At 43.0% G+C, this 1153433-nt stretch overlaps 4 protein-coding genes and 5 non-coding genes across 10 annotated transcripts; 5 read left to right on the top strand and 4 right to left on the bottom strand.

Annotated features, from left to right (window-relative positions):
• Positions 1-197224: 197224 nt before the first annotated feature.
• On the bottom strand, positions 197225-197297 carry TRNAF-GAA. The gene has a single exon. It is a non-coding gene; the product is annotated as a tRNA-Phe (tRNA).
• A 161365-nt stretch (positions 197298-358662) lies between these two features.
• Positions 358663-899308, top strand: KLHL29 (kelch like family member 29). 2 transcript variants are annotated; one of them, XM_038751895.1, is made up of 15 exons: positions 358663-358870; positions 436224-436334; positions 557608-557920; positions 698315-698456; positions 701738-702283; positions 792798-792936; positions 816730-816929; positions 839747-840006; positions 857177-857375; positions 861270-861452; positions 865127-865307; positions 878644-878837; positions 883568-883712; positions 897136-897328; positions 898848-899308. In XM_038751895.1, exons 3-14 carry the CDS (start codon positions 557648-557650, stop codon positions 897317-897319), a joined length of 2646 nt encoding a protein of 881 aa, XP_038607823.1. In that variant the 5' UTR covers positions 358663-358870; positions 436224-436334; positions 557608-557647; the 3' UTR covers positions 897320-897328; positions 898848-899308. The 2 variants fall into 2 exon arrangements, with proteins under 2 accessions (XP_038607823.1, XP_038607822.1); XM_038751894.1 differs by lacking the exon at positions 898848-899308 and having other exon boundaries at positions 897136-897373.
• LOC119932777 lies at positions 379840-379977 on the bottom strand. The gene has a single exon (XR_005452511.1). It is a non-coding gene; the product is annotated as a small nucleolar RNA SNORA7 (small nucleolar RNA).
• Positions 695421-695558, bottom strand: LOC119932639. The gene has a single exon (XR_005452383.1). It is a non-coding gene; the product is annotated as a small nucleolar RNA SNORA7 (small nucleolar RNA).
• Positions 697118-697255, top strand: LOC119932748. Its single transcript, XR_005452483.1, has one exon. It is a non-coding gene; the product is annotated as a small nucleolar RNA SNORA7 (small nucleolar RNA).
• On the top strand, positions 818819-818899 carry TRNAS-AGA. The gene has a single exon. It is a non-coding gene; the product is annotated as a tRNA-Ser (tRNA).
• Positions 899309-916980: 17672 nt separating the features above from the next.
• Positions 916981-1047439, bottom strand: ATAD2B (ATPase family AAA domain containing 2B). The gene is made up of 28 exons (XM_038750873.1): positions 1047230-1047439; positions 1018002-1018153; positions 1013974-1014023; positions 1013426-1013576; positions 1012495-1012597; positions 1012007-1012115; positions 1010067-1010183; positions 1006849-1006924; positions 1002142-1002240; positions 998878-998989; positions 995509-995624; positions 991463-991637; positions 988124-988212; positions 987495-987654; positions 981383-981473; positions 973409-973720; positions 969199-969331; positions 960789-960975; positions 952817-953002; positions 949178-949313; positions 946682-946878; positions 943559-943718; positions 938863-938985; positions 933874-934011; positions 927092-927781; positions 923440-923567; positions 921597-921725; positions 916981-920620 (listed from the first exon to the last, which is right to left on the bottom strand). Exons 1-28 carry the CDS (start codon positions 1047437-1047439, stop codon positions 920579-920581), a joined length of 4371 nt encoding a protein of 1456 aa, XP_038606801.1. The 3' UTR covers positions 916981-920578.
• Positions 1047440-1062688: 15249 nt separating this feature from the next.
• On the top strand, positions 1062689-1079918 carry UBXN2A (UBX domain protein 2A). Its single transcript, XM_038751208.1, has 7 exons — positions 1062689-1062746; positions 1066160-1066210; positions 1067257-1067398; positions 1067970-1068079; positions 1069465-1069602; positions 1072768-1072929; positions 1078016-1079918. The coding sequence occupies exons 2-7, from the start codon at positions 1066170-1066172 to the stop codon at positions 1078206-1078208; spliced, it is 786 nt and encodes a 261-aa protein (XP_038607136.1). The 5' UTR covers positions 1062689-1062746; positions 1066160-1066169; the 3' UTR covers positions 1078209-1079918.
• Positions 1079919-1088607: 8689 nt separating this feature from the next.
• Positions 1088608-1153171, top strand: MFSD2B (major facilitator superfamily domain containing 2B). Its single transcript, XM_038750872.1, has 14 exons — positions 1088608-1088661; positions 1095101-1095223; positions 1097750-1097874; positions 1113343-1113466; positions 1114929-1115007; positions 1117817-1117962; positions 1120510-1120600; positions 1121061-1121182; positions 1123372-1123455; positions 1129139-1129219; positions 1134432-1134541; positions 1145219-1145362; positions 1147617-1147793; positions 1152605-1153171. Exons 1-14 carry the CDS (start codon positions 1088608-1088610, stop codon positions 1152687-1152689), a joined length of 1545 nt encoding a protein of 514 aa, XP_038606800.1. The 3' UTR covers positions 1152690-1153171.
• The last annotated feature ends 262 nt before the right edge of the window (positions 1153172-1153433 follow it).

Here is a 1153433-nt window from a genome sequence, read left to right as displayed (position 1 = left end):
CTAGTTCCATTTCCACGTGATACCCCTATGACAGAAAGAACCCATTGGAATTTGACAGTTTCCAGGCACACTTGTTTTTGGTTTGGAGAGGTTATATTCTGCATTTATTTCTCCAACAGGGATGGAGGTGATTTAACTAATTATACAGTAAATGAACCAATATGATGTTGCAGCTGCTGCAGTTTCAACACACTCTCCTTTTCTGGCATGGCTAACAGAATCAAAGTAAAAGACACTTCTTGGAATGAAAAACCTTTTGGTCGCTGAAACAATCATTTTAGCTACAGAAAAATGCAACCGGAATAAAACCTCAAAGCTAGTCATCAGGGTTCCCCTATGCTATTTTCAGTGGCATATCCTGGTTTTGGATTTCCAGTAGAGCAAAGGCTCATTATTTGCCTGAAATTACTTCACTTCTATAGAGTGACCTTGTGCATTTGAGACTCTGCACTATAACTGAGATCTTTGGAATGAGCAAATCTTCTGCCACCACCATCAGACTGAAATGGAGCAACAGATTCTTCAGTGATTTCTTTTTGAAGATTAATGGTGAAAATAGACCTGTGATACTACCAGCCTTCTATTGGTCTCACACCTCCATTCATTTGAAAATCCAAAATACAGCCCTAGAAAAGGACCAAGATTTCCTATAAATAATAATAACAATGATAATAATAATAATAATAATAATAATAATGGCATTAATTAAGTGCTTACTATGTGCAAAGCACTGTTCTAAGCACTGGGGAGATTACATTCATTCATTCATTCATATTAATTGAGTGCTTACTGTATGCAGACCACTGTACTAAGCACTTGGGAAGTACAAGTCAGCAACGGGCTCACAATCTAGAAGGGAGAGACAAACAACAAAACAAAACATGTAGACAGGTGTCAAAATCATCAGAACAAATAGAACTAAAGCTATATGCACATCATTAACAAAATAAATAGAATAGTACAAGGTTATCAGGTTGTCCCATGGGGAGCTCACAGTCTAAATCCCCATTTTACAGATGAAGTAACTGAGGTACCGAGAAGTTAAGTGACTTGCCCAAAGTCACACAGCTGACAGCTGGCGGAGCTGGGATTTGAACCCATGACCTCTGACTCCAAAGCCCGTGCTCTTTCCACTGTGCCATGCTCCTCTATAAAGTAACCTCTCTTCATTCATTCACTCAATCATCATCATCATCATCATCATCATCAATCGTATTTATTGAGCGCTTACTATGTGCAGAGCACTGTACTAAGCGCTTGGGAAGTACAAATTGGCAACATATAGAGACAGTCCCTACCCAACAGTGGGCTCACAGTCTAACAGGGGGAGAGAGAGAACAAAACCAAACTAACAAAATAAAATAAATAGAATAGATATGTACAAGTAAAATAAATAGAGTAATAAATAAATAAATAAAAGAAAATAATCATCTTTATTGAACTCTTACTGTGTGCAGAGCATTGTACTAAGTGCTTGGAAAGTACAATTCAGCAATAAAGAGGGACAATCCCTGCCCACACCGGGCTGTTTGTTTTACCTTGTAAATAGGAATGAAACACCCTTCACCCTAACAGCAGCCCTACCACATCTCTAATTAAATAAATGTGGTATTTGTAAAGGGCTTTCTATATGACAAGCATCTCATTGAGTGCTGAGGTAGACACAGGTTCATCTGGCCAGATCCACAGTTTTAATCTCATATATCTTGCCACCAATCACTCGTCACATCCTACCTCTGGCCTGGAATGCCCTCCTTCCTCATATATGACAGGCAATTGCTCTCCCTCTCCTTATTGAAGGCACATCTCCTTCAATAAGGAGAAGCAGCATGGCTCAGTGGAAAGAGCCCGGGCTCTGGAGTCAGAGGTCATGGGTTCAAATCCCAGCTCCGCCAGTTATCAGCTGTGTGACTTTGGGCAAGTCACTTAACTTCTCTGGGCCTCAGTTACCTCATCTGTAAAATGGGGATTAAGACTGTGAGCCCCCCGTGGGACAACCTGATCACCTTGTAACCTCCCCAGCGCTTAGAACAGTGCTTTGCACATAGTAAGCGCTTAATAAATGCCATCATTATTATCTCCTCCAAGAGGCCTTCCCTGACCAAGCCCTCTTTTCCTTTTCCTCCACTCTCTTCTGCCTCACCCTGACTTGCTCCCTTTATTCATCCCCCCTTCCAGCCCCACAGCGTTTATGTACATGTCTGGAGTTTGTTTATTTATATTAATACCCGTCTCCCTCTCTAGACTGTAAGCTCACTGTGGTCAGGAAATGTGCCTGTGGTATTGTTATATTGTACTCTTCCAAGTGCTTAGTACAGTGCTTTGCACACAGTAAGTGTTCAATAAACACAATTGACTGACTGACTTGTCCCACAGGAGGTCCCTAGTCTAATGGGGAGGGAAACAGGTGTTCAGTCCCCACTTTATAGATGAGGAAACTGAGATACATAGAAGTGGAGTGACTTGTCCAAGGTCACCCAACAGGCAACAGCTGACAGTTGGAGTCGTCGGGATTTGAACCCATGACCTCTGACTCCAAAGCCTAGGCTCTTTCCACTGAGCCATGCAGTTCTGGCACAAAGTTGATCAGGTCAGACAGTCCCTCTCCCTCACAGAGCTCACAGTGTAAGTAAGAGGGAGAATGGGTATTTCATCCCCACTTTGAAATTCAGTGAATTTACCAGGGTCACTGGACAGTAAGTGACATCATCATCACATTGTTCCCAAATGCATAGAGACGGACACAGAGGACAGTTGACTCACTTGATACCTGTAGTTTTAAATACCAATTTCACCACCCCTGAAATACCTTGCAGAATGATGCCAATTGGAAAAATTTAACCCTGACTCTCCTGTTGCCTGTGTTCCCTAGTTAGGGATATGGAAATTTCTGGACTAGTACTGCAGCCAAGGAAGAGAGAAAAGAAGAAAGGAGCCACGTATTTTTGCAAAATTTCTTGAGAACTGTCTTTGTGGAAAGCCCTCTTCTGTCTCAGAGAGCGGGCCAATCTCATTACATGACCTGCTCTAGAGTGAAGATATTCTTAGCAATTTCCGACAACCCTGGCATGTTTTCTGTGGGGATTTATTTGTACTGCACGGTTAAGGCCAGATATTCTTACACAATGAGCTCTGAAAAAACTACAGGCTTTCTCTTGGTAGACACAAATCATTTTCCAGTTCCACCAGAGAATGCTAAAATGCTTGCTTTAAAGAGGTTTCTTTAAAATAGTCAGAAAACATATTCAAATGAGGCATCACCTAAGAAAAACCAAACAGGAGCAGAGCTAATCTTTTTCAAATGTGTTCCGGGTGTTTATTTCACCGGAAACAATATCCTTAATTTCCTGAGACCTACATCAGAACAAAGCTTGAATCTCCGTATTTGTCTGTCTATACGGAGACATTCTCAGTAGAAGTAGAAAGTAGTGGCACCTTTGAATATGAATGAGAAAGGCAAATAAATATCTTAGAGACATACCCTAGATGCAAATTGCTCTACAGCTTTGTGCGTGTTCAAACGTGTCACCGCACCGATAGGCACAGGTGTCTTTTGTATTGAGTAAAACTACAAGCTCCACACATAAAGTAAGACTCTTACTCCACGCTGAGACCTTTGCTGTTTGCAAGGACACTACTTATGACCGGGCACCCTGGATCCGTGATCTTTCCAAAGCTCCTGCTCTTAAAGAGTCTCCTCTCCTCTAAATGCAGTGCGGCTTAGTGGAAAGAGCACGGGCTTTGGAGTCAGAAGTCATGGGTTCAAATCCCGGCTCCGCCAATTGTCAGCTGTGTGACTTTGGGCATGTCACTTCACTTCTCTGTGCCTCAGTTACATCATCTGTAAAATGAGGATTAAGACTGTGAGCCCTCCGTGGGACAACCTGAGGACTTTGTAACCTCCCCAGCGCTTAGAACAGTGCTTTGCACATAGTAAGCGCTTAATAAATGCCATCATTATTATTATTATTATTAAATGCCAAAATCCTTAAAGGGACCATCAGGTTGCAGGTTTCAAGCATCACCTGATCCCGACCTTCACCGATCTTGTATGTTGTTTAGTTCTTTGGCTGCTAGTCTGACTGCAGGACACGTCCTTGCTGTCGGTGACCCTGGTTTGTCGTTCGAGGTTAAATGATTGGCTCTGCTGCCACTGCTGAAGAAATGAGAGGTGACATCTGTGGAATCTGGGTCTGGCCACTGTCCTGAGTGGACCCGACAATTACTCCCATTTCCAGTGAAACCGTACCTCACGTGCCCTGACAGTTTCCAGAGAGGAACAGCTGGCTTTCTGGATTCATTTGAAACTTCTTAATCAAAGATTCTTAATTGAAACTTCTTAATCGAAACTTCTTAATTGAAACTTCTTTAACTTCTTAAACTTCTTAAGCCTTTCAGTAGGCTCCAGGTTTGTCAAAGAGCCCCCAGAGAAAGAGCAGACTGGGCAAAACAGCAGCCTCGGGGGGCTAATATCAAGGGACTGGCAGTAGATGAAACTTTCAAAGTGCCTTCTTCCCTCCACTTCGGCTCCTGCCACTCTGGAGTCCTCAGAATCCAGATATGGAGTCAGGGCTGTAGGGGAGTTAGGGGCCGCTTCAGACTATAAGAATGATTGTGGTATTTAATTGCTTATTTTGTGCCAAACATTATATCAAGGGCTGGGCTACAGACAAAATAGGCAGGTCAGACACAGCCCTTGTCCTACACGAGACTGGCATTTTAAGTAGGAGGGAGGTCAGGTATTGAATCCCCATTTTACAGTTAAGGAAACTGAGGAACAGAAAACTTAAGTGATTGGTCTAAAGTCCAGCAACAGGCAGGTGACTGTTGCCAACTTGTACTTCCCAAGTGCTTAGTACAGTGCTCTGCACACAGTAAACGCTCAATAAATACGATTGATTGATTGACTAGAATCTGAACTTTCATCTTTGCAGATTAGATGAAATCTAATTAGAGGCCTACCCTCTCATAGCAAAGCTCCTCTATTTTCCAACTATCTAATGGGTCCTTTCATGAAATTTCTCTGGCACTTTGTCACCCCTAAGACTTGGTCAGTTAGTCAATCAATCGTATTTATTGTACCCTTACCATGTTCAAAACACTGCACTGAGCACAAGGGAGAGTACAATATAACAGACACACTTCCTGCCCACAATGCACTTACGGTCTAGACAGACCAAAATAGCACGCAGAGTGTTCCCAATGTGGGTGCATTATGAGTTTAGATATGGACTAAATTGGGCCTTTCACTTTGCTCTCTATCCCCTTCCTGATGATGGCCAATATTCAGTTGACTTTTGTGGCCAGTCACACACAATGGTCCAGTGATCTAAAAGAATGATCAATAACAGTTCCTGTGTCTCACTCTTGATTTATTTATTTATTTTACTTGTATATATCTATTATATTTATTTTATTTTGTTAGTATGTTTGGTTTTGTTCTCTGTCTCCCCCTTTTAGACTGTGAGCCCACTGTTGGGTAGGGACTGTCTCTATATGTTGCCAACTTGTACTTCCCAAGCGTTTAGTAACAGTGCTCTGCACACAGTAAGCACTCAATAAATACGATTGATGATGATGATGATGATGATTTTGATCATATTTGTCAAGTGCTTACTATGGGCCAGATAAAGCACTAAGTGCTGGGGTGGATATAATAATAATAATAATGATGGCATTTATTAAGTGCTTACTATGGGCAAAGCACTGTTCTAAGCGCTGGGGAGGTTACAAGGTGATCAGATTGTCCCACGGAGGGCTCACAATCTTAATCCTCATTTTACAGATGAGGTAACTGAGGCACAGAGAAGTTAAGTGACTTGCCCAAAGTCACACAGCTGACAATTGGCAGAGCCGAGATTTGAACCCATGACCTCTGACTCCAAAGCCCGGGCTCTTTCCATTGAGCCATGCTGCTTCTCTATATAAGCTCTTCAGGTTGGACACAGCCCACGTGTCACATGGGGCTCACGGTAATAAACTTCATTTTACAGATGAGGTAACTGAGTCACAGAGAAGTTCGGTGATTTGCCCAAGGTCACACAACAGATATGTGGAAGAGCTGGGATTAGAACACGGGTCCTCTGATTCCCAGGCCCATAAGTTTTCCACTAGGCTTCACTGTTTCACTTCCTAAACCCAAGCACCTCAACAGGGGGATGTAATAATGATAATAAAATTAATGGCATTTTATTAAGCGCTTACTATGTGCAAAGCTCTGTTCTAAGCACTGGGGAGGTTACAAGGTAATCAGGTTGTCCCATGTGGGGCTCACAGTCTTACTCCCCATTTTACAGATGAGGTAACTGAGGCCCAGGGAAGTGAAGTGACTTGCCCAAAGCCACACAGCTGACAATTGGTGGAGCCGGGATTTGAACCCATGACCTCTGACTCCAAAGCCCGGGCTCTTTTCCCCTGAACCACACTGCTTTTCTATGCAATTTGTATTATTCTTCCTTAGGTGCGTTATCTTGCACTTCATCATAATCATCATTAAGAGCATTTATTCAGCACCTGCTGAGTAGAGAACTGTGCTAATCACTTGGGAGAGTTTTAAAGAGAAGACATGATCTCTGCTTTCAGGTGATCTTACAGAGACAGACTTTTAAATAAATTACTGATACGGGGAGATATAGGGCATATACTTCCCAAGTCCTTAGTACAGTGCTCTGCACACAGTAAGCGCTCAATAAATACGATTGAATGAATGAGTGCTGTAGGGTCCAAGCCCTACATAAATGTTTCCGTGACATGGAAGAGTTGAGGTAAAAGTTGGGGAATAAAGCTGGGTATATTCAAATTTATTCAGGGAAGTCTTCCAGTATTCTTTTAGCTTTAGAGTGCCATGTCCATGTGTCTGTCTCTCCCTCTAGACAGAAAGCTTCCTCTGGAAAGTATTCTTCCAAGCACTTTATGCAATGCCCTGTACACAGTAAGCACTTGATAGATATAGTTGATTGATTGGTTATTTGAAATGATAGGATATATATGTTCACCTGTTGTTCCACAATATCTTCCTTGATTTCCTTCAGAACATTCAGATGTTACCTAATCGGTTCTGGTCATTTCCTTTCATCTGGTTTATAAATTTCCTCTAAAACAACCTGACCGTTACCGGAATTTGATCTAGTTCCTCTGACCCGAGAGTTATAAAGAACATTTTGGGTTTGGAAATCTTTTAACATAATCTCTTAACATCTTCCTCAATATAATCAAACTAAATGATTCATTGAGGCCCACCTCTATCCCCTTTTCCTGTTAAGTATTCAGTGGTTTCACTGATTCCCTAGTAGGTTTCCTGCTCCTGCTTCTGTGATTTTGGGGAAATCTTTGAGTATTCATTTTGGCATCCCTTGAAAGGCACTTTTAAAACTGTTTTTTTTGGTTGTCTTTTCTAAAGAGGCTTAGGCTTACCCTTATTATACATTTTTTTCCTAATACCTGCCTTTTTTCATATTTCCCTGTGTAAAATTCAATATCTTGATTTCAGTTCTTTTTGAATTCCATGCCCAGCAGTAATGTTCAATGTACTAAGTCATGCTCACTATTCAAAAATAATAATAATTATGGTATTTGTTAAGCACTTACTATGTGCCAAGCACTGTCCTAAGCACTGGGGTAGCTATAAGGTAATCAAGTTGTCCCACTTGGGGCTCACAGCCTTAATCCCCATGTTACAGATGAGGGAACTGAGGCAGAGAGAAGTTATGTGGCTTGCCCAAGGTCACACTGCAGACAAGTGCAGAGCCGAGATTCAAACTCATGTCCTTTGACTTCAAAGCCTGTGCTCTGTCCACTATGCCACGCTGCTTCTCAAGAGGTGGTTCATAGTGATAATAATTTATTCACCAGTTATTGTGTGTGTGTTCCTCCTGCATGACTGATTCTCAGATGTCTGGTATTGTTTTTATTATTTTCAGATGAATAATAATAATAGTGGTATCAAAGTAATTACTGTGTGCCAAATGCATACTAAGCACTGGAGAAGATGCAAGATAATCTGCTTGTCCGCAGTCCCTATCCTACAAGGGGCTCACAGTCTAAACAAGCGCTTAGTAGAGTGCTCTGCACACAGTAAGCACTCAATAAATACGATTGAACGAATGAATGAATAAACAGGAGAGAAAGCAAGCACTGACATTGAGATGTGGAAGAAATTCCTTAAAATCTTGACAATTTGCGCATCTCAGATGTGCCTATTTAATTATGGCTGAATCTCAGATCCAATGATAGCATCACACTTCTAAGTTGCCCAAACTCTATTTAGCGATGTTCCTTGAATTTGTCTTGTGTCTGTTGTTCATTTCAACTGAACCAAATGGTAATTTAAGACCACAGTGCCACTCTGAGATTGTCACAGGCTTTAGTAGTTGGTCAAGGAAGATTCTATGGAGGATCCTGCCAGCTTTCCAGCTTTAAAGAGAGTCGAGGCATCAAAAGGATTTCCACTGTCAAGGTTTTTCCCTTTGCTTCATAAAGATTATGGTATCTTCCACATGCTGAAGCCTTGCTTTAATATTCCAGATGCTTTGTATGCATACATACATAGTTTGCATGTATGAGACCCCGGGTTCAATCTCTGGTACCTCCACTTGTCTTTATTCATATTAATAGCAGCTTTCCCCTCTAGACTGGAAGCTCATTGTGGGCAGGGTGCATGTCTGCTAATTCTGTTGTACTGCACTCTCCAAGGAACTTAAAACAGTGCGCTGCACATAATGAGCACTAAATAAATACCACTGATTGATTGACTGATGTTAAGGAAGAAAAGCCAAGGCAGATATCTAAGCAGTACATTCAATTTCTGCTCATAAATTTAGGCAGCTCTAACAGCAGATTCTGGAGTTTTGCCATTTTAGAGGGCTATAACTGTGATTATGACTTAAAAGTTGGAACAAAGTACTTGTCAATCAATCAGTGGAATTCACTGGATGCAGACCACTTGCAGAAACTGTACTAAGCACTTGGGACAGTACAATTCAATAGCATTGGTAGACATGGTTCCTGCCTACAAGAATCTTACAGTTTATTGTAAAATAAATTACACACAGGGGAAATTGAGGCATATGAGAATATGTACATAAGCACTGGGGGGCTGGGGCTAGGGTGAGTATCAAAGAGTTTAAGGGCTAAACATCAAGTAGATAGATGACCCAGAGGGGAAGGCGAATACTGTCCTCAAATTTTGGCTAGTATTCTGTTATTTGTAGGCCCTGATCATTGATTCCTTCCTTCCTTCATTCAGTTGTATTTCTTGAGTAGTTACTGTGTGCAGAGCACTGTACAAAGCACTTGGGAGAGTACAACAATGAATAGACTCATTCCCTGCTGAAGATGAGTTTAGAAGTAGTACCCTTTTCCTGCTGAGCCTCCTAGACCTGTAAATGTTATTAGATTTCTGGGACTGAGGCCATCTGGCTAAAATGATCTGGGTGGAATCAACTCTCCTCCAAACAGGACATTCGAAAGAATGTCCAGGATTTGACTAAGGGTCCTTGGAAAATACTGCAAAAGAAGTTTGTCCTAGAGGAAAGGGCACATCCCTGGGAGTCAGAGCATCTGGGTTCTAATCCCGACTTTGCCAGGCATTATACTAAGAGCTGGGATGGATATAAGGTTAACGGGTTGGACAAAGTCCCTGTCCCACATGCTCAACATCACACAGCAGACAAGTGGCAGACTCAGGATTAGAACCCATGACCTTCTCACTCCCAGGCCTGTGCTCTATCCACTATGAAGTTCTGGTAATGAGGGGGTTGTGTGAATATCAAGTACTTAAATATCAATAAGCAATACAGAAGGAGGGGCTGTAAGGGAGATGAGGTCTTAGGGAAGGCTTCCTGGGGCACTTGTGATTTAAACAGGGCTTTCAAAGGAAGGAGACTGATGATCTAACAGAGATGAAGTTCCTGGACAGCGGCAGGTCATGGACGAGGGGTCGGCAGCAAGATAAATGACAGCAAGGTACAATGAGTAGGTTGGAATTAATAATAATAATAATAATAATGATGGCATTTATTAAGTGCTTACTATGTGCAAAGCACTGTTCTAAGCACTCGGGAGGTTACAAGATGATCAGGTTGTCCCACGGGGGGCTCACAGTCTTAATCCCCATTTTACAGATGAGGGAACTGAGGCCCAGAGAAGTGAAGTAACTTGCCCAAAGTCACACAGCTGACAGTTGGCGGAGCCAGGATTTGAACCCATGACCTCCGACTCCAAAGCCCGTGCTCTTTCCACTGAGCCCCTCTGTTTCTCTACAGGCCAACTCCTCATTAGAGGAGTTGGCGGGCCAGGCAGTAGTAGGAAATCAGGGAGGTAAAGTAGGAGGGGGCAAGGTGATTGAGTACTTTAAAGCCAATGGTAAGGAGTTTCTGTTCGATGCTTCCTGGGGATCTTACCATAACTCTTCAGTCTCATCAAGTCTGACTGATGTTCAAATGCAAGACCTTGGGCGAACTGCAAGGAGTATTCTGCGTATGGAGCTGGTAAACTAGCATTAATTGATCAACGACTTTCTCACAGCAAGATGGTTGAAGTTAAGGATAGGAGTTAACTCTTGCCTCCATGAGGCGGTCAGTCAGTCATTCTTACTTATTGACTTAATTAATCATATAAATTAATTAAGGAGATGGACATAAGTGCTGTGGGCCTGGAGGGGGGTGAATAAAAGGGTCAAGTCAGGGAGACGCAGAAGGGAGTGGGAGAAGAGGAATGGAGGACCCAGTCAGGGAAGACCTCTGGGAGGAGATGTGGCTTCAGTAAAGCTTTGAAGTGGGGAAGAGTCATTTTCTGTCGGATGTGAGGAGGGAAGGCATTCCAGGCTAGTGGCAGGACATGGGAGAGAGGTCGGTGGCCAGATAGACGAGAAGCAATTCATTTCTGTTGGGATGGTGGACTCCAACAGCACTCAGCTTAATTGAATGTCAGCCAATGCTCCCAGAGGACATATTGTAATAATAAAAATAATAATGATGATATTTGTTAAGCCCTTACTATGTGCAAAGCACTGTTCTAAGGACTGGGGAGGATACGAGGTCATCACATTGTCCCACGCAGGGCTCACAGTCTTAATCCCCATTTTACAGATGAGGTAACAGAATCAGAAAAGTTAAGTGACTTGCCCTAAGTCACACAGCAGACATGTGAGGGAGCCGGGATTCGAACCCACGACCTCTGACTCCCAAGCCCGTGCTCTTTCCACTGAGCCATGCTGCTTCTCTAATCTACCACCAGAAGAGAAGTTGGGGGGAGTGCTCATAAGTAAATGCCCAAAGGGGGAAAAATAAAGAAACCAAGGAGATTGCAATGGTCAAACAAAAAGAGAAAGAAAAGATTTCAGAGCCAAGAATGAGGACTGAAATAGCTCAGGGCAAACCATAGAGCAAAACCAAAAAAAAAAAAAACAAAGAATCAAACAAAAGGGAGAGATTAAAATAATCAAATGCAAAACCAAAGGGGTCACAATGACCAAATGCAAAGTGAAAAAAGGATTGCAGTACAAACAATAAGGAATGAGAGAGCACACAGCAAACCATTTATAAAAAAGGTAAAGGAAACAAGAGGCCAGGTCAAAATTATCAAATGGAAAACTAATTGGGGTCACAATGACCAAAGACAGAAAGAACAGTAGAATAGTTTACGAGCAATGAACGCTGAAAAAGACCAACCTCAACAACAATACACAAGACAAACTAAGGAGGTCACACGCAAATCAGACCTGTCACTGTGACACACTGGAACAGAGAATTTAGGGGAACCAATAACAATAACACGAGCAATGTCAATTGTTAGGTGCTTCCAATGTACCAAACACTGTACTAAGTGCTTGGGTAGATATAAGACAATCAGGTCAGACAAAAGAAACCTGTCCCATATAGGGCTCACAGTCTTTGTAGGCGGAAGAACAGGTAGTGAAGTCCCACTTTTCAGATGAGGTAACTGAGGCACAGAGAAGTTAAGTGACTTGCCCAAGGTAACACAGCAGACAAGTAGACGAGCCAGGAGTAGAACCCATGTCCTCTGACTCTTAGTCCTGTGTTCTCCCTCAAATAGGCCACACTGCTACTCATTTGTCCCTCTCCTCAGCCCAAGGTGCTTGAATCTATCACATATTTCCTAGTCCTCCCCCCACTGCAAGACCACCGCCAAACCCAACTGTAAGCACATAATGACAAATTTCCCCATTTGATTATCAGATGCTCGTTGCTCTTTTTATCTACCCCTGCATGGTTTAATAAACTCCTCCTTTTAGGAGTTTTACCTTTGAACCAGGACAGCTAAGAGTCTTATTTGGCCAGTAGAAACTGTGTTGGTGATTACAAGTCAAACTGACAGTTTGTACCCTGGCTAAGCAGGAACTGAGCAGACAAAAATCACAGCCAACAGTATTTATAAGAACGTGACGTGGGCAAAGGCCAGTATTAAATTCCATTACTTTCAGATTTCCAATCCCATGTCATCCCGTGGTTTTTCTCCACAATTCAGCAGTGCTGCCCAGATATGAATTGAAATCTTCCATGACATTCAACCTGTCAGATGTTGGCGGCTACAGCAAAAGACAGCCTAGATGCTTATAAAACCTTCCTTTCAATCCGCATTGGTGTCCATCCAGTAAATTAGCAGAGTGCCTCTGTTCTAGAGGCAGGAATGGGGTCTTAGATTGCCTCTGAAGTTTCTCAGTGAGGTGGGCAGACTGGAGACAAGTTGTAGGGTAGAACCCAGCTAAGAGAAATCTTTAGAAAAAAAATGTGGTATTTGTTAAGTGCTTACTATGTGCCAGGCACTGGGATGGATACAAGCAAATTGGGTTGGACACAGTCCCTGTCCCACCTAATAATAATAATAATGTTTGTTAAATGCTTACTATGTGCACTGTACTAAGCTCTGGGGTAGATGCAAGGTTAACGGATTGGACAAAGTCCCTGTCCCACATGAGGCTCACAGTCTTAATCCCCATTTTACAGATGAGGTAACTGAAGCACAGAGAAGTTAAACGACTTGCCCAAGGCCACACAGCAGACAAGTGGCAGAGCTGGGATTAGAACCCAGGACCTTCTGATTCCCTAACCCATGAGCTATCTACCAGCCATGCTGCTAAGTGCTGCCTGTGTACTATGGAGCAGATACAGGATAAGTCAGGCCCAGTTCTTGTCTCACTGGGAGTATATGGTCTAAGGAAGAGGAAGAATGGCTATCTGATCCCCATTGTACAGATAAGAAACCTAATGCACATAGAAGTTAAGTGACTTGCCCAAGGTCACGCAGCAGGAAAGTGGTGCAGTTGAGTGAGGAACGTGCATCTGTTGCCTCTGACTGGAGATTCAACAGGGAATGAATTCAGGATATCTTGTTGATTCCTAGTCTAATGTTCCCTGAAGGGAATGTCCTGGAGGTCTTTCTTCTGTCAAAAAAGAACAGATTGTCCTTCTACTTCGGTGTGTGGTTTATGTCCAGGGGAAGACAGAGGGTACAATGTCAGAGACCGGACTGGTTAGCTGCCAGTAGCAATGACAATTGCGAGGCCAGGTATCACCCAGGGAAGCCATGCTAGATGAGGAGAGGGCAAAGAATATCCCATTCCATCACAGTTTTTCCTTTGTGTGGGCCAGACACTGCCACTTCCGCATTTTTGCATCACATAAAAATTTAAATGTACTCAACCTCTTCTAACACCAATGCAAATATTAATAACAATAATAATGATGGTATTTCTTAAGCGCTTACTATGTGCTAAGCACTGTTCTAAGCGCTGGGGAGGTTACAAGGTGATCAGGTTGTCCCACGGTCGGCTCACAGTCTTAATCCCCATTTTACAGATGAGGTAACTGGGGCCCAGAGAAGTTAAGTGACTTGCCCAAAGTCACACAGCTGACAAGTGGCAGAGCCGGGATTTGAACCCATGACCTCTGACTCCAAAGCCCATGCTCTTTTTACTGAGCCACGCTGCTTTAATGGAAGTAGCCTTAATTTACCTCACATACCTCATCATTTACGCACTAACCCATGCAAGTATCCCTTTTTCTTTTTGCTCTTATCTGCGCGTTATTTTAGTGACTTATCCCTCCCTAGATTGTAAACTTGATGAGAGTAGGGAATCCGCACTTAGTACATTGCTCTGGACACAGCTGGTACTCAAAAAATACTACTGAGCGTTAGGGTGATGCATGCCTAAGTCTGAGTCTGCCTAAAATTTTCACACTGACGTAGTCCGTGAACTAGCCAATATAATGTCACTTGATGGAAAGGAAGTTTCTCCAGGAGACTGCTGCAGCAAATAAAATTTCCAATGTCCACAGTCATTCCTGGTAAATGACCTGACAGCCAACGGAAGAAATGGTTGCTGGTAAAATCTCAATTCAACTGCAGAGAAATGACCAGAGATGGACAAGGCAAGAAAGGGATTCTCAAATGAACTAAACTTAGGCCCTTAGGCCACTTCATCATGCAGTGTGAGAAACATTAATGATTGGGAAGTCAGATAATTGCTCAATTGTACAGCAGTGCATCACCCATCTGCTGAGGTAAGCAGGAATTAAAGCATTTACTCATCACATACCTTATTTACAATGGTCTAGTTCAAAATCCTGCTCTTAATCGATTTATCATGCTGGTGCATCCGGCAGCATCCTCTTTTAAGATAAAGAGAAGAGAATTGATTATATGACTATGGATGTTCTCGAAAGCGTGATGTTCTCGAAAATCAGGTTTGCTAACAAAGTGATGGATTTGGGTTCCCGATCTTATGACTATTGTTGGAACTAGAAAAAAAAATGCCATCTGCTATTATTGTCTGTGTCAGTATTTCTTCCAGCAATGTTTCATTCACAGGCTGCTGGCCTGGACCCATTCAATAATGAGAGACGGTAATATTAAACGAGTTGCCGTGAAACAGAATTCACCGCGTCAGATTTTCCCAGTTTGAGCTAGCAGCAAGTGAGGGTCCTTGGGAGCTCTATTAATTCTTTCAGAGTCACAGAGTCCCATCTCCCAGGAACTTATTAAAAGAAAAATAACTGATTAAATTGAGCCAAGTACTTTGAAAAAGTTAATGTAACTTCCTAGAAGAATTCACTTCTTGTCAAGGAGAGGATATCTAGTGGGAGAGAGACACAGGTATGTGTGTGGGTGTGTGGGTGTATGTATCTATGAGAGAGAGAGAAAGAGAGAAAGAGAACTGCCATCAGGGTCTGACACTAGGGAATGGAAAGTTATCCATGTGTGCAAATGTAGCTTCATTCAATTACATTTACTGAGCTCTTACCGTGTGTAAAGCACTGTATTAAGCGCTTTGGAGAGCACAATATAGCAATAAACAGACTCATTCCCTGACCTCAATGAGCCTGCAGTCCAGAGAAGCAGGGTGGCCTAGTGGAAAGAGAACGAACTTGGGGGTCAGAGGTCGTGGGTTCTAATCCGGGCTCTGCCACTTATCAGCCGTGTGACTTTAGGCTAGTCACTTAACTTCTCTGGGCCTCAGTTACCACATCTGTAAAATAGGGATTAAGACTGTGAGCCCCACGTGGGACAACTTAAATACCGTGTCTCTACTCCAACGCTTCATGTGCTTGGCACACAGTAAGCGCCTAACAAATACCATTATTGCCATTATTATAGTATAGAGGACGAGCTTAGGGGTGATGCCAGGACAACTACTGTGGTTTCGTAAAGATGACCAGTTACTGCAATGTTCTGCAACATTTTTTGAGCGCTTATTGTGTGCACAGCACTGTACTAAGCACTTGGGAGGGTACAATATATCAGGAAACAGATACATTCCCTGCCCACAAGGAGCTCACAGTCTAGAGGAATCTGCAGGGCTGTATTTACAATCCAAAGGACCTGCAGAAGTTGGTGGTCATGAACGATTGTCCTAATTCTATCTTCTCAAACCGCTGCTCTAAGAGAATCACCCTTCATCAGATTTCTCTGTGCTAGGCTGGGCTGTCTTTGGCTACTGCCACAGCTCTGTCCACTTCATCTGAGGTTATTTCCTTGTGTACAGTGTAAACCTTGTAAAATGGTTTTCTGCTCCTCCCTGCTACGGTCTCTGAATTTGGCTGCCCCAGGGCTCTTAATATTTCAGGAGGATTTGAGAGAAGCAGCAAGGCCTAGTTGATAGAGCATGAACCAGGCAGTCAGGAGGCCCTAGGTTCTAATCCTGGTCTGCCACTTGTCTGCCGCGTGCCCTTGGGCAAGTCACTTTGCTTCTCTGGGCCTCAGTGCTCTTATCTGTAAAATGGGCATTAAGACTGTGAGCCCTACACAGAACAAGGATGGTGGGCAATCTAACAACCTCGTATCTACCCCAGCACTTAGCACAGTGCCGGACATATAGTAAGTGCTTAACAAATAACACTACTATTATCATTATTATTATTATTACCCACCCAAGTTGGCCTAGAACTTAATACCAACTTGTACTTCCCAAGTGCTTAGTACAGTGCTCTGCACACAGTAAGCACTCAATAAATATGATTGATTAAATGAATGAATGAATGCCAAGTGCACTAACTATATGTATAGGTAGCTGGCAGCATCCTTTTTTTGAAGAAAGCAAGGTGCCTCATCAGTCTTGGAAATTCTACCAATGCTCCAAAGATTTAAAGCCCTTAGTCCATTCATATCTCTCTATGACTCACCCAAGTCCTCTTCTCCATCAAACTTTCCCATCGCAGTTGACAATATTACCCTCCTCCCTATCTCTCAAGTCCCTGATCTTGATGTCTTCCTCCCTTTTGACCTGTATATTACGGTTGGTGAGTCTGTTCTTCCACATCCCCATATCTACCCTTTCCTCTCTATCCAAACTGCAATCATGGTGGTCCATGGACATAAAGATAATAATAATAACTGTGGTATTTGTTAAGTGCTTACTATTTGCCAAGCACTGTTCTAAGTGCTGGAGTAGGTACAAAGTAATCAGGCTGGACAGAGTTCCTGTCCCTTATGGGGCTCAGAGTCTTAATTCCCATTTTACAGATGAGGTAACTGGGGCCCAGAGAAGTTAAGGGACTTGTCACACAGCAGACAAGTGGGGGACCAGGATTAGAACCCGGGCCCTCTGATTCCCAAGCCCGTGCTTTTTCCATTAGGCCATAATGCTTTGAACAGCTCAGTTTACTAGCTTCATTTTTCTCAAGCCAACAAATTCATTGTGCTTCATTTTCATCACTTTAACCATCCACCCATGACTCAATTCCTCCTTCCTACCTGGAACTCCCTCCCTTTCTTTCGGGTAGACCATGTCTGTCAGAAGCAGTGTGGTCTACGGAAGCAGCGTGGCTCAGTGAAAAGAGCCTGGGCTTTGGAGTCAGAGGTCATGGGTTCAAATCCTGGCGCCGCCACTTGCCAACTGTGTGACCTTGGGCAAGCCACTTAACTTCCCTGTGCCTCAGTTACCTCATCTGTAAAATGGGGATTAAGACTGTGAGCCCCCCGTGGGACAACCTGATCACCTTGTAACCTCCCCAATGCTTAGAACAGTGCTTTGCACGTACTAAATGCTTAATAAATGCCATCATTATTATTATTATTAGTTATCTCATGGGTAGAATGGAGATTAAGAAAGGGAGCCCCACCTGATGACCTTTTATCTATCCCAACACTTAGTTCAGTGCCTGGCACATGTTATGTGCTTAACAAATACCATTAAAATAAAGTTTTTTTTAAGGAAAGCATTGCTTTCCCATCTTCCAAGTCCCTCCTGAAATCACATCTCCAGGAAAAGGAACTGGGGCCCAGAAAATCTAAGTTACTTCATTAACACTATAGAGGAATGAATATCTGGTTTCAGTAAGTACAGACAAGAAACCAGACCCTCTTCTATTGCACTTTTCTTACAAAAATCAATAAAACATGCTACAGTTCTGTTCATATAGATTAAACTATGGTTTCATCATTAGGATAGGAAAATTGTCCTTCAAATATAGGGAATCACATCCAAAAAAAAAATCATAGTAACTTAGTGGTGACTAGTTTTGATCATTTTTCTGCCCTGGCTTTTATAGGAGAGTCACTATTCACTCTAATAGGGTTTAAACTATCAGTAAAATCCTCTCCAACCAGGCATCTCACCATTCCCAACTTGGGAACCAATTCATGTTCATGAAGAAATCTCTTTTTTTCTCCAATGCGTCTATCAAATCCAATAATAACAAGTGCCCTGGAAAATAAATGTCAATCCAGACATAGAATTTGTAAATGCCAGAATTTATAGAAGAGCATTTAAATGTGTCCAGAAAATTGTACCCTTCTTGTTCTGCACATGAAAAGGCATTGGTAGAATTTTCTATTTGGTTCTGAACAGTACAATGGGTGCTTAATGAGGCGATTTATAACTAGAGGTTATATTTTAAAAATTCCTCATCAGAGTCCCTTAGGATCCAAATCCTAAACACTCTGATAACCCAGCCTAGCCCCATGGTTTCTATCTATGTAGCATTCCCAAGAAAGCACCATTTACGATCCATTATAACTGGAAATGTCCATCTCTGCTCCGGGCATAGGAATGGCAAATGTTTGCATGAACAAGGTCAGGCATAGCTAGACAAATTGAGACATAGGCGAGACAAATACAGGGTTCATTATGTCTCAAGAACTATGAAATCAATACCTTGCTAGCTACTCTGCAGTACATTGGGAGAGGGACGGGAGTTTCAATTTATGGAAGAGATTAAAGGAACAACGGGTGCAGTTTAGTGCATCATACATGAAGACAGCTCTAATTTTTTCAGTGGTTTGGACAACAGCCTCAAATGATTATGTAATAGCTCCATCTTATTCTGAATCCTTTAATCGTGCATGCTTTTAGGCAACGCAAGTCACAGAATCAACTCGAGATTTCTTCCTTTGCCTCGCCCTATTCAGAGTCTGTTAACAAGGTAAACCACTGCTGGATAATAAGAAGCCTTCTACCATTGATTCATTCTTACATGCTATTAAAAAGAACAACTATATGCCAAACAGGGGTTCATTCGCCTGCTCTTTCTCCTAGGAATTGAAACAGAGCGAGTGCTGCGATCTAAGATCCTGTGAGATATAACCCACTTTAAGCTCTCATCCTGGACATTCAGATCATTGCATTTACACATTCCTTTGGTGGAGGGAGGAATTCTTTCCTCTTTTACTGAGAAGGAAAATATAAAAGAGGATGTTTGCATGAAGACAACATAAAGGAAATCCTTTGTAAAGTATATATGGGTTTTTACCCCGGTGCATGAGACCATTTGCAAATAGGCTGACCCTATAAACTGATTTTTTTTTAAGAATACCCACGACCTGTGTCCTTCTTAGTGTATAATAATAATTATGGTATTTGTTAAGAGTTATTTCGTGCCAGACAGTATTCTAAGCACTGGGGTAGATTCAGGATAGTCGGATTGAACACATTGTCTGTCTCACATAGGGCTCACAGTTTTAATCCCCATTTTAAAGCTGGGGGAACTGGGCTGCGGCAAGTGAAGTGACTTGCTCAAGGTCATATAACAGACAAGTGACAGAGTGAGGATTAGAACCCATGACCTTCTGACTCCCACTATCTCTATTCACTACACCATGATGATTCTCTTTTTTCACTTAGCCAGTGTACTAACAGCTGCAGGGGTATTAAGTGGCTTGACAAATGTCATAACCCCTAAGGATCTACTGTGCCTCACCTGTCTTTATAAATCGATCAATCAATCATATTTATTGAGCGCTCACTAGGTGCAGAACACTATACTAAAGCATTTGGGAGAGTGCCATATCACAAAGTTGGTAGATGTGTTCCCTGCCCATAATGAGCTTACAGTCTTCATTTGCAGGTCCCAATGTTGGGGCTACAATAATGATGATGTTGATAATGATAGTTGTGGCATTTGTTATGTGCTTACTATGTGTCAAGTACTTTTCTAAGCATTGGGGAAAAGTCGAGACGATCAGGTCAGACAAAGTCCTTGTCCCACACAGGGCTCACAATCTAAGTAATAATAATAATTATAATAATAACAACAATAATAATAATAATAATGGTGAGTGAGTATCTAAGTGCTTATGGTCCCAAGTGCACAGGCAATGCAGAAGACAATAAGTCTAGTGGCTGGAAATGAGAGGTTAGTCAGGGAAAGCTGCCTAGAAGAGATATAATTTTAGTAGGGCTTTGAAGTTGGGGAAGGTGTGAAGGGGGAGGGAATTCCAGACAAGACAGAGAGTGTAAGCAAGAAGTTGCCATTCATTCATTCAATTATATTTATTGAGCGCTTACTGTGTGCAGAGCACCGTACTAAGCGCTTGTTTATAATAATAATATTTATTAAGCGCTTACTTTGGGCCGGGCACTGTAGTAAGCACTGGGGTGGATACAAGCAAATCGAGTTGGACCCTGTCCCTGTCCCACGTGGGGCTCACAATCTCAATCCCCATTTTACAAATGAGGTAACTGAGGCCCAGAGAAGTGAAGTGACTTGCTCAAGGTCACAAGGCAGACAAGTGGCAGAGCCAGGATTAGAACCCATGACCTTATGAATCCCAGGCCTGTGCTCTATCCACTAATCCATGCTGCTTCTCTGTATTTGTTAAGTGCTTAGTATGTGCCAAGCACCGTTCTAAGCACTGGGCTTGGAGGGGGGGGGGGGATACAAGGTAATCAGGATGTCCCAGGTGGAGCTCACATTCTTAATCCCCATTTTGCAGATGAGGGAACTGAGGCACAGAGAAGTGAAGTGACTTGCCCAAAGTCACACAGCTGACAAGTCTGGAAGCTGGATTAAAACTCATGACCTCTGACTCCCAAGCCTGTGCTCTTTCCATTGAGCCACGCTGCTTCTCTGAGAGTGAGGTACAGTGAGGAGGTTGGTATTAGAACAGTGCTTTGCACATAGTAAGTGCTTAATAAATGCCATCATTATTAGAGCGGTGAAGTATGTAGGCTGGTCATTGGACAGGAGATTCTGTTTAATGCAGAGATGGATAGACTGTGAGCCTGTTGTTGGGAAGGGACTGTCTCTATATGTTGTTGACTTAACTTCCCAAGTGCTTAGTATAGTGCTCTGCACACAGTAAGTGCTCAATAAATATGATTGAATGAATGAATGAATAATAGGCAACCATTTGGAGTTTCTGAGGACTACGGAAACATACACAGACAAATGTTTTAGAAAAACGATCCTGGCAGCAGAGTAACGTATGGACCAGAGAGGGGAGATGCTGAAGACAAGAAGGTCAATAAAGAGGCAAATGCAGTAGTCTAGCTGGTCTTTGACAACATCTTGGACCAGTGTGAGAGCAGTTTGGATAGAGATGATGGGGCAGACACTAGAGATATTTTAAAATCAAATTGACAGGATTTGGCTCCTCACTGGATACGCGGGTTGAAGGAGAACAAAAAGTCAAGGATACTGCCAAGATTGCAGGCTTGTGGGATGGGGAGAGAAATGGCTTTTGTCAACAGTGATGGGAAAGCCATGGGGGAGAGAAGGGTTTGGGAGGAAAGATGGGGAGTTCAGTTTTGAAACTTAAAATATTTCAGTTCAGCCCTCTCAGATTTCCAACCATACTGAGATGATGAAAAGCTAGCCAGTCCCGAAGTGCTACTGACTGCTTAAAGACTAAAATAAACAAAGCCCTGGCAGAGACTGTAGACTGTAAACTCGTTGTGGGCAGGAAATATGTCTGTTTATTGCTGTATTGTACTCTCCCAGGAACTTAGTACAGTGCTCTGCATGCACATGGTAAGTGCTCAATAAATACAATTGAATGAAAGAATAAATGAATGAAAGAAAGGTGGAGCATGAAGGGGATAGCTTGCCTCAGTGTCCCTCTCCTGCATCTCTCTTAGATAAGGAATTCTGCCTTTCACCTACCTACTCTTTTCCTTGTTGGAGTTCACATCCCATGCCTTGTGAATTGTTACACAAGTAGGAGATGGAGTTTGGTTAAATGAACAGAAACAGAAGATGCTGACAAGATGTCTGGAGAGTGTTCAATTTCTTTAAACACAATAGCAAAAAGAATATTCCCACAACGTTCGCAGAGAGTTTGCATGATAGAACTGGGCTCCGGTTCAGCTTTGCCGATTGCCGAGCGTGTAAGTGAACATGAAAGTGAGGTCATTTTCCGATTTATTATAGCTGTGAACTCCTCAATGATTGAGCTGCCTCCGAATCTGTTGAATCAATTTGCAAGTGACCTATTTAGCAGTTACATGTTGGAGGCAGACAAAGAAGCCTCCGCTTTCACACTTAAATGGTGTGTGAGAAGAGTGGTCAGAGTATGGATTGTGCAGGGTATTGTATCATTGAAAAAGAAAGTACAGCACTATTGGTAGTCTTCTTCCTGAATTCAGATAGGACACACCTGCAAGCGATACTGAAGATGTATTTGGACTGAGATCTAAAAATCGGTAGCCAAAGTAAGAAGACATGTGAGAGTCGGTGGGATTGAAAACAGAACCCAAAATAGACTTGTGATACAATTCCACTTTAGAAGCGTCTTTCTGTGTAATTGGATAATCATCAGCTGGAGAGATGAATAAAAAAATTTGTCCTTTCAGTGGCCATTGGATAACTTTGGGTATTTTTTTGTCACGTAAGGCTATTACTACAGTTTCAAATATATTTCCATTTGTGTTTCATACTAAAATCATATATGACTTTTTTTTTCCATGGTATTTGTTTAGCACTTACTATGTTCCGGGAAGTGTACTAAGCACTGGAGTATATACAAGATAATCAGGTTGGACACAGCCCCGGTAACACGTGGGGCTCTCAGCCTTAATCCCCATTTTACAGATGCAGTAACTGAGGCACACAGAAGAGAAGTGGCATGCCCAAGTGCAGACAAGTGGCAGAGCTGAGATTAGAACCCAGCTTCTCAGACTCCTAGGCCCGAGTTCTTTTCACTAGGCTCTGCTGCTTCTTGACCTCTTTAACTATCAATGACCACTGTGACCTCTTTAAATATAAATGATAGTGCACATACAAACTGAGCTTTGAGCCACTGGTAATTTTCATCCCTTGGTGGCACCCATAAAGAGGACTGATCTGAAGGCTAGTTCTTAGGCCTCTGTATAAAGGATCCACCCATCTGCTGCACTGAGGCAGCCAAAATAGGTAATGCGTGGCTGGTGAAATCTGTATGTGTTGAGCTCAGCAGGTATCCCATTTGTAAACAGGAGTTTGGAACAATGGCTCCCAAAACCTTAATGTTGGCATTGACGTATATGAGCATACTCCTGGGCAAGGCTCATCTGTATCATGTGATCTGCTATGCACATTATTAATGAGTTCAATTCTCAAATTATTTCGGTTCCACACAGAGCTCAGAGGGCCTGGGAGTACTGGCTAGCAGGATGGTTTCAGCATCAAAGTCCGACACTTCCAAGCGGGAAAGGGATCTGTGAATGCAGGGAGCATTTCAAGGAGAAATTGAAGTGAGTAGGAAAAAGAGAATAAGGGTCAGGCATGCCAAAATGCCTTTAAATGGGGGAATGTTAAACACTAAGATAGGTTGGTAAGGGGGGAAAAATAACATATTTTGTGCTTTCAAGCCCTAATGAGCTATAACAATGTGCTGCCCTGAGTCTGCGTATGTATGGCAGAAAACCTCTGATCTCCTTCATTCCTGATTCATTCAATTGTATTTATTGAGAGCTTACTGTGTGCAGAGTAGTGTACTAAGTGCTTGGAAAGTAGTGAGATGTGTCCCTAAAGCAAGAGGAGAAGGCACTCTCAACATCAAATAATAATAACAACAATAATAATGATAATAATCTTGTTAGGCACTATATTCCAAGATTGTACTAAGCACTGGGGTAAATACAAGATCATCAGGTCCCACATGGGGCTGACAGTCTAAGTAGGAGGGAGAACAGGTATTGAATCCCCATTTTGCAGACGAAGCAACTGAGGCACAGAGAAGTTAAGTGACTTGCACAAGGTCACACAGCAGGCACGTGGCAGAGGCGGGTTAGAACCCGGGTCCTCAGACTCCCAGGACCGGGCTCTTTCCACTAACCAGGCTGCCGCTGGTCATGGCATCCCACACCTAAACTAGACCAGACGATGCCAGCAAGCAGGCCGAAGGTTGAGGCAGCAAAATTGCCGTAGCTCAATAGTTGCCTGACCTGCCCCAAACACTTGTTTTGCAAACCTCTTTTCTCATTACTCCCAGTCAATCAAATAATGGTATTTATTGAGTGCGTACTATGTGCAGAGTACTAAGTGCTTGGGAAAGTAATAATAATTATGGCATTTGTTAAGCACTTACTATGCATCAAACACTGTTCCAAGAGCCGCAAAGATACACATTAACCAGGTCAGACACAGTTCCGGTCCCACAGAGGGCTCGCAGTCTAAGTCAGAGGGCGGGCAGTATTGGATCCCCATTTTGCAGTAGAGGAAACTGATGAACAGAGAAGTTAAGTGACCTTCACAAAGTCACACAGCAGATTAGTGGTGGAGCCGGGGTCCTCTGACTCCCAGGGCAGTGGTCTTTCCACTAGGCCAAGCTGCCTCTGAGATTACCATACAATAGAGTTTGTAGACATGATCCCTGCCCTTAAGGAATTTACAATCTCATGGAGGAGCCAATTGACAATTAATCAATCAGTCATTCAATCATATTTATTGAGCACATACCATGTGCAGAGCATTGTACTAAGTGCTTGGGAGAGTACACTATAACAGCGTTGGTAGATACGTTCCCTGCCCACAAAGATCTTACAGTTTAGAGGGTGAGACAGACATTAATCTAAACAAATTATGGATACGTATATAAATGATATGGGGCTAAGGGAGTGGTGAATTAAGGGTGTAAATCCAAGTGTAAGGGTGAATAGCTCTCCATTAGGTGCTTGGGAAGTGACAAATACATTGTAGAAGACACAGACACAAAAGGAGCTTACCATCTTTAATGGGGTCCAGGGAAGAAGTGGAGGGGCAAGAAGGAGTACAAAAAGCAGTGTGGCCTAGTGGAAACAGCAAGTTTCTGGGTGGCAGAGGATCTGGCTTCAATCTGAGTCCGGAAAACTGGGGTAATTATTTGGAAATGGATTTCCAAGCAGGAGTATGGAACGGTAGCTACTGAGAGCCTAATGATGGCATTGAAGCATATGAGCATTCTCCTTTGCAAGGTTCATCTGTATCCTGTGATTTGCTATGCACATTACAAGTAAGTTCAATTCTCAAATTATTTTGGTTCCACACAGAGCACGGAGGGCCTAGGAGCACACGTTAGGAAAGAAGGTTTCAGCAATAAAGTCTGACGCTTCCAAATGGGAAAGGAGTCTGTGAATCCAGGGAGCTTAGCATCAAAGAAGATTTTGATGTGGGTAGGAGAAGGATTTGGGTTCAATTTCAGTCTGATAACTGGGGTAATGACTTGGAAATGCATGAAGCCAGCACCCACGGAAGTGACTGTTAACTTCAAAATGAGGATTCATAACGGCTGAGTGAACGCCACTGTAGCTATTTTCTGGCTAGTTCAAATATCACACACATTCTGGCCATGTCCATGTTGTTGCTCAGGGGGAAATGGAAGGAGATGCCAAAGGTATTGGCAAACTCTACCAAATGGCAAGTAGCAGGCAGGATAGAAATTGGCATTATGAACTAAGTAAAAATGGCTCTGAAAACATTCCTGCACTCCAGTAAGGATCTGGAAATGGAAGAGTGAGAGAATTTTGAGAAGAGAATGGACTCAGTTTTCCATTCTCTAGGCTCCAATCAATCAATCAGTCATACTTATTGAGCACTTAGTGTGTGCAGAGCACTACACTAAGCTGTAAGTGTAGCTGTACTAGACTGTAAGCTCACTTTGGGCAGGGAATGTGTCTGTTACATTGTTATATTGAACTCTCCCATGTACTCTGCACACAGCAAGTGCTTAATAAATACAACTGACTGACTAACCACTTAGGAGAGTACAATATAACAATACAACAGAATTGTTAAACACTTTTTCTCCCCACATCCCACTGGACTCTCACTATTAATATCAATTATTATTATTATCATGATTATTAAGGTATTTGTTAAGTGCTTACTATGTACCAGGCATTGTATTAAGTGCTGGGGTGAATACAAGCAAATCAGGTTGGACACAGTCCCTGTCCCACATAGGGCTTATGGTCTTAATCCCCATTTTACAGATGAGGTAACTGAGGCACAGAGAAGCGAAATGACTTGTCCAAGGCTGCACAGCAAATAACCGCTACCTTGCTGGTTCATTCTCTCATCCTATCCCGACTGAAAGCTTTCAAGGCCCTACTGAAAGCTCACCTCCTCCAGGAGGCCTTCCCAGACTAAGCCCCTTCCTTCCTCTCCCCATCGTCCCCCTCTCCATCCCCCCCATCTTACCTCCTTCCCTTCCCCACAGCACCTGTATATATGTATATATGGTTGTACATATTTATTACTCTATTTATTTTACTTGTACATAGCTATCTTATTTATTTTATTTTGTTAGTATGTTTGGTTTTGTTCTCTGTCTCCCCCTTTTAGACTGTGAGCCCACTGTTGGGTAGGGACTGTCTCTATATGTTGCCAACTTGTACTTCCCAAGCACTTAGTACAGTGCTCTGCACAAAGTAAGTGCTCAATAAATATGATTGATTGATTGATTGATTGGACTACTGCATCAGCCTCCTCTCTGATCTCCCATTCCTCCTGTCTCTCTCCACTTCAATCCATACTTCACGCCGCTGCCCGGATCGTCTTTGTGCAGAAACGCTCTGGGCATGTTACTCCCCTCCTCAAAAATCTCCAGAGGCTACCAATCAACCTATGCATCAGGCAAAAACTTCTCACCCTGGGCTTCAAGGCTGTCCATCACCTCGCCCCCTCCTACCTCACCTCCCTTCTCTCCTTCTCCAGCCCAGCCCGCACCTTCCGCTCCTCGGCCGCTAATCTCCTCACCGTGCCTCGTTCTCGCCTGTCCTGCCGTCAGCCCCCGGCCCACGTCCTTCCCCTGGCCTGGAATGCCCTCCCTCTGCACATCCGCCAAGCTAGCTCTCTTCCTCCCTTCAAAGCCCTCCTGAGAGCTCACCTCCTCCAGGAGGCCTTCCCCGACTGAGCCCCCTTTTTCCTCTCCTCCTCCCCATCCCCCCTCGTCCTACCTCCTTCCCCTCCCCACAGCACTTTTATATATATTTGTACAGATTTATTACTCTATTTATTTTACTTGTACATATTTACTATTCTATTTATTTTGTTAATGATGTGCATATAGCTTTGACACCTGTCTACATGTTTTGTTTTGTTGTCTGTCTCCCCCTTCTAGACTGTGAGCCCATTGTCGGGTAGGGACAGTTTCTGTATATTGCCGACTTGCACTCCTAAGCACTTAGTACAGTGCTCTGCACACAGTAAGCGCTCAATAAATACGATTGAATGAATAAATGAAAGTGGCAGAGCCAGGATTAGAACTCATGACCTGCTGACTCCCATCCCATTCTCTACTCACTAAGCCACTCTAAAGGAAAAAGAAAGTGAGGGGAGAAATGTTGAGCTTGTTTTTGGACTCCCTAGCTTGCTGATACTCTCCTTTGTTTTATCCCTCCCTTCTTTTCATTTTTTTTTTTTGCAAGAAGCTCATATGATTTGTGAACCTCATTAAGGCAGAAAGCATGTCTGCTGTCATTCTAGAACATATTTTGCTCACGGAATGGTGAGTTAGTGTTCCCATCATGTAACCCAGATAATGTTCCTCGAAAACGTGGTTGTGTTATGAACAGTTGTATTGTGTGGGGATGGTTTCCCTAGCCATTAGTTTATAAACCATGATACCTTCCAGCCCCAGCCCCCATGACACAGTCAAGCCCAAAGAATAAATTAAAAGAATATTGTAATTCCCTTTCCAATCCCCAATCAACCTCTCCCATCATACTCTGATCCTTGTTTCTTTCCTGTCTCCCTCCCAACATGCCAAAGACCTCCCCATTCCTATTTATGAACCCAATCTCCATAGCAGTATTGCTCAGTATCTTAATCTTTCCTTTCAACTGCAATTTTCAGGCTAATTCTTAAATTGATGCCATCACTGAGGCTATCACTCTTCCTCTTCTCCCTGCAGCAACACTTGTCCACCCCAACCAAACTCACAGGGATCAAGGTAGGGGTGGACGGGTGACAGTTTCATATGGGGTCTTTTCCCAGGCCTCCAGTAAGCTGCCCCCATATCCCATTCCTTTCTGTCCCTGTCCCATTTGTCAGGTAAGCAAGCAGGGCAGCAGGACTTGGAAGGAAAGAAGCTGCGTTGGTAGGAAGAGGTGCCTCAACTTCCCCCTCCCCAAGGCTACAGAGTCAAGAGGAAGAACAAAAATATGTTACTCTACAGAATAGTATCAACAAAGAGGGTTGGGAGGCAGCAGGGTCTAATCAAGCAATCAATCAATCAGTGGTATTTATTTAGTGCTTACTGTGAGCACCCCAACACTTAGAACAGTGCTTGGCACATAGTATGGGCTTTGCCAGTTATTATCATTATTATTAATAATCACAATTCTGGAGAATGCAACAACCTGAGCAAAATTTAAGAGACAGGAGAACTCTGCCTCATCTCCTTCTTTTCAAATCCATATTTACTATTCCCAAACAAATCTCCAGCAGCTATTCTCCCTAGGGGCAGGGTGGGTGGGAAGGCTCATAATTGTTCTTATCAAGACTCCTTCAGAAGACACTCATTGCCTCTAGAAGCAGACTGGACTTAATCACCCCGTTTCCTTGTTTTCTTTTAAGTCCTGTGTGGTGGATTCTTTAGTCTTCGTTGAAACTTGTTCTCAAACGTTGACAGGAAGCTCTAGGGAAAGCAACACTTGCCCTGAAAGCAACAACTAGTGGCTTTAAAGTCTCTGGAACTGGTAAGTGGTGGCAACCCCTTTTTCTGTAATGTTAGTGCCTCATTCACAAAGAGCGGTGAGAAAAAAAGCAATATTTGTAAGGGAGAAAAAAGTGTTTCTGTTTAGTTAAAGACAGGATGGAAAACAAGTCTTTTTCCCAGGGCATCAGTGACACAGATTGAGTCATCTGAATCGGTTCTTATAAAAATCGACTCCTGGATTCATTCTCACTAAGAGCTATTACGGTCAGAGCCAAAGGTTTTCCACAGAAGGCTTGGAATACCTGTAATTAGCATTGCTGAATAGAACAATCTGTCTTCCAAACACTGACTCACTGCAGGGGCTAGACAAAATCATACCTACAACAGGTTGTCTTGAGCAACCTCTATGAGGTCCCTAAATAATACACAGAGTTCACTTTGAGGGAAAGTAAAGGAAATTTGACTACCAAATTTCTGAAAATAACTTTCTGTCTGCTTCGTGTTGTCTGTTGGATGTGATAATCTCTTCAAGGCACAGCAGGAAGCCTGCTATTTGTGGATGCCTGATTGAGATATTATCTGGTATGAGACAAAAGCAATCAATGGTATTACTGAATGATTACTGTATCACAGAATTGTACTATGTACTTGGGAAATACAATATAACAGAGCCGGTAGATGATCCCTGCCCAAAAGGAGCTTACAATTCGATGAAGAATGATGTGCCTATCAACTCTGTAGGTAATAATTATAATTATGGCATTTGTTAAGCACTTACTATGTGCCTGGCACTCTACTAAGCACTGGGATGGATACAACCAAATCTGGTTGGACACAGTCCCTGTCCCACATAATAATAATAATGATAGTAATTGTTAAGCCCTTACTGTGTGTCAGGCACTGACTCCCGGACTTGGGAATCAGAGGTCATGGGTTCTAATCCTGGCTCTGGCACATGTCTGCTGTGTGATCTTGGGCAAGTCACTTAACTTCTCTGAGCCTCAGTTACCTCATCTGTAAAATGGGGATTAAGACTGTGAGCTCCACGTGGGACAACCTGATCACCTTGTATCCTCCCCAGCGCTAAGAACAGTGCTTTGCACATAGTAAGCACTTAACAAATGCCATCATTATTATTATTATTACTAAGCACTAGGGCGGATACAAGAAAATCAAGTTGGAAACACTCCCTATCCCATGTGGGGCTCACAGTCTCAATCCCCATTTTACAGATGAGGTAACTGAAGCCCAGAGAAGTGAAGTGATTTGCCCAAGGTCACACAGCAGACAAGTGGTGAAGCCAGGACTAGAACCCAAGACCTTCTGACTCCCAGCCCCATGCTCTATCTATTATACCATGTTGTTTCCACTACATCATGCTGCTTCTAAGTGTTTAGTACAGTTTTCTGCACAGTTGGCAGGGAATGGGTCTACCAACTCTCTTGCTTCGTATTCTAACAAGTGCTCAGTACAGTGCTCTGTACAGAGTAAGGACTCGAGGAATACCACTGATGATGAAACAAGAAGAGTTTTACAGTCTCCAGACAAAATGGGGGCTTCAGTGCTTTTTTCTCGGATTTTATATACACTTGTCCATCAGATTAATAAATGATGGAGTGGAAGGTAAGATCTCATCCATCCATGTGAATGTAGCATTCATTCACTCAGCCGTATTTATTGAGCATTTACTGTGTGCAGGGCACTGCACTAAGCACTTGGAAAGTACAATTCAGCAACAAATAGAGACAATCCCTACCCAACAACGGGCTCCAGTCTAGAAGGGGAGAGACAGACAGCAAAACAAGTAAACAGGCATCGATAGCATCAATATAAATGAATAGAATTATAGGTCTATACACATTATTAATAAAATGAATAGAATAATAAATATGTACATATATACACAAGTGCTGTGGGGCCGGGAGGGGGGCAGAGAGAAGGAGGGAGGGAGTCAGGGCGATGGGGAAGCCACTGTTGGGTAGGGACTGTCTCTATATGTTGCCAACTTGTACTTCCCAAGCGCTTATTACAGTGCTCTGCACACAGTAAGCGCTCAATAAATAAATACGATTGATTGACTGATTGAGGAGCCGAAGAAAAGGGGGGCTTAGCAGAAAAGATTGATATGGGATGCTCTAGACTGTAAATTTGTTGTGGGGAGGGAACATACCTACCATGTTGTATTCTCTCAAGCGGTTAGTATAGTGCTCTGAACACAGTAAACGGTCAATCAATACTATTGATTGATTGATTGATTGATTGACCAACATATATTTTTGGACCGTAGCACTGTAAAGTAAATTCGAGCTATGCTAATAGCTTTATCCCAACCCAGGCCTGCCTTGGTTTCCAAGTTTCCTCTTAGTGCGCTGATCTTCATGATGGCTTTGCTCTAGGACAGTCACCTCTCTCCCAGTTGCCGCTCTTCCAGACTGGTTTGTCCGCTTCAAGGGTCTCCCAAAACTCTACCACTATGATGCATTACCTGAAATTGTGTTTCACTTTGTTCTTGAATCATTTGAATAATTTATTCTCCCCTCCAGGTGATTCACCCAGTTAAATCAACATGAGATCCCTGATTGAGTTCTGAATCACTGTATAGTATTCAGAGATAAGTAGGTTTAATTGGTAAATCAATCAACCGGTGGCATTTACTTAGTGCTAATTCACTCTGTGTAGAGCCACTGTTCTAAGCGCTTGGGTGAGTACAATTCAGCAGAGTTGGTAGTCATGCTTCCTGACCACAAGGATCTTACAATCTAGAGGGGACGACAAGCATTAGTGTAAATAAATGAATTACGGATAGGTGCATAAATGCTGTGGGGCTGAGGATTGGATGAATATCAAGCGCTTAAAAGGAACAGATACAAATGCGTAGGTGTACACAGATGTATAGACAGGTGTACACAGATGTATAGGCAGGTGTATATTCACCCAAAATGTGCTAGTATCATTTTCTCTAATACCCTGAGTGACAAAAATATATCATGACATCAAAATAACAAGTGACCAAAGCTATTCCAAGTCCCATATAGTTAAATATTTGTCCAGAAATGAAAATAATATCTGCCCAAATGATTAAAGATTTTAACCTCCTTTCAGCAAAATTCCATGGAATGGGAAGAAACACATCTTCTTAGATTAAGCCAGAAATTCAGAGTTCAAAGGGTCCTCAATTTCCTTACAAAATGTGCCACTATTTGGTGGCTAACCTCAGGGAGTTGACTAAGAATCTTTCAATTTCTCCCTCTGCATACTTAGGTAAAAATACTTGTTCATCACCTCTGCAAGAGATATGCTCCCAGAATTAATCTTGAATTTATTATAAATTATTGGTCTAGTTATACAAAATTTATTCTTCTAAATTGAAATAACTTTATATAAAGAGCTTTTAGCCAGAAGTAAGACATTGCAGAACTCCATGCTTCTCCCCTATAATTTAAAATTATCATGGACAGAATACACATATGCATGCACACACACATTTTTACATATATATATGTACATATATAATACACACATACATTGTATATTCCCAAGGATTATGCTAAATGTAGCATGATCTATGAAGTAGATGTTGACTAAATTCTAGTATTAATGTTAAGTGTGCAAAACCTTGTAACAGATCTTTTTGAACATCACAGAAATGAATTCATACGGCGATCAATCAGTCAGTGGTATTTACTGAGCATTTTTTGTGTGCCAGAACAATGTAATAAGCACTTGGGGAAGCAAAATGAAATGTCACAAAGCTGTTGTGTGTGGGAAAACATAAAATAATAGGCAACACTCATGAATCAGTGGTATTTCTTGAGTGCTTACTATATGTAGTCCACTGTACTACGGGAAGCAGCGTAGCTCAGTGGAAAGAGCACGGGCTTTGGAGTCAGAGGCTGTGGGTTTAAATCCCGGCTCCACCACTTGTCAGCTGTGTGACTTTGGGCAAGTCACTTCACTTCTCTGGGCCTCAGTTCCCTCATCTGTAAAATGGGGATGAAGACTGTGAGCCCCTCATGGGACAACCTGATTACCTTGTATCTACCCCAGTGCTTAGAACAGTGCTTTGCACATAGTAAGCGCTTAACAAATGCCAACATTATCATTATTATTACTAAGTCTTTGTGGGAGGGTAATACAACAGAGTTTGTAGACATGTTGCCTTCCCACAAGGAGCTTGAAGCCTAGAGGGGAAGAGAGGCATTAATATAAATGAAACAATTAAGGGTAGATGCATAACTGCTGCAATGCTGAAGGTGGGGTGAATATCAAGTGTTTAAATCGTTGACTGATTGATAGGTTACCAGAGACGGAGTCACTTTAGGGGGATTGGAGCAAGACCAAAAACAGAGAGGATGAAAATGGAGCGAGGAAATGGAGAGGCAATGGAGAGGAAAGAGAAAGGGGAGTGAGGAAATCAAGAAAGGAAAAGTAGGAAAAGTGGAAAGGGAAGTGGAAACGGAATGGACTGACTACCATTGATGGTTGCCATTGCTCCAGGCCAGATCCTTCCACTTGGGGTCCCTGAGACATCCCACCAGAAGTCCCACCTCATTCTGGATCGTGAAGATCCTTTACCTAGTGAATACACCACAGCCCTGGGAGTCAGAAGGACCTGGGTTCTAATCCTAACTCCACCAATTGTCTGCTGTGTGATCACAGGCAAATCACTTCACTTCCCTGTGCCTCAGTTACTTCAGTTACCTCAGTTAGCTCAACTGTCAAATGGGGATTAAGCCAGGGATGCCTACAGAGCTGTGTCCAAACTGATTATCTTCTTTCTATCCCAGCTCTTAGAACAATGCTTGACACATAGTCAGGGCTTAACAAATACCATCATTAACTCAGACCACAGAGTTTCCTCTCCACCAGGAGCCAGAAAGCAGAGACCTCCTGCCATGGTCTGAGTTGAGACTTGAGTGGCAAAATTTTCCCATCACAGCGTGGGTAGTGGTCATGGTAGCAGCTCCAGTAGGACAGCTGAATGTTTCCCTTAGTCATTCAGTCAGCCACTCATATTTATTAAGCGCTAACTATGCACAGAGCACTGTACTTAATGCTTAGGAGAGTACAATGTACCAATGAAAAGTGACATTTCCTGCCCACAGTGAGCTTACAGTCTAGAGGGGGAGAAAGGCATTAATATAAATGAATAAATTACAGATCATCAATCGTATTTATTGAGCGCTTCCTATGTGCACAGCACTGTACTAAGTGCTTTATATACATCAGTGCTGTGGGGCTGGGGGCGGGGGGAGATGATTTGAAGTGAGCTAGTCAGAGTGACACAGAAGGGAGTAGAGAAAAGGAAAGGAGGTCTTGGTCAGCGAAGGTCTCTGCTTTTGGAAATATCATAGAGGTTTCCAGTCCAGCACAACAATATCTAAGTGGCAAAAAGTCTTCTGGGATTTGGCCAGCAGTGAACCTATCCGAGAGTGTAATATACTCTGGCTGTTGAGCCAGAGAAAGCATAGAGGAAGAAGTTGAACAGCTAAAGCTAAATCCTGTCAGGAGCGTTGTAGGTACTAGAGCAGCACCCTAAAATCATGTCCATCTCACCTAAATCAATCAGTGGAATTCACTGAGCACTTACTATGTGCAGAGCACCATACTAAGCGCTTAGCAGAGTATAATAGAGTTGGGAGACATGATTCCTACTCAAAGTGATTTAAAAAAAAAAACCCAAAACCCTAAAGATAAGCTGAAATGCATGAAACCACCCAACATTTTCATCGTCAAACTGTCCCCAGCTACAGCACATAGCATGAAGAATGTCTGATCAATTTCTTTCAGTGCCCTAAGGAGCAGAAGCTGGAGAAGTGCAATCTCCTGAATTTCCAAGGACATGGTTCTAGGTCACAGAAATTTGGGGAGCAAAATTGAGAAAAAGTAAACATGCTCCTGTTGAGGAACTGGAAACAGGAGGGGAGAGGACCTAGTTGGTGAGCCAGACTTGTAAGCCAGCCCATTTCCACTGGAGAGCAGGGTCAAGCGGCGTGGCTCTGTGGATACAACACGGGCGTGGGAGTCAAAGGATGTGGGTTCTAATCCCGGATCCAACCACTTGTCTGCTGTGTGACCTTGGTCAAGCCATTTAACTTCTCTGTTCCACAGTTACCTTATCTGTAAAATGAGGATTAAAACTGTGAGCCCCACGTGGGACAATCTGATTACCTTGTATCTATCCCAGCACTTAGAACAGTACCTGGCACATAGTAAACACTTAAATGTCATAATAATATTATTATTATTATTAATAATAAAGGACAGGCTCAATTGGCTAGGGACTTGGGCTGGGACAGGTCCTCAGGGCTTGCAGTTGGAACCCCAGGAAACTGATACAATAAAAGAACAAAGTTAGCCCAGTGTGCCATCTCTGTTCACCATTAGAGAAGCAGCGTGGCTCAGTAGGAAAGAGCACGGGCTTTGGAGCCAGGGGTCATGGGTTCAAATCCCGGCTCTGCCAATTGTCAGCTGTGTGACTCCGGGCAAGTCACTTAATTTCTCTGTGCCTCAGTGACCTCATCTGTAAAATGGGGATTAAGACTGTGAGCCCCACGAGGGTCAACCTGATCACCTTGTAACCTCCCCAGTGCTTAGAACAGTGCTTTGCACATAGTAAGCACTTAATAAATGCCATTATTATTATTATTATTATTATTAATAAAAGAAAATCACCTTCACACAACTCAGCCTTAGCCCAGGTAGTTACTGAATCCCAGTGCTTATTAACCCCTTACTGTGTGCCAAACAGTGAGCTGGGCATTGGAGTAAATGAAAGACAATCAGTTCAGACACAGTCCCAGTATCCTGTTAGGCTCTCCACCTAAGTGTAAGAGGACAAATACCCAGATCAAAAAGCATGAAATTATCAACTCAGTTGCAGTAAATTACAATGTGAGCCAATTTAAAAATGAGGAACTCCAAATGAAAAACATTAAAATAATTAGTTGTAGCAGGGTTTAGAGGGGGCAGGGCTCAGATTCCTCAACACTCCAGGTAACAAATCTTAATTGCAAATGATAATGATGATTGTGGCATTTGTTATGTGAGTACTATCCATTCATTCATTCATTCATTCAGTCACATTTATCGAGTGTTTACTGTGTGCAGAGCACTGTACTAAGTGCTTGGAAAGTACAATATAGCAATAAAGAGGTACAATCCCTGCTCATAACAGGCTTACAGTCTAGAGGTCTGTCCTGTACACAGTACTATGTGCAAAGCACTGTGCTAAGCCCTGGTGTAGATACAATGCAATCAGCTCACACAATCCTGGTCCCTGTCCTCTCTTCCTCCCTTCAAGGCCCTACTGAGAGCTCACCTCCTACAGGAGGCCTTCCCAGACTGAGCCCCTTCCTTCCTCTCCCCTTCATCTCCCTCTCCATCCCCCCATCTTACCTCCTTCCCTTCCCCACAGCAGCTGTATATATGTTTGTACATATTACTCTTTTTATTTATTTATTTATTTTGCTTGTACATATCTATTCTATTTATTTTATTTTGTTAGTATGTTTGGTTTTGTTCTCTGTCTCCCCCTTTTAGACTGTGAGCCCACTGTTGGGTAGGGACTGTCTCTATATGTTGCCAATTTGTACTTCCCAAGCGCTTAGTACAGTGCTCTGCACACAGTAAGCGCTCAATAAATACGATTGATGATGATGATGATGATGATGATGATGATATTTCAGCAGTCTTCCCTGGAGTCTAAGGGAGGTTGCAGACTCGATTCCTGTGGGAGCCCCCCTTTTCCTCTGCTCCTCCTCCCCTCCCCATCTCCCCAACTCCCTCCCTCTGCTCCATCCCCCTTCCTGCCCCACATCACTTGTGTATATATGTACATATTTATTATTCTATTTATTTCATTAATGATGCATGTACATCTATAATTCTATTTATTTTGATGCTATTGATGCCTGTTTACCTGTTTTGATATCTGTCTCCCCCCTTCTACACCGCGAGCCCGTTGTTCGGTAGGGATTGTATCTAAATGTTGCTGAATTGTACTTTCCAAGTGATTAGTCCAGTGCTCAGCACACAGCCAGCACTCAATAAATATGATTGAATGAAAATGTAGAGCAGGTGGAGGAGGCCAGTCTAGGGATTGGACATCGGCTGAGAGGAATTAATTCAGAATATGGGACCACAGAACATTGTCCTCAGAGTAGATGTTCTGAACTCCTCAACTCACTCTCAACTCCCACAACTTCTCACATCCAGAAGACACTTCACTGGGCAGTGACTGCCTGACTTTATGGAAAGAACTCGGGCCTGTGAGTCAGAGGACCTGGGTTCTAGTTACAGCTCTCCCCACTGTCTGCTTTGTGACCTTGGGCAAGTCACTTATAATAATAATAACAATAATAATAATGATATTTGTGAAACCCTTACTATGTGCAAAGCACTGTTCTAAGCACTGGGGGGATACAAGTTGATCAAGTTGTCCCACATAGGACTCACAGACTTAATCCCCATTTTCCAGATGAGGGAACTGAGGCACAGAAAAGTTAAGTGACTTGCCCAAAGTCACACAGCTGACAACTGGCAGAGCCAGGATTTGAACCCATCGCCTCTGACTCCAAAGCCAGGGCTCTTTCCACTGAGCCACACTGCTTCTCTAATCTTCTCTGTGCCTCATTTACTTCATCAGTAAAATGGGGATTAAGACTGTGAGCCCTATGTGGTACAGGGACAGTGTCCAACTCTATTATGTTCTCTCTACCCCAGTGATTAGTGCAGAGCCTGGCACATAGTAAGCACTCAACTAATACCACAATTTTTATTATTAAGTGAAGAATTCTCCTCTCCTGGGACACATTGATCCCTTGTGAAAGAGGAGAACTGTTTTTTTTATGAGAATTTCAGTAGTCTGCTGGAAAATTCAATAAGGCCTTTTTTAAATATAATGACATTTATAAAGCACTTACTATGTGCAAAGCACTGTTCTCTCTCCAGACTGTAAGATAGTTGTGGATGGGGAACATATCTTCTTCTTGTTATACTGTACTCTCCTAAGCACTTAGTACAGTGCTTTCTAAACACAGCATGTGCTCAATAAATGCAATCTAATGAACAAATTGTTTTGATAATAATAATGATGGTACTTGTTAAGCGCTTCCTATGTGCAAAGCACTGTTCTAAGTGCTGGGGAGGTTACAAGGTGATCAGGTTGTCCCACGGGGGGCTCACAGTCTTAATCCCCATTTTACAGATGAAGCAACTGAGGCACCGAGAAGTTAAGTGACTTGCCCAAAGTCACCCAGCTGACAAGTGGTGGAGCCGGGATTAGAACCCATGATCTCTGACTCCAAAGCCCGGGCTTTTTCCACCGAGCCATGCTGCTTCTTTAAGTTTTGCCTTTAAGTTCTGCCTTTCTGGTTTTGAGCTCAGAAATGATATCTGAGATCCCCTGCGTGCCTGCAAAGTTTTCAAAATGCTTTTCCATCTCCTTTATTTCACTAGAGCATAGGAATATCTGCACCAATTTTACTAGGAAATGCTACTTCACCTCTTTTTTGAAAATTATCCCCAGTGGCATAGTGGGTAGAGCACGGGCTTGGGAGTAAGAAAGTCTTGGGTTCTAATCCCAGCTCCTCCAATTGTCCGCTGTGTGACCTGAGCAAGTCACTTCACTTCTCTGTGCCTCATTAGCTCATCTGTAAAATGGGGATTGAGACTGTGAGGCCAGCGAGGGACAGGGACCGTGTCCACCCCAATTTGCTTGTATCCACCCCAGTGCTTACAACAGTCCCTGGCACATAGTAAGTTCTTAATAAATACCATAATTATCATTATTATTATTATGGAATGTCCCTAAATCCAAAATCTCTACGGCATTTTAGGGACACCCAAATTTGGACCATAAAAAACACAAGTCCCCAAAACTGAACTTTCAGATAATATTCTCTTTTACTGAATCCTTTGTATCTACCGTCTGTATGTTGGATAAGAGATTTGAACTGTGCAGTGGGGACCCTAAAACCTCACTGTGGCTTTCTGCCTTTGGTAGTGAATGTAATACAAATCCGTTGATGTGTTTTTTGCAACTGCTCCACTCAACTTCCTTTTCATCCTATTCCAGTTTTCCCTCCGTGTCTTTTAGAAAAGCATATTATGTTCTTTCCCATTTCCCCTAACATTTTCTTTAGCGTCTTCTGGCACAAGTCTATACCATATTCTCTCTCCTTCAGTGTCATAATCCTCCCCAGGATTTCAGAATTACATTTTATATCCTTTCATCTGCTAATTTACTGTTTAGCTGTAAGCTCCTTTTCCTCACTTTGCACTTGTGCACCGGGATTTGAGAAATGGATTAGGGGGAAAAGCCCCAAATCATTCACAAACATATGAATATAGTAAAACCTTCTTTAAAATGTCCGATTTACACGGTTTCCCATAGGGGACATTCAAAGGTTTAAATCCTTCAATGCGGCCCTCCCTCTCCTAAGATACTTTCCCTGCTCAGAAGATTTTGGAAGATTCTCTTGAAAGGGGCTTTACTGAATTAAGATAAAAGTCTGTCTTGTCTTTGAAAAAGATGAGAGTTGAGAAATTAGGGCAATGTCGCAATACATTCTAAATGAAAGAAAGAAAGAATAAAATCACTGTCATGGTCATGCATCCAAAAAGCAGAAAAAATGGGGGAGAGCATTAATAATAATGTTGGTATTTGTTAAGTGCTTACTATATGCCAAGCACTGTTCTAAGTTCTGGGGGGATACAAGGTAATCAAGTTTGTCCCACGTGGGGCTCACAATCTTCATCCCCATTTTACAGATGAGGTAACTGAGGCACAGAGAAGTTAGGTGACTTGCCCAAAGTCACACAGGTGAGAAGTGGCAGAGCCAGGATTAGGACCCATGACCTCTGACTCCCAAGCCCGGGCTTTTTCCACTGAGCCACGCTGCTTCCCCAAGATATTTACTCAGTCTAAAGATAGCAGCAGAAGCAGATTAGGTGATGTTATTGGTGGAAGTGATAACACAAGGAAGACAATAAAGGCTGATGTAATAATAATAATAGTGGTTTCTGTTAATAACTTACTCTACTGAGTGCGGGGTAGATACAAGAAAATCAGGTGAGACACAGTCCTTGTCCCTCATGGGGTTTGCAGTCTAAGCAGGAGAGAGAACAAATCTTGATCCCCATTTTACAGATGAGGAAATTTAGGCACAGAGAAGTGACTTGCCCAAGGACACACAGCAAACAATGATTCCCAGACCTCTTGCTTTCCACTAGGCCATGCTGGTTTTCAATATTTCTTCAGTAAAGATACATTCAGGTATCATCTGACAGTTTCTATCTCTTCATCTTTCTATTCCTTATTGTCTTTAAGGGCGCAATGGAGTCACCAATCATTCACCTCTGAAGCAGATGGCCAAATTTCAAATAATTCAATAATGGCATTTATTAAGCACTTAGTATGTGCAAAGCACTGTTCTAAGCGCTGGGGAGGTTACAAGGTGATCAGGTTGTCCCACGTGGGGCTCACACTCCTAATCCCCATTTTACAGATGAGGTAACTGAGGCATAGAGAAGTGAAGTGACTTGCCCAAAGTCACACAGCTGACAAGTGGCAGAGTCGGGATTTGAACCCATGACCTCTGACTCCAAAGCCCATGCTCTTTCCACTGAGCTACATTATTAAGCGCACAGTGGGCAATCTTGTTGTATTGAAGCAGCGTGGCTCAGTGGAAAGAGCACGGGCTTTGGAGTCAGAGGTCATGGGTTCAAATCCCGGTTCCGCCAATTGTCAGCTGTGTGACTTTGGGCAAGTCACTTAACTTCTCTGGGCCTCAGTTACCTCATCTGTAAAATGGGAATTAAGACTGTGAGCCCCACGTGAGACAACCTGATCACCTTGTAACCTCCCCAGCGCTTAGAACAGTGCTTTGCACATAGTAAGCGCTTAACAAATGCCATTATTAATATTATTATTGCAGTCTCCCAAATGTATAGTACAGAGCTTTGCATAAAGTAAGCACTAAATAAATACCACTGATGATGACTTTTAAAGACCCTATCACTAGCCTTCTCTGCTTTTAGGGGACTAGATCGCCTCCAAAATAAACACTGCTTTTGAAATTCATGACAATTCCTTAGAAGAGAGAGAGGAGTATTGAAGTGCAACATTTGTCTAGTGTGGGTTTTAAGGTCCCAAAAGACAGTTGCTGCCATGCTTATTCTTGTTTTAAGACCATGCCATTTTCCTTGGATTCCTGGCTTCTAAGAAAACTGAAAGAAAAATACAGAAACTAACAATGAAAAAGTAGAAAGAACTTTTCTGCACTAGCCCATCTATCAAATGCAAACAAAATTTGCTTGAAAAACTGTGTTTTGTGTGTGGTGAAAAAAAAATTCAGTGAATCCATAAGATAACAGATCCATCCACCCCCGGGGACTCAATTCCCAGGGTTCGTTTGGCACTGTATAGCCAAATTTATATTACCAACTTCTACTTAATGAGGTTAAGGTTTCAAGGAATTCTGCTGATCTGCCCTACAGATTACATATTTGCTTGTAAAATAAATCGTTTATGAATGCAAAATATTCAATAGTATCAAAGGCAAAAATGAACTCTGTCCAGAACTATCCATCCAGCTCTTCTATAAAGTATCTTAAAAAAACCAACTATGATACGTTAACCCTGTCTGTGTGTGAGGCGATCAAGACCGATCCTTTACTCCCAACACCTTCCACCTCAGATGGATGTAAAAATTATCTCTTTTTGGGCTACTCTAATGGCTGTCTGCCTGATCGGGCACCATTTTCTGATTCTGCATCTTTGTGTTGCAATCTTCTCATTGTCTCTTTCTTTAAAAGAGTGACCCCATTTCTAATAGCTGTGTGGTAAGTTCAATGTCTTCTGCTGTTTCCTTCCTTCTGTCCACAGCTACACCACATCGCAGGTGATTATGCATCATTGCATTTTTCAAACATTTCTCCTTTCTTTGTTTTTACCATCTGTCTCCCCATACAGCACACTGTACAGAGTTATTTAGTTATCTTTATCTGTTTTTCTCACTTTTTCTGCCCAGTGAAAGGGTAATGTGATGAAGAGTTCTTCGAAGATGGTGGACAGACTGCATTACTATACTTCTTTCCTGTCGATCCTAGCTTGTCATTCAATGTTAAACGTTTTGCACAAGGGCCAAAAGAAGGGAGGGAGATTGAAATAGAGAAAGATACAGAGGCAGAAAGCCAGAGACATAAGGGAAGAGACAGAAGTAATGGAGCACTGAAAGAGAATGAGGGCAGAGGTGGAGGACAGAGAGGGAGGACACAGTGAGAATGGGAAGACAAAAAGAGAGGGGTAATTGAGAGGGTGGTCAGAGAGAAAAATGGAGGAAGAAGCAGAAAGGAAAAGAGAGGGAGAGAAAGAGAAAGGAAAAATAAGGAAAGGGAGAGAAAAGATATGGGAATAAGAGAAAGAGAGAGACAGAGAGACAGAGAGAGAGATAGAAGAGTGGCATTGATGAAGTCATTTGCTTCTGTGTGACCCCTCCTCCTCCAGGGAGTCAGCAGGTCATGGGTTCTAATCCCAGCTCTGCCCCTTGTCAGCTGTGTGACCTTGGGCGAGTTACTTTACTTCTCTGGGCCTCAGTTACCCCATCTGTAAAATGAGGTTTGAGACTGTGAGCCCCATGTGGGACAGGGACTGTGTCCAACCTGATTTGCTTGTATATACCCCAGCACGTAGAATAGCGCCTGGCACATAGTAAGCGCTTAACAAATACCGTTATTATTAATTATTATCATTCTGAATCAGGGTTGCTACCACCAACGCCTCTACTTCCCAGCCCCAGTGGAACTGGGCTTATTCAGTGTGCCATCCTTGCCACTTGGAAGACACTCACCCATGAAAGAAATGCCCCTTTTTAGGCCATTAATAAGAGTTTCTGAAGCAACCGGATTAGAAGTTTAGGGACTTGTGGGAGCTGCTGTCTTGACACTCCTTTCAACAGCATAGAAAGGCCCCTCTACCATGGTGATGGTGGTACTGGCTGTCACTGCTGCTGAAGAAGAGAAGGAGAGGAGGCAGGAGGAGAAGGATATTTGACTTTCTACTTGATGCCTCCTTTACTGCCCCTCCTCCCTGCTGTCTGCTGCCTTCACCATGGTAATGCCCAAGGGGTCTGATCTCACCACCCCAGATGAAAGCAGGATGAAAGAGGACCAGCGTGGCCTAGTGGATAGTCATGGGCCTGAGAGAAGGACCTGGGTTCTAATCCCTGCTCTGCCTCTCTTCTGCTACAACCTTGGGCAAGTCACTTCACTTCTCTGTGCCTCAGTTACCTCATCGATAAAATGGGGAACCCCATGCGGGACAGGGACTTTGTCCAACCTGATTAGCTTGTATCTACTCCAACACTTAGAATATTCATTCATTCAATCGCATTTATTGAGCACTTACTGTGTGCAGAGCACTGTACTAAGCACTTGGGAAGTAGAAGTTGGCAACATATAGAGACGGTCCCTACCCAACAATGGGCTCAAAGTCTAGAATGGGGAGACAGAGTAGGCACTTCACAAATACAGTCATTGTTATCTTAGTGGGTCTTGTCATAATCACTTTAAGTGCCAGGACAGAATCGCTAGATTCGCTAGAATTGCTAGGGCCTCCCCACCCAATGTGGGGCACTTGATCACATTCTGTGTTGTTTAATGGTTTTTTTGTTCATTTGTTTCTATGGTATTTGTTAGGCACTTACTATGTTCCAAGCACTGCACTAAATCTGGGGTAGATACAAGCTAATCAGGTTGAACATAATCCCTGTCTCACATGGGGCTCACAGACTTAATCTCCATTTTACAGATGAGGGAACAGAGAAGCAAGTGACTGGCCCAAGGTCACATGGCAGACTAGTGGCAGAACCGGAATTAGAACCCAGGTCCTTCTGACTCCTAGGCCCATCTTCTACCCACTAGGTCATGCTGCTTCTCAAGTGTAGGCCTCATGGTCATGTGAAGCACAGCATTTGATTGAACACCTGACATCATAATCATAGGGTTCATTTATTCAATCATATTTATTGAGCGCTTACTGTGTGCAGAGCACTGTACTAAGCTCTTGGGAAGTGTAAGTCGGCAACATATAGAGAAGGTCCCTCCCCAACAATGGGCTCACAGTCTAGAAGGGGGAGACAGACAGCAAAACAAAACATAGGGTTGGTTCTTCATTGTGATCTCAGTTTTGAAGGTCCCTCCCCAACAATGGGCTCACAGTCTAGAAGGGGGAGACAGACAGCAAAACAAAACATAGGGTTGGTTCTTCATTGTGATCTCAGTTTTGAAGGTTGGCATCTAACTCTTTATCTATCCTTGCATCTCTCAGAAACATGCTCATTAGCCAGTAGAATTCGTTGGCAGGATTCAACCCTGCATCCCAAATGGAAATCAACTGCCTACATAGAACCTTTGCTAGGCACAGGTTAATCCAAACCTCAGTCTTCCTCAGGCAAATCGTCAGACCCTAGGGATTAATCACCTCTGAAAAATTATTCAGAGCATCTGCAAGACAGCTGGCATGCGTGCATCACCATAGAGTGATTGCTTCAAGGGCTTTCAATGAAGTTCTATATCTGTTAAGGTGGAATTTTTGCCCAGGGGTTCACAATCAAAAGGCAAAGAGGGAATTTTAGGAAAGTTGTGAAGTGAATCTTTTTTTGGAGTTTGGCAGGTTCAGAATGAGAGCTATTTTATGCTCCTAGTAGCTCGATCTCTAGTATTTTCCAACCAACCTGAACCTCTGTTAAACTTTTTCCATTTAAAAAAAAAACTAGCCTATTTTCTGTGAGATTATAAAACGTAGTGCTCTCGACACTCGTACTGAAATTCCATAGTCATTAAATCCTCAAAATTTAGCACTGAATCTATGTTTCATTTTGGAATGCTAAAACCCTAGAGAGGTAGAATCACCCCAAAAGAATGCAACCGAGAAGAGTTTGTCACAGTGTCAGATTAGATATACAAATCTCTAAAGCCCTGCTGAAATTCCACCCCCTCCAGAAAATCTTCCCCGATTAACTTCCACTTTGGTTTTTTTTGTATAGTATTTGTTAATCACTTAGGTACTGGGGTAGATTCAAGCTAATCAGGTTGGACACAGTCTATGTCTCACATGGGTCTCACAGTTTGAGTCCCCATTTTAGAGATGAGGTAACTGAGGCACAGAAACTTTAAGTGACTTGCCCAAGGTCATACAGCAGACAAATGGAAGAGCAGTATTAGAACTCAGTCTGATTCCCAGTTCTGTGCTCTTTTCAGTAGGCAGCACTGCTTCTCTGTTTCAGTCCAATATCTGTCCTTAAACTATGTATATACCAATCTAAAAACTGTCCTTATTCATTCTCTTATTCATCTAAATATTTGTCTTTACACTGTCTTTCTATTATGAGTAGGATAGTTGCTCTTCCTCCTGTAAATAATTTACATCACTGTGAATAATGCATTCAATCGTATTTATGGAGCACTTACTGTGTGCCAATCACTGTATTAGTGTCCACGTTTCATCCCCATTCCGTTCTAAACTCTTTAAGGACAGGACCATGTTTTTTTCCACGATTTTACTCTCCCAAGTGCCGTTTGCAGTATTCTGTGCCCAATTGGTGCTCAATAAATACTAGTGACATGACATGACAGGAAGCTTTATAGAATTTAACAGCAACATGTCCAGGCCACTAAATTTAAGAAAGATGGCAGGGAAATATTTTCTCGTTACACTGTTCAAATATATCTTTTTCAGTAAGATACTTTCCCCTCATGCTTTACTGTCTGCAAAGAATATTTACCAAAAAAATAAATCTTAGAGAATGATTCATCTTTCTGCTCCTTTACTTGGAGTGACAATCCCCTGTGAGTATTTCAATTGGCTGCTATGGAAATGTAGCTGAAGTCACATATAGAGAGTGTCACGAAGCTTTTAAGTAGGGACAAGAAGTAAGAAAAAGTGAACTCTTAGGAAACTGTTTCCACATAAACATCTTTAGAAACCAAGGAAGAAGATTAGTGACACTCCATCTGCTTTCAAAATCTAACTGGCTAGAAATTGAATTTTTTCTCAGCATAAATCTCTTGAAAGTTCCCCTCTTTCAGATATTTGTTTCATTTTATTTTAACCTTTCAGAGGTTTCATTGAAGATGACACGAAAACATTTCCATTGCGTATAATGTAAGTGGAATTTTTTCAAAGGTTTCTATGAATGTTTCTGTGATTTTTCAGCGAAATAAAGTCTTGTCGGCTCTCACTTATAACTCGGTAAAGGAAAATGGAGCCTGCCTACAGTTGAATATTTTATCATGCCTATTCTTGTGGATTTAATATTTAGAGCTCCTCACCTCATAGAAAGACAGGCCCGATTTATGACAAGCCCATTAACATCAGGACATAGCTTTGTCAAAAATGGATATATATTATAAACAATTAAAAATCAAGAATATATATATACATTTATATAGCACCTTGATTTGATTAGTATTTCTCATGCATTTCCTAGCCTTGGTAACTTTCCTAATAAATATTCATGACTCGATCAGAAGATTTATTGCATACTTACATATTGTTTGCTTCAAGTACTTAATACAGTGCTCTGCAGACAGTTAGCACTATTAAAAAATATCAATGAGGATATGCTTGTTAAATCTCCTAGGCCTAGACAGACCACAAAGCCAACAAAGAAAACTCGAGTAGCTCCTGTGAGTAAATAATTTCAAAAATAACATAGGTTAAAAAGCACACATCTACCTAAGAGGCATCACTAGCTTCTATCTGACATCTTTGTCTGTTCTCAAATACTTGTGTCCACACGGTAGGAAACTTATCAATCTCACTAGTATTTTAAACATCCTTGATATTGAAAACAAATGGAGAGAGTCAGTGCCTTCTCCAAAGGAGAAAATGGCAGATTAGGATAATCTCTCAACTCATAAATAATGGATTATTCTTAACCATAAACCACTGAGGCAGGGATTGACTCTGGCCATAGTAATGCAAAGGATGGGATCCAGTTCCCGAGTCACAGATACGCTAAAAAACCAAACCCCTCATTTCATTTCCCAAAAATGACTTGTTTTGTTCTCCATTTTATGAGGAAAGGGTGAAATAAGGAACAGTACTTCCTCAATGACACATAACTCTGCTTTTCAACTCCCACCATCCTGGGAGATTAAAATCCATTAATCAATCAGTCAGTGTCATTAAGGTTATCAAGGTGTCTACCCACAGAATCTCTGTTTCTTACATGGAGTAGGACCCAAGATAATAATAATAATCACTGTGGTATTTGTTAAGCACCTACTATGATCCAGGCACTGTACCAAGTACTGGGGTGGATACAAGCAAATCGGGTTGGACACAATCCCTGTCCTTCATAGGGTTCACAGTCTCAATCCCCATTTTACAGATGAACTAACTGGGCACAGAAAAATGAATTGACTTGCCCAAGGTCACGCAGCTGAAAAGTGGTGAAGCAGGGATTAGAACCCATGACCTGCTGTCTCTCAGGCCCATGCTCTATCCACTGTATCACGCTGCTTCTCTAAGACTTGATAGCTTCAATTTGGTGGCCCCAGTCAAACACCTGCTTCATAGCCCCTGAAAGGCCAACTTGTCTTGTGCCACTGAGTCATTTCTGACACGTAGCGGCACCACGGACACATCTCTCTCAGAACGCCCCGCTTTCCATCCGCAATCGTTCTGGTAGGGCATCCACACAGTATTCTTGGTAAAAATCCAGAAGCGGTTTACCATTGCCACCTTTTGCACAGTAATCCTGAGTCTCCACCCTTGACACCATGCTGCTGCTGCACAACAAGGGTGAGTTTTGACCTGTAGCAGATTGTCTTCCACTCACTAGCCACTGCCCAAGCTAGGAATTAATTGGGTAGGCCTCTGCTTGACTCTCCCTCCCGTAGCCGAGACTGGTAGAAGACTGGAAACTCCAGGTGCAACCCTGAGAGGGGCAAAGAGTAATTACACAGCAGAAAATTTCTCCCCACCTAGTTGCAAAATCAAGTTAAAAATAACCTAGGACATTGTTAGCTGTAGCTGGGGTTTTTGCCTCTTAGTTCCAAAGCTTCACCTAGCTCCCATCCAGCTGAATACCTCACTGAATCAGGGAATCATGAATCTTAGGAACTATTTCCTCCCTTCTAAAAGTCCTGGTCCAAGTACAGGATTTCAGGATACCTCAATTCTTCAAATATAATGAACACTTTTTTTGCCTGTCTTTGTGGGGTAAACATTTTGGAGATAACAAATAGAGCATAATGGAGGAGAAGTAGCATGGCCTAGGGGTCAAGAGGACTGTGATCCCCATGTGAGACATGGACTGCTTGCTACCTGATGAATTGGTATCTACTGCTACACTTAGTATGGTGGCTGGCACAAAGTAAGCGCTTAACAAATACCATACAAACCCCCCCAAAAAAAACCACTCCTTGAGACCAGGGATCATGTCTACCACTTGTATTGTTCTCTCCCAAGTGCTTAGTACAGTGCTCTGCTCGAAGTAAATGCTTAAAAAATGTCATTAATTGACCTGGGTTCTAAATCCAGCTCTGCCACTTGTCCGCTGTGTGACCTTGGGAAAGTCACGTAACTTCTCTGGTCCTCAGTAGCTACATCTTTAAAATAGGGATTAAGATTGTGAGCCCCATGCGGGATATGGCCTGTGTCCAACCTGTTCAACTTTATCTACACCGGTGCTTAGTTCAGCGTCTGGCACATAGTAGGAACTTAACAAATATCATAAAAAAAGAAATATATTATGCTGTAACCCAAAATGAATGCCACATCTACTCCTTGACAAGTTCTATCAGAGGTATTTAGAGCCTGGAACACAGTCAGTCTCCTAGCATTGAAGCTAAGTTCCCCTCAGCACAACCATACTGGGTGTGAATGCGACGAAAATGGATGACAATAGGATATCCAAGCAACTCACATATGGCGAGCTGAAATTGGGAACCCAAAAACAAAGAGAACAGAGGAAAAAAAATTGAGGATGCAGTAAACAAAGCTTCCAACACTATTGCATTTCAGCTGAAAATGTTCTTCCTGCCTTTCTTCCTTCTTTTTCTTTCCCTTCCCTTCCTTCCTTTTAAATGAAATATTAACTATCTTTGTATTTCATTTTAGTTCTACCCAAAGATGCATTATTACATCTTGAATTTTCAGTAAAGTCATTATTATTGAACACAATAGGCAGACTGAATCTCAAGCTGAAAATTAAATTATTCCTTTCTTCCATCTGTTGCAATGAATTTGGAAAAAGAAATAGTTCTTTTTTTATTTTTGACAAATATTTTAAATTGCATTATTATGTTCAAGCACACTGATCACAAAGAAAATCAACTGGCCTGACATTTTTATATTTCATCAGAAAGAACACATGGGTTTCACTAAAGCTACAAATGTATTTTGGACAGACATACTGACATACAGACAAACATTCTGCAATTCTCTATATTTTTCCTTTTTTTCTTTATTAGGATGGGAGCCAGACACCACCTAGATCTACCAGTTTAAAAAGAATTCAGAAAACAGAAGCTCCCAGTAAAAACGGTATCTTGAGAACATTAACGTGATGAAGAAGGGTTGCACGGATATAATGAATATAGAATCTAGTCTAGCATATCTGACAGACTCTTACATGCCAAACACCACAAATTAAATGAAAACCAGTCCTCAAAGTTAATTGTTGAAAATTAGAATATTGAAATCAACTCATGGGTGGGCTCATTCTTCAAAAAAGCATCTAACTCAGGACAATATATCATTAAAAAAATTGTTCTTCCAACGTGCCTTGATGATGCCTACCATTTAAATGGACAATTTTCTAGTCACATAGACTCCCCATTCAAATAGATGAAGGTATCCAGCTCAGTCAGTCCACCGAAGGTATTTATTGAGCATTTTTAATTTGTAGAGCGTGTGCTAAGAGCTTGGGAGAATGCAGTACAACAGAACTAAAAAGGCATGATCCTTGCATACAAGGATTTTACAGCTGAACATTCTTCCTTAATTTGGGGACTTCCTCTTGCCTGACATAATTAGTTTCCTCTGCTTGGAAACAGCTTCCAGTGGACCATCATTTTCTGATTGGAGGTGGTCCTCAGTAAGATAGGGAGCTCTGATTTGGCGTCATTTCCAAAATCCAGGAATGGGAGACACTTCTGATTAGGGATTTAAATTTTAATTTTTAGCACGGAGGCAAACTCAGGGTATTTTATCAAGGGAGTGGGGCATTGGGGGAGATACAATGAGGGGTAGGTCTCTGATGGGGGGAAAAAGATGGAGAATAAAGGGAGCTAAAGCCTGGAAAGAGGTTAAAGGGAAAAAGGAGGTTGTGGGGGGGAAAGAAGCTAGAGAGAGGGAGACTAGAAAAGAGAGGGAAAGGACATGGATCAGGATAAGGATAAGAGGAGATGGAGACTAAGATACTAAGCAGCGGTAGCCTATCAGTTCTGGAAAGGGAATATCTAGAAGGCTTTAGGACGCAGTGGAAGTTACAAGGTGTTCTGGTGATCCGAAATGACTCTAAATCCTGTTTCTACAGGATTTAGGGTTGAGAACCCTGGGTAACATCAGACCAGGATACCAACCCCTGGACTCCAGTCTAGATACCCTCTAGACTATAAGCTCATTTTTTTAAATAGTATTGGTTAAATGCCTACTATATGCCAGGCACTGAACTAAGCACTGGGGTAGATGCAAGCTTTTCAGGTTGTCCACAGTCCATGCCCCATATGCGGCTCACAATCTTAGTCTCCATTTTACAGATGAGGTAACTGAGGCACAGAGAAGTGAAGTGACTTATCCAAGGTCAAAGAGCAGACAAGAGGTGGAGTCAGGATTAGAACCCAGGTCCTTCAGACTCCCAAGCCCATGCTTTTTCTACTAGGCCACACTATTTCTCATTGTGGGCAGGGAATGTGTCTATCAACTCTGTTGCATTGTATTCTCTCAAGCGTTTAATACAACGCTCTGCACACAGTAAGTGTTCAACAAATACCATTGACTGGTTGATTGACTTGAGAATCACTGACCAAATGGGACAGGGGGGAAAATTTCTTGATAATGAAATCTTGGGTCTTGACTTGACATTTTCTTATGGACATTTGGAGAAGAACAGCAAGGACCTTTTTCTTACCTTTTCTTTGTGATTTAGAATGGTTATCACTTTGGAACCTGCCGATTTCCTAATCACTTTTAAACCTTCAATAGTTTTGGAAAAATGAAAGCTTTGTCTTTGCCCTGAAAATTAATATAGATTGTAAAATCCCTAGGTGCCATGAATTTTGCCTCTCTTTGACTCTTCCAAACAGTACTCTGCAAACAGTAGGTAAATACTATAAATACAATTTGAATGATTAACTGATCATACAGGATAAGTGTGTCCAACCTGATTATCTTATACCTAGAGAAGCAGCGTGGCTCAGTGGAAAAGAGTCCAGGCTTGGAGTCAGAGGTCAGGGGTTCAAATCCCGGCTCTGCCAACTGTCAGCTAGGTGACTTTGGGCAAGTCACTTAACTTCTCTGTGACCCAGTTACCTCATCTGGAAAATGGGGATTAAAACTGTGAGCCACCCGTGGGACAACCTGATTACTTTGTAACCTGAACAGTGCTTTGCACATAGTAAGCGCTTAATAAATGCCATCATTATTATTATTACCCCAGTTCTGAGTACAGGGCATGGTACATAGCAAGTACTTAATAAATACTGTTCTCATCATTATCATTATTATTATTAAGTTATCATCAGGTATGGCTCTACTAATCCTTGGCTAAGTCTAGAAAATGAATCAAAACCCCAAATCTAAATTATGTCAACATATCAATTTATTGACCAGGGTTATTTTTAAAAAAGTGAACTGGACAGTTAAAACCTCACAACCAAGGGATCGTGTCACAGCCAGGAAGATATTGCACTTTTATCCATGAATACCCCAATTACATATTTCCAAGCTTGCACCTAATGACAAGAAAATCTTCTTCTTGTGAAAAAAATCCAGATAAATGAAACTACATCAATGAAGAAGTAGTATTCAAGACAGCCCTGGAATGTCAAGTGGTTTGCTTCAGCCCACAAGCAGATAAAGAGCCTCACTTTTGAAAAGGTCCTACCTCAAGAAATAGTAGAAATCAGAAAAACTCCCCCAGCCTGCCCTTCCCTCCACCATTTGTGTTGCTGAACACTTGCTCCATTGAGGAAAAAAAATTGGAGATTTGAGTACAAATTTTCCTCTGTCGCCAGAAAGAAACCGCTGTAGCATGGCAAATGTGACATGGGACTCCCCACAGTATTGAAAGTTCATCAGATGGTACCTTTCCCTTTCCAGAATTGCACATTATTTCATGGTTCACAATATTTCACAGGGCTCTTCCCTCTGGTTTCAGTATACCCCCAACTCCAATTTTGAAAAATTCTTCAATTGAAAATGTCCTTAAACACTGACTCATCTTGGGAGAGCCTTAGTCTATGGCTTCTGTACTGGTGTGCCGTACTTCAGAAATGCCAGCAACATTTTATGACTTTGGGGATGTCCCAGAGTTTCAATGGCTCGATTTATGGCATTAAACTGGAAGTATTTGTGCTGAATTGAAGGCCCGAGTGGGATATTAAAAAATCAGGTTGACTTGGTCTCTGCCAAGGGAAATCATGGACATGGTTTCAATCAAAAACTGGGCTTATGAGGATAAATCATCAATAGTGAAAGAGTTGGGACTCCTTCGTAATCTTCTGACAGAAAGACTTATCGGACCGGTTCTCAAGTTTAGTCTGCCCGAATATTTTCGTCTCATTTCTGCGATGCTGCTGGCCAGTTGAGATCACAAATAATGAGATTCTAGAATGTGATCAGTCCTCCAGAACTGCAGTTCTGCTGGGCAGGACAGAGGAGGAAAACGAATGACAAGCAGCGGTCTGAACGAAGCAGCTGATAATGAGTGGGAGAAAGTGGGAGGACCAAAGATGGGGAGAAGAAGAGTGATGAATGAGTCTAACCTAATATGATGCAGTATGGCCTAGTGGAAAGACCATGGGCCTGGGATTCAGAGGACCTGGGTTCTAATCCTAACTCTGCCATTTTCCTGTCGTGTGACCTTGGGCAAGTCACACGACAGGATTTATATTGACACTGCCTCAGTTCCCTCATTGGGAAAATGGAGATTTAATACCTGTTATTCCTCCTGCTCGGGCTGTTAGCCCCATTGGGACCTGCTCATCTCCTTCAAGAGGACTTCCCTGACTAAACCCTCATTTCCTCTTCTCTCACTCCTTTCTGCATTATGCTTGCATTTGGACTTGCCCCCTTTACTCCCCTCTCCCTCAGCCCCACAGCACTTATGTATATATTCATAATCCATTTATTTATGTTAATGTCTGTCTCCCCCTCAATACCATAAGCTTGTTGAGGGCAGGGAACATGTCTACCAACTCTGTTATATTGCACTCTCCCAAGCAATTAGTACAATTCTAGTAAGAATTCAACAAATAAGATTGAACGATTAATTTATTAATGTATATCTCTCCCAGTGTCTAGTAGAGTGCTTGGAACATAGTAAGTGCTTAACAAATATCCTCGTTATTATCATTTTTCTACAATCAGGTAATTTTTAAGAACAGAGAATTTGAGGCAAAGGTAATTTGTCAAATCAGGGGGGAGAATTGAAAACACCCTCAGTCCTACAAGTAGGAAATGCAGAAGCAGAAGAGACGATCATCTTTACATGGGAATGGTGTGGAAGGGTTTGTCAGGTACCCATAAATCCTTAAAGTCATCCCCAAACAACTAGATAAAAAATCTCAATTAATGGATGTATTCATTTATTCATTCATTCAGTCATTCATTCTTTCATCCATTTATTCATGAATTGATTCACTGGTTGAGTCATTCAGTAGTATTTACTGAGTCCCTAGTCTGTGCAGTCACATAATAGACTTAAAAGAATGCAATAGAGTAAGAGTCATGCATTCCCCAAAATGTTCAGTACAAAGGCTGTGAGCCCTATATGGGAACTTGTACTTCCCAAGTGCTTAGTACAGTGCTCTGCACACAGTAAGCACTCAATAAATATGATTGATGATGATGATGATGATGACAGGGACTGTGACAAAGATGAGTAACTTGTAGCTAAACCAGAGGTTGGAAGAGTGCTTGACACACGTTAATGAATATTATTATTATAAGGGAGCCAGAGGCCGTGGGTTCTAATCCTGGCTACACCGCTTGTCTGTTGTGTGACCTTGGACAAGTCACTTCACATCTCTGGGACTCAGTTAGCTACTCTGTAAAATGGGTACAAAAAAAAAAATCAGTGCCCAGGAAAACGAACTGGCTGAAACCAAAATCACTGTGAATGAATGACTTTTAGTTCTCGGTTGGATTCAAGGAATCATGACTTATCTGATTATTTTGTATCTACCAGAATTCTTAGCATGCATTAAGTTTTTAATAAAAAGCAGCAAGGTCTATTGGAAAGAGCATGGACATTGGAGCCAGAGGATCCGGCTTCTAATCCTGGCTCCGCTACTTTCTGCAGTGTGAGCTTGGACAAGTCATTTAATGTCTCTGTGCCTTAATTTCCTCATCTGTAAAGTGGTTATTCAATACTTAGTCTCCCTTCTCCTTGAAGTGTGTGCACCATGTGGGACTAACTTGCATATACCCCACTCACCACCCCACAGCCCTCAGGTGTATATGTACATATTTATTATTTTATTATTCTATTTATTTTATTAATGATGTGTTTATAGTCATAATTCTATTTATTTATATTGACACTACTGATGCCTGTTTATTTGTTTTGTTGTCTTTCTCCCCCCTTCTAGACTGTGAGCCCATTGTCACATAGGGATTGTCTATTTGTTGCCAAATTGTACTTTCCAAGTGCTTAGTACAGTGCTCTGCACACAGTAAGTGCTCAATAAATACGATTGAATGAACATACCTGAATGCTTAGAAGAGTGCTGGACACATTGTAAGTGCTTAACAGATACTATTATTATCACTGTAACTATTATTATTATTATTATTATTAGTGTGATTATTTTATAATTAATGAATACCATTGGATTTGTTGGTCCTGAGTGCTTAGAAGAGTGTTGGACACATTGTAAGTGCTTAACAGATACTATTATTATCACTGTAACTATTATTATTATTAGTGTGATTATTTGATAATTAATGAATACCATTGGATTTGTTGGTCTTGCATATCTCCGATGATGGTGTGTCCACAGTCTCCCAGAAGGTTTATTCCTCTGTCTAATTGACCTCCCAGGATAAATTACTTGCGACAATTCAGCTTGCATTTGTCCTTCCTTAATTTCAGGCCATTACTTCTTGTTGTTCCTACACTGATGACTGAAATTAATCCCTGGCTTTTCCCAACAGCTAAATCATTATAATCAAACTCCACAGCTGCCAGATCTGCTGACTCAAACCCCCCTATGTATTGATATGATATTTGCCGTATAATTACAGAATAGAGGTAATTATATTCAGGGTTCCATTACTAGCCCAATTTGAGAGCCTCAGAAACCGCTACAAAATTCAGGGAACGCAGAAACTAATTTCTCTAAAGACTGCCAAGCCCATCCTCCGGTTTTCTTCGCAATTCCTTCACATATTGGATTCTGTCTGATTTTAGAAGCCTTCATTTCAAATGTCTCCACGGGGTAGATGGAGCCTCATCACGCCGTTTCAAATGCAGAGGTGAGCAGGATGAAGTAAGTGTAATGAGAGAAACCAAGTAAACAGTGAAATAAAGGTACTGTGAAAATGTAAGATGTGTCTTCCACCGAAGTGGGTTGATGGAACTTTGCAGAAAAGCAGGCTGTGGATCATTTCATTGCCGGTTTTGCTGTCTTTGCATTTTGTTGTTTTTCTTTATTGGAATTTGCTAAGCACTTACTATGTGCCATCATCATCATCAATCGTATTTATTGAGCGCTTACTGTGTACAGAGCACTGTACTAAGCGCTTGGGAAGTACAAGTTGGCAGCATATAGAGACAGTCCCTACCCAACAGTGGGCTCACAGTCTAAGCCTTATACTAAGCCCTGGGGTAGATACAAGGTAATCAGGTTGGACACAGTCCACGTCCCACGTGGAGCTCACAGTCTTAATCCCCATTTTACAGATGAGGAAACTGAGGCGCTTCTTCTCAGCAGAGTTTCCAGTACTCTACCAGTCTCGGCTAAGGGAGGGAGAGTCAAGCAGAGTTATATATCCATTCTGTTCCTAGCTTGGGCAGTGGCTAGAAAGTGGAGGGCAATCGGCTGCAACTCAAAACTCACCTGTGCCGGGCAGCAGCAGCACAGGAGAGAGTTGAGAATGGAGATTCATGCTTACTGCTCGAAAGAAGGTAATGGTAAACCATTTCTGTATTTTTACCAAGAAAACTCTATGGATACACTACCAGAACAGTTGCAGATGGTGGTGGGGGCTCTGGGAGAGTTGTGTCCATGGAATCTCTATGGGCTGGAGATCAATCAATCAATCAATCGTATTTATTGAGCGCTTACTATGTGCAGAGCACTGTACTGAGCGCTTGGGAAGTACAAATTGGCAACACATAGAGACAGTCCCTACCCAACAGTGGGCTCACAGTCTAAAAGGGGGAGACAGAGAACAAAACCAAACATACCAACAAAATAAAATAAATAGGATAGAAATGTACAAGCAAAATAAATAAATAAATAAATAGAGTAATATGTACAACCATATATACATATATACAGGTGCTGTGGGGAAGGGAAGGAGGTAAGATGGGGGGATGGAGAGGGGACGAGGAGGAGAGGAAGGAAGGGGCTCGGTCTGGGAAGGCCTCCTGGAGGAGGTGAGCTCTCAGTAGGGCCTTGAAGGGAGGAAGAGAGCTAGCTTGGCGGATGGGCAGATGGAGGGCATTCCAGGCCCGGGGGATGATGTGGGCCGGGGGTCGATGGCGGGACAGGCGAGAACGAGGTACAGTGAGGAGATTAGCGGTGGAGGAGCGGAGGGTGCGGGCTGGGCAGTAGAAGGAGAGAAGGGAGGTGAGGTAGGAGGGGGGCGAGGTGATGGACAGCCTTGAAGCCCAGGGGGAGGAGTTTCTGCCTGATGCGCAGATTGATTGGTAGCCACTGGAGATTTTTGAGGAGGGGAGTAATATGCCCAGAGCGTTTCTGGACAAAGATAATCCGGGCAGCAGCATGAAGTATGGATTGAAGTTGAGAGAGACACGAGGATGGGAGATCAGAGAGATCAGAGATGACTCCCTACTGAGAGCTCACCTCCTCCAGGAGGCCTTCTCAGACTGAGCCCCTTCCTTCCTCTCCACCTCGTCCCCCTCTCCATCCCCGCATCTTACCTCCTTCCCTTCCCCACAGCACCTGCATATATGTATATATGTTTGTACATATTTATTACTCTATTTATTTTACTTGTACATAGCTATTCTATTTATTTTATTTTGTTAGTATGTTTGGTTTTGTTCTCTGTCTCCCCCTTTTAGACTGTGAGCCCACTGTTGGGTAGGGACTGTCTCTATATGTTGCCAACTTGTACTTCCCAAGCGCTTAGTACAGTGCTCTGCACACAGTAAGCGCTCAATAAATACGATTGATGATGATGATGACTCAACAGCATAAGACAAAACAACTGAGGCCCAGGGAAGTGCACAGTCCAAGGTCACCCAGCAGGAAAGTGTCAGAGCTGAGATTAGAAGCCAGTATTAGTGTTAGTATGTTTGGTTTTGTTCTCTGTCTCCCCCTTTTAGACCGTGAGCCCACTATTGGGTAGGGACTGTCTCTATATGTTGCCAACTTGTACTTCCCAAGCGCTTAGTACAGTGCTCTGCACACAGTAAGCACTCAAATAAATACGATTGATGATGATGATGATGATGACTCAACAGCATAAGACAAGACAAAACAACTGAGGCCCAGGGAAGTGCACAGTCCAAGGTCACCCAGCAGGAAAGTGTCAGAGCTGAGATTAGAAGCCTGGTACTTCTGACTCCCAAGCCTACGCTCTGTTAGGCCAAGCTGCCTCTTTGTTAAATGACTTTTGTCCTCCTGTACTCTGCTCTGTGTTGTAATTAATGGGACATCCCCTAAAATATTCATTTTAGGGGATCAGGTACAAGGTGATGAGGTTGTACCACGAGGGGCTCACGGTCTTAATCCCCATTTTACAGATGAGCTGAGGCCCAGAGAAGTGAAGTGACTTGCCCAAAGTCACACAGCTGACAGTTGGCGGAGCCGGGATTTGAACCCATGACCTCTGACTCCAAAGCCCCGGCTCTTTCTAGTGAGCCACGCTGCTTCTCTCAGCCAGGCTGCTTCATAAGTGCTGTGGGGCTGGTAGGAAGGGAGAACCAGTGGAATAATTCACGGTGACACAGAAGGGAGAAAGGTAGGAGGCAGTCAGAGAAGACCTCCTAGAGGAGATGCCCCATCAATAAGGCAAGAAGCACGGGAGGTAGCCTACTCTTAGGACTGTGGGCTGGCTGCCTTAGTTTACCCAGGTGTTCACAGGTGGTGGATTGTATGCATTGGGGTTCGGAGTCTTCTACTAGTTAAAAACTTTGATGGAAAAGGTGAAGTCAGTTGACTTTCACCGCCTTATTGTCCTCTAAATTCAAGGGCAGGAACATGCACACACACACACACACATACTAATAATAATCATCATAATAATGATGATGATGGCATTTGTTAAGCGCTTACCATGTGCAAAGCACTGTTTTAAGCGCTGGGGAGGATACAAGGTTGTCCCAGGTGGGGCTCACAGTCTTAATCCCCATTTTCCAAGTGAGGTAAATGAGGCACAGAGAAGTTAAATGACTTGCCCAAAGTCACACAGCTGACAAGCGGCAGAGCCGGGATTTGAACTCTTGACCACACATGCAACATGCACACTCAATCTGAGCAGTCTACACTAGAGAAGCAGCGTGGCTCAGTGGAAAGAGCCCGGGTTTGGGAGTCAGAGGTCATGGGTTCTAATCCCAGCTCCCCCACATGTCTGCTGTGTGACCTTAGTCAAGTCACTTAACTTCTCTGAGCCTCAGTTACCTCATCTGTTAATTGAGGATTAAAACTGTAAGCCCCATGTGGGACAATGTGATCACCTTGTATCCCCCCCAGCACTTAGAAAAATGCTTTGCACATAGTAAGCACTTAACAAATGCCCTCATTATTATTATTATTACACACCACCAATGTTTTATTAATCAAACTATTGAGAGAGTTATCTTCGAACTAGAGGAGCAGAGGCCTGGGAATCAGAAGACTTGGATTCTATTCCTGACTCTACTGAGTCACCTGGGCTTATCACTAACGTCTCTGTGCCTCAGTTTCCTCATCTGTAAAATGGAGATGAAATATCTACTCCTCCCCCTCCCTTAGACGATGAGGTCCATGTGGGATAGAGATCAAGTCCATCTCATAATATTATATCTACTCCAGAGCTTGGGACTTGGAAAGTGCTCAATAAACGTCTGCTCAATAAATGTCATTATTATTATTTTAATGCTCACTATTAACCCATTCTTGTGACCCTATTCCCAGTGCTTACAGCAAGGCTCTTCCTGGAAGAAGAACAGTGTCCACAGACTACTATTTCTCAGTGGAAAGCTGGAGATGCTCAACATTAAAGGAAAAAAAAATCAGCCACTTCAAAATACTTCATTCCAGAGTGCCCACCCCAGCACTTACTTTCTATTCATATGTGATTCCAAGTTACTTTTCCTCCTGACTTTAGTCCGTAAGCTCTTTGTGGTCAAGGAACTTGCCAATCAACTCTGTTATACTGTACTCTCCCGAGTGCTTAGTGCAGTGCTCTGCACACAGTACATTCTCCATAAATACAGTGGATGGCTTGAAAAAGGTTGAAGTCATAAGCAGCTGTGCAAAAGTGATTTTAAAAGCACACAGCAATCTGTATATGTTCATCAAATGCAGGATGAAAGTTGATTTCAACCTTCTGTCTAATGTCTTTTTCCATGAATTACTTTCTACCCCAGCTGTTCCTGTAGATACTAGGTTTCAGCCTTACTGTGTAGTTATCTAATATGCCTGGGGCTACAAAGTTCCTGCAGGTCATTTTCTGCTTCCAGGGAGATTTCCCCAATTTGTCCCCAAATAATTGCAATTACTTCTCAAGAGTGATTTCAAAATGGCTTTGGGAAGGACCCCTGGGGCCAATTCCATCTTCAAGCAGAGGTAGACTTTAAGAAAGTAAGTACTATCCTGCAGGTATATAATAGTGAAATGTGTAGAGCGGTGTCATTGTTATGCCCAAAGGAGAGCTCTATATGACAGCTTCATTTCTCCCTCTGTCTCTCTCTTGCTTGCTCTCTCTCTTACTTTCTCTCTCTTTCTCTCAATGTATATATGTACACATATACACACATATGTACGTACATTCCTGTAGAAATCACTAAATAGATTACATATATGCATGGAGTGACATCTGCTATAATGGGTGTCTGCATTATTTAATTTGTACATATTGTGGTTGAAGATTTAGGGAATGTCTTCCCACAAGAGCCTAATCTGGTAATTATTAGCACAAGTAATAATAATAATAATAATGGTATTTGTTAAGTGCTTCCTATGTGCCAAACACTGTTCTAAGCACTGGGGTAGATACAAGGTAATCAGGTTGTCCCATGTGCGGCTCACAGTTTTAATCCCCATTTTACAGAAGAGGTAACATCACAGAAGTTAAGTGACTTGCCCATAGTCAAACAGCTAAGTGCTAATAATAGTAAAGATGGCATTTCTTAAGCGCTTACTATGTGCAAAGCACTGTTCTAAGTGCTAGGGAGGATACAAGGTGATCAGGTTGTCCCACGGGGGGCTCACAGTCTTAATCCCCATTCTCCAGATGACGGAACTGAGGCCCAGAGAAGTTAAATGACTTGCCCAAAGTTACACAGCTGACACTTGGCAGAGCCAGGATTTGAACCCCTGACCTCTGACTCCGAAGCCTGGGCTCTTTCCACTGAGCCACGCTGCTTCATCCTGCCTCTGGCCTGGAACATCCTCCCTTTTCATACCTGACAGACAATTACTCTCTCCACCTTCAAAGCCTTAATGAAGGCACATCTCCTCCAAGAGGCCTTCCCTGACTAAACCCACATTTTCTCTTTCCTACTCCCTCTGCTTTACCCTGACTTGGTCCCTTTATTTGCCACCCCAGCCTCCAGCCCCACAGAACTAATGTACATATCCATAATTTATTTATTCATATAAATGTCTTTCTCCTCCTCTACTCAGTGTGAGCAGGGAATGCATCTATTGTACTGTGTTGCACTCTCCCAATTATTTAGTTCAGTGCCCTGCACACATTAAGCACTCAATAAATACAATAGATTAATTGATTAGGAAAGTTACCAGCACATAGAGAAGAAACAAGTGGATTGCAACCAAGAATAGATAATGCCATCACCACCAGGAAAGCTATTGAGATTGGCAATATTGAAAGGGTAGGGAAATATCTCCCGGATGATAATAATACTAATAATAATGGTATTTTTAAGTGTTTCCTATGTGTCAATCACTGTTCTAAGCACTGGGATAGATACAAGGTTATCAGGTTGTCCCACTTTTGGCTCACAGTCTTGATCCCCATTTTTACAGTTGAGGTGACTGAGGCACAGAGAAGTTAAGTGACTTGCCCAAAGTCACACAGCTGACAAGTGGCAGAGTCAGGATTAGAACCCATGACCTCCGACTCCCAAGCCTGTGCTCTTTCCACAAAGCCAGACTGCTTCTCTGTTTCTAATCAGCCCAAAAGGTAATATTAGCAGACCCAACTATCACCCTTTTACAAAAGCTGGGCAGACTCCCAACCAGAGGACACCCCAAAATATGTAGACCCCCCCTCAGGAATGCCCCGGCCCCTTCCAAATTGACGTCAGGAGCGAGGAGGCCCGCGTTTAGGGAAGAACCCAAGAAGGGCAAGGAGTGTTGGAGGGTGTATTAGAGGTTCAGGGAACAATGGTCTTCAACGTACGGGCTAAACCAATATATGGGTGAGTCACTGAACTGCATTGTTGTGGACCTCCTGACGTGACATCTCGTTCTTGGATTAGTAATTATACTGGGGTGATGGGTGGGTTCTTCTACATTTTGGGGGGGATTCTCCTATAGGAACCCATGTATGTTACTGATGGGAGGCAGTTGTCGGCAACAAGAATGTGTAATGAAAAATGTCAGTCAAGCTTGTACCTGATAATTATAATTGTGGCATTTGTTAAGCACGTATTATGTGCCAGGCACTATACTAAGCACTGGGATGGATACAAGCAAATCAGGTTGGACAATAGTCCCTGTCCCATGCAGAGCCCACAGTATCAATCCCCCTTTTATCAATAAGGAAACTGAGGCCCAGACAAGTTAAGTGACTTGCCCATAGTCACGCAGCAGAGAAGTAGCAGAGGTGGCATTAGAACCCATGATCTTCTGATTCCCAGGCCCATATTCTATCCACATTGTCATGCTGCTTCAAACCACTTATTCCATATCCCATTAATTCCCATTGGCTTAATGGTTATTGTAATGCCCATAACAAGAGGTTCTTCAATATACAACGACCATGTTGTAGCAGCAATGGCTACACATTTAGAGCTCTATGAATGGATTTTCTGTTCAGTAGTGACTGGGCTCATGAAAGATGAGAAAAATCGAAGTTGCAGAGGGTGTTTCCTTCTCCTGCCAGCTACTAATCATTTTTCCAGTGTCACATCATTCCAAGCTAGTGACTCCCAATTTCCCTGCTTCCCACTGTCTCTAAGTAATGACACAGAACTTGGCCTCGCAAAGGAACCAAGTGAGGGAGTGGAGTTCTTCCATTTTGTGACTAGCGTGGGTTGCCTCACTGAGAAGACTTGCTGGTATGAGACACTTGTCATGCTGTCCCTCTAAGTTACCCTTCTGCAGAATTTATGACAATACTGCCTCTGCTGAGCTCCTTAAATGCAAGGACCATCTCCTTTTCCTTTTATCGCACACTCTCAAGAGCCCTGGACAGTGCTGTACACCCAGTGGGCACTCAGCACGAGTGCTATACTCAACATATAATCGGTACAGTGCTCTGCACACAATTGGCATCACCACAGTTGTGTGCTACATAGTGCCTAGTATAGTTCTGTGCAAACAAGATCTCAATAAGTGATTACAAATAAGAAATAAGGATTTGTTTTTCTGTTAAATGTGAGCCTGTAAAGAGAGCCCTTTCCAGTTATCAAAACAAACTCACTGAAATTCCAGTTTTTTTCAATGGTCTTAAAAATCCTAGAAGGTGATTTTTGAGCCCAGATTTCCAGGCTCCTCCTGAAGATGGGTTGAATTTTCCCATGGAAGCGTGATTCACAAAGCCTGGAGAAGCAGCATCAGATGTGAAGGTCCAGGCAGAAGAGGCTATCTTCAGTCCCAGGCCACCTGGATCTTTTAGAATATCAAGTCCAGTTTTATTTCACAGTTCAGGGCAAGAGAAGGCACATCTCCTCCAAGAGGCCTTCTCTGACTAAGCCCTCTTTTCTTCTTCTTCCACCGTCTTCTGCATCACCCTGATTAGCTCTTTCTATTCATTCCTCCTCCCAGCCCCTCACCACTTATGGGTACATCTGTAATTTATTTATTCATATTAATATCTGTCTCCCCCTCAAGACTGTGAGCTTGTTGTGGGCAGGGAATGTGTCCGCCAATTGTAATTTCCCAGGCACCTAGTACAGTGCTTTAGGTGAGATAGTTTTAAGATGAAGGTACCCTGTGATTTTCTTTTTGACTTTGGCTGTTTGAGCACTTACTGGATGCAGAGCACTGTACTAAGTGCTTGGGAGAGTACAACACAACAAAAAACAGACACATTCCCTTACCACAAGGAATTTACAGTCTAGAGGGGGAGACAGACATTAATATAAATAAATAAATTACAGATATGTATGTAAGTGCTGTGGGGCTGGGGGGAGGAATGAACAAAGGGAGGAAGTCAAGGTGATGCAGAAGGGAGTGGGAGAAGAGAAAAGGGGGGTTTAGTTAAGGAAGACCTCTTGGAGGAGATGTGCCTTCAATAAGGCTTTGAAGTGGGGAAGAGTAATTGACATATGTAAAATGGGGATTATGACTGGGAGCCCTATGTAGAACAGGGACTGGTTCCTATCTGATTAGCTTGTACCTTCCCTAGTGTTTAGTTTAATAATAATTATGGTACTTGCCAAGCACAGTTCTAAATGCTTGGGTGTAGTATAGTGGCTCACATATAGTAAATGCTTAACAAATATCTTTTAAGGAAACCCAACAAATTAAAAAACAAAAAAAAGTTAAAAATCTCAAAATGATGTGTGTGTGTTGGTGGAGGGAAGGGGTTTGAAAGTGTGGAAGGGGCAGTTGTTGGCCATTATGTGAATGGATCACAGAATCAGTCACAAGAAAGGTTTTGTGATGTATCTCTGTTAACAGTCTATTCTTATTCGTCTAGGTATCTGTCTCCTTCTACATAATAATTATTGTATTTAATGATGGTATTTGTTAAGTGCTTACCATGTGCAAAGCGCTGTTCTATGCGCTGGGGGGATTCAAGATGATCAGGTTGTCCCACGTGGGGTTTACAATCTTAATCCCCATTTTACAGATGAGGGAACTGAGGCATAGAGAATTTAAGTGACTTGCCCAGTCACACAGCCGAAAAGTAACAGTCGGGATTAGAACCCACGACCTCTGACTCCCAAGCCCGCGCTCTTTCCACTGAGCCACGCCGTATTTGGTAAGCACTTGCCGTGTGCCAAGCACTGTTATATTGTACTCTCCTAAGCACTTTGTACAGGGATCTGCACACAGAATGCGCTCAATTAATATGGTTGCCTGGCAATCCCACCTGAGGCTCACAGTCTAAAGAGGAGGAAGTTGGATTTAATCCCCATTATAAAGATGATGGAATTGACATAGGGAGAAGTTTAGTGACTTGCAAATTTCACCCAGCAGACAAGTGACAGAGCTGGGATTAGAACCCACTCCCAGGCCCTGGTCCTGCCACTAGGCAACACTGCTTCTGTGCTCCCTGAGAGAGAGAGAGATTGAGCGGATGATCTTGTATTAATATCTTGCTTAATAAAATGTTGAGCATTTAGAAAGTGCATAATAAATAGTATTTCTCCTAAACTGGGAGAACCAAAGAGAAAAAAAGCAAAGAGCACTGAAGGACCTTCTCTCTTGGCTAATTCTCAATCTGGTCTCAGGTTTTCCTTCCTCCACCTGGGTCTCTGGCTCTTTCTTTTTTGAGAAGGGCTGAAGGTGATTTTCTCCCAAGTTTTACCTCAATTTCTGCTGCTTCCTCTAGAGGTTGGGCATTCCTGACTGTAACAGCTTCTGCTTGTTCTCTGACCCTACTCCAACCCCCTGACAGAAGGAAGCCTGGGCAGTAATAATAAAGATAATAATAATAATGATAGTATTTGTTGAGCACTTACTATATGTCAAGCACTCTTCTAAGCACTGGGGAAGATACAATACAATCAGGTCAGACAGTCTGAAAGAAACAGTAAATTCCTCTGCAAGAGATGCAACACATCTATTCTATTTATTTTATTTTATTTTGTTAGTATGTTTGGTTTTGTTCTCTGTCTCCCCCTTTTAGACTGTGAGCCTACTGTTGGGTAGGGACTGTCTCTATGTGTTGCCAATTTGTACTTCCCAAGCGCTTAGTACAGTGCTCTGCACACAGCGCTCAATAAATACGATTGATTGATTGATTGATTGATCTGGGCTATATTTTCTGTCCCCAGCTCTGTTTGGTGTACAATCCACCATGTCAGGGGGCAATCACTACATAGATCCATCTGCCAGTTGACAGTGTTGATTGATTGCCTCCTGTGTGTAGACCTTATACCCAAAAGCAGATTAATAAATGAGGATAAACATCATTATTGAAGGCATATCTGAAATTTTAAGGGTTTCAAAATCCCGATGATTCAGGGATCGTTTTTATGGGACCAAAGTGATGATGATTACAAGCACTATGGCTAGTAGAAGGAGAACAAGTATGGGAGTCATAGGATCTGGGTTCTAATTCCTCCTTCGCCACTTGTCTGTTGTGTGACCTTGAGTAAGTCATTTCACTTCTCCGGGCCTCAGTTTCTTCATCTGAAAAATGAGGATTCAATTCCTGTTCGCTCTCCTGCTTAGACTGAGAGACCCAGGTGGACCTGAAGATCTTGTATCTACCCCAGCGCTTAGTACAATGCTTGTGACCTAATTATAATTTTATAATTATCACTTTTATTAATATTATTATATGGGCAGTCTTTGTCATTGGCTCAGAAGGGACACGATCCTTGTATCTTTTTTTCCCAACACATCCCCTTGGGTTCTGATACAATAGGGAAACCATATGAGTCTCCGTAAAGGAGACATAATAATGCTGACTTCACAAGTGTGTCATGAAATTCAATTAATAATGCTTTTAGAGCACTTCACAATGCCTAGATGAAAGAAGATCGAGGATGGCAAAATACTGCCATTATAATACCCATCTTTCTAATTGAGGAAAATGATGCTATTTCCAAATACCCTGAGATGTTATGGCAAATTTGTTTGATAGCTCTGCGCGCACAGCCTCTTCATCCCTAAAACCTAACCTTATGAATTTATAGAGAATCTACCCAGGCCCTGCTCGAAGGTTATATTCCTACCATTTTGATATGCATCCAGTTTCTGCTCTAACACCTATCTCAAAGCTGAGTCAGGAAGCCGCAATGAAACATCAAAGTCAGTAGTCTTAATACAGCATGGAAGTCCTCCAACTTTGCACTGAGTAATTGGAACAAAACGACCCAGGTAGTCCTGCTGTAACATCAAAGCTGTGTATAATAAACCTCACGGATGAATCCAGGAGCGAATACGTTCAGAACCACTGTTGAAGTTTGATGTTCCGCCGTATTCTTTCCCATTTCTGAATTAAGCACAAAGAGAAGGCAAAATAACCAGGTTTTTTTTTCTTTTGAACAAAAGACTTCCCACTTGGGCCTCCCATAAATGGTCCAAAGACAGAAAAGGGGAAAATAATCTGGACACAACAGACCAAAATAGAGAAAGCAATGAAATGCATGAACCAGGGCTGAGATCACCAGGAAAAGGAATTAGGGGTCACTAAAAATATCTTGAAAGCTAAGCTACGAAGCGTGCATGCGTACGCCTGCATTTCCAGTGGCCCCAAGCAGCTAATGGAACAGGTGACTGTGTCACTGGTGGAATAGGATATAAATCAAAAGGAAAAAAATAGCTACAGGGCAAACTATTAGTTTCAATCCAACTTCAATCAGCTAGTCTACACTGCTTACTTCTAGTCGATTGTCTTTCCACAGAAATATTATTTTAATAGTTTTTATTTAATCAAGGAGCAAGTTCTCTGAAGGCCAAAGGAGGACAATTCCAGTTTGAAAAAAAAAATTAGAATGGAGTCTGAGCTTATCTTCATTGATCATTAAATAAGAAGGGGATTTAAGGTTGCCCAATGAAGGCATTGAAAATCTGTTAAAATGTGGAAATAAAATATTCCAAGAGAAAGACTTGGAAGAGAAAGAAATAAAGGGAGAAAGAGAGAGAGAGAAAGGAAAGAGAATGAGAGAAAAAGGTGAACACATGCACCTGCTGTCCTTTGTATTCCAAGAAGAAACTCTTTGTAAAATGATGACTGCAGATACAGCTGAGAAGACTAAGTACACCTGAAACCTCACTGAATGCAGGGTGTACATAAAGATTGCCCTTTGCTATGATGATTTATTTACTACTTGCAGCCCCTGGTTACTACCACTCCTGGAGAGGTGCATATAGGAAACACTCTGACTCATTCGGAATCAAGGTCCTTAATTCCCATTCTTGCCCTCTAAGTCTCAACACAGGTCCAGTGATGTCTGCAGATCTGGGCTTTTATTGTTTAGTTCATTTACGTGGTGATGTTGATGATGATGATGATGATGATGATGGCATTGCAGAGAAGCAGCATGGCTCAGGTGGAAAGAGCCCAGGCTTTGGAGTCAGAGGTCAGGGGTTCGAGCCCTGGCTCCACCAACTGTCAGCTGTGTGACTTTGGGCAGGTCACTTCACTTCTCTGGGCCTCATCTGTAAAATGGGGATTAAGACTGTGAGCCCCCCGAGGGACAAGCTGATCACCTTGTAACCTCCCCAGCGCTTAAAACAGTGCTTTGCACATTGTAAGTGCTTAATAAATGCCATTATTATCATCATCATTTATTTATTTGTTAAGCACTATGTGCGAAGCACTGTTCTAAGCGCTGGGGGGATAAATTGATCAGGTTGTCCCACATGGGGCTCACAGTCTTAATCCCCATTTTACAGATGAGACAACTGAGGCACAGAGAAGTTAAGTGACTTGCCCGAAGTCACACAGCTGACAAGTGGCAGTCGGGATTAGAACCCATGACCTCTGGCTCCCAAGCCCATACTTTTTCCACTGAGCCGCACTGCTTCTCTGCCCTCCATGACACAGGCATCTCTGCTCTGTACCTCCTGGAAATTGTCCCATGGGATGTATCCTCTCTTCTAGACTGTGAGCCCACTGTTGGGTAGGGACCATCTCTATGTGTTGCCAACTTGTACTTCCCAAGTGCTTAGTACAGTGCTTTGCACACAGTAAGCACTCAATAAATATGATTGATTGATTGATTGATTAGCTGCAGGGTCAGCAATCCACGGCCAACTGGGGGTCCACCCCATCTGAGTCCATCCCTGCTTGTGGGGCACCTTGGCGCCCTCCATCTTGAGTCTGTTGCTCCCACTGACCTGGGGCCAGGAACCTGAGTCCTGCCAACTTGTACTTCCCAAGCGCTTAGTACAGTGCTCTGCACATAGTAAGCACTCAATAAATACGATTGATTGATTGATTGATTGGAAGGAGGGAAGGAGCTGGGGCTAGATGTCACCCAACTCCAGTCTCCAGAGAGTCAGAGAAAGAGAAGTCCTTGCTTCCGCAGAGCTGAGTGCTGGGAACCTGAGGAGGGAAGGGCCAAGTTCCCACTATTCATTCATTCAATCGTATTTATTGAGCGCTTACTGTGTGCAGAGCACTGTACTAAGCGCTTGGGAAGTACAAGACTTGAAGAGGATGAAAGGGGGCAGGGAGCTGATATCTGAGGAGAGGGGGAAGGGGATGTCAGCCCCACAGCTCTGGATGGTGAGTGAGCCAGCTCCTCCCCTGTCCCGTGCCTCAAACCCAGGGAAAGCTGGAACTCCCTCCTTCCCCCATCTCCCCCCTCACCTGCCCTGGGCACCACCTCTCATATTCCGGATATTGGAGGAACTGCACTGCCCACTGGATAGAGCACAGCTCTGCAAATCAGAAGGACCTGGGTTCGAATTCCACTCTGCCACTTGTCTGTTGGGTGACCTTGGGGAAGTCACTTCACTTCTCTGGCTCTCAGTTACCTGCAAAATGGGGATTAAGACTGTGAGCTGCATGTGGGACAAGGACTGCCTGATTAGCTTGAATCTACCCAAGTGCCCGGCACATAGTAAACACTTAGCAAATGCCATTTAAAAAAATAAATAAATAAAAATGTAAGCTCTCGCTCTCCATCCTGCAGAAGCCCTTCCCCCTAGCTGCTGAGGGAATGTTTTGGCTGTAATCCTGGGCTCTGTCTGGAAGTACAGCCAGCACAGCCTAGGGGGATGGATACTTTCTCCCTTGACACCTGCCTGGTTAGCACAGATACCCACTCCTTTCTGGCATCTCTAACATCTCCAAATCTCTGCTCAAAGAGCACAATTCTTTCCCTGATTGTGGCCTGCAAGAATGGCCTATCTGCTATTGTAGTCTCCAAGTCACCCGCTGTTTGATTAACTGCTTGAGACAATTATTTACTGGGACTACCAAATGGTTATTCCTCCTAATGCAATCAGACACCCAACATTAAACTGGGAGGTCATGATTTTGGGATTTGGGGCCCGATGCTCGGAGACAAGTCTGCCAAGCAATTTAGGAGTTATAGTAGTGGCAGTGGGAGTGACTTGTCTACTTGCTCTTTTGTTGGTTAAACACTGACAGTATGCAGTGCTTAAAGAGAGATGAAGACCTTGAATTAGACCTGAGTCCTGGTCCAGAGGTAGCTCATAATTTAGGGGTAGGAGTGGTATTCATTCAATCATATTTATTGAGCATTTACTGTGTAGAGAGCACTGTACTAAGCACTTGGGAAGTACAAGTTGGCAATATATAGAGACGGTCCCTACCCAACAGTGGGCTCACAGACATATAGAGACGGTCCCTACCCAACAGTGGGCTCACAGTCTAGAAGAGTGGTAGCAAGGAAAATACCCAAGGAAAGGAAAACAGGCTAAAGTCAATAAAAATCAACAAGAGTTCAACAAAACAATTGGGAGACCCCAATTATCCTCACATCGATTGGTTGAGTAACTCAACGTGAGGGAGGTTTAGAGATGAGATAAATGGCTTGTTCTCTAGAACAGCTGCTCCTAGGATGAACTAGGAAATGGGGAGGAGGTTAAACATAGTTACTTTCTAAAAAGAAGTCAGGACACTGCTAATACATTGCTTTATAATGCCACTGGGGAAAAAAAAAATACACAGACTGACCAAACAACAAACCCTCAGTATCCTGCTTGGCTAACTAGTCATCAGAGGGAAAGGTCATCCTTTCAATTAAGTACAGTTCACCCAAGTGAGGAAAACAGAGAAGCTGATAAAATATAGCAGGTCAGATGGTACAGGAAATCAGCCAGGCCCCTTAAGGAGTGTGGTGAATGCCTTGAAAAATAAGTGGGACTGCTTGATAAGTGTTGATTATAAGATATATTCATGGACGAAAAGGAGGTAGCCAACAAAATCAATGAATTCTTTACCATGGCCTTCAACGAGGAAGATGTTGGAATCCCACATCTAAACGGTCTTTGGTAGTCAACAGTTCAGAGGAAGTAGATCAAATCGTTGTGGGCACACAGGATGTTTTCTATCAAACAGAAGAACAAATATTATAAAACACTGACAGGATTGTCTCCACTGGAAAGTTTTAAAGGAATTTGGATAAGACATTGCAAAACCTCCTAGCAAGAGTGTGTAACCCGTCATAAAAATGAATAGCCACTCTTTTGGCATCTAGTGAGCACTTAACAATTGCCATGTCCTATCATTATTATTATTATTATCCTTGTTGTTATCGTTATAATGATTATTGCTGTTGATGTTATTATGATGAATAAATCAAGGCAAGTAGCGTGCCCTTCGGCAAACACTGAGGCACTCACAAGGCAGAAAACCAAAACTGAAGCTCTGTAGAGCACTTCTCCCATCGACATGAGGGTGAGATATGAATTTACCAAAGGTGCCACATTTGACATTAAGGCTGCTTGATTAATGCCATCTACACCCATTCTTTAGCCTCTAGTAGATCACGATCTTCGTCCTGACAAACAGCCACCAGCAATGAAGTGATGAGTATCTCTGCCCCTCTTGTCCCTCAGAGACTGGACCCTGCTTAGAACAGTGCTTGGCACATAGTAAGCACTTAACAAATACCAACCTACTACTACTATTAGAGAAGCAGCATGGCTCAGGGGAAAGAGCAAGGGCTTGGGAGCCAGAGGTCATGGGTTCAAATCCCGGCTCCGCCAATTGTCAGATGTGTGACTTTGGGCAAGTCACTTAACTTCTCTGGGCCTCAGTTACCTCATCTGTAAAATGGGGATTAAGACTGTGAGCCCCCTGTGGGTCAACCTGATCACCTTGTAACCTCCCCAGCACTTAGAATAGTGCTTTGCACATAGTAAGCACAATAAATGCCATCATTATTATTATTACTAGTACTACTACGATCTACAATTACTAATACTGGTAGTACTACTACTACTGCTCATCAATGGGCCTTAATAGTATGACTAGGAGTTGCTTCTGATTCTTTGTCAATGAAGTAGATTATGGGTGTCAAGGAGAGCAATTATAACAAGCCTCCTCTAAGCACCCTGTTGCCCAGGTCCAAAATGGAAAATTGGACTAGAGGAAGTAGGGGTCAAGCCCCGTGATTTCATTCTTGACAGTAAATGCTCAAGAAATACCACTGATCAATTGGAGGGGCTATTTTTTTTAGCTGTGAAAACTGTAAGCAGAATGCCCAAACGGGACCCTGAAATGGGAAAGGACTAAACGGAGTGGACAGAAGATATGTGCCAAAGACAAAATGAAGCAAAAAAATCCCAAATGCTGTAGCACAACTGTAAGTAGCTGGGAAACAGTAAGAGAGAACTTCAACGTGGTGTAATTAGAAATGAGTGACTCTCTTAGCAAAGGGCCTTTGAGAAAACAGTGCTTTTGTGAAGTAATTGAAGTTTATTACTTGAAAAACTTGCCCAGGTATGGCCTAGTGGATAGGGCACAGGCCTAGGAATCAGAAGGTCATGTTTCTAATCCCAGCTCCATCACGTGTAGGCTGTGTGACCTTGGGTAAGTCACTTAATTTCTCTTTACCTCAGTTCCCTCATTTGTAAAACCAATCAATCGTATTTATTGAGCGCTTACTGTGTGCAGAGCACTGTACTAAGCACTTGGGAAGTACAAGTTGGCAACATATACAGTCCCTACCCAACAGTGGGCTGGCAGTCTAAAAATGGGGATTAAGACTGTGATACCTACGTGGGACGGGCTGTGTCGAACCTGATTATCTTGTATCTACCTCAATGCTTAGAACAGTGCTTGGTACAGAGTAGGCGCTTAACAAATACCAGAATTTTTATTTCTATCACTGTTATCAAGATCTCAACTTCAGTGGTGACCTTCCTTCAGGCACGGAACTTGGACAATATTGCTAAAGCGGGGACTGCTATTAGTGGTTTGAATGGGGGTCACATAGAGAAACACTGTACATTGGGGTAAAGACCATCCCAAAATCAGGGATTCCTGTAGAGCCCCGGCACCATCCCAGATGAGAAAGATGAATTGGCATTGAGCACTCAGAGTCGGATAGCTTAAGTTGATCTGTAAAAGGGAACTTGACCACTAAGAGTGGTAGGCTGTTCCCTTGAAGACAATCGAAGTAGGAAATCTTCGGATTATAGGTAGAATGTATGGGAGAGGGCCTGGGCATCCGAGGACCTGAGTTCAAATGTTGCCTCCACCCCTTGTCTGCTGTGTGATCTCGGGCGAGTCACTTCACTTCTCTGCGCTTCGGTTACCTTATTCTTTCATTCAATCGTATTTATTGAGCACTTTGTACTAAGCGCTTGAGAAGTACCTTATCTGCAAATGGGGATTAAAACTGTGACTCCCATGTAGGACATAGACTATGTCCAATCTGGTTGGCTTGTATCTACCCCAGGGATTTCTTTCCTTCCCAACGAAAGCCCTACAGGTACACTGGTGGCACAGATGCAGGGACTATTCCCAGGCTTTGAGTTTTACATAGTCAACAAAAAAGACACACAAGTTGCATGTGAGAATAGCCTCCCGCACCCCTCAAATCCAAAATAACTGTCGGGGGTGAGGATGAGGAGAGGAGTCAGCAGTGATGTGTGACTCCATTTTGACAGGTTCCACTGATGGAATACTATAGTCAGCATCACTGATGGAGTGATTCATTTGCAGATTAAACTTTCTGCGGGCAATTCTATTGCAAACAACGCTTCTGCTGAAGGCTCTGAACCAGAGAGGAAAGAATTTAACATCCCTCTACAGAGAACCTTTGCAGTTGGATCTAAGAATTACACAAAGCCACAAAGCCCCCAGGGCCTCACAAGATAGCTTATAACACCTTTCAGATAGATCAAAGAGAGTGGAAGAAGCTTTTTTTTTTTCAGTTCTGTTTTCAAGTTGGTTTTGTTTGAGTAACAACTCAGTTGTGAAGCCTCCTTTAAAATAGATCTTCACAAGATAAGCTCCTTGCTCTATGCAAAGTTGGAAAGCAGATAGGAAAAGATTAAGGCCCATTGGTATAAATCACCAAGATCAAGATCAACAGTATGTATAGCTTAGTCTAGGCAGCCTTTGGTGACAGCCCCTATTAAGATCAATTGACTTCTAGAAAGATTTGCCAGGGCTTTGGAGATTTGTGCTTCTCCAGAGAGCAGGCCCTATTCTGGACCTGGAGGGTGAATTTGTCCTTATTCACGCAACTGACAGGAGTAACTGTTACCACAATTTAGAATTGCATGTGGTTATTCTGTTCTTCTAAACAGCCGAGCTGGAAGGGACCACTTCAAGTTGCTGCTAATGAAGAATTCGCTCATAAATATTTACTTTTACTACAGGCTGCCTCACCTCCACTACTTTCAAATGAGTAGATAGGCTAAAAGTACAGGGCTAAAACGTTTACAGTGGTACAATGGAGAGAGGAAAAAATGCATTCATTCCATCGTATTTATTGAGAGCTTACTGTGTGCAGAGCACTTGACTAAGAGATTGGGAAAGTACAACAATAAACACTGACATTCCCTGCTCACAACGAGCTCACAGCCTAAAGCAGGGGGAGACAGACTGTCAATACAAATAAATAAAATTACAGTTATGTATATAACTTCTTTGGGGCTGAGAGGGGGGAAGAGCTAAGGGAAGAGATCAGGGTGACGCAGAAGGGAGTGGGAAATGAGGAAAATTGGGGCTTAGTCTGGGAAGGTTTCTTGGAGGAGATGTGCTTTCAACAAGGTTTTGAAGTGGTGGTGGGGGAGTGTGTGCTGTGCCCTGTATTAATGCTGAAGTATAATACAAGATACACTGATCAGACATAGACCTTGTCCCACAAGGGATTCACAGTCTAAGGGGGAGGGAGAACAGGGATTTTATACCCATTTCACAGGTGTGGAAACTGAGGCACAGAGAATTCAAAATGACTTGTCCAAGGTCACACAAGTGGTGGAGCTTGGATTAGAATCCAGGTTTCGCGTATCTGATTCCTGTGCACTTTGTACTAGGCCACATCGCTCAACAGGTCATACAATCCATAAAAGAATAACAGAATACAGACCTTCAGAAGCTAGAAAGCGACAGGCATGTAAAAATAGCCATGAAGGAAATAAGTACGTCCAAAACTATCCCGTTAAGCCTAGTTAGGTTGTCACAATGTGAGCAGATCTGTTCTGGATTGAAAATAGCACCAGATTCAATGAGACCCTTCTGGAAACACCCAAATTCCCTTTAATATCTGTGCTCAGTGATGAGTAACTAAATAGCAATTTGTCCTAGCCTTGGGTTTCTGCATGCCAGTTGTGAAGCCCAGAATTACACTATCTCTGTTTTGCATGAACATTCACTCTTTTGTTTGTACACACACCATTTGTGGTGGACTATCATTATCTAAATTGATAGCAGCTGTGCTTATTGTTTTCCTCAATTTGTTGACATGTCAGAAATTCTTGAAGTGCATATGAGGCACCGAAACTTCGGTTTTGCTTATGACAGCCACTAACTTTAATATAACACAATTTTTTTTTATTGCACTCTCTTTGAATGAATCTTCATGCTGCTTGGATGTTACCTATAAATATCAACAATCAGAATTTCAATAGAATTCTCATCATTTAGTTTACAATGCCTGTCCTCCGGTTTTAGCAGTCTGAAGCTGCCTGATTATTTAACTACGTAGGGAGTATATTCAGAAATATTCTTGGTAAAATAGAAAATAACAATTTCCCTCAGCCTCAGAGCAGGGCAGAACAAGCATAATAGTATAAATGCTCAAGATTATAGGCTTCCAAGCATCCTGGGTGGCTTCTATTTCGGGAAGTGGCCAAATGTCAGCCTCCTACAGTGGCTTTTAGGGAGATTTATTTACCATAACTCAAAGTCATTATCAATGCAGCATCCAATGCAGGTAGCTAAAATGGTGTTCTACCCAGGAAACAGCAAATCCTCATTGTATAGCCAAGGTGCTCTACTGATTAAGTCCTCCTTTCCTCTTCTCCCACTCCCTTCTGCATCACCCTGACTTGTTCCTTTCATTCATTCTCCCCTCCCAGCCCCACAGCACTTAAGTGCATACTTTTAATTTATTTAGATTAATGCCTCATCTCCCCCCACCAGATAGACTGTAATCTCACTGTGGGCAGGGAATGAGTCTGTAAGCCAACTGGGTTGAACACACTCCCTGTCTCACGTGGGGCTCACAGCCTGAATCCCCATTTTACAGATGAGGTAACTGAGGCACAGAGAAGTAAAATGACTTACCCAAGGTCACACAGCAGACAAGTGGCAGAGCCAGAATTAGAACCCATGACCTTCTGGCTCCCAGGTCTATGATCCATCTACTCTGCCCTGCTGCGTAGAGGACGTGGAGGAAGAATCAATCAATCAATGGTATTTGAGTGCTTACTGTGTGCAGAGCACTGTACTAAGCGCTTGGGAAGTACAAGTTGGCAACATATAGAGACAGTCCCTACCCAACAGTGGGCTCACAGTCTAGAAGGGACTAGAAGAATCAAGTCTAGAAGAATCAACGGGATGTGTTTACGGACTTAATAATGGGATTGAAAGAGAGGGAATCATTGAAGATGATGTTAAGGTTGTCAATTAAGACAGGAACTTGAGGTGGAGGAGAGAATTTAGGAAGGAAGATGAGGATTTCAGTTTGGGACATGTTGAGTTTGAGATTCTAGTGGGATACTCATGAAGAGGTGTCCTGGAGGCAGGAGGAGATGTAAGATTTCTCCAAAGGAGAGAGATAGGGGCTAGTAAAGTAGAATTTTTTTTACCTCCCAAGTGCTTATGTAATGCCCTGTATCCAGGGTAAGGCCACAACTTTTGATATACACAGCCAGACTCCTCCCTCTGCTTTAATCTCCATATTGCCTTTGCCAATTCTTGTAGGACTTTCTTTCAACAATATTTCCAGGATCTGGTCCATCCAAATGTCCTCCTCCCTAGTCCAAGTACTGCTCAGATCCCAACTTGACTACCACATCAGATTATTTGCTGATCTCCCGAACTCTAGTCTTTGTCCTTGAGTCCCTACTTTACTCTGCTGGTCCGAATGTTTTCCTAAAACATCATCCTGCATTCAAATCTTCACTCCTCAAAAATCTACAATGGCTACTCATTCTTCTCCACATCAATCAGAAATTCTCGACCATTCACTTTAAGGAAGTCAATCAGCCTTTTCATTGAAGTCTAAATCTTTCTGAATAGTTTACAGAAGAGAAAAGGAATTTTTCCCCATTAGATTTATGTTTTTCAAAGGTAGGGACAAATACTTATCATTAATTAATGATCATTATTAATGATTAATGATAGGATAATATGTCAATTGTCGGCTTAAAAGGAAGGTTAATAATGATGATGATAATAATAACTCATTCAATCATATCTATTGAGCACTTACCGTGGGCAGAGCACTGCTCTAAATGCTTGGAAAGTACAATTCAGCAATAGAGACAATCCCTGCCCACACAGAGCTTACAGTATAGAAGGGGGAAGACAGACATCAAAACAAGTAATATTAATAATAATTTTGGTATTTGTTAAGGCCTTACTATGTGCCAAGCACTGTTCTAAGCACTAAGGGAGATACAAGGTAATCAGGTTGTCCCACGTGGGTCTCTCAATCTTAATCCCCATTTTCCAGATGAGGTAACTGAGCCACAGAAAAGTGAAGTGGCTTGCCCAAAGTCACACAGATAACAAGTCACACAGCTAACAAGTCAACTATAAATAGGCATCAATATAAATAAAATTATAGATACATACACATCAAAACAAGTATACAGGCATCAATATAAATAAATAGAATTATACATATATACATAAATGCATAAGTGCTGTGGGGTAGGGTGGGGGATGGTGATGTTGATAATAATAATAACGATAAAATAATAACGATAATGGTATGTGATTTTTTTGGTATTTGTTAAGTGCTGGGGAGGATACAAGGTGATCAGGTTATCCGATGTGGGGCTCGCAATCTTAATCCCCATTTTACAGATGAGGTAACTGAGGCACAGAGAAGTTAAGTGACTTGCCCAAAGTCACACAGCTGACACACACAGCTGATTAAATGCTTATTATTTGCCAAACAATATATAGGGTAGATACAAGGTAATGAGGTTGGACACAGTTCCAGTCTCGCATAGGGCTCACCATCTAAGTATGAGGGAGACAAGGATTTAACCCCCGTTTTACAGATGATGAAAATAAGGCCTGCCCAAGGTCACACAGAAGGTAAGAGGTGAAGTCACAATTAGAACCAGGTTTTTTTTACTCCAAGGCCCGTACTCTTTCCACTAGGTATTATTATCTAATGCTCTTGGTACAACTCACTCTACAGACCATCTACCCATCCCTGCAATACTGCAGTAGTGACAGATTGTTTCATAAAATGAAAGAATAGGTTCCTTTGCCTTAAACCTTAAGGGAGTTCTGGGGATAGTCTGGCACGATTAAAACCCCATTCTCCTCTGTTATTAATAATAATTATGATATTTGTTAAGCACTTACTATGTGCCAAGCACTGTTCTAAGCGTTGCGGTAGATACAAGCTAATCGGATTGTCCCACGTGGGGCCAACAGTCTTCATCCCTACTTTACAGATGAGGTAACAGGCACAGAGAAGCTAAGTGGCTTGTCCAAGGTCACACAGCAGACAAGAGGCAGAGCCATGATTAGAACCCAGGTCCTCTGATTCCCAAGCCCATGCTCTTTCCCCTTCTCAAAATCCATAATCCATTCCATCTCCATTTCCAAAATATACCTTTCCTACCCATTTGTTGAAAGAGACTGGCAGAATTAAATTTAGTTGGATTGAGGAGCCAAGTGTAGTTATAGGAAAGCAATGTCCATTAGTGAACTGGAATGACTTGCGTAACCTTAGGAAAATTACAGAATTACTTTCTTTTGCTCCCCTGTAGCAGAAGGTGAACCCTCTCACTGGATGTGGCATGGAATGGGTCTTTGTTAGGTAATTAGCAATCCATTTGTTAATGATTGTTTTACAAGGCAAATGGGTTTTTGAATGCTGTGCATTAATGTCACAACACTATAAAAAAGTAACTATAATGATTCTGACAGGGAAGATAGGGGGTCAATGATGATTAGACCACATTACACTTGAGGGTAACATATTATTTTGTACGCAAATCACTTGGAATGTCTCCCTTTTGCCTGTAGAAAAACTGAGGCTTCGAATGGTTGATCTGCCTTGCTACTGGGAATACAATTCCTGGCATTCACAGTGCAATTCTTCTGCACATAACATTTGAACTCCAACAGCAGAGCAAAGAGCTGAGGTGGATTGGATATTCAGTGGTCTAGAACTCAAAGAGTTTAATCTAGAGAAGTAGCATGGACTAAGGGATAAAGAACAGGCCTGAGAGTCAGAAAGACCTGGGCTCTAATACCGCTCTGCCACTTGTCTGCTGTGTGGCCTTAGTCAAGCCACTGAATTTCTCTGTTCCTCAGTTACTTCATCTGCAAACTGGGGATTAAATCTGCGAGCCCCATGTGGGACAGACACTGTGCCCAACTCAATTTGTTTGTATCCAACCCAGGGCTTTGTACAGTGCCTAGCACATAGTAAGTGCTTAACTAATATCGTATTTATTATTATTATTGATGGATAACAGGATGTCCCAGTAGTGTAGAGATTTTCAAGTGAAGTTGTCATTGTCAGCCAAAATGGATAACAGGGCAAGACAACCATAAATCAAAATTAAACAGCACATTCACTGAAGACATCAGGAAACATGTTCTATTATCACTCATTATGGTATTTGCTAAGCACTTACTGTGTGTCAATTCCTGATCTAAGCACTGGCGTAGATAACGTCAATCAGGTCAGATACAAACCCAGTCCCACATGGAGCTCACAGCCTGATTAGGAGGGAGACTATGTTAATTGAGTCCCCATTTCACAGATGAGGAAACTGAGGCACAGAGAAGTGGAGTGACTTGCCAAGGTGACAGAGCAGGCAATTGATGGAGCTGGAATTAGAAGGCAGGCCCTTGGATTCCCAGGCCCGTGTTCTTTCCACTAGGTCACACTACTCCTCCATGTTAGTATGCAAAGAATCACGAATGTGTGAAGTGGCCAACTAAGAGACATCATTCAACATAAACCACTAGTGTGAGTCTGGAAATGATAAGATTGCATCTCAGGCAGATCGCGGTATTGAAAATGAAATGAGGCGTTACTCATCCCTAGAGGACTCTCATATTCTTACATTGTATGTGAGAAGTTATTCTTGCCAAAGCAGCACAGTTGACTAAACAACTCTAAGTGCAAGAGGCAGAGGGGAAGCTTACGGAAGTGGAAAGAACAATGGAATCTCAAGGAATCAGAGCTGGTATATATTCATTCTTCACCCCCTCAGAATAGCTAGCAGGTAGGTAATCACTGCCTATCAATCAATCAGTCCTATTTATTGAGTGTTTACCATGAACAGAGTACTGTACTAAGCGTGTGGGAGAGTACACTATAACACAGATGATAGATACATTACCTGCTCAGACCATAAGCTCGTTATGGGCAGGGAACGTGTCTGCTAATTCTGTTCTCTTCCAAGAGCTTAGTACAGTGCTCTGCACATAATAAGCCCTTAATAAATGATTGATTGATTGATAGAAGGAGCTCACTCTTTCACTGTCTCTGTCTCTTTCTGTTTTTCCATTTATTTCTTGCTTTAATTTTGCCCACTGGAAAATGTTTAAGGATGGATTCAAACAGTCTTCTAGACTGTGAGCCCACTGTTGGGTAGGGACCGACTCTATAGGTTTTCAACTTGTACTTCCCAAGCACTTAGTACAGTGCTCTGCACACAGTAAGCGCTCAATAAATACGATTGATTGATTGATTCGAACAATCACAGTTATTGAGAGCTTATTTTGTACAGAGCTCTTTGGAGAGTACAGTGTAACAATATAACAGAGTTAGTAGACAAGTTTCTTGCCTACAGTGAGCTTACAGCCTAGAGGGGGAGGCATACATTAATATAAACAGATAAATTACTGATACATATAAAATGCTGTGGTGCTGCAGGTGAATAAAGGGAGGAAATCAGGGTGACAGAAAGGAGTAGGAGAAGAGGAAATGAAGACTTAGTCAAGGAAGGCCTCTGGGAAGAGACATACCTTCGATAAGGCTTTGAAGGTTGTGGGGAGGAGTTGTCTGTAGGATAAGAAGATGGAGGGTCTTCCTGGCCAGAGGCAGGACATAGTTGAGGGGGAGGTGGTGAGATCGAGATTGAGATATAGTGAGTAGGTTGGCACCAGAAGAACAAAGGGTATAGGCAGGGTTGTAATAGGGGAGCAGCAAGATGAGGTAGGAGGGGGCAAAGTGCTTTAGTGCTTTAAAGCCAATGGCAAGGAATTTCTGTTAATGAAGAGGTGGATGGGCAACCACTGGAGGTTTGGGAGGATGGGAAAAACTCTGTCCCGGAGTTTGGGGTCCACTCACCTCTAGACTGAAATGCGCTTGAGCTTACAGACCCGAGGGAGATATTAATATAAATGAAGAACAGATGGATATGTACATAAATGCTGTGGGGCTGAAGTTGGAGTTACTATCGAGTCCTTAAAGATCTAACTGCATAGGGGAAGCGGATGGGAGAGGGAGTTGAGAAAAAGAGAGTTCGGTTGGGGAACTCAAATGAGCTTTGTAGAAAACTTCCCCTGGAATGAATAGGAACTCAGCACAGAGAAAGAAAGTATGGGAACCAGGTGAGATTCAGACTGTCAGTGTGTTAGCATGAATATCCTTCCCCTCCCCAAAGCACTTGAATATATTTGTACATATTTATACTCTATTTTATTTGTACATATTTATTACTCTATTTTATTAATGATGTGTACATAGCTATAATTCTATTTATTCTGATGGTACTGACACCTGTCTACTTGTTTTGTTTTGTTGTCTGTCTCCCCATTCTAGACTGTGAGCCCGTTGTTGGGTAGGAACCGTCTCTATATGTTGCTGATTTATACTTCCCAAGCACTTAGTACAGTGCCCTGCACACAGTAAGTGCTCAGTAAATACGATTGAATGAATGAAAGTAGTATTTGTTAAGTACTTAATGAATGAAAGTAGTATTTGTTAAGTACTTACTATTTGCCAGGGACTATACTAAGTGCTATGGTAGATAAATGATCAATCAATGAATTAATTGTATTTGTTGAGTGCTTTTTTTATGAATGAATGTAATAATTGTGGCATTTGTTCAGCGCTTACTCTGTGCCTGAAACTGCACTAAGCACAAGGTTGGATACAAGAAGAAGATACAGCACGGTTTAGTGGCAAGAGCACGGGCTGTGTGACTTTGGGCAAGTCACTTCACTTCTCTGTACCGCAGTTCCCTCATCTATAAAATGGGGATGAAGACTGTGAGCCCCAAATGGGACAACCTGACGACTTTGTGTCTACCCCTGTGTTTAGAACAGTGATGATGATGATGTCATTTGTTAAGCGCTTACTACGTACAAAGCACTGTTCTAAGCATTGGTCGGGGGGATACTAGGTGATCAGGTTGTCCCACGTGGGGTTCACAGTCTTAATCCCCATTTAACAGATGAGGTAACTGTGGCACAGAGAAGTTAAGTGACTTACCCAAAGTCACACAGCTGACAAGTGGCAGTCGGGATTAGAACCCAAGAGCTCTGGCTCCCAAGCCTGTGCTCTTTCCACTGAGCCACGCTGCTTCTCTTAGCAGCAGTGCTTGGCACATAGTAAGCGATTAGCAAATATCATCATTATTATTATATACAAATAAATCAAGTTAGACACAGTCCTTGTCCAAGTCGGGGCTCACAATCCCACTCCCTTTACGGATGAGGCAACTGTGGCACAGAGAGAAGTTAAGTGATTTGCCCAGGGTCACACAGCAGACAATCTGCAGAGCCAAGATTAGAACCCATGACCTTTTCACTCCCAGGCCCACGTCAAAGGTATGATGGAATACAGAGAGAGGTCAGTCATTATTTAGAGTGTAGAGAAATATCATTTAAATGATTCAGAATTCACCAAAAAGAAGTGTTTTTTATCATCAGAGATGCACTATTACCATCTACCATACAGATAAAAGGATATAATAATAATAATAATAATGGCATTTATTAAGCGCTTACTATGTGCAAAGCACTGTTCTAAGTGCTGGGGAGGTTACAAGGAGATCAGGTTGTCCCATGGGGGGCTCACAGTAGTAATATAATTATTATGGCAAAAATGGTGGCATTCTAGCCTGCAAAACTTTCTGGACCACTAAGAAAGCTAAATGTGCCAGTAAGATCAGCCAAAAGAGAGCACAGTGGAGTTGTGCCCAGAAGCTAACACTGTGAAAGCAACCAATCCATTAATAGTATTTATTGAATGTTTACTATACGCAGAGCACTATATTAAGCACTTGGGAGACTACAGTACAAAAGAGTTGGTAGACATGTCCCACAGGAGCTTACAACCTAGAGGAGGATCTTACAAGAATGAGTTAATGTTTATATGAAATCCTGCAAAGTCCTTACATATACACACAACATATCACTAGCATAAAAATGACCATTGCTTCTAGGAACATTGTCCTGGGTTTGTGTATTCTGGAAGAGGATGAATACATTTTTGAATTTTAAAACAGCAAGTTAACATGATTTGATCTCCACTCCTCAGTCCGTTGCAGGAGGTAACTTCAATCAGGGTAAGAGAGGTGGAACGTAATTTTGGGAGTGAAGCCTTAACAAACACTTCCTTGCAGGGATTTTTCTCAGTATTTAAATTTACTCATTCTTGCAGCTGTGACTTTAATGGATACTGTTGCTAGATAGTGCTGACCTCTAACGCTGTCCGTATTAAAGCCAACTAGTGTTCCTTTGGGAAGGGGTTAAAAGAATGGAGTGGACAGATGAACTGATTAACTACCAGAAATTCATCCCTAATAGGATGTAGTAAAATGATTCAGAATATAGGTTTCTTGGTGAATGTTGTCGTCTCTCTGGATCCAAACATAATACTATGGATAGTAAGAGTATATACATGTAAAGACTGCATGGTCTCATTTATTTCCTGCAACTCTGGACAGTTGTTTTATTCTGCTCAACAGTAACACAGTCCTTTCTCATGGCCGCTGCTATTCAGAGAATTTCTCCATTTCTGATTGGCCCGTCGGATTGGTACACTCCTTTTGGGCAAGTCACTTAACTTCCCTGTGCCTCGTTTCCCTCATCTATAAAATGGGAATTAAATTCTACTCCCTCCTACTTAGATTGTGAACCCATGTCAGACAGGGACTGTGCCAAGACCTAGTTATCTTGAACTACTACAGTGCTCCTCTCATAGTATTTTCTTAACAAAAATCAATCAAGCATAGCTATTGAGTGCTTACTGTGTGCAGAGCACTGTACTAAGCACTTCAGAGAGTACAATATAACAGAGTTGGTAGACACGTTCCCTGCCAACAGTGAGCTTTCCACAGTTATTATATCGTTATTGTTAGCATGCGGAAATCAAAAATGAGGAAACTGAAAATGAGAAAATGGTGACAGCAAGAGAAAGAAAGTGCGTTCTGTGGTGAATGAATACAATTCATTTTATTACACCCCTGCATACGCCCACAAACACACAAACCAGCCAGCCACTTTAGCACTTCCATGTCACCTAAGAACGCTTCTCCCTACCTGTAATTTTAATCCTTCTCAACTTTTAGACAATAAACTCCTCTAGGACAGAGATCAAATCGACCACCTCCTTTGTTCTCTCCCAAGTGTCCAGTACTGTGTCTTCCACAGAGTAAATGCTCCATAAGTACGACTGATAGATTGATTGATAAAGGATTTCTCCATTTAATGTCTGTTTTTTTATAAAATCTATCTCTCGTAATTACCCGGTCTCTGCACAAAGTGATGAGTAAACACCACTGCTAGATAATTTTGCTATTTAATTCAAAAAGGTTTGATTTATGCCTTTGGAATGGTCTGAGCAGATAGATCAAATTATTTCTACCTTTGGGTCTACTTTATAAAGCCTACTTTATGTGTTTTATCCCCCCAGTAGTGGCTTATGTATGTGTCTCATAGGATGAAGCAACAGGGCATAAAACATATTAATGTGGGTGGGAAATGAAACTGATTTTTTTAGGGAATCATTCGCTTCAGTCTTCACTACTGTTAATAAGAATAATGATAGGGAATGATTCCCTTCTTCCTATGAATGTAAGGCAGCTGACGTTCCCAATATGCTTTGAGCGACTCAGGTGAAAACTTCATGTAGACGGAAACTAGTTTAGTTATCTGTCACACCTCAGTTATCGATGGTATTTAATGAGCATTTAACGTGTGCAGAACACTGTACTAAGCTTTTGGGAGAATACAAGACAAGAGAATTGGTAGACGGATTCTCTGCCCACAAGCTTACAGCCTAGAGGAGCTAGTTATTTCAGCATACCCAGTGGGTGTAGAAAAAAAATGTTCAAGGGGGCTAAGTTTCCAAATCAAACTTTAAAAAAAAATGGTTTTTGTTAAGCCCTTACTATGTGACAGGAATATAATAAGTTCTGGGGTAGGTACAGGCTAATAGTAGGGCTTACTGTCTTAATTCCCATTTTACAGATGAGGTAACCGAGGCATAGAGAAGCTAAGTGACTTGCCTAAGGTCACAGAGCAGAGCCGGGATTAGAACCCAAGTCCTCGGACTCCAATTATTTAATTGTAGCACTGACTGCTGATTTTTCCTTATTCTCGCTGCTATGCCTCCCAAAAGGAGTATAATGTTTTCTGCCTCCCTTCTCTATCTCCATCTTCAATGTGGAGTCCCATTTTTAAATTAGCCACCTCTTAATATAGTGGCATCTAGCCAATTCCTTCAGAACTGTAAGCCTTGCTGAGAGTTTTCCCTCTTCTGCTCTTTTTCTAAACTGCAGAACATAAGCTGTAGCAGTTCATTTTTCTTCATAATGCTTCCTTCCAAAGCCAGAATGCTATTAATGCGGCTTTTCAATCTCTCCTTGTAAAACGGTGATCCAAATAGCACCCGATATTCCAAATCTATGTGGTCCCCTTAATGCCTTTTAACTTTCACTAGTCTTTCCTTGGCACGCTTAGTATCCCCATTCCTTCTGCTAGCCTTGGGCCTAGCTGGTCTTAGAATATTAACAAGTCTCAGCCTATCTCACAGTTTGGCTCACATGAAATCTAACTAAATTATTTTAGCCTTTTTGGGGGAAAATAGTTCTTATCTTAATAATCTATTCCCCAGATCTAATCCAACTCTGGTGATTTTCTCAGATGAATAGTAAATCAGGTTTTTTTTTTTAATTCTATTTGACCCTTTTCTATAGGTATTTTCAATGTATTCTTCAACGAAGTCCAATTTATAAATCTGTTTTTTGGTGGTTGTTTTTTTCCCAAGGAATCTCTTTTCTGGCTTTACATGTGGGACTAGACTCTAAACTCCCTTCTGGTCAGGGATTATTGTACTCTCTCTCGAGTGTTTAGTTCAGTGTTCGGCATCCAGTAAGCTCTCAACAAATATGATTGATAGTAGGTGAGAGTTGCTCCCCTCTGCATGTCTCTTACTACTGTGTCTCAGTAGGCTGTCAAAGACCACCGCTGAAAGCATGCCTATTTTCTCCTCAGTCTCTCCGGGGACATGGCTAATGCAATTCATCTAAGCCTAGTGCTTTGTCAACTTTTAACAGTCCTAATTGCCTTATTATCTTCTGCAGTGCAACAGTAAAACCATTTTAACATTTCATTTTTCCCCTCCAGGAAAATAGATCTCAGTCTCTGAGACAGTACCTTCCTTCTCTTTTATGAATAATGAGGTGAAGGATTCACTCAAGCCTGCAGCAATGTTGAGCTTATCTGTCAGAGTGTCTCTCCCCAGTTCTCCTTGCCATACTTTGGCTTCCTAGTCGATTTTTTTCCCCCAAAACACCTTATTGTTTGTCTCTCTTCCTCAGTTGGGATAACCTTGGTGGTCATATTCACTTTCCACCTTCAGTTGCTCATGGTTAACAAACACTCTTCCCCGTCTCCAGCCTCTGAAATGGTTTGAGGCCTGGCAACAAAGCATCAGCAATCTTCTCCATCGTGCTGCAGATTTCTTCCTCTTTCAGTATGATTTTCCCCACTACATTACACCAGCTTGGCTCCAGGCCATTGTAATTTTCTCACTCATGAAGCACCAGTCCATGGCAACCCAGAACTATGGTTTCCAGGAGAGATGTGTGTGACAGAAAACGATTGCGTGGGTTTATTATTGAATACGATAATGTGAGCTCAGTTCAGCTGGAAGTTCACTCTTGTTCATCGAAACCCCACTGCCTCCTTTTTCCTCTTCTCCCTATGTGATTGTTGCCATGGGGTCACAGAATAAATAACTTGAGGGGGACCCAACCGGGGTTTCATGTCTCACAATCATCCAATGAGGCGGGCCAGGGAAAATGTGTGATTATCCCCATTTCGCAGATGGAAAAACCATCTGCATAATTGATAATGACATTTTCTGAAGCCATTGAGCAATGGCTGATTATGAAGATCTGACATTTTGAAGGACTCCAGCTGACTAACTTCTGGCTCAAATTCACTCTGTGTGTGTCAAAGTTTGACTAGGAGCCAGGCTTTTGGTATCCAAGGCTCAGGTGCTATACTACATACTGTAAAGCATGCAGATTTTGGATTCACAATTGCTTCTTACTTTCCCCTTTAACGACTGTAGAAGCATGCAGTCCAGAGGCTGGGAAAGACCCATAGAAATCACTGAACCTGCATGCTTATCTCAGTCAATCAATCAATCAATTATATTTATTGAGTGCCTACTGTGTGCAGAGCACTGTACTAAATGCTTGGGAGAGGATACTACTAGAGTTGGTGGACACTCCCTGTCCCACAATGAGCTTACAGTCCTTTCCAACGTTTTTGATTTCTCCCCGCATCCTGACCTACTGGTGGCAGTTCAGCAAGAGAAAGAACAATGAATTTGTAGATTCAGAATCAAAAAGTAAAGCACCATTTCAAGGGCCACAGACAACTTAAAAAGGAAATAGTCTCTTTACAATAAAGAGACCCAGCCTTAAATAGAGGAATCAACTTGCAAACCAGAGTTCCTCTATCTACTTTGAGCCCCCTGTTGGGTAGGGACTGTCTCTATATGTTGCCAATTTGTACTTCCCAAGCGCTTAGTACAGTGCTCTGCACACAGAAAACCCTCAATAAATATGATTGATTGATTTTAGCAAATCCAGTATTCTAAAAGGCTTGGGCAGAATGTCGCCAGGTGGGCAGTGAAAACAGTGTGGCCTATTGGAAAGACTGTGGGCCTCAGTTCTAATCCCAGTTCTGCCACTTACCTGCTGCGTGGCATTGGGCAAGTCACTTCACTTCTCTGTACCTCAATCCCCTCATCTGTAAAATGGGAATTACAACCATGAGCCCTATGGGCTGTGTACAACCTGATTAGCTTGTATCAACCCCAGTGTTTAGAGTAGGGCCAGGCTGGTGCTTAACAAATACAACCCACCCAACACACACAACCCCCACAACCTCTGCCCAAAACCCAAGGTTGAACAAGTGTTAAAGCAGCCAAATCGAATAAAGCAGGGTAGGTGATCAAGATGGATAATTAGGGTAGAAGAATATGGTTGTATTGCACTACCAAAATCACACGGAATTCTAAGTTCCAACTATTCAAAGCGCCAATTTACTCTCCGGTCTCGGTCTTTATTGCTTATCATTTCCTATGATGCGTCAGTGAACGTAGGTTTTAGAATGGAATAACTCCTGCCATAAATTCACCAGTACTCCAAACTCAGCCACCTGCCACTAGAGAAGAAGTGTGGCCTAATGGATAGAAGACGGGCCTGGGAATCACATGGACTGGGTTCTAATCTTGGATCCACTCCTGGACTGCTGTGTGACCTTGGCTGAGTCACTTCACTTCTTTGTGCCTTGGTTTTGTCATCTTTAAAATGGGATTAAGACCGTGAGCCCCATGTGGGACATGGACTGTCCAACCTGATTAACTTGAATCTACCCTAGCTCTTAGTACAGCACCTGGAACATAGTAAGTGCTTAATAAGTACCATAAGAAAAAAAGAAGAAAAAAAAAAAAACCTTTCTGCTGCCTTTTTGCTAACAAGGGCTTTCAACCCCAGAAAGGGAATTCAAGCGTGGCTCAGTGGAAAGAGCCCGGGCTTTGGACTCGGAGGTCATGGGTTCAAATCCCGACTCTGCCAACTGTCAGCTGTGTGACTTTGGGCAAGCCACTTAACTTCTCCGTGACTCAGTTACCTCATCTGTAAAATGGGGATTTAGACTGTGAGCCCCACGTGGGACAACCTGATCACCTTGTAACCTCCCCAGAGCTTAGAACAGTGCTTTGCACATAGTAAGCGCTTAACAAATACCATCATTATCATTATTATTATTAATTCCAACTTAGCAATGAAATGAAAGACTCTTGCCCCAGTAAATTCTAACCATCAAGCCACCAACCTTCCCCTAATTTCTGCAGGGAGGAGAAAAAGAGTCTTCTAATCTCTAAATACTCCAGGAAATGTAACAACCTACCATGGTCCATCTCTGGTGATGGTGACTACAGTCATCGGAGCATTCAAGATGGCTAGTCAAAGGCACCAGTTCCAGCATAATGCCTAGGTGACTTTGATAGGGAAAAGAACAATTGAAGATGAAGGTGCTGGTGATGATGAAGCACCCTGGCCTGGTGGAAGAGATTAAACCTTGGAGTCAGAGGACCTGGATTCAAATCCTTGCTCTGCTGAGTGATTTTGGGCAAGTTCCCTGCCTCAGTTTCCTCATCTTAGACTTGTCCTCCCTCCTACTCAGACCCATGGGAGATGGGGACAGTGTCCAATCCAATTAACCTGGCATTTAGAATGGTGCTTGATAAATAATAAGTGCTTTACAAACACCACAATTATGATTAGAGAAGCAGCGTGGCTTAGTGGACAAAGCACAGGTTTGGGAGTCAGAGGTTGTGGGTTCTAATCCCGGCTCCACCACTTGTCAGCTGTCTGACTTGGGGCAAGTCACTTAACTTCTCTGAGCCTCAGTTTAGGCTCAGTTACCTCATCTGTAAAATGGGGATTAAGACTGTGAGCCCCCCTTGGGCCAACCTGATTACCTCATATCTACCCCAGCACTTGGAACAGTGCTTGGCACATAGTAAGCGCTTAACAAATAACATCATTATCATTATTACTATGATGATGATAATGAAGATGATGAGACTGCTGAGCACATACCAGGACACAAAAATCACTGCTCTTGGAAGTTACCGCCTGCTAAGCAATAATCCAACATCTCTCTAAACTCATTCATTCACTCGTTCAATTTCATTTGAGCACTTAGTGCAGAGCACTGCATAAAGCTCTTGAGAGAGGACAGTACAACAAGAAACAGATAGATTCCCTGCCCAAAATGAGCTTACAGTCTAAAGAAGTCAATCTTCCTGCCCCAAGCAAAAAGAGCTCTAACCATTGCCCTTATGAGAAGAAGATGAAGGACATATTCCTTTTACTAGCTCATGCCTTTTAATAGGAGTTTAAGTGAGAATCTTGGGCTGAGTTTCCCTTTGTCAGCTCTTTTTATAATGTCCCTACCCATGGAGCAATGACAATGGTTGCAGCTAAAGTATTAAAAATTCAGTGAATAAATAATGAACCAGAATTTCATTATACTAGTCATTATTAATGCGTTGCATTTTTTAGATGCCTAAACCCCCAGACATTTTAAACGAAACTAATTGAAAACATGACTAATGGGAGTCCTCTGGAAATGAATCCCAAAAAACAGTGGAAAAAAAAAATCTCACTCTCTAGAGCCGTAAAACAGAAGCTGCTTTGGATCTGTTTGGTGGCCGGGACTTGTGTAGCTTGCCTGTGGCTATTGCTTGCTCTGAGGCTTCTTGGGCTACAGATTGTTCTTGTATGTTCTTTTCTTACCTAGATTTTATTCCGACACCCTTCCCCTGCACTCTATGGTGGTTACACCTGCCAACCTCAGCTCTTTCTGTAAACACGGGAGGGAAATGATTCTGGGCTTGCGCTGTAGTAGACGCATGTCTCTATCCCTGGCTCATATTGATGATCCTTAAGCTTTTAGTCTGGTCTGCTGCCAACCCTGTTTTCTTCTGGATCCTTAGCCAACAGAATGCTAGGGTAAAACTGGCCATCACTATCATTCAGGTTCTGAATCTTGGAGACAACTCGGCCTAGCAGGAAGAGCAGGGTGATGGAAAGACCTGGGTTCTAATCCCAGCTCCGTCACATGCCTGGTGTGTGACCCCGGGCAAGTCACTTCACTTCTCTGTGCTTCAGTTTCTTCATCTGCAAAATGGGATTTCTATACCTGTTTTCCCTCCCCCTTATACTGTGAGTCCCATATGGGACAGGGACTGTGTCTGACACGATCATATTGTATCGACCCCAGAGCTTAGTATAGTGCTTTATTAGCTCCTCAGTAAGCACTTCAAAGATAGTCGTCATTTGGCTTTTAGACTGTGAGCCCACTGCTGGGTAGGGACTGTCTCTATATGTTGCCAATTTGTACTTCCCAAGCACTTAGTAAAGTGCTCTGCACACAGTAAGCACTCAATAAATACGATTGATGATTTGAGCACCCGTCTCCTCTAAATCTTCCTTTGGCCTTCTTGCTCCTGGAGTCAAATAATACAAGATGGAGTCACTTTTGTCTTGCTGCTCCCAAGTCAAATAATATAAAATGGAATCACTCTCACTTACCACAATAGTATTAGTGTTATTATTATCCAACCGCTCCAAAAAAGGCAAAATTCAAAAACCTTCACATTTAAAACTTTAAAAAAAAAGGTTTTTGGAACTGTTCATTTTCCCCTGGCTTACATACAACAACTTTGCTTCTCTCAGTTGTGTTTGCTTGGCCTGTAGCCATGGGTGCCTAAGGAACAGCTGCTGTAGACAGACCTGGTAGAGTGTGGGTAGCAGGGATGACTGATCTTTGTATCAGTCATTAGCTCGCCTCCATGGGCATCTGGTAAAGCAGAGGGGTAAACAGCAGAGTAGCTTATTTAGCTTCTTCTTTACTCACTAAGAAAAGTGTTCTTCAGAGTAACATAATAGAATTTTAAGGTTGAATGCACTGATCAGAGAAGTGGGAAAAGTTGTCTGATCTACCCTAAGGCCCTAAGACGGTGGACACCTCTAGGCCACCCCAATTAATAAATCAATTAATTGTATTTACTGAGTGCTTACTGAGTGCACAGTCCTGCTTGGGAGAATACAAGTTGGTAGACTCATTCCCTGCCAACAATTAATTCTATACAATCAAGACCTCAAGACAGATACATTCCTGTTTCATTTTGTTTTATGGTTGGGGGGCAGTTACTCGCTAAGGACTTACTAGATGGCAGGCACTGGGGTAGATACAAGCTAATTAGGTTGGACACAGTTCTTATCCCACATAGGGCTCCCAGTTTAAGTCAGAGGGAGGAGGATTTAATCTCCATTTTACAGATGAGGAAATTGAGGCACAGAGAAGTTAAGTGACTTGCCCCAATTCACCCAGCAGACAAGTGACGAGTTGGCATTAAAATCCAGTTCCTCTCACTCCCAGGCCCACGTTCTTTCCGCTAGGCCACACTGCTTCTCATTTTTCCCAGGAGACCATGAAACTGGCTTCATAGAGAGAATGACATGGGCATGGGACGAGGATATCGAGGAGAGATTAATCGGCCCTAAATTCCAGCTTAAATTCTTTGTCATATAAAAACCTAAAGGATAGGGAAAAAATTTTAAACACAAAGTACTTTGGCCAAGCAACATGGACAAGCGATGTCAAGAAAAGGGGAAATTTATAGGAGGGATGTTAAGAAATTCAGAAGGGTGCCTTGGGCTCGAATTGAGCTTCGCAGAGTTTCCATTTGGCTGATAATGCCAAAAACACATGATCTGCTTTAGGTCTTTTGCGTGAGTAAATGCCAATACAAGGGATAAAAATACCTTCCGTTCAACATATTTAGTCAATTAAAGCTATTTATTATCATTATGGTATTTGTTAAACATTTACTACGGTATTAAAAACTATTCTAAGTGCTGGGGTAGACACATGCTAATGGAGTCAAACACAGTCCCTGTGCCACATGGGGTTTACTAACTAGGAGGGAAGCTATTTACTATCCTCTGCCTCAAGCACAACATTTGTTTTTATCATTCATTCAATCGTATTTATTGAACGCTTACTGTGTGCAGAACACTGTACTAAGTACTTATCAAAACTGTTGAGGCATGTAGGCAGACGCAGGTAGAGGAAGATTCCCCAGACTAGTTTAATGGAGCCCTTGAGGCATCAAAATATTCCTTTTGTTGATGACGCGGAGACCCATTATCATCGGCCATTATTTGACAATTTCTTTTGCCTGTCCCAAGTAGTCTACACCTCCTATTTTCCAGATTGGCAAATCAATCAATCAATCGTATTTATTGAGCACTTACTGTGTGCAGAGCACTGTACTAAGCGCTTGTCAGAGATCTTTATGAAAAAAAGATTGATCCGTAGCCCTCACATATGCCACCAAAACAATCCGCGTTTAAATCTAAAACATCCATTTGCCATCTTCAGATTTGCTTTGCACTTGATGCATTTCCCAACTCCTGCATTTCTAAAAACATAAAGTGTGCACTGTTTACACAGTGTGATCAGCCTACCAGCTGTCAGATGATAAACCCCAAACCAAAAGTGTTGTCATTGTGAAATAAGATATATTTAATTAAATAAAATGGAAAAGAAAAAGGCTATTATAAGAACATAAAACTGTAAAGCAAAAGATAAAACTAAATTACTACAAAGCAGCCAAATTCAATCTGATCCTTGCCGATAAAAATGAAACCAGAAAACTGCACGTATTGAGAAATCAACATGAGTCCTAAGCAAATATTAACCGGGGATGCATAAACTTATTTCTAATGAATACCAGATGAATGTTGGAATTAGTTAAGAAAATGCAAACTGCATCAAATTAGAGAAGGGAAAATCCTTCAAATGTACTCTCTACATATCAAGTAAAAACGATTTACAATAAAGGTCCAGCACTTTAGTTACTTTCCCATAATCTAATCTATGAAGATCTGAGAATAATCAAGCAGAGAACACTAGCCCGTAGCTATCAGTACAGTATTTTATTTAGAATTTGGGAGACAATGACTTCATCTTGGCAGCAAAGAAAATGGAACTTTCTGCACATCACGTTCCTCTTTTGGTTGGCTTACCCTCTAAACTACTGACATGAATTCAAACTTTTCAAATATGAATAGCATCTTTAAGTCTTTTTTAAAAACATTGGACTAATAAACATTCATTTAGAAGTTTCCTCTGATAATTTACTCTGCATTTTTGGCAGGGCATTTTACAAGAAACCTGTTAAAAGACCGGAGCATACCTACAGTAGAATAAAGAAACAGACTAATGAAATATTTTGTGTTTTTTTTTTAACAACCACCAAATGCAGCTCTTTTCTTCAGGATTTATTCAGAATGATGAAGATGTGTTCAGCAGCAGCTGAAAAATGACTATAGCCAATTAGTGGGTGGAGATGTCTTAGAAATATTTCCAGGGTTAGAAGCAGCATGGCTCAGTGGAAAGAGCTTGGGCTTGGGAGTCAGAGGTCATGGGTTCAAAACCCGACTCTGCCACTTAGCAGCTGTGTGACTTTGGGCAAGTCACTTAACTTCTCTGTGCCTCAGTTCCCTCATCTGTCAAATGGGGATTGAGATTGTGAGCCCCACGTGGGACAACCTGATTACCTTGTATCCCCCCAAATGCTTAGAACAATGCTTTGCACATTGTAAGTGCTTAACAAATACCATTATTTTTCAGGACTTAGAACCGTGCTTTGCACATAGCAAGCGCTTAACAAATGCCATTATTACTGTTGCTATTATTTTTATTATTAGATAAATAGCTATTGAAAAGAGCACAGACCTGGGAGTAAGAAGATTTGGGTTCTAATGCTGGATCTGCCACATCAGCTGTATGACCTTGGACAAATCACTTAACTTCTCTGTGCCTCACTTCTGTCACCTGTAAAATGGGGATTAAGACTGTGTGGTCCACATGGGACATGGACCGTATGTAGCCTGATTTGCTGGTAATCTCCCATCACTTAATACAGTGCCTTAGTACATAGTGCACACTTAATCAATTCTGTTAAAAAATTCCCCAAAAACTAAATACGAAATGGGGGCGTGGGTACAAGATATGCAGATTGAACTAACGTCATCATTCACTATCATTTCACCATTTCACAATTACAGCAAAAGATATCTTTTGAAAATATTTTTGGAAGTAAATACTTAACAGACGGTCAATACATAAGACTGATTAATTGATAGAGGGGAGTGGTGATATTATGGAGCATTTTCATAGGTTCCAAAAGTTCCAGTGGTGTTTTACCACTAGCAGGAATTCAATGGCTCTCAGGGAAGGAATTAAACTCTCGGGGATGTACTGATTCTCCCATTGCACCAGGGGATGATTGCAATCATGGCATCCTGTTGTAACAGTTGTTGCAACAGAATTTATAAAGTGCTGACTGTGGGAATAGCACTATACTAAGCACTGGAAGAGACTACAAGGCCCTGGGAGGACCTGAGTTCTAATCCCAGCTCTGCCGCGTGCCTGCTGTGTGACCTTGGGCAAGTCACTTAACTTCTTTGTGCATCTGTTACTTCATTTGTAAAACAGGGATGCAAAATATCTGTTCTCTTCTTGTGTAGACTGTGAGCCCTTGTGTGGGGCAGATATTGCATCTGACCTGATGATCTTGTATCTTCCCCAGGGCTGCGAACAATGTTTGACAACACACAGTGGTAGTACTAAGCACCTAGTGCAATGCTCTGCATGCAATAAGTGCTCAATAAATACGATTGAATGAATAATAGGTTCATTCATTCATTCAATTGTATTTATTGAGCGCTTACTGTGTGCAGAGCACTGTACCAAGTGCTTGGGAAGTACAAATCGGCAACATATAGAGATGGTCCCTACTGAACAGCAGGCTTACAGTCTAGAAGGGGAAGACAGACAACAAAACAATGCACATTAACAAAACAAAATAAATGGAAGAGTAAATATCTACAAGTAAAATAGAGTAATAAATATGTGCAAAGATATACAGGTGCTGTGGGGAGGGATGGGGAGAGGGAGGAGGGGGAGAGGAAGGAGGGGGCTCAGTCACAACTGAGTAGTTGTGACCTTAATACTGTTTTGGAGGTGGGGAGAGGGGTGGTCTGGCATACATGCAGGGGGAGGGAATTCCAGGCCAGGGGAAGGATGAGGAAAGGGGTCAGCAACGAGACATGAGACTGGCACACAGTGAGAAAGCTGGGGCTTAGAGGAACGGCGTGTGCGGGCTGCACTGTAGTAGGAAAATAGTGACGTGAGGTAGGATGGGGCAAGCTGATTGAATGCTTTAAAGCTAACTGTAAGAGAGTTTTGGTTAGATGCAGAGGTGGATAGGCTGCCCACTGGAAGTTCTTGAGGAGTGGGGAAGCATGCTCTGAAAGTGTTTTTAGAAAAATGAACTGTGAAACAGGGAAAAGTATGGACTGGAATGAGGAGAGACAGAAGGCACAGAGATTTGCAAGGAAGTAGATGCAGTAGTCAAGGTGGGATAACTGCTAGGATCAGTGTAGTACCAGTTTGGATGGAGAGGAAAGGGCAGATTTCAACAGTGTTGCGAAGGTGGAACCGACAGGATTTGGTGACAAATTGAATATGTGGGTGGAGTAAGATTTGGGTTGAGGACAATGTTAGGGTTAGAGGCTTGTGAGAGCTGGTCTATTTTAACCTTTCTGGTTTCTCATGGGCCTTTCACCCTTCAGCCTGATGTGTGCCATGAGTCAGGTACAGATTGGACCTCCACAAGAGAGGGAAGTTCAGGAGTGATGTTGGAAAGCAATAGCAATTTGGATAAGCTCATAATGTGAAATAAAGAGAATTTGAGAAATTAGAGAAATCAGAATGGTTTAAATATCTGGGGGACAAGGAGGATGGTTGGTTTTCATTCATTCATTCATTCATTCATTCATTCATATTTATTGAGCGCATACTGTATGCAGAGCACTGTACTAAGCGCTTGGGAAGTTCAAGTTGGCAACATATAGAAATGGTCCTTACCCAACAAGGGGCTCACAGTCTAGAAGGGGGTTTTCATGAAGGAAATTAGGCAAAGAGTCAGGATTGTTACTGTTACTATTAATAACAATAATAATTGCATTTTTAGGACTTTATTCAAAGCACTGTGTCTATATCTAGCGCCTAGTGTGTTTTTTCTGGTCATAAAAACATTAGGGAGAGTGGACAGGGACATGAACTAGAACAAAGAATAGAAATAAAAATAAATGAGGAAATAGCAATTATAGTTTGTGAGAAATAAAATGAAAGCGAAGTGAATAGGTACTGCATTGTGCCTCCAATCTCAGGTAAATGGTATAGATTCTTCATCATTGCCTTGGCAGTAACTGGATGGGTTAATTTAACATAGGAATCTAATGATGTATAGAAGCAGAGTGAGAAGCAGGCGGGGCTAGGGGCAGATCAAGTGGCATGGTCTGGTGGAAAGCACACAACTCAGGAAGTGAGGGGACCTGGGTTCTAATCCTGTTCTGCCACTTGCCAGGTGCATGACCTTGGGCAAGTCATTTCACTTCTCTCTGCCTCAGTTCCCTCATCTGCAAAATGGGGGTTCAGATATATTTTCTCTTTCCTATTTAGACTGCGAGCCTTATGTGGAACAGGTATTGCGTCCAACCTGATGATCCTGTATCTACTCCGGCACTTAATACAATTCTTGACACACAATCAGCACTTAACAAATGCCACTGTTATTATTATAAGAGAAAATGGTCAGGATGGACTGAGATTACATTTATGGGATAATCAATGAGTTAGAAGACCCTGAAACTGACCCTGAAGGAGATGGTGGAGTTTCTTCCTTGGAAGTCTTTAAATATAGGACATATGCCAATCTGGACTGCTGTAGTTTCAGTTCCACCCAGACTAGATCACCACCACCACTACCATCATCAAAAGTTGGTTAAATTCTTTCGAGAATTCAGTAGATGTAAATAACATGGTCCCTGCCTTCAGAGTGTTTTTAATCTAGTGGAAGATGCAAGTGGCAGACGTTGCCAACCATGGTTATGTATGATTATGGCATTTGTTATGCACTTTAACTATGTCCCAGGCACTGTACAAAGCATTGGGATAGATGCAAGTTTATCATATTGGACATAGTGCCTGTCCCAAAGCATTAATCCCCATTTTTCAGGTGAGGTAACCGAAGGACAGAGAAGTGAAGGGACTTACCCAAGTTCACACAGCAGGTAAGTGGTGGAGGTGGGATTAGAACCCAGGGCTTCTGATTCCCAGGCCCATGTTCTATCCACTAGGCCATATTGCTTCCTGTTGGATAGATTGATGGCTATATATGTGTATATATATATCTATAGAGATATATATGCTTAGAGAGAAAGACTCCTAAAGACACATGAACCATGGTGGAACCATGGGGGAATAAAATGTGAACCCTAGAATAAGGATGCAAATTGGCTTGCATCTTTGGAAAACTACCAAGACATTCTTTACCAAAGAATGGGAAATTCAGGAAAGCCACAGTGGGCTTCACCATTACAGATGAGTTTACAATTTCAGAAAGAGATCTCCCAGAGACTCCCACCAAGGGGAACACTTTAACCTGGTTCCTAAAAATGGAAATGAAAGCCACAGAGGAGCAGGGGAGAATGACAAGAGCTAATGAGGAAATCAGCACTGTGGATGGTTTTGATTACTTTACATGGGGCTGACCTTGACGGAGAGGTTCGAGGTGGGTACTGGAGTTTTTCAAAGCTGCTCCCTGATGTCACAACACTAGGTAAGACCAGAAAATACATTCAGATCAATAGATTTTTTTTTTCCGGATTCAAAGAATAAGTAACATATTCTGTGCAGAAGAGAGAAATATAAAATAATACACAGGAGAGGGATGGAATTATTTACAGAGACATTCAGACGAAAGGGAAATAATCTATTCAAGACCAGAGTGAGAGAAAGTTCCAGGTACCACGTTATTTTTTCCCATCATGGAAAACTCAATGTCCTTGGATTCTAAGCTATACATTTTTGTTTAAATCAGGGCATTTTTTCTGACACTAATGAGGCTGCGGGGAGGAGGCTTTAGAGAACATTTCAGCTAAAAACACACAGACTATAAATTCTTGTCCCTGCCTTCCAGGCTTTCTTTGTCCTTGGCAGACCACAGACCTTCCTTAGATTCCTCATCTAATAGATATTTCTACAGTCCCTTCTCAAGGAGGGATTAGCTTCTCAAGGATCCTGCTTAGCTCACCACCAAGCTGGGTCTGGGGTTGCGTTTCAGTGTTGGTTTGCCATAGCTTTAGACACGGCATTTCACCATGTCTTTGAAGATGGATCATCAACTTCCTCTTTTCCTCTTCACTGACCCAAGTTTTCCATCTTAATATGCCAATATTTCCACGTATCCTGAATTTAGCCAAACTCCTCTTAACACTTGTGTTCTTTTTTTTCTAAACAACTTGATGTAATAATACATCCCAAATGCTTACCACCTACTAAGTAAAGATTTCATCATTTGTATTTGTTTTGAACCTGTCAGTCAAGCCTTAGCGATGAGGATTTGGTGTTGAGTAATCTAGTCGGTACCCTTTCTCAGAATCATTATTTCAGTGACTAGTATCTTGTCCTTGCTTTGCCTTTATCTTTAAAGAGTGGAAAGTCCTAGCTCTTTAAGTCTTAAGAAAGGAAGCTTTTCAACCTTCTGTCCTTGTCTTCCTGGTTGCTCTCCTAATAACAACGGTAATTGTGGCATTTGTTAAGCACTTGTATCCCGAGCATTGTGCTAAGCACTGGGGTAGATCAATGAATGGTTTTCATTGAACACTCACCATGTGCAGAGCACTGTACTAGCACTTCAGAGAGTACAATAGCATTGGAAGGCACAATTCCTCTTCAGAAAAAGCTTGCGGTCAAGAGGGTAGATGCAATACAATCAGATCAGACACAGTCCCTGCCCCAGATGGGGCTCATCACTTCCTTGACACTTCCTTTAGCTCTCTCATGTCCTCGGTAAAATGCATCAAGGATAAATAGTAAGTACATCACATCCTCTCAAGCCGTCACACTTTGCAACTAACATCATAGCTTTCATCATTCAATCAGTGGTATTTAGTGAGTGCTTACTATGTGCAGAGAATTGTGCTAAGCACTTGGGCAAGTACAATACCAAAAGAGTTGGTGGACAGTCCCTAACCACGAGGAGCATACAGACTAGAGGCATTGTTTTCTTTTATTTGTTTGCCAGGCACTGCTCTAAGTGCTGGGGTAGATGCAAGGTAATTTTAGACTGTGAGCCCACTGTTGGGTAGGGACTGTTTCTATATGTTGCCAACTTGTATTTCCCAAGCGCTTAGTACAGTGCTCTGCACACAGTAAGCGCTCAATACGATTGATTGATTAGTTGGGTTGGATACAGTCCCTGTCCCACATAATAATAATAATAGCATTTATTAAGTGCTTACTATGTGCAAAGCACTGTTCTAAGCGCTGGGGGGATACAAGGTGAGCCACGTGGGGCTCACAGTCTTTATCCCCATTTTACAGATGAGGGAACTGAGGCACAGAGAAGTCAAGTGACTTGCCCAAAGTCACACAGCTGACAATTGGAAGAGCTGGGATTTGAACCCATGACCTCTGATTCCAAAGCCCATGCTCTTTCCACTGAGCCACGCTGCTTCTCGGCCACATGGGGCTCAAAGTCTTCATCCCCACTTTATAGATGAGGTAACTGAGGCCCAGAGAAGTTAAGTGATTTGCCCAAGGGCACAGAAGCATTTCTTTATTTTGACTTTGCATTTTTGCCATCACTTTCTTCACTCATCACTCTGCTCCATTATCTCACTGAGACTCTGGCTCTCCGCCTGACTTTTGGGGTCCTGTGTCTGGAAGTCACAGAACTTCAGAAAATGCTGAGTTGGAATTTAACTCTTAACTGAACTATATTTTGTAATGGCATTTAAGCACTTACTTAGTGTCAGGAACTGTACTAAGTGCTGGGGTAGCAACAGGCCAATCTGATTGGACACAGTCCATGTCCCACACAGGGCTCACAGTCTTCATCCCCATTTTACAGATGAGGGAACTGAGGCACAGAGAAGTTAAGTGACTTGCCCGAAGTCACAGAGCTGACAATTGGAAGAGCTGGGATTTGAACCCATGACCTCTGATTCCAAAGCCCATGCTCTTTCCACTGAGCCACGCTGCTTCTCGGCCACATGGGGCTCAAAGTCTTCATCCCCACTTTATAGATGAGGTAACTGAGGCCCAGAGAAGTTAAGTGATTTGCCCAAGGTCACAGAAGCATTTCTTTATTTTGACTTTGCATTTTTGCCATCGTTTTCTTCACTCATCACGCTGCTCCATTATCTCATTGGCTCACTGAGACTCTGGCTCTCTGCCTGACTTTTGGGGTCCTGTGTCTGGAAGTCACAGAACTTCAGAAAATGCTGAGTTGGAATTTAACTCTTAACTGAACTATATTTTGTAATGGTATTTAAGCATTTACTTAGTGTCAGGCACTGTACTAACTGCTGGGGTAGCAACAGGCCAATCTGATTGGACACAGTCCATGTCCCACACAGGGCTCACAGTCTTCATCCCCATTTTGCAGATGAGGGAACTGAGGCACAGAGAAGTCAAGTGACTTGCCCGAAGTCACACAGCTGACAAATGGAAGGGCTGGGATTTGAACCCATGACCTCTGATTCCAAAGCCCGGGCTCTTTCCACTGAGCCCCGCTGCTTCTCGGCCACATGGGGCTCAAAGTCTTCATCCCACTTTATAGATGAGGTAACTGAGGCCCAGAGAAGTTAAGTGATTTGCCCAAGGTCACAGAAGCATTTCTTTATTTTGACTTTGCATTTTTGCCATCATTTTCTTCACTCATCACTCTGCTCCATTATCTCACTGAGACTCTGGCTCTCTGCCTGACTTTTGGGGTCCTGTGTCTGGAAGTCACAGAACTTCAGAAAATGCTGAGTTGGAATTTAACTCTTAACTGAACTATATTTTCTAATGGTATTTAAGCACTTAGTGTCAGGCACTGTACTAAGTGTTGGGGTAGCAACAGGCCAATCTGATTGGACACAATCCATGTCCCACACAGGGCTCACAGTCTTCAACCCCATTTTGCAGATGAGGTAACTGAGACACAGAGAAATGAACCGATTTGCCCAAATGCACACAGCAGACGTGGTGACGCTGGGATTAGAACTCAGGTCCTTTTTAATCTCCAAGCCTGTGCTCTACCCATTAGGCTACACTGCTTCTCTCTTACCTAGCAACCCCCACCTGATCTCCAGGACCTCCCTATGTCATTATTACCCATTGTCACTAGTGCAGACTTCTCTCCCTCTTGGCAATCTCACATTTCCTCCTGTCTGTAGGACATATCTCCCTGGATGCTCCCCGGACATCTCAAACTAAACATGTCCTAAACAGAACTCATCTTCCCACCCAAACCCTTTCTTCTCCCTATCTTTCCCTTCACTGTAGAAAACACCACTATCACCCTTGTTTCCTAAGTCCACATATTTGGCATTATCTTTGACTTCTCTTTCTCTCTCAGTCCACATACTCTCTCAGTTATCAAATTATTTTAACTATAATGGTATTTCTTTGACTTCTCTTTCTCTCTCAATCCACACACTCTCTCAGTTATCCAATTATTTTAACTCTAATGGTATTTGTTAAGCACTTACTGGGTGCCAGGCACTGAACTAAGATCTGGATAATTATGGTATCTGTTAAATGTCTCCAGTTTCTCTCTTCTCTAGTCCTCATTCCACTCTACTGGCCAAATTATTTTTCTCAAGTATTGCTCTACACCCATTTTCCTGCTCTTCCAATGATTGCCCATCCCTCTATGCATTATTCATTCTTTCAATCATATTTATTGAGCGCTTACTGTGTGCAGAGCACTGTACTATGCGATTGGAAAGTACAATTTGGCAACACAAGTAGAAAGCATTAAGTAGAAACTCCAAACCATCCACTTCAAAGGACTCAATCAGCAATCTTACGCACACCTATCCTTGCTCCTCTCCCACTACAACTTACCTGACACATTTCACTTTTCTAATGCCACCCTACTCACACTGTTCTTCACTTTCAACCCTCTTGCTTGTACTCTCTCCCCTACTTGAAGTACCTCTCTTCACATCTGAGGGATTGATACTGTCCCCGTCTTCAAAGCCCTATTAAAAATCATATTTCCTCCAGTAAGCCTTCCCTGATTAACATTGCTTCTCCCCAGTCTACTTATTCCTCTACTGTACTTGAGCCTTCACCCCCTAAACACTTAAGTACTTACCTCCCCTTCCTCACAAGACAGGTAATTATTTTGAAACTCCATTGCTTCCCTTACCTAAACCTTATCTATGTCTCACCACAAGATTGTGTTCTCCTTGTCAGAAGGGATTGTGTCTACCAACCCTACTGTACTCTCTAAGCACTTAGTACAGTGCCTCCATAGAGAGAGTGCTCAATAAATTCTACTGATTGACTGAATTGTCCAAGGACTACCAACTCCCGCCCAATCAGTTGTATTTATTGAGCGCTTACTGTGTGCAGAGCACTGTACTAAGCAATCCTCTCTAAGAGCCCTAACAACAAGTACCTTGACGTCCGCAGCTTTGGCATCCTACAAGCTTCTCAGTGCCACAAATCAAGAATTTGGTGGCAGGATTAAACTCTATTATGGACATTTTAAATCTCTGGTGGGGTGTAGAAGTTCTCTGATGCTGACTGATACATAATTGAGAGTTTCTACAGGTTGAAAGGTAGAGAAGCAGAGTGGCCTAGTGGAAAGAGCCCAGGCCTAGGAGTTAGAAGATCTGGGTTCTAACCTTGCCTCTTCCATGTACCTACTGGGTGACCTTAGGAAAGTCACTTAAGTTCTCTGTGCCTTACTTCCCTCACTTCTAAAAGGGTATTTGATACCTGTTCTCCCTCCTTCTTAGACTCTGAGACCCATGCAGGTCCTGCTTTTCTTGCATTTACCCTAGTGCTAAGTACTATGCTGGGCACACAGTAAGCACTTAACAAAAACTATTATTATTATGATTATCATGATCATTAAGTCTATTTGAACACAGGTTTCTGGCTCCCTTGTCCTTATGGCAGTGGTACAGAATAGCTTGACCTATTCTGCAGCCCTGCCTTACTTTGATGGTGATGGAATAAGAGATGAGACAAAGACAGATCAAGCCTACTTAAAAACTCTAAAATATAATTTTGGGGGTAGAACTCTGAAGAATAACAGAATTTTTGCCTGAAAAGTATACAAAATCAATGATGAATATGGTATGAGATAAATTTAAACAATGAATTATAATGGACCTTTATTTCCTCCCCAAAACACCAATTCTATGAAGTTTTAACCTATCAATTAATAGTACTTAATGAGCACTTTTTGTGTGCCCTTAGGGCACTGTGAACACTTAGGCAACTGACATTATGTATGTTTACTCTGGGGAGAAGATTAACTTGTATCTACTCCAGGTGCTTGACATACAGTAAGTGCCTAATATAATAATAATAATAATAATAATAATAATAATAATAATAATAATATTTGTTAAGCACTTACTATGTGTGAAGCACTGTTCTAAGTGCTGGAGGGATTCGAGGTGATCAGGCTGTCCCAAGTGGGGCTCACAGTCTTAATCCCCATTTTACAGATGAGGTAACTGAGGCACAGAGAAGTGAAGTGACTTGCCCAAGGTCACACAGCTAAGTGGCGGAGTCGGGACTCAAACCCATGACCTCTGACTCCCAAGCCCAAGCTCTTTCCACTGAGCCATGCTGCTTATAATAATAATAATAACAATAATAATAATAATAATAATAGACTTGAGAGGAGAGAAATCCCATTTGAGGTCTCTTTACTGGTTTTTAGGAATCCATGGTTTTGAAAAAATATGTAATATTTTTTCCAGGATAGATTAAAATATTTCAAATGTTAATTTCTTAAATCCAAACCAGGTTAATGATTTCAGAACTGTAGAAGGGTTTAATAATAGCTTCAAAATGGCTAAAATATATTTTGGTCAGCTTTTCCGACAATTCAGACATTTTCAAGGAAAGAGGAAAAGGCTGCTGTGATACGAGCGCCTGAAAAACGAAGGGTCATACGGGAAACATTTTATAGATGTAACACCACTGTACATCACTCACTGCAGAACTTCACACTAACAAATGAATCAGTATTGGAACAGGCCTCCTGAGATTGTACACACCAAAATTAGTAAAGCAGAAGTCCCGGGTACTAGACGCAACACTGTTTCTTTGGTGTGGGCTAAAACCCAAGGAAGTGTTAATGTCAAGTGAAGAGATTTGGAGCTGTCACAAGAACTTTTTAATAAGGGTTCCAGATGACTCACTTGGTAACATAAGATGGCCGAATCACCTACGCAATCTTGAATACACGCTCGTAGATTTGATCTGCATCCAGCACCAGAGAAAGTTATGCCAGAATGACCCAGAAGCTCTCCTCAAGTGTCAGAACAAAACAAAGCCGTTTCTCCACTGAGAAATGGTACAGATGAAAAGATATACGCACGTTATCTGTAACTCCAGACCTGAGCTTAGAAAATCCGACATCAGGCATTGTCTACTAAACAAGCTGGGTCACTTATCAAACTCTGCCAGGTTCCGATCCCAGGAAATTCCGACATCCATCGACGCCCTGATGTGTCTGAGTGGCCTAGCCGATGTATTAGGCTACAACGCCGATGAGGCCAGGAAGCAGGTCGCAGACTAGGTAAAGGTCAGTAACATCATCCTTGCATGTCAGGACATAAGTGATGGAATTTTGGAAAGAATTTTATAGGAAGCATGTTCTAGTTCGACTATGTGATTGTTTATCCACAAGCATGGTATTATTATTTCTGCATATCAAATGTCAAACATTCTACAGTGTAAAAAATCATCAGAGAGAGCCCTTGTGCCCCACAAAACTTGCTTAAATTGTCATGGTGGAGAGAGGTGGAGAAGGTGTGTGTGTATGTGTGAGTGTGTGTTGGAAAAGGCTATGAAATGAATCTATACTTGTTCTGAGGACTAAACAATGAAAATCATAATCATAATAACTGAGACATTTAAGTGGTTACTAGGTGCCAAGCACTGTGCTGAGCACTTAGGGTAAATGTTAGTTAATCAGTTCTGACAGAGTCCTGTCCCCCATGGGACTTGCAGTTGCAGATGAATACATATTTCGTCCTTTACACATGAGAAAACTGAAACACAGGTAAGTAGAGTGACATATTCAGTGTCACTAAATCCTGTCAGTTCAACCCTCACCACGAAGCTAAAACCCTCCCTTTCCTATCCATTCAAACTGCTACCATGTGAATTCAAGCAGTCATCATATTCCCCCTTGATTACTGCATCACTGTTCTTGCTGACCTTCCAGCCTCCTGCCTCTCCCCATTGTTGCCGACTTGTACTTCCCAAGCGCTTAGTACAGTGCTCTGAACACAGCAAACGCTCAGTAAATATGATTGAATGAAAGAGTGCGGGTTTGCGAGTCAGAGGTCGTGGGTTCTAATCCCGGTCCCACCACCTATTAGCTGTGTGACTTTGGGCAAGTCGCTTGAGTTCTCTGTGCCTCGCGTGGCTCAATGGAAAGAGCCCGGACTTGGGAGGCAGACGTCAGGGGTTCAAATCCCAGCTCAGCCAATTGTCAGCTGGGTGACTTTAGGCAAGTCACTTAACTTCTCTGGGCCTCAGTTACCTCATCTGTAAAATGGGGATTTACTGTGAGCCCCCTGTGGGACAACCTGATCACCTTGTAGCCTCCCCAGCGCTTAGAACAGTGCTTTGCACCTAGTAAGCACTTAACAAATGCCATTATTATTATTATTATTATTATTATTATTATTATTATTCCAGTCCATACTTCACTCTGCTGTCCGGATCATTTCTCCACAGAAACGTTCAGTCCACGTTTCCCCATTCCTCAAGAACCTCCGGTGTTGCCTATCCACCTCTGTATTAAAGAGAAAGTCCTTACCATCAGCTTTAAAGGTCTCAATCACCTTGGCCCCTCTTACCTCACCTCATTCCCTCCTATTACAACCCAGCCTGCACACTTCACTCCTCTAACGCCAACCTACTCAGTGTACCTTGATCTTGTTTATCTTCCTTCTGACCTCTCTTTCACATCCTACCTCTGGCCTCCAACGCCCTCCCTCTTCATATCTGACAGAACTTCGAAGCCTTATTGAAGGCACAGCTCCTCTGAGAGGCCTTCCCTCACTAGGCCCCTATTTCCTTTTTTCCCCCCTCCCTTTGCATCACTCTGATTTGCTCCCTTTATTCACCCCTCCCTCAGTTCCACAGCACTTATGTACGTATCCTTAACTCATTTATTCATATTAATGCCTGCCTCCCCTCTAAATGGTGATCTCATTGTGGGAAAGGAATGTGTCTGCCGGTGTTGCAGTAGTGTACTCTCCCAAGTGCTTAGTACAGCGCTCTGCGCTTTTCTGGGTTCCATAAATCCCAAGCCTATTTCTCTTTGTTTTAAATAGATAAGTAGTTCAAGGAAACTTTCCCATTTCAAATGTCTAATGCCCGGTTAATTAAGTCTTTGGACTATTGCTTTCCAAAGCTATGTGAAAATTTGAATGCCATTTTAATGACTTTCCGTTTTATCTTAAAATCAGTTCAGATTGCCCAGAATAAAGGATGATGACTGATACAAAAATCTGACCCTTGATTGGGACTGATTGCCTGATCACAATTTTCTCTTCTCGGAAGTAACTTTGTTAGGATCGGTTATAATTCGAAACAATAAGTTCATTTGTGATGATGACATGTCTGTAAATGAGAGCAATTTCTTAGTTTAGAAGGAGTAAATGTTGATTAATCCTACATTTTGGTTATATTCTAGTGGATTTTTTGCCATTCATTTAGCTTAATGGTGTCTTTCAAGAATTTTTCATTTCTGAAGATACTTAAAAAAAAGTGATTTTTTTTTGTGGTGATCCTAAAGAAACCTTTTCCAGAGCCACTCAATCACCTCTCTCCCCCCATCTTATCCTTGCTCTCGCCCCCTCCATCCCAGCCTTCACATTAATCTCAATTTACTTACTCAACCTTGCACTCATCTCTCTTGCTTGGGACCCCTTGCTTAGAGAAGCTGCATGGAATAATGAATAGAGCATGGAGCCTTGGAGTCAGAAGATCGTGGGTCTAATCCCAGCTCTTCCCCTTTTCTGCTGCATGACCTTGGGCAAGTCACGTCACTTTTCTGGGCCTCAGTTACCTCTATCTATAAAATGGGGATTGAGACTGTGAGCCCCACATGGGACTTTGCCCAGGGTGATTTGCCTAATGTGATTTGTTTGTACCCCCCCACAGTGCTTAGTACACTGCCTGACACACAGTAAGCACTTAATAATACCACAATTATTATTATTATTATTATTATTATTATTATTATGCTCTCCCATCCCCTTTCATATCTGACAGACCACTAATCTCTCCATCGTTAGTAAAATTACATATTTTCCGGTAAGCCTTCCCTAACTAATTTCTCATCTCCTAATCCAACCTGACCGACCTTCTGGTCCACCTATGCACTTGAGTCCATAAACCCTAGGCACTTAGGTAGTCATGTCTCCCCAAGTCACAAAGAATGTTTTTTAAGGTATTTGTGTGGAGCATATTATGTGCCTGGCCCTGTACTAAGCGCTGGGGTAGTTACAATCTAATCAGGTTGGACCTAATCAGGTTGGACTCAGTCCATGTCCCACATGGAGCTCACCGTCTTAATCTCCATTTTACAGATGAGGTAACTGAGGAATGGAGAAGTGAAGTGACTTGCCCAAGGTCATACAGCAGACAATTGGTGGAGCAGGGATTAGTAATAATAATAATAATGGCATTTATTAAGCACTTACTATGTGCAAAGCACTGTTCTAAGCGTTGGGGAGGTTAGAACACAGGTCCTCTGTCTCCTAGATCCATGCTCTATCCACTAAGTCACGCTGCTTCTCTATTTATGTATCTTTACATCCAAAGGAGTATAATAATAATAATATGTATAGAAGTGCTGTGGGAAAGAAGGGATGACTTGTTTCTTCCTCTATCTGTAATTTATTTTAATGTCAATTTTCCCCAAATGGATTGTAAACTTCTTGATGGTAGGGATTATGTCTACCTTAATTAACCAGCACAGGCCTTTAGCACACTGCCCTGAACATAGTAAACTCTCAGTAAATACCACTGGTTAATTGACTGATGGATACAAAGATGATCCCTAGCTGGAGGTGGTTGATTCAGTGGTGGGATTTATTTCAAATATACTTATTTTCCATCATCCTGTAGCCTCTTAGCACTCAGACACATTTCAAACAGTTCAATTAAAGAAAACAAAATCAAATCCAGCAGCTAAAATGTCCCTTTAGGACCAGGCCAGACTATGAGCTGGAGAATAGTGGATGGAACGGTAATTTCAAATCATGCCCTAAAGGTCCACAAAGTAAGATCTATGTGCTCAATAGACGTTCTGTTGCCTTTTTCACATCTGGCACAATGTATTATATTGTTTTTTGTAACCTGTGGCACTCGATGAGTCAAGAAACAGATTACATTTGTGAAGTCCAGTGGATACATTAGCCATTATCTCCATCAGCAGATGAAATGTTTAGTGGAGCCACTAAATTCTCTTTAAAGAGTGCTTCTAACACAACAAGCCTTGTGGATTCCAAAATCTAGTGTCTTCTGGTTGAGCTTGCATATTATTCTTGCTTCCCAGTATATATGCTTAATAAGCTACCCGTTCCATTGATAAAATCAGAAAAATGCAAGAGAATCAATACCATTACAACAATAATGAACCCATTCCAGATATTACAAAGGAAGAGGTTTATGTTTATTGATAGTGGGACTCAAAGATGTTCCTTATTTCTCTTTTCTAACCTGTAGTGTTTCAAACAATTCTGCACTGGCTGTTTGTCTAATTGGTCTGTCAATTGAACTTATTTCTAAATTTTCCTCTTCAGTCCTCAAACTGGAGTTTAAATTCCCAATGTATTTCTCTTGCCTCACTTTTCAATGGTTTTTTAGCTTTCAGTACTTCTCATACTCAATAGGTTTTTCCATTTGTAACAATATATAGATTATGTCTCACTTCTTGGATAACAGAACAGGAAAGAGAAGTAAGGCAGAGAGATTGTGGTATTTGTTAAGGATTTACTGTGTGCCATGGACTGTACTAAGCCCTGGGGTAGATACAATGTAGTCAGATCAAAATATTCCCTGTCCCACATGGGGCTCACGGTTTAAGATAGACGAAGAAAAATGATTTTATCTCCATTTTACAGATGAGGTAATTGCGGTCCAGATAAGTTAAATGACTTCCCCAAGGTCACATTCCAGAAAGGTGTCAAAGTCAGGAATAAAACCTAGATCCTGTGACTTTCAGGCTCAGTCTGTTCATACAGGCTGAACATTCATAAACCAGGATTACTAAATGTCAGTACCATCAGCTTAATCTCTAAAATCTACAGGTATCTTTCCTGGATCCTGTATAGAATGATGCTGCCTTTTCTGGTTTCCTTATTATAGGAACTACTGTCCTTCTTTATCAAAAGGGACTAGAACGTTTTCTCCTCAAAACCATCTTACAAGTTTTTCTTCTCAGAGATTTAGGACTGGTTTGGTCCTGCTTTCTTTGATTCAGCCCTTGCTTGCCCTAAATTGTTTCTTTGAAATACGTGACTCTTCACCACTGCTACACGGATGAGGCTTTTTTACAGCAGCTAATAATAATAATCGTAATATTTGATAAGTGCTCACAATGTACCAAGCACTGCACTGGGATAGATACAAAATAGATTGGACAGAGTCTCTGTCCCACAGAGGTAAAAAGGTATTCAAGCCTTATTTTGCAGATGAGGAAACAGAGGCACAAAGAAGGTAAGTGACTTATGTTAAGTCACATAGCAGGCAAAAAGCAAGTCCCTCATTTTGGGGTTTTTTTTTCATTAGGCCATTCCGCCTCTCTATTTGGGGCAGAGATTGGATTGGACCTAATTTTCTTGTACCGACCCCAGCGCTTAGCACAGTGCTTCACACAGAGTAAGTCCTTAATAAAAACCATACTAATTATTGTTATTCTCAACAAAAAAAAATCACAGAACTTTATAAGAACAGGCATCGGATATAGTCCCAAAGTGACAAAAGATTGCCAAAATGCCTTAGGCCCTTTTCCTCAGCTTGAATCCAACAAAAATATCTCGCCTCTAAAGAGTCTTGCTTCTCTATTTAAGCTCTTTAAACTCCTCATGGTTTTTTTTTCCTCCTTCCAGCTATCCATCGAGAAACCAGTGATAAAAGCTGGCATTTCTTTGCATTTAAATTTCAACCTAAATCCTCCAGTCAAACTTATCTCCTTCTAGCCATTTGCATTAACCCCCATTTCCTCTTCTCCCACTATCTTCTGGGTCACCTTTGCACTTGGATTTGCACTATTTAACCACCCTCAGCCCCACACCACTAATGTACATATCTGCAATGCATTTATTTATATTAATGTCTGCCTCCCCCTCTAGATTGTAAACTCACTGTGGGCAGGGAGTGTGTTATATTGTACTCTCCCAGGCATTTAGTACAGTGCGCAGTAAGCATTCAATAAATAAGATGGACTGATTGCTCAAGAACTTGCTCTCTCTTTGGTACCTTCACAGTAGACTTGACTTTTCTTTAAAGGCCCTGTTGGAATGATCAATCTGCATTTGTTACTCACTCCCAATCGCATTACCAAAATTATTATCACCTCAACAGGGCTTCTTTTGTCGTGTTCAATATAATGAACTGTGCTAAAATACAGGGTTTGGAGAAACTGAAAAATTTTAATAGCAATCAGAATTGTTTAAAATTTGCCAAAGGTTTTCAGTTTTGATATGTCTGGGAAACTTGGGGCCTACTTCATGAACTGAGGTATTCATAAATTCCATGAAAAATAGAACATAAAAAAATGAATCCCTGTAATGAGAGGAGAATGAATAATGAAATGATTTAATCAATCAATTGTATTTATTGAGAATTTACTATGTGCAGAGCACTATACTAAGTACTTGGGAGAGTACAATATAAGAATGAAATTAAAATAAAAATGGTGAGAAGCGAGCTTAATAAAAAAATCTAATACTTAAGTGTCCACTTCACTTAACACTTGAGCCATCCACAGAGGTATTTCTAAATACCACTCAAAATATCGGTGACAGAAAATTAATCACTGTGATGAGAGAAGAATGAATAATAAAATTATGAAAAATAAAATAAAATCCAGTACCCGAGCATCCAGTTCAGTTAACACTTGAGTCATCCACAGGGACATTTACCAAACCCATGTGAAATAAAAATAAGAAAATTAATTGCTGTGATGAGATAAGAATGAATAATAAAATGATTAAATATAAAAATGATGAAAATTGAATAGAAATCTAATACTTAAATGTCCAAATCACTTACCACTTGAGCCATCCACAGGGACACTTGTAAACCCCAAGAGAAATATCAACATAAGAAAATTAATCGCTGTAATGAGAGAAGACAGAATAATAGAAATAACGAAAAACACAAAAACATTAATATTTCTGAGGGAAAAGTGCAGGCTGCTGTAATCATTCACTTCTCAAGTGTTCTAAAAAGGGTATGTCTTCAGTGCTCTTAAAGTTTCAGGAGATACTGATGAACATGGATTATTATCCAAACCTAATCAAATTAAAAGTTAATTCTGTTGTGATAATAAAAAGAGCGTTAAAAGATTAAAGTGTGAAGCCGACTTGTATATATTCTTATGTTGGAAATACATTTGAGGTCTACCGAAACACACTTGAAATGCGCTATTTTAATTGGACCCGAATCTCATCTCCTCCAAGAGGCCTTTCCCAAGTCAGCCCTCGTTTCTCTTCTTCCTCTCCCTTCTGCACAGCTCTTGCACTTCAAATTACACCCTTTCTTCACCCCCCTCTCAACCCCACAGAACTTAAGTATATATCCAGAAATAATGTATTTCTAATAATGTCTGCCTCCCCCTCTAGACTGCAGATGGGTAGGAAGCATGTCTTTCTACTAACTCTGTTATATTGTACTCTCCCAAGCCCTTAGTACAGAGCTCTGCACACAGTAAGTGCTCAGTAAATACGATTGATTGATTGACTGACCCTCTGTCTTTTAGCCAGACTGGAGCAGGGCAGCCCTGGGAACTAATTGCAATCTGAGGAGAAGAGAAAGCCCTTAGTTCAGGGCTTTCCACCTCTCAGGCATTCAGTGGGTACTATTGATCGACTAGGACCTGTGTTCTAATCCCGAGTCTGCCACTTGTCTGCTAGGTGATGTTGGGCAAGTCACTTCAATTCTCTATGCCTCAGTTCCCTCAACTGCAAAATAGGGATTAAGACTGTGAGCCCCATATGTCCAAACTAATTTGCCTGTATCCACCCCAGCCCTTAGTACAGTGCCTGGCACTTAATAATAAATACAACAAAATTATTATTATTGTTATATTGTTGTTATAATCATCTTTATATGTTTATCTGATTTCTCCCATTTAAAAATAATCTCAGGACACTTTTTTTGATTATTTGCCTCAAGCACCTTCACTGTACTGTCCATCTTGTAGGTAGTCAATAAATATGTGTTGACTAAAGAATGGACTCTTGGAATTGTCTCTTCTAATTTTCCAAGTTCTCCACAGTTCAGAACTCACAAGTGAGGTGGATCTGGAGAATCCGTCTTTCCACCTCAGAAGTTAGAAGATCTGAACAGTCAAGTGGCCTGAAGCCTATCGACTTGGAAGAGTCACCCATCCGGATTTGCAAAGACTGGGCCGAAAAGTAAGGGAACCTGAAACCTTCTGAATAATCATCAAGTGTGGAATGAGTTCAATCATCCTTCCAGTCCATTTCTAGACTGTGAGCCTGTTGTTGGGTAGGGATTGTCTCTATCTGTTGCTGAATTAAGCGCGTAGTACAGTGCTCTGCACACAGTAAGCGCTCAATAAATATGATTGAATGAATTGTACTTTCCAAGTGCTTAGGACAGTGTTCTGGACACAGTAAGCGCTCAGTAAATACAACTGAATTAATTGGAAAGCAAACAGTTGCAGATGCCAACAAGGAAGCCATTCGCTTCTGGCACATCAGTGAAGTCTTTAATGAAATTGTAAAATGGTTATAAAGGCAATTCTGGCAGCCTTTCCAGAAAACATTAATTGTTAAACTTTTGGCTTGATGACATGTTTGTCAGTAAACTGAGGGTACTTGTTTCCCGCTCTATAAATCAGCAGATAATTTCAGAGCCCAACAATTAAAAATGCTTTGAGGACAGGGATTGTGTTTACTAGTTCTTTTGGACTCTCCAAGTCCTTCTGCATACAGTGTTTTTAGCGCACAGTAGGTACTTAAAAATACTAATGATTAATTGAAATTCAAAATAGATTAGACAAAATTCATTAGGTATATGCCCAAATATCACTTCTATCACCAATTATTAATTCCCAAATAATGGCCTGGATCACATCAGGGGCTAAAATAAATGCTGAAATGAGCTTTCCCCTTGAACAATAATAATAACAATAATAATAATGTATATGTTAAGCACTATGTGGCAAGCACTGCACTAAGCAGAAATAGATACAAGATAATCATTTCATAGAGAGTCTCTTTCTCATGTTGACTTACAGTTGGAACATACTTTTTGATACTCCTGTACTCACGCAATTTGGCAAGGGCTGTGATATCGTTTGAGCAGCCTAATTAGAGAAAACCCTAGGGATCCATACATTTAGACTTTTGGACCTAAATAAGTGCACAGCCAAAACATTGGCTTTTAATTAATTTGGGGCAATGGGGATTGGAAAAGGTAAGGTTGGTGACTATAACCTAGATTAACTGTTGGTAGAGATAGTGAGGAATCTGCGGAGTGCTGTTTAAGAAGCAGCAACAAATTTTGGTTACTATGCTAAGGTTGAGAGATTGAAAACTCCTCATTAAATCGTAAGCTCCTTGGAGGCAGAAAATGTATGTCTTGTTTCTATTTTACTCTTCCAAGTGTTTAGTACAAAATATTGCACTCAATGCAGTGCATTGAATTGCAATGAAGACGCATGGCCTACAGGACAGAGCATGGGCTTGGGAACCTGGGTTCTAATGCTGGCTCTGTCATTTGTCTGCTGTATGACCGTGGGCAATCAATCAATCAATCAATCAATTGTATTTATTGAGCTCTTACTGTGTGCAGAGCACTGTACTAAGCGCTTGGGAAGTACAAGTTGGCAACATATAGAGACAGTCCCTACCCAACAGTGGGCTCACAATCTAAAAGGGGGAGACAGAGAACAAAACCAAACATACTAATAAAATAAAATAGAATAGATATGTACAAGTAAAATAGAGTAATAAATATGTACAAATATATACATATATACAGGTGTAGTCACTTAACTTCTCTGTGCCTCAGTTACCCATCTGCAAAATGGGGATTAAGAATGTGAGCTTTATGTGGGACATGGACTGTGTCCAATCGTGTCTCTACCCCAGCGCTTAATACAATGCCTGGCACATAGTAAGCACCCACACATCCAGTCCATCACCAAAACCTGCCAGTCTCACTTCCACAACATCGCCAAGATCTGCCCTTTCCTCTCCATCCAACCGCTATCTCACTGGTTCAATCTCTCATTCTATCCCGACTGGATTACTGCATCAGCCTCCTCTCTGATTTCTCATCTTCCTGTCTCTCCCCACTTCAGTCTACATTTCACTCTGCTGCCCAGATTATCTTTGTACAGAAACACTCTGGGCATGTCACTACCCTCCTCAAAAATCTCCTTCTCCAGCCCAGCCCGCACCCTCCGCTCCCCTGCCGCTAACCTCTTCACTGTGCCTCGTTCTCACCTGTCCCGCTGTCGACCCCTGGCCCACGTCCTTCCCCTGGCCTGGAATGCCCTCCCTCCACACATCTGCCAAGCTAGCTCTCTTCCTCCCTTCAAAGTCCTACTGAGAGCTCACCTCCTCCAGGAGGCCTTCCCAGATTGAACCCCCTTTCTTCTCTCCTCCTCCTCATCCCCCCTCACCCTACCTCCTTCCCTCCCCACATCACTTGTATATATTTGTACAGATTTATTACTCTATTTATTTTACATGTACATATTTACTATTCTATTTATTTTGTTAATGCTGTGCATATAGCTTTAATTCTATTTGTTCTGGTGATTTTGACACCTGTCTACATATTTTTTTTTATTGTCTGTCTCCCCCTTCTAGACTATGAGCCCGTTGTTGGGTAGGGACTGTCTCTATATGTTGCTGACTTGTAATAATAATAATAACAATGGCATTTGTTAAGTGCTTACTATGTGCAAAGCACTGTTCTAAGCGCTGGGGGGATACAAGGTGAGCCACGTGGGGCTCACAATCTTTATCCTCAGTTTACAGATGAGGTAACTGAGGCTTAGAGAAGTGAAGTGACTGTCCCAAGGTCACACAGCAGACATATGGTGGAGCCGGGATTATAACCCATGACCTCTGACTCCCAAGCCTGTGCTCTTTCCACTGAGCCATGCTGCTTCTCACCCAAGCGCTTAGTACAGTGCTCTGCACACAGTAAGCACTCAATAAATATGATTGAATGAATGAATGAACAAGTACCATAAAAAATCCTCAGCAGGTGTTCAATAGCTACCAATGATTGACAATGCAGAGTAAAAGATTAATACAGCGCTCTGCACACAGTAAGCACTCAATAAAAACTATTGATTGATGGATTTCATTTCAGAGTGTCAGTGTCCAGAGTGGTTTTATAGAACCATTTCTGTCATCGTATGAAATCTGAGATGGTGGTAGGCATCCTGAAAATGATGACCTGTAAACAGGAGGAGACGGAGCAGTGGATAAAAATAAAATGAAAGAAGATGAGGTAGATTTAGGGAACCATCTATGTGCAAATAGTGGGTGAAACCATGGAAATGAATGCATTCTTTATGGAATAGTGGATAATGAATAATTGTGGTATTTGTTAAATGTTTACTATGTGCCAGGCACTGTACTAAGTGCTGAGGTGGATACAAGCAAATTGGATTGGACACAGTCCCTGTCCCATGTGGGGCTCACAGTCTCAATCCCCATATTACAGATGAGGGTACTGAGCCACAGAGAAGTGAAGTAACTTTCCCAAGGACACACAGCAATCAAATGGCAGAGCTGGGATTAGAATTCATGACTTTCTGACTCCCATGGCCATGTTCTACCCATGATACCATTATGCTTCTGGAAGCAAAGAGGAAGACCATCAGGAAGTTGGTAAAGGACCCCCCACCCTTCTGCCCCCTCAGTGAAAAGTGGAACCATACATGTCCGTAGAAAGCTTTAATCTTCCACTTGAATTCTTTCTTTATGCCCCTGCCACTCAAAAACCCATCAATAGTATTCTTGGAGCTCCTACTGAGCACATAGTACTTATAAGAGCACGCAGTACAGTGCTCTGCATGCAGTAAGTGCGTAATATATATCATTGAATGATTGTACTACATACTGGAGTACAGAATAAACATGTCACAGGGAGTATACAATTGAATGCCAAGTCCCCACTCTCCGCCATCCTTCATACCTTCCCTTTATATCTGTACTTTCCCTCAACATTGCCAGTTTTCATTGCAAAATAAGAATATCTTCTGATAATATCTTCTATAGAGTAAAAGCCTGTGGTGAGTATACCTCAAACGTATAAAGAATGATAGGGATTCCAGTCTTTTCTGTTTAGGGGAAAGAAGAGATTTTAAAGTAAAAACGTCAGTTAGTTACTTATGGTATTTCCCTCTCTAAACTTCATGCAACCTCAGAATTTCTTCAGGCAAGGAAAGCAAAGTAAAACCTCAGAAATGGCCAGGTCCTAGGGGCAATATCTGGCACTTTGGCATTCTACATGACTAAAAGGACCCAATTTTTATAATATTCTTCATCTATAATTCTAATTATAATTATAGAATTAATTATAATGCTATAATTTTATAATATTATTCATCATACACTGATGTTTTGATCCCTTTTTCACCTGCTGCTTCAGTTCACTCATTTTTCCCTTGCCTTTCTAGTAAGGATACAAAAACCAGAGTCTTTAATTTGACTGCATCTCCCCAATTAAAGGTGAACATGTGGTAGAGTAAAGCAGCTAAGCTGATACTGCAAACAGTAAGCGCTCAATAAATACGATTGAATGAATGAACGAATCTGTAAGGATTCAAGCCTGGGGGCTGGAGATTGCACAGTACAACCAGAGAGAAAAATAACAACAGATCAAGACTGCAAGCTCTTTGTGGGCAGGGAACTTGCCTACCAACTCTGTTGTATTGTACTTTCCCAAGCACTTTGTATAGTGCTCTGCATACAGTAAGCACTCAATAAATACCATGTACTGCTTGATTCATTTTGGCTGGAAGATATCAATTTGGATTATCAGGAGCTTCAAGTCTTGAAGGGTCAATAGACAACAGTATAGGTTTCATTCAAATAGAAATGGAACTTCACTTCTGAGGTCTTTCCTGTGGTGGTTGAGGAAAAGACTGGGCAATTTTAGCTAATTGCGAAGCATGAGGGGAGGCATTTCTTTTGATTTTATATCCCCAGAATACCCAAGAGATCAAATAATTTGAAGAATTTAATTTTAAGGGTTGTTAACATATGATTAGCTATTTTAAATAATCAATGATTTAAAGACTGGGGTGGGGTACCTGCAGGAAAGAATGATGAAAACAAGTAAAAATGGAGGGTTTTTAGCTTTTAAGAAATGCTCTCCTTCTGCCACCATCAAAGAATATTTACTGGGTGCCTAGTAGTAGGGGCAGGGGAACCTGCAGGAGAAATGAAAGATACAATCCTGGCCTTGGAGGTGAACATAGAACTTCTGCCCAGGAAACTAAATTAAAAGATCTCACAGGAATGATGAGGAGTTAAGTGAATATGTGGAGGGGAAGACAATTCAGTTCAGGTTAGCTTTTTTAAAGCTTCCCCTAGCACTCATCTCAAAGGAGGGTGGATGTTTTTCCTCTCTTCAGGATAAAACACATTCACCAGCTGTATAATAAGATTTATCACTGATGCCAGAACTCTGAAAGGATGATTGTAATTTCTGACACTTCTATCCCATTTTCTGCTTATATGCTGGCATAAAATAACCAGACAAGTTTTGTGATGACTTAGTAGATGCTGAATGTGCACCTTGGAGTATTATACTGTTAGGATTCAATCCCCAAATATACTGACAGCTTTCTTGAGAGAATTGCTACTGCAGTACCCAAATGGTTTCAGTCTGAGAACATTCATTCTCCTACCTCTATTTTCCAACCTGTGCAATGTATTATTTCAGAAATGCTTCATAAACTTGGTACATTAACAAGAGACCTCTTCCACACAAGGATGTGTTTGTGTTCAAATTATCCTGGAATATTTCATTAATTTATCTCTTTTGCACATTAGCTCATTGAATTGCATCAGTGAAGGAAAGCAAACGGTCTAGTGGAGAAAGGATGGGCCTCAGAGTCAGAAGGACCTGAGTTCTAATTCTGGCTCCACAATTTGTCTGTTGCGTGACTTTGGGCAAGTCACTTCACTTCTCTGCACCTCACGTATCTCATCTGTAAAGTGTGGATTACGACTGTGGGCACCATGAGGGACATGGATTGCGCCCAATCTGATTATCTTGTATCTACCCCACTGCTTAAAACAATGGTGGCACATAGCAAGCGCTTAACAAATACCATAAAAATTTGAAAAAGCACTACCAGAAAAAGGTTTATTGGAAGCAATAATAATGATAATCATGGTTTAAGCACTTAAATATCAATGAAAAAGTGTCTACTATGTGCCGATCATTGGGGTCGATACAGGGTACTCAGGTCCCACACGGGGCTCACGTAGTTAAGGAGGAAGAAGAACAGGTTTTGAATCCCCATTCTGTAGATGAGGGAACTGAGGCACAGAGAAGTTAAGCGACTTGCCCAAGGTCACACGGCAGACAAGTGGCAGAACCGGGATTAGAAGTTAGGTCCACTGACACCTAGGCCCATGCCCTTTCCACTAGGCCACACTGCTTCTCTACTTAGGAGTGGGGAGAAGTCACAAAGTTGCATTTGGTTTCTCAGTACCACATGAATATTTGATATATTTGAATGTCATCAAAAAGGCTGCTTCTTTCCACTCCAAAAAACAGCCCGGGGAAGGACATGAAGTCTCTGAGGATTGAGAATGAGTGACAGAGCTTATCTCTTCCAGGGCAACAGTGCAAGCACTGCACAGCTCCTGGAAGTCCAACATCTCAGTCCCCTTGGAGTTATTTGGTAGCCAGATTAAAGAGGCCTGATGATCTAAAGTGACTTACCCGAAACCACACAGCCCTCCCCATCATCAATTGCATTTATTGAGCGCTTACTGTGTGCAGAGCACTGTACTAAGTGCTTGGGAAGTACAAGTTGGCAACATATAGAGACAGTCCCTACCCAACAATGGGCTCACAGTCTCCTTCTGCCCCACCCCCTTCCCCTCCCTACAGCACTTGTGTAGAACTGTACATATCCATTACTCTATTTTATTAATAATGTCTATTTAGCTTTAATTCTATTTATCTGTTTTGTTGGTAATAATAATGGCATTTGTTAAGCGTTTACTATGTGCGAAGCGCTGGGGGGATGGGATACAAGGTGATCAGGTTGTCCCACGTGGGGCTCAGTGTTAATCCCCATTTTACAGATGAGATAGAGCCCCCTCCTTCCTCTCCCTCTCCTTCCCTTCCCCACAGCACCTGTATATATAGTATATATGTTTGTACGTATTTATTACTCTATTCACTGATTTATTTTACTTGTACATATTTATTCTATTTATTTTATTCTGTTAATATGTCTTGTTTTGTTCTCTGTCTCCCCCTTCTAGACTGTGAGCCCAATGTTGGATAGAGACTGTCTCTATATGTTGCCAACTTGTACTTCCCAAACGCTTAGTACAGTGCTCTGCACAAAATAAGCGCTCAATAAATGCGATTGAATGAATGAATGAATGAATGAATCTAGTCAGGCCCCAGACTGAGCCCTCCCTTTTCCCTCCCCTCCTCCTTCTCCCCTCTCCACCACCCCGCCCTCCGCCCTACCCTCTTGCCTTCCTCATAGCACTTGCATATATTTCTACATATTTATTACTCTATTTTATTTGTACATATTTACTATATTTATTTTATTAATGATGTGTATACAGCTATAATTCTATTTATTCTGATAGTATTGTCCCCAGTACTTGTTTTGTTTTGTTGTCTGTCTCCCCCTTCTAGACTGTGAGCAAGTTGTTGGTTAGGGACCGTCTCTAGATGTTGCCAGTTTGTACTTCCCAAGTGCTTAGTACAGTGCTCTGCACTCAGTAAGCGCTCAATAAATACGATTGAATGAATGAATGAAAGTTCTAGAACACCTAAGGGATAGGGAAAAGACATGGATAAGAATCCCTGCCAGAAAACCTCCCCTTTGCAAATCCACCAAAGACAAAATAGGCTATGTACTACGGCGAGTAGGAGAGTTGCCTTTCAGTTCCAAAACCAACTGGTGCTGAGTCTTTGAAATAAAATTTCCAGCACTCCTTGCATGGTGTGTCCATAAATCTATAGTACAATACCTCTGATCATTGCTCAGGCACCAATGGCTATGAGAGGAAAAATATAGCCTGACTCCAGAAAAGCATAAAAATAAGAATAATCATAACGATGGCATTTGTGAAACGCTTGCTACGTGCAAAGCACTGTTCTAAGTGCTGGGGGGATACAAGGTGATCAGGTTGTCCCATGTGGGGCTCACAGTCTTAATCCCCATTTTACAGATGAGGGAACTGAAGCTCAGAGAAGTTAAGTGACTTGCCCAAGGTCACCCAGCAGACATGTGGCGGAGCCAGAATTAGAACCTATGACCTCTGACTCCCAAGCCCGTGCTCTTTCCACTGAGCCACGCTGCTTCTCTAAATGTGTTAATGTTGCTTTTGTAATTGTGGTGATGGTTTGCACTGAGCCAATCACCCTCTCTTGTACCCTTATGTCCAACAGCCTGTTTGGGAGAATGGATGCAATCTAAGATCACCAAACAGACTATCTCTACAGAAAACACTGTGCCCTGAAATATTTACTCAGACTGTCTTAGATCACAGGAAACCCTCTGCCCACCCGCCAAGCTAGCTCTCTTCCTCCCTTCAAGGCCCTACTGAGAGCTCACCTCCTCCAGGAGGCCTTCCCAGACTGAGCCCCTTCCTTCCTCTCCCCCTCGTCCCCCTCTCCATCCCCCCATCTTACCTCCTTCCCTTCCCCACAGCACCTGTATATATGTATATATGTTTGTACATATTTATTACTCTATTTATTTATTTTACTTGTACATATCTATTCTATTTATTTTATTTTGTTAGTATGTTTGGTTTTGTTCTCTGTCTCCCCCTTTTAGACTGTGAGCCCACTGTTGGGTAGGGACTGTCTCTGTATGTTGCCAATTTGTACTTCCCAAGCGCTAAGTACAGTGCTCTGCGCACAGTAAGCGCTCAAATACGATTGATGATGATGATGATCTCTACTGTGAAGCAGTGAGGCCTAGTGGATAGAGGATGGGCTGGGTTCTAATCCTAATTAGAACCTGGGTTCTAATCCCAGCTCTCTCCTTTGTCTGCTGTGAGACACTGGGAAAGTCAACGCACTTCTCTGTGCCTCAGTTACCTTATCTGTAAAATGGGGATTAAGACTGTGAGCGCCATGTGGGACATGGATTGTGTCCAACCCTATTCGTTTGTGTCCATCCCAGCAGCGTCTGACACATAGTAAAGCACTTAAATGCCACAATTATTATTACTGTCATAGTGTTCTCTCTCAAGTGCTCAGTGCTCTGCACACAGTAAGCACTCAATAAAAATGATGGATTGCTTGATTAATAGTTCACAGTATAGGATGAGTGGCTGGCATGTAATCTGTGAATCAATCAGTGATATTTATTGAGCACTTATGTGCAGAGCACTGTATTAAGCACTCGAGAGAATACAATGCAGACCCATTCCCTGCCCACAATAGAGTCTAGAGGGGAAGTCAGACATTTATCTAAATATATAATTTATAGATATGCACATAAGTGCTGTGGGGCTGAGGGTTGGACTAACACCAGATTTCCAAAGGTCACAAATCCAAGTGCACAGATGACACAGAAGGGAGAGAGAGCCAGGAAAAAATGGGCTTAATTCGGGAAGGCCTCTTGGAGGCCATGACCTTAATGTAACGTTCCAGAAATGGCAAATCCAAGCAAAATGTAGAAAGAACCAGTGGCAGAGAAAAAGAGTCCTCAGAGCTCTTTGGAGCAACGTTCGGAAAGAACAAAATGTAAGTTCCAATACCTGGAGCTGTTTGATAATGGCCAGTTGGGTGTAAAATATCAAAGAGATCACCAGATTCATTATCTAATCTATTGAAGAATGTCTCCCACTTGCCTGCCCAAAGCTCAGCGGAATTACCAGAATTAGTGGTGGGGGCAGGAGCAGTACTGACTAGCATTTATTTCTCTTTTTAAGCAGTAAACATAAAACACTGCTCTAAACTCTGGGGGAAGGTTATGTGATACTGACTTAGAAGATTCCTTCCCAAAAGGGAATCCACAGGATGAAAGGGAGGGCAGACAAGGAAAGAAAAATAGGGTAAATGTTGCATTAAACAAAAAACACATTAGCTCCTTGAGTGCAAGGATCATGTCTACCAACTTGATTGTATGGCATTCTGTTGTTCTGTCCCAAGCACTTAGTAATCAATCAGTTGATAGTATTTAAGGAACTCTTAGAGTGTGCGGAGTACTGTTCTAAGCACTTGGAAAAGTACAATACATGGCATAGTGGATAGTGTATGGGCTTGGGAGTCTGAATATCATAGGTTCTAATCCCAGCTCTGCCACTTATCTGCTGTGTGACCTTGGCCAAGTGACTTACCTTTTCTGTGCCTCAGTTACCTCATCTGTAGAATGGGGATTGAGATTGTGAGCCTCATGTGGGACAAGGGACTGTGTCCAACCTGATTTGCTTGTATCCATCCCAGAATGTAGTACAGTGCCTGGCACATAGTAAGCACTTAACAAATATCATTATTATTATTATTAACAGCATTGGTGGACAAGACCCCTTCCAACAAGGAGCTTAGTCAACCGGAGGAAACAGACGTTGAAATAGACTACAGTGTATCATGGGTGTTCAAGTAATACCAGACTGAGCCCCCTACTTCCTCTCCCCCTTCTCCCCCTCCCCATCCCTGCCCCTCTCCACAGCACCTGTATATATGTATATATGTTTGTACGTATTTATTACTCTATTTATTTTATTTGTACATATTTATTCTATTTATTTTATTTTGTCAATATGTTTCGTTTTGTTGTCTGTCTCCCCCTTCTAGACTGTGAGCCCACTTTTGGGTAGGGACCGTCTCTATATGTTGCCAACTTGTAATTCCCAAGCACTTAGTACAGTGCTCTGCACACAGTAAACGCTCAATAAATACGATTGAATGAATGAATAAATGAATTATCCCAAGAGCGTAGTAGAGTGCTCTGCATACAGGAAGTGCTCAATAAATACCATTGAGTGATAAGACACTACAGGGAAAAGCTTTTTTAACAAATGGGAACAAGGAAAGCAAGGAAAGCTGAGGTTGATGGAGGGACCAGTCCTCATAGATCCAATTAGAACTTTCCTTGATCGAAGCAGCCAAAACTTCCCCAACTTTTGAAGAGTTGGACGTTAGCCTTCTTCCTGATGACTGTGAAAGGGAGGGAAGTGGGAATAGGGAATAGGACCAGGCATACACAGAGATACAGAGAGAGGGAGAGCTATGCCCTTTGGGATTTCAATCTGATGACATTCCCAAATGTGAAATGTTACTGTTTAAAATGGCGAAGATTGATGTCATACGCACGCATGCACACACACTTTCCAATATATAGCCAGTGCTGTGGGTTCTAATTATTTCCCCAGAAAGTTCAAAATTCTAATTAGCAAGTTAATACGATTTCTCAGGAAATCTTTTTAACCTTTAAACACAGAGGGTCACATTCCTCTCTCCCCTCTCATGCATAATTTCCTCTGTAGCCCAAACATCAGTGCATCTTATACATGCATAAGAGGGAGAAAGCCATTGAGGGCCAGGCGAGTAGGGGATCATTTTCTGTGTGTTAAGAGACTCTGTGACGTCTGACTGGAATGAAGTCAGGCTTCAGAAAGTGCTGCTTCAAGCGTTTCAATATGAAAAGATTGCAAGAAGTTTTGCTAAAAAAAATGACTTTTGAAGGAATTGACTTCTATTTATCCCACATAGGATGCCTTATTCAGTAGATAAAAATTGAAACCAAAATAAGTTATTGCCCAGTCTTTTTTTAATGGTATTTGTTGAGTGCTATGTGCCAGGCACTGTACTAAGCACTGGAGTAAATATGAGGTAAACAGATTGGACACAGTCCCTGTCCCACATGGGGCTCACCATTTTAATCTTCAGGTAACTGAGGCACAGAGAAGTTAAGTGATTTACCCAAGGCCACACAGCACATAAGGGGCAGAGCAAGGATTAAAATCCTGGTCTTTCTGACTTCCAGAGCTGTGCTCTATCACTTGCTCAACAACATCACCAATTAGGGAAATACTGGATATAGGGAAAAACATTTTATAGGTCATTCATTCAATCCTACTTATTGAGCACTGACTGTGTGCAAAGCACTGCACTAAGCGCTTGGGAGAGTACAGTATATCAACATTCCTGCTCACAACGAGTCTAGAAGGGGAAGTAACAAGTAACAGAATTACATGCCCTCCTGTACCAAAAGCAATTCAGGACTTTCTTTGGATAGCTATGTGATTGGAGAATACTTGGCTTGGTCTTACTTTGAATTTTGTCTGCTGAATCCTGAGCTGGGGAGAGTCAAGAAAGAAAGATTTTAGGGCCTGCAGCAGGACTGAAAATGGCTCAGGACAGGGGATGGTGCTGGGAGGAAATGAACAGGAAACATTGCATGGTCTAGTAGAAGGAGCATGGGAATCAGAGGACCTGGATTTGAATCGCTGCTCTGCCAATTGGTTGCTCTGTAACTTCTCTGTGCCTCAGTTCCCCTCTTCTCCCTCCTACTGTGAGCCCCATGTGGAAAAGTGACCTCGTGTTGTATCCCCAGAGTTTGAGGATTGTGAGATAGACATAATCTGGGACCTGCCTACCCACACGTATACACGTGCTCTAGGAGTCTGTTGAGTTGATTCAAACAGAGGTGGGAGGAATTAGTTGGAAAAGCTTGCTTCGGTTGCAAAATTACGGGAGGGCTTTGAAAACTGTAGACTGTAAGCTCTGGACTGTAAGCTCGTCATGGGCAGGGAATGTGTCTTATATTGTACTCTCCCAAATGCTTAGTGCAGTGCTCTGCACACTGTAAGCACTCGATAAATAGGATTGACTGCCTGACTGAACACTGACATCTGGCAGTTTGGGCAAGGGGTTGAGAGGGAACAGTGCCAGGTTGGGAGAACGGATGGATGGAGAGGAAGGTCTAATTAGAAGGGGAACTTTGGAGGCTTGAAAAGTGCACACGTGGAAGTAGCAGATGAAGAGAACTAATCTGTAAACTGGAAAAAAGCTAAGGAAGAGCCTGGAAGCGAAAAGTAAGGAGCTTTTGTTGGATGCAGAGGTTAATAGGCAATCAGTGAAGTATGCAGCATGGCCTAGTGGAAAAAGCATGGACCTGAGAATCAGATAACTCACCTGGGTCCTTACCCCAGCTCTGCCACTTGCCTGTTGTGTGACCCTGGACAAGTCACTTCATTTCTCTGTGCCTCAGTTTCTTCTTTTGCAAAGTGAGGATTGAATATCTGTTCTCTCTCTTACTAGACATGTGAGCCCCATGTGGGACAGGGATTCTTCCAACCTGATTATCTTGTATCTACCCCAGTATGACACATAGTATGCGATTAATAAACATCTTAAGTATTATTCCATCTTATACAAAAGCTGTTGATTCAGGCCAGAAAAGGGTAGACATATTAAGTTTTGAATACTTGAGTCGGACTGAACTTCTATAATTTGAAACCTAAGAGAAGCATTTATATTGCTTTTAATTTTACTACCATCGTAGATTTCATCATTAAGGTTTAAGTTCTTACAATATGTAGTTAATATAGAAAAGCAAAATTACCTCCATAAATATTTAAGCCACCTCCACAGGGTGGGTGGACTGAAAAATAATGATGAAGTGAAACATTGCCCGTATTCAGGAGGTGAAATAATGAAGACTGAGAAGTTTAAAGGAAAACCACAGTGGCCCAAAAAAACCAAAAACCCATCAGGGATCCTTGGAATTCTTTTTTTTTTTTAAAAGAAAATTAGTCAAGAGCCAAACAACAGCATTTATAGGCCCAGATACCCCTCCTCCTCCACCTTTAACAGCTCTGCCAAAATGCATCCCTTTTGCAAAAATAATTATTAAGAATCAGTGTGGCATTGGTAAAGCACTTACTTCGTGTCAAGCACTGTGCTAAATCCCGGATTAGATAGATGATAATCAGTTTGGACATAGTCCCTATCCAAAATGGGGCTTAATGTAATAATAATAATAATATTTTTAAAGAACTTAGTATGTTTCAAGCACCGTTCTAAACGATGGGGTTGATAATCAGGTTAGTCACAGTTCTTGTCCCACAAAGGGCTAACACTCTTAATAACCCTTTCTCAGCTGAGTAAACTGAGGGGTGAGTTTCTTACGGGGCTCACAACCTAAAAGTATACATGGGGAGAAGAAACTGAAGACAAGTACATGAGGAATGATGAAATATTAAAACACAACATGGACAAAAACATAAAATAACAATGAAATCAGTAGTAGTAGCAGTATTTGTAGTTTGAGTACTTATTATTGAGAAGCAGTGTGGCTCAGTGGAAAGAGCCCGGGCTTTGGAGTCAGAGGTCATGGGTTCGAATCCCGCTCTGCCACATGTCTGCTGTGTGACCTTGGGCAAGTCACTTAACTTGTCTGAGCCTCAGTTCCCTCATCTGTAAAATGGGGGTTAAGACTGTGAGCCCCACGTGGGACAACCTGATCACCTGGTATCCCCCCAGTGCTTAGAACAGTGCTTTGCACATAGTAAGTGCTTAACAAGTGCTATCATTATTACTATTATCATTATTATTACTTAGAGCACTGGCAGAATATAAGAGGGGAGTTTAGGCATAATCCCTGGCCCTCAAGAGGCTCACCATCTCAGAATATAAGTGGAAGAAGGGACTGTTGACAGACACATAAGGAAAGCTGGAACAGTAAAACCATAAGACAACATAAAAGATTAGGCCAAATACACAAAATAAAACAAAAAAAGTAGGGTATTATATCTAGAGGAGCAGCATTTCAGTATCCTCTCAGCACAAGAGTCCACAGCCAAAACTGCAGGTATTGTGATCGCAGAAGTCCCCTGGCTTTCCCATCACTGTAGACAGCACCACCGTCCTCGCTGTTTCACAAGCCTGTAACCTTGGCATTACCTTGATTTATCCCTCTCATTCAACCCACATATTCAGTCTGTCACCAAATCCTGTCAGTTCAGTTTTTCTCTCGTGTCGGGGTTGCTCGGTAGCAGAACCACATGTTAAGAAAAGCTCACATTGTAGTACTCACTCCACAAGCATGTTGCCAATTTGTACTTCCCAAGCGCTTAGTACAGTGCTCTGCACATAGTAAGCGCTCAATAAATATGATTGATGATGATGATGGAGATTGTGCATACTAACACCACGCCTCTGCCTCCAGACAGATAGGGTTCGCTGGAAGAACATTCCCTCAATCTGCCATTGCCTTCTGTCCAAAAGGCCAAGTGAAAACATACGCTCTGGCAAGGCTGAGCTCACTCAAGGGGATCAATAGCACTTCTAAAGAAAATCCTGTGAGAAGAACTCACTTAAAACGCGGAAGAGTAACTTTCATGAAGCATCTACTGCTCTTATTAGGATCACTGCCTAAGCAATAAAAGTATTACTAATATGTTGAAGGGCTTACATCCTGCAATGCTCTGGGCTAAGTACTAGGGTAATTACAAGATAAATAAAAGCACAGTTCCTGAACCACAAAAGCCTTTTTTCTCAAGCTGCGTATCATATCTCTCAATCAATAGTAATTGTGAGCACAGAAGATTATACTAAGTAGAGGTAATAGTATTTATTAAGTGCTTAGTTAGTATTAAAGCACTGCATTAAGCACTAGGAAAGAAGTACTCAGAGGTGAAGCAGCACAGCCTAGTGAATAGAGCACATGCTTAGGGGTCTGAAGGACCTGGGTTCTAGTCTTGGCTCCACCAATTGTCTACTGGGTGACCTTGGGCAAGTCACTTCACTTCTCTGTGCCTCAGTTACCTCATCTGTAAAATGGGGATTAAGAGTGTGAGCACCATGGAAGACAGGGACTATGTCCAACCTGATAATCTTGTACCCCAATGGCTAGAACAGTGGCTGGCTCATAGTAAGTGCTTAACAAATGCCATTTTAAAGAAAGAGACATATAGGCACAGTCTTGGCCAACAAGAAGCTCACAGTCTAAGAATGAGATGGAGAGGGAGGGTTGACATCAGACACATAAGGAAAGGGGTACAAAAATAAAAAAGGCAAAGATAATGACAGACATGAAAGGAGCAACAGGATTTCAGGCTTCTCACAGTTCAGACTGAGAGTCAAAGTAATTATGGCTGCAGTAACAGTGATCGTCTTTATGGTGCTGTAAAAGATGAACAGGACTCAGGATGTTTGAGTCCTTCCCAGCCTGGAGCAGGATTTGATGGGAGTCCTAGCTACATGGAGGTGGGGAAGACATCTATTATAAAGGGAGCTGGGAATGGCTCTGCTTTGAGTCCTGCTAGGGTGGGAGCAGGGACTTTAAAAAAAAAATACTTTTTAAGGGCTTACTATGTAGCAAGCACCGTAACAGGTGCTGGAGTAAACACAAATAACCATGTTGGATACAGTCCCTGTATCACATGGGGCTCACAGTCTGTTAGAGGGGTTTAATCCCCATTTTGCAGGTGAGGTAACTGAGGCACAGAGAAGTTACGTGATTTTCCCAAGGTCACAAAGCGCACAACTGGCGGACCAGAGTTCTAAATCCCAGCTCCTCTGACTCCCAGGACCATGCTATTTCCCATGTAGACTTCCCTGAACGTTTTTTTTTTTTTTAATGGCATTTATTAATTGCTTACTATGTGCAAAGCACTGTTCTAAGCGCTGGGGAGTTTACAGTGTGATCAGGTTGTCCCACGGGGCGCTCACAGTCTTAATCCCCATTTTACAGATGAGGTAACTAAGGCACAGAGAAGTTAAGTGATTTGCCCAAAGTCACACAGCTGACAAGTGGCGGAGCCGGGATTTGAACCGATGACCTCTGACTCCAAAGCCCGGGATCTTTCCACTAAGCCATGCTGCTTCCCCTTTGGGAGGGTTCAGTAAAACTGGTGTTGATTAAACCCGCCCTCAAGAATCTTACAGTCTAACAGGGAAGGCGAACACTTCAATTACCAATAGGAGGAAGTAAGAGAGAATGTAAGTTAAGTGTGAAAGCACAAAAGGGGGATTTTGAATACCCAAGTGCTCAAGGGGCTGAAGGGACATCTCAGGGAACTGCAGCGTGGAGACTGGACATCAAATAGAGAATGTTTTGCAGAGCAGATGTACTCACAGAAGGCCTTTGAAGACAGGGTGGTGTATTGGGTATGAAATGGGAGGGAGTTCCAGAAAGGGGCTGGGTATGAGGAAGAGGAACAAAATAAAATAAATAGAATAGATATGTACAAGTAAAATAAATAGAGTAATAAATATGTACAAACATATATACATATATACAGGTATATATATATATATATATATATATATATATATATATATATATATATATATTACGGGGCAGGTCTCGGCTAATTTCTCTAACCTTCCCTTCTGCTCTTTAAATAACCGGAAGATTGTTCTGTAGCCCACTCATTGACAGTAGCATAACACAAAACAGTAGACTGGAGATGTCTGTACCTCCTCCCAAAGAACTTTCTTCTTCAAGAGGCTCTGAGCCGCTCTAGGGCTGCTGCCTCTGGGTACATGGGGTCTTTGTGGTTTCTGCGATGATATTAGGGTTTCAAAAATCTCTAAAAGCCAGTTTCGGGGTAACAGGACAACCAGCAGCAAGAGAAGTTGAAATGCCCTCTTTATCCACTGCACACATGCCAAAATATGATAATCACCTGAAGTAAAGGCATATTAAATGTATAATGAGGCAACTGCAGCCCAAACAGAATTATTTTCATAGCGCAAATAAAAGGCTATTAGAGACCCTAGAAACAGGGACCTAAAATTACATGCCTAACTGGATACTCAACTGCACTTGCAAAATATTACTGGTTTTGCCAAAAATTCAGTAAAAATGTGAAATCACAATTACAAATATACTGATGCAGATAGGCTGTCTTGGTTTATTAGCATACACTCTATGTCCCGCTCTATATTTGGCCTTATCTGTGGAACATAAATGGATAAGGGTTTTGGGGTGGGGGGTGTTGTCTTTTACCAAAATAAACCAAGTCCAGATACTAGAAAGAGAATTAGTAAATAAAAGCCAATTTCCTATAGAGCAATAGCTAAAATTAGCGAGTTCATTACCACAGACTGTTTTCAAAAATTTTCTCGTGGATAGTCCATTTCAATTCAGCACACATACAATTTTGATTGCGTTCTTCAATCTATCTGGTAGATGAGTGTTGTGTAGGACAAAAGACACTGTGACTCCATTAGCTGAAGAAACTAAGTTCCTGCCTAAATTATTTCCTTTATATGCTGTAAACATGATAATGTTGGGATTTGCACGGACAGATTTTGATATTTATTTGGGTGCTGAGGTGCAATTTAAACGTGGGCCTTTTCATCGGAGAAAATGCCAAGCCCAGTGAGCCTGTTATCATTGGGTTATTATCATTGCTGTGATTATCAATACACAGTCTTTGATGTGCCTGACACTTTACAGCGGAGATGCAGATAGGAGAGATAAATGTGTTTGTGTGATGTTTCTTTCATGTGGATTATTTGAGGCTCTGTTCTAGAATACAATTTTTCATTACGCTCAGCTTATTGTTACTCAGTCACGTCTCTCCTCCCTGTTGGTAACTGGAGTTTTGTTGCTGTCTTTAACTTCATAAACAGTGAATAAAAAGGGAGGTTAGGAAACAATAAACCTGGGAAGAACAATTCAAAATAATATCCAATTATGTCCCTTGGGAATCCAATCTGTGGGAAATGGAGAGCCGGGAGGCAAATCAGGTGATTTTCAGTAAACCATCGTTTTGTACACCTGTGAATACATTTCCTCAGTTAAGGTGTATGATTAGGCACCTAATTACATTGAAAATGAAATTGTAAGCCTATTATGGATGCTGTGGGTCTAAATCAAGCCAGTGGTTTCTGAAGTTTTATTTGGCTAAGCAATCGCTTCTATGTCCTTAAACACCATCTGCTGAAAACACTACAGTGTATGTGAGTGCAATTGCTCTCCCAATTATGGGAGCAATTGGTAGGTGCTGAGCCACTGGGGCTGGTCTCGACTGAAAACATTATTCTAGAAACTATCGCCGTGGCATAACTTTAACCCGAAAACTGAAAGGATGGGTCGGCAGAGTTGAAAAAATTGGGACAAAGGAAAAAAAAGCATCCATTTATTAATTCATTTTTATTGAGTGCTTACTGTGTGAATAGCACTCAACTAAGCACTTGGGAGAGTAATAATAAATAATAATGATAATGGCATTTGTTAAGCGCTTACTATGTGCAGAGCACTGCTCTAAGCACTGGAGAGGCTACAAATAATAATAATAGTGGCATTTGTTAAGAGCTTACTATGTGCAAAGCACTGTTCTAAGCACTGGAGAGGCTACAAGGTGATCAGGTTGTCCCACATGAGGGTCACAGTCTTAATCCCCATTTTACCGATGAGGCAACTGAGGCACAGAGAAGTTAAGTGACTTGCCCAAAGTCACACAGCTGACAAGCGGCAGAGCCGGGATTTGAACCCATGACCTCTGACTCCCAAGAACGGGCTCTTTCCGCTAAGCCACACTGCTTCTCATGAGTACAAGCAGCAGTGTGACCTAATGGAAAGAGCATGGCCCTAAGAGTCAGAGGACCTGGGTTCTAATCCCAGTTCTGCCACTTGACTGCTGTGTGACCTTGGGCAAGTCACTTAAATTCTCTGTGCCTCAGGTACTCATCTGTAAAATGGGGATTAAGACTGTGAGAACTATGTGGGATGTGTCTGGGTCCAACCCGATTATCTTGTTCCTACTCCAGTGCTTAACGCAGAGCCTGGAACATAGACAGCACTTAACAAATACCACTGATAAAAAAAAAAAAAAAAGAAAATCTAAGTTAACAAGGACAAAAGGATATGAGGAAATTGAATAAAATTAGTGATAACTGTGGTATTTAAGACCTTACGATTAATCAATCGGTGGCTTTTATTGAGTGCTTACTGTTTCAAGTACTGTACTAAGCACTGGGGTGGATAAAAGAAAATCAGGTACCACATGGGAATCACAATCTAAGGAGGAGGGAGAACAGATATTGAATCCTCATTTTGCAGATGAGGTAACTGAGGCACAGAGAAGTTTAAGTGATTGGCCCAAGGCCACACGGTACGCAAGTGGTAGAGGTGGGATTAGAACCCAGGACCTCTAACTGCCAGGGCCCTGCCCTTTCCCCTAGGCCACTGCTGCTTCTCTAGGTTTGTCATTGCTTATTGCCTTTTAGAGTGATATTAAGCATATTAAGCATATTAAGCACTGAAAAAATGCCATAATTATCATTCCTAAGTGCTTACTACAGTGCTCTGCACACAGTAAGCGCTCAATAAATACAATTGAATGAAAAAAATGACTAGAGTGTTTTTGAAATATTTATCCGGAAAGATCTTATCCTGATAGATCTAAGTGAATGAGTGATCTCAGGAAACTTTTCAGACCTTACAGTATATTCCAGAAATGGGTTACCTATGATTAATCATATTTTCAGGATGTGGAAATTGAAGCAGCATGCGCATTGCCCAAGGGCACGCAGTGAATTACTATAAAATAGGAGACTACAATTCCAAGATTCAGAATATTGGCAGGTTCCCTAGCTGCTTAAAGAGAAACCTGAGTCTGTGAGCGCTACATTAGCAACCCAAGTTTTCAGACACCCTTTCCTAAACTGCCTCTGCAACTGTACAATCAAATACATTTATTTTCCAGGACAAGAGACGAGATGAGGTGTAGAAATAAAACGACTATCCAAAAGAAACCTATTATAGCTCTCTCTTGCTGTTAGTGGAAAAAAAAAATATCCAGATCGGAATTTCATTCAGAAATCTAGTTTGTTACACCCCTCATGGCGCTTTCTAAAAATGATGTCCTGATTAGAGAGGCAGACAACTGATGTCCATACTATCAAAGATCATTGTGTTGTCAGCATGTTAATCATGGTGTTCCTTAGCAACCATCTTTTATTTATTTTTTTAATAACAATAACCCGGATGATTTCTGCCACATCTAATGACAAAGAGCTGGGGAAGGGAAATCACCTTGGTGATTAGTGGCTGGGGAAAAAGGAAGTGGCATACCCACAAGACTGCAAGCTCACTGAGGGCAGGGAATCAGCTAATTCTGTTTTACTGTACTCCCTCAAGTGCTTAATACAGTGCTCTGGAAATAGTGAGTACTCAATAAATATCATTGATTGGTAACAAAAAGCTGTAAAATTGTTTTAAGTGTTTACCCTGGAACTCTCCACATCTTTAGGAGGTAGCCAAAGGTTGAGTTGTACTGATCAAAAGAAAACAAGTAAAGTTACCAAAGATCTACATTTGGCTAGTTTTGGTTCATGTCTTTATTTTAATGGAAATGAAAATAATAATAATAGTAACGATACTTGTTAAGCACTTAGTATGTGTCAAGCACTGTTTTAAGTGCCAGGTTAGATTCATATATTCAATCGTATTTATTGAGTGCTTACAATGTGCAGGGCACTGTACTAAGCACTTGGAAAGAACAATTCAACACACTATCCCCATTTTATAGATAACTGAGGCAAAGAGAAGTGAAATGACTTGACCAAGGTCACACAGCAAACAAGTGGCAGAGCTGGGATCAGAATCCAGGTCTTTCTGACTCCCAAAGCCCATGCTTTATCCATTAGACCATGCTGCTTCTCACTGGATGGATTTCTCATTTTCTCATTTCCAATGAGAAATCAATCCAATGCCACAGCAGTCCCCACTTTTTAGGAAACAAGTAACCAAAGCTCAGTGAAAGGAATGAAAACAGCTTAATTCATGAATCCACTGTCATTCTTATCTATGTAGTTCTGGTTCATTCCAATAGGACATTGAGACACGTTTCATGTGGAGTAATTTTAGAATCCATTAGTACACACATCACTGTTTCAAAGTAGTGACAATTCATAATACCAGATTTACTGAGGGGCAAATAGGAGAGAGAGATGTTATTATCCAATCCCCCAGAAAAAGTAATGAATGAAAACAAAATTCTCACCCTTTAATTCTAAAGTAGGCACCTCAGCTCTGCTTTTATAGTTTCAAAGCTACAGTTTCCCTGTGCATATACACTAGTAAACAACTTTTGATTTCCAGTTTCCCTGATAAATAAGGAAATGTTAAAATTGTAACTTTGGAAAAGTACAAAATTTCTAGAAACAAAATTGTGTATACTGCAGGATAGATTTGGAAAGAAGCGAGGAATAAACTTTTTGCGAAAAAAATACTTAATGTTCTGATGTTCCCATCTCATTCATTTCATTCTGTTATATTTATTGAGTGCTTACTCTGTGCAGAGCACTGTATTAACAGTAGGGAGATTTTTTTAATCACATGATATTTTAACATTTTACAGGCATATCCCATGATACAGCTGGAAAATATTCAAGTTCAAGAATCCTTGAAAGGTGATCATATCATAAATGGCTGAATTGTAGGGTACATTATCCCATAAATCTACAATTATAAATTAGGATCCATTTAGAACCTTTAGCCCCCCTGTAGACTGAGCCTCCTTTTTTCCTCTCCTCCTCCCCATCCCCCGCCCTACCTCCTTCCCCTCCCCACAGCACTTGCATATACTTGTACAGATTTATTACTCTATTTATTTTACTTGTACGTATTTACTATTCTATTTATTTTGTTAATGATGTACATATAGCTCTAATTCTGTTTGTTCTGATGATTTTGACACCTGTCTACATGTTTCGTTTTGTTGTCTGTCTCCCCCTTCTAGACTGTGAGCCTGTTGTTGGGTGGGGACCGTCTCTATATGTTGCCAACTAGTACTTCCCAAGCGCTTAGTACAGTGCTCTGCACACAGTAAGCGCTCAATAAATACGATTGGATGAATGAATGAACCTCTGAAAAAATGACATGAAATTCCTTTATATGTTCTCTACAGATTGACAAACGTTATTAAATGGTAATCAGTCAACTGTACAAATATTGAATGCTTACGGTGTGCAGAATAATCATTGGTATTTATTGGGCATTCACTGTGTGCAGAGTATTGCACTAAGGGCTTGGGAAAGTACAATATAACAAACTCGATAGGTGCATTCTGTGCCCACAAGGAGCTTACGGTCTGGAGGGATCATTGTACTAAACACTTGGGAAAGTACAACAGAGTTGGTAGACAAGGTTGCTGCCCACAAGGATTCCTTAATAACATGATCTGTCCAGTCAATCTAGACTCCTTAATCCAGGTTCATGCATATGAGAAAACACTTTTCAGTCCACATATGGGCTCTTATAGCCTCCAAGGTCCTCCCCGTCACCTCAAATACACCCACTATGAGTAGGGAGAGAGAAAGAGAGAGAGAGAGAGAGAGATAATAAATTATGACAGTCAAAATTAAAACATTACTTTGAAGGGAACAAAGAGACCCAAATGGGAAAAGAATGACAAATCTTAAGGAGAGCGGCAGTAGAAAAAGAAAGATGTCCACAGTTCCAGGGTCAAACTAGTGGAAAGGATGAGGAGGTTGACAATGGAAGACTTATGTATTTGCTGAAGAAGAAACAGCCACTGAAATTGAAATGTTTCTATTTGTGGATAAATATAAAACCATGTAGGTTTGGCCTACCAAGGAAGACTAAAAAGAACATGGGAGAGGTCTAATTAATCACTGAGTGCTTGTCATACTGACAACTAAAAGAAATGGAAAGTTACAAAATAGCAGAATAAAAGAGCATCAATCATCCAGTGATGGTAAATAAATTAATCAAAAATTATTGGCTACCCAAAGGTCTTGGTGGGGGAAAAAGAAAAAAAGAAAAGAAATTATCTGGGGCAGCAAGCAGAGACCTGACCCTACTTATATCACTTTTCCACAATATTGGCCAACTGCCATTTCCACCTTTCATCCTCCAATTAAAAGCCGAGCACAACATTTGTTTAAAAGGTGAAGGATGCCACTTTATTTCAAACCAGTTGCCACAAATTAAATTAGAACAGCAGCAATATCATTGATCACCTGCAATTAATTGATCACAGCAATGAACCGACTTGTCTCAACTACTCACTTATGACTTCCAGGGGCTGGAGAGGTCTTATCCTCATTGATCTGGGTTCTATATGGGCCCCATTGAGTTTTTCCCAAACTTTCCTAAAGGATTCTGGTCGTGCTTGCTTTCTTATGAGCCCTCTTTCAGAATTAGTCAATAATGTTTGAGAATATGGTATATGCTAACTGCAGTGATGTCAGTCATACAAGCGAACAACAAGTCAGGAAATTTACTGTTGTTATGAACAGGAAAGTGATGATCTTTCTGTTGCATTAGCCATTGATTAAGAGCTGACTGGATAATTGTAGCCAATGTCGGACTTCAAATGTCAAGAATGGGGTGGGGAAAGGGAATGAGAACATTGAAAATAGATTGTTGGCACAAGATTAAAGGATTTGAATGGATTTGCTAATATAAAGAAAAGAGCGTGGCTTAATGGAAAGAGCATGGGCTCTTTCAGTCAGAAGATCTGGGTTCTAATCCTGACTCCACGACTTGTCTGCTGTGTTACCTGGGAAAAGTCACTGAACTTCTCCGTGCCTCAATTCCCTCATCTGCAAAATGGGGATTCGATACGCATTCTCCCTCCTACTTAGGTTGTGAGCCCCATATGGGGTCTGATGACCTTGTATCTACCCCAGTGCTGGGCACATAGTAAGCACTTAACAAATGGTATTATTATTATTACTAATAACAATAAAATCATTGCTATTAGTATAACTCTCTCTCCCACATCCTAATTTTATTAAGAAAACTAGACCCTCTTGATGCAATAGTCGACCTGTCTATTTATTAATCTCTTGACCCAACATTTGAAACCTGAGCTCAAAGGTAAGAGGAGGGTCTGCTTAAGGGGGAACTTTTAGGATGAAACAATGGATGAGGGGAAACAAGCCAGGGAGAGATGGCTGTGGCACCATAAGGGTGGAAGAAGGACGAGATGAGGTATGTAGGAAAAGTCGTAAACAGGGAGAAGTAGGGTTGGGCTTTTAGAGTCTGCAGGAGCCAGAGTTGCGGTAGTAATAGTAACAATAATAATAATAATGGCATTTAATAAGTGCTTACTATGTGCAAATCACTGTTCTAAGCGTTGGGGAGGTTACAAGGTGATCGGGTTGTCCCATGGGGGGCTCACAGTCTTAATCCCCATTTTACAGATGAGGTAACTGAGGCACAGAGAAGTTAAGTGATTGGCCCAAAGTCACACAGCTGACAAGTGGCGGAGCGGGATATGAACTCATGATCTCTGACTCCAAAGCCCTTGCTCTTTCCACTGAGCCATGCTGCTCCTCGCAGCAGTTGAGGTAATAATATTTCTTAATTGCTTACTATGTGCAGAACATTGTTGGAAGCTCAGGGAAAGAGAATACGGGTGGGAATTAGACACAGACCTCTCCTTTGAGGGGCCCGCAGTTTATGAATATCGGTTGGGGGGGGAGATTGAAGACAGACACATGGACAGCAATGAAACAACAAAACATTAAGACAGAATAAAGGACAAGGACAAATAGACTGCACACACAATGAAAATAAGAGTCTGAAGAGAGCTATGGCTGGAGTGCTAGGTGTTATTTTAAGTGGGGAATATAGGCCCTTGAGTGTTTGAGAAGCAGCGTGACCTCGTGGAAAGAGCATGGGCCTTGGAGTTTGAGGATCTGGGCTCTTATCCTGGTTCTACCACTTGCCTGCTGTGTGACTCTGAGCAAGTCACTTACTTTCTCTGTACGCCAGTTTTTTTCATCTGTAAAATGGGGATTCAATACTTGTTCTCACTCCTACCTCGAATATGAACCCTAGGTGGGGCTGGGATTGTGTCCAACTTGAATACTTTGTGTCTACCCCAGCGCTTAGTACGCTGCTTTATATGTAGTAAGCGCTTTAACAAATACCACAGTTCTTACTGTTACCATCATTATCATGTGCAGGTTTGGGAGATACGCATCTGTTTGCATTACCCCGGGACCTGTGGGTTGAGGGTTGAGTTTTGTAAAGTCTGATGTCCAAGAGTTACCACTTTCCCCCCCCACACACACTGTACAACTCACTCTCTTCAGGAGGGAGGAGCTCAGACAATAAAAGTAGGTTTCTCTTCTCATTAGGGGAAGCAGCATGGCATAGCGGATAGCACAGGGTTGAGAGTCAGAAGATCTTGGGTCAGATCCAGGATCCATCTCTTGTCTTGGGCAAATCAGTTCACTTCCCTTCCTTTTTAGTTCTGTAAAATGGGGATTAAGACGGTGAACGCCATGTGGGAAGGGACTGTATCCAATCCGATTTGCTTGCATGTACTCTAGCACTTAGTACAGAGTAAGTGCTTAATAAACACCACAAATTTTCTGCTTTCCAGGCATAAATGAATATTCATTAGCACAAGTTTTTGTGAATCAATACTACTTGATTCCAGAGGGTGGGCCTCAACATTTGACCGCTAACATTCGTTTGGGAAACCATTTTTCAATGCAGCACCCCAAAACCTCCCTGTTGAGAAATGTTTCTTTCCAATGCAACAATTACCAACTACCACATTTCTAGGCTCTTTTTATTTGGTTTGAGTTTGTCCTTACTGTTTCTACCCTTCAGATGGCAATGTTGATGGTTATGTTAGCTTCTCTCTCATCCCTTCTGCTTTCCCATTTCAATTGCGCTTTGGGGGAGCAGAAAATATTTAAGCTCTTCTTTGAGCTCACTGTGAGTACAGAAAGTGTCTGTTTTATTGTTGTATTGTACTCTCCCAACTGTTTAGTACAGTACTCTGCACTCAGTAAGTGCTCAATAAATGTGATTGACTGATTCTTTCCTTTAATCCCTCCTTGCAAGTTGAAACCTTTAACCCCATCCCAGGGTGTGTTGCTTTTATCTGCATTACTTACAACTCATTAACAATGAGATGAATGCACCTGTTTATTGTTATATTGTACTCTTCCAAGCATTTAATACAGTGCTTTGCATTCATTCAATCGCATTTATTGAGTGCTTACTGTGTGCACAGCACTACACTAAGCGCTTTGCACATAGTAAGCCCTCAATAAATACGATAGAATGAATGAATGAACAGTGGTTGGAAATTATTTTTCATTAATATGACAAAGGGAGGAGGATGTGCAACCAGATCTTTCTAGGTGAACTGGTATTGCATGCCAAATAATTTTCTGTAAAACAAGAAAAAAATGCAGTATTTGCAAAGTGCTTATTATGTGTCTAGCATTGTTTTAATCCCTGGGTAGATTCAAGTTAATCAGGATACCATGGGGCTCACAGTTGACGTATGAGGGAGAACAGGTATGTAATCCCAATTCGACAAATGAGGAAACTGAGGCCTGGATAAGTTAAATGACTTGCTCTCGGTCACAGAGCTGGGAAGTAGTATTGCTGGGATTAGAACAGGTACTGTAATTCAAGGCCTGTTTTCTTTTTGCTAGGCCACACTGCTTCTCCATGCTATTTGGGATTAGAAATGGCTCCTCTCATCCGTATTCTTGTACAGACTGTATCAGGCCGTGCTCCCCTACTTGAGTTCCCTCACTAGTTCTTCAACACCCAGCTTGAAGCTGAAAGAATTCAGGCCTTAGGCTGTTCAGTTATTCAGCTTTCTTGCTATCTTACCTCTTTGCCTTTCAGAAACAGAGAGGTTGTTGTCACTGGTGTCCTGATGTGACAAATGATACGAACTGAGTTTTGTGATGCAGCCATCTATCTGCCTTAAAAGTACTAGAACTATGGAGGGGAAGGAGCTGTGTTAGAGCTAGGAGGAAAGGAGTAATGTGTATGTATTTTTGTTTATGCAGCTACTGAATCATGTTTTAGAGACCAGCAGGGAGGAAAAAAAAATAAAAAACCTTGTCCCCTTCCCAGATATGCAAGATGAATACCCTGCTATGATCCTGACTGGGATTGGGAAATGAGTGTACATTCAGTTAATTTAACAAGCTCCGAACCTAGCTGGTGCTGAGCAGAACAAATTCAGAAAAGATGATCTACAAAATATTGGACATTTGACAAGAAGAAAAGAAAAGTCTGCTTAGAGGACTTTAGACTTTTACTCAAAAAAAAAATTTAAAAGGATTTGCAATTAGCTGGGAACTATTTTTCAGAACAGCAGTACCTTTGCCAACTTGAGAATGATCGCTTTTTAAGGTCAGTGGTGCATAAATTCATATTGCTTCCATTTACCAGTTAACCAGTAATAGTATTTATTGAATGCTTACTTTAATGCACAGTACACTGTACTAAGCATTTGGGAGAATAAAGTACGAGAGATTTGGTGGACATGATCCCTGCCTACAAGGATATTATAATATAATAGGGGAGATAGACATTGAAATAAATCAGAGAGGAAAATGGCAGAGGATAAGGATACATATCTTAGAGAAGCAGTGTTGCTCAGTGGAAAGAGCATGGGCTTGGGAATCAGAGGTCATGGGTTCAAATCCCAGCTCCATCACTTGTCAGCTGTGTGACCTTGGGTAAGTCACTTAACTTCTCTGGGCCTCAGTTCCCTCATCTGTAAAATGGGGACTAAAACTGCGAGCTCCATGTGGAACAACCTTTATCACCTTGTATCCCCCCCTGTGCTTAGAACAGTGCTTGGCACATAGTAAGCACTTAACAAATACCACCATTATTATTATCTAAATGCTATGAAGCTACTGGTAGGGTGATATCAAACTGCTCCCAGTGCATAGGCGTATCATGGATTTACCTTAACTACTATTACTGCTACTACTAATACTACTACTAATAATTATGGTATTTGTTAAATGCTTACTATGTATCAAGCCCTGTTCTAAGCACTGGAGTAGATACAAGTTAATCAGTTTAAACCCAGTCCTTGTCTCACATGGTGTTCAAAACATACATAGGAGGGAGAAGACGTATTGAATCTCCATTTTACAGTTGAGGAAACCTAGGCACAGAAAAGTTAAGCGAATTGCCCAAGGTCACACAGCAGCCAAGTGGCAGAGCTGGGATAAGACTTCAGGTCCTTTAACTTCCAGCCTGGGCTCTATCCTCTAGGCCATGCTGCTTCCCACTTGGCGCTTCCAAGTGACTACGCTCTCAACGAGTGTATGAAATCTGGGAAGAATGACTTTTAAAATGGGACTATTGGGACTTTTAAAACGGTATTGAGGACTATTTCGGCTTATATTAGAGACTAACACCATACTTGTATTATGATATTGTGCTGTCGCTTCTTATCTCTCATTATTGTACTATTGTACTCTCCCAAGTGCTTATGGTGTCCTGCACACAGTAAGTGCTCAATATATACAATTGAATAAATGAAGCTTTGACAGATGTTTGGTTAAAAATGACATCATTGCCCACCAAAGCCTTACTGTTTAAACTTGGCACAAGAAGACCTAAATAGAATGCTTGAAATCCTTCCAACCTCTCCTTGTAAAGTGAATGTATGACTCAGAACATACATATGACTTGGGAAGTTTCCCTATTCTGTGGATATGGATTAGTGCTCATTCAGTGATCAAAACAGAGATTGGTTAGAAGCACCTTTTAACAAAGAGTGCGATTAACCTTGTCATACCTGGGAAACTCATTCTTTGTTCACGTTTAAGCACGCTGAATGATTGGCGATACAACAGAAAATTGCCTGTTTATCCCAAACAGTATAAATAGCTTGGTCCTTCTGAAAGGCGAACATGTGCCCTTCACATGCTGTATACTTTTTATAATTGCCTACCCAGAAATGTCCTGCCAAAACTCCAACCAAATGCCATACAAAAATGAAATCTGCCAATCCCCCCACCCTTCATTTCTAGCTGGCCTCTCTCTCCCCAACTTCGGAGCCCTTCTGGAATCATATCTCCACCAAGAGGCATTCCCTAATTAATCTCTCCTCTTCTCACTCTAATTCCATCGCCTAGGACCACTTCATCACTTCCATGTCACCTAAACACTTGGAGGTACATATCTCCCCCTTACCCAGCACTTAATGTACATATCATCGATGGTATTTTTTGAGTGCTTACTGTGCAAGGAGCACTGTACTAAGTGCTCAAACTTTATTTTTATACTCTGTCATTCTTCACCTACACACCACCTACCCCACAGGCAGTGTATCTAGCAATCCTTACACTCCTTCTCTTTGCAATGCCCATTGGCAGTTGAATGAAATAAATCAAAGCGTGCAATGTAAGTCACAACAACTTTGTGATGATAGAAGTCCAAATTTTCCCAAAATGAAATTTACAGCTATAAACACCTTCCAGCTCTCACAAACAGAAGGGTGGAGAACAGTGATTATATGTATAAAAAAATCAAACCAACCCCTGTTCTCAAATCAATACACTATGGCCTTTGAAGACTAGTTGCATTTTGCAAGTAACCCTTCCTGGACTGAAACGGATCTGGGGAAATACTGAGAGCGCCTTGGATCTCGTTTGCCGAACCAATTTGCAACACTTAAGATTCCAGAGATGTATCTGTGGGGGAAGACCTGCATTGCTAACACAGTAAACAAATGTAATTGCTCTGCCCAATTATAACTTGGAACAAAATCCACCGCCTTGAATCCTTAACCTTAGTAGAACTGTGTGCAATATATCAAAGTGTTTCCAACCTCTTTATCCTTACAAATTTACACCTACTTTCAGCATTCCATAGTCACACACCAAAAATGGGCAGGAGAGTAGTTGAGATATTTTAGAAATGAAAAATCAGAGTAATAAAGGAATGAATAGGGGCCGACAGCTTTCTATGTATTTTCCATTTATTATGGTATTTATTAAGTGCTTACTTTCCTGAGCAACAAAGCTACTCTCAACTCAAAACAGCCATGCTAGATGGGGCACGTGAGGAGAATTAATGACAGCAGGACACCCAAACCACTGCTGCTTGCTGAGCTGAATTCAGGAAACCAGAAGAAAGGAGGACAGAGGAAACATTTTAATGACACTGTGTAATAAAGCTTCAAGCAATACTGCATTCCAGTTGAAAATTAGGAGTCAGTTGCTGACCATAGCCTAGGATGGCATGTAGCTATCAAGAGAGAAGTGGCTCTTATGGAGTAAAATCTTCATAAGGAAAAAGAGACACAGGGAAAAAATGAAAATAGCACCAGGCTCTGCAAACATTCATTCATTCATTTCATTCCATCATATTTATCGAGCGCTTACTGCATGCAGAGCACTGTACTAAGCACTTGGAAAGTAAAAATCGGCAGCATATAGAGACAGTCCCTACCCAACAACGGGCTCATAGTCTAGAAGGGAGAGACAGACAACACCACAAAACAAGTAGACAGGTGTCAATACCGTTAGAATAAATAGGATTATAGCTACATATACATCATTAATTAGATTAATTAATTAATCATTAATTAGAGAAGCAGCGTGGCTCAGTGAAAAGAGCGCAGGCTCGGGAGTTAGAGATCATGGGTTCTAATCCCGGCTCCGCTGCATGTCTGCTGTGTTACTTTGAGCAAGTCACTTAACTTCTCTGGGCCTCAGTTACTTCATCTGTAAAATGGGGATTAAGACTGCAAGCCCCACATGGGAGAACCTGATTACCTTGTATCCCTCCCTCAGTGCTTAGAACTGCTTTTCTTCCGCTTCCCAAAACATCTCTTTCAAAGAATTGATATGCCACTGCACAATCATTGCCACTGAGTAATATACTTCACATTAATATGCTAACCATCAGTATAAAAGATAGATTCACGGTTTCACCAACCCTTCCCCAGGGATAAGATTCTACTCCCCCTGACATCGAATGAGGGAAATCTGGAGTGTGAGTTTGTGGGAGAACTAATGTGAGAACTCTGACTAAAGACTCCAGTGAGTTTAGGACTCCTCGAAGAGTTGCTATTTGAATTCAATTAATCTCACACAGAGGATATTTGGTCTTTTGATTTAAACTCACTTTTCCCAACAATTACAGAGCGGAACAAAAGGTGTAATTTGTAGATTTTTTTCAGATTCTCATCTGCATATTGCATATTCATTCGTTCAGTAGTATTTACTAAAGTACCGTACCAAGATCTGTGGAAACAACAATCTGAATGAGAATTTCACATGGTCCCTAGCCCCAAAGGAACATACAATCTATGAATAACAGGAGGAGGGAGGGGATGATCTGGGGAAACAAAAACCTGAATGAGAATTTGACATGGTCCCTGTACCAAGATCTGTGGAAACAACAACCTGAATGAGAATTTCACATGGTCCCTAGGCCCAAAGGAACATACAATCTATGAATAACAGGAGGAGGGTGGGGATGATCTGGGGAAACAACAACCTGAATGAGAATTTCACATGGTCCCTAGCCCCAAAGGAACACACAATCTATGAATAACAGGAGGAGGGTGGCATGATTTGGGGAAACAACAACCTGAATGAGAATTTCACATGGTCCCTAGCCCCAAAGGAACACACAATCCATGAATAATGGGGGTATAGGGGGGCACAAAGACAGACAAACAATTAACACACCAAAGCAACATAAAAGACATGAACACTATGGATGTACTAGGGCTCCAGAGCATTGTGGCTTAGAGGGGCAGACCTCAGGAGAGCAGTTAGGAGTCCCAACAATTCCAAAAGATACAGTAGCCATGGTGACAGCCACTGCCTTCCCAATACTGTAAAAGTTCATCATCAATCGTATTTATTGAGCACTTACTATGTGCAGAGCACTGTACTAAGCGCTTGGGAAGTACAAATTGGCAACATATAGAGACAGTCCCTACCCAACAGTGGGCTCACAGTCTAAAAGGGGGAGACAGAGAACAAAACCAAACATACTAACAAAATAAAATAAATAGAATAGATATGTACAAATAAAATAAATAAATAAATAAATAGAGTAAAAAATATGTACCAACAATATACATATATACAGGTGCTGTGGGGAAGGGAAGGAGGTAAGATGGGGGGGATGGAGAGGGGGACGAGGGGGAGAGGAAGGAAGAGGCTCAGTCTGGGAAGCCCTCCTGGAGGAGGTGAGCTCTCAGCAGGGCCTTGAAGGGAGGAAGAGAGCTAGAAAAGGCATGGCTTTTCTCTGTCCTCTACAATCCCCTAGACAGTAAGCTTGTTGTGGGCAGGGAATGAGCCTGTTTATTGTTATATTATAATGAATGAATGAATACCTCGATCACCAGGTGCAGACTGGCATCGGTTCCATGCCCAAGCTGAAGCTGTCAATCAATAAATCAGTGGCATTTAACACTTACTGCACGCAGAGCACTATACTAAGTGCTTTGTACATATTTAGTACTCTATTTATTTATTTATTTATTTTACTTGTACATATCTATTCTATTTATTTTATTTTGTTAGTATGTTTGGTTTTGTCTCCCCCTTTTAGACTGTGAGCCCACTGTTGGGTAGGGACTGTCTCTATATGTTGCCGATTTGTTCTTCCCAAGCGCTTAGTACAGTGCTCTGCAGACAGTAAGCGCTCAATAAATACGATTGATGATGATGATGATGATGCTTGGGAAGGTACAATAGAGTAGAATTGGTAGACACGATCTCCGCCCACAAGGAGCTTACAATTCACTGGAAAGCTGAGGTGTTCCCGATGGAAGGCAGCAAACGCGGAACGTCTTTTCCCTTGAGTACCAGGCTGGACCCAGGGTTCTTGGGGGAATTTGGCTTGTAATAAACAGGAATTACACCAGAGCAAGGAGGAGAGAGGTAGAGAGAACAGCAGTTGAGGAAGGAAACTGATGATCTTGTACTCAGTGCCTGACAATAGTAAGCGCTTAACAAATGTCACAACTAGAAGCACGTACTGGGTGTCAGGAGACATAACCTTATTTGAGGGAGTCTTCTAACTAACTTCTTAGATCGCTGGTTCAATTCTGGCTCGAAAAACCCTTCACTGCTGAAGAAACAGCATTGCCTAGTGAATAGAGCATGGGCCGGGGACTTATAAATACCTGGGTTCCATCCCACCTCCACCACTGGTCTGCTGTGTGACTTTGGGCAAGCCACGGAGCATCAGCGTGGCTCAATGGAAAGAGCACAGGCTTTGGAGTCGGAGGTCATGGGTTCAAATCCTGGCTCCGCCAATTGTCAGCTGTGTGACTTTGGACAAGTCACTTAACTTCTCTGGGCCTCAGTTACCTCATCTGGAAAATGGGGATTAAGACTGTGAGCACCCCGTGGGACAACCTGATCACTTTGTAACCTCCCCAGTGCTTTGCACATACTAAGTGCCCAATAAATGCCATCATTATTATTATTTAGTTTTTCTGTGTGTCTTACCTCATCTGTTAAAATGGGGGAATGAAGACAGTGAGCCCCATGAGGGACCGGGACGGTGTCCAATCTGATTAGCTTGCATCGACCCCAGCACTTAGTACAGTGCCTGGCAATTAGTAAAGACTTAATAACAAGAACAATAAGGATCACATAGAATATATGTTTCACCATCTGACTATAAGCATCTTTAAGTCAGGAGCTGTGTCTTTCCCAAATGCAAAGTACAAAGCTCCGCACACAAAGATCATCATCATCAATTGTATTTATTGAGCGCTTACTGTGTGCAGAGCACTGTACTAAGCGCTTGGGAAGTACAAGTTGGCAACATATAGAGACAGTCCCTACCCAGCAGTGGGCTCACAGTCTACAAAGATGTCCCTGGGGTGGGGGTAAAGGGGGGCAGCCCCCATCTTTTCATTGATTCAGTCATATTTATCATGGGTCATGGGTTCTAATCTCCACCACCCATCTGTTCTGTGGCCTTGGGCAAGTCACTCACGTCTCTGTGCCTCAGTTTCCTCATCTGTAAAATGAGGATTAAGACTGTGAGCTCTATGTAGGACAGGGATTGTGTCCAACACAAATCTTGTATCTACCCCAGCGCTTAGGACAGTGCCTGGCACATAGTAAGGCGTAACAAATACCATAAAAATTGTTATTATTATTACAATGTTCTGCGCAGTATAGGTTCCAGTAAAGTTGTCTGAATAAAATGAACACTCAGTAAACACTTATGAATTAAATAACACATCAGTTGGGCAAGGCCTAACATATGATCATTGTTCAATTCAGCTTATCAGTATTATCAGTTATAAAATGTGTCCAACTAAACTTAATATTATTCATTGTAATGATACTCACTATCATAAAATTCAAAAAGTTTAACACCAATGACAGAAGATATGGGGCAAATGAATTCTCCATGTGTCTGCTTTCCCTTTTTTCCCCCCTTTCCTCCCACATTTATTTCTTTCTCTGCCTTTCCTTCTCCATTTCTAAGAGCCTTGTTCTAAGGGCTTTATTAAAGCCATTAATTTTTGATACCAGCTGCAACCATTATTTGCAAATCTGGTATATATTTTAATGTCTGACTATCTATTCCCTCAGCTCCACAACCACAATATACACGCCGGGCCTCGGGCAAATATACATTAATTTAAAGGGCAGTAATTAAAATGCAATATTAAAAAACAAAATAATTAATTTAAAGACTATTTAACACTTCACTCCTCCAATTTATCAACTCGTTCTTCGCCAAAGCCAGAGGGAATTGATGGAATTTCCTCATGCCAGGGGGAGTTGAAAGGGAAAAATCATTTGGTTCTTTGGGACTAACAGAAGTGGTCAAATCCAGAGCGGACCTCCTTTTGCCTAAGAATATATTAATCCTTCTTCCCTATTTTTGAAAATTCCAGATGGTGGCCAGAAGTCTCTGAGGTGATCTGAAATGGTGCTAATTACTGAGGGAATTTAGCGTCTGGGTACATTTGAGCAAAAACATTTGCTCACACAACTGCTATGATTCTTGCTTCCCCACTGGATTTGGGAAAGGGATTGTTCTCCCAACAGTTATTGATAACCTCCTCTATTCTTGGTCTTATGTTTATTTTATTTTTTGCTCCACTGTGCTCATTCTTTTCCAGTACATGCAGGTTAGGGAGATTTATCGGTTCACGATAATTTCGTTTCAGACCCAGATTTCCCTCCCCAGTTGGGCGAACAGTAAATAAGGAGAGACAGGAAGGTGGGGCATTTACTCGGCAAGAAATTATTTCCCAAACTGGAAAAATGTCAAAACCTGGTGATTATTAGATCCTGATGTAATAATAATAATAATAATGGTATTTGTTAAGCGCTTACTATGTGCCAGGCGCTGTACTAAGCACTGGGGTGGATACAAGCAAACCGAGTTGGACACAGTCCCTCTCCCATGTGGGGCTCACAGTCTTAATCCCCATTTTAAAGATGAGGTAACTGAGGCACAGAGAAGTAAAGTGACTTCCCCAAGGTCACACAGCAGACAAGTAGCAGATCCAGGATTAGAACCCATGACTTTCTGATTCTCAGGTCTGTGCTTTACCCACTACACCATGCTGTTTCTCAACACAGTCCCTGTCCCACATGGGGCTCCCAATCTCAATCCCCATTTTACAGATGAGATAACTGAGTCACAAAGAAGTGAAGTGACTTGCCTAGGGTCACACAGCAGACAAGTGTCGGAGCCAGGATTAGAACCCATGACCTCTGACTCCTAAGCCTGTGGTCTTTCCACTAAGCCACGCTGCATCTCAGCCACGCTGCGTGGGGTTCACAGTCTAAGTAGGAGAGAGAACAGGCTCTAACACCCCATTATACAGATTAGGCCACTGAGGCACCGAAAGGTTAAGTGACTTGCCCAAAGTCACACAGAAGGGAACTGGCAGGGCTGGGATTAGAACCAGGTTCTATCATCATCTTCCTTTCAATGATTTTGAAGAAGAATGAAAATAACCATCAGAAGAAAATATGACACATTTTCCAGTAATGTTTACTTTGAAAAACTCAGCCCCAAAAGATACCACAAAAAGCGTGATACAGATCATCTCCATGTTCATAATCTCCAATTAAGAGAAAACTGTGGGTTCAAAAGAAAACTCAGAAGAGCAGGTCTACTGCCAGTAAACTCAGCTCAGGAGATGGAGAAAGAAACTATTTCATTATTTTACAGCATGGTAAGAACACCGTAAACAAGTAAAATGATTGAAATAGTTTTCACTTTGTTAACCTACCTAGCAGGCTAGCTGATTATAAACTGTACTTTAAAAGGCAAAAATCAGAGGGCTGTTGTAAAGGGTTATTTGCCTGAGATGAGACAATTATGTGACAATCTATATTGAGAAAAGGCTAATTGTGAGAATGTCCTTTTTAAGTTCATCTTGGAATTCAGTAGGTAAAATGATGCAGTTGCCTTTTGGTGACTCGGGTTTCAAAGCACCTCAACCAAGTTTCTTTGGCTTTTGTAGACTCCATTTACCATGATAAATAATAATAATGATAAATGTGGTATTTTTTAAGCACATAGTATGTGTCAAGAACTTTACTAGGCACTGGGCAGATACAAGCAAATCAGGTTGGACACAGTCCCTCTCCCACATGGGGTCTTAATCCCCATTTTTTACAGATGAGGTAATGGAGGCACAGGAAAGTGAAGGGATGTGGCCAAGGTCACAAAGAAGGCTAGTGGCAGAGCTGGAATTAGCCCCCATCTGCTTCAGACTCCTAGACCTTTACTCGTATAATAATAATAACAATAATAATAATAATAATGGCATTTATTAAGCGCTTACTATGTGCAAAGCACTGTTCTAAGCACTGGGGAGGTTACAAGGTGATCAGGTTGTCCCACGGGGGGCTCACAGTCTTAATCCCCATTTTACAGACGAGGTAACCGAGGCCCAGAGAAGTGAAGTAACCTGCCCAAAGTCACACAGCTGACAATTGGAAAAGCCAGGATTTGAACCCATGACCTCTGACTCCAAAGCCCGGGCTCTTTCCACTGAGCCATGCTGCAGCTAGGTCTCACTGCTTCAACTCATCACTAGCATTTACTGAGCACTTACTAAGAGCAGAGCACTGTTCTAAGTGTGTGGAAGACTATAATACCCTAAAGCTGGTAGAATATGATTCCTGCCCCCAAGAAGCTTACAATCTATAGGGTGATACAGACAGTGAAATAAATTACAGATGGGAATAATGGCAGGTAATGGTTTTGTATGTAAGGGCTGTTGGGCTCAAGCTGTGGAGAAAATCAAGTGCTTAAAGGGTACAAGCTCAAGTGCATAAAAAGCATCCCTCACAATGAGTTCTATCAATTCTTGACTCTATCCTAACCCCATGCATTGAAAGTCCTTGAATTTCTTTTTCTTCTCTGATTACATTCCCATAAGCTTACCTGTCAGGTAAGTGCCGTACATATAATTTACCCCTTTTTCAAACTGGGGGCTAAGAGAGGAACTGAAATGTTATTTCTTTCCACTCTCTGGAAATAACTTGTGTCTTCACCCCCAAAAGACTATAAGCTCCTTGAAAGCAAGGAACATATGCCTTACTACTTTCCCAAGTGCTTAAAATAATCTCTAACACTCAATTAAGTGTTCCCTAAATGCTGTTGAATCATTGACTGAATGGTCACTTAGTTCAGAATGAGCAAATGCTCAAGTTTGAGTTGGATGTAGGAATTCTGACCCTTAGTTTCCTGCCCCATCCTTCCTGTTTCTATATTTAAGGTGCAGGGATTTGTTAACTGTGCCTGTTTTTTGATAACAATCTTGACAATTTACTGAGGGGATAGATTCATCCAAGTTACCTCAGGATGACTCCCATTACATCCCAAGAGTGAGCTCTGATCAAGCTGGGAGTTAGGAACCTTTACCTCGTTAGACTTGGAAAATTTTATTTCAAGAGATTGATGGGGCGGCCTCTCTGCATAACACCAAAACAGGGCTAAGAATGGTAATTCCATGTTCAGTGAGACCAGGGATAAAAAGAGTTTATATTGAAGTTGACCAAGATCCCTCCACTAAATTTGTAAAGGCCCTGGTAAAGATGGCTAAATCAGATTTCCAGACCAAACAATAGCCAAAGTAAAGATAATAGTAATAATGATTGTGTTTGTTAAGTGCTTACTATGTGCCAGGCACTGTACTAACAGCTGGGGTGGATAAAAGCAAATTGGGTTGGACACAGTCCCTGTCCAACATGGGGTTCACAGTCTTAATCCCCATTTTACAGATGAGGCAACTGAGGCCCAAAGAAGTGAAGTGACTGACCCAAGGTCACACAGCAGAGAAGTGGTGGAGCTGGGATTAGAATCCATGACCTTTGGACTCCCAGGTCTAGCTCTAACCACTATTCCATGTAATCATTTTTACAAATTATTATTATTAATAATAATAATAATAATGGCATTTATTAAGCGCTTACTATGTGCAAAGCACTGTACTAAGTGCTAGGGAGATTACAAGAAGATCAGGTTGTCCCACGGGGGGCTCACAGTCTTAATCCCCATTTTCCAGATGAGGGAACTGAGGCCCAGAGAAGTTAAATGACTTGCCCAAAGTCAGACAGCTGACAATTGGCAGAGCCGGGATTCGAACCCATGACCCCTGACTCCAAAGCCCGGGCTCTTTTCCACCGAGCCACGCTGCTTCTCTGGAGCCACACTGCTTCTCTAGAATTAGAGAAGAATTAGAATTAGAAAGAATAGAGAGAGACACAAAGACTGACATTTCCATGAGAGTTCAAGCCCCTGAGACAGAAAACTACAAACACAAAGCTGGATCATTTGATTATAAAAACCACTCTGCTTTTATAGTCATCAATTATCATCAATGGTATTTATTGAGTGCTTACTATGTGCAGAGCACTGTTCTAAGCATTTGGGAGTGGCCAATACAACAGAGTTGGCAGACCCATTCCCTTCCCCGATGCTCTAGCTCTAAAGGCTTTTACTTTGGTGAAGGAGGTGAAAAAGATTCAACTGAAATAAATCTAAATAAGATTACCATAACCTCTTTTACCATGACTATTTGTTTAAGCAGAGAACTAGCTCAACACTCAGAACTTCTAGCCATGACATGTCATGAAGCCATCACGCAAGACTCAAAATAGCACACCAAAAATGAGACTTTTTTCACAGTATTCATTCTCTCGGAAAAACTTTGCCCCATTCCGAGGGGGGTATAGCTTATCTACTATTGTCACAAGAACTAAACCTCTCCCACAGTGCCTCGATGGTTTCTAGAAAAGGTAGACAAACCATCTCTTGTGTTTTCTGTAAACTGATACTATTTTAGCCTTTCCTTCCTTGTATTCCCCGGCTAGCTTTCAACCATACCTCTTTGAAGCATATTACTTTATCTGTGACCTTGCTGCATAATACACCTTAGGCCATCATAATTCTTCACAAAATAGTACCAGGTATGATAGATGCAGAGACTTCTGGAAAATTGGAAGGCTTCAAGTTTCTGATACACTGATAGAATTTTTGGACAACTCCCTCTTTGGTTGTCATTTCGAAACTAGTTTGAGCCTTGTCTATGGACCGTCATGAGGGCTTCCAGAAATGACCCAAGTCTTAATAGCAAGGGAGTAAAATGGTCCTAAAAAAAAAAGGAAAAACTTGGAAATCTTTGGCCCATGAAGACAAAAGAATTGACATTCTCCTCCAATTCAAGAGGAACTGCAGTTTGTGTTCCAGGAATGAGGACACAATTCTTACTCCATTCAATCTAGGAGGAGCCAGATTGTCAATCCAATCGGTCAATTGATTATTCAATAGCATTTATTGAGTCTCTACTGTATGCAGATCACTTAACTAGGTGCTTGGGAGACTGCAACAAAATTATCATCCACGGTCCATGCCCCCAAGGACTTTTCGATCTGAGGAAACTAACACTTTAATGAATAACAGAGATGAGGAAATAATAGATTATTTAAAATAATTATATAAGTGGCTACCCCCTTGTCTGTGTGGCCTTGACCAAATCACTTATCTGTGCCTCAGTTACCTCATCTGCAGAAAAGGGATTAAAACTGGTGAGTCCCATGTGGGACATGAATGGTGTTCAATCTGATTTTCTTGTATCCACCCAGTGCTTAGCTCAGTGCCTGACATATAGTAAATACTTAACAAATACCAAAAGAAATGCTACGGGTTTAATAATAATAAATTATAATTATGGTATTTGTTAAGCACTTACTACGTGCCATGCACTGTTCTAAGTGCTGGGGTAGATACAAGGTAATCAGGGTGTCCCACAACAGGCTCACACTTTTAATCCCCATTTTACAGATGAGGTAACTGAGGCACAGAGAAGTTAAGTGATTTGCCCAAGGTCGGACATCAGACAAGTGGCATAGCGGGATTAGAATCCACATCCTCTGACTCCCAGAATGGGGCTCTTTCCACTAAGCCATGCTGCTTCTCTTGCTCTGGTGATGTGGAAGGGAAAAAGGGTGCACAGAAATAGTTAATTGGAAGCTGAGGAAGACGCTCGGAAGGCGTTGTGATTTGAGAAGAGTTTTAAAGATGGGAAGAGCTGTGATCTGCCCGATTTTATTGAGGAGAGAGTTCCAGGAGGGAAGAAGCAGCGTGGCTGAGAAGCAGCATGGCTCAGTGGAAAGAGTCCGGGCTTTGGAGTCAGAGGTCATGGGTTCAAAGCCCGGCTCCGCCACTTGTCAGCTGTGTGACTTTGGGCAAGTCACGTAACTTCTCTGGGCCTCAGAGAAAGAAGTAAAAAAACAGAAAAACAAAAAAAAACAGTAAAATGGGAATTAAGACTGGGAGCCCCCCGTGGGACAACCTCATCACATTGTAACCTCCCAAGTGCCTAGAACAGTGCTTTGCACATAGTAAGTGCTTAGTAAATGCTATTATTATTATTATTATTAAGAAAAACATAAGCAAGAAGTTGATGGTGGCAGAAACAACAAGACGAAGGTGAGTAGGTTAGTTTGAGAAGTACAAATAGTGTCACCTGGGGTGTTTCAGAAAAAATGATCCAAGCAATCAAATTGAGTATGTTCTGGAAAGGTGAGACACCAGAAGCAAAGATATCAGCCACTTCCCCTGTCTCAAATTTATTTTAATGTCTTTCTGCTCCACTAGACTGTCATCTCCTTGAAGGCAGGGATTATGTTGACCAACTCTATTAAATTATTCTTCCCCAAGCACTTAGTAATAATAATAATGTTGGAATTTGTTAAGCGCATACTATGTGCAAAGCACTGTTCTAAGCGCTGGGGAGGTTACAACATGATCAGGTTGTCCCACGGGGGGCTCACAATTTTAATCCCCATTTTACAGATGAGGTAACGGAGGCACAGAGAAGTTAAGTGACTTGCCCAAAGTCACACAGCTGACAGTTGGCAGAGCAGGGATTTTAACCCATGACCTCTGACTCCAAAGCCCGGGCTCTTTCCACTGAGCCACACTGCTTCTGCACACAGTAAAGGTTCAGTAAAGACCATTGATTTATTGACTGAGTGGCTGAAGAGACAGGAGAAAAACCAGGAAAGAATTATTAGTAAAAGCAAGGTTAGTTGTGTTTCCATCAGAAGAGATTTGCGCTAGGAGGAGAAAGAGACCAAATCGAAAGGAACAAGTAGGAAAATCAATAGAAGTGTAAGGAAGTAAAAAAACAGAAATAGCAGGACTAATGGAAGACCACATGGGGGAAAAGAAAGAACGGAAAAAATAGAGCTCTTGCCAGGAAAGGTGCCATTTGGATGACGATGGAGTTGAAAAGAACAGCATTCAAACTTCAGGAGATTGAAAAAGTGAAATATTTAAAAGAAAGCTATCTACATTGAAAAATGTGGAATTCTTCTTTGTGGAATTTTTTTTCCCACCACTGGGGAATCTAGGGACTTGGAATCTAAATTCAATTCCCCCCCTATGGATTTTACCTCCCACTCCATTCTTCGATCTCATTCAGCAACAGCAGCTGTTCTCCAAGGAGGACTAGACAAGTGAAAAACGGGCTTAAAGTTCAAGAATGGATTCCTAAAACCGATGAAGGAAGAACTTCTTAAATGCGAGCATTATATTGGGACCAACTAAAATGTAAAACTGTAGAAACCTCTTCCCTGAAGAGAGCTAATGGAAAATTAGGCAATAGCATTTTACTGCAAGGCAGGGGATAGACAAGATATGGTTTCTTCAAATCCTTTCTAACACAGAGGTCTTATGTAGACTGGGGCCCTCAGGATACACTTCCTTTTCCTGCTGCTCTCCATCATTTCCCTGAGAAGTGGCAGGAGAGTCTAGACTTAAAATTATGAGGCTTAAATTTAGACTGTGAGCCTCAAGTGGGACAGGGACCATGTCCAACCTGATTAAATTCTATCCACCCCAGTGTTTAGAATGGTGCTTGGCACATAATAATACCATAATAATGACGGTACTTGTTACGCTCTTACTATGTGTCAAGCACTGTTCTAAGCACTGGGTAGATAAAAGCTAATCAGGTTGGACACAGTCCCTGTCCCACATGGGAGCTCACAGTCTTAATCCCCATTTTTACAGATGAGGTAACTGGAGCCCAGAGAAGTTAAATGATTTGCACAAGGTCACACAGCAGATTTGCGGCTGAACGGAATTAGAACCCAGGTTCTTATGACTCCTAGGCCTGTGTTCTATCCTTTAATCCATGCTGCTTCACTTAAGTTCTATTATTATTATTATCATTCCCATTATTATCATTATGAACTAGTATTATAGATTTACACTTCCTCATGCTTCCCCTTTCACTCCCCAAAATTGCAATCTGCGTGTCGAGAATTGCTGCCGATCATCAGCGTTCAAATCTCTCATGCAGCTTGACACAGTCCCAACCATCTAACACTTGATTTTACACCCTTCAGATGGATTCACTAACGAAATGAGGCTTAACCTAACTTAAAAAGGAAATGATTCTGCAGCCGCTCGATACGTTGCTATCGGGAAATGCTGGAGCAAGTCATCAAGCAGGGCATCCATCTCAAATTATCTGGGCAGATTTAAGGCCAGGGTATGAATTTGTTCAAAAATAGGCAGAAGCCAAATCTCTTTAATTTGCTAGGAAAGATTTATCTTTTTCTTTGTAGGATTTTCAGGTTAGGTTCTGGAAAGCGTGTCATTCCTGGCTTTTACATCCAGGAACATTATGACACCATTAAAATCATTGCTTTGCTATTTCATGGTTTCATCAATAGATGCCATAAGAAAAATAAAGTTGACAAACTTTCAGTAATTAAGAAAACGATTTGAAGTGTGTCCACTCACAAAGAAACAGAAATCTAGGGGAAAGGGAGCAAAATGAGAAATTTCTAAAATCAATCATTTCTAGACAACTGGCTATGGTTTTCACTCTTGCTGTCAGCAAGATGCAAAGGTTTTCTTAAGCTAATAAAACCAAGGGGCCAGTGTAAAGCTAACTTGCCTTGGATAGACAGGCAGCACTAAATCCACGGATGAAGAGGGACGAGTAACACAAACATCAGCTCAACCACAAAAGAAACGGAATTGAGATGATCAATTTTATTCTCTCTGGCATTCTTCAAAGCAGACTGTCCCAAATGGTGCTCAGCTCAAAAAAAAACAACAACAAACTCCTTTGTCTAAGGGAGAATCCTGCCCAGGCATCCAAATTATAACAATTTTTCTCTTCTTTTATAATACAAATGCTTGGTTTTTACCTAAAACCTACCTTGTCCAATTTCAGCGTGCTTCACAGAAAGCATTCTATAAATCCCGGCATCCTGTTCTCACTAATCCTTCATATACAACTTGTCACCAAGAGGCCAAGTCTTATTCCCTGTTTCTAATCCACCGGCAATATTGACTGAGTGTCCTTTGTATGCAGAGAACTGCTTTGCTGCTGTAGAAGATACAGAGACAGTCAGTGCCGTGGAAAAATTCACTACCTGATGGAGAAGACAGGGCAACTACCAAATACATACAAGGAGATGAATGAAGGTATAAGTGTATAAATAAAAGAGACAAAGGTTACATATTGTAGTAGTATTAATAGTACTTACTGAGCACCTACTGAATGGGTAGGTATTGTACTAAGTACTTGGGGAAGAACCACGAGAGCCAACGATACATTCCCTCCCCACAGAGAGCTTACAATATCTGGGGTAGGAAGAACAAAGATTAATTGATTTGCCCAAGGTCACTCAGCAGATAAGGGGTGGAGACGGGATTAGAACTCGGGTCTTTCTGATTCCAAGACCCCTGCTCTATCCATTAGGCCATTCTCTTCAGTATTCTACCTAGGTCAGCCAGTACGACTGTGAGGTCTTCTTCAGTTGTCCTGCTGGCCAGACGGACAAGGACTGAAAGAATACCAAAAGCAGGCAACATCTCTACCCTTTAATGTGGATCAAGTACAAGAACGGTGTCCGGAGCAACTGCTTGGGAAACTAATGAGAGGAATGAGCCCTCCTACCTTTGACCACTTAACATTTGTTCTAGCTCAGCATCTCGGTCATACTCTGTAGACCCAAGAATTGCCAATACCCAGCAGAGTTTCTGCATCGCTATGTAAATCAAACCTGCACATCTTGAAGTTTTCAGGCTCAAAAAACAATGTGCAGTACTCAACCAGAATTTTGCATCATAACTGAGGAGAAAAGGTGCAAGCCGACTCCTTTTTGTGTACATACCTCCTACTGTTTTCAGGAAGACTTTGCTGCTTACTAGGTCCCTACTGACTGCCGAGATCAAGACCCTAATACAGCAGAAATTACATCACAAAAACAGCCAGCAAAGCACAAAGCCTAATACCCACTATGCATTACTGGGGTTAAAAAAAAAATAAAACCCTCCTTCCTTTCATCTCTCTTCTCAAGTGTGCTTTCCTTGTTCTTGTTACAGACGATTCTGAACTGTGCTCCACATTACAAGGAGCAAAAGTCTGCTTCAGGGGACAGGAAACGCTGGTTCTTGGCCTTGCTTGACATCTGCAGATTCCTTGTCAAACATCACAAGAGAAAAATGGATTTGACGACAAGGAATGAAAAAAAAAAGCCCCAGATAGATTTTCTGCAGGGATTTTAAATTTTCAAATTGGAAAAATGTTGGAACTATAACAAAGCTTTGCAACTGATTTGTTTAACATCAGTGGGGCTCAGTTGGTGAGGATTCTCCTTTACATCCTTTCGTGGAGATCCAGTTCTGGATCTCATAGAGTCCACGTAGAAATTTAAGAGGAAATGATCCAGAACAAGCCAAAGGCAGCTGTGATGACAGGGAATCTTCTGTTCCCTTACACTTTTTTTTTCTAATAGTATTTGTTAAGGACTTACTTTGTGCCGGGGACTTTTTTTGTGATCCAGTTTATTAATCATCATCATCATCGAGGTATCTGTAAGCATTTACTATGTGCCAGGCACTGTACTAAGCGCTGGGGTAGTTATAAGCTAATCTGGTCAGACACAGTTCTTGTCCAACAAAAGACTCACAGTCTTGATCCCCATTTTTACAGATGAGGTAACCGAGGCATAGAAAACTTAAGCTCACACAGCAGCCAAGCGACGGAGCCGGAATTAGAACCCAGGTCCTTCTGACTCTCAGACACGTGCTCTTTCCAGTAGGCCAAGTTTAAGAGAGATTATGACTGCGTTTCAGAGGCACCACCAAAACCATAACATATCACTATATTGTACTCTCCCAAGAGCTTAGTACCTGCTCTGCACACAGTAAGCACTCAATAGATATGCCTGACTGGCTTTCTGACATATATATCTGCAAGTTGAAGTGCCTCAGTTCATTAGGGTGCAAGAGGATGGTATTTTAGAGTAAAGACTAGTGAGTAGATAATTGCCTTGAGAACCTGATCAGAATTGGAGGCTGCTAAATAGCTGCAATTTACAAATCAACTTTCAATCAATGCCCCATTAGCTGGTGGGGATTTGGAGAGTCAGATATAGTTGCTTTAAAAGTCCATTAAACACGTTTGCTTCAAGGATTCACATTCATTCATTCAATCATATTTATTGAGCGCTTACTGTGTGCAGAGCACTGTACTAAGCGCTTGGGAAGTACAAGTTGGCCACATACAGAGACATCTCAATCAATCATTCATTCATTCAATCGTATTTATTGAGCGTTTACTGTGCGCACAGCACTATACTAAGTGCTTGGGAAGTACAAATGGGCAACATGTAGAGAGGGTCCCTACCCAACAATGGGCTCACAGTCTTGAAGGGGGAGACAGACAACAAAACAATATCACTCAGTCATATTTATTGAGTGCTTACTATGTGCAGAGTGCTATAGAAAGTGCAATACAGTAGAGATAGCAGATAAGTTCCCTGCCCAAAATGAGCTTACAGTCTAGAGAATTGTAGCAATCATTACTTAGGAATAATCCATTTGTTTCCCTGTAATAACCACCCATCTGATACATGTTAATATTAAGAGGAGAGACTGGGAGGAGATTGAGAAGCAAGTAGGCCCAGTAGATAGAGCATGGGACTTGGAGCCAGAGGACTTGGGTTCTAATCCTATGTCCACCACCTGCCTGCTGTGTGACCTCAGGCAAGTCACTTAACTTTTCTGTGCCTCAAGTTTTTCGACTGCTAAATGTGATTCAATAGCTCTTCTCCCTGCTACTCAGACTGTGAACCCCGTGTGGTAATCGGCCTGGTTATCTTGGATCTACCTCCAGAGCTTAGAAGAGTGTGTGACATTTAGTAAATTGTTAGTAAATACCATTAAAAAAAAAAAGATTGTGGGCTGGAAAGGAGAAACTCCTGTAGAATGGCAGCTTTTCCTATGGGTTCAACGATCCTCTCCAATCCCCACTTTGTCCAACACTGGCTGAGTAAGTAAACACTCATTGGTGACACCGGAGAACTGACCCTATAATAATAATAATGGCATTTGTTAAGTGTTTACTATGTGAAAAGCACTGTTCTAAGCTCTGGGGTGGGATATAAGGTGATCAGGTTGTCCCATGTGGGGCTCATAGTCAATCCCCATTTTACAGATCAGGTAAATGAGGCCCAGATAAGTTAAGTGACTTGCCCAAAGTCACACAGCTGACATGTGGTGGAGCCGGGATTAGAACCCATGACCTCTGGCTCCTGAGCTCTTTCCACTGAGCCAAGCTGCTTCTCTACTTAGAAGATTCTCAACGCTTTTAAAATACTTTGACAATCACAGTCACAGATAGACAAAAGCAGACAGACAAATCATTCAGGCACAGAGAAGAAGGGAATGCCTGACTTTTAACAGGATTTTATTGCTTGGGAAATTAAATATTTCCTAGAACTTTAAAGAGGAATTCTTTCCTGGGCCTTGTTTTAATAGTAGTAAGAATTCTGGCATTTGTTAAGCACTTACTATGTGCCAGGCACTGTACTAAGCTCTGGGGTGGCACAATCAATCAATCAATCATATTTATTGAGCGCTTACTGTGTGCAGAGCACTGTACTAAGTGCTTGGGAAGTACAGGTTGTCAACATATAGAGACAGTCCCTACCCAACAGTGGGCTCACAGTCTAAAAGGGGGAGACAAAGAACAAAAACAAACATACTAACAAAATAAAATAGAATAGATATGTACAAGTAAAATAAATAAATAGAGTAATAAGTGGAAAGAGCACGGGCTTCGGAGTCAGAGGTCATGGGTTCAAATCCCAGCTCTGCCAATTGTCAGCTGTGTGACTTTGGGCAAGTCACTTAACTTCTCTGGGCCTGTTACCTTATCTGTAAAATGGGGATTAAAACTGTGACCCCCCGCCCCCCCACGTGGGACAACCTGATCACCTTGTAACCTCCCCAGCGCTTACAACAGTGCTTTGCACATATTAAGCACTTAATAAATGCCATTATTATTATTATTATTACCAGCACTTCAAACAGTGCTTGGCACATAGCAAGCACTTAAATACCATCATTATTATTATTATTATTATTGTTATTACAAGTAAATCAGTCCCAGTCCCACAGTCTCAATCCCCATGTTACAGATGTGTTAACTGAGGCACAGAGAAGTTAAGTGATTTTCCTGAGGTCAGACAGAAGACAAGTCAGACTCCCAGTGGCAGCTGCTATAGAGAAGGGTGGTAAATGCTGATGAGGGTTTTTGAAGGCTAATAAGAAAAAGACCTTTTTAGCATTCTGCTGGAGGGACATGGCATTTTACAGCTCTAAGGAGTTAAACCCTTTTATACACGTATAGCAAAACATGAACACCCATACAAATATTGTCTTTGCACGCTAATGCACTATAATTCTCAGTGTCACGAAGAGCTCGGTCTGCTTACGATGGTAATGGCATCAAGGATACAGAGATACCTGACTAGTTTAAAGTCCAAGGTTTGCAATATCATTGGCCTTCGCTAATTTGGCAAACAAAAAAGTGATCAAAGAAATTATTGAAGTCCTTTTGACATGTCCTGCAGCTGTCTCGGAAAATAACTGGGTAGCGTGGACGGGGAAGACGAGCGTGATTATCCTGACAACTACCTGGCAGGTCATATAGTCAGCAGGAGAACTATGCTGAGGTCACTTTAGTCCTGCACATTAAAAAAAAAAAAAGCAAGCATGTACTTTGAAATTTGTTGCATCCCTGCCCTCCTCAATTATTGCACTTTGAACCCCAGAGGGAATATGACTGGCAGGTGCGAGAGACTGCCAGTGAGGCTGGGCGAACCACTTTTGATCCTCTGTTTTTCCCAACCTGGATGTCTCAGGACCGAGGCTCATGTATCAAATCCGATGGAAAACTTTCCCATTATCAGCTTTTTAATGGTAATTATTAAGCGCTTACTATGTGTGCAGCACTGTTGCAAGTGCTGAGATAGATATAAAATATTCAGTTTGGACACAATCCCTGTCTCACACAGTCTAAATCAGTAGGATGAGGATTTAATCCCCATTTTACAGATAAGGTAACTGAGGCACATAGAAGTCAAGTGACTCACCCAAGGTAACACAGCAGACAAGTGGCAGAGCAGGGGCTAGATCACAGGTTCTCCGACTCCCAAGCCCATGGTCTTTCCAGTAAGCCACGCTACATTATGGTGCTGAGCATGGAGATCATCATCATCACCAATCGTATTTATTGAGCGCTTACTATGTGCAGAGCACTGTACTAAGCGCTTGGGAAGTACAAATTGGCAACATATAGAGACAGTCCCTACCCAACATTGGGCTCACAGTCTAAAAGGGGGAGACAGAGAACAAAACCAAACATACTAACAAAATAAAATAAATAGAATAGATATGTACAAGTAAAATAAATAAACAAATAAATAAATAGAGATAATTACAGGATATTGTGATCAGGCTGGAGAGTTGTGGAAAGACAGGTGAAAATCCTTAACAATGAATTTTGAAGGGTAGTGAGTAGAAAAGTCATCCATCCCAGATGACAGTTTTCATCTAAGCAAGCACAGTAATAATAACAATAATAATGATAATGGCATTTATTAAGTGCTTACTATGTGCAAAGCACTGTTCTAAGCACTGGGGAGGTTACAAGGTGATCAGGTTGTCCCACGTGGGGCTCACAGTCTTAATCCCCACTTTCCAGATGAGGTAACTGAGGCACAGAGAAGTTAAGTGACTTGCCCAAAGTCACACAGCTGACAATCCGCAGAGCGAGGATTCGAACCTATGACCTCTGACTCCAAAGCCCAGGCTCTTTCCACTGAGCCACGCTGCTCCTCTACTTTTTTTTTCTGTTTTTTAATGGCATTTGTTAAGCGCTTACTAGGTGCAAAGCACTGTTCTAAGCGCTGGATTGGTACACAGAGTCAATCAATTGTATTTATTGAGCGCTTACTGTGTGCAGAGCACTGTACTAAGCGCTTGTCCTCAGCCTCATCACAACTTCAGCTCTCGGTCTGAGGTTAACGACTGTAGTATTTGTTAAGTCCTTACTATGTGCCAAGCATTCTACTAAGCACTGGGTTGATACAATGCAATCAAATCAGATATAACCTGCAGACCTTTGTCTGGTATTTTAAACATGGTGACCACTCTAAACCACACGGGTGGCCTCATTTCCCACCTTTCCTCTGCTCCTGTCTGGGAACTTCACCTCCTTGGATCAGAGAACATGGTGTCCAAGATGAAAGGAAACAAGAAAACTCTCCAAACCCAGCTTACACAAACACACACACACATAAACACACTCACATGGGTAAGCATGCACACACAACACACGCACACAGACCCATGTGGGCAAGCTCTATTGTCATTGATTTCTATTGCTCAGAAGACTTTAGGAAACTGAGCCCCTTCCTTCCTCTCCCCCTCATCCCCCTCTCCATCCCCCCATCTTACCTCCTTCCCTTCCCCACAGCACCTGTATATATGTATATATGGTTGTACATATTTATTACTCTATTCATTTATTTTACTTGTACATTTCTATCCTATTTATTTTATTTTTTTGGTCTGCTTGGCTTTGTTCTCTGCCTCCCCCTTTTAGACTGTGAGCCCACTGTTGGGTAGGGACTGTCTCTATGTGTTGCCAATTTGTACTTCCCAAGCGCTTAGTACAGTGCTCTGCACATAGTAAGCGCTCAATAAATACGATTGATTGATTGATTGATTGATTGAATCCCTCTGCAGGTTGAATCTGCAAAATTTAGATTCAGGTCTGAGGTGCAGTGCTCTACCCCCGGGGGAATCTGACAAAATATTTTTAGCTTCTGGGAAATGTGAGATGCCGGCAGGGTCAGAGGGGTGTGAGGGATCCAGAGGCCGGAGTCAGTCAATCAATCAATTGTATTGAATGCGCAGAGCCCTGAACTAAGCACTTGGGAGAGTACCATACAACAACGGACACATTACCTGCCCACAAAAAGCTTAGAGTCTAGAGGGTGGAGTCTGGTTGGGGAAAGGGAAGGGCCTGTTGGTGGACTTTCTTTGTACATATTTATTACTCTATTTATTATTATTATTATTATTATTATTATTATCTATTATTATCTATTATTACTCTATTTTACTTGTACATATCTATTCTATTTATTTTATTTTGTTAATATGTTTGGTTTTGGTCTCTGTCTCCCCCTTGTAGACTGTGAGCCCACTGTTGGGTAGGCACTGTCTCTATATGTTGCCAACTTGTACTTCCCAAGCGCTTAGTACAGTGTTCTGCACACAGTAAGCACTCAATAAATACGATTGACTGATTGATTGACTTCCAAGTGCCACTGAATGCTCACTTATTTCTCAAGCCATCTATCAATCGATCCTATTTGTCGAGTGCCTACTGTGTGAAGAGCACTGTGCTGGGTGCTTAGGAGCATGCATGATCCCTGCCCTTGAGAAGCAGTTTAGCCTAGTGGAGAGAGCATAGGCCTGAGAGTCAGAAGACCTGGGTTCTAATCCCGGCTCTGCCATTTGCTTGCAGTGTGACCTTGGGTAAGTCACTTCGCTTCCCTGTGCCTCAGTGTCCTCAACTGTAAAATGGGAAAATGGAGATACCTATTCTCCCTCCTACTTGGACTGTGAGCCCCATGCAGGATAGGGACTGTCTCACCTAATTAACTTGTGACTACCCCAGCACTTAGAACAGTGTTTGACAACTTCGCAAATACTACAGTAAAAAAAAAAAAAAAATATACCATAATAGTCCCTGGTCCAGTGAAGGTGGCTAAGAAAAGCCATTCCCTCAGAAATTTGGTAAATTCCGAAATAGTAAAAATTGTAGATTAATGAGACAGACACTGGGGTAGGTAGGATATCATCAGATGAGACACAATCTCTGTCCCTCATGGTGTTAATTTAAGGGGAAGAGCAGCTATTTACATTTTACAGATAAGAAACCAAGGCACAGGAAAGTTAAGTGACTTGTCCAAGGTCACGCAACAGGCAAGTACCAGAGCTGAGAGTGGAACCCGATCCTGTGCTCTTTCCAATAGGCCATTTTTTCAGAAGCATCAAGATCCAGCACTTAAAACAATGCTTTGCACATAGTAAGCACTTAATGAATGCCATTATTATTATTTACTTGCAGCCCTTAAGAACACTACATTTTGGAGTCTCTGAGGGAAGGGTAGTGGAGCCAATGTTTTTGGTGTCCATTGTGATAGGTTTTAACACTCCTGGGAGTAGAAAAAGAGATGTTCTTTCTCCAGGACATTGAAAACAGAAAGCTGATGGTTATGTTATTTTTATTTGTTGCTCCTTTCTTGTCTCTGTGCACGTTTCTTCTCCCTGACAACTTTTATCCCCCAACTCCCCGCACCTATGGCCCTGGCAGGGTCTGCCCAAGCCTCTTTTTGTTCCCACGCTACACTCCTCTTGCTTTCTAAGTCATCCTTCTGCTTTCAGAAGAAGATTCCATTTACACTGCTGTTATTATGGAAACTGAAGCAACACAGAAGAGATCAAGCTAGAAATTCAACGTGGAACTCCCTGATAAGGAAGGCAAGAATGAGCATTTGTACTATATTAGAATATTTGGTATAAGAAAAGTAAAAAACGCCTTATAATGACAGCCAGCACAATGGACAGCATTTCAACTAATGTGTGACAATGGTCACTAATCTGATGGGAAGGGCATAAGTACAGAGTCTATTAGCATTTAATTTTGCTTTCTGTACTATATTGATAATACGGTTTCTGAGCACACCTCTCTCTTTCAGTCTACATGAAGGTTCGGTTTTCTTAAAATCCAGTTCAGTGTATAATTCGACTTCCTTTAAAACACGTTAGACAGTTCTGCCTATATTGAGACAAATCGATTAACTGCAGAATATTTCTCCCGTTCACTGTCCTAATGAGGCTCGAGGACTAAAATACTGAGAGGTGCTTCTTGGACTCTGTTGAAAAATTCACTAATAGAGCTAATGAAGTTGGATTTCAGTAGTGAGATACCCGATGACCCAGGCAGCCCTGCAGTATATCTTGCCAAAACTATACAAGCGTCTGCACTTTGTAAAGAACCTGAAAATTAAATGTGCTTTAAATGGAATTCAGGTCAATCTGCTGTGGCTGGGGAAGTACGGTTTTGCATTCCGGTTATTTTCTACCAAGTAAGCAACTTTTACATGCAAAAAACAAAAAAGGCTGAGTTTAAGCAGCATTTAACGTGCTGTCTTTCCCCAACAATAACAACAAAAAAGGCAGAGAAGGACCCATGCCCCTAGCTAAGTTAATTTCTGCTGGTGCCTTTTTAGAAACTCCAAGTTCTGCTTTTCAGAGAACTTGTAAATTGCTTGTAATCATAGAAAACTACGTCTTTCCAGGCCAGTGCTTTCTCTTCCATTACCGGGCTTCCCAGGAGGGAGGTTAAAGATATTGATCATTTGAACGTTATAAAATAGCGATCTGATGAATGAACAAAAGGAGTGTCGATCTGACTTTTATGTGAAATGGAGAAGTTACGATTCGAAGACTTATTTATAAACAGGAGCCAGTGGGATGGGGAGGGGGAAGAGAGAGACATGGGACTCAGCGTGACTGAGTCTGTAGAGTCCAAGTAAATTGGAAGCTCAGCAATTACCAGGTTGATTTTGTCTATGTACCCAGCCCAACCAGATGATTCAAGACAAGTTGAGCTAAGTTACTGAATTGCCAAAGTCAGGATTCAAACAATCCACTTTATGGGTTTCAGAGATCTAATCACTTCCACTAATCTCTGTCTTGATGGGAGGAAAATTACCATTCTTAGCTCAATGCACCTGTTTGCAGATGGACAGTGACTGAAATTTAGCATGCCATTCAAATAAACTCACACAGTTGCCATTCTGAAACAGTAGATTCAGTTGAAAGTTCTGACCTAGACAAAGACTGACAGAAACTTCAGGAAAAAAAAAAACAAAACAACAAATTGAACTCCAGACAGAGTTATTTTTATAGCATGGTGAGCATAATGTGGGAGCATAAGGAGTTTCATGGAGCCAGCTTTCCTCGTTATCGGGGCAAATGAGCGCAGAGACAGGCGAAGTTGGCTTCATCGCTTTGGGAAATTACCATCCTTCTCCCTCAAGTATGTATATATCCTTAGCTAGAATAAGGTGCTGATCTTTGTTCTCCTAAAGGATGAGCTCAAATCACTGTTCAGTGCCAAAGCAAACCTGTGATTGTATCAAAAAAGATTGATTTATTAAACTTTCCCAAACCAAGATAATCCTACTCAGCGACATTTCCTTCCAAGGATATTTCAAATGTTAAAATCAATGATGTGGAAAAATGAGTGTGTTCCTTTTAGAGCATTGTTGCTTGATTTTATATGGTTGAAAGATTGAATAACAAGATTAAAGAAATAGTTGGTTAGTGTTTTGAAGTTCTTTATTGTCCAGACACCAGCCTGATCTCCTCTTGACTTATATGGTTTTAATAAGAGGGAAATTGGAGGCTCCTCCATTCCCCTCATCAGCAATGGTCATCTTATTTATTTCCTTTTCTCTGTGCCCATAGAAAGGAACCAAGGTTAGTAGCCTAATGGAAAGAGTGCAGGCTTGGAGTTAGAGGATCTGGGTTCTAATCAGAGAGTCAGTCATTCAATCATAGTTATTGAGCACTTACTGTGTGCAGAGCACTGTACTAAGTGGTTGGGAAAGTGCACTACTATAACAGATACATTCCCTGCCCACAGTGAGCTTACAGTCTAGAGGGAGAGACAGACTCTAATCCAGGCTCTACCATTTACCTACAGTGTGACCTTAGACAAGTCACTTAACTTATCTGGGCCTCCATTTCCTCACCTGTAAAATGAGGATTAAATGCCTACTTTCCCCCCTAATTAGACATTGAACTCCATCTGGAACAGGGACCGTACGAGCTGAAATTTTGTTTCAATCCCAGCACTAAGCACAGTGCTTGGCACAGAGTAAGAATTTTTAAAATATCACAATTATTATTAAGTATCTAAAAATTACACAATCTTTGCAATTTTGCCTCTGCTCTAGATTGTGTGAATATAATCACCTAGAGGGCAAGGGATCGTGATTGTATAATGCTCTCCCAAGCACTTTTTCCAGTGTTCTGCATACTGCAGGCCTTCAAAAAGCTACCACTGATTGATTGATAGATTGATAGATAGGACAGTAATAATAATACTAATGGTACTCATTAAGCACTTATTGTGTGCCAGGCAATGTATTAAGTGCTGTGGTGGATACAAGCTAATGGGGTTGGTCACAGTCCCTGTCCCATGTGGGGCTCACAATTTTGAGCCCCAATTTGCAGGTGAGAGAATTGAGGCACAGAGAATCAATCAATCGTATTTATTGAGCGCTTACTGTGTGCAGAGCACTGTACGAAGCTCTTAGAAGTGAAGAGAAGTGAAGTGACTTCCCCAAAGTTGCACAACAGACAAGTTGTGGAGCCAGGATTAGAATCCATCACCTTCTCACTCCCAAGCCCATGTTCTATCCACTATTCCATGCTTCCCCAGAGTCACTGAGCAAGATACTGGAGGTTCTCTATTTTCCTGAGCCGGACCCTGCTCTCCTCCCAGCAAAAATTGGTCAGTTGGGCCTCGTTGATTTCCCTGAGTCAAGCTGAAAGTCCAGGAAGAGATGCTTTGGAGATAGAAGCAACAGGATTTGGCTGCCTGCCAGTTGAAGAAGATAGATGAGTCAGAGATGTTGCCAATATTGTGGGCTTGGGAGACAGAGAGGTTGGTGGCGTTCTCTACAGTGACGGGAAAGCTGTGGGGGGGGAGGTGAAGAGAGGGATTGGGTGGGAAGATGCGTTCAGTAGTGAACATGTTGGTAAGTAGTTGGGAAACAGCAGAAAACAGAATAGAAGTTAGACGGAAATGGGGTTTCTGCTGTAAAGCCCAAACTTCCAGAAGGAAAAGTCACATGGAGTCTGAGGGAAAGGGAAATGACCCTCTGCTAAAGCCCAGCAAGGGCTATCCTGGAGTGCAAAATACGGAGAGAATTGTCTGTCAGTCAATCAACTAATTAATTGTGTGCATTTAAATCAGAGAAGCAGCATGACCGAGCCAAAAGAGTATGGGCTTGGAAGTCAGAGGACCTGGGTTTTAATCACGGCTCTGCCACTGGCCTGAGTGTGGCTTTGTACCCAAAGCCACTTCACTTCTCTGTACCTAGCTTTCCTCAACTGTAAAATGGGGATTAAGTACCTATTCTCCCTTCCCCTTTAGCCTGTGAGTCCATGAGCTGTTTCCAACCTGATTTTACTTTGTCTACCCCAGTGCTTAGTATGTAGGAAGAACTTAACAAAAATCATTATCATCCTCATATGTGAACCACAAAACTGAACACTTGGGAGGTTTCAAAAGAAGTAAAACACAGTCCTCACCACGACATCGCTATGTGAATAAGCATTTCAGTGGTGAGTGGGGAGATAAAATTAATCAGGAAATGTCCCTCATGTCACACATTTGTCATCAGCCACACCTCCACACGCCCTGGTGAAATCTCACTGTTTGCATAATTTTCAAAAGATATATTTACTTATATATACATATAACACAGACATTTGCATTTGCAGCACGAATACAGTGAAATTAGCTTTGCTGTTGCCAAATGTTACCAAATGGTGAATATAAAGCAGTTTGGAAAATTCTAGCCAAGAGACCATAAGGAACTTTTCCAACAGCTAAATTTTTGTTTACGTGAATTTTTTTCCAATTCCTTAATCAGAGATAAGTGTGGGGGTGTTTCTGTGTGTGTATGTAGGAATATAAATATTAAAAAAAAATCAGGAAAACATAAATAAATGACCTGTAATAGATCTGTGGGTACGGAGCTTACTGGTCCAGACAGAACCAGAGAGATTCTATCCTTTCCATCCTTCTCTCTCAGCAAAGCAGAACTGCTCCTGATCCCAGGGATTTGAGGAAAGGGAGGGAAAGAACTAGCATAAAAGAGTGTCTGTTTGGACTATCAAGATGACAGTCCCAATTTTTCAACGTCATCATTACCATTGTATTTATTAAGTGTCTCGTGCCAGGCACAGGTTAGACAAAAGGTGCACAGTTGGATCTTTGAAAATGCAAAATTCGTTGCCAAGATGCAAATCAACGGTAGGCCCCGTAAAGCTTAAGTTGGATCGGAAATGCAGGGACGCTGGAGGCAGCATTATAGTAGAGTGGGGAAATAGCTCACTAAATGCCAATAGCACATTAAGCCCTTACTCGCTCTCATATCCACCCGGTTATGAGATTTCCAAAGGGAATGTATTGGGGCTGGCTCGCCAGGAGGGTTTCTGGGCAGCACAATGGACGCTGGGCCCCGTATTCCTCGAGAGAAATGATAAGCCCTTCTTCACTGGATGTGAGCAGTTATTAGACAGGAGGCGAGCTGTGGAAATGTGAAATCCTTACAGTAAGGAGGCAGGATCTTCTGCAGGAAATTTACATGACAATGCACCTTGTCCTTTCTCTTCCTTTTCTCTGTAGAGATGGGATGCCCAGAAGCACCCAGAGAAATGTCACTCTCTCAGTTGCAACCCGCTGACAGGTAGAAAGAAGGACCATCCAAACTGCCTGTCGCAAATGAGCATCTCCTTTGTTGTCGCTGCCTTGGCACAAAAACTCTCCATGAGGCCTCGGAGATGTGTCCTTAAGCATCAGTCTGACTGACCCCGTTATATTTGGGAGTTGAAGAAAACACAAGACTCTGGGAGAATGCTCTTGGGAAAATAAACGCCAGTGCTTATTGTTAATACTTTCAAAGTGTTTCCAACTCATTGTTAATCCAGCCACACAACAGGCCAACTTCTCCTGGTGACACACTCCTCTCACCCAACATCTTAAAGCAATTCAATATCAGGTCTGGGAGTTGAACAATCCCCTAGTTTAGCAGGCCATACTGACTATAATTATTTCCCTAGCTCAAACATATTCACTTGGGTCCCAAACCAAAGACCGTGTTAAATGCAGTTGATGGCGCCTAATTAGAAAAGTCCCAAGAAAGGAAACTTAACAATTGCTACCAAAACAGGACGCATTTATTCTTTCAAAGAAGCAGAAGTGGTTTGCTAAATGTTTGATCCCTTTTTCCTGTTTTTCCTCCTCTTTACTGTGGAGAATAGTGTTTATTGGCAGATGGTAGGAAGCACAATGAGGAGAGTAGGAAGATAGCAAAGGTAATGAAGAAAACAATACACTAACGCCTGGCCCGGAAAAAGGATTGAGAGTGACTGTGAAATAATCCAGTTTCTGCTACAGTGACATGACACCGACCCTCTAGAAGAAGCTGCAAATCTCCTTAGAATCCACTTGTGTGCAACTGACCCTAGAGTAATTTTTTTTTCCCCGCGGAGTGAAAAATCCAATTTCACTCAAATGTTTTTCCCACAGTGATGCACTTGTTAACACAGACGAGGTCTAAGAAAGCTGAAAAACTAAATGAGGTAAACAAGAAGCAGGGAAAAAGAAGCCATCCCTCATTCTCACAGCTTGCTTCAGTAGTGTCCCCTCTCTTATCTCTCATCCCTCGCCAAATTTCTGGGACAGAAAGAGAGGGGTTTTTAGGTGTTGAGAGTCTGAAGGCAGAAGGAGCCACCAGAGAGTGAGGTGTTGAAGGTAGTGAGGGAGGGGAGAAGTGGGGGGGACATTGTTTACAGTCAGTTAATTGCATTTATTGAGCACTTACTGGGTGCAGAGTACTGTTCTGAGCACTTGGAACACAAACTTCCATGCCCACAACGAGCTACCAACATGGCCTAGTGGAAAGAGCATGGTCCTTGTAAATCAGAGGCTGTGGGTTCTAATCCCAGCTCTGCTGTGCCATCTTGGACAAGTCACTTAACTTCTCAGTGCCTCAGTTTTCTCATCTGTAAAATGGGGGTTAAGACTGTGAGCCCCTTGAGGCACAGGGGCTACATTGGACCTGATTACCTTGTCTCTACCCCAGCGCTTAAAACAGTGCCTGTCAATACTAAGCACTGGACAAACACCACAATTATCATCATTATTACAGTCTAGAGGACAAGTTTACTGTCTAGAGGAGGGGAGAGGGAATAGGATCTAGAGGAGGTTTATAGGATCAGTCAGAGCCGGCTTCTGTATCATAAGGCCCGCTCCATGTGACATCATGCAGCGCAGTATGTGTGGCAATATAGGAAGCACCCTCAGGGGCCAGTAGCTCTGGTCCCGGACAGTGCATGACTGCCCGTGGGCCCCAAGGAAGATGTGATTGATTACGTGATAAGCCCAGAGAGGAAGAGGGCTTCAGTCTGGTCCCTCCTGAAGACCCGAGGAGCCAGCACCGGGCACACAGGGTCTAAGCTGAGGATAGGCTTTTGATGATAATGATGATGATAATAATAATAATAATAATGAGAAGCAGCATGACTCAGTGGAAAGAGCATGGGCTTTGGAGTCAGAGGTCATGGATTCAAATCCCGGCTCTGCCCATTGTCAGCTGTGTGACTTTGGGCAAGTCACTAAGTTCTCTGGGCCTCAGTTACCTCACCTGTAAAATGTGGATTAAGACTGTGAGTCTCCCATGGGATAACCTGATCACCTTGTAACCTCCCCAGCGCTTAGAACGGTGCTTTGCACATAGTAAGCACTTAACAAATACCATTATTATTATAAAGGAGCAGGCACCTGGCCCAGGTAGCAGGTAAGGGCAGTGAGGGTCTGAGCTGAGAGGAGGTTCATTATAATGATGGTGATGATGCTAATAATAATAGCGGTATTTATTAAGCACTTATTATATGTCAGGCTCTGTCCTAAGCACTGGGATACATACAAGATGCAATACTGGACATACTCCTTGTCCCACGAAAGGCTCACACTCTTAATCCCCATTGTACAGATGAGGTAACTGAGGTCCAGAGAAGTGATGTAACTCGCCCAAGATCATGCAGCTGACAAGTGGAAGAGCCGGGATTAGAGGGCAGCTCCTCCTAACTCCCAGGCCCGTGCTCTATCTACTAGTTTAAGCTGATTTTCATAATAGTAATGATGATATTTGTTAAGCCCCCACTATTCATTCATATTCACTGAGTGCTTGCTGTGTGAGCAAGGTCTTGTATTTTCCCAAGCTCTTGGGAAGTACAAATTGGCAACATATAGAGACGGTCCCTACCCAACAACGGGCTCACAGTCTGTGCCAAGTGGTGGGGAAGATACAAGATTTCAGATCAGACACAGTTCCTGTCCCACACAGGGCTTACAGTCGAGCACTTTGCTAAAGGTGTTTTCTTGTTTGCTTTATGGTACTTGTCATGTGCTTACCATGTGCCAAAAACTGTTCAAAGCCCTGGGGTAAGTGCAAGTCAATTAAATCAAACACAGTCCCTGTTCCAATCTGAAATAGGAGGGAGAATAGGTACTGAATCGCCTTTTTATAATTGAGGAAACATGCACAGAGAAGTCAAGCAATTTGCCCAAGGTCACACAGCAACCAATTGGCAGAGCTATTGGCAGAGCCAGGCTTAGAAGCCAGGACCTCTGAATCCCAGGCCCACGCTCTTTAAACTAGCCCATGTAGTAGAGCCACTGGGGCTCAGTGCCAGTGGTAAAGTGAAGATTAATGGGTGGGAAGTCTGGCAAGCTAGGAAAGAGCATAGGCTTTGAGCTGAGCAACTGGATTCTACTGCCCTGCCACTCATCTCAATCAATCAAGCAATTGTATTAATTGAGCACTTCCTCTGTGCCAAGCACTGGACTAAACTCATTGTACTTACCTGCAGTGTGACCCTGGACAAGTCACTTAACTTCAGTTCTCTCATCTGCAAAAATGGGGATTTAACAACTATAGTGCACTCTCCCAAGCGCTTAGTACACTGCTCCACATAGAGTAAGCACTCAATACCCTTGATGGATGGTGGATACACCACCCCACCCCCACAGCACATATGTGCACATAATAACAATAATAACAATAATAATAATAATAATAATAATGATGATGGTATTTGTTAAGCACTATGGTGCCAAGCACAGTTCAAATGCTGGGGTAGATAATAATAATGATAATAATAATAATAATAATAATGGCATTTATAAAGTGATTACTATGTGCAAAGCACTGTTCTAAGCATTGGGGAGGTTACAAAGGTGATCAGGTTGTTCCATGGGGGGTTCACAGTCTTAATCCCCATTTTACAGATGAGGTAACTGGGGCACAGAGAAGTTAAATGACTTGCCCAAAGTCACACAGCTGACAATTGGCAGAGCCGAGATTTGAATCCATGACTTCTGACTCCAAAGCCCATGCTCTTTCCACTGAGCTACACTGCTTCTCATGTAAGGCCTTATCTCATATAAGATATAAGGTCATCAGGTTGTCCCACGTGGGGCTCACAGTCAATCCCCATTTTACAGATGAGGTAACAAGCACGGAAAAGTTAAGTGACTTGCCCAAGTTCACACAGCAGACAAAGCAGGGATTAGAATCCATTTCCCCTGATTCCCAAACCCAGGCTCTTTCCACTATGCTAGGCTGCTTCCCATCCTCATAGTCCGTTGCTTTCCTTACCTGAAATTTATTTTAATATCCATTTTCCCTGTTAGATCATAAATGTCCCGAAAGCAGGGAATCACATCTACAAAGCACTTAGTTCAATGCTCAAAATGCCCTCAATAAATAACACTAATTGAATGATTGCTCTGCACATAGTAATAATAAGAATAGTAATAATAATAAGGGTATTCGTTAAGCACTTACTATGTGACAGGCACTGTACTAAGGTAGAGGCAAGATAATCAGGTTGGACAGAGGTATTACGACTGATGGTCATCATTGTTCCCGATGGGAGGCTCCATTATTAGTAGCAGCAGCAGGAAAGCATATTGAGATTTTCCCCGGGCCGTCTCCCACCTTCATCATTGCCATATCTCAACTTCCCTGGGTGTCTGAGACTGACCACGGAAGAAAACTCTTTCCAGCTAGAGACTCGTAGACGTAGATCAAAGCCCTGGAAACTAAAAGTGGACCAGCCACAACTGTAGTTCATGGGACGACAGCATGGCCCCGTGGAAAGAGAAGGAATTTTGGACTCAGAAAACCTGAGTTCTAGTCCCAGCTCTGCCTTTGGTCTGTGATGTGAAGTTGGGAAAGTCTTATTACCTCTTTGGGTCTCAGTTTCCTCATCTGTACAGTGAGGATAATTGAGCCGACTCTTGCTAGATTATGAGCCCTATGAGAAACAGTAACTGCCCTATCTGATTATCTTAACTCTATTCTGGATTTAGCCCTCTGCTCAGCACCTAGTAAGCAGTTAATATGCAATCAACTAAAAACTAACATGCATTTAGGATAAATAATAGGGAAGATTAATGAATGAACCCAGTCCTATCCTGTCTCATTAAATGATCGACCCTATCGACCCCAAAGCGGTTTGAAATCATTTTTAACATGATTTTGGGAAGGGATCCAGGCCTCATTCCTACTCTTCCCTCCCCTCCCCACCGATAAAACCTCATGATGTTTGCTCCCATCTGAATCACTGCTGAGACCCACTCTCAACCCTGAGGCAATAGTAAACTCTGCTCTGACTTCTTTTGGCATTGAGTGAATTTCCACATAGGCCCCACCCTGGAACTAGTGTGCGTCAATAAACTACATCTCCAAAGGACAGCTTCCAAAGAAGGAGGACAGGCTTCTGTTGTTCAGGGCACTTTGCTTGTTTTTGTAGAGGAATCAATCAATCAATCAATCAATCGTATTTATTGAGCACTTACTGTGTGCAGAGCACTGTACTAAGACTTGGGAAGTACAAGTTGGCAGAGACAGTCCCTACCCAACAGTGGGCTCACAGTCTAGGAAGCAAAGTAATTTCAGAACAAGTTGGTCAAGATTTGCTACCATTCAGAAAAAACCTTCCTTCTTTTACAAGGTTGACACAGAGTAATGATGAAGTCGAATTTTTAGTAATTTTCCAGACTACAAAACAGAGTCTACCCCTTCTTGATGAATTTGTTAAATACTGCAGATCAGCTTTGCCAAATATAATTGTTTTTCTCAACAACTTTTCCCCCCAATATCTTATTTATCTGAAGGATCCCAAACCCAGTTTATTAAAACGATTCATTATTTAAACCCAGGCAGATTTAATTACTTCTCTGCAATTCAGATTAGCCAGAGAGGAATTCTTTTTCCAAAATAAGAATCTAAAAATAAGGGAGTTAATCTCTTTCTTTCTTGGAAGCTTCAATTTCCCAGGTATATGCCTCCTCACTTTCATGCTTTCAGTCAAAAGCAAGATACTGATGTCCACCCATGCCTTTATAAAACAACGGACAATCCACCAGGGCTTCCGCCCCTGAATCACTCATTTAACTTTTCACCCGATTCTGAATCCTCGTACTAAGTGAAGGAAACCATATCCTACCCACTTTTCAGGAAAACTTTCCCCAGGCCAAGTTACTAATTCAAAGATTCTTTTCTACGTAGCTGATCTGGCCAACTTGCAAAGGTCGAATCAATAGATATTGAATCTTTTCCAGAAGGTTCATATTAGATGATTAAAACTGAATAGACTGAGGTGTCCCGTGTAAGCACTCCAGAAATATGGACCTCCAGCTAGGATATCATGGTTGCTCTTGGAAGACCACTGGTGATGATCATCTTAGAAGCATATATGTGTAGAGTGAATGCAATTAATGATGGAGTCTTCCACTGGGAAAGGGGAGAATCTGCAAGGAGAAAATGATTCTGCTGCTAGTGATCGCCAAATTAGTTCTCTTCCTCCCTTCAAGGCCCTACTGAGAGCCCACCTCCTCCAGGAGGACTTCCCAGACTAAGCCCCCCTTTTCCTCTCCTCCTCCCCATCCCCCCCGCCCTACCTCCTTCCCCTCCCCACACCACTTGTATATATTTGTACAGATTTATTACTCTATTTTACTTGTACATATTTACTACTCCATTCATTTTGTTAACGATGTGCATATAGCTGTGATTCTATTTATTCTGATGGTTTTGACACCTGTCTACATGTTTTGCTTTGTCGTCTGTCTCCCCCTCTAGACTGTGAACCCATTGTTGGGTAGGGACCGACTCTATATACTGCCGACTTATACTTCCCAAGTGCATGGTACAGTGCTCTGCATACAGTAAGCACTCAGTAAATACCACTGAATGAATGAACATGTTTTTACACTTGCAGGACCAATTTAGGGCCAAAGTGCCCACAGCCAAATAATAATAATCGTGGTTTTTGTTAAGCACTTACTGCGGGCCAAACACTGGGGTGGATACAGGCAAATCGTGATGGACACGGTCCCTCTTCCATATGGGCCTCACAATCTTAATCCCCATTTTTCAGAGGAAGTAACTGAGGCACAGAGAAGTTAAGTGACTTGCCAATGGTCACACAACAGAAACGCTGTAGAGCCGGAATTAGATCCCTCTGACAACTAGGCTCATGCTCTATCCACTAGGCTTCCCCTGCAAACCAGTGATGGGTTACACGACTATAACCCAGGAGGTAGTTAGTCACCATAGTAGTAATCGCAGTCTTTGCCAGCCATATTAACCAGTGCTTTTCAGGATGCCTGCCAAATCTGCCCACCTCAGTGAGTGCCCTAGATGATTATTTAGGCAGAAGCCTTCACCACTAATTACATAGTCTCAGTGGCCAGAGTTGGGCCTAGAACAATGTGCCAGGCACTGTACTAACTGCTGGTGTGGATAGTAGCAAATAGGGTTGGATACAGTCCCTGTCCCACATGGGGCTCACAGTCTCAATCCCCATTTTAAATATGAAGTAGCTGAGGTACAGAGTGTGATGTGACTTGCCCAAAGTCACACAGCAGACAAATGGCACAGCAGGATTAGAACCCTTGACCTTCTCATCTGAGACCCATGCTTTATCCATTGTACCATGGTGCTTCTCAAGCAGCTGTGCTAAGCTCATGGGAGAGTACAACAGAGTTGGCAGACAAATCCCTTGCCCACCAGGAGTTTACGTAAAGTCCAGGTCTCCTAACTTCCGAGCCTGGGAGTTTTCCATTAGGTCACATGGCTACAAACTGCTTTTCCACTCCATTCCTTCTTGTGAGACTCTTGACACTTCCCTGAGACAGGATGTTAGAAGAGTCAGTGCACTTGTTCTTACCTCTGCTGGTTTGTGGATACACTGACTTCCCTCTATTTTGTGGGGCTTTAAACGTAGTAACACTTTTTCTATTCAGAAGCTGCCCACGGCCACCTCAGATCTGCAGGGCACTTGCCTGTTTAAAACGTTATTGTTGCTATATTTTCTGTAAAGAGGGATTTTCACTTTTACTTCTCTGCGAAGCTGAATTTGGCTTTCCTCTTTCAAAACGTTTGTAAATGAGGTTTTCCTTTTAAAAAAGAAAAACAGCAGGCATCGTTGTGAGGCCTTCAAAGTGTTTTCCCAGAACCAGAAGTCGATCAATTCACCAAGGACAGCAGACAGAGCTGCAATTCTGAAGACGAGGAAAGCCAGCATCTCAGATAAGCTTATGGCATAGTAAGACATACATGAAAATAAATTACGGATAGGGGAAGCAGCAAAGTGCATTACCTCAATACTGTGGGTGTGGAATGAGTTTCAAAGTGCTTAGTGGGTAGGATTTGTTAAGTGCTTACTATGTGCCAAACACTATACTATGAGCTGGGGCAGATAAAAGGTAAACTGGCCAGGCACAGTCTCTATCCCACATGGGGCTCACAGTCTAATTAGGAAGGAGAATAGCTATTGAATCCCCATTTTACGGGCTAGGAATTTGAGTCCCAGAGCAGTTAAGAGACTTACCCAACTTCACACAGCTGGCAACTGTCAGAGCCAGGATCAGAACCCAGGTTCTCTGACCCTCAAGTCCAAGCTCTTTATATTAGGCCAGGCTGCTTTTTACAGAGTGCTTTGGCAGAGGATGCCACTAATTTTAGAAAGGACAGGAGCAGGGGGCACTGGGATTTCAGCAGTACATGGCACATAATAAGCTCCTAACAAATACCATAATTATTATCAGTTTTTGGACTGCCACAGACTCAGCCCAAATCCTAATGGGCATGTTCTACATCCCAAACCTAAAGTAGGGAAATTGGCACTAGATGGCATCAACAAGAATGCAACTATGTTGATGTAAAAGTGAATCAGAGAAAAGGACATTTTCCTTTCCATTCTGGCATGTTAATAAGCACTGCTCGATGTAGAAATGAGCTTAACCCAGTGTAGCTGTTTATCAGAGAATTCCGACAGTGCATTCGATGGGATGGAGCCGGGATTAGAACCCATGACCTTCTGTCTCCCAGGGCCATGCTCTATCCACTGGGCTATGCTGCTTCCCATTAGTGGAATGGCATTAGAAGAATGAAAAAGGTTTTGTTCATCAATCCTGTGTTTTCTTTTATATTGCCACTCAACCCTTCAGTACCTCCAGCCCTTAGATTACAGCCATCACCTTCCTATTACAGGACACAATCCATTCTTGTGACCTATGACTACTAACCCATGCCTTTCCAGAGGCTGTTTCCAGTAATAATAATAATAATAATAATAATAGCAATTATTAAGCGCTTACTGTGTGCAAAGCACTGTTCCAAGCAGTATTGATGGACCCTATATAGGATTGTGCTAACGGGGTCTGCTGAAGTTCAGGCAGCACATAACTAGGATTTTTACAATGCTGTTCACTCGAATTATTTGTGATACAATGAAGATTTTTCTTGCTCTAGCAACTTTCCCTGCTGATCTGTGGGGCTCGTGGTGATATTGCTGTCTCAGCAGCACCTAGGACCTGAGGTAAACGCTGCTTCATTGGTTCTGTCTCAAGAAACACAGCCTGGGCAGTGAAGCTGAAACTGGACTAAATTTTTCAGCTGGCCAAAGCCATATAAAATTGGATTTTCAGAGCTTCTGTTCAGAAACCCAAACACTGGAAGACAAAAAAGATAGTGTGTGGATCAATTTCGGGGCATCAAATACACTGTTGAAATTCTCTGGTAAACAGCTACATTAGGTTAAGTTCACTTCTACATCTAGCAGTGCTTATTAACACACCAGAAGGGAAAGGGAAGTTTCCTTTTCTCTGGTTCAGCAAAATTCAGGTTCACTTACATTTTTATATTCCTGTTTTGACAGTGTGTACAGCATTTAAGCCACAAGCAATGATGTTTAAAGGAAAATGATTGAAAGATGAAATTTAAACCTCATGAAATTCAAGATCTTAATCCAGATATGGAGAGTCAAGTAATTAAGGGGTCAATTTGATCAATGGAGGTAGCCAATCCAGATCCTTCTGGGCAAAAGCCCCTGTTGGTTCTTAAGCTGATTTATTCACCTGTCTTACTTGGATAATTGCCTCCAATAACCAGTTCATTTTGGCTCTGCGACTCTAGGGTTGCAGGCTATATGATCCCAGCCTCTGTGAGAAGCAGCATGGCTTAGTGGATAGAGCACGGGCCTGGGAGTTGGAAGGACGTGGGTTCTAATCCTGCCTCTGCCACTTGTCTCATCTGCAAAGCAAGTCACTTCACTTCTCTGGGTCTCAGTTACCTCACCTGGAAAATGGGGATTAAAACCGTGAGCCCCATGTGGGACATGGATTATGTCCAACCTGATTTGTTTATATCCAACCCAGCACTTTGTACAATATCCCAGTATTTAACACCTATCCCTAAATGCCCTAAATCCAGGGGCACTTTTCCACCACATATTCAGGGTACTATAAAACGCAATTGCTGCTTCCTGCTTCTAAAGAATGGGGAGGGATCCAGTGCTTGAATAAACAATTTAGCTTACATATAAATTATAATGTTGAGAAGGAAACATTTCCACTAGACTATAAGCTTGTTGTGGGCAAGGAATGTGTCAATTTATTGTTACCATGTACTCTCTCAAGCACTTGGTACAGTGCCCTGCAAACAGTAAGTGCACAATAAATACCAGTGACTGACTTGATTCCTTCCCATTATCATTTTCCTTTCTGCAGGTGCACTGGTTTGAGAACATAAAAGGAAAGACACCCCTTTACCCCCCACATTCATACAGATACACAGTGTGCCAGAGTTCATTCATTCAACCGTATTTATAGAGCACTTGCTGTGTGCAGAGCACTGTACTAAGCACTTGAGAGAGTACAATGCAACAATAAACAGACACATTCCCTGTCCACAATGAGCTTACAGTATAGATGGGGGAAGACAGACATTAATATAAGTCACAGATACATATGTAAGTGCTGGGGGCAGTGGGGAGGACAAGAGGGGATGGGGAAGTTAAAATTATGCTGGGATCCCTGATTCTCAATAACCTTACTTTTATGCAGTTTGCCTCAATTTCAAATACTGCCTAAAGAGAGCCAATTTTTCCTTCATAGAATGACTGACAAAGAAAAAAGACCTTTCATCAGGCTACTCTTCTGAATCTCTAAAATTCTAAAGTTTCTAAAGTTCTAACTTTGATCAAATAATTGTATCTCTGGGAACAAATAGGAAGAATGCACACAGCAATGTAATGATTTGAGAGAGGCAGGAAGAACTCAAATAAGGATCTTAGAATGAAAAGTGCCAACTCAATAATACCAATGATGTGACACCACTAATTCAATAATGCATTTGAGGATAATAAAAATGGCAAAGATGGATTTGGACCATGCAGGATAATAATAACCTCCTCCAGCCTGACTTCTTCATAGATAATTTCTTTCTCCACAGTAGTTGTCTCTCAGTTCCATCAGTTTAGATAGACTCTCACCTATTTGCTCATATTATCTTGCCTATTGATACAAGATTGTGGGGTATTAAAGGAAAGACAGACAACTTGTTTCTCCTTACCCACTAATGTGTTTCTGTGAAGATGAGGACCATTAGATGGGAACAGTACCTGTGAGTGCTTTCAGTTACATTTCCACTTTCCCAGGAGTGTTGCTGGGAAAGGAAGAAGAAAGCAGAAAGCAAGCCCTAAAACACAAGCTTCTCCTTCTGCAGTCTCCTGTAAAGAGTCATAATCACATATTAATATTTTAATGTTATATTTTGAATACTTTCATGAGGATCAACATAAAAATCAACATCTGGGACAGAGTGGAATGCTTCACTGAATTTGGTTACTTGGATATCACACTGTCCAGGGATCAAACAGTGATTCTTAATGAGCCTATCCTGTGTGTAGTGCAGTGAACTAAGCACTTGGGAGAAGACCTATTTCTTGTTCTCACAAGGAGTTCTCAATCCAGTGGGAAAAACAGAGAAACAATAAAAATATTTTCAAATAGTGGGAAGCAGGGAAAGAACAATGCGGCAACCACTAATGAGATCATTCAGGTGGGAATACGTTTTTTCAGAGTGAAAATTACCAATAGTTGAGATTTAGACAAAGCCAATAAATAGAAGTGCTGAGTGCTGCCATAGCATTGCTGCTGATTTGATTATGAAGCTGCATGGGACAGAAGCAGCATGGCCCCTTCTCCTCAACACACTATCCAACCTTGGCATCACAGACTCCATCCTCTCCTGGTTCTCCTCTTATCTCTCCGGCCGTTCATTCTCAGTCTCCTTCACCGGCTCCTCCTCTCCCTCCCATCCCCTTACTGTAGGAGTTCCTCAAGGGTCAATTCTTGGTCCCCTTCTGTTCTTCACCTACATTCACTCCCTTGGTGAACTCATTCGCTCCCACAGCTTCAACTACCACCTCTAAGGTGATGACACCCAAATCTACATCTCCTCCCCTGTTCTCTCTCCTTCCAGGCTCCTATCTCCTCCTGCCTTCAGAACATCTCCATCTGGATGTCTGCCCACCATCTAAAACTCAACATGTCCAAGACTAAGCTCCCTACATTCCTTCCCAAGCCCTGACCTCTCCCTGACTTTCCCGTCACTGTAGATGGAACTACCATCCTTCTCGCCTCACAAGCCCGGAACCTTGGTGTCACCCTTGACTCCACTCTCTCATTCACCCCACACATCCAATCCATCACCAAAACCTGCCAGTCTCACCTCCACAACATCACCAAGATCCGCCCTTTCCTCTCCATCCAAACCGCTACCTTGCTGGTTCAATCTCTCATCCTATCCTGACTGGATTACTGCATCAGCCTCCTTTCTGATCTCCCATCCTCCTGTCTCTCTCTGGTTCAGTCTGTTCTTCACTCTGCTGCCCTGATTATCTTTCTACAGAAACGCTCTGGGCATGTCACTCCCCTCCTCAAAAATCTCCAGTGGTTGCCTATCAACCTTTGAATCAAGCAAAAACTCCTAACTCTCGGCTTCAAGGCTGTCCATCACCTCGCCCCCTCCTACCTCACCTCCCTTCTCTCCTTCTACAGCCCAGCCTGCACCCTCCACCCCCCTGCCACTAAACTCCCCACCATGCCTCTTTTTTCCCCTGTCCTGCCATCAACCCCCAGCCCACATCCTTCCCTTGGCCTGGAATGCCCTCCCTCTGCACATCCACCAAGCTAGCTCTCTTCCTCCCTTCAAACCCCTACTGAGAGCTCACCTCCTCCAGGAGGCCTTCCCAGACTGAGCCCCCCACCTTATCCTCTCCTCCTCATCTCCCTGACTCTCCTCTTCAGCCCTCCCCCCCCCCTCCCCACAGCACTTGTGTATATTTGTACATATTTATTACTTTATTCATTTTATTAATGATGTATATATATCTATAATTCTATTTATTTTGATGGTACTGACACCTGCCTACTTGCTCTGTTTTGCTGTCTGTCTCCCCCTTCTAGACTGTGAGCCTGTTTTGGGGTAGGGACTGTCTCTATATGTTGCCGAATTGTACTTACCAAGCGTTTAGTACAGTGTTCTGCACACAGTAAGCGCTCAATAAATACGATTGAATGAATGAATGCATGAATGAATGACAGAGCGTGAGCCTGGGAGTCAGAGGACCTGGATTCTAATTTGGGCTCTCCCAAGTGCCTGCTGTGTGACTTTGGGCAAATCACTTAACTTCTCTGTGCCTTGGTTACCTCATCTGTAAAATCCAGATTAAATCCTATTCCTTTCTACTTAGACTGTGAATCCTAAATGGGACAGGGACTGTGTCCAATCTGATAAACTCCTAACTACTCTAATGCTTTGAAGAGTGCTTGCCACATTGTAAGCACTTAAGTACCACAATGATTATTATTATTACCCTCATCATCATTAGTCTCCTCATTGATATTTAATGAGGGCTTATTGTGTTCAGAGCACTGTACTAAGCGCTTGGGAGAGTTCAATGCAACAAAGTTGGTGGACATGTTCCCTGCCTACAGTTATTATTATTGTTATTCAGTGGATTTACTTTGGAATTATCTGGGTCAAAGGAATCTTTTCTAATTCGTTGCGATACCCTGGGGAAAAGCAAAAAAAGAAATGAAAAACAAAATGCCCTGATTAGTCAATGCTCAATTGACTCCAGTGTTCCACCCGAGTGCAATAGATAACTATATCTATCCCCCCATTGCCTCCCCAACTGGGATGAGATTAAGCAATCAAAAATAAATTGATTTGGGAGGAAGCTTTGTCCACAGTTTGTGTCAGATTTTCAGAGTGTTAAAGAGATCTCCGTGTAGATAAACATGGAGGTTTGCGAACTGAGAGGAAGAAACTTCATTTAGAAATGGATGATGCAGATGTCAATGAGTTAATGGCTTCTCATTCAGAGGAATCAAGTGCGTGGACCTTATTGAACTCCAGCGATCTGATGAATAAATCATTAATGAAGAGAAGCAGTGTTTTCTAGCGGTTGGAGCACGGGCCTGGGAATCAGAAGGACCTAGGTTCTAACCCTGGCTCTGCCACTTGTCTGCTGGGTGACCTTGGGGAAGTCACTCAACTTCCCTGTGCCTCTGTTCTCTCATCTGTAAAATGAGGATTTAGACTGTGAGCCCCTCTAGACTGTAAACTTGTTGTGGGCAAATAATGTTTCTGCTTATTGCTATATTGTGCACTCCCAAGTGCTTAGTACAGTGCTCTGCACATAGTAAGCGTGCTTATTGCTATATTGTGCACTCCCAAGTGCTTAGTACAGTGCTCTGCACTTAGTAAGCACTCAATAAATACAATTGAATGACTGAATATAGGTTGTATCCAACCTGATTACTTTGTACAATAATAATAATAATAATAATGGTATTTGTTAAGTGCTTACCATGTGCCAAGACCGTTCTAAGCGATGGGGTAGGTACAAGGTAATCAGGTTACCCCACGTGGGACTCACAGATTTCATCCCCATTTTACAGATGAGATATCTGAGGCACAGAGAAGTTAACTGGCTTGTCCAAGGTCACACAACAGACAAGAGGCGGAGCTGGGATGAGAATCCACATTCTGACTCCCAAGCCCATGATCTTTCCACTAAGCCACACTGCAGTGCTCAGTACAGCGCCTTAGACATAGTAAGTGGTTAAAAAATACCGCCCACCACAAATATGACCTACCATCAACTAAAACCTTGGAATGATAATAATAATAATAATGATGGCATTTATTAAGCTCTTACTATGTGCAAAGCACTGTTCTAAGTGCCGGGGAGATTACAAGGTGATCACATTGTCCCATGTGGGGCTCACAGTCTTAATCCCCATTTTACAGGTGAGGGAACTGAGGCACAGAGAAGTTAAGTGGCTTGCCCAAAGTCACACAGCTGACAAGGCTCTCCATCACCTCACCCCCTCCTACCTCACCTAACTTCTTTCCAGCCCACACCCTTCGCTTCTCTGCCACTAACCTCCTCACTGTGCCTCGTTCTCGCCTGTCCCACTGTCAACCCCTGGCCCACGTCCTCCCCCTGGCCTGGAATGCCCTCCCTCCGCACATCCGCCAAGCTAGCTCTCTTCCTCCCTTCAAAGCCCTACTGAGAGCTCACCTCCTCCAGGAGGCCTTCCCAAACTGAGCCCCCTCCTTCCTCTCCCCCGCCATCCCCCCGCCCTACCTTCTTCCCCTCCCCACAGCACCTGTACATATGTTTGTACAGATTTATTACTCTATTTTACTTGTACATATTTACTATTCTATTTATTTTATTTTGTTAATATATTTTGTTTTGTTGTCTGTCTCCCCCTTCTAGACTGTGAGCCTGCTGTTCGGTATGGACCGTCTCTATATGTTGCCAACTTGTACTTCCCAAGCGCTTAGTACAGTGCTCTGCACACGGTAAGCGCTCAATAAATACAATTGAATGAATGAATGAATGACAAGTGGCGGAGCCGGGTTTTGAACCCATGACCTCTGACTCCAAAGCCTGGGCTCTTTCCACTGAGCCATGCTGCTTCTCTGGGATAAAAAAAATTGTACTTCAATTTTCAATTAAGTAAATGAACTTATAAACATAATCAAAGAAGACGACCCAGATGGAGAAAGGAATTCAAAAATATGCATGCCTTCAGAAGGACTTAGCCTGCTGAAGAAGCATTCTTCACTAATGGTGAACAATACTACCACAGCCACAGAACAAGCTTACCCTTCAGCACCCTCCAGTAAAGACATCATAATTACATTTTACAAATCATTTAACATTATGAAGCTATGTTTTGAATACTTTCATAAAGATTAAACAACGGTTTAGTCATTTTTATCATTACAACCACCAGCACATATAGGGCTTTAATATGAAATCCACTACTTCTCTCCCATGTTTTTTCATTGCACAATACAGAAATAACAGAATAGAAAATTTAAGGAATGTGCTTCCCGCAATGTAAGTCTATTCGTCGTATAGCACTGTCTGCCAATTGATATAAATAAATTTGGTGTAGGAGAGATGGTTGTGTCCATTAAACATAACGTCCGTCGAGGTGTATTGCTGCAACACTTCCCAACCTCTGCCTCAGTCTTTTGGCTCTGTACCATACAATTCTTTGGTTGCTTTGAATTTTTGTAAATTTCCACTGTTCAGTGCAGTTCAAGATCAGTGAGTGGTCAGGTTGTAATGCAGCCTCATAATAATGATAACAGATAATACTATCCATATTTATTAAGCATGTGCTTCAAGCCAAAACACCCGCTAAGCAGAGGGGTAGATAGCAGATCCAACAGACAGAGCAGATGCATTCTGCTAATAGTGGGTATAACAACAACATAGGGATTTGAATCAAAAAATGTCAGTTATGATGCTAGTTTCCAACCCATTAGTCTCCGATGATTCTAAGGTTACTATAACAGAATTTTCTCATCTATCTCACCACCGACCCCTTGCTCGCCTCCTACCTCTGGCCGGGGATGCCCTCTCTCTTCGCATGACAAATGTGATCTCTGTCCTCCCTCCGCATATCCACCAAGCTAGCTCTCTTCCTCCCTTCAAAGCCTTACTGAGGGCTCACCTCCTCCAGGAGGCCTTCCCAGACTGAGCCCCCTCCTTCCTCTCCCCTTTCTCCCCCTCCCCATCCCCCCGGCCTTACCTCCTTCCCCTCCCCACAATATGCATATATATTTGTACGTTATGTGCCAAGCACTGTTGGGGTAGTTACAAGTTAATACAGTTTGACGCAGTCCCTTTGCCACGTGGGGCTCACCCTCTTAATCCTTATTTTACAGATGAGGTAACTGAGGCCCAAGGAAGTCAACTGCCTTGCCCAAGGTCACACAGCAGACAAGGGGACGAGCCATGATGGGAACCCAGATCCTTCTGACTCCGAGGCCCATGCTCTAGCCACTAAGACATGCTGCTTTTTCATGAGACTAGCGCGAAAGGAAGTCCTTGGAGACAATGGTGAGCATGAACCTAGGAGGGGGAAGCGGGCATAAAACCAGACTTCAGGATGGAGCTGAGGGTTCACTGAAGCGAATTAAAGCCAACAAATGTTGCACAGCCCATATTAGGTAGGGAACAGAGCAGGTTAGCCGCCCAAAACCTTGGTGCAGGGGTGCTGATCTCCATTTAAAACAAACTGAGCTGAGCAAAATGAGGAATCTGGGAACCTCGACTCAAAGGGATGGTTTGATCACGGAATAATCACATTCCGTGATCCCCTGAATGTAGCATCTGCTGATGAAAGGAATCCACGTGTAAAGGGTTACCAGGCTTAGTGCCACTGAGAAATTGACTAGAATCACTTGCAGTTCAGAAGCTCCTGGTCCAAATTCAATACCCATGGGTACAGAAGATATCCTGCTGATCGGGACTTCAGTGAGTAATGTGAACTATCTAATCGTCCAAAAATTCAGTACCTAATTTTCAAATATTCCTGTTTCCATTATTTCATCCCCTGGGCTTTTTCTAATCGGAGCCAGAAATAATTCTTCATCCACAGCTACAAAACATGCCAAATGCGATGTTGAGAAAGAAGCTTTTTTCTTTATAGTTAGCCAAGTGCAAAACAGCATCTGAACAATTTCCTCACACTCTCTTTTTTCACACTTGGATAACTCAAAAGCAGCTGAGCAGTTTTTCTGCGGTCTGAAAAATAGAAATCTCTAGGCTGAGATCAAGCATGCAACATTTCCCGAGAGGATCTTTCCGGAGAGAATTTAGGACGTAAGAAGTTCAAAACGAAAGCACCTAAGTGACCTTCAATTGGATACGAATGGCTGAGCTTTTCAGAATGCCACACACTTTATTCTACTTCATCAAGAGACTTCTAGAGATTCCTCAACCTTGGAGAGTAAATCTGGGGAGAGACCTTTTCAGAATCTGCACATGGGGGCTCGGCGTAGATCAATGAGGCGTGAAAATAATCAGATTTTCATGAGTCGACTGAACCAGTAAATGAAAATAAAAAACATTTGCATGTCTAATTATGCACTGAATGAACAAGCAATTAATTACACGTGTCAAAGGATACCAAGGAATAGTTTGCTGCTGATCACCACCCTTCAGTACATCAGCACATGTGCTTTACTTACCCAGTTTTTTAATTAGCATATGTACAGCTACTACAGTTCATTCCCTTCCTCTCTGCATTGAGAGGGTTTGTTCAAGGTTTCAGTTTCCCTTTTCCATAAGGACACCTCAGCCTTTTCAATAAAGAGAAAGTAAGCATCGGGTGAAAGACCAATTTTGGTTGATTCAGAGGTGGAACGGTAATTATGAGGTTATTAAAATGTGAGAAATCCCAATTCCCTTTCGGGTGCTAGCAGATCCGAAGCCAAATCTCCGGGAACAATTTCTAACCCTAAGGCCGAAAAGCTTCAGACATTTTAGGGCAGATAGAATTGCTTTGTTGGGAGAGAGCCAATACAGGAATACTCAAAGTTATTTTGTTTTTGGTTTTTTATGGCATCTGTTAAGTGCTTACTATGCAGTAGGCATTGTACTAATCTCTGGAGTATATCAAGCTAATCAGGTTGGACACAGTCCCTGTCCCACATGGGACTCACAGTCTTAATCTCCATTCTATAGATGAGGTAACAGGCACAGAGAAGTGAAGTGATTTGTCCAAGGCCACACAGCAGACAAGAGGCAGAGCAGGGATTAGAATCTAAGTGCTCCTAACTCCCAGGCCTGTGCTCCATCCACTAGATCATGCTGCTTAAAGACGATGAAGCTTCCTATCAAAAATGATGCATTAATCTTGCCCTCATCAACAATTGCAGATCAGAGAGCTTGCAGTGGTTAATTAATTATAAAAGTAGTAAGAGACACAGTCTCCCTTCCTCACGTTTTTCCTCCCTTTTTCTTTTCTTCTTCCTTCTTTTTCTGCTTATCTTCTTGCCATTTTTTTCTCTCATGTTTTTCTTCCTTCACCCCTTTAAAGTCTCAATTCCTCATCTCCTGATGGCTTTGCCTAAGTCGGCCTACCCACTAAAAGGTGGTGGGGGTGAGGAGGGGGTGCATTGCTCCAGGAAACAGCACAGTGTAAACACTCCATGGGTGTTCAGTAAATATCAATTCAGTGAATTAATTTAGGCAGCTACGCCCAAGCCCTTTTGCTGCTTTGTCTTTTCAATAAAATAGAAAGCTCTGGAAAATTTTTTAAAAAACTGACATTACTTCAGACAGGTCTGTATGGGAGTCCTCACCTGTTTCTGCAAAGGTATGTTACGTCTGACCTGGATTTCACAACTCTTCCCGAATCCTGTGTCTCTGCTGAACACTGGATTCACTGTCACCTCTCTCTCCCCCATACCCTGATTATGGAAAAGAAGAAGAAGAAGAAAGAAGAAGAAGGAAGAAGAAGAAGAAAGAAGAAGAAAGAAGAAGAAGGAAGAAGAAGAAGAAAGAAGAAGAAAGAAGAAGAAGAAAGAAGAAGAAAGAAGAAGAAAGAAGAAGAAGAAAGAAGAAGAAAGAAGAAAGAAGAAGAACGAAAAAGAAGAAAGAAGAAGAAGAAAGAAGAAAGAAGAAGAAGAAAGAAGAAGAAGAAGAAAGAAGAAAAGAAGAAGAAGAAGAAAAAAGAAGAAGAAAGAAGAAGAAGAAGAAGAAGAAGAGCATTTATTAAGCACTTACTATGTGCAAAGCACTGTTCTAAGCACTGGGGAGGTTACAAGGTGATCAGGTTGTCCCACGGGGGGCTCACAGTCTTAATCCCCGTTTTACAGATGAGGGAACTGAGGCACAGAGAAGTGAAGTGACTTGCCCAAAGTCACACAGCTGACATGTGGCGGAGCTGGGATTTGAACCTATGACCTCTGACTCCAAAGCCCGGGCTCTTTCCACGGAGCCACGCTGCTTCTCTCATCCATCCATGGGTCTTGCTGCAGTCATGGGCAGTCCATGGAGTCCTTCATGGCATCCTACATCCTCTCTACCTCACCCACTGTGCTAGACTGGTTCTAAAACAGGCGCCAGAAGCAGGCACGCATAACCCTTCCACTTCACCAGGTCAGGGGAGGGTACATAACCCACGACAGGACCAGTCCGAGTCTGGGCTGCACAGAATCAAGGGCTCGGCTCGTGAAGCAGTGTGGCCCAGTGGAAAGAGCCCGGGCTTGGGAGTCCGAGGTCATGGGTTCTAATCCCGGCTCCACCGCTTGTCAGCTGTGTGACTTTAGGCAAGTCACTTAACTTCTCTCTGCCTCAGTTATCTCATCTGTAAAATGGGGATTAAGACTGTGAGCCCCACGTGGGACAACTTGATCACCCTGTACCCACCCCAGTGCGTAGAAAAGTGCTTCACACATTGTAAGTGCTTAACCAATGCCATCATTATTATTCCTCTATATGTCTCAGATTTTTAATGTCTGTTTTCCCCTCCTTCCTCTCCCCCTCGTCCCCCTCTTCATCCTCCCATCTTACCTCCTTCCCTTCCCCACAGCACCTGTATATATGTATGTTTGTACATATTTATTACTCTATTTATTTTACTTGTACATATGTATTCTATTTATTTTATTTTGTTATTATGTTTGGTTTTGTTCTCTGTCTCCCCCTTCTAGACTGTGAGCCCACTGTTGGGTAGGGACTGTCTCTATATGTTGCCAACTTGTACTTCCCAAGTGCTTAGTACAGTGCTCTGCACACAGTAAGCGCTCAATAAATACGATTGATTGATTGATTGTCTCCCCTTCTAGACTGTAAACTCGTTGTGGGTAGGGAATGTGACCATTTATTGTTATATTGTACTTTCGCAAGCTCTTAGTTCTGTGTTCTGCACATAGCAAGTGCTCAATAAATACAATTGACTGTGACTCCCTCTCCACAATCACTGAACTAATGATGGTATTTGTTAAGTGCTTACTATGTGCCAGGCACTGTATTAAGTGCTGGGGTGGATACAAGCAAATCCATTTGGGCACAGTCCCTGTCCCATTTAGGGCTCACAATCTCAATCCCCATTTTACAGATGGGGTCACTGAGGCCCAGAGAAGTGAAGTGACTTGCCCAAGGTCACACAGCAGGCCAGTGGAGGAGCTGGGATTCAAACCCACGACCTAGAGGGGAGAGCCAGCTTCGGGGTGCGGTCATGAGGCAATCACCATCATCGTCATCATCATCAATCGTATTTATTGAGCGCTTACTGTGTGCAGAGCCTAAAGGGGGTGAGAAGCAACCCCCCACTTCAATCAATGGTATTTATTGAGCGCTGTGTGCAGAGCACTTTCATAGGTGCTTGGGAGAGTACAGAAGGGTAAGTACACATGAACCCTGCGCCCCAACCCCAGTCCCACTCCAGTAGCTTGGCCTAGTGGGCAGAGCACGGTCCTGGAAGTAAAAGGACCTGGGTTCTAATCCCGGCTCTGCCAACTGCTTGCAGTGTGGCCTTGGGCCTTCACTTAATTTATCTGCACTTCAGTTACTTGAACTGTAAAATGGGGTTTAAATATTGGTTCTCCTTCCTACTTTGACCATGAGTCCCACGTGGGACAGGAACTGTGTCTGACCTGATTTACTTGTTATCTAGTGCTTAGAACAGTGCCCGACACATAGCGAGTGCTTAGCAAATACCATAATAACAACCTTGACATGGAACCTCACTTTTAAGCAGGTTAAGGCAATCTGAACTAGCTCAAATTGAAACCTGTATCTCTAGGAAGGGAAATTCTTCTCACATCCCACACTGTCGACTTGGGATTTTACAAGCGTGAAATGCTCTGCTTTCAAAGGCAAGCCCCCACGCCATCCTTCCCCCCCACACGGTAAGCTTCATATTGAAAAGGATAATTAGCAAGTAGAGAATCCTTCATCTGCCACCTTATCGTAATTCTTTTTAGAATAAAGACAATTTTGAATTCAGCCATTCCATGGATTTCTGTCCGTGTATCGTTTTATATACGTTCCACTCTGAGAACCGGGATGATTTTCTATCTAAAATGAGATCTACAAATCAGCTGAGGGTTATTTCAAATAAGGCACTTAGTTCCTGTGTACATCACAGAGAAAAATGATCATTTTGTATGTTTCATGCTGTGTAATCAATTCAAATCCCTTTGAGATTTCCCGAGACTGTTAAGCATATTCACTCTAGTGTTTCTAATCTGCTTCTTTGATTGACAAAACGGGAACATAGTGTCATATCTTTGAGTCAAAAGGGGTAGGGAGAAGAAGAGCAAGAGGAAAGTCGGAATAAATCAGAAGGCAAATGAGTAGAGAGAAAGTAGGAGGAACATAGGTTGAAAAGAAGAGATTCCTTGACTTTCCAGTTCTCCTCTATAACCTTGTAAAGTGAAACTCTCATTCCAGGCCAAAGAATAAGTTGACTTTCAATTAAGAGGCCCGATTTTCTGCAATGATCTCTGTGTCTGTACAACACAACTCTAAAGGTGTATCGCCTCTGATGAGACCTTTTAAGACATTCCATCTTCATTTGTACTGTCGGCTCCTTCAACCTGTAGGACTCTGTAATGAAGTATATACTAAAGGAAAGTAGAAAAATCAAGATATGCGTTCAATCTGATGTATTGTTTTTAAATTGAATGGCTGGCTTACTATGGTCAGTTTACACCTCTATAATCTCTTAAACTTATAAAACATGGAGGCTGAGTGAAATTTGACTCACTGCCCATGGTGCATACATTAAAAGGGAAGCACTAAGCAGTAATGTGAATAGGCTTTGTGGTTTTCTGATTACTTAGTATACGGAGGCAAGGGGTGGAAAGAAATCTAAATAAAATGGCCCCAAGATCTCCTCTTGTGTGGCAGAGAACAAATCAGAGTCACATTCATTACTCGGTTGAAGTGGCGTGAAAGAGTCCATGCATTATGAGAAAGAAACAAGAACAGCAATAAGAAATGAATGATTTCCTTTTTCTCCCATGAAATACTAGCATACAGAGCTGGAGGCTTCATCAGCAATGGGCTTTTCATCAGCCTTTCTATGCAAGGCACCGAGTTTTACTTCTTGATATTCTGATCATTATGATTAGTTTTTTTTTTTCCAGTGAAGTTTACCTTTTTAACCTAGAAGACTCTTTGCAGACTCTCGGCAAGGCAGCCAATTTACAGCTCTCAAATAATGGGAATCTAAGCACTGCAGAAGGCTACCACTTCCAAGATCTCTTTGGTTTCCTGCATAGTCTTCCTCAGTAGTAAAAGCCTAACCCTTAAAGGGAAAAGATAATGCCTCTAATATGACATCCAACTGTGGGTTTATCTCTTTGCCCACAGAAATGTTTAAGCAGTGCCCCGGAGATGGAAATGTAATTTCTCATTCCTTCCAATTTGTTCTGGTGGTTACTGGAGGAAGAGATGTTTTGAGGCTTCCTGAATTCAATTGATCAGTCAATCAGTGGTATTGACTGCGAGCTAACCATATGCAAAACACTGTACTAAATACTTGGGAAAGTACAGTAAAACACAGAAGGTAGATGGATGTTATACCGTACTTTGCACACCGTAACTGCTCAATAAATACGACTGAATGAATGAATTACAACAAGATTCAGTGCTGGCCAGAGTCAAGTCAGAATGGATGGGAATAGAGGTCATCTTAAAGAACCAAGATGATTTGGGAAAATTATGGGAAGAGCAGAACCTGTAAAAACTCTCCTTCCAGTAAATCTGAGGGAAGGGATGGATTTCTTTAAAGGACCTTCTCTTTAATGAATGGCTTCAAAGAAGAGAGAGGTGTGCTGTAAGGGGAGTAGGAATGAAGGCAGGTTGATGACTGAAAAAGCAAAATGGAGAAGGAAAATAGAATTTTTTGTTGCACAGTCATTCACTGAAAATAGGATGGGAAACAAAAGGCCATTTCCTAATAGATGAGATTGGAGAAACTAGGGCAGGTAATAATAGTAGGAGGCTTCAATTATCCTCTCAGAGATTGGCTGACTAGCTCATCAGGAAGAGAAGGGGAGGTAGGGTTCTAAGATGGGATAAATGACCGTTTTCAGAAAACAACAAGCAAAGAAAATACACCAGTTTTAATTCTGATCATTTGACAGGCCCTCTTGTAAGGGGTACAGAAAGGAGAGCCCTGTGTGGGATAAGTGAAGACCCACTGAACTTTAAATGGACAAATGGAAACATTTGTTCACATGGCAGGGAGTTGGGGAGGCTGAAAAAAAATCAGTAGGTTCAGGCAATCAATTGATGATATTTATCACGTGCTTTGCTGTGTGCAGAGCACTGTACTGAGCAGTTGGGAGAGCACAATATAATAAAACTGGCAGACATGATCCCTAGAGTTTGGATAAAATAATGAAAAGTCTCAAATTGGGTAGCATAAGGATGTGGACAGGAAACTTGAGGAGGATAAGTTTGATGAGGTCCGCTATACTGTAAGTCTCTTGTGGGCAGGGAATGTTCCTGTACTCTCCAAAGTGCTTAGTATAGTGCTCAATAAATACCATTTATTAATTGATAAATCCGTTCTTGACTGTGAGCCCACTGTTGGGTAGGGACCGTCTCTATATGTTGCCAACTTGTACTTCCCAAGCGCTTAGTACAGTGCTCTGCACACAGTAAATGTTCAATAAATACGATTGAATGAATGGATGGTCATCATCATCTTCATCATCAGTGGAATTTATTGAGCACTTACTATGTGCAAAGCACTATACTAGGTGCTTGGGAGCAGATAATGCAACAGGGTTGGTAGACATGTTCCCTACCCACAATGACCTCACAGTCTAGAGGGGGAGACAGATGTTAATATAGTTTATTTCTAGATACGTTAATTTATAGATGAATATGTAGGTGCTGTGGGGTTGAGGGTGGGGTGAATATAAAATGCCCAAAGTCACATTTCCAAGTGCAGAGGCAACGCAGAAGGGAGAAGAAGCTGGGAAAGGAGAGCTTAATCAGGGAAGGCCTCTTGGAGAAGCAGCGTGGCTCACTGGCCCGGGCCCGGGCTTGGGAGTCAGTGGTCATGGGTTCTAATCCCGATTCCACCACTTAGCTGTGTGACTTTGGGTAGGTCATTTAACTTTTCTGTGCCTCAGTTACCTCATCTGTAAAATGGGGATTAAGACCATGAGCCCCACGCGGGACAACCTGATCACCTTGTATCCCCCCCAGTGCTTAGAAGTGCTTTGTAATCAATCAATCAATCGTATTTATTGAGCGCTTACTGTGTGCAGAGCACTGTACTAAGTGCTTGGGAAGTACAAGTTGGCAACATATACAGAGGGTCCCTACCCAGCAGTGGGCTCACAGTCTAGAAGGGGGAGACAGAGAACAAAACCAAACATATTAACAAAATAAAATAGAATAGATATGTACAAGTAAAATAAATGGAGTAATAAATATGTACAAACATATATACATATATACAGGTGCTGTGGGGAAGGGAAAGAGGTAAGACGGGGAGTATGGAGAGGGGGATGAGGGGGAGAGGAAGGAGGGGGCTCAGTCTGGGAAGGCCTCCAAAACCACAGACGTGCCGAAACCTGGGATCGAACCAGGGCCCTTGAGATCTTCAGTCTAACGCTCTCCCAACTGAGCTATTTCGGCCCCCACTGAGCTATTTGGCTATTTTGTACATAGTAAGCGCTTAACAAGTACCATCATTATTATTATGTGACGTCAGTAAGGCCTTGAAGGTATAGAGAGTGGTCATCTGGCATCTACGGAGGGAGTTTCAGGCTAGAGGGAGGATATGGGAAAGGTGTCATCATCAATCGTATTTATTGAGCGCTTACTGTGTGCAGAGCACTGTACTCAGGACACAGTGAGTAAGCTGGCACTAGCCAAGTAGTGTGTCGGCTGGGCTCTAGTAGGATATCTGAGAGGTAAGACTGTGGATAAAGCACAGCCCTGGGAGACAGAAGTACCTAGATTCTAATCTTGGATCTGCCATTTGTCTGTTGTGTGACCTTAGGCAAGTCACTTAATTTCTCTGTGCCTCAATTCCCTCATCTGTAAAATGGTGAATAAGATGGTGAGCCCAATGTGGGATAATAGGAATAATAATCATAGTAATAATGATGGTGTTAAGTGCTTACTATGTGCCAAGCACTGTTCTGAGCGCTGGGGTAGATACAAGGTAATCAGGTTGTCCCACGTGGGACTCACACTTTTAATCCCCATTTTACAGATGAGGTAGCTGAGGCACAGAGAAGTTAAGTGATTTGCCCAAAGTCACACAGCTAATTGGTGGAGCCGGGATTTGAGCCCGTGACCTCTGACTCCAAAACCCACGCTCTTTCCACTGAGCCACACTGCTTCTCCAGGATGAAATTTAAATTAATTAAATCCAGATCCAGGATTCAAACCCAGGTACTTCTGGCTCTATGCTCTATCCACTAGGCCAGTAGTAGTAACAGCCAGCCACCTCAACTCACCAACAGTGTGAGGGGAGAATTAACCCTAAAGGGAGACATATGAAAGACTTGAGAAAAGTTTTTAGAGTAGCAGGAGAGACACCAACCATAATATCTCACAACCAACCAGTAAAACACAGGCTGCCTTTGAGTACCTTCCTGTAGGGTGGATTTAAATGGGATTGGTGGAATGAGGTGAAATCTTCACCTTGAAAGTCCTGCCCAGTGGCCTGGCTTCATAGAAAGCTGTTCAGCCTCCTTGGAGGTAATAGATCTCAATCTAAACATAGTTAATAATAATAATGATGGCATTTGTTAAGCACTTACTACGTGCAAAACACTGTTTTAAGCGCTGAAGACATTAACTGTCGGTGGTAGTAGTAGTAGAGAAGCAGTGTGGCTCAGTGGAAAGAGCCCGGGCTTTGGAATCAGAGGTCATGGGTTCAAATCCCAGCTCCACCACTTGTCAGATGTGTGACTTTGGGCAAGTCACTTCACTTCTCTGGGCCTCAGTTCCCTCATCTGTAAAATGGGGATTAAGACTGCGAGCCCCACGTGGGACAACCTGATCACCTTGTATCTCCCCCAGCGCTTAGAACAGTGCTTTGCACATAGTAAGTGCTTAATAAATGCCATCATTATTATTATTATTATTGTTACTAGTATTTATTAAATGCTTACCGTGTGTATAGCACTGTACTCAAAGCAGGGGTGGAAATTAGACATGGTTCCATACCTCAGGGGGCTCACATGTTTTATGAAATTAGCTACATGGAACTCTATAAACTCAGTCTCTGTCTTTTCCTCCCCATTTTGAATCTGCTCTGAACCTAGCAAAAATAAGAACCATTTTTGCTTAAAGATCAAACTCATACAGAGAGGTCTTACCTTGTAAAAGAAATGCAGTGTGGCTATCTTACTCTTTCCCTAGACCTAATTTTAAAACCATTATTGCTTTCACTTGATGCGCCTTGATGAAACTGTCGATGTCCTCAGCCAAAATGAGTTCACTAAATATAGTAAATTCAGCCTCAAGCGGTTAACTAATGCATCATAACCAGATCACTAATCCAATCTGTGCTAATCCAAATCTATTTCGTTTCTGATGTTTCTCAAGGATCCATACAGTCAGCTCCAATGTCTTGAACTCTCAGTGCCCCCATTATGTCTATAGTAGTTGTAGTTAATGATTTCAGTATCCGGGATGAATTCAATGCAAAAATCACGATGCAACGGTTATTCTTTCAAGCCATCAATTGCGGAGTCTATGGCAGTAGTGCTATGGTAAGGGTTACATCCCCAATGAAAGCCTCATCTGTTTCCCACTGTACAGTACCCCAAGTCCAGCAATCCCTAAATAAAAAGCCATCATCAGGGACTTGGTTGGCTCTGCATCGATTTCTGCAATGTATAACACAGAAGATGTCCCTCTCGGCAGGAAACCTATAAGAACGCTCACTCTAGGAACAATTAAAGCAGTCCATTTCAAATCTTTGGGAAGGATATTTTGACAAAAAGCCTACCTATCTAGGATTTATATTGAAAAAATTAAACATGATCCACCAAACTAGGCTTTCACCTAGTTTGTACCCAGGTGTTTTAAATAGCATTTCCAGTCAGGGTTCTCTACACATTTATCCTGTTGAACAGATTTTTTCCCTATGCCATGGGAATTGCTATTGCAAATATATAGTTCCCCTCATCAGCCTCCTTTCTTTTGCCCATATTTTTCCCCCAAAGAGGATAAACAGTTCAGTACGAAATAAAGTATGATTTAGAGCTTTCTCTTTCGTGTAGACTCATTATAATACAGAAAATGTATCCAGTTCTCCGAGCAGCCATATTACAAGGAGAGCATTTGAGTGCTATTCCAGGAAGACATTTTATGAAGTGCTTACTGTGTGCACAGCACTGGACAAAATGCAGGATATGAAAACTCAAGTGGCAATTAGACACAGTCTCTGTCCACTGTGAGGTTCGCAATCTAAAAATAAAAAGTGGGGAGGGGATGGAGACAGATAGATAAGGAGAAATGGGGTAGCGAAATTGCAGGCTCCTCACAGTTCAGGGACCACAGTGACCACTACTAGCAGGTTTTCTGAGGTTTTTTGGAGGTTTTACCAGACAGCAGCTGCTGATCTCTGTCCTGCTGGACACTGGGTTGGGATGGGGGTTCCCCAGTGATGCGGAGGAGAGCTAGGGTGGGATCCGGGGAAGGCAGTTGGGCAGTCCAATAGAAGGGGAACTTGAGGGTCCTAGGAGTTCTGAGGTAGGCACTGAGAAGATGCAGTGGTGGAGTCCATGGTGTAATCAATCAATCAATCAATCAATCAATCAATCGTATTTATTGAGCGCTTACTATGTGCAGAGCACTGTACTAAGCGCTTGGGAAGTACAAGTTGGCAACCTATAGAGACAGTCCCTACCCAACAGTGGGCTCACAGTCCACTAGAACAAAACCAAACAGACTAACAAAATAAAATAAATAGAATAGATATGTACATACATATGTAATCAGTGCCTTTTTCTTTTTGAATTGTACTTGTTAACAACTATGTCCCAAGCACTGAACCTTAGTAACGGTAATTTGCTTCTCAGTCAAGTTAGAAAATTAAATGCAGGGAAAACCGGGTTATATTACAGTCCCAGTTACCTGTAGAGAGATATCTACTAGTCTACTTATTTTGTTAATGACGTGCATTTAGCCTTAATTCTATTTGTTCTGATGACTTGACACCGGCCCACATGTTTTGTTTTGTTGTCTGTCTCCCCCTTCTAGACTGTGAGCCTGTTGTTGGGTAGGGACCGTCTCTATATGTTGCCAACTTGTACTTCCCAAGCGCTTAGTACAGTGCTCTGCACACAGTAAGCGCTCAATAAATACCATTGAATGAATGAATGAACCAAGCACTGGGGTAGAAACAAACCAGATTGGACACAGTCCCTGTCCCACATGGAACTCGCAGTTTAAGTAACAGGGGGTAGGATTTAACCCCCATTTTACTGTTAAGATAACTGATGCACAGAGAAGTTAAGTGACTTACCCAAGGTCACACAGCACTCAAGTGGTAGGGCTGGAATTAGAGCCCAGGTCCTTTGACTCTCAGGCCTGTGTTCTTTCCACCAGGCCTCACTGCTTCTATGCGTTAAGTCCCTGCAGCTGGCTCTCAGTGAGCAGGGCAGTCAGAATCAGAGTCTGAGAGCCACAGTAGAGAAGCCACTAACACCAAGAAGACACTGGTGTAGCTGTCAGAATCATACTACATAGAGAATGGACCATAGTGTTTAGACCAAAATATGAAGCTATTAAGATTTGCCTTGTTAAAAATTAAATTCCATCTGATTAATCCAGTCCTCACAGCGGAAGGGAATTCCATCCTGCTCCTAAAAAAAGTCTGAATGACACTAATGAAGTGCCATCAAAGGTTTTTATACTGGTTTTGGGGGTGGGAACCATGAGGAGAGTTTGAGTGGCCTGTGAGATAGGCCTTAATCTATGAATAAGTGATTAAACCAAGAGAAATTTCAGGCCATGGAGGTTGAGTGATAAAGAAGTGAATTCTACTTATCTTTCCTGATAAAAGGAGGAATTGCTGGGGCAAAATTGTTTTCAGGAGAGAGGACCATACCTTTGGAGCCTTTATCTTGGCAGTCTGGGGGGCTCTCTACTTTGATGTTGGAGAGAAGAAGGGACTTTATCAGAGAGCTGAGGACACATGTCTATGGGGACTGAGGAGGAATAAGAGGACAACTAATTTTGCTCCCTGAAAGATAGCAAATATCTGCTCCAAAACGTTCATCTGAGCCTGAAGATTCTCCTGAAATCCCTAACTGGATAAAATGAACACAGAGCTGAGATAAAATAACTTAATCTTGAAACAGGAACTCCTTTCATATAGCAAAATAACAAACCAGTGGTTTTCTCAGTGCATTAAGCAGATAGTAAAGTTGGTGCCTTTAGCTTGGGGTTTAATTGGAGACCTCTATTTTCCAAAGGTCTTTTTTCTCATTCATTCATTCAATCACATTTATTGAGTGCTTACTGTTTGCAGAGCACTATACTAAGCACGTGGAAAGTACAATGTGGCAACAAATAGAGACAATCCCTACCCAACAACGGGCTCACAGTCAAGAAAGGGAGAGACAGACAGACAATCTCCCTTACAGACACTAATCAAACTCCTCTTCCACAGGACACCGTTCAGTGAAATCCCTAGGCATCTTCATCCTTTCTTCTGTGTCTATCTGCTGATCTCTCAACCCTGTATTAAACTTAGATCATGAGCCCCTGGAGGACTAGGAACCAGGTATAAATTTTCACTTGTAATTTTTTTCCCCCAGCATTTAATTTCTAGACTATAAGCTCATTGTGGGCAGGGAATGTCTGTTTACTGTTATTTTCTACTCTCCCAAGAACTTGGTACAGTGCTGTGCACATCATAAGCACTCAATAAATCCATTTGAATGAATTTAGTACAGTGCTCTGCAGAAAGGATTTTAAATAGCATTACAACTACTACTACTAGTTCTACCTTGTACACCCAAGATCTGGTAAAATGATCATAGTTATTTTGTAGTCAACTCAATTTCATGCCCTTAGAAATTAAAGAAATATACAAGAATCTTCAGGATTCCTCTAAGGCAAGAAGTTCCTTCTATCTTTTCCAATGTAGGCAGTGAAATTCTCTTTAAGAACATGCCAGTTTTCAAAAAAAAACACCAACGAAGACTGGTTTGATTTGAGTTTCTCCAAGATCAAGAAGCTAGTTGCCTCACAACAAGCAACCAATCGACAACGTCTATCTGATCTTCACCATCTAAATGCAGGGATACCTTTGGAAAAATCTGTCATGGAACACCCAACAAACTAAGAATAAATGTGTCAAGTAGAGGGATGCCAATGCTGAGGAGATAGAAGATCTTGCAGACCGATATAAACCAAGGCATTCTGCAGAGTGGATGGTGACTTCCACTACCATAGAAGGGCTATGAATAATAATTAATGATAATAATAATGGTGTTCATTAAGGGCTTACTATTTGCCAAGCCCTGAACTAAGCAGTGGGAAAGAGACAAGATAATCAAGTTGGACACAGTCCTTGCCCCATATAGGGTTCATAGACTAAATAATAATGATTATTATGGCATTTGTTAAGCACTTATTATGTGCCAGGCACTATACTAAGCTCTGGGGTGGATACAAGCAAAGTAAGTTGAACACAGTCCCCTTGGGGCTCACAGTCTCAACCCCCATTTTATAAATGAAGGAATTGAGGTACAGATAAGTGAAGTGACTTACCCGAGGTCACATAGCAGACAAGGGGCAGAACTGGATTAGAACCCACGACCTTCCGACTCCCAGGAGAATGCTCTAACCGCTATGCCAATGGGGCTGTAGGTAGGGTGAATGAAGGGTACAAATCCAAGTGCAAGGCTGATACAGAAGGGAGAGGGAGTAGAGGCAATAAGTGTTTAGTCAGGGAGGCTCTCTTGGAGTAGATATGATTTTTTAATAAGGCTTTGGAGGTAGGGAGAGTGATGGTCTGCCGGATCTGAAGGGGGAGGGTGTTTCAGGCCAGAGACAGGATGTAGGTTAGTGGTTGGCAGAGAGATAAACGAAACTGAGGCTCCAATCACTCAGTTTATTATGCTCTGGAAGCTCTCTCACAAAAAGGCATGCTGATCATTGTGGACTCGTTCTCAATCCACAAATTATTCTGAGAAAGACAGAGATTACATACCAACCAGCACCTGACCAACCCTACATGTAATCCAGGATTTCCATGAGCAATAAGGAACTCAAGGCTGTCACTGATATCTGTTACCTGTATAGCACAATGTCTAATGAGGCAGGAATGGATGACAGAAAATTGCATCAAGAAAGCACATGCATCCTTTGGGAAACACCAATACGGTATCATAAATCTGACCATACTCAAGACTTTTGGATCATCATCATCATCATCATCAATCGTATTTATTGAGCACTTACTGTGTGCAGAGCACTGTACTAAGCGCTTGGGAAGTACAAGTTGGCAACAGATAGAGACAGTCCCTACCCAACAGTGGGCTCACAGTCTAAAAGGGGGAGACAGAGAACAAAACCAAACACACTAACAAAATAAAATAAATAGAACAGATCACTTCTGGAATTCAGCTTTCTTAATTCTTGTGAGATATGGAGCTGCCAAAGACACACCACATTCAACTTCAACAGCAGAGTCACAGACACCATTTATGGGCAATACTTAACATCAAGTTACCAGTCAGGATCCCAAACAATATGGTTTGGGAATATGATCAGATCCCTTTGCAGAAAAGTAATACTTGTCACAACACACCTTTGGTGAGTGTGACATAGGAGGAGTATAGATAGCAACGAGATACCCAAACAACTATCCCATGGTGCGTTGAAATAGAGAAAACATAAACAGGTGGGACAGAAAACAGTCCTTAAGTGAACAATGAAACAAACCCCCAAACTTGTGGCACCTCAGTAGTTCAGGCGTAGACAGCAGCAGCAGGGAGGTCAGCCTGGTGGATGCCAACCTGGAAATAAGTGACTGCCTTAGAGCAACAGCTTTGGAAAGAAGCCATGCTCCCCTTAACACAGTTAATTAACCTGAGTGGGACCTGTAATGAGAATGAGCAACAGCACGCTACCAAAACAGGTGCTGCGTGGAGACCTGAAATTGGAAAACGGAAAGCTAGGAGGCAGAAGAAGTGTTTTATGACATGCAAAACAAAATCTCAGGCAAAACAACATCCCGGTTGAAGACTGGAAGCAGCATAGCTCAGTGGAAAGAGCACGGGCTTTGGAGTCAGAGGTCATGGGTTCAAATTCCAGCACCACCAATTGTCAGCTGTGTGACTTTGGGCAAGTCACTTAACTTCTCTGGGCCTCATCTGTAAAATGGGGATTAAGACTGTGAGCCCCCAGTGGGACAATCTGATCACCTTGTAACCTCCCCAGCGCTTACAACAGTGCTTTGCACATAGTAAGCGCTTAATAAATGCCTTCATTATTATTATTATGGCTGAGGGAAGACCTGGAGGAAACACTTCCATCATGAAAGGAGTAGCTCTCTTTGACCCAAATCGTCACCTGGAAAGAGGATAAGGAGGATCAAAACAAAAGGTGCCAGGCAGTGCAAGCATTAAACATAACATAAGGAACACATTTTTTTGTGTGCTCAGTGTGGCTGGGATTGTGAAGCTTGCACTGGACTTTTCAGCCATGCACCCACACTCATATATATTAATACAAATAATTGTTAAGCATTTAATATGTTCCAAGCACTGAGGTAGATACAAGACAATCAGGTCCCACATGGGGCTCACAGTCTAAGTAGGAGAGGGAACAGGTATTGAATCCCCATTATGCAGATGAGGGAACTGAGGCACAGGGAAGTTAAGTGGCATGCAGCAAACAAGTGGCAGAGCTGGGATTAGAACCCAGATCTTCCGTCAGGCCCATGCTTTTCCCAATAGACTATGTTTTTTACCAAGGCTTGGGAGTATATATATATATATATATTTTTTTTTTTTCCTCTATATTAGGAAGATCACTGCACCAATACGGAGAAGCAATCAAACTAACTAAGACAGTATCAGGCATTCTGAGCAACAAATTCTATGGTGCAGGGAAAGGTGAATTTGTATGATGCAGTTAAACAGCCACACACACTTCGGTTTCATCAGCCACACCCACCCATAATGATAAAATCCCACAGTCAGGAACATCTTCAAACCATGTCAGTTCTGTAAAATCCAAGATAACTGATTAGTCCTAAGGGACAGAGATTCCTGGAAGGGAGTGAGGTAAAGAAAAGGAGACTCTATTTCAGTTGTTTTACAAATCCAGGTATACCAATTCATTTGTCCAATTGATCTTTCCACCAGAGATAAAGGTTTAAACTTTGGTGCTTAGGTCACACGCAATTCCACATGCACGTCTCCCTCTTTCTCCTCGGAAATGAGGTAGTCTGTGAAAGTGATGTTTTCTCCGTGTTGATAAGGCAGGGTGTCTGCGCTTCGATTTGCCATTCAGGCCTTAGAGAGGGACACTGTTAAGTACATGCCACCCATTGGCAGAATTCCTCCCATTATGGGGGAGCTGTCTATTTCCTTCGTGCTGTTAATTACCTGGTCTTTTTCTTTCTGTGATTTCTAGATCAATGCTCCTTTCCTTCATTATATTCAGATCAAGCTTTTCATTAGCTGGTTAGCAGTGTGGTGTCCTCTGGAGCTGTGTCATGTAGCCTTCTGACAAATCACCCACCCTCCCCCAAACCCACCATCCCTATAGATAGTGTAACTCCAGGGAAGGGGTTCAGTTTAAATGGTTGATGTGGACGATTATACGTTATTTATGTTATAATTATGTACCTGATTGCATAGTATTACAATTATATTCCTCTTCCATCTTTATTAATTATAAAATATCCCTTTGGGATTATGGCTTTTATAGTTTTTCAAACATTTTATTTTTTTGTATTTCTGTGTACTTGCACCCTGAGGTTTCAGAAGGAAGGCTGCAGTTTTCAAAACTCTTTTAAAGGAAACAGGCCTCAAGGAAGAAGACTAGAGTTGCCTGCTGCGTCGCTAAAGAAATATTACACAACTAGAATACTTTGAAAACACCTACTTGTTAATCTGTCTCTAGGCTTCTAGAGCTCTGATCCTGGAAGGACTGAGCTGTCTTGACCACTTGGGCACCCAAAAAAATACTAATGTAGAAATTACTTTACGTGCGATGCTGAATCTTTTTTCATCTGCCCCAGATTAGCCAAAGGATATCGAATTGTTTTCCTGCCAGAAATGTGGGCAAGTAACACGGGTGGAAGTAATAGTAAGAATGGTATTATTATTAACAAATACTATTCATGGAATTTGCTAATTGCTTACTCTGGGCCCAGCACTGTTCTAAGCGATGCGGTAGATAACGAGTTAATCAGGCTGGACACAGTTCCTGTCCCACATGGAGCTCAGTGTACTTAGGAGGGAGAACAGGTACTAAATCCTCATTTTACAAATGAGGAAACTGAGGCACTACTGAGAAAATAAGTGACTTGCCTAAGGTAACAGAGCAGGCTAGTAAGAAGCAGAGAAGCAGCGTGGCTCAGTGGAAAGAACACAGGCTTGGGAGTCAGAGGTCATGGGTTCTAATCCCGACTCAGCCACTTGTCAGCTGTGTGACTTTGGGCTAGTCACTTCACTTCTCTGAGCCTCAGTTACCTCATCTGTAAAATGAGGATTAAGACTCACTCGTGTGAGCACCACGTGGGGCAACCTTGTATCCCTCCTAGCGCTTAGAACAGTGCTTGGCACATAGTAAGTGCTTAACAAATACCAACATTATTATTATTATTATTGTGGCAGAACCAGAATTAGAAGTGCTTAGTACAGTGCTCTGCACACAGTAAGCGCTCAATAAATATGATTGAATGAATGAATTAGAACCCATTTCCTCTCACTCCCAGGCCAGTACACTATCCACTAGGCCATGCCGCTTCTCAGTTAGATGAAGGGGTCTAAAATGTGACACTGGTAAAAGAATAAGTACGGGTGAACCCTCTCCAGTTTAAATTATTTTTAAATGGAGTCTTTTCCTTTTATCTTTGGTATGGACCTAAGCCAACTAGCCTGGAAACTCCATACTGGTGCAGGGACTCAATAATTAATAATACTTATGGAACTTTTTAAGCACTTACTATGTGCCAAGGACTGCTGTGAGCGCTGGGGTAGATACAAGTCAATCAGGTTGGACACAGTCCCTGTCCCACATGGAGGTTACAGTCTTCATCCCCATTTTACAGATGCGGGAACTGAGGCCCAGAGAGTTGAAGTGACATGCCGAAGGTCACACAGCAGACACGTGGCGGAGCTGGGAGTAGAACCCAGGTCCTTCTGACGGGAGCACCCGGGCCCGTGCTCCATCACTAAGCCATGCTGCTGCCCAGCCCGCAGACCTGTGGGATCTCCTTTCATCATCATCATCATCAATATCATCAATCATATTTATTGAGCGCTTACTGTGTGCAGAGCACTGTACTAAGCACTTGGGAAGCTCTCTCCATTCCCTCTCCAGATCTTGCAGCTGCAAGATCAGCCTCAGCAACTTATACCACCACAGCTGTGGCCACTTCTGCCGCAGCCCTCACAGTTTTATGGTATGTGTTGAGCGCTTACTATGTGTCAGGCACTGTACCAAGCCCTTCAGTAGGTACAAGATAATCATTTGGACACAGTTCATGTCCCCCATAGGGCTCACAAGTGACTTGTCCAAGATCACACAGCAGGCAACTGGCAGATCAGGATTAGAACCCAGGTCCTCTCACTCCCAGGCCCGTGTTCTTTCCCCTAGGTCATCAATCAATCAATCATATTTATTGAGCACTTACTGTGTGCACAGCACTGTACTAAGCGCTTGGGAAGTACAAGTTGGCAACATATAGAGGCAGTCCCTACCCAACAGTGGGCTCACAGTCTAAAAGGGGGAGACAGAGAACAAAACCAAACATACTAACAAAATAAAATAAATAGAATAGATATGTACAAGCAAAATAAATAGATAAATAGAGTAATAAATATGTACAAACATATATACATATATACAGGTGCTGTGGGGAAGGGAAGGAGGTAAAATGGTGGGGATGGAGAGGGGGACGAGGGGGAAAGGAAGGAGGGGGCTCAGTCTGGGAAGGCCTCCTGGAGGAGGTGCGCTCTCAGTAGGGCCTTGAAGGGAGTCAAAAAGCTTTACTGGGTCTGGTGATTTGCGGACTCACATTACATATGTTTTTCCTTGACTGAGACTCTTGGCAGGCTGATTTTGACAAATGGAAATTGTCAAGAACTGACTGAGACATTTAATTTTAGATCATCTGACACCTGCTCATTGACTGCCATATTCGCTTTGCATTCTGAATGGATACGTGTATATAAGTCCAAATAGGACTGTGACGGTGGGGAGATGTGGTTTTCTCTTACTGGAAACCTCGGTAGAAAACCCTCTGGCCTAAGGAAGCCTTTTAAAGTTAGGACTAAGTGGATTTTAGTAGAAGAGCCTCATCTCACTTCCTCCAGCTGGACCAGACTACAGTCTCCGGATGAATAACTTCCAAATCTAAAGCCATCAATCTGGCTCCCTTCAGTAACACTAAATTCTCTTAGAATGCTTCCAAAGGACATTACTTTTTTTCTCACATGAATGGAAAAAAAATGTATTTTAAGAGTAAGGAAAGAGTGATAAGAAAAAAATGATTCCCTTACTGTTGAACCAAGTATTAACTTTGAACGCCTAGAATATCTTGCCTTCGAGAAAAAAATGGATTGGTGTTTGATGGATTTAGTGACTCTCAGGAAGCGGTGGACCTGGGTAGGAATGGAATTTGAGTTTGAATTGAGCTTTCGGGTACCTGGATTTGATCTGCCTGAATTGCCTTGCGTGCCTGAAGAATATTACATTCTTTGAAGTTCATTTGATTTAAAAGTAAACAAAGCACTGGTTGCCTCAGCACAGAATTGCTTCCAAGTACCTTAACAGTCTGGTCTCCATTAAACAGGTTTGTCACAAATTTTAATGATCTTTCCCACCACTTTGAAAGCTGTTGGCTGGATGGTAGAAAGGCACCTGAAGAAGGCAGTCTTGGCAGTTCAGCAGTAGGGAGGCGGAGGAATAGAAAAGAGGCTGAACCATCTTGTCCTCTTGCTCCTCCTTTTGTTCTTCTTCCTGCTCTTCAGCAGCCGCTATTATTGCTCCCATGCCTAAAATGACCTTCCCTGGATCATTTCCTACAAGATGCCATGTTGCCAAGGTGATATATTTCCAGCTCTACTGGAAACTGCTGGAATATAATCCATATCAATGTGGTATGACCTGGGGTGGGGTGGGGGCACCGTGGCAGCAACAGGAACAGGAAAAAGGGGGTGAGTGATGGGTTTGGGTCTTTGTGTCTCTGCTTGAAGGAGGAGTCACCCCTAGATTGACTGACTGATCGATTAGATCCTGCAACCGCTATAGGCCCCATACCAGTCCAGGTTTGAGCCCACAGATTATTTCTAAGACTTCTCAAAGAAAGCGGAACAGGCTAAAATAACTGAAGGCATTGTTCTGAGAAAACCTTCCATAATACGTCAGCACTGGGATATGGGAAAGAATTTTTCTTTGAGAAATTTCACTGAACACAAGCTGGGTTTTAAGGTGGCTTGGGACAGGGAAGGAGAAGATACTGACAGCCAGATAAAGGCTTCCGAGGGCTATCTTTTTTCCTATTGGTTTCTTCTGATAAATCTAGCCTGTTCTTCCTTTTTGAGGATGCCATTACCAATGATCAGATCCCATCTAGGTATGCTTGTGAGGCTGAAAGGATATTTACTAAACTGAGGAATCATATTTTGAGCCTCTTTAGACCAGTTGCTGGACTGATACACTCAAACCTTGCTGGTTGGTTCAGCCTCTGCTTTTCAGGATTGCTCTTACATTCCCAATTTTCCTGAAGCTTCTGCTTAATAATAATAATAATAATAATATTTGTTAAGCACTTACTATGTACCAAGCACTATTCTAAGCCCTGGCAAGAATACTCCTCGCCTGATTGGTGTTCATCAGACTTGCCTGTCTGCTGACATTGACTACAACCTTGTCTAATTTGTTTGGAAAACTTTTGGAGTCATTTATTTGGAGTCCTTTATAAACACCTGACCTCAATTTCATTTTTTTTCACTCCACTCACAGTATAGCATCTAAATCAGAGTTTTCCAAGACTCCAATCTAAATGGATCGTGCCTAGTGAAAAGAAAAAGAAAATTCTTTCAACCTGTAGGTCTGTAAAATTAATTGCCCTTGAATTGGTTCCTTTCTAATAATACAAAAGAATTAGACGTTTCCATTCAGGAAATGTTGTGCTCGTTCTCTGCACACTCCTGTGTCACCCTGGGTCTAGGCCATCCAACCAATTAAACCCTGGTTATAATTCTCTTTACAAGTGCTAAGGAGTGCAATTAAAGCTAATGAAAGCAATCAGTCTTCCAGTCTCAGAATGTTTTGCCCCATTTGTGACTACAGGTTATAATATTACTGACCCAAACAGGTTGCACAATGATCAAAAGCCACGCTAATGTGCAAATGAATGGAAAAACAAGATGGAGCATTAGAAAGGTGATGGGTCCATCACAAATAAGGCCTGTTGCTGCCCTCTTTCCCTTTGTTCAAGAGAAGCTCAGTGTTCCTTGGAAAGCTTTAATCTTGGGTAAACAGGTCTCAAGGGAAGTCTTGTTCTATTTGCCAGCCAGATGGCTCAAATTCAATACGTGGCTCTGTTTGGAACACTAAATTACCAGGAAAACCCCCTGAAATCATTTTAAGAGAAGTTCTGACTGGTAAATAGCCTCTTTTTCCCCAACTGTTATTACTGTGACAACCAGGCTCTCTCGAGGTCAGAGCTGCAGTCTGGTTCCAAAATTAATCTCACACACACACACACACACACACACACACACACACACACACACACACATTCCCCAAAGCTGTCATCTGGCAAAAAAAATGACCTTAAGAACCTACAGACAAACTCACCCACCCTTCCTATCCTCCCCTCAGTCTTCATTCTCTGGGTCAATCAAAAAAGGTCATGCTTCCAAGTAAACTTATCACTTAACATTAAGAAGCAGCCTGGCCTAGTGGAAAATGTGCGGGTCTGGGTGTCAGAGGACATGAGTTCTAATTCTGGTTCCACCACCTGCTAGCTGTGTGACCTTAAGCAAGTCACTCAAGTCACTTCACCTCTCAGTGCCTCAGTTTTCTCTTTTGCAAAATGGGGATTCAATACTGGTTCTTCCTCCTTAGACTGTGAGCTCTATGTGGGACTAGGGACTGTGTCCAACCTTGTTATCTTGTACCTCTTCCAGCACTTAATGGACAGTTTAGCACACAATAAGCAATTAACAAATACCATAATTATTGTGTAAGAACTTCCCTTGGAAACCTGCAGAGATGACTGCACATGGAATGGTTCTTGGACCAAGCAAGTGATGAAGGTTATGCAAAGCCTGATAAATGATCCCTCAGGGTCCTTTATAATCCAGTGAGTTCATATTACTAGAGATTTAACCCCCATAAGGACTAGGGACCGAAGCTCAGTAGTATGTAAGCTCCTTGTGGGCAGAGAACATGTCTTCCGCATCTGTTGTATTGTACTGTCCCAAGTACAATGCTCTGCACACAGTAAGAGCTTAATAAATAGGATTGATTGAGTAGAATTTCATGGGCTGAGTAGAATTAAAAGGGCTCAGTAAAATTATGTGGGTAGTGGAATCAGGGAAGCTGAGATCATTGAATAATCCCAACTCTGCTATTTGTCTGCTGTGTAACCTAGGGTAAGTTGCTTCACTTCCCTGGGCCTCAGTTACATCATCTGTAAAATGGGAATTGAGACTGTGAGCCCCACATGGGACAGGGACTTTGTTTACCACAATTAGCATTTATCCATCCCAATGCTTAGTACAGTGCCCGACACATAGTAAGCACTTAACCAATACCACTATTGTTGTTAGTATTATTATTATTATTATTAGTCCTAATTATGCTCCTGATTGGTAGGTCACCTTAGTTCATTTCATGTTGTTTTGTCTTCTTTGTCCCACCTGCGGAACAAAATTACTAGCAGAAATAGCACCAGGCTGAGTTACAAGGATTCCATATAGGTTAATTTATTCTCGGCTTTGACCTCAACTGCAAATGATTGTGGTTCATGTTTATAACTGGGAACTGAGCTAAACATTGTGGGGAAGGGCAGGAGTGGAGTGCAGGAAATGACCAACAATAACATGAGAGTGAATCCCTTTGCAAAGGTTTAAAGTCCACTTCTCTAGATACAACTTATGGCAGGTTTATCCACAGTCAGTGCCCCAAGGGCAAAAAAGTTAATAAGGAAAAATAATGTATACTCTTCAGGTTGTCAGATGTGGCTAGAGACCAGGTTGAGAGAAGAATTTTCACTGATGAAAAAAAACAGGCCTCGGTGAAGTACAAAGTACCGTAAGGGCAAGTACCAGCTCTTTGATTGTTACGGTATGTTTCAAAGTACCTGGGACAGTGTCCTAATTGTATTTATTAAATATTTGCTCTGTGCAAAGAACCACACTAAGCACTGGAAACTGTAGACAGATGTCATTCAGCCACGGTCCCTGACCCTCAAGGGGCTCCCAATCTGAGAATAAGGGGAAGGGAGGTGGCAACCGTCACAAAAGGAAAATTGAAATGATAAAAAAGGACAAGAATAAATAATAATAATAATTGGGGTATCTATTAAGCATTTACTGTGTGCCAGGCACTGTACTTAGCACTGGGGTGGATACAAGCAAATCAGGTTGGACACAGTCCCTGTCCTACATGGGGCTCACAATCTCTATCCGCATTTTACAGATCAGGGGACTGAGTCCCAAAGAAGTGAAATGACTTGTTCAAGGTCACCCAGCAGTTAAAGAATACTGAATCTGAAAGAGCAGTTTCCTGCTCATCTCCAGGCAGAGCTGTTCAGAGTCGAACAGCCACAAAAGCCACTGCCACAAACAGGCCAGAGGAAATGTGGGATGCAGAGGAGAGAGGCTGGAGAGGGAGATTTGAAAATTATCTGCATAATCCCTGAGTTGAACCCACTGACCAAATGGACCCATGGGAGTGGGTATAAATGAAGAAGAGAACCCAGAATCAGTGCTTGAGAGTGGAAGGCAGCAGAGAAGCCTGTGAAAGAGACCATATAGAAATGAACAAACAGGTAGGCGAGGAACCAGGAGAGGATAGCGTCAGCGAAACCACCATTTGGGGTAATTTAGTGTCAAAGGCGGCTCAGAGTTAAGGAGAAATAGAATGGAGTAGAGTCGGATTTGGCTTGAAGGAGGAGGTCATTGGTAACTTTGAAGAGAGTGGTTTCAGTGAACTGGAATAGCCAGATTGTAAAGGGGGTCAAAAGGGAGTTGGGGGGAAGGAATTGGAAGCAACAGAAGTGGAGAACACTTTTGAGGATTTTGGAAAGGAATACTAAAAGGAAGATGGAGGGATACATTGTAGTACACATAAATCTATGTGTATAAAAATACTGCCGCTGCCTGTGAGTGCATAACTGCTGAGGTGGAGTTAGGAGGCTATGATGTGGATGTGAAGCAATGAAAGCACTCATTTTGAGAAAAAGAGCAAGAAGTAAAAGTGAGCCGGGGAATTTTAGGTAGAACATGCCTTATTCTCTCAGATGGCATATGAACATTTCCTTGTACACTACCGACAGGAAGGCTTTGTAAATATCCCAACATCTAGGAAAGTGACAAACAAGAGAAAAGGGACCTTTTCACTTTCATGTTCAGTAAAGTAATTATAGTTGAGAAAAAGAAGATGATTTCTCTCTGGCGGCAGAGGTCAGATAATTACGGTGGGTATGAAAGGTGACCAAGGGTCGGCAGAACAGAGAACAGGAAATTGCACAAATAGATTGGTTCAGACACCGGGTTCAACTATGAGGAAAACACAATTTATTTATTTGGAAAATGACTCTGGCATCGTGGATACATGTAGTTAAAATCCGGGAAAAGAAAATTAAATGGCCTTTTAAGTGTCTGCTTGAATGGCTGGGAGTTTTACTATATCCTGAATGAGATGGACTCAGTTGGCCCTGAAGAAAAACAAAACCTTAACACAGCACATACAGCTCTATTAGGGACTCAGACAGGGTCATTTTGGTAGAAATAAGCACTGACGCTTCGTAAAACAGGAGGATTGGGACAACTGTCAAGGGATGAAGCTTTGAGGTTGTAGATCTGCAATAACAGAATCCATCATTGCAATGTGCAGAATGCTACCGGTAATCTCATTACCAGCTGGACCAAGGAGAGAAGCAGTGTGGCTCTGTGGATAGAGCCCGGCCCTGAAAGTCAGAAGGACCTGGGTTCTAATCCAGGCCCTGCCATTAGTCTCCTGTGTGACTTTGGGGCAATCACTTATCTTCTCTGTCGCTCAATTACCTCATCTGTAAAATGGGGATTAAGACCGTGACCCCCATGTAGGACATGGACAGAGTCCAACCTGACTAGCTTGAATCTATTCCAGCACTTAGTCCAGTGCCTGCCAAAAAAATAAGCATTAACAAATTTATTTAAAAAAAGGAGATCAATTCTTGCTTCATCTCCATCCTCCTGAGCATCATCATTATTAATAACAATAAAAGAAGCCATCACTGGATGCTAGCAGTTGGAGAACTGCTGAAAAGAATTTGAAAACCGACAATGTTCACTTTAGTAAATTCCCTATGTAATGATAATAATAATAATTGTGGTACTTGTTAAGCACTTACTATGTGCCCAGCACTGTTCTAAGTGCTGGGGGAGATATAAAGTAATCCCAATAGACTCTCAAAGCTCTGTTCTAGTTTCCTTAGTATCCCTGTTCTACACTCACTTTTCACTCACTCTGTCAGGGAACTCATCAGTGGTGTGAATTCATTCAGCTGCTACATCTAAATGGTTGACTACCAAATTTGCCCCTCTAATCCTGAGCTCTCATCTAATCTATAATCCCACATTTCCTCATGCCTTCAGGACATTTCCACTTGGAAATCTCGCCTGCACCTCAAACTCATTATATCTACGAATGGACTTCTCATTTTCCCTCCTAAACCCACCCTCCTCCTACCTTTGTCGATAGCACAAACTTCCGTTCTACCCCTGAAAGGTATTTATTATCCTTGAGTCCCCATTAAATCAACTGCAAAATCCTATTAGTTCTTCCTCTATATTTCCCCGCTCCACCTTCTCCTCTCCACCCAAACAATTAACATTCTGGTTCAATCTCCTGGCATAAATCAAAGACCAACATATCAATTTCACTGGTCTCCTTATCCCCATCCTTTCCCCAGTGTAACCTCTACTCTGTTCTGCTACCCAGTTATCTTCTTGAAGCATCACTCTAGACTGCAATCTTGTTGTGAGCAGGGAATGTGTCTGCCAACTCGGTTGGAATGTACTCTCCTATGTGCTTAGTACAGTGCTCTGCACACAGTAAGTGCTCATTCAATACTGTTGATGATAATGATGATCACTCAACAAATATTTCCTCACTTCTCAAAGAGTGATAACGGACATGAATTGCTTCTGCATCACGCAAAAATTCCTTGCCATTGGCTTCATGTCTTTGCACAATTAAGCCCCATCTTATATATTGCCTCTCTTCACAGCTTGCCCACTTTGCTCCTGCTAAAGTCACCTTCTAACTCTAGGCATTCTCAGCACTCCGACTTCCATTCCTTCTCTTATTCTGTGCTCCAGACCCTTTTTTCACTGTATTTGTTAAGCTGTTACTCTGTGCCAGGGACTGTTCTAATCACCGGGGTAGATACAAAGTAATCAGGTTGAACACAATCCATGCCCCACATAGGACTCACAGTCTTAATCTCCAATTAACAGATGAGATAACTGAGGTACAGAGAAGAAAAAAGTGACTTGCCCAAGCTCATGCAGCAGGTAAGTGGCAGAGCTGGATTAATCCCCAGGTCTTTCTGATTTCTTGGGCAATGCTCTTTCCACTTGGCCACCCTCTCCTCCAACCCAACCAAATCCACTGGTTCAGAATTCAGCCTGCCTTTGAAATCGTACTAAAATCCGATCTCAGTTTGGAAGACTTCCCTATCTAGTTCACATCATCCTAATTATGACAACCAAACAGTGTCTGGTTAGCGTGCATGGATTTTATTCTTCTCCTCTGCAGTCTGACACAATTTCACTGCAAATCCTATAGTCAGAAATCTGTTGCCAACTTGTACTTCCCAAGCGCTTAGTACAGTGCTCTGCACACAGTAAGCACTCAATAAATACGATTGAATGAATGAATGAATGAATGGAGACTTAAAGAAGCATCGCCGCCTAGTGAAAAGAGCCCACTGTTGGGTAAGGACCGTCTCTATATGTTCCCAACTTGTACTCCCAAGCGCTTAGTACAGTGTTCTGCATAAAGTAAGCGCTCAATAAATACAACTGAATGAATGAATGAATGGCCTGGGAGTCAAGAAGACCTGGGTTCTAGTCATGGCTTGGCCACAAGTCTGCTATGTGACCTTGGGCAAGTTGCTTAACTTTTCTATGCCTCAGTAACCTAATCTGTAAAATGGGTATTCAATACTGGTTCTCCTTCCTACTTGAACTGTGAGCCCTGTGTGGGACAGGGACTGTGTGTGACTTGATTATCTCGTATCTTCCCCAAGGCTTAGAACAGTGCTTGACAATAAGCACTCAGCAAAATACCACAATCATTATAATTATTATAGAGACAGAAGATTAAGTGGCAAAGTATTTGGCATTTCAGATTTGAAGGCTGAAATCGTAAGTGAAGGCCACAGTACAGTATGGATAGAATTAAATTAGAAATTCAGAGGCTTAACAGTAAATGGAGTGCTCAACACTCCAAGAAGAACTGGTTGAGTCTGTGAGATTGAGTAAACTATAATAAATGCAGCCAGAGACAGGCTTTCCCCCCATTCCCCTTCGTCTCCTTCCCCTCTTCACCCCTGTCCAGGAGAAGCCTAATAATTCCAAATGCATTCCCTGACCCAAGCCATAAAAACTATTACGGAAATCTAATCCTAATACTCTTCATGGGGTTGAGCATGTAATGTCTTTGCACATAAAGAGATACCCTGGGGGAGGAAAACTAGGGGGACGTGCTTTAGCTTTATTCATTATATGCTGGCATGGAAGAAATCTGAGGAAGTTAGAAGGTTGATTAAACTTGAACTGTGGTTGGGAATCATCCATCGATCACAGTGTTTATATGATTCAAATCCCCTTTGGGTTGGAGAAATGGCATTTGAAAAGAGCTTTGATGAGTATCACTGTTTTTTGAGTTGTATTGCATGCTATTTGGCATCACGGTGTACTGAGAAACTATCATCTGATGTATTATCTCACGTAATGTGGACGTAGATATAAAGATACATGTTCTTGGGAAGCCTAATCTTGATCATGTGAGCATAAATAATAACTTAAATACAAGCGCACTATACATATGTGGAGAGATTCTGTTGGCGTAGTGCTTATGCCTTTATCTAAAATAGACATTACTTTACCACACCTGAAAATGAATGATTCAAGCACACAAAACATCAAACGAATAGAGGGCAAGTAATCTTTTATACTGTGCCTTTAAATTTTCCCTTTACTATTTGTGAATGTCATAATGGCCCATTTTGAGTACTGCAATCAAGACAGGAGTACCTGTTCTCAAACTCAAGCTCTAAGAGGACTTTGAAAGTAGAGAAAATTGAGATCGGTGCATCCTATCCTCCAATGGCTATTTCAGCCACATTTGCCATCCATCTATACGTTTCATTGGCAGAATCAATATTTTATTTTTTAATAGGAATTGTGAAGCGCTTACTATGTGTCCAATTCTGTTCTAAGCACTGGGGTAGGTAAAAATTAATTAGGCTGGACACAACCCCCGCCCCACACAGGGCTCGCAGTCTAAGTAGGAGGGAGAACAGGTTTGTAATCCCCACTTTACAGTTGAGGAAACTGAGCCACGGAGAAGTTAAGGGACTTGCCCAAGACTATACAGCAAGCAATTGGCAGAGCAGGGATATGACACCAGGTCCTCCATATCCCAGGCCCATGGTCCATCCACTGGGGCACGCGGCTTCTCAATTTTTAATGGTATTTTTGTAATGGTATGTGTTAAGTGCTTATTACATGCCAGGTACTGCTCTAAACACTGGAGTACATAATCAGGTTGGACACAGTCCATGTCCAACATGGGGCTCACAGCTTCAATCCCTGTTTTACAGATGAGGTAACTGGGCATAGAGAAGTTAGGTAACTTCCCTGAAGTTAGCAGGGCCGGGAGGGAGGAGAATGGAAGCGACTGGGAAGCAGCATGGGCTAATGGAAAGTTCGCAAGGCCTGAAGTCATTGGATTCATTCATTCATTCATTCAATAGTATTTATTGAGCTCCTACTGTGTACAGAGCACTGTACTAAGCGCTTAGGAAGTACAAGTTGGCAACATATAGAGACGGTCCCTACCCAATAATGGGCTCACAGTCTAGAAGACCTCAAAGAAGGTTGCTTATGGGGTGGTGTGAGGGATGGAAGCAAGGGGACACAATGTCCCACGATCAAGCGGGGGACCCAATGTCCCATAATATCCCAGTTGGCTACTTGGACAGAGTGGAGGTGGCTTCCAGGGGTGAATGTAGTGATGCTGGGGAGTGGGGGCCCAGCCCAGGGGCCTTGGTGTCCTCGGGAGGGGATGCAGATGTCCGGGCGGGGGACGGCCAGGAGCCCAGCTGCAGGGCATGGGCGCCCGATAACAGGTTGCTCGGGGACGGACGGACAGATGGAGGGAGGGAGGGTGCAGGAGCCCCGGCCCTCGCGGCGGTGAAGCAGTGTGGCTCGGTGGAAAAAGCACAGGCTTGGAAGTCAGAGGTTGTGGGTTCTAATCCCAACTCCCCCACACGTCTGCTGTATGATCTTGGGCAAGTCACTTAACTTCTCTGAGCCTCAGTTCCCTCATCTGTAAAATGGGGATTAAGACTGTGAGCCCCCCGTGGGACAACCTAATCGCCTTGTATCCCCCCAGCGCTTAGAACTGCGCTTGGCACATAGTAAGCACTTAACAAATGGCATCATTATTTTATCATTATTACCGGGAGCAGCAGGGCCGCGTGCTGAGATGGTGGGCGGGCCTCTCAGGATCGGAATTCCGGGCTCCGATGGTGGTGCTCTGAGGAGATGTTCTGCCGCTCACTTGCTGTGTGACCTTAGGTAAGTCATTTAACTTCTCTGTGCTTCAGTTCCATCATCTGCAAAATGAAGATTAAATACCTGTGCTGCCACCTACTAAGACTGTGAGCCCCATGTGGGACGTGATAATCTCCTATCGTCCCCAGTGCTTAGTACAGTTCTTGACACATAGTATGTGCTTAACAAATATTATTATTGTTACTGTTATCAAAAAGTAGGGTGCAAAATAGGTTAACTGGTGAAAATCGGCTACAGGGTTCGAGAACCCAAAGTGGTGACACAGATAGGAAAAATGACTCGGAGACATGAGTTCAGATAGAGCAGTAAAGGAGGAAGGTGGCCAGCTGCCCGTTCACCTCCCGAAAGGTACGAGTGACAAGCAGCCCCGAGTTCCCTTCCCACTGTCCTTTTATTGAGTAACAGCAACGCGGGAGTGAGCAGTGGGAATTTCAGGGAACCAATGAGGACCGCCAGGATGGTTGTGAATTCTCACTGGTCTCTGTTCTCACAGACTTGTACAGACAACAGTTACTTGTTATAGGCCTTACAACCTCGCTATACAGATGGGAGTTACTTGTTATCGGCCCTACGACCTTGCGTAGACGGGTGTTACTTGTTTACTGGCCTTGAAGACATCCTGTTGTTGAGCCTTGCATAAAATACAAAAAGGAGTTGCTCTCGGCCTGCACAAAATGGAGGGTTACTGTCGGTATGCCCAAAATGGGGTCAGTCATGCCAAGTCCGCTGGCGGACAACAGTTGCTTTATTACCGTTAATAATAATATTAAGGTTTTAAAAGCTGAGAAAAGGTGGAGCCAGGGGAGGTATATTTAGAGAATGGGCAAAGCTTAGATCATCTGATTTCGGTTAAGCCAATACAATCAATCAATGGTATTTATTGAGCACTTACTGTGTGCAGAGTACTGTACTAAGCACTTGGGAGAGTACAATGCAGCAGAGTTGGAAGATACTTTCCCTGAACATGGAACATTTTAAGATAGGCTTTGGAAAAAAAGTTAGAGGAAGGTTATTGCCAAGAAAACTTCAATAACAAATCAACCCACCCTGTTCTAGTAGAATAGCAGAAAATATATATCCTACATGGATAGCAGAAAACCAGAATATGATTCAACATAAAAAATTGATTTTCTTTATTGAACATAACAGCAGTCCTGCTGAAAAGGAAATGAAGCATTAAACAAAAGAGACATTGATTTACTTTTTGTTTTCTTGAACCAATTTGGCATATATTAAACAAACTGGCTTTTTTATAAAAATACAAAATAGGCATTCTGGAAGAAATGGTCAACAAGTCATTTAGTCATCGTTTCTGTATCTGGTACGAAACTGTCTTATTCCTCTGGCTGTCACCTTTTTTTGAGGCAACAGTTTACTATTCATTATATAAATGGGGCAACTGCAGTTCAGCAGTTTTAAGCAGTACCCTCTGTGTTTTCCAGTGAGAACGTGACCAATGTCTTATTTAGTCTGTTCTAGTTCCATCTATCCCTGTGTCCTGTCTTTGGCAATGGCATGAAAAGAAGTCACGAGAATGAGTGACAGTTGCCTCCCTTGATTCCATGGTTAGGGATAACTATTCTAACATGCTTTATGCTTCCTTTTAATATCACTCAAGAACTTAGTACGGTGGTCTGCACATAATGGGAACTCAGTAAATACTACTGATTGTTTGAAGACATATCCAAAAGCTTCCTGAACCTGCTTCTCTTTGGCTACGCAACTTTCTGCAATTATAAAACTATACGGTTCTATACAGACACATCGGGAATGATGAAACATGAAAACACAACGCAGAAAAATAAACAAAATACAACCAAGATCAGTAGAGTGCTCTGGCTAGAGGAGCATCATCATCATCAATCGTATTTATTGAGCGCTTACTGTGTGCAGAGCACTGTACTAAGCGCTTGGGAAGTACAAATTGGCAACATATAGAGACAGTCCCTACCCAACAGTGGGCTCACAGTCTAGCGTTTCAGACCCCTCTGGTTCAGAGCTGAGGCCACAGCAATAGCCACAGTAACCACTACAGAAGACACCAGGCGTCCTGGAGTTGGGGGGAGTCCTCGTGCTCCTGGTGTTTTTTTCTCTTTCCCAAGGGGATGGTGTCCTAAACAAGGTTCAGGAAATCCTATTTGTCATCTAATAGGAACATATGTTGTAGGGACCTACAGCTTTCACAGAGAATGAGCTCCCAAATCAATCTATCAGTGGAATTTATTGAGTGCTGTACAAAAAAACTTTTCACCATTGGCTTTAAAGCATCCCATCACCTTGTCCCCTCCTGTATCACCTCGCTTCTCTCCTTCTAGATCCAAGACACACACTTCACTCCCCTAGTGCTAATCTTCTCACTTTGCCTCAATCTCACCACGGATCCCTAGCCCACATCCTGCCTCTGGCCTGGAACCCCCTCCCTCCACACATCCGACAACTACTCTCCTGCTTCAAGGTGTTATCGAAGGAACATCTCCTTGAAGAAGCCTTCCCAGACTAAGCCCCACCTTTCCTCATCTCCCACTCCCTCCAGAATAGCCCTGACCTGTTCCCTCTGCTCTTCCCCCCGTTCCAGCCCCACAGCACCTATGTACATACCTGTAATTTTATTGATTTGTATTCACGCCGACCTCCCCCACTCTAGACCGCAAGCTCGTTGTGGGCAGGGAATGTAATTGTTTATTGTTGTAGTGCACTCTCCCAAGTGCTTAGTACAGTGCTCTGCACACAAAATTAGTGGGCATCCAGTGAGTGGCTTCTAAACCTCCTTTTGAGAAATGCAAGAAAGGTAGCCTTGCTTCTCCCAACCTGCTTAGAAGTCATTTTCCGGAGAGCCACACATACTGCGCAATCATTAGGTAAATGAATAACAATACACCTACTGTCCTGAGAGAAAAACATTTCAGCGTCACATCACACTGTTGTCATAACACTATAAATTTGTCTGGGAAAGAATTACAGGGCACAAACATTTGTTTTGACGCCAAAAAATAAATTGCTAGGTAATTAGAAGAGGTTAAAATGGCACTAGTTTCATCTTCTGTTCGTCTGACAATGCACCAATCGGGAGCTTGATTCACAGCAGGGCGGTCTACACATGACCTATAAACATGCAAACACATGCACACACACACAAACACACAAACACATGCACACATGAGCACACACACACACACACTAATGCTCACTGGAGAAGGGTGTACAGAGGAATGACAGGATATGATGGCTTTGTAATAATAATAATAATAATAATAATGATGGCATTTATTAAGTGCTTACTATATGCAAAGCGCTGTTCTAAGCACTGGGGAGGTTACAAGGCGATCAGGTTGTCCCACGGGGGGTTCACAGTCTTAATCCCCATTTTACAGATGAGGAAACTGAGGCACAGAGAAGTGAAGTGACTTGCCCAAAGTCACAGCCGGCAACTGGCAGAGCTGGGATTCGAACCCATGACCCATGACTCCAAAGCCCGTGCTTTTTCCACTGAGCCCCGCTGCTTTAATGTCATGAGGATTTTTGGCTTCGTAGTGGAAGATAGAAGTGGGGTGGAGAATCTTTGTATAAAGAGTTCGCATATTCTGGAGTGCAAAGTTAAATGGAGGTAAAGCCTCTTGAGGGCAAGGTCAAAAAATAGGAGAGGAAGACAGTAGACACAGAGAGAGAGACAAAGAGAAAAAGATAGAGAAGAGAGAAAGGTGGTTGTGGGGGGTACTCGTAGCTAGCTTTCAGTTAAAAATATAGAAATAAAGGCCACAAAATGAATAAAGTAAGGAAAATGAGATCTCAGGACTATAGGCACACAACTCCTCAAAAATCTCCAGTGGCTACCAATCAATCTGCGCATCAGGCAGAAACTCCTCACCCTGGGCTTCAAGGCTGTCCATCCCCTCGCCCCCTCCTACCTCACCTCCCTTCTCTCCTTCTCCAGCCCAGCCCGCACCCTCCGCTCCTCCACCTCTGATCTCCTCACCGTACCTCGCTCTCGCCTGTCCCGCCAGCGACCCCCGGCCCACGTCATCCCCCGGGCCTGGAATGCCCCCAATCCCTCTGCCCATCCGCCAAGCTAGCTCTCTTCCTCCCTTCAAGGCCCTGCTGAGAGCTCACCTCCTCCAGGAGGCCTTCCCAGACTGAGCCCCTTCCTTCCTCTCCCCCTCGTCCCCCTCTCCATCCCCCCATCTTACCTCCCTCCCTTCCCCACAGCACCTGTATATATGTATATATGTTTGTACATATTTTTTTTCCTCTATTTATTTATTTATTTAATTTATTTGTACATATCTATTCTATTTATTTTATTTTGTTAGTATGTTTGGTTTTGTTCTCTGTCTCCCCCTTTTAGACTGTGAGCCCACTGTTGGGTAGGGACTGTCTCTATATGTTGCCAATTTGTACTTCCCAAGCGCTTAGTACAGTGCTCTGCACATAGTAAGCAGTCAATAAATACGATTGATGATGATGATGAACTCCAAGGTGAAGAGGGTGATGGGACTATGTGCTTGTGCAGTGTGGGCAATGTGGGCACACAAAGAGATCGGGGGAAGAGACTGCCAATCGTCTTCCCCTCTGGGCACTGTGAGGGCAGAAGGCGGCACAGGATGTCAATGTGGTTGCCTCTGTTGTCATCGGGGGTCCGACCGAAGAGTGTGAATCATCCACCTCCCCGGCTCCATCCCTGGGTGGCCGGTGGATTCATTCATTCAGTCGTATTTACTGAGCACTTACTGTGTGCAGAGCACTGTACTAAGGTCTAGAGACCTAAGCTCAGCTCGGTGGTCTTAGCTCAGCAGCCCCCGCAGCTCCATGTCCCTTTGTGAGGAGGAGGCAGTCAGGGTTAATCTGGGAAAGCCCCAGAACTGCATCCCCACTGATCCCAAACCAGGGACCCCTGAGAGGGGATGAAGTATCTGCCCACCCAGACTGGTTCCGGAAACTAGGATAGCCACCCATAGGGCCCCCAAATAATAATAATAATAATGATAATAAGCACTTACCATGTACCAGGCATGGAGAAGCAGCGTGGCTCAGTGGAAAGAGCGAGGGCTTTGGAGTCAGAGGTCACGGGTTCAATTCCCGGCTCCACCAGTTGTCAGCTGTGTGACTTTGGGCACGTCACTTAACTTCTCTGGGCCTCAGTTAACTCATCTGTAAAATGGCAATTAAGACTGTGAGCCTCCCATGGGACAACCTGACCACTTTGTAACCTCCCCAGTGCTTAGAACAGTGCTTTGCACACAGTAAGCGCTTAATAAATGCCATCATTATTATTATTATTACTAAGCGCTGGGGTGGATGCAACCTGGGTTGGACACAGTCTCTGTCCCCTGTGGGGCTCGCAGTCTCAATCCCCATTTTACAGATGAGGTAACCGGGGCACAGAGAAGTGAAGTGACTTGCCGAAGGTCTCACTGCAGATAAGTGGTGGAAGCAGGATTAGAACCCATGACCTCTGACTCTCAGGCCTGTGCTCTATCCACGCCACCATGCTGCTTCTCCCAAACTGGGACACATTCCGCGACTTCTGGAAGCCCTGAGAAGCCCAAACACCGTGAGATTGGGTATCGTGGCTGCACCGCCCCCCACCCTCTCCTGCTTCATGGCGTAGTGAATAAAGCATGGGCTTGAGAGTCAGAAGGTCATGGGTTCTAATCCTGACTCCACCACTTGTCGGCTGTGTGACCTTGGGCAAGTCATTTCACTTCTCTGTGCCTTGGTTACCTCATCTGTAAAACGGGGATTGAGACTGTGAGCCTCACATGGGACCGATCTCGATTTTCACCTGAGGTTTCAAGAAAATGCCACTAGAATTCCTATTATGGGCACGTGATCACATAGGAACGTGCGGTCCTATGTTGTTAGTATGTTTGGTTTTGTTCTCTGTCTCCCCCTTCTTGACAGTGAGCCCGCTGTTGGGTAGAGACTGTCTCTATGTGTTGCCGACTTGTACTTCCCAAGCGCTTAATACAGTGCTCTGCACACAGTAAGCGCTCAATAAATACAATATTGATTGATTGATGCGGTCTCACTAGATAATAAGCTCCTTGTGGGTGATCATCTCTGCCAACTGTATTGAATTGCACTCTTCCAGGTGCTTAGTACAGTGCTCTGCACACAGTAAGTGTTCAATAAATATCACTGATAGATTGATTAGCAACTAATTCAGGCACAGCTACTATTGTGGCCATCTTCAGCGAGTATCTGGATTTCCATGAAGTATTTGGATCGCAAAAATGATGGGAAAATTTTACCTTTTCACATCCCTCCCTGGATATCAAAGAACCCAGAACTGTTGAAAATTCTATCACTATGGAAAACTAGACACATATACTCTAGGTATTTTTGCATGGTTTATGCTCATTTTTAGAGAAGTAGAGAGCATGGAAAGTGTCTACTGCAGCCCCAAAATGGGCATTATTTACAAACAATGCATGTTTTCACATCACTACCTGTATGTCCTAGTTCCTGCTTCCAAAGTGCTCATTTAGCAGAAATTAAATTGGAAGAAATGTTAGAGCAGAGATCACTCGGCATTAGAAAAGCAGGTGTGTGTAGACATGGCCAATTGGAATGTTCTTTCAAGAGGAACAAATGGGAGAAGATGGAAAATGAAATGTTTCTTGCTTTTTTAGAAGAGCAAAGGACTTTAGAGAAATGCTCCATTTTCAAATAAGGCTTTCTGCAACTGTAGTCAGGGTTAACAAGTGTTGACTTAATTTAGCAAAGCAAAGTAGGATTCAGATGTTCTTGCTGGAATGTGTGGACTCATGGCTATTAGCAACATCTACCTCCCCCTTTGGTATTTACTTATTCCACAAAGAGCCTTGCAAGTAAATGAGATATTTTACTGCGCTTGAAGAAATTAGGAACATAATTAAGACCATCAGCCAAAACCAGTACTGCATCTGCAGTCGTGATGACACCTGCCCAACCTGACAAATTATTTATTTATGTGAATCCTCACTAGAAGGAACTAGATGGTAAACTCCCTCTGGGCCAGAAACCTGTGTACTAACTCTGTTGTATTGTACTCTCCCAACCACTTAGTACAGTGTTCTGCGCATAGTAAGGGATCAATAAATATCATTGATCGATCGATTGATTAATTCCATTGCTCAGAGATGGACCATTTTACATCCAGAGGAAACCTGGGGTCCATAATCCCAGCTCTGCCACCTGCCTGTTATGTGACCTCGTCAAGTCATTTGACATCTCTGCACTTCAGTTCCTTCATCTGCGCTTAGTACAGTGCTCAAGCGCTTAGCACATTGCTTTCCACACATTAAGCACTCAATAAATACTATCGATTGAATGACTGTATAAAATTGCAGTTCAATAACTGCGCTCCATCTCCCTTATACTGTAAGCCCCAGGTAGGACAGAAGCTTTGTCTGATCTGATTGTCTTGCATTTACCCCAGTGGTTAGTGCATAGTAAACACTTAACAAATGCCGCAGCTTTAATTATCACAGTCTAAAGGGGAGAGAGAACAAGTAACCCAACCCCATTTAGCCAATTAGGAAACTGAAGCACAGGGAAGTCACTTGCCCAAGGTCACACAACAGGCAACCAGTGCAGCTGGGTTCAAAATCCAGTTCTCTTGATCCTCAATCCTGTGTGTTCCCTTTGCAAGGAACAGGTGTTTACTTGGGCTTAATCTGAACCTCTGACCCTCAGACTTCAGTGGGCCACCCCTTGTCCTATCATTGGGAACACACAATTCCATGTTTGCCCCGTCCACACCCTTAATGGCTCTGTAAACTTCAGTCAAGGCCCCTCTCAGGCTTCATCTTACCAGACCAAAGAACCCAGCTCCCTTTGCCAATTCTCAAAAGGAAGCTTCTTCACCCCCCTGTCCAGACTATAAAGGCAACCACTGAAAGGTCCTTGGAGTCTTCGATCTGGGATAACTCTCTTGTCTTGTCTTATGCCATCGAGTCATTTCCGAGCCATAGCGACACCACGGACACATCTCTCCGAGGACACCCCACTCTCCATCTGCAATCGTTCTGGTGTGTTTTCATAGAGTTTTCTTGGTAAAAATCTGGAAGTGGTTTACCATTGCCTCCTTCCACGCAGTAAACTCGAGTCTCCGCTCTCGACTCTCTCCCATGCCGCTGCTGCCCAGCATGGGTGAGTTTTGATTTGTAGCAGATTGCCTTCCACTCACTAGCCACTGGCCAAGCTAGGAATAGAATAGGCAGGCCTCTGCTTGACTCTCCCTCCTGTAGTCGAGACTGGTAGAGCACTGGAATCTCAACTCTCCATTCATTCAATTGTATTTATTGAGTGCTTACTGTGTGCAGAGCTTAGCAAATGCCAAACATGCCGGTATATGAGGGGGGATGTCATGCCATGCCTGCTTCAGCATCCACAAGGATCTCAAGTGCCGGAAGGCATGAGAGGAATAGCATGGCCTAGAGGAAAAGAGCCTGGGCCTGGGAATCAGGGGACCTGGTTTCTAATCCAGGTTCTGTCCGCTGTCTGCTGTGTGACCTTGGGTAAGTCGCTTAACTTCCCTGAGCCTCATTTACCTCATCTGGAAAATGGGGGTTAAATCCTCCTCCCTCTGACGTGAGCAGCATGTGAGAGAGGGACTGTGTTCTGCCTGCTTGCCTTGTATCTAGCCAGCGTTTAGTACAGTGCCTGGGAAATAGTAAGCACTTTACCAAGTACCATCAGAAAACAACTGAGAATCAATATGAACATTCACTGGGATCTCCAATTTATATTGGATTCCCCCTGTAGATTTGCAAGCCTCCCTGCAGACTGTAAACTCCTTGTGAGAAGGAATCTTGTCTACCAGGTCTGTCACACTGTACTTTCTCAATTCCTTAGTACAGAGCTCTCCACCCAGTAAGTGCTCAATAAATGTCATTGATTGATGGGGTGTTCTCCAAGTAACATTGGATTCAATGCAGATTTCCTGCTCTTGATCAAAATCAAGAGATCCGTCACTATCTAAGACATGCACTGCCTTCAGGCATACAACAGAAAGATTGTTATTCACAAGCGATCAATCAATCCATCAATCACATTTCTTGAGCACTTACTATGTGCAGAGCACTGTACTAAGTGCTTGGTAGAACACAATACAACAGGATTAGCAGACACATTGCCTGCCCACAACGAGTTTACAATCTAGAGGGAGAGCACGGTAAAATAGTGTAGATTTTATCCTACAACTTAGGCATCTTCAGCATTTAAACCCTGAGGTGAAATAGGTATAATACAGATTTACAACTTTCTGATCCCTGCCAGATGATAATCCTACCTTAAAGACCTTCTTTGAAGAAAAAGAATGGTCATTTAGCAACTGGAATTCTCAAGCTAAATTATCACGACAAATGTCAATAATAAGTTGCCCCGTTAGACAGATGTTTGCACATAGCAGCTGCTAGGGAGTGGAGCGGGGAATTGTGTAAATGAGCGGACACTGTTATACAACGAAAGGAAAAAAATATATTTTAAGTATTAGCTTTCTAGCAACCTGTGTAATGACAATCTTTTTGCTCACTGCACAGCTTAATTCAGAGTGATTTGTATATGCTTTCAACTTGATGACGATAAATAGAATTGCTGTAAACCCTATCATGTAAGCTCATTGTGCAGAGTGAGCGGGGGAGTGACAACCAGAAGTAAGGAATGACCTCCTGGGGCTTTGTATTCAGTGGAAAATCCCACTGGGCATCTCATGAGGTGGACAGGCTCAGCAGGAATCCTGAAAAATGGATGGCTAATGAGGGCAGGGAAGACTGTGGTATGCTGTAGTGGAAAAAAGAGCTTCGCCCGTCTTTGATCATTCACCTGTTGGGAACCTCAGTAATTAGCCTTTGTGATGGGTGCATCTGCGGGCATAGTCACAGAGGAAATATACTTTTGAAAAGAGGTATATTTGTATATATGTATACCTGTATATATGTTTGTACATATTTATTACTCTATTTTACTTGTACGTATTTATTCTATTTATTTTATTTGGTTTATATGTTTTGTTTTGTTGTCTGTCTCCCCTTTCTAGACTGTGAGCCCGCTGTTGGGTAGGGACCATCTCTATATGTTGCAAACTTGTACTTCCCAAGCGCTTAGTACAGTGCTCTGCACACAGTAAGCGCTCAATAAATACGTTTGAATGAATGAATGAATGATGGAGCATGGGACTGAGAGTCAGAAGGTCATGGGTTCTAATCCTGGCTCCACCACTTGTCTGCTCTGTTGCCTCACTTACCTCATCTGTGAAATGGGGATTGAGACTGGAAGCCCCACACAGGACAGGGCCTGTGTCCAACCCCATTTGCTTGTACGCACCACAATGCTTGGCAAATAGTAAGTGGCTGACAATTATTATTATTACCACAACCGCTGTGGTATAGCCGAACGAGGTCACCATGCTGCTTTTACATGGGTTCTGCACGTCAAACCTGCATGCGTGTCACAGTGTGTTGTCCCCCTGCAGTCTTACTCCCTCGTGTTACCCTAACGGGAACATTGCTGTTGGGATGAGAGAGGTGGGTCCCTACTCAAAGCGCCATCACTCTCATCAGAGAAGCAACGTGGCTCAGTGGAAAGAGCACAGGCTTTGGAGTCAGAGGTCACGGGTTCAAATCCCGGCTCTGCCACTTGTCAGCTGTGTGACTTTGGGCAAGTCATTTAACTTCTCTGGGCCTTAGTTCCCTCATCTGTAAAATGGGGATTAAGACTGTCAGCCCCCCATGGGACAACCTGATCACCTTGTAACCTCCCTAGTGCTTAGAACAGTGCTTTGCACATACTAAGCACTTAATAAATGCTATCATTATTATTAGTAGTATTATTATCAATTGCTCCATGACAATTCTCCCTCAGGATGGGACCTGTGTGATGGGACCAAAACCCATCAGTCATTCGTGAGGAGAGTCTTCATCTGGGTCAGCAAAATAATGATGGTATATATGTTTGTACATATTTATTACTCTATTTATTTATTTATTTATTTTACTCGTACATATCTATTCTATTTATTTTATTTTGTTAGTATGTTTGGTTTTGTTCTCTGTCTCCCCCTTTTAGACTGTGAGCCCACTGTTGGGTAGGGACTGTCTCTATATGTTGCCAATTTGTACTTCCCAAGCGCTTAGTACAGTGCTCTGCACATAATAAGCGCTCAATAAATACGATTGTTGATGATGATGATGATGATGATGATGATGAAGGGCTTATTATATGCCTAGCACTGTCCCAAGCTCTGGGGTGGTCAGTAATCGGGTTGGACACTGTGCCTGTCCCACATGGGGCTCACAGTCTCGATCCCTATTTTACAGATGAGGTAACTGAGGCACAGAGAAGTTGTGACTTGCCCCAAGTCACACAGCTGACAATTGGCAGAGCCGGGATTTGAACCCATGGCCTTCTGAATCCCAGGCCCATGCTCTAGCCACTACTCCACGCTGCTTTTCTAAGTGCTTGGAAGAGCATAATATAATAGATTTGGCAGACACATTCCCTGCCCACAAGAAGCTTACGGAACTGAGCCAAGCTTCTGCAGGATAATGAAGAGAGTAAAGATTCATATTAACTTAGGGGCTGGTTTGAGACTTTGGGGAATATCCAGCGGGTGTTCAATTAATATTGTTGGAGTACTGAAGCATTATTGAATTTAGAGGAAACCAGAAATGATCTCTCTTGGTACCAAGCTGGACAAGAAAACATCATAAATCAAGCCTTTTGTGACCAAGTCCTCCCTGGAAATGTTGTAATATTTGGCAGGGAATAGCGATTTATATTTGGTAATGAATTACATCAAGCTAAGTGACACCAGAAATCAATGTCTTTTCTCTATCTTAGATTAAATAAGTACCAGGAGTCTAAATTTCCAGTAGGCAGCATGGCCTAATGGAAAGAGCAGAGTCCTGGGAGTCCGAAGAGCTGGATTCGAATCCAGCCCTGCCACTTGCCTGTTTTGTGAACTTGTACAAGTCATTTAACTTCTCTGTGCCTCCATTAGCTCATCTGTAAAATGGGGATTAAGGCTGTGAGCCCCACGTGATACATGGGCTGTGTCCAACACGATTAGTTTGTACCTAAGCCGGTATTTATTACAGTGCCTGGCTCACAGAAAGCACTTAACAAATACCATGAAAAAAAATTGTGTTAAGCAATAATTAACCAGCACATGAAAGATCTAAGTATATTTTGGGCTTTGGTTCAACTCTTTCGGGAATCACAAAACTTTCAAGGGGAAAGAGGACCCCATGGAAAGAAAACTCTCATTTCATTATCAATCAGTGTTCACTTCCAGCTCTTTTGTATTGTACTTTCCCAAGCACTTAGTACAGAGCACATGATAAGGACTCAATAAATACCACTAATTGATTGATTCCTTTGTCTGAACCAGATTTGTGAGAAACGACCAATTTCCCAGCATACTCCTGTCGGGGTTAGAAATGAAGCACAGATCTGTTCTCATTTTGGGGTACAACATCTATGATATTCCGGCTGAAGGATTTGTTTTGAGTATTGTCACCTGAAAGGTTGTAGCTTTTTTCTTCTTGCAGTAATGCCTGCGATGTTGTCTTATTCTTTACTTCTTATTGTTATTTATTGTTATTATATCACACTACCTATTAGTTACTAAAGTTACATTTGATATTCACCCTACCCCCAATCCCGCAGCATTTATGAATGTATCTTTAAATTATATATTGTAAATTATTTATTTAATCATATTAATGTCTTTAACCCCTCTAGACTGTAAGTTTGTTACGGACACAGAAAGTAACTGCTAATTCTGTCATACTGTACTCTCCCAAGTGCTTAGTACAGTGCTCTGCATATAGTAAGCCCTCAATAAATACCACTGATTGATTGATTCGCTATATGCATCGCTATTCACATACCTACCATCTAACTCCTGGGCTTGTGAAAATATTATCCTCCTGGGCTTGTGAAAATATTATCCTGCCACACTGGTGAATATAATGGAAAGTATTACCAAACTGCTATTTGACTGCCCGTTCTCAGAAGTGAAAAGCCACTACCAATTCATAGTTTATATTTAAGAAGAATTCTCAAGTAGCATGTCTTAGTGGATAAAGAACAGGCCTGGAAACCAGAGGACCTGGGTTCTAAACCCGACTCTTCCATGTGCCTGCTGTGTGTGACATTGGGCAAGTCACTTCTTCTCTGGGCCTCAGTTTCCTCAACTGCAGAATGGGGATTCAATACCTGTTTTTCATCCTACCTTCGCTGTGAGTCTCATGTGCAACAGGGATTGTAACTGGTCTGATTAACTTGCATCTCCTCTCAGTGCAAAGAATGGTACTTGACACATAATAATAATAATAATAGTAATAATGATGACATTTATTAAGCATTTATTATGTGCCAACCACTGTTCTAAGCGCTGGGGAGGTTACAAGGTGATCAGGTTGTCCCACGGGAGGCTCACGGTCTTAAAAGAAACACCACCAAAAAAGAATTTGAACAGCTTCTTGGGGGTTATTTTATATATTGTTCTTCTCAGATGCCACAACGAAAAAGATTTCAGAACATGATTATCTCCAATCTAAAACTAAATAGAGCCTAAACCGATGGAAAATATTTCAGAAATTCTCTTGCAGAGCAGTGAGCACAACCAGATCTTGGCTCCCTTAATCTGGCTCTGCCTGACCTAGTTTCCAAGTCTGTTTGAAAAGTTTTCTTCTCTATGTACTATGTTGCGGGAACTCTTACTGAGTGCCACCGAGTGCGGGGCACTGTGTTGGGCACTGGGGTAAGATCACATTTCTTGCCCTCGAGGAGCGGACAAATCTACCGGAGTAGGCTCAAGTGTACAAAAATGGCGAGTAGAAAGTGCACCTCATAATGAAGCTGAAACAGGGCAGTTAAAACTGTTGGACTCTCTGAGTAGTGAGAATCAGAAAACTCTGCTCTTCTAGCCATGTTACCCTGTAGCTTCTAGTTGGTTTTGTATTTATTATAACAATAATAATAATAATAACAATAATAGCATTTATTAAGCACTTACTATGTGCAAAGCACTGTTCTAAGCGCCGGGGAGGTTACAAGATGACCAGGTCGTCCCATGGGAAGGCTTACAATCTTCATCCTCATTTTCCAGATGAGGGAGCGGAGACACAGAGAAGTGAAGTGGCTTGCCCAAAGTCACACAGCTGACAACTGGTGGAGGCAGGATTTGAACCCATGACCTCTGCCTCAAAAGCCCGGGCTCTTTCCACTGAACCACACTGCTTCCAAAGCTCCGACACCAGAGGTTCACCGCTTATAGTCAGTGAGTCAGTCATATTTATTGAGCATTGCTGTATGAAGAGTACTGTACTAAGCACTTGAGAGAGTACAGTTCAACAATATAACAGACACATTCCCTGCCCAACATGAGTTTACTGTCTAGAGGAAGCTTACAGTCCAGAGGGATTAGTCTACAGTTGTGGTAATAACTGGAATTTGTTAAATGCTTACTATGTGTCAAGCACTGTTCTAAGTTCTGGGGTAGATATAATTCAGGTTGGCCAAAGTCCCTTTCCTCCATGAGACTGAGACTCACAGTTTAAGTAGGAGAGAGGAAAGAGGTAATGAATCTCCGTTTTGCAGTTAGGGAAAATGAGGTATTGAATCCTCATTTTGCAGTTGGGGAAACGGAGGCACAGAAAAGTGAAGTGACTTGTCCGAGGTCACACAGCAGGCAAGTGGCAGAGGTGGGATTGGAATCCAGACCTTCTGATTCCCAGGCCCATGCTCTAATCCCCATCTTCATCTTTGATGCTAATTTTGGATTTTGGTTGCTTTATTAATCTTTATGCGTCCATCACTAGCCTCCTTCCCCACTTAGTCTTAGGTTGTGAGCTTCTTGAGGGCCAGGGACCTCGTCTGTATATTCTTTCCCACTTCTTAACTCAGTGCTTTGCACATAGTACACACTTATCAAGCACTACCACTGCTTGTTTTCCTCAGAGCGTTTTCAGAGCTCGATCCTGCAGGCGAAACAGTGGTCGTCTTCATTAATACACTGAGTAGTTTAGTGAAGGGAGTTTCTAAAATGCTCTTCATTTCCTGCAGGGCAACATCTAGCCAAATGCTAACACTACCTGGCATGGTGGCTCTCAAATAGAGGTGAGGTTAAATAGCTTGTCTTTGTTCTCCAATGATAAAATGGACAAACACTGCATGTACAAACTGCCTTCCTGAATGTATTCTAAGCCCAAACATCTGTAAATGTCTCTGAGTAGAAGGTACCCTATAAATCCATGCTATGATAAACCAATTGTCTTTCATTCTCTCCTCTAAGCTCCTCTTTCTGCCCAAAGAAAAGGAACAAGTGCTTAGTAAAGTGTTCTGCACATAGTAGCACTCAGTAAATCCGATCGATTGATTGACTGAATGATTGACCTGAGTCCCAGGAAGGAAGGATTAAATCATCATCATCATCATCATCATCAATTGTATTTATTGAGCGCTTACTATGTGCAGAGCACTGTACTAAGCGCTTGGGAAGTACAAATTGGCAACATATAGAGACAGTCCCTACCCAACAGTGGGCTCACAGTCTAAAAGGGGGAGACAGAGAACAAAACCAAACATACTAACAAAATAAAATAAATAGAATAGATATGTACAAGTAAAATAAATAAATAAATAAATAGAGTAATAAATATGTACACACATATATACATATATACAGGTGCCGTGGGGAAGGGAAGGAGGTAAGATGGGGGAGGGAAGGAGGTAAGATTAAATGATCCACTGCAACAAAAGAAAACAGGGCAATAGAAAACACACCTTGAACTTCCGTCAAGTCCAGAACGCGTGCTATTTATGGAATCAGTATGCAAAAGATTCTTTATGGATGAATCTTGCGATAAGTGTAATGCATCATGATGCTCATTGCACTTTAGCATGACTACAGTACATGTGAACTTGCCAATTCATATGCTCCCCCATCGCTCCCCCACCACGAGAGCAATTCTTAATGAAGTCTCTCAAATTAAATCCCTTTTGGGTTGAGGGCAATGAATTGATTTTCCCAATTCCAAAGTAGCTGAGCGTAGCATCACTCGTCATTGTTTTTCTAAGTGTTCTAACTCCAGACCAGGTACAGTAGTCCATCCAGCGACTGACAGCTGAGACTTCCACCAAATCGGGGAAGAACTTAATAAAATTGACTTTTGCTGAAATTTCGTATTGTTCCCCAGAACAGGGTTGCTAATGAGATTTTTCATCTAACCACATTTCACTTGACAAATTATGAAGAAATCAATGTTTTTCCTATTAGTCTCTACCTCATTGATACCGCAGCAGAGGGTCAAGCGGCCTTTCACTATAGTTAATCATATACAACCTTTATCTTTGGGTAGAGATGTCTCTTTGTCAAAGTCTAGCAGGAGAAAATCAATGGCCTTTCCTTGGGGTTCAAAGGGAAATATTTTGATTTAAATGAAAAACTATTCACACGTAAAGGTCAGACAAAGAAAACATTTTGAGCAGGCTGGATTAAATACAATTATTATTCGATGCAATACATTAAAATGACATAATGGTTGAGAATTAAATCTAGAATAGCCCAGGAATTCAAAGTCACTATTTCCTCTAGTGATAATTTATCTTCACGGTACAGTTGTTGGTGTATATTTAAATGATTCATTACACTTTATACACTAGCCATTTTGTCCACACATCTGAGGGATCTTTCCAACCAGTAACATCCAGGAATGGATAGCTTGGAAACTGTGGGAATTCTGGTGTGAACTCTCAAGAGCAAGGCAGTGGGCAGGTGTGGGAGGGAGGGGTGATGAGCAGATGTTCTGCTCCTTCATCTAGTCACAGTGCTCTCTTAATTGGCTCCCAGCTGCTCTTTGTTCATTGGTATCTATTTGCCGAGCACTGACCTATGCACTTGTAATAATAATAATAATAATAATAATAATGGCATTTATTAAGCGCTTACTATGTGCAAAGCTCTGTTCTAAGCACTGGGGAGGTTACAAGGTGATCGGTTGTCCCACGGGAGGCTCACAGTCTTAATCTCCATTTTACAGATGAGGTAACTGAGGCATAGAGAAGTGAAGTGACTTACCCAAAGTCACACGGCTGACAATGGGCGGAGCCAGGATTTGAACCCATGACCTCTGACTCCAAAGTCCGTGCTCTTTTTCACTGAGCTACGCTGCTTCTCTAATATAATACAATTGAGTCGGTAGAGACAATCCCTGCCCACAAGGAGTCTTTAAGTGCTATGAGTAAACAAGGAGTAGCTCCTTGAGGACAGAAACTGTATTCCCTAATTAATAAATCAATCCATCGTATTTATTGAGTGCTTACTGTGTGCAAAGCACTGTACTAGGAACTTGGGAGAGTACAACACAACGGTATAACAGACACTTTCCCTGCCCACAACAAGCTACCCAAGTGCCTAGTACAGTACAGTAAAGCCTTATTAAAAGCACATCACCTCCAAGACGCCTTCCCTGACTAAGCCCTCATTTCTTCTTCTCCCACTACCTTCTTTGTCACCCTTAAACTTGGATTTTCACCCTTTACTCACACCTCCCTCACATCCACAGGACTACGAACATATCCATGGCATTTATTTAGTCAGTATTTCTCACCCTCTAGATTGCAAATTCTTTGTGGGAAGACAACTTGTCTACCAACTCTGTTATACTTTCCCTAGCACTTAGTTCAGTGCTCTGCACACAGTAAACCCTCAATAAATACAATTTCTCCATGTGCAAATACAATACAATACAATTGTTTGATTGATAGATGCAGTGCTCTGCAACAAATGCCAATTATAACAATTCACTCCCCTATTGCCCAACCTGATTCACTCTGCCTCACTGCCTTCTCTTCCATCATCAACCCTTGCTCACTTGCTCACTTCATTTGTAAAAAATAAAATCTAAATACCTGTTCCCCTTCCTCACAGACCATGAGCCTGATGAGCCTGAATATCTTGTGTGCCTGGCACACAGTAAGCACTTAACAATAATAATAATAATAATGATGGCATTTATTAAGTGCCTACTATGTGCAAAGCACTGTTCTAAGCACTGGGGAGGTTATAAGGTGATCAGGTTGTCCCATGGGAGGGCTCACAGTCTTAATCCCCATTTTCCAGATGACGTAACTGAGCCCCAGAGAAGTTAAGCGACTTGCCCAAAGTCACACAAGTGACAATTGGCAGAGTCAGAATTTGAACCCATGACCTCTGACTCCAAAGCCCGTGCTCTTTCCACTGAGCTGCTTGTCTATACCTTAAAACCTTAATACAAATACTTTATACAAATACTTTAATAAGAATAACTATTATTATTATTAACTCTCTCTCCTCTATTCAATCTACGCTCCTCTCTCACTATAACCCCATTTACAGTCAATCAATCGTATTTATTGAGCACTTACTGTGTGCAGAGCACTGTACTAAGCACTTGGGAAGTACAAGTTGGCAACATTTACAAGTTTGGCACTCTCAAGTCAACTTAACCACTGTGACTCATTCTCCCTGCCTTTCACCAGCAACCTTATAGGTGAAGTTCTCTCCCGCTCTGTATCTGAGATAACCACTGGTCTCCCCATCTTTCCCATATGAAACCACATCTCCTCCAAGAGGCCTTCCCTGATTAATCTCTCATCTCCTTACCCTACTCTCCCCCACCCTCGACTGCCACTTCAGCACTCTCACACCACCGAAGCAAGCGGGTAGCACTTGGGCACACACTCCCACGCCCCAGCAGCACTTTTCGTTATGGTATTTATGAAGCGCTTCCTATGTGCCAGGCACTGTTCTAAGCACTGGGTAGAGACAAGCAAATCAGGTTCCACACGGGGCTCATGGTCTTATCCCCACTTTACATATAAGGTTTCTGAGGCACGGAGAAAATAAGTGACTTACCCAAAATCACACAGCAGACAAGTGTCAGAGCCGGTATTAGAATCCAGGTCCTTCTGGCTTCCATGCCCATGCTTTATCTGCTTAGCGACCTATCTTTGTGCTCCGTACTATTAGTGATTTGTTTTAGTGTCTCGGCTCCCCTGGTAGACTGTAAGTTCCTTGAGAGCAGACATAATAATAATAATAACTATAATAATATTTGTTAAGCGCTTACTATGTACCAAGCACTGTTCTAAGAGCTGGGGTTAATACAGTGTAATCGGGTTGTCCCACGTGGGGCTCTGACTTAATCCCCATTTTACAGATGAGGCAACTGAGGCCCAGCATACCCCTTCCCTCAAGAGTTTACAATTTCACCAGAAGGATGTTAAAATTAAATTATAGGTCCCCCTCCTACCCCTCTTCATCACCCCACCTTACCTCCTTCCCCTCCCCACAGCACCTGTATATATGTATATATGTTTGTATGTATTTATTACTCTATTTATTTATTTATTTTATTTGTACATATTTATTCTGTTTATTTTATTTTATTAATATGTTTTGTTTTGTTCTCTGTCTCCCCTCTCTAGACTGTGAGCCCACTGGTGGGTAGGGACCGTCTCTAGATGTTGCCAACCTGTACTTCCCAAGTGCTTAGTACAGTGCTCTGCACACAGTAAGCGCTCAATAAATACGATTGATTGATTGACTGATTGATTGGCCAGCCAGCCTATCACCGGCTCCCCGGGAAAAGTCCTTAGAGAGCTGCCTGAGTTATATGTATATATGTTTGTACATATTTATTACTCTATTTATTTATTTATTCATTTTACTTGTACATATCTATTCTATTTATTTTATTTTGTTAGTATGTTTGGTTTTGTTCTCTGTCTCCCCCTTTTAGACTGTGAGCCCACTGTTGGGTAGGGACTGTCTCTATATGCTGCCAACTTGTACTTCCCAAGCGCTTAGTGCAGTGCTCTGCACACAGTAAGCGCTCAATACGATTGATGATGATGATGATGATGATGATGATGATGTGAAGTGAGTAGTTTGGGTGGTGACCTTTCCCTCGGTATTCCGCTTTTCCTTGATAATAGGATAGAGGGGCTTGGGCTGCCCCTCAGGGTTCTGCGTGGGCACCTCCCAATCCCAAGGGGAAGAGGCTGGTTCCAGTTGTGGTAGAGGATCAGGATTCCCCTTTTCCTCCCCAAAGGAATTCTTCCCCCCCAGCCCCAAGTACATGACCCGCTTGATCTCCTGCTCAGTTACGGGAAGTTTCCTCTGTTCTTCCAACTCCTTAGCCACCCGGGGTACCAATTTCTGCTCCAAAAGGATGGCCTGTTGCATTTTTACCTCGGCTGCTGTCTGCAGTAAGAGGCATTTCATGTCACGTCCCATTTTCATAATCTGTGATTGCTTCAATGGCTTATTCACTTTATTGACTCTATGGCCTCCATCCCTCCTCCCTTATTATCCTGTTTGCTCCCTGAGGGCCGGACTGGTGTCTCCTTGTGACCCTGGGTTTACTCTCGACCTGGATCGCAGGGTTCTGCACCCAACAGACTCAATCTTTATTTTATTGAGCGCTTGCTGTGTGCAGAGCATTGTGCTAGGCACTTGGGAGAGTACAAGAGAAGCGGAATAAGTATGAGAAGCAGCGGAAAAGAGCCCAAGCTTTGGAGTCAGTGGTCATGGGTTCAAATCCTGGCTCTGCCAACTGCCAGCTGTGTGACTTTGGGCGGGTCACTTAACTTCTCTGTGCCTCAGTTCCCTCATCTGTAAAATGGGGATTGACTGTGAACCCCAGGGGGACAACCTGATCACCTGGTGTCCCCCAGCGCTTCATTAGCAAGCGCTTAATGAATGCTATTATTATTATTATTATTATTATATATTATATATATGTTATATATAATATATTATATATATTATAGTTATAATATATTATAACTATATTATAGTTTTGCCTCTAGGACGGGTCACTCCTGCCGCCACCGCCGGCGGTCCTGGGCGGCGGCCTGCAGCGCCGTTGCTAGGAGACCGAGCAGGGCGGCCTTCCCTTTCCTTTTCCTGATTTGGATAGCCTCCCGCCAATCACAAAATTCCCTCCCCAGATTGGCCGGATCCTCCCGGTGCTCCTCCAATCAATCAATCAATCAATCAATCAATCGTATTTATTGAGCGCTTACTGCGTGCACAGCACTGGACTAAGCACTTGGCAAGTCCAAGTTGGCAACATCTAGAGACGGCCCCTACCCAACAGCGGGCTCACAGTCTGGAAGGGGGAGACAGGGCACAAAACAGAACATATTAACAGAATGAAATAAATAGAATAAATGTGTAGAAGTAAAATAAATCAATAAATAGGCGCCATGGATTGAACTTCCCTTTCGGGAGGAATATGATCAATTAGCAATATTAGAGCTTCCCTGCATGGGAGGAACACAGTCATCCGTTAATCCCACGTGGGTGAGGTGGCTAGCTCTCACCCACGTGCACTTCCCACTCGGGAAGAATCCACTTACTTTCCCACATGGGAAGACATCATTCCGTTCCCCGCGCACGTGGTGGGCGGCTAGCTCTCACCATGTGCTCTCTCTACATAATAAATAAAAATAATAATAATAATGGCATTTGTTAAGCGCTTACTATGGGCAGAGCACTGTTCTAAGCGCTGGGGAGGAATCCACTCATGATTCCCATCAGCAGCGGGGTACCTGGATCCCATCCATGAGACACTTACCCATCCCACAGCCCTTGCCTCATTGTGTTGGTTGTGGTTGTAAAGCGGGCATCTGGCCTTCTGGGCAGAGAGAGACACGTGGACCGCTCCTGCTGCTGCGTGTCCTGGTGTTCTGACCCTTAGTACAGTGCTCTGCACACAGAAAGCGCTCAATAAATACGATTGATTGATTTATTGACCCCAAAGGTCAGAGGCGACAGGTATTTATTGCCTGTGCCCCTAGGCCATTCCAGCTTCCAGCCTCAGTCTATCCAATCTCTGCCCTCCCTCCCTCCTCCATACCTAATTTGATTGGCACGGGGGCAAGGGACACCTTCCGTATTCCCGGCTTGGGCTGTCAATCCTGCTGGCTCAGGTGGTCAAGAGAAAGCTTTTGACCTTGAGATGGCCGGTACCCCAGGGTCACAGGCGGGACACCTTCTCACCTCCTCAGGAGGGAACAGAGGATCATAGTCTTGAGGTAAGAGGGGTTTTTTTGTTGTTGTTGTTGTTTTTTAATGGCATTTATTAAGCGCTTACTATGTGCAAGGCACTGTTCTAAGCGCTGGGGGTATACAAGGTGATCAGGTTGTCCCACGTGGGGCTCACAATCTTCATCCCCATTTTACAGATGAGGCAACTGAGGCCCAGAGAAGTTAAGTGACTTGCCCAAAGTCACACAGCTGACAAGTGGCAGAGCCAGGATTCGAACCCATGACCTCTGGCTCCAAAGTCCATGCTCTTTCCACTGAGCCACACTGCTTCTCAACCTAAGAAGCCTAAGAGTTCCACTTTAGGTTCCAGGACAGTTACCACAGATTTCATTTATTTTCCTGCCTCACATCCCTGAGCCAAAGATCCAAATCCAGGTTCTTTACCTCCTGTCTTGCTACAGCAGTTTCCAAACAGTAATAATTATGAATATTATTAATTAATTATTGATAGTATTTGTATTTATAGTTTGTATTATTAATAGTATTTGTTAAGCACTTACTATGGGCCGACCACCCCCATAGATACAAGATAATCATCTTGGACAGAGTCCCTCTCCCACATGGGGCTCACTTTCTAGGGAGACGGAAGTAGGACTTAACCCCCATGTTTCAGTTGAGGAACTGAGGCACAGAGAAGTTAAGTGATTTTCCCAAGTTCACACTGCATACAAGTCGCAGATCTAGGATTAGAACCCGGGACCTCTGACTCACTGGACTGTGCTCTTTCCATTAGGCCATGTTCCATCTCGAAACACTTTGGATGAAATGGGAGTCATTTTAGAACAGTGCTTTGCACACAGTAAGCATTTAATAAATGCCATTATTATTATTATTTCAGAAAGCGAGGGACTGTCCTTTACACAATTTTCTTTTGTTTCCATGTTAGAATCCACTTCTTGTTTCTCCTCTTGTATCATCTTTGGTGACTGCTGTTTTTCTGAGCCTGAAATTGCCAAAGTGCTGGATTATCAGTACCTCTTCAAGCAGCATAGTTGACACTGATCACATATGTGGGTTTCATTTCACTTGGCAACCATTTTTCTCTCATCATGAGCGGAAACAGCTAAGGCCAAAATTTCATGCCTCATAGAAGTAAGTCTTCAGGGTAACAGCTGTCCAAACAGAATGGGTATTTCCCTATGCTAATACCTGGCTTTCCCGGGACTCCTTTGTTTAGGTAAAATCTATGCCACCTACCTTAATTTAGTTTAGGCCCAAAGCAAACCAAAACAATGATAACAATAAAAGTATGGTATTTGTTAAGTGCTTACTATGTGCGAGCATTGTTCTAAGCACCGGAGTAGATATAAATCAATCAGATCGGACACAGCTCCTGTCCCAAATGAGGCTCACACTCTTAATCCCCATTTTACAGATGAGGTAACTGAGGCCCAGTGACATTAAGTGACATGCCCAAAGTCACACAGGAGGCACGTAGAAGAGCTGGGATTACAATCCAGTTTCTCCTTACTCCCAGGCCCATGCTCTATCCATTAAGCCATGCTGCTTCTCGAAACACAAGTGCACAAGAGAGAAGTATTCAAATGACTAGGTGTACTTCCACAAATCTGCCAATAGATCCTTTATCCTTATTTTCGGCTCAAGCAGTTTGTATATGCGCCCAAATTTAGCATTTCATTCCAACCCCGTCCTATTGGGATTGCTCAGGATTGGGAATAATCAAGGGTATCGAAGAACATGAAAAACTCTACTTGGAAAGGTTGCCTTCAGAAATCAGTTTCAACGTTACCCTCTAGACTGTAAGCTAATTATGGGCAGGGAACATGTCTGCTAATTCTGTTGTATCTTACTCTCTCAAGTGCTAAGTACAGTGCTTAAGAAGCAGCGTGGCTCAGTGGAAAGACTCCGGGCTTGGGTTCTAATCCCAGCTCTGCCACCTATCAGCTGTGTGACTTTGGGCAAGTCACCTAACTTCTCTGTGCCTCAGCTACCTCATCTGTAAAATGGGGATTAAGATTGTGAGCCCCACGTGGAACAACCTGATCACCTTGTATACCCCCAGCGCTTAGAACAGTGCTTTGCACATGGTACGTGCTTAATAAATGCCATTATTATTATTATTACTATTACAGTGCTTGGCACATAGTAAGCACTCAATAAATACAATTGATTGATCAATTACAAATAGTCACTACAGATGGTGCTATAGAAAATCGTCATCCTTCTAGGGATTTAGTTGCTTCTCATCCTCACAATAAGGAATTTAAAAATAATTTCCACAGCCCCTTTTTGGGTGTCGTAGATCAAACCAACTCACACCTCCGTCTAAATGGTGTTTTGTGTTCTTGTGTAGGCAACTAAATTTATGCCTTAACACAGAAGCCAAATATGGCTGAGTTACTGTTACTGTGGGAACTATAACTGTGAAGTTCTTGCCTTAGCGTTAGAGTTTGATTGGGATGTGTGCAGGATATGACATTTATGTCTGCTTAAAAAATGTTACCTAGGCATCTTAGAAGGAACCTCTAGCACAGAAGACAATCAACTTAACTTAGAATCCCCTTCTTTTAAGACTCTTGGCTATAACTACGCCTGGAAGATTTCTCTGATAATTGCAGTTCATCTGTAATTTGAGGGCAATCCTTTCAAGCAGAAAGACATTGGCAATATCTTAGAGGGTACAGGGACTTACTAATTAGCAATCTTATTGGTTCCATGAAAATGATTCCATGAAGGGAAAAAGCACTATAATCAATACCATCACTTATTTATTAATAGCATGATCACAAAATGGAGACTGTTAATAATAGTATCGCAGGCATACCATGCCCTAAGCACTGGAGTGGATACAACACAATCAGAACGTTTGTTTTGTGCGGAGAATGTGTCTACCAACTCTGTTACGTTGTACTGTCCTCAGCACTTAGTACAGTACTCTGCACACAGTAAGCACTAAATAAATATGATTGATAGATTGATTGACTGAATATTATAGCACAGGCTTCTTGCATCTGATTTTTCATCTTTGGAAGCCATTTATTGACCTGCGTTTCACCGAAAACCCACACAAGGTGTAAGATACACTGAGGCAAATAATCAGAATGTAGGCTCAAACTCCAGACTCTTGCTAGACAGGTGTCCTCCCAATTAGGTAGTCCAAATGTCAGCTAGAAATAATCACCTGTATAAGCAGAGGTACAGATCTACCAAGCATCTTCTCTAGTAATAAACGCTGGGCACACTGATGACTCAAATGCCTTGCACACAGCTATCAGCCTTTGAATAATCACTTGCTCACTAGCTGGGTCTCAGTCTTAGATAGCAGCTCAGTTTCAACAATGGGAATTGGGTGTTCCCAGTGAAGGGGTTGGACATTAACCTGTCTAAATGAATAAATCTATATACCCTCTGCCTTCAGTGGGAGAAAACTGGAATGGAATGACTTAAATTAGGTCTATAAATAATTTTCAATCGTGCACCCTGAAGCAGCTGGAATAAAAGTAAAATCACCCAAGACCGGAAACCAGCTACATAAAAGAACACATGGTGCGGTGAGTTTTTCCCATGCCCACGTATGAAGCGGCCTGTAGTTTTGTGTTGATAGGAGGTTTATGAGGCAGCGGGAGAAAGGTACAAGTCCCACTTGGCCATGTCATGGGGTGGTCTGCCCCCAAGTTACAAAAAGGATACTTGAATTTCTAAGGAAGCTCAGCTCAGGGTTCCCAACTGTCCAGTGATATACGAGTTACTCCTCTAGACTGTAAGCTCATTGCGGGCAGGGACTATGTTATGGTTATGTTGGACTCTCCCAAGTGCTTAGTACAGTGCTCTGCACACAGTAAGCACTTAATAAATATGATTGAATTGAATTGGGAGGTTACAACATAACAGAGTTGGTAGACACATTCCCCGTTCAAAATTAGCTCACAATCTAGAGGGACTAGGCACAAACTAAGTCACATGAATGAAGTGAAAGCAGAGACGTGGCCTTATGGAGTCTTCTTCCAATTACCAATATTGCAACACGTCCTGCAACAAGCAGCATGGCCTAGTGACAAGAGCCCAGACTTGGGAGTCAGAGGTTGTGAGTTCTAATCCCAGCTCCACCACTTGTCTGCTGTGTGACCTTGGGCAAGCCGCTTAGCTTCTCTGGGCCTCAGTTATCTCATCTGTCAAATGGGGACTAAGACTGTGAGCCCCATCTGGGACAACCTGATTACTGTGTATCTGCTCAAGTGCTTAGAATAGTGCTTGCCACATAGTAAGAGCTTAACTACTATCATTATTATTATTATTAAAAGGTCCCCACTATAACACTCTTCTTCTAGTGCTCTTTCACAATAGCCCTATGGAATTTTAATGCTAGTCCAGCCCTCAGTATGGTAAATCTTGGCCTAAGGTGATGTATTTATTGCTGCCATAGCCCAAGATCCCTAAACCCCGCTCCCCAAATCACTTCCAGATCGTGAATCAGTTCCCTCCGTGTCCCTCTGAACTGCATCACTCCATTCTCACCCACCAGTTTTCCTCCTCCCTTCAGATCCCAAACTCAAGCCTTCCCACTTCCATCTCTCCCCAGCTCCCCCCTACTATGGTTTTCAATACCAGTGCCCTGCTCAAACCCCATGCCAGCGATGCCAGCAGCAGGAGGATGGGAAAATGTTGCCAGGGTCCCAGCTGAGACTCTCCGGATGGCCAGCCGCCTGGGTCCCAGCCGGCCAGGCGCTCTAAGTGGCAGGGAGCTGATTTGGTTTTCCTAAAATGTTGTGCCTCTGTGTACCACAGAGCAGATACAGGGAAGTGGCGAGCCTAAGAATGCAGTCCAGCACATAACACTCCTCCTACCTCACCTCGCTGCTCTCCTATTACAACCCAGCATGTATACTTTGCTCCTCTAATGCAAACCTACTCACTGCACCTCTATCTTGTCTATCTGGCCGCCAACCTCTCGCCCACATCCTGCCTCTAACCCTTATCACCCTCCCTCTTCATATCCAATAGACAATTCCTCTCTCCACCTTCAAAGCCTTACCAAAGGCTAACTTCCTCCAAGAGGCCTTCCCTGACTCAGCCCTCATTTCTTCTTCTTCCACTCCCTTCTGCATCACTCCATTTGTTCCCTTTATTCACCCCCACCTCAGCCCCACGGCGCTTATCTGTAAGTCATTTATTCATACTAATGTTTATCTCCCCCTCTAAACTATAAGCTTGTTGTAGGCCGGTAGTCGGTCAGTTATATCGTTATAATGTACTCTCCCAAGCTCTTAGTACAGCGCTGTGCACACAGTGAGCACTTAATAACTATGATTGATTGATTGGGATAGACAGGAGACAGAAGAAAACAGGGCTAGGAGTCAGATATCGCACCATCAGGATCCTAGCCAGGGCATGTGACTTGAACAGGAGCTGTGAGAGACCCTAGTTTACAAAAAATAATATTTGTGTGGGGACCAGGGAGCTTGGGAAAAGAAGGAAAGAGGGGCTATCCATTTAAAAATATCCCTAGCAATAGAGGAGGGGGACAAATAAGGAAGGGAGATAGCAGGGAGTCATCTGCGGTGTAATTTTTACTTATGAGAACAACTCAATCATCATGTCATCATGTCAGACTAGTTTTTGTATTTAACTAATCACATGTGTCTATGGGAAAACCATATACAGAATAGCCACATTTTCAAAGAACACATTAGGGGTTGGCTTGAGGTAGACCTGCATTTTTTTTTATTCAAGGCATTTGTTAAGCGCTTATTATTTATCAAAAACTGCTCTAAGTCCTGGGGTAGATATAAGTTAATTAGGTTGGACCCAGTCCCTGTCTCTCATGGGACTCACAGTCTATGTAATAATAATAATAATAGTAATTACAGTATTTGTTAAGTGCTTACTATGTGCCGGGCACTGTACTAAGTGCTGGGGTGAATACAAGCAAATCGGGTTGGACATAGTCCCTGTTCAGTGGGGATCACAGTCTCCATTCCCATTTTACAGATGAAGTAACTGAGGCACAGAGAAGTGAAGCGATTTGCCCAAGGTCACACAGCAAACAAGTGGCAGAGATGGGATTAGAACCCAGGACCTTCTGACTCTCAGGACTGTGCTCTATCCACTACGCCATGCTGTTTCTGTGTAGGGGAGAGAACAGGAGAACTGAGGCACAGAGAAGTTAAGTGACTTACCCAAGGTCACACAGCAAGCTGCTGGAAGAACCGGGATTAGACTCCAGGTCCTCTGACTTCCAGGACCAAGCTCTTTCTACTAGACCATTTTGCATCTTAAAGTGCTCTTTCTTTTTTTAAAAAAAAATGCTGTTTGACTGAAACCCCTTCTGCACCTTCATCTTAATCTTTCAAATATCTTCACAGTCGTGGATAGAGTGATTAAAACCTATCTCACTTGACATTGGTTAATGTCGTGCCTATTTAGCATAGCTAATGACAGATGTTTAGCAGATGAGCCCAAGGTGCCTTTTGGAGATTAAAATGTGAAAGATAGCACTTTTAAATTAAATATTTAAACACATGCATCTTCAATCAATCAGTAAATGGCATTTGTCAATCAACTGAATTTATCATTCAATGGTATTTATTGATCACTTACTGTGTGCAGAGCACCAAACTAAGCACTTGTGAGTACAGTATAACAGAGCTGTAGACAGGTTACCTGCCCACAATGAGCTTACAGTTTATAGGTGGAAAACAGACCTTAATGTAAATAAGTAAATTATGGATCTGCTCATAAGTGATATAGGGTTGGGAGTAATATCTTTTAAATTAAGTATTTATATATGTAAATACAAATATCCAATTGAAAGTCTCTCGTTATAGATACGTATGCACATTGCTATTGTTAATGAAATTGAATTGTGTTTTTACATATTTTTATTACATTTATATTGTTTTAAGATCTTATTTCCTTGATTTGGGGAATACAGGAATGCACTTTATATAATTTCCTTTCAGAAACTATACTTCATTTAGATCTCTTTTTCTCAATGCCCTATTTCATGGACCCGATTAAGAGGGCAAACCAGCAGGTGGCCATAATCAATCAGTCAATCAATGAATCAAATTTATCATTAATTCATTCAATCGTATTTATTGAGCGCTTACTGTGTGCAGAGCACTGTACTAAGCGCTTGGGAAGTACAAGTTGGCAACATATAGAGACGGTCCCTACCCAACAGCGGGCTCACAGTCTAGATAGGGGAGACAGACAACAAAGCAAAACATATTAACAAAATAAAATAAATAGAATAAATATGTACAAATAAAATAAATAAATAGAGTAATAAATATGTACAAACATGTATACATATAAACAGGTGCTGTGGGGAAGGGAAGGAGGTAAGTCGGGGGGATGGGGAAGGGGAGGAGGGGGAGAGGAAGGAGGGGGCTCAGTCTGGGAAGGCCTCCCGGAGGAGGTGAGCTCTCAGTAGGGCTTTGAAGGGAGGAAGTGCGCAGAGCACTGTATTGAGCTTTGGGGAGAGTAAAATATAACAAAGTAATCGAAGTAACCAATCTATCAACAATATTTTTGAGCACTGACTGTGTGGAGAGCACTATAGCCAGGATTTGGAAAGATGTTGCATGAGTACAGTACTTACTCTGGGCCTTCAAGGAGCTTACAATCAAATGGGAGAGACAGAGAGTCACAAAAGTACGTATAGTTAGGAGGAAAAAGAGAGATACAGTTGGATGGAAAATGAATATGGGCATAAGTAGTTGAGTACCAAATTTGATGTGTACGTAACTGCACACATTCATTCAGTCGTATTTATTGAGCATTTATTGTGTGTAGAGCACTGTACTAAGCGCTTGAGAAGTACAAGTTGGCAACATATACAGACGGTCCCTACCCAACAGTGGGGTCACAGCACTTGCCATGGTGTAATGGATAGAGCACTAGCTGGGGAATCAGAAGGTGATGGGTTCTAATCCCCACTCCACCACTTGTCTGCTGTGTGACCTTTGGCAAGTCACTTCTCTGGGCCTCAGTTACCTCATCTACAGAATGACTGATGATTGAGATGGTGAGCCCCATGTGGGACAGGGACTGTGTCCAACCCAATTTGCTTGGCTCTACCCTAGCACTTAGTACAGTGCCTGGCACATAGTAAGTGCTTAACAAATTCCATAATTATTATCATTATTATTATTTTGGAGTGAGGTGCTCACTTGCATTCCCTGGCGTCTGACATGTCCTAGATTATTTTTGTGGGTTTGAGGGCCCCTGCTTCTCCCCAATACTTTCTACCACTTCCACTCAATTGAAAGCTCCTCTCGTTTGAAAGACTCTTGAGGGCCAGGATCGCATATACCAACTTTAATATACTCTTCCAAGTACATAGTAGAGTGTGCTGAATACAGTAAAAGTGCTCAACAAGTACACTGATTGATTTCTCTGAACTCCTCACGTCATTCCTCCCTTACATACATATCCTGCTTTTCCCTCCCCAATTCCCCTCATCCATCTACCTTCTGATACATACCTAGTAGATAAAACAGTATGGCCTAGTGTAAAGGGCCCAGGCCTGGGAATCAGAGGACCTGGGTTTCTAATCACAGCTCTACCACTGCTCTGCTGTGTGACTTTGGTCAAGTCACTTAACTTCTCTGTGCCTCAGTTCCCTCACCTGCAAAATCGGGATTCAATAACCTAATCTCCCTCCTACTTACTCTGTGAGCCCCATGTGGAATCAGTGCTTGGCATATAGTAAGCTGTTAAATACCACTTTTACTATTTTGGACGGGGAACGTGTCTACCAACTCTGCCGTACTGTTTTCTCCCAAACACTTAGTGCAGTGCTCTCCGCATGGTAAGTGATGATGATGATGGTATTTGTTAAGCGCTTACTATGTGGCAAGCACTGTTCTATGTACTGGGGGAGATACAAGGTAATCAGGTTGTCACTTGACAGAGTGCAACACAACAATATATTCCCTGCCCACAACAAGCTTATGGTCTAGAAGGAAGGGTCCCAGGTAGAGGCCCTTCTCTTTCAGGTTCAGTATCCACTTTTCCCATCAATATAATCAGCAGAGTCCTCGCCATTCTCCTGCCTTTCCCAGCTAAAATGGAATGAATGTTGTTTGCATTGTTTTCTTTTTAGCCTTTGATTTCTCTCCTCTCTTTTGTTCAGCCTGTGTAGATAATGTTCACTTCGTGTTTGCCTAAAGTAGGTCTCTGTCTCTAGCATTAGCTGCCTACCAACTTGTTCAAAACCAAATTCTCCTGGGTCTAGCAGGAAGCAAGGTCTCCGACGCATAGAAAAGTTAATGTGAATGCCACCTTCAGCCACGGCTTCTGTGAGAACTAACAGCGCAGCAGGACCTGTGCCTGGACAGGCCTGGAAGAGATTTTCCGTTTGGCCTGTCCTGTCAGCTCCTCACAAAACAGGCTACTCACCACTCCTCCTCCAACTCCCCTGGGAACAGGAACAGAACAGGAATTTTTAGATGGTTCGGTTTAATCAATCACCACTTCTAGAAATGTAAATCAACTGCACGCCCTGTTTGACAGCAGGACACACCTCCCTGTACTCCCCATAACACAGAGGCCTCTATTTTATTAATTGATTTCTACCAGCCTCTTCCATGAAATTATTTTTTTTATTCCAGAGTGCAAGAGAATTGCATCCTCCCTGTCTCTCTGGCTGCCCCTTCTCGGTCTTCTGCAATGAAGAGGAGAGAGGGAGTCAGGGAGGGAGGAAGGGAAGGTGAGAAGAAAGGAAGAAGAGAAGAGGGAAGGAAGGAAGAAAAATGGGAGGACGGGAGGAAAGAACGGAGAGAAGAAGGGGTTGAGGGAGGGAGAGAGGAATGAGACTGCAAGAGAAGTGCAGTAACAGCACTATACTCATTATTTGAGAGAGTACAATATGATAATGATAATTGTGGTATTTGTTAAGTGCTTACTATGTGCCAAGCACTGTACTAAGCACTGGAGTGGATACAAGTAAATCAGGTCAGATGTAGTCCCTGTCCCACATGGGGCTTACAGTCTTAATCCCCATTTTACAGATGAGGTAACTGAGGCACAGAGAAGTGGAGTGACTTGTCCTGCAGCAGGCAAGTGGGATAGCTGGGAGTACAACCCAATCAGAAGGACTCCTAGGCCCATACTCTACCCATTTGACCACACTGCTTCTCATATAAGAGAACTGGCAGATGCATTCCCTGCCCACAAGGAGCTTACAATCTAAAGGAGGGAAAGACATTAAAATAAATCACAGATTTGTGCATAAGTGTACTGGGGCTCAGGGTGGGGTGAAAAAAGGGTATAAATTCAAGTGCAAGGGAGACACAAAAGGGAGAGGGAGTAGAGGAAATGATCGCTTAGGAAGGGCCTCTTGGAGGAGATGTGACTTTAATAAGGCTTTGAAGGTGGGGAAAATGGTTGTCTGTTGGATAAGAAGGGGGAACTGAGGCAGGATGTAGGTGAGGGGTTGGCAGCAAGATGTTCACCTCAAAACGGTTGGTCCGGAACCTACAAGTCCTGATTCATTTTGCTCAAATAATAACAGTGATATCTGAATTGTAACTCAAGGAGCCATAGGTTAATATTTACTGTAAATTGCCAAGGAGGAGAAGGAGTGATAGCGTTTATTAACAAATGGATTAATGGTATTTATTGAGCACTTTGTGCCGAGCACTGTATTAAGGATTTGGGAGAATACAGCAGAGTTGGTTCCTGCCTTTGAGAAGCTTACAGTCTCGAAGGGGAGACAGTTATTAATATAAATAAATTATGGATACACAATTACATGTCGTGGAGCTGAGGATGGGGTGAATATCAAGTGCTTCAGGGTAAAGATCGAAAAGCATAGGTGAGGCAGAAGCATAAAGGAGTAGGCATATTTGCGGAAGGCCTTTTAGAAGAGATGTGATTTTAATAAGGCTTTGGCTTTCAGAGGGCTCACAATCTAAGAATATAAGATGAAAGAGAGGAATGGCCACAATCACATAAATTTTGGCTTCACCAACATTGCCCTCTCCTGCTTCTCCCCCCATCTCTCTGGCTGTCCCTTCTCAGTCTTCTCCAGTGAAAAGGAGAGAAGGAGTCAGGGAGGGCAGAAGGGAAGGTGAGAAGAAAGGAAGGTGAGAAGAGGGAAGGAAGGAAGGAAAATAGGAGGATGGGAAGAAAGAATGGAGAGAAGAAGGGGTCGAGGAAGGAAAAGAGGAACGGGAGAAGGAAGGATGGAGGGAAGTACAGGAAAATATTATATAATATATAATATAATATAATATTATAATAATATAATATTATAATAATATTATATAATATATAATATGCAGTGTGATATCTAATATATAATAATATATAATATATAATAATACAAGAGAGAGAGAGAGAGAGAGAGAGAGAGAGAGAGAGAGAGAGGGAGGGAGCTGCCCTTACTTTATTGTATTAATCACTGCCGGAGGCATTATCAGAAATTCACCCTTTCAGAGTCCAGTTACTGTCATTTTGCCTCCTATTTACAACTGAACATTTCAGATTATCAGTGGAACACTTTTAAAACATAAAATAGAGCAAATGGGTAAGTGGACGCTAAGATGATGGATTGTCCTGAAGCCAGAAGATTCTGGTTTATGGAGAAGGAGATTCATTCATTCATTCATATTTATTGAGCACTTACTGTGTGCAGAGCACTGTACTAAGCACTGTGGTGAGAACGATATAACAATAAACAGATGCATCCCTGCCCACAATGAGCTCATGGTGAAAGCTTGTATGTACCTAGGTGATGGTTATAAGGGTGGAGAGGAAAGTCTAGATGTATGAAATATATTACAGAGGAAGAACTGACAAGAGTTAGAGATGAACTAAATATGGACGGGAAATAATAATGATAATAATAATAATGATAATAATAATGACATTTATTGAGCACTTACTATATGCAAAGCACTGTTCTAAGCACTGGGGTAGATACGAGGTAATCAAGTTGTCCCATGTGGGGCTCACAGACTTAACTTGAGAAGCAGCGTGGCTCAGTGGAAAGAGCCTGGGCTTTGGAGTCAGAGTTCATGGGTTCAAATCCCGGCTCTGCTAATTCTCAGGTGTGTGACTTTGGGCAAGTCACCTCACTTCTCTGTGCCTCAGTTACTTCATCTGTAAAATGGGGATTAAGATTGTGAGCCCCTGTGGGACAACCTGATCACCTTGTAACCTCCCCAGCACTTAGAAGAGTGCTTTGCACATAGTAAGTGCTTACTAAATGCCATTATTATTATTAATCCCCATTTTCCAGATGAGGCAACTGAGGCACAGATAAGTTAAGTGACTTGCCCAAAGTCACACAGCTGACAAGAGGCGGAGCCAGGATTTGAACCCATGACCTCTGACTCCAAAACCCGGGCTCTTTCCACTGAGCCATGCTGGAGTGAAAGAAAACACCAAGGTTGTGAGTTAGCGAGACAGGAAGGATGGCAAAGTGAAAGTTATAAAGAGTTATAAAGTTATAAAGAAGCAATGGGGCCTAGTGGATAAACGTGGGCCTGAAAGTCAGAGGACCTGGGTTCTAATCCCACCTCTGTCATATGTCTGCTGTGTGACCTTGGGCAGGTCAATTCACTTCCCTGTGCCTCAGATACCTCATCTTTAAAATGGGGATTAAGACTTTGAGCTCCATGTGGAACGTGGACTGTGTCCAACCTGATAATCTCATTTCTGCAGCAGCACTTGGTATGGTCCCTGGCACATAGTAAGTGCTTAACAAATACATTAAAAAGTGGGGAAGGTGAGGGGTTCAGTTTGGGAACTATTAAGTCATAGGTGCCGATTGGTCATCTAAACCAATTGTGGAACTGTAATTTACAATGTCACTGGGGATTAAAGGGGATGTGTTGCCAACTTGTACTTCCCAAGTGCTTAGTACAGTGCTCTGCACACAGTAAGTGCTCAATAAATGCGATTGATGATGATGATGAAGAGGTCAGCAGCAAGGGACACTTCAGAAGGAAGTTTAAATCCTGGATGAATCCCTAAAGACAGTAGGTGAGGGAATCAGTGCGGGAAGACGGGTGGCATTGTTTTTCTACGGATGGGGTAGAATTGAAGCCTTCGGGAAAACATTCAGATGTGAATTGTAGGGTTATTGTCATTATTTTTTCAATTGCACATTGGACGTACTCTATCAAAAGAGAATAATTTTTATTTAAACTTCAAAATATGGATGCTGAACAGCTTCAATGAGAAAATATGATAGCTGAATTTTAAAACTTTTTTCTTGACTATCCACAGCTTCTTTTAAATAAAACATGGCTGGCATCTGTACATCAGAATGAGAGCTGAGCGTTTTATTTAATATTCAACTAATCACCCTCACCTTCTGTGTTCCCGTAGATATGTGCCATTGCAATAAACTTCAAAGTTTCTGTTTTATAGCTAAGAATCAAGAATATGGCAAGTGGGTATTCATTGGTGGAAAAAGAGAGACTGGGAATTATAGCCTTTTAATATGAGGTAAATATTTAATCTTCAAGGAAACAACCCTGAAAATCGCCTAAGGATTTTGCTTTTAACATTTCCGCTTCCAAATCCAGGGGAAAGATTTTAGCCATATTATTTAAAGAAGCAGCATGGCTTAGTGAGTAGACCACGTGCCTGGGAGACAGAAGGACTTGGATTCCAATCCTGGTTCCAGCACTTAATAATAATAATAATAATGGCATTTATTAAGCACTTACTATGTGCAAAGCACTGCTCTAAGTGCTGGGGAGGTTACAAGGTGATCAGTTTGCCCCACGGGGGGCTCACAGTCTTAATCCCCATTTTACACGTGAGGAAACTGAGGCACAGAGAAGCTAAGTGACTTGTCCAAAGTCACACAGCTGACAATCGGAGGAGCCGGGATTTGAACCCATGATCTCTGGCTCCAAAGCCCGGGCTCTTTCCACTGAGACACGCTGCTTCTCCCTTGTCTTCGGTGTGACCTTGGGCAAGTCACTTAACTTCTCCATGCCTCAGTTTTCTCAATGTAAAATGGGGATCAAAAGTGTGAGTTCCATGTGGGGCAAGGGTTGTGTCCAATCTGATTATCTCGTATCTACCCCAGCATTCAGTACAGTACCTGGCACGAAGTAAGCAATTAACAAATACTATAAAAATAAATAAACTGCAAGACCACCAATACTTACTGCTAATATGCTAGGGCCTAAACCATTTACTTCTTGGAAACTACTAAGCTAGATCACTATTTTCACCACAGTACCACTCCATCTCTTGAATAGTATTTTTTTATTCCTATAATCAATACATTTATTGAGTGCTTATTGTGTGCAAAGCAGCACTAAGCACTGGGCGAGTACAATAGAACAGAGTTCGCAGTCGTGTTCCCTGCCCACAAGGAGCTATTTACTATTTACTATTTACTTCTGAGGTGGTCGAAATTCTTTGCAAACTCACTAGCATCTCAGTAGGATTGAAGGCTAGTGTCATCATTCACATTTTGCAGGGAGAAACTGAGTCCAAAGAGGGTGAATAAATTCCTTAAGATCACACTGCTTAGGGCTAAATTGAAAAAAAAAATGCACCACGGTTCCTTGATTTCCCCCCTAGACTGTAAGTTCACTGTGGACAGGGAACATGCCTACCAACTCTGATGTATTGTACTTTTCCAAGTGCTTAGGACAGTGCTCTGCACATAGTAAGTCCTCAATAAATATGACTGATTGATGGATCTCTAGCTATAACCACCAAGGAAAACTCCCTGTTGGTGTAAGTCCATCCTTTCCAGGCCTGTATTCCCTGCTTATTTATGAGATTGTTCTTGCGAAGTTATTACACGACCCTTTCATATTCATGCCACATATGATGATTTATCGCTGGAACTTATACACTTGGATTCCAAAACCATAAACTAAATCATACTCGGGGGCTTGGTATTGTCTACCTTTTGTAGAACTAAAACAAAAACAAAGCAAATAAAGGGGAAGCTGCCTAAATTCCTTGGCGCTGTTGGTGGCTTAAACCCTATTTTAAAAGTCTGTTCGATTTTATTTTCACAAAGTGTGTTTTCCATGAGGCAAAGAGTTTTATACACAATTAATTCCTATTACAAAAGAAAAATGTTTCAAAACCAGAATTGGCATGTACTGTAGCTTTTCCCCACAGCGATGGAGCTTTTCTCTTTCAAGTTGTAGCTGCCTATTTAACACTATAATTAAGTTTAAAAAAAGCTATCCAAATAAATTATGCATTTCATGCAATTATTGTTAGTGTGAAATGAAAAAAAAATAAGATGTGAGTGTTGTTGAACTTAAAATGTACTTGGCAGCCTCTTTACTTAATAAGCGTCATTTTCTTTTCTGGAGAAAGAATGATAAAATTCAAGCAATAATGGAGGTCATATGTCCCACCTCCAGAGGGAAAAAGCATTACATGTTTTGTTTTACTGTCTGTCTCCCCCTTCTAGACTGTGAGCCTGTTGTTGGGTAGGGACCGTCTCTATATGTTGCCGACTTGTACTTCCCAAGCACTTAGGACAGTGCTCTGCACACAGTAAGCGCTCAATAAATGTGGTTGAATGAGTGAATTAATGAATGAATACATTTGCGTGGGGGGACTTTCTGTCTGCCACTGAGTTATCTCTTCTTTTATGATTTATATTAAAGTGCTTTCTATTTGTCGAGCACTGTTTTAAGCCCTGGGGCAGATACAAGGAAATCAGGCTGGACAAAGTCTCTGTCCCACATAAGGCTCACCGTTTAAGTTGAGGAGAGGAGAATTTAATCCCCATTTTATAGGGGAGATAATTGAGACACAGAGAAGTTAAAAGACTTTCCCGTGGTAACACAGCAGACAAATGGAAAGAATATGGGCCTGGGATTCAGAGGACCTAGGGAAGCAGCGTCGCTCAATGGGAAAGAGCCTGGGCTTTGGAGTCAGAGGTCATGGGTTCGAATCCCGGCTCCGCCACTTAGCTGTGTGACTTTGGGCAAGTCACTTAACTTCTCTGTGCCTCAGTTCCCTCATCTGTAAAACGGGGATGAAGACTGTGAGCCCCACGTGGGACAACCTCATCACCTTGTATCCCCCCAGCGCTTAGAACAGTGCTTTGCACATAGTAAGTGCTTAATAAATGCCATTATTATTATTATTATTAATCCCCACTTGCTGTGTTACCTTGGACAGGTCACTTAATTTCTCTGTGCCTCAGTTTCCTCCACTGTAAAATGTGGATTCAGTCAACCCTCTCTCCTGCTTAGAACGTGAGTCTCATGTTGGACAGGGACTGTGAACAACCTAATAAACTTGTATCTTCTTTAGTGCTTAGAAAAGTGTTTGGCACATAGCAAGTGCTTAATGAATACAATTTAAAAAGTGGCAAAGCCAGGAGTAGAACCCAGATCCTCTAATTTCCAGGTCGCTCTTTCCACTAGGTCATCCTGCTTCATGATGAATGTGATTACAGAACTATTCTGGGTTCCTCCTCTCTCCACCCCTTCCTACCCTTTCAATGACCTGACGATTGTTTAGTGACAGTGGAGTGCTTTGTTTTTTTTTTTCCAAAGGTACACTGAGAGGTTGGAATAAGCCTGTTTATTCTGAGTGAGTACCTTTCACTCCCAACCAACTCCAGGTACAGCAATCAATCAATCAATGGTATCTATTAAAAGCTTACCACATGCAGAGCACTGTACTAAGCACTTGGAAAAGTACAACAGAATCAGCGGACTAATTCCCTGCCCACAACAAGCTTACAGTCTAGAGGGGGAGACAGACATTAATATCAATAAATTACAGATAGGTACATAAGCGCTGGGGGGTTGGGAGGGGAGACGAATGAAGGGAGCAAGTCAGGGTGATGCAGAAGGGAGTGGGAGAAGAGGAAAGGTGGGCTTAGGCAGGGAAGGCCTCTTGGAGGAGATGTGCCTTCAATAAAGCTTTGAAGCGGGACAGAATAATTGCCTGTCAGATTTGAGGAGGGAGGGTGGTCCAGGCCAAAGGCAGGACATGTGTTAGGAGTTGGTGGAGAAATAGATGAGATTGAGGTACAGTGAGAAGGTTGGCATTTGAAGAGCAAAGTGTGTAGGCTGGCTTGTAGTAGGAGAGTAATGAGCTGAGATAAGAGGGGACAAGGTGATGAGGTGCTTTAATGCTAATGGTGAGGAGTTTTTGTTTGGTCCAGAGGTAGACAAGCAACAACTGGAGTTTCTTGAGGCGTGGGGAAAATCAACATTTTTGTAGAAATATGAGCCAGGAAGCAGAGTGAAATATAGACTGGAATGGGGAGAGACAGGAGGCTAGGAGATCAGCACGGAGGATGCTACAGTAATCGAGGCGGGAAAGGTTAAGTGACTGTTTTAAAGAGGCATCAGTTTGGATGGAGAGGACAGGGCAGATTTTTCACGATGTTGTGAAGGTGGCTTTAGAGGAGCAGAGTGTGTGGGCTGAGTTGTAGTAAGAGGTCAGCGAGGTGACGTAGGATGAGGTAAGCTGATTGAGGGCTTTAAAGTCAACAGTGAGGAATTTCTGTTTGATGACATATAGTGGTATTTGTTGAGAAGCAGTGGAAAGAGCACGGGCTTTGGAGTCAGAGGTCAGGGGTTCAAATCTCGGCTCCGCCAATTGTCAGCTGTGTGACTTTGGGCAAGTCATTTAACGTCTCTGGGCCCTCAGTTCCCTCATCTGTAAAATGGGGATTAAGACTGTGAGCCCCACATGGGACAACCTGATCACCTTGTTTCCCCCCAGTGCTAAGAACAGTGCTTTGCACGTAGTAAGCGCTTAACAAATACCATTATTATTATTATTATTGGTGTTTACTGTGTGCAGAGCACCAACCTAAGCACTTAAAAGAGTGTAATAGAGTAAGAGAGCAAAGTTCCCTGCCCTCAAGGAGTTTATAGTCTAGTGGGAAGCTCATTTTCATCTTGAGCCAAGTGATTACCAGTGCCTCCATCCCTTTCTGCCCTACACTTCACTTTTTACCCCTAAATTGCCCACCCTACCAGCTACCTGATAGGCTGCTGTGAAAGAGGGACCTTCCTCATGCCATTTCACAAATAGCTAACATTTGACTGCTGTTTTTGATTTTGGTAAACTGTATTCCTTAGATTGAAGGAAAACTGCAATCAATATGTTTTTCCTCTTCTTCCCAGAGCTTTTATATACATATCCTTAACCTGGTTTGCTTCATTTATGTGTATTTGATTTTAATTAATTCAAGCATATTTATTGAGCACTTACTGTGTGCAGAGCACTGTACTAAGTGCTTATGTGACTTCCCCATTAGACTCTAAGCACCTTGAGGTCAGGGATTGTGCCTACCAACTGTATTGTACTTTCTAAAGCACTTATTACAGCATTCTGTACAAAGTAGGTACTTATTGAGCACCTGAGGCTTTCTCATGAGCCACAGAGCATTACCGGCAGAAATCCAGATATCAGGCTGATCTTGTCCACATTAAATCCATCTTTTCTTGCTTTTATTCTGTCCTCTCCTCAGCCGAGCAACATAGTTTTTCCAGTCTGATTGACCTCCATGCCCATTGCCCTCGCCAATAGTTTCAGGCATTTAACTCCCTCCTCAAACACATGGAAGTGTAGTGCACTAAATACCTCAGAAGCAGGTCCTGGGGCTCCTAATGAAGCTTGGCAGGTTTGGATTGCACCCAGAATCATTCCCAAGAAAACCAAGCATGTATATTTAAGAGCAGCAGAAGGAACAAGGTGTTGTTTGAGGAATAGAAGTATCTCAATGTCCACCTTACATACTCCTATCTTGTCCCAGGTGACTCCTAGGTTGTCCAGACAAGGAAGGAAGCACGCAGAACTAGGCACAACAAAGAGGATTCCAGATGGGCCCACAAGGACACGGACTTATCAAGATTTTCCAGGTAACCCAGTGTGCCAGTCCAGCCCTGGGGGTATATTCAAAACAAATCAAAGAAAATGTTTTGCCCATGGAGGGTAGCAATTGGTTATCACAGGAATTTGTACAGCTGAAATTATCTCTAGTTGGGAGGAAGGTGAGAAAATGCATGACGGAGAAGCTCTAGGGGGTTATTTGGTGGAAAATTAGAGATATGGAGGAGAAGCTTTAGAATTATTAGATACTGTGTCTGTAGCCCTGAGGATATCAAAGGGAAAAACATCTAATCATCCTGTTGCCACTCTTGGAGTGGGGTGGAAATCCCTTCTCTTCACATTCATAATGGAGTAAATCTCTGCTTTATGACATTTTTTCTGGGACGTGGCCACTCTTTGGTCTTCCCAGACAGCCATCTCCATCCTTGCCACTTTCCTGGAGCTGCTCCACACGATGGGCTCACCTCCTTCATCCCCCTACTCCCCCTGTCCTGGATCTAGTTTTGAAACTTTTTTTTCCATCTTGAACATTTTCTCAGCACCAACTGAGCCCCTTCCTTAACTGGCAGTCCTCAAGCCCTAAGGCTGCCATGCTGAGGGTCAAGGCTAGGGTAGGGGGGCAGGAGGATGAGTTTAATTGCTGAGGATGGGCAAAAAGAAATAAATACATTCCTAAGGGCAAGCGGCAGCTGAAGCGTTGATAAGATATGCAGTGCTGATAATTAGTCAGGGAAGGTTTGTGGGAAAAGACAGGATATAAGAAGGATATTGAATGTGCGTAGGGCTGAGGTCTGTCGGATTTGGGGGGGGAAAGGCATTCCAATTTCAGGGGACAATGTGAATGGGGAGTTGGAAGTAGGGTTTAGCCAGGAGTTGGGCTCAGAAGGAGCAGCGAGTGAAGGAATGGTCAGAGCGAGTGATGAAACCCAATAATTACCTTGTAGAGAGTTTGGGGACAGCCTTTTCGATCTCTGGTCCAGGATCATGTCTTGCCCTCATCCCTGCCTTTCACCAGTCCGTAGTACAATGCATTGTTAATGATCATTTTACAACCATTCTATAAAATGAGAAGCAGTGTGGCCTAGTGGGTAGAGCAGAAGCCTGGGAGTTAGAAGGACCTGGGTTCTAATCTCGGCTCTGCCACTTGTCTGCTCTGTGGCCTTGGGCAAGTCACTTCATTTCTCTGTGTCTCAGTTACTTCATTTATAAAATGGTGATGAAGACTGTGAGCCCCCTGTGGGACAGGGACTGTGTCCAACATGATTATCTTGTATCTTACCCCATGTTTAGTACAGTGTTTGACACATAGTAAGCGCTTAACAAATACCACAGCAATGGAGTATTTGAGTCAACTAACCTTGATTAAGCACTTTACTGTGGTTAGTATTGTATCGGGCGGGGGAGACGGAACATAGCGAAGACTCGTCTCTCAAAGAATTTGTGATCCATTTAGCGTGAGACTGAACATAGTACCAAGGCAGTTCAAGAAAATCTGAATTTTTTGTAATTATAACAATTAAGTGGAAAAAAGGGAACTGGCCAGTGAATAATAATAATACTTATAATTATGGTATTTCTTAATCACTTACTATGTACCAGGCACAGAACTAAATGCTAGTTGTAGATACAAGCAAATCGAATTAGACAGAGTCCCTGACCTGGATAGGGCTCACTGTCTTCATCCCCATTTTGCAGATGAGGTAACTGAGGCTCAGAGAAGTGAAGTGACTTGCCCAGGGTCACACAAAAGAGAAGTGGCAGATTCAGGATTTAACCTTCTGAATCCCAGGCCCATGCTCTATTCCCTACAACATGCTGCTTCCTAGAGTAATAAAATAATAATAATAGTATTTGTTAAGCACTTACTATGTGTCAAGCACTGTTCTAAGTGCTGGCTAGATACAAGCTAATCAGGTTGGACACATTCAATGAATGTATTCATTGATTCTATGCCATGCAGTAGAAGTTGTTCCACCAAGACCACTGGTGTGGGAGCCTAGGTGAAGTTTGTCATGGTATGCCCACAAACTGCAGATGCAGATGTTTGGTTTCACAGGGAAAGGAAGAATGGAAAGCACAACCAGAACCAAAGTCTTAGCGCTCATGAATTATGTAAGCTGCAATAAATATACCAACTTCCAGAAAATCCACATACAAACTTCAACTAAGTATTCAAAGTTCTCGGTGTACTCCCGATTCACCATATGGCAGAAGCTGGAGAAGGCCTTCAGCTAAGCCTTTAAAGCATGTATCTTTAATAATAATAATAATAATAATAATAATGGCATTTGTTAAGCAGTTACTATATGCAAAGCACTGTTCTAAGCGCTGGGGTGGATACAAGGTGATCAGGTTGTCCCACGTGGGGCTCACAGTCTTAATCCCCATTTTACAGATGAGGTAACTGAGGCTCAGAGAAGTTAAGTGACTTGCCCAAGGTCACCCAGCAGACATGTTTCAGAGCTGGGATTAGAACCCATGACCTCTGACTCCCAAGCCTATGCTCTATCCACTGAGCCACGCTGCTTCAAAGGGCCTTTTAAGGGCCTGGATCCTGCTTCTCCTAAATGTAAAAGGTCTGCTGGATTGGCTTATCAGCTCTTATTCCCAATGGATACTGGGAAATAACCTCTGGGACACACAGTTTCCAGGCAGTAAGTGTACCAAGAAAAATCAATCAATCGCATTTATTGGGCACCGACTATGTGCTGAGTACAATATAGCAATATAACAGACACATTCCCTGCCCACGAAGCGCTTGGTTTTGTTTGGACCTGAGCTCCACCTTCGCCTTTGAATGTCCACAGCCAGGGTCTGCCCATACTATCTAGAATACAACCTACAACATTTTTCTCTGATGATGATGATGATATTTATGGTATTTGTTAGCACTACCTATGTGTCAAGCACTGTACTAAAGGCTGGGGTAGATACAAGAAAATCAGGTCCCACATGGGGCTCACAGTCTAAGGAGCCCCATTATCTGTATCCCTCAACAAACTAAAGTGCTTCTTCCCCATTAACACTAAGTCATAGAGGCAATGTTGAGCTGTCGTGGACTTGCTGCGCTGTGAGGCAAGATAAAGTTAATAATTCATCATGGGCTTTGTGAGGCAGCCTGGCTCTCAACATTAAATAGCGGAGGTGAAGAAACAGAAAAAAAATAGCTTCTTTTAATTGGATAAAGTAAAAGCCTATGGTGACCATTCCTCACTCAGATCACCCAAGTTCTGAGAAATGTCATTACCATGTGACAAGCTTTGTAAAATTATCTGATCTCTATTCTCCAGTACTCATGTCCTTGAATTGCAAGTAGCGGATCAAGGCGCATTTCAGCCAAAATTAGTCCCCCGATATAATTCACCTGGGACACATACACCAACTCAAATATGCCGAATTTGTTGGATTCTAGAGCATTTCGAGCTGACTCCCCCGCACACTTCAAAACATGCAATTCGATTCCTCCCCATTTGCAATGTATCAGTAGCCCTAGAGGACCTACCGCTGGCAATGATTATAGAACTTTAGAGTTCCAACTTTAGAGTTTTTGTCCTTTGTAGCTAAAGCAAATGAATTTCCAGTGCAACTGCAGTTGCATCTGACAGACTGCTAAAACTTTGACACTCTATTTGCTCTGGAACTAAAACAGTGCGAAGTTGGGGGCTGAATTAAGAACTTGATGTTGAATTTGCTTAGCAAGCAAATTGAATTTTTTTCTGAACCATGCTGTGGCACTGCATAATGACTTCCATGTGCAATATTTTATAAAGAGTTGAAAAATATTCCACTTTTGAAGTATGGGTGACCTTCGTGTTATTCTTAAGAAAGAAGAGGGGAAATTTGGGAGCTGAGTCATCAATCAATCAAGCAAGTGAGGGCCTATTTGGAACAGATAACTGTCCAAAACACTTCGGAGAGTACAATCAAATTAGTAGACGTGATTCTGGCCCTCAAGGAGTAGAAAATACAGCCTTCTTTACTGACAAATAGGATGACATTTAATGGGTAATTCATTTCTGGAGGAAACGCTGTGTCCTACTAAATTACAAGATGTTGAAGAATGACATTGCACATATATGACAGAAAAAACCCTTGCACTTGGATTTGTCCTCTTTATTCACTCTACCCTCAACCCCGAAGCACTTACATACATACTGCAATTTATGTATTTAATATTGTCTGGCTTCCAAACTAGACTGTAAGGTAACTACTTTTACTTGTACATATCTATTCTATTTATTTTATTTTGTTAGTATGTTTGGTTTTGTTCTCTGTCTCCCCCTTTTAGACTGTGAGCCCACTGTTGGGTAGGGACTGTCTCTATATGTTGCCAACTTGTACTTCCCAAGCGCTTAGTACAGTGCTCTGCACACAGTAAGTGCTCAATAAATATGATTGATTGATTGATTGATTGGGGTCAGGGAACATGTCTACCAACTCTTTTATAGTGTGCTCTTCCAAGCACTTAGTACAGTGCTCTGTACACTTAAGTGCTCATTAAATACCATTGACTAATTGATTGATTGCATTACATGATAAATATGCACTGCCATTAAAAGGTAGCAATTACATCAATCAATCAATCAATGGTATTTACTGAGCACTTACTGTGTGCAGATCACTGGATTGAGTGCTTGGGGGAATCCATCAGAGTTGTTAAGCGCTATCCCGGCCCTCAAAAGAACTTATACGTTCTTTACCAAGGTTTCTTTTTTTGTTCTTGTATGAATGCATAGTCATCAAGTTCTAGTGCCTTTATCAAATGGGGGAATTGGAAAATATAATAAATCCCAAATAAATTTCCCCTGTGAGCCACTGGAGAGCAACCACTTAGGTTAAGATCAGATAACTGGAGAAGAAAGCCTTTCTAAAAAGTTGCCAACCCCAGTCATCACCAAAAAGCTGTTCTGAGCCCACCCACTCTGGTCTCTCAGATATCTACCCTACCCTCATATCTCCAGGGAGCTTCCCCTTCCCCTCCCACCAAAGATGTGCTGATTTTATGAGGAGACTACCATCAGGACAAGGTGGCAATGGAAGGCAGGGACTTGCTACAACAGGCAGACTCCAAACCTGTTATTACCAGAACATACCTTTTTTGAGAAGGAAACCAGCTCCAGAAATACCCAGGATTGTGGGAATGTTTTGGGACCAGAATTCAAAACCCCCCACTTCAAAGCCTTATTGAAGGCATAGTTCCTCCAAGAAGCCTTCCCTGACTAAATCTTCCTTTCCTTTTCTCCCACTCCCTTCTGCACTACTCTTAACTTGCTCCTTCATTCGTCCTCCCTCCCATCCCCACAGCTTTTCTTGTCTTATGTTGTCGAGTCATCTCCAACCCATAGCAACATCATGAACACATCTCTTCCAGAATGCCCCACCTCTACCTGCAATCATTTTGGTAGTGTAACCATAGAGTTTTCTTGGTAAAAATATGGAAATTGTTTCCCATTGCCTCCTTCCACGTGGTCAACCTGAATCTCCGACCTTGACTCTCTCCCATGCCGCTGATGCCCAGCACAGGAGAATTTTGACTTTTAGGAGATTGTCTTAGTAATAATAATGATAATAATGGTATCTGTTAAGTGCTTACTATATGACTAGCACTGGTCTAAGCGCTGGGGGAGATATAAGGTTATCAGGCTGTCCCAGGTGGGGCTCACAGTCTTAATCCCAATTTTACAGATGAGGTAATTGAGACACAGAGAAGTTTCAGTGACTTGCCCAAGATCACTCAGCTGACGAGTGGCAGAGCTGAGATTAGAACCCACGACCTCTGACGCCCAAGCTCGTGCTCTTTCCACTAAGCCACGCTGCTTCTTCCACTCGCTAGCCACTACCCAGGCTAGGTGTGGAACGGATCTGCCTCTGCTTGACTCTCCCCTCCTGCAGTCAAGACTGGTAGAGTACTGGAAACTCTCCAGGATCGACCCTGAGAGGGGAATCCCCACAGCACAAATGTATATATCTGTATTGTATTTATTATCCATTTATTCATTTATTTATATTAATATCTCTCTCCCTTTCTAGACTATGAGCTCACTGTGGTCAGGAGTGTGTCTGTTTGTTATACTGTACTCATCCTGGCACTTGGTACAGTGCTCTGCACACAGTAAGCGCTCAATAAATGCAATTGAATGAATGAATGAAAGTTCTCTAGGAATGCTATCCCACAAAGCCATCACGGCAGACTCAGGTCTGGAAGTTGATGGCTCTGGAAGCTTTTTGGCCTAAGAAAGCAACAATCTCAAATTAGTGTTGCCTAGTGGAAAGAGTACAGCCCTGGGAGCCAGAGGAGCTGGGTTCTAATCCGAGCTCCATCACTTGTCTCCTGTGTGACCTTGGGCAAGTCACTTAACTTCTCTGTCCCTGAGTTTCCTCATTCATAAAATGGGGATTAAGGCTGTGAACCCTACCTGGGACAGGGACTGTGTCCAACCTGATTAGCTTGTATCTACCCCAGCGCTTAGCAGATGGACAGGTACATAGCTCTTAAAATAAGCATTAAAAAAACCTTCTTTATAGAAGGAGAAATAGAATGAAGAATTTTTTCATCACTCTGTATAGAGTTGTGCATCTATGGCTGTCACTAGACCCTAGCAAAACTAGGAGAAAAACATTTCTCATGTCAGAGATTGAAACTCCAAGTCTTGCAGATTTGTGTGGTGCTCCCTTTAGGAAAATTTAGGAAATGAGTTGGGGAGGAAGACAGGAGACCACAAAACAGCTGAAATCTGATATCCATTTTGGGTGGCCATGGAGAGATGTGACCTTTAAATGCATCCTCATTTACAAGATGTCCCAGTAGTAAATTGGTCTCTTTTCACACAAAAAAAAGTACTATTATGATCCAGGGATTGTTTCACGTTGAACCTGTGATTTCCTTTGAGAGTGACTAGCATTGGAAATAGAAGCATGATAAACCAAGTAATAACAAGTGTCTCTGCTCTTTCTGTGAAAGACCAACTACTTAATTTGCAGATTTGGGAACCAGATCTATCCCAGGGGAGTATACGCTGAACCCCATAAAGTACTTGATGCTATTACTTCGGCTTATCCGGAAACTGAGCTAGTCACATACATTCTACAATAATTCAAAGAGACTGACATCTGACAGCCCTTTATATTTCATCAAGGCACTCTTGAAATCTGAATAGAAAACCACAGCCTCCCAAGAATACTGGGGAAAAAATTCAGAAGGCAATCTCAACTAAAGAGACCAATGGAGAACAAGGTTTAACGCAAATCAGTTGATCTGTTTTATTATTATCAACATGTAGGACCCTTTGGGTTAAGCAAACAGGTATATACAGACACATCATAATTCAATCTCATCCCTGGATGATACACACCAATTCTCCTGGTATTCCTGTACAACTGTAATTATTATAATCTGCAGTATTTCATTTTACATTTCATTTGAATTTCCTTCTATTCTTGTTTCATCCCTCTGGGTGACAGCCATTGTAAAGACTCAATAAAGTGCAATATTCTGGGGGAAAAGAAGAAAATAATTCATTTCTTGAAGCATTGAGTGGTTTTGTAGATTCCCGGTGAGCCCTCCAATCCTGTATTCCCAAGCAGCCTTATGCTGGCTGAGTTGCTTGCGTCTGAATCACATTTCCCATGAGCCGATCATTGCAGATCAATTTAGATTAGGAATAAGTAATGGCGGCACCATTCTCTAACTTGCCCCCGACTGTTAATATCACACGCAATAGGCTGCAAATGAGATAGTGTGCAGTTGCATCATCTTGCAATTTCCTATTAGTTTTAACCCATCATCCCTTTCTTTAAACCACCAACTACGAAGAGGACAGAACAGTCTCTGAAGGAAATGCTAAATGCAATGTTCATCCTCAACAGTTCAATATCACTTCCATATTCTGGTCATCTCGGCCTGAAAAATATTCTGAAACTGCTTCCTGGCAAATTAAGAAGGATTCTATTTTGCATCTCAGCCTCAACATATCTAGAGGTAGTAAATACTCTCTTTATTCTACAGATAGTTTAAATGGCATCCTATGCAGGAACCATTGAAAAATTGGGCTTCTTTTCTATCATATTGATTTGGCTGTAGAGGTCCATTTTCTCATCACCTACTGTAAATTAAAGTGTGAAAAGGTGGGTCACTTCTTTTATCAGCCTATAAATAGCATCTTGGCTAGTTTCCTCAAAGGGATATTGTTAAGCAATTACTAAGATTACCCACCACCAACTAGAGAGAAGAAAATCCAGAACAAAAGTCAACTCTCTCTCTTAGCTCTGGGATCTGCATTCATAGTGTAAAATGGCAAAACCCAAAACTTTTCAAGAGACCAAACAAAAGGTCACTGAGTAAATGGACAAGCCCATTGGTTCTTATGTCTTCAAGGTGGCAAGCAAGACTTACAAAGAAACATTCCTCTGTTGATCCTCAGAACTATATGCCTGATAGATACATCTGACTACAGTGGGCTAAGCAGTTGATGAGCACTTCATGAACCGAGGTATCCGACTTAGACTCTCTGAATTTAATTTTCTGTGGAAGATTTGGCTACATCATATGATCTAATGAGAGAACTCAAATTTCCTCATCTGCGAAGAATAATAGTAGCCTCACTTTCTCTCAAATGCATTTCAAAATATCAAGTGTTCTGGTAATGCTAAAGCAATAACAAATGAAGCATCAATGTTAGCATTAAAACATCACCAAAAGTTACCTCGGAGAAGATTATTCTCACTCTGCTCAACTGCTGCATCTGAAAACGGAGATAACTACCTTTGGGCTGCTACAAAAATATTCTTGAGATGGTGAACCACAGTATCAATCCATCAATCATATTTATTGAATACTTACTCTGTGCAGAACAATGTACTAAGCGCTTGGGAGAATACAAGTTGGAAAAGCCATTTGCCAGGCAAGACTGGGGAGGACTGGGGAATCGAAGGATTTCCAAGAGGTGGAAGGTAATTCAAACGGTAGGAAGGAAAACGATGAAAGCTACAAGCTGAGTGACCCAAAATGCTTGAAAGTAGTTTTGAGCTTAAAATAATGGTGAGGGGTGGGGGGGTGCTGAGAAGGGAAGGGAGAAAAAGGCATGGTAGAGTCAACCTATTCATATGCACAGGATCCAATTTTAGATCCTCATTACCACAGGTTCTGGAGGGGAAAATTTCTTAAGTACTTTTTCTTTTTTCACTACCCTCATCATCATGATGCTTTTTTAGTAGGAAAAACTGCAGCAGTAGCTCCATCACTTCATTTCTCTCCCACTTAGTGTACTCAATCACCTAGGAAGCTTGTGGTGCCGGGGAGAGGCGGGGGTGGGGGATGGAGGGGCAGAGGAACCATTATGTAAGAAGCAATTATTAGGATGCTTTCGAAAAGCATCTGTCTTCCCTTCGGCTCCTGAAATACAGGACTTACTAATTGCTCAATTCAAAGAACTCAGGCCATAATCACTGACAACTTCACACCCCGGTGGTTGCTGTTCATGTAAAATAGAAAATATTATAAAATCAGTTGGGCTGCTCCTGTTGACTCTATTAATACAGTGGTAGAGTGAATATGTGCTATTGTTCCTGATCTGCACGATCCCCAGAGGACATATGCAAAGCAGAGTGAGAGCCAATTGTAAACCACTCCACTCCATTTAACCTGAGGTGATTTCTCTAGATCGCGACGTGGAACGGAAAATGCAAGTGGATCAACATGACCGGAGAATGCCTGCCAAATGGAAACAATTTTAAAACTGATTCTCTAGCCTCCCCAGACTCAAAAGTGGCCTTACTTCAGCCTCTTTCCCCCATTGACTCTTTAATAATAATAATAATAATGGCATTTATTAAGAGCTTACTATGTGCAAAGCACTGTTCTAAGCGCTGGAGAGGTTACAAGGTGATCAGGTTGTCCCACGGGGGGCTCACAGTCTTCATCCCCAGTTTACAGATGAGGTAACTGAGGCACAGAGAAGTTAAGTGACTTGCCCAAAGTCACACAGCTGACAATTGGTGGAGCTGGGATTTGAACCCGTGACCTCTGACTCCAAATCCCGTGCTCTTTCCACTGAGCCACGCTGCTTCTTTAACTTACACCTTTTTCCTTTTCATCATATTCATTCTTTCACTCATTCATTCATTTGATCATATTTATTGAGCACTTACTGTGTGCAGAGCACTGGACTAAGCTCTGAAGAAGAAAGGAGGCATTAGTCAGGGAGGGCCTCTTGGAGGAGACATGCCTTCAGTAAGGTTTTGAAGTGGGGGAGAGTAATTTTCTCTTGGATATGAGAAGGGAGAATGTTCCAGGCCAGAGATAGGACCTGGGGGAGAGGTCAGTGGCGAGATAGACGAGATCGAGGGACAGTGAGAAGGTTAGCATTAGGGGAGCAAATTGTGAGGGCTCGGTTGTAGCAGGAGAGTGGCAAGGTGAAGTAGGAGGGTGCGAGGTGATTGAGTGCTTTAAAGCCCATGGTGATGAATTTGTTGAGCGCTTCCTATATTCATTCATTCAATCGTATTTATTAAGCCTTTACTGTTGTACCAAGCGCTTGGGAAGTACAAGTTGGCAACATATAGAGACGGTCCCTACCCAACAGTGGGCTCACAGTCTAGAAGGGGGTGACAGACAACAAAACAAAACATATTAACAAAATAAAATAAATAGAATAAATATGTACAAGTAAGATAAATAGAGTAATAAATATGTACAAACATATATACATATATACAGGTGCTGTGGGGAGGAGAGGGAGGTAAGGCGGGAGGAGGGGGAGGAGGGGGAGAGGAAGGAGGGGGCTCAGTCTGGAAGGCCTCCTGGAGGAGGTGAGCTCTCAGTAGGGCTTTGAAGGGCTTTTATGTGCCAGATACTGTACTAAGTGCTGGGGTAAATACAAGATAATCAAGTTGGATACAGTCCATGTCCTACATGGGCATGCTCACAGTCTTAATCCCCATTTTACACCTAAGGTAACTGAGGCCAAGAGAAGTTAAGTGACTTGCCTAAGTTTACCCAGTAGACAAGTGGCAGAGCCAGGATTAGAACCCAATTGCTCTGACCCCCAAACCCTGCTCTATCCACTAGGCCAGCCTGCTTCCCCAAGATGACCCAAAGATGGAATTTTAGCCCAAATTTTGTGTATCATGGTTAATTTACTTCTAATTTCAAAACATCCAGTATGTGGGGAAACAAACGTAATGGGCAACAATTTCACCTTTCCTATTTGCACATATAAGACTTTCTTTCAGGTAGGTAGTCAAGCTGGAGCTGGAAAAGCACAAGAAAATGGAATCCATGCATGTAATAAACAGACACTGACTCTACTGCACTTTCAAAAAGTTGTCATCCATGAATTCAAATGCTTAATCAAAATTCTGTGAAGAGGCTATTAAGGTTTAAGTTCATTCATTCACTCATTCATTCAACAGTATTTATTTTGTGTCTGCTGTTTGCAGAGCCCTAAACTAGATATGTTGTCTAGTCTGTTCTCCCCTTCTAATTTGCAAGCTCCTTGTTGGCAGGGATCATGCCTACCTACTCTACTTTACTGTATACTCCCAAGCATTTAGTACAATGCTCTGCACATAGTAAACACTCAAGAAATACCACAGATTGACTTGGGGAGTAAACTAGTGAACTTGATCCTTGAGAAGTTACAGTCTGATAGTGCCAAGCTAGAGGCATATAGAATCATCCAGATGGCTCCCCTGATTCTTCTTTTATCAATCAATAGTACTTATTGAGCACTTAGTAAAGTGCACTGTACTAAGCACTTTGGAGAGTACAGTACAACAGAGTTTGTAGGCACCTTCCCTTCCCGCAACGAGTTTACAGTCTAGAGGGGGAGACAGACAGCAATATAAATTATGAATCTATACAAAAGTGCTTTAGGGCTGAGGGTTGGAGTGGGGAGTAAGAGCAGCAAGTCAGGATGACACGGAAGAGAGTGTGAAAAAGGAAATAAGGGCTTAGTCAGGGAGGGCCTCAAGAAGTTCCTGGCATAGATTTCAGCAGTCAAGAGCCCCAAAGCAATTGGCTTTCGTATGGGTCTGGGCCAATATATAGTCTCTTGTTGGACAGTCCTACTTCCTGATTAAATGAGAAGTAGCCCAGCATTAGGAATCAGCCTGTTTCCCTGTCTGTAAAATGGGGACTCAATTTCTGTTGTTTGTCCAAGTTAGACTGAGTCCCCCCAGGGTAGAACAGGGACTGTATCCTACCTGATTACCTTGTATCTACCCCAGAGCTTAGAACAGTAATTGACACGTAGTAAGCTCTTAACAAATGGACAAGGAACATGTCTGCCAAATCTTTTGTATTTGTACACTCCCAAGCGCTTAGTACAGTGTTCTGTGTACCACTGAGGATACCCTAAAAAAAATTTCCCCACAGCTATACCCCATTCAGATTTAGTGGGTACAGGAAGAATTTAGACAGGTGCTTACATTTTTCCACCAAAATTGCTGTAAATCTGCGTTAAATGTGGAGGAAACTTTCTAATCCCACTGGCCAAGAATGGAATGATGCTGGTTGGCCTTTGTATTTCCTAGGTAAGCAGCCTGGAAGTGGACCTCACCTCCATATTAAACAAAGCTCACTTTTCCTTTCTCCAGAGAAGGGGTTCCTCAGACTCAGTGTGAAGAAACCCTTCCTTCCAGTCACTACAGCAGGAAGGTGTGTGGAACGTGGCATTGTGTGATCTGCCCTAAAATGGAAAAAAAAAAAAGAGAACAAGATGGAAGGGTTCAAGAGTTTTATAATAGAAAGAAAACAGCAGTGTGGGAGGTGAGCCCAGAGAGGAATAAAGTGACTTTGTGAGAGGTGGCCTAGAGCCATAGAGAAGGAGAAACTATACAGTTGGCTTGAAACATGGAGAGGGCGGATTTTGGCCAAGAACAAGAAGGGGCCGTCATTGTGTACTATGCTTTGAATATGAAGGCTCTGTATTTTAGTGTGCTCTTATTAATTTATAACTTATTCCTGGCTTGGCTTTTTCTGAATGTCAGTGGGGCTATTGTCAATTCTTTTGCAGCACTGTAAAGCAAGGGCATAGCCGAGCCTTTGTAAGGCTCCCAGCAGTATTTCTATATATAATGGCATTTTTTTCAAAGCACTGTTCTATTGATGCCCTTTCGTTGTCTCTGTAAACAGTGGTCTTTAACAAACAAAAATGTAGGACTTCATAAATAAAAGAATACATCCTCATTAACATTATCCAGACAGAGTGCCATCGAACAGCGGAGAGAGAGAGAAACCCCTCACATTAATCACACACTTAAGACTGCAATTCTGGATGCATTTAGGCTCATCCTAAAACAGAGTTTTTCACTCACCTCCTTAAGAAGAAAAAATCAAATCACAAACGATGGGTCAGCTGAATGGCAGGCCTCCTTTTGTTCACTCACCAGGCCTGAGTTAAAAGTGCTTAGTACAGTGCTCTGCACAAGGTAAGTGCTCATTAAATGCCATTAATTGATTGAACCTCCTAGGGTTCAGGTTTGGTTCTATCACAGTACAAGAAAGATAACTGAGAATACCAAGAACACCCAACACCATTCATTCATTCAATCGTATTTATTGAGGGCTTACTGTGTGCAGAGCACTGAACTAGGAACTTACAATAATAGTGGTATTTATTAAGCGCTTACTATGTACCAAGCAATGTTCTAAGTGCTGGAGTAGATACAGGGTAATGAGGTTGTCCCACGTGGAATTCCCATTTTACAGATGAGGTAACTGCGGCACAGAGAAGTGAAGTGACTTGCCCAAAGCACACAGCTGTTAAGTGGCAACCCTGGGATTAGAACCCATGACCTCTGACTCCCAAGCTCACGCTCTTTCCACTAAGCCACACAAGGTAGAAGGGATAACGCCAAGAAAATAGCTTCCAAGAACTGATGTTGGGAAAGTCACTGGGGAAGACAGTCAAAAAGGGAAGGAAAATCAAAGAAAAGCTGGAGCATCTTGGGCAGCAGACACCTTTTCCATGACTTATCAAACAAACCAAACTGATTGGTAAGCTTCTTTTTTTCCTCCCTTCAAATCTCTCCAGCCAGTTATCTGTGGCCCGTTTATCATTCAATCAATGGCATTTATTGAGCACTTACTCTGTAGAGTATGCTGCTAAGCACTTGGGAGAGTACACTATAACAGAGTTGTTGGACAAGTTCCCTGCCCACAGTGAGCTTACAGTCTAGAGTGGGAGACGGATACTGATATGAATAAATTATGGATATATGCATAAGTGCTTTGGGGCTAAGGAGGGGGTGAATAAAGAATGCAAATCCACATGCAAGGGAGTGGGAGAAGAGGAAAGGAGGGGTTGGTGGCGGGGGACACCCCCTCGGAAGAAATGTGTTTTAAATAAGGCTTTAAAAGTGGAGAAAAGGTTCTTCTTTCATAAATGAAGGGGGAAGGGGGGGCATTCCAGGTTCTTCTTTCAGAAATGAAGGGGGAAGGGGGGGCATTCCAGGCCAGAGACAGGATCATCATCAATCGTATTTATTGAGCACTTACTATGTGCAGAGCACTGTACTAAGCGCTTAGCACTGTACTAAGGATGTAAGCAAGAGGCCAGCTGCAAGATAGCTGAGATCATGGTACAGTGAGTAGGTTGGCATTAGATGAGCAAAGTTTGTGGTCTGGGTTTTAGTAGGAGAACAAGGAGGTAAGATAGGTAAATCTTGTTTGAAGCATCATACCAGCCTGCCACAGTCCCTGGTGACCTGAACCCGGTCCTTGTTATCCGGTCCTGTGAAGCAGTGTGGACTAGTGGATAGAGCACCAACATGGGAGTCAGAAGGGCCTAGGTTCTAATACCAGTTTGCCACTTGTCTGCTGTGTGACCTGGGGCAAGTCATTTAACCTCTCTGTGCCTCAGTTACTTCATCTATAAAACAAGGATGAAGACTGTGAGCTCCCTGTGGGATATGACAGTAATAGTAATAATTATGGTATTTCTTAGGTGCTGACTATATGCCAGGCACTGGGCACTGTACTAAGTGCTGGACTGTGTCCAACCTGAGTAGCTCATATCTTCCCTGGTGCCTCACATATACTAAGTGCTTAAATACCATAAAAAAATTGTTCCTTCCTTCTCCTGCATGCTTCCTAATAGGCCAAGGAGCCCTTATATTAGATGTTACAGGATGGGGAAGCAGATCTTTGAGTGTTTGGGCACAGATTATGGGTTCTGGTCTGGGGCTTTTGAGATGATCAGCTGAGTGGAAGAGCAAGAAGAAATCCTCTTTGCTGTCCAGGGCCATGTGGTAGGATAGTTAGTCTTGAATCTAAAGGGGTAGTTCACATCTCTCTAACTGAACCATTGGCTCGCAAAGACCACTGTCTTAGTCACTGAGTGTGAGCCTTGACTCATACTGCCCTGGGGAGAAATCCACGGGTGACACCAGAAATCAGTTCCACCTGGACAGAGTCACTTGATGTAGACTTGCTCCCTTTGCTTTTCTGTAATTTCGTTATTTGTGTTGATGTCTATCTCCCCCACATCTAGACTGTGAGCTCGTTGTGGGCAAGGAATGTCATTTTATTGTTGTACTTTCCCAAGAGCTTAATACAGTGCTCTGCACACAGTAGGTGCTTAATAAATACAACTGAGCGAATGAATGAATGATCTGACAGCAATCCCATGTTACCTATTTTTCCTGTCCAGGAGTTCTGTCAAGTTCCCAAGAAAAAGCAGTGTATTAAGCTCATTTGAGATCATTCTTAAATAGTCCCCACTACCTCCCCAGCTCTTCTGAAGCTGCTAACCTGTTTTTGGTCTCTGAAATCCTATTGTTTGTTTTACATTAAACTCAATATATATGGAATACACAGGAACATAGATCTCCTTTGAGGCAATACCTGGTTCAGGTTTACCAGGCAAAGCAAATCCCCAACCTTCCCTGCACAAAGCCCATTTTTTGTGATAAACATCGGTGTTTGTTTTTAATCCTATTTATCAGACTTATCTTTCAACCAGTAGGTGTTAGCACCCAAAAGAATAAGAAAAGGAGCAATAGCGTAATGGACTGGGTAGATAAAAGCACGCCACGCTGCATGTCCGGCAAGTAAATCCGAAGAACAGGCTTTCCTTCCTCCTGGAGTGAAACGTGTAAATCCCATAATGAGACATTTGATAACACTAAAAGGAGCTGGCTTAGTGGTTGCTTGAAATCAAAGGCTAGAGGCAATAAAAATCTGTGTAAACTGAAGGTCTCAGACTCGGTGCTGGGATTGTTGTTCCAGACCAGTAGCTATCACAGTTTTGCCTTTCCAGAAGGGAAGCAACTATGAGTCCTTCAGGTTCCCTGTAGTCCTGGCCCAGAGATTTCAGAACCGAGGACGATGGAACAGCTGTCTCTCCTTATCCCGAGTCCATCCCCTCAATCAATCGGTCAGTCAGTCACTCAGTGGTATTTACTGCACACTTGCTGTGTGTTAAGCACTGTACTAAGTACTTGGGAATGCACAGTAGGGTAGAGTTGGCAGATGTTATTCCTGACTAAAAGGAGTTTACAGTCTAGAGGGAGAAATAGACATTGATATAAATTACAGATAGGGAAAGTGGGGGAGTATAAAGAACATGTACATAAGTTCTGTTGGATGGGGGTGAGGTGAATTTAAAGGTCAGTCAGTCAATCATATTTGTTGAGTGCTTACAATATTCAGAGCACTGTACTGAACACTTGGGTGAGTACAATACATTATAAGAGACATATTCTCTGCCCACAACTAACTTACAGTTTAGCGTGTTTAAGGGATACAGACCCAAGAGCATAGATGACATAGAAGAGAGGTTAAATGAGGGAAATGAAGGCTTAGGGAAGACCTCGTGGAGATGTGAATCTACCACATACCTGCAATATATTCACCCCCAAACCTGCTATAACTTTCATCAATCAGTCAACAAGTGAACCCTTGAGAGATGTAGAATAATCAGAGATGCACCAGAAGATTTTGTTCCTAAAAATTTCCTTCATTTTTGACCTCTTTTTTCACCATTTATAATTTATGGTTTTTAAGTGCTATGTGTCAAACGCTGGGGTAGGTACAGGTTAATTAGGTCAGACACAATCTCTGTCCCTCTTGGGGCTCACAGCCTAAGTAGGAGAGAGAACAGGCATTTAATCCACATTTTACAGTCGAGGGAACTGAGGCACAGAGCAGTTAAATGACTTGCCCAAAGTCACACAGCAAGGAATTGGCAGAGCCCAGATTAGATCCCAGGTTCTCTGACTCCCATGCCCATGTTTTTTCCCACTAAGCCATGCTGCTTCTCCCATGAATGAACGAAAAAGAATAGTTTATTTCCATATCAAATCAAAAAAGAAATTCCCCATGGCACACAGACTTTAGAAAGTTTGCAGGTAACAACAGGGCACTGGGGCCATGGTCATATCATATTTTACCTCATGGGAAGAGAAAAGAATTTCAGCTCTTCATCTTCCTCTCAGGCACCATGGAAAGGCCAATGGAGAGGAAAACTGAAGCCTAGCTTTCGATCTTACCTCCTTTCCTTCCCCACAGCACCTGTATATATGGATATATGTTTGTACATAATTATTACTCTATTTATTTATTTATTTATTTTACTTGTACATATCTATTCTATTTATTTTATTTTGTTAGTATGTTTGGTTTTGTTCTCTGTCTCCCCCTTTTAGACTGTGAGCCCACTGTTGGGTAGGGACTGTCTCTATATGTTGCCAACTTGTACTTCCCAAGCGCTTGGTACAGTGCTCTGCACACAGTAAGCGCTCAATAAATACGATTGATTGATTGATTTTCCACTCATCAACCTTCGAACTAGTCAGGCCAAATGGAGTAGGAGTAGAAGTGGCCATCTGGAAGGGGGTCACTGACAATCAGATACAGAATCACTGAGTGGCTGGGTCTGGGAGAGCCATTTAACAGAACGCGTTTGAGGGGAGATATCCCTGGGTTCCCCAAGAAAATCATATCCATTCCCAAGTACAGAAATGGATTTATGCCAACTCTTCTAAGACATTTATGCTTTTGTTGATGTTACTGCATGTCAGACTGGCTGTTTGTTGCTGTCAGTAACACTGAAATGAGCCCATCTTGTAGACTGTGAGCCCGTTGTTGGGTAGGGGCCATCTCTATATGTTGCCGCCTTGTACTTCCCAAGCGCTTCGTACAGTGCTCTGCACACAGTAAGCGCTCAATAAATACGAGTCAATGAATGAATGAATGAATGAAATACTTTTGCTGTTAAAGCTACATGGCTTAGTGGGTAAATCACGGGTTTGGGAGTCAGAAGGTCAAGGTTTCTAATCCTGGCTCTGCTATGTGTCTGCTGTGTGACCTTGGGCAAGTCATTTTACTTCTCTGTGTCTTTGTTCTCTCATCTGTAAAATGGGGATTGAGACCATGAGCCCCATGTGGGACAGGAACTGTGTCCAACCCAATTTGCGTGTGTCCACGCCAGCTCCAAGAACTGCTCTGCACACTGTAAATGCTCAATAAATACTGCTATATACTATTATAATCATGATAATAATTGTGGCAATAGTTAAGCACTTACGATGTGCCAAACACTATGCTTTGCGCTATGGTAGATGCAAACCTCCATTTCCCTCTTCTTTTTTATTTAATTCTTCTTATTTAAATTTACCTTCTTCTACCCCCGCACCCCAACCCTGATCTCCCCAATTTTTGGAAACAGGGACAAAGTAGAGACGGGACAATTTTAAAACCAAGATAGCCCAGGCAGAAAGTGAGTGATCAGCTAGGAATCAGCATGGCCCAGTGGAAAGAGCCAGGGCTTGGGAGCCAGAGGATGTGGGTTCTAATACCGGCTCCACAACTTGTCTGCTCTGTGACCTTGCGCAAGTCACTTAAATCAATCAATCAATTGTATTTATTGAGCGCTTACTGTGTGCAGAGCACTGTACTAAGCACTTGGGAAGTACAAGCCAGCAACATATAGAGACAGTCCCTACCCTTCACTTCTCTGGGCCTTAGGCACCTCATCTGTAAAATGGGGATTAAGACTGTGAGCCCCTTGTGGGACGGGGACTGAGTCCAACCTGATTAGCTTGTATCTATCCCTGCGCTCAGAACAGTGCTTGGCATATAGTAAGAGCTTAACAAATGCCATTAAGTTAAGAGAGGATTGAGCAAATAATAAAGAAACATAAAATTGCCTTTCTAATGATCACTGACTGCATCAGGGAGATTCTTTCTGTCATTGGAAACAATAGCTTGCAAGTTGATCCGGTCTGACATAGTACTGGTCGACACTTAAGGCTTGAAAGAGACTATGAGACTCTCATCAGAAGGGGTGAGATGCTTTACTACATTAATGAGGGAAGAAATGTCAGTAACGTCATTTATAACTATGAAGTATAGATTAGGTAGATGCATAGACAGATAAGTAGCTAGGTAGACTATATATTTTTCTGTTAAAAATGTTAAATAGGTTCTCAATCAGGAGTATTATTCCAAGGCAAAATTGTGTGGATGAAAAAATATTTCAGAGAAAAAATGTGCATTTAGTAATTCAAAGGACTCATAAATGAACACCGTATATCTAGATTACAAAACAAAGGGAGATATATTTCTTTAGGACATATATTTTATTACCAGTTAATTTGTTCCTGTTATCAAGGAGAAAAGATTTTTCCATTCTCATTCAGATGAAGACTGATCGGTGGACATTGGTTCAATACTGCAATTATGCAAGGAAACTTAAGCTCAGCACTGACCCAATTACAACAATATTCAAGACCTTAAATTGAGTTTGAGCAGCCCATGGTAGCATGAATGTATCAGAGGGAGCAGCCAGGAGAAATTAACCCTATCAATTCTATAGGCAGAGGGAAAGCATCCAGTAATTCTGCTTCTGTTCCCTTCCAGAGGCTTCCATCAATCACTTAATGTTTCAGTTACCCGCTTCACCAACTGGTCTCTAGGAGAGAGTTTCCTCAGAAGTAAAAAGTCAGGGTGGAAGAGTTAGGCCAGTTTAATGCAAGTGAGTCCCTCCTCCAGCAGAGCTCACATCCAACTTGATCATCTTGATTACCCCCAATGCTATCGACGCAGTGCTTGGTCCATTGTAAGCACGTACTGAACACTTAATAACTAAAACAAAAATTGGTCCTCATCGCCCAATCCTGTGATGTTCAGATTCTGGCAGGCTACTTGTTCCGGCAAAATGGAGACAAAAGCAATTAATCGGGCCGCCTAATCAGCGTAGGCCGGTAGTCTGGAAAGTTCAGTAAAAGCCCCTCGACTCACTTGGAGTCCAAATCATTTGAATGGTTACTTTAAAGCTTCCATTTCCCATTCTTTCACGCCCTCAGTCATTTGTTCAAATTGGCAGACTAGAGTCTGCTGGAGGGCATTAATTTAGGGCATTAGGAAGATGCACACTTCTCCTTCCCAAGGAGGTGACTGGGGTCCTTCATTTGGAAAGAAGCGAATAAATTCAGTGTTGTGCTGTTTGCAGAGGAGTCAAAGGAAACCCCACTGGAGGAGGGTCAACTGGACCGAACTCTGGACTGAGACGTGAGTTAGGGGTTCTAGTCATGCCTCTTCTAATGATGTGCAGTGGGATCACGGATCTATCTCAATAAACAAGTTTGCTGACTAGCCACAGTAACAATGATAATGGTAATACTAACAGTATTTGTAAGTACTTGCAATGTGTCAGGCACTATTCTAAGCACTGGGATATATAGAAGCTAACCAGGTTGGATACAGTCCCTGTCCTACACAGGGCTCACAGTCCAAGTAGGAGGGACAATAGGTATTGACTTCCCATTTCACAGTTGAGGAAACTGAGGCACAGGGAAGTTAAGAGAGTTGTCCAAGGTCATACAGCAGAAAGTGGCAGAGCAGGGATTAGAACCCAGGTCCTCTAACCCCTGGCCCGTGCTCTATCTGCTAGCCCATGCCGCTGCCCAAATATCAGAATGACCATTCCCTACTCCAAGCCTTATACTGGGATGAGAAGAGCCCACCGAAAAATCCACATTCTGAAAACAGTCTACTTTAAATGAAGGTTTAGCTACAGAGCAGAGGAGAGGATGGGGGAAATTCAAATTTAGTAAAGAGGGAAATGAATGATTTAGAATTACACAACATCCTGGAGTTAGGGAAATTTATAAGAACTATTTACATGCAGTTTTGTTAACACAAGGTAATCCTTTTTCTTCCCCACAGTAAACATACTGAAGTTAATTGTAAAAGCATCAATTTATCACAGGCTTTAAAGAGCTCTGTTGCAAGTAATGAAATAAACTCATGATAGGATAGCCAGATGACTCTTGGTTATTGGGTATGTTATTACAATCATCAAGATTAATAGCGATTACTTGTCATAGTTGTGGACTTTTTTCCTGGAAAATAATCATAGCTGTATTCAATGACATTATAAACATGTTGAATAACAATTTCCGGGATGCAAAATCGCCCCATCTTCATTGAGGCTTTGTTAGAAATGTGGAGGTGAAGCCCAGTTCTCATCTCAAAATTTACAGGGAGGTAAACAAGCAAAATATAGCACAGACATTGAACACTATCAAGGAAATCAATTTTTATGTTACCTATTTAGGAGCTTCTTGTTCAATAAAACAAAGCCTCGAGAAAATGATGTCATTCAAGATGGGTAATGAATATTCTTTGTGAAGCAGTGTTTCTTTGTGAAGCAGTGCAGCCAAGTGTAAATCAATCAATCAATCAATCATATTTATTGAGCGCTTACTATGTGCAGAGCACTGTACTAAGCGCTTGGGAAGTACAAATTGGCAACATATAGAGACAGTCACAGAGGCACAGAGAAGTTTAATAGCTTGCCCAAAGTCACACAGCTGACAATTGGCGGAGCCGGGATTTGAACCCATGACCTCTGACTCCAAAGCCCATGCTCTTAGATACAAGCTAATCCTGTTGGACACAATCCTGTCCCGCATGGGGCTCACAGTCTTAATCTCCTTTTACGGTGAGATAAACTGAGATAAACTGAGGCCCAGAGAAGTTATCGACCCCCGGCCCACATCCTCCCCCGGGCCTGGAATGCCCTCCCTCTGCCCATCCACCAAGCTAACTCTCTTCCTCCCTTCAAGGCCCTACTGAGAGCTCACCTCCTCCAGGAGGTCTTCCCAGACTGAGCCAATTCCTTCCTCTCCCCCTCGTCCCCCTCTCCATCCCCCCAATCTTACCTCCTTCCCTTCCCCACAGCACCTGTATATATGTATATATGTTTGTACATATTTATTACTCTATTTATTTATTTATTTATTTTACTTGTACATATCTATTCTATTTATTTTATTTTGTTAGTACGTTTGGTTTTGTTCTCTGTCTCCCCCTTTTAGACTATGAGCCCACTGTTGGGTAGGGACTGTCTCTATATGTTGCCAACTTGTACTTCCCAAGCGCTTAGTACAGTGCTCTGCACACAGTAAACGCTCAATAAATACGATTGATTGATTTATTGGACCAAAGTCTCATAGCAACCAAGTGGTAGAGCTGGGATTAGAACCTAAATTTTCTGGCTCCAGGCTTGTCTTCCTTCCACTAGGCTACACTGCTTTTCTGTGTGAAAGCTACCCATTCACTCCACTCCTCCCTGCTGCTCACCATGTTCCAGCCCACTGCATTGACCATAACGAGAACCCCCCCACCAAGCTGTTCAGATGGCAGGCAGAACTACCAATTCTAGTAGAAGGAGCATCACATAGTGAATAGAGCCTGAGCCTGGTTATCGGAAGGTCATGGGTTTTAATCCCAGGTCTGCCATCCATCAGTTGTATTTATTGAGCGCTTACTGTGTGCAGAGCACTGTACTAAGCGCTTGGGAAGTACAAGTTGGCAACATATACAGTCCCTACCCAACAGTGGGCTCACAGTCTAAAAGAGCATTTATTAAGCACTTACTATGTGCAAAGCACTGTTCTAAGCGCTGGGGAGGTTACATGGTGATCAGGTTGTCCCACGGGGGGCTCACAGTCTTAATCCCCATTTTACAGATGAGGGAACTGAGGCACACAGAAGTTAAGTGACTTGCCCAAAGTCACACAGCTGGCAATTGGCAGAGCCTGGATTTAAACCCATGACCTCTGACTCCAAAGCCCATGCTCTTTCCACTGAGCCATGCTGCTTTTCTGTTTGCTGTGTGACCTTGGGCAAATCACTTCACTTTTCTGGGCCTCAGTTACCTCATCTGTAAAATGGGGATCGAGACTGTGAGCCTCATGAGGGACAGGGACTGTGTCCAACCTGATTTGCTCATATCCACCCCAGGGCTTAGTATAGCACCTTTCACAAAGTGAGCACTTAAAAGATACCATAAACATTATTATTACAAATGAGTGTCCATCCTGTCCACATCAGGTCATCTGGTTACCATAGCTTGAAGATTTCTAGACTGTGAGCCTGTTGTTGGGTAGGGACCATCTCTGTATGTAGCCAACTTGTACTTCCCAAGAGCTTAGTACAGTGCTCTGCACACAGTAAGTGCTCAACAAATACAATTGAATGAAAGATCACATGAAAAATGTTGGAGGAACTAGCCTATTACAGCCCACAAGAAAGAAAGAAAGCACAACATCTAATTTACAGCATGAGTTCTAAAGGTAGGGCATCTCATTTCATTTCATTCTACAAAGGGGTCTTTACCATGCAGACAGGTACACCAGAAGAAATTTTGCAAGCCTTAAGAGAGCTCTCATTGAAACATTTTTCTGAATACCATAAAGAGTCATAATAGGTTTCATAAAACATTCCACTACAAAAAGCATTGAGATATGCCAATAGTTTCTCAAGGAAGATGATGATACAGAGGACAAAATATCAGCAGGCCTGGTCAGCCCGTTGAGCTTACCGCCATCTTTCCAAAGTGAGGAATTTAATGATTATTTTCACACTGAATAGCAAGATATTTAAAATCTGAGTACTGATAAGACATCTTTGGAATTGAACTGGATTTTAATTATGCAATCTTGAAATAAATTATGCTTATTGAAATCTACCTTTGTTTTGGTAGTGCCTAGCATAAATGATTTCACGTTATCTGAGTTGAAGATTGATTTATCAGTGAATGCAGATTAGACAATAGAGAAGCTTAATCAATTCACATAGTGTAAGTCAATTTACAATCTAAGAAATGAAGAACCTGAAATTATTTGTAGAGGTTTTACAGAGAATACATAAATTTAGAATGGACATTATAGATAGTTGCCCTGGAAGTCATTCTAAAAATGAGAGCAAAGTAATTTTTAGTATGTGGAAGGAAGCAAAGACAAATTAACCAACACCCCTCCGCATCACAAACACCAAAATCACCCATTTAGCTTCAGTCATTAGCTCAGAAATCACACCTAGATGATAAGATAAGAAATGGATTAGCTAAACCACAGGTGGTCAAATTGTACTCTATGTCTGGTTTAAATTGAAATGTCACCCCTTAGCTTTCCTGGGCATTGAACTTGCCCTCCATTACTGAAATTATAAGACTCAGTCCTGATGATACGCAAAAAGAGAGGCAGTTTGAAAAACACAAAGGGTATTAAAAAATGCCACCTGCTGTTTAATGGGCATTGCATTTCCAGCCTCTTTTTAAGTCTAATGTGAAAGTGTTGGTTGCTGGCATTTTTGTTCCAGTTGATTTGAGTTAATGTGGTACATGACAGTGCGGCTTTCTCCCGTATAGTTCTTCATCAGCCATGCAATGACCACACCTGTCCAGGGTAGAGGTAGTCTTATTCTCCACCTCTCACTATTCTCCCTGAACTCTGAGACCAAGAACCCTGAAAGAGGAAAAATACTCTGTCACCCAGTGCAAAGTAATAATTAAGAATCCTTAGGGCGGCTGAGAGTTAGATTTTTTTTAAGGCATTTGTTAAGCACTTACTATATGCCAGGAACTGAACTGAGTGGTGGGGTGGATGCAAAGTAATCTGGTTGGACACGGACAATGTCCCACATGGTACTCTCAGTCTTCATCTCCATTTTACAGGTGAGGGACAGAGAAGTTAAGGAACTCACCCAAAGTTATGTGGTGGACAAGTGACAAAGCCAGGACTAGAACCAAGGATTAAAACTCCTAGGTCAGTGCTCTTTCCTCAGAGCACGTTTTCCAACAGGTGTATCTATCCAGCACAAGGACCCTAAACTGAGACTTTGTGACGACACCCATATATAAGTATATATGTATATTTTAATACACATGGTTGTCCTTCATATCTGAAAACACGTCACTAATGCTGAAATTCACCCATGCAGGCACCTGTGACTGAAAGGGCCATGTAGGAGCCACAATCCCAGTCACATTGTGCACACAAAACACTATCCCTCACAAAGCATATTCTACCACCTGCAGGCAGATCTCTTATTGTATCAGGCAGCATGGCTGGGTCAAGTTGCACAGAATAGTAATAATAATAATAATGGTATTTGCTAAGCACTTAGTATATGCAAAGCACTGTTCTAAGCACCGGGGGGGTTACAAGGTGATCAGGTTGTCCCACGTGGGGCTCACAGTTTTATTCCCCATTTTACAGATGAGGTAAATGAGGCACAGAGAAGTTAAGTGACTTGCCCAAAGTCACGCAGCTGACAGTTGACGGAGCCGGAATTTGAACCCATGACCTCTGGCTCCAAAGCCCATGCTCTTTCCACTGAGCCACGCTGCTTCTCCAAGAGATGCAACGAGGACAGAACCGGGCCCTCTATTCAGCTCCACTTTATTCCACTGGTGATGGGGAATGAATCAGAGAGGGCTCCTTCAATTCTGATCCAGCCAGTTATGCCCCCATGAAGAAGTCTCCGATTGCACTTTCTATGTGCTTAGTACAGTGCTCTGCAAACAGTAAGCACTCAATAAATACGACTGAATGAACCATAATGAACTTTTCAGGGCAGTCAAATTTACAAACCAATTCCACAGGCTAGATCTACTGATGCTTTCCTACTAATTAGAGAAGCAGCGTGGCTCAGTGGAAAGAGCATGGGCTGGGAGTCAGATGTCATGTGTTCAAATCCGTGCTCTGCCACTTAATAAAATAATAATAATAATAATAATAATAATGATAGAATTTATTAAGCACTTACTATGTGAAAAGCACTGTTCTAAGCCCTGGGGAGTTTACAAGGTGATGAGGTTGTCCCACAGGGGGCTCACAGTCTTCATCCCCATTTTACAGATGAGGGAACTGAGGCCCAGAGAAGTTAAGTGACTTGCCCAAAGTCACATAGCTGACTTTCCCTCATCTGTATAATGGGGATTGAGATTGTGAACCCCACATGGGACAACCTGACCACCTTGTATCCTCCCCAGTGCTTAGAACAGTGTGCTGTACATAGTAAGCACTTAACAAATACCAAAATTATTATTATTAATCAATGGTGTTTATTGAGCACTTATGTGTAGAACACTGTACTAAGCATTTGGGAGAGTACAATTCAACAGAATTATCAGACTCGTTCCCTGCCTATATGCTTCCTTAATATCTGTGAAGACTTTATAGAGATCTTGGTACTTTTCCTCAAATTTTTACTGTATTTAACACATAGCCAAGGTCATATCCACTGTGCCATTTTATGGTCTGAAGCTACATTGTGATTCTGGGAGATTTTGAATCAAATATTTTTTTTTTTTCCATAGTCAATCCAGAAGTAGTAAGGCTAAGATCTTGGTGGCAGTGGAGAAGACTGAGTACCTCAATATTTCCCACAATCTGATCGTTCAATTTTCTTCTTAAGGAGGGTGACAATGATGGCATATTTGAGAACCCGTGGCATGGCCTAATATAAAAAGAATGGGCCTGAGACTAAGAGGAGCTGGATTCTAATCCAGGCTCTGCCATGTGCCTGATGTGTGACCTTGGGCAAGTCACTTTACAAATGAGGAAGTTGAGACATAGAGAAGTTAAGTGGAGATGAAAGATCTGTTCTCCCTCTTTCTTAGCCTGAGACCCATGTAGGACAGGGACTGTGGTTGGCCTTATCTCACTTTTTATGGTATTTTTTAAGGGCTTACTATGTGCTAAACACTGCTCTAAGCATTGATACCGACCCCAGTGCTCAGAAGAATGTTTAGCACATAGTAAGTGCTGAACAAATGCCACAATTACATGACAATTAACCTTTCATTTAAAAAATATCTTTATCCATCAAAATGGCCAAATCAGTTATCATTTTCAGCAAGTGTTAAGGGGAAAATAGTCCGCAAATACAGTATCTGTCATGGTGAAAAGAGTTTGAGTACAGACTGAAAGAAGAAGTTATATAGTTCCACAACTAATGGGGTCCCCATGTCCTGTGGGCTATTAAAGATTCTTAAACGGATTCCCCTACAGAACAGAGCTGAACAGGATTGTGAAAATGAGTAGAAAGTTATAAGACCTGCTAAATCCTGGAAGAAACGCCTCATCTGAGCCCAGGAGGTATTATCTAACAAGACAAACAGAGTTCAGACAACAAGGAAATGACTTCAAACGTCCTAAGATTGGGAACAGAAAACTCTGTATACACCTTAAGCCGTTCCACTGTCTCAAGAGTGCAAAATGCTTTAAACCATTTGAACGAACAGGACTCTGACATAACAGCTTTAGTCAGGATGACAGTAGCAAAGGACAAGGGCTTCTTGAACACCAAACATCTGTGAGGAGATTAGTGAAGTTTTCACAAAAGGCAAGTGTTAACAAGTCACAAGAGCAATTCAGTACAGTTGAAGGGCTAATAGACCCAACCATGACAGGCTCAATAAATCAAACCTTGAAGCATGGTCCAGCAGCTGATAGTTTTAACAACAAAAGTCCAGTTTTTCAAGGAAGAATCCTTTTGTGTAGATGCATTCAAATGATCCCACACCCAAATTTCTTAAGAATTTAATCCCTTTCTCACATTCCCTCTCTCTTTCTCTGTCCTTACCGTGATCCTCAGGGACTTCAATATCTATGTGGATGTTCCCAGTGAACTTCCCACTGCCTGCTTCCTCTCATCCTCAATTCCACTGTCCTCCTGCCCCCCGCCACCTCACCCACTCATCACTTCAAGTTACTGTGCCATCCCTAACTTCACCATCTCTGAAATCCTCCTCTCCTACAACTGCCCCGCCTGCCTTCTTTCCCTACATACTCCCTCCCTGCAAAACTTTACTATTCCCTCAGAGACCTCTGATCTCTTAGTCACCTTCAAATTTCCAAAATTTGCCATACCCCATTTGCTCTCAAACTTAACCTACCCTTCTCTTGATGCATAAATACACGTTTTCAACTCTGCCCTCTCCACTGAACTCAACTCCCTCTCTCCTCTGTCCCTCCATCTCTTGCCATTAACCCCCAGCCCTGGATCACCTCCACAGTATGCCTTCTCCACTCTTGTGCTCAAGCTGCAGAACAATGCCAGTGGATATCCAGGCATCAGGCTTACCTTGTCCATCTCAAACTCACCCTCACCTTCCACAACTCTGCCCTTACCTCCAGATACAAGCTAATCAGGCTGGACACAGCCCCCATCCTCATGGGACTCGCAGTCTTAATCCCCATTTTACAGATAAGGGAACTGAGCCCCAGAGAAGGGAAGTGACTTGTCCAAGGTCACACAGTAGAAAAGTGGCAGAGTGTGGATTAGAACCCAGGACCTTCTGACTCCCGGGTTGGGCTCCATCAATTAGAACATGCTGCTTCATGCACAATGGAAAATGTTCCTAACAGTAGCTTTTCTTGAAATGCAGCATGACAGAAAAAGAATATCCTGCCCCTTCTACTCCCTCTTTTAAACAAAAAGATGTCTGACCCGACATTAATGAGATTTTACACACAAGGCAACATTGAGAGAGGGATGAACCCTTGTCGTGGCTGCCAAGTTTCAAGCCCAAACAAATGTTTTATAACTTCGTTAACAACCCCTGGAAAATAGTATTTATAATGGAGACATTTGTAATGCACAGTTGCTCAGCCTGCCCTCCAGGCAACATGCAGAGTAGATATGAGGTGCTTGGTAGAAAGCAAAAAAAAAAGTCTGTCACCCAAATGAAACTGAAAGAAAAAGTAGAGCAAGCAGAAACAGAGAGGGAAGAAAACAGATGTTTTGAGAAAGCCAGACTAGCGTTGCCAGGATTTCAGCTTTAACTTATCAATCTAACCAAACTTCTCTGAGTACAGGCAAAAATCCATATACCTTCAATATTTGAATGCAAAGACCAAGTCAGATTCAAGCATATTTGAGAAAAGAATGACAGGTGTTTGGTACAGTACCCAAAATTCTCATATGAATTCAACTATTAAAGAGCTCTTGGAATCTCTGGGCCCATGCTGAGGGCTCTGCCACCCCTGCCCTCCACAGCTTGTTTCACATCTCAGAGTTGTTGGAGAACAACAGGTGATCACACCCAGGTAATCATACAAGGGGAGCATCACATGTGTTTTACACCTCATCTAGGTCTGCTACTTTGCATAATGGCTACCTGATTTCCCACGTTGATTGCAAGGACTCCTGTCTCCAAAGAGGTGAATGAATCAATCATATTTATTGAATGCTTACTTTGTGCAGAGGGAGTGAGTTCAAGGCTAGGGAGAGCATTTGGGAAAGTGATGTACGGTGAGATAGAGGGGTACATTGTGAGATAGATGAGATTGGGGCACAGTGAGTAAACCAGCAATAGAGAAGCAGAGGGTAACATATCACCATAACTCAGTATTCAGTTGCCTTGATAACTGTGAAGTCTTCACTGTCCCTGTTAACCAGCTATTTTTTCCCTACTTTCTGTTGGACATGTAAATTTTGTGGAACTCCCAGATTGGTTGATTCTTCAGTCAGAAAATTCCCCCCATTGAATCCAGAACCTCTGCAGACATTCCCCTATTTGCAAGTAAAGGGTTCTGGATGGTATTCTCCACTTTCAAAGCAGAATAAAACCCAAAACTCAACTGCCAGAATTACCGAGCTGTTCTCAGTGCAATGTTGCACAAAAAATTGATTATGATTGAGACATGTGGCTTCTATGCTTGGATATCTTTGATTTCATATAGCCTTTTGTTAGACTTAATACAGTGCTTGACATAGAATTAGCACTTGAATACAATTATTTTTATATTTTCAAATTTTTATTTTCATTAAGGACTTAAATTTGTTCAGTTAACTTCCTGGCTTTTCATATGAGTTTTTCAGAATATGAAAGTTAAGGTTTGATTGCTTAAAAAAAAATCTGTCATAAAGGTGTTTGGAAATCTGCAGTGATGTTCTGACTGTTAATTGTTGCACTGATAAGTTGCTAGGGAATTGCAGGAACAAAATGGGGCAACCAATGGAATAGAGCCAAATTTTGAAAATGTCTGGCTCTGATTTACTATCGGAAACTCTGTTTGCATCACTATGGAAACAATATCAAAATGAGAGAATGTATAAGGCACATAAGCATGTTCCCATTTCCGATCCACACTTCCCATCAGTTGGAGGAGATACTTCTATGAATACAGTGATTGAGTTTGAAACACAGCCAGCTGCTGGATTAATCTGTTAATTGCTGCCACAATTAGGAACCAACACTAATCTACTTCAAAATGTAAATGAGAACAATAAAATGTTATTTGTCTTTTCTCCCAATATCCTTAATAACCTATTTCGGTTACTCATCCATGAATTTACCCAAAACCTTCTTGAACTCACTGATACTTTCTGCCTGCCCCAATTCCTGTGGTAACTGATTCCAAATACTTACTTCACACTGGGTGAAAAGTCTTTCTTTAATTGGATCTGAACCTGCCATCCTTAAGTATAAATTGTCGTGGTTTTATGGAATACAGTCAATAATAATAATGGGGTTTGGATTAACAAGATTAACAGGTTGTCCCACGTGAGGCTCACAGTCTTCATCCCTGTTTTACAGATGTGGTAACTGAGGCCCAGAGTAGTTATGTGACTTGCCCAAAGTCACACAGCTGACAAGTGGTGGAGCTGGAATTTGAATCCATGACCTCTGACTCCCAAGCCTGGGCTCTTTCCACTAAGCCATGCTGCTTCTCTGTCAAGAATTCCATTTTCACACTGTCCATACTGTTGATGATTTGCAAAATGTCTTTCGAGATCCCCTCCCAGCCTCCATCCTTCCAAGCTAAAAAGTCTAATCTTTTTAGTATCTTCTCATGTAGAAACATCTTCATTCTCTAGATCAACCTGTATATCTGCCTGTCTTTTCTGCTCTGTAACTCCTTTTCCCAAAGTAAAGTCAAGCATCATAAAGTGTTCCATATCATTTTTGGAAGTGCAGAGATGAGTTTAGGGACTGATACATTTTATAAGACTAGATCACAACGTTGGAAATAATGACAGAAGAGACCTATAGTGAACATCATTTCTGGCCAACTATGTACTTGGAGAGGTGGGGAGAGAGAGGAGATGGAACAAAGAGATAGGGATTGGAGGGCCACTTCTCATTTTTTTTTTCTTTTGTCAAGTCAGAGTCATTTCTTGGAGAGAATCCCATCTGAATCTCACCCCTCCTGGGATTTTTCCTCCTCTCTTGCCCAGTGAAATAATAATACAAGAAAATCCCCCAAGTAAAAACAGCATAGACAGAATGAAATTTAATCTTTATTAACCACAACTTTCTAATTGCAGTTTTTTCCATGAATGCGTGAATGAAGGCTTGAAACTGATGAGACACAATGAATCACTGAGGCACTCTCCCCCGTCCCCTCTACCCCATGACTGAGGTGATGGACTTTTTTTTTTCCATTGTATTCCTTTTGCATTCATTGCTATTAAATGAATAGCAATGTCATTCTTTTCATGTGTAACCATTTTTCCTAAATTAACCTAGGTCACTTAAAATTGTATGCCTCTCTCCTCCAAAGTTAGCCACTCTGCCCCATTTAGATTAATCTATGAATTTAAAAAGGATCTCATTGATATTTCCATTCGGGTCACCGGTAAAAGCATCTGATGGAACCGACACTCAAATAATCCATGCGGAACACCACTCAATTTTATAAGTTGCCTAGATTGGTGCATCTAAAAATGACATGGTTGAAAGTTGGAGTAGCATGTTTGGTGACCGTTCAGACCCATCAGTGAAACTTGGGGCGTTTATTCCCTGTGCTTGGAGTCAATCTCTTCCTTCTCCCAAAGCCACTGGTTTCCCCAACACCTGGCTGTGACTTGATTTCCCTATCAATTTGCTATCCATCTGTTTCCCACTGCTGTGCTCCTTCTCCTCACTCTGGCCCTTCCCTTTCTTTCCTTAATAATAACAATAATAATGGTAACTGTGATGTTTGTTAAGCACTTACTATGTGTCAGGTACTCTACTAAGCTCTACAGGATGATTGGGTTGGATGCATTCCCTGTCCCACATGGGGATCACAGTCTTAATCGCCATTCTACCGATGAGGTTACGGAGGCACAGAGAAGTTAAGTGACTTACCCAAGATCACACAGCAGACAAATGGCAGGACCTGGATTAGAATCCAGGCCCCTCTATCAGGCCCTTGCTGTATTCATTAGGCCCCACTTCTTCTGCTCACCTGCTTGATTTTCTCTCTCCAAAAATCAAAAATGGTGCTCACAATCTAAAAGCTGGGGAAAATAAGCATTTGATTTCCATTTGACAGATGAGAAAACTGAGATGTACGGAAGTGAAGCGACTTGTCTAAGTTCAAACAAGCAGGCTGAAGGTGGAGCTGGGGCTAGAACCCAGGTCTCCTGATTCCCAGACCTGTGTCCAAGAGAAGCAGCCTGGCTCAGTGGATAAAGCACGGGCTTGGCAGTCAGAGTTCATGGATCCCAATGCCAACTCTGCCATTTATCAGCTGTATGACTTTGGGAAAGTCACTTAACTTCTCTGTGCCTCAGTTACCTCATCTGTAAAATGGGGGTTAAGACTGTGAGCCCCATGTGGGACAACCTGATTACCTTGTATCTACCCCAGGGCTTAGAACAGTGCTTGGCACATAATAAGCACTTAACAATTACCATCATCATCATTATTATTATTAGGCCAGGTTCTAACAGCAGTAAAACTAAGTCAAAAAAGTGTCAGACCAAATCCAATTGAAAAATAAAATTATTCCCCTCTCCTACAGCATTCCTAATAGTCCAGGTTGAATATTTTACCAAGTTTCCTCAGCCCATCCATGCCCACTGTAAGCTTCCGTCTGTTAAAGCCAGACCTCAGATCCAATTCTAAGCTCCTTGAGGGTAGGAATTGTTTCTCCCAACTCTATTATACTCTCCCAAGCAAGTAGTACAATTTTCTGTGCAGAAGAAGCACTCAATAAGCACCACTGATTGATTACCAACCAGAATCAGCTCAGTCTCCTATGTTGTACAAGTGTGGGATTTCCCTTCACCACTCTTGGCTTTCTCTGGTTTCTCTATTCTGAAGCTGACAGAAGTTTAACTACCATGAAATTGCAAATGACCTTTCTTTCAGGAACACTGGAGTAAGCAGTCTTTTGTCTGGAAGAAAGTTCTACTTTTACCAAAAAAAACCAAAAACACATATGGGATCCTTTAACAAATAAAACCCAAATCTCACAGAACAAAAGTTCTAGAGAACTATTTATGTCGAAGATAAAACAGTGTTTTCCAGGGAAAGGCTTGGCCCGACTGGCCCAATGAAATATAAAGCATGTTGTACGTATTTATTACTCTATTTATTTATTTATTTTACTTGTACATATCCTATTTATTTTATTTTGTTAATATGTTTTGTTTTGTTCTCTGTCTCCCCCTTCTAGACTGTGAGCCCACTGTTGGGTAGGGACCGTCTCTATATATTGCCAACTTGTACTTCCCAAGCACTTAGTACAGTGCTCTGCACACAGTAAGCACTCAAAAAATATGATTGATTGATTAAAGCCAGATTATATCAAGTATATAAAAAGGTTATGGAGATAGAAATGCAATTGGAGCAAATCAAGGGGAAGGCACATGAGATGCAGTTGGGCCTTGTCAATATTGCTGTGATAAGGAAGGAGAGAACAGCAAAACAGACCTTTCTCAGAAACCAGGATGCAGTTTGGGGGAACCTGAAAATCGATTCTGGGTCTTAAATGCCAAATAGAAAGCATTCATTCATTCTATCATATTTATTCAATCATGTTTATTGAGCACGTACTGTGTGGAAAGCACTGTACTAAGCATGCAGAGAGAATGGTTTTCCTTTCCTACTCAATAGAAATAATTTTGGTTTAGATCAACGAGAGGAAATAAAGGTTTGAAGTGCAGATTATACTATGTGTAGATTTTACATTGTTAGATTGCTATATTGTGCTCTCGCAAGTGCTTAGTACAGTGCTCAGCACACAGTAAGCTTTCATTAAATACGATTGACTAAGTGCTTAACAAATGCCACAATTATCAGAAGAAATGGAGAAGCAGCGTAGCTTAGTGGAAAGAGCATGATCTTGGGAGTCGGAGTTTGTGGGTTCTAGTCCCGGCTCTGCCATTTATCAGCTGTGTGACTTTGGGCAAGTCGCAACTTCTCTGTGCCTCAGTTACGTCATCTGTAAAATGAAGATTAAGACTGTGAGCCCCGCACGGGGCAACCTGATTATCTTGTATCTACCCCAGTGCTTAGAACAGTGCTTGACACATAGTAAGCACTGAACAGATACCATTATTATTATTATTATTATCATCATTATGCTTTCTGGTTTATGTATGATGAATGAAAAAGAGCTCTGCAATTGGAGAGAGCAGAGAACAAAAGAGGATGAATCAGAGTTATGGAAGGCAATTTGAAAATGCCCATGCAATATCCATAACCTTTTAATTAGCTTTTAAGCTATATTTTTCATAAGTAACTGTTTCTGGCCACAGTTGGAGGCAAGCTCGTTCAGGGTCAGAGGATTAACCCTATGGCTTGTTGAGCTCCAGCTCAGATCAACAATTGGATGGCAGATGCTTGAATCCCTTTCCTAGTGCTAGGTCAGTGTTAGGCGGTCGGTGAAGAATAATTGATTCCCTGATGGAGGACGATGATGTATGGTTCTCAAACGTATCTGTCCGAGAACAGGAGCTGTGGAGACATCAGAAGCTAATAACATGAGGAGAAGCTAATAAGTTATCCATTATTCTTCCCTTCTGATTTATACAATTCGCTTTTGCCCATTACTGAAAAGCTTCTGCCGCAGGAATGATAGTATACACCCTTTAAAATCTTGGAGATAGTAATCACAGTCAGGCTATTAGCATCAGGAACTTCACTCATCAAGGCTGGAGGCTTCTTGTTCATGCTACAATAAAAGAAATAGCAGCCGTCATGTAGCATCTCACTCAGTGTCATGTAGTGTCTCAGTGGGCTAGAGTTAAGAGTGCTGGAGGTCAATATCAGTGCTTAGAACAGTGCTTTGCACATAGTAAGCACTTAACAAATACCATTATTACTATTATAACAAGAGCATTTAGCACTAAGGTAGCAATTTTTATTAAAGTAAATGTAAATGGCTTACTAAGTACTAGGCATTGTACTAAGGACTGGGGTACATGAAAGGTTACCGGGTTGAACACAGTCCCTGTCCCACATGGGGCTCACAGTCTTAATCCCCATTTTATAGATGAGGTAACTGAGGCATAGAGAAGTGAAGTGACTTACTCTAGGTCACACAGCCCACAAGTGGAAGAGCCAGGATTAGAACCCAGGTCCTTGTGACTTCTTAGGCCTGTGCTCTACTCACTAGACCATGCTGCCTCTCATACCACTTCTCTGGAAGGAAAAAGCAAGGGAAGGGGAAAAGGGGAGAGCTCTAAATATCACCTAGCGTCATCCCCCAGTGCTGGGTTTGGAGGGAGCAGAACTATTTTGTGAAGGGATTTATGGATAGAAAATTCCTTTATGGCCTCCAAAAGGGGCCACTTTTATGCACGGAAAAAGGGTAACAGTGAGCATCAAGATAATGTCAAATTTAGTACAGTGCAAGTGTTCAGTGCAGAGCTCTGCGCACAGCAAGAGCTCAGTAAATACTGTTGATTGCCTGATTGATTTTTGCCCCATGAAGACGAGACTTTTGGAACCACATACCTGTTTGTTGTTATATTGTATTCTCCCAAGCCCTTAGTATAGTGCTTTGCACACAGTAAGTGCTCAATAAATACCAGTGAACACCTCTGGTTCAATCTCCAGATCCACCCAGAGGACACCATTTCCCGCAGCTCATCAAGGACTGGCCAGCCTATATCAGATAACCAGACTGAGGTAACCCACCCATTCACTAGTTCTCAAGGCTGCAGTCATTTGGACTTTTAGGTCTCACCCCCAAGTCCCCTGGTACAAGACAGACTTTCCATTCCCTTCCATTCAGAATAACCTGGATTTGCGTAGGACAAATAAATGTATAAATATCCTGGAATTGGGTTTACTTATCATAGACTGCTCTTCCCCATTTTAAATGATTGAACAAATGACCGCTAGGCGCATGCAGAGGGAATGTTCATTTTAGATCTTACAGAACTCTGAGTCCTAGAACAACAAAAATGATAATAATGATGATGATAATGATAGTATTTAAGAGCCAACTGTGTACTACACTGTAGGAAGGGCTGAGACAAGACAATCCAGTTGAACATCTCAATCATCTCTTCTCCAGCCCAGCAGGCAACGAACAGCCAGATATGGATTATTCTAGGGAATGGAGAAAACCCCAATCATTTGCCAATTCTACAACCTAACTTTCACCTGGATCATGTCTCCCGACTCTTTTGTGTCGTTCTCTCTCAAGTGCTTATTACAGTGCTCTGTACAAAGCACTCAATTTAATTGACTGAATAACGACTGGAGAAGTGTGTATGATTTTGAACTGTTTGGAACTGTGTAGAAGCAGTGTGGCCTAGTGGAATTAGCCCAGAAATGTGTACACGTACACACACACACACACACAGTTGTCCATTGTATTAAAAAACCCCACCTCACCTCTGAGTGCTTATGTGACTGAAAAAAAGACAGTGTGCTATCCATAATCCCAGTTATTCTAGGCACACAAAAAAGACTGTTCCTTGTATTGTGTTTAATGTATGCAGCATCTGGTGCTGTTTTCCCTTTTGCCTCCTTATCTCTCTTTCTTGGCAAATTTTTGCTCAGAGAGTGCTCTGCACGCAGTAAGTGCTCAATAAATGCGATTGAATAAATGAATGACTGAGCCCCCTCCTTCCTTTCCCCCTCCTTCCCCTCCCCATCCCCCCCGCCTTACCTCCTTCCCCTCCCCACAGCACCTGTATATATGTATATATGTTTGTATGGATTTATTACTCTATTTTATTTGTACATATTTATTCTATTTATTTTATTTTGTTAATATGTCTTGTTTTGTTGTCTGTCTCCCCCTTCTAGACTGTGAGCCCGCTGTTGGGTAGGGACCGTCTCTATATGTTGCCAACTTGTACTTCCCAAGCGCTTAGTACAGTGCTCTGCACACAGTAAGCGCTCAACAAATACGATTGAATGAATGAATGAATGAGTGAATGAATGAGAGAGCCCCTCCCATCCCCACAGCAGTGCAGCAGGCTGATCTGACCTCAGCAATGGACTCCCAGTTTTCAATTTGGGCACAGTCTTGCCGGAGGCTGTCTTTCACCACGTTCTTAAAATGCTTCCACTGCCCTCCATGCTTTCGGGATTCCAAATTTCAGCTCTCCAAGCAGTTGTTATTTGGGTATCCTGCTGTGTCACATTCTCCTCACATGTCCCACCCAAAGTAGCCCTATTAACATAAGCGTAACATCAAAACTAGGGGACACACTATGATTCAGAAATTCATTATTCATGATCTTGTCTTGCCATTTGATATTGGGCATGGCCCGCAAGGTGATGCTGGTTGGCGCAGTGGTGTAGTGGATAGACCACAAGCCTGAGAGTCAGAAGGCCATGGGTTCTAATTCCGGCTCCACCACTTGTCTGCTGCGTGACCATGGGCAAGACACTTCACTTCTCTTTGTCTCAGTGACCTTATCTGTAAAATGGGGAATGAGACTGTGAGCCGCATGTGGGTCAGGAACTGTGTCCAAACCAATACGCTTGTATCCAGCCCAGCGCTTAGTACAGTGCCAGGCACATAGTAAGCCCACTATTGGGTAGGGACTGTCTCTATATGTTGCCAAATTGTACTTCCCAAGCGCTTAGTACAGTGCTCTGCACACAGTAAGCGCTCAATAAATACGATTGATGATGATGATGAAGAAGTGCTTAACAAGTACCACAGTTATCATTATGTGCACAGCAGTGTATTAAGCACTTGCGAGAATACAGAACTGTAGAGTTGAGAAACATAATTCCTACCTTCAAGGGTATACTACCTCGTGGGGGAGGCAGAAATTAAAATTAATTACAGATTGAGGAAACAGAAGAGTGTAAGGCTATGTATGTAAGTACTCTGAGGCTGTGGTGGGAAGAGTTTCAGAGTAATTAAGAGGTAATAATAATAATAATAATAATGGCATTTATTAAGCGCTTACTATGTGCAAAGCATTGTTCTAAGCGCTGGGGAAGTTACAAGGTGATCAGGTTGTCCCATAGGAGGTTCACAGTCTTAATCCCCGTTTGACAGATGAGGTAGCTGAGGCATCGAGAAGTGAAGTGACTTGCCCAAAGTCAAACAGCTGACAATTGGTGGAGCCGGGATTTGAACCCATGACCTCTGACTCCAAAGCCCATGCTCTTTCCACTGAGCCATGCAAGTGCAGAGGTTGGATCCCCAGCGCTTAGTACAGTGTTTGGCACCAGAGTAACCATTTAACAAATCACGTTCCCGGTTAGCTTAACTGGAAGACCTTGAGTCACTTGATCTCAGGTTCGTGGGTTCGAGTTCTTTTATACAAGCAGCATGGCATAGTGGATAGAGTACAGGCCCGAGAGTCAAAAAGTCACGAGTTCTTATCCCAGCTCTGCCACTTTTCTGCTGTGTGGCCTTGGGCAAGTTGCTTCACTTCTCTGTGCCTCAGTTACCTCATCTGTAAAATACGGATTAAGACTGTGAGCCCCATGTGGAACAGAGACTTGTGTCCAACCCAGTTTGCCTGTACCCACCCCATATACAGTTTGCCTGTATTTGTTAAGAGCATAGTAAGCGCTTAACAAACACCACAGTTATTATTATGGAATTACCAAGGTTAGGTAGGAAGGGGAGAGTTGATTGAGTATCTTAAAACCAATGGTATGATGTTTCTGTTTGATTTGGGAGATGGATGGGCAACTATTGGAGAATTTTGAGGAGTGGGAATATGTGGATTGAAATTTTTTTAGAAAAATGATCTTTAAAAGCAGAGTGAAGAATAAATTAGACTGTGGAGAAGTTGGAGGCAGGGAGATCTGCCAGGAGGCTGATGCAGATGTCAAGGAGGGATGCGATAATTGCTTGGACCAAAATGCCAGCAGTGTGGAAGCATAGGAAGGGATGTATTCTAGTGAATTGACAGGAGTTGGTGACAGATGGACTATATGGGTTGAATGAGAGAGATGAATTGAGGATAATGCCAAGGTTATGAACTTGTGAGATGGGGAGGGTGATGGAGTTGTACACAGTGATGGAAAAGACTGTGGGAGGACACAGCTTGAGCAGGAAGGAGCCCTTTTTTAGACATGTTAAGCTTGAGGTGTTGGGAGGACATCCAAGAACAGATGTCCTGAAGGCAAGAGGAAATGTGAGACTGCAGAGAAGGGGAGAGGTCAGAGTTGGAGAGGTAAATTCTACTGAATAGAGTCAGTCAGTCAATGAATAGAGTCAGTCAGTCAATTATATTTACTGAGTGCTTACTGTGTGCAGAACACTGCTCCAAGTGCTTGAGAGAATACAATATTACAATATAACAGACACATTCCTTGCCCACAGTGAGCTTACAGTCTAGAAGGGGAGACAGATATTAATATAAATAAATAGAGCACAGGCTTATCAGTCAGTGTGCTAATCACAGCTCTGCCACTTTTCTTCTGTGTGACCTTGGACCAGTCACTTAACTTCTCTGCACCTCAGTTCCCTCATCTGTCGAAAATGGGGATTAAGACTACGAGCCCCATGTGAGACAGGGACGGTGTCCTGATTGATTAGCTTGTATCTACCCCAGCACTTAGTTCAGTACCTAGCACACAATGAGTACTTAACAAATATCATAAAATAAAAAAATCACAACGAGAGTTGGGCTTCCTGGAGGGGGCATGGCCAGCTGCAAAGGAATTCTAAAAGTCAGCCCTCCTATCCCTTGCTTCCAAGTAGATGGATGACTTCACCATCTTAGAAGATGAAGGCCTATTTTGTTTTAGAAAGGACTCTGTGAAATCCAGATTCACTTAGCCTAGTGAAGGAAGAAGAGAGTGAATGCTTAAATGGGTAGGAATCTCACCTCTGATGTCTGCAGGGGATGAGGAGCTATGCAGTATTCCTTGAAGACTATAAGACAAGATACCTCTATTTGCTGAAGGGTATTAAATCCTGCCGCGACTTCCTTACAAAAATTGCTTTCGCCGAGGGAGGGGAAATCACATTCAAATAAAAGAATGAGGGAGTGTGGGGGAAATAATAAATCAGTAGGAGACTCTGAAAAAGTCCAAGGAGGCTAGTAATTCTTGGCCTGTCCCAGTTGCACTCTGGGGCTACACTTTGTCACTCATTATATAGTCTTCATCACAGTTCTCGGAGGACACGATTCTATCAACTAACACTTCCCACTGTCATAAATTATTCCTTCTCCATGGCCTCTTTTCATTTCATTTTTGAGAAGCAGCGTGGCTAAGTGGAAAGAGCAAGGGCTTGGGAGTCAGAGGTCATGGGTTCTAATCCTGACTCCACCGCTTGTCAGCTATGTGACTTTGGGCAAGTCACTTAACTGCCTCATTTCCTTCATCTGTAAAATGGGGATTAAGATTGTGAGCCCCATATGGGGCAACCTGATCACCTTGTATCCCTCCAACGCTTAGAACTGCACATAGTAAGCACTTAACAAATACCATTATTATTTTTTTTTATTCTCTTGCAGCCATGACCCTTGGTTTTCTACTGACCTTCTCAGACTAAACTACTCATTCACCTGAGAAAATAGAGTTCCTGCTCCATGTAGACTCTGGACTATTCCTTTGGAGCCAGAAACCAAAGCTACAAACTCCTTCACCTAAATTCATGCCATCATTCCCTCATCTCTTCGCTGGCTCTGTCCCTCCTCGATTGCATCTACTGGCCAACCTTCTGTTATGGATTTTTTTTAATGGTTCTTGTTAAGTCCTTACTACGTGCCAGACACATAGTAATGATGATGATGATGATGGCATTTGTTAAGCGCTTACTATGTATGAAGCACTATTCTAAGTATTGGGGGGGATACAATTTGATCAGGGTGTCCCACGTGGGGCTCACAGTCTTAATTCCCATTTTACAAATGAGGTAACTGCGGCACAGAGAAGTTAAGTGACTTGCCCAAAGTCACACAGGCGGGGTAGGGATTAGAACCCATGACCTCTGGCTCCCAAGCCCATGCTCTTTCCACTGAGCCACGCTGCTTCTCTTTGGACACAGTCCATGTCCCACGTGAGGCTCACAGTCTCAATCCCCATTTTGCAGATGAGGTAACTGAGGCAAAGAGAAGCGAAGCGACTTACCCCAGGTCACACAGCAGACAAGTGGCAGGGCTGGGATTAGAACCCACATTCTTATGACTATCCACAAGGCTACCCTGCTTTGCTATTGTTGGATTCTTCCTTATGGTATTTGGTAAGCACTCACTATGTGCCAGGCACTGTGTTAAATGCTGGTGTAGTTACAAGCTCCTTAGGTTGGACACAGCCCATGTCCCACCTGGGATTCGCAATCTTAACCCCCATTGTTTACAGATAAGGCAACTGAGGCACAGAGATGTTAAGTGACTTGCCCAAGGTCACACAGCTGACAAAGCAGGGATTAGAACCCAGGTCCTCCTAACTCCCAGGACTGTACTCTATCCACTAGGCCATGAGGAGTTCACTGGTCTTCTTCCCTACTTTCATTATTGTCTTCTTTCTTGACAACCTGATCGCCTTGTAACCTCCCCAGCGCTTAGAACAGTGCTTTGCACACAGTAAGCGCTTAATAAATGCCGTTATTATTATTATTATTATTTCACACCACTCAGCTGGTTGGAACAAACACCTGAACTTTCAGATTTAGTTTCTCCAATCCAGTCCTGGCTTGAGAAATACCCTCAAGTTCTATCTCCCACAGGTTAAAAACCCGAAAACTCTAGTGCTACAGCAAGCTTCTCCCTTAATTGCCCAAACTAAGCGTGTGCCGATATAGCCAACCTCAGAAGAAAAAAAAAGAACAGCTAGGCAACCGGGTTTCTGAAAGACGGATTTGGGCAAGAATCACCAGTTGTTCACCTTTTCCTTCGGGATGTAAGGAAGCCAAGGTCGCCACCGGTCAGACGAGAGCCGGATTTGCCGCTTGACGAAGGAACTGGTTTTGCCCCCAGTGTTTGCCCAACTTCCTAGACCTCTATCCTAGGAGTGTGATGACCTTCGTGTTCAATCAGACACACAGCCTGTCACAAGTACAGTTTCTAATTGGCAACCTGCTATGTCATTTTCACTTTTCAGGGAGGTACCTCTAACCCATATTTCAGTTGTTTTTCTTCTCTGTGTGCAGCAAACCCGTTAGAGACGAAGGTGCGAATTACACTCAGGACTACAGTAACAGCAATGCACTAATTAGCTGCTTCTCCTCCTTAGCTTTCCAATCCCTCATAGCCCTGTACCTTTCTGCGCATTCTCCTTTATCCAGTTCCCTCCCGCCTTTTATAATGTTTACCCTTCCACCGCTTTGAGCCACAAAGCTTATTTTCATCCTGGTTTCCAGAAACACACTCACTGAAAGAGCCTGCAGCGGCAAGAAGGTAGTGAAAGATGAGTTTGGATGTAGGAGATCTCTTGATATCGGCCTGACTTTATTTGAATAGAGAAGAATTAATCTTCAGAGGGTGGGGATTAAGTCAGGCTGATTAATCCTTCTCTATTCAAATAGTCTAATTGACCCCAGGATGTTAATGTCCGTCCTTATTCCCACCATTCAGCTTTCTCCCAGTGATACAGGCTCACAATCGGCCCAGCAAAATGTGACTATGGGACCCTGACGTGACCCCCCCACCCCTCCCCAAGAAATTGGTACCGGGTCTAATGTCTAACCGGGTCTAGAAGCAGCGTGGCTCAGTGGAAAGAGCACGGGATTTGGAGTCAGAGGTTGTGGGTTCAAATCCCTGCTCCGCCACATGCCTGCTGTGTGACCTTGGCAAGTCACTTCGCTTCTCTGAGCCTCAGTTACCTCATCTGTAAAATGGGGATTAAGACTGTGAGCCCCGCGTGGGACAACCTGATCACCTTGTATCCCCCCAGCGCTTAGAACAGTGCTTTGCGCATAGTAAGCGCTTAACAAATGCCATCGTTAATTAATTAATTAATGGAACTACGGATGTGAGCCGAAAAGAAAAGCAATGGTCCTAATCCCTTTGATTTGACTCTCTGGGGGCTCGGTTTTCTGATGGGACGGTGCCATGGTTGAGAGAGGCAGCGAGTCATTGAAAGAAACTCTGACTGTGTTTGTGAAAACTGGAATCAATTCAACTTTCTGTCAGGGCAGGTTCAGAGTGCTACCGCCTCTCTTTCCCTCATCCTCCCTCTCACGGTCCTCTCTCAGTCTCCTCCGAGCACAGGATTGAGGTGGAGAAGTCTGCCCTGATCAGAGCAGCTGTCACGGTCGTGGGGAAGTGGATTCCACCTGGGAACTTGATTGACTTGGCATCACGACAACCCTAGTAGTTGGATGGGAGGCAAGCTGAGAGCCGTGTTTCACTCATTCAGATATGCGGCTCCGGTCATTCTGAGTCAACAGTCCATTAATCGCAGCGTGGCGCAGTGGAAAGAGCCCGGGCTTTGGAGTCAGAGGTCGTGGGTTCAAACCCCGGCTCTGCCAATTGTCAGCTGTGTGACTTTGGGCAAGTTACTTAACTTCTCTGCGCCTCAGTTTTCTCATCTGTAAAATGGGGATGAGAACTGTGAGCCCCCCATGGGACAACCTGATCACCTTGTAACCCTAGAACAGTGCTTTGCACATAGCAAGTGCTTAATAAATACCATAATTATTATTATTATTATTATTTCCTGGGCATTTTCTCTGCTCAGAGCACTGTACTAAGCACTTGGAAGAGTATAATAGAGTTGCCAAACACAATCCCTGCCCTCAAGGGGCTTACTGTCTAGCTCCTCCTATTCTACCAATCACTATTTAATTCTGTGACTCGCTATAGAGCCCATGATTAGGTTATAGAGCAAAAATGCAGGGTGGAAGGAAGAAAGGAGAAGAGCATCATAGAAGGGGAGGGAGGGCCACATTAAACTTGAAGGCCAAGTTGTCTTTGAAGAATATTAGTAAAACCAGTTTAGCCTAAACAACTCTGGGTGTTTGCTGAAATTCATGAAAGAAGTGAGAAGGCAGTGGAAATGATACCTGGATTTTAGTATTTTGAGCAGCTAAACTAGTGCCTGAAGACCAGGGCTTAATTAAGGTCTAGGTTTCCCCTTAGCCCTGATCACACGGTGAAAGGTCTGAGTTAGCCCTTCCCTCCCTTCCTTCTAGACTGTGAGTCCGTTGTTGGGTAGGGACGGTCTCTATATGTTGCCGACTTGTACTTCCCAAGCGCCTAGTACAGTGCTCTGCACACAGTAAGGGCTCAATAAATACGATTGAATGAATGAAATTCATCCCCATTCCCAGCCCCACAAGAAAGGTCGTTGTGGACAGGGAAGGTGCCAGTTTATTGTTAGATTTTACTCTCCGAAGCAGTTAATACAGTGCTCTGCACACAGTAAGCGCTCAATAAATGTGATTGATTGAATGAATGAATGAATGAATAAAGTATTAACACAGGAGGTAGGGTGATGAAATTAAGTGACTGGCAACATCTTCCAGAACATGGAAGCAATAGGAAATCACACTGGAAAGTGGATGGATATTTATTTCTATTCCTAAACTCACTTCATTCTTCTTTCCACTTCTCACTCAAACTTCCATTCAAGAGGAAATTGACTTGGGGCTGGAACATCTTCATCAACTGGAACATTCTTCATCAATAGTTATTAGGTGCCTATCGGGTGCTGAGTCCTGAAGCGGATGCTTTGTAACATTCAGTAGACCTCCACAACACCCTGCCAACTTGTACTATATGTTGCCAACTTGTACTTCCCAAGCGCTTAGTACAGTGCTCTGCACACAGTAAGTGCTCAATAAATACGACGGAATGAATGAATGAATAATAACAATAGGAATAATAATAATGACCACTGTGGTATTTAATGCTTACTATGTGCCAGGCACTGGACTAAGCACTGGGGTGGATACAAGCAAATAGGGTTGGACACATTCCCTGTCCCACGGGGGGCTCACAGTCTCAATCCCCATTTTATAGATGAGGCAACGGAGGTCCATAGAAGTGAAGTGACTTGCCCAGGGCCACACAGCAGACAAGTGATGGAGCTGGGATTAGACCCCATGGCCTTCTGACACCCAACTCTGTGTTTTAGCCATTACACCATGCTACTTCACTCACCCCACCTCACCCAATAACAGCCCCACAGCACTTCTGAATATATCCATATGCCCTGCTGCTTTCTCTGTAACTTACTTGATTGGAATCTCCTTGAGGATAGGAGTCAGGTCTACCAATATTACTGTATTTTACTCTCCCAAATGTTTGGAGCAATGCTTTGCACACAGTAAGCACTCAATAACTACCATGGTATCTGGAGTAGCTAGAAGATCATCAGATCAAACAAAGGGCCAATTAAGAGATGCCACTACAGGTCAGCTTTTGGTGATACTGTTGGTTGGATTCAGGAAGGCCTTAGAAATAGACTCAATTTTCAGCTATTTCAACTGAGTCCCTTGTGAAAGCCCTCTGTGGTCACCATATCATAATAATAATAACAACGATGATGATAATTAATAATAGTATCAGGGCCAAAATACTGTCAGAGGGTTGGAGAGTAGCCAATGAATCTTCATGCTTCTCACGCTTTTTTATACTCCATCCTGTTCACTGGTCACCTGCCACAAACACTCAGTCCCAAATAAACATGTTTCCATTAATAAAAAATAGGCATTTTCTAAAAAAACAGAAACAACATCTTTATTTTGTGTAGAGGGCCTCAGATTTCCACATGTGTAGTAAACAGACCAATAGCTAAGAAAATGGGAGCCAGGTTTTGGATCTTGCTCCACAGTGCTGAAATCAACATTGTAATTGAGCTCTCCAGTTCCATTTCATGGGCATTCTACTGTCCTTTAAGTTAATTCGGTCAAAGTATGTCAGCTGGATGTTTAGGTACCAAGTATTGTGCCAAATCTTAAGTGATGTAATTGGCCCTGTGAAGACTCACCGTTGTGTATAATAATAATAATGGCATTTATTAAGTGCTTACTATGTGCAAATCACTGTTCCAAGCACTGGGTTCTAATGAACCCTCTTGTTTGAGAGTACAGTTGGAAATGACTGTCAGTCATTGCTGAGGGAATGAGGTCTGAAGGAAATATGGCCACATTAACTATTTCATCACTTACGGCCCCTGGAGATTCACCTGGGCAAAACAAAAAGAGTGACAAATATTTTCAGCCTAAGTGAGGTTCTGTTTGAGCCATTACCATCAAATGGTAGAGGAGCATTCTAACACTTCGAATGAATTTCTCATTAAACAGCACTAAAGCTGTAGATGAATTTTGGTAGCCATAATCAACTCGACCCTGAAGTGGCTGGTTTCAGTCTATTATAGCCTCAGTTCCTGGTATTCAAAGGGGAGTTGGTTTTCAGAGGCAGGCATAAAGGTTAAAGACAACAGGATGAATCAGAGGTTACAAGCAAAATAGTCCCTGCTGACCCTGGAATCGCCATTGGTTTTTACCTCTCAGACTTCTTATTTTTTATCTCCCCCCACCCCGTTGCATCGATGACCTTATTCTGGAGGGTCTGACTGGTGTGAAGAATCTGGGAGTAACTCATTTTTTTACAAACTTCTTTGGAGACCCGTTCTTTTGTTCAGTCTGTATAGCCCTTAGTGCACGGCATACTTTCCTAATGTTGATCAGGTACTCACAATCAATTTCTCTTGTCCTTTCTTGTTAAGAGTTTCTTTTCTTTTTATTTTTCCCCAGCTGGGAGGCTCCTTGGCAAAGGCTATGTTGAATTGGATTTCTTCAGGCAACGATCTTTAGAAGCTTATATCCTCCCAGCATTCCGATTAGCACTGTACATACTGGTTCATGCGATGAGAAGTTTTCCAGAGTGAGGGATATTTGAAATGGAATGCAATTTGTCTTTCAAGAACTAATGTACATTCTTTTTTTTAACAGTATTTGTTAAGGGCTTACTATGTGTCAGGCACTGTACTAAGCACTGGGGTAGATACCAGGTTGGACATAGTACATGACCCACGTGGAGCTTACAGTTTTAATTCCCATTTTTCAGATGAGGTAACTGAGGCACAGAGACGGGAAGTGACTTGCTCAAGGTCACACAGCAGACAAGTGGAAGAGCTATTAGAACTCAAGTTATACTGATTCCCAGGCCTGTGATCTGTCCATTAGGCTACGCTGTTTCTCTTCCTCTACCAACCTGACAGAAAAAAATCAAGAAGCACCTCTGACCTCCCAAATGTTTCTTTCCAAGCCAATCAATCAGTAGAAACTGAGGCACAGAAAGTAAAGTGACTTCCCAAGGTCATGCAGCAGGTGAGTGGTGGATCTGAGTGGGTGACTGCTTAGTCTGTGAAGCGGCAGCTCATGGGATTCGATTTGTCAGGATGTTGCCAATTTGTGCTTCCCAAGCGCTTAGTACAGTGCTCTGCACATAGTAAGCGCTCAATAAATACGATTGATGATGATGGGCTGGGCCCAGGCAATTGTCCAGACACCCTGTGGATTAGAAAGCGCTGGCTGATCTTTCTTCAGAGAACTTCCCTTCCAAGATAGAAGTCCAAGGCTCATCTTGAGCAGGGAACCTGTCTACTAACTCTGATGTCTTCTACTCTCCCGAGCAGGGAATGTGTCTGTTTATTATTACATTGTACTCTCCGAAGCACTTCGTACAGTGCTCTGCATCCAGTAAGCGCTCAATAGACATGATTGACTTACTAACTGCTTTGCACACTGCAAGCACTCATTAAATACCATTGATTGATTGAGTATTAGCCCGGTGCTAATGCCCCAGAAGAGCTTTACCCCGGGAGGTAGGCTGATAGCGCTTAGAGTGTCCCAACTAGGAATAAAGATTGGGGTCAAAGAACAGAATCTATTTAGTATGATGGATTAGAGGAGAAACAAATGAGGTGAAGCGATAGATGGACTACAGCGTGACTAGAACAAGATTCTTGGTTCCGGCCCACGTGACCAGGTCATCAGCGAACTGGAAAAAAAGGCGCCCACCGTTCACCAGATGCCTGCTTAGTTGGCAGTTCCGGATCGCCCTCTGCTATTTGTCCGCTATTCCACAGGGATCAGCCCTGGGCCCAGGAGGTAACAGTTTGATCAGGGGTTCGATCGATGGAATAAAATGTGCTTGTTAAAATGTGCTCATTAAGGGCTAGAAACCAGTACTACCGTAAAATCTCTCCAGGTCATAAATGGAGAGCTGGGTTAGGTCTGGGGATACCCAGGCAGCTTGGACATAATCCTCCCCCTTCTACTCAGAGCTGTTAGTCCCTGCCTGGAGTCCTTTTTCGGTCCTGGGATTGTGAGCGGAGCTGCAAAGATAATTAAGGGATTGAAAAATGGTTTAGGAAACTGAAATTATTTCACCTGAAGAAGAGGCTGCAGGGTGAGCTAAATCTTCAAGTGCATGAAGAGCAATTATATGGAAGATGTGGCCCTAACCCTCTGACATTAACCACTGGATTTTATAATCAACCTGAAAGGGCTTTCTGCTCCAATTTGAATACCTTTCTGTCTCTTCTTTATTCCTGATGTCGCATCCACTAGCTACTGGTGAAATTGATACTGATATTGAAGAAAACGCTTCAGAGAAGCAGCATAGCTTAGTGGATAGAGACCAGGCCCTGGAGTCAAAAGGACCTGCATTCTAACCCCAGCTCTTCCACTTGTCTGCTCTGTGACTAGGGCAAGTCACTTCATCTCTCTGGTGCCTCAGTTACCTCATCTGTAAAACAGGGATGAAGACTGTGAGTCCTATGTGGTACAGGAACTGTGTTCAACCTGATTAGCTTGTATCTACCCCAGTGCTTAGTACATTGTCTGGCACATAGTAAGCGCTTAACAAATACCACCATTGGCTGAAGACCCAATCTGCTAGGGTCCAACTACAAATTCAGCTGACCACAGTCCAAGACAACTTTGTCCACTTAATCCCAACCACTAGAGAAATTACCAGCCACTGAAAACACTACTGGGTGATCATGCAGCTAGATGGAAGGTTATTAATAATAATAATAATTGTGGTATTTGTTCAGCACTTATTATGTGTCCAGCACTATTCTAGGCACTAGGGTAGATTCAAGTTCTTGGACACAGTCCCTGTCCCACATGGGGCTCACAGACGCAGTAACTGAGGCACAGAGAAGTGAAGTGACTCACCCAAGGTCACACAGCAGACACAGGGTGGAGGCAAGATTAGAACCCACGTTCTCTGACTCCAAAGCCCGTGCTCTTTCCATTATGCCGTGCTGCTTCTCTATTCACCTCCCACACTGGGGAACTTTCCCTCAGATCATTGTCAGCTGAGGCACTGAATCTATAAACAAACAGAAGAATGATGCTTAATGGGGCTCTAATCTGGACAGAAACTTGATTTAGCCATCCAGTCATCTAGGAACGTGACTGGGAGGCTGTATACTCCTTGTGGACAGGGATCATTGGTGTAACAGATTGATCAATTGGTATTTATTGAGCATTTATTGTGCATCAAACACTACACTGATTGCTTGAGAGACAGCAACACAGCAACAGAGTTGATGGACAGGACCCCTGCCCATGAGGACTTCAAAGTTTATATGGGAAGACAGCCATTAAAGTAAATTATTGATAGGGGAATGGGAGAGTATAAGGATATTGCACAGCGTAAGTGCTCAATAAATACGATTGAATGAATATGTTCTTAAGTGCTATCGGTCTGAAGGTGGGGTGAATATCAAGTGCTTAAGGAGTATAGCTCCAAGGGCACTAAGGTATGAATCATCTCTACCTATTCTATTTTATGCTCCCAAGTTTTTAGCATAGTTTTCTGCACACAATAAGTGCTCAATAAATATCATTGATTAATTCATGGTAGACTCTAGATTGTAAGCCCCTCTATACTGTAAGCTCATTATGGGCAAGGAATGTGTCTATAGATTGTTACATTGCTCTTAGTACAGTGTTCTGCACACAGTAGGTGCTCAATACATATGATTGATTGATTAACTGATTTACCATCAACAGCTCACTCTCTGAAGGCTCATCCATTTCTCCTCTCCTGGAAAAAAAACAAACCCTTTTTCCGGCCCGACTGCACTATTCAGCTACCATCCCATCTCTCTCCTCTCATTCCTGTCCAAACTCCTGGAATGGGCTGTAGATACCCCCTGTTTCCACTTCCTCTCCTCCAACTCAATCAATCAATTGTACTTATTGAGTGCTTACTGTGTGCAGAGCACTGCACAACTCCCTTCTTGACTCTCTGCAGTAAGTGCATTTCACCCAATAGTGTTCAGTAATTATTGTTACTCCTAATAATACTATTCATCAACTTACGTACACCATTCTTCAAGCACTAAAGTTGCATATCTAAGTTTCCTGTATCTTCTTTCTCTGTAAACTATTTTGTGTCTGTCTTACCCACTTAAAACTATTGGAAGAAAGGGACCGTATCTGATACCTTTATTATAGTCTCCCAAAACCTTAGTAAAGTGCTCTTTACACAGAAGGTGCTCCATAAATATGATTGATTGGCTGATTGACTGATATCCAACCTAGAGCAGTCGATTTGCCTGGCTGCCCAGCACTAAGATGTTTAGTATGAAATGGTGGCAGCTAGCATGGATTTCAAAAACAATTATGCAGATACTGTGAGAATTTCTTCTTCCTCTCAGGACTACTTTTCCCAGTAGGAAAATGGGTTGTGGAAAGTCACGAGGAAAGGCAGAAGGCATGGAATAGAGGGCAAGGGGAGGGCAAGAGGACAATACAAAGACCGGATGAGGATGCCAAGATTTTTTAATTAACGTTGCGAAGCCATCCTCTCCGGCAGCTGCGAAGCACAAATGCTGCTGAATCAACACCTTGGGGATTTGTAGAACGGTGTATATCATCATGTTGTATTACCGCTTGCCTTCGTTTAAAATGAAAACACTCACACACGCACAAAGCCCAAATGAATGTTATGATGTTCTACTTCAATTACTGAGGATAACTGGTATTTGATCAGTTTTTTTTTTTAATATTATTCCTTTGGATGAGACATGAAGAGACAGTAAACCAAGGTCCTGAGAGGCTGAAACATGAAAATCCCATGAGCCGTTTAGCCTGGGGCTTAGACAACAGTGGACTGAAGAGGAAGGGAGATGTGATAGGGAAGAAACTCTAGCTGGAGGGTGGAACTTCTCCTCCGTTTATCCAGAGCATAAATTTCCTCTTTAATTTTGTTCAAGGAATGCTTGAACAAAGAGAAGCAGCATTGTCTAGTGGAGAGAGCATAGGCTGGAAGTCAGAAGGAACACGGTTCTAATCCCAGATCAGCCACTTGTCTATTATGTGACCTTGGGCAAGTCACTTCACTTCTCTGGGCCTCAGTTACCTCATCTGTAAAATGGGGATTAAGACTGTGAGCCCCAAGTGGGACAGGGACTATGTCCAACCTAATGATCTCGTATCATCATCATCATCATCATCAATTGTATTTATTGAGCGCTTACTGTGTGCAGAGCACTGTACTAAGCGCTTGGGAAGTACAAGTTGGCAACATATAGAGACAGTCCCTACCCAATAGTGGGCTCACAGTCTAAAAGGGGAGACAGAGAACAAAACCAAACATATTAACAAAATAAAATAAATAGAATAGATATGTACAAGTAAAATAAATAGAGAAATAAATATGTACAAACATATATACATATATACAGGTGCTGTGGGGAAGGGAAGGAGGTAAGATGAGGGGGATGGAGAGGGGGACGAGGGGGAGAGGAAGGAAGGGGCTCAGTCTGGGAAGACCTCCTGGAGGAGGTGAGCTCTCAGTAGGGCCTTGAAGGGAGGAAGAGAGCTAACTTCACACTCAAATCTGTCTTAATTACAAAACTGACTAAGATTACCCTAGTAGAATCAGCAACACATTCTCTGAAATTTTAGCAGCAAATCCCACACAGCTAACATTCTTCCTGAAATGAAAAATAATACTGATTAACAGATCCAGGGAGCAGAGTACCACCACATTTTCTATCTACCCCAATGCTTGAAACAATGCTTGACACATAGTAAGCACTTAACAAATAGCGTTATTGTCATTAATAATGGTGACTTGCAAAATGTCGACATCAGAACACAGGTCCTCTGAATTCCAGCCCTGTGCTTTTTCCAGTAGGCTATGCTGCTTCCCAATGAAATAAAATCCCTTAACTGTGACATGGCAGTACAAGTAGAAAATAAGTGAGCTTTGAATGCAGGCAATCAGACATGAGGTATCTGTCTTGGAGATACAGGAAAATCAAAACATCAAGGAGGAAAACCAGAAACAGTGTCTGACCCTGGGGAGTAATCAATCAGTCAGTGCATTGACTGTATTTATTCAATGCTTATGGTGTGCAGAGCACTGTACTAAGCAGAGAGTTGGTAGACATCATTCCTGCTCTCAAGGATCCTATTAGCTTAGGTGTAACTTTCAAAAATAATGTACAGGGTGATTGGGGGAGGGAGGCGTGTGTGTGTTCTAGAGGAAGAAGACACAAAAACGACACATACCTAAACTTTGGATTGAATGTAAAGTAAGACAACCATCATCTGGCAAAGGCAGAATTCTGGGCTGCATGGGCCATTGCTCTAACCTAGCAGTGGCCGTTTTTCACAAATTTAGGAATACAATGAAATGAGTCCATGAGGCAGAAATAGAAGATGTCAGTCTCTCAGGGCAGGAAGTGCTGCAGCCCAGCAGGCGATTATCTTTCTGTGGACCTGATGTGGATGGGATCGTCAGTCACCCTCTCACACAAATTAAAATCTCACCATCAGGGGCCTCATCTCTCTGCCTTGACATCAGAGTCAGCACCCCTGGATAGAAGCCCACTCTGAAAATGAGGCTGGAGAAACTGAACAGCTCAACTAAAATGCCAACCACAAGTGCCCACCCTGAATATCTGCCACGCTTCATCATGCTGATTAGCACTGGATGGTTAATAACTTGAGGAAGGCCTTAGAAACCTTTATCATTTGTAGTCACATAATCTTTATTTGTTGTTTGTCCCTTCTCCTTGCCAATGGGAATTCATGGTGTGTTGGAACGGTGATAATCTTGCTTCTGGACTTTAACAGGCATAAAAAATCTGGGATAATTGGCCTGTTGATTCTCTCTTTACTCTGTTTCCTCTAGTACCACCAAACTCAACCTTTAGTCATGATTTTCAATGTAGCAAATGAAACTTGTTCTACAGCAATTTCCAAAAACAACTGGTTTTTGTATTAAAAAAGACAGAACATTACATTTGAAGCCCCAACAGTAACAAGCACCCTGCTTAGTCAAATTTTATCAAGTGATAGTGTCCTATTTTTTATAGCTTTAAATTAACAAGGAGCCCTGCTTTGTTTGTTTGTTTAAAGGCCAGGAGAGATTTTTTTCTTTTTGCTTGTTTAAGCTTCATTTAATTCAAGCTTCAATCTGCCCTTCTTTGATTGCATTTCCAAATCCTAAATAAAAGTGATAACTCTTTCTACCAGTTGTAAAAAAACTGCAGTTGCCAGTTATTGCTTTTTACCCCAAAAAACCCTTTAAAACCTAGTTGACAGCTCTATACCAAAAAAAAAAAAAAAATCGTGGCCTTTCCAAATGGACCAATATATTTGTTACAACCTCTTTACTGAGTTCATGTATCTTCTTTATTGTTCTTCATAAACAGGCTATTGGATCTTTCTAGCTTGCAATGTGAAAAATGAAAGAATTTCCTCTCTTCCTTGCCTCTCTTATCTCATAATTGTTTTGTTCTGAGAGGTAGGGGAGACCAATATAAATGTCTCTGCTATTTTATTTGTCCTTTTCAAGCTCATTCATACCCTTTTCTCTTAGACTGTGGGTCTACTTATTGTATTGCACATCAAGCCGGTTAAATTGTTTGAGATTGGATTTGATTTCAGAACCTGATGTGAAAGAGATGAGGTGAAAATATTTAAAAAGCCACATTTTCTGGTGTCATGTTTGACAGATACCAGGTAAAAGCATTTAAGGAGCAGCTCACGTGAGTGGTTTTTTTTTATTTGTTTGTTTCAAACAGTATGACTCGGCTTTATGTATCTTCCTTTATCATCTTCTTTCACAGTTTAGCACTAAAGGCTGCTTTGCACAATTGTGGCCTTTGTTGTTCAGAACTCCATCTCCACATGTTAAAGGGTTCCTTACCAGGAGCTATAATTCTCCACTTGTGCCAGTCCCCTCTCTTTCAGTGAAAAGCAAACCCCCAAAGTCTAAAATAATAGATTTTAAACACAGGTGGGAAAGAGGAGGAAACGTATGAGGATTTCAGTCATTCTCCGTCATGCTTCTTTGTCATTTCTTGCGTGTCACCAATGCACCAGACACCGTTCAAAACCCAGAGAGGTAATAGCGGCTCTGCAGCTCACTGACTCCTGGAAAGTGACTAGACTAAATTATTACTCCCACCACTTACTTGAATTTTTCGCTAATTTTCTGCAACTTGTCGAGTTGTGAGACTGTTATATAGTGAAATGAGTATGCACATGGGGAACTTTAAAATACAGAACAGAAGAGGATATAATCGGCTGTTTGTTGTGTTCAGTGACATGCTGCCTCGGGCAGAGTTTTTCCTTGCTTCAAAAATAACCCTTCGTTGAATTGTCACTAAGGGTCAAGTTCATCTGTGGATTTGTTGTGGCTGAAAAGGCCAAGCAGGATGCACAGTCCTGACCACACCAAGCACGTTTTCACAGGCTGTCCTTTGCAGTGCTGCTGTGTTTGTAGTTTGCAGCATCTAGCGGTGTTTTCACTGTTGCCTCAAGCATATGTTCAGAAAGAGCCATTCCTTTCTGAATCGCTGTGCACCTTTCTGTCCTGCTGCAGTTGTCTCCCAGTTTTCAGCTGAGATGCACTCTTCAAACATTTCTTTCTCCCCTTGGTTTTGGGTGACCCATTGCAGCACACCATCCAGCAGCTAATTTATCATCATCATCAATCGTATTTATTGAGCGCTTGCTGTGTGCAGAGCACTGTACTAAGCGCTTGGGAAGTACAAGTTGGCAACATATAGAGACAGTCCCTACCCAACAGTGGGCTCACAGTCTAAAAGGGGGAGACAGAGAACAAAACCAAACGTACTAACAAAATAAAATAAATAGAATAGATATGTACAAGTAAAATAAATAAATAAATAAATAGAGTAATATATATGTACAAACATATATACATATATACAGGTGCTGTGAGGAAGGAAAGGAGGTAAGATGGGGGGATGGAGAGGGGGACGAGGGGGAGAGGAAGGAAGGGGATAATTTATGTATCCTATTGTTATTCCTGAAGCTCAATGGAGATGAGGTAGCTTCAAAGCTAGGAGATTGTCTTTGTTCTAATACTTTGCTGCTTGTGATCTAGTTTATTAATACTAATAATAATAACTGAGGTATTTCTAAGCACTTACTATGTGACAGGCACTGTACTAAGTGCTGGGGTGGATACAAGCAAATCAGGTCGGACACAGTCCCTGTCCCACATGGGACTCAGTCTGAAGCCCCATTTTACAGATGAGGGAACAGAAGTACAGAGAAGTTAAGTGACTTGCCCAACATAACACAGCAGGCAAGTGGTGGGGCTGGGATTAGAACCCAGGTCCTTTTGACTCTACGGCCCATGCTCTAACCATTAGGCCATGCTGCTCGATGCTGAATATAGCCAGTAAGTGACACTAATAGAACTGTTCAAGGACCTGTCTCTCACAACTACAGAGGAAGCTTGGTAAGCCTTCAATTTTTTCTGAAGACTAATACCACTACTGACACGCTGTCAGCATGGCCTAGGTGATAGAGCAAGGGCCTGGAAATCAGAAGGACCTGGGTTCTAATTCTAGCTCCATAATTCATCTGCTATGTGACGCTGGGCAAGTTACTTCAACGCTTTGTGCCTCAGTTTCCTCATCTGTAAAATGGGGCTTAAGACTGTGAGCCCCATGCAGGACATGGACTGTGTCCAACCTGATTAGCTTGTATCTACCCCAGTGCTTAGTACAGTGCCTGGCACTTAACAAACATCATAAAAGCAAGGATGTGCTGGCCACCTTGATTCAGTTTTCTACTTCCATGTCTATTGCTGCATCATTGATCATTATGCTGCCTAGGGAGATGGGAATTCATTCTGGTTTAAAAGGTCTCCAGGTAAGAGAAAGTAACAGCTTCTCCCAAAAATCCATTCTTGCATCCGACAACCGTCATTTTCCTTTTCATCTGCTGCACAGTTCTGCCCTGTCTCCCTTGAATAACCATCAGTGGAAACAAGTACTAGCTTGAAAATGTTGCTACACCTTCCAACATGCAAAAACTATTATTGGACTATGTCCCACCATTTCAACCTTCCCTTCTATGAGCTGAATAAGCTTTCTCTCATTTTATTTTTCCACATAAGGTTCTTTTCTCCACGACTTTAATTGTTTTGGGGAGGAAACTGCTGTAGTTTGTAGCAGGACCCAAATACCATTCTAGCCAACTCCTAATCAGAGGAACAAATCCCGAGCTAAGAGGAAGAAGGAAGAAAACCAAGGCATCGCCACACACTGGCAAAGAGCGATCCCACTTTGGAAGCTTGGATGAGGGGTCTTAGGGCTAAAAGAAAAATAGCCAATTTTTCTCAGACTGAATGGAACCTCCCATTTTCCTTCTGTAGACTGTGAGCTTGTCCTCTAGACTGTAAACTCACTGTGGGCAGGGAACGTGTTTATCAACTCTGTTGCAGTGTTATATTGTACTCTTCCAAGCACTCATTACAGTGTTCTGCACACAGTAAGTGCTCAATAAATAAGGCATTGTCAGATCTTGGAAACATCACGGCCCTTCAGTGGAAATAAGTCTATTCCAAACTCTTCTCCCACATGTGTATTCTCTCTGTACAGAGTGTTTGATAAATATTATGATGCTAAATATTGTATTATAATAAATTATAGTTAATACTATCTTCTATTATAAATATTGCTAACAAATCAATTGATCTATTGTATTGAGCGTTTACTATTTCTAGAGCACCTGGGAGACTACATTCTGGTTGGTAGACACATTCCCTGCCCATAATGAGAAGCAGCATGACCTAGTGGAAGAGCACTGGCCTGGGAATCAAAAAGCCCTGGATTCTAATTCCAGTTCCTCCACTCGCCTGCTGAGACCTTGGGCATATCAGTTTTCTTCTCCGTGCCTCAGTTACCTCATCTATGAAATGGAGATTAAAACTGTGAGCCCCATGTGGATGCTAGACTATGAGCTCGTTGTGGGCAGGAATATGTTTGTCATATTGTACTCTCCTAAGCACTTAGGACAGTGCTTTGCAAACAGTAAAGTGCTCAATAAATATGATTGAATGAATGAATGAACAGGGGACGGGACTGCATCCAACCTGATTAGCTTGTATCTACCACAGAGCTTAAAACAATGCTCAATAAATATGATTGATTGAATGAATGAATGAAGAGGGGAAGGGACTGCATCCAACCTGATTAGCTTGTATCTCCTACAGTGCTTAGAACAACGCTTGACACATAGTAGGCATTTAATAAATACCATTTAAAATGAGCTTACAGTCTAGAGGGCAAATATGAAATGCAAATATTATTACTACTACTGCTCTGTCCATCCTCCCTCTTGCTTCCCTGAAAGTGGTATACTGAAAAGGAGTTTCAGATAAAGAGTAGGTCCTGTAACGCCACGGCTCTTCAAGCCTCATAAAGGCCAAAAGTCACAAGAAAAACTCAAATAAGTTCCCTCTGACCCCTGAGCAGATGGAAAACTTCCAGAAGACTGAGGCTTCGGAGGCACAGATGATCACTCAGACTTCTGGCCTGGATTTGGAGTAAAGCCCCTTTCAGTGGGGGGCTGTTGATGGGAAGAACAACTTCCCAGTACAATAATATAATGATAACAATAATAATAATAATGTTTTTGATAAGCACTTACTCTGTGCCAAGCACTGGCCTAAACACTGGGATAGATATAAAATAATCAGGTCAGACCCAATGCCTGCTTAATATGGAGCTCAGAGTCTGAGAACAGGTATTTTTACTCCCATTTTAATATGGTGAAAATTGAATGCAATTAAATTAAATGAGTTGCCCATATTCACACAGCAGGCAAGTGGCAGAGCTGGGACTAAACTCTCAGAATAGTTCTGTCTCTCAATGCTGGCTCTTTAAACTGAGCCTAGACTTGTCTCTGACGGACTCTGGAGTTTCCTCCTGCTGTGAGGCTTTCCTAGTTTCCTCAGCCATGTGTAATAAATAAACAATAGTAATAATGGCATTTATTAAGCACTGACTATGTGCAAAGCACTGTTCTAAGCGCTGGGGAGGTTGCAATGTGATCGGGTTGTCCCACAGGGGGCTCACAGTCTTAATCCCAATTTTACAGATGAGGGAACTGAGGCACAGAGAAGTTAAGCGACTTGCCCAAAGTCACACAGCTGACAATTGGCAGAGCTGGGATTCGAACCCATGACCTCTAACTCCAAAGCCCATGCTCTTTCCACTGAGCCACGCTGCTTCTCTTTAGAGTGTATTTCATGCTCTGCTTTTCTCTGTTAAATGGAGAAGATGGGCTGTGATGTTAAAAAAATAGACAGTGAGGGGCAAAGACTATACCCGCCCTTAGTTAAGTTTAGACTTAATATTCCTGTTCCCCGTAAATGAATCTCTCTCCCACTGCTCAGCTATTTAAGCAGCACTTGTCTGCTGTGCTACCTTGGGCAAGCACTTAACTTTTCTGTGCCTCAGTTACCTCATCTGTAAAATGGGGATTGATTCTGTGAGCCCCATGTGGGACAGGGACTGTGTCCAACTTGATTTGCTGTGGTGCCAACTTGTTGCCAACAAGTTTATGTTGCCAACAAGTTTATGTTGCCAACTTGTACTTCCCAAGCGCTTAGTATGGTGCTCTGCACACAGTAAGCACTCAATAAATATGATTGATTGATTGATTATATCCTGTATATATATGTATATATGTTTGTACATATTTATTACTCTATTTATTTTATTTGTACATATCTATTCTATTTATTTTATTCTGTTAGTATGTTTGGTTTTGTTCTCTGTCTCCCCTTTTAGACTGTGAGCCCACTGTTGGGTAGGGACTGTCTCTATATATTGCCAATTTGTACTTCCCAAGAGCTTAGTACAGTGCTCTGCACATAGTAAGCGCTCAATAAATACGATTGATGATGATGATGATGATGATTAATTGATTGATTTGCTATGTGCCTGGCACATAGTAAACACTTAACAAATATCAGAATTATTATTACTATTATTATTTTTATTATTATTTTACCTCCCTCTTCTCCCCAGCCTTGTGCCCAAGATAACTACTAAAGGTAGGCCATGCCCTATTCTCATTCCAGTCTGATTTACCCTTTCCAAATGATGCTAGAAGACCCGTACTTGCGTGCAGAAAGAGGGATGGAAGGGGATCCCATCCCCCTGAGAAGACCAAGCTGTTTCACGGCCTTTTCCCCTCACAGCCTGGGAGAGAAGACAAGTTCATGGTACAGCTAATTGAATTGTTTTCTGAGGACGGGTTGAGCGTATTTGCTACAGCCTGTGCGTGAGTTCAAGCAAGACGACCGCTCACTTCTTGTTGCGAGGAATCGTGGGGCTGGGAACGCAAAGGGATGTTGTGCGATTTTAACCCGTGGAAACTTCCAAGTGGATAATGGAGAGATTAATGAGTTTCTCAGCCACTTTAAGAGTAGCCTTGCCTTTTCTTATTGCTGTGAATCTCGGACTGGACGTGTGAAGCAGATGCATTGGAAAGAATTGCAAGAATTGCAAGAATTGCAGAAAACAATTGGACTCCCTCTGCTGGTGAACGTTCCCACTTTAAAAAGTAACAACATTCACCTCCCAACCCGTTGATTACATCGATTTTAATAGGTATTGCCACTCTGATCTTTTTTTTTTTTTACTTAGTAAACTTATATACGTGGGTGAATATTCTCCACTAAAGGGTTTGGACTGTTGGCCTTTTTTTTTTATTTTTTTACAACATGCAATCAGGTATATTTGGGGATATAGAGAGGTGAAGGGGAAAATCAAGAAAGCATCACGATTTTATTTCCCTTCCTGTTTTTCCAAATGATTGAATTTAACCTTATCCTAAGCCATCATCTCTACAGTTTGTAAACAAGCAGAACGCAGAAGTGATTTTGTTAGTTTGTTAATTTTGTTAGTATGTTTGGTTTTGTTCTCTGTCTCCCCCTTTTAGACTGTGAGCCCACTGTTGGGTAGGGACTGTCTCTATATGTTGCCAACTTGGACTTCCCAAGCGCTTAGTACAGCGCTCTGCACACAGTAAGCGCTCAGTAAATACGATTGATGATTGATGATGATGATGAAGTGAAGAAGTAGGGGATCCAGGATTGGATAGCGTATATCCTATTTATTTTATTTTGTTAGTATGTTTGGTTTTGTTCTCTGTCTCCCCCTTTTAGACTGTGAGCCCACTGTTGGGTAGGGACTGTCTCTATATGTTGCCAACTTGTACTTCCCAAGCGCTTAGTACAGCGCTCTGCACACAGTAAGCGCTCAGTAAATACGGTTGATGATTGATGATGATGATGAAGTGAAGAAGTAGGGGATCCAGGATTGGATAGCGTATATCCTATTTATTTTATTTTGTTAGTATGTTTGGTTTTGTTCTCTGTCTCCCCCTTTTAGACTGTGAGCCCACTGTTGGGTAGGGACTGTCTCTATATGTTGCCAACTTGTACTTCCCAAGCGCTTAGTACAGCGCTCTGCACACAGTAAGCGCTCAGTAAATACGATTGATGATTGATGATGATGATGAAGTGAAGAAGTAGGGGATCCAGGATTGGATAGCATATATCCTATTTATTTTATTTTGTTAGTATGTTTGGTTTTGTTCTCTGTCTCCCCCTTTTAGACTGTGAGCCCACTGTTGGGTAGGGACTGTCTCTATATGTTGCCAATTTGTACTTCCCAAGCGCTTAGTACAGTGCTCTGCACATAGTAAGCGCTCAATAAATACGATTGATGATGATGATGATGATGATATACCTGTATATATGTATATATTTTTACGTATTTATTGCTCTATTCATTTATTTATTTTACTTGTACGTATTCTATTTTATTTTGCTAATATGTTTTGTTTTGTTCTCTGTCTCCCCCTTCTAGACTGTGAGCCCACTGTTGGGTAGGGACCATCTCTATATGTTGCCAACTTGTACTTCCCAAGCGCTTTGTCCAGTGCTCTGCACACAGTAAGCGCTCAATTAATACGATTGAATGAATGAATGAATATAAGCAGCGGTTGGTGATTTTCTTCCCCACTCTGAAAATATGGTTAGTCGTAATAATACTCTTCTTGTATTTTTGCCAAGATCAAAAGTGTCACAATTTAAGATCAACTTTTAAAATTCCCTATTTTGCAGATGAGGTAACTGCAGCAAGGAGAAGTTAAGTGATTTGCCCAAGGTCACATAGCAGTAAGTGGCAGAGGTGGGATTAGAACCCAGGTCCTCTGACTCTCGGGCCCATCTCTTTTCATTATGCCACGCAGCATCTAAGCAACACTAATCTGGCCTTCCTTTCTCTCCATCCTCCTTTCAAGGCTGCTCACTATTCTTGCTCCTTTGCTTGTCCGTGTTTCTTCCTTATGCTTCTCCTCACTCCCTCTTGCCATGCCAAGAACCAGATCCAAACTTTCTAATGGATTTTCATGCTATGATTTATACTTCCCCTACCCCCGGGCTAATAATCAACCAATAACTAGTAATTGCTTAGTTCAGAGCTATGCAGTCTGGAGAGCAGTCAGGGTAGAGAGGCAAATGAATGCTTGAAAGTTGAGAGTCAAGGTATTCTTGATGCAGAAAGGAGAGGACAACCACTGGAGGTTTTTGAGGAAAGGGGAGACATGTTTGAACAACATTTTAGGAAGATAATCCAGGTGGCATTGGACTAGAGAGGTATGGGCTGGGGTGTGAAGTATGGACTGGAGACATGTAGGCTGATATCGTAGTTGAGTAGTTATGTACAAAGTGCCTGGATCCATGTGGAGGCCATTGGGAAGGGGAGGAAGAGGCAGATTCTGAAAATGTTGTGAAGTAAGGAGAGGATTTGTGAACAGATTTAGAGGTTTGGGATTATTTAATGGGACCATCCTAACTCATACTGTGCCTGACCGTTAGCATTTTTTATAGCATTTGCTGTGTGCCAAGCACTCTTCTAAAGACTAGAGTACATACAAGGTTGACAGGTTGAACACAGTTCCTGTCCTGCATGGGGCTCACAGTCTTAATACATTTTATAGTTGCGGTAACTGAGATACAAAGAAGTGAAATGACTTGTCCAAGGTCACACAGCAGACTCTTGACAGAGTTGGGATTAGAACCAGGTCCTTTTGACTTCCAGCCCCCACCCCCACCCCCAACCCACCTATGGTGTCTTTCAAGTCTCAGTTAGGGATTCCTTCCCTCCTCAAACTTCACTCGCTTCCTAGAGGAGCTCCTCTGCTTCCACAGCTTCAACTACCACCCCATACTGATGATTCACTCGATAAATACGATTGAATGAAGGGATGATTCCCAAAACTACCTCACTCAACCCCTCTGCAATCTCACATTTCCTCCTAATCCTAGGATATTATTCCATGGGTACCATCCTGCCACATCAAGCTCAACATGTTCAAAACTGAACTCCCCATCTTCCTTCCCAAATCCTCTCTTCCACCTAACTTCCCGGTTACAACGGACGTTACCACCACTGTCTCTGCCTCTCAGATTTGTAAATTTAGTAATACCTTTGACTCCTCTCCCTCTATTAACATCCCTGTGCAGTTCCTTTGCTTCTGAAATCTCAAGTATAAAGTACGTTGACCTTCCAGAGGCCCAGGCTAGCTATATCTCAATCTCAGAGGTATGCAATGAGACACTATAACCTGTGTCAGGATACTTTTTTCAACTCTTCACTATCATTTCATGAGGCAACCAAATGGGCCCTGTTTTTGGCGGTCACGCAATGTGAATTTTCTGTGCCCTTCCTGACATGATATGCCAATTTTTAATCAAATCCTGGGCTCATTCAAGTTCAATGTTCCGTCTCCAGCTGTTGCTCCCTAATGTTTCCCTTTTGACTCATTACGGGCTTTCTTCTTGTACCTAGTTAGCCTTCCTAGATTCTCCTAAGACTCTGAATCTACCCTCTTATATTCTTCTAACATTCTCTATAAAAATCCCCTTGTCCAATAATTTACACAAATCTTCTTAACCTTATGGAGCTTTTTTTTCATTCTGCAGAATTTTACGCTGCAATAAATTCTATTTGCTAATCACCTGCTGTGGGAAGAAGAGCTTCTTTTTGTTTGCTTTGAGCTTATCACCTTCAAGCTTTAGTGAAAGTCTCCATCTCCTGGTATTGTGTAAGCCTGTGGGCAACAATTGCATGTCCGCATCCTTTCTTGATTTAGTAAACTTCGATCATGCTCCCTCTCAGCTTTCATTTTCCCAGCGTGAAAAGTCCTCATCATTTTAGCCTACACTCATGGAGCTTACTGACCTTTTGAAAATCTCTTGCTGATCAATGAGGCATAATTTACCAGAAACCATCTTGCCTCTCTCCAACCACTGGCGTTTTCTAATGGTTCACTGATCCAAAACTTGATTATAGATTCTAATAGTTTGCCAGATAGAGAAGAAACTATATCCCTGGGCTCATTCTAGATGTTTTCTCCTAGGTGAGAGTTCCCTCTTCTAGACTGTGAGCCTGTTGTTGGGTAGGGACCGTCTCTATATGTTGCTGACTTGTACTTCCCAAGCACTTAGTACAGTGCTGTGCACATAGTAAGCGCTCAATAAATATGATTGAATGAATGAATGAATTAGTGGTCTGCCAATCCTCTAGTACATTAGCCAAATTAACTTCATTCTGGAAGTCCTCTCTAGATTGTAAAGGGAATATTCCTGCAAGCGATGCCCTGAGCTCTGGGTGGAGAGACTGGTAGAGGTTGAGAGGGAAGTGGTGTTAGATAGCAGAACCTTATGAGTCACTTTTTTTGTGGCATCTGTTAAGTGCTTATTATGTGCCAGGCACTGTACTAAGCGCTGGGGTAGAACAAGGTCGGTCCCCCCATGTCCCACATGGGGCTCACATTCTTGATCCCCATTTTACAGATGAGGCAGAGAAATGCAAAGTGACTTGCCCAAGGTCACCCAGCAGGCAAGTGGTGGAGCTAGGATTAGAACTCAGTTCCTTCTAACTCCCCAGCCCATGCTTTATCCATCAGGCCACATTGCTTCTCAGTCACATGTATCTGAGCCCCTGCTCAGTCCTCACAGCACAGGGAATGGAGTTTACCGCACACTGTGTCCTCCAGTACTGGGGAGGTGATAGCCACAGCTACAGTTTCAGTCAATCAGTCAATCATTTGTATACATTGAGGTCTTACTGTATGTAGAGCAGTATTCTAAGTGCTTGGGAGAGTACAATATAAGAATGTGTTTCAGACAATCAGTCAATCATTTGTATACATTGAGGTCTTACTGTATGTAGAGCAGTATTCTAAGTGCTTGGGAGAGTACAATATAAGAATGTAATAGACAGTTCCCTGCTCACCATGAGCTTACAGTCTAGAGAGGGTGACAGATATTAATATAAATTTAAAAATAATGGATATGTACATAAGCACTGTGAGACCAAAGCGCGGTTGAAGAAATGGAGCAAATCCCAATGCAAGAGAGATGCAGAAGGGAGTGGGAGAAGAGGAAATGAGGGCTTGGTCAGGGAAGCCCTCTTGGAGGAGATGCACCTTCACAAAGGCTTTGCAGATGGGGAGAATAATCCTCTGTCGGATATGAAGAGGGAGGGCATTCCAGGCCAGAGGCAGGATGCAGGCAAGAGGTAGGCAGCGAGTTTCTCAAAGTCAAGAAGTTGGAAAACCTTCAAGTTGACGCTTCTTCCTCCCACGGCCTCCTTCTGTAGACAGGGTTCCTGGGATCCCGGCTGGCGGAATCTCTATTAAGTTTCCTTCATCCACTAATTTGTAATTCTAAAAAAAACTACTATCCAGTTTGGCGTAATTTGTTCTTAAACACATGCTGATATATGCTTATGATTTGTGCTTTATTAAAACCTCCATGAATTATGCTATAATTACTAGGAAATGCACAGCCTTTTGTGTTGTTTAATCAAGGGGGTTGTTTTGCTGAACAGATGTGATAACTCAACTCTCACCCTTCATTTTATTTGAAAACGCATGAAGCATTTTAAACTTGCAAAACTTAGAGTCCATCCATCAATCGAAAGTATTTAGTGAATGCCTACTGTGTGCAAAGCACTCTCCTGAACACTTGGGAGAGTCGTCAGGAACTTACAAGGGAGGAGCCTGAGGCTAAAATAAATTACAGATTGGAGGAAGTAAGGGTGTAAAGCTGTATAAAAGGCTACGGAGGCACGTGTGACCCCAAGTGCTTATGTAGTATTGAAGAGGCAGGAGTAGGGGATATAAAATAGGGGGATGAGAAATCAATCAGTGAGGTTTCTGGAAGGAGATGTAATTTTAGAAGGGTTTTGAAGATGAGGAGAACAATGGTCTATCCAATATGAAGAGGAGGGAGTTATAGGGAGAGGAAAGGGCATGAACGGCATGAGGCAAGAAGCAGCATGGCCTAGTGAAAAGAGCATGGGTTTGGGAGACAAAGGAACTGAGTCATGGCTCCACCACTTGCCTGCTATGTGACCTTGGGCAAGTCACCTTGACTTCTCTGTGCCTTAGTTACCTCATCTGCAAAATGGAGATGCATTTTTACTTTTGTATACCTGTGAGGTAGAGAATGTGCTTTGGATCTTCCAATAGGGACTGGAAGGGAAAATGAGGCAGCATGCCTAGTGAATAGAAAACGGGGCTGGGAGTCAGAAGGTCGTGGGTTCTAATCCCAACTCCACCACTTGTCGGCTGTGGGACCTTGGACAAGTCACTTCACTTCTCTGTGCCTCAATTACATCATCTGTAAAATGGGGATTGAGACTGTGAGCCCTATAGGAGATGGGGACTGTGTCCAACCCGATTTACTTTTATCTATCCCAGTGCTTAGTACAGTGCCTGACACATGGTAAGCCCTTAACATATACCACTGTTACTAAAATGGGAGAATGAGATGGCAGAAATGGGAAAGAGAGCATGGGATTAGTCTTTTAGACTGTGAGCCCACTGTTGGGTAGGGACTGTCTCTATATGTTGCCAATTTGCAAGCGCTTAGTACAGTGCTCTGCACATAGTAAGCGCTCAATAAATACGATTGATGATGATGATGATTGGTCAGAGACAGAGCCAATGACTCCAACCATGAGTATCTTTCTGCGTCCCTTCTTTGCTCTTTCTTCAGTCTTTAAAATTCTGCCCCTTGGGACCACTTCCATTTGTGAGAGGATGAGGGAGGACAGCCATAATTGGGTGTTAGCATCACTGCTTATGACATTCCTTGAGAGTGCCCTAATTTTTAAAAAAGTATCCTATTTTAACACTGGGTGACTGGATAATTTGATAATTTGTGTGTGTGTTTGTGTGTGTATGCACACTCAGTACAGTTCCAATCAGACAGAAGAAAGAGTCCCTACCTTTGGGACTGAGTAAGCTAAAAGCATCTGCAAAGGCATCAGTATCTCAAACAGCTGGAATCCCAGGGGTCCTTGTGATACATCCTAATAGACTGTTGACCTACCCCGCTCTATCTGAAGAGGGAAAAAAAATCAAATGTGTGCAAGGCTGTTAAAACAAAGACAAGATGTGCCTGTATGGGATTTATGTTTGTCTGATGGAAAGTTCCCAGGCAGCCGTTGTGCCACCTACATTCTGCTTTCCTTAGGGCTGCCTGTTCAACAATTGAAACAGATCCCTAGACCACAACCCTTGTTACCCCTCAGCACTTAACCCTCCATTCTCACCTCTTTGAGGGATCACTTTTACCCCAGTTTTTTAATAGGAAGCCAACAGCCATTGCCTAACTGATTTGTCCTCGGATCAGCATTTTGCTTTCTACAATCAACTGCGTTAGTTGTGGGATAAATTTCTTGAGGATAAACTTGCTAGGATAAAGACAGCTTACCCTCAGGACTCTGCCATTTTAGAGCCAGTTATAGGCTTTGACTCTGCTTTTCTATTTCCTTGAATATCTGCATCTTAGAAGTCTAGAGACTTTAGCATGATTCCACAAGTTGGAGATGCTTGGGGATGTTCTGAAGAAGTGCATATTTCCTGTCCAGAACTAAGCGACGTGCTCATCCCTCCTCCTTGGGAGAGCAAACCTGAGGCTCATCCAGGGCTCAAGGAGATCTTTGCCCATGGTAATGCCCATTTGACCCCAGGGGCTCTTATCCCTAGATTATCGCCACCAGGTATTTGGTTTACACCCCAGATGGGACAGTGATTCCACAAATAATAATTGTCGGATTTGTTAAGCACTTTCTATTGCCAAGCACTGTTCTAAGCCCTGGGGTGGATACAAGTAAATCGGGTTGGACACAGTCTCTGTCCCACTTGGGGCTCACAGTCTCAATCCCCATGTTACAGATGAGAGAACTGAGGCATAGAGAAGTGAAGTGATTTGCCCAGGGTCAAATAAATAACAATATTTGCTCCCAGTCTTTGGAAATACGGTGCTCTGAGGGAAAGAAGGCTGCCCAGATTTAGACCCAAACCTAGCCAATCCAGTACCTAAAACGGTCCCATACTCCTTCATATTCATTCAGCACTGTACTAAGCGCTTGGGAAGTACAAGTCGGCAACATATAGAATCGGTCCCTACCCAACAACGAGCTCACAGTCTAAAAGGGGGAGACAGACAACAAAACAAAACATGTAGACAGGTGTCAAAATCGTCAGAACAAACAGAATTAAAGCTATATGCACATCATTAACAAAATATATAGAATAGTAAATGTGTACAAGTAAATAAATAGAGTAATAAATCTATACAAATTTATATAAGTGCTGTGGGGAGGGGAAGGAGGTAGGGTGGGATGATGTAGAAGAGGAGAGGAAAAAGGGGACTCAGTCTGGGAAGGCCTTCTGGAAGAGGTGAGCTCTCAGTAGGGCTATGAAGGGAGGAAGAGGGTTAGCACCTTCTCCCCAACGCTTGCCATTCCCACGGTTCTGAGCCTCCCTCTCCCGCTACTGACACCTCGTTCCTTGGCTTTCCCTCCCAGCCTCCATGGGAAGAAGTCCCCTTCTAGTCTGTATGCTCGGTGTGGGCAGGGATTGTCTCTCTTTATTGCTGAATTGTACTTTCCACGCACAGTCTCATCCCCACTGATATGCACAACTGAAAACTCACAAACAAAACGGAAACCGCACAAGCGCAAAGAACAGCGTGGTTCAGTGGAAAGAGCACGGGCTTTGGAGTCAGAGGTCATCGGTTCAAATCCCAGCTCCGCCACTTTTCAGCTGTGTGACTTTGGACAAGACACTTAACTTCTCTGTGCCTCAGTTACCTCATCTGTAAAATGGGGATTAAGACTGTGAATCCCATGTGGGACAACCTGATCACCTTGTATACTCCCCAGCACTTAGAACAGTGCTTTGCACATAGTAAGCACTTAATAAATGTCATTATTATTATTATTATTATTAAAGAACACATCCTACAATCAAAAGCACTTGCATGGAGTGAGAGACACAGTCCCCTTGGGCTGTTTGTCTTTTTCCTTGTAGGCCCTTTTCCACCACACCCCTGCCGTTCTGTCCCATCAGCTCAGCAGTATCCACAATCCCAGAGCTCTCAGTGGAAGCAGCATGGCTCAGTGGAAAGAGCATGGGCTTTGGAGTCAGAGATCATGGGTTCAAATCTTGGCTCCGCCAACTGTCAGCTGTGTGACTTTGGGCAAGTCACTTCACTTCTCTGGGCCTCAGTTACCTCATCTGTAAAACTGGGGATGAAGACTGTGAGGCCCCCGTGGTCAACCTGATCACCTTGTAACCTCCCCAGTGCTTAGAACAGTGCTTTGCACATAGTAAGCACTTAATAAATGCCATCATCATCATCTCAGTGCCCGGTAAATCCTCCCAACCAATAGGTGCACCAGCAGTGAACATCCCAACAACCCAGCCCATCAGCCTCCCTACTAGGGACAGAGAGCAGAGCTTTTCATCTCTGGAAGAAACTCTTCCTCTAAGCAAAACATTCCCCAGACGACGTGGAGACCAGGCAAGCCAGCTAGTGAGGGACCAGAACTTCCTCTTCACCTCTCTCCTGCATCTCAAATCCTTGCATCTCATCCTTCTCTCTTACCTCCTTCTCAGGTTCTCCTCCACACATACGCACACCTTGCTCATCTCCCTTTCAGGTTCCCGTACATGCGGACAGATAAATTTTTGCCAGAATCAAACTTTTCTTCTAAAGGAGCAGCAGCACATAGACACCTCTCTCCTCTCCATTTTCCCCTCTTTCCCTCCCCTTTTCCTCCCCCGCCCCCTCAAAACCTCACCTCATCAATCCATCCCCACGTTCTTTACCATGCTTATCCTCTCATTCAAAATGAAATGTGAAAAGGCTAATTGGAGTTGAGATCCCTTTTTCCCAACCTCACCTATCCTAAGACGGGGCCTTTAACTCAGAGCCTTTAACCGCATCCCCCTAATCACACCACATTCACAAAGCGACTCTTCCAGAAGTTCTCTCCCTGCATTATGCTCCATTGAAATGCTAATGTAGGCGTATTACATTTGGTTCATACCTCAGGAGGAGATAAAGGAAACCGAAGTAAATGACTCTGAGCTACAGCTAAATCAAATGCTTATAGAGGAGTGGAGCTTGAGATTTAAAAACCTTTTACTCTGAAGAAGAGCGAGCATGTGTCCTTCTAGATTACCATTAGAAGAGCAAATTTACAAGAAGAAAAATTAATTCTGAATTTGGAAGTAACCTTGAAAAGCTATTGTCTACTTGTTTGGAGATCCCAAAGCAATTTCATTAGAATTGATTGTGAATATAATTTTGCAGATCGTTCATGATGTTTTGTATTTGTATCTTTTGTGGTGACCTTGGTGCCAAGATACTAAAGACATGACTTGGAAAATCACAGATAATAATAATAATGATAATGATAATAATAATGGCATTTATTAAGTGCTTACTATGTGCAAAGCACTGTTCTAAGCACTGGGGAGGTTAGTCCCACAGGGGGCTAACAGTCTTAATCCCCATTTTACAGGTGAGGTAACTGAGAGAACAGATCTCTCATGATATTGGACCTGTAAATTAATCCAAGATATTGGTAACTCAGACTGCAATTGAATCCATTCTCTTCCTGCATAAATGATAGATCTTGAGTGGGCAGATGAATAATTAATTAATTAAGGCATTTATTAAGCACTTACTATGTGCAAAGCACTGTTCTAAGCGCTGGAGAGGTTACAAGGTGATCAGGTTGTCCCACAGGGGGCTCACAGTCTTAATCCCTATTTTACAGATGAGGTAACTGAGGTACAGAGAAGTGAAGTGAATTGCCCAAAGTTACACACCTGACAATTGGCACAGCCAGGATTTGAACCCATGACCTCTGACTCCAAAGCCCACGCTCTTTCCACTGAGCCATGCTGCTTCTCACAACAAGTCACGATAATAATCGAGAAGCAGTGCGGCTTAGAAGAAAAGGATCACAGGCTTGGGAGTCAAAATGACCTGGGTTCTAATCCCAGCCCTGCCACTTGTATGCCGTTTGACTCTGACCAAGTCACTTAAATTCTTTGTGCCTCCATTACCTCAGCTGTAAAATGGGGGTTAAGACTGTGAGCCCCATGTGGGACATGGATGCTGTCAAACTTAATTGGCATGTATCTACCCCAGCGCTTAATACAACGTCTGGCACATAATAAGCTCTTAACAAATACCATAAAAAACACATTGCTGATGCCGATGTTAATTGGGCCACAAGGTACAACTCTCAGGATATAACATGGTTTAATGGGTAAGACATCAGAGTGAAAATCAGGATTCCTGCATTTCTACCTATGCCCTTAGTGTGGTGTTGTCATTTAATCTCTTTTTAATTGAAGCAAATTTATACAATTAGATCAATAAGATCCTAATATTCCTTCATGACAACATGGCTGATCACGATAACACCAGAAGTGCCCTACTGGATCTATTCCCCATCGATAATGATAATTGATCATTTTTAATTGATAAAATCAATTAAGGGTAAAGTTCAAAGTGCGTAAGTGACACAGAAGGGAGAGGGAGGGGGGAGAGAAGATGAAGGCTTAATTGGGTAGCACCTCTTCGTTGAGGATGTGATTTTAAAAAGGCTTTGGAAGTAGGAAGAGTGGTGGTCTGTGTGGATGTACTAATAATCGTATTAATAATTGCGGTATCTGTTAAATGTTTCCCCACAGCACCTGTATATATGTATATATGTTTATACATATTTATTACTCTATTTATTTATTTTACTTGTACATATCTATTCTATTTATTTTATTTTGTTAGTATGTTTGGTTTTGTTCTCTGTCTCCCCCTTTTAGACTGTGAGCCCACTGTTGGGTAGGGACTGTCTCTATATGTTGCCAACTTGTACTTCCCAAGAGCTTAGTACAGTGCTCTGCACACAGTAAGCGCTCAATAAATACGATTGATTGATTGATAATGGTACAAAGCACAGTTGTATTGTGGGAAGGGTTCTCTTTAATTTATTCCACACAGCCACACTACAGGATGCAAAAACAAATCTGGATTCTCATGTTAGAGCATACTTCATCTCCTCTGTAAAACGCTTCCATTTCAAGAGGGTTTAAGCATTACCCAAAGTTGTTAGGACAGTCATTCAAGATTCCTAGATGTAGATGACTGCACCCTAGAGTCACCCACCCAGGAAGATATACAAGTGATTGAAAATCACTTCACCAAATCATCCAGGGACTTACAGGTTTAAAGAAAATTGAGGTACTATATCAGCCTGCACCAAAGAATAAATCAATCAGTGATATTTATTGAGTGTTTACTATGTGCAGAACACAATACTAATCACTTGGACGAGTACAATACTGCCTACAAGAAGCTTAAAGTCTAAAGAGGGAGCCAGACTTTAAAATAAATTACGGACAGGGGAAACACCAGAGTGAAAGGCTATTCCTTCATTCAATCGTATTTACTGAGCGCTTACTGTTGCCAGTCCATCCTTTGGAAAACCATCCAAGAGATAAAACTAAAGTTTTATAGGGTGGATCAACCATCTCCAGGGCTGAGATTTGGACTCCCCAAAAGACACTCCATCTGACTCCATGAGCATTGCCATCAGCATAACCTATGGGCTATACTCAACATCAAATGACAAGTCAGGATCATAAACAACAGCCTGATTTGCTTGTAATCCTCCCCTGCACTTAGAGTAAGCACATATAGTAAGCTCTTAATAAATACCACAATTATTACTACAGAGCACTGTAGTAAGAGCTTGACAGAGTACAGTATAACAGGATTGGCAGACATGTTCCCTGCCCACGGTGAGCTTAAAGCCTAGAAAATGATTTTATGGCATAGAGGATGAGCTTTCAGACCAGAGCTTACAGTCTACAATCGAGAATGAAGTCAGTCTCCCAGCCTTGAAGTAATTTCCAACTTAGAACCCCACTGAGTAGCTACATGGGGAAAGAATAAGTGACAGTAGGGTACCCAAACAACTGCTGTACAGTGAACCAAAAGTGAGAAAATAAAAACATGGAGGACAGAGGAAATATTAGGTTGCTGACAAAGCGGCATTTTAGTTGAAAACTGTGGGTTAATTGCTGCAGAAAAACCAGTGTGGCACACCATAACTGAGAAAGGAGATGCTATTTTTGACCAGAAGCTCCTTAAATTAATCAATGATATTTATCACATCTCTACTGAGTGCCCGGCACTACACTCTGCACTTGGGAAAGATTAACAAAAGCAAAGCACGGGTTTGATTTTCAGTAATTTGCCACTTTCTCTCTAAGAATAAATAAGAAGTTGGTGATGCACTCGGAGTTCTTTCGAAGAAAGAATCATATCAATAATGTGGTGGTTTGTCTGGAGACTGAGGTTTAAGCAGTAGTAGTACTAATGGTACTACTGGATGAAGACTGTGAGCCCCACGTGGGATAATCTGATTACCTTGTATCTACCCCAGCACTTAGAACAGTGCTTGGCACATAGTAAATGCTTAACAAATACCATCATCATTATTATTATTAATGAACACCTAACAGAATAAAATGCAGTATACTGAGTGCTTAGGAAGTACATATAGTGGAAGCAAAAGACACATTTTTTGCCCATAAAGAGCTTACCCTCTAACTGGGACCCAGGCACAGAGACATTCAAAAGCAATGGACTAGGGGAAAAAAATGATTGTTCAATTTAATAGAACATGCATGGCAAAATGAATAATTATACATAAAATGAAACTGACCCCACTAATCTGAGCAGATCAATTTCTTCACTCTATCTTGCTAAAGCTGGTTTCTCTCTCTTAAAGAACTTTATATTGCACGTAAATGTGTTCAGCAACTTTGTTTTCAATGTTGTTCTGGCTGAAAGTATCAAAAGAAAATGAAAATAGAAGCTTTGCAATCCAGAGGCTCCCAAAATACCCTGTCTTTTTTTATTTTTTTCCAATTCCCTCCTGGACACTTGGTGCCGCCAGTTTTTCAAGGTTCAGAGCTACAGAGGCTTAAATACTCTTCATACTAGCTCCCAAAGGCCCAGGAGCATTGTGGCCACAATCAGGACATTTTGCATTCAGACAAGAGCTATGAAATGCAAAGAGTGCAGAATATGACCAGTGACCTTTTTTCTTAACCAAATATAAGCAATCAATTTAAATTAATTAAAAACTACTGTGCCATGGAGAAAATGTTTGTCGATACCCTTTTCACTGATTGGAAAAGTTCTTCAGGTTTCTTAAAATAACTGATTTCCGAGCAGGGGACAAATGAGAAGGAGCGTGGACTAGTGGTTAGAGCTTGGTCCTGGGAGTCGGAAGGACCTGGGTTCTAATCCTGTTCTGCCACTTGTCTGCTGTGTGACCTTAGGCAAGTCACTTCACTTCTCTGGGCCTCAGTTCCCTCATCTGTAAAATGGGGATTAAGATTTGGAGTCCAGTGTGGGTCATGGACTGGGTCCAACTTGATTACTTTGTATGTACCCAGGGGCTTAGAACAGTGCCTGGCACATAGTAAGCGCTTAACAAATATCATAAAAAAATAAAAATAAAAAAGTGAAAGAGAACATTGTGAAAGTACCTGTTGACAATGCTCTCCTTTTTGTAAAGAGTCAAAAAGATATGCCTCATCTTTAACCCAAACTATTCCTGAAACTGTTTCTCAAAATGCAATCATTCTTGACCATGACCCTTCAGAAAATTATTTTTCCTACAATCGTTTCTGAAAACGTCATTATACCCAAGCAAAATTCACACGGTCAAATGCTTAGTACAGTGCTATGCCAAAGTAATGCTTATAAGTAAGTACCATTACAACTACTAATTATACTACTATTACTACTACTACTACTTACTCGATTTGCTTGTATCCACCTCAGCACTTAGTAAAGTGCCTGGCATATAGTAAGTGCTTTAACAAATACCTCAATTATTAGTAACCTACCATTATTATTAACATAGGCTTCAAGGCTCTCTATGAGCTCCCTCCATCTCACTTGCTGGCTCTCTTCACGAGCTATTTCCTTAATTACACTCTTCTCATTTCAAGTCCAGCCCTTGAATGTACCACATTCTTGCCTTACCCACCCCTTGATGCTTGCTCACATTTTTCCCAGGACCTGCAATTCCCTTCCTCCCCAAATTTTCCAGAGCTCAGCCAGCCCAACCTTTAAAGATCCCCCAAAATCCCTACCTCTTCCAGAAAACTTTTCAAAAATCCTTATCCATTCCCCAGGTTTTGTCAAGCTGTGGGGCCTTATGTCAATAACACATATAAAACAGCCATCGACAATGCTCAAAAACAGTCAGACCTGTGGAGAGGAGGTACAAATGAAATTTTGCCTGTTTCTTTCTTGTTCAGTAACACCCATGTCGGACCAAGTGCTACATCTCCAGCCCTGATCTCTCTGTTTCTCTGCAGTCTTGCATTTCCTCATCCCTTCTGGATATCTCTACTTGGGTGTCCTGCTGACAGCTCAAACCCAATGTGTCCAAAACAGAACTCTTCATCATCTTCAAACCCTGTCCTCCCACTGACTTTCCCACCACTATAGAGTACACCACCACCCTCAGTGTCTCACAAGCCCAGAACCTTGGCTTCTCTCAATTCATCTCTCATTCAACCCACTTATTCAATCCCATCTTGACTGCTGCAACAGTTTCCCTGCTGACCTCCCTGCCTCCTTTTTCTCCCTACCTTAGTCCACACAACACTCAGCTTCCTGGATCCTTTATCTAAAAAAATTCAGTCTATGTTTCCCCACACCTCAAGGACGTCCAGTGTGTGCCCGGCCACCCCTGCTTCAGATGGAAATTCCTTACCATTGACTTTAAGGCACTGAGTCAGCTTGCCCTGACCTATCTTACCTCACTTATTTCCTACTAGAACCCAGCCTCCTCACTTTGCTGCTCTAATACCAACCTACCCACTCAGCCTCAATCTTGTCTACCTCGCCAAAGTTCTCCCTCTGGCTTGGAATTCCCTCCCCCTCCATATATGACAGACCACCACTCTCCTCACCTTCAAAGCCCCACCAAAATTGGATCACCTCAAAGAGGCTTTCCCTGCCTAAACTTTCATTTCAACTACTCTCTCTCCCTTCTGTGTTACCCTTCTTTGTATCACTTGATATTCACCTCACCTGTAGCCTCATAGCACTTACGCACGTATCCATGTTTTATTTTAATGTCTGTCTCCCCCTCTAAACTTTAAGATCCTTGTGGTCAAAAGCTGGTCTACTTCTATGCAACAGATATAGGAAATATCTATTAGGGAAGCAGTGTGGCTCAGTGGAAAGAGCATGGGCTTTGGAGTCAGAGGTCATCCATTCAAATCCCGGCTCCGCCACTTGTCAGCTGTGTGACATTGGGCAAGTCACTTAACTTCTCTGGGCCTCAGTTACCTCATCTGTAAAATGGGGATTAAGACTGTGAGCCCCACGTGGGACAACCTGATCACCTTGTAAACTCCCCAGCGCTTAGAACAGTGCTTCGCACATAGTACGCACTTAATAAATGCCATCATTATTATTATTATTATAAATACCACCCTGCACACAATAAGCGCTCAATGAATGTGATTGAATGATTGAATGAATGAATGAACTTACTGCATGGAAGTGGGAGGGAGCTCCAAAGGAACTGGTTGAGTTTCTCAACTAAAGAGGAATATTTCCAGAAGAGGTGGAATCTGTTTGTTGGAGAGGTATGTGGGGTTTGGCCATATTACAGTTCTAATGGGCCATAAGGCAGAGGAAGCTCAGTTGTCCCCCAGACCAAACTCTCTCTGGCACCCTGACTCCAACAGCAGTGGAGGCAGAAGGAAATGTGGGTGGAGGAGAAGAGGCAGATGTCTTTAGGATGGCTGTCCTGTGTTACTGGATTTTTTAAAATGGTATTTGTTAAGCACTCACTATGCACCAGGCACTGTTCTAAGCGCTGGGGTAGATACAAGCTAATCAGGTTGGACACACTCCATGTCCCACATGGGGCTCACAATCCTCATCCCCATTTTTCAGATGAGGTAACTGAGGCACAGAGAATTGAAGTGACTTGCCCGAAGTCACACAACAGACAAGTGGCGGAGTCGTATTTAGAACCCAGATCCTTCGGATTCCCAGACCTGGACTCTATCCACTAGGCCCTGCTGCTTCTCGGGTTCCCTGAAGGGAAAGGAGGGCCCAATGAGGGAGGTGCAAATGAGGGAACTGGCCCCTTGAATCAACAGTTAATACCGCCCTGCGACCTAGAGAACAAAGGAGTTTGTCATCACCTCTATATCTCTCACTCCTTATGCCCATCCATCATCATCATCATCATCAATCGTATTTATTGAGTGCTTACTGTGTGCAGAGCACTGTGCTAAGCGCTTGGGAAGTACAAATTGGCAACATATAGAGACAGTCCCTACCCAACAGTGGGCTCACAGTCTAAAAGGGGGAGACAGAGAACAAAACCAAACATACTAACAAAATAAAATAAGTAGAATATATATGTACAAGTAAAATAAATAGAGTAATAAATATGTACAAACATGTATGCATATATACAGGTGTTGTGGGGAAGGGAAGGAGGTAAGATGGGGGGATGGAGAGGGGGACGAGGGGGAGAGGAAGGAAGGGGCTCAGTCTGGGAAGGCCTCCTGGAGGAGGTGAGCTCTCAGTAGGGCCTTGAAGGGAGGAAGAGAGCTAGATTGGCAGATGGGCAGAGGGAGGGCATTCACTTTGGGGTTCCCAAGAGATAGGGACAGAAAGATTGGGTTTGGGTTGGGGCGGGGGGTAGGAAGAACGAAGGGGAGGTGGTTAATTGTTTGGCACTTTCTATGTGCCAAGCACTTACTAAGCCCTGGAGTAGATACATGCAAATTGGGTTGGGCACAGTCCCTGTCCCAAGTGGGGCTCACAGAGGAGGTAAGAGACTTGGAGATAGCTTGGTGACACAGTCCATCCCTATGATGACTCTCATTCAAACCACTTATTCAATGCCATCCTGACTGCTGCAACAGTTTCCCTGCTGGCCTCCCTGCCTGCTTTTTCTCCCCACCCTAGTCCACACAACACTCGGCTTCCTGGATTCTTTTTCTAAAAAAATTCCGTCTATGTTTCCCCACACCTCAAGGACGTCCAGAGTTTAATAAACGTGTACACTACTTGCTAAGCTCTTACTTTGTGCCAAGCATTGGGGTAGATACACTACAATCAGATAGCAGTCCCTGTCCCACACAGGGCTCATAGTCTAAAGGGGAGAGAGAACAGGTGTTGAATTCCTATTTTGCAGAAGAGGTAACTGAGGCACAGAGAAATTAAGTGACTTACCCAAGGTCACACAGCGGACAAATGGTGGAGCCAGAAGAGGAACCCAGGGCCACTGAGCTCCGGTGCTATGAATAACTTTAGTGTCAAACTGGGTTGAAAAATAAAAATGTTCAGAAATCTTTGAGGGGACATGTCCCCTGAATGACAAAAATCAGAAAAGACCAGTAATGTGTGGAGGTGAAGACAGCCCCAATACACCGATCGTGGGCCATTTTTGCGGCTAACCAGGGCTCTCCTGCCTGCCTACTGGAAGCTTAACTTTTGCAAGTCCCTTTTAACTGACCTGGGAAAGCAGGGAGGGTTTTCTGCAAAACCACTGAACAAAGAGTTTCCAGATGTTTATGAATACTATCAAATGTTGATGTAATCACCCTGCAATGTAACATTTTCCTTCTCTTGGCATTCAGTCTAAAAGGTCTAGAGGAAAATCACATTGTCTCCACACTGTCACACTCGCCCACATTGAACATTCTTTTACTTAGCATTGTTTCTATTTAAGGCACCTCCTATTACCCAATAACTTACCTCAGCACAGATTGCAACACTAGAGAGAAGAAAGCAAAGGGGTTTTCTCCAGTATGCCCCTCTCTGATCTTTTCACGAGGATGTCAGAGGAGGGGCATGGGGGAAAAGGGGCACTGAGGGGGGTAATGGGAAGGGGTAAAAGGGGCACCCCCATATGACTACCTTAAGAAAAAAAATTGGGCCTGTTGCTGCCGCTGATCAAAATAAAAAACACATAAGAAGCAGCATGGTGTAGTAGAGCACAGACCAGGGACTCAGAAGGTCTTGGCTTCTAATTCCAACACTGCCACTTGTCTGTTGTGTGACCTTAGGCAAGTCACTTTATTTCTCTGCACCTCAGTTACCTCATCTGGAAAATGGGAATTGAGACTGTGAGCCCCATGTGGGAAGGGACTGTGCCCAACCCAATTTGCTTGTATCTACTCCAGGGCGTAGTACAGTGCCTGGCACATAGTATGTGCTTAACAAATACCATAATTATTAATTATTTATTATTATCAGCACCCCTGCCTCCCTTTTTTCATTTTCCCTCTGTCAAAACACCCCCCAGGGGGGTTTAGTGTTGGCTCTGCATTAGGAAGGCAGAAGTTTGGAAGATAATTTTCCTGTTGAAATATTTTGATTGGAACCCCGGTTTGCTCAGAACAAATTTAATGTGTCGGGCTATTTTTCCTCCAATCAATCAATTAATGATCTTTGCTGAGAGCTATACTAAGGCAGAGAGCTATACTAAGTTCTTGGGAGAGTACAGTACAGCAGAGTTGGTAGACACATTCCGTGCCCACAATGGGTTTACAATCTAGAGGGGGCAAAAACCCTGAGCTCCAGTATAATGATGGCATTTATTAAGCACTTACTATGTGCAAAGCACTGTTCTAAGCACTGGGGAGGTTCCAAGGTAATCAGGTTGTCCCACAGGGGCTCACACTCTTTATCCCCATTTTAAGATGAGGTAACTGAGGCACAGAGAAGTGACCTTGGGCAAGTCACTTCACTTCTCTGTACCTCATCTGTAAAATGAGGATTAAGTTTGTGATCCCTGTGCGGGACAGGGGCTGTGATCAATCGTATTTGCTTGTATCCAACACTTAGTACAGTGCCTGGCTCATCCTAAGCTCATAGTAAATACCGCAAATATTAACTAAGCAGTTGGGAATTTGTAGGCATGATCCCTTCCCTGGATCAGGTAGAGTAGATTATGTCTGAAATGAAAAATAGATGTGCTGAAGTGTATGGACTCAGTTCAGCACTAAATCGATATTTGCATGGTTTTTAATCTGGTGGGGTCAATAGAGAGGACAGTTATGGATTTTTATGTTTACATATATTTAATTGTTAAAATTCGCAATCCATTGTTATTGATACATTTTTACACTGCTATTTGGGCATATAAGTTAATGAATGGTGTTAACTCTTTTGTGTTTAGTCAGTCGTATTTATTGAATGTTTACTGTGCACGCAGCACTGGAGCTAGTACAATAAAACAAGAGTTAGTAGACATGTTCCCTGTCCACAATGAGCCTGTAGTTTCACACGACAAAGTATATTCACATTGTTTTTGTTCGATATTTTGTATCTTGGGACCACGTTAATGTGGTTTACACTATTTCCTATGAGTAACCCTACTTCTTATGTACTTATGTACGTTATTATTTCCTTGTATCTATAATTTATTTAATGTCCATCTCCCCTGCTGCTGATGTAACACAGGATACATAAATGCTACCCGATGTTCCTTCCGATCACTGCAGGGAAGACAATTCCTTCCCTGCCTCTTCCTCTCTGCAGCTCTTTCTGACTCTGAGCAGTTTCGCAACTATACACACCATGATCTCAGCTCCCTGCCTTTCTACTTCTCTCCCCGTGTTCCTGTATTTTAAACCGGTGATTCTTGTGGTGCTGCTACCGTTGCCACAAATCTGACCTACGTGGACTGCTTGCCGAGAAGCAGCTTGGCCTAGTGGACAGAGCACAGGCCTAGGGGTCAGAGAACCTGGGTTCTAGTCCTGGCTCTGCCACTTGTCTGCTGTGTGACCTTGGGCCAGTCACTTCACTTCTCTGTGCCTCGGTTACCGCATCTGTAAAATGGGGTTAAGACTCTAAACCCTATGTGGGACAGGGACTGTTGTTCAACCTGATTTGCTTGTATCTACCCCAGTGCTTAGAACAGTGCTTGACATATAGTGAGCACTTATTAAATAGTATTCTCTACCCTCACCAAAGCCATTAAATGCCACAGTAGTGGCCCCTGCTGTCACTTAAAGCCACCAAAGCCTTCAGCATGACCCCCTGTATAGTTACAGGAGCCCTCATCCACACAGTTGCTAAACTAAATTAAACTAAACACCACAGAAGCCCTAGCATGGCCAGATCGAAGTCGCTTGCCCGCCCCCCCCCCATACCAATCAATCAATCAATCAATCATATTTGTTGAGCACTTACTGTGTGCAGAGCACTGTACTAAGCGCTTGGGAAGTACAAGTTGGCAACACATAGAGACAGTCCCTAACCAACAGTGGGTTCACCAGGCAACAAACGCCAAAAGGAAGGGTCAATTTTCCTCATCAAATAATCAAATAATTCAATTCACCTCATGGGAATAAATTTTGTATTAGACTCAGCCTTTCTCTCCCAGATCTCTCTCTCTCTCTTGCCGAGCCGATTCCCAAACGAACTCATCCCTGGGTGACAGGCGACACCAACTCTATCGTAGTATACTCTCCCAAGCACTTAGTACAGCAGTCTGCACACAGAATGGCTCAATAAATAGCACTGATGGATTGATCATACTACAAATGACTATATTATGCACCATTATTCCATCCTATATCACAGTTACCACACTCTCTAGTATGTTATGCTACACTATACTATGCTCTTCTGCACTGCTTTATACTATCTCTTCACTCCCATTGCTGCCTTCCTTTGAGTAAGAAAATGTGAAATAAACCACACAACCAACAAAATTTAGGTCTAATTCCTGCTCCTGCTGCTTATGGGAAGTAGTGAACAGAGAGAAAGCGGTGTCATTTCCAGAAATGAAGGGCAAAGATGCTTTGGGGCCTCAGAGCCAGAAAGAGGATTGGCAGATCTTTGGCATGGTTTTTATTTAAAAATAGGACAGAAACATCTTCATACGAAAGTCTAATTTACAGAGAAATCTCAGGAGCAAAAATGACATCTCAATCACTCCACGTCATCCACGCCTCAGACGATTTCTAAAAGGAGTGTCAAATGCCTCCAAGTCAAACTTGTTTATAAAACGTGTTTTCTCATCACAGGGGACAATTTGGGTAATTCTTGTTTTTCATCTGTGCAGTGGACCTCTAAAGAGCAAACTGGCTTTTTCAGCTCGTTAAAAGGAGTACTAATAGAATGTAATTCCCTCCACCAATTCTATGAACATTACTAATAAGTGGCCATTATAGCCAAACCCTGGAAATAGGGCATCCAGAGCAAAACTTTCCCATGAAAAGATGGAGTGACTCGATGTTTTAAGAGTCAGACCTGCTGAGGAACATTTTCACTGCTCTAATTGGCTCTCCTGCCATCTCCAAAATAAGGTGATCCTACAAACGGAGTGTGAAATTCCTTCCTGTCATTGAAAGGGTCAAAGATGAGGCTGCCTATATTCAGATATTTTTCTTTAGTGGTACTTGTTAAGCACTTGTCGTGTGCTAATCACTGGGGTAGATACAAGATAATCAGGTGGACATACTCCCTAGCCCACATGGGACTCATCGTCAATATCTGAGGCTGGACAATTTAATAATCCCCATTTTACAGATGAGGTAGCTGAGGCACAGAAAAGCTTAGTGATGTGTCCTAGGTCAAACAGCAGATGGGTAGCAGATCTGGGATTCAAACCCAGGTCCTCTGACCCCCGGCCCCGTGTTCTTGCCACTAAGCCATGCTGCTTCTACTCTGCTCCTTTCTGTAAGGGGACACATAAATATGTCAGTGCCGGAAGGAGACGGCTTTGGAAAGTCAGTCATTTAGTCACTCATACTTATTGAGTGCTATACTAAGCACTTGGGAGGCTACCATGCAATTCTCTGTGCCATAGTTACCTCATCTGCAAAATGTGAATTGAGAGTGTGAGCCCCACATGGGACGGGGACTGTGTCCAACTCGATTTGCTTGTATCCATACCAGCATATAGTACAGCACCTGGCACATCATTAGGATTATTATTATAAACAGACACTTTCCCTGTCCAAAAAATACTTACAGTTTAGAGGTGAGCTCTGTTCCAGCCAGGGCAGCACATTCTGCAGGAAGCACCGAGGGCAAACCTCCCACCAGAATTTGGACCAGTATTTTGGACCATAATTGACTTCAGACACTGGACAAAAATGCCTCCCCACCCCACTAGCATGGCTGCCCTTGTTGAAATTCACCTCATTATGGGCAGGGAATGTGTCTTGTTTATTGTTGTATTGTAATAATAATGATGGTATTTGTTAAGCGCTTACTATGTGCAAAGCACTGTTCTAAGCGCTGGAGAGGTTACAAGGTGATCAGCTTGTCCCATGGGGGGTTCACAGTTTTAATCCCCATTTTCCAGATGAGGTAACTCAGGCACAGAGAAATGAAGTGACTTGCCCAAAGTCACACAGTTTACAGTTGGCGGAGCCGGGATTTGAACCCATGACCTCTGACTCAACTTGTACTTCCCAAGCTCTTAGTACAGTGCTCTGCACACAGTAAACGCTCTATAAATACGATTGATTGATTGATTGACTCCAAAGCCCATGCTCTTTCCACTGAGCCACGCTGCTTCTCCAAGTGCTTGTAATAATAATAATAATAACAATAATGTTGGCATTTGTTAAGCGCTTACTATGTGCACAGCACTGTTCTAAGCGCTTGGGGGGATACAAAGTGATCAGGTTGTCCCACGTGGGGCTCACAGTCTTAATCCCCATTTTACAGATGAGGTAACTGAGGCTCAGAGAAGTTAAGTAACTTGCCCAAGGTCACACAAGTACTCTCCCAAGTGCTTAGTACAGTACTTTGCACCCACTAATCGCTCAATAAATACTATTGAATGAATAAATCAAAGCATCCGGTGGAATCCAAGGAAGAGCAGGGACTCCTCATACCCTGCATTTCCTGCTGTGATGGCAGAGAATGGCCCAGCTGTAAAACAGGTCCTTTAAGCATCTCAGAGACTGTACTTTTTGGTCTTGTTTGTGTGATGAGCTCACAACAGCTGCCTTATTAGCGACTGCTTGTGATCCTGAGAACAAGAAGGAAGAAACACGTGAAGGCACTGATTAGCTCTAATTGAGACAGGTGATTGCTGGCCTTTCAGGGTGGAGCATGGAGGGAGGCGGGGCCTTCTATCCCTGCTCTACCCGATAATGGCCCTGGACCAATTAGTGACTGCCACATAAAGCCTCAGCTGTGATACCCAAGGCAGATAAAAGGTGGTCGTTTTGAAGCACGAGGAGGGATGCAGAGGGTAGCCCGCGGGGCAGCAGAAGGCAGCAGCCCTTAGAGAAGAAGTGTCCCCAGAAGCGGTTTTTTTTTTTTACCAGAAGACTGGTACTGGACCCTTGGTGAAATGAGTGAGTATGTGTATATGTCACTCCCTTGGATGTTGGTAAATCTAAGTAAAATATTTCAACAGTAACCTTAGTGGAGGGTGGTGTGGTTTGACCCTTCTACATATCACTGAGGCTCCCCTAACCCAGGAAGGTCCTGGTTGGTATGAGAAGGGCTTGTGATAGCTTGACTACATTGTAATAATGTATCAATCATTGATGTTTGAATACTTATTATGTGCAGAGCAATTGACTGAACACTTCAGAAGGTACAATACAACAAAGTTGGTAGATACATTCCTAAAATACCATTTCTAGTCTCTGAGTAGTGGGGAAAAATCATCTCGAACACTCTGACCCAGAAGTGAAAACTCTCATGTATCCTGAAAGTTTCTGACAACGTTCCTAAAAACTACCTCCACTTTCCCTAGACCATCATTCTCTCAGAAAATAATAAAAATGATTATGGTATTTGTTAAACCCTTATTATGTGTTAAGCAGTGTTCTAAGCCCTAGGGCAGGTACAAGGCATTCAGAATAAACACAGTCCCTGTCCCATATGGGGCTCACGGTCTTAATCCCCACTTTACAGCTAAGTTAACTGAGGCACAGAAGTTAAGTGACTTGCCCAAGGTTACACAGTGGATATGTGGTAGAGCTGGGATTAAAATTCACATCCTGGCTCCCAGGCCCATCTTCTTTCCACTAGGCCATGCTGCTCAGATGATAATTTTTCACCCCCATCTTCCTATTTCAAGTGTTCTCCCGAGTTGGAGTTTAGTTTCCTCCTCAGAACCCTAGAAATGGAAGGTGAAATGGTTCCATGGCAGGTGAGGCTGTTGGGAATGACTGTCCCTTGCTGAAGAACTGAGATGCAGCTTTGTGAAGAACTTAGTGGAAAGTGAGAGGCTCAGTGAAACTGTCCTCGCCCCTACCCATCTGCATCAAAATGCATCATAAGATTTGGCAGATTGTTCCGGGACTAATCAGATCCCATCTGCAGGAACCAACGAGAGGATATGGCTCATTAGCAGGTTGTAAATCATCCCCTTCCACTGGTGGACAAATAGTGGTGTAAACTTGTTGTGGGCAGGAAATGAGTCTGTCAACTCTGTTATGGTTTGTTACTTTGTACTCTCCCTAGCGCTTAGTACAGTGCTGTGCACACAATAAATATAATTGACTGATTGGGTGCCCAAGGACATGTGCAATCCAATTGAAAGCACCTTAGTCAAGTTGCAACCCTGTCGGGTATCTGGTGAATTCAGGCAGAGAATTCCTGGGCCGCTCTCCTCGCAGTGCAACAAATCCGTATTTGGCCGTTACCGACATGTTTCTCTGACCTAGAAAATGTGCATTCGCACATTGACAGTGCAAGGAAATATTTTATTTCACTTGCTGAATTCCACATTCTGCCACACAAGCCTCTAGCAGGTAAAATCACCCAGTACACCACAGTACATATCTTGGATTGAGGCCATAGGAGGGCTATTCTCCAAGCAGGGTGGGGAAGATCTGTCTAACCCAAATTAGTTTCCTGGGCACCAGAAAGTCTGGCATACCCACCAGTGTTATGCAGAAAAGAAATCCTGTTACTAGAGCACCAGAGAAATGAAAGTCGGCAGAAAGTAATTTAGGAATTAATGCTGCTCATCTTGACCTTAATGTAGCTGTTGAGTGTCCTGGGGGAAAAGTGCCAGCATCATTAGACACTGAGGGAAGAAAAAAAAAAGAAGCAGAATCCATCTGAAGAAGAGGTGTGGATATGTGCAGTAGCAAACAAATGTAATACAATTAAGAGTCCATTTGGATGGTAAGAGGAGATGTGTGCCGAGCACTTCGGTCTTAAATTCTGTGGATTTCTAATTTGTGTCCCGTGCTCTGCGTTAGAAGTGATGTGGTGAAGAGGCAGTATATCATCATCATCATCAATCGTATTTATTGAGCGCTTACTATGTGCAGAGCACTGTACTAAGCGCTTGGGAAGTACAAATTGGCAACATATAGAGACAGTCCCTACCCAACAGTGGGCTCACAGTCTAAAAGGGGGAGTGCAATATAAAACTACCCTGAGAATAGTTTACATGACTTTAATTCCTTCTAGACTGTAAGCTTGTTATGGGTAGGGAATGGGTCTGTTCGTTATTGTTTTGTATTCTCCCAAGCGCTTAGCACAGTGTTCTGCCCTGAGTAAGAGCTCAATAAATACCACTGACTGATGTTTAAAAATATACAGAACTCCAGGAAGCTCTCACTAGACTGTAATCTTGGAGGCAAGGATCAAGCCTACTATTCTTTTGTATTCTCCTAGATGCTCCATAAACTGTCTTGCACACAGTAAGGGCTCAATACATGCCATTGGTTGATTAATCGATTGATGTGACAGCAATAATCCTTGCTCTCAAGGGCTTTCAATCCGTCCTGGGAGACAAGCCATCAAATACTATTTGCAAATAGTAGTAGCAGGAGGAAGAACAAGAAGAGTAATAGATAGCACAAATATATCAGTTTGAAACATTTTAATACATTTGCATATATAGGTATATATTCACAAGTGCTGAAGATGGGTAAAAATGCAATGACAATTGAGTAGATGTGGCTTGAAATGTTGGGAATTAATCACAGAAGGCTTCTTGGAGGAGGGGTTTTAGAAGAGATTGAAGATGGGGGGGAACTGTAGCCGGCATATTCCTGTGTAAGCAGCATGGCTTAGTGGATAGAGCACAGGCCTAGGAGTCAGAAGGACCTGGGTTCTAATTCTATCTCTGCCACATGCTTGCTGAGTGACCTTGGGCAAGTCACATCACTTCTCTGGGCCTCAGTGTTCTCATCTGTAAAATGGGGATTTAGAGTGTGAGCCCCATGTGGGAAAGGGACTGTGCCCAACCTGTGAGGCTGTTGTTGGGTAGGGACTGTCTCTATATGTTGCTGACTTCTACTCCCCAAGTGCTTAGTACAGTGCTCTGGACTCAAATACGATTGAATGAATGAATGATTAACTTATATCTACCCCAGTGTTTAGAACAGTGCTTGGCACATCGTAAGCACGTAACAAATTACCATCATCCTCAGCCTTAAACCTTATTTCTTCTTCTCCTACTCAGTTTCACCTGATTTTCTCCCTTTATCCACCTACATACTTATCTTTTATTTATTTATATTAATGTCTGTCTCCCCGCCCCCCCCCCCCCCCCCCCCCCCCCGCCACAGACTGTAAGCTGACTGTGGGCTGGGAATGTGTCTACCAACTTTGTTATATTGTTGTGTTATCCTGAGCACTTAGTGCAGTGCTTTGCACACAGTAAGAGCTCAATAAATACAGATTGATTGATATTTGAAGTGTGAGAGGGACTCCCAGGCAGAAGTAAAGCCTGAACAAAGGTCAGAGTTGGGGAAAAGTGAGCGTGCGGTACAGTTAGAAGGCAAGTTAGGGAAGCGGCATCGTCCAGAGAAGCTTTGTGGTCTAGTACAAAGAGAAGGTTTGGGAGTCAGAGGACCTGGGTTCTAATTCCAGATCTGCCACTTGTCTGCTGTGCGACCTTGGATAAGCTATTTAACTTCTCTGTGCCCCAGTTTCCTCATCTGTAAAATGGAGATTAAATCATACTTCCTCCTACTTAGACTGTGATTGTGTCCAACCTATCTTATATCGGCCCCAGAGCTTAGTACAGTACATGGTACATAGTAAGCGCTTAACAAGTACCGTCATCATCAACAGCTTTATTGTGATGTAACCCTTAGAAGCCTAGATCAATGTTGCATAAACTCAAATTTTTAACAAAGAGGTACACTAGATCCGGGTGAAACAGCATTTTCAGAATTCCTCTCTCACCAGATAATAGCTACAATATGTTTTTCCTGGTAATGCCAACAATATCTACACAAGAAAATCTTATATTCTTACATTATAGAAGTAGCAGACCTAAAATCCTTGAACTACATACATGCAACACTGCAATTTAATTATCTTTCTCATTTCAAGAAGAATTGTTCAAGCACCAAAAAAATCCAGCTCTAATTTTTTGGAGTTACTCCTGAAATATAGGCCCTAAAATATATATTTATTTATTTTTAATATTGGCATACATTACACCAGTTTATTTTAGGCCATACTCTGCAATTGTACATCCATATGTATTATTCTATGCATAATCTAACCAAGTAGGAAATTTTAGACTCAAAGTTTTTAAACATTCACTGAGCAAGGTCTTATTTGTATTGGTTTATCTTTCTTTATATTTAGTTTCCTGAGCTCTTTCATTTTTTTCTCTTTTTGAATTTTAAGGATCTTTCTATTCCATCTGTTTGCATTGTTCCTCAGCTAAATTTCTATGTAATATTTTAAAGACTTAAAGTGCCAAGCTTATTGGTTGTTCATTACTTTGAAAACTACTGAAGGGGATTTTGTTCTCTTTGGTTGTGTTTCTCATTTTAGAGATCATTCATCTATGATTTGCCTTGGATATTTTTTCTTAACTACTCTGAATCTCTCTCTTTTTCTCTCTCCATGTATAGTACATTTATCTGATATATGCATGTAGGGGTGTGTGTGTGTGTGTGTGTGTGTGTGTGTGTGTGTATATATATATAATATATAAAAACACTATATAGGCTTGTCATATTGCATTTGATATGTTATATACATGTGTGAATAGTACTACTTCCCCTTCTCTCTCCCTTCCTCTTTAAACACATTTTTATTTTTCAAAAACCTTTCTCACCCCAGCAGAGTATACCCCTCGTGAGTCTTTTTCCACTCCCTGGCAGCCCCTGTGGCTATCCCCAATAGATTATGATTATTTATTATTTATCATCACTGACAGTGTACTCTGCTCTCTACGAGATATTAAAGAAGACATAGTCCCTGCCCTAGGCAAACAACCAAAGAAAAGGAAGAAAGGAAACAATTCCAGATCTAAAATGCATTATCTGAAAAACTAGGTAAATCTTAACAATGAAAGCTTCACTACTTGCATTTTTTGCTATTTTTCTAATTTAGGGAAAAGCGGTACAGGAACATCCAGCAGCAGATTACATTCTAGACTGTGAGCCCGCTGTTGGGTAGGGACCGTCTCTATATGTTGCCAACTTGTACTTCCCAAGCACTTAGTACGGTGCTCTGCACACAGTAAGTGCTCAATAAATACGATTGAATGAATGAATAAATGAGAATAGTGGGGATTCAGGAAGAGACTGTGACCAGTACTAGCCTAACAGGGGAAGTAAAAATCATTTCAAGATGATCATCTGATGGAGGAAGATGAACTTTTGGGATGAGAATAGAGAGTTATGTCTGAGGAGAGGGAAGGTAGAGCAAACAATCAGATGATGATGATAATAATAGTATTTAAGTGTTTATTATGTGCCTGGCACTGTACCAAGTCCTGGGATGGACCCAAGCAAATTGGGTTGGACACAAACCCTGTTCCATGTGGCACTCCCACTCTCGTTCCCCATTTTATAGTTGGGGTAACTGAGGACCAGATTAGTGACGTGACTTGCCCGGAGTCACACAGCAGATGTGGTGGAGTGGGGATCAGAGCCCATGACATTCTGACTTCAGGCCTGTGGCGTGATGCAAGTTCTGGAAAGTGGGGAGCTACTAGAACTCTATCATCACATCTATGTTTAGAATCAGCGTGGCCTAGTGGCGAGAGGAGCTGGGTTCTAAACCTTGCTCTGCCACTTGCCTGCCATGTGACCTGAGGCAAATCACTTAATTTTCTTGTACCACAGTTTCCTCTTCTATAACTCCCTCTTACTTAAACTGTGAACCTCACATGGGACAGAGACTGTGTCCAGTCTGCATATCTGGTATCTACCCCAGTGCATAGTACAGTGGTGGCACTTCAATACCTTTCTCCTTCTCTCCCTCCTTCTCTCCCTCCTTCTCTCCCTCCTTCTCTCCCTCCTTCTCTCCCTCCTTCTCTCCCTCCTTCTCTCCCTCCTTCTCTCCCTCCTTCTCTCCCTCCTTCTCTCCCTCCTTCTCTCCCTCCTTCTCTCCCTCCTTCTCTCCCTCCTTCTCTCCCTCCTTCTCTCCCTCCTTCTCTCCCTCCTTCTCTCCCTCCTTCTCTCCCTCCTTCTCTCCCTCCTTCTCTCCCTCCTTCTCTCCCTCCTTCTCTCCCTCCTTCTCTCCCTCCTTCTCTCCCTCCTTCTCTCCCTCCTTCTCTCCCTCCTTCTCTCCCTCCTTCTCTCCCTCCTTCTCTCCCTCCTTCTCTCCCTCCTTCTCTCCCTCCTTCTCTCCCTCCTTCTCTCCCTCCCTCCTCCTCCTCCCCCTGAGACTGAGGCACAGAAAGTTAAGTGATTTGCCCAAGGCCTCACAGCAGGCAAAAGCCAGAACTAGGATTAAAACTCAGGCCCTCTGACTCCCAGACTCTTTCTCCTTCCACTAGGCCATTTCTTTTCCACTAAGAAAAGGACATAAATTTATAAAAAAAAAAAATTTGAAGAAGATCCTCATCAAGAGAGAAGTTCAAATTAGTGGGCTACAATATACTTTGTGAAGGAAAGAAGATTGCTGTCCTCTCTAAATTGGATGCATTCTTTATGGAAGATGCAAAGTCTTTCCCACATTTGACAATGCAAGCTTGCACTTCTGTGGCCTACATGGATTCGCCATTTTTCAACTCCTCATTTAATAACTCTTGGAAGGTTATGCTTTGAATTACTTTAAAAAGATTATAAACAATACTTGAATGTTTTTAACATTAGACTACATACCACGTAATTTCATATTTTTATTAGAGGTCTGGAATATATACTAATTTAGGACATGCAAGTCTGTGAGGAAAACCTACTCCACGATGTGGTCATTCATTATACAAACAAATTTTTAGGGAACATAACCCCACTGTATCATGGAGTATCACTGTGCTTTCACATCACTGATAAATTTCTTGCTCTTGGAAATCTCTTCTTCCTCTAACCTGAATACCTTAAGACCCATAATCATATGTTAAATGAAGGCATCTTAACACTTCACAAGTTAGATTTTAAGCTTGTTGTGGCCAGGAAACGTGCCTACCAACTCTATTATGTTGTACCCTCCCAAGCACTTGGTACAATGCCTCTGTGCACAATAAGTGCTCAATAAATTTGATTGGTTGATTTCTGTCCTGTTTAGTGTTTTCTACTCAATGATTATCTGTTGGAATATTTTTGAGTGTTTTTTCTATACTGGGTACTCACAGGAACTTTGAAAATGCCACTCAACAGTGCATAATGAGTTGAGTATTTGTATTATTGTTGTTGTTGTATTAAGTATCAGTATGTATTAAGCACTGGGATAGATACAAGTTGTCAGACCCAATCCCACATGGGGCCCACAATCTAAGTAAAGCAAAGAAAAGCAGTAAATTATAGTTTTATTGATTTTTTTTTTTTTCTTGTCCTGGGTTGCACTGGGATTATTTCATGGGCTGGGAGATTCCTTTGCATTCGTTCGCCGGATTTCTGTTGAGACCATAACCGATACATGCTATTCGAATGGCTGATGGAAAAACCGAGTCGATCAAAATTTCCCTTCAGAAGTGGATTATAGGTGAGTGTGTGGAGGAGTTGTTGGGAACTCTCCAGAATTGAGATCTTTCCCTTCTACAGAAGCTGTTTTGGGAATATGACAAAAAAAAAAATCTATAGGCAGCCTACCTTAATTGAAAGTGTTTTGTCTGACAAGTTCCCATACTTGCCATGAGTTTAACCATTGATTAAAATAGTGTTTCCAAGTGAGGGTGCCAGTGTTTCATTCTGAGTATTAATAGTCCCAGAAGGGAGCAGACGATAATATGACATTCCTCTTCTACACTTGAGTACGACTTTTTTTTTAATCCGGGATAGGATGATTTTTTTTGCATTCTTTCAGAGTTGTAGAGTGCCATTTACCTGCATCAATGAAAATAATAGTCAAGGTATGGTGGACCACGAAAATGATTTTTTAAAAAACTAGTATTACTGATATGGACTCTGAGCTCGTCGGCTTGACAACTGGGGATTTTAAGGAACTTTTTCTCCCCCCGCGGGCGACCTGTTCTCTGCTCCACAGGAGCCCGGCATACCACTTGTTAAATCCCCAGGAGATTTGAGTCTGGACAGCAGGGCAAGGGGAATCGGGAATGGGATGAAATGGGAAATCGTAAGGTCCCGCGGTGGGGGAGCATCTCAAGACCTTGGAAATCCTGGAAATCCTTGCAAGGGGGAGCTCGATCATTCCCAAACGAGCCAAAGCGTTGCAACCGTGGAATATTTCGAAGGCATCCGCGGCGCCTTTCGACTTCTGGAGGGGCGGTTTTAGCGAGGGAAGGCCGGCAAAAAAAAATCCAAGTTGCCCCCCATTCCCTCCCTTGGGTCCTGGATGGCCCCTGGTGTGTTTAAAAGGTGGTTTTCCAATTTAGGTGGCTCGGATTTTGGTATTTTCTGGGTGGTTTTAATGGAGAGGCTCATGCCCGCCAGGAAAGATGGGCACAGCTTGCCCTGGCACGAACAGGGAGGGGAGGGAATCGCCCCCGGGCATTGGCACCAGGGACAGAGGTTGCCCAGAGCATCTAGACTGGGAGCCCACTGTTGCCAGCTTGTACTTTCCAAGCGCTTAGGACAGTGCTCTGCACACAGGAAGCGCTCAATAAATACGATTGATTGATTGACTGGTGACCCGACCCACTTTTTGGCTCGGATTTGCACGGACCCCCTGTTCCTCGCCATTCGTTTAAATAAATGGTTGGCATTGCGTTCAATCATCATCATCATCAATCGTATTTATTGAGCGCTTACTATGTGCAGAGCACTGTACTAAGCGCTTGGGAAGTACAAATTGGCAACATATAGAGACAGTCCCTACCCAACAGTGGGCTCACAGTCTAAAAAGGGGAGACAGAGAACAAAACCAAACATACCAACAAAATAAAATGAATAGGATAGATATGTACAAGTAAAATAAATAGAGTAATAAATATGTACAAACATATATACATATATACAGGTGCTGTGGGGAAGGGAAGGAGGTAAGATGGGGGGGGATGGAGAGGGGAATGAGGGGGAGAGGAAGGAAGGGGACAAGAGCCCGGGCTTGGGAGTTAGAGGTCGTGAGTTCTAATTCCGACATTGCCAGCTGTGTGACACTGGGCAGGTCACTTCACTTCTCTGGGCCTCAGTGACCTCATCTGTCAAATGGGGATGAAGTCTGTGAGCCCCACGGGGGACACCTGATTACCTTGTATCTCCCCAGCGCTTAGAGCAGTGCTTGGAACATAGTAAGCGCTTAACAAATATCATTATTATTATTATTATTATGAGAGAATCCCTGCCCCCAGAGGGCTCAGGGTGTCGAGGACAGTCCTGGTTTCCCCGATTCCCTCAGTGACCTCATCTGTCAAATGGGGATGAAGTCTGTGAGCCCCACGGGGGACAACCTGATTACCTTGGATCCCCCCAGCGCTTAGAGCAGTGCTTGGAACATAGTAAGCGCTTAACAAATACTATTATTATTATTATTATTATTTATTAAAGAGAGAGAATCCCTGCCCTAAGAGGGCTCAGGGTGTCGAGGACAGTCCTGTTTTCTCTGATTCCCTTGTATTCTCCCCGACCCTAGAGCTTAGAGCAGTGCTTGGCACATAGTAGCTGGAGAAGAAGCGTGGCTCAGTGGAAAGAGCCCGGGCTTTGGAGTCAGAGGTCATGGGTTCAAATCTTGGCCCTGCCAACTGTCAGCTGTGTGATTTGGGGCAAGTCACTTCACTTCTCTGGGCCTCAGGTCCCTCATTTGTAAAATGGGGATTAAAACCGTTAGGCCCCGTGGGGCATCCTGATCACCTTGTAACCTCCCCAGCGCTTAGTAAGCGCTTAACAAACATATATATGTATCTATCTTATACAGATCTGTATATATCTGTATAAGATACAGATATCATATATGTATATATGCACGTATTTATTACTCTATTTTACTTGTACATATTTATTCTATTTTATTTTGTTAACATGTCTTGTTGTCTGTCTCCTCCTTCTAGACTGTGAGCCCGCTGTTGGGTAGGGACCGTCTCTAGATGTTGCCAACTTGTACTTCCCAAGCGCTTAGTACAGTGCTCTGCACACAGTAAGCTCTCAATAAATACGATTGAATGAATGAACACATACCATTATTATTATTATTATTATTAGCAAATACCATTATTATTAATAATAATAAAAATGAGAGCGAATCCCTGCCCCCAGCAGGCTCAGAGTGTGAGCCCCACGGGGGACAACCAGATCACCTTGTAACCTCCCCAGCGCTTAGAAGAGTGCTTTGCACATAGTAAGCGCTTAACAAATACCTTCATTCTTATTATTATTAACAAATAGCATTATTATTAATAACAATAAAAAAAGAGAGAGAATCCCTGCCCCCAGCGGGCTCAGACTGTGAGCTCCACGGGGGACAATCTGTTTACTTTGTGGTTTCTCCCCCACCCAGCGCTTAGGGCAGTGCTTGGCGCATAGTAAGCGCTTAAAATACCATTATTTATTATTATTATTATTATTATTATTATTATTTATTAAGAGAATCCCTGCCCCCAGAGGGTTCAAGGTGTAGAGGACAGTCCTGGTTTCCCTGCCCCGAGTGTTTGGAGGAGGAGGAGGGAGCCGAGCTCGGGGCTCTCACTCTCCCCTAAACGCTCTCCCCTTGCTCAGCCTCCGGCCCTGCAGCTGAGAAGCAGCGAGGCTCAGTGGCGAGAGCCCGGGCTTGGGAGTCAGAGGTCGTGAGTTCTAATCCCACCTCTGGGCCTCAGTGCCCTCATCTGTCAAAGGGGGATGAAGAGAAGCAGCTTGGTTCAGTGGAAAGCGCCCGGGCTTTGGAGTCATCATCATCAATCGTATTTATTGAGCGCTTACTATGTGCAGAGCACTGTACTAAGCGCTTGGGAAGTACATGGGTTCAAATTCCGACCCCACCAACTGTCAGCTCTGTGATTTTGGGCAAGTCACTTCGCTTCTCTGTGCCACAGTTCTCTCATCTGTAAAAATGGGGATTAAGACAGTGAGCCCAACGGGGGACAACCTGATCACCTTGTAACCTCTCCAGCGCTTAGAACAGTGCTTTGCACATAGTAAGCGCTTAACAAATGCCATTATCATTATTAATATTATTAAGACTGTGAGCCCCACGGGGGACAACCTGACTTCCTTGTATTCCCCCCCCCCCCCGCCCCAGCGCTTAGAGCAGTGCTTGGCACATAGTAAACGCTTAACGAACACCACCGTCATCATCATTATTATTGTTACTGTTATCCCAATCAACTTGTACTTCCCAAGCGCTTAGTACAGTGATTATCACTGTTATTATTATTTAAAGAGAGAGAATCCCCTTCCCAGCGCTTAGAGCGGTGCTTGGCACATAGTAAACGCTTAACAAACACCACCACCATCATCATTATTATTATTATTATTAAAGAGAGAGAATCCCCGCCCCAGCGCTTAGAGCGGTGCTTGGCACATAGTAAACGCTCAACAAACACCATCATCATCATCATTATTATTATTATTATTATTATTATTATTAAAGAGAGAGAATCCCCTTCCCAGCGCTTAGAGCGGTGCTTGGCACACAGTAAGCGCTTAACAAACACCATCATCATTATTATTATTGTTACTGTTAACCCAGCCAACTTGTACTTCCCAAGCGCTTAGTGCAGTGATTATTACGGTTATTAAAGAGAGAGGATCCCCTTCCCAGCGCTTAGAGCGGTGCTTGGCACATAGTAAACGCTTAACAAACACCATCATCATCATCATTATTATTACTGTTACTGTTATCCCAGCCAACTTGTACTTCCCAAGCGCTTAGTGCAGTGCTTATCACAGTTATTAAAGAGAGAGGATCCCCTCCCCAGCGCTTAGAGCGGTGCTTGGCACCTAGTAAGCGCTTAACAAACACCATCATCATCATCATTATTATTATTGTTACTGTTATCCCAGCCAACTTGTACTTCCCAAGCGCTTAGTGCAGTGATTATTACAGTTATTAAAGGGAGAGAATCCCCTTCCCAGCGCTTAGAGCGGTGCTTGGCACATAGTGAACGCTTAACAAACACCACCACCATTATTAATATTATTATTATTAAAGAGAGAGAATCCCCGCCCCAGCGCTTAGAGCGGTGCTTGGCACATAGTAAACGCTTAACCAACACCATCATCATCATCATCATTATTATTACTGTTATCCCAACCAACTTGTACTTCCCAAGCGCTTAGTGCAGTGATTATTACAGTTATTAAAGAGAGAGAATCCCCTCCCCAGCGCTTAGAGCGGTGCTTGGCACACAGTAAGCGCTTAACAAACACCATCATCATCATCATTATTATTATTATTGTTACTGTTATCCCAGCCAACTTGTACTTCCCAAGCGCTTAGTGCAGTGATTATTACAGTTATTAAAGGGAGAGAATCCCCTTCCCAGCGCTTAGAGCGGTGCTTGGCACATAGTGAACGCTTAACAAACACCACCACCATTATTAATATTATTATTATTAAAGAGAGAGAATCCCCGCCCCAGCGCTTAGAGCGGTGCTTGGCACATAGTAAACGCTTAACCAACACCATCATCATCATCATCATTATTATTACTGTTATCCCAGCCAACTTGTACTTCCCAAGCGCTTAGTGCAGTGATTATTACAGTTATTAAAGAGAGAGAATCCCCTCCCCAGCGCTTAGAGCGGTGCTTGGCACACAGTAAGCGCTTAACAAACACCATCATCATCATCATTATTATTATTGTTACTGTTATCCCAGCCAACTTGTACTTCCCAAGCGCTTAGTGCAGTGATTATTACAGTTATTAGAGAGAGGATCCCCTTCCCAGCGCTTAGAGCGGTGCTTGGCACATAGTAAGCGCTTAACAAACACCATCATCATCATCATTATTATTATTGTTACTGTTATCCCAGCCAACTTGTACTTCCCAAGCGCTTAGTGCAGTGATTATTACAGTTATTAAAGGGAGAGAATCCCCTTCCCAGCGCTTAGAGCGGTGCTTGGCACATAGTAAGCGCTTAACGAACACCATCATCATCATCATTATTATTATTATTATTATTATTATTATTATTATTATTATTATTATTAAAGAGAGAGACTCCCTGCCCCCAGCGGCCTCAGGGTGTCGAGGCCCGTCCTAATTTCCGTGGCCCCGCCCCTGGGCCTTGGGGGCCGCCTCCTTTCCCAGCCGAGGCAGCCCCTGCACAGTGTGTGTGTGTGTGTGTGTGTGTGTGTGTGTGTGTGTGCGTGCGTGTGTGCGTGTGGCGCCGGGAGCCGGGAAGGAGCATGTTGCAGGAGCTGCAGGAGCAGCCACACCAGGAGCTGCATCGGCTGCAAGAGCAGGGGTTGCAGCAGCTGCGGGAGCTGCAACCCAGGCTGGGGGAGCAGCCTCCTGCGTGGCCCTCTCCCAGCCCCTCCGACCTCCGGGGCGTCCAGCCCGTGCTCCCCGCACCCTGAGCGAAGCCCTGCGGCCTCGAGGGGGAGCGGGGGAGATGCCCAGCCCGCCTCTTCGTCGTCCTCCTCCTCCCCCTCCGCGGTGAGAGCTCGCCCCTTTCCGTCTCCGTCCGGGCATCCTCCCCGGGCAGGAGGAGGAGGAGGAGGAGGAGGAGGAAGGGGCACCGTACCCTCTCCGCCGGCCGAGGACTCTCCGGGCCCCGGAGCTGGAGCCAGCCCCGGAGAGGTAAGAGCCACGAAGGGGGCAGAGCGCAGGGCGCAGGGTGTAGCGCTCAAGGGGGCAGAGTGAGGGCACGGGGGGCAAGACTCAGGGCGCCGGGGGGCTGCCTTGGGCTGGGCTGGCCGGATACAGGGGGCACAGGGGGGCACCAAGAGGCACGACTGAAGGGGCACAGGGGGGCACGGCAAAAGAGGCACGAAAAGGCACGACTGAAGGGGCACAGGGGGCACAGGGGGGCACCAAGAGGCACGACTGAAGGGGCACAGAGGGGCACGAAGAGGCACGGCTGGAGGGGCATGGTCCAAGGGGCACAGAGGAGGCCGGAGGGGCATGGTCGAAGGGGCACGACTGGAGGGGCACAGAAGGGCACAGAGCCCACAGCACCTGTATATATGTTTGTACATATTTTTTTACTCTATTTATTTAATTTATCTGTACCCATCTATTCTATTTTATTTTGTTAGCATGTTTGGTTTTGTTCTCTGCCTCCCCCTTTCAGACTGCGAGCCCACTGTTGGGTAGGGACTGGCTCTCTGTGTTGCCGGTTTGTACTTCCCGAGCGCTTAGTACGGTGCTCTGCACAGAGTAAGCGCTCAGTAAATACGATTGATGATGATGATGGGCGAGGAGGAGGGGAGGAGGCGGCCTGAGCCCCCCGGGGGTGGCATCAGCCGGCCGGCTCACCAATCCCCTGCGCCTGCGCTGCCTGCTTACACAGCAGGAGGAGGAGGGAAAAAAAACAACAACTTCGTGCTTGTGTTCATTCAGTCGTATTTATTGAGCGCTTACTGTGTGCAGAGCACTGTGTTGGTGCATGAGGATGAACAGTGGGAAGGGGAGAGAGGATGGGCAGGGGGGCAAGGGGAGTCCAGCCCCAGCCCCAGCCCCCGGCTGGGCCTCCGGGCTTGGGGGATGATGATGGCATCTGTTCAGCGCTTACTATGTGCCAGGCACTGTTCTAAACGCTGAGGTAGATACAAGCCGATCTGGTTGTCCCATGTGGGGCTCCCAGTCTCCATCCCCATTTCACAGATGACGGAACTGAGGCCCAGTGAAGTGACTTGCCCAAGGCTACACAGCTAAGTGGCGGGTGGGGATTAGAACCCAAGACCTCCGACTCCCAAGCCCGGGCTCTTGCCACCGAGCCATGCTGCTTGTTGCCGAGCACTGTTCTAAGCGCTGGGGTAGATACAAGGTGATCAGGTTGTCCCTTGTGAGGCTCACAGTCTCCATCCCCATTTTACAGATGACGGAACTGAGGCCCAGTGAAGTGACTTGCCCAAGGCTACACAGTTGATAAGTGGCGGGGTCGGGATTAGAACCCACGACCTCCGACTCCCAAGCCCGGGCTCTTGCCACCGAGCCATGCTGCTTGTTGCCGAGCACTGTGCTAAGCGCTGGGGTAGATACAAGGTGATCAGGTTGTCCCCTGTGGGGCTCCCAGTCTTCAACCCCGTTTGACAGACGAGGGACCTGAGGCCCAGAAAAGTGAAGTGACTCGCCCAGGGTCGCACAGCTGGCAAGGGGAGGAGTCGGGATTAGAACCCAGGACCTCCGACTCCCAAACCCGGGCTGTTGCCACTGAGCTACGCTGCAGGGCCCTCTCGGTGGGGACTCCGGTGCCCGGGTGGGGAAAAGTGGGTGCTTTCCAGAGCTGGGCCCCCCAAACCCTCCCCATGGTGGTGCCAGCCCCCTACCCTGCCAACCAGGGGAGAAAACCCGGGCCAGACATCGCAGAGATGCTACTGATGCCCGTCCACTTGTCTTGTTTTATTGTCTGTCACCCCTTCTTCCAGACCGTGAGCCCACCGGGCAGGGATTGTCTCTATCTGTTGCCCAATTGTACCCGCCAAGCGCTTAGTCCAGTGCTCTGCACACAGTCAGCGCTCAAGAAATATGAATGAATGAGAGGGGGGCGCTCAGCCTAAGGGCCTTAGGGCTAGAAGCACTTCTGAAGACCCCCTCGACTCTCCCCTTGTTGCCAACTTGTACTTCCCAAGCGCTTAGTAATAATAATAATGGCATTTATTAAGCGCTTACTGTGTGCAAAGCACTGTTCTAAGCGCTGGCACAGTGCTCTGCACACAGTAAGAGCTCAATAAATACGATTGAATGAATGAACTTGGATGGGGGAAAAAAAAATCCATCCCAAATCGAGTCCGCGGTTCGGTCCTTTTTTCTTCCACCCCCTGGCACGGGACGGGGACCCCCCCACCAGGTTGACAGTAGGGCATCTTTCCGCACCCCCTCCTGCTCGGGAAACCAACTAGTCCCCCCCCCTTTTAGACTGTGAGCCCACTGTTGGGTAGGGACTGTCTCTATATGTTGCCAATTTGTACTTCCCAAGCGCTTAGTACAGTGCTCTGCACATAGTAAGCGCTCAATAAATACGATTGATTATGCTGCTGATGATGATGGCAAGGCCAGAGGGATGGGAACATCCTCCCATCTTCATCTCCGTGCATTCAATCGTATTTACAGAGTGCTTACCGTGTGCAGAGCAATGTACTAAGCGCTTGGAAAGTACAGTTCAGCAATAGAGACAATCCCTGCCCACAACGGGCTTACAGAATTATGTGCAGAGTATTATGCACGTACTAAGCGGTTGGGAGGGTATCATATAACAGACACACTCCCTGCCCACCAAAAGCCCCCCCAAAAAATGACAGGTAGTAGAGGCAACCAACTCTGAGAATCTCCTTTGTACCAGTCGGGAAATGGGAGAGGGAACTGGGAGGAAATTGGTTTTGGAAGTGTCAGTCTGGCCTTGTCTGTGTCCAGGAGCAGAAGTGATCACCCGTCCTGGCTCTGTTTTCAGCCTTTTTCCTTTTTTTTCCCCACTCCCTTCCGCTTTGCTGCTCTCCTGCCGGCTAATTCCGGTGATCTGGTCGCACTCTTGATCCCCTGGCCCACTGTATTTCAAGATTGTCGTGCTTATGCCCTGGTCCGGATTTCGAAAGCGGGGTCTGCAGGACTGGAGTTGTAGACAATTTGAATGGAGCCCCGAAAGAGCCACAGAACAGAAGTGATTCTCCCCAAACAGGAGCTTTGGTGGTGGTGAGTTCATGGGTATTGTTAGGTCAGCCGCACTGGAGGTTTTAAAAGGGGCAAAGATGATCAGAATCATACCTTCACAATGGCAAAATCTTGTAAGAAAAGATTTTACTTTTTGTGCCGGAGTACTATTTAAGGTCAGTCTCTTTGGAGAGCTCGCATGCGTTTACGTTTGCCGGAATTTCAATAAGGTATGTTAGCTGCTTCTGCAAAATGAAGCCAAACTGCTCCCAACTTGTAGGCGATTCCAAGTAACTCGTTTTTCCATCTACGGACACTTTCAATCCCTTTGATAGATGTTGTGATCCGTGTGACAAAAGTCCAACTGAAGTATTACCATCTTTATCCACTGTTCAGTAAAGCAGAGGTAGTTCTAAGTTCCATTTCCAAAAACAATTTTTTTCCAGTAAAAGAATAAATCACAGCTGTATTTTATCCTAATTCTTTTAACTGTTCACAGACTACCTGCTTCCAATGCTGTGCCACTTATATTTTTACTCTATTCCCAATTATTCCGTGCCTTGGTTGCCTTTTCTAGCTCAGAATGAATGATGTTAAATTTAGTCAGTTTTGTCTTTCTAAGGTTCAGGCAAATGAGAACTTGTTCTCTATATCTTTTTTTTTTTAAAAATCAGATCTGTACTTAAAACACAAACACTGTTGAATAATGCATTGTTAAATGGGAAAAAAATGTTTCACATTTCAAACATGAAACGTGTATGCTTGATATGCATTTTTTTTTTTACTGGTGGCGATTAAAATAAGTTTGTCTAATGTGCTAGAGTTTCTTTGATTTACTACTCCACCCTAAATAAGAGAATTTCTAGCATTTGTGGCTTAAACTATGTTCAAATTTAATGGAATTTTAATTGGTTTATAGCGGGATGCATTAAGAACTATTTAAGTAGAAGTTGTCTTGCTTCTACCTAGTTCTCTACCCCTCATTTTCCAAATTAAGAAACATATTTTTTGCCTTTTTATGTTCTTGTTTTCTGATTGGATGTGGCTATTGAAATTTATAGTTCTCAAACTTCCTTTGCAAATAACCTTGCAAATAAAATGTTTAGTGTTTTACCGAAATAAAATATTGTATGGTTGTCATGGTAGCAAACAGATTAAGGGTTGCTGGTTTTCCTCTGCATGCAATGGGGGCCGAGGGGGGGGGGGGGGAATCTACTTTTGTCACTTTTTAATTGCATTTCTAATGAGTAGTGGTTTTACTTCAAGTACTTAATATGTGAGATAAGCTGAACAGTGAATTAGATTTTATGAAAGGTTTGTGTAACAAAAAGTGGTAGAAACAAGAGTGATTTTTTTGTAACACTAGTTTCTCACATCAAGTGGATGAAAATGGTTATTTTTGCAAATTGCTTTTATACCAAGTAGTATTAAATCAGTCCCTGCCGTTACATTTTCTAATCTTAGGGGGGTGGAAAAACTATGTTGCATCTACCCTATGTCAAAGGAACTTGAGAAATCAGTTTACGTTTTCTAGGAACGTGTGTCTTAGAAGTGTATATGAGAGTGTAGATTGAGTGTCACAGTTATTATCAACACCTGTCAGTTTAAACTAGGCTAATCCTCTGCCGATTCAAATCTTGTTCACTTTTATATTCATGGATGGTCATGCTGATCTAACCAATTTTTTTTTCCCAACTGGAGTGCCTAAATATATCTTTAAAAATCACACGCTAGTTCAAATACCGCAACTTTTTTGTTCTTTTTCCTGGTCTCAGAATGCAGTTCTATTTTTCTATTCCTTGCTTGTCTCTTCTTGTTCTTAACACATTCATGCATTTTCATGGTGAGGAGTTTTTTTTTTTTTTTTTTCCATCTTGTTGCATCCAAACATCCTAACTTTCCTTGATCCTAATGGAGAATAAACCTACTCCCGCTAATGTAGCCCTTGAGTCTTAATATTTGATTATAGGACGGGAGGTTGGTACAAGTACAGAGTTGTGGGGTTTTTTGTTGGTTTTTTTTTTTGCTTTTTTTCCTCTTTCAGGGTGTTTTGTTTTATGGTATTTCTTTATATGGTTCCGTGGTATTTTTTTTTAATTAAGGCCTGCACAGTTATCCAAGAATAATTATTTTCTACTCTTGAAAAGTCTAGTGTTTAAGTCTATCATTGACTAAACACCATGCCAACCTCGTTCACTTCAAGTTTATTCTTTCCTGCCTTAACTCAGCCCTCTCCTCTGCCAGACAAAACTATTTCTCCTCTTATTGACACCCGTGCCCATCATCCCCGTCAGCTCTTCCGTACATTCAATGCCCTTCTCAGGTCCCCGGTTCCTCCCCCTCCTCCTTCCCTCACCCCCAACGATCTGGCCTCCTACTTCATTAATAAAATTAAATCCATGAGGTCCGACCTCCCCAAAGTCATTCCCCCCCGTCTCTCAACACTCTCTGCTACTCTCCCATCCTTCCCAGTAGTATCCTCAGAGGAGCTCTCCTCCCTCCTCTCGTGCTACTCTGGCCACCTGTGCTTCTGACCCCATTCCCTCTCATCTCATGTATCTCTCGCTCCGTCCCTTCTCCCCTCCTTAACTTCCATCTTCCACCGCTCACTGTCCACTGGTTCCTTCCCCTCTGCCTTCAAACATGCCCATGTCTCTCCCATCCTAAAAAAACCTCTCTTGACCCCACCCCACCTTCTAGTTATCACCCTATCTCCCTCCTACCATTCCTTTCCAAACTCCTAGAATGAGCCGTCTACATGTGCTGCCTCGAATTCCTCAACACCAACTCTGTCCTCGACCCCCTCCAATCTGGCTTCCGTCCCCTACATTCCACGGAAACTGCCCTCTCAAAGGTCACCAGTGACCTCCTTCTTGCCAAATCCAATGGCTCATACTCTGTCCTAATCCTCCTCGACCTCTCAGCTGCCTTCGACACTGTGGACCACCCCCTTCTCCTCAACACACTATCCAACCTTGGCTTCACAGACTCCGTCCTCTCCTGGTTCTCCTCTTATCTCTCCGGTCGTTCATTCTCCGTCTCTTTTGCAGGCCCCTCCTCCCCCTCCCATCCCCTTACTGTGGGGGTTCCTCAAGGTTCGGTTCTTGGTCCCCTTCTGTTCTCGATCTACACTGACTCCCTTGGTGACCTCATTCGCTCCCACGGCTTCCACTATCATCTCTACGCTGAGGACACCCAGATCTCCATCTCTGCCCCTGCTCTCTCCCCCTCCCTCCAGGCTCGCATCTCCTCCTGCCTTCAGGACATCTCCATCTGGATGTCTGCCTGCCACCTAAAACTCAACATGTCCAAGACTGAACTCCTTATCTTCCCTCCCAAACCCTGCCCTCTCCCTGACTTTCCCATCACCGTTGACGGCACTACCATCCTTCCCATCTCACAAACCCGCAACCTTGGTGTCATCCTCGACTCCGCTCTCTCATTCACCCCTCACATCCAAGGCGTCACCAAAACCTGCCTGTCTCAGCTACGCAACATCTCCAAGATCCGCCCTTTCCTCTCCATCCAAACCGCTACCCTGCTCGTTCAAGCTCTCATCGTATCCCGTCTGGACTACTGTATCAGCCTCCTCTCCGATCTCCCATCCTCTTGTCTCTCCCCACTTCAATCCATACTTCACACCGCTGCCCGAATTGTCTTTGTCCAGAAACGCTCTGGGCATGTTACTCCCCTCCTCTAAAAACTCCTCACCCTGGGCTTCAAGGCAGTCCATCACCTCGCCCCCTCCTACCTCACCTCCCTTCTCTCCTTCTCCAGCCCAGCCAGCATCCTCAGCTCCTCTGCCGCTAATCTCCTCACCGTGCCTCGTTCTCACCTGTCCCGCCGTCGACCCCCAGCCCATGTCATCCCCCTGGCCTGGAATGCCCTCCCACCCCACATCCACCAATCTAGCTCTCTTCCTCCCTTCAAGGCCCTACTGAGAGCTCACCTCCTCCAGGAGGCCTTCCCAGACTGAGCCCCCTCCTTCATCTACCCTTCCTCCCCCTCTCCATCCCCCCTACCTTACCTCCTTCCCTTCCCCACAGCAGCTGTATATATGTATATATGTTTGTACATATTTATTACTCTATTTATTTTACTTGTACATATATATTCTATTTATTTTATTTTTTTAATATGTTTGGTTTTGTTCTCTGTCTCCCCCTTCTAGACTGTGAGCCCACTGTTGGGTAGGGACCATCTCTATATAGTAATAGTAATGATGGCATTTGTTAAGTGCTTACTGTGTGCAAAGCACTGTTCTGAGCACTGGGGAGGATACAAGGTGATCAGCTTGTCCCACGTGGGGCTCACAATCTTAATCCCCATTTTACAGATGAGGTAACTGAGGCCCAGAGAAGTTAAGTGACTTGCCCAAAGTCACACAGCTGACAAGTGGCGGAGCAGGGATTTGAACCCACGACCTCGGACTCCAAAGCCCATGCTCTTTCCACTGAGCCACGCTGCTCTATATGTTGCCAACTTGTACTTCCCAAGCGCTTAGTACAGTGCTCTGCACACAGTAAGCGCTCAATAAATACGATTGATTGATTGATTATTGTTCTTAACATCTCCAACTCTTAAGTTTGAGTGACCTCTTGGGTACAAAGTAAAAACTGAACTTCTGTCCTCTGTGATCTTCCTCTATCAGTGATCAGAGTCGCGTGTTTCATAAAAGGAAGGAAACTTTCCAGTTATGCCCACAGCATCTATTCAGTTTTAGAGAAACAATATTTGTTTACTGGTTTTACTAACAATGGAGGAACATTTTTGGTAATGTCACTTTGTTTTGATAATGATAATTTTGTAAATTTCTAGTTATTGGAAGAATCGTAAGCTTCAGCAAGTACTATGACTCTTTATGGTACTAAATGAAAGGACTGAAACTAGAGAAAAGCGTGTTGAAACAAAATCAGAACCAATCAGACTAGTTAAGAAAATGTTGGCAGCAGGAAAAAAAAGTATAGATCATGAGTAGAACAAGGGAAAAAGGATTAAAACCACTTGAATCGCTTTTGAAAACATTCTGGTGCAGAGGTGAGGATTTTATTATTTTGGACCTTTGGGTTCATCTTTTTTTTTTTCCATTTCTGCCGGATTTGAAAAGGGGTGGCTCTTAAGTTCTATGGCAAGATGCTACTAAAATAGGCCTAAAAGAACTATCCTGTGAGTTCACACAGAGGTTCTCGGCTCTTTCATCAAGGGAAAGAGAACTGAACGAAGGCGAGATGTTAGAATTGTTTACACGTCATTTGTCAATGTGACCAGAGGCTTCACTGGCAGGATCCCTCTAGAAGGAAGCTTGCAGTTGATTATTTTAAATGAACATTGTAATAGAGAAAGCCGGCTGAGCTGGTGAAGTTCATCCATTACCCCTTCAAGAAAATTGTTCAACTGCAGTGAAAACAATGCCGTAAATTGGGAAGGGATAATTTAACCATTTGAAGTACTCATAAGGTAATTTTGCATTAAGTTCTCTAATTTCAAGATTGTGTTTGTTTTTCTAATGGAGGAACAACTGGGCAAAAAAGTAGGCTGTAAAACAGAAAACGCTTACAGTTTTTCATGTTAGATTGGGAGATTTTTGTGTCTGAACCTCAAAGCCAGACTAGAATCTCCCAAGTACTTTGAATGGCAGTGGTTCTTCATTCTAAGCAGTGAAACCAACTCCAGAGAGGCAGAGGGGGTGGGGTTGAGGAGGTTACATAACTAAGTGATCATAATAGGAGGAGTCCAACTAGCGATCCATGAAAAACATTGACCTGGAGATTTTTGTGGGCTCCCGGCAATTTTCAAATTGAAATTTGTATTTTCGATTCTCTCAATTCCTAAATGTTTGATTCTATGGATGTATTTGGCAGCTTTGAATAGTAATTTCTGTATGGCAATATTCTATTTGTATGACTCATTGACAAAAGCACAATCAGATTGAAAGTGAGCCAAATGGGTGTGCATTATAAAAATTGTTTTATTGTTTGCACAAAACATTTCCACTGAGACCCAAAGCATCCCTCAAATTCTTTATCAAATCAGCTTAAAGGACCATCCTATTATAGTATCAGAAACCCAAAAGGGCCCTAATTTGTCATGTTTGGAATTTAATCATATGTGTTTTGATAGTAAGCAGAAACTTAAAACAGAGACTCATCTTAGAACAGTGCCTGGCACATAGTAGGCACTTAACAAATACCATCATCATTATTATTATTATTGTTATTGTTATTATCTGGGTCCACCCTGAAAAGCATAATGTGAGGAGCAAAAATATCATAGATTTAGGTTCACTTAGGAGCTTTTTGCTTCAGACCCTTCCTAAAGCCATGTATTCTAGCAATTAATATTTAAACCACATAATGCCGGGCCAGGTATTCTTTGTCCAACCAAGTTGATTTATTTTTGTTTCTCTGGTCTCGATACCATTAGGTTTGTGAATTGCAGCATGCAGAAGTTGCTCAGAGATAGGTTTCCTTTCCATTCAGTTCAGTTATTTAGATTTAAAGCAAGCAAGAAATAATAGAGCCCGTTATAAAATGGAACCTTTAAATCAAATCTAAGAATTAAGACTCAAACTCCACTCTGAATGTATGCCTTCAGGAAATAAAATAACAAGCCTGAACCTAGATCCTAATGGTGGCTAAATCCCAGTTTACTAGTTGAATTTCTCGTGTGGTTTCTGATGCTTTACATATGAGAAGATGCTCTTTTCTTTACAAATTCTAGCTGATCCAGATGGGATTTATAGTTGCACCCTCCTGACTGTTTAGTACAGTGCTCTGCACAAAGTAAGTGCTCAATAACTACCATTGATGATGACGGTGATGATGAGCCAATTTGTTACTTTTATTGTCAGACTAATATCCTCCTCCATGGAGGCAAGGAGAGAATTCACTGGAATTTACATTTCTTTTTTCTGAGCAGTAACTGCAGGGCCTACATAGGTTATCACTTCACAGGATCCCTGTGAGGAGATGATGAACCAGATTGGGTCATGCACCAGACTGAAAATCTGTATAAGACTTAAATACAGTGATGTGGTTTGTTCAGCAAAGTTTTTTAGTCATTGGAGCCGATCCCTTGATTATAAATTAATTTGTGTTTTCATATGATGTTCTCAGGAGCTTGTTCATTCATTCATTCACTCAAACATATTTCTTGAGCACTTACTGTTTACAGAGCACTGTATTAAGTGCTTGGGAGAGTACAATACAATAAACAGACACGTTCCCTGCCCACAACGTGCTTACAGCCTAGTCTTTAGAAGTGGTCTAATCTTGCATACATTTCTGTTAATGGCTGGTTTGACAGCCCTGTCCAGTCTTGAGCTCTGGTTATATAATCAAGGGGTTGGTTTGTATTTGTTTCATCCACAGAGCTGGCACTGTAATTCTTATCAGGTTAAAAATCTCCATCATAGTCAAGGGAGCAAGTTAGCAGGAGGAGGTCCACATAAGCAAAGAACTGTCCAAAATGGTAGACACTTGGTTCTGGCATGTTACTTTGTTAGCTGATCATTTAGGTCCCAAGAAACAGTATAATCTAAGCCCTAAGAAAGAAAACTAACTGTTTTGTCTATCAAGGCCTTCACTTCTTTAACACTAGTTCCTGCTTCTCTTTCATCCTCTCCACCTCTTTTTTTCCCTTGTCATTCATCTATTATCCTTTATTAGGAAAGCTTCATACAGGGTCGTTTAATGGAAGGTTTCTTTGGGTTGGTCCTGGTATGAGCTACATCTTCTCTCTGGGTTTTCAACCATCTCATGGCTTATAGGGACTAAAGAGCAGCTGCTCTCTGGAGTTTCAAAGACCTTATTAATGCACAATCAGTGAGCCAACCAATGGTAATTTTTGAGTGCTTACTGTGTGAAGAGCACTTTACTAAGCACTTGGGCAAGTATCAATCGATCAATCATATTTATTAAACACTTACTGCATGCAGAACACAGTACTAAGTGCTTGGAGAGTACAGTATAACAGATTTGGTAGACATGTTCCCTGCCCACAAGGATATCACAGTCTAAAGGGGGAGACAGGCATATATATGTGTATTTATGTATATATACATATATGCATATTATGGGTATGAGTATTGTGGAGTTGAGGGTGGGGTGAATAAAGGGTACAGCGTGGCTCAGTGCAAAGAGCATGGGCTTTGGAGTCAGAGGTCATGGGTGTCAATCCTGACTTTGCCAATTGTCAGCTGTGTGACTTTGGGCAAGTCACTTAACTTCTCTGTGGCTGTTGCCTCATCTGGAAAATGGGGATTAAGACTGTCAGCCCCCTGTGGGACAACCTGATCACCTTGTAACCTCCCCAGCGCTTAGAACAGTGCATTGCACATAGTAAGCGCTTAATAAATGCCATTATTATTATTACAAATCAAAGTGCAAGGGCAATGCAAATGAGAGAGGAAATAAAGGGAATGAGGGCTTAGTCAGGGAAGGCCCTTTGGAGGAGTTGTGATGTTAATATGGCTTTGAAGGTGGGGAGAGTAATTGTCTATCGGATATGAATTGGGAGGGAGTTCCAGGCCAGAGGTAGGACATAAGCAAGAGACCAGTGATGAGATAGATGAGATTGAGGTAAAGCGAGTAGGTTGGCATTAGAAAAGTGAAGTCTGTGGGCTGAGTTATGGTGAGAAATCAGTGAGATAAGATGCGGGGGGGGGGCAAGGTGATTGAGTGCTTTTCAGCTAATGGTAAGGAGATTGCATTCTATCTGGAGGTAGATGGGTAATCACTGGAGGTTCTTGAGGAGTGGGGATACATGGACTGAACATTTTTGTAGAAAAATGATTCGGGCAGCAGAGTGAAGTATGGACTGGAATGGGGAGAGACCAGAGGCAGGGAGGTCAGCAAGGTGGCTGCAGTAATCAAGGCAGGATAGACTAAGTGCTTGGATTTAACCTGGTAGCAGTTTGAGTGGAGAGAAATGGGCGGATTTTAGTGATGTTGTGAAGATTGAACCAGCTGGACTGGGTGACCGATTGAAAATGTGGGTTGAAGGACATGACAAGAGGGTTGGTAGACATGTTCCCTGACCACCCAGAGCTTACAGTCTACAAAGATGCCAAGGATATCATTCACCAGTGCAGAGCACAGAAGCCCTAGAAGGGTGGGGGAGATTTTGCCCAGCCCTTAGGGAACTTGAACGAGCTTAACTTTAGCTTCTTCCTCCTCCTGGCCTTCTCAAAAAAAGTGTCTATCTCCGGTTACTGGAGGTGCTGAGACAGGGTGGAATCTTCTGTCACAAAATGACAATTTTCCCAGATTGACCATTGTTCGTTCCCACCTGAATTTTAAGCAAAGGAATTCTGAAAACCCTGAGCTTTAGAATCCAGAGGTGGGAAAACCATCAGGAAGATTAAACTTGTTGTTCTGTTGACAATCCAAATGCCCTAAGTACGGTCTGTTTTTCAAGCTTGTGGATCTTTGCCATAGATATAAAGGCACAGCAGGACAAAGCTGCTTCCACTTCATGTGCTGAGATTTTGTTCGCCTCCTCCTCATCAGGCATGTCTGACTCCTCAAATGCAGACAAAAGCCCTCCAGACTTTCCAATTTTGAAGATTTGGAGAAATTATCTGGAAAGCATCCTGGTGGGGAGACAGCAAAGTCTGTTCTTGTGGAATGGCCATGCTCAGATTTTGCAGTTTGTAGGAACAGTCAGTCAGTCAGCCATATGTACTGAGCACTTACGATGTGCAGCTCACTGTACTAAGTGCTTGGGAGAGTACAATATAACAATAAACAGTCACATTCCCTGCCCACAACAAACTTACATTCTGGAGGGGGAACAGATATTAATATAAATACATTTATAAATAATAAGTGCTTGCATCGTGGATAAATAAAGGGAACATATAGGGACGGCACAGAAGGGAGTGGGAGAAGAGGAAAGGAGGACTTAGGGAAGGCCTCTTGGAGGAGGTGTGTCTTCAATAAGGCTTTGAAGCGGGGGAGAGGGAGGAGCAGAGACATCGGCAATGGCTCCCCACCCTTTACCCATCCTTGTTGGAGCAGTGAGAATGCATTTCCAGTTGAGAAGTGCCTCTGTTTCCATTCCAGAAATGCTCAAAGGTGTTATTTGAGAGCACAAAAATCTCACATTTTGCTTCCTAATTACCTTGAGGGCTTGGCTGCTATTGCTGATGAGCGATAGCAGCTTCAGGTTAGTTCGACGTCTCCAGCCTGGATACCTTTTCGTAGACTCTCACCTCTGTAGAAGGTGTGGACATTGCTATTAAAAGTGCTCTTGCTGTGAGCTGTCAAGGAAAAATGAGCAGGAAGTTCACATAGGTAACAGGCTCTTTACTTTTTTTTTTTTTGTCGTTCTCTTTTCAGCCTCATTGAGCATTAAATCCCTCAAGATCCCAGTGGCAATCAGTAGTATTTATTAGCCACCTCTTGTGTGTGGACCACTGCACTTAGCACTTGGGAATGTACAATGAAGGTGAAAGATGCAGACAGAACCCGCAAAGACCTGATCTTCTATTACTTTATGAAATGCTAAAATACCACTGGGCAAACATCAAGTAATTGCTAAATGTTTTCTATCAGACAGTGGTATCTGAGTGCTTTCCATGTGCAGAGCACTGTTCTAAACACTTCAGCAAGTACAAAACAGTTAGTAGACAGGTTTCCTGCCCCCAAGGAGCTTACAGTGTAATCAGTCACCCCTTCTTTTGCAAGTCATTAAAATGTTGTGCTTCAGGTTTTGGACGTGGCATTTGTCAGTGAACCTCTGCACTGTGGGTTGTGTTTGGAGGATACATCAATTGATTAATGTGTTTTGAAGGAAGTGAATTTTCTGTGTTGGTACACACCCCTACTCGGTGATTAAAAAATAGCCAAGAGCCAAGGTAGTTTCAGCAGACGACCCTTACTCCTGTGCTTTTGTGATGTTGTTTAGCTATGTATGTTACTGAATTTCTGCATCATTATATTAAAAGAAGTTAATGTGTAATCACCGTGGTTTTGAAAAGTCATCTTCTGATTCTAGCGTTTAGCACGGGGTTCTGCACAAAAAGCACGCATTCAGCGAATACCGCTGATCAATTGATTCTATGTGGGTTATTTTGCATTTGAATTAGAATATTTTTGCGACCGATTTAAAAAGTTTTTTGACTATAAATAAAAAACGCATCTCGAGTTAGCCGAACTCCAAATGCAGTCTATTATGTAAAATTCCAATCTGTATCATTCTATCTAAAAGTAGTGATGTGTTTGCGCCAGCATGCTTTACCATTAATAGTAACAGCATTTAATAAGCATCTACTGTGTGCAGGATGCTGTACTAAGCATTGGGGAAAATGATGAGAATGAGACCCAATCCCTGGCCCTCAAAGGGCTAATTTTTTTTTGTGTGTGTGTGTGTGTGCACGTGCGCGTGAGCCAAGGAATGAAAAACAGGGAAATAAAAGAGAAAACAGTTCCAGGTGCTGTAAACGTTAAACATGACAACACAACAAGGATCAGCCTTTTTGTGTGTTTAATGTGAACAAGATTGTGGGTACTGCATTGGCCTTTCAATACTAGTGATTGTGGATTTTTTATGGCATTTGTTAAGCATTTCTATATGTCAAGAATTTTTTTTTTTAATGTTCTTTAGTTAGGTGCTTACTGTGTGTCAAATACTCTTCTAGGCCCTGGAGTAGATACAAGATAATCTGGTCAGACACAATCCTTATTCCCCATGGTGCTCACGGTCTAGTGGGAATTCCTCATTTTACCAATGAGGAAACTGAGGCACAGAGAAGTTAAATATTGTGGTAGAGCCGGGATTGGAACCTATGTCCTCGTAGTCCCAAGCCTATGCCCTTTCCACTGGGCCATACTGCTTCGCACATGGTTTCCCAAGTGACCTTCACTCTCAGTAGTGCTTTTTCAACTGTGCTTGTGTATATGTGTACATTTTGTTTATGTATGTGTATGTATGAGAGTCTTGCACATTTGAAAGGATCCCCTGAATTTGCTATGTAGGGAAGCGAGTGATATATAGATTAATACAGTCTGTGTTCATTCAAAATATATGTTGGCAAATCAGTGTATCTAAATTGAGCTAGAACATTTTCCCCTGGAACATGTCTGTGATTTTTGAGCTATGCAAAGAGTAAGAGGGTGCCCTCCTACTGCCCAGCGGACCTGGCAGGGTTAGCGTGGCTGGCCAGGTATTCATTCATTCAATCGTATTTATTGAGCGCTTACTATGTGCAAAGCACTGTACTAAGCGCTTGGGAAGTACAAGGTGTGTGATGCCCCATGGGTGAGAGGCTAGCATGATGTGCTAAGGGTCTTGGTCAAAAATCCAAATTTTCATCATTAAAGTGGCCAGGAAAAGGGGCAGAGCTTTTAGGGGATGAGAGAACTGGGAGGGAATATCCTAACTTTCTCCCTTTATTCATCACCCCCATCTCAGGCTCCCAACACTTTAAGCTCATTTTGGGCAGTGAGTATGTCTGTTACATTGTACTCTCCCAAGCGCTCGGTACACTGCTCTGCTCATGGTAAGCGCTCAATAAATACAATGGGCTGACTGACAGGTTTTGAAGAATGAATAGATCAGAAAGGCACCAATTTGCATCTTTCAACCCTGATGGAAACTGTCAAGTCCAGTTACCCAGCATGAGCAAGTCTTGGAGTCCAACTCAGAAAGGTGGGAGCGATTGCTTCTGTCACACCTATGGTCTAGTTGGCTACCGAGGCCCTCGCAAATGCCGGACCTTGAGACACTCAAGATGCTGCATGCGTTACGTTGAGAAGCAGCATGGCCTAGTGGGTAGAGCAAAATCCTGGGCGTCAAAAGGTCAAGGGTTCTAATCCCAGCCCCACCTCATGTCTGCTGTGTGACCTGGGGCAAGTCACCTTACTTCTCTGGGCCTCGGTTACCTCATCTGGAAAATAAGGATTAAGCGTGTGTGCCTTATGTGGAACAGGGACTGTGTCCAACCTAACTTGAATATACCCTAGCGCTTAGAAGAATGCTTAACACATAGTATGTGCTTAACAAGTACCTTAATTATTATTATGCTAGATACAAGACTTAACATAGCATTTTACAAAAGTCTGCTCAAACTCAGAGCGATTCTCCGGGGGGGACCCTGGAGCCTTCCATGGGCCCCAGGTTGCGTCCCCCTTTCAGGTCTGTTCATAGGGTGCCACTTAGCTGTGGAAATCAGCGACAGTAGTCAAGTGGGAGGGAGTCTGGAAACTTAAAGAAACTCGAATAAAATAATAATAATAATAACACTGGTACTTGTTAAGCACTTAATCTGTGCCAAAAACTGTTCTAAGCACTGGGGCAGATACAAGGTAGTTTGGACACAGTCCCCTATTCCACTTGGGGCTCACCCTCTTAAGATGAGGTAACTGAGGCCCAGAGAATAATAGTAATAGTAATAACAATGGTATTTGTTAAGCAGTTACTATGGGCCAGACACTATATTAAGGGCTGGGGTGGATACAAGCAAATCATCCCCATTTTACAGATGAGATAACCAAGGCACAGAGGAAGTGAAGTGACTTGCCCAAGATCATACAGTTGGCATGTGGTGGAGCCGGGACTAGAACTCAGCTCCTTCCGACTCCCAGTCCCGTGCTCAGTCCACTAAATCACGCTGCTTCTCAAGCATAAAAGCATCTGGTGCTGTATAATAATAATAATAATGATGATAATGAGTCATTATCAAACTACACCCCAAGCACTGTGCAGAGCACTGTAATAGAAGATTATCGGATCATTCACAGTTCCCATCTCTCAAGAGGCTCAGAGCCTAAGAGGGAGGGAGAGCAGGTATCTTTCTCCATTTTATCGCCAGATCCCCACCTCAGAAGGCGTCCCCAGCCTCTATCATCATCAATCATCAATCGTATTTATTGATGCTCTATCTGACCATCAATCATATAGATCAAGGGGAGGGCAAGAGGCTTTCCCTGACTAAGCCCTCTTTCCTCTTTTCCCACTGCCTTCTGCATTGTCCTTGCATTTAGATTTTCACCCTTTCTGCACCCCACCCTTGGCCCCACAGAACTTATGTACATAACCATAATTTATTTATATTAATGTCTGCCTCTCCCTGTAGAGTGTAAGCTCATTGTGGGCAGGGAAAGTGTCTACCAACTCTGTTGTATTGTACTCCCCAAGTGCTTAATACAGTGCTCTGCACACAGTACATCTTCCATAAATACTGCTGATTTTTATATTGGGTGGGTGGGTTTGAATCTGGGTGATTTTTTTTTTTTTTTTTTTTACAGTTTGTCATGAGTCTGACTTGCTGCTTCTAAGTGAATATCTACCATCACCTCGCTGCACTTTAGATCTGTCAGGAAAAACATTTGAGAGTCAGTAGTTTGTGTTTGTACTGTTTGTAAACAGTAGGCAAGGTTTGGATAAGTAAATTTAAGGAGATGGGAGCCAGAAACGATCAGTTTACAAGCTGGGAAACAGCTTGGCCTAGTGGGGCCTGCGGATCAGGGGATCCGCGTTCTGCTCCTGGCTCTGTCACTTACCTGCTGTGGGACTTGGGCAAATCGACTTCTCTGTGCCTCAGTTTCCTCAACTTCAAAACAGGGAATCCGTCCTCATTCTCCCTCCTACTTAGACTGTGAATCCCATATGTATCTGACTTGATTAACTTGTAAATACAGTACGGTGCTTGTCACAAAGTAAGTGCTTGACAAAAAACATTAAAAAACCCCAAAGAAACCCAAAATCTTTAACAGCAATTGTAAGAGGAATTTTCTGAGTAAAAAGTGGGAAAGTTCTGGAAGAACTAGTATTTCCTAAAAGGGCAAGATAGGGGAAGTAGCTTGTGGTCAAGGCTCTTGCCATGGGCTCCTGTGACCTTCACCTCTGTGTCCACCGTGTCTTTGAGGCCTGGCCCTTTATTACCATAGCCCCAGTCACAGTGAGGTGTAACTTTAGCTATTTTCTACCTCCAGGCCCCCACACCTGATAGCACTGCAGGCCGGAAAGACTGGCTCCGATCCTGGGACTGGAATTCAAAGCTTCTTTCTTCAGTTCTAAGGGCTGGCTGCAGGAGACCCAGCACAAAAGCCATCTGTATTATTTCAGAGCCTACTCTGAGGGGAGAGGAGAGGTACCCAGTGAACTAGGAAGTTAGATTTCCTGGGTTGAAAATGTTCCACCATCTAGTTTTCTTCTTGGGCTTTTTTTTTTTTAATTTTTTATTTGGCACACGTCGCTAAATGGCTCCTGGTTCGTTTTCAGAATTGTTTCCCACACCTTGAATCAGAAAAGTTCAAATACAGCACTAGCCAAGGCATTTGTTTGAAGACCAGTTACCCTGGGACACGTCGGAATGCAGAAGACAACCTTATGTTGATGTAGGTGGGTGTCCGTACTCACCTATATAATACAAATTCAGAATCCAAAAGTCACCCAACAATTGAAGTGCTCTTACATGGGACTAGAAAATTGTTGGGTTTTTTTCTCCTTTTTTTTTGTGTGGCACTGTTGAATAACCCTTTCACTGATTTTTTCAGACAGTGTAAGAGATAATTTACTGAATGGAATGTAGGGGCTGGCAGAAATTATGCACCTTTTCATAATGACCTGTTTATTCCCTCCCTAATAGTCTGACCTCTCTTAGTTTATTGCTGTAGGAAGGCAATATTTATTTCATCCAGTAAGATTGAAAGCAGTCGTATCCAAGCTCTTTCCAGAAGGATATGCATAATGAAATGGAAAGGTGTTTCATCAAACAACACCAGTGGTATTTATTGTGTGCAAACCACTGTACTAAGCTCTTGGGAGGGTACAGTACAACAGAGAAGCAGCATGGCCTAGTGAATAGAGCACAGGCCTGGGAATCAGAAGGACCTGGGTTCTAATCCCAGCTCTGTCGCTGGTCTGCTGGGGGACCTCAGGCAAGGCACTTCACTTCTCTGTGCCTCAGCTACCCCATCTGTAAAATGGGGATGAAGAGTCTGAGCCCCATGTGGCAGACATGGACTGTGTCCAACCTGATTACTTGGTATCTACCCCAGTGCTTAAAGCAGTGTCTGGCACATAGTGAGTGCTTAACAAATAGCATTAAAAAAAATAATAGATGTGTTCCCTGCTCAGAATGAGCTAACAGTCCAGAGGATATGATAAATGCCATTCTCCTGTGAGATATTCTCAGTTGAGCTTTAAGAAGATGATAGTTAATAATGTGGCAACAGGTAAGGTTAGAAATGATTTCTTGATGTGGGTAACATGACACAAGATCACTTTCTCTGGGCTCAGCACCAATTATTTGCCTGAAACTGAGCTAAAGGAGATTATCTTGTTTAGTTTTTTTATTAGTTGGATAAAAGCCTTTCCCAGTGCTGAATTTCTACCAGAAACAGGTGTTTTAACAGGAAACTCTTTGGACCCCCTGCAATGGGCTTGAGTTTTCCTTTAAAAAGCAAGAAGAGACTGATGCTTCAAACACCACCGGCACAGAGGTGGTGATCTCTATTCTTCTCGTTCTTATTCCCCCCCTTCTTTTGTACTCTTCCCCAAGCCGTTGGTCTTCACCAACTATGTCATGCTGGAAATTACTGGCAAATTTGACAAACAGCATGGCCTAGAGGAAATAGCACAAGGCTGGGAGTCAGGGGACTTACGTGCTGTGACACTTTGGGCAAGTCACTTATATTCTCTGCGTCTCCTTTCCCCCATCTTCAAAATGGGGAGTCAGCACCTATTCTCCCTCCTACTTAGAGTGTGATGTCCTTCTGGGACCTTATTATCTTATATCTACCCTAGTGCTTAGTGCAGTGCTTGGCACAGTTAGCGTATAACAAGTATCACAAGTCTTCAAAGCTCTGCACTAATTTCCCACATCTTTGCCTATCAGCCCTCTTCACCAACTCACTTTCTTCATTCCACCCAAACTGACCTCCAAGCTGTACCTCACTCTTGACTTTTCTGCCTTTGACCCGATCCTCATACCGTTCCACTGGACAACAAATTGCCATCACCCCACTAATCTGGGGGACCAGACTTCTTTGCACCTGTAAAGTGCTCCTAAAATTCCACCTCCCCCAACTACCCTTCCCCAATTCAAGCAATCGATCAATGGTATTGAGAAGCAGCGTGGCTCAGCGGCAAAAGCCAGGGCTTGGGAGTCAGAGGTCATGGGTTCTAATCCTGACTCTGCCACATGTCTGCTGTGTGACCTTGGGCAAGTCACTTAACTTCTCTGAGCCTCAGTGTTCTGTAAAATGGGGATTAAGACTTTGAGCCCCACGTGGGACAACCTGATCATCTTGTATCCTCCCAGAGCTTAGAACAGTGCTTCGCACATAGTAAGAGCTTAACAAATGCCATTATTACTATTGACTGCTTATTGTGTGCAAAGCACTGTACTGAGTGCTTGGGAAAGTACAATAAAATAGAGTTGGCAGACACAATCCCCATCCACAAGGATTTTAAGGTCTTTAGTTTCCAGCACCCGATTTCCACCAACCCACCTGTCACTTCTAGCACTTAGATATATATTTATACCCTCCCTCAGCACATATGTATTGACCAGTAAATTTATTTTTTGATTATCCTATTGAAAATACTCATATGCTTATCTCCCCCCCCCCCATTAGAATGCAAGCTCCTTGTGGGCAGGGTACATTTCTTGTGCTTTCCCAAGTACTTAGGCACTGTAATGCCTTGCATCCACAGGTTCTTTTTCTACTACTACTATTACTACTATTAATATTACTACTACTGCCGTTACTATTACTACTGCTTGTCTTGTCTTATGCCATTGAGTCGTTTCCAACCCATAGTGACACCACGGGCACATCTCTCCCAGAACGCCTCGCTCTCCATCTGCAATCGTTCTGGTAGTGTATCCATAGAGTTTTCTTGGTAAAAATCCAGAAGTGGTTTACCATTTCTGCCTTCCACACAATAAATTCAAGTTTCCGCCCTCAGTGCTCTCCCATGCTGCTGCTACACAGCATGGGTGAGTTTCAACTTGTAGCAGATTGTCTTCCACTCGCTAACCATTGCCCAAGCTAGGAATGGAATGGATATGCCTCCGCTTGACTCTCCCTCCCGTAACCGAGACTGGTAGGGTGCTGGAAACTCTCCAGGTGCGACCCTGAGAGGGGTTACTACTGCTACTAGTTCTATTAATAGTACTACTACTACTTTTACAGCTTCTACTATGCTAGTTACTCCTACCAGCATAGCATGCCTACATAATTTCACCTTAGTGAATTTCCTAAGCCTCCCAGTTGTCATCTTCACAGAACAAAATTTCCAGAAAGAGTTCCAAAATCAGCCTTCATTAGACTTTACCAGTGGGCGTACAGCAGTCTGCCCTAATTTGTCCTTGGATTCCAGCACATAACAACAAGGTGAAATAACTGTGCAATTGCAAATAAGGACCTCCATTTCAGAGCTGGCTCATGTGCTAGATTAAAAAACCCAAACCATTTCTTGGCACTCTGGGGAAATATTTAAAAATCATCATTGGTGAGGTTCTGAATGGGAATTTCCCAGGAAAATGTGTGTTCTTTCACTGATGGGAATCAAAATGGGAATTTCCCAGGAAAGTAACTGTTCTTCCACCCTATTTCTTGAGAGTCTGTTTCTTTGACAGTGCAAACTGCAGCAGTAATGCTATGATACTCTTCTTTGGCAGCTTTCCAGTTGCTGTAAGTATGAGGAGAATTATGCTTTAATAGAAGCCTGTACCATTGATGGACTGTTAAGATAGTCAAGAAACTTTAAGTTCCTCAGCCAGAGTCAGATTCTTTTTACTACTGGAGAAATACTGGTGCTTACCAACTCATTTTACATAATGATATTTTCTTGTGCTGTCTGTCTACCAAGCCTGTGCTTATTTTGGGAGCAGAAAGCAGATGTAATTCAGGGAGAAATTCTGGCAACTGATTAAAAAGCTACTCGTGTATTAGCACATAATGGGGCTAAATTTGGGAGGGGGAAAAAAAAATCTATCAGCCTTCTTCCCGGCAAGGGTCAGAAAATTCCAATTTGTCCCTGTACGTCAGGCATTCAGAGATGAAATGCGTTTTAAATAAAGCATTGGGAAACCATGTTTTTACTTTAATGATCCGCTGCTTTCTGATTAATTGAAACAAATACATTCCTGATTCTAATGAATTTATTTGATGGATTATCTATAGATGTTTCCGAGATTTTTAAAGCTTTTGAGGTGGCCAACTGTCACGCCCACAAGAGGGCATTTTCTCACCAACTACAGCAAAAAAGATTTGTTCAAAAAGGGAAGATGTTAGACCCAGGGGAGGGAAAGCATTACTGCGAACAGGGAGTGGGTGGCTCCTTGCAATGGAGACATGTGTGTTTCTCCGTGGCATTTCCTAGCCAAATATGTTTCTTCACTTTATTAACTGATAATTTAAAAATGCTCTGACACCAAAGGAACCCTTCTCAAGTGTCTTCTCCAGAGATCCGACTGCTCACAGGATTTTATTTTATTTTTTCTGGTACACCTGTTTCTCTTCTAATACAAGGCTGGCAAAAACCTTTTGCTGGAGTACTCTCAGCTCAATTTCTTTCATGCCCCGAGTCTGGGTTGATGCTAATTTGAGTTTAGATTTAAAATATTTTTGATATGCGAATGTAGATCATCTGTAAAATATATATTTAGCCTTCCTTGCTTCTAAGGTGGAGTTACTGTCGGTGAGGACGTAATTCTGCATGGGAAGGGGGCTGAAAAAACACCACAGCCCTTCACGTGGTGTCCACTGAGAAAGCTTTGGTGGCCACTCTTTTTTCAGTATGTTGGAACCATGACGTAGGGACTGTCTCTATATGTTGCCAATTTGTACTTCCCAAGCGCTTAGTACAGTGCTCTGCACATAGTAAGTGCTCAATAAATATGATTGATGATGATGATGGCCTCACTTCACCCTTCAGAAGTTGACAGCTACTGCTTTACGAGGTCCCCCCTCGAAAGGAATGATTTGGCAGGGCCGGGGGCATGTACATCTGCCAGATGAATCTGGTATGCTTTGGCAGCCGCTGATGTATATTTTAAATTTTACCCGGCTGCATACCGGCAGCAAATAGCCTAAACAAACCTGTGTGTACAAAACCAGACAGACATCACTCTCCCCGCTATTGCTCCCTGAAGGATGCTGTCAATGTCCAAGGAAGATCAGGCCGGGATGAAAGACCCTTGTAACGAGTGGGGAGAGGAAGCAAAATGGAACCCAGAAGAATTCTTACTGCAATATCTCATACTCTACCAGCATCACCTTACTACTACTAATAATCATAATAATAATAATGATGGCATTTATTAAGCACTTACTATGTGCAAAGCACTGTTCTAAGTGATGGGGAGGTTACCAGGTGATCAGGTTGTCCCACGAGGGGCTCACAGTCTTAATCCCCATTTTACAGATGAGGTAACTGAGGCACAGAGAAGTGAAGTGACTTGTCCAAAGTCACACAGCTGACAGTTGGCGGAGCAGGGATTTGAACCCATGACCTCTGAGTCCAAAGCCCGTGCTCTTTTCCACTGAGCCATGCTGCTTCTCTAATCTGCCATCTAATCTGATCCAATTAATCATCATCAATGGTATTTATTGAGAGTTTACCATGTGCAGAGCACTATACTAAGTACTTGGAGAACACAAGCATGCTCACACACTTGGGAGAGTAGAAGCAGCATGGCCTAGTGGATAGAGCACAAGCCTGGGAGCCAGAAGGTCATGGGTTCTAATCCCGACTCTGCCACTTGTCTGCTGGGTGATCTTGGGCAAGTCACTTGACTTCTCTGTGCCTGTTACCTCATCTGTAAAATGGGGGTTAAGACTGTGAGCTCTATGTGGGACAGGGACTGTGTCCAGCCTGATTTTCTTGTATTACCCACCCCCTCAGTGCTTAGTTCAGTGTCTGACACATAGTAAGCGCTTAACAAATACCACAATTATTATTACAACACAACAGAGTTCGTAAACATGTTCCCTATCCACAACAATCAATGGCATTTATTCGAGAAGCAGCATGGACTACTTGAAAAATAACTGGTCCAGGAGTCAAAGGACCTGGGTTCCAATCCCGAGTCCACCATGTGCCTGCTACATGACCTTGGGCTAGTCACTTAACTTCCCTGTGCCTCAGTTACCTCATATGTAAAATGGGGATTAAATCCTGAGCCCTCCATATGGAACAAGGACTATGTCTGACCTGATTAACTTTTATATACCCCAGCCATAAAACTCCATTTGGCACGAAGTAAGCACTTAACGAGTACCATAATTATTTGTTGTTATTATTATTGATCCCTTTAAAGGGCTGTACTGGGGTTGCAATTTGCATTAGCGAAGCAGCATGGCTCAGTAGAAATAGCCATGGCTTTGGAGTCAGAGGTCATGGGTTCAAATCCCGGCTCCACCAACTGTCAGCTTTGTGACTTTGGGCAAGTCACTTCTCTGTGCCTCAGTTACCTCATCTGTAAAATGGGGATGAAGAGTGTGAGCCCCCCGTGGGACAACCTGATCACCTTGTAACCTCCCCAGTGCTTAGAAAAGTGCTTTGCACATAGTAAGTGCTTAATAAATGCCATAATCATTATTAGAAAAGTGCTTTGCACATAGTAAGTGCTTAACAAATGCCATCATTATTATTAGAAGTGTCTGGCTGGATTTGGTCGGGAGTTTAACAAATCTACCAATCCCTACTAGAAGGGATTAACTAATGACCCAACATGGCAGTGTTCCCCCTATGATTGACAGCTGCCAGTCATATTGCGTGATCTGAAGTCACCCTGGCACCCATTCACCCACCACCACAGCCCAGGGGTTACCCCAACCCCAGACCACTGCTGGCCGTAGTGTCTACCTGGAGGGTGAGGGATGAGCTTTCTGTGGCCAGAGCAGTCCCCACGGATCGATTACGGAAGGGGAGACGAAGTGACAGGCCCAGTTAAATATTTTGCCTTTTTTTAAAAATAGAAAGTCAGCACAAGCTTTCTCATTTTGTCCCTCACCAGGTTGCAACCTCATCCCACTGAAGAGGGTGAGTGATTCCAGCCCCTTTAAATCCCCCTCCTACCCTGGGGCTGGAGCTGAGGGATCTGGGGTCCGGAGAGAAGCTGTGGGTGTTTTCCTGCTTTGAGAGGAAGGAAAAGAAGGGTTTTCCCACTCCAGCTGCTGTTCTAGAACACAGGCTGCCAAGTGGGAAGATGGAGCTCAGTCCCTGCCTTACCCCTGTCAGAAGGGCCTCTCCATCCCCTGGAGAGGGGGACGATGATCCCTCCTGAGGAGTCAGTTCAGAGCCGCTTCTGTTTGCCCCCACCCCTCAGTCCCACTGCACAGTCCACGTCCTACAGTCTTGTTGCTAGCGTTTGGCCTGGATCCCTTCCTCCTGACCTTCATGGAAAGTCACACCTCCTTCCCTGCTACCACGCCCTGGTTGCAATATTGGGAAAACTAGCAATTTAAAGTAAGAAGGAAACCAATCAGGAGCCCAAATAGAGTGCTCACTTATCTGATCATCTGGAAGGATTTTGCTTGATTGATGTCCTGTAGTACAAAAAGTGTCAAGCTGTCATGGAATCGGGCTCACTGTGGGCAGAGATCCTAATCAATCAATCAATTGTATTTATTGAGCACTTACTGTGTGCAGAGCACTGTACTAAGCGCTTGGGAAGTACAAGCTGGCAACATATAGAGACAGTCCCTACCCAACAGTGGGCTCACAGTCTAGAAGGGGGAGACAGAGAACAAAACCAAACATACTAACAAAATAAAATAAATAGAATAGATAGGTACAAGTAAAATAAATAAATAAATAGAGTAATAAACATGTACAAACATATATACATATATATATCCTACTAACTGTTTGGGAAAATATTCATTCATTTATTCAGTTGTATCTATTGAGCAATTACTGTCGGCAGAGTACTGTACTAAGCGTTTGGAAAAGGACAATACAACAATAAACAGTGACATTCCATGCCCACAACGAGTTCACGGTCTAGAGGGGGGCGAGACAAACATCAATACAAGTAAATAAAATTACATCTATATATGTGCTGTGGGGTTGGGAATGGGGAGAAGAGCGAAGGGAGCAAGTCAGGGCAATGCAGGAGGACGTGGCAGATGAGGAAAAGGGGGGCTTAGTCTGGGAAGGCCTCTTGGAGGAGATGTGCCTTCCATAGGCTTTGAAGGGGGGAGAGTAATTGTCTGTTGGATTTGAGGGGGGAGAGTTTTCCAAGCCAAAGGCAGGATGTGAGTCAGGCGTCAGAGGCGAGACAGGCAAGATGAAGTCACAATGAGAAGGGTAGCACTAGAGGAGCAAAGTATGCAGGCTGGGTTATAGAAGAAGAGAAGCAAGGTGATGGAGTGCCTTAAAGCCAATGGTGAGGAGATTTTGTTTGATGCAGAGGGGGATAGGCAACCACTGGAAATTTTTGAGGGTGTGTGGGGGGGTGACCTGTCCTGAATGTTTTTGTAGAAAGATGGTTTGGGCAGCAGAGTGAAGTATGGACTAGATTGGGGAAAGACAGGAGATTGGAAGATCAGCAAGGAGGCTGATGCAGTAATCTAGGTGGGATAGGATAATACGAGGAGCTTACAGTCTACAGGGGAAGAGCTCACATTACCTTATCCTATTCCTCTAATTAAGAGCCTGTGTCTGCTGTGGGATAGAATCTGGTCTATGCTTCCATCATACTTAGGGACATATGTGGGAAGAAAATCTCGACGTATGTTGAAGCGTGATCTATAAAGTTGCCATTACTTTTATGCTTAGCCTGCATTTTCAGAATCAATGTTATGCAAGTTGAATTTCTACCCCCTCAAATATTTTACAGAGCTAAAAAGTTCCATTTAACACTTCCCCTGCTTTGTGACATACCTCCACATAGCTATGCACTTTGAAAATTTATCTTTTTATTAACATTTTGGTCCAGTGGCTGTTAGGACCAGTTTCCGGCATTTGGCCTCCTTGAGTCAAGGAAAAAATTTGCTGCCTCTCACCCATCTATTCTGTGTGAAACTCCCTTTCCTTTCCTATCTCACAGACCAGCACTCTTCCAATTTTCAGTGTCCTTCTGATATCACACTTCCCTTGAGAAATCTCTAAATGTCTTCCAATTGCCCCTTTTGCGCTACTTCCATGTCTCATCTTATATACTGTATTGATCCCCTATCATTTATTTAGGTGTCTTTCTCCCCACCTTCTCCATATATGCCAGACCACCACTCTCCTTTTCTTCAAAGCCTTATTAAAATCATATCTCCACCAACAGACATTTCCCTATTAGCCCTCTTTTCCCAGACTCCCTCTCCCTTCTGTGTCATCTTTCGTTTGGATCTATATCCATTAGGCACTTGATATAATAATAATGATGGCATTTATTAAGTGCTTACTATGTGCAAAGCACTGTTCTAAGCGCTGGGGAGGTTACAAGGTGATCAGGTTGTCCCACAGGGGGCTCACAGTCTTAATCCCCATTTTACAGATGAGGTAACTGAGGCCCAGTTGATATTTGCTCCACCCTCATCCCCACAGAATTTGTGTTTATAGCTGTAATTTATTTATTGATATTAATGCCTGCCACCTGGTCTAGACTGTAAGTTTGCTGTGGGCAGGGAATAGGTGTATCAACTCTATTGTATTGCACTCTCCCAAGTGCTTACAGTACAGTGCTGTGAACACGGTAAGTGCTCAATAAATATAATTGAGAGCGGAGATCATGCCTCCTAAACTCTACTGAACTCTACAAAGCACTTTGTATAGTACGCTGCACACAATAGACATTTGATCAGTGCTTCCGATTGACATGTGTCCATGTACACATTCACATGCATCCCTCTCACAGGAAGTGGTTAATGTTTGCAAAGTGCTTTGAAACTATAAAGTGTTTTGTAAATATTTAAATAATAATAATTAATCTGGGGAAGCAGTTTGAGGCGCAAATTGCAGGACGGTGTTGCTGCTCTGATATAAACCACAGCAATTTGTTTAAGTGAGTTCATGGTCTTCCCACTTCCATTTATGCTTTACAACTCCCATATGGCAAGGCTGTAATGGTTCTTGCTTAGCTTTGGCGGAGAAAGATTTGATCCAATGTGTTTGAGGAGTTTGAGAACTATCAGTTACAACCCCAACTCCTACCCCATTGTACACTATAACTCACCTAATCAAGGCTATGGAATTAGTTCATTACAATCATGGAATACAGAATTGTGCAAAATTCTCAGATAGATTTCAGATCAAATACAATCCCTGTCCCACATGGGGCTGACAAGCTAAGAGGTATGGAAAGCAGGTATCTTAAGACCCATTTTACAGATGAGGAACCTGAAGCATACAAAGCATAAATGATTTGTACTGAAGAGCTGCCTCTCCAGACATTCAACCTTATCCTTTCTGTCTCTCATTATATGAAATCATAGAGGGTTACCCCTTAATCTGCCTTTCCTGACATCTGCCCTCTTTCTAGAGATTTTTAGGGATAGAGATTCCACATTATCCACCCTTCACTAGTTCTTCCCTTCCAGGAAATTCTACCTCATTGCTAATTGAAAGGGTTTTTTACAACTTCAGTTTCTATCGTGTAGTTCACTAGAGAGGTGACAGCTGACTACTCTCTTCTATGTGATCACCTTTATTTACTTCAGGACAGATGCTAAACTACCCCCTGGTATCAAGGTAACAGATAAACTAACCTTGAATCTTTTAGCTCTCTTTCATGTATCCGATTGGAGGTGGAAGGGAGAAAGAAGATAGCTTTCTCTTATCCTTGCAGATCACCAGTAACTTGAGGAAAGCACTGTTCATGTGTATTTTCAATTTGTCACTTAAGGAAGACAATAACCCCTAGAATGAAGGAATGTTGTTTCTTATGATTTGAAATGTATCATTATCTAATAATGTTTTAGTGCTTAAACCAGGGCATTTTACCTTTTTTATTATTATTATTATTACTATTATTTATTAAGTGCTTACTATGTGTCAAGCACTGTTCCAAGTGCTGGGGTAGTTACAAATTAATCAGGTCATACATAGTCCCTGCCTCAAGTGGGGCTCACAGCCTAAGTAGGAGGAAGAGCAGAAATTGAGTTCCAATTTTACAGCAGAGGAAACACAAGCAAGCAGCAGGCAGAACCAGGATTAGATCCCAGGACCTTGTACTCCCAGGCCCGTGGCCTTTCCAGTAAGCAACACTGCTCCTTTCTGTAATTACTTAAAAGGAAGCAGATCTAGCTAGAGTTACTTTATAATTATTAACTGAATTGCAATGTGAACTGACAGGAAACTTAAAATGAAACAAGGCTATGTCCCAGTCTGCCTTATGAACTGTACTTGTGGTCAAAAATTTTCATCAAGTCAGAATTAATGCAGACCCTTAATGCTGCCTCCTAGGCAGTACATTATCTGTTAATGCATGAGCAGATAAAGGAGGAAAAGTGGTATCAGGAAGAGAAGACCTGCAGTGTGATTGGTAGATTGACAAGGTTAGACAAGGTTAGTTACACAAACCACAAGATCTATACTACTGTTGTGGTATCAAAGTTCTATGAGGTAGTTTGACTTGTACCTGCCCCAGAAGCTACTTGCAGCTTTTTAAGCAGTTTTATCCATTTCCTATGGGCCATACTGAATATACTAATAATAATAATGGCATTTATTAAGCGCTTACTAAGTGCAAAGCACTGTTCTAAGCACTTGGGGAGGCTACAGTATGATCAGGTTGTCCCATGGGGGGCTCACTGTCTTAATCCCCATTGTACAGATGAGGGAACTGCGGCACAGAGAAGTTCAGTGCTCTGCACACAGTAAGCACTCAATAAATACAATTGATTGATTGACTTGCCCAAAGCAACACAGATGACAATTGGCAGAGTGGGGATTTGAACCCATGACCTCTGACTCCAAAGCCCACGCTCTTTCCACTGAGCCACGCTGCATCAAATGTAAGGTCATTGTGGGAAGGGAATGTCACTGTTTATGGTTGTATTGTACTTTCCCAAGCGCTCGGTACAGTGCTCTGAACACAATAAATGATCAATAAATATGACTGAATGAATGACTGAATGAGTGAAAGATAGGATTGCGAATATTGAGGTCCTAGACTGCAGTCAAGTCACATGCTTAGAGAGGTTCCATCATCAGATTCGTAAATTTTGTGCCCCAACGTGTTAATCAGGCAAAATCCTTGGATGGTTCGATAATGAGAAAGGATTACTAAGAGGAGAAGCAGCATGGCCTAGTGAAAAGACAGTGTGCCTAGGAGTCAGAGGACCTGGATTCTAATCCCACCCCGCCACCTGTCTGCTGTGTGTGACCCTGGGCAAGTCACTTAACTTCTCTGGACCTCAATTGTCTCATCTGTAAAATAAGGGTTAAAGGTGTGAGCCCCATGTGGAACATGGACCATGTCCAACCTCATTAACTTGTATCTATCCAAGCGCTTAGTATGGTGCCTAGCACAAAGTAGGAGGCTTTCCCAGACTGAGTCCCCTCCTTCCTCTCCCCATCCCCCCCGCCTTACCTCCTTCCCCTCCCCGCGGCACCTGTATATATGTATATATGTTTGTATATGTTTATTACTCTATTTTATTTGTACATATTTATTCTATTTTGTTAATATGTTTTGTTTTGTTCTCTGTCTCCCCCTTCTAGACTGTGAGCCCACTGTTGGGTAGGGACCGTCTCTATATGTTGCCAACTTGTACTTCTCAAGTGCTTAGTACAGTGCTCTGCACACAGTAAGCGCTCAATAAATACGATTGAATGAATGAAGTGTTTAACAAATACCATAAAAAAGACAAGCGAGTGGTTTCACCAGCTTATAATTATCTTCATAGTTTAAATTACGTAGTCACCTGATCTCACGACCGAGGGGCAGTGCTGGGGAAGAGGTCTGTCCACCAGGGTCATCAATCAATCATATTTATTGAGCGCTTACTGTGTGCAGAGCACTGCACTAAGCTCTTGGGAAGTACAAGTTGGCAACATAGAGAGACAGTCCCTACCCAACAGTGGGCTCACAGTCTAAAAGTCTAAAAGACTAAAAGGGTCATGCATACAAGATTTCCTCCGTGGGACCGAGGGGTGGGCACCGACCAAAGTGTCTCTGTTTGTGCCACCCCTCCAGGGGACAGAGGGCTTCTCCAGCAGGGGCCAAGTCATCATCCTGGGCTCTGGAGCAGCGACCAGAGTGGGAAAGCCTTCTTCTCCTTCCCTTCAAAGCTGGAAAGCAACTGTGACTCCTCATTGGACCCCAGACCCTTTCACTTAGTCACTCGTATTTAATGAGCACTTACTGTGTGCAGAGCACTGTACTAAGTGCTTGGGAGAGTACACTATAACAATGAACAGACACATGGCTATTGATTGAGTATAAAGCAGCTGACCCCTGGGAGATATTTAGGGTGCAACATCAGCTTCAGGAACCTAGTGATGTCCCTCATGACAGATTTACGAAACAGAGATAAGATTTGAAATCAGCCCAAATACAGCAGTAGGGCCGAGATAATCTGTGCAGAGTCTGTTAAAATTAATAGTAATGGAGGTATTTCTTAAGCACTTACTATGTTCCAAGTTTTAAGCTCTGTTCCAAGCCCTGGGTTAGACACAATACAATCAGTTAAGATGTAGCTCCTGTCCCACATGAGGTTTATAGTCTGAGGGAAGGGAGAACAGGTATTGAATCCCCTTTCATAGTTGAGGAAAGTGAGACACAGAGAAGCCTTTTATAGTTGAGGAAAGTGAGACAGAGAAGTTAAGCGACTTGACCAAGGTCACACAGCAAGCAATTGTCAGAGCTGGGATTAGAACCCAGGTCCCTGGCCTCTGTCCACTACTTCACAGGGCTGAAAAAACCCTGGTAGAATTTCACCTTCAGGAGTATCATTTTTGACTATGAGAGGCAAAAAACTCTCTCTCCCTCTCCTCCCCCCATCTCCCCCAATGTAGAACAGGGACTGTGTTCAACCTGATTATCTTCTATCTACCCCTGTGCTTGGGACATAGAAAACATCAATCAATCAATCAATCAATCAATCGTATTTATTGAGCGCTTACTATGTGCAGAGCACTGTACTAAGTGCTTGGGAAGTACAAATTGGCAACACATAGAGACAGTCCCTACCCAACAGTGGGCTCACAGTCTAAAAGGGGGAGACAGAGAACAAAACCAAACATACCAACAAAATAAAATAAATAGGATAGAAATGTACAAGTAAAATAAATAAATAAATAAATAGAGTAATAAATATGTACAACCATATATACATATATACAGGTGCTGTGGGGAAGGGAAGGAGGTAAGATGGGGGGATGGAGAGGGGGACGAGGGGGAGAGGAAGGAAGGGGCTCAGTCTGGGAAGGCCTCCTGGAGGAGGTGAGCTCTCAGCGGGGCCTTGAAGGGAGGAAGAGAGCTAGCTTGGCGGAGGGGCAGAGGGAGGGCATTCCAGGCCCAGGGGATGACGTGGGCCAGGGGTCGATGGCGGGACAGGCGAGAACGAGGTACAGTGAGGAGATTAGCGGCGGAGGAGCGGAGGTTGCGGGCTGGGCTGGAGAAGGAGAGAAGGGAGGTGAGGTAGGAGGGGGCGAGGTGATGGAGAGCCTTGAAGCCCAGGGTGAGGAGTTTCTGCCTGATGCGCAGATTGATTGGTAGCCACTGGAGATTTTTGAGGAGGGGAGTAATATGCCCAGAGCGTTTCTGGACAAAGATAATCCGGGCAGCAGCATGAAGTATGGATTGAAGTGGAGAGAGACACGAGGATGGGAGATCAGAGAGAAGGCTGATGCAGTAGTCCAGACGGCATAGGATAACATTTAACAAATACCATATTATTATTGTTGTCCAGGAAGACTTCCTGAATAATCTCATCTCCCTGCTCAATTTTCCCTAAATCAGTCATGTTTATTGAGTGCTTACTGTGTGCAGAGTATCGTACTAAGTGCTGGGGAGAGTACAGTACTTCTGTGGCTCCCATGCATTCAAGCAATCAGATATGCAACCCACCCCATAGCATTTACATATCCTAACCAGATATATACCTGTCCTAATTCTCTGTTCCTGCCCCTCTCTGCAATTTACTTTAATGTCTGCCTCCTCTGTAGCGCGGAGATTTTGTCTACTTAATCTGTTTTACTCTCCCAAGCACTTAGTATAGTGCTCTGCATACAATAAATCCCTAATAAATACCATTGGTTGATTGACTGATTGATCCTCTGATGACCAGCAGGCAGGGCTTCTATTTTATATTTTTTGTCTACTCTTACGAAATTATATGATGAACAAAGCTAAAAATCTTCTGTGTTTTCTGAGTAGAAAACTGAATTGTTACTGGAGAGAAGCCAGCCTACTCCCAAACTCTATTAGTATGTCTAGTGTTTATAAAAGCATTTCCTTTGGACCGACCAACTTTCTGTAACCTTCCCTTAATATATCCCTCACAAAATAGCCAAGGTCTCAAGAGAGAGAGGCTGAACAGGAGAAAGGGATTAAAGTGATTTGGTTTTGAAATGTTGGCCTTTAATGTGATTTTGGTACTACAGAGCGAGCCTCTGGAATCAGATGTTTATTAATGCACATTCTCTCCTACTTTGACTATTGCTGACATAAGGAAGTCAGTGAGACTCTATACTATGTACTTATAAATCAGTATCTGGATGAGAAAATCAGGAAAATAGCCTGATATATATATATGTACATGTTTTAATTCTGTAAAGGGTTTTGGGTTTGATCTGTTTTATTAAAGCTGTAGGACTATTTTATGGACAAATTTCAGTACTGCCATTAACTCCATTAAATTTCACAGACCACACACACACACACACACACACACACACACACACACACACATTTCAGAAGGTAAACAATGTATAGAAAAATTAAGGAAGTTCCCCTTTATGACATACCAAGTCAAAGAAATGGAGGCACAGAGAGATTACGTGATTTATCCAAGGTCATACAACAGACAAGTGGCAGAGGTGGGATTAGAACCCAGGCCCTCTTGCTCTCAGTTCCAGGCTGTGAATAATTGGATGGGTTATTATCATTATTAATATATTATTAATAATAATAATGATGATAGTGATAGTGGCATTCGTTAAGCATTTACACCTGCCGAGCACCATACTCAGCTCTGGGGTAGATACAAGATAATGAGGTTAGATGCAGCCCCTTGTTTCACTTGGGGTTTACAGCTTAAGTAGGAGAGAGAACGGGTATTTAATCTGTTTTACAGATGAGGTAACTGAGACTCAGAGAAGTTAAGTGACTTGCTAAAAGTCACCAGCAGGCAAATGGTGGAGATGAGATGAGAAGCACTGTGTCCAGTGGAAAGACTACGGGCCTGAGAGTCAGGAAATCTGAGTTCTAACATCGATTCTGCCACTTCTGCTGTGTGTCCTTGGGCATGTCACTTTTATATCTCCATGTCTCAGTTCCCTCATCTACAAAATGAGGATTCAGTGCCTTTTCTCCCTTCTCCTTAGACTATGAGCCCCGTGTGGGACCTGATTATCTTGTATCTACCCCAGCGTTTAGTACAGTGCCTGGCACATAGTAACAAATACTATTATTATTGATATTATTATTATTCTCTCCTGATGCCCAGTCCCGTGCTCTTTCTGCTAGGCCATGCTCAAAACCTCATCTCAGACGAGCACTTCTCATGGAATTTATTTTTTCCACCTTCACAAATTTGTATCACATAGATTTAGTAGAGTTCTGGCCAGCTAAGTTTTCACTTCTACTTTCCGGCACCCCCCTACCTCATATTAGAGGCTTTTCTTAACAATGACCTGTGTTTTCCTTTCCCTCGAGCGTCTCCACACCGTGTCATGGGTTTTGCCATCCTCCAATGAAGCTTGGTATTTGTCAGCATGGGGATACTTCCCCCGGCAAATGGTTTCAGCAATACAGTGATCTCTCACATTAGCCCTCTGTTTCTGAAGGAAACTCCGTTGTTGCCACCTGTTGTCTTGGTATCCTGAGTGTCACAGCTTTCAGGAACTGAAAATAAGATTGTGAGAGGTGGTTTGTGTTGGAGTCCCAGTTTCTGCAATGTCAGAGAGTGTGAGACCAGAGTCATTTTGAGTCTTCAGCAGAGAACTATCCCAGATTTGCTTTGGCTATTTGTGTGCTGTTTCTAGAGCAGTCTATTTCATTGTGAAAATTTAATTTGGCCATTTCCTTTGCTCTCCCCCTCTATGTGAAAAAAATGAAATGCAGTCACTCTTGAATAGAGTGTCATATCTGTTATGAGAGCTTCCTCCCAGACTATGAGCCCCAAGTGGGATAGAGAGACTGTTTGACCTGATGATCTTATATTTATCCCAGAATTTAATACAGTACTAGGTGCTTCGTAAGTGCTTAACAAATGCCACAATTATTATTATTTGTAATTATTAATCATTATTAGGTATAATGAGAATACTAATAATAATTGTGATATTTGTTAAGCACTTACTATGTGCCAGGCACTGTACTAAGCACTGGGGTGGATACAAGCAAATTGGGTTGGACACAGTCTCTGTCCCTAATGGGGCTCACAGTCCAACAGCTCTGTTGTATTGGACTCTCCAAAGTGCTTAGAACAGTGCTCTAGAGTGGCTTTTCGTGGTCGCCCTTCTAGACAGTAAGACTGGTGTGGGCAGGGATTGTGTCTCCTTATTGCTGAATTGTACTTTCCAAGCACTTAATACAGTGCTCTGTACCCAGTAAGCGCTCAATAAATGTGATTGAATGAATGAATGAATGGTCAGGAAACTAACAGCTCTGTTATATTGTATTCTCACTAATGATTAGTATGATGCTCTGCACACGGCATGGCTCAGTGGAAAGGGCCCGGGCTTTGGAGTCAGAGGTCATGGGTTCAAATCCCAGCTCTGCCAACTGTCAGCTGTGTGACTTTGGACAAGTCACTTCACTTCAGTTACCTCATCTGTAAAATGGGGATTAAAACTGTGAGCCCCCCGTGGGACAACCTGATCACCTTGTAACCTCCCCAGTGCTTAGAACAGTGCTTTGCATATAGTAAGCATTTAATACCACCATTATTTATCAAGCGCTTAGTACAGTGCTGTGCATACAGTAAGTGTTCAATAAATACGATTGAATGAATTAATGAATGAAATGCTCAGTAAATACAATTGATTGATTGCTCTGCACTGTAAGCACTTGAAAATACCATTTATTCGACTGAAAAATATAATCTAACCCCCATCATGTTAGAACGTTTGTATGACCCTACAAAGGTTGGACTGATTGTAGTCAACATCTCCCATTAGTCTAAGTGTACATGTATACCCACAAATTTACTTTAGGAGATAAGTTGTTTCCGCTGTGTAGGCAGCAGGACAATTTCCTCCAAGTTCCAGGGTTGTATAGTAGTCACACTGACGAATTTTTAATAACAAATGGGGAATAAATGGAAGCAACATGGTCTAGTGGCTTGAGCACAGACCTGAGAGTCAGAAGGACCTGGGTTCTAATCCTGCTCTGCCACTTGTCTGCTCTGTGACCTTAAACAAGTTATTTAACTTCTCTGGGCCTGTCCCACTTGGGGCTCACAGTTTCAATCCCCATTTTACGGATGTGGTAACTGAGGCACAGTAATGTGCCCAAGGCCATACAGCAGACAAGTGGCGGAGGTAGGATTAGAACCCATGACCTTTTGACTCCGAGGCCTGTGCTCTAGCCGTTATATCATGCTGCTTCCTCCATTTAACAGGGATGTATTTATCTATAGATCTAGATATAGAACTAGATACATCTATAGGTATCATATCATCATCATCAATCGTATTTATTGAGCGCTTACTATGTGCAGAGCACTGTACTAAGCGCTTGGGAAGTACAAATTGGCAACATATAGAGACAGTCCCTACCCAACAGTGGGCTCACAGTCTAAAAGGGGGAGACAGAGAACAAAACCAAACATACTAACAAAATAAAATAAATAGAATAGATATGTACAAATAAAATAAATAAATAAATCATATATACCTCAGGCATTTAACATGGCCCTTTATAGGGAGTGCCTTAGCTGAGCAGGAGAAATCAAGTGACTGAGAAAATTCAGCTGCTAGCCCACTCACTCTGTTGTGAAAATGGCAATTGGCTATTAGTGTTCTGCCGCATGATAAATGACAAACCCAACTTATGAGGCAAGAAGCGCATAGAAATGTTGGGTAAATTTACATTTTAGAAGCGAGGTGTGGAATGGTTGCAGAATCACTTGCTTTTTCTAAAATGGCACCAGAGTGGTTGGGCCCAGGGGGGCCGGTGCTGGGGGTGAGAACATTTAGGAACCTTAAAAGATGCCCCCCAACAAGCAGGGCAGTTGGAATGACTTTGCCTTTAAAATCATCCAGAGTCCTGCATTCACTTGATTCAGGTGGGAGAGCAGGTGAACAAGATTCTGTGTAGGTAATCTTGAGAAGAGAATTTGGCACCGAAATTGAGTTTTCAAGGATTAGAAGGGATCCCAAGACACCAGCAGGCTGGTTGAGAGCGTTTTAGCTGAGAAAGGGTGGAAGGCTAGAGAGTCTGTGTGTAATGGAGTGAATAGCTTGTCTGAGGGAGGGGCCAGACGGCTGAATGCTAATTAGGAAGCAGAGGGTACACCTGCTCTAGGTTAGAAATTCAAGCTTTACACGTGAGAAGGCAGATGCGTGGTGGTAGAGGGCTTTGAGCAGGGTGGTCTACTAATGTGTGTGAGCAAAGCTCCTGGTGAAGGATAATAAATCAGGGCTTTTTTAGGGAAGAACTGCAAAAGTGGTTTTAATGAAGCCTGTTCCTCTATATCATTGGATTCATTTGGAACAACAGCAAACCTGTGGCTGTCTAGGTAAGTACTTTTGTCTCTCTAAAAGCAAGCTGATATTGGGTCTGGAGGGGAGGAAATTGCTCGCATTTTTCATTTATAAGATGTTCATTTTGAAATAACTTCTGTCATTAAATTGCTGCAATCTAATCTTCCGTGGGGCCTGGGTTGTAGGTCTCTTTGTACTCTATAGGAGTTTCACATCCTCTGGGTAATTTTGACTTTCAAAATGTTAAGCCCTGTGTTCTCTGTGGTTTAGTCGCTGCTTCCCAGGGAAATTAGAAGGCCTCTATTTGTATCTGTATCGAAATTCCCCTTGAGAAGTTAAAAGCAGACCCGGCTGTCGTGTTTTGCTCCAGACTTTACCAAACACCTTACAGCATAGAATCTTTTTCTTTTGCACTTTGTTTCTTTGGAGAAGAGGTCTGTGCTACTTTCTTGGTTTTGTCCTGATTGCATTTCAAAAGCCAGATTTACTCATAGAAAAGACTGGGTGTGTTTCTCTTATTCTCTGCTGATTGCTACAAGGAGAGCTTTCTGACATGGCTGTGCAGACAAAATACATATTTTTGTGTGTGTCAAATCCCATTTGGGGGCACAAATTAGATTAGGAAAAGCCTAATGTTAAGCTCTATGTGGATAGGGTGGAGGAGAAGTGTTTGTGAAACCATTTATCTCTGGTCTTGCCTCTGAGCCCATTCCTGGGACCTTTCTAGCTGAAAGCTCCCATTTGGTGCTTTTCTACTGTGCTTTGAAAATAATAATAATGATGATGATAATGGCATTTAAGCACATGCTATATGCCAATCGCTGAGGTACATTGAAGATAATCAGGTTGGACGTAGCCCTTGTCTCACAAAGAGCTCAGAGTCTAAAAGTGAGAGAGAACAGGTATTTCATCCCTGTTTTACAGACAAAGAAAGAAGCACTTATAAATTAGGTTCCATGCCCAAGGTCACAGAGCAGGCGGGTTGTGGATCCTAAACTAGAACCCAGGTCTCCTGGATAATAATAATGATGGTATTTAAGCATTTACTGTGTGTCAATCACTGTTCTAAGGGTTGGGTTAGATACAAGCTAGTCATGTTGGACACAGTCTCTGTCCCACAGGTGGCTCACAGTCTTATTCCCCATTTTACAGATGAGGTTACTGAGGCATAGAGAAATGAAGTGACTTCCCTAAGGTCACACAGCAAACAAGTGGCGGATCCAGGATTAGAACCCAGGCCCTTGGGGCTCCCAGGTCTGTGCTTTATCCCCTAGGCCATGTTGCTTCCCATTCTGGATCTCACCTGTTCTCTCTTCATTATACTACATTGCCTCTGGGTTGTCCCAGCTTCCCTTCACCTTTCCCTGGCTGCAAGGGAGATTGGTTCATAAATCATCCTACTCAGGAAGCCTGCATAAGGGTGCATTCTCATAGGGAAAAATAGGTCCACATAAGCCCAGTTAAGTGGTGATAAAAGCCTAATATAAGAGGTGGCTGTACCTGCAGTCTCCCTCCTTGCCATTATTCTACAGCCTGGGGCACTGTTTTTGTTTTGTTTTTTTAAGCTATTTCTTCACACATCAGTGGCTGCTCCTTTCTCAAACTCATGACCATTGGCTTTAAGGTGCTCTCTTCCGATCACCTATCTACTCTCTTCTCCCACTACATGCAGCTCACATTCTACTCCCCCCAAACTCATCTCTTCAGTGTACCTCCTTAGTTCACTTGCCTACTCCTCATGTCTGAAATTTCTTCCCCCTCGTCCCCATATCCCCTTCAACTTTGCCACGCCACAGCTCTTGTCATCCTGAAATTCCACCTCTTCCAGGAGGCTTTCCCTGATTTTTTTTTTCTTCTCATCTGGCCTCATCCTCCCAGCTACTCCTACAGCACTTCTGTACCACAAGCTATACAGCCAAAAGCACCTGTAGCACTTTCTAGGCTGTGAGCCCGTCCTTGGGTAGGGATTGTTTGTACTTCCCAAGCGCTTAGTTCAGTGCTCTGCACACAGTAAGCACTCAATAAATACGATTGATGATGATGATTGTCTCCATTTGATGCCTAATTGTATTTTCCAAGCGCATAGTACAGTGTTCTGCACACAGTAACTGCTCAATAAATACAAATGAATGAATGAACACCTTGGATCAAAACTCTGTGTTTAACAATTTAGTTCACATATGCACTTTTGCAGTCTCTTCCTCCTTCCATCTGTAAATTATCTTGAGTCTTTCTCTCCTGTTAGATGTTTTTTAAGCTGTTTGAAGGCTGAGAATTCTTTGCACTCTTTCAGTTGTCTAGTACAGTGTTCTGCACACAGGTCCTCAAAAAGTGCTAATCACTGAATCCTACTTATAGACTGAGATTGCTTCAGGTTGTAGTTTTCAACCTGCCTTTGTATTTACCATATGGTGAGCTGCAAAAAGATTTGAGCTTTCTTTCTACTCCTTCATGACTATCCCAGACTTTTCCTAAACAAGAGTGGATTTTGAGAGAGAATGTAGTTCCCTGGCTCTCATAATGAAATTACCAAGGGAGGAGGCAGACAAATTGAGAGGATTACAGCAAAACAAATCACAGCCCTATACAAAAGGGTACATTGATCAGCTTTCCCTTCTCTGAGACTCAAAGTAAATATTTTTGTCAGTAATGATGAATAGCTGAATAGTTTGAAGTGTCAAGAGGTAACTAATTAGTTACCTCATATTACACTAACAGATAGTAGCAAGTAATCCATTTGAGTGTTTCAGAAAAAGCTTAAAGCATAGTTTCTGATGAGTGCTGTAGTTTCATGTGAGGATGACGGGTAACCCATTTCTTTTCATTTCTTTTTTTTCCCATTGTTATGCAATTAAATTTGGCTCCCAAAACAGTAGCATGTATAGCTCCACCTGTGTGGCTAATCATATTTGCATTGTAAAACCCTTGCATTGCCCAACAGCTTTCAACAGCAATGCATTAGATTAGATGAGACATACTGTGTTGAATAGATAGCATTTTTGAGTATTAAGTATCAAATTATATAACAGAAAAATAAACCAGCTGAAGCAGAATCTTTGTCCCAAGCTATTTTCTAGGACACATTTTCACTGTTCAGAATTCTCTTGAAGTAAACACATGATCACTTGCAAGCATTAAGGATTCCACGTAGAAGTATTCTTTTAAAAAGGCATCAATGACTCTCAAGGAACAACATATTAGACCAATAAATGTCCAAATATTTGTCAAATAGTAATTAAAAATGAAGAATCTGTGCACATTTTATTTCAGCTTTACATAGTTTTGTGGACCAGGTCATCCCTGGCTTATATTCCAAGCAGCCAGATCTGTCATAAACAGAAAAATAGCACATATCTTATTATGCAATGTTACTATAATGAAAATGTCTTTCATTTCCAGGAATTTTGTGACATTTCCTTCCAAAGAGGCCACAATACCACTTAATATTATCTCATTATTCCCCCAATCTCTGTAAGGTAGCAAGAGAAAGGTAGGTGCATTTCACAGATGGAAGAAAATTGAGCCTAGAGAGCTGAGTGGATGATAGAGGCAGGCTAGATTGGGTATCCTGATTGGGTGCTGTATTGTAGATATCCATCTCAGGGTTTGACTTTAGAAAACAGAATATATAGAATTCCCCTTGCTTTGAGTCAGCCAGAGAAGATTCCCAGTTCCTACCAAAGCTTAGCCCATGATTTTGAGAACCTGTCTGACTACAGCCTGAATATTTTAGAGGTTTTAGGTCCACCTAATCACCTAATTGTTGAGCAACGGGTTGTTAAACTTTTAATCTGCCCAGGAATTTGTGTTTATTACCATTCAGATGTCTACAGCAATTTTGCTGAGACATCACTTGCTTAAGGTAGAAAAGGACTGCATTCATTCAATCATTTACTGAGCACTTTCTGTGTGCAGAGCACTGTACTAAGTGCTTGGAAAGTACAATTGAGCAATATTAAAGAGACAATCCCTGCCCACACCAGGCTTACAGTCTAGAATGGGGGAGACAGACATCAAAACAAGTTAACAGGCATCAATAAAAATAGTTATTGAAACAACTAAACAGGCATTAATATAAATAGAATTATAGATATGTATATATACACAAGTACTGTGGGGCAAGAGAGGTAGAGCAAAGGGAGCAAGTCAGGGCGACAGGGAGGGAGAACTGTGGAAAAGAGGGGTTTAGTCTGGGATGGCCTCTTGGAGGAGGTAAACGTTCAGTAGGGCTTTGAAAGGGGGAAGTGTGGTTGTTTGGATTGGAGGAGGGAGGGCGTTCCAGGCCAGAGTTAGGACATGGCCCAAGGGTCGATGGCGGGACAGGCAAGGGACGGACAGGCTCCTTGTGGAGGGGAATTGTCTACCAACTTTGTTGTACCTTTCCAAGTGCTTAGTACAATGCTCTGTACACCGAAAGCACTCACATACCTTTGATTTACATCAGGTGGCAAATTCTCTAAAGGTATTAGTAGTAGTAGCAGAATTGTTCTTGCATTAGAGAAGCAGCATGGTTTAGTGGAAAGAGCACAGGCTTGGAAGTCAGAGGTCATGGGTTCTAATCTTGGCTCCGCCACTTGTCAGCTATGTGATTTTGGGCAAATCACTTAACTTCTCTGTGCCTGTTATCTCATCTTTAAAATAGGGATTAAGACTGTGGGACAACCTGATAATCTTGTATTTACCCCAGTGCTTAGAACTGTGCTTGGCACATAGTAAGTGCTTAACAAGAAACATCATTATTATTATTAAAAGATGCTGAGAGCATGATCCTATCTGCCTGTGTCTTTGAGAGATGGTTTTTGTTTTCATAAAAATAAGGGAGGACAATGGAGGACATATCTTCTGGCCTCTGGCCATTTGGAATGAACCTTACAACATCATCACTATTTATGAGCACTTACTGAGTGCAGAGAGGACTGTCTCTAGGCACTTTGGCCCCCTGCTCTCAAGAAGTTTAGTGGAAAATAAGGAAGACAGGTAGAAATAGGTGTGTGTGCACAAGACAGAGATATTCAGGCTTTCTCAGCCCTGAATTCCAGCTGAAATAGCCCCCACAGTCACCTTAGGAGATCCTGGACCCCTTTTAGTCTCTACTAGGTCCTAAAGCCTTCCAGTCTTTCATTCTTTCAATCATTCAATTGCTATCTATTGAGCGCTTACTGTGTGCAGAGCACTGTACTAAGTGCTTGGGAAGTACAAGTTGGCAACATATATAGACAGTCCCTACCCAAGGAATTCCTGCATAGCGAGCCTGTATATATGTATATATGGTTGTACATATTTATTACTCTATTTATTTATTTATTTATTTATTTTACTTGTACATTTCTATCCTACTTATTTTATTTTGTTGGTATGTTTGGTTCTGTTCTCTGTCTCCCCCTTTTAGACTGTGAGCCCACTGTTGGGTAGGGACTGTCTCTATGTGATGCCAATTTGTACTTCCCAAGCGCTTAGTACAGTGCTCTGCACATAGTAAGCGCTCAATAAATACGATTGATTGATTGAGCCCCAAATCCCTGCCACACTTTCGCTCCCCCGTGCCTCTTTGTTTCAAGCCCAGGCATTTCTCCCAAAAGCAAGGGAATCAGTGGGTAATGAATCCGCCATCTCCCTCCAAGTTCTGGCTACCAGAAGTTCTCAGAGAAAAGGTCACCTTCTTCCTCCACCCTTCTTAGCCTCCCAGTTCCACGCTTCTCCCTAGCCCTAATTGCAGCAGACACCAAGGTCAGTGATGATGATGATAACTGTGGCTTTTGTTGAGCACTTACTAGGTAATTGGGTCCCACATGGGGCTCACAGTTTAAGTAGGAGAGAGAACAGGTTATTGAATCCCCATTTTGCAGATAAGGGAACTGAGGAATTGCAAAGTTGTGACTTGCCCAAGGTCCTGCAGGTATGCGACAGAGCTGGGATTAGAACCCAGATCCTCTGACTCCAATGCCTCTGCTCTTTCCATTAGCCCACCCTGTTTCTGTGCTGAGATATCATTAATGTTTAATAGTCTTTTTGTAAATATTCATCATTATCAAACTGAATCCCAGTCCAAACCACCTTTCCCCATCTCTAATATGTGTGCCACCCAGGACGCTCTATAGTGTTCTGTGAGGGACCTAGGCCTTATTTCCACTGGATTTTTCCCCTCTTCTCTTGGAACATACCAGTTTCCAGTCTCATTCTCGTCAAGGCCTATTATGCCAGGGCAGATCTGTGTCATTTCTCACCAATGAGAGCAGGAGTCGCGTTCTTCTGGAGTCTTAACCTGAACTCCTTAAACATCCGGGGTATAGTAACCCTGTAGTATCATATCTATGTACTGTATCCTGTGTCCTTTTTTCCCATTATTCCACAATTTCAGGGCTAAGGCTTATTGATTCAAGGCTAACGAAAGGAGATGTGTGTCTGTTTTTAAGGCGCAGGCACTAAGTATATGAAACTTGCTACCGTAGGAAATGTTCGGGCGGGAAATACTAATAGGCCGAAGAATGGTTAAAATAAGTTAGTGAGCTCATTAGGCGGAAAAGTTAGGGATGTTAGAAAATACACCTCCAAGCAAGATAATGAATCCAAGTGGAAGATGACGATCATCCCGTTCTTTCAAGTGAACAGTGTTTTACCAAGGTGACAGTGTTAGACAGGATATTGGAGTGGATGAACAATTGATCTGATCTAGCAAGACATTCTTATGTTAAGATATTTAAAAATGTATCATCTCATTAAAATGAAGAAAACTGAAAACTACAGAGTTATCAGAGGCAGTGAATGTCAAAGATCAACATATTTGGCAGCTGAGCTCAATAGCCCGTGTGTCAAGTAACTCAGTCACAGGGTGAACTTTGCTTTGAATATTGTCTTAATGAAGCATTTATTGCAGTTGAAATAAAATGGAAAAAAAAGTCTCTGGATGTTAAAAATACAACCTACTAATCACATAATCCTGTAACATTCCATACATAAATGTTTCAGGCAGTCCTTGGACTTAGGACACAGTCTGTTCGTGAAATCTGTCTTGATTTAAAATGTAAATCAGAACTAACTGAACCAAGGTTACATACCTAATTTTCATCGGCATAATGCAGAATTCTGCAGTTGATTGATTACAGATGGGTCATATAGCTACAATAATGTATTTAAATTGAATCCAAGATGTTCCACAATCAGGGAGCCAACTCATTTAATGAGAAATAAAGAAGACATGTTGACTCTGGCAATCAAGAAGCCCCCATTTCCAACTGTCCTCCTGCTCTGCTCCATCCCTCTTTCAACTTTTTCCTCTCCACATCCAGGATGGCTCTCAAAATTGTTTCCCAATTTTCCTGTACCTCTCTCCTGCGCCCATTGAACAAGTGCCATGCAGAGGCTTGTGTGGTTTTAAAAAAAAGTCAACATTTGAAGTGATGTAAAGCCCTTTATGTGGGTCCAGGGAAAAAACACCAATCTGAGAATCAGGAGAAGTGGGTTCCAGTCCAGTTATAATAATAATAATGGTATTTTTTAAGTGCTTACTATGTGCCAAGCACTGTTCTAACCGCTCGGGTAGATACAAGGTAATCAGGTTGTCCCACGTGGGGCTCACAGCCTTAGTCCCCGTTTTACAGAGGAGAGAACTGAGGCACAGAGAAGTTAAGTGACTTACCCAAGATCACACAGCAGACAAGTGGCAGAGCTGGGATTGGAACCCGCAACCTCTGACTCCCAATCCCATGTTTGTTCCACTAAGCCATGCTGCTTCTCTGTGCCTATCCAGGGCTATGACATCAGTAGGGAAAGTTTCTGATGTGAAGAACTGCCTAGATCATACTGAGAGGTGAGTAGGCTGAGCAGAAATCCTGAAAAATAGCCATTCAATGAGTGTGGCAAAGACCACAGCAGTTGCCAAGGCAAATGTCTTCTATGCCATAGTGTTGTGGAAGAGCATTAAACCTTGGCTGCTGGACTTTGGTCCCAAATAATAATTGTAGTTATGGTATTTATTAAGTGATTACTATATGCCAAGCACTGCACTGAGTGCTAGGGTGGGTACAAGCAAATTGGGCCGGACACACTCCCTGTCCCATGTGGTCTTGCAGTTTTGATCACCATTTTACAGATGAGGTAACTGGGGCCCAGTGAAGTGACTTGCCCAAGGTCATATGCAGCAGGTAAGTGGCAGAGATGAGATTAGAACCCATGACCTTCTGACTCTCAGGCCTTGCTATATCCACTAAATCATGCTGCTAAAAAAACCCACAAAACTTTTTGCATTAACTCTCCCTTGTGCTGCACCCCTGGCTGCCTCTTCGTTGTCATGCCCCAAGGACCTGTCAATCAGGTCCTTGACTGACAGGGAACAGTCCATAATAATAATAAGAATAATGTTGGTATTTGTTTAGCGCTTACTATGTGCAAAGCACTGTTCTAAGCGCTGGGGTAGATACAAGGTAATCAGGTTGTCCCACGTGAGGCTCACAGTCTTAATCCCCATTTTACAGATGAGGGAACAGAGGCCCAGAGAAGTTAAGTGACGTGCCCAAAGTTACACAGCTGACAAGTGACAGAGCTGGGATTTGAACCCACGACCTCTGACTCCAAAGCCCAGGCTCTTTCCACTGAGCCATGCTGCTTCTCTAGTGGCCACATGAAAACTACCAATGCTTAATTCCTGATTTCCCCTATCCCTAATTTACTTTAAAGTCTGTCTCCCCATCTAGATTGTAAATTCTCATGGGCAGGAATCATGTGTATCAACTCTTTATTTTACTTTCCCATGTGCTTATATATGCTGCATGCAGTAAGGACTTAAAAACTGTTGGTTTTTTTCTCTTTTTGTGCAAATTCTAAGTCTTGAGGTTTCAGCCTTGTCATCCATAGCTCCTAATGGGAGGCCCCCACGAAAATCACCATCAGAGCTGAAGCCGTGCATAAGTTTAAACACACCTTACATGCCATCAAAACATGTTAAATTGGACTTCCTGTATTTATCGTGTGGCTTTCTGATGTTCAAAATTGTGGCAAAATACACCTGCTTAAATTTTAAAATGTACCTTTATGAAGAGATTCTAGTGTGGTCAGGAATCTGGCTAGGTTATCTTTGAAGTTGTCAGTGGATCAGGGAATATATTCAATCTTAGTGTCTTGTTTAATATCAAACTCTGTTAAGTCATAAGGGTGTTGCCTGTATTTCTAACCTTGATTAACTACCCGAGCACTTGCAAAATCTTGTTCCTGATTGGTGTTGAAATATATCTGAAATGATGATTGAGCATAACAGCTTGTCATTGCAGATAAACGATGGTGCCACCTGTCCTGGAACATATAACATCTGATGACAGCAAAATTGAAGTGAGGGAAACTTTTAGCGGTCTGAACTCAGACTGGAGACTTGTGCCGAGCAGATGCTAGTGTAAGGAGTGTTCAGACAGGTGTTTTCAGGAAGTTTTAGAATTTAATGCTGAGTCAAGGTCTCTTTTCCCATATTCCCTCTCCGTTCTGTATCTAGGCATTGAGATCTGTACCCTAAAATCATGTGATACTCACCGTACAGCACATATGCACATGTCTCTAAGTTATTTTAATATCCGCCGCCTCTAGACTGTAAGCACCATGTGCTTACATGATTACCAAGTCTGTTGTACCCTCCCAAGTGTTTAGCACAGTGTTATGTCCACAGGAAGCAATCAAATACCATGATTGTTTGATTTTCCATGGCCACCATATTGAGGATAGATGAAATGCTTATATTAGGGTTGATCAGTAGAAAATGGCAATTTCTCCTCCCCTGAAACTTCTTTGCTTAGAGTCCTTCCTGGGTTAGTGGCAAGAAAACCAGAATGCTGTTTTTCCAAAGTGGTTGGTCATGTTCAAAACATGTTCCCTTTGTTGGAGAGTGCATAAATGAGATGATTAACAAGGAGTGAATAATAATGATGGTATTTAAGCGCTTACTATGTGCAAAGCACTGTTCTTTCCATCCCCCTGGGTGATCCTGTTTTTGACAGTTCTACAGGCATTTTCTTGTGGTGGTTTTAAAGTGGAGAGATTGTGTGGTTGTATTTTGGGTTTGTTTCTTTTCCAGCTTCCCTGGGAGTTGTAACGAGGTCAGTGCAGGGAAGAGAGGGAGGCATGTGAGCTCCTGAAGGAGTCAAGTGGCCATCCTGAGAGAAATCTCTCTTCAGACATTTGGGTGTCTTTGCTCTTCCTTTAAGTGGGGTGATAGCCTGTATCCAGGCCACTTTCTTTTTAAATAGTATTTAAGTGCTTAGGATGTGCCAGGTACTGTTCAAAGTGCTAGAGTAGATATAAGCTAATCACATGGGGCTCCCAGTCTTAATCCCCATTTTACAGAGGAGGTAACATACCCAGAAAAGTAACGTAGTGACTTGCCCAAGATCACACAGCAAAGTGGGAGAGCTGGGAATAGAACCCAGGTCCTTCTGACTCCCAGGATCGTGCTCTATCCACTAGGCCGCTTTCTCCTCTGATACTCAAGGTGATACTCAAGGACCTCCGCACCAACACACTGAGACTCCCTGCACACCACTGGGAAGCAGCGTGGCCTAGTAAGGAGCAGAATTGGGAGTCGAGACCTGAGCAGCATGCCTGTAGAACCTAAGACAAGGATTGTGTCCAAATTAACTCTCAACCTCAGTGCTTACTACGATGCTTGGCACAGAGTGGTGCTTAACAAATGCCATGATCAGTATCATTCTTATGTGCCTAGGAATGGAACCATAGAAATGAGGAGCTGGGGCTCATCTTGGCTTCTCTGCACAGAAGCAGCATGGCGAACTGGATAGGGCATGGTCCTGGGAGTCAGAAGGTCCTGGGTTCTAATCCCACCTCTGCCCCTTGTCTGCTGTGTGACCCTGGGCAAGTCACTTCACGTCTCTGGGCCTCGGGGACCAAATCTGTAAAATGGGGATGGAGACTGTAAACCCAACATGGGACAGGGACTGTGTCCAACCCAATTTGCTTGTATCCATCCCAGCACTTAGTACCGTGCCTGGTATATAGTAAGCGCTTAACAAATATTATTAGGTAGAAAAGATTCTGCAAGACTAGAGCTCTCAATTGGGCAGTGGTATTTACTGAGTCCTTACTGTGTAGAACATTGTATCAAGTGCTCTGCATCAGGCATTGGGAGAGTACAGTAGAGTTGGTAGACAACATCTCTACCCTCAAGGAGTTTAAGATCTATATTCATGGCCTACCTTCCCCAAAGCCTCTGAAATACTTGATTATTTTTCCCCCCATCCCCACTTTAAACCCTAGTAAGGCAATGCTCCGTGTTGCCACATACTCTGTTCTTTTAAGTGGATGGGAAAGGGACTAGGATAACTAGTCTTCATTGAGCATCCACTGGGTGTAGCACACTGTACTAAGCATTTGAAAAGGTATGTCAAGACCATGAGATGTTCTCCCTGCTTTCTGGGAGTGTACACTATCTGCATGATGCCTTTCCCCATGCAGCTTAAAGCACAGCCCTAAAAACTTTGGAGATTACTTTCTCTTTCATAAGACCCTCTACTAAAATCGCTCTTGTCAGAGTTGGGGTAGTGGCTGCTTCCACTCCGCCTTATTGATTTTCATGGTCTACTTTAGATTTGGGCATTGTAACACAAGAACATAAATTAGCTCATCATATATAAGGATGAGAATACAACTGGGCATCTTGGATGCCCTTTAGGAGCGGGAATTAAGTAGGTGGTAGTAATAATAAATATCCTTTGATTCCTTACTGTAAGGTAAATATTATTTGAGCCTCATTTTCAAGACTATCATTCAGAAGCCAAATGCATAGCACCCCATGCTTCATTAGCTCTGATCACCATTCACGGGCTTGGAGAGTGAGTAACCGATCTCGAGAGGTAGCCCAAACAGTTATTTTGGTGAAGCAAGATGCTTTTGCTTCACTTTCATTATCATCTGTCAGATGATTCAACAGATGGAAGCATAGTAATCTTAATGGATGGAAAGTTATACTCAGTGTGTTCCTAAAATATGGTTAAAGTTAATCAGAAAATCTTATTATATATGGTACTCTTATAACTGTTGCCAAGACCTCTCCCAGAGCGCTGATCATAGGTGGTGAGAGATGGAAATCAGCAAGATGAATCTGGTCCTTCTGCATCCTTCTAAACCAGTGGGAAGGAAGGGAAGTTCACTCAGCTGCTGCCAGTATTGTGGACTGAATGGGAGAAGAGCTTTAGGATTAGCATTGACCACTTAGCCCTTTTGGTAAAAATTCCAACATTTACAAATGAAAACAAATGCATTAAGAACTTGTCTTGAAGGTAGGACTCAGAGAGGCAGCATGGCCAAGAGGAAAAAGCATAGGCCTAAGAAGTTAGAGGACCAGGGTTCTAATCCCAGCTGTGCCACTTGTTTGCTGTGTGACCTTTGGTAAGTCACTTACCTTCTCTGTGCCTCAGTTTTTGTAAATGCGAAATGATTTTTATCTGTTCTTCCTCCTACTTATACTGTGAACCCCATGTGGGACAGGGATTGTGTCTGGCCTGATTAACTTGTATCTACACCAGCATTTAGAACAGGACTTGACATGTAGTAACTGTTTAACAAATGCCATGGGGGGGGGGGCGGGGGGAAGCTTCTAGGTTTTACAAATAGTCTTGAAGTCCTCTTGACACGAATATCGATAGCTAGATTATGCTTATGTTTGGCAGCCCAAGGCCAGATGTGATCCTTGCAGGTTTGGAGGGGAGTTGGGTGACTGATGAAAATCAAGCAGAGACCATATCCTAGGAGGTGAGTGTCCAGACACAACAAACTTGCATGATTGTCCCATCCCAATTGGGGAATTCATTTATTTTCTGTAAAGCCATTTAAAAAAAAAGTTGATTTTTAAACTACGATCAGTTTTCTGCAAGTGTCTTCCTAGGTTTAGAAAACACTTTTAAAATGCATTGCATATAACCTTTGATATAGTCAATCGTTTATTGAGCGCTAGTGCTTGGAAAGTACAATTTAGCAACAAATAGAGGCAATCCCTGCCCACAACAGGCTCACTTTGATAACACACACTCCTGATCATTTCAGTGTCCAAGCCAATATGACTATAAATATTGTTGGGAAAATACCATTTGTCTCTATTCAGGCTTGGAATCAAGGGCATTTGTTAAAGAGTCTGTTCTAATGAAACTCGATTAGACTGTGAGCCCACTGTTGGGTAGGGACTGTCTCTATATGTTGCCAACTTGTACTCCCCAAGCGCTTAGTACAGTGCTCTACACACAGTAAGCGCTCAATAAATTCGATTGATGATGATGATTATGTATGAATACCTGATCTCAGAGCTAGGCTTAGGTTTTCTGATGGTGTGTGTGTGTCTGCTTTTAAATAGAGGAAAAGGGGCAGAATGGAAGTTCCTGGAATTTCATCTAGAAAGGCAAATATTTGGGCCCTATTGAAGAGGATTTGTAGGTGGTTTGTTTTTTGATGTTGAGTAAATATCATAGCAACAGTTCTAAAGAGGTAGAAAATAGTCACCTACAATGGCAAGGGATTTCTCCCAGCTCAGTTAAGTCATTATGGTAATTAAATGTGCTGCATCTTGTAGAGCTTGTGTTGTGACATCAACATCTTGTCAGACTATTTGGTGCAAACAAGCTGTATTTAATAACTTGTGGGGAGCCATCAATTTGGGAACAATCCATCTTGCTGTGTATATACCATTGCCAGCATTAACGGAAATCGGGGATGGGTGGAGGAAAAGGGGAGACTGAGGAAGGAGTTTGCGAATGAGATGCAACACAGGCAGTGGCTCTTCATAGGAAATGCATGTCAGAGAACCTCCTCAGTCCTCTGTTGACTACGAGGCTCCTAAGGATGTCTACCTGCTCCAACTCTCACCCTCCGGAACAGTCCGTTCCTTTTTCCAGAAAGTTGTCTGTGCTCTTCCCTTTCCCTGCTGCTCCACCTATCCCAGGTGGCCTGGCATTCCCTGTCCTCACTGCCCAACAAACTCTCCAAAGATCTTCTTACTTCTTGCTTAGGTGGGCTACCCTCATGGGGTAGCTAAACTTCCCCCGTATTTCCAGCAAGATACGCCCTTCATCTTCCTAAAAACTTACCGCTCAGGGCACTGAAAGCCATAGCCAAAAAAGATGGATATTTGAAATTAGGAAATTAATGCTAATTATGAGAGTGGAGGCCAGTGCGGAAAGGACTACTGCCTATGTCACCTTCTGCGGCTCTGGAGTAGAACAATTATCTTGGCCTTGCAGTGTATCCAGCAGGCTGAGGGAGCAAGAATAAACAAAGATAGATGAGTCACAGCTGTGCATTCCTCTAGGGGAGCTTTTGTTTTGCAGGATTAAATTCATAGAGGTGTGATCAGTTGTATAAAAAAAACAATAAATGCATACTCAAGTCTCCAAGCGTTATTGGGGGGGGGTTTGTAATCTTTGCTTCAATGTTGGGTTCTCCATTTATTATGGAAAAAACAAGAACACTATTTTAGTTATGTTTTTACCATTGGAGTGCAAATTAAGTAGCGTGTTTTTAGAATGACCTCTCAATTTAAACTCTGCCTTAAACTGAAAATTCCGCTCTAGAGCACATGAAGCTGAGTTCCATTTTATTGCAGTTTGTTCATTTGCTACTATTAAGAGTGGTGGGTACCCAGGGAGAGGATTGATAAAGTAGTGGGTTAAATTTATTTTTGGATCAGGCAGGAAAAAACCAAAAAGTAATTGCTTTTCACATATGGAAAATAATGTCTTGTCAGAGAAGAGACTAGAGCAGAAACAAGATTGTTTCAGAAGAGATCGTTTATATCACAATATAACAATGCACTGCTGTGGATTAACTTTCTGTTTCAGTGATGTGTACAGTGATGAGATTGTAAATGACTCTTTGGGCTAAACGAATGCAAAGCAAATTATATGAAATAATGATTTAAAACAACGATCTTTCATCTTGGTGAAATCAACAAATGTTATAAGGCCTAAATTGTCTGGAAGAAGCAGTTTATCTTCAGATCTTGACAGTGTTCAATATCTGAAATACATAAACAATGCATAATCGTAGGTTTTTCAAACCAGATTTAATAAGATGCTCAGAGGAAATCTTTCTGCCTGGCTTGTCTATTAGTATTGAAAATGGGCCATTGTCTTTTCAGAAATAAATTAAAGTTTGCAGTCCATTTAAAGCAAATCACTTTTGATCAGATAAAGACAGACTGAGGATAATGAAAAAATTAATAATAACTATTGAAACAGTTGGGTGGGGACATCATTTTAATTGTCAGGACTGGGACAATGGTTGAGATGCTTGGTTTTTCTTGTAAATGTTTAGCCTCTAATGGAAAAGAGGCACAGACCTCAGAGTCAGAGGATTTGTGTTCTAATTCTGGCTTCACCAGTTGTCTGCTGTGTGATCTTGGGCAGGTCACTTAACTTCTTGTGCCTCAGTTTCCTCATATGTAAAATGGAGACTAAATCTCATTCCTTCTACTTTGTGAGCCCCATGTGGGACAGGGACTGTCCAACCTGATATCTTGCATCTACCCCAGGGCTTAAAATTGTGGGACATAATTTTAATTTCCTTTAAGCATCTCAGTACAAACCATTAAAAAATTAAACAAGGGTCTCTTGGATTTCATAGCAGCATTATGAATACATTGGTGGGTTGAAAAGTTTCTCCCTCTTGGTGGGGAGTGGCAGACTTTATCTTTCAAGAGAGTTGATTCTTTTGGAATAATAAAAGTAATGAGCGCCAGCTGATTGTAGGGCATGATATTCAGACGTATGTGAGATGTTCCTTGCCCAGAATTATACTCTCATGGGACAGACAAGCATGGAAATATCAAATTTGCATATATTTATGAGGGCTGAGAATGGACATGAATATACACATGAAAGAAGCAGATGAAAGGATAGTCACTTTTCTGTGCTTCGGTTTCCTCATTAACAAAATCAGAATTAAATACTTGTTCTACCCCAGTGCCTAGCACTGTGCCTGCCACATAACATGCCTAAAAAATACCAATTTTTTTTAAGGGACGATATAAGAATTGGGGTACTGAATTAGTGGCAAGTGGCATATTGTCATATAAGGGAACATTTAATTGAGAAGAAAATTTTTAAAAAATTGAATTTAAGTGTTTACTATGTACAGAGCACTGTACTAAGTGCTTGGGGAAACTACAGTGCAATAGAGTTGGTAGACATGATCCCTATCCACAAGGCCCAGTCTAGAGGAGGACAGACATGAAAATTAATTACTGATAGGGGAATGGCAGCATGTAAGGATAGGTACATGAGTGCTAAGGTTAGAGAGAATGTCAGTGTTTGTAGTCTAGAGATCCAGGTTCGTAGGTGACACAAAACTGATGGAGAGTAGAGAAAATGAGGGCTGAATCAGGGAAGGCCTCTTGGAGGGAATGTGTGTGGGGTTTTTTAGTTGTTCTTTTACTAGGAGGGCTTTGAAGGTGGGGAGAGTGGTAGTCTGCTGTACGTGAAGTGGGAGGTAGTTCCACACCAGAGGGAGGGTTAATCAGTCATTGATAGAGAAGCAGCGTGGCTCAGTGGAAAGAGCCCAGGCTATGGAATCAGAGGTCATGGGTTCTAATCCCAGCTCCGCCACTTGTCAGCTATGTGACTTTGAGCAAGTCATTTCACTTTTCTGGACCTCAATTCCCTCATCTGTAACATGGGGATTAAGACTGTGAGCCCCATGTGGGACAACCTGATTACCTTGTACCCCCCCAGTGCTTAGAACAGTGCTTTGCACATAGTAAGCACTTAACAAATGCCATTATTATTATTAGAGTGCTTATGTGTGCAGAGCACTGTCCTGAGTCATTGGGAGAGTACAATATACCAGACTTGGTAGACATGTTCCCTGCCCACGAGGCACTTAGAGTCAAGGATCAAAGAGTGGGAGGCTGAAGAGGAGCTTGGAAAAGAGACAGAGGTTGAGGAGGATTAGGATGGAATAGAGTCCACTGGATTTGTGAATAAGGATGATAATGATAAGGCCTTCCCAGACTGAGCCCCCTTTTTCCTTTCCTCCTCCCCATCCCCCCACCCTACCTCCTTCCCCTCCCCACAGCACTTGTGTATATATATTTGTACAGATTTATTACTCTATTTTACTTGTACATATTTACTATTCTATTTTGTTAATGATGTGCATATAGCTTTGATTCTATTTGTCAATTTTGACACCTGTCTGCATGTTTTGTTTTGTTGTCTGTCTCCCTCTTCTAGACTGTGAGCCCGTTATTGGGTAGGGACCATTTCTATATGTTGCTGACCTGTACTTCCCAAGCGCTTAGTACAGTGATCTGCACACAGTAAGCACTCAATAAGTACGATTGAATGAATTATGGCACTTTAAGCGCTTACTATATGCCAGGCATTGTACTAAACACCGGGGTAGATGCAAGCAAATCAGGATGGACACAGTCCCTGTCCCACATAAGGGTCACAGTCTCAATCCCCATTTTACAGATGAGATAACTAGGAACAGAGAAGTAAAGTGACATGCCCAAGGTCACATAGTAGACAAGTGGTGGAGCAGGGATTAGAACCTATGATTTAACAATGACCATGATGTCATTGGTGACTTTCAAGAGGGCAGTTTCCCTGGAATGGAAGGGTTGGAAGCTAGATTGGAGTGGGGGTCAAGTTGGGAATTAGAGGAGAGGAAGTAGAGGCAGAGGGTGTAGACAACTTGTTCAAGGAGTCCAGAGATGAATGGTAGGAGGGAGATGAGGGGATAGCCAGAGGGTGCCAAGTCAGTGTACCTGAGTGTATTAATCATTAATCAAATGGCTGCTTAGTGAGTGAGCATGCATCTTGCTTGCTATTTAAATGCAACGTGACTCTCCCAATACCTAGACCACTCAGACTAAGGTATTATATTAAACATTCTGTACTGAGACTCCTCTGTTCTATTTTGTAGTCTAGTGAAGCTGTTTTCTTTCATTTGGTAGTTCGTGTTTTCTGTTTATAGGTTTCCTTATGACTCTAATTCATATTTAATGAGATGGCAAAATTCCCCAATGTTAGAAGCTTACAGAAGAGAAAAGCTTTTTTTTTCCCTCCCCCTCTGGAGAAGGGCAGTTGCTTTAGTCCTTTCTTTATGAGTTGTTTTGAGTTCATAGTTGGGAAATGAGGCGGCCGGTTTCTGAGGAGTTCTGGATGTGTGGGAATACTTCCAGGTTTTACCAAACCCATAGTACAAAAAAATAAAATGTTGCCCTTTTTCTCCCTTCATTTTCACTGAAGGAAACTGTGCATTTTGAGGGAGGAGGCCACCCTCTTACTTGGACAGGTGCTGTTCCCCCAAATAAAGCTATAAAATCTGAATAACGTCAGCTGGAAAAAGTGGCTGAAAATAAGCAATATATATTGAAAATGGTCTAGTGTTAAAGGAGGCATTAAGGAAGTATAGTGACCTATTGGTTCACCGATTAGTTTGGCATTTGGAGTCTTAAGATGAACCTGATATGAGAATGCCTAAACGAAATCTTTTCTGCAGGGTAGATGATAATAGGTCATTAATAGCACACTATTACAAATGTTTGATTAATCAGGGTAGAGGGGGAAATGAGGTTTCGTCGGGAAACCAGGTATCCGAGGAAACCCACCTATTCCACAGACCTGAAGAAAAAGTGTGGGACTAAATCCTTGGCATTTCTTCTGGATCCTTGATTCTGATCATGGTACATATGTGATCACAACCGACTCCTGTGATTTCCTGTTTATGCATGTCAGGCAGATATCAAAGGGAATTTGTGTCTTCAACATTAATCCATTTTGTATTTATCGCTGCTACGTCAACAAGAATAAAATTATTGCCCATCAGCCACCATGGCAGAGATGATAGGAGCAACTTAGAAAATTTATCCTTTATATAACAAGAAGACAGTGTTTAGGTTTTTAATATACATTTATTCTGAGTGTATAAATTTTGAAATGGATGTCTAACATCTGATTTTAGACATTCTGGAAAACTGGATTCTGTGACCTGATGATGAGATGGAACAAATACTCTGAAATTCAACGTATGAATGTTTATGTTGTTTAATTATTTTTTTGGTCTTTGTGTGTTATCGATATCAGGCTCCAGACAGTTTCTCTCCTGGCTTCTGAGAGAGATCAGTTTGTTCCCTTACATAGTATACTGCAGCCTTTTTTTTTTCTAATTCAATAGCCATTTATATAAAAATGCTATAATATCAGTAACAAGCAAACTCCTGCAATGGAATAATAATGATGGCATTTATTAAGCGCTTTCTGTGTGCAAAGCACTGTTCTAAGAGCAGAGCACTGGAATAGTATCCTAGAGCAGAACTAAATAAGGTTACATGTAGTGTAAACCTCAAAGGTAGGTACCATTCATTCATTAAATCATATTTGTTGAGCACTTACTGTGTGCAGAGCACTGTACTAAGCGCTTTGGAAGTACAAGTTGGCAACATATAGAAATGTTCCCTCCCCAACAAAGGGCTCACAGTCTAGAAGTGGATTCCCTAATCCTTCGCATTGTTGCAAAACACAGTCCAGTATCTTGAAACTTCTCAGATGCCTTATTATTATCCAAGGCAGTAGGAATTTTGGGAATAGAATTTGGTAGATTCTGCTTCTTTGGTTTTGCCAAATTTGCATTCCAAGGATTCTAAAACTGGAAGGGGCTCAAACAAAAGAGAGTGAACGTTACTTAAATATCAATTCCAAGGTTAAAGAGAAATTATAATCAGTACCCTACCAGCTGAATCAAGCTTTATCCCCCAACTGGAAATAGAGTGGACTTAGGTGAAAAAAGTAGGTCTACCAATCTACAGGAAAATATCGGGGTGGGGAGATGGGAGCACTAAAAGTCTGGGACTTTCCGCCCTGTCTCCACTGCAGCGGCAGGATCAATCAATCAATCGTATTTATTGAGCGCTTACTGTGTGCAGAGCACTGTACTAAGCGCTTGGGAAGTACAAGTTGGCAACATATAGAGACCTGAAGGAAATAGACAATGATGACATTACCCCTCACATCCTGGCAGGGTCTCTTCACCTTTTCCTTTCCCCAACATTCCTGCAGAATGAAGTTGATGTGAGTCATTTTAGAGTGTTCAAAACAGATGATTATTCATTCAGTCATTAATTGAGCACTTACTGTGCGCAGAACACAGTACTAAGCCCTTGGGAGAGTTCAATACAACAATAAACAGACACATTACCTGCTCACAAAGGGCTTATAGTCTGGGGCGGTGGGGAGATACATTAATAAAAATGAATTTCAGATACGTACATAAGTGCTCTGGAGCTGGGAGCAGGGGAGAATAAAGGGAGCAAGTCAGGGCAATGCAGAAGGTAGTGGGAGAAGGGGAAAGGGGGGTTTAGTCAGGGAAGAGCTCGTGGAGGAGATGTGCCTTCAATATGACTTTGAAGTGGGGGAGAATAATTGTCTGTCGGATTTGAGGAGGGAAGGCATTCCAGGCCAGAGGCAGGATGTGGCCGCAGTGTCAGTGATAAGATGGACAAGATTGAGGCACAGTGAGAAGGTTAGCACTAGAGGAGCAGGAAAACGCATATTTTGGATAAATTTGGTTCTACCTCTCTTTATCCATTCTTTCATTTTTATCTGTAGATTTGCTAGTGCTTACTGAGCACCTGCTGCAGATCCTTGGGGATTGGGGAAGAGTGGAAAGAAATAAAACATGATTTATTCATTGTCATATTTATTGAGCTCTTACTGTGTGCAGAGCACTGTACTACACTTGGAAAGTATAATTTAGCATTAAGATCTCTGTCCTCAGATTCCCATTTCTATCCACTCCACTTAGCACAGTGCTTGGAACAACAGTACTTACTAAATGCCATACGTCATCCACAGTCTCAAAGGGTGAACAGAAATAGGTACGGACATAGGTAGACACAGGCCTCTTGTGCTTAGTGAAAGAGCCAAAGGTGTCTGGCGAGTGAGGGGGAAAGGAAAATGCCTCTCGGACTCAGCCTTCTTTCTTACGGTGGTAGCTTTCACAACCTTATGTTTTACACACTGAAATGAGATGTGTTCGCTTTGTTCTTTTGGTCAGGATGTACATGAATCACCTGATGGCTTGGGCCCTGACACAAGGGCAGGTTAGGCTTAGGTCCTGATGAAGCCAGGATTCGGGTTACTTGAGGTTCTGGAGGCCCAGGAAATTCCCAGGCCAAGGTTTGTCTGTCAGTCAATCACTGTCATATTGAGCGCTTACTGTGTGCAGAGCACTGTACTAAGCCGGTCAGTCATATTTATTGAGCACCTACTGTGTGCAGAACACTTTACTGAGTCAGTTGTATTTATTGAGTACTTACCATGTGCAGAGCACTATATTAAGCCCTAGAGAGAGTACAATATAACAAACTGACACATTTAGAGAAGCAGCGTGGCTCAGTGGAAAGAGCCCAGGCTTTGGAATCAGAGGTCGTGGGTTCAAATCCCGGCTCCACCACATGTCTGCTGTGTGACCTTGGGCAAATCACTTCACTTCTCTGGGCCTCAGTTACCTCATCTGTAAAATGGGGATGAGGACTGGGAGCCCCACGTGGGACAACTTGATCACCTTGTATCCCCCCCCCCCCAGCGCTTAGAACGGTGCTCTGCACATAGTAAGCGCTTAACAAATGCCATCATTATTATTATTATTATCATTATTATTATTATTCCCTGCCCACAACAAGGACTGGGAGTCAGAAGGTCATGGGTTCTAATCCTGGCACTGCCACTTGTCTGCTGCATGGCCTTAGGCAAGTCACTTCTCTGTGCCTCATTTCCCTCATCTGTAAAATGGGAATTAAGACTGTGAGCCCCATGTGGGACAAGGGACTGTGTCGGACTCAATTTGCTTGTGTCCACCCCAGTGCTTAGTAGAGTGCCTGGTACATAGTAAATGCTTAACAAATACCACAGCTATTATCATCAGAAGTGGGGGACAGACATTCATATAAATAAATTACAGATAAGGTCCTTATGTGCTGTGGAGTTCCAGCCTTTGGCAGAGTCCATTAGACCCCACCTCAGGACCTTCAACTGTCCCAACTCCGCCCTGATCAGTGCTGCTGCAGGTTGCCACTTTGGCCCCTCCTTTCATCCAGTCATTAAAGCAGTCCCTCCCCTCGGCCCCTGTGATGGCAGCTTTTCGTGGGCCTGTGGGTCATCTTGGCATCGGCCTGACGTGCTGCTGCTGGCACTGCTGACAGGAGAGCTTCACACCAAGTGTATTTACATCACGCACTTAAGCACATGCTTTCATCCTAGGTTGCTTCCCCTAACTGTGATTTATTTTCATGTCTCTCTCCCCCATAGATTGTAAATTCCTTATGGGTGGGGTTTGTGTCTGCCTTATCATACTCTCCTAAGCACTTAGTATAGTACTGTAAACATAGTATGATGGCATTTTTGATTGACAGCTCTCGCACCCTTCCGTCCCCCTCTGCCAAGCTAGCCAACCTTCCGGGGAATAGTAATAATGATGGCATTTGTTAAGCATTTACTATGTGCAAAGCACTGTTCTAATCAATCAATCATATTTATTGAGCGCTTACTATGTGCAGAGCACTGTACTAAGCGCTTGGGAAGTACAATTTGGCAACATATAGAGACAGTCCCTACCCAACATAAGCGATGGGGAAGATACAAGGTGATCAGGTTGTCCCACGTGGGGCTCACAGTCTTAATCCCCATTTTGCAGATGAGGTAACTGAGGCACAGAGAAGTTAAGTGACTTGCCCACAGTCACACAGCTGACAGGAGGTGGAGCTGGGATTTGAACCTATGACCTCTGACTCCCAAGCCCATGCTCTTTCCACTGAGCCATGCTGCTTCTCTAATGCCCTGTGTCTTCCCTAATGCCAGGGTGGCAGTAGGATAGGGAGGCAGGGATTGGGGCCTGGAAAATTCAAGAAGTTTTATAATAATAATTGTGGTACTATAATAATTGTGTGAAGCACTTACTGTGTGCCAGACACTGTACTACGTGCTGGGGTGGATACAAACAAATCGGATTGGACACAGTCCCTGTCCCATGTGAGACTCTGTCTCGATCTCCATTCTACAGATGAGGTAACACAGGCACAGGGAAGTGAAATGACTTGACCAAGATCACCCAGCAGATGTGGTGGAGTCGGGATTAGAACCCATGACCTTCTGACTCCCAGGACCATGCTCTTTCTACTATGGCCTGGCTGCATATTTCAAAATTCTTGGGATAAAATGACTGGTGACTGTCCCACATGCCACAGTCTCCCCTTCTGGCCTGTGAGCTTGTCGTGGGCAGGAAATGTATTGTACTCTCCCAAGTCCTTAGTACAATGCTCTGCCCACAGTGCTCAGTAAATATAATGTTAATAATGACTGTGTTATTTGTCAGCTTTTACTCTAGATACAAGATAATCAGGCCCATATGGGGCTCACAGTCTAGGAGAGAGAACCAACAATCACATTTATTGAGTGCTTACAGGATGCAGAGCACTGTAGTAAGCACTTGAGAGAATACAGTATAACAATTGGTAGACACATTCCCCACCCTCATCGAGCTTACAGTCTAGAGGCTATTAATTCCCATTTTGCAGATGAGGGAACTGAGGCACAAAGAAACAAAGGCCCAAGGTCAAACGGGTAAGTGTGTGAATCCAAGGTAAATGGCTGTGTTAGGATTAGAACTCTGGTCCTCTGACTCTCAGGCCTGGAGTCTTTCCATTAGACCATGCTGTTTCTCTGCTATTTTGTGCCCATGCCAAATGAAGGATATGTTTATTAAAGGAGTTCTCTCAAGAAATACACCTGTCCTAAGCGAACAGAGCCATTAAATTACTTTTATAGCATACAACCCCAGAGTCAGACACATTTGCCAATCTGCTATGAGGAGTGAAAAGAGAAGTGATCAGTCGGGAGGAGCTAATTTTGGCAAGCTTCCTGGAGGAGCTGGATTTGTCGCTAGCATTTTGTAAGTGGGAAGGAATAATAATAATGATAATGGCATTTATTAAGTGCTTACTATGTGCAAAGCACTGTTCTAAGCGCTTGGGGGGGGATACAAGGCGATCAGGTTGTCCCATGTGGGGCTCACAGTCTTAATCCCCATTTTGCAGATGAGGTAACTGAGGCACAGAGAAGTTAAGTGAGTAGACCAAAGTCACACAGCTGACAAGTGGCAGAGCCGGGATTAGAACCCATGACCTCTGACTCCCAAGCCCGGGCTCTTTCCACAGAGCCACGCTGCTTCTCATATGAGTTGCTGAATGGCCATGCGGAGGCCCTTAAAGCATAGCTGTTACCCCCCAGGTGGATCAAGGCTAACAAGCCACCCTAGTGATGGATTGGTTAGTTCTTCAGTTCCATTTAGAGAAGATGATTAAGTTTTGTCTCTTAATTGCTTGTTTCAGTGCCTGTCAACCCTTTCACTCCATGTGTGAGACAGCCAGCGGGGCAGAAGCGTGACACGCTGTCACAGGGAGGTTTGGAATTCTGTTAAGATTGCGAGACTCTCCTTTTACCCCTCTCTAACACTCTCCTCTCAGCAGGGATCAAAATAAGCTAATTGCAGAGGGATCCCCCTCCCTTAAGCAGGGAAAATGGGGTTTTCTCCATGTGGACATAAGAAGCAAGGCAGAAACCACCCTGAGGATTGAGTGGGATGTTAAAGGAGAGGTCTGTACAGGATAAGAAATAGAACAATCGGATAATGTCCGTGGATTTGGCGGAGTTGTACCAACATAATCTTTGTAGGTCATTTTCAGGAACCGTAATGTGCAGACTCCGTAAATGTCTGTCTCTTCATGGTAATCAAAGCATGCAGGGCTGGGGAACTGACAGGCTACAATCAATCAAATCAATCAGTCGTATTGAGTGCTTACTGTGTGCAGAGCACTGTACTAAGCGCTTGGGAAGTACAAGTTGGCAACGTATGGAGACAGTCCCTACCCAACAGTGGGCTCACAGTCTAAAAGGGGGTGGGGGTGGGGGCAATCATCTGGCCCAGGTACACAATTAGGGAGTATTATTAACAGTTGATAGCCAAAGTTTGGAAATATCTTTTCATTGCTACACTGTCACAGGTTTTGTGGAGTGATGATTGTCATGTTCTAAGGAAAACGTAGTAAAGCTGGAAAAAGGCAGTAAGAATGCAGGCTCCTTAGGTGGACAGTCTGGAAAAGTCAGGCCAAGTTGGAGCATGATTGGAGTCGACAGAATCGTGATGGGAAGGGTGTTGACCGGGCCAAAAAGGAATCGTTGGCTCACATCCTTCCTCCACAGGATCAGACAACTGACTGACATTTGAGAGGTTCAAAAACAAAGAGGAATTTTTGCAACTTGTAGGAGGTAAGCAGATGGAAATAGTCAAAGTCAAAGCACGCCTGATTAATCTCTCACCTCCCCACCCTATTTCCTCATCTACTTCTACATTATTATGGTATTGAGTGTTTTCTACCTAGCCATCGATCTCTAGCCCTCCCTCTCTCATATCTGACAAACAAGTGTTCTTCCCCACTTCAAAATCTTATTGAAGGCAAAACTCCTCCAAGAGGCCTTCCCTGACTAAATCATCTTTTGCTTCTAATCCCTTCTGTGTTACCCTGATCTGCTCCCTTTATTCATCAACCCCCAGCCCTGCAGTACTTATGTACATAACTGTAATTGATTTATATTAATGTCTGTCTCCCCATCTAAACTGTAAGCTCACTGTGGGCAGGGAATGTGTCTATTATATCGTTATACTATAGTCTCCCAAACACTGGGTGGAGTGCTCCACACACAGTAAGTGCTCAATAAATATGATTGACTGAAGAGTACAGTGCTCTTCAGTAATTGCTCAGTGGGGAAACAGAGTGGCCTGATGGAAAGAGCATGGGCCTAGGGTTCAGAGGACTTTGGTCCTAATATCAGCTCTGCATCTTGTCTGTTGTGTGACCTTGGTCAAGTCATTTAATTTATCAGTGCCTGTTTCCTCAACTGTAAAAATGGGGATTAAATTCTAGTCACTCCTACTTAGACTGTGAGTCTTGAGTGGGCCTATGGCCAGTTTGATTATCTTTTATGTACCCCAGCACTTAATACAGTGCTTGGTACAGAGTAAGTGCCTAACAAATATAATAATATAACAGTGATTGAGTGTTTATTCCCTTGCATATTTAGACCCTCTGTGCCCAGAGTGCTTAGAGTCAATAATCTAAACTTTGACTTTCCAAGCCGTGAAACTAGTGTTAAGAAAACTAGGCATCCCCCTCTCTCACTCACTTTGGCTTTGCTAGTTCATCTCTCAGGGACCTGAGCTGGCCTGCATTGCAATTTAGTTCAAATAATCATTCATTCAATCATTTATTGAGTGCTTACTGTTTGCAGAACACTATACTAAGCTCTTGGGAGAGCACAATATTACAGACACATTGCCTGTCCACTGTTTATTCATTTTATTTATTTATGTTATTGTCTGTCTCCACCTCTGGACTGTGAGCTCATTGTGGGCAGGAATTAGTCTGTGGTTATAGTGTACTCTCCCAAGTGCTTAGTAGAGTGCTCTGCACACAGTAAGCACTCAAATACGATTGAATGAATTAAGCTTGCAGTCTAGAGGGGGAGATAGACAGTGATATAGATAAATTACAGATATATACATAAGTGCTGTGGGGATGAAAGAAAGGACCAAGTCAGGGTGGCACAGAAGGGAGAGGGAGAAGAGGAAAAAAGGGTTTAGTCAGGGAAGGCCTCTTGGAGGAGATGTGCTTTCAATAGGATTTGAAGGTGGCGGGGGAGAGTAATTGCATTTTATGGACTTGCCCTTCTATATGTTCATATTAAATTTAGATTTAACTCATTCTTACTCCAGTTAAGAGATAATCCATTGATCTAGACTCTGTGCTATCTTGTTCACTGTACTCAAAGAATAAATTGTATCATTCTACCCCTGTTGGTCTCCAGGATATGAATAGTAGGGATGGTTCCTGGCAAAGCATTCATTTAAAAGTTCTGAGCCCTCTTTGTTCACCATGGACATAGCTGAAACATTAGGTTGTACAAACATTACAGTTGAAGTCTTGGGTGACTAAGTGAACTTCCCCTCATCTGGGAGATTAAATGTGGCTGTAAATTATAAAATGGGGGGGGGGGGGGAATCTGTTGCCTTAATTTCCCATTAAAGAAAAGGTTGAGAACTTGAACATATGAAATTTAGGGAAAGTACTCCTCCTGGGAAACCAATTAGTTAATTCTAAGATAATTTTCTTTCCATATGACCATTTCCTAGGTCAAAGCAGCATTTACTATTTCTCTTCATTGCCCTCAGAATATAGAAAAATATTAGCACCCTTTTTTTTTCTTTCAGAGGAATGACTAATAAACTTTAAAGTAGGTCATAAGGCTGAAAACCACATCATTAACTAGTGCAGACTTGGTTTTTCAGAGGTTTTAATTTCAGCGGCTCTTCCCATTAGGTGGGCTTGTTCAAGGCTGGGTGTCTGACAGCTTTCTTGCTCCAACTCATTTATGTGGCCCCTTAGGTGTGTCTGTCAGGCCATAATGAGCAATGAGAGAATGAAGAATGTTAATGTAACGGATGCTGCTTTTGCTGGGAATGGTAAGCACCGCCAGCTGCAACTCATAAACATTGCTGTGTGCTTGCCTGTTCTTTCTCATTCAGTAGGCCCCTGCTTGATGGATGGCAGTGGAATTAGAATGATGAGTCCTGCGCAGCAACTTTCAATATCAAGCTGCAACTGTTGGGGGAGAAGAAAAGAAATAGAGAGAGAGACCGAGGTTTATTTCAAGAGACAGTGCTAAAATTTTAATTGCTCTCCCAGCTTGTAAGTTCCTTCGCAACTCGTGTCAAATGCTGATGTATGGCTAGGGACACAGAGCCATTGTGTTAATGAAAACGAGGCCCACAGCTCACAGGCCTAGAAACTTCTGTTTGCTGTGGTGTGGAATGGACAAGCACGGGGGGTGTTTGAGGAATAAGGACACATGTGCAGAATGTTTTATGGCATCGGAATGAAGCGTGGAGCCGCGTGGCCTAGTGGAAAGAGCAAGGGCCTAGGAGACAGAGGACCTGGGTTCTAATCCCGGCTCGGTCAGTTGCCTGCTGTGTGACACTGGGCAAGTCACTTAACTTCTCTCTGCTTGTTTTCTCATCTGTAAAATGGGGATCCAATGCTTGATGAAAGAACAGTTGTGAATTACAACTTCTTCAGGACTCAAAATCCCTTTTAATCCCCCATTCATTTCATTTATCACCACGTTTATAGTTCATTTATTCCAATGTTCTTGTGGCACATCCGAGGGAAAATCAGGCATAAACACTGATAACACTTTTAGACTGTGAGCCCACTGTTGGGTAGGGACTGTCTCTATATGTTGCCAATTTGTACTTCCCAAGCGCTTAGTACAGTGCTCTGCACATAGTAAGCGCTCAATAAATACGATTGATGATGATGATGACTGTGAACCCCATGTGGGATAAGGACCGTGCCTGACCTGATTTAGTTATATCTACCTCACAGCTTAGAATGGTGCCTGCCACATAATATGCACCCAATAAATACCACAATAAGAAAAATGTGGACTAGAGAAGGGAAAGACTTGGTTCAGGGTGGTCAGCAAGGAGCTTAATGCTTTAGAGTTAATATGATTTTAGTCTCTACAAAAGACCGTATTCCTCCAATATATTGTTTGCTATGGGCATCAACTGTGACTTTTTTTGCTTCTTTTCTGCTTTCCAAATATCAAATACAGTGTTCTATACACTCTAGGCACTTAATCAATTCTGTGGATATTTCTATTTATACCGATCAGTGTTGATCATGAATTAATTCTCTTTAAATTAACATTAGGTTCATTTTAACCAAATTAGGATTATCCGTCTAATTTAATGTACTAAAGAGTGTTTCCACTTGAGTTGGTACATCATTAACAGATGATTCCACTGCAAATACATTTACCATTGCATTCAGAACAATGAGAAGTCTTGCTCTATTTTGTTTGGGCTTTTTTTATGAATTGCTCCTGCTCAATGGAAAGTAACACCCAGATGTTAGACTCCAAACTCTTTTAAAATGTCTTGGATCTAGGTCCAATACCATATGGTAGTGATGCTAGTACATATGGCACTTAATAAAATCTGGTGTATTTGGTTTTAGGAACCAGAAGAAAAAGTCAGAGTTCCCTTTAATTCATTAGTCCGATAAAGGGAACAGGACTTGGGGATTATGTGCTAGCCAGATGTGTAGTTGATGTTGATGAACCAAGTGAAACAGCTCGCAAACATGAATGCCAGATTCTCCTCTTTCTGGAGAACTTTCTTCCTTTGAATGAATGAAGGAGTAAAACCTTGGACTTTGCCATTGGATGACTGCCTTAAGCCTTGCAAATCTACCTAGAGGCATCAGTAAGAGTCTAATGACTTTTTTTTCATTTCTTTTCATTTTTTAAGATATTTAAGTACTTACTATGTGCCAGGCACTGTACTAAGCGCTGGGGTAGATACAAGTTAATCAGATGGGACACAGCCCATGTTCCACATGGGGCTCAGTCTTAATCCTCATTTTACATATGAGGTAACTGAGGCACAGAGAAGTTATGACTTGGCTAAGGTCACACAGCAAAGTGACAGAGCCAAGATTAGAATTTAGGTCCTTTGGCTCTCAGACCCAAGCTTTTTCAACTAAGCCACACTGCTTCTGCACATGTACCTCTCAGAAGCTCTGGGGCAAAATGACCACATCGGTGCCCACCCATGAGCACTGGTGACTTTTCTGGTCCAGAGCTACTGTTTTGAGGTTGGTATGTGGTCAGTGGATGCCACCCAATGATTGACTGTGAGGAGAAATAGCCTACAAGGATCTGAATGGACTCATCTCAGCATTCGCAATTTTTGAGTAGCTGACATGAATGAATTCATTCATTCGTATTGAGCGCTTACTGCATGCAGAGCACTGTACCAAGTGCTTGGGGAGTACAAATCGGCAACATATAGAGATGGTCCCTACCCAACAACGGGCTCACAGTCTCGAAGGGAATGGATGACTTCAGTGCACATGTGGGCTGCGGTGTTGAAACCCATTGTACGTCTTCAGATTGGTAAATTGAAGAGCATTGTCTTACAACAGTTATGCTTCTCACTTTACCCTAATTTTGACTTTATGATAACCTGCTCTTGCCTGGTATTTAACCCTGGGAAAGCCACTTCACATCTCTGGGCCTCAGTTACCTCATTTATAAAATGGGGATGAAGATGGTGAGCCCCATGTCCACTCTGATTGACTTGTCTACCCAGTGCTTAGTACAGTGCCTGGCACATACTGTTTAACAGACACCAGTGACAACAACTAGCTCCAAGGCTGTGGGTGGTGGGGCTTTCACAGAAACCTAGGAGAAATAGAAACATCATTTTGAAACTAAGATTGTTGGGGAGCGAGTGGCTGAGGAAATTCTAGAGAGGGCTGGAGGGGGGCGGAGGAGAAAGAGGAGGTATTTGATCACTTGGTGGACTCCAGGTAGGGTTGACAACACCCATTTTACTTCTAATGAAGTGGCTAATTTATCATGGATCCTCTGATAATATGAATACAGGAATGTAGCTAGATCTCTCCATATACAGTTGATTAAATACACAGTTCTGGGTACTTCTGATTCATTCAATCATGTTTATTGAGCACTTACTGTGTGCAAAACACTGTACTAAGCGGTTGGAAGAGTATGCTCTAACAGACACATTGCTGCCCACAATGAGCTTACAGTCTAGAGGATTTATAGCAAAAATAGTGTATCCAACCTTTTTAGTGAATCTGGCAGGTAACATATCCACAGTCTAGATGGTTATCCGGTAGTATCTGAGAAGATTCTATCAATAGCTACTGAGAGCAGAGCACTGTACCACGTATCCATTCACTGTCAGTGTTATTACTCATATATACTTACACACACATATTCAGGAAAACTCCTGGAAGGTGGGGATCATGTCTCCTACCTGTATCATACTCTCCCAAGTGCTCAGCCCAAAGTAAGCTTTCAGAACATACTGATTGATTCACATTTCAGTGGTGCTCCTTTATTTCTGTGGGTTTCAGTTGGCAGTTTGGGAAGTTTTAGGCTGTCCAAATGCATGAAGTTCCTCCTTGGTGGTGATATACTTCATGAAAAGCAGCGTGGCTCAGTGGAAAGGACACAGACTTTGGAGTAAGAGGTTATGGGTTCAAATCCTGGCTCCACCACATACATGTCTGCTGTGTGACCTTGGGTAAATCACTTAACTTCTCTGAGCCTGTTACCTCATGTGTAAAATGGGGATTAAGACTGTGAGCCCCACGTGGGACAACCTGATAACCTTGTATCCCCCCAGCGCTTAGAACAGTGCTTTGCGCATAGTAAGCGCTTAACAAATGCCATCATTATTACTATTATATACTTATTCAGACAAGCGCAGGTCTCTCTAGGTGTGAAATTAAAGTATTGTGTGGGACTATTAATGACATACTCCTTATAGAAGTGTAGTTCCCTACTATATTATAAACTAATCTGTGTAAAGCAGAGTGTATGATGCTGCCTGAGGCTATAGAGTATAAACCATCATTTCTCTTAATGGTGTGGATTATTCATTCATGCCTGTTATCAGGTTGTGGCTAGCAAGTCAGGGTGTTAAAAACAGAGAGCAAAACATTGTTTGCTCCCCATGCACCTGAATAATTTGCATTAACATTTATATGCATTATGCAGCCGTGCTGCAATGGAAAGACAAATCCAATACAGTAAAATGCTCCCGACCAGGGTTGCGGAGGTGAGAATAGTGTTCTGAATTGCTAGCCGGGTCACAGTGAATCGCAGGCTGAGAGCTGTGTGAAATTCCAAATCCTCCAATCAAGGGTCGGGTTGAAAGTTGTCAAGTGAAGCAGTATGGCCTAGTGGAAAGCACATAAGCCTGGAATTCAGAGAACCTGGGTTCTAATCCTGGTTCCACCACACATCTGCTACACGACAGTGGGCAAATCTCTTCTCTGTGCCTCAGTATCCTCATCTGTAAAATGAGGATTAAAGCTGTGAGCCCGATGTGGGACGTGGAATGTGTCCAATCAGATTAGCTTGTATCTATCCCAGTGCTTAGCACAGAGTAAGCTCTTAACAAACATCATTTGAAAAAGGAAGGTGTTTCAGGGTAGGAAAGGAGGAAGCTAAATGTCCCAGAAAGCAAAGGGGTGGATTACCTGTATTTTTAATGGCCACTGAGATGCCTTCATTGCCAGCTTTAGAGGCTAAAACTTATTAAGGCGTTAATCCTTTATAAGGTGTTTTGGAAATTTCCTGCTCTCGACCCTCTGACTTGAAAGAAGGTAATAGTAGTATTTAAGTGCTTTTTACGTGCCAAGGTGTATTGGACACAACCCTATATAGGATTTGTAGTCTGAGGGAGGGGCAATAGGGATGTTATCCTGACTTCAAGGATGACATAACTCAGGCACAGAGCAGTTAAGTGACTTGCCCAAAGATGCACAGCAGATGGGTGGAGTATCTGGCTTTAGAACCCAGGTCCTCTAACTCCCAGGCCCAAGCTCTTTCCAATAGGCCACGCTATGTTTTTTTTAAATTTTGTTTTGTTTTCCCCCCTGCTTTGCCCCAATCTTACCTACCCTATCATGCTAATTCAGCATGATTATGCCAGTGTTGTGATCAATCATTGGCATTATAAAACACCTATTTTGGGCAGAACACAGAATTTAGCACCTGGGAGAGTAAAATAGGTACAGTTCCTGCCCTCAAGAATTTAAAATCTAGTTGGAAACAGACATTAGCCAAGATGATCAAGGATGAATGAGAATGAGTTACTGTTTCAGCCAAGAGGGCTCTTTTTTTTAAATCTGGGGGGGAAAAGAAATAAAGTCCAGCATCCATATGAAAAGTAGCAGGGCCTAGTGGACAGAGTTTGGTCCTGGGAGTCAGAGGACCTCGCTTCTAATCCCAGCTCTGTCACTTGCCTGTTGTGTGACCTTGGGCAAGTCACTTAACTTCTCTGTGCCTCAGTTACCTCATCTATAAAATGGGGATTAAGACTGTGAGCCCCATGTGGGGCAACCATTGTGTGCAACCCAATTGATCTAGTATCTTCCCAGTGCTTAGTACAGTAACTGGTACATAGAAAGCACATAACAAATATTATGAAAAAAATCTACGTAATCTGGTTCCTATGCAAGAGGGAAGCCCGTCTCTAGACTGTAAGATCATTGTGGGCAGGGAATATGTTATATTGTCCGACCGTAAGTGCTCAATAAATACGATTGACCATGCTGAACACTAGCCAGTGGTCAGTGAGCATGAAACAGACTTGTCTAGACATCAATAGACCTCAATTTCATCACATTGTATTTGTGTTTTCCTGTTAGCTTTAGCTATTAGGGTACCACTGACTGCTAGCCAGTTACGAGGCTCTCTGTCCAGAAATGTAGATAGACCCCATTCTTTGGTGGTGAGACCACCTTTTAGACTCCCCCTTTTAGACTGTGAGCCCACTGTTGGGTAGGGACTGTATATGTTGCCAACTTGTACTTCCCAAGCGCTTAGTACAGTGCTCTGCACACAGTAAGCGCTCAATAAATATGACTGATGATGATGATGATGATGATGAGACGAGGGATGGTGAAAATTACATGGTTTATGGGCGAGTACTCTACTTATCCATCTCAGGGAGGGGGATGATCAATGCCAAATAGCACCAAATTCTCTTTGCCATGATTTGAAAGAAAACAAATGTGTCAGTCTAATTGGGGAAAAAAATAGGATTTTAGCAGGGAGAGAAACAATTAATGGAAGATCCTAACTTCAAGACTTCATTTACCACTTCTGATGTAATTGTGGTATTTAAGTGCTTATGATATGCCAAGCACGGGGGGAAAACATCTATTCCTCTTCTCTTGATAAAGTGCTTAATACAGTGATCTGCACACAGTAAGTGATTAATAATAATAATAATGGCATTTATTAAGCGCTTACTATGTGCAAAGCACTGTTCTAAGCGCTATGGAGGTTACAAGGTGATCAAGTTGTCTCACAGTGGGGCTCACAGTATTAATCCCCATTTTACAGATGAGGTGACTGCGGCACAGAGAAGTGAAGTGACTTGCCCAAAGTCACACAGCTGACAAGTGGTGGAGTCGGGATTTGAACCCATGACCTCTGACTCCAAAGCCCGTGCTTTTTCCACTGAGCCCAAAAATGATCTCTCTAGTTCTCTGAGAAGATGGATACTATATGCTTGAGAGAAAGATTGATTATTTTGGTACTGAATGTTTAATATGAAACTGGAGAGGAAAAAGCATATTGTAGTTCCAAATACGGGATATGTGGCATTATGGGATCAAGGGGAATTTGCCATCTTTTGCCAGGAGTGAATGATAGTGAAAGTTCCCCTCCTTATGGAGTCTAGGCCTGAACAAGGAGTGTGGGAAGCAAAACTTCATACTTTATTGCTTTCTTTAGTGGTTTCCTGTCATTTTGTTTTAAGAAACCAATTAGTATTCATAAGACTCTACTGGTACCTTTTTTTGTAATTTAAATGTACATAGATCTGGGTGTATTATTTATAGCTCTATCTTTGAATTTTGAAACATCTAGTTCTCTAAGGCTGCAAAAAATTTAATTTTATTCAGGCCAGAGGAAAAAGCATACTGCAAGAGGAAATATATGCTTCCTAGTGTGATTACTTTCCAGAATCATTCCTGCACTTCCCGTCATTATCATTGTATTGTATGTGTGTGTGAAGTCAAGAGTGAGGATAAGTCCATATGTGCAATTCCTTGAGTCTGAGAATGGCACCACTTGTTTTGTTTTGTTGTCTGTCTCCCCGTTCTAGACTGTGAGCCCGTTATTAGGTAGGGATTGTCTCTATCTGTTGCCAAATTGTATTTTCCAGGCTCTTAGTACAGTGCTATGCACACAGTAAGAGCTCAATAAATACAATTGAATGAATGATGCCGATTTTATTGCCTGTGGCTGATTAAATCAAAGTATACTGGGAAAGCCTTTCTACGGTGTACAAATTTAATAATTGTTCCCTTGCACTGTTGCATGTGGCCATTGTGTTCAATGCCATTTTCTGTTCTGCCACAAAATGACGTGAACTAGTGACCTCTATATTAAGGCAGTTACACACTATTTTGGGCCAGCTTATGTTTTGGCTAAGAACGTTCTCCCAACAATGCGTGCCTGTTATAGCTTGTCATACTGCATTATCCAATCTGATATTTGTCAATATTGATTGATCACTTACCGAGTGCAGATCACTGTACTAAACACCTGGGAGAATACAACAGAGTTTGTAGCCAAGTTCCCTGCCCACAAAGAGTGTACAGTCTAGAGGAAACTGTTTTGTTTGCACGCTTTGTGTTTGCCTTCACAGAGGCGTGTGAAATGAGAATGGATGCTTACCAATAGAGAATGTTTTCCTTCGTCATCATCAATGGTCTGTATTGAGCGCTTACTGTGTACAGAGCACCGTACTAAGCACTTGGGCGAGTGCAGTACAATAGAGTTGGTAGACATGTTTCCTTCCCACAAGGAGCATATAGTTTTTTTAAATGTTGTTCATGTGCCTGAATACCGCCATGCGAGGCACCGAGGAGGACTGGCAATTGAGAATGAAGAACATTTTTTGTCCTTGTCTGTCCTTGCCCTTGCCAAGATATAAAATACTGACTCTCCAACAAGGCCAATTTCAAAAGTTTATTCCAACTTTTTCTCTGAGCCGAGCCCGGGCAAAATCCAGATGCCTGTCAGAGTTTGCTATTGATGTATTTGCTGAGTCAGTCTTTTGTGGGAGTTTATTTTTGTTTTGTCAGAATGCTTGCCAGATCTTTGTGAATTCTTGAGGGAATGTAGTTGATGGATGGTGTACTTATCTCTTCCTTTTAAAAGGAGATGATTATCCTTGCAGAATAACACCCTGAATAGTCAGTCTTACTCCTGCACCAAGAGGGACTTAAACATTATGCAGTGCATTGAGGGGAACATGTATGTGTGTCTGTCTCTCTCTCTGCAGGTTGCACATCCCAAGAGCTGCTTTTTTGTAAAATCAACAACTTCCTCTGTCACAGTTGACAAAAGTTAGTCCTTTTCTCCATTAAATGGTAGCTTATCTATTCTACTAGAGAAGCAGCATGGCTCAGTGGAAAGAGCATGGGCTCTGTGGTCAGAGGTCATGGGTTCATATCCCGACTCCACCAATTGTCAGCTGTGTGACTTTGGGCAAGTCACTTCACTTCTCTGTGCCTCAGTTCCCCCATCTGTAAAATGGGGATTAAGATTGTGAGTCCCTGTGGGACAACCTGATCATGTTCTAACCTCCCCAGCGCTTAGAACAGTGCTTTGCACATAGTAAGCACTTAAATGCCATTGTTATTATTACTATTATACTGCAATTAGGTATTTTAATGCTAAATACCACTTAGGTCCAAGGCCCAAATACATCCTAGCTCCCTTCATGTCAAAGTGGCCAATATAATCTCACTGACATTTTATTTAAAATTACAAATAGCAATCGAAGAATGGGAAACATTGGGACAATTGTTTTTTAATCGCTGTTTTAATGGTAGCTCATAGGACTAAATATATTTTGCCTCCATTTTTTTTTTTTACGGATCACAGAACTTTGGTACATTTTTTCCCCCCTCTGACTCTCTATAGATAAGCTGCATCAAATTGAATAAAAATAAAGAAGAGGTTGAAACATTAATTGCATTACTTTTAGCTTGGGGATGAAAATGTGACAATCTGGAGTACCCCAAAAATCTTATTTTCAGTAGCCTTACCAACAGATTTAGGAAATTCCCTTTGCTGTAACTTCGTTTCTAAAAGTTCTCTGTCATTTAGTACCACTTTACCTTTGGGATGTCTAATAGCATGCTCTGATTCAAAGATGGGTAACATTATCCTTGCCAAAACCACATGTTGCCTGGTGGTAGCAACTTGACTTCTGCCATCCCTGGGGTGATTTGGAGACTTGATGGTTCAAGGTTGTTGAGGAAACTCATAGAAAGAAAGTGAAAATTGACAAATGGGGTATCAAGCTGATGAAATTTTTCTGATTTTGGTGTCTCCTATACGAATTATCTTCTTGGTTAATAGCCGGGAAATTCTCCTTCCTATGGAAAGTTAGCATTTGAAGTTCTTGCTTTTTAGAGCATTGTTCAGTCCTAGTCAACATCATCAAGAGCATCTGTTGAGCACTTGCTGGGAAAGTGCCCCAAACTAGGCATTTGGGAACATGCAATAGAAATAGCAGGCGGTCCTTAACTTTCATGAGTTAATGGGGGGAGATAAGTGCACATAAACAGAAGCTTTTAACAAAGAACCCCAGGTAGTGGCCTCAGTTTCAAGGATGAGAACAGAAGCCACAAAATTTTCAATAGTTTGCTCAAGGTTAGGGAGGGAATAAGTGATAGATTTAGCTCTGGATCTCTGAGCTGCTGACTCAAAATGTTTTCACCGATGAAACTTTTATTTTTTCCCCCAGTGTACTTAATGGCCATTTACAATCATTCTTTCCCAACTGAAATACTTTCTAAAAGCAGTTGATTAACATTCATCCAAAGAGTAAATGGAAATAAAAATTGGGCATTATTATATATGGTATTAAGCTCTTACTATGTGCTAGGAGTAGGTACAAGATGATTAGCAATGCCAATAGTAGTCATAAATGGAACAAGACTAGACAAAAATCAAAAGATGGCTAAAAATAGAGAAGCATAATCAAAATAGCATGAGTTTGTCAGCAGAATGGGTTTGAAAAGGAAATTAGACAAGTACATAAAGTCATAGTAGAATCAAGGTGGTTTCTCAAATTTCAGTTTGAGAGATCTGGATAAAAAGGAAAAAAAAAGATTCCAACTGGCATAAAGAATAGGGATTAGCATCATAATGTTTTTCAAAAATTGATTTAGGAGCTGAAATAGCAACTGATTGGTGGAGAGAAGAGAGACTATGATTTAAATGTTGACCGTGGTATATTTTTCTCCCCATAGAGTTTATTAATCACTTGGGAAACATTTATCCTGAGGAAGAAATAACATTTTACATCATACTTCAAATGGTTATTCGAAGCGGGCCATCTGTGTATCAGTATAAGCTGAATAAACTTAAAACGAGAGATCCTGAAAAAAATACGTCGCAATTTAAAAGAAGCTCACTATAAAGTGAAACTAATTTTTAGTAACTTATAACTTAAGTCTTTCTTGTCCCATTAAAACCTTTCCTGGGGTGCCTAGAATGCCCAAGTGTTTAAAGAAAAGAAGAAAATTATTTTTAAAATCTTTATTGATCTTTCAGTTAATCCATCGTATTTATTGAGCGCTTACTGGGTGCAGAGCACTGTACTAACTGCTTGGAGAGTACAAATGTAATAGAGTTGATAGACATGTTCCCTGCCCACAATGAGTTTACAGTTTAGAGTTAATGACCATTTAGCACATTACAGGAATAGATGGCATTTCCTGTTGTGAAGATGGCTTTCACCCGCATTACGTATGAGAGGGGTGAATAGATATGAAAATGTCTTCCAAGAATGGATAAATTTCCACTGATTATTAGGCTTATGTTTCCAATAACTTTCACCCAAGAGATCCATGTCAGTGCCTTCTTGGGAAGTGAGTGCTTAGTACAGTGCTCTCCTCCTCCTCCCCACCCTCAACGCTACCTCCTTCCCCTCCCCTCAGCACTTGTATATATGTTTGTACAGATTTATTACTCGATTTTACTTGTACATATTTACTATTCTATTTATTTTGTTAATGATGTGTGTTTAGCTTTAATTCTATTTGTTCTGACGTCTTGACACCTGTCCAGTTGTTTTGTTGTCTGTCTCCCCGTTCTAGACTGTGAGCCCGTTGTTGGGTAGGGACCATCTCTATATGTTGCCAACTTGTACTTCCCAAGTGCTTAGTACAGTGCTTTGCACACAGTAAGCACTCAATAAATATGATCGAGTGAATGCTTTGAATACAGAAAGTGCTTCCCCCACCCTCCAGACAGTGAGCTTGTTGTGGGCAGGGAATGTCACTGTTTATTGTTGTATCGTACTTTCCCAAGGTCTTAGTACTATGCTCTGCACACAGTAGGTACTTTATAAATACAATTGAATAAAATACTACTGATGATGGGGAATAGAAATGGTTGGCCTTTGTAACTGTCAGAGCCTTGTATTTTCATCCTTATATATGTATGCATGTTTCTCAGCACCTAATCAAAGACTTGCATTTCTGATTTTCCTCTTTCTGGGGTATCACCATTTTGATTAGAGAGTAGGTAACACCACTGCCATCTCTGGTGTCCATCAGCTGTCAACCCTACAGTCTATCAGGATTAATATTTCATGATTTATGTGTGCACCTCCAAGTGATAAAGATTCCTTGTTCTACAATTGCATCATTGATCTCCCCCCTCCCCCCCGGGATACGTTATTTTCCACCGCTCCTTCTGCTCAAGATGCTTTGTTAAAAGTACTTTTTTCAGGGAACTAGGGGAGGCTCTGGTTTAAATATGCCTATTTTTTAAATTTAAATATGGCTAAAATGAAAGTAGTGTCACTCACTTTTCCTGTCATTTTGTTCCCTCAGGTTATCTGGTTTTCCAGAAACTCTCTTCCTAATGTGAAGGTTGGCTGTTGTGAGGATTTACTCCTTACTGGAGGTAGAACGGAAATCCGACCAGAGTGTGGAATCCAGAAGGTAAGCAGTAGTTGACTGAGTACTGATTGGATTCAGTCCTCGTGAACTAAAACCCATCCTGAAGGGATCTGGCAATTTTGCACTTGGGACCGGTGCATTTCTGTGTGTAAATAATTTGCTTCAGAGACGGTAGGACCTCTTGTCCCGATTTAATCACAAAGGATCAAAGGTAGATGATCTTTCATGGGATTAAGTGAATGTCATCTCTTTCCAATTAGCATAGAGTTTAAGAGAAATCAAGTTGGATCCGCGATAAAGAAAATGGAAAACCTAGGGGAATTTTATTGAGCCCTTGCCTCCTTGCAATTTACCTTCGTCTTGAACTTTCTCAAGGGTGATCTGTGAGTATCTCTGACTTTAATGCATTTGTCATGTTATATAATAAGTGAAGCAGATAGGGCTAGGAGGTTGGCCAGATGCTTCTTGTCCGCATCCTGCCTCTGTCCTGGAATGCACTCCCTCCTCATGGTTGACATCTGATAGACAATTACTCTCCCCTCCCTTCAAAGTCTTTTTGAAGACACATCTTCAAGAGGCCTTCCCTGACTAAGCTCTCTCCTTCTTCCTTGTGCATCATCCTGACTTGCTCCCTTTATTCATCCCCTCCCACCCCCACAACACTTACATATCTTTAATTTATTTATATTATCTGACCCCCACCCCAGATTGTAAGCTCACTGTGGGCAGGGAATGTATCTGTTGTGGTGCTCTCCCAAGTAGTTTAGTGCTGTACACAGAGTAAGTGCTCAGATGCGATTGACACCCATGGAAGTTTCTGGTGGAAAACAGATTGTTTTGTTTTTTTTTTCTTTTTAATTGGTTTGCAGAGCCAAGTAAAAGTCAGATGCTAAGTATCTTCCCTTGTGAAGCTGCTGCTCTCACAGTGGTATTCAAATGTCTTAATGTGGCCACAAAGACCATCTTTCCCATGTGCAGGTGATAGAGCACATCTTTTCAGCCCCTTGTCCGGTTGGGGTTCACTTCAAAGGTTATGATTCCTGCTCAGAAGTTACATTCAGGGAGGGGAATAGGGGGATACAAGTTTGGAGAGAAGCCCAGACTCAGGATTAGGCAGCCGGGGGGTAGCAAGAAAGATGAAGCCCTTGGGGAGAGGGAGTGAGGTCTAGAGGAAAGAACACAGACCTGGGTTCTAATCCTGGTTCTGCCACTTGCCTGATGTGTGACCATTTGCAAGTCTCTTCTCTGAGCCTCAGTTACCTCACCTGTAAAATTGGGATTCAATACCTGTTCTCCCCCTTACGTAGATTGTGAGCCCCATGTGGGACAGGGATTGTCCAATCTGATGAACTAGTTTAGTGTTTGCCACACAGTGAGTGTTTCACATACTATTAGTAGTATCTGTGTTCTAATAGAGTGGTTCCTACACCAAGGAATCCTCCGAAATGAACCGCCCCTCTTAGGTAAACAACGCCTTACTTACCGGGACAGGGACAGGAACTTCTAGCTTTGGAGCCAGATCTGGTTCACTTGAATCCACACGTGGCTGTTGGGAACAAGTACCCAGTCTATTTATTTAATGTCTGTCTCCCTCTGAACTGTAAGCTCATTATGGGCAGGGAATGTGTCTGTTATATCATTGTACTTTTCCAAGTACTTGGTGCTCCATGAACTTTAAGCACTCAAATACAATCAACTTACTGACCAGCTCGGTGGGAGTTATTGCCCCCCAGGCTCAGCACCATGCGGGTGATGTCATTACCTTCCCTCTCCAGACTTTCTAGGCAGGAAGTAGTCACCCACACCACTCCTCTGAGCCGGAAAGGAGCCCAGCGGGAGCCAAGAAGGTGGCTCCATTTCTTGACCTCTATCAGAGGGATGTGGCCCAAGCTGAGGATGGGCAGGGTGAAATGGAGCCGTTCTCCTCCCGTGAACCCCACGGAAGTGACAGATCCCCTTCCCACTGTCCCTCACGCATGCCTTCCTGCCATCGCCATCAGTAGGCTTCAGTGGTTCATGGGTGGACCAGTCAGTGAAGGGCACCACTTACCGCCATGGGCGCTGGGCATGGGTGGAGAGAGCGGCCTTGTTCCAGGGACCCTATGCACTGATCACCATTGCCATGAGCCCAAAGAACAGGAAGTCTTAGCTCCACAAGTTCCGGGTCCGAAGCTGCCAAGCGAAGAGGTGGTGGCACAGGAGGAGGGTGAGTGAGAAGAGTGTAACTGGCTAATGGCACAGCTGCTGCTCCCCTGCAGCAAGAGAAGGATGAGGCAGAGCACCTGCACAGCATTAGGAATTAGGAATCAGCACTTAGAACAGTGCTTTGCACATAGTAAGTGCTTAATAAATGCCATCATCATTATTATTAGGAATTGTGCATGCTCTTTCCTTTCTGAGGGAGGGGAAGGAGACATTCAACTCCATACAGTTGCTTGCCTTCCCTCTCGCCCTCATTACAGCAAATCTGCTTGGATTGTTTTAGACCTGTGGCTTTTCTGCCTCCATGCTAAAGCCTCTTCCTCTCTATCTCGGTGCCAGCCAAAGTTTTACTTCTACAACTTGAATCAAGACCAGCCCCCTACCCACCTCCACTGACTCGAACACAGTAAGTGCTCAAATGTCACTGATTGATTGTCACGGGCAGGGAACGTGTCTACCAACTCTGTATTGTATTCTCCCAAGTACTTTGTACAGTGCTTGGCACAGAAGCACTCAATACTGATGATGATTGATAAATCTGCTTTAATACATGACTATCGCCTGCTTCCCAAAGAGAAAGGGAGATTCAGTAGAAACTGTTGGCTTCCTCTCTCCCTCTCTCATTTTGTCAATCAATCCTATTGAGCTCTTACAGTGTGCAGAACACTGTACTAAGTGCTTGGAGTACAGAATTGGTAGACCCATTCCCTGCCTACAACGAGCTTACAGTCTAGAGGGTGAGAGATGTTAATATAAATGAATTACTGCTATGTACATATGTGCTGTGGGGCTGAAGGAGGGGTAAATAAAGGGACAAATCCAATTGAAAGGGTGATGTGGCAGGGAGTGGGAGAAGAGGAAGTGAGGGCTTATTCAGGGAAGGCTTCTAGGAGGAAATGTGCCTTTCAATAATGTTTTGAAGGTGGAAAGAGTAATTGTTGGATAGGAGGGAGGGGCTTCCAGGCTAGATGCAGGCATGGGTTTCTGGTCAGCAGGGATAGATGAGATGGAGGTACAGTAAGTAGGTTGGCATGAGTGAAGTTTGCAGGCTGGTTTGTAGTAGGAGAGTAGCAAGGTGAGGCAGGAGGGGGCAAGGTGATTGATTTAAAGCCAATGGAAAGGAGTTTCTGTTTGGTGTGGAGGTGGATGGGCAGTGGTGGAAGGTTCTTGAGGAGTTGGGAAAGTGGATTGAATAGTCTTGGAGAAAAATGATCCAAGTAGCAAAGTGAGCAATGCACTGGAGTGGGGAAAGACAGGAGGCAGGGAGGCCAGGAGGGGGCTAATAAATGAATCAAGGTGGGATAAGGTAAATGCTTGGATTAACAGTTTGGCTCAGCAGAAGGAGCACACACTTGTGAGTCAGAGGTCATGATTTTGAATCCTGGCTCCGCCACTTGTCTGCTGTGACCTTGGGCAAGTCACTTAAGTTACCTGTGCCTGTTCCCTCATCTGTAAAATGGGAATTAAGACTGAGCCCCACGTGGGACAACCTGATTACCTTGTATATACCCCAGCAATTAGAACAGTGCTTGGCAAATAGTAAGTGCTTAACAAATACCATCATGATTATTATTATTATTATTATTAACATGATTGCAGTTTGGAGAGGAAACAGTGGATTTTAGTGATGCTGTGGAGGTTGAATTGACAGGATTTAGTGATAGATCGAATATGTGAGTTGAATGAGAGAGGAGTCAAGGATAACACCAAAGTTATGGGCCTGTGAGACAGGGAGGATGTGGTACTATCTACAGTGATGGGAAAATCACAGGGAGAACAGGGTTTGGGTGGGAAAATAAGGAGTTTTCTTTTGGACATGTCAAGTTTGATGTGTTAGCAGGACTTTCCCTGACTTTCCCATCTCTGTTGACGGCACTACCATCCTTCCCGTCTCACAAGCCCGCAACCTTGGTGTCATCCTCGACTCCGCTCTCTCATTCACCCCTCACATCCAAGCCGTCACCAAAACCTGCCGGTCTCAGCTCCGCAACATTGCCAAGATCCGCCCTTTCCTCTCCATCCAAACTGCTACCCTGCTCATTCAAGCTCTCATCCTATCCCGTCTGGACTACTGCACTAGCCTTCTCTCTGATCTCCCATCCTCGTGTCTCTCTCCACTTCAATCCATACTTCATGCTGCTGCCCGGATTATCTTTGTCCAGAAACGCTCTGGACATATTACTCCCCTCCTCAAAAACCTCCAATGGCTACCGATCAATCTGCGCATCAGGCAGAAACTCCTCACCCTGGGCTTCAAGGCTCTCCATCACCTCGCCCCCTCCTACCTCACCTCCCTTCTCTCCTTCTACTGCCCAGCCCGCACCCTCCGCTCCTCCACTGGTAATCTCCTCACTGTACCTCGCTCTCGCCTGTCCCGCCATCGACCCCCGGCCCACGTCATCCCCTGGGCCTGGAATGCCCTCCCTCTGCCCATCCACCAAGCTAGCTCTCTTCCTCCCTTCAAGGCCCTGCTGAGAGCTCACCTCCTCCAGGAGGCCTTCCCAGACTGAGCCCCTTCTTTCCTCTCCCCCTCGCCCCCCTCTCCATCCCCCCGTCTTACCTCCTTCCCTTCCTCACAGCACCTGTATATATGTATATATGGTTGTACATATTTATTACTCTATTTATTTATTTATTTATTTTACTTGTACATTTCTATCCTACTTATTTTATTTTGTTGGTATGTTTGGTTCTGTTCTCTGTCTCCCCCTTTTAGACTGTGAGCCCACTGTTGGGTAGGGACTGTCTCTATGTGATGCAAATTTGTACTTCCCAAGCGCTTAGTACAGTGCTCTGCACATAGTAAGTGCTCAATAAATACAATTGATTGATTGATTGACATCCAAATAATGATGCCTTGAAGGCAGGAGGAAATGCAAGAATGTACAGATGGGGAGATATCAGGTCTGGGTGTATAGATTTTGGAATCTAACTCATAGAGGAGGTAGTTGAAGCCATGTGAGCAAATGAGTTCTCAAAGGGAGTGTGTGTAGGTGGAAATAGAAAAGGACCCAGAACTGAGTCTTGAGGGGTTCTCACAGTTCCGAGGTGGGAGGCAGAGGAGGAGCCTGCAAAAGAGACTGAGAATGTGTAGCAACAGAGATAGGAGGAGAACCAGGAGAGGACAGTTCCAGCAAAGCCAAATTTGGATAGTTTTCACAGGAGAAGGGGATGGTCAACAGTGTCACAGACAGCTGAGAGGTCAAGAAGGATTAGGATGGAGTAGAGGCTGTTGGATTTGGCAAGGAGGAGATCATTTGTGACCTTTGAGGGCAATTTACTTCATAGTAAAACTTCATAATGAGGTTACATTAAAGTTCATTTAATGTGTGTTTAATTGATCTGATTGGGTCTTTGCTACCTAACTGCCAAGAGGTTTCACTTTGTTTCTTCTGCAAGAGTAGGCTGCCGACCCTTGATTTAGGTCCTGGATGTCCCGTTGGGGTTGCCTGGGCCACCCTGAAAATAGAACTTCAGTTAGCTTCTTGCGGACTAGCAATAGCATTCAGGAGAGAGCTTCAGAAATGTCTTGGTTGATTTAATAGGTCCCGTGGCTGCATATCCCAGGCCCAAATCATTTAGAAAATACCAATGGGCCTCCCTCCTCTGATGGGGATTCATTTCAGCCCTGGGAGAGTGAGCCAAATGGAAAAAATAGATCCTGGGTATTGGGTCTGTTTAAAAATAAACAAAAAAACTGGCTTCTTACTTAGGATTGCCCCCATTTTTCTTAGAACTAAACTGTATTGAGTTTGCTGAATTGAACAGTAATAAAACAGTGGTGATACCTGTCCTGTGTTTTACCGGCAGTCAAAACAGTGGGTCTTCCCCATATGAGTGGTAATAGAACATTGGACCAAAGGAGCCAGGAGTTCTGTCGACTCGGCTGCAGCTTTGGGCTCTGAGAAACAAACTGGAAAATGCTATCAGTTTTCCTGTGGAATTCTAGACCCATCATTCGACCTTTTCTAGTTCAGTTGTAAAATGAGAAACACAGTTGGATCAAGCGAGGGGAGCTCTCTGTGACATTGCCTGATGGCCATCAGGATTGAAGGCACTGCATACCCTTAACACCAAGCAGCCAACCACAGATATATTCGGAGCCCACACAGGGTGTGTATAACACTGTCCTAGTCCTAAGCACTGATGAGAGGGTATGGAAATCCAGCAACTACAGAGTGAAATAAGGGACAAGCGTTTCAAGATCTAGCTGAACCACTCTGCTCACAGTAAGCACTCAATAAATACGACTGAATGAATGAATGAGAGAAATTTTGCACCATGACAACTACAAGCGAGCCATATTAAGGTTATACTTAATTATTATTAACATTAATAATAGTAATAATCGTATTTTTAAGCACTTAGGTGTCAAGCACTGTACTAAGTGCTGGGGAAGGTACAAGGTGATTGAGTTGGACACAGTCCCTTCCCTATACTGCACTCCCAGTCCTATTCCCCATTTTACGGATGAGGTAACTGAGGCAGAGAAGTGAAGTAACTTGCTCAAGGTCACACAGCAGACAAACGGCAGAGTCAGGATTAGAACCCAGGTCTTTCTGAATCCCAGGCCTCTGCTCTATCCACTAGCACATGCTGTTTCTCTCTTTTACTACAAGTCACGAGTCTACCTGTGCCTTCTGGTGCAAACCCAAAGCTCGGTCAATCCAGAACTGTGCAGATTGCCATAAAATACGAGATCGGCACGGGTCAAAAATTTTCTGAGTTACGCTGAATAAAATCCAAATTTATGATCTCTACAATCACTGGTATGGAGGAGGTGTCTGAAAATAGGAACACATCAGAATTTTTCTTAGCCATCCTTCTCTTCCCATTGTAAAAGAGAGGCCCGAAACACAGCGTTCTGTGTAGAATACCTTTCTTTTGGAAAAAGTAAACATTGAGGTCCAGGTTGTGCATAATTGGAAGTCTTTGAGGTCAGAATGGGCTATCTGCTGAGATAATCAGGCACCGAGCTTTAAAGCACTTGATCACCTTGCCCCCTCCCACCTCACCTCTCTGCTCTCCTACTACAACCCCACCCACATACTTCACTCTTCAGCGTGGCTCAGTGGAAAGTGCACGGGCTTTGGAGTCAGAAGGCACGGGTTCATATCCTTTCTCCACCAACTGTCAGCTGTGTGACTTTGGGCAAGTCACTTAACTTCTCTGTGCCTCAGGTCTCTCGTCTGTAAAATGGGGGTTAAGACTGTGAGCCCCCCGTGGGACAACCTGATCATCTTGTAACCTCCCCATTGCTTAGAACAGTGCTTTGCAAATAGTAAGCGCTTAATAAATGCCATTGTTATTATCACTGTTAAATACCAACCTACTCAACTTGATCTCATCCATTTCACAGCCAAACTCTCGTCCATGTCCTGCCTCTGTCCTGGAACCTCTTCCCTCTTCATATCTGACGGACAATTACTCTCCCCATCTTTAAAGCCTTACTGAAGGCACATCTCTCCAAGAAGCCTTCCCTAAGCCCTCATTTCCTCTTTCCCCACTCCCTTCTAGGGTCACCCTGATATGCTCCCTCAGCCCCACTGCAGTTATGTATGTATCCATAACTTATATTAATGTCTCTCTCCTCACCCCCGAGCCTGTGAGCTCATTTGGGGCAGGGAATGTGTTTACTAACTCTGTGCTGTGCCCTCGCAAGCACTTAGTACAGTGTTCTGTACACAGTAAGTGCTCAAATACAATTGTTTGAGCTGAGATGCTTCTCAGATTTCTTTGGGGAACCTTCCTCAATCTATAGCGTAATGGGAATGAATGGTCCACCTCATTTTAGAGATGGTCCCCACATTTCTGTCCTTGGGGAGAAAGATGCAAGGCTTTTTGGAGGAGAGGATTGGACTATTAAGGTCTCGCTAATCTCCATCAGCAAGTGTAGTTCTCTTGGTCCAGTTGCTATATGACCTTGTCCATCTGGTTCACACAGAATCACAAGGTGACTTTTAGACCCATCTAAAGGGATTGTTACAGAATCGTGCCAGATGGATGAAAACTTCACTGTATAACTACCAACATCGACCCACTCTATTGTATTGTACTTTCCCAAGTGCTTAGTACAGTGCTCATTCATTCATTCAATTGTATTTATTGAGCACTTACTGTGTGCAGAGCACTGTACTAAGCGCTTGGGAAGTACAAGTTGGCAACATATAGAGACGGGCCCTACGCAACAGCGGGCTCACAGTCTAGAAGGGGGAGACAGACAACAAAACATATTAACAAAATAAAATAGAATAGTAAATATGTACAAGGAAAATAGAGTAATAAATCTGTACAAACATATACAGGTGCTGTGGGGAGGGGAAGGAGGTAGGGTGGGGGGATGGGGAGGGGAAGAGGAAGGGGGTGCTCAGTCTGGGAAGGCCTCCTGGAGGAGGTGAGCTCTCAGTAGGGCTTTGAAGGGGGGAAAGGGGGATGTCATCCTCAGGATGTATTGAACAGCCATGGTGTGTGGGGAGCTCATTACTAGAAGCCTGGGAAAGTAGAAGACATGTTCACAGCACTAGAAGACTTTTCAAGTTAATGGGGGAGACAAGCAGACAGAAATAAAGTACTCATGGGAGCAGAAAAGAGAACATAAATATGAGTAATGGAAAAAAAATGAATAAATGGAATGATGTGTGATATGCAAGTGATGACTAATGGATAATGGGATGACTAATTTTGTTTTCTTTTATATGGTATTTTTTTAAGTGTTTACCATGTGTCAAGCACTGGGGTAGATACAAGTTGATCAGGTCAGCCAGAGTCCCTTTGCCAGGTGGGGCCCACTGTGTAAGTACAAGTGAGAAAAGGTATTAAATCCCCATTCTGCAGATGAGGGAACTGAGGCCCAGAGAAGCTAAGTGACTTGCCCAAGGTCACACAACAAGTTCATGGTGAAGCTGGGATTAGAACTCGGGGCCGTTGGTTCCCAGGCCCATGCTCTTCCCATTAGGCACCACTGCTTCTCAATGTATAATTTAGTCATTTGCCAACCGAATTAAAAATCAACACTGGGGACCCAGAATGAAGTCAGTCCAGAGATATTGGAAGCCATAGTCCTTAAAACCTCAGGATCCTTGTTGATCAAGTAGCCCTGTGTGTCTGGACCTGAGCTCTCCATAGGCTGGATGTTGAACATTCTTGGGGTTTTCTTTCCTATTTTCCTGTCATTGAGTGTTCAGAAAATCCAGTAGCAGTTATGCCGGTGTTCACAGTGTCAGGGACTGCAGGCCATGGATTGCTCTTTTTGGTCATTCTTCTTCAGTCTTGGACGCAGCATCCTCAAATCCATTGCCTCACAACCATTTGAAGAATCGCAACTTAGTTTGGAAAAGGAATACTGAATGGGGTGTTCTTTAAATAATACGATCGAAGAGCATTTTTAATGGAGAAGCATCGTAGTTTTAGGGGGTAGAGCATGGGCCTGGGAATCAGAAGGACCTAGGTTCTACTGTTGCCTCCGCCACTTGTCTGCTTTGTGTCTTTGGGCAGATAACTTAACTTTTCTGTGCCTATTACCTCATCTGTAAACTGGGGATTAAGCCTGTGAACCCCAGCTGGGACATGGACTGTGTCTAATCTGATGAGTCTGTATCTACCCCAGTGCTTAGAACAGTGCCTCACATATAGTAAGTGCTTAGCAAATACCATGTAAAAAAATGGAGGGATTGATTACTTACGTAAACCCCTATGTATTGATGAGAGAAATGATTTGGGGAAAAAGCCTCTCTTTCTTCACATTTTTTTAATTAATCACTTTAAAAACCCGTTCATGAAACTGAATACGAACTCCAAGGTTAATTGTTGTCTTCCACACTGTTACTAGGTTACCTTTTTAATGCAGAAATATTATTTTAATGACTTTTTGGTTAACATATGAATCGGGGTTTTTTATCTAAATGAGTAACTACAGATCAAAGGAAGATCCCTTGTGGGTTGCTAGGATGCAGATGTCTTATAAAATCAAGTTTTAGGACTGTGAATAAGCCTTATGTTTTACCCATTATTTTTGTAGCCAGGTCACTTATGAATGAATAACAGTGGGGGAAAAAAAACTGGCAGCTTTAGTGAGCAATCCAAGAAACCCAGACTAGGAAAGCAATGTGTTTAAGGGATATCCAGTCCTCAAGATATGTGGCTGACATACATAATGGTAAATGAGATGAACCACTAAGAGTGATTCAAAATCTGGATACACCTTCAAACCATCACAGGTACATTTTGACCATCTCTTGAGTGAACACTGCACTAAGTGCAGTAGCAACAAGGTACTAGTTCTGTCACCCAAGACCTTGTAACTTTGTCGAGGAGATTGGCAAATTATTTACAAATAGTAGTGATTTTGGATCTTGTCTGAAAGATCACACACTATTCCTGACAAGATTTTTCAAGCAGGAAAGGGGTGTTGTGCTCAACCACTTGCAAAAGCTCTTCCTCAAAATATAGAAAACTGAGGAAATACAACTATGATGACCATTTCCAAACCACTTATTCACTGGGGCAATCTCTGGGGCAATACGTGCATACATTTAAACTTTGTAGCGTCCCCTTACCTGCAGTTTATTTTAGTGTTTGTTTCCCTTACTGAATTGTAAACTCCTCAAAGGCAGTGATTGTTCCTACAAGCAATTGAAATCTGAGTTGCCAGAGAGCAAGCGAGTCACTGATTATCACTAAGTCCATGAATCAATCTAAGTGAACAAAACTGCAAAAACCACTGTGGAATCCAATTTCTCACCATTGCTGGCATGATCTCTGCCAGAGTCCTGAAAAAGAACATATATTTAACCAGAATGGTAAGTCAGTTTCAGAGTAAAGCAGAGCATGTGGACATATTTGCTGCAGACAGCTATAAGGAAAATGTAGGAAACAGTACAAAACTCTGCTACAAACAATTTGTAGATATAATAAACGTATTTGGCACTATCAGCTGATCTGGATGGTAACAACCCTTGAAAATGTTGGACTCCAATTTCAAATTAGTCACGATCACAATATTTTGGTTTTCAGAGGTGGGAGGGTGTCCAGCCTTGTGAAATCTTGTGGGGACTGTGTTATTCTCCAGTGACAACAGGGTAATACAAAACTGTCCATTAGGCCCAGTCTTGTTGACTCTCTTCCGTGCACTTATGCCTAAGGGTCCTGAGCACTGGGTTTAGAATAGCTTCTAAACTCCTGGGAGACTTTTCTGATTCATTTGATTTAAAAACATCATCTCAAAGGCTTGAATTGCATATATTAGTGACTGTGCTCTGGAAACATTCACGAGAAGATAAGCAGGTAAAGGTGAACTGCTTTTTCAGAGTCAAAGTATTGTGAGTTGGAAGAAAAGCAAGATTTTTGTGTCATTCTCCATCAGCAACACTGAGTTAAATGCTAGCCCTGGATTTTGCACCTTAAGCAGTCTTCATTCCCCCTTCTTCCAAGCAAACTGTCTGATTAAACCTCAGTTGTGACTCTGGTCTCCTGCTCACTCTTTGCTCTTGTCTGTCCCTGTATATGGTGAATTACCTCCGCCTTCTGTTCCTTCAAACCACACCCTTCCCCTCCTTCCAAACCCTTCTAAAAGTCGCCGTCTCTGAGGCTTGCAGTAATCTCTGCAAAGTACAGTGCTCTGCACATAGTAAGCGCTCAATAAATACGATTGATTGATCTCCCTCTTTCCCGGTTATTCAAACAGCTACCTTGGCATCTTTGAATAGATTTATTTTATAACTGTGGTATTTGTTAAGCACTTGCCATGTGCCAGGACCTGTACTAAGTGCTGGGGTACATCCAAGATTCTCTAGACAGTAAGTTTGTTATGGGATAGGAGCATGTGTACTAATTCTGTTGTATTCTTCTCTCCGAAGAGCTTGGGGATTCAATACCTGTTCTCCCTCTTATTCAGAATGGGAACCCCATGTGGGATCTGATCAATCCGCACATAATAAGCAATCAAATACCATCGATCAGATCCCACATGGGGCTCCCATTCTGAATGGAAGGGAGAACAGGAATCCCCATTTTGCAGATGAGGAAACTGTGTCCCAGAGAAGTTAAGTGCCCAAGGTCACAGAGGAGGCAAGTGGTGGAACAGAGATTAAAAACCCGGTCCTCTGATTCCCTGATCTGTGTTCTTTCCACTAGGCCTTCCCTTTATAAGCACAGTTTGTATTGGATTTTCAAGGTGTTGAAGAGGCCCCAGAGCAGTAGTTGAACTGGGCTTGAAACACTATTCAGAAATGCGTGATAACAAATGTTCAGTTAATTGCAGAGATATTGTCATCCATTGAGGACCCTGTGAATTTGAGACAATCCAGTGCACCACTGGCAAAGTGGATAAAGACGGTATGGTTTATATACCAGCAGCTAAAGTGGTGGGATTTTAAAACTGCATCAATTTTCAAGGAAGTAAATTCATTTATGAATAGAAGACTGCTTATAATGGAGTGAGAAAATGTAAAGTATGCAGAGTACTCAAGAATTAGCGTGTTGCAAAATGTTTTAAGGAAAGACTGATGCTGTTCAAGCTCAAAGGGAGACATTCTTCACCAAAGTGGAAAATCTGTTACCACAGTCAGCAGAACAAGCTTCTACAAAATTCTGTGGCTCTTACAGGATTGATTCTTGTCTGTTTTTTATGTATTGTGTGGTTTTTTTGTTTCACCATTTTTTGTGTCAGTGACTGGCCCTGTTTATTTTTAGGTTATGAGCTTCCCAAGGCTCAAGGAATTGCATCTAATTGATATCCGTGTACTTTTTCCCACTGTTTGGCACACACTAAATACTTAAAAGCTATTACTGTTACAGTGCTTGAGGATGTAAACAGAGATCTGAATACACTGCCAATCCACCCAGGAACTTTTTCCAGATTAACAGGCTATGAAGATTATAATGATAATATTTCCTAAGCGCTTACTCTGTGCCAAGCACTGGGGTAGAAACAGTGAACGCAGATTGGACACTGTCCCTTATGAGGATCCCAGTCTAAGTAGGAAGTAGAACAGATTGTATCCCCATCTTACAGATAAGGAAAACTAGGCCCAGAGAAGTTGTGACTTGCACACTGCATACAGTAAGAGCTCAATAAATACAACTGATGATAATGATTTAGGGACTTCTATATAGAGACACTCTCCCCACCTTCAAAGCCTTATTGAATACACACGTTCTCTGAGGCCTTCCCTAAGCCCTCATTTTCTGCTCTTCTATTCCCTTCTGAATAGCTCTTGTACTTGGATTGGCTTCCTCCTTTCACCCCTCCCTTAGCCCCATGACACTTAAAAATAACTTAGAGATGTGTATATTAATGTCTGTCTCCCTCTCTAGATTAAGCTCAGGGAATGTCTTCCAACTCTGTTACATTGTGCTCTCCCAACATCAATATTGTACTCTCAACATCAATATTGTACTCTCAACGTCATTGATACTGATGTTGTGAATTCTTAGGACCAAGGCCCAATTGTCAGCCTTAATGGGAGACAGCAGGACCTCCTAGATAGAATTTAGTGAAAACATTACCTTGTGAGTTTTCAGTGTTAGTATTTCATTGTGTTGAGGGTTTCCTGGTTCATAAGCCTTTCTTCAGGTTTATTGCCCGTGGGACAGCACTTCTTTTCCTACCCTGGAACATGCCTATTTCAAAGAATAAACTCCCCCTCTCTACTGCTTTGTCACATCCTGTCCATTCTTCTCTGCCACCTCTGGCCTGTACCACTCTCATTTCTGACAATTATGTGGTATGATTTTCTCCCTGAAAAAAAATTGTGGTGCATCAAATTAATATGGTAATTCCACAGTAATAAATACATTAGAATTTTTTAATAGTATGTGTTAAGCATTACATTCTGGCACTGTTCTAGGAGCTGGGGAGGTTACAAAGTAATCAGATTGGACCCTCACAGTCTTAATCCCCTGGTGGAGTCAGGATTAGAACCCAGGTCCTCTAACTCCTAGGCCCCTGTTCTTTCCAGCTTCTGCTTCTGCTCTGCTTCTCCACTTTATCTCTAGTACTGCAAGGATCATATATATTGTGCATTTGACTGATGTCATACTGAGATTGACTCTGCTCTTAAGTTATCTGTCCAGAAGCATTCTAGCCAAAGTGTTCATTCATTTAATCATATTTAGTGCTTACTGTGTGCAGAGCACTGTATTAAATGCTTGGGAGAGTACATTATAAGAACGAACAGGCACATTCCCTGCCCACAATGAACATACAATCTAGTGGGGGAGACATTCCTTCTAGACTGTGAGCCCACTGTTGGGTAGGGACCGTCTCTATATGTTGCCAACTTGTACTTCCCAAGCACTTAGTACAGTGCTTTGCACACAACGCTCAATAAATACAATTGATTGATTGACATTCATTAATATAATAAATTGCAGATTAGAGAAGCAGCGTGACTCAGTGGAAGGAGCACGGGCTTTGGAGTCAGAGGTCATGGGTTCAAATCCCAGCTCTGCCACTTGTCAACTGTGTGACTTTGGGCAAGTCACTTCACTTCTCTGTGCCTGTTACATCATCTGTAAAATGGGGATTGACTGTGAGCCCCACGTGGGACAACCCGATCACCTTGTAACCTCCCCAGCGCTTAGAACAGTGCTTTGCACATAGTAAGTGCTTAATAAATGCCCTTATTACAGCTATGTATATAAGTGCTGTGTGGTTGGGAGGGGGCGGAGTTGAGCAGGTGCTCTGCACCCAGTAAGTGCTCAATAAATGTGATTGAATGAATGAATAAAAAGGAGCAAGTCAGGGTGACACAGAAGGGAGTGGAAAAGGAGGAAAGGAGGGCCTAGTCAGTTGAGAGCAACAGAAAGAATTGAGATGCTCTGGTAGGTTCCTTGACTAGCTCTCCTCTCACCCACTTCCCCTGACCCTGCCTTTCCTGAAGATAATGTTTCCAACTTGTACTTCCCAAGCGCTTAGTACGGTGCTCTGCACACAGTAAGCGCTCAATAAATATGATTGATGATGATAATGACTTAGTGATGCATAGTTTTGTCAGTATGATGTAACAGGCAGCAGCCTAAGGAAGGACGGCTCCTCTGGAATAAAATTTTCATACAGAACAGGATCTAAGGGAGCAGAATCAAAAGTCCAAGCATGCCCTGCATGGGACAACTGGTGTTATTGCATTACCTACAAAAAACTGTGGCAGGGAATGTCAGTCTCTACAATATTTTAAGTAGAGGAAATGATACTGATCTGAATAAAGTCTGAGAAATATGAGATAGGTGGCCTTTCTAGAGGGTCAAATGGAAAGGTGCCAAATTCTTCAGGCATGACTATAACTTGTGCTACCTGGTCATTAATCTACCCTGAACTATTAGCTTGAACATGTGAGAAAAATCATATATCACTGGATTTTAATCTAACAAAAAGGATTATTGATTTTTGAGTTAGATTTATGGTGAAATTGGGACCTGTACAAGTAAACCGAGTGGTTGTTTTAAATATTAATCCAAGTTAATGCACATTAAGGCTATTTATGCAGCCTGTATACAAGCCCGGGCTTCATCCATTTACCGTTACCCGTTTTTGTTTTGGTTAGGGCACAACTGTTTGTAAACTTGTGGGGTTCAAGGAAGTCCACCGGGTTATCATTCAATTACTGCCTATTTTGCACGATTAGCTTTGAATCAAAGGAAATAATTCCAGCTTGTTAGGTTTTGAGGTATATTGTTTCTTTTCCATCCGCTCCTAATTTGAGAGTTGTTTTTCCCATTTATGTGCAAATGGGCTCCTGAAATCTGTTCCTGGCGGACAGAGGTTCTGTTGTCGGAGTTCATTGTCGGCTGACTTCTGTTTGCTAATAACTGTCAAGTTGCATGTCGTTTGTGCACTTCTCTTGTTTTGTCTTTCTATGGCGGGAACTAAGAGTGATGCTCAAATGCTTTGGGTTTGGCTGTCTTCCAAAAGGGGCGTTCTTTAAAGATTCAATAACAGATTTAGTTAAAGATGTCCTGAAAGCTGAGTCATTTGAAAATCATTTTTCCCCAAATATCTATGCTTGAGGGAGAGATGAGTTGAAACATATGGTGGCATAATGTAGTCTGTTATATTCCTGTTAGAGGCAATACAATATTTGAACTCATAAATAAGACTTGTACTGGGAACGTTTTTAGGGTGTAAATTTCCCCAAGTTTTTGAGATTCAAAAAATGCCTATAGAAATCAATCTTATTACTATTAAGTAATTTTAACAAAAAATAGTTCCTTCCTCTCCCAGCTCAAACTATAAACAAAGCTGTGGAAATTATGTACCATCTGCTATGGATGGATAATTTTCATAGTTAAATTGCTTTCTGGACAGGAACTCTTAAGTATTCAAAGTGACAGTAGATGGGGTTCAAGAACCCCTTTAGAGAAGGGAAAATGTCCCTCACTGGGAAACAATATTTTAGGGCATGATTTTCTACAGCTCGGATGTACAGGAAGCTGTTCCTCCATGAACCTGTTTATGGAAACCATTATTCAGTACACCAGACTTTTAATACCAACCTCATCATCATCTACGGTCAGCTTTCCCCCATCCTCTAAATTTTTTGTGGTTGAAGCCTTCCTTTCCTAATCTCTTATGTCATCTGTGCACTTGAGTCTGTATCTTCAAAGCACTTCCTTACTCACCCCACAGCACTTAGGCACATGTTGCTTCCCCTACCTGGAATTACTACCCGTCTTCTCCTCTACACTGTAAACTCCTTGAGTATAAGGATCCTACCAATTCTATGTCTTTCATGTTTCAAGACATCACCACCACCCTCCCTGTGTCAGAAACCATTAACCTTGTCATGGTCCTCAACTCATCCTTCAACTCACATCCATAGTCTGTCTCCAAATCCTGGCTGTTCTGTCTTAAATAATATCTTTATACTATACCTCTTCCTCTTTCATACAAACTGCTACCATGCCGATACAAGCTTTTATCATATCCCACCTGGATAACTTCATCAGCTTCCTTGTTGACCTCCCTGCCTCCAGTTTCTCCCCAGTCAAGGTCATATTTCATCCTGCTATCTGGATCATTTTTCTTTTTAAAAAAAATTCACTCCACATATCCTCACTCCTCAAAAGCTTCCATTGATTGCCCATCCATGTCCACATAAGATATTCCATACCAGTGCCTGGCTTTAAGCCATTCAGTCAGCTCTCCCCCACCTACCTAACCTCTCTGATCTCCCACATCCAAGCTTGCACATTTCATTCCTCCAATACCAATCTACTCACTGTACCTCAGTCTTATCTTGTTCCCACCCCTCTAGTCAGGGACTCCTCTCTCTCCCCCTTCCTATCCAAGAGACCACCACTCTCCCCATCTAAAAAAGTCCTACCAAAATTCACATCTCTTCCTAGAAGCCTTCCCTGACTTGACTCTCTCTTCTGTCACCTATGCAGTGAGTCTGTACCCCTTAACCACTTTGATATTCACTCCACCCTAGCTCCACAGCACTTGGTTTCATACTCTGCCATTATTTTAATTTCTTCCACACTAGACTGTAAGCTTCTTGAGGGCAGAAGGGATCGTGCCTGTCAACTCATACTCTTCCTAGCACTTAATGTAGTGTTCTACACACACTAAGCTTTTAATAAATCCCATTAATTGATAATATTGAAAAGCAACTAATTTATGTATACAGCTTACAGTATTTTATCTAAGAGGAGGAGTTGCTATTTATATTTTCAGGCTTGAAAAAAAATCAACAACTATTAATTTGGAAGAATTATTCATTTTATACTGATGATACTTTCCTTGTATCTAATCAGGCAAGCTCATGAATAGAAATGAAACTATTTAAATACAGATATGCAGAACACTTGAAGATTTTGTTTTCCCAGGCTGCTCCATAATGCAGTGAATAGATTTCTCAAACATTTTTGTATCCATTATCTTATCTCTTATTAAACGTGGCTCACTTTAACTTCTGTAAGCTGCCAGTGTGTGCAATGTGGTCACTTTTGCTTTCCATTTTTTTTCCTAGTAGAAGGAAACAGTGGTGTGCTGTATAGAATTTGGAAACCAAATTTTGTCGCACTTAACGATGGATGAAAAGACGGTTGCAAGTATAAATGTAGTCTCTAGCTTGAGATGATAGACCCCTTAGAAATTATGCAGCTGAATATTTAGGATCATTTGTACCACATAGTTTAAAGCTTCTCAGAATTCTAGAAGCACTTCCCTTGAAAGCAGTTTAGCATCATTAAGTGAAGCCTGATATTAAATATACTATTACTATCTCTTGAAACATTAGCAAATAATGTAAAACCCAGAGCACCTCATCAATAGAAAATCAGAGGGTACAAATTCTAATAGTTGTCTTATAAGACCTCTGGGAAACTTGCGCTAAATTGTTTAATTCCATTAATAACAAACTATTACTCTAGCTATTAAAGTAACGTAAGGTAATAAAGATCACGCTGAGAGATTATTCTTAAGTTCTTTCTTCACCTAGCACAAATTTATTCAGGGACATTGATATATTTTAATTGACTATGGTTACTGAATAGCACCAAAAAAAATGCATTTGAAAAGCTTATTTCTTTTCTTTTTTTGTTACAGAAGGAAAGAGTAACCCCCAAATGAAGTTTTAAGGAGAATAGAGAAAAGGTGAAAAATCATTTGAATGCCTTCCGAACTGGCACTATTTCTGTAGTCTCTGAGTAATTTCAAGAGAACTAAAAATGTGTGGGCTGTAGCTTGCTATTAGAGCTACACAAAAGAATAAAATGATGGGCCATATGAAGCCCATATCTAGTCATGAATCCTCAGGGTGTCCCATTGAGGAGGACAAGGAAGGTGACCAGTTTTCCAGCATCCATTATAGATGAGTTCAGTATGCAGTAGAAATCAAGGAGGTTCCGCCCCCCGTTCATGGTAGTAGACAAGAATCTTGGTCATTTAAGAACATCACCCCAAAAGCCGGTCCCACTCTGGATGAAGATAGAACACTCCCTAGAAGTACAAGAATTTTGTAGTAGAGTTGTCAACTAAATCCTCGTAAGCTATAATTAGGAAATCTTGGAAGCGGAAACCTCTCTTGGTTTTTCTCTAATCTCAAGTTGACCTTGACGCTTTTGTCTGGCAAGCATTCATGAATTTTCAGTTACTAGCCAGATGGCTTTGCTAAGAAGCCAGGGAATACTGCCATAGTGTTTTATTTATTTTTGTGTTTCACCCTTCACCCTTTCACCCTTTTTTTGTTTTACCCTTCACCCATAAGCTAGTGTAACCCTCCTTTGAGAGAGTTTTTGCTAACTCCATTGCCAAGGTATTTTTAAAAATTAGCTTGTGGGTGGTAACTTTTTACTATCTTACAAATAATACTACTGCTAATAATAATAGAAACAGCATGGTCTAATGTACAGAGCATGGGTGCGGGAGTAAGTAGGAGCTGGTTCTAAGCCCAGCTCCACCAGTAGTCTGCTGTGTGACCTTGGGCATGTTATTTGACTTCTCTTTGCCTGTTATCTCAACTGTAAAATGGGGATAAGACAGTGAGCCCATGTGGGACATGGACTGTGTCCAACCTGATTATCTTGTATCTACCCATTGCTTAGTACTGTCAGTACAGTGGAAAGAGCATGAGCTTGGGAATCAGAGGAAGTGGGTTCTAATCCCGGCTCTGTCACTTGTCTGCTGTGTGACCTCGGGCAGGTCCCTTAACTTCTCTGCGCCTCAGTTACCTCATCTGTAAAATGGGGATTAAGACAGCCCCATGTGGGACAACTCAATTACCTTGTCTCTACCCCAGCATTTAGGACAGTGCTCAGCACATGGTAAGCACTTAACAAATACCATAATTATCATTATTATCACTGCTTAGAACTGTGCTTGGCACATAGTAAGTGCTTAACAAATACCATCATTATCATTGTTATTACCTGGTACATAGTAAGCACTTCATAAATCCTATAAAAATACTCTATAATATCTCTTCTCTCTTTTATTTTTTAACTTTGAATAATTTATCCTCTAAATTATTTCACAACACTGGATATTTGCATATCTTGAGTACCGTATGAAGACATGGGAGACATAAGCAGCTTCAGAATTTAATCAGTCAATCAATAATCCTGGAGTACAAACTGTGTGCAGAGCACAGAACCAAGTGCTTGGGAGAGCCCAATAGAGCTTGGAGACATGATCCCTGCCCTCAAGGGGCTTTGGTTGTTTAAAGAGCAACGCAACATTTGCCACATATGATTGCTTGGTATAGGAAATTTACAATTAGAGGCCTTCTGCCTGAAGGATTTGTCCTTTCACTGTATTTCTGTGGGGTTTTCTCTTTTCTCCCATTGAACCCCGAGTTGAGCCGGCAGGTTGAATGTGGAGTTGGTGTAATGGAAATGAAAATTCCCGAGATACAGCTGAGTCAATGGGAAGACTCATTCCCTGTGTGCTCTTCAATGTGAATCACTCAATTTGGTTTAAGATGGCACTTTATGGGTTGAAGTGGGGGAAGTGATCAAGATCGTATACTACTTTTGCAAAAGGGACAGTGGATTTACATGACAAAGCCGAATGAATACTCAAAAACCTTTCCTGTAGAGATGGTTATTGACAAGTGCTTGACCCAAGCTCATTCTTCTATGACCTCTTATCCACCTTTCATACTTCCATAGGTTTTTGCCTCATTTTACATTTCAACATAGATTTTTTGAAATAATGGAGCAAGACCTAAGGGAAGATTTTACCAAACCGTTGATTAGGTAAATACAGAAAATGCCATTTTAGTCCCAAGCCCACTCTCTTATTAGGCTTTCCTCATATACTTCTAATGTGTTTACATTTTTACTATAAAAAAAAAAAATGGTCATACACATAAATTATTTTAAGCCCTGTGGGAAACACCCCAATTTCCGTAGAGCTCATTTTGTTCTTCCAAAGGTGTCCAGCCAGTGTGACTTGGTGATGCTACTGATGATTCATTCATTCATTCAATCGTATTTATTGAGCGCTTACTGTGTGCAGAGCACTGTACTAAGTGCTTATGATATTATAATAATAATAGTGGTATTTAAGTGCTTACTATGTGCCAGGCACTCTCTTAAGCACTGGGGTAGATAAAAGGTAATCAGGTTGGACATAGTCCCTGTCCCACAGAGGGCTTGCAGATCAGGGAACTGAGGCACAGAGAAATGAAGTGGCTTGCCCAAGGTCACAAAGCAGACATGTAGCAGAGCTAGGATTAGAACCCAGGCCCTTCTTACTCTCAGACCTGTGCTCAATCCACTAGGTGACAGAAGGGAAGCAGTATGGCCTAATGGAAAGCACACAGGCATGGGAGGGAGTGGACATGGATTCTAATCTCATCTCTGCCATATGCCTGCTGTGTGACCCTGGGCAAGTCTCTCAACTTCACCATCCCTCAGTTCCTTATCTGCAAAATGAAGATTTCAGTATCCGTTCTCCCTCCTACTTAGACTGTGAGCCCTATATGGGACTTGACTATCTTGTATCTATTCCAGTGCCTAATACAGTGTGTGGCATATGGTGAATGCTAAACAAATTATGTCATTATTAATACTACTAATAATAATTTATCATTATTATTAGGCTCAGAGACCTCTACATATAATCGATTATTTGACTTGTGTCCCGTTTTACCCTCATCAAATCTATATTCTGTGTGCTAATAAAATAGCTTAAATCTAGGTAGGCCCAGGAAAGGAGCAAGGGGCTTGGTTAATGAGATAATGTAGCGTGGCGCAGTGGAAAGAGCTCAGGCTTTGGAGTCAGAGGTCATGGGTTCAAATCCTGGCTCCACCAATTGTCAGCTGTGTGACTTTGGGCAAGTCACTTCACCTCTCTGGGCCTCAGTTACCTCATCTGTAAAATGGGGATTAAGACTATGAGCCCCCACCATGGGACAACCTGATCACCTTGTAACCTCCCCAGTGCTTAGTACAGTGCTTTGCACATAGTAAGTGCTTAATAAATGCCATTATTACTATTATTATTATGTACACCAGGAAAAATCAAAGGTAAACCGTTTCCCTGACTCTGTTAGGTCATAGCAAATATGTGGGAAGAGTAGGAGTAAGCATTGTAATCTTAGTTCATTTAACTCCTATAAATCCATAAATGTCTTCTCCAGGAGCTTTCTTCTATCATCTCAAACTTCCTTCCAAAATGTTTTGGCGACAAAAGACTCACACCTTCTTCTCTGTCTAATGCTTTTGTCTGTCCCAGTCCTTGTAATTGACACAGCTATACTAGAAGAGTAAATATTGAAATGTAGTTTTCTGATTCCCCCTCCATTACCCAAGGGATAGGTATTTCAATTGTATGTGAATTCACCTGGAATATCTGAGTTACGTTAGCATAACCAGAATCCTGTATGATGGGTAAGGCATTGGGCTTTAGCAAGGTTAGATTTTTTTGAATTAGGAATTTGTCTTTAGGTGGACAAAAGGGTTTTCAAGATTTTTATTTTACCCACTTAGCAAAACGAATTGGAACCAAATGGAATGGGGCATTTATATAGTCATCCAAACATCATCCTGGGGTGTGTAAATTTCATCATAGTTACTGAGGCCGTCTAAATATTAACTTTCATTTTATCCATTTTTTGTCTGGATGTCATAGGAATTCTTTTGATTATCTTAATAATAATAATGGTATTTGTGAAGCTCTTACTATGTACCAAGCACTGTCCTTAGCGCTGCAGCACTGTTGAAAATTCAAATACTTATCTGAGTCACCGGTTTCAAAGCATGTTTTTATACCTTTTTAGCATGGCGTTAGGTAATGTGGTAGAGGCAGAAATCCACTTGGTAAAGTTAAATCATGAAAACTGCCTGCCTCTGGAATAATCTGCCTAGATTAGTGTGAGGTATTTCAGTCTCTCAATGATTGCAATGTTTGTCTGTGTCCAAAAACTGTGCTGGGATGGAAAGCCTCCCCTAATCTTTTTTGCCTCTTGTCGTTTAGAAATGAGTTGCCCGTTCACCCTAGCTGTAGTCACACAACAAAAACAGTTAACTGCCCTGTTTGCTTGACATCTAAATCTAATCCTTGTAGCCATCTAAAGCCATTGATGTTCAATGGGTACCTGGTAACCAGCAGCTGGAAAATGAATGGCTCTTTCACTGAAAGTGTTTCCATTTTTGTGAGTTTCCTTTTATTTCTGATGCTTGACTGATAACTGTAAAGATGAATGTAACAGAGGCCAAATTAATTCCTTCATGTGGCTATATTATACCTGAGCTTCCCTTTGTTTCTGATTCCTGAAATCAGTAAGGAAGGAACTCTATTGGATTTTTATGGTTTTCCCCCACAGATGTTATGTCTTTCAAATTACTTAGCACCAAACACCACTTGATTTTTTAAGAAGACTCCTCAAACTATAGAAATGATTGATTTAAAGTTATATGTATTTAGGCAGGAACATCGCCTTCCTGCATCACGCTCACTTTTGATCCTCAGTACAAGTTAACAGCAATAACATTTGTAATAAAAACCAGCTTCCAAATTGAAGTGCTTTTCAGTGAGGTTTAGCTTTAGGATACATTTCTGTTTAGTTGATCTGGTCGGTTTTGGGTTTGGTCTCATAATTGTTGGCAGAAGAACTCAAAGCAAAATCTTGAAAATAAGTGTTTGGACAGGTTCTGTGAAAGAGCTAGGGAATCTTTGTTTGAAAGAAAGACTTACGATCTTTCTGTAGATACTTAGAACCATTTACAGACAGGTAAGAATAGGAAATGTCTTCACTGGCTCAGTGCCCTATCCAGTATTCTGTGTTTCTTAGATCATTATAAATTATTTGTTTATATTAATGTCTGTCTCCTCACTCTAGACTGTAAGCTCGTTGAAGGCAGGGACATGTCTAACATATTGTATTCTTCCAAGCATTAGTTCAGTGCTCTGAACACAGTGAAGGCTCAGTAAATATGATTTTATTTCTCAGAGAGGGAACAGAATGCTTGGTAGGATGTTGTGGCTACCCTTCCCGGCATTCATTCCAAAGGTTAGGGATGATCCCTCTAAATCCACAGCTTTTTCCTCTACATCCCTAACCTTCCCTTTAGCAACTGCTCATCCCTGAATTCATCCAACCCCCTTACAAACTTCCTGATATCAACCTGTCAACTAATGGGACCAATGGGATCAAATTCTACCCACCATACACTGAAGTGTTTCTTCTACGTTTAGAGAGTTAAGCGAGTGCTTCGGAAGCCTGGTGTGGTGGAATTTAATGGACAAAAAGTCTGGGATCTCCGTGGTCACAGGCCTCAGGATTTTGTAAAGGTCATTCACGTCCCTGCAACAGCCTCTTTCCGGACTGAACAATCCTTGCCTTTTCAGTCTATCCTCACGGACTGAACAATCCATGCCTTTTCAGTCTATCCTCAGATGGAAGCTTATCTGTCCCCTGATTTTCTTGTCTGGTCTTCTCTGTTCCTTCTCTAGACAATAAGCTTGATGTGGGAAGGGAACGTGTCTACCAACTCGGTTCTATTGCATTCTCCCAAGCACTAAGTGCAGTGGTCTGCATGCAATAAAGCACTCCAGAAATATGATTGATTCTCTGGTTCCCTTATGGCCTCCTTAAGATGCAACAACCAGCACAGTGCAGTGTTCCATATATGGTTTTATTTGGTGGCAATGTTATTTAAGACCTGTTTCCTTTTCTAAACCCCCTGGACTGTTCCCAGAATCTTATTCTCTGTATTAAGTGATATCCAGCTCTTCTGCATATGTTTCTTCCTCTCCTCCTAAAAAATGCTGAAATATTGAATGAATAGACCTTGTTCTGTGATAACCTCTCGCATCTAAATCAACATCACATTGAAAAGAGCTTCTTTAACTTTCCTGGTGTTTAGAAAAATGTGCCATCACATCCTGGCCAAAACATGTAATGAAATCACACGTTCTTCCAGAACTGAACTTACTGCAGCAGTGAGCATGCACACTTTCTCTCATTTTACTTTGTGCCTCAAACCATCCTGCCCATTTCCCCCCTCCCACCTGCTTGCAAGAAAAAGAAACATGAGTGGATATCATTGAGGAAAAATAGTCATTCTTGTGGAAATGATTGATTGTCTTGTGTTTTCACCGGGTATCCATGCTCTTCCCATTCCTCCAACACCACTGCTGATACAGGAAGGGAAGAGTAATTACCACCAATCAATCAATGGCATTCATTCAGTGTTTTCTATGTGCACAGCACTGTATCAAGGGCTTGGGACAGTATAATACAGGTAGTAGACACTATCCCTGTCCACAGGGATGCAGCGTACAGAGGGAAAAGCAGTTTGGTCTAGTGGAAAGAGCACAAGCCTGGGAGTTTTAATCTCAGCTCTATTACTTGTCTGCTGTGATCTTGAGCAAGTCACTTGACTTCTCTGTGCTTATTTCCTCATCTCTAAAAAGGAGATTGTTTTATTCCTTTCTACTTAGACTGTGAACCCCATGTGGGACAGGGACTGTGCCCAACCCGAATATCTTGTATCTTGTACATATTTATTACTCTATTTATTTATTTATTTATTTTACTTGTACATATCTATTCTATTTATTTTATTTTGTTAGTATGTTTGGTTTTGTTCTCTGTCTCCCCCTTTTAGACTGTGAGCCCACTGTTGGGTAGGGACTGTCCCTATATGTTGCCAATTTGTACTTCCCAAGCGCTTAGTACAGTGCTCTGCACATAGTAAGCGCTCAATAAATACGATTGATGATGATGAAGATGATGTATCTCCTGAATGCTTAGTTCAATGCACATAGTAAACACATAAGCTCCTTGTGGGCAGGGAACATATCTACCAACTCTGTTATGATGTATGCTTTTCTCAAGCGATCACTAGAGTCCTCTGCACACTGTAAACAATAAATATTTACTATTATTATTGTGCTTACAGTCTAGGTGAGGTGCTTAGTCACCTGAATTATTCCTGCATTTACCTTCTCTCTATCCCAAATAATAGTGCTTGTTCCAGTAACGCTAGGAAAATGAGAGAAATTTGGCGGTTGTGCCAGTTAGGGTTATCTCCCTCAGGACAGAAATCAGTCAATCCTATTTACTGAGTACTTACTGCATGCAGAGCACTGTACTGAGCAATGGAGAGAAAACAATCTAAAAGTGTTGTATGAGAAATCAGGATTTAGAGACAGAACTGGGGTGTTCAAAGAGGAACATTTGGATTGAGCTCCATTTATCCAGGTCAGAGATCTCTGAGCAGTAGAACTTCCTACCCCTAAATAGTACTGGTTTGAGAATAGGAACTGGAGCCAGTTTTGTTTTATAGGTCTGTTCTTGCTTTGAGGTTGCAGTACCAGTCACTCCTCTGCCCCTAGGATAGATAGGAAAATGGGGGAAGAAGCGATCTTAGGGGAGATCTTGAATGTCTTCATAAAGTCTTTATGGTTCTGACATTGAGGAGGATGTAACAGTCGAGTGCATATATAGTCCCTTCTCGTTCCCGTGGGAGCCCAGAGAGCAGTGTGTGGAGTTGCTAGCTCCAAGCTATGAGTCCAAAGCAGCAGAAGCACTAGCAAACTGATGGTAATACAAGGAACTCAAGAGGAACTCTTGGTTCTAGAATTTGTGATTGTTTAGCTTCCTAATGAAGCAAAGCGGAAAAATTAAGCATCGTGCAGAGATGTCTTTTGAGGAGAAGGCATGAGAGTTTGGGAGTGGAAAGTGGCCGACCAATTTGGAAAGCATCTTTGGAAAAACAAACAGAACCAAACTTCAACTCCCAAACTGAAACAATAATTAGAACCAATGTGCAATTAAGCAGGGAGGCTACAGGAAGGCCTCAAGTTGAAATGTTTGGAAAGTTACACCCTGATTTGGTTGCGTGCCCCAGCGGGGATGGAAGTGTGTGAGTGGCATTTCCTGAGCCACTGGCACTAAAATCCGTTCTTCCCCTAGAAGCAATTTCATCAGTTGAAATTTAACATGTGTATATTACATTTTGCAATGTATGTTATACATGCAACCATGGCGCCGGAACCCTCTTTGTCAGGAAAAACCCTTGGTGTTTTTCCTTACCCTTGCTTTAGCCTTCATATAGTCTCTGGGAAACTGGTGCTGGGACTTCTCAATGAGCAATAAGTGAGAGTTCATTCATTCATTCATTCATTCAATCGTATTTATTGAGCACTAACTGTGCGCAGAGCACTGTACTAAGGGCTTGGAAAGTACAATTCAGGAACAAAGGGAGACAATCCCCGCCCACAGTGGGCTCACAGTCTAAAAGGGGGGAGACAGACATCAAAACAAGTAAACAGGCATCAATAGTAGCAATATACATAAATAGAATTATACATATATACACATCATTAATGGAAGTAAATAGAATTATAAATATGAGAGTGAAGTATGGTATGCCACACCTTGGTAATAATAATAACTGTGATACTTGGTAAGTGCTTACTAAGTGCTGGGGTGGATACAACAGCATGGCTCAGTGGAAGGTATCCAGGGTACTATGGGTACAACTGTACATAATAGAGGATTGGAGCACCAGGAACCTACAACAGAAGATCAAGAATTGGATAGGAAAGCAATATGAAATAGACCTAGACCTCAGTTCCTAGAGTTTTCTCGCCTAGCCCTAGAGAGAAGAGAGCCTAGCAACCACAGCAGAACACAAACACCTACGTGGCCCAGCCCGCTTCCCCTCCCCTCACCATTCCCCTCAATTTACCTCTCTCTTTTTGCCCTCCTCACCATCTCCATGACTCTCCTAAATCCTTCAGCCCAACCCAGCTCATGCACTGGTATTTTGTAATCATCCCATTTGCGGAAGTGCATTTGTGCGACAGAACAAAAATCAAGAGATGAGCTTAAAATGCCTAGTGACAGCAATAAAAGCAGTTTAAAATGTCAAGCCCAAACCACCGCCTTGATAGTGCTGCCTTATTGGGGAGGCCAGTGTCAAACCTGAATCAAGTAAGAAGTGAATGGTGACCATTTGGAGGCAAAGCAAGGGTGACAAAGCAAGGGACAGAAGAATCTACTGGAAGCTTTAGTAGGAATAGTGATAATGATAATAATGGAATTTAAGTGCCATGTGCCAAACACTCTTCTAAGTGCTAGGGTAGATACAAGGTAATCGGATTGTCCCTTGTGGGGCTCACAGTCTTAATCCCCATTTTGCAGATGAGGTAACTGAGGCTCCGAGAAGTTAAGTGGCTTGTTCAAGGTCACATAGCGGACAAGTGGCTAAGCCGGGATTAGAACCCACGTCCTCTGACTCCCAAATCCCTGCTCTTTCCTCTAAGCCAAGCTGCTTCTCAATACTACACAATTGAGAGATTGTTACTCAATAATACATTATATTAAGCCCTTGGGAAAGTAAGACATATATGAGTGAAGTATCCCTGACCACAAGGTGTTTACACTCTAATGGGATCTGGTGAGGGAGGATTGATGTAAAAATAGCTAGGACTAGGGTAATACACTTGCCTGAGGTGTGACTTTGGGCTAGTCATTTGACTCTTCTGTGCTTCCATTTCCTCACCTGCCAGCCCTAATGTCCCAGGGACTGCATTTGAGTGGAATGTGTTCTATTTATCCCAGTGCTTGACACACAGCAAACACTTAAAAATGCCAAAATCAATAGTGTAATCAACATAAGTAATTGGTTGTTCAACTATATTGGCCTATAAACAAGAGCTGAAGATATGTGTAAATATATAATTATTAAAGTGCTAGAAATGACCAAGATTTGTTCAGTTTGTGGGGGTAAAGATGGAAATTAGAGGTTCTAATCCCGGCTCCACCATTTGTCTGCCATGTGACCTTGGGCAAGTCACATAACTTCTTTGTCTTAGTTCCTTCATCTCTAAATTGGGGATTAAGACCTGAGCCCTGTGTGGAACAGACTGTGTCCAGACCAAATACCTTGTATCTACCTCAGTACTTAGAATAATGCCTGGCAAATAGTAAGAGCTTAAATACCATAATTATTATTACTATTATTTTTAGGAAGACCTTGAATATGGGGAAGGCTTGGTAAGGATTTGGAATAGTAGGGAAAACAAAGGCAGGAGAATTGTGAGATAGTCAATACTTCAGTTTAGGAGGACTGTAAGCTCATTGTGGGCAGGGAATGTTTTGTATGGTACTCTCCCAAGCACTTAATGCAGCGCTCTGCACCCAGTAAGTTCATTCACTCATTCAGTCATACACATTGAGTGCTTACTGTGTGCAAAGCACTGTACTAAGCACTTGGGAAGTACAAGTCGGCAACATATAGAGACGGTACCTACCCAACAACGGGCTCACAGTCTAGAAGGGGGAGACAGACAACAAAACAAAACATGTAGACAGGTGTCAAAATCGTCAGAACAAATAGAATTAAAGCTATATGCACATCATTAACAAAATAAATAGAATAGTAAATATGTACAAGTAAAATAGAGTAATAAATCTGTACAAATATATATACAAGTGCTGTGGGGAGGGGAAGGAGGTAGGGCGGGGGGATGGGGAGGAGGAGGGAGAAAAGGGGTCAATAAGGGCTCAATAAGTATGATTAATTGAATGAGTGAATGAAATGTGGTAACCGAGAGGTAGCAGGTGATGAGAGCAGACAATCAGTCGGTGGTATTGAGTGCTACTTTATGCAGAGCACTATACTAAGTGCTTGGGAGAGTACGTAACAATAGAGTTACATGATCCCTGCCAACAAGGAGCTTCCAGTCTAGGAGGAGACAGACATTAAACTTTGGAAAAGGAAAGGGGAGAGTATAGATATATGTGCATACGTGATGGGAAAACTTCTGGGAGAAGGAGAACAAGGAGGAGATTGGATTTTAGTAGAGGTATTAGAAAGGAAGAGGTCGTGGATAGCCTGGAAACCAATCGTGAGTTTTTGCTTGATATGGGAGACAAGAAGCCGGTGTTGATCGTAGGTTTTGAGGTGTAGGGAGGCATGTCGAGTGATGTGAGATGGGCGTTTACACCATTGTGTGAAGGAGATCTTGGGGAGCAGAGAACCTGGAGGTAGGGAGATCATTGAGGAATCTGACCAAATAGTCTAGTCATGATAGGACGAGAGCTAGGACTAGGGTAGCATTTGTTTTAATGGAGAGGTAGAGGCAGATCCAGTAGATGTTGAGAATGAAGTACTTGGATTTGGGGGCATGTGGAAGTTGAACGTGGAAGTTGGAAAACTAGTAGGGAGTTTAGGATGACACCAAAATTGTGGGCTTCTGGGACAGGTATTAACAGAAGGGGGAATGTTAGGTTGAGACATCTGTCATATCCAACAGCGCAGTTGAGCCAGTCTGTCATATCATTTTCAAGAAGAGGTTTCAAAGAGAGTAATGCTCTCCCATTTTGAAAGCAGCAAATTCATCAGCAGGAAAAGAAATTTACATTCATTTTTCTATCAGTAGGAAGTACTGACTGTGATTGTTAAAAAAAAAAGCTACCTTGATGAAGGAATGTGTAATGAGAGAATACTAGATGGCTGGCAATTTGGAAACATACTAGCCTATGGAAGTGACCCATTCTCTCCGGTTGTTAATAATAGTAATAATAATTATGGTATTAAGAGCTTACTATGTCCAAGCACTGTTCTAAATGCTGGGTAATGAAAGCTCATATGTATGGCACTCTATTGAAGTTGCATCTTTATTTTTTTTCCATTCATGGGATCAGTTATTGTACCTTCAGAATAAGTTTTTTTTATGTGAAAAGCATCACTGTTTGAAAACTATATTTACTGTGAATCTTGTATTTGGTGAGTAAGAAGTAGTTGAATCTAAATGAAAGGATGTAGTATTCGTGATGGGCAGTGACAATCCATCAATCAAATTTATTAAGTGACTACTGTGTGCAGAGCACTGTAATAAGTGCTCAGGAGAGTATAATACACAGAATTAAACATGTTCCCGCCCCATTTTGAGCTTACAATCTAGAGGGTCTAGACAGTCTAGACTGTCAGAAGGGGAGACAAGGCAGAGATAGTTTTAAAGGAGCCTTAAATGCAATGCAATCAGTTGTTTTTATTGAGCACTTTTGTGCAGAACACTGTACTAAGCCCTTGGGAAAGAAGCAGCACAGTCCTGGGAGTCAGAAGGTCATGGGTTCTAATCCCCACTCTAGTACTTGTCTGCTGTGTGATCTTGGGCAAGTCACTTAACTTCTCTGTGCCTGTTACCTCATCTGTAAAATGGGGATTGAGACTGTGAGCCCCACATGGACAAGGACTAACTCCAACTTGGTCTGCTTGTATCCACCCCAGCGCTTAGTACAGTTCCTGGCACATAGTAAGCCCTTAACAAACACCACCATTATTATTATTACAACAGAATTAGCAGACATGTTTCCTGCCCGTAGTGCGACTTCGGTCTAGAGGGAGAGACCGACAATCTGTATATATAATTCATAATATATAATTTAAAGATATGTAAACAAGTGCTGTGGGGATGGGAGTGGGGCGAATATCAAATATCCAAAGGTCACAGATCCAAGTACATAGATAAAGCAGAAGGGAGAGCGAGCCAGGGGAGAAAGGGTTTAATCAGGGAAGGCCTCTTGGAGGTGGTGTGTCCTTAATAATGCTTTGAAGCTGAAGAGTGGTGGTCTGGCATATATAGAGAAGCAGCATGGCTCAGTGGAAAGAGCCCAGGCTTTGGAGTCAGAGGTCATGGGTTCAAATTCCGACTCCATCAATTGTCAACTGTGTGACTTCTCTGTGCCTCAGTTACCTATGTGTCCAATGGGGATGAAGACTGTGAGCCCCCGTGGGACAACCTGATCACCTTCTATCCTCCCCAGCGCTTTGCACACAGTAAGCACTTAATAAATGCCATTATCATTATTATTATATGGAGCAAGCCAAGCTGAGAATGTAGACTTTGTTTGTGGGAACAGGGAGCTGGGAGAAGTGGATCTGGGCCAGCTTTGGGTGACAGGCAGGGCTCTTCCCGGAGTATCCTTTGGCTGAGAATGTTTTCTGAAAATCCCCTCACAGCCCAGGTAAATGAACAAGGGAGTGGATGCTAAAGTTGTTGGGATAGTAGAAGGGATTTCATAGCTTGTGTCTTTCTAGTCATTTCTGACCTAGCAAAACAACAAGCACAGTTGCCTAATGGCTAGAGCTTGGGCCTGGGTGTCAAAGGACCCAGGTTCTTGCCCCAGCTCCACTGCTTGTCGGCTCTGTGACCTTGGGTAAATGACATAACTGTTCTGTGCCTCAGTTTCCTCATCTGTAAAACAAGAATTAAGGACTATGAGCCCCATGTGAGACAGGGTCTGTGTCATCTGATTATTTTATATCTACCCCAGTGCTTAGTATAGTTCCTGACTCGTGGTAAGCCCATAACTATTATTATTATTGTTATTTAAATTCTATAACTCTGGGACTTATGGAACACTCGGTTTTTAAAGTTATGGATGGCTGTTAGCTAGTTAGCCCACGTTGTAGCTCTGTGCAGGAGGCGGTGGGCATTATCAGCTTTTTAAAGATGAGAAAAATGAGGCAGAGAAGTGAAATATCTTCCCTAAGCCTAGAGTTGGCCATCGCATAGCCAGGGGAACATGATGTCGACTTTCCTTTGCTCAGACCATTAAGCAAAACAGTCTCTCCCAGTGAGGCCAGATTCTTGAAGTAATGATTACAAGTGCACATTGTCTCTGATGGCTTGTGATTGGAACTTCTGTTCACGCTTTTCTCTGGTCTTTCATTTGCTGCCTGATCCCTAAAAGCCTATGTAGAGTCATTTTCTGAAGATTTCATCCTTTAATCTTCCCTCAGGGAACAAAATATCCCTCTTTCTCTCCCCCTGCTTTCTTAAAATGCCTTTACCTGTTGTCCTGTCTTCCACCTTTGACGATTTCTCGACCTTAGATTTTCAGTGGTTACTCATCTCTTCCTTTGTCCCTAGCTTCCAGCCGTTTTTTAATCTCTGCTCAGCTTGCAAGCATCACTGTCGATCTCCAGTGCCATGACAAGCAGGTTCTTTATCCCCTTTGCTCCACCCTTCCCCATCTCACTGAGAAATGAAGAAACAGATACTCGGTGATTAAGTGGCCTCTGTGAGGCCAACAAGCTGTCTGACCTTTCTTGAGTTAGCCATGAAAAGTCTTGGCTTTTTGTGGCCATAGCAAGAGATTTTAGAATGATATAAAATAGTTTTGGTTAAGCATTTCCTATGTGTCATGCAGTGTGCCAAATTTTGGTGACTCTCCTTCGTGGTTCAAGCCAAAATTACACCAGTTTCATTGCTCTAGGCCCAGCTGCTTAGATGTTTGTGGATTCTAATTCTGGCTCCGCTGTTTGTCTGCTGTGTGACCTTAGGCTAGTCACTTAACTTCTCCATACCACGGTTACCTCATCTGTAAAATGGATATTGAGTGTAATCTCCATATGAGACAGGGACTGTGTCCCACCTGATTACCTTGTAACCACTCCAGTGCTTAGAACAGTGCTTGGCAGAAACCAAGTGCTTAACAAATATAATAATAATAATAATAAAGATTCTTATTCATTATTATCCTTATTATCATGATTTACAGATTCAGGGTGGAGCATGCTCACCACAAACCCAGGTTAGACCCCACTTGGATTCTGGGACTCGAGTACAGATGTAACAGGATGTTAGAAAAATTCAAACCTACAGTTATCTCTCTAAGGTTTCCTGGTTATTAAGAAGAAAGGGGAAAACACACATGGTTGGTGTTCTGATACCCATGTTTACAACAACAATGAATAATAATATGGCCAACTTAAGAATCCAAGGTTCAGTAAATTTCTACCTTCTGGTGTCTTGAGGGTCCAGTATAGGGGTCTGCTACCTCTTTTTGTCCAGAAGAGACAAATGGAGATGGGTGAGGTAATTCAACCCCTTCATCCCAGCCCTTATGTACATACCACGGTATATTTATTTTTATTTATGTCTTCCCCTGTAGACTTTAGTTCATTGTGGGCAGGGAATGTTCATCCACCTCCAGATGAAACAAACTCCTTACTATTGACTGTAAAGCAGTCAATCACCTTGCCCTCTCCTACTTCACCTTGCTACTCTCCTACAAAATCCCAGCCCACACACTTCACTCCTCTGTGAACCTACTCTCTGTGCCTCATTCTCATCTATCTTGCTTACAACCTCTCTCACACATCCTGCCTCTGGCCTGGAATGCCTTCCGTCTTCATATTCAACAGACAATTCCTCTCCCCACCTTCAAATCCTCCCTGAAGGCACATCTCCTCCAAAAGGCCTCCTCATTTCTTTTTCTTCCATTCCCTTCTGCATCACCTTGATTGGCTCCCTTTCACCCCTCCTCGGTCCCATAACAGTGTGGCTCAGTCGCAAGAGCCCGGGCTTGGGAGTCAGAGGTCATGGGTTCTAATCCTGGCTCCGTCACTTGTCAGCTGTGTGATTTTGGGCAAGTCACTTAACTTCTCTGGGCCTCGGTTACCTCATCTGTAAAATGGGGATTAAAAGTGTGAGCCCCACATGGGACAACCTGATTACTTTGTACCCCCTAGTGCTTAGAACAGTGCTTCGCACATAGTAAGCACTTAACAAATACCATCATCACTATTATTACTATAACACATATATCTTTAATGCTTTATTTATGTTAATGTCTGTCTCCCCCCTTGTTTGTAAACTCTCTGTGGGCAGGATATGTGTCTTTTATATTGTTATAGTGTACTCTCCCAAGAGTTTAGTATAGTGTTCTGCACGCAATATGTGCTCGTTCAATACAATTGATTGATTGACTTCTCCATGTCTGTTTCCTTATGTGTAAACTGGAAATTAAAATTCAGCCCTATGTGGGGCAGGGATTGAGTCCAACCTAGTTATCCTTTATATACTCCAGTACTTTCTACAGTGCCTGTCCCCTAGTGAGTGTGGTGGGTCTTTTAAGGTGCTGCACTTCATCCCCCTGCTGTGGTACCCCCACCGTGCTCAGAACTGGCAGGGACAAGGGTGGTAGAAAGGAGGCAGGGCTTGGCTTCAGTGTGTCAAGGGAGCTGCAGCTGCATTGGCATTGCTCTAAACCCTAAGGGGTAAACACTCTGAAGTCATATGAGGGAGAGGGGAGAGGAGAGAGAGAGAGAGAATGTGTGCTTGTGGTGGATTGGGGAGGGTAATTAGAAAGGGGAAGAACCCGGTGTTTCAAAAATCATAGTGTACCAGAGTCTCCTGGATTCTTCTCTTTCTCATTATTACTATTACCATTATTGTTTGAGTTTCACTTCTTTGAAGGTTCTGATTACCCCAACCCCTGCGATTGATGTCTTGGTTCTGTCTGGGCCTACTTAACTCCCAGAGTTGTAATTAAAATGATTCTGAAGCACTTTGTGAATGCAAAGTGTTCAGTTGATATTACCCCCAGCTAGAAAACTGGAGACACAGCTGACAGCCAAGTGGAAAAAAGCCTCACTGTATGAGAGCCTCGTCTGACTCTATTTTTCATTTTTTTTCCTCTCCAGCCCCCAAGTGCTGTGGAAAAAAACCAGCAGAGAGGACAGACTGGCTTTGAGTCAGGGAAATTTGGGAAAATATGACAGTGATACTAGCATAGGGAGCCAGGCTGTTCTGAATGCCTCCTTGAATTGAAACACATACGCCTCTTTCTATATCAAAGAAGTTTGAAGAGAAGGAATACAGGGTATTTTGAGGGGCCTGCATGAGTTTCTGCAAAAACAAGCATTGTACTCTCAATTACTGTACAACCACACATCAGTCTAGTTTTATAAACACCATGTTATGACCTTTCTGCAGAATATAGTTGAGAGGCTCCACTGATAAATCAAATTGCGACATCTTAATTTGAATCCAGGGAAATGTTGGAAATTGCTGACAAGTTGAATAACGAAAAGGATATGTGTGTGAATATGTATAAATATGTATGTGCAGAGTCACACACTACAGGGCTGTGGGTGATTTGGGGAAGGGGGAAACATTCCACTGTTTCTTAAAGCTCAATTTTAAGCACCTATAAATAAAACTTAGTTAATGTGAAAATACCGCTTAAACCATGGCTCAATCTCAGGTGAGATGTGATGCTCTCAAGGGGAAGCAGGGTTGGAAAAAATATCCACTTATTTTCTAGTTGGCTCTACGATGGGGCTTTGAATAAACATATTATTGACTGCCCCATAAATGCCCTACCTTCTGGAAAACTGTCTCCTTTCTGCCTCCCTAGGATGGTAAGAGTTGGTGGTTGGTGGGTGGGTAGTTGATTAAGTTCTCTTGTGGATTGTAGAGAAGCAGCGTGGCTCAGTGGAAAGAGCACGGGCTTCGGAGTCAGAGGTGATGGGTTCAAATTCCAGCTCTGCCAATTGTCAGCTGTGTAACTTTGGGCATCACTTAACTTATTTGTGCCTCAGTTCCCTCATCTGTAAAATGGGGATTAAGACTGTGAGCCCCCAAGGGACAATCTGATCACCTTGTAACCTCCCCAGTGCTTAGAACAGTGCTTCGCACATAGTAAGTGCTTAATAACTGCCATTATTATTATTATTATTGAGTGGGAAAATGATTGGAGAGCAGCAGGAGTTGCTCATTGCAAATGTTGCACTAGGACACACGCCTGTTACTTCCGATCCCCGTACTCAGGACTGGAAATAGATCAGGCTAGAGCACAAAAAAAAAGGATCACAACTCTTATTATTGCATCAGATCATTGGTCAGGAAGGTCTAGTATTCTACCCCGAGCAATATTTAGTTTTAAATATCCCTAATTTTTCCTCTAGTAAATCCTCCCCTTTCACATCCAACTGACCATGACTCTCCTTATTTTCAAAGTCATACTCAAATTCATTGTCGTTTTTATTAAGTGCTTACAGCATGCAAAGCGCTTGGGAGAGTACAATATAACAGTAAACAGACACATCCCCTGCCCACAGTGAGCTTACAGTCTAGAGGGGAATTACATCCAGGAGGCCTTCCCTGACTAATCTCTCATCTCCCCATCCTGGTTCCCCTCCCTCCTACCTCACCCATGCAGTTAAGTGATCACCCAAGGCACATAGCACTCATGTAGGTATCTTTATACTATCTGTAACTTATTTTAATGTCTGTCTCCCCTGCTAGATTGTAAGATCCTTGAAGACAGGAACATGCCTACCATTGTACTCTTCCAAGGTTAATAAGTGCTCTGCACACAGTAAGCACTCAGTAAATACCACTGATTAAGCCAATGTGGTGGCTTCTTCAGACAGAAAATATCAATAGATTCAGTTTTCTAAAGCAAAAAATTTCAATTGTTTACCCCCCACCAGGTGAATGTGATTTGTTTTGAGCAAACTAGTGGGTGACCCTTATTCTCTAATAATAATTGTGGTATTTAAGTGCTTCCTTTGGGCTAAGCACTGGGGTAAGACAAGATAGGTCAGACACAGTCCCCATCCCACATGGGGCTCACAGTCTGAGGAGGGAGAACAGGAATTTAGTGGTGTAGGATTTAGAGACTCAGTCCAAGGTCATCCTGTCCAGACTCTTCTTGATTTTGTCAATCACATTATGTGCACACCTTTCCTTAGTCTTCCAAGACTGAAAAGTCTGCATCCTTTTACTGTATTTTCATGTCTGAACATCACTCTTGCTGCTCATCTCCACGTGCTGATAGTCTTGCAGAAGATGCTAGCCACATAAACTTTATCTATTTGGTTAACTTCTTTGGTAAAGATGTAGGAGTTTGTGGATTTATAGAAGTTGTCTTAGGGGTGCTAACATTTGGATTTGGTTGTGCTTTCCTTTCTTTTTCTTCCAGTTCATTCAGTTAACCTCCTTTGTCTCAGTTCCTAATATGTGGGTCTATCTAAAGCTGCTCTGAATTGCTCTCAGACCCCTTTCAGAGTAACTGACAGGCCAACTTTTACCAATTAATCATACACCTCGAAGTGTTCACAGAAGTTCAACAATATGTGAGGTTTATTTTTTATTTTTTGCAAAAGGGTAATCCTGTATGTGATGTAAATTTCTTTCCATTTTTTTCCTGGGGTATTAATAGTTTATCCGGTTCTGGAATACTACTGAAAATCTAAATGTCTTTTGAATCGGACAGCCCCATCCACCATCATATACAGTAACAAATTGAGGACTTCACTAATTTAGATCATCATCATTCAGTGGCACTCCTTACTTCTAGCGGATACCTAGTACATCATGTCTGTGTTAAAGTGACTTAATTTATTACTTGGCATCAGACTGTGTCACCTCTGAAGCAGCCTTACTGCAGCAGGTATGAAATATTTTTCTAACTTTGAAGGACTCTTTTAAACCATGAACATTACACAAGGATGATAGAGATGTGCACCTTTTAACATCCCTTTATTCCTCTGAGGGTTGATATTATAGCATGGCCAGAGAACTAAAGTTGTTTTTGAACTTTATGTAATACATTAGACAATAACACTGCTTATATTAATGAAATTGAAGGAACAAGCTGGCAAGTATTTAATATCCACGGGGGCCCAGCACTCTTGGGATGAGGTTAATAATGATAGTAATTATGGTACTTGTTAAGCACTTACTGTGTGCCAAGCACTGGGGTAGATACAAGAGCATTAGATTGGACACAGGGCCCCACACTCTTAATCCCCATTTTACAGATGAGGTCACTGAGGCACAGAGAAGTGAAGTGACTTGCCCAAGGTCACACAGCAGACAAGTGACAGAGCCAGGGTTTAGAACCCATGACCTTTTGACTCCCAGGCCAATATGGGCAGGGAATGTGTCTATTATATAGTCCTATTGTACTCTCACGAGCACTTAATACAGTGCTCCACACACAGTAAGTGCTCAATAAATACAATTGATTGACTGGCTGACAGGCTGCTTCTGGTGGTATTTTCACACTTTTGACCAGGGGCTGGGATTCAGGGAGGGCGGGTTTCCTTGTAAGATGGATAAAATTCTCACCTAGCCTCTCAGACTTTGGTGTTCAAACCTTTCAGGCTGTGGACAGGGAATGTATCTACCAATTCTGCTGTATTGTACCCTCCCAAGTGCTTAGTACAGTGCTCTGCACACAGTAAGCACTCTCTAGCTTTACTTCTATTTATTCTGATGACTTGACACCTGTCCACATGTTTTGTTTTGTTGTCTGTCTCCCCCCTTCTAGACTGTGAGCCCACTGTTGGGTAGGGACCATCTCTATATGTTGCCAACTTGTACTTCCCAAGTGCTTAGTACAGTGCTCTGCACATGGTAAGCACTCAATAAATATGATTGAATGAATGAATACCATTGATTGGTTTATGACTAGTTGGAAAATCTGAGTAGATGCTGGAAATGTTGGTGTGGCTTCTCACCACCCCAAATCCACCAGAGCTCTCCATTTTAAAACCATGCCAAGTTTTTTTGCTTTTTGCCAGCAGAATGAACTGGAAAACAAAACGCAGGATATCCTTCTCTGTGGTTGTAATGTCCCTGGTCTTGACTAGGATCTCTTGTAAAATAAATGTAAGGAGTCTTCTAGACTGTGAGCACACTGTTGGGTAGGGACTGTCTCTATATGTTGCCAGCTTGTACTTCCCAAGCGCTTAGTACAGTGGTTTGCACACAGTAAGCGCTCAATAAATACGATTGATTGAGAAGCAGTTTGGCCTAGTAGCGAGAGTACGGGCCTGGGAGCCAGAGAAGGACTTGGATTCTAATTTTGGGTCCAACACTCATCTTCTGTGTGACTTTGGGCAAATCACTTCACTTCTCTGGGCCTGTTCCCTCTCCTTTTTTAAAATGGGAATTAGGACTGTGAGCCTTATGTGGGAAATGGACTGTGTCTAATCAGTTTAGCTTGTATCTACCCCAGGGCTTAGTACAGTGTCTTGCACATAGTAAACACTGAAATACTATTTTAAAAAAAATAGCTACAGATAAATCCATCCAATTGCCTATCTTTATCTGAAGAAAACTCCACATTTCCAGATCCAGGCAAGTTTACTATATTTTGTTTCTGCCTTTATGTGTCTCATAGTGCCATTGCTACATCTTTCCTGTGCCTACTCTTTCCCTTTGAAGAACCCCTCGCCTTGTCCCAACTACCAAATCCAGGGGGCCAGTGTCTTTATCGAGGTCTTTGTAAGATTTAGATACCTGACAGTGGAGACCCCTGGTTCAGGGACTTAATAATGATGATGGCATTTGTTAAGCACTTACTATGCGTCAAGCGCTGTTCTAAGCTCTGGGGTAGATACAAACTAATCAGGTTGGACATAGTCCCTGCCCCGCATAGGGCTCCAAGTCTTAATCCCCATTTTACAGATGAGGAAACTGAAGCACAGAGAAAATAAGTTACTTGCTCTAGGTCATACAGCAGATGATGATGATGTTGGTATTTGCTAAGCGCTTACTGTGTCAGGCACTGTACTAAGCTCTGGAGTGGAAACAAGCCAGTTGAGTTGAACACAGTCCCTTTGTCCAAGTGGCGGAGTGAGGATTAAAACCTAAGGACTTCTGACTCCTAGAACCATTCTTTATCCATTAGACCATGGTGTTTTCGAGGTTGGATCTGCAGGTTGCTCAGACAGTAAGCCTCCTCCTCATTCCCTCCCCTCCCCAACACGCACCTCAGCAAGCTTCCTTCTCTGTCTGTCAGGGGAAATGGTGTCTTTTGCAGGCAATATCTACCGGCTGGTTCCTCCAAAAAGGAAATCTCAATGGACTCTAGGAGACATGGCAGAGCTGCAGATGGTCACTGTAACAGAAAGCTGAGCAAGACAAGCTGACAGTGACTGATGGGCCGGAATGGGAATTGAATTGGTAGCTCAAAAGCAATTAAGTTTTCCTGAAAGTCTCCGTATATTGAGAGTGTACACGGAGCAGTACACAGCGGCCTCTCCGTGGTCGGGCTCAGGGTGAGGCAGATGAGTTCAAGTGCCTGGGAATAACTCTCTTCAGTGAGGGGAGACCCGAGGAGCTGCGTCCTGATGAGTGGAAACACACAGTCAGTGAATTGTATTTATTGAGCGCTTATGATACACTGAGCACTGTACTAAGTGCTTGGAAGAGTACAATACAACAGAATTAGCAGATACGTTGCCTGCCCATAAGGAGCTTGCAGTCTAGAGGGGGAAATTCACAGACTAGCACTTGGGTTGCCGTCTTCCCTCAGTTCAGGCAGTTTTGGGCCTTGCTTTGCCGGTCTGGACCTTGAAAGGGAAGGCCTCTTTCCCCCTCACCCCCACTATCCACAGTATCTACCTTTATGTTGTACTCTCCCAAGCACACAGTAAGCTCTCAGTAAATACCAGGGATTAAAGTAAATTTTATTATCATTGATATTTATCACACCAGATAAAAACAAAAGGATGTTGATTGAATCAGACATCATTTCCGACCCGCAGGGTGTTCACAGTCTAAAGGGGGAGAGAAACTGATGCATTTTTGTTGTTTTAGATTTCAGTTTCTGTGGGGGGGACACCTCTGGAAATTTGGTGCAGGTAGATGCTTAGATTCCCCTTATTTATGGCTTTCTTTGTTGTCTTTGTGTGTGGAGGTGACAAGAGTTAGAGAAGGTTAAGGCAGGTAGGATCCGGGGCTAGAACAGACTCCTGTGAGAGAGAATTCTGAAAATCATTTCAAAGTGTGTGTGTGTGTGTGTGAGAGAGAGAGAGAGAGAGAGAGAGAGAGGTATGCAAAGGATTGAGAAGATGGAAACAATTGACCATTGTGAAACTATTTCTGGAAATCATTGATCTATGCAAAATTTATTAGGCCTTGCCATCTCTGAGTAACCCTGAGTCAACCACATTTTAAGGGTTAGCAGATTTGAAGTGCTAATCCTGACTGTCAGCCCCTTCATCTTTGGTTGCAAATCTCCTTCTGCTGTTATTGCCAGTAGTCATAAAGACAGGAGGAAGCAAGTGAGAAAGTGAAATTATGGAATTGTGAACACACAGAAAAAAAAAAAATCAGATTTGGAGGTTTGGCAGGAGATGTCACTAGCGGAAAGTGGTTCTGTCCTCAAACTTTCATGTCAGAGCACAGCTGCCTTTAAAAAAACAACAAAAAAAATACCAAAAAAAAACCCCCATTACCACCACGCTTACTCTATTTTTAAAACTGCTGCCGTGAAGCAATTTTCTCTGACGTCAGCAGGCGGCTGGCAACTGTGCTTGAAAATAAGGATAACCACATCTTCTAAGGAGTAATGCTAAACCTGCTTCAGATGCAATAAATCCCAAAAACTATTGTTTACGGTAGGTGTTATCTGATTGCTGGCAGAACCTGTGTTTATGGCTGTTGTGTATTAGAGTCCCTTGTAACGTGGAAGACCAAAAGCTGTTCCTTTGTGCAAGTGCCTGATGTTTGGGAAAAGACATTTATAATTGCCCTGAATTTGTGAAGCATAAAATCTTGCTTCCTGTTTCACGGCAAGTTTTCCACCTTCTCTGATTGTAGAGCCAGTGTTCTTTCTTAAATCTCTGCAACCTCCCAGAGAAGAGCTGGTGAGGCAGGAAAAATGGTGTCTTTTGCAGGCAATATCTACCGGCTGGTTCCTCCATAAAGGAAATCTCAATGGACTCTAGGAGACATGGCAGAGCTGCAGATGGTCACTGTAACAGAAAGCTGAGCAAGACAAGCTGACAAGTGACTGATGGGCCGGAATGGGAATTGAATTTGTAGCTCAAAAGCAATTAAGTTTTCCTGAAAGTTGACCCATAACTACCCTGTTCTGTCATGTCTGGGAAAAGCCCGCAGACTTTTTAAACTCAGAGGACAATATCAGATGTTCATAAATTCTATAATTGATGAGGAATTTTTTTATTTTTATTTTTCACTGCTTGTTTGGCAATGTTTTATTATTGATCTGCTCTATATAGTGTAGTTCACCATCCTGAAAAATCCCACTTAATTTGTATTATTTTCATTTGTATGCTCACCGCATCCTGCACTCACATACAGAGGTGAAACCGTTTCCTGTGACACCACATTGTTCTCCCCCTATAGATTGTAAGCTTCTTGTGGACAGGAAACCTGTCTAACAAATCGGTTATATTGTACTCTCCCAAGCACTGAGTACAGTGAGCCCGTTGTTGGGTAGGGACCGTCTCTATATGTTGCCAACTTGTACTTCCCAAGAGCTTAGTACAGTGCTCTGTGCACAGTAAGTGCTCAGTAAATACAACTGAGTGAATGAATGAATGCTCTGTTCATAGGAAGTGCTCAATAAATCCATCTGACTGATCCAAACTGGCTCAGATTATCAGTGAGCATTGCTTAATTCCCTAGTAGTATCCTAACCAAAATAGGCAGTGTAAAGATGTCTTCATAATTATGGTATATGTTAAGCACTTACTATGTGCTAAGCACCAGTGTAGATACAAGATAATCTGATTGGACACAGTCCCTTACACTCTTAATCCCATTTTACAATGAGGTCACTTGGGCACAGAGAAATTAAGTGACTTGCCCAAGGTCACACAACAATCAATCAATCATATCATATTCATTGACTGCTCACTGTGTGCAGAGCACACTACTAAGTGCTTGAGAGAGTACAACACAATAATATAACAGACACTTTCCCTGGCGACAGTGAGTTTTCAGTCTAGAGAGGGAGACAGAGATTAATATGAATAGATTAGGGGAAAAAAGGGCTACGGGGCTGGGCAACACAGAAGGGAGTGGGAAATGAAGGTTTAGTCAAGGAAGGCTTCTTGGAGATGTGCCTTCAATAAGGCTTTGAATGTCGGGAGAGTAATTGTCTGTCTGATATGAAAAGAGAGTGTGTTCCAAACCATAGGCAGGATGTGGGTGAGAGATTGATGGTGAGATCAAGGTGCAGTGAAAAAGTTGGCACTAGAGGTGTGAAGTGTGTGGGCTGGGTTGTAGTAAGAGAGTAGCCAGATGAAGTAGGAAGAAGCAAGATGATTTGATGCAGAGGTGGATGGGCAACCACTGGAGGTTCTTGAGGAGTGAGGAAAGATGGACTGAAAGTTTTTGTAGAAAAATGATCTGGGCGAGTGAATGAAGTATGGTCAGAAATGGGGAGAGACAGGAGACTGGGAGGTCAGCAAGGAGGCTGATACAGTAATTAAACCAGGTTAGGACAAGTGATTGGATTAATGTGGTAGCAGTTTGGATAGAGAGGAAAGGATGGATTTTAGTGATGTGAAGGTTGAACCGACAAGAATTAGTGGTGGACTAATATGTGGGTTGAATGAGAGAGGAGTCAAGGATAACACCAAGGTTCCTGGCTTGTGAGACAAATGGTAGAGACAGAATTAGAACCCAGGTCCTCTGATTGCCAGGCTTGTGCTCTGTACACTAGGCTTTGCTGCTTTTCAAGTTCCCAAATTTCAATATTTTCCCTCATGCAAAGTGTTTCCTCCCAAATAGAGACCTACTAGACAGGTCACATCTTGTCCCTTTTCTAACGCTTTTAAGAAGCTTCGGTCAAAAGCCGATGAACCTGAAACTTTTAAAGCTGAACTAAAGCTTTTTCCTTCTAGTGGAATGTAACAGCTAAACTTTATATGTTTTAAGCACAGATTTGCACTACTCCTCTATTAGAGTAGGGTCTTGAAAAGATACGTTTGTGTGGTACTTTATTACTCATGGCCATTAATCTCAATCAATCCATATTTGAGTGCTTACTGCGTGTGGAGCTCTGTATTAAGTGCCTGAGGAAGGGACAGTATGACAGAGTTGGTAGACATATTCCCTGCCCACAATGAGTTTAGTCTAGAGGGGGAGACAGACATCAATAAAAAATAAATTCTGTGGGGCTGAGGGAGGGGTGAATAAAGTGTACAAATCCAAGTGCGCGGGAGACTCAGAAGGGAAGAGAAGAAGAGGAAAAGAGGATAGTTGAAGAAGGCCTTTTGGAGGAGAGGTGGTTCTAATAAGGCTTTGAAGTTGGGGAGAGTGATCATCTGTTGGATATGAAGAGGGAAGGCATTCCAGGCCTGAGTCAGGATCTGGGAGAGAGATGCATCTTGCCGCAAGGTAGAAGAAATCAAGATACGTCTAGTAGGTTGGCAATAGAGAAATGAAGAGTGTGCGCTGGTTGTAGGAAATGAGAGGAGTAAGGTAGAAGAGGGCAAGGTAACAGAGTGCTTTGAAGCTGCTGGTAATGCGTTTCTGTTTAGGAAGGTGGGTAGACAATCACTGGAGACTTTTGAGGAGCAGGGAAACATGGACACAACATTTTTGTGGAAGAATGATCCGGACAGCATGGTGGAGTATGGACTGGATTGGGAAGAGATAGGAGGTTGGGAGGTCAGTAAAGAGACTGATGCTGTTGTCGAGGGGGGAGAGGATAAGTGCTTGGATTAACGTGGAAGCAGTTTGGATGGACCTCCTTTCATTCCTGTTTCTTTTCCCCCTTCACCTCTGCCCAGGTGCTGATTGAACTGGGAATCATTCCCTTGCCTGTCTTGAAAAGACCCGTTCGATGGACAATAATTTTCTTCTCAGGGTATCTCTAGTTCCTTGATTTTTTTATTTTTCTGCTAGAGAGCTCATCAAATACGAATCCACTCACAGTTTCCTATTCAGTACCTCCGCCTGCTGCATGGGATCCTTTTGCTCTTTTTATCTTGACTGTTCTATCTTGTCCCTCTCTTTCCTCTGACCCTTATCAAAGTTTCCTTATTCTATCTATGGTCTTGCTGTTCTTTGCATTGTGTCCTTAATCTTTTTCATGGTGATTCTGACTTTAAATTCCCTTTGTAAAGGGTGTTCATTTGGTTACCCTTGAGTACTGAGGGGAAAGGCTTATTTAGGGCTTATACATGCTCTCCTAAGTACATAAGAACATTAGAAATGCTATGTTGGGTCAGACAAATTGTCTAGCTCATTTGACAGTGGCTTTGAAGGATGTTTGGAAAAGCAGTTGGATTTGTTTCCCTTCTTACATTCTTTGCCACAGGTAGAAATTTAATTGTGTGTGTGTGTGTGTGTGTGTGTGTGTATACACACACACACACACATACCTTTACATGTATGTTTATAGTTGCCTTATTCAAGGAAGGCACCAGTGACAGCAACTTCACAGCATCCTAACTTTTGACACTAAAAATCGATCATGGAACTGTCATCAGGTGAACACTTTATTAATAGTGACAATGATATTTGTTAACACTTACTATGTGCCAAGCACTGTTCTAAGCGCTAGGGTAGATACAGGGTTATCAGGTTGTTCCACGTGGGGCTCACAGCCTTAATCCCCATTTTACAGATGAGATAACTGAGGCACAGAGAAGTTGTGACTTGCCCAAAGTCACACAGGGGACAAGTGATGGAGCTGGGATTAGAACCCATGACCTCTGATGCCCATGCTCTTTCCACTAAACCACTCTGCTTCTCTAAGGGAGAAATGCTAGGGGGAGTACAATAGACAAGTTCCCTGCACAGAATAAGTTAACAACTTTGCTTGGCACTTAGTAAGTGCTTAGCAAATACCATTATTATTGTTTAGAGTCAGTCAAATTGTATTTGTTTACTGTGTGCAGAGCACTGTACTAAGCACGTGGGAGAGTACAGTATAACAATATAGCAGATACATTCCCTGACAGACATTGATATAAAAAAAGATTTATAACATAATTTATAGATCTGTGCTTAAGTGCTGTGGGGCTAGGTCCAAATCTTCTAAAATCTGAAAATCTCTCCCCCCGGCCTTACCTCCTTCCCTTCCCCACAGCACCTGTATATATGTATATGTGTTTGTACGTATTTATTACTCTATTTAACTTGTACATATCTATTCTTTTATTTTATTTTGTTAGTATGTTTTGTTTTGTTCTCTGTCTCCCCCTTCTAGACTGTGAGTCCACTGTTGGGTAGGGACCGTCTCTATATGTTGCCAACTTGTACTTCTCAAGCGCTTAGTACAGTGCTGTGCACACAGTAAGCACTCGATACATACGATTGATTGATTGAACATTCCATTTACTGGAATTTTCCCCTGCTTCAAAGCCATACTGAAACCCTATCTCCTCCAAGAGGCCTTCCCTGACTAAGCCCCATTTTTCTCATCTCCCACTCCCTTCTGCGTCGCCCGGACTCGCTCTCTTTGCTCTTCCCCTCCCCACCCCACAGCACTTCTGTATATATCTGTAATTTAATATATTTATATTGATGTCTGTTTACTTGTATTAATATCTGTCTCTCCCACCCAGACTGTTAGCTCGTTGTGGGCAGAAGACTTGGTTCTAATCTCAGCTCCACTGGGTGACTTTGGGCAAGTTATTTAACTTCTCTGTCCCTCAGTATCCTCAACTGCAAAATGGGGATTCAGTACCAGTTCTCCCTCTTACTTAGATTGCAAGACCCTTGTGGGACAGAGATTGGGCCCAACCTGATTATCTTGGGTCTACCCCAGTGCTTAGAACAGAGCTTAGCATATAGTAAGGTGTTAACAAGTACTATAAAAAAATTTCCCTGTAATAAGTCACTTGTGGACCCCACTATTAATTTATCTGAAACTTATTAGTGCTCAGAACACAGTAAGCACTCAGTGAACATGATTAATTGATTATTTTCTGCCGACATCACATTTTGCGGAAACGAATTCCACATGCCCACTGCCTCCTGAGTGAAGAAGTGTATCCTGTGTGTGTTTGCTTTGAAACCATGACCCTCAAGCATCTGTGAGATTCCCTTCATGCTGTTGGTATCAAATTGAAAAACAACAGTACTGCTTTCGCCCTGACCTTCATGACTGTAGAATCTTCATTCTCTTGTGCTCCATCTTTCCAGACTGGCAAATGCTAATCATTTCAGTCTGGTCTCCTAAGGAAGCTGCCCCAATCACGCTGATCATTTTACTCCTTTCAACAGTTTCTCCAGCTCCATTCAGAAGTCCTAGACTGTTTGACAGGAGCTCTCCAGGGTATTCCAGATGTAGGCCTGCCATAGTTTGGGGAGGTGGCAAAATTATAATATTTTATTTCTTTATTCATGATGCCCAATGTTTTGTCAAGCTTTTTTCCACCTCTACCATTGATTTGAAGGCCAGGTTTACTAGATCTTTTTTGGTAACCCGTTCCACTGCCTAACAGCAATAAGCATGCACCTAAATAAGCATAATCTGTGGTCCAAGGCAATGTCCAAATATTCATATTGGTTTCATAGAAGCAGTGTGGCTCAATGGAAAGAGCATGGGCTTGGGAGTCAGAGGTCATGGGTTCAAATCCTGGCTCCGCCAATTGTCAGCTGTGCGACTTTGGGCAACTCACTTAACTTCTCTGGGCCTGTTACCTCATCTGTAAAATGGGGATTAAGACTGTGAGCCCCACATGGGACAACCTGATCACTTTGCATCCTCCCCAGCACTTAGAACGGTGCTTTGCACATGGTAAGTGCTTAACAAATGCCATTATTATTATTATTTTTTATTTCACCTTATTGTCCTGGTGTTCCTAGTAGATGGGCAATAGGGTTGTGGATTTCCTCACTCCTGGCCAAAAGTTTGCCAAAAGTTTGTTCTTCAATCATTCTTATTTACTGAGCTTTTACTATGTACTGAGCACTGTAAAAAGCACTTGGGAGAGTAACAGATTTGTTAGATACGTTCCCTGCCCTCAACAAGCTTTTCAGATTATGGAGTCCCAGAGTGGTACAACAATTGAGGAGTATTCTTCCCATCAAGCTCCTTATATATGTACCCTCATGGATATATATGGTGCCTTTTCATGATCTCACTGGCCCCAAGCCCTCTTGGGTTCTGCTTGCCCCAAGTGAGGTCCCAGGGACCCAGGTTCAGGCAGAACCCCCAAAGTTCCCTGTGATCTTGGAGGAAAGTTAGAACCTCACTGATGCCCATTGGGGTCCCCAAACTAACAGCTCTTTCAACAGCTCTCTTGGGGCACAGAATGCGGTCCCAGGGTTTCCAGTCAATCAGTCGTATTTATTGAGCACTCACTGTACTAAGCACTTGGGAGAGTACAATATAATAGACATATTCCCTGCCCACAAGGAGTGTATAGTCTAGAGTGGGAGACAGACAGTAATAAATATTACAGATATCTACATAAGTGCTGTGGGCCTGGGAAGGGAGAATGAATAAAGGGAGCACGTCGGTATTTCCCGTTGCCTGCCTGGGGTGCCCCAGGTTGCTCTGATTTCAGTGGTGCTGCTGTGTATATAGTCATAAGTTATTATGGTAGATTGCATCAATCTGTGGCATCAATCTTATTTATCCATCAGTCATTTATTTTTATGGTATCTGTTAAGTGCTCACTATGTGCCAGGCACTTACTAAACACTGGGGTAGACACAAAACAGGTTGGACACTACCTCCCACATGGGGCTCAGTGCCTTAATTGCCATTTTAAAGATGACCTCTGACTCCAAAGCCTGTGCTCTTTCCACTGAACCGCCCTGCTCCTTTGGGACAGCAACTGTGTCCTGATTATCTTGCATCTACCGCAGTGCTTAATACAGTGCTTAAACATAGTAAGCACTTAGTAAATGCCACAATGATGATGATAAATTAGGTATTAACCAAAGTTGTACCAACATAATTATATGGTATTAATGTGCCTACTATGTGCCAAGCACCATATTAACTGCTAAGGTAGATATAAGATAATCGTAATAGACATAGGTCCTGTCCCACATGGGGCTCATAGTTTAAATAGGAGGGAGAACAGGTATTGGTCCCCCATTTTACAGATGAGAAAATTGAGACACAGATAAGTTACTTGCCCAAGGTCATACAGCAGACAAGTAGCAGAACCGGGATTAGAACCCAGCTTCCCTGAGTCCCAGGCCTGGGCTGTTTACACTGCCAACATGGCCCTTACAATTGTTCTGGGAAGGAAGGTTTATCAAAGACCTTAAAAATGATGTTCCCACCTGTCATGCTCCGTGGCTGTTTTCCCTTTTGGAGTTTGTGTCTGAGCCTTTTAAAGATGATCTCCTCAAGGATCCATGATTTTGCCCAGTGTGGGCACTTGTGCATCTGCTGACCCTACTCAATCAATCAATCAATCATATTTATTGAGCACTTACTGTGTGTAGAGCACTGTACTAAGCGCTTGGGAAGTACAAGTTGGCAACATATAGAGACAGTCCCTACCCAACAGTGGGCTCACAGTCTAAAAGGGAGAGACAGAGAACAAAACCAAACATACTAACAAAATAAAATGAATAGATATGTACAAGTAAAATACATAAATAGAGTAATAAATGTGTACAAACATATACACGTATATACAGGTGCTGTGGGGAAGGGAAGGAGGTAAGATGGGGGGGATGGAGAGGGGGACGAGGGGGAGAGGGGGAGAGCTCGGTGCTCCAGCTCGGTGGCCAGATTACCCTGTCAGCGGGCCAGGTGCCCATTGCCCTCCTCTTGAGACTGAGGTCTGTGCCAGTGGCAACAAGGCCACATAGAGAAGCAGCATAGCCTGAGCCCGTCGTGGGCAGGGATTGTCTCTATTTGTTGCTGAATTGTGCTTACTACAGGGCGTTGCACACAGTAAGCACTGAATAAATACGACTGAATGAATGAATGATAGAGTGTGGGCCTCGGAGTCACGGGTCATGGGTCCTAATCCCAGCCCTGCCATGTGCCTGTTGGGTGACCTTGAGCAAGTCACTTCTCGGGGCCTCAGTTCCCTCATCTATAAAATGGGGATTGAGACTGGGAGCCCCATTTGGGACAGGGACTGCATCCAACCCAGTTTGCTTGTATCCATCTCAGCGCTTAAAGTAGTGCCCATCACATCATAAGCACTTAACAATTACCAATATTATTGTCACTATTGGTATTTTTGTTGTTATTATTTTTAAAGGAGATCTCTTTTCCTGATGGGAGATGAGCAGAGAGGGAGTCTTTGGAGGAGAGGCTGAAAAGGTTTTGCAAACCCAGTGAGGACAGTGTTTCAAGTCAGTCGGTGGAAACCTCAATTGAGAAACGTTTCAATTCCTGAAGCACATAGCTACATATCTTATAATCACTATTTGTGCCCCTTCTCCCATTACAGTGTATTTGTCTCCTCTGCTTGTATGCAGGTTTCTTGAGAACAGGAAACATGTTTTCTAAGCTTTTCTGCTCGCTCAAGTGTATAGTACAGTGCTCTTTATGCAATAGGCACTTAATGCAATTGATTCACCTCAGAGAAATCTGAACCTAAATATAATTACATTAAACTACATGGAAAAAAAACTTTGTCACCTCAAATGCCCCTTGCCTTTTCCTCTTTCCCATGCGACTGAATTTGGAGCTATAACCTCTTTTAATTGGTTCTTGAAGAAGCAGAGAAGGCTCACTGCTCTTTTGATTTAGCAGTGCACTTGGCCTCATTAGGCTATTGTTTTTCTCAATGATATTTCAACCCCTTTAAAAGCTGCAACAGTAATTGTTTCTTTGTAGTTGTCCACTATTCTATCAAGAAGTACGATTCTCCAGTCTGTGCATTCAAGACTCCCTCTGACCCCCATAATTGACAAATTAACTCCCCAATCCATCCCCATACAATTCTTTCACCTAAGGCGTGTGAGCTACCCGGAGTCTCTGTCTTCTCATATTTTTTGGGTAAAGTAGCAGCGCTAGGACTGACATTGCATCAGGCCCTGTTTAAAATCACTTGGTCTCATCTCCCTGGGAGTAGCTCTGTTCTGGAGATAAATGATGCATCAATTTTGGAAAAGGAAACTCGACAAAAAAATAGTTGCTTGACAAGAAGTGGGGAGAAGAAGGAATCACAAAGGTTGCAGTGATATGCACTTTTCCCCCCATATTCAAGGCTTTCCTATTCAGTAGCAAATAACTTCTCCTGACTCTATTCTCCATGGTGTTTTCTCAGCATGGTTTTGTGTGGATTGTTGCAGCATGAGAGGGATGATCATAGTTGTACTGAAAAGCTATTATGTAAACCTTTCTTGGGGCAAGCTCTTTCCAGGCTACTGGAACAGGTAAAATACCACTGGGTATTTTCAACCTTTTAAAAAGTGATGAGCTGGGATTGAAAAAATGATATAATCTCACACTTTTGTGAACTATGGAGGAGTTTTGTTCTTGCCTTTAGTGGCCCTGAGTCCCCAGGGACTCAAGTAGATTTATTGAGTGTAGTTTTTGTGGTTTGCTCTGTGTGTGTGTGTGTGTGTGTGTGTGTGTGTGTGTGTGTGTGTGTGTGTGTGTGCATGCATGCCAGAGCAAGATTCTAGTTGCCACACTGGCCATAAGTGCTTAGTACAGTGCTCTGCACACAATAAGTACTCAATAAATACGATTGAATGAATAAATCAAGAGTAAGTGTTGCCAATTGCAGGGGCCAGTCCATTGTGCATTCTTAAAATAACTTTTAATTTCCGAATTTGGGAAGGATGCTAACCATTTGATGTGATTTTTAGGAGGTTTGAAGTGGTAAGTTAGCAACAGGGGCTTTTCACCCAATCAGGTGATTGTGGTTAGTGTGTTTGAAAAGCATTGATCTCCTAATGAAAATATTTTGTTACATCAGTGGAAGTAAAATTTTCTTAGGTCTTCCCACCCCCTCTCCTCCTCTTCTCACCCCCCTCCCTCCACACACACACACTTGGCATATGTCAGTAGCTGGATCTCTGAGGTCTGTGGTGAAAACAGTGGACAAAAAGAGTTCTGAATGCCAAGTGCTTAAAACATCAGTCTTAACTTCTCCTTGATCACTAGGGACTATTTTTTGTTAACCAGAAAATCTGCTCCTGGAATTAAACTGGGGCCTGCTGTTTTCTTTCTTGCCCCATGTATCCTACAGTTCTTTCTCTGCTCTGTCTACACTCAATAAAATTCAGGCACTTGGGGGAAATTTTTTACTGCTTCTGTGCCCATGGCATCCAAGGTGTGTTATATGAATTTTTACACGGTTCTCACTTAGGAAAAATCTGAGGTATAAGAGCATGAGCAGTGCCACACTAGGTCAAATATTTAATAATAATAATAATAATAATAATGGCATTTATTAAGCTCTTACTATGTGCAAAGCATTGTTCTAAGTGCAGGGGAAACTACAGAGTGATCAGGTTGTCCCACGGAGGGCTCACAGTCTTAATCCCCACTTTACAGATGAGGTAACAGAGGCACAGAAAAGTTAAGTGACTTGCCCAAAGTCACACAGCTGACAATTGGCGGAGCCGAAATTTGAACCCTTGACCACTGACTCCAAAGCCCGTGCTCTTTCCATTGAGCCATGGTGCTTCTCTCCAGCCCAGTATTTGGTCTTTGTTTCCATCCAGCCTTTGTGAATGTTACCAGGGGGCTTGAAGAAACAAAGTGATAATTGCCTTTCTAGAGCCAACCACATAGATAAAGGTAAAGATCTAATATAAAGATTATATATTATATATGATATATTAAAGATCTAATATAAGAAAGTCTTTTTCCCCCTGTGTCTGTTGCACATCTCCTATTAATTTATCAAATCGAACAAAATGAGACTTTGTTATAATAATGATGGTATTTGCTAAGTGCTTACTATGTGCAAAGCACTGTTCTAAGCGCTGGGGGGGTAACAAGGTCATCAGGTTGTCCCACTGGGGCTCACAATCTTAATCCCCATTTTACAGATGAGGTAACTGAGGCCCAGAGAAGTGAAGTGACTTGCCCAAAGTCACACAGCTGACAGGTGGCGAGCCGGGATTAGTTGTTCTCACACAACTTCCTGGGGTAATGAAGTGCAAATATTTACCACCTACTCTGTTACGAGGTGGTTTAGTTCATTTATTTTAAATTCACCACTTGCAAGCTTCAGTGTTTATCCCTTGTCCTGTTGTAGGATTTAGTGAACAATAATGCTATATTCTCCATGATTTGGTTTTCTTCATTTATGTTTCTCCGAACGCTGTGCTTCCCTGATGAAATAATCTTTAAATTTTTCAAATGTGCTCAGACAGAAGCTGCATCATTTTCCTGATTGTTTTGGTTGCCCTTCTAAGGTGCATTTAACTTCCTGAGATGCACTGGCCAGAAATGTACCTAGAGTGGCCAGCATGGAAAGAACACAGGCTGTGATTTGAAGGACATGTATTCTAATCCTAGCTCTGCCACTTGCCTACTGTGTGACTTTGAAGAAGTCACTTAACTTCTCTTTGCCTCAATTTCCTCATCTCTTTAAAAAAAAAAAAAAAGGTGGGAGGGGAATGAACTAACCATTCTTCCCATTTAGACGGCAAGCCCCATTTGGGTCAGGGACTGTGTCTGACCTGATTATCTTGTATCTACTTCAAAGCTTAATAACAATATTAATAATAATAATTGTGGCATTTGTTAAGCACTTACTATGTGCCAGGCACTGTACTAAGCCCTGGGGTGGGTACAAGCAAATTGGGTTGGACATGGTTCCTGTCCCAAATGGGGCTCACAGTCTTAATCCCCATTTTACAGATGAGGTAACTGAGGTACAGAAAAGTCAAGTGACTTGCCCAAGGCCACACAGCAGACAAGTGGCAGAATCTGGATTAGAACCCATGAACTTCTGACGCCCAGGCCCATGCTCCATCCACTACGCCATGCTGCTTCCCTACAACAAATACTGTTATTATTGAGAAGCAACGTGGCTCAGTGGAAAGAGCACGGGCTTTGGAGCCAGAGGTCATGGGTTCAAATCCCGGCTCCGCCACATGTCTGCTGTGTGATCTTGGGCAAGTCACTTAACTTCTCTGAGCCTCAGTTACCTCATCTGTAAAACAGGGATTAAGACTGTGAGCCCCACGTGGGACAACCTGATCACCTTGTAACCCCCCCCCCAGTGCTTAGAACAGTGCTTTGCACATAGTAAGTGCTTAACAAATGCCATTATTATTATTGTCATCATCATCATCATCATTATTATTATTATCATTGTTATCATTTTGTATTTCCTAATATTCCCTTCCCAATGATTCCCAGCATTTCATTGAATTTTCTGTCTACCCAAGCATATTGGAATTGTGAATTAGTAGACAACAAAATTTCCAAAATCAATTTCCTGGGTCAGTATTGATAGCCTAGAATCCTTTGTCATGGGGTTGTAGTTTGGATTATTTTTCCTGAGGTTCATTATTTTTGCCCTTGTTCCCACTGATTATCATCTGTCACTTTTCCTCCCATGCTTTTCGTTTTCTGGGTTCTTTCTGCATTGTATCCCCACCAGAATGACTCCGAAAAGTCCAGAACAACTGAGCGGCACAAAGTAAAAGCAAACGAGATTTTGAACTTTTTTTTTTTTCCATTTAAAGGTAAAGGGGGTTATGTAGAGGGTTGTTAGGAATTTGGGAGTGATTCAGATAACAGATTAGAATTTCAATTTTGGGGGACCCAAGCCTCCCAAAATGAACCCTCTTCATCTTATCCACAAAGGCCCTCTAAAACTAGACTGGATGCGACCTGGCCCCTGTTCCACTTGGAATTTGGGTCTGGGAACTGATCCTAGTTTAGGAACGGCTCTAGCCTGTGGCAGCTGTATTGTACTCTCCCAAGCACTTAGTACAGTGCTCTGCACTCAGTAAGCACTCAAATGCCACTGATTGATGCAGATCTAGTGTCTCTACAGGAGATTTCATCATGACAGCATGAACTACAGTCCTCTTATATTCTCTCACTTCTGTGACCACAAAGGTCTTTTTCAAAAAGACGATAAAGTAGGACCACAGAAGCAGGGAAATGAAGGGAAAACAAGAGGACCTCACTATTCAGTCATTCAAGTAGCACACACTTCTTCCCCATGATACTGTCCTTTATGAACCTTTTTGCCTTGATATGAGCCCCTGGGCTTTCTCCAATTCCCCAGGCTTTCCCATGAAACCAGGAAGCACCTTAACCCTGCCCCCCTTTAGTAGTAATAATAATTATTATTATCATGATATTTCAGTGCTTGCTGTGTGCCTACACTGTACTAAGCGCTGAGATAGATGCAAGCAAATCGGATTGGACACAGTCCCTGTCCCAAATGGGGCTCACAATCTCAATCCCCATTTTACAGATGAGGTAACTGAGGCATAGAGAAGTGAAGCGACTTGCCCAAGGTCACACAGCAGACAAATGGTGGAGCCAGGATTAGAACCCATGACTTCCAACCCTGAATACTATCCACTTTATCCCCCTAGACTCTGACATACCCACTAAAAGGACTGACTAGAGCGCACTGTTATGCTTAACAAAAGTTCTTTACCCTCACTGCCCCATGTGATTCGTTGCCCCTCTTTTACTTTGTAAGGCAGTCTCACCTGTCAGGATTATATTTTCTACCTTGCTGGGATTCCTACCCTTCTATGGGGTCTAGTAATTTCCCATGCATGAGCCTGGCCATCAGTAATTTATGGCCAATGGACAGCTGCAGTAGAACTAAGTTCCTTACCAAAAGAGGATCCCGATTTCATCTAGAGACTGCTCCTTTATGTTTCAGTGACTTAAAGTGAACATAGTTCATATGGATAACTGAGCAAAAACCTTCTTCTGGAGAGAAATTAAGGAAGAATCAAAGCACAATAAATGGTGTCCCTTCAGAATCTTTCTCGGAAATGAAACGGTTGTCTTTGTTTTATATTCTTTCGACCGCCCCATACTAAAGAGGTGATTCTACACTCAGTGAATTTGCACTGAAAATAGTGATGCCTAATAAGAACTGAACTCGAATACCAGGGTAGCCTCTGAACACTTCAGTAGCTATAACCTTCTGATTCCTACATGTGTATCCTCTTCAAGGAAGAGATAAAGCTATCTTCAATCTTCCCTGCCTGTTGTATTGATTGGCACCCTTGAGGAATGTTATCTGGACAAGCGATGCCAAAAATTACTGGTCCAGTGGCCAGGATCTGTTAGGGTGAGCCCAAGGGGACATTTCAAATCCTCCACCTGGTTCTCTTGTGTTGTTTTTGCTTTGCTTATCCAGCTATGTTCTGAGTTCATTTGCTTCTAAGCCCAGTTAACTGGGTGGGGTGAGAGCATTCTTGTAAAATCCCACTCTGACAGTCCTGGTATCTGCCCTGCACATGTGCAAATGCCTGTGCACACAACCATTTTCTCCAACATCATGGCACACTGTACCTAAACTGGCCGGGTGACATTCTCTAATTCCTTAACAGGGTTCCAGACAAACCAGGAAGTCAAAGCATGCTTCCATAATTTATTTATATTGATGCCTGTCAGACAATCGTGTTTCCTGACTGCTTATTGTGTGCAGAACACTGTATAAGCACTTGGGAGAGTACCAGATGACAGACACATTCCCTGCCCACAGTAAGCTTACAGTCAAGAAGGGGAGTCTCTTTCTCTTTAGACCTGTAAGCTCATTGTGGGCAGGAAACGTATCTACCACTCTTGTACTCTGCATGGCACTGTGGATGGAGCATGGGCCCAGGAGTCAGAAGGTCATGGGTTCTAATCCTGGCTTTGCCCCTTATCTGCTGTGTGACCTTGGGCATATCGATTCAATTCTTTATGCCTGTTACCTCATCTGTAAAATATGGATCGAGACTGTGAGTCTCACGTGGGACAAGGATTGGGTCTAACCTGATTTGCTTGTATCCCCCAGTGTTTGGCACATTGTAAGTACTTCACAAGTACCCTAATTGTTATTATTATTATTATTATTGCTCTCCCAAGTGCTTAATTCAGTGTTCTGCACAGAGTAAGTGATCTTTAAATGCCATTGATCGATTGTCCATTGATTGGAACACCGAACAGTGACTGAGCTGTGGATGGCTAGGAGAGATTAGCTTTGGTAAATGTGGTCAGGGCTAAATGCTGTTACTTCTGCCAAACACAATATTAGTAGGTGCAGTGGTTTCTGAAGAGAATCCTGGGCTAGCCAGTGTAACCACAGAGTAGAGGTTGCATCTTGTTGGGCTGAGGAAATTGACTTAAACTGTAGCCTGCTGTATTGTGGTTGAAAAGAGTTTCCGGGGCATGGGGACTTGGAATCTCAGAAATCATTGCCTAAGAGAGTTTGGGAGTCTCCTTTTCTGGGGGATTTTATCAGATGTTAGAGAAGCAGCATGGCCTAGTGAATAGAAAAGGGCCTGAGAGCCAGAAGTGCCTGGGTTCTAATCCTGACTCCACCACTTGTATGCTCTGTGACCTTGGGCAAGTCACTTCTCTGTGTCTCAGTTACCTCATTTGTAAAATGGGGGTTGACTGTGAGTCCCATGTGGGGCAGGGATTGTGTCCAACCTGATTAGCTTGTGTCTACTCTGGTGCTTAGTACAGTGCCCAACATACAGTGAGCACTTAACAAATACCTTAAAAAAAGGCAGATTCCCAGTGATGTGCATCCCTCGGCATCAAGCAGAAACTCCTGACCTATGCCTTTAATAGAAAAGACATTGTATTAATGACTCTATCCCCCTCAAGATATGTAAGCTCCCTGGGCAGGGAACATGTCTACCAACTCTGTTGTATTCTACTCTCCCAAGCACTTAGTACAGTGATCTGCACACAGTAAGCACTCAGTAGATACCACTGTTGATTATGACAATGATTTAAGGAATTGTCAGCTCTCTAGTGTTATTACTGCTCTTTTCTCACTACAGTCCAGCCAGCCTGCTTCACTGTTCTAATGCCAACCTACTCACTGTCCCATGTGTTCATCTTTCTCACTGTTGAACTCATGCTTACACTCCCTCCTTCCTGGGACTCACTCCCCATTGGCATCTAGCAGCCAGCTCTTCTCCCCCTATTCAAATCCTGAAGAAAATCTCACCTCCTTCAGGAAGCCTTCCCTGACTAATTTCTCATCTCCCTCCCTCCCACCGCTGCATCACCACTGAGTGATAATAATAATAGTTGTGGTAGCTTTAAGCCTTTATTATGTGCCAAGCACTGTACTAACTGCAGGGGTGGATTCATGCAAGTCAGGTGGGACAAAGTCCCTGTCCTACGTGGGGCTCACAGTCTCAATCCCCATTTTACAGATGAGGTAACTAAGGCACAGATAAGTGAAGTGACTTGCCCAAGGTCACACAGCAGACAAATGGCGGAGCTGGGGTTAGAACCCATGACCTCCTGACTCCCACGCTGCTTCTTCAACCCCCTGTCTTCCCACCTACCTCCAACTGAATTCTAATTCCTCCTATATTTAAATTGTACTATTTCCCCATACATGTCCCCTCCACTAGATTGTAACCTCTGTTATGGCATAAACAAACAGAATAAGATGTCATGTGCTTTGTGTCTGACCCTCAGATCTTTTTCTTGTTCAATTTTGGTTGAAGGCGGTGTTTATATGTATATGAACAAAAGGGAATAAGTAAGGATCTTTCTAATGCACAGTAGCACCTTTCCAGAATCATTAAAAGGAGTTACTACTTATAGGTACTTTAAGTCTCCATTCCCGAAAGCCACAGAGAAAGCACACCGTTGCTTTCATTAACCGTATCCTCATATCCACCCCAGGGTAACCTTCAGTTCCAGGGGAAGAAAGAGTCTTACTATTTTAAAAATTCTGGTCAGAAGTGAACAATGGATGCTTTATTTAACTGCTTTAGTAAGAGTCTCTTTTGGAGTCTCTTCTAGACTGTGAGCCCGTTGTTGGATAGGGACCGTCTCTATATGTTTCCAACTTGTACTTCCCAAGCGCTTAGTACAGTGCTCTGCACACAGTAAGCGCTCAATAAATATGATTGAATGGATGAATGAGTACTTTTGGTCCATACCATTTAAGGCTTGACAGCACGAAAGATGCATTTTGTTCTTCATGATATAAAGTATTTGCAGGAATTTTTTTTTGTAACCTTTTCTCAAAGTCTATTTTAGATGTTATATTAAATCATTGCAGTCATAGAAAAAAAGGTTTTAGACTTGATCCTTCTATTCAGTTTCATAATGTATTGCTTAGAATATTACATTTTTAAAAATTATTATCAAATAGGGTTCGTGTTTCATTGTGGTATTTCAGTGATTGTCTAAATTTTACAAATCTTTTTCATTTTCCTCTTTATTCTCGTTATACTCCACCTCTTTTAACCTGCAGTTCACACAATGCACTGTAGATAATTATCAGAAATGCATCTTGAAGTGTTAGAGCTTACTTCCTGCCCTTTAACACACTGGAGAAAGATTCATGAGTGAGAGAAATTCTTCTAAAGGGGCACCTAACACCGAGATGAGTCACAAATTCTTGTTCGCTCGGTTAGTAAACACAAAACCATCGAGGCGACTGCAGATCAGGCCCCAGTCAGACATTAAAGCCATGTTGCAGGCCAGGTGGTGTCAAATACCAGGTTATTTGGGATCTTCCCACATAGGAACGCCCTATAAAATTCTCCATGCACAGAAGTGGATAGTACAGTGCTCTGCACACAGTAAGTGCTCAATAAATACAATCAAATGAATGAATGAAGGGCTCCTTGTGGAGTATCAGGGATAGGCCCTTGATTTTTTTTTTCATTCATCCAGTAGTGTTCAGTGAGTGCTTAGTATGTGCAAAGCACTATACTGAACACTTGGAAGAGTACAATATGAACAATAAACAGACACATCCCCTTCCTTCCTCTCCCCCTCGTCCCCCTCTCCATCCCCGCCTTCTTACCTCCTTCCCTTCCCCACAGCACCTGTATATATTTATATATGTTTGTACATATTTATTACTCTATTTATGTATTTATTTATTTTACTTGTACATATCTATTCTATTTATTTTATTTTAGTATGTTTGGTTTTGTTCTCTGTCTTCCCCTTTTAGACTGTGAGCCCACTGTTGGGTAGTGACTGTCTCTATATGTTGCCAATTTGTACTTCCCAAGAGCTTAGTACAGTGCTCTGCACATAGTAAGCGCTCAATAAATACGATTGATGATGCTGCTGCCCACAACCAACTTACAGTCTAGAGATGGAGATGGACATTAATATAAATAAATTCTTAAGGGATCTACACTCTTGTCACTTGGCTTGTTTGAAAAGGATGCTGTTTTGGGGCTTCCAGCTTCCTGATCTGGCGATCGGCAGAAAAGCATTCCTGTTGGGGTGCTAATTTCTACTAGTAAGCTTTGTTGTGATTTAACCCTTTGCTGAGCGACTGTATGTCAGAGAGTGGTTCTTTTTTCTTTCTTTCCCCCCAACTCACTCCCTAATCTGAATGAGGAATTTCCCTTTCTCCCCGGGGTATCAGAACTATAGACTCTCTTGCTTGCCCAGGCATTAATTCATTGATTTGACTTGTCAGCAGTAAAATGAATGAAATTGTAGAGGCATGCTTTGAACCAGCTGCTGTTCTTTATAACAGTGAGGTGACTAGTGACCCTAAATCCCTCTCTCTCCCCACCCCATATGCACATATATATATATATATATATATAATCCTATGACTCCACACTGGTGACTAATTATGATTTTTCTTTCTCGGCTCTTCCTTTCTCCCCAGGGCCTTCCGCTAACACTGAAAGATTAGTTTTTCATTTCTAAAATAGCATAATGGTGATGGAAATCTACTACAAGGACCATAAAAGCCTTCATATTGGTGTGGATGTAGTTGCCTTGATTTTTTTTCCTATGAAGGATATACCAACGTATTAATTTATCGGGACTTTGGCCAAAAATTGGTTCAGTCTACCAAATCGAATGAGTGTCTGGTTTGTCAAGTCTAACTAAATAACAGCTTCCACAAGACTGGTAATCCTAAAAAAGGGAATGAGTCAGGCTCACACATGACTGCAATATTTCAAAAATATATTTGTGGAGTGACCGAGGAGGTAAATCAGTCTCGAAGAGAGCAAGATGCTTCCTGACTCAGATAAAACGTATGTAAGGTATCAAATTGGGACGTGCGAGTTGGTATTTGCTTACGAGATCAAATGTTTGAGTCCTTCGTTATGCGTGGACTTTGCAAAGCAGAGGCATTAATCAACAAAGGTTTGGAACAATCCTCACCTTCTTCTGAGTCTGGTGGAAATTCCCAAAGCTCAATATCAGCTAACCTCTCTGCTCTGACTTATCCTTTGCTTTGTTTTAGGGAGGTCTGGTTTTTAGCTGGTCCAGTAAGTACTGTTTTTCTGGTTCCAGTTCTTCCCATAGCTGCCTGATGTGGATAAGGATATATATATTTTATATATATATATATATATCTTTCTCTCTCCTCTGTCTTTCTCTCTGTCTGTCTCTGTCTCTCTGTCTGTCTCTCTCTGTCTCTCTCTCTCTGTCTCTCTCTGTCTCTGTCTCTCTCTCTCTGTCTGTCTCTCTCTCTCTGTCCCTCTCTCTCTCTCTCCCTCTCTCCCTCCCCTTATTGCCCCCTGTGCTCAGGGAATACATAGATTCTTGGTCCTGAAGTCCCAAGACCAATACTTATCCGAGATTCCTCATGAGAGCCACCATCACCGGATTAGCTGTCTTAATTATGGGAAGCGACATAGCTTAGTGCCAAGAGCACGAGCTTGGGAGTCAGAGGTCATGAGTTCTAATTCTGGCTCCACCACTTGTCTGCTGTATGACCTTGGGCAAGTCACTTCACTTCTTTGGGCCTCAGTTACCTTATCTCTAAAATGGGAATTAAGACTGTGAGCCTCATGTCGGACAGGGACTGTGTCCAACCTGATTACCTTGTATCTACCCCAGTGCTTAAAACAGTGCTTAACAAATCCATAATTATTATTAATTAACTCTCTAGACAGCAATGTGGCCTAGTGGAAAGACCATGGGCCTGGGAATCAGGCGACCATAGTTCTAATCCCAGCTCTCCCGCTTGCCTGTTTTTTGTTTGTTTATTTTATATGGCATTTGTTAAGCAGTTACTATGTGCCAGGCACTGAACTAAGTACTGGTGGAGATACAACCTAATCAGGTTGGACACAGTTCATGTCCCACGTGGGTTTCACATTCTTAATCCCCATTTTACAGATGAAGTAGTGGAGGCCCAGAGAAGTTAACGGACTTGACGAAGGTCACATAGCAGGCAAATGGAAAACCCAGAATTAGAAGCCTGGTCCTTCTGATTTCCAGGCCCATGCTCTAACCATGAGGCCACACTATTTCCCTGTTGGGTGACCATGGGCAAGTCACTTGCCTTCTTCTCAGTAATAGTTATTAAATTCTACTCCCTCCTATTTAAACTGTGAGTCCCATGTAGGGCAGGGAGTGTGTCCAACTTGATAATATTAGAACGACCCCAGGGTTTAATACAGTGTTTGGTAAGTAGTAAGCACTTAACAAATACCATTAAAATTTTTTTCATGAAAATAGTGTTAAGCAAAAGAGCACTAAATGAAGTATGGTTTCCTCCTAGGAATGTGTTAATACCTTCCCAATTCAATCAAGAACTGACTAAAGCAATATATACATTTTTGAAAGTGATGTAAAATAGGGTTTATGAAAATCTGCCAGGAAAATATTTTGAATCTGGTTTTAGGAAACCATTTAATTTTCAAAAAGTAGCCTTTCACATCCAATTCAGCAGAAAGATACCGTGTGCTAATTAGCTAGAGCTCTGTTATTATCTATGCTCATTGGACTGGCCATTATATATACTTAATAGAACTGTGGTTAGATTACACTAAATTTAAACATGACTAGTCAAGTCAGAGTATTTCAAACACATTTATTGAGTGCTAAGTGCAGATCACTGTACTAAGCACTTGGGAAAGTATAGAGTAGGTAGACATTCTCTGCCAGCCTGTACAGCCTATGGTGTTTGATGTAAGGGAGGTGATTTAAGCCAAGTAAGTGTGGGAGTGCTGTAAAACCTTAAACACACAGTGTTTTTTGTTTTTTGTTTTTTAAAAAAAAGCAAAATGGCCTCTCAGGGGATGGGTGTAAATAAATGCCTCCATCAATCATTTTTCTAAGTTTTCTGCTTTACTGATGGAGTGGTTTGCTATTGAAGTAGTCCAGTGGTCCTCATAAGGAAGGATGAGTCTTCTAAATGTACAGCTTTGGCTCATTTACTCCCCAATCGACTGACCACCTCCCACGGCATACCTCCTGTGAGTAAAATGACACAGTGATACCCAAAGCTCTTGGGCAACCCCTTGAAAATTCCTATGGTACACTGGTGTGCCTGAAGGGAAGGCGTGATATATGTGATTTTAGAAAGCAAGGGGGCCTGTTGAACTGCCTTTTAAATAATTAATTGGTGTGTTTTTTCAGACCCAATGAGGAAGACCAGTGACATTAAGAAAATCTTAGAATGTAATTTTGATTGAAGCTGTAGCATAATAAAATGGATATCAACCCCCTTAACCCCAGTATTTCTTTCAACAGTAGTTGACAAAAGCTGAAGATCCAATTTAAATTAGAAAAAAAATTCTTAATCAGTCAGTGGTATTTATTGACACCCCCCCCACCCCCACCCACCCCCGGCCTTCAGAGCATTATTTAATTCACATCTTTTCTTGGAAATATAGGGGCTTCTGAACTCTGCTAAATGGCTGACATTTCAAATGCTTGTCAGTTTCTTGTTTACAGTAATACCACCCTTTTAACATTTTTTTTTTCCTGGAATTATGATTATGTTGTACAGTAGCCTTACAGGAAATACAGATTTGGCATATTTGCCAAGCAAAAGCATTTCATGGGTTTTTTTCCTGCAAAATACAGGAATTATCATCATCATCATCATCAATCGTATTGAGCGCTTACTATGTTCAGAGCACTGTACTAAGCACTTGGGAAGTACAAATTGGCAACATACAGAGACAGTCCCTACCCAACAGTGGGCTCACAGTCTAAAAGGGGGAGACAGAGAACAAAACCAAACATACTAACAAAATAAAATAAATAGAATAGATATGTTCAAATAAAATAAATAAATAAATAAATAGACATTATCAATGATGAAGCTTCTCAAGAAATGAGATGCAACTTAGTCCATTATTTCATCTTCTCCTCACCATTCCTTCCATTCTTGTACTTCCTCCTGACTAGAGTTTCAAAGTCTCTGTGAGCAGTGGGGTTTCCAAGTGGACCATAATAATAGTAATTATGGTATTTAATTGCTTGCTGTGTGCCAGGCACTGTACTAACGTGCGGGGTTGGTTACAGCAAATAGGGTTGGACAAAGTCCCTGTCCCACATTAGGATCACAGTCTTAATCCCCATTTTACAGATGAGATAACTGAGGCACAGAGAAGTGAAGTGACCTGCGTAAGGTCTCAGACAAGTGGAGGAATTGGGATTAGAAGCCATGACCTTCTGACTCCAAGGTCCTTATTCTATCACTATGCTATCCTGGGGTGGGTTAGGATTGCTTTCTGCCCTGCAGCTATTTGGGTTAAGTTCTTCCAGTCATATTTACTGAGCACTCACCGTGTACAAAGCACTGCACTGCGTGCTTGGGAGAGTACAATATAATAATAAACAGACGCATTCCCCGCCCCCAACAAGCTTACAGTCTGGAATAATGATGATAATAATTGCACTATTTAAGTGCTTACTATGTGCTAGGCACTGTCCTAAGCACTGGGGTAGATACAAGGTAATCAGGTTGGACATAGTCCGTGTCCTACATCCTATATCAAAGTGCAGCAATGCAATGAGTTAGAAGCTAACTCTGTAGTAATAATAATGATGGTGCTTGTTAAGCACCTACAATGTGCCAAGCCCTGTTCTAAGCACTGGGGTAGATACAAGGCAATCATGTTGTCCCGCTTGAGGCTCACTATGTTAATCCCCATTTTACAAAGGAGGTAACTGAGGCGAAGAGAGGGTAAGTGGCTTGCCCAAGGTCCCACAGCGGACAAGTGGCGGAGCTGGAATTTAGAACCCGCGTCCTCTGACTCTCAAACCTGTGCTCTTTCCACTAAGCCATGCTGCTGCTTAGACTCTGAGCTCCTTGTGGACAGGGATTGTGTCTACCATTACAGTTGTACGGCCCCCTCCCAAACCAGAAGCCCAAGACTCAGAACACAGTAATCACTCAATAAGTACCACTTATTGATTGGTGGTATTTAGTGGTATGACTCAAAGAATGAGGTCCGTCCTTTATTCTGACTTGCTGCATATTCAGCGGCGATGTTTCTGATTCGTTTCTCCGTTTTGTCATCTGTACAATTGGGCGATGTTGAATTCATCACTGAGTTGTTGCCAAAAACAACTAGTAAAAGAGTGTGAAGTAGTGTGCAAATTCAAAGTGATGTGAAATAGTTCATCATGATTAAGTCCTGCAAGCTACAAAAGGGGAGAAGTGCTTGAGGAAGCAGTCCTATTTTTAGAAAGCTATCAGATAGATCAGAGCGACTCCAGTGTCCTTTTCCATTTTCTCTCTAATGAATGTCCATCTTGGTAGCCGAGCTTAGAATCTCCCTTTCCTGTTTGGGGAGGTTGTTTAGGGGAGAACATAATTGCACGTAAAACATGGTGATTTTACTGGAAATGGAATCTTCTGAAAGGCTTTCTAGGCTGTCCGGGTTGAACCTGAAACATCACATATTTTTTGGGGGGGGTGGGGGACCTCAGGGGAGAGAGGGGAAATAGGAGTTAATGATAATTTAAGTGCTACTACACATAAGGCACTGAGGGTAGATACAAGCAAATCGGGTTGGACCCAGTCCCTGCCCTATATGGTGCTCACAGTCTCAATCCCCCTTTTTCAGATGAGGTAACTGAGGCCCAGAGAAGTGACTTGCACAAGGTCACACAGCAGACAAGTTTTGGAGCTGATATTAGAACTTAGGTCCTTCTGAGTCCCAGGCCTGTGCAGTATCCACTAGATCATGGCTCAGTGGAAAGAGCCCAGGCTTGGGAGTCAGAGGTCATGGGTTCTAATCTCAGCTCTGTCACTAGTCAGCTGTGTGGCTTTGGGCAAGTCACTTAACTTCTCTGGGCCTCAGTTACGTCATCTGTAAAATGGGGATTAAGACTGTGTGCCCCATGTGGGACAACCTGATTACCTTGTATCCCCCCCCAGCCCGCAGCACTTAGTGCTTTGCAAATAGTAAGTGCTTAACAAATGCCATTATTATTATTATTGCTTCTATTAATGTGTTTGTGTTTCTATTATTGTGTTTGTGTCCTTGTCCTATGTGGGGCACACAGTCTCGATCCTCAATTTACAGATCATGTACCTGAGGCACAGAGAAGTGAAGTGACTTGCCCAAGATCACACAGCAGACAAATGACAGAGCTAGGATTAGAACCTATGACTTTCTAACTCCCAGGCCTGTGCTCTAGCCACAGAATTTGAATTCCCGAAGAATGGGTCCCACTGTTCTCAAGAAGACAGTCTCTTTTAGTTCTGGTGCTCTTGGCATAGGACACATTCATGCATCCATTCAGTCACATTTATTGAGTGCTTACTGTGTGCAAAGCACTTGGGAGAATACAATTTAACAAGCAGACACATTCTCTGCCCACAACGAACGTACAGTCTACAGATTCTTATGAAGAAGAAGCATGAGACACAAATGCCAAACTTCTCTACTTCTGCCCTTCTGAAAACATGCACAGACCCACCTAGACACTGTGGTTTTGTAGGTACCAGGAGATGTCTCTCCTTCCTTCTTACCAGGAAGAAGGCTTCATTATTCACTTGTTTAATTGGGGTTTCAGTGGTGATTAATACACTGTTAAAATTATTAGATTAAGATTTGGCTTCAAACCTCCTGCAGTAAACTTCACGTCTGCCAGAGTGCAGAAAATGATTTCACTCTTGAAGTGGTTGGGCAATATTTGGTTCCATAAATTCCAGCTAGAGCTTTTTGATTTACCGATTTTTTTCTCATGAGTATTAGTTTTAAAGTATTCTGTCACAGAGTATGCTTAGACACAAGGCATGTCTTCAATCCTCAGTTTGCCCAAGAGGGCAAAGACAAGATGGGATGGGGCTAGAGAAGTCGTAGGAGGACTAATGGAATTTGAATGCCTCCCATCAATCATACACTCAGTTGTAGCTATTGAACACTTCTTATGTGAAGCACGTTGTATTAAGGGCTTGAGAGAAAACAGTGTAGCAGAGTTGGTAGACATTCCCTTCCCACAACAAGCTTTCAGTCTAGAAGGATGAGGCAGATGCCAAAATAAATTAGGGTTATGTTCATAAGTGCTATGGAGCTGAAGGTGGGGTGATTAGCAGTGCTTAAAGGGTACAGACCCAAGAGTATAGGTGATGCAAAAGGGAAGGAGCATGGGCAATGAAGGCTTAATCAGGAAAAGCTTTTTGGAGGTGCCTGGGTTGTGAGCTTGTGAGACAGGATGCGTAGTGGTGTTGTCTACAGTGATGAGAAAGGAGGAGGGCAGGCTTTCCGTTGTAAGATAAGGAGTTCTGTTTTGTGCATGATAAGTTTCGATTGTCGGGAAATCTAAGGAGAGAGGCCTAGAAGGCAGGAGGAAATGTGAGATTTCAGGAAAGGAGAGAGGACGTTGCAGCAATTGAAGTCGTGGGAGCGAATGAGGTCTCCAAGGGAGTGAGTGTAGATGGAGAATAGAAAGGGACCAAGACCATACGGGTCCCCCGCAGTTAGAAACAGTGTGGTCTATTGGAAAGAGCATGGTCCTGGGAATCAGAGAACCCGGGTTCTAATCCTAACTCCACCACTTGACTTTGTGACTTTAGGCGAGACACGTTACTTCTCTGTGCCTCCGTTACCTCATCTGTAAAATGGGGATTAAGACTTGTGAGCTCCCTGTGGGACATGTATCTACCCCATTGCTCAGTACAGTCCTGGCACAGAGGAAGTGCTTAACAAATAACATTTTTTAAAAAAGTTAGAGGGTGGGAGGCAGAGGAGGAGTCTGAAGAGACCAATACGATGTCAGATAGGTGTCAGAGAGATAGGATCAGAACCAGGAGAGAACGGTATTTGTGAAGCCGAGGTTAGATAGTGTTTCAAGAAGAAGGATGTGGTCCACAGTCTTGAAGGCACCTGAGAAATCGAGGAAGATTAGGATGGAATAAAATCTGTTGGATTTGGCAAGAAAGAGGTTTAGAGAGGGCAGTTTCCATGGAGGAGATGAGTGACTTGCATGTGAAGGAGAGAAGTGAGGAGGGACTGGAGTCAGTGATGCAAACAATTCGCTCAAGGAGTTTGGAGAGAAAAGGTAGGAGGGAGATGGGAAGGGAATTCCCGAGTTACCTGAATTACCTGAGGATGCCTCACAATAATAAGTGCAGGATGAAGTACAATAGACAAATTCCCTGGTCCCAAAACAACTGACAATTCGACTGGGGAGGCTGACAGGCCAAGCATTTTCAAGTACTGAAAGCAGCGGGAAGCACAAGTATCAACTAGGAAGTAGAATGAGAATGAATATGTAGGGGTGAAATATCAGAATCTGAATAAATAACTGTAATAATAATAATTTTGGTATTTGTTAAGCACTGTTCTAAGTGCTGGGGGAGATACAAGTTCCCACATGGGGCTCGCAGTCTTCATCCCCATTTTCCAGATGAGGTAACTGAGGCAGAGAGAAGTTAAGTGACCTGCCAAAGTCACACAGCAGGCAAGAAGCGGCGCTGGGATTAGAATCCAATTCCTCAGACTCCCAGGCCTGAGCGCTTCTCATTAGGCTGGGCTGCTTCTCAATAATTCAGCAAGGAAGGGAGTTCAAAGCAGGGGCAACAGCGGGGGCAGATGAGGTGAGAGTGGAGTACAGTTAAGTGAGTATAGGAGAAGGGAGAAGAGTGAACTATGTCGGGGATAGGGGTGAACCCAAGCAAAGAAAAATGTATAAATAAAAAGGGCTACTTAAGCATCTGGCTTCAGCAACATGAGTATTATGTTTAGTGTTCCTGAGGCAACAAGGAAAAGATCCCCTTCTGATGATCATCCCCTCTTAAAAGTGTGAAAGTGTTACTTCTCCCAGAGGGGTGACTTTGAAGCCAAGAGTAAGAGGCAGCATTGAGATTAGTGCACTCAATATAGAATGAACACCCCTCCCAAAGTGTCAGAAGTGAGGAAGGAGCTTCCTCACTTCATTCATTCAATCATATTTATCACCATCAATCGTATTTATTGAGCGCTTACTGTGTGCAGAGCACTGTACTAAGTGCTTGGGAAGTACAAGTTGGCAACATATAGAGACAGTCCCTACCCAACAGTGGGCTCACAGTCTAATTGAGGGCTTAATGTGTGCAAAGCACTGTACTAAGTGCTTGGGAGAATGTAATATAGCAAACAGACATATTCACCGTCCACAACAAAACCAGAAGATTTGGTACTTTATACCTGTCAAATATAACTGCTGCCATTGTCTCTTTTGCCTTTTGGGAAAGAAAAAAACCTGGCCAGAGTGGCTATTTTTGTTGTTGATGAGGAAATTCATTTCAGCCTGTTTTTTTTTTTTGTTTAGATGTGAGCTTTACCTCTTTCAAACTTTAATTTTACAAGAAATATATCTGTTGCTGAAAGTACAGATATAATTGTATGATAAATTTATTTAGTTCTCCAAAATAAAAAAAAGGAAAGTGGAGTGGAACAGATGGGAAGCTGCTGACCTTTAGTGTTTAAGATTAATTGCACGCACCAATAAGGAAGTTTATTTTGCTGCAATTTCAGTGTGGCTTTTGCCTGGGTATTTCTTAAGTCATGATGCCTTTCAGTTGACGTAGCTACATTTCTTAAGCACATCATTCCAAATTATATTAATGTCTTTCTCCCCCTCTAGACTGTAAGACCACTGTGGTCGGGGAACATGACTAATAATAATAATGATGATGGCATTGTCTAATAATAATAATGATGACGGCATTGTCTAATAATAATAATGATGACGGCATTTATTAAGCGCTTACTATGTGCAAAGTACTGTTCTAAGCACTGGGGAGGTTACAAGGTGATCAGGTTGTCCCACAGGGGGCTCACAGGCTTCATCCCCATTTTACAGATGAGGTAACTGAGGCCCAGAGAAGTGAAGTGACTTGCCCAAAGTCACACAGCTGACAATTGGCGGAGCTGGAATTTGAACCTATGACCTCTGACTCTAAAGCCCGGGCTCTTTCCACTGAGCCAAGCTGCTTCTCTAACTCTGTTGCATTCTTCCAAGCACTGAGTATAGTGCTCTGCACGAAGTACGCCCTCAAAGACCATTGATGAAAAGTAAATGCAGTGAAATGCATACACTTTTGTTATCCTAGTAGGTAGGAAAGGAATATGCGAAAATTGGCAGGTCTTCTTTTGTACAATATTTACAATGGCAATTATATGGAAATAACAATTGTTATTATGATTGTAGAAATATTATAGTTATACTTATATGGAAATAACAGAACTGGTTTGTTTGCTTGTGTCCATTGGCTGTGTGAGCAGGGGTGGCCACCAAAAACTTTCTTTGGTCATGAAAGAGGGTTCCAGGGTCCACTCTTCGAAAATGGGTGACGATTATTTCCAGCTTATCAACTTTAGAAGCAGTGTGCCATGGCGGATTGCAAGATGTAGCAGCACTGGCCTGGGAAGGTCATGGGTTCTAATCCCGGCTCCACCACTTGTCTGCTGTGTGATCTTGGGCAAGTCATTTCTCTCTGCCTCAGTTCCCTCACCTGTGAAATTCGGATGAAGACTGTGAGCCCCACTTGGGACAAGGACTGTGTCCAACCTGATTTGCTTGTATCCATCCCAGTGCTTAGTACTGTGTCTGGCACATAGTAAGCATTTATTAAATATCATAATTACTGTTATTACTATTATTATTTACTTGTGTCCAACCCAGTGCTTACTAGAGAAGCAGCGTGGCTCAGTGGAAAGAGCACGGGCTTTGGAATCCGAGGTCATGGGTTCAAATCCTGGCTCCACCACTTGTCAGTTGTGTGACTTTGGGCAAGTCACTTAACTACACTGTGCCTCAGTTACCTCATCTATAAAATGGCGATTAAGACTGTGAACCCCCTGTGGGACAACCTGTTCACCTTGCAACCTCCCCAGCACTTAGAACAGTGCTTTGCACATAGTAAGTGCTTGATAAATGCCATTATTATTATTATTATTATTATTATTGTTATTGTTATTACAGTGCCTGGCTCATAGTAAGTGCTTAACAAATACCGCTATTATGATCTTTAAAAAAATGCATTTGCCTCCAGTTCTTCCCATGATTTCAATTAGCAAAAAGGCTGTATTAACCAGGGAGACAATGAGAACTTGAAACTAATACCACCAATGTGAAGCTATTAAAACTGGATTTATGGAGAAAGGGTTTCGATTTAGGATATTTCCTACATCTATTCATTCATTCAATCGTATTTATTGAGCACTTACTGTGTGCAGAGCACTGTACTAAGCACTTGGGTAGTACAATTTTGCAACATATATAAACGTAATTTTAAATATGAGGGTTAAAATAAAGAAAAACCCTTCCTTTTCTCTCTGTCTTGCCCTGGGAATGTTTTTCTTTAACTAAAGCCACAGACTTGCAATTATTGTAATTCCTAATTTTGTCTCCACCTTTGAAAGAGGAGCCAATATGGTATATATAAAATGTGAACCAAAGCTAGGTAGAGAGCTCTGTTTAGAATATTTCTGAGAATGGAGAGTGCTTCTTAGACTCTCAGCCTCAGTAGCTATGTAGTTTCAGTATATATTAAGCACTTATTGTGTGCTAACCAATGGAAGAAAATGTACATATGGGAATAAGGCATCTCCCTGGTACCCAAGGAGCTCACAATCTAAGAATCAGTCAATCAGTAGTGTTTATGGAGTGCTTTCAGTGTGCAGAGCACTGTGCTAAGTATTGGCAGAGCACAATACAACAGAGTTGGTGGTTGTGTTCCCTCCCCTCATGAATAAGGGATAAGAGGATAAAGGAGAGGGTACTTGCAATACAAATGAAGAGAGATGAAACAATAAAATATTAAAACCACATAAAACACAAGGACAAATACATAAAATGAAAACAAAAAAAAGCAGTAGAACACTGTGGCTAGCGGGCAGAGTTTGGCTTGAGTTGCTCCGTGGCTAAGAATCGGACAGTTCCTGTCATGGACTTCCCAGTATTCTGTATTTGCCGGAGGCCTCATGCTGCCCCTGCCTTGGTCGTTTCCTCCGTGATGGAGCAAAGAAGGATGGGATCAAAGGCCCTGGACTGAAACCAAGGTGCCCGGTGTTGGTTACCAGCAAGAAAGCACAGGTGTCTGGTGGGTGGGAGGCCAAGAGGTCTGCTATTCCAATGAGGTGGTACTGTTGTTGGATGTGTTAAACGGAATCAATGCCATAAATGAGAATAAGACCAAGATGTTGTAAAGCATATGCTAGTCTCCCCTCCTTCAAAGCCCTAGTGAAGGCATAGCTTTTCCAAGAGCTCCACTTTTCTCCTCTCTCACTCTCTTCTGTGTTACCGTGACTTGCCCCCTCTATTCATACCCCCTCCCAGCCCCACAGCACTTATGCATATATTTATAATTTATTTATATTAATGTCTCTCTCCCCCTCTAGACTGTAAGCTTCTGGTGGGTAGGAAATGTCTTTTTATTATATTGTACTCTCCCAAGCACTTAGTATAGTGCTTTGCACACACTAAGTATTCAATACTATTGAATGTATCAATAATATTGTGGTGCTAAATTCAAACCAGGCCATGTACTACATTTCCCACAACACACCTTTGCAAATTAGGCTAATGTGGTCTCTCTTTGCCCTTCCTCGTCATGGCTGATAATGGTCGTAGCAATGGCTGTGATATTCCTGAGAAGAGATTCATTCATTCAGTTGTATTTATTGAGCACTTACTGTGTGCAGAGCACCGTACTAAGCGCTTGGGAAGTACAATTTGAGATCATGTCCCCCACACTGCCTCCTTGTCCCTGTTTGGATTCTGGCCATTCCTCCCCTTCTTTCCCTCCCTTCCCCAGATCTCCAGACCGTTGGTGTCCCACCCTCCCTCCCTTCTCCTCAGTTCACCCATGACCATCACGCTGAGAACGGCGTGTTCTACTTTCAAAGTTTGCTGTTCACTCTATTTGAAATTTTCTGTCTTTAGTAGGAATGACTGCAGAACCGTGCATTCAGCTCAGGTTCAATCAGCCAATCGATATTATTGAGCACTTACTGTGTGCAGAGCACTGTACTAAGTGCTAGGGAGAGTTCGGTACACCAGAGTTGGTAGACTTGATCCCTGTCCACAAGGAGGGAGTCTAGATGGGGGACAGGCATTAATAGAAATTACAGATGCATAAATGCTTTGGGCTGAGGGTGGGATGAATATAAAGTGCTTAGAGAGTAAACTTATTGCTTGGAAGTCCCTCTGTCGGGGGGAAAAAATTCAATTTGGATTTTCAGGAATTTAATAGTAGGGAACGGTGAAGATAATAGCCAGAGGGCTACCAATCACTTGGGGGATTCTGAAAGACTTTGTGTCCAAGTGGTTATTTCAAGCAATAGTCGATCTGGGGAATAAACCTTAGAAGCAACTGAAAAGGGGGCTGAATAGATTCCTTTAGTCAGCTGATGTCCACAGGGATGAGTGTGTCTGAATGCAAGCTTTCTCTTGGAAAGTGCTGGAACTATTTCCGACTTTGGGGAGTCCCTCGCTTCTTCCTGAGGTACACAGTTTCAAAGGCTGAACCATGAACACACTATATTCTTGGAAATGTTGTCAACAAAAGTAAGGCTAAGGTAAGCTGTTAGACTTACTAAATGCTGTGCTATTGAGTTAGTTATTGTTCCTTTCTAATTAAAACTAGTTCCTTACAATGGTTTTGAAAGGGGTGAAACATAAAGGCTTTGAATTCGGGATTGAAGGTTTTGGCAAAGCAATAATTCTGCTTATGTTGTCCTCCGCAATATTTTCCCCTGTGAGAGGAATACACACAAGCCTGAGAGTTCCACAAACTAGTGGGATTTTTTTTTTCAAGTATCAATTTGTATATGGGCTAATATGTGAATGAAGAAGTCCTTCCAGTGGTTTGAGGTATTTTACCAAAACATCTTTAAGTTTTCATACAGTGACACTGGGGTGTTCTTTTTTTTTATGGTACTTGTTAAACACTGGCACACACTGTACTGTCGCAAGCTTTCTCTTAGAAAGTGCCAGAACTATTATTCATTCATTCATTCAATCTTATTGAGCGCTTACTGTGTGCAGAGCACTGTACTAGGCGCTTGGGAAGTACAAGTCGGCAACATATAGAGACGGTCCCTACTCAACAACGGGTTCACAGTCTAGAAGTGGGGAAACACAGTTTCACGTGGCATGACACACTGCCTAGTCTGTCCCAAGAAAGCTGTCACATGGACTGTAATTTATATTTCACCCCTCAAGTATTTGCTCCCTCACATCCCTGGGCTCCTAAGGAAATCAGTGGGCTATGCCCAGAACAAGAGTATTACCCACCAGACCCACTGCCAAGCATCTGGAATGATGTGATGTGCACCTGAAACCTGGTAGAGGCTGAACAAAGCAAGATGATGTGGCACAGCAGTGGACAGTTGGGAAATAAGCATTCCAAGCTAGGTCATCCTGAGGAAGAGCACTCAGAAATGGAAAAGCTGTCATGGCTTTGGTATGATTTGTCACCAAGAGGGAGATTTCTAGCTCATGCCTCCCCCTTGAGAATATGCAATTCAAACAAACATTTTGAGATGATTAATTAGCATGTGGACCTTTTGGCAAACTCACAATGCAACTTGTCCTTCTATGAATATGAGCTTTGCCTATTGGAAATCACAGTTCAGTTCCTATTCATTCAATCATATTTATTGAGCCCTTGTGCAGAGCACTGTACTAAGCACTTGGGAGAGTACAATATAACATCTCTACTTGGCTGTCCTCCTGTCACCTTAAGCTTAACATGTCCAAAACAGAACTCTTTATCTTCCCACCCAAACCCTGTCTTCCGTGTGACTTTCCCATCACTGTAGACAGCACCACCATCCTTCCTGTCTCATGTTCCCATAACCTTGGCACTATCCCGGACTCCTCTCTGTCATTCAACCCACACATTCAATCCATCACTAAATCCTGTCGGTCCCACCTTCACAACATCACTAAAATCTGCTCTTTCCTCGCCATCCAAACTGCTACCACGTTAATACAATCACTCATCCTATTCCGTGTGGATTACTGCATCAGCCTCCTTGCTGAATTCCTAGCCTTCTGACTCTCCCCACTCCAGTCGATACTTCACTCTGCTGCCTGGATCATTTTTCTACAAAACATTCAGAATGTCACCCCACTTATCAAAAAAACTTCTGCATCAAACAAAAACTCCTCACCATTAGTTTTAAAGCACTCCATCACCTTGCCCACTCCTACCTCCCCTTCCTATTCTTCTACTACAACCCAGCCCACATACTTAACTCATCTAAGGCTAATTTTCTCTCTCTGCCTCAATCTCCCTGCTGACCTCTAGCCTGGAACACTCTCCCTCCTCAAATTCGACAGATAATTCCTCCCCCAGCTCCCCCATGTCAAAGCCTTACTGAAAGCACATCTCCTCCAGGAGGCCTTCCCTAAGCCCCCACTTCCCTTTTCCCCCACTCCCTTCTGTATCATACTGACTTGCTCCCTCTGTTCTTCCCCCATCCTAGCCCTGCAGCATTTATGCACATATCTATAATTTTTTTATGTTAATATCTGTCTCCCCCCGCGAAGACTATAAGCTCATTGTGGGCAGGGAATGTCTATTGTTGTATTGTACTCTCCCAAGCATTTGGTTAAGTACTCTGCACACAGTAAGCGCTCAATAAATACAACTGAATGAATGAACAAATAGACAGACACATTTTCTGCCCACAGCAAGAGTGGTAGTGTTACCTAGTGGAAAGAGCTTGGGTCTAAGAGTCAGGAGATCTAGGTTCTAGACCTAACTCTAACAATGGTCTGCTCTGTGACCTTAGGACAGTCATGTAATCTCTCTGTGCCTCCATTCCCTCTTCTGTAAAATGAGGATAAAATACCCGCTCTCCCTTCTGGTTAGACTGTAAGCTCTGTTTGGGTCAGAGGTGGACTGATCTGATTATTTTACATCTATCCCAATGCTTAGCATTTTGTGCTACACTGTAAGTGCCATAGTTATGATTACACCACAAGAGGATTTTTAAAATTTCTAATGTCATCTTAACACGAGCCAATCTGCTGCTCTGCCCAACCAGATTTTCCTAACCTAGTAGGGGAAAAAAAATTGCAAATTCTTTCCCCTTTCCTTACCTTCATATTAAGCCTACTGATTCCATTACGATAGAATACCACATTCAACAAGCAAAGTCTCAAAACCTGCTTTTTAAAAACAGTAACTGTATTTAATAACTAATTAATCTAATGATCATACAGAAATGCTTGGGACTTGTTTTAGTAGTGGTGTCAATTACAACCATCTGCAGGATGAATAAAGTAACCCGTAGCCAGCTGTAGAATTGAAACATGCTAGCATTTTCCTGTGGGCTACCATATGGTACTTAGCAAAAGTGAATTGTTCACACTGCAAAGCCCCTGCCTTCTGACAAATGATGATATTTTGCTTTAGAAAATAGTTCTACAAACTAGTGGGGGTTTGTTGCAAGTAGCAAGTTGTAGGTGGGTGTGTCACAGTATGAATGAAGAAGCTGTACTATTTGTTTGAGGTGTTCTGCTTTTAACAGCCTAAAATTTTCAGATGGCATCACTCTGGTGTTGTTTTTTATGGTACTTTTTAAACACTATGTGCCAGAAACTGTTCTAATAACTTGGATAGATACAAGATAATCAGGTTGGACAGTCCCCTGCCCTACATGGGATTTACAATCCAGATAGGAGAGAGTAGGATTTAATCCCCACTTAATCCCATTTTAATCCAATAATTTAGAACAGCCCTCTGCATATAGTAAGCACATAAATAGCACTGATTGATTTTTATAGATGTGGTAACTGAGGATGATATTAGTGATTTGCCCAAAGTCACACAGCAGACAAGTGGCAGAACTGGGATTAGGACTCAGGTCCTAAAACTCCCAGGCCTGTGCTGAAAGCATGGATGAAGCGACCTTTGCCTCCTCCACTTTGTTTTTTCCCCAGATGAAATCATTAAAATCAGAATGTTCATTTTTCAAAAACCCATCTGAGGAGAGGGTGAATTTAAAAGCAGGAAGTCTTTAGCTGTGTAACATTAATAACAGTTTCCTCTATATGCAGAGGCATCTTCCCAGAAGAAGCTGCAAAACCTTTGACAAATGCTGAATTCAGAAAGTATTTAGGGAGTTAACATAGTTTATCATTACTCAGTTCTGATTAAAGGCATGCTATGAATTTAAGGAGGATCCCTTCATCCTGCCTTTAAATTCAGAGACCAGAGATGGTGTAGAGCTCTGGAGTCGACCAGATCACTTATCATATCTTGGTCACGTGTTTAAGATTAAGCCTAACCATCTGTTGGCCATTTCTTGGCTTTAGCTTAATGAAACGACAGTTTCAATAAAAAAAAAGTAGGCCGCCATATTGCAAAAATTACCATCACAGTTGGCATTTTTTGGCTCTCATAAATCCATGTTGGCAGCTCGCCACTGTGTACTGTTTATTGCTATTGTAGTCAGAACATCTTTGTTTAGACAGTTTATTTGTCATCTTGGGTTCTTTGGATGTTTGGGAAGTGCACCAGATTTGAAATTTGTTAAACCCTGGAACTAATGTTTCTCTTCTTAGATGTTCTAGAAACATCCTGCCCATTTTGTCAGCTCCCAGGAAATAGCTGGGGCATAGTTGGTTGCTTGGATTCCAAAGCACAAGGGAAATGTTTCTTCTCACCCTCTGTAGATGTTTTCCCGCTAGTCAGATTGGAAGGATTGCAGGGAGGGCAGCATGTCTCTTCCTTGCAAAGTCCATTCTGGGGCAAACAAGAATTCATATTCCATTGCCAACAGTCCCCAGCCTTTCCCTTTGCTAAAGCGACTGCACTAGTCACTGAATTTTCTGATAGCTGAGTTCTGCAGTCACTTGAGTGGCTATAAATCAAACTTTACATTCAGTGGCAGCCGATGAGCTTTACAGTAATAATTATAAATTCAGTCTCATGACTATGTAAAGCCTTTTGCTGAAAGAAGTGAAAATATTTCCACATTTTTGTCTAATTAAAACGCTCTGCAATTAGTTTTTAAATGCTTTAGCCACTGGGCGAATAGATTCTTACTCTCATTTATTTCTACGTTGCTAGTGGGGATGTAGCTGAAAAAAAATCCAAATTCCAGCTCAGAAAACACTGAAAAGAACACCCTATAGCGTGTTCTTTCCACTGAAAATGCCTATAGAATACAAAATAGATGAGAAATCCTCCTCATCCGTCCTCAGCTTCACCTTTACTGAATCGATGAATGGTATTTGCCCAAAATGAGCTTACAGTCTAGTTGGGGGGGTGGACAGTAATAGGAATAAATAAGTAATTCATAATATATAATTTAAAGATATGTACATGAATGCTGTGTGATTGGGGATGGGGTGAATATCAAAAGTCCTAAGGTCACAGATCCAAATGCATTCCAATTACAGTGAGTGGAGAAAATACCGTAGACTTACTCAATGATAAGTGATTAATGACAGCTCCTTTCATTTAGACTACTCCTGGAGGGCCAAAGTGTCATTTAATGCTTCCTTACCTGGACTAGAAGTGAAACTCGACTGGGCATCTCTCTATCACCAAATACTCCTCTGGTACTAAATAGCAGGTGGTCTTTATTTTCCCCAGCTTGCAAATGGAGGGGGCCGGAGGGCACAGCCATCTTGGTTCCCCAGGAAAAATCACAGAAAACTAATTTATTATTCATAATAACCAGAAAGTCAGACACTCCGGACCCCAAAGCCACTTTTTAGAAATGGCAGAACACAATTGCCACATCCTGATTCACCGGTCATCGGTGATTCCTAGCACCGTTTCTTGGGAAATGAGGAGGAAGCGTGAGAAGCAGCATGGTGTAGTGGATAGAACAGGGGCCTGGGAAACAGGAGGTCAAGAGTTCTAATCCCACCTCTGCCACTTATCTGCTATGTGACCTTTGGCAAATCACTCCTCTAGGCCTCAGTTACTTCAGCTGTAAAATGGGCATTGAGACTGTGAGCCCTGTGTGAGACAGGGACTGTGTCCAACCCCATTTGCTTGAATCCATCCCAATGCTTAGTACAGTGCTAGGTACATTGTAAGTGCTTAACAAATATCACAATCATTAAGAGGAGGCAAGCCCTTGTTGAATCTTTTGGGGGTGCTGGTCTGAATTTGAAAATTATTCCTGTGTGTTAAATTTGGTGACTTACCTTATACGTTTGAAAATGAGTTTAAAGTTACTAACTCAGGGCCCACTCAAAGAGGGTGTATTTAAGGGCATTTTTCATGCCAAAAGGGAGTATTTTGTGTTCTGGAATATGTTTGATTTACAGTAAAACAATAATATTGGAGCTCATGAAATATATTTGTAATTAATATTTCACTCACATCGTCAATCACGAACCATATGGTGCAGGGGGACTGTAAAGGCCAGTTTCTGTATGAATTTAAGTTTTAGCCAGTTTTGAATTCAGCCTTCCTTTTAACTTTCAAATCCGTTCCTTATTCTGAATTTTCCACTTATCTAGACTGTGAGCCCACTGTTGGGTAGGGACTGTCTCTATATGTTGCCAACTTGTACTTCCCAAGCGCTTAGTACAGTGGTCTGCACACAGTAAGTGCTCAATAAATACGATTGATCTGTTTAGCAAGAGCCTGCAGACCAAGCCCATCATTAAGATGAATTTAAGATACTTATTCTTCTAGGGATATGTGCTATGTGACAAATATTCATTACAGTATTTGAATATCTTTTAAAAACTTTTAAGAGTTTCATTATGCTCTGAGGGAAGGTCCTGTACTTTACAACTTGGGCCTTCATTTTGCAGTAGATGGCCATCATTGGCTGAGTAGTAAATAGAGGGGTTTTTTTTTGCAGAGAAATTGAGGACTTCAGTGAAGCCAGCCCTCTAGACTGTAAGCTCATTGTGGACAGGGAATGTGTCTGCTTATCATTATATCGTACTCTCTCACGTGCTTAGTAAAGTGCTGTGCACACAATAAGTGCTAAATAAATAACACTGAATGCAAAGGATTCCTTTCTGTTATAGTATAGTAAGAACTTCAACCTTGAGTAAAAGTAACATCTCTTATTGCCTCAATAATTTATGCTTACCTTTTTCATCTATTTCCATAAGTCTATTCTTTGTCTCCCATCTGCTTTGAATCCCAGCTAGCAGAGGAGTATATGAATGGCGTCGAACTACCCAGTGAGATGATGGTGAGGTGGGTGGGGGAGGAGATGAAGGGGTGGATCAGAGTAATTGGATGCAAGTGGGGGAGTTGGAAGAAGCAACCTGGTCCAAGAAAACTGGGGGAGTTGAAGCAAAAAGGACAGTTTAATCACTAGCTTGTGGCAAACGCCCTCTGTATAACCCCACCTGTTACATTTGAACATCAGCAGTACAATTACTTTAAGTGAACTGTTGACAGTAATAGGAAGAACATTGAAATTCATTGTTCTTCTCATTAGCATGTTATTCCTCTCTTTGGTTTCCTAAGTGACTTAACTTACAGTACCGGGATGTGTGCACGGGAGGTGATTGATTTAAGAAAAAAAAGATAAAAAAACCCATCCCCTTCCTATTTCTTGAAAGAATGATTGAGTTTATGATGGTAAACTGAAAGAATTGTAGCAGAAGAGTGGTGTGGCTTAGTGGAAAGAGTGGGCCCTAGGAGTCAGAGGACCTGGGTTGAAATCCTACGTCTGTCGCTTCACTGCTGTGTTGTCTTGAGCAGATAATGTAAGTTCTCTGTGACTCATTTTCCTCATCAGTAAAATAGGGACCGAATACCTGTTCTCCCTCCTACTTAGACTGTGAGCTCCATGTGGGACAGAGTCTTTCTGACCTGATTATTTTGTATCTACCCTAACCTTTAGTACGGTGCTTGGACATAGGAAATGCTTAAATACCACAATTATTTAAATTTTAGCTGGAAAGGGGTCTTCGAAGAAACTCAATAATCTTAAGAATAGAAGCTGAGGTTTTCTTCATTGGATTCGTTTTATAAGAGGTTAATTCAAAACATCTGAAGTAAAATTGTCTACACTGAAATAATTGAAAACTCCAGAAAGTCATGACCGAAAAAGTCAATAGTCGTCAAGTCTTGGAGAGTGTGCCAGTTTTATGGTTTTTGCTGGACTCTTGAACCTTCAGAGGGTTTTTGAGGGTTTATTTCATTTTTTTTTGTTTTGTTTTTTGTCACTCAGCTCTTAGATTTCATCCCTTCAAAAAGTGAGCACCAGCTTGTGCTATTCAGTTATCAGGTGGCTCAAAGGAAAGGAGGGGCAATATGTAATCCAAATGGTATGTGAGAAGCAGTGTTGCCTAGTGGAAAGAGCATGGGCTTGGGAGCCAGAGGATGTGGGTTCTAATTCGTGGCCTGCCAACGGCTTGCTGTGTGACCTTGGGAAAATCACTTCACTTCTCTGTGCCTCAGTTCTCCTGTTCTCCCTCCTACTTAGACTGTGATTCCCATGTGGGACAGGAACTGTTTCTGACCTAATTAACTTGTATCTACCCCAGTGCTTAGAATGGTGTTTGACACAAAGTGCTTAACGATTATCATAAAAATTAAAAAATGGAATCCCTGGATAGGTGAATCAATATGCGTTCATTTTCGCAAAAGCAATTTCTCAGCTTCCCTTCAGGAATGTGAGTTTGGGAGTCAGAACCAAGTTCCGTTTATAGGTCAGTATAATCAATCATATTTACTGAACACTTGTTTAGTGGGTGCAGAGTACTATACTAAACACTTGAGAAAGTACAGTACAACAGAGCTGGTAGACATGTTCCCTGACCACAACAGGCTTTAGGAAGCATTAGAGTCCTAGACTGTAAGCTCTCTGTGGGCAGGGAATGTATCTACCGACTGTGTTGTACTCGCCCAAGCTCTTAGCACAGTGCCCTGAACACAGTAAGTGCTCAAAAACCATTGATCATCATTCTGAATATCTCTGATGTAAGGAAAAACTGACTTTGCTATTGAGTTAGAATTGATCAGATGTCTTGAAGTTCATTTTTTAATGGAAAAGAGACTATCAAAATACCTTTTGATGAAATACCTAGAGGAGAGAGAGGTTTTGAGAAGCAGTGTAGCCTTATGGGTAGAGCACAGACCTGGGGGAAAGAAGGACCTGGGTTCTAATCCAGACTCTGCCAACTGCTTGGTGTGTGACTTTGGGCAAATAGATTTTTCTGCACTTCAGTTACCTGATGTGTAAAATGGGGATTAACTGTGGCTCCCATGGGGGACATATTCTGTGTCCAAATGGATTATGCTGTACCTACTTGAGTGTTTAATACGGTGCCTGTCACATAGTAAGCGCTTAACAAATACCATGATAGATATAGGTAGATAATCCATTCATAGTGGCACTAGGTTGGCAATTAGAATATACTGTGTCTCTGTCTTTGACATCACATGATGTTGGTAAGCCATCCACTGTTCGATCCCTAACGTTGGGATGCAGCAAATTGCATCTGATCAATCGATATTTGAGCGCTTATTGTATACAGAACACTGCCCCCCTATAGTAATGCATCATGGACTACTTGTCCTTGAGCCATCTAACAACCCTACTATTAAACCCCAGGGACCATTATGGATGCTGAATTCTGAATTAAAATGCTCACTTTTTGTACTTCATTTTGCCAAGAATACCAGACCAGCCAATTCTGACTCTGCTCAACTATGTGCCTCTTCAGGAAAGTTTCCATATGGTCGGTAAAGATGTTAAAATTGGTAGATTAAGCTGTATTGTCTAAGTCATTTATCTGTGCCCATTAAAGGGCATCATTAGAGACTCAAAGAGTCCTAATGCTATTTCTGATGGCTATCAGTCACCTGGAGTTAAATAATAGAAATAAAAAACCCGTGCCTATTGTCTTCCAAGTCTTGAGTCCATGGATCAGAAAAATGTTGTCCCCACTTTATAATGCCTAGTTAATATATCATTTTGAGTAAAGAGTTATTGTGATAAAGTATTACGTGTATGCAAATATTGTATTAAAAAAAAGATGCAATACGTAGCTAGATGAGTAGTGCAAATATTGTGATCAAGTTGTTTTTAAAAAATGGTGTTAGGCATTTGCTATATGCCAGGTACTGTACTGACAACCCAGAAGTGATGTCGCCTTAGAAATCGAAGGACCCCCATTTAAATGAATACGGTTGACGTCCCCACTGTTATCCAAGGGCTTACCAACCACTAAAATTAGGAAATACATTATGAAGAAAAAACAGAGGATTTCAGATGCCATGCTTCCGGTCTGATGGTGCGGGTCCATGAACAGAATTCATTTAATAAGAATAATGACAAATGCTACCCCTGCCAAACTCCAATGTGATGAACAGGATGTTTGCACTGTTAAATCCAGTGACCTGAAATTGCTCTGACAGTAAATTCTCTCTGGAGTCAGGGATAAGTTAAATTCAGCTCTATTTAGTTGGTGCATGTTGTTTTGTATACTTCAGCTCATCCTCTATTGCTTCTTAGGAATGCAGAAATGTCTGTTGTGTTTTCAATGACAGACTGGCAATCCTGAAGTCTTCTCTGATATGAATTAGGAGGAAAAGAATGTGGGAAATAAAGGAAATTCAACTGCCAATGACGTGTGACCCAAAGGGATCATAAATTGATCTGCAGTGGAATCCCAGCAATAGGCAGAGCCAGAGCCTTTTATTAAGCTGCAAATAAGATGGACCAATGGAACAGCTCAAAGAGCCTGTCTTTTGGAGAAAATTGGTGCAAGCTTGACCGAGCAGAAATTACTACAACTTCCCCACTTGTCATATTCAAAAGGTAGAAACTGAGGTCTTCTCTTTCTTGGCTATGGAATGGTCTTCCTTTCCCTACCCCGAGTTATATCACAATTCATCATGTGGCATCTGTTCAGGTCAAAACCAAAGCATCTGGTTTCTCCTAGTTGGTGGGTAGGAAAACAGAATCAGACCCCTGGAAGTTAAAGTTGTCACGTAGAACAACTTGTTGCCACCTTGTACTTCCCAAGCACTTAGTACAGTGCTCTGCACACAGTAAGCGCTCAATAAATATGATTGATTGATTAGAAATATCCCAGGTCGAAGTTGGAGGCTGGCAGACTTTAGAGAGCCCATTGGAACTTGGAAGACCACTCTTTAATTCTCTCTCAGAAAAATGGCACCTAAATCCTCACAGAAAGAGACTCCTATGTGTTTACTTCAGAACCTCTGGAGAGGGAAACTCCTTTTTTCATGAAGTTATGCCACCTCGCAATCTACGGCTGGCAACTTCTTCCTGTTGTTGTTGCTGGGGCAAATGCATTGCTTAAAGGCTTACCCTAGGAAAAGTACTGTATTTACCTTGCATTGGCTAGCGGGGGAAGCAGGAGAGGTGTAAGGATTTTACTTAAGTCTTAAAGGTTGGGTGCTCAGACATTCTGGGGAACAAATAATGAGATAAGGGGAGGTGGGGGTGTCGTAGCTTTAAGTTCATACTTCATTCTGCTGCCCTGATCATTTGTCCACAAATTGTATAGTCCGTGTTTCCCCACTCCTCAAGAATCTCTAGGGGTTGCGTGGCTCAGTGGAAAGAACATTGGCCTTCCCAGACTGAGCCCCTTCCTTCCTCTCCCGCTCGTCCCCCTCTCCATCTGCCCCATCTTACCTCCTTCCCTTCCCCACAGCACCTGTATATATGTATATATGTTTGTACATATTTATTACTCTATTTATTTATTTATTTTACTTGTACATATCTATTCTATTTATTTTATTTAGTATGTTTGGTTTTGTTCTCTATCTCCCCCCTTTTAGACTGTGAGCCCACTGTTGGGTAGGGACTGTCTCTATATGTTGCCAATTTGTACTTCCCAAGCGCTTAGTACAGTGCTCTGCACATAGTAAGCGCTCAATAAATACGATTGATGATGATGATGATGGGCTTTGGAGTCAGAGGTCATGGGTTCAAATCCCAGCTCCGCCAACTGTCAGCGGTGTGACTTTGGGCAAGTCCTTTAACTTTTCTGTGCCTCAGCTACCTCATCTGTAAAATGGGGATTAAGACTGTGAGCCCCCCGAGGGACAACCTGATCACCTTGTAACCTCCCCAGGTCTTAGAACAGTGCTTTGCACATAGTAAGTGCTTAATAAATGCCATCATTATTATTATTATTATCCACCTTCACATCAAACAGAAACTACTTACTATCAGCTTTAATAATAACGTTGGTATTTAAGTGCCTACTATGTGCCAAGCAGTGTTCTACACACTGGGGAGGTTACAAGGTGATCAGGTTGTCCCACTGATCCCCATTTTACAGATGAGGTAACTGAGGCCCAGAGAAGTGAAGTGACTTGCCCAAAGTCACAGAGCTGACAAGTGGCGGAGTCAGGATTTGAACCCATGGCCTCTGACTCCAAAGCCCGGGCTCTTTCCACTGAGCCACGCTGCACTCAGTCACCTTGCTCCCTTACTTACCTCATACCCAGCCTGCAAACTTCACTCCTCTAATCCCAACTTACTTACTGTACATCAGTCTTGTCCATCTCATTGCTGACCATCATCATCAATCATATTTGAGCGCTTACTATGTGCAGAGCACTGTACTAAGTGCTTGGGAAGTACAAATTGGCAACATATAGATACAGTCCCTACCCAACAGTGGGCTCACAGTCTAAAAGGGGGAGACAGAGAACAGTGACCACTTGCCCACGTCCTGCCTCTGACCTGGAATGCCTTTCTTCTTCATATCTAACAGACAGTTACTCTTCAGTAAGTTACTCTTCACCAGTTAAACGTGGTCCCTTTCCTCAGGGAGCTCAGTAGTTTCAACAACAGTAAAGTTCTTCCCTCTGTGTTTGAAAGTTGGAATAATTTGAAGGGGTCAGACAGTCGGACCAGTGCTTAATTTAAAAAAAAAATCCTAAATTAAAAGATCCCTACAGCAATGAGGGGTGCTTAAAGCCAGTGCTGGTATTTCCAAGTAATCATTACTCATCGTCTTTCTTATGGTATTTAAGACCTCATAGACACTGTACTAAGTAAGCACAGGGGAAGATACAAACTAATCCAGTTTGACACAGTTCATGTTCCACATGGGGCTCACCATCTTAATCCCCATTTTACAGATGAGGTAATTTAGGAACAGAAAAGTTCAGTAACTTGCCCAAGGTCACGCAACAGACAAGTGGTGGAAGCAAGATTAGAACCCAGGTCCTTGTGACTACCAATCCTATGCTCTTCCACACTATAAAACACTTCTTCTGCCAAATTTAAACCTTTCTCAGCCAAATGATATTCTTTTCATTATTGATATTGGCTTTTGGCTTTGTGACTTTTCCGTTGAGACGTAGCAGAGCATTAGATTCTACTTGCTATTTGTAAAAATCTGTGGACAGCAAAGTCACTTCCAAGTTTTTGATTACAGCATCTCTGTTCCCTCTGGGGTTGTGCAAACTGTCTGTGATTGAACTGGACTGAGAGAGGATGTAACCACTAATCCCAGGGAATAGATGAAGCAGACGAATGCCAGAATAATTGTCACCTTTGCATTCATTCCCCTAAAAACAGCAACACGTGTTGACAGGCATCTTCGAAATGTGTGTGTTGGTTTCTAAGGGAGCATTTTAGTCGAAGCAACATGAATTTCCAAATTACATTAATTTCACGCCTTAAAAAACGTAAAGGATCTTTAAAAGTGGAAAAGGGCAAAGGTGAGTAGGATGCCTAGCCTTCTCACCTAGAATTGGTTTTAGGGGAGAGTGAACTTCATAGTCATCCTGGATCAGGCTCTAAGGAGTCATGAGCAGCAGCGTGGCTCAGTGGAAAGAGCACAAGCTTGGGAGTCAGAGGTCATGGATTCTAATCCCACTCCGCCAATTATCAGCTATGTGACTTCGGGCAAGTCAATAAACTTCTCTGAAGTTGGCATATAGTAAATGCTTGACAAATACTACCATTTTCATTATTATTATTATATGCTCTTTCTCCTACCTTGCAAATGGAGTCCAGATTGGTAGCCTGAGCCCAGTTAGCTTGGCTGGAGCCACCACCAATCAGTTAATGGTGTTGTTTCAAGCACTAACTGTCTGCAGAGCATTCATTCACTTGTCTTCTGTGTGACCTTGCGCAAGTCACTTCACTTCTCTGGCCCTCAGTTACCTCAACTGTAAAATGGGGATTGAGACTGTGAACCCCACTGGGATAGGGATTATATCCGACCCAATTAGCTTGTATCCAACCCAGCACCTTAGTACAGTGCTCTGTCATAATAATAAGCACTTAACACATACCATAATTGTTCATTATTATTTTTTAAAAAACATAGTTTGGCCAAACCTGCTGTAATGGAACCCATCTCTTCTCCTGCCCTCCTGGTGTACAGATTCTGCCAGAGCTTCCCGTGTGGATAACTTCCCCAATCAGAAGTGTTTGAAACTATCTTCCCTGTTGGCCTTGTAAAGTCAAACTGCGGGCAGCAGCTAATGACAGGGGAATGGGTAGGCTGTGAGTGAATTCCTCAGAAATCCTCAGCCTACCTCCTTAAGGGCCTTGGAATTAGGGGCCAGAGATTTTAATTGGGTCCTGAGATATGAGAGAGAGAATGATTGATTGACCGTGCTCTTGGGGCCATATTGACCCAAGGGTTAGTACCTACTGGTTGACAAGCTGCTCCCTGCTTGAACAGGTACGTTGTCCATGTGGAAGTCTGTGAGTTCCAGTATGTAGAGTTGAACCTTTGAGTCTATTGGATAGTGCACTGGAAGAATGCAGTAGAAGGCCTCCAGGAGGCCTTCCCGGACTGAGCCCCCTTTTTCCTCTCCTCCTCCCCTCCCCACAGCACTTGTATATATTTTACATATTTATTACTTTATTCGTTTTATTTGTACTTATCTACTACTCTTATTAATGATGTGAATCATTAATTAGAGAAGCAGCGTGGCTCAGTGGAAAGAGCCCGGGCTTTGGAGTCAGAGGTCATGTGTTCAAATCCCGGCTCCGCCACTTGTCAGCTGGGTGACTGTGGGCAAGTCACTTCACTTCTCTGGGCCTCAGTTCCCTCATCTGTAAAATGGGGATGAAGACTGTGAGCTCCCCGTGGGCCAACCTGATCACCTTGTAACCTCCCCAGCGCTTAGAACAGTGCTTTGCACATAGTAAGCGCTTAATAAATGCCATTATTATTATTATTATTATTATTATTATGTGCATATAGTTATAATTCTATTTATTGACGGTTTTGACACCTGTCTACTTAATAATAATAATAAGATTGGTATTTGTTAAGTGCTTACTATGTGCCAAGCACTGTTCTAAGTGCTGGGGGGGATACAAGGTAATCAAAATTGTCCCACGTGGGGCTCACAGGCTTCATCCCCATTTTACAGATGAGGGAACTGAGGCACAGAGAAGTTAAGTGACTTGCCCAAAGTCATACAGCCGACAAGTGGTGGAGCTGGGATTCGAACCCATGACCTCTGACTCCCAAGCCCGGGCTCTTTCCACTGAGCCATGCCGCTTCTCTACTTGTTTTGTTTTGTTGTCTGTCTCCCCCTTCTCGACTGTTAGCCCGTTGTTGGGTAGGGACCGTCTCTATATGTTGCCAACTTGTACTTCTAAAGCGCTTAGTACAGTGCTCTGCACGCAGTAAGCGCTCAATAAATACGATTGAATGAATGGATGAATGAAAGAGTAAAGAAACACCTGTGAAGAAATAGGTCTGACTTGTTTTGCAATAATAAGATGAGCTAATTTGATAACCTATCTGGTTGGTAAGCTCCTTAATAATAATAATGATGATGGTATTTGTTAGGCACTTACTATGTGTCAGGCACCATACTAAGCGGTGAGATGGCTACAAGACAATAGGTTGGGACACAGTCTCAATCCCCATTTTATAGATGAGGTAATTGAGGTTGAAAAGTGAAGTGACTTCCCCAAGATCACACAGCAGACAAGTGGCAGAGCTGGGATAAGAACGCGTGACCTTCTGACTCCCGAGCCTGTGGTCAATTCACTATGCCGTGTTGTTTTCCCTGGCAGGCAGGAATCATGTCTATCAACTCTATTTTATTGCACTCTCCCAAGACACTATAAATCCTCAGTGAAAACCATTGATTGATAATTCTGTTATCAAAATAGCCCTATCTGTGCCATTCAAAGGAAGTTAGGGACAGTGATTATCTGATCCAATCAGGGCTTCCTATTTGACCCAGGTAATTCAGCGACTTTCTATATTCGCTAGAGTGTTACCCACCTTCCCAAGTCCCATTAAGAATATTTTACCAGGCTGTTTAATCTGACTGTTCATCAGTTTCTAATAATGTGAAACCACAAATTTAAATGTGGTGTAAAATGCTTGAAGTTTGATTGTTTAAATAAATCCCACAAGAGCTCGCATCCTGGGTATGGTTAGAAAAGCAAGACGTCAGTAACCAACTGATGACCGTTCCTTCCAAATTTTGGAGGATTTTTGAAAAGCTACTGTGGAGATCTTGCTATACGGTAAGTGTGGTAGTGTCAGACAAATAACAAAAAACTTATTGGCTAATGAGCTTTAATTGTACCAGAACATCTAATCGTCTCTTCATCTCTTGTACACAGTGCTCATTAAATTAATCCACTCCATTAGGAAAGTATTTTAGGGAGAATACTGTGTCCCTACTGCTATAAGTCTGATATGAATAATAATAAAATTAGAAATATCACTATGCAATCATTCAGAAAGAACCTTGCCTTAGAAAATAAAAAGCTAAATATAACTAAGCTGGGTAGTCATTTTCCTTACCAAAATCATTTAATTAGAGGCAATATTTCTCTGTTTCAGTTATTTTTTTTCCTTCTGTTTTGCAAGAGAATATAAATATTTTTCCTTGGCTTGTTATTTATAGAGTTCCCTCAATTTCTGGGAAGTGATTTAGGGAAAGAGGGTTATTTTTGATGTCATAGTTCAGCATACATATATCAGGAACTATATGATACTTGTACTTAGGCAACTGTCTTCCTTCAACATTAATTCAGCTTGATGTCAAAATACGTGTGTATGATGTCAAATGTATGTCTTTCTCTTGGCCCTGACTCCCTCCTTCTTTTTCATCTCCTTTTTTCTTTCTTCCCTTTTGCCCCTTTCTAGTCACTGCTTTGCCCTCTTGGTCCTCCCTTCCTTTGTCTGGTACTTCTTTTCCCTTCCCTTCCTCCTTTAGTCTTTTTTCTTTCCCTTCCCCCTTAATCCTTTTCCTTTCCTTTTCCTTTCCCTTCCCTTCCCCTTTCTTTTCCCTTATCTACCCTTTTCCTTTCACTTCCCTTCCCTTTTTTTCCCTTCCCTTTCCCTCTTTCCTTTCCTTTTTTTTAATAACATTTATTAAGCGCTTACTATGTGAAAAGCACTGTTCTAAGAGCTGGGGAGGTTACAAGGTGATCAGGGGGCTCACAGTCTTAATCCCCATTTTACAGATGAGGGAACTGAGGCACAGAGAAGTTAAGTGACTTGCCCAAAGTCACACAGCTGACAATTGGCGGAGCAGGGACTTGAACCCATGGCCTCTGACTCCAAAGCCCAGGCTCTTTCTACTGAGCCATGCAGCTTTTCCCCTTAGTCCTTTTCCCTTCCCTTTCCTTCCCTTCCTTGTTCCATGCCTCTGGGCCTCTCCCCTTTCCCACTTGGAGCTAACAAAAAGAAGCCCCTTAGTACACCTGAACAAACAAATATGGAAATAGGCCCTTTAATAAATACTGTGGTTGAGGATGAAAATAATGTGCAACAGTAAACGTTCTTGATACCCATCATTGATAATCCACATTGGCCTGGTGAAGCTAGATTTTTCACTTGATTTGCTCTTTAGGCAAAGTTGTCTTAACCAATTACACTACAACACAAATACAGCAGAGAATTAGGAAGTACAAACATCAGCCCAAATGTCATTTCCAAATACGAGATTTGGAAATGACTTGGTGTGGTTTGGGATTGTGACTGTACATACGGAGGGGAACTCAAAAAATCTCTTCAAGAGTCTTCCAGCTTCATGACTTAGTGATTTAGAACAGATTCAGACAACCAGGTGGACTTGACATGACTGTTATCTTGGCATATGACTCTAAAGAAAGTAGTTACAACTGAATTCTGTGAAATATGGAACCCTGGGCTGTGAAATTGCTAGGTTGTGACAAGTTTGCTTGTTCTGAAGGATATGAAAAAGTCTATAAATATCCTGTCATCTAATATGTGTTTTTAGACCTTCTGGGACAAAAGAAATAGGAAAGACTAAATGAAGAAAATTGATACATGGAGAGGTATTTTAGTTGTTTTCAGATATCTGATGTATAAAACTTGAATCTCTTGTATATGCACAATATTAATGATGCTAATTGCAGAAAGAATCTCTCTTAAAACTATTTGTGACCTGTTAGAGAAATCAGGTAAGGGGAAATTTTGGAGGATGGGAAGTCATTACAAAGGCAAAGGGAAATTTTGTGTATGACCTAAAATGGGGAAACATAATGACAGAACTTGTTAAGGGGGTTTTATGTTTTTGAGAGATCTTTTTGAGGTAGATGGGAAGAAACTTCTGGCCATTTTTTATGGAGAGAAATGGTGAAAGAAATAAAAAATGTGCCTGCTCAAAGATCCCATAGTTGGGGCCAGTGTTTTATAGGCCACTTTCTTGTCCTCAGACCTCTGACCTTGCTTCTACCCACTGGCTTCCCATGATAGCTAAAATATCTGTTTTTTGTGAAATCACAATAAGGCATTTGGTGGGTAGCAGAGACCCTGGTTGTCTTGTAGGGAAATGGTCCGTATTTTGGCCAGAAGTCCAGATCTCTGAAAGCACTTCCCTCTTCCTCGATCCAAGAGCTTTTGTTCCTGGCAGTGATACCTGCTACTGATTCAACTGTCTAGTAAACAGATAAATTCATCCTAAAAAATAATTAGAACTCCTTGGAGTGACCTCTTTGCATGTAGTTTGTGGATGTTGCTGGAAAGTGGAATTAAAATTTGAAGAGGACTCTCCTGAGCAACATTTGATCCTTCATTTTTCATCTTTTATTTCCAATCTCTGTAATTTACAATAACTTCTTAGGGCTTGGCAAGTAGATTTCTTTCCCTTCTAATTTTGCCCTTTTCCAACAATTTTTCTTCTTCTACATTTTTTCAAAAATAACTTGATTTGAAAAAAAAACTGTTGGGCTGAGCAATTTTATGTGAGCGTAAGAAGCAGTATTATTGGATCAGACTAATTGTCCATCCAGTCTAGTGTGCTGCATCTGGCTGTAGCCACTGAATGCTTGAAGGAGCCATGTGATAGTTTCCCTCCTGGACAGCCATTCTAAATCTTAGGCATGGGCCACCCAACATGTTTTTCCCTCCAACTCCTTAAATTTCCATACAGAGACTCATTATGGACCACTTTTCCACGAATTTATTAAAACATCTCTCTAATGTACTGGTTTTGGGGTTGCACATCTTTCTATGGTAATGAATCCCACATGTTGAAAGTCGATCCTAAAACATCAAACATTTGGAATGAGGTTTCTGCAACTATGCTATTATAAACCTGCATACAGAAGGCTTCCCTAATTCCTGCCCTTCTTCCTCTCCCTCCCTTTTTTCCTATTTTCTCCTTTCAAGTTTTCCTTCTCTCCTGATTTTTTCTTTCTCGCTTCCTCTCTCCCTCCTATTGCGAGTTCTGGGTGTGAAATGTGATGTTTGTAATAGTCTGACTAATAAGACAAATGCTCCTTGATTGGCAGAAGAGGTGAGAGAGAGTCATCCTGGCCATTAAGCACTGCCAATGGAGAAAAGCTGTGACTTTTTTATGGTATTTGTTAAACTTTTATTCTGTACCCAGCAATGGACTAGGCAATGAGGTAGACACAAGCTAATCAGGTTGGACACCATCCCTGTTCCACTTGGGTCTTGCAGCTTTAAGCCTCATTTTACAAATGAGGTAACTGAGGCCCAGAGAAGTTAAGTGACTTGCCCAAGGTCACAAAGACAAGTGGCGGAGCCAGGATTAGAACCCAGCTCCTCTGACTCAGGCCTATTTTCTTTCCACTACTCTGAGAAGTAGGGTTGCCTAGTGGTTAGAGTGCACACCTGGAAGTCTCTAATTCCGGCTCCGGCTCTTGTCTGTCATGTGACACAAGTTCTCTGGGCCTCAGTTTCCCCATCTGTAAACTGTGAGCCCTATATGGGATAGGGACGGTGCCAAAACCAATTATCCTGGGTCTACCCCATCTCTTAGTACAATTCTTGGCACACAGTAAGCACTTAATAAATACCATTTTTATCATCATCAGGTGAACAGGCAAATTTTGGTTTTTCCCTTTTCAAAGTAGATGGCTTTGATACTTCTACAGAAGTATCTAGATAAAAAGGGAGGGAAAGGAAGAAGGGCAGGAATTAGGGAAGCCTTCTATATGCAGATTTATAATAGCATAGTTGCAGAAACCTCGTTCCAAGTGTTTGATGCTTTAGGATAGACTTTCAACATACAAGATACTAGAGAAGCAGCGTGGCTCAGTGGAAAGAGCCCGGGCTTTGGAGCTAGAGGTCTTGGGTTCAAATTCTGACTGCCAATTGTCAGCTGTGTGACTTTGGGCTAGTCCCTTAACTTCTCAGGGCCTCGGTTCCCTCATCTGTAAAATGGGTATTAAGACTGTGAGCCCCCCGTGGGACAACCTGATCACCTTGTAACCTCCCCAGCGCTTAGCACAGTGCTTTGCACATAGTAAGCACTTAATAAATGCCATCATTATTATTACTAGCATTATTTTTAGTATTATTACTGTTGTTACTCTAGGCCACCTACTCAGTTTGGAATCCAACACCTGCATGTACCTTGGCTTCTGTGGAATCTGCCTGAGGGATTGCCCAAGACATCTAAGGGGAACAAAAGAAATTCAGATTTTCTCTCGCTCTGAGAAGGGCAGCCCTACAAGTAGACGGACCTTAGGATAAATGCCTCTCTCAGTTTCAGAATGTAAAGTTTCCATCCCGGGGTAGTTTCACTCGTTAGAAATGTGCACACCTCTTGAGAGCATGAGACCAATCTCTCACTGTCTTTCCCATCCAAAGTCTCCTTCCACCTGCCATGGGGCAGTTGAAGGATCATTGGGATATCCATAATAGGCTTTTAGCTTCTCCAAGATAGCCTCTCTGTCAACTTTAAAGATAATGCTGTTCTGCTTTCTCTCTTCTGCTCAAGACCTGCAGGACTTGGGTGCTAATCTTTCTGCTGTCTATTTATCAGAGTTTGGATATCAATTATAGGGATTCCACCAACTCCCCACTAGACCCTGTGGGTCTCCAGCAGAAAGTAAAGCACAGATTAATTCTTTTTATATGAAAAGATAAATTGCAAGACTTCATCTACTAAGTGTATTTTCTAGCATAAAATCTGCTTTGGTTGTTTCTATTGGTCAAATGAATAGACCACAGCCAAATTTCCATTTCCCTCTGGCCTGAGTTGAAATAGTCTTTGAATGCAATCCTTTCTGCAACCTTTCCTCTTCGCCTTGTCCTGAAAGATGTCCAATGAGTATTATACTGACGTCTTTAGTTCCAAATTCAGCAACTACTCTAAAATTTCATTTCCCGAAATAGCTAGTGATTTTCATCGCAAAGGCATGGCAGCTTCTACAAGTTCTACTCATCCCTTGCTAGCCTTCTTAATTGTGTCCATGGAGATAGCATGCTAAACAAAAGACCACTAATGAAGTTTAATTCCCCTTTGGAGGAGCACAATAACTTAACAGAGCACAGAAGTTCCAGGTTGGGGGCCTAGTTCTGCCTCTAGCTCACTTTGGGAAAGCTGCTTAACCACTCTGAGCCTTAATTTCCATCCATCTCTGGATGAATTAAGGTGCACCTCCTCTGTCCCTTCTAAACTCGTAATCTTGTTGTGTCTGCCAACTCTCTTATATTGTATTCTCTCAAGCGCTTAGTACAACATTCTGCACATAGTAAGCATTCAATAAATACCATTGAAGAATGAAGCATACTTCAAGGAGGCAGGAGGTGGTGAAAAATAGCCCACCAGGACACCTCTGTCCCAGGCCCATCGAAGATGTATGCTTGCTCTGATTTTGGGTAGCCAAGCTCAGGAGAATCCAAGTGGTCAGGTGATAGATGTAGTATCAGCTTCAAGAGGGTTTAATACGTATATGGATATACTTTTTTTATGTGATTGTGTCTTCCCCGGTGTCTTGTTAACCTTTGCTGTGGTTGTTGTCATGGAGCATGCAGTACAAAATTTAGCATTCTTGGTTTGCTCTGTTCCTGAATTAGGGGCCTACCTATTCCCATCAACCAATTCACCTGAAAACGAATAAAATGCAGGACTGTCCTTCAGTGGCAGGGTATGTTATCCAGGTCACCAAAAAGCAAATGCTAAAGTGTCATCTCTGATTTAAATCCTTATTGGCCTGAATTCCGCATTAAAGTATCACCCTACAGAAATAATTTGTAATGATCATGAGGGTTTTTTTTCCTTTTGAAATACATTTTCTCTTAAGGTTCTTATTCCTGAAAGCTTTATCTTTAACAGCTACATTATATTGGTCCTTCCACATTAAAAGGAGGAGAGCATTTGTGATCTGTGCAATATATATATAAAGTATATTAACGTCTGTCTCCTCCCCCCCCCCCCCCCCCACCCCGGATTGTAAACTAATTGTGGGCAGGGAATATGTCTATCAACTGTTTTGTACTTTCCCGAGCACTTAGTATACTGCTCAATGATGACCTAACTTTCCACATGATTCTTTTGTACTGTCTTGGAGCTGCATTAAATAGATTTTAACTTTTTTCAAATGAGTTCTCTTAGTCAAAACATATAGCTCCAAATTAGGACCGTCACAGTGAACTCTTTATTTTTTTTTTCCAGTAAGTACGTTCACAGGTCATATATAATTTTTCCACAAAAACTTTCAGTCCATATTCCCCCACTCTTCAAGAGCCCCCAGGGATTTCCCTATAGAGAAACCCTATAGGGTTTCCTCCTATAGAGAAGCAGCCTGGATCAGTGGAAAGAGCCCGGGCTTGGGAGTCATCAGTCATGGGTTCTAATCCTGACTCCGCCACTTGTCAGCTGTGTGGCTTTGGTCAAGTCACTTAACTTCTCTGTGCCTTTTGCCTCATCTGTAAAATGGGGATTAAGACTGTGAGCCCCCCGTGGGACAACCTGATCACCTTGTAACCTCCCCAGTGTTTAGCACAGTGTTTTGAACATAGTAAGTGCTTAATAAATACCATTATTATTATTATTATCATCCACCTCAACATAAAACAAATCCCTATCATTGGCTTTAAAGCATTCACCTTGCTCTTCCCCACCTCAACTCGCTATGCTACTAGTACAACCCATCCCATAACCTTTGCTCCTCTAATGCCAATCTACCCACCATACCTCAATTTCATCTTTATCACCACCAGTCTCTCACCTACATCCTGCCTCTACTGGAACACTTTCCCTCTTCAAATCCAACAGATAATTACTCTTCTCCCCCCTGGCCCTTTCATGGTCTTTTTGAAGACATGGCTCCTCCAAGAGGCCTTCCCTGACTAAGCCCTCATTTCCTTTTCTCCCACTCCCTCCTGCATATCCCTGATTTACTCCCTGTATTCACCCTCTCCTCCAGCCCCACAGAATGTTGTGCATATCTGTAATTTATTTATATTAATGTCTGTCTTTCCCTCTAGAGTGCAAATGCATTGTGGGCAAGGAATGTTTGTTACATTGTACCAAGTGCTTACTACAGTGCTGTGCCCACAGTAAGCAGTCAGTAAATACGACAGATTGATATGTCTAGACATGAGAGAGATCATATGTGATATTTCCTTTCACATGGGCAACTGCCACATTCCTTACAGATGTGGGAAGTGATGCGTATTGTAAGTGAAGTGCAGACTGCCATTCAGTCTCTACTCCAGGAATGTGGGAATTTTCATCAGGCCGCTTCTACTTGTCATAATTTACTAGAAGGTCTTTGGGCTAATTAAGAGCAATCGGTGCATGCAAGGAAATAGCTCTTATCCCTGTGACCCTGGCTGGCCCCTGAGTTGTGGAGAATGAGGGTCATTACTCCTCTTGTCCAGGGCCTAAATCTATTCTGGCCACTTTGATGGGACTTAAGCAATCAGGAGCAGTTGAGCCAACCTGGTGACTGTATCTTGAGTATATAACCTTTGATTATGAGGCCCTAGACACACTCTGCAGGGGAAGCAGCATGATCTGATGGCTAGGGCTCGGGCCTGGGATTCAGAAGGACCTGGGTTCTAATCCTGGCTCTGCCATTTGTCTACTGGGTCACTGTGGGGAAGTCACTTCACTTGTCTATGACTCATTTCTCTCCTCCGAAAAATGGAGATCAAGACTGTGTGGGACCAGGATTTTGTCCAACCTCATTCATTCATTTAATCATATTTATTAAGTGCTTACTGCGTGCAGAGCTCTGTACTAAGCTCTTGGACAGTACAGTTCAGCAATAGAGACAACCCCTGCCCACAATGGGCTTACAGTCTATAATGGGGGAGACAGACATCAAAACAAGTAAATGGACATCAATAGCATCAATATAAATGAATAGAATAGACTAGAATACCTTGTATCTACCCCAGGGCTTAGAGCAGTGCTGGACACTTAGAAAGTTCTTAACAAACACCATCATACTTATTATTATTATTAAAATTGGAATGATCAGGCCATCTGATCTCAGTCTGTCATTCTGCACTCTTCGGGGAAGGTAATCAATTAATGATATTTATCCAGTACAATGTGCAGAGCATTGTACTAGGCCCTGGGGATAGTTCAAACAATCCCCGCCCTCAACTTGCAGTCTATGAGTTAACAGTGAATTAGATGCTAATAAAAAAAACTGGGTGAGAAGGGAGGGACATCAGGCAGAGGATGAACAAATAGAATTAATTTGATTTTTATGGAGTTGAAAAGTAGCTGTGCTACTCATTGCGCCTAATATTCATGAATTGAATGACCTCAAGAAACTGAATCATAAAGTAAACAAAGTATCCTTGCTTGGTTAATCCAAAAATAAACAGAAGTGATACCCAAATCTGTGTTTCAATTACTCCGCCCAAGCTGTTCAAACAGCTCGGATCTGCAGAGGAGATTGGAACATGTCAACAGCATTGGCCTCGTTTGCATGCTTGAGTGGAAATAAAATATAAGGCTTCACGGTGGACTGAACTGTGGTTATAAAATGTATGAAAATAAAGAATGAGGCCAGTAAGCATCTGCGGAGGCAGAAACATTAAGTAATCAGAACCTCGTTGATGTGGAGCAAGGAAGGTATTTGAAGGGAAGAGTTAAAAACCAAAAGTTGAACCAGCAGCCTTCAGTGAAAGGTTTAACAGAAGTAGGCCACTCTGAAGGTGACAGAGCACTGCTCTGGGCTTGTCATGGGTTACTGATAGACAGAACAGGCCCTGCCTTTTTGGATGATTTAATCTAACAGTTGGATGTTGTGGGAGAAAGATACTTAAAAACATTTTGTTTGTGGAGAAAACACAAAGGTTTACATTTCTCGCATGATTGGTGTGGCTGATATCATCCTAGTTGGTATTCTCCAGGACCATGATGCAGGAGCCAATGCCTAGCAAGAAAAACCACAAACAAATCTGCTCCAAATCGCACCAAACCCCCGTAGCCCAACAAGAAAACGGCACTATTATGGATAGATTATCTGGGCAAGATTTTTAAACAAGCAAGAAGTAAATTGTAATCAATATATTTGAGTGCTTACACTATGAAGAGCACTGTACTAGACGTTTGGGAGAGTACAGTACAACAGAACTGGTAAACATGTTCCGTACCTACAAAGAGCTTACAGTCTAGAGGGGAAATGGACATTAATAGAAATGAAGACAAATACATAATTGCGGTGGGACTGAAGGCAGGGTGAATAAAGGGTGCAAATACAAGGGCATAGATGTGCACATTGTAGTATGCAATTACCTTCCCACTCAAAAAAGGGACCACTAATGGTAAAATTTACAATTTCATCCACATGCAAACACAAAAACTGTCCTATTTTTGAAGAATCGGTAACTAGAGCATGCACTGTGCCAATTGTTGCCTGCCAGTTTCATGTGTTGACAATATATTTCATTTACTGTACTGATAGCTTATGAAGTGCCTTTCAGTGTATTCAGATCGTAGTTGATGTCCTTAAAGTCTGTCATCCAAATTGATAAAAAGCTTCACACGTAGTTATCCTGAGACGACATAGATTAGACTTGCAGCTTGGAGAGAAGAAATGAGGTGGGAAAAGCAGAAAATGGTAAATATTTGATGTCACTGAAGATTAACCTTCCCCGGAACACTTCTGAAGCTTACAAGTCCTGCAAATCGAAGTGACTGTTGCATTTAGAGTTCATGTTGAACGTAAGTCTTCAGGGGTACTGACATCTACTGAGTCACTTGGCGACTAGTGTCCAAGGTCAAGGAAGATATGTCCTGGAATACTGAGGCAGCCATGATTTCCTGAAAGGAAGATGATAACTTGTGATGTTCAGTAGCCTCTTGGTTTTTTTGCTGTTTTACACTTTCCAGAGAGTTTCTGAATTGGAAATGGATTGGAGAGGATTTGAGAGAACAAAAAGAAAGGAAGCATTAGTCTTTCCTGCTGGTGCGTTAGTGTTTGCATTTGGTCTATTCTGCATGACCAAAAGCACTGCACTTAATTCTGTTTGCTTTGTAATAATAATAATGACATTTGTTAAGCGCCTACTATGCGCCAAGCACTGTTCTAAGCATGGGGGGGGAGGGGTACAGCGTAATCAGATTGCCCTATGTGGGACTCACAGTCTTAATCCCCATTATACAGATGAGGGAACTGAGGGGCAGAGGAGTGAAGTGACTTGCCCAAAGTCACACAGCTGACAAGTGGCAGAGCTGGGATTAGAACCCATGACCTCTCACTCCCAAACCTGGGCTCCTTCCGCAGAGCCACGCTGTTTCTCTAATTGCTTCTCTTGTAGAAACTGACTGAGCCAGAAAGAGACTAGTGAAGTAGATTCTTAGATCAAATTACCTTGAAATTCTGGAGGAAGAGATAAGGAAGACAGACTGAAGACTCCTTATTGATAGAGAACATGTCTACCAAGTGTGTTGTCTTGTATTCTCCCAAGCGCTTAGTCCAGTGGCTCGATGCAGAGTAGGAGCCTCAATAAATAGCATTGATTGGTGAGGTTGGGGCTAAAATGACAATAATTGGAATGTAAGTAGAAAACCTTATCTCACTGATCTTTTACTACAACTCAACCCACATATTCCACTCCTCTAACACCCCAGTACAGTCCGTATTTTGATCTCATGAGCCTGTTGTTGGGTAGGGACCGTCTCTATATGTTGCCGACTTGTACTTCCCAAGTGCTTAGTACAGTGCCCTGCACACAGTAAGTGCTCAATAAATGTGATTGAATATAACCTGCTATAGATATTCTCTCTCGAGCTTGGAACGCCTTCCCACTTCATATCCAGCAGTCCACCACTCTCCCTAACTTCAAAATTCTCCTAAAAATCACATCTCCTAGAGGCCCTCCCCGACAAAACCCTTAATTTCCCTAATCTACCCTACCCTCTGGGTAAACTGTGCACTTGATACTCCCGGCAACCCCACAGTGTGTACGTAAATATTATTTTACTCTATTTCCCATCTCTGCAATCAATTTTAATGTCTCTTTCCCCCAGTAGATCATAAGCTCCTTGTGGGCAAGGAATGTTTCTACTAACTCTGCTACACTTTACAAAGTACTTAGTAAAATGCTCTGTACACAATAAGCACTCAATAAATATCATTGATTGGGCAGGGAACCTGTTTATCAAACCTGTTATATTGTACTTTCCCAAGAGCTTAGTACAGTGCTGTGCTCACAGTAAGTACTCAGTAAATATGATTGTTGTAAAAAAGAATAAGTTCCTTGGTTTCATAACTCTAGGCAATTTTTCTGGAGCAGATATATTTCAGCAATCACGGAGGTTTGACTTCATCGTTTTTGTACATGGGCTACTAATTTATACACAATTCATTCATATCATGTTTTATGGTTGTATTATGTAGGAAAATATAGTTTTCAGTATTTTTATAACCATAATAATGATTTTCATGGGTAATAACAGAACAAGTGCATAGTCAATAAGTCCTATGAGTAATCTGTCTTTAGACTGTGAGCCCCAAATTGGAACAGGGACAGTGTCTAACCTGATTATCTTAAATCTACTCCAGTGCTTAGTTAAAGGACAGTGCTTAGTGAAAGGACAGTGATCACTGTCTTCACTGTCTACAGGAGAACACAGTTTTTATTGTATAACCCACTTACCCTCTATGGTGTTTGCTGACTTAGCACTTATTTAACACCCTAAAAGGTTAAAAACAAAATGAGACACAAATCTACAGAAAGCTAGCATGTGGTGTAGGAAATCACTTTTCTATGTTTTTCTACAACATTCTTTTAACAAGTCAAAAGTGCATTTTCCAAAGTAGGAAATGATGCCTTCAGAGTTAAGTTAAAATGGGCAACATGAAGTCTATCTTTCTTCGGAAAGGCTGTTTCAACAGTCATATTTCAGGAACAATGTAGCTTCCTTTCATTCCTGACTTTAAGGAGAGCTCACTTTGAAGAATTCACACCTTTAACAAGGGAATCAGAAAACCGCTGCTGGCAGAACATTTTTGCATTACTGTAAAGTGGCAAAATTCTAAATAGGATCATTTACTTTCATAAGACCTAATGCCATTGACCGTAAATGCAATATTTGTGCAGCACCTTTAAAAAATTTCCAACAATCTTTAAACAAATGTTAATGCCCCATTTTTTTTTTATCTCAATCCTGGAATTGAATTATCCTCATCCTTGTCTTTTTTTTACCTTTTGTTTTCATCTTTCTTTGTCGCTAACCACCCCCCGCCCTTACTTTTAGATTGAGAGTCAGTCAACTGTATTTATTGAGCGCTTTTGTACTGAGAACTTGGGAGAGTACAATATAACAATAAACAGACACATTCCCTGCCCACAATGAGCTTGAGACCTTCTTGGGGGCCAAGGGAGGGTGTCATCACCTCATCTTTGGACAGTTGCCCCAGCATTTAGAACAGTGTTTGTGTACCTTGTGCATTTAATAAGCACTATTGCTAATACACTCCTTACAGCCTCAGAAACCACGATAGGACAAGACAGGGAGTTCTCCTCTAAATCTACTGGAGCTTCATCCTTCTAATCACCAGAGTTGAACAATCCAGGATTGTGGGAAACCAAGCAACCTCAGTCCATCTTCTACAATCCATCTTCATGTCCCTGAGCCTTCAATCCACCCATAGTATTTGAACTCTCACTACACTCATGCAAACACCTTCTGTGGTTCCCGCAACCTTCCCTGTTTGAAGGTGCTACTGATGGCTAGATCCTAGCCTAGCTAACAAGTGTGCCTAAAATGGTGGATTTGGGCCCAACTCTCTCTTCCCTCATAGTTTGCCTCCAGGCTGCCTTAAAGAGTCTACCCCATACAAGCTTTATCTCTGTTTTCAAGCCCATTCTGAGAGACCTGCTAGCTTATTTGGATTCCCAGCTCTTAAATGAATAGATAACCTAGCTCATAAAAGCTTTGCCCATACTTGGGCAAGATCCTAAAATCAATTAGTTTGTTATAAGCCATCTCTGGGAAGGGAAAGTAAACAATCAATCTGTGGTCTTTATCCAGCACTTACTGTGTGCCAAGCACTGTACTAAGTGCTTGGGAATACAATGCAACAGAGTTGGCAGACAGATAACCTGCTCACAGTGAGCTATATGGTTTTTTAGTGGTTCCCAAGCACCTGATGAAGTTCTGTAAGAAATACTTTAGTAATAATAATTCTTGTGATATTAAATGCTTATGTGCCCAGCACTGCAGCGGATTGAATACATTTAGATTCATTCATTCATCCATCTGATTGCATCTATTGAGCATTTGCTGTGTGCACAGCACTGTACTAATAATAATAATGGCATTTGTTAAGTGCTTACTATGTGCAAAGCACTGTTCTAAGCACTGAGGCGGCTACAAGGTGATCAGGCTGCCCCACGTGGGGCTCACACTAAGCGCTGGGGGGAGTACAATGCAACAATAAGCAGACATATTCCCTGCCCACAACGATCTTACAGTCTAGATCGGGTTTGGGGGGCAGGGGGTGGGGAGGGAGAGACAAACATTAATACAGACAAATTACAGATATGTACATAAGTGCTGTGGTACTGGGTGGGGCGGGGTCGGGGGAAAGAACAAAGGGAGCAAGTCAGGGCGATGCAGAAGGAAGTGAGAAGAGGAAAGTGGGGATTAAGTCTGGGAAAGCAACTTGGGGGAGATGTGCCTTCAATAATGTTTTGAAAAGGAGGAGAGGAATTGCCTGTCAGATTTGAGGAAAGAGGGCTTTCCAAGTCAGAGGCAGGATGTATATATGTTTGTACATATTTATTACTCTATTTATTTATTTATTTATTTATTTTATTTGTACATATCTATTCTATTTATTTTATTTTGTTAGTATGTTTGGTTTTGTTCTCTGTCTCCCCCTTTTAGACTGTGAGCCCACTGTTGGGTAGGGACTGTCTCTATATGTTGCCAATTTGTACTTCCCAAGCGCTTAGTACAGTGCTCGGCACATAGTAAGCGCTCAATAAATACGATTGATGATGATGATGTGGCTAAGGGTTGGCGACTAAGGTGAGATCGAGGCAGAGTGAGAAGGTAAGCACTAGAGGACTGAAGTGTGTGGGCTGGGTTGTAGAAGGAGAGTAGCATGATAAGGTAGGAGGGGGCAAGGTGATTGAATGTTTGAGAGCCAGTGGTGAGAAGTTTTTGATGTAGAGTTTTCTGAGGGGTGAAATGTCCTGAACGTTTTTGTAGAAAAATGGTCTGGGCAGTAGAGTTAAGTGTGGATTACAGATCACAGTCCCTCTCCCACATGGAACTCACAGTCTGAGGAGGAAGAATGGGTATTTAATCCCATTTTACAAATGAAGAAACTGAGGCACAGAGAAGATTAGTGACTTGTCTAAGGTCACACAGCCAGCAAGTGACAGAGCCAGGATTGGAATCTAAATCTCCTGACTTCCAGTCCTGTGCTCCTTCTGTTCGACTACACTGCCTCTTGGGACTTGCTCCTTCAGAAAGTTTTCTGCCCAGGATTGAAAGGACTCTGAGAATATGGAGGTTTCAAGTGTGAAAGTGAAGCGGGGTGGCAATAGGGAAAGAGAAAACGAATATGCAGTTGTCTTAAAGAAAGACCTAAAGGAAAAGCAATGGGCAAATGCCAAAAACTTGTCTCTCGGTAGCAGTGAGCTCAACAACCAAAGGGATTTAAGGAAGAACTAGGAAGGCTATGATTTGGGCAGTGCTTCTACCCACGCTGTCTGTGGTTAAATTATGGGACAATTCACCAAGGGCACCTGTAGTATAACAATGAATCAATCTGAAGAAATGCTGTACTTGAACATATTTTGTGGCCGAGAAGTTTCTCCATTCACCAGACGCTTGGTATTGAGTAGTTGACGTACATGCAGAGTGGGTTTAACCTTGATGGACAACAGACCTTCAGATGTAATTCTGTTGCTTCTCATTCCTTTTGATGTGTCTTTTTTCCTTACTCTGGGTGTATTTAAAGTAGCACTTCCAAGGGAAATGCACATTCCTCAGGTTAATGAATATGGGCTTTTGCTTAATCTTCTTATAATAAATGACAGCATATTAGAATTTCCCTCTTTTTTATGGTATTTATGTGCTTGCTATGGGTCATACACTGTACTAATTGCTAGAGTAGATATAAAATGGGGATTAAGACCGTGAACCCCACGTGGGACATGGACTGTGTCCAACTCATTAGCTTGTATCTACCTTAGGGCTTAGCAGAGTGCCTGGCACATAGGAAGCACTTAACACCACAATTATACAAGCTAATAAGGATGGACACAGTCCCTGTCCCACATGGGGATCACAGTCTTAATCCCCATTTTAAAGATGAGGTAATTGAGGCCCACAGAAGTTGGGTGACCTGCCCAAGGTAGCACAGAAGACAAGTGGCAGAGTCAGAATTAGAACCCAGGTCTTCCAGGCTTTCAGGCTCACACACTGTCCTCTAGGCCACCCGGCTTCTCCTCTAGACTATAAACTCCTTATGGACAGGGAACATGTTTGCTGACTCTTGTATTTTACACTACCAAGCACTTAGTACAGTGCTCTAGATACACTAAATGCTCAAATACCTTTAATCGATTTACTGATTTTCAACATACACAAGAGTATTCTTTAATTGTAAGTGAATAAACAAAATAATGATTTTCCCTGCGTGCATTACAGAACCCTGTACTGAGGAGAGAAAGATTTAATGCTCAAGATACTCCTGTGAATAATCTTAATTACAATATTCCTCTGTTTCTCCCTTATCAGCTAAAACAAACACACCTAGGAAATTCTACCTCCCCCTTTCCTGGGTTATGTGACTAACTGAAAACTGAACCCTGATTTTATGATAATTGATGTACTTATTTTCAATCTTCTTTTGGCCTATTGATTTTTTTTTTCTGCTTTTTGGAGGTGGGGCAGAGAGGTCAATGATATCCAAGGGCTTGTATTTTAGAGTTAATACAGATGCACTGATGGAAGGGTATAGTTTCTGACACCTTTTAGAGCTCATTTAGGCCTGTTCTACGCCATTAGTTCACATTGGGGTGTTTGAAGTCAGTTGCTTGGCTGCGATATTCTTAGGCCACAGGGAATTCTTCATTAGCAACTGTGCACAAGTGGCTAATTACTACCACAGGTCTGTTTGGCTACCATGCCAGAATTCATTAGGATTCATGAGAACTACCTTAAAGTCATCACCTAATGCTATTCAGAATCATTCAGATTCCTGGGGAGGCTGGGAGCCAATTTTACCTCTGCTCCCCTGAAGTTATTTTTTGAACACCAGGGCTTTGTCAATAGCTTCAGTGAGATTATGTTGGAAAAGCTCCAGGGAATTGATCATTAGCACTTCCGATAAGACACCCGAATTGCACCTCCCAAAGGGAGACTGAAATGCCATCCAGATGGCCAGGGGAGGACATTCATTTTCTCCCCTCTCTGGGTTCATGCCAAGGTTATATTTGCAGCAATGGACTGGCATAGCTTATTTCCAAACAACCAGAACTAACCGTCCTCTATCATTTCCTCACTACAAAATGGACTTTGAGTAAATCAATCAATCAATATTTATTGAGTGCTTACCGTGGGCAGAACGCATGGGAGGGTATAATATAACAAATTATAATAAGCTTAGAGTATGGACCTGGCTTGAGACCTTAAGTTTACATCTGCTGACATTGCAAGGAAAGATTCTCCATCATCAGGTTTCAAGTGTGAAAGTTATGTGGGGGACACCCTCCTCAGGACATTATTTCAACTGAATTTGAACCGTGGAATATGTGAACTCTAGGCATGCATTTTAGGTGATGACAGAGGAAATTTCCACCCTAAAAGGCTGGAGATCCTGACCCTTCTTCTGAAAATGGAGTACTTTCTCTTCCCTACTTAGAGATTTCTTTTGTTGGTAACAGTAAAGGCAGGATGTATCTCCTTCCACTGCCCCAGGAAAGGCAATGCCACCATGGCCACTCTAAAATTCTATAAACTGCAGAGGCCTAGAACCAAACTCTGTTTATACATTGGCCGACAGCCTTCCAACAAGATGGCAGGCAGCCTGGGGAAGCTGCTTCTAATTCCCAAAGTTTGTCATCATCAGTTTTCCCCAGCAAAGGACTATCAGTATCAACCAAAATCGGAATAATAGGCCCTCAGTGCTCCTCTGAGAAATTAGAAACTGGAGGAGAATAAATTTTAGAAATAGGATCTTGTGCAAATCACAGTGGAGAGAGAGACAAGTAGGTACTTATGGATCTCTTTCTCCAGAGTAAACCAAATTGTTTAAAGATGTTATCAGATGGAAAATTTTTATGTCTAAAACTATAGGTTCAGTGGGGTTCGTATTCCTGCTTTTCTTCTAAAACCACTTGTGGGATTGATACAGTTTAGAGAGGATGAGATTTTGTGTATGGATTTTTATATATTTGTGGGCAATATTAGAGAATTCTTTATTAATGTTCTCTGATGTGATCGATTTTTTTTTTCCCTTCAGCATGTATCTGGAATCATGCAAGCATAGCATACGTACGATAATTAAGATTCATCACATACCCTTTCTCATCTTCCATTTGATTTTACAAAAAGGCCTGCTTCTGGTTTCCTTCTTGCTTTCCTCTTGCTTAACTCCAGTCCCGTGGTAAGGTATTCACTTGAGAAGCAGCATGGCTTAGTGGATAGAGCACTAGCCTGGGTGTCAGAAGGACCTGGGTTCTAATCCTGACTCTGCCTCTTGTCTGCTGGGTGACTTTGGGCAACTCACTTAACTTCTCTGTACCTGTTACTTCATTTGTAAAAAAATGATTGAGACCATGAACCCCAATTGGGACATGGACGGTATCCAATCTGATGAACTTGTATCTACCCCAGAACTTAATACAGTGCTGGCACTGTTCCTTCCATTCCCATAAAAAATAATCAATTAGAGTGTGAGCCCCATGTGGGACAGGGACTGTGTCCAACCTGATTACCTTGTATCTACCCCAGTGCTTAGAACAGTGCTTGGCACATTGTAAGATCTTAACAAGTAGTATAATTATTATTGTCTCCGTTTCCACTTCTCTAACCCCTCTCTTTTCTATTCACAATTGAAGTCTTGCCCTCTTCACTCCATTAAGACCACTCCCAGGATACCCATGACCTCCTCATTGTCAAATCTAAGCAATCAGTCACTCAATCTATGGTATTTGAGCACTGACTATGTGCAGACTACTATACTAAGCACTTGGGAGAATACAAATACATTCGAATTGGTAGACACATTCCGTGCCTGACCATACCTTCAACATCTCAGCTGCCTTTGCCACTGCAGGCCAATTCCTTCTCTGGGAAGCACTGTCTAACAATGTTAGGTTATCTCCCAGTTCTCCTCTGAATTCGTCTTACTCTGTGTCTTTCACTGGCTAACTGTGGTTGTCCTTCAAGGCTTTGTTCTGGATCCTTTTCTCTTCTCATTTTACATTACCTCCCTTGGAAAACTCATCCACCACCATGGCTTCAACTACCAACGTCTTTATGGATGACTGTCCAATCCACCCTGCTAATCCTTACCTTTATTATCTCCAATCCCGTATTTCCTCCTGCCTCGAGGCCATCTCCCACATGTATGTCCAGCTGGAAGCTCAAAGGTGTAGATGTCCACAACTGAACTCATATTCCCATCCAGTTCTTTTCATCCACCTAATTTACCAATCACATTTGACAACACCACCATTCTCCCTGTCTCTCAAGCCTACAAACTTGGCATTCATCCTTTACTGCCCACCTCTCATTCAACCTCTATTTTCAGCCTGTTCCCAATTCTGTTGGTTCTTCCACAATATTTCCTGGGTTCATTCCTTCCACTCCATGTTGGACTGGGCACCTAACTTATGATTCCATTTTCTTTGTGTCCTGCCCATTCTATACTCTGACCTGACAATTTTTCTATAATCCAAGCTGAACACATGAACATGTAATCATAATAATAATGGTATTTGTTAAATTCTTCCTATGTGCAAAGCTGTTCTAAGCACTGGGGTTGATACAGGTAATCAGGTTGTCCCAGTGTGGAGCTCATAGTCTCAATCCCCATTTTATAGATGAGGTGACTGAGGCCCAGAGAAGTTAAGTGACTTGCCTAAAGTCACACAGCTGGTAAGTGGCAGTGCTGGGATTGGAACCCATGACCTCTGACTCCAGAGCCCGTGCTCTTTCCCTGAAGCCACACTGCTTCTCTTGAGCACATCCCACCACTCTTCAGAAATCTCAAATGCTTAACTATTCCTCTCTACATCAAACCTCTGGCTTTGGAACACTCATTTAATTTCCTCTCTCCTACTTATCCAGTCTTCTCTCCTTTTAAACACCAGCTTGAAATTTTTGTTCTTTTCAAGGAAACTTATCTGATGTCTTGTTCTTGTCTTCCTGTTACCTGACTCATGTGGGTGCCCTTCTTCCTACCTAGCTCGTCCATCTTCCTCCTGTATACCTAATGTATTTTTGTCACAGATTTATTTAGTGAGTGCTTATTGTGTGCAGATAACTGTGCTAAATGCTTGGGAGAATACAACAATAAATAAGCAAAGTCCTTGCCCACAACAAGTAGCTCCCTATCTAGATTGCAAACCCCTTACTCCTTCAGAGAAGAAATCATTCATTCACTTGGTCATTTATTGAGCACTTACTGTGTGCTAAGCACTGTACTAAGTGCTTGGGAGAGTACAGTTCAGCTCGTGGGCATGGAATGTGTCCATTTTTGGTGTATTATGCTCTTCCAAGTACTTAGTTCAGTGCTTTGCACACAGTAAGCACTCAATAAATATGACTGAATGAAAGACACATTCCCTGCCCACAATGAGCTCATAATCTCGAGGGGAAGGCAGGTATTAATATACATAAATAAATAGCATAATAAATAATTACAGATAATCATGTCTCCTAATCCTCCTGTACTCTGGCATATGCTTTGTACAGTGCTCATCACCCAATAAATGTTTAACAAATGTTAATGATTGATTAATGAAAGTTTCCCAGCCTGATAGACATTCAGCCCTTGAATACTGTATTTACCTGCATAAGTACCTGACATTTTCATATAATTTTTGCAACATTCAAAAAGGGATGTCTACCAACTCTGCTGTACTGTACTTTCTCAAGCGCTTACCATAGTGTGTGCTATATACAGTAAGCTCTCAGTAAATTCCTCTTTAAATTCCTCAGTAAATTCCACTTCACTCCATGAAATTTTAAACTTAACCCATGTCTTTATCTCCAATCACACGTAGCTATACTGTTTTAATATTTTTGAAACTTCAATTAGAGTAGGCATATTCGTGTCCTAAGTATACTTCATATTTGTGGTTAGAGTAAGTACCTGCGTTCTATTCCCAGCTCTAACACTTGTCTGCTGTGTGACCTTAGGATGGTCACTTAACTTCTCTGTGCCTCAGCTTACTTCATCTGTAAAATGGGGATTGATACCGTGAGCCCCATGTGGGATATAGACTGTGTCCAACCTGATTCGCTTGCATATACTCCAGCGTTTAGTACAATGCCTGACACATGGTGAGCAACTTAACAAAGACTATTAAATGTATTAGGTATACATATTTTATGCAAACACACATTAGACTCTAATCCTACACAGCTGGAAACAATCGAGTTGCTATCTTGAGAGGTGATGCTTCTCTGAAGTTGGCACTTTCTGTTTCATACCATTTCTCTCATTTTGTTTGGAAGGGGAAAATGTCACTGAGAAAGATGCATATAGATAAGTGACCTTTGTTTTGTATGCCTTTAATGAGGCTGAAATCCTGTGGCAGTACTTTGACTGCCAGAGAACTCATTATTCCCCTGTGTTTATAACTACAAGAACCAACAGGCACTTCATGGAGACTTAGACTAAACGAGATGTAGAATAAGTTTGAAGTAGCCAGACACGGGCTCAGACACTGGTAAATTTCTTGCAATAGGTTGTAATTATTCACTTTTGATTATAGAAATAAATATAGATCCAGAAAATAGGGAGAGCCTCCGCAAAGTAAACTCGGAAATCTGCTTAATTACCCTCCAAGGATCAGTGCCAAACGAACCACCAGAAGTTTGGGTCTTGTCAAGTGTTGAACTCCAAGCATCCCTCCCTCTGTCTGCAGATTGAATTCTTGCGGGGACTTGTCAGGCTATCACAACTGGGGTCTAATTTCATCGGAAGCAAATGAGGAAGCCAAACAACTTAAGGAAGGCAAAACAGTTAAAGAGACAGTGAAATATGGTCTCAAGGTGGGACAGTGGTGGATGGTAGGGAATTAAGCTCAGTAGAGAGACCGGCCTGACAGGAGACTGATAGTTCCCCTTGAGCATAGCTTCACCGAGGTCAGAATATCAAATGGCAGCTTCAGAAATCGACAGGGACCCTCCGTGGAATGAACACAGCGGTGCCACAGAAAACTCTCTTTCTGTGCACACGGTCACACTGTCAGAAGTGTCCTTTTAGAAAATGAAAGGTAGAAGAGCACGGAACACCTATCACCACCATTAGGCAGGGGAGGAGACAAGGGAAAGGTTATCTTGCCGTTGTTTGTCTTCTCCCTTTCAACACCTCCATGTGTGGTTCCCGGAAAAAGTGAAGTAACTTGGGCCCGGAAGTCAGGGGACCTGGGTTCTAATCCTGACTCCGCCAAATGTCTGCTGTGTGACCGTGGGCTTGTCCCTTAACTATGCTGTCCCTTAGTTACCTCGTCTTTAAAATAGGATCAAATCTTCCTCCCTGTGACAGTCTGTGAGACCCATGTGGTATAGGGATTGTATCCAACCTGCTTATTTTGTATCTACCTCAGTGCTTAGGACAATGTCTGGCACATAGTAAGCACTTAAGTATAATTTTAAAAAGTAATAATGTTCATACAGTCTCCTGGCAGTGGTTCTCCATTAGATAGCCACAGCTTTCCCCCGAACTCTTTCCTGAGTTAGCCACTTCATCCCTACACTACCGTCCTTAGATTCCAAGTTCTCAAATACTGGGGAGAGCCGAGACCAGAGGCTAGCAAATAGTTCTGTTGCATACAGTCTAAATATGATTTAGCTAGCAGGATATAGCCTGCTGAAGGCTTGGCTTTTTCCTGCTGGTAGCATTTAGGCTGGATTGGCCATGTATCCATTCTTCTCCCCTTCCAATGTTCCCACCCTTTGGCTTAGGGGCTAGTGCTCCACATATAAGAGCTCAATAAATGTGATTGAGTGAATGAAGTAAGAGCCTAAAGCAGCGTGGCTCAGCGGAAAGAGCACGGGCTTTGGAGGCCTAGGTCAGGGGTTCAAATTCTGACTCCGCCACATGTCTGCTGTGTAACATTGGGCAAGTTACTTAACTTCTCTGTGCCTCAGTTACCTCATCTGTAAAATGGGGATTAAGATTGTGAGCCCCCTGTGGGACAACCTGATCACCTTGTAACCTCCCCAGTACTTAGAACAGTGCTTTGCATGTATTAAGCACTTAGTAAATGCTATTATTATTATTAGTAGTAGTAGTAGTAAGGAACCAGTGCTAGGCAGAGATACTTTACAATCCAATGTTAGCATTATGCATGGCGATTGTCTCCATAATGATGATTATATTAATAATGATAATAGTGTTCTTTGTTAAGCAGTTATGTGCCAGGCACTTCTAAGTGCTGAGGCGAATACAAGCAAATCGGGTTGGACACAGTCCCTGCCCCACGTGGGGCTCAGAGTCTCAATCCCCATTTTGCAGATGAGGTAACTGAGGCCCAGAGAAATGAAGTGACTTGCCAAAGGTCACACAGCAAGGCAAGAGGCAGAGCTGGGATTAGAACCCATGACCCTCTGGTTCCTAAACCCTTGCTCTGTCCACTATGCCACACTGCTTTTCTCAGCATCAAGTGCTTACAATGTGCCAAGCCCTGTAGTAAGCAGTTAGATCAGACATGATCCCTGTCCCACGTGGAGTTCACAGTTCGAAGGGGGAGGGAGAGCAGGTATTGAATCCGCATTTTACAGATGAGTAAACTGAGGCACAGAGAAGTTAAGTGACTCATCCAGGGTCGCACAGCCAGCAAGCGGTGAAACTGGGATTGGAATCCAGTTCCTCTGACTTCCGGGCCTGTGCTCTTTCAATTAGGCCATGCTGCTTTCTTTTTCAGCATTATTCTACATTTCCCAACAGCCTGTGTTACGTGGGCATGAGGAAGGACACCTTTTCTTCCTCTGGTATTCACAGAGGGAAGAAAACCTTCTGGAAATTCTTCACTAGCAATTGTTTGGCAGGAGTCATACTTCCAATGATCCATGACCCAGGATCATGCCAAGGGCTCTATTTTTTTTAATTAACGAGTAACTTACCAAACTTCTTCCTGGTCATGAGGTTTTCTCCTACCCTCTCTACCTTCACTTCCTGCACCTCACATCCTCCGTCTGTTACATTTTACTGGATTTTTAAAAATAAGACCCACAATTTTCCTTCTACTTATAAACCATGTTGTCACTGTTGAACAGTTCTCAGAAAGGGGGGAAAAATCCTCTCTGCCAAAATGGTATTGGAGGATTTAGGCTTATATTCCTACAGAAAAAAAAAATATTCAGTCTTCTTCAAAGACTTCTTTATGAGGTTTTTTGTTTTTTTAATGAAGTCAGTTTCATTTTAAATTTTAAAACAGCGAGCCTGGGCCATATATAATTTGGGAAATCGATTTCTTCTGCTGTTTTCAGTTGATTATTAAATATGACCTTTTCTTGACCAAACTGCGAGAGGAATGCATTCATTTGGATTGTTTAGTTGGGAGAGTGGATTGAGTGTCTTGGGAGGCTTGGCATTTTGGTAATGTACACAGCAGTACAGCAATAGACATTGCTTTCTGCCCTTTCCCAGATTCCATGGTCTTAAAATAGATTATGCAATAGCTGGTATTGACCAACCCACTGAGAGATAATACAAGAAAATTCCTAAATGGGGGACTGAGGAGCTCTCCTGAGCTGTCCTTTTCACCATGGCGTAACAGATAGACTGTGGGCCTAGAAGTCAGAAGGTCATGGGTTCTAATCCTGGATCCGCCCCTCATCTGCTGTATGACCTTGAACAAGTCACTTCACTTCTCTTTGCCTCAGTTCCCTCATCTGTAAAATGGGGATTGAGACTGTGAGCCCCATGGGGAACAGGGACTGTGTCAACCTGATTTGCTTGTGTGCACCCCAGCGCTTCGTATAGTAGCTGGCACACAGTAAGCGCTTAACAAATACTACAATTACTATTATTAGCATTTATGATGCCGTTATGATCCTGATCAGATGGGAAAGAGTTCTTGAGTCAATATGCTTGCTCTTTCACTCCCTTCATCATCCTTTCCAAGACACTTTGCTTACGAGCCACCCGCTGCCCAACTTTGAGAACTAAAAGCGAGCTTGGGTTTACCCCCAATCCCAGTATGGGTGTCTTGAACATCAGTGTCAGGATATGATTGGCTCATACTAGCTCCCAGACACTTAGAATACTCAAATTGTTTGGAAATCTGGGTTTTCTAAATCAGAAACTCTTTGCCATGAAGCTTTTCCAGAAAACGCTATTCTCTTTGAGTAGAACTTGATAAATTGGTGATGGGTCTAGTGGCAGAGGTTGAGGGTTGAGAGAGACTCTGGATAGATGAAGTGCCAAGACTTTCTTTCCATGACTATAGACAGTGTAGGCAGGTAGCCTTTCTGCAAATAATCCAGGTTGCAATCTTGTATGGGGTAGACACCCATTGCCCCTGCTCCTTACCCACATTTGATTTGCAATGTCAACCAACTCAGTTTCGTTGTACTTTTGCTAGAATTTAGTACAGTGCTCTGCACTCATTAAGCATTCAAATATCATTGCTTGATTCCCTGTTTGATTCATTCATTTATTCATTCAATCATATTTATTGAGCGCTTACTGTGTGCAGAGCACTGTACTAAGTGCTTGGGAAGTACAAGTTGGCAACATATAGAGACGGTCCCTACCCAACAGCGGGCTCCCAGGCTAGAAGGGGGAGACAGACAACAAAGCAAAACATATTAACCAAATAAAATAAATAGAATAGTAAATACGTACAAGTAAAATCTGTACGAACATACATACAGGTGCTGTGGGGAGGGGAAGGAGGTAGGGCAGGGGGGATGGGGAGGGTGAGAGGAAGGATGACCTTACTATCAGCTTTAGAGCACTCAGTTTTCCCCTTATTTTATGTGAGTGATTTCCTTCTATTAACTAACACACTCGCTTTGCTCCACTAATGCCAATAACTCACTCTAACTCAATTTTGTCTATCTCCCTGCCTACCCCTCGCCCATGTCCTCTCTTTGGTTGGAACTCCCATTCCCTGCGTCGTTCTCCCTATCCATAGAGAATGCCAGAAAGATGTTCTGTCACTTTCAACCTTCAAGGCACAGTCTACACAAAATCTGGAGGGAAAATGTTACAGCATCAGCTAACCGCTCACTTGATGCACATATGGTGGATTAAAACTAAACTTTAAAGCCCTGAATCACCTTGTCCCCTCCTATCTTACCTCACTGATTTTCTACTACAACCCAGCCCACACAATTCACTTCTGTAATGCCAATCTATTCACTGTTACCTCGATCTTGTGTATCTCACCCCCAACTCCTCTCCCACATCCTGCCTCTTCTCTCCCCACCTTCAAAGCCTTATTAAAAGCATATCTTCTCCAGACTCCTTCCCCTATCAAGGCCTCCTTTCCTTTTCTCTCACTCCCTTTTGCATCATCCTTACACTTGGAGTTGCCCCCTTCATTCATCCATCGCTCAGCCCCAAAGCACTTCTGAACATATCTAATTTATTTATATTAATGTCTTTCTCCCCCTCTAGACTGTAAGCTCTCTGTGGGCAGGAAGCATGACTGCCAACTGTTATATTTTACTCTACCATGCTTAGTATAGTGCTCTGCACACAGTAAGTGCTCAGTAAATATAATAATAACTATGGTATTTGTTAAGCGCTTACTATGTGCAAATCACTGTTCTAAGCGCTGGGGAGGTTACAGGGTGATCAGGTTGTCCCATAGGGCGCTCAAAGTTTTAATCCTCATTTTACAGATGAGGTAACTGAGGCCCAGAGAAGTTACGTGACTTGCCCAAAGTCACACAGCTGACAGTTGGCAGAGCAGGGATTTGAACCCATGACCTCTGACTCCAAAGCCTGGGCTCTTTCCACTGAGCCACGCTGCTTGAAGCAGAAACCTTAAGGAGGGCATGGGGAATGTGGAGGGAATATGGGAGATGACAGAGGTATGAGAGAGACTTATTTGGGGCTGATTTTTCCCATTAACTGAACTTCTTCCAGTGAAGTGCACTACAACAAGTGGAAGCTCAGTAAATCTTACTCCTTACACTTCACTTTCTGATGTTTCCCTCCTCTCTGGGCTCATCTAGCTCATCTAGACTGTGAGCCCGTTGTTAGGTAGGGACCGTCTCTGTATGTTGCCAACTTGTACTTCCCAAGTGTTTAGTACAGTGCTCTGCACACAGTAAGCGCTCAATAAGTATGATTGAATGAATGATGAATGAATCTAGCAACCTGCCTCTAACATGAAGATCTGTTGGCCAATGAGTAACAATCTATCCTCTCACCCAAACCCTGTCCTCCACCTGACTTTCCCATCACTGTAGATGGGACCATTCATTCATTCATTCGTATTTATTGAGCACTTACTGTGTGTAGAGCACTGTACAAAGCACTTGGGAAGTACAAGCCGGCAACATATAGAGACGGTCCCAACACCAGGCTCACAGTCTAGAAGGGGGAGACAGACAACAAAACAAAACATGTAGACAGGTGTCAAAATCGTCAGAACAAATAGAATTAAAGCTATATGCACATCAGTAACAAAATAGAATAGTAAATATGTACAAGTAAAATAGACTAATAAGTCTGTTCAAATATATATACAAGTGCTGTGGGGAGAGGAAAGAGGTAGGGCGGGGGGATGGAGAGGAGGAAAGGAAAAAGGGGGCTCAGTCTAGGAAGGCCTCCTGGAGGAGGTGAGCTCTAAGTAGGGCTTTGAAGGGAGGAGGAGAGCTAGCTTGGCGATTGTGTGGAGGGAGGGCATTCCAGGCCAGGGGAAGGATGTGGGCTGGGGGTTGATGCTGGGACAGGTGAGAATGAGGTACAGTGAGGAGGTTAGCGGCAGAGGAGCAGAGGATGTGGGCTGGGCTGGAGAAGGAAAGAAGGGAGGTGAGGTAGGAGGGGGCGAGGTGATGGACAGCCTTCCATCCAAACTGCTACCTTGTTAATGCAGTCACTCATCCTATCCCACCTGGGTTACTGCATCAGCCTCCTTGCCCCCAGCCTCCTGTCTTTCCCCACTCCAGTCCATACTTCATTCTGCTGCCCTGACCATTTTTCTACCTCACCTTCTACTACAACCTTCTTCTCACTGTGCCTCAATCTTGTCTACCTCATCACAACCCCTGACTGTAACTCTGGCCTGGAATCCTCTTCCTCCTCAAATCCAGAAGACAGTTACTCTCCCCCCACCTTCAATAAGGCACAATTCCTCCAAGAGGCCTTCCCAGACTAAGCCCCTCCTTTCCTCTTCTCCCACTCCCTTCTGCGTCACCCTTCTTGCTCACTTTGCTCTTCCCCCCGCCACACCACAGCACTTATGCACATATCTGTAATTTATTTGTATTGATGTCTGTCTCTCCTCTCTAGACTGTAAGCTCATTGTTGATAGGGAATGTGTCTGTTGTTATATTGTACTCTTCCAAGTGCTTTGGATAGAGAGGAAAGGGCTAAGTCTGGAAATACTGTGGAGGAACAAGAATGTAACAGACTGGTTGTGGAGGTTGAAAGATTGGGAAGAGTCAAGGATAATGCCAAGGCTGCAGGCTTCAAATATAGGCTTATTTTATCTACCTCAGTGTTTAGCACATTGTAAGCACTTAACAGCTACCACAACTATTATTATTGTGGTTATGGAAATAAAATTATTAGTGACCTTGAAGTGGTCCAGGGAATGAAGGGGGTAAAAATCTGACTGTAGAGGATCAAGAATGGAGTGAGAAGAGGAAGCAGAGGCATACAATAATAATTATATAATAATAATGATGGCATTTGTTAAGCACTTACTATGTGCAATGCACTGTTCTAAGCACTGGGGAGGATACAAGGGATTCCCACTTGGGAATCACAGTCATCATCCCCATTTTACAGATCAGGTAACTGAGGCACAGAGAAGTTAAATGACTTGCCCAAAGTCACACAGCTGACAACTGCCGGAGCCGGGATTTGAACCCCATATGAACAGTTTGGATGTGAATAGCAGGAAGGAGAAGGGGAGAAAGCTATATGACATACATCGATCCAAAATTTAGTTTTGAAAGCAGATAGTAGATTTTCTCCTAAGAAGTGGCAGGGAAGAATAAGCATATGGATGTGGGGTGGGGGTGTGTGGAGCTAGATTGTTAAGGAGACTATTTTAGGGATTTCATGCCTGATGGTTTAGATTTTCTCAACAAAACAGTTGACAGGGTTTGTTTTAATGATATTCTTCAAGCTCTTCGTACGTGCCATACACTGTACTAAGCACTGGGGAAGATACAAGATCAAGTTGCACACAATCCATGTCCCACATGGGGTTCAGTCTTAATCACCATTTTAAGTTGGAGGGAACTGAAGCCCAGAGAAGTTAAGTGATTTATCCATGGTTACACAGCAGGCAAGTGGTGGAGCTGGAATTAGAACCCAGGACCTCCAACACCCAGACCGTTGCTCTACCCACTGCAACACACTGCTTTATATGATATTAAATTGAGGGGAAGTGGGATGGCTGAGGGTTTCCTAAGAGCATTAACAGTCTAGGGTAGTAGAAGTAGAGAAGCAGCATGGTTCAGTGGAAAGAATGTGGGCTTTGGAGTCAGAGGTCATGTATTCAAATTCCGGCTCTGCCAACTGTCAGCTGTGTGACTTTGGCAAGTCACTTAACTTCTCTGTGCCTGTTACCTCATCTGTAGAATGGGGATTAAAACTGTGAGCCCCCTGTGGGACAACCTGATCACCTTGTAACCTCCCCAGTGCTTAGAACAGTGCTTTGCACATAGTAAGCGCTTAACAAATACCATCATTAGTAGTAGTAGTAGTAGTAGTAGTAGGTCAGGGGGTGGAAGTGGTCATCGATGAGGTTGGAAAAGTCACGTGGGATAGATGAGAGGGCGTAGTTATATGGCTAAAAATGAATTTCAAGTGGTCTTGATGTCCGAATTTCTTCCTACATCAACGAGATTCAAATTGTTCTTCACTTAACAGGAAGCCTGCAGTGTTTTGTGTGGATATATGAGTTATTCTTGCAGATGCGAATGCTGTGTTCAAGAACGGGGTTAAAGATGGATGAGGGTACCGTAGACATCTGACTTACCAGGTGTCTGCCCCTGCAGAGGCTGTGCAGGGGTGTTCTGTCCGTAACCACCCATCAAATGTCCCTCTATATCTGTCAGGCAAGACGGCATGGATTACTCAGGGCAAACCATCACAAGTAGTGGAAAAAATAACTCTAATGCACGTTTTTTTGCCAGTGGCCTGTCCCATTTCAGAAACACTAAGCCAAATAAATAGGCAGATCTGGATGTTGATTGCTAGATTACTAAGGGGCAGCAGTCAGATTGGAGGGTGTATTGCTCACCCCCAAAGGGGTAAGAGGTTCCCTAAGCATCACTTGTTTCACTAAACTCAAAACTGGTTCCTCTTAGGTCCATGACTGATGGTGTTTAATCTTTTGGGACAATGTCACATCTGATCTTTAAAGAAGTATGCTGATGCGTGGGTAAAATTTCACTGTCAGCAGCATCATTTTGGAAACCAAAGGGAAACTAGACTGTTACTGATCCCTGTGCGGTTGCTACTTTGCCATCTTGCTTGGTTTCCCAAATTGCTAATGGATTTGTCATAATCCCAGCTCCGCCACTTGTCTGCTGTGTGACCTTGGGCAAGTCATGTAACTTCTCTGTGTCCCAGCTGTAAAATAGAGATTGAGACTCTGAGCCCCATGAGAGACTCTGAAACTTTGTCCAACCTAATTTGCCTGTTTCCATCCCAGCACTTACTACAGTGCCTGGCACATAGTAAGTGCTTAACAAATACCACAATTACTATTATTACGAGAAGCAGCATGGCTCAGTGGAAAGAGAGTCAGAGCTCAGCTTGGGAGTCAGAGGTCGTGAGTTCTAATCCCGGCTCCGCCATTTGTCTGCTGTGTGACCTTGGGCAAGTCACTTAACTTCTCTGGGCCTCAGTTACCTCATCTGCAAAATGGGGATTAAGCCTGTGAGCCCCTGTGGGACAACCTGATTACCTTGGATCTACCTCAGCGCTTAGAACAGTGCTTGGCACATTGTAAGTGCTTAACAAATACCATCATTATTATTACTATTACCGGATGAATGACAAGTACAATGACAAGTAGGAGAAGCAACGTGGCTCAGTGGAAAGAGCACGGGCTTTAGAGTCAGAGGTCATGGGTTCGAATCCCGGCTCTACCACATGTCTGTTGTGTGACCTTGGGCAAGTCACTTAACTTCTCTGAGCCTCAGTTCCCTCATCTGTAAAATGGGGATTAAGACTGTGAGCCCCACGTGGGACAAACTGATCACCTTGTATCCCCCCAGCGCTTAGAACAGTGCTTTGCACATAGTAAGCGCTTAACAAATGCAATTATTATTATTATTAAGTACAGTCCAATTTTCCTTCCTAACCATATACAGGAGTGGTATTTTTTTTTTGGAAACTGTCACCAATCCCCATCTCTTTATTTTCCATCAGCTTCGAGTCTCCCTGTGAGAAGCTGCCTCCCTCCACCGAGATGTCCCGGCATCACAGCCGCTTTGAAAGAGATTACCGTGCCAGTTGGGAGCGCCGGGAGTGGACGTCGAACGGTGCCCCGGCCAACACAAGCAACTGCAACAGCACAGCCAGCAATAACGGCGTCAACAACCTCAACATCCGACCTGGGCTCCTGCCCCTGCCCATCGTCCCCTCCCGACTCCCGACTCCTGCCACGGCCACCTGCACCACCGTGAGCAGCGAAGCCATCCCTAGTCTTGTGGCCAGCTCGACTCCCGTGTCCACCACCAAGGTAAGACTCACGGTTTCGCTTAGCACGGGGGAGGCCGCTGCCTAGCCAGAGCCGACTCATGAAGCAGAAGTCGCTGTCCTCTCCCTGAAAGAGGACAGAGATCGGGGTGATGAATGACCAAACCTTGTGTATGGCCACGGTATCTAATAGCAATGCATGGCCCACTTTGTTCTTCCACAGGTGGATATGGTTTTGTGCTTTCAAAGCGTATATTTCTGGTTAAAGTTCAGGCTTTCTCTAGGAGGATGTGGTTTTGTGTTTTTCTAAAGAGTAGATTCTTGGTTAAAGCTCAGTCTTTCCACGGGTTGGATAGAGTATTGTGGTTTTCTAAAGAGCAGATTTCTGGTTAAAGTTCCGTCTTTCCACAGGTGGCTATGGTTTTGTGTTTTTCTAAACAGCAGATTTCTGGTGAGGAAAAAATGAGAATTTCTCCATGTGGCAGGTTGTACTTAGCCAGTGAGGGGTTTCCCTGGAAAAGCTTCCACCAAGTGAGCTTCAAGTGTTCAGAGACCCTCTTCTGGAAGTTGTCCTTTCACGTCTATCTTCTGAAGCAGGAATGTGGAATTGTAACCCCATCTGTTTGACTGGAAAGTTGATATTCCTAATTGTTGAGTGGGAGACACTCATTGAGGGCAACACTGAGTCTTCACCTCACGCAAGCCAACCTCATTTCATACGCAGAGCCCGGGTTGACCTCTGGTAACCTCTGCAACTGTTTTCTCGATACTCTTCTAAGGCTGCTTGAGGGGCAAGTCACCATGGAGCTATTAGCATCGCTGAGATGAGGTCAGGACACTGGCTAATGAAAACCTGTCTAAAAACAAGGAGAATTTAGCCAAACGGTAACCAAAACCAGTGAACTCTTTCCCTTTCTGTTTATTCTCCTGAGGACATTCTGTGAGTTTCCTTTGACTACTTTTCTTTTTAGGTCTGCTTAGCAGGAGTTTCCTATTCAGCCGAGTGTTTGTTTCTATTTCTTTTTTGTCTCTCTCTCTCTCTCTCTCTCTCAAAATGAAAACTTATTAGGGATCTTAAAGCGGATAAAGAATATCAACGTTGGCAATTATTCAGATGCCCGGAAAGAGAACCAGATGCATTGCCGATAGTGTATTTATTTTTTTATTTTTTTTTCTTTCAACTCGTTTCATTTTAGTTACTGCCCGTGCCAAATAAAGCAGACTCAGACAGGCTGAAGGAAGGAGGGAGGAGAGACAATAAAGTTATTTAAAGGAACGAGGAACATGGTGAACTTTTACTGTAATGCCCTAGTTATTGATTTTTTTTTTCCACATTGGAAGCAAACACAAGGTCAGCACTGAATATGAAAGCATTAGGCCAAGGTTCACAGAGGCCAACACAGAAAGGTGTTAAGTACAATGTGAATTAGCGTGATGACAATTAAACTACTCCCTTTCTAAAAAAAGTCGATGAATTTCCAGATGCCTGACGTGAAAGCACATGTGTTGTGGTCATTTCTGATACAGAAAGGTTATAGGGCCAATTTGAAGCCAGCATGCTCTGACTTCTGTATCTGAGTGTTGAGTCCAGCTGTTGGTTGTTGTTCAGTTCTTCATTCCAGATGGTGAACCACCGCATCGAATCTTAGTCACTGTAATTTTCAGTGTGCTTCTAAATGGGAGAAAGAGGAACCAAAATTATCCTAAGACATTTTTAAATGATAATCATCAGCTACTACCTGGGTGAATTTTTACTGGAGAACTGTGATCCTGGCAGGGCCCTAGGCAGACCAGGGGAACGTACTGGGGAATTTTGGCATATCAGAGATCCTTTCCAGGAAAACTGATCCCACCACTGGGGTGGTCTCCTGCCCCTTTCCAATAAATTCTGTCATTTATCAGCCATGTCTAAAAGTGAAACCAGATGGGTTGAAAGGAAACAGTCATAGAAACCAAAACTGGAGAGGGGGAAATCTAAGATGTCTTCGTGAGGAGGGAAGCGAGCATAAGTTTGAACAGAAGAAAAGTACCATGACGAGTGGTTAACAAATTTCTTCTCCCAGTTTGGATCCCATGAGCGCATTATTTTTTGTTTCTATTAATAAGATGCTTTTGTTTCCTGGATTCATCGACTTATGTCTTTAAAAAATATTACCTTGGTGATTTTTCAAGTATTCAGATATAGTGATAGTAATTTGTTAAAATCAGATTTTAAAAAATCAATTATGGTTGTCAGACCAGTGATCAAGTCAGTCCAGAACTCATTCTCTCTAGTAGTGCAACAGAATACTTAAGTGAACCATCCTGGTGTTTAGAGGTGGACTCTTGACAACCTTCATTTTCCCCTCAGAGCCCTCACTTTGCCTCTAGAGACCATTATAGATTGCATATCTGAATCCGTCTTGAGCCTACTGACATTTTCTGTCCATCCAATTTTCTTGGGTAACACCTTCCAGCTTCTTACCACCCCTTTTGTTTATTCTGAATCTATCCCCTTCAAGTTTCAGTGAGTAGTAGAAACCTCAAAAGGTCATCTTGTTCAGCACCCTGTCTCCAAACAAGTGAATAACTAAATCGTTGGTTAACTTGATCTCCCTGCACAGAGAGAAACTTTAGTTAAGGTTCTTTAAGCACAGAGGACCACCTTCCATGATTCCCTTTTTTGTGGTTTATCACCTTGATTACCAAAGAGTTATGAAGTGTACAATCTAAAATCACTCCTTTATTTTTCCTTTTGCTGCTGTAATGATAATACTGGGGAGGGTACAAGGTGATCAGGTTGTACCACATGGGGCTCACAGGCTTCATCCCCATTTTACAGATGAGGTAACTGAGTCACAGAGAAGTGAAGTGACTTGCCCAAAGTCACACAGCTGACAATTGGCGGAGCCGGCATTTGAACCCGTGACCTCTGACTCCCAAGCCCGGGCTCTTTCCATTGAGTCACGCTGCTGGTCTAGGAATAGCCTCCTCCTCTTGAGGCTCCACTCTTCTCTGTGATAGCAGAAAGGGAAGAGGGGAGCCTCTGGAAAATCTCCAGCTTCTCCTTTGTCCTCTGGGTCTGTCACACTCGTAGAGGATTTACATAAATTTGGCAGAATTGGCTCTGCAAATCTTCTGGTGATTTTTTTTTTTTTTTAAAGGTGATTACAAGTTGAGAAATGTTTGTTTCAGTACAATATCTAGGTTTGATCGTTAGGTTAAAGATCAATAATGATCAAACTGATGCCATTTCCACTTTCTGAAAATGGCAGTGACATCAATCAATCAATCAATCGTATTGATTGAGCACTTACTATGTGCAGAGCACTGTACTAAGCACTTGGGAAGTACAAGCTGGCAACATATAGAGACAGTCCCTACCCAACAGTGGGCTCACAGTCTAGAAGGGGGAGACAGAGAACAAAACCAAACATACTAACAAAATAAAATGAATAGAATAGATAGGTACAAGTAAAATAAATAAATAGAGTAATAAATATGTACAAACATATATACAGGCATCTATCATGCATATATACAGACATCTGCCTGTTTTCCAACTTTCTGGGACTTCTGACCCCCTCTCAAAGTAGCTGGTGGTTGTGCACTAACATTTCTTTGCGGAGAATTTACTGTTTAATGAGAAGCCTTGAGATTTCCTAAAACCACTTTGTGTGAAGAATTGCTCAGTTTCAAATGTAGCTCTGCACCTTTTTTGATAACTATGGTTTATTATTTTTATTGTTATTATTATTATATTTGTTAAATGCTTACAATGTCCATGCACTGTTTTAAGCACTGAATCAGACGCAAAGTTTCTCAGGTTGCGCACAGTCCCTGTCCCACATGGGGATCACAGTCTGAAGGGGGAGGGAGAACTGGTAATAACCCTTTTCCAAATGAGGAAACTGAGGCACAGAGAAATTAAGTGACTGGCCAAAGGTCTCACAGCAACCAAGTGGCAGAGGTGGGATTAGAATGCAAGTTCTCTGACTTCCAGGGCCTTGATCTTTCCATTAGACCATGCTGATTCAAGATTTTTAGTCAGAGATATTGATTTTTTATCATCCGATTGTAATTTTTAATTTATTAAAGATTTGTTAGATTCCCAAAGAGGAGGCAAAAGTAGATGCTTTTATTGCTTTTAGTTATTTCTGCATTAATTTTCAACACGCCTTCCCTGGAAGATGAATTGGTTCTTCGGGCCAGGGTTGGGCCGCATGCATTTAAAGATTTAAAGATGGGGTGGTTCCAAGGTTATGTGTCTGAGAGAGCAGATGAAACTAGGACTGCTTGTGTGATGTGATTTATGGAAGAGGTGGGGAAAAGCAGGGTGAGAGGAGAGGGCACGGAGATGGCCGTGAAGTGGCTGAAAGAGAGCAGAGAATTAATTTTTTTTGAAACTTGTGGAAAGACAAGTCAGGTGGGTTTGGGTTAGGGTGCAGTTTTTAAAAAGCAGAAGCTGATGGGAAAAGAGTCAACTATCCAACAAGCATGAACCCTGCATAAATCTCCCTCCTACAACAACATCCATGCTCTCATCCTTCTCTGCCAGCTCTCGAGGAGATTTAATACAATCATATAATAATTGTTTAATACAATAATAATTGTGGTATTGGTTAAGCAGTTATTCTGTGCCAAGTTCTGTAATCAGCATTAAGATGCAAGTCCCTGTCCCACATGGGGTTCACAGGCTAAGTAGAAGGGGAAATAGGTATTTCATATCCATTTTACAGATGAGAAAAATGAGGTGCAGAGAAGTTGAAGGACTTGCCTAAGATCATACTACAATCAAGTAGCCGCGGTCCTCTGACTCCAAGGCCTATGCTCTTTCCAGTAGACTATTCTATTTCTGCCTAACTGCTTTCAAAATCTATCCTCTCCATCTGAACCGGTGACCCTGTCCCTTCTCACCTTCTAAAAAGAATCTTCTTCCCAGCCTGACTACCATCTTTAGCCATTTACTCTCTGACTCCTTTCCCTCTACCTTCAAAGATGCTTACTTATCTCCTTCTCATTAAAAAAAAAAATCTGAACCTCACTGAACCCAGCTATCACCTCATCTCTCTGCTCCCATTCCTGCCCACAATCCTTGAATATGCTCACTGCCTCAACTTTCACTCCGAAAACTCCCCTCTTTGGCTTTCTACAATCTGATTTCTGTCCCTTTTATGTCACTGAGATCACCCTTTGCAAGGTCACCAGTGACCTCTCTGCTGATCTCCCTACCTTCATTCTCTTCATGTTTCCCTTTGCTGCCAGGATCTATACTTGTATTGTACTGAATTGTACTTTACAAGCATTTAGTACAGTGCTGAGCACACAGTAAGCACACAATATGTACGATTGAATGAATGAAAGGATCATTTTTCCAAAATGTCCTTCTGCCCATAACTCTCTCTTCCTCAGAAACATCCAATGGCTGCCCATTCCTTTCCACATCAAGATGAAATGTCTGACCAGTGGCATTAAAGCACTCAAAACAGCTCCTTCTCCTGTGCATTATAAGATCATCCTGCACACTCTAAGCTTCTTTATAAAAACTGGATTTAAGTGCTTAGTATTCATTCATTCATTCAATTGTATTTATTGAGCGCTTATTGTATGCAGAGCACTCTACTAAGCGCTTGGGAAGTGCAAGTTGACAACATATAGAAACGGTCTCTACCCAACAGCAGGCTCACAGTCTAGAAGGGGGAGACAGATAACAAAACAAAACATATTGACAAAATAAAATAAATGGGATAAATATGTACAAATAAAATAGAGTAATAAATATGTACAAATATATATACATATATGCAGGTGCTGTGGGGAGGGGAAAAAATATGGAACGCTTTACAAATTTAAGCTAATCAGGTTGGACACAGTCCACGTCCCATGTGAGTCTCAAAATCGTAATCCCCATTTCACAGGTGAGGTAACTAGGGTACTGAGAAGTTAAGTGACTTACCCAAGGTCACACAGTAGACAAGTGGTGAAGTCAGGGGTAGAACCCAGGCCATCTGACTGTATACAACACCTGTATATACGTATATATGTTTGTACGTATTTATTACTCTATTTATTTATTTTACTTGTACATACCTATTCTATTTATTTTATTTTGTTAATATGTTTTGTTTTGTTCTCTGTCTCCCCCTTCTCGACTGTGAGCCCACTGTTGGGTAGGGGCCGTCTTTGTATGTTGCCAACTTGTACTTCCCAAGCGCTTAGTACAGTGCTCTGCACACAGCAAGTGCTCAATAAATACGATTGATTGATTGATTGATCTGACTCCCAGGACCATACTGTTTCCACTAGGCTATGCTGTTTCTTGTGGGCAGGACTGTCATCCAACAACTCTGTTGTATTGTACTTTCCCAAGTGCTTAGTACAGTGCTCTGCACTCAGTAAGCCCTCAATTAATACCCTTGATAGATGCACATACACTTCATTCTTCTCAAGCCAGCATATTCATTGTGCCTTATTTCTTGTCTCTCCATGCCACTGACTCCTTGCTCGTTTCTTCCCTCCTGCCTGGATCCCATTCCCCTTTTCCATTTTTCAGATCACTGTTCTCCCGTGCTCCAGAGTCCTTCTGAAATCACAATTCCTCCAGAAGGTCTTCCTTGACTGAGGGTTAATCTCTCCACTTTACCACACTGCCATTTCAACATTTCCATACCTCCCCACCTCCTAAGCACTTAAGTAACTCACATGCCTCTCTTCCCTGGAAAACTTGTGTACATCGATTTGTGCATGTCCTATGTGCTTAGCAGTGTACTAACTGCTGGGTAGATACAAATTTACCAGGTCCTACTTGGGGTTCATAGTCAAAAAAGGAGCAACAAATATTGAATCCACACTTTGGAGAAGTTGAGAGACCTGCCCAAGATCACAAGCAGTTTAGTGGTGGAACCAGGGTCAGGACCCAGGTCCCTTGACTCCTGGGCCTGTGCTTTTTCCATTAGACCATGTTTATACACCTTTTTTCCTCCTCTCTATAACTTAATTTAGTGTTTGTCTCCCGTGCTAGGTTGTAAGCTTCTTGAAGGCAAGAATCACGTATAGTAATTCTGTTGTACTCTCCCAAGCAGTAAGTATGGTGCTCTGTACAGGGGTCTTCAATCCATTCTGTTTACTGATTTGTTAAATCTTCAGGGCTGAACACCTTCCAAGTTTGAGGTGGGTACCCAAGGAAAGCCAGTGGAGTTTTCCAAAATTCCTATCAGCCAGATGAGTCTGTAGTGTTAACTTTTGAAGGAAATTGTTCGAACAATACTTTAGCTGCCCTCTGTGGGAATGGCTAGCTCAACGAAACTTCTCTTCCAGCCCAACGGGGTTGATAGTCAAATTATTCTCAGACCTTTGGGTTCACCATAACTCCGTCAAGTGACTCAGTCAAGTATGACCTCTGGAGTACATGGAGAGGGAGACCAAGGGAGAGCTCTAGCAATGAAGCCAGTGTACTGAAAATCCAAGGGACTGGTAAATTGAAACATAGCCACCCTATGTTTCTAACCCTGTGGGTTAGAAAATGAAAGTAATTGAAAAGGCACTTTAATGTTTTGAGAGAAGTGAATCCGCAAGCCTGGGAACCAGTTACTTGAAATAAAACTCATAACCTCCAAATGACCAAGGCTTTATCCATCATTCTCACAGTGCCTTTTGCCATCAAGATGATTTTTCTTGTTCCTTTCTTCTCTGGAATAGGATTCAGCTGCCCTGCTGACCATTTACCAAACATCAAGTTATTTACCCTATTGTTGACTTCATTTCTATTCCGAAATAAACCTCTAAGCCTCTGTGGTTTCAACAGATATTTAAAATACTGATTAAGCAACATGAAAATAAACACGTTGAACTCCCATCATTTATTGCTGCCCATATTTTTTGGAAAATTCAGGCTCTGGTTCCTGAAGAATAGAGACAGCCTATGATTAGTATTTTGTTTTTAATGTGTCCTCTCCCCACCAAAATGTAAAGGATTCGTGTGTAAAGAACTCATTGTAGAGTAAGGGGCACTGGTTCCCGAATGAGGTCATTGTCAATAGCCAAAATACAGAAGCTCTTCCTTCAAGATTTCTGTCCTCTTTCGACTCTCCACAAGATGCCAAGCACTCCTCAAGGCTCAGCGGTTGAGTTTCTGCCAAGCTCTGGCACTGCCGGCTGACATTTCTTTGTCAGGATTTTTGAAGGAGCACTTTTCTCCTCAGGTAACCCATAGGCTCTTTGTCTGGGCCCAGCAAGCAGCCCCAGCGGAGTGAAGTGGAGGCAGAAGTCATGATACTGATCCTCCCTTTCTGTAGCAAATTACTATGATTGCAAGTCAGATTTCAGGCGGTGTGTTTCCCAAAGCCCTGTGCTTGTTCCAGTGAAACAGTGACAGTCTCATGGCCTTGTAGAGATTAAACCAGTGTTTAAGCATGCTGATGGTCTAGGTACCCCAATCCGGAGGCGTACTAACCCCTCCTCCCTAGCAAAGGTCACGAATCTCCGTTTGGAAACAAGTCACTCTGTCAGTCATTCATATTTACTGAGTGCTTACTGTGTGCAGAGCACTGTACTAAGCACTTCGGAGAGGACGGTATAATAATAATAATGTTGGTATTTGTTAAGCGCTTACTATGTGCCAAGCACTGTTCTAAGCGCTGGGGAGGTTACAAGGTGATCAGGTTGTCCCACGGGGGGCTCACACAATTTTAATCCCCATTTGCCAGATGAGGTAACTGAGGCCCAGAGAAGTTAAGTGACTTGCCCAAAGTCACACAGCTGACAGTTGGCAGAGCAGGGATTTGAACCCATGACCTCTGACTCCAAAGCCCGTGCTCTTTCCTCCAAGCCACGCTGCTTCTCTGTTAGCAATATACCAGATACATTCCATGCCTACAAGGAGCTTACAAGCCAGAGAGGGGGACAGACATTAACAGAAATAAATATAAGTGCTTTGGGGCTGGCGGGGAAGGGATGAATAAAGGGAGCAGATCAGGGTGATGCAGAAGAGGAAGAAAAAGAAGGCCTCTTGGAGGAGAGGGTAGTTTGGAAAGTGTACGTGGAAGGGAAATGTCCTCATCTGAAAAAAAAATTTGACTACTGCAACCCCATCCAAGGAGCAGGCAATAGGGTCTGGTGCAGTTAGGGGTCAGAGAAAGAAATATAAAATAATAATAGACTTGTGGTATTTGCTAAGCACTTTCTATGTTTAGCAATTCTGGGGTAGATATGAGATATTCAGGTCAGGCATGGCCTTCCCTGACTAAGCCCTCCTTTCCTTTTCTTCCTCTTCTGCATCACCCTGATCTGCTCCCTATATTCATCCCTTCCCCTCCAGCCCCACAGCACTTATATTTATTTCTATTGATGTCTGTCCCCCTCTCTGGCTTGTAAGCTCCTTGGAGGCACAGAATTTATCTGGTATATTGTTATACTGTACTCTCCGAAGTTCTTAGTACAGCGTGGCTCAGTAGAAAGAGCACGGGCTTTGGAGTCAGAGGTCATGGGTTCAAATCCCGGCTCTGCCAATTGCCTGCTGTGTGACTTTGGGCAAGTCACTTCTCTAAGCCTCAGTTACCTCATCTGTAAAATGGGGATTAAGCCAGTGAGCCCCCGTGGGACAACCTGATCACCTTGTAACATCCCCAGTGCTTAGAACAGTGCTATGCACATAGTAAGCGCTTAATAAATGCCAGCATCATCATCATCATTCACAGAGGAGAAAACTGAGGCACAGAGAAGTTGCATGTGACTTGCCCAAGGTTACAGAGCAGGTCAGCGACAGAGTTGACATTAGAACTTAGGTCTTCTGTCACTTAGGTCTGTGCTTCTTCCACTAGGTCATTGGTTAAAAGATATAATTTAGAAACTCAGGTGTACTTATGTTTTGTTTTTGTTTTTTAACTCAACAATTAAAATTTTTACCTTCAGCCCAATCCCTGGGACAATATCCATGAAAGTCCCCAGGAAGTGATATCTGTCCGTTGTAGGATAGGGACTGTCTCTATATGTTGCCAACTTGTACTTCCCAAGCACTTAGTACAGTGCTCTGCACACAGTAAGTGCTCAATAAATATGAATGAATGAATGAACGAATGCCAGTTTTCCTTGCTTGTATGCCTCCTCGATTTCAGCATTTCATTTTGAAAATTTGGCAAGATGTGGGCTCTGTGAAACAGCTTGGGGAGGATAGGTCTGAAGTGCCACACTGTAGGAGATAGCTTAGAAAATTAGAACCATTTCCTGCTTTTCCAAAACCTCTGGTAATGAATTTTCCCATGAACCAACAAGTGGAGGAGCTGGGATTAGAACCCATAATATCTACACATCCCTGAGTCTCAGCATGCCAAATGGGTTAATTCCCTCTCCTTTTCTAAAATGAAATTTCCAAAAACACCCTTTTCTTCTCACCTTACCCGGACAAATATATTCTATTTCCCCATCTGTGACTATTTTTCTTGACTTTCTCCCACTGTGGACTCTTAAATCCTCGCAGGCAGGGATTGCAGTTTACCAAACACTATTATATTGTATTTTCCCAAGTGGTTAGTATAGTGCTCTGCATACAGGGGTCAATAAATACAACTGATTAATTGATTGACTCAATGATAGTGTACTCCTGCTTGGAATTTGTAGAGAGAGTGTGGAGTATGAGGGTTCTCTGGTCATTTGGGGAAGCAGCGTGGCTCAGTGGAAAGAGCACAGGCTTGGGAGTCAGAGGTCATGGGTTCAAATCCCGGTTCCGCCAATTGTCAGCTGTGTGACTTTGGGCAAGTCACTTAACTTCTCTGTGCCTCAGTTACCTCATCTGCAAAATGGGGATTAAGACTGTGAGCCCGCCGTGGGACAACCTAATCACCTTGTACTTCCCAAGTGCTTAGTACAGTGCTCTGCACACAGTAAATGCTCAATAAATACGATTGATTGATTGTAACCTCCCCAGCGCTTAGAACAGTGCTTTACACATAGTAAGCATTTAATAAATGCCATTATTATTATTATTATTACTTGTGGCAATGGTGATAAAGATCTGTGGGGTGTGTTGCTAGCACCCACTCATGCTTGTACTGAAAACTGTGTATGCTTGAATGTTTTTTAAGGTATAAACTTTCTCCTATAACTCTCCCATTTTCAATTGGCAAAAGATGATTAATTAGTCTGGAAAGTGCCAAAAGTCTAATGAACCCTTATGTTTGGGAATTAACTTTATCATATTGACTGGCAATGTGTTTACCATCTGTCAAAAGAGCCAAGAGTGCAGGTCAATCTCTTTTCTCAGCCTCACTGGAAGATGAAAAACAGGTGGGTTTCTTGAGGGGGGAGTTAAAAGCATTCATTGATATTGCCAAGCACTTTGCAAAGTGCTGCCCTGTAGAGGATAGGAGTAGACTTTGGAAAAGGGAAATTTTCAGGGGAATTCAGTAGGGCCTTTTGACTGCTAGGGAAGCAGCATGGCCTAGTGGAAAGAGCATGAGCCTGGGAATCAGAGGACCTGGGTTCTAACTGTGGTTCCACCACCTGTCTGCTGTGAACTTCACTTCTCTGGGCCTCAGGTACCTTATCTATTAAATGGGGATTCAATTCCTGTTCTCTCTCCTACTTAGAGTGTGCACCCTATGTGGAACTTGATTATCTTGTATCTACCCCAGAGTTTCGTACAGTGCTTTGCACAATGTAAGGGCTTTAGAAATACCAAATTGTTGTTATTATTTTGGATGGGCTGTGAAACCTGAATGGTACTCTTTGACTCTAGGAATGGGTATGTATGTGTGTGCACATTCACACACGCACACACACGCTATCAGTGCCATCAGAGAGTACCATTTTTTATGGTATTTAAATGCTTAATATGTGCTAGGCATTGTACTATGCACTGGGGTAATTACAAATTGATCAGGTTGGACACAGCCCATGTCCAACACAGGGTTCACACGGTTTTAATCACCATTTTATAGATAGTCCAGTGTTCTGCACATAGTAAACAGCACTCAGTACCATTGATTGAGGTAACTGAAGCACAGAGAAGTGAAGCAGTTTGCCCGAGGTCACACAGCAGACAAGTGGCAGAGCTGGGATTTGAACCCAGGTCCTTCTGACTCGCAGGCCCGGGCTCTATCAAACTAGGGCCATGATGCTTCTCCCGATTGCTACTGCTTTTGCTACTGCTGATCCATTTCATCCCCGTGCTTCCTGTGACAGCACTTCCCCTAAACACTCCTGGCATTTTAGAGTTTGAGCCCTGAGCCCTCCTTTTCAGCAGGGTGAAGGCTAAAAAACCACTGTGATGTCAGTAGTGGAGTCAAGCAGAGGCACATTGATGTAGTGGTGATATCACATAATTAAGCCTGGGGAAGGCTGGTTGGAGTAGTTTTAATCTAAGAATAATTGCTAGGGACAAGCAGCCTTGGAACCCACTGTTTAAATGTGTCTTGCTTAAAGTCTTCAGGTACTGCTAGAGAAGGTGATACAGTATGTGGCTTTAACTATTAGGATGATGAGACATTAGTTTAAATGGAAATCAAGGTCATGTACTTGACCTCAGGAGCTAACTTCATTAACCAGGAGGATATTGTAAACTTTCCTTAAAGCAGCTTGAATGCTTGTGCAACCCAATTCTGGGCCTTTTCAGCTAGCTTGCCATCCTGCTCAGGTAATTTAGGAGACTTTTGGAAAATCTCCTTAAATATTCCTTGTATGCTGTATCTGAATTGCAGGTTTGATTTGAAGTTGTAGAGTGTAGGTTTTGTGTCAGTTGTTTAATTGGTTTCTTCTCCGTTGGGTGGCTTGGATTTTATCGTCCCATGCCCTAGTTGAGATACGTACCAAATCACTATTTTTATTTTGTGGGGTTTGGTTAGCACTTGTGCATGTTCAGAAATCACTGCTACTAGTCATTCCCCATAGCCCTTCTCTTTTCCACAACTGAAATTGGTTGATGTTGTCATCACTCTCTTTCATAAACTGCAGCGTGGCTTAGTGGAAAGAACTCAGGCCTGGGAATCTGAGAATCTGGGAAACTGTCAGCTGTGTGACTTTGGGCAAGTCACTTAACTTCTCTGTGCCTCAGTTACCTCATCTGTAAAGTGGGGATTAAAACTGAGCCTCCTATGGGACAATCTGATCACCTTGTAACCTCCCCAGTGCTTAGAACAGTGCTTTGCACATAGTAAGCACTTAACAAATACCATTGTTATTATTATTATTATTATTCAGGAGACAAGTGTTCTAATCCCACCTCTGCCACTCACCTGCTGTGTGACCCTGGGCAAGTTACTTCTCTATGCCTCAATATCTTCATCTAGAAAATGGGAATTAAAAATACCTGTTCTCAATTCCCTTTAGATTGTGAGCCCTGATTATCTTGTGTCTACTCCAGTGCTCTAGTAGAGTGCTCTGGTCATAGTGCTTCACAAATACCACAATTATTATTGTTCATGGTTGAAGAAATTGAGGCAGCAGCAGCTAAATTCATTGTCGTATTTATTGAGCGCTTACTGTGTGCAGAGCACTATACTAAGGCGAAATGGCCAACCACATCCCAATAGCACACATCTTGGTATGAACCACACTGCTTTTCCATGTTCTGTATAGTAATTATAATGCAATTCTTATTTTTCATTTACAAGGTAATCTATTTCCTTCCAAGCATCTGAAAGCAAGTCTATCTGTCGTAACAAGGGAAGTTGGAAGGCGATCCTTTCTGTGAATTTTATGAGGAAGATGACAGGCCAAAATTATGAATGAGCCAATTACTGATCCCCAAACGCATTCCAGTATCTCTTTCACTGCCTCATTCAGATCGATGAGACTGAAAATCTTGAAGAAATTTAGTCACATCATGAAATCATCATTATCAACTGAGGAAGGCTGGGTGCTGGGAATGTATAATAAAAGTTAAAAAAAAACAGAGCCCAGTCTTGGAAGCCGACCATGAAAATTTAAATTATTTTCAGAAAACTTTTTTGGCAGGAGAGGAATTGGCTGAGAAAATGCAATTTTGGAGTAGGATTTAAGAAATAGATGTAAAAACTCTGACAAATGGCTATGAAATGGTTCTGGGTTTTTGGTGAGGAGGTCAGGAACATTCAGGTGAACAATCTAGCTTTCATGTCTACAGTTTTACTTCAGAAAATAAACTGGCAAGGAGGAGCAGTAAAGCAGGAGTGAGGAAAATGAAGTAGGGATCCAATGTCTTGAAGCATATTTGCAGCAGTGTCCTAAACATTGAGTAGGCTGATCATTTAAGAGCCAGGGTCTTTCCAAGAATCCTTATATCTTGTGGCTGGAAGTAAGGCATAAAAAGTAGTGTTGCTCAGTTTGTTTATATGCACTTTAAAGTGCATTAAGCAAGTGAGACTCCGGTCATATGTGTAAGACATTTTGGACAAAGTGCCTTTTGTGTGACTAGGCCCAAAACCTGAATTTAATCCAATGGAGTTGGCTTTCTGTCCCCTGAACATAGGTCCATTCATTAAAAATTTGCTCTAAGTTGTTTTTCAGGATTGCAGTGGACTTAATACATGTACAGATTCTTCTTAGACATAGTTCATGAAGTCATATTTAGGGTTACGTCTGTCTGTGATTAAACATGTCTATGAACAAGTGGGAAGTTATTTTCTTCTCAAAGTGCACATTTCATGAGAACAATTGAGTCTGAAAATCCCAGAAATGTTTTTGTATAGAAATAAGTGGATTGCAATTTGCATTCCTTAGCTGCTGTAGCAGCCACCAAAAATCCCTTTTCTCATCTGTGTTAGACTGAAGCCACCCCTCCAAATACAGATCTACTGCCGGTTCTGAACAACCACAATAGATAAAAATCCAGAGACACATCATGCACTAATTGCAGACTAATTTAGTCCAAGATCCGAAAGCCCCGTCTAACATGACATCCATGGAGTGCGGGACAATCCGTTCCCACCTCCTCTTCTCCCCTCGCCATTTACTTTCCACACTGCTTTGTTCTGAGCATTTTCCTCTTCCTCCAGACTCCTCCTTTAGCCCCTCCTTCACCAGTTTCCCTCAATATCCCCCCCTTTTTTTTAAAAAAAAAAAAGCAGTGTTATGCAAAAGGTGCGGATAAACTCACCTCAGCAGTGAGCGCACTCAGAGACAGGCTGTGATTAATCCTTGCTTCCTGGGGAGCGAATGTTTGTGAGTTGAAATGGCTGAATGACATGGGCTGAGCAGACACCCAGGGGAGAGGCAGCCGAGTCCTTGAACCCAGATCAATCAATCAGTCAATCAATCGTATTTATTGAGCGCTTACTGTGTGCAGAGCACTGTACTAAGCGCTTGGGAAGTACAAGCTGGCAACATATAGGGACAGTCCCTACCCAACAGTGGGCTCACAGTCTAGAAGGGGGAGACAGAGAACAAAACCAAACATACTAACAAAATAAAATAAATAGAATAGATAGGTTAAGATGCTCTAGACTGTAAGCTCACTGTGGGCAGGGAATGCATCTCCTTTTCGCACTCTCCCCAGTGCTCAGTTTGGTGCTCAGCACACAGTAAGCATTGAATAAATATGATTGACTGGGGGCTGAGAAGCAGTGTGGCCTAGTAGTCAGAGGACCTGGGCTCCTGTGAGACCTTGGACAAGTCACTTACCTTCTCAGTGACTCAGTTACTTCCACTGTTAAATTGGAATTAAGACTGTAAGACCCATATTGGAGAGGGTCTGTGTCCAACCTAATTAGCTTGTGTCCACCCCAGCACTTAGTACAGTGCTTGGCATGCAGTAAGCACTTAATACCATTTTAAAAAACAACCCATATTTTTGAGGAACACATTAAATACAATTCCTGGAGTTCTCCTGTATTTTGGAGACCTCTGGAGAAGATAAGAAAGCACATTTGTAAGTAGAACTATAGAACTATGTTCCCCATAATTTCTACTCTGCAGTTTCTGGCCAGAGACCAAATTAGTATGTCCCTACTTAAACTGTGAGTCCCATGTATGACGGGGATTGTGTCCTGCCTGATGAATGTTTATCTACCCCAGAACTTAGAAAAATACTTGCCACATAGTAAGCACTTAATAAATACCATAATTATGATAATGTCTATTTCTATTCTGCCCAAAGTGTATTCAGCATGAATGTGGAGAAATTCATTCATTCAGTTGTATTTATTGAGCGCTTACTGGGTGCAGAGCACTGCACTAAGCTCTTGGGAAGTACAATAAGAAAGGAATTTTATGGCATACAGAATTTGTGTACCCTATCAATACAAGCAAGTTTACTGTTGGCTTGATTTCTGGAAAGATTACTTCTTCTAGAGCTCACATTTTTCAGTACTTCATAGAAATGTCAGCCCTGTGTCTGGACTCCGAAATGACTTTGCAAATTCATCTCAAGTATATTCTAGCAAAAGGCCTTTCAAAACGCTTGTGGGTTGCAAGGGCTCATCTTTAAGCTTATTAAACTTCATGCTCAATTGCAAAGGTGGGATAGAGGAAAAGTTTGTCTCTCCAGCTATTCTTTTTGTTTACTGGGCTGCATCCTCACTTAGTGATATATCAGTTTGGATTGTGACTGTTTTCTTGGCAACCATCAGGGCATGAAATGTAATTTTCCTCTAAGAAAAGAATCCAAGGGAACACGTAGCTAGGATCAGCAAGTATTAATTTACAGAGTTTTATGCTTTACACATTTTTGTTTCGATCCAGACTCTAATAACCAGGGGCCTAGGCTTCTTTTATCTGCATGGTTTATGGGAATGTGTTTTTGAGGACTTTCTTAGTTTATAGCCCCAGCCAAAGGAATCTTTTGAGCTGAGCAATAAGCAGATCTCTCACTCCCTCTCTGCAGTATCACATTTCCTCCTGCCTTCAGGACCTCTCTACTTGGATGTTCCACTGAAACCTCAGATCGAACATGTCCAAAAGAGAGCTCCTTATCTTCCCACCCAAATCCTGTCCTCCCCCTGATTTTCCCATCACTGTAAACAGCATCTCCATCCTTCCTGCCTCATAGGCCCGTAATCTTGGTGTTATCCACATATTCAGTCCATCACTAATCGTGCCGGTCCCGCCTTCTCAACATCACTAAAATCTGCCCTTTCCTCTCCATCCAAACTGTTTCTACATTAATACAGTCATTCATCCTACCCTACCTGGGCGGTTGCATCAGCCTCCTTGCTGACCTCCAAGCCTCCTGTCTCTTCCAACTCCAGTCCATACCTCACTCTGCTGCCCAGATGATTTTTCTACAAAAATGCTCAGGATCTGTTTCCTCAGCCCTCAAGTAACTCCAGTGGTTGCCCATCCACCTCTGCATCAAACAAGAACTTCTCACCATTGGCTTTAAAGAACTCCATACCTTACATGCCCCTTCCTCACATCACTACCCTCCTACTACAACCCAGGCCGCACACTTTACTCCTGTAATGTTAACCTTCTCACTGTGCCTCCATCTTATCTATCTTGCTGCTGACCCCATGCCCACAGAGTCTGGCTTGGCCTGGCCTGGAATGACCTCTGTCCTCAAATCCGACAGGCAATTACGCTTCCCACCTTCAAAGCCTTTCTGAGGGCCCATCTCCTCCAAAGGTTCTTCCCTGATTAGACCCCCCTTTTCCTGTTTTCCCACTCCCTTCTGCATCGCTCTGACTTGCTCCCTTCATTCATTCTTCCCCCCGGCCCCATAGCACTTATGTACATACCTATAATTTATTTATTTATATTAATGCCTGCCTCCACTGACACCCAATGCTCATTGTGGGGAGGGAATGTGTCTGTTCATTGTTGTACTGTACTCTCCCAAGTGCTTAATATAATGCTCAGCACACAGTAAGTACTCAACAAATACAAATGAGAGTGAATGAATCCTTGATTCATCTCTCTCATTCGCCCCACATAATCAGTTATTAAATCCTGTCGTACAACCTTCACAACATCACTAAAATCTGCCCTTTTCTCTCCATCCAAACTGCTATCACGTTAATCCAAGCACTTATTCCATCCCACCTTGATTACTCTGTATCAGCCTCCTTGCTGACCTTCCTGTTCCCTGTCACTTCCCCACTCCAATCCATACCTCACTCTGCTGTCTGGATCATTTTTCTATAAAAATATTCAGTCCGTGTTTCCCCACTCCTCAAGAATCCTCAGTGGTTGCCAGTCCACCTCCACACCAAACAGAAACTCCTTACTATCGGCTTTAAAGCACTCAAGCCCCCTCTTATCTCACCTTGCTGCTTTCATGCTTCAACCCAACCCACACGATCTGATGCTCTGCCAACCTTCTCACTGTACCTTGACTGTACCTCCAGTCTTTCACCCACAGCCTGCCTCTGGCCTGGAATGCTCCCTCTCTTCATATCCAATAAACAATTGCTCTCCCCACCTTCAAAGACCTGTTGAAGGCAGATCTCTGAGAGGCCTTTCCTGATTGAGCCCTCATTTCCTCTTCTCCCTTTCCCTTCTGCATTTCCCTGATATTCTCCCTTTATTCACCCCTCCCTCAGCCCCACAGCACTTAGGTACATATCTGTAATTCATTTCGTATTAGTTTGTCTTCCCCTGTAGTCTGTAAACTCATTGTGGGCAGTGAATGTGTCTACCAACTGTTTTATTGTTATGCTGTACTCTCGCAAGCACTTAGTACAGTGCTCTGCACACAGTAAGTTCTCAATAAATACAGCTGATTGATGTAAAGAGTAGAAGTAGAAATACCATCACTGATCTGATCATTTTTTTAATAGTGAACTATGACTGTTTTGTTGTTAAGTGCTTCATTTGAATAAAAGTATTATTTTGGCGTTTTAACGGTGGCCGTAGACACCGTGCTTGCCGTTAAGTTTGGAAGCCTTCCAAGGCGGCTCTGTCTTGTGTCAAATTTGCTACAATCTCTTCTATCCTTCCCCATCTTTTTAACAATCAAGCATCTCCTTTCTGCAGTAGGTCCAATTATCACTTCCCCTGTTTCTTGGAAAAGGGTCACCAGCTTCTAACCAGAAGATGTTCAAGTAAGCTCTGTGCCATTTGTTAAGTGGATAATTTCATGAATGCCTTGTTGAAAATCTGCTCTTGAGTCAAAGAAATGCAGTCCTTACCCTCTTGAGCTGCTTAAAGGAATTCAGACATTATCACCAGCTTCTGTGACTAAGAAGCAGCTATTTCTAGACTTTTAGACTTCGCCCTTCCGCATAAAGATGCTCTCGGAATGCAATTCAAGTGACCTAGCCTAGAGAACAGTTCATGTCAGAACAAGGTCTGTTTTTCTTGTAACTGGCTCTCCATCATAGTGGGTAGATTTGCCAACTTGAAGGTCCTTTGGCTTTGCATCTCTCATGCCTAAAGGTTCCTGGATGAGACTTTTAAGCAGATGTTGTTTGCCAAGCCTATTTTCAAAAGATACTAGCCATTTGTTGCTGGCAAAGCATTTTTCACACTCAATTTTCATTTCATTACTCACATTTATTCAGCTCCTACTGTGTGCCTAGCTCTGTACTAGGCCCTTAAGAATATTCAGCTACCAACTGACGAATAAGGTGTATGATTGATGTTTTGAGACGGAAGGGACAATGGAAGAGAAAACACAGAGATGAGGAAATGAGGAAAGTGGACGACACAAGCAGGAAATGCATTGAAGACAGAAGAAATGATGGGGACAGAAACTGGAATAAAGACAATGATGTAAACACAGAGAGGAAAGGGAAAAAAGAAATCACACATATTGTTTAGTGTTTCCTATTCTAAGGTCAGTACCTCCTCCTAGCATTTGTTAAGGGAGAGTGCACAAGACAGTGGGAGAATAAAATTAAAGGGTTTTAGCTGCCAGCATTCAAGTGTAATTCCTTTGAGTGGACTTGTATAGATTGCTGTTATAAAACGATCCTGCTCTTCCCATGTTAAAAAGTGCCTTAAAACCCTACTTGAACTTGACTGGAGTCTGGAAATATCTTGGTACCTTTTCTCCTCCGTAAAAATTGATTTGTTTTTTGTTATGACATTTACGAATGCGACAGGTCACAAACCTGACCTCATTTACTGTAAGTTCTTCCTCTAGACTGTAAGCTCCTTAAGGGCAGGGAATGTGTCTACCAACTCTTTTGTTTTATGGTATTTGTTAAGTCTTTACTATGTGCCAGGCACCATACTAAGCATTGGAATACAGGCTTATTAGGTTGGACGCAGTCCATGTGCCACATGGGAGACTTAGTCTTATCCCCATTTTACAGATGAGATAACTGAGGCCCAGAGAATTTAAGTGACTTGCCCGAGGTCACAAAGCAGACAAGTGGCAGAGCCAGGATTAGAACCCAGATCCTTTGGACAACCAGACCCTTGCTCTATCCACTAGACCACTCTCCCACGCACTTAATACACTGTATTAATACAGTGCATAATACACACTACTGATCTGAATCCATACCTGGCCAGTGGATCTTTGGAATTGCTTGGTTTATTTAATTATTTGTAATGGTCTTTCCAAATCCAACAGATGAAAATGCAGAACACCCAGTTGCTTACGCACCCGAGCATAGTAGTAGTAATAGCATTTATTGAATGCTCTCTGGGTGCAATACACTGTACTAAGGTGTTGGGAAGTACAGAGCAAGAAAATAACAAATTCCCTGTCCACAAGGAGCTTATACTCTACTGCGGAGAGAAAGACAAGGGCAACTGCCATACTCATGTCTTCAAAATCAATGATAGTAACTGAATGCTTACTCTGTGCAGAGTATTCATTCATTTGTCCATTCAATTGTATCTACTGAGCACTTACTGTGTGCAGAGCACTATACTAAGCGCTTGGGAAGTACAAGTCAGCAACATATGGAGACAGTCTGTACCCAACAATGGGCTCAAAGTATAGAAGGGGGAGACAGACAACAAAACAAAACATGTAGAAAGGTGTCAAAACCGTCAGAATAAATAGAATTATAGCTATATGCACATCATTAATAAAATAGAGTAGTGAATATGAACAAGTAAAATAAATAGAGTAATAAATCTGTACAAATATATACAAGTGCTGTGGGGAGGGGAAGGAGGTAGGGTGGGGGGATGGAGAGGAGGAGAGGAAAAAGGGGGGCTCAGTCTGGGAAGGCCTCCTGGAGGAGGTCAGCTCTCAGTAGGGCTTTGAAGGGAGGAAGAGAGCTAGCTTGGCGGATGTGTGGAGGGAGGGCACACAGAGTACTGTACTAAGTGCTAGGTAATACAATAGAGTTGGTAAACATGATCCCTTGCCCTCAAGGAGCTTATAGACTAGTGGAAAACTGTCCTTTGAATTAGGTAATCTGTGGCCCGATGCAGGGATGTCTTTGCCTATGGGCTTCTGTGGGCCCCATGGACATAATCATTTCAGAAATTAGTTAATAATGGTCTCTATTAAATGTTTGATGGTGCTAGGTGCTAGAGTAAATTCCATATATTCAGATCAGAGACAGATCAGTGCTCTGCTCACAATAAGTGCTCAATAAATACGATTGATTGATTGATCCTGTCTCATGTGGCCTAACGATTGAAGTGGGGGTAAACAGATACGTAGAACATTCAGAGTGAATTATGTCCAACAAAGCAGTGAGGCCTAGTAGATTGACCACAGGCCTAGGAGTCAGAAGGACCTGGGTTCTAATCTTGGCTCTGCAACTTGTCTGCTGTGTGACCATGGGTAAGTCACATCTCAGTGCCTCAGTTACCTAACCTGTAAAACAATGATGATGGTGATATTCGTTAAGCACTTAGTATGGGCCGGGCACTATGTATCTACTCTAAGCGCTGGAGTAGATACAAGCTAATCAGGTTGGACACAGTCCCTTGTCCAGTGTGGAGTTCACAGTCTTAATCCCCATTTTACAATGAGGTAACTGAGCTACAGAGAAGTTGAGACTTGTCCAAGGCCGCACAAGACTTGGAGCTCACATTCTAAATAGGAGGGAGATCACTATCTATTGCAGATATTGCCAATAGTTCAGGTTTTCCTATCACATCAGGTTTCTAAAGGAAGCTTTTGATCCAGACTTTACTGGTTTCATTCCCTTGTTGCTGCTCTGTTGGCCCATGGATTATAAAACCAGTCTTGCCAAGACTGAATAAATCAATGAAAATGTTTGATATTATCTTATTTTTACTCTTCTTCCCACCACAGATCTTCCCATTGCCCTCTTTACACTGTGAGTTTCTTCAAGGGCCTGCTACTTTTTCTGTTTCTTTTTACTTTTTTATTATTATTTTTATGCAGTTATAATATTTATATTATTATTTATTTTTATATTTTTTTACTTTTTTAACTTTTCTTTTTACTTTTTCTTCAAGGGCCTGTTACTTTTATTGTATTCTCCCAAGCACTAGTAGCATTCTCTGGCCACTATGTGCTAGATACTGTTGAATGAATCAATTCCTTATAAATGCCATGATAAAGCCTTGGTTTCATCCGACCTATAATCCCATCATTTTTTCCACCCCAGATGAATTCTTGTTTTGATTCTGGGACAGCCTCTTGAAAGAGCAGTAACACTGACTGGAAGTTTAGGCCAGTTAGGCGTAGCGGATACAACACGAGCCTGAGAGTCAGAAAGTTCTTATCGCGGCTCTGCCATCTGTCTGCTGTGTGACCTTCGGCAAGTCACTTCACTTCTCTAGACCTCAGGTGCCTCATCTGTAATGCGGGGATTTAGACTGCGAGCCCCACATGGGACAGGGACTGCGTCCAACCCGATCGGCTTGTGTCCACTCCAGTGCTTAGTACAGTGCATAGGAAGTGCTTAAAAAATACCATCACTTATTATGATTTTCTTGTAACGCGAGAGTTGCCTTATTGTGAAAATTCACACTGTGGTATCCACTCGTGATGATGCTGAACGTGCATGCCTTTAATAATGCAGCACACTGAATCCTTCCTGTGTCACAAACCTGTAACATTGGTGTTCTCCTTGACTCCTCTCTCTCATTCAACCCACATATTCAATCTACCCCTAAATCCTGTCGGTTCAACCTTCAAAACATCGCTAAAATCCACCCTCTCCCCTCCATTCAAACTGCTACCATGTTAGTCCAAGTATTTATCCTATCCTACCTTGATTACTTTATCAGCCCCCTTGCCGACCTCCCTGCCTCCTGTCTCTCCCCACGCCAGTCAGTCATTCGTATTTATTGAGCGCTTACTGTGTGCAGGGCACCATCCTAAGCGCTTAGGAGAGTATAACAATACAATTGACACATTCCCTGCCTACAGTGAGCTTATTGTCCATTCTTCACTCTGCTACCCTGATCATTTTTCTACAGAACCATTCAGTCCATGTTTTCCCACTCCTCAAGAACCTCCAGTGGTTGCCCATCCACCTCTGCAACAAACAGAACTTACCTTAAGCTTTAAAGCACTCAATTACCTTCCCCCTCCCTTCCTCACCTTGCTGTTTTCCTACTACAATCCAGCCCCCACACTTCTCCTCTAAGGCCAGCCTGCTCTCTATACCTCAATTTCATCTATTTTGCCACTACCCTCTCACCCACGTCTTGCCTCTAGCCTGGAATGTCCTACTTTTTCAACTCCAAAAGACAATTACTCTCCCCATCTTCAAAGCCTTATTGAAGACACATCTCCTCCAAGTGGCCTTTCCTAAGTCCTCATTTCCCACTCCGTTCTGTGTTATCCTGATTTCTCTTTATTCACTCTTCCCTTAGCCGCACAGCACCTATGTGCAGATCTGTAATTTATTTATATTAATGTCTGTCACCTCACGGTGAGTCTTTGAGCTCACCATGGGCAGGGGATGTGTCAACCCCTCTGTTGTATTCTCTCCCAAGCACTTGGTACAGTGCTCTGCACACAGTAGCCACTCAGTAAATGCAAAGTAAATGCAAAATATAAAATACAAAGAGTGTCTGCATTGGTGATTCAAATAAATCCAAGGTTACAGTCCAGGACTTGGTGCCCTAGATGGTGCCTGATTTAGCAGAATACCACTGCCCTTTATTTCTGAGATCTGCTGATGGTGTGATTTTTGTTCAAGAACAATGTTGGCACTAAAGTGGAAGATATTGGGCAAAACATATTGTACCCATAATTCATATTAATGGAAATTCAATAATGGCAACTTGTCACCCACTGAGATTAGAAATAAGGGCAAATGTTGTGCTATAAAAGCATTAAAATGGCATTATGAATTAGATTCCATTGTACCACATTGTAATTGTGTTCCTTATAAATTATGGATGGAAAAAGCAGTTCCTGAAATTTTGGATTGTGCATTCTGAGAGAACCCAGCAATTACTTTCCAATGCAGACTTATTGCGATTGATCTGATGCTTGGATTCCACAAATACAATAGTCTGCTAAATTAACTAGGTTGGCGTACCTTTTTTAAACAAGTTTATATTTCAAAAAATGATTTTCTTTCAAAGGAAAAATGAATTCTAACAATGTTCAAGTTCCAATATTTTTAAATCCTCTCTTGATTAATTAAAATGTCTTTGGGTTTAACACTTTTTTTTCCCCTTGTACCTAATTACTCACAGGCCATTTATACTGATTTGATGCCTTCCTTTAATTTTGTACTGGCCATAAAGAAATGCTCTATAGAGTTTACATTTTTCTTATTCTGACGTTCAGAAAAATGCTAAATATATTTTAACCTTAGAGTACAGTAAGTGCTCGACAAATACCAATGATTGATTGCCATTTCCCCATAGGAGATATCTCCTATCTCCCCTACAAGACCATAAATCCCTAAGGGCTGGAACTGTGTCTACCAACTCTGTGGTACTGGCTTAGTGGATAAAGCACGGGCCTGGGAATCCAGAAGGGCATGGGCTCTAATGTCAGCTCTGCCACTTGTCTGCTGTGTGACCTTGGGCAAGTCACTTCACGTCTCTGGGCCTCGGTGACCCCATCTGTAAAATGGGGATTGAGACTGTGAGCCCACTGGAACACGCTGTGTCCAACCAGATTGGTTTGTATTTACCCCAGCGCTTAGTAAAGTGTCTGGCACGTACTAAGCACTTAACAAATGTCATGATTATTATTATTATTGTACTCTCCCAATTGCTTAGTACAGAGCTCTGCACAGTAAGCACTCAAGCATCGCTGATTGATTGATTAAGGGATTGAATTCTCCATGTAGTCCAGAAGGATACCAATATAGCAATTCCTCTATGTAAAAACATCCAAATGTTCTTGTTACTGCTCCTTTCCCCCTTCCCTTCTCCTCTTTCTCCCCCTAGGCACCCACCCCAGTCTTGAGGAGAATGGCTCTGTGTCCTGTCTGCCTTTGTTATGGGTAGTGCAGAGTATTTTGAGAACCAAAGTGTCCATGGTTAATGAAAATTTAACAGGATATCCCTATTTTCTTCCCCTTTTCATGGCAATTTTTAGCTTTCCACATGCTAATTTGGATAGAAAAATAACTGCCTGATCCTTGGTCAGGAGCCAGATTTAATTCAGTTGTCATCAGACCTCAGTCGTGACTAGGACTTTGTCAGTAAGAACTATGTCCTCCTGAGAAGAGCAAAAAAAAAAAAAAAAAGCTTAGACTCTTCAGTCAAAAGTGAAGCTAAGGGCATGTCAGGTAATGATATGTTTTTGCCCTGTGCCTTTATCACTCATGGCAGGTTAAAAGACCTCTTAGTACAGAATCTCACTAGGAAAACCGCTGGAGCCAAAAAAAATTCCACTTTGCAAGGCTTACCAAATTTGTGGTCAATATCAAAGACAGCCACTGCTGGTCAGTAGTGAAGGTGTGAAATTCCAGGCTGTCCTTAAAGACGTTTCTCCCTTTACGTTTATCTGATGGTCTTGTCGTCATAAAGATATGTTATGTTCAAACCTCCACTGTAAACAGTCAAAATTCTCTTCCAGAACTAGAACCATCTCTATATTCTCTAGAATCAGTCACTTACCCTCTTTAAGGAAGTGACAAGCATTTTATACTTAAGAATTCATTTTTTTAACACAGAAACAATGGTAGCTGACAACGCTCATAAAGATATTGTATATGTACAAGTTATATAATCAATTATCATTTTCATGCTTCTGTCCAGGGCACTCTGAGTCACCCTTGTATTAGCATTCAGTTACACGAAGTGTTTTTAAGTGGAGCATATCTTAAATCAATCAATCCATTCCATCAGTCGTATTTATTGAGCACTTACCATGTCAAGCACTTAGTATGGTGCTAAGCGCTTAGTACAGTGCTAAGTGCTTAGTACAGTGCTAAGCACTTAGTACAGTGCTCTGCACACAGTAAGTGCTCAATAAATACAATTGAATGAATGAATGTGCCAAGCACTGTATTAAGTACATGGGTGAGTACAATATAACACAGTTGGTTAAATATGTTCCCTGCCCACAAGGGGCCAGTTCTAGATAGTCAAGTGAAGGTAATTTCTATGAATTTGAAAAAATCAAAAATGCTATTTATCACACTGGGAAAATTGTCTTAGCCATAGCTAACCCATTTTAAAACCTTAATTTGAAACCTATTTTTTAAAAACCATTTCTGTTGTATCATAAGGTATAATTTCTAATAGCTTTAAAAAAAATTACACAGAAGTTTATTCTGGGAAAAAAAAATCCATGTTTAGGAAAACTCATTATAATACTCCCCTTTGACCAAAGCCTTTCTAACCAGGCATATACGTGGTATCAGAAGCCCTTGTATTCCTGACATTTAGTGAAAATAGCAAGGGCCTTGAAGTCACTGGACTTGGTTTCTAATCGTGCCAGTTGTGTGACCTTGGGCAAGTTGCTTTAACTTCTCTCTGACTCAGTTCCTTCATCTGCAGAATTGGGATTCAGAACCTGTTCTTCTTCCTACTTCGACTGTGAAACCCTTGTGGAATCTGATTATCTTGTTCCTGCTCCAGCACTTAGTACCATGCTTGGCACATAGATGGTGCTTAACAAATGGCATTATTATTATTACCATTATGAAAATACATATTGTCAGAATAATAATAATAATGGCATTTGTTAAGCGCTTACTATGTGCAAAGCACTGTTTTAAGCACTGGGGAGGATACAAGGTGATCAGGTTGTCCCGCGGGGGGCTCACAGTCTTCAACCCCATTTTACAGTTGAGGTAACCGAGGCATAGAGAAGTTAAGTGACTTGACCAAAGTCACACAGCTGACAATTGGTAGAGCCGGGATTTGAACCCATGACCTCTGACTCCCAAGCCCATGCTCTTTCCATTGAGCCACGCTGCTTCTGAACCAAGTGAACTGTGAGAACCGGCTGTACTGTACTGTCTGACTTCCCGAATGCCAAGTTTCATCAGTCTCCAGTTTTCAAGTGAGTTTAACCTGAAACCTTCTACCTGAAACCTAGGGCCCTTCCCTCTTAAATTATCATCAGCGGAGATGGAAAATGATTAGTTTATTGCCCCTGCTGTTACGCCCTTATATGAAGGAAGCAGTGTGGTCTAGTGGGAAAAAGCACAGGCCTTGGAGTCAGAGGACCTGAGTTATAATTCAGGCTCTGCCACTAGCTTGCTGTGTGACCTTGGGCAATTTCTCTGTGCCTCAGTTCCCTCAATTGTAAAATGGGGATTCAATACTTGTTCTCCCTCCTAACTAGACTGAACTCAATGTGGGACAGGGACTTTGTCCACCCTGATTGCATTGTATCTGGCCCAGAACGTAGAAAAGTGCTTGACACATAGTTGGAACTGAACAAATATTATAACAACCTAGATTAGATTGTCCTTCAGAGGGAAAATATACTATCTAAACTGAATTTTAGTAGTTTATTCAGGGCTTACATGGGGTCCAGGACTCCTTTCTTTCAGGGATATTTCCTTTTTAAATTGAGCAAAAGCTGAATATCTATTGGGGAATCATCCACGGGTAATGAATCAAGTTTTGGCAGGTAGGAAGCTCTCATTTCCCTTCCCTGACACATCTTTTTTTGATTTGCTTTTTCTCTGAATATTGGAGGCACTTTGTGGGCTGGATTCTCTCGCTCTGAAAAACACTGGCCTTAGGCATTCTAGAAATAAGTTCCAGATGAACTCAAAAGCAATTTGTCTTTCTCTGCCACTCTAAGGTGGTTTTTTTCCCCTAATAGTGGAAAAAAAAGGGAACTAAGTACTGAAGTCATTAATGTACAATGGTGTTATCAGATTTCCAAAGCTATGAAATGACACAACATTATATAGCATTTACAACTCATTAGGAAGCACCTTTGCAGCCCTAGGGTAAAATCAGAGCTGAAATTTGCTCTTAAATCTCAGTCTTTCCTCATTGTCAAGTGTTGGGAAATTCAGAATGAACTACTGCATTTAAAAAGTCTAGCGCAGGTAACCTTGTTTTTCTAAACCATTCCTTTAAGTTTTTTTTTCTGGAGTAATTCAAGGACTCCTTACGGGAGTAGAACAGAAGAAAGGGATGGTAATCCTGTGATTCAGTGGTCAATTGTACAAGCAGTCTTAGAGCTGAGCCTTCAAGAAGGTTGACATGAGTAGGAAGAATACAGAAGCAGCCATTGTGGGTAAAAATGCAGGAACATGGCAATCAAGTTCTTGAGAGAGAATACAATATAACAGAGTTGGTAGATGCATTCACTGCCCACAACAAGATTACATTCTAGATGGGGAGACAGACATTAATAGAAATAAATTAGGGATCTGTACATAAGTACTATGGGGCTGAGAGAGGGATGAGAATGAGTGTAGTGTGAGAAGCATAGGGGACTTACAACAGGGCCTTGTGGATTTCAAGCAGTTAAAGGATGAGGGGAGGACAAAACCAGCTTAAAAAAAAATAGGTCAAAGCTGGCAGAGATGTAGGAGGAGAAATGATGTAGAGGTCATGCAGTGTCAGAAGAACCAAAACTGGGGAGTTTCTAGGAGACAGGGCTTTTCCTCTTCACAGGTCATAACAAATAACTTACTTATTTTAAGATGTGCGCTCTTGAAAGGTGGGGATATTGAGATGTCAGTGTTAAAAAAAAAATTTGGACTGACTCCAGTCTTGAGAGCCAGTGGGGAGACTGGTTGTTCACTGTGGGTTGTTACAGAGAGGTAGTCCTGGTCTTGAAAACCCCCGATTTAACCAAAAAATCATTGTTCACTGTGGGTTGTTACAGGCTGGTAGTTGCAGTCTTGAAAACCTCTAGGTTAACCAAAAGTGACAACCTCTATCTCAAAAACAAACCAAGGCCTGGAGGAGGATTGTTCAGAAACAGTTGAAATGGGACAGGAGCTGTTCAGTGACCTCCGGGTGTCTGGCCAGTGTGCATTGTGTTTCTGGATCAGAAACACTTTAGCAGCTCATTAGTATTTTGTCATAACCAATTGTAACTGCTGAAAGTTCTTTCTTTCTAGGAAACATCTAGTTACAGTGAACTTTAAACATTTTGGGTTTCTTTTTTATGCGATGCTAATGATATAGTTTTTATGAAATACAAACACACTGGGATACATTTCAAAGACATTCCTGAGCAGAGCTGTAATGCATTATGGCCAATTCCCAGCTCCATTTTGACCCGGCGTTCCCCTATTTTTCAAATCATGCACTAAAAGTTGGGCCCTGGCAGGAATAGATGAGTATAACACATTTAAAAAGGAAGATTAATTGTGATCAGTGTTACAAAAGCCCATTCATTTCCCACAGTCAAAGAATTCATTCATTCAATCGTACTTATTGAGCGCTTACTGTATGCAGAGCACTGTACTAAGCGCTTGGGAAGTACAAGTTGGCAACATATAGAGATGGTCCCTACCCAACAACGGGCTCACAGTTTAGAAGGGGGAGACAGACAACAAAGCAAAACATATTAACAAAATAAAATAAATAGAATAGTAAATATGTACAAGTAAAATAGAGTAATAAATCTGTACAAACATATATACAGGTACTGTAGGGAGGGGAAAGAGGTAGGGCGGGGGATGGGGAAGGGGAGAGGAAGGAGGGGGCTCAGTCTGGGAAGGCCTCCTGGAGGAGGTGAGCTCTGTTCCTGGGATCCAGCATCACTGGGTTTTCACAGTGATTTCCCAGTCATTTCCACTATTCCCACTTCTGTGTCGCCCCTTGCACTTGGACTTCAATCAGTTATATTTGAACCCTTACTATGTGCAGAGCACTGTGCTAACCACTTGGGAGAGTAGAATATAACAAAGTTGATAGACACATTTCCCACCCACAATGAGCTTACAGTCCAGAAGATTGTACCCTTTGTACCCTTTATTCACCTCACCTCCTTCACAGCACTTTTGTCCAAATCCATAATTTATTTTAATGTGTGCCTCCCCCTCTAGACTGTAAGATCCCTGTGGTCAGGAAACATGTATACCAACTCTGTTGTATTGACCTCTCCCAAGTGCTTAAGACAGTACTCTGTAATTTATATTAATGTCTGTCTTCCCCTCTAGACCGTAAGCTCTTTGTGAGCAGGGAATGTCTGTTTATTATATCGTACTCTTCCAAGAGTTTAGTTAAAGCGCTGTACCCACAGTAAGCTCTCAATAAGTACAACTGAATGAATGTTCTGCACATAAGTGCTCAATAAATACTATTGACTGATACCATCCCTAAATGAAGTTATCCCAGTGGACTTCAGTTCATTTTTTCAAGATTTATATTGCAAATCATGAAGGCGAGGGGGTTTGCCTTTGCTTTCCAATCTCCCTGATGTATACATTTTCCTGAATCATGGGGTCTTAGATTTCAAAGCAAGATGCAAACCCTAAAGCAGAAATATTTTCAGTAGGAAAAAAATTGCAATTGTTGGCTTTTTTGGGCTGACATGTTTTATGATTTTAAAACATTTTAATTAGTTATGTTTTTTAATATGCACCCTGAAGCTTTTTTGTGCTTGAAGAGCAAGCTTTTTTTTAATTCTCAAAAATCAAATATACAAGTGACAGGTGGGAAATTAGAATCTAATGAACAAAGGTGCTGGGATTACTATTGTTATTTAACATTTTTAAGCACCTGCAATGAGCCTGGCACTGAGCTGAGACAAAAGAATCAAAGGTTATTCACAGTTCTCATTGGTAATGGACCAGCCACTGATAGGAGCATTGATTATTAATGTCAGTCCCCATCTCTAGATTGTAAGCTCCTTATAGGCAGAGAACGTGTCCACCAGCTCTTATATTGTACTCTTCCAAGCACTTAGTTCAGTGCTCTGCACACAGTTAGTGCTAAATAAATACAATGGAGTCTGTCCCAGTCTCAGATTTGAAACCAGCTTCAGGAAGGTCAGAGAAGTTAAAGGGCATTAGCTGGAGCTGCTTTCTCAGCTGTCTTTGCAGTGACCTCCCTTCTAGAAAAGGAAGTTCAGGCATGACAGAATTGTGCTTTGCTGGCTGAAGTCTAAATTGAGGACCCTAAGAGTTTTTGCCTTTGAAAACTTGAACTATTGGAAGAACCCTAGAGACATACTAGGCTTCCGGTGTGCATTGCCTGAGGGTATAAATGTGGAAATTTCGTCCTAAAGTTTTGGTAGCAAATAGAGGAATGGATTTTCAAATATTTGTGAACGCAATCATGTGTAACCTATAAATTTAGCTGGTTTTTGATAAATGCTTACTATGTGCCAAACACTGTACTGTACTAAGTGCCTGGGTAGACAGAAGATAATCAGATACAGACCCTGAACCTCATAGGGCTCACTGTCTAAGATGGAGGGAAAACTGATATTGGAGTCCCATTTTACAGATGAGGAAACTGCGAAGTGAAGTGATTTGCCCAAGCTCACACAATAAGCAAGTGTCAGAACTGGGATTAGAACTGAGGTCATCTGACTCCAAGGCCTGGGCTCTTTCCGCTAGGCCATGCTGCCTCTCAGTACCTCAGGCCTGTCATTTCTAAGACACTTTCTATGTTTGCTTGGTTTTTCTTTTTACCTCCATGTCTACAAAATGGTTGATCCCAGGAAAAGGGGAGAGGGAGGGTGCTTCTGGGGAAGCTTCTGAAACTCCCCATCACCATCTCCTGGCTATCAATCAATTGTATTTATTAAAGCCTTGCTGTCAATGCATTGTACGAAGTGCTTGGGATAGTATAGTGTAACAGAGTTGGTAGACATGTTCCCTGCCCACATGGAATGTGTGCGAGACTGGACGAATCCACAAATCTTATTCACATTTTTCTTTCCTACTCTTTTGCAATCTGCAACTGGAAATTCTTTTACCAAACCCCTTATTATTGTTATCATCACTGAATTTTAAGTGCTTACTGTATGCCAAGCACTATACCAAACCCAGGGGTAGATACAAGGTAAGATCTTTTGATTGTCATTATGTTATTCATGGAAAGGGAGCATCTCCCTCAGCAATAGTATACAAACAAGAAACCAAGAATACAAGCAGTAAACCATCTCTCAGTTTGTGTCCTTCCACTGGTGTGACCCAAAAAGGGGGCTCTGGAGATCATGATTCCTCCACTCTCCTTTTTTTATGGTGTGTTAAGTGCTTACTACGTGCCGGGCACTGTACTAAGCACTGGGGTAGATACATGCTTATCAAGTTGAACAGAGTCTCTGTCCCACATAGGCCTTACAGTCTTAATCCCCATTTTACACTCTTGGCTTTCTGGCTGAAATGGTCCATATTATGAAGTTGTACCTTTTTTTTTTTTTTCCCTCCTACCCTGTTCCTTTCCTATCTACAAGTGTCGCTTCTGTATTGTACCCCCTTGTAACTAGGGCACTATGTGACAATGAGAAGTCATCACTCAGGAAATGATGTCACTTGTAACATATTGGCTTTCCAGGAATGGAGCTGATATCGCCACATTAAGCTAGACTGCCAGCCTGATGACGACTGTCTCATGGAAGCAAGAGCTGACATCCTACATTATCAAAACGATGGGAATGGTGTCGCAGTCAGACGGTTGCTGAAATGAAGCCTTCAACCCTGACCAGTGATTGAACTCTGGTGAAACAGTCCTGCTTCCTAAACCAACCAGTGCTTAGAGCAGTTCTTGGCACATAGTTAGAACTTAACAAGTACCATAATTATCATTATTAACCCCCCTTGTCTGCATATGCCCTGCTCTGATGCTGCTTCTGCTTTCTGGCTACAGTCTCATGGAGGAGGTAGTGGAGTCTGCTTGCTGTTGGGCTTCAGGGTATTCAGTTCTGTGACCTCAAACTGCACCTGTTCTCCGTAACAGCTGTCTTGTAGTGTGTGTCTCTGAGCCTGGGAGGACCAAGAGAAGTGTGGATTGCTCAGGGCAAGCCATCTCTGCTACTGCAGAAAAAACTCAAGTACACATGCCTTTCCTTACTTAGCCACTGGTCTCTGAACAATGCTCACCCAAAGGGCAGAGACCCAGAAAATGTATCCAAATGTATTTCCAAGGACCAAGAGTGCAGGAGATTCTCTGTCATAGACTCTGATACTCAAGGATGTAGTCTCACAATTGGCAGTGTCATCTTTGATCCAAAGGACAGCATTCCCTGCTGACATAGAACAGAAATAGCACTTATACGTTCATTAGTTTAAAAAAATAAACCCCGCCCTTGATCTCATCATACCTTTCAGTTACTGCCCAATCCCCACCATACCATTCCTCTCCAAACTCTTTAGGCGAGTTGTCTACACTCACTGCCTCTATTTCCTTTCCTCCAATCCTCTCATTAACCCTGCTCCCACAAAATCTGGCTTCTACCCCCTTCACTCCATGGAAATGATCCTCTAAGGTCACCAATGACCTCCTTCTTAGCAAATCCAATGGCCTGTACACCATACTAATCCTCCTTGGCCACTCAGCTGCCTTTGATACTGTGGACCACCCTGTCTCTTGGGAACATTAACTAACCTTGGTTTCATTGACACTGTCCTCTCCTGGTTCTTCTCCTACCTTTCTGGCTGCTCCTTCTTAATCTCTTTTGCTGGCTCCTCCTCTCTCTCCTACCCTTTAACTGTGGGGAGGGGTCCCTCAAAGCTCAGTTCTGAGTCCCCTTCTACTCTCCATCTACATCTACTCTTTTGGAGAACTCATTTGCTTCCATGGCTTCAACAACCACCTCTGTGCAGATGATTCCCATGTCTACCTCTCTCCTTATCTGCAGTCTTTCATTTCTTCCTGCCTTCAAGCCATCTGGATTTGGACATCCCGCCAACATCTCAGCATGTCTAAAACAGAGCTCCACATTTTCCTACTCAACCCTGTCTACCCCTTAACTTTTCCATCACTGTAGACATCATCTTCCCAGTTTCCGAAGCATGTAACCTTGGCATTATCTTCGACTCCTCTCTCTCATTCAACTCATGCTTTCAGTCTGTCACCGAATCCTACTGGTTCTACTTCATGACATCTCTAGATTCTGTCCTTTCCTCTTCATCCAAACTGCTACGATTCTGACCCAAGAATTTATCCTATCCCACCTTGATTACTACATCGGCCTCCCTCGCGGACCGCTCTGCCTCCTGTCTTTTCCCTCTCCAGATTATATTTCACTCTGTCACCCAGATAATTTTTCTAAAAAAAAGATTTCATCCATAGCTCCTCCTCTTCCTCGAAAACCTCCAGTGGTTGTCCAATCAATTCTACATCAAACAAGCTCCTTAGCATCAGCTTTAAGACATTCAATTAACACTGCCCCTCTTAGGTTACCTTGATTTTTCTCCTGCTGCAACCAAACCCTCTAACACCAGCCTCCTCTCTGTAGTTTGAGCTCATCTATTTCACCGCCAACCCCTTCCTCACATCCTCCATCTGGCCTGGAACTCCCTCCCCACTTTATATCTTGGAGAAGCAGCATGGCTCAGTGGAAAGAGCCCGGGCGTGGGAGTCAGAGGTCATTGGTTCTAATCCTGACTCTTCAACTTGTCAGCTGTGTGACTTTGGACAAGTCACTTAACTACTCTGTGCCTCAGTTACCTCATCTGTAAAATGGGGATTAAGAGTGTGAGCCCCCCATGGGACAACCTGATCACCTTGTATTGCCCCAGCGCTTAGAACAGTGCTTCGCACATAGTAAGTGCTTAACAAATACCGTTATTATTATTATTGTATCTGGCAGAACACCACTCTCCCTACTTTAAAGCCCTCCTAAAATTACATCTCCTCCAAGAGGCCTTCCCTGATTGGGCCCCCATTTCCCTCCCCTCTGCATTGCCTATATTCATTCATTCAGTCAGTCGTATTTATTGAGCACTTACTGTGTGCATAGCACTGTACTAAGCACTTGGGAAGTACAAGACAGCAGTATCGTCCACATCTGTATCCCTTAAGAACTTGCTATTCACCCCACTCTCAGCCCCACATTTATGCAGATATCCTTACTCTATAATCTATTTTTATATCTCCCTCCCTTTCTTGACTGTAAGCACCTCATAAATAGGCATCATGTCTTCCATCTCTATTGTATTGTACTTTCTCTAGCTGTCTAGTAAGCACTCAGTAAATACCCTCGATTGACAGTATTAATTATGTGCTAATCACTGGGGAAGTATACAAACAAGATTTGTTTCCTGGCTCTCTTGGGCCACTCAGTCTTAAAGAGGGCGCTGAAAGGTTAGCAATGGGCACATGGAGAAAGACTGAATCCATAATTTCCAAACACATAACACAGGGATAACATTAACCACAATAAGATAGAAAAAACACTGTGGTCAAAAGAGCCATTTTCAGTTTCCTGACCGCTCGGGCGCAGCTGTCCAGACAGGAGCAGCTGTTCCCAATGTTAGGAGATATATGGAAGTACAAAACTGCTCCAGGAATCCTTCCCACCCTGCTTTGGGAAGGCGGTTGGGGAGCAGAGCCCAGGGATAGTGTGGGGGTAGATGGGAGAAGGGTAGCAGATGCCCCAGCTATCATGACTCAGTGGTCAGTTGTGAGACGTCTGAACAAGCAAAGCGAGTTGGGAGCAGAATTCTCGGAGATGAGGGGAAGATGAGAAGCAGCATGGCTTAATGGATAGAGCACGGGCCTGAGAGTTGGAAGGTCCTGATTGCTAATCCCCACACCGTCACCTGTCTGCCGTCGGGACCTTGGGTCACTTCACTTTTCTGGGCCTCAGTTACCTCATCTTTAAAATGGGGATTAAGACTGAGAGCCCCATGTGGGGTAGGGACTGCGTTCAACCCGATTAGCTTGTAACCACCCCAGTGCTTAGTACGGTGCCTGGCAGATAGTAAGTGCTTTAACAATTACCGCAATAATAATAATGATGAGGTAATCCCACGCTAGGTTACCAGGTGTCCATATGTTCAGGAACTACCTGTAAAAATGAGCTAAAATCAGTCAACCCTAAGCCCTGGAAAGATGTAAATAGTGTCTGTAAATAGTGTGGTGGCAAGTAGCTTCGGTGGTGGCCCGTTTGGCAGAGCTGGGCAGGACTGGCTACGTAAATTCACAGATGGTTGCCAACCTAGTCCCTGGCACTGGATCTCCAAGAGCCCGAGGCCTGAGAGGTGAAAGGTCATGCTCCCTCTGTTTTACCTGAGACTCGGTGATTCCTTTGAAAATGTTACAAAAAGCAACTCTGTTTCAAGTATAAGTGCTTACCATGTGCCTAACACCATTCTAAGCCCTGGGGTTAGGTATAAATTAATTAGGTTGGACACAGTCACTGTCCCACAAGGGGCTCGCAGTCTAAGCAGGAAGGAGAAAAGGTATTGAATCCCCATTTTGCAGTTGAGGAAACTGAGGCACAGGGAAGTTGTGACCTGCCCAAGGTCACACAGCAAACAATTAGAGCCAAGATTAGAACCCAGGCCCTACTGACTCCCGGGCATATGCTCTTTCCAATCGGCCATGCTGCTTTTCTGATATGACTAATTGTGAAGGGAGAGTTTTTTTAAAGCAATCAGGATGAAAATATAAATTGGTATTTAACAATTTTCAAGATAGCGCTGTGTGTACCTTAGGTTCTTTTTACCCTAATGTTTTTGTGTTCATAATTTAAAGGAAGGTTTTTAGTGCTTGTAGAATTGTTTGAATTCTTTTATTATATCTGGAGACAGACTTAGTCCCTGTCCCCAAAATATTTATAAATGCATTTAGAGTCAATTCATAGCACTTTGTGGCAAATGTTGAGGAGTTTGAACCTAGCTGTTAGGTATTAATTTCTCCCCTCCATATTTTTATCCATTTTCATGTTCTTTTACATCATGTGATTGACTTCCCCATTGTGCCTTGTACACCCATATATTTCCTAAGCATTTTACGTCAGTATACAGACCACAGATGCTGTTGGCAAGGATGGTTGGAATAATGGAGTAAAAAAATATCCTGAGACATTGTGTTCCTGGAATATTTTTTCTCCTTCGTCCTTCTTCTAATTGTGCCCAGTGGGCTTGTGGAGACTAGAGACTAGATTCAAAGATGAACAGCAGCAGTGGCTTTTTTTGAATGTCCTTGGATGTTTAGAAAGTGAGTTGGGCTAGGCAGAATGTAAAGAGAAACAAATAAGCTATCTTGAGCTTAAATCCTGCCAACCACAACTAATTTCCTCTATGATGCAGAGGTAATTAGAAGGAAACAACAGAATCCATTTTGATTTTGGTACAGACTTTGACGCATTGCTTCTCATGGAGAAACTAGAATAATAGGGGCTTAGGCCACCCTACTTGCTGAGGGGCCATAAGCAAAGACTCATTGTCAGCATGGAAATTTACCTTAGTGGAACTCCACAGGGGTCAATCACAGGCTGATCACTTTTTGACATGTCTATCAAGGAGTTGGGTGATTGGACCTGATGCTTATTAAATTTCATCGTGACACTGGGTTGGGAATGTGATTAGCTCCTCAGAGAACATAGTAAAAATTCAGAATAACCTTGGCGGATATAAGAAAAGGCTGAAGGTATATCAAGACCAGAAAAAGAGCCAGTTGTTTATGGAACGGGGTTGGGGAGGAATCTCTAGAAATACCAGATAAAGGTGGCTGAATGTGCAAGCGTGACTCAAAGGATCTTCAAGGTCGTAGTGGACCAACAGCCAAGTGCTATAATAGAAAAATAAAAATGAAGCCAGGATGCATACTTGATACTACATGAGGGGAACTCAGAAAGAAATATTTGCCCTCTGCCCAGCATTATCAATCAGTGGTATTTATTGAGGTGGTAGACACATTCCCTGCCCATGAGGTGCTTATGGGTTAGTCTTTTAATTATTTGTGTCTAGTCTGAGGATCTGTAACTGAAACTCCATGTGAGGAACTAGGTTGGAATACACACCCTAAAATTCCCCAAATCCCTGTGTGCCCCCCCTTTGAGATTAGAACCCAGGTCCTTCTGAGTCCCAGGCCTGTGCTCCAGCCACGAGACAACACTGCTACTTGTCTGCTGCGTGACCTTTGACAAGAAGCTTAACTTCTCTGTGCCTCAGTGTCCTCATCTGTAGAATGGGGATTAAACCTTACTCTCTTCCGAGTAAATCCTGAGCTCTAAGTGGGGCAGAAACTGTATCCAACCTGATTATCTTGTTCCTACCCTAGCACTTAGTACAGTGCTTGGCACAGAATAAGCACTCAATAAGTACCATTATTATCCTTGTTATTTTTATTGCATATATTTTTCCAAATAGGTTGCAGATTCGTCTTCCCTGGAGATGTTTAATGAAGAGAATAGGTGGGCGCTGTTGGAATGGCCGACATACATTTCTTCCTTGAGGCCGTTGGATTGAATTCTCTAGCGTGTCCCCATCCCGTGGTTTTATGGTATCTTAGGGAAAGCCTCCAGAAATCTGATTATCTAGAATTAGGGACTCTGCTGGATAAAAGCCATCAGGAGAGCTAGGGGTTGTCTGATCAACTACCTGCATGACCCTGTGCAAGATAACTTTAAATTTGTTACATATTTGAAGTGTGGTTAGATTATTTTTTTTGTATGGAAAGTCATGAGCCCTTTATTCTAATCTTGAGGCCATTCTTAAAAACCTTTCTGTTTCAAATAGAAGACATTCTATTTTCAAGTGCTTTCATCTTGTGTGACACGGTAATTTTGCATGTGGCTTAAGCACTAGAAGTTGCTATTTTTTTGCAAGCCATTAATAGACAGTCTTAATTCTTTAGGATCATTTATTTATGCACTAAATTGGGCAGCAATTTTAGCAAGTGAGCTTTTGCACATCATGGAAGTACGTAGAAAAACAAGCCTCATTTTAAGTGATGGTTTGAGCTTTTCTTACTAGGAAAAATGGTCCAGGAAGCCATGACTTCTAGGTCCAAGATCAGCTTTGATGGTGAGTGGGGATGAGAAGGGCATGGAAATGCTGGAAGGGCTTATATTCCTTCTTAGACATGGAGTTCAAACAGTATTCCCTTGTCAGTCACTACACACTCATTAGATTCAACTGAGATTCTTCTAGACTGTGAGCCTGTTGCTGGGTAGAGACTGTCTCTGCTGCCAAATTGGACTTTCCAAGTGCTTAGTACAGTGCGCTGCACACAGTAAGCACTCAAATATGAGTGAATGAATGAACTGAGATCAACGAATGCAGCTGTGTGAACATTCATTCATTCAATCGTATTTATTGAGCGTTTACTGTGTGCAGAGCACTGTACTAAGCGCTTGAGAAGTACAATAATGGTATTTGTTAAGCACTTACTATGTGCAAAGCACTGTTCTAAGTGCTGGGGGGATACAAGGTGATCAGGTTGTCCCACGTGGGGCTCACAATCTTAATCCCCATTTTACAGATGAGGGAACTGAGGCCCAGAGAAGTTAAGTGACTTGCCCAAAGTCACTCAGCTAACAATTGGTGGAGCTGGGATTTGAACCCATGACCTCTGACTCCAAAGCCCAGGCTCTTTCCACTGAGCCCCGCTGTTTCTCTAAACGCCAAAGTTCAAGGCCAGGGAGATTAAGGGAGCATGGCCTAGTGGAAAGACCAAGGGCTGGGAGGCCCACCACTTGTCTGCTGTGTGACCTTGGACATGTCACTTACTTTCTCTGGGCCTCAGTTCCTTTATGTTCAAAGTGTGGGTTCCATTAACTGCTCTCCCTCTTACCAAGTACTCATTTGATCTATTCTGCCCCCAAGTAATGAGGAGGGGCCTGATTTTTCAGATTCCCCCCCACCACAGCTGTCTTAATCCCAGGAGTCAAGATGGCCATGGAGAGAGATGGTAGGGTTGCCTTATGGATAGAGCACAGGCCTGAGAGGCAGAAGACCTGGATTCTAATGTCAGTTCAGCCACTTGCCTACTGTGTGACGTTGGGGAACTCACTTCCCTTCTATGTACCTCAATTTCTTCACCTGTAAAATGGGGATTAAATACCCTCTCTCCCTCAGACTGTGTTTCGTGTTATGTGCATCCTACTGGACCTAATTATCTTATATCTACCCCACATTTAGTATAGTACTTGGCACATAGAAAGCACTTAACTCCCTCAAGCACATAGTACAGTGCTCTGCACACAGAAAACACTCAATAAATGTGATTAGTTGATACTATTATTATCATAGCAGTACACCATTCTGAAGGGAACAGATAAATTTGGGTGAATTCGAGGAGAGAGAACAGCTGGTCAGAGGAAAGCAGCCATTATTAAAGCAGATGACACATGGCCGTTAGAATTCATTCATTCCTTCAATCATGTTTATTGAGCACTTACTATGTGCAGAGCACTGTACTAAGCGCTTGGGAAGTACAAGTTGGCAACATATAGAGACGGCCCCTACCCAACAACGGGCTCACAGTCTGGGGGGGAGACAGACAACAAAACAAAACATGTGGACAGGTGTCAAGCCATGAGAATAAATAGAAGGAAAGCTAGATGCACATCATTAACAAAATAAATAGAATAGTAACTATGTACAAGTAAAATAAATAGAGTAATAAATCTGTACACACATATATGCAGGTGCTGTGGGGAGGGGAAGGAAGTAGGGATGTTTTAGAATGAGGGTTAGCTTCATCTCACTGTTACAGAAATGGCCTGGAGATTAGGGTTCTGGCTTGTTTTCCTAACTTTGACCAAGTGAGGATGCATGAACTCCTTGGAAGATCTCAAGAGGCTCAGATGAAAAGTTCTCTGTTGTGATAAGATAATCTTACAATTCCTAAGCAGAGTGCATTTGCAAGCGCCAAGAGTTCTATGACTAGTCTGTGGAAGCAGTGATATATATTCCAATTAGGGTGGTAGCTTTGGAATCCCAATACAGATATCTCCAGAACCGCTCCACTTTCATAATAGCCCTAATAACATGTACTCCGAGTTGTGTTGGAGAAAGTTTCCCCAGCTGCTATTGACATTAAAGCTTTCCTGAAGAAGTCCACCTGCAGGGCCTGATTTATATTTCATATGCATAGCTAGGTAACAGGAAAACATGCTATTGCTTGTGCCCAATGCCTTGCCCCATGACCATGCAATTAAGCACCAGCAAACCTTTCTCTTTAGTTTCACAAATTGCGTTCAGATCTCGCCTGGCGTCTGGCTGTGAGCACCTGTATCCTAATTTGAAAAAGTCTTTGAAAGGCCAATTAAGCTGAGACATTACTGCTCACATATTTTGTGGGCACGGAACGTGACAACCAACTCTATTGCATTGTACTCTCACAAGTACTTAGTGCAGTGCTCTGTACACAGTAAATGCCCGATAAATACCATCAATTGATATTTCCATTTATAAAGAAAGATAGGGTGGGGACAGCATTAGTAAAGTTTTAAGACTGTAATCACTTAAAAATAAAATCCAGTTCCCTGTGCAACATCTACGGTGTTTTGAACGATATTCCACCTGGCTGCTCTTAAGAGAGATGAACTTCATTCACACCCATGGCAGAAAGCCTACATAATTGGATTTTAGCATGGAGAGAAACATTTATTTTCAATTAAATTCAAATAAAAATGAAAAATCCTCCCCTTTCATCGACTCCCTTTTCAGTTCCCAGGAAAGTTCTATTCATATTAGATTTTCATCTCCTCAGCCTCTCTCTAATGAACAGAAACTGTTATTAATTAATAGACTGCTATTATCACTGCTAACAGTTGTCTTTGTAATACCATCATTCATCAGCATGGCCTACTGGAAAGAGCCCAGGCCTCGGAATCAGAAGATCTGGATTCTAATCCTGGTTTTTGGCCGCTTGCCTGCTGTGTGATTTAGGGCAAGTCACTTCACTTCTCTGTGGCACAGCAGCATGGTATACTGGATAGATCACGGGCCTGGGATTCAGAAGGTCATGAATTCTAATCCCAGCTCCGCTACCTGTCTGCTGTGTGGTCTTGGGCAAGTCACTTCACTGTGCCTCAGTTACCTCATCTGTAAAATGGGGATTAAGACTGTAATCCTTATACGGGACGGTACTGTGTCCAATCTGTTTTGCTGGAATTTAGTACAGTGCCTGGCATATAGGAAGTGCTTAATAAATGCCACAATTATCATTATTATTATCTGTAAAATGGACGTTCAATACCTGTTCTCCTTCCTAATCAGACCGTGAGCTCCCATTTGCGACAGGGACTACGTCCGACCTGATTATCTTGTATCTACCCTAGTTTGGCACATAGTAAACACTTAAAAAATACCATTATTATTATTATATTTGAAGAGACTGTGCTGATGAGAGTGTTACATATGTTTTTCAGAGTTCTGTAAATTTCATTCTTTAGGAACTTTGAGGAGATTGCTGCCTGGGAACCTCTGGAGGGTCTTATCATTGAGGGATTTTCCCATTTGTCCGATAGGCTAGTCATCTCACCCAACCGTCCACTGTTTCTATGGTCAATCATTAATTTGAAGGCAGAATGACACGGGGACTATTCTTGAATCTGTCCTTTCTTCTTTGAAGCGTGATTCTCCACACATGTTCCAATCAGGAAAAACGTTTGGGCCATTTCCCTTCCCACAGCTGCTCCTCTGCTACTCTGTATGAAACGGGATGGCTGCTGCATTGTTTACCCAGCTGTTCTCTCGGAGGCCTGCAGCCTTTGCTGGGGAGGACATCAGTGTAGCACAGGAGCTATTTATTTTTTTTTTAAGAGTTAAAAAGACTCATTTTAGGCAGCGGGATAATGCCGTGTTAATTCAGCAGCCCCTCTCCTGAACTTGCCCATCGCGAGTGGGACTTTTAGACAACCACTCTGCAGAGCCTTGTCTTTGCCATTTCTTTCAGCCCATGAGGTGATATATTGGCTCTGTCCAAAAATGGATACTGAGAAATATAGAAATGGTTTTGTCTAATCCTGACACTTCTCACTTTGTGACACTCAAACACCAGGTCAAAATAGCGAAGGGTATTTATGATGCTGAGGGCAGGGTAACGGGGGACTTTAGTTGTAAAATCCAATACCAAAAAAGAGGTTAGGAAAATGACTATTTGCAGAACTGGAACAACATACCTTCGAAACAATAAAAGCAAGCGGAAGGAATAAATGGTTGTTTTGTGGGATACAGAAGGGAAACCCACACAGAGATTGGGAAAATACACGAGCCAGATTGACAGCAGGATAAGATTAGGTGCAGTGGAAAATCACTTCAAGAAAACTACCTTATAAATGTCTTGTCACTCCTCCCGCATGGAGTGCTGACAGAGCAGCTAAAATGGATAGAAGGCAAGAGATGGATTTCAGGAAATGGTATCCATTACGAAAAGGCTCTTGAAGGCAAACATTGATAGCCAGAGTTTGATGTGAGCAAAAAGATTGATGTGACAAGATTACCAACCATATTAAATGCATTTACGAGAGAAGATATTTCCTATCTCTGATACCTTAATAGGCACCTAGACCAAAAAAAAACCCCTCTCACCCAATTCATAATCGGCCAGCTCTACTAAATCAGTCAATTGATGGCATTTATTGAGCACTTACTATGTGCAGAGAACTGTACTAAGCACCTGGGAGAGTACAATACAATAGAGTTAGTAGACTCCCTGCCCTCAAGGAGTTTACAGTCTAGAGAGGGAGGAAGATATTAAAATAAATTATAGTTAGGCAAAACGGGAGGGACTATGTATAAGCCCTGAGGGGCTGGGGTGAATATTAAAGTGCTTAAGGGGTACATAGACATGTACACAGTTGACCCAGAGGTAGGGCAAATGAGAGAAATCACTTCAATCTTGATTGATAAAGAATATGAATAAACTGCTTAATGTAGCACTCTGAACACAGTAAACTTTCAAATACCATTGCTTGATATGAATGGCCAGGAACTAGGTCATAATACAGTAAGATTTTCAAAAATCCTTCCCCCAGGTTGCACACTGAACCCTTAAATCTGTCTCCCCTTTTAGACTGTAAGCTCATTGTGAGCAGAGAACGTGTCTACCAACTCTGTTATATGGTACTCTCCTAAGCACTTAGTACAGTGCTCTGCACAGAGTAAGTGCTCAATAAATATGGAAGCAGCATGGTCTAGTGAATAGAATATGGGCCTAGGAGTCAGAAGGACCTGAGTTCTAATCCTAGTTCTGCCACTTGTCTGCTATGTGACGTTGGGCAAATTGTTAATTTCTCTGTGCCTCCGTTTCCTCATCTGTAAAAATGAGATTAAGATTATGAGCCCTGTGTGGGACAGGGACTGTGTCCAACCTGATTAGCTTTTATCTACCCCTGCACTTAGAACAGTGCTTGGTTCATAGTAAGTGCTGTCAAATACCATGATTATTGATTGATGGGAATGGAAGGAGTGTGCTTTGTGGATATCCATATACTCTCCCTTCATTTTTTGTTAACATTTGTCTCCCCCACTAGACTGTAAACTAATTGTGTGCAGGAATTGTGTCTACCAGCTCAATTTTATTATGCTTTCCTAAGTGTTAGGAGAAGCAGCATGGCTCAGTGGAAAGAGCCCGGGCTTTGGAGTCAGAGGTCATAGGTTCAAATCCCGGCTCTGCCAATTGTCAGCTGTGTGACTCTGGGCAAGTCACTTCACTTCTCTGGGCTTCAGTTCCCTCATCTGTAAAATGGAGATGAAGCCTGTGAGCCCCCCATGGGACAACCTCATTACCTTGTACCCCTCCAGCGCTTAGAACAGTGCTTTGCACATAGTAAGCATTTAATAAATGCCATAAAAATAGTGTTTAGTATAGTGCTCAGTCAGCATCACTGGGCACCACTCCATTCACCACTACCATCTCCATTGCCCAAGCAAGGAACAGTAGGAACAGTAACATCCTTAGCCAAAGCGCTGGTGCTCGTTGGTTAATGGGGATCAGCAGCTGGCAACTGAGCTAGGGAGCAACTGACCATGGAGAGAGAACAAAGTAAGCCCCACCTGACCCTCTCTTCCCTCTCTGCCTCCTCTTTTCCCACTCCCCACCCATCTCCTCTCTTTCCTCTCCCCACTCACTTCCTCTCTTCCCATTCCCCCACTGCCTCCTGTCTTTTCACGGCCCACTGGCCTCCTGTCTTCCACTCCTCCCCTGCTTCATCCCCCCTCCCCCCTTTCCACTGCCCCTTTTGGGTCACATCCCCATTCTGCTCTGATTTTCCCCAAATTTCAAGTCAGCTTGATCAGAAGGCTAGGTGGCTTACTTGGGATCATTCAAATGAAGCCATTATTTGACTTGTGTTTCTGTACCTCAAGCTGCCTGTTAAGACAATGCAAAAAGGGAATTGGCATGAGACCGTTAGTGGTATTTGCACAATTCTCTTCCCTCGGGTATCTGTGATGCTCACATGCACACGCTTTGCTTGTGGGGTGAATTTGTTGCTTCTGTTTTCACTTTTAGCCATATGGTAAGCATTACCTCCCCCTGAGTTACTTGTTTCACCCTGCTTTTTGTGGCTGCTCTTAGTAGTGTCGTTTCTGTTGTGTATTCACAATATATAGCAAGATCAAACTTTTTATGATGACTGAGTGCAAGATGAAGAGAGTCTGTCAGTAATTCAGACAGCATGGGTTATAGGTTACATAGGTGATGTTTGTTTTTTCCAGCTTCCTGAAGCAAATAAATACTTGAATGTCTTTTTATTTGGTTTTTAATGACCTTGCTGTCAAGATTACCCTTTTCAAATCTTTGCTTGCCAGCCTAGATTTAGCAGTGTCTAGGATGCTGGCTAGCTGCATAGATAATTTAAATTTACAAGGCCCAGCCAATCAATGTCAGACATCACAGCTGAGGGCTTGGAGAATCTTTCTGAAGGACTAGAGAAGGTTTCACGGTTTAGTGATTATTTCCCAGCAACACTTAAATTTATGTTACTGTATTTAATGATAAAAATAATTCTGGTGTTTGTTCAATCTTTGCTGTGTGCCACACACTGCACAAAGCGCTGGGATGGGTACAAGCAAATTGGGTTGGACACAGTCCCTGTCTCAAATGGGGCTCAGAGTCTCAATTCCCATTATACAGATGAGGTAACTGAGGCACAGAGAAGTGAAGTGACTTGCCTGTGGTCACACAGTAGATAAGTGGTGGAGCCACGATTAGCACCCAAACCTCTTGACTCCCATGCTCTATCCGCTACACCATGTTTACCTTCACCACTGAATTTCTCTCCTCCCCCAATTCTGAGGAGGAAATAAAATGATTTTTACAAGCTGTGATAGTGCTGTACACCTGAATAGGAAATAAAGAAGGGTCAGAACATGCTAAGGCCACATAGAAAGACTCGCAGGGGGGAGTTTCTTTGAAACATACACATGCCAAGGAATAGGAAGAACCGAAGGTCGGAATTTGCCAACACCACAGATGCAAGCTCATGTCAAGAAGAGTTTCTTCACTGAGACAGGAGACTTGGTAGGAAGAGACAGGTTATGGTTCATCATCAACAGCCTATTGTTTGCTACATTTTATAAGCTCTTTGTGGAGGTGAAAGTGTCTAACAAACCTGTTTTACTCTTCCAAGTGCTTAGAGCAGTGCTGTGCACAGTAAGCACTCAATGACTGATGGGGAGAGGCAATAGATATGAGATGCAGTTTCCTTTGTCCTTATGGCTTTCTCTTGCTTCTACCCTCCTTTCCTCTTTTAGCTTACTTGATGCTGAACTCAATTCTTATGTTATACCACATAAGTCCCTCCCTCTCTGAGGTCGCAAAAACTATGCATAAAAGTGGGACAATCATAGAATTAATTACTGAATTAATCAATCAATTATGCTTTCTGTGTGTACAGAGTCCTGTCCTAAATGTTTGTGAAGGTTGAATAGAAAAACACAAGGCCCTTGGCCTCAGGGAGCTGGTAATTTAATTGGGTTATAAGAGGGTATTGTTCAGTTTTGTGCATTTTACAACTATAACTCAAGGAAAAATCATCTGAGACAAATGGTTGGTCTGGCAAAGCAATTAGTGAAGGTTTCTCTATCATTGAATGGTATTTGAGTGCTTACTGTGTGCAGAGCACTGTACTAAATGCTCATGTAAGTACAATAAGTTCGTTTTGGGTAGGAACATGTCTGTTAATTCTACTGCATTGAATCTTCCAAGCATTTAGTACGTTGTTCTGCACATAGTGAGCCCTCAATAAATACATTGATATACAACGGAGTTGATAGGCATGTTCTCTGCCCAGAGGGAGCGTACAGTCTAGAGAGAGCAAAGTCTGTAGATCCTGAAACTTTTTGAATCCTTCCACCACTCAGTTACCATTAAGAATAAACAAATACTCTCTGGCAGTAGTTTTATACTTTGACAGTGTCTCTCTCACTGAGATTTCTCATCAAAATTAGGGTGGAAGGCTGAGTTTTTCATGAAGGAAAGGGACGGGAATATGTAATCACCATTCTGTAATGTGAGATTGCTGTCAATCTTTGAGATTCAGGACAAACTGTCTTGGATCCAGAGGGGTTTAGCAGCATTCCTGCCCAAAGGACTAGGTGGTGTCTGCTGTCCTCACTCACTTCCTGTTCTCTCTTACTCTCAGCTGCACCTTCACCTCAGGTTAGGCTTTCAGGCCAGTGGTTTGGGGTTCCTGTTGGGTATTTTTTAATCTCACAAGAATGAAGGTTTTAACAGGGAAAAGATAGAAAGTGCGGAGGGAAACTCTAGCACACTTTCCCACATATACCTCCTCACTGTCAACTACCAGAAGGCAGCTCAGTGGCTCAATGTTGAGGAAACAGTGATTTTTGCAGTTTGTGTTGCAAGAGAGCTATCAAACTTGGAACATCCAGATCCAATGTGGCGTGAAAATGGAACCAGGAAGGAAACATGACTTTTTTTTTTTTATAAAGGAGCTAAATGTGCAGCTCTTCACTGACCAAACTGGCTGTTTGCCATGAGGTCCTAGGAGTTTTAAGGGAATATTTTCTGTACTCTCTGTCTTTGGAGGGATTCATGAATATTGCTTAGAGTGGATGGGGGAAGTTAATTTCTAGGTCATCTTTTAGCAGGGAAACAAATTGTTCTAGATTCCTGGCTGGGACTCTTCATCCGACATAAAACTCCCTCCCTCCTCCTTCAAATCTGCAGACTACAGCTCTACCCTCTTGAAAATCCACAGCCTGGTCTAGTGGAAAGATTTCAGGCCTGGGAGCCAGAAGACCTAGGTTCTAACCCCAGCTCTGCCATATGCCTGCGGTGTGACCTTCGGCAAGTCATTTAACTTCTCTGTGCCTCAGTTACCTCATCCATCAAATGGGGATTCAATCCCTGTTTTCCCTCCTACGTAGATTGGAATCCCCATGTGGGACAGAACTGTCTGACCTAGTTATCATGTATCTTCCCCAGCATTTTAGAACAGTGATGACATGTAGTAAGTGCTTAATAAGTACAATCATTATCATATAAGAAGCAGCGTAGCTCAGTGGAAAGAGCACGGGCTTTGGAGTCAGAGGTCCTGGGTTCAAATCCTGGCTCTGCCAATTGTCAGCTATGTGACTTTGGGCAAGTCACTTCACTTCTCTGTGCCACAGTTACCTCATCTGTAAAATGGGAATTAAGACTGTAAGCCCCCCGTGGGACAACCTGATCACCTTGTAACCTCCCCAGCACTTAGAACAGTGCTTTGCACATAGTAAGCACTTAATAAATGCCATTATTATTATTATCATAATCATCATTATTATTATTATTAAATCACACCCCCTGCCAGGAGGCCTTCCCCAGTTAATCTTTTTCTTCCCATGTCCCTTTCTCCCTATCAGCCCTTTTCTCTCACTACTGCCCATTGTGCTTTTGTACAAATATTTTTACCAACTCTTGTTATTTCAGTAGTGCTTTCTATTTGTAAATTATTTTATGTCTGTTGTCCTGTTGGAGTATAAACTTTTTGTGGCCAGGAATTGGTGGTTGCTCTATTACACTCCCCCAATTACTGCAATAGTCTGCAAAGTAGATTCTCAAATACTATCAGGAATCAGGGCGAAAGTCAGAGGTCCTGGGTCTTAATTCTAGCACCCCGACGTCTTGCCTGCTGTTGGTCTTGGGCAAGTCACATCACTTCTCTGTGCCTCAGTTTCCTCATCTGTAAAGTGGAGATTCAGTATCTGTTCTCCCTTCCTCTTACTGTGAGCCCCAAGTGCTATATCTATCTGAGCACATAGTACAGTGTTTGGTATGGGGTAAGCACATTCCCCCCTTCTAGATTGTAAGCCCAGTGTGGGCAGGGATTGTCTATCTTTGTTGCTGAATTGTACTTTCCAAGCGTTTAGTACAGTGCTCCTGCACACAGTAAGCACTCAAATACAACTGAACCAATGAATGAATAAACACATAAACAAATGCCACAATTATTATTGATTGAGAGATTATAATAGCACCCAAGTAATTTGATGGGCTCCAGCTAGGGGAGCTTGCTATTACCACCAGTCCTGGAATAAACACAGATATGGTAAAAGAGTCAGCAAAAAGAAATATGAATTTGAAGCATGAAGTGAAAGATGCTATCTCTTGCTACTGAATCATGTATAGAGAGTGGGTCTCTAAGAAGGTCAGAGGTTGCCTTTGTGCCAAGGGCAGACACATCCCACAGGGAGCTCGCAGTTTATGTAGAGGAAGAACAGGTATTCAATCCCCATTTTACAGATGTGGAAATTTAGGCACAGAGACATTAAGTAACTTGCCCAAGGTCACACAGCAGACAGGTGGTAGAGCTGGGATTAGAAACTAGGTCCTCTGATTTTCATGCCCATTCTCTTCCCACTAGAACGTGCTGCTCATTGTAAAGAGAGGTTCAGTACTGAGCATTAATAAATGGATAACTGGCCACCTTAGCAGCCTTATGGGGAATCGAAGACCAAACTTGGCTCTCGATGAGGAGGAAAGTTAAAGCCAATCTATGTTCACCTTCTCCAGCTAGAGAAATAAAATGGAATTGAGCCAACCGTGAAAGAGTAGAAGGAACAAGCCAAACCAAGAAAAAGAACAGCTGCTAATCCCAAATTAGCCAGAAACGTCAGAGAATCCATCCTGCTGGCACTCTCAGCGGAGTGTTGAAGTGTCACGATTCCCCATTCAGACTCCAAGATCTGACCTGTGGCCCTGAAGAAGTCAGCCCCGAGATCATAGCCGACCCACTGGTCCTTGGTCCCTCTCTGGTTCTCACCCCTCCGTTGTGGATTTCTCAGCCCGGAATCCAAATTCTTCAGGCCTGCCCAGCATCTTTAACCTGCAGGCCAAGTGTCCACCTTCTGCCTTGTTGGTGGGTTGGAGCGTAAATTGCAGAGTGAAGAGCAACTGGCCAGTTTTTGGTACTGATTCTTTTTTTAAACATCTCTTGGGCTTGAAAGATGGCAACTTCCATCCTTGCCTGCCTCAGAGAAACTGGCACACAGACCCACTGTCGGAGGGGACGTCAACTCACAGGGACCTCACTAAGAGGGAAACTATTTTCTTTTAGCCATAACAAATGAGACTATTTTTCACATAAAGAATGAGAGTCTTTGGGGGTTCAAAAAAATCCTATATGGAAATGTGCAATTGGGAATTGCATTTTCTTGTGCATGAGGTCAAATGAACGCAGCATATGTTTGGAAACTTGGGAAAATCAACGCAAATCACCACCAAGCATGTGGCAATCGGCTGTTTTGAGGGAAAGCAAATAAGGAAATTGCTATTCAAGATAAGATTTAAGAATCCCCAGATCCATTTTCACCTCCTTCATTTTTGGAATGTTTTCTCTGCCGTAATTTACAACACAATAATTATAATTGGGTTTGGGAGGAATGTCATGTTTTTCCCCTGCAGAGCTCATGTTGCTTTCATAGCTGTGCTTGAATGATGGAATAGGAAAGTACCTAGAAACCTCATCTAGTCTGGGCCTTTTAGCCCTGTTTTCCCCAAGGGGACCTCTCAAACAGTTCCAAGATTCCAGACTGGCCAAGATTAGAGGGAAAAATATCAGATGGCTGTGTGATGGAGAGCTAAGCAATCTTACAGGGATAGACAAGCTTCATCAGAGAACAGGTACTTTAGGTGAAAAATACAATAAGAATAATAATAATTGTGGTAAAGTGCTTACTCTGTGCCAGGCACTCTACTAAGTTCTGGGGTGGATGCAGCCAAATCGGGTTGGGCACAGTCCCTGTCCCACATGGGGCTCACAGTCTTATCCCCCATTTTACAAATGAGATGACTGAGGTCCAGAGATGTGACGTGACTTGCTCAAGGTCACACAGCAGATAAGTGGCGAAGTGGGATTAGAACCCAGGACCTTCTAACTCTCAGGGCCATGCTCTATACACGAGGCCACTATGCTTCTCTACCACTGTTAATTAGCAAGTAGTAGTAGTAGAAGTGATTCACTGGATGCAGTGGGCAATGCACTAAAACCCTCTCTAGACTAGGCTTCTTGACTCATTACTAATAATAATAATAATAGTGATATTTGTTAAGTACTTACTATGTGCCAAGCACTATACTATGCACTGGGGTGGATATAAGCAAATTGAGTTGGACACAGTCCCTGTCCCACATGGGAATCACAGTCTTAATCCCCATTTTACAGGTGAGGGAACTGAGGCACAGAGAAGTGAAGGGGCTTGCTCTAGGTCCCACAGCAGACAAGTGGCAGAGTGGGGATTAGAACCCACGTCCTTCCAGTGCCCAGGCCTGTGCGCTATCCACTACACCATGCCACTTAGACCACCTGGTATGCTGGGAAGTGCTATAGTTAAAGAAAGCTAAATTTAGAGTTATTCATTATTTTATATTTATTTTTTATTTATCTATTTATTTATATTAATGTCTGTCTCCCCCTCTAGACTCTGAGCTTATCAAGGTCTGTCTTCCCCCTTCTAGACTGTGATCCCGTTGTTGGGTAGGAACCGTCCCTATATGTTGCCGACTTGTACTTCCCAAGCGCTTAGTACAGCGCTCTGCACACAGTAAGCACTCAATAAGATTGAATGAATGAATCGAGAGCAGGAATGTGTCTGTTGTTATATTGTACTCTTCCAAGTGCTTAGTACAGTGCTTTGCACCCAGTAAGTGCTCAATAAATACAACTGAATGAATGAAAGCCCTGGTAAAAGCTATGCCTCTGCCTCCACACAGGACTCTTCCCAAAAGCCTTCCCAGGGAGATTGTTTCCTATCCAGTTCTGAAGATTCCCCAGAAAAGATCTCATCACAAACTAATGCCATTACTCTATTAGCTCAGAGCCGGTTTGGTCACAGATTTCTTCCTAACATCCTGTAATTTCAGCTCATTTCTTGTCCACAACAGCTTTGTGAAATGGGTGTAGTGTCACTATTTTTACTGGTCCAAAGCCCAAGACGTAAGGTGGTTCCTCATTGTGGATGACACTGGTATTAGAACTCGGGGCTCCTCGACTCATCACCAAATTTGGAGAAGATAAAACAGCCGTGGAGGCTTGGTTTCAACCCGACACCCAGGTAGCTGGGGAGAAAGAGTTGTCCTAAGAGTCCATACACAAATTCCCATTTATCCCACAGAGTAATCTTGTGGGGTATGAGCACTTGACATATTGTTGTGTTCTAGAGATGGCTGATTAGTGATTCACTTCTGTAGCATCACCCATTTGGCTGGTTTGGGTTTCCATTTTATCTCAGTCTCAGATCTGGATCTCAGTTCGTCTGTATTTGAGGAGACTAGTAGAGGCAGCCTGAAAGTGATTCATGGCTCCAGGCTATCTTAACTTTCTTATGGTATTTGTTAAGTGCTTACTATGTGTCAAACACTATTCTAAGTGCTGGGTTTGATACAAGTCGATTGTCAGACACAGTCCGTCTCACATGGGGTTCACAGTTTAAGTAGGAGGGAGAACAGATATTGAATCCCCATTTTGCAGTTGAGGGAATTGAGCCACAGAGAAGTTAAGAGACTTGCACAAAGTAGCACAGCAGGCAAGTGGGGAAGGCAGGATTAGAACCCAGGTCTTCCAGCTCCCATATCTGTGCTTTATCCACTGGGCCATGCTGCTTCCTGCTAATGATGTTTTATTTAATTCCTGCAATGGTTGACAGTAGGGAGAAGCTGGTCCAGGTTGCCAATATTTCTGGGTAGCTCTGGGGACTCTAATGGCATTGGGGCAAATCACTTAGTCTCCATAGATTTCCCAAATGTATTCTTGTTAGCTGGGTGCCATAATCTTGCTCCTTAGTTTTTAAAATCTCCTGACAGATGCCTCTATTTCCATCCCGGTCCCCTTTGTAAAATTACATATGGTTATGTGTGGAATCTGCAAATTTTACAAATGACGAGGGAGAAGGAAGGGATAAGTCAGAGAGCAGTTGAAACGGTGTCTCGTCCTACTTCTTTGCATTCTTTCAAGTGCTGCAGAAGTTAGGCATTCAGTGAATTAATTCCCTTTTTTCTCCTTTTCCTATCCCAGAACAAGCCGGTTCAAAAAAGAATCCCCGCCCAAGTCTGTCTCCGGTGTTCTGTCGAAACATATCACGTTCTGACCTTTCCCTCTTCCTATCCCAGCACACATTGTTATGACTCCTTAGAATTCTGTGGTCCAAGAAATAATCATTTATGTCCTCCTCAGTCAAGTTGGGGAAATTGTGTTGTGGAGGCAATTATGTGAGCAAATACGATATTTGAGACACACTTGAGGTTATTCAACAAATCAGCTTTCGAGCTAGAATCCACCTCTTAACCCCCAAACAAATCCATTTTCCAGAAGAGCAGGCTAAGTACTGGAAATAAAACCCAGGGCATTAATATGTAACCCCATAAATCAGTTTTCTGACTATGGCTACCATTTAACTTTGTTTTCAGGGTCAATGAAAAGAGTTCCTTCACCAACACATGGAAAAAGTGTCCATGCCCCAGGAAAATAACTGTTAAGGGAAATAGATGCCATGTATATGCTGTAGCAAGTCCAACCCCATTGCAGCTGACAAAAATATGTAAATATTTAAGATAGGATGACGTAAAGAATTCCTTACGTGGCTGGCATGTAATGTATTAGTCCCAGTAGTGCAATTAGGATCATCTCCAGTGGGTTTTGTGAGTAATGTTTTTCTCCGTGTCTCTCTCTCTTGGTTGTATGTGCTAGCTTGGAACTGAAATAAGAGGGCAAAAGAAAAAATATTCCAATAATATTTCCGTGACCTGAAATGACTCAGACTGTCGCTGTTCTTTCCTTATGAAAAGTTTCAAATTTCTCTACAAATATTATAAAAACCAGGTTCTTCTGTTGAGCAGTGAAGCAGAGATGAAACACACACACAGAGCTTCCTGCTGGTAGATTAAGATTGCAGATCTCTACTTGGCAACTTCAACCCTTGTACTCAAATGAGAAAAGAGGGTGTTTAGAAACATTCTAGACTTCTTTTCCTTTGCTTCCCATTCCAATTATTCATTCTGATTTTGAAAGTAGTTTACATGTCTGCCCCAATCTCATTCATCTTTCAGAGCTGATCTGCCTGTTGGACTCAGCAGTTGGCTCTCCCACAGCCTGTTTTGATATATTGTATACTTTTCCTCGTTTGTTTCCTCAAATATAAAAATTAAGTTATTTGAAATGATTTTCTGGTATCTCAAGCTATGAACCAAAGAATATTCATTCTCTGATGAGTTTAATTTTCTTCCGTTGGACTTTGAGCTTTCTGATTTTTTTCCCCAGTAACAACTTTGGAATATTTTCATGAGGAAACAGTTTGGGGATTGAATAAACCAGAGCAGAATCTCCTCCACTGCTATCCACTTCCATAAAATGAATAGTAAATATTTCCAAGACACATAAACTTTCATGGTTTCTGCAGCTGAAAGTATTTCTTGATTTGATTGTTCAGGAAGGTAGGTCTCCTGTTCAGAATTCATCCTGTTTCAAAGTCATCTGAGACTGCTCCTCCGTGACTTCCGCATAGCCAATCCAAAAGATCTCTCTGTCCTAATCCTTTTTGACTTTCAAACTGCCATTGACACTGCTGACCACTCCCTCCTCTGGGTAACACTATCTGACCTTGGTTTCACCTATATGATAACTTGGATTTGCATCCTTTATTCATCCCTCCCTCACCCCACAGCACTGATGCATATTTTCGTAATTCACTTATTTATAGTCGTGCCTGCCTCCCCTTCTAGACTGTAAACTCAATGTGAGCAGGAAGCGTGTCTACCGATACTGCTATTTTGTCACAGTGTGGCCAAGTGGAAAGAGCACAGGGTTGGGAGTTAGAAGTCATGGGTTCTAATCCCAGCTTTGACACTTAGCTGTGTGACTTTAGGCAAGTCACTTAACTTCTCTGTGCCTCAGTTACCTCATCTGTACGATGGGAATTAAGACTGTGAGCCCCATGTGGGACAGGGACTGTCAACTTGATTACCTTGTGTCTACCCCAGGTCTTAGAACAGCGCTTGGCACATAGTAAGCACTTAACAAAAGCCTTCATCATTATTATTGTTATTATTATTATTACTCTCCCAAGCAGTTAGTACAATACTCTGCACACAGTAGGAACTCAGTAAATCTGATTAATTGATTGATTAACATGATAGCAGTTTGGATGGAGAGGAAATGGCAAATTTTAGTAATGCTGTCAAAGTTGAACCGACAGGATTTGGTGACAGATTGCATATATGGGTTCATTGAGAGAGACGAGTTGAGACAGGGATTGTGTCTACCTGCTTTGTACTGTATTCTCCCAGGCGTTTAGTACAGTGCTCTGCACACAGTATGTGTTCAATAAATACCATTGATTGATTTAGGGTGTGTGGGGAGAGGGGGACCAAGAAAAGTCATGGTAACAGGATGGGATGAAGTAGGGGCAGGGTACTTCCTTCCTGGAAGAAGTTTTGGCCAGATTGGCATAGAATCCTGAGAGCAAGTGCACAAATTTGGGTTTTTCTGCCCAATTCACCCACAAAACCTGTCAACGGGGGTGGCAGGGTTCCTTCTCCAATGTCTCATGTCGACAAATAGGGAAATTTTCAGGAGGTTTGCACAGTGGAAATGACTGTTCTCGGGGAAAAAATTGTCAGTGCAGAATTTTCCAAACGTTTTGCCTTGGCATTGCATTACAACCAAGCCTAGAGAAATTGCCACTGACTTAAGTTGTTTTCGATTGCCCACAGCCCATAAACATCCTTCATGATCTCCTCCCACCAGATCCCTGAAATGTGCTACTTTCAAATTTCTCCTCACCCAATCCAATGATTAGTTGAGATATTGGGAATGCCAATGACCCTCGTGGCCAGCACAATTTATTGTTTTTGTTATAAACTCCTTATGCATTTTCCTATTCTCTGACTTCCTGCAGTTCTCTTCTGTTCCCCATTTCTCCAGTTTCCATGTCTGTGACCGAAATCTCTTTTGCAGGTTTCCAGTAGGATTGGTAAGCAGTAGGAGCAAGAAATTAATGTCCTTAGCCTGCAGGCTTAGCACTGAGTTAGTTGGAATTAAAGCAAATAATGAGGAGACATACACAATTGCATCATTTTCCTTTGATTCTCTCTTCATAATTTATATGGTGAATATTTTTTCCATTCTGTGGCTCTCTCCTGTGAAGCCTGGTCTCTTCCTGAAATAATTTGCATTCCAAACAAGTTTTAATTTTATTTTTCTCCTTAAGGTCATGACATTTATTTATTATCATTATTTATTACCAAAACACAAGAGGTTTTAATTATCTTTAGTGCTTCTTACATAACAGCAATGGCTGCTAGCTGCAGGACTTTTTCCATTTTTGCATATTATAAATAAGGTTTTTAAGCTTTTGAATATTTATTATTACCCCCTTTATAAATTAAAGCCATCACTTAGAGAAAAAAAAGCAGAGATAGTATTACCAAGAATGTTCTGCTTGACTTTTCATTTCAGATTGTCTCCTTGAGATCTGCTCTTTTCCACACTGTAGAAATTTGCTCAAAGCAGATCAAAATGACCCTTCCAAAGAAGATGAGTTGGTCTATAATTTCCCTGTTTAACTGTAATCCTATCCATCTTTCTTCAGTGGTAAGTAAGCAGCCTCCTGAAATGCAAGAATCCCACTTCTAATCACTTCAATTCCAAGAGCCATTTAGCCTCTGTAATTGGAATTCCCTCTGCTCACCAATCTTAGGTTTTGACTCCAGGCTCCTATGTCCTTATCAAGCCAACTGTGGTAAACTTCCCAGTGCATCACTTTTTTTGACCACTTCTTTAATCAAGCCGAGAAACAGTGTGGTCTAGTGGAAAGAACATGCTCCTGGGAGTCAGAGGACTTGGGTTCTCCAGCTCCTCCACCTGTCAGCTGTGTGGGCTTGGGCAAGTCACTCAACTTCTCTGTTCCTCAGTCACCTCATCTGTAAAATGGGGATTAAGACTGTGAGCCCCATTTTGGACATGGACTGTGTCCAACTTGATTAGCTTGTATCTACTCCAAGGCTTAATTCAGTGCCTGACACATAGTAAAGGCTTAAAGAATGCCTTTTAAAAAAGTCATATTCTAGTTTACGTATTGTTCAAGGTGTGATTCTCTCTAGGCTTCCTTACAGACTGTTGTTGTCACTCAACATGGGATGGTCTTTAAATGAGCTTTCTCACTAAAGCTGGGACACTTGTTCACTTTTCATTTTAAGGAATAATTTATGAGAGAATGGTGTGTGTGTGTGTGTGTGTGTAAGAAATATTTTCCTATTTTATACTCTTCCCCAAGTTGTCCCCTCTTTAAAAGACTTGCTCAGTTTCCTGGGAAGGTAGTGCCCTGCAGCTTGTGTAATTAGCAGCTGAGAATTCTCTGTGGAGAAGGTGTTCTAATTTCTTGTTTCTGGGCTGGAGTGGCTTATAGACTGATAAATAATAATTTCCCAGAAATAACAGGCCTAAGTAATTTCCAGCTTGACATCAGTCCTATTTATTGAGCACTTATCATGTGCAGATCACTGTACTAAAGATGGGCGAGTACAACATAACAGAGGTGATAAACATGCACCATGCCCACAAGAAGCTTAAAGTCTAGAGGGGGAGACAGATTTTTATAAGTAAGTTATGGATATGTACATATGTGCTTTGTGGTTGAGGGTGGAGTGAAAATATTCACTGGGTGCCTACTGAAATCAATGAGTGGTATTAATTGAGGGCTTAGTGTGTACACAGTTCTTCAGTAAGTACTAGGGAGACTACAGTAAAGTTGGTAGACAAAACCCCTGCTTTCAGAGATCTTCCATTCTACTGGGGAAGACAGACATTGAAATAAATTACCGCTAGCGACTCAACAGATTAGAACAATATGTTTGTAAGTGCTGTAGAAGTGGGGCGAGTATCAAGGTGCTTAATGGGTACAAGATCCCAGTGCATAGGCGACACAGAAGGGAAGACAGAGTGGGGAAATGAGACATAAGTCAGGGAAGTCTTCTTGGAGTCTTTGAAAGTGGGGAGAAGGGTGGTTTGTCAAGTATGAAGGGGAAGGGAGTACCAGGAGATAAGTTGTGACATTCATTCATTCAATTGTATTGAGCACTTATTGTGTGCAGAGCACTGTACTAAGCGCTTGGGAAGTACAAGTTGGCAACATAAAGAGACGGTCCCTACCCAACAACGGGCTCACAAGTCTGCACTTAGAACAGTGCTTTGCACATAGTAAGTGCTTAATAAATGCCATTATTATTATTATTACTAAGTACTTGAATAAAAGATATAGGTGAGAGCATTGTATTAGGGGCTTGGGAGAATACAGTAAAGGGAATAATCATAGCACCTGCCTTTAAGGAGCTTCTACTCTACTAGCCAGCTGAACTGTTTTGTTAGAAATTCACCAATTACTTCAGACCCTTCAAATAAAATGGCAGCCATATTTCAAATGTCCCCTAGTTTTATTACAATCATCATCATCAATGGTGTTTATTGAGCCCTTACTTTATGAAGAGCACTGCACTAAGCCCTTGGAAGAGTACCGTTCTGTGGGGAAGTACATGTAAAAAAAGCTTTAAATGTTAACCTAATGGGGTTATAGAGGCTTTCCCAATGCTTTGTCCAGACAGTGGTAACCAGTCAACCTATGCAATAGGTGTCCAAGCCACTGGAGGATTCTGAATATCTAAGTTACCACAGTGTCTCAGGAGAGGAGTAGTGGCTTGGTTTTTTAACTGCATTTATGTCAGCACTCAGCCAATAGATCTGTTCTTAGGCTTGCAGAGGATTAATTGTGTGTACATTCAACTTTGTCTTTACAGTACACTTAACTAGAGTTTAAACACGAAATGAGTTCTTACAGGACAAATCCTTCGTAATAAATGAAAGATATTTGAGCTGGATCACACCAACTTCACAAATCTTTTCATTCCTTGCATGTGAAAATTTTCTTTGAAATTTAAGATTAAAAGGAACAGTCGGGAAGGAATTCCTCAGTGCTGCATTTTTTTTAAATGCTTTTGCAATGGAAGATAACAGTCTTCTCCACATCAAGTTCAGAAATAGGCTATTGGGCTCGAAAAGTGGTATCAAGTGCTTTGTGCAGAGCACTGTTCTAAGTGCTTGCAAGAGTAATAATGGAATTAAGCACTTACTATGTGCAAAGCACTGTTCTAAGTGCTGGGGAGGTTACAAGGTGATCACGTTGTCCCACAGGAGGCTCACAGTCTTAATCCCCATTTTACAGATGAGGTAACTGAGGCACAGAGAAGTTAAGTGACTTGCCCAAAGTCACACAGTTGACAGTTGGCAGAGCTGGGATTTGAACCCATGACCTCTGACTCCAAAACCCGTGTGCTCTCCACTGAGCCACGCTGAGTACAATAGAATAGATAAAGGAAGTCAGGGAAGCAGTAAGGAAAGAAGAAAAGTAAGGAAAGAGCATGGCCCTGGGAATCAGAGAACTACCACTTGTTTGCTGTGTGACCTTGAGCAAGTGAATGAAGTTCTCTGTGCCTTATTTTTCTTATCTGTTAAATGGGAATTCAGTACCTGTTCTCCCTCCTACTTAGGCTGTGTCTGAAATGAATATCTTGTATCTACCCCAACCCTTAGTAAAGTGTTTGGCACATAGTAAGCCTTTAATGAATACCTTTTTTTATTGTTATAAGGTAAGCCCAAGCTCAGCCTTTCATTCGTTCAGTTGTATTTATTGAGCACTTACTGTGTGCAGAGCACTGTACTTTCAGGAGCCGCATGGCTCAGTGGATAGAGCACGGGTCTGGAAATCAGAAGGTCATGGGTTCTAAACCCAGCTCTGCCACTTGTCTGCTGTGTGACCTTATACAAGTCACTTCACTTTTCTGTACCTCAGTTCCCTCATCTTTAAAACGGGGATTGAGACTGTGACTACCATGTGGGACAGGGACTGTGCCCAACCCAATTTGCTTGTATCCGCCCCAGCACTTAGTAGAGTGCCTGGCACAAAGTAAGCACTTAAATACCACAATTATTATTAATTATTATTATTATCTAGTGATGAAGAACAATGCTGGCATCTGTAAACTCTGCTCCTCCTTTGTGCTGTCCCTAGCCTTCAATTCCTATGCTTCTCAGACACGGTTCTAGTTGCTTGAGCCTCGTCATCAGTCATCTAATGCATGGTAATTATTGAGCACTTACCCTGAGCCAAGTACTGTGCAGATTCTGGATAATCAATTCTCTACACAGAGTTGAAGTGCACAACTCAGTGCTAAAATAAGCTGATCAAACACAGGCCTTGGCCCACATCTATCTCCACGGTAAGGGGCTCCGACCACCTAAGGGGATTATAATCACTTGCTAGGGGTTATTAAACATTTTCTTTAGGGGATATTCAAAATATAGACAACATATTAAGAATCAGCAAATAGTTCATTTAACTAGAAGAAACCCAGAGGAATTGCTGTCTGGTAGTTGTGGAGATTCAGAACTAGAAATAGTTTGGTTTTTTTTTAATTATTCTGATCGTAGCATTAAGCTGTTCATTTTGTAGAACCCCTAATACTTTCTGTATCAATTTCAGTGTCTTGAACTGATTATTATACATAGATGCTTTAACAAGACTAAATCAAAATACATTTAAGGCAATAATCTAAATAGTCTTAATGAGTTGCTGTATCCGTTTTAAGGTCATTAAATATTGTCCTTATTTATATGTTTGTTTTTTTCATTAGGCTCTATTCTTTTGAAATTTCAGTTGACTTCCAAAATGATCTTGAGAAAAAACTAATGACTCAATAGGATGACAGCAATATTATCTCATTAATGGTCCAAAATTATTTGTGCCAATTCATTAGGCTGCACAACTCCCTTTCCTTGTAGGAAGTAATACATAGCAAGATAAACCAACTTTTAGCGAAGCATTCGGAAACAACCTTACCCTGTGCCCTTGGAGGCAAAACAGTTAGAAAAGGAGGCTTGAGGTTCATTTCAAGTCTCCTTTCCAATACCTTAGGCAAGACTCAGAAAGGAAGGGCTTTATCAAATTACTTGGGGGGGGGGGGGGGGGGGGGAGTGCCATGAAGTGACTATGTGGGTGGAGATATCTAGACTTTTAGAATCTACTACGTTGTTTTCATTTGATTTTATGCTTAGACAAGTGAAGTCATCGTTAATTTTTCCAAAATATTGCTGGTAGGCCTTGGCGTGAGTTTTGTACATTGCTTTCTGTGTGACCTTGGCCAAGTCACTTAACTTCTCTGTGCCTGTTTCCTCAACTCTAAAATGGGGATTCAACATCTGTGCCACTATTGCCACAGAGAGACCAGTATGTCCCAGAATAATCAACCCTATTTCTTCTGGGGGGCACGGAGCAGGGGAACAACTAAGGTAGAGGCTCGTCAAAGGTATCCTAGCCAGAAATGGAAATCAGGAGCCCTGGACACTTTATATTGCACCCTAGCTTTACTTCTTCCATCAATGAATTGGGTTTTCACGGTCATTTGGTTCTCAAATAAGATTTAGAGGTAGGGAGCGGAGGAGGCTGCTAGCTGATTTATCCCTTTCTTACTCATACTTGCCACATTAATTTGACTTCACTTTATTCTCAAATATTTTCTCCAGAAAGACAGAGAGGATTCATGTCAAAAATGATCATGCAGTGGCAGCAGCTGAGCTTTCTGCGTATCAAGCACAGCAGAAATGTGATTGAAGAATAAGACTCTTTCCTCTGTGGATGACTTTTTAATACCATAAAATCTACATTCCATGAAATGTAACATATGGTGACTCAAACACTTGAAAAAAAATCCAGAAAGTAGGAATTATAAGTCTGATATCCCTGAGCTATGAAAATAACAATGTGCTTTCATTTTATGTTGGTGACTTTTTAATTCTGTCTCCCATTCAACCCCCACCTCTCTATCCAAAGTTGATAAACACAAAAGAATGTGATTAAGGAGGCAGCAGTAAAGAGATTTTTGACTTTGTCACACAGATGTTCCTTTTATAAGGTTGGAATGAGGTATGCTTAGTAAAACGGTCTTCAGTTCGTGCTGTCACTCAGTACTCTGCAAAATGAAAAGCTATTCTGTGGTGTGCTTAGACTTTGAGGGCAGTTTTCTCTTGCCTTTGAAACATTTTCTGTTGACTATTTTCCTTTGTGAAACATAACCCTACAGGCAATACAGTACAATGTTGATTGGCAAGCCATTTAGTTGTGGGAGGAGGCTGATTGTGGTGAATGAGGGTGGCTGCTACTTGTCGGGTCTTAATTCAGGTCATTTTTTTTGGTGTTTAAGTGCTTACTAGGCAGCAAGCGCAGTACTAAGTGCTGGGGTAGACCTAAGCTAATCAGGTTGGACATAGTCCCTTTTCCACATGGGGCTCACAGCCTTAGTCCCCATTTTACGGATGAGGTAACTGAGGCACAGAGACGTCTTTAGTGACTTCTTCCCCTCTAGACTGTAAGCTCGTTGTGGGCAGGGAATGTGCAGTGCTTTGCACACAGTAAGCGCTCAATAAATACGATTGACTTCAATCAATCAAAGAAGAAATATAATGGATGGCACAGTAATGTAGTGGGAAGCCCTTAGTTCCACACTGCATTATACACTGGGAATATTGTCAAATACCCTTGTCATCTACAAGTATGAGAATGGGCTTTTCTTCCTGGACCTCTCAATGCCTCACTCTCCAAACCTGAGTTGGAATGGGAAACCAGCCGTTTCATTTTATATCCTAATACCTGGCAGATAAATTGTCTATTAAAATATCCAGGTTGAGATCCAGGGAGCCCAGGTGATCTGACAGTTTCTGGATCTTCTGAATTGCCTGGCACATAGGAGTTAGTAACTATGATGCTGTGCAAAAGAAAGAACCAGCATCTTTCTTAAACCAAGCAGGGGATGCATCTGTGCATTCTGTAGATCATCTGTCTGGAAGCATATCATTTAAAGTCTCGATTTCTAGATTGTTTCAAGCATTTTTATGGTGTAAATGCCCATTATTGTATTAATCCAGAAGAGTTTAAAAAGATTAGAGTCCTACTCCCAGGCATAGCTGACGTTAACTGATCTTTTCCTCTGCTTCCCTATCTCTAAATCAATCAATTGGGAGTATTGAGTGATCACTCGGTGCAGAGCATAGTATTAGATGCTTGGAAGAGTACAATAAAGTTAGTAAACACAATCCTTGCCCTCAAGGGGTCTACAATCTAGCAGGGGAGATATTTGGTCTGTCAGTGTTTCCAGGTTTGGATAGAAACGAGATCTTCTTCAACAGGGAGCAGTGTTGCCTAATGAATAGAGCAAGGATCTGGAAATCAAACAGATCTAGGTTCGTAATCCGGGCTCTGCTTCTTGTTTGCTGTGTAGCCTTGGGCAAGACACTTGATTTCCTTGTGCCTCAGTTACTGCATCTGTAAAATGAGGGTTAAAACTGTGAGCACCATGTGGGATATTGACTGTGTTCAAACTGATTAGCTTGTATCTACCCCAGCATTTAATGCAGTACTTGGCATATAGTAAACACTTAAGAAATACCATTAAAACAAATAAACAAAGGCACTACTCATTATTGAGGGTCTGAGTACTCTGTCCAACCCGATTTGCTTGTATCCACCCAGCGCTTAGTACAGTGCCTGTAACATAGTGCTTAACAAGTACTACAATTATTATGATTACTATTATTCAGTATTGTACTGGGTTTTTGGGAATAAATTCCGATTTCATTTATCCCCCAGGTGATCACTGTAAGTTCTTCATGATATGGTTCTTCAGCTATTCAGTTTTAAATTGAAAAGTAGATGGGAAGCTACAGTGTTGTTTCTTAACTTCAAAAATTTTAGTTGCCATTGTACCACTTCGTTGTATAATGTGAATCTTATGGAAAGGCATGCCTTTGTTAGAATCCCTGCTTTCTCAATAACATTTACTTTCAAAGTTGAAGGAGGCTGATTTTCTTTTAAAGTAATGCAGAGAAAATGAGGGCAGAGATGGAGATTCTTTAAAAAGTGATCAGCCATTAAATTTCAGAATTATTTTTTCCCCAGTATTTTCATCAGGAACACACGAGCTCTTTGGGTCTGCATTGGGCGACTATCTGCATTTAGCACATAAAGAAAGCAGTGAGAATAATTGCTTTGCTTTTGCTCCTAGCAGGGACTTGGGAGCCAGGCCATTTGTATCTGATCTTTTCAAAAGCTGACCATTCCTCTGATTTACAACTGACCTTCTGATTTGTATCCCATGAATGCAGGTGGCATATGGGCTCACTGGAGTGTGTAGTTCGTTTATTCTTCTTACAATTTATGCTCCCTAAAGTATCATCTACCTGTCCTTCCACTGGGTAACTTTGAAAACAGAATTCATTTTATTTTTTCCGTATAGGCATAGGGAAGGGGGTCGGGGAGATGACTCTATTTCCACATATTAACAAGAATGTGCCCTGACTTAAAGGCTGGTGGCACAGAAATAATTGGAGGTAAGAACTGTGAGGCCCTTAAGATAAATTTTTGACATAAAAATGTAGGTTGGTTCATAAAACGTTCCAGTGACAATAGGTTATAGTGACAGCTTTTCAGCAACTCAATAAGCCTCCAGATGGAAGGGAATTTGGCTTAATGAATTATGAGAATCCTGGTAACACAAGATGCCTTTATAGGAGCAGATCTGAAGGGGAAATAAAGTTATTCACATTGGCATGTGTTAAATAACATCATTGTTGGGGATATGGTATTGAGAGGGTGAAATCTTTAGCGGCTTAAAGACTCTGAGACTAATACTGAAGGACATTCTTGTTCCAAACTAGTTATTGAATATATGTTGTTGTTTCTGAGTCCAAGTGAGTATCTTTATCAACCCACTGAAAAGGTGGAGAATGAACTTTTGTCTGGAAGCCCTCTGGTGAAGACCCTCTTGAAATGGCCTTCCCCAAGTCATTCACTATGAAGTTCCTTTTTGCCTGAATTTTTCCAAGATTTTGTTTTCCTTTAGAGGAGCAGCAATTATTACTGAAAGAAAACTGGACAGTCCCACTTAGAGATTTGGAAAGAATGTGTGGGCTCCTTCAAATTCTCACCAGTCCAACACTACTGAGAACACTAAGAGAACACTACTGGCTACTATTTGATCTTCTGACAAACACATTCCCAAGAAAAAGGAACACACAGGCATGATGGAGATTTCATTTAGATTTCATTTAGATCTAAGGAGGGCAATTGGTTGAATGGATAGTCCATGTTTTCTGCACCTCTTGCGGGTCACACGGCAATTTCTCTGACTGTCACGGTGAAAAACCCATGAGGACCAGGGGAATTCAAGAAACAGGCAGAGAACAGATTGTCGTATCAGACTTGTTGTTGCCTCGGCCACAAATTTACTCAGAAATCTCTAGTGTCCAAGCTACGCTATTCTTGCCCTATTTAGAAAGATGTTTTATTTCAGGATACTCTTTAGCCAAGAAGAACAGTAATTATAAGCTAGGGGATTGAACCCAACTCCAGAAATGTAGTATTCCCCTCCTAAAATCACATCTCGTCCAAGAGGCTTTTCCTGAAGTCTTCCCCGCTTTCCCCTCTGCCTCACCTATGCACTCAGTTCTGTACCCTTTAAGCACTTGACTTTCACCCCACCTTCAGCCCCATAGCAATATGTACCTGTTTATTATGATATTTGTCAAATAATAATAATAATAATGATGGCATTTGTTAAGCGCTTACTATGTGCAAAGCAATGTTCTAAGCGCTGGGGGGATACAAGGTGATCGGGTTGTCCCACGTAGGGCTCACAGTCTTCATCCCCATTTTACAGATGAGGGAACTGAGGCTCAGAGAAGTGAAGTGACTTGCCCAAGGTCACACAGCAGACATGTGGTGGAGCCGGGATTCGAACCCATGACCTTTGACTCCAAAGCCCGGGCTCTTTCCACTGAGCCACGCTGCTTCTCCAATAATGGCATTTGTTATGTGCTTACTATGTGCAAAGCAGTGTTCTAAGTGCTGGGGGGTGATACAAGGTGATCAGGTTGTCCCACGTGGGGCTCACAATCTTAATCTCCATTTTACAGATGGGGTAACTGAGGCACAGAGAAGTTAAGTGGCTTGCCCAAGGTCACACAGCTAAGTGGTAGAGGTAGGATTCGAACCCACAACCTCTGACTCCCAAGCCTGTGCTCTTTCAAATGCTCATTATGTGCCAACCAATGTTGTAAGCACTAGGGTAGATACAAGTTGATCAGGTCAGATAGAGTCTCTACCCACATGGAGCTCACAGTCTAAGTAAGAGGGAGAACAGGTTTTGAATTCCCATTTTACAGTTGAGGAAACTGAGGCACAGGGAAGTTAAGTGACTTGCCTAAGGTGACTCAGTAGACAACTGGCAGGGCAGGGATTAGAACTCAAGACCTCTGAGTTCCACCCTGTGCTCTTTCCATTAGGCCACACTGTTTCCACTCTTACATTTTCCCTTTCTGTAATTTATTTTAATGCCTATCTCCCCTCTATATTATAAGCTCTTTTGGCCAGGGACCACATCTACCAACTTGGTTGTGCTCTCCCAAGTGGTTAGTACAGTGCTCTTTACACAGTAAGTGCTCAATAAATTCTACTGGTTGGCAAGATCCAACCCATTTTGTCCTCTTCAGAGAGAGAAACTTAAATTCAAAAGTGGTGATTGCTATTTCCATCTTTGAAATGGCAAGAAATACTGATTAATGTAATTGAAGGGTTTAACGTGAATCTTAAGCAATGTTGAGATCTTAACCTGCATACAGTTGAGGCATTCTAAATTTCACTTCGCTAATCTGAAAATTAGTAACTGTCAAAGGAGTAGCCTCTCGACTGGTTCTCAAAAGAAAATTCAGAACTGCATTGTAATGAGATCTTGTGTTACAAAGACTTCTTAGATCTAACCAGATAGTTGTTACAGTTGAGGATTCAGGACCTTGTTTTGTGTGTGTTTTTCATTTTCCCCTTTTCAATCAAATTTGTTCTTTCTTTGTGTCTCAGAAAAATGTCACAGGGATACTGGCCATTGTGTACTACAGGCAGATTTAACTGTAAACAAAACATTCTCCTTAATTGGGCCACTTTTCATTCTTCAGAAATCAGTGGAGGGATTCTTTTTTGAAAGGAAAAATCTTTTTTTTATTATTTAACTCAGTCCTCCTGTTAGAGTTGTGTGAAATGAGAACCTGCCCACTTTTTTTTAGCACATTAACTAAAACCCAAACAGAGAGTCAACTCTATGTCAACACTTAAAATAGGCACTGCCAATTTAGTCTCTGATCTAAAAAGCGCAGGGAGCGAGGTGGTCTAGTGAGATTCATGTGAGAGTTGAGTACATTTCAGGGGGCAGCAGGAAAGATCAACAAAAAAAAGGCAGTCTGAAGGAATGACAGCAGAGAGGGGAAAAGCATAGACAGGGAGAAAAAGATGAGAGCTAATCGCATATGTGATATTCACATAAATAAGAATCTCAATATTCCCTTGTTTCAAAAAATAACACGAGAGCCTAGCCTTGTGCCTGTGTGGTACTGAAAAGGGCAGATTGACTAAAACCCTCTTTAGCATTGTGTGCCTGTTTAGAGAGTGTTATTTGTATGTGAACATAATTTGACCCAATTGGAGCCTGTTTTGTTTTTGGTTTTGTTATTTTTTTTTCTTTTGACATTGCCTCTTAGTATCCCAATCTCTGCACAGCTTCTGTTCCTGATAGCCACTGGGGTGTCTGCTGGGATGGTCTCCCAACCATTTCCATCACATCATTAGAGCCTGGGATTCTCTATATATCTCAAATGTCTACAGTCACCCCGCTGACACATGTTCCATTTCACTTATGCAAGAAACTGCTATATGGAGAATTAGTTAATATCATATCCTATCCGACAAAGCTCTGTTCCTCTGCCTGTTGGCCCAGTGGTGGGAGTTGACTGTATTGTTGCAGCTTACTCTGTCGCTTGAAGGTAACACTGGGGGAAATGCTCCCATTGAGGGAAGTGGATTTTAGAAGAGAGTAGATGTAGGTGAGTTAGCAGGGCTGGGATTTAGGAGAAGCAAGGTTGTCAAACATGGAATGCTTTGCTCTCCTTAGATGGCCACCTTGTGTTTCAGGATCATCAGTCATCATCAGTGGAATTGATATCACTCAATAAATGACATTTCGTGGGTGCTTACTGAGTGCAAAGCACTGTACTGAATGCTTGGAAAAGTATAATACAAGGGAAGCCTTAGTGATTACAGTAATTAGGGCAAGAGTTTCTCCATCTCTGTTAAAACTTGAGCAAGTCATTCTGCTACAAAAAAATGACAAAGAATAATCTGTTCTGGTCAGTTTTTTTCAAGTCAATTTTTTTTTTTAATAATAGTTAAGCACTTAATATGTGCCAGGTGCTGGACTAAGCAGTGGGACAGATTTTAAAAAAAAATCAGGTTGGACACAGTCCTTGTCCCACATAGGTCTCACAGTTTAAGTAGGAAGGAGAACAGACATCAAATTACCATTTTACAGGCAATGCAACTGAGACACTGAGAAGTTATGTGACTTGCCCAAGGTCACACAACACACAATTGTTGGAGCTGGGATTAGAACCCAGGTTCTCTGACTTCCCAGCCTTCATTTTATTATTACTGCTTCTCATTGTAATAATAATAGTTGTGTTTAAGTGCTTAGTTCAGCCAATCACTGTACTAAGCACTGGGATAGATACAAAAATCAGGTCCCACATAGGGCTCACAGTCTAAGTAGGAGGGAGAACAATTATTCAATCTCCATTTTGCCGATGAGGGAGCTGAGACTGAAAAATGAAAGAGCAGCTGCATTCTATCCTTTCCCTTGCTGCCATGACCACAACTCTCTCATTAAGCTCGGCACTTTTCTTTATTCTTGTGCATAAATTCCCCACTATATAATACGATCTCAAATGACCAGTAGTTCTGTAATGAAATTAAGAAATTAATCAAGTGCATTAGGAAATCCTGGACTTGTAGAAAGTCCAGTCAGTGACTGCCTCTCAATGGCGAATTGTTGCTCTAAATCGATTATATGAATAGTAAATTTCTATTTCGGTCCCAAACTACCTCTTTTTCAATCCAAATCCAGCCAACTAAATGCAGTGACCTGTGCCTAGGTTAAAGCAGGATTTGGATTAAGCAAAGGCATGCCAATGTAAGTATTCTGAACTGGTTCAGGGGCACCGGAGAATAAGCCACTATTTTAGGAGCTCATTGCCAATTGTCACCCGTGTGACTTAGGGCAAATCACTTAACTTCTCTGTGCCTCAGTTACCTCATCTGTAAAATGGGAATTAAGACTGTCAGCCCCCCATGGGACAACCTGATCACCTTGTAACCCCCCAACGCTTAGAACAGTGCTTTGCACATAGTAAGCGCTCAATAAAATGTCATCATTATCGAAAGCCTTAGTGGGAGAGAGCCCACATCCTCTGGGGAATCTCAGGGAAAGCAATGAGAGCTTACTCAGTTGGTCTGATCTAGGATGTACCCAAATGGGTAGCTGAGTAATGTGATGATTTCTCCCTCTTTAAATCAAGTAGGATATATACTTGGAGAAGCAGTGTGGCTTAGTGCATAGAGCAGAATTGGGAGTCAGAAAGACCTGGGTTCTAATTCCAGCTCCGCCACATCTGATATGTGACCTTGTCACTTAGCTTCTCTGAGCCTCAGTTAGCTCATCTGTAAAATGGGGATCAAGACCGTGTCCCACCTAATTAACTTGTATCTACCCCAGCTCTTAGAATAGTGCTTGGAACATAATATACACTTAACAAATACCGCAATCATTAATTAGTATTATAATATATCCCTAGATTGACTGGTGAAGTGAACCAGCTCTAAGCAGTGATACACAGTGCACTCCTTGTTCCCCTGGTCCTAAATAATAATAATAATGTTGATATTTGTTAAGCACTTCTTAAGTGCCAAGCACTGTTCTAAGCACTGGGGGGGATGCAAGGTAATCAAGGTTGTCCCACGTGGGGTTCACAGTTTTAATCCCCATTTTCCAGATAAGGGAACTGAGGCACAGAGAAGTTGTGACTTGCCCAAAGTCACACAGCTGACAAGTGGCAGAGCTGGGATTCGAACCCACGACCTCTGATACCCAAGCCCATGCTCTTTCCACCGAGCCATGCTGCTTATGTACATGATCCCTGCCCACAGGAGTTTACAGTCTACCCAGTGCTATTTGCAGAGCAATTCACTTCTTATCCATTGGGACTATGCACATGGACAAAGAGGTGTTAATTTAGGTATTCTGTGGTGTCCAATCTAGTTGGAGGTTCCCTATGGTCAGATAAACAAGTGAATTCTGTTTTTTTCAGAACGGCTTTAATTACAGTGTTGGCCCCGATCAATTTTCACCTGCTGCTAATCTGAACAAGGGACAATAAGCAACTGATTAGCAAAATCAGGGGTTTTTTTTAGGAGCCAAGATAAGAATTGAGGGAGATCAGAACCAGGCTTTATCAGGAGGGTGATGCTACTTAGGGCTGCTAAGGAGAGGTCCCTAAAATCATTCCAGTATCCTACAATGTTCTTGCAGCTTCCTTGATGCTCCACTTTAATTTTGAAAGGCTTTAAGAAATGAACCAAGAAAAAAACTTCAGTGTCTCTTCTAAGGGAGGAGGAATGGGCTAGACACTCATGCAAATTTAAGCAGCAAAAACATTTTCTTACTGAGGGCTGCAGCTTTAGCTTTAAATTCAAGTAACTCAAGGGGAAAACCTTATAAACCATAATGAGACTGGGGTGGGTTTTTCCCCTTCTCAATTGGATATTGTATCGTGGAGACTTGAGACTCAATTCCCCGTTCCTTTGGAGCCCGTATGTTTATTACTTATATATTAGAGGGACTTGGTTGATGTGGTAACGTGTGAATTCCAAAGGGAAATAAAGTCTTTGTTTTCGGTTTATTATTGAACAATTGTGCTGGTGTTATTCAGCAGGCTCCTTGAAATAAAAAAAAAAAAAAAAACATTCCTTTCTTAGTGTTTTCCTTTCAGTTTCCATCAAGGGTATTTTTGTTTGTTTGTCCTTTGCTTTCCAGTATGTGGAGTAGAGAGATGTTGGCTAACTTAGTTTCCACAGCCATTTGGGGGCTTTTTTGGACTGAAAACATGGGTCAAGGGGGATCAGTGGCTTCCTATCACAGGGATGCAGGGGTGAGCACTGAATGTGATGGCAGTAAGTAAACTGAAAACTGTTCAGCCCTCACTAAATGCTCCTCCTTTTAAAATGGTCTTTGTTAAGTGCTCACTATGTGCCAAGCATTGCATTAAGAGTGGGCGTGGATACAAGCTAATCAGGTTGGACAAAATCCCCATCCCACTTGGGGCTCACAATCTCCCTTGGATCAGAAACTTGAAAAGGGGGAAAGGGAGACCACATTCCCTTTCAGCAGAATGTAAGGCTGCCCTGCAACTAACAGTCAGTCAGTCAATCGTATTTATTGAGCACCTGCTGGGTGCGGAGCACTTTACTGAGCACTTGGAGTACAAAAGAGAATGTCTTTCATTCATTAATTAATCGTATTTATTGACTGCTTACTGTGTGCAGAGCACACAGTACTAAGAGCTTGGGAAGTACTAGACTGTGAGCCCGTTGTTGGGTAGGGACCGTCTCTACATGTTGCCAACTTGTACTTCCCAAGCGCTTAGTACAGTGCTCTGCACACAGTAAGCACTCAATAAATATGATTGAATGAAGTCGGGAACATATAGAGGCGGTCCCTACCCAAGGGCGGGCTCACAGTCTAGGAGGGAGAGACAGAAAACAAAACATGTAGATAAGGTGTCATCAGAATAGAATTAAAGCTATATGCATATCAACAAAATAAATAGAATAGTAAATATGTTGAGCAATCAAGCAATTGTATTAATTGAGAACATATGGTATGAAGAGTACTGTACTAGGTGCTTGGAGAAGTACAAAAGAGACACAAGACCACTTTAATCAGTTGTATTTACTGAGTGCTTATTGTGTGAAGCACCCTGTACTAAACACTTGGAAGAGTACAGTGCAATGGTTCGTTCATTCAATAGTATTTATTGAGAGCTTACTGTGTGCAGAGCACTGTACTAAGCACTTGAGAGAGTACAGTACAACAATAAACAGAGTTAGTGGATATGTCCCTTGCCCACACAAACTTGCAATCAAAGCTGGTTTCCTGATGTTAAAGCTTCCTCCTTGACCCTCTTGGAATTAAGAATAACAATAATAATAATGATGGCACTTATTAAGCACTTACTATGTGCAAAGCACTGTTCTAAAGCGCTGGGGAGGTTACAAGGTGATCAGGTTGTCCCACGTGGGGCTCACAGTCTTCATCCCCATTTTACAGGTGAGGTAGCTGAGGCTCAGAGATGTTAAGTGACTTGCCCAAAGTCACACAGCTGACAAGTGGTGGAGCCGGGATTTGAACCCATGACTCCAAAGCCCGTGCTCTTTCCACTGAGCCACGCTGCTTCCAGCGTGCTGAATTGCTTTTCAGGAGTGGCTTTGCTACTGTTCATTTTCAAGGAGTATGATGCCCACGAATTGACAGAGCCAAAACTAGGATGAGGTGAAAGCACGACACGCCATCCCACCCCAAACTGGAAGGGTGCCCTGTTTTACAACCACAACCATGTGCCTGTGCCTTTAAGAGTGGCAAATGTGCTTTCTGGATTATTCATCCTTTACTGGGCACATTCAAGACAAGATGTTTAACTGTTTCCACGAGGATTTGGGTTCTAATCCCAGCTCCGCCACTTACTTGCTGTGTGACCTTGGGCAAGTCAGTGCTTTTCTCTGTGCCTCAGTTTCCTCATCTGCATAATGGGGATTCCATACCTGCTGTCCCCCCTACTATGACTGTGATCCCCATGTGGGACCTGATTATCTTGATGATGATGATTTATTAAGCGCTTACTATGTGCCAAACACTGTTCTAAGCGCTGGGGAGGTTACCAAGTGATCAGGTTGTCCGACATGGGGCTCACAGTCTTAATCCCCATTTTACAGATGAGGGAACTGAGGCAAGAGAAGTTAAGTGACTTGCCCAAAGTCACACAGCTGACAAGTGGCAGAGCTGGGATTTGAACCCATGACCTCTGACTCGAAAGCCCATGCTCTTTCCACTGAGCCATGCATCTTGTATCTACCCCAGCACTTAGAACGAAGCTAGGCACATAGTAAGTGCTAACAAATACCCTAATAATAATAATACTAGCTCAGCTGAGGAGTGAGAGTCCGGCATAGTGGGCTATAGGGGCAAATCAGTCAATCAATCATATTTATTAAGCATTTCCTGCAGTGGAAAGAGCCCGGGCTTTGGAGTCAGAGGTCATGGGTTCAAATCCCAGCTCCGCCAATTGTCAGCTGTGTGACTTTGGGCAAGTCACTTCACTTCTCTGGGCCTCAGTTCCCTCATCTGTAAAATGGGGATTGAGACTGTGAGCCCCCCGTGGGACAACCTGATCACCTTGTAACCTCCCCAATGCTTAGAACAGTGCTTTGCACATAGTAAGTGCTTAATAAATACCATCATTATTATTATTATTACTAAGCACTTGGGGAATACAATATAACAAAAAATGGACACATTCCTTGCCCACAATAAGCTTACAGTCTAGAGGGGGGAGACAGACATTAATATGAATAAAGAAATTACAGATAGGTACAGTGAAACAGCACAGTAGCAAAAATATCTGATTTAGGCTTTGGGTTACATTGTGCTTCCTCAAGGTGGGTGGAAGGAGTGAGAAAGGCACCTGACGGAAACCCCAGCCAAGTTCGAATTGCTTCCCTGCTGCCAACACAAGTCCTGGGTTTTCTTCTGCCAAAAGCGCTTAGTACAGTGCTCTCCACACAGTAAATGCTCAGTAAATATGATTGAATGAATTGTCTGTGCCACCATCTTGCTGGGAACCAAATGGTTCCCCAACACCTAGATGGAGGTGGGGGTGGGCGAGGGTGGGCAGGGAGGCAGGAGGGTCAGAGAAATTGGCAAGAAATGAGGCAGAATTGGCAGGTAGCAACATTCTTGTCTACAGCTACTGCAAAGGCTCCGGTGCCAGAACAGAACTGTTGGTCAAGGTAGCCACTCCGTGATTCAATCGTTGGTTTATTTCTTTTATGGTACTTCTTGAGCACTTATTATGTATCAAACACCCATCTAGGTGTTGGGATAGGAACAACTTAATTAGGTCGGACACAGTCCCTGTCCCTCATGGGAGCTAACGTATCTGTAATTTATATATTTATATTAGCATCTGCCTCCCCCTTTAGACTGTAAGCTCCTTGTGGGTTGGGAATGCGTCTGCTGATTGTTATATTGTAGTCTCCCGAGCCCTCAGTATAGTGCCCTGCACACAGTAAGTGTTCAATAAATACAATTGAATGAATGAGTGAATAATGGTGGTATTTGTTAAGGGCTTAATCTGTGTCAAGGACTGTTCTAAGAGCTGGATTAGATACAAGCTAATCAGGGTGACAGAGTCCCTGTCCCACATGGGGCTCACAGTCTTCATCCCCACGGAGAAGCAGCGTGGCTCAGTGGAAAGAGCACGGGCTTTGGAGTCGGAGGTCATGGGTTTAAATCCCGGCTCCGCCAACTGTCAGCTGTGTGACTTTGGGCAAGTCACTTAACTTTTCTGTGCCCCTGTTACCTCATCTGTAAAATGGGGATTAAAACTGTGAGGGGCAACCTGATCACCTTGTAATCTCCCCAGCGCTTAAAACAGTGCTTTGCACATAGTAAGTGCTTAACAAATACCATTATTATTATTTTACAGATGTGGTAACTGAGGCCCCAAGGAGTGGACTAGCCCGCATCGCACAGTAGACAAGTGGCGGAGCCGGCATTAGAACCTTTTAAATCCCCATTTTACAGTTGAGGAAACTGAGGCACAGAGCAGTTAAGCGACTTGCCCAAGGTCACACAGCAAATAATTGGCGAAACAATTGGCAGATCCAGGGTTAGGATCTAGGTCCCTTGATTCCCAGGCCCGTGCTCTTTGCAGCTGGCGTTCGGTGGCACCGCGGGAGATCAGCGTGGGGCAGGGAATGTAGCCTGGCCTGGGTGATGGAGGCAGTGGCAGGAGAGTGGAGATGGATTTGAAGGATTCCAGATCTCTGAGATCTGCCATCACCGCCATCAGAAATCTCCACTCTTTGACAACAGGCCGGGTTGCAGAATGATCAGCCTCATCCCTGGATTCATTCTGACTGTGCAGGCAGGATAAAAGAATTCTTCTATATTGGCCAAAGGGAAATGGGTCAGACTTTTCAGAATATGAAAGCAAGTTGACCTCTCTGATAAAAGCATCATCGGTTACCTGGTTTCTCTGAGGACTGGTTTCTGGGTGAGGGATTCTAAGAGGATTTGGTTCATTAGAGGGAAAATTAATGAGGGAATGACGAAGTTTAATGGAAGATTGTGTTGTTCAGTGGCTTCAGATGAAAGCTGAGATGTGAGTTGGAAATGTTAGTATTAATGTTAGAAATGCTAGTGGAAATGTTAGTTCTTTGTCCTGGCCCTGCTATCGGTCAGTCAGTGGTATTGATTGAGCACTTACTATATGCAGAGCACTGTACCAAGTGCTTGGGAAAGTACAATATAACAGAATTAGAATTATGATCAGAACTAGGATTACAGTAGAATTAGAAGTAGGAAGCTGCATTGCCTACTAGATAGAGCACAGGCCCGGGAGTCAGAAGGACCTGGATTCTAATTCCAGCTCCGCCACTTGTCTGCTGTGTGACTATGGGCAAGTCACTTAGCTTCTCTGTGTCTCAGCTACCTCTTCTGTGAAATTACGATGAAGACTGTGAGCCATATTTGAGACAGGAACTGTGTCCAACCTGATTAGCTTGTCTCTACCCCATCGCTTAGAACAGTGCTTCTTGTGGTAAATGTTTAATAAATACCATCATCGCCTTCATTCATTAGCAGACATGTTCCCTGCCCAAAATGATCTTACAGTCTAGATGGGGAGATAGGCATTAATATGAATAAGTAATTCATAATTAATTAAAAGATATGTATACAAGTGCTGGGTAGTTGGGGTGAGATGAATATCAAATGTATACTATATGAGTCTAACCTTCAGTAGCTCAGTTTCCTGTCCCTAAAGTGGGTAGAGCAAGTAACTTTTGGTTTATTTTGGTTGATCTTTTAGTAATATTTGAAGTGCAGATAAAAACGGTGTTGCATAGCTCGGTTTTTCCTCGTCTTGCAACTTGTGTTCTGGCCAGCAGTGAGTCTTAAGCTCAATCAATAATATTGATTGAGCACCATAGTAGGTAACTGGAAGAGTACAGTAGAATTAGGAAATATCCCTGCCTTCAAGGAGTTTAAAATCTAACCAGGCAGATGGAAACTAAGATAAAATCCAGATTGGGGGAAGTCATTGGGTAGATGAACTACTCACCGAAGAATGCCGGGGCAGTGTGATTGCTTAAGTGTTTTGGTGGTGTAGAAATGGCGGGAAATTAGAAATTAATCAGGGAACGTGTTCTAAAGGAAACGGCATTTCAGAAGGGCTTTGAAGATGGGGAGAACTGTGTCTGATATGAAGGGGGAGGGGGAATTAGGGATGAGAAGGAGGAAACGAGGGAGTGGTGGTGGCGGGAGAAAGATGTTTTAGAAAATAAGCTAGGCAGCAAAGTAAAGGTTGACTTGAAGAGGAATAGAGACTGGAAGAAGGGAAACCAGCGAGAAGGCCAATAAAACATCAGTTTGGCTAAGACCAACCGGTGCCTGGACCAGAATGATGGCTGTTTTCAGGAAGAAGGGGAGGATCATGTAAATAGTGTGAATATAGAGACAGACTGAATGTGAGAGTTTGCCATAAATCCTGGCCAGTTGCCAGATGTGATCCCAGGTGTACTTGCAGTCATGATACATCCCATCCCCTGGAACTTGGGAAACTTGCTTTTCCATACAAATAAGGAAAAAAAATGTTGAAATCTAGACCAGGCCCTTTCATACGTTTGAATGCTTTGCTACACTTTTTTTATTCTTCATTCATCTCTGTTCCGGGGAATGGTTCTTATTTTGTAAAAACCATTGATTATGCAGTATCTGTTCTTTCTCTTTTAAGAGCAGCTGTGGCATTGTCTTATTCACAGTGGCTTCCTTGCATTTTATTGAATTTGCTCTTGAATGATTGTAAAATAAGTATGCCTTGACCTTCTTATATTGCTTGTGACTCCTAGTTACAATGCATTATTGCTAAAATTAATATTATAAAGGGACAGTTGCGATCCACATTAGCCAGTTTTTTATTTATTTTACAATTTTGCCATCAGCTCATAAATACTTCAAAACAAAAATGGCCCCATCTGATTTTTTTCAAAATTTTATATCCCTAAAAGTTCTCTAACTTTCTATTTGTGTAGGTCCTACAAAACCATATTTTATCATCAACCACAAGAAACTAGGTGATAAGACGTAGCAAATCGCTCAGAAAGATGTTTTGACAAAGGTTAATGGCCATGGCTATTCATGATCTGGGGTGGGAATTCGTTTTAATTTGTAATTTGATTTCATTAATTCGGCTCTCATTCGGTGATGAGTCCTTAGTGACAGACCTAACACATTGGCCCAGTGATAGTGTCACTAAACTTGTCTCCAAAGTAAAAGTATTTTGCTGCTGTATGCTAATAATAATGGTATTTGTTAAGCACTTACTATGTGTCAGGCACTGTTTTAAGTGCTAAGGTGAATACATGTAAATTGGGTTGGACCCAGTCCCTGCCCCATAGGGGACACAGTCTCAATCCCCATTTTACAGATGAAATAACTGAGGCACAGAGAAGTGAAATGACTTGCCCAAAGTCACACAGCAGACAAGTGCAGCATGGCTTAGTGGATAGAGCATGGGCCTGGGAGCTAGAAGATCATGGGTTCTAATTTATCCTCTTTAAGTCTTAATTCCTAGCCTATAGATTGTGTAGAACAGGGACTGTGTCCAATCTTATAACTTCTTATCATCTGGAAAGCCCTTAATAAATTCAATTTATATTTTTCATTATTATTTCTGTTGCTACTTGTTGGCCATGTTACTTTACAAACTTCCACTGACCTTTGTTACATCTTGTGCATGATGAATAGCAGGGTTCTGACTGTGCATTTATTGCTGTTCAAGGTTTTTTTTCTTTTAGGTCTCTGATTCTTTTTTGTGCATTGCTGTTCTTCAAGGGTTTTTTTTAGGTCTCTGATTCTTTTTTCATCAAAGTGATATCAATGGTACCAATTTGCATCACATTAATTAATGGCATTTATTGAGCACTTAATATGTGCAGACCACTGTACTAAGCGCTTGGGAGAGCACACTACCACAGACAATGTTCCCTGCCCATGAGGAGCTTACATTCTAGAGGGGGAGACAGACATTGATATAAATAAATTATGAATATGTCCAAGAGGCCTTCCCCAATTTAGCCCACATTTCCCTGATTCCCTCTCCCTTCTGCATCATCGCTGAACTTGGATCTGTGACCTTTGGGCATTTGATAGTCTCTCTACCCACCACCCCATAGTCTTTATCTTTAAATTGCAATATCAATTACTTATTTATATTAACGTCTCTCTCTCCCTCCGTCTCTGTGAGGGGTTGGCAGTGAGACAAGATCAGGGCACAGTAAGCAAGCTGGTGCCCCTCTGCGAAGCACTGGGCCGACGCACTCTTGAGAGGAGGGTTTCACCCCCGGCTTTGTGGATGAGGAAACTGAGGCCCAGAAGAGGGGAAGTGACTTGTGCAAGGTCACCCCACAGGTGGGTGGCAGAGACAGGATTAGAGCCCAGTGCCCCGGCTGCCCGGGGTCTCTGCACTTGCTCCCTCCTCTTCCTCCAGCCGGGGCTGCGGACTTCCCCAATAGTAGTCATAATAATAATGGTATTTTCTAAGCACTTACGAAGTGCCAAGCGCTGGGGTAGATATAAGGTGATCAGGTTTTGTATCTATACAGTTTGAGGTTTTGGCGAGACATCCATGTAGAGACCTCTTGAAGGCAGGAGAAAATGTGAGACTGCAGAGAAGGAGGGAGATCAGGGCTGAAGAGGTCTCATGTGAGCTGATGGCCAAAAAGAGGTCAGCTGACTATCAGGTAGAAATATTAATTGAATGGAAATGTAAACTGTAACTCAACCTTCTAAAAATGTACTTCTTAATGCCCTGATGCTTGCTGTCATTGGCCAGCATCCTTATGGCTCAGTATCCAAAAAGGATTGGTCAGAATGTTATAAATTAGCAAATGGTTTTGGGAAACTAATCCATTTCTAACACATTTACCAAGCAGCTTTCTCCTATGACTCGAGGGTTGCGTATCTGCGAAACCTTGCAATAAGGAAAACTTGCTTTACTTGTCCATTCTGACATCCCAGGCATACACACGCACTGCTGCTTTTATATTGCAGCAAACCTAGCCCACGTCAGAGGCTTTCTAATTCCCAAATCTACTCAAAATGCATCTAGAAAACCCACATTGGAGCAAAATTGAGGGGACACCTTCCCGAATATGTAAAGAGAGGGAAAAAAATCGATGAAAAGTTCTAAAACTGAAGAACAGGTGTAGCAGTGAAACAATTCATGTGATTGGCAACTGAGACACTACCAATACGCATGGTTGCAACTGAGACATGGGGTTGTTCCTGCCAAAAATGCACTCAGTCGGAACACTTGCTGTTGTGCAGAATTTTTGTTGTGTGATTAAATCTGCTCCCAACAGGGTAGGCACATCTGTGGAATGAGTTCTGAGGTCCTCTACAAGGAATAAGCTATATTCTATCATTAGGAGGAGGAGCTACCTTTCAAATAAAGTCAAAATCACAGTCCGTCAGAATATGGAAGCCTTTTCAATATCACCTGATATACTGAGCGGGTTTGATCTACTGACCAAACCTGAATTTGGGTGACCACTGTGTCGTCTTGACAATTTACTCTACATTTTCAATGTGCCTTCACGTGTTTTCTCATTTCCGATCTAAGTGGCGTAGGGTTGCGGTGCAAATCTCAACAGCTGCTACACTTCACACCAGATGTGGGTAAAATAACTGGAGAGTTTATTGTTCTCAAAAGTGTGATGGGTCCTTAAGGATGTGACATGTTTAGATAGTAAACCTAAGAAGGATACTCACTTTTATGTGTTGTGCTGACTATATCACCCTTGTATTATTTAAAAACTAAAAATTCCTCAAGATTGTTATATTTTATTGTGAGTGCTTTAGTGCCCTATTTTATTTATCATCATTAATAACAGGAATAACAATAACAATAATAATAAAACTATCCTGCATGTGATTAAGGTGTAGATAAGCAATTAGACAGAGAATTTATGTTTTATTGCAAGTTCCACTCCGGGAACTACAATAGAATAATTAAAAACTAGGTTACCATCGTGCCCTCAGCTCTCTGTGTTTTGCATCGTGTGAATTTTAATACCTGTCCTGAATTATGCTTCACTGGGTTCTGTTTCCTGTCTGTCTTGTTTGCAGGCCTCCTCTGCCTCCTGCACTCTAAAAGTGGGAGTCCTTCAAGAGTCAGTTCTGAGTTCCCTTCTATTCTCTGTGTACACCCACTCCCTTGGAGAACTCACTCGCTCCCATGGCTTCAACCCCCAGCTCTATGTGGACGATGCCCAAATCTAAAACTCCAGCCCTAACCTCTCTCCTCTTCAGTCTTTCATTTGCTCCTGACTTTTGGAAAGCTCCTACTTGGATATCCCACAGATACCTCAAATTTAACATTTCCACCCAGAACTCCTCATCTTCCCATCCAATTCCCATCCTCCCCCATCTTTCTCATTACACTAGACAATACCACTATCCTCCCTGTCTCAGAAACCCACAACATTGGCAGTATCAGACTCATCTCTCTCATTCAACCCACATATTCAATCTGTCACCAAATCCAATCAGTTCTACCTTTATAACAAAACTAAAATCCACCCTTTCCTTTCCATCCAAACTGCTACTGTGATGATCATATCACTTTGGAGAAGCAGCTTGACTTAGTGGAAAGAGCACGGGCCTCCAAATCAGAGGTCATGGGTTCTAATCCCAGCTCTGCCACTTATCAGCTGTGTGACTTTGGGCAATTCACTTAACTTTTCTGTGCCTCAGTTACTGTAAAATGGGGATGAAAACTGTGAGCCCCACGTGGGACAACCTGATTACCTTGTATCCACCCCAGAGCTTGGAACAGTGCTTGGCCCATAGTAAGAGCTTAACAAATAGCGTCATCATTATTATTATATCCTCTCTGACCTCCTTGTCTCCTGTTACTCTCCAGTCCATACCTCACTCTGCTGCCCAGATCACTTTTCTAAAATAAATTCAGTCCACATCTCTTCAATCCTCAAGAACCTCCAGTGGTTACTCATCCACCTACACATCCAACAGAAACTCTTTACCGCTTTAAAGCTTTAAAGCACTCAATTAGCTCGTCCCCTCCTACCTCACCTCACTAATTTCCTATTACAGCCTCGCCTGCACACTTTGCTACACCAACTGACTCAGTGTACCTCATTCTCATCTATCTCACCACTGACCCCTTGTCCTTGTCATCCCTCTGGTCTGGAACATTCTCTCTCTCCATAAATGACCATCCACCACTCTCCCCACCTTCAAAGATTTATTAAAATCACATCTCCTCCAAGAGACCATCGCAGATAAAGCCCTTTCCCCCCCCTACACATTCTCTCTTCTGCATTGCCTATGCACTGGGATCTGTCCCCTTAAAGCACTTTATATTCACCCCACCCTCGGCCCTACACCAATGTGCATGCATTTATTTATTTATATTAATGTCTGTCTCCCCCTCTAGACTGTAAGTTCATTGTGGGCAGCGAATGTGCTTACTGACTCTTGTACTGTACTCTCCCAAGTGCTTAGTACACTGCTCTGCACACAGTAAGTGCTCAATAAATGCCATTGTTTTACTCCTAGAGAACCATGAACATCTGATTTTCTGCCAGCCTGACATCCTGACACTCCCAGGCCGGACATGTTGGAGACTCTTTGGTTCATTTAGGAGCTTTCAGAAAACACTAGGAATGGTTCATTATGAGGTTGAGCTCATTGGACATGAAATTATATAACCCTCTGAATTAAGCAGTGATTTTTCTATTAAGCCCTCTTTTTCCTCTTGCTCAGAAGCTGGCTTTTAGCAGCTGAGTGAAGCAACATTATACAAGCTATTCTCTAGCATAGAACTAATGATTGTGATTTCAGGATGGCAGTAGCTTGAGATGGTGTGAGGGGGTTCATCCGCAGTTTCCCACCCTTGACAGAATTATCAGGAAAAGAAAACTGGCCAGGTTGAGACATGAGTGGAAGACTCATTGGTGGAATCATCGTAGTCCTAGAACCGATGCGATTTAACCTCAGTTTACTGTTGCTTCTGAATATTTCTCGTCGCTCCCCTCCTAATTATTAATTGAACCTGCTTTATCGCACTTCAGACTTTTGAGGGATTTAAACTGGTCAAACCAGATATTCCATTTGAAAGCAGCATGGCACAGTGGCTAGAGCTCGGGCCTGGGGGGTCAGAAGGTCATGGGTTCTAATTCCAGCTCCACCACTTGCTGTGTGACCTTAGGCAAGTCACTTCACTTCTCTGGGCCTGTTACCTCATCTGTACAATGGGGATTGAGACTGTGAATCCCATGTAGGACAGGGACTGTGTCCAACCCAATTTGCTTATATCTACTCCAGTTCTTAGAACAGTTCCTGGCATATAGTAAGCACTTAACAAACACCACAATTATCATCATCATTATTATTATTATCATTATTGATTTTGTCTGTGAGTGTGAGAATACACTTTCTCTGGGAAAGGCCGCTGTTTTTTTTGTAACGATTCAAGTGAGGTTTTCTCCTCATTTCAGTTGAACTAAAATGTAGTGACTGCTTTTTGTCTGTTGGGCACTTTGGGCAGAACAAATCAGGTTGGATAAAGTCTGCGTCCCACATAGGGCTCACATTCTTAATCTCCATTTTACGGATGTGGAAACCGAGGAACAGACAAATGAAGTGACTTGCCCAAGGTCACATAGCAGGCAAGGAGCAAAGTCAAGATTAGAACCCAGGTCCTTGCGACTCCTAGACCTGTGCTTTATCCACTAGATCAAGCTGCTGCTTGAAACTATTTTGATACATTCCAGATGTTCCTTAATAATAAAGACAACGATCTTTCCAGGACTCAAGGCACAAAGAAGTACAACCACATTAGCTTGGGCTCAGCAGCTCCTTGTCCTCCCCAGCTAGCCTGTCTCCCACAGAGTTGCTTAGGATTCCTTTGTGTTATTTCACTTTAGCCTTTCCTTGGGCTTCCTCCAGCATGCTGTGTAAATTCTTTGTCCTCCCCTTTCCTGGCGCTGTCACACATTTAGCAGCATCTTCACTTCTTCCCCTACACCTTAACTCACTCTTGGGTGGCAAAAATCCCTTCCAAGCAGCCGTCTTTCCCTGACTCTGGGCCTCATTGATTGTTCATTTGATTTCAAAGCTTGGATAGAAGCAGCTCTGGCCCCTCCCCCTGCATGTCCTCCCTTTATCTTCCCTGATGCCGTTATTTATTGTTTTAATTCCAAACCAGCCTTTCTGTCCTCCAAGGCATTTTTAGATGAAGGGCACTATGTAGAACTAAGCCTTATTGTCTTTTAATGATGGAAAATCTGAGGGAAGGAAGACCATTAGCAATTCCTGTCTCCTTTGCCTTACCGTTGTTCAAGTTGTTAGCTCTCTCATCAAGTACCCCGTGGTGCAGTAGAGTTAATATTGGGATCTTCCAGGCAATAATCCTGCCTAAGTAGGTACATTGCTTTTTTGGGGAGAGAAAGCTTAGTGGAAAGAACACAGACCTGAGAGTCTGTATTCAAATCTCTGCTCCACCGCTTCCCTGCTGTGTAACTTCAACTTCTCTTTCCTTGGTTTCCTCATCTGTAAAAATGGGGATGCAATTTGTGTTCTCTCTCGTATTTAGATTGTGAGCCCCATATGGGAAAGGGACTGTAACTGATTTGATTACATTTTATCTACTCGAGTGCTTAGTACAGTTCTTGGCAAATAGTAAGCGCTTAGTACCACAATATTAGTAGTAGTAGTATTGTCTAGAAGGTTTGACTCTGCAAAGAGTGAAGGGAAAAAAAATTTTGGAGGAAAGTCAGGCAGAATTTTAATACACACAAAGCAAGCAGTTCTAATTCCACAGGACCCTTTTTCTTAGTTTTTTTAAAGCTGTTTGGGAAGTGATATACAAGAACTTTGTCCATCTGTTATCTTAGTTTTATAGAATTTTGTCCATCTATTATCTTAATTTTATAGAATGTGGCATGATAAAGAATACCTAGTACTTTAATTATCTATGTGTTGGATGCGTAGCAATTATTAAGTTCTTACTATTGTAGCAGCAGGTCCCAGCAGACTGCTCTGTGGCCTGAATCATCCACTTCTGCTACTTTTGTGATCAAATAACCAGAGTTACCACCAGGACCTTCTCTTTCTAAGACTGATGCAGATTTGTTCTTAGGGGACCCCCCTAATGGACCCCAAGATTGTGCTTGTAGTTTGCTGCCATCAACCCTTGACTCTGATTTTGAATCCCCAGCCAGGATGGGAAGCAGCTAGAGATCAGCTTGCCAATCCTGTGCCTTAGGGAAGTTTTAAGGCTTTGAGGAATGCAGATCTGCCACCACCACCTTCAGTGAGGAGCTTTCTGGAACTCTGTGAGCTCCACACAGAGATGATACATTCTACTCTGACCTCATAACCTTCAAATTTGGATCTTCATGAGAAATTTCAGAAAGACTGTGATACAGAAGAAAAATTAGAACCTTCAAAGGGAACAGTAAATAGCAAACGTACCAACACAGCATGTTCCCTTCGCATTAAACAAAAAAGTTTTACCACTAACTTATTCCCCTGCTTATCATCTTCATTCCTATCAAGCCCACCTCCTAACTGCACTCCATTCTTATCTCCCCTTCCCATCCCAAACATGTTCACACTCTTACAATGCCCCTGAACCATAACCCTTTGCTACACTGGTGCATTTGCTATTTGCCATTCCCTGTGATCATTCGAATTCTTTCTCTGTATCATAATTTTTCTGAAATTGAGAAGCAGCGTGTCCTAGTAGATAGAGCATAGCCTGGGAGTCAAAAGGACCTGGGTTCTAATCCCAGCTCTGCTGCTTGTTTGATGTGTGACCTTGGGCAAGTCACTTCACTTCTCTGTGCCTCGGTGGCCTCATCTATATAGTGGGGATTAAGAGCGTAAGCCCCATGTGGGACAGGGACTGTGTCCAACCCGATTATCCTGTATCTGTCCCAGTGTTTAGAACAGTGCCTGGCACTTAGTAAGTGCTAATCGAATGCTTCATTTATCATCATTATTAAATTTAAAAATTATCCTAATGAAGAGCCAGTGCTTCCTTACTGCAGCGGGCAGGGCTAGTTATTGCTGCCCACTCCTGGATGCTCACCACTAAGCAACATCTTCTGAACTTTATTGATAAATAAAATAATTGAAAATCCAGTTAATCCTCCCTAAGCCAGTGCATTTCTCATAAAATATGGGTGTTGTGCCTTAAGTCCTAGGTTAAGGAAAACTTGCTTTATAATGTACAGGTCTTGACATGTTACACATAGGCGCCCAACCACAATGCATTGTTGGAAGAACATTCCCCAGCTCTCCCCACCAACATCTGTCGAAAGACACGATGAAAACACGTATTATGGGAAAATTGACATCCTGGTTCATTCAGAATGGTCTGAAATTCACTACCACTGCTGCTTTCACCCAATTTGATGACTTGTTGTCTGTGTAGTAGTAATGTTCCCCTAAAGTCCTCTCACTTCTGCCTCGTCTATGCACTTGGTATTCACCCCACCCTCAGCCCCATAGCAATTATGTGCATATGCATAATTTATTTATATTAATATCTGTCTTCCCCTCAAATAATACATAATGATGGCATTTATTAAGTGCTTACTATGTGCAGAGCACTGTTCTAAGCACTGGGGAGGTTACAAGGCGATCAGGTTGTTCCATGGGGCGCTCCCAGTCTTAATCTCCATTTTACAGATGAGGTAACTGAAAAACAGAGAGGTGACTTGCCCAAAGTCACGCAGCTGACAGTTGGTGGAGTTGGGATTTGAACCCATGACCTCTGACTCCAAAGCCTGTGCTCTTTCCACTAAGCCATGCTGCTTCTCTAATAATGGCATTTATTAAGTGCTTACTATGTGCAAAGCACTGTTCTAAGTGCTGGGGTGGTACAACCTATGATTTGTGAGCTCTAGCTGGTTCTTCTTGATGTCGATCCCAAGCCCGGAAGGAAGAGCAGGGTATTAAAACTCCCCTCCTCTTCGCCCGTTCTTTCCACTTCCCTATCCTTCGCTTTTTCCCTCCTCTCCCCCCTCTTTCCTCTCTCTCCTTTTCCTTTCCTGCTCCCTTTCCATCCCCTTCTCTTATCCCCATCTGCCAGAAACAGTGGTAGCTATGAAGCAGTTGCATTGCACAATGTCATCACACGACATAATGACATCACTTGTCATGTGGCGAGCCATGAGAAAGCAAGTAGCTCCAGACGTCCCTGGGGCTAGGGGTGTTGTTAACATAACCCAGCTGCTGAGCAGGAGTTGCATAGGGACTGGGGTGAGGACAAAGCATTTAAACCTTTGGAAACATGGTGAAGTTAGTTACTTTAATGTGTGTTGGGCTCTTTGTGTTTCATTTTGTTTGGTGGTTCTGCTCAAAAACCTTGCTAAACTCTGTCCTATAAGAACAGTATTCAATCTAGCTCAGACAAAGGCAGGACTTTATGACAAAACCCAAGTGACTCTTAGGGAGGATGGAAGGAAAAATGTGGAATAGGTACAAATGGAGGAGAAGAGGAGGATCCGGGCCACCTTAGTCGACCACAAGTTGAATATGAGCCAGGGAAGTATGTATAATGCTGTTGTTTTAATAAGGTAATGGGATGTAAGGATGAAGTAATGGGTTTTTGACATGGAGGGCCTAAGTGATCTTTCTGTTACTCCCCACAGTGAAGTGCTGTGTCCAGATTGGTGCCACAGCACTTTGAAAAGGCCTTGAAGCCCTAGAGTAGAACCACTCAAATGATTGAGTGCACAGGAAGTAAATCCTACGAGGAAAGGAAAAAGGAATGGGAGTTGCTTAGCCTGGAGTGAAGGAAACCAAGAAGTAACTTTCAGTAGGTGAAGTGTTTGTGGAGGAAGTATGTTGGCTAATTGTTTTCTATGTCCACTGGGGATTGAACAAGAGGATTGAAAAGGAGGTCTAGGCTATAAGGACTCCCATTTGGGGGAGTGGGAAAGGGAGGAGAAGGGGGGAAAAGTTCCAGGAAAAGAATAACAGTCATCCAACGATAAGAGCAATTCAGCCCTGCAGGGAGGGAATGGTCTTATGATATTCTATTACTTCCAGCAGCTGCCCATGAGGCACCTTGATCCAAAAGACCTGGGCATCATTCGATCAGTCAATCAATGGTAAGTATTGAGCACTTACAGTGTGCAGAACACTGTACTAAGCACTTGGGAGAATACCATACAATAGAGTTGGTAGACATGATCTCTGCCCTCAAGGGGCTTATGATCTAGTGGAAGAGGCAGACATTAAAATAAAGTACAGGTAGGGGATAAATCTTCAAGATGCAGGGTTACTCCCCAGCAATAACAGGCAGGGTTTTTTTGGGCTGCCCTATCTGATCCCCCTGCCACTTTCTCCTCAAAGATGTGGGCTGCTTCCTCTTAGCCATTTTTAAAATGGCATTACAGAAATCATGTGATGCTGTGGTTATGTCCCTCCTTAGTGCTGGGAGTCTTGCTGCTAATTATAGGGTTGCTTTTTTTTTCCTGGCTTGAACAGCATTCTCCTTATATAAGGTCAGGGTTTTCAATTATCCCTGTCCCTCTGGATTAACTAATTGGCTGTGCCTCCCAAGTTCATATCCCAAACAAAGTTGCAGGTCTTCCGGTTCATACAGACCAAGCCCTTTTGCACGACACGCATTCAGTTTGATTTGCAGCCAGCCCTTTGTAAGTGGACAAGTCTTTTCCTAAAATGAAATGTTTGTAAAGTAACATTTCAGATGCCAAATTCCATTTTCCCACTGATTTTTCATTCTTTCATTCATTCAATCATATTTATTGAGTCCTTTTGTATGCAGAGCACTGTACTAAGCACTTGGGAAAGTACAATACAACAATAAACAGTGACATTTCCTGCCCACAGAGAGCTTACAATCCAGAGTGGGGAGACAGACATTAATACAAATAGATAAAATTTCAAATGTGGACATAAATAGGGTGGGATTTCGTTCTCGCCTGTCCCGCCGTCGACCCCCGGCCCACATCATCCCCTGGGCCTGGAATGCCCTCCCTCTGCCCATCCGCCAAGCTAGCTCTCTTCCTCCCTTCAAGGCCCTACTGAGAGCTCACCTACTCCAGGAGGCCTTCCCATACTGAGCACCCTCCTTCCTCTCCCCCTCCTTCCCCTCTCTATTCCCCCCCATCTTAGCACCTTCCCTTCCCCACTACACCTGTATATATGTATATATGTTTGTACATATTTGTTACTCTATTTATTTATTTATTTTACTTGTACATATCTATTCTATTTATTTTATTTTGTTAGTATGTTTGGTTTTGTTGTCTGTCTCCTCCTTCTAGACTGTGAGCCCACTGTTGGGTAGGGATTGTCTCTATATGTTGCCAACTTGTACTTCCCAAGCACTTAGTACAGTGCTCTGTACACAGTAAGCGCTAAATAAATACGATTGATTGATTGATTGATTGGGATTGGGAGGGGGGAGAGCAAAGGGAGAAAGGATGATGCATAAGGGAGTGGGAGATGAGGAAAAGTAGGACTTCATCTGGGAAAGCCTCTTGGAGGCTGTGTGCCTTCAACAAGGCTTTGAATGGGGGGAGCATTCCAGGCCAAAGGCAGGATGTGGGGTTGGGGACAGTGAGAAGGTTAGGATTAGAGGAGCAAAGTGTGTGGGCTGGGTTGTAGTAGAAGAGCAGCGAGGTGAACTAGGAGGGGGCAAGGTGAAGGAGTTTTTTAAAGCCAATGGTGAGGAGTTTTGTTTGATGCGGAGGTGGATGGGTAACCATTGTAGTTTTTTGAGTAGTGAGGAGACATTTCCTGAATGTTTCTGTAGAAAAATGATTTGGGCAGCAGAGTGAAGTCTGGGCTGGAGTGGGGAGAGACAGAAGGCTGGGAGGTCAGCAAGGAAGCTGATGCAGTAATCCAGGCTGGATAGAATGAGTGATTGTATTATCATGGCAGCAGTTTGGATGGAGAGGAAAGGATGGATTTTAGCGATGATGTGATGGTGGGACTCACAGGATTTAGTGATGGATTGAATATATGGGTTGAATGAGAGAGAGGAGTCAAGGATGATGCCAAGGTTACAGGCATTCATTCATTCATGCCATCTACAATGATGGGAAAGTGTGGGAGATAGTCAGGGGAGGATAACTGAGATTCGGTGTCAACTAAGACAGTGATATCAATAAAGAGTTTGATTAAGAATGAGGCATAATCCATTTTTCATGTCTGCTTCATTCTTTCCCTTCTCTGTTGCCCTTAATCTGTTACCAATACTTTGGAGAGAGGAGGATTTCCTTGATGGGTATTTTCCTAAACGTTATTGGATTTTTGTATTATGTGGTATCAAAATGTATGTCTTTTTTCTTTTCTCTTCAGAAGAAAGTCTTGATTTATTTTTTAATCGAATCTGTAGCGCGCCCTAAACAGAAAATCAAAGACCCTCAAACTCTGCAGTTTTTTTTTCCACCCTCTTAAATACAACAAGGTTTATCCTGCTTTTTCTCTTTTGGTTACATTACCTTAGAGTGGAAGCCTGTTTCTTGGAAAGTATGAACTTTTAGGAACTTGGATCATTACTGAATTATAAACAGGGGTTAACTGAAAACTGTGGGAATGTGGACTGAAAATTTGATGGCCTGAATCATCCGTTTCTACAACTGATTTTAACCGAAGTGATAAGGAATGAAAATGAGGCTGCTCTTATCTTTCGCCTCAAACTTCAGTCTGGATAACATAATTAGCAGCAAAGGCTACTTGTGACAGATTGGAAACATCTTTACAATTTTTTAGAGATGCAATCTTGAGATGGTCTACTGAACATCTTTGATGTTGCGTGAAATGCAGAAAATAGCTGTTTGGTTACAAGCCCGTAAGCAGTGAGTTTGGGTCCAGGATCAACCCCAATGGAAGAAATTATAGGGGAGACTGCACAGTTTTGAGTAATGGTCAGGGAGCTAAATGAAATAATTTACAGTGGCCCATGTCGATACGTTAAATGCTTATTGAAAAGAAAAATTGAGATTTCTTAAACTAAGGACTAATTTTGAATGTATGTATGGTAGAGAGATGGTGGGGGAGAGGGAAAGAGGAAGGGGAGAGAGACTGCATGCTTAAGTACACATCTGTAATTTATTTATATTAATGCCTGTCTTCCCCTCATTGTGGGCAGGGAATGTCTGTTAATTGTCATATTGTACTCTCCCAAGCACTTGGTACAGTGCTTTGCACACAACAAACACTCAGTAAATATGAATGAATTGGGGGGGATCGTGTGATGCATTGGGTGAGGGAAGCTGGGGAACAGAAAATAAATCTTTCCTTAGGGGAGCATTTTAAATCAGAGATGTATCTGTCCAAAGGCATTACAAAAGCATCTGACACCATCAATCTGGGCTCTGATGATTATTGAAAAATTTGACTCTTCCTGAAAGTTTATCATGACCCTAACAGTGCTCCATTATAATGTGGCTTACCACTTTTGAGTAGGATTGACTCTGACAGATTATTTCCCCATAACCAGTGGAGCAAAGTAGGAGGTGAGCTGTTCCATTGACATTACACCGCCAAGCTCAAGAAAACAGTAATGGATCTGGAAGGTGGAGGCAGAATCCAATTACCATCCTTGGGAATACTGTTTCAACTCAGTGGATCATCACTAAAAGTCCTTGAACTAAACATTCCTAAATCTGATTATCATGTGTCTACCCCAGCACTTAGAACAGTGCTTGGCACATAGTAACCTCTTAACAAATGCCATCCTTAGAATTATTATTATATGCACAGGGTACCCAACAGATATTAGCAAAGTGATGATGATAATGCTAATTCCTGTTCACACCTGACAAGTCGTACTCCCTATAGACAGTTGGATCTGGGAACTTTGAGCATTTGATATTCGCTGCACTGCAACCCCACAATAATTATGTACATTCCTATAAATTATATATTAGAAGTTATAGTAATGTCTGTCTCCCTCTCTAGGCTGTTTTGTTCAGGGAACATGCCTACCAGCTCTTCTGTACTGTACCTTCCCAAGCTGTTAATACAGTGCTGTGCATACAGTAAGCACTCAATAAATACCATCGATTTATTACGATCGATAGTTTAGAGGGAATTTTTTTTTATTAGAAGGAAGGATTTTCAACTTCTGGCTGTACAGTACATTTTTATTTTAAGAGTTAGGGCTGCCAGTTTTGGTTTCAAGCCAAAGATGAAGACCAAAATTTTCCCAATCCTCAACCAAAGTAACTCATCTATCCCAAATGGTTCCCAGTGAGGTAACTAAAGGGCCAGCAGCTATTCTAAATGTTGGGGCCATTTTTAACTTCAGTATCAGTTTCATTGCTTCATAGATCTCTCCATAGCCTCACGCTCACTCTCACTGTCACTGAATTGGCAGTTAACCGCTGGGAAAATTGCAGACCATAAAAAAATACATTAAGGAAAGCTCTAAAACTACACAGAAAAAAGGAGGCAGAACTAAGTTGACAACTCCAGCATGACCCCTTCCTCTTCCTGTCTTTGTGACCCCCATCTGCCCTGATTCCCTTGAAGATGGTCAAGTTTTTTAGTGCCCCTGGCAAGATTAAAGGCCATTTCCTTTGGGGAGTTGGTGTTGAGAGGATATGATTCTGATTCACTCAGCGGTGGTGTCAAAAATGTCCCTGATTTCCCTCTGGAAATCTAAGCTCCGTCTGGACCTGTTTTCAGCTCACACTCTTTGTGCTTCTCAAAGGGAAGCAGCATGACTTAGTGGAAGGAGCACAGGCCTGGGAATCAGAGGACCTGGGTTCTAACTCCAGCTCTGCCACGTGTCTGCTTTGAGACCTTGCTAAGTCACTTCACTTCTCTGTTCCTTACTTCCCTCATCTGTAAAATGGGGATTAAGACTGTGAGCCTCACATGGGACAGGGACTGTGTCCAACCTGATTCACTTGTATCCACCCCAGCTGTTAGAAACAGCGCCTGTCACAAAGTAGTACTCTAATCGTCATCATTAAGTGCTTACTTTCATTCATTCATTCAATCATATTTATTGAGCGCTTACTGTGTGCAGAGCACTGTACTAAGCGCTTGGGAAGTACAATTCAGCACCAAATAGAGACAATCCCTACCTACAACAGGCTCACAGTCTAGAAGGGGGGAGACAGACATCGAAACAAGTAAACAGGCATCAGTAGCATTATTATAAATAAAAAGAATTACAGATATATACACATCATTAATAAAAGTGAATAGAATTATAATTATAAATGTGTATATATATACACAAGTGCTGTGGGGCAGGGAGGGGGAGTAGAGCAAAGGGAGTGATTCAGAGCTGAGGGGAAGGGGAGCAGAGGAAAAGGGGAGCTTAGCCTGGGAAACGAAATGTGCAGAACACTGTACTAAGAATTGGGGCAAGTACAGTACATCAGAGTTTGTTAGACATGTTCCCTGCCCAGAGCAAGAAAGATAATCAAGTTGGTTACAAGCCCTACAATGCAATAGAGTTGACTAACAGGTTTCTCGCCCTCAAGGAACTTACCCTGTAAAAGTTCTTCCAGAAATATTTAATGATGATATTATCATTAATCCTGAACAGGTCTTTCTACAAAGGTGTAAATGGTATTTATTAAGCACTTTTTGTGGTCAGAGCATTGTTGTAAGTGCTGAGAAGACCCGGGAGGGAATTAGACATGTTCTCTGTCCATTGGGGGGCTTAAAATCTAAACACAAAAGGGGGGGAAGGGGAGTGATGACAACAGGGCAGCTGAAATAAAGCACAAAGGCTACATAAAGGCAAAAGCAAAGATCAAAAGGATACAGGGCCTAGAGGACCAATCATATTTATTAATCACCTACTCTGTGCAGAGCACTGCATTCAGTGCTTGGGAGAGTACAATATAAGAGTTGGGAGACAAGTTCCCTGCCCACAGTGAGTTTACAGTCTAGAGGGGGAGATAGAGGGAGGGGTGAATAAATGGAACAAATCCAAGTGCAGAGGTGACAGAAGAGAGTGGGAAATGGGAAAATGAGGGCTTAGTCAGGGAAAGACCTTCTGGAGGAGATGTGTCTTCAATAAGGCTTTGAATGAAGGGAGAGTAATTGTCTGTCAAATATGAAGAAGGAGAGCATTCCAGGCCAGAGCCAGGAAGTGGGCAAGGGGTCAGCAGGGACATAGATGGGATCAAGGTTGGCATTAGAGGAGTTTCATTTGAATTTCAAGCTCATCATGGTGCAGAATCCACAGTCACAGAGGTAGCCACAGTGAAAGCTGTGGCACCATCCTCCATTTTTCCCAAGCTTTTGTGGGGGCAGTACCAGCCTGAGGCCACTTTTCTCTGTCCCCCTGGGCTGGTGCAAGGTAGGTCAGGATGGAGTCAGTCAGTCAATCATATTTATTGAGCGTTTACTGTGTGCAGAGCACTGTGCTACGCACTTGAGAGAATACAGGTTAACAGGAAACAGACACATTCCTTGCTCACTAAGAGCTGACAGTCTAGGGGGGAGACAGACATTAATATAAATAAATAAATGATAGATATGGACAAAAGTGCGGTGAGCCTGGGAGGGGGGATGAAGGATGACGGGTCCTCGATGACGTGGAAGACAGCCGGTACGGGGTGCGGAGAAGGCAATGAGGAGGACCGACAGAGGATGCTGCGGGCCCTGGGAGTTGAGATTGTGGGGGCGGCAGTTTACTCGGAAGAATTGTGCAGCCATCTGGTGTGAAGAGAGACGTGGAGAATGCTCAGCCGGGGCCGAAATCCACGTGGGTTGGTGATGCTCAGGGCGTGATGGGAGCAGATCCCTGGGAGCCACAATGGGCCTCTGGAGGCAGGTAACTGGACTTGCCTTCTGGTAGAGAGAGAAGGTTTATTCGACACTTCAAGCCATGATGCTCAGAGGCAAAACAGAAAGTGTTACCAGGCTCTGTAGATAATACATGCAGTGTCACAGGGACAATGCTATGCACAATGGAAAAAGCAAGGGCCTGGGAGTTAGAGGACCTGAGTTCTAATCTCAGCTCCGCCATGTACCCGCTGTGTGAGCTCGGGCAAGTCACTTAATCTTCTCTGTGCTTCAGTTCCCTCATCTGCAAAATGGAGATTCGATGCCTGTGGTTCCTTCTACTTAGAATGTGAACCTCATGTGAGACCGGATTATCTTGCTTGTATCCCAATGATTAGTTCAGTGCTTGGCACGTAGTCAGTGCTTAGAAAATACCATTATTATTATATTATTATCATTGTTGTTAGTAGTATTGTTGGAAAGATAGAGAGTGGAAGGGTCAGTGGGGTCAACTTCAGCCCTCCCCCCCAAAAAAAGGGCCGAGGGGAAGAGGAGAGGAAGGGGGGGGTGGGGAAGCAGAAGTTTAGGAAGACTGAATGAATAAAATACATATACCTAGCTTGAGATAAGCTTTCTCCACTTTTTCCCAAAATGTACTTCTAGAACCGGGACTGTATAACTTTATTGAATTAGCAAATAGATTGCTATTTGAGTTGAATTATTGCATGAATAACTTGAGATTGAAGTTAGGGAAGAGGAGAAATGTTAAATCTTTGCCTGACTCTGAGTTTTCCATCGGTTCAGTATGGACTGTGATGGAACAGAAACAGCCAGAGCTAACTGGCAGTGACAGTCAGGAGAGGGGTAGCTCTCGTGGAGCAGAAATTTTGGGGACATGGGTTACCAAAAATCAGGTTTGAAGGCACGTATACAATATTGGTGTTAGTTCTGTGTGAAATGGATTTCTAAGAGAAGCAGGTGACCTAATAATAATAATTATAATGGCATTTGTTAAGAACTTACCATGTGCAAAGCACTGTTCTAAGCACTGGGGAGGATACAAGGTGATCAGGTTGTCCCAGATGGGGCTCACAGTCTTAATCCCCATTTTACAGATGAGGTAACTGAGGCACGGAAAAGTTAAGTGACTTGCCCAAAGTCACACAGCTGACAGTTGGCGGAGCTGGGATTCGAACCCAAGACCTCTGACTCCAAAGCCTGTGCTCTTTCCACTGAGCCACGCTGTTTCCAACTTGTATAAGTTGCCAACTTGTACTTCCCAAGCGCTTAGTATAGTGCTCTGCGCACAGTAAGTGCTCAATTAATATGATTAAATGAATGAATGAATCTGCAAAATGGGGATTAAGACTATGAAGCCCATATGAGGCAGGGACTGTGTCCAACCTGATTTTCTTCTACCCACAGCGGTATTTAGTATGGTGCCTGGCACATAGTAAGCACTTAATAAATACCACAAATATTATTATTATAGAACTGTGTAAATAACTTTATATTCTATTATTTCTCCTCTCTGCAATTTAACAATAATAACAATGATTATGGTACTTTTTCAGCGCTTTCCATGTGCCAGGCACTGTACCAAGCACTGGGGTGGATACAAACAAATTGGGCTGACCGTAGTCCCTGTCCCATGTGGGGCTCACGGTCTCGCTCCCCATTTTCAGATGAGGTAACTGAGGCACAGAGAAGTTACGTGACTTGCCCAAGGTCACCCAACAGACTTGTAGCAGAGCTGGGATTAGAACAAGGGTTCTTCTAAATCCCAGGTCAGTGCTCTATCTACAAAACCATGCTCACGTTACTCATTCCTCAGTTGTCTTTTCAGCCTCATCCACATGCGTGAACAATATTTCAGTACGGCTTTGAAGATAGAACATGGCCCTGGAAGTCAGAAGGACCTGAATTCTAATGCCGGCTCCACCACTTGTTTGCTGTGTGACCTTGGGAAAGTCACGTAACTTCTCTGTGCCTCAATTTTCTTATCTGTAAAATGTGGATTCAGTCATTCACTCAATCATATTTATTGAGCGCTTACTGCGTGCAGAACACTGTACTAAGCGCTTGGGAAGTAGAAGTCGGCAACATATAGAGATGGTCCCTACCCAACAACGGGCTCACAGTCTAGAAGGGGGAGACAGGCAACGAAACAAAACTGTGAGCACCACATGAGACATGGACTGTGTCCAACCTGATTACCTTCTTAGAACAGTGCTTTGCACATAGTAAGCGCTTAATAAATTCCATCATTATTATTATTAGCCCAGCACTTAGAAGAGTGCCTGGGACATAATAAGCGCTTAACAATTGCTATTGGAAAAAAAAATGTTCATCTGGTAATGAAAGTCTGCTTGTGTGTAGAGTTCTGTGGTGTTGGAAGAAACAATTTGTCCATGTGAGCATGTGTATGGCTTTGAATGCTATAATTTCCCATTTCCGAAATGTGGGTTTTTGCAGGTCCCCACTTCATAAGAGTTTATACTTCATGTGTTTGTTTTTGACAGACAGCATTCTGGCAGATCTTGGGACAGACTATGGGAATAATAATAATTATGGTATTTGTTAAGTGTTACTATGTGCCAAGCACTGTTCTAAGCGCTGGGGAAGATAGAAGATCATCAGGTTGTCCCACGTGGGGCTCAAAGTCTTCATCACCATTTTACAGCTGAAGTAACTGAGGCACAGAGAAGTGAAGTGTCTTGCCCAAGATCACACAGCAGACAAGTGGCAGAGCCAGGATTAGAACCCACATCATCTGACTTCCAAGCCCATGCTCTTTCCATTAAGCCACAGTCCCTGTCCCACGTGGGGTACTCAGTCTCAATCCCCATTTTACAGATGAGGTAACTGAGGCATAGAGAAGTGAAGTGACTTGCCCAAGGTCACGCAGCAGGAAAGTGGCGGAACCAGTTTTAGAACCCATGACCTTCTGATTCCCGGGTCCGTGTTCTATCCACTACACCATGCTGCTTAAGGGTGGGAAGGTATCACTGAGGAAATGAACTTGGATTTGTGATTCAGTGTTTCGAAAGTTGACTTAAGTGATTGGGGGGGGGGGGGGGGGGGCTTTTCCAAGTGTGTTAATTGCTGTATGTGAAGGCTCAGAGGCCAGATAAATCCTTAATTTCACATTATCAAGTATTCAACTACTCAGTGGGGCAGCTTAGTTATATTCCCTTGCCCACATCTCCCTCTGGCCTCTCCCTCCATATACAGCATAATGCCACTCTCCCCACCTTCAAATTTTTATTAAAATCACTTCTCTTCCAAGACACCTTCCCCAATTAGGCCCTCTTTTCCCCTACTCCCTCTCACTCCTGCGTGACCTACGCACTTGGATGTGTGCCCTTTAAAAACTTGATAGTCACCCCACCCTCTGCCCCACAGCACGTATTTACGTATCTGTAATTAATTTTAATGTCTTTCTCTCCTCTAGACTGTAAACTCCTTAAGGACAGGTAATGTGCCTACCAACCCTGTTGCATTGCTCTGTTCAGTGCTCTGCATACAGTAAGCACTTAATAAGTAACATTGATTGATTGCTCTTTCTTGACTATAAGAATCAATCAATTTCAATCTGGCTTGTCCTTTCCCGTTTCTTAATGTAATATATTTTGATGCATAGTAATATTCAGCCTATGAAAATGGGAGTTGAAAGCAGGCTATGTCCGAACTGATGAGAGACATTTCCAGTAGATGGGAGTAATCATTTGTGCAAGACAGGCCCATAATGAATTTTAGAGAAGAGTTAGGGGTGTTAGAAGGTACTTCTCTAACCATTAAAATTGTTCCCCCAAAGGGCATCATGACATCATCTCTAAGGATTCTTGATGCCACTGTCAGAGACAGAATACGGGGCTGAGTGGACTGCTCGTTTGGCCACGTAATGACTTTATGTTCCTAGGGAACTATTCTATACTTCACTGTCCTGCTAGATAAAAAGACAATAATTTAAAATTAGCAATGAAGCTCCTTGGAAAGTAATTCTGTTTCTTTACTAGGGTTTCAGCGGTGCATTATATTATTCTATGAAAATCCATATATACCCTCAGCAAATATTAATGGTAATTGGTCCATGAAGTTTCCAGTGCTGGCCAAGAAAAAAGTTACTGAAGACTAATCCGTGAACGAGAGCCATTCATTTTCATTTTTAGTGGGTAACAGTTTCAACTTGAAAGAATGAATTTAGGTAAGGCCTTGTTTTAGAGCTGCTTTTGGTGCAATTTGTGTTCATTTCTGGTTCCTCACTAATTGTTTAATAATAGCTAAGATTTTGCTGTTACCTTGGAATTTTTCAAGAAAGGGAGGAAATAAGGCTTTGCTACACAAACACACACACTTATCTTCATTCATTCAATCGTATTTATTGAATGCTTACTGTGCAGAGCACTATACTGGATATATGATTTATTAAGTACCTATAGTGTACAAAAATAGCGTTTAAATACTGGAAAGAAATTCGTGGATTAAATGTAGACATCTTTTCTGCCCCCGACCCCTGGGGCTCACACTCTAAGAATAAGGAGGTGTTTGGGCAAGTAAGGACAGGTAAAAGATTTAAATTAAGTATCATGATAAATTCAGGAGCCTTAGGGTCAGTGGCTAGAGGAGCAGAGTTTCAGGAACACCTTTGCCCAATCTAAGCAGCTGCAGCCATGGGATTCCCGATGTTCTAAAATTGGAAAAAGCCACATGGAGCAAACAAGGATTGCCTCTCCCTTTCCAGGCTGGTGCAGAGTCTGATGGGATTCCCGTTGCTGTGGGTTTGAGCAGTTTCTCCCACGTTGTTCTCTCTTCCTCCACAAGTTTCCACCTCTTCCCCCTACAATCCTTCCAAATATCTCCAGTTGGAGGCTTGGAAGGATTTCTCAGCTCCTGTCAAAGAGGGCAACTGTCATGTGACCTCTCCGAGTATCATGTTGCTTCTCTCAGATGAACTGTGTTGCCTGGGTGGGGTATGGGTCTTACCCATTAATGTTGTTAATTTCTTTCTCGTGTTTTATGTTCTCGCTGCTGCATCTGGGTGGCTGGATTCTTTTTCAGGAATGCCTTGCAAAACATTTTCAAGCACTTTATAGCGTTCACTGAACACTCTTAGCAGTCATACCAGGTATATAAAAACAAGTATGGAAGACCAGCAAACTTGCTATTGCTGTTGTTCCAGGTTTTTCCATGATTTTATCAATGTTTTTGTGCTATTCTGAGAACATCTACTGTGTTAGTGACTGAACAGTTTGTCTCTTTTGAGCAGGGAATTCAGCTGGGAGTTGTTTGCTCCCTGGCTGTTGCATGAAACCCTGAATGATCCTTGTTTCCTTATATTCTCCATACTGAAGATGATAATAATAATGGTATTTGATAAGCACTTACAATGGTCAAACAGTGTTCTAAATGCCGGGATAAATCCAAAGTAATCAGTTTAAACACAGTCCCTGTCCCACATGGGGCTCAGTCTTAATCCCCATTTGACGGATGAAGTAACTGAGGCACAGAGAAGTTATCTGACTTGCCAAAAGTCACACAGCAGATGTGTGGCGGAGCCAGAAGTAGAGCCCTCATCCTCTGACCCCCAAGCCCATGCTCTTGCTACAAGGCCATGAGACTTGCAAGTGAAATGGTTGTGTGATAGTCTATTTTCAATTGGAATAGACAAGATATCTGTCAGAAGCCTTGGAAAGGGCTGAATTAGGGGGGAGAGTGTTATCATGCAAATTGGTGATACCAAACAGTCCCAAGTATCTTCCATCCCTCCAGGATTTAAGGGTGGGAGGCAGAATATTAGGGTAAGCCTAGAGAGTCTGATCCAGTGTCTGTCCAGGGCTCACCTGACCAGATTTCCAAAGGACCCTAGGTGTAGGCATTTCACATGCCAGGCACAAGGGAGCCAAGCCGAAATAAGTCCCTCGGAACCAAGCTGACTGAAAATCTTGCTTCCCCTTCTAGACGGTAAATTTGTTGAGGACAGGAAATTGGTCTGTTCATTGTTGTTCTTTCCCAAGCGCTTAGTACAGTGCTCTGCCCACAGTAAGCACACAACAAACACGACTGAATGAGTGAAAGGACCAGTTCATTATGGACAGTGAGGAAAAAAAAAAAATTCCCTACTCCCACAAAGAGCGTGCTTTTCCTGAATCCTTTGCAGTTCACCTAATTGTTATGCTACAGAGAACAGGACAGTGATTCTGCTTTAACCTCCCATGATGCCTCAGTCTGATATTTGTGGGAAGATATTTCTTTTCCAAAGATAGAGGCTGAAGTATATTACGAGTGAAACCTAAGAGGCAGAAGCTTCTGAATCAGGATATATTTAATACCATCCTTCACTGCCGCCTCCCCAGCCCCCACCAAACATACGAAATGTAATTGAAAACAGACATAAAATGCAAATTAAAATCGAAGGGGAAAAACAAAAAAGAATCCCTGGTTTTTAGACTGCAGGAAAGATTTGGTAGAGAATTTCACATGCTTAGTGAAATTTTCTTGTTGCGAATTGAATGCCCAGCTTCCTTTCTCGTCAGCTGTAGGTGTATTATTTAGTTGTAAAATTCAGAGATGGGGCACCTCAGATCAGGGTGAGTGGAAGTGTTTGGGTTGGGCTAAAAGTGATAGAAGAGTGTGACTTCCATCATTCGGGTTCTGTATCTCCACTTTATATGTTCGGCGCACATTTGCAAGCAGCCGGCGCCATTTAAAAAATGCGGGCGAGACATGTGGGACTGAGGAATGCCCGGGGTTGTGTGGTGACAGGGGAGATTAACGTCTCCCAGCATTAACTGACTGCCAGGTTGCAGAACACAAAGAGATAACTTCCTCCCTCTTGGCAGAAAAATCAATATATAATGTCAAGACTGTATATCGACAGCTGGATTATAAAGGATGGTGAATATGCTTAACCCCAAGGTAGTACTAGAGAAGGTTAGGCCAAGGCCTTTCCAGAGTATCAATCAGACTACCCCTTCCCTGTTAGCATCTCTCTGAGTCACTTCTCTGGCTAACAATGTTTTCTTCTTTCTGCACTCCCCTGCTGTGGCTTTCAGAAAGTCTGGGATCCACCAGGGACCCGTCTGAGGGCTTATCAGTGGTTGGCAATTTGATGATACTTGCACTGTGTCAGTAGATATCAGGAATCCTAGGAATTATTTGTGTGTCAGCCATGGGTTAGTTCTCAGGATAAACTCTAAAGGAAGCATTTAGCTTGTCAGAGTATCCCTTGCCCCTATCTGCAACGTGGGGACACAAGTCACCGCTGATAATGTCATCAGTGGTTTTGATGACGACAATACAGAACCACTTCCAACTCTCATTCTCCAAATAGTGACGGATATGAAAGACTTCTCCCAGGCTCCGCAAGCTTACGGAGAAGGGCAGAGAACCAGAACTTGGGTTTTCGGAGTTTGAGTCCCAACCCTATGATAAGCCAATAGGTCAGTCGTCTTTCCTTGAAATAATGAATTTGCTGTTGCGCTGGGGTATCGTGCTTGGGAGAGTTCCAGTTTTTCTTTACATTAAAAAATTGTCTTTATGAACTTATTGCTAGATTGATGTTTGGGTGCATGTCTTCATATATTTTACTCTGACACTATCTACTGTAAAGCCATCTCCCTTGCTCTCTATCGCCCAATCCACCATTCTATCTTCTTGCAGATAATCTAATGTAATTCACACACACCCAAAACACACACACACACACACACACACACACACACACACACACGACTGTCAACTCTTTGAGAGTAGGAGTGAGGGAGCTGAGTTCAGGGGAGAGGATCGTGTTGAGGCTGTGAATTTGTGCAACAAGATGGTAGTTTGGGTATGGGACTAACTGTTGGGTAGGGACTGTCTCTATGTGTTGCCAACTTGTACTTCCCAAGCGCTTAGTACAGTGCTCTGCACACAGTAAGCGCTCAATAAATATGATTGATTGATTGACTAAATGGGGCATGACTCCAAGAACAAAGAAACAGACCCGATGGGATCATCCATAACAAATCAATTACACAAAGAGACTCTTCACTTAAGTCTCCAGTGGTCGAAATTATTCAAACTGGCTTAGAAACCTAAATGCAGCAAGGCAAAAGGTAGGCATTGCACACACACACAAAAAAAAACCCAGAGGGCTAAAACAGCTAATTTTAAGGGTATGTGCAAAATATGATTATAATTTTGAGATGTTCCCAAATGGAGGAGAAAAATGAAAGAAGCTTCCACTAGGATAAATTCAAAATCATGCCTAGAGGAAATTTTCTCTTTTTTTTGGTGGTATTCTTCAGCGCATATGATAATATGCCTGGCACCGTGCTAAGCACTGGGATAGATATAAGATAATCAAGTTGGACACAGACCTTGTCCTACATGGGGCGCACAGTCTTATTCCTATTTTACAGATGAGCTAACTGAAGCGCAAAGAAGTTAAGTGACTTGCCCAAGGTCACCTAGCAAAAACAAGTGGCAAAGTCGGGATTAGAACCCAGGTCCTCCAGGCCTGTGCTCTATCCAGTAGGCCTGCTTCTTCCCTATTTCTTATTTCTATAGCTTGTTTACCAAAGCCAATTCCAAAATACCCAGCCTTGTAATCAGAGTCAGAGGTCATGGGTTCAAATCCTGGCTCCGCCACTTTCATTCATTCATTCAATCGTATTTACTGAGTGCTTACTGTGTGCAGAGCACTGTACCAAGCGCTTGGGAAGTACAAGTTGGCAACATATAGAGACGGTCCCTACCCAACAGTGGGCTCACACTTATTTGCTGTGTGACTTAGTACAGTGCTAAGCGCTTAGTACAGTGCTCTGCACACAGTAAGCGCTCAATAAATACGATTGATGATGATGACTTTGGGCAAGTCACTTCACTTCTCTGGGCCTCAGTTACCTCATCTGTAAAATGGGGATTAAGACTGTGAGCCCCCCCGTGGGACAACCTGATCACCTTGTAACCTCCCCAGTGCCTAGGACAGTGCTTTGCACAGAGTAAGCGCCTAAAAATGCCATCATCATCATAGTACTTAAGAAACGGTGAAAATCAGTAATTGTAGATTCCTGCTCTTGCCGTATCATCTGTTAGCTGATAGGTTCCTCACCCTTAGAAGATTTTGAGCCCCTTGAATGTAGTGAGAAGGTGTCATGCTTCTGTTTTCCTCACCCAATGTCCAGTGCTCAGCACTCAGTAAGTGCTCAATAGGTATTATTGATTGATAGATTTGGAATTTTGGTTAGACGATATACTGGAACGGTACATTAGGTTTTGATACAAATAGAATCAGAAGAACCAACAGTTGGCTGAAAGAAAAGAAACAAATGGTTATTGTGAGTGGAAGTTGCAGATTCTAGTATGGGTCTTACTTCCTAATCTGTTACAGTGCTTGTAAATGCAATTTGAAGGTATTGCAAATACCAAGGAAGATGGGCAAGGAGGTTTACCGTATTGAGAGAGGAAAGAAAGGAGCTTGCTCATGGAGAAACACAAATTCATTCATTCAGTTGTATTTATTGAGCGCTTACTGTGTGCAGAATACTGTACTAAGCGCTTGGGAAGTACAAATCGGCAACATATAGAGACGGTCCCTACCCAACAGCAGGCAAATAAATACGTTGAGAGGAAATTCTCTCATCTCTAGTTGTTGATCCTAAATCTTGTTTACCAAAGGCAATAAGCTGTGATTAACCCATATTTATGTAATTAGTACACTCTGTTCGGTTAAGAAAGTGGTGAGCAAAGAAAACAATATAGTTTAATCAGTAAAATTCATGTTTTAAATGGGTATAAGTCCTAAGGGGATTTAAAGCCATACAGAGAATTTACACAAGGATGGTTTGATACTCCACTGAAATGCCACCACCTTTAAAGCTGGAAATTAAACAGCTTTGAAACCCAGGGCTTATTCATTAACTCAGAACAGAAAGTGACCCAGGTTTGGGTTTTCTGGTGGTTAGCTCAAGGGTGATGGCACCAAAATACTTGTTCAGTTCCCAAGGTCTGGCATTCATTACCCATCAGTTTGTGTCCCTGATTAGCAGAGAACTAAAAATGGTAGAATTAGCTGAGGTTTCACAAATCGTTTAGAACCTTATTGCTAGTTCAAACAGTCCTAGAATTGGGATACCTTCCTGAAAGCATCTGTCCTATTGTGCAAACTCTCTAGCTGTCCAGAGAAAGAGGGCATGAAGTTTAGCAGCCTGAACATAGGATTTGGAGTAAGAATTCTTTCTGCCCCATCCATGTTTTCACACAAACTTGCTTCCTGGCCTTGGGCAAACCACTTTAACTTCTTCAATTTTCCTGCGTGAGTGATAATACCCAGCAGGCGTTTATTAGTAATACTATTATATCGAGAGGCCTACAAATTAAATTCCTAAATCTCTTCAGCTTTTAAATCACACCCCATTAGAGTATATCACAGCTCTATGCAACAATATGTTGGTTTGCCCTTAGTAGATGTATTTGTCTTTATTTCCTTCTCTTATAATTGTTACCATCTGTTTTTCCCCTCCTATCATGTTTGTTGATATTTTCTTGTTTTAAGCTGAAATGAATAGAATTTGAGGCTGATTTAGGAAATTGCCTTGTGGTGAACTTCAAAGCGAACATCAGGGACATTGAGCGTCTTGCATTTTTCAGTTAACTGTAAAGCCTGATTCAGTAGCAGTCTCTTTCTGCCCTTGATGCGCTTTTACTCATCCAAAGGCAGCATATAAAAACACCTGCTCTGCCGTCGCAGATCCGAAGAGAGGGCTGAGCCAAGAATGTTAAATCCTTCAGCCCGGTGGAGTCTGAGAGGGGTTTGGAACCTATTCCTAGCCGTAGCCATGACCTCATGGGCAAACTTGGGAAAGTATCTCACAAGAGCGGGACTCATTTTCCCCATTTATAATTATGGACCTTGGAAATGTCTGCCTATTAGTCAAGGCTCCGTATGAAGATTAGTGACAAGTTATTCTGAGATCTTGGATGTGCATGCACATCCATTTGCAAACACCAGTAACTCAAGGCTGGATACCTTGTTACCATTTACGTGCATAATATCCTTTAGTGCTCCACATTTCCCTTGTAAAAAGCCAGGTGGAGTTCAACCACGACTAGTCATATAGTTACACATGAACATACTTCGCATCTTTCGCGGCTCAGAGGAAAGAACATGGGCTTGGGAGTGAGAGGTCATGGGTTCTAATCCCGACACCGCCCCTTGTCAGCTGTGTGACTTTGGGCAAGTCACTTAACTTCTCTGTGCCTCAGTTACATCAGTGCTTAGAACAGTGCCTTGCGCTTAGTAAGCACTTAATAAATGCCATTATTATTATTAAAATGGGGATTAAGACTGTGAGCCCCACATAGGACAACCTGATCTCCTTGTATCCCCCCAGTGCTTTGAACGGTGCTTTGCACATAGTAAACGCTCAACAAATACCATCATTATCATTATTATTATAAAAATTGATACATGTTTTCTTCTAGAGGTAAGGCAGAATTTGGCTGTTAGAAATGTTTACTCTGCTTTCCATTCTCTTTTAAACACGTTAGACCAGATTCTTTACATAGTACCGAGGTAACCTTCCAGATTTAGTGGAGCAGTATCACATAAGAATCTGGGCCAATCTGCCTATAAATTGTGCTTCCAAATGAGGATTGGTTGAGTTTTCAAACTGCAAAGTCAACAAATGATTTGCTTTTCAGTCATCTTTGTGATATCAAAACAGTCCCTTCCCTTTTCCATCTTCTCTTGCCCCTGCTTCCATACTAAAATAATTCACTCTTCCCACTATATGTTGGTCAGTGACTTATTAAAACATAACCAAAAGGATCTCCTTGAGAGGTAGCTGTGAAATGGGGCAGCATTCTGATTACCAACAGGTGACTAACCCTATCAAGCAAACAGTTTTCCTCAGCATCCTTCTGTCCATGTCACAGAAGCTCTGAAAGGGGTTCCTTGAACTAATCTGCAGTGCAACTGAGTATTGATGACCTTTAAGAGATTCTCTCTAACCTTTAAGGTCGTGGGTGCTACCTGAAGAAAATATCAGGACTGATTGTTGAGAATGAGTGCAAAATCCAAGACCTACTTTTTTTGGTATTTAAGCCACTTACTATGTGTTAAGCACTGTTCTAAGCTCTGGTGTGGATACGATTCAGTCAGGACACTGTCGCAGCACACTGTCCTGTCCTACCCTACCCTTATATGCCTAGGCCAAATAGGAGGTAGGTAGGTATCTAATCCCCCATTTATAGATGAGGCAACTGAGACCTGAGAAGTTAAATGACTTACCTGACGTCACACAGCAGGTGTGTATTGGCAGAGCTGGGATTAGAACCAAGGTCTTCTGACTCCCATGGCTCTTTCCACTAGGCCGTGCCACATTTCATGCTTTCGCTGCCACTTGCAGTAAAACAAAGTCATCCATAATAATAATAATAATAATGGCATTTGTTAAGTGCTTACTCTTTGTGAAGTACTGTTCTAAGCACTGGGTTGGATACAAGGTGATTGGATATCTTGCTGTTATCCTGACGTGAACAAAAGGGATGTTTATCAAAGTCTATGCCAGGCAGTGAACTAAGAAATGGCATGCACAGTGGTGGCAGGCTAAGGTTGAAGAGATACAAGACTATGCACAAAGAAACTCAAACAAGGAGCTACAGGAACCCTGAAGACAGGGCTTATTGATGATGATATTCATTCATTCATTCAAACAAATTTTTTGAGTGCTTACTGTGTGCAGAGCACTGTACTAAGTGCTTGGGAAGTACAAGTCGGCCACATATAGAGACAGTCTCTACCCAACAACGGGCTCATGTTCTAGAAGTCTAGAAGATTATATGCTGCCACCTTTTTCATCACAGTCAAAAAATGAATCCTTGAAAGGCCAACTACACTTGACTGATCTCTATAACAAAAGAATCACCATTGAAGCCAATCCCTTATATGGCATATCTTTTATTTATTGATATTAATGTCCATCTCCCCCTCTAGACTGTAAGCTCATTATGGGCAGGGAATGTGTCTGTTTATTGTTGCATTGTACTCTTCCAAGTGCTTAGTATAGTGCGTTTCACACAGTAAGAGCTCAATAAATATGATTGAATGGAATTGAAAACCTTTAAGCTGCCAGCATCTGAAAACATGACTTTTACTCCAAATAATCTTAGTACTCTTACCTCACACAGTCATGTTTGCAAGTGCAACCAAGGAAATAGAAGCTGGTGAGAGAGTTTGATTCTAATTCTCTGGGGGACTCCTCTAATTCAACAAACTGGGGGAATGATCCTTGAATCACTAATTCTGGTGCTGGGCTTTTGGCTTTTTTTGTTTTTGTTTTTTTAATGGTGAGGTATATGCATGTTTATTCTGATGGTTTTGACACCTGTCTACATGTTTTGTTTTGTTGTCTGTCTCCCCTTCTAGACTGTAAGCCCATTGTTGTATAGGTACCGTCTCTATGTGTTGCCAACTTGTACTTCCCAAGCGCTTAGTACTGTGCTCTGCACACAGTAAGTGCTCAATAAATATGATTGAATAAATGTTAATCAGGTCGGACACGGTCCCTGATCCACATGGGGCTCACATTCTAGGAGGGAGAATAGTACTGAATTTTCATTTTACAGTTGAGGAAACAGGTACAGAGAAGTTAAATGACTTGCCCAAGGCCACACAGCAGGCAAGTGGCAGAGTGTGGGTTAGACCCCAGGTCCTCTCACTCATAGTCTCATGCTCTTTCCCCTAGGCTACACTGCTTCTCTATGCCATTAATGCTTTTATGCAATGACTGCCGAGAAGACACAACCAAGAGACGTTTAGGTAGTTATTAATCATATCTCAGAATTAGCAATCTGGCAATCTTTCTGGGCCAGTCAAGGATCCCTTCTAGACTGTGAGCCCATTGTTGGGTAGGGACCATCTCTATATGTTGCCAACTTGTACTTCCCAAGCGCTTAGTACAGTGGTCTGCACACAGTAAGCGCTCAATAAATACGATTGAATGAATGAATGAATGATCTTTGTTGGCCACAAACCCAAAAAGCTCTCAATGGATACTGCCACCAAGGCACACCACTCTTCAGTGATGTGAAGTTAAACCTAGTCAAAAACTAGAAAAGTCTATATTCTTATGCAAACTGTTGGACAGGATAACTACAGGATTCAATCCAAACTGACGGTCGATAGACAAAAGCTCTACCAATGCCACCTATGTGCAATATTTAATGTCAAATTGCACCGCAGGATTATAAACCTGAGGTCATGAAGTTCAATCATTCTAGCACAAAATGCTATTTATCCCCTTGCTCTTTCCCTGGGTAAGAAAAGTACCACCACAGGGGTAGTGGTGATAGACCTACTCTATTGTAATCTTCCAAACACTTCATTCAGTGCTCTGCATAGAGATGCCCAGCCAGCACTAGGGATCGATTGGTCAATGTGAGGACAATGATGCTCAACAGCAGGCTTCCCAACTGTCCGCTCAAGTGAGCTGAAATGGAATAACCATAAACAGAATGAACAGAAGAAATACTTGAAAGATACAGTTAAGCAAAACCTCCAACCAGTTTGGCAGAGGGAGGTAGCAGGAGAGCCAGGCAGTCTTAACAGTAATTACAAATGGACTCTTTAGGATCTCAGACTTGGGCAAGGTCAGCATGCCAATGCAGAGAAATGAAATGGGTGCCAGCCACCATGAGCAACAGTTGTAGCTGGGCGGCAAGGGACAATCTTTAGTGCACACAATGTGGAAAATACGGAACACAGTTCATTGGTTTTAGCCACATTTTCACCTGCCTATTAAAAGAAAAAACAACTCACCATCCGCATTGTTTTCCAAATAGAAGGATGCCACTTTTTTAAAGTGTTAACTTTTCACTTTGAATTTGGAGGGATTTTAGGAGCAGTGGAAAATAGGGAATGGGAGAGAATTGACTTTGAAGGGTTTCAGACGACTATTTTGGATCTCTTCAACCTGAATGAAAGCTTGAAGGCTTGAGATGAGCAAGACCAGTTCAAAAAGTTGTATACGCAGTTGCCCCCATGTAGTTCACCCTTATGTATATGTGCATCGACACAGATCTCTCTCTTGGCAGTTTAGAAGAGTGCAAGGCATTCTCTCCCTGCTGTATAATGTGCCTAACTCTCTGGTTATGGAATTCATTTAACTTGGTCAAATATTTCAGATTCCTAGAAATGAAACCGCCTATCTGCATACTTCAGAACCTTTATTCATAGAAACCAACTGTTCCTGCACAAAACAATGCCCAAAACTTTTAAAGGAAATTAAAGCACAACAACTGAAAATTACACTGGCGCTTAGAGGATTCTACGGAGAGTAATAAAACGAGCCTTAACACAACATTAGAGAAAAGAATGAAGACTGTGTAGATTATGCTGCAGGAGCATGAAGAAAATTATCAGAAAATTAAAATGAGACCTTAACATGGGAACTGCCTACTTTTCATGTTTATATTTTCATCTCTCCAGTGAATATTGTAAAGAGGATTCTGGAAAACAGCCCCATCTCCTCCCAGAAGCCTTCCCTGATTGAGTCCTCTTTATCCCAGCTCCTTCTCCATTCTGTCATCTCTCCTCATAGAGCTGTATCCTTTCAGCATGTAGTATTCACCGCACCCTCAGCCCTACAATATGTATGTGCATATCTATCAACTATTTATATTAAGATCTGTCTCACTCTCTAGATGGTAAGCTCCTTGTGGGCTGGGACTGTGTGTGCCAAATCTATTGAACTGTACTCTCCCAAGCACTTAGTACAGTGTTCTGTAAACAGTAATAATAATTGTAATAATTGTGTATTCATTAAGCTTTTATTATGTGTCAGGCACTATATTAAGTGCTGGGGAGGATACAAGCAGATCAGGTTGAACACAGTCCCTGTCCCACATGGGGCTCACGGTCCTAATCCCCAGTTTTTGCAGATGAGGTAACTGAGGCCCGGAGAAGCGACGCAACTTGCCCAAGGTCACACAGCAGACAAGTGGCAGAACTGGGATTAGGACCCAGATCCTTCTGACTCTGTATAATCTGTCAACTAGGTCATGCTGCTTCTCTAAGTAAGAACTCAGTAAACTCCATTGATTGAGAATTCACAGGATATCAAAAAAAAAACCCTCCAATTGTTCGATTTGCTATCCAGGTCGACACACAAAGAAGTCAGTTTTAGTGGCTCACATTCTTCAGGGGAGAAGAGTCAGTAGTCAATTCCTGGGAAGCTCTTGAAAAGCTCAGCTGAAAACGGAAAATATTCTTTGTGTTGGGAAGTTATTGTGGTTCCAGCAGAGTAGGTAGCATCTTCATTAATTCTCTTGTACTCTACCAAGCACTTGATACAGTGCCCTACACAGAGACAGTACTCAATAAATACTGCTGATCGTGTTCACGTGAAAAATCACAAAACGAAGAGATTTTGTTTTACAACTAATCCAAATAATATGGAAGCAAACTTCCCTCCATTCAGATTGTGTGATTTTTCTCAAATTGCAATAGTAAGTGTCCTTTCCTTTCTTCATCTTCTTGTTGAAGATATGTCCATTATGTCTCAAACTAGAAGTTCCAAGTTCAAGGAACTCTATTATTCTAGGCTTAGAACACAGGTCGAAACCTTTTCAGTCTTTTTCACTGGCTCTTTTCTCTGCCTCTCATTCCCTAACTCTGCATGTCCTTCAAGGCTTTGTTCTGGAGCCCCCTTCTCGCTCTACCCTTACCTCCTTGAGGAATTAATCCATTCCCTAGACTTTAAGCTCTATGCGAATGACTTCCAAATCCAGCTCGCTAGCCCCGACCTTTCTCCTCCTCTACAGTCTGGCCTCTTCTTCCGCTTACCTGCATGTCCCCACTGGCACTCAAAGCACAACATGTCTCAAAATGTATTCTTCATCTGATCTCCCAAATCCTCTGCCCCCCAGAATTTTCCATCAAACTTTGAGCCTTATGCTGAAATTTAAAATAAATATATAACAGGAAACCCCTCTGCCACCAAAATTGTTATTCTGGGACTTTTTTTTTAAAACCGGAGCAGTGTTCTAGCTTACTTCCAGCAATGCTATATTCGCCACTTCACCACCATTACCAAGAAGGAACAAAGGCAAGAACAAATACCCTTCTAAATCCTCATCTTTCTTTTGCTGAATCCCAGATCTTCAGCATTGCCTGGAAGTCAACGAACAGGGGAAAACAATGATCCATTTATATGTACAGACCTCTAAACTCTGAAAACAAGACTCATTTATGTCTTCTATGTGAACTGGAGGCAAGAGACAGGGTTTTGACCTGATTCTCTTGAGGTTCTCCTCTGGAGAAGAATTTTTTCTTTCATTTCTCGTTTTGATTTCGTTTGCTGATCTTGTTATAGGGCAGTGGTGTAAAAAAAAAAGTAAATTCCTCTTTATGACTTTCCAGCTTATTTTATGAGTATTCTCCGACTAATAGCCCTACAGGTAAGTAAGCTGCAGACAAGGTAGAGAACGTTTAATGAACTGAGAAATTCATTGTCAGCATACATCCTGTAAATGTGTTTTGAAGATGACTTCTCTCACTTGTTTTATAGATCAAACCCATATCCTGCCCCAAATCTCTTGATTCATATGATTTGCACAAACTGTTGCAAAGAGAGAGCAGAAATTTAACCCCACCAGGGGAGGGTTAATTCCTACACTTTCAAGCATGAAAGTAAATGTATTTCAACCAAATCCTCCTTTCCAGGGCTTTCATTTATCCCTTACTTGGCTCTTTCTTTACTGTGCTAGAGAAAATTGTAGCCCAGGTATTTTGCACTATATGGGGGCCAGTGGAGCTGTTTTTGAGATTGCAAGTAGCATTGTTATTGTCTTCAAACTTTGTAATTTCTGCAGCATGTGTTGAACTCATACGTGGGTGGCATTTATAGGATTTCTTTCATCCTGCTAAGGAGACCGACATTCTTTCAATTTTTGGAAAATGCATGGAATTCCTTTGCCAGGAGTTAGTAGGAGCTTCCTAAATTGCCAGAACTGTCTCTCGGACAGCTAAGCCCCAGTTGGGTGGAGCATTTTGAGAATTGTGTGTGATTAAGGAAAACAGAAACTAGCAATGCCCTATTTTGAGTTTCTAATGTATCCATTACCTCTGAAAGCAGCTAAAAAATAAAAATACCCATAGAGAAATGATTGGAAAACAAGGCCGGAATGTCTTTTAGCCAAACTAGTAGTCAACATTCAGGATAATGCTTAGCTTTCAAAGCTGGAACTTTTGGGACTCTGAAGAGCCAAATCCATGGATTCTGTAAGATAACCCACAAGAAATGTGGGAAAACACTGTGTTGTTATTCATAAAACAGAAGTTCTCGTAACTTTTCATTGAAGGAGAGGGAGACAGAAAACATGTGGAAAATGCTGCAGTAGTTTCCTAATTCTGTTACATAAGGTTTTGGGGAAAAAAAATCTCATTGCTTTTTTCTCATTTTTAGTTATTTTTCCCTTTGCATTGCCATTATGCTTTTTTTTTCCTCTCGGGTTCTTGGGACTTAAGTTTAAAAGGCAAATTGTATTCCACTACTGCGCCTCAATCCCCATTCCCATGTTTTCTGGTCTGGTTGTGAAGATTGCTTTGCCATCATTAAAAGATGATCTGCAGGGAATGGAAGGGGTTACCAAGTTAACTTGAAACTATTCTGTGGTAATTAAAATGTTGACCCATTTATTAGGGAAGAATAAAAAACTCCAGGAACTCAATTCCTGGATCACAGAGAGAGGTTACATTCTGGAAATAAACACAATGGATAGGTGAAAGGGGGAAGTGACTTTCTCGATATTATAGTCAGAAACTGATGTGGAAACTGAGTAGTGGCTATTCTGTAATCTTTAGTCTCTGCCTCCTTAATTGATTTTGGTATTTGTAATTATGGTATTTTTCTAGAGACACTGGGGCTGCTTCAGCATTCCTCAATGTTTTCTGACACTCATCTGTTAATATTATTTATTTTTACATGATGAGGGTAACTTTTAAAAAGTAGTTCTGGAGTTCAGATATATTTTCATTGTCTTATTTTATTCATTAGCTAATGAATGGCTTCTAACTTAGAGTGCTCCCAGAGCCGCCTTCTTCCTCTGCTCCTGGGGCTGTGTTCACCTTGTTTAACTTGTACCTAACCCGTTGCTGTGAACCGTGCTTGGCACATGTGCTTAAAAAGTACCATAATTATTATTGTTATTTTCTCCTCCTCTTCTCTCTACCTCTTCCCCACTGCCTGGATGACACTACTGACTACACACAGTATAATTTCTTCAATGGCAAGACAAGATAGTGAACGTTTAAGTTCTGAAAAGCAGTCAATGAAAATTGCGAAGCTATGTTTATCTTAACACAGCTACAGTGGGTGAGATGCAAAGAGAATGAGAGACAGCAAGATACCTAAACTACTACTGTGTGGAGAGCTGAAATTGGGAAACCAAAAGCGTTTTAGGGAAATGGTCAAATAATCCCATGGGCAATGCTGCATCCAAGGAGCAGCATGATGTAATGGATAAAGCACTGGTGTGGGAGTCCGAAGGTCATGAGTTCTAATCCTGGCTCCACCACTTGTCTGCTGAGTGACCTTGGACAAGTCACTTCACTTCTCTGGGCCTCAGTTCCCTCATCTGTAAATGGGGGGATTGGGACTGTGAGCCCCATGTAACGAAGGGACTGTGTCAACCTGATTTACTTGAATCCACCCTGGTGCTTAGTACAGTGCCTGGCATACAGTAAGTGCTTAACAAATACCACAATTATTATTATTATTATTATTATCCCAGCTGAAAACTCCTATCAGGAGAGGAGTGGCTCTCTTCAAGCAAAAGCTTCATAAGAGCAAGAGAAGGGAGGCAGAAGAGAAAAAGTTCTAGGCACCATAAACATTAAGCACAACAATGAAAGGAACAGCCTTTTTGTGTGTACATTTGGCCAGGGCAATGGTTCTACATTTGGCTTTTCAGCCAAACATATCAATTATTCAATCGTATTTATTGAGCGCTTACTGTGTGCAGAGCACTGTACAAAGCGCTTGGGAAGTACAAGTTGGCAACATATAGAGACGGTCCCTACCCAACAGTGGGCTCACAGTCTAGAAGGGGGAGACAGAGAACAAAACAAAACATATTAACAAAATAAAATAAATAGAATAGATATGTACAAGTAAAATAAATAAATACGTAGAATCATAAGTGAATTTCACCATCAGTGGTGTCATCTTCAAATATGAAGGAAGTTTGAGGCTCTTTCCTCCGATGCCCTTCCCATTCCCACCATCTCAAACTGGCTCTGAAATGGTCACCTGGACTGCTTTTGGAGCTTGTTTTCTAGAATTGTCCAGATCCTTCGGCATTCTCCTATCCTGATCGTCTACTTTCCCAAGCACTTGGTACAGTGCCGTGCACACAGTAAGAATAAAATAAACACCTCTGATTGATCACAGTCCGCTGGCTTCCCCACTGAGGACTGTTTATCACCTTTCTTCGTGGTTTGGTTCTCACAGTATTAGACTCTAATTCCCCAAATGATGTTCCAGAAGATCTAGTGGGCTGGTGTTGAATGGGCCAGTTTTCATCAAGTAATTATTTAAGGGCATTCAATTTTATAATGTAAGATCAGCAGCAGTATCACTCACGCATTCACAGCATACCTGAAGATCGCTGATGGTGTAGGTACCTGTCTAATGTTACATTCTACCTTCACCAGAGTCAGGCTCTCTACACCCCTCGCTACAGTCTCCTAGATGGCAATTAGCCTTGAGATGACTTTTAGGATATGGAGAGCCAGAAAACTATTTTTTTAATTGTTTAAATGGCTTCTCAATTGTCAAAGTATCTGAAAGATGTCATTGTGTGTTGGTGAACATTTCATCGTCTCTTGTTCTCAACCTCTCCCCCCACCCCACCCCAATTTCATGTCTAGCATTACATTCAGCATAGGTCATAGGTCTGAATGAGTCCTCATATTTTGAGACATTTCACTCAGCCTTGACAGAGTACAATATGTCCTTAAGACCTTGCAATAAAACTATTTTAGTTCCTTCAGCTGTGCAGTTCCTTCTAAAGAACCTGACTAACTCATGCTGAACTGTTTGTTACTTTTGTATCTTCTCTGACCCCTGATGTGATTGCTACAATGTCTTCACTTGTTAGGGCTCTAATGAGGTACATGAAGATGTCTGTTTCAGAATTCTATTGCTTGTAGTTCAAATCAGATCCTAAGTCGATTTCAGGTTTTGTGAACCAGTATAGGGTGTGGGACTTGTAAAGATTGTACTTGTGGGGAGGGGAAGATAATCTTATCTATCACCAAGCCTTTGGAATAGCTGCCGTATTGGCAGCAAGGTGGGTGACTCTGGAAGAGGAAAAAGTCTTTTACTGAAACACACACATTGTGCATTAAAAAGGACTCGCTACAAGCTGGAGGCCTTAGACTACGGACTATGTATGAGGGTAGCAGCACTGCTAAGGTCATCTGTTTCAAACTTGCTCTGAGTAGCAGCAGCCAAACTGAAACCAAATGAAGACTGGGTTAGTGACTCTATGAAATTCACGGATCCAATTCCTAGCAAATGAGAACCTACAACTAATCAATAGACAGTTTTCTACCTGCCTCCCAGAGTTGTTGTCAGGGTAAACAGATAAACAATAATAATAATCATTGAGGTATTTGTTAAGCACTTACTGTGGGCCAGACACTGTACTAAGTAATATGAGAGGACTTTGGGAGTAAAAGCACTATACAAAAGCCAAGGCACTATCCGACATACATTTTGATGATATTTAGGGGTGCACCTAAGGATGTTTGGGCCCCAAGGCAGGTCACTTCCCCAAAGAAGCCTTCAGAGTTGTGTGCCTCTTGTTCTTTAGACTGTAAGCTTGCTGTAGGCAGGGAATGTGCCTGTTTATTGTTATAGTGTAGTCACCCAGTCACTTAGTACAGTGCTCTGCCCACAGTAAGTGCTCAATAAATCTGATTGACCGATTGGATCAATCAATCAATCGTATTTATTGAGCGCTTACTGTGTGCAGAGCACTGTACTAAGCACTTGGGAAGTACAAGTTGGCAACATATAGAGACAGTCCCTACCCAACAGTGGGCTCACAGTCTAGAAGGGGGAGACAGAGAACAAAACCAAACATACTAACAAAATAAAATAAATAGAATAGTTATGTACAAGTAAAATAAATAGAGTAATAAATATGTACAAACATATATACATATAACAGGTGCTGTGGGGAAGGGAAGGTGGTAAGATGGGGGGATGGAGAGGGGGCCGAGGGGGAGAGGAAGGAAGGGGATGCTCACTGAAGACTCACTGCCTGGATTACTAGTGGTGGGGCAGAAATTGAAGATGCCACTGCTGCTCTAGGTTTCTCTGAGAACAATATAACAACTTTGAGAAGCTTTGAGTTTACTACTGAGAGAGTGACTAAGAGTGCCGCGGGATCTCGAACCTTTAGTACGTGAGCAGGTTAGCCCAACCCAGGTAAAAGTAGTCCTCTGTGCCTTTAACTCCAAAGAATATCAGGTGACTGATTGATGGCTGATGGTGGACTCAGAGAAGGGGCAAGACCCAGCTCAGAATAATGTGCATCTCAGAACTGAAAATAGCAAAGCTTTGCAATTGGATTTGCACCCTTAATCACCCTCAGGACTCATCTGCAGATCCGCAGTTTGGTTATAGTAGTGCCTGTCTTCCTACTCTAGACTATAAGCTCCTTGTGGGCAAGGATTAATAATAATAATGATGATGGTATTTGTTAAGCACTTACTACGTGCAAAGCACTGTTCTAACCGCTGGGGGATACAAGGTGACCAGGTTGCCCCATGTGGGGCTCACAGTCTTAATCCCCATTTTACAAATGAAGGAACTGAGGCCCGGAGAAGTTAAGTGACTTGCCCAAAGTCACACAGCTGACAATTGGCTGAGCTGGGATTTGAACCCCTCACCTCTGACTCCAAAGCCCGTGCTCTTTCCACTGAGCATGTGTCTACCAACTCTGTTATATTCTCCTAAGCGCTTAGTACAGTGCTCTGGTCACAGTAACCACTCAGTAAATGCAACTGATTGACTGATTTTGATGACTGCTTCTGGGCTAATCTTTAATGAGGTGCTTGATTAAAGGTAGGATCATCCCATGTAGCTCCAAATTAGCAGAACTGTAGACTTGGAACTTCACAGTGGTTCCATCAGAGAACAAGAGTTGGATCTTCCTTGTTTTCCTTTGAGCCTTAAGGAAAAGAATAGGCTGGTTATCCTGAGCCAAAAAAAGGAAACCCCCCAGTGGGTCTAAATGTGAGGATGAAAGGGGCAGAAAGAGGTCTTGGCCAGCAGTGGATTTGTGATTCGTCTGCCTCCACTTGCAAGTTGAAGTGCAAGATGATTTGACTGATTTGGATGAGAGAGAGGGTGCTTTTGATCCTAGGGGCCCAGAGGGGGTTCAAAGACACATCACAAGGATCCGGGCTCACGTGCTCAAGTGTCCGTCTCTCTGTTTCCGCCGGCCTGTGTGAGTCTCTTCTGGCATCACAGGCATTCGCTGAGAAAAACCATTGCCAGTCCCTGGCATCTGTCAGCAGAATAAAAGAAAAAGAAGAATCATAGGCAAAGGTACTGGGAAGAAGGAGCTCTTTCTTTTCAAAGACAATCCGGTCCTGTTTTTGTAGGGTGATCTTATTTCAAAGGCCCTTTGAAAGTTTTGGGTTTTTTGCTAGATGAAAAGTTACTTGGAAACAAGGAAGAAGAACTTTTCAATGTGAAGTGTTGGCAGAATTGTTGAAAGCTTTGATTAATAAAGCACTGGCAAATAGCATTGCCTTTTTTCATAGAATATGTTACGTTCAGGGTAGATTTGGAGATTTTTGGAGAGGAGGAAGGATGGTCTGCTATCCAAGGTAGCTAATGCCATGCCCGGCTTGCCATTTAAGGAAGATTATCGGTAGCTGAACTTCTAGTTTAAAATGTATCAGAAACACAAATATTAGCTTCAGAAAATCCAAGAAGCAAATACTAGCATTAAGCCAGAGTCAGTCTAAAGACAACGACTATAATGTTCTGATTTACCTAGAGATATGCAAGAATTAATTTTATAAAGTTCAGCTTTAAAGAAAAGTCAACAGTATTTCCAATCATGTTTAAGCTGAGAAAGCAAACTTAACCTTCTCCCGCATGAGGAAAATAAAATATCAGTCAGAGTTTTCAATTAATTGTAAGTTGCTTTTTTTAATAGCTGATTTTTGGTCCGTCTAAATCCATCTTATTTGTTGGAATATTTCTGAGGATAGGTGATGATCAGGTGAAAAGTACCCAGATGTCATGAGCTTGAGACCAAGAGGCTCAATCTTCAAGGAGGGAAGTTTATAGTTCAAATCTAAGGGTGGGTAAAGGTGCCTGAAAGGAGAGGGAACAGTGTGGGGATGTGGGAGAAAAATCCACTACCCCAGTCCTAGAGAAATCATTCCATCGCTCTACTGAATATGGCAGCTACCATAGAGAGCCTCACAACAACTGATGAACTCTTCCTCAGTGAGGGAAGGAGATCATCACAGATTGGACAAAAGCACCCCCAGAAAGGAATTGACTGCACTGAACTAGAGATGGACAACAAGTGATCTCATAAAAGGTCATATGTGGAGGAATTTTCCACGATTACTTGAATCGAATGAGTGGAGACAGTTGGCTGCGATAGGAGAAAAAATGCACTGTGTTTGTGGTGTATTACAATTTGAAGAGAAGGATCTTAAATCTGTGGGTCCCATCTTTCACTTAAATGATCATTTCAAGGCATCATGGGCAGTTAGTTGCCCCTTTTGGGTAATTATTAGGATTCACCCTTGTTAAAGCTCTTTGGGATTCTCCAGTATGAAGGTTGATCCCTAAATAAAGTTGTTAATCCTGAAAATTTTATGCTGTCTCTCTGCTCTCTTCCTGTACACCAATGTGCACCCTTCTCCCACTTCACCCCAGCTCACACTCTTTGCTCTCCTGAGATTGACCTTTGTTGCATTCATGTCTCACCAGGCTCTGACCCAGGGAGTCAATCCTTTCTCCATGCAACGAATTCCTCTCCATCCCTATTGTAAACCCACTCAAAGCCTCCTAAGAAGCCACTACTTCCAAGAGGCATTCCCTGATTAATTCACCCCCTCCCTGGGATTAGAAGTTGAATAAATGCTATTGATGACAGTTCTCTAATGGGGAGCGAAGAAATCAGTGGGCATACAATGTATGAATACAACTGTATAATACATGGTGCATTATATTACCCGTGATCCTTTTCTCTTGGTCCTTAGGTGGGTTTTTTTTTTTACAGGTGAATTCTTCTTATGCTCCTTCCCCCTTCCTCCCTGTCATTTTTATGCAGTTGATTACCCTCCGGAGACAGGCTTGTATTCTGCAGTATGAATGGAATTTGATTATATATTTAAAATGACATGATTGAAATTAAAATTTAAGCCACGTGCTATGTTTTTTTGAAAGTTGCTCCAAAAGCAATGATTTAACAGTAAATTGAAAAAGAAAGGTAAGCAAAGATCCTTTAAATCATCGTGACGTTTTTGGCATTCAAGCTAGAAGCGTCTCAATTTAACACTTCATTGGTTAGTATTATTAGCAATTTCACTGGGTTTTGAAGCGTAGGGTGGTTATACTCTAAAATTGAAAGCACAGAGATCCAGGCCTTGTTTTTCAGGAGACATTGATCAGTAGGCAGCAGTGGACAGGCCTTGTTAATAAGCACCAGCATGTTATCAGTGCTGGAGAGGGAGAGTTTTAAAAGTGCTTTATTTATTTGTTTATAGTTCAATAGCAATCATAGAATAGGAACCAGAGCCCAGTAAATGCCATTTGCTCTTCCTAGTATAGCATATATTTACAGCCCTTGCTGTATCTTCTCCCACTGTTCCACCTTTCATGCTTCAACAAGGGTCAAAAAGGAGTGACTTAAGTCATTAAGAGCCATCTTAAATTAGTAAGGTAAATTATACCTTGGGGAACATCAGGGGAAGAATTGTGACCTTCATTTTGATTGTTCTATTATGATTTCTAAAAATAAGGCAGAAGTAATCTGTATGTATTTTTTCATAACACAGCAAAAAAACAAAATTCTAAAACTGGGTGGGAGGGAAGAGACAAGGTTTTGGTAGATTTTTCAGGGGGAAAGAAAGGTTGGGCTTTTGTTGTTGTTTTTAAGAGAGTGCATCCTCTAGACTGCACGTTCACGGTGGACAGGGAATGTGCCTACCAACTCTGTTGTATTGTAATAATGATGGCATTTATTAAGCGCTTACTATGTGCAAAGCACTGTTCTTAGCACTGGGGGGATACAAGGTGATCAGGTTGTCCCACGGGAGGCTCCCAGTGAATCCCCATTTTACAGATGAGGTAACTGAGGCACAGAGAAGTTAAGTGACTTGCCCAAAGTCACACAGCTGACAATTGGCGGAATTGGGATGTGAACCCATGACCACTGACTCCAAAGCCGGTGCTTTTTCCACTGAGCCATGCTGCTTCTCATTGTACTCCCCCGAGTGCTGAGTACAGTACTCTGCACCTAGTAAGTGCTCAATAAGTTCCATTCATTTTTCTGGAATGGCAGCTTAATTTGGGAACTCCAAAGCATGAGGTGATTACTACAGTTGAAGCTGTCCTATCTCTTCACTTGCTAGAAACACTTGTAATTTGTACTATTTGAAAGTTCTTAAGTACCTAGTTTGTTTTGCAGCCAATGCAGAGGTTGGTTGTTACTCTACTGACTTGGTTTCGTGTGTAAATGATCAGAACCAGAATCATCTGAGAGGAGTACCCCGAGTGATTGCTTATTCATTCATTCATTCAATCGTATTTATTGAGCGCTTACTGTGTGCAGAGCACTGTACTAAGCACTTGGGAAGTACAAGTCGGCAACATATAGAGACAGTCCCTACCCAACAACGGGCTCACAGTCTAGAAGGGGGAGACAGACAACAAAACAAAACATGTAGACAGGTGTCAAAATCATCAGAACAAATAGAATTAAGGCTATATGCACATCATTAACAAAATAAATAGAATAGTAAATATGCTTATCCTAGCCATAGGGTGTTAGTGCTTCAAAATCCTTAAATATCATGGTTCTTCAACCCCTCTCTTCTTTCCACATTTAGTTCTCCTGCTAGCAATGCCACATGATCGTCACTGATATTAATCGAGCGCTTACAGTGTGCTGTATAGTAAAGTGCGTTTAGTATATGCTTGGGAGTTGGTAGATATGTTCCCTGCCCACAGAAGGTTTACAGACTAGAAGGAGAGACATACAGTAATATAAATGCAGTGGGCCCAACCAAATCTAGACAATTAATCACATTTAATGAGTACTTACTATAATCAATCAATCAATCAGTCGTATTTATTGAGTGCTTACTGTGTGCAGAGCACTGTACTAAGCACTTGGGAAATACAAGTTATACTATACCATAATATATATACTATATGTATGCCATATATATATATACTATATATAGTATATATATAGTATATATCTATCTCTATATATAGATATATAGAGATAGATATATACTATACCGTACAAAGCACTTGGGAAAGTACAGTAGAACAGAGTTGGTAGACAGGTTCCCTGCCCAAATCGAGCTTACAGTCTAGAGGGAAATAATGACAGTTGGAAATGACAGTAACCTCCTTTCTAGCTTGACATAGAATATTGATCCTTTTTTTCAAAATATTAGGAATCTTATGTGTTTCCTAAGTTTAGTCTTCAACTCAGTGGAATTTGCTCTTTATTAAGGTGCTAGCCCTGGTAAGCTCCGGGCCCCAGCCTGGTGGTGAGCTCAGAGAAATTATAAGGAAGGGGCAGTAATGTTTCTCAATGACCTTGGTTGCACTCCTGCTAATCCTTCAAATTGCCACCACATCCACTCAAAACCTGCCCTCCCACCCCCAACCCCAGGTCGATCAAATGACAGGGTTAAACACTAATATCGAATGAGCATATTAATATAGAGAAGCAGTGTGGCCAAGTTGATTGGCCATGGGCCTGAGAGAAGGACCTGGGTTCTAATCCCGACTCCACCACTTGTCTGCTGTGTGACCCTAGGCAAGTCACTTCACTTCTCTTATTCTGTTACCTCATCTGTAAAATGAGGGTTAAGACTGCAAGCCCCATGTAGGACAGGGTCTGTGTCCAACCCGATTACCTTGTATCTTCCCCAGTGCTTAGTGCCTGGCACATAGTAAATACTTAAAAAAACATAAAAAGTCACCGTATAAATGCTTATAAACATACTGTACTAGGTATTTGTATACAGCAGCATGGCTCAGTGGAAAGAGCACAGGCTTGGGAGTCAGAGGTCATGGGTTCTAATCCTGGCTCTGCCACTTGTTGGCTGTGTGACTTTGGGCAAGTCACTTAACTTCTTTGGGCCTCAGTTACCTCATCTGTAAAATGGGGAATAAGATTGTGAGCCCCACGTGGGACAACCTGATCACCTTGTATCCTCCCAGGGCTTAGAACAGTGCTTCATTCATTCATTCAATCATATTTATTGAGCACTTACTGTGTACAGAGCACTGTACTAAGCGCTTGGGAAGTACAAGCTTGCTGGGGTGGATACAGGCAAATTGGGTTGGACCCAGCCCCTATCCCACGTGGGGCTTACAGTCTCAATCCCCATTTTGCAGATGAGGTAACTGAGGCACAGAGAAGTGAAGTGACTTGCCCGAGGTCCCACAGCAGATAAGTGGCAGAGATGGGATTAGAACCCATGACTTTCTGGCTCCCAGGCCTGTGCTCTGTCCACTATGAAATACTCTCTTATGGACCTGACCCTCAGCCGGCAGTGGGCATCTGTCACCAAAGGCCTCTCCTCCTGATAACTGGAACTAATAGTAATAATAATGTTAGTCGTTATGCTATTCGTTATGGCAGTTTACCAAACACTGAACAGAGTGCTGACATAGATTCAGTAAAGGCAGGTCTGACGTAGTCTCTGTCCATCACAGAACTCACAGGCTAAAAAGGAAAGAGAACAGATATTTAAATCCCCATTTTACAGATGAGGAAACTGAGGCAAAGAGAAGTGAAGTGACTACCCCAAGGTCACACAGCAGAAAAGTGGCAGGGCCAGGATTAGAACCCAGGTCAGAAGGTCTGTGTGCTTTTCATTAGGTACACTGCTTCTACCAAGTACCCAAGTTCCACAGGAGTCATGGCACAGGAAGGGATGGGGGAATCATAGATTGGGAGCTCCTTATGGGACAGGATTCTTATCTAATTCCCACTTGTGTGTTCTTTCCCACCACTTAGTACAGTGCTCTGCACACAGTAAGTGCTTAATAAATGCTAAGGGGAAATTGTGACATGAGAAAGCTGTACAAATTTACTAGAATTAATCTTCTTGGAGAGAATCTGTGGTTCTCTGTCTGTCCTGTTTAATATCAATCAATCAATCGTATTTATTGAGCGCTTACTGTGTGCAGAGCACTGTACTAAGCACTTAGGAAGTACAAGTTGGCAACATATAGAGACAGTCCCTACCCAACAGTGGGCTCACAGTCTAAAAGTCTTTCTCTCTTGTTGGAGAGACTGGCTTTCCCTGACCACTGGGGTGAAAATCTCAATAGCCATGTCAGCTCTGACCAATTTCCCACAGGGTGACCAGTGGGGCCATTCAGAAAACAAAAGGAAATAATGTTTATTTTCCCTGCCTGGCAGCCCAGACATTAATGCAAATTACTTAGGTTAGATATCACAATAGAAACCAAGATTGTCTTAATGTTTTTCCTCTAAAGCCATTTCCTGCCTCAGTCCCCCCTGTTCCCCACAACCCAGCATCACTCCATGAGTGACTGACTCTAACTCATTCACCCGTTCATATTATTGAGTGCTTACTGTGTGCAAAGCACTATACTAAGCACTTGGGAGAGTACACTACAACAACAGACACATTCCATGCCCACAACAAGCTCAACTGAAAGGAATGTAAGTTTGCGTGTAGGTTTCCATATAAATATATAATGTGGAATATAGGTTTTATTCATATACACCATATAGATGGGTTATATTGGTTTTGTAAACTCTTTGTGGGCAGGGAGTATGTTTACCAACTCTATATTGGTACCCTCCCAGCACTTAGTTCAGTACTGTACGCACAGCAAATGCTCAGTCAATACCATTGATTGATTCCCTGAAACATAAAGCTTAGTGATCTTGCTTTGCACAAGGTAATCTGTAATTCACACTTGCAGAGGATGCTTTGAATTGAACATTTGTATTTGAAAAGACCAAATTCCAAGATATGTGATATTTTTTCTTTGCCTTCTGTGGGATATGAAATTGGTGTAAGCGTATACAATGTACATATCACAGAGTTAATTGTTTTATCTTGCGAGAGAGTTTTCCTTCATCTTTCAGATGAAATTTTATTTTAAGCACAAAGCAAAGATTCTTCATTGTTGTTCCTTGTGAGTGAAAAAACCAGGAGGATGTCAGTGATCTAAAAATGTGACCTTTTTACAATTTACAAAAGCCTGGAGTTGAAAAAGCCCCAATGCGATAATCACACATGAAATTAACATCTAATTAACTGAAAGCTGCCAAGAAGATCATGATTTCCTTGAGTCCTTTGACTGCAAAGTGGAGCCAGTAAACAGAATGCTACTGCTGATCCGGTTGCTTTGAAAATGCATCAGGCTGGTTTGATCTCGTCTCAGGATGAGAATGCTCTAATCTTCATTAAGAACATTCTCTTGAGAGCTGGATACTATTGTGAAAAGAGAAAAATGAAATCAATGGGCACACGGAAAAAGACCTTGGTGTAATGGCTGTATCAGCAAAGCCAAGGTACTAAATCAGCAGCATCGTGTATCTCTGAGCATGTGCTTCTTCTTCCCTCCACTTCCTTTACTTTTAAAAGGAGTCCTGCTGTGGAGATAGGACTCTGCCAAAAATAGAATTTGACCCTAGAAGCAATGAGCTCAGAGAGAGGGCTTGTTTTATGGTATTTGTTGAGTACTTACGATGTGCCAGGCACTTTAATAATAATAATAATAATAGCATTTATTAAGCTCTTACTATGTGCAAAACACTGTTCTAAGCGCTGGGAAGGTTACAGGGTGATCAGGTTGTCCCACGGGGGGCTCACAGCCTCAATCCCCATTTTACAGATGAGGTAACTGAGCCACAGAGAAGTGAAGTGACTTGCCCAAAGTCACACAACTAACAATTGGCAGAGCTAGGATTTGAACCCATGACCTCTGACTCCAAAGCTCGTACTCGTTCCACTGAGCCACGCTGCTTCTCACTGTGGCTCAGTGCTTCTGTGATTTATTTTTAATGTCTGTCTCCCCTTCTATATGCTCTTTGTAAGCAGAATTTATTAATAATAATAATAATGGTGTTTTAAGTGCTTACTATGTGCCAAGCACTGTACTAAGCGCTGGATCCAACTTTAGCATTTTAACTTCCCCAAGCGCTTGGTATAGCACTCTGTACACAGTAGGCAGTCAAACACCACTGATGATGAACTTTGTACTGCACTCTTCCAAGTGTTTCAGTACAGTGGTGCTCCGCACACCAGAAGCGCTCAATAAGCACCACTGATTGACTCCTCTGCTACTTCGATCAATCGTATTTATTGAGCGCTTACTGTGTACAGAGCACTGTACTAAGCGCTTGGGAAGTACAAGGTGGCAACACATAGAGACAGTCCCTACCCAACAGTGGGCTCACAGTCTAGAAGGGGGAAACAGAGAACAAAACCAAACATACTAACAAAATAAAATAAATAGAATAGATATGTACAAGTAAGATAAATAAATAAATAGAGTAATAAATATGTACAAACATATATACATATATATACAGGTCCTACCCCTGGGCTGAAGCCCGGCCCTCACCAAAATGGGCTTTCAAAAATGTTTTCTCCCCATCCTTCTCCCCACCAGCTCACAATTGAAGGCCCCTTCCGCCACCCTAAGCCTTCTTTAGGTTTCCGTCCAATGTCCCACCTCCAATAACCGGGGGGCCAATCTCGCAATCACCGAACGTTGGGCTAGATACCAGATAAGTGAGTTGGTTGGATGCAGTCCCTATCCCACATGGGGCTCAGAGTCATAATCCCCATTTAACTGAAGCCCAGAGATGTTAAGCAGCCTGCCCAAGATCACACAGCAGAGAAGTGGCAGAGCCAAGATTTGAAACCAGGTCCTCTGACTCTCAGGCCCGTAATCTACCCGCTAGGCCAGGTTGCTTTTCATGCTTTTGCATTTAACATTTGTCTGATGCACAGCAGAAGATGAATGGCGCATCATCAGAATTATAGGGTGTGGATTTGTAGAGTTTCTAGGTTTGGGAATGTGGGGGGAGGGATAAAGGAAGAACAGAGGTGTGATTTAGTGCGTAATTATAGCCGTGATACATGCTGATGGTGTCATAAAAGAACAGATGATTTACTTATCAATCTGATCCCTTTCTGGGAATCCTCCGACATTATTGTGCTGACTCAGAAGACCATACGCAGTGTTGATTAGACACCTGGGAGTCTGTGTACCTGCTAATGGATGCTAAGGTTCTCTTCAGCCCTGCCTCAAAACTTTCCCACCTCTAGACTCTAAGCTCAGTGCAGACAGAGAACGTCTGCAAGCTCTGTTGTACTCTCCCAAGGGCTTAGTATAGTGTGCTGCACATAATATGGACTCAATAAATACCAGTGATTGATTATAACTCGGGGAGAGACCAGCAATCACCGCCAGTAGCTGCAGAAAGAGCCCAAAATCAATAGCTCCTTGAAGCAAATCTGGAACTATTATTTGGGTCTTCTCCCAACCCGATTTGGGGAGAGGCATTGGGCCCAGGGAAAGAGAGTCCTCGTGTCGACAGCCTCTCTCCCTTCCGAAGCTCCCCAAATGTGGCAGTTTTCACACAGGTGGCTGCAATTTTCCTTGTAGTTGTAGTATCATGTATTGAGTGTTCACTTCACCAGGTACTTGCAAAGTAGAGAATGAAGTGAAGAATTGAAGACGCACGCTTCTACGATGGAAAGGATGGTGTTGCCGATTGAAAGGGTGAAGTTGAGGGTGGGAGAGGGTTCAGGAGAAAAGTGAAGAGTTCTGGTTTCCTTTGAGATGCCGGAAAGGCATTCAAGTGGAGATGTTCAAGGGGGGGAGAAGAGATGCAGGATTGTTCATCAGATGAGAGGTCAGCGCTAGATACATTAGGGACTGTGAGCCCACTGTTGGGTAGGGACTGTCTCTATATGTTGCCAACTTGTACTTCCCAAGCGCTTAGTACAGTGCTCTGCACACAGTAAGCGCTCAATAAATACGATTGATTAAGGAGTCCTCCCTGTAGAGGTGGTAACTCAAGCCATGTGAGCACCCTGACAGTGAGTGTAGAGTGAGAAAATGAGAAGTCCCAAGACAGAGCCTTGGGTTCACCCAGGGTAAAAGGATGAGAGGCAGAGGAGGAGCCACGGAATGAAGCAGAGAAGGAGCTGTCAGAGAGGTAGGAAGAGGACCATGTTAGTGCTGTTAGCAAAACTGAGTCTTTAATAAAGTTTTGAAAGTGCCAAAAACAGAAGAGAGGTCAAATTGGATCAGGAAGGAGGACAACCATTTGCACTTGGGAGCTCATTGATCACCTTGGAGAGAACCATCTCAGTAGAGCGAAGGGGCCGAGAAGAGATTTGGCAGGGAGTAAAATAAGGTCGTGGGTCTACATGACCCGTTTTAGAAGTTTGGCTAGGAATGGGAGCAAGGAGATGGAGTGGTAGCTAATTGGGACCGTGAGGTTTAGAGGACTTTTTGTTTTTAAATGAGGGAGACTTATGCATGTTTGAAGAAAGAGGTAAAGGAGCCATCAGGGAGTGAGAGGTTTAAGATGGCAGGGATGACTGAAGACATAGTCAGTCAGTCGTATTTATTGAGCAATTACTATGTGCAGAACACTGTACTAAGTGCTTGGGAAAGTACAGTATAGCAATAAACAGACACATTCCCTGCCCACAATGAACTTACAGTCTAGAGGGAGAGACAGATATTAATATGAATAAATAAATTAGAGATATATAAATAAATTAGACTTACTCCAGCTTGATCATACCCTTATGACCTGGAATTCCCTTGAGCAGGTGGGTTCAGGAAGGCTTAAAGAAGCTTTCAGTGGTCGAAGAGAATTTTCCTCCTGGATTCCCAAGAGGAATCAGGGCCTCTCCATCCTCTATGAATGCAACAGGCCATGAGACATTCAACAAAGATTCCATCCACTAGAGTATCAGCAGCTGGCATCTCCTGAGGGAAATGCAAAATAATATAATAATTGTGGTGTTTAAGTGCTTACTCTGTGTCAAGCACTATACTAAGCGCCGGCGTGAGTACAAGCAAATACGGATGGACACAGTCCCTGCCCCACATATGGGGCTCATAGTCTCAATCCCCATTTTACAGATGAGAGAACTGAGGCAAAGAGAAGGGAAGTGACTTGTCCAAGGTCACACAGGAGACACGTGGTGGAGCCGGTATTATTACCTATGACCTTTGAACTCCCTGGCCCATGCAAAACTTTTCTCTGGAGTTTAGAGAGAGCAGTATTTATTGATGGTGAGATTTCAGCAGTGGTTCTAGCGAAGCTGATGAGACCAGAATGAAACCAATAATCCATTCCACCTTGAATATAACCAAAGGTTTTCCCATGCTGGGATGCTCTATTATCTCCCTGCAGCACCCAATGCTCCTTTCAAAACTCCCTGAACTGAAGACTGGAGACTAGGCAGAAGGCCAGTGATCACGATGATGATGATGGTATTTAATAATGATGGCATTTGTCAAGTGCTTGCTATGTGCAAAGCACTGTTCTGAGCCCTGGAGGGGGATACACTGTGATCAGGTTGTCCCATGTGGGGCTCACAGTCTTAATCCCCACTTTACAGATGAGGTAACTGTGGCCCGGAGAAATCAAGTGACTTGCCCAGGGTCATACAGCAGATTTGTGGCAGAGCCCGTGCTTAGAATCTGGGTCCTTCTTACTCCCAGGCCTGCTCTATCCACTAGACCACACTGCCTCCCTGTGTACTGCCAGTGTGTCTTCCTCCTAAGCTAGCATAGACATTTTCCAGCAACAGCAATGCAGTCCATCTTGGCAGAACCTAGAACTCGCCCCCTTCCATAGTGCACAGCTCTGGTCAGGCCAGCATTTGAGAGGTGTCAAAGGTGTGATGTGCTTACTTGATGGTTCTCCCACCCCCATTTCAATTAACTTGTAAGGTGGAGGTGATGGCTTTAGGGTGGAGGAGAGGCGCTGCTGAGAGGTGCCGTGACCATATGTGGTATCATTTCTTTCCCCTTGCAGGCTCCAGTGCTTAGAAAAAGAAACTCTAATTTCATGCCTTTCCCAGTTTGGCTCCAATGTAAGATTAGTGAGCCCTGGGCAAACAGCTTCCCACATCTGCCACACAAGCCTGGTTTCTTGCAAGACAATCACTGTGGTGTTCGTGCATTACTGCTCTGGCTATTCATCTTGGGGTTTTAAGACATTCGATTACATCTTTCTCCCCAAACACTGCTGTTTCTCCTCCCTGGGCCACCCTAAGGGTGGTTGCAAGAAACGGATGAGCGGAATCCTTTATCCATTTTAAAGATGGAATTGTCATTCCTTAACAGCTTGCTCCAGTGTGGGCCTGGAGCAGAGAAACCCGAGTTCATTTTTCAATCCAGGACTCCTCTTGCTGGAGCATAGTGGAGTCCAGCTGCCAGACACCATGATGGGTCTGAACTACGTGACAACAGCCCTCCCCGCCCTACGGAAGATAGGCAAACTGAGAATGATCTCACCATGTGTTCAAGGATTGGGATTTCAGTAGTAATGATGGTATTTGTCAGCGGTAAAATGGGGATTAAACTCTTCTCCATCCTGCTTAGACTGTGAGCAGGACATGGACTGTGTCTGACCTAGTTAAGTTGTACCTACCCCAGCTCTTAGAACAGTGTTTGACCCAGGGAAAGTGCTTAACGAATACCATTTATAAAGTAGGGTTTAAATTATTAATTTGAATAATTGTTATGATACAAATGCATTATTTCTGAAGCATAATCGTCCTCACCAAAAGCTGTACAGAAGTAGAGTCCACCAGAGTTCAGGCACTTGGATCACCTAAGTTCAGACACTTGAGCGTGGCTCAGTGGAAAGAGCCCAGGCTTGGGAGTCAGAGGTCATGGGTTCTAATACCGACTCCACCACATGTCTGCTGTGTGACCTTGGGCAAGTCACTTAACTTCTCTGAGCCTGTTACCTCATCTGTAAAAATGGGGATTAAGGCTGTGAGCCCCATGTGGGACAACCTGATCACCTTGTATTCCCCCCCCCCCCAGAGCTTAGAACAGTGCTTTGCACATAGTAAGAGCTTAACAAATGCCATTATTATTATTGTTGTTATTATCATTACTATTGAGCACATCTAATTGAACCACATGACAACCATGTCTGAACAGATAGCATCCTGTTAGGATCCTTCCTTTCTCAAAACTTCTGCAGAGCCACCTGATGGTCTGCTTGGCAGGCTAAATACCCATGCTGCTTCATAGCAAACTGCTACTTTGTTGGGTTACTTGAAATTTGCTTTGAGGTCATGAAGTGTTTTAATTTTTGTAAAGTGGCACTGGGGTAGATACAAACTAACCAAGTTGGACACAGTCACTGTCCCACAGGGGGCCCACAGTCTTAATCCCTATTTGGCAGATGAGGTAACTGAGGCACAGAGAAGAGAAGCGACTTGCCCAAGGTCACAAAGCAGTCAAGTGGCAGAGCTGGGATTGGAATCCAGGTCCTTCTGATTCCCAGGCCCATACTCTTTCTACTGGGCCAAGCTGCTTCCTCTAGGCCACGCTATTGAAGGGACGGTGACAATGCAAAACACATTAGCTGTGTGGGTTGGTCAAGGGTGGCTATGCCAGGAGTGCCCAAAGGGCAAATGTTGGCTGGTAAAAGTGTATTTATGGCAAAATAAGGGGATCACTACTGTAAAATAAGAGAATGCTGTAAGAAATAGCAACGTTATAATGCAACAGCACTGTAATGTAAAAGAGAAAAAAAAAAGTGTTACAAGAGGGGATTGCTCTATACCACCAGAAAGGGTGTCCTCTCCTCTCCCGGCTGCATGAAGTATAGCCAGGTTGTTCTGGGGCTTTCTTCTCCTTCTCTATCAGATGCTCATCTGTTCTGCTGCAGACAAAATACTCAGCCAGCCTGTCTGGAAACATCATTGCTTTCCACTGGTGAGCTGGAGGTCACAAACTCTCCTTTACACCAGCGAATCTGGGAAAGATGAATCAAAATTCATCAACCAGTTAGACAAACTGGCACCCCTGCCATCCCCACCCCCATGGCCCCGAGTAGGCTGCAAATGTCTTCACACACTGCCTGGTTCCTGGCAGTGCATCATCCTGGGGCTGGATAGATTAGGGGGAGAAGGTGCTAGACATTTTCTGACTGGGACACTGTGGCACAGCAAAGCTATTCCTCACTACCTCCCCTCTCTTCCCCAGAGAGGCTTCCTGCTCAAATCTCTAAATCTCAACTTAAGTCTGACCGACAGGTATTACCAGATCCGATAATTAAATCCATGTTTTATGGCCACACGATGCTTCGCACCATCTTTTCATCATGTCTCTCTTTGCATCGTGTCTGTGCTCTTGAGTTGGTGCTTCCTTTAATCATTTTAAAATGGAAAAGGGTTGTTACAGCATGTGTTTTCCATTAAGCATCATCCCGTCATTCTGACTTCCGGTTTTATGTGTTGCCTTGTTTTCACCAGATCAGTGAGATTGCAGGTTTATTTTTGATAAAGTATCAAACAGGGATAAACTGTGTTTTGTCATCTGACAACTTGGAGAAGCGAGAAGCTGGAAGAGGCTCTGTCAGGATTTAAGAGGGGATGGAGAGGGATTCAAATTCATGTCTGGTTTGACAGGTAGGTAATCACATTCAAATTGGGATCATGACCTTGATGGTGTGATCCCAAGGCGAGGCAGACCAGTCTAGAAGCCAAGCGGGCAGGGGAACAAGAACTACCCTTGCTGTCACCTTCCTGAAAAGGCAAGCCAATGGAATTGTCCCCTTTTCTTTGAATACTCTTCCTCCTGGCCTGGCTTTGCATCCCTTTACCTCTTTTCCCATGGTTTAAGAGGGTAAGTTGGTTTGGAGAATACTGGACTCCTAAAAGCACAATCCCCTCTCAGGGTCGCACCTGAAGGGTTTGCAGTGCTCTACCAGTCTCGACTACGGGAGGGAGAGTCAAGCAGAGGCCTACCCATCCCATTCTGAGCTTGTCCAGTGGCTAGCAAGTGGAAGGCAATCTGCTACAAGTCAAACTCACCTGTGCTGGGCAGCAGCCATGTGGGAAAGAGTCGAGGGTGGAAACTCAAATTTACTGTTCAGAAGGCGGCAATGGTAAACAAACTACTTCTGTATTTTTACCTAGAAAACTCTATGGATACAGTAACAGAACGATTTCAGACGGAGGTGGGGCATTCTGGGGGAGATGTGTCCATGGCTATGGGTTGGAGACGCCTCAACAGCATAAGATAAGACAAACGCACAATAGATTCCTGTTCATAGAAACTGCAGCCTAGGACTCCTTGATTTTACCCAAAACAAATGGGAAAGCATTCCTCCCCCTACATGGGAAACAGCATGGCGTAGTGTATAGAGCATGAGACTGGGAATCAATAGGTCATTTGTCCTACTCCTGTCTCTGCCACTTGTCTGCTGTGTGACCTTGAGTAGGTCACCTAACTTCTCTGTGCCTCAGTTACCTCATCTGTAAAATGGGGATTAAGCCTAATGTGGGACAGGGACTGTGTCCAACCCAATTTGCTTGTATCCACCTCAGCGCTTAATACAGTGCCCTGGAACATAATAAGCACTTAAATAACACAATTGTTATGATTAGGGTGTCTCTTTAAATTGCTGCCCTTTGCAGCCTTTGTAACTGCAGCTGCCTTAGAATTCCCAGCCAAATTGGATCTTTAAGTTATTAAACTGGGATAACTGAAGAAAAGGCTAAAGAGAAAATTTCATAGCACATTTAGCAGTACTGCCAGGTATAAGCTCCTTGAGGGCAGGGTTTGTCTCTACCTAATCTATTACCTTCAAGCTCCTTGTGACTTGAGAGCAAGTCACTTCTCTGTTTTGTAATTCCCAATCCCTTTATATGTGCATTCCACGCACTGGGTTTCTAAGAAGCACTCTTATTACTCTTTCTACTTTCAAACCCTAGGGGAAAACCTCTGAACATGCAAGCGTTTTTGCAAACAGCTTTGAAGGTCATTTCAGCATGGAGAAAGGCTGGGGAATACCACCAAGTGCTCTACCTTGTTTTCCTGGAAAGAATAATAGTATTTGATACCAATCATAGTTCTGCCACATGTCCTGTTGCATAATACGTTCATTCATTCGTTCATTCAATCGTATTTATTAAAAACACCTTGAGATCAGCTTTCTCACGTCTGAGGCTGCACGATGAATTAATACCTAGTTGGAGAATGGTTAAACAAGCAAACGATTATGCCCATAGAGTTCAGGGGCCATTATTAATGTGAGTAGTTACATGAAGTGGAAAAACATAGGGCCTTTTGTGAGTTGGGGACAAAAACAGGCCTCTCAGAAGTTTTCCCCTCTGTCATAGAAATGGATATTGGGCCCTCATAGCTAAAATGTCTTCCTGATGGATTTCTGTTAATGCTTTTCACTTTTTATCATGTGTTTCTTGTTTAATTCAAATAAGCATCTGAAATGAAAGTCCAAGATAAAAGCGCAATCTAATACAATTACCTTCTGTGAAGTCTGAAGAACATTAATGGAACTTGCCTCTTTGCAGTGCACAGCTTGCCTAATGCAAGTTTTTTTTTTGTCATTTGTATTATACATTAAAAGACTCGAGTGATTCTCCACCCTCGCCCCTCCCCCCACACACTCACGCTCGCACCTGAACTATATTTGATAGATAACGCAGGGAATAATTAAGCTTTTTCAACTTTGCAAAACAGTAATTTCTGCATCAAGTTAGATATGTGTAATGGTTGTAACCCTCTGTCAGAATATACTGTGGAATTTAGATCGGAGTAAAAATAGAAGTGGCAAGCATTTTTTATAAGCTTCTCTCTCCCCTCCCCGTGGCGTTCCCCTGACTGTGGCCTGTGGAGGCCTAAGGCGACTTCATCCAGAGTCATCTAAAGTTGTTGTGGCATTTCAGTTAGAATCTCGAGGACGTTCCTATTCCCTGCCTTTATCTTTTCTGTCTCATTTTCCATTTCATTTCTTACTCCCTCCTTTGCTCTTTGCTCTGCTCCGGCTTGTCTGCCAACTGTTTATCGTTTCCCCGCTTTTTCTGCTTGTCCTAACTTATTTGTCCACTTTGTCCTGAATGCCTGGGATGATCTTGCTCTTTCATGCTCTCTCCCGCTTTACTCTCACTCTCACAATCGCCCTCTCACTCGTTCGATCTTTTTCACTCTTGGTGTCTCACTCTCTTGCTTTCACTCTCTCACTTTCTTTCTCTCACCTTCTCATTCTCTCCTGCCAAGGCAAACTCATTACCCCTTTCAAACCTACACTGGCAACAAACTTCTTCAATCAGTGCTTAGAACAGTGCTTTGCACATAGTAAGCACTTAATAAATGTCATTATTATTATTAAGTCTTGTATTGAGAGTCCATTGGTAGGGAAAAGGGGCAGAGAAGGGAAATGAAATATGGAAAGGATAAACAAGCCAAGAATCTCACTCCACTGAGGTCTCTCCACCTTCTGAGTTTTGATTTTCTGATCTGAGTTTAATTTCCTCATCCATCTTGATTAGATTGTAAGATCATTAGGCAGTGACCCAGTCTTCTGCCGAACATAATGCCGGGTTCACTGCTGGCATTCAGTAAATAGCAGCATTGAGAGAGACAACCACTTCTTCAAATTAACAACTGCATCAAGCCATTAGGAAACAGTTTTCCTGTCCACCCTGCCTTGCAAGAACTTTAAGAAGGTTTTTTTTCCCCCTCACAATACCAAAAACAGCATGGCTTGGTAGAAACAGCACAGGACCTGGGTTCTAATCCCAGCTCCTCCACATGTTGGCTGTGACACCTTGAGCAAGTCACCTAACTTCTCCATGCCTCAGTTACCTCATCTGTAAAATGGGGATTAAGAATGTGTGCCCCTTGTGGAACATGGACTGTGTCCAACAGATTAGCTTGTATCTTCCCTAAGTGCCTGGCACATGGGCGCTCATCAAATACCAAAAAAAAAAGGGAGGGGGACCGTTCTGCCAAAACACTAATTTCACCCACTTCTATATTGCCTAAAACAGAATTATTTAGGGATCCTAATGTCCAGTGTACACTCAGGAGCCATATTGTTTGAGTAGCACAAATTAAATACCTGCTAGCTCTAGCCTTCTGAACACAATGGCCCTTTGGAGATTATGTGGGAATGAATAATATTTCATTAATGGAAGAACCAACTGGGATTTTATAACCTTCTATTCCTGTGATTTACCAATATTTTTTCCAGTCAGTTTTCCTTCCAAGGTTCTGTTCCAACAATATATGGGAGTCCTGTTAATGGGTATCATAAAAATTTGCTGTGACCTTAAAGTATATTTACCTGCTGTGATATTATTTTGTTTCTCTAGTGAGTTTTATGGCGCCTTCACCTTAAATTTACTGGTAGCAGTAGCTGATAGGTAATAATACTTCCACCTTTGGTTTTGTAGTAGCCCAAACTCTTCAACTGCTGGGCACTTTGACATAATGTAGTATGGCCTAGTGGCAAGAGCACAAACTTTGGAGTCAGAGGACATGGGTTCTAATTCTGGTTCTGCCACTTGTCTGCTGTGTGACCTTGGGCAAGTCACTTAACTTCTCTGTGCCTCGGTTACCTCATCTGTAAAATGGGGATTAAGACTATGAGCTCCATGTGGGACAACCTGATTACCTTGTATCTACCCCAGCACTTAGAACAGTGCTTGGCACATAGTAAGCACTTAACAATTTCCATCATTATTATTATTATTAAGTAAATTCAGAGGTTTCTAGAAAGCATGTCGTGTCCCCTGGTGTCTTGCTTGAGGGCTGGGCTGAGGTGTACCAACTCTATTTTACTCTCCCAAGTGCTTAGTACAGTGCTCTGCACAAAAGTGTTCAATAAATAGCATCGATTGGTCAGTTGAAAAAAGCTCACCTACCCTGCAACAGGTTATCAATAATAGTAATAACAGTATTATATCCCTCCACCTGGATAATATAAGAAGCTCACTGTTAGTCGGAAAATGAGCCAGCACTTGTGTTCTTGTTTTCCCAAGAAAGCAAAATTTTAAAGTAAAATTTGCATGTCATGGATGAAGAATGTTGGGGTCAGGGAATGGGTCTTTATATTGTTGCACTGTATTTTCCAAAGTGCTTTGTACAGTGCTCTGCACACAGTAAGCGCTCAGTAAATACGTAAGCATTCAATAAATATGATTGATTGAATGAATGAGAACACAGGTTCTCACAGGACTCTACATGGAAGGAGCCTAGAGTTTGAAGTCAGAGGACCTGGGATTCCTTAGACTGGGAACCCCAGGTGGAGACTGTGTCTGACCTGATTGACATATCTACCCCTGTGCTTAGAACAGTGCTTGACAGAAAGTAAGCACTTAAATTCAATAATAATAATAATAATAATCCTAGCTACTCCACTTGTCTGCTTGTGCAATTTTGGGCAAGCCACTTAACTTCTCTGTGCCTCAATTGTCTTGTCTTAATGCGCCGAGTCGTCTTCGACCCATAGTGACGCCATGGTCACATCTCTCCCAGAACACCCCACATCCATCAATAATCGTTCTGGTAGTGTATCCATAGAGTTTTCTTGGTAAAAATAAAGAATTGATTTACCATTGCCTCCTTCTACACAGTAAACTTGAGACTCTGCCCTCGACTCTCTTCCATGCTGCTGCCGCCCAGCACAAGCGAGTTTTGACTTTTAGCAAATTGCTTTCCTCTCGCTAGCCACAGGCCAAGCTAGGAATGGAATGGGTATGCCTCTGCTTGACTTTCCCTCCCATAGTCGAGACTGGTAGAATACTGGAAACTCTCCAGGTGCGACCCTGAAAGGGGGTGCCTCAGTTCCCTCAACTGTAAAATGGTAGGATGGGGACGGTGTCTGACCTGATTGACTTCCAGCTACCCCAGTGCTTAGAACGATGTTTGACAAATACAATACTAATGATAATCCCAGCTAATCCCCTAGTCTGCTGTATGACCTTGGACAAGTCATTTCCTCTTTCCCCACCTTCAAAGGGAGGATGAAATACCTAATCTCCCTCCTATTTGAACTGTGAGCTCCAGGTGGAAAAGGGACTCTATAATTTGATTATCTTGTATCACCTCTAGTGCTTAGTAGAGTGCTGGGCACATAGTGTTTAAAAAATATTATTATTATTATTAGCTAAATTCTAAATGTGAATCACTCATTTTGCAGACAGAGCTTTGCAGAGAGCATAATAATAATAGTGATAGTTAAGCACTTACTCTATGCTAGAAACTCTACTAAGAGCTGCAGTGGGTACAAGCAAATCAGACTGGACACAGTCTGTGTCCCACTTGGGGCTCACAGTCTTAATCCTGATTTTACAGATGAGGTAACTGAGGCACAGAGAAGTTGAAGTGATTTGCCCAAGGTTACCCAGTAGACAAGTAGCAGAGCGGAGATTAGAACCCAGGCCATTCTGAATCCCAGGCCCATGCTCTATCAACTAGACCAGGCTTCTTCTCTTGGTAACTTTGTAGGATAAGTAACTTTGTCACCTAGGAGGCAAAAACGTTGGACTTGAGTTTCTAATCCCAGCTCTGCCAATGATCTGCTGTATGACTTCGGGCAAGTCACTCGACGTCCCTGTGCCTCAGTTTCCCCAACTGTAAATTGGGATTAAATACCTGTTCTCTTGGATTAGAACCCAGGTCCTCTGAATCCCAGGCCTGTTCTCTTTCCTCTAGGCCACACTGCTTCTCCCGGTAAATTTGTTGTTCTTTGTGAGAAGGTGGGCTCGCGACCTCTATTCCTTTAAAATCATTTTACCAAGGATTTCCCATATATCCGTTCACCAGTGGAGGGCTCAAGGAGCATCTCTTCTCCCAAACCTTCCAAGGAGAACTGGCCTGAATGGGTGGGAACGAGGTGAAGCTGAAACACTCAGAATAAACACCTGTAATGTTGGGACGGTCATGCCTGTTATCTTCTAGACTGACAGGCCGCAATAATGCGAAAGGCTGTGTTGTCTAGTGGAAAGAGCCCAGGCCTTGAAGTCAGAGGACCTTAGTTCTAATCCCAATTCTGCCGCTTAACTACTGTGAAAACTTGGGCCTGTGCCTCAGTCACCACATCTGTTAAAAGGGAATAAAATATCTTTTCTCCCTCCCTCTTGGGCTTTGAGCCCCATGTGGGACAAGGCCTATGTCTGTTCTGCTTGTATTATATCCACCCCAGTGTTTAGTGTTTCATTCATTCGTTCGTTTGTATTTATTGAGCATTTACTGTGTGCAGAGCATGGCATTAAGCACTTGGAGAGTACAATACAACAATAAACAGACACATCCCCTGCCCACAATGAGCTTACAGTGCTGTTCCAATGCTTAGAACAGCACTGCGCTCTTAATAAGTTTAATAATAGTGATGACCCCTCTCAGGGTCGCACCTGGAGAGTTTCCAGTACTCTACCAGTCTCGACTACGGGAGGGAGAGTCAAGCAGAGGCATACCCATTCCATTCCTAGCTTGGCCGGTGGCTAGCGAGTGGAAGGCAATCTGCTACAAGTCAAAACTCACCTGTGCTGGGCAGCAGCAGCACGGGAGGGAATCAAGGGTGGAGACTAAAGTTCACGGCGTGTAAGGAGACAGTGGTAAATCACTTCCAAATTTTTTTACCAAGAAAACTCTACAAATACACTACCACAACGATTGCGGTGGAGGTGGGGCGTTCTGGGAGAGATGTGTCCGTGGCATTGCTGTGGGTCACAGACGGCTCTCCAGCGTAAGACAATAATAGTGATGATCCTAAAATGATTCCTTCATTTTTGTTTTTTGTTGCTGTTCTGGTTTTCTTGTGTTATTTTGCTCTTTTCGTCATTTCATTTCTAGAGGGTAAGCTCCTCGTGAGCAGAGATGGTATCTACCAACTCTATTGTTTTGTACTCTCCCAAGCGCTTAATACAGTGCTCTGCACATAGTGAGCGCTCAATAAATACCACTGATTGATTGAGGGGGAGGAGGAGGTGGCACACATACAAAGAAAGATTGAAATCAAAAAAGCCAGTTTATTGAGCGCTTACTGTGTACAGAGCACTGTATTAAGCGCTTGGGAGAGTCCAATACAACAGAATTAGCAGATATGTTCCCTGCCCACAACGAGCTCCTTCTGGAATTGTGAGCCTTTGCTTTCCCTAGGGAACAGATCTAATTTTCCTCCGTTGTACTCTCCACTGTGCTTCGTTCAGTGCTCAGCACACAGCAGATACTGTTTGCAAACTAATAGATATGGGAATTCACCAACTAATAGGTGTCTTCTGAATCTGTGATTCATTTTGGGTGGGTCTGTGGTCAATTGCAAACATGATGTCATCACCTATTCTTGCACTCACATCGGACTCTAATTTGTTCCAGAATTAGTAGCAAAAGAAAGTTGTTTGTTGAGATGCTGCTAGCGTGCATTTATTGTTAGGGGAAAAGGCCAGTTGTGGTTGTGACATTTTGAGGCAAATAAAAACAATTGATTTCAGCCTCTGATTTTCTAATAATATAAGTTGAAGCTCCAGTTACTAGGCACTATCATGATTCCACCTAGTCTTAATTCTTTCATTTTTACTTCTTTCTGACAGGCCCCAGGCATTTCTAAGACTGAAAATCAGTCTCAAGGACTTGCAACCAGCGTGAGGTGGGGACAGACCCCCATAAATCAATCCACACCCTGGGACACGGAAGAACCTCCATCTAAACAGATGAGAGAGACTGAAAATCCAGGTATGTTTTTGGTCCTGATTAGTCATTCTGTATGGACTCAGAGTATTCAAAGCTAATCAGGGCCAGTCCTCTTTTGGCCTTCATGAATTCGATTTTTCCCGGAGAGCTTTGTTCTCCTAGCAGCTGGATTTGCCATTCTCTTGGTAAGATCCCCAGTTCTTCCATCGACCACCCAACAACTTCTAGACCAGGGCTGTTGGAACCTTGTAAAGCTGACAGTAATTGCGTTAATGGGTGTTTCTCCCCTCTTCTTTGATCGCTCAAGTGAAAGGCATTATGTCTCTTGAAGATGACCTTTCCATGCAGAGCCACAAGCAATGCTTGCCTGTTTCCATAAGTATGTGGTGTATTTTTCAGCAAATCCAGGTTGCTACTCACCATCTCTGGAGCTGGGGTGGTGCGGGGGGAAGAGGGAGGGATAGAGGAGGAACAGGGAAGGTAACTGGGGTGGAGCATGGAGAAAATTTCAGGGAGCTTTAACAGCATGGATGGTCTGAAGGGAAAGGTACTCATGAAACTATGAATTTTGAAATCAAAAGAACCTGATTCTAATCCCCTTCTGCCACTCGTCTGCTGTGTGACCTTGGGCAAGTCACTTCACTTCTCTCTGCCTCGGTTACTTCCTTTGTAAAATGGGGATTAAGACTGAGAGCTCTATGGGGGACAGGAACTGTGCCCAACCTGATTAACTTGTATCTATCCCCGCGCTTAATACAGTGTTTGGCACAGAGTATTTTCGCCTAACAAATATTGTAAAACACAAACAAGTCAAGAAACTAGAGGAAGGAGCAAGGGCCTGGGATTCAGAGGACCTGGGTTTTCATCCCAGGTCAGCCCCTTGGGCTGTTGTGTGACCTTGGACAAGTCACATAACTTCTGTGGGTCTGTTGAATGGGGGTTCATTCATTCATTCATTCAATCATATTTATTGAGTGCTTGCTGTGTACAGAGCACTGTACTAAGCGCTTGGGAAGTACAAGTTGGCAACATAGTCAACACCTGTCCTCTCTCTTGCCTAGATTGCAAGCCCCAAGTGGGACTGAGACTGTCCGCTCTGATTACCTTATATCTACACTAGTGCTTAGTACAGTATAAAATTAGCACTTAACATGCACCACAATTATTAGTAGTAATTTTCCTGAATGATGAGTTTCAGCCCAAAATGAGAGAAAACCCATGACCTGAAGATATTTCAGTAACACGTCATAAAATAAATCAATCAGCAATATTTGTTGAGTGCTTACTGTTTGCACAGCTTGGGAGAGAACAATGCAACAGAATTGCTAGATATGTTTCCTGCCCTCAACAAGCTTACGATCTAGAGAGGGAGAAAGATATTAAGATAGTTCACAGATATTAATCGTATTTATCGAAAGCTTACTGTGGGCAGAGCACTGTACTGAGCCCTTGGGAAGAGTACGATATAACAGAGTTGGAAGACACATTCCCTGCCCACAACGAGTTTACAATCTAGAGGAATGAGCTTACAGTACATAAGTGCTGTGGGGCTGAGATTGGGGTGAATATCAGTTAAAGGGCACAGAGCCTACTGCACAGGCAAGCAGAAGGGACAGGGAGTAAGGGAAATAAGGATTACACCTCTTGGAGGAGGTATTAATTTTAATAAGGCTTTGAAGGTAGGGAGAGCGGAGGTCTGTTTTATATGAAGGGAGGAGGATAGGTGTCAGCAGTGAAATAGATGAGATTGAGGTTCCGGGACTAGTTTGGCATTAGAAGAGCGAAGTTTATGGGCTGGGTTTTAGTAGGAATTTAGCAAAATAAGTGGGAGGGGACAAGCTGATTGAGTGCCTTAAAGCTGATGGTAAGGAAGATGATCCAGACTGTACAATAAAGAACAGACTGGAGTGGGGAAAGAGAGGAAACAGGGAGGTCAACAAGGGGGCTGATGCAGGAGTCAAGGTGGGCTATGGTAACTGGTTGGATCGGTATAGTGGCAGTTTAGATGGGGAGGATGGATGTTAATGTTGCGGTGATGGTAGAACCAAAAGGCTTTGGTAACAGATTAATATATGGGGTGAATGAGAGAGAAGAGTCAAGACATCAGGAACCCTGAGAAGGTTTGGAAGACCTCCAGATTCCTCCACCTTTTCCATGTCAGAAAAGATACCCTCCTAGTGGATAAGAAGCACTCAGGGAGTGAAATGGTTTCTTGGAGCCAAATTTACATCATAATAATGGTATTTTTAAGTGCTTACTATGTGCCAAGCACTGTTCTAAGTGCTGGGGTAGATACAAGGTAATCAGGTGGTCCCATGTGGGGCTCACAGTCTTTATCCCCGTTTTACAGATGAGGGAACTGAGGCCCAGAGAAGTTAAGTGACTTGCCCAAGGTCACACATCTGACAAGTGGTGGAGCCGGGATTAGAACCCATGACCTCTGGCTCCCCAGCCCGTGCTCTTTCCACTGAGCCACGCTGCTTCTTTAAAACAGGTGGTGCTTTCTGTGTATATGCACCCCTCTCCCCTGCCACTGGTGTTCGCCTTACTACTCTCCTACTCACCTCACTCCTCTCCTCCTACAACCCAGCCAGCACACTTCGACTTCGCTCCTCTAATGCAACCTTCCCACTCTACCTCGATCTCATCTGTCTCTCCACCGACCTCTCGCCCACATCCAACCTCTGGTCTGGAATGCCTCCCTCCTCATATCCGACAGACAATCACTCTCCACTCCTTCAAACCCTTACTAGAAGGCACATCCGCTCCAAGAGGCCTTCCCTAACTAAGCCCTTCTTTCCTCTTATTATAATAATAATAATGATGATGGTGGTATTTGTTAAGCGCTTACTATGTGCAAAGCACTGTTCTAAGCGCTGGGGAGGATACGAGGTGACAAGGTTGTCCCATGTGGGGCTCACAGTCTTTATCCCCATTTTACAGATGAGGTAACTGAGGCCCAGAGAAGTTAAGTGACTTGCCCAAAGGCACACAGCTGACAAGCGGCGGAGTGGGATTTGAACCCATGACCTCTGACTCCTAAGCCCGCACTCTTGCCACTGAGCCATGCTGCTTCCCTTATCCCACTCCCTTCTGCATTGCCCTGACTTGCTCCCTTTATTCATCCCCCCCTCCCTACCCCGCAGCATTTATGTCCATATCTGTGACCTATACTGTAAGCTCATTGTGGGCAGGGAATGTGCCTGTTCTGTTGTACTCTCCCAACCGCTCAGTACAGTACTCTGCTCATAGTAGGCACTCAATCGGTACAATTGACCGACTGACTGACTTGCCAAATGTTCTGTCTTCTCTGTCTGTTCCAGGCACTGCCCCGTGGGTCACCACGGTGACCGCTGGGAGCCAGCCAGCCCTCATAGCTCACTCGTACGGGATGACCCAGCCTCCCACCTTCAGCCCCGCGGTCAACGTCCAGGCCCCCGGCATCGGGGTGACGCCCTCGCTCCCTCCCCACGTGGCCCCCCAGCTCCCCTTAATGCCGGCCCACTACCAGCTCCCGCAGCAGCCTTCTCAGCCTCTGAGCAACATGGTGGTCAACTTGCAGAGTCAGCCTCTCTACACCAACAGCCAGCCCATCACCCTGTCCTCCATGACCGCGGTGGGCCAGGTGAACCGACCGGGCCACGCCGCTGTCGGGAACGGTCACATGACCTGCCCCATCCTGCCTCCACCCCCTCCGGCCATGCCCTCCGCCACCCTCCCCACTAGCGTCCCGGCTACTAACGGGCAGGCGGCCACCCCTGAGCTTCCTCCGGCCCAGACATCCGGCCAAGAATCTACCAACGGGGTGCAAATGTTGCGGACGATCGGCGTGGGGAAGTACGAGTTCACCGACCCCTGGCATCCCAAAGGTAAGTCGACCTGGGGCTCTGTTTAGGGCGGAGTTGGGGGGGAGAATCCCGTGGCTCTGGAGCAGGGCTAACGTCTCGTAGCGATAAAGGATGCTCAGTTTTCAAGTGAGAAAGCGGAGTTAGGTCAAGCAAGGCAAGAGCGTGACCCTCCGCCAAAGAAAGCATCTCAACTCGCAACTTGGGGCTGCCAGTGTTCAGGCCTCAGAGTCCTGCTGCTAAAACTTTCCCGGTTTGTGAGGGGGTGGAAAGATGAACCAAGTCCTCGAAGGCTGCTTTGATTTAAAAGATCTCTTACCTAATGCGCTAGGTTCACACCTCCTCAGTTCTGGCTACAACCATGGTGCTGAGGCTGCCCCTTTCTCTTTGTCTCTCTCTCTGGCTTTCTCTTTCTGTGCAGACCTGGTGGGGTGGGGGGAAACTTAGCTTTCCTAGAAGCCCGTCAAACCTTATCTCTGCAGGGACGAGCAGAGCCGGGGCCAGAGATGGTTCTTCTTGTTTCTTCTCTGACTCCCATCCCAAGAGGAGCAAGACAAGGGATGTTGTCTCCCTCAAGACTCGGGTTCTGTGAGATAAGCCCACCCCCACACCGAGCCCCAGGAGTGTCAGCATTAATTGAACACGTTGACCCCTTGCGGGGCTGCAAATGAGCGGGTCCCTGACCATTAGTTGTTTATGCCTCGGCGTCTTTCCTTTTCTCGATTCATTTACCGAGATTTGAGGTCAGGCAGGGGAAATAATGAACTGAGATTTTTCACAAGCGGGGAATTAAGGGTGAAAGGGGCTCTTTCAATTTTTCAGCCCGATGCGCCAGCATTTGAAATTGATTTTTCTGCCATTTCTTGCACATTTCTAAGGGCTTTTTATTCAAATTGCCATTTGTTTGCTTCACCTTTGGAGCTCCAGGCTCCTGCCGCAGTAAAGCCTCCAGCAGGTGGTTCCTGTATTGCCAAGAGCCTTGGATCTTTCTTGGCCAGTGGAAGACATTGATTTCTACAATGGCTAGGACCTTTTTTAGGGAAATTTAAGTGTTACTGTGTGTCTGGCACTGTACTGAACACTTGGGTAGATACAAGCTAATAAGGTCAGACACAGTGTATGTCCCACATGGGGCTCGCAGTCTTGGTGTATTGGGTAGATTTCTGGACTAGAGGTCAGAAGGTCATGGGTCATAATCCTGGTTCTGCCACTTGTCTGCTCTGTGACCTCGGGCAAGTCACTCCACTTCTCTGGGCCTCAGTCACCTCATCTGTAAAATGGGGATTGAGACTGTGAGCCCCACGTGGGACAGGGATTTTGTCCAACCCAATTTGCTTGTATTCACCCCAGTGCTTAGTACAGTGCCTAGCACATAGTAAGCACTTAATAAATGCCATGATAATAATGATAACATTATTATTGTTATTATTAATCCTATTTTATAGACGAGGTAAATGAAGCACAGATAAATTATGTGACTTGCCCAAGATCTCACAGCAGACAACACCTGTAATCCCTCATAGCCCCTCACCCTGTTGCCTGTCTTCCTATAAGGAAAGTAGTAAATAGGCCAGGTAAGATCACTCAGAGGGATAAGAGCATTAGTTGGCTCCCAGATGATGTGGGGCCTAATGAAGGAGGAAGCAGTCAGTAGCCTCCTTGCTGCCTCCTATGCAAGGCGCTAGCCGGACTGAGAGAGCCATCATTATTGATCAAGAACCCTTTTAAGCCAGCCAAACTCAGTTTGATTCCATCATCCAAACTGGGAATGGTGTGAAGCTAGTGAGTTTGAACAGTGAGCATTCTACTGTAATACGTTCAGTACTCAGAGAGATGTATACACTCTTTCAGGCTCCCGGTTTTACCACAAAGTGCATCACTGCAGCAGGCTGTCGCAAGGTAGTGCATCTATCAGTCACGTGTTAATATAAATCTCTCCCCCACTGCCTTTCTCCCCAGGAGAGACTTGAGACCTGGGGAGAATAGACAGGGTTAATTTGGAAATAGAATGGAGAACAAGGAAAGGGAAAGGTTTCTATTCACATATGGAGAGAGAGAGAGAAACAAGGACAGGAATAAAGACAGAACACTCGTAAGCATGCTTCAGTACTCATGCTGAGATTTCCTCTCCAAGCATGGTGGTGGCTGAAAGTTATTGTCCCATCCATACTGAACAGCATCTGTTCTAACACCTTCCTGATTGGGATGAGCAATCGTTTCCACAGTAGAGCTGCTCAGATACCAGTGGTGCTGCTGCCCTTCATTCATTCTTTCAATCGTATTTATTGAGCGATTACTGTGTTCAGGGCACTGATGGTGGGCTACTCAGTCATCCAACACCCAGTCCCCCTGGAGAGAGTAGCGGTAAATCAGTGTAGGGTGTGGTGGACACAGTCTAGATTATAAAATCCCTTATTAATCAATCAATGGTATATACTGAGTGTTTACCCTGTGCAGAGCACTGTTCTAAGCACTTGAGAGAGCACAGACCAACACTGTGAGGTACTTGAGAAAGGGACTGGTTGGAGCTTTTATTTTGGTCCTATATAAGCACTTAGAACAGTACTCTGCACATGGTAAGCCATCAATAAATACCATTGATGGATTGATTTTATATCCCCAAGAGTCCATTAGCAGACTGCCTACTAATGGTGCTGATAAGAATAAGAATAATGTTGATCAACAAACAGAAAGTTTCTGCAAAGCCTCTTCCCCAGGAGAAAAGGCCTGTGTCTTCACTGCTGTGCCTTTGAGAGCCCTCATTATTGCACAAGGCATGCATAATAGCACAACCCTTACAAAATAGCACAACCCTGAAGATTTGCAGCCTTGGCTTCTTATGAAGCATGTAAGGTACCCATAAAACGCAAGTCATTAGGAATCCAACCTTTTCAGAAAGGGCAAGAAAATTGGGCTAAAAGGTCAGAGGTCCAGTAGTTTCCCTATATTAAGTGTCTATTTTTGAACAGCTTCAAAATGCATATTATTTAAATTATAATATGCCCCTGAAGCCGTTAACTTCTATAGTGTCCTTCTCTATTAAAAACCCTTTAAAGAAGTAAAAACTTTAAATCAGCCAACTAACTTTGTCTTTTCGGCTCTGTGAATCTCTCATTTTAGCATTTTGAGAAAATCAAGTCAAGGTTCTTAAAGGAAATTGAAACAAAATCCTGTCTTAGATCACAGTCACAGTTTGGCATCCCAAACATTATTATGGCCAGTTGGGAGCTGGTTGCCTTCTGATTTTCCATGGTTTTGCCAGTCACAGTAGGTTTAGATCACAAAATTCTAAAAACAGCTCTTCTAAAAATGGTTAAATTCCGAGGTCCTTTTAAAATATACAAATTGTTATTGTTGTATTTAAGCTCTTATTACCTATCTAAGCACTATTCCAAGCACTGGGGTAAATACAAATTAGTAAGGTTGGACACAGTCGCTATCGTACAGGGGACTCATGTCACAGTCCAAGTATCAGTCAATCAATCAATCGTATTTACTGAGTGCTTTCAGAGCGCAATACAACAGAGTTGGTAGAAACATTCCCTGCCCACTCGGAGTTTACAGTCTAGAGGGGAAGACAGACATTAAAATAAATTACAGATATGCTCAGTAGTGCTGTGGGGTTAAGGTGGAGTGAATAAACAGTACAAATCCAAGTGCAAGGGTGATGCAGAGGTGAGAGGGAGTAAGGGAAACAAGGGCTCAGTCGGGGAAGCACTCCTGGAGAAGATGTGACTTTACCTGCACACAGAGTAAGTGCTCAATAAATACAATTGAATGAATAAAAGTAGGTGGGAGAACAGGTAAATTGCTGCTTAGATCACTTTTTAATTTGGGTGTAGTTCATTTTTCCTTTCTGAAACATAAATAAGGACCCCAATGTCAGAGCAAACTGTTTGGACATTTTATAAGACTACTAAGCTTTGACAAATTGCTACCTCAGGTTAACATTTCTTAAATCCCAATGGGTAGGAAAATTCTCTGCTATAAACTCATGATTTCTCAAAACTGAGGACACACACGTAGTTTCTATTCCAACCCCAACTGCCACTAACACTTTCATTATGTATCTACAGTATTTATTGAGCATTTACTGTGTGCCAAACACTGTCCTAAGCTCCGTACTGACCCTTGGAAAGATGAAAATGAAAGGGGGACTCTGTTTGTTTTACTTGGAGGAATTAGACCCTAATTTAATCTGCCCTCTTTATGATCGCCTGTAGGCAGCCATGAAATGATGTTTTCCTAGTCAGTTTTGGTTTCTTACCCACCAGGGTAATGGAATGGTTTCAGGCTAGGCTGGTCATGCATCCTGTATTTTGTAGGCTGGTCCCAGGAAATTTTAGAAAATTATACAAGCATCTCAGAATTGGAGCTGCTCTAGCTAAACTGACCATTCTCCCTTGTTTAAGAACATAAGCATCTATATCCAGGTTGAAGCATGCTAAATATATGTTCAGCAACAAGCAGTTGTACTTCCGAAGTGCTAAGTACAGTGCTCTGCACACAGTAAGTGCTCAATAAATACAATTGAATGAATGAATGAATAATAATAATGGTTATCTATGTTAAGCACTTACTACATACCAGGCGCTGTACTAAGTGCTGGGTTGGCTACTAGCAAATCGGGTTCCCACATGGGGCTCTCAGCCTCAATCTTTGCAGATGAGGTAACTGAGGCCCAGAGAAGTGAAGTCCAAGTCTGTTACTTGTCCAAGGTCACACAGCAGACAAGTAACAGAGCCAGGATTAGAACCTATGACCTTCTGACTCCTAGGCTCGTGCTCTGTCTGCTATGCCATGCTGCTTCTCAGTTTAGATTCCGGCCTAGAGATTAAGCTCACTGTGGGCAAGGAAGGTGTCTACCAACTCTCTTGTATTGTACTCTCCCAAGCACTTAGTACAGTGCTCTTCACACAGTATGTGCTCAATACTGGTTGATTGATAATGTTCGGAAATTTGCATTCTCTGCTGTTAACTCACGGTATGAAATTCATTCATTGTCACATTTTTTGAGCACTTACTGTGTACAGGGCACTGTACTAAGTGGTGCTACACTTTATATGTTCCTGAATTCTGGAAAATTTTAACTCTACATTTCCCTTCCCTGCAGTCTGACAGTTGCCTAGAGCTTGGAGTAAAAGTTGTGCATTTTGAGATGACACTCTGATACCCCAGAGTGGTCAGACTATTTCATGAAATTCAGATAGCATGGCCAGTATAAAGAGCAAGGGCCAAGAGTCAGAAAGCCCCAGTTCTAATCCCAGCTCTGCCACTGACCTTCTGTGGGATCTTGGACAAGTCACTTACTTACTTTGAATCTCAGTTCCCTCATCTACAAAGTGAGGATGAGATTCCTGCTCTCCCCACCCCTTAGATTGTGAGCTCAGAGTGAGGTAGAGATGTGTTTGAATTTGTTCTTTACCATAGCGCTAAGCCCAGAATTTTGGCACGTATGAAGTGCTTGATAAATACTAATCTAAACTGGAATCCAGAATCATCTCACCCCAAATCAAGCATTGGTTGTAACTTTGAGAAGCAGAATGTCCCAGTGGATGGAGTCAGGAGGACCTGAGTTCTAATCCCAGCTCCACCACTTCATTCGTTCATTCATTCAATCGCATTTATTGAGTGCTTACTGTGTGCAGAGCACTGTACTAAGCGCTTGGGAAGTACAGGTTGGCAACATATAGAGACAGTCCCTACCCAACAGTGGGCTCACAGTCTAGAAGGGGGACACAGACAACGAAACAAGACATATTAACAAAATAAAATAGAATAAATATGTACAAATAAAATAGAGTAATAAATATGTACAAACATATATACAGGTGCTGTGGGGAGGGGAAGGAGGTAAGGCGGGGGGATGGAGAGGAGGAGGGGGAGAGGAAGGAGGGGGCTCAGTCTGGGAAGGCCACCTGGAGGAGGTGAGATCTCAGTAGGGCTCTGAAGGGAGGAAGAGAGCTAGCTTGGCGAATGTGCACCACTTGTCTGGTGTGTGATCTTGGACAAGTCACTTCACTTCTCTGTGCTTCAGTTACCTCATCTGTCAAGTGGGGATGAAGACTGTGAACCCCATGTGGAACAGGAACTACGTCCAACCCGATGTGCTCGTATCTATCCCAGCGCTTACTACAGCGCCTGGCACGTAGCAAGCGGTTAACAAATGCTATATTAAAAAAAAAAACCTGGAAGGCAATCCTGTTCCTGTTTTACCAGATACTTGTTTGCCAGGCATCCATGGTGCATCCCTCCTCCCTCTCCCCAGTCCCGCTGCCTACTGGGCACTCTTCCAGTTGGAAAGAGAGCTGACTGGAGTGGCCATCAGAAAAAAAATGCTCTCTCCTTGTCTGGGTGCCTGCATGATAAATGAAAGATCTTGGCAGTGAGAATTGACTGGGATCAAATCTTGATTTGGGAGCAGGGCTGGGTTAGACAGAAGGTGTAGAGAGGGTTGGAGAGGCAAGGCTGTATCCGTTTCAGAAGTCCTCTGTAATAATAGAGGTGCAATTTTGTTAGGGACCTGAGGGAGATTGACAAACAGGAGATAGCCTCACACTGTTATTCTAACCCAGTGACAACCAACGACCCTTAATCTTGCTATTTTTCAATAGTAGCCGACGAGACAGCTGTTTTCCCAGGAATTAAATTTAACCAGCTTTCTTCCTTAGAGTTCTCATCAATTGATTTATCCCCCATGTTTAATGCTGAAGAGAGACAATGAGGCGTGCATATACAAATGCCACCAAAGAGAGCCTTGGTTTTTGAAAAGTAATTTCTTCCTTCATTTCTAATCTTAAAAGCCTTTATTTCTGAAGCTATAATTCTGCTGTCAGAATGGATGTCAAACAACTTCATAATTTGGAAAGGAAAAAAAAAACCATAACTAAATCTGAAAACTCACCATGTTAAAATCATTTTTCTGACAAAATCACGTGCTTTTGAATGTAGGTCACTCTATTTTTTTTTTAATTTTCCCCATAGGGATTTTACATCTCTAAAGCCCAATTGATTTCACACCCTTAAATGATAGGCAGCTGGCTCTGTGAGGAGGGATGGAAACCCAGCGTGATAATATCAAGCTGTTCAAACATATAAAATCAGAACTTGTGCCGTGCTCCTCTCTTTTTTTAAAGCTCTCCTTTTTCTCTCTTTTGAAACCTAACCCGGGCTTATAATAAGATCCACTGTAACTGGGCTTGAGATCTTTCTCATTAAATTCCCGAGGTTTCCGATTTTATTGTTTGACTTGACAGTCTAGCCTTGCCCAGGTTTCTGAGTAATTACTGAAAGATCTCCTAAGTGAGACCACCATAGGTCTTGCCAGGCAGAGTGATCCGGAACTGATATTTTTAGACTTCATTAAGGCCCTGATTTGGAATTTCACATTTGGTTTCTTGTAATTATCTTCCATTTGGTTGAGTTGCATTCCAGTTGGGGCTATAATAGTCGATTCACCAAGAAGAATACTGGAGTCTTAATTGGTTACTTGGAAAATGAACCAACTGAAAAAGAAAGGTAATGTTGAAATGCTGTTTGATTTGCAGTGGGTCAAGCAATCTTTTCTGATTCAGGCCGTTCCTCATGCACTTCAATGAAAGTTGTTTAAATTCACCGACTAGTCGATAGATTTTTTTTTCGATCTTCTTTCTAAATCTTCTACTGAGAAAGATATGAGGGTGGAGGAAATCTGGGACTTTGTAACATATTGAAAGTTAATTAAAAATGGATTCTATGTGTAGTAAGAAGAAAGACTCTTTTTAATTTGAAAATTTTCTTTAAATGCATGAAATCCATGAGTACTTCATTCTGCCCCACTGAAGCACAATATCAACATGTTAGGGGCCTGATTTGGAAATTTCCATCTCATGGGAAGAGGTTTATGGTAACCATCCTAGTACTCTGTTGTCATCCAAAGCAACCTGTCAGTGTCAGCGAATCAAGGAAAGCGTGTCAGCTTTAATTTTATCCTCTTTGGGTCAGCCCGCTATGGGTGCTGTGCGCCATTCTCGGAGAGAAGATTTGGTTGTTTTAAACCCATTAGCTGGGACTTCAACCGTGGCATGCCCATTATATGCTGCGGCAAATGCCAAAGGGCACTGCTATTCCTAGTGTTTCTGGTTAGCATCTTGGTCAAAGCAAGATTGCAGATCATCCTGACCCAAATTATTTTAGGATATTGAGCCCTCTGGCAGAACAATAAATCACAGAAAGAGCTCTTAGGTTCTGCCTGACAAAATTGTATCCTTGGCTCAATAGCTCTTTATTTTATTGGATTGTGGGAAAATTAGCGGTGGCAAAATAGACGAGTTTTGCCAAACTGAACATTCTGATGGGTAGGCTAATCTAGCTCCAAAATTCCCTATAACATGTAAGAGGTCACCTAGGGCCCTGCCTTTAGGAAACACTCGGTTCCCAAACGTGAATCGGTTGTTAAAACCTCTGGAGGACAGTGGAAGCCGGTTACAAAAGAGTTCATTATGCTAAAAATACATTTAATGGTGCAGAAAGGCCCACTTAGCGAAACTCGGTTTATCAGGTGGGCCAGTAAAGTCATGTTAATGATCCCTTCCCAAACAGCAAGAACATTTTGTGGAATGCAGACTTGCATGGAGTTTTTCAAAATGATTCCACAAGGCTCTGAGCGTAAATCAGCAGTAGTGAGCAGCGTAACTGGTTGCTTCATTTCACAGATGGACGGAAAATGCAGGAATGTCTTCGGGGGCAAGAGGATTATGATGGGACTGTGCTGAGCACCAGAAGGTGCTCCACACACACATATTTGCAGATTTTAATCAGTCAGTGGTATTTATTGAGCACTTAACTGCATCCAGACCACTGTCCTAAGTATTTAAGTTTAGTTGCCATTTCCAGAATTTGACTTGGAGAGGGATTTGGTTGGAAAGCTAGACTGATTCTAGCCTCCCGGATCAGTGGGCTAAAAAGAGTAGTTTTCCTAAAACCAAACATCTTAGATCAGCTGTCACGCTTTCAGCTCCAGTTGGAGGCTTGGGATTTGGAGAAGTCATGAAAGGCAGCATTATTTTAGTGGAAAAGAGCCCGCTGGAGTTTCTGGGAGAAGGGAAGTTGCTTATGATAGCAGCCAAGGATCTCGTCACCAAAGGAATAGGGATGATGCATTTCGTGGCAGTTCTTGCTGTCAGCCTCCATCACCCCATTAGCCCGAGTGGGTACATTTTGGGAAAACCTGCCTCCAGGCCTGCCATTCTGACATTCTCACCCCAGGGGAGGCAGTGTGGACTAGTGGATAGAGCACGGGCCTGGGACTCAGATGGGTTCTAATCCCAGCTCCACCACTTGTCTGCTGTGTGACTTTAGGCAAATCACTTCACTTCTCTGGGTCTGTTACCTCATCTGTCAAATGGGGAATGAGACTGTGAGCCCCGCATCGGAGAGGGACTGATCTGCTTTATCCACCCCAGCATTGAGTACAGTGTCTGGCACAAAGTAAGTGCTTAACAAATATCACAGTTGTTATTATTATCATTATTATTAGACTCTAAGGCTTCAGTAATGTCCTAATCCCATATTCTCCACCCCAGGGGATTACATTCCCTAGGCCCTCCTTTCAGTTGGTGCTGAGAATAAACAGCTGCATTGATCCTGTGAAATCCCAACTCATTTAAGCCTTGATCACATCATATCTGTAGTAGTAGCAGGACCCATAGTCAGAGCTGCTATTTTGGAATCAATCAGTCAACAGCATTTATTGAGCACTTTGGGCAGAGCACTCTTCTGAGCACTTGGGAGAGTACAGCACATTAAGGTTGGTAGGCTCAATCCCTGCCCTCAAGGAGTTTACAATCTAGTAGAGGAGCTTCAATCTTGTGGAATCTGAAGGCTATCTATAGGTCTGTGTAAGGAATGGATGTCTTTGCCAATGTAATTAGTAAAGGGTCAATTTGGGAGAAATTGGGGCTCTTCATTAAAAAAAAAATTAGGCTTGGTAAGTGCTTACCACAAGAAGCAGCATGGGCTACATGGATAGAGCAAGGGCCTGGGAGGTAGAAGGACCCAGGTTCTAATCACACCTCTACCACTAGTCTGCTGTATGATCTTGGCAAGCAACTTCTTTGTGCCTCAGTTTCCTCATCTGTAAAATGGAGATTAAGACTGTGAGCCCCATATGGGGCAGGGACTATGTCCAACTTGATTAGCATGTATCTACCTCAGCGCTTACTACAGTGCCTGACACTTAGCAAGTGTTTAAGAAAAACCATATTGAAAAAGTGCTTACTATGTAATAAGCACTGAGGTAGGTACAAAATAACCAGGTTGGGCACAGTCACCTGCCCTACATAGGGTTTACAGTCTTAATCTCCATTTTACAGATGAAGAAACTCAAGCACAGAGAAGTTAAGTAACTTGGCCAAGGTCACACAGCAGACAAGTGGCAGACCTGGGGTTAGAACCCAGGTCCTCTGATTGTCAGGCCCATGTTTTTTCCAACTGGCCATGCTGCATTCAGATCATGCTGTTTTTGTGATCCAATCAGGAATGCAAGCCAAGGAAAAATTCAGACATAATATTCAGAGCATTTGCCCTGCCAAGAAAGTGTTCTCAAAGCTAAGAACCCTAATCTCTCCAAAAATATATCAGCCGTCCCATGCTACAAGTGGAAACATGCTTCTGATTTTGGGCTTTATCACCACCACCAATTTCATCTCTTTGATGGCACTTTCTTCAGGCTGCAAGTGCAACCAGAAAACAGACAAACTAGACGGTTGTATCAATCAAAGCCCCCCACTCCACTTTCCCCAGGGAGACAATGGGACTGAGAACATCTCTTTCCATTCAGTGTTAGGTCATTGCCAACTGTTGCTGAAGTAGAGATTCCACCTCCCATCTCTCCATCCAAACTTTCAGAACAGACGAGAAGAAAAATCGATTGGCTGAAGTGACGGCTCTTTAGTAAAGAAAGTCAAGTTAGGGAAAACCTTTGGCTTTTGCAAGAGCTTGTAGAGAAGGCAGTTGTCAGAGGGAGGGACTGAACAGAAGTACAAAAGCCAAATTCATCACCTGAGATTGTTCACTAAAGATCTGGGAGCAGAAGGAGCTGAGCTGAGCACCAAAAGTGACCAATGGAAGGCCTGATTATCAGGGTAGAGTTGAGTGATCTGAAACAGCTGGGGAGCAACAATGAAGCAGCTCATAAGGGCAAAGATGTAAGATTTTGGGCCTCCTTTTCTGGGTATCCCAGGTGGGGTGGCATCTAGGTGAGATGTTATAAATCTGGAATTCCTTTTGTATCCTGCATGATAAAGAAGGAACAGCCTCAACGTTGGTTACCTTTAGACTCAAGCCACTCACCTCTGACCATCTGCAGCCTTGTCCACATTATCAAAGCCCTCAATTCAGAGGAAACCTAGTAGTTTCTGTCCTGTGCTGATTAGACTACCATGAGAATCTGAATGACTACCTAGCCTGGAAGGTAGTAATGATAGCATTATTGAGCACCTCTTGGGCACTATACTAAGCCCTGGAAAAAAAGACACAGTTGAAAATTAGACATGATCTCTGACCCCCAAGGGGGCTCAACACCTAAGAATAAAGAGGGAAGAGGGGACTGGGGTCCAATACACAAGGAACGATGAAGCTGTAAAGACCCAGAAACAGCCAATACGTCAGGATGTTCATTCATTCATTGTCGTATTTATTGAGCACTTACCATGTGCAGAGCACAGTGATAAGTACACGAAAGAAAGGCACAAAGAGCCATAGGAGACCATCTCAAAAATCAATCTCAGGCTCCTAGCGGCTCCAGGTCCAACAGTCCAACAGTCATAGATGCAGCCACTACCTCTGTGCCAACTGTCTTGCTGGCACAGGGCAGACCAGGAACATCACATGCTTTTTGAACGTTTCTATTTCCATAAGTACCAATCACTTATTGGGATTGTGCTTTGATATCGGGAGTAAAGCACTTTTGTTTCTGAAGGAAGAGTATAGTTCCTGGGTCCTTTTTTGGTTGCTTAGGTCTCTGGGCAGATTTAGTTGGACAGAGACTATGGACTGTGGGAAGTAGAAGTAGCATGGTATAGGGGATAGAGCACAGGCCTGGAAGTTGGAGGTGCATGAGTTCTAATCCCAATTTCTCCACATGTCTGCTGTGTGGCCTTGGGCAAATGACTTCACTTCTGTGTGCCTCAGTTACCTCATTTGTAAAATGGGGTTTGAGACTGTGAGCCCCATGTGGGACAGGGACTATGTCCAACCCTATTTGCTTGTAGCCACTCCGGTGGGTAGTACAGTGCCTGGCACATAGTAAGCATTTAACAAACGCCACAATTATTATTATTATTGCATGAGGAATCCTTGAACTGTGAATCTCTGGAACTAATCTGGGCACTTAAAAAGGGAGATTCCTCAGGGCCGTCAGGTTGCTTTTCCCTTCAGGCTTTTCCTCTCTCAGCAGTGATAACTGAATTTCCAGTCAGTGACTGTTATGTGGACTTATTTCATTAAGGATTAAGGTCGGGTTGGCAGGTGAATATGGAAAGTAGAATACCTCAGAGAGCAAGTTTTCCTCTGGGAGTTTCTGAGACATGGAAAATTACAAACTAGTTGTTTGGGGTTATTTAAAAAGAATACTTTGTCTCAGAGATGCTAACTCCTGTTGTCTCAAAATCTTGTCTATATAGGCAACTTTCTCTACTGCAAGCATTAAAGGGTGAGAAATTTTCCATTCTATCATTAGTGCTCAAGAGTTATGTCTGATAAACTCACTTTTCCTGACTTCTATCATTTTTGTTCTCATTCACCTAATTAGAGAGGGGCCATTTAATGGGCTGAGAGAAACGAACTGAAAATGACCCATTAGTCATTTCTTCTTTTGCCTAGATATTGACATCTGTAGAAGGGAACAAAAATCATTGAAAAACCACGCCCGTTAAGTTTTCTTGTTCGAGGTACTTTCCTGGGTTAGAATATGGTTAAGTTCTCCCACTGTGCAGGCCACTTTTCATGATAATTTGATTCAAGTGAATATGAAGCAAGAGAAGCAGCCTGGCCTAGTGGATAGAGCATGGGCCTGGAAATCAGAAGGACCTGAGTTCTAATCTCAGCTCTATCACTTGTCTGCTGGGTGGTCTTGGGTGAGTCGCTTATTGTCTCTGTGCCTCAACTGTTTCATCAGTAAAATGGGAATTAAGACTGTGAGCCCCATGTGGGACGTTGACTGTGTCCAACCTGCCTAACTTGTAATTACCCCAGTGCTTAGTAATTGTAATAATAATAATAATTGTAGTAATAATAGTAATAATAAGCACTTAAATATGATAAAAAATATGGGAATGAGTAAAGAAGGTAAAAGTAGAGAAGATTGTGGGTTAGAGCAGGAGAGGAAGAGATGGCTTTTTCTTTGGTAGAAAACTCTATGGATACACTACCAGTATGACTGCAGATGGAGGTGGGGCGTTCTGGGAAGGATGTGTCCGTGGCGTTGCTATGGGTCGGAGATGACTCAACAGCATGACAAAGACCAGACTGAACTGCCTTCTCACTTTTAGACTGTGACTAAGTTGATTAGTAATTTCCTGTCTTAGTTCTTGAATACTTTGAGATCCTGGAATGAAGAGGGGTATACATATATATTACTTGATTTCTGCATGGCTACACGATTTGTTAATCTGGAAGGCCATCACTAGACCAAACAATGGAAGAAACTTCTTCCTTTTGGCTTCTCAGATATTTCTTTGACACTAGTTTCAGATAAACCAAACTGAGGAGGGAGAGAAAAAATATCCCGCTAATCTAGATGTATTTTCAATCTTCCTCCTGTTTTGGGTCATTACCCATTAAATGACTAAATGACAGTCTGGGATGAAAGAAAGTTTTGCTTCATTTCTGAAATAATGACAGAGGATGTAATTTTGTATCATCTCAGTTGTGGGAAGAATAAAGACTTTGCTGGCTCTGTTTGTGTTCCTTCTGCCCTTAACCAGGACACTGTGAGAGAATTATAATTGTTTGAAAATGAAAAGGAGTGCTTTTATCTTGCCCTTTCAGAATAGCTCAGTGATATAACACAAGAATAGCCAGTATAATTTATGCAATGTATTCATTTTCTCCTCTGACCCTGGAACTCCTTATCACTTCCTATCTGATAGTCACCACTCACCCAATCTTAAAAACACTCCTAAAATCAACGTCCTTCAAGAGGCCTTCCCAGATGTGACATTTACATCCATGTCCGTAATTTATTTATATTGTCTGTCTCCCCTTCTAGACTGTAAGCTCACTGTGGACAGAGAATGTGTTTACCAACTCTGTTATATTTTACTCTCCCAAGAGCATAGTACAATGTTCTGCACATAGTAAGTGCTCAATAAATACCATTGATTGATTGAGGTAGAAAAGGGTCACTGCTTTTAGGAAGTAAATTTTAGGAAATATTTATGCTCCTCATTTGGTAGAGACCTACCGAAATATCACTGAGCTGCTTTACCCCACTTCATATTTTGTATTTTGAAATAAAGCTTTACAGAATATAAAGCAGCATGGCCTACTGGAAAGAGGATGGGCTTGGGAATCAGAAGACTTGGATTCTAATCCCAGCTCTGCCACTTGTTTGCTGGGTGATTTGGGGCAAATCATTTAACTTCCCTTTGCCTCAGTTACCTCATCTGTAAAATGGAAATTAAGACTGTGAGCCCCAGGTGGGATACAGACTGTGTCTAACCTGATTATCTTCTGTCAACCCCAGCACTTAGTGCCTGGTGCAGATACCATAAAAAAAAAAAAAGTTTGCTCCCTAGACTGTCATTTGGGCCAAACCCAGAGCATATAATCCAGCCATTTAAATCCAAAAAGGGAGATGATGAGAAGGTGCAGGCACTATATTTTGTGATTGATATCTCCCAGACCCTTAGAGAAATATTTCAAATGTAAAACAGCTAATGGAGCTAGCCATCCAAGGAGAGAGAAAATTCAGTGCAAATATGATTCATTTTCAAAGCTAATGAGGTCTTTTAATTGAACTTTTTCCTTTTAAAAGGAACACGTTCTCAGAAATCTACCTCAAACCCTCTGTTTTTGTTTGAAGGTTGTTATTTATGACTTGCACTGCTATCATCGCTCAAAAGTGAGTCACCGATGCAGATCTATGGAAAATTATCTTGCCAGTGACATTTGCCACAACCTTCAACTCCTAATAGTCTTAGGAGATTGTGCCTCTGTCGCTTCACCTGTTCAGAATGACCAAATTCAATGCCCGATGTCCTCCTCTTGTCCTTTAAAGATAGTATTTTCTGCAATTAGCCAAGTGTAATAAAGCCAGAGAAATGGCACAGCGAAGACTTAAAGGGTGGGCGAGGCTTGCGTCTCTTCAGCCCACCTGCTCCAGACTGAACGAAAGAGTCTTTGAATGGTAGTTCCCGGATGCTACTGGCTTCCATAACCTTCAGAAAGGTGCCAAAGCTGAAGTTTCTGGGATTTTTAACTTTTAAGAGATGTCTTGAGAATCGTCTACCCTTCAAGTATGGGGCACAGCCTCTTGAACGTGTATGAAAGTACAGTTTTGGAAACAGTGGTTGCTCCAGCAGCTCTGCTACTTTCTTTTGAAAACAAGAGAAGACAAGTGATCTTACACTCACATTGCTCACTAAGCTCGTTGTGGGCAGGGAATGTGGCTGCTTCTTGTTATATTGTACTGTCCCTAGAGCTTAGTACAGTGCTCTGTTCACAAGTATGCTCTCGATAAATATGATTGAGTAATAATAGGGCACTGCAGATTCAACCTCAAAAATAGCAGGGGTTTGCAGTTCCAAGAGGGTCAAGCTTGAAGATTTGCTACAATTGTTGCCTAAGGGTAAACCTGTCTTTGATATGTCATGAAATGTAGAGGGGCTTTTTTATTGCACCGAGGACCTGGAATTATCCCCCTTTTGGGCAGGGAATGGGGCATGTTTTACCAATATCAAGGCTTTGAAAGCAGGAAATACTTGAATGGTAGAGTTGAGGGGATTTCGGAGTCATTTTGTCCATCTTGTGCCTCCAGGCAGTTGAAAAGCTAAATCACCCAAAGCAAATGAATGTCTAGTCTTTTCTTAAAGATGTCCTGGAGTGGAGCCGTCTTTTCCATTATGTGATCCTGGCAGTCAAGAAATCCTTCCTTGTGCCCAGACCGAATCTCTTGAACTTGAATTTAAATCCATTTCTTCTTGTGGGGGGAAAAAATGGGGTGGACATTAAGCAAAGTTGGGGATTACAGAGAAGGAAGACCCAGTGATCATTTCCATGCTCTATGTAGGAAAGAAGCAGTAGCTAAAGCCCACCATCAGTTCCCTGACCATGGGATTCTTATTTAATTAATCTGTCTGGAATCCTTGGGTCGTGTTGACATCCCAGACCATGCTGACTCTATAGAGGCACAGTGGCATTGATGCATAAAATCAGAGCCCCAAAGTGCATGCTAATGTTGCTATTATATGGTCAGTGATGTTTGGCTTAGTGCTCCCTTTGTTAGACACTGTAAAGGGTGTCCTGGAGAGATGTATTTGAGCATGACTTAGGGGATTTTCATTTTTCTATGATTAGAAAACCCCAAATTAAACTCTAACCACCACCACCCCAACACAAAATAAATGGCAACAACCAAGAATAGTCAACTAGTTAGAATTAATCAAACATCTTAAGATACATAGCACTCTTCTGGGAACTAACTGTGGCTTCATACTTGTCCTTTAAGCATTTGTTATTCACCCCACCCTCAGCACTTATGTACAGATAGTAATAAGAATAATATTTTTTAAGTGCTTACTATGTGCCAGGCACTGTACTAAACGCTGGGGTGGGTACGGGTAAATCAGGTTGTACACAGTCACTATCCTATTATGCAACTCACAGTCTTAATCCCCATCTTACAAAGGAGGTAACTGAAGTACAGAGAAGTGAAGTGACTTGTCCAAGGTCACACAGCAGAAAAGTGGTGGAACCGGGATTCGAACCTAAGTCTTTCCGACTCCCAAGCCTGTGCTCTATCCATTTGTCTGTGCTAATGTGTGCCTCTCCCTCAATACTTTAAGCTACTTATGGGCAGGCAATTTATCTACCATCTCTGTTGTACTCTTCCAAGTGCTTAGTTCAGTGCTCTTTGCACAGTAAGCACTCCATAAATACCACTGATTGATTGATTATCAGTATCTCAAGGAGAGTGAAAATATTAAATCAAATGTAGTTTTAGATGGGGAGGACTGGAAACTAGTTACTAAGAAGTAGTGTGTCCCAGTGGAAAGAACCCAGGCCTGGGAGCCAGAGAATATGGATTCTAATCTCGGCTCTGCCGCTTGCCTGCCATGTGACCTTAGGTCACTTCTCTGGACCTCAGTTTCCTAATATGTAAAATGTGGATTAAATACTCAAATACTCTCTCTCCTGCTTAGACTTTGAGTCCCATATAGTACAGGGACTATGCCTGACCTCATCATCTTGTGTCTAGCCCAGCACTTAGTACAGTGCTTGGCACATAGTAAGCACTTAACAAATGCCACAATTAATAAACCACCCACCCCAAGCACCCCAGTGTCTGGTAATTCCCAATGACGAATCCTCCCAAACTCTAAGAAAACTCTTCCTCTGCCAGCCCAATGCCCCACCATAATCACCTCGCCCCCAGCCCCACAGCACTTATGTCCATATCTGTAATTTATTTATTTATTTTAATGTCTGTGTCCCCCTCTAGACATTAAGCTCATTGTGAGCAGGGAGTGTGTTTGTTTGTTATTTTATATTCTCCCAAGCGCGTAGTGCAGTGTTCTGCATAGAATAAACACTCAGTAAATACAACCTCTTCTCAGTCATTCAGTGGGATTCAGTGAAGGCCAACTTGGGGGACTAAGGTGCTTGTTGGGGAGAGGATTTTTCTCTCAATCTCATTCATTCATTCAGTTGTATTGATCGCTTACTGTGTGCAGAGCACTGTACCAAGCACTTGCAAAGTACAGCTCGGCAACAGATAAAGACAATTCCTACCCAACAATGGGCTCAAAGCGGAAAACAGTGTCCTGCTACTGCAGTAACTATTGCCCATAGTTGCAACCTTTTCTAGCCAGTGTAAGGACAGTCCTCTTGAAGTAGCCACAAGCAGCTCACTGAATAATAATGATGATGATGATGGCATTTATTAAGCGCTTACTATGTGCAAAGCACTGTTCTAAGTGCTGGGGGGATTACAAGGTAATCAGGTTGTCCCACGTGGAGCTCACAGTCTTAATCCCCATTTTACAGATGAGGTAACTGAGGCACAGAGAAGTGAAGTGACTTGCCCAAAATCACACAGCTGACAATCACAGTCACACAGTGGTGGAGCCAGGATTTGAACCCATGATCTCTGACTCCAAAGCCTGTGCTCTTTTCCACTGAGCCACGCTGCCGAACAGATGGAAGATTTACTACTTCTAGGCAGTCACAAGCTTTGCCCCCAAATCCTCTGGCCCACTCCCTCCCCTCGAGTTCTGTAGCTAGATAAGTGTGCCTGCCATCTAGCTAAATACAGTGCTGAAAAATGATAATAATCATGGTATCTGTTAAGCACATACTGTGTGCCAAGCTCTGTACTGAGCACTGGACTAGATAAAAGCTTATCAGGTCGGGCACAGATCTCCATCCCACCTGGGGCTCACAGTCTAAGAGGACAGGTGTTGAATCCCCAGTTTACAAATGAAAAAACTGAGGCAGAGAAGGCAAGTGACTTGCCTATAGTCCTACAGCCGACCAGTGGTGGAGCCAGGTTTAGAACCCAGGTCCTGTGACTCCCAAGCCTGGGATCTTTCTATTAGGGGAGAGCAGGGGAGAAGCTCCCCTCTGGAAAGCCACAGGCCACCACAGAGTGTGACAAAATTCCCTCACCCCCTTCCCTACCCACTATGGGCAAATACTGACTGATTTTCAGCACTGTGGTCTGGCATAAGGAAGGAGATGTGCTGGATTTGAGCTGGAATATTGGTGCAGTCTGTGACGCCAAAAAATGTGTAATGGCAATCTGGTCTAGTGTGGAAAGAGCCTGAGAGTCAGAGGACCTGGCTTCTCATCCCAGTTCTGCTACAAATCAGCTGTGTGTGACAATATGACTAGTCACTTAGCCCCTTTGTCCCTCAGTTTTTTTGTCTGTAAAATGGGAAGCAGTCAATCAGTGGCATTTATTGAGCACTTACTGTGTTCAATATTGTATTAAGAGCTTGGGAAAGAACAGTACAACAGATGTGGTAGACATGGTTCCTGCCCACAAGGGACTTACAGTCCAGAAATAATAATATCTGCCTCTCCCCATTTCACAGGGATGTGGTAAGGACAAATTGTGGTTAGTATTGGCAAAAACTCTTTGGAAAAATAAAAGCTTTCTGGGAAACCAAAGCATTCTTTATAGCCACTACAGTATAAAAAGGATTGTTGACCATGTCTTGGTCTTTTCAACAGCGCATTAAGGGTAAATTTGCCCTCTCTAATGTCATCTTTGAAAATGAAGGGTGGCATGCTAGAATCCCAGGATGAAGGGAAGCAGCGTGGCTCAGTGGAAAAGAGCACGGGCTTTGGAGTCAGGGGTCATGGGTTCAAATTCCGACTCTGCCAATTGTCAGCTGTGTGACTTTGGGCAAGTCACTTCACTTCTCTGTGCCTCAGTTACCTCATCTGTAAAATGGGGATTGACTGTGAGCCCCCCGTGGGACAACCTGATCACCTTGTAACCTCCCCAGCACTTAGAACAGTGCTTTGCACATAGAAAACGCTTAATAAATGCCATTATTATTATTAAGGGAAGTAGATGTTTCATGAAGAAATTGGATTATCCTGTTAACACTTTTAAGATGCAAAGCAACCCCTGACACTTTCTTCAAAAGACCCCTGAAGCTTTCTTCCAAAGTGAAATTCTAGCAGGGAAACTCTTCTTCAGAACAGCAGGGCTCTATAGATTCATCAGAAAACTTGGGAAGCCTCAGACCATTTGAATGAAGGAGGTTACAGCTTGTTAGTTCTTGTTGGCAGTAAATGGGAAAATTGTATGTTTTTTTTTTTAAATAGGCACAATATATGTATTTTGCACACCTCACAAAGGGGCCAGAATGAATTACACTAATCATGAACGACTCATTTTGTCTTCAGGAGTTCATAATATGTAACTTGGGAGGCAACCTGACCAAGTGGAAAGAGCACAGAACTGGGAGTCAGAGGACATGGGTTCGAATAACAGCTCTGCTAATTGCTTGCTGTGTGACCTTCAGCACATCACTTAACTTCTCTGTTTCTCAGTTTTCTCGACTGTAAAAATGGGGATTATTGAATCCCTGTTCTCCCTCCTACTTAAACTGTGAGTCCTATGAGGGACAGGAACTGTGACCTACCTAATTAACTTGTACCTACCTTAGTATTTAAAACAGTGTTTGACACATAGCACTAACAAATACCCTAAAAAAAAAGACATTTGTTATAGATTAACCCATTTAATGTCGAGGACCCTATAAGCGCCAAAATAGGTGCAGCATTAGCCCTGATGTGTGGCTGATGGGCCTTTTAGGCTGAGGCTGCGGCTTCCCTGTCACCTGAACATGCATTGAGGGAAGAAATTTAATTGGTTCCCTGATCAATTTAATAAGTAGCTTCCAGGGAATAATATAATCCTCAAGAAAGAGCTCTTGACTTTGGTCAACTTTTAGGGAACTAGCAGGACTTAGTAGAGCACAGGCCCAGGAGTCAGAAGGACTTGGGTTCTAGTTCTGGCTCCACCACCTGTCTGCTGCGTGACCTTGGGCAAGTCACTTAACTTCTCCATCCCTCAGTTCCCTCATCTGTAAAATGGGAACTGAGACTGTAAGCCCCATGTCACAGGGACTATGTCGAGCCTGATTACCTTATACCTACCCCAGCTCTTACTGGCATATAGTAAGCACTTAACAAATACCATAAAAAACTTTTATAATGATCCACGTCAGTGGAAAGAGTACAGTGCTCTGAACAAAGTAAGCGCTCAATAAATACAATTGAATGAATGAATGAATACAGGCTAATCAGGTTGGACATAGTCCATGTCCCACATGGGGCTTGCAGTCTTCCTCCCCATTTTACAGATAAGGGAACTGAGGCACAAAGAAATGAAGTGACTTGCCCAAGGTCACACAGCAGATAAATGGCAGAGCTGGGGTTAGAATCCAGGTCCTTCTGACCCCCAGCCCTTACTCTCTCCACTCAGCCATGCTGCTTCTCAAATATTATTGTTGCTATCGTTCCTGTAGAACATACAGCTGTCCTTGGACCATAGAACATAACTGTCTAATCCACATGTACAAGTGTGGATGAAAAGACTACGTAGACCACACGCAACAGTGGTGTAAAAACCAGTTGACACCCCAACAGTGCATGTTGCTGCAGAGGGCAGAGATGTTCTGTCCCATGATATACAATGAGAACAAAATGTCATTTGTAATAATAATCATTGAAGTATTTTTTCAGGCATTTACGATGCCCCAAACACTGTATAAAGGGTATACTGTGGACAAGATCGGACACAGTCCCTGTCCCACCCGGGCTCACGATACTGTGTTATAAATGGGGCAAGGTGGGGATGACTTTGTCATGGTGGACGTGGCTTAGAATTGGTACCAAATAGTTTCAAATTCTACCCGGGTACTTCAATACTCATCAGTGGGGTGAATGTGTTAGACTTGGTGATGCTCTGGCAAAAAACAAAGTTATAGAACATTATGCCCATGCTTTCTCCTCCAATTATGGGTCTCTTGAATAGCATAGACACAGAAAGTGCTCGTAAAAGCAACTACAAGAGGCCCTATAGATGATGATGATGATGATGATAATAATGACAAGTTGCAGAGCCAAGATTAGAACCCAGATCCTCCCCTCAGGGTCACATCTGGAGAGTTTCTAGCACTCTACCAGTCTCGACTATGAGAGGGAGAGTCAAGCAGAGGTATACCCATTCCAACTGTAGCTTGGGCAGTGGTTAACGAGTGGAAGTCAAAACTCACCTGTGCTGGGCAGCAGTGGCATAGGATAGAATTGAGGGCAGAAACTCAAGTTTACCATGCAGGAGGGGACAAGTAAACCACTTCTGTATTTTTACCAAGAAAACTCTGTGGATGCACGACCAGAACGGTTGCAGGTGGAGGTGGGGAGTTCTGACAGAGATGTGTCCAAGGTGTCACAGTGGGTCGGAGACGACTCGACAGCATAAGACAACAACAACCACCTCCCAGGTTGATTCTCAGGCCTGTGCTCTATCCACTAAACAATGCTGTTTCTGAAGAGTTGGAGATCTGCTCTTTAGGTAGTTCTGTGGCTGAAGCCATGTGACATGACAAAGTCATCTGTCATATGCACATGGGGCCAGCTGGGTTTGAGCTGCAGGTGATTCCATTCCCAGGTTCAATGGCAAGTCACCATATTGATGCCAGTTGAAACATCCTTTTTCTGTTCATTGTCTTTTTTTTCCTCTTCTCAAATTCCTTTAGCTTTACACTAATCATTACACTTGGGAAGACATATAAGATGCAAGCTTCCTCTTCTGCTTTCCTCAAACCCTTAAAGGCAGCCCTCATCTATATTTTGCTAATAATTTGCTGGGGACACTGTGGGAAGTAAGATTACCTCCAGCTCAGCTCCTCTTATTTCAAGTGCCAGGCGGTTTTTTCCCTTCTCTCTTTGAAATGTCTGTGCCAAGCCAAATGTCTGCCCCCTGGTTTGTGACATTGTTGAAAGATAAATAGGTGTAATCTGCAGAGTAGAACTCCTTGTCTCCTAGTAATTGAGATGTGATACTATGTCTTCATTCTTTCTGAGCATTCAGAGGGAAGCCTAAATGGAAAGCTAATTACCCACGATTTTGATAGCAGTAAGGGTGGATGAGATTTCTTTTTTCCACCCTCCCCAAATGTCATTGTGTCTGTCAGGTGAATACATGGTAAAAGAAGTGGTTCCTTTTTAGAAATTCTCCCTGCTCACAGCTTTAGCAAGATTCTGATTTCCTCTATTCATCCCCACTCCCAGCCCTACAGCACTTATGTGCCTATCTGTAATTTATAAGTATTAATCTCTGGATCTCCCTCTCTGAACCGTGTTTGGTGTGGGCTGGGAATGTGTCTCTTTGTTATATTATGCTCTCTTAAGCTCTAAATATAGTGCTCTGCACAGAGTAAGTGCTCAGTAAATACCACTGACTGACTGATTCTGTAGATTCAAGAGTGCAGCCTGTAAATCCCCAACTCCTGCACTCGTCTCTTGTCAAGACGTGGGAAAGGTAGTTTAGGTATGGAGGCTAAATGGAGCATGGTGACTTGCAAAAATTGAATGGGGTCAAAAGACCACTCATGGTTTGTCTGGCCCTCTAGCTTCATCCCCTTCCTCTTATTTGTAGAAGAAACTGCCTTATTTTCACACTTTGGGAAGCTTTCTACTTCCCCAAGCACTTATTATCATGCTCTGCGAATGGGAAGTGCTCAGTAAATCCCCTTGATTGATAGATTCCACAATGCATGCTGAAGAATTTGGCTTTCCCCACTGAACCCAGAATCACTTCCGTAGATTCTAAGAAAATCAAAGCCAGTTGTACGGAGAATTTGACTTTTTTGACATTTGCATCCCAGGTTGCTTTTAAATGTACCCTTCTTTGACCTTTTCTGCCACCATACAGATTAAGCACATATTCTGAGTCTAAAGGAATTCAGAACAGTGTTAAAGGCAATCAAATTTATGGAGATTCAAATGAGGTTGAATGTATTCTACTTCCCCTTTAGAATCTCCTTATATTTAGATTTCATGCAAATTTGTTATTGTGGGTGTTTGTTATCAGTGCATCTTCATCAGTGTTATTTTTTGAGCACTTAATGTGTGACAGGCACTGTTTTAAGTTCTGGAGGTAGATACAAGCTGATCAGGTTGGACACTGTCCATGTTCCAAATGGGGCGCACAATCCCATTTTACAGAGACGAAACTGAGACCCAGAGAAATGAAGCGACTTGCCCAAGGTCACACAGCAGACACATGCAGAGCCAGAATTAGAACCCAGATTCTCCAACTCCCCGGCCAAGGCTTTTTCCACTGGGCCACACTGCTTCTCTGTCCCTGTCCCACCTAAGTCCCTGTCCCACATGAGGCTCACAACCTAACAAGAATGGATCCAGTTATGGGAAATGGAGATGTTAAGCTTCAACTAAAACATTTAATTTTTCAAAAAGCTAATTGGGCCATCAATAAGGCTTTGAAGTTGGGGAGAGTAATTGTCCAATTTGAGCGGGGTGGTGGGGGCGGGATCCAGGCCAGAGGCAGAATGTGAGCGAGAGGTCGGCGGCGAGAACATAAACTTGAGTGTACATTAAGAGATGTCCTAAGTCCTATTTGTCTTAATTGTTATAAGTTGTAGACTCACTACCTTGCAAAAATAAGGACCTTTATTATCAGGGTTGGAATGGTAGGTAAGTTCAATCTGGTTAACCCCGTTTCAAAGTTTACTATTAAAATAGAATATAAAAACTTAGTGAATTGTTCCAAGTCACACAGTCTTCACCGGGGAGATGTGTGATGTTGATTTTTGAAACATGAGCTCCTCCAGAATTGGATTTGGAGATGTTTGAAATGATGTGTTAGTTGAAGGAAATTGAGGTGTTTCTGTGGAGGAGCATGAAGACTTTAGTGCTCTTTCTCTCACTCTGCCATCCCTCATTAGTTTTCTGTGAAATCAGTCCTTCCTATATCCTACAGCGTAACCCATTCTTGAAGGCATTTTCAGAAGTATCTGTTTTCTTGTTTTTCTGGTGGTATTTTTAATATTCCTCAAAGTTAACAATAATTGCAACTGTTTGAGAAGAGAAAGCAGTGCCTATTCTCCCCCCGGAGCATCTGTTGCAGACAAAATTTTATCTTCACTTCAAAAAATCAGTCTTCTTTTGGAATTTGAGGATGAAGTGTACATTAGGACAGAATACATCAGTAATGTATTTTGATAGTGGTATTTACTGAGCACTTAGTGTTCACAGTACTATATTATGTACTTGAGAAAGTACTATCCACAAGGAGCTTACTGTCACAGGGAGAGAAGAATGAGGGGTGGCTCTGGAAAAGGATAATAGGCTTGAGGAGAGAAAGGGGAGTGGGGGTAATGCAAAGGCTTGGATGGGGGGGTTGCTGGGAAAGGAAGACAAGGATGGGCTGGTTAGAGGGGACATGATGGGGTGAGAAAAGTTTAAGGGTTATAGGTGAGGTTATCAACAGCAATAACTGCTTAATCCAGTGGTTCTTTGAATATATTGCTGAATTCAGTAATAGTGCTGGTATTTGTTAAGCACTTATTATGTGCCAGGCACTGTACTAAGTGCTGGAGTGGGTACAAGCAAATTAAGTTGGGCACAGTCCCTGTCCCACGTGGGGCTCACAGTTTCAGTCCCCATTTGACAGATGAGGGAACTGAGTCACAGAGAAGTGATTTGCCCAAGATCACACAGCCGACAAGTGGTGGACCTGGAATTAGAACTCATGACCTTCTCACTTCCAGGCTTGCATCGAGGAGGATGCCAGTGTTATAGGCTTGTGAGACAGGAAAGATAGTGTGTGGTCAACAGTGATGGGAAAGACAGTGGAGGATTGGGTTTGGGTGGAATGATGAGGAGTTCTGTTTCGGGCTTGTTTAGATTGAGGTGTTGGCAGTGTTTTAGAACAAGAGAAGATATATCCTGCTGAGATAAACATCACAGGTAGAAATGCAGCCATAGATCACCTCCCTAAAAGCAATATTTTTAGAGGGAAGTGCAGTTCTTCCCCGGGACTTTATACAGATGCTTTGACCTCAATCAGTCCAACCAGGAACTACTGATAAAGGGTTTGGGTTCAGGGGGAGTGGGGAGGAGTGAAAGAATGTTGCATCTGAAGGTAGCTCAGGAAAACTTCTATATCAGGGAGACTTTGTAGGTGTCACTGCCACTCCCAGTGAGAAACTCCCTGTCACAGTTGTTATCTGAGAAAGGAGTTTTTGTCTGTTGGTTAACAGGAGAGGGTGGCTGGATTGAATTGAGAAATCTGGGACAGGATTGATGCAGAGTGAATGGGGATGGGGAGACAAATTAAAGTCAAATAGGGCAGATTTGGGGTTCAGGGTTGGGAAAGATAGATTCAGATGGGGTAGTGGGGGGGTTAAGTATGGATGGGATCTTCCCAAAGCTGAATGGGTAGGGATATAGACAGGGGAGAAGAAGTAGGGGTAACAGAAAGACAGGTAGCTCATTGTGGGTGGGGAATTTGTCTGCTTATTGCTGTATTGTACTCTCCCCAGCACTTAGTACAATCAATCAATCAATCGTATTTATTGAGCGCTTACTGTGTGCAGAGCACTGTACTAAGCGCTTGGGAAGTACAAGTTGGCAACATATAGAGACAGTCCCTACCCAACAGTGGGCTCACAGGCTAAAAGGGGGAGAGTCTAAAGTCTAAAAGGGCTGTCTCACAAGCCTGTAACACTGGCATCATCCTCGATGCAAGCCTGGAAGTGAGAAGGTCATGAGTTCTAATTCCAGGTCCACCACTTGTCTGCTCTGTGAGTACAGTGCACTGCACACAGTAAGTGTTCAGTAAATACCATTGGAAGAAAGAATGAAAGGTAAGGTGGAGTCAGGGAGGACAGTAGCGACAAAGTGACTCAATTTGCACCATTGTACAGGTACTGTTTAGGGCAGCACAGCAGAAATACAAGGAATGGGATGAATTTCCATAATTCCTGATGATACTGTTTGAATACCTGCACCCGAAGGCTGTAACTGTTACCGTGACCTTGATTTCAGTCCCTGAAGTCTTCCCTAAATTGAGTCCTCTGGACATTGAAAACAACAAAGGAGTTAAAATGGTAATGCAGAATGAAATGAATCATTTGAGTTTCTCTACATTTCCTTTTATAAACAGACCTTGGTAGTATCAGGAAGTCATCCTAAGCAAGTCACGGTCCTCGCCAAATCCCCATCTGAATGTCCGAAACAAAATTGTTCTGGACGAACTCCAGTGGAAACCATGGTTCGACAGCCTCCAATTCTTTGCTTCGAGAACAAGGCTGCGATAATTCCTACTGTTAGGTGCATCCGGCATAGGGACGTTTTGAGGAACTCTGTATTGATTCAGGACTATGCCTACCCCCAAGTAGTGATGGGGGCCATTTCTGTTCTTGGAATCAAAACCTACTGCAGAAGGGCCCCAAAGCAGAGCTGTGAGCTGAGAATTACTCTCACAGCCTCCAGATTGTAAGCCTGCTGTAGACAGGGAAATGTGTCTGTGTTATATTGTTGTATGCTCCCAAGCATTTAGTACAGTATTCTGCCCACTAGAATGTGAATCTGTTGTGGGCAGGAAATGTCACTGTTTATTGTTGTATTGTAATTTCCCAAGTGCTTAGTACAGTGCTCTGCACACAGTAAGCACTTAATAAATACGATTGAATGAATGAATGAATGAGCAGTCAATAAATACGATTGACTGATTACTCTGAGCCCTGTGTGGGACAGGAACCGTGTCCAACCCAATAATCTTGTCTCTACCCCATCACTTAGGACAGTGCCTGCCACATAGTAAGTGCTTAACCCTAATTATTATTATTATTATTACTCACTAAATATGAGACCCTGCCAATCCAGTGGGAAAGGGGAAGTGCAGTAAGCCTCATTTGCAAGAGGCATTCCTAGAAAAGCCTGAGGTTCAAAGATGAAGGGTTTATGCACCTCCACTGGGCAGCGTCCATCCTGTCCAGATAGTTTGTGGTTTGACAGCAATCTGCTTAGGAGATGAGACCAAATTAACTTCATTTAGGAGTGTTTGTATCCCTCCTTGGGAATAGGAGCTCCACAGTCTCCAAGATTCCTCAAAGTAAATTCCCCATCTCTCAATCCTCCCCCAGCCCTCCTCCAGGAGGAGGAGTCTGATTCCTAACTAAACTGAAAAGAGGAGGCTCAGACCACTGAGATTGACCAGGCTGAGTGCTGCTAAATTACTTCTTGCTCCTCTGTGATAGGATGAAAGGGGTCAGTATAAGCTTGCGCTGTAATTGTCTCCCCAGTTTTAATAGTCATAATAATTGTGGTATTTGTTAAGCACTTTCCATGTACCAAGCACTGTTCTAAGCACTGGGGAAGATACAAGCTAATCAGGTTGGACCACAGTCCATGCCCCACTTGGGGCTCACAGTCTTGATCCCCATTTTACAAAAGAGGTAACTGAGGCCTACAAACTATCTGAACTGGATGGAGGCTGCCCAGTGGAGGTGCATAAACCCTTCATCTTTGAACCTCAGGCTTTTCTAGGAATGCCTCTTGCAAATGAGGCTTATTACACTTCCCCTTTCCCACTGGATTGGCAGGGTCTCATATTTAGTGAGTAATAATAATAATAATGATAATTATGGTTAAGCACTTACTATGTTCCAGGCACTGTCCTAAGTGATGGGGTAGAGATAAGATTATCAGGTTGGACGTGGTTCCTGTCCCACACAGGGCTCAGAGTAATCAGTCAATCATATTTATTGACTGCTCATTCATTCATTAATTCAATCATATTGATTAAGTGCTTACTGTGTGCAGAGCACTGTACTTGCCCAAGGTCTCACAGCAAATAAGCAGTAGAGATGGAATTAGAACCCACATCCTATGACTCCCCACTAGGACACCAGTGTTCTCCAGGTGAAGATAAAGAGAACCTTGACAAAGTCCATCATTGACCGTAGTTGAGCCCATTGTTGGGTAGGGACCGTCTCTATATGTTGCCAACTTGTAGTTCCCAAGTGCTTAGTACAGTGCTCTGCACACAGTAAGCGCTCAATAAATACGATTGAATGAATGAATGAACCTTTCTAAACACAACTATTTACCCCAGATTTAAAAATAAGATATTTGAGTTTTTCTTTGCCTTAGAGCCATCTCGGAAACTCTAAGCATCGACTCTGTCTTCTGCTTTTCACCAACAAGGGCAGTAATGGGGATTTGCCAATCTTCAAGAGCGTCAGTTTTAGACTTTTGACAGCCAAAGTCTGATCCGCTCAGAAATTCTGGCCCTGACGCATGGGAGTGAGCTCTGCAAAGATCTCTCTAGGTTACTTATTTTGTGTTAGCTTGCCATTTCCACAATGGAATTGAAAAGACAGTAAATGGATTTAACATTTACATTTGTTGGCAGTGGAATAGAGTATCAACATTATATTACATTCTCGTTACTTGTGTAGCACATGAAAGGGAACTTCAGAACTTTAAATAGTGGAAAATTAAACTAAGCTGTTTTGAAGATTCCTTTCTGTGAGGGGGGTACCTTTTGCCCAAAAGTGTCAAAGCACCTTTCTAGTTGCTCTAAGAACCATCATCATCATCATCAATGGTATTTATTGAGCACTTACAGTGAACAGAACCCTGTACTAAGTGCTTGAGAAAGTCCAATACAACAGAGTGGGTAGACGCTTTCCCTGTCCATAATGACCTTACAGTCTAGAGGAACCCAGAAGTGAATTCTCTCTGTTTTGCTGATAAGGAAACCAAGTCACCACAAGTCAAATGGTTGAATCCGTATGGGCCAGGGCAGCTATTGAGGACTTACTTTTGCTGGAAAATAGTTGGTTTTGATTCAGAGCTGCCTGGAGCAAAACGAAGTCAGCGAATCAAATAAATGGCTGCAGGGCTTGGACTATGCAGACAAGAGAAATCATGGCCTGGAGGAAAAAAAAAAACAGAACTGGGAGTCAGAAGACCTAGGTTCCAATCCTGACTCTGCCACTTACCTGCTGGGTGACCTTGGGCAAGTCATTTAACTTCTTTATGCCTCTGTTTCCTCATCTGTAAACATAAGGTCATGATATAAGGTCATGAGAAGCAGCGTGGCTCAGTGGAAAGAGCACGGGCTTTGGAGTCAGAGGTCATAGAACAGTGCTTTGCACGTAGTAAGCGCTTAACAAATGCCATTATTACAAATCCCGACTCTGCCCATTGCCAGCTGTGTGACTTTGAGCAAGTCACTTAACTTCTCTGGGCCTCAGTTACCTCATCTGTAAAATGGGGATTAAGACTGTGAGCCCCCCGTGGGGCAACCTGATCACCTTGTAACCTCCCCAGCACTTAGAACAGTGCTTTGCATATAGTAAGCACTTAATAAATGCCATGATTATTCTTATTATTATTATTATTATTAATCCCAGCTCCACCACTTGTCTGTATTATGACCTCGGGCAAGTCACTTCGCTTCTCTGTGTCAGTTATCCCATCTGTAAAATGGGGATTAATACTGTGAGCCCCATGTGGGAAACAGACTGTGTCCAACCTGATTATCTTGTATCAACCCCATTGCTTAGAACAGAGCTTGGCATATAATGAGCACTTAACAAATACCATAAAAAAAAATAGTATTTACCAAAACGCAGCACTAGGTTCCCTTACAGAGTTTGTTCCCCAGACTCCGCTTTTCTGGGAGAAAGTAATGTGTAAACACCACCTTCCAGCAAAAAAAAAAGTTCTTTTGGCCAGCAGAGGAACTATAAATGCAATGCTCCTGTCTCCAATTCCTAGACTCAAAGCTCAAAGTGAGGTCACAATTTAGACTTCCGTGTAAAAATTGACACTGACGGAGTCCTTTGTAGGTGGATGGCGGAGACCTTTGAATGGGTCCTAAATGGCAACATAAAATCAGCACCTTTTAGACGATTCCTGCCTGGCATTACTTGCTGAACACTGAAAGACATAACACTTTCATTAAGAGCCCATTGATTGAAGTCATTCATAACTGGAGTAGGCATTGACAAGCAGGAGCCGCGGGTTTCAATAGGGGTAGACTTAAACTGATCAGTAGATTTGGGAAATATGTTATTTAGATTGTCCTGGTGGGGAGCAATGGTGTTTATTGAGCACTCGCTTTGTCAGAGCCCTGTAGTAAGCGCTTAGGTGAGTACAATACAGTTGGAAGACATGATTCCTGCACCCAAGGAGCTTATGGTCTGCTTTGGGGGCAGGGTTTCCCCTGAGGTGTGAGAAGCAGCATGGCTTAGTGGTAATCAATCAATCAATCGTATTTATTGAGCACTTGCTGTTTACAGAGCACTGTACTAAGTGCTTGGGAAGTACAAGTTGGCAACATATGGTAAGAGCACGAGTTTGGGAGTCAGAGGTTGTGGGTTCAAATCCTGCCTCCACCACTTGTCAGCTGTGTGACATTGGACAAGTCACTTAATTTCTCTGTGCCTCAGTTACCTCATCTGTCAAATGGGGATGAAGACTGTGAGCTCCACATGGGACAACCTGATTACCCAGCGCTTCGAGCAGTGCTTGGCACATAGTAAGCGCTTCACAAATACCAACATCATCATCACCATCACAGTCTGCTTGTGCTTAGTACAGTGCTATGCACACAGTAAGCACAATAGCACTAATTGACTGTTTCCACAATCCTCAATGTTGGTTCCCAATAAGTACAGCTTATTTCCAGTTGCTCCACTATTCCACCAGAGGAAGGGTTGATTCATGCCCAGTAGCTGGTTGCTTTGTAGATCTTAATTCTTTACCACCTTTGAGACTCCTAGGAATCAATTGTATTAGGTGCTTACTCTGTGCAGAGCACTGTACTAAGCACTTGGGAGAGCATAATGTAACAGAGTTGGTTAGAACAATTCCCTGAAAGACAAGTGGGTAGTAACATGCTTTACATACTTGTACAATTGATTTGTGTGAATGAGGAAATAGGTCTGTATTTGAGGAATAGAAGAAAACAGTTGTTTTGTTTTTTTAGAAAAAGATCAATCTAAGTTTGTATATCCGTTAGGGTATATATATATATACATACACATACATGGTTTCCTATATAGATGTATAAAAATATACATCTATATAGGAAACCATGCCTGTGCATATATATGTGTGTGTATATATATATATAAATGTGTGTGTTTTTAAAAGCATATATATATATAAAAGCATGTAAATATGTGTTGTATGTAAATATATTAGTACCTGTGTATGTACATGTCTATATAATACATATATACAAATGTAGACATATATGTATATATAGAAAGAGTACCAATTTGTAAATGGATGTATAGTGATATTGTAGAGAGATGAGATACTAATTTCTCCCATTTTCTAAAAAATTGCTTTTTCTATTTTTAAAGTACATATGCGTAGTTTCAGTAGACATTTATAGAAAGTATGAGTAGATAACCACTTAAACATGTGTATGCTGGAATTTTGTGTTTTACAAGAATGTTCAACATGGTGAAGCATTTCATGCATACTGTCCCCGGATAAAGAATTCACCCCAGATGTGATCCTCTGGTTTTGACCTGTTACACTCAGAGGTCTTTGAAAATCTAGCTGCTTGTCAAGGGTCACATTTCCGAACCTAAGTGAATCCATTAATCAGAGGCCTTTTTCGAGCATCTACTGAGCGTGAAGCATTGAACTAAGTGCTCCAAAGAGAACATCAAAGAACTCACGATCTAAATAAGGAGACAGACAAAAATTATGTACACGTAATACACAAAAGGGGGTAAAATAGTGGAGTTTTTTTCTTACGGTATTTAAACATTTACTATGTGCCAGACACTGTACTAAGCACTGAGGTAGATACAAGAGAATCATGTTGGATACTTTCCCTGTCCCACATGGGGCTCACAGTCTTAATCCTCATTTTACAGATGAGGTAACTGAGGCACAGGAAAGTGAAGTCACTTTCCCAAGCTCACACTGCAGATAAGTAGCAGAAGTGGGTTTAGAACCCAGGTCCCTTGACTCCCAGGACTGTACTTCCTCCACTAGGACATGCTGTTTCTGTAGTTGTTGTTGTTGTCTTGTGCTGTCCAGTTGTGTCTGACCCACAGTGATGCCATGGACACATCTCTCCAAGAACCCGCCACTTCCATCTGCAATCGTTCTGGTAGTGTATCCATAGAGTTTTCTAGTAGCTCAAGTATATCTGGTTGAAATGGCAGAGTAAGTAGTTGAACACACAAAGAAAATAAAAAAATCCATATATAATAAAGTGCTGAAAATAGAGGTAATAACACTCAAGTGCTAAGAGCAGCTGTTGGACTGATGCAACTAGAGCATTGTGAATTCTCCAGGGAAGGCTTCCTGGAGGAGGTGGGGGACTAGGAGGGCTTTGAAGATGGAGAGAGTCTGAAAACTTGGGTGGGAGTCAAGGGGTAAATCTGAGGGGTAAATCACACTAGTGGTTGTGGGTTCTAATCCTGGCTCGGCCACTTGTCTGCTGTGTGACCTTGGGCAAGTCACTTCACTCCTTCCCTTCCCCACAGCACCTGTATATATGTATATATGTTTGCACATATCTATTACTCAATTTTTTATTTATTTATTTTACTTGTACATATCTATTCTATTTATTTTATTTTGTTAGTATGTTTGGTTTTGTTCTCTGTCTCCCCCTTTTAGCCGGTGAGCCCACTGTTGAGTAAGGACTGTCTCTATACGTTGCCAACTTGTACTTCCCAAGCGCTTAGTACAGTGCTCTGCACACAGTAAGCGCTCAATAAATACGATTGATTCTCTGGGCCTCAGTTATCTCATCTGTAAAATGGAAATTGAGACTTTGAGCCCCAGGTGAGACAGGGACTGTGTCCAACCCTATCTGTTTGTATACACCCAGCGCTTAGTACGGTGCCTGGCACATAGTTAAGCACTTAACAAATCCCATAATTATCATTATTATTAGTGTTGCTTAAAGTTGAGTGTAGAGCTCAATGGGGAAGCCTTGAGTAGCAGGCCCATAAATTGTTTCACTCGGTACAACATTTGGGAGCCCCTGCAGCTTTGACCACAGTTTCTTCCTGGAGGTACTTTTTTGCCCGATAGTTCATGGGACTTCTATGAAGATCATCATCATCAATCGTATTTATTGAGCGCTTACTATGTGCAGAGCTTTTGTCTGACGTAAGATTTGGAAGAGGAGTCGGTAGTTTGAAGTTAAACTGCAAATTTGAGGTGAGGTGGCAGCTAAGGTCCAGAATGGCAGAACACTTTCAGATCCTACTCAGCTAAAAGAGGCAGAAGCTCTCCTGTTGAGCCCCAGAGGGGCTGGCCATCCTGTGGGAAGAGTTCTAAAGGCCGTGCTAAAGTGTGCTGCGATGGGGCTCTGGGAGTGGAGTGGAATATTCTGACAAGACTATATATTTTGACTTTCTGAGAGGTGGTTGAGTATGGGGGAGGAGCTGTGTGTGTGTGAGAGAGAAAGAATGAGTGGTATGTAAGTGAAGAGGTGTTTGGGTGAGATCCCACTCCTCTAGACTGTAAACTCATTGTAGTCAGGGAATGTCACCGTTTATTGTTGTGTTATACTTTCCCAATCACTTAGTACGGTGCTCTGACACACTAACCACTCAATAAATACGATTGAATGAATGAATGAATGTGGGAAGGAGATACAGGCCTATCAATCAATCAGTCGTATTTATTGAGTGCTTACTGTGTGCAGAGCACTGTACTAAGCGCTTGGGAGGTACAAGTTGGCAACATGTAGAGACAGTCCCTACCCAACAGTGGGCTCACAGTCTAGAAGGGGGAGACAGAGAACAAAACCATACTAACAAAATAAAATAAATAGAATAGATATGTACAAGTAAAATAGAGTAATAAATATGTACAAACATATATACATATATACAGGAAAGTGTGAAAGTATGAAAGTGTGTATGAGACAGGAGTACTGGGGAAGAGGTGTATGACACAAAGGTTTAAGAGAGGTTGTGAGAAGTAGAACTTGTTAATAATTGTGGTATCTGTCTAAACCCGATGTGGGCAGGGATTAACTCTACTGCTGAATTGTACTTTCCAAGTGTTTAGTACAGTGTTCTGCACACAGTAAGCGCTCAGTAAATGATTGAATGAATAATAATAAGAGTAATAATAACTGTGGTATTTGTTAAAGCCTTACTACGTGCAAAGCGCTGTGCTACCCACTGGAGTAGATAATGGAGTAGCTATTACAAGATAATGAGATGGGATACAGTCCCTGTTCCAAATGGAGCTTACGGTCTAGCGGGAAGGGAGAACCGGTATTGAATCCCCATTCTACAGATGAGGAAACTAAGACTCAGAGAACTTATATGTCTTGCCCAAGGTCACCCCGCCGGCAACTGGCAGAACTGGGATTTAGAATTGAGGCCCCCTGAATCCCAGATTCACAGTTACAGAAAAAGGTGGGAAAGGGAAGACAAGGGTTTGAGGAGGTAAACGCACTTGAGGGAGAGTCGTTTAGTAGTGGGGAAAAGAAAGGATGGGAAAGATATGCAGAGAAGTTGGGGGTTGACACGAAGGAAAGACAGCAGTGTACAATTTAGAGAAGCGGTACGTGCTTGAGAAAGAGGTGAGAATGAGAAACATGTGGGGTGTGTGTGTGCGCGCACCCATGTGTATGCATGTGCAGTTGGGGAGAGAGAGTGAGATTAGGATATTTATTTTGCCTGAAAGCAAAACACCCCAAATAGACATAAGTTATTTTTTTGAATTTTTTTTTACCCCAACCTCATGTGAAATTCCTTTTCTTCTACTTCAGCGTCCCCTTCATTACACTAGGCTAATTTACAGCTATCCTGGAGGTGTTTTGAGAACTATAATCTTGGAGCTTTCATCAGTTAGGAGGCTGAAGTGCTCTTGGTGGTTGTATAAAGGTCTCTTTGTTATGCATTACTCCTTAATTATCATCAACTTGTTGCTGCCAAAGTGGCAGCAGTAATTTGAATTTGTACAAACATGTGGCTTTGAATGTGTCTGGGTATATTTATTTGCAAATATATGTAAGGGTTATTTATAACTTCTCTTTAGAAAATTCCATATTATTGATGTTTTTAAGTGACTTTTTGAAGTTGTCTTTTTCTTAAATGGCCTTTTGATTTTCCAAGTGGTAGCAGTGATATTATTACATTGCTGTTAGCTATTGACGGAATGATTGCTGTTTTGTTCTGAATGTGCTGATGCTGAGAATCTGGAATATAAATAAACTTCCTCTGGTAGCATCATTATAATAGCCCAAGCAGCAGAAATTTATGGAAAGAACAGATTAAATGCTTAGACTTAAATTCTTCGGTGTGCAACTCCGTTTAAACTGCTGTGTCTGAATTTTGGGCTGCTGAATCAGGTGGAAAAAATCAAACCGACACATCGCTTGTCCGTGCGTTTTTACTATGATGTATTATGTGGCTTGAAGAAAAAGCTCAAAACCTGCCATTGATAATCCTAGCCAAAACTTGGGACATAAATTATTAAGATGTGTAGTTTCTATTCAAAATGGTCTGGGGCTCTGTGCACATATCACGGTAAAGAAATATAACATCAATATGTGCTTATGCATTATAATGTGGGACATTTTTATGCTTGTAATAAAGCATTCAGCTTACAAGTATGTTTATGAAAGCAACCGATAGGACGATCCATAATTCCGTTTAATAGAGTTAATCACCTCCTATTGGAACGTTTTAAAAGGCTTTTAATTGCATGTTGAATAACTATAATTAATGTCCCAGAATGTGTCAGTTGCCAATCAGTGCTGTACGGTTTGGCAGTTAAGAAATGATTTTGCCATAATCTGTCTGCGTGGATTTTCCAAACCTCAGAGAAGGCATGGCTTTGTTTACACTCTCTCTGGATTAGCAATGACCTGTGATCGTGAAGGGGAGGAGATGATGGTTATTGGGAAAAAATACACTGGAGAAGCTGAGTGATAACAGCTTCTTTGCTTTCTCCAGCTCCATAGTTTAATCATTCATTGACTCATCATATTTATTGAGCGCTTACCAAGTACAGAGCACTGTACTAAGCATTTGGGAAAGTACAATACAACAGTAAACAGTGACAGTCCCTTCCCACAATGAGGTTACAATCTGGGGATGGGGAGGGGAATCTGGGGGGGAATTTTACTTAGTTGAGGGGACAAAGAAAATCGGTCAAACTCTCCCCTCTATCCCTCAGGTCAGGAGGTCATGTCTTCTAATCCCAGCTCCATCACCTGTCTGCTGTGTGACCTTGGGCGAGTCACGTCAATTCTCTGAGCCTTTGTTACCTCATTTAGAAAATGGGGGTTAAGACTGTGAGCCCCACATGGGACAGGGACTGTGTCCAACCCAGCTTGCTTGTATCCACCCCAGCCTTTAGTACAGTGCTTGTCACATTGTAAGTGCTTAAAAATTCAAAACTAATAGTAATTATTATTATTGGCACATAGCAAATAGCATAACTTTTATTATTATTGGCACTCTGAGAGAGACAGCCATATCCAGGCTGTTTTCAATCAATAGATCAATTAATTGAGTATTCATTGAGCACTCACTATGTGCAGCAGAGCACTGTACTAATTGCTTGGGAGAATACAATACAACAGAATTAGCAGACACGCTCCTTGCCCATGGTGAGTTTATAGTCTAGAGGGGTGCAATATCAGGATCTTGCCTGTCTAGTTGCAAATTTCAGGGTGGCATTGTCCATTTTATACACTATGTCATGCTTCGGGTTTGTATCCACTCCTTGATCTTTTCTGCATTTTTTACCTCAAGTTACCTATCACACATACACCCAGTAAAAGCGTCCCAGATATGCCAAAAGCACGGGAATTATTAAGAATTAATTCCCGTAACAGCACATGTCCCATTTATCTCTCCGAATCGCTTATCTCTCAGCCCACAGAGGGACCTAGTCACAAGCACATTCGATTAAAAGTCCAGAAAAAGGTGAAGGGTTACTATGAAAAATTTTAAATTAAAATCACATTTGATGAGGATGTTCCTCAAAGGGGTATTTCCAACAGAGAATTTGCAGTTGCCAGGAGTGAGCTATCGCCTCATCAAACTTGCCCCAAGCAGGCAACGCAACTTAGATAGGGAGCAATTTTGGAATTGGGGATAATATGTCAGGGGAAGGAGCGGGTCCTTGCGAATTGGGGGAGAAAAACAATAATTTTGAATGAATTTTATTTTTACTATTACTACAGTTTAATATGAGCTTAAACTGGCCCCAGTGAATGCCGTTTGCAAGGGTGGCACAGGGCAGACTATAAATCCTTCAGTCACCTATCTAAAAAGCAGTCTGTTGACATTGGACTTCCCCTCCTATGGAAGTAATTGCTAATTTTCAGAATTACATTGCTCTTTCAGCCCTCTCTGATAATCCACCAAATAGAATCCATGTCTCGTATTATGCTGTCGCGTCGTCTCCGACCCATAACGACGCTATAGATGCATCTCTTCCAGAATGCCACACCTCCATCTGCAGTCATTCTGGTAGTGTATCCATAGAGTTTTCTTGGTAAAAATATGGACATGGTTTACCATTGCCTCCTTCCGCGCAGTAAATTTAAGTTTCCGCCCTCGACTCTCTCCCATGCTACTGCTGCCCATCACATATGAGTTTTGACTTGTAGCAGTTTGCCTTCCACTCGCTAGCCACTGGCCAAGCAAGGAATGGGATGGGTAGACCTCTGCTTGACTCTCCCTCCCGGAGTCGAGTACCGAAAACTCTTTGGGTGTGACCCTGAGAGGGAAAATAAAATCCTAGAGGCCTGAAAGAGGTAATAGACAATACATTAGAAAAGCAATGTGGCCTAGTGGAAAGATAGCAGTACTGGGAGTCAGGAGACCTGGGTTCTAATTCTGGCTCTGCCACATTTCCTGGGTAACCCTGGTCACAACTTCTCTGTACGTCCATTTCTTTCTCTGTAAAATGGGGTTTCATTACCTCTTTTCCTTACTACTTAGACTCTGAGCCCCATGTGGGACAGGGACTCTCCCAGCATTTAGCACATACTAATTGTTTAAAAATATCTCAGTGGCTATTAGTTGTAGCAGTACTATTGTTATTATTCATAATTATGAGTCACCAGTCTCTGAAGCAGGCTTTAATCCTCTTTCAAGGATAGCAGTGCTGGAGAGGAGGAAAGAGGAAGAAAGAAGAGACAAGGAACACCCAGTAGAGGTCATTAGATTTCCCAAGGCATTCCCCTACAAGACATACATTTAAGGATTTTAAGAAATTTATTGAGTCTAATTCAGTGGGAGTGTAAAAACAAAACATGCTTACGAAGAAGACTTAAGTTCCTTAACAGACATGGTGATTAAAGCCTAGTAAATTACATCATCCACAGGCAAAGAAAAGTGCAAATAGCACAAAACATCCTGTGTTGATGTCCTAATTTTTCATCTCAGCACAACCTGACATTTTCTGTACCCATGGATCTTTCAGCAATCCTCTGTAGAGCTGGGGAAATGGGACACAAAAGAGAAAGGCAGTTAAGGAAGCCCAAGGAGTTAATGACAGCAAAGGAAACTCTAAGAGGCTCTTCTGAAAGCAAAATGGAGCCCAAGCTGACTGAAAAATAAGCAGAAGGAAATGGGCAGCCGAGACAGGTTGAAAACCAGCTGGCTTTGGAGAGTCGGAAACATTGTGTTAATAAATTGAGATTCACTCTGTCCAAACCAACCTAATGTACTCAAACCCATACTCCAGTTCAAACACCCGAAGGCTAAGAAAATCCTGGAAAACTGTAGCCATGAGAGTGACTCACATAGCACCTTTCCTCTGAAAACCTCGATTTTGTGTCCGCTCACTCATTCACCCTCATGTTCTGTCCTTCGTTATATAACGCCTTCTCCCTGAAATGCCCCTTCAGAATACCCCAGGACATCTTTCTTCTTCTAGAGAATTTAACGGTGTAGAAGTGCAGTCATTTGGGAGGTATATATTCAAAAGGGAGGAATGGAAACTTCAGATCCTGCCATGTTTCAGCCATACCCATCTGAGTACTCAGTGATGGGTTAAAGGGAACTAATATTTTCCATTTTAGTGTTTGTGATCCTGAACTCATCCCAGCAATGCAATTATCTGTGAATAAGGGTGTGGGTGTTTTCAGACAAGTAACTAATGTGCTTGATGTACGAGTGAAGTAATTAGTCTTTTTAAGTTTAACTGTTTTTCTTTCACTAATGAACATGTTTATGATGTGATATATTTTTCTAGGGGGTTCAATCCATCATAACAACAGAAAAAGATATTGGAGACAAATGCATTCCTTTACTTGCAAATTGCGCAGAAAATTTCTAGCCAATACATTAAGCTGCTTTTATTGCCTAAATTGTGTTCTTATTTTACTTAATTTTCATTAATTCTCTTTTGGCTCTGGGATAAGTAGAATATATAATTCTTTTCTCGCATCTGAAGGATTCTGGGGCTGCATACCACATGTACTGCTTGATGAGAAATGTGATTTGTACAGTTTTGTAGCTCTATTACGGAAAATCAGTACATGGCCCTCAACAGTAAGTGGCTATTATTTTTGAAATGGGCAGAATGTAGGTATACTAAATAAAGCCCGAAACCAAACCAGGTGTAACAGATTAGAAGATTATTTATATCATCAACAAATTATGTTCTAGTTGCAGTTGGCAGATTGTCAGTGTAGAGTGTTCAGAATCGTCCCAAAGGAAGTTTTCTTAGTGACTCATACCGTGGTATTCATATTTGAGAAAATAAACAGCGGATTAAGCACAGCCACCTGCTCATATTAATGTATAGGAAGTTCTCTGATTTTCAACAGAATTGGTTCCTGCTAACTGCTCCTTAAATCAAAACATAAATTGGAACCAGTTTTCCCAAAAGGAAAAATAGCACAAGTGGGGAACTGGTTCCTCAACTAGTCTTGATACCATATATTTTTTTTTTACCATAACATCAAAGCATTTTATGCTGTAAATAGCAATCATATGGACATAAAACTCAGAAGTTAAAAGCAATTGCTATATTATTTCTGATACTGATGATTATAAGGAACGAGTCAATACAGGTTTTACCCAATTTATATCTGGAAATGTTTTTTATATGAAACAAACTGGGTGTGTGTGTGTGAAGGAAATGGCAGGGGAGGGGGACTGAAAAGCTACGCATGGCCTGAAACCCCTTCTGTGTTATTAATGATAATAATAATGTTGGTAGTTAAATGCTTACTATGTACCAGCCACTGTACTAAGCACTGGGGTGGATACAAGCAAATCAGGTTGGACACAGTCCTTTGTCCCACATAGGGCTCACGTTCTCAATCCCCATTTGACAGATGAAGTAACTGAGGCACAGAGAAGTGACTTGCCTAAGGTCAAACAGCAGGAAGTGGCAGAGCAGGGACTAGAACTCATGACCTTCTGACTCTCAGGCCCATGGTCTATCCACTATACTATGCTGCTTCTCTAAGCAGCCTATTGTGTAAGCTCTAGGCTCTGGCATGCTCTTGGATCAGAAGTTTGTAACCATTTTTGAAATGCCAAGATTACTTGGCTGGATCTTCATAATCAAAGGGCATAGCCTCTCCCGACACCCTTGCATTTGTTGTCTTAGCAAAGAGCAGCATCAGATCTAAATTGCAGTTCTTATAGTGACAGGAAAATTGAACTATAATTGTTATTGCTACCATTACTGTGGTATTTTTTGAGCCCTTACTGTGTGTCAAGCACTGTTCGAAGCACTGGGGTTGATATAAGTTAATGAGGTTGGACACAGTTCTCGTCCCATATAGGCCTCACAATCTATACAGGTTTCGGTTGGAGTGGTGTGGGGGGAATGTATGGTATGTATTAAGCGCTTGCTATGTGCCAGGTACTGTACTAAGCACAGGGTTAGATATGAGCTAACCAGATTGGACACATGTCCAAGTTCAGCATGGGACTCACAGTCTTAATCGTGGCTCATTATAAAGAGCCCGGGCTTTGGAAGTCAGAGGTCATGGGCTCAAATCCCGGCTCTGCTAATTGCCAGCTGTGTGACTTTGGGCAAGTCACTTAACTTCCCTGTGCCTCAATTACCTCATCTGTAAAATGGGGATTAAGACTGTGAGCCCCCCCGTGGGACAACCTGATCACCTTGTAACCTCCCCAGCACTTAGAAGCGTGCTTTGCACATAGTAAGTGCTTAAGAAATGCTATTATTATTATTATTATTTTACGGGTGAGGTAACTGAGGCACAGAGAAGTTAAGTGATTTGCCCAAGGCCAAAGAGCAGACAAATGACAGAATTGGAATTAGAACCAGGACCCCAGGCCCATGCTCTATCCACTAGGCCAGTGCTTCTCATTGCATCCCCATTTTACAGATGAGAAAACTGAAGCACAGAGAATCGAAGCAACTTTCCAGGGTCACACAGCAGGCAAGTAGTGGAGCCAGGATTAGAACCCAGAAGATATGGTGGGGGTGTGTGTATGCACCATGGGGAACATCCAAGGGAGCAATTAGAGATAAGTTTTCTAATTTTTTCAGCAAACAAGATTTTGTCATCTCTAAAGGCAGCCAGCCGTACTTTGAAATTTGTAGTTGATTTGAGTGCCATTGAATGAATTTAGGAGAGCACATCTGCTGGTGTTGTTTCCAATTCAGTGGGCGTACAGTGGTTTTGGGGTGGGAGAGAACAAATTTAATGCACTGCTCCCGATTTTTCCAGGACAAATAGAATACGTTTTTCCCAGGAGAGACTGTAACAGATGGGAAAATAATGGAGGTTTGTCTTAATTTAACACTTTTCATTTGAGCAGTTTGTCAGTGTTATCTCATCAAGCCTTTCAGTTTCCTGTCAACAGCTTCTCCTTTTTAGAGTAAACAGGCCAGGAAACTTACTTTGGGTTCTTGAGGGAATCAGAAGCAGAGATGAAAAACAGAAGTCTGGGACACTTGGATCATGATTCCCTCCTTTACTCATTCACTCATTTAATCATATTTATTGAGCACTTACTGTGTGCAAAGAACTGTACTAAGCCCTTGGGAGGATAAAATATAACAATAAGCAGACATATTCCCTGTCCACAGCGAGGTTACAGTCTAGAGGGAGCTTAATAATGAGTGGGGACAATTTGATTTGATTCTTAGAGGTCATTTCTGTCTATAAAATCCAAAAGGGGAGAAAAAATAGTAACAATTGAGGTATTTGCTAAGCACTTACTATGTACTAAGCATGGTGTAGATACAAGATAGTCAGGTTAAGCAGAGTCCCTGTCCCAGGTGGGGTTCGCTGCCAATGTAGCACGGAGAACTGAGGTCCAGAGAAGAGAAGTTGACTTGTATGAGTTACACAGCAGAGAGGAGGCAGAGCTGGGATTAGAACCCAGGTCCTCTGACTCCCAAATCCATGCTCTTTCCTCTAGGTCACTCTGCTTCTCTTGTGAGTTACATTCCTCAGAGTAATTTTTGATTTTGATATATGATGAGTTCTCAAATCTTGCATGAATTCTTGAGGTCTCCATTGTAATCCATCTAATATAGAACTTGGCATCCAGGAGTCACTCATCAAATACTTGGTGATGGGAGTCTAGATTTGGTCTAAATTCAGGCCATCTATATGTCTAGGGGGAAGTTACAGGTTCAATGGCATTTGACTATTTTCTTGAGATGCTAATTTTAAACATCATTATTAGTTTATCTTCTTACCTAAGAATTATGAAATAGCCAAGTACCATTAAGTTGGAAATTTCACTATTGATGTATAAATAGCCGGGATTTCAACCACTTCTAGACCCTCTTTAGTGTCATTGATATCTGCTGAGCTCACACTTGGTTCAAAGCCCTATATTAGGCTCTTAGGAATGTGGAATACAAGTAAAAGACAGAGGTTTTTGTCCATTATCACTTAGTCTAATAAGTTATGATTTTTCACTGAAGGACACCCCATTAATCCACCCACATAGGCAATGACTAGTCTGACAGTTTCCCAGAGCCAAATACTTAGAAATTTGAATTTCCCATTTACTTAGCAATTATAATGATGGTATTTTTAAGCTCTTGCTTTATGCAGAGCACTGCACTAAACTCTGAAAAAAATAGAATTGCCAACCTGCTGTTAAATGGGAGGTCTAGGCACAAAGTGTTGTCTTGACATATCTTGAGGTAGTGTGGAAAAATAGAATTGTGGGTTGAACGATACTTCTGGTATTGGAGGACAATTTAACCCCAGTCCCTCTTGCTGAAGTCAGAGGGAAAAAGAGTCTGATTCTCTGAAATAAGCATACCCGTAAATAATCTTCCTTGACATTTTTAGTCCATAGACTTCTGTCATCACATTTAGTTCCAATCTGAAGTCAGCCTTCAAGCCACAGGTGGCAATTATGTGTCTCAGGTAGCTGTACACATTACATCAGCTGAGCTGACATTTCTTGAGTTTTAATGATGAACTTACCTTGTAGTGCAGTGTTTTTGAAAATTGGATCAGACCCTCCAGTGGATGGAAAATATTTTCTAATTGTTTTGAAACAGCCTCCTAATTTTCTTAATCAAGTGCTGGCTGCAGTTTCTCCCAGGAAAGCTAATGGGAAGTTTTCATTTTGTTTTGTTTTTAAAGCATTTACCATGTTCCAACCACTGTACTACGTGCTGGGGTAGATACAAGATGATAGCATTGGACTCAGTCGACGTCCCATGTCCAGCTCATAGTCTTAATCCCCATTTTACAGATGAGGTAACAGAGGCACAGAGAAGTTTAGTGACTGGCCCCGGGTCACACAGTAGACAAGTAGTGGAATGAGGATTAGAACCCAGGTCCTCTAATGCCCAGACCCTTGCCCTTTTCCCTAGGTCACACTGCTTCTCTATAAGGATCCTTAAGAGGATACATTGAAGGGTGAGGGAAGACTCAGTGTGATTCTTAATGTTCTTTGAAATAAAAAATATCATTGAAATGAGAAACACTCATGAGAAATCTATCAAAGGTGGCACTATTTGAGTAACAGGCCTTTTGTAACTTTGGAATAGAAGGGAGGTATTCAGGAAGCAGTGGTGGCCTAGTGGAAAGCGCACAGGCCTGAGAGTCAGAGGACCTGGGTTCTATTCCTGGCTCTGAAACCTACCTCCTGTGTGACCTTGGGCAAGTCACTTAACTTCTCTATGCCTCAGTTTTCTCATTTGTAAAATGGGGAATCAATACCTATTCTCCCTCCCCCTTAGACAGTGAGCCCCATGTGGGACAGGAATGGTGCCCAACCTGATTAGCTTGTATCTACTGCAGCATTTAGTATAGTGCTTGACATGTAGTAAACACTTAACAACTAGCAGGTCAGGCACTGTCCATGCCCCACCTGGGGCTCACAGTCATAACCCCCACATTACAGATGAGGTAACTGAAGCCCAGAGAAGTAAAGTGACTTGTCCAAGGTCACACGACAGACAAGTGGTGGAGTCAAGATTAGAACCCAGGTCCTCCTGACTCTCAGGACCGTGATCTGTCCATTAGGCGATGCTGATTCTCACTGCTTTCATTCTCCCTGGCAGAAGCCACTTTGCGCTCTCAGATTCTCTCCAATCTTTCCAGTGTTTTCTAATGATGATGATACATGAAAGTAGGCATCGTGGGAAATGGGGAACTGAGGCGGAGGTTAGTTCTCAACCATTCAAACATCTTACCCACCTGAGTCCCAGTGTGCAGCAAAACAATTATCTTTGCTCTCGTCTGCGGCGGTTGTTTACAGGTAATCCATGGATCTCGCAATTATGCAGGCTTCTAAAAGCAAAACCTCTAAGAAGTTCAGGATCCCTGCCAAATAAGACTTAAGGCTCAGATGACCTTGAATTGCTCTTGTGAAAGAATAAATATGCTGGGCAGGCTGGGCCTCTGAGGCTTAAATCATTCAGTGCCCCTCCTTGGGCATTAGTGTCAGTTTCTGTCCAAAAGATGCAAGCTGATTTCTCTTCCAGGTTTCCTCCATTCCTTTGTCATCTGGTGAGCTAATTAAATTACAGCCCATATGTCAAAGAAGGATTTTGGTGCTCTGGGGACACCTGGTCTTTCATGCCTATAGGGGTCTACTCACCCCTAATTCTCCCAAAAGAGCACATAATTCACTCTCCCTACCGCATTGCTTGTTGGTTGGATGTGTGACTTTGTCTATGCCTACATAATGGGAGAAATAGGGAAAATGCCACGCAGGGGAAAATGAAGGAAATTAGGTTTTTTGTTATCAGGATTCACCCATTTTTTAATATACTGAGATTGAAAATCCCGAATTAATGAGCACAGTTGAGAGCAAAAAAATAAATTAACCATTCTAATGTTCAGGATATAGGGTTTTGATAGGTTTTTTTAGAACTGTAAAATGCAAGTAAATGACTTCAAACAGGGAGGTGGAATTGCCACAGATTAGAATACCAACCAGAAGTAATGGTATGTACTAAGAACTTACTGTGTGCAAAGCAGTGTAAGAAGCCCTGGTAAAGAATGCACGGATGAAGATTAGAAATGGACGCTGACCCTCAGGGATCAAATGATGAAAGATAGTATGTGTGGAGAGGGTACTGACAACAGACACATGGAGAGATGAAACAATAAAAAAGTGACATCAATCATATTTATTAAATAATTATGGTACTTGTTATATGCTTACTATGTGCCCCACACTGTTCTAAACGCTGGGGTGAGTACAAGCAAATCGGGTTGGACACAGTCCCTGTATTGCATTGGGCTCATACTGTTAATCCCCATTTTTTAGATGAGGTAACTGAGGCACAGAAAAGTGAAGTGACTTGCCCATGGTCACACAGCAGATGTGGCAGAGCCTGCATTAGAACCCATGTCCTTCTAACTTCCAGGCCTGTGGTCTGCCCACTAAGCCATGCTGCTTCTCAGGTTATGGGCTTGTGAGACCGGAAGAAGAGTGGTGCTGTCTACAGTGATGGGAAAGTCAGGGGAGGGGCAGGGTTTGGGTGGGAAAATAAGAAATTCTGTTTTGGACATGTTTAAGTTTGAGATAATAATAATAATAATGGTATTTGTTAAGTGCTTGTTATGTGCCAAGCACTGTTCTAAGCACTGGGGTAGATACAGGGTCATCAGGTTATCGCACGTGGGGCTCACAGTCTTCATCCCCATTTTATAGATGAGGGAACTGAGGCACAGAGAAGTCAAGTGACTTGCCCAAAGTCACACAGCTGATAATTGGCGGAGCTGGGATTTGAACCCATGACCTCTGACTCCAAAGCCCATGCTCTTTTCCACTGAGCCACGCTGCTTCTCTACAGAAGGAGGTCCAAGTGGAGGTGTCTTGAAGGCAGGAGGAAGTGTGAGACTGAAGAGAAGGAGAGAGATCAGGGATGGAGAAGCAGATTTGGGAATTGTCTGCATAGAGGTGGTCGTTGCAACCATGTGAGCAGATGAGTTCTCCATAGGAGCGGGTGTGGATGGAGAATAGAAGGGGATCCAAAACTGAACCTTGAGGAGCACCCACAATTAGGGGGTGGAAGGCAGAGGAGGATACCATGAAAGAGACAGAATCAGTGACTAGAGAGTTAGGGAGAGGGCAGCATCAGTGAAGCCAAAGTTTGATAATGTTTCCACTAAAAGGAGATGGTGGACAGTGTCTGAGGCAGCTGAGCAGTAGAGAGGATTAGGATGGAGTAAAGGCCATTGGATGTGGTGAGAAAGAGATCATTTCTGACCTTTGAGAGGGTGGTTTCTGTGGCCTAAAGGGGACGGAGGCCAGATTGGAGGAGATCAAGGAGAGAACTGGAGGAGAGGAACTTGACAGTGAGGGTAGACAATTCGCTCAAGGAATTTGGAGAGGAATGGTAGGAGGGAGATTTGGCAATAACTGGAGGGAGCCATGGAGTCAAGGCAGGGTTTTTTTAGGATAGGGGAGACAATGGTATGTTTGAAAGCAGTGGGAAAGAAGCCACTTGAGGGCTAACAATTGAACATAGTGGTTAGGGAGAGAAGGGAGGAAGCAAGTATTCCGGTAAGGTGCAAAGGGTTGGGATTGAATGCACAGGTGGAAAGGGGTGAATTTTGAGGGGAGGCAGGAGGTCTCCTCTGGAGATGCTGCTGGGATAGATGGGAGAGTTGAAGGAGGGGCTGGAGGAGGGCGGGACTGGGGAGGGGCAGGAGAGATTTTAGAGGGATCACACCTGATAACTTCAATTTTCTTAGAGTAGCTGGCCAGGTCACTAGGGGAAAGAGATGGGGGAGATGGGAGAGGGGGTGGACAAGGGTTTAAGGATGGAGTTAAATGTCTGGAACAGCTGGTGAGGGCACTGGGCATAGGTGTCAATAAGGATGGAAAATTATTTTGCCGAGCAGAAGAGAGGGCAGAGTTAAAGCACGTAAGCATAAATATGAGGCAAACGAGGATGACCTGATAGCTAGATTTCCTCCAGCGGTGTTCGCTGGGTCTTGCCCAAGAGAGGAGGAGGCAGACTGTGGCGGTGATCCAGAGTTGTTGGTTAGTGGTATGAGATCAAAGAAGAAATAGGAGAGCGATTGAGTTGAGTTCAATAGAGACAGTGTATTTAGTGCATTAATTTGGTTACCAAGGGAAGGTAGTTTGGTTATGGAGGCTAAATGGGGCATAATGAGTTGAGAAAATTGGATGGGGTCAAAAGATCAGAGGTCTCTGTCTTCCCCTCTGGACTGTTAGCTCACTGTGGGCAGGGAATGTGTCTACCAACTCTGTTGTACTCTCCCAAGGGCTTAGTAATAATAATAATATTAATAATGGCATTTATTAAGTGCTTACTATGTGCAAAGCACTGATCTAAACACTGGGTACAGTACTCTGCACATAGTAAGTGCTCAATAAATATGATTAATGGTGTAACTAGCTGCATGGCTTTCCATGGATTTGTAGTACCAAAGAATTAGTTGTGTGACTGAGTGTGTGTGCTCTGATTAATTGATATAAGATGGTTCCTCTTGAGTAATAATTTTCAGGGAAGGTCTACCAAAACAATTTGTCACTTTGTCATCAAGTATAAAAAGTTCAAGTTCACTTAAAAGCTGACTGAAGTGTCAAATGCCTGTAGATGGGATCCAAAAGGGGGAAAAAATGAAAAAGCTCAGCATTTTAGAATGGTTGACTCTAAACTATGGAAATACACTTTATTTCTAGAAGGCTAACTGACATAATATAAGTACACTGAGGGAAAAATAATTTAAATTATGAAGACAGAAGAAATTCCTGTTATAATTGGCAAAAGAAATGACCTCACATTAGTCTCCCCTTGCCTTACAGTCTGCTGAAAGACATGCTGCTTTTTAAATTCTGTTTTTTCCCTCTCCATGCATCATTGGACGCAGTATGGCCCAAGTAGCAGAATTCAGTGATTACGTTCAGCGTGGGAAATGAAAATCTTGGGATATGTATAAAGTTTCCCATTTGTAAACTCATAAATTGCTTCAGTTTTCTTTACTTATTGTCAATCCATAGTTCTAGACTGAGAAGAACCAAGAATAATAATAATAATAATGGTACTTGTTAATCACTTACTATGTGCCAAGCACTGTTCTAAGCACTGGAGTAGATACAAGTCAATTCGGTTGGACACAGTCCCTGTGCCACATGAGGCTCCCAGTCTCATTCCCCAATTTCCAGATGAGGAAACTGAGGCACAGTGAAGTGATTTGCCCAAGGTCACACAACAGACAAGCGGCGGAGCTGGCATTAGAACTCATGACCTTCTGATTTCCAGGCCCGTGCTCTATCCGCTATGTCAGGCTGCTTTCCTGATAATTCATCTAGGATGTGTATTTGTATTCAGGGAGAGTAGAGTACTTGGAAAAATATGTAGTGTCTGAAGGAAGAAGTTTCCTTCTTTCTCCCCTTACCAGACCCTAGAAAGAATTGTTTCTAGAGCCAAGACCTGAGCCTAAATGTGGTGTGTTTGTTTACTGGAAGCTAATGAAGGAAAACAGGCAATGAGCCATTGTCAAGATGCCTAGAAGAGTATAGCAGAGTAAGAATTAGACAGAAGAGGTCTTTTCCACATTTGGCAAGGGAACGATGTCAGAGCTTTATGGTAGGGTTGTTGAATTACAATTCGAAGTACCCAGGGCCATCTAGACTGTGAGCCCGTTGTTGGGTAGGGACCGTCTCTATATGTTACCGACTTGTACTTCCCAAGTGCTTAGTACCGTGCTCTGCACACAGTAAGCACTCAATAAATAAGATTGAATTGAATGAATATGGAGACTGCCAAATCCAGGAGTTAAAAAGTATTAAGGGGCTGGTGGGACTGACTAGAAAATGAACTGATCAAAGAACATACTAGTTAACTTTTTTTAAATAGTTAATAATAATTAATTCATTTAAATAGTTTGATAATGGAATTATATGTCCCTCCCCACACCCTGAAAAAAAAAAAAGAAAAACTAAGGGACATGTGAGAAGTCTTTCACTAATAATAATCAAGTTGGAGCTGAAATAACTTGTGCCACACCATGGAATTTACAATGTCCTTTACAGCGTCAAGTAGTTACTGTGTCCAAAGCAGCCACCCTAAAGTCTAACTGGAAGGTGGGAAGTTTTTTTTTTATGGTATTTGTTAAGCACCAGGCACTGTAAATAATAAATAATTATGGTATTTGTAAAGCACTTACTGTGTACCAAGCGCTGTTCTAAGTGCTGGGATAGATATAAAGCAGTCAGGTTAGACACAATCCCTGTCCCACATAGGGCTCATAGTTTCAATCCCCATTTTACAGATGAGGTAACTGAGGCATAGAGATGTTAAGAGACTTGTCTAAAGTCACACGGCAGACAACTGTACTAAGCACTGGGGTAGATGAGATAATCAGGTCCTACAGAGAGGGCTCATGGTCTAAGTATAAGGGATGTAACTCGTTGAATCCTCATTTTGCTGATGAGGAAACTGAGGCAGAGAAATGTTAAGTGACTTGCCGAAGGTCACACACAGACAAGAGGCAGAGCCAGGATTAGAATCCAGGTCCTCTGATTCCCAGGCTGTGCTCTTTCCACTAAGCCACGTTGCTTCTCTAAACTTATTTAGCATGCTCTTTCATTGCAGTGTGATAGATTGTTCTTTTTTTCTGAGCAGTAATTAGATCTCCTACTGTATTTCAGACGAATCATCCAAACATTTGGACAAAAAAGGAGGCTTGTTACATCTGCCCACTGCCATGTTTCCTTAGCAAAGGGAGAATGCTATGTTAATCTCCTAATAAGATGAAGAAAGGGTGGTTATGGTGGCTTTGGAACAAAACCATTTTGAATTAATAGTATAACTGAATATGCCATGCTTCCTGGGAGCTGTCGTTGTGTTCAATAATTGGGTTGGGGTGGCTTGTGTGAGGGTAATCCATGCTTTTTAATCCATCAATCATATTTATTGAGCGCTTACTGTGGCTGAGTACTGTACTAAGCACTTGGGAGAGTACAGTATAACAGAGTTGTTAGACACATTCCCTGTCTAGAATTACACTGAGGATCTTAGGTTTTTTTGTTTGTTGTTTATGGCATTTGTTAAGCCAGGCACTGTTCTAAGTGCTGGGGTAGATACAAAGTAATCAGATTGGACACAGTCCATGTCCCACATGGGGCTCACAGTCTTAATCCCCATTTTAGTTGAAAATGTAGTCCAAGTGACTTGCAGAACATTTTGATCAAAGATCTGAAACACTAATCTTTATATGGACTCAATGGAAAAACTTTCTCGATTTTTCCAGTCTCCGTTCCCCTTATGTATATTATGTTATCCTCACTATTCTTTGTGGGCCTGGTAACAATAGGATGAGTTCCTGATGGTCATTTTAAGAGTCCTGTTATCAACATTATGCTTTTTGTCAGGTAATCATTATTTCCTTATCCTGTCGCCAATTCCCTCTGTAGTAAAATAAAGGCTTGAAACTGCAAGGTTTGGCACAGAAAGAAATTCCCTATGTTTTTAAAACTCCTCATAAACACCTCCCATCTATATATTGTTCCTTCTCCTTGGATACATTGGTAAATACCAGAAAGACCACGAAAGCAAGCGTGTCAAGAATACTCGATTTACGTGGTATTTTTTTCATATTTTTGGTGTCCTGATGAACGAGTTGTGTTCAAGATGCCAGTTTGCTCACATTTATAAAAGCCTGTAATGTATTGATTTGCTTGCTGTTATTACTTGCCTAGGAACTCTTAATGGAAGAGAGAGAGCAGCAGTATTGAACTACATAACCAAGTGTAGATATTGGTCACCATATCTTGTCTAACCATTGCTACAAAAATTGGCCCGTAATTCACCACCAGAAAAGGGCAAAAAGCATTTGTATTCTGCGATCCTATTCAGAGCAAATGCTTATTGAAAGTGGAATGTTTGCAAAAGTCCTAGCGCTCTCTTCTTTTTGGTATATTTCTTATAATTTAACTATGCCTTCTCTCTTTCTTGGTATTTGCTCTTTCTTTTCATTGCATCATTCTCAGACCATGTAGAATTCTATAATTCAGTCATGGCATGGGGCACCAAGATGTAGATTGTCATGCCTCTGGTTATTACCAAAGATGTCCTCCAATTATTAAGTATTGCCTCATACCTGTGGTGGCAGTGTGGCTTAATGGAAAGAGTCTGGGAGTCTGAGGACTTGGGTTCTAATCCAGCTCCACTGCTTGCCTGCTGTGTACATTTAACTTCCCTGTACCTCAGTTCCTCACCTGTAAAATGGGGATACAATACCCGATCCCCCTCCAGTTCAACTGTGAGCCCCATATGGGACAGAAATTGTGTGCAACCTGTTTATACGGAATCTATCCCAGTGCTTGGCACATAGTAAGCACTTAATAGATGTCACAATGATTATGTCTGGAATAAATGGCCTTTTTCAAAGGACTGACCCTGGTAGCTCTCTGTAGAAATCAAGTGAGTGCCACTGTGGTATTTGTTAAGCACCTACAATTTATCATCATCATCATCATCAATCGTATTTATTGAGCGCTTACTATGTGCAGAGCACTGTACTAAGCGCTTGGGAAGTACAAATTGGCAACATATAGAGACAGTCCCTACCCAAAAGTGGGCTCACAGTCTGAAAGGGGGAGACAGAGAACAAAACCAAACATACTAACAAAATAAAATAGAATAGATATGTAGAATTAAATTAAATAAATAAATAAATAGATAGATAAATATATAAATAAATTTATCAAGCTTTGTACTAATCACTGGGGTAGTTACAAGATAATCAGGTCTCATATAGGACTCAAAGTCTTAGTATGAGGGAGAAAAAGTATCCCCATAGGGAATAGGAACAAAGAAAGCATGCAAGCAGGGGACGAGCAGGTTGGGAGTGAGGATAAATAGTGGGGAGAGAACAAATTGAGTCGCTCACATCAGCAGTCGGGGTTTCCTCTATGCAGAGAGGAATGGGCAATGAACTGCAGGATTTTGAGGGGTGGACTGATGTGTGCAAAATGATGTTTTAGAAAGCTGATCCCAGCAACAAGGTGAAGTATGAACTCCAGATAGAAGAGGCTGGAAGCAGGGATCCAATGTAGAGCTGGAAAGAAGACTGCTCCTGACTTGCCCCTTTCATTCGTCCTCCCTCCCATCCCCACAGCACATATGTATATATCTGTAATTTATTTGTTTATGTATATTAACGTCTGTCTCCTCCTCTAGACTGTGAGCTCCTTGTATGCAGGGAATGTGTCTGTTGTTGTATTGTACTCTCCCAAGTGCTCAATTACAGTGCTTTGCACACAGTAAGTGCCCAATAAATATGATTGAATGAATGAGAGGAGGAAGTGAGAAAGGAAAGTTTTAAAAGATGATCCTCAGGCTTTCACCTAATTGGAAGGAGAACACTAGGTGATCATTTGGACTAAATTGGTCATTCAGATCACATTACAATGCCGTGTCTGGAAATTCCGTTTGTGGGTAAGAAATCTAACGTATTGGCAATTTAAATAAATGATGAGGTTAGAAATCTCATGGATACTCAGAGGAAAGCTAGTGAAGGAATCTTAAAAGACAGAGTTATCCCACAACTGGGATAAAGAGAGCAAGATCTATTTTCCTAGGTCATCCAGTGCATATTTGGCCTGAGGAAAAGTCCATTTTCATTGGCTTTCCTATCCCATATCTGGATCCCAAGAAAGCTGAAGCCTCAAAATAATTTACATTTACTGAGCTGTAGTCAGGGGTTTTGCCATTTCCCCTGCATTCCTACAATTTATTTCCTGTCAAATTACAATCAAACTCTGGGTGTGTGGCTGAAATAACGTTATGTCAGAGTGACTTGTTGAATCATGGTGGTGAGAATATTTGTGTGTGTGTGTGTGTGTGTGTGTGTGTGTGAGAGAGAGAGAGAGAGAGAGAGAGAGATGAAAGAGGTAAAACTGCCCCTGCTGATTTGAGGATTGCTAATTTCCATTTAAAGATGCCTCATTTGAAATTGATCCCCCCCCCCCCCTTTGGTTGAGATAAAATTGTCAGACATTTTCTTTTTTTGGGTAGTAATTCTTGTTTTGTTTTTGTCTATTCAGTGACGGTAAGCTTTGTATTAAGTAGGGTGGAAGGACAGCTGTTAATTCCATGCCCAGTTTAGCAACATTCCTGTTAGATTGCAGACTTAGACTTATTGTAAGCCTTTCTACAAGAGAGCTTTTTTGGTATCAGCTGAGCACAGCAGTTCATCTGACATATCAAGTTCTAGCATCTTGCTCCATACTCCTCAGGTTGCATTTGATGACCCCTCACCATAGTCTAGACTGTAAAAGTCTCTTTCTATATTGAGAACCATAATATCTTTTCAACTTACCCTGCCGTCTTTAACTTTCAGGATAGAAGGACACTTTTAAACCACTTGGCCTGTGACCATGTCAGACCTGGCCCTTGATTTTCAGTGATGTTAAATGTGAAATCCCAATCCATAATATAAGAATATCCTTAGTGAAAAGTGTCAGTGGGATCCCCACCATGGGACAGGGACTCTGTCCAATCTGATTGCATCTTTCCCAATGCTGAGTAGAGTGCTTGGCACATAGTAAGCCCTAAACAACTATCACAATTATCAGGTGCTCAGCATAGCCCTTGTTCACCATAGGATCCCAACACTGCTCACATATGATTCCTGACTTCCTTCAATCATATTTATTGAGTGCTTACTGTGTGCAGAGCTCTGTACTAAGCACTTGGGAAAGAACAATCCTCTCCCCCTCCTCTCCCTCCCCATCCGCCCCACCTTACCTCCTTCCCCTCCCCACAGCACCTGTATATATGTATATATGTTTGTACGTATTTATTACTCTATTTTATTTGTACATGTTTATTCTATTTATTTTATTTTGTTAATATGTTTTGTTTTGTTCTCTGTCTCCCCCTTCTAGACTGTGAGCCCACTGTTGCGTAGGGAACGTCTCTATATGTTGCCAACTTGTACTTCCCAAGCGCTTAGTACAGTGCTCTGCACGCAGTAAGCGCTCAATAAATACTATTGAATGAATGAATGAACAATACAGTAATAGAGACAATCCCTGCCCACGACGAGCTCACGGTCTAGAGACTTTATCGTCTCTAGGTCTCCCAACCGTATCAATTATGGGAACTACAAGTTGTCAGTGATAGATTCTGTATTTGGTTGCAAATAATCTTTTCAATCAAACTATCTTAGTAGTTTCCAGTTTATGATAGGCAGACTTGCTCTGTTCCCCCTTCATCCGCAGTCCTCAGCTCTCTCTTCTCCTCATCCCACTGCATTCCCTGAGCACATGCCCTTGGAAGAGGAGCTTGGGGTACAGTATTAGGTGCCCTGAGATCGGTGGGAAGAGGCCCAGGGACCACAAGAAACAATAAGCTCCATTCCTCTCTCTTTCATAAGGGACCTGAGCATTAAGAGAATTAGAGTTACCTAGTGGAAAGAGCACTTTCCTAGTGGGCCTGGGAGTCAGAAGGACCTGAGTTCTAATCCTGACCCCACCACTAGTCAGTTGTGTGACCTTGAGCAAGTAACTACACTTCTCTGAGCCTCAGTTCCCTCATCCGTAGAATGGGGATTAAAACTGTGAGCCCTACGTGGGACAGGGACTGTGTCCAACCCAATTATCTTGTATCCACCCTAGCGCTTAGAACGGTGCCTGGAACATAGCACTTAACAAATACTACAATAATCATCATTATTATTATTATTAAAGAGTGAAATATAAAGGTTTTTAAGAATCCTTTAAAGCAGGGCAAGGGTTGGGGTTGCCTTAACATTTGATGTGTAGTGTTTGATTTTTGTTTTGTTTTTTGCAATGGGGGTGGAGGTTAATGCAGTTGAAAATGTTATTTAGATTCAGGGATTTTTAAAATGGCTGAAGCAATTTTCCCGCAGATAAACACCGTATTTAAGTTTCAAGTGCCTTGTGATTTCCCACTATCATCACCTAAAAAATGACTTGTTGCTCCCGTGTATTAAGCTAAGGACAATTCCCATCTGAAGCACTGAAGCAAAACTTGAAAGTGAACTGCAGAGCTTATGGTATTTCTAAGTTAAAATCTCTGAGTTTGCTTGGCATTCCACGCCAGTCTCCTAGGAATCACATGGCGCAAACGTTAATACCAGCAAAACTGTCCAACTTCGCTCAGGAATAGGAAAAGAACAGGAAGAAAGAGTCATCACACACCTTATGAACCACACACAGCCTTACGACAGACATCCCACCTACAACTTCCAAACACTCAACACCACCCCCTGGATACACACCAACAACAGGGATGTCCACAAGTCTAAAGACACGGCTTCCCCCACAACACACACACACACACACACACGCACACGCACACACTCCTCCCAATCACCACATTGAGTGATGCAAATATACTCACACACCTACCCAGGTCCTTCTGATTCCTAGTCCTGTTGCTCTATCTCTAAAAATAAAAAGTACTAGCAGAGGTGGAAGAGGATGGCAAGATGGGTTTGGGGGGGCATGTTTAATAATAATAATAATAATGGCATTTGTTAAGTGCTTACTATGTGCAAAGCCCTGTTCTAAGCACTGGAGGGATACAAGGTGAGTCCACATGGGGCTCACAGTCTTAATCCCCATTTTACAGATGAGGTAACTGAGGCTCAGAGAAGTTGTGACAGCAGACATGTGGCAGAGTTGGGATTTGAACCCATGACCTCTGATTCCCAAGCCCAGGCTCCTTCCACTGAGCCACACTGGTTCTCTAAGCGTGTTTGGGGTGGGGGTGGAGGGGAGGGATGACTGGAAGGTAAGAGTAAGGAGTGATTGACAGTGTCATTTTTACTTATCGGTGAGGCCTGGGGGTAGTTCTGGAACAGAACCTAGCTAAATGCCTACAGGAAAACCTACCCCACGATACATTCATTCACAATACAGCTGCGTTTTTTGGTGAACATATTTCAGACATGTCCTGGGGATACCTGTGTATTTCATTTCAGCTGCAGGTAAGTCTTTTCAGATTGGGAAGCAATCTTAAACCTTTCCACCTAATAATATTTTAATACTGTACCAGCAAGATGGAAAAAATGTGCTTTAAGACTGGCATTTAGCTATTGTGACCTTTTAATTTAAATGACAGCTCCTTGCAACCCTTTCTGAGCAAATCCTAGAGCCTGTTATTTCAACATTGTCAAGGCTTAAATTTAATTAAATGTACTTTAGTGTGGTTTACACACACATCCTCCCCTCCTCTTGCCCTTTTTCCCCCCCTCACACTCTCGACTAGCCTCAAAAGGCATCAGAACACCCATTACTCTGCTGTCTGAATTTAAATGCCTTCTTGCCTCTCCAGGATTTTATGGATGGGGAGGTTGGTAAAGGGTAGGGCAGCTTTGTGGGGCAGGGTTTAGTCCCTAAGTCTGTGCAGCAGTAAACATCACAGTCAACTGTCAGTCACAAATTCAGGCTTCAGGAGAGTGCGGGAATTCTTGCCTCGGTTTGCCATGGGCAGTGTTAAGAGATGAGATGTGATCTGCCCCTGGAGACCGCCAGGCGATCAAGTTTTTATTACAAGAGCTAAATGAGACAATGCGCCAGACCATTTTCAGAAAGAGAGAAAGAGCAAGAAGCTAGCTCATAGTACTGTTGTAAGTGAACATCAAATAGGAAATGTATCACATCTGATCTGCAAGATAAACTTAAAAAACCTTGATGATTATTGTAACAATAATGCCATGTGTTTAGAAAATAGCTCCGGCCTCTTAAATTCTCTTCAAAGATACTCTCATCACTTTTCACCAAATTATTTCCAGTTTTTCATTTCCAGGCCCCATTTGGTTTTATGGGAGTAACAATGATTTGCATTCAGTCTTGGGATTCATCCTGGCTCCACCACTTATCAGCTGTGTGACTTTGGGAAAGACACTTAACTTTTCTCGGCCTCAGTTACCTCATCTGTAAAATGGGGATTAAGGCTGTGAGCCCCACGTGGGACAACCTGATTACCTTTTATCTACCCCAGTGCTTAGAACAGTGCTTGGCACATAGTAAGCGCTTAACAAATACCAACATTTTTTTTTTTTGGGGGGGGGGGAGTTATTACGAACTTTGAGATTAGAATCTGACTCTCCTGCTTCCAAGTCTGGTACCACTGTTGAAGTCATCACTACCACCATCATTTATTAGGCTCCTATTTGCTCGTGGTCTGCCCTAAGTAGTATTTAAAATAAGTTGAATGCAGTACAATCATTTCCAGAAGCAAGCCGTATTTTTAGCTGGTGTTCTGTTTGCTTTTAAATTCTAGTCATTAGAGATAGTTCAGAAGTTCTTTAATGAGACTGCATTTTGTTTTGTTTTTTATAGTATATGTTAAGTGCTTACTATGTGCCAGGCACTGAATTAAGCTCTGGGGTAGACACAAAATAATTTGGTTGGACACAGTTCCTGTTCCACAGAGGGCTCACAGTTTTAATCCCTATTTTACAGATGAGGTAACTGAGGCACATAGAACTGAAGCAACTTGCCCAAGATCATACAGCAGACAAGTGGCAGAGCCGGGTTTAGAACTCAAGTCCTCAAACTCCCAAGCTCATGCTCTATCCACAAGCCCACTTTGCTTCTCTCCCGAAGATACCAAGATGGATACCTTTGCCCTAATAATAATAATAATAATAATAATGGCATTTATTAAGTGCTTACTATGTGCAAAGCACTGTTCTAAGCACTGGGGAGGTTACAAGTTGATCAGTTTGTCCCACGGGGGGCTCACAGTCTTCATCCCCATTTTACAGATGAGGGAACTGAGGCCCAGAGAAGTGAAGTGACTTGCCCAGAGTCACACAGCTGACAAGTGGCGGAGCTGGGATTTGAACCCATGGCCTCTGACTCCAAAGCTCAGGCTCTTTCATTCATTCAGTCATATTTATTGAGCGCTTACTGTATGCAGAGCACTGTACTAAGCACTTGGGAAGTATAAGTTGGCAACATATAGAGACAGTCCCTACCCAACAACGGGCTCACAGTCTTGAGCGGGGAGACAGACAACAAAACATGTGGACAGGTGTCGTCATCAGAATAAATAGAGATAAAGCTAGATGCACATCGCAGCGTGGCTCAGCGGAAAGAGCACAGGCTTTGGAGTCAGAGATCCTTGGTTCAAATCTCAGCTCCGACAATTGTCAGCTGTGTGACTTTGGGCAAGTCTCTTAACTTCTCTGTGCCTGTTACCTCATCTGTAAAATGGGGATTAAGATTGTGAGCCCCACGTGGGACAACATGATCACCTTGTATCCCCCCAGCACTTAGAACAGTGCTTTGCACATAGTAAGCGCTTAACAAATATCATCATTATTATTATTATTATTAGCATTAACAAAATAAATAGAATAGTAAATATGTACAAGTAAAATAGAGTAATAAATTTGTACAAACATATATACAGGTGCTGTGGGGAGGGGAAGGAGGTAGGGTGGTGGGGTGGGGAGGGGGAGAGGAAAGAGGGGGCTCAGTCTGGGAAGGCCTCCTGGAGGAGGTGAGCTCTCAATAGGGCTTTGAAGAGAGGAAGAGAGCTAGCTTGTCAGATGTGCAGAGGGAGGGCATTCCAGACCAGGGGAAGGATGTGGGCCGGGTGTCGACGGCGGGACAGGCGAGAATGAGGCACGGTGAGGAGGTTAGCGGCAGAGGAGCAGAGGGTGTGGGCTGGGCTGTAGAGGGAAAGAAGGGGAGTGAGGTAGGAGGGGGCGAGGTGATGGAGAGCCTTGAAGCTGAGAGTGAAGAGTGTTTGCTTGATGGTTGACTGGTAGCCACTGGAGATTTTTGAGGAGGGGAGTAACATGCCCAGAGCATTTCTGCACAAATGATCCAGGCAGCAGCATGAAGTATAGATTGAAGCAGGGAGAGACAGGAGGATGGGAGATCAGAGAGGAGGCTGATGCAGTAATCCAGTCGGGATAGGATGAGAGATTGAACCAGCAGGGTAGCGGTTTGGATGGAGAGGAAAGGGCGGATCTTGGCGATATTGCGGTGATGAGACCGGCAGGTTTTGGTAACGGATTGGATGTGAGGGGTCAATGAGAGAGCAGAGTCGAGGATGACACCAAGGTTGTGGCCTTGTGAGACTGGAAGGATGGTAGTGCCATCTACAGTGATGGGAAAGTCAGGGAGAGGGCAGGGTTTGGGAGGGAAGATAAGGAGTTCAGTCTTGGACATGTTGAGTTTCCACTCTTCCACTGAGCCACGCTGCTTCTCACAGCCCAATCATTTGTGTGGCTTGTATCACAAACTCCCCCAACTGACTCTCCCCAGAGTTGTTTACTGCACTTCATTTTCCATGTAAATGAGCTCTGGCAGTGTCATTTGTCGTGAAAGTTATTATGAGGGTGATGATTATTGATTTCTTCCTGTTACTCCAAAGAAGTCATTTAATCATTGCTTTTTCCTCATTGTACAATGACTGTCTATTACGAACATCTGGAATTCTTGTTCAACACAATGAGAAAAAAGCCTGGCTAAACCGTAGCCAAAAAGAACCCTGATAAAGAGTGTGGCGTCCGCTCCATGTGCTTAAGGTTGCTGTTTAACTCACTCTCTCGGGCCCTGTATATTTCTTGAGCAGAATGCTTGTCTTTGGAATTTTCCTCACTCAGTAGTATTTGCTGGATGCAGAGAACTGTTTCAAGCGCTTGTGAGAGTACAACAGTGACAAAAAACATCCTGTAAGCAAGGATTTTACAACCAATGAGTTACTTATCACCTGAATTCCCGAATTCGTTTTGGTTCAGATTGAGTTTTCTGTATCATTTAGCGGTTCTTAGTTAAGCGGTAGGGATAACAGACTGCTTAAAGTTTGGACGAGTCACTGGAACTTTCTACCAGGAAGCTGGTAGGGAGCTAAGCCAATTTAACACCTTAAGGTGTCAGATTCCCAGATGAAGTGAAAAATAACTCGGCCATTCTAATTGTGCTGCGGTGCTGGAAGGAATAGCTGCTAAGATTGACCAGTCCCGAAGTTAAGAGCGTCCAGTCTTAGTACTTCTAAAGGAGGAAAAGTGCCACTTGTCTTCATTTTTCAGGAAGGACTCTGGTTTAGAATACTCTTACTTAGCCAGGGTTATCTCCCACAGGCCTGGTTCAGTCTAAACTGCTCGTTACGTTTTCTGTCTGTAGAAAGTGGCTTTGTAGGAAAAGGCTTAGAGCTGAAAGCCAGTGGCCCTCGAACTTATGTCCATCGAAACTATTGGCTAGTAAGAGTCAGTCCTATGACACACTGTGCTCCAGTGGGACTCGGATATTCCTCCCCCGGCCCCTACCTCCAGCCCACCCCTCATCCTTCACCAGCTTGGTCATTTTGATCTGTGGTCCATACAGACTCAGAAATTCCCAACTCTCAGAGAAGGCTTGCTATCTGGGCCAATTCTCAGATCCCTCTGCTGAGTCTCCTTACTGCTAACCGAAAGGCCGTTGATTGGTGCTGTGTTTTTTCAAGACGGTTTTGTTTTTTCCTTTTGCAGTAAGATTAAGGAATATGATGGCAATGACACCTTGCTGGGGCGTCTGAGAGGGATCAGGAATGTAGTATCCCTGAGCTGGGAGGGTTTTAAGAGATGGTCTAATCCGGTCCCTTGCCTCCTCAGAAAAAAATAACGAAGTACTTAGACAACATGATTTTAATTCCACCAAAACACTCTTTTTGAGGATACGGCCCTTTGTGGAATGCCTGTTTCTGAGTTACAGTCTCGGATGTCTTGTCAAGTGGCTCTTTTGATTCTCTGTCCCTCTTGGAAGTTTTGGAGCATTGTTTTGACTTAAGTCTCTATTTTTAGCCCAGTTATTCATGGTAAGACAACTTTCCTTCTGAGAAAAATGGAAGGACAAACCACATTTTCTAATTTATTTTGAAAACTGGAAGCTTTCCTTTCTTTACCCCATGTCCATGGCTACTTTTAGGTCTCCTTTTCTTCCAGGAAAGCATATACAGACATTGTGGAACTTTCAGCAGAGTCAATATATCTGTTCTTTTTCTCTAGACTGTAAATTCATTGTGGGTAGAAAATGTGTCTGTGTGTTGTTGTATTGTATTCTCCCAAGTGCTTAGTACAGTCCTCTGCACAAAGTGTTCAATAAATACAATTGAATGACTGCCAGGGGCCAGGGAAGGAATTACACAAATTTCAGGCTTTGCCCCTCAATTTCAATCATTCAAGGAACAGTGTGACCTATGGAAAGAGCACAGGCCAGGAAGTTAAAGGACCTGGGTTTTAATCCCAGTTCTACCACTTGGCTGCTGTGTGACCTTGGACAGGTTACTTCACTTCTCTGTGCTCCAGTTTTCCCATCTGTAAAATGGGGATTAAATCATATTCCCTCTAATTTGAAATGTGAGTCCCGTGTGGGATAGAGGCTGTGTCCAACCTGATTATATTGTATCTATCCCATGCTTAGTGCAGTGTTTGGCACAACATAAACACTTTAGTAGCATAAAAAAAATTAAGAAACACTTTATATTTAATTTGATGTGTTGACTGGATGAAGAAAGAAATGATTTACATTTGTGAATTGGAAAATTATCCTGAAAACTTCAATTCTAAAAAAAGTATTCTGAGGCACAGAGATTTTGTATGTTTAAGCGACTTGCATGAAATTATTGGCTTTTCCCAAAAATCAGGCAGTTAAAAGGGCTTATCCAGTTCTGCAAAGTGTACAGCCCCATTGATGCAGGCAGTTTAAAGGGCAGCCAACAGTATCCTCAATTGTGTTGTTCTGACCAGGGCAGCTCGAAATTCCTTCTCGTGAATTTAATGCTTTGTTAGGTCGATAATCTTTATTTGTACGACAGCAAACTCGGGTGCCAAATGCTTAAGAATAGCTAATTTGGGGGATTCATCACCACCGCACTTACACAGATTCTTTTCTGTTTTTGCGATAGTATTTTTCTCATATAAACCCATGATTCTCATTCTATTCTCCCGTTGCCATTTGTTAGTCATTTAATGATTGCTAAGTGTAGTGATGATGATGATAATGATGATGGCATTTGTTAAGCGCTTACTATGTGGAAAGCACTGTTCTAAGCACTGGGGAGGATACAAGGTGATCAGGTTGTCCCATGTGGGGCTCACAGTCTTAATCCCCATTTTCTAGATGAAGTAACTGAGGCCCAGAGAAGTGAAGTGACTTGCCCAAAGTCACACAGCTGACAAATGCCGGAGCCTGGATTAGAACCCACGACCTCTGACTCACAAGCCCGGGCTCTTTCCACTGAGCCACGCTGCTTTTCTATGCTTACTATGTGCCAGGCACGGTTCTAAGTGCTGGAGTAGATACAAGCTAGTCAGTTTAATCAGTGTAATGTGTCTTCATCATCATCAATCATATTTATTGAGCGGTTACTGTGTGCAGAGCACTGTACTAAGCGCTTGGGAAGTACAAGTTGGCAACATATAGAGACAGTCCCTACCCAACAGTGGGTTCACAGTCTAAAAGACTAAGACTAAGACTGTGTCTTGGTGGCTAGATCACAGTCCTGGGAGTCAGAAGGACCTGGGTTCTAATCCCTGCTCTGCCATTTGTCCACTATGTGACCTTGAAAAAGTCACTTAACTTCAGTGCCTCAGTTACCTCATCTGTAAAATGGGGATTATAGCTGTGAGCCCCACGTGGGACAGTGACTGTGTCCAACCTGATTATCTTGTATTGACCCCAGTGCTTAATACAGTGCCTGGCACCTAGTAAGCACTTAATAAATGCTATTAAAAAAATTAGTAATCATTGGAGGCTTACAAGGAGAGAGAAATGAGAGCTAAATGATGAGCAAGAAAAGTGATCCAGCCTGCAGAATGAAACATAGAAGTGTACTAGGTTTTCCCTGACTCTCTTGGCTTTTGTAGTCAGGGGCAACTTAGTCCAGTGCTCTGCACACAGTAATAATAATGATGGCATTTATTAAGCGCTTACTATGTGCAAAGCACTGTTCTAAGCACTGGGGAGGTTACAAGGTGATCAGGTTGTCCCACAAGGGGCTCACAATCTTAATCCCCATTTTACAGATGAGGTAACGGAGACACAGAGAAGTTAAGTGACTTGCCCAAAGTCACACAGCTGACAGTTTGCAGAGCCAGAATTTGAACCCATGACCTCTGACTCCAAAGCCCATGCTCTTTACCACTGAGCCACGCTGCTTCTCACAGTAGGCACTCAATAAATACAAGTGACTCACAATGCATCTTCTTTTCATAAACCAAAAATTAGGGGCCATTGGCAAGTGGCCTTGGTAGAAAATGCTCAGTTAATCCAATCAATCATATTTATTGAGCAGTTACTGCTTGCAGAGCACTGAACTAAGCGCCTGGGAGAGTACAGCACAACAATGTAACAGACACATTTTCTGCCCACAACGAGCTTACCGTCGTCTCTGTAGAACATACCTATTCTCTGTTGATATTGTGAGATGTTGCCTACTGTTACCACAAAATTACAAATTTGGAAAACAGACCAGTCCCGCTAGGAATCCATTACCAAAAGGACCACACACCAAGATCATGGTTTTCAGTAAATCCTCTTTATTAAAGCGAGCCACTAGCCCCACATGTCAGGATGTGCTGCCCCAGCATCATCTGCTAAACATACGACATACAACAATTCATGTCCTACATGTGTCTGACCCTCCTTTTTCCCTTCTAGAGGTTGGAAGCTATACGTTTAGCAGTTTATGCCCTACTGACTGTATTAATTCCTGTGTTCAGACAGGTTCTCTGGATGGAAATGCAGCATGTTTTAGTGAAATAGCATAGGATGTGCTGCCCCAGCATCATCTGCTAAACATACAACATACAACAATTCATGTCCTACATGTGTCTGACCCTCCTTTTTCCCTTCTAGAGGTTGGAAGCTATACATTTAGCAGTTTATGCCCTACTGACTGTATTAATTCCTGTGTTCAGACAGGTTCTCTGGATGGAAATGAAGCATGTTTTAGTGAAAGAGCATAGGATGTGCTGCCCCAGCATCATCTGCTAAACATACAACATACAACAATTCATGTCCTACATGTGTCTGACCCTCCTTTTTCCCTTCTAGAGGTTGGAAGCTATACATTTAGCAGTTTATGCCCTACTGACTGTATTAATTCCTGTGTTCAGACAGGTTCTCTGGATGGAAATGCAGCACGTTTTAGTGAAAGAGCATAGGACTCAGGTTCAGGAGAGCTGGGCTCTAATCCCTGTTATGTCACTAGCCAGCTGTGTGACCTTGGACAAGTCGCTTAAGTTATTAGATCTGTATAGATCTGTGATTTATTTATTTATCTATTCATTTTAAAGTCTGTCTCCCCTTCTAGACTGTGAGTTTGCGGGAAGGAATGTGTCTGTTGTTATATTGTACTCTCCCAAGTGCTTAGTAGAGTGCTTTGCACCGTAAGCACTCAATAAATACGATTGAATGAACGAATGGTTGTGCCAGGGTGCACATACCAACATAATCAGGTAGATGCACAGTTTTAAAGTAACAGTTTATGCTTTTCGTAGCTCAATAAATCCCAACTCCCAGATGCTTCCCAGATTTCTCCCCTTAGTTCGCCCAATAAATCCCAACTCCCAGATGCTTCCCAGATTTCTCGCCTTAGTTCTCAGTTCAACAAAGACTCCTTCTAGGTGAGCATGTTCCTCCTTCCTTTTGCTGATGGTTTAGGGGGTGGAGGGTCGGGGGAGCATGAGGTAATCTCTTCTCAAGTGGAAACTTCCTCCAGGAATCTCAAAGGGAAGCAGCATGGCTTAATGGAAAGAGCCCAGGCTTGGGAGTCAGAGGTCGTGAGTTCTAATCCCGGCTTCGCCACTTGTCAGCTCTATGACTTTGGGCAAGTCACTTTCATTTAATCGTATCTATTGAGTGCTTACTGTGTGCAGAGCACTGTACTAAGTGCTTGGAAGGTACAATTTGGCAACAGATAGAGACAATCCCTACCCAACAACGGGCTCACAGTGTAGAAGTGGGGAGACAGAAAACAAAACAAATAGACAGGCACTTAACTTCTCTGTGCCTCAGTTACCTCATCTGTAAAATGGGGATTAAGACTGTTAGCCCCACGTGGGACAATCTGATAGCGTTGTATCTATCCCAGCGCTTAGAACAGTGCATGGCATATAGTAAGCGCTTAACAAATACCATCGTTAATATTACTTAGCACATAATGATGCTTAGTACATGACATACTTTTTTTGAGAAGCAGCATGGCTTAGTGGAAAGAGCACGGGCTTGGGCGTCAGAGGTTGTGGGTTCCAATCTCGGCTCAGCCACTTATCAGCTGTGTGACTGGGCAAGTCAACTTCTCTGAGACTGTTACCTCGTCTGTGAAATGGGGATGAAGACTGTGAGCCCCACGTGGGACAACCCGATTACCTTGTATCTACCCCATCGCTTAGAACAGTGCTTGGCACATAGTAAGCGCTTAACAAATGCCATCATTATTTTGATGATGCAAAGAGTACTGATTGCTCCCTCTCTGTTGATATGTGAGAATACTTTCCTTGAGAGATCTTTGTTTTGATGTGAATATGCGTGAAACTTCCCCTTGAGCAGTTCCAGAGTGATAATAGTAATAATTATGGTACTTGTTAAGCATTTAGTATTTGCCAAGCTCTGTTCTAAGTGCTGGGGTAGATACAAGTTAATCAGGTTGGACACAGTCCCTGTCCCTCATGGAGCTCACACTCTTACAAAGAAGGTAACTGAGGCCCAGAGAAGTGAAATGACTTGCCCAAGGTCACACAGCAGACATGTGATGGAGGAGGGATCAGAAATCAGGTCCTTCTGGCTCCCAATCCCGGGCTGTATCCACTGAGATACCAGATCATTCCTCCTGGAGTGATGCAGGCGTGGTGTGGGTGTCTTGCGGCAGTTATTCAGCAGCTGACACACCATGTGCCCAGGGGCCTCCTGAACACCTGGGAGCACCAAGAAAAAAGTAGACAAAGAGAAATTTGGCCTTCCACCCAAACATTTAAAGACACAAAATTCCATATTTCTCCTGTTTCTAGTGGTCGGTGGTTTGAACAAGGTTAGTTTTTTGGCACTGTGACTGATGGTTCACAGAGGATAGAGGATTAATTGGGAATCAGCATGGCCTAGTGGATAGAGCCCTGGTCTGAGAGTCAGAAGGACCTGGGTTCTAATCCTGGCTCCGCCACTTGTCTGATGTGTGACCTTAGGTATGTTACTTCACTTCTCTGGGCCTCAGTGACCTCAACTGTAGAATGGGGATTAAAACTGCAAGCCCCATGTAGGACAGAGACTGTATCCAACCTAGTTAGCTTGTATCTCCCCCAGTGCTTGACACGTAGTAAGCGCTTAACAATTACTATTATCAGGTACATGAGGAACAGGGCAAGTAGGCATGAGAAGCAGAGTGGCTCAGTGGCTCTTCCGAGCATGGGCTATGGAGTCAGAGGTCATGGGTTCAAATCCCGGCTCGCCACATGTCAGCTGTGTGACTTTGGGCAAGTCACTTAACTTCTCTGTGCCTGTTACCTCATCTGTAAAATAGGGATTAAGACTGTGAGCCCTCCGTGGGACAACCTGATCACCTTGTAACCTCCCCAGTGCTTAGAACAGTGCTTTGCAAATAGTACACGCTTAATAAATGCCATCATTATTATTATTTAAAGTCTATACCTGCTGTTTAAAGTATTTAGTATTTTCAGGTCCTTTGTTGAATGAAGGTACTTCTAGCAGAAATATCCTTGCTTCGTGGGGCATGGCAGGGGAACACAGATGGAGGCAGGCTGACTTGGAAGGGGTGGGGATGTGAAGATGAGGGAAGACATAAGCCCCCTAAGACTGTAAACTCATGATGGGCAGGGAATGCATCTTTTTATTGTTGCATTGTATTCTCCCAAGTGCTTAATACAGTGCTTCACACACAGTAAATGCTCAATAAATACGATTGACCGACTGATGTGTCAGAGGCATGGAAGAGCCGTGGAGAAGCACACTGAGGGAGAAGTGAAAGGAGATACTGATTCAGAGTTGCCCCTACCTCCATAGGGGTGATGGGGCAAGGTTCCCTTCAGCTGTATCAACTGGACTACCAGATTGGCTCATGCCAAGTCTCTACTAGACCTGAGAGCCAGGGCTGAGGAGATCCAAAATGGTGGCTTTACAGCCTGTTGCCTCTTTGACATCTGCTCCCTCTCACAGGCCCCACCCCTACTAAAACCCCTGGTTAATTCATTCATTCAGTCGTATTTATTGAGCGCTTACTGTGTGCAGAGCACTGTACTAAGCGCTTGGTAAGTACAAGTTGGCAACATATAGAGACGGTCCCTACCCAACAATGGGCTCACAGTCAAGAAGCCTGTTCCCTGGTCCTTTTTTCCTTTCTCCTTCTTTTGTCCTTTTGTCCAGTGAAAATTTGGCACCTATGCACGGACTGGTACATGTTCTGCTCACTGACATCTTCCCTGCCTCCGTCTTGCCTGCCAAAATTAGCACCTGTAGGGTTTCCACCAGCCTTAACCGCCATCCTGGACCCGCTCTTAAGAGGATGCTGACCCAGAAGGGTGTGATTGCAGTCCCTCCACCCAACCCTTAAGGACTATTTTGGTTGCAGGAGAAGGGGATATACTGAGGCACTGGGAAGGAGGGGGGGTGCTAGTTGGATCCCACAGGCCCTGACCTGTCCAGGTGATTTCTCCTGGAAGCTGTCGCATAGGCAATCATAGTGCTTCAATGTGCCAACCCAGAGGGCTACAACTCCTCTTGTCTACGTCCCTGTAAATGAACAGGAAGGAATTAGGAGCCTTTATTGACAGACCTGGGCTTTTTTGATCTGTGAAAGGAAGTGATCTGGCTGGAGGAGCTAGTTCAGACAAGAGCTAAATGTATCGCTTTGCAATGAAGCTCCTGCAGGTCTCTGCATTTGTATATTGACATCCTTTGTTCTTTACTAAAACATTAGCTGACTCTTTCAGTCTGACCTTCGTCAGCCCATTAGTCTTCCTGACGTGAAGTGTGTTGTTTAGTTAAAAGAAAAAAAGAAAGTTAGAAGTTGGCTAGAACTTCATCTTCAATCTTTCATTTTTTTATAGCCTGGCAGCCCTTTAAAATAAAGTTTTCAGCCTACATACTGAATCTACCCAGTCTCCCTTTCAATCTAAAGCAATTCAAGTCAGGAGAAATGCTGCAATTACCCAAATCATTTTGCAATGTGATTTATGATTTATATAGATCAAAATCTGTCAGTTGAAGCGGGGGTGGCGGGGAGGGGCGTTTAAACGGGTGGGTGTTACAAAATGGAGACTGTTCAATGAAAAGTTTTAATACTGGCCCCAAACTAAACTAAAAAAACTCCAGATGTAATTAATTAAGAAGATAAAACTGAAACCACTCCACATTCTGAGCTGCTCACTCTTGTGCTGCCTCTTTCACCATGTAAAAAGAGAGAGAGAGAGAGAGAGAGAGAGAGAGAGAGAGAGAGAAAAGAAGGAAGATAAAGAAAAGAAGGAAACGAAAAGGAAAAAAAAAAGACGTTGGACTTAAGATAAGCAGCAGAGCAGACGGGGGAGGCACTTGGAATAAGAAAAAACAGCACCCGTTGTGGCATGAACCCCATCCCCACCAATGGGAATAATAGCAGGCATACTGTGCTAGCCAATAATTGCAGGCTCATTGTGTCACTGTGTGGCTAAAGTAGCAGAAGAGACCTGGCATCTGGGAAGATTAACATGCAGGGCATTTCTTTCTACCCTCCCAGGCATCGGCTTGGGAGTCAGAGGTCATGGGTTCAAATCCCGGCTCCGCCAATTGTCAGCTGTGTGACTTTGGGCAAGTCACTTCACTTCTCTGTGCCTCAGTTACCTTATCTGTAAAATAGGAATTAAGACTGTGAGCCCCACGTGGGACAACCAGATCACCTTGTATCCTCCCCAGCACTTAGAACAGTGCTTTGCACATAGTAAGTGCTTAACAAATGCCATTATTATTATTACTTTTACCCTAGATCTTAGTGACACCCATGGAGTTAAAGGGCATCAATAATCTCCCCTTTGAAAACAACATCAATATCATAATGGACATTAACTGAGTTCCTTGTGTCCTAGCGGAGTAAAGTATACCTCCCCATCCTTGAGGATCTTGCAATCAAATAAACACATACATATACAAACACACTCGAAATACACAAACTTGAATGTGCACACTCACACCACCCTCTCGACTATACACACACACACACACACACACACACACACATACACACTTTAACTAAATTCTTTTTTCTTACCCTGGCAGATAGCACAGTGTGTAAAAGGAAATAGTGGGGGGTGAACTGGACTAAAATGTCCAAAACCCATAGTATCCTGGGGGTTTGGGTTACCTCTAGGAAGCCACCAAATATAGCTCAAGTCAAAATCAGACCTAATCCAGACCAGTGTCAAATTTGAGAACTGGGAGAGGGAGGCAAAAACCCCTTCAGCACTGCTGTCCCAGGACATTCTATCTTCCCAACTACCACGCCAGCATTTTTGCATCTCCACCAAACAACCACCTCTTCCATACATTTTGACTTTTGCCATCTTTCCGCCATCCTCCTCTCTGTAATTTGTTTTGTGTCTGTCTCCCCAGCTACATTCTGCACCCCTAGAAGCAGAGATCATGTTTTCTAACCCTGTTGTACTCCCCCAAGTGCACAGTACAGTGCCCCATGCACAATAGGTGTTCAATACTATTGATTGGGTGTTTCGGTCTCCTGGCTTGCTTAGAATAATAATAATAATCATGATGGTATTTGTTAAGCACTGTTCATCGCAGTGGAGGGATACAAGGTGATCAGGTTGTCCCACGTGGGGCTATCAAGCTTAATCACCATTTTACAGATGAGGTAACTGAGGCACAGAGAAGTTAAGTGACTTGCCCAAAGTTACACAGCCGACAAGTGGTGGAGCTGGGATTAGAACCCATGACCTCTGACTCCCAAGCCTGTGCTTTTTCCACTGAGCCATGCTGCTTCCCTAGAACTATCCTTGGAGTCGGTTCAGTTCTGAGGAAATAACCCAAGTCCTCCTGGGGGTCCTCAAAATATTAACAAGCCCAGGTCACAGCAACTGCAACTCTGGGATTCTAGCCAGGGGAGAATAGGTTCTTAGGGGCTCCCAGAGGAAAATAAGTCTCCACGTGTAGCCCTTCTCAGCTAGGATAATAAGCAAGACCCCCCTTCAGTGCATGATAAACTACCTCTGCCCCCACAGAACTGGAGTTGACCCAGGTTTGCTGGGTTTTGCAGCTTGTTAGCCCTGGCAACAGCTGCCTTGCTTTCACCAAATGGTACTTTCCTAGTTCTCTTCCTTCCTTTCCAACTACAACTTCTGAGTCCCCTTTGCTCAGACAGTCAGTTGTACCTAGTGAGCGTTTACTGTGTGCAGAGCCCTGTACAAAACACTTGGAAGAGTACAATATAACAGGCACACTCCCTGCCCATAACAAGCTTACATTCTAGAGGGGGAGACAGACATTAATATAAATAAATGAAATGACAGATAAATACTTAAGTGCTGTGGGGGTGGAAGGGAGGATGAATAAAGGGAGCAAGTCAAGGCTGTGCGGAAGGGAGCGGGAGAAGAGGAAAGGAGGGTTTAGTCAGGGAAGGCCTTTTGGAAGAGATGTGCCTTCAATAAGGCTTTGAAGGTGGAGAGAGTGCTTGAGAATAATTTGTTGACCCATCTTCCTCCTCACACCCTTTAACTGTGGGTGTCCCCAAAAGGTTTGTTCAGGATCCTCCACTGTACATGTGCAGTGTATATTTTTTCAATATATGTTCCATGTGCAGTGTATATTTTTTCAATATATGTTCCAATGGAAAGATGATGATTTCCCTGTAGGTATAAGATGGGAGTTGGGAATTGGGAAGCAGCATGGCCTAGTGGAAAGAGCACAGGCCTGGAAATCAGAGGACCTGAGTTCTAATCCAGGCTCTGCCACTTACCTGATGTGTGTGACCTTGGGTAAGTCACTTCTCTGTGCCTCAGTTACCTTATCTGTCAAATGGGGATTAAGACTGTGAGCCCTATGTCCAAACTGATTATCTTGTATCTACCCCAGCAGTTAGTATAGCGCCTGACACATAGTAAGCACTTAATAAATACCGTGAAAAAATTGGGAGATCTGGGCTCTAATCCTGGCTCTACAAGCCTCAAATGCCTCCTGGAGTTTTGCCATTAGTGGTGAAGGTTTCTGACCAAAGAATGCTGTGGTTTTGTGTTTTGCAAAGTGGACAGGTCCAGAAAGAATCCCCTTAAAAACCTGTCTAATGGGGGTAAAAAAGAAAATTACAGTGGTTTCCAAGGTGACTACCACCTGCTGGGTCATGGTGCCATGGTCCAGTATCAGTGCTAGCCTGTGGACACTCTGACCGTCAGGTTTCACCATGTGCTTCTTGCCTGCCCAACTACTCTACCCTCTCATGCATTCCATGTCCCAGTAGGTCACAATTGACAAGAGCAGGAGAGAGCAAGTAGCCCTGAACAAACTCCTACCACTATGATTAATTCTCCTGGGAAGGATCATACCCCAGAAAAACCATCTTCCAATATGAAGGACAGTGCATTTTTATCCATGTTGTGTTTTCACTTTCTCTCTCACTCTCTCTGCCTATCTATCTCTCTCTCTCTCTCTCTCTCTCTCTCTCTGTTAGACAAGCATGTATTTTTATGCATAGCTTGTGTATTAGAGAAATATTAAAATACCTCAGCCCATTTCGTACAGAACTGCCGAAAGAAATTTTCCATTAATGCATTTGTTCCTGAAACTCTGAAAACAGGAAAACAAAACCTAGTATTAGCCATTTCCTTTTTCTCTACTTTGCTGTTGTGTACAGAGTCAGGGATTGGAATGGGACAGGGGCGGCTTCCTTTTCCAAACAAAAATCTAAATCTTATACCTACAGGGAGATCAAAATCCTTTCCTTTTGACTTCACCGTCTGGGGCCATGGAAACAACTGAGGTCATCATTACATTATTCATGCAGGATCCAGTCGTTAGCCAAAATGATCTGTGAGAGATCAGAGGCAAATTTTCCAAAAGGAGACCTAATTCTACTCCCAGAAGTTGAATTCGGCTCCCATCCTGGGTATGATTTAGAGGTCTGGTGACCTTGGAGGTTAGAAAATTTGTTCAAAAACTTGGTGTTGAAATTTTGGAAGGTGACATCAGTTGGAAATTGATTTAATTTCTTTTAACATGTGAAAAATAGGGACGGGGCTTTTGTAAAGAAGGTAATGAAGCAGAATGACTTTATACATATATAAGGATAGGATAAGATCACTTGTTTATCTTCACAGTGCCTTATAAATTTGGGCCATTAGTGCCCGGCTGTGATGGACTACTTCTGAAGTGTCCATCACGTAACTAGAAACAAAATTGACAAGGATGAGTCCTGTTTTGTGGAGAGGTATGGATTTCAACTGGCCTCGGTTTTCAACCTGTGGGATTGAGGGAGTTTCTCTTTAATACCTTGGAATTGAGGTTTATCCGAAGAAGACGTCATCTTGGTAAACTTAGCTTTCCCAAATGAAAACACATCCCCTTCTCCAAGCTGTTATCCGCCCGATTCACAGGGGTGTCCGCTTTCTCCCCAAGCTGAGCTAGCCAGCTCAGGTCTGCGGCAGTAAAGTACAGAGAGGCTTGTTGATGGTACTATCCATTTCACAGTTAGACGCTTCCCGTTCAAAGACTTCAAAACCCAAATTTTCTAGTTCATATAGAGAGAGCACTAAAAGGTCTAAAAGCTTCTGCTACAAGCAATTAGGATTTAAAGAAAACCTGCCTGGACTCTGGCCCTGATAGATATTTTAGCCACCTCTTTATGCGTTTGTAAGTATCCAGGCCACTTGGCTTGCTACTGGAGTGATTTGGATGGCATGCAGTTTCGAGACAGAGCATGATTTAAGGTTTGTCAGCTGTTGGGGTTCATTTTCCTCACCCCTCCCTTTGAGAACCATGAGTGGGAGGAGGAAATGCCTGCGGTCGAATGAACCAGCCTCCAGAACAAGCAATCGGTCCTCATTTTCATGCAGCTGAGTATCTCAACAGCTTGAGGTCCGTGGTGACTAGGCAAGAAACAGAGGAGTCATGTGGCCTTTTTCACCTACCTCCTGAGAGACCGAACAAGGAGCCCTCCTAGATCTCCTGACCTCTAGCACGGAACCTCCTCTATTGTCGGGATCTCGCTAAGCCACAGTGGATCTGATTTTAATTTCATCAGACAAACCGTGGAATCCAGAAACCTTTGGGATGTCCCATCAATGCAAGAGAAGAGTTGACGGATGGGGATTTGTGGAATGCATGAAAATGATTGTTTTCTTCTTGCAAGCGGGTAGGGTTGCAGCAGCTGTAATTCAAGATCTCAGACTAGCAATCGAGGGGTTGCGTGGCGCATAAGTGCACTTGGGCCTATTTTTAAAGGGACACTTTATCAAATAAGGGGTTAATTAAAGGTTCAAATTGCTTTAATCCCACCTCACCATATTTAGGGCTCAGAAAGACAAGTGTCCTGAGTTGACATTATCCAAGTCTCTGTGGTGCTCTTCGTGGGCAGGGAACGTCTCAGACAACTCTGTTGTATTCTCTCAAGCGCTTAGTACAGTGCTCTGCCCATTCTCAGCACTTAGAACAGTGCTTTGCATATAGTAAGCGCTTAATAAATGCCATTATAAAAAAAACTAATAGCATTGATGGAATATGTTGCCGACCTGTACTTCCCAAGTGTTTAGTACAGTGCTCTGCACACAGCAAGCACTCAATAAATACGATTGAATGAATGACAGGCTTTCAGATGCAGAGAGACTAGGATCATTTAACTCTATAGAACAGAAAAAAGTTCTGTGCCAAGAGTCATGGAAGCTTACAGCTGCAAATAATTATTCAAATCATCGAGGGATAGGTGTATAGAACATTTTCTCCTCCACAGTTCAGAGACAGGCTCTGTGTTTGCAAAGAAGCTGTTTAAAAGGAGATTCTAAGGCTACCCGATTTGCTTGTATCCACCCCAGCTCCTAAGTGTCTGGCACACAGTAAGCACTTAACAAATACCACAGTTTATTATTATTATTATCGTTATTATTATTATTATTATTATTATTATTATTATTATTATTATTATCATCATCTCCAAAGGTTGAGGTTTTCCAGTGCTCTGGCCCAGCAGGTGAGCTGATTTCAGTCAGGCAATTAACAAATCATATTTATTATGCACTTACTGTGTGCAGAACACTGTACTAAGCCCTTGAGAGAATACAATATGACAGAGTTGGTGGACACATTCCCTGCCCACAGTGAGTTTATAGTCTACATTTCTAGTGAATGGAGAGCTGGCTTTGAGGGGCGAGGCGTTGGTCAAGAAAATAACCCCTGGAATCCCCGGAGGGATTTGGGAGCCCTCTCAGACCCATAGGAATCATCTGATCCCAAGAAGGGGGAAGCAGCATGGTTCAGTGGAAAGAGCACGGGCTTTGGAGTCAGAGGTCATGGGTTCAAATCCTGGCTCTGCCACCTGTCAGCTGTGTGATTTTGTGCAGATCACTTCACTTCTCTGTGCCTCAGTTATCTCATCTGTAAAATGGGGATTAAGACTGTGAGCCCCATGTAGGACAACCTGATCACCTTGTAACCTCCTCAGCGCTTAGAACAGTGCTTTGCACATAGTAAGCACTTAATAAATGCCATTATTATTATTATTATTATAGTTCCTTAAAGTGGAAGCCTTGAGGCCGAGTGCATTGAGCTGGTGAATGAACCCATCTCCCAAACACCTGTTTTTAGAGCCTAAGAGTGCTTGGCACATAGTAAACACTTAACAAATACCATCATTATTATCATTATTACTTGTGGTATTAATAAATGGTCATCTTGTTGTAACTGTGTACCACAATGGTATTTTGATGGAGCATCAGTCAATCATATTTATTGAGTGCCTACTGTGTGCAGAGCACTGTACTAAGCACTTAGAATACAATAAAACAGACACATTCCCTGCCCACAATGATCTTACAGTCTAGAGGAGGATACAGGCATTAATATAAATAAATTATAGATATAATAATAATAATAATGGTATTTGTTAAGCACTTACTATGTGCAAAGCACTGTTCTAAGCGATGGGGAGGTTACAAGGTGATCAGGTTGTCCCACGGGGGGCTCACAGTTTTAATTCCCATTTTACAGATGAGGTACTGAAGCACAGAGAAGTTAAGTGACTTGCCCAAAGTCACACGGCTGACAGTTGGCAGAGCTGGGATTTGAACCCATGACCTCTGACTCCAAAGCCCAGGCTCTTTCCACTGAGCCAGGCTGCTTCTCTATGTGCATATGTGCATAAATATGTGCATTTATGTGCATAAATGTTATGGGTTGAGAGGGAATGAATAAAAGGAGCAAGTCAGGGTGACATAAAAGGGAGTCGAAGGAAAAGAAAAGAGGGCTTAGGCAGGGAAGGCCTCTTGGAGGAGATGTGCCTTCAATAAGGCTTTGAAGGCGGGGAGAGTAATTGTCTGTTGGAAATGAGGAGGGAAGGCATTCCAAGACAGAGGCAGGATGTCGGTGAGAGGTCGGGGGCGAGATAGACAAGATTGAGGTACAGTGAGAAGGTTAGCTTCAGAGCACTAGCATTTTCACATCAATGAAATGGATAGAAAAACTGAAGGCAAATTGGAGGATTGAAAGCTCGGGCCAATGGCAACTGGTCCTATTCTGAGAGACCAGTTTGGTTCAGTCTAGCTGTGGATGTGCTGGTTTCAAACCGATGGAGAGGGCTTATCCATTCGCGTGCTTGTTATTTGACTTGATCTCGCACCTACAACTATTGGTTTCACCCTAGACCCATTTCAGAGCAGGTCTGAGCCTCCTGACTGACCCTGAAATTACCGGTCCTATTCATTCAACCGTATTTATTGAACGCTTACTGCGTGTGGGAGCACTGTACTAAGCACTTGGAAGAGTACGATACCACAGTAAAGAGACATGTTCCTTGCTCACAGCGAGCTTTTAGTCTAGAGTCTAGAACGCTCTACACTATATATAGTTTAGAGTCCGTGTCCCAGTGACATGGGAATTGTCCACAACCCCCAGCTTAATGGACTAGATTGTAGACTGTAGAAGCGGCGTGGTGTAGTGGTTAGAGCACAGGCTGTTCTAATTGCAGCTCTGCCACTTGTATGCTGTGTGACCTTGGGCAAGTCACTTAATCACAATTATTCATAATAGCCATTCATAAATAATTCATAAATAATCATTAATCATACAATTAATAACTGAGCTTCTCTGTGCCTCAGTTACCTCATCTGTAAAATGGGGATCGAGACGGTGAGCCCTGCTTGGGATGGACTGTGTCCAACCCAATTTGCTCGTATCCATCCCAGCGCTTAGTATAGGGCCGAGTACATAGTAAATGCTTAACAAATACCATTATTATTATTATTATTATTAGATTGAATCCCACAGGCCCACTGCCCAGCTCAATGGGCACAGGTCGGGGGCTGGCAGAAGCAAGGTTCCCATCACTCCCTATGCAGTTACAACATTCAGCTCATTAAAATGAGGACACGGAGTCGGGTGTGACTGGCCTTCTTTGCCATAGTGAATGGGCCTCTAACCCAGGGCCAGACTCCAAACCAGCTCTCTACGCTACACTGTGCAGCTTTACCATCCACAAAGCACGTTGATCCCCTCACTGTCTCGACTTCCTCTCCTCCAACTCCCTTCCCGTTTCTCTACAATCTGGTTTTCCCCTACCTTCAGTACGCTTAGACTGCTTTCTTGAAGATCACCAGAGACCTCCTTTTTGACAAATCTGTCAGACTCTACTCTGCCCTGATCCTCCTATATCACTAAGCTGCTTTTGACACTGTGGGCTAATCCCTTGACCTGGAACTGCTTCCTAACTTTGGCCATGAGAAGCAGTGTGGCTCAGTGGAAAGAGCACAGGCTTTGGAGTCAGAGGTCATGGGTTCAAACCCCGATTCCGCCAATAGCCAGCGGTGTGACTTTGGGCATGTCACTTAACTTCTGTGTGCCTCAGTTACCTCATCTGTAAAATGGGGATTAAGACTGTGAGCCCCCTGTGGGACAACCTGATCACTGTGTAACCTCCCCAGTGCTTAGAACAGTGCTTTGCATATAGTAAGTGCTTAATAAATGCTATCATTATTATTATTATTATGTTTCTCTCCTGTTTCTTCTCTTTTTTCTCTGGCTGATCCTTCTCAGTCTCCTTCACCAGCTCTTCCTCTGCCTTCCATGCTCCAACTCTGGTGTCCCTCTGGGTTTTAATTGGGAATTCCGTTTCTCTCCTAAGTGTAATTCCTTGGGGGTAGATAATCCCCTCTCATGGCTTCAACTACCACCTGCACGTGGATGAATTCTAAATCTGCCTCACTGGCCATAACTTCTCTCTCTCTTTGCAATCTCAGATCTCCTATCGGCACCTCAAACCAAGCTCCTCATTTTCCTTCTCAAACCCTCTCCTGTGCCCAACTTTTCCATTACAGATGACAATATCACCATCCTTCATAACTCTCACTCCAGTAATCTTGGCATTATCGTTGAGTCCTCCCTCTTTTGATCCCTATATTCAGTCTGTCACTAAATCCTGTTAGTTCTTCCTTCAGAATCTGCTCCTTCCTCCCCATTCAAAAGGTCATCATCCTGGTCCAGGCCTTTGAGTATTGATTGCATCAGTCTCCTTGTTGACCTTCCTACCTTCAGTCTTACCCATCTCCATTTCAAACTCTACTGCCCAGATCATTTTTCTGAATCATTGCTCTGCAGACTTGCTCGCCACTCCTTGAAAAATACTGAAAGTTGCTCCTCCCTCTCTGCCTCAAGCAGAAACTCCTCACCATTGGCTCCTCACAGTTGATTGGCTCAACCAGCTCTCTTCCTCCTATGTCCATTCATTCAATCATATCAATTGAGCGCTTCCTGTGTGCAAAGCAATTGTACTATTAGTACAATGCAACAACAGACACATTTTCTGCCCTCAGTGAGCCAACAGTCTAGAGGGGGAGACGGACATTAACATACATAAATAAATTACAGATATATACATATAAGTCTACTCTCTTCTCCCACTACACTCCTGCTCATATGCTTCATTTCTCACAAGCCTACGTACTTCCTGTCCATCGTTCTCATCTCTCCATGTGCATCTCTCATCTCATCTCTCATCTCTTCTGCTCATTCTCTCCTTCCTGCCTAGAATTCCCACAACCTTCACATCCAGGGGGCCATTGGCCTCTCTATCTTCAGAGCCCTTCTGAAATCATATCTCCTCCAGGAGGCTTTCCCCAATTAATTTCTCATATCTTCACCCTAAATTCCCCCATCTGCCACTTCAGCTCTCCTGTGTCACCTACGTTCTTGGATATTCACACCCTGTGCCCCCCCAGAGCAATTATGTGTATATCTTTATATTCAGTTGCTGCCTCCTAAATTATTTTAGTTTCAGTCTAAATGGTAAGTCATGGAAGACAAGGATCATGTCTGCTAATTTTGTTGTTCTCTCCCAAGTGTTTAGCACAGTACTGTGCACATTACTAGCTCAATTGATATGTTTTATTGATCAAAGAGTCAACTAGGTAGCCACTTTCTAACTGCTTATCAGCCCATTTTTCAAACATCCCCCACCAGAAATGTATTCTTGTCGGGCCATACTCTCACCTTGAAAATATTGGTAGCGATGGTTGATTCTTCAAGAATTATTTTCTAGTAAACCGCCCACTCCTGCAGGATGGATATGCATCCATCTTCATTTTTGAAGATGACCCTACTGATGGTGAAATCTCAACACTCCTTCTATACAGTTGCCTGCATGTAAATCTAGATCCTGGCTATACTAATGGATTTTTCCCGAAGTATTTGTCCCTGTTTGTGAGCCAGCCTCTAGATCTGCCTAATCTTTCATAAAGCTTTGCCCAAGGATAGCTCTTCTTTTTCCAATTACTGCCCTCCAGGCTGGTGTGTCTGCTGCAGTGTTCTTCCAGTCTGTTGCTCTGAGTGAGACTGTGTTTCACTATGCCTTTACATTGTTCTGTTCTGCTCTCCCAGCTTGTGTGTACCATCTTTCCATCCCCATTCAACAATGATCCCAGTCTCCTGCTGTCATCTATATGCCTCACATAACCCACCAAGAGGAGCTGAGTTGCCTTGAGCACTACCTCAGTGCTGGTGAGCTGATTCTGTCCAGGATAGTCTTGTTGAAATTAGATCGACCGTGCAACAAACACAGAGGAGAAAGCTGACTCTTCCCTCATAGAGGAGAGAAGGGCGTCTAGGAGAATCCAGCAAACAGATTCATCTTTCTTACACTTTTCCTGCCTAAGGGAGGAAGTCACAGATGGCCCTGGCAAGATGGAGACTCTGAGTGCCTCCTCTCAATGAGAATCCATCAGTTTGGTGAATGCAGAATGTGGCAGGCCTTGTGGAAGCGAGATAGCTTTCTGCAAAGAGTCAGAGAAACTGGATGAAAAGATGGCCAACTGGTAAACCCCAAGGCAGACTGGCATCACTCCTCACTGCCCTATCCTTGCCACTGTGGCTGTGGTCACGTCCCTGGTCCCCTTTAACCAGGAGGTGGAGGGAAGCAGCAGTAGGGGCAGATGGCTGGACACCTGGTCCTAATCCAACAGCGTGACAGTCTTTGTGTGTTTCCAGATTCTGGGCTGGATTCCCACATTCTGCGATCTTGTTCATAAAAGTTGCAGCATCTGTAAAGGAACTCAAAGCTTGGAAGCTCTCAAGGCCATTGAGAGGCAGTGTAGCCTAGTGGAAAGAGCACAGGTCTGTAGTCAAGGACCTGAGTTGCAATCCCGGCTCTGCCACTTCAATCAGTGGTATTTACTGAGCACTTACTATGGGCAGAGCACTGTACTAGGTGCTTGGAGAGAGTCCAGTACAATAGAGTTGGTAGGTACAGTCCCTGCCCACAAAGAGCTTACAGTAAAAGAGCTTTTCTTCTTTGTGTTCTTGGGCAAGTCACTGAACTCTGTGCCTCAGTTTCCTCATCTGTATAATAGAGATTCAGTACTTACTTTCCCTCCCACTTAGACTTTGACCGCATGTGTCCATATGTCTGTCCTCATTATCTTGTATTTACTACAGTGCTTGGAAAATACCATTATTATTATTATTATTATTAACCTGACCTCACAGCAGGGAACTTGTTGTTTCAGCAGCCCCAGACAGATTTTACATTTTATGAGGATGATGAGCTGATGGTCCCAGATTAGGGAAAGTGGTACAAAACAGTTGTCGTTCCTGTGTCATATCCCTGGTGATACTCTGATAAGTTTTGTCACACAGCAGTTGCCAACTGGGATTGGTGCCTGTCTGGCAAAGCTCCCACATATTTAGAACAGCAGTGGCAATGAAGAATAGAACTGAATTACCTGGAGGAGGAAGAGAGCACAGAACCAGAAGAGACTACAGAATGAAACTTCCTAAAAGATTGATTCTGTAATCTAAATGTGGTAGCCACAGTTACTGGTCTTCCACTCCCAACTTCTGACATCCCCAACCTGCAAATCTCCTCTAGTCCCTGGTTTTGTGAGCACACAATTCCACAGGAAAACACTCCTCTGGAATTTCTTGCAGCATCCTGAAGAAAAACAATATATGCATGGCATTAGATCAATGCTCTCATAACCCACTTTCCCTCTAGAGAACCATGTGAGCTAACACAGTTTTGTTCTTACCTCCCTAATACTAGGAGTGAGCTGTGGGAATATTTATTTATATTAATGTCTGTCTCTCCTTCTAGACTATAAACTGGTTTCAGGCTGAGAACATGCCCTACCAACTCTGTAGTATTATATTCTCCCAGGCACTTACGTACAGTGTTCTGTACACAGTAAGTGCTCAATAAATGTGATTCATTGATTGATTAGGGGAGGGAGAGGAAATTGTGGAAATGGGAGAGGTCAAGAGGGCTAGAGGTGAGGAAGGAGACAAGAAAGAGATCCAAATGTGCCTCCTTTATTCTTAATCCCAAAATGTAGCACTTATTTCACACTTGATCTGCCTCTGATGTTCAAAAGTCTTTTCCACACTGCAGAGACCTCTGGGACCAGGGAGCGTGTCAAACATGATATCGGTGACATGTTGTCACACACCACCTCCAACCAAAGGCTCTAATTCTTAGGCCTCTGAGTCAGAAGAAGCTTTGAGGTGTTACATTGGCGGTGGAAGAGAGTTGCCAGCTGAATTTTGTGTGCACAAGCCTGAGAAAGCAGAAAAATTCCACCCAACCATGTGTGAGTAGTAGTAATAATAGTAGCAGTAGTATTTATTAAGCACTTATTGTGTGCAGAGCACTGTACGAAGCACTTGGAAAAAGAATACACTCGTCCTGTTGCTAAAGGATTGCTGTTCAAATCTCACAAGCCCGTTTTTGAGTTTGGAAGGACTTTTCAAAGAGGCTGTAGGACATGATCTGCTTCTCTTTGTTTCCATTTTGCAGGAGCTATATAAAGGGCTCAGTGACCCTTTCCATTCTGAAGATGATCTGGGTGCAGGTGTCAGGAGCTACTCCAGGGTGTCGAGGCTGCTGGTTACATCTTGACCCAAGAATGCATTCTTTTCCTTTCCTCATTACTTCACCTTAGTAATAATAATAATAATAATGGCATTTATTAAGTGCTTACTATGTGCCAAGCACTGTTCTAAGCACTGGGAAGGTTGCAAGGTGATCAGGTTGTCCCTTGAGGGGCTCACAGTCTTAATCCCCATTTTACAGATGAGGTAACTGAGGCCCAGAGAAGTTAAGTGACTTGCCCAAAGTCACACAGCTGACAATTGGCGGAGCAGGGATTTGAACCCATGACCTCTGACTCCAAAGCCCGGGCTCTTTCCACTGAACCACACTGCTTCTCACCTTCACCTTTTCACCTTCCTCTCACATCTTTCTCTTTTGGAGGTACTGATTCACCCTCCAAAGTTCCCAAGGCCTGGCTTTCCTTTGGCAGCCCCCACTATCCAGGACTTTCCAGCGATGGGCGAGAGGGGCAGGCAGATGGTTCCCTAACTTACCTTGGAAAATCCTCAGATCACGTCTGCTCTGGGCATCTGATTGGCTTGGTTTGGGTTTTTGAAAGGGGTTTTCCAAGGGAAAGTGATTCCTTTGGCCCAGAGCAAACTAACGTTAAGCGCCAACCTACTGTAAGCGAGGATTGCCCTCCGCAGACGGGATTCCTGGTTCTGGAACTCTCCCCTCTCACCATCCAGATCTGTCCCGGGACCCTGGCTGATTGTACCTTATCTGCCTGAGATTATTCCGAGCTTTCCCAACCCTGCATCTTGTCCCTCCCTCCTTCACCCTTCCCTCACCAGGTGAGGTGGGGAGTGGATACCTTCAAGCAGCAGTTGTCAATCCAGAGGATTCTGGGCCAATCAGGAGGCATGACTGAAGACAAGTTCTTGTGCAACTACAACCTGAGACAGTCTGTCTTTCCCTGATAAATAGAAGGAAAAGGTGCCAAGAGCCAATCTCTCTCACAAGCTGGATCACCAAGTCCATCAGGGGTCTTTCTGAACCATGAGGACCTGCTGATTGTTTGGGCTCCTGGGATAAGATGGAGCCAGTACCTTCACCTCTTATGTGACATCAGCTTTACCAAGTCAGGGAGTTAAGATATTGCCATCCAGCATCCTGACACAGAGTCAGAACGGGGGTGAACATAGGGCAAGGGCCCCCGAGTCAAGAGTCTTGTTCTCTCGTGAATAGCACCAGGTCATGCATGTTATCATCATGCACACATGCTGGTAGTCACGCTTGCATCATGATTGCTATTCAGAGCCTTTCAAGGTGCTAAAGAAACTTCCCAAAAGACTGGATGAATCTTATTATATAAAATCGCTACAGTTACCAGCTTAGTGGTTTTAAAAGAGCACATTACTCTAGCAGATTCCTTTAGGAATAAAATGTCTTTCAAAAATACTCAATTGGTTTTGAAGCTCAAAAGAAATACGAATTTTCTGGTCAATTAATTTTTTTCTTCAGAGATCACGTCTGTCCTCATCTGAGCAGGGGACTGTGCTCTTGTGTGGGTTACCACACATTTGCAATGTGAAGTGGAAAGTTGTTTGCAAGATAATGGGACCCTTTATAGAGAACCAGTGACATTTGGATGAAGTCTGCACACTAGCGTGGAAGCAGTACTCAACACCACATAGTTTGGCTGGACATGCGTGTCAGGTGACTAGAAGAGCAGTTTTTCCAAGCAACTGCAGTGTGGTGGGCTGAAAGTAAGGAGGACAGAATAGAGGAGTGAACTGTTGAGAGAAATACTTGTGGACGTCATGAGAGGGGTTGCTCTCCCTAAACAGAAGCAGGAAATTCAAAAACAGGGATGGGCACAGCAGAGACATAATGCAACAGCCTGATGGAGGACAATCAATCAGTGGTACTAATTGAGTGCTTACTATGTGTGGAGCAGTGTACTAAGCACTTGGGAAAGTACAGTACAACAGAATTATCATCCACTTTCCCTGCGCACAACAATCTTATAGTCTAGAAGGCAGTTTTTAACTTCCAGAGAGTGTTAATCACTCTTTTCAGCTTCATAGAGAGGATCTCAACTATCAGCATCAATGTACATGAAGGGCGGATGTGAATAATAATTATAACAATAATAATGGTATTTGTTAAGCACTCATTATGTGCTAAGCACTGGGATAGATAGAAGATAATCAGGTTGTCCCATGTGGGGCTCACAGTCTTAATCCTCATTTTACAGATGAGGTAACTCAAGCACAGAGGAGTTAAGTGACTTTCCCAAGGTCACGCAGCAGACGAGCGGCAAAGGTGGAATTAGAACCCACGGTCTCTGACTCCCAAGCTTTTTCCACTAAGCCACGCTGCTTCCCTGGTCAGGCATTTCACTATCTGGGGACTAATTGGGAAGGAGGACGCAGTTATCTCTGTCCCATCTGTCTGTCCGATTTGTGTGATCTTCATTCTGGCCCTTTCTCTTTTTGGAGTCAGGTATCACACTGGCTCTTAATATTCAATATTAGTAAAGATCCTGGTGATCCTGAAGAGTTGGGAGCCATAGAGTGTCCTAGAATAGTTTATCCCTCCATCCCCAGATTGACTCAGGAGACATCACACCTTTTAGAGGAGGTTGGGTTGTTGTTTGTGTAACTCAGAAATGGTGCCAAGGCAGCCGCCCCTGGACTGTGTATCACTTGGCTGTCTTGGATTGGGCTAAAGAATTGTAAGTTGGGAAGGCACAGGCAACTCCGAAAGGCAGTCACACCTGAGGGAAGGATTGGTTTACTTGATTTCTTTGTGAAATCAACTACTGTTCCTCCGCTTTAACAAATCAGACAGGAAAGAGTGACTGCGAGGAGACTCAGGGTAGAAATGAAGTGAGGATGGTGGGGGAGAATTTTTAAAAGAAGACACCTATGTGTAAGGAGTGGGGAGAGTTTGGAGCATAGGACTGGTAATAATGATAATAACAACCTTAACAGTAGTGATATTTGTTGAGCGCTTACTTTGTGCCAAGCACTAAACTGTGATCTAGGATAGATACAAGATAATCAGGTCAGACACTGCCATTGGCCCACGTGGGGCTCCCAGTCAAAGGGAGAGAGAGAACAGATACTGAGTCCCCACTTTATAGATGAGGAAACTGAGGCACAGTGAAGTGAAGTGCCTAAGGTTACACAGCTGGCAAGCAGTGGTAGCCAGGGTTATTAACTCATTCAATCATATTTATTGAGCACTTACTGTGTGCAGAGCACTGTACTAAGCACTTGGGAAGTACAAGTCGGCAACACATAGAGACAGTCCCTACCCAACAATGGGCTCACAGTGTAGAATGGGGAGACAGACAACAAAACAAAATATGTAGACAGGCATCAAAATCATCAGAACAAATAGAAGTAAAGCTATATGCATATCATTAACAAAATAAATAGAATAGTAAATACATACAAGTAAAATGGAGTAATAAATCTGTACAAGTATATATACAGGTGCTGTGGGGAGGGGAAGGAGGTAGGGTGGGGGGGGGGATGGGGAAGAGGAGAGGAAAAAGGGGCTCAGTCTGGGAAGGCCTGCTGAAGGAGGTGAACTCACAGTAGGGCTTTGAAGGGATGAAGAGAGCTGGCTTGGCGGATGTGTGGAGGGAGGGCATTCCAGGCCAGGGGAAGGACTTGGGCCAGGAGTCAAAGATGGGACAGGCGAGAACAAGATACAGTGAGGAGGTTAGCGGCAGAGGAGCGAAGGGTGCGGGCTGGGCTGCAGAAGGAGAGAAGGGAGGTGAGGTAGGAGGGGGCGGGGTGATGGGTCCTCAGATTCCCATGCCCAGGCTCTTTCCATGGAGTAGGGACCAGGGTTAGGGTTAGAGCTAGGGTCTGATACAGGGATTGGGGAGGCACAGGGATGCAGGATATGAAAGGATGTGGGGGTGAACAGGAGGAGAGGTAAAGAAAAAAATCAAAGGCTAACCTGGACAAGAGGTAGCAATGAAGGAGTGGATGTTTGCTACTAACATGAGCAGCATCAAGAAAAGACAAACATCTGCTGCCCACCCACACAGCTATGATTTAGAAACCAAGGGGAAAAGCCAAGATGACCAGTCTTTGTGCAACAATTTGGCTGAAGAGTGGTTCTGGTTATTAAGTTTCTTCTGCTTTGTCTTCTCCAAGCCAGCATGTATACTTCAGATAAATTTCATATACTCTCTCTCTCTCTCTCTAACTCTCATATATGTGTGTGCACGCACACACACACGCACTCACTCACACTGTTGTGTTGGGAAGGACTCCTAAGCATGAGTGAGGATGTTGAAGGGGTAGATATGGGGGAATAGGACGGGTCACCAGCCTAGAAAAGGAGATAATCCACTCAAACCATCTCCCTACCCACTACTTGAAAGAAAGAAAGAAAACAGCTTCATAATAGGAGTAACCCCCAAAGGCAGGTGGCTGGGATGCGTATGGTCAGGCCCAGGCAACTTTTAATTCTAAGGATCCAGGCAAAAGGGACTCCCAGCCAATTGAGAAGCAGTGTGGCCCAGTGGAAAGATCATGGGCCTGAGAATCAGAGGACCTGAGTTTTAATCCCTGTTCTGCCACTGTCTGCTATGTGACTTTTTTTTTTTTTTGATGGTAGTTGTTAAGCATTTACTATACGCCAGGCAGTGTTCTAAGCACTAAGGTAGATTCAAAGTAATCAGGTTGGACACAGTCTCTGTCCCATAAGGGGCTCACAGTCTTAATCCCAGCTTTACAGTTGAGATAACTGAGGCACAGAGAAGACAAGTGACTTATCCAAGGTCACTCAGCAGACAGCAGAGCCAGGATTAAACCCAGGTCCTTCTGATTCCCAGGCCCGTGCTCTATCCATTTGACCAGCTGCTTCTCAAGTCACTCACTTTAGTCATTCATTCAATCATATTTACTGAACACTTACTGTGTGTAGAACACTGTACTAAGTGCTGGGGAAGTATAAATCGGAAACATACGTATGCTAGGTGACCTTGTGCATGTCACTCCACTTTTCTTTACCTCAGTTACCTCATTTGTACAATGGGAATTAAATCCTCCTCCCTCCAGCATAGGCTGTGAGTCCTGTGTGAGACAGGGACTGAACTCAACCTGATTATCTTGCATCTATCCAGGCCTAGAACAGTGCTTGACACATAGTGCTTAACAAATGCCATTAAAAAAGTGTTTCAGTAGTCTGTTGGAGTAAACTCTGTGCTGAGCTCAAAGCTTATTCAATCAATCGGTCAGTGGTATTTATTGAGCACTTACTGTGAGAAGAGTACTGTACTAAAAGTTTGAGAGAGTACGATAAAGTTAGATATAGTCCTTGCCTCGAAGATCTTACAGTTTAGTCCTTTGTTTTGCTAGGACTCTAGAATGCCTATGACATTGGTGATCTCTCTGCCCCAGTAACATAGCTTCTAGAGTTTGCTTAAAACAAATGATGAATTTTCAAGCAATAATAACGATAATAGTAATTGTAGTATTTGTTAAGTGCTTAGTATGTGCCAAGCACTGTTGGAAGCGCTGGGGTAGATATAAGATAAGCATGTCCCACATGAGGCTCACAATCAAAGTAACAGGGTCAACAAGTATTTAACGCCATTTTTCAGATGAGGGAACTGAGGTACAGAGAAGATAAAGGGATTTTCCCAAGGTCACACAGGAGAGAAGTGGCACAGCAGGGATTAGAATCCTAGTCCAACAACTCCCAGGCCTTTGCTCTTTCCGTTAGACCATATTGCTTCTCAGGCCCCTTCCAGTTTCCCTAAATGCCAAAAGGAAGCCTGGTGGGAGTGGGAAAGGGGATGTTTGTAGAAATGACCAGTGTTTTTGGAAAATGCAGCTATAACAGACTCCCTCATAGTTTGCCTCATAAGTCTGCACTTCTGCATATGTTCGGAGGTCAAATCCAAGAATCTCTGTGTTAGCTCTAACACTGTTTCAAACTCCTGCAGGAATGAAACAAAATTGGGAAAAGCTTAACCTTTCCCAGACATTCATTCATTCAATCGTATTTATTGAGCACGTACTGTGTGCAGAGCACTGTACTAAGTGCTTGGGAAGTACAAGTTGGCAACATGTAGAGACTGTCCCTACCCAACAGTAGGCTCATCTTCTGGGGCTCTGTACTAAAACGGGACAATATCTAAACTCCTCCGAGGAAGATGTGAACTTATTTTCTTTCTGCAATGTTGATTTACTTTTGCCTGAGCGATTTATTGCTGTGTTTTCTTAGCTAAAGTGAATGCTTTAAAAATAGCAATTGTGAGGCCCCCACAGGACAAAGTGGTCTATTTTCCTCCAATATAGATCTGACACAAGCTTGCTGTTATTTCAGTGCCCTCTCTAATGATCTGCTTACTCTCTGGAGAACACTGACCCATTTCAGTGTCGCATAATTAGCCTTTCAGACACTACTGTGTTTCCATTAAATAGATCTAAATGTGCAAGGTGGCATTTATTTACTTCGGGCTGAAAAATGGGCCTCCCAGCTGTTCCTTGGTTTTTTTGTTTGTGGTTTTTCTTCTCTCTGTCCCAGAAGAGAAGCAACTTCGTTTTCTAACAGTTCAAGCTTCCCTTTTCAACCTCTCTCTCCCATCCTGTGCTGGTCTGCTCAGAAAGGAGAGGGAAGAGAGAGAGGCTGACTAGACGAGAAAAGACAGTCACAACAGGGGGTGGAGTTAGGGTCACTGCAGTTCTTATTCATCCTACTGTGGGGGGTTAAAAAAAAAAAAAGACCACCAGTATGAAGAAGGGGTAAAAACTAAATTTGAATGATTCACTTAGCAGCATTTTTCTCTAAGCCACTGGCTTTCTCTTTCCCACCTCCTTGAATCTCTTTGGGTATTTTGGGGAAGACAGGAGGTAAATGGTGTCTGTCACCACTCTGTTCTCTCCAACACGTTATTCTTCTATCCCCATACTCACCTTGGGGAGCACAGGTTGCTTGGGGCTTGTTCCACGACTTTAAGTCACATTCATACAAAACGCCTGGGAGCCTGTGGGGCAGGAGACATTGAACAAGATAGGTGCTATGGCAGGACAGAAGTATCTGGCAGCGTTAAGATCTGGTTAGCTCTGGTGCAAGTTGACCTCCAGGAAACGAAGAGCTCTAATCCCAAAATGCAAAAGCACTTGGCGTTTTCGAGGGGGAAAATGCAAATCCTTGGACGATAATCTAGGGAGACGGTAGAACACGCCATCGTTTCTGGTGCATTTTGGATCACCTGAGAACACTCTGTGTGAAAATCATATGCTACAGATTCAATGACAAGTGTAAAAAAATTGGTTATGGGCTATAATCCTTTTTAACAGCATTGTCTTTTGCTCTTTGAGAGCTTTTACACACTATTAATAGGTACAGATTTAGATTATGCAGTTTTGGGGGTCTTATGGGTTTTATTCCTTTGAATCATTTTCAGTTCATACTGCACCATTCTGCCATGTTTTACTTGGCATCCGATACATCAGAGCCTTTTGCATTTGGAGAGAAATTTTATGTAGCTACTCTATTCTGTTATAACAAACGTTTTTAACTTTTCTGTGATGATGCATTCTCCGTGTTTCTGATTTGTCAGTACTGAAATCTTTATTTTTATGTTTGTTTTTTAATCCTCTCAAATTTAGGATTTATGTTTCTGCTTTTTTAAAAATGATTGTTCTTTGAGTTTAGACCCTCCTGCTTCCTGCTTGTTTGACACATTATGTTTGTGACTTCTTTTGATTGTCAGTGTTGAGCCAGTCTTGCCAAGAAACAATAGCAAGTGATTCCTATTTCTCTACTTCTTGACCAAAAAAAAAAAAAAAATCAACCAAAAAAAAAACTCTTAATGGGAACCCTGGTACTGTCTGTCTTCTCTGTTCTGCAGAAATGTTGAAGGAGTTGAACCAGCAACGCAGAGCGAAAGAGTTTACAGACCTGAAAATTATTGTTGAAGGCAAAGAGTTTGAAGTCCACCAAAATGTTCTAGCTTCCTGCAGCTTGTATTTCAAGGACCTGATTAAAAGGTTTGCCTTCCTCCCAGCTGTGATCTGGTCTGTTCTTTTGTAGGGCGCATTTGTGTCGCTTCTCTCCTCCCCTCTCTTGCAGGTTTCTGAAGATTTGAATCTGCTGTCACAGAGCCAGTAGCCATTCTTTTCCCCTCCTTTGAACGTGCTCTCAAACTGAAACTCAGATCCACCCGTTCCGTCCCGACGCTGACGACGCGAACGTTTCCGATCACTAGGTCAGCTGAAGAAAATGCTCCGTCCCTAAGGACTATAAATTTAAAATGACTCCTGCTAATTATTATCCTAATCCAGGCCACGAGATGGGCAGAATCCATGTCACCCTGTTGAAGGGATCCCATTCCCGCTGTCCAAAGCCTAAGCCCGAAGCAGAAGGCTCTCCAAAGCCGCCGTCATTGTGGGTGACGGGGAACGTAGAGCTAATGGAATAGAACGGCCATGTTGCTATTTAATGATGAGTGTGAAGCAGAGCTCCCCAGTCTAAATTTGGAAGAGACGATGGGACCCAAAGCCCTTTTTGATCTGCATGTTTGATTAACTGTACTCCTTTGCATAAACAGCCCGGCTGTAGTCTAAGTGTAGCTCTACATTTCCTTAACACTGTGTCTCTGCCTTTGCATTCCTTCCCCCCACCCCGTCCCCACCTCCCCTCTGTTTTTAGCTGATTGATTCTGAGCAGTGCATGATAATCTTTTTTTTATTCCATGACATTGATTTTTCAATTTGTATGCTTCATATCCTTGCAAAGAAGTCAATGGTCACGTCTTCTAGGATTAGTAAGTTAGCGTAGCAGGAGGAAAAAAAAATCCTGGGATAACTTTCATTTTTCTCCCAATCATCAGCAAATTAATACAGCTGCCCCTTTTGCCTTGCAGTATATTCTCCTGAGCAGACGCTGAACCTGGACTGTTCTAGAAATGGGATTAAGCGAATCCTTTGCTTGCTTTCCAACTCCATATTTGAATTTACTTACTAACCCGGGGACGAATGGATTTTATTTCAGGATGGCATAGTGACTGACATCTCCTCTCCAATGAAGTATGTCCTTTCATATAAAGTGCTGTTTTTCTGTATGTGGTGGAGACTTGCTAAACTCTGATGTAATCGTGCAGTTTGCATTATCAATTACAGGGCTCAGAGAAAAATCTGTGTTGGCTAGCAAGAAAGGCTCTTTTTCCCCTCCTAAGTATGTCTGATTCCAGAAGCCAGTTCTCTGTAGTTCCCCACCAGAATAATAATGATGATGATGATGATAATTATTATGGTATTTGTTAAATGCTTATTCTGGGCCAGGCACTGTACTAAGCACTGGGGTAGATACAGGCAAATTAGTTTGGACACAGTCCCTGTCCTTCACGGGGCTCACAATCTTAATCCCCATTTTACAGGTGAGGTAACTGAGGCACAGAGAAGTTAAATGACTTGCCCGAGGTCCCACAGCAGACAAGTGGCGGAGCCAGGATTAGAACCCAGGTCCTTCTGGTTCTCAGGCCCTGGCTGTCTCCACTAGGCCATGCAGTTTCTCTTCGCTCCTCTCTTCTTCTTATCACCTAAATTATGTGCTCCAACTCTACGAGAGAGGAGAAATACAGAGCCTATGGAGGTAAGGGGTATGTGATTCCATTTGCAGAAATTAGGCATTTGACTAGCCAAGGAGTACCAATGAATTTTTAATGGGAGGGCCTTTAAAAATGTCACTGGGAGCGATCTAAGTCTGGGTGGCAGAGGATGATTTTGGACCACGGTTTGTTTGTTTCTGCCTAATCAGTAATTTGAGATGGACTGCAGATCAATTAAAAAGCAGAAAACAACATCTGATGTTCAGGCGGCAGCTTAAACCTTGAAAACAGTGTGTTGCTCTTTTTTTGACCCCTGGCTCAAATGGAGCGCCAATAGGTGACTCTTGTTAAGCATTCTTTCTGGGAATCAGTTCAGAATTTCTGGTCAGTTTGACAGGGCCTAAATGAAATGGTTTTTCTTGCCTTGAAAATAAAAAACACAGAGACTATCAGGGTTCTTTCTGGCCCCTGCAGGCCAGTATTTGATGCTCAGAGCTCCCTTCCAGCGTCTGCGCAGAAAGTGTAAGTAATGAATTTGGAAGTCTGTGGGGCCTCACACAATTTCCATCTCAGAGACGGTCTAGAAATGTCTGGAGAATCCAGGCCGACCTTTCCTATAAGTTGACTCTCTGTGGTTTGTTATTAGGAAGTGTGTATTTTTCAGACCTAGGGTGTGTGAGTCTTGTCACTGAGACAGAGGAGAAGATTCATCTCTTAGCTTATTGTGGGAAGGGAAGGTTTCCACGAATTCTGTTGTACTGTTCTCTCCCAAACGCTTAGTACAGTGCTCTGCACGTAGCAAGCTAACAGCCCTCTGGTGCTTCCTCACCTTTTTCCGTGACTACTACTGGCTGGACTCCCATGGTGGTCCAGGGGAAGAATAGTCTATTCATTCATTCAGTCAGTCGTGCACTATGTGCACGATATGCTGAGCACTGTACTAATAACTGTTCAGAGCACTGTTAAGTGCTTATTACGTGCAATGTGGTCTTCCTTATTTCAGTTGTTCATACTCCTTCTGCCCATTTGCTTAAGGTTAATTTGTTTTCGGTGTTTGGCCTCCTGAGCCTGGCAAATTGGTATAGTTGATCTAGTGAGGGGACTGATATGCTTTGTGGGGCGCAGCTTCCTGATCAATGAGAGCTCTTGGTTGACTTGATTTCCCCAGGGCTCTCTTCCCCCAGATCCTCTGACTTGCCTATTCATCATTATACCTTCAGAAACAAATTATTCCAATAATATGCATTATAATGATACCTTGACATCATACAACCTTTTTTTATTTTTCCAAATTATTTTTAAATTCTTTCATTTTGTCCACCCAGGGAGGCAGTGCGGGAGAGGCAGCTTTTACTTTCCCCATCTTCTACCAGAGGAAACAGAGGCACAGGAAGGTTAAGTGACTTGCCCAAGGTCATCCAACAGGCCAGTGGCGGAGATGAAACTAGAGCTTTTCTTTTGAACTGGTAGAAAAAGCCTGCTCTCAGGAGGAGTCAAAGAAAATTGCTGTTCTGGTCCTGGCTGGGGCTCTGTCATCGGTAGCAAAAGTTCCTGCTCAAAGAACCAGAAGGTCTTTCTGTGAGGAGGACAACCTAGCAAGAATCCTAAGAAATAACTGGCTAATGTGTTAAACTACCCAGTCACTACCAGGGCATCCACGTAATGTTCCTGGAGGGCGGAAATCATCTCCACCAATTCTGTTATATTGCACTTTAAGAAAACCCTAAGTACGACGTCCTTCACACAGTAAGCATTCACTAAGTGCCATTAGTTGATTGATTGGGATTTGGTGCCCTGGCACAATATTGACACCATGTTGCAGTCACTTCAGCAGTAGTAGAAGCCGTAATGGTATTTATTGAGCACTTCTTGGGTTGCAGAGCTTGGGAGAGTACAGTACAAGAGTTGGCAGACATGTTATTGAGTGGGCATTGGGTGTAATACATTCTACTAACAGCTTGGGAAAGTACAACAGAAGCATGAGGTAAGCTGCCTGCCTACAGTGAGCTTGCACTCTAATGGGGAAGAAAGACACAAAAATATTTTCGAATCGAGTTCTGAACATGTGAAACTCTTGCTTGTCCTTTGGTTTGTCGCAGCCTTGCTTGGTGTGCTTGGTGCCCACTGTGACCCTTTGGGAAATTGACTGGCAGGAATCACGGAGTGCAAATGGCACTGTGCAAATCAGTAATCAAACAATCGATCAGTCATCATAATCTATTCCTTCATGTGTGTTCCTGCTCCAGAATCCCAGGCCTGAGATTTGGTCATCATTCTCCATCATCATTATCTTGACCCTCTGAATCTTTTGACCTTGAATACCATGCCTTTGTCTCCTCATTTGTCTCTGCATACTCACTGTGTTGGCCAGATATTGCCCATTTATTAGCACATTTGCCTTTTTTAAAATATTTTTAGCTTTCCTATTTCCTCAGGAGCGAACGAGTCCTCCATTAAGGTCTCTGAGTCATTGTGTAGTGGTGATTTTCAGTCTGCTTACATGCCCTCCTGGCCTACTACTGCCAGGATTAACTGAAATCTCAGAGTGAGGGATTCCACTGAGAACACTGAGTAACTGGCTTCATGGCCTTCTTAGCAGGATCAGCCCACTTCTTAAAAATGTAGCAAGTGACGCAGTGACCAGCCTGGGTCCTAACACCATTTAGGTTAGTTAAGATAGACATTTGGTAAATTGAAGTATAGTGATAGGGGTTTAGTCTTTGGAAAGGGGAGCAGGGAAAGGGAAATGAGAGGTCTCAGTGGCATTCGATAAGATACAAGTAAGAGTCTCAGCGTTTTGGTTTTTGTGCACATCATCAGCTTAAAGACTTGGAGGATCTCTGAGGTTCTCCAAGGCCCAAACCTCTGGAAGATAAGGAGTTGGCTTCCTTCTTGCTCCCCAATACTACTCTTGCCTAATCCCAAACTCTTCATCCTTCTCTTTCCCTTCCTTTGAATGCCATAATTGCCTACCTCCATCACTCACTCCAATTACTTGTCACCATTATCTCTGGCCCCCCAGGGCCCACCTCCAACTTTGTGCACCATTCCGATCCCTTTATCACATTCCTTCCCATTTCCTCTGAGCTTAAACTGATCCTCGAGGACTTCAATATTCACAGGGATATTCCCGAAGGCCTTTCTGCTGTCTTCTCATTCTTACTCCTCAACTCCACTGGCCTCCTGGTCCACCCCAACTGACCCATTCACCAAGTTGGACACCCACTCTATCTCATCACTGCTAGGTCCTGAAAAGTCTCCAACCTCATCAATTTTGAAATTCCACTCTCCAAACACAACCTCTTTTTACTCAATTATATTTACTGAGGTCTTATTATGTGCAAAGCTCTGTACTGACCTGCCATCACCCTTTGTGGGCAGGGAATGTGTCCACCCACTCTGATGTATTGTGCTCTCCTAAGTGCTTAGTACAGTGCTCTGCACACATTTTCCCGCTCACAAACCCACCACAAATCTATCCTGTCTCCCCATAGAGATCACCGATCTTGTGACCTGTTCCAGTTTTCCAAAGCCATCTTATCCCATTTGGTCTCCTTACCCAACAACCTTCTCTTGTTATACAAATCCACACCCTTAACACCACACTCTACACTGAACTCAATTCCCTTACTCCTCTATCAATCAATCATTTGTATTCATTGAAAGCTGTGTGCAGAGCACTATACTAAGCACTTGGAAGAGTACAGTGTAACAGAATTGGTAGACATGTTCCCTGTCCACAATGAGCTTGCAATCTAGAATATAATAATAATAATTATTATAATGGTATTTGTTAAGTGCTTACTATGTGCCAAGCACTGTTCTAAGTGCTGGGGTAGACACAAAGTAATCAGGTTGACCCATGTGGGGTTGACAGTCTTAATCCCCATTTGACAGATGAGGTAACTGAGGCACAGAGGAGTTAAGTGACTTGTCCAAAGTCACACAGCTGATAAATGGTGGAGCTGGAATTAGAACCCATGACCTCTGATTCCCAAGCCTGTGCTTTTTCCACTAGGCCACGTTGCTTCTCCCAGTGTCACACCACAGGACGTTCACCTCCACAAGACGCTTCTCCCACAGCTCTGCTTGAGCTGTGGAGCACTGGTGGTGGAAGTTCGGACACCAGGCCAATTGTGGGCATCTCAAATCATCCTCACCTGCTTCTACTCTGCCCTCTCAACTTTCCAGCAATAATACTTCTCCAACCATATTGACTCCCATTTCCGATGCCCATGACAGCTGTTTTAGATTTTAATTACCGCCTCAAACCCCTAGTCTCCCACCCCCATTTCTTGCACTTAATGACCTGGCTACATACTTTGTTGAGGAAAATTGAAAACATTAGGCATTATCTCCTAAAATCTCCCCTGCTTCCCTCCAGGCCCTTCATCCCCTTGCTTCACTTTGACTCTCCCATCCTCCTGTTTCTCCCCTCACCAGCACATACTTCATTCTGCTGCCCTGATCATTTTTCTGGTAAAAAACCCCATTCCATTTATATTTCTCCACTTCTCAAAAACTTCCAATGGTTGCCCATCCACCTCTGCATCAAACAGAAATTCATGATCATCCCACTTAAGGCACTCAATTAACTCTCCACTTCCTACCTTGCCTCACTGATCTCCTATACAATCCAGTCTCCACACTTCATTCCTGTAATACCAACTTTCTCACTGTAACTTGATGTCATCTATCTTTTAATGTCTGTCTTCCCCTCTAGACTATAAACCTGTTGTGGACAGAGAACATGTCTACCAACTCTGCTATACTATACTCTCCTAAACACTCAGTACAATGCTCTACACACAGCGAGCGCTTAATAAATTCAGTTGATTGATTGATCGACTACAGAATTTAAGGATATGAACTGAATTGCTGTTGGGCAAATATGAAGAGCTTAATAGATATGAAGAGCAAGGGCGTTTCAGGAGGGAGGCAGGACATGGGCAAGGGGTTCGTGGTGAGAAAGATGAGATCAAGGTACAGTGAATAGCTTGGCATTGGAGGAGCAAAGTATGTGGGCTGGGTATAGTGGGAAATCAGAGAGATAAGATAGAAGGAGACAAGTTGATTAAGTGCTTTAAAGCCTATGGAAATGAGTTTCTGTTTGATGCGGAGGTGGATGGACACCCACTGGAGGTTCTTGAGGAGTGAGGAAACATGGATTGAACTGTTTTGTAGAAAAATGATCTGGGCAGCAGAGTGAAGTACGGGCTGAAGTGGGGAGAGATAGGAGGTAGGGAAGTCACCAAGGAAGCTAAAGCAGTAATCAAGGCAGGATTCGATAAGTGCTTGGATGAATGTGGTAGCAGTTTGGATGGAAAGGAATGGGATGATTTTAGTGATTCTGTGAAGGTTAAACCAACAGGATATGGTGACAGATTGAATAATTTATTTCAGTGTTTGTCACCCCCTGTAGACCATGAACTCTTTGTGGGCAGGGATCATATCTATTAACTCTATAGTATTGTACATTTCCATGCACTTGGTGCAGCGATCCACACATAATAAGGCACTCAATAAATGTCATTAGCTGACAAAAATTTTCAGATTTCTTCCCCAGACCTCTCCAGGTAGATTAACATTAACACAAAGGATTTATACCACCAGTCACACTCCCTGCCAACATCTCCATCCACCTAAGCCTGATAGGATTTTGTGACCCTGTGGGTTTTATTGTTCATTTTCAATGAGGTTTAAGGGGAAGAGGAATCCGACCTGAGGATCATGAGAAATGGCAAGCAGAGCAGAGGAGTATTTCTGGCCTCGACCCTCACCTACAGAGTGTTTCTAATTCTCTAATCTTTGGACGTTCCTTCTTTCTTCTCTTGAGAGTCTCTGTTGCCTCAGGAAATGTTTAATGGCCCATTCTATCTCTGGTCTCTTGAAGTTTTCTCAGTGGAGTTGAAGACTCTTGCTGCCTTTCACTGAATATTTAGGGGCCAGTCTTCAGATTAGGATGCTGTTGTCTTCATCACCATCAGTATTTGCTGGAATGTCTACTATGTGTACAGCAAGGTACTAAGCATCTATTTTGTGCGGAACATTCCACTGAAGGCCTATAATGTGCAGAGTCATATATACAAAATACTGTACTGGTCCCTACTACAGTGCTCCAGCACTTAGAACAATGCTTTGCACATAGTAAGCACTTAACAAGTGCCATCATTATTATTATTATTGAGAAGCAACATGGCCTAATGGATAGAGCACAGGCCTGAGAGGCAGAAGGACATGGATTCTAATCCTGGCTCTGCCACTTGTCTACTGTGTGACCTGGGGCAAATCACTTCACTTCTCTGTGCCTCAGTTACCTCTTCTGTAAAGTAAGGATTAAGACTGTATGTCCGATGTGAGACAGGGACTGTGTCCAACCCAATTTCCAGTATCCCCATAGCGCTTAGTACAGTGCCTGGCATATAGTAAGTGCTTAACAGGTGACACCATCATTATTATTATCATCATTATTATGTGAGCCTGTTGTTGGGTAGGGACCATCTCTATATGTTGCTGATTTGTACTTTCCAAGCGCTTAGAACAGTGCTCTGCACACAGTAAGCACTCAATAAATATGATTGAATGAATGAATGAATGAATTTAGTAAAAAGCATGAAACCTTGCTCTCAGGGAACTGTGGTTTAATGGAGAAGAAAGGTGAGCACAAATTCTATGCGTACAATTGAGTAAACCATAGATACAATGGATGAAATGGAAGGAGAGCAAAAATGAATGAATCAATCAAATAAATAGAGATGCACAAGAGTGCTAGGAGTGGTTAGTGGGCTGACATAATCAGATAGGAAGGGGTTAGTCCAAGAATGCATCTAGAGTGTATATTCTTTAAGAGGCGAGAAATTAAACTCAAATAGTGAAGCCAGATCAAAGTTGGCAGAGTTGCAGTGTGGACAGTCATAGAAAACAATGTGGCGGCAACAGGAACATTGCAGAATCCAATGTTGTCAAGATCTGGGGCTAGGGGTCCAAGATTTTTCCAAAGTCTAATGTTTTCATGTTGCAGTGTAAATGGATGTCCCCAGCTGCCGCTAAAACTGGTATATTGGAAAAGAGCTTTGCCTTTAAAAAAAATTCTAGTGGGTTTTTGTTGCTTTTTAAATAGCCCTTTAGATTTTTTTTTTTGCACGATGCTCTGAATGATGATGGGAGGTCAAATTGTTATTCACTTCCCAATTTGAATGGTTTGCATTTTTGTACTGAGATCCCAGAGATGTGCTTTCCATGAGGCTGCAGTTCAGAGAAGTTCACATAGCATAGTTCTGCCTTTTAAGTATTTAACGTTCATTGTCCAAAGATGCTTTCTCTCAGTCATCATCGTCAAGGGAACTCCAGGGTTCCAGTAGCTAGAGTAATGGCCCCACCCGAGGTGGTTAGCTCACCACGCGTGGCTTTTGGATGAACAAATCCTGGCCAGACTGGCCCTCCCTTTCTTCTAGAGGAAGGAAAATCCAGTCAAGTTTTGGAACACATTTTTTCCAACACCGACTTGTGCTTTTCCCCATTGTTTCATTTCCCCAAGTGAGGTGAAAAATCCTACATTATAACCCCTCTTGCACCAGCTGTGGGAGGCAGGAGGGACTGGAGGAATTTCTTTCAGTTGCTCTTCTGGCAATCACGCTCTGTTACCGTGGGTGGGTCTCTCTTCCTCCTCCTCTTCCTCCCCCTCTTCCTCCCGCCTCTTCCTTCTCCATCAAGGGACTGGGAGGACGGGCTTGTTGCCGGGCTCACTGCAGGGTTAGCTTTCCCTAAGAGCCCAGCACACCCCTCCGAAAGTGGAAAGTCCCTGCTGGGGCACAAGGCAATGTTAGAAGTGTCAGCAGGGATGTGGAGGTGGAGGGAGCCTGAACTGGCAGAGACTGTTCCAAGCCATCTGGAACCATTTATCCAGCCCTGCAAACTTCTGTCGGAAAACCATCCACCTCCCTGAGGCCAAGCTGGTGAGAAGCCAGAGGGGAGGGAAGGAATCGCACATACCACAAAGGCGCAAACTTTAGGGTTTCATATCCAAGGAGTAGTCAGGGGTCTAGCTTGGCCCCTTCCCCTCCTAAGAGAGTTTAGGCAGCGCATGGAACAGCCCCTCTCCCCTCAGCATGTGAACAAAGAGTTGTTTGTTTCAGGAAGGGTTCACAAATCCAAACGTGTTGTTCTTCCGGACTATAGCAGCATTGACTAGGCGAGAGTTTCAGGCTTCAATCGGGTGAAATCTTATGAAATTTCCCATCTGGTCTGTTTGGCCGGGAAAAGGCCTGGGATTTGTATATTCGGCTAGACAGAGTGAAAAGGTCCCAGGGCCATTTGCTTTTACTATTGAAGATTTACTTGTAACAGCTTGGCAAGGGTGCAGAATCAGTCAATCAGGGGTATTATTGAGTGTTGTATACAGTGAGCACTGTACTAGACACTTGGAAGAGAATAATAGAATAGCTAGTTGAAGGAAAAAACTTGCAAGAGATGGTCTACCCTACTCCCAGTATTCGTCTTCTCAAATAAGCAGCTCCTGGGCCCAGAGTCTTGAGCTTGGAAGTATGTTGTTGCAGGTGGCCTTTCCCTCTTTCCCTCCCATCTTCTGCCTCCTTCTTTAACCTCTCTTCTTTCCCCTGTAGTCTCTGGTGATCTGTTCATTTCTTTGAGACAGCAGCCATTCCCATCCCTGAAATGTTGTACAGCTGTTAGACCCTGGGGCGGAGAAGCAGTGGGAGATACTGGAGTCCTGACAAAAGTTCACCTCTAAGGCAGACTGGATGTCTGTATGGTTCTAGGGTAGCAAACGGGGAACACGTAGGAGGTGGCCTAGAGTGCAAAGCTTCAGCTGACTGGGCCCTCACTCGACAAGTCCTGGGTTGGCAGGGTGGCCAGTTGAGACGGTTCCTTGCCTCAAGCTGAGAGATAAACCCATCCCAACTCGCAGGCCAAAGAGGTCTAACTGGAAGAGAGGAGATGCTGACTGGTTTCCAAAAATCAGGCTTAAGGTTCAGAGCAATTACAGAATGGAAAGGCCTTACACACTGCAGTTCTAACCTCCTTCCCTCCTCAGCAGTTACTCTATTAGCCATGACTTGACACGTGTTCTCATAGTCTCCCCACAGAGCCCTACAAATGCTCCCAACCACTCCTGTGACTTGGTTGGGAGTCAGGTGGTTGCCTGTCACTTGGTCTATGCCTGGGGGGATCTGGGCCCCTGATTTACATTTCCCTTCCCTCCCAGCCTTGGCCTGGGTTTGTGTTCAAGATTTTAGATTTGGGAATTAGGATTATTCTGCTACCTAGCTGGGGGAAGGGAATAGTGGAAAGGTGTAATGGTTTATGAACAGAAGGCCAGGGGTAGAAAAAAAAATACAGAAAATATATTTTTAAAAAAATCTCTAGATCAAACTCCATAGCAATGGAGTAGTAGTGATGACCCCTCTCAAGATCACACCTTGGAGAGTTTCCAGTACTCTACCAACTCGACTATGGGAGGGAGAGTCATGCAGAGGCCTATCCGTTCCATTCCCAGCTTGGGCAGTGGCTAGTGAGTGGAAGGCGATCTGCTACAGGTCAAAACCACTTGTGTTGGGCATCAGCTGCAAGGGAGAGAGCCAAGGGGGAGACTCAAGTTCATTGCATGGAAGGAGGTGATGGTAAACCCCTTATATATTTTTACCAGGAAAACTCTGTGGATACACTACCAGAACAATTTCAGGTAGAGGAGGGGCATTCTGGGAGAGATGAATCCGTGGCGTCGCTAGGAGTCGGAGACAACTCGAGAGCATAAGGCAAGACGAGATAATGATGACTTAAAAATTAGCTGTAGCCAGTCCAAAAATTAAAATCACCATCTGGATCAATCAATCAATGGTATTTATTGAGTCCTTACTAAATACAGAGCACTGTACTAAGCACTTGAGTGAGTACAATATAACAGAATTAGTGAACGCATTCCCTGCCCGTAATGATGGGAAACATTTATTTCCTCCGAAAATGCACTCATCATTGGCAGAATACTGAATAGTGGCACCAGAAGCCACAAGGCTCTCAACGCCTTTTCCAGACAGACAGTGAGCCCCTTAGCAGACATTCAAAATACACCACATTTGAGAAGGAGGGAAGCCACTAGGAAAGCCAGGCCTCCCTGCCCTCCAACATTTGAGGGAAATGAAGGAAATTTAGGAGCTCAAGAACCAGAGTGACCCAGTGAATAGAGCATGGGTCTGGATTCTAATCCTGGCCCTGTCACTTGAATCAATCAATTAATCATATTTCTTGAGCTTCTTACTGTGTGCAGAGCACTGTACTTAATGATTGGGAGAATACAAAACACCAGTGTTACAGACATATTCCCTTCCCACAACGAACTTTCAGTCCAGAGGGATTTGTTTGCTGTGTGACCTTGGACAAGTCATTTAACTTCTATGTGCTTTAGTTTACCTCATCAATCAATCCTATTGATTGAGTGCTTAATGTGTGTAGAGCACTGTACTAAGAGCTGGGGAGAGAACAATATAACAGTATAACATAGTTGATAAGCATATTCCCTGTCCACATCAAGCTTGCAGTCTAGGGGACGAGTTTACATCTGTAAAATAGGGATTAAGATTGTGAGCCCCACATGGGATGTGGACTGTGTCCAACCTGATTAGTTCGTGTCTACCTCAGCACTTAGTACAGTGCCCGACACATAGTAAGTGCTTACAAATACCATTTAAAAAACTCAGAAAAACCCACATAAAGAGTAAGAGGTTTGCTCAGAAAGAAAGAGGATTTTTATTAATGTTCAGATCTGTAAAATCTACTGAGGATCCCTTGAAGATGGAGAGTGTGTGGGAGAGAGAGAATGAAAGAATATTTTGTATTTGGAGGAATTGCTCCTTCTTTTGAATACCCAAACAAGCATGCTAATTCTTTTTTTTTTTTTTTTTTTTTTTTTTGCCTTCTCAACCCTCTAAAGCCCTATGGCTTGAAGCACATTTTGTTTTACACAGCTGCGTACTTCGTTGTGAACAAGTTAGTAAAGCTTGTTGGAAACTCTAGCACCTATTGATGCCAAGGCAGTGCTTATCAAGCTTCACTTAGGCTTCTTTGCAAGATCCTGAGAGGGACTCCCTGCATCCTCCAGGCAAAGGAAGGGGCCCTCCCTCTCCAAAATCGGGGACTTTGACCCTCCCAAGTGTAGTTGTCTCTTGTGTCTACCTTTAGCATTTGTCTTCTTTCTCTAACTCTCTTTTGGTGAAACACAAGCAATTTTTCAGTGCAGGCTGGGCTCTCAGCTTCTGTGGGCTACATTTTCTCACACTTATCCTGCTCCAATTCCTGCAATATTTGTAGAGAATTTAGATGTTATCCAATATTTCAGTGTAGTAGGCAGCTCAGAAGAACACACAATCTTCTTCTTCCTGATTTTTTATTTTTCTTTAATAATTTTTTTTCTACGTTCAATCCCTTGGCCTTCTTTCCCTGCTGTTGCTGTTGGTTCCTGGTTTTTTGATGGATCGTCCAGATGGAGAATGAGGTTCTCCATTACATTTTTGTGTTTCCCAAATGTTGCCTTTACTGTAAGATCACATTGTCACTCCCATGGTTTTTCATCCCTTTCCTCTCTTTTGTGAATTGGAAGGAAAGTACCTGGTAAAGCAGAGGGTGTTCGTTTCTTGGGAATGCTCGAAGAAAGTACGGATGTGCCAGTTAATGTTTTTGAAATGACCAAAAATAATGTTGGAAAAAGAAGTATTGCTAGCTTTTTTCTAAACTCTCTATTTCATAATAATAATAACAATAATAAATAATTATGGTACTTGTTAAATGCCTACTATGTGCTGATCACTTTCTAAGCACTACAGTAGATACAAGTTAATCAGGTTGGACACAGTCCCTGTCCCCTATGGGGCTCGCACTTTTAAACCCCATTTTATAGATGAGGTAACTGAGGCTGAGAGAAATTCAGTGATTTGCCCAAGGTCACACAGCAGACATGTGGGGGAGGCAGAATTGAAACCCAAGTCCTTCTGACTCCTAGGCCCTTGGTCTACAGTATATTATTTCATACATGCTCTTTAGCCTGTAAACTCTTTGTGGGCAGGGGAATTGTCTACCAACTGTGACTTGGGCAAGTCACAACTTCTCTGTGCCTCAGTTCCCTCATCTGAAAAATGGGGATTAAGACTGTGAGCCCCACGTGGAACAACTTGATTACCCTGCATCCCCCCAGCACTTAGAACAGTGTTTGGCACATAGTAAGTGCTTAATAAATATCATTATTATTATATTGTATTCTCCCAAGCACTTAATATGGTGCACACAGTATGCGCTCAGTTAATGTGACTGATTGATTATTGTTTTGTGAATTTCTTCTATTTCCATTATATCGATGGCTGACCACCTCACAGCTATATATAAACTCCAGAAACATAATAAAAATAACATAATGCTACTCTACATGGTCCTGAAAATCTATTATTATGTGTATTTTGCACATGATTTGTCTGAGCGTACCTGCATTATGTATATTTAATAAGGGAAGGTGTATACATAAGTGAATCGGCCATGTATTTACTCACTCCAATCAATCAGTGGTATTTATTGAGCACTTACTGCTTGCTGAGCACAATACTAAGTGTTTGGGAGGGTACAATATAACAGACTTGTACACAGAGAGACTAAAGGTGCTGGTAAATAGAACTTGAGCACCTTTTACTAAATATTTGGAAAAGATCTGTAGAAGGTAGATGTCAACCCTCTGTTTCTTTTGCCAAAATGAATAGGTCCCTGGTTTTCAGAATGTCTTATCTCTTCCAAATTTGACATCACCTGAGAAAGGAAGATAAAGTATCTGCTTGCTCCTTTCATCTTTTGCTTGAGGTGTAAAGTTCTAAAAGCTCACTCTCCCCAGTAAATAAGTGAATCAGCCCAAATTGTAGAGACCCAAAGGGAAGTTTTAATGAGCCCAAGACAAACAGGTGTTTGAGTCCTTTTGAGAAGGTGCCTGCAGCTCTTTACTTTGGGAATCAAAGCAATCTGACAAAGATAAAAGCAGCTTCATTAGCAAAGAAAGAACTTTGTCTTTTATTCTAATCTCACTTTCCTGCAGCTTTTAGAGTCACCAAAGGTGGCCAGGGAACAAGGCCATTCCAATTCCTGTGTTTGTATTTGTTGGGGTGCTGCGATTGTGTTCCCGTTTTTGCATGTTAAAAAAACATGTAAATATCAGTTTTAAATAGCACCCTGTGGTAGGAAACCTAGACTGTGAACTTACCTTTGACTGGGCTTTGAATTCTTAGGCTTAGCGGCCTGATGCCACGTGTCTGCTGAAAGATCTTGGGCAAGTCACTTGACTTCTCTGTGCCTCGGTTCCCTCATCCGCAAAATGGGAATTCAATACCTGTTCTCCTTCCTACTTAGATTGTGAGCCCCATATGGTACTTGATTATCTTGTATCAACCTCAGTGTTTAGTACGGTGCTTGGTACATAGTAGGCACTGAACAAATACCACAATTATTAGGGGAAAGGTATGAATAGCTGCTCTCAAACAAAATGATTTCTCATAAAGCTGAAATGATTTGCCTGCATCAACTTAAATGAATATGTCCTACATCTACATATTGTAAGTCATTCGAAGGGACCTGGGCTGTTGGCAAAACACATTCTTTCTCACCCCACCTCGACCCTGCTATGCTTTCTTAGCAGTACTCTTTCCCCATGGACATTTTGCTCTAATTTGGGTCTTCTCCACCCCCTCGTCTCTGACTATATATCCGAATCTGCTTTTCTTCCGTTCTTGTTTCTCTCTCCCCTGTTTGGCTTTATTTTGCTCCCATCCTTTCCCTTCCCTTCCATTTTCTCTTTACCTCCTCTCCCTCTTTTTTGCCACCTTTTCCCCCCATGCTTCTGCCTCCCCCCACAACTCAATTCAAATTGACCTTCAGAAATAAACTCACCATGCCCTTCTACTTTATCACCCCATCATGACCTGCTAGAAAGCCTGGGTCCTCTGACCATCTGCATTTTATTTGGGTTTCTTCCAGTCAGTTCAATCCAGTCCTTCCACAGATGGTCACTAAAAGGCAGCAAAGAGCATCCCATTTTTTAAAATTTATTTTTTAATGGTATTTGTTTAGTGCTCACTGTGTGCCAGAATACTGTTCTCAATGTTGGGTAGATCCAAGGTAATCAGATTGGACACAGTCCATGACCCACGTGGGGTTTACAGCCTTAATCCCTGTTTTACAGATGAGGGAACTGAGTCACAGAGAAGTGAAGTGGCTTGTCCAAGGTCACGTAGCAGACAAGTGGCAGAGCCGGGATTGGAATCCAGGTCCTTCTGAATCCCAGGCCTGTGCTCTATCCACTAGGCCACACAACTTCTCTCAGGAGTGGCTGCCTCTTGGCAGTTACTTCTCTCCATAGGCATTAGGGCATTGTGTTGCCGATTTGTACTTCCCAAGCGCTTAGTACAGTGCTCTGCACACAGTAAGCACTCAATAAATACTATCGAATGAATGAATGAATTAGGGAAAATGGGGGGGGTCGTGAGAAAAACTCAGAACAAGCTTGGGACCTAAGTCCATTTCCCTCTGTAGGGTAAAACTTCTTTTGAAGGGGGACACCCATACTAATGCAGAAATCTGGGCTGTGAGACGAGTCTATATTTAGCTCTATCTGTCCTGTATTCCTTTTACACTTAGTAAAGAATATGCCAAAGTAAGAGGGGGAAACTGAAGTATCTGTAAGCTCATTGTGGGCAGGGAACATGTCTACCCACTCCTTTATATCGTACTGTCCCAAGTGCTTAGTACAGTGCTCTGCACACAGTAAGTGCTCAGTAGGACTGATCGATTGCTCTCCTGAGACTGGCAATATTGCTTTAAGGATGAAAAGGGTTCTTCCCAAACCACGACTGCTTTCTCTGATCACATTAGCAGGAGACAGTTGGTGTGGAGAGCACCAGCCCAAATGTTCCCAGTTTGAAATGTGCCATTTGCACAAAACTTTCACCATCTTTCATGTTTATTCCTTGCAGATGGATCTGTTTGAAACACTTCCCATTTGTTGGTGACTCCTTTATGACTCCTTGCCAGTAAACAGAAGAGTGCAGAAGTAGCTTGAGCTGGTTTTCTCACCGGCTGGGGCAGGTAGCTCCTCTCCCTTAAAGAAGAGCAGCTGTATTTCTTTGTTCTTGGACAAGAAGCAGCATGGCCTGTGGGTAGAGCACAGGCCTGAGAGTCAGAAGGGCCTGGGTTCTAATAACACTTGTCTGCTGTGTGGCCTTGGGCAAGTCACTTCACTTCTCTGGGCCTCAGTTCCTTCGTCTGTAAAATGAGGATTAAAACCGTGAGCCCCATGTGGGACATGGACCAGTTTATACAAACTGACTAGTTTGAATCTACCCCAGCGTTCAGTACAGTGCTTGGCATATAGCAAGCACTTAAAAAATAGCATAAAACAATATTTGTCATTTGTAGTAATATTGCAAACCAATGAAGTCCAGCACACTGTATGTCAGCAGTCAGCTCTTCCCCCAACCCACTCAGGATAACTGTAGAATCCACCCCTTACTGAGCTGTACCAGTAGAGTCCAAGTGCTGCTGTGAAGCTCAAAACCCCTCACTATAACATTTTTATTTAAGCACTTCCCACAAAGGTGTTTTTTCAGAGAACATCTTGAGAACTATACAGCGTGGATACATTTTCAAGGATAGAGGCACAGAACAAACTGAAGTCCACATTCAATGTAAAACACAGCCCCAAATGTTCGTCTGGAAGCATTAGATACCAGGAAATGCATTTCAAGGGTGAGTTAAGAAGAAGAAGGTGGCATCTGTTCCAGTGAGCAAGCGCACGCGCGTGCGTGCATGTGTGTGTGTTTCCACATAGCTTAACAGCCTCTGCTCCTTGCAACCTTCCTAATTTGGAAGACAGCAAAGATTTTTCCTGGGCAATATTGACCCCTCTGTAAGGTTTGTAATTTTTTTTGCTACTGTGTTGGTTCTCCTGATGAAAGGGAGCATCTCTCTCTCTCTCTCTCTCTCTCCTTTTTTTTTTAAGGTCTACAGCATTGTAAAAAAAATCATTTAAATACCCTCATTGTGCTTGCCTGGGCTTTTCCACTGATGCCGTACCAGTTGATAGCACTTGTCAAAGGCCCAATACCAAGGCCCTTTGCTGACCTAGTGATTCTGACCAAGTTGAAAGGTGTTTGGTTTGTTTCTTAATGTTTCAGCTCTAAAGGCTGCGTGCGCTCTCCTTTTGAGATGTCCATAGGACTTTAAGTCACTCTCAGTAATAATAATAATAATGATGGTATTTGTTAAGCGCTTACTACGTGCAAAGCACTGTTCTAAGCACTCAGTAGTAGTAATAGTATTTATTACTGTGTGCAGAGCACTAAGCACTGGGAAAGAGTTTACCACTCAGAACAAGACATGGATCCTGTCCTACATGGGGTTGAAGGGCTTCCAGATTCTTTCCGCTAGGAATTATAAGATTTACAGGCCACCTAGAAGAATTTTCTGACACCTATGATAAAATCCATCCATTAAAGGTATTTACTGAGCACTTACTGCGTGAAGAGCGCTGTACTAAGCACTTGGGAAAGTACAATAAAGTCCACACTTCAAGGAGCTTCCAACCTAGTGAGGAGTTAGCAATGTAGAGAATCAGTGTGCCTAGTGGGTAGAGCATGGACCTGGGACCCAGAAGGACCTGGGTTCTAATCCCAGCTCCACCATTTGGCTTCTCTGTGACCTTGGGCAAGTCACTTCACTTCTCTGTGCCTCAATTACCTCATCTGTAAAATGGGGATTAAGATTGTTACCCCATGTGGGACATGGGCTGTCTCCAACGTAATTAGCTTGTATCTACTGCAGCAGTTAGTACAGTGCCTGGCACATTGTAAGCACTTAACAAATACCATGAAAAAAAAAATGTAATGTTATAAAAAAAAGTTCTCCAAGCTTGTTAAAAAGATTTCTTGTGACTTTTTCCAAGATAAATTTCTTTTTAAAGATCTGTTCATTTTTAAACCACTTCTTCATTTTAATTAATTTCTACATCAAGGTGGACCAGATTGCTTCCTTCAGGAGGCCTGATAGGGTCTGAAAGACCTTTATCATTCATTCCACATTAATCTTCAGAAGCCCAACTTCTTTTTCCCCCAGGCCACTGGGAGTTTTATTGATTCACTGCCTCAATGTGAAGTGTTTGACCTTTACAATATCAGCAATGATGAGGATACCCAAAAAAGTGACATCATTTTTACTTAAGCTTTACAGTTCAAAAGGCAAATAGTAAATGGGACAAAGCACTGGGGGTCAATAACTATAATAATTATGGTATTAAGTGCTTACTTGGTGCCAAGCACTGTTCCAAGCACTGGAGTAGATACAGGGTAATCAAGTTGGACACAGTCCCTGTCCCCATTTTACGGATAAGGTAACTGAGGCATAGAGAAGTGAAGTGACTTGCCCAAGGTCACACAGCAGACAAATGGTGGAACTGGGATTAGATCCCAGTGGCGGAGCCGGGGGAATTGACCTATTTACATTGATCCAACACTTTCCTATCGGCTTAACTGGGATGCAAGACCAGGAAAGCTCAGGCCTGGATTGGAGCCTTCTACCTCACAGACAGAAATGCAGACTGACCAGTCCCACCCCCCAAAATTTTAACCAGCCCTTGTTGCCCCCCAGAAAAGAAAAGGCAATATAGATGTTTAACTTGGACCTGAACTAGAGAGTTGCTTGTGGTATTTGGCCTAAAGTGTTTTGTGAGAGAGAATATATATGCACATTCTCTCTGTGTGGAGAGAGAGAGAGAGAGAGAGAGAGAGAGAGAGAGAGAGAGAGAGAGAGAGATGGATGTACTGTATGCAAGATTTTTGTACAACTCTATCAAGGAATTACATCCCATTGTGGGAAGCAGTTACTCAGAAAATTCTACTGTGAGTTCCTAATAGTTCCTACATACATACATTGAATGATGATCTTTACAAAGGAAAAGAGGAATAAAATGACATATACTGCTAAATTGATAAACTCCTTTCCTCTCCTCATATTAACCATCCTGCTGCTTCTCTCCCCATGCTTCATTGTTCAAGCTTTCTCCAGGCTCCATTTCCTGCTGCCACTGCTTGGATCAAAAAGAAAAGCAGTGACGATGTGGCAGTGCCTTCTCTCTAGATGCATTTCCCCGGAGATTTGGGGTGATTAAGGAGTCTTTTGGGAGAAAGTGAGGAAAAGAGAACTGAGGGTCAAGGGGACCAGAACAGGGAGATGATTTCCCCTCCCACCCACCCACTTCCTCCTCCAGAGGAAGAGGCCATCCATTCTCAGCTTCATCGTCACTTGCTCTGGAATCACCTGGCCTTTCCCCACCCATAATGGTGGTCCTTTACCTCCTCTTTTTCCTTATTAGCCATTACTTGGAGGATGAGTTCTGTCTGTTCAACTCCAAAGGGACAACCATGGAGAAATGGGTTCAACCTGCAACATGGTGGAGAAAGGCCAAGGAGGGGAAAGAATTTTTGGACAATACTTACCCAGGAGGGCTGTGGAGGCATTGTCTTAGGTGGATTCTGAAGCAATCTGCTATTTGTGGATAAGGGATGTTCTTGCAGAAGGGAAAGGAGTGAATAGGAGACCTCCCAAGTCCCCTGGCATTTCTGGATTCTATGAACAGGAATATGGTGGTGGATAAATAAGTGTTGTAAACAACAGCATCATCATAATAATAATAATTGTGATATATGTTAAGTGCTTATTTTATTCATTCATTCATTCAATCATATTTATTGAGCGCTTACTGTGTGCAGAGCACTGTACTAAGCGCTTGGGAAGTACAAGTTGGCAACATATAGAGACAGTCCCTACCCAACAACGGGCTTAAGCAAGGCACTGTACTAAGCACTGGAGTAGGCACTAGCTAATCAGGTTGGACATGGTCCCTGTCTCACATGGGTCTCACAATCTTAATCCCCATTTTACAGATGAGGTAACTGAGGCACAGAGAAGTGAAGTGTGGAATTAGAACCCAGGGCATTCTGACTTCCAAGCCCATACTCTATCCTCTAGGCCTCACTGCTTCATCAGAAGGGGATGGAGCATGCATGAGGAGGGTCAACTGGGGAATGGGTGCCCACACTCCAAACAGTTTGGAGAAGTGGAATCCTAGAAATTCCTATGGCCTCAGTAATAACGAAAGCCAAAGGGTGGGTAGGAGAGGAAGGGTTGTGAGATGAGAGCACTAAAGCAGAGCCATGCTGCTGTGAGTGTCCCCACTGACACCCACAGGATTGGTGCTAAACTGAACTCCCGGAATACCGGGAAAATCCAGGCCTGAAAAGGGCCAGAGTGTTGCCCACAAAGTGAACTGCATTGTGGAGGACTTAGTTCCAGATGGTTTCTGTACTACCTGATCCTATAAAGTTCATCACCTCTGCCACTTCCACACCACAAGGAAGCATCATGGCATAGTGGATAGAGCACAACCCTGGGAGTCAGAAGGCTGTGGGTTCTAATCCCGGCACTGCCACCTCTCTGCTGGGTGAACCTGGGTAGGTCATTTCACTTCTCTGTACCTCAGTCACTTCATCTGTAAATTGGGGATTGAAACTGTGAGCCCTACATAGGACAGGGACTGTGTCCAACTTGCTTTGCTTGTATCCACCCCAGTGCTTAGTACAGTGCTTGGCAAATAGTAAGCGCTTAACAAATACTATTATTATTATTGTTATTATCATTATTATCGGAGGAAATGGCTTCTCCACTTCTTCACCAGTCCACCCAGGAGAAGAAAAAGATACAGGATTGTCTTCTCCATATTCTGGTCTAGGCAGCATCGGTAATCTCTTTTGCTCTAAATTATTCCCGTAATCAATGGCTCTTGCCATTGATTAAACTCCCCGGCATTTAAATCAATCGCACCAGCGGCCGATTGCTCGATGTAGTACAAAGCATTAGAGATTATTGCTTAATTATGCTGGGGATAGCATGCTGGAGACCTTGCTAACGCTGTGTTTTCTCTCTGCTAACCTTCTGAGCTCACTGGTGCTTTCCCTCCATCTGGACTGTGTTCAGCCAGCTCCTGGGCTCTGAATAGCTGCGACCTCCTGCTTTGTCCTGGACTCGCCAAGAAGAATAAAAGCCTGTAGCATGTGCAAGCAGAGTGAAAGGTGGAAAGAGCCAACAGCGTCCCATGCCGTGACCGGGGAGGGTGGGATGTTACGAGGGGATATCTGTTCTTCCTTTAATCGATTCACAGGATTTCCTCAACGAGATCAACCAGAACGGCTCGCACGGGTGAAAACCGAATGGACCTCTTCGTTCTCATAACCACGTACAGGCTTGTGATTCTAAGTATCTCTCTTCCCCCTCTCCCCCACCCCCGAAGGGGGCAAGGCCAGGAGAGCCCATCAAGAGGAAGCAGGGGGAAAAGGGCTTCCGTCTCCTATCCTATTTTGTCACCTGCCGGGAGTTTGTTGGGTCCTCACCAGTCGCCTGAGCTGCCTGTTTGCTGGCCCAAGGCCAAAACAGCCAAGTAGAGAATGATCTTCATTGAAAAGTGAACCGAAATGGAAAGAGCCAGGCCTGGATTATTATTAGTACTATGATGTTATTATTGTGGTTACTGATTCATCCAATTGGAGACCGAAGTCTTCCCTAGGATAGAGCCGAATTGTTTCAATCTGTTTGGAGTTTGCTTTGTGAATTTTAACTGACATTTCCCCCCGCCCCATCCCACTCTCCGTTCCCGAATTTATTTTTTATTTCTCTCGTTTTGTTTGTCTTTCAGGTCCATCACTAACTTTGCAGCTTCCCCGCTTTAAGGAACTGGGACCTTTCTCCTGTGGTCCTTTTTTTTATTCTTTTACAAACCCAGTAAATATACACATATATATATATTTGTTCACCAAGTTCCACAAGCATTCATTCACACCTCAGATGCAGGCGATACTTTGACTCCCCAAGTTGTTTAGCACTTTATTCCGGAAATATCCTAGGCCACGACCAGGAGAGTCATAGAGGATGGCTGCTGGCTTCCTGTGGCAGAGCTGGTTGTGTTCCCTTCCCTTCTTGGCTCTAACCATTTTGTCTGTCAACCTCGTCCCGTCTTCCGTTTTTCAAAGCAATGTCATGAAGGGCTTCCATCCAGTGCCTAAAAGGGAACAATACATTTTTAGGAAAACATGCCATTTTCCTTCTATTAGAAGCTTTTGGTGATTACTGATCAATCGGTGGTATTTAATGAGCACCTAATATGTGCAGAGCACTTTACTCAGCACTTGGGAGAGTACCGTACAATAGAGTTGATAGACATGGTCCTTGCAAGGAGCTCAGGGTCTGGTAAGGGGTGTGATAATCAGTCATTCATTTAATCGTATTTATTGAGCGCTTACTGTATGCAGACCACTGTACTAAGCGCTTGGGAAGTGCAAGTTAATCAGATGAAGGTGGACTGGGACCACTTTTCCCTGATGATGATTATTCCGGCTAATAATACAACCCTGAAATGTCCATTGTATTTTAATTGTATTTGTATTTTGTACTCTACCTGAGATGCTTTCTCAGAAATCTCAGAGATTTTAGCTCGGCCCTTCCTCCTGACCTGTGACTCAGAGGATAGAGCATGGGCCTCGGAGTCAGAAGAACCTGGGTTTCTAATCCTGGCTCCACCACTTGTCTACTGCCTGACTTTGGGCAAGTTACTTCACTCCTCTGTGCCTGAGTTACTTCATCTGTAAAATGGGGGCTAAGACTGTGAGCCCCATGTGGAACATGAATGTATCCAACCTGATTAGCTTGTATTTACCCCAGTCCTTAGTAGAGTACATGGCACATAGTAAGTGCTTAACAAATACAAAAAAATCAATTGCAAGAGTTGAAAATTGGGTACTAAGAAATGTATTGTTTCCCTTAAAAGCAAATCCTCTTTCTCATTTACATCACTGTCGGCTCATTCTCTTTTGTTTGCACCCTTTTTTGCATGCAAATGAAGAGTAGTAATAAACAGATTTCATGAGCAGGACTTTGCTTTTAAGACTCTTCTCTTTCAGATCGTGTTTTTAAAGCCATTTGGTTCAGTTGTATTCTTTAATTGCCATGTTGGATTCCTTTAAAAAATGAAGAAAGTTAATGAAGGGTCAGGTGTTTTTCCAGCCCTCGCTTAAAAAACAAAAAAATGGTGAATGTAGGAGCCCAGTTGGGAGACCTAATGTCTGGTAAGAATTTTATGATCTGCTGTCACCAGGTCTCCGAGGGACGGGAGCAGAGGAGTGGAGAAGCTGGAGCTGAGCATGTCAAACCTCCGAGCGGATGTCCTGGAGCTGCTCTTGGAGTTCGTGTACACGGGCTCTTTGATTATCGACTCGGCCAATGCCAAAACCCTTCTGGAAGCGGCCAGCAAGTTCCAGTTCCACACGTTCTGCAAAGTCTGCGTGTCGTTTTTAGGTAAGACCCCTGAACCGCCCAGGGAGTCCTGCCCCAGGACATTGAGAAGCAGTGTGGCCTAGTGGTTAGAGCACGGGCCTAGGAGTCGGAGGAGTCCTGATCCCGGCTCTGCCTCTTATCACTTAATTCATCCAATCTTATTTACTTAGCACTTACTGTGTACTAAGAGTTTGGGAAAGTACAGTATGGCAATAGAGACAATCCCTGCCCACAAGTAGAGAAGCAGCGTGGCTCAGTGGAAAGAGCACGGGCTTTGGAGTCAGAGGTCATGGGTTCGAATCCCGGATCCTCCACATGTCTGCTGTGTGACCTTGGGCAAGTCACTTAACTTCGCTGAGCCTCAGTGCCCTCATCTGTAAAAGGAGGATTAAGACTGCGAGCCCCACGTGGGACAACCTGGTCACCTTGTATCCCCCCAGCCCTTAGAACAGTGCTTTGCACATAGTAAGCGCTTACCAAATGCCATCATCATCATCATCATCATCATCACAACAAGCCCACAGTCTAGAGACTTCACTTCTGAGAAGACTTCATTTCTCTGTGTCTTGGTTACCTTATCTGCAAAATGGGGATTAAGACTGTGAGCCCCATGTGAGACAGGGGCTGTGTAGACCTGATTAGGTTGTGTCTACCCTAGCGCTTAATACTGCGCCTGGTGCATAGGAAACCCTTAATAAATACCATTAAAGGAAAAAAAATAATCCATATTGGGCTGCGGATCTCCCTGACTCGAGCTTTGCTTCTGGGGAATGGAGGGACCTCCCTTTTCTGGGGAGCCCGGAGCCCCCCAGCTCTATCCCATATCATTCTGCTCCCTGGGATGTCAAACCCTGAGCCTGTAAGCTCCTTGTAAACAGGGAACATGTCTACCAACTCTGTTATACTGCTCACAGTCTTAATCCCCATTTTACAGATAACTGAGGCCCAGAGATGTAAAGTGACTTGCCCAAGGTCATAACAGCAGAAAGTGGAAGAGCCGGGTTTAGGACTCGGAGCCTTCTGAGTCTCAGACACAGTTCCTGTCCCATATGGCGCTTGTAATCTAAATAAAAAGATAAATAATCAATAACAAAAAAAATCAATAAATAGATTAGGGGGCTGAAGTGACTGAAAGTAGGGGTATTAATGAAATAATGCCTCTTGGAGGTAATGTTTTAAGAGGGGCTTTGAAGTAAGGGAGCAGTGTGGTTTGTGAAACTAAGGGTGTTCCAGGGATAAGGAAAGATGGTAGCAGTGAGCTAGAGGCCATGGACTCGAAAGTACGACGTGGTTAGAAGCTTTGCTTTTTATTAGGCCGTAAGGCCTAGTGGAAAGAGAATCTGGGAGTCAAGGGACCTGGGTTCTAATCCCATCTCTGTCCCTGACCTATTGTCTGACCTTGAGAAAGTCATTTAACCTCTCTTTGTGGCTTAGTTCCCTCTTCTGTAAGGTGTAAACAGAGTAGCTGCTCTCCCTGTCTCTTAGACTGTGGGTATCATGCAGGACAGGGAATGCATCAATTCCAGTAATAATAATAATTGTGGTATTTAAGTGTTTCCTTTGTGCCAGGCACAGTAGTAAGTGCTGGGATAGTTATGAGGTAATCAGTCCCTGTCCCACAAAGGGCTCACAGTCTTCATCCTCATTTTACAGATGGGGAAAGCCATGATGAGCGTGGCTTAGTGGAAAGAGCGCGGGCTTGGGAGTTAGAGGTCGTGGGTTCGAATCTCAGCTCCGCCATTTGTCAGGCACAGAGAAATAAAGTAACTTGTTCAAGGTCACACAGCAGATAAGTGGCAGAGCAGGTATCAGAACCCAGGTCCTCCTGTCTCCCAGGACTGTGCTCTATCCACTAGATCATGCCACTTCTCTGTGCTTGACTCGGTAACAGGCACAAAATAAGCCTTTTAGTGTTATGGCTCAATGGTTAGGGCGATGGACTAGAAATCCATTGGGGTTTCCCCGCGCAGGTTCGAATCCTGCTGACTACAGTTTCTGGTTTTTTGGGTAGCAACGTGGCTTCGTGGAAATAGCCCGGGCTTGGGTGTCAGAGGTCATGGGTTCTAATGCCGGCTCCGCCATTTGTCAGCTATGGGACTTTGAACAAGTCACTTCACTTCTCTGGGCCTCAGTTACCTCACCTGTAAAATGGGGATGAAGGCTTTGAACCCCACGTGGGACAACCTGATAACCTTAGATCTACCCTAGTACTTAGAACAGTGCTTGGCACATATTAAGCGTTTAACAAATGCCATCACTATTATTATCATTGTTATTATTATAACTGCATTATTATTATCAAATCTCGTTGTTCTCTTTGCACACTGGGCTTCAGAATGATGTGCATAATGCTAGAACAGTCCTTCAAATTGGGGTTTATGGGGAAGTTCCAAGGAGATCAGATCTCAGACCTGGGGTGAATGGGGTGAGCGCTTTGTCCCTTCCCATCCAAGGCCTTCTCACTGCAATCCCTCCTCCCTCCCTCCCAACCCTCTCTCCCAGCTGTTAACAGCTGCTTCTACTCCGTGCCAGGGGTGACAAGTGATTCACTTTCCTATCTCCGGGAAACCCCTGTAAGAAATGGCAGCTCAGTTTTCCTTCACTGTGTATCACAGGATTCTGCCAGAGCCTTCTGGGACCTAGTGACAATGGAAATACCCCACTGCTTTGGACTTCCAGCAAAAGAGATTACTCCTGTCACCTAGGCACTTTGGAAAAAAAACAATCCTGAATCTATCCATCAATCATCGTGGCTCAGTGGAAAAGAGCACGGGCTTTGGAGTCAGAGGTCATGGGTTCAAAACCCAGCTCTGCCAATTGTCAGCTGTGTGACTTTGGGCAAGTCACTTAACTTCTCTGTGCCTGTTACCTCATCTGTCAAATGGGGATTAAGACTGTGAGCCCCCCTTGGGACAACCTGATCACCTTGTAACCTCCCCAGTGCTTAGAACAGTGCTTTGCACATAGTAATCGCTTAACAAATGCCATCATCATTATTATTATTATTAATCAACGGTATTGATTTAGCACTTAGAGTGCGCAGAAACACTATACTGAGTGCTTGGGAGAGTATCATAGAGTTGTTAGACACAATCCCTGCCTTCAAGGAGCTTACAATCTAACAGGGGAGACAGACATTACAATAAATTACAGGAATCTATCAAATTTATTGAGCGTTTATTGTGTGCAGAGCATTATGCAATATAACGAAGTTGGTAGACATGTTCCCTGCCCACAAGGAGCTTACATTCTAGAGGAAGGGGAAACTACAGAGTATTAACAGGTGCAATACATGCTGTGGAAACCAGAGTTGCAAGTGGAAAGTTTCTCAGTTAAATGTTCCATGGTCAGTGACAGCCCATGGGTAAAGAATGGTTGACTCATTCATTTTTCAAGAGTTATGCAATGAGAGGGAAAGCTGGTGGGAAAGGAAATTGAGCCTTGTGAATTTGGGATGCTTCTCTGAAAGGCGGAGGCAGTCCCGGTTTCACAGATCCTGGGTGTAAGGGTCTGTCAAAAATCGGCAGAAGGGCTCCAATCTAGACTAAACTGGAAGGCGGAGATGGATCTCTCTACTGCATATGGCCTTGTCCTGGTACAAGCGGCCATAGAGGGACAGTTGAGGGTGTGCCTATACCCTCAAGGAGCTCACCTCCTCCAGGAGACCTTCCCAGACTGAGCCCCTTCCTTCCTCTCCCCCTCTCCGTCCCCCCCATTTTACCTCCTTCCCTTCCCCATAGCACCTGTATATATGTGTATATGTTTGTACATATTTATTACTCTATTTATTTTACTTGTACATATCTATTCTATTTATTTTATTTTGTTAGTATGTTTGGTTTTGTTCTCTGTCTCCCCCTTTTAGACTGTGAGCCCACTGTTGGGTAGGGACTGTCTCTATATGTTGCCAACTTGTGCTTCCCAAGCGCTTAGTACAGTGCTCTGCACACAGTAAGCGCTCAATAAATACGATTGATTGATTGATTGTGCCTAGACTGGTTGGCAAAGGCTTGTAGGAGTTCTGCCAGGGAGTGATTCTCTGCTTGAGGTAGCCAGACATCTGCTTCACACAGAGACTAAAGGAAGGGATGAACGAGGTCGCTTCCCCTCCCAGACCCTCAAGGGTATGTGGCTGTACTCCCGGGGACCGTGGGATGGATGGATCGTGGGCAGTTCTAAAAGTACAACAAAAATCATGATGTCCCCTTGGGATTTTCATATTCAAAATCCTATTAATAGCACAGCTATTTCCCAACATGAGACCAGTGGCACGGTGGAGGTTGGCCTCTGAGCTTTTCTAATTGTCTTGGCTCTTGATGCCAACCTTTGGGACTGTCGTTACTCTCTGGATGATAGTACTAGTTCATTAAGGTTATTTGGGAGAAGGGCCTGAGGCATATTTCATCAGCCTTATGGAAATTTCCAAAACAGTCTGAGTTGCCAAACGGTGTGGCCTACTGGAAAGAGCGTGGCCCAGGGAGTCAGAGGACCTGGTTCTAATTCAGGCTCTGCCACTTGTCTGCTGTGTGACCTTGGATAAGTCAGTTAACTTCTCTGTGCTTCCATTGCCACATCTGTAAAATGGGGATTGAGAGTGTGAGCCCCATGTGGGACATGAACTGTGTCTAACCTGAGTCTTTTGAATCAACCTCGGGGATTAAGACTGTGAGCCCTCCCTGGGACAACCTGATCACCTTGTAACCTCCCCAGCGCTTAGAACAGTGCTTGGCACATAGTAAGCGCTTAATAAATGCCATTATTATTAAGAGAAGCAGCGTGGCTCAGTGGAAAGAGTATGGGCTTTGGAATCAGAGGTCATGGGTTCAAATTCCGGCTCCGCCAACTGTCAGCTGCGTGACTTTGGGCAAGTCACTTCACTGTGCCTCAGTTCCCTCATCTGTAAAATGGGGATTAAAACTGTGAACCCCACCATGGGACAACCTGATCACCTTGTAACCTCCCCAGCGCTTAGAACAGTGCTTTGCACATAGTAAATGCTTAACAAATACCATCATCATCATCATTATTATTATTATTAGTAGTAGTAGTAGTAGTAGTAGTAGTAGTAGTACAGTGTCTGGCACATAGTAAGTGCATAAAAATACCATAAAAAATTGGGTCGCAGGAGTTTCATTTTGTGCACAAGAAGATAATTTAATGTGTAGTAGTGGTAAGAGCACGGGCTTGGGAGTCAGAGGTCATGGGTTCTAATCCCAGCTCTGCCACCTGTCTGCTGTGTGACCTTGGGCAAGTCACTTAACTTCTGTATGCCTCAATTCCCTCATCTGCAAAATGGGGATTGACTGTGAGCCCCACGTGGGACAACCTAATTACCTTATATTTACCCCAGCACTTAGAACAGTGCTTGGAACATATTAAGTGCTTAACAAATACCGTCATTATTATTACTATTACTGCTACCATTATTTATTGAGCACCTTCTTGGTGCAGTGCTCGGAACTAATCCCCGGCTCTGCCAATTGTCAGCTGTGTGACTTTGGGCAAGTCACTTAACTTCTCTGTGCCTCAGTTACCGCATCTGTAAAATGGGGATTAAAACTGTGAGCCCCCCGTGGGACAACCTGATCACCTTGTAACCTCCCCAGCGCTTAGAACAGTGCTTTGCACATAGTAAGTGCTTGATAAATGCCATCATTTGGGAGCTAAAAAGCAAAGTGACACATTTCCTGCCCACAACAAACTTACACTCTAGGAAGAAAAAGATAGGAAATCCAAACTAGAGCCATGCCACTCCACACTCGTAGATATTCAGGAGTCACTGAACACAAACTATTTCAACTTTAGGAAGCAAAGTTCCTTAGATCCCCAAGCCAAGACCTGAACATGTGTAGTCACAAATAGCACATGACAGAGTCTTCAGTGTAACTAGTGGTGCGACTTAACTGCAAGGTAGGAGAAGCAGAGAGAGAGGCAGAGGAAGTCAGAGAAGGAGAAGCAGCATGGTCTAGTGGTTAGAGCACAGGCCCAGAAGTCAGAAGGACCTCGGTTCTAATCCTGACTCTGCCACTTGTCTGCTGTGTGACCTTGGGCAAGTCACTTCACCGTGCCTCAGTTACCTTATCTGTTAAATCTGTGAACCCCATGTGGGGCAGGGACTGTGCTCAACCTGATTACCTTGGATCTACCCTACGGTGTAAAACAGTGCATAGTTAAGTGCTTAACAACTACCGTAAAAACACCAAAAAAAAAAAAAACCTCCCTCTCCAGAATTTTAAAGGCTCAACTAGCTTGATCCGCTTTCATTTCCAGGCAACTCCAGGAATTGTAGGCCTTCACTTTCTGGAAAAGGAAATTACCAGGCAAGATTTCTACGTCGGTGTCAGCTCTTTAGCTCAGCTTTGCCTATAGTAAATGTCTGGACGTGGTCACAGCCAAGTTTAGCCAACACCGACCCGGTAGTGTGGGGATGGATATAAGCTTCTGCCCACTTAAGGTCTATCTATATGCTACTTGGACAAGGTTAGCACCCATTTGGTATCACGGTCTAGTGGAAAGTGGGAGTCAGAGGACCTGGGTTCTAATCCCACCTCTATCACTTGCCTGCTGATTGGTCTTGTTCAAATCACTTAACTTCTCTGTCCCTCAGTTCTCTCATCTGTGAAATGGGGATCTAATGCCTGTTCTCCCTCCTACTTAGTCTGTGAGTCCCATGTGGGACAGGGATTGTAAGCGACCTGATTATCTTGGGACTCAGTAGAGTGCTTGAAACATAAATAAGCACTTAAAAATATTGTCATTATTGCTAATAGTAATATTACTAATAATAATCACAGTGATGATGGCCAAGAGGTTATCAAGTGGTTCTTGGTCAGAACAGTAGACAGTCCATCTCCATTCATTCATTCATTCAATCGTATTTACTGAGTGCTTACTGTGTGCAGAGCACTGTACTAAACGCTTGGGAAGTACAAGTTGGCAACATACAGAGACAGTCCCTACCCAACAACAGGCTCACAGTCTAGAAGGGGGAGACAAACAACAAAACAAAACAAGTAGACAGGTGTCAATACCGTCAGAATAAATAGAATTATAGCTATATGCACATCATTAATAAATAAATGGAATAGTAAATAAGTACAAGTAAAATAAATAGAGCAATAAATCTGTACAAACATATATACAGGTGCTGTGGGGAGGGGAAGGAGGTAGGGCGGGGGGAATGGGGAGGAGGAGAGGAAAAAGGGGGCTCAGTCTGGGAAGACCTCTTGGAGGAGGTGAGCTCTCAGTAGGGCTTTGCAGGGAGGAAGAGCGCTAGCTTGGGGGATGTGTGGAGGGAGGGCAATGGGAATGCAGGAGCATCTGTGGTGGATTTAAACCTCCAAGTACCTTTTTAAAGTCTAAATAATTTTGGAACTTTTAAGCACTTGCTATGTGCCAGGCACTGTACTAAGCACTGGGGTGGGTACAAGCAAAGCGGGTTGGATACAGTCCCTGTCCCTTATGGGGCTCACAGCCTTAATCCTCATTTTACAGATGAGGGAACTGAGACCTAGAGCAGTGTAGTGACTTGACCAAAGACTCAGAGCAGACAAGTAGTGGAGCTGGGATTAGAACCCATTACCTTCTGATTCCCAGGCCTGTGCTGTATTCATTCAATCGTATTTATTGAGCGCTTACTGTGTGCAGAGCACTGTACGGAGTGCTCTATCTACTATGAAGAGATCCAGCATTAAAAAAGAAAAAGTGAAAACAGGCCTTCAGGCGTAACACCTTTAAAAATGCAGGCACACAAGCTAAGCATTGCCCATCATTTCACTAAACGTACAATTTCCAATATTTAATATTTGTGTTCAGTGAACCATATTGTGGCATGAAATTGGTGCCGGCTCTAAGTGCAGTGATATACAGCTGGTCACTGTAGCTCTGTATTCTCATTAAAGGCACTTAGGAAAGGTAATTGCTTATTTTTATTTACTGCCTCGGACTGACTCCTGAGTCAGACGGCATCAGCAACCTGTTTGATTCGTCCCATTTCTCCCCCCTTGCCCACTCTTGGCTCCTTCACCCAGGAACAGTCAGTTTTCCTTGTGATTTCTGAGGGCCCCAAGATAAAGCAAGCACAACTTTTGAAACATAAGATTAGCTCCTGAAACCCAGCCTACATACTTTGCTCCTCTGGTGTCAACCTATTCGCTGTACCTAGATTGCTCTATCTCTCGCCCACATCCTGCCTCTGGCCTGGAGCGTCCTCCCTCTTCATAATCAACAGACAACCACCTTCAAAGCCTTATTAGAATACATCTCCAAGAGACATCCCCTGACTAAACCCTCATTTCCTCTTCTCCCACTCCCTTCTGTCACCCTTACACTTGGATTTGCATTCACCCCTCCCTGATTCCCACAGCACTTATGTGCATATCCATAATTTATTTATTTATATTAATGTCTCTCTCCCCCTCTAGACTGTGAGCTTGTTGTGGAAAGGGAACGCGTCTCCTGACTCTGATATATTGTACTCTCCCAAGCACCTGGTACAGGGCTCTGAACACACTAAGCACTCAATAAATACCATTGATTGACTGATTAATAAGATGGTTCAGAAAAAGCCTCTCGTCAATGCTGAGGGACTATCAGGTGGTTTATTCTGGGGATCGCTCCAAATTTCCTGGCTCTTGAAGGATCAGATGGGTGGTTTGCAGCGAGGTAGTGTTGGACTTTGACAGAATCCTAGTTTCAGTGTCATCACCAGAAGTAATTACTTATTGACGGAATTCAACCAAGACTTAAGGGACATTTGCCAAGTTGAACAGGTACCTGACTGCAAGGAATTGATCATTACAAAGGGCAGACAAGATCTGTCATGAGCGCTTTTTTAGACAATGTATCAAAAACTCATACTTGAGGGTATATTAGATCAATCAGTTCATATTTCCTGAGCCCTTACTGAGTGCAGAGCACTGTAGTTAGAGTTTGGGAGAGTACAGAGAGTTGGTAGACATGTTCCCTGCCCACAGTGAGCTTATAGTCTAGAATATGAATATTCTATTAGTGTGAGTAATTATGAATATTTACAGAAGTGTCGTGGGGCTGAGGGAAGGGTGAATGAAGGTACAAATCCAAGTGAAAAGTCAATAATACCGAAGAGAGTGGGAGAAAAAGAAATGACAGCTTAATGAGGAGAAGCCTCTGGAGGAGATGTGCTTTTAATAAGGCTTGGAAGTGTTGAATTAGCATGTGGGTAGTAGGAGCGCTTAGAACAGTGTTTTGCATATAGTAAGTGCTTAATAAATGCCATTATTATTATTATTATTAGGAGATTCTGTGAACAAAGAGCTAATGGGTTTTAGTGAGTTTTGAAGGATGGGAGAGGTAGAGGAAGGGATAATCTATCAATCGATGTTATTTACTGAGGAGTTAGTGTGGCTTAGTGGAAAGAGCACAGGCTTTGGAGTCAGAGGTCATGGGTTCAAAGCCCGGCTCCACCAATTGTCAGCTGTGTGACTTTGGGCAAGTCACTTAACTTCTCTGGGCCTTGGTTACCTCATCTGTAAAATGGGGATTAAGACTGTGAGCCCCCCCCATGGGACAACCTGATTATCTTGTAACCTCCCCAGCACTTAGAACAGTGCTTTGTACATAGTAAGTGCTTAATAAAGGCCATTGTTATTATTATTAATATTATTACAGTATAAATTATTACATTATAAGTATAATTCTGTATAATTATTATTATACAGAAGGGAGAATGAGCCCGGGAAATGAAGGCTTAATCATGGAAGGCCTCTTGGAGGAGATGTGATCTTAGGAGGGCTTTGGAGGAGGGGAAAATGGCGGTCTGTCAGATATTCAATCATTCATTCAATCGTATTTATTGAGCGCTTACTGTGTGCAGAGCACTGTACTAAGCGCTTGGGAAGTACAAGTTGGCAACCTATAGAGCCGGTCCCTACCCAACAGCGGGCTCACAGTCTAGAAGGGGGAGACAGGCAACAAAACAAAACACATTCACAAAATAAAATTAATAGAATAAATATGTACAAGTAAAATAAATAAATAGAGTAATAAATACGTACAAACATATATACATATATACAGGTGATGTGGGGAGGGGGAGGAGGGGATATGATATGATATGAAGACTTTTAGACTGTGAGCCCACTGTTGGGTAGGGACTGTCTCTATATGTTGCCAATTTGTACTTCCCAAGCGCTTAGGACAGTGCTCTGCACATAGTAAGCGCTCAATAAATACGATTGATGATGATGATGAAGAGGCAGGGAGTTCCAGGGCGGACGAAGGATGTAGCCTTGAGGTCGGTTGCAAGATAGATGAGATCAAGGTGCAGTGAGTCTGGAGAGGCTGGTCTGGAGAGGAGTGTGCGGGATGAGTTGAAATAGGAGACTGGTAAGGTAAGATAGGAGGGGGCAAGGTGATTGAGTGCTTTAAAACCCATTGGCTTTAAGAAGTTTCTGTTTGATGCAGAAGTGGGTGGAGAACCACTGGACGTCCTTGAGGAGTGGGGAGACGTAGACTGGAGGGGTTTTATCTTAGAAAAATGATCCTGGCAGCAGAGTGATGTGTAGACTGGAGTGGGGAGAGACAGGGGGCATGGAGGTGAGCAAGAAGGCTGATGCATTAGCCAGTGGAGGATAATTGAATGTGAAGGAGGAAAAGACGACCTCTTCCCTTCGCACAGTTTGATCGAGTAGTCTTGGCCTAGTGGAAAGAGCACGGGCCCCGGAGTCAGAGGACCTGGGTTCTAATCCCGGCGCTGCCAATTGCTTGTTGTGTAACCTTGGGCATGTCACTTAACCTCTCTGTGCCTCAGTTCTCCTGTTCTCCCTCCTACTTGGAGAAGCAGCATGGCTCAGTGGAAAGAGCCCGGGCTTGGGGTTTCTGATCCTGGCTCCGCCACTTGTCAGCTTGCGACTTTGGGCAATCACTTAACTTATCTGTGCCTCAGTTACCTCATCTGTAAAATGGGGAGTAAGACTGTGAGCCCCGTGTGGGGCAACCTGATTACCTTGTATCCTCCCTAGCGCTTAGAACAGTGCTTTGCACATAGCAAGCACTTAACAAATGCCATTATTATTATTATTATTATTATTATTAGACTGTGAGCCCCATGCGGGACAGGGACTGTGTCAAACCGAATTAACTTGGATGTACCCCAGCACTTAGAACAATGTTTGACACGTAAGTGCTATATAGATATCATAAAAAAGTCTCTATGGAGCTGTTTTCATTCATTCATTCAATCGTATTGAGCGCTTACTGTGTGCAGAGCACTGTACTAAATGCTTGGAAAGTGCAATTCAGCAATGGAGAGACAATTCCTCCCCACAATGGGCTTACAGTCTGTTTTGAATAGTGTAACTTGAATAGAGATTGCTGTCTAGCCTGGTTCAAACGTTATTCATCTCACAACTGGAAAGGATGAAAAGCTTCCAATATATATATATATGTTTGTACGTATTTATTACTCTATTTATTTGTTTATTTTACTTGTACATATCTATTCTATTTTATTTTGTTAGTATGTTTGGTTTTGTTCTCTGTCTCCCCCTTTCAGACTGTGAGCCCACTGTTGGGTAGGGACTGTCTCTATATGTTGCCAACTTGTACTTCCCAAGCGCTTAGTACAGTGCTCTGCACACAGTAAGCGCTCAATAAATACGATTAATTGATTGATTGATTGATTCCAAGTGGGTCCACACCCAAACCACCCAGAAGCGGTTGGGAATTCTCCCCTGTTTGAAAAGTCCTGCAGGCAATTAAGTTTGCCCAGTCTCCACGGGCAATCTGTGTCTTTATTTTAGCAATCCCCTCAGCTGGAATTTTTCCTTTATATCCCTCTTGCTGCTGTTTCTCCTCATTTTGTCATAAATTGGGGTGGAGAAGGTCCACAGGAGCCATTCATATATGTGGTATGGTAAGAGATCATCTCCCAGGTGTATTTTACCTTTTGTTACTTGTTAAGTGCTTAATATGTGCCCGGCACAGTTCTAGGCACTGGGTAGATACAAGGTAATCAGGTTGTACCTAATCCATGTCCCACATGGGGTTCACAGTCTTAATCCCTATTTTACAGATGAGGGAACTGAGGCACAGAGAAGTGAAGTGACTTGCCCGAGGTCACACAGCAGACAAGTGGGACTAGAACCCAGGTGGTTCTGACTCTTTGGCCCATGCTCCATCCACTAAGCCATTCTGCTTCTCGTTATTCTCACCAAGGCCCTGGATTTGAAAGCCCCACTTCCCTTGCATATAGGGGGATGCAAACTTCTAGGCAAGTAGTTACGGATACTGTAGACATTAAGCTCCTTGGGGGCAGGAATTGTGTCCACCAGCTCTGTTGCATTGAACTTTCCCAGGCACTTAGAATAAGGCTCTGCACATAATAAGCACTTATTAAATCAATCAATCAATCGTTTTATTGAGCGCTTACTGTGTGCAGAGCACTGTACTAAGCGCTTGATACCATTAATTGATTGGATATGCAGAAGACTTTCAGTAGCCAGCAATTTTATGGAGTGTGTGGGTAGCGGAATGAGTTCAGAGGATGGGAAATGATTGCTCTCTGGGACTCAGAGCACTCAGCAGTTACAATGAATTATATTTACATATAATATATGTAAATATATGTATAATATGTATGTTTGTATAATATATGTATTATTGTAAAAATAATAATAATAATGGTACTTGTTAAGTGCTTAATGTGTGCCAAGCACTGTTGGAAATCCTGGGTTAGATACTAGTTAATCTGTTGGAGACAGTCCCTGTCCCATTTGGGGCTCACAGTCTAAGTAGGAGGGAGTAGGATTTAATCCCCATTTTACAGATTGAGCAACTGAGGCACAGAGAAGTTAAATGTTCAGAGAAGTTAAAGTTCAGTTAAGCCACGCTGCTTTCTGAGCAAAGCAGCATGGCCTAGTGGAAAGAGCATGGGCCTGGGTTCTAATGCTGGTTCTGCTGCTTGGGCAAGCCACTGAATTTATCTGTTCCTCAGTTTCCCCATCTGCAAAATAGAGATTCAATCCTGTTCTCCCTCCTATTTAGACTGAGCCCCACCTGGAACAGGGACTGTGTGTCCGACCTGGTGATTTTGTATTTAGTACAGTACTTGACGCATAATTATCCATTGCTATTTTCGTGTACTTTTATGTGCTAAGTATTGAGGTAAGTACACGATAAGCATATTAGATTACCTCTGTCCCTGCCTGAGCCGGGGCTCTCAATCTAAGCAATAGCGAGAGCTGATATTTTACCCATATTTTAGAGCTGAAGAGATCAAGGCCTTGAAAGATTAAGTGACTCGTTCAAGGTCACAGAGCAGGTCAGTGGGAGAAATGGGATTAGAACCTATCCCAATCCCCCGCTCTTTCCACTGGGCCACACTGTCTTCAAGGCAATGGCCTGGGTTTCCAGGCTACTTGTATTCTACCTGATATCTCCTCAATCATCATCAATCGTATTTATTGAGTGCTTACTGTGTGCAGAGCAATATCTCAGCCATAGAGGAGTGCAGGACTTTCCAAGCCTCTCCGAGCCTCTCCAAGCTGAACCCCATCTGGAAAGGATCTCAGCCCGGCGCGATGCTATTAAGAATTGAGGTCAGAGAAGCCTCCATCAGAGAAGAACCACCCAGTCAGACAAGAAGGCCTACGAAGCCTGAGGTTCAGAGAAAGGGCCAAGTTAGGCCATGGCCGTCAAGGACAGGATGGGATTTGGGGGCGGCTAGCGACCAAGCTGTTAAATCAGATCCCACTGGTTGTGCTGCCTTCAGCTGACTGCTCTTTTAGACTGTAAGCCCACTGTTGGGTAGGGACTGTCTCTATATGTTGCCAACTTGTACTTCCCAAGCGCTTAGTACAGTGCTCTGCACACAGTAAGTGCTCAATAAATACGATTGATTGATTGATTGCTCTTCTTTCTTCTTGCCCTCCTACACGCCGAGAAGCAGCATGGCTTAGTGGACAGAGCACGGACCAGGGAATCAGAAGGACCTGGGTTCTGCAAATACCATCATTATTATTAATCCTGGCACTACCACGAGTCTGCTGTGTGACCTTGGGCAAGTCACTTCCCTTCTCTGGGCCTCAGTTCCCTCATCTGCAAAATTGGGATTAAGAGTGTGAGCCCCATGTGGGACAGGGACTGATTAATTTCTATCTACCCCAGTACTTAGAACAGTGCTTGGTTCGTAGTAAGTGCTTAGCAAGTACCGTAATTATTATTATTACTAATATTCACACTGTTTTTTAATGATATTTATTAAGCGCTTACTATGTGCCAGGCACTGTACTAAGCACTGGGCAGATACAAGGTAGTCAGGTTGGACAAAGTCCCTGCTTAGCAAGTACCATAATTATTATTATTACTAATATTCACACTGTTTTTTAATGGTATTTATTAAGCACTTACTATGTGCCAGGCACTGTACTAAGCACTGGGCAGATACAAGGTAGTCAGGTTGGACAAAGTCCCTGCTTAGCAAGTACTGTAATTATTATTATTACTAATATTCACACTGTTTTTTAATGGTATTTATTAAGCACTTACTATGTGCCAGGCACTGTACTAAGCGCTGGGCAGATACAAGGTAGTCAGGTTGGACAAAGTCCCTGCTTAGCAAGTACCGTAATTATTATTATTACTAATATTCACACTGTTTTTTAATGGTATTTATTAAGCACTTACTATGTGCCAGGCACTGTACTAAGCGCTGGGCAGATACAAGGTAGTCAGGTTGGACAAAGTCCCTGCTTAGCAAGTACCGTAATTATTATTATTACTAATATTCACACTGTTTTTTAATGGTATTTATTAAGCGCTTACTATGTGCCAGGCACTGTACTAGGCACTGGGCAGATACAAGGTAGTCAGGTTGGACAAAGTCCCTGCTTAGCAAGTACCGTAATTATTATTATTACTAATATTCACACTGTTTTTTAATGGTATTTATTAAGCGCTTACTATGTGCCAGGCACTGTACTAAGCGCTGGGCAGATACAAGGTAGTCAGGTTGGACAAAGTCCCTGCTTAGCAAGTACTGTAATTATTATTATTACTAATATTCACACTGTTTTTTAATGGTATTTATTACATGCTTACTATGTGTCAGGCACTGTACTAAGCGCTGGGCAGATACAAGGTAGTCAGGTTGGACAAAGTCCCTGCTTAGCAAGTACCATAATTATTATTATTACTAATATTCACACTGTTTTTTAATGGTATTTATTAAGCGCTTACTATGTGCCAGGCACTGTACTAAGCGCTGGGCAGACACAAGGTAGTCAGGTTGGACAAAGTCCCTGTACCAAATTAGGCTCACAGTTTACAGATGGAGTAACTGACTCATAGAGAAGTGAAATTTGTTCATTCATTCATTCAATCGTATTTATTGAGCGCTTACTGTGTGCAGAGCACCGTACTAAGCGCTTGGGAAGTACAAGTTGGCAGCATATAGATACGGTCCCTACCCAACATTGGGCTCACAGTTTAGAAGGGGGAGACAGAGAACGAAATAAAACATATTAACAAAATAAAATAAATAGAATAAATACGTATAAATAAAGAGTAATAATAAATAGAATAATAAATAGAGTAATAATAAATAGAGTAATAGAGAAATGACTTACCCAAGGTCACACAGCAGACAAGTGGCAGAGCTGGGATTAGAACCCAGGTCCTTCCGACTCCCAGGTTTGTGCTCTGTCCACTAGGCCATGATGTTTCTGTAGTTGCTGAATATAACCACTTCTCAATCAATCAATCAATCGTATTTATTGAGCACTTATTATGTGCAGAGCACTGTACTAAGCGCTTGGGAAGTTCAAGTTGGCAACATATAGAGACAGTCCCTACCCAACAGTGGGCTCAGTCACATCTTTCCCCTCCCCAGAGCTTCTCAAGCACTTTCTCCTTCAGACCAGGTAGAGATTGTTTTAGATTCCCGAGAACTCATTAATCAGTCAGTGGTATTTACTGAGCACTTTCTGTGTGCAGAGCACTGTACTATGCGATTAGGTGAGTACAGTGCAACGGAGTTGGTAATAATAATAATAATAATGGCATTTACTAAGCGCTTACTATATGCAAAGCACTGTTCTAAGCGCTGGGGAGGTTACAAGGTGATCAGGTGTCCCATGGGGGGCCCACAGTCTTAATCCCCATTTCACAGATGAGGTAACTGGGGCACAGAGAAGTGAAGTGACTTGCCCAAAGTCACCCAGCTGACAAGCGGCGGTGTTGGAATTTGAACCCATGACCTCTGACTCCAAAGACCGTGCTCTTTCCACTGAGCCACGCTGTGGTAGAAGGGTAGACGCAATCTCCGCCCTCAGTGAGTTTCCAGTCCAGTGGGAGGGATGGGCGTGAAAATGAACAGCAGGTAGGGAAAGTGGCAGAGTATACGGATATTTTAAAGTATAAAGGCTTACCATCTAAGGGGCAAAGAGAACAGGTATTTAGTCCCCATTTTACACTTCAGTGTATTTGGTGCTTCAGAAGGTGCAGGATAAAATGGCGATATCAATCAATCAATCAATTGTATTTATTGAGCGCTTACTGTGTGCAGAGCACTGTACTAAGCGCTTGGGAAGTACAAGTTGGCAACATATAGAGACGGTCCCTACCCAACAGTGGGCGATACATTTCCTGTCCACAAGTTACTTACATCCTAATGGGGGAGACAGGCATCAGTGGTATTGAGCACCGCAGATCTCTGATGACACACCCACTGCCCACAGGGAGATTACAATCTAGGCAGGGAAACAGACATTAAATTAAATTACGAATATGTATGAAAATGCTGTGGGGTGAACATCAAGAACTTAAGGGGTACAGAGCCAAGCGTATAGGTGATGCTTCAGGGAGAGGGAATAGTGTAAATGACGACTCAGGGAAGGTTCTTGAAGGCCTCAGTTCAGATCACAGCAACTGCACGGCTCCTAAGCGTGGGGACCAAAATGCTGCAGAGCTACGAAATCGTCATCATCATCATCATCATCAATCATATTTATTGAGCGCTTACTGTGTGCAGAGCACTGTACTAAGTGCTTGGGAAGTACAAGTTGGCAACATAGAGAGACAGTCCCTACCCAACAGTGAGCTCACAGTCTAAAAGGGGGAGAAGAGAACAAAACCAAATATACTAACAAAATAAAATAAATAGAATAGATATGTACAAGTAAAATAAATAGAGTAATAAATATGTACAAACATATACACATATATACCGGTGCTGTGGGGAAGGGAAGGAGGTAAAATGGGGGGAATCGTCTGTATTTCATGAGGGTCAGGAGCATCACTAGCCTTTTCCCTAGGGTCCCTGGCCCTGTTCTGCTGAAATGATTCCTCAGGGGAAAGGGGAAAGGGATTTGAAGTCATTTGGTGGCATTAACCGGAAAGAAGAAAATCGTCCTGAAATGACTGTTGTCTCCTAAGGGATTTTCTCTGAGTCACAGGGGCGTGCCAAGGAAATGGCTGCTCAGGGCGTTCCGTGCGTTAAAATTTCCTGGGGTTAGGGCTGGGGGCTTTGGCAGCCACGGGACCCCATTGCCCTCCCAGGCATGGAGTGCATAGTACAGTGCTCTGCACACAGTAAGCGCTCAATAAATATGATTGATGATGATGATGGGGGAATTATGTTGGTAGTCTGCAGTGAAGCTCAGTGATTTCCAATGGGCATAATGAGCTGTGGGAGAGCAACTGTAGCTGATCGGAAAGCAGCATGGCACAGTGGGTAGAGCACGGCCTTGAGAGTCGTGGGTTCTCATCCCAGCTCTGCTGCTGGTCTGCTGTGTGACCTTGGGCGGGTCACTTCACTTCTCTGTGCCTCAGTTACCTCAACTGTAAAATAGGAATTGAGATTGTGAGCCGCATGCGGGACAGGGGCTGTGTCCCACCCACTTCCTTTGTATTTACCCCAGCGCTTAGTTCAGTGCCTGGCACAAATTAAGCGCATAAACATGATGATCAATCAATCATATTTATTGAGTGCTTACTGTGTGCAGAGCACTGTACTAAGCGCTTGGGAAGTACAAGTTGGCAACATATGGAGACGGTCCCCTGCCCAACAGTGGGCTCACAGTCTAGAAGGGGGAGACAGAGAACAAAACAAAACATATTAACAAAATAAAATAGAATAGATATGTACAAGTAAAATAAATTGATAATAATCTCCATCCAATCCTCAGCCCTTAGAGACACCACTCAGAATGTCCCCAGTCTCTGGGACCCAATCAATTAATCAGTTGTATTTACTGGGCACTTACTGAGTGCAGAGCACTGTATTAAGCGCTTGGGAGAGTACAATATGACAGTTGGTAGACAAGTTCCCTGCCCCCAATGAGGTTGCAGTCTGGAGGACTGTAGACCCTCATCTAGACCACAGATAATTCCGCCCCTGGAAGTCCCGTGGCCCGGGATCTCTGCCTGAGAACAGAGTCAACTCAGTCAATCATATTTATTGACCACTTTCTGTGTGCAGGGCACTCTACTAAGCATTTGAGACACATTCCCTGCCCACAACGAGGTTACAGTCTAGGCGGAATGTGCTACCCAGGGCTAGGCATGAGGGAGTGAGCTGGGTTTCTGGGATTTTTGTATCCCAGAATGTTCAGGTCGGAAAAACGGCAGCAGAGAACCAAGACACGAAAACAAGAGTTGTGCTTAACGTTGCTGCTGTTTCCACACAAGAACCGCCTGCTACCACTTTCGTTCCAGGAAATCATGATAAAGCAGAGTCCTATGTCTCCCAGGAAAGCTAGCTGTGCATCAATCAATCAGTCATTTACTGTGTGCAGAGCATTGTACTAAGCCCTTGGAAGAGTACAATATAGCAAAGTTGGTGGACACATTCCCTGCTTAGTCTTCCCCCTTTGACACCCCTACTTCACAACACTTTTGTCAAAATAATAATAGGAATACTTGTGGTGTTTGTTAAGTGTTTACTAAGTGCCAGGCACTGTACTAAGCACTGGGGTAGATACAAGGTAATTGGGTTGGATACAGTCCCTGTCCCACATGGGGCTCACAGTCGTAATCCCCATTTTATAGATGAGGTAACTGAGATACAGAGAAGGTGACTTGCCCAAGGCCACCCAGCAGACAAGTGGCAGAGCTAGTATTAGAATAATGACTGTAATAATTATGGTATTTAAGTACTTACTATGTGCCAGGCAGTGTACTAAGCACTGGCATAGATACAAGGTAATTGGATTGGATACAGTCCCTGTCCCACATGGGGTTCACAGTCTTAATCCCCATTTTATAGATGAGGTAACAGGTACAGAGAAGGTGACTTGCCCAAGGCCACCCAGCAGACAAGTGGCAGAGCTAGTATTAGAATAATAACTTAAGCGTTTGGTACAGTGCTCTGCACACAGTAAGTGCTCAATAAATACGATTGATGATGATGAACTGTAATAATTATGGTATTTAAGTGCTTCCTATGTGCCAGGCACTTGTACTAAGCACTGGGGTAGATACAAGGTAATTGGATTGGATACAGTCCCTGTCCCACATGGGGTTCACAGTCTTAATCCCCATCTTATAGCTGAGGTAACTGAGGTACAGAGAAGGTGACTTGCCCAAGGCTACCCAGCAGAAAAGTGGCAGAGCTGGGATTAGAATAATAGCTGTAATAATTATGGTATTTGTTAAGTGTGCCAGGCACTGTACTGATCGCTGGGGTGCTGTGCCAAGGTAAACCTGGGCACCGGCCATCTCAAGGTCAAAATGTTACCTGTGACTTAACTTCTGTGATGGTGGGGGTGAGGGTGGGGCGAAAGATAGGTGTCCCTCACCTCCTTGCTGACCAAATAAGATATGGAGGAGGGGGTGGATCCCCCTGGCCTGGAATGCCCTCCCTCCACACGTCTGCCAAGCTAGTGCTCTTCCTCCCTTCAAAGCCCTACTGAGAGCTCACCTCCTCCAGGAGGCCTTCCCAGACTGAGCCCCCTTTTTCCTCTCCTCCTCCCCATCCCCCTGCCGTACCTCCTTCCCCTCTCCAAAGCACCTGTATATATGTTTGTGCAGATTTATTACTCTATTTATTTTACTTGTCCATATTTACTATTCTATTTATTTTGTTAATGATGTGCATTTAGCTTTAATTCTGTTTGTTCTGACGACTTGACACCTGTCCACATGCTTTGTTTTGTTATCCGTCTCCCTCTTCCAATAATAATAACAATAATGGCATTTATTAAGCGCTTACTATGTGCAAAACACCGTTCTAAGCTCTGGGGAGGTTACAAGGTGATCAGGTTATCCCACGGGGGGCTCACAGTCTTAATCCCCATTTTACAGATGAGGTAACTGAGGCCCAGAGAAGTTAAGTGGCTTGCCCAGAGTCACACAGCTGACAGTTGGCGGAGCCGGGATTTGAACCCCTGTCCGCTGACTCCAAAGCCCGTGCTCTTTCCACTGAGCACAAGACTAGACTGTGAGCCCTTTGTTGGGTAGGGACCGTGTCTATATGTCGCCAACTTGTCCTTCCCAAGCGCTTAGAACAGTGTTCTGCACACAGTGAGTGCTCAATAAATACGATTGAATGAATGAATGAGTAAGCGGAGGCCAGAAGCCAGGACAGCCCAAGCCACAGGTAATAAATTCCTGTCGCCTCCGACCTTCTGGGCGGTGGACTGAGCCATGCAGCAGCAAAAGCCCACGTGTCTTCCCTAGCCAGCAGCTTCACATGTGGCTCTACTTATTTATTTATTTATTTTATTTGTACATATCTATTCTATTTATTTTATTTTGTTAGTATGTTTGGTTTTGTTCTCTGTCTCCCCCTTTTAGACTGTGAGCCCACTGTTGGGTAGGGACTGTCTCTATATGTTGCCAATTTGTACTTCCCAAGCGCTTAGTACAGTGCTCTGCACGTAGTAAGCGCTCAATAAATACGATTGATGATGATGATGATGATGATGTGGGTAACGCTTAAGTGGATTCCTCCCAGGAGGGAAGAGGTCGTGGGTGGGAGCTAGCCGCCTCACCACGTGCGAACAAACCTGGGTGGGACCTGGGGGATTTTGCCACATGCGAGTAATGCATAAGTGTATTCCTCCAGATAGGGAAGCTCTAACATCATTAAATAATCATATTTCTCCCGAAAGGGAGGTTCAGTTCGCCGCATCTAAAATAATTGGATAATTCAATTTACCACGTCCAAAATAATCAAATAACTCAATTCACCTCGCGGAATAAATTTTGTATAATAATAATATTGGTATTTGTTAAGCGCTTACTATGTGTCTCCCCCTTTTAGACTGTGAGCCCACTGCTGGGTAGGGACTGTCTCTGTATGTTACCAACTTGTACTTCCCAAGCGCTTAGTACAGTGCTCTGCACACAGTAAGTGCTCAGTAAATATGATTGATGATGATGATGATGTGCCAAGCACGGTTCTAAGCACTGGAGTAGATACAAGCTATTCAGATAGTCCTGCATAGGGCTCACAGTCTCCATCCCCATTTTACAGATGAGGTAACTGAGGCACAGAGAAGTTAAGTCACACAGCAGACAAGCGGAGGAGACGGGATTAGAACCCGTGATCTCTGACTCTCAAACCCGTGTTCTTTCCACTAAGCCACGCTGCTTCTCTATAAAACTCGGCCTTTCCATCCCCGGTCTCTCTCTCGCAGCACCGATTCCCGAACGAACCCATCCCCGGGTGACAGTTGACAGGCGCATACAAGCAAATAAGGTTGGACAACCCAGGTCATTCTCACTCCCGGGTCTGTGCTCTATCTACCAAGCCATGCTGCTTCTCATAATATCCTTATGCTCTTATGCTGTTTCTCCTATCTGTAGTTTATGTTAATGTCTGTCTCCCCTTTAGACTGTAAGCTCCCTGTGGGAGATACCAACTGTGCTGTATTGTGCTCTCCCAAGTGCTTTAGCACAGTGCTCTGCAAATAATAAACCCTCAATAAATACCACTGATGGATTGATTGAAAGTAGCAGCAATGGAGCCACTGGATCCTTATTCATCAGCTGAACCACAACCTAGAATTGAGTTCAGATGTGGTTTAGAAGAAGTGTGGCCTAGTGGAAGGAGCATAGTGGCCTGAGAGTCAGAGGACGTGGGCTCTAAACCCGGCCCCCACATTTGGCTTCTGTGTTGCCTTGGGCAAGCCACTTAACATCTCTGTTACCTCATCTGTCAAATGGATCTAAAATACCTGTTTTCCCTCCATCTTAGACTGTGAGCCCCAAGTGGGACAGGAACTGTGTCTGATCTGATTATCTTGTATCTACCCCCTTGCTTAATACGGCGCTTAGCACTTAGGAAGCATATAGCAAATACCACAGTTATTATTTTTTCTTTCCTTCGTAGTTTCACCCCCAAAACCACCCAGAAGACACGGTTCTGGTTCCTAATGTGAAGAAGCTAACAATAGGCCTTGGCTATGTTTTTATGACCGATGGAGCCTGAAGCCAGTGTCCTCGTGACCACAAAGTCACGTCCTCCTTCCTCTTTAGATTGTAAACTCATTATGGGCTGGGAACGTGGCCGCTAATTCTGCTGTACTGTACTTTCCCAAGCACTCAGTACAGTGCTTTGCCCAGAGCATAGCCTAGTGGATAGAGCACGGACCTAAGAGTCAGAATATCATGGGCTCTAATCCCAGTTCTGCCACTTCTCTGCTGTGTGACCTTGGGCAAATCATTTCACTGCTCTGTGCCTCAGTTCCCTCCTCTGTATAATGGGGTTTGGGACTGATTTGCTTATATCCACCCCAGCGTGTAGTACAGTGCCTGGCACATAGGAAGCACTTAACAAATACCACGGTTATTATCATTATTGGAGTAAGCGCTCAGTGAATACCAGTGATCGATGGACTGATTTCTCTCCCCTCCAGAAAAACAGCTGACGGCCAGCAACTGCCTGGGGATCTTGGCCATGGCGGAGGCTATGCAATGTGGGGAGTTATACAACATGGCCAAGGCCTTCGCCTTGCAGATCTTCCCCGAGGTGGCGGGTCAGGAGGAGATCCTGAACATCTCCAAGGATGACTTCATTTCCTACATGTCCAACGACAGCCTGAACACCAAAGCCGAAGAGCTCGTCTACGAGACGGTGATCAAGTGGATCAAGAAGGATTCGGCCATGCGAGCTCAGGTACCCCTTCCTCCTTCTCCGCCTCCCCGTCACATCTAAACCAAAGCAGTGATGAAAAAGCCTGTTGGTGAATCCCGTGGGAATGGCCACGGCGAAGAGGTGAACGTGCATGTGAAGGAGGGAGGCTCGCAGTGATCAGGAGCCGGGAACAGTGGATAGCCACTGATTATCGAGAGTGTAATGGGCCTCATTAGCTGGAGGTATCTTATTGAAGTCAGGCTTTCCTTAGCTATGGTTGCCTAGGGGATGTGAGGGGTGACCTCCGTTACAAATCAGTCTTCCGGGATTAGAATGAGGGTGAGATGGTCTAGTGCAGGTTGTGTTTCAGAAGCAGGCCTGCTATCGCGAGGTACCCAGGAAAATCAAAGCCATCGGTAAATCGCCCCTTGGTTGTTCCCGTGTGCTAGAAATAGAAGCAACAATGTGGGGATGTTCAGGACAGTTCCTATTGGGGCTCTTTGGGCATCAGTTGGACATTTTTCCTGTCGGATCCCAGGTAATGATGAGAACCTGGCTCAATACCTCACATGTTTTTAATCTTGGGATCACCATGGTAACATGGCGACTCAGTATGACTTAGTTCTCCCCCAGCCTAAGGGAGAACAGAACAGTTTAATGGAGGCTTGGAGGACGGAGTGGGAAGGGAGAAGGGACAAGCATGTGCAGGGTAATAATAATAATCATGGTGATACTTAAGTGCTTACTAGATGCCAACACTGCCCTAAGCGCTGGGGTGGATACAAGCAAGTCAGGTGAGGCACAGTGCCTGCCACAAAGTAAGCACCTAACAAATATCATCATTATTATTACAATACAGCAGAATTAGCGGACACGTTCCCTGCCCATTTTGAGCTTACGCTTCTGTCCAGACGAGAGATGAGGTGGGCAGATGCCTATGCTGGCCTATGGGGCGGGGCTATCATGGACAAGAACACAGAGGAGAAAACCAAAAAACAGTCTGCTTGTTGACTGCCTGGCATGTTCCTAAAAGTTTTGCTCTGAGTCTCTGAGCAGGGCTGACCAGACCTAGGGAGAAGCGATTGTGTTTGGTCCTTTGGGGTGTGGCATAGTGGAGAGAGCACAGGCCTGGGTGTCAGAAGATCACAGGTTCTAATCCTGGCTCTGCCACTTGTCTGCTCTGAGACCTTGGGAGAGTCACTTCACTTCTCTGGGCCTCAGTTACCTAATCCATAAAAGGGAGATTGAGACTGTAAGCCTCACATGGGACAGGGACTGTGTGCAACCCGATTTGCTTGTATCCACCCCAACACTTAGTACAGTGCCTGCCACATAGTAAGTGCTTTTAGACTGTGAGCCCACTGTTGGGTAGGGACTGTCTCTATATGTTGCCTACTTGTACTTCCCAAGCGCTTAGTACAGTGCTCTGCACACAGTAAGCGCTCAATAAATACGATTGATTGATTAACAGACTCCATAATTAGTATTATTAATAAAGGATCCATGCTGGCAGTGAAGGGGGAAGCCGAGCTAATGCAGCTTTCTAGCCCCCTTTTTCCTCCCCAGGACATGCCCTTTGACTTGGCTGGAGGCCGCCCACTATAGCTGTTAATAACTGTGATATTTGTTAACCTCTTATTATATCCTAAGCGCTAGGGTCCATATGATCATACCCAGTCCCTGTATCACATAGTGCTCTCAGTTTAAGGGAAAGAAGAACGGGTCTTTAACCCCCTTTTTATAGACTGGGAAACTAAGCCACAGAAAAGCTGCATCTTAGCCCTTTAACCCCCTTTTTATAGATGGGGAAACTAAGCCACAGAAAAGCTGCATCTTGGCAGGGGTCACACAGCAGGTAAATGGTAAAGCTGTGATTAGAACCCAGGACTCCCGACTCCCAGTCCTGGGCTCTTTCCACTAGGCCACGGTGCTCCCCGGGAAAGGGAGATTTTTGTCTCAGGTCAAGCTTTGGACAGAGGAGATAGAAGCCAGTGGTCTACAGAATAGTCATGTCAACTCCCCTCAACGAGACTCCAGAGAACTCCTTTATATCTAGGCCAATTTTTCATCATCATGTTTGGGTTTTCTCCCACTCCAAGTTCCTGGATGTCTGTTGGCTTGAATTGTAGTTTTCAGTTCCTACAGTCCCCTCCACTGCCACTTCTTTTCTTGCTTCCAGGCTTGGTTTTCACATTTCACATTGCTGCCGGTATTTGCCAGGCCCAAGGGCACTGGTCGTAGCTCTTTCTGTTTTTCTCCATTTCCCGCTAGGGTGTTTGGTGGAAACCGTTCTTTGGGTGGAGGTTTAATTCTCTGTGTGTATCTATGGAGATGAGCATCTTTTTTTAATGGTAATTGTTGAGCATTTACTATGTGCCAGGCACTGCACGAAGTACTGGGGAAAAATACACACTAATCAGGATGGACAAAGTCCAGGTCTCATATGGGGCTCATAGTCTTAATCCCCATTTTAAAACTAAGGTAACTGAGTCACAGAGAAGTGAAGCGATTTGCCCAGGGTCACACAGCAGACATGTCTTGGAGCCATTTGTATAAGTGATTCAGAGAGGCAGTTCCTGGCTTTTTTGACTGATTCTCTAAAATGTTCCCTTGTGAAGCTGGCTTTCAAGGGTGGTCGCTCTTACTTTTCCTCATTTCTTCAGACCCTGCTGGTTGCAATAAAGCCCTTGCTCAGAGTGAAGCTTAGTTTTCTGAATGGAGCAGCTGCTAGTTTTGATTTACCGTGAAAACCACCCTTAAATTTTCCTTAATGACATCTAGATTTGAGAAATTTGAGAGTAAATTATTTCTAAGGGGGAAGGTAAAAAGAAAAAAAGAGAAAGAAATAAAACAAATCTATGCTAGCTTTTTTCATTTGTTTGATCAAAGGCATGGGTAAGAAAACAATGGGGCAATCTGAGCCCAAATGCTACCATCCCTTCCTGTGTAGGGCGGAAGGTTTCCTAGAACAGGAATCAGAGGAAGCTGAAAGCAACTTAGAAAACCTTTTATGAAGAGAGGGTTTGAAGGATCGATTTTGAAATGGCCCAGTCAGCTGATTGCCCTCATCGCTATTTATTTCTGAGTGGATCACTGAAGATCTCAAAGGATTTTTTAGGAGGGGTTGCTCCTTGATTGAGTGTGGACGCATGAATTATCCAGATAATTGAGCCCTGAATTTGGCCAGATTCCATGCACTCCAGTTTCTGAGGTCCATGTGCTAAACTGCCATAATAATAATAATAACGGTATTTGTTAAGCCCTTATTATTCATTCATTCATTCAATCGTATTTATTGAGCGCTTACTGTGTGCAGAGCACTGTACTAAGCTCTTGAGTACAAGTCAGCAACATACAGGGACGGTCCCTACCCAACAACGAGCTCACAGTCTGGAAGGGGGAGACAGACAACAAAACAAAACATGTAGACAGGTGTCAAAATCGTCAGAACAAATAGAATTATAGCTATAAGATATGGAGGTAAGTGCCTTGCCGTGCAACCGGGGAGAGTATCAAAGTGCTTAAGGGGGACACGGCCAAGAGCGTAATTGATGCAGAAGGGTAATAAAGGGCTTAATCAGGCAAGTCTTTTTGCAGATTTGATTTCAGGAGGGTTTTGAAGGTGGGGAGAGCGGTGGAGTTTTGAGTGTGAAGGGGGAGAGTGTTCAAAGCCAGAGAGAGGAAGTGGGCGAGGGGTCGGCAGTGAGACAGACGAGATGGAGGTATGGGGAGTAGGTTGGTGTTGGACCAGCGAAGTGCTGCGTTGTCATAGGAGAGCAGCAAGGCGAGGTAGGAGGGGTTAAGTTCTTTAAAGCCAACAGTGAGGAGTTTCTTTTTGATGCGGGGGTGGATGGGCAACTGCTGGAGGTTCTTGAAGAGTGGGGAGCAATGGGCTGAATGGGTTTTTAGAAAAATGATCTGGATAGCAGAGCGAACTGTGGACTTGTGTGGGGGGCGTGAAAGATGACTCCCGTGTGCTCACAGATAAACTGCTCCAGGAGCTTCACGTTCATGTGCCAGTCACTGTACTAAGCGCTGGGGTAGATCCAAGCAAATCGATTTGGACACAGTCCCTGCCCCATGTAGGGCTCACAGGCTCAATCCCCATTTTACAGATGTGGTAACTGAGGCACAGAGAAGTAAAGTGACTTGCCCAAGGTCACACAGCAGACAGGTGGCAGAGCCAGAAGCCATGGATCTGCCATCACACCAGGTGGTCACAAAGGCCAAGAGACCCTCTCCTGGCTATCAATCAATTAATCGTATTTATTGAGCATTAACTGTGCAGAGCACTGTACTAAGCTCTCTGGAGAGTACAGTACAAGAGAATTGGTAGACACGATCCTTGCTCTCCAAGAACTTACATTCTAGCGAGAGAGTTAGGCATTAAAATACCTTACAGGTAGAAACCCCCACCAGTCAGGGAAGACTGCCTGCAGAGAACAGGGAGGGGAGGGAAGAGAAAGCATGGCCTAGTTAGGAAGATCCCTAACCTGGGTGTCAGAGGAGCTGGGTTCTAATCCTGACTCCACCGCTGTGTCCTTGGGCGAGTCACTTAACTTCTCTGCACTTCACATCCCTCACCTGCAAAATGGGGAATCCGATACCTGTTCTCTCCCTACTTAAACTGCGACCTCCATGTGCGACCTGGTTATCTTATATCTATCCCGGCACTTCGTAGAGTGCTTGGCACAAAGTTAACACTTTTAACAAATAACTTTGTTGTTATTATTACCGAGTCACTTGCATGGCTATCCTTGAGGACAGGGATCATGTTTCTTTTTCTCTTGTACTGTCTTGTGTTCTCATTTCCTCTTTTCCCATTCCCTTCTGCATCACTCTTGGACTTGGGCTTGCTTCCTTTATTCGCCCCTCCCTTAGCCCACAGCACTTTTGCACGCATCCGTATTTATTTATATTAATGTCTTTCTCCCCATCTAGACTGTAAGCTCATTGTGGGCAAGGAAACTACCAACTCTGTTATACTATACTCTCCCAAGCACTTAGTACAGTGTTCTGCATACAGTAAGCGCTCAATAAATATGACTGATTGATTGACTGACTGCACACAATAACCACACAATAAATACCATTGATTGAATTTTGGAATGGCCCAGTACAGAAATTCATTCAGTGGTATTTATTGAGCATTTACTGTGTGCAGAGCACTGTGCTAAGTGCTTGGGAGAGTACAATTAACAATAGACTGACACATCCCTGCCCACAATGAGCTTACGGTCTCCCATCTTCTCAAGTCCTATCAGAGCCCAGTGGCAAGGGACTATCGTGCCCCCTCTCCCACCCCCTTATCTGTTCTGCTTCTGGCCTCTCACAGTCACCCAATCAGGTAATTGCATTTTGGGGGGCATCAACTATGAGCACAGCACTATACTGAGAGCTTGGGCAAGTACAGTTGAGTACTTGATGCAGCCTCTGCGTCCGGGAGCTTACATTCTAATGGGGAAGTGTGATGTTACCAGATGAATATCCCTTCCTTCCCCAGTTATACCTGGCTTTGGTACTTCCTCTTCAATCCTTGCCTCTCTGATTACCTCAGCTCTGAATCCTGCCATATACGGCATGAATCGCACTTCCCTCAGAGAGGGGCCACCACGGAATGACTCTCCTGCCTTCCTCTCCCCCCTCCTGAGTCTGGGGCCTAATAGGTTGACTTCACAGGAAGACAATCTCAAGCTATCAGAAAAATGCTCGGGCTTTTAAGAGCCAAAGTATGGAAGGATAAATAGATAAGTAAGCAAGTTAATCTGTGTCAAGAATATGCGTGTGTCAGATGTATAAAATATAAGTGCTAATGGCAGTGATTGGATAGATGCAACTTGGGAAGGATGGCGTTGAATTGGGGAAAGCCTCTCAAAGGTGATGGGCTTTCAGGAGGGCTTGGTAGATGAGGAGGCCTGCAGTAGAGTGGATTTGAAGCGGGAGGGAATTCCAGACAGGAGGAAGGATGTGAGGGAGGAGGTGGGGTGACAGGGTGGCAAACAAGGTGCTGAGGAGCCCCCTAAAACTCAATAAAGCAGGTATGGTTAGACTGTCAATTCTCTGTGGGAAGGGACTGAGCCTACCAACTCTGTTATATTGCACTCTCCCACACACTAAGCACACAATAAATACAATTGATTATATTTATCAATCAGTTTATCAATAAATACAATTGATTGGGGGGTCTCAGCTGAAATCCAGCTAAAAAACCGAGCAGGAGGACAGGGTTTGGGTGGGAAGATAAGAAGTTCAGTTTTAGCCATATTAAGTTTGAGGTGACAGGAGGACATCCAAGTAGAGATGTCCTGAAAGCAGGTTCTGGGCCCAGCTCCACCACTTGCCTCCTGTTTGACCTGGGGTAATTCACCTAACTTCTCTGTTCCTCGGGTTCCTCATCAATAAAAGGGGGATTCAGTACCTGTTCTCCCTCCTACCTAGACTGTGAAGCCAGGTGGGACAGGGACTGTGAACGGTGCTTGAAACATAGTAAGAGCTTAACAAAAATAATAATAATATTCATTAAGAGTAGGTGGTTTGGAGTGGAGTGGGGTGGAGAGGGAGAGTCTCTTCATTTGGAGGATTTGGAATCCAAGTTTGGTGGGAATGTGATAGAGGAGTCTGTTGGGGAACCAAAGATTACCTTGCTTCAAGTAGAGAGCTTCTAGGATACAGCTGCAACAGCAGTTTGTAGAAGAGAAAGGCCTATCTTAATTTGGATAATTTAACGACTGTATTTGTATTGCTTGCTGAAATATGTTTCTTCAGACAGATCGTACAAAGAATCATTTGTGCGAAAGAATACTAAAATATACAAACAGCTGAGCCGCAAGGCATCAGGGAAACATTATTTTGACCTCTCTGGGCATTTCTTCAAATATGTCAGAAATCTTGATAGCTTTCCAGGGTAAGGAATTTGATTCTGTTGCAGTAAATATATTTCCTTTTAAGATGGGCTGTGGACCATTGGAAACCGATAGTCCGCATCTGGACATGAAGGCAGAGCTTGATGGCATACCTGAGAGGAATTGGTTCATTGAGGGATTAAAAGTGAAGACAGTTTCAGTTGTTTCATTTTAATGTGATGCTAGAGTTTTCTCCACTGGCATAAAATGAAAATTAAAGGTCGTTAGTTATTGGAACACAGAGCCATAGACCATTCCATTTAGGTTCACTCCCAACGGTCTGCTTTGCAGGCTAGCAAGAGTCACAGAGTTTAATTCACAAAGGAAACACAGCTTGAGGCGACTGGACAGTGGTGACAGGATCGCGCTCCAGTGTGCTGGGAGGCCATTCTGAAAGGAAGTGTTATAAAAAGAAAATAGACACCGCATCGATACACATTTCAGAATCATTGACTCTGTGGACTGAAAGGACCTCAGGAGGCTATCCGTCTATTCACCAGCAGGACTACCATGACCCCAGGCCTTCGGATAAATGATTGCCTACCTTAATTTTCTCTCCATCTAAAGCTCCCCTGCTCCCATCGAGCTCTCCCTCCTCCTGCCCCTTCTTCGACTCTCCTAACTTTCCCAGCAGTATCTCAAGAGGAGATCTCCCCCCGCCTCTCAAACTCTACCCTCATCTACCTGAAACTCTGACCTCTTCCCTTCACTCTTTATCAAAACACTCGCCCCGACCTTTTTTTCCTTGCTGACTGAAATCTTTAACTGTTCACTTTCAAATGGCTTCTTCCTCACTGGTTTTAAACATGTTTGTGTCTCCCGTATCCTAAAAAAAATCCCTCCCTTGACCCCACGGTTCGTTCCAGTTATCGCCCCATCTCCCTCCTACCGTTCCTCTCCCATCTCCTCAAGCAAGTTGTCTACAACTGCAACCTCCACTTCCTCTCCTCCAATTCTCTCCCTGACCCCCTCCAATCTGGCTTCCGCCCACTTGACTCTGTGGTAAATCTCACATCCAACGGCCTCTATTCCATCCTAATCCTCCTTGACTTCTTTTGACATTGTGTACCATCTCCTTCTCCTTGAAGCATTATCTAGCCTGGGCTTCTCTGACTCTGTCCTCTTCTGGTTCACCTACCAATCAATCAGTGGTATTTTTTGAGCACTTACTGCATACTGAGCTCTGTGTACTAAGCGCTTGGGAAAGTACAGTATAAAAGAGTCGATATATATGTTGTCTGCCCACAAGTCTAGAGTCTAGATTCAAGTTACATTTACGGATATGGACATAAGTGGTGTGGGGTTGAAGGTGAATGAACTCCAACTGCAAGGGTGGCACAGAAGGGAGAGTAGGGGAAATGAAGACTTAGTTGGAGAAGATCTCTTGGAGATATAATTTTAATAAGGCTTTGAAGATGGGGAGAGTGGTAGACTGCTTGATATGAATGAGGAGAGAGTTCCAGGCCAGAAGCAGGATATTAGTGAGGGGTCAGTGATCAGATGGACCAGATTAAGGTGCAGTGAGTAGACTGGCTTTGGAAGAGCAAAGTGAGATCCTCGGTTGTAGTAAGAAATCAGTAAGGTGAGGTAGAAGAGGGCAAGGTGATTGAGTGTTTTAAAGCCGATGGTAAGGAGTTTCTGTTTGATGCAGAGGTGGATGGGCAACCACCGGAGGTTCTGGAGGAGTGGGGAAACAGGGACTAGATAGTTTTGTAGAAAAATGATCTGGGGAGCAGAGTGAAGTATGGACTGGGGTGGGGAGAGACAGGAGACAGGGAGGTCAGCAAGGAAGTTGATACAGTAATCAAGGCAGGATAGGGTAAGTCCTGCATAGTAGCTGTTTGGATGGGGAGGAAAGGGCAGATTTTAGCAATGTTGTGAAAGTAGTATTGATGGGATTTGGTGGTAGATTGAATATGTGGGTTGAAGAGAGTGATGACTGGAGGGTAATGCCAAGGTTACAGGCTTGTGAGGCAGGGAGAATAGTGGTGTTCTCTATAGTGATGGGAAAGTCAGGAGGAAGACAGGTTTTGGGTGGGACGATGAGGAGTTCTCTTTTGGACATGTTAAGCTTGACTCTTAAATAGTACTTGCACTTAGTAAAGCTTTTATTCTTTTCTTTGTGCTCATATCCACTTTGTGACAGGATCCTAGCAACAAGCAACCATTTTATATCGGTTGGGCTAGTAGCAGCCCCTGATGTTGGTTCAGTGATAAGAGCAAAACTCTGGGAATCAGGAGTCCTAAGTACTTGTTCCAGATCTGCCATTAAGGACATGTGATCTTGGGCAAGTCACTTCACTTCTCTCTGCCTCAGTTACATTATCTGCAAAGTGGGGATTAAGACTGTGAGCCTCAGGTGGGACAGGGACTCTGTCCAACCTGATTAGCTTGGTAATAATAATAACAATAATAATAATAATGATGGTATTTGTTAAGCACTTACTGTGTGCCAATCACTGTTCTAAGTGCTGAATAATTATGGTATTTGTTAAGCGCTTACTATGTGCCAAGCACTGTTTCAAGCGCTGGGGTAGATACAAGGTCATCAGGTTGTCCCACGTGGGGCTCATAGTCTTCATCCCCATTTTACAGATGAGGGAACCGAGGCCTAGAGAAGTGAAGTGGCTTGCCAAGGTCACACAGCAGACAAGTGGTGAAACCGGGATTAGAACCCACGTCCTCTGACTCTCAAGCCCATGTGCTTGCCACTAAGCCATGCTGCTTCTCTGTACATAGTAAGCACTTAACAAATACCATTTAAAAAACCCAAATGTATTTAATCTCCACTTTAAAAGAGAAGCAGTGTGTCAGAGGTCACAGGTTTGAATCCCTGCTCCACCACTTGTCAGCTGTGTGACTTTGGGCAAGTCACTTAACTTCTCTGGGCCTCAGTTACCTCATCTGTAAAATGGGGATTAAGACTGTGAGCCTCACATGGGACAATCTGATCACCTTGTATCTACCCCAGTGCTTAGAACAGTGCTTTGCACATAGTAAGCGCTTAACAAATACCAATATTATTATTATCATTTAAAAATGAGGAAAATAACAATAATAATGATGATAATGATGGTATTTGTTAAGTGTTTACTTTGTGTCTGGCACCATACTAAGCACTGGGGCAGATAGAAGGTAATTGGGTTGGACACAGTCCCTGTCCCATATGGGGCTCACAGTCTCAATCCCCATATTACAGAATAGGCAACTGAGGACCACAGAAGTGAAGTGACTTGCCCAATATCACATAGCAGACTAGTGACGGAGCCGGAATTAGAAACTATGACTTTCTGAATCCCAGGCCCATGCTCTGTCCAGTACACCATCAGAGAAATTAAGTGACTTCCTCGAAGCAGCGTGGCTCAGTGGAAAGAGCACGGGCTTGGAGTCAGAGGTGCTTTGCACATATTTTGCACTTAATAAATGCCGTTCTTTTTTTTTTTTTCAAATCCCGGCTCCACCACTTGTCAGCTGTGTGACTTTGGGCAAGCCACTTCACTTCTCTGAACCTCAGTTACCTCATCTGTAAAATGGAGATTGAGTGTGAGCCCCACGTGGGACAGCCTGATCACCTGGAAACCTCCCCAGCGCTCAGAACAGTGCTTTGCCATAGTAAGCGCTTAATAAATGCTGTTTAAAAAAAAGTCATATGGCAGGCAAGTGACTAAGCCGGGATTAGAACCCAGGCCCTCTGACTCTCAGGACCGTGTCCTCTCCACTGGATCGTGCTGCTTCCCTGTTGGACTATTCTTAGTGTGCTAGGGTCCGTTCAGCACCCGATCCTAGATCTCTTGTCATAAATGCCCCTGAGAAAGCAGGCTCTCACAGTCAGAGATTACTATAGGCAGAACAGAAGAATCATTCAGTCAGAAAATCCAAATAGTGTTGGTATTTGGCACTTACTCTGTGCCAAGCACTGTGTCAAGTAGTAGGGTAGAAACAAATTCCAACGGACAGACACGGCCGCCAGCCTACATGGGGCCAGAGTCCTGTAGGTTTTCCAAGAGGATTGAGTGTGCTGAGAGGGAAAGAGGAAAAAAAAAGGCAAACACACACGTCTTAAAGTTCAGAAGTGAGTCAGCCCTGTGAGTCCTCATTCATTTCCTTCTGCGTAATCCTCGCCGACCCTGCCAGGACTCCAGAATATTATAAGGAGGAGAAGCAGCATGACCTAGTGGCCAGAACCCGGGCCTGGGAGTTAGAAGGACCTACATCTAATCCCCGCTCCACCGCTCATCAGCTGTGTGACCTTGGGCAAGTCATTTCTCTCTTCTGTGCCTCAGTTACTTCACCTGGAAAATGAGGATTAAGACTGTGAGCCCCATATAGGTCATTGGTTCATTCATTCAAACGTATTTATTGAGCACTTACTGTGTGCAGAGCACTTATTGTGTGCAGTAAGTGCTCAATAAATACACTTGAATGAATGCAGAGCACTTTACTGTGCGCAGAGCACTATACTAAGCACTCGGGAGAGTATACTATAACAATTAAACAGACATTCTCTGCTCATAATGAGCGTACAGTCTAGAGGTGGGGACAGACATTAATATAAATAAATTACAGATATGTACGTAAGTGCTGTGGGGCTGGGAAGAGGGGATGAAAAGGGAAAAAGTCAAGGTGATGCAGAAGGGAGTGGGAGAAGAGGAAAAGAGGACTTAATCAGGGAAGGCCTCTTGGAGGAAATGTGCCCTCAATAAGGCTTTGAAGTGCGGGAGAGTAATTATCTGTCAGATTTGAGGAGGGAGAGTCATGGACTGGATCCAACGTGATTAGCTGGAATCTACCCCAGTGCTTAGTATAGTCCCAGGCACATAGTAAGCACTTAACAGGTGCCATAAAAAAAGGAGGGAGAGGGGCAGTAACCAAAAGGTTATTTTCTTTTTCCCAATGAGGACTGTGCCTTTGTGTCTTGAAAAATTGAATCCCAGTCTTGAGGGGAGGAGGCAGGAAAATTCTCCAAAGGTGAATAGCATTTTTCTATGTTATTAGCATATTATAATATATAGTGAAACATGTAGTATAGCATATATTAAATATAGCATATATGTTACTGCTAATAGGATTCCTCTGGGAATTGGGCAGTTCTGGGGAAAGAGTGCTAGCCTTGGTCCAATGCATAGACAAACCAGGGTTGACCAGGCATTCCTGCGAGAACCAGATGAGACAGATGGAGAGCTGAATGGCTACTTGACTTCGGTTCCCCTGAGCCGAGGATAATGGTAACCGGATTCTTAATGCCATTAGAGCTGGGGGAAGGATCAGGAGCATCAGGAGAAGCATCATGGCCTAGTGAATAGAGCCCAGGCCTGGGAATCAGAAGGTCATGGGTTCTAATCCCGGTTCCACCACGTGTCTGCTGTGTGACCTTCGCCAAGTCATTTCACTTCTCCGAGCCCCAGTTACCTCATCTGTAAAATGGGGATTGAAACTTAGAGCCCCATGTGGGACAGGGACTGAGTCCAACCCGATCATCTTGTATCTACCCCAGCGCTTGTTACAGTGCCTGGCTCGTAGTAAGTGCTTTAGCAAATGTCATTATTATTATTATTATTATTATTATCAGGAAGGGGCCGGTTGAAAGGGAGCCATCTCTGATAAGTGGGCTGTAATGGGGTCTGCCCTGGGGCTATTCACACAGGTTGAGTTGGGTCAGAGACAATACCAGATTCATCACAAGGACAAATGCAATTCCGTGAAGTGGGATCATTTGGCATACAGTAAGCACTCAATAAATAAGATTGAATAAACCACCCCCCCAACTCTAGACTGTGAATTAGTTGTGGGCAGGGAATGACTATTATTTTGTACACTATTTTGTACATTGTTTTGTACACACGCTTGGGGTCACACAGCATTCATTCATTCCATCGTCTTTCTTGAGCGCTTACTGTGTGCAGAGCACTGTGCTAAGTGCTGGGGAGAGGACAAGTCGGCAACATCTAGAGACAGTCCCTGCCCAACAACGGGCTCACAGTCTAGAAGGGGGAGACAGAGGACAAAACAAAACACGTAGACAGGTGTCAAAATCGTCAGAACAAATAGAATTATAGCTGCAGGCAAGTGACTAAACCGGGATTAGACCTAGGTCTTCTGACTCTGAAAGCTCTATGCTCTACACACAGGAAGCGCTCAATAAATATGACTGACTGAATGAAGGAATGAATAAACACCGCTGATGATGATAATCAGACCAGCAGCCCATAATGAGCCCCCTTTTTCCTCTCCTCCTCCTCATCCCCCCGCCCTACCTCCTTCCCCTCCCCACAGCTCCTATATATATATTTGTACAGATTTATTACTCTATTGTACATATTTACTATTTATTTTGTTAATGACGTGCATATAGCTTTAATTTTATTTGTTCTGACGATTTTGACACCTGTCTTTGTGTTTTGTTTTGTTGTCTGTCTCCCCTTTCTAGACTGTAAGCCCATTGTTGGGTAGGGACCCCGTCTCTATATGTTACCGATTTGTACTTCCCAAGCGCTTAGTACAGTGCTCTGCACACAGTAAGCACTCAATAAGTACGATTAAATGAATGAATGAATGAACCTCTGCCTGGCCTGGAAGAAAGAACTCACAAGGTTTCCAGCTAATAATAATAATAATTATGGTGTTTGTTAAGCACTTGCTATGTGCCAGACACTGTAGTAAGCACTGAAGTGGCTACAAGCAAATCAGGTGGGACACAGTTCTTGTCCCACGCGGGGCTCGCAGCCTCAATTCCCATTTTACAGATGAGGGAACTGAGGCCTAGAGAAGTGAAGTGATTTGCCCAAGGTCACAGAGCAGAGCTGGGATTAGAAGCCATGACCTTCCAGCTCCCAGGCCTGTGCTCTATCCACCACCCCATACTGCTTCTCAATCGATATCAGTCGATCAATAGCATTACCTCAGAACCTACTGGTTTCAGAAAACTGTACTAAATGCTTGGGAGAGTACAAAGGGGTTAAGCGGACATGACCCTTATCCTCAGGGAGTTTACAGTTGAACAGGAGAGAGAGATACTGAAATAGATGAAAGAAAGAGGAGTGATAGTGTATATAAGCTCTGTATATAAGCAGTGCAGAGGGGTTGTGGTAATTTAAATGCATAGGTATTAACTGTGGTATTTGTCAAGTGCTTACTTTGTGCAAAGCACTGTACTAAGCACTAGAGAAGATACAAAATATTCAGGTCCCATGTGGGGCTCACAGTCTAAGTAGGAAGGAGAATAGATACTGAATCCCCATTTTGCTGATGAGGGAACTGAGGCACAGAGAAATTAAGTGAGTTACCCAAGGTAATACAGAGGTAAGTGGTGAAACTGGGATAAAGAAAAACCAGGTCCTCTGACTCTTGGGCCCCTGTTCTTTCCATTAGGCCAAGGAGAGGCTGAAGTGGCAGTTGAGGGATTAATTAGGTGTATTGTCAGAGAAGAGAGCGGATAAGTGCGAGGGAAAGAGCTGAGAGAATGCCTTAAAGCAAGATGATGAATTCCTTCTAGAAACAAGGAGGTTGCCCATCTTGCTAATGCTTCTAATAATCGAGGAAAGCAGCCACTTTGCCATCCCTGAGTATCTGTGTGTCCAGATGCAAACCCCCACCCCCAGGACTCCTATAACTTACTGAGGAGTGATGGTTTGGAGGGTAAGAACTAGAAGCAGGAAGAATGGAATGGGGCAGCAGCTTTAGAAAGGAATGTTCTGCATGCAAGGAAATTGCATCTTGTCACCTTTATGGGCCTCTACAAACGGTTGGAGAGGGAGTGAATCAAGGAGAATAATATTTTTGCCATCAGCCTTATAAGGGAAGGTAGATGGGAATGAGAGAGAGAGGGAGCAGAGAGTGTGTGTGTGTGAGAGAGAAAGGGAGATGTATATTTTTCAACCAGCAGTTGCCTTGTGCACCCACTGGGGAAGGAGATGAACTCTGAGATGAAGTTTTCTTCCCGACGAGCTCCCAGCCAGAGCCTCATTAAATTAGCCCCATTGGATTGTCCTGTTTGAAGGCCTTTTCCTGGAATGGCCCCGTATTAGTAGTGTATAGCCCCTTCCTTCTCAGCAGGTGATCTTGCAGTCTGCCACTCTGAATGGCCACTTGGCCAGCAGGTACTGGTTGATAACAAAAACTGCCTCAGCTCCGTCTCCTCCACCTTATAATAATTGTGGTATTTATTAAGCTCTTACTGTGTGCCAGGCACTGTACTAAGCACTGGGGTGGATACAAGCAATTTAGGTTGGACACAGTCCCTGTCCACGTGGGACTCACAGTCTCAATCCCCATTTTCCGGATGAGGTAACCCAGGCCCAGAGAAGTGAAGTGACTAGCTCAAGATCCCACAGCAGACAAGTGGTGGAGCAGGGATTAGAACCCATGACCTTCTAACTCCCGGGCCTGTGCTCTATCCACTGTGGGTTATATCATTTTAGAAAAGCAGCACAGCCTAGTGGATAGAACATGGGAATGGAAGTTAGAAAAGACCTGGGTTCTAATTCTGACTCCACCACATGTCTGCTGAGTGACCGTGGGTGAGTCACTTCACTTCTCTGGGCCTCAGTTCCCTTGTTTGTAAAATGGGGATTAAGACTGTGAGCCCCATGTGGGACAGGGACTGTGTCCAACCTGATTACCTTGTTTCTACCCCAGTGCTTAGAACAGTACTGGGCACATAGTAAGTGTTTAGCAAGTGCTATCATTATTATTATGGGCAAGTCACATCACTTCTCTTGGCCTCAGTTCCCTCGTTTGTAAAATGGGGATGAAGACTGGGAGCCCCATGTGGAACAGGGACTGTGTCTAACCTGATTACCTTGTTTCTACCCCAGTGCTTAGAACAGTGCTGGGCACATAGTGTTTAACAAGTGCTACCATTATTATTACTGTTTAGGAGGTAAATTACCAACCCATCCTCAGACCTTTACTGTTCAGCCACTGCTCCTCTTGCCAGCCCCAAAACACGCACTTGCACTCAGGCTCTCATCCGCCTTTATTCTGGGCTTTAAAGAGAAACGCAAGTGATTTTTTGGTCGAAAATTTACAATCTCCCTGTCAGGCGGAGCTGAGGAAGAGGGTTCGTCACTCAGGTGGAAATGCTCTAGAGATGTCGATTAATGAAAGTTGGGAGATGATTGCAGCTCCCGTTATAATAAACTCCCTGACATTCCTGCCCTTTGGAGAAGGGAGAGCGGCCACTTGGCATGTCCTAACAGCCAATACCCTGCAGCTATTTTCTAACCACCCTAGAAGAGAAACGAATGGAGAATTCCAGGTATGGGGGAGCAGTGTGAGTGAGGGGGTAAGAGGTGGGAAAGATGAGGTTCAATTAGAAGGTGAGCTTGTAGGGATCCCAGAAGGTGAAGTCTTAAGTGAAGAGAGCTGATCTTTAAAATGGAGAAAGTTGGTGGACAGCTTTTGAAGCCAGTGGTAAAGAGTTTTGCCCGATGCCCAAGGTGATGAGAAAAAATCCTAAGTTCTTTAAGGGCAGGGACTGCATCTACTAGCCTTATTGGACTCTCCCAAACACTTAGAACAGTGCTCTATGCAGAAGTGCTCAAAAACTATTACTGTTGGATTGATATTTGAAGAGTAGAAAAAGGCCATATAGCATAGGAAGAGCATGGGCCTGGGAGTAAGATGATGATGGTGGCATTTGTTAAGTGCTTACTATGTGCAAAGCACTGTTATAAGTGCTGGAGGGGGGATACAAGGTGATCAGGTTGTCCCCTGTGGGGCTCACAGTCTTTATCCCCATTTCATAGTTGAGGTAACTGAGCCCCAGAGAAGTTAAGTGACTTGCCCAAAGTCACACAGCTGACAAGTGGCAGAGCCGGGATTAGAACCCATGACCTCTGGCTCCCAAGCCCGTGCTCTTTCCACTGAGCCACGCTGCTTCTAAACCCAGCTCCGCCCTTTCTCTGCTGTGTGTCCTTGGGCAAGTCATTTTACTTCTCTGTACCTCAGTATCCTCATCTGTAAAAGATGAGGGATTAAGAACGTGAGCCCCATGTGGGACAAGGTGGGCAACCCAAATAGCTTGTACCTACCCCTGTGCTTACTACAGTGCCTGGCACATAGTAAGCACTTAACAAGTACCACAATTATTAATTATTATTATTTTTGCTACTACTACTCTGAGAGTCCAACTCCTTCCTGACCACACCACCGCTCTTGGAAAATCTTGCAAAATTACAAGATTTGGACTCATCTTGTCCACCTCTGGGCGGAATATTAGGGACACTGGGGAAGGAAGGAGGAGGAAGGGCAGGGGGCGGGGGGTTGCAGACCAAACTCTCTAAGCCGCGTGTGTGTTTTCTTCCCTCCAGTATGCAGCTGAACTGCTGGCCGTGGTCCGCCTGCCTTACATCCACCCTAGCTACCTGCTGAATGTCGTCGACAACGAGGAGCTGATCAAGTCTTCGGAGGCTTGCCGGGACCTCGTGAACGAAGCCAAGCGCTACCACATGCTGCCTCACGCCCGGCAGGAGATGCAGACGCCCAGGACCCGGCCCCGCCTCTCAGCAGGTAATAATGATGGCATTTATTAAGCGCTTACTATGTGCAAAGCACTGTTCTAAGCGCCCTGCGGGAGACCGGCGAAACCGTTTTCAGCAGCGTAGCCAGGCCGCCAAAGTGTTGCCCTGGGTCTACAAAGGTTTCTTGAGCATGGGCCTGGGAATCAGTAGGACCTGGGTTCTAATCCTGCCTCCACCATTTGTCTGGTGGGTGACCGTGGGCATGTCACTTCACTTCTCTGGGCCTCAGTTACCTCATCTTTAAAACGGAGATTAAGACTGTGAGTCCCATGTGGGACAGGGACTGTGTCCAACTTGATCAGCTCGTGTCTGCCCCAGTGCTTAGTGCAGTGCCTGGCTCGTAATAAGTGCTTGACAAATACTATAAAACTAAAAATTAAATTAAAAATAAGTAAAATTAAAATAAAAGGCCCTGGGAGTCAGAAGGTCCTGGGTTCTAATTCTGGATCCACCATCTGTCTGCTCTGTGACCGTAGGCAAGTCACTTCACTTCTCTGGGCCTCAGTTACCTCATCTGTAAAGTGGGGATTAAGACTTTGAGCCCCACGTGGGACATGGACCGTGTCTAATCTGATTATTTTATATCTACCCCAGTGCTTAGTAGAGTGTCTGGTACACAATAAGCACTTCACCAAAACCGAAAAAAAAAAAGAGAGAGAAAACTGACAAAGAGAACCCACATGCGCACACACTCTCCCTTTCCTACCAGGGCCGGGAAGAACTTGAGGTCAGGAACAGCCACCCACTTCAGGTGATGTGAATATCTTCTACCCTCCCAAACCTAATGTTCAGGTTATCCCCCCAGTGTAGGGGGTAGGCCGAGGAGAGAGGAAAGGATGTTGGGATTGATTGATATCTGTGGAAGTGTCAGGGCAAACAGGGTTTATTAAGCTATAAAAGTGAAAGAAAGTCAGATAGTAAGGTGTAAATTTCCAAATGCCTAGAAAACATCATCATCAGAGGCTCATCAATCCTTCTTAGCAAGCAGGAGTTCAAGGCTAAGCCAGCTCCCAGGGCAGATCTCTACTGACAGTGGTACCTGAATGGAGTCCTGGAGGTGAATCATGAGAACCTGAAGAAAGGCATCTCATCAGAGCACCTTCAGAGAGACAAATTGCCAGCCGTTTCCCACATTGCTCCACTGAAGTGGGCCAGGGCATGGGGCTGGAAGTGAGTTTGGGGGGAAGAGTTTGTTTTATTTCTGTGAGTCTGATGATCAGCATCCTGCCTGCCTTTCTCCAAGGGGAGGCCGCAGCGGCTGCGTAATTGTCTTGAGAGAAGGGCACGTGATTTGTCTCAGCTATATGTTAGATCACGGGCTCTTGTGAGGACAAATTACGAGCACGTCTGCAGCCACTCTGCTCTCTCCTTCCTCTTGGAGGGTTTTGCCATTCAGGATATTCCCCTGGGGTCGTGTCGTGTGGTAAGGAGCTCTCTCATGGACAGAGGATTCCACTTTTGGGCTTTCTTTTCCACCTCCACCCTGCATGTACTTTCCATGTGGTTCTCAGTTTACTGTTGTGCTGTGTCTTCTATGAAAACTAGTCTATTTGATGACCCCAGAAGCAGCGTGGCTCAGTGGAAAGAGCAAGGGCTTGGAGTCAGAGGTCATGGGTTCTAATCCTGGCTCTGCCACTTTTCAACTGTGTGACTTGGGGCAAGTCACTTAACTTCTCTGTGCCTTAGTTACCTCATCTGTAAAATGGGGATTAAGATTGTGGGCCCCACGTGGGACAACCTGATCGCCTTGTATCCCCCAGTGCTTAGAACAGTACTTTGCACATAGTAAGCGTTTAACAAATACCATCATTATTATTATTATTATTATCCCAGAGTGCTCATCTGTGGGTCAGACCTCTGAAGGGCCTTGGGTGCCCCTCCCTTAGATGATTGAAGACAGAGAGTTGAGCTCTGGGGTTACCCAGGTGGGTAGGCAACATGGCCGGGCCAGCTGACCTGGGAGGTGTGTGGCTTCTGGGAATTGAAATCTTCCCTTTGGATGAGCAGAGTAAGTTGTCAGAATGCCATTCCCATTCCCCCAAGCGTAGCAGGTGCAGAAGACGAGCTGACGGGCTCAGGCACTCTGCAGAATTTCTGGTGATGCTGGGCTGGAGAGCCTGACCCAGTCATTCAGTTGTATTTATTGAGCACTTACTGTATGCAGAGCACTGTACTAAGCACTTGGGAAAGCACAATACAGCAGTAGAGAGACAACCCCTGCCCACAATGAGACAGAGTGAGGGGCGTGCGGGTCCTGGACATATCTACCTACGGAGCAAGTAATCCATCGGCCTGCAAGCAAGTCCCAGGTTGTTGTTACAGACACGGGGGGTGGGAGTGAAGGGAGTGTGACTGAGAGGTTTTCTTCACTGTCACCTGCCTCCCTCCACTCCCTGGACCTCAATTTCTTCCCCTACCCCTCTTGGCTGTAGGATGTCCCCTCCCCGCCCCCTGGACATCCTGTCCTTCCCATTTCCAGCTGGGCAGGGGGAGATCACCTGGGGCTGTGCCCCAGTGACACACCCTAGTCTTTTTTATCATGGCCGAGGCCTGAGTCTGGAGGCTTGGAAACATGGGAGCAGAAACAAACCCGCACTAAAGACAAAAACCCATCTTTGCCTCCTGACGTTGCTGGTTCTGAGACCAACCTTCATTCCTGCTGGATGTGGTGCTGGAGACTGAATTCTTTTTCCCAGAGAAACAGAGTTTAGGTGACATTTAAAAGAGAAATGGTACCCGTAAGTGAGATCCAAGGGCCGTTTGATCTTCGCCGAGAACACATCTCTGCTAGAGCGTGTGTTGAGGCTTCTTAGAGCCTTTTGAGATCCTGACATCCGAGTGCCCCAGCCCCAAGAGTTTCAGAACAGTGAGGCTGGATTTGAGATCCAAAGCAGGTCTGTTCACTCCCAGGAAGCCCCTCTCCCTGACCTGGGACCTCTAGTCCCTCTGAAGAAGGATGGAAGGATTTTTCACTTAGGAGACTGGGGCCTCACTTGGATTTAGCCAAGTGGACTGTGTCCAATCTCATTAGCTCATATCTACCCCTATGCTTAGAACAGTGCCGGGCACATAGTAAGAGCTTGACAAATACCATTAATGCCGCCACAAAGCAGCTCACTGCCACTTCTCTATTTGTGCCTGGCTCTGCCAGTCTCCTCAAGATTCAGCCCCACCAGCTGAAATCCCCATCACAGTAAAATAACCAGCCAGGCGTGTTTAGAAAGCCATTGAGCTAAGCGCTTAGTACAGTGCTCTGCACACAGTAAGCGCTCAATAAATACAATTGAATGAATTGAGCTTACCACCCTCCTATTCTTCCTTCTCTCCCTTTCTTCCTCCCTTTCCTTTCCTCCTCCTTCTTCCCTCTCTTCCTTGCTCTTCCTCTTTTCCTTGCTCTCCTCACTCCCCTTCCCTCCCTCACTCCCTCTCTGAGCCTCTTTTCCTCCCTCAGTCTTGCTTTGCCTCCCTCAGCCTCTCTTACCCTTTCCTCAGCCTCTCTTTCCCTCCCTCCCTCCCTCCCTCAGCCTTTCTTTTCCTACCTTAGCCTCTCTTTTTCTACCTGTCTCTTTTTCCCTTCCTCAGCCTCTCTTTTTCTACCTCAGCCTCTCTTTCCCTCCCTTAGCCTCTGTTTCCTTCCCTCAGCCTCTCCCTCCCTCCTTTGAACCGTCTCTCCCTCCCTAAGGCTCTCCCTCCTCATTTTTTCTATTTTCCTCTCCATCCATCCCTCTTTCTGTCTCTCCCTCTCCCTGTTCCCAGGTCCCCAAGAGGTTTGCAATGGCAAGCCACAGTGGCATTGGAAATGCTCCACATGAAGAAGCAAGGCAGTGAGGAATGCCAAGGGTGACTGTCAGTTTGCATTTTGATGTGAGATTCCTTTTTGCAGGCGTAGCTGAGGTCATCGTCCTGGTCGGAGGCCGCCAGATGATCGGCATGAACCAGCGGGCTCTCACCGCCGTCACGTGCTTGAATCCTCAGAACCACAAGTGGTACCCACTGGCCAGTTTGCCCTTCTACGACAGGGAATTCTTCAGTGTGGTCAGCGCTGGGGACAACATTTACCTCTCCGGTGAGTTCTTCCCGGATTCGCCCTTTCCACCAACTGGCCACCCACTACCTGTCCGGCTATTGCAGAAAGGGAAACAGTGCGGCCTACTGGAAAAAGCACAGGCCTAGCTCAGAGGACCTGGATTCTAATCCTGGCCCTGCCACTTGTCTGCTGTGCAACCTTGGAAAAGTCACTTAACTTTTCTGTGCCTCAGTTCCCTCATCTGTAGAATGGGGTTTTAGATTATAAGCCTCGAGTGGGATGAGGACTGTGTCTGGCCTGATGATGATGATGACTGTGGGATTTGTTAAGCGCTTACATGTGCAAGGCACTGTACTAAGAAATGGGATGGACACAAGCAAATAATAATAATAATGTTGGCATTTATTCAGTGCTTACTATGTGCAAAGCACCGTTCTAAGCGCTGGGGAGGTTACAAGGTGATCAGGTTGTCCCATGGGGGGCTCACAGTCTTAATCCCCATTTTACAGATGAGGTAACTGAGGCCCAGAGAAGTGAAGTGACTTGCCCAAAGTTACACAGCTGACAATTGGCGGAGCCGGGATTTGAACCCATGAACTCTGACTCCAAAGCCCGGGCTCCTTCCACTGAGCCACGCTGCTTCTCCTAAATGGGGTTTGACAAATGGGTCCCCGTTTTACAGCTGAGGCAACTGAAGCCCAGAGAAGTGAAGTGACTTGCTCTAGGTCACCCAGCCGACAAGTGGCGAAGCCAGGATTAGAACCCGTGACCTTCCGACTCCCAGGCTCATGTTCCCTCCACTATGCTATGCTGCTTTTCTGATTACCTTGTATCTTCCCCAGCATTTCGAATAGTGCTTGACAAATAGTAGGTGCTTAACAAATACCATTAAAAAATGTACACGTCTCTCTGGTTATCCTGTGGAATGACTGAATACTCTTCAGCCAAGGAGATGGCCATAGACCCCAAGAGAAAGGTCAAGGAATAGGGGAATTGAGCATTTTTGTTGTAAAAAAAATAAAAAGTGCATTCTTGAAGGCATAGTCCGATGGTAGCAAGGAGGAAAGATGACCCTGTCTGATCAGCATTTGTTTAAGAGGACACTGATGTGACACTCAAGTGGGAAAGGCTGTGGTTGTGGGAACGCTGAGGAACAAAGTTCCAGAACTTCTGTTACAATATTCATTTACATTAATGCCTGTCTCCCCCTCTAGACTGCAAATTCATCGTGGGCAGGGAGCATGTCTACCAACTCTATTAAATTGTACTCTCCCAAGTGCTTAGCACACTGCTCCGCACACAGTCGGCGCTCAGTAAATACCTTTGATCGATTGGGTGTTGAGAGACATGATAGGTTCATTCATTCAGTCATAATTATTGAGCGCTTGCTGTGTGCAAAGCACTGTACTGAGCGTTTGGGAGAGTACAATGCAATAAAAGATGAACACATTCCCTGGTAGGTGCTCAAGGTTGTCAACAGTCAACAAACAGAAAACAAATGCAGCGTGGCTCAGTGGCAAGAGCCCGGGCTTGGGAGTCAGAGGTCTTGGGTTCTAATCCCGGCTCTGCCACTTGTCAGCCGTGTGACCTTGGGCAAGTCACTTCTCTGTGCCTCAGTGACCTCATCTGTAAAGTGGGGATGAAGACTGTGAGCCCCACGTGGGACAACCTGATTACCTTGTGTCTAACCCAGCACTTAGAACAGTGCTTGGCACATAGTAAGTGCTTAATAAATGCCATCATTATTAGTATTATTAATTGCCTAGGTGAAGGGGAGGGAAATGTTTCTTTTAAAGTCGCTCTGACTCTGAAGGGTCACACAGCAGCTAATGTGAGTCCTTTTGGCCCAAGCCTCCGGGATCTTCTCTTTCTCTGTTTTTGAAGCTCAGCGCCAGACTTGGATCTAGAAATTGTTAGGGACTTTTTGGAGCAGAAAAATCCTTGCCTTTTGGGGGATTTTGTTGATACCCATGCTGACAGCGTGGCGTAGTGGATAGAGCAAGGGCCTGGAAGTTATCAGGTCATGGCTCTGCCAATTGTCTGCCGTGTGACCTTGGGCAAATCACTTCTCTTTTCTGGGCCTCAGTTGCCCCATCTGTAAAGTGGGGATTGAGACTGTGAGCCCCACGTGGGGCAGAGACTGTGTCCAACCCCATTTTGCTTGTATCAATTACCGCGCTTAGTACAGTGCCTGGCACATAGTATTTAACGAATACCACAATTATTCTGGGAACTCAGTGGTCAAATACCATCTCCCTCTCATGAACCGGCAGAGTCACATGGAGTTCCTAGGGAGGTGGTGGGGAAGAGATGGGGGTTGGATTGGCTGCGTTTTCAAAGAGAAAACCCAATTTCAGTTTTGAGTGTTGACTCCTAATCCAGTCTAACAAAGTCAACACGTGTGACTTGGGGGTTTTTTGGATATTTTCTTTAGATATGAACCCTAGAATGCAAGAATATTCCCACTCATGAGACTCTAAATAACCAATTCCCACAGGATCAGTCCCTAGTAAGTGTGCATTGATTGCCTGGGGACCTAAGAGCCTTTTGCTTAGTCTGAGTAACAGAAGTGTCAGAAGAGAAAGAATCCCTTCGGGGTGTGAGCTAGGAGCCTGCAAAAGAGAGTTCCCTGGAGAGAACAGCTTTCTGGGAGAACGGTGGAAAGGTCCTCAGTTCTCCCGGAAGGAAATTTAGAGTGAGAAGTCTCCCAGGGAGTGGTATCCACAGTGGGATTGGGGCTAGAGGGAGAAAAGGAGGCAGGGGAGTGGAAATTTTCCACTCCTAATTCTCTCTCTGGTCAGCAAGTTGGATCACCAGAGATCACAGGTGCCACCGAAAATCTAGGGAATGAGAGTGGGTGTCTGAGGGTAAGCTTTGGAATACAATGTTTCAAGTAAAATAATAATAATAATGGCATTTGTTAAGCACTTACTATGTGCAAAGCACTGTTCTAAGCGCTGGGGTGGGGGAATACAAGGTGATCAAGTTGTCCCACGTGGGGCTCACAGTCTTAATCCCCATTTTACAGATGAGGTAACTGAGGTGCAGAGAAGTTAAGTGGCTTGCCCAAGGTCACACAGCAGGCAAGTGGTGGAGTCAGGATTAGAACCCAGGACCTCTGACTCCCAAGCCGGGGCTCTTGCCACTGAGCCACGCAAGTAAAATTGCAGGTAGTGAACGAGCAATCCCCACCAAAAAAGTTAGAGCCCTTTGGCCAGAAGCTTCCCATCTAGGTCATCTGAGATGTCGAGCCCAGTATTCGAGAATGAGCTAAAGCCCCTCCGAGCCCTCCCTTTCTCCTGCATGGGCCAGAATCTGGTGCAAGACTGGCAATCCCCCACGGCTCCGAGAAGACCGGATGCCCTTTCCCGAACATCCCCCCTAGGCTGATAATCTGAGTTCCTCCTGCCACTTGACAAAACGCCAAATTCAGATCGGAGGTCCAGGATCACGCACCTCCCTGTCGGTTGGACAAACCCCCAACTCTGGGATTTGGGATTACCATCTGTTGAGCGGGGAAGAGGGAAGCAGGGACAGGGGAGCGCTGAGGCCCTCCAAACTCATGCCATCCTAGATTGTAAGCTTCTCGTGGGCAGGGATCACGACTACCAGCTCTGTTGTATTGGGCTGAGGCGAAGTGCTCTGCATGCAGTTAGCGCTCAGTAAGTGCAATTGATTAATTTGTATCGTTTTTGTCCGCATCTGGGCTGCAGGGGGAATGGAATCCGGTGTCACCTTGGCTGATGTCTGGTGTTACATGTCCTTGCTGGATAACTGGAATCTCGTCTCCCGAATGACGGTGCCTCGGTGTCGACACAACAGCCTGGTCTATGATGGGAAAATTTATACCATCGGCGGTCTCAGTGTTGCAGGCAACGTGGATCATGTAGAGAGGTAATGTCTCTTGCTCTCTTCAACTCCTCCTACTGTCATTCATTCACTCATTCAATCGTATTTATTGAGTGCTTACTGTGTGCCGAGCACTGTATTAAGCACTTGGGAGAGTACACTACAGCAACAGACACCATCCCCTCCCACAATGAGCTCACAGTCTAGAGTTACAGAGAAAGACTAAAGAGTTGTGAGCAGGGACTGTGTCTGTTATAATTGCTATATTGTGCTCTCCCAAGTGTTTAGTACAGTGATCTGCACACAGTAAGTGCTCAATAATACAATAGACTGACATCTCCCCTAGATTGTATCATCATCATCATCAATCGTATTTATTGAGCGCTTGGGAAGTACAAGTCGGCAACACGTAGAGACAGTCCCTACCCAACAGTGGGCTCACAGTCTAAAAGGGGGAGACAGAGAACAAAACCAAACATACTAACAAAATAAAATAAATAGAATAGATGTGTACAAGTAAAATAAATAAATAAATAGAGTAACAAATATGTACAAACATATATACATATATACAGGTAAGCTCCTGTATATATTGTAAGCTCCTTGTGGGCAGGGAGCGGGTCTAACAACCCTGTTATAGTGTACTGTCACAAGTACTTAGCGCAGGGCTCTGCGTACAGTATGCACTCAGTAAATACTATTGATTCATTAATTGATTAATTGAAGTTCAGCGTTCCAAATTCAAGGTGAGTTCTGCCTTATGGGAATAGGGGCCTGCTGGTCACACTCTCTGGCAGCATTTCAAGTTCACCAGAGGCAAGGGACATCAGGATATCCCACTTGCCTCCACCTTCCCCATGTGATGAGGGATTTTTTTTTTCCTATGATCAGAGGAGACTGTCTTTCTGGGCAATCATATTTACTGAACGCTTGCTGTGTGCAGAGCACTGTACTAAACACTTGAACGAAGAGGTAATTGCACCTTCCAAACAAGGCGCCTTGCTGTGGGCAGGGATTGTCTCTCTTTATTGCTATTTTGTACTTTCCCAAGTGCTTAGTACAGTGCTCGGCACACACTAAACACTCAATAAATGCGATTGAATGAATGAATTGGGAGGAGGTGGGTCCCAATTCCTGCTTTCACCCCTCAAAGTCCTGGAAGGGGAAGGGCCCTGGGTCTAGAAGTGCTTTGTCAAGTTTTCCCCTCTGCCGCTTGTTTGTTTTTTCCAAAGAGGGTTTGTTCTACCCTCGCTCCCATTCCATATGGTTCTGTCGCTGCCTTCTATTCATTCTGCGTTGATAGACTCTCACCGAGGGCATGGATCAATCATTCTTATGCCGTTTCCAGTCACGGAGGGCCCGGAGTGGGTGAATGGAGAGTGGGTAAAGTGGAGATGCAGCCGATGGATAGGAAATGATACGGAAAGTGGGAGACAAGACAAGTGTCTGCAGAACTAGCCATTTAAGTAATGACCTCGAGACCCTCAGGGTCAAGTTCATTAACTCTGGGTTCCACTAGGCAAGAAGGGGTAGAAATTCCACAGGTGAGTTTCCTCAGCTAGGTCCAAGGCTGAAATTCATTGATTCAATCATGTTTATTGCGTGCTTACTGCATGCCAAACACTGTACTAAGCGCTTGGGAGAGTACATTACAACAACAAATGGAGTCATCCTGCCATTTCTGTTGGGTCAGAGTAAGGAGATTGGAGATACCCAAGGACTGAGGCCCAGAAACCTGTACGTTCCCCGAGAGTGTGGGGAGATTTGTGGAAATGAACCTCAGAAGAAGAAGTAAATGTTCCACCATAATAACTGTGGTATTTAAGCCCTACTATGTGCCGGGTACTGTACTAAGCGCTGAATGTGTATATAAGTCCCTGTCACGGTCTCCATGCCCATTTTACAGATGAGGTAACTGAAACACAGAGAAGTGAAGTGGCTTACCCAAATTCACCCTGCAGACAAGTGACGGAGTCGGGATTAGAACCCGTGACCTTCTGATCCCCAGGCCTGTGCTTGGGAGTCAGACGACCTGAGTTCTAATCCCGGGCCTGCCACTTGTTTGCTGTTTGGCCTTGGACAAGTCCCTTCAACTTCTCTGTGCCTCAGTAACCTCATCTGTAAAATGGGCATTAAGACTGAGAGCTCCATGTGGGACAGGGACTGTGTCCAACCTGATTACCTTGTATCTACCCCAGCACTTAGTACAGTGCTTGGCACATTCATGCAGTCATTCAGTTGTATTTATCGAGTGCTTACTACGTGCAGAGCACTGTACTAAGTGCTTGGGAGAGCACAATACAGCAATAAACAGACACATTCCCTGTCCCACAATGAGCACATAGTAAGCGTGTAACAAATATCACAATTATTATTAATAAGCTTGCTGAAGAAAGGAAGGCTTATTCGCTCTCTCTGTCTCTTGCTCTTTCTTTGTCCATACAGAGAAATCAAAGGGTCCAATAGAGTAGAAGAGGATAGGATTATCTCTGTTTTAATTGGGAGGATGAGCAGGCTGTTCTGCACTGGCCAAGGACACTGAGTTTATTAATTCCTCCCAGATAGCCTCCACTACCAGAAAGGAATGGTATGCTTAATGCCATATGCCGTTCAAGCCACAGAGCTCAGGAGATGAAGTCACTTCTCTTCGAGGATGTTTTCCCCTGCCTCTGAGCACTCCCTTGGAGAGTTAGAGCAGAGGGAATCTGGCTTTGGGCATTTCCCAAAATCAAATCTCATAATGCCAAGTATGTGGCCCTCTCTCCCCCAGCATGTTGGTCTCCCTTCATACTAATGTCGGTGCTGAAATGTATCTTTAGACAAAGGATCTTCCTGTTTGACCGAGGAGCTATCTGACTGTGCTATCCCCCTTTTAGACTGTGAGCCCACTGTTGGGTAGGGACTGTCTCTATATGGTGCCAATTTGTACTTCCCAAGCGCTTAGTACAGTGCTCTGCACATAGTAAGTGCTCAATAAATACGATTGATGATGACGATGATGATGACCCCAAAAGAGAATGGGAACACTGTCTGGTTTTCCATGATGCAGTGCCAAACTGGCCACTTAAACAAGCAAAAACTGATTATTAGTGCCGGCCCGTAGGATTTCTTTCAACTTTCTCCAGAAGGAGCCAGGAGCAGCTTTTTAATTTTCCTATCGATTAATAGGAGATAATGAAGATTACCATTGCGAATGGTGGTATTACCCGTATTGTTGAGGAGCATTTATATAGACTTTTATCCTTGCCAAGTAGTATGATCCTCCTTCCCACTACTCCCCAACTAGTTGTTTGTTCCTTCCAAGCTGACCTTCTAACTTCACCTTCCTCTCCACTCTACTGTCCCATGTCAGTCCCCTCCTTCACCCTCATCCCTCAGCGCTTAGAACAGTGCTTTGCACATAGTAAGTGCTTAATAAATGCCATTATTATTATTATCCCCTCAGCTGGGACCTCTCTCCTTCTCCCCAAATCTGACAGAACATCGCTCCCCCCAGATTCAAAGCCTCTGAAATTCATTCATTCTTTCAGTCATATTTATTGAGCGCTTACTGTGTGCAAAGCACTGTAGTAAGCACTTAAGAGAAGCAGCGTGGCTCAGTGGAAAGAGCACGGGCTTGGGAGCCAGAGGTCATGGGTTCTAATCCCGACTCTGCCACTTGTCAGCTGTGTGACTTTGGGCTAGTCACGTAACTTCTCTGTGCCTCAGTTGCCTCATCTGTAAAATGGGGATGAAGACTGTGAGCCCCACGTGGGGCAACCTGATCACCTTGTTTCCCTCCCCAGGGTTTAGAACAGTGCTTTGCACATAGTAAGCGCTTAACAAATGCCATCATTATTATTGGGAGAGTACAGTATAACAACAAACAGACACATTCCTGCCCACAGTGAGCTCATAGTCTAGAGGGGGAGACAGACATTAATTTAAATAAATAAATAAATAACAGATATAGACATATGTGCTGTGGGGATGAGAGGGAGGATGAAGGAAGGAGCAAGTAATAGTGGTGCAGAAGGGAGTGGGAGAAGAGGAGAGGAGGGCTTAGTCAGGGAAGGCTTCTTGGAGGAGAAGCCTCCAAGTTAGTCAGAGAAGTTAATCAGAGAAGAACGCCCAGCATCCCGAATCATATAAGCCTAGAACTTGCGTCTTTATTGATTCCCATCATCAGAACTTACATGTTTGTGCTTTTTGTACCGTCAAATATTTCCTTAACTCTGGTTCTAAACATGTTTGTCATCTCCATTAACATCTAAGCTCCTCCAGGGCAGGGAATGTATCTTTCTTTTTTTATGTACTTCCCAAGCACTGAGTACAGTGCATTGCACCCTGAGGGTGCTCAATAAATCCTATTACAACTACCTTATTAGAAAACCACCACTGTAGCAGAAGCCCAACAATCTGCACTTTAAATGCATAGGAACTGCTCAAGAAGTATGGTATTACTATCTGTAATTTTTTTTTAATGTCCCCCTCTCCCTATAGACTGCATGCTCATTGTGGACAGGGAATGTGTCTGTTATACTGTACTTTCCTAAATGCTTTGTACAGTGCTCGGCAAATATTAAGCACTCGATAAATATCAATTGATTTATTGCAGAGCTCAAAACTCAGGTTATAATGCGATGGATTGAACGATGGTGTTTATTGAGAGCTGAATGTATAATGTTTTAGTGTTCCCCATGGGTATACAGCTTCCTGAGGGAGTTGCACAACTCTCAGCTTATCAATCAATCAATTACACTTATTGAGGGCATACTGTGGGTAGAGCACTGTACTAAGCACCTGGAAGAGTACAATACACAGAGTTGGCAGACCTGTTCCCTGCCCACAGGACGTTTACAGTCTGCAGAGGGAGATAGTAGCATAAATTATGGATATGTACTTAGGTGCTGTGGGGTTGAATATCAAGCGTTTAAGGAACACAGATCAAGTTCATAGGTGCTGCAGAGGGAGAAGGAGGAAATGAGCGCTCAGTCAGGAGAGGCCTCTTGAAGGAGGTGTGATTTTAGTAAGGCTTTAAAGGTGGGGAGAATGGTGATCTGTCCTCATTGGAGAGGGAGGGATTTCCAATCAATCAATCAATCGTATTTATTGAGCACTTACTGTGTTCAGAGCACTGTACTAAGCGCTTGGGAAGTACAAGGGGTTGGCAGCGAGATAGACAAGATGGAGGTACAGCAAGTAGGTTGGCATTAGAAGAATGAAATGTGTGGGCTGGGTTATAGTAGATCAGTGAGATGAGGTAGGAGGAGAAGAGCTGATGGGGTGCTTTAAAGCCGATGGTGAGGAGTTTCTGCGTGATGCGGAGGTGGTTGGGTGACCACTGGAGGTTCTTGAGGAGTGGGGAAACAGGGCCTGAACGTTTTTGTAAGAAAATGATCTAGGCATCAGGGTGAAAGACTGCTTTTGGTGCTCTAATAAATCAGAAAACCACGATCATTTTTCAGCTAAAAATAAGTACTTGGGAAATGAAGATTTTCTTTGAACTAGATGTGTCCTCATGTTCTAGCACTTGGATAATTCTCTGTGTATGTGTGTGTGTTGGTTATCTGTTTTGAAAAGTTGCATTCACTGACATGTTCATTAATTCATTCAATCATATTTATTGAGCACTTACTGTGTGCAGAGCACTGTACTAACCACTTGGGAAGTACAAGTCAGCAACAAACTTGTAGTTCCCAAGCGCTTAGTACAGTGCTGTGCACACAGTAAGTGCTCAGTAAATATGATTGAATGAATAAATATACTAAACTAGACCCGTTATCAGGCAATAGGATGATCACATAATCAAAACCTTGTCTTGCTTGCTTGCCCTCCTTTCCCTCGACCATTTCTCATCAGAAAGCCTGAATTCTCTTTTCTAGTGTCATGTGATGGCAAGTCGCTTTAACTCAGGGTTTCGGTGTAAAATCAGGATAATTCTGTCCCCTTTGGAAAGTGTTCATGGAGCTTTATTGAACTGCTGATCAGAGAGTACACTTCAGATGTCTTCAAGAATGACTATTTTGAGCTACTAAGCTAAAGTCCCTCCAGTAAAATCACTGATTCCATTGTCTACTGTAAAAACTTCCACGAGTGTCGTGGTTTGAAATTGCCAATTGCAGTCAGAAGCAAGCTCTTTGTCCCTGCTTAAGTTGGGTCTAATTGCCAGTAAAATCCTTTCCAGTGTTCTCAAGGCCCAGTCTTCATTAAGGTGTAAAGACGGATTTCGACCTTCCTCTTCAGAGAAAGCTTTTTAGGCTTTGGGCCACAATATCTGGGAGCAAAATGTCTGGAAATTGGACTTTCGACCTTACATTCTCCATCTTATCTCGTCAATCTCGCCGCCAACCTCTAGCCCACATCCTGCCTCTAGCCTGGAGCACCCTCCCTCCTCAAATCCCACAGACAGTTACTCTTTCCCCTTCAAAACTTTATTGAAGGCACACCTCCTCCAAGAAGTCCTCCCTGACTAAGCCCTTCTCCCCTCTTCCCCCACTCCCTTCTGCGTCACCCTGACTTGCTCCCCTTATTTATCTCCCCTCCCAGCCCCACAGCACTTATGTACAAATCTTTAATTTATTTATAATAATATCTGTCTACCCCCTATTCATTCATTCGATTGCACTTATTGAGCACTTACTGTGTGCAGAACACTGCTTGGGAAAGTACAGTACAACAATTAACAGTGACATTCCCTGCCCACAGTGAGCTCACAGTCTAGAGTTGGGGAGACCGAAATTAATACAAGTAAATAAAGTTTCTGATATATACGTAAGTGCTTTGGGGTTGGGAGGGGGGAGGAGCAAAGGGATTAAATAAAATTACAGATATGTACATAAGTGCTTTGGGCCTGGGAGAGGGGAAGAGCAAAGGGAGCAAGCCAGGGGGATGCAGAAGGGAGTGGGAGACGAGGAAAAGTGGGGCTTAGTCTGGGAAGAATTCTTGGAGGAGATGTCCCATCAAAAAGGCTTTGAAGTGGAGGAGAGTGGTTGTCTATCGGATTAGAGGAGGGAGGGCATCCCAGGCCAAAGGCAAGATGTGGGCAGGAGAGACAGGAGAGATTGAGGCACACTGAAAAGTGTCGTTGTGGACAGGGAATGTGCCCATTTACTGTATATTGTACTCTCTCAAGCGCTTAACACAGTGCTCTGCACACAGTAAGCACTCAGTAAGCACGACTGACTGACTGACTGAATGAATCTTCCAACGAGCTGGTTCATCTAGTTTTCCCAATGAGCCAAATACTTCTGGAAGAATCTGAAAAGTATTCGCACTTTAAAGCTGACAAAATCCAGGGATCTTAAAAGATCCAGTTCATAGTGAAGTGGATCCGATAGAGGCCCAGAACGAGAGCTCAGTCTGATCTTACTTTCCTTGTGTCAGTCCTTTCCTAGAATAAAATAAAGATGTTTACCGTGAGACGTTGAATCCGATGCCAGATCTACTTTTCAACCCCCACTGCCTTCAGATCTAGTCAGCAGGTGCATGCGGTTGAAATGGGTGGTTGGAAATCCACCTATCTTGTTGTCATGGCTGCTTCTGTCATTTCCACTGAAAAGGTTGTCATTTTCTTGTCGTGATCACTCTGTGTAGGGATAGAAAAGTGCCTTCAGGATTTAAACATAAAGAGGCGAATGGCAGAGTAGGCTGAGTGCCCGCTTCATCACAAGCTCAACCTCCTTTCAGTTTTCTCATTCTTCAGGGCTGCATGCTAAAGATGCTGGGGGGAAAGTTTTTCCTGACGATGTAGCAAAGTTTTTCCTACACTAAAAATAAGCTTGTCATCATCATCATCAATCGTATTTATTGAGCGCTTACTATGTGCAGAGCACTGTACTAAGCGTTTGGGAAGTACAAATTGGCAACATATGGGCAGGGAAGGTGACTTCCAACTCTCTTATACTGTATAAGTGTATACTCTTGTACTTTCTTATTCTGTACTCTTTCAAGCATAGAGAAGCAGCATGGCTCAGTGGAAAGAGCCCGGGCTTTGAAGTCAGAGGTCATGGGTTCAAATCCTGACTCCGCCAATTGTCAGCTGTGTGACTTTGGGCAAGTCACTTAATAATAATAATAATAATAATAATAATAATAATGGCATTTATTAAGCGCTTACTACGTGCGAAGCACAGTTCTAAGCACTGGGGAGGTTACAAAGTGATCAGGTTGTCCCATGGGGGGCTCACAGTCTTAATCCCCATTTTACAGATGAGGTAACTGAGGCACAGAGAAGTTAAGTGACTTGCCCAAAGTCACACAGCTGACAATTGGCGGAGCTGGGATTTGAACCCATGACCTCTGACTCCAAAGCCCGGGCTCTTTCTACTGAGCCACACTGCTTCTCATGAGAACTTAACTTCTCTGGGTTCCCTCATCTGTAAAATGGGGATTAGGACTGTGAGCCCCCCGTGGGACAACCTGATCACCTTGTAACCTCCCCAGCACTTAGAAGTGCTTTGCACATACTAAGCGCTTAATAAATGCCATAATAAAAAAAAACATTTAGCAGCATGGTCTAGTGGATAGAGCGTAGGACTGCGAGTCAAAAGGGCCTGGGTTCTAATCCCGGCTCCACCATTTCTCTGCTGTGGGACGAAAGGCAAATCACTTAACTTCTAGGCCTGGTGGATAGAGCACGGGCTTGGGAGTCAGAAGGTCATGGGTTCTAATCCTGGCTCCGCCACGTATCCGTTGTGTGACCTCGGGCAAGTCACTTCACTTCTCTGAGCCTCAGTTATCTCATCTGTAAAATAGGGATTGAGACCGTGAGCCCCATGTGGGACAGGGATTTGCTTGAATCCACTCCAGCACTTAAAACAGTGCCTGGCACAAAGTAGCTGCTTAACAAGTACAGATATTATTATTATTCTCTGTGCCCCAGCTAAATCATCTGTAAAATGGGGATTGAGATTGTGAGCCCCAAGTGGGACGGGGACTATGTTCAAACTGATTATTTTTTATCAGCACACTGTTGGACGCGTAGTGAGTGCTTAACAAATACCAGCATCATTGGTATTACCACAGTGCTCTGTGCACACAGTCTGCGCTCAATAAATAGCATTGATCAGTTGAACAAAGAACAAATTCAGCTAGGCGCCGCTGGCCAGGCTCTAGCCCCACAATTAGCTTTGCATTCCCACCCTCACTTCCAGAATTTCCCTTTTCTCCGTTGGAGATAGGAAGGACGACAGTGAGTTTAGGATAAGGCCACTGCAGGTGGAGAGTTCTCTGTGGTGCCGTGTAGGCGGAAGAGAAATTGTCCCCAGATCAGGGGAAGGTTTGTTGGTAAAGTTCTCGGCCAGAGACAAGGCGCCACAGCCTCCTTGGGTTTACCAATGGAGAAATCGAGGCAAGGGAGAGGTCTTGTTTGCTTCTTTCAAAGTTTGGGGGTGCGGGGAAGGCCCAGGTGGTGGAGGAAATGGCCAGGAAACGAACAGGCTGGAAAGGAATAACGCCAGAGAAGATCCTGGCTCCATCGGCATGTTCTCCTCATTCGGGAAATTAAAGTGCGGCCTAGTTGCAGAGGGGTTATGATTCTGTAATCATCCGCTCGGAATAACCACTACTCGGGAAACTGCTGTTTGCCTGAATGTGCCATTATATGGAAATATTGAAGACTAACAACCATATCATTTTTTACTGTCTCCAGTGCTCATTTGTGGATCACTGCCACATTTGTTTAAAAAATAGATGTCTGAACTGGTGACATTGTCTAAAATGAATTCATTCATCCGTGGTTTATTAACTGTACAACTTTATGGTCAACTGCTTAATTAAATCAGATCTCGATGACCTTAAAACTCATTAAATGCTCTAATGCCCATTCTTTTCTGTTGTGCCACGTGAAAATGGGTGCCGCGGCGAACTCTGCTTCCTGCCCAAACACCCCCTTAACACTGCCCACGTCCCACTGCGCAGCCCGGTACATGCAGTGAAAATTAAAACAGCAGCTTACACGTGCCCGACACGTACGTTAACGGCTAGTTTAACTGCAGTGAAAAGACCTATCATGTTGTATTATATTTGATGATCAAATGAGTGGTGCAAGTGAAATAATCTAAGCATAAAAACCGGGCCCTGAAAGGGATTGCTACTGCATTTGCCCCGAGTGAGTGACGGGAATAATCCTGTTGTAGTCTAATTACTAGAAATTAATTTGTAGAAGCCATTTGAGCACAAGTGCCCTGGGTTTCGGTTGCCAGGGCTGTGATCGGGATGCAGTGGCATGGAACGCTATGGGAGTGATTTCTCCCCGTGCCTCGGTTGTCTCTTTTTGTCAGTCAGAGTCCCCCGGCTGCTTCCCCCAGGCCCAGAAGAGCATCAGCTGATAAATCCAGACAGAGAAGCAATGTGGCCTAGTGGATAGAGCACGAGCCGGGGGGTTCCAGTCCCGTCTCCGCCACTTGTCTACTCTGTGACCTTGGACCAGTCACTTCACTTCTCTTCCCTTTCCATCCCGGGATTCGGCAGAGGGTTTTCTCTAGACTCTAAGCTTGTTGTGGGCAGGAAATGCATCTGTTTATTGCTATATCAATCAATCAATCAATCAATCGTATTTATTGAGCGCTTACTGTGTGCAGAGCACTGTACTAAGCGCTTGGGAAGTACAAGTTGGCAACATATAGAGACAGTCAATCAATCAGTCAATCGTATTTATTGAGCGCTTACTGTGTGCAGAGCACTGTACTAAGCGCTTGGGAAGTACAAGTTGGCAACATATAGAGACAGTCCCTACCCAACAGTGGGCTCACAGTCTAAAAGGGGGAGGCAGAGAACAAAACCAAACATGCTAACAAAATAAAATAAAAAGAATAGATATGTACAAGTAAAATAAATAGAGTAATAAATATGTACAAACATATGATGATGATGGCATTTGTTAAGCGCTTACTACATGCAAAGCACTGTTCTAAGCGCTGGGGAGGATACAAGGTGTTTAAGTTGTCCCACGTGGGGCTCACAGTCAATGCCCATTTTACAGATGAGGTAACTGAGCCTCAGAGAAGTTAAGTGACTTGCCCAAGGTCACACAGCAGACATGTGGCGGAGCCGGGATTCGAACCCCTGACCTCTGACTCCAAAGCCCGGGCTCTTTCCACTGAGCCATGCTGCTTCTCTAACATATATACATATATACATTATATCATAATCTCCCAAGCACTCAGTATAATGTTCTGCACACACGTTGTCAATAAGCGCTTAGTACAGTGCTCTGCATACAGTAAGTGCTCAGCATGGCTCAGGGGAAGGAGCACGGGCTTGGGAGTCAGAGGTCATGGGTTCTAATCCCAGCTCCGCCACATTTTTTTATGGCATTTATTGAGCACTTACTGTGTGCAAAGCACTGTTCTAAACGGCACATGTCTGTTGTGTGAGCTTGGGCAAGTCACTTCACTTCTCTGAGCCTCAGTTCCCTCATCTGTAAAATGGGGATAAAGACTGTGAGCCCCACGTGGGACGAACTGATCACCTTGTACCCCCCCAGCGCTTAGAACAGTGCTTTGCACATAGTAAGTGCTCAACAAATGCCATCTTTATTATTATTATTAATAAATACGATTGAATGAATGAAAGACAATAAATCAATAAATCAAATAAGTCAGTAAATACAATGAATTCTCTGTGCCTCAGGAAAATGGGGATTCAATGCCTGTTTGTTTGGGTTTTTTTTTTTGTTTTTATTGTATTTGCAAAGCACTTACTATGTGCCAGGCACTGTTCTTCTCTTCCTACTTAGGCACTGTCCTAAGTGTTAATCTCACCCCTATTTAGTTTGTGAACCCCATGTGGGTTATTCATTCAATCATATTTATTGAGCGCTTACTGTGTGCCGAGGACTGTACTAAGCGCTTGGAAGAGAACAATATAACAATAAACAGTGGCATTCCCTGCCCATAAATGAGCTTAGGGAGAGTTTGGACTGGGGCGGGTTGGCAAGGGGATCATCTTGCATCTACCCAGTACTTAGTACAGTGCTTGACACATGTCAACACTTAGCAAATACAGTAACAAGAATAATAGTAATACTAATTAATAATAATGATAATAGCCAGAGCGCTTCTTTGACTAAGCTTTCACTTTCTTATCCAAGCCCTCCCATCGTCTCTGGGTCTTGGGCCTGTTCCCCTTACTCACCTTGATATATATATATATATATATATATATATATATATATATATATATATATGTGTGTGTGTGTGTGTGTGTGTGTGTGTGTATATATGTGTGTACATATTTATTACTCTATTTTACTTGTACATATCTATTCTATTTATTTTATTTTGTTAGTATGTTTGGTTTTGTTGTCTGTCTCCCCCTTTAAGACTGTGAGCCCACTGTTGGGTAGGGACTGTCTCTCTATGTTGCCAGCTTGTACTTCCCAATTGCTTAGTACAGTGCTCTGCACACAGTAAGCGCTCAATAAATACGATTGATCGATTGATTGATAATCACTCCTCCCCAATTGCAACAGCACTTTGTGAACATACCCATCTGGGATTTATTGTCTGTCTCCCCGTCTAGTCTATGCAAGATCCTTGTGGACAGAGATCTTGTCTGCCAACTCTATTGCATCTATTCCAACTCACCAAACTATGGGCAGGGAATGTGTCAGTTTATTGTTGTATTGTACTCTCCCACACAGTAAGCGCTCAATAAATACGACTGAATGAATGAATAAACGCTTTAGACTGTGGGCAGGGAACACGACTCTGCCAAGCAGCAAGAGGACGGGCTTGCGAGTCGGAGGTTGTGGTTTCCCATCGCAGCTCAGCCACGTGTCTGCCGTGTGACCTTGAGCAAGTCCCTTCTCTGTGACTCAGTTGCCTCATCTGTAAAATGGGGATTGGGACTGTGAGCCCCATTTGGGTCAGGGACTGTGTCCAACCTGATTACCCCAGTGCTCAGAATGATGCTTGGCAAGTAGTAAGCGCTTAACGAATTCATTCATTCAGTCGTATTTGTTGAGCGCGTACTGTGTGCAGAGCACTGGACTAAGCGCTGGGAAAGTCCAGTTCGGTAAGAGATAGAGACAGTCCGTGCCCAACAGTGGGCTCATGGCGGGGAGAAGGGACGAGGGAGGAGGGGAGAAGGATGGGGGGGGAGATGGACAACAAAAACAGAACAAGTAGACAGGCACCCATAGCATGACTCTAAATAAATGGAATTATAGATGATCTGGACCCTGAATACCTGGAGCAGAGCTGAGCCTTATCGTGGACATAAGGCCATCATCATCATTATTATTATTATTCTTATCGTACGCGCCACTCTCTCAAGTGCTCAGTACAATGCTTTGCAACTAGTAAGCACTCAGTAAATATCATCGATGATGATGTGCGCACACTAAGCGCTCAGTAAATACCACCGATTTGCTGACTGACTGTCCTCTGGCTCCCAGATATGACACCATCACCAACCAGTGGGAGACCGTGGCATCCCTGCCCAAGGCAGTGCACTCTGCGGCCGCCACCGTGTGCGGCGGGAAGATCTACGTGTTCGGCGGCGTGAACGAAGCCAGCCGGGCCGCGGGGGTCCTCCAGTCCTACGTCCCCCAGACCAACTCCTGGAGCTTCATTGAGTCTCCGATGATCGGTAAGGACTCCGCCGCTCCAAGAGGGAAAGCCGCCCTCTCCAGCGTGCGCTGGCCTGTGGGTGTTCGAGTTCGTTTGTTCGGTCATCGTTTTTAAGCGCTTATTGGGCTTGAAGCACCCTGCTAAATGCTTGGGAGAAGGCAGTATTACGATAAACAGATATATTCCCTACTCACAACGAGCTCACAGGAAGACTATGGTAGCGGGCAGTGGCCGAGACTGTGAGCCCACCTTTTAGGCTGTGAGCCCACTGTTGGGTAGGGACTGTCTCTATATGTTGCCAACTTGGACTTCCCAAGCGCTCAGTACAGTGCTCTGCACACAGTAAGCGCTCAATAAATGATTAATTGATTGATTGGTCACAGATGAAGCTGGCCATCACGATGTTGAGTTTGGGCTGGAGCGGGTTGGCGAGGGGAGGGCCGACGGCGGGCATTTTGCCCGTGTTGGCCTCCCCTCAGACTGTGACTGGGGTGGAGGGCATCCTGGACCCCTAGACTTGTTGAAGCAGCGTGGCTCAGTGGAAAGAGCCTGGGCTTGGGAGTCAGTGGTCATGGGTTCGAATCCTGACTCTGCCGCATGTCTGCTGTGTGACCTTGGACAAGTCACTTAACTTCTCTGAGCCTCAGTCGCCTCATCTGTAAAATGGGGATTAAGACTGTGAGCCCCCCATGGGACAACCTTGTAACCTCCCCAGTGCTTAGAACAGTGCTTTGCACATAGTAAGCGCTTAATAAATGCCATCATTATTATTATTGTTGTGGGAGGGGACTGCATCTGTTATCCTCCCTCAAGCGCTTAGTACAGTGCTCTGCACACTGTAAATTCGATTGACCGACTGATTGAGCGTCCTCCCTGCACCACACACACGAAGCAGCGTGGCCTACAGGATAGAGCACAGGCTTGGGAGCCAAAAGGACCTGGGTTCAAATTCCGACTCCGTCACCCATCTGCTGTGTGACCTTGGGCAAGTCACATCTCTTTTCTGGGCCTCATTTACCTCAATTGTAAAATGGAGATTAAGACTGAGAGCCCCATATGGGACATGGACTGCGTCCAACCTGATTAGCTTCTATTGACCCCAGTTCCTAATGATGGCATTTATTAAGCACTTACTAGTGCTTACATGGGGTTCACTAGCACTTACAGTGCTTAGTACAGTGCCTGGTGCATAGTAAGTGCATAACAAATACCATAAAAATATAACACCCCTCACACGCATATATGTGTGTACAAACACACACAAATTACCACTGCCTAATGAGGGAAACTTTCGCTCACTCGGTCTTGGATTGGAAACTCTCGCCAATGACGTCCACGTGGGCGGAGAAGAACGTGGACAAGCGAGCGCGGATTGTCTGAAATTAGACCTCGAGCCTTCCCCGTGGCACTCAGAGCTCCCCTCCAAAGGCAGCGTTAGTGCCTGTGGAAAAAAAAGCCTTCATTTATTTTTACCAGAATAATCGAAAATGCCACCAGAGCTAGGAATTCTCTCCCTGGGCTCATTACGCTGTCGATCAAGTGTCAAGAAGTCTCAGCCACTCTTGGAAATGTCTGTTGAAAAAGCCACCCCGGAAAATGAGATGAGTATAATAATTCTACAGATGAATTCGTCAGAGGCGGCAGAGGTGGCCGTGGAGAAAGACCAAGAATGTAGCCAATGGCGCCTGTCCCTTGGCAGAGCAGACTGCAGCCCCGGATTGAAACTTTGGTGCTTATTCTAAACCAAAAAGTTGTAGAATTGCTGTTTTCCCAACAAGAAGTGTATGCGTTATGCATCCCAACCAAGCCCACATGGCCATCGATGGGGGCTTTGGGCCTAAATGATGAGCTATTTGCTGTGGCCACAAGAAGTTCTGATGTCCCCCCCATCTTACCTCCTTCCCTTCCCCACAGCACCTGTATATATGTATATATGTTTGTACATATTTATTACTCTATTAATTTTACTTGTACATATCTATTCTATTCATTTTATTTTGTTAGTATGTTTGGTTTTGTTCTCCGTCTCCCCCTTTTAGACTGTGAGCCCACTGTTGGGTAGGGACTGTCTCTATATGTTGCCAACTTGTACTTCCCAAGCGCTTAGTACAGTGCTCTGCACACAGTAAGCGCTCAATAAATACGATTGATGATGATGATGATGATGTAGAGAAGCAGCAAGTTGTAGTGGATAGAATTCGAGCCTGAGAGTCAGAAGGTCATGGGTTCTAATCCCAGCTCTGCCACTTGTCTGCTGTGTGACCTTTGGCAAGTCACTTCACTTCTCTGGGTCTCAGTTCCCTCATTTGTAAAATGGGGATTGAGACTGCGAGCCCCATGTGAAACAGGGATTGTGCCCAACTTGATTTGCCTGTGTCCACCCCAGCGCTTAGTACATAATAAGGGCTTAACAAATACCACAATTATCATTATTATTATCGTTATTAGCTGATCGCCCCCGTCTTTCTTCCTTGGGCTGCAGCAGGCAAGTGTTGGAAGTTAGACTGAAAGCTCCTTGCGTGCCGGGACTGTGTTCATTTCTGCTATTGTATTCTCCCGAGTGCTAAGTGCAGGGCTCTGCACACAGAAGCGCTCAATAAATACCATGGATTGGTTGAGGTTCGAAAACGCAGGCGTCCCAGGCCTGACAGATGCTCCATCATTCCTCCGCTTTCAGCCGTCTTGATGCTGAATTCCCAGAGGCCCCTTTCCATCTCATACGTCGTCAGCCACAGCCTAGAGAAAGCTCTATCCCAGGGAAACAGGCAGTCTGGATGTATTCTATTTATTTTATTTTGTTAGTATGTTTGGTTTTGTTCTCTGTCTCCCCCTTTTAGACTGTGAGCCCACTGTTGAGTAAGGACTGTCTCTATATATTGCCAACTTGTACTTCCCAAGCGCTTAGTACAGTGCTCTGCACACAGTAAGCGCTCAATAAATAGGATGGATGATGATGATGGGGCGGGAAAGGCTGGTCGTTTTGCTTGAGCAGGTCTGTGAGGTGAATCTCAGTCCTGCTAAAGTAGAGAAGCAGCATGGCCTAGTGAATTGAGCATTAGGCTGGGAAGCAGAGGACCTGGGTTCCAATCCTGGCTCTGCCACCTGTCTGCTGTGTGACCTTGGGTGAGTCACTTCACTTCCCTGGGCCTCAGTCCCCCCATCTGTAAAATGAGGATTAAGACTGTGTCCAAACCAATTTGCTTGTGTCCACCCCAGCGCTTAGTACAGTGCTTGGCATATGTAAGCGTTGAACAAATGCTATCATTATTCATTCATTCATTCAATCGTATTTATTGAGCGCTTACTGTGTGCAGAGCACTGTACTAAGCACTTGGGAAGTACAAATTGGCAACATATATATAGAGACAGTCCCTACCCAACAGTGGGCTCACAGTCTAGAAGGTGGAGACAGACAACAAAACAAAACATATTGACAAAATAAAATAAATAGAATATGTACAAGTAAAATAGAGTAGTAAATACATACAAACATTATATATATATATATATATATATATATATATATTCATTCATTCATTCAATTGTATTTATTGAGCGCTTACTGTGTGCAGAGCACTGTACTAAGTGCTTGGGAAGTCCAAGTTGGCAACATATAGAGACGGTCCCTACCCAACAGCGGGCTCACAGTCTAGAAGGGGGAGACAGACAACAAAACAAAACATATTAACAAAATAAAATAAATAGAATATGTACAAGTAAAATAAATAGAGTAATAAATATGTACAAACATATATATATATATATATATATATACACATATATACAGATTCGATACTATTAGTATTAGTATTATTATTCTCTGGGATTCAGTTGCCTCAACTGTAAAAGGGTAAAAGGGACTGTGAGCCCCACGTGGGACAGGAACCAAGTCCAACCTGACTTGCTTTGTATCCACCCTAGTGCTTAGCACCGTTCTTGGCACATGTAAGCATTTAACAAATGCTATCATTATTACTATTATTCTCTGGGACTCAATTCCCTCAACTGTAAAATGGGGATTGAGACTGGGAGCCCCATGTGGGACAGGAACTATTTCCAACCTGACTAGCTTATATCTACCCTAGTGCTTTGTACAGTACCTGGCACCAAGTAAGTGTTTAACAAATACCATCATAATTATTATTATTATTATTAATCAATCAATCAATCGTATTTATTGAGCACTTACTGTGTGCAGAGCACTGTACTAAAGCGCTTGGGAAGTACAAGCTGGCAACACATAGAGACAGTCCCTACCCAACAGTGGGCTCACAGTCTAGAAGGGGGAGACAGAGAACAAAACCAAACATACTAACAAAATAAAATAAATAGAATAGATAGGTACAAGTAAAATAAATAAATAAATAGAATAATAAATATGTACAAACATATATACAGGTGCTGTGGGAAAGGGAAGGAGGTAAGATGGGGGGATGGAGAGGGGGGCAAGGGGGAGAGGAAGGAAGGGGCTCAGTCTTAGAGTACGTTTGAACTTTTCCATCCCTTGAGGCAATAAATACACCTCCGTCTTTGTCCCCTCTTCCCCTCCCTGGAATTTTTAACCTCACTGAGGACGTGGGTCGTCACTGTCTACAGTGGCCAGGGCGATCGCTGCCCATCAGGAACGGTGAACATTCCAGGCTGCCACCTGGATGGCTCCCAATCGAGCCGGCGAGCCCTGGCCTAGCTGTAAGCGAGCGAGGAACCGGACTCCCGGGAACTGATCTCGGTACGGTTTCTCATTGACAGATAATAAATACGCGCCTGCCGTCACCCTCAATGGCTTCATCTTCATCCTGGGAGGGGCTTACGCCAGAGCAACCACCATCTACGACCCAGAGAAAGGCAGCATCAAGGCCGGCCCCAACATGAACCATTCCCGGCAGTTCTGCAGGTGAGAAAACCCCACCCAGGATGGATTTGGAGGTGCAAGATTTGTCCGGACAGGGCCTGGGGGCCGGGAGATTTCAGGGGACGGGCTGAGAGTGGGAATTGAAGGGGAAACGAAGCTGGGTAGGCTGGCGGTGATTGACCAGATGGTTAAAAGGGACGAGTTTCCCCGCCGGGCACAGACTGTCCCCAGCGCACTCACCCGAGGGATGGGAAATGATGCCTGGAAGGGTCACTAGGTAGAGGGGCACATGGAGGGATGTGCCAATGGGACAAAACGGTGGTAGTGGTGAAGCTCTGGGTTTTTGTCTCTCCTTCATTCCTGATTTGTTGTGGGACCGTGAGCGATTCATGGTACTTTTCTGTGCCTCGGTGTCCCTTCCTTTAATATAGGGATGAGAATATGTGCCTGTCCCCCTGCGTGTAAGGTTTTCTCAGGAAGAACCCCCCCAAATATATTCTAATGGAATGTTGTTGTTGTGAGGAGCATAGATGCTGTACCAGAAGCTTCTTCCTGGCCCTGAAATATATATATATATATATATATAGAGAGAGAGAGAGAGAGAGAGAGAGAGAGAGAGAGAGAGAGAGAGAGTGTGTGTGTGTGTGTGTGTTTGTTTTGCAGTAGCTAACAGGCCCTTGAATCCAGTCTTAAAAAGGTTCCCAGCATCTCGGCATGGACATCAAGGCTCCCAAGCACAGCCTTCCCTGGGGTCCTCGAAGGGTAATTTGTCTCCTCTTGGTTGTGGTCAGGGAACTTAATAACAATAATAATTTTGGTACTTGGTAAGCACTTACTATGTGCCAAGCACTGGTCTAAGCTCTGGGGGAGATACAAGGTAATCAGGTTGTCTCACATGGGGCTCGCAGTCTTCACCCCCATTTTACAGGTGAGGGAACTGAGGCACAGAGAAGTGAAGTGACTGGCCCACGGTCCCACAGCAGACAAGTGGCGGAGCCGGGATTAGAACCCGTGACCTCTGACTCCCAAGCCCACGCTCTGGCTGCTGAGCCATGCTGCTGCACTACCAACCAGTTGTCTACCAACTCCATTATATTGCATTCTCCCAAGCCATTAGCAGTGCCCTGCGTACAATAAGCGCTCAATAAATACCACGGATAGATCTCTGAGATATGTTCTCTCTGGTGGTGGTGAGTGAAGACGGAGCCGGGCGCTTACTTCATCATCAATCGTATTTATTGAGCGCTTACTGTGTGCAGACCACTGTACTAAGCGCTTGGGAAGTACAAGTTGGCAACACATAGAGACAGTTCCTACCCAACAGTGGGCTCACAGTCTAAAAGGGGGAGACAGAGAACAAAACCAAACATACTAACAAAATAAGATAAATAGAATAGATATGTATAAGTAAAATAAATAGAGTAATAAATATGTACAAACATATATACAGGTGCTGTGGGGAAGGGAAGGAGGTAAGATGGGGGGGATGGAGAGGGGGACGAGGGGAAGAGGAAGGAAGGGGCTCAGTGTGGGAAGGCCTCCTGGAGGAGGTGAGCTCTCAGTAGGGCCTTGAAGGGAGGAAGAGAGCGAGCTTGGCGGAGGGGCAGAGGGAGGTCGGGGGTCGCGTAACTTACTTATGGGAAGAGGGTTGGAGGGAATGGCCTCCTCCCCTCCAGCCATTCAGGAAGGTTTCAAAGTCCTTGTGGACGATGGCCAGAAAGAGGGTCACAGCGGAGGGAACCATCAAGGATGGCTGGCTCACCGGCTCCCGTGCCCCTAATTGGTACTCTCTATTGAGCATCTGTTGTGTGCAGAGAGAATACGTGGTCTCTGCCCTCAGAGAATCTACAATCTGGGGGGGAGAGACATTAAAATAAATTTTACAGCTAGATAAAAATAATAATAATGATGGCATTTGTTAAGCACTTACTATGTGCAGAGCACTGTTCTAAGAGCTGGGGGGATACAAGGTGATCAAGTTGTCCCACGTGGGGCTCACAGTCTCAATTCCCATTTTACAGATGAGGGAACTGAGGCTCAGAGAAGTTAAGTGACTTGCCCAAGGTCACACAGCAGACGTGTGGCGGAGCCGGGATTCGAACCCATGACCTCTGACTCCAAAGCCCGGGCTCTTTCCACTGAGCCACGCTGCTTCTCATAAATACGATTGATTGATTGAGACTTGATTCCTGATGCCAGCTCTGCTACCGGCCTGCTTTGTAACCTAGGGACAGTGACTTAACACCCATAGGATAATAACAATAATAATGATAGCATTTGCAGAGCACTTACTATGTGCAAAGCACTGTTCTAAGCGCGGTGGAGGTTACAAAGTGATCAGGTTGTCCCAAGGGGCGCTCACAGTCTTTATACCCACTTTACAGATGAGGTCACCGAGGCACAGAGAAGTGAAGTGACTTTCCCAAAGTCGCACGGCTGACCTCTGGCGGAGCCGGGACTTGAACCCGTGACCTCTGACTCCAAAGCCCGGGCTCTTTCCACTGAGCCACGCTGCTTCAGTAGTGTAAGGTGTATGAGATAAAACAGAAGTGGCATGGAAGGTTTGGGTTCCATAGGTGGTGCCTGCCGTCTGTAGGCAGTTGGGGCATAGAAGGGGAGGAGATTCGAGGTTAATTGGGGAACGTTTTTTGCCGTTCTTGCTTTTCAGAGCCGAGGATTATTTTCCCGGCGCTGAAAAGAGTTTAGCCTCAGCTTGGCGAGGGGCAGGTGGAGACATCTCGAGGCCTGCAGCTGGCTGAGAGCTACCAGCCTATGCCACCCTCCGAAAGCAGGCGGGCAGACAGCTGTGAGGAGGCGGTAATAATAATAATAATAATAATAATAATAATAATAATAATAATGGCATTTGTTAAGCGCTTACTATGTGCAGAGCACTGTTCTAAGCGCTGGGGGGGGATACAAGGTGATCAGATTGTCCCACGTGGGGCTCACAGTCAATCCCCATTTTACAGAGGAGGTAACTGAGGCTCACACAGCCTCCTCTGATCCCCTCCTCCGGGCGGCTGCTTCATCATCATCATCATCAATCGTATTTATTGAGCGCTTACTATGTGCAGAGCACCGTACTAAGCGCTTGGGAAGTACAAACTGGCCACACATAGAGACAGTCCCTACCCAACAGTGGGCTCACAGTCTAGAAGGGGGAGACAGAGAACAAAACCAAACATACCAACAAAATAAAATAAATGGGATAGATATGTACAAGTAAAATAAATAAATAAATAGAGTAATAAATATGTACAACCTGCTACTTTCCCACCAGCCTCCAGATGGTTGAGTCTTGGTTGAGTCTCTCCCACCTCCCCTCCTCCCACCGACCCCCGTCCAGGGCAGCGAAAGAAATCACGGATTCCTGGGAGGTTAATACAGTGTCATCAACCCGCTACCAACCAAGAAAGGCAGTTTCGACTAGTAGAAAGAGCACGCGTCTGGGAGGCAAAGAACTTGGGTTCTAATCCCGGCTCTGCCCCTTGTCTGCTTGGTGACGTTGGGCAAGTCACCTAACAGCTCTGTGCCTCAGTTCCCTCATCTGTAAAATGGGGAGTTTTTAGAACTTAGAGCTTAATAAGAGCTTAATTAGCTTAGAACAGTGCTTGGCACATAGTAAGTGCTTACCAAATACCAAAATTATTATTATTAAGTTCCCTGACCACAACCAAGAGGAGACAAATTACCTGTGAGCCCCCCGTGGGACAACCTGATGACCTTGTAACCTCCCCAGCACTTAGAACAGTGCTTTGCACGTAGTAAGCGCTTAATAAATGCCATTATTAGTAGTAGTATCTCTGTGCCTCAGTTGCCTCATCAGGGAAATGGGGACTAATCCTCCTCCCTCCAACTTGGACTGCGAGTCCTCTGTGTGTGACAGGGGCTGTGTCCAACTTGATTATTTTGTTTCTACCCCAGTGTTTACAATGGTGCTGGAAGGAAGGGAGGGGGAGAGGGAAAGAACAGACACCTGAAAAGCCATTTCATTTTCATCTTTGCCTGCCATCCATAATAACAATAATAATAATAATAATAATAATAATAATGGCATTTATTATGCGTTTACTATGTGCAAAGCACTGTTCTAAGCGCTGGGGGAGTTACAAGGTGATCAGGTTGTCCCAAGGGGGGCTCACAATCTTAATCCCCATTTTACAGATGAGGTAACTGAGGCCTCTCAACCGATCCCATTTCAAAAGCCTCCTGTCCCCTCCACAGCCTCTTTAACTCCACAGCTGGACAAAGATGGAGGATGAGGGGACTGGGGGAAGCGCTTAGTACAGTACTCTTCACACAGTAAGTGCTCAATAAATACGATTGAATGAATGAATTAAATCCATCAATAGGATTTCATAGTATTTATAGGACTAGTGGGAAGGAAGGGTCAGTGTGTCTCTTGTACTCTCCCGAGCGTTCAGGATAGTGCTCTGCATTCAGTAAGTGTTCAATAAATAGCATGGATTGATTGAAGTGAGTTGCTTCCCTTCCAGCATAATCAATCAATCAGTCGTATTTATTGAGTGCTTACTGTGTGCAGAGCACTATACTAAGCGCTTGGGAAGTACAAGTTGGCAACATATAGAGACAGTCATCATCATCATCGTCATCATCAATTGTATTTATTGAGCGCTTACTGTGTGCAGAGCACTGTACTAAGCGCTTGGGAAGTACAAGTTGGCAACATATAGAGACAGTCCCTACCCAACAGTGGGCTCACAGTCTAAACTTTGCATAAGCAAAGTTCCCTTCCAGACCCGACTATCTACTTGTAATAATAATAATGATGGTATTTTTTAAGCGCTTACTATGTGCAAAGCACTGTCCTAAGCACTGGGGAGGATATAAGGTGGTCAGGTTGTCCCAGGTGGGGCTCACAGTCTTCACCCCCATTTTACAGATGAGGTCACTGAGGCACAGAGAAGTTGAGACTTGCCCAGTGTCAACCAGCTGACAAGTGGCGGAGCCGGGATTTGAACACTTGACCTCCGACTCCAAAGCCCGAGCTCTTTCAGCTTGTACTTCCCAAGCGCTTAGTACAGTGCTCTGCACACAGTAAGCGCTCGATAATTACGATTGATTGATTGATTTCCACTGAGCCACGCTGCTTGTCGAATAGTCAAGTGTCTGAATTCTTCTTTTGGCCATTTTACCGCCTGTGTGTTGATTCCCCTGAGCATTCCGAGGAAAGAGAAAGCTTAGGGAAAAGGGGATAAGTCTTGGCCTCGGCTGAGGGTGAAAAATGAAACTTTCTCAAGTTTTAGCTGCGCATTTCAGTCATCCTTCGGGGTCCTCGTGGAGAGCGAGCAGAGTTGGCTCCGTTTCTCCCTAAAAGGTCTTAGCGCTATGGGAGTCAGGGTGTGAAGCCCATGCTCTTTTGCAAACGGAGTGTGTCGAGATGAGTAAAAGAGGTTGTGGGCGTTACTGGGCTTTCCGATGGGGGAGAGGGCAGGCGCTACCACCACCCTCGTGGGATTCAAGGACCTAGAATTTCGTTTTGTTTTTCCAAGATAGCCTTGCTTGGGAATCAGGAAAATTGGTGCGTTTGTGCCGGTATTACTCCTGACTGGAGCCGAGCCGTGTTGCCATGAGAACTCTCCTTCCCGTCCTGATCAACACGCTCCTGCTAGACTGTAGAGATGAATAACCCCAGACTCCCTCCGGTCTCCGTGTTTGACACGTAGTCCTGTAACGGGCCCTAGCCTTCCCCTTTTTAATGGTATTTGTTAATATCGATAATTGCGGAATTAGTGGTGTTGTGGTGTTACTGGAATTGTGGTTTTAGAGACTGGCAGCATTGGCTTAGGGGCAAGAACACGGGCTTGGGAGTCGGAGGACGTGGGTTCTAATCCCTGCTCCGCCGCTTGTCTGCTGTGCGACCTTAACCGCTTAACTTATCTTATGAGGTAACCGCTTATCTTATCTTATGAGGTAACTTATCTTAACCGCTTATCTTATGAGGTAACTCATCTTATGAGGTAACCGCTTAACTTATGAGGTAACCACTGTTACCTCATCTGGAAAATGGTGATGATGATGATGGTATTTGTTAAGCGCTTACTATGTGCAAAGCACTGTTCTAAGCGCTGGGGGGGATACAAGGTGATCAAGGTGTCCCACGTGGGGCTCACACGGTGATGGTGATGAAAACTGTGAGCCCCACGTCAGGGCTTAATAAATACCATTATTAAGAGAAGCAGCGTGGCTCGGTGGAAAGAGCCTGGACTTGGGAGTCAGAGGTCATGGGTTCGAATCCCGGCTCCGCCACTTGTCAGCTGTGTGACTTTGGGCAAGTCACTTCTCTGTGCCCCAGCTACCTCAACTGTAAAATGGGGATTAAGACTGTGAGCCCCACGTGGGACAACCTGATCACCTTGTATCCTCCCCGGCGCTTAGAACGGTGCTTTGCACATAGTAAGCGCTTAACAAATGCCATCATCATCATTATTATTATTGTTATTATTAATCAAGCACTTCTTTTGTGCCAGACACTGTACTAAGTACTGAAGTAGATAGAAACTAATTAGGTTGGACCCATTCCATGTCTCACGTGGGGCTCACAGTCTTAATCCCCATTTAACAGATGAGGTCACTGAGACAGAGGGAAATTAAGTGACTCACTCAGGGTCACACAACAGACACGTGGCAGAGCGGGGATTAGAACCCAGGCCCTGTGCTCTGCCTTCTTTCCCCATAGACCCAGGATCATCCCTCTCGTCCACCATTAGGGCCTTGTGTGCATTTGGATGCTTTCTTGGAATTACTCTGAATAATATGAGATTTTCGTGCGAGTGAGTACGGCAGATTTATGTGGCGGCCTTAATGACCTTTCTGGAGCCAATTCCAGGGAGCTAGCATGGCACCCTGCCCCTGCAGATGGTTGCTTGGAGATTCCAGACCTTTAGCGAAGTGCTGAGGGATGAAAACTGCCTTCTTTAAGCCTCATCCCCTCGCCCTCCAACAGAACGTGAATCCCCCCTCTTCTTTGTCTTGTTGAGGTGCTCCTTGTTGAAGGCAGAAGGGACCAGCAGTAGGGACAAAGGGAGCCCTTTTTTTCCCCCTCCCTGAGGAGGAGGAGACTGTGTCATTCATTCAATCATAATAATAATAATAATAATGGCATTTATTAAGCGTTTACTATGTGCAAAGCACTGTTCTAAGCGCTGGGCAGTGTTCTAAGCGCTGGGCACTGTTCTAAGTCATATTTATTGAGCGTTGACTTTGTGCAGAGCATTGTACTAAGCACTTGGGGGGGGTACAACAGAACAATAAACAGACATGTTCCCTGCCCACAAAGAGCTTACAGTCTGTGGGGACTGGGGGAATCTCCTGTGGGTGAAGCAGCAGATTTATGGAGTGTTTGCCAGAGGTGGAAATACTAGGGTTTGGACAGTTTTGCCTGAGCTGGTGTTCTGCAGCCTGGGACACGGGCTATAAAATGTTGGTCTGGACAGCTCAGTTTGGATATCCCCCCTTTCAGGAGCTTTAGAGTCTGCTGGGGAGAGGGCAGCTTTCTGGAAGGAAAGAACATTCCCCTGAGGAATATATCATCAATCATATTTATTGAGCGCTTACTGTGTGCAGAGCGCTGTACTAAGCGTTTGGGAAGTACAAATTGGCAACATATAGAGACAGTCCCTACCCAACAGTGGGCTGGGCCTCCCAACCTCAGCGTTACACGTCACTAATAATAATAATGGCATTTATTAAGCGCTTACTACGTGCAAAGCACCTGTTCTAAGCGCTAGGGAGGTTACAAGGTGATCAGGTTGCCCCACGGGGGGCTCGCAGTCTTAATCCCCATTTTCCAGATGAGGTAACTGAGGCCCAGAGAAGTGACTTGCCCAAAGTCACACAGCTGACCACTGGCGGAGCTGGGATTAGAACCCGTGACCTCCGGCTCCAAAGCCCAGGCTCTTTCCACGGAGCCACGCTGCTTCTCTAATGAAAGCGCGGAGTGGGTTGTGCTCTGCCTGACCATTTTGTGTTGCTCTGGTAACAGCACGTGTACGCTTAATCCGTCACGTGTGCCTGTCAACAGTCCCAACACTAGCATCCTTATTGTTTCTTCATTCCCGCCCCCAGACTGTTGGCCGCGAGGGTGGGAAGAGAGGAATTACCTCACAAAGGGAGGAAATCTCTAGCAGCATCCTGAAGCCAAATTTTGTTTTGTTTCTTTTTTAAAAAATGGCATCTGTTAAGCACTTACTATATGCTTGGCAATGTACAAGGGGTGGAGCGGCAAATAGGGTTGGACGCAGTCCCAGTCCCACTCACAAGTGAAGTGACTTGTCCAAGGCTACTAATGCCATTGCTTAAATCTGCCATATTCCGTAGCAACAAAATCTCATATTCTTCAGAGTATTTCCAAGAAAGCCATCTCAACTGCACCCCAGGTCTTAACAGTGAACAAAAAGAGTGGTTCCCGGTCTGTGACGGATAGAAGTGTTCGGTTTGGCCTTCACCCGTGGCATCCCACCACTTATCAATCAATCAATCGTATTTATTGAGCGCTTACTATGTGCAGAGCACTGGACTAAGCGCTTGGGAAGTACAAATTGGCAACACATAGAGACAGTCCCTACCCAACAGTGGGCTCACAGTCTAAAAGGGACTTATCCCAAAGTCCCTTGACTTTATTCAGTCATTCAATCGTATTTATTCATTCAGTCGTATTTGTTGAGAGCTTACAGTGTACAGAGCTCTGTACTAAGTGCTTGGAAAGTACAGTTCAGCAACAAATAGAGATAAATAAATATAAATAGAGATAAATAAATAGCAATAAATACGATTGAAAATAGAGACAATCCCTACCCAAAAGCGGGCTCTCAGTCTAGAAGGAAGGAGACAGACATCAAAGCAAATAAACAGGTGCACTGAACTGTTTGGGAGAGTACAACAGAATTGGCTTGATTTGTATATCAATCAATCGTATTTAACAGAATTGGCTTGATTTGTATATCAATCAATCAATCAATATTGTATATTGATTGTATATCAATCAATATTTATTGAGCGCTTACTGTGTGCAGAGCACTGCACTAAGCGCTTGGGAAGTACAAGCTGGCACTTGATTTATTTGGTTTAAATATTTTGGTTTGTTGTCTGTCTCCCCCTTCTAGACTGTGAGCCCCGCTGTTGGGTAGGGGCCGTCCAAACTTGTACTTTCCAAGCGCTTAGTACAGTGCTCTGCACACAGTAAGCGCTCAATAAATACGATTGAATGAATGAATGAATGAATGAATGAATGTATGTTTCTGTAAAGCCCTTTTTCAGTCAGGGGTTGCAAGGTCTTGATGCCTTACTTTGTAGTAAGTAGCTAAACGTGCGTGACACTATATCATTTTTTTAATAGTATTTGTTAGGTGCTTACTATGTGCCAGGCACTGTACTGGCCCATTAGAATAAAAACGGGAAGAGCTCTGGGTTTTGCCTGGGAGGTGTGAGTTCCGCCGCAGTGTCTAATGCTGCCGAGAGCAGGTCAACCCCGCGGCTGCGGATGGAGATCAATCTATCACGGGTATTTTTTCAATTAATCTACTTTATTGAGCTCTTACTGTGTGTGGAACACTGTACTAAACACCTGGGAGAGTACACTATAACAGAGTTGATAGACACGTACCCTGCCCATTAGAGAAGCAGTGTAGCTCAGTGGAAAGAGCCCGGGCTTTGGAGTCAGAGGTCATGGGTTCAAATCCCAGCTCCGCCAATGGTCAGCTGTGTGACTTGGGGCAAGTCACTTCACTTCTCTGGGCCTCAGTTCCCTCATCTGTAAAATGGGGATGAAGACTTTGAGCCCCCCGTGGGACAAGCTGATCACCTTGTAACTTCCCCCAGCACTTAGAACAGTGCTTTGCACATAGTAAGCGCTTAATAAATGCCATTATTATTATTATTATGAGCGTAGAGTCTAGAGGGGGAGACCGAGAGCAGCAAGGTGAAATGGAGAGAGCACAGGGCCTAGGAGTCTGAAATTCATGGGTTCTAATCCTATTTATTTTATTTTGTTAGTATGTTTGGTTTTGTTCTCTGTCTCCCCCTTTTAGACTGTGAGCCCACTGTTGGGTAGGGACTGTCTCTATATGTTGCCAATTTGTACTTCCCAAGCGCTTAGTACAGTGCTCTGCACATAGTAAGCGCTCAATAAATACGATTGATGATGATGATGATGATGGCCCCACTAGTTGTCTGCTGTGTGACCTTGGGCAAGTCACTTAACTTCTCTGAGCCTCAGTTACCTCACCTGTAAAATGGGGATGAAGACTGTGAGCCCCTTGCAGGACAGGGACTGCATCCACCTCAATTTGCTTGTATCCACTCCAGCACTTAGTATAGTGCCTGGCACATAGTAAGCACTCAACAAATTCCATAATTATTATTATTATAGAGAAGACAGTAATAAATAAAATTACATATATATGTCAGTGCTGTGAGGCTGGGAGCAAGGATGAATAAAGGGAGCAAGTCTGTGCGAGTAGGTGACTTGGGATATTGGTCGTGTGATAGCTGATAACTCCAACTTGTACTTCCCAAGCGCTTAGTACAGTGCTCGGCACACAGTAAGTGCTCAATAAATACGATTGAATGAATGAATGAACAGCAGTACTGACTCAAGGGGTTCAAAACATGACCTGGTGAACCTCTATCTTGCTACGTGGACAGGCTCTTACCATCTGCATATATGTACCTGTATATATGTATATATGTTTGTACATATTTATTACTCTATTCATTTTACTTGTACCTATCTATTCTATTTATTTTATTTTGTTAATATGTTTGGTTTTGTTCTCTGTCTCCCCCTTCTAGACTGTGAGCCCACTGTTGGGTAGGGACCGTCTCTCTATGTTGCCACCTTGTACTTCCCAAGCGCTTAGTACAGTGCTCTGCACACAGTAAGCACTCAGTAAATACGATTGATTGATTGATCTGCAGTGTGATCTTTGAAAAGAACAGATTTAACAAATACCATCATCATTATTATTATTATTATTATTATTATTTGTGTGTGGGTGTTTGCTGGGCACCTCTTTCTGCAGTGTCTGGTACCTATGAACTTATTTTAGTTCGATCAGAAAACGATATTCATTCAATCAGTGGTATTTGTTACGCTCTTACTGTGTGCAGAGTACTGGGATACTACAGTACAAAAGAGTAGGTTTATTTTCCCCACCCATAAGCACCTTACTCTAGCCTATAAGCCCAAGGTGAGCAGGGAACTCTACCAAATCTGCTATATTGTACCCTCCCAAGTGCCTAGTAATAATAATAATAAATAATGATGGCATTTGTTAAGCGCTTACTATGTGCAAAGCACTGTTCTAAGCGCTGGAGAGGATACAAGGTGATCAGATTGTCCCACGTGGGGCTCACAGTCTTCATCCCCATTTTAGATGAGGGAACTGAGGCACAGAGAAGTTAAGTGACTTGCCCAGAGTCATGCAGCTGACAAGTGGCGGAGAAGGGATTTGAACTCATGACTTCTGACTCCCAAGCCTGTGCTCTTTCTATGGAGCCATGCTGCTTCTCTAATAATAACAATAATAATAATAATAATAATAATGTTTGTTAAGCACTTACTATGTGCAAAGCACTGTGCTCTGCACATAGTAAGTGCTCAATAAGTACCATTAAATGATTGCTGAAGTGGCCAAAGTGGGAGAAATTTCCATTCAGTGCATAATATCGGTTCCGTTGCTGTCCAGTTTACTCGAAACAAGTGCTATTCTTTCGGGGCAGTGGTTATCAATCAATCAGTCAATCAATCAATCATATTTATTGAGCGCTTACTGTGTGCAAAGCACTGTACTAAGCGCTTGGGAAGTCCAAGTTGGCAACATATAGAGACAGTCCCTACCCAACAGTGGGCTCACAGTCTAAAAGGGGGAGACAGAACAAAACCAACCATACTAACAAAATAAAATAAAATAAAATAATCATTATCATGTGTACTTTTGCTGTGGGGAAATTTACAGAAGGTACATTTTGGGGGTGGTTATGTCCTGGAAGTTCAGGATGGCCCTGAAAGAATAGCACTTGTTTTGAGTAAATTGGACAGTGACAGAACTGATACCATGCACTGAATAGAAATTTCTCCCACTTTGGCCATTTCAGCAATCAGTGGTACTTATTGAGCATTTACTATGTGCAGAACACAGTGCTTTGCACATAGTAAGTGCTTAACAAATGTGCACTCTTTCCCCATTTGTTCCTAAACAGGGCAACTTAGAAATTCTATGGGATGTCAAATAATAATAATTGTTGTGGTATTTAAGTGCTTACTACGTGCCAGGCACTTTCCTAAGCACTAGGGTAAATACAAGATAATCAGGTTGGACACAGTCCCTGTCCCACATGGGCTCACAGTCTTCAGCCCCATTTTATCCACGAGGGAACTGAGGCACGGAAAAGTGACGTGACTTGCCCAAGGTCACATGGCAGACAAGTGGCGGAGCCAGGATTAGAATCCACGTCCTTCCGACTCCCGAGTCCATGCAACTTCCCATTGGTATTGCTGCTTCTTCAGTGGCTGATACGTTGGGAAGCAGCGTGGCTCCGTGGAAAGCGCACGGGCTTGGGAGTCAGAGGCCCTGGGTTCAAATCCCGGCTCCACCAATTGCCAGCTGTGTGACTTTGGGCAAGTCACTTCACTTCTCTGGGCCTCAGTTCCCTCATCTGTAAAATGGGGATTAAGACTGTGAGCCCGTGGGACAACCTTGTATCCTCCCCAGCGCATAGGAAAGTGCTTTGCACATAGTAAGCGCTTAACGAATGCCATCATCATTATTATTATGATTATTAAACCTATGTGCATAAGTCTTATTTAGGGGAGGATTGCGGGGGGAGCTGCAGGATACGTGATTGTATTTCCAACTGTGGTGATGGGTTGTACTGAGCCTTTTTTCTGCGGTAATTATTATTATTATTATTACTATGTGCCAGACACTCTACTAAGCGCTGGAGAAGCAGCGTGGCTCAGTGAAAAGAGCCCGGGCTTTGGAGTCAGAGGTCATGGGTTCGAATCCCGACCCCACCACATGACGGCTGCGTGATCTTGGGCAAGTCACTTAGCTTCTCTGAGCCTCAGTTACCTCATCTGTAAAATGGGGATTGATTGCGAGCCCCACGTGGGGCAACTTGATCACCTTGTATCCCCCCCCAGCGCTTAGAACAGTGCTGTGCACATAGTAAGCGCTTAACAAATGACATCATTACTATTACAAGCTACTCAAATCCGTGATCCAGGGGTCAGAGGCAAGAAATTCAGAAATGAGCGAGGTAGTGATGGCGAGCTGTGGGGAAGAGTGGACAAACAGAAGGGAGAGAGACGATGGCATTGGCCATGGCGGAGAAAGGGGATGAGGAATCGGCCGTGGGAGTTTACGGGATCGTAACTGATAGGGTTGTGCCACTTACTGAGCGCCACCTGAATCCCCCTCCCCTCTTTTTCTGCCGGCAGTGCGGTGGTCCTCGACAGCAAGATCTATGCAACCGGCGGGATCGTCAGCAGCGAGGGGCCTGCTCTGGGCAACATGGAGGCTTACGAACCCAAGACCAACTCATGGACGCTCTTACCGAACATGCCCTGCCCCGTGTTCCGGCACGGCTGCGTCGTCATTAAAAAGTACATCCAGAGCGGCTGATGCTGAGAGGTTTGGGCTTTTTCCCGGTGAGGGGGCGAACGCAATTAGCCGAGGCGAGCAAATGCAAACAATGAACTTACGGCGCTCAACGTTTTTGAATATTCTCTACATTGAATGTAGAAAAATCATCCTCACCTTTTGGTGAACCAGGGGGCGCGGCGCTCCGTGCTATGTACGATAGTGTGACTTTACGGTACAAGTGTGTCGCTTGATATCGGAGTGGCACTTGTTATGAGCGTAGGCTTTTCGATCAACCCCGGGTGCAATAGGGTTTCCCGTATTTTTCACTGGGTGGGGAGAGAATCGAGGTCTCTCCTACAGAGCAAGCTTGATTCTCAAGTAACTTGTGCAGATTAGTTATCCTCTTACGTGTTACTCACTGGGATCTTTTGGGATAAGGTCAAAGGGTCCTAACCACTTGGCTTCCTCTCTGTGTTTTCACCAAATCCATATTTGCAATGCCAATGAGAGAAAAACAAAAATTCTATCTTGTGTGGCACGAGGCTTTAAGGTTGATGTGAGTCTTCCACCAGAGGAAATTAATATTGTAAGTCTCTGGTGCAGGACGGAAAGGGTGGCAGGAGGGTCTGTAAGCCCTACGTGGGGTTTTTCTTTCGTTTTTTTCTTCCTATTTTTTTAGCTACGGGGGGGAAATGAGATTGGACATCATTTTGCTAATCCAATATGAATTTCTTTCAATTCCCAAGGCTAAGTGCAGGGTTGAAACAGGTGACTCTAGGAATGACCCCATTGTGTCTTCTGCAAGTTGTTGATAGAAGCTGACTACTACTAAGAGGGGTACAAACTCTAATTTTTTCTACACAGAGCTACTTACCATAATCTTTATTTTTTGAAGAGAAAACCACACCCTCTTAGGCACTAAAATGACAAACTTTGTAACTCCAGGGCAAGTCGTGGAAGCCTTACCTCATGACCGTGGGAAAAGGAAGGCGAGCTTCTCTCTCCAGACTTCAAAGACGCCTGTCTTTTTGTCAGCCCTGTAACCGGGCAAACAATGGCAAACGTGAGGCCCAGACTCAGCCTGGGAGTGATTATGGGATCACCCGTGAGCAGAGTAAGTGTAGCGGTAGCACAGGAGACTCTATTTTTGATAACTGCACCCTCAAATGGGTTGAGCCCAAGAGCACGCACCCCGTGGGCGGCCTTTCCGAATTTCTAAACGCGACAGGACTACCGAGGCCGAGCGGCTACAAGCCGGAAGCCAAGCTCCGGGAGAGCAGTAGCCGGAAAAGAAAAATGGGATTGGGGAAAAGAAGGGGATGTCCTGTCTTCTTCCCAGAAGAGAGGGAGAGGGCCGCGGGTCCCTCCTTGAGGGTCTCGGATTCCAAAACCTCAAATGACGACCACAGTTTCTATTCCAGGGCGTGGGAGAGGCTGACGTCTCGCTCTTGAGCCGAAGTTGATACCAAATATCCATTAACCGCTTTTAATCCAACAGGACTGACCTTATGCAGCGTTGAGGATCGGTACCCATGACTGACTAATCTCACCTTGCTATCGCTTATAGAGAGGAGCAGATCAGAACAAAACGTGTACCCTTCCGTGTTTAGCCGCACCCACAATACGACACCGGCGCTGAAACCGGCATCAACTTCTCCGATGACTCCCGTCACTTTTTGGGTCAGTGACGAGCCCATCTTCGCTATGCGGTTGTTTTGAACGTTATTTATTCTTTTTTTACAAAAGTAATAAGCACAATGATTCTACATACATTGTATGTCATTTATTAAAAGTATTTATGTCGAACAGGGTGGAAGTGTGAACCTACAGATTGGAGCACAAGTTTCTAACTGCCTGGGGCAGGACTAATTTTAGCGTTGGTGTGTGTCTGCCTCCAAAGGAGGTGCTAGCTGTCGAAAGGACTAAACACATACAACATTTCCAATTTCGCTTATCTCTTCATCCTATCACACTGGAGCAAAACTGGCTATTTCTGTGAATACTATAAAACAGGGTTATCTGTATTGTATTGTACATAGTTTACGTTTATTGTTAAGTTCTTGTTATATATAATAATAAATATATTTATAGATCTAGATTCAGAAGCCAGCATCGTGCCTTCTGTTTAACCCGGAACAGCAGACGTGCTGTCGACTAGTTACCGTTATGGAAAACTTGGGTGATACCTCTGTTCTCCATTTCATTCTTGGTTTTTTACACAAAAGCCCGTTAGCCTCTGGGAACTACCTGGACCCAACTTTCGGACGATCCGTGGATGATGACGGACGCCAGCTTGGGGAGAGCCGTGAAGCCGAGAGTAAGGCATTTCTGCTTGATGTGGAGGGTGATGACTTAGCCACTGGAGATTTTTGTGCTGTGTGATGGTTCAGAAAGGTGATCTGGCCAGTAGTGAGTACATTGTCTAGACTGTGGAGAGGCTGGGATTTCTCTGAAGAGGCTGATTCTTATCACGGTAAGAGGAGCTCCCTCACACCTGGAACTCCCTCCCACTTCAAATCCAGCAGACCAAGGTTCCAACAGCAAAGCCCTCCTTCAGGAGGTCTCCCCCAATTATTTTCTAATTCTCCCCGCTTATATCCCCTTAACTGCCACTTAAGTTCACACCACCTCCTGTAATAATAATAATAATAATAATTATAATAATGGCATTTGTTAAGCGCTTACTATGTGCAAAGCACTGTTCTAAGCACTGGGGAGATTACAAGATGATCAGGGTGTCCCAAAGGGGGCTCACAGTCTTAATCCCCATTTTACAGATGAGGGAACTGAGGCCCAGAGAAGTGAAGTGACTTGCCCAAAGTCACACAGCTGACAACTGGCGGAGCTGGGGTTTGAACCCACGACCTCTGACTCCAAAGCCCGTGCTCTTTCCATTGAGCCACGCTGCTTCTCTGGCCACGTAGCCTTTAGCAAATACACATATTGAATATCTGCCATTACTTATGTACTACCACAGGTAGATATCTCCTTTTCCTCCTACCTATATTTTATTTTAATGGCTGACTTTCTCCTTAGACTCTAGCTCCTTGAGAATAGGGATCTGGTCTACTAACTCTATTGTACTCTCAAGCACTTAGTAAAGTGCTCTGCACTGGTAGGCTGGTGGCAGCTATTTGGATGGAGATGAAGGGGTGGATTTGGAAAGTGTTGTGAAGGAAGAACTAGCAGGAGTTATCAGCTGATTGAACGTGAGCAGTGAAAAACAGGGAGGATGATGCTGTTAAAAAAGAGATGGGGTATCAGAAGGAGGTATGGGTTTGGGAGGGATGCTGTTAAAAAAGAGATGGGGTATCAGAAGGCGGTATGGGTTTGGGAGGGAAGATGACAAGAGCCATTTTAGAAATACTGAGCTTGGGATGCCAACAGGGCTCGCCAGTGGAGGGACGGGGAGAGCAGAGAAGGTGAGATGTCAGGGCTGGAAAGGTAGGTTTGGTAGCTGAAGCCAAGCAAGCACGTGGATCCCTGGAAATTGTGAAGCAAGAAGAATAGGGGATCCAAAACAGAGCCCGTGGGACACTGTTGTCGGGGGATGAGAGGTGAAAGAGGAGCCAGCGAATGACATTGAGAAAATGGCCAAAGGGGAAGGAAAATCAGGTGAGTGCCACAAATGCACAATCGAGGGCTAACAGTGTTTCACGGAGGAGAAAATGGTCAGCACTACTGAAGGCAACTGAGAGGTCAAGGTGAGTGAGGACTTAAAGCCTATCAAATTTGACTGTGGTCATTGGTAACCTTAGAGAGTCCTGTCTCAATAGAAAGAAGAGACTAAAATCCCCAGTTAAAAAAAAAATTAAAAAGTGTTCACCAATCTGTTGAATTCTCCTATGCACTTAATAATAATAATAATAATAATAATAATAATAATAATAATGATGTTATTTGTTAAATGCTTACTATGTGCCAAGCACTGTTCTAAGCGCTGGGGTAGATACAAGGTCATCAGGTTGTCCCACGTGGGGCTCACAGTCTTAATCCCCATTTTACAGATGAGGTAACTGAGGCCCAGAGAAGTGAAGTGACTTGCCCAAAGTCACACAGCTGACAAGTGGCAGAGCTGGGATTTGAACCCATGATCTCTGACTCCAAAGCCCGGGCTCTTTCCACTGAGCAATGCTGCTTCTCTAGTACAGTGCTCTGCACATAGTAAGTGCTCAATAGATACCTCTGATTGATTTGCACCTGGCCAAAATACTGTTCTTCGCAAATTTTTAAAAACCTTTCATCTCTTTATTTCATTTGCTAAGCGCTTTCTGGGTGTCACAGTTCTAAGCGCTGGGATAGGTACAAATTAATTAGGACAGATATAGTGCCTGTCCCACATGGGGCTCACAGTCTATCTTAAATCATTCCCAAGTGGCTCCTCTTCAGCATTTACCAATTTTTAGTTTAGTTGAAGAGGTCAGTCTTCTTTATATACCCCCTACTTAATAATAATAATGATGGTATTTGTTAAGTGCTTACTATGTGCCAAGCACTGTTATAAGCGCTTAAGTAGATAAAAGGTTATGATGATGATAATGATGATGGCATTTACTGAGCGCTTACTATGTGCAAAGCACTATTTTAAGTGCTGGGGAGGTTACAAGGTGATCAGGTTGTCCCACGGGGGGCTCACAGTCTTCAGCCCCATTTTACAGATGAGGTAACTGAGGCCCAGAGAAGTTACGTGATTTGCCCAAAGACAAAGCTGACAAGTGGCAGAGCCACAATTTGAACCCATGATCTCACTCCAAAGTCTGGGCTCCTCTTCAGCATTTACCAATTTTTAGTTTAGGTGAAGAGGTCAGTCTTCTTTATATACCCCCTACTGAATAATAATAATGATGGTATTTGTTAAGTGCTTACTATGTGCCAAATACTATTCTAAGCGCTTGAGTAGATAAAAGGTTATCAGATTGTTCCACGTGGGGCTCACAGTCTTCATCCCCATTTTACAGATGAGGTAACTGAGGCCCAGAGAAGTTAAGTGACTTGCCCAAAGCCACACAGCTGACAAGTGGCAGAGCCGGGATTTGAACCCATGATCTCACTCCAAAGCCCGGGCTCCTCTTCAGCATTTACCAATTTTTAGTTTAGGTGAAGAGGTCAGTCTTCTTTATATACCCCCAACTTAATAATAATAATGATGGTATTTGTTAAGTGCTTACTATGTGCCAAATACTATTCTAAGTGCTTTAGTAGATAAAAGGTTATCAGATTGTTCCACGTGGGGCTCACCGTCTTAGTCCCCATTTTACAGATGAAGTAACTGGGGCACAGAAAAGTGAAGTGACTTGCCCAAAATCACACAGTTGACAAGTGGCAGAGGCGGAATTCGAACCTACAGCCTCTGACTCCCAAATCCATGCTCTTTCCACTAAGCCAATACCTTAATGTGGAAACTCTCCTCCTTCGAACAGTCAGATCTGAAGTGGGACAGGCAAACTCTAAGCAGTGCACACGAGTTCCTAGTTTGTACGGATTTATTACTCTATTTTATTTGTACATATTTATTCTATTTATTTTATTTTGTTAATATGTTTTGTTTTGTTCTCCGTCTCCCCCTTCTAGACTGTGAGCCCAGTGTTGGGTAGGGACCGTCTCTATATGATGCCAACTTGTACTTCCCAAGCGCTTAGTACAGTGCTCTGCACACAGTAAGCGCTCAATAAATACGATTGAATGAATGAATAGAGCTGCTTCTGGCTGCAGCTTCGGTCCATCTCCAGCGACTACCCTGCTTATCTCAATTGTCTGGAAGGAAAGGTCATCAGATATTTGTCTGTAAAACCTTAAAAATGCAACAAAGTGACAACACTAGCCACCAAAGTTGGAGAATGACAGCCACAACTGCCTGCCTAAAGCTACATCTACATAATCATAATGATGGTATTTGTTAAGCGCTTACTATGTACAAAGCACTGTTCTCCGCGTTGGGGTGGGGGTTGTCCCATGTGGGGCTCACAGTCTTCATTCCCATTTTACAGATGAGGTAACTGAGGCAGAAAGAAGTGGCTTGCCCGAGGTCACACAGCTGACAGCTGGCAGAGCCGGGATTTGAACCCGACCTGACTCCCAAGCCGCAAAAGGTAGACTTAAGCAACTCAGAGGGGATGTATTGAATAATGAAATGTAATGAAACATGGGAGGGGGAGGAAGTGTTGCTGGCTTAATTTGCAGAGCACTTAATTTGTTCAAATTACAACCTGTGGGTTCAGCTATTGTATCAACTTTTCCCCTTAAGGCAAAATATCGTTGATGCAGAAGGATAAAGTAGCAAATCTGGTCTTGCTTCGAACCCATGACTGCTTCTCCCAAGTATACCAGCTGCACTCATGGTTCTAAACTCGACTCACATAGCACTTTAAGAAGGGGAAAACTTTAATATTGGCATTGACTCAGACAGCTCTGTGCATTTTTCTCTCTGGCTGAATTCAGACGTGAGATTTTTCCTCTTTACAGCAGCCAGGTGTTGGCTCATCTTCCTCTCCCTGCTCTGGATTTCAAGCCCTCTAGATTATAAGGTTGTTATGGGCGGGGAACGTGCCTCCTAACCTGTTGCATTGTAATAATAATAATGGCATTTGTACTCTCCCAACTGCTTAGTTCAGTGCTCTGCACATAGTAAGTGCTCAATAAATATCATTGACTGATTCACGATTGGCTGTTAGCTGCTGTGAATCAGTCTCCCAGCAGGAAAGAAACATTAAGTTGGTTTTCCTCCTCAAAACAATTCAATTGGAATGATTTTAAAAACATTTTCATTCATTGGATTTTTATCCTAAGCTATGAATTCACCTCAGAATGTCAATTTTTAATATTAAAATAGTAAATAGTTCAGGAGTGAGACTGGCCAAAGGAATTCAGCTTCTAGAACCTCTTTTTTCCACCTCTACACTGTAAGCTCATTGTGAGTGGGGAATGTGTCTACCAACTCCTGTACTCTCCCGAGCCCTTAGCACAGCGCTCTGCACGCAGTAATCGCTCAATAAATATGATTAATTGATTGAGACACTTCTGAATGGAGACCTGAGTTGCCAAATAGAAGTGCATGGAAGGAAATTAAGTGACAAAAATCTTCTTGCTTTCCTACTCCCCTCCAATTTGCTGTCATTTTACGTACTCAGGCAGCCCGCCCATCCCTAGGATATCTCTCTCATCTCTTTTAAACTTCAAGCTGTGCCCTCTGGCAATAGGCTCTTAATGCCCCGTTCAATTTCATTCATCCAAGCACTGAAAATGAAAAACAAAGAACAGCAAGAAATTTCCGGAGCCCAGGTACAACAGCTCATTTCTTTCCTGGCCCTGGAGGTAGTCTGACTCCACCGGGACGATCACGCTGTTCCCACAAGCTCAGTGACCCTGCTCCGCAGACGGTCTGTACTCGGCTTCCTCCTTACCTCTGGTAGCAGCCGGGCAGGGACAGAGGGGTCTTTGTCCAATCCACCGATTAAAAAGCACGGGTTAAATAACCAGCAACTGTGACTCTCTGCAGATCCGCCTGTTCAGCTGCTACAACCTTCCACCAGATGATGCTGATGGATGGCTTTCCAAGGTGCCCTTCGTAATAACAACATTGTAAGGTATTTAAGCGCTTACTATGCGCCAAGCACTGTTTTAAACACTGGGGTAGATATAAGGTATCTAGATACACAGGACTCACAGTCTCAATCCCCGTTTTACAGTTGAGGTAACAGAGAAGTGAAGTAACTTGACACGTGGCAGGGCTTAGAACTCAGGTCCTCTGATTCCCAGGCCTACGTACTTTCCGCTAGGCCTCGCTGCTTCCTGAACAAACCATAGTATTTACTGAGCGCTTCCTGTAGTAAGCACAAGCAGTTAGCCGTTGCCCTCGAGGAGCTTGCCATTCAGAGGTGGGATCTATTAGGACAGGTCTTCAAAGCTATGGAGTCTTAACAGATCCCAGAGGTTTACCATCCGACAGTATCATCCAGTTACAAAGGGCAAGTTTGGCTTCTCCGTTCCACCAGTTCTGCATAATTGAACCCATTAAATACGATTTAATTGATTTTGATTGATTGATTAATTGAGAGCAGTTAAGTTGGGCACTCGGGGAGAAATGGAGGATGCAGAGCCACCTTCACCAGTGTGAGCAGGTGAGTCACCTGCATGTGAAAGGATGAAATAAGTTTGAGTTTGCAGATGGAAGAATTGGGGAGGGAGCATGTGAAGAGTGTTTGGGGGCGGGGGGAAGAGAGGGGAACAAAGCAAGGAGAATATAAGCAGGGAGGAAGCGTGCCTGGGTGAAAGAATGCAATGAAACAGAGACTAAGTGGTTGGATGAGTCAGGGTTGCTGAGATGGAGAAAACATGCAAGAGAAGGGACACAGGACAGAAAGGGGAAGGTAGAAGAGGATGAGAGAAAGGAGAAGAGAGAATGTTGGGGTGAGAAAGAGACAACCAGGAAAGCACAAGCTTGTTCATTTTGCATGTTTGATTCTTAGGACTATATTTTTCCTAGTATGAAAATCTGCCTCCTCCCACATTCCCCCAGTTTTTTAATGTGTGAAGATGCACCGAGAAAGGGAATAGACACTTCCCTTTGCTTAGTACAGTGCTCTGCACATAGTAAGCGCTCAATAAATACGATTAATGATGATCATTATTATTATTATTATTGCACCTTGGATGCATGCACCCCTGCTCTGGAACTCCCGATCCAATTCTTTAAAAAAACGCCAGGAACCCCAAGCATGGTGGGGAAGTGTAGCCTTGGGGTGACCTCTTGGGAGACCAAAATATGAAAGTATCTAGCCTTGCCAACTCACTTTTCCCCCACGTCCAGGTCAACTGGTGCCACCACTCCCTCTTCCCTGCTACCCAGACTGTCAGTATTTTCAAGAAAAGAAACTTGGCCTGTAAACTGATTTGCCCTCGACTCCCACCTCTCCAGCTGGTACAGTACAAAGGTGTGGTAAGGCAATCTTTGGCAAGGCCTGCACACCAGAAAGGAATTACAACCTCTGAGTCACAAGTCAAAATAAATATTTCAACCCACATCAGTTAGCGATTCATTCAATCATATTTATCAAGCACTGACTGTGTGTGAGAAGCAGCGTGGCGCAGTGGAAAGAGTCCGGGCTTTGGAGTCAGAGGTCATGGGTTCAAATCCCAGCTCCGTCAATTGTCAGCTATGTGACTTTGGATAAGTCACTTAACTTCTCTGTGCTTCAGTTACCTCACCTGTAAAATGGGGATTAAGACTGTGAGCCCCATGTGGGACAACCCGATCACCTTGTAACCTCCCCAGTGCTTTGCACACAGTAAGCGCTTAATAAATGCCATCATTATTATTATTATTACAAAGCTTTGTACTAAGCACTTCGGAGAGTACAATATAAAAATAAACGGACACACTTCCTGCCCACAATGAGCTTATGGTCTGGAGGGGGAGACAGATATTAATATACACAAATTACAGCTAATATTGTATGGCCCCTCTCAGGATGGCACCTGGAGAGTTTTCAGTACTCTACCAGTCTCAGCTATGGGAGGGAAAGTCAAGCGGAGGCATACTCCGCATATACCTTTTAGACTGTGAGCCCACAGTTGGGTAGGGACTGTCTCTATATGTTACCAACTTGTACTTCCCAAGCGCTTAGTACAGTGCTCTGCACACAGTAAGCGCTCGATAAATACGATTGATGATGATTGATGATACTCAATCCATTCCGAGCTTGGGCAGTGGCAATGTGAGCCCGTTGTTAGGTAGGGACCGTCTCTATATGTTGCCAACTTGTACTTCCCAAGCGCTTAGTACAGTGCTCTGCCCACAGTAAGTGCTCAATAAATGCGACAATGAATGAATGAATGCTACAAGTCAAAACTCACCTGTGATGGGCAGCAGCAGCACGGGAGACAATCGAGGGCAGAGACTCAAGTTTACTGTGCAGAAGAAAGCAATGGTAAACCACTTCCATATTTTTACCAAGAAAACTCTATGGGTACATTACCAGAATGACTGCAGATGTAGAGTGGGGTGTTGTGGGAGAGATGTGTCTGTGCAGTCACTATGGGTCAGAGACAACTTGACAGCAAAAGACAAGACAAAAAAAATACCGGACGGGCACAATGCATTTGGAGAGCACGAAGTCCGCAGATCTGAAAACAAACACTAAGAAAACCAAACTGTATTCTCTAGCTGCAGTGCCCTTCACACTGGACTCATCTCCAACTTCGACACAACTTGCTTTCCTCCAAGTTCCTAACTCTGCCAACTTCCCGGGGGAGGGAGGATTACATGGAAGAAATCGTAGACCTCTATTAACGGCACAAAGTCCCTCATTATTCACGAAGAAAACTTAAAGGCTAATGAATAGACTCCGGCTACATCCCAAAGGAGAGGAATTGCTTAATGACTGTGTAATCAAATCAGTTCTTACAGTGCAGGGGTCATGTCAGGTGTTTCACCGCACACTGTGAGCCTGAAATACCCAGTCAACCGCGACCCTCCCTACACCAACTTCTGGGCTCGCATAGAGGTAGGAACAGAACCAGCCCCAAATAAGACCTTCTCTTCAAGCCTGAGATGTGGTCAAAAGTCCCAAATGGTACTGAGCAACTGCAAGGTGTCAGCAGGGATATTTCTTCTCCCCACAAAGTGGAGAGTGGTACAATCAATCAATCGTATTTATTGAGCGCTTACTGTGTGCAGAGCACTGTACTAAGCGCTTGCACCAGGCATTTAATAGAGCACGGGCCCGGGTCACAATCCCAGCTCCACCACCTACCTGCTGTGTGACTTTGGGCAGGTCACTTAACCTCTCTGTGCTTCAGTTACCTCATCTGTAAAATGAGGATTAAGACTGTGAGCCCGACTGTGTCCGTCCACCTGATTTCCTTGTATCTACCCCCAACATTTAGACCAGTGTCTGGCACATAGTACGCACTTAATAAATACCATATTACCATTACCAGAATAGTTGCAGAAGCTGCTCTTTAGAAGCTTATAAACTGGATCAGTTCACTGAGCTATCTTGCCCCTTGAAAGATGTTTTGTTCCAAAACAAAGCCTAAAACTGGACTGAAGAGGGGAGGGCAAGGAGGGGGTCAAATCAGCTCCACTCAGCCAAACAATCTATTATTCGATGCTGTTTGAGAGAGAGACTGAGGCTGCCCTCCAAAAGTGAGCTCAGTGGTTGGGGAGGGCAGAGGGAGAATAAATGGCTTCAATGCATAAAAGGGCTCCAGTCAGCCCTGCTACACTGGGAGAAAGTTCAGACAGGAGGAAGGGTGAAAGATAAGAGTTATAGATGGGAGAGTCAAGAATGAAGCACAGTGTAAAAGTGAGCTGGAGAGGAATGCAAGCCTTAGTATATATTTTTTTGAGCACTTACTCTGTGCAGAGCACCGCACTAAGCACTTGGTAGACATGTCCTCTGCCCACAAGGAACTTAATGTCTAGAGAATGGTAAGGAATTTCTGTTCAATGTGAAGATCAATGGGTAACGATTGTATGCTTTAGAGGACTTTAAGCTCATTGTGGGCAGGGAATGTGTCTACCAACTCAGATTGTACTCTCCCCAAGCACCTAGTACAGTCCTCTGCACACAGAAAGTGATGAGTAAATATGATTACCTGACTGACTGGAGAGAGGAGAGGCTACAGGCAGGGAGACTAGAATGAAGAAGCTGGCATGTAGTCATAACCAGGATACGTTGAGGCCCTCGACCGGGGACATGGCTACTGGGATGGCGATGAAAGAGTGGATCTGGGAAACATTGTGGAAGAAAAAACAACAGGATTTAGCAAGAAACTGGAGGTGGGAATTAAAAGTGAATTTTAGAAGGCCAATATTTCGGGCTTCAGAAACCGACTCCCAATTCATCTAGACTGTAAGCTCATCATGGTCAGGGAATGTGAATACCAACTCTGTTATACTGTACTTTCCCAAGCACTTAGAACAGTGCTCTGCACATTGTAACTGCTCAATAAATACCACTGATGATGACCTGCGTAAGGGGTGGGTCTCCAGCCCTGAACTTACTCTTTTTCTCTGCAGTCTCACATTTCCTCCTGCCTTCAGGACAACTCGACTTGGATGTCGCGCTGACCCCTCAAACTTCACATATCCAACTTACTGTCTCATTTTCCCAACCAAACCCTATCCTTCCTGTCCTCGTCACAGTAGGCAACACCACCATCCTGTCTCAGAAGCCCATAACCTTGGCACTGTCCTCGTCTTTTATCCAACCCACATATTCAAAAACTTAGTACAGTGTTCTACAAACAGTAAGTGCTCAGTAAATATGACGGACAGATATTCAATCTGTCACCAAATCCTGTTGGTGCCACCTTCAAAATATCTCTAAAAACCATCCTTTCGTCTCCATCCAAATCGTTACAATGTCGAGCCCAGGACTTATCCTATCCTGCCTTGACTACTGCATCCATCTCCTCATTGACCTCCCCGCCTCCGTTCCTTACTTCATTCTGCTGCCTGGCTCAATTTTCTTAAAAACGGTCAGTCCATATCTCCCCACTCTTCAGGAACCTCCAGCGGTTGCCAATTCGCCTCCACACCAAACAGAAATGCCTAACCATTGGCTTTAAAGCCCTCAATCAGCAATCCCGCTCCTACTGTATCAATCAATCAAATTTACAGCGCGCTTACTATGTGTAGAGTACTGGCCTAAAGACTTGGAAGAGTACAACAGAATTAGCAGACACAGTCCCTGCCCATAATGAACGTACCACAAATACACTTCCCTGATTTCTCACTGCAGCCCAACCTGCACACATTGCTTCTTTAACACCAATGTACTTACGACTCAGACAGTGGGACAGGGGCCGTGTATAACTCACTTACCTTTTATCTACCCGAGGGCCTAGTAGAGTTCTTTGCCCAGAATAAGCACTTAACAAATATCACAGTTATTATTCCTGCCTGGCCTAGTTTGCCACCCACCCCTTACCCACCCCCTCCCTCTGGGCTGGAACTCCCTGCTCCTTCATATTTCCTAAACCACCACTTTCCGTACCTTCAAAGCCCTACTAAAATCTCTACTCCAAGAGGTTTTCCCCAACTAATCCCTTATTTTCCTTACTCCCTCTCCCTGCTGGGCTATTATTTTGGGTCTGTACCCTTTAAACACTTGATATTCACCCCGCAGCACTTATGTACATACCCATAATTTAGTTTCATGTCTGTCTTCCCCTCTAGACTGCAAGCTTCTTGTGGACAGGGAATGTGTCTACCAGCTCTATTTTATTGTACTCTCCCAAGCTCTCAGCAGAGTGCTCTGTACACAGTAAGAACTCAGTAAATACCACTGAGTGGTGGTAAAGCTAATAATAACTCTCCCAAGCTCTTAGCAGAGTGCTCTGCACACAGTAAGTACTCAATAAATACCACTGAGTGGTGGTAAAGCTAATAATAACAATAACAATAATTGTGGCATTTGTTCAGCACTTATTAGGTACCAAGTATTGTCGTAAGCCCTGGAGGAGATACAATTCCATCGATTCAAACACAGTTAGGGTTCCACATGGGGCTCCCACTCTTAAGAATGAGGGAGAACCCATATTTTACCCCCATTTTATAGATGAGGAAGCCGAAGCCCAGAGAAATTAAGTGACTTGCAGACAAGTGGCAGAGACGGGATTAGAACCCAAGCCCTCGGACTCCCAAGCCCATGCTTTTATCCACCAGGCCATACTGTTAGGAAGAGAAATGGATTTGGGCAGCAAAATGAGCAGTTCTATTTTAGACAAGCTGGGCTTGAGATACAGCAATAAATCCAAATGCCTATTACCAACAATCGTACTTACTGGGCGCTTACTGTGTGCAGAGCACTGTCCTGTGCATTTGGGAGAGTACAATCTAAAAGAGTTGGTACAAGCAAGGGGAAACGCAGAATCGTAGAGGATGGGATTAGATAGGTTTGGGAGAAAGCTGAAGCCATGCATGACAGTGTGCTCTCTGAAAGACTGTGGGTAGAATAAGAACAAGAGACCCAGACCAGCCTTGGGGGTAAAAGGAGTTAGTTAGTGAATGAGCCCGAGTGCAAGTGCACATTATGTCACAGAACCGAGTTCTGATCACATTTCAAGGAGGAAGGAGTGGTTAATAATGTTCAAAGTGTCCAAGCAGTCAAGGAGAACTGAGACCGAGTAGAGCCCACAGCATACAACTATGAAGAGGTCACTGGTGACCTCTTAGTTCATTTTTTTTAGTAAGTACATTTTTTTTAGTAAGTGCTTAGTACAGTGCTCTGCACACAGTAAGTGCTCAATAAATACGATTGATTGATTGATTGATTGGTGACCTGGCAGCCAAAAAGCAGGAGGCAAAAGCCTGACTAGCAGATGAAGAGAGGCAGAGAAAGCAGCAGGTGTATTTAACCTATGCAAGGAACGTGGGCAGGAACGGCTGCCGGGAGATGGGATAATAGCTGGATAGTATTATGGAATCCAGAGAAGGCTTTATTAGCACATGGGAGATGATGTATTTTGACAAGCAAAAGAAAGGATCCAGAGACGACAGTGGTAAGGTGACAGCTTTAACTTGGGTCGTCTAAGAAAAATTGAAAGGACTATCATGAATCAACTAGGTAACAAATACAAAAGAGCTCTGATCCAAAAAAAAAAAATGTCTTTGCTCTCAAGTCCTCTCTTCAGAATCACTCAGTTCCCACTAACTTCAAATGGCTGAGGGGCTTCTCCTCCTCAATTTACTAGTCCGAGAAGCAGCTTGGCATAGAGGATAGAGCACAGGCCTGGGACTCAAGAGGTCATGAGTTCTAATTCTGACTCTGCCTCTTGTCCGCTGTGACACCCTGGGCAAGTCACTTCACTTCTATGGGCCTCACTTACCTCACCTGTAAAATGGGGATTGAGCCTGTGAGCCCCACATGGGACAGGGACTGTGTCCAACTTGATGTGCCTGTATCCGCCCCAGCACGTAGTACAGTGCCTGACACGTAGTAAGCGCTTAACAAACACCATCATTTTTATTATTTTCCCAAGCTTCCCCTGTGATGGTTTCCAGGGGGAAACACCGGCTAAATACTTGGCTCTAAAGCAAGTTAGCATTCCCTTGTTGAAGGCGGTTTACTCAGAAGTGAGTTTCTAAGTGTTTTAACACCTTTTGAGGATTTTCCTTCCCTCACCTCTGCCGTGAGGCTGACAAATGACCGTCATCGGCACAACATGGCAACAAAATAGTAAATAGAAACTGATCATTTCTGGAACCATTAGCGTGTCAGATTTATTTACGGTTTTAATACCTGGTCCAACATACCTGTCAAGACAGAATCATGAACAATGAAATCCCGGCCTGCAGTCCGTCTGTCAGTACCGAAGCAATCCTCGTGACACCACTTCTTCCCTGGGAGGGAATGGGGGATGATAAAATATCCAAACAGTTATTTTATGGTGAGCTGAAATGGGGCAACTAAGTGGGTGGCAGAAGGAATCATTTAGCGGCAATGAAGCAAACCTTCAAACAATATGGTGGGGGAGGTGAGCAGCTGGAAGACAGACCGGGTTGGTGAACAGTCATCAGATATGGGTTGAGGATTCACACGGGCCATGACATGAAGAGGTTACATTCAATGGGGAATGGGTTGTCATTCATACGTTCACTTCACATGTTCACGCTACTAATCAAGTTTCATCCACTGATAAAAACCTCACCTAGCGTTCCATACTTTAAATTGAAGGGCAGTCAATTCTCTCATAACACATGTTTTCACTCTGAGTCTGGTTAGGAAACATTCTACCAACCTTGCACATCTTGTCTGAATAAAACAGGATGTGATACCTAGTTGTAAGAGCACCGGACTAGGAATCAGAGTACCTGGGTTCTTATCCTGGCTATGCGACTTGTCTGCTGTGTAACCTTGGGGAAGTCACTTCACTTTTCTGTTCCTCGGTTACCTCTCCTGTAAAATGGGGATTAGGACTGTGAGCCCCATGTGGGACATGAATTATGTCCAACCTGATTGGCTTGTATCTACCCCAGTGCTTAGTAAAGTGCCTGGCAATCAATCGCTGGTATTTCTTGAGCACTTACTGTGTCCAGACACTATACCAAGTGCTTGGGGGAGTATAAAAGTTGGTAGACATGCTCCCTGACTACAACGAGCTTACAGTCTAAAGAGAGACTTCGAGTCTATGTGCTGACTGAATACAACAACAACAAAAACAACAAAAGCCACAGCAACCCTCCCCGCCACAATCTTACTTTCATGGCTATTGGGGTATGAGGAATCCAGAGAACACGGGTCGAGAGGGAACGATACAGAGGTAAAGACAAGACTGGGTAAGCTCATTGTGGCCTGGAAATGTGTGTGTTTATTGTTACATTATACTCTTCCAAGCATTTAACACAGTGCTTTGCACACAGTAAGCGCTCAATAAATACTACTGAACGAAAACAGGCAGAAAAGGGAGGGTTCAGGGGTTGGGGGCGTGAGGAGGGTGGGGACAGGGAAACGTGCACAAGAAAACGATAAACCGTTTCTCTGGGCCACAGCTGGCGGCAACAGGGTGATTTCTGTTCAAACTGGCCACCCACGGGTAGCAAATTGGTAGCTCTGTCACCGAGCAAACACAGTCTAAACAACCACAGCCACCGTGGTAGTGAATCACAAAGAGGGAAACGCCGCATTTTGAGAGGAAAAGGTTAGTAATTCCACCATCTGCTTCAAACCACCGTTGACCTTCTTTCTTCCAATGCCCTAGAAGGGCAAGGGAAAAACTAGACAGAAATGCTCAGTATCCTAACACTACAGCAGTCTGGCAACACTATAGAGACAATGACATAAAGGAGTTCTAGAAGGTGTCATTTCACAATGACAATGCTATGGTGAAACCCCCCCAATGATACGAGTGGGAGGAAGAGGAGGAAAAGGAGGGTTTTTATAGCTTCAGCAACACAAGTGGTTGTTCTGCAATCTAATGGCTCAGTGTGACTAGAAATATCAAGTACTTCCACAAAGCAATTAGCAGTCCAAAAAAATCCACTAAGAAAACCAGCAGCGACCATCCTACTTCAGCTGAGGTTTCTGAAAGGAGAATACTTGAGCTTTAACCCACCAGCCCCAAACACTCTTCAAGACAAGAGAAACGTTAATGTTCCTTACAACCTACCCTGTACAGCTTCCGTAATTTATGCAAAAACATCTGCGAAGTAATTTAATCATCCCGAAGTCTCTGCATCTATTGTGCTGGCTACTTCATGAGGAAACAAAACGCTCCCCAAGCTATAACCATTAGTTCATTTTAGAGGACAGACGAGAAGTCAAAGAAAAAACTACAATGTAAGAGCCTTGATAAACAATAAAGACTATTTCCTCAAAATCATCTATACAAACACCCCTGCCAAAGACTATTAGCATTCCTGCCCTACACCGTATTCCTGACAAACACGTTTCCTCTCTCTCTTCAGGAACAGGCTCAGGGAGAGAAGTAAAACGTCACAAGTATATGCATATACACAACGTCCCCCTCCTCCTACCCTCTCATACAACCTAACTCGTCTCCTCCAGGTTTCAGATTTTATTTTTTTAAATACTTAATGATTGCAGTAATAATATTGATATATACACACTAGTAGAGTACCGACATCCCCACCCTGACACATTTCCCAAGACCCTGGACACTCATGAAACCAACACCCTGGAAATGAGGTTTCTCTGAAGTTTGAATAAACCATTGGAGACCCATCGGGTCATTTGTCCAGGGTCAACTGTCCCTTGAAGACTCAACTGGTCACTTACCCGTAAACATCGGTCAACAGGGAAGGCTGGGGCCCAAGGTGACTGCTTCAGGTTTTGAAAGTTTGAGGAGGCGGGGAGTGGAGGGCACATTTGCCAGTCTCCACATCCCCAGCTGCTCCTTCTGTGCAAACCTCAGTCGGCTGAGGCATCGCCCCTTCTCCCTCCCGTGCCCACAGAGGATGGTTGTAGGGTTGCCATTTCTGAAAATAACGATTTGTTACACTCCTCTAGAGCAACTAGCACAACACGGGATTACGATAAATTTTAATGGTGTCAAGTAACCCCACAGCAACGCATCATCTCTAGGGCAAGCTCCACAGAAGCCGGGCTCTGATCATGGAAGAAGTGAATTTGAAGTACGTTTTTCTCTCGGCGAGCAGGGAGGTGGTGGTGGATTCCAAGAGGGGTGACCACAAGATAAACTTCAGTTTGATTTCACATGGGAAACAGAAACTCTTCTGGAAAACACCTTTGAAAAAATTAAAGCTTTATTCAAATATTCAAGAAAGGCAGGGCAGAATATAACAGAGGTTGTGGGAGGATAGCGTCGTATCTGGAAGAGATGTAATAGGTTAAGTATGCTTTTCAATTCAAACCCTCCGGGGCTAGAACCATCAAGATACAAAAGACCCAATTAGTCATCCTTTGATGAGACAGATTTGACTTATTAATCTTATTAAGTATGAAATGAAGTGGCATTTTAAGACATAAATTACAATCGTGTAGGCTACTGAAAAAACAAAGGATGCCACGAAATTATAACCTAAGTCTAAAATGCCACTTCATTTCTTACCTAATAAGACTTTTGTACTCAGTTGAGGAAAAAATATATTTCCCTAAGCTTTTTACACAGTATCTACATTGTTCCCAAACTACCGCTCGGTATCCAACAAAGACACTTCACTAAAACCGGTTTCCCTGCAACAGGTAGTTTCAGATCAATAAAATGAAAAAGTAGGATACACAGTAAGCGCTGTGGACACCCAGCTCATTGACCTTCTAACTGGAATCTGGAGGAGGAAAAGTAGACACTGGCAAAACCGTCTGATAGTGGGACCTACTAAACCTGGGGAAAACAATGGTAAGCATTAAAATCCACCACTCAGAGACCACAGTTCTTCATCTAGATAGAACTAACAGGAAATCGGCTAGGATGGAGCAGCTAAATGGCAAAATAGTTGAAATTTCCCCACACCATCTTCCTGTTCCTAGCAAACGCTCATGGAAAATGATTAGAAGTTGAAAACTGTGGACAATCAACAGCAGCTCAGACACCAAACTGAATCCAACTGATAGCACTGTGTCCCAGATTAATCATCACCAGAAAGGGGAGACCTATTCTCCCTTCACTCATTTGGGGGACTGAAGGGGGTTGAACCCTCTCGGTCTTATGGCACTAAACATCACACAACTTAAGAGTTTAAGTTCCTTGTGGACAAGCAATATGTCCCTTCTGAGTTTCACCTTCCCAAGCACCTAGCACAGTGTAATGCCACAAGTAGGGACTCAATAAATACTATTACAAGCTCTACTGTCAATGCTAGAGGCCTCCTTGAAACCCCTAGGTAGCAGGGTACTGCGTATACTCAGCACTCAGTTTAAATAGTTGAAACAGACAAAGCAATTTAAGAAAAGGGATTGCACTAAAAAACTGATGAGCTATACTACCACGCACCCCAGTTTATCCTCCCGGCTCTGAGAAACGCATTGCTCACATTTTAAAACACAAATGCAGATCACCTCCAGTTGAAATTATAAGGGTTTTTAGATAAAAAAAAGCTGCCTTTAGAAAGACAAGGAGAGTGAAATACGGATTCGACATCCCCAAACCACAGGGGCAAACAAAGCCTGAAGATAAAAAAGTGACGCTTACTATGGCAGTCAACTTTTCCTCAAAGGTGTTGAATTTAGTAATGCAATGTTAAGCAGGCAAGCAACATTATTTTTTAACAGAGCTAGAGAGTTTTTCTTGCCATCTTTATTCAAGTATTTCACAGCAGTTATATTACAAATTACAGTAAATGTTCAAAATTCCAGAAGTTTAAAAATTAAATAACTTATTTCAAACTAATGAAAATGAAGTCAAATGCAAAACATCAATTTAACACAATTCTGAATTAAGCTACAGAATCCAAAACATACCATAGCTGATGAAGTCTACTTAATCCACCAAGTAGACATAAGTGAATGAAACCAAACGACAGGACTCCCAAAGTCTAAATAACCAAATGTACAAAATACAAATGATGCAGTACATGCCCAAATTCAAGCTTAGGTCGGGATTACAAACAATAATAATCATAGCAAGAATGGCATTCAGCTGCATAACCTGATGTTCCCGGATACTTACTGAATAACGCCATAACTGAACACCAACGCAATCAAAAAAATGGGAAGACAAGTTATTACAAAAAAAAAAACCCCAGTAAACCTATAAATACATTGGCATATGAGAAAAATCAAATATAACAATACAAAGGACACCAAAAAAAATATTTAATCACAGGTGAGATTCAAGCTCGCAGACACATTTAACTCCACAGCCATCAGCTTCAACCCTAGAACAGTTCAATTGTTGTCACCATAACCCCAACAGTCCCTCAGATCACATTTTTTGGGGGGACGAAGGGGGAGAGGAGGTGGAAAGGCTCCACTGTGCTCTGCCACACGCTTAAATGACCTTTGCATGGGAGCTTTCATTGATAATTTCCACAAAAGGAAATGAACAGAGGTCAGTTGATACAATTTCTTGCCAATGCTTTAGAGTGAAAAATTAAAACTTACAAAAAAGTGAACAAAGGTCAAGCGACTTGGATAACACTACCAGCTGCTTTCAATTCTACAACCAGCAGACATCTGTAAAAGAAACAAAACTGGTGTAGTGTGGGGGTTTTTTTGCGGGGGGTCGGGGGGACAGATGGGTGTGGCAGAGGATTTGGGGGGAGAATGCAGCTTTTGCCCATTTTTCTATTTGGACGTTTAGATGGGCTAATTGCTTTCTACAAGACCTACACTGTTCAAAGTGGCAGCTCCTATTATACCGAGGTTGCCTCCTCCTCTTTTCTCCATCCGCGCTGAATGACATTAAAATTAAAATTTGGGAAAAAAAAATGATCTTTTGGAAGCGTTTTAATGTTGATGTGAACTAAAATTCCTTCATCAAACTAAGTGATGGCTAAAATCTGAATTTCTTAACTCGTACAAATTTAGTAATCTGTTAAAAACCTATGCAGTTTTGTCTCTCACAAGTGCTGCTGCTACTTGAACAGAATCCTTCTGAATTAGTGGAACTGGAATAAATATTTAAAAAAAAATACTGCAGCAAGAACCTGAGACTTGCAAAAAACCCTTTTACCAGAAACTTGCTACAAAAAACCTGCTACATTTTCTTTCATCAAATCTTCAACGTTTGTAACAATTTCCATCAAAATACAAAACATTAATGTTTTAGACAGCAAAACGGTTTGAACAGGTACGGTGGAAATAAATTCTAAATTAAATGTGAAAAACCCTACCAATAATCAAATTTGAGATTTTTAAAGAACCTCCATTTTAAAATGTTTTCTCTTTAATCGCACTTGCCCACCAGAAAAATACAGTGTTTCTACACGGGTTGCATTTTGAATCATGTAAAGAGCTGAAAATTCTGAAGAAACAAATCCTTCTATTCGATGCTAAGAAAATGAGTGGCATTTCAGGAAAAAAAAAAAGTCAAGCTAGAATTAAAAGGCTTAAATGCAAATATAAAGAAGAACTTTGGATTACTGCAACAGCCTAAGGCCAACATGTGCTGTGGTATATTGTATGCTACCATTAGCCATAGACAGTGAGACAAGTACCTTAGCTTTAGCATGTAAACGAGAGCAGAGTGGTTACAGAACTCTGTAAACACTGTTGGTAACTAAAATACAAAAAGCTGAGGTAGCTCTGCATCTCTGCAGTAGTCCAAGACCATTTTGCTCTAATTAAAATAAACACATCACGTGTTGCATATTTTGGAAAGACACACCTGCAGCTAAATAACGGCTCTATTGGATGATAATCCCAGCCATCCTGCACGGGAAATTTTTGTCACTATTTAAAAAGCAATCAGCACAGGTAAGTCAAATGATGTACCTCCGATAAAACTGTTTACTGCAATGCTTTGCCTCTTTCCAACTGCCTAGATGATGTCTCGCCAGTTTCTGGATTTTTTTACTTTTTAAACTGACCCACAATTCATTTTGGGAGAACTGCAAATCTCATGGACAAGTGTTTAAGACCTAAAATGGGCCCAAACCAATGTGAGAAAAATCTGTAAGTGGGGGGTTCTACATTAATACTGCTGTTCAAAGACTGTATCTTCAGAGCCCGTGTGCAATGATACACACAAAGCACTATAGCTATGGGGCTTTTGACCACTTCTTTCTCTTCCCTATGTCCCACTTGGTGATTCCTAACTTTAAAAGAAAAAAGAATCAGAATCATACAGATCAACTAGAAAGAAACCTACAGTGGGGCAATTTCTCATTTCTAAAAATGGAAAGCATGGACAACAAATAAATACACTATTGTAAGAAGAAAGAACAGCCCCTAGCTAATTATGTTCTGGTCGTCAGTGTCAGCAATACAGAAGATTTTTTTTTAGTTTTGTTTTTGTTTTTAAAGTTAACATATCTCTAAAACGGAAAGATACCATACAGGAGCAAAAGTTCACCCTTTTGGTAAATTGTGTGGCTTTTTGACATCTTGGTTGAGTTCTGAGAGCAAGACAGGCATTTCATGACCAATATACTGGCCGCCCTTCGATGACTTGGAACATCGGTCATCTCTGAAACTTCCCTCGGGAACACAGCTTCCTGACTCCCTCAATTGCTAAAAGCCCAACCATCTGTATAGCCTTATCTTTCTCAAGTGAATAAAAAAGGCACATTAAGGCAGTTCTAGAGAGCCTCATCTTCAAATTACATCCAGTTAACTCCAGCTTTCCACCAGAAAACAGCGTGGCTAACTTTAAAACAGGCATATCTGTCCATTACCCAGAGAATAAGAAAAACAACTCTGAAAAAGAGAAGGGGAGGAGAGGAGGAAAGAAAGGGTTGCCCACTCTTTAAAAAATTCAACATAGTGAGAACTGCCCCATCCAGTTTTCATGTTTGTTGGTCTGCTCCATATTCTTTAAATTTTCCTCCAAAGAAACTGCATGTAAAGAGGAGCAAAAGTGAGAGCAATTTTTGTAGCACCAAAATCTCCAAGCGGTGGTGGTGTATTCGCTAGTTGTGAAAAACACAACGTTTTTCTGAAGTTCTGTTTGGTTCTTGTAGGCTGGTTGGTTTCAGGTACCTGAGACAATAGCACCAAATTCAACAGAAGGGAGGGAGAGTGACGGAGAGAAAGAGAGAGAGCGTGAGAGAGAGAGAGAGAGAGAGAGAGAGAGCGAAGGAGAGAAAGAAATAGAGAGAGCACTTAAGACCAAGGCTCTGCACATACTTGGTGCAATTGAAAATCGAATGGCTCAGAAGACTGCTCTGCCATGAGCAAATTTGAGAGGATAAACCCACTCATCTTGAAGAGTTCACAGGAATGTTTCAAACAGATGAACTGTTCTTTCCATCTCCTAAAAGAAAAAAAAAAAAGAAGCGGGTGAGATGCTGAAGTTTGGTAAAAATTAAAATGTGATGGAGCAATGCAGACACAGCAAACTTACTCTGGCCAGGTCCAAATGCTCGGTCATTTCAAAATACAGTAGGTACACTTTTACAACATTGTACTCTTTTATAATCCTCTAAGGGAGTTACGTGGCCTAATAGTTGTCCCGAGTCACCCGAAAGCCTAACAAAAATGAGAACAGGAACCTAAAATCCATTAAGTTTAGTGAGCCAGGTTTTACTGCCATTCTTCTTAATGGCATGAATTGAAAATGAAAGTGGTTGCTTCTTAATAACAATAACAACAACAATAATAATAATAGCATTTGCTAAGTACCAAACACTGTTCTAAGGACTGGGGTAGATGCCAGGCTATCAGTTTGGACACAGCCTCTGCCCCAAATGGGCTCACAGTCTAGGTAGGTGGGAGTAGGATTTAATCCCCAAGTTACAGATGAGGAAACTGAGGCCCAGAAAAGTTAAGTGACTTACCCAAAATCACACAGCAGGCAAGTGGCAGAGCCGGGATTAGGACCTGGCTAATCCCGGATTAGGACTACCTTGCTTGGGTTCCTTCTACTAGGCAGCGTGGCTCAGTGGAAGAGCCCAGGCTTTGGAGTCAGAGGTCACGGGTTCAAATCCCGGCTCTGCCAATTGTCAGCTGTGTGACTTTGGGCAAGCCGCTTAACTTCTCTGTGCCTCGGTGACCTCATCTGTAAAATGGGGATTAAGACTGTGAGACCCCCTTGGGACAACCTGATGATCTTGTAACCTGCCCAGCGCTTAGAACAGTGCTTTGCACGTATTAAGTGCTTAATAAATGCCATTATTATTATTATTATTAGGCCACGCTGCCTCTCAAAAATCAAACTAGGCGATTCAGCTCCAAGTTCCAACAGAGACTGTCCCAAATTCGGCCTTTTGTCCGGAACGAGATGCTCTTACCTCTACAAGTTGGGATTTATCATACTCCTTACGATGTCGATAGATGCACTGACTAAGAAGTGAGTAGAGTCTCTCGAGCTGATCAACTGCCAGATTATCACTCTTTCTGACCAACAAATCAAGTAGTTTCTAAGGCAATGGAGGGGAGGAAAGGAAATATGCTTATTTTCGTATGGAAAAAAGACAGCCTGCTAAAGCAGCTCGGATTTTACAAACCCACTCGGGACTCTAGGGGCTAGACCAGGGTGCCACACTGATCCAGACACATGTCCCAGCCCAGCCTGAATACTGCTCACAGCCCCCTCACTTTATGTCCTTCTCGCCACTCTCTCCCACGCTACTCCACACGTCACCCTCCTGCCCAGTTCATTTTTCTAAAATATCAGGCAGCGCACACACGTCTCTGCTCCTCAAAAACAGTTGCCCGTTTATCTTGGCAGCAGGGAGAGATCCTTAAAGACTGGCTTTCCAACACAATATCAGCTCCCTCCCTCATATGTGCTGGTGCTTCTCTCCCATTATGCCCCCCTTGCGCATTCTGTTTCTCTTGGGCAGACCTCCTCATTGGCCTCATCCTCCTCTCTCTGGTTACTGCCTTCTCGCTCTTGCCTTCCCCAGTCTGGGACTCCCTCCCACATCTGACAGCCGCAGCTCTACCCTTCCTCCAGTATCTCCTGAGGGATCCTTTTCCCAAGGAAAACTGAAACTCTTCCCACCTTGTACTCCAAGCTTCCACCTTCTGAGCCACTTAAGGATTTAAATTACCACCACCCAGCCCGTAGCACTTAAATACAGATCTTTCGGCACTCCCCCATCTGCAGTTTATTTAGGTGCCTGGTTTTTTTCCACTAAACTGTAAGCTCCTTGAAGGGAGTGTCTTCTAACACTTTTGCGCACACCCAAGCGCTTAGTACAGTGCTCAAACTAGATGCTCAACCGATCCTAATGGCAATGACAATGATGACTGTGAGCCCACTGCTGGGTAGGGACTGTCTCTATATGTTGCCAATTTGTACTTCCCAAGCGCTTAGTACAGTGCTCTGCACATAGTAAGCACTCAATAAATACGATTGATGATGATGATGATGACCAGAGTGCCCTGTTTAATCACCTATTACCCTCTCCTCAGCTCTCTCTTTGGCCCTTCTCCTTCCCCAACCATCTCAGGCCCCTTCCAAAGCTGACAGCACCTCGCTACGGATGAAATCCCTGACCCCCTACCACTAGCTACAGCACCCTAGAAAAGCAACGTGGCTCAGCGGAAAGAGTCCGGGCTTGGGAGTCGGAGGGTGTGGGTTCTAATCCCGGCTCCGCCACTTGTCAGCTGTGTGACTCTGGGCAAGTCACTTCACTTCTCTCTGCCTCAGTTACCTCATCTGTAAAATGGGGATTAAGACTGTGAGCCCCACGCAGGACAGCCTGATAACCTTGTTTCTATCCCAGTGCTTAGAACACTGCTTGGCAGATAGTAAGCACTTAACAAATACCATCATCATCATTATTATTATTACCCTCCGCATAGCCATTTCTATTTTTTCAAGGAAATTTCTTAAGCGCTTACTATGTACCAGGCACTGAACTAAGCGCCGGGGAAGATGCGAAATCATCAGGATTGACGCAGTTCCTATCTCACACGGTCGTAATCCTCATTTGATAGACGAGGTAACTGAAGCCCAGAGAACTGAGGTGACTTGCCCAGGGTCACACAGCAGACAGGTGGCAGAGCCGGGATGAGAACGCAGGTCCCCTGGCTCCCGGGCCCATGGTCTAGTCACTAAAGCCAACAGGCTTTCAAGTACAACTGTAGGTAGGTGGCTTTTCCCCTCTGAGAACGATTAGTTACCTTCAGCCTCTCGTGATCGACGACAAGAGACGGCCTGGGCTCTGGGGATTCCTCTGGGACCTGCTCCAAGCTTCCCCCTTTTGAAGGCTCTAAAATTACCTTACGGAACTTCTTGACTTTGGAGGCCCCTGCAATACAGCACACGTTTCAAGAAGTCACTTGGTGGAAAACTAGTTTTAGCAACGATGAATACAGCAGCTCCCAATGGTCTTCGAGAGACACAATAATGAAATTGATTAATAACGTAAGCAAGAAGACAAGGACAGTTACTATATTCTAATCAGGAAATCCTACCACTGTTTAAAATGAAGGAAAGGAAACCTCAGGAAATTGAAATTTCACATCAGAATCAGCACTGTTTTAAAATCTACTTAGAGGAAAATATACCTTTGCATTAGTAGTAGCAATGCGCTGAACCGGGCACCTGGAAAGTACTAAATAACGAAGTGGTGTGTTCCCAATCCACAAAGAGCTGATCAATCAGTGGGATTTACTGAATCCTTACTGTGTGCAGAGTACTGTACTGAGCGCTTGGGAGAGTTCAATACAACAGAGTTGGTAGACACTCCCTGCTCACGAGCTCTAGGCTGTGAGCCCATTGTTGGGTAGGGACCGCCTCTAAATGTTGCCAACTTGTACTTCCCAAGCACTTAGTACAGTGCTCTGCACACAGTAAGTGCTCAATAAATACAATTGAATGAATGAGCAACAAGACGTGAAAATATTTCACGGCGTAGTCAAAATAACTGAATGTGCAACTGAATAAACAAATATACAAGAGCTGAGAATAGATATAAATAAGTGTGTGAGAGCTCAATAAACACAATTAATGGATGACACTCCCAAATCTGGCTAGCGGTCCAGCCCTCTAGCCACTAGATAAGTGCTTCCAAATCGTTACACCTGGTTCTGTTAAAATGTGTTTTCCCTGCACATTTTGATTAAAACACTTCTAGCCAAGTAGGGAACATTAGCCTGATAATAATGGGCCTGTCTGGAAGAAACTGTGTGTGGAAGAAAGGGCTTGTGTGCCTGGTTTTAAACACTACTATGAGCTCGTTGTGGGCAAGGAATGTGTTTATTTCTTGTTATATGGTACTCTCCCAAGCGCTCAGTACAGTGCTTTGCACATAGTGAGTGCTCACTAAATAAAACTGAATGAACTACTGCAGCGTGAATTTCCTTAGAGTGGAGTTTTGTGCAAATACAATGCCTACATTTCAGAAGAGCAGATGTACTTTGGGAAGAGTCTAAGAATCTGGCTATATCATCAGAGTTTATTTTACGGGGTCAACACTGAGGAAGAGCTACAGTGCTCAAATCAGGGACGTCATGGCATACAAAGCTAATTGCCACTGGGCACTGCATTCCTCCCACTCCTTGGTGCTTCTGGCAAGGTGTCAGACGGAAGAGGCTAGAGGAGACAACGACCAAAGGTAGGGAAGCCTACGCGTACATTCTGGGGCCTCGGTAGAACCCTAATTAAACTCTCCAATAAAAGACGACTAATGGAAGATGCGGCCAAAGACCAGAAGAAGATGAAAAAAAAAAAAGATGGGGATTTTATATGGAGAACTATAGAGACAGAACTAAATTTCAGCACTTCTGGGCCTTGGATCGTGGTCAATAATTCCACTTGCTAATCTAGAGCTCCAATACCTTGTTCAGCTTCTTTCAACTTTCCACACTGAGAACCGATACTGGAATTAGAACGCATTTCTAATATTTATTTTTCCAAAGGAAAAACTTACAGTGATGATGTTCAAGCAGTTAGTATCTGTACTTCAGCGCTTTTCGAGAATCCTAAGGCTATAGCTTCTCTTTCCTACTCTGTAATTTTAACCCCCCCCACCACCCCCCCCCCCAACAAAAAAACCCCCAAGCAGTTGATGCCACCATCCACATCCCTGAAGCTCATAAGCTGGGCATTATCCTTAAGTCCTCCCTCTTTTTCAGCCCCCATCAATTACCAAACATGCCAGGCAGAATGCTGAACGGAGCAGTAGCAGGGGTGACAGAAAAAAGAACTATCACTGCATGCTGGGATGGGGTGTGTTGTAGAAAAGGCAGAGGCTTGGGAGTCGGAGGATGTGGGTTCTACTCCCAGCTCCACCACTTCCCTGCCGTGACACCTTGGACGAGTCACTTCACTTCTCTGTGCCTTAGTTCCTTCATCTGCAAAATGGGGATTCAACACCTGTTCTCCCTCCTACCGAGACTGCGATCCCCAAGTGGACTTGGTTATCCTGAATCTACCTCAATGCTTAGCACTGTGCTTGGCACACTATAAGTGCTTAACAAATACCACAATTATTATTATTATGGTCTTGCAGAGACAACCCCCTCTCTTCTTTGAGGACACAGTGCCTGAAAGAGAACAGGGCCACGGGAGGGTGGCTAAGAAGGCTTGGGTCCACGCAGCTCACTCCCAGCCAAGAAGGTCCTTAAGGCACCACAGCTCTGGGAGGTTGTCAACAGTTTCGACACACAGTTAAGAGGCCCTCTTCTCATCCTTTTCTCATCTCATCCTCCCCCGCTAGACTGTAAGCTCACTGCGGGCAGGGATCGCGCCTACCATCTCTGTAATACTGGACACTCCCAAGCGCTCAGTACAGTGCTCTGCACACAGTTCTCAAAGACCACCGAATGATTGAGCCTTCTCAACCTTCTCAGCCACCTGCTTAGTCAATCAGGAGGAAATCTCCCACTTGCTAAGCGCTTAGTACAGTGCTCTGCACATAGTAAGCACTTAATAAATATGATTGAATGAATGAAAATCTACTCCCTCTGCCTGTGTTCCATCATTTTTTAAATCATCCCGTGGCCCGAGACAGGACATAAACCAACGCAGGGCCAGCATCAAGCGCTTAGTACAGTGCTCTGCACACAGTAAGCGCTCAATAAATATTATTGATTGATTGATTATGAGTAGAAATACTGGCCATAGTTGGGCCTGGGTTCCCTCCTGCCCTCTGCACCTACCCCTGATCAATCGTATTTACTGAGCGTTTACTGTGTGCAGACCACTGTACTAAGCGCTTGGGAGAATAGAACACAAGAGCTGGTAGACACGTTCCCTGCCCACAGTGAGCATACAGTCTAGCGGGGCAGACAGACATTAAAATAAACTACAGATGGTGAAATTGCATGGTATAAGGATTTGGACTTAAGTGCTATGGGGCTGAGGGTAGGGTGGCTATTAACTGCTTGGTTTGCATATTGCTGGGGTACAGTCTGCTCCTTTTCTTTCCTTCCCTTATCCATGGCCCGCACTCAAAACATTCAGAATTTGTATTTTGGTGCTTGCACTCCAATTTTGAACCTCTTGGAATAAAGGTTCCCACGGCACCAAAAAAAAAAAAAAAAAAAAATCTGCTCTCTGATCCTTCACTCCCTTAAGAGACCGCCTGAACTAGCTTGGCAGGGAATGTCAGACAACAAGAACAATATAATTTGGCATTTCAAATCAATTTCAGTGTACTGTCTCACTAACCAACCAATAGGAGTGGAAATGTATTATAATATCGCCAGACATCAAGATTTCCTTAATAACAGTTCATCACGTAACATGACTGCTCTTAATGGGCACCGGACAGGAACACATTAACTTCGAAGTTAAAAATCACACAAATATTGGGAAAGCAAGGCATACCTTCCTTATCAGGCTCTGCATCTCTGTTTTCTAGATGAGGGTTCTGTGCTGTCTTCTCCGTATTACTACATGGTAGTGTCTCGGTATTAAGCTCTGTTGCCAGATCATCTTCTTGACTTTCAGTGGGAGTATCTGGCTTTTCCTTTGGCAGGTCCTCCAGAGCGGAAATTCGCTCGGATTTATCACAAGGAGGAACCACATCATCCACTTCGGCTTTGCCATTTTGACACTCTGGAACTGGAGCACCCTGGAAGCTGTCTTCCATAGCCGCTCCGTTCAAACAGTGGCCTTTAAGGGAAGAGTCTTCCCTGGATCTGCTTTCTGGGTTGAAGGAAACACTGCTGTTCACCAGGAGAGACTCATTGGAGCTCTCCTCTTCTGTGGATGCAAAATTGTTGTCTTTTGTTACGGCCTTGTTACTGAGCCTCTGCTCCTGGTCAATATCCATGATATCACAGGACGACTCGTCATTTGTCAAAGACAGATCCCCAGTTTCTTCCCCGTTCTCTTCGTGGCAGTCTGTGCTAACCTCGAGCTCGCCGTTCTCCAGCAGTTTTCTTGCTTCTCTACGGTGCTCGTAGTCGGCGAACTTTGAATCCTCTTCATCTTTTTTAAAATTATTGACTTTTCTTTTCTTAATGATTCCTTTACCCCACTGGGAACGCCGCCTTGATTTTCTCCGTACTCGAACTGGTTCAGAGAAAATGGACACGCGTTTAACTTGGAATGCATGTAAAACAGGATCATTTAACTATTCTGTGCTTTAGTCTCCCCATCTGTTATATGGCGACTCAGCACCTGCTTTCCCCCTCCTTCGACTGTAAACCCCATGCAGGGCAGGAAGTGTGTCTAACCTGATTATCCTGAATCTAGTCCAGTGCTTAGTACAGTGCTCGGCACATAGTAAGCGTCCAACCTCAGAAGTATTATTAGGATCCAAAGTAACATGAATTCACACTTTAGTGGAGTATAAACCAGAATTTACAATTTCTATCACTTGAGTATCTAAGAACTGCACATTCTTTTTATATTTTTTTTGTAATTCATTCATTCATTCAATCATATTTACTGAGTGTTTACTGTGTGCAGAACACTGTACTAAGCGCTTGGGAAGTACAAATCACAACTCTCACACTCAGTAAACACAGAAAAATTAAGTACTCACCACCCTGCTTCAAACACTTTCAAACATTTCTATTGTATTGTCCGCTCCCAAGGGCTTAGTACAGTGTTCAGCACCCAATAAGCCCTCAATAAATAATAATAATAGTAATTGTGGTATTTGTTAAGCACTGTACTAAGCACTAGAGTGGATACCAGCAAATGGGGTTGGACACAGTCCCTGTCCCACATGGGCCTCACAGTCCTAATCCCCATTTTAGGGATGAAGTAACTGAGGCTCAGAAAAGTGAAGTGGACTTGCCCAAGGTCACAGACACAAGTGGCAGAGACAAGATCAGAACGCGTGTACTCCCAGGCCCGTGCTTTATATCCACTAGGCCGTGATGACTAATAATAATAATAATAATAATAATAATAATAATAATGGCATTTGTTAAGCGCTTACTATTTGCAAAGCACTGTTCTAAGCGCTGGGGAGGATACAAGGTGATCAGCTTGTCCCACGTGGGGCTCACCGTCTTCACCCCCATTTTCCAGATGAGGCAACTGAGGCACAGAGAAGTTAAGTGACTTGCCCAAAGTCAAACAGCTGACAAGCGGCAGAGCCCGATTTGAACCCATGACCTCTGACTTCCAAGCCCATGCTTTTTCCACTGACCCATGCTGCTTCTCTGGCTACTGATTGAATGCCTAGATAGACCAGGAAGTTTGGTGAGATTCTTACCGAGGCTTCCCAGTGGGTGGGTATGGCTACCAGGATGTTTATGAATCTATTTTATGAGTGTCTGATCTAAATTTGGCTAGATCTGCCTCATTGCTTCTTGTCAAAAAAGGGGAAAAGAACGGCACGACTGATATACGGGTTTCACTATTTTACCACCCTGGACACTGGATCACTTGGAAGTAATATAGCAATTTAACAAAGAGCAGGAGAGGGGTAAATCTAGCTGCCAGCTAAAACTCATAAAGTTTGGATTCCTAATCCAGTGGGTTTCACCATCCCAAGGCACAGTGATCAAAGGGTTTAGAATGAAGGAGCCCAAAATGAAGCGGCCAAAGAATCCATGTTGGAAAACTTCTTCTTCCTAAAAGAAATTTTCAACTAAAGCTCTGACTGAAATCCCACACGCACTATTAAGCCTAGCCCAAGCTGAGCCCCAGAACCACGCAATGCCTGCTTCCAATCCAACCACAATGAGATCTGGTCTCACTTTCACTTTGCTATCACCTCTGTCGACTTACTGGAGCCACCCTGAAGTGTTTCAATCAACCAACAGTATTTATTGAGCGCTACGTGCAAAGCACCATACTGAGCACTTGGGAGAGTACAATGCAACGGACTTGGGTAGACACACTGCCTGCCCATAACGAATTTACAGTCTAGGGTTGCAGGTCCTCGGGTAAAATTGTTCAGAGTGGGTTGCCCCTTTTAGCTTGGGGAGAGAGGAGAAGCATTTAAAAAGCAAAATTCCTCACTAGAGGTGGGTCCTACCGCTCAAATCATTCCCTCACATCCTTCCTCTTGCTCCCCTGGAATAAGCCTGGAACAATCTGGGGGCTGATTTCTCTCAGCCTGAGGATTTCTGCTGTTCATATGGTAAGTGGGGTCCTATGAAGTGAAGGGAGCAGAGCCTTTATCTCCCTCATTACCCTACTCCAAGACTAGTTCTGCATGGATGCCTGCTATATTAACATCTGTCTCCCCCCTTGATTGCAAGCTCGTTCTAGGCAGGGAACGCGTCTGCTAATCCCCCTGGACTGAGCTCTCCCGAGCACTTAGAACAGTGCTCTGTACATGCTAAGTGCTCAAAAAATGCCACTGATTGATTGATGTATGCTATCAAGAAGGAAGGAAACTTTTTTTTAAAGAGTCAAAAAAGGAAAAGTTTCATGTTTCACTTGATAAAATTAAAGCAGCCCAACAAAAGGGTTATTAAATGTTGATAATTTTCGCCATCTGATTTACAAACTGCTTTCCTAAAATTCACCCAGCATATACCATGGCACTTCAATCACTGACACAGCTGACTGGAAAGCCATGTGGTATAGTGGCTAGAGCCCGGGACTGGGAGTCGGAAGGTCATGGGTTCTAATCCCAGCTCCGCCAGTTGCCTGCTGTGTGACCTTGGGCAAGTTGCTTCACTTCTCTGGACTTCTGTGACCTCATCTGTAAAACAGGGATTGAGACTGTGAGCCCCACGAGGGACAGGGACTGTGTCCAACCTGATGTGCTTGTATCCACCCCTGGGCTTAGGACAGTTCCTGGCACATAGAAAACACTTAACAAATACCATTAACGAAACAAAACAAACAACAGGGGCATTCGAGTCATCAAGGGAGGGTTCTTCAACCCAAATCCAATATACTGCTCATTTCTGAGTTGCAAACAGATACCAACACTGTTTCTTGAATCCTTTCGTCCTTGCAGTCATTCAATAATATTTACTTGGGCTTATTGTGTGCAGAACACTGTACTAAGCACTTGAGAGAATACAATCCAAGAATAAACAGACACATTCCCTGCCCAAAAGGGGCTTCCAGTCTACAGTGGGAGACAGACATTAACAGAAATAAACAAACGACAGATTCGGACCCAAGTGCTGTCCTGGCTTCCCTCCCTTATCCGTCTATGGGCCTGTCAAGATGCTTCTTTATTATTCTCTACTAAAATCTTCCCTACTTCAAGTTCAGGGGCCATATTTGAGAGTTCCTGAATTTTTTATTTTATTTATTTTGAGGCTCACTCTCCACAGTGGTGAGTGCAGTCTGACCTCTTCCACTGACCTTAATCATCATCATCATCAATCGTATTTATTGAGCGCTTACTGTGTGCAGAGCACTGTACTAAGCGCTTGGGAAGTACAAATTGGCATCATATAGAGACAGTCCCTACCCAACAGTGGGCTCACAGTCTAAAAGCAATTGCAATTGCAAGTGAGCATTCTAAAATTCCTGCTTAACTGCTCTGACTCTACCTTTTTCTTTGGCGAGTTTCAAATCACTATTTTGAGGTCAACATTCCCCTACACCTTCAGCCGCAGCAGAATATGCTTTAGGTGCCGAGAAGAGCCCTCGGATCTTTCTCCACCCAGGGGAAATGGTCTAGGTCTGTAATGCCCAAGGTAAGGATTAGAGGAAAAGCATCCCTTTCATTCCAGAGAAGAGAAGCAGCGTGGCTCAGTGGAAAGAGCCCGGGCTTTGGAGTCAGAGGTCATGGGTTCTAATCCCGGCTCTGCCAATTGTCAGCTTTGTGACTTTGGGCAAGGCACTTCACTTCTCTGGGCCTCAGTTCCCTCATCCGTAAAATGGGGGTTAAAACTGTGAACCCCCTGTGGGGCAACCTGATCACCTTGTAACCTTCCCAGCGCTTAGAACAGTGCTTTGCACATAGTAAGTGCTTAATAAATGCCATCGTTATTATCCCATCTCTGAAACCAGCTCAGTTTGGTTTCAGTGCTCAAGAAACAGTTTATAAGAGGCCAGTGAGTCGTCTCCCGAACCATTCATCTCGGTGCTGCTAGAAAAGGGACTGGCTGAACTTTCGGCTTTGAAAACAGCCAGCAGAACTGCATGATATTTAATACACTGAGCCACAGGCTGGGAGACATAAGCTTGAGGAAGGTATGAGTCACTGGGTCTCGGTCTCCTGAGGGAAGGAACAGGAGGGTGTTCTTATGCCTTACTGTGGCTTTTAACATCAGCAGCTGACTTAACTGTGGTCTCTGTTAAGTGCTTATTATGTGCCAAGCGCTGTACTGCACGCCAAAGTAGATTCATTCATTCATTCACTCAATCGTATTTATTCAGCGCTTACTGTGTGCAGAGCACTGTACTAAGAGCTTGGGAAGTACAAGTTGGCAACTTATAGAGATGGTCCCTACCCAACAACGGGCTCACAGACTAGACGGGGGAGACAGATAAAACAAAACATGTGGACAGGTGTCAAGTCATCAGAATAAATAGAAGTAAAGCTAGATGCACATCATTAACACAATAAATAGAATAGCAAATATGTACAAGTAAAAGAAATAGAGTAATAAATCTGCACAAACATATATACAGGTGCTGTGGGGAGGGGAAGGAGGTAGGGCGGGGGGATGGGGAGGAGGGGAGGAAAAAGGGGGCTCAGTCGGGGAAGGCCTCCTGGAGGAGGTGAGCTCTCAGTAGGGCTTTGAAGGGAGGAAGAGAGCTAGCTTGGCGGATGTGTGGAGGGAGGGCATTCCAGGCCAGGGGGAGGATGTGGGCAAGTATTCAGGTCGGACACAGTCCCTGCTCCAACCGGGTTCACATTCTAAGTATGAACCAGAACAGGTATTAAATCCCCATTTTACAGATGAGGGAGCTGGGGCCCCAGAGAAGTGCAGTGACTTGCCCCAGATCACACAGCAGGCTGGTGGCAGAGCCGGGATTAGAACCCAGTCTTCTGACTCACAGGCCTGTGGCCCGCTGCTTCTCGTTAATTTAAATCGTTACAAAAGTCAGAAGAATAGAAAACTATTGAGTTTGCTGGCTCTGTGTCTTGTGTGGACCATGAATTATTAACTTCCTATTAATAACTTTATTCCCTCCGTCAGTTTTCATCCTCCCTAAATCCTTTAAGACACTTTGTTCCTAACCTCAGTGTTGAGATATGGGCACATTTGTCATCTCTTGCTCCCTGTTAAGGACATTTTCGTCGCACTTATGCAAGAAAAATTGAGGCCAAACATCAGAGAATCAATTTATACAGTGCTACTGAGTCTATTATCAAAAAATCAAGAATTTCGAAGACTAACTTCCCCTAGGGAGGCCATCTGGATGTAATATTTAAGCAATTTAATGTAAAAAAGAAGATTAGCAAGACTCCTACTCCACCTACTGGAAAAAGAAAATAAGCTTTGAACTTCTGTAGTAGAGGACTTTGGTGATAGCTAGAAAGCCAGAGTATCTGTACGCAACAGTTAAACTGCTTTAATTGGTTTTAAAAAACTGCTTAAAAGGTCAACTACATACTAAGGTGCCTTCAAGAATTTCAACTTGGTTTTACAGCTTCCTGAAAAAAAAATATATTATGTTCTACTCCAAGGTACTGTTTCGTCATCAACTTTTCTCTTTTAATTACCAGAAAAAGTGAAGTTGAACCCGACTTAAAAGTGTAAAATTCTGTCGGCATTTTACTACTTTTTTCCTTTTTCACATTCTCTTTTGTCTAAAATGGGACTCATGAAGAATGGCACTGAGTAGATTTGCAAACTGGGCAATAATGCTTCACGTCTCAGAAAATAGATGTGGGGGGAAAAAAAGCAGCTCCTCATTTTGGAATAATAATAATAATAATAATAATAACGGCATTTATTAAGTGCTTACTATGTGCAAGGCACTGTTCTAAGCGCTGGGGATGTACAAAGTGATCAGGCTGTCCCACAGGAATGACTCCCCATTCCCTGCTGCAAACAGAACATGCCTAAAAACAGCACAACCAGAACAAGAAAAAATCTGAAAATTATTCTATCAAAGCGCATTTTAGAAACAGGCAGTGAAAATTAATTCCATCCTCTCCTTTCTCGCTTTCTGATCAATACAGAAAGTGAACAGTGTTGAAACACAAGCACTCTAGGTGTATAATTCCCAATATGCCGATGTGACGCACAGCTGTTCCTACTGCTGGATGACATACTTACATGCACATTTATTTGCAGAATTGTGCCAAATATCCATCGAATTTCCTTGTTTGTTTCGAAATGTCTCTTCAACTCTAGTTTCTGCCTTCCGAGCTGAGGAACAGTGAGGATTTATTTGCTCTGCTGTTACTGATAAGCCTGCAGAGAGAAGATAAGTGATACCTATTAAATATCCCTCCTTATGTAAACCAATCAATTTTTAGAAAGAGAGAATGAAATGAAGTACTGCATTAATTAAAACTTTGGCGGCTCCCTATTCCGATTTATTTTTGTTTTAGATGGCAAAATGATTTGGACGCAATCATAAAAGGAAATGGTCAAAAATGGTCTAGTCTACCTGCACTGATCTATAGTTCTCATTTAGACTAATTGAGTGCTTACAGGAAGGTACTGCATTGAATGGCGTGGCCCATACTTGCTTTGACCTCAGAAACTAGTTCAAAGAGTACTTGCTGGGTAAAATACAACTGTTGAACTGCTAGTTCTCTGCACAGGATTAGGAAACTTGTGGGAAGCAGCCTATATGCCACTGCAGTGATGTGCACTATCAATCCTTCCCAGACTGAGCCCCCTCCTTCGTCTCCCCCTCTTCCCCCTCCCCATCCCCCCGCCTTACCTCCTTCCCCTCCCCACAGCACCTGTATATATGTTTGTACATATTTATTACTCTATTTACTTATTTATTTGCACATATTTATTCTATTTATTTTATTAATATGTTTTGTTTTGTTCTCTGTCTCCCCCTTCTAGACCGTGAGCCTACTGTTGGGTAGGGACCATCTCTATATGTTGCCAACTTGTATTTCCCAAGCGCTTGGTACAGTGCTCTGCACACAGTAAGCGCTCAATAAATACGATTGCATGAATGAATGAATGAATCAATGGTATTTACTGACCACTATGTGCAGAGCACTGTACTCAGCGCTTTGGAGAGTCCAATACAACCAAATTAGCAGACGTGTTCCCTGCCCGTAACGAGCTTACCTTTTCTAAATAAGAGAGGCAGTGGAGGCTCTTTGTGAACCACGGAGCTTCGACACATTTGGAAACCAAAAAGGCGTCACTGGCTTTGTGCTACTAGCAACACCCACATTCCACGCAACCCCATCTGACGCAGGCACGCAGACACACACTTCCTATCTCCCCCATTTCCACACAACTCCATCTGTGGAACCCCCTCCTCCATTATGAGCAAGCTCCTTTTAATGCTGGACTGGTTATTGACTGGTAAAAATCCTCAGAATGGCCTTATTAGAAAGAGTCCAGGGACTGGGAATCAGCAGACCTGGCTCCACCACTGTGCCTGCTGTGTGACCCTGGACAAGTCGCTTGACTACGTACCTCAGTTTCCCCATCAGTAAAGTGGGGATCAATTATCTGTTCTCTCTACCTCTTAGAAGAGAAACCCATACGGGACAAAGACTGTGTCTGATCGGATTCTCTCTTTCACCCTCCCAGTCCCTTCTACTCTGATCTTTGGGGAAATCCCTCCAATTCACAAATCTAGCTCTCTTGTCCTGACCCCTCCCCTACTCTCCTATTCCACATCAACTTCTGCCTCCATGACATCTCCATGTGGATGGCCCACTGGCATCTCAAACTCAACAAGCCTGAAAAGCAGGGAGGCCTAATGGAAAGGGCACGAGCCTCCGAGTCAGGGGAACTGGGCTCTAATCCCTGCCCTGCCAACTGCTTGCTGGGTGATCTTGAGGATGTCACAACTTCTCCGTGCCTCAGTTTCCTCAACAGTAATGGGGATTAAGTACCTGTTCTCCCTCCTACTTAGATGGTGAGGCCCATGTGGGACAGGGACTTTGTCCATCCTAATTAACTTGTACCAACCTCAGAGCTTGGAACAGTGTTTGACACACAGTGAGTCCTTAAATACCTTAAAAAAATTCCCCAACTTCTCAATACCTTCCCTCAACTTCCCATCTCCACTGACATCACCATTTCCCTACGACTGAAGCCCTTCTTGCCTTGGTATCAGCCTTGACTCCTCAACGTCAACCTGTTCTTATGACTAAAACCTGCCCACTTCTCCTCAAAAACATTTTTCCAATCCACCCCTTGTTCTTCATCCATACAGCTACAATTCTGTTCCAGCACTTGTCATATCTCAACTGAAGGTATCACCCTCCTCCTTAGTCTTCCTTCTTACCTCTGGCCTCTCCTCGTTTCAGTCTACTTAACACCACGCTACTGCCCAGAGCACCCTTCTAACTCGGCATACATCTCTTTTCTGTTCAAAATCCTTCAGTGGCTGCATTTCCCCCTGCATCAAGCAGTAGTTCCTTATCATTAGCGTGAAGGCCCTCCCCCGGTTCTTGCTAAACGTACTTTCTGGCCTTGCTCACGTCTAACTCCCCAGCTTGCTCTCCTCACTTTTCCTGAAGCCACATTTTTGCTTCAATCCCCTGCTCCTACTGTCCTCAGAGCCTGCAACGTCCTTCCCTCCCATACCCACCAGACATCAGCACTCTCCACCTTCAAGGACCTCCAAAATCCCCCACCTCGCCAACAAGTCTGCCCTATCAGCACTCCAATTATTATCAATCATCCCCCTCTTCTTGTGTTTTTGTTCACCCTCTGAGCTTGTGTATATATGAATATTTTATACTTCTCTGTCTGTATCTCCAAAACAGGAGTTCCACATGGGCGGGAAGCTTACCTTGTACCTCCCAAGGGCTTTTAATAGTGAACTGCTCTCCACGGAAGAGCAATACATAACTACTATTAATTTTCTATTCATGCTAATTTTAAATAGGTAGCAAAAGGAACAACACAAAACTTTCAAATCCTAAAGACATATCCACTTATTAGAAAGGTGAATGCCCAGACAGTTAAAAGCACCCTGTTGTTGCATTTGTTTCCACTGCATTGTTACTCCTCCTAGCATGGGTTGTATATAAATAACCACAGCTTCCACTTCCTCTCTCCTAACTACCTTCTTGACCTCTAAAATCCAACTTCTGCTGCTTCCTTCCACCAAGACTGCTCCCTGCAAGGTTCCTAATTTTGTCATTCTTACGAATCTAACGGCTGTATTCCTTGCTAATCCTCCAAGACCTCTTGGCTGCCTTCAACCCCACGGATCACTCCCATCTCCTGAAAACAAATGACCTTGTGTTTCCTGACACAGTTCTCTCCTGATTTTCCTCTTCCTTCGCTAGGGAGTCATTTTCAATCTCTTTGCCTGGTTCTTGTTCTCTCAGAAACTTACTTTGGGTTTGGGTCCCTCAAGACTCTGGTTTGGGCCTCCTCCGTAACATATTTCACTCCCCAGAGGAGCAGATTCACTCCCAAGTGATTGAAGTAACTGTGGTAGCATTTGAACCCCAACTTGGTAAGGTGCACTGTACCTTGGGAAGTTAAGTTTTTTTCTGTGGTGACTTCAAAATCCATCATGCTAGCCTCGGCTTCTCCTTTTCTGAAATCTCACCTCTTTCTGCCTCCAAGCCATCTCTATGTGAACGAGCACCTCAAACTCGGTATGTCCAAAGTAAACTCCCATCATATAACTTTCCCATCATAGTTGCCACCGCCATCCTCCCTACATCTCCAACTGACAACTGTGGAATTATCCTTGACTCCTCCCTCTCTTTCACACCTTATTTTTAGACTTTTGCCAAATCCTGTGGGTCAACATTTTCAGGATCCTCCACTTCCTCACCACCCAAATGGCTACCACGGTAATCCAGGTAACTGTAATATCTCAACTTGACAACTGCATCAGCCACCTTGGTTCCAGATCTCGTTGCATCCAGATTCTGCCCTTTCCAGCTCATATTTCACTTTGCTGCCCAAATCTTTTTTCTAGCACATTCTCCTCACTGTTCTAAAACCTCCAACAGTTGCACATTCTTCTCGATATTGAGCGGAAAGGCCAACCGTTGGCATTAAGACACTCCACTACATTTCTCCTTCTGTTTTACCCACTCTCTTCTTCCACTACAAGTGGTCTTCACTCTTCTCAAGCTAACCCACTAACTGTACCTCATTCTCACCTTCCCCCGCCTGTTACCTTTCACCCCCACCCTTCTCCTATCTGGAACTCCCACCTACCATCAAATCCGACAGAAAACAGCTTGTCCCATTTTCAAAGCCCCAGGAGGATTTTTTTTTTTTACGGTATTTGTTAAAGTGCTCACTAGGTGCCAAACACTGTTCTAAGCACTGGGGAAGGTACAAGTTAATTAGGTCTGAAACAGTCCCTGTTCCTCAGGGGGCTCACGGTATAAGTATATTTGGGATTTCCCAATTAATTTCCAAACTCCCCACCTAAGATTCCCCAAATGCTACTTCTGTCCTTTCATGCCATATAAACACTTAAGTAATAATAATAACAATACTAATGGCATTTATTAAGCGCTTACTATGTGCAAAAGCACTGTTCTAAGCACTGGGGAGGTTACAAGGTTATCAGGTTGTCCCACGGGGGGCTCACAGTCTTAATCCCCATTTTACAGATGAGGTAACTGAGGCACAGGGAAGTTAAGTGACTTGTCCAAAGTCACACAGCTGACAATTGGTAGAGCCGGGATTTGAACCCAGGACCTCTGACTCCAAAGCCCGTGGTCCTTCCACTGAGCCACACTGCTGAGTGTACTCCCTGTAGCACTCATTTACTTATGTTCAATTACTTTTCTTCTGTCATTTAAGTGTCTTTCTCCCCTGATACACTGTAAGCTCTTTGAGGGGAGCGATCAAATACACAAATTTTGTTGTAATCTCCCAAAGGCCCACTACATTGCTCTGCACAGAGTAGATGCTAATCATCTCTCCTACTCACATTTTGACAATTAACATTAATATAGTACTACCAGGACTTCCTGAATTCACAAAGCACATACAGCATAGAGATCAGGCAATTATAGCCTTTATCCCAGAGTATATTATGTTCACCCATTCCCAGGACTTAAACAAAACTTAGCAACAAGATAATCTTGTCCCAAAGCTAATACACATTCAAGCTTTTAACTAACTTACCTCTTTTTCTTCTGGCTTCCTTGATTTCTTCACACAGTTTGTTAAATTCTGGATCCAACTCAGCAGCGATTATGGCATGTGCAGTGTCCTTCAGAGTACAAGCCCTGTGCCTAATTATTTTATCTGTTAAACAAGTTCATGCAATTATTACATTGTTCAATTTCGGTAATGTGAACAATGAAAGCATTTCTAGTTGGAACTAAGAGAAAGCCAAATAAAAGGTAAAGAAGGTAATGTCATAAGCCAATTTTCTAGTGAAAATCTGAATCATTTTAAGGGAAGCTGCTAAGTGTGCTTCATTTACGTGGAAAAATCCTTTAAATGTTGTGTGTCTTTGGAGCCCAGAGGCACTTCACAAATTTCCAACACTTGGTTGCTACGGTATGGTTTAAGAGGTAAGGTTTGAACAGGTCTTCTGCAGATTTTCAAGAGAAAAAAACATCAAATGTCCCAGTTCTTAGTAGTTGTTCTCCGTGACTCTAAACTATCAATCAATCAATGATATTTATTGAGCTCTTACGGTGCACAGTTTTCATGGTACAGCCAAGGATTGATAAACTATTTGAACAGAAAATCATTTATGCTCCAAACTCAAGTTCAGTGAGGTAGAAACTGTGTATCTAGGAGAAATGCCCAGCACTTTTCCACAAGAATCCTTCATTTTTACCCTACAATAACTGAATCAAGATAATTTTGAAATATCAACCAGGTCCATAAGCAGGCAAACCAAATCATACTGTTTGTTTTCCTTCCAATTCAGCTGAGGAAGACATTCATTGCATTGTGCATTTTTAAAAAATCTACTCAATGTCTTCAAGTGATTAGAACAGTGCCTGATCCATGGTAAACACTTAACAGATACCATAATTATTACTATTATGAAAGGAAAAGAGGAAAATGAGATTTCCAGAGAGTTTGGGGCCTAATTTCCTAGATTTCCCTTAATAATAATGGCATTTGTTAAGCGCTTACTATGTGCACAGCACTGTTCTAAGCGCTGGGTTCTATTTTGGAGTTAAGATGCAAACTACTCTACAGCAGAATTCAACAACTGAAAGTTATAGAGGTTCTTAATGTCCCTATGTGGTTCATTCTAACCTCCCCAGTGGAAAGACAGGGTTTGTTGTTGTTGTTTTTTTTGACGGCATTTATTAAGCTCTTACGATGTGCAAATCACTGTTCTAAGCGCTGGGGAGTTACAAGGTAATCAGATTGCAGGGGGCTCACAGTCTTAATCCCCATTTTACAGATGAGGTAACTGAGGCACAGAGAAGTGAAGTGACTTGCCCAAAGTCACACAGCTGACAACTGGGGGAGGCGCGATTTGAACCCATGACCTCTTACTCCAAAGACCGTGCTCTTTCCACTGAGCCACGCTGTTTTCACTTGTGCATTTCCAAAGACTTTAGGCAGGCCCTGCCATCTTGAGGGCTCCTGGGAAAGTTGGTCCCAGCTTCCCTGCACAGGAAGAGGAGTCCAACCTCATAAGAAGCTTTTGGTTCCCCAGTTCAGCTAGATGATGATGATAATAATAATAATGGTATTTGTTAAGCGCTAAATATTTGCTAAGCACTGTTCAGGAGTGTGTCACTCACTTTTCCAAGCACTGGGGTAGATCCAACCTAATCGTGTTGGACACAGTCCCTGTCCCACGTGGGGCTCCCAGTTTTAAGCCCCGTTTTCCAGATGAGGGAACTGAGGCCCGGCGAAGTGAAGTGACTTGCCCAAGGTCTCACACAGCAGATAAGTGGTGGAGCTGGGATTAAAATTCAGGTCCTTCTAACTCCCAGGCCTGTGTTCTATCAACCAGGCCAGGCTGCCAGGGAAAGGAACTGACGAAGGAAGTAGCTGTGCTTCTGGGCTCTAAATCCTTTTTTGCCTATCTCCCATTCTTTACTGAAGGCACGTGACCCTCAACCAACTTGGAAAGTGGCCCTTGAACTGAATTGCCAATTTTTTTTAAACAGTATTTGTTAAGTGCTTACTATGTATCAAGCACTGTTCTAAGTGCTGGCATGGATACCAGTCAATTAGGTTGGATGCAGTCTCTATCCCGCATGGGGCTCACAGTCTTAATACGAGGGAGAAGAGGAAAACTGAAGCACAGAGAAGTGATTTGGCCAAGATCACACAGCTAGAAACTGGTGGAGCCGGTATTAGAACCCAGGTCCTCTAACTCCCAGTCCTGTGTTCTTTCCACTTGGCCACGCTGCTTCTTAAAACCTCTCCAGAGCTTCGGATTACTCCACATAATAACGGGAAGTGAATGTGTTAACTTCTGTTAAATATATCCATTTAGATACTTTTCAACATTCTTGCTAAATTTGATGAAAAGTGCCCTCCAAGTCTACTAGATTTTCAGAATGTTATATTCTGAATCTATAGGTCAGATTTTCTTGGAGCCACAACTTCCTAAGGGTTCAACACAGCAAAATATTTCGTTAAGCAATATTCACGGGTGCTAAATGTAATTTCCACTTGCTACAAGACAAACCCTGGGGTGTTTTTTGTCAGTAGCACAGTGAATGTCCAGATTGCAAAGAAAACCAAATATCCCTGCCTGAACCTAGTGAAGAACTTTAATAGGGCTGAGAATGATCTCGATGGTACTTTACATCTGAAAGGGTGAGGAGACTGGGAAGATGCACAATTATTATCACTTAGAGTCTTCATTTCAATTCTATTATTCCCCCCCGCCACCAAAGAATTGTTTGAGGTTCAACACTAAAGAGGTGAAGAAAATCATTGGAAAAACAAAAAAAATGTATTGTTGGTTGAGTTTCATTAGTTACTTCTAGACCACAGCACGACTTGGAAGCTGTAGAGGTGATAAGCAGGACTCTAGGGTGCAGCTCAGAAACATTCTTTGCACTGCCACTGGGTCAGAAAGGAGGCCCAGGAACACTCTCTATCACCAGAACCTTTGAATTTGGAACAGAGAGCAAGGTATTTTTCACCTCAGGCCCCTGGCTCCATAGAGAAAACAATGATCATGCCATTTGCAACACAGGAAGTTTTGGCAAAAATTGAAACCAAAAATGAAAGTTCCCTACCGTTAAACTAGATTTTTTTGTGTGCATTAATTAATTCAACTATGAAGTCAGAAAGACAATGAAAGACACAGGGAGAAGCAGTGTGCCTAGTAGAAAGCGTACAGGCCTGGGAATAAGAAGGACCTGGGCTCTAATCCTGGCTCCACCACTTGCTTGCTGTGTGAACTCAGGCAACTTACTTCATTTCTCTCAGCCTGTTACATCATCTGGAAATTGGGGATTAAGACTGTGAGCCCCATGTTGGCCATGGACTGGGTCCAACTTGATTATCTAGTATGTACCCCAGTGCTTATAACAAAGAGGGGGAGAGGGAGGGAGAGAGGGAGACGGAGATGGGGAGGGAGACAGGGAGAGGGAGACGGAAGGGAGAGAGAAGGAGAGAGAGGGAGAAAGAGGGAAAGAAAGGAGAGACAGAGAGAAGGAGAGACAGAGAGAGGGAGAGGGAGGGAGGGAGGGAGGGAGAGGGAGAGGGAGAGGGAGAGGGAGAGGGAGAGGGAGAGGGAGAGAGAGAGAGAGAGAGAGAGAGAGAGAGAGAGAGAGAGAGAGAGAGAGAGCGCACAGCATCCCAGGTTTAGGGACACAGTTTTTCTTTACATATTAGAAAACGTTGAGTTGCCTATGCACTTGAGAAGCACCGTGGCTCAGTGGAAAGAACCCAGGCTTGGGAGTCGGAGGTCATGGATTCAAATCCCAGCTCTGCCACTTCATCATCAATCGTATTTATTGAGCGCTTACTGTGTGCAGAGCACTGTACTAAGCACTTGTCAGCTGTGTGACTTTGGGTGAGTCACTTAACTTCTCTGAGCCTCAGTTACCTCATCTGCACAATGGGGATTAAGACTGTGAGCCCCCACATGGGACAACCTGATCACCTTGCATCCTCCTCAGCACTTAGAACAGTGCTTTGCACATAGTAAGCGTATAACAAATGCCATTATTATTATTATTGTTATTATTATTATTATTATTATTATTATTATTATGCCAGGCCCGTTCCCCAATGAAATAATACCCTGTGACCTAAAGGACCTCAAACAGAATCCCTAAATTTGCAGCAGGGCGGTTTAGCTGATGTTCTAAGTGAGCTGATTAAAATGGAGATCTCCAATATCATCTCCTGCTAAAAAAGGTAGCAGTATTTCTAACTAAGGGCTGTGTTGTCAACAGACCCACAGCACGACAGTACTTGTGACAGAGCAGGGCTTGAAGAGAAAGGCCAGTGAACTCTAGAATAGGCAGCATTTCTCATGGTTTAAAGTCTCTGAACGTCAATCTGTGCAGCTAAGCCAAAACCATTGGTGTTTCTTCTTTTCAGTGTGAATGCAAACTGTTTCCATGTGCTCCCCAATTACTGTCTTCAAACAAGTCATTTTAAAATGGAAGGAGTGGGAAACAGTATCCAAGCAGCAAAATTCATCTCTAATAATGCTGATGGTATTTGTTAAGCGCTTACAATTTGTCAAGCACTGTTCTAAGCGCTGAATGTAACTGAATCTACTGCCAGTGACTATTTAGTATACTTCTGACAATCAAAAGCAGACACTGGCATCTATCAAACATGTATTCTCCACTTCAACAAATGTAGCTATTCCTAAATTTACAATGCTATCTTTTATTGACTTCAATGAAGCCAACCAACTTACCTCCAGGATCTTTATCCGGATTGTACTCTAACGCATTGCTGCAGATGAGATCGATGTCATTTAGAAAATCCTTGGCAGTTAAATAATTATGTTTATCGATTTTGGTTATTACCGTTGATAGATCCATTGGCTCTTTGATAACTTCAAGATAATCCGAAACCTATAACAAGAGTGTTCTGAAGTGAAACAGGGAACTTATAGTACAAATTTAATCTACTTTTACATATTCACCCAATGCCCCCAACAACAAATATTCAGAGATTCAAAAGTCAGTATCAAAAAATCAATGAGGATTAAAAAGGTGATTAAATAAAATTGTGGCCCAAGTCTGTTCATTTTACATAATCTCTTAGCATCTCCAGGAAGATTAGCTTCCTAGGATTGCTTCTAAATCGGTTATAAAAATGAGATTTGAACAAGCAGCCTATGGTCATATGCACACAAAAAAATAATCTCTTAAAGTGACTGCTGTGCAGTGCAATGTTCAATTATCTGAAATATTCCCTGCAAAATGAAAATGAAGTTTAGACTTCCTGTTCCATTTGCAGTAGCTTCTAGTAATTATGCTTAAACCTTTTTAAATCCATTTCTTACTTCTATTGTAAAGAGATAAGTATCAATATTGATTACACACAAAGACGATCTGCTCCTTGGGAAACAGAGTGTCACATGAAGCTATAGACCCGAGCACATTTTGTGATAAAATATAATGCTGTCACAAATGGGGAAATTGGCTGAAACTGTCCTAATTCTGCTGCATAGACCTGAGCAAATTTTGGGATAAATTATAATTTTGTCACAAATGGGGAAATCGGTTGAAACTGTCTCGGCGAAAACAATCTTTACCACCACAAGGGTACTTTTCAGGGTAATATCAATAGGAAAGGAAACTCGCAATAGCATGAATGGAAGTTGTACAGAGATAACTCCACAGCCAAAGACCAATGTCACCGTATTGTTGACATGCTGTGCGGCTCTCACAACCTACAAGGATCCTGGAAAAACTGAAAGGGATTTGCCCAGCAGCCCAGCTAAAGAACAGAACTGCTTTTTCCAGGCACCTGACAGGGGTCGAGAAAACTAAGCCACCAAGGGTACCACGCGGCTTTCCTGAGTGGGAACGCACAAACGGAGTAGAGATGACACAATGATAGTACACAATGACACTATCTGGAATTACAGTGTCAGCTCAAGGCCCCGTGATGCCGAATACATTATTTTACTATTTATTGCTAATTTGTTTCATATATGAATCATCTTTGTGCCTCAAGGGTGGTTTTCTCTCTCCAGATACGTACATAAATGCAAGAGAACATAAATTCTGATGTGGGCTCTGAACAATCTACATGCATCATATTAAAATGTTTCCTAAGGAGCAGAGTGCTGATCTTCAGCAAAATCCTGGCCAGTGTGAATTTTACATTTGGTACCACCAGAGTTTTGTTGGGTTCCTGTGCGTGTGTTTTAATTATTTTTTAAGCACTTACTAGGTACCAGGCACTGGTATTAAGCACCGGGACAGATACATCTTAATCCCCATTTTACAGATGAGGAAACTGAGGCACATAGAAGTGAAGTGACCTGCCCAAGGTCACACAGCAGGCAAGTGATGGAGCCAGCATTAGAACATGGATCCTCTGGCTCCCGGGCTCATGCTCTTTCCACTAGGCCACACTGCTTCTTGTGGCTTAACTCACTGAGTACCTCCACTTTCCCCCTTTTTTTTTAAGCAACCCATTCCCCAGAAGAGTTTCATGGGAGATGGAGGAGGGCTAGGGAAGATTCTGCCCTTACTGCAGTCAAGCCTGTTTGGTTTTTCTTTAATGGTATTTCTTAGGCGCTTACTATGTGCCAGGCACTGTACTAAGTGCTGGGGGTAGATTGGAGCTGATCAGGTTGGGCCCAGCCCGTATCCTGATCACGATCCTAATCCCCATTTTACAGATGAGGTAACTGGGGCACAGAGAACTGAAGGGATTTGCCCAAGATCACACAGCAGACAAGTGGCGGAGCGGGATTAGAACCCAGGTCCTTTCCAGCAGGCCACGCCGCTTCCCCTCACTCCCCATTTCATGACTCAGTTGAAGTCACAGGAAGCAGTAGGGTGCCCCAATACACAGCTAGGGCCTATGATTGTAGGAAAGAGGGCCACTCCGAGGATGAGGGCACGGGGAAGATTCGGGGGCACCAAATATAAAATTCACATTGATTTTGCCATTCCTTAACCGTGTGGGCAGTCCTATAGCCATGCCTCATATCACCCACCCCACAGGCCATTCCTGTAAAGGAATCATTTTCATTAATGACAACCATTTCATACCCGAGTGTACATACACTTTGCAACAGACTATAATGAACATTAAATGTTCGAAATGATTTCAGAGTAAAAATTAGAGCTTAAATGAAAAATACCCAAGTTGTTCAGACATGGAGTCTGAACTATAATAAGCAGCGGGCTTGTGGCAATTGGTATTGGCCGGTCCATACGGGCTAAATCATCCCAGGATAAGAACTTGGCTCCCACACACAAAATGTCCAAATGGAAAATTCTGTTTTTCACTACCACCACTGGCCATGCCGTCCCCAACACAAAGAACAGTAAACACGCAACAGACATTAAATTTTCCATTGGGAATCAGGACATATTGCCTCAAGGGCAAAGTCACCATGACCTAGAATGTCCTAGACATAATCCAAACTACATGTCTCAGCCTCCAGGCATTTCAGAATGAACTGGACCGCGAGAAAGAGGTTATCTTTGATGATTCCCACTCCCACGGAGAAACTAATGGATAACGGCAAGACTCCCACCGAGGAGATCAGTTTTGTCATTATCCACACCCTATTTGGGGCTGCTACAAGATTTATCCTGGAACAAAAAATCTAGTATGGACGTGTAACCAAAGCCCATCAACGTCTCTCCTTTAATTGGAAAGGAAAGGATACCCAATAATCGGCGTCCAATTTCACAAAAATGCCGAGGATAGATTACTGCATGGGTGAACGTATTTCATTGGGGTATTCCTTCTCCCATGCTTTTTAGTCCTTTCCCAGACAACTGATTAATAATTTGCTCCTTTTAGCCAGTTCAACTTCAGTGTTTGCACACTACTGAAACAAGACCTCTTCAATATCCACCGGTTTGCTGAAGATGTTAAAGCGCTTGTCTGTGGCCAGCCTCTTGGTAACGTCCCTGAGAAACAACCGCAGCTCCCTTAGAGTATTCTCCTCCTGGTCCTCCATTCGCTGCTTTTCCGATTCCGACAGCTGCCGAGGTGGAGACGGGAGGGCTAGAGGAAGCACTTCCATGGCATAGAGGGCTGGAAACAACGAAATGAAACGCCCGGGTTCAAGCATCGGAAGGACAAAGCCTTATCCAAAAGGGGGAAACGGATGATCCCTTTCACTAGAAAATTTGGATTGAAATCTATTTTTCTTTCCTTTTACCTTCAGTGAACTGCAGTACTCAGAACTGCTTCAATTAGTGGTATTCATTGAGCACTTACTGTTTGCGGAGCACTGTATTAAGAGCTTGGGAGAATACAGTATAACAGAGTTTGAAGACACATTCCCTGTCCATAACAACCTTACAGTTTGGAAGGGGAGGCAGACTTCAGTGTAAATGGATAAATTACAGCTATGTCCGTAACTGCTGTGGGGTTGAGGGAGGGTTGGAACAAAAGGGATCAAATCCAAGTGCTTCTGATGGAAGGAGCACAATACCTATTACCATAAGCTGGGTAATGGAATATGCTTATTCAACAGAAGGACAAATCTCCAATTCTCAGGGGCGCTGAAACGGATCGTGTCTTTTAATTCTACTTATACTCTCCCAAGCACACAGTGTTCAATAAAGGGGATTGTTCGGAAGACTAAGAGTCTATTTACGATTTTTACTATTTTGTATTTTACTATTACTGATTTACAAAACACGTACACGGCACTGGGTAATAGCCAACGTTACCCCGTGAAAGAAGAGCAAAACGAATAAGCTAGTAATGACAATGATGCTAATGATACTTGTTACGCGTTTACTATGTGCCAAACACTGTTCTAAGTTCACGGGTTAATTGGGTAGGACACAGTCCCTGTCCCACATGGGGCTCACAATCTGAATCCCCATTTTATAGATGAGGTAACTGAGGCCCAGAGAAGTGAACTGACTTGCCCAAAGTCACACAGCAGACACGTGGCAGAGCCTGTGCTCAGGCCTGTGCTCTATCCACTGCGCCACACTGCTTCTCAATATTACGAGACCTCAACATTCAGTAGGTTCCATCTCATAACCTAACCTAAGAAAACACGGTTTGTCCCATGCTGCTTTTGAGTGTGGACCCCAACGCTTAGAACAGTGCTTCGCTCATAGTAAGCACTTAATAAATGCCATCATTATAATTATACACTCCATCAGTGAATACTGCTCTGGGAGACAGCCACCAAGAAGTCCTGGTTTCTCTCTTCCGAACAGTAGCAGGAAAGAAGCCCAGCAGAGACGGCTTTGAGGCCTCTTCCCTTTCTCTCTCTGAGTGGGTCTTACCCTTCTGCCTTGTTTTAGAAATTTAGGCCAGATTTCCCTCCTCCTCCAAAGCCCAGCTAGAACAGACTCGTCAAAAGAAGGAAAAGTGGCATGGGAAGGTTCCTTATATGGGCTCCGAAGAGGCAATAATCAATCATTCAATCAGTCAATGGTATTTACTGAGCGCTTACTGATTGCAGACCACTGAAATAAGCACTTTGGGAGAGTACGATATAACAGAATTGGTTGACATGTTCCTTGCCCACGATAAGCAGGTAACATGAGAGCTCTGAAATGGCTGCTGGCTTCAGCCTGGCAGAAGCTGGAAGATGACACCTAGCTCCCTGGAAACAGCCAAGCCTAGCAACTCAGGCATGTCACAACTTCTCTGTGCCCCAGTTTCCTCACAAGGAAAATGCGATTCAAGACCAGGTCCACCCTCCTACTTGGACTGTGGGCCTCACTGTGAGACGGAGACTGTTTCCAACCTGATTAATTTGTATCGACCCCAGCTATTAGTAGAGGGCTTGGCACACAGTAAGGGTTTAAGAAATACTACAAGTATTATTATCGTAATTATTTTAAGGTGCATGGCTACTAAATTATCTAGTGTGATATTGGAACTTACTGAAAATTACCATAGAACTATTACAAAGTTTTGCCATCAATTATCAATCAGCCCACTGCACTGATCAATCGACAGCCACTGTGTGCAAAACACTGTGTACTAAGCACTAGGGAAATTGCAGTGGAGTTGGTAGACACGATTCCTAACCTCTAAAAGCTAACAACCTAGAGGGGATCTACTGCTCCTAGTGAAACATTTCACCCCTGAGCTCTAATTCTCAATTTCCTGAGGCCCTTTTCAGAACCGACTTCCTACTTCATCATCTCTACTAAGGCCTGCATCTCATTATAAAGATTTTTCTGCACTAAATCACTGATCAAAAGGAAACGAGACACTATTTTCCCCATCAGCGTAAGGATTACGTCAACTCAAGCAGCAATCTGCTCAACTCTCCCTCCAGAGGGTGACCGTAGGCCCTCCCTTCGTAATTTGAAAAGAAAACGTCCACGTCATCGTGGATTCGCTTTTCACTTACCGGCTTGTTTCCGTCTTGGTGGGGGCATGGATGCCTGATGGAGAATCAATTCTTGGAAAAACCTCAATCTATCTTCTTCAATAGGTCGCTGAATATACAGAACTTCCTCGTATTGGATTCTAAAGATACATTTAACCTACAGGAAGAGAGTTGTGGAAAAACATTTTTACATTAGCTTGTGCGTTTCTCAATCTATAGCCTGTTGAGGTATTGAATCATCATCAATCTCTGATGGCCAGTCCAAGTTATAGGATGACACACTACAAATATTATAAGCAGTAAATCATTCACCCTCAGCACCTAAAGACAATAATGCAGTAAGAGCTTCGCAAACCGGAATCTTCTGGAATGGGAAGAACTGGTTAGTCACAGGTGCTGCCCATTTAAGGGTTCAGATAATCAACAGGGGCTTTTGCATCATGGCACAGTACAGTCAGTAGCCCCGGATCATGTTTCTACAAAAATTTTCAGGCCATGTTTCCCCACTCCTCAAGAATCTCCAGTGGTTGCCCATCCACCTCCACATCAAAGAGAAACTCCTCACCAATGGCTTCAAACCACTCAATCCCCTTGCCCCCTCCTACCTCACCTCACTGCTCTCCTACTACAACCCAGCCCGCACTTGGCTCCACTAATGCTCACCTTCTCACTGTACCTCGATCTCGTCTATCTCGCCGCCGACCTCTTGATCACGTCCTGCCTCTGGCCTGGAACGCCCTCCTTCCTCATATCCGACAGACAATTACTCTCCCCTCCTTCAAAGCCTTATCGAAGGCACATCTCCTCCAAGAGGCCTTCCCTAAGTCCTCCTTTCCTCTTCTCTCACTCCCTTCTGTGTCGCCCTGACTAGCTCCCTTTATACATCTCCCCTCCCAGCCCCACAGCACTTATGTACATCTCTGTAACTTATTTATATTAATGTCTGTCTGACCCTTTTGACTGTGAGCTCATTGTGGGCAAGGAATGTGTCTGTTTATTTTTATATTGTAATCTCCCAAGTGCTTAATACAGTGCTCTGCACACAGTAAGCCCTCAATAACTATGACTTACTGACGAGGTGGAAGAGGACCACATGCTCATCGTACAAAATAAGCCACCCGGGCCTTACGGGGGCTTAGAACAACTACCCAGCAGGCTGCATTGAAATTACTCTATAAAGAGAGACAGTCCACTGAAGCCTGACTCTGTTTACTTCAGAACAGGAATTCAGACCCTGCTGTGAAACTGTAGTTCAGCAAGAGCCCTGTTTGCCAGACCTATTAACTAAAGAGCAAAACCTGCTAAGACTCCGGAAAACTGTAGGCTCATGGAACAGACGTTACCAGGGATGAGGAATTTACTGACTGATGGGGAGCTGAAAGATTTTGCTAATCAGACTGGCAGGGAGTGTATGTGTTTACTGGAAGTACCTCAGTTATTCACGTAAAAAGAAACACTTCATTAAGTGATCATGTTCACCCTTTCAGAGTGTAGGAAAGAGGAAGAAAAGCTGTATGCAGTAAATGTCTTTCTGGGGAGCAGAGATGCCAACTGTGGGAATAAGATACCGTGAGTCAGTAAACATGATAACTGGACAGGAAAAAGTCGAGCCCTCGTTGGACTACATTGAATTACATTTGTCTGTGCCACCAAGTACATTTTTCCTGGGAGTGCCATTCATTCTAAAAACTTTCAACACACTCTCCTTGGAACTGAATATGTAGATTTGGGCCCTTCCTGGATTTTACAAAACTAAACAACAGAGCTGGGAATTAAGGGGTGGGGTTTCAGGTAAACAGGGTTACTGCCAAGGCTGCTATCCCCGGGAGAGAAAAAGAACGGGGCCCTGAGAAGCAGCAGTGAACAACTACTTGCTGAGGAGGGAACTAGGGTTGCCACCTGAAGGAAATTTTATGACACCCCAGTTAGCACTCTTCACTGGGCCATGACAAAAGTGAAGAAGTATTAACTGAAGTACAGTTCGGCATTCCCAATATCCACCAAACTGACTAGAATTCATTTAAAAACAAAGCTAAAAGCACAATGTTGCTCCATGGGTCAATGATCAAAACTTTGAATTAGAGGTTTTTAGATCAACAGAGGCATACTCCTGGTACTGACAACCACCATGCACAGAAGCAGATACGTCGGGAGCTGGTTGCCGATGCTTTCCGCGATCCGTAAGCCCCAGCCCACCCACCGCTGCACCCAATCACTGCAGGGCAGACGGTTCTGTCCAACCGCTTTTTTCTCTTGCCCTGCCTCCCTAGTGTATTTCCCAATTAGTAACTGGCAGGCTGAATTCTCCGCTTCAGCTGGGGTTTAGAAGGGAGGTAGCACAGATGGGTCAGAGAGGGAATGGGTGGAGATTTCCTTTCTCCTGTGAAATTCTCCGCTGCGTTGGCCCTATGTGCGAGAAACCCGCTCAGCCACCCCTCCCTTCATCAACCACAGCCTTACTCTTCAGCCTCAATTCTGTTCCCCTTTCGGAGAGACACAAGAGCAGCAGCTTGGTGGGAGTTGCTGTCCCTTACCTCCGCTTCAAATGCCTCTATTCCGTATTACACCAATCCTCAGGTGTCCTCTGGGCCCAAGCTGGAAGCGTCTACGGCCTGGCAAGGTTTTATGAGAAGGCCTCAATTCTAGGCAGCACTTCACCTCCTGGGGAATGGCTTGAAATACCCTACTAAGTTTTTATTACTCTGAGAATTGATACCAGAGCTACCAACTGAACCATTCTAATGATCCACGGAATGGAAAATGAATTTGGTGGGTTTCAAAAAATCAAATCCTAAATTTTTTTATTAAACATTTAGTCAGCTGCCAAAATTTAACTTAATCCAAATGTGGATTCAATACTCTATCCCCTTCTACTTAAGATTGTGAGCCTCATGTGGGACAGAGACTGTGTCCAACCTTGTGTGTCTTGAGTGCTTGGCACATAGCAAGCGCTTAACAAATACCCAAAGTAATTACTTCTATTCATCCTATGTGAACAATAGAAGAACAAATTATAAAACAACTATGAAATATTAAGTCCATTCCCCTATTACTATTACTACAAATATGGAGAACACAAAGATGCTATCAACCTAGAATTGAGCAATGGGTCATACTTAAGTAACTTCACACACACAATCGTGCCTTTCTTTCCTGAAAGTACTCCATAAATCCATCCAATTTAGAATACAAAACATTGTCCAGGCACTTGCACGTAAAGAAAACTCATATTTGGATCCTTTTTCCCCATAATATGTTTAAGCCACAAAAATTATCACATGTAATCTGTAAAGCTAAGCATGTATTATTATCCCAGGACCTAGAGGAATGGAAGTTCTGCCAAAAAAATATTTAGAAAGCAGGCCTAAATTCCTTATTTTTGGTTGGGGTTTTGTGCAAATCCACGCTTTCAATTTTTGGGTATTCTTTCCCTATGGATACAGAGAGTGACTGCAGAAGGTGGGAAAGATAACGTATGGTTGACATCAGTAAGTGGGGATGGGATTAATACAATTTTTGAAAGGGCGAACAGAAGTTGAGGAGCTAATGATTTTTAAAATAGAGAGAGCGAGCGAGAGAGAGAGAGAGAGAAAGAGAAAGAGAAAGAGAAAGCACACAAAAAACAAACCCAATTGGGCCTGCCTACGGAAGTCTTCTTACCTCCTCAGGCAGCTCACTGTACATGGTTTCAGAGGTAGACAGTAAAAATATAGGTGAGAATGATGGTATATCTTGCAGCAATGTCAAAAATGTAGCTCTCACAGTTTCACTGACAGCTTCCCACCAATCGCCAATATGAGGCATGTAAACAATACTAGGAACTGATCTTCGGGCTTCACGAAATATCTGATTTAAGAAAAAAGCAGGCATTAAAACAAATTAATACACCATAAATGCAACAAGTGACGTGATACGATCAGCTGATAACCTGTATTATCCCTCATACCATGGTTTAGCACTGCCCAATATGTTTTTAAATGCTTTCAAGGTAAAATACAACAAACTCATTGAATTTCCTTCAATAAAACAGGCAAATGTGTTTGTTTCCGTTTTATATTTCTCTGAAACGTCAGAGCATCCGGAAATGCTCCAAGGATCATCACACACTACCATTTGTATACTGATTACAAAAGACACTCAGAAAAGTAAAGTGGTCTAAATGCCGCTACAGGGTTATATTCGATTTTCAACAAAACAAGGAAGGTGGTGCCTTTTCCATCAAGGATGGGCCTTCAAAGCCCCTATTTAATAATAAAACAAAGATGCGAGAACTTTGAGGACAAAACCTAGTCTAGGGCTTAAATTAACAGGCCAGAAATTAATCGTTCAGCATTCCAGCTCCAGAGCTCATTTTGTTTCTTGCTGCCTTAGTTTCTCTTGCCATAAAAATAGGAATGGGAAACCCCTTTAAACCACTGTTCTGAAGAGTACTGTGAAGTACTTTTAACCTGCTCTAAAGTCAGGGTGGAGATGATTTTTTCCAAATTTAAATGACGGTATAATTTGGTGGCGATTATTTTTAATTTGGGAAAGATTTGGTTTCATCTTTGAGGCATTAACTCTTTTTCAGAGATAAAGGAAAATTCCTCAGACTCCCAGGGGAGGAGATGGGACCAGTGCCGTTTGCCTGAGGAGGGGGCAATGAGAAATTGGCAGAAAGGCTGGGATACTTCTGGAAGTTGTGGTAGAGGCTTTTGCAGCAAGAGGGTCTCCCACGTGTTAGAGGCTTAAGAAGTAAGGGAAAGCAAAAGCCTCAGCACTTTCAATGGTACTTTCCTTTCTCCCTCCTTCCCTTCCCGGCTTGCTCTGCTTTTATGGAGGGAAGGCTTATAGGGAAAGAGAAAGGGATCAAAAGAGGAGGGAGTGGGTTGCATTGGGAGGGAAGTAGAGATGAAAGGGAAGGTGTGGCATAAAGCAGTGCACAACAGAAATAGTAAAACTAGAGCAGAGCAACAGCTGCTCTGCGGTGAGAGAGTTTGGAGTCTGAGTTCTGGGGGGGACAGCATAAATTTTTAAAAAGATAACGGGAGAGAAACTGGGGTAAAAAAAAAAATTGCTTAACACCCAAAATTCCACACCCTCTCAAGGATCCAGGGCCTGGAAGGAAGATTCCACAATTTCTTTCTCAATGCGCCAAACAAAGCAAGCAAATGATATCCAGGTTAGTTGTTTGCAGGCTACCATGCAGCAATGAAACCTCCAAAATAATATTATTCATTGTTCCAACAACTATTAATATATCCATCTAGTAATTCTCAAACTCTAGTATGAAGTTAAGCAATTTTCATTAGCTGTGGAAATGCATTGCTTTGTCAAATGGGGTCAGTGTCTCCAAACCAAGGTGAAACTCAGGCAGAGACTTTGGTGAAACTATGGGATGTACAAACAATTCCCCTCACTAAATGCTAAATATAACATTCATCAAATTAGAACACTGAACCCCTTTCTACTGACCAAACAAGTTGATGTTCTCCCAGTGAAATCAACATTTCCATTTCCTCTTGTGAAATGGAGCTTCTACATATCACATGTTGAATCTGCACCCAAATCATTTCGCCGAATGCTGTGATACCCCCAAAACCCCTAGATCTTTTCTGTTCCAGAACTAGGAAGAAATTTGTGAAACTTCAATAACCAATGTGAGATAAAAAGGTTTTGCTTCTTCCCTTCCCATATTTGCATATCCACCAATCCAGAACAGTTGTGAAATACAACTTCTTCAGGACTCAAAATCCCTTTTAATCCCCCATTCATTTCATTTATCATCACGTTTATAGTTCATTTATTCCAATGTTCTTGTGGCACATCCGAGGGAAAATCAGGCATAAACACTGATAAGGAGAACCACAGATGGGTGCTATCTAAGGATAAGTAAATTTCAATAATGCCTCAAAACAAAATTAAATAGACCATTCACAAACTTCAGTTCACCTCAACCTAGATGCTCTCCACCAGGAGCTTTGGAGGAAGTATCCCATTTGAAGAGAAACAAGAGAGATGGGGTACAAAGGTAGGGAGAGTGAAAAAAAAATGGGAAAATATAGAGCACTTTCTAAATCTTGCCAATTTATTCAGCCTCATCAACCACTAAATGCTCTAAAGCCAAGTAGGAGAGCGAATACAAAATGAATACACTCTGCCTCTCATTTCTACTCCTTTTTGGATAGGATTTCCTGGGATTTCCTTGGGCTTCTGGGAAAACACTAAGTGCATCTGATTGTTGATATATGATTATATTCTGTCTTCTAATGAAAGAGTTGGCTTTATTTCCAGTAGAAATAAACAAGTAATAATTACCAAAGGGAATGAGTGCATATATGAAAACAAAATAACTGGAAAGGAAAACAAAGATTTTCAGTTCTGATTGGTTAAGAGAAACTGGGATTTGTGGGGTGGGGATGAGAGAGGTGAATGAGGGGACTCAGACTTCCTAAAATCCTTAGCTCCAACGGCATCGTTTTATACACAGAATAAGCAGGAAAAGGATAATTTTTTTTGAAATCTTTATGGTGAAACAAGGGGATTTAGCTACAACATATCTACTCACATTTAAATGGTAAACTCCTTGAGGCCAGGGATCATGTCTTCTAACTTAATTGTGCTTTTCAAACACTTCAAATGCTCCAAAAATATGAATTTTAAAGACTGAATTCAGCCTGTCCACCTTTAACTAGAATGCCTTCTAATGTAAAAGGCTGCAGTTTTGTGGTATAAAAAGCAAGGAGAATGAAATAATTGGGGGGGGGGGGGAGCATTTGCCACTGTCATCAAAAAATGAAAAGGAATCTCTAACTGTAGCAACTTTTGAGCAGTCTCTATCTTCCAAACTTGTGGAATTAAACAAGGTCTATGAAGTCAACTAAAAAATTTCAGGCTAGGGGCAAGACAGACGAAATTTAGTGAAGACGTAGCTGTCTTAGGGGAACAAGTGATGCCATTTGATTAACTGGAAGAATACTCACCTATAGGGTGTCTTGGATTGGTGGATGTGCAAGGTGTAGTAGAAAACAGAAAAACTGTTATAGAGAAAAAAGACAGTAGGCCGAATTACTGAACTAAACGTTTCAAACACCTCTGACATGACCAGCACTCTTGCACAAAAATCATGAGCAAACAACATTATAAGGAGTTGTTCATCTCATTTCAAACTTAAAACAATTTACTCCATTCCCTTCTGGCCTCAGTCTTGCCCCAGACCTCACTCTATTCAGATAAGGTAGGAAAAAGTTACTGCTAACGGAAAAGATCAGGGATTATTTCCTTATTGCCTGAAGGAGAGCAGGGGGAAAAATTAGGCCAGTAGAGCCAGAAGTATCCATGGACACTGAAATTTTAGATTTAGAAAACAAGAGTCCTATTCATATCAAAAGTTCAACTTTTAAGTGTCAGTCTTTCAGCCACTGACGACTGAAGATATTCAGTGTAGCTGTTCGCATTCCCCAAGAAAAGCTCAAGTAGAACTGAATGGAAAACTGTAACCCCATGTTACGAACACTCTTCAGGATATCCTAATTCCGCACTATAGAAACTAAGGACGGATTGCGTTTTTAAGAAAAATTTTGAAATGACAAGCACCAAGCTATTACTCATTCGAGTCACCTGACCACTACACTAAACACCAGTGGTTTTCTTTATTACTATTGCACAGGCCAAGGTGTTTGAAGGAAAACAAGGCAGTCCCCAGGACATTTATAATATGTATGAAATGAGATGTCTTTTAAAAGGGTCATTTTCTACTTTTTTAAAAAAATTCCATGGATGCCCTCAAAACGATCATTTTAAATCCTTTACTAATGTTGGCCCCATGGGTTGTTTTTTAAAAAAACACTTGATTTCATTATTTCTCATTTACTTTTTGTGTTCAGGGTGCAAAGAAGTTCTATTAAATTTCTGGCATTTGCAGGCAGCCTCATTTACAGATTCTGATGCAGACGGGCCAAAGTGGATGTGTGGTTTGCAATACCACAGGGTGACTATTTTTCAATCAGCACAGAAAAACCACAAGCATTCCATGAAAGGAACCATCAAGCATTTCCTTTCTTTGTAGGTTTTGATCTCTACACTCCTAAAAGGGCCTTTAAATTACACAGGTTTCCAACTGTGATACTGTGGTGCTTGAATTTGTCTTCAACACACACACACACACACACACACACACACACACACACCCCACAAATGCAACCACACATACACATATGAAACTTCTCAAGGAATAGTAAAGAAGATTAAACAGAATCGCACCACCGGGAGGTTTATAATGAACATTTCTAGACTGTGAGCCAGTTGTTGGGTAGTGACTGTCTCTATATGTTGCCGAACTGTACTTTCCAAGCGCTTAGTGCAGTGCTCTGCACACAGTGAGCGTTCAGTAAATACAACTGAATGAATGAATTATGCAAAAGATCTCATGCATACGTACTCACTGACACTGTTAAAACACAAATTAGATCATCAAATTGTAAATTTAATTTCTGTCTCCGGAAAATATGATCCAATTCCAAAACTACATTTAAGAGTAATTACTTAAAATACGGTGCGGCACAGGGTGCGTGTATTTTCTATTCCTGAAATTACAAAATAAAGGCGGTGGCTTTCATTACGTGGTTGGGATTAGAATGTTACTGAGGAATTAGAGGAATTCGGAATATTGTTTCCACAAGGCAAGTAAAATTTCCATGAGGTATTTATGACATCTCTAGACTGTAATCTTCTAGTAGGCAGGGAACATGTCTACTAGCTCTGTTGTACTGTACTTTCCCAAGCATTGAGTACAGTGTGCTGCACTAAGTGCTTAATAAATACTTTTGTTTCATTGCCATGTCTAGATGCAAGTAAAGACCCAAGAGTTGATGTAAGTATATGCCAAGAAACGGTTCTGTGCCCACGTGTGACTTGAATCCAAGTGAGAGTACAGGCATGGAGGATTTCTTTAATGCCAAGCTCTTCAAGAAGACAATTCCTATACTACATATGATAGAACTGACTTTTTATTATTAATAATCATGCTATTTGTTAATGCTTACTGTGTGTCAGACACCGTTCTAAGAGCTGGGGTAGATACAAGATAGTCGGGTTGGACGCATTCCCTGTCCCACATGGGGCTCACAGTCTTAATCTCCATTTTACAGATGCGAGAACTGAGGTCCAGAGAAGTTAAGTAACTTGTCCAAAGACACACAGTTCAAGCGGAAGAACCGGCATCAGAACCCATAACTTGCTGAGTGCCAGGCCCGGGCTCTATCCACTATGCCATGCCGCTTCCCGTACCAAATTAAGCTCATCCTCAGCCCTTCCCTAAACATGATTATTCAATTGAACACATTTATTTGGCTTTCTCTGTCCACATATATTTTTGATCTGTCTTCCCCTATTGGGACATAAGCTCCTAGGGGGCAGGGAATATGTCACTTGCTCTTCTTCCCCTGTGTTTTTAGATTGTCAGCCCCCAAAGGGACAGGGACCAAGCCTAATTCTCACCTATTTGCTCTTTCCTAGCACTTAATACACAGCTCTGCACATGATACTTAAATATTACCACTGCTGCTACTACTACTACTACTTAATACTGTGCATTGCGCCCAATGGGTGCTCAATACATACTATTAGTACCACTACCACCACAACTACTACCACAACAACTATACTGCTTGTAAAATGCTTGTGGCACTTCTGGGGACTTTATTTCATCCATGTAATACAAAAAGCAAGGACACTGGTCTCTAGAGTCCGGGCGTAGTGGACAGCGCAGGCGCCTGGGAATCAGAAGGTCATCGGTTCTAATCGCGGGTGCACCACTTGTCGGCTGTGTGACTTTAGGCAAGTCTAACTTCTCTCTGCCTCAGTTACCTCATCTATAAAATGGGGATTTGCGACCGCAAGCTCCACGTTGGACAGGGACTCGTCCCACCCGATTTGCTTGTATCCACCCAGCGCTGTAAAATGCCTGGCATGCAGTAAGTGTTTAACACACACCATTTTTATTACTATTGTTCTTATTATTAGAGAAGCTTCATGAACAATTGGGCTGGAATCAGCAACTGTCACTGCCACACGCAGAATTTTCTGGATGTTTGAATTAATGGGAGGCAGTGGGGTCAAGTCAGACTCCCTCCTAAACTTCCAATTCTACCACAAGTGAAGTAGCTGGGTAACTTGTGATGCCAGTAACAAAATGAAGCCAGAGAAGCACATCCATCCACATCCCTTCCCCACAGTCTCAAAACGTCACTACCAAAAGGACTCTGGGTTTTTTGTTTGTTGGTTTTTCCAGCAGAAGACGCTGAAGCACAAAAATGAAGTTATTTGCTTAATACCTAACAGCATTTGGAACCCCAACCCAGAAAGATTACAAACTCAGCTTGTGTTTCGGCACAGGGCACGAACTATTCAGAAAAAAGAGTCCAACTATGTTAGATAAATCATGTCGTGATTCCAAAAATTCTTAAAAGGACTTGGAAATTGTTCGCCCTGGATTACACAAAGATTTAAGAATTATGCATATGAATGCATATACTAAATAGCAAAAGAACGAGCACAACTTGCAATTGTGTACTTAGCGGTTTCTAAACGTCCCATCCCTGAGATGGAACCAAGAATTCTTTATTGCGATCCCTTCCCGGCAAAAAGGACTACTTGCACTAGGGAAAGGGATATTTGGACATTTACAGAGCTGGCTAAAGAGTCTGCAAAAATGATTTGAAAAACTCCAAGAAATCAATTCAACTGATTGAACCTTTCTGTCACCCTTCTCTCCCAAACTACAGTACAGATAACTGTTTGAATAGATTCAGCTTTCCAAATACTGGCTGTAGTTATTTCGGGTAAATTCCCAATCAAGCAGTCCATGATGGGATACCGGAAAGAAAGTTGGATATCTAGAAGGGGAAAGCGTGTTAGATGATGCGTGCCTAAATACCAGGATGGATTTCTATAAAGATAATCACCTCATGGTCCCAACCAGCTTCTAGATGCCTTTGCCAGGGACCGATCACTGAGCCACTGTCGCCACAGTGGCATTTCTTACGTTCTTTGAATACAGAAACACTGTCACTACACTAGTACGGCCCTATGGAAACACGAGCATAGAAACAAAAGGAATGCGTGCATGATTTTGAAAACTTAATTTTGGACCAGAACACGGTGTTTCATTCTCAGAATGCTCATCTCTCCAAAATAAATAAATAAAAAAATACCCCAAAAATCCATCCGTACGTGTAAAAATGTCATTAACGTCCCAAGGATTGAATTTTTAAAACACGAGAAACAGAAAACAGCGGGGCACTACAGTGACACTGGAAAACGTATTTGCCAGAAAATCCCAAGGGGGCTTCTCCCTTCTCCAATGTTCAACCCCAAGATCTTTCCTAACAGTTAAACTGATAGAAGAAAAAGACATTAGCACTTCATTAAAGGAAAAGGCATTCATTCTGGTACTTTACGAAACAGAAAAGTTAGCTATGTCGACCAAAAGGAAATACCTTAAAAGAAACATTTTTAGCCAGCTTTATTAGAGAGTTAATTTTGATGGTTAAAGTCAAGTAAATCACAAGATCAACCTTAAGTGCTTGCCAAACAAACTTAATCAGTTAAATCAAAATCGAGAAGCAAGGTCTTTGATGTTAGGGAGACATACCTGTGCACATGATTCTTCAGGTGTTTTGGCACTAACCGAATAAAGTGCTGGAAGGTCTAGTCTGTGCACAGAAAATTTTTCAAGAGTGTGCAATAATGCTGGAGCGAGGTGGGAAGTTTGACCTGAACCTCTTTCTCCAGATAGTAGTAATCTTGGCCTGTAAGAAGTTGGCTGGTGATAAGCTGACCTGCAATGTAACATTTTTTTTTTTCAGTTGAGGCAGAAATTGTGAAGAAACGAACAGGTAACAACATTAAAGTACAGCACTTCAATAATGTGGATCTATTCCCATACTTCCTTAAAGGATAACTTTACCTCGGGCACTAGAAGTTTTAACTCTTTCTTTTATGCATAACGTCATGCCGTTCACTTTGCAATATACCATTATTTCATTTTGGAGAAATTCCTCAAATGCTCTAAGCCCTTTTCCAGACGCTGGTGACTGCCAAAGCACATACCAGAAGGTGGCATAGAGGGGCTTCTGCCTGGCACCCGATTCCCTGGCACAAGTGACTGGAACTGCCTCATTGTCCAATGGTCCCGGGGGTTTCAAACACTACCTACCGCTGGTTCCAAATTTCCTCTGCCATTAGGGTTCTGGCCATAATCCTGTGCCCACTCCTGCCTCTGCCATAGAAAGCGACAGCCCAAAAAGTGGCACAGCAACAAAGGCAAAAGAAGAAACACTGGCTCTCAGAGGGGAATGGCAGCTGAGTCACAGCGAGCAATTGCCACTCAACTTTCCCCCCTCCCTCACGCTGAATACCGTGGAAACTGTCTCTCTGCCTAGCTCGTTCTCTTCCTGTGCTCAGACTGCAATACTTCAATTTCCCGTCCAAAATCTCTTTGGTCCTTACCATCCTGCCATTTAACGATCAGAGTTTGAGACTTCTAATTTTATTAGGACAAAAAAAAAATCAAATGAGAAATATGAAGACTGATCATGCAACAAATATAAGACATTTTAATACAGGAAAATGGAAATATCTCACCATCAAAACTCATCAGTGTCAGGATTAAATTCCGGTACAGTCGTTACACAAAATTTAATAGCCCATCAGTTACAATTAAACTATCAGAGTATCTCTGGCTGCGAGTTCAACACTCACTCACTAATGACTAGCTCTACTTCTCTCAGGACTTTGATTTTCCTTGCACACTGCTCGAGAATGGATAGGGAGTTAGAACCAAGAAGAAGAGTGGCTGGGTTGAAAAAGCACAGGCCTGGAGGACCTAAGGTCTAATCCCGGCTCAACCAGTTGCCTGCTGTGTGACCACTTAACTTCTCTGTGCCTCAGTTGTCTCCTCTGTAAAATGGAGATTCAATCTCTGTTCTCCCTTAGAGTGTGAATTTTTATGTGGGACAGGGACTCTGCCCATCCTGACTAATCCGCATCTTTCCCAGCACTTAGAACGGTTCTTTGCACATTGTAAATGCTTGACAAGTATCATTTAAAAAAAAACCCAAACTCTTCTGAATCCCAGGTCCTCTGATTCTCCAGCCCAGGCTCTTTCTGCTATGGCTTGCTGCTTCTCTGCTTCTTACACTATCTGTGCTTAGCAGTGAACTAGCATTATTTGCAACACTTTGCAGAAGAATGTTCCTTCATCCCAATTCCCTGGCCTTCCATTACCTCATGATCAAGCGCCCCGGCCAAGTTGGCTCCGAGATGTCAAGGTTTGCCCAACTACCTGATCACTTCCACTCTGCCACCATCTTTGAGAAGGGCAGTGGGGCAACCACCATCTATGGGGAGTCCAGCACAGGGGAGTCCTCCTCCATCGCCACAAAAATACAGGAAGGCAAATCTAGGGCCCGGGACAAATTCCACATATTCTTTACATGAAATCTAATTCAAGCCTTCATCCTACCCTACGGTTTGCATTACTAGGTCCGGCTGAACAGTGATCAGATACTTATTTCCAGTCACTTTGAACGAGAATTCACCCTAGACCAAGGTTTCCATTTGGTCACAAAACCTAATGACTAAAAATACTGTCACCTATGAATAGCTTAAGTGGGTAATGGATAGAGTGTGACTGTGAGCCCACTGCTGGGTAGGGACTGTCTCTATATGTTGCCAACTTGTACTTCCCAAGTGCTTAGTACAGTGCTCTGCACACAGTAAGCGCTCAATAAATACGATTGATTGATTTATTGATAGAGCACAGGCCCGGGAGTCATAAAAAACCTGGGTTCTAATCCCAGCTCTGCCCTTTGTATGCTGTATGACCTTGGGCATCTCACTTTAAACCTCTGGGCCCCAATTACCTCATCTGTAAAATGGGGAATAAGACTTTGAGCCCCATGTGGGACATGAACTGCGTCCAACCTTAATTAGCTGGCATCTATTCCAGCGCTTAAGTACAGGGCAGGCCAGGCACACAGTAAGCACGCAAATACCAAGACATTTAGGCATTTGCAAAAGGGATCAGGGACCAGAAAATACTAACAGCCATGCTCTACAGGAAAAACACTGCAGCGATAATACTATAGTTTAGATATCATTTTCCACGGCCATTATTGTAATTGTTCCTTTGGACTAAATATGAAATTTCACTAGCTAGCTAAAGTTTCAATACGATTGTCGGCCAAATAGTTCAGTTTCATTATAGAGACTCCACTTGGTCAGGCTGATTAGAGGGAAGGAAGGGTTGCTGAGGTGAACAGGGTTCTAATTTACATTAATTCAAAATCAAAATAAAGATTTGCATGTAAAAATGCACCTTACTCAGAAGGGAAAATAATCTGCCTACACAGTAGAATAGCTAGATGTAGAAATATGCAAAGTTAAGTGGAATAGTCCCTGTCCCACACGAGGCACAGTCTAATTGGAAAGAGGATTCAATCCCCATTTGAGAGATCAGGGAACTGAGGCACAGAGAAGTAAAGTGATCTGCCCACAGTCACACAGCAAGCAATTGGCAGAGCCGGGATAAGAAGCCAGGTTTTTCCAGACCAGTGCTCTTTCCATTAGGCCACACTGCAACATGTAGTGAAGAAGGTTAGAAAACCCAGGCCTTCTAGATGTGAATTTGAAGACTTTAGTCTGGAAATCCAAATACTCTGGATAGCAGGCTCTCAGTATTTACTATTGATAATTTACAATATTAAACCCTCTATTACTATACTATTCCAACTGTAGTGCTCAAAAAACCACTATTAACTGATAGATGGCTTCATTTCCTATTTTCATCTATTGTGTTATCAAAAACTCCTTCCTCTATCTGGACATTCTTTTCCAATTATCCCTGGCAGCAAAGGGCTTTAAGGAAGCCAACAGGGCATGTTGCGTTTTCTTCAATTCCTTTGAGAGGTCACCAAAAATACACTTAGTCTTGCCACAGCTGTGGGTTTTCACTTTGCCTCTTGGCCAGAACGTTATTAGGGAATTAGAAACTGGTTCTGACAATGTAAACCTGTTTGGAACTGGCACGCCATGGTGTCAGAAGAAACCCTATGTACACATGGCTTCTGAGCGTTGATAATCACTACACTGGTAATTTTCCTTAATTTGAGGTTTTACAACACAAGCCCTGCAGATTAGGAGTACAGGATCTACACTGAATAGTTCCAGGGCTGGAGCTTATCCTTGTAAACTCACCATTCAGGCCTGTGCCTGAATGGATGTCACCCTAAGTTAGCTGTGCAACTACCTAATCATTTGGACCGATATAGCCTTTCCCAGGCAATTAATCGATGGTATTTATTGAGTGCTTACTGTGTACAGAGTACCGTTCTAAAGTGCTTGGGGAGAACAATTGCCAGCTCGGCAAAAGGGGTGTCCTGTAGGGTGCAATCAAAATCCTTACTAAAAATTATGTAGAGTTCAGCTACTGTTTCTTGGCTCTGTAATTCATCACTACCATTAAAGGAAATTAAAGGGCACAATTTGGTCTTTACAAAGCCATACCGGTGGCTTCCCAATATTTTCAGCTACTCTAAATTACTGCATTTATTGCATGACAATTTGTTCAATTATCTTTCAATAACAGCGGTAGAAAACTGGCCTTTTTTGCAATTACTAGAGGTTCTTTTTACCCCCATTAGAGACGGAAACAACATTTGCCTGTGTAAATCCTCAGCGATTGACGCCTGTCTCCAAGGAGTCTCAAATTTAAAAATCGTTACACCAATTAACACCTACAGTTCGGCAGGATCCATGTCCTCACTCCAGCTACTTACATTCATCTAGTTTTAAATTTCCTTTAACTGCTTCCCCCTTTTATCTAGTTTGGGGGATCAATCTTCGGGCCCAAATGATAGCTATGCTGGTCAAATGATCGCTTCGGAGCTATATACAGATTGACAGATTGGATGTCCTGTACCTCAGACTTAATATGTCTAGAATTGAACTCATCTTCTCACCGAAACCCTGTACTCCACCTATCTTTTCCATCACTCTAGACAACACCACAATCTCTTCATCTCACAAGCCTGTAACCCTGGCATTACCCTCAACTCATCTCTCTCATTCAACCCATATATTCAATTTGTCACCAAATCCTGCTGGCTCTACCTTCACATCACTAAAATCCACCCTTTCCTCTCCATCCCAACTGCAACCACATTAATCCAAGTACTTATCCTACCAAGCCTTGATTATTGTACCAATCTCCTCGCTGACCCCCATCTCCTCTCTCCCACTCTAGTCCATACTTCGCTCTTGCTGCCCAGATCATCTTTCTAATTAAAAAGAAAAAAGTTCAGGCCACGTTTCCCCACTTCTCAAGAACCTCCAGTCGTTGTCCATCCTCCTCCTTCACATCAAGCAGAAACTCCTTTCTATCAGCTTTAAAGCACTCAACCAGCTTGCCCCTTCCTACCTATCTCAATGATTTCCTACTTCAAATCAGCTCACACGCTTAACTCCTCTATCACTGTGAGAAGCAGCGTGGCTTAGTGGATATGCGAGTCTGGGAGTCAGAGGACTGGGTTCTAATCCCAGCTCCACCATTCATTCATTCATTCAGTCGTATTTATTGAGCGCTTACTGTGTGCACAGCACTGTACTACGCACTTGAAAAGTACAATGCAGCAATAGAGACAATCCCTGCGCACACGGGGCTTACATTCATTCATTCAATCAATTGTATTTATTGAGGATTTACAATGTAAAAGGGGCTGCTGTGTGACCTTGGGCAAGTCACATAACTTCTCTGAGCCTCAGTCCCCTCATACACAAAATGGGGATTTAATACCTGGTCTCCCTCATAGTGAGCCCTATGTGGGACCTGATTTTCTATCTATCCCAGGGCTACAGGAGAAGCAGTGTGGCTTAGCGGAAAGATCCCGGGTTGGGAGTCTGAGGTCATGGGTACTAATCCCAGCTCCGCCACTTGTCAGCTGTTAACTTCTCTGGGCCTCAGTTGCCTCACCTGTAAAATGGGAATCAAGACTGTGGGCCCCAAGTAGGACAACCTAATAACCTTGAGAACAGTGCTTGGCACACAGTAAGCGCTTAACAAATACCATCATTATTAAATACCACCATTATGATTACTATCACCAACTTACTCACTCTTTCTTCCATGGGGTGGCCTTTTCCCTAAACCTCCTCTTTTACACACTATAACTGATGAATTCTCGGCGATCTCTTATTCCTAGAACAATTTTTTTTATGGTGACTAAGTGCTTGCTATATGTTAGGTACTGTCCTAAGCGCTGGGATAGATACAAGTCAATCAAGTTGGACCCAATCCCGGTCCTCAGGCGCTTACAGTCTAAGTGGGAGGGAGAACAGGTAATGAATCCCCATTTTACAAGTGAGGCAACTGAGGCATTGAGAAGCTAAGCAACTTACACAAGGGAACCCAGGACCTCTGCCTCCAGCCCCGTGTCCGTTCCCCTACTCCATGCTGTTTCCTATACTGCAGAAAGAAACAACTTGCAATGATAAAACGTAGCCTCAAACATCGCTGCTTCCAATCTTTCACAACCTCTGATTTCTGAACTCATTTCCAATACTACTTACACAAATGCAGGGTCTCTCATTGCTCAAGGTCTACGTCTATGGTAAAAATGCCAACTTGTGAAATGCAGAAGACCACTGGCATTACCTGGAACAACTCTTCCTCTGCCTCCATCTTGACCCCACCTCCTGATTCTGGGATCCTCTTGACTCTTCTTTGCTCACCAGCCCACACTTTAATCTCTTTTCAGGGCTACAGCAGAAGGGAAATGGGGAAAGGGTCTACAGTCCGTCATCTCTATCCTGGGCTCACCCTCACTGATGGGTTTGGGGGCTGCTGCCAGGCCAAGAAGAATGCATGCCCCATTTGGGCAAGCTTCAGGTCTCCTACGTCTGCTATAGTCCCTCAAATATTTAATATAGTACTCCAAACACAGCAGGTGCTCAATAGTACTGCTGAATGATTGAAAGGCAACCCAGCTCTGCCTCCTGAACCAACATACCTGCTACACACCAGCCAGAAAGTTCAGCTGGAGGAAATAAGCGCCTTCTTCGATCCCGGGGATGGAAGCTGTTGGCATTCTCCTACTCCCTTCCATGTTGCCCTTGCACTAAAATTTGCACCCTTTATTCACCCATCCCTCAGCCCCACAGCACATGTATATATCAGTAATTTTTGAATTTATATTTACTGTCTTTCCCCCTGCGCTGAACTGTAAGCTCTTTGGGGCCAGGGGACTGTCTACCAACATTTAGTACAGTGCCTGGCACACAGTAAGTGCTTAACTCTATCGTATTTAGTTTGGGGGGAGCTATAGGTAAATGTTCTTCTCGGGCACCCTGTATTCTTGCCTTATCCTTTATTCACTATGCTGGAAATACATTAAATTTTCTCATTCTAAACTGGAGCGGTCTACAAGGAGAGTACCAGAATAATAAAATTCTCATTTCTGCTTTATGTTGCTCTTTCCTCATTAAGGATATCAGAGGGCCACGATTTTACTATTTTAATTTAAACATCACTAAAAGAAATCTGTTAGGTTCCATCGACTTCCTATAACCTAGGAATTTCAGGTGAAGAGAAGTACATTTTGCAATCAGGTAAACTTCTTCCGTACCTTGAGATTGGACTGGCGATTGATGGTGAAAAGAGAAAGAAAAAGAACATGCTTTCACAATGATAAGGGGAAGGAACTTTCAAGTGGGGTAATGTTGGTGAAGAGAAATCTTTTAGATGCTACTGTTTTATCATACATGCCTAAAAAAGGCTGACTGGTCTATAGATCGTTCTTTTTTCTCCCTAGGATAAAGGTGAGGAAAGTTTGTTCTGTGCAGAGAATCAACGATGGAAACAAGAATACAGAGCAACAAGAGGTCATCGGTAGGATGAAGAAGTGGCATAAGGGGCAGGAGTTTGAATCTTAAAGAGAGCAAAATCTGAGTATGGCACACCAAGAGAGCACGAAGAGGAATAATTTAGAGTGAGATGGAAGATTTGATGGCAAAAACATTGGCAGAGGCATTTTTTACTGCCTAAAGCAGAAGATCAGAAAAGCAAGCCTTTTAAACATTAAAGTTTAGAGATGATTAAATTGTGTAAAGTAATTTTCCCGGAGGAAACAGAGAATGGAGGTTGAAAGTGAGCTATTCCAGAGGGTGGGATGTGGCAAGTCATCAGAAACTTGATCATAAGGGAAACTGCTTGCAGCAGATGACAAATTGTCCCCTGCAGTACAAAGTTGCCTTCATCCACAAGGAAATCAAGCCCCCTCATCAATTTCCTGTGCTCCCGTGATCAACCGGTAACCACCCACATCAGAAGATATTCTGGAAAGAGCCGGCTGGAATCTCACCTCTCCGGTTGTCTCCTAAACTTAACCCCTGAATCGGGAAGGTGAGCAGGCAAATTCAAGAAATCAGAGCACAGGAATGAGGGTGCAAGAGAGCTAATCTAGTTCTGATAGAGACATCTGGGAGAAAGCAGCTATAGGAATAAGGGTGTTGCGACTCTGTGGAGTTTTTCCAGGTAGCCATTCCCCACTTTATGGCAAGGACACTTTGGCCACCGGATGCTCATGAACTTTGAGGCAGCAGAGCATTCCTATTAAAGCGTTGAGTTTACCATTGTTTTAACCATTCACTACACCAATCTGAGAGAACCCTTAAAAGCAGTGTCTTCTGTATTATTTCACTTCCATTGAATGAGAATTACCATTCATTCACTCTGTAAATGGCCACTGCTAACCTCACCTAACTAAAAAGCATTAAACTGCAGATTCATAACAATAAAACGTGAAAACTGATTACAAAGTTCTGATCGCAAAAGTCTGGCATGAAGACTCTTGGCAAACATAAAATCACTAAGTACAGAAAACCATAGGGAACAGGGAATTCATTCATAGCGCTTTCAAATATGGTATTTATGGATTCTGATCACTGACCATAAAGTCATACGCCTCTATTACAAAGAAAATTCACCATTAAATCAAGATACTCACATTGTAAAATGAAGGTAGGATTTCCGTTCAGCAGCTGTTGACTGTTTCTTTGGTGATCCTGTATGACAGCTCGATTCAAAAATTGACAAAGCATTCTCATCTTCACTGTCATCTAAAATTAGACTCTGTACATCTGTTCAAAGTTAAGATGGATGTGGGCATCAAAAATTCTGAAATTTAGTGTCCAGTACTCTAAGGTTAACATGAACGTGCTACATTAAACAAAACTGAAATAAATATAAAACTGGGGAAACAGCCCAAAGTAGCTAACGACAAGTTTTCTTTAAAATGCACTCTCACTAAGCAAAGGAATGTAAAAACACCAACCTAAATGACATGTAATTTTGACATTCTTTTAATTATGTTTTCTAAAGCTTTATGATTTTCAACTCTGGAGGCTTCTTTTTCTATGATCATCTCACTCATTCTTAAATCTGTCGTGCTAAAACCCCAAAATAATCTTTTGCTACAAACGACTGTTTCCATTTTGCTTGCTAACATTTGTATTCCATATACCAGGATGCCATTCACTGTTAGGCAGTCAGACATTCATACAGCGCTTGGCATATGGTAAACACATTGAGAAGTAGCGTGGCTCAATGGAAAGAGCACGGGCTTGGGAGTCAAAGGTCATGGTTCTAATCCCGGTTCTGCCCCTTCTCAGCTGTGTGACTTTGGGCAAGTCACTCAACTTCCGTATGCCTCAGTTCCCTCATCTGTAAAATGGGGATTAAGACTGTGAGCCCCACGTGCGGCAACCTGATTACCCTTGCATCTCCCCCGGCGCTTAGAACGGTGTTTGGCGCATGGTAAGCGCTTAACAAATACTATCATTATTATCATTATTATTACTATTAAACACAGAACAGTGCTTTGCACATAGTAAGCACTTAATAAATGCCATTATTATTATTATTATTATTATTATAACACACACCAAAATGATTATTCCCGCTAGACTGTAAACTCCTCCCACTACACTGTAAACTTCTCTAGGGCAAAGATCCTACTTACTCCACTGTAATCTTCCAAATGCTGCACCCAATAGAGTCCACTGATTGACGCAGTTGCAGAGATGGAAAGGAAAACGACATTTCCCAGGAAGTAATGGGGAGGACTCATGACATCTTTGCACCACATAAGGGGATGATCTCGGACAGAGCCAGGACCCTGCTTCACCTTGATCAGGAGGAGAAAGAACTAGCGCTGCCTTTTCACTCTCCAGAGATCAATCAGTGGACACCTCTGCAGGGCTGGCTCCACTTGGGTGAGCCCGCACCCTCAAAGTACTCTTATGGGAAGACAGACTAGGAATATGGGGGTTACTTATCTATTTTTAGAGTTTTGCTCCAGTAAATCTCAATTTGTGGTTTTCATCTTTGCATTTTATTTCTTGCATTCTTTCCAACTGTATCTCCAATTTAAATATTGGTTGGTATTTATGGGTAATCTGAGGTTTTACAGTACCAGTAATAATATTAGTAAGCACTTACTGTGTGCAGAGTACTGTCTAGTGAATGCACCTGTTATATTACATTACATTCCCTCCCTCTGCCCCTCCGCCAAGCTAGCTCTCTTCCTCCCTTCAAGGCCCTGCTGAGAGCTCACCTCCTCCAGGAGGCCTTCCCAGACTGAGCCCCTTCCTTCCTCTCCCCCTCGCCCCCCTCTCCATCCCCCCATCTTACCTCCTTCCCTTCCCCACAGCACCTGTATATATGTATATATGGTTGTACATATTTATTACTCTATTTATTTATTTATTTATTTATTTTGCTTGTACATTTCTATCCTATTTATTTTATTTTGTTGGTATGTTTGGTTCTGTTCTCTGTCTCCCCCTTTTAGACTGTGAGCCCACTGTTGGGTAGGGACTGTCTCTATGTGTTGCCAATTTGTACTTCCCAAGCGCTTAGTACAGTGCTCTGCACATAGTATGCGCTCAATAAATACGATTGATTGATTGATTGATTGATTACATTGGACTCTCTCAAGTGCTTAATTCAGTGCTTAGTACAGTGCCTGGCACACAGTTCCTCCTTCCCTTCCCCACAGCACCTGCATATATGTATATGTTTGTACATATTTATTACTCTATTTACTCTATTTATTTATTTTACTTGTACATATCTATTCTATTTATTTTATTTTGTTAGTATGTTTGGTTTTGTTCTTGGTCTCCCCCTTTTAGACTGTGAGCCCACTGTTGGGTAGGGACTGTCTCTACATGTTGCCAATTTGTACTTCCCAAGCGCTTACTACAGTGCTCTGCAAATAGTCAGCGCTCAATAAATGTGATTGATGATGATGATGATGATAGTTGAGCACTTAAGAAATACCATAATTATTATTATTATTACAGTACTCTGCACACAGCAAGGGCTCAATCAATATGATTGACTGACTGCAAGAGACTACCTATGATAATGATAATAATAATGGCATTTATTAAGCACTTACTATGTGCAAGGCACTGTTCTAAGTGCTGGGGGTGTACAAGGTGATCAGGTTGTCCCACAGGGGGCTCACAGTCTTCATCCCCATTTTACAGATGAGGTAACTGAGGCCCAGAGAAATTAAGTGACTTGCCCAAAGTCACACAGCTGACAAGTGGCAGAGTCAGGATTCGAATCCATGACCTCTGACTCCAAAGTTCATGCTCTTTCCATTGAGCCACGCTGCTTCTCTCCCTGTCCCTTTGGGGGGCTTACAAGCTGAGTATACTCTCAACATACTGAGGCAGAGCAACATTTTGGATTCTGGCCAGATTCAACATCTCTCTTATTCTTTTTGAATGTTCGGTCTGGAGACAGACTAATGCTTACCATACTAGGTATTTTAGCAAGGTGCGTCTTATGTAACAGTCCAGCCACCCAAGAAATACCCTTTTATTGGCAATTCCTTTTAAAAAAAAAAGGCCTTAGAAACTTTCCTCATCCTGAGGGCAAAGCAGAACAAAGATTCAATGAGTATCTGTATTCAGAACTAAATTTAATACCCCTTCCCAGTGGTACTCACCACTGATAGAGATAAATAATATTAATAAAAATGAAAAATGAACGAGAAAATCCTCACAAATAAAAACACATCAAGAATCCAAGGAGAGAGAACGGAGAAAGTGCTGCCCTTTCCTAATTCACAGTGATTAACAGCTACTTATTTGTACATACAAAGACTTTGCAGCTCAGATACTGCCCAGAAGATATAAATCACATAAATGTTAATAATGCCTAATTTACTTTTTATATTAACGCTGTTCATCTTGTTCCTTTCATTTCATTTAAGACAAATCAGATTCACATGTTTCTAGAACTTATGCAACATGACACTAGGTAAAAGGACAATTTCTACTTTTTGTCTCCGTTCCTTTTTCTTTCTCTTTTGAATCTGGTTTTTGTCCCTTTCCAGTCCAACTACTTTGCATACTACTCTTCAACATAAATTCCACTCCAAGCCCTAGCAACTATGTGATTCTGGACAAAAAAAAAATATGGCAGAAAGGTAAGCAGGCATCAAGAATTTGAATTCTTTCCCACGCAAATTGTACTAGCAGCACTCAACTGACAGGGTAATTTCACGGCTCAAATTTTCAATCAAATCCCCAAACGCCAATACTTTGATCTCGAGTTATCAAGATCAGCTGAATCTGACATTTTCTGTAAAGGCTTTTTAAATTGGTTAATGTTACTTAAAAGACGTGTCCTTTTGTATTTGGAAACCTAAGTACTGTGAATAAAATTGATGTCATCAAGTAGGACATGAAAAGGAAGTCAAAATCTACGGGCCGTCACATTAAGAGTAGTTCCAGTTCAAAAGTATATGCTGTTCATGGACCTATGATGCTCAACTTCTATAATAATGCTGTTACTACTCAAGTATGACAGGTTTCTTTAAGGACTAATAGGTTAATATGTCATTTCATCTTAAATTTAAATATGTGCCATATTTGAAGAAATAATACAAGAACAAACATTTTCCCACTCTTTCATCTTTCAATTTATCTCATTCAGGAGATTTCTGTAGCTCAACAATTTCCCCCAAAACAATGAAAAACCCGGGGCTTAGGCTAAAAGATGCTCAGGAGTCGATAACAATATTTCTTACTAGGATTAGAACAACTGAGTACGAACAACCGTCTTAGGAACCTCAATTGAATTTCATTCCAGGTGGATTCAATTAATTCAAAAACCTGTAATGACAGGATAAGTGTTACCTTCTTTTTTATCACCCTGGCTAAATTCAGCATGGGGGAAGACTTTGTGTAAAACGGCTAAGATGTTCCTGAAGCTTCTTTCCAGCAGCGGTCGTATGATAGGGGACAGTGCGTGTCCCGAGGACGTCACGGCACGTTGGGAAGCAGGCACGATGTTCTGCATTGCATGGTAGAAATCTTGTGCGCTGAGAATGATGGAGGAAACGTCAAGCTGCAGCTTCTGACTGCTGGCGTAAATCTGGGGGTAGTGCCGCCGAAGGGCAATCAAGGCAGCCTCAGTGCAAAGTGCTTTGATGTCAGCTCCACAGTACCCTAATACACAAAGGAGAAAACGCAAAGGTAAGGCTACACCGGGAAACAGGAGCAATATTTTACCAAAAACACACCTGGAGGGACAGATAACCAGGGGTGGGGCATCATCTTAAGTCCCATTCACTCTACATCCAAACAAGCAGAATCGGAAAAGAAACCTCCCTTTGGGTGACAATAACCTCAGCAAGTCCCCATCAGTGGTATTTATCGAGCGCTTACTGTTTTCAAGACTCCGTATTAAGTAAGCTCTTGGGAGAGTGCAATACAACAGACTAGGTAGACTCAATCCCTGCCCTCCAGGAGCTAGTGCTGGGGAGAGAAATTAAATGAAATTACATGGAGGGGAAAAACTGAATATAAGAATAGGTAGAGAAGGGGGTGAGGGACAGGACGACTCCCTAAATGCCTACGGGCACCACGAGAGAACTTTCTAAAATAGGTTTAATGAAATAAGGCAACAGTAGCAGTAAGGTCAGTAAGTCGGTACCCAAATCAGGTTCAGTTACTAGGAAATGAATGAATGTTTTCAATCAATCAATGGTATTTACTGAGCACTTACTGTGTGCAGACTACTGTACTAAGCACTTGGGAGAGTACAACACAAAAGAGTTGGTAGACACATTCCCTAATTTCAGCACTGCTATTTCTGAAAGTGAGAGAAAAACTGTCTTGGTTTCTTAAACCGTTTCTTCTTTTCCCCTCTCCTGCAAACTGGCAATCGGTTCCTAGTCAGATGTGAATGAGTTCTCTTTAGGTCTCAACTAACGACTTGTTATATCAGTTGGTGCAAGTCCCTGACTTTCTTATGCTTCACTGACTTCGTAAAATGAGGACTGGCTTCATTTCAAGTGGTCTAGGTTCAAATGCACAAACACTCAATTAGGACTAAGTAAAGTTCACAAAGGCTTTAAAAAGACAAAATTGGCAAAATGGTTGTAAAGTGATGTTATCCCAAATGCTAAGAGTAAGCACCGCTTATAAGAATATGTATGGGGGCGGGGGGGACGGCGGGAGAATAAGGATGTTTACAAAATACCATAATTCCTACTTCACAATTAACCACACGCATACACACAGAACTGTATAATTCCCTGGGGTAATCTTAAATGGTAACTACATATGAATAGCTACTGAAATCTTCCTGCGATGGGAGGAAAAAGTAAAATGCATTTAATTTTGCTTTAAATGGTTTTGCTTAATGTTTGCAGCCAAAGTCCAATTGGGTCCACTACGTAATAATGTTTACGTTTACTACAGAATATCGAAATAACATGACGGAAACGTTAAGATAATGTTCTTCCCATGAAATGAGTCTCTTTGGGATAGAATAAGACTCACAAATTGGTGAGCTCGCGTGGCATCAGTCAAAACGTGCTGCTGCCACATTTCCTAGCCCCTTCCTCAGCCTTACTGTACTGAGCCCTGCGGTACTTGGAATTTATCTGTTTCATAATCTTACAGGATTTAATTCCATAAAATAACCATGATTAACAGGGCATGCAGCATCCTAACAGTGGTGGATACAAGAGAATTCAAATTTGTTCTCTAAGGCGACGTGGTAGTAGCTGCAAATCATCCACAAAAATAACTGTGGTACTTGTTAGGCACTTACTGTGGGCCAAGCACTTTACTAAGCACTGGAGGATTGAAGATAGACAGATTGAATACAGTCCCTGTCCCAGAAGGGGCTCACACTCTAAGTAGGAGGAAGAACAGGTATTGAATCTCCATTTAAAGCTGAGGAAACCACAGCACCCAAAAGTGAAGTGACTTGCCCAAGGTCACACAGCACGCAACTGGTGGGTCCCAGGACTACAACCAGGTCATCGGACTCCGACTCCTCAACCCATTTTTTTCCCATGGAATTAAGGGTGACTGTGGCGCTTCCCATAACATGAGGTTCTTCAAGAGCACAGCTACCAAGCAATGGGATAAAAGACAATTTCCATTCTAATTTCAAAAGATGTACAGCCCCCCCATGATATCTGTGTGATGATACAACAATCTGTGAATTTTCCAAGAACCTTACCACCTCTCCTCTTCCAACTACTAGCACCTCCCTCAAAGGCTTAGCAAGAGCAGGGAGGCATTCCCAAACTCCATCGATTCTGCAACTTGATTTTAACTTTAGTAAACAACAAACAAAAAAACCCAAACTTAAGACTACCAGTTAAAAGGAGTTGAATTATAAGTGAATTTATCTTTAATGAAAACGATTTAAAGTTAACCGTGGTGAAGTTTACATTTTAAATTTACTATTTAAGTTTAGATGCCTGAAATTAACCTCCAACAAGTTCAAAAAATGTTTCGTAGGAGTCAAGACAGTTCAATGGACAAATCTAGACACTAAATAACCCTCAATTTAGATGGTAGCTGCAATAATGATCCGTTTTGGGCTTCAGTGTGGCCTAGTAATTAAAAGTTAGGCCTTGTTCCTTTTGCTAAAGTTAAAATCAGTATCAGTTCTCAGTTGTGAAACCTTGATCTGACCATAAGAATTATTCATATTTATTGAGTTCCCAATGAATGTAGAACTCCACTGGACTTTGGAATAGTTCTGGGATAAACAACTTGTCATTTGCTTTGGCAGAAATTACAAGAGCGGATGCTTGTGAAATAAATTCATATACTGAATTATTGGATTATCAATACTGAACTATTTATTTGGAAGAACTGTTATTAAGATTATGCTATTTGAACAAATAAATTGGATGCTTGTTTACACCATGATTTCTTTTCTGAAATGAGATTAATGGAATTATATCTGAAGGACATCTTCAACACCTTGTGAATTAGATTTTTCCTATTTTTTTAATGGAACAGACTATCACCATTTTGGCATTTCAGTGGGTACTTTGATGGACAATTCATCGCCCCCAAAATGAACAATTCCTGACCTGAGACTCAATACAGTTAGATTCTGAAGAGGCAAAATCATGTTTTTAGTCTAACTATAAAAATTCGTGTATCCCAAGAGCTTATCAATCATATTTATTGAACGCTTACCGTTTGCAGACCACTAGTTCTAAGCACTCAGGAGAGTAAAATATAGGAGTTGGTAGACACATTCCTTGCCCACAAGGAACGTACTGTCTGTATATAGACTGCACAAAATTCCTGTAGTTTGAAATTAGAAAATAGGAGCCTGTGGCAATAGCAGCACTACCACTGCACATTAAAAGTGGCCATTTCCAAAATTAAGTGCTCTTCTAATTTTCAGTTCTTAAGAATGATATTTAAACAACATATCCTTTTCTGAGGGAACTACAAATCTACCTACGAATGACAAAATGGTAGCAGAAATCATACTACCCTACCTGAAAGTAAAATAAATGCCCAATGGGAATATTGTTTGGCCCGTTATGGGGCACAATCTATCTCCTCTCTAAGATAGCCTCCAAATATAAGACTTTTACTTGGGTTTGGTTTAACATGCCAGTGTTTTAAAAATGTTCTCATTGATGAGGCACATATAGAGTCCTTAAAGATAAACAAAGTCCACACTGGTGTTATAAAGTTCATGGAAAAATACTAAAGATAATCCTTTGGAAACACCTAATGAAATCTAAGGAGCATTTTACTTTTATATTGAAAATGCCTTTAACTAGTTCCTTCTACTTCCCCTTAATGTTTATAGTAAGTTAACCCAGAAGGCAAAATGTCAAATAAAACTTCATACCAGCCAAATAGCTTTCAATCATTCAGTTATCTAAAACGTATTTTAAGGACTGAGGTGCAAAGCACTGCACTCGGCACTGGGGAAAAAAACTATACGGATGAGACCTAAGTGTGGTCTCCGGGCTCCAAAGGGCTCTCAATCTAATATCACAGGGGTGGAGAGAGGGAGAGGGTTGGCCATGGGCATGTAAGGGGAGATGAAACAATAAAAGCAAACCCAAAACGCAAAAAAGGCACTGACATGATAACTACACTGGGAGTATAGCGGCTGAGTTTCGGGGGGAATGTACTTTGAACTGTACTTTCCAAGCGCTTAGTACAGTGCTCTGCATACAGTAAGCGCTCAATAAATACGATTGAATGAATGAATTGTTCGGAGTCTACGAATCCCAACGGCCACAGGGATTCCACCGTTCAGTGGAAAGACATGGTGTGGCTGTACCCTTCTGCATCACTGGTGAAGGTAAGAACCTGGACCATTCTCAGGCCAGGTGGTCACTCTCTGAAACTCTGGGATACAGGCTCTGGGATAAAAGGAGCCGCCCAGTCTCATGCAGCTGCTTCAAACTCCCTCTTCCACACTGGACAAGAAAGTGTCTGATGGGAGTTTGGATGACGATGGGGCTGGGCTGTTTCTCTGGAAGGTGGCGGGCACTTAACTCCTCCCATTATTATCAAAACTATTTTCTGAGCACGGCACTAAGCCCCTGGGAGAATACAACAGGAGGAGTAGAAGTGTCTCCTTCTGTTGAGGAGCTTACAATCTAGTGAGGAAGACAAGACTCTCAAATGATGGACAGATGGGAGGAGGAAGGAAAAGTAATACAGAATGTAAGATGTGTACGGGAGCACTACAAATGCTCAGCCGGTGCAGAACTGAAGTCGCGGCTGGGAAAGGATCACCTGGGCAGAGTAAAAACTAGTCAGGGAAGGTCTCCTGGAAAAGACATGCTCTTGGGAGGACTAATGAGTAAATGCAGATGGTCACAAACAAACGGCTGAGGGACAATTGTGTTTAGTCTATCGTTAGATTAAGGCACAACCTCTGGCTTAACTTTTAGGTCATCCTGCCATTTACGGGTGCAAATTTAGCCTCCTCATCGTTTACGGAAGGTTGCCAACAAGCTCAGCTCTCATAACTACGTCCAACTGCAATTAAATCGGACCTGACACGGACTTTGCAGGAAGCTGCGTTACAAAGACGTAGTTGGCTAGCTTTCAGCCTTTCCTCTTCGAGGTGGCACTTGAGGCCAGTAGGCAAACAAGTTTACGCTACCTTAATATAAATCAATGGGCCGATGCTTTCTCTTCCACCAAGTTAAATACCATCTGTGACTGCGTTCAAGGCTGGAAGTAAGCAGCGCTCACGCATTCTTCCGCTTACCAGCAAAATTGAAGGATTAAAAAGAGGATCAGTGTCTTAGTGTCACAACAGGTAAGATGGTGGGGCACGTCTTAGATTAGCAAGACACTTGGCTCATGTGGCTCTTAAAATAGACCAAGTTTACATCTGGAGAAGGGGGACACATTCAGGACCCTGCACCTGTCTACTGACAAATTTTCTAGGACATTAACCGAGTAGCTGTGGGGAGGTTATTCTCTGGAAAGTGTTTACTATAATATGACTTTGCTTTTCTACTCAAATACAAGGGTGCACCAATTGGAAGAAGGAATATTACAGTCCTGGTACTCCCAATATTCTGGCATCCCAGAACATCCGAATAAGAGATTACACAGATTACATCAATACTTGTACGGGTCACCCACCTATTGTCCTTGAGTTCCTGCTGTTTCATACAGCAGTCCAAAAATGTTACCTTGTATTTACAATAAAATCTGCTTAACTTCCTTAAAATCATGCCCTGGTAACCACACCAAGATTTCAAAGTAGCTAAAGAAACCGTTATGAAATTATTGTAGCATGATCCATGACAGTTGGGACATGACTCCAGTAAACAGACTTTGCATACAGCTGTGGAGCATCTTTTGGATTACTATAGTTGTCACAACCAAAAACAATGATGTAAAAGAACCATGTCGTTAGGGTTTTAAAAGTGGGACAACTCTTTAAAGGCCTATAATTCTGCTCGACTGATCTTATTGTTCAAATTTCATTTGTTTTGCCTTCATTATTTTGAAATCAAGACACGTATATGATGTTGGATTAATCATCTGAAATATTCATATACCACAAAAACCAATTAAATGTGACAACTTATATTAAGGGGAGGAAAGAGGGTGTGAAAGCAAATACTCAATAAAAATAGAGGCAGGAAATAGGTTTTCGCAGCCTCCAAAAACCTCTTTCCTGAGAATTTGGAAAAAAAAATACGGAATTTAAAGTTAGACATTTCTGAAAGTAGTGATAAAGTTGAATCCATTCCTGGGGAAAGAGTGGAACACATCTTTCAATACATGATTTAGAGACAAAGTGGTCACGAGGCTCAGGATTCATGGAAATACTGAAGGGAAGTTAGAATAAGATTTAGAATAAAGAGTGAAACCTAGAGTGCATAACAGCCAGATGGTAGGAAGGTCCCAGAAAACAGGGAAGTTATTTTTTTTTTAATTAGGGAATTTGTAAAACTAGGTGTCAGCCATACTTCATCCAAGGACTCTCTTTTAAAATGATCTCCCACAAGAGCTGACCTATGAGCTGAACATTTTATGACACAATTATATCTTAAAAGCAGCAGGAAATTCTAAAGGGGTGTACTTTCAAAAGAGAAAGATTGGGTTTAAACCCAACTACCACCCTCTCCCATAAAGCATTACAAGGCTTTGCAAAAATCAAGCCAAATTTACATAAAATGGGATTGGCGCATGCTGTTTGATACCCGGCAAAGCTTAGACTGAAGTTTGCTGGATAGATTTAAGTTTTCTTCTCACCAGAAGATGTCGAGGTCTTTGTGCATCAAAAGCTGAGGGATGCTGCTTCGAAGATGGAAGCCCCTGTGGATGAAGAGGATAATTCGGATGTAGCTGACTGAATGGACTGCTGATCAGTTTAATTTTTATTTCTTTGATGGTGGATTCCAATGAATTTGTAACGAAGCTCGTCCTTTTTCTGATTACCTAAAAGCTGTCTCAAGTATGTTGCCAGTTGCTACGTCTTTGGGGATCTTTTAGACACTTCAATATTATGAAGAAGGGGGTTTTAATCTTTATTTTTTGTGAAGCAAGAGAAAGAATAAGAAAAAGGAGAAAGAGTGAAGAAAAGCATGCGTATGTACAAATGTGTGTATGTTTTGGTTACCTACTGTTATACTTCATTTAATCTAGACCTACTTGAGAGCAACTAGTTTTATCCTGAATTGCCCATCTTCCATATATATGAATGTATGTATATACATATATATATATATATATATATATATACACACACACATATACATACTCTCGTTATACTCCAAGGAAGGATTTAGGACTTTAATAGTTTCCTCCCCGGGAGACAGCCAAGTTTTCCCTCCGTGCCAGATCAGCATTGCTCGTGAATGGTTTATTAACAATAAATTTGTCCAGTATGCATTTGGGGAATATGTGGTAGTTTCAGAAAAATACTCCTTCCACGGCCCCTCTTCAAACTTGTAGACAGGGAGAGGGGGTTTGTAATGTAAAAAAACTATCCCCTCCCCCAAATCGGGATTTTGTTTATTGTAGATTTAGGCCTATTTTTTTTGCCTAAATGTCTTAAATGAGACATTGTAAATTGTAACTTGTCTGTCTTAGTGAAAGATGTTGCTACATTATTTTTGTGAATTTTGTTATTTGATAACAGCAGCTACATTTGTAATTTAAACAAGTAGTCCAATGACTGACTTTCAAATAAAATTTAAAATTAGAAAAATATTAAAATGAACACAGAAAGTTAAACCTTCCACATGGTATAATATTAACACATTCACTCAATTCACCTTCCAAGCCTGAACACGGAAAACAAAGATGAGGGGAACAGTCAAGTACAGAACTTTAAACAAAACTTACCAACACATTTTTCAGCCAGTTCAGCTAAGAAAGCATCCGATAATTTGGGATTCCAGTCCCTGGTATGGATCTGTAAAATGTGCTTTCTTGCCTAAGAAAATAGCAACCATATACGGATACATTATACAGGTTTTGGCACGACCACTTTAATTATAATGATCCAGGAAAAATCCTTCATAATCCCTCAAAATACATTCATTAGAATTTGTGGGGTGACAGAAAAAAAATATCACATTACTTTCAACATAATCCAACTTAACTCCCTTTAAAGGTTTCATTCAGGTTTCTCTCCAAACTTCAGCCTCCATGAAATGTTTGCAAAATTGGCAACACAGTACTTTAACATTCCAAAAGTGAAGAGAATGCACTTTTCAATTTGAAGGTTAAACACAGATTGTATTACTACAAAAACAGCCTCTGTGGCTTTGGAAAATTGCTTCTATAGTTACTAGATGTGTTATTTAATAACTTGCAAATGAATGAGAAATCACACATTATTCCGTAGATTCATAAAATAAAAGGGAGTAAAGACTAGTAGCCAATTCAGTTTGAATCAACCCACTAACACTGCTCTGAAAAGTACATTACTAATTAGTGTAACAAATTCAATACTCCAACATCAGAAAATTTAATTTTAGGGTTCCAAAAGTAATTCATTCATTATGCATTTTTCATTTTATCATTTTTCAATCCGCCAAACTACTGGAATAGTTGAGCGCATTGGCACCTCTTATTCTGGCATTTTCTGCAACAATACCTGCCACATTGGAGGTTTTTGTCTTTGTAAAACATTTTGGAACAAGCATTTGGAAGAAAAAATCTTGACATACTTAATACCGTTCCTCTCGAGTCTGGACAACCTAGGGAGGTAAGACTAGCTCTCAAGCTAAGATAAAACCTTAGCTAAGATAACATATTATCTTAAAATAGTAAAATTAAATGTAATTTAGTTTAAATAAAATTAAATTGAAATTTTAAAAAATTAAAACCTTAGCTAAGATAAAACCTTAGCTAAACGCTACGATAAGATGAAATCTTACCATTTCGGCATTATAAAAACTCTATTTCAACTTTTGGGCCCCACTAAGAATTTTTTTTTTCCTTGTAACTACTGATCATCACTAGGATCTCGAGCCCTGAAACCAACTTCTTGGCTAAGATTACGGAGGTTTTTTAATACGTTTTGTTTTTGAGTACTTGTTAAGCGCTTACTATGTGCAGGCACCAAACTACGTCCTCTGACTCCCAAGTCCGGGCTCTTTCCACTGAGCCACGCTATTTCTACAGATTCTACGGCTGCTTCTGCAGCTTCTACACGCTGCATTTACAGATGAGGTAAATGAAGCAGTGACTTGCCCAAGATCAGACTGATAAATGTGGCGGCCCAATTATGTTTGAAGTCTGGAAATCTGCATGATTGGTTATCTGGAGCGTTAAAATTTGAGGTCACAGCAAGGTAAAGGTACCATTCTAATAGACATAATGAGTGCACCTTTCTGGAATAACAGTGTCAGAAGCTCTCTTTCCAGGTGTGTGTGTATGTATTTATATATATATATATATATATATATATGGGCTATTGCCTATTATCTCTAACATGTAGTTGCACCTCACCACCAGGAATGTTACCTTTGAGATATATATGTGTGGACGTATGAGTATACACATACACATACTCTTTACGGAAGATGGGGTTCCTGATGAATTAAATTTTAAATACATAAGATGTGAAAAACATCTCAATCACACCACAAATAAGGCAGGTTGTTAGTGAATCAGGAAATATTATTTCAACAACATTTTCCTCACTGGGTAGTACGGTATGATTTGGAAGAAACGGTGGTGTGCATGCTCGTGAGGTTGGTTAAGGAATGCATAGTCCTACAGTAGAGCAGCACAAATCCCCAGTCTTCACAAGGTCAGTATGGGCAGGGACTGTGTTTGTTAATTCTGTTGTACTGTACTTTCCCAAGTGCTTAGTACACTTCTCTGCATATAGTAAGCGCCCAATAAATACCATTGACTGACTGACTGATGATGAGACTACATTCCCTCTACAATGGAAGCTCATTATGGGCGGGGGACATGTCTGCTAATTCTGTTGTACTGTGCTCTCCCAAGGCTTAAAACATGCTCTGCCCACAGTAAGAGCTCAATAAATACCACTGATGGATTAGTCTACACGTGCAAGTGCAATGGAGAGGTAGTCTTCTAGAATGTGCATTTGGGCCTCTAGACTGTAAGCACGGAACCTGCTTTTGATTCAAATGGTCTTTATTAAGCGCTTACTACATGCCAAGCACTATAGTAAGCACTGAGGTAGTGCCAAATCAATCGGGTTGGACACAGTCCCTCCCACATATAGCCTCACAGTCAATCCCCTCTGTACAGATGAGGTAACTGAGGCCCAGAGAAGTGAAGTGACTTGCCCATGGTTAAACAGCAGGCAAACGGCGGAGTCTGGATTAGAATCCAGGTCCCCTGACTCCCAAGGACCGTGCTGTTTTCACTAGTGTCTACCAACTTTGTCGTATTGAACTCGCCCAAGTCCTTAATACAATGCTCTGCACATAGTAAGCACTCAATAAATATCACCTTTGATTTTCTGGACCCCTGCCATTCAAGGTGAGCACTGCATTCCAGGGTACAGCTCTTCACAATAGACAGTCTCTCTTTCTCTCCCTCCCCCTATCCCCATCTCTCTATCTCTCTCTCCCGTAGAGACACTTCATACGGAGCACTGGAATTTAGGGTTGGGAAAAGGAGAAAAATATATCCAGTTTTTGCCCCAGTGATGCTGAGTGATGCTAAGTTTTATTAAGCCACTCACGCTCACATGCACTGCAAGATGACTTTTGTAAGGTTAACAGGTCTAGTCTGGGATCAGGGAACAGACTTCCCTGAGGGCCCTCAAGAGCAGGTCTGTTGGGTCCTCACCATTTGAATGTGGCAACTTATGTGGCTTTAATAAAGGAAAAGAAAAACAGTGGAAAAGTAAGCCACACCAAAACCAAAGGCAAATATACAAAGTGCCTAGATTTAAAGACTTGACACCACTGATGGTGAACTCATGGGTATGAATCTGCCTGAAAAGACCAGTGATGGTTATTGCTTTTACAAGCCCGCTGAAACCACTGATCATAAAAAACTGACACAATGCTTAAAAAACTTCACACGAATCAATAAGACACTTAAAGATTCAGTTTAATTTTTTTAAAGTCATAAATATGGTGAGTCAATCTTCCATTTCCAATGCCCTAACTCAGATTGAATGAATGAGTCAATGGTTCCTACTGTACTTCACAATGAAGAATAACTTGACGCAAATATTCTCACTACTTTTCTAGTACGCAGACTTCCAAAACCGTGTGTGTGTAGAGGTTCTTCGATATGCTCTGATAATGCTAACAATACAAGTGGATAGGGAACCAGTTAAAATTTCTGAGGGCCCAAACTTCTAATATAATCCTGCAGTGAAATATTCTAAACAAGATGCAACAATTATGAAATAGGCATTTCACCTGTGGGTTTTTTGGGGTTTTTTTCTGTAATAGTACTTCTTGAGCACTATACACTAGGCACGCACTGTACTAAGCACTGGGATAGATGCTATCGGTTTGGGACACAGTCCCTGTCCCACGTGGGGTTCCCAGTCTAAGTAGGTGAATTTAAATCCTCATTTTACAGATGAGGTAACTGAAGCACAGAACTTAAGTGACTTGCCCAAGGCTACAAAGGAGGCAAGTGGAGACTGGATTAGAACTAAGGTCCTCTGGCCTCCAGGCCCGGGCTCTTACCACTAGCCCACTCTGCCTCTGTGACACATTACATTCATTCAACTGTACTTATTGAGCACTTACTGTGTGCGGAGCACTGTACTACGTGCTTGGAAAATACAATACGGCAATAAAGAGAGACTATCCCAGCCCACAATGGGCTTATACGTGAAACTCTTCCAAATCTAAATAGCAAACCTTGAAATTTTCAGCAGTGGGCTTCCTCTACCCTGAACTTCAGAAGGAGGTAGGCTGAAAGTGACCCTCATTCATTCATTCAATTGTATTTATTGAGAGCTTAATGTGTGCAGAGCACTGTACTAAGTGCTTGGAAAGTACAATACAGCAACAGAGACAATCCCAGCCCACAATGGGCTTATTCGTGAAACTTTCCCCAATCTGAATTTTTCAGCAGTGGGCTTCCTCCACCCTGAACTTCAGATAGAGGTGGGCTGAAAGTGACCCTCATTCATTCATTCAATCGTATTTACTGAGAGCTTACTGTGTGCAAAGCACTGTACTAAGCGCTTGGGAAGTACAAGTCGACAACAAGTCCCCACCCTTGCCCTGCATTTGAGGCTGTAGATAAAGCTTGTGCTCTTGAATTCACCGTAGTAGTTGGACCCACGGGTCCACTTACCAGAAAAGGTAAGAAAAGGTCCTGCCACATTCCACTCACGTCCCAAAGAAGGGATGCCTGGGTCCTGTTTCTGACCCCAGATCCTGTGCAGCCCTCCCCAAATAAGAAACAGAATCTTTAACGCTTAGGACAGTGCTCTGCACACAGTAAGTGCTCAAATACCACTGACTGACCCAGTCAAACCTCGCCTCCATTGCTTCCCAAGTGAAGGAAGAGTCAATGTTTTTAGCCCAGTTCCACTGAAAATCTGAGGACCAGAGGGAAAAAAAATGGATGCTTGGGGTAAAAAACTACATCTAGGTTTCCCTATGGCTCAGTTTATCTCGCCAGAAGAAAATCAGTTCCATAATGGTCCAACCACCTGAGAATCTGCGACACTGGAGAATTTGATCCATTTCACCTATAACTTACGAAACAACTTTGTGTCTACTACCTTAAGGGACGTCTGCATTCAATAAGTCCGGAAAAGGAATATGGAATCAAAGCTCAGCTAGGGCTTCTTAGGCACAGCACAGAGATTTTACCACCATGCACTGTGCTGTGTTTCAAAAGGAACCTTTATGAATGTTGCTATCACATTTGAGTACAGAGACAGGATCCCAGTCACAGCTGCTTAAAATAGAACAATGATTTGCAACTAGAAATCTGCTGGCAACATCAACGCTAAATTCTAAATGGTAAATAAGCCCGCAGATGCCCAGCCAGTAACAACAACTCACAGTAAAGTTGGAGAAGGGCTCTGATTACTACTTGCTCTAATAAAATGCCAGGGCCACAAAAAGAATAGCAGTTCTGGGATATGGAGGACATCTACTCTCGGAATCTAGGAAATGGAAGTAGCCATTTGGCTTGGTATTTATTCCAACTGGGCTACAGAGAAAAGTTTAAAAATTCCTAATTTTTAATTATTTTTTTAATTTAATTTTCTTTTTTCTTTTTTTCTTTTTTTTCTTTTATTTTATTATTTTATTTTATTATTTTTAATTCCTAATTCCTCAAGATTTGGACCCTGGCTCAACAAAGAAACATTCACTTCCCAAGGCTGTTGTGGTTCATAAGCTACTGCAGGTTCTGGAGGAGCTTAGCAAACAGACTGAAATCAAAGCATAACGAACGTTTTTCCTCGACTCAAGTAGCGCAGTAGTAAGAGTATTTATTAAGTGTGTGCTTAGTGTGTACAGAACTACCAAATTTCTCAAGCTTCTTCTGGATACATTTTATGAGTTAAAATTGACTTAAACCAAAATTTCTGCCTAGTATTCAAAACAGAAAACTAGCTTCAATACAGGAGACCACAAAACAGGGTTATTAGAAACTTTGCACGTTGGCACAATACTGGTAATATCAAATTGGCTCGATGCATCTTAGGAATGCACGCAAACAATTTTACAGCCGTTTGTTACGGTGGGCACAATTATAGGGAGAGTTGACAGTATTAGGAAGACAAACACTTCTGGGTTTTAGTACCCTTGCACATTCAGCAATTGCAGTTTCAATTTTAGTACACATAATCCTTGCTCCAAGGGCATAGATGCCTTATATGATCCCAAGAAAATTATTTCTCCCCCAGACTCCTTTACCAAAGTAGAAAATGTGGATTCCACCGCCCCCCCGACCAGCCAAATGTTAATTTCTCAGATTTCCTAGCAAATATTCATGCACGTCTCAATATATATGACTCTACCCTAGTATTTACCTTTTGATCCGGCAAGTTGAAAAGAAATTCCCTGTCGAAACGACCAGGTCTCCTGAGTGCAGGATCTATAGAATCAAGTCTGTTTGTAGCACCAATGACAACAATTTCTCCTCTGTTATCCAGTCCATCCATAAGAGCAAGCAGGGTAGACACTATAGAACTACGGCCAACATTTTAAGAGAAACAATTACATATTTTTATACTTATAATTTTTACAATTCTATACAAAATACACATAATTATAAAGAATAAAAAAACTGAAACTTCACTGTATACAGACCATTTAGACAGATTGCCATAAATTGCTATTAAACATTTGAAAACATTTTATTGGATCCCTCTAAGAGTTTTCATACAACCCAATCACTATCAGTGAATTTTAACCCAAACAACAGAATGCATTTAAATAGCTGATGACACAGAGAATCAAATTGCAGAAGAAAGGAATTATACAATCAGTAGGAGCATTCTGCTTGATTCTTTTCTAATGGCAATTGCTATTTTGCATATATTAATTTGCAGGTAGAAATTTACTGTAAATTAAAACTATGCCAAAATGATTGATGGAAAAATACTTTAACAGAACTCAAATTTACAGAGAATTCCCTTGTTGTATTAAGAAAAGCTACCTGTGGATCTGATCTTGCCTGCTTGACCGAACCGGAGCCAAACCATCTATTTCATCAAAAAATATTATAGAGGGTCTCATCAAATATGCCTAGGAACAAAAAGTGAGCGTTATTTCCCGATTCAAAACCGTGGAGTAACGAGGAAGCATGGCTAATCTAAAACAATGTCATGTAGTTTATGAAAATTCAAATAGTGCATCCTGTTTCCCAAATACAGCATACTGAGGCCAAATTCAGAGTTGATAAAGAAGGTTGGTTTACCGATGGAGGGACATACATTTTCCTGGCTCCAGGGCTGACAGAATACCGAGTCAAGCTCTGAGCACCGTTAAATAAAGATCTCTTTCACAGAGGAAAGAAAGTGGGAATACAGGACTGATAAATAAATTAAAAGACTTGATAATTCTTTAGCCTGGAAAAGAAAAGTCTACAGGACAATTTAGCTACAATCAGCGCTCCACTAACACAAGGGCAGCGTTCTTGCAAAACCTAGCAGAATTCACTCTGCAGGTCCCTAATTCCATCACGACGGACAAGCTCGTGTGCATCACGTTTATGGAAAGCTGCTCCCTACACAGCATTCTAGTCGAAACACACTGAAAGTACATGTTATAGCAGAATTGGGGGTACATGAAGGATGCTGAGGCACTTCTCTCCATCACCTCTTAGGAAAGAGTGAGAGGAAACTGGAGCTAGTCACTTAAACGAACAGTAATCCATCCTTGATGATGCTGAGCACAGGTGTGGCTTCAATAACCACTTCAAGACTTGCCCCTACAAGATGGCAAGTGACTGCTACTACATGAAAGAAGCATTGTACAATGGGACATACAAGGGGACAGATGTTTAAAACGTTTTACTTTATAGCAGACAAATGAAAAGTGAGAAGTATAAATTTTACAAGCTGGATAACGATTTGGGGGATAAAAAAATCATTTGGTGGTAATTCTAGGACTTTCGGGTAAATTAGTTTTAAATTTTTGCTCCATTTTTTTCAAGTCCCTGCAGCTTTAGTTTGCTTAGTTTGTGTTTTTAAAACCATTTCCAGTCAAGGAGTTCCTGGCTATGGGAGACCCACAGGGTAAGGACACGAACTGATTCCATTACCCAAAGTAAGGGCAAAAAGGTAGATAATGGGAATAACGAAGTGAGAGTGGACAGAAGCTACTGCAGCAGGGACCTTCTTGTTGAAGAAGAGCCTTGGGTAGGGAGGGGAGGGAAGCAAGGAGCAGTGCCCCTTCTCAGACTCCCATGGGATGTTTCTATGGCTGAGCCTCCGTGGGTGGAAGGAGAGGTGGAGGAACAGAGAGAAAAATGAAGAGGAGGCAGGACTGCCCAGGGAGGTGGAAGGAGGGGAAGAACGGATAGCCAACAACAGAAGTGAAAAACTACCATGAGATATACAGGGAAAAAATGGCAAACAGGGTTCTGGGTTGAGTCCACATTACTATTTCTGGGGTACAAAGCAGGTTAAATCGGGTTAATGCCAGGCCCTATTTATTTTTATTTCGAATCAAAATTGAAATACCAGGTTTTTCTCAAAAGTATTTAGATTTGAGCCAGAAGCTCACAACCTCAGTATTATCTTTGACTCCTCAATGTCTTCCGATTGTCGCTTTCAGTCTGTAATTAAACCCTTCCAGTTTTTCCTCCACAATTCCCAGAACCCTTCCTCCCTCTCGAAACAGCTACCATCATTCATTCATTCATTCAATCGTATTTATTGAGCGCTTACTGCGTGCAGAGCACAGTACTCTCCTGATCTGGGCACTCCTCATACCCTGGCCACGCGACTGCGGTCACCTCCCCATTGGTCTCCCTATCTCCAGGTTCTCTCCTTTCCAGTCCACACTTCACTCTCGCTCTCTGAGTCACCTTTCTAATATGACATTCTGCTTATGTCTCGCCTCAAAAAGAACCCCAAAGGTGGTTCTTTTCCTCTGTGTCCAACAGAAACTCCAGGTCTTTGGCTATAAGGCATTCGGTCTGTTCTCCCAGTTTTCTTTTCCCACTAAAGCCCAACTTGGGGAGTTTATTCCTCCTGTCCCTCACTTCCTTGCCCATGCCCTTCCTGGGACTCCTTCCCCCATTCAATCCCACCAGACCTCCGCTCCCTCCACCTCCAATTAGCTTTTGTGAAATGCTACCTAATTCAGGAGTCCTTCCTCGATGATTTTCCTCCACCCCAAATCACATTCTCCCCATCTTTCACCTCAGCACATTCTCCACCCACAGCTACCTACAGCATTTTTGTACAAAACAGTTTACCGACGGCTGAAGCACCTACTCATCTTCCCATCCATCTTTCCATTCCCTTCTCTGTCCTCTCTGTAAATCATTCCATCTCTACTTTTAGACTGGAAACTCCCTGAATCCAGAGACTATGCCGCTTACCTTTGTCACAGAGGTAAACAGATAAAAAGCCTCTCCTGACTAGGCCCTCATTTTCCCTGCTAGTTCTCCCTTCTACACTGCCTACACACTTAAATCTGTGTGTAGCACATTTAAGCAGCGGGAGAAGCAGCGTGGCTCAGGGGAAAGAGCCCGGGCTTTGGAGTCCGAGGTCATGGGTTCAAATCCCGGCTCCGCCAATTGTCAGCTGGGTGACTTTGGGCAAGTCACTTCACTTCTCTGGGCCTCAGTTACCTCATCTGTAAAATGAGGATTAAGACTGTGAGCCCCCCGTGGGACACCCTGATCACCCTGTAACCTCCCCAGCGCTTACAACAGTGCTCTGCACATAGTAAGCGCTTAATAAATGCCATCAATATTATTATTATTACCCCGTAAGCACTTAATGATAGTACTTGTTGTGCTAAGCACTGTTCTAAGCACTTGATATTCACCCCACTCCAGCCCAAAAGTACTTATCTATGTATCCTTATACTGCTATCTGTCTCTATATGTTGCCAACTTGTACTTCCCAAGCGCTTAGTACAGTGCTCTGCACACAGTAAGCGCTCAATAAATACGATTGATTGATTGATTGATTTTAATGACTATCAGCCCCTATAGACTGCAAGTTCCTTGTGGACAGGGAACATGTCTACCAACTCTACTGTACTCTCCCAAGAACTTAGTATAGTGCTCTGCACACAGCAAGTGCTCAGTAAATACCATCAACTGATCGCTCCCTCCCAAACACTTAGTATATAGTGCTCTGCATACACTAGGCACTTCAAACTATTGACTGACAGGTTGAAATTTCTTCTCAAAACATTTTGTTTACCTGATGACTGTGGCCTTTAGCAAAACTACTGTCTCTACACGAAGGCTGTGTCAAACATCCGAACGGGATTGAATTCGCAAGAACTCTAAATAAAATACGATTGCTCTAACCTGATCAAACAGAAGTCTAAGTTGCCGTTCAGATTCACCAACCCACTTGCTGAGGCAGTCTGCTCCTTTCCTCATAAAGAAAGCCACCTTTTTATCGCCTTGACTACATTCGTTAGCTAGGGCTCTGGCTACCAAGGTTTTACCAGTTCCAGGAGGACCATAAAACAGGCAGCCCCTGCAAAAGCAAAAGCAAAATGATGTTACCACTACTTCCGTGACGATTTGAAACTCCCATTTATATAAACCGAGGCCTCTTTAGAGGAACCTCTTTAAATATAGGACTTCAGTGCTCTCTGGCCTGGAGTTACAGGGTAACCTAGATAATCCTTCAACTTCTCACCCAACTGTGTCAAAGACACCACACGTGAAACCTTTAATCTCGATAGATTGACTGCTGCCCTTCTGTGAGCCCATCTTCTAGACTGTGAGCCCGCTGCTGGGTAGGGACTGTCTCTATCTATTGCCTAACTGTACTTTCCAAGCGCTTAGTACAGTGCTCTGCACACAGTAAGCACACAGTAAACAGGATTGAATGAATGAATGAATGAAACAACACAACCCTAGAACAGAACGCATATTCACCTTCCCCCACAATTTTTCCCATGAAGAGGATGGCATTTTATTTAATCCTCAGAAATCCACTACAGAGCATGATGCAGATAGAAAGTTATGCATAGTCCACTCGTTGTGGGGAGGGAATGCGTCTACCACCTCTGCTATATTGATATATTGTACTTACCCACGTGCTTACTACAGTGCTCTGCGCACAATAAGCACTCAGTAAATACTACTGAATAACTTTTTTCGAATAACATCTTACAGGAAGTAAACACCTTAGAATAGCCTTGAAAATATGCAAATTGTTTTGGAGTTGAAATATAAAGGCAGAGTTGAAGAGGCATGCAATGAATTAGATGCTGAATTTTACTAATAATGAAACTCAAAATTTTCTTCAGAGGAAAGGCACTAGATTATCTAATCAATGAATAAACATTTGTATATATGCATCTTCATTTTTTCTCAGTCACTTTCTGCATTACCAAAAGGGATGTCTTCAGAAATTAAGGTGACCCATTTGTAAGAGTTTATTTGAACATAAATACGAACACTGAGACTTCATTTTTAGAACAGATGGATAAATATATGCGTGTATATATATAGACACAGTGGTGCTAATTTAGACGTGGACGATATTTCCGTACTGATTAAAAACTCTCCCACTTCACTATTTTTACGTGGGACACTTGGCTCTCCAAGTGTGTATTATGCTGAAAAGATGTACTCCTCGTATCAACTTGCTGGTATTCGATACCTTCAAAATCCCATCAGAAACGAGGTACTTTAAGGCACGCAGCTTGGGCGGACTATGAAAACCCCCCTCTGCAGGTGCTTCGGGAGCTCCTAACGAGCCAACGCTGCGTAGTCAGAGGGAAGGGGCTTTGGGAAAAGTGGTGAGGGGGCCGTGGTCAGAAGCAGTTCTCGCCTGTCCCGCCGTCGCACGTCCATCCCCTGGCCTGGAATGCCCTCCCTCCACTCATCTCTTCCTCTCTTCAAAGCCCTCCTGAGAGCTCACCTCCTCCAGGAGGCCTTCCCAGACTGAGCCCCCTTTTTCCTCTCCTCCTCCCCAACCCCCCTCTGCCCTACCTCCTTCCCCTCCCCACAGCATTTGGATTTATTCCTCTATTTTGTTTACTTGTACATATGTATTATTCTATTTATTTTGTTAATGATGTGCATATAGCTATAATTCTATTTGTTCTGACGACTTTGACACCTGCCTACATGTTTCGTTTTGTTGTCTGTCTCCCCCTTCTAGACTGTGAGCCCGCATATAGCTATAATTCTATTTGTTCTGACGACTTTGTTCCTTTTGTTGTCTGTCTCCCCCTTCTAGACTGTGAGCCCGCTGTTGGGTAGGGACCGTCTCTATATGTTGCCAACTTGCACCTCCCAAGCGCTTAGTACAGTGCTCTGCACACAGTAAGCGCTCAATCAATACAACTGAATGAACGAATGAACTGAATGAATGAAAGCAGCGTGACTTGGTGGAGACAGCATGGGATTGGGAGTCAGAAGGATCTGGGTTCTAATCCTGACTCCACCACATGTCTGCTGTGTGACCTTGGGCAAGTCACTTCCCTTCTCTGGGCCTCAGTTACCTCATAAGGCAGTGAGCCCCACGTGGGACAGGGACGGTGTCCAACCTGATTAACTTGTACCTACCCAAGTGCTTAGAAGAGTCCTTGGCACACAGTAAGTGCTTTACGAGTTCCATAATTATTATTGCGGGGGGGCCAATATGGTCAGGATTCTAGCTTGTCTTTTGGCCTGTCCTATCCCACCAGTTCCCCAAGGCTGCTCTTTCTGGCTAAGAGCCCGGGCTTTGGAGTCAGAGGTTATGGGTTCAAATCCCGGTTTCGCCAATTGTCAGCTGTGTGACTTTGGGCAAATCACTTCACTTCTCTGGGCCTCAGTTACCTCATCTGGAAAATGGGGATGACGACCGTGAGCCCCCCCCCACCCGTGAGACAACCTGATCACCTTACTTCTCTGTGCCTCAGTTGCCTCATCTGTAAAATGGGGATTAAGACGGTGAGCCCCCCTGTGGGACAACCTGATCACCTTGTAACCTCCCCAGCGATTAGAACAGTGCTTTGCACACAGTAAGCGCTTAATAAATGCCATCATTATTATTATTGTAACCTCCCCAGTGTTTAGAACAGTGCTTGGCACATAGTAAGGCGCTTAATAAATGCCATCATTATTATTATTGTAACCTCCCCAGTGCTTAGAACAGTGCTTTGCACATAGTAAGCGCTTAATAAATGCCATCATTATTATTATTATTACCGGCATTTGAATGAGAAGCAGCGTGGCTCAGTGGAAAGAGCACGGGCTTTGGAGTCAAGAGGTCGTGGGTTCAAACCCCGGCTCCGCCACTTGTCAGCTGTGTGACTTTGGGCAAGTCACTTAAGTTCTCTGGGCCTCAGTTCCCTCATCTGTAAAATGGGGATGAAGACTGTGAGCCCCACGTGGGACAACCTGATTACCTTGTATCTACCCCAGCGCTTAGAACAGTGCTTTGCACATAGTAAGCACTTAACAAATACCAACATTATTATTATCTTCTAGACTGTGAGCCCGCTGTTGCGTAGGGACTGTCTCAATGTGTTGCCTACTTGTACTTCCCAAGCGCTTAGTACAGTGCTCTGCACACAGTAAGTGCTCAATAAATACAATTGATTGATTGATTGATTGACTGAATGATTCTAACTGCTGTTCAGCTTTACAACCCATTGGTACAATGCTAGCTTTCTCCCTGGCACTAAAGGGTACTTGGGAATCAGGAGGGAAAGGGAGAAAAACCTTAAAAAGCCATGGTGGAGGTAATAATAATAATAATAATAATGACGATGGCATTTATTAAGTGATTACTATGTGCAAAGCACTGTACTAAGCGCTGGGGAGATTATAAGGAGATCAGGTTGTCCCACGGGGGGCTCACAGTCTTAATCCCCATTTTACAGATGAGGGAACTGAGGTCCAGAGAAGTTAAGTGACTTGCCCAAAGTCACCCAGCTGACAACTGGCAGAGCCGGGATTGAACCCATGACCCCTGACTCCAAAGCCCGGGCTCTTTCCACAGAGCCACGCAATATCTAGACGGGAAGGCAGAGCAGGTGGGTTACCCGATCACCAGGCAGGGTTGACAAAGCCATTTTACTTCAAGTGAAGTAAAACGTGGGAACCTTGTTGTGGAAACACAGTAGAGTAGCTTTACCACTCACCTATAATTGAATATACAATTCTACATAATTCTGTAAAAAAGAGGGTAGTCCACCTAAATTCAGGAACCCATCTCCCATTTATGACATCATTCTTTATGAGGAAATTGGTTCCAACTTTGATTTTCAGGAACCAATGGAGTTGTAAGTCAGAAGACTGCCTGCATAGCGGCCGGCCTCTCTTCCTCCTCCTTAGCAACATCTCTCAACATTTTAGGGAGCCACTAGTCAAGTCAACATCGGTAAAATCACCAAGCTTACCTTGGAGGTTGTATTTTGAATTTTTCAAAAATTTCCGGATACAGCAGAGGAAATACCACCATTTCCTTTAGAGCATGAATGTGATGGCTCAATCCGCCTATGCAATCAAAGCGCACCTTGCGGGAGGGGAAAAAAAAAAACAGGACAATGCAAATAATTTCTCTCATATGAATCTGCTATACCTTGTTTTGAATTTAAAAAATAGTTCGGCAGCAAGCTAATCAGTAATAAAAAATGTTTTGTTTTGAATTTAAAAAATACTTCTGCAGCAAGCCAATCAGTAATAAAAAATAAAGGCTACCCAATAAATTATCACGAATACATTCAAGCTTGCATTTTGGGCTAGCCTCACAATTGCCCTCTCATCTTTATTCTAAGTTCAAACTGAGGCATGACCTGATGCTGTGACTATCCCTTTCCCTAAAGAGAAAATAGTTCAGTGAAACAAAAACCTTTCCGCCCCACCTGGGACTTCTAGAAAGCGAAGGTTAATTCCAACGAGAGGCAGATGACAGGTTGATAGGCCGAGAGAATTTTCTAGTATCTCAGCTGCTTTTCCAGTTGTGCTCAGGTTTGGATCCCTACTGGAGGCGAGGATGAGCTCAAGGGACTGATGAGGAAATTGCAAGCTTGCTTGGGATCACTTCCAGGCGACAAATGCCCACACTTTGTAGAGTCACAACCTGGGAGCTATATTTATTATATATATTTATTTTATATATATATATTATATATGGATATTTCTCCAGAGTCTTCTGGAAAAGGAAGCTGATCAAACCTGGCAGGGCCTTTAAAATGCAGGAGAGGATACTCTCTCTGACTCCATGCCTGTCGTCTTCTTGGGGGGCCAGATGCAAAGCAGTGTTGAAGATCCTGCCATGGGCTGAAAGCGAATCCGCTCATCACCAACTTGGTCCATTTCCCCAAACACCTTCGTTTACAAAGTTATATAAAACTTCCGGTGTTTGCTGTAACCTGTTTAACTACGGGTGAAATGGAAATTCAGATCTGATTTAACTTCTCCCTCTTTCTATTCTTGTACAATCTTAGAAATTCAGATCTGATTTAGCTTTTCCCTCTTTCTGTTCTTGTACATTCTGTTAAATTCTCAGTTTTAGGGCAGTCACCTCTCTCACCCGATACCTATCCTTGCTACTCTCCCACTGCGGCCCGGCCTACACACTGCACTCCTCTAATACTAATCTACTCACTGGACTTCTAGACTGTGAGCCCGTTGGCGGGTAGGGACTGTCTCTACTTGTTGCCGAATTCTACTTTCCAATCAATCAATCGCATTTATTGAGCACTTACTGTGTGCAGAGCACTGTACTAAGAGCTTGGGAAGTACAAGTTGTGCTTAGTACAGCGCTCGGCATACAGTAAGTGCTCAATAAATACGATTGAAAGAATGAATGAATCTCATTCCTGACTCGCACTGTCAACCCCTTTGTCACTCCCTCCCATCCCTAACCCCCTGTTCTAAGCCCCGCTAAGTTCACATCTCCTCCAGGAAGCCTTCTCTGATTAACCTCTCATCTCCCTACCCTATTCCCCCCGATCCTCACTGCATCATCTATTCACTTAGATTTATCTCTGAAGCACAGGGGAACTCACCCCAGCCCCACAGCACTTATGTACCTACCCCTATACTTTGTTGCTTCCCCCTTCTGAATGTATCATGCCTGTCTCCCCTGCTAGACTGTAAGGCTCTTGAGGAGAGGGATTGGGTCTATTTATGCTGTTGTACACTCCCAAGCACTTAGTACAGTGCTCTGCATACAGAAGACATTCAGTACGTACCACTGATTGACTATCCCAATCAAGTCATTGGGCTATGTCTTCCAGAATGACGAATCTTTCAGGCCTCTTTTCCGATAATCCTAAAAGACCGGCTTTCACTAAATGCCAAAGGCTACTACCCGCAGTCCAGTGGTTTGGACTCACGATACAGGACACCTTAAAGAGTTCCGAGGTCAACACCTTAATTCCACCCCAGAGGTTTACAGAACCTGCACTCTTACAACTCAGCCCAAAGACTATGCCATATCTCCACTTGTTCATCTACTTTTCTGAAATCTCACATCGTTCAGAATTAAATAGGACAACATGGAGGCAGAAAGTTTTGTGGGAAAAGGGAAAAAAATAAAGGAATAACCTTGCCTGATTCCTAATGAACATACACAGAAGCTAATAATTTGACCAATTTATTTAGGCCGGGTTATTTAGGTTAGAACCAAACATGAGAAATACCGACCAAAGTTCGAGTGGACATTTCTAACTTGGCTTTAGTAATTCCCACTGACTTAGGAACGGAAGGATTAGGGCTTCAGCAACACGCTTCTTCATGAAGCTACAATTGGATCCCACCTTAAAAAGCATCAGTCTGGCCAGAGAATATATAGTAGCTCAGCATTACACGGATGAGACTTAAGCGCTTAGTACAGTGCTCTGCACACAGTAAGCGCTCAATTAATACGATTGATGATGAGACATTTGGGAAGCGTATGATACCAAAGTGCTCCACTTTTCATGCAAACAGCAACGTGGCCTAGTGGATAGAGTACCGGAGTGGGAGTCAGAAGGACCTGGGTTCGAATCCCGGCTCTTCCATTTGTCGGCTGTGTGATCTTGGGCAAGTCACATCAGTTCTCTGTGCCTTGGTTACCTCATCTTTAATTAATGGGGAATAAGACTGCGAGCCCCATGTGGGATATGGACTGCGTCCAACCTAATTAACTTATCCCTTCCCCAGCGCTTAGCACAGTGCCTGGCACATAGTAAGCACTTATCTAGTACCACTTTTACACCTGTCTTCCCTGATGGCATAAGCTCCATGAGGGTAGGGAATGTGTATTTGACTTTTATTGCACTTTCCCGAGCATTTAGTGAACCCGACATTTCCGCTTCTAATCCGTGGCTTACACCCTCTTACCTGGAACATCTCACTACAAATCTGCCAGAATTCCACATCTTCCAGGAGATTCTCCCCAAGTCACATCTTCTCCACTATTTTCTCGGCATATAGATTTACATATTCTATTTACAGCACTTCCTCCTATCCACAAATGATTTTGCATCTGTCGCCACCATTGCCTTGTCAGCTCCTTGAGTGATCTATATTGCACTCTCCCAAGCATTTAGTTTAGATCTCTACACATCCTAGGCACTTAACTACAACTGACTGGTTGCCGTGCCTTTATAACCCCTTGCGGTGCTTAAACTGCCAAAGGAAAAGAAAAATTGGTACACTCCTTTATACAGGTGGCTCCCTGCACAACTACAGGTCACCGAATTTGATTTTCTGAACTTCTGTGGTCTAAAAATTAAATTTCAACAAGGCACGTCTTCAAAGAAACATTAAAAACCTACTGATTTGTCAAGGATCATTGGATCTACATCAGCTAAACTCGCCCCCACTTTGACTCGTTCTCGCAGAATTCCACTGGCTAAATCTTCCGCTCTGAAATTCATAGGCAAGCATCTGTGTGTTGTAAAAATTATGAGAGAGAGAACAAGAGAGAGAGAGAGAGAGAGAGAGAGTGCAGTTGGTGAGATTTATGTAGATCATCCAGAAATTCAGAACATCCAACTGATATTCACGTCTGACAGGTCTCTTACTTCCAAACAGAACTGATACTAAACAAATCAATTCAGAACAAGCCAAGAAAACGTGTTTTGAAGTTTCTCTGGTGATATTTTGAACAATTCATCACGGTTTTCCTACCCGACCTTTATAATATCCTTAATTTCTTTTTTCTTTGAAGGAAAACTGCCCCCAAATTTCAACTCTCCATTAGGACAGCACATACGAAAAATCAAGGTGTTTAGGCTAGCGTCACAATCTTCTGCCCATTCTAAATGACAAGAATCAGTGGGCTTCTGACCTCTCTAAAATGGATATTTCACATACACACACACATCTAAATGTAGCTGCATGTCGTCTGACAAGAAAGCTGCACATGGTGAGTATTATCAGTGTATGAAAAAGATAAATATGACTGGCAGTCCTCCTACACACCAGTTTTTCCCTTTCCTGGGTATATGAATGTTGTCTGCCACTGACGACAACGGACGATCTTTAGTTTGAAGACCTGAGAAACTGCACAAAAGAGATCAATTACAGCGATGGTGGTTGGCACAAGGGCCACAATCACACACTTGTCTCCCCTCAAGTCAGGCTCTCTCTATAGCAAGACACCGGACAAGTGGGTAAGCCGTCATCCAGGGCTTAGTACAGTACCTGGCACACAGTAAGCACCTAAATCCCCATTCTGTAAAATGGGGATTAAGATTGTGAGCCCCATATGGGACAACCTGATCACCTTGTATCTCCCCAGCACTTAGAACAGTGCTGCGCACATAGTGAGCGCTTAACAAATACCATTATTATCATTATTAAATACCATACTTATTATTATATTATTATGTGTGCCGCACATTGTCGCAGCCTTACCAGGACGGTTTGGGTTTTTTTGGTTTTCTTTGTCCATTTACGGTTTGAGAGACTACGCTTGGTGTAGATTCCGTCCTCTGGCACCCTAAAGCAGCTGCTGTCTTCACCCCCTCAAGGTTGGCCATCTATTTTGCAGGATTCCTCCCATACCCGCCCACCTGGGTACGTCAGAAATCCTGACCGCTGACAGCACGGCCACAGAAATTATCCCAGTATTTGCACAGTTAGCACTAAGACCCGGCAATCTCCGAGGTGTGCTCTTTCCGCCCGACCAACTGTAGGGTTGGACTATGAGAGTGCTATTTGCAAGAGATCAACATCTATCCGTTTCCATCTCCATCTCACCGCAAAATGGGTCATTATGTTAAATGCAGGTTTGCACGGAAGACTGAAATTGCTGAATTATAAAAAAAACTTCTTGTTCCAAATGAGGTGATGATAAACACATGTTAACCATAGGAAAATTACCACCCTCATCGGAAATATTTCCAGGGCCAGATCCTATCACCAGGCACGTTATCCATACTATATCCAAATTAGCATTTACAATAATTCTGGTATTTGTTAAGTGCTTTTTGGGTGCCGGGCACTGTACGAAGCGCTGAGGTGGATACAAGCATACTGGGTTGGACACAGTCCCTGTCCCATATGGGGCTCACAGTCTTAATCCCCACTTTACAGATGAGGGAACGGAGACACAGAAAAGTGAAGTGACTTGCCCAAGGTCACAGAGCAGACAAGTGGCAGAGCAGGGATTAGAACCCACAACCTGACTCCCAGGACCATGCTCTAATCATGCTAAGAAGCCCCCACTGGCCTGAAAGACTTAAATACTATATTTTCTAAAAGGATGCGTTTATCTATGGTTTCTGGCTGATTATAAATTTGAAGTAAACTCACCACTGTACAGAACCACTAGAATCTCCAAAACTCATCATCCCATTAGGAATATCCAGCTAATACACTACCACCAAGGCCAAACAGGCCAAGGTTGAAATAAGAAGGACGTGGGTCTAAACCCGGCTCTGCCGCAAGTTTGCTGTGTGATCCTGGGCAAGTCACTTCACTTTTCTGTACCTCAGTTACCTCACCCTGAAAATGGGGATTAAGACTGTGAGCCCCATGTGGGACAATGACTGTGTCCAACCTGATTAGCTTGTTATCTACCCCAGAGCTCGGTACAGTGCCTGGCACACAATAAGCACTTGAATACCATATTGAAAAAAATACTCTCAAGAGCTGCAAGCATAATTATTCTATTTATTTTATTTGGTTTATATGTTTTGTTTTCTTGTCTGTCTCCCCCTTCTAGACTGTGAGCCCGCTACTGGGTAGGGACCTCCTCTATACGTTGCAAACTTGTACTTCCCAAGCGCTTAGTACAGTGCTCTGCACACAGTAAGCGCTCAATAAATACGATTGAATGAATGAATGAATAAGCTTGCTTCTTCACCCAGAAGAATCATGAAGGGGACTGCAAGCCTGCATGTCTACCAAGTTGCAGAACTGCAACCCTGGAACCCTTTTTAAAGAATTTGGATCGCACTTTTGGGGACGACAGGAAATGTTATCTGCCACATGAGAGAGAGACAGTCTAAAGTGAGAATTCACTGGGACTGCCTTCTTGGTACTGTGAAACGCCAAGATTTTTCACTTGAGACTAAAAAAGTAAGATAAATTAATTACGTGGGTATTTATCAAGTGCTTACTGTGTGTCAAGCACTGTTCTAAGCTCTGGGATAGACTCAAGTTAATCAGAACAGACACAGTCCCTGTCACATGGGGCTCAGAGATTAAGTTAAGGGGAGGCTAAGAGAACATTTTATTGCCATTATTAACCAGGACACACAAAGTATTGCTACGTGGAAAAGACAGAACTACATTTTGCAAAAATATACTTGGGGAAATTCACTTTAAACTTCCTACCATGAACATAAAAAAACAAAAACACGGGTTGCCTAAAAATTCGAATAACATACTGGCTTTTGGGAAACTCTGATCAAATCTCTCACTTGACTGACATTCAGATTACGTTCCAATTTTCTACAGCACAGCCTTAATGAGAACACTTTCTAGAATTTTAAGAGTTTCTCCTGATTTCAACTTTCTTTCTGTATTCTAATTTAAATGATTGGGAATGCTTTTTCAACTACATAAAAAGGCACCCCAAATTGGCATACCTGTTTCTTGCTCTTGCCATACTCTTAGATTTCCTTCTTTCAAATCGTTCTTCATCGGAAGAGGTTGTGTCACTGCTATGAATTGCATGCTTCTTTCTCCTATTTAAAAAAAAAAGGAAAACACTCAATTAGCGGGGCAATTGTAGAAGAAATTACAAAACCACCGAGTGCTTAATATGGAGGGAATGTATGCAAAAACATAAGCTTTGGCTTGCTCCCTGAGTTTGTAAATGATTTTTATGCCTATAAACATTTAGAATCTGTGGAAAGCATGGTTTTTCTATTTTTCCACAAATCAGTCTAAAATCTTCCAAGATGCTAAAAAACAAGACAACATAATAAAATACTGAGTGCCCTAAAAAAATCCATTTGAGAAAAACCTCGCACTGCCTCTTCCATGCCTACCTATATCTCAGAGCTAAACAAACACCTCATTTTATTGCTTCACCATAATTCCTCCAAATCCATATTCTTATACTCCTCATTTCTCTTTCTAAATCCTATTGGCTGCACTGGGAAAAGTTTAGAAGCATTCCCTAAATTCTAAATTTCTAGACTAGAAAGGGTTCAATGCTTAAGTTCAAACTGCGTAATATACTTTCCCTTCCACACTAAAAGGACATAAAGAATCTGGTACAGAGTAAAACAATGAATATTTCTAAAATAACTTCTCCCCCTTCTAAAATGCTCTTACCACTCTCTGCAATAGCACTACTGAATTTTAATGCCATTATTTCTTACAGTTCCTTCTCACTTCAAGGCAATGCTGTGAAGTTTATCTTGGTTTAAAGAGCTCCTTTCCCCTCCCTCTCAAAGTGGAAATATTCTGAGGAGAGGCAGCATGGCCTAGTGGAAACAGGGCCTGGGAGTTGGCGGGACTGGGTTCTAATCCTGCCTCTGTTCCACGTCTGCTGTGCGACCGTGGGCAAGTCACTTCTCTATGCCTCGGCTCCCTCATCTGTAAAATGGGGATTAAGACTGTCAAACCCCATATGGGGCAAGGACTTCAGAGTTAGTACGGTGTGTGGCACATATCAAGCCCTTAGCAAATACCATTAGAAAAGAGAGGGAGAGATTAAGTCACTTTAATTTCAATTTACCACTAGATGGTGGCAGATTTACATAGCATTAGCAGTAATAGTAGCAGTAAAAATCATCATTTAGCATCCACTGCGCTTGGCAAAATGCAAAAGAAGCATGAAACACGTTCCCTGCCCCAAGGACCTGATGCTACAGTGGGTGACTGACAAATTTACTAAATGGGGCAATGAGAATAAATCCAATAATCCATCATACAAATATACATAAGTGCTGAGGGGAGGGCATAAGCAAATACATATGAAAAAGCTTAAATGCTAGAGGTGCTAGTGAGTTGAGTTTGGGGGGTTTGGTTAATCAGCAAAGATTTCATTAATTCATTCAATCGTATTTACTGAGCATTTACGGTGTGCAGAGCACTGTATTAAGCGCTTGGAAAGTCCAATTTGGCAACAGTAGAGACGGTCCCTACACAACAACGGGCTCACAGTCTAGAGGTGGGATTTTAAGAAGGCCCTGAAAACGGGGAGAGCTGTGGTCTGTCAGATTTTGGGGGGAGGGAATTACAGGGTGGTGCAATGGATCAAGGAGAGTTGAGTCATTATATTTTCTAGGAGGCTAGTAGTAAGAGTATTTCTTGTGCAGAGCACTGTACTACACACATCAAACAATAGGAGAGAATAAACTGGTGGGAATTAGCCCCTCGAGAGGCTCACAATCTAAGCAGTGGGCACATGGTGTCTTTTTGAAAAAGACATGAAAGATAGCTTTTAGAAAATTAAGTGCTTACATGTGTACACATAAAAACCCTCTATTCAAATATTTTACTAACGGTACATATAGGTATTACTCTTCGCTCGGGGTACTGTTTTGAATATATTTAGATGGTTTGGGGAATTTTTTTGCCGCTTGGTAGCGTATTAGTGGACTTAACACCATTTCCATTGTTAAACTAAAATCTGTTTAGGTTACTACTCTTTCAGTTAATACTTGATTTGCATGGAACCAGTTAAGAGAACTAAGAGTAACAGCAGTAAAGAAAAAAATTGAGTGCCACCTGGATTGGATTTTTTTTTTTTAAAAAAAAAAGCCAATACCACAAGTTCATCAGTATGGTTGTACATATTTATTATGGTTGTACAAATTTATTACTCTATTTATTTATTTATTTATTTTACTTGTACATATCTATCCTATTTATTTTATTTTGTTAGTATGTTTGGTTTTGTTCTCTGTCTCCCCCTTTTAGACTGTGAGCTCACTGTTGGGTAGGGACTGTGTCTATATGTTGCCAATATGTACTTCCCAAGCGCTTAGTACAGTGCTCTGCACATAGTAAGCGCTCAATAAATACGATTGATGATGATGATGATGATGATGGAAGATGGAGTACTTCAGCACTTAAGTGTTTATTACATTCTGTAAATCAGTGTAAATCAGAGAAGCAGCGTAGCTTAGTGAAAAGAGCCCAGGCTTGGGAGTAAGAGGTCAAGGGTTCTAATCCTGGCTCCGCCACTTGTCAGCTGTGTGACCTCAGGCACGTCATTTCACTTCTCTGGGCCTCAGTTACCTCATCTGTCAAATGGGGATTAAGCCTGTGAGCCCCACATGGGATAACCTGATGACCTTGTATCTACGTGCTTGGCACATAGTAAGTGCTTAACAAATACCAACATTATTATTAAATCATTACCATCACAGGAACTGAGCACCTACCATGCGCTAAAAGCACTATACTGGCACTTGGGAAAATACAACAGAAACAGAAGGCAGAACCTGCCCTCAAGGAGTTTACAATCGAGTCAGTATGGGGTTTGGCAGGTTCAAGGGGTTGGAGAAAGAGTTCTGTGCTAGGAGACAGGCAGGTGCAATGAAGTAGAGCGGGAGTTTCAAAACTGCTCTCTGAGCTGATTTGAAAAGATGGGCAGGATTTTTTTTTTGCTGGCTTGTTTATTTCCCCCAAATCTCACAGTAAGAAAGGGAAGCAGCATGGCTCAGTGGAAAGGGCACGGGCTTTGGAGTCAGAGGTCATGGGTTCAAATCCCAGCTCCGCCACTTGTCAGCTGTGTGACTTTGGGCAAGTCACTTCACTTCTCTGGGCCTCAGTTACTTCATCTGTAAAATGGGGATGAAGACTGTGAGCTCCCCATGGGACAACCTGATCACCTTGTAACCTCCCCAGCACTTAGAACAGTGCTTTGCACATAGCAAGCGCTTGATAAATGCTATTATTATTATTATTATTAAAAAGGAAAAGGCCCGGGAGTCCGAGATCCCGGGTTCTTATCCGGGCTCTGCCAGGTGCTCCGCCAATCGCTTGCTGTGTGACCTTGGGCAAGACACTTAACTTCTCGGTGCTTCAGTTTCCTCAACTGGAAAATGGGAATTCAATGTTTGCTTTCCCTCCTAGTTACACTGTGAGCCCCATGAAGGATAGTGACTGTGTCCAATCAAATTAAGTTGTACCTACCCCAGAGCTTAGACCGAGGTTTGACACATAGTAAGCACTTAAATACGCTCTGCACACACTAAGTGCTCAATAAATATGATTGAATGAATTAAAAAAAAGCTAACCTGCGGCCTTGAAACTAGATTAAGACTAAGTCTGCAGTCCTCTTCCCAGACTAAGCACCCCTTTTTCCTTAGCTCCCCATCCCATCTACACTCCTCTTCCCAGACTAAACACCCCTTTTTCCTTAGCTCCCCATCCCCCCAGATCTCACTCTGATTAGCTCCCTTTGCTCAACTCCCTGCCCCACAGCACTTGTTTATATATGTACATATCTTTAATTCTATTTATTTATATTAATGCCCATTTAATTTGTTCTGACGTGTACATATATATACGTAAATATATATAAATATATATATAATTCTATTTATTTATGTTGATGCTACTGATGCCTGTTTACTTGTTTTGATGTCTGACTCCCCCCGTCTAGACTGTGAGCCCATTGTGGGCAAGGACTGTCTCTCTGTTGCTGGGCTGTACTTTCCAAGCACTTAGTACAGTGCTCTGCACACATTAAACACTCAATAAATACAACAATGAATGAATGAACTGTGAAAGCTATGGGAAGCTTTGGAGAGTGTGGACACAAGAGGGGCCTATTTGAAGACAAACAAGCACCCTGAGTCAAAACCAAAAGGGCTACAACCCTGAAAAGACAAACTATCCTTCCTGCGGAATATGTCCTTCTAAACTGTGAGGGAAACATAGATACCTGACTTCAGATGCAACTGTTCAAGGTCTTAATGGAAGCTTGTGACAACACTAGGAAAACTGTCACCTATAATAATGGAATTTCATTCTTTCTAACTGAACAGATTTTTAATGGACCAAACTACTAACCACAGGTGAGGATACACATGCGGAAGTGAAGTGGGAACCCTCTGCAGAAGGAAATAAACAGTACATTTGAACTTCTTGTGAACATTACTAAGCAAAACACTTTGATCAGTTGTAGCCTTAACAAGTATGGCTGAGTGCTGAGTGTGCAATGGGAAGAAGAAACAAGTGGTAATCTGTCGAAAAATGCTCTGTGAAATAAAAATGTGGCTTACATTTTCTATCCCACACTGTCTTACACCTGAGCCAATAATGGGCCCATATTTCAATATTGAAAGAATCAACAGAAAACAAATATTTCCTAACCATGAAAAGCCTACCTGATATGGCTTCTTCTTGCAGGAGATCTGTGAATATCAAACAGTGTGCTTTCCCTCTTTTTCTGATGTGCTGGCACTAAGGGAGAAAGGGATTTTAAAAAGGAATAATCGTAATTACAATGGAAACTTATTAAATAGAGTTTAGATGGAGGCTTTCAGAAGAGGGACTGTGTCTTTGCTCCTTGCTTTACACAGAACCTACGCTAATGTACATAAATACCATTTGATGGAAAAAATGTTTTTTTTCCTACAGTTCACCAAGATGCAGTCTTGTTCCCAAGTCACAGACCTAAAATTGTTACCAAGTGACAATTAATTAATTAATATATATTAATAAATTAATATAATAATATAAATATATATAATATAAATTAATTAATTTATATATAACTAAATTTGTTTCTCAGTATCTACTAAAGCTTAGGTGGACAGAAAGGAGAAGGTAACGAATAATTTCATGTGACAAATACCCTCTTGAATCCTGGTCACCACTGGAGCCATTTTGTGGAGGCAAATGTACTCCACACTGATTTACTTTTTGATTTCTAACTTACTGTTCAAATTCTCTCTCTCTCACACGCACGCACATACACACAGCTCTGGGCTGTCAAAAACGATTTACAGAATCACAACCATAAGCAGCAGCACAATATGGCATTAGTTATCAAAAGGCTTCGAGAACACATATGGGTCCTGAGGCATAAGGTATAAAAGTTTTAATTGCATAAAATAGGACAAAAGCAGGGATTATTTATCAAATTTAATGTGGCTTAGAGGATAGAGCAACTGAGAACCTGGGTTCTAATCCTGGCTCCACCACTGGTCTGCTGTGTAACACTGGGCAAAGCTACTTCAATTTTATGCGCCTCTGTTCCCTCATCTGTAAAATGGGGATTATGACAGAGTCCCACCTGGGACAGGAACTGTGTCCAACCTGATTAGCTTGTACGTAACTCCAGCATTTCATACGGTGCCTGGCACATAGTAGCGCTTAAATGCCGTTACAAGTAAAACGAACCAAAAAAAAAAAAGCTCTCCAAAGGTGTGTCGAGACATATCAGCTGTTCACGTTGTAGTTTTGTAAAGCTGAAAGGGATTCTCTTCTTGTGGTCTCTTTGGCCGGATTCTCAGACTGGATGGGATAGAGACTGACCTCCCGAGGAACAGGGAAGGAGAGGAGTCTGACATCTTCCTGCTATCCAGGGAGGCAGCCCCTCAGGCTTTACGTGGATCAGTCAAACAATTCCAGGTACTTCTTCAAGTGCAGAGCGCTGTACTAAGTGCTTGGGAGAGTACAGTACTACAGAGTTGGTAGACACATTCCCTGCCCACAGTGAGCTTATAGTTTAGAGGGGGAAACAGATAGTAATATAAGTTAATACATATATATAAAACATAATTTATAAAGATATTTACATTTAAAGATGAATACAGAAGTAATCTGACAACGACCAACAGGTTGATCATCTGGCACATCAGTGTACACACCAAATGATTTAAGTGCAAAGCAGTTAAAGAACTAAAAGCCCATACCTGGCTGGATCCTTTCTGAACTGGAAGAGTGAATCAGCATTTGAGAAGCTTAGGGGAAGGCATACCACTGGGTGAGGGGAGTGGAGAGCAAAGAAGAGAAGTGGGAAAGCCACGCTAAAGTAGCCTCCTCAATAAATTCTACAGTGTCAATAGTCACACAGCTCACTATACGTATGGACTGAAGAATTCAAAGTAAGGGCTAACTGCAAACTTTGAATTTTTAAGATATTCTACATGAACATGCCAATGACTTTAAAAAGTTACTTTTTTGCCTACCCAACTTGCTTGCATTCCTAGTACCTACTGTTGGCACCTATGACATTAAACTGTAAATGGGGGAAGTTCATTAGGTCTTAAAACTATGGCAAAAGAAACCTGGAAGACAAAAACAGGTTTCCTCTTAAATATGATGTCTATATACAGAGCCTACTCCTATACTTTAGAGAAGACTGTGAGCTCACTGTGGACAGGGAATGTGTCTGCTTGTTGTTGTATTGAACTCTCCCAAGCACTTAGAACAGTGCTTTGCACATGGTAAGAACTCAATAAATATGACTGAATGGTAAATTTGCAATAATTCAAATATTAGATACTAAAAGTGAAGAACGCCACAATAATGGAACAAGGACTCAAACTTTAAACCCTTGGATTTATTTCCAAGGGGGACACAGACAACAAAAGTCTCCCAAGACAATTTTCCTCTGGGAAATAAACACAAAATCAAATAGACTAAGATATACAACAAATGGGGGAAAAAATTACACCTATGACATTAAACTGTAAATGGGGGAAGTTCATTAGGTCTTAAAACTATGGCAAAAGAAACCTGGAAGACAAAAACAGGTTTCCTCAAATATGATGTCTTAGTTCCCATGTATATAGAGCCTACTCCTATACTTCAGAGAAGACTGTGAGCTCACTGTGGACAAGGAATGTGTCTGCTTGTTGTTGTATTGTACTCTCCCAAGCACTTAGTACAGTGCTTTGCACATGGTAAGAGCTCAATAAATATGACTGAATGCTAAATTTGCAATAATTCAAATATTAGATACTAAAAGTGAAGAACGCCACAATAATGGAACAAGGACTCAAACTTTAAACCCTTGGATTTATTTCCAAGGGGGACACAGACAACAAAAGTCTCCCAAGACAATTTTCCTCTGGGAAATAAACACAAAATCAAATAGACTACGATATACAACAAACGGGGGAAAAAATTACACCTATGACATTAAACTGTAAATGGGGGAAGTTCATTAACTATGGCAAAAGAAAACTGGAAGACAAAAACAGGTTTCCTCTTAAATATGATGTCTTAGTTTCCTCTGTATATACAGCCTACTCCTATACTTTAGAGAAGACTGTGAGCTCACTGTGGACAAGGAATGTACCTGCTTGTTGTTGTATTGTACTCTCCCAAGCACTTAGTACAGTGCTTTGCACATGGTAAGAACTCAATAAATATGACTGAATGCGAAATTTGCAATAATTCAAATATTAGATACTAAAAGTGAAGAACGCCACAATAATGGAACAAGGACTCAAACTTTAAACCCTTGGATTTATTTCCAAGGGGGACACAGAAAACAAAAGTCTCCCAAGACAATTTTCCTCTGGGAAATAAACACAAAATGAAATAGACTAAGATATGCAACAAACAGGGGGGAAAAATTCTGAAATCCCACCTATCGGGGGTGCTTGATATCTTTCAACTGTTTTTCTTTGTCTCAAGTTATACGGTCTATCATTTTCTTCTCCTTCTGCCTCTTCAACCTCTATATCGCCATCCTCCTCTTGAGATTCTAGAAACAGAAACACAAACTAAGGACGCACCATTGTTACCCACTAAAATATTAATTTCAGAATTACATACTATACTTTCTGTTTCCATTATAGGTTCCCAAATGCCCAGTTACCATGCTGTGCATGTAGACACTGTGGTGACATTTACTGCACACCTGGAACTCTGTTCAGCTGAATAAAGTGTCTTCTTTTTCTCATTCCATTTGGTACGAACCAAAAGACAAGGTAACTGAACAACATGATCCAAGTCCAATTACAAAAAAAAATCACACTGTCTTTTTCTAGGTTTCCTTCCTTTTCCCCAGCCCCTTCAATTTATCTCTTCTCCATAATAATTACTGTCCCTACCTCAAAGGTTGATTTATCAGAGTGGAACAAATAAGTGCCTACATATTGTTTTATTTAACATACCAGCATAAAACAAGGCAGATTGTATTTTCCAAAGACCATTTTATACTGAGCTTAGTAACAATATAAAACTGATACCATGTTAAACAAAGAAAAAAACGGAAGCCAAATGAAATGTTTGTTATGTGTTCAAGCCATAAATATATATATATATAGCCCATTAATTTGTAGGACCACAGTTTGGTATGGGACCACGTGCTAACTAAAGAACACATTGGTCTTGTCTAAATTTAAAGTGACTGGTACACCAAAAGAGAGAATCCAATGACTGCCTTCAACTCCAAAATCCTTCTCCTTGAAACAACAGTATTTCTTAACTGCAGAATTCAAATTATAAACATTCTACTCAAAATTCACAACACAGTACAAGATCTTTATGCAAGAGGATCAGGGAAGCCTTTCTCTCAGACTTTTCTCCTACAGCGATTTTCTTTTATGAGCTCTTTCCCGGGTACGCTGCCTTCATGTAGCAGTGTGGCTTAGTGGAAAGGGCCCGGGCTTGGGAGGCAGAGGTCGTGGGTTCTAATCCCGGCTCAGCCCCTTGTCAGCTGTGTGACTTGGGGCAAGCCACTTAACTTCTTTGTGCCTCCATTACCTCATCTGTAAAATGGGGGTGAAGACTGTGAGTCCCACGTGGGACAATCTGATTTCCCACAGTGCTTGGCAAACAGTAAGCGCTTTAACAAATACCATCGTTATTATTATTCCTTTGTGATACCCAACCTGGGGCAGATGATGGGCGCGGAAAACAGTCCCAGTTGCACCCCATTCAACTTCAGGGCGACCTCTTGGAAGCCTATCCTCTATCCGGATGCCTGAACTGGCCACCACCCCAATGCTTATGCAAGAATGGAGGGCAGATAGAGCAGGGACAGAGACTTTATAACTGCTGGAGACTTTGGTATTCCCAAATGTGGATGAAGGAAAAGCGATAAGAGTTCACTTTGATACTCAATCGACAGTACTTACTATGGGCCCACTGTACTTGGGACTGTAGAATGCAAGCTCGTTGTCGGATGGGAACGTGTCTATCAACTCAGTGGTACTCTTCCAAGCGCTTAGCACAGTGCTCTGCCCACAGTAAGCGCTCAATGAATACCACTGACTAAGAGTAGTTAAGAGACACAGTCCCTACCCTCAAGGAGGCTACAGTCTAGAAAAGGGATTTAAAATCTAGACTATTGGGGACTTTTCTGTTTCAGATGTGAATGAGGGAAGAGAGGGAAAAGGGTTAGTTCTGATGTCTAGAAGTTATTTTAAAAGTTTGTCTTCACCTCTCCCTACATTGGAAGCCGTTTTGGAGCAGTGAGTCTTCAACACGCGTACCTTTTTTTACATATTCCCAAGTTCTAAGAACAAAGTAGGCAGTCAACAATTATTAGTAACGATCAACATCAAGCTTAACCTTACGGACCTTCTTCTTCACCTTCAGTTGACACTTCATGGTGATTCTGAATTCCATAACTATTTCTTCTCAGGGATTTCCTTCTTCGCTTCACTCGGGAATACATGTCCATGTTTTCCTTTTAAAATTAAAACTGTGTTATAAATTTGGAGGGTGAGCTGCTTCGCCATATCTAGCAGTTAACTGCCTCTAGACTAAAAAAGCTCACTGCGGGCAGGGAATGTGTATATCGAGTTTTTCTATTGCACCATCCCAAACAGTATAATGCTCTGCACTCAATAAATACAACTGATTGACTGACATAAAGAATCTATGATAATACACAAAAACAGGTCCTATAATTTTCCTGAATGGGACATAATGGACATGGAAAAAAATACAATACTTAATGCCTTAAAATCTCAGATTAATATCAGAATGAGATAGGATATCTTTAATTGCTCTCTTTTAGGTCAGTTGCAAGTAAGCATCTGCTGAGAATACTTTAAACTACTCACAAATTCTGTGTCTGTCCACATCCTTAATCGTTCCACTTCTCCTGATCTTCTATTCCGCCTGATATTAATGTTGTCCATTTCCTGTAGTACAGCTTCAGCAGTACTGAACACGCATGACAAAACACATCTACATTTAGAATTTATGAACTCGAGAAACTTTGACACACCAAAAAATAGGCAATTCTGTGGCAGCTAAGAAAACAGACTAAGAAAGCTTTTCACCCTCTAGTCAACGAAAAGGCAGTAGAGGGATCAAAACACTCAAAAAACCCAAAATAAGGACGAGGAGGAGAAGCAGGGGGAACAGAAGAGAAATGCAAGCTTACAAGATTTCGTGACAACTTAGAAGACGGGAACTGATAGCATTTCTTGATGAGAAAATAATGCCATCTTTTTTGGCAAGTGGGGAAACTATAAAATTTAGAACTTCAACGGATGATTACAGCCTTGCTAAAATGCACTGCCAGGCATGCAGCAAGTTGTCCTTCTTTCCAAACCGAAATCTCAAGCTAATTAGTGCTTTCTGATTAATTTGCAAGGACAGAGGACCGATCTCTTACTACTTTCTCTCGCCTCCCCCGTTCTCCTACAACACGGGGGATGCAACACTGAAACACTAAGCTGCCTTAAGGAAACCTGTCACCACAAGTATTCACGGTGTCTGATGACCACGTGCATAAACATGTGTAAAGCCATTTCTAAAACCATGTCTTCCGAAAATGCAGTGTGCTGTATCCACGCCAGCTGGGATTGTTGGCCCACTGTCTCAAATTCCCTAACAATGTCCTAAAACACCGTTCTAGCCAAAAGGCCTGGTGAAAACATGAGTTCTGGCAGACTTGACTGTACAACCGAAACCATTATTTTCTGAAAATAAAAGAAATGCATCTTTCAGGGAGTTAGACATGTACCCATCAGCATCCTTTCATACCTGTTTACTAGCTGATCAAACAATAAACTCTGATTGACACTTTCAAATCTGCTTTTCCTGGACCGACAACTTTTTCTGACTTCCATATCCCCGTTTATACAGGAACGGTCCCCATCTCCCTTTTCCCCTCGGAGGGGATGGCTTCGAAGAGCTATGTGAAGAAAGAGATTTTTCAGGTCAAAAATGCAGAAGTGGTATTCTTGCTTCCAAAAATTCCGCCAATTACTTAATATGAAAAAGACTTTGTCACAAATCGATTGGATCCTCCTAATGAGATGTAATAATCAATTGCCCAAAGTCTCGATGGATATTTTAACAAATGGAATTTCTGTGGAATGGTTTAAAATAATTAATTTAATTCATGACAAGCTGGGATTTCAACAATTAACACTTATTTATCTTAACATTATGACTGAAATCCAGCCATCTCCAGCTGTACACGGAGCTGAACTTCGCTCTACTTATTTTTCCCCATTTAAATGTTAAAAGAAGCACTATTACAAGAATTTCAGTACTAACCAGTTTCATATCACCAACAGAATACTCACATAAACTACTATGTCCGTTTGGTAATGTAGCACCAGGCTGAGAAGTTAACCTAGAACACAATTATATTTAATATGCAAACACATCCACTTTCAATTCAAGAAGCAATAAATGCAAAACTGCTTGTTCATTTACACTACAAGGTTAACTGTGAAATATTACTTCTCCAAAATGCCTAGACAAGTTTTATAACAAGAAATACTAAATACATGACCAGGATGTTGTGCACTTTATATTTAAATACTTATATAAAATACATAAAACAATGAGGCACTGTGTGCCCATCTTAAATTCAACTCTCAAGAACATTATTTAAAACTGGTGGGCACTAAAGACCTTTCTAATGTTTGCTGAGAAGCAGCTAGCCGCCACCATCCTTATTGATTACTGATGATTTAACTGAGTTGAAATTTAGGAAAATCAGTCAAGCATTAACAATAAACTTGATGGACACTCGGAAAAGCTTTGCAGATGAACTCAGTACTTAAACCCTTAGAGATACTAACTTTACAGTACGAAATTACACAGTGGAAGCCTTGAAAGACATTTCTGGAGAGGTGGAGGTGAATGATAGAAGATGACAGAGATATTAGTCTGATTTTTTTTTACCATTTTAAAACTCAGGACACTTGGATTCACAAATCTAATTTAGAATTGATGGGGAAAAGCAAGACTAGTTAATACCTGGCAGATAACCAACGCCTTCGGAATGCATTGCCAGAACTGTTGATGCAGGTAAAGAAGTGGATGAAGAAGGCTGGCACCTTGGAGAGCTCTAACGGGCTCACACATGTTTCAAGTTACACAAGAGACTGAGACACGGGGAGGGGGCTTGGGCTCTATCTGCAATCTCCCGTCCCCTCCTTCCCACCTCGGCAACCCCCAATTCCCAAAAAAGGGGGGCTCTAGGCAAAGGGAGGGAACTAGAAGACTAATTCTCAGGGATGAAAGAGGTAAGGAGCTTCAATCTCCCAGCATCCAGTCCCCAGCCCACGACCTCAGAGTTGGTCCACCATGGCAAGCTTTTCCCTCCTGCCTGGCTGCTAGGCCACCAAGCCTCTCCTCATCATCCACAGAAACAGAACAGCAACCTAGATCCTGGAACGGAGGAGACGCCTACCTTTAATCTGGAAGATGACAGAAGTGGGAGAAAATCAAGCTAAGGCAGAGAAATAAAGTGAGAGAAAAAAAGGAGGGAGAGAGGTAATATTGATAAAAAGAGGAAAGACGACCAGGAGGGGGAAAGCACGACAAAGGAAGAAGAAGGGAGATGAAGACTCTAATCCCAGCTCCACCATTTGCCTGCTTTGTGTCCTTTGGCAACTCACTTACTTCTCTGTTCCTTGGTTTCCTCATCTGCAGGATGGAATTTAAATATCTATTCACCCTTCTCTGTCTGTAAGTGCTTGTAGAACAGGGATTGTGCCCAATCTGATTACATTCATCTACCCCAGCGCTTGGCAAAGGGTTTGGCACATAAGCAGCACTGAACGGCTACTATTATAATTACCATGAAAATGTTTTTGAGGAAAAAAAAAAAGCACAGAGAGAGGGAGAGACAGAAGATACGGGAGTAGAGTCCTGAACAGAGGAAGGAGGGCAGAGATTGTAAAACGGAAAAAAGAACCAAAGAAGAGGGCAGCATCGGGAAGGGAGAAAGCAAAACGGTGAAAGGGGGAGAGTAGGAGAATAAGAGACAGCCAGACTACAGAGACAGAGAAACAGAAGGAGATAAAAAGACAAGTTAACTAAGCGATACACATCCAAAGAGATTAGAGAATGAAAGGAGGGAAACTTTAGCCAAGAGGAAAGAAAAACGAAAAACAAAAGCAAAACCAAGATAAAAATCTGGTCTGTCTACTAGTCAAAACAAATTACAGAAACATATGCAAAGCAACACAGAAGGGAGTCTAAATTTGCGTGAGGCATTTGACTCCGTGAGGTATATCTTCAAACCACTGCTTAAATTCCTCTAGATCTTCCACTGAGAAACACTGATGGGGGTTCTCAAGCTGAGGGTAGCGACCTCAAGGAAGTTCAGATGGAAACCATCAGAGTTGTGGAACTCTGAGGGTTCTTTGGGGGGGTGCAAGGGAAAATTCTCAGGTACAATGAATGAGTGTGTTTGCTGACCTCACACATATCATAGGCCCTTTCCATGCACTTGCTCCCTCTGAGCCTTTAAGATCTGAACTGATGTCCAAAGAACCAAGGCTTATTTTGGAGGGTGAAGAAGTCTTAGGAAGATGCTGTGGGACTCAGAAAAGAACAAACAAACGGGCTATGGCGTAAAACGGAGTAAGTGTCGAGCAGACCACAGGAATTCTATGGGCATGTCTCCATAAACTTACTACATGGCCTTAAATAAACTGTGTAAGAATAAAAACTGTGGCATTTGTTAAGAGATTACTCTGGGCCACACATTGTGCTGCGCATTGGGACACATGCCAGATACTCAGGTCAGACACTGACCCCGTTCCCGAACAAGATAAGCAGGATGGATGTTGGCTGGTCAGAAGCCCTGATACCAGAATAAAGTCCCTGTTGTGTTAACATTGCAGACTGCTAGATTAACATTTACATCTGGGAACTTCCTCAAAGACAGGGAAGAGTAGAGGTGCAAGGAGTCTTTTTTCAATTAACTTTGCCTTCCACTTTTCAAGCAACGCTAGAGACACCTGAAACTAAGCTATCGATGGAATCATACCAGCATTGTGTCAAATGTGCACAGTTCAATAGAACAATTTTATTTTATCCTAAGCCTTTAATAACACAAAGGTTGCAGGAACACAGTAAAATCCTGTGCTAACGGATGACACTGTCCTAAAGAAGTGTGAGTTTATGTCGATGATCATCTAAGAGTTCTATTTCTGACTAAATATCTATAGAGAACTTCAGATTCCAATTTTGTTTGGTTAAATCTAATTCCTTAATAGTATCATGCCTGTACCTGAAATGTACTTTGACTTAAATCTCGAAGTTTGAATTATTGTAAGAAGGCTGAAAGCAGTACACAATTGCTTTTTACATATAAACACTAACTTCAGTAACCTTGGAGAAGTACAGAATCAGTGCAATGTGATTCTTCAGCAATGTGAAACAGGAAAAATGGCAGGGTTTGAAATGAGGGTAATCGACAAACGTATAATAGCTTTAGGCTCTCAGAGCAAGATGCTTGCATAAACTAAAGTATCTAAAACCTACTAAAATAGAGACACTTCCTAAGTACTACTTTCAGTGGAGATTTAAAGGTGAAATAACTTGCTCCTTTCAAGTTATATGAAACCTGTCCTGGACCTGATATTAAACTGTAGACTGTGAGCCCACTGTAGGGTAGGGACCGTCTCTATACGTTGCCAACCTGTACTTCCCAAGCACTTAGTACAGTGCTCTGCACACAGTAAGCGCTCAATAAATACGATTGAATGAATGAATGAATGAATAAAAGAGAAAATTGTCTTCAAAAGAGGGGAAAAAAATCCAAGTTAACACACAAAACCTTCTAGTCAGAACTATTGGCATTTATTTTTCTCAAAGCGAAAGTCTGATTCACTCAATTATGCTTAGGTAGAAACTAAACAGGTATATCAAGTCCAGAGTTGTAATTAGATGGGAGTTCCCATTCTAGGTATTGTTATTAGAGTAATCTGGGAATGTTTAATCTAACATATGAATCAGTAGGTGGGAAGCAGAAACAATTGACTATGAGTCATCTATTTTCCACTTTAGCTATCAGGCACTTGGAAAGCAGCACCCAGAAAAATAAGTCATTTGCATATACATAACTGCAATTTTCAATGGGCTTTTTGAAGTAACTTTAAAAAGTCAAACTTGTTGCTTTAGAGGCATTCCAATTCCAGTCACCTTAATGGGTGTAAACAAGATTAAATATGAAACATTCAAAGATTTTGTGCCTAGTTTATTAACTTTACTTAATCTAAGAATAATGACCTCCTTTCCAAACACTGACCCAAAGCGGATTAAAAAGAGGAGTAATGCAGGAGTCGATTGAGTCCATTTATCATCTCACCTGGACTGTCCAGCTGAGATGCTCCATTCCTCCCGTTGACCAGAACTGCGAGGTTTTGATTTGTCTTTGCAAACAGAATCAGCATGTTTCAAAGTGCGTTTGGCCGGAGGAGATATGTGGCTATCACTTAAACTAGCATCAACTTCAACTTTCTGAAAGACATGAAGCATTAAACCTATTAGACGAACAATAAATATCATTGATTGACTAATTATCCACTTACTTAGCTTTTCCACCAATATAAAGAAAAAGACACAGACATTTGGAAGGAAACCTTAGAAATGCTGATTTACATTCACTTTCTTCATTTACTCTTTCAGGCACACCCAATGGGGTATTACTACAGATCGTGGCAAGAATTTTTAGTATTGCATTGGCACTTGCAAATAAGCAGAAATGATACACAAAATAAAGGGAAGAGAAAATCATTACCATAACGGGGAAGTGTTAGAAAGAAATGACTTACTGAAATCAGAGACTGAGGTAGAAGGGAGGGAAAAATCTGAGAACGTAGTGCTCTACCCAACTCAGCGAATAAAAAGGAACGTGGGTATATGGGATCCCAAAACTCAAGAGAAATGCAGAAGGTGAGAATTCTAGGGACAGCAAGTGCATTGAGTAGTTTATCTGGGGATTAAGTAATGTTGGTAGTGGGGTTTGAGCCTCTAAAAGTACTCCTAGTTTTCACTGCACCGAAGAAGGAGTCTGCTCTCTAACACCAAATCACATTTCTTACCGGACAGGCAGCAGGATGCCCATGGAATCAGTTAGCCAAAGGAAAAACAGCAAATCATTTGAAAACCAACTCTCAATGCTTCCAATTAACACTCTAATCCACGAACCGGCAACCATTTTTGGCACAAGAGCCACACAAAATCATCTATGAGCAGTTGGTGCGCAAACAATTCTACAATTTACGGCCCCCATCCATAAATATGACATCATTACATCACACTGTGCATTGTATTGACATTATCGGGTCATGCAGCAGGAGAGGGAGGGGAGGTCTATGCCATCAAGGGAGACGGTTTCTGAAGGTTCTGAAGAACCAACTAGGGCCTTCCATGAGGTCCCATTTTACAGATGAGGAAACTGAGGCCCAGGGAAGTTAGTGCTTTCGCTCCCCTCCTTCCCCTTTCCATTCCGCTCCACCTCTCTTTCCCTCCCTTTTTATTACAAAGTCAGATACTAGTCATTCATCTTTAATAGGAGCACTAACAGATGCTTTCCATTTATATCAGTTTCCATCTTCAAAGCACTTTTACCAGCTAATTAATCCACAACCCACCTCTGTGAGAGAGGTAAGCATCCTTAGTTCCATTACGGAGCAGAAGAAATGAACGACCACGTGACTTGCCCATGGCAATTTTGCAAATAAGTGAGAGAGTCTAGACTTTCATTACTCCCCTCAAAGTGATGTCACAACATTTCACCTTCGGCACAGTACGAGGAACGTGATCCAAGTATTACTCTCAAAGTCTGAGAGCGACAAGAATGAGATTACTTGAAACAATAAAAAGGTGACTTCTGTTAGGAAACTGGCTCTAGACAGAGGACCTGCCGGATTCGGACTGAGGGTAATGTGATCGGATGCCCCGCCATCGAAGGGATGGACTGCTCACTGGGAGAAGGCTGGTTGTTGGGGTGACAAAGGCAAGGGCCCCGGACACTGGCAGCAGAGTGGAACGGGGCAGCTCTAGAAGGTGGTAAAGTTCAGCAGCACGCGAACACAACAGTCGGGGCCGAAGGTGGCCCATAGTGGGGGAAAAGCTGCCAGCTGCAGAAATTAGCTGCGACGAGCCAGTAGAAGCATCTGCTTCTGTTTCTTCCCTCCTCCCAGAACCATTTCCAGAATGCTGCAGGACCCGGGGCAAAAGAGTGAAAGTGAAAAAAAACAACCACCTGAGCAACTCTGCGAACAACATGTCTTCAAACCCACCTGTGGGGAATATCTGCTCAAAAAAGAGTTTTGACATCTAAATTGAAATTTAAAATATGCTGCTAATGAGAACACGAATAATGTGTTTACGTTCACACACACACGGGCTACTCTTTTCAGGAAAACTCTTCTTAGCAAAGATGATTACGGTTGGCAGCCTCCACCAAAAATACACCATAAAAGGCAAAACTTAAAGTAGACCAGAAATGAGCCCTATAGTAGACACTAAATAATTTGAAGGAAATATACAGTACGAGACCAGACTGTAAGCTAGTTAAGGGCAGAAAATGTGTTCACTAATTCTGCTGCACTGTACTCTCCAACCACTCTGTACAGTGCTCTGCACGTAGTAAGAAGAGCTCAATAAATACCACTTATTGATAGGAGAAAGAGAAAGTACTTTTATTTTTCAAGTAAAGGTGTTTTCATGTTTCAAATATTCTTCTTTAATAACATTATTTATGATATTTGCTGAATTAACCTTTTGCTGAGCCCTTTACTAAGTACTGGGGAAACCTACAAGGATAGCTCCTGTTCATCCGTTCATTCTCTGTCACTTCCCCTTAACAATAATTTATTTTAAGTTTATGTCTCCTCAGCAAGACCTTAAGCTCCTTGAGGGCGAGGATCATGCCCTCAGAGGGGTTCGCCGTCTTAACTGAGGGAGTGGGATCAGGGAATGACCCACACACAGGTAAAGAAATAATGGGGCAGTGTAATAAATCCATGTCAGTGTGCAGATGCATGGCTGAAGAAAGAGCAATTTCCAGGATTTTCACGGCTCCCAGCGGGGCTGACGGGACCCTCCATTTCGACAGCTGGAAAAATCCACTGCTGCAGGGCAGGGTTTCGCCCCAGCAAAGGCAACTGCGGGGGCAGAAGCGGGGATTGCCCCAGGGTCCACCTGACTGCGGTTCCAGAAAAAACGTCACCAAAATCTCAAGAAGACTGGAAGAGGAGCAAATGATAAGTAGTTTGACTCGGCATATTTACAAGTGTAAAATAGACTACCTTTTTTTTATGGCATTTGTTTAGCGCTTACTTTGTGCCAGGCATTACCCTAAGCACTGGGGTAGGTACAACCTGATGAGGTTGGACACAGTCCCTGACCCACATGGGGCTCACAGTTTTCCTCCCCATTTTACAGATGAGGTAACTGCGGCACAGAAATGACGTGCCCAAGTCCTTCAGACTCCCATAATTGTGCTCAATCCATCAAGCCACACTGCTTCTGCACAACATCATGCTGCCTCCTAATGCGGTGAAGCTACATGGCCCGCAGAAATAGCACAGGGCTAGGAGTCGGAGGAGCTCTGCCACTGGCCTGCTGCTGTGTGACTCTAGCCCATCACTTCACTTCTCTAATGCTTCATTCTCCTGGTGCAGAGTACGCACTTAAAACCACAATTATTAGAATGATGATGTGGAGGATAGGGAAAGGAGTCTATATCCCACAAACTGCACGGGGACCAGAGGTTTGCTGCGAAGTAGGGATAAAAAGGGATCTGGACAGAGGAAACTTACGGCTTCTGAGAACGGGGAAAGCATTTCTCCGCTCCCGTTTCAACATCTCCAAAGGGACAAAGGGTGAAAATGATCTCACCATGTTTTTATCATTCCCATAACCAGTTATGGGAACATCTCTAAGGGGCATTAACTCGAATTTATTAGGGCCTCAGCCCCAAGCCAACTAAACCAAGCATATAATTTTATGTTTGTTGTAACAAATGGTTTATGGAAAGTAAATAAAATAAGACTTAAAACAAACAAAGCTGCAGAAAAATGAAAGATTGACTGTTATTCTGTCCTCACACTGTATACTTCCACATTCTTTTTGCCAGCTAACCCAGGTTTGAGTGGAGTCAAGGGAGCCAAAGAACTCAGCCCAGCATTAAGACAGCGACTAAAAGGTTTTTTTAGCCTAAAGATTTTTCGTTCCACTGCTGTCCAAGCTTCCAAAAGCCTACCGCTGATTTTGTTTTTCCTCAAAAATCCAGTACAGTGATAAACTCATTGAAATTACACCTTAAAGAACAGACGAATAAGCACAGAAGAAGCGGGCTGAGAAACACTTATAATCAAGTTGGTTCCTTAAACAACCAACCACTTACATCTTACAACTATCGTCGTTTCTCTGATATTAACTGCTATGGAAAGTAGGCTGTGGAACTCCTAGAAAAAGCAAGATTCTCCGATCATTAATTCAGTCCACTGTCTTTAGAGTACTGACTAGACACTGTCCATTATGCCCTGACTTACAAGAAAAAGCTATTCCAGCCTCCTGGTCCACCTCTGCTCATTGAGGAAGGAGATTTTCCCTCTGCCAACCCTTTCCCAACAAGTAACAAGCCTGGTTGGCTGCTAAATTTAAGCAATGGTCAGTATAGTTTAGGGAAGTCCCAAGGAATTGCCCAGAATTTGTGGATGGGGGAATCTCCCATTTGTAACAACACTAATAATGGCGTTTGTTGAACACCTAATATATGCCAAGCACTGGGGTAGATAAAAGATAACCACATCAGACACAGTTCTTAACCTTCATGGGGTTTACAGTCTCTATAGGAAGGAGAACAGGATTCACCAGGAACGTTGGATAATAGTAATAATAATAATGATGGTATTTGCTCAGCGCTTACTATGTTCAAAGCACTGTTCTAAGCGCTAGGAGGATACAAGGTTGGATGAGTCCTGGTCCTGAGGGTTCAGGACCAAGAACCTGTTCAGGAGTTGATTGTAGGAGGAGTGGGTTTGCGCAAACCCACTCCCCTTCTTGACCCTGCCAGTCACATTCCCACTGAAGCATCGAGTGCCAAAAAGCTCTCCCCAAATCATGGTTATACTTGCCTATTTTTTTTTAAAGCTGTTTAATACTAAGATGAAGACAGCTAAATTACGTCTTTCTCTTGTCAGTCAGACAGGACATGTAATACTGTCCCCTTATTCACTCCAGCAGGAGCTTCAAGCAAAGGTATTTACTGAGTGCTTACTGTGTGTAAAACACTAAACTGAACACCTGGGAAAGTACAATACAATGGAGTTGACAGATACAGTCTCTGCCCACAAGGTGCTTATGGTCTACACAGAGGGACAGACATTAAAACAGACTAAGGAGAGGAGAAACAGTGGAGTCTAACATTATTTAACCGATTCTAACGAATCACAATCCTCTCTTTCAACTCTCACATTTAGTCTGCCACTCCATCCTGTTGGTTTTTCCTCCAGAGCATTTCCTGAATCCACTCTTCCTCCCTATCAAGCTAGCTACCACCTTGGAGAAGGAACTTGTCCTAGTCCCGTTGGACTACGGCATCAGCCTCCTCACTGACCTCCCCGCCTCCAGCCTCACCCCTCTCCAGTCCTCACTTCAACCTGGGGCCCGGATCGCTTTTAAAATGCTGCTGTGCACACATCTCTTCCCTCCTTTAAAATAATAATGATGATGATGATGGCATTTGTTAAGCGCTTACTATGAGCAAAGCACTGTTCTAAGCACTGGGGAGGATACAAGGTGATCAGGTTGTCCCATGTGGGGCTCACAGTCAATTCCCATTTTACAGATGAGGTAACTGAGGCACAGAGAAGTTAAGCGACTTGCCCAAAGTCACACAGCTGACAAGCGGCGGAGTCGGGATTTGAACCCATGACCTCTGACTCCAAAGCCCGTGCTCTTTCCACTGAGCCACGCTGCTTTAAAACTTACTGGGGCTACCCATTCCTCTCTGCATCAAGAAACAACCCCTGCTTTAAGGCACTCTCTCCATCTTCTTTCTCCCTCTTACTTATCCGATGTCTTCTCTCACCCCACTCCAGCTCACCCCCTTCATTCCTCTCAAACTCACCTTCTCAATTTCCCTCATTCTTAACTCTCCCATCTCCACCATCTTTCTCATACCCTTCCTCCCGCCTGGAGCTCCCTGCCCCATTTTCAAAGCCTTTCAGATATTCCACCTCCTCCAGGAAGCGTTTCCCAATCAATTTTCCTTCTCCTCAGATAACAACGCCCCAACTACCACCTCAACATACATGCACTACTTCCAAACTTAATAATTAATAATAAGTGTGGTACTTATTAAGCACATTCTATATGCCGGACAATGCACTGGACTAGATATATGATAATAATAATTATTATTATGGTATTTGATAAGTGCCTGCTATAAGCCAGGCTCTGTACTAAGCGCTGAGGCGGATGCAAGCAAATTGGGTTGAATACAGTCCTTGTCCCAGTAGGGCTCACAGTCTCTATCCCCATTTTGCAGATGAGGTAACTGAGGCACAGAGGCATGCAGTGACTTGCCCAAGGTCACACAGCAGACAGGCAGCAGAGCCAGGGTTAGAACCCAGGTCCTCTGATTCCCAGGCCCGTGTTCTTTCCACTAGGCCATGCTGTTTCTACTTGTACTTCAGAAGGACAAGTATACTTAAGTAGCATTCACGACCACCAACAGCAGCTCTACACTAATAGAACTGCACACTATTTAAGTACTTATTTGTCTACCCACCTATTTTTTTCCCTATCTCATTATTTTGTGTCTGGCTCTCCCACCAGATCGTAGACTTCTTAAAGGCTAGGATTGTGTCTCCTTACTCTCTTGCACCCTCCCAAATGTTTAATTCAGTGCTCTTGTAATCACCACCATAACAGCTTTTCAACCTGATTTAAGAAGGCCAAGACTACGACCAGGCTGCCCTCCGAAATGACTACACGTAATATCAGCGCTACCAAACTGAAAGTTGTCACTGCAGCCCTCGCTCTCCTCTCACTACCACCAGAAGAAACTTGGCCTTAGGCAGTTAAAGGCAACTAGCCGCCCTGCTGATACCTCAGGGTCCCGAGGAGACAGCTTTTTTTCCCAGAAAGACTTCACTGTGCTGTTTTTTGAAGTGTCTCATTCATGGTTTGTGTGATTCATTACTTTGGGGGGAGGAGTACGTTTTGTTTTGGTTTTTTTCCTACGTGTCGTCTCCGCTAATTGTAAATCGTGAGCTCCGGGAGCACGGGTTCATGTTTGTAAATCTTCATTATAACGTCCCCCCCACACTCGACCATCTGCTGCCCCAAAAGCCGTCCGCCGCTCTCCCTTCCTTCTCTCCCCCGATCCCTGGCTGAAGGATGCTGCCCTTCCCCCAGGACACCGGTGTTCCCATGGCTCCCAGCTCCGGCCCGGGGAAGGGCTCAACCATCTGCAGCATTCCTTCCCAACTTTGAGGACGTGGTCGCAGCTGTGACTTCTCTGACTGTTGGTCTGAGCTATGCCCAGCCTGAAATCCTGCTGCTCCTTTCATGTTTATCGTCCTCTTTGTCTTCTGGATTTTTGTTCGGCTTTACTTATTCGTCTGCCGTCAGCACCCCCTCTCATTCTTAGATTTGAGCCCCTTGGGGTCGGGGAAAGTGTCCCTAGCTCATCTATGTACTTCCTTCCCAGCTCTCAGTATAGTGCTTTGCACGTAATGAGCACTAAATAAATACTATTACTACGCAATCTAGTGTTTGGCACATGATAGTGTGTTTATGAGAATGAGTGAAATTGACTATGTAAGCAGCACTTAATTTTTGCTTTTAAATCCTTCTTTGTACCATTGGATAAACAACTGAATCGACAAAAACCAAGCACGGCCTTTGAGAGACAGACACTATGGAGCCACGGTGATATCGAGCTGCAGACCACAGGTGCCAAGTTTTTATTTTTGAGTGAGGGGACAAAAAGGGCCCGTAGGGATGTGGAGGAGCCAAGCTTCAAAGAGCAAACAGGCCAGTAAGTCATTTTAGGTCTTTTCTGCCCTGACTGGAAACTCGGAGATTCTGTCAGAGACCTGGGATGGGTACGTCTGGGGACGGATGTCGGAAGGCTGGGCGCACCACTGTCCTCGTGGAGTGGGTGACTGTGATTCCGCCCTAACTGTAGAGCTTTAGGGAAATACAAACCGTGATGGGAATACAAACCATTCGATGGTGAGAGCTGAGCTTGCCCCAGAGGCCACAACTGACTCCTTGCGCTCTGTCACCCGCGTTACATAAGAGTGACACTTAAAACATCACACGGCAAGAGAGGATCATGAACAAGGAGATATCGGAACCGACGGGCTACACGCTGTCAGCACGAGGCTGACGGTATCAAGTTCACTATGAATCAATGAGAGTAGAGTGCTCCCAGTAAGCACTCACCAAATAGCACTGATTAAATGACTCAACAGGTTATAGCCTCCCAGATACCACTTCAGCAGAGTGATTCTTAGCACTTATGTGCCTATCATTTCCATACCCCAATATTAAATCAATCAATCAATCAATCAATCGTATTTATTGAGCGCTTACTATGTGCAGAGCACTGTACTAAGCGCTTGGGAAGTACAAATTGGCATCACATAGAGACAGTCCCTACCCAACAGTGGGCTCACAGTCTAAAAGGGGGAGACAGAGAACAGAACCAAACATACCAACAAAATAAAATAAGTAGGATAGAAATGTACAAGTAAAATAAATAAATAAATAAATAAATAGAGTAATAAATATGTACAACCATATATACATATATACAGGTGCTGTGGGGAAGGGAAGGAGGTAAGACGGGGGGATGGAGAGGGGGACGAGGGGAGAGGAAAGAAGGGGCTCAGTCTGGGAAGGCCTCCTGGAGGAGGTGAGCTCTCAGCAGGGCCTTGAAGGGAGGAAGAGAGCTAGCTTGGCGGATGGGCAGAGGGAGGGCATTCCAGGCCCGGGGGATGATGTGGGCCGGGGGTCGATGGCGGGACAGGCGAGAGCGAGGTACAGTGAGGAGATTAGTGGTGGAGGAGCGGAGGGTGCGGGCTGGGCAGTAGAAGGAGAGAAGGGAGGTGAGGTAGGAGGGGGCGAGGTGATGGACAGCCTTGAAGCCCCAGTGGTATCTATTGAGCGCTTACTGTGATAGTACAGAGCACTGTACTAAGTCCTTGGGAGAGTAATAATAATAATAACAATAAATATGGCATTTGCTAAACGCTCACTGTATCCCAGGCACTGAACCAAGCGCTGGGGTGGGTACAAGCAAATCAGCTTGGACACAGTCCCTGTCCCACGTGGGGCTCGCAGTCTCAATCCCCATTTTCCAGATGAGGGAACTGAGGCCCAGAAAAGTGCAGTGACTTGCCACAGACAAGTGGCAGAGCCAGGATTAGAACCCATGACTTTCTGACTCTCAGGCCCCGGGCTCAATCTACTTGTCTATTTTCTCCTTACTTTAATAAACTTTTCTATCTGTCTCACCCCGAGGACTCAGGTTGGGTCTTTTACCTTAAATTGCCTCTTCCAAATTACTTACTGCGGTGCTCTGCCCACACACACTACGCATTCGATAAATACTATTGATTTACTGGTATCCAAGGGGCCGCTGTGGAAGCATCACCGATACGGGCGAGGTGAAGGAAATGTTTGAGGGCCGATGAAGTGAAACTTGCGACGATGTCGCTGCTCTGTGGTCGGCCGGGATACCCGAAGCGAGCGGGCAGGCTATACAGAATGGGGCTGGCTCAGAAAAGAAGCGTCAGGTAGATCACCATACTAAGAGGCGGAATTAAAAGCGGCCTGGCACGGTAGATAGCAAATGCTCTTCACGGGAGCAGAGGGCAGGGAGAAGCTGAAGACTTAGAAACTACATATCCACCAGTAGTAACAAATGGTTACTTTTACTGTTGTTGCTTTTCATTCACCACTTTCACCCTTGTGTGTTTTTTCCTCTTTCCATTTAGCTACTGCAGCGGGGGAAAACTTCTAAATCAATGTCCTTGTACTCCTCCCAGCTCTTGGTACAATGTTTTGTACCCTGCACGCGGTTACGTGTATCATTGATTGAAATATAACCAAACAGCAAGGGCTACCCAATCTGTTCAACCATACTGGCACACATGTTTACAATTTCACCAGGCGTAGCTAACACTTCAACACATAAGGTGTAAAATGAATATTTGAATTCTCAAAAGGAAAAGCTCTGTAGAACTGAATTCCGTTCTTTGGAACATCTACCTCTTTCCAATCCTCCTCTTCTCTCTCAAAAGGCTCAGGGGGGGCAGCTCCACATGAGCATTGCTAAATTATTCCGTAGTGCTCTGTCACACTCTTGCAGCATCTTGTGGTCTGACTTCAGCTTTCTGAAGAACAATACTTATATCCGGGTTTAGCATGATGAGGCCAACAAAGCTAGCTGCAGATTCCCACAACATGTGTCTTTCTCTCAACTTCTTCTGCCCCACCCAGGGGGTAAAAAAAAGACCAAGCTCAGTGATCGACACCAAGTCTGACACCCCTTTCATTTGCGGCACTACTTCAGGAAGATATTCACCTATTCCAAAGCGCCTCAACTGAAGAATAAGATACTATGGTATGTATGCTACGCTTCTTCACCGTGCATAAGGCAAGCCACGGAACATCGAGCTGAGAATTTCCAACTACCTGTATATATGTATATATGTTTGTACATATTTACTACTCTATTTATTTATCTTACTTGTACATATCTATTCTATTTATTTTATTTTGTTAGTATATATGGTTTTGTTCTCTGTCTCCTCCTTCTAGACTGTGAGCCCACTGTTGGGTAGGGACTGTATATGTTGCCAACTTGTACTTCCCAAGCGCTTAGTACAGTGCTCTGCACACAGTAAGCGCTCAATAAATACAATTGACTGATTGATTGATTCCAACCAGACTCCAAAGGCCAAAGCACTCATCCTGTGAACAAAATCTACAAACTGAACCCTATCTTGCACGGGATCCATTTCAGTTTCTAGGATTCCATGAAATTGTATCCACGACAAGCTCTAACCTCGGCTTCCCGTAACTTCCTTGTAGCTAATTAAAGGTTGATAATTCCAAGGCAGAATTACTGGGCTGTGTGGTTCATCAATTTCTCACAGGGACGGGGACAAAACCACATAGTACTGGTCCCACTTTCCAATCCGGTTTAAAATATCCACACCCCTCCTCTCAGTGCTCATGTGCTGGACTCTCAAATCCCATTACTTGGGTATTCCAAGGGCTAAATGGGTCTTGATCAGTGGCTAATCAATCAATCAGTGGTGTTTAGTTGAATGCTTACTGTGTGTGCTGTACTAAGTGCTTGGGAAAGAACTACACAAGTAGGTGCGATCAACCCACTATACACACAGTACTCAGTATCTACCAACCCTGGGAAATTGCCTATGGACGCTATAAGGATTGTTCAGCCAACGTTCAGAGAGGAGAGTACATCTGCAAGCTCCTATGGTGTCTACCAACTCTACTGTACCCTAAAGCTCTTAGTAGGGTGCTCTGCACATAGTAAGTGCTTGAGACCACTAATTGGCTAACAGAGAGATAAGTCAAACCAAGATTCCCCTGTTCCGCTGGCATTACACCAGGACCTCTTTCCCTCCTTCTTAACCACCACTCTCTCCTCCTCCTACACCCCAGATCCCAATCTATGTTCGTCTCAAGCTAACATATTTACCATGCCTCATTCTAGCCTCTTCTGCCACAACCTAGTCATCAAGCACTTTTCACATCCAACAGCCCAGAGCTGTTCCCATTGTCAAAGCCTGAGACCATATCTCTTCCAAGAGCCTTTCAATCTTTCATCTCTCATCTTTATATCCCTCAAATGCTACTTTAGCCCTTCCAGGTAACTCAAAGGACTTATATTCTCACAAATCCAACAGCGATTGTTTACGTATCTCATATACTCTATTACTCCCCTTGTCGGTACGTTTAGTTGCCTAGATGGTACATTCCGTGAGGGCAGGGATTGTGATGTCCTTCAACTCTTGTACTCTCCTAAGCACACAGTCCAATGCTCTTCAACAGGCACTGAGTACATGCTATTCACTGATGGCAGCTGATGGTATACTTGCTGCCCAACGCTGAGAATAGTGCTTTGCACATAGTAAGTGCTTAATAAATGCTGCTATTATTGTTATTATTATTATAAGGAAGCCCACCCCTCAACAGAGGTTCCATGGCTCCCAGAGACCTAAGAATCTGGCATGCCCACCCCATCCCTGAAGAGCCCGTTGTTGGGTTGGGACCATCTCTATATGTTGCCGACTTGTACTTCCCAAGTGCTTAGTACAGTGCTCTGCACACTTTTTATTGAGTAAGTGCTCAATAAATACAAATGAATGAATGAATGAACAGAACCGAACCCTCCCTGGTTCTCCAACCAGAGTGAACTTTCATTAAAATAGACAACTCGGGGGGAACCTGTCCAAGCTCCTTCCCATACTGAGAGTTCTTTCAGGAGAAAGTGGCCACACTGTCCCAAGACACACACTCCTAAACAGCCCTATGCACTACATCCATGAACTACTTTCATATATGTACAAGGTGAAATAGAGGTAGCACGTTTCCCTCTTCCTTTCTCCTCCTCATCTCCACCATGTAGAACTAGGGAGGCATCTCCCTCCAATAAATTATCATATGTTTAATGCGGGGGGGGGGGGGGGGGGGGGGGAATGTGCGGCACATAATTCTAGAACAAACCCCTCGTCTATGCTTTCCTTTTAGGCTCCTTCCTAATACGGCTAAAGATGGAATTACTATCCCCCCAGAGATAACATCTGCAAACTTTACCTTGACTTAAGCAATTCCCTTCCCCTTCCTTAGAAATATTTTGGCTGATTTGAATTTCAATTTCTGGAAGATGCCATCTCTAGGGCTCTCATCACTACCATATTTATAGTGTTTGGTCAATGTTCTGGATCTTGGGAATGCATTATTCCACTCTACATTATTTCCTATGGGAAACTATTCTTATTTTAGCCTCCCAAAATTTTCATGGAACCAATTAAGACCGCTAGATGAGGTATAACAGTATTCTGAAAATCTTAAATTTACTAAATTGTCTGATTCGTTAACATCCTGAAGCAATGAGTCGCCGACAGTCAGGAAACTTCCTCCTCCTCCTCCTCATCATCATCATCAATCGTATTTACTGAACACTTACTAAGTGCAGAGCACTGTACTAAGCGCTTGGGAAGTACAAATTGGCAACATATAGAGACAGTCCCTACCCAACAGTGGGTTCACAGTCTAAAAGGGGGAGACCGAGAGCAAAACCAAACATACTAACAAAATAAAATAAATAGAATAGATATGTACAAGTAAAATAAATAAATACGTAGAGTAATAAATATGTACAAACATATATACATATACACAGGTGTTGTGGGGAAGGGAAGGAGGTAAGATGGGGGGGGGGTGGAGAGGGGGACGAGGGGGACAGGAAGGAAGGGGCCCAGACTATCTTTAAAGATATTGAATGAGAAGTCACTCTTACCATGTGCATGCAGTTCTCCTATAACAAGGGGTTATGTTCCTAACAAACTCCATGCTAAAGAAAACTCACACTACCCAAAACATGCCTTAACCAACACTGTCAACGCCCATTTCTTCTGACACCGCAACCCCACTTTGTCTAAAGAACATTCCCTAATTGTCTAATAGGGTTCGATCAAAACAACAAGTAAAAACACATTACGGAAAAACTGGGTGGACTTTTATTACCAGACAGGAAGGATTCACCAGGAAAACCCCACTGGCCCATCCTCACATTTAGTAATCTGAGTTCCTAAATCCGCTACCATTCCCAAGTCTTTATTTACATTGTCATGCTTTTCTGAAGCTTTTCTTGTGTCTTCCTTTGAGATGAAGATTCACCTAGTGGATAGGGCACGGGCCTGAGAGTCTGAAAGACCTGGGTCCTAATCCGGCCCGCCACCAGTCTATTTCGTGACCTTAGGCAAGTCACTTTACTTTGGGCCTCACTTACCTCATCTCTAAACTGGGGATTAAGACTGTGAACCCCTTGTGGGATAGGGACTGTGGCCAACCTGATTAGTTTGTATCTACCCCAGCTTAGAACAGTGCTTGACATTTAGTAAGTGCTTAGCAAACATCATCATCATCATCATTATTATTATTATTATGTCAGTTTAGAGCAACCAGGATTTCACTTTTAGCCCCGCATAACAATAGTGTTTCCTCCCTGCTCGTACATCCCTCACTATACCAGCTAGATGCCCTTCTGAGAGTGGCCTCCTAAATGCTAATTATTTAGAGCTGGTGACCAGCCCTACAGAACCGCCACAATGACTGCATGCAAACAAAATGAGCCAAATCCTCACCTACAGGCAAGAAAACAAGGGGGTACCTGCCAATACAGAATGGCTCCTAAAAAGGCTTTATAAATCTAAATCCTGAACCTCCAAAGAGTCACAGTCACGGCTAAATAAATTATCAATATGATCAATCAATCAATTGTATTTATTGAGCGCTTACTGTGTGCAGAGCACTGTACTAAGCGCTTGAATCACTCAACATCGCGCAACAGAAGAGATGTGCCCTAATGGAAAGGGCACGGGTCTGGAGGACTTGGGTTCTCATCCTGGCTCCGCCACTTCCCTGCTGTGTGACCTTGGGCAAGTCACCTAACTTCTCTGTGCCTCAGTTCCCTCATCTGCAAAATGGGGATTCAATACCTGTTCTCCCTCCTACCTAGCTTGAGAGCCTCATGTGCGACCTATCTCGAATCTACCCCGGCCTTAGTACGGTGCTTGGCACACAGTAAGCACTTAAATACCACAATTATTTTTATTTCCTCCATAGGAAGTTCCCTCAAAAGAAAGGTTTATATGGAATTACAGTGCTCTGCACACAGTAAGCGCTCAATAAATATGATTGAGTGCATCATTTTTACTGGATTCCTTTATTGTTCATGTTTCTTGGTAGATCACATTGCTCCTACAGAAATTTTTTCAGGTTAAACAGTACTCCACCTTTGCCCCTGGGGCTGTACAGAAGATCCACTTAAATTAAAGCGTAGCATTTCCAATATTTACACCAAAAGAAAGACAGTTACAGACCACTGGCTTTTCCCATGTTTTAGTAACCAATACAAGGTAGAAAAAAACTCTGAACTCCTTAAAATATACATTTAACATCAACCAAACCCTAATTTATTTCTTCTTCTGATGCCTGCATTTTGGGCCAATTCATTGTTCATGCTGTACTTACTATAACAGTGGTAGTAGAGTAGTTTATTCTGTGCCGTGCTCATAGCTTGGTGCTAAGTGTTGCAAAAGAGTACACAAGTGAAAATTAGCCATGGACCTTGTCCCTCTTTGGGCTCACAGTCTACTAACCTATGAACCACCCCCAGGCGAAAAATAGAAAGTATTAAAGAGGAAGCTCAAATGTGTCCATTTTGTTATTTGGTGGAGACATAATTTAAAATTACGGTTATCTAAAATAAAATTGGGGCGTTATCTGGGAATGCATTCAGACACTATAACTGTAGAAAATTAAGACTTGGAGATAAAAGAACAAATGGAAAAGAAATCGCCACTCAGTAACAAAGGGCAGGCTACAACTTATGCACATTTGGCCCATTGCTCTGGAAGAGAGATTTGAGAGTTTAAAACACAGTTTAAAGATCTTTGAACTTGGAAGAAGGCAAGGCAAAGAACAACCAAGCTGTTTCTCCATACTTCATCTTCCAAAGAGCAATCCTCCCCCTGCCCCCACACTTTCTTTTTTTCATTCACAATAATTTCTGGTTTTAGAGGGAAGTTGTAAAAAGCATTACACATATTTGTTTCTAGATTGTGAGCCCGCTGTTGGGTAGGGACCATCTCTATGTGTTGCCAACTTGTACTTCCCAAGCACTTAGTACAGTGCTCTGCACACAGTAAGCGCTCAATAAATACGATTGAATGAATGAATGGAACTCAGTGCTCTTTTATCCAGGGTCTTGCAGCAGGACTGACTAAATGCATAATTAAGCATTCCCTTTTGTTTTGGCATTACGTGACCAACTGAACCAAAATGATAGTAACTACTTAAGTGTAAATTTACTGTCTGACTGCTGTCTTAGTAAACAGCAAAGCCCAGCCAGAGACCACTTATCCACTTAAAAGAGACATTCCTCCTTTAGGAGCTGGCCCCGGCATGTCAGCAGATCTTTAAAATAGTCGGAATCCAGTCAGGGTACACGTGAAATTTTGTTCCGTCTCCTGAGCTCAGGCTGGGTTGGGTTGGACCCTGAAAATCTGGCCTCTTCAGTCAATAATTCCTATGCAGGAGGAAATGTCCACCTACCTTGACCTGAAGAGACCCACATTTTTCAGACACTCCTCTAACAATGTATCAATCGCATTTATGGCAACGGTTACTGTGTTCAGAGCACTGTACTAAGCACTTGGGAGACTACAATAATAATAATAATAATTGTGGCATTTGTTCAGCACTTACTATGTGCCAGGCACTGTTCTAAGCACTGGAGTAGATACAAGGTAATCAGGTTGGACATAGTCCCTGTCCCACATTCTTAATCCCCATTTTACAGATGAGGTAACGGAGGCACAGAGAAGTGAAGTGACTTGCCCGTGGTCACACAGCAGACATGTGGTGGAACCGGGATTAGAGCCCAGGCCCTATTAAATCCCAGGCCCTTGCTCTATCCACTAGGCCCCGCAACACACATTAGGGGCAAAACTTCATTGCTCTGCTCTCTGGTTTAAGCATAACCAGAGATTGCACCTTTTCTACCCTCAGGAAGGCAGGCACAGACCAACCTGAACTTCTCAGCCTCTAATGCAACCCACTTTAAGAGATGCCAACTTACCCACTGCTCGCCCGGCCCAAACACATTCAATCAATGGACTACATTGAGCGCCATTCAGTGTGCGGAGCGCTGTACTAAGCATTTGGTAGAGTACAATACCACAGAGTTCGTAGACACGATTCCTGCCCACAAGAGAGGCAGAAAGAAGGGGGGGAGAAAAAAGATTAAAAGAGCTCCAGTTTCCAGCAAGTGGGATAATCAAAGTTTTGAAAAGTCTCTACTTTCATGCCTAAGAAAGTAAATGTCAACCTGGGTTAGAATACTCATTCCTCAGGCCCAATATTCTGTCAACAAAGGATGCTAGGGAGGGTGGTACGACGTGTTTGTCTTCTTTGAAATGCATCCTCGGAGTTAAGAATGTACCAGCTAACATCCCTAACTTGTAACTTAACACCTAACAGCCCATTAACATTAAGGGCCCTCTACCCATGACTTCTTGGTCCAAATTTTAAACCTCCTGAATTGGAGAGAGGGATGAATTTTAAAATTAGAGTTTGAAGAATCATAGTCCAATTCACCACAAACAGCATTTGCTTTACAATACTTAAAGAACCAATTTCTATTTTTCTGGGTCTTTAGAAAAATCACTTACGGGCCTTAAGAAAAATTACAGGGAAATGTGATGCTTAATTTTTACAGGTCTAATCAAGCGTGCAATTCAAATATTAGGGCTAGAAAATGATGAATCCGGATGCTACCTCCAGTAACTTCAATACAGTATATCAAGCCTCCCTGTCATCTGTTTTCCTGCTGGAAATCAAGTACAAAGGACAGCTCTCCGTTCCACAGGATAAGTGAACTGATGGCTCTGGACAGTCCTACCTTTAGCCCTGACTGATTGAGGGCTCCCAGGACCCTCGATTAATTCCTAATGTATCGCTGGCTACGTTTCCAAGGTTGGTATGCTGTTCCAACAGAGCAGCATGAAGGAGAAGCCAACGACGGTGTGTAAAACTATACATCACGTCAATCGGTTTCAATAATTCTGTTAGCCAACCCTATGTATGGACTGTTGGAGGATGCTGAAAATTGGGAGTCGATGGGCACAGAAAAAAAAAAAAGCATGGCACACTGCAATCAAAAGGGACCAGCAGAAGCTCCGTAAAGACCGTGAGAAGTGGGACAGCATCGGGGCCTAGTGGATAGAGCACAGGCTGGCAGTCAGGACCTGGGTTCTAATCCCAGCTCTGACACTTGTCTGCTGTGTGACCTTGGGCAAGTCGCTTCCCTGGGCTTCAGTTACCTCATCTGTAAAATGGGGATTAAAACTGTGAGCCCCGTGTGGGACATGGACTGGGTCCAACCTGATTACTTTTTATCTACCCCAAAACAGTGCCTGGCACATAGTAAGCACTCAACTAATACCATAAAAGAAAGAGGGATAGGCAAAATCAGAGGCAGGCTCAATAAGGTATAATGGTAGCGTGCACAGTGTGGTCAGGGTTGTGCTGGTCATTTGTATTTATTGAGAGCTTACTGTGTGCAGTGCACTGTACTGAGAATTTGGAAGTGTTCAACAGACACAATCCCTGCAGATTAGTATTTCCAGCCTCACATTCCCCCACAGGTGAATTTCACCATTCGTGGCATGTTATTGAAGCATAAACCAATCTGTATATAATAGTAATAATAATAATAATGGCATTTATTAAGCGCTTCCTATGTGCAAAGCACTGTTCTAAGCACTGGGGAGGTTACAAGGTGATCAGGTTGTCCCACTGGGAGGTTCACAGTCTTAATCCCCATTTTACAGATGGTAACTGAGGCCCAGAGAAGTTAAGTGACTTGCCCAAAGTCACACAGCTGACAATTGACAGAGCCGGAATTTGAACCCATGACCTCTGACTCCAAAGCCCGGGCTCTTTCCACTGAGCCACACTGCTCTTGCTGTTGCCCAAGATAAAACACCTAATGTAGTTATTCAAAAATGAGGCTGCATACATACAAACAACTGGTCCTTCAAACAAACCACAACTCTCCCCGGCTTCAAAGGTCTTCTGAAATCACAACTCTGGGAAGTCTTCTCCAGTTAGCTTCTAATTCCCCACACCTTTTATCCCCCAACTCCAATGTCAGCACAAACACGCCACCTACACACCTACAAACTTACAACCCACCAGAGAATTTGTGTAGATATTTTATCAACCAATCAATGGGATTTCTTAAGTGCTGTGTGCAGAGCATTGTACAAACCAATGGCATTGGTAGACATGTTCCCTTTCCACAAGGGAGCTCACAGTCCAGAGGGGAATTAATATCAATAAATCATGGATACATAGAAAAGTTCTGGGAGGCTGAGAATGGGGTGACTATCAGGTGCTTAAAGGGAACAGAACCAAGTATATAGGCAACACAGAACAGGTTTGGGGGGAAAGATAGGAGAAAACATAGTTTAATTGGGAAAGGTCTCTTGCAGGAGATGCTATTCTAAGACTTTAGACTAAGTAGACTAAGACAGGGAAAAAGTTCCAGGCCAGAGGAATTACATCCTCTGTGTAATTTATTTTACTGTCTCCCTAGCTAGACCGTAAGCTCCTAAGGGACTGGGATCATGTCTACTATTTCTACTGCACTCTGCCAACCACCTTTTACCTCACCTCACTGCTCTCCCGCTATAACCCAGCCCACACCCTTCACTCCTCTAATGCCAGCCTACTCACTGTACTTCAATCCTACCTTATCTCCCTGCCAACCTCTCACCCACATCCTGCCTCGGGCCTGGACCACCCTCCCTCTTCATATCCAGCAGACAATTCCTCTCCCCACCTGCAAAGCCTTACACCTCTTCCAAGAGGCCTTCCCTGACTAAGCCCACCTTTCCCCTTCTCCCAATCCCTTCTGCGTCATTCTGATTTGCTCTCTTAATCCACCCCTCCCTCAGTCCCGCAGCACTTACGGACAAATCTGTAACTGATTTATATTCTTGTCTGTCTCCCCTTCCAGACTGTAAGCTCGTTATAGGCAGAGAACCTGCCTACCAACTCTGTTATATTGTTAAAGTGGTCTCTCCTAGGCATTTAGTACATGCCTCTTCACACAGTAAACGCTCAATAAATGACTGAATAACCATCTAGTGCAGTACCCTGAACACAGCAGGTGCTCAAAAATGACTCGGTTCATTCTGACATTATGGTGCACTCTGTTCCAACATGTTCATAGTTATTAGAATGTCCTCTTAATTTCTCTGTTTTCTCTCCAAAATCTACAGTGAAAACCCACATTGAAGCTGAATTGTATTTTCCAATTCTTTGAAAATTGCGAGCCGTCTGTCAACACTATACTAACCGAAACATTCAATCTAATTTCAATAGCATCTGAAAGAAAGAAGCTTCACTACAAATTGGTTTCGGGTGGGAGAAAAGGGAAGTATCAGTACAGCAAAGAGTAGCAAAACTATAGCCCACACCCTTGTAATTCTTATTAAGACAGGACTTTCTTTGAAAAATTACAAGATCCGAAAACCTGTGGCACAAACATTTCTGGAATATACAGAAGTACATATATGTATGTGGAAGTACGTGTCTGTGTATATGTATGCATGTATATACATATATATATATACACACACATATACTACATATATAGTGTGTTTATATAGATATAGATATCCTCACCATATACTGTGTGTGTGTATATATGTATATATAGAGAGAGAGAGATTATATATCTTATATGTGTATATATATATATATCCTCACCATGGTTGTTGAACCCAGAATGCTTCATTTATTCAATCAATTGTATTTACAAAGTGCTTACAAGTGCAGAGCACTGGACTGAGCGCTTGGGAAGTACAAGTCAGCAACATATAGAGATGGTCCCTACCCGACAACAGGTGTCATCCTTGACTCCGCTCTCTCGTTCACCCCACACATCCACTCCGTCACCAAAACCTGCCGGTCTCACCTCCACAACATCGCCAGATCCGCCCTCTCCTCTCCATCCAAACCGCTACCCTGCTGGCTCAATCTCTCAGCCTATCCCGACTGGATTACTGCATCAGCCTCCCCTCTGATGTCCCATCCTCCTGTCTCTCCCCGCTCCAGTCTATACTTCACTCTGCTGCCCAGATTATCTCCGTGCAGAAACGCTCTGGGCATGTCACTCCCCTCCTCAAATATCTCCAGTGGTTGCCTGTCAACCTTCGAATGATGCAAAACTCCTCACTCTCGGCTTCAAGGCTGTCCATCACCCCTAACTCACCTCCCTTCTCTCCTTCTACGGCCCAGCCCGCACCCTCCGCTCCTCTGGCACCACTAATCTCCTCACCGTTAGGCCTCGTTCTCACCTGTCCCGCCATCGACCCCCGGCCCACGTCATCCCCCGGGCCTGGAATGCCCTCCCTCTGCCCATCTGCCAAGCTAGCTCTCTTCCTCCCTTCAAGGCCCTGCTGAGAGCTCACCTCCTCCAGGAGGCCTTCCCAGACTGAGCCCCTTCCTTCCTCTCCCCCTCGTCCCCCTCTCCATCCCCCCATCTTACCTCCTTCCCTTCCCCATAGCACCTGTATATATGTATATATGGTTGTACATATTTATTACTCTATTTATTTATTTATTTATTTTACTTGTACATTTCTATCCTATTTTATTTTGTTGGTATGTTTGGTTCTGTTCTCTGTCTCCCCCTTTTAGACTGTGAGCCCACTGTTGGGTAGGGACTGTCTCTATGTGATGCCAATTTGTACTTCCCAAGCGCTTAGTACAGTGCTCTGCACATAGTAAGCGCTCAATAAATACGATTGATTGATTGATTGATTCTCCTCCCCATCGCCCCTGCCCTCGGCCTTACCTCCTTCCCCTCCCCACAGCACTTGTGCATATTTGTACGTATTTATTACTCTATTTTATTAATGATGTGTACATAGCAACAATTCTATTTATTCTGATGGTATTGACACCTGTCTGCTTGTTTTGTTTTGTTGTCTGTTTTCCCCTTCTAGACTGTGAGGCCGTTGCTGGGTAAGGACCGTCTCTAGATGTTGCCGACTTGTACTTCCCAAGCGCTCAGTCCAGTGCTCTGCAATCAATCAATCAATCAATCGTATTTATTGAGCACTTACTATGTGCAGAGCACTGTACTAAGCGCTTGGGAAGTACAAATTGGCAACACATAGAGACAGTCCCTACCCAACACTGGGCTCACAGTCTAAAAGGGGGAGACAGAGAACAGAACCAAACATACGCGCTCAATAAATATGACTGAATGAATGATGAACTTTTATTTTTGCTAGCCTGGTTAGTGAAAATAGTACGCGACAATAATCAGCATACTTTAAATACTGCAAAAAGACCAGGGAAGGGGAACCGAGACGACAGAGGACTTGAAGTCAGGTTTCAGTCCCATTTGAGTTGCCAAACAAGGAATTGCCTAAGGATTAGAAAGTTTATAAAGATGAAGAGATCCATTGTGCAACCCGGTTCTAGAAGAACTGGCTCCTACCAAATAACCCTCATTTCAATTGTTTCTCCAGTGATGTTTTTAACTAGGCCAAGAGGAGGCATATGAGAAGCAGCACGGCCTGCTGGATACAGCCTGGGAGTCGGAAGGACCTGAGTTCTAATCCCTGCCCCACCACGTCTACTGTGTGACCTTGGGCAAGTCACTTCACTGCTCTGTGGCTCAGTTACTTCATCTGTAAAATGGGGATGAAGACCGTATGCCCCACGTGGGTCCAACCCAATTAGCCTGCACCTACCCCAGCGCTTAGACCAGCGCCGGGCACATAGTAAGGGCTTACCAAATACCATTTAAAAAAAAAAAGACTATTTTGTAGCTTTGTCAGATTATCCTGACGACATCTGCTAATCACGATTTTCCTGGTATCTGATCTAGATTGAGAAAATGAAATGATTTCTAAATCGTTCGTCCTGCTTTATGCCCCTTGGATATTTTTAAACTATCATCCTTCACTGATTTCGGAGACTCATTAAATATTTGAAGGCAAGCAATCTGAATAAAAGATGTACCCAGAGAAATACCGCTAACATTAAATCTTCTGGAAATGAGTAAGAGCAGCCTCCTTATACCTTCGACCCTGTACCAACTGTTAAGTTTGCTTAGGATTAGATTGTTTTGGTGTTAGAAAGGAGGCATGGACTCAATAATCTACTGTAAAAAGCATGTCCCCTTATGCAAAAGAGGAACACAACTGATGCTCAAGAATGAAAGAACTACAAGATGAATCTGACATCTGATGAAAGGGAACTAAAGGGTGAGATGTATAACAATGCACTGAACCGCTTACAAAAACTTACATTTAAATACACTTCTTGTACAAGTCTGAGTAAAGATTATATCCAGCAACCTCAAAATTCAGAAAAAGTGAGATGAAATGTTATCAGGTACACTCTTTGGCAGATACTCTAAACGTAACTAAGCTGCTTACCGGGAAAACTTTCAATTACCTTTTTAAAAATTGCTTTCGCGACCGCTCCGTGGTTTTCTAATCTTAACTAATAATGAACACTACCTGAAAGAATCCGAGGCTTAAATATCATCCAGATGCAAAATATTATCCCCCCCCCCCAAAATTAACGTCTTTAGGGATGAAAGGCCTCTTCCACTTGTGTTGTTCTTGCTCATTCTACAACTCCCATTAAAGTTATTATTGATCGTATTTACTGAGCGCTTACTGTCTGCAAAGTACCGTACTTGTATAACATCGGACACATTCCCTGCCCACAACCAGCTCAAGCGCGTTCTGTTCTTTACAAACCCGTGTTCACACTCCAAGTTGCTTTACACTTATAGAAAAGGCTCTTCCCTTTCTCTAAAACCACAAGAAATAACGCTGTGAAACTTCAAATCCCTTCTACTCCAGAGCCACGTCCCCCCGTACCGGAGGAACCAGCCCATCTGCCAGCTGTGTGAAAACGCTCTCCCCTGAATCCGCCCTTTAGCTTTGCGTTACTTGAGGGATGGGAGGATGGTGATAATAATAATAATGATAATAATGATGATGGTATTTGTTAAATGTTTACTATGTGCCAAGCACTGGGATAGATACAAGGTCATCAGGTTGTCCCACGTGGGGCTTACAGTCTGAGTCCCCATTTTACAGATGAGGGAACTGAGGCACAGAGAAGTTAAGGGACTTGTCCAAAGTCACACAGCTGAGAAGTGGCGGAGGTGGGATTAGAACCAGCCGACAGAGAGGGGCAAGATGCGATGCCCGCTTTATTTGGGAAAAGGGGGTTGTTCCCAAACCTTTTCTTCTTGTCCTTTTTAAGCCGGGATTCTGGTTTCACCTCCTTAAGCCCTCCAGGCCGGGCCAGGTTAGGCTACTCAGCGTGTCTTAGTGACGACAACAGCCCGGCTTGGGAGTCAGGGGTCGTGGGTTCTAATCCCACCTCTGCCATTTCACTCATTCAATTGCATTTACTGAGCGTTCACTGTGTGCAGAACACTGTCACTGAGCACTTGGAAAGTCCAGTTTGGCAACAGATAGAGACGATCCCTCCCCAACAACGGGGTCACGGTCTAGAAGGGGGGGACGGACGACTTCTCTGGGCCTCAGTTCCCTCATCTGTCAAATGGCGATGAAGACCGTGAGCCCCACATGGGGCAACCTGATCACCTTGTGTCCTCCCTAGCGCTTGGCACCTAGTAAGCGCTTTAACGAATACCACCATCATTATCATCACTATTATTGTTATCAAATATCAAATATACGCGTGGTGGCTAGAGGCCAAGCCTAGGGTTCAGCCGGTCGTGGGTTCTAATCCCACCTCCGGCGCCTGTCAGCTGGGTGACCTTGGGCGAGTCATTTCCCAGGGCCTCCCTTTCCCCTGGAAAATGGGACGGCCCATGTGAGCCTGATTTGCTTGTGCGTGTCCCCAGCGTTGAGGGCAGTGCTCAGCACAGAGTAAGCCCTTAATAAACACGAAGATGGTGAGGAGGAGGATGATGGGCTTAAGTGCTTACGATGCGCAAAGCACTGTTCTAAGCGCTGGGTACTGACAACTGTCTACTTGTTTTGTTTTGTTGTCTGTCTCCCCCTTCTAGACTGTGAACCCGATGTTGGGTAGGGACCGCTTCCATATAATAATAATAATGATGGCATTTGTTAAGCGCTTACTATGTGCAAAGCACTGTTCTAAGCGCTGTTGTCAATCTGTACTTCCCAAGTGCTTAGTCCAGTGCTTTACACACAGTCAGCACTCAAGCACTTAGTCCAGTGCTCTGCACACAGTCATTCACTCATTCATTCAATGGTATTTATTGAGCACTGTGTGCAGAACGCTGTACTAAGCGCTGGGGAGAGGACAAATCGGCAACAGATAGAGACGGTCCCTACCCAACAACGGGCTCACAGTCCAGAAGCGGGGGGACAAACAAAACAAAACATGGAGACGGGTGTCAACAGCATCAGAATAAACAGTCAGCGCCCAAGCACTTAGTCCAGTGCTCTGCACCCAGTCATTCATTCATTCCATCATCTTTATTGAGCACTTTCGTGTGCAGAGCACTGTGCTAAGCGCTGGGGAGGGGACAAGTCGGCAACAGATACAGACGGTCCCTCCCCAACACCGGGCTCACAGTCTAGAAGGGGGAGACGGACAACAAAACAAGGAGACAGCTGTCACAACCGTCAGAATAAACAGTCACCGGTCAAGCGCTTACCCCAGTGCTCTGCACACAGTCGGTGCTCCATAAATTCATTCATTCATTCCTATTTAATGAGCGCTTCCTTTGGGCAGAATACTGGACTTGGGAAGCACTTGGGAAGTCCAAATCGGCAACAGAGACGGTCGCTACCCAACACCGGCCTCCCAGTCGGCGCTGAGCGCTTAGGCCAGTGATCCGCACACGGACATTCATTCATTTCATCGTCTTTACTGAGCGCTTATACTGTGTGCAGAGCACTGTGCTAAGCGCTGGGGAGAGGACAAATCGGCAACAGAGACGGTCGCTGCCCAACAACGGGCTCCCAGTCAGCACTAAGGCCAGTGCTCTGCACACAGTCATTCATTCATTCCATCGTCTTTATTGAGCGCTTATACTGTGTGCAGAGCACTGTGATAGGCGCACACTGGGCGCACAGTCGGCGCGCCCTAAATCCGACTGAATGAATGAATGAATGGCTCTGACTGGAATGAATTCATTCCATCACATTTATTGAGCGCCGACTGTGTGCGGAGCACTGTGCTAAGCGCTTGGGAAGTCCAAGTCGGCCCCAGACAGAGCCGGTCCCTGCCCAACAACAGGCTCCCAGTCGGCGCTAAGCGCTTAGGCCAGTGCTCTGCACAAAGTCACTCATTCATCGTCTTTACTGGGCGCTTATACTGTGTGCAGAGCACTGTGATAAGCGCACACTAGGCGCACAGTCAGCACAGTCGGCGCTCCCTAAGTCCGACTGAATGAATGAATAGCTCCGACTGGAATGAATGAATTCATTCCATCGCATGTATTGAGCGCCGGCTGCGTGCGGAGCACTGTGCTAAGCACTGGGGAGAGGACAAATCGGAAACAGAGACGGTCACTACCCAACACCAGGCTCCCAGTCGGCGCTAAGCGCTTAGGCCAGTGCTCTGCACACAGTCATTCAATCACTCCATCATCTTTACTGGGCGCTTATACTGTGTACAGAGCACTGTGATAATAAGCGCTTAGGCCAGTGCTCTGCACACAGTCATTCACTCACTCCATCGCCTTTATTGAGCGCTTATACTGTGTGCAGAGCACTGTGATAAGCGCACACTGGGCTCCCAGTCGGCACTAAGCGCTTGGGCCAGTGCACTGCACAGTCATTCATTCATTCCATCACCTTTATTGAGCGCTTGTATTGTGTGCAGAGCACTGTGCTAAGCGCACACTGGGCTCCCAGTCGGCGCTAAGCGCTTAGGCCAGTGCACCGCACAGTCACTCACTCATTCCATCACCTTTATTGGGCGCTTATACTGTGTGTAGAGCACTGTGCTAAGCGCACACTGGGCTCCCAGTCGGCGCTAAGTGCTTAGGCCAGTGCACCGCACAGTCACTCACTCATTCCATCACCTTTAATGGGCGCTTATACTGTGTGCAGAGCACTGTGATAAGCGCACACTGGGCTCCCAGTCGGCGCTAAGCGCTTAGGCCAGTACACTGCACAGTCATTCATTCATTCCATCACCTTTATTGAGCGCTTATACTGTGTGCAGAGCACTGTGATAAGCGCACACTGGGCTCCCAGTGGGCGCTAAGCGCTTAGGCCAGTGCACCGCACAGTCATTCATTCATTCCATCACCTTTATTGAGCGCTTGTATTGTGTGCAGAGCACTGTGCTAAGCGCACACTGGGCTCCCAGTCGGCGCTAAGCGCTTAGGCCAGTGCACCGCACAGTCACTCACTCATTCCATCACCTTTATTGGGCGCTTATACTGTGTGTAGAGCACTGTGCTAAGCGCACACTGGGCTCCCAGTCGGCGCTAAGCGCTTAGGCCAGTGCACCGCACAGTCACTCACTCATTCCATCACCTTTAATGGGCGCTTATACTGTGTGCAGAGCACTGTGATACACGCACACTGGGCTCCCAGTCAGCGCTAAGCGCTTAGGCCAGTACACTGCACAGTCATTCATTCATTCCATCACCTTTATTGAGCGCTTACATTGTGTGCAGAGCACTGTGCTAAGCGCACAATGGGCTCCCAGTGGGCGCTAAGCGCTTAGGCCAGTGCACCGCACAGTCATTCATTCATTCCATCACCTTTATTGAGCGCTTATATTGTGTGCAGAGCACTGTGTTAAGCGCACACTGGGCTCCCAGTCGGCGCTAAGCGCTTAGGCCAGTGCACCGCACAGTCACTCACTCATTCCATCACCTTTATTGAGCGCTTATACTGTGTGCAGAGCACTGTGCTAAGCGCACACTGGGCTCCCAGTCGGCGCTAAGCGCTTAGGCCAGTGCACCGCACAGTCACTCACTCATTCCATCACCTTTCTTGGGCGCTTATACTGTGTGTAGAGCACTGTGCTAAGCGCACACTGGGCTCCCAGTCGGCGCTAAGCGCTTGGGCCAGTGCACTGCACAGTCACTCACTCATTCCATCACCTTTATTGAGCGCTTGTATTGTGTGCAGAGCACTGTGCTAAGCGCACACTGGGCTCCCAGTCGGCGCTAAGCGCTTAAGCCAGTGCACCGCACAGTCACTCACTCATTCCATCACCTTTATTGGGCGCTTATACTGTGTGCACAGCACTGTGCTAAGCGCACACTGGGCTCCCAGTCGGCGCTAAGCGCTTGGGCCAGTGCACCGCACAGTCACTCACTCATTCCATCACCTTTATTGAGCGCTTATACTGTGTGCAGAGCACTGTGCTAAGCGCACACTGGGCTCCCAGTCGGCGCTAAGCGCTTAGGCCAGTGCTCTGCACACAGTCATTCATTCACTCCATCGCCTTTATTGGGCGCTTATACTGTGTGTAGAGCACTGTGCTAAGCACACGCTGGGCTCCCAGTCGGCGCTAAGCGCTTAGGCCAGTGCACCGCACAGTCACTCACTCATTCCATCACCTTTAATGGGCGCTTATACTGTGTGCAGAGCACTGTGATAAGCGCACAATGGGCTCCCAGTCGGCGCTAAGCGCTTAGGCCAGTACACTGCACAGTCATTCATTCATTCCATCACCTTTATTGGGCGCTTATACTGTGCGCAGAGCACTGTGCTAAGCGCACACTGGGCGCACAGTCGGCGCTAAGCGCTTAGGCCAGTGCACCGCACAGTCACTCACTCACTCCATCGTCTTTATTGGGCGCTTATACTGTGTGTAGAGCACTGTGCTAAGCGCACACTGGGCTCCCAGTGGGCGCTAAGCGCTTAGGCCAGTGCACCGCACAGTCACTCACTCATTCCATCACCTTTCTTGAGCGCTTATACTGTGTGCAGAGCACTGTGCTAAGCGCACACTGGGCTCCCAGTCGGCGCTAAGCGCTTAGGCCAGTGCACCGCACAGTCACTCACTCACTCTATCGTCTTTACTGGGCGCTTATACTGTGTGCAGAGCACTGTGCTAAGCGCACACTGGGCTCCCAGTCGGCGCTAAGCGCTTAGGCCAGTGCACTGCACAGTCATTCATTCATTCCATCACCTTTATTGAGCGCTTATATTGTGTGCAGAGCACTGTGCTAAGCGCACACTGGGCGCACAGTCGGCGCTAAGCGCTTAGGCCAGTGCACCGCACAGTCACTCACTCACTCCATCGTCTTTACTGAGCGCTTATACTGTGTGCAGAGCACTGTGCTAAGCGCACACTGGGCTCCCAGTCGGCGCTAAGCGCTTAGGCCAGTGCTCTGCACACAGTCATTCATTCACTCCATCGCCTTTATTGAGCGCTTATACTGTGCGCAGGGCACTGTGCTGAGCGCACCCTGGGCGCTCCCTAAATCCGACTGAATGAGTGAATGGCTCCGACCGTACTGAGCGCCTCCTGCGTGCGGAGCACTGCGCTAAGCGCTTGGGAAGTCCAAGTGAGTCAGAGACAGAGCCGGTCCCTGACCAACAACGGGCTGCCAGGCTCCAAGGGAGTGGGGGACAAACGAGCAAACATGGAGACTCCGATGGAAGGGGAGAACGACGGACTGACTGACTGACTGACGGCCGACCGGTTGGAACCGGCGGGAACCGGCGGGAACCGGCGGGAACCGGCGGGAACCGTTGGGCGGGCGGGCGGGTGGGCTCTTACCCGGGCTTCTTCCGGGCCGGGCCCTCCGCGGCTCTTGGAGGAGCGGGTCCGGGACGAGATGAAATGGCCGCCGGGCCCGGGGGCTGAGGCGGCGGGGGCTGAGGCGGAGGCTGAGGCGGCGGAGGCTGAGGCGGCGGAGGCGGCTGAGGAGGCGCTGGCCTTGTCCTTGTCCCCGAGGAGGCGCAGGGCGGCCTTCCGGGTGTTCACCATGGCGCGGGGCGGCGGAGGCGCAGCGGCCCGCTCAGGCCCCGGGCTCCGACCGCCCAGCGCGCAGGCGCGACGACACCACCCCCCCCCCCCCACTCCCTCCCTCCCTCCCCCGGCCGCCCCGTGCCGCCCTCACCGCGCAGGCGCTCTCTCTCCTCTCTCTCTCCCCGCGGCAGCCCGTGGACGACCACCAGGACGCTCCCGGCCGCCGCCGCCGAGGGGCGCTGGAGGCGCCCTCCGGCCGCTCCAGCCCGCCGCCGCGCCCGTCTCGGTGGCGGCGGCGGGGGACGCTCTGGGCCGGCGGCTCTCTCTATGGTCCCGGGGCGCCCATCTATTCATTCATCGATCGTCTTTATTTATTCATTCGTTCAGTCGTAGTCGTTCGTTCATATTCATTCATTCACTCGATTGTCTTTATTCATTCATTCATTAATCGTATTAATTCATTCAATAGTATTTATTCAGTCACTCAGTTGCCTTTATTCATTCATTATTTACTTATTCATTCAACCGTATTTATTCATTCATTCATCGTCTTTTTTTATTCATTCATTCAATCGTATTCATTCATTCACTCAGTTACCTTTATTCATTCATTCATCAATCGTATTAATTCATTCAATAGTATTTATTCAGTCACTCGATTGCCTTTATTCATTCATTATTTATTTATTCATTCATTCATCGTCTTTTTTTATTCATTCATTCAATCGTATTCATTCATTCACTCAGTTACCTGTATTCATTCATTCATCAATCGTATTAATTCATTCAATAGTATTTATTCAGTCACTCAGTTGCCTTGATTCATTCATTATTTATTTATTCATTCAACCGTATTTATTCATTCATTCATCGTCTTTTTTTATTCATTCATTCAATCGTATTCATTCATTCACTCAGTTACCTTTATTCATTCATTCATCAATCGTATTAATTCATTCAATAGTATTTATTCAGTCACTCGATTGCCTTTATTCATTCATTATTTATTTATTCATTCAACCATATTTATTCATTCATTCATCATCTTTTTTATTCATTCGTTCAATCGTATTCATTCATTCACTCAGTTACCTTTATTCATTCATTCATCAATCGTCTTCATTCATTCAATAGTATTTATTCAGTCACTCAGTTGCCTTTATTCATTCATTATTTATTTATTCATTCAACCGTATTTATTCATTCATTCATCGTCTTTATTTATTCATTCATTCAATCGTATTCATTCATTCACTCAGTTATCCTTTATTCATTCATTCATTAATCGTCTTCATTCATTCAATTGTATTTATTCACTCACTCAATTGCCTTGATTCATTCATTATTTATTTATTCATTCAACCGTATTTATTCATTCATTCATCGTCTTTACTTATTCATTCATTCAATCGTATTCATTCATTCACTCAGTTACCTTTATTCATTCATTCATTAATCATCTTCATTCATTCAGTTGTATTTATTCACTCACTCAATTGCCTTGATTCATTCATTCATTGTATTTATTAATTCATTCAATCGTATTTATTCATTCACTCAATTGCCTTTATTCATTCATTCATTAGTCGTCTTTATGTATTCATTCACTCAATTGCCTTTATTCATTCATTCATTAATCGTCTTTATGTATTCATTCACTCAATTTCCTTTATTCATTCATTCATTAATCGTCTTTATGTATTCATTCAATCAATCGTATTCACTCAATCGTATTTATTCGTTCATTCATCATCTTTATTTATTCATTCATTCAATCATATTCATTCATTCAATCATATTTTTATTCATTCATTCACTCAATTGTCTTCATTCATTCAATCGTCTTCATTCATTCATTAGTCATATTGAGCACTTACTATGTGCTGAGCACTGGACTAGGTGCTTGGGAAGTACATTCATTCATTCAAGTGTTCATTCATTCAATCGTATTTATTAATAATAATTCATTCATTCATTCATTAATCGTATTTATTAAGCACTTACTGTGTGCAGAGCACTGTACTAAGCGCTTGGGAAGTACCAGTCGGCAACATCTAGAGACGGTCCCTACCCAACAGTGGGCTCACAGTCTAGAAGGGGGAGACAGACAACAAAACAAAACATATGAACCAAATAAAATAAATAGAATAAATATGTACAAGTAAAATAAATAGAGTAATGAATATGTACAAATATATACACAATAATCATGATGACAGTATTTGTTAAGCACTTAGTATGTGTGAAGCACTGGGGGAATACAAGGTGATCAGGTTGTCCCACGGGGAGCTCACAGTCTTCATCCCCATTTTAATAATCATAATATTAATTAATTAGTAATGGCATTTGTTAAGGGCTTACTATGTGCAAAGCACTGATCTAAGCGCTGGGGGGATAAAAAGTGATCAGGTTGTCCCATGGGGGTGCTCACAGTCTTCATTTATTAGTAATAATAATAATAATGGCATTTGTCAAGCTCTTACTATTTGCAAAGCACTGGTCTAAGTGCTGGGGGGGATACAAGGTGATCTGGGGCTCAGTCTTCATCCCCATTTTAATAATAATAATAATAATAATGGCATTTGTTAAGCGCTTACTATGTGCAAAGCACTGGTCAAGCACTGGGGGGAATACAAGGTGATCGGGTTGTCCCACGGGAAGCTCACAGTCTTCATCCCCATTTTAATAATAATATTTATTAATTAATTAATAAGGGCATTTGTCAGCATTAGAACCCATGACCTCTGGCTCCCAAACCCCAAGTCCGTGCTCTTTCCACTGAGCCACGCTGCTTCTCTTACTGTGTGCACAGCACTGTACTAAGCGCTTGGGAGAGTACACTCGAACAATAAATAGACCCATTCCCTGCCCACAACGAGCTTACAGCCTAGAGGGGGAGAGACATTAATATGAATAAATTAATTTTACCAATAGGTAATCTGGTGTTGGGTAGGGACCGTCTCTATATGTTGCCAACTTGTACTTCCCAAGCGCTTAGTACAGTGCTCTGCACACAGTAAGCGCTCAATAAATACGATTGAATGAATGGTGGAATATGGATAGAGCACGGGCCTGGGGGTCAGAAGGTCAGGTCATGGATTCAAATCCCGGCTCCGCCAATTGCCAGCTCTGTGACTTTGGGCAAGTCACTTCACTTCTCCAGGCCTCAGTTACCTCATCTGGAAAATAGGGATGAAGACCGTGAGCCAGAGTAGGCCCTTAATAAATACGAGCGAATGAATGAAACTGTTCCAAAGAAGAGTCCTAATCAAATACAATAATCGAAAGTTAATGGTCCTCATTTTTTCCAATTTTGAAAAATGGGAAAAAAGGGGGAGAGTTGGAGAACGGCCAGAAGGTCTACCATTGCCTTGATTCTCGTCACGATACTAAAACACGGATTATTAGGCAGGTAGCAATCCTTGTATTACTCCCACCCTTTATCACGTTACCGTTAGAATAGACCAAGTCCGCCATCGGTAGCTTTATTTTTATTATTTGTTAAGCACTTACCATGTGCCAAGCACTGTACTAAGCACCGTAGTGGAGACAAGTTAATTCAGGTAGACACAGTCTAGGGCCCACAAGGGGCTCACAGTATTAATCCACATTTTACAGATGAGGTAATTGAAGCACCGAGAAGTTAAGTGACCTGCCGAAGTGGCGGAGTCAGAATTAGAACCCAGGATCTTCTAATTCCCAGGTCCACGCTCTAGCCACTAGGCCACACTGCTTCGCCTCCTGTTTGAGAGCTCAAATAATTCAGCGCAATCAAATTCCGACATTTGCCGTCAACCTCTTGCCAGCCTTAGGAGTTGAGGGTGGTGGTGGTGATGATGATGATGATGATGATGATGATGGATGATAGCATCTCCCATCGAGAAAGAAAGATGTCCCTCGTTCCTGGACATCGGGACGGAGAACCTGCACAAAGGAATAGGAATAGGTGATAACGGTTTGCTTTCTTTGCCCACTCTCTGGCCCCTGCCAGTCATATTTTCCCACTGGGAATTATCGGGAAAAGTGTGGCTCTCTTTGAGTAAAATGTGTGTGCCAGGCATTATTATTATTATTACTACTACTAATAATAATATAGGTATTTGTTCATTCATTCATTCATTCATTCGATCGTATTTATTGAGCGCTTACTGTGTGCAGAGCACTGTACTAAGCGCTTGGGAAGTCCAAGTTGGCAACATATAGAGACAGTCCCTGTTCTTTGATTCGCTTCTAGGTATAATAGCCACACTGTTCAAGTGAAAGGAGTATCAATACGGTATGAGGTTTTAACATGTTTCCTACATTGTTTAGGGCCAACAGCGGGCTCACAGTCTAGAAGGGGGAGACAGACAACACAACAAAACATATGAACAAAATAAAATAAATAGAATAAATATGTACAAGTAAAGTAAATAAATAAATGTTAATAAATAAATAAATGTTAAGCGCTTACTATATGCGCTTAGACTGTGAGCCCACCGTTGGGTAGGGACTGTCTCTATATGTTGCCAATTTGTACTTCCCAAGCGCTTAGTACAGTGCTCTGCACATAGTAAGCGCTCAATAAATACGATTGATGATGATGATGATGATGATGATGCCAACCATTGTCCTAAGCGCTGGGGGGATACAAGGTAATCAAGGTTGTCCCACGTGGGGCTCACAATTTTAATCCCCATTTTACAGATGAGGAACTGAGACACAGAGAAGTTAAGCGACTTGCCCAAAGTCACACAGCTGAGAAGTGGCAGAGCCGGGATTAGAACCCACGACCTCTGACTCCCAAGCCCGGGCTCTTGCCACTGAGCCACGCTAGGCGCTGGGGTAGGTGCGGGATGATCAGGTTGGACAGAGTCCGTGTCCTCACAGACTTAATCCCCATTTTAAAGACGAGGGAACTGAGGCACAGAGAAGTGAAGCGTCTTGCCCCAATAATAGCACCAAAGGATGCTTAGCGGTTGCCCTCTTTAAGGGTTATCATTCAGTCCTATTTATTGAGCGCTTGCTGTGCGCAAACAACTCTTGCCGTGGACGTAGAGGGCCACAGATAAGTACCACATAACTGAGTCGGTAGAAACGTTCCCTGCCCAAGGCTTGGTAAAGTGTTCAGCACAAAGTAAGCACTCAATAAATACAACTGATTGAAGAGTAGACAAGCAGGAATGCCGCGCACTGCCAAGGAGCCACCAGGAAATCTTTTAGACGCAAGAGCCGTCGAGAGCTGAAGTGACTGATGCCAACGCCGTGCTGAAGTCACGTTCCTTGGTAACCCCCGTGATCTGGCCACCAGCTATTTTTCAGGATTTTGCAAGAAATGATCAAATTATGCTGTGATTAGCTGTTTAACAATTGATGATGTTAAAAATGACTGAGGCACGGACCCTCTCTCCCACGAGGGTGAGTGCTATTCAATAGGAAATTTGAAGGAAGCAGGTTCAAATATTCAACAAAGTAATCAAAGAGACCTGTTTTTTGGTTCGCTTCTAGGTATAACAGCCACACTGCTCAAGTGAAAGAAGTATCAATACAGTATGAGGTTTTAAAACGTTTCCTACATCATCATCATCATCATCATCATCATCAATCGTATTTATTGAGCGCTTACTATGTGCACAGCACTGTACTAAGCGCTTGGGAAGTACAAATTGGCAACATATAGAGACAGTCCCTACCCAACAGTGGGCTCACAGTCTAAAAGGGGGAGACAGAGAACAAAACCAAACATACTAACAAAACAAAACAAAACAAAACTAACTAAAAAACATCCTACATTGTTTAGGACCAAGGCTGTGCAAGACAGCAAAGTTTCCCGGAGAGGGTTACTTGGTAGTTTCCTCCATTTAATTTCATGTAAACCCAGAAGGAAAGAATGTTTTATTTTGGGGCCCTATGTGTTTGATTATTCTCTGATGTCTACGCCAAGAAGAAAAATCATGTCGTAACCTACATAATGTTGTTTAATTGCTTTACAATTTCACTTCTTCCATTCTCCACCACCTTTTTAGAGCTATTTGTCTGAACAATTTACCCCCTCAACTTTCACTTCCCGTCTCCTGAAGAACAATCAGTATTTTACATAACCAAGGTATTGGTCCACTTCCATGAGGTACACGTTCATTTCCCATCTCCTGAAAAACAATCAGTATTTTACATAACCGAGGTATTGGTCCACTTCCATGAGGAACACGTTATCTCCCTTTTTTTCAGAAAACATTTTCTCCTCCTCTAGACTGTAAGCTCCTTGTGGGCAGGGAGTGTGTCTACTGTTTTGTATTGTATTCTCCCAAGCACTTGGTACACTGCTCTGCACACAGTAAGCGCTCAATAAATACCATTGGTAGCGATGATGATGACGAACTCAAAAACTCTCCAAATGCCAGCCGAAATACTGGACTGAAATCTGAAAACTAAATACTGAAATCCCACCTTCAGATCCTGGAATGAACACATCTCACTCAGTGATCAGACCGGGGCAATTCTTTCGTGAGAACCGAAAACAAGTACATGAAAAGCATTATAGGGAATGATTATGAGGGAAATTTGGTTAGCAATTCACTAAATCTGCAGTAGCTAATCCCCGCTTAGGGTCGCGCCTGTACATTTCCAGTACTCTACCAGTCTTGGCTATGGGAGGGAGAGTGAAGCAGAGGCCTGCCCATTCCACTCCAAGCTTGGGCAGTGGCTAGACTGTAAGCCCACTGTTGGGTAGGGACCATCTCTATATGTTGCCAACTTGTACTTCCCAAGCGCTTGGTACAGTGCTCTGCACACAGAAAGCGCTCAATAAATACGACTGATTGATTGATTGATTGGAAGGCTACAAGTCAAAACTCACCCGCGCTGGACGGGCAGCAGCGGCGTGCGAGAGAGTCGAGGGCGGAGGCTCAAGTTTACTGCACGGAACCACTTCTAGATTTTCACAGAGAAAACTCTAAGGATATACCACCAGAACCACAGCAGATGGAGGTGGGGCGTTCCAGGAGAGACGTGTCCGTGCCGTCACCACGGGTCGGAGACGACTCGACGGCATAAGAGAAGACGAGACGGTAGCCAAAAAATGGCAATTACACTGCCAGGATTTCTCCCCCTACTTGGATGATTCAAGATACAGAATACTGAGACTCTGATCGAGACAGAAGCTTTCTCTGAGTCATCTTTCTCACAGGGCATCTGGATGACGAATGCGTATACAGCGGTCCCCCAAAATGGGTTTGCTAAGGATGTCATTTCCTTCACATTCTGTCATGAAAATCTGAATATTCATGCATTTTACCAAAGCCTCCAGGCAAAAGTTCATGTACCTTGTTAGGGTTGAATCATGAATCTGAAATCTTGACATCTGTTTTATTTGGGTATTTTTTCCCTAAGGAATGAACAAATGTAGGTAGAAAAACTCCCCGCATAAAGAATTTGGTTCTGGTCCCCCAGCTATCAACTGCTGTGGTCGCTGTATCTCTAGGGAACCCCAGGGTTGAGAAAATCCCCATGGGGCTGAAACAGCGTGTGGAAATTTCTATATTTCCACTTCTCAAACTTTCTCCCCCTCCAGCTCACCCAATCGGGTCTGAGAGATCCCTGATCGGTTCGAGGCCACGCTGCTTCTCCAGATTAGAGTTGTTAGCAAGGGAGGCGATAACTCTTAAAGAGGGCAACCTGTAAGCATCCTTTGGTACTACTATTGGGGCAAGACACTTCACTTCTCTGGGCCTTAGTTCCCTCATCTGTAAAATGGGGATGAAGACTGTGAGCCCCATGTGGGACATGGACTGTGTCCAACCTTATTATGTTATATCTACCCCAGCATTTAGTATCATTGCCTGGCACATAGCGCTTAAATGATAATGATAATAATAACAATAATAATAATAATGTCAGCGCTTAGAACAGTGCTTTGCACATAGTAAGTGCTTAATAAATGCCATCATCATTATTACTATTATTATTATTAATGGCATTTGTTAAGTGCTTATTATGTGTGAGCCCCCCGTGGTACAACCTGATCATCTTGTAACCCCCCAGCGCTTAGAACGGTGCTTTGTACATAGTAAGCACTTAATAAATGCCATTATTATTATTATTATTATTTGCCAGGCACTGTACTAAGCACTGGGGTCGATACGAGATATTCGGGTTGGACACAGTCCCTGTCCCACATGGGGCTCTCAGACTTAATCCCCATTTTACAGATGAGGGAACTGAGGCACAGAGAAGTGAAGTGAGTTGCCCAAGGTCACACAGCAGACCGTGGCAGAGCCGGGATTAGAACGCAGGTCCTTCCGACTCCCTATCCACTAAGCCACACTGCTTCTCCACTGCACTCTCCCAAGTGCTTTGTACAGTGATCGGCACACAGTAGGTGCTCAATAAATCTCCATGATTGACTGACTCTAAAGCTTCACACTGTAATGGAGGGGGTGGATAATGGGGATAAAGCATTGTTAGAGCCGCGAAGGATCCATATGAATTTCCTGCCTTGCAGCCTCTAACAATCAACATCAACATCTATTTGAGAATCAGGGACTATCCCTGTGGTTTCTGGTAATTCCAGAAAAAAGCATTCCTCCTTCAACATGGTAGATGCTTCCTAAAAAACCATCGTCAAAATGATATTTTTGTGTTAGTCATTTCAACAGAAAGGAGTCATGGGGAGGATGGCGAAAGAGCTTGTAACTTCTGTCACACTGGGTAAAATTCAAGAGGGTATCTACCCCAGGGCTTAGACCAGTGCTTGACACAATACCATAATTCTTATTACGGTAGTCAGTTCCATTCTAAAGGGACGCATTCTCTGACCCTTTAATGAGTTAGCACTTCACAAGTAACCAATTTAAACAATTTGCTGTTTCCAGTAAATGATGGGGTGAATTTTAAGGAGCTGCAAATTGGTTCCAGATGCAATACTAAGAAACTACTAATGCAGAAGTGCTACACAATTCACTGATTCTCAATGAAGCCAGCTCTTCAAAGCACTCTCTGGGCAAAGCTGCCCTACATTGGAGCCAACTCACGGCTGTGTTAGGGTGACCGCATCGCTTCTTTTTCCGTTGCTTTCTATCCAAATCGCACGCCGAGATGTTTGAAACAAGCCTTCCTGTAATTGGAGGAACACTTCAAGATCAAAGCAACCCAATCGTGGAGGTAAGTAAGCATAGATACGTCGGAAGAAACCATCAATTTCTCAAAAACTCCAGCTTTCCTTTCACCAAATTATGGCCAGATCTCTTGGCCTACCCACACAACCTGTAATGATCACGGCTTAATCACAGATAATCACAATTTACAATAGCAGTTATTTCTACCTTGGGAAATTACGAGTAAGCTACAGAAAGGGTAGCAACTGATTGACCGGTATTTATCGACTGGGCACTTACTGTGTGCAGAGCACTCTATTATGTGGTTGGGAGAGTACAATATAAGACACATTCCCTGCCTATGACAAGATTACAGTCTAGAGGGGGAGACGGACATGAATATAAATCATCATCATCATCAATCGTATTTATTGAGCGCTTACTATGTGCAGAGCACTGTACTAAGCGCTTGGGAAGTACAAATTGGCAACACATACAGTCCCTACCCAACAGTGGGCTCACAGTCTAAAAGGGGGAGACAAATATAAATAAATTAGAGATCTGACCATAAGTGCTGTGGGGCTGGGAGTGGGGCTAATAATAATAATAATGGCATTTATTAAGTGCTCACTACGTGCAAAGCAAGGGAGCAAGTCAGGGGGATGCAGAAGGGAGAGAGCTTAGTCAGAGAAGGCCTGTTGGAGATGTGCCTTCAATACAGCTTTGAAGGTAATAATAATAATAATAATGGCATTTATTAAGTGCTTCCTACGTGCAAAGCAAGGGAGCAAGTCAGGGGGATGCAGAAGGGAGAGAGCTTAGTCAGAGAAGGCCTGTTGGAGATGTGCCTTCAATACGGCTTTGAAGGTAATAATAATAATAATGGCATTTATTAAGTGCTTACTACGTGCAAAGCAAGGGAGCAAGTCAGGGGGATGCAGAAGGGAGAGAGCTTAGTCAGAGAAGGCCTGTTGGAGATGTGCCTTCAATACGGCTTTGAAGGAGGAGAGAGTAATTGTCTGTTGGATACGAGAAGGGAGGACTTTCCACCCCAGAGGCAGGAGGTGGGCGAGAGGCCGGGGGTGAGATAAACGCGATCTAGGTACAGTGAGCAGGTTGGCATTAGAGGAGTTAAATGTGCCAACTGGGTTGCAGTAGAATGGCAAAGTGAGTAGAAGGGGGCAAGGTGATTGATTGCTTTAAAGCCGATGGTAAGGAGTTTCTGTTTGAGGCGGAGGTGGATGGGCAACCACGGGAGATTTCTGAGGCCTGAGGAAACACGGACTGAACGCTTTTGTAGAAAAATGGTCCGGGCAGCAGAGTGAAGTTTGTACATATTTATTACTCTATTTATTTATTTATTTTACTTGTACCTATCTATTCTATTTATTTTATTTTGTTCGTATGTTCGGTTTTGTTCTCCGTCTCCCCCTTTCAGACTGTGAGCCCACTGTTGGGTGGGGACCGTCTCTATATGTTGCCAATTTGTACTTCCCAAGCGCTTAGAACAGTGCTCTGCACATAGTAAGCGCTCAATAAATACGACTGATGATGATGATGAAGTATGAACTGGAGTGGGGAGAGACAGGAGGTTGGGAGGTCAGCAAGGAGGCTGATGCAGTAATCTAGGTGGAATAGAAGTGCATATAGCTTTCATTCTATTTGTTCGGACAATTTTGACACCTGTCTCCATGTTTTGTCTTGTTGTCTGTCTCCCCCTTCTAGACTGTGAGCCCGTTGTTGGGTAGGGACCGTCTCTAGACGTTGCCGACTTGTACTTCCCAAGCGCTTAGTACAGTGCTCTGCACACAGTAAGCGCTCAATAAATACGATTGAATGAATGAATGAATTAACCGGGCAGCAGTTTGGACAGAGAGGAAAAGGCAGGTTTTAGCGATGTTGTGAAGAATGAACGGAGGTACCACAATTCTTACTATCGTGATCCCCAAGAATTACAGCGGAAGAAGGGAATGCGCCTACTGTTGTTTTGCCTATCTCTAACTGAGATAGGAAGCAGTCGTTTTGCCTATCTCTAAATGTAAAGAATGAAAAATCGGTAAGGGGCATTTCAGGATTAGTATCTGAAATAATTTTAAAAAGCATGAGGATGTGAATGTGCCTGAGAGAGCGTAAAGACTGTGGGCAAGGAATGTGCCTGTTTATTTTTGTATTGTATTCTAAGCACTTAGTAACAATAATAATAATTATGGTATTTGGTAAGTGCTTACTACGTGCCAAGCACTGTTCTAAACGCTGAGGTAGCTGCAAGGTAATCAGTTTGTCCCATGTGGGGCTCAAAGTCTTCAATAATAATATTATTATTATTATTATTACCCCAGCACTTGGAATGGTGCTTTGCACATAGTAAGTGCTTAAAAATGCCATCATCATTATTATTATTATTATTATTATTATTATTATTATTACCCCAGGGCTTGGAACGGTGCTTTGCACATAGTAAGCGCTTAGAAAATGCCATCATCATCATTATTATCATTATTGTTATTATCATTATTATTACCCCAGCGCTTGGAATGGTGCTTTGTACATAGTAAGCGCTTAAAAATGCCATTATTATTATTATTATTATTTTATTATTATTATTATTATTATTATTATTACCCCAGCGCTTGGAATGGTGCTTTGTACATAGTAAGCGCTTAAAAATGCCATTATTATTATTATTATTATTTTATTATTATTATTATTATTATTATTACCCCAGCACTTGGAATGGTGCTTTGCACATAGTAAGCCCTTAATAAATGCCATCATCATCACCATTATTATTACCACAGTGCTTGGCACATAGTAAGCGCTTAAGAAATGCCTTCATAATTATTATTATTATTATTACCCCAGCGCTTGGAATGGTGCTTTGCACAAAGTAAGCGCTTAATAAATGCCATCATTATTATTATCACCCCAGCGCTTGGAACGGTGCTTTGCACATAGTAAACGCTTAATAAATGCCGCCATCATCATCATTATTATTACCACAGTGCTTGGCACACAGTAAGCGCTTAAGAAATGCCTTCATAATTATTATTATTACCCCAGCGCTTAGAACGGTGCTTTGCACAAAGTAAGCGCTTAATAAATGCCATTATTATTATCATTATTATTATTATTACCCCAGCGCTTAGAACGGTGCTTTGCACATAGTAAGCGCTTAATAAATGCCATTATTATTATTATTATTATTATTATTATTATTATTATTATTACCCCAGAGCTTGGAACGGTGCTTTGCACATAGCAAGCGCTTAAAAATGCCATCATCATCATTATTATTATTATTATTACCCCAGCGCTTGGAACGGTGCTTTGCACATAGTAAGCGCTTAAAAATGTCATTATTATTATTATTATTATTATTATTACTACCCCAGCGCTTGGAACGGTGCTTTGCACACAGTAAACGCTTAATAAATGCCATCATCATCATCATTATTATTACCACAGTGCTTGGCACACAGTAAGCGCTCAATAAATGCCTTCATTATCATTCATTATCACTATTATTATGACCCCAGCGCTTAGAACGGTGCTTTGCAAATAGTAAGCGCTTAATAAATGCCATCATTATTATTATTATTATTATTACTACCCCAGAGCTTGGAACGGTGCTTTGCACATAGTAAGTGCTTAGAAAATGCCATCATCATTATTATCATTATTGTTATTATCATTATTATTACCCCATTGCTTGGAATGGTGCTTTGCACATAGTAAGCGCTTAAAAATGCCATTATTATTATTATTATTATTATTACCTCAGCGCTTGCAACGGTGCTTTGCACACAGTAAACGCTTAATAAATGCCATCATCATCATCATTATTATTACCACAGTGCTTGGCACACAGTAAGCGCTCAATCAATGCCTTAATTATCATTCATTATCACTATTCTTATGACCCCAGCGCTTAGAACGGTGCTTTGCAAATAGTAAGCGCTTAATAAATGCCATCATTATTATTATTATTATTATTATTACTACCCCAGAGCTTGGAACGGTGCTTTGCACATAGTAAGCGCTTAGAAAATGCCATCATCATTATTATAATTATTGTTATTATCATTATTATTACCCCATTGCTTGGAATGGTGCTTTGCACATAGTAAGCGCTTAAAAATGCCATTATTATTATTATTATTACCTCAGCGCTTGCAACGGTGCTTTGCACACAGTAAACGCTTAATAAATGCCATCATCATCATCATTATTATTACCACAGTGCTTGGCACACAGTAAGCGCTCAATAAATGCCTTCATTATCATTCATTATCACTATTATTATGACCCCAGCGCTTAGAACGGTGCTTTGCAAATAGTAAGCGCTTAATAAATGCCATCATTATTATTATTATTATTATTATTATTACTACCCCAGAGCTTGGAATGGTGCTTGGCACATAGTAAGTGCTTAGAAAATGCCATCATCATTATTATCATTATTGTTATTATCATTATTATTACCCCATTGCTTGGAATGGTGCTTTGCACATAGTAAGCGCTTAAAAATGCCATTATTATTATTATTATTATTATTATTATTATTATTACCTCAGCGCTTGCAACGGTGCTTTGCACACAGTAAACGCTTAATAAATGCCATCATCATCATCATTATTATTACCACAGTGCTTGGCACACAATAAGCGCTCACTCAATGCCTTAATTATCATTCATTATCACTATTCTTATGACCCCAGCGCTTAGAACGGTGCTTTGCAAATAGTAAGCGCTTAATATATGCCATCATTATTATTATTATTATTATTATTACTACCCCAGAGCTTGGAACGGTGCTTTGCACATAGTAAGCGCTTAGAAAATGCCATCATCATTATTATAATTATTGTTATTATCATTATTATTACCCCATTGCTTGGAATGGTGCTTTGCACATAGTAAGCGCTTAAAAATGCCATTATTATTATTATTATTACCTCAGCGCTTGCAACGGTGCTTTGCACACAGTAAACGCTTAATAAATGCCATCATCATCATCATTATTATTACCACAGTGCTTGGCACACAGTAAGCGCTCAATAAATGCCTTCATTATCATTCATTATCACTATTATTATGACCCCAGCGCTTAGAACGGTGCTTTGCAAATAGTAAGCGCTTAATAAATGCCATCATTATTATTATTATTATTATTATTATTACTACCCCAGAGCTTGGAATGGTGCTTTGCACATAGTAAGTGCTTAGAAAATGCCATCATCATTATTATCATTATTGTTATTATCATTATTATTACCCCATTGCTTGGAATGGTGCTTTGCACATAGTAAGCGCTTAAAAATGCCATTATTATTATTATTATTATTATTATTATTACCTCAGCGCTTGCAACGGTGCTTTGCACACAGTAAACGCTTAATAAATGCCATCATCATCATCATTATTATTACCACAGTGCTTGGCACACAGTAAATGCTCAATAAATGCCTTAATTATCATTCATTATCACTGTTATTATGACCCCAGCGCTTAGAACGGTGCTTTGCAAATAGTAAGCGCTTAATAAATGCCATCATTATTATTATTATTATTATTATTATTACTACCCCAGAGCTTGGAACGGTGCTTTGCACATAGTAAGCGCTTAGAAAATGCCATCATCATTATTATAATTATTGTTATTATCATTATTATTACCCCATTGCTTGGAATGGTGCTTTGCACATAGTAAGCGCTTAAAAATGCCATTATTATTATTATTATTATTATTATTATTATTACCTCAGCGCTTGCAACGGTGCTTTGCACACAGTAAACGCTTAATAAATGCCATCATCATCATCATTATTATTACCACAGTGCTTGGCACACAGTAAATGCTCAATAAATGCCTTAATTATCATTCATTATCACTATTATTATGACCCCAGCGCTTAGAAAGGTGCTTTGCAAATAGTAAGCGCTTAATAAATGCCATTATTACTATTATTATTACTATTATTACCCCAGCGCTTCGAACCGGGCCTAGGAGCCGGGAAGCGGTTACCATGGTAACTGCCCTTGGCCAGGGCCCCGGAGGGCGGGAAGAAGGCGCGCGCGAGGGGAAAGGGGGGGGGGGCGGTGACGTCACCTTTCGGGGGGGCTGCGGGGGGTGCTTCCGCGGCGGGGATTGGTCCGGAGGGGAGGTAGGGGGAGCGCATGCGCGGCGCGGGGTATATTAGGGGGCCCGCCCCCCAGTGGCTCCCCTCAGCGGCGCCTCTGCGCGGCCTAGGCAGGTAAGGGGGGGGGCTCGCACCCCCAAAATCAATCAATCAATCGTATTTATTGAGCGCTTACTGTGTGCTGAGCACTGTACTAAGCGCTTGGGAAGTACAGTACAAGTACTGTCCAGCACAACTAAATATGATTGAGCTCACCTCCTCCAGGAGGCCTTCCCAGACTGAGCCCCCTCCTTCGTCTCCCCCTCTCCATCCTCCCCCCGCCTTACCTCCTTCCCTTCCCCACAGCACCTGTATATATGGATATATGTTTGTACCTATTTATTACTCTATTTATTTTACTTGTACCTATCTATTCTATTTATTTTATTTTGTTAGTATGTTTGGTTTGGTTCTCTGTCTCCCCCTTTTAGACTGTGAGCCCACTGTTGGGTAGGGACCGTCTCTAGATGTTGCCAATTTGTACTTCCCAAGCGCTTAGAACAGTGCTCTGCACATAGTAAGCGCTCAATAAATACGATTGATGATGATGATTACTCTATTTTACTTGTACATATCTATTCTATTTGTTTTATTTTGTTAGTGTGTTTGGTTTGGTTCTCTGTCTCCCCCTTTTAGACGGTGAGCCCACTGTTGGGTAGGGACTGTCTCTACATGTTGCCAATTTGTACTTCCCAAGCGCTTAGAACAGTGCTCTGCACATAGTAAGCGCTCAATAAGTACGATTGATGATGATGAATAAATGTGGTGAGTTCATTCATTCATTCCATCCTATTTATTGAGGGCTTACTGTGTAGCAGAGCACTGTACTAAGCCCTTGGGAGGGGACACTGTGACAATGAATAGACACATGCCTGCCCACAACGAGCTCACAATCTGGAGTGTGTCCACGGGCTTATTGTGGGGCACACAGTGAGTGTGGCAGCGAGCCGGCCCAGGGGCCCATGGCATCTCCCCCTAGACTGTAAGCTCCTTATGGGCAGGGGACGTGTCGGCTAATTCTGTCGTATCGATCGAATTTATTGAGCGCTTCCTGTTCACAGAGCACTGTACTAACTACTTGGTAAAGTACAATATAGCAGACACATTCCTTGCCTGCAATGAGCTTATACTCTAGAGGGGGAGTACTCTCCCAAATGCTTACTACAGTGCTCTGCACACATTACGCACATAATCAATGCCGTTAATTGATTGAATGATTGGTGAGTGTGTCAGCAGGGAGGCCGAGACTGGGTCAATTCGGGGAGCCTTTCCAGGCTCTGATCCTACCTCTGACCTTGGATTCTGCTTTGCCCGCTTTCCTGGGTTCAATCCCAACTCCCCCCCTTGCCTGGTTTGCCATCTTGGGCAAGTCATTTCATTTCTCCAATCGTCAGTTTCCTTAGATGTAAGGTGGGAATTAAGTACCTGTTCTCAGTCCCCTTTAGACCCAGAGCTCCATGTGGGACAGGGGCTAGGTTTGGTCCGTGGTATTTACTTCAGAGCTCAGGGTAGCGTCAGGGTAGCATGTGGCACTTAGTGAGCGCTTAACAAATATCACGATGATGATTACTAATTCAGTCTTAAATGCCTAGTGCAGTACTCTGGACCCAGAAGGCACCCAGTAAATAAGGTTGAGTCACTCTTCGTACATTACTTTGATGCTGCCCAAGCAAAGGATCCCACAAATGAGAACACCTCATCTTCCCACCCAAATCCTGTCCTCTCCTTGTTTTTTCATCATCATCGTCATCATCAATCGTATTTATTGAGCGCATACTGTGTGCAGAGCACTGTACTAAGCGCTTGGGAAGTACAAGTTGGCAACATATAGAGACAGTCCTACCCAACAGTGGGCTCACAGTCCAAAAGACTTTAGATTTTTCATCACTTTAGACAACACCACTGCCGCCCCGCCCCATATCTTACAAGCCCGTAACCTTAGCGTTACTCTCGACTCATCTCTTTCATTCAATGCGCATGTTCAGTCTGTGACCAAATTCTGTGACTTCTGCCTTAACAACATTGCTAAAATCCACCCTTTTCTCTCCATTCAACCTGCTCCCATGCTGGTCCAAACAGACATATCCCGCCTCGACTACTGCCCCAACCTCCTCGTTGACTTCCCTGTATCCTCCTGCCTTTCCCTACATCAGTCCTTACTTTTTCAGAAAAAAAAATTCAGTCCATGCCTCCCCATTCCTTAATAACCTTCAGTGGTCACCCAGTCGCTTCCACACCAAACAGAAACTCCTTACCATTGACTTTAAAGCACTTTAAAGCATCAGTTCTCCCCCTCTTAACCCACCTCATTGATTTTCTTCCACAACCCAGCCAGCGAGATTTATTTCTCTAATGCTAACCGACTCGCTGAACCTCAGTCTCATCTATTTCACTGCCCACATCCTCCCTCTGGCCTGGAACCCCATCCCTCTTTCTTATCTGCCAGTCCACTACTCTCCCCACCTACAAGGCCTTAATAAAAATCACATCTCCTACAAGAGGCCTTTCCTGACTAAGCCCTCATTTCTCCTACGCCCGTTCCCTTCTGCGTAGCTCGTGCACTTGGATCTCAATCTGTATTAATCAGTTTTATGGAGCACTTGCTGTGTGCAGAGCACTGTACTAAACGTTTGGGAGAGTACAACATAACAGAATAGGGAAGCACGTTCCCTTCCCACAATCAGCTTACAGTCTAGAGACTACAATACCATCTGTACCCTTTACCCACTTTCTTCTGGTATTAAGCACTGTGTGTCAAACACTAAATGCTGTGCTAACCACTTTCATTCATTCATTCAATCGTATTTATTGAGTGCTTACTGTGTGCAGAGCACTGTACTAAGCACTTGATATTCACTGCCATCACCCTCAGCCCCCAAGCTACATATCCATATCTACATATCCATACATATATACATACATATATATATCCATACATATACATATCTACATATCCATAATGTATTTTAATGCCTATCTTGTCCTCTAGACTAAAAGGTCCAAGTGGGCAGGGGACATGTCTGTTGCATTGTGCTCTCCTAAGCCTTTAATACAGTGTTCTCCGCACAGTAAGCACGCAGTGAATACCACTGGTTGACTGATAAAACATAAAAAATGAGCAGGTTGGGAGACCATCTGGGACTCCAGGATGCTATTTCCCTACCTAGATGGGGATAAATTGAATCTTTTCCAAAAGTTCCTTTCAGCTTCATCATACAGCCCAAGCCTGTCCAATCACTTCTGCCCACTGAGCTTATTTATTCCAGATCCGCGCTAGAATTGATTTTTTAAAAATAAGTAGTCGTTTTGCCGTCTCTGAAAACGGGTATGTCTCATTGCTCTTGTGCATTCAAAAGCATTACTGCACAGTCACATTTTTAATGTTTTATAAAAACGAAGATTTTCAATATTAAGATAGAAGTGTTTATGCAGTCAAGACAGAAAGTGGACTTTACCTGGCTCTTTGGTTTCTTTTTATCTTTTTTTAGGTGGAACAGAATGAAAGAAGTAGACAAACTTGAAACTATAAAAGAAGAGTGGTGAGTTGATTCATATTTGTATTCTTGTATAGAACTCATTCTTTTACCCCTTTATCCTTCTCTACATCTTCAGCATTATTTTACTAATTCAGTATACATGAAGGAAGCCTGAATTAATAGTTTTACCAAGTTCGTAACAGCCACATGACGTATATCATCACTTTTTTAACCTGGCTGTGTTTGAATGGTATCTCAGTTTGGAAATTTTTCAATGATTTCAAAGATAAACATGCCATAAATTACTGAGTTATTTCTCTTCCTTCAGTCTTTCCCTAACTTGCAGGGAAAAGTTCAAATTATTAAGGTGCTAATCAGTGTGTGAAAGCCTGCTGTCAATTATTTGGGTGCAGTTAAAAGTCCTACAGTCATGTCCCATGATTATTAATTACCAAAAAGACCAAATTGCTTTTGTCTGTATCTGCTAAGCACACGTTCATACTTTCTTTGCCTGGTTTTTACACGCAGATGATGTTTCCTGCTTCAAAAACAAGTTCCTACTCTATGGATATTCCATTCTGCATTTGGATATTTTGCATTGTATTTAGTCCATTGTTCATGTTTATTATGGTGACTTAAATGATGGTTCCAGATAATGGTACGGCACTGCCAATAACAGCTAAGGAAGGAAGGATTTTTTTCATCAAAAGGAGCCCCTTTAAGGTTATAAAGGAGGTTGAGAGATGTGAGGTACTAAATTTAGCATGTTGCCGTGCTTGCAGATATCCTTTCTTAATTACTTTTTGCATATTACCATGTACTAAAGCCAGCTGTCTTTTGAGCAGGTTGACACTAAAATACACTAAACTTTGCCAAAGTAAACATAAATAATGATTGTCCTAGAATCCCCCCTGAAGCAGGATTTGGGGAGAAGAGCTACTAATTAATCATGAAGTCAACAAACAGAAGTACAACAGGAGGGGTGGGGAAAAGCAGAGAAGCAAATGCATTTTTTTTTTACAGAGTTTAAAATGTTTACATCTGCATTTTTTCTCAGTCACTCAAGGTTATTATTAGTCACCGTCTATTCGAATACTTTCCTTACTCAGGGTTCGTGAACCAGGATCTGACAAGCAGATTCTTCGTGGTCATGAACAAAACACTTATGAATATTTAGTTGACAATCTTTTTGAAGAAGCTCAGAAAGTTGGAGCAATATGCCTGTCACCAAAGGATGTCAAGAAGAAACAGGTGAGTGCTAAGTACTTCGCCTTACTTAAGTATTCATAAATTAAACTTTATTGTCACCTAGTTTTTCATGCTGGTCAGATTTCACAATTGCACATCCTCTAAATTATGCCCTCAACTATGTTGCGATTTCTCTAAAATTACAGAAAATTTGTCTTTGGGAACTGCAGTTTAACAAGTAGGAATTTTAATCTTGGTAGTGGTTATGTGGCTAATGGTGATAGATATTCATCCTGTTATCTTACTTTAAAAGCCCAGTTGTCAATTTGAATAAGTGGAAATAAACTTTCATCAGTTACCTCTAAGTATATCGTTGTGATGTGGATTTTGATTTCTGTGTCATTTTTAATAAGTACGCATCTGTTTGGGTGCCATATAGATTAGGTGATGTTGGGAACTAAGAATAAAATGTGGCGTTTGCTAAATGAGGTAGTCTCAAGTAGATACTGACATGATTATTAGAAGAAACAGAAATGGATGCTTACTTGAGAGAGTACTCAAAGGACATCAAAACACCCGAGATTCTAGATTTGTAATGCTGTTGGAAATAATATATCTTGTCGCCCCTTCTCAGGTTGATGTATGTATCAGACTGTGGAAAAACGGTTTCACGGTAAATAACGATGAACTCAGAAGCTACACCGATAGCGCAAGCCAACAGTTCTTGGACTCCATAAAGAAAGGGTAGGTGATAAAGACTGTGAGCAAAAGTATGGTTCAAATTATACTAATACACTGATGCTTTATGGATTTAGGGAAAGTATTCACTAGACAACTGGAGAACTGAAAATTTAGTGCTCACTCAAGTAAGTGAAAGCTTTGGGGGGTGTCCTGGTCTGCTCTGTTTTGGTGGGTTTTTTTACTAATTTTTTTTCCCTAATGTTATACCTATATAGTATAGCATTATAATATACTCATATTATTCATATTAGAAGACACCGCTAACAGTAAAGCTCTCCTCTGGGTGCATCTGTGGCTGAAAAGGCCAATGGGAAATCCACAGTCCGGCCCACACTGGGACCTTTCTATGGAAAGGTCCCTGGTTCTGTTGCTGTACTTAATGTTTTCAGCACCTGGTGCTCTTTTCTCTTTTTCCTTCTCATCTTCCTTTACATGCAGAGCTTTTGCTCAGGGAGTCAGTCAATCAGTTACTGAGTGCTTACTGTGTGCAGAGCACTGTTCTAAGTGCTTGGGAGAGCACAATATAACAGACACATCCCCTGCCCACAACGAGCTTACAGCCTAGTGGGGGACCCAGACATTAATGGAAATTACAGTTAAGCGAGCCAGTCTTGATGGCAATGTGCCATGCAAGTCTTTTCATCAGCAGACTTCCCCCACCTTCCTTGCTTTTGGTTTTCCAAACCCAAATGATCACCATTTGGCAGAGAAGTGGCGGAGCCAGGATTAGAATCCAGGTCCTTTGACTCCCAAACCCGTGCTCTGTCCACTAGGCCATGCTGCTTCTCTAAGCTGTGAGCTTTTTTTTTACTCAGGAGACTGTAGGAAAACATTTTTATACCTAAGAAATATATCATTGGGGAGTTCATCTTTTAGGTGAAGTAGCTCATATCAGTCAATCAGTGGTATTTATTGAACACTTGCTATGTGTAGAGCACCGTACTAAGCTCTTGGGAGACATGTGCCTTATAGGACAGACCTGGGGATAATTTTCGAAGGAAGGCCCAATTATTTCCTTGTTTGTGATACCTTAAAAAAAAGTTAAAAACCACTTTTCACAGACCCCTGTTTCCTAATGTTTGAAGTGCAGGTCATTTGATTTGAATTTAATATTTATTCTAACTGTTTTATTTTACCACAGTACCCTTTTCTAAAATGTAATATTGTTGGCCCTTTTTTGGCATTTGAGACTTAATACCATATGCATTTGATTTGCACATTTAAAAGGTTTCTTTTTAAAAAATACTATGCACGTGCTCTTTGTGTTATGAAAGGATTCTTGACCATAGCTCCCTTCTAGGCGAATTGTATAGACTGTTAAAATTTATTTTCTCAAAAGGTCAGTTTAATTTTGGTTTTTATCCTTTTAATTTTTTTTTTCCCCCAAGGGAATTGCCTTTGGAATTGCAGAAAGTGTTTGATAAGGAAGAGGTGGATGTGAAGGTTGAAGACAAGAAAAATGTGGTGTATGTGTCTAAGAAGCCAATATTTCAGCCCTTTTCGGGCCCAGGTTACAGACTGGGAAGGTGAGTATTAGGAGCACATGGGAAGGCATAATTTGTCAGTTCTTCCTCCTTTTGTTGTGCTGCAGTGACACATTTCAAAGTAGGCACCAAGCGTAGAGTGGCAAATTTCTGGTGGGGAGGATGGCAGTTTTTAAGGGAAAAATTGTATGTGTTCTTTTGAAATTCCAAATTGTGTCCTAAAAATGATATGCCCATATTGCAGCTTAGTAACCAAATAACCAGGATTCCTTGTATGATGTTTGCAACCCGAAAGTTAGCTGATCCTAGAAGTAACACGATCCCATATGTGAGGCATAACGTTTTTTTTCCCTCTCTTTTCCTCTTTTAAAACAATCAATGACCCACAAAAAAAACATTGAATGTGCTAAGTAAGAAAACCTAGCTAAAATAAAATGTGGTGGAAAAGATGGATTATCCAGGATTGTTGTCCTTGGTCTCATAAAACAGCCACTTGGCTGAAAAGAAAATAAGATGTGAGGTTTGATAAATTTCAAAAATAAACTCATAATGTAATGATCTCTTTTCTCCAAGCATAGGGAGCCATTGCATACTTTTCAAAGAGTTGATAAGATGAAAATAAATTATAGACCATCTAAATTTAAAATGTATACCGACTTGTAAATTATTGATTTGTCAAATGAACATCTATCAATGGTATTTATTAAGCACTTACTGTGTGCAGAGCACTGTACAAAGAGCTTGGGAGAGTACGATACAATCGAGTTCATAGACATCCCTGCCTACTAGAAGCTTACAGTCTAGAGAACCTGGTTTCTAATCCTGGCTCTGCCACTTGCCTGCTGTGTGACCTTGGGCAAATCACTTCACTTCTCTGGGCCTCCGTTCCCTCGTCTGTAAAATGGGGATTAAGTCTGAGAGCCCCATGTGGGACAGGAACTATGTCCAACCCAACTACCTTGCATCTGCCCCAGCACTTCTTACAGTTTCTGGCACTTAGCAGGGCTTAACAAATTCTATTTTTAAAAACGTTGTATCCAAAGTGCTGAATAGGGAAATATGAAAAATGCTGTTATTGAATCAGACCATAGGTCCATTTAACCTACTCTTCTGCCTCCATCAGTGGCAGCGGGGTGTTTTGAGGAACTTGTGATGGTTGCCCTTTTTGACTTCCACCCTAACATTTAGGAATGTACCTTCTAGCTTACTGAACCTTCCCTTCTACATCCATAACTTTTCTGCTAGTAATCTAGTATGTTCCTCTTGTCTGTGAATTTATATAGAGCCCTCGCCGATATTTTCTTTCCGCAAAAATTTCTTTGGTGAGAAACTCCAAATATACTTCACCAACTGGGTAAATAATAATAATTGTTTTAAGTATTTGATGTCTTTGTACTCTCCCAAGCACTTAGTACAGTGCTTTGCACACAGTAAGAGCTCAATCAATGCGATTGAATGAATGAAAGGGTGGATTTTAGTGACGTCGTGAAGGATTTAGTGATGGATTAAGTATGTAGGTTGAATAAGAGAGAGGAGTCAAGGATAACCCCAAGGTTATGGTCTTGAGAGACAGGGAGAATGGTAGTGCCATCTACAGTGATAGGAAAGTCATGGGGAGGACAGGATTTGGACAGGAAAATAAGGAGGTCTGTTGTGGACATGTTTAGTTTGAAGCGCCAGTGGAACATTCAAATAGAGACGTCTTGAAGACAGGAGAAAGTAGGAAACTGCAGAGAAGGAGAGAGATCAGGGCTGGCGGTGTAGATTTGGGAATCATATGCAAAGAGGTGGAAGTTGAAGTCATGGGAGTCAGTGAGTTCTCCAAGGGAGTGGGTGTAGATGAAAAACAGAAGGGGACCCAAAACTGACAGTAAAGGGGTGGGAGGCAGAGGAGCATTACTATAACTTCGCACTTGCTCCCTTTGAATTTCATCTGCCATTCTTCAACCCATTCACTCAGCCTTAAGGTCTCCCTGGAGTGTATTCCCATCTCATATTAGCAGTTTACCACCAAAAATGCTTAGTGTCATCTGAGCTCTTGGAAATTTCTCCAAGCATTCCCGTTCCCAGATTATTTATGAAAAATTACACAAATCCAGTTCTGGCACAAATCCCCCTATTTGTATTTCTCCCTCCTGAAAAGTGGCTAATTTTCCCCTCCTTTTGTTTCCTAGCTTTGGGCCAGTATTCCTCCAGTCACTGGGTTAGTGCAAACCTATGAAAAGCCTTTTGAACATGTAAATATGTTATGGCTTTGGTTTGCCTCTATCCACATGGTTGCCAAACTCAGAGAACTACAGAAGAATAGTATGGCACAGTTTCCCTGTACAGAAACCAAGCTGTTTCTCCCACAGCAGATTGTGTTTTTCTCAGTACTCGGTGGGGGGTTACTTTGGCTGTTTTCCAGTCTTCTGGTGCAGTGTCCATTTGTACCCCCTACGTAGCCTGGTTATGTTCCTTGAAAATGTTGCTATATCACGAATAGCTGCACTGTGGGATATGTTTTCCCATAGACTTAAAAGTGATCATTTGGGTTCCGTTCTGGAACCGACATGATGACCGAGCTCTACAGATAAGTAAAAATTACGTCATGTATCCCTCCTCCCATTGACAACTGTGAGCCACAGAATATTGAGCTGGATGGATTATTAGTCTGGCCCATAATGGCTTGTCTCCTGATTTCCTAATTAGAATTTTAATGTACAGCCTGTTCAATAAATGTCCTCCATTTAGCTGCCATTTTACATTTAGGATGTCTGCTGTGTATTGTTTTCACTTCACATCCAAAAAGCATGTATTGATTCCACTGTGAGGGTTAATTTTTTTTTTTTTGGTCACTACAAAGCTTTATCTTCTTTTGTCTGTTATTACACTTGCATTTCTCTGACTTTTTGTACAGGAACTTTAAAGTCATTTGGCTACTGCTTGACCTAAATAAGATTTTTTTTTATGGTATTTGTTAACTTCTTACTATGTACCAGGCACTGGATTAGATGCAAGCTAATCAGGTTGGACACAGTCCATGTCCTTCATGGGGCTCAAAGTTTTAATCCCCATTTTACAGATAAAGAAACTGAGACACAGAGAAGTGACCTAACAGAATGACCATGAATGATATGCCTAACTGATTTCTGGGGCTTATGACTGCATTCTAAAACTGGACTTTTAAAATATGCCTTAATCCGTGACTTTGTGTTTCTTTTTTAGTGCCACACCAAAAATAGTTTCCAAAGTAAATAACAGTGGTGAAGCTAAGAACCAAAAGACGCTCTCTTTCATCCCATTGAACGATTTAGAGCCCAGCACTGACGTGCAGATCTGGTTAGCTGATGGGAAAAGGATCATTCAGAAATTTAATGTTTCTCACAGGTAGGTCTTAATGAGGTACTTTAGGATTTGACCTTTCCTCCCCCGGCTTCCCCCTTCATGTTGTCCATGTCTACGGCTCCTTCCATTAAACCGTAATATTTTAATGAAGCAATTTCCATATTGAGGATAGAGCTAATAGAGAACCAAGAGCACAGGTATTACTGCAAATAAATTGGGTATTGGAGGGCAAGAGTTAAATTCATGGCTTAAATGTCTATTCAAAGTCCTTGAACAATTCATTTGAGTAGAACGTTTACTTTTTGCGGATGTGATTAAAATCTAAAATCTCGTTCGAGCACAACCTTTGCGATTCCCACTCAGAGACAGATTTGAGCTTTTACAGGCATTTCATTATTTTGAGAATCCATAGCAAAGGGAATTTTACAAGCTTTCTTCTCACAGTCCTGAACCAAAGCTTGGGAGCAGTGGCAGTTTGCTGCGGGAAATCGTTTGGCGTGACACATTTCCCAAGAGAAGGAGTGTAGTTTATGATCTGCCCAGCAATTATTTCCTGAAGGGAGCAAGGGGAAGTGGCTCTCAATCTCTTGGAAGCCCTTGGGCACAGGTGCCCATTTCATGGGAAGATTGCCCCAGTGGCTTTGTCAGCTAGACTGCCAACGTGCTCACCCCAGGTCTCTGACAAGATTTTGAACGTTTCCTGTCAGGGATGGAAATCTCCAAATGATACTTCACAGTTTTGGGGGTCTTTAAAGCTTGTCCCCTCCTAGAACTCACCCCCAGCTGAAATCATTGTCCCATTTTCACCCCCATGCTCAGGATGAAAAGTTGGCACCTCTGGACCTGAGGCAGAAGGAAGGAGTATAGAAAAAGAGGAATTGATCTAATTCTGTGTCTAAATAACCTTCCATGCTATTATAACACAAATGAAATCAATGGAAGATTAAGTTGTTTTGCTTTTCTGTGTGTGTGTGCCCTGTAGGTCAAATTCTCTGAGAGATGTAGGAAGTCTCGGCAGTCATTAACAGTAACAAATTGGAGGGCTTTGACCCTCTCATGGTACATTGCAGTAAAGCAGCGTATTCATTTTCAGCGTCTACCCCCTCACTCGTGATTCATGTTATTATCCGAGCATTTGTATGGATCCCTGTGTTTACAGAGCATTGCATTTAGGATTCAGAATCATATCCATTTTCAAACATGTCTCACACATTCATATCTTGCCAAACGGACCTTCTGATCTTTAATGCACATCCTTTGCATTGTAACTAACGCAACTTGAAGACAACTTCTCTTTTGGCATCAGAACCACCTGAAGTTTTGCAGGGAAGAATCACAATTGGTCTCTTCTGTGAACTGTGAAAATGAATAGTGGGTAGATCAGTTCATCTACCAAGGGGCTTCTTCATCGCAAGGGATAGAATTTTGAGAAGAAAGCCCAGAGTACGTGGAAAATCTAGGTTTGAAGTTGAAATTCAGAGAAACTCAGGTGGACGGAAAGAAATCTGCTGAACTGATGGAACCGTTTACGTGTTCAAGTCCATTAATAGTGGCGCTGTCAATATTGTGAGGAATGTAGGTACTGATGATAAGCACTTTGGTATGAAGTAGATAGGTATTTGTACTGTAAAAATGTGCCAAATATGTTCTTGGGGTTACTGGAAAATGCTGTAAAAGCAAATCATGCTGAACTAAGAAGTCTTCCGTATTAAGGAGCTAGGTAACCACAGCAACAAGAAATGTAACATAGAGCATCTTCTGAAAGTGATTTATGTTATTGGACTGAAAGTCATTATTATCTTTTGGTTTAGACCCTGATGGTTTTGTGCCACTTTCAAGGGGCAAGCACACACATCACAGTCGGTATACATGTCAATAGCTTGAACAAATATAGCCAGGAATTCTTCGGACAAAGAGCTTTGTTTTTTGTTGTTTTTTCCCCCCTTACGTGGAGTTGTCACTTTAAGGTACTAATGACTGGGAGAATTTTTATCCATTCACGCAACAGAACATATGGTTCACCAAGTGAGTGAGATTTTAGTCTTAACGGTTGTAATCAAATGCCCTTTCAACATTTTGGGGAAGGAGAGTCTAATCGGTTGTTGTCAAACCAGCAGTGCTTTGCATATAGTAAGTGCTTAACAAATGCCATTATTGTTATTATTATTATTATTATTATTATTATTATTACTGTTATTGTTATTATTATTATTATTTCAGGGTACTGACCTTATTCTCAAGAGGCAAAAGGTGATTGAGAAATCTGTGCCGATGGACTAAAATGGCAAATTTGAGTTTTAGATGAATAAATCAATGAAAAGTATTTACTGAATAGTTACTGTGCACTGAGCACTGTACACAGCATTTGGGAGAGTAATAATAATAATAATGGCATTTATTAAGCGCTTACTATGTGCAAAGCGCTGTTCTAAGCGCTGGGGGTGTACAAGGTCATCAGGTTGTCCCACGGGGGGCTCACAGGGTTCATCCCCATTTTACAGACGAGGGAACTGAGGCCCGGAGAAGTGAAGTGACTTGCCCAAAGTCACCCAGCTGACAGTTGGCGGAGCCGGGATTTGAACCCATGACCTCTGACTCCAAAGCTTGTGCTCCTTCCACTGAGCCACGCTGCTTCTCTACAGTACAATATCATGAGTAGACGTGATCCCTGCCCTCAAGGAATTTACAGTCTAGCCGGGGAGGACAGACACGAAAATAAATTTCAGATAGATTATACCGAAAGACAAACTTCTTGATGATAAAAGTCATGTAATTCCAGGGTGGTGGTAGCATCTCTCCTCTTTTTGGAGATGTACAGGAACGGGCCCTGCCAGGGGAAGGTGGAGGCCAAACAGGATGGATGCTGCAGTCACCTTTAGGAATGCTCAAAATTCCAGGGATTGGGAGCTCTGCCTCAAATGAAACCACCTCTATTTAGGGTAGGTTCTTTGGGGTGGCTTAGGGGGCTGGAAATTGGAACAGATGACACTTTGAGACACAGCGTGGCACAGGCCTGGAAGTCGGAAGGACCTGGGCTCCGCCACTTGTCTGCAGCGTGACCTTGGGCAAGTCACTTCACTTCTCTCTGCCTCGATTACCCCATCTAAAATGGGGACATGGACTCTGTCCAACCTGATTAGCCTGTATCCCAATACCCTAGTACAGTACCTGGCATGTAATAAACACTTAACTACCACAAAAAAAAATTGTAGCCCCTTCAATCTCTTTAATTGCTGAATAAATAAATTTATGGTGAACACCAAGTGATTCACTACACTTAGCATGTACAATGGTAGCCTTTTGTGTTTTACACCAGTACCAGAAAAGGGAATAATGTAAGAATCACTAGCAATTACTATTTTTAAAGTGGCCATGGAATTCAAAACATTGCGTGAACCAGACTGCAAGAGGTATAGACTCACTCATCATCAAAGCCTTGGAGTCATTTCCGATTCATAGTGACGTTATGGATTTATCCATAGAGTTTTCTTGGTAAAGAATGCAGAGGTGGTTTACGATTGCCGCCTTCTGCACAGTAAAAACTTAAGTCTCTGCCATTGTCTTTGATCAGCACTTTGACCACTTGATCATTCACTTCTGACTCTTTCGCACACCGCTGCTGCCCAGCACAGGTGAATCAACTTTGATGCTTTGGCTTAGACCCTTCCATTATGGGTAACCCTGGTGAGAGAATAGCTCTGTGGCATATCTTGGTATATTGGTATATTCAAACTCTCCTGCCACGATAAGGCGTTGATTCATAAGAGAAATAGTTACTTCAAATTGGCCATCTGAATCCAAACTTTTACTGCTACAGTATTTACTCCTGCAGTTGTCTCTTACCACACAATTTCCCCACCCTGGTTTTTGAGGAAGAAATAAATCATTAGTTTTTGTAGCATATAATCGTACCATCTGAATCCAAACTCTTACTGCTACAGTGTTTACTCCTGTAACGGTCTCTACCACATAATTTCCCCACCCCAGTTTTTGAGGAAGAAGTAAATCACTGGTTTTCGTAAGCACATAAACCTAAACAGCGTTACGTGGCCCACGCCAGAGTAGGCAGAGGAGAAGAGTTCAATTCATTCAATCGTATTTATTGAACGCGTACTGTGTGCAGAGCACTGTACTAAGCACTTGGGAAGTACCACAGACTGGCTAACTCAGTGGGAAGGGCGGTTCTTCTTTGAAAATGGGGGCGCAGAGGGGTTAATTTATTGAGGGCCTAGTGTATGCGACACTTGGAGGGTGAAATAGAAGTTCCCCCAATCCATCCATCAGTGGTATTTTATGAGTGCCAATGAATGCTTTGGTGTACAGAACGCTGCACTAAAGGGGAGGGGATACAGCAGAGCTAGTGGACACGTTCCCTGTTCACAAGGAGCTTACGGGGTAGGTGGGGAAACAGACATTAAAATAGATTAAGGGTCCATACATAAGTGCTGTGGGGCCTGGGGTGGCGGATGAGTATCGGGTGCTTAAAAGGGTGGAAATCCAACTGCCAGGCTGACGCAGAAGGGAGAGGGAGTGGGGGATATGAGGACTTCATTCCTCTTGGAGGAAATGTGATTTTAATTTTTTTTATGGTATTCCCTAAGCATTTGCTATGTGCCGGGTACTGTACTAAGCGCAGGGGTATTCAAGATAAGTTGGACACAGACCACATCCCACTTGGAGCTCAGTCTTAACCGCCCTTTTACAGATAAGATAACTGAGGCAGAGAGAGGTGATGTGACTTGCCCAAGTTTCCCACAGCAGACAAGAGACAGAGGCAGGTTTAGGACCAAAGTCCTTATGATTCCCAGGGCCTTGCTCTATCCAAGGTTGAGGGGGAATGGTGATCTGTCAGATAAGAAGGGGGAAGGAGTTTCAGGGGACAGAGAGGATATGGATAAGCCACGTAGATGAGATCAAAGTAAAGGGAGTAGGTTGGCAGAAGAGTAAAGTGAACGGGCTGGGCTCTCTTCCCTCTTCCTTATCCTCTCTTTTTTCTCCTGCGCCTCATTTAATTCTTATTTGACACCCCCTCCCATAACCCTTGTGTTAATTAAAGCTACAGAAATGATGCCAGAACGGGGCGATTGTTGGATTAAATATTGTATTTGCAATTTTTTTTCCCCCCCAGAGTCAGCCACGTCAGAGACTTCATCAGGAAATACCAAGGATCTGCAAGAAATGTCCCTTTTACCCTTAGGACAGCTCTTCCTTTCCTCAAGCTTCTGGATGAAACGCTCACTTTAGAGGAAGCCGAATTACAGAATGCCGTAGTCATTCAGAGAGCTGAGAAAACAACCGAACCTTTCGAAGGACTATTATAGTATCGGTTCGTTACAGACCATCAGTGGGAAAGTTCCAGAAGATGGACTGTTCTGGGTGGGATGGACAGACCGAAACCGGAAAAGTCCGAGTCAGGATTATTTGACACAGGGCCCGGGAAAGAATTAGCTGTCATTTTAGCGGAAGATTTGTAAATGAAAGATGACAAAACCAAAAAGCAACTGGGTCAGTATTACTTGGAATGCAGTGCACTTTTCTTCAAAAAGGCGGCTACTCCTGAAGTCTAAAACGTGGTATTTATTTTCGTATATTGCCTATTGTCATGAGTTTTATAATGGATGCTCGTATCGTTTGGAATCTGATATTGGCCATAAATGAGTAGCGTTCCTTCAAAAATTGTTCATTGCCTTTTAGAAAGCTACGTTAGCTCATTAAAAGTGTATTTTGAACTTCTGTCTGATGAACCAGGTCAAAGCTTCAATAGAGTTCTTAGTTTCCTAGTTAAAATTTAATGGTTGATAAGTAGCTCTGTCGTCTGCATCAGTGTTGGCCTGTGTGCTTGGGAACACATGGATTTGCGGTGTTCATTCTTCCCAATATTACAGGTGCATTTTAATTTCTGAAAGATCCAGGGCAGTTTGGCAGCAGTAGCCAAAGAAATTCTTTCAATCGTATTTATTGAGCACTTACTGTGTGCAGAGCACTGTACTAAGCACTTCTACTAAGAAATGACATCTTTGGAGAAAGCGCAATCAGTAGTTTCAGCATTATCATCTATTCTTGCTCCAATAACCGTTAAATGTGATCAGTATTACCTAATAAGTGCACATAAGATTTCTACCCACTTTATTTCCTTGTGTTGTCTTATGAAGAAACGTGCGTGTCCCTTCTTTCCCAGCCTGCCCTCCCACTTTTCACCTTCACCAGGACTTCTGCTTTATCGTCTCCTTTATATCTCACATTTTTCCTTTATTTTAGGTTGTGTGTTTGGCAATATCATCTGTGCTCTCTTTTGCTGTTTATTCATCGAAAATGAATCGATAAAGCTACATAGCCTGAACGCAGTTTTTATGTAGAAAGCAAAAAGCTTATCCTGTGACATGACAGTTGTTACTCATGGAAAACCTCACATATCGACCTGCATTCTTTATGTTAATTATTTGGTAGATAAAATTGTCACAAGGAAGAATTAAGTTTTTCCAGCCAAACCTAGATAGGGACACTTCACTGCCCCTTCTTATCCTTGGTAAATTGGATCCTCCTACCGCTTTATTTGTCTGAAAACGATAAATAAAACTGGAAAACTATCAAGACAATTAGCTCTAGAGTGAACTTTTATTAGGTGGGTAAGAAGGAAATAACTTCTGTTGATAATGGTAAGATTGAGCAGTTACTTCCATGCCCTCTCCAGTAAGATGTACACTGTTAGTAGCATTGTAAAGCCAGCGTTTTCGTAACCAGAGGGGTTTAAGCTACTTTTAATGACCTGAAAGCTTTGACACCCAATTGTCTCCATTTTCCTTTTCAATTGTGACCATGATTTCGTATTGTGACTGATTTTCAAAGAATTGCTACAAGCGGAGCATAAATCTAGAATCTTTTCCCTGGGAGAGTAGACAGGTATGGTTAAAACATTGTTAGGGTATTAGGGAAAATGGGAGCCCGTTGGGTTTGATGCAGTTTAGTTTGGGACCTGGGTTCTAATCTCGGCTCTGCCACTCGCCTGCTGTGTGACCGTGGGCAAGTCACTTAACATCTCTGTGTCTCAGTGACCTCATCTGTAAAATGGGGGGTTGAGACTGTGAGTCCCCATGTGGGACAGGGGACTGTGTCCAACCTGATCAGCTTGTATCTACCCCAGCCCTTGGAACAATGCTTGGCACATAGCAAGTGTTTAAATACTATTATTATTATGGAAAGAAACAACTTGTGCACATGCTCAGGATATCAAGCGCTTAGTACTCTGCACACAGTAAGCACTCAATAAATACGATTGAATATCAGAGAGGGCGAGTGCTACCGCATGTTTTCCTGACAGATTTTTCAGTCAGAAAAATTCTGGATTTTTTGTATTTTACATCTTGGTTCAATCCATATATGACGGCGGGCTAGGAAACGTCACAGTGCAAATGAGCAGCTTCACGAGAACACTCGCATCTCACCTAAATTGTACTTTCCAAGCGCTTAGTACAGTGCTCTGCACACAGTAAGCACTCAATAAATACGACTGAATGAATATCAGAGAGGGCGAGTGCTACCGCATGTTTTCCTGACTGAGATTTTTCAAGAACATAACCTTTGATTTCAGGAGAACGTGGTGGGCTTTTGTATTTTACATCCTGGTTGAATCCACATATGACGGCGGGCCAGGAAACGTCACAGTGCAAATGAGCATCTTCACGAGAACACTCGCATCTCACCTAAATTGTACTTTCCAAGCGCTTAGTACAGTGCTCTGCACACAGTAAGCGCTCAATAAATACGGTCGAATGAACCCAAACTACAGATGGCTCAAATTCAGGTTAGAATGGTTTCTTGGAAACTCTTGTCCATGTGGGGATATAGAAAATGCACTGCTATTGGTGAAAACCCACTTTATCGTCCGGCTTTAGGTTAAATTTCTACGCACTATATTCAACCTAAAAAAACTAGATCAGTAAAATAAGGCGTATCATTGGTTTTGGATGCTAACGTTAGAAATACAATATTAGATGGCGATGAATATATTTTAGTGCCTTAGAGAACTTGACAGTGATAGTGCATAATAACTGAGGACTATATTTTTCTTCAACATTAAATACCGTTTGTAAGAAGTTAACGAAACAGTTGCAGTAATTTATATTTGTATTTGTAATGAAACAAATTACATCTGAATTGCGTTGTCCTCAATCCCCGAAGTATCTGATCTACTGGAGGTTTTAAACGGAATGCTTAAATAAACTCTAAAAAAACCTGCAAGGTGTGACTCATTTAAATGTTATTGTTCTGAATTTAATTAGTGTTTTAGTGTTATGAGCAACCTGCGAGATCATTCGTATTTTTTCTTAAATTTGCAATTGCTCTGCAGTGATTTACCACAGTAATCTCGACACGTCTGTTCTCTCTCGTACTTCATCATCATCATCAATCGTATTTATTGAGCGCTTACTGTGTGCAGAGCACTGTACTAAGCGCTTGGGAAGTACAAATTGGCAACATATAGAGACAGTCCCTACCCAACAGTGGGCTCACAGTCTAAAAGGGGGAGACAGAGAACAAAACCAAACATACTAACAAAATAAAATAAATATTTAAGACAGTGAGCCACACGTGGGTCAGGGATTGTGTCCGACCTGCTTAGCCTGCGTCTAGAACAGTGCTTGGCAGTTGGGAGGTGCTTAGCAAATACCAAAATATAACAACAACAACATCCTAGGTGGTTGGCAAACATAGTCAAATGATAAAAGAAGCTTTGCCTCTTGTTTGCCATACTTGAACCAGAAAAGAAGCATGGCTCCGTGGAAAGAGCCCGGGCTTTGGAGTCGGAGGTCATGGGTTCAAATCCCGGCCCCACCAACTGTCAGCTGTGTGACTTTGGACACTTAACTTCTCTGTGTCTCGGTTACCTCATCTGGAAAATGGGGATTAAGACTGTGAGCCTCATGAGGGCCAACCTGATAAACTTCTTAGCTTAGAACAGGGCTTGGCACATTGTAAGCGCTTAACAAATACCAAAACTATTCGTATTATTATTATTAAAAGCAGGTTCGTGCAGCAGAGACTTGCCTTCCTTCAAAGTTATTGTCACGTTTATTTATACCGAATAGGTGATCGTAGTTCATCAGGCCTTAGTTTGTCCCAGTTAGGAAATGGAACAAAAGATGAATAAAGGGAGGATGATGAACCAAGCACCAAGTCGGTCAGTTGTATTTATTGAGCGCTTACCCTGTGCAGAGCGCTGTACGAAGTGCTTGGGAGAGGACAATATACCACAATGAGGTTACAGTCTAGACACCATATAAATAAATCATAGATGTGTACTTCAAGTGCCGCGTGACAGAGAGCGGGGGATGAATGAAGGGAAAAAGTCAAGGTGACGCAGAAGGGATGATGATGTAATAAATTACATGAAATAAAATAAAATAAAATAAAAATGATGATGTAATAAATTACATCATTGATGATGATGATGAAGGGAGTTGAAAGAAAGGAGAAGGGCGCAGGCAGGGAAGGCCTCTTGGAGGAGATTGAAGCGGGGGAGAATTCATTCAATCATTTATTGAGCGCTTACTTTGTGCAGAACACTGTACTAAGCGCTTGGGAAGTACAGGTTGTCGGAGATGAGGAGGGAGGGCGTTCCAGGCCAGAGGTAGGATTCATTCATTTCATTCATTCATTCAGTCCTATTTATTGAGCGCTTACTGTGTGCAGAGCACTGTACTAGGCGCTTGGGAAGTCCAAGTCGGCAACAGAGACGGTCCCTACCCAACAACGGGCTCACAGTCTAGAAGGGGGAGACAGACCACAAAACTAAACATGGAGACAGGTGTCAATACCATCAGAAGATATAAAATTATAGCTATATACACATCATTAATAAAATAGCGTAAATATATACAAATGAAATGGAGCAATAAATCTGTACAGACATATACAGGGGCTGTGGGGAGGGGAAGGAGGTAGGGTGGGGGGGGTGGGGAGGAAGAAGGAGGGGGCTCAGTGTGGGAAGGCCTCCTGGAGGAGGTGAGCTCAGTAGGGCTTTGAAGGGAGGAAGAGAGCTAGCTTGGCAGATCAATCAACCAATCAATCGTATTTATTGAGCGCTTACTGTGTGCAGAGCACTGGACTAAGCACTTGGGAAGTACAAGTTGGCAACATATAGAGACAGCCCCTACCCAACAGCGGGCTCACAGTCTGGAAGGGGGAGACAGAGAACAAAACAAAACATATTAACAAAATTAAATAGAATAAATATGTACAACTAAAATAGAGTAATAAATATGTACAAACATATATACATATATACAGGTGCTGTGGGGAGGGGAAGGAGGTAAGCTGGGGGGGGAGGGGGAGAGGAAGGAGGGGGCTCAGTCTGGGAAGGCCTCCTGGAGGAGGTGAGTCAGAGGTTGTGGGTTCCAATCCCGCGCCCTGCCACTTGTCAGCTGTGTGACTTTGGGCAAGTCACTTCCCGTCTCTGGGCCTCAGTTAACTCATCTGTAAAATGGGGGTGAAGACTGTGAGCCCCAGTTGGAATAATCTGATTAGAATGACCAGCGCTTAGAACAGTGCTTGGCACATAGTAAGTGCTTAACAAATACCATTATTATTACTATTATTATCATTACAGGGACTGTGTCCAACTTGATTTGCTTGTATCCATCCAGTGCATAATACAGTGCCTTGCACATAGCATTTAACAAATACCACTATTATTATTATTATTATTATTAATATTACAGGGACTGTGTCCAACTTGATTTGCTTGTATCCACCGAGCGTATAGTACAGTGCCTTGCACATAGCGTTTAACAAATACCACTATTATTATTATTATTATTATTATTATTATTATTATTATTACAGGGACTGTGTCCAACTTGATTTGTTTGGATCCACCGAGCGCATAGTACAGTGCCTTGCACGTAGTAAATGTTTAACAAATACCATTATTATGAATATTACAGGGACTGTGTCCAACTTGATTTGCTTGTATCCACCCAGCACGTAGTACAGTGTCTTGCACATAGTAAGCGTATAACAAATACCATTATCATGATTATTACAGGGACTGAGTCCAACTTGATTTGCTTGTGTCCCTCCAGCACATAGTACCGTGGCTTGCACATAGTAAGCGTTTAACAAATACTATTATTATGATTCTTACAGGGACTGAGTCCAACTTGATTTCTTTGTGTCCCCCCAGCGCATAGTACAGTGCCCTGCACATAGAAATCGTTTAACAAATACCATTATTATGATTCTTACAGGGACTGAGTCCAACTTGATTTGCTTGTGTCCCCCCAGCACATAGTACAGTGCCTTGCACATAGTAAGCGTTTAACAAATACCATTATTATGACGATTACAGGGGCTGTGTCCAACTTGATTTGCTTGTGTCCCCCCAGCACATAGTACAGTGCCTTGCACAGAGTAAAGCATTTAACAAATACCATTACTATGATTATTACAGGGACTGAGTCCAATTTGATTTGCTTGTGTCCCCGCAGCGCATAGTATAGTGCCTTGCACATAGTAAGCATTTAACAAATACCATTATTATGAATATTACAGGGACTGTGTCCAACTTGATTTGCTTGTGTCCCCCCCAGCACATAGTACAGTGCCTTGCACATAATAAGCGTCTAACAGATACCATTATTATGATTATTATTATCATTCTTACAGGGACTGAGTCCAACTTGATTTGCTTGGATCCACAGAGCGCATAGTACAGTGCCTTGCACATAGTAAGCGTTTAACAGATACCATTATTATGATGATTATTATCATTCCTACAGGAACTGAGTCCAACTTGATTTGCTTGTGTGCCCGCAGCGCATAGTACAGTGCCTTGCACATAGTAAGCATTTAACAGATACCATTATTATGATTATTATTATCATTCCTACAGGGACTGAGTCCACATTGATTTGCTTGTGTCCACTGAGCGCACAGTACAGTGCCTTGCACATAGTAAGCGTTTAACAAATACCATTATTATGATTATTATTATCATTCTTATAGGGACTACGTCCAACTTGATTTGCTTGTATCCACCGAGCGCATAGTACAGTGCCTAGCACATAGTAAGCGTTTAACAAATACCATTATTATCATTCCTACAGGGACTGAGTCCAACTTGATTTGCTTGTGTCCCCCCAGCACATAGTACAGTGCTTTGCACATAGTAAGTGTTTAACAAATACCATTATTATGATTATTATTATCATTCTTACAGGGACTGAGTCCAACTTGATTTGCTTGGATCCACCGAGCACATAATATAGTGCCTTGCACATAGTAAGCATTTACCAAATACCATTATTGTGATTATTATTATGATTCTTACAGGGACTATGTCCAACTTGATTTGCTTGCATCCACCGAGCGTATAGTACAGTGCCTTGCACATAGTAAGCATTGAACAAATACCATTATTGTGATTATTATTATCATTCTTACGGGGACTATGTCCAACTTGATTTGCTTGCATCCACCGAGCGTATAGTACAGTGCCTTGCACATAGTAAGCATTGAACAAATACCATTATTGTGATTATTATTATCATTCTTACGGGGACTATGTCCAACTTGATTTGCTTGGATCCACCGAGCGCATAATACAGTGCCTTGCACATAGTAAGCGCTTACCAAATACCATTATTATGATTATTATTATGAGTCTTACAGGGACTGAGTCCAACTTGATTTGCTTGTGTCCCCCCAGCGCATAGTACAGTGCCTTGCACATAGTAAGCGTTTAACAACTACCATTATTATGACTATTACAGGGGCTGTGTCCAACTAGATTTGCTTGGATCCACCGAGTGCATAATACAGTGCCTTGCACATAGTAAGCGTTTAACAAATATCATTATTATGATGATTACAGGGACTGAGTCCAACTTGATTTGCTTGTGTCCCCCCAGCGCATAGTACAGTGCCTTGCACATAGTAAGCATTTAACAAATACCATTATTATGATTATTATTATCATTCTTACAGGGACTATGACCAACTTGATTTGCTTGTATCCACCGAGCGCATAGTACAGTGCCCTGCACATAGTAAGTGTTTACCAAATACCATTATTATGATTATTATGATCATTCTTACAGGGACTATGTCCAACTTGATTTGCTTGTATCCACCGAGCGCATAGTACAGTGCCTTGCACATAGTAAGCGTTTAACAGATACCATTATTGTGATTATTATTATCATTCTTACAGGGACTACGACCAACTTGATTTGCTCGTATCCACCGAGCGCATAGTACAGTGCCTTGCACATAGAAAGCGTTTACAGAATACCATTATTATGATTGTTATTATGAGTCTTACAGGGACTGAGTCCAACTTGATTTGCTTGTGTCCCCCCAGCACATAGTACAGTGCCTTGCACATAGTAAGCATTTAACAAATACCATTATTATGATTATTACAGGGACTGAGTCCAACTTGATTTGCTTGTGTCCCCACAGTGCACAGTACAGTGCCTTGCACATAGTAAGCATTTAACAAATACCATTATTATGAATATTACAGGGACTGTGTCCAACTTGATTTGCTTGTGTCCCCGCAGTGCATAATACAGTGCCTTGCACATAGTAAGCGTTTAACACATACCATTATTATGATTATTATTATCATTCTTACAGGGACTGAGTCCAACTTGATTTGCTTGTGTCCTCCCAGCGCAGAGTACAGTGCCTTGCACATAGTAAGCGTTTAACACATACCATTATTATGATGATTATTATCATTCTTACAGGGACTGAGTCCAACTTGATTTGCTTGTGTCCCCCCAGCGCATACTACAGTGCCTTGCACATAGTAAGCGTTTAACAAATACCATTATTGTGATTATTATTATCATTCTTACAGGGACTGAGTCCAACTTGATTTGCTTGTGTCCCCCCAGCACATAGTACAGTGCCTTGCACATAGTAAGCGTTTAACAAATACCATTATTATGATTATTATTATCATTCTTAAAGGGACTACGTCCAACTTGATTTGCTTGTGTCCCCACAGTGCATAGTATAGTGCCTTGCACATAGTAAGCGTTTAACAAATACCATTATTATGAATATTACAGGGACTGTGTCCAACTTGATTTGCTTGTGTCCCTGCAGCGCACAGTACAGTGCCTTGCACATAGTAAGCGTTTAACAAATACCATTATTATGATTATTATTATCATTCTTACAGGGACTACGACCAACTTGATTTGCTCGTATCCACCGAGCGCATAGTACAGTGCCTTGCACATAGTAAGCGTTTAACACACACCATTATTATGATGATTATTATGATTATTATAGGAGCTGTGTCCAACTTGATTTGCTTGTGTCCCCCCAGCGCATAGTACAGTGCCTTGCACATAGTAAGCGTTTAACAAATACCATTATTATGATTGTTATTATCATTCTTACAGGGACTATGACCAACTTGATTTCCTTGTATCCACTGAGTGCATAGTACAGTACCTTGCACATAGTAAGCGTTTAACAAATACTGTTATTATCATTCCTACAGGGACTGAGTCCAACTTGATTTGCTTGTGTCCACTGAGCGCACAGTACAGTGCCTTGCACATAGTAAGCATTTAACAAATACCATTATTATGATTATTATTATCATTCTTACAGGGACTGAGTCCAACTTGATTTGCTTGGATCCACCGAGCGCATAGTACAGTGCCTTGCACATAGTGTTTAACAAATACCATTATTATGATGATTATTATGATTATTACAGGGGCTGTGTCCAACTTGATTTGCCTGTGTCCCCCCCAGCGCATAGTACAGTGCCTTGCACATAGTAAGCATTTAACAGATACCATTATTATGATTATTATGATGATTCTTACAGGGATTAGGTCCAACTTGATTTGCTTGTGTCCCCCCAGCGCATAGTACAGTGCCTTGCACATAGTAAGCGTTTAACAAATACCATTATTATGATGATTATTATGATTATTACGGGGGCTGTGTCCAACTTGATTTGCCTGTGTCCCCCCAGCACATAGTACAGTGCCTTGCATATAGTAAGCATTTAACTAATACCATTATTATGATGATTATTATGATTATTACGGGGGCTGTGTCCAACTTGATTTGCTTGTATCCACCGAGCGCATAGTACAGTGCCTTGCACATAGTAAGCATTGAACAAAATACCATTATTGTGATTATTATTATCATTCTTACGGGGACTATGTCCAACTTGATTTGCTTGGAGCCACCGAGCGCATAATACAGTGCCTTGCACATAGTAAGCGCTTACCAAATACCATTATTATGATTATTATTATGAGTCTTACAGGGACTGAGTCCAACTTGATTTGCTTGTGTCCCCCCAGCGCATAGTACAGTGCCTTGCACATAGTAAGCGTTTAACAAATACCATTATTACGACGATTACAGGGGCTGTGTCCAACTTGATTCGCTTGGATCCACCAAGCGCATAGTACAGTGCCTTGCACATAGTAAGCGTTTAACACATACCATTATTATGATGACTCCAGGGGCTGTGTCCAAGTTGATTTGCTTGTGTCCCCCCCCCCCCCCCCCAGCGCATAGTACAGTGCCGTGCACGTAGTAAGCGTTTAAGAGATGGTATTATGAGCCTGCCGGGCAGGCCCCGCCCCCGCCCCGGCCCTGGATCCCGCCCCCTCCCCGGGCTCCTCAGTGGCCGCAGGCTTGGCCTCGGGTCTGGGTGCAAATCCGGCGGGCTTCATGGAGGCGGGGGCGGCCCCCGCACACCAACCGCAGCCGCCCGGCCCTCACCAGGTGAGACCTACTCCTCCTCCTACTAATAATGATGGCATTTATTAAGCGCCTACTATGTGCCAAGCCCTGTTCTAAGCGCTGGGGAGGTTACTAGGTGATCAGGTGGTCCCACGGGGGGCTCACACACTTCATCCCCATTCTGCAGATGAGGGAACTGAGGCCCAGAGAAGTGACTTGCCCCAAATCACCCAGCTGACAAGTGGCGGAGGCGGGATTAGAACCCACGACCTCTGACTCCCGAGCCCACTGTTGGGTAGGGACCGTCTCTATATGTTGGACTTCCCAAGCGCTTAGTACAGTGCTCTGCACATAGTAAGCGCTCATTAAATACGATTGATTGATTGATTGATTGATTTCCACGGAGCCACTTTGCATACCTGTCTGTCCGGCCCGCCACTGACGGTTATTTATGGAGCGCTTCCTACCCGCAGGGCACTGCACTGAGCGCCCACTGGGATGCAGAGCCCTATACTAACCGCTTAGCAGGTGCACAGCCCTACACTAAGCGCTTATTAGCTCGGTGCAGGGCCCTGTCCGAAGCACTTACTAAGTGCAGGACACTGTGCTGAGCGCTTACTAGGTGCAGGGCACTGCACCGAGCGCTTATTAGGTGCTATTTATTCTATTCTATTCGCTAGAATTCGTGTATTCTATTTATTTTATTTTGTTAATATGGTTTTTTTTTGTTGTCTTTCTCCCCCTTCTAGACTGTGAGCCCGCTGTTGGGTAGGGACTGTCTCTATATGTTGCCAGCTTGTACTTCCCAAGCGCTTAGTGCAGTGCTCTGCACACAGTAAGCGCTCAATAAATATGATTGATTGATTGTACACAGTAAGCGCTCAGTAAATACGGTTGAATGAATATGTGTTTGTACATATTTATTACTCTACTTATTTTACTTGTACTCCATATTTATATATTGTATTCTATTTATTCTTTTCTATGGAATTCCTGTATTCTATTTATTTTATTTTGTTAATATGTTTTGATTTGTTGTCTGTCTCCCCCTTCTAGACTGTGAGCCCGCTGTTGGGTAGGGACCGTCTCTATGTGTTGCCAACTTGTCCTTCCCAAGCGCTTAGTGCAGTGCTCTGCACACAGTAAGCGCTCAATAAATACGATTGAATGAATGAATTCCAAGTCAGAGGTAGGTTTTGGGCGAAAGCGCTCAATAAATATGATTGATTGATTGATTGATTTGAAAGGTCGGCGGTGAGATGGATGAGATCGGGGTACAGTGAAAAGGGAAAGATTAGAGGAGTGAAGTGGCTGCAGTAGGAGAGTAGCAAGGTGAGATAGGAGGAGGCAAGTTGATGGAGTGCTTTAAAGCCAATGGTGAGGAGTTTCTGTTTGAAGCGAAAGTGAATGGGAAACCACTGGAGTTTCTTAAGGAGTGGGGAAACGTGGCCTGCACATTTTTGTGGAAAAATGATCCAGGCAGTAGAGTGAAATATGGACTGGAGTGGGGAGAGACAGGAGGCTGGGAGGTCAGCAAGGAGGCTGATGCAGTAATCTAGGTGGGATAGGTTAAGAGTCTGAATTAACGTGGTAGCAGTTTGGATGGAGAGGAAAGGGCGGATTTTAGCGAGGCTGTGAATCAATCAATCAATCAATCGTATTTATTGAGCGCTTACTATGTGCAGAGCACTGTACTAAGCGCTTGGGAAGTACAAATTGGCAACACATAGAGACAGTCCCTACCCAACAGTGGGCTCACAGTCTAAAAGGGGGAGACAGAGAACAGAACCAAACATACCAACAAAATAAAATAAATAGGATAGAAATGTACAAGTAAAATAAATAAATAAATAAATAGAGTAATAAATATGTACAACCATATATACATATATACAGGTGCTGTGGCGAAGGGAAGGAGGTAAGATGGGGGGATGGAGAGGGGGACGAGGGGGAGAGGAGGGAAGGGGCTCAGTCTGGGAAGGCCTCCTGGAGGAGGTGAGCTCTCAGCAGGGCCTTGAAGGGAGGAAGAGAGCGAGCTTGGCGGAGGGGCAGAGGGAGAGATCAAATCAAACGGACGGGATTTAGTGGTGGATTGAATATGTGGGTTGAATGAGAGAGGAGTGAAGGATAACGCCCAGGTTACGGGCTTGTAAAACGGGAAGGATGGTGGTGCCATCTACAGTGATGGGAAAGTCAAGGGGAGGACAGGGTTTGGGTGGGAAAATAACGAGCTCTCTTTTGGACATGTTAAGCTTGAGGTGATGGGAAGACATCCAAGAGAGGTGTCCTGAAGGCAGGAGGAAATCGAGACTGCAGGGAGGGAAATGTGGATTTGGGTATCTATTAGCCTGAGGAAGGAGTCGAGGGGGGAGCGGAAATAACGAGCCCCAAATGCGGGCTTCCCAGCCCGAATCGCCTCTGCACCTGGGTACTGTCAGGAGCATCCCGCCCATCCTCTGAGGAGGCCGTCTGGAGGTGGGCGGGGACCTGGGAACTGAAGGATGGGGTGAGGGGAGGGATCTGCAGGAGGTTGTTTGTCATAATGTATTGAGTGCTTACTATGTGCAGAGCACTGTGCTAAGCATACAGTCCATGTGAGACAAGGACCATATCCAACTTGATTAGCTTGTATCCGCACCAGCTTGTAATAATAATAATAATGTTGGCATTTGTTAAGCGCTTACTATGTGCAAAGCACTGTTCTAAGCGCTGGGGGGGGATACAAAGTGATCAGGTTGTCCCATGTGGGGTTCACAGTCTTAATCCCCATTTTACAGATGAGGTAACTGAGGCTCAGAGAAGTTAAGTGACTTGCCCAACGTCACACAGCAGACATGTGGCGGAGTCGGGATTCGAACCCATGACCTCTGACTCCAAAGCCCGTGCTCCTTCCACTGAGCCACGACAGTGCCTGGCACATAGTAAGCACTTAACAAATACCGCGGTTATTATTATTATTATTCTTAAATAAGCGCTGAGGTTGGCTGTTGAAATGACATGACCAGTAGCCACTAGGGAAGACCCTAGGGAAGGTGGGGAGGTCATGAATAGTTAGTTGAGCAATGACCTAAGGTGACCCTCTCTTGGGTGGTAGTAGATAATCGACTTTGAGCTTTAGAGTTTTGAGCTGCTGATACTGAGCATGCGCCTAAGGTGACCCCCAAAGATGGAAATTACAAACACGACTTAATTTTGCACAGCGGTGAAGATGTTCACCTGTAAAAGTGCGCAAAACATAATGCAAATGCACAGGAAAGCAATTTTGCTGCAGTTACAGAATCTCAGCAGTTGACTCTGTGTACTACTCATAAACACCCTAGCTGTGAAACTTTTATTAACTTGTCAGATGTGATGTTCTCTGCCTTGAAATATTTAAAATAATTGTATTTGTACTTTAACCTTCGATTACGTAGGCTTCAAACCACTTTTTGTTTTTGTCCTGCCCTCACACGTAACAATTTACTTGTTAAAGGAAGCAACCAGGCACCCGTACAATGAAATTAACAAAAAAAAACCCCAGAAAATCCAAATAAAAACCAATAAAAGCAAAACACAGAAAAACCACGTCTCCCAGCATAAAGACTGGTTGACCGTGTTTGTCCTGCCTCATTACGAAGTTAGAGCCACGAGGGAAAGAATACAGCAAAAGAATGTAGCCTGTAAATCACACGAGACCTAGAACATTTGGGTGATTCAGCAGTTATTCAGAGTTTTTAAAATAAAATAAAAAATAACTAACCCAAAAACACTGCGGTGTCATCCAGGGCTGGAGGCAACAAAGGGACTGGGAGTAAGTTGTTGAGATTGGCGGTGGGGTTAGAGTTGGAGCTGTGTATTTTGGATTCTAGGGATTCGGGGGCCTAGCAAACGGTCCGGGAGCGGTGAGGGAGCCTGGGAGAGAGGTTGAGTGGTGGGTAGCCAAGAGGACAGCAATCCTGCGTACCCATTCTATCTTATTCTCCTCAGTGCTTGGTAAAACACTGCCAATCCCCTCTGACTTTCCCATCATTGTAGACAGAACCACCATCCTTCCCGTCCTGGCCCTGGCCTGGAATACCCTCCCTCTTCATGCCTGACAAATAGAAAATCACTCTCCCCCGCTTCAAAGCCTTACTGAAGGCACATCTCCTCCAAGAGGCCTTCCCTGACTAAGACCTCACTTCCCCTTCTCCCACTCCCTTCTGCATCACCCTGATTTGCTCTCTGTATTCCCCATCCCTCTTCATCAATCATATTTATTGAGCGCTTACTGTGTGCAGAGCACTGTACTGAGCGCTTGGGAAGTACAAGTTGGCAACATACAGAGACAGTCCCTACCCAACAGTGGGCTCACAGTCTATCCCTCCCCCTCAGCCCCACAGCACTTAACGCATATCCGTAATTTATTTATTTACATTAATGTCTGTCACTCCCTCTAGACTGTAAGCTCATTGTGGGCAGGGAATGTGTCTATTTATTGTTATATTGCACTCTCCCAAGTGCCTAGTACGTGCACAGTAACCACTCAATAAATACGATTGATTGATAAAGCATGTGCCCCCTTTTTCAATCAATCAATCAATTGTATTTATTGAGCGCTTACTGTGTGCAGAGCACTGTACTAAGCCCTTGGGAAGTACAAGTCGGCAACACATAGAGACGGTCCCTACCCAACAGCGGGCTCACAGTCTAGAAGGGGGAGACAGAGAACAAAACCAAACATATTAACAAAATAAAATAAATAGAATAGATATGTACAAGTAAAATAAATAGAGTAATAAATATATACAAACATATATACATATATACAGGTGCTGTGGGGAAGGGACAGTGCTCTGCACACAGTAGGTACTCAAATTCCCTTGTTTAGACACGTACAAACATGTATACACAATGCTTTGCACATATGTTGCCAACTTGTACTTCCCAAGCGCTTAGTACAGTGCTCTGCACACAGTAAGCGCTCAATAAATATGATTGATGATGATGATGATGATAGAGTAATAAATATGTACAAACATATATACATATATACTGGTGCTGTGGGGAAGGGAAGGAGGTAAATGGGGAGGATGGAGAGGGGGATGAGGGGGAGAGGAAGGAAGGGGCTCCCCTCCCCACAGCACCTGTATACATGTTTGTACAGATTTATTACTCTATTTATTTTACTTGTACATATTTACTATTCTATACATATTTACCGAGCCCCCTCCTTCCTCCCTCCCATTCCCCCCACCCTACCTCCTTCCCCTCCCCGCAGCACCTGTATATATGTTTGTACAGATTTATCACTCTATTTTACTTGTACATATTTACTATTCTATTTATTTTATTTTGTTAATACGTGTTGTTGTCTGTCTCCCCCTTCTAAACTGTGAGCCCGCTAGTGGGTAGGGACCGTCTCTATAAGTTACCAACTTGTACTTCCAAAGCGCTTAGTACAGTGGTCTGCACACAGTAAGCGCTCAATAAATACGATTGAATGAATGAATGAATGTTTGTACAGCTTTACTACTCTATTTTACTTGTACATATTTACTATTCTATTCGTTTTGTTAATGATGTGCATCTAGCTTTAATTCTGTTTGTTCTGACGACTTGACACCTGTTCACATGTTTTGTTTTGTTGTCTGTCTCCCCCCTTCTAGACTGTTGTGAGCCTCTTGTTGGGTAGGGACCGTCTCTATATGTTGCCGACTTGTACTTCCCAGGCGCTTAGTACAGTGCTCTGCACACAGTAAGCACTCAATAAATACGATTGAATGAATGAATGAATGTGTGGTTGGTTCTTGATGTTCTTCCTGGGTTATTTTTTTGAGTCAGGAAGGGTGAGGGGGCTTTTGGTCAAAGAAGGCATTCAAGTGATGATTTTATTTTGTTAATATGTTTTGTTTTGTTCTCTGTCTCCCCCTTCTAGACGGTGAGCCCACTGTTGAGTAGGGACCGTCTCTATATGTTGCCAACTTGTACTTCCCAAGCGCTTAGTACAGTGCTCTGCACACAGTAAGCGCTCAATAAATACGATTGATTGACTGACTGATTGAGCCGAATGAGTTCTAAGTGTCAACACCAGACAAATTCTGACACAAGGATTGATGTAATAGAGTAATAGATTATTACTCTATTTATTTATTTATTACTCTATTTATTTATTTATTTATTTAGCTTGTACATATCTATTCTGTTTATTTTGTTAGTATGTTTGGTTTTGTTCTCTGTCTCCCCCTTTTAGACTGTGAGCCCACTGTTGGGTAGGGACTGTCTCTATGTGTTACCAACTTGTACTTCCCAAGCGCTTAGTACAGTGCTCTGCACACAGTAAGTGCTCAGTAAATACGATCGATGATGGTGATTGATGAGTTTGCGGGGGGAGAGCGAGAGATCCTGAAATAGAGCATTTCTGCTGGATGTTTTGTGTTCGGTCTGTGAGAGGAAAAGTTATTAAGTTGGGATTGGTACTGACAGTTTGATTAGAATTCTGATTCATCTTCTCCTTTCAAAGAGCCAGGATGATGGACTCTCGGTTTGCACCAAGCTGTGCTATGGAATCGGGGGAGCTCCAAACCAGGTGGCTACGAGTGCTATTGCTTTCTATCTACAGATCTACTTGCTGGACATAGCACGGGTGAGTGAGCCTGATTAGCCCCTCCTCAAAAATCTCCAGTGGCTACCAATCAATCTGCGCATCAGGCAGAAACTCCTCACCCTGGGCTTCAAGGCTGTCCATCACCTCGCCCCCTCCTACCTCACCTCCCTTCTCTCCTTCTCCAGCCCAGCCCGCACCTTCCGCTCCTCGGCCGCTAATCTCCTCACCGTACCTCCCTCTCGCCTGTCCCGCCATCGACCCCCGGCCCACGTCCTCCCCTGGGCCTGGAATGCCCCCAATCCCTCTGCCCCTCCGCCAAGCTAGCTCTCTTCCTCCCTTCAAGGCCCTGCTGAGAGCTCACCTCCTCCAGGAGGCCTTCCCAGACTGAGCCCCTTCCTTCCTCTCCCCCTCATCCCCCTCTCCATCCCCCTGTCTTACCTCCTTCCCTTCCCCACAGCACCTGTATATATGTTTGTACATATTTATTACTCTATTTATTTATTTAACTTGTACATATCTATTCTATTTATTTTATTTTGTAAGTATGTTTGGTTTTGTTCTCTGTCTCCCCCTTTTAGACTGTGAGCCCACTGTTGGGTAGGGACTGTCTCTATATGTTGCCAATTCGTACTTCCCAAGCGCTTAGTACAGTGCTCTGCACATAGGAAGCGCTCAATAAATACGATTGATGATGATGATTAGCCCATGTCCTGCCAAACAGGAGCGTGTCTTCCACACAGTACCAACTTGGCTCTCGAACCCTAAACCTTCTTCCTGGTTCCCCTCCTGACCCCCTGGAAAATGTGAAACAAATTCCCTGTGGCCTCTCATTCTGTCTGGGAAGAAGATCTTCCCAAGCGCTTAGTACAGTGCTCTGCACATAGTAAGCGCTCAAATATGATTGATGATGATGATGATGAAGATGTGATTATAGCCCCAGATTAATAATGATGGCATTTATTAAGCATTTACTGTGTGCAGAGCACTGTTCTAAGCACTGGGGAGGCTACAAGGTGATCAGGTTGTCCCAAAGGGGGTCACAGTCTTCACCCCCATTTTCCAGGTGAGGTCACCGAGGCACAGAGAAGTTAAGTGACTTGCCCAAAGTCACACAGCTGACAATTGGCGGAGCCGGGATTTGAACCCATGACCTCTGACTCCAAAGCCCGGGCTCTTTCCACAGATTGGGATCCAGGTTCCAGGAAGCCCCTGTAGAAATCCGGACCACTGCCCATTTGTTTTATGGTATCTGTTAAGCGCTTACTATGTGCCAGGCACTGTACTTACCATTGGGACAGATTCAAGGTAATCATCATCATCAATTGTATTTATTGAGCGCTTACTATGTGCAGAGCACTGTACTAAGCGCTTGGGAAGTACAAATTGGCAACATATAGAGACAATCCCTACCCAACAGTGTGCTCACAGTCTAAAAGGGGGAGACAGAGAACAAAACCAAACATACTAACAAAATAAAATAAATAGAATAGATATGTACAAGTAAAATAAATAAATAAATAAATAATCAGGTTGGACACAGTCCATGTCCCAGGTGAGGCTAGCCACATTTCATTCATTCATTCATTCATTCATTCAGTTGTATTTATTGAGCGCTTACTGTGTGCAGAGCACTGTACTAAGCACTTGGGAAGTACAAGTTGACCTGCCCACAGCGAGCTTACAGTCCAGAGGGGGAGAGAACAGAGAATAACAGAATAAAAGTATGTTAGTGTGGGGGTCATACGTGAGAAAAAGACCAAGAAAATAGGGGGAGGGTGAATTTGAGATGAGATTTTGAGGTGACAATGGGAGAAAGAAAATGAAGGAGTAAAGATTGAGAGGGTTCCAGACCCCTGGGAATTGGTGATTGTAAAATCAGCCCCATCTGGTAGCATTCAGTAAAGTCTATTGATTGATTTTAAGTAGATTTAGTTTCCTCTTCTACCTTTCCACGATTCTGTGCTGCTTTCAGGTTCTGTTTAGGGAGGGGCGCGGGAGGCGATGACGGGAAGCAGCTGAATGAAGGTATCTCCATTTCGGCCAAAAGCAGAATCAGGCCGGGAGAAATGAGATTGCCTAAATCTGCCCACGATCTCTGCCCTGTCTGTCAACCTCCAACAACACGGCTTCCTTCTCCCTTGACCCCAGCCAAGAGAGATCCAGAGACATGCTGTAATCCCAGCCCGTCTGTATTCCTTACATCAAGGCTGTCTGGGGTCCTTCTCTACTTTCCATGTATCTTCCTCAACTATTCCATCAGTCAAACAAAAGGATGTTTGCTTGTCTGTCTCTGAATTTACCTCTCTGTCTCATTCTTTCTCTCTCTCTCACTGTATTAAACCAACTGCTTACGCTCCTTCCTCAGTTGGTCGTTTCTACCCCTCGAATAGCAAGTGGCAAGCAGCAGAGCTGGGATTTGGAGCCTAAATGGACCATAAGTCCTGGAGTGACCGGGCTCATGTAAAAGTTACAATTGTGAGGTGCTGAGGTGTTCTCCTTTGATAGTTTTCTTGGGTGTTTCTGGTGATGAGGCAAAGCTTAGTTATCCCCGGCCTGTGTTTTCAGATTTCTCCATATCAGTCCTCTCTGGTGCTCTTCCTTGGGAAAGTCTCCGGTGCGGTCGCCGACCCTCTTGCTGGGTTTTTTATCAACAAAAGCAAGTGGACGAGAATAGGCCGACTCATGCCTTGGTAAGTACGGAATTATTTTTGTTTTGTTCTCTGCTTAAATGGCCCCCATTCCAGATCCTCACTTTCCAGGGGCTTCTTTCATTTGCATTCCCAAAATAAGACTCATGTTTTTTTAATAAAAATATAGTTTCATTTGTTACTATTTATTTATGGCTTGGTTAGCTCTGGATTAGGCCCCTGGGAGAGAAGAATACCGTGACCTTGAAGAGTTTATAATCTTAGATGGAAATAGTGTGGCTCAGTGGAAAGAGCACGGGCTTGGGAGTCAGAGGTCATGGGTTCTAATCCCGGCTCTGCCACTTATCTGCTGTGTGACTTTGGGCAAGTCATTTAACTTCTCTGTGCCTCAGTTATCTGTAAAATGGGGATGAAGACTGTGAGCCCCCCGTGGGACAACCTGTTCACCTTGTAACCTCCCCAGTGCTTAGAACAGTGCTTTGCCCATAGTAAGTGCTTTATAAATGCCATTATTATTATTATTATTATTGTATCCCCCCAGCACTTAGAACAGTGCTTTTCACATAGTAAGTGCTTAATAAATGCCATTATTATTATTATTATTCAGAGTAAGTGGAGAAATTGCCATCCCTGGTAGCAGTATAAGAGGTTGTCATGGCAGCTCTTCACCACCATAGGTTTTTTTGGATTGAAAGCAAATGAACTCTAAAAATGATTAAGGAAGAAGACTGTGGTAGAGAGCTCACAGACATGCAGACATGTACCAGCCCCAGGGATTTTGAAGAAAAGAAGGCAGCGGTTGTTCAGTTTAAATTGGACATATTGTTCACTAAAGTTGAAAATTACCACTTCAGCCAACAGAGCAAAGTTCTTCTTTTGTAGCCTCTGATAAGGATTAATAATCCTATCACAACTCTTAAGTTCTCTGCGATACTATGCTTTGAATTAACTTTGCTAGAGAAAAAATAAATACTGACGTCTAATTTTAATTCCAGACTTTTGTAGAGGTGGAATGGGTCCTGGTTCATAACTTGGAAGCTATGGAAAAACACAGCCCACAATACAGTCATCTGTGCTTCCTGAGTCAAAAATCCTTCAAAAACCCCTGCAAAAAGAACACGACTTTTGGGCTGGTCTGGGCTGGGACTGGGAGAGTTTTGAGAGCTTGGCTGGGCCTCCAGCTTACTCTCCTCAGGCCTAGAGTAAGACAAATAGCCGTTTGACTGCCCGTATCTTACCTCTTTTCAAGCAACCACTTCCCAGTCCTTTGGCTTTTCCTCCTGGGAATCTGTCTTCATTAGCACTTCCAGAAAGTCATTTTCAGAATTGCGTAATCAAAGGGGAAGGCTCCCACAGAATCTGAAAAAAAGTAGGGCAGAGATGTTTCATTTTCAAGAGGAGAGCACAAGGCCCTGGTTATATGAAATTGTCACTGTGGGGAGGGTAATTGTCAGTTGGATCTTCTAGACTGTGAGCCCATTTCTAGACTGTGAACCCACTGTTGGGTAGGGACCGTCTCTATATGCTTCCAAATTGTACTTCCCAAGCGCTTAGTACAGTGCTCTGCACACATAAGCGCTCAATAAATACGATTGAATGAATATGAAAAAAGAGGCGATTGCCACCAAATCCCAAGTGTCACCTCTGAGACCAGTGTGGATTTTTCTGACTGCTTTCATTTCAACGTTTGAGCAAGAAATGCAAGCAGAAATTTAAACTCCCCAAACTGCAGTGGATTCTAGCATTTCTAAGCCTTTTTCTTTGTTTTTGTTTTTATGGTATTTAAGTACTTACTATATGCCAGGCACTGTACTAAGAGCTGGGGGAGATACCAGCTAATCAGGTTGGACACAGTCCATGTCCCACATGGGGCTCACAGTCTTAATCCTCACTTTACAGATGAGGTAACTGAGGCACAGAGAAGTTAAACAACTTTCCCAAGGTCACACAGCAGACAAATGGCAGAACTGGGATTAGAACCAAGGTCCTCTGACGCACAAGCCTGTGCTCTACCCATTAGGTCATGTTGCTTCCTAAACCACGCTGCTTCCTGGCTGTCTGCAGTAGTGTACCATGGCATCATTCAGACAGGATTTGGGGAGTTTTCAGGAGTTCCCTCTAGACTGTAAGCTCATTATGGGCAGGGAATGTGTCTACCATATCTATTATAGTGTTATATTGCATTTTCCCAAGCGCTTAGTACAGTGCTCTGCACAAAGTGCTCAGTAAATACTATCGATTGATTAAAGGTAGGCTGCAATCATGTTCACCCCACTGTTTGGTTTGTTTTGTTTTGGAGGGCCACTCATAAGAACCACCCAGTGAACAGATCTAGAACTTCCCATGCCAACATAAATTCCCATCTGGAATAACTCCCCAATCCCTGTCTGTCATTTTCACGGGCCTAATGTCTGTTCTTCCGTCTGTCATTAGTATTCTCTTTGGAGGGAAACTAATTTAGCTGCTAGATTGGATTTGGACTTAACAGTGAGTCAAAAAAGCTCCTTAGACTGTGAGCTCGTTGTGGACAGGAATGTGTCTGTTGTTGTATTGTACCCTCCCAAGCACTCAGTACAGTGCTTTGCGCTCAGTAAATACTACTGAACGAATGAACGAATGAATTAGATCAAGTTTGAAGTTGCTTGCCACCAAAAAATGCCACCTTCTTTTAAGCTACAATGTTCATACCAAGTGTAGTGGGATATATTTGAACTTCTCTTGCTCATCATCATCTGTGTTGATTGAGCATGTGGGAGAGTGCAACAGAACTAAAAACCCTCAAGGAGTTTATAATCTAATGCGGAAGACAGACATTAAGTAAGCAAAACGTGAGGGAATAAATGAAATAAATAAACCTATAGCCCCATGTTTTTGGGCACAGTGCTGTCGGGCGGGGGACTGATAGGGTCATGTCACCAAGGGAGTGAGAATTAAGGAAGGCTTATTGGAAGAGGTGGCTTTTAGGAAGGCTTTGGAGGTGAAAAGGGACAGTGTGGTGGGTTTTGTTCCCTGTGGAAAGTTACCCTCGTTGAGGGTAAGCAGCCAGTCAGAATATGTTGATTAAGTGGGACAGTTAGGAGTGCGCAAAGACTTTTGTCACTTTTACTTTTATCAGCCTCCTGCACTGGAAGCTGTCCACTGCCTCTATTTCCACTAGTCACAGAAAGAGCCCTTATCTAATCAGACCTTTACAGAGCACTCATGAAAGAGCTCTTATTTGCGTGCCTTGTGGTTAATTTGGTTTTAAAGACAGGCAAGTTTCCCTCAAGAGTGCCATTTTACTTCATTTGTGCACGACTTTTTCCACAAATATGAACTCTACTTTCAAAGACCCTTGTTTGAAAGTGCTTTGTACATCTGAAGTCATTAAAATGTGCTTCCCTTCGTTTTACGTTCCCTCCCACATACTGTGCACTTAATTGTTCTCATAATAATGATTAATAATGATGGCATTTGTTAAGCGCTTACCATGTGCCAAGCACTGTTCTAAGCGCTGGAGTAGATACAAGTCAATCAGGTTGGACACAGTCCCTGTCCCAGGTGGGGCTCACACTCTTAATCCCCATTTTTACAGATATGGTGACTGAGGCGCTCACACTCTTAAGTCCCATTTTTACGGATATGGTAACGGAGGCCCAGAGAAGTTAGATCATCATCATCATCATCATCATCAATCGTATTTATTGAGCGCTTACTGTGTGCAGAGCACTGTACTAAGCGCTTGGGAAGGACTTGTCCAAGGTCACGAGGCTATTTATTTACTACTTATTTATTTGTTAAGCACTTACTGTGCATATGCCAGGCATTATACTAAGTGCTGGGGTAGATACAAATTAATCAGGTAGACAGAGTCCATGTCCCATGACACTGTGAGCCCGTTGTTGGGTAGGGACCGTCTCTATATGTTGCTGACTTGTACTTCCCAAGTGCTTAGTACAGTGCTCTGCACACAGTAACCGCTCCATAAATACGATTGAATAAACGAATGAATGAATAGCCTTAATCTCCATTTTACAGATGAGGACACTGAGGCCCAGAGAGGTTAAGTGACTTGCCCAGGGTCACACAAGCAGACGTGGCGGGGCTGGAATTAGAACCCGGGCCCCGCTGACTCGCAGGCCCGTGCTCTTTCCACTAGGTCAGGCTTCGTCTCCCGTTTTCCCTGTACTTTACGATCCCCGTACAAACTGGCATATAACTTTTATTTGCTCCCAAATTGGCAACATCCGTAAATGCACCTGTTCTCCGTTGGCTTCCACTCAGAGACATCCTGTCAAGGTTCAGGTATTTCATCCTCCCTTCCCCTTCAAACAGGAATACAGTAAACGGACACCTCCTTTCCCCTTCAAACAGGAATACGGTCACGTACACCCATGCCAAATCCAGACGTAGGAAATTTAACTTTACAGATTTTGGAACTGTCACCTGCTGATGACTTGTCTGATCCATGCTGGGACTGCCGCTCTTTTCCTCCTCCTCCCTGACACCCTCAGGACTCCCACGGTCCCCTCCTCCAGCCCGATAAAGACTCAGACGCGGGCCGCAGCCTGAGTCAATAAATACGATTGATTGATTGATTGATTGATTGAGACCTCAATTTTGAGATTGTTAGAAAAGCCGTTGCTGTGGCTGGGATCGTGACTTTTGTAACTGAACTGCGAGGAGCCTGAAAGCCCTACTCTGCTAGCCACGGTGGCCTTTTTAGCTTGTATTTATCGTCACCCTTGCCTCTTATATTTTTATGTTTTCATCTTTATATGTCTTTGCTAACTCTGCCCTACCGTAATAATAATAAAATAATAATAATGGCATGTGCAAAGCACTGTTCTAAGCGCTGGGGAGGTTACAAGGTGATCAGGTGGTCCCACGGGGGGCTCATGGTCTTAATCCCCATTTTACAGATGGGGGAACTGAGGCCCAGAGAAGTGAAGTGACTTGCCCAAAGTCACACAGCTGACACTTGGCGGAGCCGGGATTTGAACCTATGACCTCTGACTCCAAAGCCCGGGCTCTTTCCACTGAGCCACGCCGCTTCTCCAAGAAGAGCCATGCTCTTCTACCGTAGCCGACTGTTACATTATGAGCTCCTGGGAATCATCATCATCATCAATCGTATTTATTGAGTGCTTACTGTGTGCAGAGCACTGGACTAAGCGCTTGGGAAGTACAAGTTGGCAACATATAGAGACAGTCCCTACCCAACAGTGGGCTCACAGTCTAAAAAATCTAGAGACTGCATCTAATTCTCATCCTTATGTTTTTTCCTAGCGCTTAGTAAAGTGTTTGGCACACAGTAGGCGTTTAATAAATGCCATTACTGCTCCTGCTTCTCTGTGGGTAGATTATCGTCCATCTTGGAGGCATCTCCCCATACAAAAGTGGTCTTCTGGTCCACGTTAGCGCTGCCTGCATTTTGAGCCTAGTTGCCTAACGACCCAGGAACGCACTGTTCCGAAGGATGGTTTCTTGATTTTTTCCCGGGCGGTGGCAATCCCTGAGAGCCGGCAGTCATCTGTGCTGCATAAAATCATCAAACGCGGTCTGGAAATGGCTCTGTGGACACGGATATCGAGCGGCTGGAGGATGGCGAGCCTCTGGGGATGATGGCGAAAGAGGCCTTTGGAGTCTCCGTTGGTTGCTTCACGAGTTCTATCCAGTTTGAGGTGCAATAAGGCCTCCAAATCATTTCTCCCGGCCAATGTTTTCCCAGTTCTGCATTCAAGCTCCAACTGTCTATCCTGTCTCCTGGACTTCGCGTGGTAGATTGTCTCGAATAGTCTCTGGAATGGTTTAATGGGAGGAAGTTCCCGGCCGTCTGGGGCAATTGCTAGCATATTGCTCCGTTACAGCTTCTCTGCTCCACTAGTTTTTATCAGCCCCCTCGCTGAATCCCTTTTGCGAATGGCGGGGTTTGTGACATATTGAAAAAATTTGAGATTCAGTCGGAATTGTTATTTTGTGACAGAAACATTCATCCTCCTGTCATCGTCTCCTTACAAATTTGGGAAGATCTATTAATTGGGCTCCATAGTCAGTCCTTGGGCATGACAGTGTGCTTTGCTACAAAGGCTAAGATTATAAAGTTACTCAATGCCTTCTGGTTTATTTTCCAGTAACGTTCTGTTCCCTAGCAATTTCTCTTGCCTTCGTTTTGAGCATTTTACGCATCACTGCATATCCATTGTTGTTCAGTTTAGTCTCCTATTCCCAAAACATCCTTGTCCCTTGCCGGTTATTTTCCATTTTTTTGAACCCCAGATTGGTGTTTGAGCATCCATCAGCTCAAGTCAATCAATCAATCGGTCAGTGAGATTTACTGAGAGATTACTGTGGGCAGGGAGCAATGTAATGAGCATTTGGAAGAGTGCAATACAACAGAGTTGGTAGACATGACCTTATAATATAGTCAGGGAGACAGACTTTACAATGAATTAATGGTAGGGGAAGAGGCAGAATAATAGTGGTATGTATGTGAATTTGTTCATTTATTCGTTCAATCATATTTATTGAGTGCTTACTGTGCAAAAGCACTGTACTAAGCACTTGAGAGAGTAAAATATAACAACAAACAGACCCATTCCTACCCTCAGTGAGCTCACAGTCTAGAGGGGGAGACAGCCATTAATACAAATAAATACATAAATAAATTAAGTGCTATAGGGCAGTTTCCCACCACTCTCTCAGTTTCTGGGGAGTCAGTTGAAAAGTTGTATGCTGTTGCTCTAATCCCATTTAGTAGTAGTACTATTTATAAAGAGCTTACTGCGGGCAGATAACTGAACTACGCACTGTGAAGAAATAACACTAGTGAGAGTTAGACACTGGCCCGACTTTCCAAAACGACACAATAAATAGTTTAAGCTGAGTTGTGTGATAACCGCATTTATCAATCAGTGGTATTGAGTGCTTATCGTGTGTGTAACACTGTACTAAGCACTTGGGAGAGTACAATATAACAGATATTGTATATAACAATATACAATATATATATACGCTTAGTACAGTGCTCTGCACACAGTAAGCGCTCAATAAATACGATTGATTGAGTTGGTAGGCATGGTCTCTGCCCATAAACTGACAGTCTAGAAGGGGAGACAGACTTTAATATAAAATTAAGAGATTATGGGTATGTACATCGGTGCTGCTTGGCGAGAAGCAGCGTGGCTCAGTGGAAAGAGCCCGGGCTTTGGAGTCAGAGGTCATGGGTTCAAATCCCGGCTCCACCAATTGCCAGCTGTGTGACTTTGGGCAAGTCACTTAACTTCTCTGGGCCTCAAGTAACTCATCTGTAAAATGGGGATTTAGACTGTGAGCCCCACATGGGACATCCTGATCACCTTGTAACCTCCCCAGCGCTTAGAACAGTGCTTTGCACATAGTAAGCGCTTAATAAATGCCATCATTATTATTATTAGCTGTGCTTTGGGGCTGAGGGAGGGGTGAATAAAGGGTACAAATCCAAATGCAAGGGGATGCGCTTATTGTGGGCAGGGACTGTGTCTGTTCATTGTTATATTGTATTCAGTCGTGTTTATTGAACACTAACTGTGTGCACAGCACTGCACTAAGCGCTTGAATACTCTCCTTAGTATCAGAGTAAGAAATGAGGGCTTAGTTGGAGAGGACCTCATCATCATCATCATCAGTCGTATTTATTGAGCACTTACTGCTTGCAGAGCACTGTACTAAGCGCTTGGGAAGTACAAGTTGGCAACATATACCTGGTGGAAGAGTTGTGCTTTGAATAAAACATTGAAGGTGGGGAGAGTGATTGTCTATCAGATGATCCCCTTTAATATCACACTTCCACCAGCTTCAGATGCTTCTTCCTCACATGGGGAGTCCAAGTACATCTCACCGCTACTGAGAAGGGAGGGCAAGCCAGGAGAGATGGGTAGCGGAAACATTTTATTAAAATACAAGAGAATTCTGGTGGGTCGGTTATATTATAGGAGCAATTCTGAGTGTAAATAGGAATATTCCTTCTGGAACTTGATTCGCTTTTCAACAACTATGCAAGTAGTCCCACTGGGGAGTGGATGAAAGGCAGAGTCAAATCAACAAAGCTGCGGAGTCAGTTGGAAATCCAGGAGAGTACCAGAACCAACTGTTTTTAGTCCTCTGGCCAATTCAGCACAGCGTGTGGCATTGTCTTTCATCTCACTGTAGCCGCATCACATTTCCTCAGCTAGGAACCATGTGCTTCTTTTGTTTCTGATGGGTTGTTTTTTTTCCAGTTCAGTGTTGAAAGTGATCAGCTGAGCTACCAGGTCAATAGGAGAATTGTGGAAATTGTGGAGAATTTGTTGTCTGGGGATTAATCTGTTTTCTGTTTGTTGGAATTTTTATTTGAAGGGAGTCAGCTAATTGCAGAGAGAAAGAGAGAGAGAGTGTGTGTGTGTCTGATTTGCAAGAATATTGGAGGACAGTGGTTCTGGAACTAATTACCAAGGTGCCCCACTCACCCATCATTAGGAAACAGTTCTGTGTCTGTCTGACAGGTGTAAGGTGGCTTGCGTGAATTGTTTCTTTGTGCTAGAATCTGGAATTCTAGGCTCCTTGCTATATTATTTAACTACCTGTGCTAATTAGGATACTTAAGGTAATTCTCTGCACCCAAAAGCTGCCAAGAGGCAATCATGTAATGACTGTAATCATGTAATCATTACATATTCATTCATTCGCTCAATCATATTTATTGAGCGCTTACTGTGTGCGGAGCACTGTATTAAGCGCTTGGGAAGTACAAGTTGGCAACAACATGATTACATGTGATCATGTAATTATCACTGTACCTCGTTCTCGCCTGTCCCGCCGTCGACCCCCGGCCCACGTCCTCCCCCTGGCCTGGAGCCCACTGTTGAGTAGGGACTGTCTCTATATGTTGCCAACTTGTACTTCCCAAGTGCTTAGTACAGTGCTCCGCACACAGTAAGTGCTCAATAAATACGATTGATTGATTGATTGGAATGCCCTCCCTCCACACACCCGCCAAGCTAGCTCTCTTCCTCCCTTCAAAGCCCTACTGAGAGCTCACCTCCTCCAAGAGGCCTTCCCAGACTGAGCCCCCTTTTTCCTCTCCTCCTCCCCATCCCCCTGCCCTACCTCCTTCCCCTCCCCACAGCACCTGTATATATGTTTGTACAGATTTATTACTCTATTTAGTTTACTTGTACATATTTACTATTCTATTTATCTTGCTTGTTCGTATTTACTATTCTATTTATTTTGTTAATGATGTGCAGCTAGCTTAATTCTATTTGTTCTGAGGACTCCACACCTGTCCACGTGTTTTGTTTTGTTGTCTGTCTCCCCCTTCTAGACTGTGAGCCCGTTGTTGGGTAGTGACCGTCTCTATACGTTGCCAACTTGTACTTTCCAAGCGCTTAGTACAGTGCTGTGCACACAGTAAGTGCTCAATAAATACGATTGAATGAATGAATGAATGAGTTCATGAGGATGCCTGTCGAAGAAATAACATTTTGTTGCCTGGAAAGAATGGGTGGGGGAGGGAATTAGCGACAAAATAGGCATATTAAATCTTCACGTGCCTGCTGGAGAGTTCCCATAAAATGTTCCCCAGGGCTTTGACTTGCCTGATTTTTAAGCAATTTTGGCCACGGTACCTCTGACTCTTCCCCAAGAGGATGCGGTTCCACAGGCTAATAAGGTTCAGAAGCAGGAAGCATTTCCTGAAATTCCCCTGAAATTCCCTCATTCATTCTATTTCATTATTTAACTATATCTCCTTGGTTCATCCTTAAATGCTCTGTCATATGCACTGAGTTCCCCTATCTTTTAGAAACATGTTTCCTGGGGTGGGGGTTAATAATGGTATTTGTTAAGAGCTTATTTTGTGCCACACCCTGTTAGCACTGGTGAAGACACAAGATAATAGGGTTGGAGGCTCACACTCTAAGTAGGAGAAAGTAGAATTTGCAAACCATCGACTTATTCTTCCACTACCCACACTTCTTCTTCTAGCAGTTGTACCTAGCTGTATTTAGTTCATATTTTTATACAATTACGTTTTCAATTCTAAGACTACATTATTTAATTTTAGGACTCTAAACCCTTTGAAAAAATCTTTGCGCCCCATCTGTGAAATAGGCCACCATGATTCTCCTCACTTTAGAAACGGCAACATGGTTAGACGGAGATTAGCCAACATTATATCAAGCTTGAATTGAATCCTCATACTTCTAATTCATGTTTCCCATTAGAGGGAAGAGAGCGTTGACAAGTAGGAAGAGTAAGGGACTAGTAGTTTCATTATTGCCTAATTTCAGATTTACATTGAGGCTTTGAATTGAGGCCAGTTCTCATTTCCTCCACTCAGTAAATACCACTGAGTCATCCCCCGGACTGTCAGCTCCTTATGGGCAGGGAAGTGTTTGCTAATTCTGTTATACGGTATGTTCCCAAGCGCTTGGTACAGTGCTCTGCAAATAGGAAGCGCTCAATAAATGTCATTGATTGAATGATTGCTCTGCGCTCAGTAAATACCACTGAGCGATTGATGGATGAGAAGTTTTATTTTTCGGCTATCAATCTAGCGAGATCGTTATTAGGATAAAGAAGGTAATGTTTGTAAAGCCATCTCAACAGTTTAGGTCAGAGGGACATATGGAAGGTAAAGAGAAAGTACATTCAATTGTCCTAATAATAATAATAATAATAATAATAATAATAATAATAATAATAATAACGATGGCATTTGTTAAGCGCTTACTCTGTGCCAAGCACTGTTCTAAGCACTGGGGAGGTTACAGGGTGATCAGGTTGTCCCTCGGGGGGCTCACAGTCTTCATCCCCATTTTACAGATGAGGTAACTGAGGCACAGAGAAGTTGTGACTTGCCCAAAGTCACAGAGCTGACATATAGGGTTACCCTCACCTATGTGACACTGTATTTTACTTTGTATCCACCCCAGCACTTATAGTAGAACTTGGCTCATAGGAAGTATTTAAGAAATACTATTATTATTATTATTGTTGTTAGGAGCTGGGGATGAGATAGAGGGATGGTTTCAGACATTTGCCTGCTCTGAGATCAGTAAAAATTTGCCAATCAGTTAGTGGTATTTATGAATATGGACATCTCAATATTGTGGTAATTGCTAGAGCCATTAATAGAATAGAATTTTTGACAGTGAATTCTAATTCATTCATTCAGTTCTGTTTATTGAGCACTTACTGTGTGCAGAGCACTGTACTAAGCTTTTGGAAGAGTATCAATCAATCGGATTTATTGAGCGCTTCCTGTGTGCAGAGCACTGTACTAAGCGCTTGGGAAGTACAAGTTGGCAACATATAGAGACAGTCCCTACCCAACAGTGGGCTCACAGTCTAAAAGAGTATAATAGAATAGAGTTGTCAGACACCATTCCCTGCCCACAATGAGTTTACGGTCCAGAGGGAATTCAGCTTACATTCCGCAGATGTAGTTAAATTATGCATCATTCCCTGAAATCCATTTGAATCCCAACCTAGTGCATTTTTGCTGGGGGACCTTTGAGCCCTCCCTCCATAGCTCTGGATCCACTGTCCTCTCAGGTTCCAGTTCAGAAAGCTGCGGCAGCACGAGCCTGGGAGACAGAAAGTCGTGGGTTCTAATCCTGGCTCTTCCACTTGTCTGCTCTGTGGCCTTGGGCAAGTTACTTCACTTCTCTGGGCCTCAATTTCCTCATCCGTAAAATGGAGATTAAGACTGTGAACCCTATGAGGGACAGAGACTGAGTCCAACCCAATTTTCTTGTATTCTTCTTCTCCCCTTCCCACCTAAATCGCTTAGTACAGTGCCTGGCACATAGTAAGCACTTAACAGATACCACAATTATCGCTGTTATTAATATTATTATTAACAAGCAGCTACTTTCTCGTTTTTAACCACACCACCACCACTATGCCCCCTTAAATGTTGTGCTCTCTGGTAGTGACCTCACTCATGTGCCATCTGGAAAGCAGCGTGGCTTCGTGGATAGAGCATAGGCCCAGAGACAGAAAGACCTGGGTTCTAATTCCGGCTCTACCATATGTCTGCCGTGTGACCTTGGGTTTAGTCACTTCACTTCTCTGTACCTCAGTTCCCTCATCTGTAAAATGGGGATTAAGATTTTGAGCCCTATGTGGGACAGGGACTGTGTCCAACCTGATTAACTCGTATCTACCCCCATGCTTAGAACAGTGTTTGGCACATAGTAATAATAATAATAATAATAATAATAATGGCATTTATTAAGCGCTTACTATGTGCAAAGCACTGTTCTAAGCGCTGGGGAGTTTACAAGGTGATCAGGTTGTCCCACGAGGGGCTCACAGTCTTCATCCCCATTTTACAGATGAGGGACCTGAGGCACAGAGAAGTGAAGTGACTTGCCCCAGGTCACACAGCTGACAAGTGGCGGAGCCGGGATTGGAACCCATGACCTCTGACTCCAAAGCCTGGGCTCTTTCCACTGAGCCAAGCTGCTTCAAACGCAGTAAGCTCATAGTAAGCGCATAACAAGAACCACAATAGTTATTATTATCATTATCTGGGAGTGCACCAGGTGAAATATTAGCCAACAATGGCATATTTTCTAAAAAAGGTTGAATACTCCTGGTGTAAGTGTATTTTGAGCTCTCTTTTTTTGGCTTTATTTATTGATTTATTTTTTTTAATCATTGTATCTGTCCTGAACGTCCCTCCTGGTCTTTGCCAGTTTAAAATGAATGCTCCTTACGTTTGCCTTCTTTATGTCCTTTGTTTAGTTACCATCTTCCCAGAATGTTAAAAATATCTTGCCACTTAAAATTGTCTGCCAATTTAGTTGTGGTCTTACATAATCCCTCAAGTAGATCATTAGTGAAAATGTTAAGTATGACCTAATTTAACCTGCTCAGTGAGGCTGCTTGAAATTCCAGTTATAACTAGATTGTTCCTTTAATAGGATAACATTCAATTACTCTGCATTTACAAATTAGTGTTAACCTAATGTGAAATCATTAGGACATAATTGCTCAATGAAACAAACTAGGTCATGTTTAACCATCTACCAAAATAAGTATCGTCAAATATTCCTGGTGAATAAACTCATCTTTATGTAAAATAGTTGATACGTGAACATAAATTCGTTCTTAATATCTAAGACATTGGTTATTTTACGTAAATGATCCGATCCATTGAAGTTTTTATCATTCATCCATTCATTCAATTGTATTTATTGAGGGCTTACTGTGTGCAGAGCACTGTACTAAGCGCTCGGGAAGTACAAATCGGTAACGTATAGAGATGGACCCAACCCAACAACGGCCTCACAGTCTAGACAACAGGCTCGCTTCAAATTTATCTCTTCATGTTTCTATTAATCAGATTTGTACTGGCTGACACATGAGATGGACATCTCAATATTGTGGTAATTGCTAGAGCCATTAGAAAAATTGAATGTTTGACACTGAATTCCAGTTCCTTCATTCAGTCGTATTTATTGAGTGCTGATTGTGTGCAGAGCACTTATGTAGCTCTTGGTTGAGTTCAGTACAGCAATAAACAAACACATTCCCTGCCCACAATGAGCTAATATAATATAAACAAATAAATTACAGGTATGTATATAAGTTTTGTGAGGCTGGGAGGGGGGAAGAACAAAGGGAGCAAGTTGGGGCGATGCAGAAAGGAGTGAGAGAAGAAAAGGGGGGCTTAAGGAAGGCCTCTTGAAGGTGAGGTGCCTTTAATAAGGCTTTGAACCCGGGGCGGGGGAGTAATTATCTGTTGGATTTAAGGAGGGAGGGCATTCCAGGCCAGAGGCAGGACGTGGGCGAGGGGTCGGCGATGAGAAAGACGGGATCGAGGCACAGTGAGAAAGTTGGCATTAGAGGAGCGATGTGTTCAGGCTGGATTATAGTAAGAAAGTAGCGAGGTGAGGTAGGAAGGGGCAGGGTGATTGGGTGCTTTAAAAGCTAATGATGAGGTGTTTTTGTTCGATACGGAGGTCGATTGGCAACCACTGGAGTTCTCTGGGGAGTGGGGAGACATGCCCTGAACGTTTCTGAAGAAAATGATCCGGGCAGCGGAGTGAAGTATGGACTGGAGTGGGGAGAGGCAGGAGGCTGGGAGGTCAGCAAAGGAGGCCGATGCAGTAATCTAGGTGGGATAGGATGAGTGATCGTATTAGTGTGATAGTAGTTTGGATGAAGAGGAAAGGGCAGATTTTAGCCATGTTGTGAAGGTAGGACCGACAGGATTTAGTGATGGATTGAATACCTGGGTTGAATGAGAGAGAGGAGTCAACAGTGCTTTGCAGATAGTAAGCGCTTAATAAATGCCATTATTATTATTAATAAGGATAATACCAATGTTATGGGCTTGTGAGGCAGAAAGGATGGTGGTGCCATCTCCAGTGATGGGAAAGTCAGTGGGAGGACAGGGCTTGGGTGGGAATACAAGGAGCTCTGTTTTGGTCATATTGAGTTTGAAGTGACCGGAGGATGTCGAAGTAGAGATGTCTTGAAGGCAAGGGGAAATGTGCGATTGCAGAGAGGGCGAGAGATCAGGGCTGGAGACGTAAATTTGGGTGTCATCTGCGTAGATGTGGTAATTGAAGCCATGGGAGCCAAAGAGTTCTCCAAGGGAGCAGGTGTAGATGGAGAATAGAAGGGGACCCAGAACTGAACCTTGAGGGACCCCCCCAGTTAGGGGGTGAGAGGGAGAGGAGGAGCCCGTGAAGGAGACTGAGAATGAGTGGCCAGAGAGATAAGAGGAGAAGCAGGAGAGGACATTGACTTCCTAACCTTCTGCTTTCCTCTACTCCTCCCCTTGAGAAAACCTCATCACCACCAAGCTAGATATCGACACTATGGGGAAAGGAGATAATACTGTTACCTTAGGCAAGTCACTTCACTTCTCTGGGCCTCAGTTCTCTCATCTATAAAATGGTATTTGTTAAGCACTTACTATGTGTCACGCACTGCAGTAAGCGCTGGGATAGATACAAGATAATCAGGTTGGACGCAGTCTCTGTCCCACATGGGGCTCACAGTCTTAATCCCCATTTTAGAGATGAGGTAACTGAGGCATAGAGAAGTTAAAAATGAAATGCAGCTCTGGTCTCCCACCCAGTTAAATTGGCACCCAGCAAAAATCTTGGCTACCTCCACAACCAATGCAATAAACTTCCAGCTTTGTGGAAATTAGTCTTGCAATTTCCTGTATATTGTTTTTAACCACCACTCCTCACCATCAGCGGTATATATGCCTTTATGCCTTAAGCCTACTACTAAATACTTTCCCATGTAAAGGAGTACAATTCACATATGTTCCCAAGCCTTTCCCAATTCCCAGATCCAGCTTCCTGTATTATCGCCTATTTAGCAATAAGGTACCTTGCCTAAGGTCATACAGCAGGGATTAGAACCCAGGTCCTTCTGACTCCTAAGCCTGTGCTCTATCCACTGGGCCATGCTGCTTCATGCTGAGCCAGTTATTAATCTCCACAAAACCTTGATGCTCTGCCCGTCTCTTTTTTGCAGGTTGCTGGGCTGCACACCTTTCACTATGATTTCGTACTTTTTACTGTGGAATCTGCCACCATTTACAACCTACCGAGGCCTTTGGTACATGGCCTTCTACTGCTCCTTCCAGGCGTTAGCCACGGTGAGTAGAGCCCATCATCACAATTTCTCATCTGTAGCCTGTTAATAACAATAATAATAAAAATAATAATAATTTTGGTACTTGCTATGGGCCAAGAGCTGTTCCAAGCACTGGGGTAGCTACAAGTTAATCAGGCTGGATGCAGTCCCTGTCCCACATGGGGACTCACACTCTTAATCCCCATTTTCCAGATGAGGTAACTGAGGCCCAGAGAAGTGAAGTGACCCGCCTAAGGTCGGACAGCAGACGTGTGGCAGAGCCGGGCTTAGGACCCAGCTCCTTTTGACTCCGAGGCCTGTGGTCTATCCGCTAAGCCACGCTGCTTCTCGTTGCTAATCACTGCTGCTTGCCATTGCTGTTCCTAATGATTGCTTGGGAAGACCCTTATCCGGAAGCGTTTACTTTTCTTTTTGGTCTGGAAAGAGAGCGGAAGCAGAGCATGGACGTGTGAAAGCCAACCTGCTGCCGAATTCAGTGAGGGCTTGTGGACTGGGTGAGAATGGGGCAGAAGAAGTCTGTGAGACCTCTTCTGCCCCATGGTCTCAGACCGCACCTGCCGACCTCGCCAGCCCTCCGTGCCCACAGCTGGCCGCAGGGAGAACAGGAGAGAGGGTGTCGATGGCTCAGTGCAATCTGTCACTATAAAAAAATATAAATATAAATATAAACAAAATTTAACCATTACTGGGGGTTAAATATTAGCGAATCAGCCACGTTTATTGAGCTCTTACTGGGTGGTGAACATTCTCCCCAAGGTGTGTGGGACAGTGGAATGGAAAAGAGTTGGTAGACAAGTTCCCTGCAGTGATTGAATTTTGAAACAGCATGGCCTACTGGTTAAGAGCATGGGCCGGGCGTCAGAAGGACCTGGGTTCTAATCCCGGCTCTGCCACTTGCCTGCTGTGTGACCTGGGGCAAATCACTTCACTTCTCTGGGCCTTGGTTACCTCATTGGCAAAATGGGGATGCAATACTTGTTCTTCCTGCTACATGTGGGTCCTGATAATCTTGTATCTACCCCAGGACTTAGTACAGTGCTTGGCACATATTACACACTTACCCAATGTCACAATTATTATTAATTACTATTATTATTATTATTAAATGTCACAAATGGGGCCATCAGCATGTTTGACCTGGAACACCCTCCATCTTCATAACTGACAATTACCACCTCCTTGCGATTGATTCCCAAATCTCCCTCTCCAGGCCTGATCTCTCTCCCTCTCTGCAGTCTTGTATGTCCTCCTGCCTTCAAAGCATCTCTACTTGGATGTCCTGCCATCATCTCAGACATAACATGTCCCAAACAGAACTCCTTATCTTCCCACCCATGCCTGTAGAAAATAAGGAGTCGTCTATTTCTTCCTTTTTTCTTTGCCATTCTCAGAATCCAGGTTTTGAAAGCAGGTTGTCATTGTGGCTGTGTTGCCTCCCTAAATTGTGTCTCTTGTCACTGTAGTTTTTCCACGTGCCGTATTCTGCTCTCACAATGTTCCTCAGCCCAAACCAGAAGGAGAGAGATTCAGCCACCGCTTACCGTGAGTTATCATGTGTTTTCTGCCTAAATGTACCATTTTCCTAGCCTGACAGTGGACCTTAGGTGACGGATTATGAAACTGGGAAGGAAGACGTGTTTTTTTTGTCTCCTGCCATACTGTGCTTTCTATATTTTACATAAATAAATGTCATACATGCTTTCCATTCATGGGATATTGGATTAACTGCAGATAACAGTGCCAATAAAGAAATTTAAATAGGAGAATGACTCATGCATAGTGGATTTTTTTTATCAGTCCACTCATTTCTATGAACACTGTGGTAGGTATTTGAAAAGAACCTTTTTCCACCTGGATCTCTAGGTTAGATCCTAAAATTCATTGCTAAGTGCTTACAATTTTTAATGGTATCAGGCTGTTTTAAACAGTGGAATAGATCATTAATAAGGTCAGACCCTGTCCCCTCTCCCATATGGGGCTCACAGTCAAGTGGGAGGGAGAACAGGTTTGGAATGCCCATTTCCCAGATGTGGAAACTGAGGCCCGGCGAAGCTGAGTGACTTTCCCAAAATCTCACAGCAGGCAAATGGCGGTGAAGGTGGGAGAACAGTGGTCTGGTGTATGTGGAAGGGGAGGAAGTTCCAGGCCCGGGGGTGGAGGCGGGAAAGGAGTCGGTGGCGAGATCGGCCATGAGAACCGTAATGCAAATTCTCCTTAACAGGAGATCCGTTAAAAATGCAACCCCAACGTTATAAATCTGACTATAATTATGCTGATTAAAATTGCAGATTTAATTTTTTTCTTGGCTCTACCAGTGCCATCTGATTTCCTAGCTGATAAATATTGTGAAGTAACATCAACATTTGCAGAAAATAAAGAGGATAAACATTTGAATAATATCAATCTGCCATATTCAACTGTTCACTTTCCGACGGCTTCTTCCCCATGGCTTTCAAACACGCTTATGTATCCCTTAGCCTAAAAAAAACCCTCTCTTGACCTCATGGCTCCCTCCAGTTATCGCCCCATCTCCCCCCTAGCATTTCTCTCCAAACTTCTTGAAAGAGTTGTTTACGTCCTCTACTTCTTCTCTTTTAATTCTTCTCTTTTAATTACAGTGCTCTGCACACAGTAAGCACTCAATAAATACGATTGATGATTGATGAATTCTCTCCTAGATCCCCTCCAATCTGGCTTCTGCCCCCTTTCACTCCACAAAAGCAGCCCTCTCTAAGGTCACTTTCTTCTTGCCAGATCTGGCGGCCTCTACTCTGTGCTAATCCTCCTAGACCTCTCAGCTGCTTTCGACACTGTAGACCACCCCCTTCTTGAAATTTTATCCCACCATGGTTTCACTGACACTGTCCTCTCTTGGTTTTCCTCCTGTCCCTCTGACCTCTCCTTTTCAGATTCTTTGGCTTGCTCCTCCTCTGCTTCCCACCCTCTGACACTGGGAATCCCTCAAGGCTCAGCTCTCGGTCCCCTTCTATTCCGTATCTACACACGCTCCCTTGAAGAACTCATGAAGAACTCCCATGGCTTTAGATACCATCTCTACGCGGATGATTCCCAAATCGAAATCTCCAACCCAGTCCTCTCTCTTTCCCTGCATTCTCACACCTCTTCCTAGTTTTAAGGATATATTTACCTGGATGTCCTGCTGATGCCTCCAACTTAACATGTCCAAAACTGAACTCCTTATCTTCCCACCCAAACCCTGTCCTCCTTGTATCTTTCCCATCACTGTAGACAACATCACGGTACTCCCTATCTCACAGGCCCGTAACCTTGGTGTCGTCCTTGTCTCATCTCTCTCATTCCACCCACATATTCAATCTGCCACCGAATCCTGTCGGCCCTACTTTTGCAACATTGCTAAAATCCACAATTTCTTCTCCATCCAAACTGCTACCCTGCTGATCCAAGCATTTATCCTATCCTGCCTGGATTACTGCATCTGCCTCCACGCTGACCTTCCGGCCTCCTGTCTCTCCCCACTCCAGTCCATACTTCACTCTGCTGCCCTTGAAGTGAATCGTAGCACTTCCATCAAACTTTGATGTGGGTGAGCTAGGGATGGAAAAATGGCTTAATACTGTAGCAGTGAATACCTGAAGCCTCTTGGAACTAGAAAAGCAACATGGCCCAGAGGATAGAACACGTGCTTGGGAGTCAGACGGTCCTGGGTCCTAATTCTGCCCCCACCACTTGCCTGCTGTGTGATCTTGGGCAAATCATTTCACTTCTCTGTTCCTCAGATACCGCGTCTGTAAAATGGGGATTAAAACTGTGAACCCCATGTGGAATAGGGACTGTGTCCAACCTGATTAACCTGTATCTACCCCAGGTCTTCGAACAGTGCTTGACACATCAATCAATCAATCGTATTTATTGGGCACTTACTGTGTGCAGAGCACTGTACTAAGCGCTTGGGAAGTACAAGTTGGCAACATATAGAGACAGTCCCTACCCAATAGTGGGCTCACAGTCTAAAAGGGGGAGACGGAGAACAAAACCAAACATACTAACAAAATAAATAGAATAGATATGTACAAGTAAAATAAATAAATAGAGTAATAAATATGTACAAACATATATACATATATACAGGTGCTGTGGGGAAGGGAAGGAGGTAAGATGGGGGGATGGAGAGGGGGATGAGGGGGAGAGGAAGGAAGGGGCTCAGTCTGGGAAGGCCTCCCGGAGGAGGTGAGCTCTCAGTAGGGCCTTGAAGGGAGGAAGAGAGCTAGCTTGGCGGATGGGCATAGGGAGGGCACATTGTAAAAGCTTAACAGATACCATAATTATTATTATTAATTATCATTACTATGTTCTCCACTTCCCTTTGCAGGGATGACCATGGAAATGCTTGGGACACTGATAGGAGCCACTCTTCAGGGCCTGATTGTTGCCAGGGTTCACGTCTCCCACAACTGCACTGATTCCCTGAACTCTACCTCAGATACCTCCCTGCCGCTTGCTGTGCCACCCGAAGCGGTAAGTGCAGCTCGTTTGGAAAAGCCAGCCTTTCAGGGTACCTTGGAGAAGTGACAGTCGGCATACACCCCTCCACTGGCGATTTGGGTCACGGGATTCAATTCATGATCCTTAAATCTTCCACCCTGTTCTCTGTCCTTCTTAAATTATAAGCCCCTCGTGGGTCCTTATTATCTAAAACCGTAAGCTGATAGCGGACAGGGAATGTGCTTAGAATAGTAAATACGATTGACTGACTGACTGAATTGTATCTACGGCAGCGCTTAGTACAGTGCTTGGCATGTAGTAAGTGCGTAACAAGTATCACCATTATTATTAGTAGTAGTATTAATTATTATTAAGTGCGTAACAAGTATCACCATTATTATTAGTAGTAGTATTAATTATTATTAGTATTATTATCATCATCCAGAGGCACCGTAGGATGCTGTTACATTCGCTATGTAGGACCCTTCTCGGTGGCTTTGAACTCCTGCACAGGTGAAGCAGCATGGCTCAGTGGAAAGAGCCTGGGCTTGGGAGTCAGAGGTCATGGGTTCAAATCCCACTCCGCCGCTTGTCAGCTGTGTGACTTTGGGCAAGTCACTTCACTTCTCTGGGCCTCGGTTACCTCATCTGTAAAAATGGGGATTGATTGTGAACCCCACATGGGACGACCTGATCACCTTGTATCCGGCCCAGCACTTAGAACAGTGCTTTGCACATAGAAAGCGCTTAACAAATACCAAAATTAATTAAATAATTAATTCCCTGGGCCTGTCTTTTGTTGGTCCAGAGTGTCCCTCCTTTACTCTGGCCCCGTTATGTATTACAGCCCCTGCAGACACATTCCCCGCCCACAACGAGCTTACGGTCTAGAGGGGGAGGCAGACGTTAATAGAGATAAATAAATTACAGATACGGACATAAGTGCTGTAGGACTGGGAGGGGGAATGAAAAAAGGGCAGTTGTGCTGATGAGAACTGTGCTCTCATATTTTCTCTGTCTGGGCTTTCAGTCAGGCAGATTACTCATGGCTCAATGATGGTCGCCAGAGGCCCAGTGACCGGGAGTCCTGTCGACCCTCCGGAGCTAACTGGATGGCCCCCCCGAGAAAGACTGTACTCCAGGATTGCGGGGGGCCTGTCAGGTTCTTTCTCATTCAGTCATTCGGTCGTATTTATCAAGTGCTTACGGTGTGCAGAGCCCTATACCAAGTGGTTGGAAGAGTACAATATAACAATAAACAGACACATTCCCTGCCCACACTGAACTTACAGTCTAGAGGGGGACTTTCTCTGCCAAACAGCCGGACAGTCAAGGACGAGATTAGACACGTGACAGGAAATCTCACCCACATCCTGCCTCTGGCCTGGAACGCCCTCCCTCCTCATATTCATTCATTCAATCGTATTTATTGAGCGCTTACTGTGTGCGGAGCACTGTACTAAGCGCTTGGGAAGTACAAGTTGGCAACATATAGAGACGGTCCCTACCCAACAGTGGGCTCACAGTCTAGAAGATCCAACTGACAATTACCCTCCCCACATTCAAAGCCTTTCTGAAGGCACATCTCCTCCAAGAGACCTTTCCTGCCTAAGCCCCCTTTTCCTCTTCTCCCACTCCCTTCTCTGTGACCTTGGTTTGCTCCCTTTATTCACCCCTCCTTCAGCCCCACAGCATTTATGTACATAACCGTAATTTATTCCTATTAACGTCTGTCTCCCCCTCTAGACTGTAAGCTCACTCTGGGCAGGGACCGTGTGTCCCCAACTCTGTCATATTGTTATATTGTACTCTCCCAAGCGCTTAGTATAGTGCTTTACCCACAGTAAGCACTCCGTGAATAAGATTGATTGATGGATTGTATCCAAATTGTAGCTCTTTTCAACCTGATTGATTCAGTCAGGAGTCAGGCAGGGAAAAGCTCCATGACTGTTCTCTGTTCATGGCTCTTACGGAAATATTTGGTGCCATCAACAGATCAGGGCTCCGGTAATTTCTAAACAGATTTGGCTGGCCTAAGGCATTCACTGAGGTTTTTAGGTTATTCCATAATGGCAGAGTTGTTCGAGTCGGAGTTGAAGGTGTACTTCCTAACCCATTCCCCATCACTATGGGACGTTCTGATCCATTCTTTGTCACCATGCTTGTGGAGGCATTGAGAAAATCGGAAGCTGGAATGAGAATCCAGCTGGGAAACTCAGCTTAACAGGCTATGAGCATCTTCCAATTTCTGAGAGACTAGGAATTGTAATATCTAGGAATATCCAGGAATTGTAATATGCTGGTGACAATTCACGAAGCCCCCCCAGCCACCCAACACCTACATACAATTCACATAGATAAATGTGAATCACTTTTCAGAAGCAGGACGCTGATACGTACTGACACTAAACCTGAAGGAAACCAAAGTTATATATTAGCCTACGCTCAGAAATCCATATATTCAACCAAACTGTTATTGGCACAACTGACTGAAGTGAGTGGGAGGAATCAAATCTGAAATTGCTCTAATATGATTCTGTCATCATAACTCTCAGGAACTGTTTTTGCCTTTTTTAAAAGAATGAAGTCTACATGACTGCGGCTGGAATCATAGCTAGCACCTATTTATTATGCGTGAGCACGCTCTTCTTTGGAGTCAAAGAAAAAGATGGTAAGTTTGAGGGTGCCGTTTTGGTTATTGAACTAAAAGCCGAAGGTTTGGTTTTTGGCTGTGGTTAAAAATTAACCCTGAATCAATGCAGATATCTAGTTGAGAAGCAGCGGGGCCTAATGGATAGACAAAGGGCCCTGGACTCAGAAGGATCTGGGTTCTAGTCCCGGTTCCACCAGGGGCCTGCTGTATGACTTTGGGCAAGTCACTTCACTTCTCTGTGACTCAGTTACCTCATCTGTAAAACGGGGATTAAGAGTGTGAGCCCCATGTGAGACAGGGACCGTGTCCTATCCGATTTGCTCATATCCACCCCAGCGCTTACAATGGTGCCCGGGACATGGTAAACACTATTAACTAATAAGTTAACTATTAACGAATAACAATACTGTTATTGTGATTATCATCATCATTATTATTATTATTTGAAACTGTTACTTCTGCTTGAGTTGTTTTTCAGATCCGTACGCTTTGTTGGCCCACCATAATCTCACCTTCTTCAAAGGAATCAAACTCACCCTGAAGCACATGCCATTCGTGATTCTGGTGACAGCATTCCTATTTATCTCAGCAGCTGTCCAGGTAATTCCAACCAGGGAGTTCCAGCCATCATTCCCACCTCTAATGTGCAAGGATTACTAACAGTGGGGGGTTCCTGTTTCCAGATTGATACGGGGGGTGGGTGTAGTAATAAGAGTTGATATGAGCCCACTGTTGGGTAGGGACCGTCTCTATATGTTGCCAACTTGTACTTCCCAAGCACTTAGTACAGTGCTCTGCACACAGTAAGCGCTCAATAAATACGATTGATGATGATATGCTCTGCTCGCTCATAATTATAGCATCATTTTGTTATGATGCTCTAGAGGGGATGATAGTTCTATGATCTGGCCATCTTGGCTCACATAAGTCCTTCGGATTTTTTTTTGCAAGTTTTAAATGCTTTCATTATTGGGGTAATTTCCAGTCACACTCTGTTGTGGATAGTAATATTCTCTGGAAGCGGAAAGAGTACGGGTCTCTTGAGTGGGACATAAACCTGTTTAGATTATAGTTAAAAAGCCAACGAGTTTCCTATTTTCAATTCCAAGTAGTTGTATTAATATGTATTAACTACTTCAATTCCAAGTAGTTGTATAAAGTGCTTAGTCTTTGCAGAGCTCTGGACTGAGATCTGGGAGAGAATCCCTAGGTGGGAATTAGACAAGACCCCTAACTCTCAGGAGTCTTAAAATTTGAAAATAAAAATGGGGGAGGAGGAGGGAAGGTTCTGAGTCCACTGTCAATCTGCAGCCACGGTGATCACTGCGGCAATAGACTCCAGTCTTCCTGGGGTTTCGTGGCGGCGGCCCCAGGCTGTGGCTGCTTTTCCCTATCCCGCCGCCCCCTCACCTGGGATGGAATGGAAGGCAGGTCAGGATGGAGGCTCCTTGGTGAAGTGGAGGCAGTGTGGGATTCCAGGAAGCAGCACGGAGGTCCGATAGAGGAGGAAGTCGTGGGCTCTGGGAGCGGCGTGGAGGTGGCAGTTATCTACAGGAGTCAAGTGACCTTCCCAGGGAACTGATCGGGGCTTTACTGCTTCAGCCTTGGTGGACTAGTGAACGGCATGCATTGTTTCAAAAAAGGCAGAGAAAGTTTCACGTTCATCAGAGCTACAGAGCCAGAGCTGTATTCGAGAGCCTACAGTGATTAGACGTGAAACTTTGAATGTTTTTGTAGAAAAGTGAGCCAGGCAGCAGAGTTGCTGGATAGAACTGGATTGAGGAGAGGCAGATGTAATAATAAGGCAGGATAGGATCTTCTAGACTGTGAGCCCGCTGTTGGGTAGGGACCGTCTCTATATGTTGCCAACTTGTACTTCCCAAGCACTTAGTACAGCGCTCTGCACACAGTAAGCGCTCAATAAATACGACTGAATGAATAAGTGATTGTATTAATGTGGTAGCAGTTTGGAGGGAAAGGGTAGATTTACCTCATCTGTAAAATGGGGATTAAAACTGTAAACCCCATGGGGGACATGGGCTGTGTCCAACCTGGAGAGCTTGTATCTATCCCAGTGCTTAATATGGAGCCTAAAAAAATGTCAAAGACAATCCAAATGAGCTCAGCTCTCTCTGTTGGACGGACATTTCCTAAATGTTCTATCCCAAATGCATAGTATTCCGTCAGATATGAATAATACCTTGTGTACTGTATAGTTCTTTTATTTTTCTAAAGTGCTTTTACGTCAGTTATCTCATTTTATCATTTTACCTTAATCTCTGTAAGGTAAGGAGAGGAAGGTATTATCATTCCCTTTACACATATGAGAAAACTGAGGCCTGGAGATTTCAAATGATTTGTCCAAGGTCAGGGACAGGCCAGGGGCAAAACTGGCCTAAAACCTCATTCCCAGCCACTTGCTATCTTTTAACTAGATCATTTTGCCTCACAGAAAGGGGATTTAAAAAAAAAAATCCTTCTTGGAATTAGCTATCATGGAACTTTCTGGAACGGGAATAAACGTGAGCAGTTCCTCACTTTTTAACCCCCTCGAGGCTATTTGGAAATGTGAGGTATCAACACTTCTTAAGTGCTTTGACTTCATCATATGAAAAGTGGAATAAAAATGTAAAGACCCGTTCCACACCTCATATTAAAGCATGTTTTCAAGGCAATAAAGCTACTCCCACGGCTCTCGTTTTAGTGTTCAGAGATGTTGAAGTACCTGGCTTGTCTTGACGTTTTTTATCATTTCATCTCCTTTCTCTCTCTTTCTCTTTCATTTCTAGGTGGAACAGAGCTATTTTGTCCTCTTTTGTACCCATGCCACAAAGCTTCATGGTCATTTCCAGGATTTAGTGCTGGTTATATTGGTGAGTTGAAGAGAAAACCGTGGTGTGTGCCTTGAAAATTCTTCTCCATTCACAGAACCTTTTGACTTTCTCATGGTTTCAGTGGGTGTCTCTTGAAAGTAGCAGTGGTTTCCCTTTCCAGTTGGAAATGTAGTTCATCTTTGAAATGAAGGTCTGGAGAGGAATGGAAGTATTTCATGCCTGTTTCAACCCCCATAACTGCCTGCGTGTACTCAATTTTCCCAACAAGACTGACTTTTTAAAAATGGTGTTTATTAAGCTCGGCACTGTACTAAGCACTGGGGTAGATGCAATATCATCAGGTTGGACACAGTCGCTGTCCCAGAAGGGAGTCACAGTCTTAATCCCTATTTTCCAGATGAGGGAACTGAGGCACAGAGAAGAGAAATGACTTGCCCAAGGTCACCCAGCTGACAGTTGGAGGAGCCAGGATACCCCTTGGAGAAGCAGAGTGGCTCAGAGGAAAGAGCAGGGTGGGAGTCAGAGGTCATGGGTTCTAATCCCGGCTCCGCCACTTGTCGGCTGTGTGACTTGGGGCAAGTCACTTCACTTCTCTGGGCCTCAGTTCCCTCATCTGGAAAATGGGGATTAAGACTGTGAGCCCCGTGTGGGACAACCTGATTACCTTGTATCCCCCCGGTGCTTAGAACAGTGCTTGGCACATAGTGAGTGCTTAACAAATGCCATCATCATTATTATTATTATTGACTGCTTCCTCTTGGAATTCCCACCCCCAGTGCTTAGAACATTGCTTGGCACATAGTAAGCGCTTAACAAATGCCATTATCATTATTATTATTATTATTGACTGCTTGCTCTTGGAATTCCCGCCCCCTCCCTTCCAAGCAATTGCTGACCGAGGCCTGTGTAGTGGCCGCCCTAGGCTTCAGTACAAGCTCTCCCAGGACACAGAGAAAGCTAACGCTGTCTGGTTGCAGGCGTATTCATTCATTCAGTCAGACGTATTTATTGAGCGCTTACTGTGTGCAGAGCACTGTACTAAGCGCTTGGGAAGTATTCTTACGTGCTTAGCACGGACTGCTATTTCTCTTTCAGTTACACTGAAAATCCACCTTGGCTAACAGTCCCCTCTCCCTCCCATATCCCCGAGGCCTCTCATTAATTCATTCAATTGCATTTATTGAGTGCTTACTATGTGCAAAGCACTGTACTAAGCGTGTGACTGCCTCACAGGCCCTAGGGGCTGGCACAGGTGTGGGGTTGGATCAGAAGGAAGGGAGATTGTTTATCCTCCACCTGCTCTTTGTTTCTACACCTGCCTTCCCCTTAAGATTTTCTTTGCTTTGCACTGACATTGTTTGCACACTTATTAAGCGTCCACAGAAAGACCTACATAGCCTTGGGCTCCCAGGGAGTTAGCCAGAGTTTGTTAAAGACTGTGAGCCCACTGTTGGGTAGGGACTGTCTCTTTATGTTGCCAACTTGTACTTCCCAAGCGCTTAGTGCAGTGCTCTGCACACAGGAAGCGCTCAATAAATATGATTGATTAATTAAAGCTACAGGGAAAGCTTTCTCCTGTGACCGAATGCATTGAAGGGCAGAGCTGAGGGTCCTGACATTTATCCTATCCCACCTTGATGACTGCATCAGCCTCCTCTCCGACCTCCCTGCCTCCTGTCTCCCCCGACTCCGATCCACACTTCGCTCTGCTGCCCAGATCATTTTTCTACAGAATCATTCAATCCACTCATCAAGAACCTCCCGTGGTTGCCCATCCACCTGCGCATCAAACAGAAACTCCCGACCATCGGCTTAAAAGACTGCGAGCCCACTGTTGGGTAGGGACTGCCTCTATGTGTTGCCGACTTGTACTTCCCAAGCGCTTAGTACAGTGCTCTGCACACAGTAAGCGCTCAATAAATACGATTGATTGATTAAAAGCCCAATCACCTTGCCCTCTCCTATCTTACGTTGCTGTTCGCCTACTGAAACCCAGCTCTTACACTTCACTACTCGAATGCCGTCCTACTCACTGTACCTCGATCTCGTCCATCTCACCTCACCCAAGTCATCATCATCATCATCAATCGTATTTATTGAGCGCTTACTATGTGCAGAGCACTGTACTAAGCGCTTGGGAAGTACAAATTGGCAACACATAGAGACAGTCCCTACCCAACAGTGGGCTCACAGTCTAAAAGGGGGAGACAGAGAACAAAACCAAACATACCAACAAAATAAAATAAATAGGATAGATATGTACAAGTAAAATAAATAAATAAATAAATAAATAAATAGAGTAATAAATATGTACAACCATATATACATATATACAGGTGCTGTGGGGAAGGGAAGGAGGTAAGATGGGGGGATGGAGAGGGGGACGAGGGGGAGAGGAAGGAAGGGGCTCAGTCTGGGAAGGCCTCCTGGAGGAGGTGAGCTCTCAGCAGGGCCTTGAAGGGAGGAAGAGAGCTAGCTTGGCGGATGGGCAGAGGGAGGGCATTCCAGGCCCGGGGAAGGACGTGGGCCGGGGGTCGATGGCGGGACAGGCGAGAACGAGGTACGGTGAGGAGATTAGAGGCGGAGGGAACTCCCTCCTCTTTTATGTCCGACAAACCACCTTCTAAGTCGTATTAAAATCGCATCTCCTCCAAGAAGCCTTCCCCGACTTAACCTCTATTTCCCCTACTCCCTCTCCCCGCTGCGTGACGCTTGTGCTTGGATTTGTACCCTTCGTTCACCCCTCCCTCAGCCCACATCACTTATGAACATATCCACAATTTATGTATATTAATATACGAATCCACTATTTGACCTTAAGCTCCTTGTGATCAGGGAATGTGTCTCTCAACTCTGCTCCCAAACGCTTAGTACAGTGTTGTGTGCACAGTAAGCGCTCGATCTTGTTGCATAGTACTTCCTCAAGCGCTCTACACACCGTAAGTGCTCAATAAATACGACTGGATGAATGAAAACAATTGAATGATTGATCCTATCACATTCCTGAAAGCATGCCTTTCCCGAAGTTCATTCATTCAATCGTATTTATTGAGCGCTTACTGTGCGCAGAGCACTGTACTAAGTGCTTGCGAGAGTAGAGAATAATAATGAAGTGTTAAAGCCTCTGTCTTCCAGCACCTCCAATCTGTCATGATTGCACAAGGAAAATCTGCACATTACATGCCTAGTTGTTATTATTATTAGTCGCTAATTATTATTATTATTACTATGGTATTTGTTAAGCTCTTCTATGTGTCAAGCACTAAATGTTGGGGTAGATACAAGTTAGGTCAGACAGAGATGGTTCTCACGGTCTAACTAGGAGGGAGAAGAGGTATTCAATCCCCATTTTACAGCTGAGGAAACTGAGGCCCAGAGAGGTTAAGTAACTTGCTCAAGATCACACAGCAGACACGTGGGGGAGCCGGGATTAGAACCCAGGTCCCCCGACTCTCGGGCCCGGGCTCTTTCCACTAGGCCACTCTGCTCCTCGAGATAAGGGGAGGGCTTCAAGAAGGCGGTGGCCACAGCAGAGTGTCCCGGGGAATGTGGAGTAAGAAATAAGGGGATGTGTCTGATCCCAGAAGAACGGGGCCTGACAATCAGAAGAAAAAATAAACATTCGAGCCGAGAAGATCTCTTTGTGCAGAGGAGTCTCTCAGGGGAGGCGGTGAAAGCTCTTTTGCTGGAGTCGTTTAAAACCTGCCAAGTAATTGACTGTACATGGAAGGGAACAATCCCTCACTCACCCCCGGGAGAGGGACAAGATGACCTAATAGGTTTTATTGATCTGTTATTGTAGATGATTCTGAGCCTCTCCTGCGAAAGGAGGGAAAGAAAGGAGGGGAATGTTCTAGAGGCGGCGGCGGGCCTGCTCTTGCCCTGAGTAGCCTCACTGCCTTGAGTAGGGCAGTGTTTATTTTTTTATTTTTTTTTTAATGGCATTTATTAAGCGCTTACTATGTGCAAAGCACCCTTCTAAGCACTGGGTGGGGGATACAAGGTGATCAGGTTGTCCCACGGGGGGCTCACAGTCTTCATCCCCATTTTACAGATGAGGGAACTGAGGCACAGAGAAGTGAAGTGGCTTGCCCAAGGTCACACAGCGGATAAGTGGCGGAGCCGGGATTCGAACCCTTGACCTTTGACTCTTTCCACTAAGCCACGTATTTTCTTCTGATTGTCAGGCCCCGTTCTTCTGGGATCAGACACATCCCCTTATTTCTTACTCCACATTCCCCGGAGCACTCTGCCGTGGCCACCGCCTTCTTGATGCTCTCCCCTTTTCTCGAGGAGCAGGGTGGTCTAGTGGAAAGAGCCCGGGCCCCAGAGTCGGGGGACCTGGGTTCTAATCCAAGGGGCAGTTCCAACAGCGGTTGGAGCTTCCCAGTCTTCCCAGCTTCCCGCGCCTTCCCAGTCACGAAGCTAAGGAACCGCTTCCTTTAATTCGTTGTGGGCAGGGAATGTATCTGTTATATTGTTATATTGTCCTCTCCCAAGTGCTTAGTATAGTACAGTAAGCGCTCAGTAAATACACAATTGACTGACTGACTGCGAATAATAATGATTTTGGTCTTTGTTAAGCACTCTCTGTGTGGGAAATCCTCCTAAAATCCCATCTCCTCTATGAGGCCTTCCTCTAGCTAGCCTCCCTCCGCTCTGCATTAACCGGTACCCAGTCCCACAGTACTAATCATCAATCGTACTTATTGAGCGCTTACTGTGCGCAGAGCACTGTACTAAGCGCTTGGGAAGTACAAGTTGGCAACATATAGAGACAGTCCCTACCCAGCAGTGGGCTCACAGTCTAAAAGTGGGAGACAGAGAACAAAACCAAACATACCAACAAAATAAAATAAATAGAATAGATATGTACAAGTAAAATAGAGTAATAAATATGTACAAACATATATACATATATACAGGTACTATATACATATATATATATATATAGCCTACCCAGCAGTGGGCTCACAGTCTAAAAGGGAGAGACAGAGAACAAAACCAAACATACTAACAAAATAAAATAAATAGAATAGATATGTACAAGTAAAATAAATAGAGTAATAAATATGTACAAACATATATACATATATACAGGTACTATACTATATATATATATATATATATATATACTGTATATATATAGTACTAATGTAAATATTCTTCTGCACTCCAAGTATATTTCTATTTCTACTCTATTTCTAATTCTATTTCTAATCTATTTTAACATTCGTCTCCCTCTCCAAGCTCCTCATGGACAAAGGTCTCATCTACCACCTCTATTTTATTGTCCTTTCCCCGGTACTTAGTACAGTGCTCTGCACACAATAAGCGCTCAATAAATACCATTGATTGATTGCACCAAGTACTGGAGGAGACACAGTGCAGTCAGATCGGACTCAATCCCTATTCCCATATGGGGCTCACAGCCTGAGCCGGGGAGGGAGAACAGGTACATATTCCCATTTACGGATGAGGAAATGGGGGTCCAGAGAAGTCAAGTGACTTACCCACGGTCACACAGCAGGTTTACCTCTCTGTACAACGGGAATGACAGAGAGAGGGTCCCGGGGCCAGGAGTTCACCGTAAAGAGCGTGGAGATGCGGGATGCCGGCGATAGGCAAAATAGCTCGATCGCCTCTCTCAGATGTTGTTTCTTTGAGAAGAAACCTGCCATTTTTCCTCCCGCTCACTGTGGCACTCTCCCGTCCTCTCCAGGTATCAGCCGTGCTAAGCACTCCGTTTTGGGAATGGTTTCTGCAGAAGTTTGGCAAGAAAACCGCGGCCTGTGGAATTTCTGTAAGTGAATGACTCAGAGGGATTCGGTCGCGGGCCCCCAAGCCTGATGCTTTAATTAGCAGCAAGGTACATGCTTCCCCTGCCGCTGTCGGGCCGTGGCTCTGGGCCTCAGTTACCTCATCTGTAAAATGGGGATTAAGACTGTGAGCCCTCTTCGGCACAGGGACTGTGTCCGTCTTGATTACCTTGTATTGACCCCAGCGCTTAGAACGGTGCCTGGCATTCATTCATTCATTCAATCGTATTTATTGAGCGCTTACTGTGTGCAGAGCACTGTACTAAGCGCTTGGGAAGTACAAGTTGGCAACGTAATAAAGTTGCACATCTTATAACTGCTAGGCCGCACTACCTTCCCATTCACACACAATGTAGGTTCTTTAAAGGGAAGCTCTGTATTTTTGTTATGCAGTTGGTCTAAGGACTGCAGGTTAATCAAAATTAGATAAGCCCTCTAGAGAATGTGCTCTTTTAAAACGAGGCTATAGTCACCCTGTGAGATTTTTCCTGTTAACATCAGAAGCATTAAATGATTTCTAAGAGCTTAACAAATGACATTAAAAAAAAATAATCGGGGATAAGCTTATAATAATAATAATTATGGTACCTGTTAAGCGCTTACTATGTGCCAGGCACTCAACTAAGCGCTGGGATGAACAGAAGCAAATCAGTTTGGACCCAGTTCCTGTCCCTCATGGGGCTCACAGTCTTCATCTCCTTTTGACACATGAGTTAACTGAGGCACAGAGAAGTTAAGCGGCTTTCCCGAGGCCACACAGCAGACGAGTGGCAGATTAGATCTTCTGACAGCCAGGCCCACTTCTATCCATTGTTGAGTAGGGGCCGTCTCTATATGTTGCCGACTTGTACTTCCCAAGCGCTTAGTCCAGTGCTCCACACACAGTAAGCGCTCAATAAATACGATTGAATGAATGCAGTATGTACCCCAGGGCGTAGTAGAGTGCCTGGCACCTAGTAAGAATGTAACTAATGCCAAGCAGCGTGGCTCAGTGGAAAGAGCCCGGGCTTTGGAGTCACAGGTCATGGGTTCGAATCCCGGCTCCGCCACATGTCTGCTGTGTGACCGAGTCACTTAACTTCTCTGAGCCTCAGTTACCTCATCTGTACAATGGGGATTAAGACTGTGAACCCCACACGGGACAACCTGAGCACTTTGTATCCCCCCCCCCAGCGCTTAGAACAGTGCTTTGCACATAGTAAGCGCTTAACAAATGCCAACATTATTATTATTATTAAAAAAAAAAAGAATCAACAAGCACGGTAATGGGCAAACCCAAATCTTCTCATGGCTGCCAAGATGATCAGGAGAGGGAGAGGACAGAGGTCCCCTGTTCCAGGTTCTTTGAGTGCTTGGCCACCGATGCTCTTGCCGGATTACTGTTGGAGTGTCTGCTTTTCCTCTCTTTTAAAGACTTGTCTTTCCAGCTCCTTGCAGAGGTTCTTGGGAACTGGATACAGTCCTTGCCCATTGCGGGGAATCACAATCTTGGACCTGAGTTAGAGGGCTCAGGCTAATAATGATGGTGGCATTTGTTAAGTGTTTACTCTGTGCCAGGCACCGTGCTGGAGACAAACAAACTGCGTCGGACACAGTCCCTGTCCCTTTTAGACTGTGAGCCCACTGTCGGGTAGGGACCGTCTCTATATGTTGCCAATTTGGACTTCCCAAGCGCTTAGTACAGTGCTCTGCACACAGTAAGCGCTCAATAAATACGATTGATGATGATGTGGGGCTCACAGTCTCGATCTCCATTTTACAAGCGAGGTGACTGAGACCCAGAAAAGAGGCGACTCGCCCAAGGTCACGGAGCAGACAAGTGGCGGAGCAAGGTTTAGAACCCGTGACCTTCCGATTCCCAGGCCCGGGCTTTGTCCGCTACGCCATACTGCTTCTCTGATGGGGGCTGCATGGTACCCAGACTGGCCCTCGGTGCCCCTGATTTAATAATACTAATAATGATGGCATTTATTAAGCGCTTACTATGTGCGAAGCACTGTTCTAAGCGCGGGGGAGTTTACAAGGTGATCAGGTTGTCCCATGGGGGGCTCACATTTTACAGATGAGGGAACTGAGGCCCAGAGAAGTGAAGCGACTTGCCCAAAGTCACACAGCTGACCATTGGCGGAGCCGGGATTTGAACCCATGAACTCTGACTCCAAAGCCCGGGCTCTTCCCAGTGAGCCATGCTGATTAGCATTCTGAGGACAGACGGATGACTCCGTGGGCTTTTAGGGAGAGGAGAGCCCTGGGGAACGCGGGCCTGACCTCTCGGCCTGTGCTGGGAAGGTACTGCTCTCTGGTTTCTTGGACAAGAGCCGCTCAGCGCCCAACTGGGCGACCCCGAGACTTGCCGTGACTCCAGCTTGTCTGTGCCCCCTTCCGTGGCTGTCGACTTTGCTTCCCTCGTAGAGAGCTTTCTTCCAAGCACCTGACCCTCCACTGACTCACCAAGAACCGAGGAGCAGGGGAGGAAATGTATCCTGGTGGGATTGGGGAAAGGGAACGGGTGAATGCGACTGATTTTCCGACGGCTGACATCTGGACATCTGCCCTTCCCCCAACAGCATTTGGCAGCTCCGGGTTCCTACTGGATTTGCAAAGGGCAGAAACCTTAAAAAGTATCTGTTCTGCTCGTTGTTTTGAAATGCACCACGGGGAAGCTTTTTTTTTTCTTTCTTGTCCTTTGGCAGACTGTCAGTTAAAAGGAAAAGGGCCCATTTGGGCCCGGCTGGTATTGGCCTTAGATTTGGTCTTCAAAGGCCTACTCTTTGCGTGCCATTGCATTCTGAAAGACCGTTACCGTTTTTTAAAAATTGGAACGGCGCCTCTTATCGTGTGACGACTCCCAGAGTTGGAGCTTTGCAGCAGGCCGAAGCACCGGGTGGAAATGGTTGCCTGAAAGATGGTTTGTTGTTTTTCTTCACTATTGCTCGAGTGCTCTCTTGTGGTGATATAATGGTCTCCTCCGAGCCCGCCTTCCACCGAGCCTGCAATTTGGCCCCTTTCTTTGCTGGCCCTGGTTGGACGGAAAAGGCCGCGGGGTGGGAAGAGGGATGTTGGGGTGTTGAGCCCCTCGAAGAGGAGGTGCAATTGTGGTAGTCCCCCAAAATACATTTTGAAGGGTTTCTTTTTGAGACCTCCTATGCTGTGAAATTATATTTCCCCAACCGGATGTTTCTCAGGAATACCTCAGTCTTCTAAACACTCCTGAAAAATTATTTCCCACTAGTATTACTTATAAAAGACCAATATTTGCCTAATAGAGGGGAGCTGCTGCTACCACTTCACTTGAACCCGCCCCACCTCTACAAGGAATCATATTTGAACGGGTTTCCTTTTTCTTCTTTTGGATTCCCCAGAGGAAGGAGGAGGAGTAGAGAAGCAGTGGGTCCTAGTGGGTAGGGTGCGGGCCTGAAAGTCAGAAGGACCTGGGTTCTAATCCTGCCTTCGCCACTTCTCTGCTGGGTGACTTAGGGGAAGTCGCTTCACTTCTCCATGCCTCAGTCACCTCATCTGGAAAATGGGGATTAAGACTATGAGCCCCATGTGCGACATGGACTATGTCCTATGTCCAGTGCTTAGAACTGTGCCTGGCACATAATAAGCATTTAACAGATACCATTTAAAAAAATAATAATCGGGGATAAGAATGGGGCCCACCAGGTTCTTGCTTTAGGTTCTTGGGAAATTAATTTGTCCCCCTTGGCTCTGGGAAACTATTCTTTGGGGCTGATGAACAGGCCAGGACTGTGTTCCCGAATCTACTCTGCACCTTCTTTGTTGTGCGATTTGTCACTGATTTTTTCTGACAGCGGTTCAGCTGTTTCCAAGTTGTTCCCTCTTTCCAAGCTTACACTTGGAAGTGTAAATCGCGTGGACTTATTCCCCGGCCCTAGCGTCTCACCTCCTTACTCCTAAACAAAGTCTTATATAAGGAGGTGGCCAAGCAATGGTATTTATTGAGCGGAGCACAGCAACCCCCAAAGTTTTGGGGAAGCCCTATTTGGGGGTACGCTGCTTGCTCCAAGTGGGGTGGGGCTGGAAAGGGAGCCCTAAAAATGGCCTGCCTCACTAAACCTGCTTCACCAGAGGATCGGTACAACACGGTTAGATCTTCCCCGGAGTCTGCGGCATCAGCTTGTAAAAAAAAAAAAAAAATTATGGTATTTGTTAAGCACTTATTAGGGGCCAGGTACTCAACTAAGCACTGGGGTAGATAGAAGATAAGCAGGTAGGACACAGTCTCTGTCAGTCAATCAATCAAAAATAAATGGTATTTATTGAGCACTTACTATGTGCAGAGCACTATTCTAAGTACTTGGGAGAGTATTCAACAGAATTAACAGCTTATAACCACCCCAGTGCTTAGTACAATGCCTGGAACATAGTAAGTGCTTAACAAATAGCATTCTTCTTCTTATTATTATTATTATTACCACCTAGTGGATAGAGCCTGGGCCAGGAACTCAGAAGGACCTGAGTTCTAATTCCTGCTCCGCCATTTGTCTTCTGTGTGACCTTGGGCAAGTCACTTCACTCCCCTGGGCCTCAGTTATCTCATCTGTAAAAAGGGAATTAAGACTGTGGGCCCCAGGTGGTATAGGGACTGTGTCCAACCTGATGGGATTGTATCTACCCCAGTGCCTAGAACAGTGCTTGATACATAGTAAGCGCTTAACAAATACTATTATTATTATTAAAGGAAGCGAGAAAACCGGGAAGGGCAAAGTTACACTTAAAGTCCTGAATAAAAAAGTGTTGTGCCTACGGCCCTGGGGTGGATGCTGAGTCCTGAGGCAGAAAACTGGAGAAGCCCCTCCCACCCCCAAGCTTATATTGGGTTCTCATTATACCTGAGGGTCCATTTCCTATCTCTGGTCCCTAACAAATCCTGGCACACAGTATGTGCTTAACAAATGCCATTATTATTAAATGGGATCCCCCCTGTGAGGCATAAACTAGAATCTCCTTAGGGGCCCAGGAGTGTCTACCAACTCCCTTGTACTCTCCCGACTGCTTAGTACAGTGCTGCGCACACAGTAAATGCTGAATAAATACCACTTATTAAATGATTTGTTTGCTAAGCTATTTTAACAGGACTCTGTGGTCGTTTCTCATAGTGATCGGGGCGCTCTGTTTTGCAAACAAAAGGCGGCATTAATTTATTTCTGTCTCTCTCTCTGTCTTTTGTAGTGCATGGTGCCCTTTGCAGTCCTGCTGGTTATTGTACCCCATCTGGCTGTGGCTTACGTCGTAGCATTTATGTCTGGAGTGAGCATCTCGGCATCTCTGCTGTTGCCATGGTACGAGGGTTTGCCGTGGGTGGGCACGTATACACCAGAAACTTAATAGGCTTCCTGCTCAGGGGGATGGACAACAAGTCAGGTCTCCTGAGTTCTCGCTGCAAATCCTGCTACTGCCTTCTTCTGTGGCCTCAAGCGACTCAGAAACTGCCTTTTGTTATAAGGAGGCTTGCGGACATGAGATGACTGCAGGGTGTTTTGTAATTTTTTTTTCTGTCTGTGTCCTTCTCTTAGGCAGAAGTGCATTTGGGGGAAAAAACCAGGGGAGGATTTTAGGGTCTCACGAACATGCATTTGAGAAATGTAACAAGGTCAACATTCATTAGGTCCTTTTAGTTTCGGATTACAACAACAAGCTCTGTTTTCCATTATAAAGTAGGTGGCAGGACCCGGTTTAGAAAACAGTTTTTGGCTGTGCGCAGTTCTTTTCCTAGTGTTTACTCAGAAATGTGCCTTTTAAAAGAGATGAATCTGTAAACACCCTTACTTCAATCGATCAGTCGATAGTGAGCGCTTACTTTGTGTAGGGTGCTGTACTTAGCACTTGGAAGAGTACAACACAAAAGAATTGGTAATAATAATAACTGTGGTATTTGTTAAGCGCTTACTGTGTGCCAGGCACTGTTGTGGATACGAGCAGATCGGGTTGGACACAGTCCCTGTTCCATGTGGGACGCACAGTCTCAATCCCCATTTTACAGATGAGATAACTGAAGCACAGAGAAGCAAAGTGACTTGCCCAAGGCCACACAGCACACAAGTGGCGGAGCTGGGATAAAATAGACACAATCCCTCCCCTCTAGATGCTAGTGGGGGGGACAGACATTAAAATAAATTACAGAATTTATTAATAAATCACTTTCCCCACCTATTAAGCAGTTATCCAAAATCTTTTGTAAATATTACTGACGTTCAGTTCTCCTCTAGACTGTAATCTCCTTGAGGGCAGGGAACGTGTCTACCAACTCTGTTATACTGTACTTTCCCAGGTGCTTAGTAGAGTGCTGTGCATACAGTAAGCACTCAATAAGTACAAACTGATCGACTGACTGCCTCTCAATTCCTCAAAGCTAGTTGGAGTCCTCGGAGGTCTGAGAATGCAAAGCTTTAAAGACATCAATGCTCATTTTGTTATTTTCACTGTTCATGATAGCAATTTGAGGGCACAGGGTGTTGTCTTTTAATCTGTGACCTAGCACTGATATGGCACGGAACTCAGGCTGGACCCTGAAGCCAGATGAACAGCATCAAATCCATTTAAAAATAACCCGGTATGCAGCCCAGTAGCCTGCAAGTTAAAATGCAGCTGGCAGGGCTTGAAAATGAAGTCCATAAAACAGGCTAATGCCCACCATTTCTTTATGAAGTGTGTTCACACCCTTCCCTCTAACTTTAAAAAAGAAAAAAGAGGTCTCTTGCTCGGGAAAAGTTGAAATCTCTCACATTCCCTTCACCGACAATTCCTCCGATAGCCGTAGAGGGGTCCGATCTCTTACCCTGGACTCAGTTAGGATGGAGAAAAAACTCAGTCCTGCTTTGCTTCTCTAACCCCCATGCAGGACCCGTTTCCAATTCCTTCTCTCCAGCATCAGACCGAAAAGCAAGCTGAGAGAACCAAAGGAAAGGCTTCCCGGTTCTCCAGCAGTGTCAGCTTAAGGGGGTTGGGAAAGGTAGGAAAGATCCTCATCACTCTCCACATGACTTCCTGCCCCCCTTCCCCTCCAACCCCCTCAACCCTCCTGCCAAACCAAGAGGGCTCCATTGTGTTCTGCCTTCCACGTGGCAGTAATCGATCCCGGGAGTCTCCCATCCAAATGGTCTCCCCGTTGGCCTTGGCAGCAGAAATGGTGAGGAAGGAAGAGTTTGTCTCTCCCTCTGTCCGCCCGCTGGAGAGCTGCCACTTTTCCTTCTTGAAGCTCACCAGATCCTAGGTTTCAAATCATGCACCCAGTAGGCCTCTGGCAAGGGTTGCCACCCGACGCGTCCAAAAACTCAGGTCTCCGGACCAAACCAGATGGTTAACGTTTCTCTTCTGCTCCACTTCCTCGGCCCCCTCACAGCCCGAGGTGGGAGATTCGGGCCCCTGTTTCTCTTCTCTCCTTGATTCCCGAGATGCTATTAACAAGCAAATGGCCCACGGACTAAGTCAGCTTTGGGAATAGCCAGCCAGTAATTACATGACAGGGATAAATCCTTCCGGGATGAATCGTAGCGTCACTCAGTGGTGCCTAAGAACAGCTTCTCCATAGCCGTGCTGCTGTGCATTATGCGTCCTACAGCGGCTTTTCTGGGCCTCAGCTATGACTTGGGAATGGCAGTGCTACAAACATTACCTACGGGGCTGTGGACAGGACACCTTAATAGGACGGCTGATGTGGGTTGCAAATCATCCTCATCATCATCAATCGTATTTATTGAGCGCTTACTATGTGCAGAGCACTGTACTAACTGCTTGGGAAGTACCAATTGGCAACATATAGAGACAGTCCCTACCCAACATTGGGCTCACAGTCTAAAAGGGGGAGACAGAGAACGAAACCAAACATACTAACAAAATAAAATAAATAGAATAGCTATGTACAAGTAAAATAAATAAGTAAATAGAGTAATAAATATGTACAAACATATATACAGGTGCTGTGGGGAAGGGAAGGAGGTAAGAGGGGGGGATGGAGAGGGGGACGAGGGGAGAGGAAGGAAGGGGCTCAGTCTGGGAAGGCCTCCTGGAGGAGGTGAGCTCTCAGCAGGGCCTTGAAGGGAGGAAGAGAGCTAGCTTGGCAAATATAATTTGAAAATCACCAAGCTCTAGGTGTTGTAACGGTAAATCTCATTACTTAGGCATTCTTTAGTATTTGTTCCTTGAGACTCTGGCCTAGTGTCTCCTACCCAGGCTACTGGCTTCCTCTGCCTCAGAGACATACCAGTAGCGGGACACTTTCTGTCGAGCAAGTGAAAGGCGCAATATCTGTAAGCTCCTTGTGGGCAGGGGACACGTCTTCCAATTCTGTTCTACTCTCCCAAGTGCTCAGTACAGCACTCTGCCCACAGTAAGCACTCAAGACTGTAAACTCACTGTGGGCAGGGAATGTGTCTGTTTATTGTTATATTGTACTCTCCCAAACACTCAGTACAGTGCTTGGCACATAGTAAGCACTCAATAAATATGGCTGAATGTACGACTAAATACCACTGACGGATATACGTACGTAGTTAAGGAAGCAGTGAGGCACAGTGGATACAGCCCGGGCTTGGGAGTCAGAAGGACCTGGATTCTAATCCTGGCATTTGTCTTCTGTGTGGCCTTGGGCGAGTCACTTAACTTCTCTGTGCCTCAGTTACCTCGTCTGTAAAATGGGGATGAAGACCGTGAGCCTCATGAGCCCACTGGTGGGTAGGGACTGTCTCTATATGTTGCCAATTTGTACTTCCCAAGCGCTTAGTACAGTGCTCTGCACATAGTAAGCGCTCAAAAAATACGATTGATGATGATGATGATGATGTGGGACAGGGACTGTGTCCAACACGATTACCTTGTATCTAACCCAGCGCTTTAGTACAGTGGCTGGCACAAGGTATGCGCTTAACAAATACCACAGTTATTATTATTAATATTAGCTACTGTCCTTGCTTACTGGGGCATGTGAACTGCAGGGCAGTTAAAGGAGAGAAAAAGACAATTCAGCTCCAACAGATACCTCCAGGTAGAGGGCATATAATAATAATAATGATGGCATTTATTAAGCACTTACTATGTGCAAAGCACTGTTCTAATCAAACTAGGGGGATTCTATCCTGAACTAGGCCCTTGAAGCCTCTTGATACAAGCAGGCTCCTGGCAAAGCACCGGTGATGATGATGACGATGGTATTTATTAAGTGCTTACTATGTGCCTCCACTCGACTGCTATGGGACCTTGGGCAAATCACTTAAATTATCTGTGCTTCAGTGACCTCATCTGTAAAGTGGAGATTAAGACCGTGAGCCCCAAGTGGGACATGGACCGTATCCAACCTGATTATCTAACCCCAGCGCTTAGAACAGTACCTGGCACATACTAAGCATTTAACAAATACCATTTGAAGAAAAAGGGTCAAGGATGAATGGTGAACTTGAGGGGCATGTTGGACTAGCAGGGGGAGGAGGAGAGAAGAATCTGGAAATGGGCCTAGAATGCTGATTTATGATGATTAACCAAATCAGTAAATTTCACCTAGCTCTCTAGATGAGCCAATTTAAAGAACAGAATTCAAATGAATTCTTGAACTTCGGTTCTTAGTTGCTCTCTAGGCTTATTTTCCATGGCATCAGGGGTCAGACTTCTCTCAGTTGGGGGACTTATAGATATGCAAGATTTCGGCTCTTGGGACGCCTTTCATATGGAGGCAGAAGGATATGTTTGTTGCCTCACTTTGCTCCAACATCGGCCTGTCATTCGGAAAGGATTCAGAGGAAGAAACAGATCTATTAACCACAGCAATGTCTGTGCAGATATTGCATGTGTGTATTTCCAGCTCTTTTTCTTAGCAAAATTTTCTGTTAATCATACACAAAACCATGCTGTGTCTAAGATCATGTCAGCACTTCGAACAGTAAGCGCTTAACAAGTACCATCATCATTATTACGATACAGCAAAAAGCAGCATAGCCTAGTGGGAGTCACAGGACCTGGGTTCTAATCTCGGAACAAGTCTGCTGTGTAACCTTGGGCAAATGACTGTTCCTCAGTTTCCTCATCTGTAAACTGGGAATTCAGTAACTGTTCCTCCTACTAAGACTCTGAGTCCTGGGTGACACAGGAACTGTGTCCCACCTGATTATCCTGTATTTACCAGGGCTTGGCACATAGAAATCATATTTATCGAGTACCTACCCTGTGGAGACCACTGTTTATGACTTCAAATAGATCTGCTCTCAATTTGCCTTTAATGCCATCATTCTGAGAAAATTATAGGATGCCTAGAAATTACCCCTAGAATCACAGAATGTAGATGAGTTTCCTTCTTCCTTCTGTCTGTAAATTATTTTAGCATCTCCCTTCTAGATTGTAAACCCCCCCAAGGACAAGTAACACTTCTACTAATTCTATTGTGTTTAGTAGTGCTTAGAAGAGTGTTTGACCTACAGCAGGTGCTCAGTAAATACTGTTGATTGAATGATTGGAAGAATGCCACAGCTAAGTTAAAAGACAAGTAGAACTCTGACAGAGAAATTGAAGAGGTTTGGACTACATGAATTTTAAAAATCTCTTCCCCATAATAGTGGAAAAGGATTCATTTGGGCAATCCTTACTCCCTCCTACTTAGACTGTGAGCCCCATGTGGGACAGGGACTGTGTCCAACCTGATAAACCTGTATTTACTCCAGAGCTTAAAACAGTGCTTGACTCACAGCAGGTGCTTAACAAATACCATAAAACAGACAAAACAATGGCACAAAATCTGGTTGTTTCAGGGAATCCCCATCCAAATTATTTTAGGACTAAATGGTAGCATTGCCTTTTGGAAACTTGGACCAACTGTGGAGTCTTCAACTGAAAATATATCTGTCCAGTGCCAATGTGACGTGTGTGTGCGTGCGTGTGTGTTTGTGTATTTAGGTAATCAGGTTATTGGAGGAAGTTCCTAAACTTGATTGTAGATTTTTTGAGAATAGGGACTAGGCCTTAGAGTGTTCTGAACTTTCCTGCCACAACATCCAATAGCACAATCCTGTGCTCTTTGGTCTCTCATTAGACACTTCTTAAATTTCAAAATCTGCCCCTTTAGATTATTCAAAAACAGAATCTAAAGGCATACCTGCAGAATGGGCAACCCTTCTGTGTTCATGAAAGATGGCCATCATTATCATCATCATCAGTAGTGGTATTTATTGAGCGCTTACTGTTGCAGAGCGCTGTATTAAGCGCTTGGGAAAGTACAATATGACAGAGTTGATAGGCACGTTCCCCGCCCACAGAGCACCAAAATAGCATAAGTAATGCAAACTTCAATTAGTCAAGACCTGATTTGATCTGCAAATCTTCCAGGTCCTTTGCGTCATCTCCTTCTCCTTTCTTTTGCCCAGCTCAGCCATTCGAACCTCCCCGAGAGAGTAGGAAGAAATGCAGTAAATCCGTTTTCCCATTGGATAACAGCTCTGGGAAAGGGATTGATAAGCGAGGAGGAAGGAATGATAGCTGGCATGGAGGTTCCCAGGAACGTGTGGGTTTCCTGTAACCATCAGTTTCTGTCCTAGAATCAGATTGTTTATTGATCAATAAGTGGCATTTATCGAGCTCTCACTATGTACAGAGCACTGTAGTAAGTACTTGGGAGAGTACAGAACAGTAGAGTACTAGACCAATTCTATGCCATAAGGCTTGCCACACCTGGCTATTGTGGGCAGGGAATATGTCTGTTCATTCATTCAATTGTATTTATTGAGCACTTACTGTGTGCAAAGCACTGTATTAAGCGCTTGGGAAAGTACAATATAACAACAAACAGACATATTCCCTGCCCACAATGAGCTCACAGTCTAGAGGGACTGTTTATTGTTGTATTTTACTCTCCCAAGCGCTTAGTAAAGTGCTCTGCACACAGTGAGGCTCTCTATTTATTACTCTATTTATTTATTTATTTATTTATTTTACTTGTACATATCTATCCTATTTATTTTATTTTGTTAGTATGTTTGGTTTTGTTCTCTGTCTCCCCCTTTTAGACTGTGAGCCCACTGTTGGGTAGGGACTGTCTCTATATGTTGCCAATTTGTACTTCCCAAGTGCTTAGTACAGTGCTCTGCACATAGTAAGCGCTCAATAAATACGATTGATGATGATGATGATAATAAATAGAGTCGATCGACTGCCCTAGACATGCTAAATCATGAGTAAATGTCTTGTCTTGTCTCATGCCATCAAGTTGAGAGGTCACGGGTTCAGGTCCCGGCTCCGCCAAATTGTCAGCTGTGTGACTTTGGGCAAGTCACTTTAACTTCTCTGTGCCTCAGTTACCTCATCTGTAAAATGGGAATTAAGACTGTGAGCCCCCCGTGGGACAACCTGATCACCCTGTAACCTCCCCAGCACTTAGAACAGTGCTTTGCACATAGTAAGCGCTTAATAAATGTCATCATTATTATTATTATTATAATTCATTCATTCATTCAGTCGTATTTATTGAACGCTTACTGTGTGCAGAGACGTCCTTCTTTAACATGCTCCAAACTCTAATAAAACTTTGAATTTCAGAGATTGAGTCAGGGCCCTGCAGTAATGGCCTAGGTATATTTTTCCACTGTCAATCCGTTAATCGGTAGGGTTTATTGAGCCCCTATCGGGTGCGGAAAAACCCAATAAAAGCGAAAGACAGGGTTTCTACCCTCAGTGAATTTACAGTGGATAGAGCACAGGCTTGGAACTCAGAAGGACCTGAGTTCTGATTCTGGATCCACCACTTGTCTGATGTGTGACCTTGGGCAAGTCACTTCACTTCTCTGGGCCCTCAGTTACCTCATCTGAAAATGGGGATTGAGACCGCGAGGCCCACGTGGGTCAGGGACTGTGTCCAACCCAGTTTACTTGTTTCCACCCCAGCACTTAGTACGGTGCCTGGCACATAGTAAACGCTTAAATACCACAATTATTATTATTATTATCTATGCTAACTGGGAACCAACCTTGACCCAAATCATACAGGACTCTCTATCAGATTCTTATTTGCATTTATAATCGAGAGTGACAGTAGATAGGGAAATCCTTAAGGGTCAACTGTAGAGAACACTGAGCATTGACTGAGCATTTATGGGACATGCAACTTCTCTGGATTATGTCTCGTTGCTTTTTTGGTCAAAGAAGTCATCCCTTTTTCATTTCCCCGAAAGAATTGTGTCACAGCAAAAAGGGCACAAAAAAGAACCACTTTACAGGCCTAAGAGCCAGAAATCTGTGCCTAATACTGCATAATAATAGAGGAGGCTTTGCTCCCTTTGGGAATTCCCATTAACACTAATAGAGATTATGGTGGTAAATCCCCCTGCATCAATGGGAGAAAAGACTCTATAGTGTCCTAAGCATCCTCCTCTAACAGCATTCCAATTTGTGATAAGACTTTCAATTGCCGAGTGAGCATCCCGGCCTCCAATGACTGTAATCCTGCATCCTCCTCACAAAACGAAACGCCCTGTTCCTTCGGTGAAGAAAAAAAAAAAGTTACGCCTGGGCCAGAGTCTAACAGGAAAGCCATTTCATAGTTATCCTAAGGACCCACTTGAGGGAAATGTACCCGTGCCCATGACGTGCGGGGTGTATTGTTCTTGTAGAATGGACAGTTTCATATTTCTCGCTCCCTCCTTCCCCACCTTCTTAGCTCTTCCTCTTCCTTATTCCCTCTCCCCACCTCCCTGTGGAAGAAGCAAATTAGAGTTTCCTGACCCCAGAGGTTGGGGTTCGTTTTCGATTATTTAAAGCATAAATGTCCTTAACCCTTTTATTTCTAGACCAGAAAGATCCGGTCCCCAACCCCACATTCATAAATACGCAGACCTTCCCACTGCATGTTTATGTGCATACGCTCTGAGCCAAGATTACCACCTGCCACACTCAACCTACGTGGGTCCAAGTGACACAAACACAAAGGGCGTTTGGAGTAAATTAGGCAGTTATTTACAAGCTTGGACTGGAGGAAGAATGCAACCTGGTAAATATAAGCAGAGTACGTTCCCCTCCCCGGCCGACCTTGTCCCCTCCCTGCAGAATAGGTTTTTCAGTCCCACTAGAGACTGCTTAGCTGCAGAAAGACCTAGTCTAAAGGGTCTTACCAACTAATAATAATTAATAATTACTGTATTTTTTAAGCGCTTACTATGTGCCAAGCACCGTACTAACTGCTGGGGTGGAAACAAGCAAACCGGGTTGGACACAGTTTCTGTCTCGTGTGAAACTCATGATCTCAATCCCCATTTTACACATCAGGTCCAGAGAAATGAAGTGACTTGCCCAAGGTCACACAGCAGAAAAGTGGCGGAGCTGGGATTAGAACCCATGACCTTCTGACTCCCGGGCTCGTGCTCTAGCCACTCTGCCAGGCTGCTTCCCATTTTCAGAACATCCTAAGGACTAGTGCTGGAAAAATCTGTGTGTTCATAGAAGAAAGATAGGGTGGAAGGCGGGGAGGAGGGAAGAGAGGATGGGGGCAATTTGTTCAGGATCCACAAGGTTGCTGATTCATTCATTCAATCGTATTTATTGAGCACTTACTGTGTGCAGAACACTGTACTAAGCGCTTGCTGATGATCCATATCCCTCAGGCCAGAAGGATGATCTCTCGTTATATTCTTGAGAAATTCAAGGCAACTTGGAGACATTGTCATACATTTCTTGGGAGGAGATAAGAGGAGGGAGGAAGACAAGAGGGGAAAGGGAGGCAAGTAATTCATATTACTTATTTGTCAGCTCAAGGAACAGCCATTGAGAGGAATGCTATATTTTCAGAGTTCGGCCTCTCTTGGTGTCTCTGACTCCCTGTATCCATGGCCAAGTCACTTCCCCAGAGTTTTCCCATTTGTAAAGTGGGTACTGTAGTATTTGCCTCTGCCCCATTAGGATATTTGAAAATGAATATAATGGAAAGATGTTCAGTGCTGTGGTCATCATTGAAGAGAATAGTTTCATAAGCTAATAATCAATCGATCAATCAATCGTATTTTTTGAGCGCTTACTGTGTGCAAAGCACTGTACTAAGCGCTTGGGAAGTACAAGTTGGCAACATATAGACATGGTCCCTACCCAAACAGTGGGCTCACAGTCTAGAAGGGGGAGACAGAGAACAAAACCAAACATATTAACAAAATAAAATAAATAGAATAGATATGTACAAGTAAAATAGAGTAATAAATATGTACAAACATATCGCCATGATTTCCCAAGGCACTTTTTTGATATGCCCTTAAAAATATCTTCTCCTCGATCTCTATGCCAATATTTACATTATGAGTTCAGACCTATCTACCTCACAAGACTATAAATCTGTATATGTGTATATCAATACCTAGCACCCCTTTATTTCCAACAAACAGTAAGTATACCCTCCTACATAGTGTGTGAACCCTCAGTGGGACAGGGATTATGTCCAACCTGATTATCTCGTATCAACCCCAGCGCTTAGTACAGTACGTGGCACATAGTAAATGCTTAAGAAGTACCATAATTATTATTAATTATATTACTGATGGTGAGATCCTATCCATGAAAACCACTATGACAAAAAAACGAGCTGTGACTGAAACTCTGACCTGCACTGTAGCACTTTGTCCCGTGAGAGATAAGTGAAACAGGGCAATGCTAAGGGCATGCTGGTCATAACCTGAAGACTCTGGGCCTTAGCTTGATAATGTTATTAGAAATATTTGGCCCAGAGCTCGGCCGAGCCAGATTGTTCATTGTATCCCACCTACAGCCCCCGTGGAGTCCAGGGTCTGGTCAAAAAAACGCTCCTTGGTTATTCTTTTCTATTTTAATTTCATTTAAATATTGGTCATAGACCACAGACTTCTGGCCTGCATGATTAATGGCACTAAATCCGCCCCACAGGAAAAGAGCTTGTTTTGGGGGAGGAAAACAGGCATGGCATTATCTGCTTAATGAGGCCTTAATTTCCGCTGAGACATCTTTTCCCTTCTCTTCTCACCCTCCTCAAGGTCAATGCTGCCGGATGTTGTGGATGACTTTAGAGTTGAGAATCTTAACATAAGGAGGCCGGAGACCATCTTCTACTCTTCTTACGTCTTCTTCACCAAGCTGTCTGGGGGCTTCGCGCTGGGAATTTCTACCCTGAGTTTGGAGTCAGTGCTATTTGGGTTTTTTCCTGGCATAAGGGGAAGGGATAAGAGGGAAGGGCTGAAATTGGTTACCAAACCCAGGAAATGGAAAACAGATCTACTGGACATCTCTCATGTAACTTCCGAGACAGGAGCCATTCCTTTTCGTGATGGTTTTTGGCCGAGGTAGCCGAGAATCCCCTGTGAACGTCTTCAGGTTAGGAAGGGCTGCGTTTCCTTCAGATTTGGTCTTTTAAGGATCAAAACTGTGATCCTGCGGGACAGATAAAGTCTAGTGCTATCTTTGAACAAAAGTTTACAGGACAGGTTGTGACAAAGCCTAAAGCTCTCCCCCTCTTCAGAGCCCTACTAAAATCGCTTCTCCTCCAGGAAGATGTGGGATATAAGAACTTATTTGGGAATTTCCCAAATAAGGTCTTATATCCCACATCAGACCTCTCCCTCTGCACTGTCCTTACTGTGTCACCTATGCCCTTGGGTCTGTAGCCCCTAAGCACTTTGATTTTCACCCTACCCCTACCTCTGCACCACTTAAATGTCCATATCCTTATACTCTGCTGCTTCCTCTGTCTGTAATTTATTTTAATGCCTGTCACCCCCACTGGATTATAAACTACTTCAGGGCAGGGACTGTGTCTACCAACTCCGTTGTACTGTACTCTCCCGAGTCCTTAGTACAGTGCTCTGCACACAGTAAGTGCTCAATAAATACGATTGATTGAGTTGCTTGGACCCTGCTCTTCGTGATCTTGGAAAGATATGTGACTATCTGGCCTGACGCTAATGTGAAATCGGCTTTCACATATCAGGTTTAACTTTAAAAAAATCCAGTCCGCTTTGCCCTTTTTTCATCCCCTTCTACTTTAAGAGTTGCAGTTCATTCATTCAGTCGTATTTATTGACAGGTCACTTCACTTCTCTGGGCCTCAGTTCCCTCATCTGTAAAATGAGGATTGAGACTCTGAGCCCCAGGTGAGACAGGGACTGTGTCCAACCTGATTTGCTTATACCTACCCCAGCGTTTAGTACAGTACCTGGCATATAGTCCCTTAACAAATGCCATTATTATTATAATGAGCTCACACGACAATGGGGGAGACGGACAGAAATATATTTACAGATAATCAGAATAAATTATTGACCCTGAAATTAATTATACTCAACAGGAAGCAGCGTGGCCTTGTGGAAAGAGGACCTGGGTTTGAATCCTGGTTCAGACACTTGCCTGCTATGAGAATTTGGGCAAGTCATTTCACTTCCCTGTTCCTCTGTTTCCTCATCTGTTAAAGGGGATTCAATACCAGTTCTTTCTCCTACATGGACTGTGAGCCCCAGGTGGGACAGGGACTGTGTGCGACCTAATTACCTTGTATCTCCACCAGTGCTTAGGATGCTTGACCTGTGGAAGGCGCTTAACGAATACTGTAATTATTATTTTATATTCATATGCAGAGGAAGGGATAAGTAAATGCTGAAATGCTAGAGGTGGCCATCGGCCTGATATGATTTGGGAGATGGAAATTAATCGGGAAAGGCCTATTGAAGAAGGAGGAATTTTAGCAGGGCTTTGAATAGCGGTCATCAGCATTTAATGAGTGACTAAGGTGTGTAGACCACTGTACTAAACACTTGGGAGAGTAAGGTGGAGGTTGAAAACATGATCCCCCTTTTAGACTGTGAGCCCACTGTTGGGTAGGGACTGTCTCTATATGTTGCCAATTTGTACTTCCCAAGTGCTTAGTACATAGTAAGCGCTCAATAAATACGATTGATGATGATGATGATGATCCCTGTCATCACAGAGTTTACCAGAACCTCCTGTCCATGTGGCCTGGTGGATAGAGTAGAGTCCTGAGTTCTAATCTAGGCTCTGCCAGTTGTCCACACTGTGACCTTTGGCAAGTCATTTCACTTCTCTGTGCCTCAGTTACTTCCTTGGTCAAATGGGGATTAACACTCTGAACCCCATGTGGGAGGTGGACTGCGTCCAATTTGATTGCTTGACTCTACCCCAGTGCTTAGTACAGTGTCTGACACCTTGTAAGCGCTTAATAAATGCCATTAAAAAACAGGCAGGGAAATGAATGCGAATGAAGACACGTTAAAGCTAAGCGCTTAATAAATGCCATTAAAAAAAGGCAGGGAAATGAATGCGAATGAAGACACGTTAAAGCTAAGTGCTTAATAAATGCTATTAAAAAAAAGGCAGGGAAATGAATGCGAATGAAGACACGTTAAAGCCTCTCTTCTATCGTAGGTTTTCTGGGTACAGGTCGGGGGCGTGTAAGCAGTCCCAGGAAGTTGCGGTCACCCTCAAAGTCCTGATTGGAGCCGTCCCCACTCTCATGATCCTCATAGGCTTGTCCATACTCATGTTCTACCCGATCACGGAAGAACGGCGCAGAAAGTCGGCCCAAAACCTGGACTTGTTGAGGTGAGTCGCTACCCTGTGGGTGTCAACCGCTCACTTTGATTCGCGGGGCCGGGGGGGGGGAACGGGGAACAGAACTCTGGAGGTGGATCTTGGAAGGACCGGGGTTAGGGGAGGAATCAATCAATCAATCAATCGTATTTATTGAGCGCTTACTATGTGCAGAGCACTGTACTAAGCGCTTGGGAAGTACAAATTGGCAACACATAGAGACAGTCCCTACCCAACAGCGGGCTCACAGTCTAAAAGGGGGAGACAGAGAACAGAACCAAACATACCAACAAAATAAAATAAATAGGATAGAAATGTACAAGTAAAATAAATAAATAAATAAATAAATAGAGTAATAAATATGTACAACCATATATACATATATACAGGTGCTGTGGGGAAGGGAAGGAGGTAAGATGGGGGGATGGAGAGGGGGACGAGGGGGAGAGGAAGGAAGGGGCTCAGTCTGGGAAGGCCTCCTGGAGGAGGTGAGCTCTCAGCAGGGCCTTGAAGGGAGGAAGAGAGCTAGCTTGGCGGAGGGGTAGAGGGAGGGCATTCCAGGCCCGGGGGATGACGTGGGCCGGGGGTCGATGGAAGGAAGGAAGATCGTCTGTATATGTTGCTGACTTGTACTTCCCAAGCGCTTAGTACAGTCCTCTGCACACAGTAAGCGCTCAATAAATATGAATGAATGATAGAGCACGGACCTGGGAATCAGAAGCTCATCGGTTCTAATTCCGTCTCCGCCGCTTGCCTGCCGTGTGACCTTGGGCAAGTCACTTCACTTCTCTGGGCCTTAGTTCCCTCATCTGTAAAATGGGGATTGAGACTATGAGCCCCATGTGGGACAGGGGCCGTGTCCACGCCGGTTTGCTTGAATCCATCCCAGCGCTTAGGATAGCCCCCCTTTTAGATTCCCCCCCTTTCAGACTGTGAGCCCACTGTTGGGTAGGGACTGTCTCTATATGTTGCCAACTTGTACTTCCCAAGCGCTTAGTACAGTGCTCTGCACACAGTAAGCGCTCAATAAATACAATTGATTGATTTATTGATTGACAGCGCCTGACATAGTGAGCGTGTAACGAATACCACAATTATTAAGCAGCATAGCCCAAGGGAATGATCACAGGCCAGGAAATCAAAAGACCTGGGTTCTAATTCCCAGCTCCGCCACTTGTCTGCCATGTGGCCTTGGGCAAGCCACTTCACTTCTTTGGACCTCAGTTGCCTTATCTGTAAAAGGGGGATTGAGATCGTGAGCCCCATGTGGGACAGGGACTGTGTCCATCCCACTTAGCTTGTACCCACCCCAGGACTTAGTACAGTGCCTGGCACATAGTAAGTGCTTAACAAATACCACCATTATTATTATTGTTATTATTATGAAGAGGGAAAGGGGGATAGAGCAGGTGTCTCTTCCTCTTTTACTGCCGGAGGTCACTTTCCCGGTCCTCAGGCTTCAGGGCTTGCGTGAGCAGTTCCGGACAAGGCCCCGGGAACAGGTTGGCATTGGAGGAGTGAAGCGTATTTATTGGATTGGAGCGAGAGAAGCCACCATTTAAAGCCCCCATTTTACAGATTAGGAAATGATTTAGGTTTAGGAATCATTTCTTCCTCTCTCCCAAGTGCTTAGCACAGTGCTGTAACACAGTAGACACTCAATACATAATGATGGTATTTGTTAAGCACTTACTATGTGCCAAGCACAGTTCTAAGCGCTGGGGTAGATACAAGGTGTTCTGGTTGTCCCCCGTGGGGCTCACAGTCTTAATCCCCATTTTACAGATGAGGGAACTGAGGCCCAGAGAAGTTAAGTGACTTGCCCAATGCATACTGTTGATGATTGATTGAAATGAATCCTGAAGGTTGGAAGTTAGTAGCTGGGGTGGATGTCTATTAAAAACATTGAGATCTAGTTTTTTCCACCCTTGGAGCCAAAACTGACTATCTTAGAGATGAGTGGCATGAAATTCCTTAACATATACCTTTCCTACTAATTAATCACTCTCCCCTAATTCTGCCTCCCATTAGACTCTTGTAGCCTTCCTATGGAAGATAAGTCACACAAACTGAAAGTCCTCGCTCTTAAAGGATGCAGGGAGAGATGGAGTCCAGAACCATTTACTATGAGAACGTGACCCTCAAAAATAAGACTTCAAAACCCAAGCCTTTATCCTAGAATTATTGGGTGAAATAAAGAAGAAAGTTCTCTTTCTCTCAAATAGGCTATTGCTATTTTAATGAAAAAGAGGCCATATTTATTTGAATACCCCAAGCATAATATTCTAAAATTTTTGTTTTTACAAATCAGAGAAGCTTGTGATAAATGAAGCAAACATTTTGTGGAGTGGACTGCACTCCAGATTGTAGAGTAGACCCCCTTTAGACTGTAAGCTCCCTGTGGGCAAGGAAAGTGTCTGTCAACTCTGTCACAATGTACTCTCCTAAGCGCTTAGTTCAGTGCTCTGCACATAGTAAGTGCTCAGTAAATACCATTGATTGATTGATCTGAGTGCTAAGAAGGACTGGTGTCTCCTAAGGAGCCTGAGTGGGAGTTTAACTAAACAAGGATTAAATTAAACAAGTTCCTATTTAATTTTTCAGTTTTTGAACTTGACTATCAAATTGGACACCTAATTAGGAGGGGTTCGGTACCTCTGAGGAGCAGTTTTGCCTAGCAGATCGAACCCGGGCCTGGAAATCGAAAGGACCTGGGCGCTAATCCCGGCTCCATCACTCACCTGCTGTGTGACCTTGGGCAAGCCACTTGACTTCTCTGTGCCTCAGTTACATCATCTGTAAAACGGGGATTATGACAGGGAGTCCCATGTGGGACACGGACTGTGTCCAACCAGATGATCTTGTATCTACCCCAGTGCCTGGCACGTAGTAAGCGCTTAACAAATACTATAAAAAGAAAAAAATACGTTGTATCTGAAGGTTCCTCCAGGTGGGAATAACTAATAGATGGTGTGAATCTGAAGCTCACGCGGAGATGTTTGTTGAAGGTTTTACAGAGTCAGAGTTAAGATTAGAACCTAGTCCCGACGCTCTCCCCGCTGATGGTTTACTAAGATCTTTAAATCTCCTTGTGGTTTCAGACTTGTATCTTATTCATATTCAGGCTGGAGGACAATGTGGGAGCCTTTTAATTTGGTGCATGTGTAGCGGCGGTCAAGTAAATTATGGCTAGTGTTGTAGTGATAATGGTATTTATTGAGCACCTACTAGATGCAACGCATGGTATGAAGTGCTTAGGAAAATACAACCAGTTGTTGCCAACTTGTACTTCCCAAGCGCTTAGTACAGTGCTCTGCACACAGTAAGCGCTCAATAAATACGATTGAATGAATGAACCAGTGTTCTGTTCATTCATTGTCATATTTTACTGAGAGCTTACTGTGTGCAAAGCACTGTACTAAGTGCTTGGGAGAGTACAATATAACAACAGACACATTCCTGCCCACAATGAGCTCAGAGCCTAAAGGAGGAGACAGGCATTAATATAAATAGATAAATCCAGATATTTCATATGTATTTATTTCATGTATTTATGAATTCATTTCACAGAGAAGCAGCGTGGCTCAGTGGAAAGAGCACGGGCTTTGGAGTCAGAGGTCATGGGTTCAAATCCCGGCTCCACCAATTGTCAGCTGGGTGACTTTGGGCAAGTCACTTCTCTGTGCCTCAGTTCCCTCATCTGTAAAATGGGGGTGAAGACTGTGAGCCCCAAGGGGGGCAACCTGATCACCACGTATTCCCCCAGTGCTTAGAACAGTGCTTTGCACATAGTAAGCGCTTAACAAATACCATCACTATTATTATTATATGTGCTGTGGGGATGGGAGGGAGGATGAATGAAGGAGGAAATAAGTGTGGCGCAGAAGGGAGTGAGAGAAGAGGAGGGCTTAGTAAGGGAAGGCTTCTTGGAGATGTGCCTTCCATAAGGATTTGAAGTTGGGGAGAGCAGTTATCTGTCTGATTATCTGTCTGTACTAAGCGCTTAGTACAGTGCTCTGCACACAGTAAGCGTTCAATAAATACGATTGATGATGATATGAGGATGGAGGGTACTTCAGGCTAAAGGTAGGATGTGAGCGAGAGGTCAGTAGTGAGATACGAGATTGAGGTAAAGCGAGAAGGTTAACATTAGAGGAACAAAGTGCACAGGCCAGGTTGTAATAGGAGAGTAGCGAGGTGAGGGAGGAGGGTGCAAGGGGATTGAATTATTTAAGGCCCGTGGTGAGATACAGAAGATAAGGAGCAATACTCTAATCACCAGGAGGACTTGGGTCAAGGAGTTTTCAGAATTTCGCTCATCACAGTACCACAACATTGTAGGGGGAAATCATACCTCCTGGTTTAACAGCAATAGTAAGTACGGTGTTTACTTATAGAGTCCTTCCACTGTGCAAAATCACTGGAGTAGAAACAGATAATCAGTTGTTTTGGTGGTCATTCTCTCCTAAGCGGTAGCCTAAGAAGTGATTAATAGCGCAGGTATTGCTAGTGAGAAAAATAATGCTACGAGGGAAGCAGGGTGGCATAGTGGAAAGAGGGAGTCAGGTTCTAACCCTGGGTCTTCCGTGACCTTGGGCAAGTCACTTCACTTCCTTGTGCCTCATCTTCCTCATCTGTAAAATGGGGATTAAATCCTAACTCCCTTAGAGTGTGAGCTCCACGTGAGTCAGAAACTGTGTCCAACCCTGATTGTTGTGTATCTACCCCAGCACCTAGTGTAGTGCTTGGCATGTAGTAAGTGCTTAACAATTGCCGTAATTATTACGTGAATGTGTTTACCTTCAGTGCTTTTCTTCCTGCAGAAAGAATGAGCGGGAACCGGAGAACCCCAACAAGAGCCTGGAGGCTGTGGGGGTCAGCCATCTAGTCCCCCAAGACCCGCAGTAACAGAGCGAGAAACTTCTGATTTTTCAGTCTCTTGCCGAAGCCCAAGGAGAGACTGTGCTTCTCAAGCTCTTTTGCCCACGGTCCTCACCCTCAGAGAAGATGGCATGAGCGGGAAAACTTAGCTACCAGCAGCTCGTCAAAAGTGAGCATCAATCCCGTGGTCCCCCACCCTTCTGACAATCTGGTGTTGACCGCTTCTCTCTTTGGAAAGTTTGAACCAGACTCTTTCAATGTTCAGTACAAGTCACCGCCTGAGCACAGTGTGTTTCGGGGCACCCTCCACCCGCCCTGCCTCAGTGGTACCGCTCAGTTGGAGGAGTAAGGGGCAGGTATTGCTTGTATTTACTTGAGCAGTTGAAGGGCCATTCCAAATGTGCTAAAGGAAAGGGATGGGAAAGTCTGAACAACTATGGTCTTTTCGTTGATCATTTGCACCTTTAGGACTAAAGGATGTCAAGTTTGGAGCCAGTGGTAGTTTAGCCTGGGACCCAAAGAGGTAATTAACCGAGTGCAGGAGGGCCCGGGAAAGACAGAAAACCTACCCTGAGTCTGGACCCTCAGTCCTTTCTGCTACTGGCGTAATCACACCTCATCTTCCCGAAGTGCCTCATTGCCAGAAGCAGCATGGCCTGGCGGAAAGGCCACAGGCCTGAAAGTCAGGGGACCTGGGTCCTAATCCCGCTTCTGCTGCCTGCCTGCTGTGTGACCCTGGACAAGTCACTTACCTTCTCCGTCCCTCAGTTT

The sequence above is a fragment of the Tachyglossus aculeatus genome, chromosome 9 (assembly GCF_015852505.1).
Source record: "Tachyglossus aculeatus isolate mTacAcu1 chromosome 9, mTacAcu1.pri, whole genome shotgun sequence".
Classification (NCBI taxonomy): Eukaryota; Metazoa; Chordata; class Mammalia; order Monotremata; family Tachyglossidae; genus Tachyglossus; species Tachyglossus aculeatus.
This window is presented reverse-complemented; position numbering and strand designations above follow the sequence as displayed.

What these genes read in the sequence shown, in the direction of transcription:
- KLHL29 (XM_038751895.1), top strand. Translation starts at nt 557,648, where the DNA reads ATGTCCCGGCATCACAGCCGCTTTGAAAGAGATTACCGTGCCAGTTGG. An exon ending in CGACCCCTGGCATCCCAAAG is followed by an intron (nt 702,284 to 792,797) that starts GTAAGTCGACCT and finishes TCTGTTCTGCAG; the next exon opens with AAATGTTGAAGGAGTTGAAC. An exon ending in TTCAAGGACCTGATTAAAAG is followed by an intron (nt 792,937 to 816,729) that starts GTTTGCCTTCCT and finishes TGCTGTCACCAG; the next exon opens with GTCTCCGAGGGACGGGAGCA.
- ATAD2B (XM_038750873.1), bottom strand. Translation starts at nt 1,047,439, where the DNA reads ATGGTGAACACCCGGAAGGCCGCCCTGCGCCTCCTCGGGGACAAGGAC. An exon ending in TGTGGACAGACACAGAATTT is followed by an intron (nt 1,012,116 to 1,012,494) that starts GTGAGTAGTTTA and finishes TAATTTTAAAAG; the next exon opens with GAAAACATGGACATGTATTC. An exon ending in TCCGGATAAAGATCCTGGAG is followed by an intron (nt 938,986 to 943,558) that starts GTAAGTTGGTTG and finishes CTTGTTTAACAG; the next exon opens with ATAAAATAATTAGGCACAGG.
- UBXN2A (XM_038751208.1), top strand. Translation starts at nt 1,066,170, where the DNA reads ATGAAAGAAGTAGACAAACTTGAAACTATAAAAGAAGAGTG. An exon ending in GAAACTATAAAAGAAGAGTG is followed by an intron (nt 1,066,211 to 1,067,256) that starts GTGAGTTGATTC and finishes TTCCTTACTCAG; the next exon opens with GGTTCGTGAACCAGGATCTG. An exon ending in AAATTTAATGTTTCTCACAG is followed by an intron (nt 1,072,930 to 1,078,015) that starts GTAGGTCTTAAT and finishes TTTCCCCCCCAG; the next exon opens with AGTCAGCCACGTCAGAGACT.
- MFSD2B (XM_038750872.1), top strand. Translation starts at nt 1,088,608, where the DNA reads ATGGAGGCGGGGGCGGCCCCCGCACACCAACCGCAGCCGCCCGGCCCT. An exon ending in TGGAGTCAAAGAAAAAGATG is followed by an intron (nt 1,120,601 to 1,121,060) that starts GTAAGTTTGAGG and finishes GTTGTTTTTCAG; the next exon opens with ATCCGTACGCTTTGTTGGCC. An exon ending in CAAAACCTGGACTTGTTGAG is followed by an intron (nt 1,147,794 to 1,152,604) that starts GTGAGTCGCTAC and finishes TTCTTCCTGCAG; the next exon opens with AAAGAATGAGCGGGAACCGG.